The sequence below is a fragment of the Bactrocera oleae genome, chromosome 6, assembly GCF_042242935.1.
Source record: "Bactrocera oleae isolate idBacOlea1 chromosome 6, idBacOlea1, whole genome shotgun sequence".
Lineage (NCBI taxonomy): Eukaryota > Metazoa > Arthropoda > Insecta > Diptera > Tephritidae > Bactrocera > Bactrocera oleae.
In genome coordinates this window covers 55932547-57085979 of record NC_091540.1, presented here as the reverse complement: position 1 = coordinate 57085979, position 1153433 = coordinate 55932547, and the positions used below count along the sequence as shown (strand labels likewise).

Below are 1153433 nucleotides of genomic sequence, written 5' to 3'. Positions count from 1 at the left end.
ACATGAGGTGTGCCCCTTAAGGACCGAAATGAATTCGGTATGCAAATATCTCTAAAGAAAATTTTGTGAAGCCTGGGGAGTCTCTTTTTTTATGTAAAACAGAATTTGGTAGTACTGAAGATAGCGGTTATATGTACCACTTTAGTAAGGTATCTGCATAAATAGCGAACATAAAGATGACGAATCAAAGACAGCTTATATAAATTAAATGATTCCCCATTTTCAAAATATTTGAATAAAATTGCGGAAATTTATAATAGAATTATTGGCTTCAGATGTTCTTTTTTATTTCCCCAATCAGAACTAGCTGATTCTAGCAGAGTTAACAACCGCTTATTCAGTGGGCAAGAGAGGGCAAGGCCAAAAGACCAAGAAGGCCTCTTGTTAAATCGCATACTGTTGGGAACATGCCGATATTTTTTAGAGAAATTGATTGGGTGCTTTCAAGTTCTGAGGTCTTCCGTTGCTATCAAGTGGTATTAAGAACAAACTAGTACTGCTACGAATGGCATTAGAAACGTATTAGTCTGGAGACAGCTCAAATTTATACAGGGTGATTCATACATACATATGCACGTATGCTTTTTAATACACAAGCACATTGTCACTCATAGATATTTATAATTTCAAACAAGTGGCAATGTTTATTGGTGCTTCACTATATATACACACACATATGTACTATATATGTACATACGCGCCTTACAATGTTGGTGAGGGTGGTGGCGGTGGCGGCATCAATCGCTATAACTTTGGGTGTCGCTGATAAGGTTGTTTTTGATGGCGCTCGTTTTGATCGACTACTCGGCTTTTTGACAGCCGGCCCAGTGCCTACGTGATTAAACGAGGGAAAGCGCTCAGCTGTGTTGATCTATTTTGATTTTGTGTGCTGCTTCTTGCCAGCACGTAAGAACGCCCCAGCGTTGCGGTCGTGCATTACTATCATTGTTATTGCTGTTGTAAATTGTTAGTGTAATTAAATTAATTATATTGGATGGTTACTCGTGCTCCCCAATTGGCTTGTGCAGGGTTGTGGCGGTGTCTGTCCCATTTTGGCCATGCCGTTCACAGAATGTAAACAAATCTATAAACAAATCCATTATAAACCTACATACACACTAACTTGCATTTATACCTAGCCATATAATGTATGTATATAACTACATACTTATATATTGGTGGATGTGTCCACTTTATTTATTTTTGCACCTAGGTGGTTTAGGGTTATTGTAAAAATACTCGAAATTCTATATTTTTGTAGAATAAAAATAGAAAATTTATAGCTGACATATACACACATACACATATGCATGTAAGAGTGTGGGTATGTAGGTGTATTTTGAATTGATCGATGACTAAACGCCGTCAGGCAAACAACTGAACGTGATTATTTTTTGTTTGTGAAATAGAAAATTGACAAGGTCAAGCGTAAGTATGTGTAATAAAAATTCGATATACATATTCACATATATATATGCATATGTATATGTATATATTTGTATATATGTACGTACATGTTTGCATATTATTCTTAAGGGGTTGGGCCAGTTTGGAGCCCTTATAAAAGGTGTAACTTTTACTATTTATTCTTGGAGTAAGCAAACATTTGTCGATTTTGTCTCTCTTTTAGACTGTATTTCATTTATTTGAGTGTATAACTTATGGTATTTTTATACTCTTGCAACATTTTGCTACAGAGTATAATAGTTTTTTTCACCTAACGGTTGTTTGTATCCCCTTAAACTAATCGAGATAGATATAGTGTTATATACATATAAATGACCAGGATGAAACTTGGTACATGTGTTCCTTTGCATCAAAAGACACGCCATTGCCATTCCCACTGATTTACCTATAAAGTACCATACTGTTATTTAGCAAAATTAATTGTATTAGGGTGGGTCATCTATGGTTGAAAATTTTTATTGTAAGTGAGCGTAGCCCCACGCTCTAATTAGCTTAATGTACAACCTATGTAATTCGCTCAGGGAACATAATTTCGGTGTCCCTACCCAGCCTGGTGAAATGGATGAATTCGGATTATGACTCGGTTTTGTTAAAAACTACTAAGAGTGCGATACTGCTATAACAAAATGCACCAGAGGCATACAATTTTACACTTGAGATGGTACGAAAAGGTTTTATAGCAGCCGGTGTCAAATTTGGACGATGGGCGTTGCACCAAGTCGGACCAATACTAGCTCCCAGATACCGAATATGTGGATGCCAGTTCCTATTGTTAACTTTTTACCGAAAATATGTCAACTTTTAAAAAATAATAAATTTTTGAGCAGAAAAATTGTAAATGAAGTGTATATGGTATAAATAAAAAGCTCAAAACAAAAAGTGTAGTTTAATGCTATTATTATGAAGCTACAGTTGAAATTTTAAGTGAATACGTGCGATAGCTTCCGGCTACCGAAAGAACACGTTTGAGGTTTTCTTGTCCCTAATGCTGCGACATTACATGGTGTTGGACAAAGAAGAAATTATTTTTGTTTTTAATGTTCCAGAATTGAATAATGTTTTTAGGACCCTAAAGTGTACTTTATGTAAAAAAAAATTTTAAATTTTCTAAAAATCCTCGACTGTTAGATTGGTCTAACATGTTATGTAGAAAATATACTAAAAACATATCCACTGGGAGTTTTCGCTGCATTAGAACTTAAAATAAAGAAGATAGGCTTCATATATTAAATGTTTTAGTAGTTTACAGAAACTCAGAAGTGATACTAAAATAGCTAATAATGAAGAAAAATAATATATATTGAAAAAAAAAACTTTGAAATAAGTTGGTCGGCGTGGTGTTATGAAGAGAACAACGCGCTACTAATCATGAGTTTGAACCAAAATTAAAAGTTTTGGTCTTTGAGCATTTACTTGGCATGGAAATTGTTTTAATGAATAAATTTGGTTACAAGATACCTTTATAAAAAGCCTTTGATAAAACACGAATATTTCTCAACTGCTGAAGACTCGACACAATTTACCAAAAAGCAGTAGACTTCCCGAAGTAAATAGAATTTTAAAATAGTGATTACTGGGTTCCAATAAAATTTTCGCTTCAAATTTCGATTCATCACGAGACACACCAATTTTAATATTTTTTTTTTCTTGTGTGTTAAGTTTCTGTATATTCTTCAGTTAGTTGTGCCATCTTTCCAAATTTCAGTTCAGAATTTTTACATAAGTCCTGTTCTCTTAAAAAAGAGCGAGGTATAGCAAATGTAAGTAAAGAAACAAAACTCGCTGTCTTTTCAAGATCGGCGGGGTTCGTTGCAGAATTTACAAACGACAGGGGCCAAATGTTCTAAAAAAAAACTACAAAAAAGTTGAGCATATATCTAAGCTAAAATGTTAAAAAAGAAGATAAATTAATGAAATTTTTTCTAAGGCCAGCATTCTTTTCCCACTCGCTTACAAAGTAAGAAACAGATCTATGCAAGTAGTTATATGTGCACGTAGAAAATTAGAAATTCATCGCTTTTATCAGAGTACACAGCTCCATGCTTAAAGCACCTTTTAAGTGCTTCAATTTTTCTTATCGAACTTTTTTGAGGCGAATATTGTCGACTGACATTCGTAACTTTAAATTCATTATTTGAGCGATGCCACCTATGAACGACACACCACTTCATTTCACGGCACTGATAAGATAGAGGCTAAAAAAGGCCGACACACACCGGTGCCACATTTGTTATTTGTGGTGTACAAAATTGGAAATGAAATCAATGAGCTCATACAAGTATATTGTTTTTGGTTATGGTGAAAATTTTAAAAATAGACGAAAAACAAACGAAAATAGAAAACAATCGACTGTGGAATTACAATTATTTACCACAACACGATCTGGTGTGGCCTTGTCATACTCAGCGTAACATACATATGTAGATGTTCATGTGCTTATAAGTATGTTTGTATATAAGTTTTTTGGGCACATATTGTTATGTACATAGTAAATATAATATCATATATATAGTTATACATATATATATATATATATATATATGTATATGTATTAATACTTTTGTTTATTAGAAGCGCAAATTGAGCAGTCTGACAACGGGTGGGATTTGTTTTATAAACGGAAGTATTTGTATGGGACTTGGAATATATTATATTTTCTATACATGTACATAAGTATAAATAATTTAGTGTTAGAAAATGGGTTTTTCAGCGATATTATTATTTCCAATTTGTTGGCTTTTTGTATTTTATATGACACATCATATTTTACCCTGCTATTTAGGCATTCCTGTAATATGGAAGATACATGCTTCTGGGCAAGGATACTGTGGTACAACAATCGATTTGATATAGAATAGGAGAGTCAGATCGACTTAACGTCGTATAAATATGTACATATATGTAGTACATTTAAAATTCAATTTGACATAAACGTAGTGGTTTACTATCCAGATTGATACAGATGAAAATCGGAAAAATTTTGTGAGTTTTGTACCGTGCAAATAAAAGTGTAAATTTTAGGTGATCTCTAGTAGACAGAATGTGATGAACATTCGTATTTGGGTAAAAATTCTTACTGTCAGAGTTTACCAATCTAATGAAGAGCAATGGACTTTTGTTTCAATTGTTAGAGGAAATTCTTGTTTACTGCTTTTGAAACTCTTAAAAGTTTATAAGGCATTTAACTGAATACACGAATCAACGTGGAAACTTGGAAAATCATTTAAGAAAAAAATTTAAATTTTGAAATGGAAAATGTTCGAACAAACAAATACCTGGCCGGAGAATTGTTGGGGGTATCCACTGCAAGCGTTTTATAGGTTTTTAGTACCATTCTTAAATACCTTTAGGCCAGTGCCGACCGTGATCCCGTTCACAAGAGTTGTGCTAGACAGTTGCTATGAAAAAAATGTGATATATTATGTGTATCACTGTCAGCGTTGGTTTAAAAGGGATGCGCAGGAGCGCCGGACCGATGCGGCAGCACTGAGGCCATCATTAGGCCCAGTGTGCTCCAGCTCGGTAACCAAATTGGGCCTTATCCAGCAAATCAGTGAATTTGGTAAAAACCGGAATCCAACTACCCATTGTCTTTTAAGTTGGAGCATTGGAAGCCGTTTACAAAAATTACTTAGTTCAGTGTATAGAAACACACGGTATCACAAAAATAACGATTCTTAATATAGCAAAGTATAATTATTTTTTCAAAATGATTAAATTTACTTACAATACTTTTCTATATTGTACATATACATACATATATACGATATATGTACATTTATATTTACGAGTATCATGCCTATGCACTGTCGCTTAGTATACTTGTAATCAACATTATTATTGTTGATGGGTTTTCTGGTAGCTGCAGTTGTTTACGAGGACAACAACAGAGATAAGGGTGAGTGTTTTCGTTTCGATTGTGCACGCGCCCGCCCATAGACTGTTGCCATTGCCTCCATAAAACAGGAGCACACGAGCTACAATCATACATACATACATACCTATATTAGTACACACATCAATTTGCGCCTACAAGCATACATATATGCCAACTTGTGTCGATAGGCGCACATACATACATACCGACAGCAATGACTAGCGATCACATTGCAGTAAAGCGCCGCAGCACGACAGTGGGTCCAGCCACACTGGCTATGGGTGATAGCGATCTTGTGCGTCAGCAAGAACTTTAGACAGTGAACTCGTCGCCTCTCAGCGATTATTGATCGGTCGTAGACCAGCGACCATCGTTCATCGTTTCCCGCCCCAATGCCTGCTGCCTGCTGATTGCTAAATGCCGACGCCTCCCGCTCGTCCACGGCTGGTGTGCGCGTGGCTTTTGACACACTCCACCAAGTCATTTTGTTTGTTTAAAGACTAAATGTTAGTATGTATGTAGTATTTTATGTTTGTTGTGTTTATCACATACCAGTGACATACATTTTTAATTGCATTTATTTGTACATATATATTCATACATACATACTTAAATACATAAATACATTTAGGTGCGAATGTATGTTAGTTTATGGTATCTATTTTGGAGTGCAGTGGTGGAATTTTCCGCTTAAATGCTTTAAAAATAGTTTCTATTATTACAGTAAGTTTTAATAGTTGTGTAGATCATGTTCATATTGTTAGGAAGAAATTTAATGATGATATTCGTATAAAATTATGGATCTGTCTCGTCTATCAGACATTTCGCAGCAAAACTCCCCCCAAGGTTATGGTATGTTGCACTTCTTCAATTCTGAAGTGTGCAGATATTGAAGATTTACTAATTTTTAGATACAATTAAAAATCGGCGAAGTTGTTTAATATTTTTTTATAGTACACAGAGTTACTGCCTTTTTCTTTAGTTTTACAATCGTAGTAATCCAGGCCTTATTTTCCCGTATATAATGAGAATGTTCAACCTTTTATTTCCTCAGAGCTTAGTTAAGGTACATAGGTAGGTGTGCAGAGTTGAATATTTTCCCGTCGTTTAATTTTAGTATTACTAACCGCTTCGAAGGTGGTCATCATCAGATTCGTTTGGGTATCTGGTCATAGCGGTATCTCTGGCAACTGCAAAGCGGATGAGCAAGCCAGAGGGAGGACCTTTGATCCGCTAACATCTGAATGGGACCGAGTTGGATCTCAATTGGCGTATTGCGTGCTAGCACTGGCCCAATGGACCTCGCGTGCGCTTAGCAGGCGTCGACAACTCTTCTCTCCTGAGCGACTGCGAGATCCTTTGGGCCTAGGGTAGAACGCAGGAGAATAACTGAACTACTTGCCCGTAGCAAAGTTCATCTTGCTGCAATCGTACTACTACTACTAGAGTCGCCGATTTTACGCTCTCAAGTTGTTTAGTGAGTACAATCTTTCCCTTTAATAGATTGTGAGAAGCTGGCATAAAGAAGCTCCTCATAAGTTATCTTAAATAAAATATTGGGAAAATGGTTAAAATTTGTAGTATTTCAAACAGTCACCGATGCAAAATCGTTGACCGAATCAGCTGATACGACATATCTTAAAAGAGCGCAATGTAAATGAACACCGCTTCTACAGACCGTACGGTAGGATATCCGCGAAAATTGGATTATTCCCGTAGAAATGAGTCAGCTGAGAGTGAGAGAAATTTTTTGCAATGGAGGCTCAAACTCGTTATTTTGTAGTACAGTAATTAAAAAATAAACTTAAATATATTTGAAATATTCTTAAAATAACTCAAAATCAGAATCGAATACATTTATTTAACAGATAGGTGAACTATTTTTAGTAGTTAGATTTTAGTTGTAAGCTTTTACATTATGACTAAAGAACTGAATTTGTGAAAAATCGTGTATATAAATAGAACAATGGCAACATTGGTGAAATGAAAACAAAAGAGAACAACTGATTTCTGCGTTCAAACTGCGGGCATAACTTTTGACACATTTGGTTTGATACGGGCGGTAAGTGCAGAAGGGAGAAATGTCGGTGAGTATTTGAGCTATAAAACTGAATTTTGTAGGAGAAAAAGAAGGTTCTCAAAGGAAATTTGAAGAGAAGCTCGATAAAAAATCAGTTGATGATCCCAAAGCGTTGATTGTCGGTTTTAAGCTGATTTTATTTACTTTTAATGAATATTTATACATACATATATATAGAAGATATATTGCTTCTATTACGTGCTAATTTGCTGCTGATACATGTATGTGCTGGAACCGGTTCCAGAACGTCTATGTCGAAAATAGTTCAGTGGTAATTCACGGAAAGCAACTTTTGTTGTTGTCAATTTAATATTTCTACAGCTTAATTATTTACTTGCAGCACAGTGTGAGTGCAAATTACGCGTACAATCCTAATTTCTAATACCTTTCGCCAGCATTGTTGTTGTGTTTGCTAGCGCTTTAAATGTATGATATTTGTTGCTTGTGCCTTACAATTTTTCTTCACTTTCTCACCGATATTTATTGTTTGCTATTTTTAATTTTAAATTTTTTTAAGCTTTTTTTTATGGTTCGCTTTGACTTTTTATACGCTTTTTTTGTTGTTATTATTATTATTGTGCTACCTACTACGCTTGGGGCGCGTGCATGAAAACACGCGTTCAGCGACCGCAAATAATAGGTTTATCAACTATCAATCGCAGCAAAAAAGGTGCTCGCTAGCACCTATGTTATAATAATACGATAGCGAGAAAGGGGTGTGCAGGCAAAGGCAACATAGCAATATCACAAGGTAAATGGGGAACAGTTGGACGTTTTGTTGTACGAATCTATTGAATGTCGGTGTTTTTGTGTTGTTGCGGTTATAGTTATTGGTGATATTGCCAGCGCTATGCCGCCATTGCTGCCAATGAAGCTACAATATTACAGTTCGTAACGTGCAAATTATTTTCCGCACTATCAGCTGATTTGCCGGTTATGTAAAGTATGGCAATCGAGCAATTAAGCAATTGTGTGCGACTTACGTAAGCATGCATTTGACATACCGAATGTTCAAAATGTAACCGAGCGCTACGAAGTTAATGGCAGGCCGCCCTCTGAGAGCTGGTGCAACGCCTCGGCGTTAAATCCACAACAACTACACACAATGAACACCGACAAGTGTAAGCACTTTCGATGATTTTCCTATCAAAGGCATACAAACATATTTAGGTATTTGCGGAGGTTTTAAATTGCCAGCATTTCGCTGACCACAACTGAAGGGTCTTACTCACATGCCGTTTCGTTTCAATTCGACGCGTCATGTACTTTAACCTATTCACGCATCTGCCACCACTGTTATCGTGCTACTATTGATGTTATGTAACATGGTCTGACTTGCCAAACTTAGGCGATTTCGGCTTACTCGGCGCTGATTTCATTGACCTCGGTGAGACGACGAAAAAGTTTTAAAGTGTAAGTGTTTGTGACAAACATAATCGCTTTCTGAAAATTGCACTGGACTTTGTGGCGTTGACTTGACTGACCTTGTGCTGTAGGCGTGCAATACAGAACGTACGGTGCAGCCATTGTTTGATTGTTCAGTGGCCTCAACGTGTACTCGCCATCTATGCGTAAGTGTACGTGATGGTCAACACATAGAATGCACTTCACGGCATGTTTGCAAACGAATTTCACAAAACATTCGCAATATTTCTGATACTTTCTTTTACATATATAATTATATACCATGTGCATGTGTGTGTAATATGCGATTACTCGGTTTGCTGAACGCCTGTTGCGATAAAAACGCTATGGAAAGCACTTGTTGCTTTGTCTCATACATTATTTACTTCATGCCAATACATACCTATATAAGGGTGATCCTTTATGCTGAAAATATTCCGAACCTACTACCAGCTTTATTTCTATATAAGACCCAAAGCCATTATGTTATCAATATATTGTATATTTAATATATAAGAAAATCGATGCAATTAGGATATCAGCTGTTCAGAGCGCTGGAGCCTCTCGAATACTATTTCTGCTGGCTCTTCAATAAATGCCAAAAAAAAAAAAACGCAAGCCTGCATAATCAATAAAAAAAATAAAAAAATAAATAAGCCTAAGGTTAATCAAGATTTATACATGTAAGTAAAATAACATTCCAATTATTATTTAGCTTACAAAATAAAACGAAAATTTCGGAGAAATGGTAATTTATTTCTCAGCTATGTTTTCTGATGGTCTTCAAAGTAGGTCAAAGTATCGCCGATAACCTCCTCGACTAGCGACTTTTTCACTTTCGGAAACAGAAAGAAGTCGTATGGAGTCACATCTGGAGGATACGGTGGAAAAAGTAGCAATTCGTAGCCTAGTTCGACCAACCGTGACGATGAAGGTGTAAGTCAGAGCTTATTTTGCTTCAGCAAGTGGGAAGATTTTTGCTGCAAATCTTAGATGAGCCCATTTTATCCTTAGCGGCCGTTTTATCTTTATCAGGCAGTCAATATAGTTAACATCTTGTGAAACCTGAAAATCGGTGGTCATCCCTTTTTCTGCCGAGAGGACCGTCTTTGCCTTCTTCAGATGAGGTTCGCCGGTCAAATCACAGAGTTTCAGAATCTGTAATCAGCCTCAAAATTATCACAAAAAATTATTTTATTGGATTTTTTTAATTTTAATTTTTTGTCTCTTTAGCCCACCCACCGATTTTCAATTAGCCACCTTACTATATAAAAAAGCTACTTTGATTTCAAGTGGAACTAAGGTAAGATATTGACTGATTTTATTCATCCATGACATCATAGCATTTTTTCTTCCATATTGAATGACATAGTATCTATGTATATATGTGGAGTACCGCCAAAGGAAGGGATGGAAATAATTTTATTCGGTCACATACTTGTATTTTGTGAAGAGAGTTGGCACATCCCAGGAATACTAAACTAGCTATGATTTGTTGATTTGTTACAATATCTTTGTTGTTTTTAAATTATCTAACGTAAAGTGAAAGTGATGCGGATGAGCGATTAGGCCGATTTCACCAATTGAATTATCAACTCCCTCATAGTTCCAAGAAATGCAGATATTATCTATTCTTACTAAAATTGTCGTTCGTACAAATAGTTGAAATAACAGAGAGGTATAAAAAAATTAATCGCCTAGACATCTATTATCATATATTATTTTTTTTTTTAAATGAGGAAAACTACATTATTATAAAAAGGTGGGTTAAGTTCCATAAATATCAATAATAACCGTTGGTTTTTTTCGTGTTCGAATGTGAATTGTATTATAAACAAATATAAAATGTAATTATAGAAAAATATATTTATTTTAAATAGCTCTCGAAAACATATTTAAAATATTATAAATATATAATTATATAATTTTTATTATATACATTTTTGTAGATATGGATAACAATTTAGTCAGCTAATCATGTACATCTTTCTTTTCTTTACCTTAAAGTTGTTATTAACATGAAGTTGAAGATGTAAGTAAAAATTCAAGATTCATTATACAGGCATATATTCATTTTGTAAATCACGGATAGAAATTAAACAATGAAAATTAATATACTCGTATACCATATATAGTACTTACTGTTCTCAAAAAGGCGATCGTCTAACATCAAATCAAATTTACATACATACATTTTGGCATCAATCGTGAAAGATATTGTGTTTTCTTTTGTACTTAATAGAAGATCGATCTTTAGAATATTAATGGGTGTATGGTTCTGTTGTGAATATGCGGTTTTTTCACGAAGTAATAAAATTTTATAAGATTTATTCAACCTAACTCCTGTGGGATTAAAAAATAGGAATCAAATTTCTTTTTTATTAAACATGTGTTTGACTGTATAAAAACATTTTATATTGACATAATGTTTATAAATAGCTAATTTTCAAGAGGGCCTCTACTGTAGTCGGAAATTTTAAAAACTCGTCCTGAAAAAAAATTAATAAACGGGATCTTCATCTAACATAATGAAAACTTAAAAAAATAGTTTAATTTTGACCAAAAAATGTACCACCAATTATCGCCTGACTTGAGAAATGCAGTTTCAAACTAACGCAATTGAATTTAACCCAACGCTTTATTATTACAGCGAATTAAACCGATAATTTAAATTTAAAAATCGTCATTGAGAGGATTTATTTGTATCTAATGTGGTGCTCATTTTGCTATCATCAAGAAAGTACCAACCACTTAAAAGCGTAAAAAATAAAGAGGGCACATGACAAGCACTAAGTGACATTTACCACTTAGAATTGCCGAGCGACTTCTATACATACATATGTATGTATGTGCTATCAAGTTAAACTATCAAGTTAACAAAAATAGCGATCTCTTTTCGCGTAATTTTTTTCGAAAGCATCGAGGGTTTGGCGTACTTAACATACTCAGCTTTTTTTTCTTCATAAAGTTCCCTTAATTTTAAAATCATGCGCATTTGTTAGTAATTATTAAATGGATATGCAAAGTATTAAATTATCTAATAATCTTAGCATCAATTAGCAACGAAAACCGCAATGACTTCTAAAACTGGTTAATAGATGACGAAAGCAAATATTTATGTACATATGTATTTCTTTCTTTTGTAAGGTGGCGAATGGTTTGTGTTAGTCGCTGGCACGAGCAGCACCGATAAGCGCTGAAAACAATAAAAGTGCAAAGTGTGAAATACATACATACATACAAAATATTATATAGAGTGTACTCGACGGAAATTATGGCATGATTTCGCCCGACGCCAAACTGTGACAATACTGTCGCTCATGAGTCCATGACTCATTATATAGTTTTAATTACCATACACACACACGAGCTTATGAATGTGCATAAATATATTTCCATTTGTAGCTATTTCTGGAAGTAGACCCGTACGTACGCTTCCTTGTTTGTGTTGTCATCCGTCACAATATTAAGTGCATATATGGTACATACACATGCATATGTATATATGGATATTTTTATACATACCATGTGTGATAGCGCAGGTCAAAGCTCAATTTACAAACTTCTGATTCATAAACTCTTTAAAGTACCATATAATGAAATTCAAAGCTACACATACATATGTACATATTTCAAAAGCGTTTTAAAATCAAACATATTGTTTTCTTGGATAAAAACGTGACATTTAAATTTCTTCATAAAGAGACTTATATGTAAACAAACTATATTTAAGAGTTAGTAAGTTCATAGTCCACATAAATTAGTAGAACGGTCAATGCTATGGTTACAAGTTTGGGATTAGTCGAAAGGTCATTTTATATCACTTATTGAGGAGTAATTGGCGCTTGTGAGATCAAAACAATCGCTTATTATTAATTTTTGCATATTCAGATAGATACCTGTTTCAAGAATACGCTCTCAATTTCGAGGAGAAATCTGGTAAATTATGAAAGTTACCGGCCGTTTAGTGGAGTGTTGTCAAGTGCGTTTTTCTCAAAACCACCTTTTCAAGTTGGTGAAAGTTCTACGATTTTGAATAAAAAACTAGTAGATCATGTATGGAGAACTTTGTACATATATACAGAACTGGCAGGAAAAATTTGATAGTGATCGGATCATTGTTTCCGAGTAATCGCTCAAGCATATATGAGAAATGTAGTTTTGAGTTAAATGCATTTAAAGATAAACTCATGGAGCTGGTTGAACTGAGTGGCTAAACTTAAGAAAGCTGTAACTCACAAGCTGAATAAAATTTTACACTAGGTGTAGTCCTAATTTCGGTTCGCAAATATTCAAGTTCTTCAGGTTATTCTCAATTTGGAAGTATTTGCTTCTTCCAACCAATTGTACATTTGTATGCCGTCACAATATGGTACTTAAGATGTAAGGTCTTGAAAATTGTCTTAACTCGTCGAAGAGTAGAAATTACTCTCGTCATTCATAAATAATAGCACAATTACAGAGGATTCACCGTTAGCTAGCACTTATATTATTTTTAATTACTCTAAAAATGTTGAGCGACCAGTCATGTTAGAAGAGCGAATAGGTACGTTACTCATAAGTTAGAGTAATCAGCAGTTATGATTCTACACTTTTTCTTCTTGTACGTCAGAGATCGAAATCATTTCCTCGCCGTAACTTTCCACTAGGACGAAGTTCTGTTTTTTTTCATACTGCTGTCATATGATTAGTCGTATTATTGAATGTCGATGAGCGACTGCTTTATGACTACAAAAGTAGATAATAATACCTACTATCAGATTTGTCTCAATCGATTTGTTACGGTTGGTAGAACGTTCACTGCTCTACTAATTTCATTAATAAACTTCCTAAATCAACTTTATATGTATACGTATCTATGTAGGTTTGCGAAAATCTAAATCTATTCTCTACGAACTTTATCTTTGATAATTATGTTAAGGAAAGCAAATTTTTCAAACACTCCCTCGATAAATTACATTAAAAACAAGAAAAAACGTAAACTTCGGTTACACTGAAGCTATAATACCCTTCACAAATACAACGGTTCCTTACAAGAACTTGATTCCGATCGTTCAGTTTGTATGGCAGCTATATGATATGATCTTCTTTTCCCATACAAGTACTTGATTCCGATTCTTGTATGGCAGCTATATGCTATAGCGGTCCGATATTGGCCGTTCCGACATGTGGGCTGCATCCTAGTGAGGAAAGGTCAGGTGAAAAATTTCAGATCGATAGCTTAAAAACTGAGGGCCAGACGGACGGACAGACAGACAGACATGGCTAAATCAACTCAGTTCATCATGCTGATACTTTATGTATACATTTTATAGGATCTCCGACGTTTCCTTCTAGGTGTTACGAACGTCGTGGTAAACTTAATATACCCTGTTCAGGGTATAAGAACGCCAATGTGTTTGCCCAGCGTAATTTGACCGCACTTAATTCATCATATTACTGTTAAAATAATTTTAATTCACAATTATGAAAGCAAATACACATACTTACTTATGTACATACACATGTATAGTTGTGAATCATTTTCAAAGAAACCGCCTAATCTCAAAAGTCAATTCAAACCAAGATTTATATTTAATATGGGCGTGGGTATTTTTATAAAAAGCTTTCAAAAGCAAAGTCCAACATTAATTGTTTTTTTTTTATGCGTCACTTCGTTTTTTTATTCTTCATAAGTTACTTTTAGACTTAGTTTAAACCACGTCAGAACATTTTAACAGTTTTGTGATTAAAGTCTCTTATGTATGTACATAAGTATACATATATATGGCTCCGGAAATTTCGTTAAATATATCGCTCTTTGATATCGCAAGCTGAAGATTTTAATAGAAAAGCGATCATTGTGAGCTCAGGAGAAATTACTATTCGTTTGTAAATAATCGGAAAAAAATTATTAAAAACTTTATACGGTTTCTAAAGATAGCATAACTATGCATTTAGAGCTTTCTTATTCCAGATAGATAAGTGTGACTCGTTGTACTCAGGGTCGATATGCATGTTTTTCTCCAAAAATTTGTTGTGAAATGTGTGCCAATTTTCATAAAAATCGGTTGAGAACTTTCCGAGTTATCTTGCACTCCAGTTTTAAAAAAGTCGTTTTGAGAAGAACGCGATTAAAGTTTCGACCATGGAAAAATTTTTTATTCTACATGTATTGCCCCCCTTAACGGTATTTTGAAATATTTTCTATAGTATGCTGGAATACATACATTTAAAGATTTCTCTGTAATTTTTATTAGGTGTAATTTACTTACTTCTTTCAGAGGGATTACTAGCATAACTAGATGAATTATTGATTATAATATTTCAGTGCATATGCAATTTGAGGAGATTGTTTGTTGTTGCTGTAGAATAAAAAATTCTCAATGAATCTTCTCCAAATAAAAACTACCAACTGTAGATAGTATGAGGGATTTGCTTTTCTTAAGCTATGCAGACCATTTCAGATTGCTTTATTCTTAATTCAATTCAATTCTAAAGTTCATACGGCCTGGGCTTGGTATGAAGGAGTTTTTTAGAAGACTCGAGTTTGTAATTTTAGCATTTTAAAAGATTTTGGGTAAAGCGCTTTTAGGATAGTCATGCTTTTACTTTAGACTTGCTAGTACTATAGATTTAAAAGTTCAAAGTCTGTGTTTTTAAAAAACTAGGTGTTTGAAAAGTCTTTACTTTTAGTCAACGTCGTAGACAAATGTCGTCCACATTAACATTCTCCAAGTCAGGCACGAAAAAGTAATTAATCATGGCTCTATATTAATTATGGTTCCATTGATTCTGGCCGGCTTCATTTTTGAAGAAACATGGACCAATTATTTCCTCTGTCCGTAGAGGACACAAGCATTGACATTTTGAGAATGTAACTTTGTATCAACAATGGCTTGTGGACTAGCATCACTTCAAATGCGATGATTTAGTTTATTAACGCACTCATTCAACCAAAGGAGAACATAGTTTTCCTGTGCAAATCGGAATCGGTAACCATCTTGTTTTTAGTCCATTCACCGAACGCGCGACGCTCTTGTTGGTCGTTTGGCTTTAAATCTTGTACGAGTTGGATTTTGTAAGTCCGCAACTCAAGATCCTTTCGCAAAATCTTACATAAAGTGGCTGGGTACAGTTCCAATTGTTGTGCGCAATGACAAATGTACTCATTCGGGTCTTCTTCGATACACAGCAGTAATATTATCTTCGGTACGCACTGAACGGCGTCGCTGACGCGGCGCGTTATCCACAAGAATAAATGTGGTGCGAAACCGAGTAGCAGCTTTCAAATAGATCAACTCTAGAATAAGTATTGCCTCATTGAAAACCACTCGTCTAAGAAAATACCCATTATATACGTAACTGTATTTACTTGTATATGGAGCGTCTTTCGCTAGATTATCGGCCACTTTCGACGTCATACTAAAAATCCCCAAACTTGTTACCATTTGATGAATATAGATTTCCGAAAACACTTCTGCAACATTTTCAACGATTAGATTCTTGGTAAAAATCGCCAGACAAACTTTTCGCAGCGTAAACAAACGCACACACTAATTGGCATATGGAGATCAAACTTCAGGCGAACATTAAAAAGGCAAACTTTTTTATCGATTAGGTTTGCGCGCGCAGTTTAAATGGACCCGTCCGTGAGTGTATGTGTGTGTAGTTATCACTGCTTGTATGAAATTTATTAATTTTTCTAGATAAAGACTTGAATTATGGAACTCATGGCTTAAACAGGATTAGTATAGAACTTTTGCATAATTACATACAGACACACATAACACATACTTAAATATATAATTGCGGCAGGTGAGCCGTCATACATACAAACATATGTACTTTTGTACCGTTGACAATGCCACTGACTAAAGCGAACACTAAAAGGGTTGACCACAGCACAGTGACGCCTTCAACATGCGCTACCAAACGAAAACCACCTCAAATAACAGTAAATAGCAAAGACAACATTTGAATTGCTAATTAGGTGACATTTTTGCATTGATAATTAAATGAAAAATACAAAAAAAAATAGAAAACAAAACAGACAGCAAAACGGCGAACGATCCAAGCGTGTGTTGAGATATTTTCATTGTTGTTGAAGCTGTAGCCGAATTTATTTTGACAGCTATTCAAAATTCGCAATGCGGTATGGTAAGTCGTTGGCGCCAGGCAGTCACGAATAGCGCTTGCCTAGCGACAACAACAACAAAGCAAAATATATTATATATAATCCACCAAATGAATTCATGAAAAAATTAAGTGGCGCGCGTCAACAGACGGTCGGCGACACGGCACTACTCCAGCTTCCAAAACGCTAAGCGAAAAAAATCGAAACTAACAATAATAATAACAATAACAACATTTATAATGCTAAAGTCAATGCGTATTTATGTACATACATATGTAAATAGCGCGCGCTTCGACAAATATATCCACAACATTGTACATAGTAGTTGTTTGCAGCTGAACTTCGAATAATTTCACTTAACGCTTTGTTCTATGCGAGAGTAATTTCCAGTTCAACCGCACATTTACATATTCGCCGAATGTTGAGGTGAGAAGGGCGAGCATTAATGATAATTGGATTTGTTTGTTCGCCACCGTCGGCAGAGGCTGTGCATGGGCAGCAGCGGCGGCAATCAACGTACAACGCTTGAACACAATACAAAACAACAACGACGTCTGTGTGGGTAAATAAGCTATAACCAAACAACTGATTTTGACACAGACAAATGGGGGGCACAGCGTAGCGACCGCGTTAATAGCTCCGCTATTCGTTGCGCCAGTAGAATCGGAATTCCCCAAAGTTAAGCGCGTGAACGGAGTGCGCCACATAAATAAATGTGGCGACATGGCAATATAAGAACAAATACGAACGAATACACGTAGGCACGGTGGGCTGAGCTGAGTAAACAGTAATATCCAAAGGATATCAAAATGTTTAATTATTTAATTAACGAAAAAAAAATATGTCATATGCTGCATCGAAGTTATAACTCCCTTCAAAAGGACATTTCTTATAGCATAAAACGGTGTTAAAATTTCCTTATCTTTATTTTGACCGGCCAGTTTGTATCGAAGTTATATAATACAGTAGTCCGATCTGAACAATATGTTCTTAGATTGTACCGTTGCCCTGAACAAAAATGCATTCCAAATTTCGTGAAGATAGCTTGTAAAAGAAAAAAGTATACAGACTTGATTTTAAGTTTGTATGATAGCTACATATATCTTATATTGGTTCGATATCGGCGTTCTTGGCCTTACAATTATACCAACTGTAATCACGACGTCCAATCGGTTAAAAAATGTTTATTTTTTATGTTCGAGGTAGTCGAAGAATATATTTCCAAATTGAATCCCAAACAGTAAAAAACCTTAACTTCGATTGCACCGAACATACATATTTTACCCTTCATAAAAACTTGATTTGGATCGGTTAATTTGCAGCTTAAGCTTTGGTGATCCGTTCTAAACAATTTCTGTGGAGATTGCACCGTTGCTTTAGGCAGTAACCCATGCCAAATTTCTTAAAGATATCACGTCAAATACACAAGTTTTCTATAAAGGATACAGAGAATTAGCAAAAAATCTCAACATCTCTTAAGAGGCGACTCAACACATTTCGGTTAGACGCGTACGAAAAGATCTGAATCTTTTGCAAAATCGACGTCGAGTAGAATTTCAAAGAATATGCTTGATAACATAGCTGAGGACGCCAAATTCATAAAACGTATCATTACTGGTGACGAGATGTGGATTTATGAATATGACTTCGAAACTGTCCAAAATTTTATCGATTGGCGCTCAATAAATGTGCCGCAACCGAAAAAACCATAATTTGCTGAAAGCACTGAAGGTCATCCCAGTCGATGAAAAATAAGATTTGGTGTTGGCGTAATTGTATTGGCTCAAAGAAGCTTATTGTGCGAAAATAAAGATTTGTATTAAAATACGTGAAAATGTAGTTTTTTTCCAGTCCGAGTCAAATTTGATCAGGTGGTATATAAATATTTTTAATGACCCGTTTCCAAATTATTCAAATTTCAAACTCAAATTTTTTTCTAAAGCCGTTTACCAGCGGTATTCAAATATAAATTTATTTATTGCATATTCATTGTTGTCTCAAATATTTGTGCACATTTTCGTCATTCTTGTCCCAGCGTATGCAATAAAATAAGTTAAAACTGGTTAAAATTAGTGACAGCGGAAAAATTGAAATAATAACGATAATAGTGCGCTGCGCGGCAATACTAATTAACCCCAGCACCTTCCACTTCCACTTGCGGTTAGGCAAACGGTCGGCAGCTTAACGCGACTACATAAGGTGGAGCGATGAAGGGAATGCAATTGGCAAGGCAACAAGTGGCACGATCGTGTGCGCGTGCCTATTCTAACATGGCGACGTTCAGCGGACAAAAACACGCTCGCCCCTCGCATAGTAAGTAGGCGATTTCGCATCAATCAAGCTTAATGCAGCGCACGCGCATTTGCACTTCCCATTACCTATGCATTAGTACAGTGTATGTGTGGATGTATGTATGTGTAGACACACAATAGTTTGCTCACTTGCCGTCAACAACAATCGAACTCTCCTGTGGTGAATTGACGGTGGTTTTGGTTGTTGTTAGTGTTTTAGTAGCAAACATCATTCATCAAATACAAAAACAACAAAACATGGATTTGGTCATCCCTGCCACTGCGAAATATTCACTTAATTGACTGTGTGTTCGCGTGTCTTTCTAACTTTCTTATGTTTCGACTTGATTGAGCTTGTGTGGGTTTTCCCCCATCACTTTAGGAATGTCACTTTAGATTGGTTTTGGACTTTCTCGAGTTTAAGTATTTATGGTTTTTTCTTCTTCCACTACTCTCGAGCATTTCTTCAATATCACTACTACTTTTTGCTATTGTTACTGTGTTGCTGCTGTTGTTATTGTACCGAAAATCCGTATCAATGCCATCGTTTGTGTTATTGTCATTGCTGCTTCAACTTATTGCGCGCCGACAGCCCAACGCAGGCCGATATCAGTAGATACAGGTGTATCCGCAAGCTTGATTCTTTTGTGGCGGCAGAAGAGGGTGCGGTCAGGTGTGTTAGCGCGGCGCGTAAAAGTAAATACAAATTTTTGATAAGCTTTATATTGCCTAGTGGGAGTGGCAATGGAAAATAGTGTCAATAGCGGCCACGTGCTGTGCTTTATTTACCGAACTGCCGCCGAACTAATGCCATTTTTGGTAAATACTTAAGTATATTGGTGGTATTATTTCCTAATTTCCTAAATTTTAAGTAAATTTATACCAAACCTTAGTAACACTCATTTGTTTAGGGTAAATAATTGAAAAACCTTGTGATGTCAAATTATTTATTGACATTTAAATTTTTGACACAAATACATACAAATCCAAATGTACAAATACATATAGTTAGTCATTGAAGTCTATGTGTGTAAATACTTGTATCTAATTATTGATGGACGCTATAAGCGGAAACTAAATTTTAAGTGGATTCTAATTAATTTTTTTTTTACTCGTCTGCCTTTAGTGGGCCAAGAGGCAAACCAAGGAACATATCCAATGGTGTGTTTCCCAAGTACGTGCAAATTAGTAAGCTATTTATAATGTTAGAGTTATTTGCAGGCCTGTGAGGACCGATTGTGAGTTTAAATATGTTCAATATTTATAATCTAAATTTGGCATTTTCTTCTCATTTTTTCGGTAAAAAAATGGAAAATTTTTTACAAGTCCGTCATATTGAAACAAAAATTTTATCTTAAAGACATGCATACATTATTATCTGATGCACTTTAAAATTACGTCTAAATTTTTTCGGAAAGCACGAATTTCTGAATCACCGTCCTCCGTCGAGATCCTTTTGTTTGATATTGTGAAGATATCTTGTCAAAAGCAATAGTTTTCTTTATAGAGACTTGAGTTTGATCTTTCAGTTGTATGGCAGTTATATGCTATAGTGATCCGATCTGAAAAATTTCTTCGAAGATTACACCATTGTCTCAAACAATAATCCATATCAAAATTCTTTCAGATATCTCAGATCGTTCAATTTGTATGGCAGTTTTATGGTATAGTGGTCCGATATTGGCGGTTCTAACAAATGAACAGCTTCTTGAGGAGAAAAAGACGTGTGCTTATTTCAGATTTTTTTCTTAAAAAGAGGGAATCCGTACACACAAATGCACAGACGGACATGGCTAAACCGACTCAGCTCGTCACGCTAATACATTTTTTATATGATCTTCGACGTTTACTTCTGGATGTTACAAACTTCGTGGCAAACTCAATACACCCTGTTCAGGGTAGAAAAATAGATGAATTTATCATTTAAATGTCATCCGACATTTCGATTAAGTTTCGAGATCTTCAGAATAGAAATTTTTCATCTTGACATCCTCATTTGAGTGATTTTTTTTCATCGGTCCATTTTTAGAGTCTGAGAAAGAGAAAATAGTCGCTAGGGACTGAAACTGGGGAATATGGTAGATGGGGGCTAAATAGTGAATGAATTCTCGCTCATTTTCATTTTAGTCTCATTCAACACTTTTTCATGAATTTTTCCGAAGTTTTCTGGCGTTACGTCCTCTGGAGTCTTCAGTATTCTATTTAAATTTAGCACTCCAATGCAAGGGTAGATATTTTTAAGTTTTGCCGCTATCTCTGACCCATACCTAAGTCTTTCAGTCCACATAGGTAGAGTGCATGCAATTGAATTAAATGTCAGACGTCATGCGTCAGTTGTTTTTCTCGAATCCTACTTTATCGCAGAATGTCATTTCGATCTGTTATTGTTGCTTTTCTTGTTGTTCTTTTTTATGTTTTTTCATTGCCCGGTTCAAAGTGTGCCTTTCGTCAAGTTAATGCTAATTTATGCTGGGTAAAAATTCGTATATATGGTATTTGCTTTGTACACCACCATTTGTTGCTTTTCTTGTTGTGATCTCATGTTATTGTCATTTATGCTGATTGGTTTGTTGTATGTACATACATATGTGGCATGCTGTTAGTGTTATTGGCGATTTTGTCGATATTGAGAACTAAAAGCCAATAGCAGACGCGAAGTGCGTCAAGTGCGATTTGCATTTCAGATTTTGCACCCGGTTTAAGGGAAAGGTAAAAAAAAAACCAAAAAAATTACGAACAACAACAAAAATTTCGAAAAATAAATGTTAGGCTATTACGAAAAAAATGTTTGCATAAAAAGTCACCTTGCTTGGAATTTCATTAGTATTAACATACGAAAGCAACAACAACAACAAAATGAAAATAAGACAAATACAACCAGAACGCAAATTTGCATATTAGCCGATTCTAATAACACAGCGGGCACAACAACCACACTGACTGCTGTGCGCTGGAGCATCGAAATTTCATTTCCCCAGTCGGGAGTTCAGTTGACCGCGGGGGGCGTGCCGGATAATGCTCAGCCGTTATTTAAGTACCCTGTGACGTACATTGAATTCCCCAGAATTTGAAATGAACTCGATGTTAATTTTTTGTTGTTGTTTTGCATTTTTGTTTTAGTTTTTAGTTGACTGCAAACAAGTTTACAAGTTAGTTCAGAGCCAGCGGTGGAGGATGTGTGCGGGTGGCTAACAGCATTGTTTTTTTTTCTTAAATATCGTTGTTGTTGTTGTGTATGTTGAACTACTTACAATCACATGGCACTATATGTGTTTTTGTTGGTGTTAGTGCGCACGCTCCCTGCTAATAGTTGGCAACGGCTGGTTTCAGGTAGCCGCGAACGCCAAGCAAATACAGTAGCGGTGAAGTAGTCAACTTGGAGCTGGTGAATTATTAATCGCGGCACCAATACTTACATATGTACATATGTGTGTGCATATCAATGACTTCGATCTCGAAATTTACAAAAACAAAACTTTTTGTATATTTATATGCATATGTGGCTGTCATTTCGTTAGAATTATAAAATATCGCAAAACAAGCTAAAATTCCAGCAAAAAAAAAATTAATCAACAACGTTTTGTTTGTTGAAATTCTTGTATTTTTTGTTTTAATAATATTTTCTTTTTTAATTTTTTCATATTCAATATTTGTTGGCACTCGACGCAGTAAAAAATTGATTGCTGCGCCAAAAACAACAATAACTCACGAAAGCGCCATGAAGATAAAATGTAATAAAAACACAAACACAAATGCAAAAACAAAACAAACAACAAACCCAAATAACAGAAACATATATGTTGAAGCAACACAAAAATTCAAAGAAAAAAAAAATTTTAAAACACAAGTCAATTTGATGGCAACGTAAGAATTCAAGGTCTAACAAGGTCGATATTTTGACCAATTTATTGTGGGTCCATTGACCTATTTGTACGCCGCTCATATGCAAGCATTCGCATGCTGCGCGCTTTGTGCACGCTTTACTCGCGCGAAACGCCGGCAGGAGAGCATTTGACAGCGACGTGGGGTGGGTCGGTAGGCTTCGAAACGAAATGCAGTCGATGTCGTGATCGTTGCTGCTTATGGCTGACTGTGACAGCGACAGTGACATTTAGCGGTTACGTCGTCGCTGACGTTCTGGCAATCGCAGTCACCAAAGTCGTTTCCCCAAGCGACAAAGACGACGACTGGACAATCACAATTGCGACTTAAAAGCAATAACAAAACCAGTCGCTTCATAAAAGCGTAAAATAAACATGTAAATGATTAAAAAATAATAAAAAAGAGGCACAGTAGCTCGTACGAAATTAACTTAAAAAGCGCTTGCAAAATAAAGCTGCTAGCGAGTAGATATGTATGCATGTATGCTCGTAGGACGAGCGCCGTGAAAGCAGAAAACAGTAAAATTAAAAAAATTGCAAAGATTATACAAATAACAATTTAATATATAAAAAAAACATAAATGAGAGAAATAAAAAATACAAAAAATAAAACAATTAATAATAATGTGAAAAATCGGATCACAAAAGAATATATAAAACAAAAAAAACATTAACTTCGGTTGCACCGGAGCTATAATACTCTTCACATGAGCATTTCTTATAGCATCTACTATACATACCTATCTATGTATGTATAACTAAATTTGAAAAATAGCCGACCACCGAATGGTTCAGTTTGTAGGACAGCTATATTATATAGTCGCCCGATATGAACAATTTGTTTGAAGATTCTAGCCTCGCATAATAATCGACGCCAAATAAAATATCTCATCAAATAAAAAAGTTTACCATACACGGACTGGATTTTGATCGATTAGTTTGTATGGCAGCTACATAAGTATATAATATAGTAGTCCGATCTGGAAAATTTAAGCTATCTACACAAATAACAAAGCTTTTCATGCAAGAACTGGATTCTCATTGATCAGTTTGTATGGCAGGTATATTTTATAGTGTATCGGTATCGACAGTTCTAACAAATGAGCTGCTTCTGCGATAAAAGAACGTGTGCGAATTTCAGATTTTTATCTTAAAAACTTAGACTGTACATACTCCCAACGCGACAGCCGAAATCTTCTAACCAACGCCATAATTGCACTAGTATTTGATCATGCGTTCAGCGGGTGAACTAAATTGCATAAACTTTGATAACAATGCCGTCAATTAATTATCAATCGATGAACGAACTCGTGCGCTCTTGTGTTGTAGATACTCTATATCTTTAATGTCATTAATAAATATTATTTCTTTTTTATAAACGCATTTATTTATTATAATTTTATTATTGTATATTTAATAATTACGCAATGTGCAGACCTAAATTTCAGTCAAAAATTCGCACAATTGACCAGCTGAGTTGAGAGTTCGATCAACAAACATGTGTATCATTAGAGCCTAATTCTCATTCGTTGGTTGTATTAAACTGTTTTGAGCTTCGGAAGTTGATCGGAATTGTCACTTGTCAACTATCACTATTAGGTAGCCGTCCTTAGACTGAAATGCAAAAGGTGTGCAAAAATTCAGAGCGTTAATGATAGCTCTTAAATCTGTCGGTATTCTCGTTAAGACTTGTCGGGGAGAAAATGATTCTAGTAGCTCAATCCCTTAATGATTCAAAACTTTCTTTCGGTCCAGAATTTTCTAAATCTTGTAATATATTTTATGATTAAAGTAAACATTAGGTTGTTAAAATATTATTCAATTCGTAGGCCAGTCAAAATAAAAATTTTGCCTACCCAATCTGCTATGTGGTCGAAGCATTCGGATCAGTCAGCTTTAACACGTAAAAATCTTTTTCACGAAACTGCAGTTTTCAAATCAGGCGACAACACTGTGGAAGGTATCCACTTGAAATTTTAACTTAATGGTAAATTTTATATAACTATTTTATTTCAATTGTAATGCTAATTGTTTTTGCTAGTTCGTTTAAAAATTGAACATAAATTTGTCAAGTCTACCATTTTGCGAAAAACTGTTGCTTATGTCTTGTACTTTACATACTAGATGTTTTATGTAATCCAGATAGCAGTTTTTAAAGTCACCGCCGCTAGGTGAAGTATTCTTGAAAAATGTCATTCCGAGTATTGCGTTTCAAAATGACAATATAAAAATCATATAAATGCTTAAGAAAGTCCGAAATAAATAAATTCTCTTTAACTCTCAGAATAAAATTTCAAAACTAGGGATTGTTACGACTTTATAAAACTTTTCCTCTGAATGGAAGCCTATGACTTGGTTTTAAACAGCTGAGGTGAGAGACATTGATGTCTTCTTTGAGGAATTTTGATTTTGTTATGAAAATGCGAAAAAAGCGGATGCAATTTGGGGCCATCGATAATTTCTATATTTTCAATCAAGGCAATATAAGCGGACTGTATCAATGTAGATGGAAATCTCTTCGAGTAAAAACTAAGAAACTATTTATAATTATTTGCTGAATAGAAAGTCGTTAATCAAACCGACGGATTAGTTGAAGTAGAAGTCATATGTTCAGGTGTTATGTGGACATTTCGATGATATACTCTATAAACGCTATCTATCAATTTGCGATGAAGTGTTTGGTTGCTTGGTGAAGATAATAATCGATAATATCTCTCACAGGGAAGAAATGTTAAATTTCGATGAAAACCGGGTTTAGTATAAACTTTGACTAACTGGTGAGATCTAGTAACCATTCGTGAGTTTACTTAGTCGAACTCAAGTAAAAGGCAATAGAAGTATTAGCATACAAATCATTTTCACTACTACAGACTTAGGGGTAAGGTATAGCAATAATAAAAGCGTTAATCTAAACTAAGCCATCAATTAGGATTTCACGAGTATAATACTGCAAAATGCACAACTGCCGTTTGTTAGAAGATGAATACATACACAGCTGAATTTGGCTTGACCTTAACTGAGTAGTCAACTCACTTGACCGCTCCTACAAAAACTTGTTGTTACTTTGCGATGAAAAAAAAGATACACGAATTGCGTCAAATCTTTTGACCACACAAGTGATTAGAACTGAGATGAGAAGCCACAAATTTTAAGCAGAAAAAAATATCAGATTGTTTATCTTTAAACACGTCTACCCGTCAACGGCAACGAAGTATTTTAGCCTCAAGCAACCTACAGCACGATCAATCATTGAAGTGAATGGCAAACGGTGACGGAGGTGGCGACAAGTGTCGCTCAAGTGCCGATAATCCCGTCTGGCGGTAGCATGGTCTTGCCATTTTTGCACGACAGCACAGCCGACAAAGGTGGTGGCTAATGCGAGTGATGTGCGTCTGTGTCAGGCAATGACTTTGCATGCGGTTGGTTGGAGATCATCCTTCTAATGGACGCGCCAAATAAATTTTCACCTGCGGTACGAACATAACGAGCGAAGATGAATTAGCAATACACAAGCTGGCAATGCCAGATTAAATAGGAGATTAACTTAAGCCATACGAATTTTTCTTGAGCATTGTGTTTGGGTACCATCATTGATAATTTGGCCAAGTTTGTTCAAGTTGACAGTAGCTCTTTTGTTTAAGCCTTTCTTATAGGTGTATATACCGTTAACACGGATCTATATACCACTCAGCTGAAGCGCGCCATTTGGTACGCTATGTTTACGTTGTTGTTTTTCATAGCAAATTCCTGGAAAATTGCTTTGTTATTATTTACTTTACTGATTTGCGCATGTCAGTGCCGCTAACTGCCGCTTGCTCCGACCCCAGCCCTGACTTACCTTCTATGCCTTCTGTGCGGTCAACTAATCATTGCGGCCGCCGCTGAAACTAACGTGCGCGACAATTATTACTTGGCGATTAATTGGCAATTACCTGTCTGTGAAGTTTTTGCACGTCGCCGCCGCAATCACGCGCAATCGCCCGCTGTCAGCTCACCTTCGTCATGCCATTTATCGTAGCCATTCAGTCATTTAGTCATTCACGTTGCCGACATAGCAATTTACACTACTTTGTGCATTAGCTTACCGGCAGCGCATTGAGCCGGCGTTATTGGCGCTATCCCATTGGCGCTGGTGGTTCGGAATCGACGCTGCCAATTCGCTGGCTGCCAAGTGTATGTGCTAATCGATTCATTTAATTTATTATCGCCATGGTGCGACCGATCAAGCGATCAAACGATCTCACGTTCCATCGACCGTCATCCAATGACGAACGCTGCTCAACAGTCTTCGTTAGTTTGAGAAAAATTTTCCATTCATCAATTGTCTTTACATATATATACATGAATACATTTGCACATATGTAGATATGAGTAGTCCACCTTTGATGACTGCTGCTGCAGGTGATAGCGTGCGCTTGTCACTTCACATTGTTGTTGGCGATAGTTGGATATACTAATATAGTAACTGTGCTGGTGGCGTGCCAGCTTCCTATGCAGTTCCGTCTGTTCGTGTTTGGCGCGTGTAGCGAGCAATTTACGATCGGTTATTTATTTGCATTTTCATTAACACTACTCCTCCTTTTGCTATGCCTTATGATCTGTCACCAACATACATACATATAAACATTTTTACATATGAATATACATTTGTTTACTCATTAAGACGATCGTGTCGCTCAGTTAAACGAAGCTAATTTATGATGCCAATAAAACGTGCCCACAAATAATTGTAGCGATTATATGGTTTTGTTTCTAGCTACATACTTACATATATATACACGTACATACTATATACATATATATATGCACTATATATTAGTATATTATATATATATGAAATTATTATTGTATAAAGCACGAGTTTCACATAAGCAGATGATCGTAACTTTTGAAGAAGTCTCTGAAATTAGTTATTAAGTTCATTAGAGAATCAATTAGGAGCTGCCAATCCTCGGTCCAATAGTTGGTTACGCAGACGACATCGTTGTGATAATTACCGCGCAAGATGCTCAAGATGCACGCAGGAATTTAAACCAGGTTATGATTAGAGCAGAAACTTGCCACTGAAAAAACTGAGTTGGTATTGCTAACAAAGAAGCATATACCGTTTATAGTAGACATGAGGAAAATAACAGAGACTGTAGGACGCAACAGATTGTACATTACCTGGGTGTAAGACTAGACTCCAGGTTTATGTACTGGGAAGAAATCCAACACGCTGCGGAAAAGGCGTCTAAAATAACTTTCCAACTCGGCAAGCTGATGGCCGAACATCGAAGGACCGACACAGAAGAAACGGAAGCTTCTAATGTCGATCACATTGAATGTCTTGCAGAGCAGAGTTTTGGCCGACACATACAATTGCTGTTACAACACAATGATGATGCGGAAATTTTCTCACCCTCCCCCCGCAAAAAACAGATTAGTACTTATCCGTTTTTCTCTTTTAAGTAGCCGATAGTAAAAATTATTTGATTTAGAATAGAAATGGCGTGGAATTTCCGAGGTATAGACTCGAAAAGATTCAGTTTTAAACGCATAAAATTTTGCTTATGACAAAAATACCTATACATGTTATTCCAGTCTACGAAACTGAATTTAGCATCTTAGCGGTAATTTACAAAACAAATTTAAGACTATTTTAGCTATCACAGCAACAACAGCAAGTTACGGGGCAAGGCCAGATAGGTTTTGCGAAAACCGATTCAATTAAAACTTGATTCAATTGGTAGAATATTATAATTATTACCCTGTCAAATCCGCTGTAGTGTTAAAGACCATTAAGAACAAATACTCAGTAGCCATTCTATTAAAAAAGATACTTAAAAAGATCTGGCTGAAATTATGGTCCCAAAACTGGAATCTGAAAAAACTCCTTTCAAGAGTAAGCGATGGAAAGACAAGAAAGCCGGCATCACATCGAAGTAAATGTTCGTAATAAAGTAGAAAGTAACCCTTTCAATTATATGCCGGTTTAACTTTAGCATATTTTCAAAACTCATTTTCTTATTGGATCTCCTCTCGGATATAAAAACTTCGGCAGCTTGCACTAGTTACATACTTTAAATTCAGTAAGCTTTTGAAAAAACTGGACAAACTGTGTAGAAAAAGGTTCAGCGCCTGAGGAAGCCTTTTAGTTTGAAATGAAACTCATGGACTGCCGAGGCATATGAAAGTGGAGCTGCTTACAATAACAACATTAATGGACACATAATCATTTGCGTTGACTGCAACAACCACAGTTATATATAATATATATACATACTTTATTGTTGTTCTTGTTAACTTTCTAAAGAGCCAAATATATCTAAACAGTAGATAGTAAAAAATTTCTTTATCTTTTGTTCGCTTTTGACGATTGCAGGCAAATTGAATGCCTTACGCTGATAGAGGACAAGTGGAAAATTTTTCTTTTAACAGTATCGAAATTGTTGAAATTAAACATGCAAATACGAAAATATTTAATTAACACCTCGCCAAGCGGTTAAAAGCATCGACTTTTTATTATATATTAATTTTTGTTCAATAGCTTCGAATCCGGAAAAAACTCAGTACGTGTGTCTGCAGTCGAAGCAACGTCTGCCTGTCCGTTAGTGGTAAAATACTGTGGGAAAATTCCATTGCTTTACAATACCAACAAAATTACGCGAGCACTTTACAAATAAACTCCTATTTACACAGTTTATCCGTCCACGAGTCTACAAGTTTACTCCAATTGTGCCAGATAAAGTATATGTATGTATCCCAATAAACATTTGTTGTTTGAGCTCAACTTCTGCGAACTAAATTCGGAGATAAGTTGGAACATTTGTATGAGATTCTCATCAGTCCTTTAGGTCGAAGGTTTCTTTTTCTTCTTTTTTTTCTTTATAATGAGAGTTGGAAATATTTGGTCAGAGATCATTTATTTATATATTTGTTTACTACGGATAAGCTTCTTCTTTATAATCGCTAAATGTTATTGAAGACCCCATATAGCGTTTGAGCAATGTTCGTGTAGTTATTATATAATAAAGCATCTTACATTTCAATGGTTTCACAAATCTTCCACCCACAACTAATTCTGCTTCGAACTTTTGTAGGTTATTTCTAACTCACTAAAAGTTCGTTCAAGTCATAAATTTGCTTTCTGTTCATTACCTATAGGAGACCTTAAAATATATGGCACGATGTTCAAATTGACAGGCGTTTAATTGAGCATAAGCTGTATGGATATTAGAAGAGGCATAAGTAAGTCATCGAAAGATCTGTTGGAGTTCAGGTTAGTATTTGGGTGACATTTACTCTGTCGGGTGTTATATATACTTCTCAGAAGCCATATTTATGAGTTAACCGCAAGATGTATATATAGATATAAATTTATGTCTTGGTTGATGGAGTTTTAAGCAGATCTAATAACGATTTACTCTAGCTATTTTTGTTTTCGGAGTCTTTGCAGTATACTTTCCTTCACGTAGATCAGTATGTTTTAAAAATGATATACATACATATCTTAAGGGTTACTAGCTTCCTTTCATTCGATGTATAATTCTCTCTATATTTAGTGATCGTCTGATACTTTGTCAATACAATGAAATTAAACTCTCTGTCATCGGATATGACAGTTTTGCCACAGTTTACATGAAGATCAGCGTAGATCAGCAATTAGCTCCGATGATATTTAGTAAATTACGTCGAATCTCAGTAATTGCAAAAAATATCTGTAATCTTTTTTTGTTGCTCACTGGACCATTCTTCAAAAATTTGTTTATGCTTTGTTGGTTATCGCATGTTCGTGTGACCACAGCGAAGCTACCGTAAATGTGCATGTCCGCATGTAGGAGTTTGATCCGCTGATCGTGATTAAGTTTAAATTATTGTGTAAATCAAATAAAATCTTTGAATACATGTGTACATAAGTATGTGTAGAGATGCGTAAATATACTAGGACTGTTTGATGACCTACTGAAGTTTTGTTGTTGTAAAAACATCTGTTTTTATTTTAAAGTTAATATCCTGTTACCGCGACTAGAATAAGTTGTAGTCTGATAGTAGTGTTTACGATCGAGTCTAGGCGAATACTATCTATTTCGACTCTTTAAATATTTAAAATTAAAGCGACTTATTTACCCTAGAATTTCTTGTCTGTGCAATAATATTATATCAATTTTATCCATTTTTCCTAATATTAAGATTTACTTCCAGTAATTATGTATACTCTCGCAACCTGTTGCTACAGAGTATAATAGTTTTGTTCACCTAAGGGTTGTTTGTATCACCTAATACTAATCGAGTTAGATATAGGGTTATACATAAGTATATTATATATAATATTCAGGATGACGAGACGAGTTGATATCCCATATCTTGGGATCAGTTTAACCGATTTCAACGAAATTCAGTACACAACATTCTTTTCGTATTTCTATGTTATGGGCGAAATCGGATTTCAACCACGCCTATTTTCCATATAACATCATTTTAAATTCCATCTGATTCTTTAAATTTTCACTATGCAAATCAAGCAACAATGCTTGTATCGGGGTAAAACTTTGCGTGAATAATGCATTTAAAGTATGCCATCTTGTGCACTAAAATTGTCTAAATCAAACCAAAACTGTTCAAGCCCCTAGGTACTGAATATGTGGACCCCAATAGCTATAGTTGACTTTTTACCGAAAATATCGGTCAATGTGTTAGATATATAATTTAAATTTATATAATAAAATAAATAAATGAAACTCTTGATAATAGTAGTCAAAAATGGGTTGAGTCGTATCAATACTTCCTTTAATATTAAATTTTACCAACACGTGAAGTAATTTATTTGATCCTTGCAAGTTTCGAGAGTATAAAATGTTCGGTTACACTTGAACTTAGAACTTCCTTATTTGTTTAAAATTTAATTTCATCATATGGATTTATGCTCTTCATATAATAACTTTTCGGAAGCTCTGCAAAATACCCGTCTACGGCTGTAATAGCTTCTTCATTCGACAAAAACGCTTTCCACGAATGAATTGTTTCAGGTTTCTGAAAAGATAGTAGCCGCTGGGAGCCAAATCAGGTGAATACCGTGGATGCTCAAGGAATTCGTACTTTAATTCGTTGAATTTTGTCACTGTTAAAACACCTTTGTGAGCAGGTGCATTGTCGAAGATAAGCATCCACTGTTTTCTGGAATGGTTAAGCATCAGAGTATATACTATTTATTTATGTAGTGAAGACTAGATCCGGCACTCAAACTATCCTCTCATGAAAACCATTACCATATAAATAAACGTTATGCATGTGGTATCAAATGTATTACATATACCGATATAAATATGTACGAGCATATATTTATATTTTGAAATGCAATTTGAAATATTGTGTGAAAATTGTATAGCACCACTTTGCAAATTTGCTAATGACAAATAAAAACAGTATTAACAAAAAATGGCATACATATGACCAACGACAACAAAACCATTAATATTTAATTGCAATAGTGACAATTGCCGAATCATCATTTGTGGGGAATTGAGCGGAACAGGCGTTCGTTTTGTTGTTATTATTGTTTATACCTACATATGTATGCCGAATTTCACAAATCTTTGAAATTTTATTATTAATTATTCATTGCAATTTTCACAACATTTGTTTGATTTATTTGTTACAGCAAACGTGCCTGTTAATATGGCTGCATATCGAATTCGCCCATTTCAGTACTATATTACAAATATCGCATATAAAATTGCCATAAGTATGCTCAAAGGAAAAAATAGCAATTAAAAGAGCGACGCGAAATATTTAGTGAAAATATTTTTGTTTGTTTTTATTTTCTTTTAGTTTTTACATTTGAAGGTATACGCTACAGCCGAAATTCTCGACCTTAGATGTGGATTTTTAAATACATACATACTTCTTCGATTATTATTTCAAATCTGTCTCATTTTAGTATCAAACGGCTTTAAATGGCATAGATCTTAGACAATATCAGTGTGTATCGATAAGATTGAGTCAAATGTGAAATTATTACAAAAGCCTTACCATTTCTAGTTCTAATCAAAGAATCACATTTCTCGAAACGAACAACCAAAGCGTGAAGATAAATACATATTGTATATTGTGTGTCTCACACATTTAGAAAAGCAGGGTTACCAAATTTGATTAGATACAGTTTGAGAGTTGTAAAAATTTATGATTGAATAACAATATACTTATATACTTGCTAATAGATATACCTGCTAATATTAATACTTATATTGACGGCTTATAGGAAGAAATGCAGGTTGGTTTTGAAAAAATCCCTCTCGAGTAGAAATTCACTTAAATTAGTCGACTTGGTGAAGCTGTATCAAATAAATTAGTGAAGAATCATATAAATTGATATCTGTCTTCGAAAATTTGTTATACGATATACATATGTACATACAATTAATGTTAATAATGCCGTTCGAATTTCTGTAGCGATCCATAAAACAATTGAAGCGCTGCACTTTTTTGCGTGGAAAAGCTCGTAGTTGATCCCGTTGCCTGAAAACGTGAGCGCTCGACCACTTTAAAGTGCGAAACACGTGATGAAGTTATTAAAAAAATACTTCATATTGTATAAACAGTACAATACAAGTAGGCCTTCAACTTAGCCACGAATTAAGTGTGTGCGGCCACAGCTGGGTGAATGGCAAGCGCGATTGATATTTGCTAGTAAAAAAATGGAACGTATTCGTACATATCGATCACAAGTGGGTGTAAACAAACATACATGTATGTATGTATGGAATATAGATATCTTTAACGACATTGCCTCCGCTATACGGTCCACCAAACTAAATTTGGACTGTTGTCAAGCATTTACAGTTTTCGATGTGTTGTTTTGAGAGCAAATTGTGCCCGTGTACTCAATAACATGTTGATAGCGTTATATTTAGCAAGCATATCAGACCCGATAACTATCCCACATGACTGCCGTCCGTCCTAGTACTACAGTACCCTTATCCCCAGCACCAATAACCGTGGTCTGTCGCTTATCACATTTCGTTGCACGTGAGCGACGCCTTACCGCTGGTGTTTGCTTGCTTGGGCTCGTACTGAGTTGGTAGCTCCCTGTGTGTTTTTTTTTTTTTTTGTTTTTGTCGAGCCCTTGTGAATCCGGCGCAATTCGATTGGAAATTCCTTTTCGATTTGTGCTATTGGATGTTCCGACAAATGAGCAGCATCTTGGGGAGAAGTTCCTTCTGGGTGTTACAAACTTCGTGGCAAACTTAATATACCCTGTTCAGGGTATAGTATAATAATCTGACTTGCTTTTGTGTTTTATTAATAAATTTTAGTTAAACTTTCTCACTGTATACGTGTGTGTATGGCTGTGTACAGCACTTTGTTTTGCTTGGCAATTCGGACGAATTACATTTGTTTGCGTATGTTTTGCCGAGCACGCCCGTCTTTCATTGCGCAGTAGGCGATATTTTTTGGTTGGGCATTTTAAATTTGGAAATACATACATATGTACATATTTTTCAAGGTCGCCGCGTGCTCTAAAAACACATTCCATTGTGGCACAAATCTTGCTGTTGCATGCCACTTTGATATATAATTGGCGGTGTTATTTTCAGTATTTTTTGCCCTTTTTTCAATAAGAACATATTATTTATAGTACGCAGACACATATCTAAATATAATATTTATTCGAATAAAAGTAACGAGATAGTTTTATAGAGCTGCCTCAAATCAGTGCCAAATATTTACCTTAGTTCTGATATCTTGTTATTTTTCTCTCATATTATTACATTATTTCTTCTACCACATACAAAATAACGAAAGTTTAAGAAATTAAATTTGAAAAATTGTTAAAATTAGCCAATTTTTTTTAAGCGGATAGAGGTAGTCAGAATTTTCAAAAAAATTCGATTCCTTTTTTATATTTCCTTAAAGTATAATCTCTTAGGATTGTTTTTTGGAAATTTTAAGTAAATCCGACAAATACTATTCGAGTTATTCAATAATTAGCAAAACGTTCTCGGACGCTCTGGAATGTTCGTGTGAAACACCAAATGTGTTGTTCTCAAAACTATGTTTTTTGAACTGGTGACCACTGCAGCTCGAAAACTCCTCTCGTAAATTTGCCACTGACCATGAGAAATTACTAGACAAGTCAGTATTTCTATAGATTAATCCTCTCAAAACGGATATTCGTTACAGTGACAACTCCCCAATTCAAACCCGTTTTGTGGTGGACACAGTGTCCATAAAGTTCTTGACTTACATAGTTAAACAGCTTACAAATAAGCAAATGAACATTAGTAAGTCCGAAAACATTACCGTTTACCATAAATATCGAGTCATGAAACGGTATACAGTCTGTACAAGAAGTTAGTCTTTATAACTTAATTTCCAAAATTTTACGCCGTCCAAAATATTTTTTTAAACGACTGTGCCCTTAACTGTGTAGGGTTATTAGGTTATTAAGTATTATACATACCTATAAGAAGTGTGATTGTCATCGATATCTGATGACGGTAAGACCAAGAAAATTAGCTGCAGGAGATTGACTCACAAGTAAAAGGATATCCGTTCTTGAAGGAATCTAAAAAGAGGTATTAGTACCGTGCAGATAGCCTTTGCATGTCGGATATATCTCTGAAATACCTTTTTGGGATCAGTATAAGTTAAAATTCGGCCTAGCTAAGTATCTAGAGAGAACCTACAATTTTCGAAAATGTTGCAGAATTTGCTTCGGATGGGCTCAATTCCTATCAATTCGCTAACATAGTTTATTTTCAAACTTGGTGTTGTTGCCTAGCGATTGCAGGATTTGCAGGTGTCTATATTTTGTTCAAAGTCGTGGTCTTGCTTGGAATAATTAAATACAGGTTATCGAAAATAATATTTTCGGGCTATTTACTGACTTCTGGATCTCCTCGAACCATTAACCGTGAAGAAATATTTTGACAGTCTTCCTACACGCGTATTTCGATGAAGCACACAAGTTTTTGAATGCTGGTTTGAGCAGATTATGGACCGTTAGAAACCAGGTATGAATATCTAATAGCCTATAGCAGATCATCTAAGAAGAAAGAATATCTAACAAACGTAAAGGATCTCAATATAGACATTTTAGAAAGTAAAAATCTAGCAGTAGACTGCACTTAGCCTCGTTAAAATTTCTTAATATATGCGCTTTGCATTCCACGAACTCAGCCAAAAATAATTAAAAACTTTTTGATTCCACGAACTCAGCCAAAAATAATTAAAAACATTTGCATTAGCATAAAAACACAATAATCTATTACGGTACAGACAGGTAATGATTACTTATGGTAACATATAATATGTATGTAGTCAAAAAACAGTGTTTCAAAAAAAGCTCCATAAAGCGCCGTTAAGCACAGCACAGCACAAAAGTGAGACGTCACTGCACTCTGTCGTGTTAATTTGAAAACCGGAGATCGGTTGAGGTAGTCAAGAGCGGTGCAAGTTACCAATGCTCGCAATGCAGTGCCGTCGAACGTTCTATGAACGGACGGGTGTGAAGAAGCGGCAGGCGGTAGAGGTCTTTCGTGGTCATGGTCAATGTGAGCGAACGTGTTATTTTTATTGTATTTGTATTTGCTATTTGAATGTTACCCTCGACTTTGTAGGCGAAACTTCGTCTGCTCTTATTGCTGTATCATGTTTATTCATTAGCCGCCGTTGCTTTTGTTTTTTTGTGATTGTTTTTAATTTTAATTTATTTTTAGCAAAGCAAATATAAAGAGAATATATAATAATGAAAAACATATGTTGCATTGACAAATGTTTTGTGCGCTGCAAGTAAACGCAAATACGCTCAGTGTTGTAATGTTTTTTTTCGCAATTTTTTGTTTTTGTAAAAACAACAATATACCATACATACTTCAATACGCAGCAGCAGAAGAACAATAGCTCAGCTGTGCGTGCAAACGTGCTTTTAGTCGTGTGAATTTGAAAAGCAGGACAACAACAATAAATTGTGACACTATTTTGTTAGTTTGTTGCTGTTACAGCAGTATTTGGGGGGGGGGGGGGCTAAATGCTGACAGCCATATTTTTGTACATGCATATTTTATAGGTGTAGTTTATATAGTACACGTGTACATATATACAACTATTATGTATGCAGTCATCAGTTCATCATTGAAACTTAATTGTGGGTGATGGGTTTAATGATACTAAAAGTGGCTGACTTCTTGCAGGTGATCTTGAACCTTTGAGGAGCCAAACTTGACAGCTTCAGCAGCAATGAAAACGTCAAATATCAACTGACAATTAAGTCGGTCGTAACAATGAAGTGGCTGCAGCAGATCATCAGGTCAGGGAACTCTGTGTACATTTATGAAAGAAAGCGAGATATCACAGCTGAACAGTTGTTTACTTTGAGTCTATTCACATCTTATTACTAGTCAATACAACAGGGTAGAGTTTAAGGTTGAGTTTGTCTGCAGCTTGAGTTATTTGTTGGTTTAGGGATTTCGGTTTTTGACAAGTTTTGCAACCGAAGAGCTCAAGTTGCGTTGGAGTTTGCGTTGGAAAATTTATTATACTGATTTTCGAGGAGTAAGTCGATGATATTTGGCGGATCGCATCCAGGGTCTCTTGAGTTAGTCTGAGTTGGTCGTATTATGTAGTCGGTAAGTTGAATGGATGCTGGCGCAGAAGCTAAATGGCTTTAGTGCGTTTCTACTACTCAGGGAGTTGGGAGTTCAAATTCCGGTTTAGATTTTGTATCAAACGGATATTCGGGCTTGACAGAGATTCTTCGAATTTATTTAGGCATTAGAAGGCGACACAAAAAATTGTATATAACAAGAGAACCTTGTCTAGACGACGTACACTTCGTAAATTATTTAAAATAATTATAGGGTTTTTGTGATCTGTTGATTTCCGACCAATCCGAGACAAATTGTTTTCTAAAATCAACTATTCTCTCACTTTTGCACTCTAACGACCAGGCCAGGGCCGAAAAGTTGGAGAAAAAATGTTTGCTGAGCAGCTTCTTGGTGAAAAAAGGACGGGAGCAAAATTTCAGATCGTTATCTCAAAAACTGAGACAGACGGAGAGACTGACGAACATGGTTAAATCGACTCAGCTCGTCAAGCTGATCATTTATATCATGTATGTATATATATTTTATAGGATCTATGACGTTTCCCTCTGAGTGTTACAAATTTCGTGGCAAACTTAATGTACCCGGTTCTAGGCATAAATATTGCCAAATTGTTGTTAACCTCATAAATATTATAAATATAAGCTAAAACATTACTGTTGCTCACTGGCACTAACCACTAGCTATTCAATCTAACGCACAAAAACATTGAAACAACAAAAAAGAGTCAGCGAGATCCGCTTCCTTATTTCAGAGTTTATCGACTTATCGACTCAGTTACGGAAAAATGTGTGTTGCTGTTGTTGTTTCTAGCTCTAAATGTAAGTGAACGCAACGAAGGTGTTTGGCGGTCAAGTTGAGACAACACTTGACTCCACGAGCAGAGCAGCGATTCGGAATAGCAATAGCTACGCGTCGCTGCATTAACGCCATTTGAGCCATTGAACCCAATTCGGATGTGTCTCTGTATGTCTGTGTGTGTGTATGTGGGTTTGCCGCTACTTTGAGTTAGAAAAAAGCAAAAATCACACTTATTTACTAAAAATGCAGCCAATTGGCAATGCGTACAAATGTATAAATAAACATACAAGTATATCTATATATAAAAAAATGTGCACTATGTATTACTTATGTATGCGCATATTTATGAGTCGTTGCACCTTGCCTGCAAATCGAACGGCGAATATAATTTTTTTCGCTTACGATTTTGCCATCGAGTTAATTTTGAAACTGTTGCTATATTTTAATGACTGTTGTTTTGTTTTTACGCTTTGAGCTTAGTTTGCTGTTAGCAATAATATTACACGCGGGCGGTCCAATAAGTATTTAGCTGACAAAAGGAAAGACGGACATTTTGGACTTCCCATTTCGTTTCAAATTTCTGCCCAACGATTGACTTTTTTAAATTCGGAAACCAGGGAAACCTCAAGTGGTTCTTCAAATCGAACCAATAATTCAGAGCCTCATGACGTTTTGCCCTCCTCCATGTAAGGTAAGGTAATGTAATGAGGTTGTTCTTGCTAAAATCACGAAGGCACATACTCGGACAGCTAAGAACACTGGTCCGATAGAACAGTATCCGCCTCCTTCAAAGCACGCTCGTCTTCTTCAGAGCAGGTACATAATACAATAGTTAGAATCCCTTGCTTTAATAACGTTATCATACCACCCTCGTACATACATAAGTACATCGATATATTCATGTGCTAAGTTAAGTCGAAGTGTTCGAATTTGTTTTTCCCTCGCATAATTCGTTTATTCTTTACCGTGAATCGCTCAGGGCCGGCGGGCCAAATACCTTTGCAGCGCCCAATTCGTTCGCTCATTCAGCTCGAATGGATATTAGTGTCGCTTCTTCTTCTACATATAGTACACAGATAGTGTACGAGTATAATGTTGTTTACAAAATTTCGCGTACACGCTATTCGGTCATATCAAACGTCTGCGGACAGCCGCTAGTCGCGACTTTGATTTATTTTGTTGTCGTTATTTTTATTGCGTTGACTTTTAGTTTTTATTACCAGCTATTGCACTCCCACTCAGTCCGGAATTGAATTTTATGTTTATATGTATGTGGTATGAGCAAAGGTGGTATTTGTTTTCCGGTTAAATGTTTACGCGCCGCTAATTTTTCGGTTCCACGAATAGTTGTTTTTCGTTTTATTGAATTTGATAAAAAAGTACGAGCAATATTAAAAATCAATTGCTTACATTAAAATACTTTTTTGGCATAATTAGATGTATATATGTATACCTACATATATCTTTGTACATACTTTTAGTACATAATTTATTAGAATATATTTATTATAATATTTTTTTCAAAATCAGTGCCAACGAAAATAAATAAAGTAAATATTGTAGTATTAGAAGCCTCCTACTCGATATCGCGGGTTGACTTATTAGACTGATTAATGCTCGTACTTGGATAAAGTATTCTTGGAGAAACAATTTAGATCTAGCAAGAAAGTTTATTCCATTGAAGCGAACCCCAGGGCCTACACAAAATCTAAAATACTAGCTCTCTATATAAACAGAATTTGCTCAGAATTATTTGTAAACGAATTAATCGCTTCTTGTAACGCTTTCTAAATTTATAACTCTACGATATCCCGGGAGATGTAGACTCCATATTTTTTTCTTAACTACTTTTTTTTTTGTCTCTCAGAAATTGTTAGCAGGGCCGTAGAGAGAAAAAAATGCCCCAAGGATGATTGTAGTGAATTTTTATAGAAAAAAATTTGCAGAAAATTGTTGTCCCCCCTGAGAACTTTGGGACGCGGAAGAATTGTACCCGAATTCCCCCGTCTCTCCTTCAACAATTAACATGTCAGTCATTGAAGAGATGTATTAAGCCGAGAACATAGAAAATCAACGTTGGTAGATCATTGAACACTGTCTACCAATTTGTTGTTAACAAGTTAACAATATTTGCTCATGAACGTATATGAAAGGCTGACCCTGCCCTGAACAGGGTTTATTAAGTTTGCCATTAGGCTTGTAGCACCCAGAAGGAAACAACGGAGAACCTATAAATTTTATATGTTTATTAATAATTAATCAGCGTGACGAGCTGAATCGATTTTCTATATATACGGACTAGTCCCTCAATTTTTAAGATATCAATCTGATCTTTTACGTACTTTCCTTACTCTCCAAGAAACTGCTTAATTGTCGGAATTATCGATATCGGACCAATATAGGATATAGCTGCGGTACAAACTGGCCCATCAAAAGCAGATTCATGTATGTAATCTTTTATATTTGTGAAGACTATTATAACATCGGCGCAACCGAAGTTAACGTTTTTTTAATTTTTTTTTTAATACATTACTAGGTAAAATTGACTATTTGGTCTTTGGAGAGTTGCGAATCAAACAAACAACTGGAATAAATTAATAAAGAGAGAATATTGTACAAGTGATATTGTACTGAATTCAGATGGATGGTTTTGTTGTTGCTTTCACATGCATTTCTCATTTTTACAAAAGGTCAAAGATCAAACCCAGTGAGCAGAGTGGTGAACCAAAGAGGAATACCGTAATTTTACTTACATACGTACGAACATAAATAAGTTGTTGGAAAACGTTTGTCTAAAATTGATGATCGCACGGCGATCGCGAATATAATAAACAAATATCACAAAAGTGCTTTAGTTGTTCATATGTATTAGAGCTAAATCGAAATGTTGATGTTAAGTTTTTCTTCTATTGGTCCAGCTAACGCCCTTATAGTTAATTGGACCGCAATTGAAGATAATCAACTGCAGCTAATAGTAAGACTTGCTGGTAAAAGTAATACCTCTTGAGTTTCAAGGCAACCAAAGAAGGCGATACTAATGTTTATTTGTTAATCAAGACGTTATTTATCTTCACTCTAATGTATCATTCGAAACAAAAAACTTATCACCCTTTTAATTTGATGGGCTGAGATTTGATGAAATGTGTATAAAGGCGAAAACGTTTAAATAATATTCAGGAGCAGATTTTTGGATCCAACGCTCTTTTTTATAATTGTGTAAAGTAGGCTTAAACTATGTTCACGAAATGAAATAATGTAGAAGATTTGCGTCTTCTTCGAAAATATCTGTGTTATTACTATGACAATCAACTTTTTCTCGCCCAGCTATCGAAAATTTTACATAGGGTTTAACGTCATAATATCTACCATAACTATCGTATACATTGTACGTATGTTAATATCTCCACTAATTCGAGCTCAGTTTGAATATGTATATGGAATATGCATACTTTTTGAATAGTTACCGGGAGCTGCCAATAATCGACTGAAATACTTATTTGTGGAAATTCCACCTGTGGTTTTGTCAGCTGAATTTGACTCCATACTACTCTCGTTTGCCCGGTTTTTTGTGTCGTCAAGCATAAAAGTCAACAGCAACACGTGACTCATTGAAGTGTAGCTATTTTGCCAGTGCCATGACTGTTAAGGTCACGCGTACAAACGTTTTGTTTTTCGTGAGCGCTCCGCAATATTTAAATTATTTCATATGCATGTACATATGTATGTACATGCATAACATTTGTGTGGTGTGTACCCAAAACGAACAAGTTTTTATTTAAATCATTATTACATTATGAGTTTACGCAGTAAATTTTCAAAAAAAAAACACTGCTATACTTTAATGATCCGATATATGTATACTCACATTCATACATACAAACGTACAATGAAAATCGTAAATTATTATGCGTGTTTGAATTCCGTTTATATTTATTTTTAGCAGCTTAAGTGTAAAAATAAGAAACAATTTTTTTCTATAGAATTTAAAGCGTTGTCAAAATTATTAATTGGTACTTTGTGTAGTTAGGTAGTTAGGGCGGATGTTTGACGTCGCACTCAAGCTTTAAGAAGGCCCATTGTGAAAACACCGGGACTAAAATCCCCTCACACTACCATGTCCTCTCAGAACCGCCAGAAGATTTCGAGAGAAATTTTCCAGAAGAAATTCTTAGTGTATGCTTATTTAAAATATAACTAAAATTTATCTGATTAAGCAACGTTTTGAGATTTAAAGTAAATTTCTAATTCGAATAGTGGTCCGATCAGAAAAATTTATTTGGATATTGTAGCGTTGCTTTGGATATCAATCCGTTCCGAATTTCGTGAAGATATCTTGTTACATGTTGATGATGATGTATGTTGATTTGGATCGTTCAGTTTGTACGTCAGCTATATATATGCTATAGTCATCCGATATCACCAGTTTCGACAAATGAGCACTTTCTTAGGGAGAAAAAGACGTGTGCAAAATCAGATTGATATCTGAAAACTAAGGGACTAGCTCGTAAATATACAGGCAGACTCTTATCATTTATATATACCTATGTTTGTATTTTAAAGGTTCTCCGACAATTCTTTCTGTGTGTTACAACTTCGTTATAAAAAACAAAGGGACGAAATTGTTGTAATCTCATTATTAGCATGTTTGATTAAAGTAAATTTCTCAAAATTTCGACTCGGAGGCAGTTAATGATTTTTAGTAAATTACTTCTTGCGATTCCAAAATCTTTACTTGTTTGAGTTTTGAATATAAATGATAGTGAGCAGTCGCCCTCAAGATATAACCCCGATTCGTTCACATTAATTAACTTATCTTCTTTAAATCAATTTGATAAGAGTCGCATGATGCGGTTTTTTGTTTGTTATGGGGATAGTAAGAAAATATTCCTCACATAGTTTTGTTAAGTAGACCCTGCTGTGGTTTCAATCTCTTCTCACTCTACTGATAAATGCTACCCGGTTTACTTAACTGGAACACGTGCCATGCGTTTTATTATCAAGCATTTTTTGCATGCGCTTTTCGGCACGGCCTTATTTTAATATTCATACATGTATTTGTTATCATTGTTTTTGTACGTTATCAAATGATACACATAATGTTCAAAATCAAATTAATACCCATGTATATATACATACTCGTATATACATACTATATAGTCAAATAGACTTTATATCGCGTCGTTGGAACTTTGTTTATTAAGCCGCGTTAATGTCTCGCTGCTTTAAAAGTAAAGCGCCGAAGACCCATCTAAACGTGATGCGAATTATTTTCATAATTTCAAATGTAATTTGAATTTTAAATACTCGCATTCACACCAAAGCGACACCGTGCCGATGCGAATTGCAGCCGCAGCGCAACGGCAATGATTGGCAATGACTTGGCCACTAATCAGACGGGGACGCGCGCGGAGGTGTGACGCTTTAACATTTAATTATCTTGTTAAATGCTTTGCTATTGCTATTGTTGTTTTCTGATTTTATTTTATTTTGTTATTTTTGTTTTGACGGCGGTGACGGTACACGCGCGTGTGCAAAAAACTGCGCTATCAACTTGGAATGTCAGTTAATGAACTTGGCTTAAACTAGGCGTTGCGACGCGACACACCGTGACCGCCGACTGTCGACCGACAATGTTCGTACCTACTAACATATGTATATAAAATAATTCGAAAGAACGCTTCAATGCGGTCGCATAGACCTCGAGAGCGTTTCTATTTGTTTTATATTTTGTAGAGCGTTTTCGACATTTCTATATAACTAAGCAGCAAGATATTTAAGTTTATGGTATATAAATAATTTGGGGTTTAGCGTTTAAAGCTCAAGAGCATAATGGTTTCGCGGTCAGTTGCAACGTCTGAAGTTAACAGCAGACAATGCGAATACAGATTTATATAAGTACTTAGTATATTTCATAATACATAACATTAGTGTATTTAGGTGTAGTAAAACTCTAGGTTTAGTACAAAAAAAGCTCTGTTAAGACGATTTGAAAACAATCTGGTTAGCTCAAGTTAGAAATGGCAAAGGAATTCGGGTCTTATAACCTCTGTAAAGAACTATGCTGGATATGTGAGATGGACCCGATGTCTAAATAATTTTTCAAACTTTATATAATATTATATAAAAAAAGGTAAAGGATAGAAGGAAATATATAATACGAAGCACATGATTATTACCGAATAATACGATGTGGTAGCGACGTTACAATTTATTAGTGTATCGTATTTTTCCCTATTAATTAAAAGTTTACCAAAACTATAATTTGGTCCTGGCTTAATTCTTCCAATAAACTCCTCATTTGAATCACATATCAGCCCTGCGCGTGACTTTTCCAAGTTGGAAACATAAAAGTCGCATCGGAACCAATCGTAACTAATTCGACAAATATGCGATGATGACGTCGGAGTTCGGTGAATCGGAATCTCGGGAGACGGTCGTCTTTAACAATGTATTTCATTGTTTCGCCGGTTCCTTGATCCCTGTCTCCGCCTATTATCCGAACTATCTCGCGAACGTTTAATCAGCGATCTGCGAATACGCGACCGTTATAGCTCTTTTTTAAAACTCAACCGATATGATCTTTTTTATAGGCGCTCAAAACAAAACTACGAGTTTGATTCGGCTGAACTTTTGATTGTAATTGTCGACGACATACTGAAGACCAGAAAGTTTCCGAAAATTGTAAATAACACGAAAAGTATTTAATCTTCATCAATATTTATTTTGTCGCCTTCAAAATATGCTCCTACTGAAGCGATACATATGTGACACCTCTTTCTCCATCGAAACATGCCTTGTATTTCCGGGTCCGGGATCACCTTCAGTTCCCTCTGCGAATTTTCTTTTATGGTCTCAATCGAGTCGAAACGTGTTCCACGGAGTGGTAACTTGAGTTTTGGAAACAAATAAAAGTCGGTCGGGGTCAAATCCGGTGAATACGGTGGTGAATCGATGGTATTCAACGTGTTTCGTTCTGTAGCAACATGCTGTACTTAAGACCAGAAAGTTTCCGAACTTTTTTTTTCGATATTCGCGGTTTGGTTCATCATGAATTTGTTCGAACGGGACAGACGGTCAATAAAGAGTATTATTTTTGAGGCGTTTGCGCGAAAATATCCGTCGCAACCGGCCGGAATTGTGGGCCAACAATTTCCGGCAACTTTCTGAAACCACATAATAGAAAATTTTTGTTTTGATATTGGCGCCAACCAGGTAGGGCGGTAAGGCTAAATCGTTATTGGACCACACCTATATAAGATCGTGTTAAAGTGACTTTATCTCGGGTCACATGTGAACTTGAACCATCGGCTGTTCACCAGTGATATAATTTGGCTCTGTTATTGGGTAATAAACCATTGCCGTCGCAGCAATTATTTGTCTACATTTAAATACATTTTCAGTAATTTTTTCCCAAAATGAGCCCACATTGGACGAGTTTTTCTCACTTACATTCCAAGATCTCTTTTTACTCCAAACTAATGTTAGCCATATATCCGAATAAAGGAGTTCTTTTTAGTTTCAATAGATAAAATTCAGTTTTATTATCTTTTGTTTTATTTAGTATTTTTTCTTTCAGGTATTATTTTTTTCACTTATTCTTTTTTGAAAAATTTGAAATTCTTATAAACTACATAAATAACTTACGACTAATTTTAAAATTAAATAAAATTATAATTAAATATACTTTTTGCACATAATGTAAATTCATTAAGTGCAAACTACTTTACAAGTTGGGAAGACCTATAAGATTTCATTGTTTTGTCATTTCTGTTAACTTTTCACAAGTGTGGACACGAATATTAGTATATAAGTGCATGTAACTTAAAATGAGAAATGAAAATGTAATTAAAAAGTATAAATATTGTAAAAGCAATATAAACTAGATTTTCTTATAAAAATATGTTTTTTAAATTATTAGTGACTACGAACTTTGACGATTCGCCAATTATTAGTTACTCTCTTTCTATATATATATACTTGTAATACTCCAATGAGATAGCTTAGTGAAATTCAAATGATGCGCCCCTGAGGTGCGGCTAACCGCGATACGCCCCTGTATTGCTGAGGTAGTCAATTAAGTGCTGTCGTTCAATGCTTTCCCAGTGCTTTTGTGATTTTCTTTTTTATTGCACACGGCAACACAACTGCGTCACACTCACTGTTGCGCCTGCTACTGCCGCGCGACTGCTGCTGCTATTGAGATCACTTTGTAGCGCGCGATATTTTCAACTTCAACGTCATTTACACAAGGCAAGCACGCGAAATGGTTACGAATGAGTGTACGATGTGGCTATCGTCGCATCGCTAGGGCGCTTAAGCAGTTTCCATATTTGTCAAGCAAATAAACAACTAGCATGAACTTCCCAATGTCTTCCGAGAAGTGCCAATTGCTGTTGAAAGCTCTGTCTGCTACACCAGCCACTAATACGCCGCTTTGGTATATATTTTAAACGCCCCACGATTTTACTACGAGGGGGCGTTTATCAGTCACTTGAGTGATTCACCAAATGGGGGAACACTTCACCACGGTCGCCAAGGTTGCTCATCTTCTACTTTGATATCCTTTTTGATTACCAGTGAAAGTGGTTGTTGGTTTAATTGTTGTTGCTGTTGTGATAGTGTAGGTGCATGCTGTATGACTGAGGGTTTGCAATCCATTGCCTCATATGAGTTGGCTGGGCTTGGCGGCGCATAATGCGCAACGCTGTTAGCGGGCGAACAGAGTGTGCGCTCGTAGACGGATGAGCTGTGCGAAGAAGCTGAGCTTGTCGAGGCGGTGCGGGTGGGCATTGACATTAGGGCAGCAGCCTGCGCAGCGGTCAATTGTTGTTGTGCTTGCTGCTGCATGTGTGCGGCCTGCTGTTGCGCTTGCGCTGCTTGTTGCTGTTGTTGTAGATGATGTTGTTGTTGTTGTGGCAATACCAGCGCTATGCTGCCATTTGGCAATTTGGTGGGTATCACTTGCATGCCATTAGGTAGGAAATAACCATTCATTGTGTGTTGCAGTTGGGTGCCCACAAGGAAAGGATGACCGCTGGCCGCTGCGGCAGCGGCAGCAGCAGCAACATGCTGTTGTTGTTGCAAATGATGTTGATCTTGCTCAGGTGAGCTGGGCGGTGAGGGCAACATTTGCGCGCTGGCGCTTGCCAACTGACGTTGATGTTGATGCAACTCGGTTTTAACACCGTTAATACAATTGCTCAGATGCTGCAGCAGGCGACGCTTCACAGCCGGATCCAAACCGGGGAAACGACTCACTTCGTTGGCGCAGTCGGCAAAGCCGGCTTTGAATTTATTGATGACCTTAGGGTCGGCAGCTTGCTGCATGGCGGACTGTTGGCGCTGCAGTTCTTGCAAGTGCTTGACAGTCTTCTCCAAAATATCGGCCTTTTCTAATTTGGAGTGACGCGCGGGCTATTGAAAAGGAAGAGAGAAAAAAAACAAGAAAATTAAAATTAATTTATTTTGCTTGCAATTTGGTTTATAGTTGGTGAGTCGGCGAGACAGAAAAAATATGCGTTTGTTGCAAGATCTACAAATTACGTTATCGACCAAAATGGTTTGGAGAGTGTGGGTTAAGGGTAGGCGTTACGTATATCATATATATGTATAGTTGTACTTACGTCTTTCTTTGTGGCGTCCAGAATCAGCGTTTTTAGCTCGTTTAGGCAATTGTTAATGCGGGCGCGTCGGCGTTTTTCCATAATCGGCTTGTTCGACTGTAAAGGTAATAAAAACAATAAAAAATTCATTAGTCGTTTTGACTTAAATTGAAAAGTTGCATTTTTTACAGCTGCCAAGTAAAACGGGCAAATTGTTTGTACAAAGAGGTGAGATAATTATATATATATATGTCTACTTATAAAAAATCTAACTGTGTCGCCACGTACATTTGCCACACGCGTACTACACAACGCGGGTGTGCACCGCAATGGCCCTCACTGAGCGTCGCGTCGCTTTGACCGCGCACCACCTCCACAAGTGCGCGCGCTTGTTTTGGCCTGTACAGCTGTCGGTAATGTGACTGCGCTGCATCCATTAATGCCATTGGCAGTGTGGCGCACGTTCGCGCACGCCTTGCATGGTACGCGCTTTAATTGGATACATAGCGTGGCCGCAATTATGGCACTCGGCCAACAAGCGATGGCACGGTGGCGAGGCGGCGACAATCGCGTGCGTTATTTTAAGTGTGGTGAATGTGTTGGCGACTAAAAATAAAACGCCTGCACGTCCGAAATGAAATGCCTTGCGTATTTGCGCGTCGCCGCCGTGCGCCAACACCAACACCAACGCCATCCGCTAAACGTAACAGCTCCACTGCGCCGACAATGTCTGACGACCGCCACTGTGGCGATAAATGCCTTTAAGTGCCGCCAAAAAAAATGCGCAAACAACAATAAGGTGTAGTGAAATTTGTAGACGCTTAATGAAAGCGCGACGCGCAAAGTTTGTATTGTTATGTGACTTGTGCACACACTTGATTGACCAATTTCAGAAATGGCCAAAAATAGCAGGGCATTATTTAAAAATACGCACGCGCACACATACAGACTTTATTACGGTATTTATGAATGTGCGTTTAAGTTGAACTAAATTTGCTAGAGGCCGCCATAGGCCTATACAGCGCACAGTGCCGAAGAAAAATTAACGCGCTGCGTGAAAATTTCAAGGCGCCTATGATTGGTTCGTGCAACGCAAGAATGTGCGCGGTGCGCAAGGTCGCGCGAGAAAGGCGATATACGCGCAGAACTTTAATAATTATCTAATGCTGCATTTTCTTATGAAATTGCGATACTTCTTTAATTTTTTTAATTTCTACAATATGTGCGCTTTTCAGCCAAAATCGTACAACCCCCACTCACACGCCCATAAAGCAATCTTCCAAAACAAACAATGTCCAAAAACAGACACATGAATAATGCTTGCAATGAGTGGAAGGCGTCACACGACAGTCAACAAGCGTGTTTGTTGCTGTGATGTCATCAAAAAAAAAATTGTTCCAATTACGTTGCAGCCATTCATGGTTTGAATGAAAAGCCGCCCAGCTGCTTGCTGGTGTCACAGACGCGTAGGAAACTAACAGTACGTAGTTGGCGTCCGCCACCGCCAATGAACATTTTTGGAACAGACACCACAACAGCGTATTGGACTTTGCCGTAAGCGGTAGCGCTGGCGGTGGATATAAGTTGACTTTCCCAAAATTAGGCACCATTTACGCCAACTAACGTCGCACGTTAAATGTGCGCTACAACAATAACACAAGACTCACGATATTGTGAATGAAAACGTAAAAACTCCAATAACAACAATAAAAGAATGCAAAACAAAAATAGGCACAAATACGGCGCGTTGTCTGGGTTGGTGCCGATTTGCTTGTGGGCCGCACGCGCCGGATTTGGATTTGGGGCAAACCAGCATTTGAGTGGGTCTAATTCTAGCTAAATGCCGCTATGTGTGCATGGTGGTGCGCAGCAATGCGTGAGAGGTGGCAAATGTAGCGTGCCGTAACATCGTTTGCCTGAAATGGCGACAAAAGTCAACGCCGTTGACCACAGTCAGCGCCACAAATGGGCGCAGTGCGGCAGGTGGGTGTATTGCTTGTTGTATGAAGTGCGGACACGCGCGGCTCAGGCTTGCTTAATTTATGACTTTATATTTTTTTGCTTGCTGTTTGGAAACTTACCCGACGATCGCTTTTGACTGCTGGCGCATCTTTCAGCGCTGTCACCGGCGCTCCAATAACGTTTGCTGTCATATTTGGGCCAGCTACTCCTGTTACCATATTTTAGTTGAGTTGAGTTGTAAACTAATCACAAATTACTTTATGGTTATCACAATTTGTTTTTGCTTTTGCAATTACTTTTGTCTTCTGAGTCAAATTTTTTATTTATAAATTTCACTTTCAGTTTTTTCTTTCACTTCTTTTTATACAAATTTTGTATAATTTCACAATTTATTTATTTGTTGTTTAATTTTTTTTTTATAAAATCCACCAAAAAGTGTTAATAGTCAATTAGTTTTCAATAAAATTCACTTTCATTTGACGCGACGTATTTCGCTTGACTTTTTTATTGGATATCTGCTTCTGTTCACTTAACGTAAATATCTACTTTTCTTTTGTCAGACGTCGACCGTTAGCTTGCGAGTTCCGCTTGTGACCGAGTCTCTTGCGTTCACCACGACGTTCGTTCAGCGAATGAATTCAATGTTCTAGTCGCAGTGCGATTAAAAGACTCGTCAACTGGTCGGCCCAGACTCGATTGCTACCACTGCCAGTGGCTTGTTGTTGTTGCTTGTTTGTTTGTCTGCTTGGTTGCTGCCTGCGCGCGCCTTGATTCGGTTGCTGGGTATTTAGCGCTGCGCGTTTGGGTTCTATTTATGTTGTTCGTGTGTGTGTGTTTGCGCGCGTATATGTGTGTGTGTGTTACGGAATTTTTAGGAGCTGATTACAACGACTGCTTTGGCAAATTGCGCTGCTGGCGTTGGTATGGGTGTCTTCTGTTGGTGTTGGTAGTGCAAATGTTTATAGTTGTTGTATGTATATATGTATCGCGTTTGGCACACAGTGCACAACTGACGCTTGATCGACAGGTTCGTTTGGCTAAATCACGGTGGTATCACACAGAGTTGTGTGCGGTTAAGGCAGCGAAGAGCAGTGGAGATGTAGGCGACGGCAGCGACCACGGGAGCATTGTTGAAATTTGCTATGCGGCAGCCTGAGCGCACACAGGTAAGCTAGCGAAGAGGCAGCGCGCCGAGGTGCAGAGATCAGAGGTGAGGCACGACCGCACGACATATACCACATACCTAGTTACAATTGAGCATACGTATGTATGTGTGTGCGTTTATAGGTGCTAAAGCAAGCGCAGCCAGTCGCCACACGACCAAAATATACGATCGTCCAACGGTATGGAACGTGTGTCTGTTTGGCTGTCGGCCTGTCTGCCTGCCTGCTCGCTTGCTCGCTTGCTCACTTCAATCGTTTAGCGCTCGTGTTGTGTGTGCGCTAGCGTGCGGGCGAGCGTAATTTAGCGGTGTGCGTTGGGGCGCTATGACGTGACGTGTCGAGCGCAAATGTTGTATGTGTGGCGCGCTGACTTACCTCGGCAGTGCGCATAAGCGCCGCAATTTAGACGATGTGTGTGCATATGTATATGTGTAGGTGGTCAAACGAGTTGTTAATTATAGCGTCCAAGTGAGTGACGTACTGGGACACCACTCCACAACGCTCAAGCCGACAGTCGCTCAGTCGATGTGAGTATTTGTTGTTGTGCAAATTGAGTGATTTTATGCTCAATTTGAGTGCGAGCATTGTGGGGTCCACTCTCTTGTATGGGTTTTCTGCTGGCACTTGTTTTTGTACTTTGGTTTTTGCGGATGATTCATACGAAAGTTAACGTGACTTTGTGTTAGTATTTTAATAACTAATAAGCGCCGTTTGGGGTAGTGTGGCTTGTCGCTGAGTGTGCAGTGCGCCGTGTGCTTTGTGCCTTGTGCATACAAAGTGGGGGAATCCTCTTAAAGAAATTGTACCAAAAAGCCGTTGATGTGTTTAATAGGCAATTTATAAAAAAAAATTATAAAAAATCAAATTTTTGTTTGTAAACACCAGCTTACTATTATAAAAATGACATAAAAAGTAAAAAAAAAATTGCTTAATATATTCTATAGAAAGGCCTTGCTATTATATTAATATATATGTTTAGCAAAAAATTTCTTTTATAATATTAGTTTTCGTCTATTGTTTAGAGATGTATCTTTAGTCATAGCCCAATGAGTAGTAGAACACTTATTAGCTATAAAAAAAAAATTCAAAAAGAAACTTACTTTCAAACACACATGGAAGTAAGTCATTAACAAATATTCATAGTTAAAATTCTTAAAAAGCGAAATATTGACTCCAACTTTTGGTTGATTTGGTGTGTCATAAATATTCAAGTAAACAATTTGTTAAAATGGGGATTTTTGAATTCCGAGAACTGAATTATTGATTAGTGAGGGTCCCTCTTTTGAGATAATCACTTATTCGAGGGATTTTGTAGCATTCTCCAGATATCGGTTCAAGATGTTTTTCTGGATATTATATCCTAAACTGATTATTGGTAGATGTTTGTAGCAAAGAGTACTTAATATTCGTTGTTTCTATGATTTGCTTGGCGAAGTTTTAATTTTTTTAAACGTTTACAATTTCCATATGCTTCTGACTGGACATGAAAATAATTGTTTTCCAGTACTCCACAGTATTAATAAGTGTACTTTAGGCAAAAAAATCGATTTGTAAAACTAATGTTCTTTCTTGCTTTGATAAAGATTTCTTAATATATTTTATCATTTATTCTACTTATTCTTCTTAGCTTGGCTTTACGGTACTTTTCCTATTTCACGACGATTTTATGTCACTTTAATTATTGATTTTTAGCAATTCACAAGTCTATATGAATGTGTGTGTATAATTTTACTTCCTATCCATTTCTTCCTCTTCGAAGCTTTTGAACTCTTCCTAATCCACTCATATAATGGAACTATATCTTTATTAAATTTCATATACTCTTTATTCGCTCTCTTAACAGCGCACGCACTCACACAGTATTATCGTAGGAGAGGCGCTACTCAAATCATACCAACTGATCGACGAACTACCGAAACCTCAAGTGGTGGGCATTTATTGTACTCACGCGACTTTAATGCTCCCCCCGCCAACTAATTGTATGAAAATCTAGATGTATGTATATATATTTGTACATACATACATACTTTTGGTATTTACTAATGGGTTTACTTGTGTGTTGAATACGGTTGACTGCGGTGGTGCCATAAACGCGTGTGGCGTTCACTTTGATGCTCCGCTGATTGTTCAACCGCCCGTTGGATGCCACAGCGCATGCATGGAGTCAACTTGCCAGTCAGCGCACATACATACATATCTATATAAATATATTGTTTTTGCTGCGTCAACAGCGAATTTATTGCCCTGCTTGTTGCTTCTTTTTGACAGTTTTCTATTAGTTTCGTCGTTTATTTGTGTTGTTGCTTTTGGTTTTTGATTTACTCGCTTGTTAGAGTTCTCAGGAGTGCATTTTAGGCCTCATGCGTTGATTGTCTTTATCGCTATCGCACACACACACTCATGTAAGTGTAGTGGTGGTATGTGCGTTCCATTGGTTAGTCACTGGTACTCACAGGTGAATTGTGCGCCTGCTCGGCGACGCCACGGGGTGTGACATTACGTACACATATTTATTGTTGTTAGTTTATTGTACTGTTGTCGGCTAGGTGGCTACGCGTGTGGGGAAGCAATTACGAATTGCTTTACGCAACGGGCTAATATGTCATTGTGTCTGGAAATTGTGTGAAGGCCATTTAAACGTTGTTAATGCGATAGCTGCCTCGGCATATGTTCATATGTAGAAAATTATGTGATTTTGAGGGGATTTTATAATTTTTTATAAAGCTTACATTATTTGGAGCTAACTTTGGCGTTATTTCCGGTTTAGCTGCCGTAACTTGCCGCAGTTGCGCCATTAATATGCCCGGCGACCTTTTATGCGAAGCCCAACGAATTTTAAATGAGGCTTTTGTATTCTTATATTTAATATGTATAAAGGTTGAATTTTGACATAAAACTAAAAATCATGGATCTATTTATAATTCATAGGGTAATACATATGAGTATATGAATATTATGATTTGGTTTTTAAATTTCCCAAAAAAATAGCTTTAAGCAATTTTTGCAAATAACTTATGCTTACAAATAGTTTTTTAAAAAGGTAATAGGCAAGGTGGATTAGAAGCTCAAAACTCTTAACCAATGAAAAAAAAACAAACGTTAACTTCGGGTGCACCGAAGCTATAATTTACATCTTCACAGGTGCATTTCTCTTAACTTAAAAGGGTATTAGAATATCTTTATTTTGATTTTGATCGGTCTGTTTGTATGGCAGCATATAGCTATAGTGATTCGATCTAAGCAATATATTCATAGATTATCGTTTTATCTTGCAAAATAATCCACAGCAAATTTCGTGAAGATATCTTGTCAAATAAAAGATTTTTCCGTACAAATGATCTGATATTGGCGGTTCCGAAAAACGAGCAGATTTTTGGGACGGAACGACGGATAGACGGACGGTTATGGCTAAATCGACTCAGCTTGTCAAGCTGATCATTTTTGGTGTAAACGAAAACTTCGCGGCGAAACGACGCATTCCTAAACCATTGGTTAAAATCGAATAGCACAAGCCAATCGAGTCACTTCTACAAGTTGTATTTTTGAAATAAGCAAAAATCGAAGACAAACCAAAACGCGTCCAAGAAAAATATCTGTCAAAAATCAACTAAATATTCAAAATGGCCGATCTTGTCAGCAGAAGTATGAAATATGAGTTTTAACATAACGCCACTAAACAATCGAGAATCGAATACACGTAGCCCGCTAAAATTGAAAATTCGCGATAGTTTTTCAATACATACTTTATAGGGTCTCCGAAGTTTCTTTCTGAGTATTACAGATCTCTTGCCATACATTTTCATGGTATAAAAATTAATGAAAGTGGATAAAAACTTTTTAATTATCTCAGTGTACACATGAGGGATACGCTAGATATTAGGGTTCTTAAAAATACATAATTTTAATTTGATCTTTAACCTAGGAACTGCTGCGATCTACAACGATCACGAAGGCTTGTCAAGTACTATTTGTGGAAGTTTCTTCATTTCTTCAAGTTTCGATTGATATCATTAAAAAATGTTTTTAAAAAAAAATATTCAGAAATACATCTAGTTCACAGCTTCTTTCTACATGGTCGAGCAAAAAGAGTATCAAAAAAAATATTACTAATATTGACTTGTTTTTATTATTAAGTTATCTATCAATTTCGAATTTGGGATTTGAAAACAATGTGAGATCTATCAAGTTTCTAGAAGATTTTAATTTAATTGTATTGTAAAAAATCTCATTCTTACCTCAAGAACAAAAAAGAACTCTGTTAACAGGATTTTATTAGAGAACGCAAGACAGTGGGTTCTAATATTACGGAAATGTACTCGGTTTTCTACCCGGCAAAGAATTATGGAGTTGATGGCATTGTCCAAAACTGCCGCTACAACATTAACATTTAGAGATTAATCAGTGGTTTTAGATTCCAGTAGGGTTATAATATAATATGAAATAAAATGTTTGAATGGTTAATAAAACTCTAACTATTTATGTCAGTTTAAATACGTTATAGGACCTCGACAGTATGCCCTAGGTTCGCCGATCGATTCAACAAAAAAATTAAATTAAAATAAGTTACTTAGCCAAAATTTAAAATGAGTATTTGGTTTTTAGTATGCATACGATAGTTTTGGTTAGACCCCGATCTTCTATATGCATATTTTGGCGGCGCTGTAATGTTTGAGTTGTAAAATCTCCCACATAATTAGAATCCTCTACAATATGTCAAATATTCTAACCACAAAAAATTTGGGTTAGTGATCGAAAAAAAATAACCCTCACTCACTTTAAGATAATCTAAATAATATTATTAGTAGATTATAGTGCAAGCTGTAGCTGCCATAACCTGCACGAGTCTATAGTGAGATCAAGATTGGATAAATACTGAATTATAGAAGTTTAGTTGGTGATATTATTTTTTGTTTCCTTTAGTTGATTTTTTCGAAGACCTTTTTTTCAGTTATGTCTGATCTTAGACCTTAATACTTATATTTCGCATAGAAGCGTATCTTAGTATTTATTTCCTATTTCTTAAAAATCTGTGTAATCAGTCGTTGCGGAAGTGGTTAGACACCGTGACCGCCCTACTCGCCCAACAGCCATGGCAACACAAATTTTTCGCGCTCTAATTACAAATTGGCCCAAAGCAGATGCCACGAAAAATTCCGACAGAGAATAAAGATGCACCAAAAATATCACGAAACTGCAAATTTCAATTGCCAACAATAGAAATACAATAACAACGACAGGTGAAATTGCATTCCACTTCAGAATGCCAGCAAAGTGCCCCCACAGTCGGGGCTTGAGCCAATATAAAAATTTAGTTGTTGTTGTTTTTACTGATTATTAGCTGTTCGAGGCGTTTGGTTTATTTTGGCCCCCACAATAGCCAACTGCGAGTAAACTAGAAAAAGAACATAGACAGACGCTGCCACACCACAACGACACACGTGCGCACAAACTTATGTATATGTAGATATATGTATGTGTATGTAAATATGTATTTACCGTTAATGTATGAGCGTTCGTGTGCATGTCGACATTGAGCGCCAACGCGGACGCCGCTCGGGGCATGATGGCGCACAGTCACCTCACCGTGTCAATAAATAAAGCAGTAGCAGTAACAATAACAACAGCAGTGGCATTAAAATCGGTGAATTCCGTTGGTCACATGCACCGGCAACGGGCGTAAGCAGCTAAATTCAGCGGCAGCCACGACAAATAAAAATAAATCTTCAACATGCGCTCGCGGTGTTCTCTGCGCGCGCTCACATTGCTCTTGCAACTGATTGACTCGCAATGCTGACGGTGCGCGCCCGATGGTCCGAAAATACTTTGAATGTGAGTATTTTTAGTTGTTTCCGAAAAATCGCGTTGCGGTGGCGATGATGGCAGCAGCATTAGTTATATGTGCGGTGGAACTGATGCTGCTGCTGCTGCTGGTGTTGTTGATGATGATGAGCGCACACTGTATGTGAGCGTTTTCATGCGTAGTTGGAGTTCGTTTTTTCTTCCAATATTCTTTTAAACATTTTTTCTTGTATAATATTTTGTTGTTGTTATTAGACTTTCTTCTGTTATTATTCAACTCTTTTTTTGTCTTGCTTGATATTTACTGTGAGGCTCCCACGCACCGGTGATGAGCGCACGTCCACTGATGAGCACAGCAAATATGTTCTGTATATATGTATATATGCCAATTTGTATATGTATATCTGTTCATATGTAGCTTCTGTTGTTGGCTTTTTGCTGGCGAAATGGTCCGCTGATGACGGCAACAGCTTTTTTCTGGGGTAAAATGTTTTCTTGTTTTTTGGTATGCGCGAGGGGGCCAGAAGGCAAGCGGGAATTTGTTTTCCCACATTCCTTTGCCGCTTGGTCGCCTCAGGGGGGGTGGCAGAATTTGCCGTGTGATGAACGCAATCGCCATAATTCTTTGGCTAAAAATAGCTGGCGCGCACGCTGAAATGCTGCCAAGCGTATGTAGTTAGCAGGGGTGGAGGTCGAACGAGTGGTTTAAATTTATGCATATAGATATGTATTTGTGCAGTCATAGCATTGTGGCGTTGATCAATGGTACATTCTCCACGTTTTAGCTTTCTTGTTGTATGTAGGTATTTATTTACTCTGATCAGGTGCAAGTGTTCCAAAATAGAGTATACCAGGTACATACCTACTATGTACCGGGTAAGTATCTGCTGCAAAATTATTGACAAGTACAAAGTGGTTGAGGGGTATTAACGATATTATAACGAAAATATTATCAAAAATTTCAATTCGATCGATCCAACGGTTTCGGTGAAATTTTTCTCACCGACTCTGTAAACATTCTGGCAGTAAGGAAAAATGAATTGAATTTCCTTTTTACTGGCTTTCTTTAAAGACGTATTTGAGTGTTTAAAAAAGAAATTATATTGACCCTGAGACACAAAATGGTGGCCATTAGGCCAAACTTCGGGATCTCCATTTTAGAGAGGTTCTCCTCGGCGATGCTGTTACTAGAAGCTCGTGCGTTGCATATTGAAGCCTACTGATCCGAAAGCTTCGACACTAGAGCAGATTAAACAGAGACAATGTTCATTTTGTTACTATTCTACAAATTGAGTACGGCTTTTAAGATCCTGAAGCAGATCGGAATAGATTTCAATCTAACTTATGAATCGATTAGGACCATTTAAATTTGTAATACAAAACAATTGACATTTTTTGCAAAAGATGTGCATAGAGATCCCAAATATGAAGCTTGCTAATAAAGTTGAAGCTAAAATCATAATTGTGTTGTTGTAATTATTGTTGGAGCAACCCAATATTTTCCAAAAATAGTTTTGAAATAATATTGCGGAGTTATCAGTTTTGTTCCGAATATATTATAACGTAATCCGTTATTATGATTGTTGAAAGTTCTGCGTGCCGAAATAATTCGAGTAAAAACAAAATTCAGCTCTAAAAATTTGTTCTTAATACTCAATTAAAAACAAGTTCCAGTGTGTATGTAGAAATATAATAAAAATTTGGGAACCAAAAACGAGGGCTTGGAGATGGGCGCAGCAATTACGATTGTTATCGTTTTTTAATTTTTATTTTGGCAATGAAACAATGTCGCAGTCATTCCAAATTTATCACTTTTTAAATGAAAGCAAATACACACGAATGTTGACAGAACGAAAACAAGTTATAAGAATAGAGAAAGTGAGATCAAAAGATTACTAAATATATATATACCTAAATATCAAACAAGTACATTTATACACGAGAAATTACACATTTCGATTGTGGGGTGTGGGAGACGGGTCGAATGCAAACAGCAAAAAGAAAAACAAAAAAATCTATATGTACAATATATTCTATATACGACAACGTCTGCGCTGTCGCCGTTTCCAACGCACACGTTTACCGTAAAGTCCGCCTCCACCGACTCCACATTTGATGGCAACCAATTTCAATTGCGTCGTTTGCGTTGATATTTGCCAAGTGGCGGTGTGAAAATAAAAACACCTCAAAATTGTTGGCGAGTGATGAGTCCACCTCGGAATTTTGTATGGCCTTCAGATGTCAGAAGTGTTTTCAAAACTTCTGACACTCAAACTTTCAAAGCTTGTAGACATAAGTACATATTGTACATATCTACAATTATGTAAATGTTTGAGTAGAGCAAAATTTTGATTGTTATAGATTTTATAGTTATTATCTTCTATGGATAGATTTAACACATTTTGGTTAATGTTTTGAGTATAAAGCGTGTTAATGTTAAACTCATATCAAAAGACCTGAATCCGGTCACCGTCGAGTAGAGGTCGCAAAAAAGATGATTGATAACGTAGCTAAGGACCCTACATTCATTAAACGCATTATTACTGGTGACTTAACATGTGTATATGACGTCGAAATTGTCCAATAATATAGCGAATGGTGCTCCAAAAACGAGCAGAAACCGAAAAAACCAGAATTCACTGAACACACTGAAGGTCTTCCCAGCTGAGGCTTATAATAAGGTATGGAAAATTAGGTTAAGCGTTGTATGCTTGGGTTGGATCAGGAGCCTATTTTGAAGTGGATTTGTAATAAAATACGTAAATATGTCAGTCCCATACAAAATAGATATTGTTTCATTATAAGTTCCAATGAAAAAAAGTTAGGTATTGAGCAATTTTTTGATCATTCTTATTGATAATCCATGCCAAATATCGTGAAGATATATTCTCAAATAAAAAAGTACATACAATGCATACAAAGACTTGTATGTTATTTTGTTTGACAGCTATATAGTGGTCCGATATCATTCGGTTCCGACAAATGAGCAGCTACTTGAGGAGAAAAGGACGTGTGGAAAATTTCAGATCGATATCTCAAAAACTGGGGGACTAGTTGACAGACGAACATGGCTAAATCGACTCAGCTCTGGGTGTTACAACTTGTCTGAATGGCAATCTCTCTTCAGGGTATAAAAATACTATATGTATATTTATTAGATTAGTGGATCCGTTCGAAGTTTTGGAAAATGTTATTGAGTCGAACCTTCCTGGCCGGAATAATTTTTAGTTTAGTTACGTAGTCTTGACTGAGCTAAATAGGGTAAAGTTCCTCTGTTTAATACGAGCATAACAATTTTTGAAGGTATCAAACTACCAGTTCCCAAGATCTACAAAAAAAAACTTTTTTCTTAGCAATTATAAATCCACATTTTTACGTTACTACTGACTTATATACAGCGCTATATATCGGACTCAATTGTGCTTGCATTGTCTCGTACTACATCGAAATTTCGCGCCGCTGTTGCTAAAGCTGATATCATCTTGTTTTGCATGTTCGTACGTTCGTTCGTTCGTTCATTCGGGCGGCACAAGTGATGTGGTTGGTTTGTTGGATTGTTGCGAATACTCGTGGGCTTTGTGTTGCCGCCGTTTATTGCAAGTTTTTTGTTTTTGTTGCCAACAATAAAACATCAGCGGCGCTGGCGTTTAAGTGCTGCCGTTGTGGCCCCAAATCGCGGGGGTCGAATCAGCCGCGCCATTACGACGAACAATGTAAATTGCATGCGCGTGCGACGTGAGGCATTAAAATTGATTCGAGACTCTCACAGCTCGTCAACGGAATTTATATGGCATGCAAATGTACCTATATACCTACATACATACATACTCGTATGTAAGCTTATATGTAAAAATGTACATTTGTAACATAGGTTCATATATGGATGTTTGCTGTGTGACAAGTTTCAAAAACGATATCTTAATTTGTGTAGTAGACACCGGCTTATTTTGCTTTACAAGTTCCGGTTGCGTAATAGTAATAGTCTTAAAGCTCTTCTCATTTTAATGCTACCGATTTTACGCTATTCCATCGATACTCTCTGACCTCAGAATCGAGTTCGATTAATTGCTTTTAAAAACAAGAAAACACGTTAATTTCGATTGCACCGAAGCTATAATAACTTTTACAAATTCAAAAGTTTCCATACAAGGGTTTGAGTTTGATCATTCAGTTTGTATGACAGTTATATGTATGTTGTAGGGACCCGATATGAAAAATGTGTTCGGAGATTGTACCGATGTGTTGGAAAATTATCCATTCCAAATTTTATGAAGATGTCTTGTTAAATCAAAAAATTTGTAAAACAGTATATAGTGGTCCGATATCGGCCGTTCCGACAAATGGACAGCTTCCTGGCGAGAAAAAGTGTCAAAACGAAAAATTTCAAAACGACATCTCAAAAACTGTGGGACTAGTTCGCGTATATGGTATACAGACAGACGGGTGGGCAGACGTCACGCTAATAATTTATATATATACATATTTATATATATATTGTAGTGTCTCCGACGTTTCCTTCTGGGTATTACAAACTTCGTGGAGAACTTAATATACCCTGTACAGGATATAAAAACAGGCTACATCCCTATATTGTTTCATCCAATTGATATAGTTCTTCATTATAGATGCTCCCCCTTAAGAAAATATAGAAACTGATAAGGCTCTATAAATAATTTAAAAAAATATTTAATAAAAACTTTGTTTCAGTTTCTAGTTCTTACAAATGGATTGATAGATAGACGTTTTATCCATCAGGGTCCCCTCTAACCACAGTTTCGGTATGCGTATTGCTTATCGCTAAAACTACTGATACGGTTTACTTGACTTAGTGATTAAATAATCAATTCTTGCAAGATTTCGTATTCAGCTTGAGCCGAAGATCGACAAAAAGCTTCGTTATCACTAATTGTTGGCAGCAATATCGTTTCTGATTGCATTACCAATCAAACAAAAAACTATATAAATTGTACGATCTCTTCAAACGAAAATTCTCTAGATGATGTCGTTTGAATTTTCTAATTTTGATCGAAAAATTTTGCAAAATAAGTTACTGAGATAGAGATTGCTCTTTGAATAAAAATTTTTAACGGTTTAAGCTCCAAACAGAAAAGCGATAACGATAAATTAAATAGACGATTTTATAAAATAGTGTGTGGTCATTCAACTGCCCACGCAGGCTCGCACTGTCGGTTAGGGTGGTATGATAGTTCGAGAGCTGGATCGTAAGCGTTATTTACGCCTGGTTTCAAAAACTGTACACAGATTTGACTCTAGCAAAAAGTCTACAATATCGATGGATTAGGTCCAAGGTTGATGATGATTTTCTGTCCAGAAAAAGTCCTTCAGTAAAGACATTAACTTTTTACTGCCCAAAGGCAAGAACTTTGTTCCATTCCCACTATTCGTTTATCCTTCTACTTGGAACAATGAATAGTTAGCGTTTATAGTTATTTCCATAAATTTCCGAAAAGTCAGTTTATTTAAGTGTAAATATTTGCAAATTTTCTGCATTACAAACAGAAAAAGTGTGGAATATCGGCGTATACGTACACGACCCCAAGCAAACTATTCCACCGAAATTTGCCTGACCAAGCAACCCTTTCTGTTTGGTTTGCAACACTTTTATTTACAGTTGCAACAAAGCGGTTGGTTTGCCACACGCCCAACACGCCTACAACAAACTCTAACACTAAAAGGATTTAACTAGCTGCAACCGAAAGGATTCACGTGTAAACCGAGTTAATTAAATCGTTTTAGCTACGCTTACCGAGCGTGGCTCGCCACTACGCGCTTTTCTACCAAGGCAAAAGATAATGCTCAATCATCGAATATTGGGGGCGTTGCAATCGTATAATCCGCCCATCAAGTAACAACAGCTTCTTACCAGCATTTAATCCTTTGATGGCAGGCTACAAGGGATAAGGCATGTATAGGCTTCCATTTAAGTGGATGATCGCATACATCAAAGGGTTGAAACCATACGCCTACCAAAACGCTCGGCTACTCCTGACGATGTGCGTGTGGAAATCGTCAGCACCTTAACCGCGAACGTGTATCCTTTCGGTAATCCTTTCGCACACTTAACCCTCTAACTGCAACTAATAAAGACACACACCATACAAACAAATAGGAACACACGCTTAATACCAAACTCAATCCTTTCACGGAAGGATTTAGACGTTGAAGGAGTTGCGTGACGAACAACAAGTAGCAGAGCAGACACAGAAAGGACACTTGTGTGTGCTTGGAAAGTAAGGAATGAAAGAGTTAAGATTGTAGGCGGGTTGGCTTGACTGTTGGCGGCGCATGCGTATTGTATTCTACGAATGCGTTAGCGAAGAAATTGTGGTGTTAAAGAGTTAATCGCTCTCTCGGACAACATGGCGTATAGAAATCAACAACTGATAAAAAAAAAGAAAATTGCCTAAAAAACGCTGCATTTAAAAACACACATTTCTACGTAGTATTTCTGTGTATTTATGATGCCATATTATTGTGTAACCTTGAAGCAATGGTTATATAATATTTAAAAAACGAATACCAAAAAACAACTACAACCCAAGCTATTGACGCAAAAAACACCAACTGTAGAAAATTAAAAAAAAACAAACTCCTTCAAGGCTTCCACATAAATCATTAACTCTCTCATAACTCCAACTCTCAAAACAAACAACCGTTTTTTAGCAAAAACGAAATAAAATCCAAATCCTGGAAAAGCATAATCGTGGCTATTGCGTGTAACTAGGCGCAGCATTTAGCGAGTTGCATCATAAATATTAGACACAATGATAAAAAACAGCTAGTGACAACAAAGGTTTTATGCAATTCAACACGAAGAAAAATCTCAGATAAACGGATTACGTAAAAAACGTACGCAACGGCGACGCTCCTTCCTTCCTTGAGCGTGCACATAAGACAATAGAACAAAAAACTGGAAGGGAAAATAAAAATAAAATAATAAAATAAAAAACATTAAAAATCTATTGGTGAGTTAAAAAGCAAGGCATGAAAGGGATTGCATAAAAAGTGTTCGGTTAACTGTTTCAAAGGAATTCCAAAAATAATGAAAAAAGTAAAAATTGATCTAACGGGTACATTCACTCGTACACACATCCTATACCCGTTAAGATTGGCATCGAAAGAGGAAAGTGAAAAATAGGTAAAAAAAAAGTGTTTATATTGAGAAAACGATTTGTGTTGGCATTCGCCGATTTTGTTGTACCTTACAAAAAAATTAGAGGTGAAGTATGGAAAGGTTGGAATTTTAAGAGTTTGTTTTAAGTTATTTTGTAGTAAAATGTAAACGTAAACATTTTTTTTACTCAAATATATGTTTAATAAAGCCTGATTTAAAGAAATTCGATTTATTTTACCTAAAGCCTAAAATCAACTGTCAAAGTTAGGCTTTGTTTTTTGGTTCTTGTTCATTGGACTGACCTAACCTTAATGTCATAATAACATTTTGTAAGAACCAGAGACATCTACGTAAAATTTTTTGACACAAAATATAAAAATGCTAGAATAGTTTTAATTTAAATCATTAAAAAGTGAATTCGAATATATTCGAAGAAGACATATAAAAGATAAATTTTAAACTTTGTTCAGATTCATATTCAAATGTGATGGAAATTATTATTAAATATTTTGCACTTCCTGCCATAATTCAGCGTTAGATCTATAGATCTGTTTAATATGTTGGGTGGCTCCGGAGAAGGTAACGTTAAATTCTACACTTTTATTGGGTTTTACATATTTTTTATATATGGGGCAAAATATTGCGAAAACCCGTCATTGATCTAAATTCAGCAAGTGCTTAAATATGTACCAGATTTAAGTATTTTTGGGTGTAGATAAGTGTGTAAATAAGTTTTCCAAATATATTATCTTATATTGTCACACTCTAAGCTAGATCCCAATAAATGCTAAAAAAAAGGTGTAAACTTTGTATGGACATAAATCCTTTTTTATAGTGAACAAAAACCCTTCTCTTGTTTTTTGTGGTTATGAGGTTGTAGAATTTAATGGCCAGTGGTATCATACCCAAATCGAACAGGAAAATATAATGGCTACCGCCTTTCGTCCTCTATTTTGATACGTTTTTGAAGAGTAAGGTTAGATTATGTTTGTTAATGAGGCTGATCTTAATTAGACAACCGGTCCATTCTGATCAAAAGAACTCCTAAGTATAGATAAAAAACCGTACATTGGCAAAGCGCTTTGAGACGGTCAGAAACTATTAATTAAAAACATTTAAATGTTTTCCTAATTCCGTTTAGCTTACTAGATCATATCAGGGTCAGGGTCGGTTATAAATTAAGAAGCGTTTATTCATCATATAATCAGTTATACCGAAAAATGTAAATGTTTTTGCCACATATAATAATTGAAAATATACTTTCGTAGAGAAACAGTCTCTACCATCAGTCAATTATACAAAAAGTAGCGTGCAGATTCCACACACCAAGAATCCCTTCAAACGAGTAAAAAAAAATAGCCAGCAGAGTTAAATTCTATTGCTCTGAACAAATTCATACATAAACATACAAACAAATATTTGTGTACGCTTCTTTTATAACACTTTTGAATGCTCCTTCGGAATCCTTTGCTACGCCTTTGCGCACGCTCGAGTAGTTAATGCCAAGGGTTAGCGATGACAACAAAAGCAACGTCGCTAAACCACCTTGTAATTACAAACACCACATTGGTTACGGCTACGCGACACGGCAGGTATGGGTTAAACAGTAAGCGGCCAGCGGAGGACTGCAACTCGACGGCCTCGACTGATTAAGAAGCATTGAAAGAGTTTCCATATTCGCTGAAAGAGGTACGAACGAGTGTGCGTTTGTATGTCTGTGTTAATAGCAACAACATACGAGTATATTGTCAAACACTGAGACTAATGAGTTAAGCCGTTGTTAGACAGCTAGAAGAATACATCCAGCTAAGCGTGTCCTTGATGCTTGACGTATACACGAATCGTGACTGCGCCAATGACAGTGGTCAGTGGCAAGCGTGAATTTTACCTAAAAGTCTATATGTATACATATGTACATATATGGAAAGTTATAGCTGTATTTCCAATTCCAAACAGCCATTGGTCAAACGTTAACTGAGCAGCAAACTCCCCTCAGCTTAAATCAACAGTAAACTAAAACGTTTAACCGACTTTCGCTGACTTTGTGCTGTGGATCCCTTTCAGTATATAATATGTTTATACCACTATAATTTGGAAATATTTTTACTTATTCGCTATTTATCGAAAGTTTTTGTCATAATTAGTGGTTCGACTTAGAAGCTTAATAGTTTCACGAGCCGCCTTGTATGCAATTATCAAAGGAACGCCCCATTTGTGTGCAACGTTTAGTGGCAAAAGTTCAAAATTGCCGCCAGCAGACAATTTATGCCGACGGGTCTGCACCGGAAATTAGAAATTAACATAAAATATTCTCTATACCGTTATGTGATTAAATCGCTGCGCAAAAGCTTTGTGATAGTATAATTCGTGCATCCACAAAATCTCCTCTTTTGGAATTATTGTTGATCCCACTTCGTTTTGGTTTTTAAATAAAACTAAAATTTTAACTGTTTTTATGTTTTCCCCACCTAACTGGCGAACACAAATGACTCCTTATTTGACCTGATTGAGAAATTCCAAGAGCTTCTGACCAATTTAAGCTGAAAGTATGTAAATATGTACTGGGCATAAAATGTGTAAAATTACCGGCATTAATTACGTTGTCTGTGCAAATATATATACCCTTCATTCAGCAAGAAGAATAGAAATATTTGCCTTCGGTTTCCTATAGAAATTTTCGTTTTGATCAAAATGATGCTAATACACATGAAACAGTAATAAGAAAGCTCTATAAAGAGAAAGAGTATCTTAAGGACAACTTGATAGCTTCTCCTTGCCAGTTAATCGGAAAATACAGATTCCTCACTTTTTGTAATGCAGTTAGCTCTGGTAAATGAAAGAATTTTTATAATGAATTGGAGATACTGGTTAAAAATATAAAACGAAGTTGTTGTTTTCACGTTATTTATTTGCCTCTAAGAATCTCGAAGGTTCTGTCATACAATCATTTCCATTTGAATACGAATGAGCTGCGATAGGATTTCCTCAGCCCTCAGCCAAATCAACAGTTTTTTACCGACAAAAAATACTTAGCAGAGATATGGAAAGATATTCGCTGAGCCGATCCTTTTACACAGAGTATTTAAATTACTTTTGCTCCAAGATGAGAATAGCTCAGTGAAATTAGTATGAGAATGCAATGTCCTCAGAAATCATATAAAACTACATACCTAAATATTCAATGTGGCTCGCTTTTATGTGAAGGACAGCTCTCTTGAGTAGCAAAGGCATATTAAGGATGAATCCTGTTCACTTTCCGTTTTTAAGTGCCCAAAAACTACCTCGACAATTATTGAGCTTAATCTAAATTATCATATTTTTAAGGTTACCAATTACACATATTATAAGCTTCGCTAAAAATATTATCTTATGTGTGTAAAAGGCATAAAATGTTGGATTATCAGTTGAAGCCCAACCGTTGCAGACATCTTCGGCTATCACACCACTTATTTTGGCAGTTCAAATCGTGACTCAACGGGCAGCAACACAATATCCGCCTACTTTATACATACACACATACAAAGATACATAGATAATATGGGCAGGGAAGGAAATGTTGGCTGGCACATGATGAACAAAGGTTTCGGCGGAGCTTGTGATGGCGATGGTGTCGGTGGCGTCTGCCCCCAGTCAAGACAAGCCAACCGACCGCGAGTTAAGCTACATATAGCCTCAACTTAATCCAGATGCTGCTGCTGATAAAACATTTTCATAACAACAGTACAATACGGTATGAAAACAATAAAAGTTAAGTCAGCGATGATAAACAACGGCAGCGGACGCTGTGTTGGCAAACACTGCCACTTTACATACGATCGTGTATATCTATGTATGTATGTAGTTAGCGTGGTGACAGCAATGAAGTTGCAATGCGGCAACAAAACAATCTGCCAACTCAACGGTCCAATATGAGCGGTGCCATGCTTCACGGAGCAAATCCGGCAATACGAAAACTGAAAATAAAATCAAATCGAGAAACAAAAGTGAGATGAAAACAGCATTAACAAGTCACAGCGTACGATCAACGCGGCCGAATGTGGCAGCAACACAACAATGGCAACACATTTGCGCAATAAGTGTGCCAGTTGGTGGGACTGGGCGCATCCGCCGTCGGCTGTTGGCATGCGCCATGAAATGTTGTGCATCGCAACGCAGCAGCTACGACGATGTGGTCATCTAGTCGGCTTTAAATACACTTAACTGCACGGCGTCTGCAGTGTGTGGAGAGCCACGAGGCAGCGGTATGGAACCGCAGTCAGTCAGTCAGTCCGACGTTGTGCTTTGCATCACGCAAGCTTTACTGCCCCCGATGACTTGCGGCTTGCGGCTGGCGGTTTAATTTATTCACATCATCGCAGTTTCAAGGATTGCTATGTGCAACGTGTGAACATTATTTCTTTATTTTTCTCGATTTTTTCACCATTTTTTGCATTCAGTTGTGAAACTTATCAGATGTCGAAAGAAAGACGCTTGCAATGCGCGGCTAGCATCTGATGCCCAACCGCATAATCGTCTCTGCGCGATTACATACATACGTTGGTGGGACTGACACTCGACGTGCTGTGGAAATAATCAGTCGTCTGCACATAAACCCGTGATTCTATGCAACGGCTCAACTAGTCGTGCTCGTGTTGTGCTGTCGCTGTCGCCGTAGTATGCGCCAGTTAAGTGCCGCGCATCAGCACGATCGCCATTCGCCAATCGCCAATTGAATGTTACGAATGTCTGTATTTTCAAGGTCCAAAGGCGTCAACTGCACGCGAGCTTTGAAGGCAGTCACTGAGAATCCGCAGTTTATTCACTGCAATAGCAGTCCATGTATATATACGGGTATATGTATGTATATGTAGACACCTGGTCGACAAGGTTGTGCTCCACACGCCCTCACAACCACTTCAACCCAATTGCCTTCGCTTGCTTACAGCGTTAAGCTTGCTATATATACAGGTCCGACACTTTCGCTTCGTAGTTGGGTCCTTACTGATTGACTTTCCTGGAATACACACAGATAATCAAGCAGCGGAATTCAATGAATCGATCGGCGCGTGATCAATCGTTAGTTGGTTGGCTGTAGGTCTCGTGGCTTCCACCTTCGGCTCCTCTCTTTCATTTTCTTTTTTAATGGCACCGCATTTTATTGTTCTTCTTTCGTGTGGCACAACACCTTCATCATTGTTGATGCTTAAGTCACGATTTAGTGAAAATCGTAAAATATTTTTTACGCTTCCACTCACTTTTACTTACACACATACACATTTTTATTGTGAATTTCTTATACAGTTATTTAAAATACGAATATAGACTTGAGAAGCAGTTTTATAAATTCGTGTGTCATGTGACATCAAGCCAAGATTGGGTTGGGTAAATTAAAATTAAAATGCGGACCGGGTGTACAACTAAATAATACTACAGTTCAAGATAATAAGTAATATGTGATCCAAAGTAACTGATATTGTTCTCATAGTGGACAGTTATTAATCACGACTCGGTCCGAAGAAGGTTGCCGCAATTTTCTTTTGTTTATAGCAACAGACACCCCGAACAACTGGAAAAAAGTTGGGCCGGGACTATAGATTGCTTCTCTAGATTGATAGATAGATTGATCAAGAACTACTTAGTTTCTGTCTATCATTAGAAAAACTAGCATTTATCTTCATATAAAAAAAAATGGAACCTAATCGATCATTCTATATTAGTTGCAAAATATTCTTCCAGCGTTTTACTGAAATTATACTAGGAACTCAGCGGATCACTGGAGGTAAGGAACACTCTCAGATTTGGATTGACTAAAGTGTTACGTTCTCAAAATCATTTAGTAGCGGTCACCTTATCCGATTTCTGAGCTCGGTATCTCGCGATCGTGTAATCGGAGGGCTACCGAAACGAACCCCTGGACTGCAGTCATATGACGGTCGTCGCTTGAATATGTTGAAACTCGTTAAGCAAATTTTCAACAGTCACCATCAAAAAAGAAGTTGTTAATAAGAGATGATTTTAACCACTACTAAGACAAGGACCCCAATTACAAATCTTTAATTACTGCTATATTATTATTATACAATTGATTCTAACAATTCTAACACAAATATTGTTTACAATTTTTAAGGACATATCCAAAGTGAAAAGGAAACTCAAAACTACACTTTTTTTTCAACAAAAAAATTAAAAGTATTTTAGGCGTAAGCGAAGGATGTCTTCAGTCAACCCGTTCACACATACTTAAACTAATTTCACCTCATTTTCTCAAACAATTGAAAATCGTTATGAAGAGCCAATACGAAAATGTGGCTCAAAATATATTGACATTTCACTTTTCTAGTATATTCATAAGTTAAATGGAATTTCTGAATGGCAGAGGGCTTAAACACTTTCTTTAAGGTTAACTTGACATTCTACAAAGTAAAAGTGAAGCGAAAAAGTGCACTGTGACACTTTCCTAACTATCTGTTATTTGTTTAATTTTTTTTTTCGAAGTCTACGGACATGCCTTTATATATTTTTACGAACAAAAGATCGACTAGTCCAGTTTGCTTGGAAGAATTTACAAAAATGGAGCATAAAATATTTTCGTGGAAAAAAATTAAACCGAAACGCAGTTTTTAAAGGTGCAATAGACACAAAACGGTAAAACTGTACAATAAAAAAGGGTTAACATTGTCTTTTGCAGTTTCGTTTTTCTTGTGTTATTCTAATATTATTATATTCATATTTTTTCCCTTTTCTCTGCAGCAAACTAAAAATTGAGCGCAGGGTACACCGCATTGTATGTCGAAGCCTTAAGGCCATTAAAAATGAGAGTAAATTGACGGCATTGTGCGCATCGGCCATTTGATCTACTTGCCACATACTCGCACATAGAAGAGTATCTATGAATTGTAATACTTTTGAGAAGGAGTAAGTGCCATTCGATGATGCGCCAGTGACATGGCATTGATTAAAGTGTTATCTACACGCCTTCGTGGAAGTGTTTAGACTGCGCGCGACCTTCAAACACACACATAGATACATGTGTATACACGAGTAACTCCACACGAAATTAGAGCAATTGAATTTGAATATACGAAAGTGTTCGTTGGTTCGCGTGTATTTGACTTGTGGCATGACTGCTTTGACCGAGTCACTCCGACCTGCAATTGACATCATTTAACGACGCCGGTTAGTCAAGTCGGCGTGCAATGAGCAGTATGAAGTATGCTGGCTGCTAGCTGACCAATTCGACCGCTTAATGGCTTCGCAACTGGTTGTGCCTAATTATGGTCAACGCTGGTCTTAATCCTTTGTAAAGCGCAACGCCCCAAATTAACCGACGTCGACTGGACAATGGGCCCGATGTGATTGGCCATTACGAATTCGTTACACTTTCGGCAACGAACAAAAGACGATCAGTCAAAAGTCGAGCAATCTTGCAGTCGGTTGAACGCATGTCACATTGTGATACGCATCATTTTGGCTAATCCTTTTTACTTACTTTCGGTTGTACATATGTATGTGGTACAATAGGTAGGAGTGTTGTTTGACAAAGAAGGAGGTACGTTTATATTACTAATTAACTGGAACTACTATTTGACATATGTTAATGTATGTATGTATGTATGTAAATGTCTTTATTCATCAGCATAATTTTGTAGGTATGCATCCTTTATGCCACCAATCTGACATTCCTAGACTCCTACAAAGGCAATTTGTTTGTTTTCGAGGCGTACTGTTTGCATTGACCATTCTTATATTCAGACACTAATACGCGATTCCACGCGAGTCGGCCTTTTGACGGGTTACGCCTGTTTCGGCCTGTTTATGTTGGGAAACCTTTCATAATTTCTCCGCTTGCCACATAACCTTCTAATATTTCGCTGCTTGGCATGCTGCCAGCTCGACGACTTTTTTACGAGCATATACGAAACATACGACTACTTACATATACACAATATACTTCGCAATATTTCAAGATTATTTTCTTGTCCTTTTAGTCCTTTGCTACCTTTGTGGCAAGGATTAGTGAGTCAGTTGACTCTCAACGACTCCTTTCAGTTCTCGCAAAAATGCTGTTGCTGTGCGTTTTTTAGCAAAAACAATTCATATTTTTGTATTTTTACAGTTTTTTCTCCTATCCTTCAGCATGCCGCACTGTGTGTCCTTTATGAATATATTGCGGTTATGCTCTAGGGTTCCACGCTTAATTTTTTTTCCTTTATTTTGATATAATCACTTTGGTTGGCATATCAGTCCCAAACAAATAAATAGTCTTTATTTTATTTGTTTTTGCATTTACTGTATATTTCGGACTTTTTGTGTGTCTCGTGTAGTGCCCTGGTGGACGTTGTTCAATGCAAAGGGTTTATTGCTTTTGTTTTTTTTATGTTTTGTTATTACACATTTTTTGGTATTTAGTTTTTTTAGCCATTATTTGTATTCTTGTGACCCTGGCAGTTTTTTAAGCCTTTCAGTTGAATTCGCGTCTAGTTAACTCTTTGAATAACCTCAATTTTTAACTCGTTTTGAGGGCAGCTCACGCTGTGACATTAAAATCCATCTACTTCTGCGAAATTTTAGCGTTTTTTAACACTTCTTGTAATTTGCGGATTTTTATTTTAGCGTCTGAGTTAATGCATTTATGTAGGTTTTCGCAAAGTGATTTTTTTAGAAAACGTTATATTTCTTGGTACCATTTTTTACACTTTTCCTTTTTTAATTGATTTATCCAGAAAATTGTTCTTAAAAACAGCCTTGGCCAAAAAAGAGTGGAAAATTGGTTTATTCGATATTTTTTATCTAGCACTGAAATGAGTTGGAAAAATATCATTCGCCTCTTATCTGAAGAAGATCTGTACATCTTTATATACCATGAACAGGGTATATTAAGTTTACCACGAAGTTTGTAACACCCAGAATGAAACGTCGGAGACCTTATAAAATATATACATAAATGATCAGCATGATGAGCTGAGTTGATTTAGTCATGTCCGTCTGTCTGTATATATACAAATTAGTCCCTCAGTTTTTAAGCTATCGGTCTGAAATTTCGCAGCTGTCTTTTCCTCACTAAGAAGCTGCTCATTTGTCGGAACCACTATAGCATATAGCTGCCATACAAACAAAAGGATTGGAATCAAGTTCTTGTAAGGAACATTTGTATTTGTAAAGGATATTATTGCTTCGGTGCAACCGAAGTTAACATTTTTTCTTGTTATGCAATACAATACATACATATATTTACCGCGAGATTTGTTTAAATAAATATATGTTTGTATCTCGAAAAAGTAAAAGAAGAGGGAAGCAAAACACGCTTACTAGCCAAGCCTGATAGCGGCAGCTCCTAGTTATTCCCTATTTTGATTCTCGAATAACTTTTGTGGAATCTGTTATTAGAAATTAAACTCATTCGATCGTTTTTAAAGCTAAATGAGTGAATGCAAAAAAGGAAGCACTCATCGCACGAAAAGATTTTTAATTTTTATGGCCTTTTATGCTCTTCCTGAACCGGGCGCATCATTGGTGCCGACGAAATTCAGCAAATCAATGCTTGACCATTGATGGGGGCAAGTAATGGCATAAAGAAATATATTATATCCTGGCAGCTGTGGAGTCGAGCCAACTACTGAAAATAGATGGAAATAGAATAAAGCTTAAACTACTTTAAACCACGTTTCTTCACTTTCTATCTTTCATAGAATTCAACTTGATATTTTTTGACGTCTTTGCTTATGTAAATTTTTTGACAAGAGTCATAACTCATAAGTGGTAAATCAACGACGGCTAATTTCTTATTTTCCATACATGAAAATTCTCTAGATTTGACTAGCACTTAGGGTGAGACATTGCTTGTAAGTTAATTGTATCTCTAACGTATAACTTGAAATATTTTTTTAATAATCTGATATAAAATAACATTGATAAAAACTCTTTCAATGCCATTTTTATTCCATAAAAAACAAACACTCTTTTAAATCCTACATCACCACAATAAAACACAAATAGTAGATCGATTAAATACAAAAAAAAAATGTGTTTGTTGTCTACCATATAATAGGATCCATTATGTCCAAAAAACTATCAAACGGTCACTTTATGAGTGTTACTCAAAAGAAAACCAAACAGGCGCGTGGCTGCAAACAAAAACTGTTTTATGCATGTATTTATGTATATACTTTAAAAATACTTAAGCGTAGCATGAAAAAACCAAAAATTTGCTTAAAAAATAATTAGAATAAAGAATCAGAGCAATAAGTTCGGCACACCGCTACTGCGGCTGCGTCACGTTTGCCTGCTGGCAGTCATTTCTTATATGTTATACATATAAGTATTAGTATATTTATTTTAGAAATGCACCGTAAAATATGTTTTAGACACCGTAAAATATGACATTTAGAAATTGTATGTCACCTCGACTTTTATGGTCGCTAACAAACGATTTTATGAGCAGCGTGACGTAATACTTGTGCATAAAAACGCAAAACATACATACGTACATAGATATACTATTATACAAGTATTATCCTCTGGCTAGGTAAATGTGCGTTTTTTGTTATCTAACGGTCTAAGTGGTGCTGCACCGAAATTAGGTTTCCAGTGCAACACAATAATTTGGTCTTCTTGTTTGTATGTATCAATGTACAATATATACATAGTTCATATTTGCATAAATTTATATAAATACATAAAAATGTATGTATGCATATTTTTAAGGATTGTGGGTGCACGAGCGCGCTGCCAACAGGGCGTAGCAAACGTAAAAATTTCTGCTGCATTAAAATATAAATGCTTTTTTCCGTCGCGACTGCTGTTTTGTGTAAATTTTTGCGGCTACCTTGAGTCCTTCACAATTTTGCAATACATGCCTAAGATGAAAAGATAATATACGTATACGCATGTTTACCATATATATACATATATACATATGTATATGTCTGTTTACCAATGAACTAGCTATGTAACTCGCAAGTTCGGATTTTGAGATATAATCCCGAAATTTGTAGTATATAAGCATGTCTATATCAATTTTAATTTTTCACCTTGAGTCGATTTCGCCATTCTTACGGGTTATTCGTTTTCGATTCGCCAATTCTCTGCTCGCCATTCATTTTTGCCATTTTACACTATTTAATAAACTTTCTTCAATAAAAAACCATTTTTTAACGGAATCTTGACAGCTTGACTTGACAAGAAAAATCGGAAAAATTTTAAATTTTTTAAGCTTTTGCTATAATAGAATTACTCGGTTGTTGGCCTTGTCCTTCTGAGTAAAAAATTTTACTCGCTTAACGGCCCATATTAGAAAAGCGTTGACCAATTCTCTCCTTGCTCATAAAATTATTACGTCGATCAATTCTCTTTCCTCTCATAAATTAAGTACATACATATGCATATATTCTCCAATACATTTTCCTTATCATCTCCACTCTTTTTGTTCTTCAAATTGGTAAAAGCTGCAGTCTTTGGCAAACGGAAGAAGATAAAAAGCGCTACTCAAAGTGTAATCAGCAACGTTTAACACTTTAAAATTGTGTGCGTCGATTTAATGAGGTACAAAATGCTAATGAAATATATTGGGGCCCACTTAGACTTTACGAGCAACAAAACGGAAATGCCAAAAGGCATACATATCTTAAGATATTCGTACCTACATACGAGTAGAGACACATTAATTTTTACACTACTTTTTGCTGATTTGGCCCATCGAAAGGGTATAATCAAAGTCAGGACATCTCTTTGGAGCCACCACTTGTTCTTTGGGCATTACACATACACATGCACTCTTACTAAGCTGTATACTGGATTTTCACTGTCGCTAAAAAAGAGCTAAATAAAGAAACGAATAAGGGACGTCCGGGCCAATTACAGGAGAAGACGGTGTTAATTTGTTTGGCGAATGCAAACAGTGCCAATTACGAATTCGGTTAAAAAAAGCGCCCAGGTCATCAATTAGATACTTCTGCTCCAGAAGAAGAATAAAAGTAGTCTTCAATACACGAATTCTTTGCTGGTTATGTTTTGGCATTACTTCCTTACCAAAGAATTATATTTGGAAGCAATATCACAGTTTACCACCTGAATTCAATAAGAAAGAGAATATTGTATTAAACTGGTATAATTTGTTTATGTTATTTATACCAGTTAGTTGTTCTATTCGTCGTTCGTTGTTAAATTTTGATAGCACAAAGATTTAGAATGCCAATCAGAACTTTGCCGCACTGAGTTACCATATCCGGAAGTTTTGAAAAAAGTTTGGAAAAGTATGTAACTTATTTCCACACTGACGAAGTCTAAATTAAAGAAGAATAATTTTGCTTGAAAATATCACTGGGGTCTTAGAAAATTCAACTTTAATGTCTCTGATTTTTGACGGAGTAACTTGGATTTTATACTGAATAGCTTAATACTCGTACTACGAATGTGCTATAGTTTAACTCGGGCAACAGTAGTTTTTTTACTAATAAAAAAGCGAAAGTTATGAAGAGTGATATTTCCGTTATCTTGTTTATACTTGACGAATCTTAGAAAGAAAATTTTATGATGATTTCAATTAGATTTCCCGATCTTAAGGTTTTTTTTCGTAAATTTCGTAAAATCGTAATTTTTCAAAACTCAGTCGACTGTTTCAACTTCCGATATTCGGTATAATATACCGCGGACTTAAAAATTCAGATTTAGTGGATCTTAATCTAATCTAACTAACCACAAACATTTTACGAAGTATTAGAGTTTAAGCTTATTATTCCCAAAGTATGTACGAGTATGTAATCGGTCTCTAAGCCGAAGTTTAAAATTTGCCCAAGACTTCGTTCTCGACTTTTGAAGTTAACAGTTTAATACTTTTCTATCCTTATTTTCAAAGTGCTTCCACCTGTTAAGATCAACGAATTTGTAGACACATCATTTCAAATAAAGAATAAGAACTCATAAAAGTTATAGCTTATTTATTATTTTATCTGTCCCAACAACTCAATTCCATACGAAAGAATCAAGAGCGATTAACGGTTCGCTTTTAAGTGCAAAAAAATGTATTGAAAATAAGTTTAATGAAAAAATCGCGAAGGTGAAAAGGTGCTGAGAGAAAAAAAAACAAATATGTAAGTAAAAACAATAGTGAAAACACAAACTATAAATAAAGCCAACTGTCGTTTCGATGCACGCGCTGCTAATTTGCATACAAATGTCATTTTCGAACTAATCACCTCAACGTGACTTTATGCAAATTCTGGCGTGCCGGTAATCGATCATTGATCGGCGTCAACACCGGTGCCGACACTCACGCCGATACGAGTACAAGCGATTGCGGTGCATGAGAATGCGCAAGCGCATAAAATATGAGCAAAAATTTGCGTACGAATGCCAATTGCAAATTTACAAGGGTAGATTCTTAAGTATTCGAATGCTGAAAGAAAAGAATAATTTTCTTGAAATTTTTACGATTAATTAACTATCAATAATTCAAAATTGATCACTCTATATACTAATACCGAGTCTACAGATTTCTCGAAACAGTTTCAGAAAACTCGAGTTAGTTTTACTTATATTTTGATTCATTTGAGTGTTGACTGGGTCTCAAAATCCTAGCATTACCAAAAATGTTCGGCATTTTTGTACTTATATTAATCACAACGGAAGAATTTATTATTCTCAATAAAAATAACTCTCGAAATATATTAGTTTTTGTATTTAGCAGATTTTTGAATTCCCCTAGCCATTATTAACAATATTTTTACTGTTTTTTGTTGCTTCAAAAAAATAAAACATTCCACAAAGTACTGAAGAGTGCGGCTGGATCGATAGTCGTTTCCGGGCTTTAAATTTGAGTCCGTTCCGATTAATAAACCCGATTGTCTTAGGAACGCAATATTAACTTGGGTAGATTCTTGACGTCAGTAGAATGGTTTGGAAAACATTGAAGCCAAAACCTTAAAATGGCTCTCATTAAAGGTGATTACGACGAAAACGAATAAATACATGAAATTTCAGTACTTCACTGGTCGTTTATGAAATATTAAGATTCTCTTCAATACTCTAAGAAAAATTATCAACCATACCACCCTCGCAGATTAATATATATTGTATATATATGTTTATATGTATTAGCACAGGTAAATGGCAGTTAGATGCATACGTCATTTTATAATTTTAAAATTACCCGTTATTCTATGCACTACCCCAAGATGATTATTGAAAATTAATGAATTTGTTGAGGTGTTGACGTCTATCACCAAATTGATGGCATATGATAAACGACAATTGTGCTGTAATGGCTGTGACGCTTATGGCGATAAGCGTGTTGTAAAGTTTAGTTAGAAGATTATAATGCCCAGTCGCTAAAATGATATTCATACATATACTATAATCCCATGTTACAAATACCACCCGTTTTCGAGAAGCCTTTCAAAGACATCTAATTAAAATTTAAATATTTGCAGTAATATGTAAGTACTTCTGAACACAACAAAAAAAAACTTTAATATTTAATATATTGAGTACTATAAGTGATGTACAAGAACCCATAGATATTGAGAGATCCGAAAAAAACACACTCTTTGCAGAAAATGGTGGTAGGAAGTGCTTTAGTTCTACAAAGTGAACGCGTAAGTGTTTTAGGGCGGTAATACCAAAAAGACAGTAGCTCGTTAGAACATAATGAACTGAAGCTTGCGTAGACTTGGTTGATTCCAAAAGCTTAAAGACAGTGGCTTAATACTAACTGACTCTTTACTTTGCCAAATGAGGCCCTGAACTCTGCCAAATCCTCTAAATGAATAACTATAAATTAAATATCAAAAAGCGGCAGACGGTGTTAAATAGAGATTTTGACAATTGTTAAGGCATTACATATACCCATTACACCAGCTCCCAGTTTCTCTAAAGAATTAAGGTGAATATTAACTAATAAAAATGAATTGAAACAATAATGAGTCGTATGGAGTCAAATGGAGACAACTTTTTTTTTCAAAAATCGAATCACCGACCGATATTGCTCTCTTTCCATTTTTTAAAAAACGCGGACACAACCTTTTGCACACGTGCTCAAAACAAAACTACAAACCCGATTCGGCTGAAATTTTGACAGTAACTGTCTACGAAAATGTACTATTCGGTAGACAATTGGCGCCATTGAGTGGTGGGACTAATAATTTATCGGACCACTCCAACACCACGTAAATCTTGGACAGATAGTTGAATTAGGTTTTTTTATATCGGAAAAGAATTCAAGAGATCCTTAGTAGATCTATGTATTGTGAATATACATATATATACCATACACAATTGTGTCCCATTGACCAAATGACTTTCCTGCCAGGGTTAAAAGCTTGAACACAATATTGTTTTCTTCACTTCTTTATGCCCTTTGCAATTAGGCGCATCGATTGTTTTCACTGAAGTGAGTGCATATGCTGGCACGCACACTCACAAGCCTCAACTTCCTTAAGTTTCTGTTAAAAACTAATTTCAAAGCAGCTACTATGATTTCTTAGATAAATATTTACAAAGCGCATCCAGTCTCACTCCAGACGGTCAGACAAAATTGGCTTCGCTCTTTGGTTCGGTCACTTGCCACTTCGTTGTGCCAGTTGCACACGTACTTCAGTGTTTACACAACTTTCAAGTCAAACCGCTTAAAAGACTCATGCAAATAGCCACTGCTGGAGGTGTTCTGAGGGCTCTGACACTTGTTCAAATATTTGACAGCGTCGCCTCTGTTAAAGTGTACGCGCGACAGACAAAGGAACGCACTGTACGGATCGTGCAGATCGAACGAATGCCGTTGACACGGTAGCGATCACACTGCTTTTGTTTTCTCTTCTTATTGTTATTATACATACTATAATATATATATTTTTTTTGTAGAATGTATTGCCGTCGATCCGCATTACTTATATTTACTCAACTCAATAGCTGGGTGGGCTCTCACTGACTGTTTGCACTTGCTTCCTTTATTTACATTTATTTTTAAAGGATTTGCTTTCGTAAGTACGGCAAGGATTTGGAATTTGTTAATTGTTGTAGGTGATTCATCAGTTTACATAGATGGTAGCTGATAAGTTAAGTAGCTAAGACATTCTATGTTGGGACTCATTAGAAGATTGGCGACAGTGACAAAGAATTTTAGCAGGAGAATTAATCATCCTGAAAATTTGTTTGACACCAAATTAATGAGTATTTGTTTATTTTTTATTTCTTCGATTGAAGTCTACTTTTAGGTATTTGATATGAGATAAGACTTCTTTAGGAAAATAATTCATCATAGTTCAATGAGAACAATTAATGAAGTTTAATTTTAAAAATAATTTAATTGTGAAAATAACCCAAAATCCCTTGGAAATCGCATAAATAATTTGAAACTGCTTCGGTTAACTAGTATCCTTATGGCCCAAAGTGAATAGCAAGAGCCCGAAGTGTCTAGTGTGCTATTCGCTCTGAGAAAGCTTAGCCTTTCCCTACTTGTAAGGGTTCTGAAGGGTCCTTCCCTATCGGTGTCCATGCGGGAAAGAAAAGAATCTTACCGAATGTCAATTTCTTCTTGAGTGTCCAGCCTTTACAAAATCAGAGCTTTAAACAATTCACACTTCACACACTTTCAGACATCTTGGTGAGTTGGTAAGAATAGAAATAAAACGCCGAGGAGAACTTGTATGGGCCTCAAGACGCTTTGTCGACTTAGAGAATCTAATTGCAGAAGTTCTATTTTCTAGCTGCACAAAGGACTGTATTTAGTAGTTCAAGTGTGATCCCCATCTTGAAAATCAGGTATTGAACCTAACCTAATCTAGTGAAGATTACCGTTTTCGGTACTTCCGAAGTCTAAGAACAAAATTGAATGACAAGTCTGCCTTTTTTATTATAAATTAAATTCAACCCAAAAAGTCAACCAACCAAAGTCATATAACGATTAAAGTGACTTATACTATATTATTCAGAAGAAGATAAAATAATTACTTTTTTCTTCGGACAGCAAAGTTTGGAGGAGAAAAAAACTTTTTATTCAACTTGGGCCAGCGTACACCCCTCGATATCAAATAAACTTAGTTTCTTCTCTGGTACTAACACTTAAACTTAAAACTGATACATTAAGATCTACAATTAGTATGAATTTCTACTGCTTTATTCTAATCTTGGTTTCATTGAAAGTTGAAGATACAGTCGCACTTCGGAATTTGCCCAATAGAATTTGATGGAATTGATTTATACATATGTCATACTTACCAAATTTTTGACCCAGCTTTGTATGGTGCTTTATATTTTGGTATTTTTAATTGGACGATAAAAAAGTAAACTTTGAGCCGCCATTATGACTCTCCTATTACTTGACGTTGAAAGATTGGTGATGGTTAAATGAAAAAAGGTGGTCCAGAGAAGAAATGCGAAGTGCCATCAATTTAGATGATTAAATAGTAATATTAAAAGTGGAGGACTTTCCATGAAGCATCCTTCAAAAAAAAGAGACAAAAGTCTTATCATATACAATTTTAGAGAGTAGACACACTACAACTTCACCAAACAAAATAAAAGTTAACGCTCACACCCTGTAAATGCATGTATATTTAAAATATTCGAACCGTATGTATCCTTCTCCAGAAAGAACAACAACATGCCATCAAATTGTAAACATCGCTTGAGCTACCATTCCAGAAGAACAAGCAACCGTCATTCCACAATGAAAATAAAAGAGCAAAAACAAAGTCAGCACCAACAAAATCAAAGTGGCGTGGAACCTTTACGGCTATGGGTTATGAAATCTTTGCACTGATTGAAGCGATACTCCTACTGACCGACCAACCAAACAAATACACACACATATAAAAAAATGTGATATGTTGACGTCCGAGCATCTTGTGACCACCAGAGAAGCTACTCAATAAGGTTAGTTGTTGTTATTGCTACAGCAGTCAGTTTGTCAAACAAACAACAAGAACGTACAAACAAAGGCGAAAACGACAAAATCAACATCACGAACACCGATTCTAGGAAATCTGAAGTCAAACGCAACCGCACGTGTTTAATATGTGTGTATATGTGCAAGTGATTGACTTGAAGGAGCCTGCACAGAGAGACGAGAAGCGAAAGAAATTGACTGCGATTGGAGTCCCGGCACGCAAATAAGCCGTCAACCATTCAGAACGCAAATAAAAACATTGAACAGTAGTCTAGCGGCTAACGTGATAGGCTTCTAAGTAGTTAGTAGGGTTGCCAACAAATGCATTTTTCGGCTGAATTCACTACAAGGTTCACTTTCGCCGTAATGGGGATCAAAATATGATGTAATACATAGAATATAATTTGATTTCTCAAGAGCATTCGTAGTATATGTACATCAGCCTAAAATTTTCTCCTTGGTTAGGACAGTGCCTATTACGGGAGGGCTCCACGAAATGACTGTAATCGGTATAGACAAGAGTGGCACGTGGATCAAACAGGACGCTATTACATCATATGAAACAATTTTATTTAATTGATTTTATTTTCTGGTTCTATATCAGATTATGGCTCCAAGATTATTAGATCTAGACATTTTCAGTGATGTTATCCGAAGTCACAAGTCGACAACAATATAATTCAAGTCGATCTATGTTTTTAAAAAATATATATACTTTATTTATTCAGAATCAAAGGTCTTGCAATGGACTTATTGAAAATTTAAGGCCTGCTTTAACTGTTATAAAAAAATTGGAAAATGACAAATGGCTTCCCTCAGGATCCGACGAACTAAGGCCAATATTGTTGTGTGATAGATTAAAGTGAAAAATTTCTACGACTTGGGAAAGAGATATTGAATAACACCAGGAGTATTATCATTACTAAGAAGAACCTCTTCTCTCCGTTTTAGTATCAATAAACAAGCTTTAGAAAGAAAAAATCGTTATTATAGCTCTTACTGCCTCTCCCTATTTCATAAAGAAGCAAGATTGAATTGGTTTAGTGATGCACGAGGAGAAGGCAAAAAACTCTTGTTAACAAAAATAGAGAATTTCATCAGATTGAGAGTCTATACTCCGCTGCCCTTTTGCGCTTTAGCTTTGGATCCATGAACTTTCCGTGAGCTTGGTAAGTGTTGATCCTCCTGGCCCAGAGTGTAATGGAAGACGTTGGCCGAACTACATGCTCTTACGCAGGTTCATTTCGCCGCAATGGTTGGTGTTCTAACTAAACACTGACCAATAAGCTCATATGAGGTAAGGTTACATATACTGTACTGTGGAGAAATGCGCAGTAGAATTATCTAGGCAGTTTCTTCCTAACAATCCAACTTTTGCCTGACTGAGATGGAAACATCTCGGTGGACCCCCCTTGCGAACCTAGCGAAGTGGTTGGAAGTGATATTAATAAACAATTTTTGGTAAGCTCAAAACGCTATTTTTCTATATCTACTCGTATACGAGTATAGGAATTTTGAGAATCGCAAAGGACCAGCGGTCACAGCTGTCCAAGTGGAATCCCACATTACCTTTGGTGCGAGGATTAGCCATCTAACCAGTCTAATCTACTTCAGAATAATAAGTAATCTTCAATAAAGTGATTTTAATTGCAAATACCGCTTTTGATCGATGCTGGCAACTCATATTATGTCCACACCTACCAACACATCTAAATTAGTACAGCACGAGACGACGCTGCAATCGCGGTAATACACATCACTACACATGGGCTACAGGCACTCTTACTAAACACAAAAAAAGAGGAATTCAACGAAAGTACGAGTGGTTTGAAAAGTGGACAACTGCAAATTGTTGGTCGCATGTTTGTTTGATGAATAACAACAGTCACGCATGACATGTGCCGGCTCTGCGCGTAACCCAACGATAACGTATAAAAGTTGGCGCAATACGATTTAAAACACACGTACTTGGTACCTATATGCCAAAAGCGGGAGCAAGCGGATGGGGCACGCGCAGACATTTCCGTCGATCAGCATCTCCAGTCGCGTCGAACAAACAGCCAACACACGCAAGCGCAGTAAAAGTATTCATCTCCATGGTCCACCGATGGACCACTATGTTATACATTTTACACACAACTGCATACTTTTTTATGTACATGCATCATATCTCATTCATTGGTCCGCGTTAACTCCATTATTCGCACCTAAACGCGAACGCAGGCATTATTTGCCATTGGAAACTCGAAACCGACTCGTTCTAATGGAATGAAGTTGCCTTTATTTCCTTTGATAAAAAGTCTGTGTATTGACGATGAAGTCCTCCATTATGAAAAAATACAACAGCAACAAAGGAATGATGCTGCATAAGTTTAAAGGCATTGGATTGGAAACGAAATCGCTTGAACAGGCTCCCGCCTTTGTCTGCTTGACCAACCCCTTGTGGTCACGTAATTGCTCGATTAACATTATGCCAGTGATTTGCATAACAAAACAGCTGTACACATAGATAAATATGTAATTCTATGGTGGTCAGTTGTTGTTGCTCACTAAAATCATAGCTTACCCGTTTGAAGGATGCTGGCGCTCTTTATCTGTACCGACAATGGATTTATTGAATTTTTTGTGCAAAATTTGCGGGTTTTTGTCGTTAATTTTTTATGTTTTCATCCTGATTAACTAATTGTCATTCAACCACCTGTGGTGTCTTTGTTGCATAACAAATCCATTAAACCAGTTAAGAGTTGAGGAGTTGTGACAGACACGGTTGTATGCATCAGTTATTTACTAACCGGATTTGTTGCAAACAACTGTGTCGTTTAATCAGATTCGGTGACCAGGTAACCTTTCAATTGATCACAGAACTTGATTGAAGGTAAAAAGTAGATGATCTTGTGAAACAATACGATATTATTTCTATATTAATAGATAATATAATACCTAATACCTAAGGTTAGGCTTGTCAAGGATTTTCAAAAAATTATTTACTTGTATATAGCAAACTAATTACGATTTATCATACATTTATGTATTATATTATATTTTTTGGTTAAACACTTTTTTTATTAAAATCCTGAAAAAATTTCGAAAATTGGCCAAATAGAACAATTTCAATACAAATTTTTATATACGTACAAAAGTTCGACCATGAAAACGGATCCAACTTGAACAGCTGATAACGGCGGTGCAATACAGTGTCCAATAAGAACCCCATACGAAGTAGTTGCGTTGATCTCCTGCATTCTGCACTAGAAGAGAAGGGTCTCGTAGTCGCACAGGAGCTAGTTGTTGGTTAGCGTTGCTAAGCTCACGCGAAGTCCAGCGGTAAAACGCAAGAAGGCAATGGAAACCCAACTCGTTACCAAAGCGATGTACAACTAATCGGGATACGAACCCGAGCTCAACGTATTTTCAGTTTCCAGGGATTTCGCTATGATGGGTTAATGCTATCGATAGTGAGGACAAACACTTTATAACTAACTTGTTTCCTTACTCTCAGAATAAATTGCCAATGATAGGCCTTGTTTGAGGGCTCTAGACTGGCCTAATCTTCATAGAAATTGCATCTATTAAAATTAATACAAATTCATTGTTGTTAACCTAAATAATTTGGAGCTGTCTTCCCATTGCTGATGAATATTTATAGTATTTTAGCGTTTTGAATATTTTCGAAGATTTGACAATACATGATACCTCTCTTAGAAATCACCTTTCTGGTATTCCATAAAATATAATTCCGGACTCCGTTACCTTTTAACGGAACCTTTTCTTAAGGCTGAAATTAATTTCTAACCTTCTTTGAATTAAAAAATGTTTGTGATCATACTGAATTGTCAAAAAACAATTTAAAATTAATAAATTAACGAAAGGAGTTGTTTCGCCAAATGTGGGATTCATCAGAAACTGGCCATAAACCTGTCCGAGTCATTTGCGCCACACTTTTATTTGTTAATTATATTGCTTTTTTTGTTTCTTTTTCAATTTTCTTTTTGGCACATTCGATGACGTCTAACTTTCCATTTGCTAGTTTTTGCAAGCAATATTTGGCAGTTGGCCATTGCCGAGTGTCTGCCCATAATTGGCGCGTTAGATGTTTGTTTATTCATTTGTTCACTCATCTGCATCACTTTTTGTTGGAAATTTTTTTCTTTTTTGCCGTTTTTAGTTTTGCACTTTTTCCTTTTGTAAATTATTTTTGTACTTTTGTGTCTGCGTTTTTTTAGTTTTAATTTTTTTGTTGTTTATATTTTTTGTTGTCGATTTACTTCAGTCACATGAGCATGACGAATCCATTTACGCGCATTGCCACAACGCCAAGAACAGCAACAATCAGCGTATGCCGTCATAGCAGCCATAAAACAGTGGCCCCCAACAGCAGTGGCGGCGCAGCTAATTCCGCCGAGTGAGTCTGTTCCGCTAAATTGTTCGCGTGGCCTATAAATATGCACGAATTAATGTATGTATGTATGTATGTCTGTCGAGGAGGGCGTGTGAGAGAGGATGTGCTGAAAAAAGTATGAATTTAAAATCACATATAATACTCGTACACTTATACACACATATATATAGCTAAATATAAAATTAAAAAAATAAATGTATATAAAATATATAAAAATTCGAAAAGTGGAATTAAAACAGCAGTTAAGAGCAACAACATTACAAAAATTGACAATTTCATGCGACTAATGAACATCGCAGACAAGTGAAGCGTTACAATGAAATGCCATCTTCACTTTTCGATTTCTTTACACATTTATTCCCTTCACAAAAGTAAGTAATAAGGCGTCTCTCAGTCACAGTTTCGATCCTTCATTGAACCAGTTGAAACCCGTCATCTAGAAATTAGTAAATTTCGAAACTTTCGAAACTTCTTGAAGTAAAAAAGAACACGGTCTACATTTAGAATATCTTAGTTCAGTTCTTACATTTTTTATTCTTGTATAAATTTTGTAAATAGTGTATATAATTGACGAAAATCATACAATTACGCAGAATGACGTTGAGCTCAATCATCCACTTCGTGGTGAACCGTCAGCGCAGCCTAGAAAAAGGAAGGGAGGTGAACGAGATCAAGACTAAGTTCCTGGAGGCCACGCACAAAGATTCTTCTTGGGAATTCCGTCACTGGCAGCTATAAATTTGAAAAAGTGAAGCATTTTGTAAACTCGGAACCAGCATATCTAAGCTTGGAGATCAAGCGCCCAATAACTCTTTACAACAAGTGCTATTTTGGGTTCGGTACGCGATTGAGAAAAGAATTCCTCACTCGATGAACAAAAAATACGCTCTATAAGTCTCTCATCATTTTCGTCCTATTATATGGTGCACAAATATGGACGATGACGAACCGAGATGAGAAAACACTTGGCGCATTCGAGAGAATTTTTCTGCGCAAGGCCTTTGGGGTCATCCGCGTAGGCGATGGATATCGAAGAAGATGGAACCACGAACTGTATGAGCTTTACGGCGCCATGTATAGCGCATAAATAAGCAAATACAACAAACACGATGGTTAGGCCATGTCGTACACATGGAATATGTTGCTCCAGCGAAAAGTTTCATTCATTCGAGGTTCATGGGTGGACAACATCCTACATATATGCACTTGGGATATACAACTGACGTGACCTCGCAAAGGATAGAGTTTTGTGTGAAATGAAATTATTATATATTATATTTCTACAATTCTCAGTCATAATAATTATTTTTTTCTTTTTGATTAAAGTCGGCAGATAGGCTGACCCAGTCACGAAATTATATTACTTGTGTTGTTGCTTAACATGTGTACTGCCAATTGTTTTATTTTTTGGGAGGTAGAAAAAAATTCAAAATATTTTGTAGAAAATTTTAAAACTGAATCATTGTTTTTGAAACTCAAAACTTGAAATTTGGAAAGAATTGAAATTTAGTTTAGAACTTCTAAGCCAGCTGCAATTATGATAGAAATTAGAAATTCTATAAATAGCTTTTTGTACCAAAATGCAAGTTTTGATAGTCTAGTCGTGTGATAGTATAGTCATTGAGAGAAATAATCGGACCAGATCTTTAACCAACGGTTCATATGAAAGTTAGATCTACGTAACCGGAACGAACCAGGATTTGTATCAAGCCAACGGCGGTCAATTCGGCTAAATTCCTGAAAACTATTTGATGAATGTTTTCTGCTACTACAGAAATCGGTTTTGTTTAATTTAGAGTGCCGTTCTACTCGAGACGAATGGTGTCCGCGTTTATCTGTTCTTGGTACCCCATTCCTGCTTTGCAAGTGATAAGTGGATGGAAAAAACTCAAACCAAAATTCGTCTCTTGACTTTTGTAACATGCATTTCATGCAGGGTATAAGCATCGGCGGCAACAAATTATTATGTGAAGCGATTTGCTCGTCTGTTTTTTGTGTCAACGAAATGACGCGACTCAATTTGATGTGATATAATTCGATTCGACTCGTTTCGCGGAAACATGTTGTTTGTTTCGCACTGACGACATTAAATAATTGTCGAGGCGGTCTCGTAAAGCGGCGGCCTTTTGTTGAAAACGAAGAAATTAACGAAAGTATTTGTGCGTGATGCATATACTAAGACGACGGCGCGCTAAAGTGGTTAAAACGGCTTAAGGACGCGCATGAATAAGACGCTGTTCCTTTTTATTTAATTTCTTACAAGCATTGTGCTCAACAAAAACGCAGACAGACAGAGAGTCGAGTGCAATTATTTATTTTATTTTTGTGGAAGCCACTACAGCACCAGTCTCAGCCGTTAACCGCACACAGCACATAAGTCACCGGGATGCGCGTGCGCACAACACTTGGACACAACCTGCTGCCGTCACTGGAGCGATACAGATACAGGTTCCTTTCCCCCATTACCCCACTTTTGGCTCACGCGCTGCCGTTGACGACACAGAAAACCTTATCGTGCGTGCAGTATGTCAGGCGGGCAATTGAGGCCGCAATTCGTGGAAAAACAGAAAATATGGTGAATCGCCAGCAGCTGTTACAGCAACAAAAGCAAGAGCGTGAACGAATCAGCTTCGGATTAAGATTAAAATCGGCAGCCTCATGGCTGTTTTCGCTTTCTTATTACTTCGCAATTTACACGCATTAGCCGTACGACGTGAGTAGGCATGCGCGTCGGCTGGTGGCTGGTGAGTGTTCCCGACTGCCAACGGCGGCTCCTGCAAAGTGTGCACAAACAAGTTTGCCAATTTTGTTTTGCAATTCGAGTGTGTAATTCGTGCGCATACAGTTGGAGCGGGTCGAGGCGGTTGGGCGCGAAGTTTACAACTACCTTTGCAACCCCAAAGTTGGTTTACTTGTATAATTGCAACTAAATATATAGGGTTTTTCTTGCTATATGCTTGATTTTGCTTACACATACACACACATGTATTTCCATAAGTGGCGGAACACCTGCTCGACTGTTTGTTGTAGTTATTGTTGTGACACGAAATCGTGACTTATCGTTAGCGCATTCAAAGGATTTTCTTAATTTTTAATTCCGGCGCGCGCGGTTTGGAGGTCATCTGATGTTAGCCCGGGACAATCGGATAAAGATTGCCCTTCAACTGTGGCATCCAAACGTTTCTCCATAAATTCTCACTGCCACTTTGGCACCCGTCGGCGATTTGCCATCGCATTCACCGGCAGTTGCATGCCTCAACTCATTAGTTCGAAATGTTGCATGTGGTTTGTTGTATCAACAATTTCGCTTACTTTATTTTATTTAAAAATTTTCAAGTCCTCCTTACTTAGTTTTCGTATGCGTAACACACTCGTGCAAAATCGGTAGAGTTGTATTTAATCGCTGCATCTTAAAAAAATATCTCTGCTCGTTGATGGCAGCCGATTCGCGCCCTAATGATGCTTAATTTGTGACGAGCCCCACTGCGTTCCGAATTGCGGTTTCGCCCCATTTTGTTGCTTGCTTTCCGCTCCACACATCGACAGACGATTATCATCATAAATTCGCTGTCACCTCCCTCCCCACGTACAGCTTTGTAATCTTCTCTACAATTCAATCTTATTAACAGCTCAGTCGAATTGGAGCCTCACGCTTCATACTTAGCGGCAGTGTCTTCTTCTTTTTCTGTGGCCGCACGTGTGGCTGTCACGTAACATTGTTCGCAAAAAAATGCATAACTCATTTACGTATTTTCATTCAATTTTATTTACGTCTCTCTTTTGTCCAATGATATAAATTATTTCAGTGCGGACTGTCTTTTTAACATTGGTATAATAAAAATCTACATACATATGTTAAACTAACCGTGTTCGATTCGCCATTTTTCTACTACAAGAAAGTTTAAGAGGTATAGCCAGTTTCATTAAATGCGTAAATTATTATGCCAGAATAAATGGTTTATACCAGATGTGTATTCGATTCACCACTCTCCAAAGTTTGGCATATAAAAATTGTTTCTGTGATAAACTTGCGATGTTTTATAATCCAGTGCTATATAAATATTTATGTATAGAATCGGCTTGTCTCCTTGGATTTATTCTCTATTGAAGATATGTACCAAATATTTTTACGAAAAGAAAACTTTATATTTTCGACAACTAACAGATTTCTTATGTCACTGAAAAAATACCCTTCGAACAGCAACTTTTTAAAAATATTTAACATCAGTCAGGCCCGGCTGAACTCAGCCACAACAATCTCATTTTTTCAATAAAGACTAAAATTATTCATTACTCTTTTGACCCAAATTGTACTACATACATGTCGTAGGAGGCGACTAAAATCCATATGAACTATGTCTGTTTCTAAGCTTTGCCACGAAATAACAGCATATCTATGTATGTTAGAAATAGTGCTATAATACTCAGTTTGAACTTGAATTTGAATGAGATTCTTTCTAATAAAAAGATATTTGAAGTTCAAGCGACAAATGTCATCAGTCATTGAGTTTGATGGGTGCTCAATTGGCAGTACCTTCCTTCGACTACAAGGTCTTACCGGAGACTTATATCTGATACCACTGGGAGCAGAAAGCCCTTGGATTACGGTCCCTTCTGCTCATTGGGTTTGACCCTATGGGGAGATTCGTGGTGGATGTGGTTTAAACCTAAATACTGGAAGAATTGAAAAATTCAGTTCAATGTGGAGTTGCATAAGCAACCGGGTGCCGGACCCACAGTACGGCAGAGGTTTTAGATCGGCCTAGAACTCGACCAAGGTGGAATAAGTGTCCCTTCCACACTACCAATTGGCATCCAAGTACTGCATAAATAGCTTGCGTTATTTGGGGCGCTGATCAACGCATTGTTTTGATCCGTTGTACTTTTGAGCACCGTGAGGTTAGGCTATCAGCGGCAGGTACTCACGTAAATCAAAACGAAAGTTGTCCGATCGGGTTATCAAAGTTTTCTATCGTGGTCTATCTTCATCGATGGTTCAAAAATATAAACCATAACCTATAGAAATGAGATCAATATTCGCGCACTTTCTGCCTCTGTGGAAGAGCCCTTTTGTGAATTTTTTTTAAACTATTGAGTCCTAATAGTATCTAAAGTTGCAGTAAGATCAAAAACATTCCAAGCATTGTAAATTAGAATTCAGCTCTTGCATCGAACCGTAAAGCTGTCAAAATTGAACGTGAAACAGCTAAAAATTGATATTGCAAGTCTTAACACTTTCAATCAACCAATCTTAACACTTTCAACTCTTAACACTTTCTTACTCCTCTAAGCTTCTACTTCTTTAATTTTTTGTGGTAGTATTTCTAAACTATTTTTCGCGAAATAAATAAATAAGTACGTGTTCCGTAAACTTCACAGCTAACCCTCAAAGTTTTGCCTTCGTGTTCCCTGCCCTTCAAACACAATACGGGACTAATTTGTGCCACTAACCCACACCAATTCGAGCAAGCACACGCATTGCCTTCCAAAATCCATTGACGTCATTGTAAAGTATTTCTTTTGTCTTCTTTTGCCTATCGCACATTAAATTTTGCACGGACATGGATATATTTAGTCGGCTATTTTCGTTCGAATTGTTGGCCGTTGTTATTGTAAGCGTATTGAGCTTTCCATATTTGTTTGGGCGATGCGCCAATGCCCAATTGAAGAATTCCACAGCTGTGATATCACATACACATAAATACACACCGCCGAACCACCCGAGTGTGTAGTATCGTATACATATGTTATATGGAAAGAAGCGTTTTGGTGCGACTTATTATGTTGCCGGCATGAATGAAGAGGACAGCTACGGCTCACAGGAAGCGTATTTTTACTTGCTCACATATGTGAACTTGTTATTTTCAAATTCACTTGTTTGTTAGGTCACAGCAGCAAAAACATTCCGCATCACCAACACTAACACCTGATCGCACGTCATCGGCAAGCAATTGAAGCCAAGTGGGGATTTGGTCATGGTCCGCAAATACTGCATACAACGCCTCGGCACATAAATATTTAACGATGGTCTTCTTTTTTTGTTGAATTTATTTCATTTTTCATTCGCTTGTTGATTTTCGAATTCCTTCTGGTGGTGGCGGTGGATAAATGATTTTGTTTACTTCATCGCTCAGCAGATAGCATTGAGGAATTTGAATACCAAATAGAAATACGCACTATTCAACTACTGTTAGGGAGGGACATTGAAATAAATAGATAGGTAAGATTTGAGTTCGTCTGAAACCATAGTTTTTCAGTGCAATGGAAAGGAATTTCATTCAAATGGAGACTAAAGAGTGGAATAGGTTCGATGGTAAAAAAAGAGAATGACTGCCTTTATGAACAAGTGTCTAGGTTCTTCATAAGGTCAAAGTAGTAAATTTTTAGAACCCCCCAAACTGACTATATGCTGGGAATTGTAAAGTAGAGGCTTAAGTTCCTCTGGCTTAATGTTATCTTATCTGCTTTAATGCTTATACATATATCTCCTACAATGGCATTGAAGCTGACAATCTTCTGATGACTAGATTCTTGGAGTATTCGAGAGAATATTCTACGAAGGACTTGTGAATTATTATGTACATACTTATAAAATAAATATTGTATAAAATTGAACATTAAGCCATACAAAATTTATAATGTGTGTAGTTTAGACCTTAGTGCTTCAAACACCGAAAAAGTACGGGCTATTATCTAAGAATATTTTATTTCTACTCTCTTCAATGAGCCTTCTCGCAAAGATTTGAGATTGCACTAATGTTAGGAGCACATATTATAATTAATTACATACATATATACTTATAAAAGTATAATATAATATATAGCAGTATAATTTAAATGCGCCACTGCGAATTTGGCGATGACGCCTTCGCCATTAATTTTATGGATTTTGAATATATCGTTTGTTTAGTTTTTTCTTATTTTGCAAAAACATTCGTATGGAACTATGCTTGGTTGTTCTGCCTCCCACTGTCTGGATCTCTAAAATTGTTGTTGCGTGCCATTGATATGAGGTAACGCGTGCGGTTATTACGTATTTCGAACCATTCACATAAATGAATTTATTTACGAAAGATGGTATGTGTTTTCGTCAAGTGTAATGTTTCGTGTGAAAATGTTCATTAGGGTGAGCTTTTGTAGAGCCTAGGTTTTTCAGCAGATTTAATATAAAATAGTAAAAAATATTAATAATTTGGAATTAAAAGAATACAATGAAACATTTTTATATTATATTAAAGACATTAAAAATTATATTAATAATATAATACAAGGTTTCTGGCAGCAAAACAATTTAATAACCTTAAAAGTATATTAAGTGATCACCTTATTGCCGAAATATTTTTGGAAATCTTTGTAATTTTTATAATTTTTTTTTTTTTGCCACATGTACATCATATTTATATAATATATATTGCATGAATTATTATTTTCCAGAATCGAATCGAATCGAATTAAAGTCAACTGGGTTATCCTCGAACATATGTTATTTTGTTTTGCTGTAATCAAACAAAGTCGCTAATATGAAACGCGTGCGAACCTCCGCACTAGAATAATTAACGTCAAGCAATAAACAAACAAAAAACAAAAAAAATAAAGATTTGCACACGCCATAAACAAAAACACCACAACAAAAACAAAAAACTAAACAAAAAAACCAAAACAAAAGCATGTATGGAAAAATAAACGCAGATATCCACAGGTCGTGTGCTCTAAATAAAAAATAAATGAGTGCAAAAAATTAGTGCAACTATGCCGGCCAACCGCAAAAGTTGACCTTCGGCCCGGCTAAAATAACCAAAAAATCAACGTACGTCAGCGGGAGCAGAATCTGCGCGATCTGTTGTATGTAAAGTGCTGAGGAGACAAAAAAATCAAAACAAAAAAATCGCACGCGCTTACAAAAAGCGAACAAAAAATTGTAACGAAATTGGCATGCGAGCGGCATCATTAGCATAAGCGCATGCAAAATATACTAAACATACATATATATGTACTTACATATGTATGTGTACAAAGCACCCACATGAGACTGCGCGACACATTACCGAGACCTTCCGAACGGTAAGTGCTACAGCTCTGCGGGTTGGACAGCGCTAATTTGGTAATTGCATGTGACCTCATTGCTAGCGGGATATTCGAGGGGAAAAAATGATAAAGAAAAAATTGTTGCACGCTCACACACTCACATGTTTTTGCAGTGCTATGCATGGCCTTGTTCACTTTTTTTGTTCTCATTCTTTTGGTCACTTCCTTGGAACGCCTCAAAACAACGCAATCTTTGTCTAAACGCTTCTTAGAGGCGTTACGTTGTATTGCGACGCGCCCGAAATACATTTGACGGCATAAAGAGCGCAACAATTGCGTAGTGCTGAGAATGCTAAGAATTCGAGCGTGACCTGAATGTCCTGAATTTTTTAACTATATGTCGGGCGGTCAATAAAAACGCAGTCAAACCAAACAGGTCAGCGGCAGGCTCTACGTAAAAATGTGACTTAGTGTATTATTGTTGTTGTTGTATTCCTGCTATTGTGCGGTGCATTGTGACCGCACACGCATTACATAATATGTGTAGCATTGAGCCGCTGTGTTGTTGTGTCTTCAGAAATGACCTTTTTTTTTGTGCAGTTATTGGTCGTAGGAATTTATCACGTGCAACATAGAGACACACATACATAATTGTTGCCCAACCGCGCGGACAATAGCGTAAAAACAATGGCGCGCGATCGTCCAACGCAGCAATAGTCCAATAATGGTCGGAGCATACAGACATTAACATTGTAAGTATGTATATTGATTGTGCTGAAAAGTTACGTAATATTACGTGCAACATTGAAGTGGAAAATGCTATGAAACATGTCCTTGTCAACGCCTTGCAGGTAACTCCAGCCAACAAATGATTTGTGTGAGGATCTTTTCCACGTATTTTGTGGCGTGCTGTTTGGTTGTGGCACAATACCGAATATTTCTATGATTGTACGCACATACATACATATATACGTACATACATAGAGAGTCAAACATACACACATTCCTTTGCTCCAGCGAAAGTCGCTATAGAAATCTTGAAATCTAAGGAACCCCAAGCGCATTTATAAGATAGTCATCGCCTCTTTAATTTGAAGGAACAGTTTAGAAGATTTCCTTTCCTCAAACGTTTTTATACAATTTATGGCAGTGTGATAATTTACATATATACTCGTATTCTTATGTATGTATGTAAGTTTAATATTTTATTCACTACCTGAATAAATCCCTTCAAGAGACACACGCATCCGCCAAGCGTTTTTTACATAGAAACAAATGCTGTCTATTATGTAAGTTGCATTCACATAAATAAAGTGTGGTTCATGTAGTGTTTTCTTAAATCTTAAAAATATCTTAACATAATTTTTCATGAGTTATGTTAACAAGTATAGAATTAAGATATCTAAGAGACGCAAAAGGCGAATGCAACCTAAAAAAGTAGAGTTTAATTAGCAGATTAACAGGAACTGAAACTCTTTTGTGAGGGGACAAATTGGAGACAAAAACGTGGACGTATTTAGTTCGAATAGCATTTCGCACATTCGTTACTCTAACAGACAGAATTAGGTCCGTGAAATAAACGAATGGACAAAGTTCAACATTTTGAGGGAGTCAATTTGCAATACTCTATAAAGCTTTTTTTAAAACTAGGGCTGCTAGAAAGAAACTGAGGGTAGATTTGAAATCAGCGACGTCAAATTAGTAAGAAACAGTTTAGAAACTTCATAAAACAAAAAAGTTTAATTTTGTTCTCCAGTGTTATTAATGATTTTGTATTCAATCCATAGAATATAAGGAATTATTTTCAAATTCTTTGCGGTTTTACAACAAAACGCTCCAACTTTTTTGTCCTAGAAATTTCATGTACTTTATAACATAAGTCATTGACAGTTATACAAAAAGAATTTTAAGCTCCCGAAGACGCTTTGGGATGTAAGACACTCCTTACAATATTTACTTATGAAAAACGTTTTCTATATGTAAATAAAAGTTAACAACGCCATTAAAAATATATTTAATTTTTTAATTATTTTATCTGAATATTCCCAACTGAGTCATTACTGCATCAGAATTGTAATGAGATATTGAATATATGACTTATTTATTGGAACAGCCCTATGGATCTTAGAAAGCTATAGATCTCAGATTATATATAGAAGTAATTATTATAAATATAGGGGTCGTCTAACCACATATAAAATTTGCACAAGAATCTTTTATTAATAGAAAGTAAATACTTGCCAAAAAAGCTGGGGGTCTCAACATAGCAAAACGTTTTTTGAAGCAGTAGGTATTTACAGATTTTAAATATATTTTATAATTTTGTCAGAATAGTGCCAATATTAAAAAAATACACCATTTTTGGGAAACCGTGTTTAAAGAATCAGCGATGTGAATAGTCAGAACAGGGTCAGTTTTGAGGCTCGCAATCTTGTAAACCAACATTCTTTCGATCGAATCCTACATCCATCTACACATGCAAAAAAAATCGATTTTCTCAAACCGCAGACAACCCCAAGCAAGGATTTTTTATCAAGTACTATACCTAAAGAGCTAGAATTCAATTCCCTGTGTGCCTTTAAAGTTTCCAGTTTTTTTCGATTAAGAAGTCTACAGTTTTTTTGCCGAAGAACGGCAGCCATTTCAAACTCATTAACATTTTTCAGCTTTTGGTAGCCGACTTCAAATCTCAGTTTGTTTATTAACATCAAATCCCTAGTCATAAATGCTAGATAAAGAAGTTTAAACAGACAACAAAAAACCGTTAACTAATATACATATGTAAGTATGTTTGTATATTCCCATCCCTATTAGATATTTTTTGTTCTTTCCGATTAATCAAAATATTAGCTTCAATTTACAACCCATAGGATAAAATTGATGCAATCTGGCAACACTCGCATGCATCCTGATTTAGTTTTTACAGGTGAATAACTCATTTCATTGCTATTAAAGCATATCAATCTAACGGTGAACATATCCTGCCATACTCACTACACACTTTGAGACCTTTGAGAGTTCTCCAACAGGCGTTTCTTACATCTTTCGGTGGCAAAATTATATATATTTTTGCACTTATATCTACATATACCTACACATACATACATATGCATGTAGCGGCATAGCATCATTCAGTCACGCCCCTCGTACCTCGACGCCAACGACATACAAGTACAGGAAATGAATGTGTTTCCACTTTTTTGTTTTCATCGAAATTTTAAATGAAATTTCCTGCTGTGCTCCACCGCATTCACAAACCTACGGTACTTGCACTTTTTTTCATTTCTGTGATTTATTTTTCTCAAACGCCCGTGTCGAGTTTCAAGTTTGCCGCTCATTTGCGCATTTCTTGAGTCCTTTTCACTTCGTTGCTCACTTTTTATTTTCACATTTTTGCATTCCTCTATTTGTGTGCGCCTTCGGCAACAGATTTGTGTTGTGTTATCCTGCTGCGACACTTGCGGACGCCCGCTTCACGAGCTGAGTAGGCGTGCTGCTCTTGTGGCATGAACTGTTTGTCGGCTGCTGTGCGCATGGCTGTTGCAAAATTTTCTGCTTTCGGAAACATTTAATTAGACACATGTATACTTAAACGGGTGCAAATATCTGTATGCTTGTATGTGCAGTCATTTTAGTAAAAAGTGCACATATGTATAATATATATATAAGTATATATAAGTTATGTGTAGTTAAAAGTGCATGGATAATATATATAGACCGTCTTTTCGTGAAATCCGTATATTACTCTGAGATCCCAAATACCGAGCATATGTTCATTTAAACTGCAACCTCAAAGATCCGGAACTAACAACTCTTTCCTATGGTCTAATCACGAAAAAACAGTCTTACTATTCGATGTCATGAATGACAAATAAGCTTGCTCCCACAAAATGTTGGCACAATCGCTATAACAACTACAATAACACCTAGAGATATCAGTAATATCAAGCAAAAAAATTTACATGCACTTATGTAAGTAAGGTTAAATAGTTAAAGAAAAGTATAGAATTATGGAGAGCTTTATGAGAGACCAAATTTAGGGTACATTATATTAAATTTTGCTTGTCCACTGTTTGCTCGATTTACTGCAGGTTACACTCGCATGCATACGTAATACATTGAATCGCGTTATGTATCAATCTTTGGACACTCATACACTTACTTATATAACAAATACACTTCGAACGAGTTGCGGCGCATGCGCATTGTATTTTAAATGTTTTAATGACTTCCACCAACCATCAGCAAATGTGACGGCGTTCATGCGCCTTTAAGTCCCCAGCCGGCTTCTGCTTCATTGACTTCTTTCGCGTCGGTTGCGTGTCGTACTCAATATCGAGGATGATGGTTGGATATTTGCTTTTTATGAGCACATTTCTTGTAGCAAATAATGTTGCTGCACTTTTATTTCTTTCTTTCCTTTATTCGCTAAGATTTATTATTGTTTTTGTTCGTGCTGGTAGTATTATGGGTAAGTCAAAGGCGCGTGTCCGTGTTTCGTGTAGGACCGTGCAGAAGCTGGCGAATGTTAAGTTTAATGTTTATCGTTTATGATAAAATAAAAACTTTTGGCGGCATCGGCAGAAGCACTTGAATACAAGTACTTTTATGATTTTTTGTTGTACATTGCTCGAGCATGTGCATAAGTAATAATTTTTGTAGTTTTCGTATTTATGAATATAAGTTTACACATGTACAATGTATAAGAAGGAGATGAAAGGTTAGAGTTCGAAATATAAAATAGTTTTTTTCACATCGCTTGCAGGAGGTAGGTAAAGCTCTCTATCCGTTCAATAGCTGTTCGGAAATAGTTTTTAATCAGTCTTGCAATATGGCGCCAAGCGTTGTCTTGCCTCGTGTCTAATCGCAATTTCCGGATATTTTTCGGCAGTCGCTCGCTTCAATTTGAGGAGCTGTTGTCGATAAGGTTTTCTATTAATGATTTCAAACGGTTTTAAAAGCTCATAATACAAAACGGCCTTCTAATCCCACCAAATACAGAGCAATAGCTTGGCGTCATGGATATTTGACTGGTTGGTCATGTTTTATATATAATTTATTGCCTTTAGGGTTATCGTAAAGGATCTGTTTTTCATCACCAGTCAAAAGCTGATGCAAAAACAACTTATTTTTGCTGCATTCGATAGTATTTCTGATATGCAAAATCGTCTTTCAGCGTTCCTTGAGTTCAATTCACATGTCATCCAATTTTCTTGCTTTTGAATGTATCTGGCTGCTTTTAAACATTTTGAAATGGCTGCTTGAGTGACTCCTTATTTCCTTCGCCGAGTAATGTTTTCAGGTCTACATCTTCCAACTTTGTTGGTCATCCAGAACGTTTTTCGACTTTCAAGCCAAAATCGCCACTTTTAAATTGTGCTAAAGCATGCTCACCATATACTTCCACCAAAATACGATGATTTTGGACTGAGGTTATCTTAATATTAAAGTAATAAAAAGAACTACCCGCAAAAACTCTTTTTTGAATAACATATACTGGAAAAGACTTACAAGAACTGTATCTTTCCAAAACATGTTTGGAATATTGGAACAATGGAATACTAATCAAGTTACACCATTTTTTGGCAAACCGCACAAATATATCGTTTTGGATAAAAGAATATAGTTTACTGTTTGCAATAAAACCAAAGAATTCCGAAAAGAAAATAGAATGCCCAGTACATAGGCTTATTGCGCTAACTGAGTGACGATGACACTAGCAAAAAACTCTACCTTTGCTCTAGAGTACTAACATTAGCTAATAGTTTTAAATGGTGCTACCACATGTATGTATACATATATTTTAATACAATGGAAAAAAAATGAGTTCCTAGATTTGATAAAACATAGTTTTCTAATGTGAAAAACATCGTTAATGCAAAGCTGTGACTTGATAAATTACACAAAATCTGTCCCATCATACCCAACGGACAAGTACAAGATGATGCCGAATTTTATCAAGATGGAAACAAACGAAACAAAAAACAATTTTGAAGGTCTCAAAGCTTCACATTATCAAACCGACATCAGTATCGTAATAGTTGACAGGTCCACAGGTTATATCAAAACATATAGCTATATTTTTATTAAACAAAAACGTTACTTCATTGTTAGGCCAAAGACTTTTCAGCTACTGTTGTAAATATTCTCTACTCATACTGTATTTGGTTTTCTAATTCAACCCACTCGATGGCCACGATATATATTTCTCGACAGGATTAACATATAACAATAAGCACAATTATTGAGCTAACCACTTTTGTCTTTCATTTATTAAATTTGTTCCACTGTGTGCAAATTTAAAGCCGCCAGATGGCGTATTAGCCTTTTCGGTTGTTGTCTCTGCTGATCTGGTGAGATTTAATATGACAAAATTAGGCATTAATTTCAAAATTTGCAAACATACTAGGACGAGTATACTAAAGCTAAGGCGAATTTTGATTTTATTAATAAATTTGTATATTTTTTATCAATATTGTATTTTGTGTCTGACAATAAGGCTCCTATCTCCAATTCACTCCTAATTTTTTTTAAATTTTAATCTAAAGGTAAACGATATTACCTGACACCAAAATAAATGGAGTCATAATAAAAATATTTTAATTTATTTACCAGTCTTTCTGCACTAATTTAGACTTCTTATGAAAGATCTTACCTTCTAGATAAACAACATCAGCCAAATTCATATAAGTTTGAAAACTCAACAATTTCTTTAAGTCTTCTTTTTGCGGACAATTTTTGCTTATTTGCTTCTTGATTCAACAAGGTAAATATAATCAAGAAAGACATGTTTGATAATTTCTTGTTATCCTTTATTTTTAACACTTTTATTGCAAACACTTTTTTCTGCTAACCAAAAGTAAACCTTCAAAGTGTAATTAACGGTTGCCATTAATCAAAATGACGCGAGCATTATCTCACCTTCGTCTTGGCAATATGGTTAGCATAATTATGGGTTAGGCAAACACCATCCTGTCATGTACATTGCTACACATACATATGCATATGGAGATTATATCCTGCAAAATTGCAGACAACTCAAATAAAGCAAACAACTACTTACAAATACAAGCAAATATTTACCTTTTTAGTAGAGGCGAACACGCTTGAGATTGAAGGCAAGATGGCAACATTTGGCATTTGCGCAAGACAGTGATTATCCAATAACAACAATCACATGCTTGTCTTATAATTTTGGTAACACGTAACATATGCACATATTCGAACAGTCCCTCAAGATTTGCCAAATTCAGCAAGCCAGCAAACACTTTGTGCTCATCACCTTGGCAACCTTTTTCTACTTATTGGCTGTGGAAGGTTCCTAAAATAGTGAATATCATAGTGTAATTATTGTGCGGCATCATGTTTTTAAAACAATATACATACCATACATATTTTTGTGAATAAATATATCTGTATAAACAACCTAAACCTAAGCGAGGTAGTTCTGAGTCTAAAATTCGATGAGTTGAAAGTCCAGGAATCAAATTACTTATAAATGTCAATGAGTTTGTTCACATTAATCAAAATAATGAGTACTCTGATTTCACAGCCACACATTGACTTACTTACTCCTTGTGTTAAGATTTCTCCGCCCTAACCGATTCTATGTACTATCATTATCTCTCATTTTGTGGAGAGTATTAAGATATGAGTAGAAGCTCAGAGAAGAGAGACATCATTTATAAAATTTATGACAGCTTATGACTTCTGACAAAAATAAATGACAATTCTACATTCGAGCCGACCGCTAAGAACACCTCCCGAAGCGCGTAAAGGCATGCATAACTTTGAAGAAACGTTCGAAACAGTGACATACATATGACTTTTGATATAAAAAGAAACTTGCATGCCTATTTTTGCAGTGTTTTTCGATTTGAAAACTATTCCTCACATTTTGTTTTGAAATCTGCTTGAGGTTCAAAGCTTGGTTTCATTTAAACTCCTTTGTTGTTGTTGTGACATAAAGCCGTTTTGGGAAATGCTATCGGTTTGACGAACCTTGGCTAAATATTATTCTGGATCCTTTTGGTTTAACGTCATGGTTTCGGCGATCCCAGAGCATGCTTTCTTATCACTTTCGACAACTGGGTTGAATTCGAGATGAATAGTAGTATCCACGGCAAAATCAAAATTAATGGAAAAATTATCGGTAAACATTGAGATTCGTCTGTTTTCATTTCAGCATCAAAAATATTTGAAAAATTTATATACATTTATATTACATTTATATATTTATATACACATTTATACTATAATAACCATCACAGGTGTATTTTTTATAGTATAAAAGAGTATAAAAATATCTTCATCTTGATTTTGATCGGTTAGTTTGTATGACAGCTATATGCTATAGCAGTTCGATCTGAACAATTTGTTCTGAGATTGTAAGGATGCCTTGGATAATATGCTATGCAAAATTCGCTGAAGAAACCATGTCAAATTAAAAAAAATTTCCATACAAGGGCTTCAGTTTGATCGGTCCGTTTATATTGCAGCTCTATTATATACTTATTCAATACCTGCGATTCCCACAAATGAGCAGCTTCTTGAAGAGGAAAGGCCGTCTGCACAGATTCAGATCCATTTCTCAAAACTTGAGGACTAGTTCGCGTATAAACAGATTGGCTAAATCGACTTAATTCATCACGCTAATACTTAATATATATATACATATATGTATATATATAGGGACGCCGACATTTCCTTTTGGGAGTTACAAGCATCGTTGCAAACTTAATATACCCCGTTCAGGGTATAAAATCATTCTTAACAACCATCTTGATGTGAGTACAATACCCTTATTAATCAATTGTTTTATCGAAAAACCGATTTAAGAGAACATGGGTGGGGACAGTAGTTTTTCTTAAGATATTGGGTCTTTGTTATCAATTTTGATGTTATTTGTGTGAATGAAGTTCGTAAAAATTCTCGTCTCTTGGTAGTGCCAGAATCCGTTCCAAACCCAACCTGCTATGCATTTCAAGCAAAAAATATCGTAAGCACGGTGATATTTTATATATTCAGTAACATTTTATGTGCATATATGTTCATATATATCAAAATTTACAAAATCATACTCGTACATACATATGTATGACACCACTATACTGTATGAAATAAAGAAAATGTGAAAATATGAGATGACACATGAGATCCTGTACTTAAAATGCCGGTTCTGTTTAAACTTAATTTCGATTCGCCACTTCTCTGCTTGTATTAGAGCTTTATTCACTTATCAATCGATTACTCTCCTATGTTTATTTTTTTAGAACCCATGTGTGTGCTAAAATTGGGTGAATCGAAAACAACTTTTTGTTTTGGTATTCTCAAATTCGAAATTCAAAAACCAGCATCTAAAGTACCAGACCCAAGAAAATATCCTTTATACTATATTTTGTTTAAAATTTACACAATAAAACTAAATAATTTTTTTTTTTTAATTTTCCATGGTACCTATTGTAAATTTCTATTATCACATTCAAGACACTTAGTTGGCGAAAATTTAGGATAGCTCAGCTACTTATTCCTCGTGGACCTCTTTTATACAATTTTAGATCTATTTTATATGTTAGTAGATCATGAATTTCGTTCAGCTTCCTCTAACCTGTTTAGCTTCTTAACTCCTATCCTATTCATTATAGCTAATAATTAGGTCACAGCGCATTTACAAAGCGTACTACGTTAATTCGACATTACTGTCATCTTCTTCTTTGGACTAAGGATGCAATATCGTGCCCAACATTCCCCTATTCACTAGTCCAACATATCCTTTAAGGTTTTTGGTGTATACACATTGATGACGGAATCCCAGCCACAGTCCGCGAGTTGATGTGGTACGCTAGCATTCCAATCCAAACCACAAACGAATTCCGTGTGATTTACATTGACCTCCATTGAGTCCAAAGACTGATTGAAATCCCAAATCCTGTTGAATGAAAATATCTTCCGTGAGAACTCTGAATCGCTCCTAACATTTTAAAAATTGTAGGTAAGAACGCTCGCATACCTCGTTGTGAAATCGTAATTTGCCGTTGCTACCACCGTTGCCGCGGTCGGGGAACAGGCCACTCGTCGCACCGCGAACTCCCCGGAGTACAATTGAAAGATATGATGTCGCATATTGCGCAGGTCCCAAGCTCGCACCAAACCATCCGAACCACCAGTCATCAAAATGTTCCGATCGAATTGACTCCAGTCACAGGCGAGTACTTCACCGTTGTGCGCTGCCTCGATACTCATCAAAGGTTTACCTGAAAATTCAAGAGCAGAATTCCATAAGTTTAAGTTACCATCTGTACTTACGCTAGCGAAGAGATTGGCAATTAAGGGGGAGAACTTTGCGCAATAGATGAGGTCACTGTGACCCGTGTAGGTGGCGATCGAATTCTGACGATGGCAATCCCATAATTTGATGGTACCATCCCAACTGGCCGATAAGAGTTGATGGCAGTTCCACTGTTCACCCCAGTTGATGCTGTACACTTCATTTTTGTGCTCTTGCAAGCAAATCAGCGGTTGGTTGAGCGACTTCAATGTAGTTTCTGTAGCCACAATGTCATCATCAAGGCCACCCCAGATTTGCAGAGAGCCATCGCCAGAAGCTGTTGCCGCTATATTGTCTGCATATGGGCACCAAGCCTGTAAAATAAATGAAAATAATGTTAATTAACTCCAGAGAGGTATTCAAATGTTTATAGTCCTACCACATCGAAAAGTCCATCCGTCCACTCCATGCGCCCGAGTTCCGTCAAGCTTTTGCCCCCTGCTGAAGGTAGTTCCAGCAGAAATAACGTGCCACCACCGGCCAAACCGTACAGTTGACTTGTAGCCAGTAGTAAATGATTTGGCTGAAATGGTGAGAAGCGTACGCTGTAGCCATGGCGATCAGGAGTCGAACAGGATTGCATATCTCAATAGTGTTGTGTGTTAAATGGAATAAAATATCTGAAATTTAAAGAAAAGATAGTGAAAGCTCATCTCAATCTAAAGGTATGTATTTGGTTCTCTAGAAAAAATATTCTATTATTTTTACTATTATATACCGCAATCTTTACCGCATGCATCACCCTGTTCGGGTGTGTGTTCGCTAAGGTAATTTTATTTGATAAATGTACATGTTCATGATCAGCTCAGACAAGCACCACTGAAATGAAGGTGCATTTCCCTACTGTTAGCCTAAAACTATACTACAAACTTTGTGTTTATCACATATTTGCCTCAAATAAAAGCAGATGAAACCGGAAAACGTATGCCGAACTGTTAGAAAAGATTCGTTAAGTTTCTTAGATAATTTCTCGAGGAAGTGTAGAACAGTTTTTGTGCCCAGAAAAGTAGATGTTATAAATATACAAGTTATGCTTATTATGTATGTGTGCATATATGAATTATATGAAAGAATGTACTTCAATGTATACCCAGTAACCAGAAAATAAGGGTTTTAATATATCAAGAAATGCATACACTTTATGCATCTCCCTCAATGGTTTAAAAATACACCAGAGGGAGAATTATTTACGAAATATTACAATAACTCAAATATTAAGTTGCGTTCTTCAAGTTGTGATATTGCAAATTTTTAGATTTTTTTGTTTTCAAGATCGTCTATGTTTTTGAGGTAAGTGATCTGTGTTGATAGCGTTTACCACTTGCTGGGACGATTGGGACAAGCAGCTAAATGTGTAATAATAACTATTTTCGGTAGTTACTTCTTCCTTTAGTATGAATCTGTCGAAAACTTAGCTCTAAATCTTGTCAAATTACACATTTTCAAATATTCGAAATATTCTCCCGACAGTTTAACTTTTTTTTTACAGATCCACAATAACAAAATTACGGTCAATTCCTGTAAAATAGAACAGCGTATTTGGAAATTCTCCGAGTGTATAATAGTTTCGTTTGGTGTTTACAGAGTAAACCCGCCAGTTTTGGTTTATTGGTCAAGAAAATAACGTGGGCGACGTAAAATATTGATTATTTCCCTAAGTGCTTATTCTTCTATTCTACTATGGCTTCAAAACAAGTGCGCGCACATATAATATGCATATATCGAACAAAAGCAATGGAAAGTGGAACCCACACTGGAATTCACAAAAAAAAACTGAAATGTAGAACGCAAAACAAAATTATGTGGGGAAACAGAAGTCACATGTTTCCGATTTGTATGAGAAAACGATGGAACCTCACGGCTTATATCAAGCAAAGTGAATTAATAAGGTGTGGATGGATGTATAGGTATGTGTGATTTTAGCCGATTTATCCCATATTCGTCAAATTTTTATCCCGAAATCTTGGTATTATAATATGGTGCTATTAATATATTTAGTTTTTACATTAGGTTAGTTTTTGGATCACAACTACTATGTCTTTAAAAAAGTAGTACTTCCTTTCTTTTTGATCCGATGTGATGCTCGCCTTACATAATATTATTAGATTTGCTATTGTTCAACTCGCAGTTATATTTTTTCCATGAAAATATTAGCTTATAAAAGTGTAGAACTTAGTGCGTCTTCAGTGCCCTCTGCGTCTTTCATCGATTGGACAATTGAAGAGGGTATATCCACTTGTAAATATCAAACAAATTTTTTTTTGTTTGCATATTTAAATAAAAAAAAGTTTGAGAATATTCTCCGAAGTTGGTCCGGCAAATAGTTTTGTACATTTGACCGCAATTTTTAAAAGCTTTGTAACTTAGTGTAATCGGCTCCAAAGGCTTTAAACGTGACATAAACATGTGGTTTCTCCGAAACGGCTGTATCGATCAGCTTGAAATTTTCACACGACTTCATGTTTATAAGGTAATGATGGAAGAAATAAGATTTTTGACAATAATTTTGAAGTGTAAATATCGAGAAATGATTTTGGTTTTGAAAGCTATTTACTATTATTTTTTATAATTTTATTTTTTTTTTGGATTTAGGATAAATTTAAGCAGAAAAATCTCCTTGAAGATGGGATACGGGTTTAAGGAAGCAAAATTTTTTTTAAACGGGTCGACGTTTACAAGAGCACCTAAAATTCTGTAAATCAAGATTATTTTTATTTTTATTTTTCAAACTAAATTCACAAACAAAAACGCGTTTTTTCTGACTTGCAAGTGAATATAACCCCTTAAGGTCATGAAAACATTTTCAAGAAAAGCACCCCTATGGTAGTTTTTGTAGAAATTCATTTTATGAGATTCTTGATCGAGCTTATCCTAAACTAAATGTGACCACTTCTTGAAATATCAAAACTCTTATATGATATTAAAGTATTTATTACTCTTTTAATAGTGTATCTTGGGAAACTTATCAAACATCATGATAATACTCACAACATTGAGCAGTTCAGGAAGATTGGCGTATCTCAAAAAACATTTCAACAAATTTAGAATAAAATAATCTTATATAATATCATCTAATATAGCTTAAAAAATCATATTTATTACAAAGTGCTATGGTAGAATGTAGCGGCCAGCTGAGACACAACCATCGCGCAGTAAATATGGAGGCTAAGCGTTATGTTACTATAATCCACTGTGAATCCAAGTAACACTAATATCCACTAACCAACTGCACGGTCCACTGACCAACTGCATTGCCTTTCAGGTTATATAAGACAAAAGTGCAACCCACACAATTACCGCTAACCTTGCCTGAGGTCGTGAAAAACTTAAATGTCACACAAAATCCAGCTGCATTTACTTTGCCACTACTTACATAGGCTAAAGAAATAAAAAGCGCATCAAATACAACTGGCTTCGATACACGCGGCATATAGTTAGACGCACCACCGTTTACGAACGCAATTCCGCAGTTGATGTCCAAACAACGGCTTCTCAGGGCCGGCCGCTGGAATGTTAGCGTAGCCGTAATTAAAAGGTAACGCGTAACAACGTAGATGTAATGAGCAAATCCACTTAGTACAAAAGCCAGCAAAGCAACTAACAACAGCCCCCTCCTTAAATATTGGGGATGAAAAGCAAAAGTATATAAGCAGGTGCATGTGGTCACAATGGTCGCATTTCCCTTCAGACGCGCGCGAACATTACAAAAACCCTAAACCAAACAAGTCATACAGTGTATTAGAAATAAAAATTTAATTAAACTACCGTGAAAACGCAAGGATAACGGAAATTTTTTAAATTGAACTACTAAGAATTGTGAATTAAGAACTTAAAACAATGGTTGTATCGGTGAAAGTATTCAAGAAGGCCACACCTAATGGCAAAGTGACCTTCTATCTGGGACGTCGTGATTTCATTGATCACTTGGATTACTGTGATCCTGTTGACGGTGTTGTGGTCGTCGATCCGGATTATTTAAAAAATCGACGCGTTTACGGACAACTAGTCACCACCTATCGTTATGGCCGCGAAGAAGATGAGGTCATGGGTGTTAAATTTTCTAAGGAGCTCATATTATGCCGCGAACAAATCATGCCGATGACCAACACCAACATGGAAATGACACCGATGCAGGAGAAACTTGTACGAAAACTAGGCAGCAATGCACATCCATTCACCTTCCACTTCCCACCCAATTCACCCAGCTCTGTGACACTGCAACAGGAGGGCGATGATATGGGCAAACCGCTTGGCATTGAATACAATATTCGTGCTTACGTTGCCGATTCGGAGGATGATCGTCAACACAAACGCAGCATGGTCAGTTTGGTGATCAAGAAATTGCAGTATGCGCCCCCAACACGCGGTCAGCGTTTACCCAGTTCGTTGGTGAGCAAAGGTTTCACCTTCTCCAATGGCAAGATCAGCTTGGAAGTTACGCTGGATCGTGAGATTTACTATCATGGCGAGAAAGTGGCTGCCACCGTGCAGATTAGCAATAACTCGAAAAAATCGGTTAAGAATATTAAATGCTTCATAGTGCAACACACAGAGATCACCATGGTGAATGCGCAGTTTAGCAAGCATGTGGCACAGTTGGAGACAAAGGAGGGCTGTCCTATCACGCCGGGTGCAAATCTTTCGAAGACATTTTACTTAATTCCATTGGCAGCGAATAATAAGGATCGACATGGTAAGTAATGAAATAGTTGGTGGTCGAATAGTGGTAAGTGAGTGAAAGTTCAGTATAGACTCCTGACCTTAAGGCTTTGTTAAGTGAAAAACGCCAAATTATCGCTTTTGTTGGAAGCTTTCTATATAAATGTAAAATACTTTGCCTACATTTTGGCGCCAAATTTAAAATTTTAGCCAAATTATCACTTTTGTTGGATGGTTTCAGTATATATATAAAATACTGCCTACATCTTGGCGCAATAATAAAAACTGTAGTCAAGTCACACACCTAAGATGATGAAAACAACTATCCATAAATGTTTCTTAATATTGAAGCTTAATTGATTATACTTCACTTTCTTAATCAAACGCTACAAAGGTATTGCACTCGATGGACACTTGAAGGACGAGGATGTGAATTTGGCCTCTTCAACTTTGGTGCAGGACGGAAAATCCACCGGTGATGCTTGTGGTATTGTGATCTCCTATTCGGTGCGCATCAAGCTGAACTGTGGCACTTTGGGCGGAGAAATGCAGACAGACGTGCCCTTCAAATTGCTGCAGCCAGCACCGGGTAAGTTAGCTAACAAAAAAAAACACTAACAATAGCACTATTTAAATTCTCGTACACCCGCTTCAGGCACCGTCGAGAAGAAGCGCTCGAATGCCATGAAGAAAATGAAGTCCATCGAGCAGCATCGCAATGTGAAGGGCTACTATCAGGATGACGATGACAATATCGTGTTTGAGGACTTTGCCAAAATGCGTATGAATAATGTTAATATGGATGATTAAGCGTTGCAACAAGTAATAAAATGTTGCACGTTTATGTGGCAAATGCCACGCTGGTTTTGGTTACCCTCGCACGAGTTTGCCACGAGGGCGTATGTGATATTTCTATATGTAATTGCAATTGGCAAGTATATTAACTATGAACGTAATTTGTTGCAGCAACAACAACAGTAGTCATTTCGACATCGCATCTCATCAGCAGCGGCGCTTAAACTACATAATATTTAAATTATTGTTATTGTAAACTTTTTTGTTATTGTTTTTAGTTTTTATGTATTTGTGTGTGTATGCGCAGCAATAATCCAATTCGTTTACACACACAAATACCCGTATGGTGCAATTACATATTTATGCACTAATGTTAAGCAATAAAAGAAAATTTAAAAAAAATTGTGAAACTGTGAAAAAAATTATTTTAGCGAGCAACTTACTTTTTTGAGCACACAACACTTGGTTTTTAGTAGTTATAACCACTGTTTATTATATTTAAATATTATTGCAAGAAAATTTAATTATTCGAAAATTAATTTTTAAATATTTGAAAACCAAATTTTTTTTTCAATTTTTAAAATAATTTTTTAATATTTAGAAAATAGTATTTAAATATTTGAAAAAAAAAATATTTTTTAAGTCTTTTTGAAGCGTTTCCTTAACCGTGTGCACTGTTTTGTAGCATTCGTTCGGCGTGTTGCAAGTTTCAAATGCGACTGTTACATGTGTGGCAAGGTCAGCAGTGAAGCCAACTAACTGCGACATGACACACTACCAGTTGTGTATGTAAATATGTATGTGCATGCATATATTTACTATGCAAATAATGGTTGGTCGCAGGGTTGCTTAAGGGTTGAAGTGCAAAGTAAATTTCTATATATTAATGAAACTTACAAACATAAACATATATTAGTAATATACATACATGCATATATCTACACATACATACCCCTACATCTACATATACTTGTAATCTACACACTCTTTGCATTTACGGAAGTCCACAATTGCTTGCTACCCTTATTGCCCACTTCTACAATACGCACTTCCTTTTATGCAAACACACTTAAGACCGCAATAACCTTGACCAATCAGCGCTTAGCGGTGTGTCAACAACCCTTTCGCTCCTAAGCATTTGATTGGCGTTTGAGCTGTAACTGCCGAAAGCATACGAAGTATGCATATTGACACGAAACTGACCCGCTGGCATAACGGTCATAATTTCGTTGAATATGTAAGTGTATAGGTATATGTATACTCGCCTGCAATATCCTAAAAATCTTTGTTTATTTTAAGGTATCCATAATTGTTGGCCTTTGATATTCATTGGAAAATTTTCTTCGTTACTTATGCAAATCAGCTCAGCTCGAATTCTCATTTGTTTTTGCATTTTTTGTCCTTTCAAAATACAAACCAGTTTGTGCCAAAAATTCGCAGCTGTTTTGGAATTTGCAAAATATCCACTCCACACCCAGTTGGCAAGGTCATACCTACTTTGTATAGTTATAGTTAAGGCTTAACTGTGAAAGGTGTTGGTAGTGGTGTTGGTAGTACTTATTCGAAAGTTCCGTTGTGCTCAGGAGGCTTTGAATTTCCTATTAAAAAAGTGTTGAGTATTTTAAGAGTTTAATTCACATTTTTTGATAGTTATTTTGTTGAAGGTCATTGAATGTGCTCTACAAATACATAAATATTAAGATACGGGTACATATAAGTTTGGACTTTCCAGGCTTCGTGAAGAATTAGAAGTTGTTATTGACAAGAAAGTAGTAACTTGAGTTTACCTGGCATACATATGTATATGAAAGTCAAATGTCAGAGATCTCGCGGTACCTTCGAACCAATTTTATATTTCTATAACTTGCTAAAATAAGCTGAAAAGAAAAATATTTGCAGATAATTATTATTAATTACTAAACAAACAAAATATTGCATATACTTAAAACTTCAAATAACAGTTGATTATTAAAGAAAAAAATAACAATTTTATATTTTTACTAAGTTCAAGGTTTCCACGTTTTACAAAATTTGGATTTGGAATGCTCTAATCAAAATTGTATTGAGAAAGTCGAACGAATCTGCCTTCAAAATTTGCAAGATCTCGTGTAGTCACGTGCTCAAAAATATTACTAAATTCGATCGTTATTAACTGCAGTAGACATTATTTTGCTGCGAAGATGGCGGAACATATATACATACATACGTAGAAAGAAAGAAATATTTTTTTATTTAAAATTAAAGAAGAGGTTCACCCACAAAAATTCTTCTTCTTCCACTAGAGCATTGATATTGACATTTGGGATTTATGTGCTTAGCAATATCATCGTATCATTTTAATAGTAAAATTCGACTAATATTCAGTTTCGACTACTTTCTTTTTAATATATTATAATATAAACAACTTTCACCTTTTATGAATATCTATATCTTGGTTTAGTTCGATCAGTTTGTATGGCAGACTATAGTGGTCCGATATCGACGGTGTTGAGTAGCTTCTTCAGGAGATTTGCCAAATTTCAGATTGACATCTCAAAAATTGAGAGACCAGTTCGGGTAAATATACACTGACACACCAACGGACATGGCTAAATCGACTCAGCTCGTTACGCTGCTAAAATATACATATGTATATATATATAATATATATGTTAGAGGTTCACCGTAGTTTCCTTCTGGATGTTACAAACTTCGTGATTCAAGGCCAAGCTCAGCGTTTCCAGTTCTGGTTTAGAAGATGACTCCTTTTGTCTGACACGGTTTAACTACGAAATAATGAATTACCACTTTGTCAGCTATTTGAGGAATTTATATCATCATTTCCACTTAGCATATTCGTTTTGGGCTTAGAAAGTGAACGTAAATAGTTCTTATTTGGAAATTGTTTTAATCTTCTGCTCTTTTCTGCTCCGTGGAAGTACATAATGCGTTGGTTGCAAGATTATATAATTGTTAGCTTGCTTATATAAATATCATGGTCCCGTTAATGCGAGCTAGTACGCAGTTTAGTAATATTATATTATAGGCCAGGCACATCTGTTTAAATATAATAATTATAAAATTACTGACTTTCATACCGACTACACAAATCTGAACTCGAGAATATGTACATTATAACTATACGTATATACTTCTGTTTATGCACTAGTTTTCACTCAAACCTCAATCTAATGCAGTGCTGTCATTATAATCGTATCTTTTCTATTGCACAATCATCATAAATTTCGATTGGAATCTGTCGTCAATGACTTGCTCTTTTCCATTTTGTTTTTATATCCAAAGACGTTAAATACGTCATCAGTCATTTCACACTCCGCTGAATTGTGCCAAGTTAAGTTGACTGTATGTATGCATGTTAATTTAGAGAAATGGCAGAAATCGGGTTAGATGTTAGTGGCGCGCTGTGCCACGGTTAAGTGGTCCTCTATGGCATTCAGAAAACTTCCGCTTCAAAGGGCTTGATTACACAGCACGGCTTTGGCTATAAATGCGACTGTCAACCAGATTTCAGCATTGTGAGCTTTCGAACGCCATCCGTGGATTAAGACATTCAAGTTGAGGACGAATAAAATTGTGTCGACACTAGTAGTTAAAGTCTAGCAAGCGAAGAGAGTTTAACTTAAAACATGTTATTTATTGTAATTTTAGCCATACAACTGCTGAGTGCACACTGTGGCGCTCAATACCTGCACGCACGCCGCGATCCACGCATCCGTCATTCCGGTACGAACAACACCAATGATCAGTTGCATCTCAGCAATCAAATCGCGACTCTCAATGCAACGGCACTTTTCGGACAGTTACCAGCACATGGCTATAGTCAACCCAAATACTCGTCGTCACTGCGTGCCACGCCGCCGGATGTGGCCAAATATCGTAACTTCGGTAATTACTTTCAAGTTATTCCGTCGAATACGCAATTAAAAATGTTTGACCCACCTGTCGCCACCGCCAAGCGAGAACTTAAGCAACATTCAGAGTTTTTAACGCCATTTTCATTTAGTCATCGTATATTACATTTGAGTAACGACCACACACAGGACTCACGCCCGCGCCGCTACACGAATTCGAGCTACAATGCTGTACCAGCACAAAACAACTTGAAACATTCAAATATCCTCCACTCGCTTGACAAAGCTTTGCCAATGGAGTCACTCGCTCGGAAAACACAACGAGTGCCGCGAGAGAATGTGCGAAATTCAGATAATGAAAGAGAGCATCCTAAAATAAATAAGCAGACGCAATCTTTTCAGTAAGTTTTCACTGTTATTTAACGATTTTGACCTAAATTAAAATGTTCATGTCATAACTTATTAAAAATGATAGAATTTTAATTTAAATCTTATTCGTTTTAAAAATTGACTGTGGGGTAGTTACTTGACTACAATTTTAAATTAAGAAAGATAAAATTTTTAAACCCTTCTACAAGCAAACCATGGAATTATTAGGCAATTGTGAAATCACAAAACTTTATAACATTGCTTAAAATCCTACACCTTCAGTACTGTATTTATTACACTAGTTTCCAGTTTAAACAATTCATGAATCATATAATTAAATTTTCATATAATATACGTGGGTGGTCCGATAAGTATTTAGGCTAACCGCCCAATGGCGCTGCTATCGCAAGAGAAAGTTACTATCGCCTAGAACATTTTCGTAGTAATATTTCAGTTTCGAGCGTGTCCGCGGATTTTAGAAAAATTAAAAAAGCAATATCGGTCGGCGATTTTTTTTCTGTTTTCTAGAGGTCAATCGCGCAGAAAAATTAAAGAGCGCTTATATTATATATTGTACACCCGGCTCGTCTTTTTCGATAGCGACCATTAAAATTTGTTTTAACTGGTTTCAATAAGGTCTCACGTCGGCTTTTAATGAGCCACGTCCATGGACCCCAAAAAACTTGAGTGAATTTAATAAATCAGAATTTTATAAATTTAATTAACAGTAAATGTTTGACCTCATCAGAAGTAGTTGGTAGTGAGAAGGAAAAAAATTCAATATTATCTCTCAGCTCACATTTCAAGTATTAGTTTGCATAAATTTTCCAGTCACCTCTAGTGGAGAGAGTTTCATAACAAAAAGATCTTATAAATAGGAGATATAAAAAAAATTATTTAAGTAGACAACATTTATCGGTGGTAAACCTTACTAAATCCTAAAAAGTGAAGTATAATATTCCTGGAAAATGGGAAAACTGTGATTCTGTGAGCCCAACCTGTATATAAGGATCTATGAGCTAAGTATAAATTAAATTATAATTACGACAAATATCACTAATATATGTTGGTCAACTATCGGGGTATGTTTCTATAAGATCATCTTTTATAGTGAAATTAAAAATGATTAATTTATAAAAAAATGTCGTCGTAGTATCATAGCTCTTAACCAAAATTATTAGCAGAAGTACAAGTATATATATTATTCAAATATTCTTTATTTCTTCAAAAAAGTCTTACCATCCTAATGACAGAAAGTTAAAGGTCCACAGGGTGAGAGTATTATGAATCGATGAACTTTCGAGATGAAAACTGTTCCGTGGCGAAGCATTGTAGTGTCATTCTAAAACTGGTATTTAATCTTCCACACTAAATTTAGATAATTACAATATAATCTTCAGAAATATAGTATATCATTTAACAGTTGAAAACAATATTTTTGGATATTGTTTGTAACGCATAAAATTTTAACTAAAAATATAACTTATGACATATTTTTTCCACTAAGAAAATTATATATTTTTGCTGTTCCTTTAACCTCAATTATTATTTTTCTTTACATATACATATCTCTCAGTGACATATACATGCGATTTAAGAATCCACAACAACAGAGTTTCGGTCATGTCGAATTCCAACCACAAAAACGCTTTGAGAAACGTTTCGAGTCGCTCAACAACAACAACAATGGCAATCGTCATCGCGGCGAGGTGAGTACGAGTGATTTACTTTTGAGTTGAATCGCTTAAATACAACCTTACCGTATTACCGTATGCAAGCGCTTTTCAAGCGTGACTTGAGCAATTTTCTCTACGCATGCGCACTAAACGCACCCAAGCACTTAAGTGAGTTTTGAATGAAATTTCACATATTTCATTGTAGATTGTATGGGCTGATGCGACGGGCGGTTACGGTGAGCACCATTGGGATTTGACGCAAGGAAAACTACGTTGAGGCGCCACCGAAACGTGACTTTACGCAATTCTTAAGTATTTATGCTAACACAATTAGAAGGTAAAATTCAGAAAAGATTCCATTTGATATGCAAATATGATTTAATGAGCGTTAGTATAACAGTGTGTGTATATTAATAAAGAGAAGAAGGCAGTGAGAGAAATGGAAACAGAAAATGCAATACAATGCAAAAACAAAAATAAATTATTATATTCAAGAATTGCATGCTTCATTTGCATTAGAATGTTTGGATAGTTGGGCGCCTATGAAAGAAGCGCTTACAACCAAAAATGCAGCAGAGATCAAGAGTAGGGGTAAGGAGTGCAGTCAAAGGTGAAGCTGTAAATTACTATCGCAACTGAGTTTCTATTTATTTACAGTTTGTTTCTCACGCCAAAAGTGGTCAGTCAAGTTTTGCGATGATAAAAGGTCAATTCGGGTGGATAGATTGGCGATCGGTCGGTCGGTCGGTCGGTCGTTTGGTACGACGGTCTGTCGCGACGCGCCAAATATAAAAGTAGCATCTAGGACACTCACCGAAAGGAAAACCAGTTCTTGAAGATGATTATAAATTCTTAAGGTGATGCAGTATTAAGTTTGTTACGAGGACGACGATCATACGTAGGACTGCAATGGATATGTAAATGTGGCACAGCTAAAGATAGTTCAGAGACAAGTAGCGCTCATCTTAAGGGTTGCTCACACTGCTACGTTATCATTACATAGGTTACCTGTGCGCAAGTTATTGTAACTTCCGTAAAAAAAATGTTGTAAATGTCTTGGACGCTTTGGTTTTGTGTCCTTGCAACAAGGGTGGTTGTCCTTTCGTGCGTCGACGCTGTCCGCGTAGCATTTGCATAAAACAAAAACAACAATTGAACATATGAATAGCCCAGTTTGATGTGTGTTTGTTTGTTCACACATGTGAATGTGTATAGATATGACACTTTCGTCCAGCTGTGCTGGCTTACTGCTCGCCAACATTATTCCTACTGCAGGACACTGTCCGACTTAATTATTCAAAACAAATTTTCCGGTTGATTGCCGCTTTGACATTTGTCCATCGAATCAATAATATTTTGTTGCCGATTTGTATACTACACTCATATTTCCAGAGATATGAGCGTATGCGCTTGCTTCAGTGGCATATCCTTATACCCTATCGCAGTCTAGAGGTTCAGTCGCTCACCTTCTCGGCTTCATTAATGCTCGCTGTCTGTGTGCCTTTGCTTAGCAGCTAGCAAAGTAGCCTTTGGCCAGAACCGGTTTCTAGCTTTCTAGCGTAGCTTTTGTGGGAAGTGACTCTGGCGCCGTAGAACATTGATAAGACAGTGCACTGGAAACCCTTTTCTTAATGTTTTACATGTGAGATATTTAGTATGTATGTATGCATCTCTGTCGGCGCACACATGTGTCCTTTTACAGCGTCAGCGTCAAATCGAAAGGACATTCCATTTATGTGTACATTTCGTTTGATCATTGTTATTGTTGTTGATTATTCCCCTGACGCTCGGACTTAATTTATGCGTTGAGAAATTTCGTGTGATTGTCTTGTCTTCTCTTGCTTCGCCTTACCATGCCGTGTCTGGTCCGAACCGGTTTGACCGGTCCAGCTTGAGTTGGTGACCATGTTGAACATGCGAATATGCTATGTGTCTTGTGCATCGTAGATCGCGGTTTCGGTTGAACGGTTGATTTGACAATACGTATGTTTGTCAGTATGCGCATTTGTTGACATCAAATAGTCATGCATGTGACTAAACATAGTGTGAGAACTTTTTTCGCGGCCTTTGTTTTTTTATACTCGCTCATCTCCCCCGGATCTATGCTGCTTGAATTTCGGTGGTTTACCTAATTGACCGACTTATCAACTTACGCGTATGCTTCTTGTTCACATTTCGTCTTTAATTAATTTGCAGAAAGTTGATCGTTGCGAATGATAGTTCGAACCTACTAGAGCCGCTCGACTTTACTTCTTGATGATGAAATAAGAGTTCGAAAGCACTGTTGTCATAAAATAAAGCATTTTACTACTAACGTTATTGAATGTGGTTAAACATAAAGGCTCAAGCTCCAAGATGTACTAGAGCTTAGAATCTCTGGACATTGAATAATGTGTTCCACTTCACTAGTTGCTGAGTTCAAAAAAATAAAGGCTTTGGAACTATTTAAATAGGACTGTATATAAAAATAAGCTCGATGTATGGTTGCCACATGAGCTAACGCAATAACCCTCATGGACCGAATTTCCATCTGCGAATCGCTATTGAATCGTAACTAAATCGAATCATTTCTAAAGCGGATGGTTACTGGTGATGAAAAGTTGATCACTAACGACAACGTCAACCAAAAAAGTTCGTGTTCGATTGCCGGTGAACCCGTGCCAATGGTGGCAAAGCCAGAATTAACTGTCAAAAAGGTTTTGTCAGGTGTTTGATGGGATTGGTAGAAAATCATTTACTATGAACTGCTCTCCTACGGCCAAACTCTTAACACGGAACTTTACTGTCAATAATTGGACCGTCTAAAGGAAGCAATCGCCCAGAAGCGTCCAGCTTGAACCAATATAAGAAGAATTCTGTTCCACCAGGACAACGTCATGCCACACACATCAATAGTGACTCGCCAAAGACTACGTAAGCTCGGTTGGGAGGTTCTTATGCATCTTTCTGCATATGACGACTGATTCAGCTGGTGAAAAATTCACCTAAAGAGAAGTTTGAGAAAATGGACTGTCCCAATTTTTTGCCAGTAGGGTCTCTATGACAGTTACAATACATTTTAAAGTTACCTTCAAAATGCCAACAAGTTATCGAACGGTGTATATATGACCTTAATTGGAACATTTTAACTATGCTAAATAAAACCATCAATTCAATGCAAAAACAATGGATTTCTTTTGACTAGACGATATATGTACATATGTATTACTACACTGTCGATATCTTCATCGTAAATGAAAGTTCAATCCCCCACATTCTACACAACATTCCCAATCATTTCATGTTTTTTCGTTTAATTTATTTCGATTAAAAAATTCTATATGCACTTAAAATAAAATTTCACACAATCCATATAATGTTTCGAACAAAGGATGATTTAAATAAAGTATAATCTATGATGAAAAATGAAAATAAGTGTTATTATGCACACACCGCACACAACGCACAGACATCGCGCACGGTGCTAGGCCACAATATAGTGCATCAAAGTGGACTAACAAAATTCGACTCTATCCGTTAGCTACGCTCAACTCACACAGCGGCACGCGTAATCACATCTACTGCTGGTATTGCTGATGATACTGTGGCTGTTGCTGATGATATTGCTGCGAAGGTTTCAGCGCATAATCCTGCGATTTGTGAGTTTGACGCACCAATGGTTGGGGAGCGGGCGTGGGTATCTTCACAACAATATCGGTGGGCTCACGAATTACTTCGGCCTTAAAGCCTTCCTTCGGATCGGCTGTGTATTTAACGGTACGTATGAAACCATCCGAATCAACCACTGAGTAGCTGCCTTTGATTACCGAACCATCGCGTACTTCCTTGCGGTTTTGATAGTTGGTAAATTCATCGTCTTTAACGTCGAAACCGAATTGGTAGGAAGAGTTTTGCTGTAAAGCGAAATAAAAATAAAGTTGTTATCATTAAATCTTCGAATAATTTGAAAGTACCAGTCACATACACATATTAATATATACTATATTGCGATATGTTAATTTCTGCTTAATGGCCCACAAAACGCACCGTCGGCTGTCGCGTAATGGGCGCATGTGCTTGCACATAATTAATGTGTAGGCTGTGGAATTTGCATGCGCTGTGCGTGTACCATTTTAAAAGTGTCCCAGTCTAGCAGAGTTGAGAAATCAGCGCGTACCTACACAACGTTGGATTGCATCATTAGACGCACAAAGCGCATGCGCAATACACACACGTATCGTATTGTATTGCATTTGCATTGCGCGCTTAACTGGGCTAGCGGCAACAACGTGGGCCTGCAGCATTCACCGACAACGACACCGTTAACGCGGGGCTAGCTGCAAAGCTCGCCACAACGGCTGGATGGTCGAGTGTGAGATTGGATAGCATGCGCACTGCCGCCACCCGCCACCCCCCGCTACGTGCACACGTCTGGGTGCTATGAATTACCCGTGCACACATTTAGACAGCACGATGTGGTGCGAATACATACAAATGTTGCGTATGATTTCAAAAGCACCAGTCTCATTTTATATGTACAAACGTTCACCAGTGAAAGTGTTGTAACGGTAACAAAATCGAGATGCCGCGCACATACTCCGGCGGCCGGCGGTGCAATATAATTTTCAGCAACACTACGAATATTCGTACAACTTACGCAAGTAGATTGGTATTTATTGCAAGAGTCACGAGGTGACGCAGCCACAGCTACATACCAATCATCTGCGCATGCGTGCTTAATTTTTACTGTCTATTGAGGAGCGTAAAAGCATATTTTGTTTGCCTTTTGCGCTAATAATTTAGCTAGTTATAATATTTGCTCGAGATTTAATTATAATTATTGGTATATTATTATGGTTGGACGACACTATAACGTCTCCGGAATGTTTAATAATTTTACGAACAGCCTTTATGTTAGACATACGCTCAGCATTTTAGTACTCTTATCCGATTTTTTTCTACAACTTTTTAAATATTGCTCCGATCCCGATTTTAACACACAACCCACTATTTGTACGAGATGGGCTCCGATAAAAACTTAGACTCACCACCCGACATTGCCCTAATCGCAAGAGAGATTCACTGCATGTACTTGTATAACCATTCTCATGATGATTACTGTCAAAGATTCAGCTGAATCGGAATCTTTTTTTTGTCTTGTTCGTAGATTTTATGAGAGTGGATAAAAGTATTATTTCTCAGTAAATGGATTTTTTTCAATAGGAAATTGTACGGCGAAATTGAAGAGTGATTTCATGTTGTATACAGTAACTCTGCGCCTTCGATGGCGATAGTCAAAAATTGGTTTAATAGGTTTCAATATGCTGGCACGTCGATTTTTGATGAGCCCACGCCAGGTGACCCGAAAACGGTTATCATCGGTGGATGAGCAAAGTCCATGATCGCGTTTTGTCTGCAATATATCCATCTAAAAAAAACGCGTGGTTCATTATTACATGGCATTTTGGATACGAAAAAGCTGTCGGCTTGATAGGTGCTGCGTTCGCTCACTCCGAACGGTTGGATTGCTTCACAGCACTGTTTGGCGATGTTTAATCACAATCCGTAGGATTTTTTCACCATCGTTTTGTGATCATCGACAACACATAGAACCATTGATGCACACGAGAGACCAAGGAACAGTGGAAACAGTAGATATATTCTACATCGACTAACATACTCGAAGGAAAGCCAAACGATCAACGGCTTTAGAATTCGACGTTGAATTGCCGAAAAAACGGTGCCGTTTGGCGAAGGATAATGTCCTGCTGTCCCATTCACCATAATATCCAAATTTTGTCTTCCGACTTCCTATGTTTCTAAACTTGAAAAAATTTTCCGCCAGACAGATTTTTGATTCGATGGAGGAGGTTATAGTCAATACAGAGACTTTGCAGACCTCGACAACGTATCTTTCAGACGAGTTAAAGAAGTTGAGGCATCGATGGGTCAAAAATTTTGAGCTAAACGGAGGCAATGTTGATATTTGCCATATTTTGTATGTTAAATATTTATTGGACCTCCCTAGTAGTCACACATTGAAGACACGCGTCTGTAACCGTCACCAACGGAACGCTTAATTATTAACAACAAACTTCCACTTTAAATTTAATATTATTTTTGTTTTTACTAAATTGTTTTGAGTCTCCTTGAATTGGCATTGAGTAGTAGTTAATTACATACAAATTTTATTTAAAAAAATAAAACCAAAAGAAACGGCATCTATCCGCGCGTTTACACGCCATCAATTGTCAGCGCTTTGCAAAAAGTGTTCATAAATCTTGGCCTGTGTTGCAAGTTTGCGATGCCACAAACAGCGCGCACCCACAATCTCTGATTGCGGCAGAACAAGCATGAAAATACAATGCCAGCGCCGGGTTCAAAACGCCCCGCAGTCAATTACAACGGAGCTATAAATAAGCCAAGAAAGGTCAAATTGCCGCGATGGAACGCCAACGCTATTTACATATGTATGTAAATACATACATAGACATTAGTACATCGACACACACAGATGCAGAGATAATGCATATAATAATAAAAAGATCTGACCCATTGCATTAACTGATACGGTGTTTTATTGGGCCAAAAGTGGGTTAAGGTAGTTGCTAAGCCGCTCTCGCACAACACACGATCGCTCTCGCTGCATCAGTGCCTAACAATTATCCGCCATTGACAACAACACTGTTGTTTTTCATATTTATACCCCGTACAGCTATTAAAGTTGCTAAGACTAAGTGCGAATACCCAGAAGAAAACATCGGAAAACATGGCGATCTTATAAAGCATATACCCGTATATAAAAGATCAGCATGCTCAGCTGAGTCGATTTACTCGATTTTATTTTAAAATATCGATCTGAAATATTGCACAGGGACTTTTTTCTCCAAGAAGCTGCTTTGTCGTAACTGCCGATATCGGACCACTATAGCATATAGCTGCCGTATAAACTGATCGGTCAAAATCAAGTCCTTGTATGGAGTGCTTTTTTATTTGTTAAGGTATCTTCACGAAATTCAGCTTAGATTATTATCCAAGGCACGGCTATAATCTCCGAATATGCTGTACAGATCGGGTCAATACAGCCATACAAACTGCCCGATTAAAATTAAGAAACAGATCTCTTTATACCCTCTTATGCTATAAGAAAATCAGTTGTGAAGGGTATCATAGTATCGGTGCAGCCGAAGTTAACGTTTTTTCTCTATAACATTTTGAATTCTTTTTTATATTTTCTTTTCTTCACCGTCTTGGGTTTGGCCGGAGAATGGCCTGAGTGCCCACTACGTACAAACATACTTTTAATAGTAAAAATAACTTTAACAGACCGACAGACAACAACAAAATTCGACTGCGTTGTAGCAGGAATTCAAAGGAACGGAACTTTGAATGTTTGGCGTGTTGGATTTAGAATGTCCAACGTTTGATGTTGTGCAAAGCAGAAATGTTGTCAAGCAAGTTTCGATTTTCAACCCAAAAATAATTGAATTTCAACCACGTTGGAAAAAATGAAGCACAAAAAACAACAAAAGCAAATGAATGGAATCATTAACTGTCATATACAACATGCAACAACAATTGTTGTTGACGAGTAAAAGGAGGCTAATTGTGATATACTTGCACTGTTGTAGGCGATGTATTGCTGCGATAGCAGAAAGCATTTACTCTCATACACATACATACATACTGTAGCGCCAGACACCAAGTACGAGTATGTGCCTGCGAAACTATGGTATTAAGGCGTTGAGGGCAATGACTGTTTAAAATACTTACTTATTATGTTTTAATTATAGCTTAAACGGTAGTATTGCAATCGTCAAAAGTCGTAAACATATTTACGAGTATTTTAGTTAAATAGCAAAACAGTAAAAAATAAAGAATACAAATTATAAATGATTGATTTGGGTTAATTAAGATCTGTTGAATGGTATGGTGCTAGCTATTAGAGCTAGTATGTCCGCATTCTAAAAAAAAATCCGGGTTAGAATCAAAAATTTATAATATGTAATTTATTTTTGTATTCTTCTTTTATTTATTATATTTATTTTATTTCTATTTTTTTGCATTAGGGTCCCTTTTGATATTGGACCGGATATGAAAATATTTAATAATATAAAATGTAAATGTAATACTCATACAATAACCGATAAAAGATATAATTATCAGATATTTTTCTAACCGGTATTGGTATTCCAAACAGCAAACAAAACCTAAAATTTTTTAAATGGGTTTCAGAATTATCAATTTAGGAGGACCGATGCTAAAACCAATGTTAAAACTTCAGACATAACACAACCTAAATAAATATTATAAGGAATCTCTATGAAATATTATTGCTCTAACCTAACATAACCGTACCTATAACTCTGAGATTCCAACAAAAATAATTTAACTTACGTCAATCAACGAACCGAACATAAGAGTACCCTTATATTGGAAGTACAATAGTAATCGTAACAAATTAATTTTTTAAGTTCATAATATTTACCAAAAAGTGGTACCTAAAAATAGCGAACATTTTTTAATATTTTGTAAAAAATAACGCTTTTTGATAATTAACACTTTTTGATCAGTTTTTTGAAGTCTAATACATATTCAGCTTAATATGTTTTTATATTTAAATTATACATGGTTGTCGGTTCTGGTGCAGTAATGTGAAAAGAACGATTTTCGCAGCGGTGGAATATGTCTTTGCAAGGATTTAAATCATTTCAATTATTTCCGGAGATATAGCTATTTCAGTGACACGTCATCTATACCCAAAACTTTAAACGCATTATTCTCGAAATTCCTTTTTAAAAAGTTTGTCACGGCGTCTCAAATTCTACTTAGCAGAATTAGTTGGAAGTCTTCCCTATGTCAAGGTTATAGTATGCCTCTATCCAGTGTACGAGAGAAGGAGGGATAATGGGGACAATTCCTACTGTGCTCGGAGTCTTCAGGGGGTCCCGGTGCTCTGCAACAATTTTTTATCGATTATTCTCCAACAACTCAGTACAATCATCCCCGGGCCCGGTTTTCTCTCTACAGTCCTGCCTACAACGTTCTCATTATGGTTTGTAACAAATAAAAAATTCTTACTATTTTTTTAAATTCAGAAAATCTAAAAAAAATGTATTATTTATTGGGAGTTTTTGATTAGTTTGTTTCACTTGGAGGGTTGCAAAAATACTTGCTTAATGTAAAAAGATTATATAAAATATATAATATTATTTCAATATGGATATTCAACAAAATTGAAAAGTATCTTAACAACCTCTTATGATACCGTCCGAAAGGTCAAAGTAAGTAAGGTAACGTTTAATAGCACAAGTTTCCGAATATATAATAAGTTACTCCATTAGAATGATAATAATAAAGCGTTCAATTTCCTGCCAAAAAAATGTTTAAGCTCAGTTTTACAATGCTTAATGGTCGAGCTACAAAAATATGTATTTTTCCCTCATGTCTTTTATCTACATATTTATATGGAAAATGGAAAAGAAGAACAGGTACCTCTTAATTTACAATATTAAGAGCTCAAACTTTCAGAGGTTTCTTTTTTTAAGGGCGATCAGAGTTAGATAGTTAATATCTTTAGAAATTACATAATAAAAATTCAAATCGATATCTCAAAGAGTTTTTGAGTTCCAGTCATTTACAGGGCAACCGCCCAGTTTAAACAGCTCCATCAGTATATTTTTAAACGGGTTTTTCTCCAAACAGAATTTTTCGAATTTTCTTTAGTGATAACTCGAAGACAAATGATCCGAACATCATGACCTATTGATTTTTTAATCTGATCACAAATCGAATTTTGGCTGGCAAAAAACGACCAAAGCTTGGGGCAAAATTCAACTTTTTTTTGACTTTGTTTTAATCGGATTTGATGTGTACGAAGAATATTTTCTAGCTTAACGAGAATTTTTTATGTTAAGTTTCTGGAATCTTTACAGCAGTGGAGGGCCTTTGCTTAGCGCCGTCGGAAATCTCGTATAACTCAAAAAATATTTAATTTTTTTTTCAAAAGTTTGATGGATGTTCTTGAAGACGATATTTTGAAAATTTTAAAACAAACGAAGCAATAGTTTTTTTTTCTAAATTCTCAAAAATCTACGTTTTTAGCCTGTCACACTAGGTGTACCCCTTAATTTTTTAAAAGTTTCTAGTCTTTTTTAAGTTGAAAAATAAAAGTTGTCTAACATTTCCTTTCCACTGAGGAAATTCTTCAATATATCTGCACTTCTGGACCATTTACCAAACAAGATGCTCTTGCTAATCGTTAAAAATATTATTGATTGAATTACAACTTTTACTTTTTTCAAATTTTTTAAACATACACACATGCATATGTAAATCAATATGTGAGTAATCATAAGTGCTGATTTCCGCATTGGAAACTGAATATTATGTTGCACAAAACAAAGATATCAAACAAACAAGAAAACCGCAAAACCAACCAACCAAGTTGCAACAAGAGTAGGCGCTACGGCCAATTCCATTGTCCATATGTATTTTTCTGCTTCATGCCATCATGCAAGTCAAACGAGTCGTATCAATGCAATAGCCAGTTGCATGCCAACTTGAAGTTTGGCGAAATGAGTTAATGACCTTAAACGCTATGCTTTTAAGCAGATGAACGCGGCACACGCAAATGGATGTATGTGTGTAAGTGTGTGTTTGGATGGGATGGCTCATAAATATGAGCAGCTTTTTTGAAACTCATTGCCACCGATCGTCACAACAACAGCTACACATACGACTAGCTCTGCTATTAGCAAAAAGTAAATATCATTCGGTGCCGCCTACCACCCGCCGCTTGTGATTAGTTGATGCACACACAAATGCTATAAGGTACGAGTGCATAATTGTAAAGTGATTAATTCGCCGTTAACAAGCGAGCTACTCGTTTGGGCAATTGCGCATAACGACCAATGGCCAATGCTGCTGCAACGCTAACTTCGTTTGAACGCGTGCAATGGTCGCATGTGCTCCATCCGATGCGCAAGCGAAATGATTATGCAAAAATTTCTAACGATGCAGTGAAAATGAAATTTATTATTTGGTAGATGGCATAATATAAATTATTGTAACCTATTAATAAGCTGTGGCAAATGGTCCATTAGGAAAAGCATTTTGAGAGTTTGGGGTGAAGTTTGTAAAAACAAGTTTTTGAAAAGTATTTAAAACTTTCTTTTGTCCTATTTAAAAGGTATACAAGTACCATATTTTAAAATTAGAAAATTTAATGAATTTATTAAAAATTAAACTGCATTTAATAGTGTGTCAAACAATCATGCTGACAATTATTCAGCAATTTGCTATTTACTATCGAAATGTAAAGGCAAAATTTTGGATTGATTTAATAATTTTAGAAATTTAGAAAAATATAAAAATTTCAATATACTATTATCCAAGTACAGTTATTTCAAATTTTTATCATAAAAAATACTATACCGATCTTATTTTATTTTACTTTTGCAGAAACCTTTTGATTTTGAATTTCAGAAGCGTTGAGTTGATTTTTGTAAAAATTTCGAATTTTAATTCAACGAAAGAGATTACAACCTGCCAAGAGATCATAACCTATTATAAACTATTACATTTGACAAATAAAATGGTAAAAGAACGCTTTGAGGTTATGTGAAAAAGTTGTTGTCAACAACTTTGCCATTTAACTTTTTTCCATAGTACTCGTACTTGTGTCAGAAATCGAAATAAACCCTTAACAATTAAGGGGTGGGGGGTGCCCTCTTCTTCTACCCGGCTTAGATCGTCCGTAAATATTTTTTTCTTTTTTTTTTGTTATTTTGCAAATTAGAAATCATAGACAGACATAAGTATTGCGGGTCTATTCCCAGATCATCCCATAATGTTCGTCTAACAAAAATCACTTCAAATTTTGAGAGCTAAATAACCATTCATTCCTTAATTTTAACGAAACAAAACTTAACTTTTAAATGCAATTTTTTATAGAAATTCAGAATATTTTGAATTGCAATAAAATATTTTTTTTATGTAAAATATTTATTTAAAACTCAAACATTCTATAAATTTAACAACAAAAAATAATGTATTTAATTTAAAATCATTACATAGACAACTTAGAAATTCTACATTGCTAACAAAACAAATGTTTAATCTTTACAGATATCTCAATCAAAAACCACCTCGCGGCTTGTCAGTCAATCACACATTAAATACTTTAAGTATCAGAAAAAGCTATTAAAATGCAGCAATTTAAATGCTCATTGCAGCAATTGGTGTGTGATGAATTGAAATTACAGCAATTATTTATGCATATTTTGTTGTTGTTATTGCATTTGTCATTGCTAGTACCGGTGCTTAAAGACACTTGAAGGTATTGCGCTGATCATATTATGTAACTGCTCATTTACTCAATGAAATTTAAACTGCTCTATGTACATACATATTGGTAAGTATTTAAGTATTGTACATATATATATATATATATAGATACACAAAGCCTGATCAAATGGTTTTAGCAAATTTTTTCTGTTTTAGATTTTACTTTTAAAAGTTTAATTGGCAATTTCGTCGAACATTTTACTTACATCATCGTATTCCTCCTCCTCCTCGACTTGTTGTTGTGGACGTTGTGCCTGCAATTTAGCCTTCTGTGGTTGGTACTGAGGCTGCGAGTGGCGTGGTGGACTAACGGCTTGTGGCTGTGGACGATACTGCTGCGGCTGGTATTGCACCTAAAAGGCAGACAATAAAATATATAAGTGATTAAGTAAAGGGAGACTCTGATATGGCGTTTTCTTCAAGATTTTTTTTTGTTACATTGTTTTTTTGCCACGAAATTTGCAAAACACAGAAGAAAACTTCGGAGATCCTATAAATCATATGTATATATATAAATGATCAGCCTGACGAGCTGAATCGATATAGCCATGTTCGTCTGTACATACGCGAACTAGTCCATCGGTTTTTGAGATATCGATCTGAAATTCTTCCCACATACTTTTCACCCCAAGAAACTGACGGGTTTTCGGAACCACAGCTATCGGACCACTATGATATAGTGGCTGTAATACAAACTGTACATTCAAAACAAGTTTTTCTATGGAAAACTTTTTTATTTCTCAAAGTATCTACCTGCAATTGTACTTGGATTATTGTCCAAGATAATCGTACAACCTTCGTAGCAATTGTTCAGATCGGACCACCATATTTATAGTTGCCATACAAATTGATACATCAAAATCGAGTCATTGTATCGAAAACTTTTTTATGTGAACAGCTATCTTTACAAAATTTGGCATGGATAATTATCCAATACAATAGTACAATCTCCAAAGAATTTGGAACGAACAGATCGGACCACTATAGCATATATCTCACCGAACCTAATCAAGTTCTTGTATGGAACCTTTGTACCGTTGTAAAGGCTATTATGCTTCGGTGCAACCAAAGTTAAGATTTAATCTTTCTTTTTATTTTCTTTTAAAAATTGTATTTAATTTAATTTCATTTAACTTTATTTAATTTATTTTTATTTTATTGTTTATAAATTATTTAATATTTTATTTTATTTCATATATAAAAATTTTCAACGTGTCCTCACCTGTTGCGGCTGATGCTGTGCGTAATCGCGCACCGAAGGCGCTACATAACCGCCAGCTTGGTGTTGTTGCTGTTGTTGTGCCTGTATCTGTTCGCGCACGGTATCCTTCAGGCGATACTGTTGTCCTTGCCCCACATACTGTTGTGATTGCTCGGAATTTTGTTCGTAAATTGGCGTAGCATCACCGCTTTGTTGCTGATGTTGTTGCTGTTGCAATTGCTGATAGTATTGACGCAGGTAAGCGGGATCAACATTCTGTTGTTGCGCTCGCACTAACACAATGACGCCCAAAAGGGCGAGTAAACGCATGGTAGAACACATTTTGATTTTGACAATTTAATTTGATTTTTGGACTGCGCGTTTTCACGTTGCTCTTCGCTTGAACTTCTAATGCACACACTGCCACAACAACAATAACAACAACAGCGATAATAATGAAAGCACACAAAAACTCAAAACTTTATTTGCTATATTTCCACACCCAACCACTACTCGTTCGTCCTCGTAGGTACCAAAAAAGTATCTGCAACCCGCCGAGCGTCCAAAGCGTCTTTTATATGCGCCCAACAAGCCACGGCAACTTGTCTACTTTTTTTCGGCTTATTTGGTTGCTAGCTTTTTGTTGCTTGCTTCTTTTTTGGATTTTGCTTTTCGTTTTTCTTTTGCTGCGGTTGTTGCTGCTGCAGGCTGCCGACAAACGCGTGTAGTTGTCGTTAACGATATCTTCGGTAGTAGCATTGCGCTCAACCGGCTCCGGCTCACAAGATCGTCGTACAATACCATTCGTTTCAGTTAGTTGCGCTCGTTTGGTTTTCACTTTCGTTGGGAGCGAGACCGACACCGACGCCGACGCTAACGCCAATGGAATACCCCACCGCATGTGACGTCATCGGTGTAAGATCACTTTCAATTGAATTGGACCGCGATCTCTTGGCGCTCTCGACGCATATTTATATACATTTATGTATTTGTGTGTTTGTAGAGTTGTTGTTGTGAGCCACACTTCGCTGCAAACTGGCTCTTACGCTCCACTTACATACTTATGCGCAGACGCGCGCTCACACCTACAACTTTTTACCTCGTTCGAGCGCCAACTCGTTCCATTTACGGAAAATTTGTGGCTGCCGTTGTTTTGTACCGATTTTGTAATAGATATTGAATTTGAACTGCATTTTTTGCGCCGCAATTGCCATTATGCTGTGATGCTCTTTCCACATGCAACATTTTGGCGTGAGCATAAGTAAGTGTGCGACCGCGAAATCCGAATCGCGGACAATGTTGCTTCGTAAAAGGCGCATTTCTATTGCTGCGTCGTCATTTTTAAGCGTCGTTCGTTGCCAATGATTTACCGCTACAGCTTTTCATTTCCGAATTCATTATATCATTTTTCATATCTTTACCAGCATTTAAATTTTGCTGCTGTTGTTGGCTCTTATTGTCTACTGCATGGCTATGGCAAGCGGTGGAAGTTTGTAATAAACGCTGCATCACATTACATTTTTTGTTTTATTATTTGTTTTTTTTTTCAGCATTCCAGTTCACTTACAAACCAGAGCAACGTGTTTGACTATCTATTAAGTCAGCTGTTTTACTTTCAAAGTATCTGGTTATGAGGCGGTGTATACCGCTTTGATATCGTACACCACCAGTAACTCTGAATAATTCAATTTAATAATGTAGAGTTTGTATATTGCACTATTAGTAAGGCTTTGCCGCTACACAGGATATTAACGGATTTGGATAGCAGATCAGCGTTTCACTAGGCCAAACTGGTAGCCTAATACATAACGCTAGAAATTTGACCAAACTACCTACTATGTGGTGCGGCTGGAGGTTATTCAGTATAACAAAGGTCTGAATTGCTTTAAAATTGCCCACGAGTTAGCATCCGCTTTTTGAAAATAGCTACAAACTGCTAAGCAATCGACAGCAACGTTTCCGCAGATGCATCTGTAAGACTGCATTCACAGACGGACTCTTTTGTCGCCCAAACAGGTTTTTTTGTAGGCGAGGGGACGAGGGAAGGACAAATGGATCGTGCCGCTCGTGTTCGGGTGACACGCTTTGTGTTTTTGTTCGTTGCTACGCAAATCGGCATTCGTTTTCATTATGAAATTTTTTTCATGGTTGTAATGGCGCTAGGTTTCAAATGAATATTTACAATATATTAGGAAATTTGTATTTTATCAGCTATTAGTGGGATCTAATATTTTAGAAAAAAATTAATAAAAATAATAATTAGCTAATTAAAAAATTTTGGTGCACCTTGTGAAAGGGAATGCAGAAAATTGGCGGCCAACTCAAGTTGTTGGACTCGTGTCGCTCGTGTGAATACAATGAACGACACCAAAAGAGAACACGCCGTTTGTGCGTTAGAAAAGAGTCCGTGTGTATACCCAGTCTTACAGACGCAAACTGGGTTAGATTGCCGGTTCCGGTATCGTAGGATCGACTGTTATGAAAATGGGCTGCATTTTAATAAATCTCCAATATTCTTGCGGTTATTTCAGAGTAGTAAATATATAGTGAGAAACACACCCTGTGGTTCAGGCAGAAGACCCTCATACAATTTTTTGTCTTCAGTGTTAAATTTTTCGATAACTCAACAAAAAGTAATACCATAGCGGTCCAAGGAGAAAACTTCTGTAATTCAAGTTTGTGCTATATGAGATCTTATTGGTTTCTGCGGTTGAGAGTACACGCGCCTGCTGTCATCTTTAAGTAAATGAAGATCTCTCGAAGGACGATAGGTAATTAACAGCAGTTCTGTTTAAGTTTGTTACCAAGATTTATTGGAGTATCAAAATAGAAAAATTAAAAGAAAACTTGTATTTGACTACGAGCTCTGCCGGATAATTCACCTCGGGAGAGTCGTCCATCCGCCTCTGTTAATGGTTAGAACAGGGGTCCAAGCGTTAAGAATTGTGTAATGACCTATCCTTACAGCTAAAGATATGATTGATTGATTTAAAGAAAATAAAAAATAAATTAGAAAAAAAAAATTAATTAAATAAATTAGTAAAATAACAATTTTCAGAAGCGATTTTGTAACTGAAATCACAGCGTCAAATTCAAAAAGACACTAACTTATCGAAATGCGCTCGTATTTGTGTTGGCTGTAAAACTAATCTTGTAAGCGATTTTAGTATTTTTTAATGCCTTATCTTATTAAACTTATACGCCATTCAGCATGGTTTATTTTATTCTTTTTTCCGCAAGTCATTGCTGCTTCAAATGGCAAATGATGAATAGGCACATTGAGGGGCTGGTTACTTGGCCACTTTGGTTAGTGCAATCGCTCTTCGTCATGAAAGGTATTGAGAGCAAGGGCGCTAATAAAATACAAATTAAAAAGTACTTTATTCAGTATTATGCTTTTAGGTAAGTAGACGATTGCCTCTTCGTGTGCGCAATGTGCTTCTACAAAGATGTCCACATATATATTTGTATGTATGTAAGTACTATTAAATTAGATACAAAAATAGTTATATGTGAATCACAAAGCTGATTGCAACAATGCAAATAAACACAAGTATGTAAGGTTTATTGAAGTGCACAATGACTTTTGGTGACTATCATTGCATCCTAAAAACCACAGTAAACCACTAAACAATACCAATTCAAGCAAAGAACCCACATTCTACAGAAAGTGGTTAATGTGTCTGTGTTAATATGTCTGCATATGTTTGAACTGTAAACACCCTTACAGGAAAATTTTGCTTTGCCTGCAAGAAGAAACAAATTTTGTACTTTGAAGAATAATAAGTCTTTCTTTTACCTCTCACAATTATGGAAACGTTTCACATTGCTTTGTTACCACATGAGAAAGGTTTATATTAAAAATAATATAAAAACTATTTAAAACAAGAAAACCAATAATTTCGGCTGCACCGAAGCTATAATAATCTTCACAGGTACATTCCTGTATATATGCACTTTATAGGATCCTCGACGTTTCCTTCTAGTGTTACTAACTTCGCGGCAAGCTTATTTTATCTTGTTCAAGGTGTATTCTCGTAATATCTCGGAAAACTTCTAGAAAAAGATAATCAAAGATCTAAACTAGATTCATTATTTTAAAAATAATCAGCTTTGAGTAAGTCAAAATGAGCCATCATAAACTCACGGCTACAACGAAAAGTTAAAACTTTTAAGACCAACTTTTGAGACCTAATGTACATAGTATGTTTTATCAAAATTTTAATAAGTTTACAAAAATAAATATCATCAGTTTTCTTGGCGGAGATCCCTCTAAATTTAAAAATACATTATTTTGAAACAGAAAAATTTAGGTTATTTCTTTTGCAGCTACTATTGTGTTTTTACCAAAAAAAATTTTTTATTATGGATGAAGTTATCAAAAGCATTGCTTGTCAGCTGTACTTGTATTAAGATCATAATTAATAAAACCAAATTTATTTATAGAAATTATTACATGTACATAATAATTTTGTTTTTCATACCAAAAATTTGGAAGTTTGAGCAAGTACATGTATGTTTTTTATATAAATGTAGGTATGTCTGCTATATAGTATGTATATGGTATGAATGAATGTTTGTAATTGATCTTAACATTCACATTTCACTTGAAAATTTGACTCACGCACAAAAATGTTTGACTTCACGTACACAATGGCTTTGTAGAAAAACGTGCCTTAATAGTTATACCGGTAATTATGTACTTAAGCATAAAATGTCGATATGTACGAGTATCGATGTACAAGTATATAAGGGCCACATTTCTTCTTTTATTTACAGTATTTTCTATTGGCGCGTGCTTGAATTAAATAATTGTTCGAAAGACATTGGAAATTGAGTGGCGACTGTAATGACAATTGAAATTGGAGCGCGACACATTTGACCGTATTTAATTGCTGGAACGCTTATTTACTCAAATCCTTATCTATACATATACCATAATATGTAACAATGATAAATTCGAACAATGGAGCCTTGAATAACTTTTGATAACTATGTGTATAGGGATTGCTGTCGTAAAAGCAATAAAATATCCGACAAGTTTTGACCCGTCTGCGAAAAGACTATACACTTGACGTCTTTGATCCGCGGCATAACCACGAAGAAGCTCAAAACAGCCGACACAGGAGACATCTCAAAATAACGCGTGGGTCATAACCTGTTGAAATATTGGTCATGAAAAAGCTGTCGTTGCAATCGATCCCGCCATTGCTCATTTCGAACAAAAGCGGCAACTGTTAAATCATTTCACAGCAGTATTTGACGCTGTTTCACCGCAATCCGAAAAAATAAGTTCCTGTGTTGTTTCATGACCATTCACGCATTATGGTATACAATAGAGAACAAGGAAAAGTCAAAACAATGGATTTCAGCCGACAAACCTGCTCAAAAGAACTTGAAGACTGTTCTATAGGTCGGAAGGGTGATGGCTGCCGTTTTCTAGGATTCACAAAGTCTTGTCTACATGGACTCCCTAGAAAAGGGCAAAACAGTCGTAGTTTTCTAATATGCCGACTTGTTGGGCGATTTCGATGCCGAATTGCAAAATACCACCGCCGTCGACACTGCAACATTAGTGAATTAGGCTACGAATTACTGTCCATCGTGTTCTCTAGGTTTGGCCCCGTGCCCTTCTTTTTCTTCACGAAGAAGTCAGTAGCCGAGAAGTTCGTTGAATCGAATACGGGTGTTATTGCCACCACGGAAGCCTACTTTGCAGACCGCAAGAAAAAGTATTTTTCAGGCGAAATACAAAAGTTGAAGATCGTTGAGTCAAGTGTTTCCAGTCAAAAAAGAGGACCATGTTGAGGAATACAACGCAATTTTTCCACAATAACCGGCTAAGGAGCTCTGTGATGTGCTGGTTAAAATCAATTCATATACTGAACTGCTCCATATTCCTTTATGCCGTATTTAATACTCACTGATCTTGGCGCCAAATAAAGTCATATCGAACTGTAATGTCTAAATTTCCAACAACAAATTTTGCCATCGACAGCAACAAAGGCAGGCTAATTAGCTTATCAGCGCTGTATATATTCATAAATATACATGTACTCTCGTATGTTTATGTGAACTTTTTCCACAATGCTTTACAGCGCCTGAGGGAGTGTATGGCGGCCAAACTGTTGTTATCTAATAGGCACCATGATTTATTGGCGTATGTTACTTGTCTATCCGTCTGTCTCGAGTGTATTATATTTAAATTGAGCTTCCCTAACCCCTACTATTTATAATTATTTTACTTAACTTGAAATTTCGCTTTCATGCCGCTCATTTCGGTTAACTGTTTTTCGCCTCTTTCAGTTCATGCTGTGCCCAAATTAAATTTCACAGAGCTTTTTTCATGCATGCGAATCGAACGACTATTGTCTATAGTTTTGCTTGAATAATCAGCACTCTTTTCCTTTTTCCTTTTGCATACATGTATGTAGGTATGTATGTAATTTTTGGGCTACTTTATATATGTAAATGCAAACGTGTGGATGTTTACGTGTTATGCTCGTAAAACTCAACGTTATAAAAAATGTAATGAATGTATGTCTGTGGTGTATATGAAAGTCATTTACTAATTTCTTTTACTTTTCTTAGTAAACTACTTTATTTAGCTAAATTACACACCTGTAAGTGTACTATATTTCAGTATAAACCTGTCAGGGAAGTCAAATGACTCTATAAATTTACGTTATGGCAAAGAAAAATAAATTTTGCTTATACTTTGAACAGTAGCTGTAGACATCGGGTGGTAATGGTGAACCAACACAACATATATTCATTGAAGTATCTTTTTTATGCTAAGTACTTACGACTTACATCATACAATACAGGCTCATAGCTATTTTCGATATTATATCTTAAGAAATTTTGCCTTGAATTTTCGTAGCTGCTGCTTCCGCACCTGATCCACATAACTACCAAATTTTACCCGAACTGGTTCATTGCACACACAAACCGAATCGATAAACACTTTTCCTAGATTGGTATACATTTTTATTGCTCGTGTGAAGTTTGATCTCCATATGCCAATTACTGTGTGTTTGGCAGCTGTTTGTTTGTCAGAAGTGTTTTGAACAGTCCACTTTATCATGAACACAAGATTTGGGTGGTACAAAATATTCAGTCAAGGTTGTGAAATCATCGAAAACTTGCCTCATCCGAGTCGTCCATTCCTCCGCTATTAATGACGGGTGTTAGAGTTAAAGAAATAATACTTGGAAATCATCGTGTTGGCATCGGAAAAATAGCGGAGGATCTGAATATCTCTTATGGATCGACTCAACCAATTTGGTTAATGTTTTGGATGTGATGCCTGCCAATGCTAGACTCGTACCAAAAGACCTGAACGACGTCAAGTAGAAGTCGCAAGACCAGATGGTTAACAACGTAGCTGAGGATCCTACATTTATCAAACGCTTCATTACTCGTAACGAGTCGTGCGTTTATGAATTCGCTCAAAACAGTGAAGGTTATCCCAGCCGGCGCTTGGCAGGCTTGTATTTACCCAGGAGCCTTTTTTGAAGGCGAAGGTATTAAAATACGTGAACATTTTTTGTTAGTCCGGATCAAATTTGATTAGCTGGTATTTTTGGTATATGGTTTATGAGATCAGTTCTAAAAGTAAGAAAGTTATTTATTTTTTTTTTTTTGATATATTTTTTTATCCAGAATGGAAAATGAAAGTTGAATACTAAAATGGATTTTTCCAATCATTCTCTACAATCTAATGAAATAATATCTATTAGTCATAAGAAATATACACAAAAGCGTTAAAAATAGTGATGAAGTTAATTTTTTATCTAACGAACCTTTATTTATATATTAATAAGAAAACAACAATATAAAAATTCTCCAGTCCAATGAAGTTTTATTTATTTTATTAGCACTATATTTAATAAATGATGTTGTAAATTTAGGGTTAAGTTTAATTCTTGCAAATTGCAGTGAAATGAAAAATTCACGCTGAAGAAGTCATCGTTACGAAAAAAGACGATGACGACTGACCAACCAATTCGGTCAAGTGAATTCTTCATTTCCATAGACTAGAAACACTCGATTTTTCTGAATTTACCATGCTAAGGTTTTAATAAAATACATTCTTTAATAAAGTTAGTTTTTCATTTAAAGTTACGCAAATATTAAATAGTTCACCAATTTTTGAGTTTTTTGTTACTTTTTTATTTAAAATAATTTTGAATCGCCTAATACACTCATTACAGTTCTTTTTTTATATTTTTGTTTTTAATTTTAAAACTTATTAATTTGTGCACAAATTACGGTTTGTATATTTCGTATTATTATTATTTTTTATTATAAAACTTATATTTTGCAATTGATAGAACCTTGCTATTTTGCTATATTCCTTACGGTTTTGTTAATGTTAGATAATTTACTTGTATATGATTATAATGTTATAATATTAAGTATGCGAATATTCACTTATTTATTTGCTTGGATGTACTGAAAAACATTTTCGATATATTTGAATCATTTTACATTTTTAAGGCTACCGTTATTTAAGTTGTTCTGTGTTGTTTGTTTGTGTTGTTTTGTTGTTTCGGATACATCGATGGGCTCACTCGTATTTTGAAATATTTTTAGACATTTATAGAACTTAGTACTCCGACGCACCCAATACACTGTACATCAAGCGATTAAAAGATGAACTCTGACGGATGGAGTCATCTTGTGAGTTTACCACCTGGAATTGGAAAAATATCGCGGAATAATTAATTAAAAATTTTGAAAAATATATTAATTCATAAATGTATATATTTTTTTGTCATCTTTGTAGACAATTTGGAACAGTACGGTTAAAAAACAATTTAAACAGTGATTATTTCGATTTTATAGAAACAATTCATTAAAATAATTCAGTAATTTCGCAAAATGTCCAACAAAGGCTCAGAATGATATCATTGCATATCACCAAAATTCAGAATTTTTGTTAAATTTCAAGTAAGATCCATTAGAGATAATCAGATTTTATGGCAATCAATCACTATCATCTCAGGACGTTCTTCTCGAAAAAGAAAATAAATCGAAATCTGAACTAGGTTAGATTAGGTTCGATGGCTGATCCCTAAAGATTTCGGGGGATCGCACTTATATAGTAGTCATATACAGTTCTATATGAATACAGATAAGAATTCCTGTAGTTACATATTAACTTTTGATTAAGCGGCTTGAACCTACCAAAATTCAAATCGGCTTAGGTGCGAAATCTTAACTAAGTTTGTAGCAAAGTACATACTTGGTTCCTCTCTCAGAATCATTTGTTTTCAAATTCAATTCTCAAAATAATCGGCTTCATACTACTGGTTGATGAAGTTTTAGACTCGATATTGATGATTATTTATTAAATGAAGAAGTGAATTGCTGCGAAAAAATTCTTTCTCAATATAAATTTTATCGAAATGACGGATTTTCACTAGGCTTTTGATATCAAAAAAAAGTGTTGGTTCCAAATATTACCACAAGGATGTTTGAGGTATAAAATATAAGGTTATAAGATTACTTACATTGTACGCCGTGTGGTGAACGGGCGTTGAGCTGGGTTTCTGAAATACCGTTAAAAATAATAGTTAATAAAAAATTGCAGACTTCGAAATACTAATTCTGAAGTTGAAATGATCTTGTGATAAAACATTAATATTCTTTTTAAGACAATCGATACAAGAGGTGTGTTCGTTATAGGATATCTGGTAATGAGCAGTATTGGAATTCAGATAATGGTGTTTGTTTTAAATGAATAAAATTGAGAACGCTATTTGACAGTTATTGCGGACAACTGCTGAGAGCAGATGACATTTAATGATTGATAAAATTGACAGCGCAATTTGACATTTTCTTCTGAGAGTATTTAGCGGCGACTACTGATCATCCTATAACGAACAAATCCGATAAAGCTAACAAACTGTTATTTATAAATGTTATTTGTTAAGCTACAATAATTTGTAATTTATTTTAATACGAAATAATTTGATGATTTTATGTACACAGATGAGAACTAATTCGCTTAAATGGATAATTTGATTGACTGCTGCATTGGTTATTTTCAGATTAAAGTTAGATATTGCAGATTTGAAGAAAAAAAATTTTCAAAAATTTCTACACCCAAAAAGTGTCGAGTAAAAACCCATAAAAGACAACAATTTTCACATAAGTTTTATGACTACACATACGATTACAAAAAAAGGAAAGTAGGATAGCTGGTGATTGACAAATGATGCGATGCAGCAATTTGAGCCTGCGAGCGAGAGAGCTGTCAAAAATTCTATACACAACGACGCATGCGTTAATCTCTATGTAATGAAGAGTACTTAAAATAAAATATTAAACATTTATATATGAAAATAATATGATAATAATTAATGCGATGAACACAAAATTTTTATTTTTCGATTTGCTGACCACTCGGAATATCAGCAATGCAACACGCATAGAGAGATATATATTTTGTTTTAGCGTACGAGAGTCTCACATGTAAACGCAGCATATCTCTATCTTCAGTCTTTTTTTGAGCTTTTTTAAGCTTGTTTTTTTATTAATATTTTTTGGTGACCACGAGCATGCGTATGTGCGTATGATAACGGTGCATATCAATGAACGATGATCAGTGATCGATTTTCGATGATTGATCGATGAACGCAAGCAGCAAGTCATTACGACCTTACCTTTCCTGGAACCAATCGGTTTGGTTGGAAGACCTTTGGCTGTACCGGCACTGTCACTTCCTGTGATGGGGCATAACCATTGCCATAGCCCTCCTCCTGTATGGCTCTATAAGTTTCGCTCTTCGATGGATCAAAATGAAGAGTCTTCTTATAACTGTACAACGTTGTGGTGCATAAATATATAGTTTATTTTTAGTTTATATCATTATGATTATTTTTGTTTTTAATTATTTCGATTTTTTTGTATAATTCCATTTTTTGACGTTTTCCATTATGGCATTATATTGTGGTAATTATGTAATCGATATGTAATTTGTTTTTGATTCAATTGCGCATATTGCAAGTATACCATGCCACAGTATCGATGGCGTCCGTGGTTTATAGGTGTCATTTGTGGGCGAACAATGGCACAGTTCAACGAGTTTTTTCGGTGTAACGAAGCGTTTTTTAATTGTCACAGTTTTTTGAAGATTTCGAAATTGTTAGTTTTGTTATTGTTGTTGTCGTTGTTGATTTTTTTTTTGTTTTTGTTTTACAATTTTTAGTTTCATTTTTGTTTTATACAACAATAATAACAATATCGTTTTTATTTTGTTTTGGTGTGGATTTAAGTTCAGCCCCAATCAAATCATGTCGCATTTAGTTTTTGAATATGCAATATACATCGATTTTGTATAATATATATAATTATATATATAATTTTTTTTTTTTTAGTTTTTGACATTGCAGTTTCGTAGAAAATTTGTGTATGTGTTTGTGTGAGAGAGAGAAAGAAAAAAAACAGGATGTGCACAATACGTTAGAATTAATAGTCATTAAAATTTTGCAAACAAATTAATATTTTGTGTCTATTATAATTTGTTTAAAAAATGAATTTAGTATGTATGTATGTATGCAATTTGTGTGTGCGAGGATGAGCAGTGTGCAAATGTTTGAATATGCGACTACATATGTAACTACGCGTATGCATGTAAAATTGATTATGTAATGTCAACGACATGAGTAGATAAATGTATGTATATATATATGAACTATGTATGTACGTATTTACATATGCAGCAGCAACTCTTAAGTACTAAATCATAACGCAATTCAGGCAATGCATGGCAAAAATCGGTTAGTAAAACTATTTCAGAGCATTACCGTTATTGTAATTACGATACTTTTTTATGCATTAAAATTCTTCTAGATTTCAAAAATTTTAATTTGGAAATAAACACTATGTATTTCATTACTGTATGATGTAGTTTGCATATATGTATGCAAGTGAGTCTTTTCGTGTGAGTAAGTGATCAAGCTTTGCTCTCTGCTCTGCAAAGCCGTTAACCAATGGAGAAGCACCGTATTATTAATACTTAATAATTTTGGTAATCAAAAGTAGTGCAGGATTTGTAAACAGCAAACTTTTGGTGGGTTTTATTAAAAATAATTTCTTAAGGGCGATAAGTGTGAGTGTAATATTATATAATATTTAAAACAAAAATCACATACAATATTTTTAAGTATTAAAAAAAAAAATATTAATTTAGTAGCACTGAAATTGTGGTGCCATTAATAATAAAAATAACTATTAGAATGAAACAAGAAATTTCAAGTAAAACATTTTGTTGAAATTTACTAAATATGTAGATTAGGGTGGGCTAAAAAAAGTCAAATTTCTAATATTTTTAATACTTCCATTTATGTTATTATAAAATGTCTTTATACCGTTTATTTCAATCACTCTAACGGAAAAAATATGTATATGAAACTATCGAATAAAAACAACACATGTCATAAAAAACAAGAAAAAAAATTAACTTTGGCTGCACCAAAGCTATAATACCCTACACAGGTGGATATTTTATAGCATGAAAAAGTAAAAAAGAGCTTTTTTTTGAGTTTGCTCAGTCAGTTTATATGGCAGCTATATGCTATAGTATATGTTCGGAGATTATAGCGATACTTGATGTTTGAAATTTTGTGACAATACCTTGTCAAATAACAAATTTTTCGGTACAAGGACTTCAGTTCGATCGGTCAGTTTGTATGGCGACTATATGCTATACTTGTCCGATATTGGCGGCTCCGACAAGCAAGTTGGTATCTCAAAAACTGAGGGAGTAGTTCGCGACTTGGCTAAATCGACTCAGCTCGTCACGCTGATCATACATATATTCGTACATATGTTATTTTGTGAAATAATGTAGAAATAATCTTTAACTATTTAAGGTTAATATTATAATTAATATTAATATTAAGAGTTCAAAGTTTACCGGAATTTTTTTTTCGACATTTCGGACGATATTTTCACGGTATCTAAGGAAAGGAAAAAAATATTGTATACGATTTTTTTTAACCCACCCCAATGTACATACACCACATGTTAATTTGGGATAAATTATTTTTAAAAAAATGTATACTAAATTTTCATCTATGCCACAACAACCAATTAAAAATCTATGCACGCTGCCATAACCTTACTTAAAATTTATTTTAAGATTATTGTGTTAAAAGTTGCTAAATGTGGTGCTTATGAAGGTATGGATGAATATTACAGGCCAATTGAACGTTTTACAACAAAAAAACAAATTCAGTTAAGAAAGGAGTATTAATTGTTGAAAAAAAATCGCTAAGTATTACAATTAGATTTATGCGCTAATTTTTTCAAGTATTGTGCTGAACTTTTTAAATTTTCAAATATTATTAATTGTGAAATATGAAAGCTCGCAATTTCGTTCGAAACGAAGTCGCATTATCATTTTTGTGCTTATATGTCTAGTCTTTCTTCTTTTTTGTGGGATATTGGTATGTTTTTTTAGTTTTCTTTCGCTATATAATTCTCTTTAATTTTTTGGTTTTGAAATTTTTGTATTTTAATTTTGTAATTGTTGCTGTTTTTGTTGGCGTTGCTGTTGTTCTTGCTGTTCTTTCAGTTCTCTAAGTTTTTGTTGCTCCAGTATGTTTCGTTTATGTTCCAGGAAAGATAGATCGATGAAAATTCTAATATTAATTTTGCAGCTTTGTCCTTTTTTCACAAAATATTAATACATTTTGTTTTTTAATTAATATTATAAATGCTACTTAACACAATTAGATGTGCAATAGTAGTAATGCCTTCAGTGAAAGGTACTTACTATTCCAATATTTGTTTATATGTTTAATCAATATTTTGTAAGTGTGGTGTTTAAATTTATATTTTTTGGAACCTAACTTCCTCTAAGGAAGTAACCTAACCTCAATTAATCAATTACATTTTTTAACCGTTCGTTAATCGAAGAAATATAATATGTATAATTGAAATATTTTCAATATAAATGTATTTAAAACTAAAGTGTTTTCCGAAAAGTGTTTCTAGACAAGCACAGTTAGGGTTTAAGGGCCACTAGCACAATGTTTTACTAAACTAACGGCATGCTGAAAATGATTTTGATGACAAAACTCTATTTTCGTGACCTTGTTAATTAACTAATTTTCATAAAGTTTTGAAATTTTCCAGTTTTAACATTCGAATTTTAAGATAGTCTGTCTGTTTTGCCAATTGTTTGTGATATACACTCAAGACCAAATTTGTGTCATCACTTCACCACCGTATTCGCCAGATTAGACTCCCTATGACTTTTTTCGGTTTTCAAAACTGAAAAATCCGCTTCAAGGAATACGCCATGATTTCATTGGCCCAATATATAAAAAACCGCGCAATTTATATGCATCCGACTGGGTCAGTTTTGATCTGGAGTGTGAATAGGCCAGCTAATGATCTTATTCGAAACAACCGATCTACAAATGTAATATCAATGTTTACCAGCTGGTAAATAGAATAATCGACACATTTAATAGATAAATAATATATGTATATAAATTTGGAAAAAAAATCGTTTGTTGATTTAATTTAGAAAAAATCATGAAATAGGCATAATAAATGAATAAGTAAAAATGCACGAATACGTACTCACAACAACAAAATCAATAACATTAAAAAAATACTGGGAATAAAGCAAACATAACACACACTCGAAAACTTCTACTACAAGCTGAACTTTCGAAATAAAATAATAAAATAACCATCAAAAACACTACCGAACAACTTTACAAAAGCGCTAAGTTTTGAATGAAAATTTATAAATCAACTAATGAATTACCAAAAATGGATTTTATGGTAATGACCAGTTGAAAATATGCAGTGACTTTTGTGATCTACTGTTTGATTGATTGTTTAGGTCGATCGAACTGATTGACTGGCTGACTGACTGTCGGTTTGATTTGTAAAATTTACTTTTACCGGTCAAGTTTGGTCGGCATTTGGCGATGCAAAGGACTACTCCTTATGCGCGGACTTTCAGTACTGGCACTACAACAATAATAATTAGAATATTTTATAACATGGTTGTTGAATTGCATAAATCTACACACACACATACATACATACGCACAAGTGAGATTTACCAAAATATTATTTATACAAACTAATACTTGATATTGGTGTTAACGTGTTTTTTTGTAATTCCTAATTTGTAAAAAAATACATAATAAAAACTTATAAAGGAAGCACACTTTAACGTAAAAAGTAAAGGCATACTGATCTAGCAAAGCGTTTCCAAAACAAAGTTGCTTATTGGCTATAAATAAATAATATAAGCATAACTGCAGCAACATTTAAGAATTTCAAAAGATTTAAAGGAAATACCAAAATTGTTTTTTAATATCTAATTCAGATATTGGGTTTTTGGAAATAATAATTTGAATAGACAATGGGGATATATATAATATTTATTTTAGTTAGCTATCCTAGTTGACCGCATTAGATTCCAAAAATTATTTTTTCTAAATGTTGCATTTAACGCAATATATTATTATAAAGCAAAATACTGCACATATTTGTCTATATTTTCAAAAACTGATAATAATCTACACTGAAAGTGTAAATAAAATACTATTATATAATAAAAGCATAAGCAGAACAATATTCCTTTTGCTAAGCGTGTAATGCGTGGAAAATGCTTGGGTGTATCAAAACTTCAAATTACAAACATCTACTACTACATTTACTTATACATATATATATATTTATAAAATAAAGGCTCATATATTCCGTGCAGCTACTATTCGAAACTTAAAAAATAATTTGAATACACTTTTGAATTAAATCCGTTTTTGCTACATGTATCATTTGTATGTAAGTATTTGTGTAATAAAGTAATAATTTAACGAAAACCTATGTATACGTTCCTAAACTACCACCCATTTATATCGGATGTTAATTTTAAATTAAATGTAAGCAAATGAATTTATTCAACCGATCAATTTCCTAATAAATTTGCAATTGTCAAAATAATCCTCTGACATCGGATGTCAGTAAATGTAGAGAGATGCCAATTTGCCGGATGTCAAGGGTGTGCATAGATATTTTATTATAATTTAAGTTCCGATTACTCTTTTTTTATAAAATATATGTTTAGAATAAAATATGTTTGTTCTATTGCATACTATTTTATAATGTATGTATGCAATATTTAACTATATGTAACTGGTTATATACAACTACATAATTCGTTATTTTGATTTCAGCTCGTTACTTGTTTAAATAAGCAATATGTGTAGCAATTTGTTTTTTTTTTTGTCTAAAAAGCTAGTTTTCACATAACTACTAAATACATATGTATATTCGCGAATGAATGCTAACATTCTTTTGTGTAATATGTTATATGCTTAGGGGAAAAATAATTGATACTTACGGAACTGTTTGTCTGATAGTACTCTCAATGTTGCTGTCTGAGTACAGGCCAATGGGAGAGTTGAATTGTTTGTGGAATACCTAAAATAGGTGGTTAAAGAATAAGTAAAGCGTACAACTAATAATCTTAAATAAAATTTTCAAATTTTGACAGGTTTTCGTGTTTTGATTTCGGATATTTAATTAATAGAGTGGAGTGATTTTCAAATATATCATATTTGTAAACATACCCTGCCAGAATCAGCTTCCTGACCAACGACCTTGTGCAACATGGTATCGGCGACGCGTTGCTTCATCACACTGTCATGAAAATCGTGGCTGCGATTAGAGCGCACAGCTGGATTTGGATGATACCTCAAGTATGATTCTGTGGTTGGGGCATCCTTCTTGACCTTGGCACCGGGAAGTACCAATGGAGTTGTTCGGTAAGGCTATAAGAAATATAATGTTTATAGATATAATATAAAAATGTTTGGTTTTAATCTATAAATTCTAATTAAATTCAAAGCAAATAAGAAATCGATCGATATTATTGTTAAGATTAAGATTAAAAGAAATATTGAAAATAATTAATTTGTCAAAATATTGGATCATCTTTTAATCTAATTTTATACTGTTAATAGATACTGTGGTATTAAAATATATGATATTGAATGGGATTCGAAAATGTCAATGGGGGAAATATTCAAAAATATTTAAACATTATTGCCAAATAGAAAAATATAATCTAATTTTTATTTTTCGAAAAAAATAATGTTGAATATAAATACAGTATTCACATTAAACGATGTTCAGTTAGGAGACATAAATTAATTGTGGAAATATTTGGAGAGTTCAAAGAAAAAGCAAAGGCACTGCAAATAGGCATTCAGGTTTGTATATAATACGCAGACATATACCATAAATATATACATGTATATACTTAGTTTCAAAACTACAATTATCAAAATGTTTGTATTGGAAGCCTTATGCAAAAACTGGCAGAACATTTTCAATAATTCTAGAAATATTTTTCTCAGAACATATGTATATATACTACATATATACCATACATCCTTATATATACCTATATATATACATACATATGTTTATATATAGTATTTTTGGGCTCTCATATCTCAGTTTTTCACAATCACCATACTCTCACTACATTCCTTTATATTTAAACTTCTGCTTCTCATTTTATATTTATAATATCTTACGTAATGCCAACTGACTACATATTTCTTTGGTGTTTTTAATTTAGTTTTGGAAAAGCACTAGTAGAGAAAAATAACAGTTTACGTGATATTGGTTCAGATAATATTAATCCCTTACTCATTCTCTAACACAATAGCGGTAAGACATTACATATTTATTTGTGTATGGTATAACGATTATATTTTTGCATAACCTGATACGCCCTGTGCGGAGTGAAATGACAACAACCGAGACAGCTGTATCATATGACAGCTGTCATGCAGTTTTTTGTTTGGCGCCATTTGATTTGAAGCATTATTAATCACTCTGCATTTTTATTATAATTATTGAATAAAAGATTTAAAACTGCTTTTTTAAAATTCATTTGTTTCGTAAAATATTTTATAAACTATGACCACAGTGCGTCGATCAACAAGACTGAGCAGTGTTGGTAGATCAACACATACACCATCAGCTGCAAGCATACAAACACCATCGCGACGTTCTGAAGTTTGGCGTAGACGCCAACCAAAGCATTGTACAACAAGTGACGAGGAAGAAGAAAGCTCTTTGAACAAATCCCCAACGTTAGCAGAAATAGATAAAGAAAATACTAAAACTACCAACATTATGAGTAAATCCAAAGGTAAAACACAGGCAAAAGTCAAAGAATTAAATGATGATCGGGAACCTAAAACACCACGTCGTGTGAAGGCAATACGTACTTCAACTTCCAGCAACAGAACGCCACGAGCAAAAAAACGTAGTAATCAAGAGCAAAATGATCAAAGTGAAGACGAACATGATGTACCAGACTCTGAACAAAATGTATCTCCACCAAAGTTAGCCCGTTGGAAACACAAAACTGAGTTGATCAGCCCTTCTAGGTTAATTGATAGATTAAGTATTGACGAGCGTAAGCAAAACGACAGCGATGAAGAAGATCATCAGACGCCCACAAAAAGAGAAGAAAAAGAAACTCAAATAACACCTACACTTAACAAATACCAAAGTGCGCGACGTGTGCTAAATAGTGCAGAAACGCAATATTTACCGGGACGCGAACAACAGCTGCAAGAGTTAAGAGATTTTTTTCAAGTACATTTACAGGAACAACGTTCCGGTAGTTTGTATGTTTCAGGTCAACCAGGTACGGGTAAAACTGCTTGCCTTTCATTGCTTTTGAGGTCGCCTGAGTTATCAAAACAATTGCAATGTGTTTACATAAATTGTACGTCAATTGCTAGTATAAACGGTGTATATAAGAAGCTATGTGCCGAGCTCAAGTTACATCCTACTGGACGAACTGAACGTGATTATCAAGCAGCTGTGCAGCAACACTTACCTACAGCGCGTCGCATGTTACTTATTGTTTTAGATGAAATCGATCAACTTTGCAGTACAAAACAATCAGTGCTTTACACCATTTTTGAATGGCCTTCATTACCCGGGGCCCGCTTGCTTTTGGTGGGCATTGCCAATAGTCTAGATCTCACCGAACGCACATTGATGCGTCTTAATGCCCGTTGTGAATTAAAGCCACAGCATATGCATTTTCCACCATATACAAAACAACAAATTGTAGAAATATTTCGTGCACGCCTAGAAGAAGCTGGCGTGCTGGAAGTTTTTCCACCTGTTACATTGCAACTTTTGGCAGCTAAAGTCAGTGCTGTGAGTGGGGATGTACGGCGCGCATTGGATATAGGCAGAAGAGTGGCCGAAATAGCTGAACAACAGATGAAGTTAGGGCAGAAACAAGTCAAGCTTGATGATTTGGCTTTGGGAGACAATACTAAAGAAGGTAGTACTAAATCATCTAATCTATTTGTATTATTAAGCTTATATAATAACTTTTCCTTTTTATGCAGTTTTTTTAAAACCTGTGCAAGTGACACAAGTCGCTGAGGTGTTAAATAAAGTATATGGTGTTTCACAGAATTTACAAGAAGACATAGAAGACTCGTTTCCACTGCAGCAAAAGATTGTGTTATGCAGCCTAATGTTGATGCTACGAAAAGAACGTAATAAAGACATAACAATGGGACGATTGCACGAAATATACCGACGCGTATGTGTTAAACGTAACATACATGCTTTGGATCAAGCCGAATTTGCCGGACTAGTTGACTTAATTGAGACACGTGGCATACTACGAATCATACGTAAGAAAGAACCGCGCCTATGCAAAGTAGTGCTGCAATGGGACGAAGAGGAAGTGAATGGCGCTTTGAAGGACAAACAGTTGATTGCTTCAATATTGGACGACACCGCCTGCCTAGGGAATAAATAGCACGGCCTTGCTCTAAATGGTGGTGTATAATAAAATCAAAATAAGACACAAATATTTATTGAAAAAAACTTTAAATCAAATTAATTTTAATATGAGCTTTGTTATGCATATATTTATTAGTTATAATAATAAAAAACTTTCATATTGACAATACAGTTTACAGTGCATACATTTAGTAGGTTACGTTTTTTTCAAATACGCCTGCGAGAGAAATCGAATATGAAATTGTGACTAATTAATGTTAATTCAGCTCAAAATTGTCTAAAGTTTACATTGGTGTATATGCATATATACATATATATTATATAAATAATTTTTTGTTTGTTTTTGAATTGGCAAGAAACTAAAATGTTTTTTTTTTTTAGTTTTTAAATCGAAAAATGTGCAGTGCACCCATAAACCATGGCGCAATGAGCTTTCTGTTGGTATATACTAGATATTTTTTGTCAGTCAGTTGTTGCTGCATTTGTGTGCAGTTGGCGACATTCGTTTGTTCTTGAGAATTTAAAGGTGTACAATGTTTTAAAACATCGTCGCAATTTCTCTGTGTATTAAGGAGGAAGAGTGCAGTAAAATATTCAAGCATAAATAGTATATTTGCATACGTTCGTAAATATACTTTGACCATGAAAATGTACGTTTACAAATATGTATGCTTTTATTCGTTGTTGATGTAATTAATTTTAGATTTTACACAATATATTTAAAATTTGCGAAACAAAAATAGATTTGATTGAAAAAGAAAAACGCTTTACCGTTAGTTTTTAATGGTGATTTTTCAAACCACTGAAAAACAATGAATAATAAGAGCTTAAATGCATATATTTAGAAATATTTGCGCATATGTTGACATTTAAACATATTTCAATAACAAAAAAGCGAACGTAGAGCAATCAAATAATCTTGAAAAATAATTTGCACACGAAATTTGTGAAAAAGTGAAAATGGACGTGACGAAGCAGGTGTGGTCTAATTAAATTTGTTTACTGCAAATGGCGTTGATACATATTATATATATACATACGTTAGTAAATGCATGAAAAAATATTGAAATAATATGGATGTAGAGCAAGATCTATTACTTATATTAATATATGGCTATATATTCATAACTGAAGAAACCTTCTTTATTTTCGACAATATGGACGTCTTTAATATGTCCTCCAAACAACTTTTACAAAAATATATTATCGAATTTTTCTTGTACTTGTTGAAAGTAAAATTTAAATGTGCATAAATATATCACATAAAAATTTTCCGCTCCCATAAATATATGTATGTACGTCTATTTACTGAACTCTCCTTAACCCAAGATTAATTATTTTAATTTAGAGAGAAAATACATTTTATGCTTGCAAAATCTGCTGTATACTTTATGGTTTTGTAAAAGCAAATATTTAAAGCACATACATTGATATATACACAATACTGTAAAGGTTGTACACACATGCATTTGCATAGTAAGTCTTTTGTGAGTCCTAAAAGTCAAAATGATAGTGCGAGAATAAATTTATTTTACAACAAATGTTTATAGGCGTGGTGTTCCACATACTAGCATGTACTATGCATATATGTATGTATATGCACGCCTGTGCGCCTGTTGCTGCTAGCCAACCACGGCGAAAGTATAAATTGTGGCAGTAATGATAAATCCGATAGACTTTAATGTTAATTTTCATTTTCGTGCAGCTTTTTTTCATTTTTTATTTCAAATAAGTTTTTTTTTGCTTTTTTTTTTGTCAGTTCGCTAACGAGTTGTCTGCGCTTCCTCAGCTTTCTAAAAATAATCCAGATATACATACATATGTATATTTGAAAGGCGTACATTTGCGCTACTATTGATCCGATACATTTGCAAAATTTTTGAATTTTCAAAATATCACTAATTTTCATCTCATTTAACTACGTGTTGTTTGCATTAGTGTATGTGTTTGCTTTTTTTTTATTTTGTTGAATATTCTTTTCTCGATGGAGAATGTACAGACGTACAAAGCTTGTGCATATTTTTCATACGGGAATTTGAGTTAGAATATTCTAGAGACCACCAGTAGGCGCATGTGGGTGCTTTGTTTACAAAGTGTATTTAATTTTTTCTGTTTTTGTGTCTTTAAAATGCGCAAAAATGTATTTATAATAAATAAATATATAAAAGTCGGGAGATCTTTGGCATGTTAGCTGTTGGAAATCGACCATTATATATACATATGTATTTATGTAGGTTGATATGATATAGGTAGGTAGCTGTGGTGGTACATATGCATATATTGTATATACATAGTACAAATTTAGTAATGTATATGCATATGTATGTATGTATATACTTGTATGTATTTGTGCCAATATACTCGTAGAAATATTATAGCACATATGTATGTATGTAAAAAAGACATTATTGAGCTTTAAATATTGAAAAGTAATGTTATTTAATAAGTTGTATTGAAAGCAGTTTAGAATTTCTAAAAAAAAATCTAAAATTAACAATATTTTTTTAAGCTTGTTTAGGCTTATATTATTTTCATAAATTTTTTAAATTTCAAATAAAAAAAAATAAAATTCATATTAACTATGTATGAAGTTTAGTAATATTATCGGCTTTTGATATTATTTATTACAAGATTTTTATATTTATAACGGTATATAATACCTTAGTACAATAATATTTAAATTTCACTCATTCACTACCAGTTTTTCAAGCAAAATAATCATGTTTAAAAAAAAGAAAATTTCAAACTGCAGTGCCCCGTTATTGTTCACTCTATTTGTAACGATAAATAATAGTTCATTATAGTAATTTTTAAATTTCACTAATTTGTTACTAGTTGTTGTTTAAACAAATTATTCATACCTTGAAAAAAATGTTTAACTACAAAGTCAACCGCTAGTGTTGCCCCTATTTATAACGGTATGTAATATCATATTACAGTAATTTTTAAATTTCACTAATTTGTAAACAACTTTTTTTTTTTAAATAATATATTATTATTTTGAACAAAAAAATTGTTTTTATAGTTAACCGTTATTTTTGCCCCTCTACTGTGTATGCATGTACGCAAGTACATATGTAAATTAAAAACAAATTTATAATTTCCTTAGTTGCGTGGCTTACTTGGTATTGAATGCATTCATTCAGGTCCGGTTGGGCCCTATAGTAGTGTGGGGTTCCGTTTTTGAATTGGACGTATTCCATTTTTCTCTGTGGTTTTGTGTGTTTTGTATGTGTGCAACTTTAAATTTAATTTGTCAACGCCCTTATTTTGAGGGAAAAAAGTAGAAAAACAAAAAACAAAACGAATAATATAGCAACAATTGTGACAATTATATAACAAATTAACACTATGCAACGTCACTAGTATTTATAGTTCTTTTTGTTGGTCTACGAAATTAGCTTAAACATAAATTTAAGAAATATTAGACAATTAAAATATTTATTTAAAAAAAAAATCGACCAACTTTTCCGTTGAAACTGTTCAATTTTGTAGAATAGATCGTTTTCACTTGCTCGTCAATTCGTACTCGTAGTTTAGAGATCGTTTGGAATTTTGTTAATGTTTTTTTTTTTGCTTGTGTTCACTACTTAAACTTCTAAGGATTTGATCTGAATTTTTCAATATTCCGAAAGCAACTGAATTTTAATTTTTCACAAATTGGCGATGTTTTCCACATCTGTCTGAATTTTCAAATATTTAATCCACATATTGTATATACAAATATGTATGTATAGGTTATATATAAGTACATATGTCTGAATTTACATAGGCTAGCAACAATAATGATAATATCAGCAAATGTTCAGAAAAATTTGAATTTTAATATTGGCGCGCCATATAATGATGCTTCCGAAAGGAGAAGAGAGCCTATATACATATACATATGTAGATATGTATGTATGTGGCCTTTAACGGCCGAACAATTGCGTACAGCCACACAAATTAGTTCATCTCGTACATTCCATTGGCCATAGCCAGACGGTCATTTGAATGAATCTCTTATATACATATACACATATGCATACATACATATTTACTTACATATGTATGCGTGCAGTGGGAGCTGTAGAGAACAAACCCAAATGGCTTGCTCGGCCAGAGAGAATTTATATGAATATAAGCCGCGAGCATTTATTTCATTTCAAAATTATTTTCTATAATACCGTTATGTGCAATAATGAAAAGCAATAAACTTGGACTTGTGTACGGCATATTTAGCAACACCCACACGCTTTTTAGCCAAGGTAGCATCGCGCGGAGGGTGGCAGGTGGCAGCCGTGGCCAACTGTGTGGCACTGAACAATTTCGAAAATTTGGAAAATAAAAATATATTTCACGCCTTCGAGATTGTTATACTCGGACCCAATGCGAAAATTTTCGAGTTATGTACATGAAAATTGGTGGACGTGAGATTTTAACGCAATTTATGTGCGTGTGTAAGTGCGTGAAATTTACTTCATTTTTTTTTGTTGGTTAGAATTTTCGAGGTCTTAAAATAGAGCAAGACGAATTTTACGACAGCACGACTGTTCGCTTAGTTTCTTTCGCGCCCACACAAATATTGTTGTACGAAAAATATCAGCACACGCAGGTTTTCGAGATCTCAAACAAGTGAGTGGTGAAATTTACTACCATACATACATACATATGCACAAGTGTATGTATATAAAGTGTTTTTGAGTCCCTATTGGCCACTCTATTTTTGTGTGCAAATTTATTGTATTACATAAAGGAAATGGTTTTCGAGATCTTAAGTATTTGGGCGCTGAAATTTTGTATGATTATATAAATAGTTTTTGAATCATCACCGTCCACGATGCTATTTTTCACATTTAAAAACAACGATTATGTTGGGGCCGCAGAACTCTTTGTGGAATGGCATCATATATTTTAACTAACTAACAACTAATTTCTTAATTTAATTAACGAGTCCCTCAGTTTTTGACCTGAAATTTTGTTATGTAACCAGATATCTTTACGATACTTAGCGCGCTATGTAGTTTAAGGCAACGGTACAATCTCCAAAGAAATTATTCTGCACGGACTACTATGGGACATATCTACCATACAAACTGGTTAATCATAAGCAAGTCCTTGTATGGAAATTTTTTTTTATTTGACAAGATATCTTTACGAATTTGGCGTAGATTATTGTCCAAGGCAACGCTAAAATCTTCGAATAAATTGTTTAGATCGGACTCTAATAGCATATAGTAGTTGCCCTATAAACTTATCGATCGAAATCAAGTTAAATATCTTTTTATAACCTTTTATGCTATAAGAAATGCAGCTGTTAAGGCTATTATAGCTTCGGTATAGCTGAAGTTAACATTCTTCTTGTTTTTATTAAATTTTTAACAATGAAAATATCGGCAAAATAGGTTCTCCAAAAAATATTTTTTCAAATATATTCTAATGTCCACAAAATCTGTGCAGTAATAAGATTACCAGCCTCTGAAAATAGACTTAGAACTTTTTCAACGGCTTCTCTAAACTAAATTCTCCTGAGTAGTTTTTTGTTTTTCAACCGTTTGGATTTATGTATGTATGTATAACTGTTAAGAAGAAAACTACCAAAATATAGAACGCCTCATACTTCTTTTTATATGTATATTAAATATGAAGCGAGTAGATTTAGAAGCTTTCAATAATTTTATAAAATTAGTTAAATCTAAAAACATTATATTTCTACAGAGAAAAAAGTTATTAATAATACTCTAAGAGCGGGTTAATCTGAGATGAGATTAGCTTTCGGCATTGTAAAGGGAATGAAATAGCTATACTCATATCATTGGAGGAATATTATTGTTGATCTTGAGCGTATATTAACAATAATTCATGTACATATTTAATACAGATTTTAATAGAAATATATATTTTTTGATTCTCTGCATTATTGTCCTTAGATTTGTAGTATTAAATAGATAGATAATAAAGACGCAAAAAATATATAACTCAAATATATAATTTTTTTAAATTAATTAATATTTCTGCATAAAATTGTTTTTTCTCTTTATCTGTTAAATAAAAAAATTTTTATTAAGAATTTTTCTATGTTTATATTAAAAATAATTGCTTTTGAGTAGCAGGGCTGTCAAATTCTAAGTTGAATAAACCAATTAGTTGCAGAAATGCAAGCCTGCATGGGATGCTTATACATATGTACGTCTATATATCAATCCAAACAGTGTCAACATTAATTTAATGTCACATTTAGACTTGGTACGTTTGCTCTTTGTTTCTCATAGAACATTTAACTTGTTTTCAATGACCAATCTTAACCTCATTTAAGTAAATATGTGGATAAGCAATTTTTATATACAAGGCTAATGATTAAATATATGTACATATGTATATAGAAAATATAGACATATAAAAATAAATATATGAATATATACATATGTATAGGCACATAAGCATTTATAATAGCTAAATATGTATATATATATATATATATATGCTCCTTATATACACCTGTGTAAAATAAAAAATTTTTAATATACATATATATGTATATATATAATATTATATTTGTATATGTATATGTAAGTCGTAATCATGTGTGTATCTCCTCTTATTGTGATTGAGCGCATCCCACCTACAATCTTATAAATAAATAAACAAACAAAATAATAAAAAATCACACACACACAACAATCAAACTGCTAACAGCAAAAAGCATGAGCAATGAACGTTCAACATTTGTGCTGTAAACACCTTGAAGTGCTAAAATTACACCGTCACATGAACTGTCCTTGAAAATTTTTTTGAATCATCATCAACACGCGAGCATCATCATTAGCTACATCATCACTGTCGTTGAGGGAATTTATACTTGTTGTTGTATTCATATTTGTGAAAGTTGCAGCAATGGCAGCAAGTAAGAATGGGGTATGTTAGAACTCAGCAAGTTTCAGATTACTCATACGCCGAGGTACACTCAACTGCTGTATCAAACATGCAGCCATAAACACATAGTATGTATGTGTGTAGTGTATATAAATATTTACAAAATCATTAATTTGACCCACTGTGTTAATAATCATTATCATTGCCTTCATAATTATCATCAGCAGCTGCGCATTATTACGGATGTCAATGTCAGAAAGGTATTTCAAATAGACAGGCAGGCAAATATACGCACGTACGTTTCAACAGCTTGCATATGCAACTACAAAATTTTGTTTGTTGTTTTTGTTGGCTACCACTTCTGCAGTTGGTTTGCGTTTGGCATACGTCATAGCCTCTTCTCGAATATATTTTCTTTATTTTCCTTGCGCATATGCTATTAGTTTGTACTATTTAAAAATATTGAAAGTAAATATTCGAAAAACAAGAACAAAAACTAAATTCTATAAGACGCCCTCCATCGCAAGTGACCTTTGCTGCGGAGTTCATGCTCTCACTTAGGGATTAAATGTACAAGATGACTAGCCTTCAACGAAAACACAAGGCACAATAACTTATTGAAAACACACACATGTATAAACACATGCAAACATACACTAATATTACAACATGTTTTGGCTGGCTCGGCACTGACAATTCTTACATTTAATCGTATATATGTTTGGGCAGATGTTTTTTTTATGCTTCTCCTCCTATTTGTTTATAGCATGTGCCATCATTTTCATGGCAGTATTACCATACATGCGTTCGGTTTCCCTTGTCTATTGAGTGAATGCTTTTATAAAAAACGTTTTACATTTTTGGAAATTGGGTCAAAATCGGAGTGTTGCAAATCGATTTTTTATATATCGACAAGTTCTACCTTTAAAAAAGCATACTAATATTTAAAAATAATTTTTGAGTTATAGCCATTTAAATATATATTTCTATATCTGTATATAGTTCTCCATACAATGACATAACACAGCAACAACAACCCAAAAGTTCGGGTAAAATTCAACTTTTGTCCAAATTCCCCGCCAATTTGTTAATTTTTAATTTTTTTCGTGACCATAGGCCATTGTATGTCTTCCAATTTAACGAGAATTTTTTTAGGTTTCATCCTTGGAAAAGGAGCGAATCACGGCAGCAGCGGAGGACCTTTCTTTTAGCGCCATCGGAGATCGAATGTATGTAATTGGAAAAATATTTAATTTTCATACTTCTCACAATTTAGGATCCTAAAAATATTATTCGATTGGTAGAAGGGTCAATCACATTTCCTTCTGAAATTGTAGCAGTAGCTTCATAGTAATATTATTTAGTAAACTTCGGCGAAAATTTAACCTTAATTTTACAAATATGCAAAAATTTTTTGTAAAACGATAAGCATATGTATGTACTTTACTGACAGATCTTATACAGATTACATGTTCCTTGAAAAAAGTGATTCCGAAAATTGTCCCATTAGCAGAAATTTTGTATCGAACTATTAATACATTTTTTTTATATTTGTTTCCTCTTTTCTTACTCCCAGAATAAATTGTCAATTATACGTTTTTTGAAAACTGACAGAACATTTAAAGTCTGGGAATCATTAGAAAGACTACCTAAGGTTAACCAAAGTGATAGAATAATGGAAAATTCAAATCTATTTTTAGTTATCAAAAGACTTAGTTAAAAGTATCAGTCTCATAATACTTTTAATATATGTGCATTTCAAAAAACCTATTGGCGTACTAAAAACTTATATGAAAAATAAAAATTGGAAACGGACAAGCACATTCATTTTCAAAAGCCAGAAAAAATGTGCGAAAGATAAGAAGAATAAATTTCATCGATTCAAATACATTGAAATTCAAGAAAGTTTTATTTTGATTCATCTTCAACATTCTGTATTTCAAACATAACAGAAAATGTTGTTTTCTAACATTTATTTGCATACTTTTAGGCGCAGCCATGGCGATATTTACTTTCGTAAGCATGAAAAATGTTTCACTTATTTAAATCTCTAATACTATTATTGCATATTTCAAAATGATAATATCGATCAATTCCATATTTCAATGGCTTTAAAACCAAAAACAATTTATTTTCGTATTTGTATTTACCAAGCAATTAGCAATTATTTCAATTGTTAGCAAATTTCAAATAAATGTAACAACAACAATATTACTAATGCAGCGAAAGCAGTATTAGAAACGTTTGGCAGCAAAGTGGTTTTTATTGACTCACTTGATTCACAATGGCCGCTTGTTCCTCTGCTACGTCTTGCTGGTGATCACGTGTTGGCATCGGGCTGAAACAGCCACCCTGTGGCTGTGGCAATGGTGGTACATAGCCGCCTGAGGCGTTCAGTTTCGGAAATACTGTTTGCGGCAATGAATCAACAGGCAGTTGTAGAGCGCGCTCATATTGGCCGGGTCCTGGCAAGAATGGTGACGGTCCTCTGCAAAAAGGAGAGTGAAATTAAAACAGAAGATTTATTATGTGAGTGTATGCATGAAAATGTCTACTTGCCTATGTGGTACATTGGCATTGGTTAAATCAGGACTAATGCTATTCACTGGCGAGGGGCCTAGTCCAGCTTTGTATGGGTCACTGCCAAGTCCTTGTGTGTATGCGATTTTACTGTCTCGGTGTACGACGATTTTGATTTCATTACCCGCATTACGGAATAACGTCTCGGCGTCAGCGTGGCTTACGTCACGTGCATCATAGTCACGTATCTTGGCGATAATGTCACCGCGCAGCACTTCTCCATAGGCGGGACTGCCGACTTGAACCTGTGGGATATATAAAAAAATATATATTTTTCTGACAAATAATTTTAATCAAAAACTTTTGACTTATTTGTTTTAGTGCCGAAGTAATTGCATATAAAAAAATTGATTACATTTTTCAACAAAATGAATTTTTATTTGTTTATTACAAATATATACAATTGCAATATTTTTGCAATGGCGGAAATCTGTTGAATGCTTAGAGGCTCACTTGACAGAATAGTGAAAAATATATTTTCGACAGCGGATATATCAATTAAAACTACAACACTAACTTGCAAAGAATGTAAAAATTATAATTTTTAAATATTCATGAGAACGTATGTATGAATACATATACCTATACGGATAGGAAGATGGGCGCAAATAATTGAGAACTGTTTTTTTACAATTTCATCATCAATTATATACTTTAGGTTCTAGTTAGATCGCAAACAAAACGGTATTATCAAAATACAAAAAATCTTCTCCCAAAACTTTAGACATGTTTTTTTCGAAACGCTGTTTTCAGAATGTGTGAGGATATTTTTTTCGAAACGGCTAGACCGATAAAATTGAAATTTACACGAAGAAATAAAGTTTTTGATAATAGCTTCGATTTTTTAAGCAACTCTGAATGTAATACTATAATAATACTTTTTTTTTATTTTTGGATTTGAAGTTATTTTAAGCACAAACACCTTCCTCAACACCAAATACACTTTTTCGGAGGTTCTCCTGGAGATCGGCTACGGGAACAATTGAATCCAAAATCTTTCAAAATGAATCTCCGTTTATTAAAATACATATCGTCACCTAAAATGCAAAATAACGTAACATCACTTTTGAGAGCGAATGAGCGAAGCACATACAACTGATGATACGTTATTTTGAATTTTGGTTATACTTTGGTTATATCTGATAGCAGGAGTTTAAAACTTTGTATATATGTATATATAATATTATATGATGTAGTGAATCGTAATCACAAAAAACTCAATTTTGAATTAAAAAATTTTTTATGATACGTTATTTTGCATTTTAGGTGACGATATATTTCAAATAACACCGGTCAACAAAAACAAAATTTTGTTTGGGTTTTCTGTTTTCATACTCATATTCTGATGCTAGACATTGAAAAAAACTGGAATTAAAATTTTTAGCTCTTAATGTTTTCTTTTGCCTGATGCGAATGGACCTGATGGTCCATACGAACATAAAATAAATACGAAAAATTTATTCGATTTAATTTCTGGTTATTTAAAATTTATATGCTATTGTTTATCACAAATATTAAATAAATGATATTCAGCAATATCTTTCCTTATCAAAATTTAGTAAACATTAAGTTTAAAAAAATTATACAACAGCAAATGTTAATAAAACAAGAAAAAACGTCAACTTCGGTTGCACCGAAGCTATTATAGCTTTCAAAGAACTTGATTCCGATCGTTCAATTTGTATGGCAGCTATATGCTATAGTGTTACGATCTGAACAATTTCTTTGAAGATTACATTGTTGCATTAGAAAATAACTCATGCCAAATTTCGTGAAGATATTACGTCAAATAAAAAAGTTTCCCATACAAGTACTTGATTTCGATTGTTCAGTTTGTATGGCAGCTATATGCTATAGTGGTCCGATATCGGCCGTTTCGACAAATGAGCAGCTTCTTAGTGAGAAAAGGACAGGTGAAAAATTTCAGATCAATAGCTTAAAAACTGAGGGACTAATTTGTATATATACAGACAGACGGACATGACTAAATCAACTCAGCTCATCATGCTGATCATTTATGTATATATTTTATAGGGTCTCCGACGTTTCCTTCTGGGTGTTACAAACTTCGTGACAAACTTAATATACCCTGTTCAGGGTATAAAAATGTGTTCCTTATTTTTCCAAAAATCGTATTGACCGGTGTAATGCCTATTCAAAAAAATGCACAAGAAACGCGTTTTTTCTGACTTGCAAGTTGATACGTAACCCCACACCAACCGGCATCACAACTAACCAACCTCTATAAGTTAAAATATTATCAATAATATTATAATATCAAGTTTTTACACGAAAAAGCACATTTTTGGAAGACTTATCCAAATCTTCATACACATGTCATAGGATACGCTGATCTCTTTTTCTTAAAAAATTTCTTGCTATGGCTTCCATACACAAATATGCCTTTCTGTGAGCAAATATTTCATTTTCGGAAACAGAAAAAATTCCAGGAAATCCAAATTGGTTGACTTTACCTTATACTAATTTCTTGAGCTATTTTAATAAAATTAGGTGATTATTTTCTTAGAGCAATATTTAGTTTTAAACGCAACATAGATAAATTCGGTGGAGCCTTCTCGAACAACCCCAATGAATGATTTACGCTATTCTGGTTGACTTTACCATATTTCTCCTGTGTCGGTTGGACTGAAAGAGATCTAAAAATTAAGCGATAATATTTCACATAATATGTTTTTATGAGTATCGATAAGAAAAAATTTAGTGATATCGGTCCATATCTTCTCCTAGTATGAATTTGATTCATATAATAATTTTTCTTAATTATAGTAGATTGATTTTGAAAAATATATTTCAGATATAAAAATGAAAGGTAATGCAAGATCCCACTAGTACAACTGTGAACGGTGGGCCACCAGACCGAGTTGAGGCGCCTGATATCAATCCCAATCAATTCACTAGGCTCGGCGAAGGTATATCTACCGAAATTTTTCAAGCTTAGCCTGGAATAAGATGGCTATAGGAGAAGGTGCCTATATAACTTCATATCGCTTTCTTCCATACAACAATTAGCAATCGACAAGATATTTAGTCTGTGTTCAGTCAGAAACCCTACCTCTGCGGCGAGATGAGCCTTGCTCAAAACAATTGGTTCATAGGAGGGAAAAAGGTTTTTAATATCGCTCAGTAAAAACATTTTTTGCAAAACTTTGGAAATATTTAAAACTCTCTACATTCTTCGAAGCTGCGAGAGTATATATGGTAATGCTCGGTTGCACCCGAACTTAGCACTTCCTTATTTGTTTTCACTCAGATTCTTGATTGTAAACATTTTATTACATTTTGGCACATAATTATCCAATGAATTTTCGACACTTTTTTGGTGTGAAATATGCATCCTCTTGTTTACATAAACACATACATACATAATGATTAGTATTACGTTGCATAAACTTTTTCGCAATAACGTCTGCTTTCGTCACATAAATTACATATAATCGTGACCGAAATTCGCTCATAAATGTTTCTGTCTTGTCAAATTTGAAATATTATTGTGTTTTTTGGGGCTTATTTAGCAGAGCGAGGACGCAGCCTTCGATTTGATTTCTTTCGATTGATTGAGATTGCGATTGTGAGACGTGCAAACATGTGTAATTGATTGTGATTAATGCAACTATTTCCCAAAATCAATTTTATTAATTTACCACTAGAACCAAATGTTTTAAAATGTTTGCTGAAAGTGCTACTAACGAATACAGTAAAAATTTATTGTTGATACTAACATAAAAAAAAATAATACAAATATATAAATGATCATCGTGACGAGCTAAGCTGATTTAGCCCTGTCCGTTTGTCTGTCCGCGTACGAGCATATGCGAATCAGTCCCACAATTTTTAAGATATCGCTCTGAAATTTTGAACATGTCCTTTTCTCCCCAAGAAGCTGCTAATTTGTCGAAATCACCGATATCAGAATATTATATGCTATACCTGCCATACTATCTGAACGATCAAAATCAAATCCTTGTACGAAAACCCTTTTTAAGAGAGTAAATATCTTCACGAAATTTGGTATAGATTATTGTCCAAGACAATGCTGCAATCAGCTCTTGTATGGAAAGTTTTATATTCGTTTTCTAGCTTCGGTGCAACCGAATTTAAGGTTTTTTGTCGTTTGTTATTATTTCAACTTTTTTTACCCTGAACAGGGTTTGCTACGAAGTTTGTAACGCTCAGAAGGAAACGTCAGAGATTCTCTAAAGTGTATATATATATAAAAAGCGTGATGATTTAGCCATATTTGGCTCTCCGTCCGTCTGTCTGAAAGATCTTGTACGGAAAACTTCTTTGAGGGAGAAAATATCTTCACGAAATTTGGCATGGATTATTGTTCAAGGCAACGCTACAATCTCCGAACAAATTGTTCAGATCGACCTACTATAGCATATAGCTATTAGAGATTAGTGGACTGTATTTGTTCTTACATGTTTCTTATACTATCTTATTTGATATCTTTAGTATGTAGTATAATAAAACTAAATGTATTGATGCATACTAAAAAAACGCACAGGTTCATTTTTGAACATAGCAGTTATTCAAACTGACCGATCAAAATCAAAATCAAGAATCAATAATTTTTTTTTCCTTATTAAACAACCTTAATTCGACTTATTTATTTAAACAACGTGGCTAAAAAGAACTGTCAAAATGTTGCAAACAGTTGACTAAAGTGATAATGGTATGCCCAACTCTTTCCAATGTGAAATCGCCTCAAAATTAGCGTTTTTTATAACATTTTGCATTGTAGCGAGATCAGTCAAAAGTCTCTGGTTGACTAGTTACGTTTTCAGCTTTAGTTAACTATACATATTTCTATAAGAAATGTACGTATAAAGCTTCAGTTCAGCCATTGGTTCAGTAAAAAATTTTAAGTTTTTCAAGTCCACCATTTGGCAAATATATAAAGGTAAAAACGTTAGTGCTTTACTAGCAAGACTTATGTAGAATAAGATCCGAACGATTTTTATTTTTCTTTCAGAGTTATTTTGAAATAAGTCCACTAGTCGCCATTTTGTGTCAAAATGTCAAAATAATTTTTTTTATACAAATCGTTGGCAAAGTTAAGCCTTTTTTAGGACTCTAGACTAGGTTGACCCCTTAATTGTCTTTTGTCGGTTCTAGCTTCAAAGTTGTGAATTGTAAATTTGTTGAAGGCAACCAAACGAATTTTTACTGTTGAAACGTCATAATTGTATTGTCTAAAGAACGATGTCTTTATATATTTATCAAAAATTGTTGAGTTTCCTCGAACAAAATCAAATATAAATGGAATTGTTGTTATTAAAAAATTCACTGCATTAACGATGCGCGCAATTTACTTCGGAATTGAATAATGGTGCCAATTAATATATATGTGTTTACATTAAGATACATAAGATCATTTATATATTTTATTTGTGCACTTAAGACAAAAAATTAAATGAAATAAAGTGGAAAATCGCAAACATATTCATTTTTAACTTGCGATCGTTTTCGCGTCTCCTTTACACCCCTTACGCTGCATACAAACATTCATACACATATGTATGTAAATTCTTTCAGTTTACAAAAATATTATTGCTTGTTGTCGTTTACTGTTTGCAGCTTGTTTTGATTTCACAATTCTTTGTTTGTTTGCCACAACACACACAGTGCTGCAGTCTGCAGAATGCAATGACAATGATAAAGGCAGCCAAAGACACAAGGCACAATTTGGCAATTGGCAGCCAAAACATTCGAGGTTCTTCATGTTATACCTATATACTTTTTGCCTCTTTATTTATTTTTTATTATTATTATTTCTTTCAATGATTCGCGTAGCAAGCACATGAACGTTCATTTTTGTTGCAACGACACACTAAACAAAATCGTGATCTTAAGATCATATTACATAATTATCGCATGAGAGAAATTTTTCGCTGAATTTTATTTTATTTGCGTGCTAAGTCTTATGATTACCCTGGTTATGATGAGCGGTGTATCCAGATCACTGCCACCGACGAGACGTATACCCCAGGGCGTGTTGGGACCATCACGTTGCAGTACAACGGTGAATTCATGCAATTTCGGGCTCATTGCCTGCCACGAAAAGCACACGACAAATATATACGATTAAAACAACAATGAACACTCGATGGACTCGCGCACAAAGGACACTTTTTACAGATTTTTTCTCAAATTCAGTCAAGACCTCAAGAAAAGTACAAAAATCACAGCGCGTTAGTGAACTCGCGAAAACAATGCAACCCAGTGGTCTGCAAATGGCGTAGTCTTATCGCTGCACAATTTTTCAAAAAGCAATGACGACGACAACGACGACGACTAGACGATATGCGATCTTTTGTCGCGCGGGACAAGCCAACGACAACGTTCTGCTTCGGTACGATCGGTGGCACTGTGACTACGTTACAACAAAACGTTTATACACTGAAAATTCGCAGACGATTTGATCGCGCTGAAAGTTGCTCAAGCACTAAATTTAAAAGCGGCAAACAAATATCACATCGAATTTGCGGCGGAAGCCGAAATGCTTTTATATCTTATTTTCTTCGACGTTTTTGCGATCATACATCAAACCCCTGCTTGATTAACACCGCCCCTGACGATAGCGCAGTAACTGGGGAGGGGGTCTGCGTGCTAGTGTTTCCTCTTTGAGGAAAATTTGTGCTTTCTTTGATTTTTGTTTATGTTTTTTCCTTCAATGGACTTGTCGGATTTGTATTATGTACACAGTTACAGTTTTTACTTGGGCGTTTTTTTTTGTGCGATACAATCATAAAAAATGGGAGCTCAAATAAATTTGTAAAATAAAAAAAATTAAATGCGAAGCAGAAAGTTAAAGCGGATATGAATAACAGCATATATATGAATTTATAAGATTTTTACAATCTCTTTACTTACTCATATGTAATTACAATATACAGGGTGTGCAATATTTTATGTCGACACGTAAACATTGAATAACTGTAAAATTTACTGGCCGCTTTAGTTGATTAGACACTTTTGCTAAATCTCAAATCGATACAATTCTAATCATCGGTCGGTGATTCCAGTCTTCCCCTTGGAAGCGAATCCGCGCAGTGAAATCAAGAAGAAGCTAGGATGCTGTATACGGTAATTATTTTTCCTGGATGGTTACTGTTAAAAATTTGTTTAACAAATCTTAAAGTAACCTCACGTCGCCCAGGTATCCAGAATACGTCTAACATGGAAGATGACGTAACAAAAGCGATCTTTTATAGATAGGGCTATATTATAGATCCTCCAGAGAGGAGAGAGCGAGTTACTGCGTCATTTGGTGACTGTCGGCAAAGCATGGATCCACAGGTATACCCCAGAAAAACCAAAACCAAACAGTCGAAACAGTGGACTTTATCCAATAAACCTGCTTCGAAGAATACTAAGACTATAATATCCGTCCAATCCAAAATTCAAGTATTGAAATTTAAGTCAGATGAGAAGGTTATCGCTGCCACAAAGAGGATTAAGGAAGTTGAAGCTTCGCTGGGTTTTTTTTAATGACTGATTACCTTTCGGATCTGACTCTAAATTGCAGAATAGTATATATTGGATGCTTGGGCCACAGACCGCAGTTGCAAGGTCCTTCTGGCCTAAGGTAAATTGTAAGAGGTCTAGTGAGCTTTTCGCTCTCAGTAAAGTTTATTTTTCAATGGTTGTAAGAGTTTTAACTGGACATTTCCGATTGGGATTTATAAAATAAGATTAAGCATTTTAGCGGATGCCAGTTTCATCAGCTGCTTGGAAAAAGATGAAATAGGATCGCCAAATCAAAGCTAAAACACCCATGTCTCACACTTTTAGACATTCAGATGATGTGTTGGAAATAGAAATAAAGCACCTTTGCAAATTTGTGATAGGATCAAGGCGCTTGTCGATAGCTATTATCCTACCACGCAGTTTAAGTGTGATCCCTTGCCATCTGGAGGGATCAGCCATTTAACCTAACGCATCGCTTCCGTAAATGGCAGCTTTTTTCATAACTATTCAATACTTATATGCCGTTAAATAAATTTTGGCGCACCCTGTATAACATTTTATAATTGTGTGTATATACATATGTATTTACACAGGTAAGTGCAAATTAATTTCCTAGTCCACCCGCAGCTACTTATTCGACATGATCTTTAGTAAATTAAAGATGTGTGCACACGGTGCAGTCGTTGTACCCCATGAGGGGGCGCAAAGTGTCTGGCGCACGCCAAAATTTGCAATGTTTTGGGAAAAATAGCAAACAAAGAACAATAGCCCGCAATGCAACAACTTTACACAGCGCCAGCGTTGGCCTGCAACGCTCTACATATATATATAAATACACACATACATTTTTACATACAAATATCACGTGGGGTAATTTCACTACAACCGACGCAATATGCGCAAAATATTTATATGGAAAGTCGTTAAATTTTATTTGTGCGCTTATAAATGTCCAACAACTATATTACAAAGTTCAAAAATTTATGTTTTGAAATGAAAAGTGTTTGCTATAATTTAGCCGCAATGTTTGTACTAAAGCGAATTTTATGTTGAAATACATACATACACATTAATGTGTAATTGAAACATAACTCAAGGTCGTTTTAAAAAGCCTAAATAAATAAACAAACGTGTACTACACGCAGCATGCTAATTAAATCTGTGCATACGTTTGAGCACGAGCAACTCACTGCAAGGAGATGCTCACATGTGTTTGCCGCGCACTGTGCTTGAATGCGTCTTACTTAATGAAATATTGGTAATTACATACATTTTTAACGAGATTAATATTTAAACGTTTTTTTATATACTTTTTTTCTGATTGTTGCTTTTGCAGTGCACCAATTTTTTGTATCAGTCTACACTTGTTCAATATTTTAATAACTTACAAGTGGGTCAAATAAATAATTTAATTCTGCAGCAAAAGCCAAATATGAAATTGATAGAATGCGCACAAGTGGGTGGATTGATGTAAAAGCAAATAAATGTATATTTTTAAATGGTACAAAGAATCCGATTGCAAATGCGTGGTTCGACTAGTCATTGTAAAGCGAAATATCAATTTAATAATTATAAATGTCTTTTTATTTAAATATATTGGATTTTTAGTATCTTGTATACAACTTAATACAATTTATTAAATCGTTTTTTTGTTGGTTTTTCAAATGCTGTACACTTATGAAGTTCGATGCTTACAAAGACTTTGAATAAATTTGCAATATTTTGTTGAGAGTGATCTGAACTCAAAAGAATTATGTGTAATATAATAATCGAAGCGACTATTTAAATAAATTTACCATGGATATTTAGACAGCCCCTGTATTATTCCAAATTTTCGCTACACTTACGTAAAAATATAAAACAATAAAAAATGTTAACTTAGGTTTCATTGAAGCTGAAATCGTAACATTGACAGATACAGTTCTTTTAGCAAAAATAGGATATAAAAAAAAAGATCTTGATTTAGAGCGGTGGTCAAAACAATATGTTCGGAGATTGTAGTGTTGTCATAGACAATAATCTGTATCAAATTTCATGAAGATAATTTATAAAATAAGAAAGTTTTCCATACAAGTAATCGGAATTGAGCTGTCAGCTATGTCTTATGGGGTTATATTATCGGTTGTCCCGACAAATTAGCAACTTCCTGAAGAAAAAACGTGTGTGTGCAAAATTTTAGATATACTTACAGACAGACTAAATCAGCTCGGCTCGACAATGTAATCATTTATATATCTACTTTATAAGGTCTTTGATGTCTACATACTCTGTTGCAAACTTAGGAAATACGTTATATATTTTAGGGTATATTATACACAGTTTTATAGTGCTTATATATCACTTACTTACTGAATCCTGCACTTGAAATTTGAACTGCATTTTTCAAACATCACTAAATAGGGACATAATTGTAAATTTGTTATAACAATTTTTAGTCACTAGTGTTTTTTAGTCAAAAATTTTTTATTCAGATTTTTTTTTTTGAAATGTTTGAAAAAATTATTGTTTTAAAAAAAAACCGAAAAAAATTTTCAAACAATTTTTATATATAATACAATTGAAAAAGACATTTTTTTCCATTTTTAGTCAAAAATTTTTATTCAGATGTCAAAAACAGATGTTTTGAAAATATTTATATACAAAAAACCGAAACATTTTCTCGAACATTTTGTATATGCAATTGAAAAGGGCAATTTGTTCCAGTGTCATAACTTGAGAAAATCCTTTTCCGACCGAGAAACACAACTATGAAGGCGAGCCTACATTCAGGAAACAATACAAATATTTATTTATAAAGACCATAAAGTCCCCTAACCATAATTTTCCCATTTTCGGTTGTGTTTCCAGTAAGAAAATCTAAACTAAGATTCCTTTGATTGGCCTAGAGTGGTGTAACCCCTTAATTCCTTAATTTGTTTCTATGTTATACATACATATGATACATCAATACTACAAATCCTTTTAAAACTTGTACAATAGTTTTTACTGGGTAGTGGAGAATTCTAAATTGGTTCAAAGACGTAAAACCACAAGCAGCATTTACGATTTCAAGTAAACAATTGCTAAAAGAGTATATTTATTTTAATGTAATTTGTACGCAATCACGCAAATTGGAAGGCTAAAAGCTTTTCATATTCAAATAATTACTAAATTTCGTGGCAGAATTACAAGTATAGGAGAAGTATTTACTTTTACTGACGAGTAGTGACTATGGATATATTTGGATTTATAAAGAGTCTGACCAAGATAATACCAACAAGTGAAGAAAATGTGTCTGACATAATAAGACAGATATATACGATCTATACGATCTGATCAAATTTGACCTATACTAGTCCATTTAAGCTGCGTGCACCCGAATTGATAAACATGTATGTATAATCCTTTAATAGATACAATGTATAACCTTTTTATGTTCGTGTTTAATCTGTTTGGCAGCTGTTTGTTGACGATGCGAACAGTTTGTCCGGCGATTTTTACACACATTACATTTTTAAAAAACTGCACAACCAGTTTGCTTGAAATTTTGTGTTTTCAATGAAATTACGGCTACGGAATCATTAAAAATGTTGCATAAATGTTTTGGGGAATCTACTTTATCACGAACACTAGTATTTAAGTGCCACGAAACATACAATGAAGGTCGTGAATTTATCAAAAATTTGCCACATGCAAGTCGTCCATTCACCGCTTTTAACATCGAAAAAGTTAAAGAAAATAGCAGTGGATCTTAACATCTTTTATCGACCGACTCAAAATATTTTGGTTTATGTTTTAATTAAACGACCTGAATCTATTGCAAAAACAATGTCGAGTATGAGAGTGTCAAACGTCTTCCTGGCGCTCCAAAACTGAGCTGAAATTTAAAACATAATAATATTCGCTAAAGGCACTGTGCGCCATGCCACCTGAGACTTCTACCAAGTGTATGGAAAATTAGATTAAGCGTTGGCATTATGGTATTGGCCAGGAGCCTATTTTAAAGACGATAATTAAGATTTGTATAATGAAATTAAGTTTTTTGGCAGTCCGGGTCAGCTTTGATCAATTGGTATAAATATTCAATGTTCGAAGAAAATCAGAGCATACTGGGGACAAGAGACGTTTTACGTATTCGCTTACCAATTCCTTCTGTATAGCTTTCATTGGTTTTTAAACGCATAACGTAACTTTTCTGTGCAAATTTACCCAAATTTCAACGCCTCAATTTCTCTCCTACACAATTACTGTACACACGAAAAGCTGCAAGAAACATCAGGTTTTTAAATAAAACAAAAAGCACTTTTATTATGGTTTACAACTCAACCCAATTGAATTGCAATTCAAACAACTCAACATTAGTACAATTCAACTCATTTAGTTTGAGTTGCATTGATGTTGAAAACCTAACAAAATCTCATTTGACAGATAATTACATCATCAGAATTGGCAGATTTTGTTTTCTTCCAATTTTAACGATCCAAAATACCAAAAACATCTTGCTCGTACTCTCCCCGTCGGTTAGAAATAGTTCTTTTAACTAAAATTTGAATTTTTATTTTAAGGGGACAATGTTTGGCATCGAAATTAAACTTAAATACATATTGCGCTATATTTCTAAATATTTATTACATGAAAAAAATATTCACCATAAAATTTTTTGTATAAATTTTACACCTATTACAACTACTACATATATATGATATGATAATATTCTACAATATATTTATTAGCTAATCAAAATGCCCAACAGGGCGTATACTTAACGTTCTCATTGTACTTGTCAACATCAATATGGTAATCATGTGTATGTACACATATATATACCATACATACACATAAGAAACTACCCTTTGAATATTTGAGGGCTTATGTGTCTAATTGGAAATTGTATATAGTATGTGAAATTAGACCTGGTTACAAACCGAGTTAAGTATGATGATGCACTGGACCAGTTAAACCAGAGAACGCAAATGGACGTTCTTTTAAGTTCTCTGGGTAAACATCGTATTTTACCTAATTGTACCGTAATTTGATTCGATGTCGTCAAAATATGCATGTATGTACGCATAAGTACAGTTATGTGCAATAGAATATCTAAACGCTGAAGACTTACAACGAATTTTATTGCAATTAAATATAGTTGTGCTTATTTTTATATCTATGGCACTGGACCAACAACAATGCACTTAGTGCCTGCGAAGCCAACTACGTAAAGCAACTATAAATACTGTAAATGAAAAACAAATGACACAAAGAGAACTAAATCAAGTGCGAAACGACACGATAAAACTGCCAATCGGCAAAAAGACGAATTCGATTGCAATTCCCAAATGTAAAATTCAACAAGCAATGCAATAGTTAAAGCAAATATATACATATGTATATGCATACAAACATACATACATACCATTATATGTATGTATGTACATATATGCCGCTTGCATTCCGATGCATTCGCAGCGACCTAAATCTTCTCGAATTCAACTCAGCTGACTAATAACCCATTTTATATTTACTTTTGGCCAATTGTTTATCTCACGTTTATCGACACACATACATACATAAGTGGGTATTTATTTTTATGGGTCTACAAATAAACACAGGTGTGTGTATAGTCACTGCTTTTATTTTAATTTAATGTACTCGCTAATTTGCCATTTTTTATTTGCTAAACGAACATGCCATTCGCAAAGCCGCTGCTGAATGGCTTCACTTTGTGTGAAAAAATAGAAAAATAAAGAAATATTTATTTTTGGACCAAAGCTGAGTGGAATTGTATGTTGTCGCAGGATTAAAAATAAAAACAAATGTGTTAAAAAATACGATTTAAAATTAATTGCTGTTAATCAGGCAAAAAATAGACAAAGCTAACATATGTATATACATACATACATATATTACAATACTATACTGAACAGCGAAGTGTACGAGTACATACGAGCACACTGAGTGTCAAATGTATTTTTTATTACCACTACAATGTCTGCAATTCTCAAATCATTTATGAAATTGATTAAGTTACTGACTAAATCAGACACTACAAGATTGGCATTGTTTGCTGAATAGTGATCCCTGTTAAAAACAAGAAAAATGTTAATTTCTGCTGCACAGAAGCTATAATACCCTTCACTGGTGCATTTATTATATTATAAGGCTATAAAAAGATTTTTTATATTAATTTTGTTCGGTCAGTTGGTATGGCAGCATATAGTGGTCTGATCTTAAAAATTTACTCGGATATTATTATAGCGTATATTTTGAACAATATTTAATGCTAAATTTGGTGAAGTTAATATGTCAAATAAGAAAGTAAGAGACACAATTTCAGATCGGTATTTCAAAAACTCAGAAACTTTACAGACGAAAAGACAGACAACGTCCGGTGTGTTTTACGTGAGTACCTGCCGGCGACGGTCTTATCTCACCTCACGGTGCTCCAAAGCACCAAAACAATGCGTTGATAAGCGTCCCAAATAATACGAGTTATTTGCAAGTATTAATTTGTTTACCAGTTGCCAATTTGTTTACCTAGGGGCACACTGACCATCTTGGTAGGGTTCGAGGCCGACCTAAAACCTCTTCCGTTTTCGGGTACGGAACCCAGTTGCTTGTGCAAAATCTCAATTCTTCCAGCATTTAGGTTTAAACCACAGCCACCACAATACTCCCCAAAGGGCCGAACCCAATGAGCAGATTGAACCGAAGTCCAAGGGCACTCTGCTCCCCGTGATACCAGAGTTGAGTCTCCGGTAAGACTGTGTAGCCGAAGCTACTGCCACTTGAGCTCCGCCTTACTCAATGACTGGTGACATTTGTCGCTTGAACTTCAAATGTCTTTTTATTTGGAACATCATTTAAAGTCTATAATATCAGTTCAAGCTGAGCATTATAGCACTATTTCTGACATCAATACTATGCTGATATTTCTAGGCAAGTCATAGTGCATTTGGCTTTTAGTCGCCTCTTACGACAGGCATGCCTTACCGTCATCATTCATATACAAACGTTATGGGAGAAAAAATAACTAAATTTTGCCGCTGAACTTTTATAAAGCTCTATGGCAGTAACAACTCATGATAGTATAAATCCAGAGCAATAACGACTATGTAGACACTACACGAGTATATTTTTGACCACAAAAAAAAAATAAGAGGTCAATACAGCTACTAAGGATAATAAAGGCTGCGCTTAAGGAGACTAGTGCAAAAAAACTAAACTATGAAGGTTTGGCGCGATCGGATCTAACGATCTCAACAATTTCGATACGATTGATTTTAGATAATCGTTAAATGAGATTGATAGCGATAACCGGCACTCTCTCACTCGTTCGTAAAAGTTTGAATATGCGAAAGCTCTGTGCAAAGTGGGTGGCATACGTGCTGAATTTACAAATTACATGATGACTAAATTATATGATTTAGGTTTCGAATTGCTTTCGCATTCACCTTATTCTCCAGATCTTACAACGACATTTTCCTGTTCCTAGACCTTAAGAAAACGGTTCAGTATAACTATTAAATAAATTCTTCAGTGGGAACGAGGATTAAATTTATATTTTTAAAATTTCTTAGTAATGTATTACACCAATACAGAGGTACTTCAGGCATCAAGGTGAACTAGCGTAAATTAAAATAAGACACGTCAGCAAATTCTTGACGTGTTCAAGGCGCTTTCTCGAGACTTTAGATCCAAATATATTATATAAGTTTTACTGGCTTCACAAAGGACTGCCCTTAAAGAGGAACATCTAGTATGAAATTAACAATATTTTTATTCATATTTCGATAGGGTATACTTTAACAAATTACATACTTGCAAAAATTTAAAATCGATGTCTAAAGTAGTGTTTGAGTTACAGCCTACTAAAGTGTAACAGCTTAATTCAATCAATTCAATAAGTTTTTCTATAAACACGTTTTTTTCGAAACCACATTTATTACTCGGACGACACAAATGATCCGATCACTATCAAATATTTCTGCATGTTCGGTAAATAGTTTTTCATACAATGACCTGCCGGTTTTTGATCTGGTCAATAATCGAATCTTGCTAGGTCAAAAACGAAAAAAAGTTTGGGTAAAATTAAGTTTTTTTTTTTGTATTTTGGTAAATTTTTTTTTTCGACCCAATGTCATTATGCCGACAATATCATCTTGTAGGGAATTAGTTTTTAGATTTCATCCATGGAGACGACCGTAATCACTGAAGCAGTGGAGGATCTTTTAATTAGCGCCGTCGGTGATCACGTGTAACTCAACAAAAATTTAATTTTTTTCAGCAAAAATTTTACTTTGTATTCTTATTATTTTAAATTTTAAAAATATACATACATTCGTTTTTTTTTTTGAATTTTTAATTACCATTTACCAAAAATTATCTGGTTTTCGGCTGTCACACTGTGTGCCCCTAACAGTTCAAGTGTTACCCCCGCTCCTTTTCTTGGGAATCAGCCAAAGAACCAAACCTAAGAATATAACTGAATTTACATAACTACTAACAAGAACTGTAAGGTTCAAGGTCAAGGTTATATATTGCCACAACAACAACAACCTTTGCTTACTGGTACTATTTACAATACTCAGAGCGTCGTTTTGCACAAATAATCTAATAGCGGTAGATATATATTGTATATAAATATTTCGATATGTGTATTTTGATAGCATAAAAATTAATCAAATTAAATTTGTTGCTAAGAGACCATTGAAAATTAATCATAAATTGAAAGCAATAAATACTAACGCATTCCTCTTCTGGTCTATTTTAAAAAATTTTAGTTTACATTTTATATATATACATACATATATGCATGAGTAACTTTTTTATTTATAATGTGTGTTCAAATGTCCAGTTTTCTATTATTTGAAATTATTAAGGTCTTTGCACTTTTTAAATTTAAATATTTCGTAAAAAAGATTACTAACCGAATTTTCGTAGACAAAAAAACAAAACATAAAACAGCAAAAGCACTAAGACAACTTAATATATTTAAGTATATACATATATATATATGTATGTATATAATACGTAAATACACGTATAAATAGATGGATGTAGGGTCTTTGGCTTTCTGATTAACTGACCCTGATGATTTGTTATGAAATTTTTGCGGCTGAGGCGGTTTTTGTACTCGCAATAGGTAAACACACGGATTTGGGTTATGGAGCAGCAATGCAAACCCAGAAAATAGATAAATCTTTATATATGTAACTATGTGCTTCCAATGACTCACCTTGGACGCTGAAACTGGAACTGGAACTGTTGCTGTTTGCGTTGAATTCACTGTGGGTGGATCATCTTTGAAATGCACATGCTTTTTAACACTATTCCGACGACTGGTGCTGGAGATGATAGAACTTTTCCTACGACCACCGGCGTAACGTTCGAAGATTTCCTCGTCGTGTATATAATCCGGCACGCGCCAAAATGCAGGACGTTTATATGTTGTGCTCATTTCACTAGCGACTGGCCAAAAAACAAAACGCTGACCAGACGCCTCACCTTCAGTACCGACCGACACAGTGGCAACGAAATGAGATTTTGTAAACAAAATTTCCACATTTCTACTCAGTGTGAGCGGATTTTAGGAAAATTGGCTTAATTTGAGAAATTGGAAAAGATCGCGCAAAAGCAGTACAATATTATGAGTAAATATGTGGCGTATTTCAAATGATCTCTATATGTTTGTATGTGCGTATGTTTGGATGAAAGAGAAAAATTAAAACAAATTCATATTATTTCGCGTTTTCCACAGTAATGAATATTAATATGCGTGTGTGTGTGTGTGTGTGTACGTAAGTGGGGGTGCATAGATTTATGAATATAAGTACTATATTAAGGCTAATATGGCTGCTTTTATCTTGCGTGTATGTCTGTATGTATTTGTGAGCAAAATGCACACGCGTATTAATTTATTTGACTGATTCAACAAAATGAGTAAAAACGGGATATAATAATCCAGCAGCTGTTGGCTCAATACCAGCAAACTCGGTGATCTGTGCGTCGATTGAGCTACTTTCAAGTTGTTGTTGTTGTATCGAGGCTACTTTCAAGTGAAATACACTGTTTGTACTGCCATCATCGCGGTCGTCATGGGCACTTATGACTTCATTCCCCACATGCCAATTTTATGTTATATTCTTTATAAGTTGTCAGTGACCTTTGTTGAAGGTACACTTGTGGCATGTGTCCCGTTATTTTGCTGTTTTAATTTTTGTTGCAGCGAGCTGATATTTTGCTGCACGCTGCTTGTAGAGTCTTAAAGGTATTCAAAATTGCATGAAAGTAATACTACTCAGCAACATATATATGTATATACATATTTACCGTTAACAATTTTTTTTTTATTCAAGAATTAATAAATTCATATGTATTTGTATATACATATATGTACATATATTTCCTTGTGATACAGAACAGTAATAGCATAATACTATTTAATTAAATCAACAAAAACTAAATATCATGAAAATTATTTTTTAATTGTGTTTGTTGTGTTGCAAGCATCAGAAGTTAGTCGCCTGCCGCTCGCTTTTTGAATTTTTGCAATTGTGGTGCCGATAATTTGACTTTTCCCGGTATATTTCGCGCCAAAGCCTCTTCTTTGATGCTTTTTAGCAAATCCTTTTCACGTGTGCCGCAATTTTTATCCTTGGAGAACATGGTTAAGGCAGTTTTAGCAGCACGTCCACGCTTACCCGTGCCTGGTGTGAGCTTTACGCGAAACCTGCAAGTATTATATAAATTTAGTATAGGTTAGGTTAGCTTAAGAGGTCGAGGTATCCGTCTGTTGTAGTGCCAAAACCTCTACATATGACTATACATATAATTAATGACAAAGGCAGTCATAAATCGAAAAAGCACTTTGAGCTTATCACAAATTTGTTCAGGCGACTGATGTCAGTTTCGGCTATGCCTTTGGTGTCGCCGAAGGTAAGACTGCCAAATATTTCAACCTAAGTATTGTAAGTAAGGCTGGACAATGGAAGAGAAAGTGACTGGATGTTTCCATCTCACATTCTTTCATACAACTTCGAGAACTTGCTTCCGGCAAAGATTATGCTTGACGGAGAGCTCTTTACAGAAACTGCTCGTCCAACCTCCCTCCTAGCTTCGACCCACTTAAAAAAAAAGCTCACTATGCCTCTCCCCCCTAGCGACTTCTCCCCGTCCACATATCACTCGTCGGTATGTGAGCAGTTAAAAAGCCACTGGGTATTGTAATTTAGTATACTTTAAATTGACTAGTAAAATATAGCAAATTCTTACTTGTAATTTTGCAATGCTTGATATGGCGCCACCACAGGTATAACAAACAATAATTCGTCGCCTTCAAGCGGCTGTCCGGTAAGCGCGTCTAACATGGCCACATCGGCACCTGCAGGCATATCATCGTCATCTATTTCGGTTGCACCTTGGGATGGTTCTTCTTTGCGCGCGAAATTTCGCCTTTCCTTTTGTGTGTTCTGCATGTTCAGCTCTTCTTCGGCCTTCTTTTTGGCTAAATCAATTTTATCTTTACCAGCGGAGTTCAATAACATCATACGTAGTTCCCGTTCCTCCTCGTCTTGATCCTTATATTTGGCTTTCATCTTCTTTAGTTTACCACGCTGTCCACGCTTCATATTGGAATTCTTTGTGTCTTTTTCTTCCGCATTTTGTAGCTGCTGCCGCAATTCTTGTTGCGTTTTACGTTCTTTTTCCTCTTTACGCTTTTTAGCGTTTTGTTGTTGTTTTCTGCGTGGTGCCGCTGCCGGAATTATTGTTGCTTCTTCTTCCTCTTGCTTTACAACAACGTTTGCTGTGATTTTCGCGCGTTCAGCATCTTCAATGGTCGATTCCACAACAGAATCGGTACGTACAGTTATGCGTCCAGTGTCGTGCTCAATTTTTACTTGAGTGTCTGGAAAGTTGGTTGAGTTGTCTGACGAATCTGTATCTTCAGCATCTTCATCGACTCTCTCCAATTGCTTTGTTTTCAATTCTCCTTGCGGGATCTCACTCGCCTTGGGCTCTTCGTCTAAGTTTATTTCTACATCTTCAGTTAAATCCAACTGTTTCAAGCGCTGTTCTTGCTCCTCCAGTTCGTGTTGTTCCTCCTCGAAAGTACGCAATTTTCGCTCGCCACGATGTCGCTCCACAAAACTGTCCTCCAACTTGAAGAGCAGACTTAAGCCCATTATCAAGTGGCAGGATGGTAGAAAATTCTTCTTGCCACGTATCATGAAACTGCCAGTACCTAGATATTCACCAGAGGGCGCCGTCTTAGTGACTTGATCACTACGCACCCAATACGCGTTAGTCACCACCTTGGCGTCCCAAGCCACACTGTATGATATAGCCATCGTGCCAGCTTCTAATAATGTCTTTGGCGGCACTTCAGCGCCGCTGGGATTTCGTATGACAACACTTGAGGCACCTTGAATTTCAGCGTGCACATAAATGTCTGTGGGTCTCATGTAACTGCAAGTAAGAATAATTTATGCATAATTAAAAATGTTTATAAACAATAAAATATTATAAAAAATTACCGTTTCACAATCAGTTCGTTTTGTTGCGCATCCCTACCGCCAATAACTAAATAATTTTCAGAGCTAATAAACCAATAAAACTTTTCGAACCAATAGACTTTGCGCGCCTTCGAAATTGTGGATATTATGCGCACTTCTTTTAATGTTTGCTGAGTCTTGCGTTCGGCTGATTTCAAAGCTTTGTTTGAAGCATCGATTGTTTTTTGTTCTTTATTCGCCGCATAGCGTTTTAGATCGTAATACTTTCTTGCATTTGCCCAAGCCGATAGCGCCAAATCCACATCGACAATTAGCGTTGGTAAACCATCAGCGCTATCCTCATTATTATCGGCATCATCAGAGCCGCCTTCCTCGTTTTTATATGGATCTGAGAGACGCAGTGAAATATGATTAATTTCCAATTTCAGTTTTGTAATTGCTCCAGCTATGGGATCATCATCAGCTTGCGCCTCTTTGACAATTTTTTCAATGTCTGGCCAGGACATTTGTGATGCGATAAGCGATTGAACAGCAGCTATAGCATGTTCAACCAACTCTTGATTACAGGTTATAAGTTCGGCCTTTTGTTTATCAACTTCTTGAGATCTGGTTAAATTGTCAAGACGCTTTGCATGATCATTCTTAACGTTGGATAGCTTTTTCAAAGCTTCTCGCTCTTGTTGTAAAGTTTTCAGATCGATTTTCTGGGCTTCCTGTGTGGAATAAAACTCATCCACCGCCAACATAAATGTTCCAAACTCTGCTCTTGGTTGTCCTTCAAACTGTGCAAATGGATAGGGATGGTACTCGATATTTTGATAAAAATCCTCTTTTGCATCATCGTTCATCGTAGTTGAAGGTTTCTCCTCACGTTTTTGTATAATATAACCTTTCGACACAGATGATCGACCCTCTGCAAAGATTTGGGTGGCTTCCTACAAAAAATATATATTTACAGATTATTTTAAAAATTTATATATAATTTAGTATGCTACCTGTATTGCTTGAACCAGCGTAGGTAAATCAGTATTAATGATAAAATTTCGCATGTTTATTGATTTGCCTTCCCTTTTTTTTTGCTTACGAGATTTTTTACCACCACCACATTCTGCTTGTACTTCTTCCTCTACGACCGTACTTGTATCTTCTTTCTTTTCAATTATACAATTATCTAGTTTATATTTATGTAGTACATGATCTATCACGGCCGGACCAAAATCAACTTTTGGCATTAGTAAACGTCGCAAATTGTCACCGGGTTTTGCGGTTTCTATCAAAGCACGCACATCATTCTCCGTTAAATCAGCAGCTTGTTCTTTTGCACGATTTGAAGGATATTTTTCACGTACCGCAAATCGTACTTCTTCACCTTCATAATGTGGCCGCAGGATATACAAAATGGTAAGTTCATGGTCAGTGAGTATAATGTTGCCCCTATCGTACAGCTCAACTATAACATGATATGCAGCTTCGCTAGTTCCAAATTGCAAATCAATTATACGATCCATGCCAAGTTGTTCCAACTTTTCCAAACGTTTGTTTTTGAGATGTTTTCTCAGTTTCATACTGAAGCCCGAAGGCGCCACGTTCTTTGGCCATTCAAAAGCTGTTGTATGAAATCGTATGCCGGACTCAATTAAAAGCACTGTTTTACTTTCGCCTCCTTGAAATCGTATTAAATATGTTTTGTTGTCGATGTCATAGATTTGATTTACGCGCTGTCCAACCAAGCTTTAAGCAACGAAAATTATTACGTACTATAAGATTCATACTATTTTATCTAAAACTTACTGCTGCAACTCAGCGACACCACAAACAATGTCATATGTATTAAAGCGTGTTTTCATTGCTTTAATTTCGATTTTTGGGTTTCAAAATGATTTGGAATATAAAAACTAATTAGAATAAACTATTAAATTCCTTGCAAATATCAACTGACACGTTTCCTGATGTCGTCGCTTACTCAGCTGTTTACAATAAATATGGTGATGCCAGCTTATTAGTTTTAAACACAACACTTCTAAAATCATATAAAACTATTAATATTAGAACATTGCTTATTGCTGTAAATATAAGTATTTCGACTCAAAGGCGTGTGGTGGGTGCATTATTATTAGGGCTATATAAAAATATACACAAATAACGCTTAAATCAGCAGGTCAGTCCATGAAAATTGTGCCACAGGGTGACCTGTAAATGTATTTCAATTAATAGTGCATTTTTGATATGGCCACTTTTTTCATCTTTCTTTTGAGCAAATTTCGCAGAATCCTTATATATGTTTTGGTTCCTAATTCGTCAGCTGTGCACTATGACACCTGGAGCGAAAATCTGCAAAGAATTATAACAAAACGTCTCATCAAAACAACGCCTCCCCCTATAGGAAATATAAGTGAAAGTTTAGAGTTTTTTAAATAAACATATAAAACACATAATTGAATGTCGATGTTTAAGGCACGGTAGGTACCAAAGATTTATGTTATCAAACCGATAAAAAACTGACTATAACTTTATTCTAAAAGTGTTAAAGAATTTGAAGATGCACTAGAAGGTCCCGAAATTGACATAAATGCACTGCGAAACCTATGTTTTTATGGTAAGCTAAAAGCTATACACATATATAATTAAATAATCGAAATAATTATTTTCATATATATAGGAATACCTGACATAGGTAGTTTTAGAACAACTTGTTGGAAAATTCTTCTTGGTTATTTAGGACCGAAGCGGAGCACATGGACTGAAACGCTAAGCAAAAAACGAGCATTGTATCGTCAATTCATAGAAGAATTAGTACTGCCACCTGGTCGAAATGGAAACGACAATCAAGATAATACAAATACTGGACTTAATGATCACCCCTTAAGTGAAGGACCTGAAAGCGCTTGGAACACGTTTTTCCAAGACAATGAATTCCTCTTGCAGATCGACAAAGATGTTCGACGCTTATGTCCCGATATATCCTTTTTCCAACAAGCAACTGAATACCCTTGTGATATTGTGGTGCATAGCAAAGGTGAACGAAGATTGCATCAACGTGTTGTCCCCACTATGCTAAGCTCAGCGAATGTGGAACGCAAGGGTTTAGGTATTACAAAGGTAAGAGATATATACACGATGGCACATCAGTTATGTGAAGAACACACAAAAATCTAACTATATCACATTTATATCTTGTCATGCTTTACCTTTCTTACATTAAGTAGCAGGTAATTGCAAACTTAAAACATTTTCACTGCAATTATTGTAATTTTAACTAATAGCTTCCATACTTATAGATAAATCTTATCACAAAGCGTTCCAATGAAAATTACGTAGCAATGGAGGAAGGGCTGGAAGCACATTGGGAAGTAGTGCAGCGCATTCTCTTCCTTTATGCTAAACTAAATCCAGGGCAGGGATATGTCCAAGGCATGAATGAGATTGTTGGCCCAATATATTATATTATGGCCTCTGATCCTGATTTGGAATACAGAAGTAATTGTCATTTCAATATTCTTAAATGTTTTTGTCACATAACAGAAAATTGTTTTTTTTTACTATTCTGTAGAATATGCTGAAGCCGATTGTTTTTTCTGCTTCACCGCTTTGATGAGTGAAATACGTGACTTTTTCATAAAAACGTTCGACGATTCTGAAGGCGGTATAAAATTTATGATGGCGAAATTAGCTAATATGCTTAAACAAAAAGATCCAGAGGTCTATAATAAACTAAAAGAACAAGAACTGCATCCACAATACTATAGTTTTAGGTAATTATTCCCAGTATTCCCTCTAGAAATTACCCAATTTTACTTAAAAACTACATTTTAGATGGATTACGCTGCTGCTATCACAAGAATTTCCACTACCCGATGTGGTGCGCATATGGGATTCTGTTTTTTCCGATGAACACCGTTTCGAATTCTTAATAAGAATATGCTGTTCGATGATTTTGTAAGTTTTTTTTTTGCATATTTTTAATAATTTCACACAATACACTATTATCACAGCTGTTATGGTTTTAAACTATCAAATCTTTCATTTGCTCTCAATCATTTAACATTTCATTGTTGGTGTTAAGTTCTTAGATAAAGTGTTAATAAAAAATTGTGCTCTTCTGCAATAATTTCAGAATTCAACGAGAACTCATACTAAAAAATGACTTTGCATCAAATGTAAAACTTTTGCAAAATTATCCGCCTATTGATATCAACATAGTGTTGTCGCACGCCGTATCTTTGAATGGATAATACAGATTGCTGTAAAAAACAAAAAACAAAAAACAAATATAGACATCCCAAGCCAATTTTTACACGCCATTCTTATAAGGCAAACACTAGTTATACATAAAAAATACACATTTCTAGCTTTTAAGAATCTTCATTTATAATTTATATACTCGGATTTATAGTAGCTATGCTATATATATATTAAATAACTCAAATCATTTTACTCGAAATGTTCATTTAATATAAATAAATATTTCTCTTTTTAATATATTTTTTACCCAATGCAGAACTTATAAATAATTTTCATGCTTAACTTAAAGGGCTATATCCATTTGGAGCCAGATAAAATTACTTTTGATTAATATACAATACAAAAAAGACTTTTTGAAACTCACAAGTGCATATAACCCCATCATAGTTAGGTTAAACAGCGATCTATAAGTTAAATACTCAATGTGAATCAAAGTAAAATACTTTCTGCCCCGCACGTGTTTTCTGAAAACCAATGAGCTTCATAATAAGCTAACCTCAAAGATAGCCCATATCATAAAATAACTAATGATAATATTAAAAAAAAAAAGTTAATAAAAACATTCCATTGTTCAATATCTTTTATACAAAATATATTCTGGGACCTTGCCCTATATTTATTCACTAAAAGTTATTTGTAGCAGACATATTTGAACAGTTAATTTGCATTTGCTATTTACGAATTACGGTACGAATACGCGTTACTATACACACATCAATTTTTAAAAAATAATATACATCACTCATCCGTTCTCAGTCCGTCTTCACTGCTTAGTGCTGTTGTCACCTACTTTTTGACGTTCAATTTTGGCGCTGTATCTTTGCATATGGTCTGTGCTATGAACTCAATCAAAGTGCGTGTGGGCCTGCCAGCCATACCTTTGCGTATATACTCGAAAGCTTTGCCATCGGTCACCATCACGTTAGTGGCATCCTGAAAAATATAGATTAGTATAATAAAGACACAATTAGTAATATGATATTCTTACGATATGCATCCATTGGCCGCATGGTACAAACTCTCTCAGGAAAGCAGCCGCTTTGCATGGGCGTCCACCACGCCCAGCTCCATAGTTCTGCACATCGCTCGCTGCACCTGCTGTTACTTGCTTAGTATAGAAATTCCATAATGGGAAACGCCACACCCGATCTCCAGTATGCATGCTGGCATGTTTGATTTGCTGCCAAAGAATTTCCGAGTTAGTGAAGACGCCGCAAGCCGCTTCATCCAAGGCGTTACGCATCATTCCCGAAGTAGTGCCAACATCCACAATAAACTTGGGGCAAAAATTTTGCGCATACAAAAGTGCATCGGCCAACACGAGCACATCCTCATGATCTGTACCCTGAACTTTAATATGTTTGCCATTCATAGCTTTAGTAACATCACCGGGTCGGAAGGAATTGCAGCCCATAACATTTTCGCAAAGTGGAATTAAACCACGTATGTTTACCTATTAACAACAAAAACCAATAAACAAATTCATTGTCAAGTCGAACAACAGGACAATTACAGACTTTTGCTTACCGGTAAACGCAATCCTGCAATGGCTCTACATGCAGCCACTACTACGGCCGCGCCTGTCATGTCGCCACGCATATGAAATAATTCCTGTAGCTGCTTCAAGCAGAGACCACCACAGTCGTAGGTGATGCCTTGTCCTACCAAAACTATTGGACGCTCCTCGGCCGATGTACCATAGTAACTTAGCTCCAGAAAAATCGGTGGCTCACAAGATGCCTTACCCACCGATAAGAAAGCGTGCATGGATTGAGATTCTGCCCAGCCCTCCACCTTCACCTCAACATTTACACCCGACTTACATAGGACTTCGACAACCGTTTGTGCAAATGCGGTGGGTGTGAGCAAGTTCGACGGCATTTCTTGTAATTGTCGGGTTAGATTCTGTGCAGCAGCCTTTTGCAAACCGATTCGCCAGCCTTCAATATCACAAAGCTCATCCTTGTGCGTGTACAAATCAATTGCCGGAACGACTATGCGTCGTTTGATTTCTCTTAGTTCTTGATACGCCCAAATACCTAGTGCAGCACCCTCGGCTGCCGATTCGGCATGACCACAGTTTTCAATCTCAATCTTTTCGGTATCTAAGTACGCTAACTCTATACACGCTTTTGCTACAGATCTACGTATCGCCTCCTTTTGTTCATCGAGCACCTCATATGAGTTATAGCCCAAACACTCCTTACCTAAACCCACAACGGCCACAGCCGAGTAGTAGGGTACTTTTTCTGGTTCAACAGCGAATAAAATACGCGCTTCACCACGCTTTGGCATTGGTCCCGACATGCGTAATACCTCCAATAAACGGCCGGCTGTCTTTTGTACATTATATCGCCAAGCAGACGGCGTCAAGATACCCGCATCCGTCTTATCGTCCTCGTCGGCATACACGCCCAACACTAAACCACGTGACGGCGCATCGGCACATATTTCGGTTTGTTGCAATTGCAACAATTGATTTATAGCTGGCGAGACGTACGTACGTAGCTGCGGCAGGATGCGAGAAACTGATTTAAATACATTGCCGAATGATTTGGGACGCAGTAGACCAAACATTGTGATCGGCTTGAGTATACAGATAAAAAAAAAATCCTATTAAATATAATCGCGAATATTTTTATTAAATAGATTTACATATATTTTTAAGCAAGAAAATTTTATTTAAAAAAAATTCTACAAATAAATTTTCTCTATGTATAGTCGATTGGAAATATTTCGGGTTACTGGCTAGTAAAGTTTTACATCGTTTCGAAAAGAAGTACATTTGTATGTAAAAGAAGCATTTGCAAGCATAAAGTGTGCTGGATAGCATAAGTATGCTAATGTATTAACGACTGCGATCATTTTAAATAATACTAATATGAAAAACTTTGGGAAAGTTCAGTCGCACAATTTTGTTCTTAACTAAAAAAACGTTAACTTCGGCAGCGGCGAAGATATAATACCCTTCACAGATTCCAATTTTTTTTACAAGAACTTTATTTTGATCGGTCAGTTTTTATGGCAGCTATATGCTATGGTTGATCTGTTCTATTTCTTCGGAGATTGCATTATTGCCTTGGAGAATAATCCATGCCAATTTCGTCACAGAAAAAAGGCTTCCATACAAGAACTTTATTTTGATCGTTCTGTGTCTTTTTCAGTCATATGCTATGGTGGTCCGATATCGGTCGTTCCGACAAATGAGCAGCTTCTTGTAGAGAAAAACAAAATTTCAGATCAATATCTCAAAAACTGAGAGACTAGTTCGCTTATATACAGACAAACGGACATAATCACATTTTACATTTATGATCACCATAAAATGAGCTACTTAGAAACTAGACATTTCATTCATTTCCGAATAATCTAAAATTGGATTGGACTCATCTTATTATTTATTTACAGACTTAAGGTTCTTTGGTACAAATAAAGTGAGGTACAAATGGCCTTCGCGTACCAAATACACTGAACCCCGCTTCGCTTAATCTGAACCCTTTAAAATCGATCAACGTGTACGATTCATTTACCGTACACAAATTATTTGAGAATCGTCTGCTCATAGGGAAGATCGGCCCACACCTTCCCCATGGCCAATGTATCCGATAATCCTTCACGGAATACAATGTGAGTTGATAACAAGGATTGATTCGGTTTATAATTTTTCAGCAGCCCCTCAAATTTTATTGACTTTTAGCGGGAGGGTTGACTTTAAAGTATCAATCACTTCACTCAAATGTTAAGTGGGATATTATCGATAAAACCAAGCATGTTCATAATTCAAAATAAGAACTTCTAGAACTTCATCCAACAACGTATTTTTTCCTAAGAACCCTACTTATTATAAAACCTATAACTAACATCTCAATTTATTTCACACACCTTATACCTATGCTAACGATCTGTGTGTTCAATCTCATACAAAACGAAGACTATGTGTTTACTTAACTTTCACGTCGTTATTGTTGTAGTGGCAGAAAACATCCCTTAAGTAATTTGTAGAAATACTGTCGAGTTCTTGACCGGATAAAAATCCGTGTTTCTGCTTTCTTACATTTTGGACCACTCCTACATTTTAGGTTTAAAAGTCCACTACAGAGTTGTTTTATGTTTGTGTGACCGACTAAGAAATTGGATCTCGAAAGCTTCTTAATATAATTGAAATGGCCAGCCCCTGAATGGCTATATCAAAAGCGACAACATAAGAGCGTCGAACGCCATAAGCTCAGGATATCTACACCCTTAAGTGTGATATATTTTAGATTCTTCTCTGGTACGTGTATTAGTAAAAAAAAACACACACGGTTTCTTATGTTTTAAAATACAAATTGTATTACAAGTTATGTTACCATTTTTATAACAAAACTGCGTTGCGTTCTTTGAATATAAATTATATGATAATGGTATTAGATGGCTAAATCTCTGACAGTAGTAGCATTGTTTAACGAAACGACGTAGCTCAAGAAGCTTGCCGCGCTTCCGTAGTCTCATGATCACCTACTTTTTTTGTTTCAATTTTGGTTCCGTATCTTTACAGATTGTCTGGGCAATAAATTCAATCAATGTGCGCGTAGGCCTGCCAGCCATACCTTTGCGTATGTATTCGAAAGCTTTACCATTCGTTACCATAACGTTAGTGGCATCCTGAAAAATATCGATTAGTATAATGAAAACATAATTAGTAATGTGATATTCTTACGATATGCAACCATTGACCACATGGTACAAACTCTCTCAAGAAGGCAGCCGCTTTACATGGGCGTCCACCACGAGCAATACCATAATTTTGCACATCGGTCGCTCCACCCGCTCTTATCAACTTCGAATAGTAATTCCATAAGGGAAAACGCCACACCCTGTCACCAGTATGCATGCTGGCATGTTTGATTTGTTGCCAAAGAATTTCCGAGTTAGTGAAGACGCCGCAAGCCGCTTCATCCAAGGCGTTACGCATCATTCCCGAAGTAGTACCAATATCCACAATAAACTTGGGGCAAAAATTTTGCGCGTACAAGAGCGCATCGGCCAACACGAGCACATCCTCATGATTTGTACCCTGAATTTCGATATATTTTCCATTCATAGTTTTGGTGCAATCGCCGGGACGGAATGAATTGCAACCAATTACATTTTCACAAAGTGGTATCAAACCTCGTATATTCACCTGGTATTACGTAAATTACAAAATATAAAAATAAAATTAGTGATATAGCATTGCTTACCGGTAAACGTAAACCCGCAATAGCTCTACATGCAGCCACTACTACGGCCGCGCCTGTCATGTCGCCACGCATATGCACCAATTCCTGTAATTCCTTCAAGCAAAGACCACCGCTGTCATAGGTGATGCCTTGTCCTACCAAAACTATTGGACGCTCCTCGGCCGATGTACCATAGTAGCTGAGCTCTAGAAAAATCGGTGGTTCACAAGAGGCTTTTCCCACCGAGAGGAATGCGTGCATTGACTGTGATACTGCCCAACCTTCCACCTTCACTTCGACATTTACACCCGACTTACATAGGACTTCGACAACCGTTTGTGCAAAAGCGGTGGGCGTAAGCATATTGGAAGGCATTTCCTGCAGTTGTCTCGTCAAATTTTGTGCAGCCGCCTTTTGCAACCCAATTCGCCAACCTTCAATATCACAAATCTCATCCTTGTGCGTGTACAAATCTATGGTGGGTATGCTTATGCGTTTCTTAGGATCCTTTAACTCCTGATACGCCCATATGCCCAGTGCAGCGCCCTCGGCAGCCGATTCTGCGTGACCACAATTTTCAACCTCAATGCTGTAAGTGTCAAGGTAAGCCAGCTCCATGCAAGCATTTCCGACCGATCTTCGTATCGCCTCCTTTTGTTCGTCAACCACTTCGTAAGAGTTATAGCCCAAACATTCCTTACCTAAACCCACAACGGCCACAGCCGAATAGTAGGGTATCTTCTCTGGTTCGATTGCAAATAAGATACGCGTTTCACCCCGTTTCGGCATGGGACCCGATTTGCGCAGCACATCCAACATACGCCCGCCTGTTTTTTGCACATTATAGCGCCACGCAGACGGTGTCAAGATACCAGTGTCGTATTTGTTCTCCTCATCAGAGTAGACACCCAAAATTAGACCACGCGTAGGCGGGTCTGCACATATCTCTGTTTGTTGTAACTGAAGTGTCTGATTGACCATTGGCGAGGTGTACGTACGAAGCTGCGGCAATATACGGTTTATAGTTTTGGCAACATTGCCCAACGATTTGGAACGTAAAAGACTAAACATGGTGATTAACTTGTGTTTGTACAGTTAAAATAAAATCGTATTAAATATAATCGCGAATTATTTTTGTAAAAATGGATTTCTGTGTTTTTTAAGCAAGAAAATCGTACGTTAAAAATGCTACAAATAAATTTTCTCTATGTATAGTCGATTGGAAATATTTCATATTACTGACTAGTAAAATATTATATTGACTGAAAAGATTTTATATAAAGTATTGGAAGCATTATTATCTATAAAGTATACTATGACTAACCAAAGCCTAAAACATATACAGTATAAATTTGTATCGAAGTATTACGGAATATTGGAAAAAAGTTCTCAAACTTAAAGTTCCTCTTGAACTTTTTAAGAGAATTGAGTATGTTAGATTAGATCACGAATTATTATTGGATGAATTATGTATTATGTATGACAGCGCGACAAGATTGCTATGCTCGACTTCGTAAACGAACGGAACTGTCAAAAATTCATAGTAATAGCAAATACATAAGTCATATCAAGGTTAGCTAATATCGAGTAACTTTTCAGAATAATGCTCCAGTGTACAATGTTCGTTACTCCTGATATCATTTATTTTAACAACTCAGATAATTTTAACTGTCCGATAAGCGCTTAGACTCGTAGACGAATACTGTCTAAATTTCAGCCAGATCGTATTCATAGATTTATTTTGACTGCGTCTGAAAGTGGATAACATTACGAAAATCCGATGTTGTACTGACAGACCTTCGATTGAACGTACGCGAGATAGGTGAGTCATCTCAAAAGATCGCGTGTGTCATATTCTTAATGAGCTCTGCGCGACATGGATACACTGTTACATCCCAGAGACCAAAAAACAGTCGAAAACGTACATTTCATCCGGCGAACCTGTTTCAAAGAAGGGAAAAACGGTCCTATAGGCACAAGGTATGATATACATCGCTTACCTGTAGAAGGTATCTGACTGTATGTCCCGAATTATTGATTTATTCGACATTAAACTACCAATCCTGGACTTGGTAGTTTAATGTCGAATAAATAAATAATTCGGGACATACAGTCAGATACCTTCTGAATTTCAAAGCTAAAACATATTAGGTAATGCGCGTAATAAATAGAAGTGGCAGCATAGGCACACCTATTTAAGTGAAATAAAGACCGATCAAAACTATAAATACATTCTATTACTGAATTTTAGCCAATGCCTTTCTATACATTTAAATAACGGATTTTCTCGTTTAATTTTGGTATACCATCTATTCAATCAAATCTTTATTATCGCCTTCAAAATATGCGCCTGAGCAAAAATAAAACCATGGCAACGTTTAATCTAATTTACCATATACAAGTACATGCTTGTTATAACATCGCCTGGGATGGCCTTCAGTGCCTTTATTTTTGCATCGTCATTAGCTAGATTGTTGTACAGTTTCGACATCATATTCAAAAACCCACGTGTCCTCACCAGTATTGATGCGTTTAATGAATGTGGCATCCTCAGCTAACATACGCATCAAGCATTTCTTCTGCGACCTCTACTCTACGTCGTTTTTGAAAAAGATTCAGGTCTTTTGTACGTAACATTAGCTGAAATGTGTTACGTGGAGAGATGTTTAGATCCTCTGTTATCTCTCTGACGACACTGTTTCTTTAACTTGTTATCGCGTTAAGAGAGCTGAATGGACAACTCGCTCGATTACTTACGATCTTCACTGAATGCTTTGTGCCACTCAAATACTTGCGTTCGTGATTACGTAGACTCCCCAAAACACTTCTGCAACATTTTCAATGACCCCGTAGCCGTGTTTCCATTGAATGCATAAAATCTGAAACAAACTCGTTCTTGAACTTTTTTTCCATTGTAAAAAATAAAAATAAACAGCTGCCAAACACAGTCTAATTGATTTATGGAGATAAACTTAACTCGAAAATAAAAAAGATTGTACCAAACTAAGAAAAAATGTTTATAGTTTCGGGTTGTGTGCGCACTTTAAATGAACCATTCCGAATGGTTAAATTTGATCAGATGGTATATATACATTTCATACGAGGTGTGTTCAAAGTAAAAGGTGCATTTGGAATTTGTGTATATATATTTATTCATTAATATCTATTTTGTTCCTTTCAAAATAATGCCCCTCGGATATAACACACTTGTGTCAACGCTTTTTCCAATCCTCAGAGCACTTCTTAAATGCGCTTTTCGGTATGGCCATCAGTTCTTTCTTCGATTCTGACTTGATCTCATCAATTGTAGCAAAACGCTTCTTTTCATTGGTTTCTTCAGTTTTGGAAATAGGAACAAGTCGCAGGGAGCCAGATGTGATGAATACGGTGGTTGAGGCATGATTACGGTTTTGTTTTTGGCTAAAAAATCACGAATAAGCATTTATGCCCAAAACATTCAAGAAAATTTAATGGCATGAGCCGTATCATTTATGATAGCTGCCAAACGCAAATATAAAGAGTAACGGATGCAGAAATTGTTCTCTCTACTTCATTAATATTAATCCAGCTACCTTGTATGCCTCTGGCGTCATAAAAGACAAGTTGACCATTCAATAAGTCATTAAAGGACGAAGTGCAATAGCTTTCCAAGAAAAAATAAAGTTTACGCATAAAATGTTTGGAAATAATTGTTGTCTATATATATTTATAATTTATCTTTTTGTTTACTAAAAAAACAGAGAATATTAGATATTTTTTGAATATACAGTTTAAATTTATTATAGAGTTGTTGTTGCTTGTTATGAATTTTTAATGTTTCCTTTTTTAATATTGTAAATATTTCAATGATTTCTCAAAAAGACTTGCACGAAAAAACACTTCCCTCACCACTACATAGTACTAGAATTATTTTTTATTTATTTTATTTATCTGTTTTTATTTATTGGTTTTTATTAAAAAAGCATTTATGGCAAAACTTGCCCATTGTTCGCATCCACTAAATATTTTATTAGTAACCACAGCGTATGCAATTTTGAGTATTTGTTTATATGTTTGTATGTTTCTTTTACACCTTCATTTTATATATGATTTTCAAGGTAAATATTATTTATTTTGTTTTTTGGTATTTTTAATTTATGCAGTTATGTCTTTATGTCATATTTGTATTTCTCAAGTACAAATACGAGTACATATGTAGTTAGTTAGTAATATGTATGTAAATATAATAATTATTTATGCAGTTGCCATATTTGACTAATTTTCTAATAAATACTGTACGAGTAAATGGCAATTTTATATAGTATATTAGTAATGTAGTTATTGAAATAAAACATTTATTTTCTTTAAATTTATGCTACAACTAATTTTGCTTGTTTTTGTTTCTTTTTTCACACACTAACAATCTTTAATAAATATTAATTATATAATAAATTGTTTATTGTTCTTATAAAGATTTCACAGTTATTCATGTTCAAATTTCACTCGTGTATGCACGTCTACACACCATGTATATTTGTTGTTTTTGGGATACGTATACATACATATTTACAGGGTCATACTAATAAATATTAGTCTATAATTGATATTATTATGAATATGTGTATAGGTATGTGTGTGTATACATGCATACAAAAATGCCAAATTTGTTTCCAAGTCTAGAACAGCATTTAAGCTAAATAAATGAGAATTTCTTCATCCATAGGCTGTTCGTAAGCAAACTTCTTTATTTGAAGTATTAAAATCGCGTTTATGTTTCCTTTCTTAAGAATTAGTTAATTTAGTAAATTTATTAAAATAGTAAGTCTTTTAATTTTTGAAAAAAAAAAATATATATATACATATATTATAATATCTCAATAACATTAGAGTGTGAGTACAAAATCCGTTAGTGCTCACTCATGAACCATACGTGAGCCTTATGAGCAAATACACGAGTGTTTTATGTGTTGAGCAACAGTAGCGCTCATGAGTGTGCAAAATTGAGCAGTTGCGAAATTTATAGCCGTTTCTTTTTATACTACAAAAACAAAATTAACTAATAGTAGAATGTATTGTATAATAATATAGAAGAAAAGAAAACAAAATCGTAGTCATATAACAAAATTTGTTTTTGTAAAGAGGTTAGGCCAGTCTAGGATTTTCAAACATTTTAAATATATTTTGGTTTAAGGATCCTAAAAACATCATTCAACGTGGAGTAGTATGGAAGCGTTCAGGTAAGTAAGCAAATTTTAAATGCGCTTGTTTTTCGAAACTGAGCAGAACCCTGAAACGATCGCACGTAACCAGTTAAAATTTTAACTATAGCTTTACAGTTAAATAATCTAATAAACTATAATAGTTTACTAATTGTTTGTAGCTTTTTCATTCTAATTCTTCTTTATACATTTTTTAATAATCATTCAATTTTGCGAAACATTTATTTACTTAAAGCAACTTTACTAACAAGTCTCATGTGGATTAAGATACCGATTTTAGTTTTATTTCAGTTAACACGAGTTCTTAGAACTCCCGATGTCCGTAGAGGCCGTTTTGAAATACGTTGTACCGAAGATTGACTTTGTAGCCACTATTTTGTATCAAAATGCCAACATAATTTTTCACTGTTTCTTTATATAAGCCCATTTTTCCTGAACCCGGAACAAATTTTGAAATATAGGCTTATTTTCATGGCTCTACTGAGTCTCTACTGGCTCTACTAGAGTCTCTACTGGCCTAACCCTTAGGGCACATTGTAAAGTAAGCAGCAGCAGGTTTGCAGTTTTCATTTTTGTTTTAATTGTAAATGGTTTTAAATATACCGTAATCATTTCTTGTTGTAAACTGTAATACTCTAGAAATCAAAAGCAAAAAATATTTAAGTTTTTCGTATTTTTGTTGTTTTTGTTCCCCTCCTGCTACATTTTCTAAGTGCCTCTTACTTTTTAATACATTACTCTTTCCACATCCAATTTAACTTGCAGTAACACATCTCCACTTAATAAGGGGTTACAGGGGATGTGTACAAATAGAAAATATTTAAAATATTTGTTTAGTTTTTATATGTAATTTTGATTTTCTTGCAACAAGTACACGACTTTAACATGCTAATTTGTTTTAGTTGCCTTCGTTATATGTTTGTATGTACATACAGACATACGAGATTGGATATGTTAAAGTTCTTGAACTACTTTATAAAGGAATCTGCAATGGCTTAAAATTAATGTAGTTCAATTTAATTTTTGTTTTTGTTTCTCTAATTTAAAACTTTTATGGTTAGTTGTACTTCGAGTTCAAAGTTAAAACTTTTGTTGGGCTTGCTATTGGATATGTTTGATGCGACATCTGCTATGATGGTGGGTCTTGTGTGGTGTAATACCGCCGTTAACTATGTGCAGCAAGTAGTAGCTACTTCTATTGAGTATTTTTGCAACTACATATGTATGTACCATATTTATATAGATATACCATATGTTCAAAAAGTAACTGAAACGACTGTCGGAATAATAGTAACCAAAAATTGATTTCAGAATTTCTTCCAATTTTTCATGGTTGAAAAAAATCCTTTAAAAGTTTGTAAAGCGTTCACATTATTTCTGGGTGATAACATAGTCAAAACTTCGAAAATAAAATTATTCTTTGACTTTAATTTTATTTTATTGAAGTCAACTTTTATTTTAGTGGAAAAATATATTAAAGAATTTAAATCGGGTGTATTGAGGTGCTGTGGACTTCAATACCAAATTTACAAATAATGTTTCCCTGATACCTCAGTTGCCCATATTTATGTTACTTATATGTATGTATATCCACATACATTCATATTTACTTATTATCTGTATGTAAACGAACGTCCAGTTGTCTCTATCACAAGAATCGGTTAATACGAAAATATAAGAACTTTTTGAACATATAAAAGTTTACTTACATATACATACATATCTACCAACATGCAATAAAAACTGCACTAGTTTGCAACTGAGTCGTAAAATAAAGCAGCACATATATAATACGAAATGAAATAATATAAACTATCGTATTCAAGAGAACTCAGTAAAAAGTTAAGCGATCGTAATGCTGCTTAATGAAAAATCACAACAACTCGCTTGCCAAAAAATGTAGCTCTATTTTCATGAGTACATTATGTCAATAATAAAAGAACAATAAGTTCTTAAAAATTATGATATTTTCGTAAACATGACTTTGCTCTTTAGAATAAGTCGGAGATTCATTGGGTTAAAATCGAATCATATTGGTACCGAGTGAGTTTTTGACAGTTTCGGCTGATGAGCTGTCGCCTGTTTGTATATGAGTATACGCGAACTAGCCCCCTAGTCGGAATCGCCGATATCGGACTATAGCATATAGCTGTCATACAAACTGACAGATCCAAATCAAGTTGTTGTATGGAAAACTCATTTATTTGACAAGAAATTTGACATGGAATGTAACCTAAGGCAATGCTATAATTTATAAAGGATATAGCTGTTATTCAAACTGATCAATCAATCATCAATCAAGATAAGGATTTTTTTAAACCCATTTATGCTATAAAAAATGCACCCGTGTAGGGTATTATAACTTCGATGCAGCCGAAGTAAGCGTTTTTTCTTGTTTTGATTTTATTCGACAAATATTCTAAGAGCCGCTCCAGAGTGCTCTTGGGTTTTCGTAAAACTTTTTCCTGATAGAAATACACTTCAACGTTAGAAATAGTTTCAAAATGTTAGATTCGATATGGCACAGAACTTGAGCTGAAGACCCATCAAGAGGTACTGAGACAACTCTATATAAGACTTCTTTGGCGCTTATTTTGTAGTGTATTTATATTTAACATATCTTAAGAAGACATAAAAATGTAAAACTTATAATATGAAAATGAAAGCAGTATTTTCAAGGCATCGAAATAAACAGTAATACTCAACTACAACTTAGTCGTTCTCATTACTTATAGATAGAATGTTCGACAAATGTACTCTAGGTTTCGGTTAGGAATTCAAAATTGGTTTACGGTACATCTTCAACAACAAATATGTTTGTAAAGAACTATTTACAAGCAATTTTATATACAATTCGTTCTAGAGTCAAATATGTTTCAACATATATAAATATATACCTTAGGGTGGTCCTTAAAAAAATTATAAATACGATTTTTTCAGTCTCACCGCCTCAATCGATAACACCACGCACATAAAACTAACAAATAAGTTTACGACTTGCTTGCAGGCGGTTAAAGATTGCTGCACAGGGATCAAGTGTTATATTTTTACATGAAGACTAAAAAATTGAATTTTTCTCAATTGGAACTAAAATTGTTGTGTGTGTTTTTTCGGCATAGTTGTATAGTCGTGCAGAGTTAAGGTTTAGGAAATTTAAAAATTCGTTTCTGTGTATTAAGCACCACCCTAATGTGCATACCTATATTTTTTTAATATATCATAGTATTATTTGTTTTTTGTTTTCATTTAGGTATTTTGGTTGCATAATTTCATAACAATTTTATAGACTTTGAATAAGTGCAACAAATGACAGGCACATTTTTAGAGTATATTGTAATTGTTTTTGTTGCTTTGGACTGTAGTTTTGTTACAGTACATATACAAATGTACAGCTTTATTGAGTTATAAGACAGTAATTTTCTTGTTTTCTTTTTTTTACTTATTAAAAATAGCACTTTGCATACTACGGCATAGAGATCAGAGTATAAGCGGTCTTCTATATACTGTTTTCTGGTTTTTTATTTTGATACTAGGCATTCCTCTGCGTACTTAAAGAGCTTACAAGCGTACATTCATACAAATTTGCTAGCTACTTAAATAAAATGTTAGCCTTTGGCACATTATTGCACACAACAACGCAAATCATTTCGAATAGCACAATTAAATTTAATACTTTCTCGGTTTTTAAATGCCACTAAATGGCATGGATCGCCTCTTTTTTCCTCTTCCTCTCTCTCTCTCTCTCTGTGTCTGTCTTTATTTTCTTCTAATTACTGGCAAGTACATTAGTTGTTGGAATGCGTGCAACAAATAAAATTTTATACTCACTCAAGTAATTGCATTTGGAACTGAACAATTACACACACGATATATGCTTCGGCCTCCCGCACAGTACAGGTACACCCACATGCATATACATAGGTATATGTAATTTTAATTTGACTGCAACTCAACGCTGTTCGATCACAGTATTGTAGTTACCGTAAATGACGCACCATCCGCATTGACACCCTTCTCGGTCTGCACTTTCGTCGTGAAACTTTCTACGCTCGGCGCTTTACTTAAATCAATTGGCGGTATATCCTCATCATAGTCCTCCTCGAGTTCCTGCTCCACCTGCTCCTCACCATCTGATTGCTCGACAGCATGTTTCTTCTCCGCCGTCGTCGCGTTCACCATGGGGGCATGAAAGTAGTGTGGCTGCTTTTTGGACGATGACGGCCCTGGCATATAGATAATACCATCGTCGGTATCATCATCATCATCGGTGGTGTTGTGCACGGCGTTGAGATTGGCATGCCGTTGTTGTGACGTGCTACCGTTAATGTTGTAACCGGTGTAGCCACCATAGCCCGACTCACTCTGATATGGATTCGATTTGATGTGTGCATTACGACAGCTGCCACCACAATTCTGATGACTCTCCGCATCGCCACCGTTTGCACCATAGCATTGGCCCCGATGCATGGAGCCCGCGTCGGTACCGTGTCGCTGTAATGAATGTCCCACAGCGCCATGTTGCCCACTACCCGAGTGGGCAACTGATTGCTATATATGTGAGTGTGAACGTGCTATGGACAAGGAGTAGGGACTGATGTCTTTCTGGATGCGCATGGTGTCGTAAATGGGAAACTCACAACACAGGATGAATTTCAATGCGCTCGGCACTTCCACATACACCGATGGCGGTATCGGTATTAAGGGTGATGTGGACGCTTTGTATTTACGATATTCCAGTTGGCTATTTTTCAAAAGCGCACATGTGTTCGCATGTTTAAAGAAAAAGCGGTAAACGTGTAAGCAATGAATTAATTGGCTCATAAACCATCAGTATTTGCTCTTCAATTATTTACTTACTCTTTATATTTCTCATCGGCCGAACGCTCACGCAACGGTATACCGGAGAGGAAAAGTATAATGAAAGTGGTGAAGATGGGTGAAGCGATAGCGACCCATTCGTGACCGGAGATAACATTTAATGAAATGGCAAAAATACCCCACCAGATCACAACCTCGCCGAAGTAATTGGGATGACGCGATAGACTCCACAGACCTGAAATATGTAGATACATTACGGTTAATTTAATAAGATGAAGCTCTACAGCACAGCACGAGTGACAATATACATATATGCGTTCTTTCATACATTGTATTTACAATACAAGTATGTATGTATTATATCTATAGTACTTGTATATACATTGGCCCATAAGTATGTCGTTCATATGTGGATTTAAGGAAATTAATACGGAATTGTGCTGAAATCACGACGGACTCAATGTCAAGCCCACATACATACAAGCTTAATGCATAATTGGAATGTCGCCCTTGGCATGAACATATGAAAGGAAGTGGTCAGGGAATACAGAAATGAGTTGAATTTCAGCGAACAGGCAAGTAAAACTATGTGGGATTTCATAAAAAATACAAATTAATTATGGACACTATGTGAATGTAGTGTGATATAAAGAGTTCGGGCAAATATATAATTGAAGGACACATTTTGAATCCGAATATGTGGCGTGGCGTTGTTCTTATGAAACACCATTCTTCTTCAATTGGCCAAAGCTGGCTGCTTCTGTTCGATTATTTCCTTTAAACGGTTCAGTCGTTGTATAGGAAGTAAGACAGTCCGAAGTAAGATAGTCCTCAGTACAGTCTTCCTGACCGTCAATCTCGGCTTGGTCACGGTTTGCGCCCGCTCGCCGCTACTCGATCACAACAGTTTTAGCTTGACTTTCTTAAGCCTGGTCCACATTTTATCACCAGTAACCGCTTTTTGTTGCGATTCACCAGCGATTCGCAGATGGCAATTCGGTCCATGAGGTTTTGTACGCTAACTCATGTGGCAACTATACATCCAGCTTCTTTTTATATCCCGCCATTTTGAAATGGTATCAAACGGTTTCTGTGACATATTAAGCTATACAAAAGCTTAACATGATGGTCTGCTTCTCAGTAGTCAACTCTAACACTTGAAGTGGATTTTTGCCTTAAAGCTGGTGTAAGCGACAATATACTCTAAATTTATCACTTTACTATGGACCTCACTATGAAGCTCATACAACTACTTGTATTATGGCTTAGTTGACAATCGTACCCTTTTGCAAATTATATTCAAAGGCTTATACCGGATTCCAAATCGTGGAGGTTTTTTTTCCAAAACTCGCTTTTAGGGTCAGTGAATGAAACCATAATTTTATTGAGACCTGCTACGAATTTATCATTTTGATCTTATTTTTTACTCTAGGGTATACTAAATATTGTCAGGATATATTTAACTAATGGTCTATGTTGATAAGCCAGCGACAAGATAAGGCCGAATATGTGAAAAATTAGGTTCACAGGACGATCATCACATTCACTATAGCTAACTATGAGATCTACTAACTAATAAAGTATTTATGTTTTATTTAAAAAAATGCAATATCTCTAGTAACTGTAATAATGTAACCACAAATTAAACTAGAAATAATAGAAAATATTAACCTTCTTTATCGATAGGTGAACATGTTTGCGGTTTTGAATTTATAAGTAATTGGAAACAAAACTACATGATTGAAGCTCCCACTTTAATAAAACTTCCGAATCCCCTAGCTTCACTATATAAATACTTAAACAAAGGTCGATATATATATATATGATATATGATTATACCGTTTAGTGGTCAGACACATTTTGAGGTTTATAAAGATCTACTCTAATTTTCATGCCACGCAATTTTTGAAATATTGTGGATTTCTCCTCATTACTTTCTTAATTTTTTGTTTTGCTTTTCTATACAAATCTATGTGTGTGTTCAAAAAAATAAATAAAAAACTTACCGTCATTACAAAATTTTCCTTGATTTGCTGGATCCTGTCGAAAAGAAAACTTCTGCAAATCCGCATATGTTTCGGCTAGCAATCCCACAATGAACATTCCCGTGCCAGTGGAATCCAATGTGGTCATAGTCTTGGGAGCATTTGGCTGTGAATGGCGAGGCGAGTTAATGATTATGACTGGTAATGAGACCACATAAACCCAAACGGCCTATAAAGAGTAGAATTGATAAAATATATAAAAAATCATTCTTTACATAATTCCACATTCTCACAGGATAATAAATAATTATAAACGGTATTTCCGCTAAATAAATTTAAATGCATTCAAAAAGAAATTCTCTATCCTATACTGTTATACTGTATGTACAGCTGATTTAAGTTACACGCATAAATCATTAATAAATTACGGCGCTAACAAGGCTTTTTGTCACATGAAAGCATTAAGCCGAATTTTCCTAAAACCATTATTTCCATGATTTTTAGATTATTTATAGACCCTTCATTATATTTAAATGTACATATGTTAGTTTATATGCAATGACATTGTAAACTGTTTGCGTGCGTGGCCATTCGTTAAATTTCCCCTTGACAGCGACGAGTGGACATATTCCCACATTGACAAGGAAATGGAAGGTTATGAATATTTATCGTGAACGCGGAAAATTATAAGCCAAACTACGCACGTCATAAGCAATAAAATCAATGACTATTTTCCATTAAAATCAGTAACCATTAGAGCCACTGAGTACTAAGTATAAAATAATTACACCGTTATAATTGCTTAAAAGCAAATCAAAGTCGTGAGAATACAAGGTTGTGGCAATGGAAATGCGTAAAGTAAAGGATATTAAATTTAAATTTTTTATTGTTATTATTTAAGTATAATAATATCATACATACGCATAGCTTGAATTTTAAAAAAACCGATTCCTCGACCTAAAGAACATTAATTCTCCATACTTTCCAGAACTATTCTAGTTATTGGTTGAATATTGTATATTGTACAACTTTCTCATGCATACTTTTTTATAGGTACACTGAACAAGGTATATTAAGTTTGCAACGACAACGAAGTTTGTAACACACAGAAGGAAACGTCGGAAACCCTATAAAATATATACATGTTCGTAAATGATCAGCATTACGATCTGAGTCAAATTAGCCATGCCCATCTGTGTGTATATACACAATCTAGTTGAGATATCAATCTGGAATTTTGCATACTTCCTTTGCTCATTTGTCGGAAACCCCGGTAACCACCATACAAAATGAACGTCAAAATCAACTGATTGTATCCAAAACTCCTCTATTTGATCATATATATATATCTTCCCGAATCCACGCCAAATGATAATTAACCAAAACGACGATGAAGTTTCTGAACAAATTGTTTAGATCGAACCACTAAAAATTAAGTAAGGAGACTTTTTATTTATGAAGGGTACTATAGCTTCGTTGGAACCGAGGCAAAATTTTTTCCTTGTTTTAATTCATTTTACGGACTTGTGAATCATACTCGTAAAATTAATATCTTAGACGAAACTGTTTTTCAATTTATGGTAAGATCCTTGGTGCTACCCTGTCATGTAAGTTTCTTGAATAAATTAAGACTCGATGTATAAAAATTATTTTATTAGAGTGCCAGAATTAAGATTGAAAGAAAATTGCATTATTAATCAATGAGCCTCAACCTTAAATTGATATTAGGGAAACCTCACTAGCAAGCGATTTTAAGCCATCTAAGAGTAAGAATTTGACTGCAATATAAAAGTGTAGTACAAGTAAATCCATTATTTTCCCAGTATATGGCTTTAGTATTCTACATATTTTATATCTCGCGTTGTATAAGAACGGGCGGTTTATATGGCGTTAGAGAACTTATTTATACTAATAACATTTCTCAGACAGCTTTTGATTACTTGACTCAGTATTGTTAGAGCAAGCGTCAACGATGGGCACAAATAAAGAGAAAATACTTCATATTTTACAGTTTTTCTTCGATAAAGACGATATCGATAAAACAAAACGTCGAGTCTAACTATCATGTAAGCACTGTTTCTATTGCTCAGGAGATAAGTATTCACAAAACTGTTAGGAAGCTGGATGTATTCAAGCGAAAACGGTCGTGGTGGAATCGCTGTGAGTCGGAGCAAACGGTCACTATGCCTGGATTGACTCGTCAGAAGCTCCGGATGCTTGGTTGGGATGTTCTTATGCATTCAACTTTTAGTCAGGAGTTAGCACTAAGCGATTACTACCAGTAACCTGAAGAGAAGCTTATGAAAATCGAATGTCTCAATTTTTTGCCAATAGGGATTAAGATTTCTAAGAGAGTGGCATTATGAAAAACAGAAATAAGTTATCGAAAAAAACGATATAAATCGTATATTTCTAACTATGCCTAAGTGTAAATAATGAGTAAAAAAAAAAATTTTTACACACCCTAGCTTTTGAGTACTGGTTTGGCTTCGGTATAACACATACATATGTAGATATACATTCAATTAATCAAATGTAATTATCCACATATGTATATACATCTGTACATATGCTATGTATAAATAAAACCGCATAATGGTACGTTTAACCGTAAATCGCTCCTCAATCAATCTCATTACTTTGTCAGCATTTTATTGGATTTCAAATAATTTGTGGCTTGACATGTTCCATTACAGTAGTCAATTTTTATTCGTGAAGGTTAAAAATAAATACAAATTAACATACATGCACGCTAACTATTTGCTTATTGTCAGTTATACATACACATGTATTTGCCAACTATTATAGTTAGTACAAAATAATATGGAAATACCAAAAGATGAAAGAAGTTTCATACTTCTTTGCTCACCTGAAACGTCCAGAAAACAGCGTATCTGATTATGTTGCGTCTTGTGTCTTCGAACTGTTTATCGCGACCCAATTTGATTATGCGATACAGCAGATATCCAGAAAGACGTGCACCCCAAAGACAAACGAATAGGGTGACCATAAGTTGTCGGCTGTCGTACGCCTGAAAATAAAAAAAAATTATAAAAGAAACTGATGATAATAGTAAGGATAATAATTGGTATGCCTTATATAAGTATAAATATTTTAAATATAAGTATATATATAATAAACATATTTTATAAACTCAGCAGAATCGCAAATGTGAGGCCAGTTTACAGCAAGAAATTTGAGTCGAATGAGCAGATTTTTGGCGCGACGGAGGTTTACATAGCGAACCTTCATAATCCAGATCAGTATTTTTCAGACGGGTAAGATGAGTTGGCGCATCACTGGGTCTAGTGTATCGCGCTAAAAGGAGGCTACGATGAGAAATAGATATGTAAGTAACCATTTTTTTCAACTAAGTATTTACATATTTATTGGACTGCCCTTTTCAGTGTTCCTTTCAATATGGAAGTTTATTCGTAACTTTGCGTAATCGACTTACTTCAGTTTCAATTATGAGAATATTTTACACATATACATATATTAATCGATATTACCAAATTTTATTAAAATAGTATAATAACTATGTAGCATGCAATTTTGTACAAAAATTTGATGGAGATATGGAGGTAATCTTCCACTAGCTCCCTTATTGTCGAGCTATGATAACCCTGTCAATTTATTAGATACCTTATTAAATAAAGTGAAAATAAGTAGAATGTAATTTGAAACGAGCAAACTCGGAAAATGTAAAAATCAGCTGACAAATTTAACATATTATTAACAAATTTTTTGTAGAATGTTAAGACGCGCACAACTTATGGAAGGAGGAACTCATTTGGAGGTATAAGTTTTATTTCTGTTTATATTCTATTATTATTAAGTGTATAAATTATATTACATAATGAATGAAGTACAATAAGTAGTAATTTACATTACTGATAACATTCCGAGTGAGAAATTAATTGTAAATATCATAAATATAAATACATATGTATTTGTACTCATTGGCTAAGCATACAAAATTTTGTATACAGTTCTATATAGGTACAACCGCTTGTCCATTATAATAGCGTGTACAGGCATAAAAGCCGCTTTGAACACGTGCTACCGATGTTGTTTTTAGTAAATGTATTGCCATGCGCCTAGCAGTATGCCAATTATACTCGTACTCGCACGGTGCATGACAGCCCACACCAAAATTCGTTTCTCCTTTGGTTTACACAAATTACGGTTATTGATACCGACATAAATTGTATTGTGTTTTGCCATTTGCAGCAATTTCCTACAGTTTTTATTCGACAAATGCACAATTTAACGGTAAAATCAAAGACTGCTAAAATAAAGGGTGACGTTATACAAAAAATAACTGTAAAATTTACAGTCTATATACAAATGTTTGAAAAAAATGTATGTATTTTTCGATATATCTTTGTTGAGACCAATACTTCGAAATGCATTATTTGATATTTTTTATGGAAACAATAAAAAGCGCAAACTGTTGACTCGGTACTCCGTAAAGGGCAAGGCCACTTTTACCATGCCATTAAACGGTGTACCCTTTAAAAAAAAATTTGCGAACGCAATTGCATTAATATAACAACACGAACATATCGAAGTAGGGCCGCAAAGGGCAAGCGCAAATGGAAGAATTTAACAATGATTTACACACATAAGAAATAAATATACATACGTACTTACATAAATACATTTGTATGTTTACATTGCATGCGCGGCGCAACCGCAACCAAGACCATTACCGAGACAACCTTATTTTAAAATAAGACTTGTACGTCACGAATATGTACATTCACGTAGAGACTCGTGGGAAAACAGACAGGTGTACACAACCTAAAGTTATGACTCAATAAAAGCAAAAGTAAAATTAAAAATAAAACTTCCCAATTTCTCCACCTCCGATGAGACAATCCACCATACTAAATAGTGAAGTAACAAATAAGTAGGGGAGAAGTATGTACTAGTGATAGGAAGCAGTGATGATAAACTAGTTCTCAACTCGTACTAGTAAACTTGAATCTACTTAAAATTTTTACTATTTGTAATTGACGACTTTATTTAGCTCTTCGATTCGCCATTTCTCTGCTCTTTGGCATTAAGATGTATTATTGACTAACCGAGTGAATTTTATCACACCTTAAACTAAGTAATACGATTTGCAATTTCACTATTGGAATCAGATGGCAGGTTTTTAGCAGATGCCTAAGTAATTTCAGAAATAAACATGATTTCTCAATGTTCCCACGATAAACTTTGAACCAAAATATTTATTGAAGTAATTCACCTTCAAATATTTCTTATGAGGAGGAAACCGTCTTCTTTGAATGCTCTACAGCCGTTGCCTGAAGGTGATATTTAAATTTAGTTTCAAGCCATAATAGTGTTTACCACTCCAGAGCTCTGTCGGCTTGGAAAAATCTTGTAGTTATTGATTTATTTTTACCAAAACTTTTAACTAAATTAAAATGTTTCAACATTCACGTATCTATAGTAGAAAAGAGTATAGAGATGTAGGTGGTCTATAGGAAAACATTTTACAATATCAACACTACTTGTAAATCAACGAACCTTTACAGAGTTCGATACAGTAACTATTAACATTAGCAACCCAGTAAAAAGTTAGTAGCAGCCATATAGTATAGTATAGTTTTAAAAACATTTTGGCTCACAACTTACAGTCTATATCCGCTTACATTCGCAAAGAATTCGGAAACAAGTACTACAAGGGAAACATATTTATACCCAAGTACGATGTTGTACAAAATTGTTGTAAAAGTACGAGGTGGCATATGCTATCATTAGTTCACTAGAAATTTGTCTACTCATAGTCAATCGATGCGACCATAGGGTAAGGGTGCACATGTACACAAACGCAATTCATTACATATTGTAAATATTTATAGTCATATAAAATAAGTGGAATAGACCTCGAAGTCAGTTGGATTTACGAAATTTTTACAAATAAATCTTACATACAAATCAAACTTGCTGAGCCATGCTAACTAGCTACAACCACTGACCTTTCTTAAGGTTCTCAGCACTTACGGACATGTGATATTTTACTTAGCATTAGAAAAGCAAGGGAAGTGTATAAACACGAAAATTGCCCCAATATTTTACAAATATTCCAACATACAAATATATTTATTTTCGGCATGCAAATAAAGCCAATAAGCCATTAGCAGGCAACAAGCACAAGGTGCCTTTAAAACCTCTGCGATAAATCAAACTAACTTTGCACAATATTGCACAATTCAGCAGACTAAAAGTTAAGCAAATTTTCGTTTGCAAATTTTGTCGTGGCTACCCGGCCGGGTGGAAGGCCACGGCCCTGACATTGACGAAGGAAACTGTGGCACTAGAGAGACCTTGAACAAGTGTTTAATTGCCAGTTGAGTCAGCTTTGCGAATCGTTGCAATTATGCATTGTTAGTGACATCAAAATATGCCCACTTCCTGAATGTACCAAGTTCACACTAGCCACTTACGCAGCCATACTCACACATACATATATGCGTTTACACACAACAGAATAGAGAGGCATAAAGGCGTACCTGGTGACATAGAATGCACCAAACGCCCCAAACATTGTATTGACAACTGAGAACTAAGCTTGCAACTATTTATTGTGTATATGCATGTGTATGTGTGTGTATTGATTAACAAGCGTTTTGTTTGAGGAATATTCGTTGTTGCGCATATAACAATTTCCTCAGAGGGTCAAAGGCAAAGCGTCACTGACTAAGCTAACATTGAGGGCTTAAGAGTGTATGGACTATGCATATACACTAAATATATATGTACCCACACGTGTATATGTATGCCATATGTAGATTATATGCACTTTCGTCATATGTAGACGCATACGTGTTAACTCATATACATCACTTTAAGTGCAGATAAAAACTGTCAGCTCTCTTGACACAAGAGACATCCTCGAAATGCAACTGAGCATACATTACGCCTCCTCTTGGCGACATCCATAACCACAACTAGGCACAAGTTTCAAAGGCTACTTGAAATGTGATGAAGATGTTTGACGTGTATTGTAGGGGGCTTGTATCCGGAAATCAGCCAAGTCTCATAACTAACTAACTCAACTAAGTTGTATACCCAATCAACTTTTTATTAGGCGATAGAAGAAGGGTGAGAGTAAGTGAAATGCAAATACTCTGAAAGGTTTAACTTTAGTTTTAGAGGCTCTTGAATGTTTCAGAGAAGAATTTTATTTAATTTTTGAACATCACGATTTGCCGAATGGTAGTCAAACAATCATTACACTTTACCTCGACAGTTGCAAGACATCGCAAATAAAATGTATACATTCTTAAAACATCATGTCTCTCACGACTCACATAACTCGAACTTTTAATGAAGCACCAACACACCAGATACTTCAAACTAACACCGAGTGAAGGTACAAATTCTGGTATAATCTATTGGACCTTAGCTTCTCATTCTACCTATTAAATAATGAAGAAAATATTCTAATTTGTTATTAAATCATAATCTTTTACGCCTATTATTATTGAGTAGCATAAAAAGATTTCAAATTATATCAGAAAGCATAAGGTTGAGTAAAGGTCTGATGGATTAGAAATACTGACTCTTCAAAAGTTTTTTGCAAATAGAATAATTACTGTGATAAAGTTCATTTTATTGTCATTTTCAATCTCCAAATGATCTTTAGTGGCCTTTTTGGTACGAAAAAGATTTATTACAAAAATTGTTCGATCGAAACTTTATCGATATAAGCCGCGACCTACTAGGCAGTAAATCAGAGAAGTAAGCTCCCAACACATACCGCTTTCTATTGCATGCGCTGACAAACAAAAGCGGCAATTTTTCAAGTTTAACTGCGGTCTACTGTACTAAAGAACGCCGTCAGCGTAACCATTAATAAGCCTCTGTAGTTATGTCTGCGCAGCCATTGAACTAATCCAATTATCAACCGTTTACAGGTTAGGCTGTTACAAACAAACATTGCGCGAACAATGCAAAAACAAGTTTACTACCTAAACAAAATAATTAAGGATTCTTGATGCTTAAAATTTGATTATCAAATTAGTTTTGTTAAATTTTCGCATTAGTGTGTTCATCGAATAAAAGGCTTAACTCACAAATGTATGCTATAAAATTTATTAAATTAAAACACTTTAGCCCGAACGATATTTAAAGCATTACAAGCACACTTTTATTGAAATGAATGTTAATGTTATCATCACCAAACAAATTTACAGAAATTTCTACAATTTGGTAATTAAAAAGTTTAGTTCGAAAACCAAAATCAATCTGCCTTGAAAATATGCAAAAACATTATATGTTTACCTAAAACGTTTAGATGTCTGACTGATATAATCAGCCCTGATATAGTAATCGTGTATATAGTATATTTTGAACTCAATCGCCTACAATATTAATAAAAAAATTACAAATCGATTTTGAAATGTCAAATTTTAGCTTAGACAATAAAAAGCGTAGTCATTTAAAGACAAAAATAAATTGACGTCACTGTTTAATTTGGAGATTTGTTTATATTTTAGCGGTAACTTCTGTGCTGTGAAAAAGTATTTTATTGAGATATTTATATAACAAATACGAAGCAAAAGTATTGAACAATTTTTGCATCGTCAATCAATTTGGTTCAAAATTATCGATAATAGTCAAAAAGAAATTTCCATCATAAAAATGTTTGCTGGGTGTATATCTTATCGCATGTGCCACACGTATTGTATTAGAATATAGAAATTATTTTATATATATGTATATAGTAGATGTACTAAAAGTACAATACATACATACAGGTAAGATGTGTATCAAATTTTCCAAATATAATATCCTAGCTACTGAATGTATTGTACTTGAAAATATCTTTTGAGATTTAAGGAGAAAAGCACATCGTTAAAGGATTGCTCCGTCAATGGATTATCTAATAATTCTTTATAATTGGGATCTATCAAGTACGAATTTTAGATGTTTGAGTGAGCTTCTTATTCGTGCTCTGACATTAACTGACAGAGGGTGAGTCCAACAAGTTGTTAATCATCTTCGAAGGGCAGATGGTGCTGAAGGGGTTGGGCCAGTCTGTGGTTTTTTGACTTAAGGTACACTTCACAGTTCTAAAATCATTATTCAATTAAAAGATCAGTGAAAAAAATGTTTTCCCTGTCCATTCGTTATAATGTCGAAACTTTCGGGGCCGTCGGCTTCACCACGAAAAGCTGTAAGAGTGTTTTTTCACAAGCGCATTTTTTAATTTGGGCGCATATCCACTTGAAATTTCAACAGTATCATCACAGTAATAGTCTCCTTTTTTCTTATTTTTGCAACTTTATAAATTACTGACTGATCATATTTTTTCAGTCAAAACTTTTGATAAGTACACCATTTTGTGAAAATTTAATATAAAGTTATTTTAAAAACATTCACACTTCTTATCTACATTAAGATCCCGTTGTTTATTTTTATTTCACATAGCACGAGTTCTTAGAATCATCGTCGGCCGTCGGCTCTTTTGAAAAAGCTGATTCCGAAAAATGACCTAGTAGCCACCATTTGGCATCAAGATATCAACATTTCTATACCCTGAAAAATTCTTTAATTGAGCATGAAAAAGTTCTGCCTGACTCCAAGAAAAAATTATCAAAGTTAGAACTATTTTGGCGGCTCTAGACTGGTTAACTATTGCTTTCCAACTGTTGATTTCTTGCCGAAAACTGAAATCGCGTATCTTCTAATAGTGGTTTCACAATAGCCTGCGATGATTTTTAGAGCTCTTGTTAGCTGAATTTTCTATTGAGTATGCTAAAACTTAATCTTAAAATACATATATACTTGTATATCACAGGTTTATATTTTTATGTATACATAAATGAATAGTTTTTTTTTGTCAACACTCACCTTTGATGGTCTGTCAATTTGTCCCAGAAAGAAGGTAAGCAGCGATATTATAATAAAATTAACACCACCCGCGAAATCCGTCAGCTTGTCCATTTGCAAAATGGAGTTAATCAGGAAAAATAAAATCTGCATGCTGACCGTGACAATCGCACTGATTGCGTAATGGTCATAATCTAATATATTGATGGCCATTTTTATGACAACAAAGTTTCATTAAAAAACTAAACACTATTTCTTGCATAACAACAACGTCGCTTTGTCCCTCTGATCACTTGTACTTTTCACTTGGCATTCATTTGTTGCAATGCTTATCAGGTACGAATTTATTTTTAATTTTTGTACGATAGTGGTTACTCATCTCTTTATAAATATTATTTTACACTACTACATATTTACAACGTGGCGTCGAATTTAGAAATAAAATTAAAAGTTAGTTAGTTTATATTTATTATTACATGTTTGGTATTCGTTTGCAGCCGCTGATGTAACACAAGCGTCTAAAATTTAACGGTTTTTGTATTTTCTGAAAATTATACATACATATATACTTATCTAATAAGTTTGGTTTGATATTTTATAAAATCGACATTTTGAAGTTAGTTAATAAATTACGAATATACGAGTATGTTGATCACATTTGCACTAGTAATCGAAATGTCCACACTGCTGAAGAACACTTTAGCTATAGAAATTATACACACAAAAATTCTGTTCGAATAAAAATCGTAATAAAATTAACTGAAATTAATTTATCTGTATCGATATGTCAACTCAATAGGGACAAGCAGAGGACGGTCCCCTAGAGGAGAGTTTTTTAGTGACCTGCAAGTGGCACATACCATTGCTGTGACGACACAACGACGATGCAGAAGAAATTTTTTTCCATTTTTTTTTTGCCTGGCTATGGTGGAATTTTGAGCCAGTGCGTTGTCATGGTGGAAGAGGGCTTTATTCTACGCCAGATAGTACCGGTTTGCCCTTCTCCAGGTAGTCGATGTAGATAACTTCTTGTAAATCCCAGAAAACTGTGGTCATCACCTTTCTGGCCGATAGGACAGTTTTCGCCTTTTCGGAGAAGGTATGCCAGTTCTAGTCTTTCAAATTTTCCTTGGGTTCTAGTATATACTAGTGGGGAAATGTTTCATGCAGGACCCACTCAATATTTTGAGATGCCTACTGTCGCACCTTTTTCGGCACTTTCAATTTGCGTGACTCATCAAAAACCAATTTACGATCTGGTTAACATCCATTAAATCAATTTTTGGTGGTCCGCATTGAATAAAAAGAGTTACTGTATACAGTATCCAAGTACTTTTCAATTCCAATAGGCGATTTCCCTTTCAGAAACAATCACCGAATTAACGATCGATCGCTGTACGAGAATGTACCACACAGTAGTAAATTTATCTTGCAATAGTGACGTTATCTGGGGGTAACACTAAGTACTAATAATAATTTTGGCAAGTTCGAGTTTAATAATAACAAAAAAATTATCCATCAGTCGATAATTTAGAGAGTAAAGAGTGTAAGTAAAGTTTAGATAAATTCAGCAGGCTTGAATTCTTCTTATTTATTTTTTGAAACTGTTGCCAATTTTGAGTTCCTTAACTGCTTGACGTTTTAGATTCCTACAGAGAGAATTTTCATTTACTCTCATGATTTACTTTCAGCGCTTGTGATAGCCAAAATTGGTGCCAACAAGAAAAAGCGGATAAAAAGAAAGTAAGAAGTATTTTAAGAAAATTTTCTAATTGTATTTAGAGAAATAGTAAGTTAACTATTAGGAATATATATGTATACGTAGCAAGGAGGTAAATACAAGTTTCCTTTAATTTCACTTTTCTTATTAATTACGCTGAAATATATACGTAAGTTAATTTTTCTTGTGTGTTATAACCTTTTTATTTCTCAACAAATAAATTATACACAGTTCAAAATAATTTCACTCTTTTTTCTTTATTGAGACTATTTTTTATATTAAGTGCAACCGAATAAGTACACAGCTGCCGTATAAGGAATTGATATCAGATGCTCAATTAAATAAAATATTGAATTGCGATCTGTTTTTTTGCTGAGAATTTTGTATAATTAACAACAGTGCCATACTTGACTCGAAATTTCCTATAACGAAAATAGCCTATATTTTTTATTTTCTGTTTTTCCCACACTTGTGCACTTCTATGTAGGCTTGCTCATACTTTTTATTAATAATTTGTGTGATGGTGTTAGGAACTTTTCGTTCAGAATGTTTTACTTTGCATAAAAAAAGAAGGTTGCTATTTATTCTCGTATTTGTTTTCGTGGGAACAACAAGTCAAGGCCACTATAGACTCCATACAAAAGCCATTAGTATGGTGTTACAAATCAGCGAAGTTATCGAAGCACTTTCCTAATTTTCCACATAACATCACATACCTAGGCTAATATGCAAAAATGCCCTAGTGCCACTTTTGAGGTTAGCTTAAAAGCACACTTTGCTGACAGCTGACAAGTAATTAGATATGCGTGTTTGTGCAAATGCTTTCAGTGAGGAATATTCTCAAAAGCAGCTTCCACGAAACGGAAATAAACACTTCTACATGTTTATGCTATCATTTTTCACTCTCGCTTGTTTGGCTTCTATTCACATGTAAATATGTATGTGTGTATGTATATACCATATTTGTGTATTTATATAAGTGTATGTGTGAACTCATGTCCGCATGCAACTAATGTCAGTCATGTCAAACGATTCTGTTTATGGTTTGAATAACATTCACACCGTACATGTTTTCGGAAAAAAATAACGAAAAATATTAAAAATATTTATGGACGTGCATGAGGTGTTAGAAAAGTATTTGAGAGGAAAATATTGGATTATCTGTATAGAAACATATGGGCAAAAAAGCAAAGCGTAAGCTTAAAATTATACTGCTTTGACAATAAAGTAGATTTATAAGGGCAAAATCATTTTATAAAATTATATCATAGAAAAAAATTTGAAGTGCGAATTTCTCTACATAAAACAAGATCTCACATTTATGTGTTGTAAATTTGAAAACATGTGTACATAGAAATGCTTAATAATTTAACTTTTGGATTGGAACTTTCCTAAGTTTTATTCAAAAACGATAATTTTTAGTTTCGAAATAAATTTTTTTTGTGCTCGTGAAAGCCGGATGAGAAACCGCCATATAGTATACGTTATGGCCTTGAAGCATCTTTCCATAATAATTATATAATACCTTTATCTATAAATTTGTTATACATGCACAATTTAAGCGACTGGTTCAAATGACAATGAATAAAATCAGCGACTCAGCTAGAACTTCGAATAATCTCTACAAACCATTCAACCCTAGGCAAACTGTATATCATCTTTAAATTAATATTGAAGATAATATTCGAGCAGCAAAACTAATCACTACGATACATTATGTTTATAGTACCTACACTGCTGAAAAAATTGCGTAAAAATCGAAATCTGTATCCTAAACAATCACACCGGGAGTTCCAATTGTCTTCGTGAGAGTCCTATTATCGCTATCATATGAAGAAACAGTTTTTTTGGGCAGAAGAAACGTCGTCTTAGTGATCATTCTAAGAAAAAAAAACCATACCGCAAAGTATCAAATCATTTAGTTAAGAAGTATAAACGAGGTGTGTTAAAAAATTACGGAAATTTTCTTTTTTTTTTAATATTTATTTACTTTTTAACATTAATTTTGTCGCCGAAACACTTATCAAACTTGGTTTTTGGGATAGTATTTATTCATTCATTCAGCAATGCCCCTTTAAGGTTCTCTTTATTTTTGGAAACAGGGAAAAATTACACGGAGCCATGTCTCGTGAATATGGTGGTTAGAGCATCCTTACAGGATTGTTTTTGGCTAAGAATTCACGCACAAATTTTTTGATCCATTTCTTTTAACAAACGAAAATCGACCAGCAAGTCTAACCTTAACGACTGCTACAGACAAAGTAAGAAATGAAAACAGCTGAAAATCTACATAGCATATATTGTATATCAACATAATAAAAGAAATTGACAAATGGATTCTCCAAACCTCCGAAATTTTAATTTTAAAATTCCCGTTATTTTTAGAACACACCTTATAAAAATTTTTTTATTAGACTATTGGTCATGTTATCCTCTAGCTATCCAATGTGCAAGTATTGAGTATGGGAATATGTGAGAGGCCATTTTTCGAATCCTCAAGAGTTCAGATTTTTTGTTTTTTTCTGATTTGAAAAGAAGTTTATAATAAATTTATTTAGTTTAAAACTATACTACGAGCTTGTCAAGATATCACAGAGGAAATATAATATTTAAAACCTATTGCCAAAATCTGCTCTGCATGGTACTTCTATCAAAGGTATCGAATATTTTTCAAAGTAATGCAAAAAAATTGGAAAGTGAAAATGGTAGATTTTTTAAGGATCCATCGTATAATCGATTTTCACAGCTACTTCGAAAGTTTAAACGTTGTTAATACCAGACTTGTAGTTTAATATTTTATATTAATATATGATTACCTTTTCCTAAATAATTTTGCGGTTAGCTACCAAAACATATAGATCCCATTCAGGTAAAGAAACTTTTGAGTTTGCCTTATAAATGTCCATTTGCAATTAGGATTTCTGGAAACATTTTACTCTCCTAATTCACGAAACTTTAACAACTGGACAATCAAACATTATAAACTCTACAGAAGCCTATCGTAGTCATCTAGGATCTTATATTAACCTTTAGGTTAAAATATTAAACTTTTCACGAATCAAGGATGTAATTTACACGTTCACAAACTGCCACTAACTGCTACTGAGTGAACATGGTGCGGATTACAGGCACAATTGCATATAATGAAAGAATAACGGCACTTTTATAAATGCGATAACTTTAATTTAAATGAAAAACTTAAAAAAAAAATAAAGTTTAACTGAGAACAACACAAAAGTCATGACAGAAGAATACAGTTTTAAATCGTTTCAAATGTTTTGTGTTGCATTGTTTGCCGTGATCGCGCCAACACAAACGCACAGTTAGCTTATTTCCACTTTAACTTGCCTACAAATAAATGCACTTTCTGCTTTGTTTATATATTCATGTACGTGGGCATTTATGTATGTGTACTACATATGTATTAGTTTTATTGTGTGACACAAAGGAACAAACAAGGGCAAGTGGACAAGCGTCAAACGGTGGTATGCTGCAGAAATGCAGCTCTGCAATATTATGTGACATTCAAATAAGCACCCACGCAATTGAAAACACACCGAGCGTATGCTTATTTTATTGTTAAAAAACATTTTACTATTTGTACGTATGTATTGCATGTGTACGGCTATATTAATGTTTAAGTATGTACACGGAAACCCTGCAGGGAGGTCAATAGATGCTAAGTTTTTACATCTTACACGCTTTTTGATACGAATTTGACAAAGTAAAATTGATTTGAGTTTAAAGGCTAAAAACCCAAAAATTGCTTTTTTACTTTAATACAAGATATAAACTTTAGAACAAAGTCTGGAATGGCTAAAGTAGATGCCAACATCAATCACATCAGCTCGACATTGATTAGTGACAAGTTTGTGAATTCCAAATTCGTTCGATAGAAAACGGGACAGCGTTAAGCATCTTAGTGTATTTATGTCATGAAAAAGTGACTGACTGACAACTCTACCATTTTTAACTTTTCTAGATAAATGAATTTAAAGTAGGTGTGACTTAAAATTAAAAAAAAATTATATTTTTCATACTTCGATAGGTTATACCTTTACAAAAATAAATTTTAAATCGATATCTCAAATAGCTTTTGAGTTACAGCCTTCTAAAATGTTGTCGCTTAGATTAATCAGTTCTATTATTATATCTTTCAAAGCATTTTTCTCAAAACCACATTTTTCAATTTAATCACTCAATTAGCTCTCTAAAACGATCAAGATGTTCAATAAAAATCAACTTTTTTTCAACGGCGTCGTTTTGTCGATTTTTGATTTTTTTTTCGCCCGTAAGTCATTGTACGGTAAATACCTTTTAGTGAAGAATTTTTTTTAGGTTTCATTCACGGAGAAGGCCGGAATTACTGCAACAGTGGAGGACAATATATTTTTAGCACTGTCGGAGATCGCGTATAACTTGAAAAATATTAAATTTTTTTCTAAAAAAATGTTGCTGTTTGTTCTGAAAAACAAAATGTTTGTTTTTGGCTGTCACACTAGGCTATTGATAAAAGTAAATTTGCCAGTTTTATCCGCCTCTCCTGCAAAATTTAACATTAACATTATACCATACCATAACCATTACGCGACCAATGAGGACCTTCATACTATTGTATCACCCTAACTTCATTTACATTTCCACCCGCATCGGTACTCTAGCTAGTCCTTAAGATCCTCATCTCTACCCAAACAAACAATTCTACTCCTCACTTCAGTTTTTTATCGACTAAACAACGTTTTTCCTTCAGACCACGTTACACCACAGTTATAAGCATAATTTAGTTCAAACGCTGCTATTTCTTCGCATGACAACTTTCTCCTTTGATGTTTTGCTGTTTTTGATTTTACTTAGTTTGATTTTAACCATAAATATTCTGCACAAATCCTATTAAAAGCAGTGTGCGCATTTGCCTGCGTTCTTATGCATGTTCCGCCAGCGCTAACGTTCAATGACGCCTTGACCTTGAACACTTTAAATGCTTTCCGTCGCACCGCCGCCACTCACCATCTCTTCAACTTTGTGGTGCGTGCAGAAAACTTGAAATAAATATGCATGTAATGGCTGCAATAATGCAATTTTGACATTAAATGTCGTGCGTCATGACGTATGAGTAACCAACTCCATATTAAATACGCAGCGTACAAGTGTGTGGTCTACAGGGCGTATGAGTAAGTAAGTTCGCAGTGCATTCAAAATATGCTGTGCACATGTGTATGTGGGCATCAATCACTTAGCCGAGTAATGTATTTATTGACACTCACTTCACCGCCATGGTGAATTGCCTCACTTTTTGTTGTTTGTGCGCTTAAGTGGCCTTTGAGTGAAGTGCCTTCGGATAAGTGGAGTATGGAATGACGTGGCAATATTAATAATCAATTGCATAGAAGATAGAGATATAATTAAGAAAGCAAGAAAAAATGTATTGTCATCACAAAACATCTTTCCAATACAAATTAAATGCATTTCATTTTGAAATTACTATTATTTACTTTGTACAATTGTTCATCACCCTTTAAAATTTTTGTTACATTTTCATCTATATTTTTGTCTGTATTTACTTTGCCATCAGTGCATCGCGTATTTAAAAGGCATTCCACAAGTGTGTCTTTTCACGTTGGGTCAGTGCCAAAAATATATAATATTTGCATTTTTCGAACAATTTAACTTCATACACAGTAAAAGTTCACTGCCTGCGGCTATTATATAAACACAAAAAGCAAATTGTGCACTTGTACAAATAAATGATGTACAAATATTTCAAAGTTAATTATATATGTTTTTTTGCATTTAAATGTCGGTAATAAATAATATGAAAAGTAAATATACAATAACGGTTCTTGAAAAAATTTTCAGTGTGCATTTTTATACGACTTCGGTTTTACTTAGAACTGAAATACAGAAATATATAGAAGTACATCCACTATTAATATCATACAATATATAAAATAATTACACCCTTAACAAGGTAAAGTTCGCCAGTAGTTTGTAATAGCCAGAAAGAAAAGTCGGGGACTATTTAAAATATAAATATTAAATAATATAAACGTGAAGAGCTGAGTCGCACTTCCTTGTTAATTCATCAACTTTGCACTTGCCTACAAATCCGGTATGGCCTAGTACCCAAAATAGTCTTATCCAGAAATAACCGGATGCCGTTGATAGTGAGGTTAGGCATTCCTTAACCAGCCTTGAGCGCATGAGCATTGAGTTCAAGACTAGTATTGCCGCTCTACTATCGGAGCGGATAGCCACTTCCCTAAGCTGCGCTCCGGAGTAGTATTTCAATTGCTATTTTGACGGCAGCAACCTTCGCTAGAAAAACTCTACAATAGTCAGGAAGCCTGAAGTTGGTATTGATGGATAGTTCTCGACTGTTGAACGCTCAGCAGTTTCTGAGTGTAAATGTTGCCTTTTCTAGGGCTTTTCACCACACAAAGACCCCGTAGAACAAAATTGGCTAATGAAATGAAGTTTTCTTTAATAATGAGTGCTACATTTTCTGCATAGGCAATCACCCTGAAGCCTCGTAACTAAAGTTACCATAATCCAGAGTAGGGGGAAAGAACTTATCCTTGTGAGCTGCCATTATTGAAGTTTAGATGAGAGCCAGCGCTACCGCATACCGTCGCGACCTTTTATTCTAAAGAAGACTGAAAATGAAATGTTGCGACTTGATTCACGGCCAAATCTATCTAGAGCTATTATGACCACTCCCTCAAAACATTATTGAAATTTCCATTGATACCCTGAAAGATCCACTGCGTACTCCTTAAACCTTGAAGCTTCCTCTAACTAGATCACAACAGTATTAGTATCTATTGATCTACTTTTACGATAAGCTTACCGTGCTCCTGAGCAACGATCCTTCGTTTTCAGTAAAAAAAGAGGAAAGGTTGATGGGCCTAAAGCCCTTAATAACACAAAACTGCGTATCTGATATACTGAACCGGCCTTAAAATTTTTCTGAAATACTTAATATAAAATTTAAAATACAAGCACATTTTAGTAAATTGATTTTAAAAATGAGAGAATCAAGAAGACAAATTTTTTTGAACATACTATACAATATATATTTTACTATACATACTATAACTATCCTTCTTAAAATTACTCATTCAAGAAGTTAAACGATGAGGTTGAAATATTCTCAAGAAAAATCAAATTTCAGCGTCAAGCAACATCTGGTATCAGAAGCATATTTATTGTCTAGCTCTGAAAGCACTTTTGTGGTAGATATAAGGAGGGATCTATTCTATCTAACCTCATCCGCCATCAAATCTACCGTTTCCACGCGAGTCAGCTCACGTAAACGGGAGAAACTCGGATCAAAATTCGACTGAAAAATCGGCAGCATTCTTAACAATTTTTTTTTCTGCTACAACATTTTGGTGATTTCCTATATATACAGCGGAACATGTATTTTGCGTTGAATAAAGTCTTATTCAGTAATTATACCCAGAACAGGGCATATTAAGTTTGTCAGGAAGTTTGTAACTCCCAAAAGGAAACCTCAGAGCACTATACAGTATATATATAAATGAACGACGTGACGAGCTGGGTCGAGTTAACCATATTTGTCTATCTGTACGAATGCGAACTCTCTTCTCTCTCTTTTTTTGAGATATCGATCTGAAACACACGCCCATTTCTCCCCAAGAAGCTGGTCATTTGTCGGAACCGTCGATATCGGTGCTTGTATGAAAAACATTTTCTTTTGACAAATCTTCTTCCCAAATTTGGCATAAATTACTATTCAAGGCCACGCTACTATTTTCGAAGAGTAGAGATACGGACCACTATAGCGTATAGCTGCCATACAAATTGACCGATCAAAATCAAGAAAAAAGATGAGATCTCTTTATATCCTATAAGTATTACACCTGTGAAGGGTATTATAGCTTAAGTGCAGCCGAAGTTAACGTTTTTTCTTGATTTCTAATCTCTGTTAATTTTATCCAAAAAAATAAATAAAAACTACTACTAAATTTAAACGTGGAACTAGAAGTACTTTTTTTGTAAAAAAACAAACAATAAATTGCATTTATTTACCAGCTATTATGGCACCCTTTTGTTAACATTCCACTAATTATGTCTACCAACTAACTTATGAGTTTACTCATACACAACCTGCCAGCTTAAACCCGGCGACAACCTAGACATTGTAATGTTAAATCAATTGTTTAAACGATGATACGCAAATGACAATGTTTCTTCTGGAAAAAGACCTTTCACACAAAAGCCGGCCTACAATGTAGCTAAAACACATACACATAAATACACTTTGCAACACATTTATATGCAACTTAACACTCGTACAATTATTCTGAGTGGTCATAAGTGCTTTTGAATATTGTCTGCCTCAAACATTTCCACCCGAACAGGTGTTTTGCCGCCTCTTTTGCACATGATACATACGTGTATATGTGTGTAGGTGTATGTAAAGCATTTTCGCAAAACATATTTATGCATATCCGACAAGCTGAGTTGGCGGTTGTTATCGGCTAAAGGGAGAAAGACCTGAGCGCCACTGTTTATTTTAAATAACTCGTATAAATTTCAATGCTTAGCGCATATACACAGAGACATGTATACAGATATGCACATATTTATGTATGCGTATATATATTATTGTATAACTGTATGTTTGTATATAGCTGAGAAATGTAATACAGAAAAGTCAACACTTGCCAGTCAATTCACACATTCGCACTGTTGGGCGAGTTTTTGACCCAAACGCTTTGTTTTTGCACTGACAGTCGCTGGCACAAACTAACCATATGTATGTATGTATTTGTGTATCTAGAATGTTGTTGGAACTTTTATTTATATTCGCGCGTGCATTTTGCTACTGCATCTTATATATGTACATGTGTATGTATGTATGTATATGTTTGTGTGTGTGTGTGTGTGTGTACATCTAATATTGTATAATATTTGTAACAGTGTAGAAGCAATGTGCGAGTCTTCACTTCTCACGTTTTCAAGGATACTCTCTGAAGTGAATTAAAAAATTTTTACTTTTGCTTACAAAATCTATGCCACACTATGCATATTCAAGGTGAACACATATCTACAATACATATATATTTACACGCACACATTCATTTATGCATATATGTGTGTATGTATGCATATGCGGTTATATGTAAATTCAACTGAATAAATATTGACAACAACAACAATAACATGTAACAATATACCACCGAATGCCAACAACTTTATGTTACACACTTTTATTTTATTAGATTTTTTCCACACCGCGCCTATAACTATGCTACTTTACTACAATAACCGTGCACTTATTTACTTCAAACACAGTGCTCTTATAAAAATAGCGATACTTTCAAAACAGCTCAAATCACAAAACAAAAATGTATTCTTATTGCGTTATAAAAGTAATTAAGCAATTATTTTAGTAATCAACGGCCGCATTTGATATCCGCACGGATGCACCCATTGAAAGCGTTATTCACATGGATGGTGGATCTTTTATTTCGTCTGCACTGAAGCTGCGAACGTCTTGGAGCAAACTGACTTGTTGTCGCGCAGCGAGTAGATTACAGTAGTTGTTAGTTGCCGATTTTTGAAAGCTTTCAATTTGAGCTTTTAAAAAGCTGAATGCTTTTTATGCTCTCACTCTGTTTCAGCGGCAAAGCGGTAATACCATGTGCAGTTAACGCTGTAAAAGGTGTTGAATCGCTTTTGAAGTAATTCTTTGTGCTTAAATCATCGTTTATTCTGTAAAAATTTCAGTTTTATGAAGAATGTTAGAGTTGAATTTACGAAACACGACGTCGAAAACCATACGATCTGTCATTCCTCTGTTTTCGATATTTTTTTTTTGTCTTAAATGAATGGATAATATCTAAACAATTTCCGCACAACACACGTTTTCAAAGTCGGTGCCCCTCATAACTCCGTAACTACTGCACAGTATTTTTCTTTTATAATAACAAATTAGCCGATTTTTTACAAAGTGTTCTCGAAAAGTGGAAAACTGTAATTTCTTCCTTTCCAAATTAATTTTTTGATATTCAGGAAAATTTAACGGAATATTCTTCAAATGTGCCCCCCTGGTTTTTAAAAATATATTCTAACTGTTTAATTTTAAAAATCATAAAAAAAGGACTTTGCTTAACACGAATTAACCCTACTCTTCCCTAAATGAACAATTTAGTGCTCGTGCTTCATTTCAATCCTAAATGATGAACTCTCTCCGGACGGAACAAATTACAATTAACATATAATTGGTACAAATTTTTTCGAACACAGTGTATATTTAAAACCTTTAAAATCTGACATTTCACATTTTTATTTCCCAGTGGTTTGTTTTCATTTTTGTTTTGACATTTTGCTGCTCACATTATTCAATAGGACGGTATTTTTCAAGCATTCATATTAATTCTCTGATTTTACTGGGTCAAAGTGCTTTATCTATTAAGTGGCGAGGCCACAGCTGATATCTTCCGCATGAACCCACTCTAGTAACACAAGGTACAATCAAGTTAAAGGGATGACACTTGCGCTACGCCTTTTGCGCCGACCGGCTTATCTCTCCCAAAGTAGTGCATTTACACTGCAGCGGCAACAGTATGCCACCCCTCTAGCCATAGTCATTCGGAAACGAAGGTAAGTCACTGTAATTTACACCTCTACTTCACACGTTATTAAATGATATATATCAAATTTTAACGATTTAATAATCAAATATTTTTAGCAATGCAACGGAGAAACGATCTGTCGAAAAGAAATCACAACTTCCGCCCATCGTTCCGCCTAAAATATATCCCACAGAACCAAAGCATGACCAAACTAAATGTGATGACTCGGAAGATACACAAAGTTGGTCTAAATGGCCGCCACCCGCAAAGGCTGACAAGAAATTATCTTCTCAACGGCTGTCAAGAGAAAACGTCGAGGGTTATATGTTTAAACATTTTTTTGACTATATCAAAAACTATGAAAAATTGTTGGAGAAAAACTTTCCATCGGCCATGAAATTATATCGCACATATGTTGACGGCGTAATGGACTTTTACAACGATATGAAATATTACCTAAAGATAGGTCGCATTGTGAATAATTCACCAATGGGACTGAAAGCGCTCAATCGTAAAGAACTTGAGCTCTATATGCAGATGCCACGCGATATGATGAAAGTTGCACCTGCGTTAATTGTCGTGGCACTGCCGCTGGTCGGTTACGTGGCGATGCCGTTAATGTAGATATATTTGAAAAATAATACACTATCGTACTTAATTAATTTTCCATTTAGTTTTGCGTATCCACAGCTATTTCTATGCTCGCATTTTTGGACACTACAACAACGGGCAGAATTTCAACAAGCGATATTGCAAAGACGGCTGCAAAATAATAAATCTGTTTTCAGAATTCTACAATCGAAACTAAAAGACGCAAAGAAACACGAAAGTCACCAAGAGCTGCAACACATACTGGGTATGTTGGGTAGTGGCTTTCATCCCAGTGTCGAGTCATTGCTCAAAGTCAAAGACATTTTTGTCCAACCGCCATACGATATGCTCTCCCTAAGTAGGAAACAAGTCGTAAGTAGTTTATACATGTTCTTTTTCCATTCAATGTTACAATTATTTGCTTTTTGTAGAAATTGTTGTGTCAATTGCATGGGGTCCCAACGCCTCTGTTCAAACGTTATCACCTTGCGGAACATGCGTTTCTGGTACATAACATGGATTTGGCTATTGTACGCGAAGGACATGTTCATAACATGCATCCGGATGGTATTCGACGATCTTGCTATATACGTGGGCTCAATCCCATTAATCTTAGCCATGAAGAAATGATAGCATGGCTACGTAATTGGATAAAAATTTCCACATCACTCGAAGAACAACATATAAGCATGTTCCTGTACCTGCCAGTGCTATTAGGCTATAACCATCCGAATAATTGGCACTTGATTTATGACAAGAGTTAGAAAATTAAAGCAAAGCTAGCGATCGTAATTCAAGGCACACTAGAATACACAAAAAAAAAAGATTGAAGGGAAAGACCTACTCCGTATCGAAGTGCCAGAAAATAAGCTTTCTTATCATTGTTTTAAGTTTATTTTATTGTTCATATACATCAAAGGACTCATATTTTGTTATGAATTACATTAGTACATATTTTAGCACCCTTTTTTCGTTAAAAATTCAGTACCTCACCTTTTTTTCATAATAAATATGAATACTGCACAGTTTAACTAATTTGTTTTCAACTACAATCCATTGGAAGTCACGTAGCTTTGGACAAAAGTGGCCTGCAACTACTCATATCTATTTGCTCCAGGGTATTTTTTAGCCATGTACCAATGCAGTCACTTACGTTTGCAACCAAAATATACTTAAAATTTGTTTCTACTTAACTCCAATACTACGAAATAAGACTCCACGTTTCTTTATTCCTATAAAATAACTTTATTTTCCTCCGAAAAATAGTCAACTAGTACACGAGCATACTAAGCTGAAAAGTTAAAAGACGGTGTTTACTTCTTAGCAGCACCCTTCTTCACACCTTGCGCCTTCAATTCACGGATGCGCTCGCGCTTGTCCTTCTTCAATTTACGCTCTGTACCATCAGACTTGGTACGCTTCTTCAGTGTGTTGAAGGCAATGGTAAGCAACTTGTTACGTTGACGCTTGGCATAACGCAGCTTGAAACGATCAAAATCATTCAAATGAGAGCGCTAAAAAAGAAAAAAAAAAAAAACTTGTTAAACAAAATGCCAAAAATTTAACATTTAATATGCAAGTCATATTTTTCAGAAAATATATAAAATAGCTTCATATATGTATCAGCCGGCAATTCCTATCAAGAACTTTCATTATCATCATGTTAAAGTCATGAACACTTTGAATATATAAAACATAATTGTTGTTAATCAATAGAAATTTACCTTGCAAATATTCTGTGATCTCGACGACCATGGACTAGCCTTCCATTGGGCTTTCATGTCACTGTCCTTCCATGCTTTGCGCACAATACGTGTGGGGGCAGTGAAGGGGAACTTGATGCGGTATTTGGTCAGATGTAGATTATTCAATCTGTATTCCTGACGTGGTACACCGGTCAAGGGACCATCAACAAGCACCTGTAAAAAGTTGAAATTGTTTGTTTAATTTTATAATCAAATGAGAAGATAATACATTTTATTCGACATTGAACTAAGGGTATGCTTTCAGTTATGGTTGTAAATAGCTTCATATATGTATCAGTTGGCACTTCCTATCGTGAACCGTATCATCACTTGCGTACCCTTTGTACAATATCAAAATCATATTGCATTCACTTACGCGTGTTTGATCAATAACGTCAACAATGGCGACTAGGCGGCCCTTCAAGGGACCCGCCGAGCATTTGGCAATGCGGCCAGTCTGTACAAACCTCTGGAAAGGCTGTAAATAGATAGATAAAGCATTAGTAAATAATTTATCAAGTTGCCGCTGCTCCACGTTTCAATATGACAGTTCGATGCAAGTGGTACTACCACCACGTGAAGTCGTTTCGCAATTGCAAATTGGTAACACAAAAGACAAACAACAATAATGTAAATCAATGCGAATTTTGTACACTAAGAAGTCATGCACCATTTATTGATTGTTCACATTTTATTAAAACTTTATATGAGGAGAGAAATTATGATGTCTCCTTACCATGGTTAACCGGAAAGAAAGAAATTTGGTTGCGGTTCTACAAATAAGACAGATTCAACATGGATTCTTGCACTGAACTGTAACTGCAGAAAGAAGAAACAGTGATGACAGTTCAAAATTGTCATTTGACATATTTGCAAAACTGGGCAACACTTATTTATCAAATAAATTCATACAGGTGGGAACATTAATTTGTCAGAAACGTCAAATATTTATTTGGTATTTTGTGTTATTCAGCTGATTCTTGTGGAAAAAAATATTTGTATATTTAATAATAAATATATAGAAGATCATTCTTATGTTATTAATATGCCTCAGTTCAACGAAAAAGCGGATAGTTCTACCTCAAGAACAATATATATTAACCCACATTTTAACAAACGAATGCAACCAATGACGATTGGCACAGCAAATGCAGTTATAAACAAAACAATATCATCTGGTGCTCACATCAACCCATTGTTTTTGGGTGTTTATCGACCACCAGCAATACATATGAATCCTAACTTTTTCAATAGTAAAATCCTTGAACAACAAAAATTGCCACTAAATTATGAAATAAAGTGTTCCGAAAAAGTGAAGTTAGTAACCAAAAATACTCCAATTAAAACAAATCAACCAAAAAGTTTACTTTTACATGGTGAAATTATCGATCTATGCGATGAATCTGATCAGGAAGTGGAAAAAGCATCTGTAAATACTAATTTGAGTATATTACCAGTAAGTAAAGACCCAAAACAAAAAATTATAACTAAATCACGCACCAAAATTGTTCGTGAACCAGCGGTAATAACAAAAGTTATGCCTGCGCCATCACCGCTTATACGTTTAAGTAGTAAAAAATTAGTAAGAAGAACACATACATCTCCAGCTGTTAGCATATTACGTAATATTACCCCCGCCTCCGCTAAAAACACACATGGAAAGTACAAACTAGATCGACGGCCAGGTTTGCCTTTAATAGCAACAGCAGGTGTGAAACTAAAACGGAAAAGTTTTGTGGCACGCTACGCTTTGCAACGCTCAACTTCTGAAACAAAAAGTGCCATAACGTAAGTGTGTATACATTTTCATAATAATCGTTTATTAAATGTATTTTTATGTATCTTTCAGTTCCTCTAAGCTACGGTCACTGCCTGTTAACAAAAAATTGCAAATGCTTAATATAAATGGGGTGCTGTACAGATCAACTCGCAACAAATTACAAAGAAAAGATAATAGCGTTGCATCAAATCAAATGACATCAGCAAAAATATCTCCTATAAGCGTAAAAACTAATCCCATTAAAAACACACTTCCAAAACCTAGCAAAACGGCATACGAGCGTGTGCTATTTGTTCATGGCACAAAATTTGTTTTAGATAAGAATGGTTTCAAACTAACCCGTATTGCACCTACCACCAAGGACAGCGTAACGGGTACACCAAAGCCTACAATACCCACTCAAAGGCAACGCCAGCGTATAGACATTGGTGGCTTAACGTATATAGCCTCCACAACGCAAAACGTATTCGTGCGTACTCGCAACCATTTGGCCTTGGCACATCTAAATACGGCGAAGAATCGCAGCCTGCAATTACTTGCGCGTCGTTTCGTCAAAACCAATGTACCATGTGCCATATTCCAACGCATAGGCAAATGCATAGCGCACGAAAGAGGGAAGTGCAACAAAGTGCATGATAAGAACCAAGTTACTATTTGCCCAAGGTTTGTATTATATTTTTCGCCAAAAAAATTTAACACGCCTAATTACAATTTTATTGTAGATTCCTGCGTAGTGAATGTCATAACTCAGATTGTTTACTTTCACATAACGTTTCGCTTGCGAAAATGCCAGTTTGTAAATTCTTTCTACAGGGTGTTTGCGTGCGCCCAGACTGTCCATATCTACACAAAAAGCTTAGCGTCAACGCAGACATTTGTCAGGATTTCCTACGGGGTTACTGCAAATTAGCGGAGCAGGTAAACTACAGTTAAATTGTATGTTTTGGAAACGTTAGTAATCAAACGTTAAAAATATTTTCCAATTAGTGCAACAAGCGTCATGAATTCTTGTGCCCTGAATACGAGCGTAATGGTAGCTGTGAATTAGCGAATTGTGTGTATTGCAAGAATCGCAAACGAAAACTTTTAAACGAGCCAACAAAACAGCAAAATAAACAAGTGCATAATGCTGCATCAAAAGAAATTGCTGTTCAAGGCACACAGGAAAATTCGGGCGTAGCAAAGCGTTATTTCATTGACAAATGTCTAAACGCAAATGCAACAACAACTTGTGATAAAACGGAAAAGGATGAGAGTGCTGAAAAGCAAGAGTTTGACACACATTCGGAAGAGCTAGATTCTGATACTGAAATGCCTTCTGCACCTGTGCGCCCCAAAGTCGGCGCGTTGCCAGCCTTCATACCGCTCTTGTGAAATTAAAAAAAATAAATAAAAAAATGTAATGATGAAACTACTAAAAAGCTGAAAAGTTATTGAAATTTTGCTCTTTTACAAGCAAGTAACTGTGAATTTAATATAATACTTAAATGCCTATAGGGCCGATATCCATACATACATTTTTTTCTCTTAAACTGTAAGTTAACTGAAATATCAATAAAAAAAAAAAGATATAAAATATAAAAACTTGAGATTCTAGTGCTGAGCACTTTTATGCGTGCCAAAATAGAATATAAACATTTGTGTTGTTTTCAAATTATGCGTATCATAATATCAATAAGGTATTTATAGATTTATTTGAGTGATTATAATTTTTACTATTATTATATTTATTTAATTGTTAGTAAATACTCAGCGTGTTTGTATATCAAATTAGTCTGGGAATGCTTAGACATATATGTATGTATGTATATATTTATATAGCATATGCAGTACACAAAATCCAAAGATTATAAAGTTTCTAAAGCGTTACATTTCCTTTTACACTGTCAACAGCTAAAAGTTTTTTTCGATTGTATTTTTTTTTTGTTTTGCGTAGATTTCTTCTTACAACTAGAAAATATGTGGGTTTAGGTAACAAGTAGAAATTTTTTATGTTGCAAAGTTGGTGGTATGAGGTTGCACTGATTACATTTTGTCTAATCAAAATAATAACAGTAATGGTTATATTAGACTTGATTTGCGTATGTATGTAAATGAAATTAAACACCTTTCTTGATAAGGCATAAACAGAACAGGCAGAGGGGCATATTTTTTTTTTTTTGTTTTGGTTGGACAAAAATAAGTTATTAATAATTAATAAAAATAAAATTAATCGTCACCTTAGAATTTGTTAGACTTGAATGCAACTTATTAGCTAAGCAATTTGTTTGAAGCTAGCATCAAAGTTCCATTAGCAATTGCTGATGAGTTCGAAAATGAATCAAACTGAAATATTTGAGAAATAAATAAACGAAATATACTTTCGAAATTCTTTATATTATTAGAAAATAGTCAATATTTTGTCTAATCATGCTTAAAGAAAAATTAAATTTAACATAAATTAATACGTTAAATATGTATATGAAGGAAATATAATATTGAGAATTAATGAAATGAAGTCATAATTTATGCACATAAATTTTACGAACAACTGTGAACTAAACTATGGTGATATTTTATTAAAAATAAGCCTTCCTTTTCAAAAATCAATCTACCACCTTGAACACGAAGTACGCGAACGCGAAAAGACGTAAATTCTAAAACAAATTCCTTTTTGAATTTTTAATTATAAGCTTGGGATTAAATTTTTATTTAGTTTTTAATTCGGTATTTGGGATTAAAAATAAATTAAATAAAAAAAAATTTTGGGTTAAAAGTTTTTTTTTATTTTTCGATACGGTATTTGGGATTAAAAGTTTAAAATTTATTTTTAATTAAGATCTTCGGAATTACAAAAAAAAATTTTATTCAAATGTTAATTCAATTATTTTTTCGTACATTATTTGCAACCCTGAATAAATGAATATAAAATATTTCGAAATTTTTTATATCATACGAAAACAAACAAAATTTTTTTAATCATTCATAAAGAAAACATATAAGTTGATACAAAACTATAAAAAAAAATTTGAGTATTAATGAAATTAAGTTATAATTTCCGAACCTAAATGTTATTTTTGAACTCACGCTAAAAAATTTCTTAATATTCCTGTATGCATTATTTGCTTTTTTGAAAACTGATTTTCTTTAATTATTTCGATACCTTTGTTATTAGCGTACGATATGTATGTATATAGAAAATGCATGATTATAACAAATCGATGCATATATAATATATATGTACATACATAAACGTTCGCACATCATTGGATGCACATATGTAAAATGATACATATTGGTATGATTTACATTACTTATGCTACAGAAACCAAAAGCCACAGATTGTACATACATAAATAACTTTCAGCCAGCTTTCTAAGTGCGTACAATTTTGCACCAAAACAAATTATCGTTGCACGGGCTGTATGCGTTCTTTTTGTTCAGTACAGTTACAGACAAGTCTACAAAATATTCGATGTACATATTTTTTTTACCTACATATATGATTATTTATGAATAATTTCTTTCGTATAGTTAAATCTTTCATTCTCCTTAACGGTAAACACATTGTTATAGAATATTAACATAAGCCTTTGTAAATGAGTTGATACACTTACATATACATACACATAAATTTATACTATCCTACCGAGTGCAATCATTATTGCTTTTCATTTATGAGAATATCATCTCTAAAGTATGTGAAATGAGAAGAGCAAAGCGAATAAATGCGAAAATATCACAATACTACATATAGTAACCAAATTTGAGATCGTGAAATAGTTTTAGTTTATAGCGCGAAAAGTGCGTTAATAAAAATTATAAAAATGCTAAATACAAATAAATAGAATAAAATTTAAAAATATTTAAAAAGACGTAATAGGAATGCATTAACTAACGCAAGAGGTGCGTAGCAACTTCGCTGTGTTCATTTTCTGCTTTTGAATTTTTTGCCTATTGCACTAATTGTGAGTTGCCAGCCAAGTAAATAACCTTTGGCGGGAATGCAAGCCAAGTGTAAGCATTTTATTTAGTTATGTCGCGCATCATACTGTTTGACCTTCTCCGGTATGGCAGCTTTCTCCACAATCACGTGCTTGGCGAGTTCATCCAACGATTTCACATAAACCAATTTACGCCAGAATTTTGCGCTGTAAACAAAAATTTATTTATCCAAAACAATAAATTCAATTATTGTAAATAAAAATTTGTTTGCATTTACCTAACAAAGGGACGAGTCATCCATACTATAGATTTGATCCAAAATGTTGGATGTACTAAATACATGTTTTTCAGACTTTTTCTTAAACGGCGATCTAGTAGCTGATAGCATCTGCAAAAACAGAAAATAGAAATTTTCAAACTTCCACATTTTCAACTATACAAGTAACGTACTTTTTTAACCATGGAAATGGCGGCACATTGCGTCGACTAGTGCCACCATGCAAATAAATAAGCACATAGTCCTCTGTCACTAATTGTTCCAATGTTTTAACCACGTACAGAAATAAATTATCCATTACGTAGTTATAATCAGCACGCGAACGATCCGGCAGATGGCAGGCACAAAAAATTACGATAGCATTATGTCCGCCAGCCTGCAGGTAACCACCATGTGAAAGCACACGTTTATATGGCTCGATCACGCGCATATCTATTTCTCTAGTACGACCATCGGGTAATGTGATCTTTTGCCAATTTCTTGAGTCACGTCTCTCTTCAGCTGCAGAATATTGCGGCAATTGATCGGATGCACCTTCTATGTTGCTCGTTAACGTCATCGATTGTAAATGTGGTGTAGGGGTAACTGCTTCAGGGTAATCGTCCTCATCATCTATACAACCAGCGACGCCGCCATCGTCACTATCATCATCTAAGCCGTCAATTAATGAACTCGATGGGCTAAGTGAAGCCAAATTGTGTTCAATGTCCTCATCATCGTCAAAACTGTGATTTGAAATTGAATCCAGTGATGAGATATCATCACCACCGTTACCACCATTTGTATTAGACTTTCTAATACGACGAGTATTTTTTTGCAGCTCATTACCCACTGTTGGTAAGAGCGCCACCGTTTGAAAATTGGCCTCAACTGTAGCGTGATATTGTGATACGTCTGCTTCGGATTCGCTGCTCAAGAGATCAGGACTGTGGGCACGTAAATAAGCTAGTTTATTGTGCGCTGCAGCAGGTGCGTTAGCAATACCACGTGTATTATTTAAAGCGTTTCGTTCAATTATTGTACTAGTCTGTAGAGGCGACTGTACATGTTCGTATTGTGGCACCACATCGGGAAAATTGTTGCGCTTCATATCATTATTTATCGTCACCGAATTCGCCGAGCTGTGTTCATTCTCAGAACACGTAGGCGACATTAATGGATGACTTTCGGTAATAGTGCGTGCAATACTTTGTCGCTGTGGTATTAGCTCCAGCGATAGCGCGTCTGGTCGTACCAATCTGTTATCCAGATTCGATGTAACTTCATTTACCAATTCAACATTCACTTCATTCATTGTGCTATTCGATACAACAGTTGTATCTTTTATGAGTACTTGGTGTATGTTGTGGTTACTGTGAGTTGGCGATTGTGAGGCATCAGGATCGTCATCTTCTCCCAGTGGCGATACGCCTGCTGAGCCTTGTGAAGTTGTAGCGTCTGAAATATCCATTTTGCTGTCCGTTAATGGACTCTCCATTTGCAAACTAGTTGTGTGTAAATAAAAAGTATTTTTTATAAGAGCAATGTTTTCATTTTGCATTTCTAATCGATTAATCAGCGTTTTTGTGATTTGCTGTTTTTCCTACACACTTTTACATATGTATGTTATATACACATTTATATGCAAGTTTTAAGCTGTGTCAGCACTCACCTCATCTCACTTGTTAAAGCTCAATTACTTTTGCTTTTATTGTGCAATTAAAATATAATTAATAAATTTTAAAGATGTTTGGTTTGCCAGTAAGAAATATTATTTTCACTGATTAAAAATAAATAAAGAAAAAAACATTTACATTTCATCAGTCATCGAAAACTATCACAATATTGCCAGATGCCTAAATATTTTTATTTTTGTATTCAAATATATACTTCATAAGATTTTTTTTTTAGTTAAACACGAGAAATTTACTAAATTATTTTACAAAAGATGCGTTTTATTTTATTATAAAGAAAATGTGCACCGTGATACATCTGTCACAAATATATTTGAGATAATAAGATATAAGATATTGAAAGCTTTTTTTAAACCAAATTATTGAGCAAAGGTGTGCCATACATATATGTGCTTAAAAATTTTATGGTGCTACGCCTTTTTTTACATTTCGCCCAAAAAATATAACTCTCCAAAAATTTTGTAGCAATTGCTTATAATTACATTTATTTATTTATATATTTTTTTAAATTATTGAAATAGTTTAACGAGCACAACCAAATGAATGAAATGATATGATATCCAGCTAGGAGTTGTATTCGGATTTAAATAATTTTATTGAGCTCAACCAAATGAATGAAATGATTTTATATCCAGCTAAGTGTTGTTATCATGCTGAATTAATATGTTGTTTAAGAAAAGTTATTAACTTTAACAAAATTTTCAACAAATACATATGGGAAATTGTTTTAAATAAAACGACGTGCTGTAAACGTAATCTTAGTAGTGTGCGTTGAATGGCAGCACTGATTTCTGTCAAAATAAGTTTGATTTTATTATGTCAAATTGCATTTTTCAGAATTTTGTGTTGCTTGTTGACAAAAAATTTAATACTGTATTCAATATTGGAAGAAAATTGTAATTCGTCGTAGTAGGCTTACCGTTTTCGAATCAGTGGTCACCATGGATACAAATGCAACGCCTACCAAGTCTAGTGCTCAAAAAACGAAAGAAAAAATAAATTTGTCTGCGACTACTACGTCTGCAATAACAACAACAACAACATTAAATCAAATTTCAACAGGGACGCCATTACAAAATTTACCAATTGAGCTGCAGAATGACCAAAAACGTAGAAGGTAAGTGCTTTAATAGACATCTAATACATAATATAAATATTTTCCGTTCATAGCTCGTCTCGTTCAATTAAGCGCAAACGTTTTGACGACGAAATTGTAGAATACAGCATTGGATTTCCACAGTCGCGAGGTGAACCGAAAGTCGGACGACAGCGCACTACTTCTCAAACCTCCGCACAAACGCAATCTTTATCAACAGCCGTTTTACAAGCACCTACGCCTGCTAATAGCAACCTTGAAGTTTCTACTTTTGTAAGAGAGACACCAACGTCGGTATCAGCACCGAACACAAACAACGGTAATATTTCTTTAGCTGGAGCATCTACTCCACTGCCACCAGTTCACCCGACTAATACAGTCAAACAAACTTCACCTTCAATGGAACGTGCACTAGCCGCACATGTCTCGGACAAAAGACGACCACCACGTTCTAATAATAAGAAATCTAAGAAAACCGGTCGTCCTCCAAGTCAAATTACTACGAAAGATTTAGGACGTTGGAAACCCATTGACGATTTGGCTTTAATTATTGGTATACAACAAACGAATGACTTGCGTATGGTACACCGAGGCGTGAAATTCTCGTGCAAGTTCACTTTACAAGAGTTACAATCTCGTTGGTTTTCTTTACTCTATGAACCAGCGATTTCGCGTATCGCAGTTGCTGCTATGCGAAATCTACATCCCGAGCTTGTGGAGTCAGTTCAAAGCAAGGCACTTTTTAGTGTACAAGAAGAAGAACTATTAGGAACAGTAAGGAGTGTGAGTAGCGGTAATTTATATCATTAAAAATTGTTCTGATTTAAGTTTTATTCTTTATAGACTGATAGTCCAAAACTAGAGCAGTTCCAGGAATTACTTGAAAAAAATGCCTCCCTTTTCTATAGTGCACGAACAGCTAAATCACTACAGAATCATTGGCAAATGATGAAACAGTATCAGTTACTGCCAGATCAGGTGGTCAAGCCGCTACATATGAGCGATACACCATTAAGTTTCTCTGATGCTGAGGATCTTATTCTTGACGCCGAACTGAATGATCAACGAGATGAAGCGCTAGAGATTGAGTTAGCATTGACTGATCGTCAAAATAAGCATGAAATTCGTCTGTTGGAAAATGAATTAAGTCGTTGGAATGTTTTAGTGGACTCGGTTACAGGTGTCGCGCCACCAGAATTTGATGGTCAAACGCTAGCAGTGCTTAGGGGTCGCTTGGTGCGTTATTTAATGAGATCGAAGGAGATCACTTTTGGTCGCTTTGTTGAAGACTCGCATGTCGACATCGATCTGTCTTTAGAAGGTCCCGCATGTAAAATCTCTCGGCGTCAGGGCACAATTAAACTGCGCAGCAATGGTGATTTTTTCATTGCAAATGAAGGCAAAAGACCTATTTTCATTGATGGCGTGCCCTTGTTGACTGGAAATAAGACCCGACTCGCCAACAACTGTGTGGTCGAGGTAAATTATAAAATTTAATTTTTTTTTGTAAAACTTAATTTATGTGCTTTCAGATATGCAGCTTACGATTCGTTTTTTTGGTGAACTATGAGCTTATTAATGCCATAAGGCATGAGAGTGCGAAGACCACCGCCTCGCTAAACTAGTGTTTACAACATTTTTGAGCAGTTATTCATAATATTACTATGTAATTTTCCCTTATGTGAAGTCTAAATACACAACCAATTTATGGTACTTAAACTCTGTATATGCTTGTTGTGCTGAGTTTTATTTAAGTTAGCATTTTATGCTTAACCTCTAAATTTCTTGAAAAGTGGATGCACCGAGCCTGCATTGCGCCTGCGCTGTTCATAGTAGATAGCGTCGTCACCAGACATTGAACTGAGTCCGCCAGCACGTTTAGATGCTGCGCCACCACTAGGTCGATAACCGGGCTCACCCGGCACTCTTTCATCCTCGCAATCCAGATCAGAGGCGGATAATACTTGCTGCAAAAGTTGTGATTGTTCTTCGCGTGTTTTATACATCAGATCCGGATCAGTGTCCATGCCACTCAAATGTGTGATTACTTTATAACTATAGCCTTGATTCACCAAGAATCTTTGACGTTTGCGTGAATAGCTCATTTCCATGGTGTCCTGCGAGACGAGTGTGTAGAAGAAGGCGTTGTACTCCTCTGCAATTGCGCCCTTCTTGGCACGCAAAATACGTCCAAGACGTTGAGCTTCTTGACGACGCGAACCACCATGTGAGGATATCTGAATCAGTACATTAGCCTCGGGCAAGTCGAAACTTGTATCCGCCACTTTCGACACGAAAATCGTGTTAACCTGCGATCATGGAAATGTTCAAATGAGGATAACAATTATTTAAAAAACAAGAAAAAAAGTTAACTTCGGTTGCACCGAAGCTATGATGCCCTTCACAGGTGAATTTCTTAAAGAATAAAATGGCATAAATAGGTTTTTATCTTGTTGTTGTTGTTGTTGTAATGGCTGCATTGGACGAATAAAAATTTGGACCCGCGACTGTCGAGCGAAACGGGGTCTTTATCTTCATTTTTATCAGTCAGTTTGTATGGCAGATATATGCTTTAGTGGTCCGATCCGAACAATTTGTTGGGCTCTTGTAGCCCTGTCTTTGACAATAATCCACGCAAAATTTTGTGAAGATAACTTGTCAAATTTAAAAGGTTTCCATACAGGGACTTGATTTTGAAAAGGATATGAGCGACATTTCAAATCGATATCTCCACAATTGAGAGACTACTTTGACTTAGTTTATAGAGACATATGAACATAGCTAAATCGACTTAGCTCGTCACGCCTGTCATTTTTACATATGTATGTATACTTTAATAATAATTTTACCTTTTGATTGAATTTAAAGTTCTGCAGAATCTGTATACGCTCATTTTGTGAGGTAGGTCCATAAATGAACGGTTTATTCATCTTTATAGCATAGTGTTTCAGCGCAAACACATTATCCGAGAACACAATTGTTTTGTCACCACGCTTTTCATGGTATTTTATTAGGAACTGACAACTACGAAACTTCGATGGATTCATTACATAGAGCAACATTTTCTTCGATGTTTTTGTTGTTAGATATTCGCGATAAAATTCTGGTGACATTGGACACCATACTTCAGCGCACTGTACTCTGGCAATGTAGCCCTTCTTTTGTAATTCCAACCAATTCGCTTCATACAGTTTCGGTCCAATGAGAAAATTCAAATCGGCGATTTTATCATCCTCACGCAAAAGTGTAGCTGTCAAACCCAATTTACAATGAGATTGTACAATTGTCAAAACGCGTCTGAACATTTTCGCCGGTATCGTATGTACTTCATCGAGCACCATAATACCCCATTCCTGCTCTTGTAACCAGCGCATAGTTTGCTCTGCTTCCCATGAACGTTTCTGTGTATGCGTTATCATGGAATACGTGGTCACCAGTATACCACAACCCATAGGCTTGTCTTTAGCTTCAGATGTAAAACGACAAATCATACTGTCATCTGCTGTGGACCACATTTTAAATTGCTGTTTCCATTGTTCGACCGAAACACCACTGTTGCAAAGGATTAGAGCACGTTTGCGCACCGTGCAACAGGCTGTCACACCAACAAGTGATTTGCCGGCACCGCAAGGTAACACAATGACACCAGACCTGGCACGGCCATTACCAAACATTTTACGCAAACTTTTCTCTTGATAAGGTCGCAGCACTGCAGCTGGTTTTAAATCTATGTTTATATCGGGATTGTGTGTATCGTTACGAAAGTCGTATTCAGCCAGTAAGGGATGTTCAATTTCAATGCAACGTTTCTGTATGACTTCGATTTTTTCTTGATTCACTTCGAAGGACACGGTTTTTAAATTGGCCTCATCCTCGTCTTCTTCTTCGTTGTCGATTTTGTCATAGAAATTTGTAATATCTTCTGGTACTGCAGTAGTGCCATCAGGATTTGTTGTAGCTGCTGTTCCAGCAGCAGTAACAGCAGTGGGATCATTATCATTAGTCGATGTTGTAGCGGCGCTTTCCCCTGGCGGTAATTTCGTGCCAAATTGTGTGATCGCTTTACTTTCTAATGTGCCTTGTATAAAACCTTCGCCTTCTTCGCGCTTCAAACGACATTGTTGTATTACTGGATCTTTTAATAGTTTTTGCAATATATCTGGATGTGGTGATTCAATAAAATACCTATATTTAATGTATTATTAATTTTTCCATGTTAAATAATTTGCTTTAAATAGTGACTTACCTGTTGTGTTTTAGCACCAGTTTAACTTTTCCATAGGATAATGTACATAGTTTAATAAACTCAATAATACCTTCCGGAATTGATGTTTTACTCAAACGCTTGAGATATTCAATTATATCATGTGTTTGTAATCCCACTGACACCGCGGCATACAAACTGTAAGCTGTTAATTTATACTCATGTATATGTTCTGGTCGACACACAGGCTCGGAAATGGCTATTAGGAAGTCATGTGCATGTTTATAAACTGGGGAAAATGATTCCAAGAACACATGCCCATTTGGCGCAACCCATAATGGTCGATTTGTGTGATCAGCCTTCAGTTCCATTTGTGCACGATAATCCTTGGCTCCATATTCGTCTGTCATAATACCATCATCGTTTGTTTCAACATTTTTAGAAGCAGCCACTGGCACTCCATCTAATTCAGTAACACCATCAGAAGCCAAGGAATCCCCATCTTCCACCAATTGAGTGAAAGCTTCATCTTCAGCACGACGTTTCTTCCCTGAAAAGGAAGAGGCATTAAAAACATATTATATTTAATATATTCCTTCTCTTACCAAATTTATCCCCGGCAAATCTGTCCTTTTTTGATTTCTTTGGTGGGCCCATTACTTTCAGTTTTGTATAAATTTCACAACAGAACCTACTCTAATTAAAGTTTCAGTTTTAAAGTTTTGTCCACTCACACGGCTTTTTAATAAATTATTTTCTTGGCAACCATAATCAAAATAATGTCAAAACTTAAAGAGTAACCAGATTTTCTTATTAAATAACTTATTGGTATTCACAATAATCACTTGTGTGATGTTTGTCATTTAAAAAGGTTTATGCGCAGCTAGTCACGGCAATCGAAACTCCAATACACACGTATACAAGAGTTTTATTCGGAATTATTAATTAGGCCTTAAAAATTCATATAAAATTTAACAGAAATCGATGGTAGCGCTGTTGGGTATTTAACCGAGCGGTGGCTTCCGGGATAGTTAATTATGAAGTTTCATGCGATGACACTTTGCTGACATAAATCAGATATTCAATTGGGAAAAGCACCACAACAAAAAGTGGTGAATTAAAAAAAAATTGTGGCAACTTTATAAAATTAAGTATAAAATATTGGCAACCATAGAAAGTTGCTGTCAAAGTGATACGGATGTTGTGAGCTTATATAAAAAAAGTACAAAATGTAATTAAAATTTATAGCCGAAAGAAATAAAAGAATATATGATTTCGATCGATTTATAATACCGAAAGTATATGTTCTACTTCTAGCAGCAAAAGGATGATAGGAGCAAGTGTATAATTAAGATTTGGAAGCTTTAATTGATTCCAAACTATTATCGAATACTATATAAAATGGTATTGATTTTCTAATGGCACGTTTTAAAAGATGGACTTCTGGGTCCACCGAAATTGCTGATATTTAGCGCTGGCGGTATAAATAATAGTTAAAAAGTATTGGTACACAAAATAAGAAGAATTATAAATGCATAAAATATATTATAAATGAACAAATGTGCGTATATACAAGTAATTTTGGCTATTGAGGAAGCGAAACAACTTTGGACTGGATGCAAAATTTACTTACCTAAACATATACATACATATGTATATAAACATATAAGTATTTAAAGCGTCAATTAGCTTAAGAAATCCGAATTAATATAAATACAGAATACATTGCAAATATACACACATGTATGCTTTTCGTTTGTTCCTCCCCGAATGGATTGCCTTGATTGAATGATAATTAAGCGTTTAAGTGATAATCTTAATTTATATCTTTATCTAATGCACAAAGAATAAAAGGGGTTATGGATATAAATTACAAAAATGCTATGAATTTAAACGTGGTGTAACGTTAAATCAAATTTCACAAATATATAACTGAAATATTAACAATGCAAAAATGCAATAGTGAAGAGCGCATCGAAAGCGCTAACTCTAGTCCACGTTTACCCCACAAACACTTATCTATATTGGGATTTTTAACAAAACGTTCCAGTAAAATAGAGCCACATCCAAGAGATGGTGAATCAAAGAAACATAACAAATCAACGGACTATTTGCGTCCATCATCCGCATGTGCAAACTACTTTGATAACACTAGTCATGATGTGACCTTCGCCAAGTGTTCAGCTGAGCGTCAACGTTCACCCATTTCGCCGCAAAAACAAAATGGTCTAAAAAATAATAGTGATGCCTCAAAAACCAAGAGTAAAACGCTACCAGCTGGTGGCAATTATCTAGGACAACCATATAACAGTAACGCTCTAAACTCAAACTCACACGCGCGTAGGCGTAGCACTGATGGCTCACAAAGCGATAGTGGCGCTGCAGAAGTAGTGCTGCGAAAGGCAGCTAAATATCGTTCCCCAAATCATAATCGTTTTAGCCACCAATTTAGTTTATGTTGCAAAGCAGAAAAGAAACCCATGACACCGCCAGTGACAGTGCGTTACAACTCAATACCGGATCCAGCCAATACGCTCAAACGTGATAGCCAAACGTTATGTTGGAGTTTTATAGATAATACATCGGTTTCCCTACAGTCGTCCGATGAAAATTCGTCCATGCAATTGCCAAAAGGTGATGCTAATTTGACAAATAACATAGCAAGAGTGAATTTAACGGAATGTTCCAGTGCACCAGAATCTCCCGTTACGGCTAAGGTGATGTTTACATCTTCGCATAGCAGTCCGTCAAATGTATCACTAAAAAGTGGCCAAAGTGAACAAGTGCCAACAACAAGTAATGATGGCGCAAAATGTAGCGGTCCAATACGTCCATTAGCAGTTTCGGCGTGCCGTTCACGACTACGACTGAAACTATATCCACCAGGTAAAGAGTTACCATCGTTAGTGCCTAAATTAAACGATGCGCCAGCCAACACCATAAAACGGGCAACAACACCACAACACATGTCTTCGCCAAATATTGCCATCCAGCCGGACATAGCGAGGGAATTAGAAACGCACGAAGCACAAAATGTGCGTTTTAGTTCACATGAAAATATACAAATGCAACGATTGCAGTCCAGTCAAGTAGGTTTAGCGCGACGTGCGCTACTAAGTGCTCAAGTTTTAAGCCTAATACCAACGGATAAAGCACGAGAAAGGTAATTCCCAATTAACACAATACTGTTTTAGGCAAAAAATTTAATACTTTAATCGTTCATAATATTATTTTTGTAATAAAATTTAAACAGGAGTTTCATGGAGGGACATATGGGATCTTCAGCATTACTGGGACCCGCGGAATTAGACCGCATTTTGCCAAATAAAGAAATTACGATCTTCGTGGGCACATGGAATATGAATGGACAAAATCCGCCAAAGTAATAGAAATAACTTTTCAAAATAAATACAAGTAATTATCAAAGTTTTCTCGCACACCTTTCAATTCCAGGCAAATGAATGACTTTGTACTGCCATTAACCGTGGAGCATGTGCCCGATGTTGTTGCAATGGGCACGCAAGAATCCAGTCCCGATCGTTTCGAGTGGGAAGTGACCATACAAGAGACCCTAGGACCATCGCACGTGCTTTTTTATTCAACTAACTTGGGCACACTGCATTTGGCTATTTACATGCGTAGAGATCTTATTTGGTATTGCTCAGCGCCAGAGGATGCCTCCTTTTCGGTGCGCACCGGTACAGCTTTTCGTACGAAAGGTGCCGTCGCTATATCTTTTTGTATATTCGGCACATCAATGCTATTCGTTACATCACATTTGACCGCTCATCAGCAGAAAGTCAAAGAACGTGTTTCCGATGTGAAACGCATCATACATGCGCTTGATTTGCCAAAAAATTTAAATTTACGTCATAAAAATAAGGATGTAACGCAGAATTTCGATAATGTATTTTGGTGTGGTGATCTCAATTTTCGTCTTGGCGAACCGCGTGAAAAACTCTTGGAATGGATTCAAAATACGAAATTTCCGCTACCCTCACACTTGCCACACGGCTATATGCATACCGATCAGTTGTCCTCGGTTTTGTCAGACGGCGCTGCTTTTCGTGGCTTTATGGAAGCAAATATAACATTTCCACCAACATATAAGGTGTGTTTCAATAACTTACAAATTTCATGACAATTTTGTCTGTAAACGTTATACTTCTTTTGTTTGTTGTAAATTTTAGTATGATCCGGGCACCCAACATTTCGATACATCATCCAAACAACGCGCTCCCGCATACACCGATCGCATTCTCTATAAGTATAGGCAGTCACAGGGTTTGGGTATACGTCGTGGCAGCACGCTAACGCCAGGTGCAAATGCTCCGCAGCCATATGTGCAGTGCTTGCTGTATGATTCTGTGCCATCTATTACCACTTCGGACCACAAACCGGTCTGGGCGTTGTTTAAAACCCAGATTCGCGCGGGCAGCGATTCGTAAGTTTAATTTTTTTTTTTTTTGTTAATTTTTATTGTTCATTATACCTTGAGCAGAGTATATTAAGTTTGCCACGAAGTATATAACACCCGGACGGAAGCGTCGTAAAACGTATAAAGTATATATATAAATGATCGGCATGAAAAGCTAAGTAAATTTATCCATGTCCGTTTGTCTGTTTGTATATATCGTTGAAATTTTGAACATGTCTTTCTCCTCAAGAAGCTGCTTATTTGTCGGAATTACCGAAATCGGACCACTATTGGATATAGCGACCATACAAACTAATCGAACAAAATCAATTCCGTGTATGGAAAACTTGTTTATTTGAGAAAATATTTTCCCGAAATTTGGCATTGATTATTGTCCAAGGCAACGCTAAAATCTCTGAGAATATTGATCAGATCGGATCACTATTGCATATAGTTGCCATACAAACTGATCGATCAAAATCAAGTCCTCGTATGGAAAACTTTTTAATTTGAGAAGATATCTTCCCGAAATTTGGTATTGATTATTGTCCAAGGCAACGCTAAAATCTTTGAATATATTGATCAGATCGGATCACTATAACAAATAGCTGTCATACAAACTGACCGCTCAAAATTAAGATAAAATCCGTTTCCACGACAGTCGGGTCTACGTAAACGGAACTGACCCGGATTATTATCCGGTTAAGGACTGTCAACTCGATATAATTCTGGCGCTACAATTACAACAATGTAAATATCTTTTTATACCCGTTTATGCTGTAAGAAATGCACCTGTGAAGGGTATTATAGCTTCGGAGCAGCCGAAGTTAATGTATTTTTTTGTTACATTTATATTATTAATTTGTACACATTCACCTTGCAGTATTCCATTGGCGGCTGGTCTATTCCATCGTGATATTTATTTGGAGGGCATGAAAAGACGCTTAAATAATCAATATTCAGGCTCATCTGCAGTATGTGCTATACAATAATGTGCTTTATGATTGGAAGCTTTAAAATGTGAATATAAATACTCAAATACCACATAATTAAATACTTGGCTGCAATATATTTAAGTTATTAAGTGAAAAAAGATATATTCTCCAGCTGCTAAGTTTCGGTGACTAGTCATTTAAACCAAATATTATCTATAATTTATATAAAAACATAGTAAATAAGTAGAAAATTAGAGAAAATACTAATTTAAGTACATTAATAAAGACATTGAATCAACTGAAATGACAACCAAAAAGCACTAAGTAATGCACAAATGTACACTTGCCTTAACTATTAAATATAACGCTGTTTCCTATTTGATTGTTTTGTTAAAAACAAATATTATATTGAACGTAAAATAAGATTATGTCGTGATTTAAACTACTTTTGTTATATAAATAATTTAAATATTATTCAAAATTTTTGACGTTTAAAATAACTACTAAAGTACTGTTGGCAACCCTATGCAGTTGTTTGTAAACAAAAACGTGCTTTCGTAGTTGTGTGTTCATAATGCTTAGTAATACCGGTACCTTTTGAAATGCTACATACTCATTTTTCATATAAAAAATATTTAGGTACATACTTTAAACAATTAAAAATGCTGGCTGAACTTTAACAGCTGAGGCAAAATAGCATAAAATTTATACATTTACATATACTAACATCAAACATTTATACAACTAAAGCAAAAATAATATAATACCCAAATATAGAATTATAATACTTAAGTATGGAATTATAATACTTAAATATGGAATTATAATAATCAAACACGTAATTATAATACTCTAAAATCAAAATTTAATAATAATTTTATAATTAAGCTTTTAAAAGCAAACAGCCATGCAACTCATTTAACATTCTAGTCAATTCATTCAATAATTTTAGTTCTGTTAAAAATGTTTACAATAAATGGAATTGTTTATAAGCCGTTCAGACAGCCACTTAATTGAGTTAATTAGCAAATTTTCGCTAAATAAATATTTTATATAAAGCTCAGTCAATTAGCAAGTTATTTTTATGTAAATATTTTATGTAAAATTTATAGAGCGTAAACTTGCTAATTGACGCAATTAAGTGGCTGCCTTTAGTTCTTATAACATAATTATTTTACTAAGCAAAAAAATATAAAATTTGTGAATATATAAAATTATGAATTATATTAGTGAAAACGAAGTGCTTTATAAAACAATGCTTTGTTGCCTATTATTATTACTATACAAGTATATTATACTTATACATATGCTAAATCGTATTATAAGCATAAACTATGCTAACAGTAAATCTCGGCAACTAAAACCAAAGACATCTTTCAACAAAAATGTTTATAAAAAGGCTAATTATTTATTTGTTAAAATTATATTTTGTACTTATGATACCATTTACATATGTATGTATGATTTGCAATAATTGTTATATTTATTTATTTATTTGTTGTTTAAAAAATTGTTGATTTATTTTGTGTTATGTAGTATCACTATGTTATATACAGATGATTGTGATTTTTACTCTAATTTTTAACGCTTTTAATAAACTTTCATAAAACATATGTATGTATTTATGGTATATAATTGAGGGATGATCGCAACTAATTTAAATATCGTAAAAATACTGTTATATTCACTTGCAAGTCAGAAAAAAACGCGTTTTTTTAAATAAAATCCAAACGCTTGGTCGGTTAAAATCTGGCTCAATTCCGGTAACGTAGAACCGGCTGTTTTGGGAATCGGCCGGGCACAAACTAGGCCGCACCGATGTGGTCGCCTGGATGTAGTGCAACGCAGTCGAAGAATCTTCAGTCATGTCAGAAAAATGCACTCCGGACTATCACAGGATGCCTCTTGGTGTCTACATTCGAAACCTACAGAGCAAAGCCCGTATGCTCCCGGTTAAGGAATATACTCGTAAACTCTCTGAAGAGCTCAAGTTGCTACGACAACCAGGTTAAACTCCTACCTATCTAGAATCAACTCCGGCATACTAAATATATGTCCAGCATGCAATGAGTCTCTGCGTGACACTAACCACCTCTTTCCATGCCCAACGAACGCCACTCATCTAACACCTTTCTCCCTATGTTCCGATCCCGTCGAAACAGCTCGTTTCTTGGCCCTTCCGTTAGATGACTTCGACAGCAACCAAATTGAACCTTACCACTCAAGCGCGGATTAGATGGCCGTTACAACAACAACAACAACAGGACCTCCGAAAAAAGGTGTCCGAAAATCAAATCTATTTATAATGACCATAGATGAATATAGGTAATGATCGAAAGATTTGATTTGAAAAAACTTACACTTTAGAGTGGCTTAAAAAATCAAAATTATCAAAAATCTTATTCCTGCGATCATTACCTGACAAATTTACCATAGAAGCAGATATAACCAGACACTAGACACTTTCAGTTTGATGTCTATATTGCAGTGTCCCGTTATCTTATCAATGCAGTTAACCTAAAAGTGGCAAACTTTATTTTCCTTTTAACTCTCCGACTATGACATTTAACAATCAACTAGCTTAACAGCACATCCCTAACCATACTTCAGCCACATCCCGACAATTCGTTCCAACTCCACTAACATAATATGAAGTACTCCCTGCACATACAGCCACCTAATATTCACCATAATGTCATTGTCCAAAATTGAAGAGATCACTAAAAAATATCGACAACAACATTGAGAACCCTAATTCGGGCAACAACCTAAGATATTAGCACACGAGTTAATGCTCCTCACTTTGCTCTGTGGGTGATCATGATCAAAACCATATTGATAGTTGATGGGAAAGCTCGACAGATCCAAGTATATCCATTAGAAGCATGATCTTATTACATTTTAACTGCTGAGTGAATACTCCTAATGGTCCTCGTTTGCCAACTAGCACAAGCGGACTAAATGATTGGACACCTATGTAGATATCTACAATATAACACCACATCTGACGCTAGTAAACTATATAAAGAGCCACGCGACCAAACACAATAATGATGAAACAAAACTCCTCTCTATCCTTGCTGCCGTTTGACGTACTGAATAACTGAAAAAAGGTAGAGGATTCACAGCCAAGAGAGTTTATTCTGGCCTATCACAATCACTTATCTTGCATATCCTAACTACAAAAACCACTAACGATCCCAACCAAAAGAACGCTGCGTTCTCATCGTTCTAGTAGTACTTGTCTCGCTCAACGTTTATACTAGTATACAATCGAACAGAACACTCAGCCGCCTGCGTCGACGGGTCGAAGCTAAAAGTTATACCACCTCCCATAGCGAACGAAGAGCTCGAGTTGCTTCGAGAATCTTGAGTGACCCGTGTGTCCCCGTTATATAACTTCGATGACAACCAACTTGAACATTACTACCCGCTTTTAGCCATTGATATACTGTTGAGAAACGGCCAGACTGTGAAAAAATTGGCGCGAAGCATGCTAATTTTTGTAATGTATTTTACGATCTACGAGTAAACGACTATAAATTACCTAACATGCTTATGCAGTGGTTGAGATTGGGGGGAGATCGGGGACAATTTCTCCAAGGCCCGGAATTCTTAGAGAGTCCGGAGCTCTGTAATAATGTTTTGCAGATTCTTGTCTCCAACAATTCACTACAATTATCCCCGGGCTCTCTACGACCCTGCATTCAGGCATCATATCAGGAGCGCCTTAAAGTACTGCGATAAGCCTTTGTCTTAAAATACAAAAGGGGCGACTTCGTTCAAAGTCGACAACCTAACCACAAAGCGATAGCGCTACTAATATATGTATACTTCACCAAATTTTACAAACTTATGTACATATACACACATGGCTATACAAAGGTCCACATGTTAGCAAAAAGTCGGCATGTGCTTGCGGCAGTCCGTTGCATTTCAATTCGCGAATCCTTGTGATGCTTTCAAAAATGATTTTGGTCAAATGCTAACGCAGTGCAAGTCTGCAGAACTGCAGAACTGGCGCAGTGAGAGTAAAATATTTATAACCGCAAATGGAAACGCCCAAGCGGATTGGTGTGCACCAGCAATATGAACAGCGGCGGTAATATCAACGAAAATGAAGTGGGTGGTGGTTTAGTGGGCATGTGGGGGATATGTGTGGTTAAAATGACGTCTGTTTGTATGTATGTGAGTATAAACAATAAACAGTTAAGCAGACATCCAAACATATACATGTGTGCGAAGTAACAATTATAAATGGATTGGGGCAGTTAGTGCAATAAAAATGCAACCGAGCCTCACATACCTATGTACCAACATACATACATACATACATACAGTCATATGTATAAGTAGTTACATAGTTGTTGGCGAGTCCGCAATCAAAAGTACGAGTGGCAGCATATTGCCATGGCAATAAATTGCAAAGGTGGCGCTGGTGGCGTTCGACGTAGCCGAATGTTGTAGCCGCCAACTGCTGCACCAGCCAAGCCAGAGCAAAGTTGAAATTGGTCAAAAGTTTAAAATATCTGGCACTCACTCTCTTTGTATACGCACACAGTAAGCACTTGCGGGCTTTCATATGTGTGTGTTTGAACTTTTATTCGTAGGGACTAAACAGAAAGTTCGATGCGGATATGGGCGTATATTAGCCTTTTCGCCATTTAAGTACGTCCACTTATGTTTCTGCACACATAACCCCAAAATCGCTACTCATACACACATGCGAACAAACGGATTTTCTTATATGCATATGCATGTGTGTACTAAGTATGTATGTACGAGGGTGGTTCAATAAGTATTTTGCTTTATCGCCTGCTGGCTGCACTATCGCAAGATAAATCAATTATCAGGTAGGACGTTCTTGTTGGTGTAACGGATATATGTATAGTTAATGTGTAGCTCATTCTCACAAACAGCTACTGTCAAGTTTTGAACTGAATCGGATTTATAGTTTTGTTTTGACCTCGTTTAGAAGTGGGGTTTCCGCTGATTTTAGAAATATTGTCATTTTAGTCGGAAATGTGATGATCTCCGTTTTGTTTTTTGAGATTTACAAGTTGTGATCTTCACGGCAGCGACCGAATTATTGGGTTGATTCGATACTGAATTTCAGAAAAAAATTCCATTTAGCGAAGAAAATAGTGCTCTTCCATCATGACGTCGCGTCGCCTCACATCTCTGCCATCGCCACGGTCAAATTGGTCATATTAGGCAACCAAGTGTTGCTCCACTGGGTTTTCCGGATTCGGCTCCGTGCGGCCCAACTTGAAAAAGACACTCGACGGCTAGCAAGTTGAGTCGAATGAGCGGTTAAACAAGTTGGAACTTCTTTGGGAACTCTGGGTACAGAGTTTCGAGCTTAAATCTGCAATTTTTTTTTTAATTTTCCATTTTTTTAAAAATTTTCCTTGTTTTTAGGCTAAATATTTACCATACCTGTACTTGTGTTCTACGAGACTGATAAGAATTTGAGCCGAATGAGCGAGTTATAACTGCCACGAAGGCTTATTTTGCAGACTTTTAAAAAACCTTTCAGACGGGTGAAACAAGTGGAAGCTTCTCTGCGTAGACTTGTTTCAGAGCTTCGAGCTTAAATCGGCATTTTTGCAAATATTTATCGTTCCGCCCTTGTGTTACACGAGTCGTGTACCATATACGGATGTATGTGTGCATGCATTTACACATTTCCATGAAAAATAGGGATATGTGTAATTTTCTTGTTACTGTCGTTGTTGTTGCTTTCTGGTGTGTTGCCACTTTTTGTTCCACATTGGTTGGCCACGGGCCACATACTTTCGACCAACTACCCACTGCTCAGTCGATTGGCATGCGAACTTTACTTATTTGTGCTTCAGTTCTGCACTCATGTTCCCATTGTGGAGCGGCTCGGTCGGTTGAATGGTCGGTCGGCAGGGTATCCGCACCTTACCGTCAGGCATTTGGTGGTAAACAATTGAAGTTGCTCATTTTTTGCTGTAACAATTGTTTTTATTGCTCCTTCACAAAGGCACAAACTCTTTTGGCAACAACCACTTGAAATATTTATTTGTTTGGCTTGTTGCCACGACGTCGCATCTGAAAGCGTACCATAAATTTACATAGATAAGTTTGTATTTGTATATATATACTTGTATGTATGTATGTCTGTATTTGGCTCTGAGCGTTGGCAATATATTGTGTTGGCGAGCATTGCTCATTTGCACGTTTTCGGTTCTGTGTGGGGGAAATGGCTAACGGACATGCATATAACGGTAAATATGTGAAAATTTTACTTAGACTCAAATTAACGACTAAGATTTGTCAAATAATATGCAGTTATTCATTTTTAACCATAAGCAAAGAATAAAATCTAATCTGAAGCTATCACTAATCTCCAACCAGTGGCGTGTAGCGAATCGAACAAGCAACTGGTATAAATGATTATGACTGACATAATTAAATAATGATATAAAAGCAAGCGTGACATTAGGAGAACTCTGTCATTTCTTTCACATGCAAATCTTTTAAAAAGAGAATAGAGATCGAGCATAGCGAGCCAATACAGTGGCGAATCGAAGACAACTTGAGATAAAATAACAGGCGGTTAAACTAGTTTAATATAATGTCCACATATTATCTTGTATTAAACTTAACTTAATAACTTTGCTATTGCGGAGTAAAAGCGGACTTAGATATTTAATTAATTTCACGGGTCTCGTAAAAGGGGGCACTCTTGTCCCAATTACAGTGGATAGGACACGAGGTGGCACCTCTGGACTGCGGTCGGCGTAGCAGGCAGGCGCAACTAGCTCTTGGCGACTGCGAGATCATTCTGACTAATAGTAGCAGTTCTTACTGGACATTCTCCAATAGGCATAATGCGGTAAGGTTGAAAATATTGTCGGACGCTAATTCTCAAAGCTTTTGCAAGATTGACGCTAAAACATCTCGGCAGTCATATCTTCGGCAAACCTGGTGAAATAGTCGGAATTGGTATTTGTCGCCTCAACTTTGTGGCAGGCTTAAACCACTTTGATAATTTTTGAGTGTCGATTCAATCAATACTTAGAAATATTTAGGTATTGACATACAATAGACGATTAATTGCCTGTTCGAGCCGAGATACTCAGTCCATGCACAGAAGACATTGGAGACATTTTTGGTTGATGTTGAGGGGCAAAAGAACGAATATGATCCTCCAAAGTCTCTTTCAGTTCTCGAAGATTTATAATACACACATAATAAATTATTTTTGTTCCTTAAGTTTATTTTATTATAACATTATTATATTATTATATTATAACAATACTCTTTTTGTTCCTTATATTTTGTACATTTAAAATTAAAAATATTATATTTAAATATCATTACTAAAAACTAAATAAATACTTAAAGTGCACACATGAATTTTTTTAATTGATTAGGTTGTCCAACTAAGCGGAATTACTGTAACTGACCCCCGGTTAATTGAAACAAAAATTGTGCAATTTTTGAAGTGTAGTGTCCGGGGGATACTGTATCTGGTTTCTTGAACTAGTCATTTGATGGTTTTGATTAGCTGCACGATGTTGGAGAGAACTGCCTAATAATATACGGATAATAAACTTCTTTAACATACTCGTAGAAGATTTCGTTATGGAAGAAATTAGTATTGTTTTAACCTAAGGCTTGGACCAAGTTCAATAATTCTTAGATAACAGTATCCTATTAGCGCTAAATTTTGTTACGGTATCTTTATAGGTGCTTGAGTTATCCATTGCAAGGCAATGTGATTCTTATTTTTGTAGTTTTAAATAGTGCCGTTATATAGGAATTTGGAGTTAAATTCATAAGTGTAGCTAGTTTGTTGTTCACAACTGTATGTTCTCAATGTTTATATGTACATGTGTTGTTGAAATGTGCAGAATTTTTCTATAGAAAAAATTTAACACAAAGAGTTTTCTCGCAACAACTACTTTATGAGATATGCGTATGGGTTGTTTGTTGTTGGTATTGTTGGTTTTACTTTCCACATTAATAACTTTTGCTCAGTCGTACGTGTTAATGTGACTTTATAACATTTTTCCTTAAAGTTTAGTCTATTCCGCGGCACAGTGCAGCAACTCCTAAACGAAACAGGTAAATTTTGTAATAAAAACAAAAAAAAACAAAAACGATCCAGATAACAGGAACAACCGCCTTCGGTATTAATATTTAACTTCCGAGTGTTTTTTGATAGAAAAATTGTCCTTTAAATTCCCAGAACTCTGCGTAGGTGGCTTAGGTTAGGAAACGGCCTGATATTAGTGAAGCCACGAATAAACGCACTTGGACAATCAGGTGTGTGTGGATCACAAAGACCGTCGCATATCGACGAAGCACCTTGAGCCTGTCACAAATTGTTTGATTTACCAATTCCAGCCAATTCGCCTGGTTCGTAGAATATATGGCAATCGAGATGCTTCAATCTTTGTTTAGCGAAGGCTGAACAGTGTCTAGAAGGTAGCTTTGAAGTCTAGATATTCGCCTAAAATGGGGAAAATAACCGTAAAAATACTAGCGGAGCCTAAATATCGAATCCATCTCAAGCTTCTATTTGCAGGAGCATTATACACTGATGCCTCCATAAGTCATATATTCATTTAAACATAATAGCTTCATCTACAACTCCCATCTGTTTATTATAATTATAGGTTGGTGTAAATCCTTTAACCAAACTCCATTACAACTTACGTAAGTTAAAATTCTGATACATATTAAAGTTTTTTTGAGCCTTACATATGCATAACCATTAAACTTCAGTGATACTTGAAGATTTCAAGCGCTGGCGTTCTCTATATCTCTCTTTCTGTGTTTCCCACTTTCTGTCACCCGAAATTTTATACTCGGAGAGGTTTTAGGCATTTAACGACGTTAAGAATTGAGTATGACCGTACCCGGTCACGAATCGTAATACTATTATTATGAACAATTTTGGAGATGCCAAATTTTTGACGACGAAGCAAACCGACAAAACGTTCGGTGCCCTTAATTTGTCAAGGATGCTATTATATGTACAAGACAGTTCCCTAGGAGCCCAAGTTGAAGCAGTGACATATGATTGAATCTGAGTTTAGTAAAAGGAAAAGAGGGAAGGATACCTTTCGAGAGTTAATATGGTTTACAAGATATGAGTCATTAAAATATACTTTTTAGTTGCAACGAAATGTTTACTCTTTATTGATATTCTTAAGACTAACTTGTTACATAGATCTTACTGCTATTTCTACTAACTAGTTTGTTTACTTATTACTAGTTGATTGTTTGTTTTAATACATTTCGTTTGATCTAAGATAAGGTTGTTTTGATGTTTTTTTTCTTAGGATATTTTGTTGATATAATGTTATAAGTAAAATGTTCCTCAACTCAAGCTTCCAGACTACTGCGTCTTGTTTTTCATTATTGCTCAGAGAAAAGTCAGAAAAAAATAGGCAATGCAACATGGCACCCTGTTTCAGACTCCTTCTTGTACACAAGACAAAATCACCAAAAGAATAAGACATTCGCATTTTCAAGCATTTGCATGAGCAGTTTCCAAGACAACTGCTGCTTGGGTTGTAGGCAATAGTTGTTGTTGTCGTCATTTTATTTAATTTTTATTTTCCACTTACTTTTTCTTTTCGCTCGAACACGACTCAAAGCATAAAATAAGTATAAAAATAAAAATTCTTAAGAAAAAAATAAAAAAATGCAAACGCCAAGCAGCGAGTAGCTGAAGCAAGACGTTGACGATATCCTTTTGGTCTTGTTGTAAGTAAGTAAGTAAAATGCAAAGTACCACTTGTGAATTTCGCTTTGAAGTACTTGAGCATTGCCCCCGAACCGCTTGCCGGTGCCAAACTCCAGTAGCGCTTGTGAATTCAGGCGAATGTGACTATGTCCTGGCGCTTTTCTTTTTCCTCATCTGCTTCATCTTGGCTTGTATCGTATTGCCGTGGGTGGGGATGTGGGAGTGCGAGGGTGTGAGTGTGTGTTCTACATAATACGCCACCACTGTCATCTATTGTGCTGCCGACGAAGCGTGAGCCATCCACCAGCAGCAGTTACAACCATGACTAAGTCCTTGCTATTGTGCGAATAATACTCGCACTCGCATTCGCATAAGCAGTTTTTCGCGACTCAAGCCTGCGCGTGAAATGTAATAAAAACATTTTTATGAAATTTTTAGCTCAAATGTTTTTCTTTTGATTGTATTTTTTTGGTTATCGCATTACTTTCTTTACAACATACATGCATACATACAGGCGTAACTACTTACCGAAGCAGTGCTTTGTATGGGCGTTGAGCTACTCACAGCGCAAATCGCTAGGAGACGGCGGTTTTAGTTTCCACATGAAGGTAGCATTGTAATAACACGCACACATATTTATATTTACAAGGGCGGTCAAATAAATAGTTAGCTTAGAAAAGCCAAGTTTTAACTTTTTTAAGTCGTCTGAAAATTAATATACCTGCAGGTTAACCAAATTGGGTTCCATGACGGCGATGACTGCCTCAATCGACTGAAATTTTTGTATGGCGAGTGACTTTTTCAGTTCGGAAACACTTTTTTCTTTGCAAATTTCCTGTAATCCGGTGTCGTGTCAGACTATCAATGCGGCATGGTAGAATCCTGGGAGCTTTTTGTTTATTTTCAGGTAATAGATGTTGATCACATCTTGTGAATTCCAGAGAATGGTGTATTCTCCACTGAATGAAGTCCACTGTTTCGATAGCTCGACCATTGCTTGGTCTCTGGTGGGTACCAGTGAACCCATGAGTAGTCGACGGTAGCGAAACGACGAAGAAATTTTCTTTGGATTGTGTTTGGACCGAGTCAAACACAGCTGTGAAGTGATCCCACAGAAAGACCCCATGTCCGTTGTGAGCAAACGAGGCACCTATCGCGCCAACGTGCAGGTTCTACAGGTAAAAAAATATGAGATGCACTACTGTTGTCAGTTTTTCCTCCATAGTTAGGATTTTCGGGGCATCTGAGTATCGCTAAATAAAAAACCGACGTGGGACCACGTCGAGACTCGTTAAATTAAATACGGACGGTCGCCATCGATGGAGAAGAGTTCCTGCGTATTACATACTGTGATTCCGTTGAGTGCTTTCGTTTCCAAAACCATGAAGTAAATTACCGACCAATATTGCTCTTTTTTTATTTTTATAAAATCCGCGGTATTGTCCAGCCTCGATGCGGGTAAAATAAAACTAAGAGTCTGATTAAGTTGACAGTAATCGTGTATGAGAATGTATTACCAGAAGGTTCTATCGGGTGGTGAGGCTAAGTCATTATCGGACTGCCCTTGTACTATATGTATATGAGTGTGTGACTCATTCTATTTTTATTATTATTTATTTTGTTATTTTTTTGGCGTGCGTTGCATAGAAAGCAGCAAGTATTTATAATTATGTATCTTCATTTGTTCATTTGAAAACATTTTCACGCCAAGTTTATTGCAACGAGTTGAAGGAATACGAGAAATGCAGCAATGAATACAAAGATGTCGAAAAAATGCAAATAACCACCGGAAAAGGAAGAAACGCGTGCAACTTAAAAATAACAAAAAATTTAACTTGCGGTAAATATGAAAAGAATACCTGGCGTACCATTTTCTTTTGTGCCGTTACTTGTTTATATGTGAGCTTGTGTGTGTTCGAATGCCTTGCTGTGGTTTATATGGTGTTATTATTGCAGTGTACAAGTCGGCATTAGAACTATTTTAATGCAACGGTATTATGATTCCAAGCGAATTTGCAGATTTGGCGAATTTTCAGATAATGAAAAATATATGTATATATATGTATACATATGTATGTATTTGCATACGCAAACCTTTCTATATTGTAAATTTCTGACAGCAAGCTACAAATAGAAAAAAGTGATAGAAGACTTTATTTATATGCTTAAACTGTAGCAAAAAATTGTAGATTAAAAACGGAAATCTCGGACTTTATACGATCTGATCAAAATTGTCTCGGACTGGTCTTTTTAAACCGCGAGTGCAAACCGAATTTTAATGTTCGTGCGAAGTTTGATCTCCATATGTCAATTAGTGTGTGTTTGCAGCTGTTTGTTTACGACGTGAAAGGTTTGTCTAGCGATTTTTACCACACAAAAAACCCCGAACAACGAGTTTGATTGAAATTTTGTGATCCCAATCGAATCACAGCTACGGAATCATTAAAAATGTTGCAGAAGTGTTTTGGGGAGTCTATTTTATCAACAACAGAAGTATTTGAGAGGCACAAAGCATTCAGTGATGGCCCTGAAGTCATCGAAAACTAGCTTCATACACCTCTGTTAATGACGCAAATATCGAAAAAGTTAAAGAAAAAGTGCTTGAAAAAAATTGTTTTGGCATCAGCGAGATAGCAGAGGATCTCAACATCTCTTATTGATCGACTCAAAACATTTTGGCTAATGTTTTGGGTATGGAGTTTGTCATTGCTGGATTCGTACCAAAGACTTGAATCTTTTGCAAAACGACGTCGAGTAGAGGTCGGAAAAGTGATGCTTGACAATGTAGCTGAGAATTCTACATTCATCAAACGAATCATTACTGTTGACGAAATGTAGGTTTATGAATATGACGTCGAAACTGTTCAACAACCTAGCGAATGGCGCTCTGAAAAAATCAAAACTCGCTGAAGGCACTGAAGTCCATCTCAGTAGAGGCTTAAACAAGTGAATGGAAAATTGGATTAATCGTTGGCATACCTGTATAGGTTCAAAATAAGCTATTTTGAAGGCTATGATAAAGATTTGTATTAAAATACGTGATGTTGTTTTTTGTCAGTCTGGGTGAAATTTGGTATATAAATTTATTTGTTTTTATGTTTTTTGATTATGTCCAGTAATTAACCTAATAATATTCAGTCAAGATCTTTCTACAATTTTTCTGAGTATTTTTTATTCAACCTGAAAATGTGAATAGTATTTATGATTCTAATATAGCCGCTCATGCGCAATTTTGCTTTCGTCGATTCCAGTTTTGAAGTCAAAGATGCACTACACTTTACGCCAATTGGAATTCGTCTAGTCCGTTAGTAAGGTAAATACTCAATTGCTGAGGTGTTGATTATGTTTTACTATGAAATCCTCATGAACCGTTCTTCCGTCTGCGTAGAGCTGCTGAATCACAACAAAATCCATCAATTTTTGAAGCGGAGGTTTACTAGTGATGAAGAGGCGATCACTTACGACAACGACAGAAAATTATCTACTATGAGTTGCTCCTCGAAGAACAGCTATGGCCAATAGGAGAGCAATTCCATCAGCATAACGCCAGGCTACAAAAATTGAGAGTAACTCACCAGAAGTTCCGGGAGCTTAGTTGAGAGTAAGAGCATTTACCTTGTAGTCCGGACTTGATATTCCTTTCCTATCTACGACGAATGATTTTGCTGATGAAAACTTTGTCTTAAGAGAAACTTGTCGAACTCAACTATTGCTGTTTTTTGCCAATATGAACGAGGATAGGATGACATTGTGTAATTATCATCAAAATGGCAACAAGTTATCTAACAAAACGTTGTATATTTGAGATAAATTGCATCATTTTAACTTTGGTCAGTAAAAACCTTAGATTTAATGCAAAAATTATGGATTGCTTTTAGTAGACCTAATATAAAAATATTTGCAAAATTTTCAAAACTTTCAAAATCTAATATTTAACACGCCTTTATTTCCTACAAATTGCGTGACTCTCCTTTTCTTTCTCTTTGCTACTTCTAAGAATTAGTTGTTTTGCTATCGCAGTAAAACACATTTCCCCAATAATTTTGTTCCAATATAAGTTATGGTATCGTATAGTAGACTATCATGGAAACGGTTCTCAAATTAATATTTTATATTGATCGTTGATAGGCTGCTAGGTTGTATACGTAACATTTGATTGTTTGAATGTGGATTCAGTATTCATGCAAAAAAGGTAATTTAGAAATCGTAATAATATTAATTTCACTAATATAAGTCAAGCTAATAATGTTCTATGGTGTATTCGTCTGGTGAAGGGTGCTCGAAAAGGTTACACTTGCGAAAATATTTAAACGTGTCCAAAGAGTGGCTCTCATCTGCATTTCCGGTGCACTAAGGACTACACCAACACCAACGATAGCACTTAATGCCATTTTAAACAAAGCACATAGGAAATTGCCGGCAGGTGTATTGCTGCGAAGTGTGCTCTAAGACTCAGGGAAGCGGGGTATATGAAGACCGCTCGTGGGGGCTTTTTCTCTGCTCACATACCGAAGAGACAGATGTGGATGGGAGAAGTTGCTGGAGAAGAGGCGCAGTGAGCTTTTTTACGGATGGGTCGAGACTAGGAGCGAAAGTTGGAGGTTTAGGTACCAAGACAGACCGGCGTTCTAAGCTGTCCAAGTGAGATCCCTCTTAGGATCGATCTCTTAATCTAACCTAAGCTAATCGAACCTAATATAATTTCATAAATATTGACAAATAAAAATACTAATTTAAATTGTAAATTATACTGTTTATAATCTTATTTTAATTAACAGCATATCATTAAAGTAAATTTGTGAACGAAAAATTGTGAAACGAAAAAGACACAATCGACAAAATTCTGCTACTAAGAAGAACGACTAAATAATATAATTATTACTATCTAACTCTACTTTATTATACTAGTATTTATATATATAATATATACATATATAAATGAATACCAGTTGTTTGTTCTATTCTCCACTTTTCAAAAGTTTAAAGCATCGAAAAAAGCGTAAAAAGCTCATTTTTAATTCTATCATTGCTATTAATAGATAAATTGCATATGTTAATATAAATCTAAATTTCATAGTTTAAACAGTTCTTAGAGTAGCAAATGTCTTTAACTGATGTTAAAGTGTCCTCGTATCGCAGCAAATGACAAACACATGCTTATTTGCCAGCTTTAAAATTAAGTTCGAATGCAAATTGACTTTGCTGCTGCTGCTGCCGGTGCTGACGCTGCTGGCATGTTGCACGAACCACTCTAATAGCTGCGCAACGGTTGATTATATCGTCCTTAGATATTGCCAATACGAGCGATACGACAACGTTTCGTACTCACACAGCAATATCGGCAACATCAATAGCAAACGGCAAGACGCTCAACATCGACATCCCCATCGCCATCGCTATCGACATTTGGAGGAGAATTCATAAATGCTAATTTCAACACGTTACACTATTGCAAATATGAATATTTACATGCGCTGGCAAACACCAATATGTTCTTGTACGTGCAACCATCTACTCGTAAGTGCGCAAACACGCACACCCACACTAGTTCATATACAAGTTGTACTTATGTCAGTGTATATATGCATATCAATGCTCAGTACTTAGTAATGCCTACGTTGGCGTCAACGAAGTGAACCCAAATGCTTTAGCAACACAGTAGAAAAATGTGGCAACAACGCGTGTAGGAAATTTTGTTTATATAAATTTGATTTTTGGTGAATTTTAATGCAAAAAATAACGGTAAAATATTGTTGAAAATTTTATATAAATTCTTTTTATTTTATTTCTACATTTATCACCAAATCATTATTATTAATATTTAACCGAAGCTAAAATATCCTTCACAGGTGCATTTCGTATATCATAAAAGGGTATAAAATATCTTAATCTTGATTTGAATTAGTCAGCATGGTGTATGGCAGCAATATGCTATAGTGGTCTGAACTGAACAAACCCAAACTAAGACAATTATCTGTGCCAAATTATGTAAAGATGTCTTGTCTAATAAAAAAGTTTTCCATACAACTTCATTTTGATCGATTAGTTTGTATGGAAACTATATGCTATAGTTGTTCGATCTGTACAATTTGTTCGGAGATTGTACTGTACCTTTGAATAATAACCTTTGCAAAATTTCGGAATAATATCTTGAAAAATCAAAAACTTTTCCATAGAAGAACTTGATTTTGAACTTTGACAGCTTTATGCTACACTGGCCCGATATCAGCGGTTCCGATAAATGAGCAGCTCCTTAGAGAGAAAAGGACGTGTGCAAAATTTCAAAACGACATCTCAAAAATTGAGAGACTATTTTGCGTATATATAAACAAATGAACAGACAGATAGATATACATTTAGGGGGGGCTCCGACGTTTCCTTTTGAGTGTTACAAACTGCGTGGCAAATTAAATATAACCTGTTCAGGGTATACAAATTCAATCAAAACTACTTCCTACTGACCCTACTACATACCACACATGAATGTTGTTGTTGGCAGCATATGCCAGGCAAGTTGTAAGGCAATGAAAGCATCTCACTTCATGTATTCACAAAATCCTTGAAACAATTTCAAATGAAGCTATCAAGGATTTCACTTAGAATCCAGCAGCACTTTGGCGCCATCGTCCGGCACAACTTTGCATTCAATTCGACGCATTCTGGTATGAATGAGGTGTTTGTGCCCTAAGCGTTTCGTACAAGAGTTTCAACATACTTGCGCCCAGGCTTTCGCCTATAAACATATGGTCAAACTTATATTTGTATGTCTGCCGCCAAGTGTGCGTGTGCATATGTTGCCGATTTTAAGTTTTCAAGCTGTCTATACTTGCTTCTAATTGGTTTCGGTTGCGTAAAATTCAATGTTTAAAGAGCCGAGGTATCATTAACAGCGTTGAGTTCTATGTCCAATACTTATAGCTATCGTAAATGTTCGATATTATAAGTAATTTATTATTCCTACACATTAAAGTGAATCCAAAGTCTCGATGCTGTGAGTATAATTTATTCTAAGCAGCTAGAACTTAAAACTTTGGTTGAATTCAGAGTCATTAAAAACTGGGTACTTTCAGCGTTTTTCTCACTATGATTATGTTTTTTAGAGTTGGTAGGGAAGAAATGGAAAATTCTAATCTTTTCACTTATCATAGTCTCATATCTCTTCATGATACCATTCATATCTTTTATGACACCAAAAAACTTCCTGAAGGTGGATGAAATCTTCTACGAAATGTCTAGAACTCCTCATTAATCAGTTGTGACGTTTAATTTCGATACAAGAGAGATGACAACAGAATTTTCACTCCAGTCCAGTTGTAATGAGACGGTGCCTTTTATTGTATGTTAAGCTTACGAGGACATTGCGAAAAGTCTTTAGTCTCACCACACGACAGCGTCAGAATCGCTAGAGAAATTTATTATACTTGTAGTGTAGTATATTCTCGTAGTCGATTACTGTCAAATTTCATCCGAATCGGAATGGATAGTTTTGTTTTGACTGATTATGAAGGCGAGCGTGCTGGCGAATTTTGAATAACTGAAAATTATCGAAAAATTCGATTCTTGTTTTTGGAAGGGAAAATGTGCAGTGAATTCAAAGAGTACTTGGATGTTGTACACGACTTTCTCTTCTCAATTGTGATCGTCAAACATTGGTTTAAAGAGATTCAACGTGGTCCGCGGAGACTAACATGACAAAATTCTACGATCAGCTGAGAAAGTAGGCATCTCAAAAGAGCATGTGAGCTATTTTCTGCATGAAATATTGGACAGACGAAAGGTGTTGGCTCTATGGATGTTGCGTTTGCTTACTTCGGGTAACAAGCGAATTTACGATATTACTTTACAGCAGTATTTAACGGTGCTTAAGCGTATTTTGGAGAGGATCCCATCGCTTTTTTATTGTCGACGACAGAAAGATCTACTGATACGCAACAAAAAAATGTCCACCTTCTCTGAGCTTTTATTGAGATTGATAGATTATCGAGTTCAATCGCCTAGAAAAGTGCAAAATGGCCACAGAGCTCTAATATGCCGAACTATTGTACTGATTCGAGGCTAAATTACGGAACAAATTATCCCTTTGGTCGAAGAAAAAATGAAAAAATGGTCGTCCAACATGCCAATGCATTTGCTCACATTTCCGTCATCGTCACTTTCAAATTCGTGGAACTATCCTACGAACTGTTGTCCCATCCTGCGTATCTTCCAGAAATGGTTCAGTAAAAAGTCATCCGACGGGAAGAAATTGGAGTCGAATGATAAGACTGTTGTTGCTACGAAAGCCTAGCTTGAAGACTTCCAGAAAACATATTTTTCTGAGGTGTTAAATAAATTGGAGCATTGCTGGGTCAAGTGTTTCCAGCTAAGAGAAGACTATGTTGAAGTATAAAATGACATTCTTCCAAAATTTGGTTTTTTTTATAGGCTAAGTATCTATCAGCCCGCCGTTGTGTATTACTTACTTAACATATCAATGAAGAAGTTTAAGGCGGAGGACGCCAACATGAACTTATAGTCATAATATTTAACTACCAAATAAATGTGCCACAGCGTTGCTTTATGTTCGAATAAAATTTTATTGACAATTCTCCAATAAATACTCGATGGCTTATCGCTGTTTGTTAAACTATTTGCATAATTTCCAACAATGTGAAAAACAGATAATATCAAAGGGCATAGTACAAAAGCACTGAGAGAATGTCGCCTAATCTAGTTTAAATACTGTACTCGGATAAGCCAAATGGCAACACAATCTATTTATTGAAATGTATTCAAATATAATACGTAGCGACGCAGAGCATAATTCGTTTTTCATCGGCTTTTACAAGCCACAAATACACTACACACACATACTGACAAAAACAATGAAAAGATTTGCTAAAATTTTACAACCACTTGTTGCAACACCAACAAATGCCTCATTGTTTCCGACTTAAGCTTTTGAAAAACAATGACTTTTGACTGCTTACAACAGACTTCAGCGAACGCATTATTGCGAGCATAATGGCTATAAATTTATGTGTATGTATGCAAGTCGTCCTTTTGAAATAGCATTGTTTTATTTAATAGCGATTAAAGGACCGTCGGATGGCAGTTGTTTTATAGTAATACGAATTGTTAAAAAAGAGGATGTCTTAGACATATTAACATAGCATTAACATTTTAAAGGTGCTCAATTTTAGGAATGAAAACATGGTTTACAATAGGTCGTTAAGGATATATGTATATTATTAGTAAAATATGGACAATTTCGAAAAAAGATTAACACATTATTATAATAACAAAGAATACCCTAGTTTCAGTGGGATATAGGTTGCGTTCATATTGAAAGCTTAGCTTTCCAATCATTTCGGTATTATTATATTGAATATAGGTATATATTCATAATTATTATGGTAACTATCGAAAAATGTTTTAAAAACAGTCTACGCTCGTGAGACTGTTAATTCTGTATAAGTTAAGTGAGAGATTTACAGATGGTGCGTTGTGAAATGCAACTTGTTCTCTGATAGTGCTTTTCACTCGATAGTGTGAAGCCTTTGAGAAGCTTCTCATATAGTTTGTAAGCCATTTGGTGATGAAACTAGATTGCGTTAATTTTTAGATATTTTGAACAAAGTTAGTTGGAATATGTTTCTTGCGACTAAGTGCGAGTACATCATCAAACTTGCTGAATTTCATAATATCGCTCTCTGTTACTTTCGTACTCTAAAATCTTGTGTAAGTTGGACTTCATTCCCGATAATCCAGACCACTGTGTCACCGAGTCAAATCTTGGGGGTTTCTTTACAGCGTTCATACTTATGACATAAAACATGTGAGCGACCAGAGCCACTGGAGATAAGTGTTAAGAATGTTGGTGAGTCTCCTATCGGGAGCTTTCGCTCAACTGTAGTGTCAGGCGCCGCTAAGACCACATCCTTGTTCAAGAACATTTGATTGGTATCATGTCAGCAATACTATAGTTGAGCTTCGCTAAAGCGTACAAAGCAAGTTAAAGCACTTAGCTTTATTATGAATTGAATAGAGCTACTTTGTAATTTGACATGTCAAAAGTGGAATCACTGAAAGCTTTAAAGCTGATGAGTTTGCAAGGAAGCAAAAATCCATTTGGCTCGAAGTAGACCGAATGAGGTTAAATGAAATAAAACTGTCTACCCATTAACATCGCTTGCATTTCTCTTAAAGTAAGCGAAGTCCTAAAGTAGATGACAGAGCGGAACAAGAATACCAGCATACTAAATTTTGTTCTTTAAAGCATTCACAAAGGCCAGTGTTCATCTCGGACTGACAAATTTTTCGAATAGGCATAGTGCTCGTAACTCTTTCTAATTGTGGTAAAATTGATGCTTACTTTTTTCTACACACAATATACTTGTATGTATATATGTACATCCAAACAACTATATATCATATGTGCCTCGAAATGGTGGTTGCATAAGTAGCGGCGAGAACTCACTCACAAATGGCACGTGCGTTACTTGCACAACTTTGTTTTTCATCTGCAGGTGGCTGCCGAGCAAATGAAAAAAATCTCTACCCTTCAATCTCTATTCTAAAAGCCAGCTAGTGTATAAAGGTTTGATTGAAGTGATTACCGGTTACCGAATACGTAAGAGTACGTTCTAATTAGTTTGATACATGACTTTTACTCTTAATAAAGGGTCGAAACCGGTTTCGAGTAACAAAAATATTTTTTTAGAAATTCTTCAGGGAAATTTATTGGAGGACATTTTTGTTTATGCAGTAGTTTGAGAGGTTTGGTAATGTGTGAAGGAGAGCTCGGTAGAGTAGCTAGTACTTCATATGTTTTGTTATTTAGAAAATGTAATCTAAACATTGAAAAAATTCTACTGCTGGTGGCAAATTTGAATCAATTTTTCTAGCCTTCCAACTGATCCGATATAATTGGCTCAAGCTTACAACATTGACTCGATGTACTCTCACAAAAGATAGTCTAACTGAGTGAAGTTATCTGGAACCTGGCCGAGGAGACCAACGGAGCTTGAGCAGCATATTTCGTGATCATATGCGAGTATTCCTGTTAGATATACAAGTATTTAAGCGATGATTTTGGCTCTTTTTTAATGAATTCACGCACAATTTCCGTGTTTGTTTCGTTCACAACATCTTTTGGCCGGCCCGAACGTTCGTCGTCTTCTAAGTCCTCCCGTCCCTCTTGAAAACGTTTAAACCACTCGTGAATACGTCTACGGGATAGACAGTCATCGCCATAAACTTGTTTCATCATTTGATGAGTTTTGGTAAAAGCTTTACCAAGTTTAAAACAAAACTTAATGTTGGCTCTTTGTTCGATGCTCATTTTCCGACTTACACTACAAATGTCACATGTAGCGCGATATCTCAGCTGTTATACAAGTCAGCTGTTATATTAATTTTATACGACAACACTGAAGAATACACAATTGAGGGATAACAATTTCAGACAGATGGCGCCACTAGAAGCCGCGTTGTTTAAAAAGTCCTGGAACTTTTAAATTGTACCTTGTAGGTATTACAGCACAGCGCCGATAAAATAATATAACCACTCATATAATCCACATCCGAAAACCGAATAGAAATGTCCGCAACACTAAAGCACATGCTACATCACCTATTTATATACTCGTTACACGTGGCCATTACAACTCGGCTGTATTGCAGCGAAGCCAGTGGCACAAGCGTGATGTGCATTTAAATGCGCCGATAAAATGGTAATTAATTGCGTAATTTACACATTCACGACGAGCAACTGAATACATCAAGCGTACACCATCCATCCTCGCCGACGACAAAGGGGGCGTAGCTGATCGGACAGCAAACAATGCAAAAACACCAAAGTGCAGATAAATGTGGTACAAAGAAAACAAATTGACAAAGGCAAAACCAGAAATTGTGCTTTTTTATATGCACCGAAAAAAGTCGAGCTGCCACTCGGTGCCGAAGGAAGGCTGACAGTGCAACCGATGCCATATATATTGTTGTATGGACCGTCCTGCACGTGTTGCCGGAAAAAATGCATAAAAATACATAGTAAACAAGTGTTGTATTTGTGGTGGGGTGCGAAGGGTTTGCGGTTGCGTAACTTTCTTCCTACTTTTTCAAACGAATTTTTCCATTTGTTTGTGTGCATTCACTTGCCACTTGCACTTTTTGTTTGCACTGCTGCCATACGACAATGCGAGAGTGTATGTGTGTTGTTGTTAAATTTTAGCTGTTCGCTTTTAGTATCCTTGGCACTGTTCAAAATTGATTAATGATCTGTGCAAAGGATGTTACGCCTTGTTCACAACTACGTGCACCACTATTTTATGTGACGTTTTTGTTGTTGCTACTTGCACAAACAAGGTTATGTGACACGTAGTGCGCTCGCTAATGGTGGTGACAAATTTGAGGGAGGCTTGCAGGCTGTTTGGCTGGCGTGTAATCGGCAAATCAGTGAAAACCGCTACGGCTGAGCGACACATAAAATGGTACTAGGATGTGAAATTTGTGTTGTGTTGTCTCTAACAATAGCATTATGTTTATGGCCTATTTGCTAAGCACCTTTGAAGATTTGGGCGCTATCTTGTTACCAATCTCAGATAATCGCCGTCGAGGTACAAACAATTACCATCTGTGGCTAATGTGACACATATTGCAACAAATGACGGGTGGGGCGGTTGGCCTGTAAAAATGCGCTAGTGGATGTGGTTTACTGGGGCGACAAGCTTGTACGAATAATTGTTAATTTAGCTACGCTACACACATATTTATTTATAGTTTATAAACTAAGACGGTCACAGAAGTCGTACGTATGAAATACCAAATATATATGTATGTCTGAACTATATTTTCAGTTGTAATCAATTTTTATACTCTGAACAGGATATACTAAGTTTGCCCCGAAGTTTGGAGCACCCAGTAGGAAACGTCGCGAGACCCCATAAAGTATATATATAATTATAAATTATCCGCGTGACGACCTGAGTCGATTAAGCCATGATCATGGGTCTGTCCGCATGTCTGTCTGTATATATACGAACTAGTCCCTTAGCACACGCCCTTTTCTCTCTCACTATAGCATATACTGCCATACAAACTGAACGATCGGAATAAAGTGTCTAGACTAAATTTGGCATAGAAAATTGTCCAATGCAACGGCGCAATTTCCAAAAAAATTGTTCAGATCTAGTCACAAGGCATATAGCTGTTACACATACTGACCGATCAAATCAAGTTCTTGTAAGGAATCTTTTGTATTCTTGTTTTTATTTATTTTACCAATCGTTCAAACTTGTCTTGTACTTTAAAATATCATATTTTCTTGTGAGTTAACTGATATTTTTTTATTAAAATCTTTTTAGTAAAATATCGATGATTAAAACATTATTTTCCTAAATATTTCTGTACTAGTGATAGTCTGTAGTTTTTTGATAGCCTCCTTATTGGAAGTGGAAGAATATTGTGATCATTTTGGTTTTCTACAAAAGGCTCATGTAGATCACAGCTTTGAATTCTAAAAAACGGTGGCCAAAAAACGCGGTACCCACAGCAGTGCCAACAGCTTTCTCATGCAGCCGACAGCTTTTATCACGATAGCCGTTTTCGGGCACCCGCGCTTGGATCACAAAACTCATCGAAGAAGAAGGATCACTATATTCTGCCTATGATCTTTTTTTACCGCACTGCTATTTCCTTTTTAAATACAAGAACCGAATTAAAAAACAAGTAAGGAAGGGCTAAGTTCAGATGTAACCGAACATTTTATACTCTCGCAAAGTCAAATGGTATACTCGTTTGAGATTTCTTTGTGGATTGGCTGATATTTTCGGTAGAAGGTCAACTATAGGCACTACGGTCCACATATTTAGTACTTAGGGGCTTGAACAGTTTCGGTTCGATTTAGACAATTTTTGGTCACAAGGTGGCATACATTAAACGTATTATTCACGCAAAGTTTTACCCCGATATAATCATTGTTGCTTGATATGCATAGTGGAAAGTGAAAGAATCAGATGGTATTTAAAATGGTGTCATATGGAAAATAGGCGTGGTTGTAGTCCGATTTAGCCCACCGGTTATGCACCGAATTTGGTTGAAATCGGTTAAGCAGATCCCAACATATGGGTTTTCACCTAAAAGTGGGCTGTGCCACGCCCACTGTCTAATTTTGAACGCGGTTCCTATAAAGTCATATCATACCATCCCAGAGATAAAATTTAATGTCTCTGGCGTGTTTAGTGCTTCATTTATCGCGCTTTTAGTAGTTTTTAACAGTACCGTTATATGGGGAGGGGGCGGAGTTGCCACCCGATTTCAACTATTTTCACACCGTTAATAGAAGTGCTAAAAACATTTGCTTCTAGTGAATTTTGTTATTATAGCATTAGCGGTTTAGGAGATATGCACATTAAACCTATTAGAGGCGGGACCACGCCCACTTAAAAAAACAATTTTAACTGCAGATGCCCCTCCTTAATGTGATCCTGTGTACCAAATAACAGTCTTGTATCTTATTGCGGAGCTTAGTTATGGCAATTTATTTGTTTTTGATTAATAGCGTTTTGTGGGCGTGGCAGTGGTCCGATTACGCCCATCTGCAATACCAACCGTCTCACGGTACCAAGAAACATGTCTACCAAGTTTCATAAAGATATCTCAATTTTTACTCAAGTTACAGCTTACACGGACGGACAGAGGGACGGACGGACGGACAGACAGTCACCCAGATTTCAACTCGTCTCTTCATCCTGATCATTTATATATATATAACCCTATATCTAACTCGATTAGTTTTAGGTGATACAAACAACCGTTAGGTGAACAAAACTATTATACTCTGTAGCAAAAGGTTGCGAGAGTATAATAAAAGTATCAGCCCGATTCCTCTCTTTTTAAAAATTCCAAATTCTGAACATAGCTTGGTAAAGTAGCATTTGCAAAATTTGTTCACTGTCAGTTTTTTTTTTTATTGGATTTTCGTATTCAAGAAAGTTCGCTCAAAAGATATACGATATAATACGTCTAATAACAAGAAATTTATACAATAATTGCTGCATAAAATTGTTTTTGTATTTTTTTAGTAAATAAGCCGGTTTGAAGGTAATTTCAAATTCCACTCTCATAGTCCTCCCATTTCGTTCCTATTAACAAAAAAGTGGAATAGTTGGTTTTCATTCTCCATAGATAGGTATAGGTAGAAATCTTAAGGGTAGATCCGTACTAAAAGGTGGCTGCATAAGAACCTGCCAGCTAAGCTTCCGGAGCTTCTAATAGAACATAATTTCAGTCCGATTGGCTTAAGCCGACCGCTTCTGGGCGATTTCTTTCTTCAGAAGGTGCAACATTAGATGTACAAATTGAGAGTTTGGCCAGAGTAGAGAAGCTCATAGTAGATTATTCCTTGCCAATCCTACTAAACACATAGCAAAATCTTCCAGGATGAACGGCCAGCTTAACAGTAGCGTAACCCGATGACACTGAAAGACAAGAAATTAAAAGACAAGACAAAAAAGTTATACCCCAGGATATTCGAAAAAATATGTTAGTTTTTAAAGCCTACGCCAACTTAAATGCATCTTGTTGTTCTACTTGTTTTCCCTATATACATACACACATTTACCTTTAGCATTCACACACACACACACACACACACACACACACATACAAACAGCCATCAACAAACACATATTTTGCTGTTCAAACACAAGTGTTGCCATTGTTACAATTCATGCGATAAGGAATTTTTCTGTAGTTGCTGTTGTTGTACGTCACACAATACAGAATATCAAGCATTATATAACGACACTCATTCAAACAACAGTTGTCGCTTGCGAACAATGCATGACAAATTTTGATTTTCTGCGCATTTAATCAATTCGAATCATCTCATCCATTTCAGCTATTTTATTCATTCACTACGCTCCGCCTGCTTCCACCCAACCAACCAAGCAAACAGTCAAGCAACCTCGCATAGAGCTATCCAACCATCCTTAGTCAGCACAGTCTGTTGCAGTGGAAGGCATACATACACACACACACACACCCACTCTCAATGTTGTCAAATGTGACTAATTTCATGCTCGCGTCAGCGCGTACTTTCATCCAGCACTGATCTGTTTAGTTAGTCGAGATGAGTTGCAAGGTTGTGTGGTAAGAGGCGAGGCGCGGCGAGGCAAGTGTGTGAGTCAAGCGAAGAGAATATGTTGTGCAGTGGAGTGGTTGTTATAGTGCCTTTGTCAACGGTGCGGAACACATTCCTTACCTGCACCTGCAGCACACAGCCATCCAGGGATAACTAGGTGGTGTCAATGGCTCAAACGGAACGGAACATTGGATGACACACGTGATTATCTGGGGAGTTTTGCTAATCGAAATCTATTTGCATGCACATACACATACACACACCGTATACAGAATTACATAAAGGAAACAGTAATCAATCTAGGCCGTAACATACTAGCTTCCAACTAGAATTGGTAATGTACTAGGAAAAACAAGTGAGGGAGGGCTAAGGTCGGGTGTAACCGAATATTTCATACTCTTGCAACTTGCAAGGAACAAAGGCGGAGGAACACCTACAGGTTTTGGTAAAATTTTATATCAAACTAAGGAAAGTATCGCCATGATTTCATTCAAGAGAGACCTGTGAAAATTGGCTCTCCGAGTTTTTAGCCAATAGGGACGCAACCTTCTACGAGAGGGCTATAATGAAGTTGGCATCACGTTGGTAACAAGCTTACGAACAAAACAGCGCATATTTGACTTAAATCGGACAAATTTACACAAACTTATCTTCTTTTGAAAAATCAATAAATTCAATAAAGTTTTAACATATGCAATACCAATCTACCTTGGGAGCCAAGGGATGTGTGTACTAAGGTTCATCAAGATATCTCAGTTTTTACTCATGTTCCCGCTTGCACTTGCATTATGCTTACTCTGTCGCAATATGTTGCAAGAGTATAAAAAGAATTTCAACTAACGGGGAATGTTTAAACTTTACCATCAAAATAAATGTGGGGTTTCTTATATACACATATTAAAAACCGATGTGCAGTGATTTCCAGAAGTTTGTCTCTCCATCGGCCCGTCCGTCTGTCCGTTCAAACGATAACGGAATGAGTTCAAAACTAGAAAAAACGTTAATGCAAATGTGCATTTCTTATGGCATAAAAGTCAGTTTGTAACGCTGTATGTAAGGTTGTATATGCTATAGTGGTCAGATCTGAACAATTTATTCGGAGATTCGCTGTGTTGGATCCATACCAAATTTTGTGAAGATATCTTGTCAAATAAAAAAAAGTTTTCCATGCCAAAACTTAATTTCGATTTATCATCTATCTATCTTGAAAAGTTCCAAGAAGATCCGACGTTTTCGAGACAAATTTTGTTAAGCGATGATACCTATTTCTGGCTCAATGGGTAAGTAAACAAGCAAATTTGCCGCATTTGGGACGAAGAGCAACCTGAAGAGATTTAAGAGCTGCCATTTCAGCCAGAAAAAAAACAAGGGTTTGATGTGGTATATTTCTTCAAAAATGATGCCGGTGAGAACGTAACCGTCAATAGCGATCGTTATCGCGCCATTATAACCAACTATTCAATGCCTGGAATTGAAGCTCGTGATCTCGGCGACATTTGGTTTCAACAAGACGATGTCACTTCCCACACATTGCACCAATCAATGGATTTATTGAGAGATCATTTCGGTGAGCAGATAATTTCACGTTTTGGGTCGGTCGATTGGCCACCAAGATCGTGTGACATCACACCGTTAGACTTTTTCCTGTGGGAATAGGTATATCATCAAAAATTGAACTCAACGGATGGACCATCTGAGACGTAGTCGCGACCAACATTTGAAAGAGATAATCTTTAAAAAATAAATGCCTAAGAATGTTCTTTCGAATGATAATAAACATTCCAGATTAAATTTGAATTTTTTGTGTTGTTTTTATTTTAAGTAGGGAACCTCGAAATGGATCGTCCTTTATATGTAGATATATCACTACAAGCTGTAAAAATTAGAAAACATCGCAACAACTGAATACATAAGTAAATACAATTTTTTTTCAACAATTTTGTTTTTTTATTCTTATGCATTTTACGCTATTAACCGCTACTAATCGGTATCGTTATAAACGTAGTACCGTTTCATTTTTGATTTCGCTATTTTGCTTATGCTTTTGTGTTTTTATAAAATAATATTATTGTTTATTTTATTTTCACTAACGTTGAATTATACAAACATATATTTATACACAACTATCACGACTAAAATGTATTATATAATATTTCATTCATTTGAGCCCTACCATCATTTCTAAGGCTCAACTAAGTCTTTAGAACACCCGTTATATGCCAGTTCCTCCGGCCGAAAGTAGGAGTTCTGCATGCTGTAGAGTCGATCGATGGGATTCACCATGGGTGATTGTGTCAGCGGTCCCATCAGCTGTTGAAATGTGGAGTAGCTCAGGCCGAGTACGGTGCTCAGAAAAGGCTCGTTCGTTTTGTTGCAGTTTTCTAAATAAATTGAATTAATGTTAAGAGACGAAAAATTTTGTAAGATTTTCAAATATCAGATAGTATTTCATTAGATTTCAATTGTGTCAAGAAATAAAGAAAATCTCGCTAGAAAAGATATAACGGCGGTGTGGATCTCCTTAGTTTTTATGAAATGGTTTTATGAGTTTTCAGTTTGAACGAGATACAAAGATATTCTCTCTGTCCATAGAAATAATAATGCGTAAGTTAGGGTTTCCAAAATGAATTAAATTTGCAATAATTTAAGTATAATTATATTCTCAAATTCAACTTATCAGTAATTATATTTGCTTCCTTTTTTTGAATATCCACTCTCCACACCCTGTCGGCTACTAATTTTTCTTCGAATTTAATGAATTTAAATAGTATAATGAGACAAAATTGTTGGCTAAAATTTTTAATTTTTTCCACATTTATCTTATGCTCCGCGACTTTTGCATCTTTTGCATTTTGCACTTGGGCATAAGTACACACTACATAGTAGCAGAGAGCGACGCAGAGGCGCCATGGCAAGACTCTTACCGCTTTTGATCATTGTTAGCAACGCACCTTTATTGGTTTCCATGCAATTAAATGACGTATTCTCGTTTTCGTCTTTGATGGGGCGCATTTTTACCGCGCTATCCGCACAAGAGGCGCCACTGCCACCGCCACCAGCACCTATGCCGCCAGTGCGGCCGCACGCGGAATACGGTGAATCCAGCAGAGATTCGCTGTCGCTGTGCGCCTCGTCTTTAATCTTCGCCAAATTGCTGTTGTCCGATTCTTGAGAATCCTGGGAGTCGCTTGCACCCTTTGTATGCTCTTGCTTTGCTTTCTTTTGAATTTTTTTCACTTTGGCGCGTTGATTTTGAAACCAAACCTGAAGATTAAATAAATGCGGACTTAATGTTTGGTAATGCAAATTTGAGTATGTTGTCAGTATTTCGTAGCGATTCTGCTCACATACAAATCATATGTTTATGAGAGTACATACCTGTACAATTCTTAAACTTAAACCAGTCTCCTTTGCCAAGTTCTCTCTCACTTTACGACAGGGTTTCGGTGACAGTTCAAAGGATGCTTTAAAGGCGCGCCTTTGCTGTGTGTTTAGTATGGTGCGTGGGCGTTTCGGTCCACGCCTGCCATCCAATTTAGGTGCAAATAAGTCATCGCCGTAGAAATCTGTTCTTAAAGAAATTTATTTTAGTATTGATTAACAATGCGGTTTGTGGTAATGCTAAAAAGATTTGAGGTAGGGACGTAGGTTAAATTTTCGGTTCGGTTCGGTTTGTTTCTATTTTCCATTATTTGTGAATTCCAACACACGAAATACATTTAATATTCGTACATGCCAAGTAATGCCATGTAATAAAGTATTATATGGTAATGTTTCTGTTAACCATATTATTCGTCCTTTCCTTTTTGTGAATCACAACAAACGAAAGACTTAATACTGACTGAAGTTTTTAAAAAAAATATGTGCTCATGTATGATATTATGCATTACCAACATAATGTCGGATCACTTAGTAACGCGCCTCTTAACCCTTGTTTGCATTCTTCCTCTTTTACCAAATATTCGAGTTTATTCAAGATTTTGTATTATTTTGTGTACAACTTACCGTAACCTTGCAGCATCTCGACTTCTTTTTCATAGTCCAAGCGACAAAATAGTTGACCTTGTTTCACCACGTACTGTTCACCCTTTTTCAAGAGTCCACCGCATACGACGCATGCAAAGCACTTTAAATGGAAAACACTGTCAAATGTTCTCATAACCAACTCATCGCAGGCGATTCGGTGACCACAGCCGAGGCAGCGATTGCGTAGAAATTGTCTAATGAAAATGAGATACCGTAATTTATACACAAATATACTTGTACATATGCATTATGTAAAATGAAACAACTGGGGTATTAGTGGTAAATAAAATTTATGTTATTCGGAAATTTTTTTAAAAATATTAAAAATCATACAAAAGTATATAACAAAAAATTAAATTAAATTTAATTAAATGGAATAACGGATATGTAATAAGCGACCACTAATAGATCATTTTTTTTATTATTTTATTGAAGTTTTACCGCCTTCTTGTAAATCAGGCATTTTGTAAAGTGACTTCAATGCTATAGAAATACTTTCGGGTCAGTGATTTTTAGAGTCATTCTCATCGCGGTAATGGCTTAGTATTTTAAACCGAATAAAATTGAGATAAAACAAAAAAGTTCGTAGATAGGTAGGTAAGAGTGTCACCCCTACGGGCTCAATTAGCGTTAAACTGCGACATTTTGATACTCTATTTGTAAGACCTTTCAATATTGCTATCTCATTTCATTGCTGTGTTCAAACCAACTCAATGAACCTACTTAACTCCGTTACGCTTTTTGTAAAAATACATTCTAGGTTTGGTAGCTGATGGCTCCAAGAGTTCTACGTTGGGATTGTGATAGAGCTGGGCACTCGCAGAGGAAGTGTAGAACCGTTTCCTTACTCCCCTCGTGCTTGCAGCCGGAGCATATATTGTTATGAGGCATTCCCATTGTGTTCTCCAAACAGCTAATGTCCCGTTATAGTGGCTGTAAGTCTATATATGCTTTTTCTGGACCTATTTAATAAGTCGTTAGTTCTTGTCTTGTCATATTTTACCCATATATTTTTGTTGTATGAAAATAGGATCACTAGTCAAAAAGATGTTAATTCCGCAAAAGAGATACTTTATTGATTTGAAGCTGATCAAGTCACGATCTTGGCGTGTATTTTTCTTATATGAATAAATATTGAAGAAGGCATGGGTTTAGGTCAATAAAAATACAAGAGGAAAAATTAACACAATATCTGTATCTAAAATTTTACTTGTTTGCAGCTGTAAACAAATTGAAGAGCAGTCGTATTACACTAAAATTCAGGTTAGTAAGCTCAAACCGACCTTTACCAGCCACCAATAAATTATTTTATGAGTAAATGTTACTTGCATACAATTGGCTTACAGGTAATTGGCTGCTTTTTTGTAAGTCTCATCTCTACTAATTACCTCGTTCTAATTAGGCATGTCGATTTTGTGCAGCTGTATATTGACTGTCGTCTTTTCAAATGGTTATAATTTTTATTAATAATTTATCAATATCTTCTTATCAAGCCGATTTTCTAGTTATTCAATGAACTATATCTAGATAATAAGCTGAATATTATACTTGTAGAGATTATATTTTGAAACCATATTTCATACATGTTTTTGAAAGGATACACAATTAGATATAATACAATAAGATAGGAAAAGCTATTAGGTGAAAAGTTTTCTACAGTGAGCTATTCAAAAATTGTGTGATTGTGTGTTGTCATTAAAATTCGTTAATAATACAGAGTGCTATTACCATAATACTTCATTAAAATTTTAATAATTTTCACTAACTAAACAGATTAGAGCTATAAATATTAAATAACACAATAATTTTTATACCGAAAATAATTCTTCTTTGAAGCTTTAAATCGTAACTAAGAACGGCTACAATTTAAATTCAAAATCAGCGATGTCAGATTAGGTCAATCATCAGTAAAAAACTTAAATCTTATTTTGGTTTTTTAGTTTGAAGTTGACGTTACGTATACGCAGTGACATAACTTTTATCATATTCTGCATTTGGCGTGGTTTCTTGTAATGTATTACATCACTTTTGGATTATTTCCCTTAAGAGAGCTAAGCAAGTATTATGACATACTTTTTCAAATTATAAAAAAATATATATAATATAAATTAATGTATTTTGTATGTATTTTACTGTTTGAAATTAACATAAAAATTAACACAAAAATGTTTACAATTAAACAAGAAAAACGTTAACTTCGGTTGCACCGAAGCTATATGCTATAAAAACACGATATTCTAATAATTTTGCGGATATTGCACCATTGCTTTAGACAATAACCTATGCCATATTTCATGATAATATCTCGTCATATGAAAAAGTTTTGTATACAAGCACTTGATTCCGTTCGTTTAGTTTGTATGGCAGCTATATGCTATAGTGGTCAGATATCGGCGGTTTCGACTAATGAACAAGTTCTTGGTGAGAAAAGGCCGTGACAAAATTTCGGAACGATTACTCAAAAACTGAGAGCATAGTTCGCGGAAGTACAGACAGACAGACGGACATGGTGATATTGACTCAGCTCGTCATTCTGATCATTTATTAATATAAAATATATATTATTAAATCTCCGACGTTTTCTTCTAGGTGGTACACACTTCGCAGCAAATCCAATAAACCGTGCTCAGGGTATAAAAATAGGCTTAAAACTTAAAAGAAGGTAAAAAACGAAGCCTCATAAAATTTGAGCTCTTAATGTTATATTCCTACCTTTGTATTTTATATTTAAATTATATACGAAAAGTTCATTTTTATATTTTTTGTAGTTTGACTTTTGAGCATTTTTAAAATTAACTGAAAAATTATTCTGGCAGGAAATTGAAAGCTCTACCAAAAAATTGCCCAAAAATATAATAACCCAATATGCACATACTTGCCTATCTTCATAAATTATGATTAAATGCATTTTTCTGAGCAAAAAGTAATCTTAAAATAATAATTTTTCAAAAGTGGAGTAACGAAGGCATAACAAACTCATTTGAAGGATTTTATTTGTATGTAACTATGTATATAGATATCAATTTAACGTAGTCATATACATATTTATATATGTACGAGTATGTTGAGTATTGGTCATGTGCAAATATTTACCTTTCATAGTCGATGCGACAATAGAGTTTGCCATCGCGCGCATAACAGGAGTGCACCAAGTGCAGCGCACAAGTGGCGCACTTGAGGCAGCCCTCGTGAAATGAAGTGTCCACGACACGCATTATATAACGATCACAAATTGGCTGACAACAATAGGCACACTGCGTTCCCCCAGCTGCTGCTGGGTCCGAAGTCAAGGCGGTGCGGCAAGCGGCGGACGCTGACGATGACAATGATGGCAAGTGCAATGACAATGACAAAGGCAATGCCACCGGCAGTCCGAGCACGGCAGCTACGGCGGCGGTAGAGAGCGCATCACATTTATTGCCATTGCGCAGTGTTGACGGTGGCATGGGGGGCGTTGCACAAGGCGAATGGTCGTCGTGCGCGAATTGTCCATGCAAATGTGTACCAAAATGCAATTGTAAGTGCTGTTGTTGTTGTTTGTGTTGCAACGTTGCGCAGTTGTCCGTCGCGTGACGTTGCATGGCAAGGAACATGCTGCTGCTGTTGTTGTTATTGGTGTTGTTTGTATTGTCATTGTTGCCATTCAGGCAATTAGTAAGGTTACTATTGCCGTTGTGGTCAATACAACTGTTGTTGTTGATATTTGCGGTGTACATGGCAGCCATGGGGCAGGCATCATTGTTGACGATGCCAACACCACCGATACTTTCATTGTTGCCAACAACGTTCATATTGAAATCGCCCAATGCTTGTCTGTCGCTGCCATACAAAGAGGGGTGTACGGCGTTTGGGGAGCAAGTGGAGGGTGGTCGACCAGGCCCTGGACCAGTGACTGGTACATGCAGCGCCATTTGCTGTTGTTGTTGTTGTAACTGTAATTGTTGTTGTTGTTGTTGTTGCAGCTGTTGTTGTGCTTCTAGCCTTTGTCCAACACTGCTCGCATTACTCGCCTTCATATCGACACTGTTGTAGCATTTGTTATCATTGCCGGCATTGCCATTATTTTTGTGGCCATTGCAATTTCCTATGACATTTGTATAAAACGATGTCGCTGCTGCTGCGGCCGCTGCTGCCGATGCGGTTGGTGTTGTCGGATTTCCGTTTATTTCACCGCAAGCCACTGCGCTGACACCACCCCCACTACACAACACCTCGCGGGAAGTGGGCACAGCAGCGCCAACCGTCATTGCTGAAGCGCCGGCCACGCCCCCCAAACTGGCAATGCTGCCTATTGCCGTCAATGCTGTTGCGGCCACCATAGATGCTGGCATCGTTGTCGCAGTATTGATGCTTGTTGTTGTCATCGGTTTGGTCGCCTCGTGTGTAGCGCCAGTGCCGGTGCCATTGTCACTTGTTGTCGCGCCGGAAGTTGTTGTTGTTTTCAATGCTGTAGCCAGTGTTGTTAACATTCTTTGACTTCCGCTCATCATCATGCTTGCGGATTGCTGTTGTGGCGACAATTGCTGTTGTTGTTGTTGATGTATTGGCGTATGACACTTGAGGCCCAATGGTACTACAAGTTGACGTATACGGGCAAATACAGTATATGCGTGAATGCGTGTCCGTGTGTTGTGTTGTGTGTGTGTGTGTGCGTTGGATAGAAAAACATTTCAGCAATTTTTATTTGAGCCTCGTAAATTCCATTATACCATACATATTTATATACATAGATACACACGTATCTTGTTGTAAATATCAGCCATACTATTTATTTACCCGACAACGTTCGGTTTCGGACAGCCAGCAATTGAATGACCACAATTACAAATTTTGCATTCGCTTGCGACACCATTGTTCTGCCAGCCCGAGTCTTTTGCGGTCATGCTATGGACTTGTTTACAAATTGGGTCCACAACAGCTGACCAACAAAATCCTGGCCGCAGCGTGCACTCGACGGCCGGCGGGCGAAGTGAACGATCTGATGGAGGAGGGTTGGAGAATTGAACTGGAGTGAATTTGTGGTTTTGCAATTATGAAAATAACTGTAATGCGGATATGTAAACTGCTCACAAAATACTCAACTAAATTTTTCAGCTGGAAACCGCCGCATGCATAGTTTTTGCCTGCCAGTTGACACTGACAGTTAGTTTGGTTGAAAGCGTTAAGTGTGCATGTGTGTGTGTGGGTTTTCTATCTCAATTTATGCCACACATTTATTTGCCAACATTTAAGAGCAGCAGATTGCTCAATTGCTGCAACAGTTGCGGTTTAATTATGACTTTTTGTATATGCTACTTCACATACATATTTGTTAATGTACATATGTATATGTAGAAATACATATATAAGTGACTATTTAATGCAAATGTGCACCATATAAAATTTCCAGCAAATTATTTCAACTAGAGCTTACTTTATTAACAACTTTAATAGTTTACTGTAGTGGTAATATGTTGCAAGTCAAAACTGTTTGACATGAGTTTAAAGTATACTTTTTTTTGTGAGTGCTTATTGTATTTAAAGCTACCTACATCATAACCACTTCGTTGCAGTCCATACGGAATGTTCATAATTTAATATTTAATTAAAGTCTAAAGGTAACTCTGAATACTGGTATTGCAATTTTTTTTGATTCAGCAACAGTAAAGGCTACAAATAACGCACGCAATAGAAATATGTGGGTCCATAGTTTTCATAACAGTTATACATTCTGCGAGTCTCAAAAAATAACATTTTGCCCTAAACTTTTAAGACCGGGGACATTTATCTGCTAACTGTCATCAAAGTAAGAGTTAGCATTAGTATAGGTATTAAACGAAGAGACATCGTTAGCATTGTGATCGTAAGTTTTACAAGCCGTGTAGGGGTTATAAGCATTTGTGAATTTCAAAAAATTAAATTTTTTTTGTATATGGATATTATATATGGACTGGTATGGGCGTTTATTTGTGATCGACTAAAACTGAATTGAAGCCATAAATACCATGATGAATGTCGAGGTTTAGCGTGTTAGATTAGGAAATGCTCTATTGATGAGCCTCAATGTGGTGACTACACTTGGGTGGCTAGACTGAAGTCACGATCTTTGTAAAATCTGAGGACTATGGAAGTTGGATATCGTATAACGACAAAGCGCCTTAAATCCCGTTTGTTTTTGTCGCGTGGATTTTAATTGGAAAAATACTCCCCTACAAGTATAACTGGGGAAAGATGTACCTTGTTGAGGCAAGGAGATCAGTAGAACTTCTGCCTCCATTAAAACTCAATTCAACCATAATCAGTGCTAAATATTTGTATGGCTACTTTAAGTCTATAAATAGCCAATTTACACACGCTAGTAGAGAAAAGTTGCGGTGAATCCGGCAGTTCCGTAGTGTAATAGAGATGAGAAAGAAGGGAAACAATTTCCAAAGAAAACCGATAAACCATTGCGTTCGCGCCACATAGAGTCAGATATATTTACGAGTAAAATGTAATGTAAAGGAAGGGCTAGATTAAGAAAGGTCTGCAAATGTTGAATCAATTTCGATTGATTGTCGATAAGATTGTAGAGATTCAGATGAAGAATTAATAAAAAATTATTTATTTTATGTTCTTTTAGATTGCTTCATAAGTGATAGATGTTTCGCTGCAGTTGATATCAAATAAGTATATGTTTTTATCGATTTAATCGAAGAACTTATCCATTTAGAAGCTATGCATATAAAAAATATTAGATCCCTAAAAAAGTTTTCTTACGTTCTAATATGAGTAAAAAATATTTGACTAGTCTACTCCTATGTTGTAGGATTTTAGATCTGTAAGCTATGAAATAAACATTCCTTACAAACAACTTTTCATAACCGCTTCAGAATATTAATTGTTCGATTGTTCAATTGGATATTAAAACTGAAAACACTCAACTTACCGGAACTACCCATCTAACCAACTTAAAACTGATTTCGAAAAAAAAACGTTCTTCAAACCAACATATTCGAACGGAATGAAAATTTTTTTTTCGCATTCATATTAAAAATTGTATACTTTAAACTCCACTAGCAATAGGATATCACAGATTACTTGTTAGAAAAGGCAGTGAGACAAGGAAACTGGGCTGTATTGAATTTTTATAACAGGACTATGTAGTAGTAGTTCTTTTCTGAGAAGCTCTTTGAGTTTAGATAAAATTAGTGTATAAAGAGTTCATCTTAATGCAAGATTTTCAGTTAGTTTTTTAGGTTAATGAAGTTTGATGTATATTTCATGTACCAAATTTAAAGAAATTTTACTAATTTTCCCAATTGATTCCACTAACCTTAATCTAGGCTCATGAAATTTGTAGCGTTTTACTCATCCGAAAGATCCCTATAAATTAAACCAAATTGTTCATCAACTGTAGACATAGAAAAGACAGGTGAATATTAGCAGGGAGTTGTGAGAAGATAAAAGATTGAGAGAATGCACTGTTATAGCAAAATGAAAGCATATGAGTAGAGTATAAAACTGAAAGGCAGATTGACTAGCTTAATTCTTCGCTGAAATTTTCATATACTTATGTGCCGCTGTGTAATGCGATTAGCTGCCTGCTGGTGGCATTCATATCACATATGTCAATATTTAGCACTACAACTGCACACACCTGACAACAAGCATATGCATGTGTGTGCATACGAAAGGATATCCGAAAGTATTTAGTGCAAGCTTGACTCAAAATAGGTAAATATATTGACAGATTTCTTATTCGTGACGCTGCTTGAAACAACGGGATTTACACTTGTTTTCCTTATGCTCTGCGAACGAAATAAAGCGAATCCTTTATGCCACTATTTTCAGGAGCGCTACCACTGTTTGTGCGTGTGTGCATGCGCCTGTGACTGGATGAAACATTTGAATAGACACAAATGCTTAGCATATGGTTTTCGGTAACCGCCGACTTACGCTTCCACCCTCAGTCTGGTTCGGCTGTTTTTGTTCCGTTCACTTCTTGTTTTTGTTGTTTTGTGATTATAATTAAATTATAAAAGAATTTAAGTCAGTCAGTCAAATATGAAGGCGAAACGCCCTTTCATTTCGGCTAAATGCCGATCGGATATACCGAATTTGTACGTAAATGAGTCAACAAAAGGAAATAAATGCTTGTGAATGTGTGTGAGTGTAAATATGTATTGCAGGGAGGTTGGCAGGCAATTTAAAGGTGAAGGCTGTGCGTCTACAAAGTCCTTCATCCCCAAATTCGCCCGTCGTCGGCACGTCAGCTTTATGTGTGTGTTTGTATTTATACATATATTTCTATATAAGTATGTATGTATATATGTATATATACCATGCGCATAACTACAAAGGGCCGCATATATGCAATAAATTTATTATTATTGTTGTTGTTATTATACGGTGGCAAGCTGTTGCTTTAATCCGATTTCATCGCCCAAACAAAAAGCAAAGAAATTATTTCATTGCACTTTTTGACTTTTCATCTCTTTAAAGAGGATAACGGTAAACAATACGCATCGATTACAATAATACAGCAACAACATACGGTAAGAAAAACTATTCGTATTCATTTGCTCTGCTTCTAAGTTGACTGATTCACCTAACAGGGGGAAGTGTGAAATTATATTCAAAGCTATCAAACTATCTTAAAGTGATAACATTTGATTTTAATATTGTAGTTGTTGTTGTGATTGCGTATACATTTTTATGTTGCATACTTTACATATATACAAATACATATATACATATCTACAAATTTTGTGCGAAATGGTAAATTGCGAGATGCTTTGAGCTCATGCTGTGGGATACTGCTATTTTTGAATGTGTTAACTTCTTATTGAATTTCTTAAAGTGATGCAAAAATTGAGCAAAACATAAGCTTTTAAGCTTCATTACACCTTTGTTTGAGAATGTATCCTGAAAATTATTGCTTTTGGAAAGCGGGTCTTAATATGTACAACAAAATCCGTTGAAAATATTTAGCATATTAATAAATATTAATAAAAATTGACAGAGATTAATTTTAATTTAAGATGAAATCCTTTTCGGATGAATCAAGAAGGAATTTCCCAAAAGTGGGACCGAGAGTGCTGTAGTAGGTAAGTACTAAGGTCTAAATACTGAAATCCAACACATGTAGAACAATTCACAGATGTTATTAACAACTTATGTAAATTAGTAGAATTGGGTAAAATCATCTCCCACACACCCGCTCAGCTGATAGATATATGTAGTATTGCTTATATAATATTAAAATTTCTGCCAACTTTTGCTCAGCGAGAATTCCTACCAAAATTCACAAGATAAAAAAAAGATTTTTCTAAATAAATAAGTTTAAATTTAAATACCTATAATAGTGTAATAGTTAAAATTTTAAATTTCACGGGTTTGAAGAGCCCAATTGTCAAAAGGTTTTTTATTATCTTGATATCTGAAGTACGGTAAAACTCTCAGCTGTATTCGTTGCTTACTTTGTCTGTATTTGCCGATAAGGTTAGACGTTCGTTAAAAGCTCATACATCGTTGCTTGTTCGTGAATTCTCACTATTCCCAAAAATAAGGAGAACCTTAAAAGGTCGTCGTTTAAAAGATAGATTAAAAGAAGAAGCGCTGGCATAAGTGCATCATACAGAATGGGGACTATTTTAAAGGCGACAACATGAATAAATGCATTAAAAAAACAAGAATTTGGTGCTGTATTTGGTGGGATCAGAAGGCATGGTGTATAATGCGCTTGTAAAACCGAGTGAAACCATTAATGAGGAACGCTACCGACAAGAAGTCGTTAAATTGGTGCGAGCGATTGCCGAAAAACGCCTGGAATTTGCGACTAAAGACTAGCCAATAATTTTCCACCATAACAACGCTCAGTCTTATGTTGCAAGATCGGTTAAGAACTATTCGGAAAACAGCGGCTGGGACGTTTTGTGTCAACCATCTTATAGTCCACATTATGTCGCTTCTGACTACCATTTATTCCGGTCGGCGCGGAACACGCACGCTAACTGGAATACGGTTCACATCAGACCGCATGAATTTGGATATAGACCCAATTATTTTTCAAACCTGTATTTTAAGTTTAGGCCCGAGGTTGCGCTGTTAAGCTTTTTATTCTACCTTATGGGCCGAAAATTTACTGACAGTTTAGTTAGAAACTGTGAATTAAAAAGTTGGAAATGTTACAATCTTAAGCATGTACTTACTACACTACTAGATACTTGTCCAATCATCAGGTAAGAAGGTTTTCTTAAGACAATTACAGTCAACGATTTATCTTTGTCTGCCGAGGAATACAGCTATTTGAAAAAAAGCTTGTTGATCTTGGGTAACCCAACCCTAACCTTTTTTTCGAATTTAAGCTTGGTCTCTACGGCTTTTTATACGGCTTCTTTAGATTTTAAATAATTTCTTGTAGATTAATAACTAAAATTTGCAAGATAGTAACAATTCAGCCGTCAAGTTGGTAAGTTTCAAATTTTGAGGGGAAGTAAAAAAATAAGTCGCTTAAAGGTTTTACCACAATAGTACGAGGCATTGATACTTGTAAGACTTTAAGAAGTTAAGAAAGGACATGAAGGACCACACACAAATTTATTGTAGCCCTGCTGACATTGGCATCATTAAAATACGATTTGTATTTCCAGAAACGCTTGTTGAGTTAAGTTATCAAATCAACATACTAAATCTCGTTTGATTGCTTTCCAACCTTCGAAATACATATTTCAATGAGACATATTTTCAAGGTGGCTGGCGGTTCTTTGCATGATCCCGGGCCAAAACACTTTGCCACCCTCCAATAAGTTGAAATCACAACTAAAAGACGAAGAAGTGTGAGCTCTAGTTGTGGTAAAAAAAATTAAGAAAAATTACTTTTAAATATAATATTTCGAGCTAGTAAACATTTTCTTTCTTGACTTCTTCTGTGCATTGCTCACGCTATAACAATAAATACATAAGCCACTTGGCTGAATTCTGGTATAAAAATTGCGTGAAATCTGCCGGTGGCTAGTGTTCAAAGATTCATTTACAAACCAGAATTATAAAATACCTGGAAGACTAAAAAATATAAGACAATAAGTTATGAGTAGTAGACATACTGGTATAACGCTTTTAGAGCCATGTATTTTTCACACTCCCAGCACTATAATGGACGTTGGAAACAAGTAAAGGGCGGACCACATTCACAATGGCCGGCTTAAAATTAAAGAAACAGTTCAGCATTTTTTTTAACAAAGGAAGTTGTCTAATATACCACAAAACTAACTGGACACATTTTTTTAGGGATAGTTTGTTTTTGGGAATTTTCGAGAGATTTGCGTTCAACTCCAAAGTTTTTTTTATTACATTTTTTTCTTTTATGAAAATACCGTTACTCGCACAAATTTTAAATTGCCGGCGGTTCTATGACATTGTCTCTATATATAAGGACCGTCGGTGTTCACATATCATTATCATATCATATCTTTTCGTTAAAGAATATTCAAAAAATACTCACACGTGGCAACTTGTATGGGATGCTGTTCATCAATCATTGCTGAGTAGTTTTATTGTGGAAAAAATCATTTAAATTTTTTTATTTCAATTGTATTTTTCTGTATTTCTATTTTGGCACTTTCACTTTATTGAATTTAAAAATTGCAAATGTTTCACTGTCGAGCGCGTTGTTAATTTTTTATTTTTTGCATATCAGGATATTTGTAAATTGACTAGTTTTCGAAAATTTCAACACTGGCTAGCTTTGTTAAGGCGACGATCCGTATTATTGTATGACTAACAAAACGCCACAAATATGCTTGAATGACTATGGATCTCTGATATTGCGGGCGTTTGAAGAAAAATGCGCTATTGCATTATTAGCCGTCCAAGCAGAGCTGGTTTTGCATGCCAAAACGCAAGAGGGATATTTTCTCTATGACAAAATGGAGGGGAAACTCACTGTTATTTGTGTTCAGTAATGCATTGCACAAAGGAAAGCAAGCAAAGTTGCTTCTATATATATATATAAATATATGTATATACAAACGTATATATATGTAGTGACTATCCCGGAGAGCGCCGCCATTGCCAGTGGAAATATATTATATTGAACGCCATATTTTGTATCATCGTTCACATTGTGCGCTCGAAAAGTGCGCGTCCAGTGCGCAGCTCAGCGTCCAACAGTCAGTCCGACGTTCGTTTGCCAGCCATCTTTCCAGTTCAATGCAAATATATACAGATGTTTGTCTGAATTCGCAGCGCTGTTGAAATTTCCCTCGTATTTGTGCAAAGTGCATTGCAAATGCTCCAGGCGGAGCACGCGCATGCGTTGGACCAATCGCGGCTGTCGTGTCTACAAGCTAAGAAAATGGGAGCTATACCTTGGCAGGCGCATGTACCCGTACATTTGTGTCTGTGTGTGTGTGTGTGTGTGCGATTGCTGTATTGTGTCCTTCCGACAATAACAACAGCAAGAAAGCGCCATGTGAAATAAGGGAGCACAAAGCAAATGTCGTTGTCGGAAATGCAAGGCAGAAAAAAAAGAAGAAGTCCAACAACGTCGTAAACATTGTTATTGGTTTCGCTTTAATACACCCCCAAAAAGTTGCACACCCGTTAACTGAGTTGTGTCTTTGGCGCAGTGCTTTGTATTTTTAATTTTTTTCGTGATTTCCTTTTTTTTTGTTCTTCTGTTTATTTTTTGTTTCTTCTTTTTTATTTTTTTGCTTTGATTTCTTTATTTTTTTGTTTTTTGCATTTTTCTGCGATTTTTCCAACGTAAGTCGCTCAAAGTAGCTGCAAAGTAGTTGTAAAAATACGCCCACTTATAAGCTTCTTATAAGATTGTTCTCCAACATTTAACGGTACTTTAGACAGCGGAAAAATTGCAAACTTGCTGTCTTCGTAGCTTTCGGCGACGCTTTAAATGCGTTGATGCATCGTTTATATGTGAAAAGCAACGCTTTAAGCCGCTCAACTGCATGCATTATAGATAAATATGCTTTGTTGTAGTTGTAGACATTCATCACCGCACGTTGTGCTACTTAAATAGTGAGGTGTGTGCGTGCACGGCGAGAATTGCGTAACATGGAAGGCTGAAAAGGCGAAAATAGCTAAGAAACCACTTGGCCGCACAGCCGCCATTGTCAGCGATGTATATACAGACGCACATATATATATATATATATACAGACACGCTTATATATGTATATATAGCCAAAGGTATATAAATATATGTTTTTAGAAGTTTTTAACTCGCCGCCGATAATTCATAGCCTCATTTAAGTTGCATATTGCTGTTGTAGTAGTAGTAATTGCTGCTGCTGTTGTTGTTGTTATGAACAGCTGATTGTATTGTTAATGAATTAAAGTACTTGTATAGTCGAACGCCAGCCAGCTATGTAGCGGTGTCAGTTTGTCGTTTCTGCCGTTGAAACTCGGGCTTAGTTGGCCTCAGTCTCGGCTGTGGTATATTCTCGTAATTCTTTCACTTGAGCACTTTAAGTTGATCAGTTGCCGATGCGGAAAATTTGTTGCTGTTGTTGTTGATGGTGCAGATTTTCACCTTCTTTCATCACAAACACACACACACAGACAGACATTTCTGTGTATTAACACTTGCCTCTGTATGTGTGTAGGCGTGCTTATGTATGTATTTATGAGATTATGATTGTAGATATTTGCGCTCTCTTCCGGACGAGTTGTAGCGCTGCCACATTGCTTTCTTCACCCAACCGTCCGTCCGTCTGTCCATTCGACCAACCGACCACGTGCCATTGACTAGCTACCACTAGCGGCGGTCCTATTACTCGACTCCTCCACCGGCTACTCCCAGCACACGCTGCTGGCCCGCTGTGTGCCGCTGCATCCCGCTGTTACCTATGAGAAGCGTCTAACGCTAGTCTGGCAGCAGTTTGTGTAAAATTCCTTGCGTGCTTCTTCGCGGCGCTCTTAATGCGGGTGGCGACGCAACGTGGCAGGAAGGTTGGCAGTCTCCGCCGTGCGATGAAGATGCAATAGGTATGTAGGTGTAACGTAGCCCCACACACACACAGGCAAACTCACACACATACTTAAAAGATGCTCGTGTGCTTACGTAACGGTAGTTGTGCTCATTCAAATTTCTGCTTAAATTGGAGTAATAGGTTTTCAAGCAGTCATGTACATATGTCTGTACTTATGTGTATAGGAGAGAGCATAATAAGTATATGCATATATACATATATTTATATTATATTCTGAGGTGTCGAAAGTAATATTCGTTTCTGCTTTGTTGTGATTAAGACAATTGAAGTGATAATTGAGTGAAAGTCTCGACAATACACTTCGCTCTTCGGATTGTTTTTCATTTCGTCTGTGTTCACAGATTTCAAATATTTATGTGGAAATGCATGATGTTTGAAATATTGTTTCGGCTGGATTATATTGGAATTCACACCTTGTTTGTATGTACATATGTACGAAATTGAATAGCATTGTTAAAAATTTGGAACAATCTGGCTTTTATTTATTTATTTTACACACTAAAGCTAATTTTCAAAGTTATTTAAGGGGTTATATCCACTTTTGGATTTCAAAATAAAATGCCTTTTTAAATATAAATTCACATAAAACGCATTTTTTCTGATTTGCAAGTGCATATAACCCCTTAAGCCAGTAAAGAAGGGCTAAGCTCAGGTGGAACCGAGCATTATACAATTCAGAAAGTAACATGAATTCAAAACGTGCCAAGGATGTCAGAATAAATTTGTCTTCGTTTTTTATACCAGCTTACCTGCTCATATATTAGAAATATTATCATACACAACAAGCTGGGTGTAAAACTTTTTCATATTATAACTCACTGAAAATCGCGACATATAATAAAGAGGTGAGGGAGCAACACAATTTTATTCAATTAATTTTTTTTTTAATTTCTAAGCACGGCCGGGACGGAAAGTGTAAAATAATGTCGTTTTTTTGATCAGCATTCGCCAAATAATTTTAAGGGGCCCACCTAGAGTGAGATTTTGAAGAAATCGTTTTTTTTTCGTATTTTGACAGTACATATAAATATACCTTTAAAAATAACATACTAAAAGTTCAAATCGATATCTCAAATAGTTTTTAAGTTATAGCCATTTAAAGGCTAGCCGCTCAGTTCAACTTCGTCTTTAAACGCGTTTTTCTTAAAACAGCATTTTTCGAATTTGCTGCAGTAATAACTCGAAGACAAATGATCTGATCATCATGAAATTTTTTTCTCTCTCTATTCTGTATATAATTAATTCTACATACCTCTGATCTGATCAAAAATTGCTTTTTGGGAGGCCAAAAACGAACAAAATTTGGGGTAAAATTTAACTTTTTTTAAATGTGAATTTTTGGTTTTAGAAATTTTTAATTATAGAAAATTAAAGAGAATATCTTCTGGTTTGACGAGAATGTTTTATTTTTAGGTTTTATCCTAAGTGGATTACCTTTTTTTTATTTTTTTATCAATAAAAATTTTATTTTTATTTTAAACTGTGTATTCTTGAAATATGTATAAATATGCGCTGAAATTTTCAAACGAATCGATACAGCAGTTGAGGTTTTTTTAGACTGTCACACTAGGTGTGTCCCTCAAAGAATGTTATCGAGTTGATAGCCGTTGGTTGAATAAAAGTGGGGCTCTGTTCCAGGTACGTCTATAGTGTGAGCAGATACTATTACATATACTAATAAATAGTTAACAGATTTTTTCCGGTGATCATTCTTTTGGAACTTAGAAGAAGAAAAAACCGTTGAGGATTACATCCGGTGAGTACGATACATGTGGAAGCAATGTGAAGCCCAATTTATGCAATTTTTCCAGTGTTGTGATGCGATTCATTATCTACTTGTATAAGAAACAAAAAAATATTTATACAGTTTTTCTCTGGCATTCATTTTGCGTGGAGCTTTCCATTACACAAATATTTTTTAACGATGTCTCCTTATTTTGATGTATTTAGAGTGTGTAATATAATAATCAACTTTATTTTAAGGTGGTCATCCAAAATCATTTTGGTGATTTTTTTGATGTCTTTGTCCCATATCCTTATACGAATGGTTGCTTCTACTGCTGCAGTACCCATATAATACTACTCATCAAGCCAAACAGCAATAATTGGTACGAATAGGATTTTCCTTTACTCAACCAACAAAAATAACATACCAAATTTAGTATTTTAGTTTCTTTAAGTAACAATTTAGATGTCTTCCATTTATCTCTTCCTCCCCTACACGGCGAAAATGAGTGAAATCGGATTACGTCCACGCCCACTCTCCAAATAGCGGTTTTTTTGAAAACAACTAACAGTGCAATAACTCAGCAAATAAATGCGTCGAAGTATTATATTTCGCAATCAAGATGCTGCGGGAAAACTCTATAGGAACCGGTGTAAAAATCGATAATGGACGTGACACCGACCACTTGTATGAGAAATCCTATATCTCAGGAAGTGCTGCAACAATTTGAACCAAATTGGGTGCATAACACTATCTTATTATTTTTATGTTATGAAATTGAACCGTAACCACGCTGACTGCCCATATTAAATTCTATCTGATTCTTTCACCTTACAGTTTATAAGTTATCGGAATTAGAAAAAGTAGTGGTTTTGAGATATGTTACCTTGTCAAAATCGAACCATAACTATTCAAGCCTACAGTTACCGAATATTTTGATGATTGACTTCCCGAAAGTATCGGTCGATCTGTGAATAATATATATATATATTAATATAATTGAAGTTCAGAGGGAGAATTTTCGCAAATATATCGGTCAGCGTGTGAAATATTTTCATAAAATTGCAAGTTTCCATGTTCTTGAGTATACTTGGGTAATGGTAAAAGTTAATGCAAGTTGGCTTCGGTTGTTTGGGTCTGCACTGACTCATACTCATTTACAAGAAAGCTTCTGCTAAGCTCCCGAAGGTTTTTTGTGAAACTGCATAGTTTAGGACTATCATATTTAAGAGAGATAAAAAAAGTAAATATTCTGGGAAAATCTAACATTTCTTGATATCAGTTACTATGACAGCTAAGCAAGATAACAAACAGTGCTAAGTAAATAATGAAAGCTCGCATACAAATCCGCTGTGATTACACAGTGCTTAACTATAGTCCAACGAATCAATAGCAAGAATATTTACGAGTATATACTTGTAGTATTGTATACTTAAGAATCGTGGCAAACGGTATGAAGGCGAAGGCATTCAAGAGGTAAGAGCGCAAATGAAAGCAGTTAAGCCAACAACTGACAACTGAAAAGTAAGTAAGTACAACGAAAAGTGGACAATAAGTCAACAAACAAGAAAAAACACAAAGATTAACATTGCGGGCTGCGGAGTCGGGTCCACGCTTAAGTGTTTGCCAAAAGTCTACTTTCATATAGAAAGTACTTTGCGCATTTTGCATGCTCGTCTGCATTCCCCTGCGGTGGAGGCGAATGTGTGCACGTGTTTTGTGTATATATGAGTGAATTTGAATGTATATATAAATGTGTGTGTGTATGTGTATTTGTATGTACTTATGTGTGTGTGAAATCCGACCAAGCGAAAAGCCAAAACTCAGCAATTCTCAAACGCATTCGCCTCATTCTGGAACTCAATCAGCCAACGAGTTCGCTACAACATGAACTACGACAAAAACAACAACAAAAACAGCTGTCAACATTCAATCATTGCTTTCTGTGTATGTATGTAAGTGTATGTATATGCTCCTACTGTTTATTTCATATATGCTTACAATTGTACATACGTGCATATGGTATATATGTCGTTAAGCTTATGTATATTCATATAGTAGGTATATGCGTTGCTTTGCTGGTACATACTTGTATATACATACCGATATATGTATGTATGCTTACATCCTATCATCAGTTGAACTCAGCAAGTCATCAACGCGGAAAGCTTAAAGATTATGAGCACCAGGTCCGGAAGTGATGCATTGGCCCAGCGTGGCATCAGAAATGCCAACACCACACCACCAACACTTTCCTCAAACGTCCCCACCGCCAGCCGCACACACACACACACCCACATATACAAACAGCTACAAGCGCATGCACACACATAGTTGCCACCTGCCGCAGCCGCAACCTCCGGCATCGACACAATATGGTGGACTTGTAGCATTCATTTGACTCGAACGCCCCCGAATGTGTTTTCACAGCTACGAATGAGCTGCACACACACACACATATATATATGACTTATAAATACTCTATGCACGTGTATGTGTTTGTGTTGTTGTGCGGGAGCGTCATTGGGCGCACTGTGTGCGGCGTTTTGTTGATGTTACGAAGCAATAACGACAGCCGTTGAAACACTGTCAACGCTAAGAAAAGCAAATCAACGGCAAAAGAAACGTTGTACAACAACAAAAACCTGGCGTTTGGCAAAGTGACGATGACGACGACCACAGTGCCAATGAACAGCACAGTGCTGCCATGCTGTTGCTTTTGTCGCAAAAGTTGCTCCCATCGTCATCATCACAGTAGTGTTTGCTTTTGCTATTGTTGTTGTTGTCGCTGTCGTTGCGGCTAAGCCACCTCCTGTGGCGTTTGTTAAATCCTTCTTAACTCAGTGCTCGTGCGGCTTAAATGCTCATTTTGTTGTTATTTCAACAAACGAAAAATTACGATCATGTAAATTTGAGGGATGCTGTCGGTTCAACCATATGTCCCCGCTTTCCACATTGTGCACATACAATACATACATACACATAGTAATAAAATCCTTGAAGTTTCAAAGGGCGCCAAACATTTCATTGCATTTCACTTCCCGATGCATTTCAGCAGTTCAAAGCTTTAAAAGATTTTTCGATGATTGAAATCGATAGGGGACAAAGCTTTGTGATCAGCGAACAGTTTTACGTTTAAAAAGTGAAAAAGTTGTTGCTTCGCTAGACACTCCAATTAGAGGGCTTACAAGTGTGTCTATGTCTATGCCAAGATTCTTTCTTTCATTCTATAAAAGAGTAAACTAGAAGCTTTGTGTGATTTCAACTCACAACCTAATAAGACAGAAGCTGAACTATCTACTTTGAGGACTTGAATTGTCATTAGTTCTTAGAAGGCAAAACGGGCACGTAGCATTGTTTCTAGCTTTCCAAACAATCTCTTATAAGGTCCCCTATTCTGTTATAATAATCGATAGCTTAGGGAGAATTTTGAGAAGAATTTACCCCGGATGATAAGGTCGCAAAAAATATTTTTTTATTATTAAGAAATTAAGAGGACAGAAATTATGAAAAGCAGGAAAAAACGTTAACTTCGGCTGAACCGAATCTATGCAGCCGAAGCTTCACAGTTTCATTTCTTATATCATAAAGGGGCTTAAAAAGATTTTTATCTTTATTTCGACCGGTTGCCTTCAGCATTAATCTATGCGAAATTTCGTCAAAATATTTTGTAAAGTAAAACAGGTTTCCAATAGACTAGGGTAGATAATTTTTGAAAACAAAAAAAATCTTAGTAGGATAAAGCCCATTAGAAAGAAAGGTTGCGATCTGAGGACGGGAAGCGGAAGGAAGAGTGGCGTGGCGTGGCTGAATTTTTAAAAGTTAAAACGGTTTATCTCGATTTCCGGCAAACTACGAGTCCTATTGAATATAGGTATTTAGCAAAGTTGTAGGCAATGAAAAGATCTACAACTTTTGTATTAACAACTTTTTCAAACTTCCTCAAAATTTATGCGAAAAATTTATATAATCCAATTTCTCAAAATTTGGTTTAAGCTTACCTGCTTAAGTCAAAAACACTTTTTTTTTTATTAAAAATATTTAATTTTTTTCTTTATATTTTAAGAAGATTTACAAACATACAAATGCTTTATTCAGTCGATAATGTGAACCGTGGATAGATAGACAACATGGGGACCTGAATGGACCCAAATACTAAGTGGACATGGGTGCTTTAGAAGCTACCTTTACAAATTTCGTCATGACTATGGTCCGTACTGTCCGACGTGTACAGAGTGTACAGAAGACTCTGAACATGTTTTTTACCATTGCCCTCGGTTCTCAAGTATAAGAGAAAATCTGAAAACTACACTTGGCGGTCAGTCAGTCTTTACCGTAGAGGAGACTTAAATGTTTTCTTCTCTCCCATGAAGTAATACTTTGTCCATTGGTTCCGTGGGAGAGATTTGAGTTGGGAGTACAATAACTACATACAAACATACAAGTTAATGCAAGCTACGGTTTCTTTGGTGCATCAAGTGGATTACTGTTATCTTTAAATATCTTCCTTTTAATATTTTTGTTGCTTTCTTCCTCCAATAAAATAAAATCTAAAATAGTGGAACTCGTTGTAAACTTTCAATAGAATGGCTTCCAAATTTATTCATTCGAAAGTTTTGTCACATTATTAAACAGCTAATTTATTATTACAATATATTGGTTTTGCGTATGCTCGAAAATATGAAAATCCTATTAGCTTCGGTGACACCATTGAAAGTCAGATCGGGTTTGCAATTCAGACAACTAAGCAAATCTGTCTTGCATTCCACACACTCCTGGATATACAGTTTTGGTTAATTATTGATTAAACAACACTTGATCTGTATTTTCTTCAGGCTAAGCTTTAAACAGAGTTTCAAAATGATAAAATTTGAAAAATAATAAAAACAAATTAAATTCCGTTATTACTCTCACATCCCTAGTTGGATATTTTTTCATGAACTGTTTTGTAGAAATGAAATCAACACATTGCTTTTCTTCTGTGTTTTTTATACTCTCGCAACCTGTTGCTACAGAGTATAATAGTTTTGTTCACCTAACGGTTGTTTGTATCACCTAAAATTAATCGAGTTAGATATAGGGTTATATATATATAAATGATCAGGATGAAGAGACGAGTTGAAATCCGGGTGACTGTCTGTCCGTCCGTCGGTGCAAGCTCTAACTTGAGTAAAAATTGAGATATCTTTATGAAACTTGGTAGACATGTTTCATGGTACCGTGAGACGGTTGGTATTGCAGATGGGCGTAATCGGACCACTGCCACGCCCACAAAACGCCATTAATCAAAAACAAATAACTTGCCATAACTAAGCTCCGCAATAAGATACAAGACTGTTATTTGGTACACAGGATCACATTAGGGAGGGGCATCTGCAGTTAAAATTTTTTTTTTAAAAGTGGGCGTGGTCCCGCCTCTAATAGGTTTAATGTGCATATCTCCTAAACCGCTAATGCTATAATAACAAAATTCACTGGAAGCAAATGTTTTTAGCACTTCTATTGACGGTGTGAAAATAGTTGAAATCGGGTGGCAACTCCGCCCACTCCCCATATAACGGTACTGTTAAAAACTACTAAAAGCGCGATAAATCAAGCACTAAACACGCCAGAGACATTAAATTTTATCTCTGAGATGGTATAAGATGACTTTATAGGAACCGCGTTCAAAATTAGACAGTGGGCGTGGCACAGCCCACTTTTAGGTGAAAACCCATATCTTGAGATCTGCTTAACTGATTTTAACCAAATTCGGTGCGTAACGTTCTTTTCATGTTTCTATGTCATAGTGCGAAAATGGCGAAATCGGATTACAACCACGCCTATTTTCCATATGACACCATTTTAAATACCACTTGATTCTTTCACTTTCCACTATGCATATCAAGCAACAATGATTATATCGGGGTAAAACTTTGCGTGAATAATACGTTTAAAGTATGCCACCTTGTGACCAAAAATTGTCTAAATCGAACCAAAACTGTTCAAGCCCCTAAGTACTAAATATGTGGACCCCAGTGCGTATAGTTGACCTTCTACCGAAAATATCAGTCAATCCACAAAGAAATCTCAAACGAGTATACCATTTGACTTTGCGAGAGTATAAAATGTTCGGTTACATCCGAACTTACTTGTTTATTTATGCATTTTGGTAGTTACATTAGTGCAAGTTAGAATGAATGCAAAAATAAGCAGTGTTACTAATATTTCTCACAATTTTCTTTATATTTTTCACAAATTTCTCAATAAATATTAGAAAGAATGATTTTATTATTTTTAAGTAATTTAATTGAAATTGAATAATTTATTCAATTTAATAACTTCGCAGGCGCCAAATGTCCATTTGTTTTCAATTGTTTAAGCAAATAATTCTTTTCAATTATTGTTGGCTTTCTAAAATTTCAGTGATATCAAATATTTATTTATGCTAATAAATTAATAAAGTATTCAAATTATATGGTTTCATTTATTTCACACTTTTAAGTGTCTTCCTTTTTATTTTCTTACGATGTGGTTGTGTGAGGGCAGAAGCTAAGGCTCTTTTATATTACATCTTAGGTGATATCATAATTAAATATTCAAGTGAATCGAATAAATAGGAAAATGGTTGTTAATATTCAATTGCTATTGAGACGAAGTATGGCTTAATGGCAAAATTTGAATTTGATAACTTCATAATCTAATAAAGAAAAATACTTAACTGAACGGCATGGTTATGTATATATATAATATATATTGTATGTTTTTATATATTTGCATAAAAATTTAAAGAAGAAATGAAAAAAATTCAAATTGTATTTGTCTACAACACTACTATAACACAAGAGCAAGTGTACCGATTTTTATGATATATTATACGAGTTTGCTTGTGGAATTCGGTTATGATAACCTTGCAAGTTCGATCCAGTGCTACCCTTATATGGTAATTAGTCTCTAAAGTTTCAAATACATAAGTTTAAAATATGATTGTTTCTGTATACCGCTAGAACTAATAAGAATCGGCAATGATATGTTATCATTGCGTTGAATTGGAATCACGAGTTTTCTCTAGAATAATAAGATTAATCGAGTAATAGTTTTCTATAAGTGCCGGTACACACACGCATACTTTTGTTGCTTAAACCGGTTTTAGGCGAAGGGACTTCGAGACAAGACGAAGAGAGCTAACTTGACTCGGGACTGAAATCGATTTGAGAAATTTCGAAACGTTTACTGAAGGCTTTTATTCTAGAGTTTTAAGTTATATTTTTTTGGAAATGGGACCCTAAATTTAGATATGCGAGAACACTATCTATACTTTGTCATTGTGATATATTTTAGTTAAAGGCGTTTATGTTTAAATTCGATTTTGTCAGTTACTCCTCGTGGTAACAGACATATAATCTACACTTATGCAAAACACGCATGTTTCTTAAATAAATTTATTGTGTTCGACTTACCATTGCTTATTGATGTACTATGAATACTAGAACGTTTTCTTGTTATACCCTAAACGTTGTATATTAAGTTTGCCATGAAGTTTGTAACACCCAGAAGGTAATGCCGGAGGCCCTATAATATGTATATATTTAATTGATCAAATTGACGAGCTGAGCTGATAAGTCATGTCTGTCTGTCTGTAGATACGCGAAGTAGTCCCTCAGTTTTTGAGATATCGTTCTAAAATCTGCATATATGATTTTCTCCTCCTCAAGACGCTGCTCATTTGTCGGAACCAATATTAGATCACTATAACATACCATATAGCCATACAAACTGAACGAGTCGAGTTCTTGTATGGAAAACTTTTTTATTTGAAAATATCTCTTCATGAAATTTCGTATATATTACTATTCAAGACGATGCTACAATATTTCAATAAATTCTTCAGATCAAACAACTGTAACATATAGCTGCCATACAATATTTAGAGCTTCTTTAAAGATATTCAATACTCAAATAGAGGGAGATACTTCGTGGACTTAAAGTTAAACGTAAAATCAGTACCTTAGTCAAATAGAACCCTCTCACTTATCCACTACTCTATACATCTATCATTGCTATCTTTGTTATAAGCGAATAGAAATATTCTGCAATGAAACGTTTTTACAAAAGTTTCAGTCAAAAGAAAAAAAAATTGGAAAACTTGAAAAGAGGGTGAACTTCGAATAAAATGTGCGCATGTTGAGAAATTCTTTAAATTCTTCGCGTACATATTATTCAGTCTTGTTTATAGTGCACGTAAAGCGCACACAACCATCCATCCATTCCACCCTCGAACGAGAAAGAAAATCGAAAATAAATCCACGTACACACATAGAGCGCAATGTCGTTCATGTGAATGGGAGCAAACTTGCCATTGCTGAGGCGAACCCTATTTGAACCATTTTCGGGGTTGAACATTTTTTATGGCCAATTTAAGCAGCAATTACATTCAATTTGAAAATCGACGCTTAAACGGTTGCAGCATTTAACCTTAGTAGTTTAAATCGATAGCAGATTGTTTGACGGGACACGGGGATTTTACACACATTTAAAATGTATGGGTTGTGTGTAAGTGTATGTTTACGATTTTATTTTGATTTTTGACGAGGTCAACAAAGTTTTGTTGTTCTTCATGTGAGACTCTTATCCAGATGCTGAGTAAATAGGCGCTTGGTTATGCACGGGCCTTTATGCCTACTTTAGGTTATTTTTATGTGGACGGATTCGCTGACATGTTGACCTTGGATTTTTTGAGACATTAATGTCCATATTAAACATTTAGATAATTTGGATGTCTTCTTAACTTAGGTTTCAATTATACTCCTGTACTTAATTAGCTCCTAATTGTTTAAGTAACTTCATGATACCTTGTATTTTTTCTCGAATTAAACCCGTATAACAACTCAAGTCGTTTATAGTATTCATTGATAAGACGCTTGACTCTTTGAATGCATGATGGTCAATGTGATTACATATATTTTAGAATATTCTATGAAAATATTTCAGAAAATAGTTTCGGAGATATGATGGTATTTGTAAGAATTTTTTAACTTAGTGCAATCAACTCCCAAAACTTAAAACGAGTTTTATCGAAACAGTGCTTTTAGAGGCGGTGATAAACATTTCACCGAAATGGCTGGACTGATAGACGTGAAGTTTTCCCATGACTTGCTTAGATATATGTATTTGTCAGGTAAAGATGAAAGGTATTTATATGGTTTTTATACCCTTGCAACATCTTGCTGCAGAGTATAATAGTTTTGTACGCCTAACGGTTGCTTGTATCACCTAAAACTAATCGAGTTAGATATAGCATTATACCTACTTGTATATAGATTACCAGGATAACGAGACGAGATGAAATCCGTATGTCTGTCTGTCCGTCCGTCTGTGGAAGCTGTAACATGAGTAAAAATTAATGTATCTTGATGGAACTTGGCGTACAGATTCCTTATCCCCATTAGAAGATTGGTATTCTAGATGGGCGTAATCGGACCATTGCCACGCTCACAAATCGCAATTAATCTAAAACGTATAAAGTGCCACAACTATGGTCCCCAATACGATACGAGAATGTTATTTGGTGCAACGAATGGCATTAGGGAGGGGCATCTGCGGTTGGAGACACTTGGAAAAAGTGGGCTTAATCCCACCCCTAAGTGGTTTAATGTACATATCTCTGAAACCACTTAAACTAAGTCAACAAAACTTGCTCAGATCAAACCTTTTCAGCACCACTATTAAAAGTATAAAAATGGGTGAAATCGGTTTACTCTCCCGCCCACTCTCTATATAACGGTAATGCTGAAAACTACTGAAAGTGCTATAATTCAATAGCGCCAGAGACATTAAATTTTACATCCGTGATGGTACAAAAAGATTTTATACGAGCCGGTGTCAAAATTTTACTATGGGCGTGGTATTGCCTACCTTTAGGTGAAATCACATATCTCCGGACCTACTCGTCCAAACTCAGTGCATAATATTGTTCCGACTCGTCTATGTTATCGAACATAGTATCCAGTTATCGCGTACGTGGAACCCCGTGCCTATTGCTAACTTTAAAAAAAAAATACCGGTAAAAGTCTGTGAATTATTACTGAAATTCTGAGAGAATCCTTTCCTGATAATGGCATGTCTGTTTGTCAAAAAAAGGTTGACTCGGGTCAATAATTCCCTTAACCCCCATATGCCTAATACGAAATATATCGGTCAATATGTTATCTTAATAAAATTGAGTGTGCACATTTTTCTAATTACATCTGCTTCTTTGTTCCTAAAATGAATAAAATCTGGGCAAAACTTGCCTTAGCCCCCCAAATAAATAATATCAGAATTTTCAAACATCTAGTTGACTTGAGTGAGGTACATTAATGAAACTCAGAGACCATTTATTTCTTTGAAAAATATGTGGCCGGTATGTGAGTTATATACAATACTTGTATATATTTATAAAATATGAAAAAGCTCAAAAATTAAGTATGTTCACGAATGAATATGAATAAAATTGGTTTAGACCTTTGCCCAAACTTTAAATCCCTAATATAATTAATTCCGATCCTTTGGTTGACGTTTTCCCCATCAACTAAACGTATTACATTTAGCCACTTCGGTTGAGTTTATATCACAAACATATATTGTATATAATTTAAAGATGATTTTATTATAAACGACGCGAAGTGATAAGAATAAGTGAGTCCATGACCTATAATATAAGGTAATAAGATACTAAATTTGATTGTAATTCATTCACGATTTCGTCGAACAATGAATGTTGAATTCTTTCGTAATATTTTTTTTTAATATAAATTTTTGCCAACACCCGAAGGTATTTAGCCGGCTTTGATACTTGCAATTTGCAAGAGTATAAAATGTTCGATTACACTCGAACTTAGCAGTTCCTTACATGTTTTCTTTAGATTACTTATTCACTTGGTACTCCAAATAAAATTACTCTGGCAAAGTGTTTCGTTGTCATTGTTATCGTTAAAGATGCAGATTGATGACAATTCTTTTATCCAAACTCTTCTCCTTTTTAAGGTTTTTGTATTCAACTGTTAAAAATATCCATTTAATATGTTCGATTATACGCAATAAATAAAGGTGGATAGCAAACCCATATCAATATATATACTTCTATACAAGTATATGTATATGAGCAAGTACATAAAAACATTTTACGCACTCACATAAACTTATATGTGTAAAGTTGAGCATAAATCCCCCTTTAATTACCCTGTTCGAAGTCTATGTGCGTTTTGGATTTATGCGCTCATTTAATTCCCACATTTAGGATCCCGATAAAGATTCCCATAACAGCTCGTTCATATGCACTTATAGCATCGTATTGAGGCTGTAAATGCGATCGTTTTATTTATTTATCTTCCATTTTATTATGCCGAATCAAAAAGTAAGTTCAGTCGGTAAGTTGCAGTTGCGAAGGCGCCGCGCGGCAGCTTGAAGCTGCGACTTTGAGCTTATGGCCGACCGGCTCTTTCACTGTTTATTTGCTTGCATGATGGTTCATGTGTGTGTAAGAGAGTATGTGTATGTGTAGTTATAGATAAACACATAAATATTTTGACAAGTCAAAGTTAAGTCGATAAAGTTCTTTATTGAAGGCATTACTCTTTTTACGCGTATCTTATTTGAGGTTATGTGTTCGTTCTTATATAAGTGTGTGAATGTATGTATGTATATGTATAGAAGTGCCGTACTTATATGCAAGGAAAAGTGTGTGATTATGAGCTTCGATGATCAGTGAATGAGGCGAAATAAAAAGGTAATTATGTAAACATTCTTAAATGAGTGTTGTTGCATACGCTTAAGTAAATAAGTGGTTTTTGTAAAGAAAATAAGCATTTTTGAAAGCCGGCTTTCACCAACTATTGCTTAGTTATAAAAAATAAAAAAAAATAAATTAAATTAAAGCTAAACTGCATCATACTCTATAAGAATATATGTATAAGTACATTTAAGAACCGTTTTTTCTTATTTTATTTATTAAATAATATGAAAAATAAACATAACTACACAAAAGAAAAATTATTTGAAATCATTTATTTGAGTAATATTTTGAACAGAGATGTGTGGCAACATCTAAAAACACAAAACAGAACAAAATATTAATAAATTTGAAAGTTTCAGAAAGCTCTCGAGAAATATATTTAGTGTTGAGTTTGGAAAACTGTTATTTAACATATTTGGAAATAGAGTTGCCAACCCAAGATTTTTTGTGCATATGCAGTTTTAGAAATATTTTCGGCATGTCTTTAATTGTGATACTTTGAAATAGAGTTGCCGCTGACCAATAAAATTAAGCTATAATACCTTTCACATGTGCATTTCTTATGGCGCAAAATAGTATACAAAGATTTTCATTTTGATCGGGCAGTTTGTATTTGCCACACAGCAGCTTGTTGGGAGAAAAGCACAAATGATAAATTTCGGTTCAATATCTCAAAAACTATTCGGCTCGTCACATTGATCACTTATAAAAAATATAAAATGTAGTTTATAGGGTCTCCTAAGCTTCCTTCTGGTTGTTACAAATTTCGTGGCAAACTTAATATACCCTGTTAAGGGTATAGAAAGAATGGGTTCCAGAAAATAGTCGGGAATAAGTTTTGCAAATTTTTAGTGACCAGTGAAATATATGAAACTGAAAATATCCCAATATTTCCGTTAAAGATTAAATCTTAATGAAACAAAATTATAAAAAGAGTAAAAAAGTAAAAATTTAAAGAAAGAGATGCCACCTGTAAAAGGAAATAAAACTGTGCAAACTCTTACAAAATGAATAAAAAATGCAACGAGTTTTAGTTTATTTTCGAAAAGGAATTGGATGCCTTATAATTTTACCATTTTGTGGTACAGAGTTACCACAAAATAACAAAATTCAAACCTGAGGAAAATGTTACAAAATGTTTGCAAACATAAAGATGTTAGGAAGGGAAGTTCTCTGGGAAAACTAAGGTGTATGTATATACATGTTTAGGCGTAGAGTTACCAAAATCTGAAACGAAGTGAAATATTACACATGAATTTCAGAGAGTAATGACATTTTCAAAGTCAAACAAGTATTATAAAATGAGCAAAATAATACTAGCGGTTTCAAAGCACATCAAGTTTAAGAAAGCTTTCTAGAAGACAGTGAACTTTCAAAGTAACCAAAATTTGGAGTAGAGTTACCACATTTCGAAAAATCTAACACTAAGTGATATATTGCAAAATATATAATTAAAATATATATTTTGGAAAAGAGTTACCATCCATTAGTTTATATAAAAATAAGCCAATTAGTACAAAATGGGTCTCAATTAAAATAAGAACAAAAATAACTCCACTAAAGTATTTGAGCAGGCTTTAATTTCAACTTTATTTGTGGCAGAGTTGCCATATGTCAAAAAAACTCAAAAAAAAACAAATTTTGCAATGTTATTCGTAGAAAAAAAATCGGCTGCTGCATCTACTAGTATATATATATTAAATATAAGCCTTAAAATAAAATATATGCACCCACGCATAAACAGTTACATATTGCAGACGTACAATGCTTATTTAATTTCGCACACATTTATTTTTATGCTTATGTCCGATTGCAACAAAGCCTTTTAAATAAATCGGTGCAAATTGAAACTGCGGGATAAACATTGTCGACCCTTCGCCATAACCTTCAACGACAACAATTTGTATCGCACTCAACGTTGCACATACGAGTATGTAAGTATGCGCTCGTAATATTTTTTGCTTTTTTATAGTTGCTTGTGTGCTCGTAATGTCTGCAATCGACAGCAAATGTAGAATGCATACATTTTTACAGCTTATTTGCGCCTTGAAAAAGTACGAAACTTTATTGTTTCGCGTAAAAGTGATGTTGTTTGTTGTTGTATCTTGCCATGTCCCCAATCTGACCATTTAAGAATACCCAGCAGTCGTTCAGCGTCTAAGCAAGCACAAATGACCTTTTGCGTGCGTGCGTGTGTGTGTGTGTGTGCTAATGCATGTGTGTGTGTGTGTTTATGGGAGCACCACCCAACTAAGCGCGCCATCAGGGCATCTCGTAAATGCTTATTCGCATAACACCCATGGCGCGGACAATTTTATTTTTGTGAAATTTCATCACGTTCTTTATGTTGTGACCACGTGACGCCAATTCGCTTTTACACTCCGCCTTTACTCGCTTTATTCTATGTGCTGTTTTGCTTTTTTTTTGCTCCTAATTCCTTTCTTTGCTGCTTACCACTTGCCAGCCAACGACGTCGGCGTTAGATTTTCTATTGTTTTATGTTTTTTTCTCACACCCTTTCTTGGCTTAGCTTACAGAGTGCTTTTTTCTTCTAAAAGTCAAAGAAGAAGCCACACCTGCTGATGGAGTGACTGGCTTGGCCCTATGGGGGTTACTGCGCAACGTTTAGACTGGCAGGAAGTCGTACATATCAATGCACCGGTGGTATATGACCTCAGATTTGTTAGAAATGAGTAAAACACAAAAATCACAATTGCTTTCTTACGTTTTTTTATCGCCGTTAGTGATTTAAATCTTAGGAGATAGCTAAAGGTTATGCGATAACTAGAGTCCCATGTACTCAAAAAAGAACAACAAATATCATATTGTTGGACATTATATATTATTTTACATATATAACATTAACAGTTATATGACTGAATTAAACGACAACGGAAACGTATTACATTTTAAAACTAATCTTTCAGCATTTTGTATATCAATTAGGGTATATATGTCAATAACCTTAATATATGTACATTAGGGTGGAGCGAAACATTTGTTTTTATTTATTTGCTTAGCCTGGGTGTAAAATCTGTAGATTATAAAAAAAACTTTTTGTTTGTCTAAAAAATTTTTTTTTTACAATAACATATAGAGTAAAAATTCTTTTGGACAAGAAAAAATTATTTTTGGTTTAAACTCTTTACATTTATATCAAAATTACCGAATGTGACGGTTTTTGACTCAAAATTCATTTTAACGCTTAAGGAAAGCATGTTGTCGTTTAAGACTTTTTTAAAACTGCAATAATGACCACAAAAAATTTTTGTAAGTTGATAACTTTTAATTGACCAGAAAGAGGACTCTCCACAGCTTCTAGAACACTTATCAAAAATTGTTTACAAAGTAAAAAATTTAATTTGGAAATTTACTTTAAAACTGAGTGCGCCGCCTCTAGATGTCAAAAAAAATTTTCTTTTTTTATTATCTACAGATTTCAAACCCAGGCTAAGCAAAAAAAAAAAGTTTTTTCGCTTCACCCTAATGCACATATACATATGTATATTTCTTTACATATTCCATATCTTTAATATTTCCATTATTCAAACCATTTAATTAGAGCGGTATTAAAATGTAGCTAAAAAAATATGTTAGAATCAAAATTCGCTAAGCTCATTGTATAAGAGAGATATACCCGTATGTGTGAACCAATTGAAAACACTTAAGGTGTTATCCATGTTAATATGTAAAAATCGATTTTTTTTTTGCTGTATATCGATTGCACATATATTTGAAAATGTTCTCCGAACTTTTGAAGTGGTTCTGACAATTAGTTTCAGAGATATGCACTTGGTAAGGATTATTTAAATTGATCGGTACCCAAAATATTAAACGCTTTTTTTCGAATCGTTATTTTCAGAGTCGGTTATAAAAATTTCTTCAAAATGGCTAGATCGATCGATTTGAAAATTTTCACACGAGCTTTTGAGTTATATTCGTCGCGTAATGATCGAAAGAATAAGATTTTTGTGAATAATTTAAAATTTTTTCACAAAAAATAATTTTTTTCGAAACGACCATTTTGTCAGAAATAAAAATTTTGACCAGTTCTTCGGTCATTATATATATTCATCTATTGTAATAATTTTGTTTGATTTATGGATTAGAGATTTCAAGCGGTACAGTCTTTCTTACCGCCAGACCCCTTTGTTCGGAGGTCCGCGTGGAGTTCGGCTACTGGACCAAGGGAATCCGAAATGTTTCAAAAAAAGTCGCCGATTATTAAACTATATTAAATTTTGTTACTGTACATTACTTTTACTTATTAATTAAATAAAATGTCTCTTCAAATAAAAATTCACGGAAAAATGTTTTTTTTCTGATTAGCAAGTGGATATAAATCCTTAAGACAAGTTGGGCAAGAGACATAGTCTATATTAGTCTACTGACATAGTAAACTAAAAACACTCAAAGTATAGTGTGAGGAGTCAGACTAAAAGGGTGTTAATTTCATCTTTTAAAGGGCACCCTTATGTAAATATTGGTAATTTCAATGGTAAACTTATATTTATGATGTAATGTTATTAATACAATTTTACAAATATGATACTTTATTTTAATTAATAATTTTGTTTATTTGACTCACCCATAGAGTTTTGTAGCATACATTTAGGATGAAGTTGAGTGACCATTATGATCTGAAAAACAAATAAATAGTGGAAATACAAGTTAAATAATTGGCAAACAGTTTGCTAAAGTTCGTCAAATAAATATTAGGGGCATTAAATAGGATATTTTGGGTAATCAAATGGTAATTTTCACATTCTCAGGAAACATAGGTTTTGTTTTTTAAACAAATTATATTGATAAGTTCAAATCGATTACAACTATCCGGAAGGACGATATTCATTATATTGGGTACATGTGGGTTAGGGGAACACATGTACCGATTTCATCATGTACTGCCATGAAACAACAATATGTCTAAAAAAATATGTTCTCAGTATGGCAATAATTTTTCTCACATATCTTGTGTTGTTTCCGGCACAAATTTCAACCAGAGGAGCGTAAATCATTATATTACCGTATGTAGGTATATAGAACTCGACGAAGGTGTCGACCGAAAACATATCAGATGGACTTTATTCAAATATCATGCATTTTTACCGATAGTAACGGTATAAAGACAACCGAAAAGTCGAAAATCATTGTATTAGCTATGGCGGCAAGGCGAGACATCCTTTATACATCTTATAAATTTACCAATATTTTCAGTTTAAAGTTTACTAAGGTACAATTGTATATCTGGGAGTTTGAAGAGGTGCAATTCGATTTCGACCGTAGAAAATTTGATATGAAGATGAGAGTTGACATTTATTAGCGGGAATATTAGTGATAAGTTTTATTCGGATAACTTCATTTATCTGTGATTAAACTATTTTTAAGGGAACTGGTGTAATTTGGCGTAGTTTAAAATGATTTCATGCGAGATGCGGGCGTGGTTCTGGATCGATTTCGTCTAGCTTGATCTCATTTGATCCTTAGTTTGATACCTTTTGATCTCACGCTTTACCTCAAGTGTGACGACTGGTTGGAACTCGCATGAGTGCTAGCATAATCCATCTTGATTCCTAGTTTCGGCCTCGTTTGATCCCTAACTTAGCTCAAGAGTATTTTCAAAAACAACTCAGGAATTTTACGTGGCAACAACAATTTTATACTTTATGAAAAATGAAAGTTGCTCTTGAAGGTTTGGAATATTTTCACTAAAGTTGAGTTCATATTGAAGAAAAAAATTAATAATTTTTATATCTCAATACAATTGCATTTCATGCAACGTAAGGTCACAGCTTCAACAGCTTAAAGTCGGACTAAAGTTGTTTTATAAGTTCAACCGCTCTGTCTCACCTCCACCTCTGATATTCGAACCATTCATGCAACCAAAAAAAAAACAAAAAATACACAAAAGTGCACAAGTGTTCCGCAAAAAATAAAACCGTAAGTCAGAAATTAAACACTAACTTCCTTCGTGCCGCGACTGAAAGGAACTGCGTGTCATGTCCTTGCCTTTGCTACGCTCTGGCGTCAGCTGGCGATGAAGTAGTGCACTTTTATGCGAACACAACAGACCCATTCACAAACGTGCCATCAATACACAGTCGAACCAGGGATACAACACCCCACAATCAGAGCAGAAAGTGAGCAGAAACGGCAGCAGCAGCACCTTGTCATGTTCAATCCGGTGAACTTAAGCTGTGCTGAATGTGTGTTCGACTTTTTCTTGCTTATACACACACACAGGTACATATATTTGGAAGCATATTCGATCGAATTGAATACCTTCTGTGACATAATTTGCCACATGCACACACGACGGTGTGAGTATTTTGTTATTGTTGTTGATTTTTTTTTGTGGGTGTCTTCGACTGATCTGGTCCACAGCGTGCAAGCATTGGACGTTTGAGATTTGTACCACGTTCGCCAACGTGCCGAATTGCGCCAGGGTACAGTGCTCGCGGCCATAATTTTTTTTTTTCAGCGTTACCATCCGGTGTATATTAGAAGGTCTAAGGACTTATATTACACTTAGTCGCGTAGGCATGCATACACACACATATATATACGTTGTTGTCATTATTTTTTTCACGCGTTCTCCTTCGACAATTCACTTTGGTGTTTCGGTTTCGGCAACATCTTGCACAGCTTAATGAGTCGAAATGTGTGTGGGAATGCGTGTGCGTGTATTTGTGTACCATTTGATTATTTGTATTTGTCAATTGGCAATTGCTTAATCAACCAAATAAAAAAAAGAACTAATTTCAACAAAGCTAATATTAGCATAAATGCCGTTAACTAAGTTTATAAAATCAATTTTAATGCAAATGAAGCTCATTGAAAGCACGTACGCTGTCGCAATTTGAATTTAAATAGCCAATATCTACTTTTTAGAGTGTTTCAACAATATTCTAAACTAAAATTCGAATGATAAAACTTAGAAAGACATGCATACTTACTATTACATATTTCATTAGTAAATGTCTTTTAGTTTTTTTTTGTGCCTTTGTTGGAAACTACAAAGCTGATTTGCTCGTAAGATTCGGCACCTTTGTCCCATCATACTGGGAGTGAAAACCATCTGGATCCTCGTTTTCCTCCCGCATACCAGCAGTGGTTCTATGGAGTTCGCATGCGCTTAGCAGACATTGTTGGCCACCTTATGTACAGTGCCAGTTTTGACTGGCCTAGAGTAGAACGCAGACTGAGTTCTAAGTAAGATCATCTTGTCGCAATTTTAGAAGTTCTTACTAGAGAGTTTTCCGTTAGATGTCCAAGCGGGAGGGCTAAAAATTTTATAGCACGCAAATTGTCACAATACAGAAAGATGAGTTAGAAACGTTCAAGCACTTTCTTCTTTATTGTCCAGTTTTTGCAAGAGTAAGGTTAATCACGGCAGCGAATCAGGAGACATAGCCGAAATTGAGCAACAAACCTTGTGTACTTTCTTGACTATTAAATTTAATGCATTTAATGTGTTTCGTTAAACAGTTTTTAGTTGTTTCTTTTGAAAATAAGAAAGTTCGTTGTAACCCGGAGAATACGGTGGATAGGAAAGTAATTCGAAGCCTAATTTAACATTTCTTTAGCGCGCGTTGTCTTGATGATACAGAACTTTTTTCCTTCTTCAATTGTAGTCGTTTTGCTCAATATATTTTCTATAACACTACATAATAGTTATTGTTGACGGTAAAGACAACGGAACTAAGTCTAGTCCACTTAGATGATGGTTGACTGTCGCTTAAACTTCGATGAGAAAAGTTGTTATTGAACCACTTTGGATTGTGAACATGTCAGCTATCTCGATTAACCTTAGTTTTCGGTCGTCTCAAAACATTTTATTGTTTCAAAACTGTGGAATTTATAATAACAAAACTTGTATATTTAACGAACTTTTCAGCCTGTCTTGTATATAATGATGAAGTGCACCTTCTCTCAGGACTCAAGAACTATTCGACCAATTTTAGCCAAATTTTTGAGCATATCCATACACGGACATTCTTTCGCTGTGAAACTACTTCCCATAGGGATTCCTACAGCAAAATTTTAAATCTCTGCAGACTCTTTCACTTTACACTATATAAATTGTGTACCAATAACGTTATTGACACAAGACTTTGCGCAAAGAGTGTCTTAAAGGTATGCCATCATACATTCAAAAATTGTTGATTTCGGATCAGATACTGAATTTGTGGACCGCAGTGCTTATGGTTGACTTTTTATTGAAAATATTGTCTAATTTGTGAGATATGTTATTGAAATTAAGTAAATTTTTTTTCCTGATAATAGTATGACTGTGTGTCTAACTCTTCTCCCATCCAACTAACTTGCATAAAATGAGGTTAATACTTACCCTAGTACCCATGTACCAATTTTGATTCAGGTTACACAAAAGAATTTCGACATTCCCCCTGACTTTAAATCGTTTATATCGGTCAATATGTAAACAATTTTAATGAAATTAAGTGGCAGATTTTTTTATGTGGTAATAAATATAAAAAAAAAATTGGTCTAGACTTCATATCCCTAATATAATGATTTCCACTCCTTTGGTCGATGTTTTCCTGATATACCCAAGATACTAAAACTAGCCTCTGTTTATATCACATCAAGATAAGCTTAACTCTATATTCGCAAAATATTGGAAAACTTTACCTCCACACTGAACTTAAAAATATATTAATATTTAACCCTGATACCTGAATGAATCCCACACTGATAACCAACAAACTATTTAAATAGCATAGTTTATTATATTTGCGGTTAGTAATAGGGACGAACAATGTTGCACTTGATATTAATAAATGGGTAATTCACATCGCTACGCATTTCAGCAAAATCATCGTTCGCGCTGGTCACACCGTATTACATAATTTCGACTTATTAACAAACAAATTGCTTTCCAGTTGGAAATATAAACTGAATTTCAATATAATCTGCACTAATTTGTTACGCACTAACTCAGTGTGCACACACCGGAAATATTAGTTAAAGTCAAAAATATTTATTTACCTAACCGAGCATCAAATGCTGACTGCTGAAATAAAGCGCTAAAAATGTCCAGCTGTTATGTGCAGTAATTATTAAACGTGATACACGTATACACGCAGACACTCATACATTCATAAACAGCGCCGACAGACGCTTAAGCGCCCATAACTATGCAAAGAATGCACACACAAATGCCATTAACAACTACTCATGGCCGTTACATGACGCATGCCGAGCGCTTGTACGCTTGTATGAGAATGTGTGTATATGTGTGTGTGTCGCTGACAGGTTAAAAAGATCAGTAAAGAACTAATTTTACGCGGTTAAAGAGAATTGCAAATTCCGTCGCATTGTAAATGCAAACATTGCAAATGGAAATGTTCGGTTTTTGTAACGGCAGTTGATAGGTACCGTTGCACACGATTGCTATACTGCTATAGGTGGTATACTGCGTACATCTATATCTATGTGTGATTGCTGTTGTTTTTGTTTACAAGGCATCAACATTTTCGAGTCCATTAAAAATGCGTTTTAAATACTATCTGTGGTTTTGCGGCTGCAACTGTACAATTTATTCACACACACATCACACATTCATACGTTTTTTTTTCTGATGTTTACGAAAGCTCTTTGAATATTTACCATTTCGTATTTATGTAAATGCGTTAAAAACACACATACACAAGCATGCTATATGTATTGGTGATTCGCATGCACCGTTACATACATATGTACATATATGTAATGTATGTGCATTCGGTTTGCTGTATCGGCCACATATTGAACATTTCTGCCTCAATGGCCATACTCGGTTTTTAATGTAAAATAACAGCAACTCCAACACACATACATACACAACTATAGGCACATACATACCAACACTTATTATGTTGATGCTGATGTTGTTGTAGCTGTTGTTGTTGATGAGCAGCCGGCAAGTCCAAACAAAACAAACAAAGCCATTGCATTGTGGGGCCCGTCCACTGGTGGTTTGCACAACAAAGCATCATTCTGTGGACTCACACACAACAACAACAAAAAAACAAATTGTCAGACAACAACAACAATTTGTCAGATTCCCAAATGCTCCATGAGTGAGCGAAATTATAAACAATAGCCAGCAGAGTTCCTCGTTCAGCCGATTTGTTGTGGCTCGCTGTGGCAATGCAATGTTGAATCGATTTCATTTATTCCCTTTTGTGGCGATTTTTGTTGTAGCTTCGGTTGGCTCATTTATGCGGTATTGCACAATTTAGGTGCCTAATTGGTCAGCTTTCGTCAAACAAAGAAATTATTTGTTTATAAAGGGTGGTCCACACATTATTTTCATTAAATATGTAATTCTTACAGTACCCCCTTGATTGATTGCAGTTGCAAATCTTGAAAAAACGTTAGTATGACATCGCCGAGGAATTATGAAGGAAATACTGCATATTTATTTTCGAAGTGGCCATTCTCTCACTCTAACAGAGTTACTTTTGAAAAGAAGAATCTATCAACGAAACTTGCTGAGGACGAGCCTCTCTAGGTACATCAGCTGAAAATCACTCCCACTTCCCAGATAAAGGTTATTTTGAAAATAAATACGTCAGAAGCATTATGTTTCTCTGTTAAAGAGTTCCTAGGGAACCAGGAATAAGTGTAAAAATTTAACAGACTTTGTGCCGAATATCTCTGGCAATGTGTGAGTTCCCGAGTAAGCTAGTAGTAAAGTTGTAAATGTACGGTTACACCAGATATTAACCCTTTCTTATCTGATTTTGTTTGAAAATTTATGAAAATGAGTTGAGCCTTTTACAGGCGTTTCGTTCCACACAGTTCAGAATCGAACTTTCTTAATTAGCTAATAAATCTAGGGGTTTTATTATAACAGAGACGTTCCTTGTTTTAAATAAAAAAAAAATTTTATTTTAAACATTTCGATGTTGTTATTGAACATTGTTGTCTTTCGGAATGTTAAACCGATTATAGCGATTGATTCAAAATAGTATTCGAACTCGGTGATTAACTATGCATTGTCACTAAATTTCTTTTCGTTGAGAGTTCTTTGAGGTATGGAAAATCTACATTTGGCCTATTTCGGAGAATTTTATGTATGGGGAGAACATATATCGAACCTTCAGTAAACTTTTGTGAGAGCTCTCGAAAATTGTATACAAATCATTCATTGGCCAAAACAGGGTTTTAAGGTAGTATTTAAAAATACAAGGCGGTGGGATGATTTCTTTTATTGGAGCGTGTTTTTTTAAGGGCCTTTACATGTTTGCCTTTCCTGTGCGAATTTTTTCAGGGTTAATAAAGTGCCTTTATGTTTCTGGTGCGGAAAATAATTTTTTTGTAAAAAAAAACTAGTAGTATTTCATTTACAAGTTTCCATTTTTTGAGCGTTGTGCATTGAATCTAGTTCTTTATTTTTGAAAATCCTTCATGATCTTTCACACTTATATAAATGGCATATCATTACTTATGTATAGAATTTAAATCTGTGTAAATTCGCCACTCACTCTATTTTAGTCTACTTATTTTTTTTTTGAGTAGATTTGAGTAATAGCATGACATTTTTTCTGAACCTGTGAGGGAAAGCGTAGTTGTCAACATGAAGTATTTATATGAACTTTATATTTATATTCAACAATGTTTACATTTCGAACTTTCACACATAATTTTTTTTCGTAAATTTTAAGTTTGAATAGCTTCTCACTGATTTGAGTGATATTTCAGAAGTTACAACCGAACTTGTAATGAAAGTCGAATACGATTTGAACATTGTTAGAATCAAGGAACTGCCAAAAATCGATTAAAAATTAAGAAATAGGTAAAAAATTATCAACAGCTTGGAACAGAATAGCCCTATATCAGGAAAACTATAAGTGCATACATACTTACACATATACGATCACTGCTGTGGTTCCCAAGTTCTAGTACTAGTACCGAACAAGATGGAGTTTCTCAAAAGAAGTTGTGTTGTTGCAGAGTTTTTATATCTAATGTTGGAGTGTCCAAATAGAATCAGTTATATTTATGGTCAAGTTTTGTATTCTTGAGATTTGATAAAAGTTTTATGGAAATGTGTCGTATTTAGAGCAATACATTCTTCTTCTCTTATTTTCAAAAACATGTGATTTTTTTTGTCAATCAAAAACTCACGTCTTTGTTTCACTTGTCACCGCAACAACTTCAAAATTCCCTGTGTAATTACTCTTATGTACAAATAATACTAGAGATATATAATTAAACTGTTTTATATGACAAGGTATCTTCACAAAATGATTATTATCCAAAGCATCGCTACAAACTCGGAACATGCTGTTCAGATTAGACCACTATATCATATAGCTGCCATTCAAACTGACCGATCAAAATCAGGATAAAGATAGTTTTTATAACATTTTATCCTATAGAATATGTACCTGTGAAGGCTATTATAGCTTTGGTGCAGTCAAAACTAAAATAATACGGGAAAAAAGATGAAACTGAAAGGTCAAGCTTAGAGAGAATTTTGTTTTGTGCTGTCTCACAACCAGTTTTTCAAAGTATAAAGGGAAAAAATAGTATATATACAAATGTTTGAGATAATCATATATTATACGTATGTCATTATATAAGTAGCATAAAAAGTACATATCTTCGTACTAAACGTGAAAAAAATGTAAGGAATCCAAACATGCGTTTGCTTTGGAATCTTGCGCGTAATAATTTCCGACAAAATGTTGAAACACAAAACAATGTGCGACGAATTGAAGTGAAAGGTGGTACAAAATTGTTTCGGGGAGACATGTCTGCGCCCGTACGTATACAAGTGAGTACGTATGTATGTGTGAATGTCTGTATGTATGTGTATGTGTGTGAATCTAATGAAGGCAAAAAAAAATGTTTCAGTTAAAACATTCTTAAATTCTTCTCATCAAATGCTCGACATTTTCTCAAACGTCAACACAGTAATTTTTCTTTTGCATTGCCCCTGTGTGCTATTAATGTGTGTTTGAGTGTGTAGGTGTAGAAAATATTTGTATGTATTATATATATATCTGGTTGTTGGCTGACATGCCATTACCACTGCATTCTTTTTTATCGAACAACTTCCGAAAGTTTTGTCCCTGTTTAAGGATCTACGCGCTCCAGCAACTGTATGCATAAGCGTATGTATGGATGTGTACGTTGTTGTAATAAATGGCGGACGTATTTTTTCCGAAGCAAGTCAATATGTTTTAGTGCTTATTTATTGTTGTTGCTGTTGCTACGTGCAGTTTCGTGCTCGTCTCCTTGCTGATTTTCTAGCTTTTCTACCATTAATACTTGTCTGCTTAACGGTAAATTTAAAATATATTCACAACAACGGCACTTGTTTGCTGATAGCAGCTATTTATGGTGGTTGCCACACTGACGGTTTTAACTGATGTGATTGAATGCGCTAATGTTATGTACACGCGGCGCCACAAACTCGAGTTTTCGTTACAAAAAATCTTTAAACTCGGTTTAAAAGCAAAACCCTCGATTTTGACGAAAAATTATTAAATAAAGAAAAAGTTAACTTCGGCTGCACCGAAGCTATAATAACCTTCATATGGGCATGTCTTATCTTCATTTTAATCGGTCATTTTAAATGGCAGCTATAGCTATAGTGATCCGATCTGAACAATATATTCGGAGAAGATGTAATATCTTGTCAAATGAAAAAGTTTTCCATACAAGAACTTGCTTTTGGCCGTTCAGTTTGTTTGGCAGCTATATTCAACAGTGGTCTGATATCGGCGGTTCCGACAAATGAGCTGCTTATTGGAAAAAAGTGAACGTGTGAAAACTTTCAGATCGTTATCTCAAAAAATGAGTTACCGAACAAAAGGAAATGGCTAAATCAGCTCAGCTCGTCATGCTGATCAATTATCTACATACATTACTATAACTTGTCCACCGTATAAAAATTCGCCCTAATATTGATCTCTTCAGCAATTCTCCACGATGTAGATATACACATATGAAAAAATATCTAACAAAACTTGGAGTTTCATAAAATATTTTCATAATACCAAACTTCAAACTCGAATTTGTGGTCACATGTCGATGTGACGTACTAACCTATAAATTTGTTAAAATATTGCTTTAAATACGAAATTTGTTTTAAGATTTTAGAGAGAGGTCTCAAAATATATAAGATTCCATTGCTGATCACTTCATTGATGTTTGACGGAGATAAATCTATCTAAAAGGAACGAAGAGAAAAAGTGGTCAAAATTTATTGGGAGAGTATGAAGGACTAATTGGTTTTGGTATTGACAGTGTCGGCTTGAATATTCTGAAGCTTATTAGGTTTTTCTTATGTAAAAAATTGATTTTAAATTTTTTCACAAGTTGGTGCCAATTCAAGTCATTAAGTGAAGACAGATATTAGTAATAAAAAGTCATTTTCAACCGTTGTCTTGTGTTACAACAAACCGACTAAGGATCAGAAACGTTTCGAAAGTAGTGTTCTGACCTATTTGGTCTATGTTGCAGTAGGTGTATGGATTATATGCCTAATCTTTCTGGTTTTACCAATATGTAGTGTTCTTCCTCAGAACATTTACTTCGATCGCCTCAAAAGTCGGCTCATCGAATATTATCATCGACTACTCTTTTTGAATATTTGCTGAAGGTCATGTTCTTCTTTTTCAAACTTGCCTCATGTACTGTTTTCAGCTCATCACTTTAGATCACACACATAACTGTTGCCAATCATAGTATCGGTACAAGCAGTAATTTCTTCTTTAAGCTGATCATCTCAATGGCTTTTGATTTTTGATCTTGGGATCGCATTGAGTAAGCAAGCGATACTTTCGCAGGCATCCATGAAAGGAATCTTTGATCATATAAGTCTTTTACTCTTTAAAGGCATGTTTTCGAAGGGAGTATTATTTTACAAGGCAGCTTCTCAGCTAATCTCTGCTTTGCTACAGCGCCTACTTCAAAGTGTAAACTCCTTCAGGTACTTTTCAACAACTGTCTGACCGTGTGAGAAGATCTTCAAACTAACATAATTCGTTTTAAACTTTATATCCATGAGTGTTGATAACTGAGCCGAACTTGAAAGAAAAGTTATTTTTTGCATCTGATTATTGGACGGCTGGGAGCAAGTGAGCTCAGTTAGCTTTGGCCTGATTTATTCACAATACAATTGGTGAATGGTAAGAGATCTTGAGGTAGAACGATCTTTGAACTCTCTTCTTGACAACTTCTTAAGACTGATGTTAAATATTTTGACTCTCACTCCTTTAGTCATCCAGATGAATTTAGTTGTGCTATAAGAAATGATCGGTGATCGGTATTATATCTTCAGTGCCGACGAAGTAAACGTTTTTTCTTGCTTTATATCTCAAAGGTTATCATTATCGATGTGTAAAGTTTAGTTCGGGAATGAGCCTCAAACCTAAACATATAGTTCCGATAAAAATTTCCGTTAAACACGTACTTTTTTCGGCTTAAAAAATTTTAAGTCAGATTCCATCTATTTTAGATTTTCTCCATTTCGAGTAATTTACTCCCAGAGCCCATGAAGAAAAACATTATAAAGCAGCCAAAAGACTTAGTTATTTGCCACCTGACAATTTTACCGCCCACATACCCATTTTGCTATTTGCCAGTTACCAGATATTCTTGAAATTTACACTCACACTTGTTAAAGCATCTGTAGATGGTGGCAGATCTGTTTGTTTGTTTGTTGGGAAGTTTGCAATTGTATTGGTTTCGGCTTACATTTATAGGCTGTGTAACGAAAGCCAAAGCAAATTTGCATTTTGTTGACGATACAGATGTGGTGATTGATTTCCAAGAGGTTCTCGAAAAAACCACCAAACATGTTTGCCTTGTCTTTGTACTTCCAACAGTTCAATCGCCTGCAGTAAATGCTAGTTGTTGTAGTTGTAGGGCTTTAACCTGAAAATGAACGTCACATGTGGATATGTTTGTACTCGTATTCCTGTGACATGTAGTATTGGTAAAGGCATTCACTCGACGTTAACGCAGCAGCCTTTTTGGTCGATAAGTTCGGCACTTTTATACAACCGGTTAGGAAAAAATGGCAAAAAAAGTTTGGATACAAAGATCAATTAGTACTACAAGTATATAAAGAAAATCATTAATTTTTTTCTTATTAAATAACGGACACTTAGATTCCCCACTCTAACCTCAGAGTTTTCTTTTGAAATAATTATCAACGGCTAAAAACTCTTCATAGGAATGGATCTACTATTCAGCACAACTCTTCATAACTTTCTTGCTGTCTTTATGACCCATTTTTACACCATTTTGTATGATATGTTCCAAAGAATTCAAATCTCCTTAAGATCTTTAATAGACAGGGTCTTCTAAGGAACATTCTGAAGAACTTTGCCTTCGAGACTATGAGTCTACAGTCGAACCAGCGATTTTTAAGACTAAATTTTTTAGGAAGGTTACAGTTAAAAATATTAATATAAAACAAATATTTTGAAGTAGTTCTTGATCAAATATTTGAGACATTTACGGCAAATGTATTCCGTTTGTCATCGGATATAAATTTTGCCTGAGGCAAAAAATTCTTAAATTGTACAGTTCTTTGAAGAGAGACTCAGTGCTATGAAAATTTCTTTCAGTTACGTTCGAATTCTCAACAAGTTTATCAGCTCTGCATGACAAATATTACCATGCACATTTTTTTTTTATATAATTAACCAAATCAAATCAAACAGCACCGCAAACAGCATTAAATAGTTTCGGATCCAAAGATTCTAATTTTGAAATGTTATAAGATCAATCAATCAATTTCTTACCGAGCCCCAACTATCAACTCAAATGGCCGGCTTAAGTTACGAGTATATTCTCGAGTTTGAATATTCACAAAATCTATAATCGTGTGTCCTTTGAAATGGAAATCATGTTTGAGGTTGACAATGGCAACGGAAATGCTGCATGATATTCACACACCCACACTCACACTCACATCCAAAAAAACTCATGCATATGTACATTAAGGTGTGTAATCAAATAGAACCAGCAATACACGCACAAGCGTTGGCTAACGCTTAAATATACCTATATACGTACGAACACATTTGGCAACTCCCGTTGGACACACGTTTTAATCGCACCAGCAACCTTGCGCCGCAGAATCCACAGAATTTTGTTGTTTGTCGGTTGGCCTCTTGCACTTTTGGTTGGGCTGTTTAAATCGAGTGTCAACCTTGTGGTGACATGATTTCGTGAAATCGTCGGATGTTCCCATTGCTGTTGTTTTTGTGGTCGTTGTACATAGTTGGTGCTGTAGCGTTTGGGCGCTTTTTAATATCACTGCGACACGGCACTATGTATACGGATATATGATAGATATATAAAACGGGCTCTGAGTTACTTAAGCATACATATGTGGGTCGGTATCTATGTGAGTTCTATGCTGACTTGTAGGGCATAAATCCTTTCGAATTGTTAAAAATTTGTATTCATTAATATTTTGTGAAGTTCAGATTAGATTTGATCGACTTAATATCATTAATTAGGATAATCCAAAGTATTCTTGTACAATGAGGTTCACTACTTTCACTACAGCTCTTTTCATCGAATTTTGAATTTATCGAATGGGGTTCATCATATCAAAATCTTCTACAAAGTGAACTAGAAGAAGTGAACTATATTTTTTAGTAAAGACAAACATATAGTAACAGTTGCAGTTCCAATTTTCGAGACTAGGTTACAATACCTGCATGATGAGATCAGAAGTTGAGCGACAAGCGTTACCCAATCCGAGAATTATTCAAAGCTAAAATAAGACTTCGAATACTGGGTTTGGAACCCAAATAGTAAAATGGCAATGAAAAGTTTTAGCATCGATAAAATCTCAAAATTTGATATCAGAATTGGATATATAACTATTATGCCCGAGCGGTTGTATTCGTTTAATCCTTACTTATATATTATTGTTCCGGGTATATATTTTTGTTCTTTCATAAAAAATTACCCGAAAGAATAACTAAAGTGGAGGGGTTTGCTGAAAGATTTCATCTGAGTAATTGAAGTTAGCTTTATAAATCTCCTATAAAGTTGGAAATGTTGAGGTATTACAACCTTGGGTCAGTCTGGTCGAAAACAAAAAACTTCGCCAGTTGCCGCTTTCTTTTGCGAGGTTTCGTCAGTTGTACACCCCGAATGCAGACAGATCCCTAGGGACTTGGTACTTCCATTAGGTGCGTGGGCTAGAGCGGGTTGATTTACAGGGAGAGAAAAAAAAACAGAAAAATCGCATATGTGAGAAATATTCTACCAATCATTCTGAACAACTTTGCCTGAGAGAATATGGGTCTTAAACTGGTTTCGAGCCAGTAATTTATCTTTTAGGGATTATAAAAGTTTCTTCGTCAGTTTTTGAGATATCCGAATGAAATTTAATACATTTTGATATTCTTTAGATCATTTGTCGGAATTAGCCAGATCGGACAACTATATTATATATCTCCCTTACAACCGATTATTCAGATATTTTGTTTTCCGGTATCCTGCCTTTAATTAAAAAGCTAGGCGCACGTAATTTTGAAGAACTGTCCTCTAATATATACTTAAAAATAACAGTGAAAATAAATAAAATCGGACAACTTTAACATATAACTCCTATATATCCAATTTATCTCGCTTTGATTCGAAGAATGGAAATCAACAAATTTTTTTGGCAGAAAGAGGATACTTATCCGTGCCCGATTTCAAAATAATTCTTGAAAACATATAGTTCTATCCAAAATCCTTACCCCTCTCTTCTGGTGACTATCTCACATAACCACAAACTAACCCAGAACTTAAATCTCGCTTCCCAGTGTCTTACTGGGCTTCTTGCCCATAAATGAGCAATGTTGCATTCTATCAAGCATTCCATATGTTGCACGTACAACACATGACTCATGTACATTATACCGTTTTGATGCATTTGGTCCGAGGTACATGCATAAGTTTGCATGGGATCCATCACTTTTTTGCAGGCAGGTGTGTGTGTGTGTGTATGTGGGTGTGCACACAGAATGCGCTCCTACTAATGTTGGGCGGTTCGTCCTTTGGGTTTTACACTTTGTGGTTGCTGCGGTGACCGGTAGAGTTGTTTTGTGGAACTATTGTATTATTCTTACAAGTGCCAAAAGCACACACACGCATATGGGTAACTTACAATATATATGTATGTATGTGTTTGTATAGTAGTGTATTTCAAGCACTTATTTGAGGAAAATACTTTCACAACTGTGAAAGAGCAATTTTTATTTTAATTTTCATTTATCCTTTAAGGACTAGATATATGAAAAAGGATTTGGCGCTAACATATACATATATACTTTTTAGTAGCCAATTGCTAATTAGTAATAGACCTGATAAGTGTTTATATATTTAAGAAGTAGAACTGTTAAATTAGAATTTTGTTTAAATTAAATTTTTATTGAAAACTCGAAAAGTTTAAGTGCAAATGTTTCTAGTGGTGCAATACACCTTTTTAAATAAAATAATTATTCGAAATACAAAAATAGCTAATAACGGTATATGCGATTTAAGCAAATTTGAATGACTGGTCAGTTAAGAGCAGCAGATTGATAAGGTACCTGAATGCAAGTTGCACTTAACACAATATTAAACGCTTACTTGGCTGGGAGCTGCTACCTCACCCACCGTTATTACCAGACTTGGCACCTTCCGATTACCATTTGTTTTCATCGATGCGATACGCTTTGGTTGAGGTGATTGGTTTGCTTTAAAAGACGAGTATTTCTATCGAAATGGTATTCACAAATTGCCAGAAAGGTGGTCAGCAATAGTCAATACTTTGATTAAACTTTTCTAAATTTCCTATTCAAAATTAGTATTTCATTTTCAGAAAAACAGGGCTCTCTTAAGTAATTGACAGAGTTTTCTCGCATAATTGTGGGATACTCCTTGATTTATCGACAAATAGCAGTTAAGCTGTGCTATAGGCTTTTCATTGTCAGCTGAAATTAGTCAGATCACTGTTCAAATTCGGGCTCTCCGTCCAGTATACCAGGGTGGCCGCCATAAGTCTCAACTCGGCGGTAGTTCGCGGTTGGAAATGACATACTGTACTGACAGATTCGACTGTAGTTCTTAAGTAATCCTAAATCAATCGGTTGAATGAATAATAACATCACGTTTCATTGTTTCCTCCGGCAATTGCAAACACCTTTACCTTTACAATACTTTATATACAAGTATAGCCGAAGATTCGGATGATATTTACCTGGTTTAATGGTTACATTTATTATTCTGATGGATTTTCCAAATAAAGCAAAATATCAAGAACAAAGCTGTTGTGGTCACAGAAGAAATCTGCTCTTATTTTGCATTTTAATAATGGAAGAAGTTGGTTGATCTTTTGGCTCAATCGTTCAAGCGCCCAATAGATATTTTCACCTTTAAGAAATCATATTCTCAACATCATATGAATGATCTCTAAATTGAATATACCGCGTCTATAATGATTCTTTGTTTGGGTACAGTGTTCTGGAATATTGTGACAACATGCTAACAGCAGGGCTTTTGTAGAGGTTAAGGCGTTATCATTCACAAATGTAACGAAGGCAAACCATAGATGAAGAAGTTGATGTCTGATTAGTTTTTGGCGGAACTTTCGCAATGGGAATAAAGGGCGTAGATTGAGAATGTATTATGAACCAAACATTCGCTGTTCAACAAAAATTGTATTTCTGGGCTTAAAAGAAGTTTCATATCTCTCAAACTTCAAGTTTTTTTTCATTTGGTTTTTTTTTTTTTACATTTAAGCACATTTTTACAGAAAGGTCCATTCTTAAAACTATAGTAGGAAAGTACAGTCATAACATAATATTTCTCTGTTCAGTTTTTGTGCTTAAAAATCTGTGTTGTCATCAAACATCACTGATTGACGACTCGGATCACATAAGGTTAGAAATAGTTTGAGTGTCTCATTTACTGATATAGTACTCGTACATATTTATATTCATACATATAATATTATTTACATATTATTGAAAATGCCGAATTCGTATCAAGTTGCCGCAAAAGTTGGAGGAAAAAATTGGAAGTGATATGAAGTTAGCTGTGGTTTCACAAGATTTGTTTTGGATCCTTTTCACAATATACCAGCCTTTTAATAAATAATACTAACACAGATACTCTCTTATCCTTTCACACTTTTATATTTAATGAAGCATTAAAAATTATCAGCGTAAGGAGCTTAGTCGTCCCTCTGTATATAAGAGAACTACTCCCTCAGTTATTTAGATAACGACCTGAAATTGTGTACTCGTCCCTCTATCCCCAAGAAGCTGGTCATTTGTCGTAACCACCGATATCGAATCACTATTGTATGTAGCTGACCGATGAAAATAAAAACCTTATATGGAAAACTTTTTTTATTTAAATTTTAAAAATTTTGTTCAAAGTGAAATTTTTTGTGTAAAAAATAAGTGAATAGCTCGATTTATTTATTTTAAATTATCAATTGTTATTACGAATGATATGCTTGTCGCTTGCCGTCGTCAATGTGTTCAACGTTTAAGCTTCAAGTAGAGAGTGTGAAGAGCTATATTAGTATACTTTTAAACCACATATCAATTTTAAGATTAGTACTTTACTATAATTAGTATACATTTATAATAATATTTTAAATTTATTTAATATAATTTCAAATCGAAAAAAAACCAAAAAATCTCTCACAAAAATGTGTGAAAATCTCAAGTGAAATGCTGAATTATTTATACAAATTTATAAACCTGCATAAAAACATATAAAACAAATACAACTGTGCAATTGCACACATATGTATTTATATATATAGTATTTGTCAATTTACGAATATATCCGTCTATATGCATGTACAGTTAGTCACTGCCGAGCGCACAACAGTTGCGGTTTACAACTTTTGCGTTTTGCGGTTCACTTCATATTTCTCATTAAGTTTGAAACCTCAAAATGAAAATAAACGTCGTTAACTTTATCGGCATCGGTTTCCTCGTAAGTAAGCCGCCATTGTCAACCACGCCCCGTCGCACGTTAAGTCAATAGCCCACAGCCGTTATAGTCGCTACAAACTGTCAGCGCCACCGCCGCCCACCGTGACACACCACCTTTAAAGAGCGCTATACTTGTGTGTATGTGTGCAAGTGTGTGTGTGTGTGGTTGTGTATATCCATCAACGCCTGAGCCAACATCAAAAAGTCATAAAACATCAACGTGAATCCTTTTGACATTAAAGCCAGTAAATAGGGCAGGCGCTTGCCTCGCCTCGCCGCGCGCGCTGTAGTAGGCGTTGTTGTTGGAACCTTACGCAACTAATTTATTCATGACATCATCATTAAAATGTCAGAAGCGTGTGACTTTAGCAACAATCAAATTCTTAAATAGTGCTGCGCATTTTATAGCGTATATAGTCATGAATACCGAGATTAATTGAATTTCATTTATCTGCTTCATATTTCGCTTACACTTCTACTTTTATCTTTTTCCCCTATCATACTCGGATAGCTCAAATTTTCTAGTAAGAGCAAGAGTTTATATGTTAGTCGGCAAAGTCGAAGATAAAAGAAAACTAATTTCGATCAGGTTGGTAACGCCCCCCCTAAGGTATTTTTGACCCCTGTTCAGGAAACAATAAGGTAATGAAACATAAAAAATCTCGGCCACAAATCTCTCGTGTTGCCATTAACTCAGCTGAAATTTCTCAATACATGTATGAATTATAAACGGTAACCTTCTTCTCTGGTAAGCGAGCGCCAAAAGAACACTCGTTAAAATAAAAAGCAAAATCATGTTCAATCAATGTCTGCCTTTCGAATAACTCAATACAGAGATGAATAAATTCGGATAAGTGATTCCAGCGCTACACAGTTAAATTTATCAGCTTGAAACTTAATCTTAATGATAGTTAAAAAAATTCTAAAAGAAAATTAGCTTTTTGTTAATTTTGACTTATTCATTTGAAATGAAAAAATGACAGGAAAAGAGTCAATCTACTACGGCAAGGTTTTTGGAAGATTGCTTCAATATTTCAAACGTTTTAGTGATATGAAGTTTTTGGTGTATGCCGGGAGTTCGTAGAAAGCTTAAAAAAATATGTTTTACATATTTCAAATGTACATATATTTAAGAATATTCTCCAAAATTTTGAAATTGATTAGGCAAATAGGTCTGGGGATAAGTTTTGTATTTATGAGAATTTTTTAACTGAGTGTAATCGGCTCCCATAACTTCTTGAAACACTGTTTTCAAAGTTGGTAATGAAAATTTCTCCGAAACGACCAGACCGATCGGCTTGAAATTTTCACATGACCTTCTTAGATATTTTTGTCAGGTAATGATCTAAGGACCAAATTTTTGATAATATATTCGATTTAAGTCACTTTAAAGCATACATTTTTAAAAAAAAAAACCAATTAATTTCAGAAAACCGACATTTTGTATAAAATCAAAATTTTGACTAGTCCTTTGATCATTACAAATTCACCTAGATGTTTATAGATTTTTTTTAGATTTAAATAATTTTAAACAGAGAAATCTTCATCACCGCCAGACAACTTTTTTCTGAATTCCTCCTAGAGATCGGCTACGGAGCTATCAAGGGATCTATTTTTTTTTAATTCGTCGTCAATTATTAAAATAAATTAAATTCTGTAAATTAACATTTTTTTCTTTATTTATTAATTGCTACTATTGAAACGACTCTTCAAAAAAAAATCGTAAAAAACGCTTTTTTCAGACTTGTTATTCTATATAACCCCTGGAGAGAATTGTCTACCCTTAGTTAACGACGATAGTATGGGCAAAATGCAAATAATGTTCTATTAAAGATTTTATGCTAGCATTGAAAAGATGGTAGAGACACTCAAGATCTCTCAAGCATCTACTCGACATATTTTGATTTGCAGTGTGCCAGAATTAGAATAAAACTTGTGTGATATACCATGGTTTCATATAGTATTCTTGATAAGTCTTAAATTTATAAGTCATGAAACTTCGAATCTAGTCAACAATTTTGGAATTGATTTGTCAGAAATGTATCCAAATTAAGAAAATACTTCAATGTGTATCGAAAATGATGTTCATCGCCTTCTTTAACCACTGTGATGTGATTCAACATTCTAGAAAGATAAGCAGATGTAAAAAAGTATTTCTTGGTCATTTTGAAACATCTAGTAGGTCAGTAATTTCTATACTTTACTTCCATATTCCAGCCAACCCATCTTAACCCAAGACAAAATAAAACTTTTAGCTCCGTTATCTTATTCGATAGATTTCATCCTCTCCGAAAACTCAAAATTTCCCTCCTTAACTTAATATTTAAGGATTTCCAAATGATGTACCATTTACGAATATGGTTCGACTCAAATCCTTAGACCAAGGATCGTCCAGCTGTAACTAATATAAAATTTAGAGACTTCATACTTATATCGGGTAGCTATTTACAACACTATCATGAAAAACATACTAACCACAGGATTAAGCAAGTAACTGTACTAAGTACTATACCCACCAGCTTGTTTTCATTACCTTACTAGGCGGGAGGTAGTACTCTTCATCTTTTTGCCTGTACTCTTGGTGAAGAAATGAAAGCTTTGGCAGTCTTTGAACCAACTTTTTGTCTGTTGATTGTCTGTTATTGGTTTGTCTTTGGTTGCACAGTGCGTTTGGCAATTTCAGTTGCCACTTTTATTTATGTTTATTTTACGCTTTACAGCTTTTCAGCCGTTGGCTTTCGGGGTGAAAGCGCACTTCTGTTGGGGCTGGGGTACTCGAGGGAGGATTAAGAGTGCTTTATGCCAATGGTTGGCATTGCTGACTTGGCTCCACTTGCCGTTGAGTTTTAGCAAATGTGTTGCACGTTCTTAGGGCGTGCCGTAGAAACTCATTCACATTTGCATTTGCATTCGCATGCGTTAGGGTAGTCAATTCTAAACATTGCTTTGAATTCTAATGAGCCAACCCGAAACTGCTCACCAATATCAAAGAATATGTTATGTAAGCCCATGTATTTACAATTGTATGTTTCACGAATGTTTGTATGTATGTGTGCAAATATTGAAATAAGTACATGACATCGTTTGTGAGGATGTACATATGTATGCATGTTACGTATGTTACACTCAAATAGACAGATTTAAATAGAGGTCAAAGCAAGTTCTTTATGCTGACTATATGGAAATATTAACTTCTGGACAATCTTTGCGCGGTAAGAGAGTCTCTTCGAAGACAATGACTCATTTACACATACATATTTCATAATTAAACTAAACCATGATTATCTTGTTAAGACACCGCACGACTTTGCTGCTGTAAAAGTCTTTAGTATTTTGCGTATGATATTACATTTTCTAAAATAATTTTGTATTTTATATAGTAAGATGATATGAGTAATATTTAAGAGCTAATGTCGACCTGAGAAATCATGTAAAAATCCTGAATGTAGTGAATCTATCTCTATTGGTGCGTTGAGCACGAGAGCTCAAAGAGGATAGAGATGCATTTTTCTTGTCATGGTCTTTTTTCGACGGGTAATTTCAAACGATCATTTTGGATTAAATCACGAAAACCATTTGCAAAATATAGAATAGGACCACAAATAAAAGCATAAGTTCAAAATTTTAGCTCGAACAAAAAAGTTTTCAGTGAGAACTTTTTAAGGAAATCTCACCAGTTTATTATATAATAAAATCCGGCAGATTATATAATATTTAACTATATAAAATAAAAATATTTCTAAACAAGGACATGATTTTGAACGATCAGTTTGTATGGCAGCCATATCCTATAGTGATGCGATGTGGACGATATCGACAAATAAAAAGTTTCTTGGAGAGAAAATTACGTGTGCAAAATTTTATATCGGTAGCTCAAAAACTGAGGGAATAGTTCCTGTATCTGCAGACAGACAGACGAGCATGGCTAAATCGATTCATCTCGCCACGCTCATCATATATATATATATATATATACTGGTACTCTTCACCAGGTTATTGTCCGAAGATGGAGCATAATTTGATAAGAAATGTTTTTCATGAAAATTAGGAGCCACTCCGCGATGGAACACATAGTGTAGATCTAAGAGCACCTCCGCTTGGAAGACGCTGCAGTGGTCAGGAAGCCTAAAACTGGAGCCGATGGAAAATTCCCTATAGTGTACTCCTCCACCACCCTTATCCGCAACCCACCTTCCTTCCACCATACAAAAATTGCGTAGAATATTATAGGCTTAACTGTGGTTTCATAGAGACAGAGAACTACCTTTGGAAAAAGTCCCCACCTTTTGCCAATAGCTGTCCTGTACTAAAAAAGTGATGCCGGAACATCGGTTGAACTGTTACCAAAGTTATTTTCGTCGATCGGTTGAACGAACATATTTTAGAAATCTAAGATCAGAGAAATAAATATTGTAGACGGAGAGGAATAAAAAAGAATAATATTTTAATTGTTTTAAAATTTTATAATTTTTTTGTATAAATACAGCCTATATTTATACATATTTTGAGAATACATTATAAAATTTTTTAAGCAAAAATATTAAATATTTTTCGAGTTACACGCGATCTCCGACAGCGCTAAAATCAAAGCTCTTCTACCGCTGAAACATTTAGGCCTTGCTTCGTGGATAACATATTCTCTGCAGAAGATATCGGCCGCAAAATGATTTATGGTCGAGAAAAATCGACGAAATGCAGCGTTTTATTTTTTAAGTTGAATTCTACCCATAATTTGGTCTTTTTTGGCCTGCGTTAATTCAATATTTGATCGGATCAAAATAACTGGTATGGTGAATTATATACAGAACATGCCGAAATATTTGATTATGCTCGGATCATTTGTCTCCGAGTGAGTGGCAACATTTAAGAAATGGATAACTCAAGAACTATTTGAGATATCTATTTAAAAATCTAGTATGTTATTTTTAAAGGTATAGTCTCTCCATAAATATTATATACAAAACTTATTTTCTTTTAAATTTCACAAGGTTGACCCCGTAATAAATTAGTCTCAATAGTATTCACCGTGATATGAGGTCATCTTATATCTAAAGTTTGAAATTGAATCCATGTAAGTATTTACAACGAATTATATACGAATTAATTTCTTATGAGTTATGTGGAATTTGTTTTTCAGAAAATAAAAATTCTAATTATCGATAGTTGGAATTTAAAAACCTCAACGCTGTAACGATAACTTTTTTTAACATCAAAACATATGAACTACTGTAGAATCCCATTAAAAAAATACTGTGGTTTTTGACAGAGTGTAGATCCGAGAAACGCAAATCCATATCACCGTCTTCTTTGACTTCGATGGAGTTTTATTTTTCTTTTTTTTTTTTTGGTAACATCGACATCATCTGAATGTTGTCTAGTTTTCCATAGGCATACAAATCAATGATCATATTTCAACAATTTCTTAGTAATAAAATAGATAATACTGAAGAGCACAGTTTCCAACAGCAGCGTAACATATCATAACATAACATTTTATAGTTTTCTGAAGCATACCATAGTAATAATATAATATAACAAATGATAAAATAGCATAACATAACATAGCATGGTATCACATGGTATTGTATTACTTAACACAGAAGAATATAGCGTAGCATTTAATTTTCCTCTATATATTTTAACCTTTGCAATCTTAGTGTAAACTTCTTGTTAAAACTGCCTAAGGCTGACAAATCTAATTTAACTAAATTCGCCAAATGTTTTAGATTAGTGTGACTTCATGCCATTTGATGCGTTATGTTGACGATTTGCTCTGATATTAAATCTTTGTAAGTCGGCAGCGACAACGGCATGCGCTCCTAAATGTATGCTATGAAGATTTCTATGAATTAATGAACCGCACACATACATACAATACATATATAAATATGTAAATGTAAGTTATACTACTTTTAGAAACTTGACGTGTCACTAGCTTTATTATTATTATGAAGCTCATTGATACAAACAAATACCAATTTCAGTCTTGCCCCGACACAATTACCTCCAAATGGCAACACAAACCACAATTTAGCGTTTATTCACGCACCGAACCTTTCTACGATCATAAACCACGTCAAAATGGCCAAGTGCGTGGCGGCAAAGAGCAAAGCGATGCAAGTGGTGTAGTGAAGTGGAAGGCGCAGTAACTACGGAATTTAGTCGCATAAATTATGCAAATAACCTAACCTTTTGATGGCTTCTTTTGGCCAAATATTTGCACGTAAAAGTGGCTATGTGTGTGTGTGCGCGCTGTAAGGGCAACTGGGTTGTAGATCAGAGGGCAAGCATAAGTTGACTGTGGCGGCTGTTACTTTCCGCCTGTTGCCGAAATGTGTGGTCCATTGTTGGGGAATGGCTACACCGTTAGTTGAGACGATTCGTTGGTCGGTCTGATAGTGCGTTAGTTGTACTGGCGATTCGTTAGTTGGTTCGACTTCACGTTGCTTGTTTCGTGTGTTACACAGTTAGTTGAGATTGTTCGTTGTTTGATTCGTGGGTTCGTTAGTTAGTCCGTTGGTTCTTTTGTCGGTCCATCGGTTCGTTGGTTGCTTTGTCTGTTCTTTGGTCGATCCGTTAGTTGTTCGCTTGGTAGTTCTTTTCGTTGTTTGGTCGTTTGGTGACAACAAGTGTGGCGAATGCCCAGACTACTCGCCGCATTCCGCAATTTATGAGCATGCTGCTGCACATTATGATAGTTTCTTGTGAAATTGTGAAGTTTGTTGGGTAAATAAGTTGCATAACTTTTACCCCGGACACCAGTCACCAGCCACTCACTCGGTCCACAAAAACAACAAATGCAAATGCTTAAATATTTAATCGTTGAGATTGAACTTCGGCGAATTCGAAGCTCATTTGAATTTAGTTCATACTTGAGCACAACTTTAAGGCGGACAGGAGCATAGCGGCGCGGAAAAGAATAGCGTACTTAAGCATATGCGGCATAATCCAACATTTATGGTGGTCGTGCAACGTTGGAATTGTTTAAATTGTTGAAAACATTCCCAAAAAGTATACAGTTATACAAATGAACTAATTTGTTATTTGTTGCATGGAATTATTTTTGCATTTTTGTGCGCTGCGGGTGGAAGGATGCGGGCACGAACAAAGCTAACGGTAAGGTTACGCGTAAAAACTCGGTGTTTGTTGGTGTTGGTATGGATTCGGGTGTTAAAAAGGGTTTTAACGGTATTATTTAGCGGAGCTTACAAAACGCGTTATAATAAAGTAAAATCCCCAAATACTTACACACTACAAATACATACACATTTAAATGCAGCAGCATGTAAATCCCTTCGCCAGTTTGTAAACATATTTTTTTATTATTTGAATTCCGTTTTTAAATGTAATATACAAAAATATTCGAAACATTTCGTAAGCAAACAAACAAAAAACCCGACTATCAAGGTGATAATTGAGCTAATTTTGGGATTACGCCTACGCACAATACAATAGCAATGCGAGTGCACACTTTTATGTGTGACCCTTTTGTTGCCACACTTGTCCTTAAAGCCGAACAGGTGCGGGTTCACTTTTATAACACCTCGCTAACACACCTCCACCAGCACATTGCTCAAATATTTGCATTCTTGCATGCTCTATTATATTATTGTATATATATATATTTTTTTTTTTAACTGTAATTTTCGTACATCGCTTATGGGTTTATAGTAGACTTACAAGTTTTACGGATACAAAGCGGTTACACACACTTGAATAATCAAAGATAGATGAGTATTAACCAAATGAGAAGGTATATATCTTCATTTCATATAAAACATAGAAAAATTATTAAAATTATTCATATCTTGGCGGCTTTTTAAGCTTCTAAATTGTATGGTATTTAAGTTGAGAATAGAATTTCGAGCAATGGTATACTGTAACTAGATGTTATAAAAATTATGTCGGATCAATGCTATACCAATGAATGCTTGTTTCCAAGGGTAACTTTTTCTGAATGCAAGTGATCCTGGATAGCCTATCAAGGATTATTCGTCCCGAAATACGAAAATTTTATTTATTTACCTTAACGTGTCTACAAAACTAAATTGATTGCCGAAAATTATTTCACCGACAAAATGTATATACTATGTATATTTTTCGCACTGAAATTGTGTTTTCGAAAAAAGTTTCAACGATTTTTCAATGTGTTTCGGTTGAACTTAAAACATTTACATACATTTATAAATAAAACAAATAATTGTTTCATCTAACAGCATAAAGCAGATGAATGTATACGAGTACGTCGATAGCCAGGCGGTAATTAAGGCAATAATCTCACATCGCATTACGTTAGAAAAGGTCCTTAGAAGCAGCAAGGCAGTAGATGTAGCGACTGTCGGAAAGCGGTTGCATACATACTGGGTTTCAGGCTAAGAATTCCGGGAAACGAAATAGTTGATGAGATTGTCAAAAGAGCCATCCGTTTGGCTACCGGACCAGTATAGGAAATACGGAAAACACTAGAAACGATATATTGTACAATGAAATTTCCGAATGGGCTGACAGACGGATCAGGGCGAGATGGAATGAATGCCTTAAGGACATGCAGGATCGACAAGATCATGTGCAAGTAAAACACGCATGTTTTTACTCATACGGACTCGAAAGGACTGCTGAATGACTGTTGGTTACAGGCTACTGGCATTACATATGAGCTGGATGTGTATAAGTAACGACGATACATGCAGAAAGTGCAGGGAAGTAGGCATGAGAGCGACGCTAAAACACCCCCTACGCTTTGTCCAGCCTTATCTAGATTTTAGACATCTAAGAGGTTCAAGGGACTAGTTGTAGTATCAAAATTATATAACAAGTCGCTTTTAAAGTTCGCAAAAAGCTTTAATGTCCTGAGCTTACCTATTTAAACTGAACCTACATCTGGCATTACTAAGAACCAGTAGGTCTATGCATGGCGTTACAGCCGACCAATATAACCGAACCTAACTTAACTTTCATCTAACAGCAGGTTTGACAGCAACCTTAATACACGATAATATGATGGGACTATAGATCTTATACGAACTGAAAAGAAATAGAACGAAAATTGTGAATACGAAATGTTGACAAATTGGTTTGGTAACTCAAACGCGATTTCCATAGTAAAACCTGCAAATAATTAAAAGATTATATATGGACTAAAAGCAAAAGCTTATTCGAGTTTTGACGAGAACATTTCTCCAATTTGCAGAATGAAAACAGCAATGTATCAAAAGGAAAAATTATGAATCCATGACCACGAGGATATGGGAGACAAAAAAATAAAGTGACATGTGAACAACGCATTTGTGGGTGCCGATAAATTACGGGCAGATTTACATACATCGATAACGAATAGATAAGAGCTCAGCCTTGTGGCTTTCAATTTGAAAATTCTGTTAATAATCAGATGTTTACCTTTCGCCAAAACTTTGATAATAGCTGAAAAAAGGCGTTCGCAGTTCTGCCCGAAAAAAAAATTTTCGAAATTCCGTATTCTCATAAAACGAATGCAGCATAAAACATGGAGCAACTCCACCAACATGTCGGAGACTTCGTGTAATATAACAAGATAAAATGTTAATTTCGGTTGCACCGATGCTATAACATCCTTTACAAATAAAAGAGTTTTCATACAAGAAATTGATTTTGATCGGTGAGTTTGTATGGCAGCTTCATATGTATATGCTATAGTGATCCGATCTAAACAATTTATACGAATAAATACCACTGCCTTGGAAAATAATCAATGCTAAAGTTTGTGAAAATATCTTGCCAAATAAAAAAAAAAAATTTCCGTACAAACATTTGATTTCGATCGTTCAGTTTCGATGGTAGTTATATGCTATAGCTATCCGATTTAAACAATTTCTTCGGAGATTATACCGTTGTTTTGGATAATAAAGCTGTAGACGGACAGACGGATGTAGCTAAATCGACGGAGCTCGTCATGCTGATCATTTATACATATATATATTTTATAGCGTCTCTGACGCTTTCTTCTGAGTGTTACAAACCTCATGGCAAACTATGTTCAGGGTATAAGAAGACCTCCCCCAGACAGGGAGGTTGTACATTAAGACCAGAAATTTTCCGGAATTTTTTTATTTTTTTGCTTGGCTTGGCTCATCCTGAATTCGTTCCAACGGGACAAACGGTCAATAATGAGTATTATTTGAGCCTTTTGAGACGTTTGCGCGAAAACATCCGTCGTAAACGGCCGGAGTTGTGGGCTAACAAGTTATATGCAAGTGTATATAACTTATAGTGGTCCAATATTTGCGATTACAATAAATGTGGTCGATATCTTAAAAACTGAGGGGCTAGCTCGCGTATATACAGACAGTCTCGCTCCTCACGCCTGTTCAATTATGTACTCGTATATACTATATGCAGATGATCTCCGACGTTTCCTTCTGGATGTTACAAACTTCGTGGCAAACTTAATATATCCAAATATAAATATATTACAAAACGAAAGTAAAAGTATCCAATATAACGAAACAGAGCTTTTGATGCAAAAGCCATTAAAACCTGGATGATCTGTCCCTCACACCTTTATGTATATTTATTGAATTATCAGATTAAAAGACACGCGCTGCCCCACTAGTCGTATACTATGAGAAAATGGGTGTGAGGAAAGACTTTTCTGGAATAAAATATTGCAAAATTAATAAAATTCATTATCATTTGTTGTGCAAATTTTTTCGGGGACCACCAATAGATATTTGATACCACCAATAGATATATGTGAATACATACATACATATGACTATATGTGTGTTAGCGTGTTCATGAAAGTGAATTGGAAAATAATTCCCACGCACAAAGTAACTGCTTGCGCCTTTCGGCCATTATCCTCGTTGTCAGCAATACAATTGTCATTCAAGGGAATGCCCAGAGTTGGGAGACTTTACGAGTATATATTTTTGTTTGTTCGGCCCAGTCAATAAAGCCGCAGGATATACTGGGATTCGAAAAAGATTCAAACTTAAATACACACATCTATTCTATACGAATATATATGTATGCATGTGAGTGTGTGTGTTGGTATGAGAGTGTGCTTATGTTGGTGTGTTTGCGCCGTTGGTGTCTTCTTTGAGTCAAACGTTGTGCAAATATCATTTTCATTTCATTTTGCTGGATTTTTCTGCTTTATTTATTGATGCTGGCTTATTTATATTTGCACCGTTTGTTTTTTTGTTGTTGCTCGTTTTTGGCTGACGTATGGATGAAGGGCGTGCGCATTCATGGCGTTTGAGGCGCTTGCCAGCGGCTAATCCTACAACGACTGCTGCCTTACTGTTAGAGCTAGCTGCTTGCCACTAAATGATTTTCTAGTTGCCGAAGCAACAAAGGCAATAATAATCCTTCATGCATCCCGCAAGGACATTGTTCGCACGTGCCATTTGTTTACCGAACAAAGAGGGCTACGGTAAAGGATGGAAGGATAGATACAACACTTGCAAGAAACAGCCACGTACATACAAACAATCTTTCTCATACAGTTGCCATTAAGCGGAAACGTCGGAAAAATACTTGAATGCGGATGTGGTCGTTTGTTCGCGCATGCATGTGTGTATGTACGGTTTATATTTGTGTGTGTATCATGCCCTTAATAGGGGTGGTTAACTGGAGTGACTAGCAGCTAAAGCTCGCATTGAAGGTGTGACGCTGAGTCGGCAGTGTATCGCTATGAACTTGTTGAGCTGAGCTGACATATGTACTACGTATATGTACATATGTATACACATACACACACTGACACATTTACTCATATACACCATTTAAATCCAAAACAAGAAAAAACGTTAGGTTGCATGAAGCTAGAATACCCTTCACAAATAAAATTTTCCATATAAGAATATGATTTTGATCAGCCAGTTTGTATGTCAGCTATATGCTATAGTAGTCCGATCTGAAGAATTTCTTTGTATATTGTACCGTTGCCTTGAAAAATAATACAGGCCAAATTTCGTGAAGATATCTTGTCAACTAAAAAAATTTTCCGTACAAGAACTAGATTGTAATCGGTCAGTTTGCATGACAGCTAAATGCTATAGTGATCCGAAATTGACGGTTCCGAGAAATGAGTATTTTCTTCAGGAGACAACATGCGTTTGCATAATTTCAGACTGATATCTCAAACAATGCTAGTTTCTCCTATATACCAACAGACAAACAGACGAACTAAACTAACAGATGGCTCAATCGTCTCAGCGCATCATGCTAATCATTTATAAAAATATTTTATAAGGTTTCCGACGTCTTCTTGGTATTACAAATTTCGTAGCAAACTTAATATGACCTTTTTAGTGAATAAAAAAATCGCAAGACTCCCATATAATAAACGGTATTTAAGCCTCACATGCGAAGTATGCATAATTTCTCATTTGAAAAGATGACTTAAGTAATCCAGAGATTACAACAACAACAATGGAAATCCAGCTCTTTCACATTTATTTGTATTTAGCGCATGCATGACATCTTTATGCACATGTGAGAGTGTAAGCGTGTGTGAATAGCTTTGCATTGTTGCAACTCTGTGCAGTTTTTCGGCCGTGCTTATTTCAAATAGCTGCTCTTAATGACATGGAAAATAGCCTGACACATAAATAACTCAATTTCTTTGTTGACATTTTATTTGACACGTGACTAACTGGCGCTATGCCTTTCACCAATTTATCGTGCGCCGGCGGTTACTTAGCGTCTAATAGCACTTTTGTGGTGAGAAGTAATTCATTTAAGGTGACATTCACACAAATGCACATACGTACTAAGGTGGGCGAAAAAAATATTTTTTTTTGCTAAGCCTGAGGGTAAAATTTGTAGACAATAAAAAAAGAAAATTTTTGGAAATAAAAAAAAAGGGTTTAAAATCTAAAGGCGACCCCCCACCTTTGAAGTAAATTTTCGAGTTAAAATTTTTATTTCGTAAAAAACTTTTGATAGGTGCTCTAGAAGCTACTCTCCATAGCTACTCTTTATGATCAATTAACAGTAATCAACTTAAAAACAATTTTTGTGGTCATTATTGGAGTTTTAAAAAAAGGTCTTAAACGACAACATGCTTTCCTTAAGCGTTAAAATAAATTTTGAGTCAAAAACCGTCAAATTCAGTAGTTTTTATACAAATGTGAAGAGTTTAAACCAAAAAAACTTTTTTTTTGTCCAAAAAAATTTTAACTCGTAAAAGTGGGCCCATTTTTTTAATACCAAAAATTTTCTGTTTTGATAATCTACAAACTTTACCCTTAGGCTTAGCAAAAAAAAAAAAACATTTTCGCTCCACCCTAATACATACATACGAATAACCGTATTTATGAAAATATATACAAAGAAGTTTGTCTTTGTTAAATAATTTATAATATACCACCAGAAGGTCCGGTGTTGCCTTACGACTCATGTGACCTGCAAATGAAATACTTATACACACACTAACATGCATACGTATTTTTCGTTTCAATTGATGATTTTTCCATGCGAGCAGAAGAGATAAAAATGAAATATATTTTCCGAAGAGTTGCGTGGATTTCATTGCAAATAAGTGAAAAATGTTTCTTAGAATTTATTCAACAGTACGAAGACTACTCCATGAATATCATTAGTACGTGTCTTAATTCAAACAACTATTTTTCCGAACTTTCTTACTACTAATCTGAAATGACAATCCTCTCTTCCACGAAGTCCATGCCAATGCCTGTATGAAAAACTATAGACTGGAACTCAATAACAAAATTCAAGCTAAAAACTGTAACTTGAAAATATTCGGTGTCATCATCTCTGTCTCTGTTTCACGGTATAAAAGAGAACAACGATTTTCAAATCGCGATCTGGCAGCACTTTGATAAGAGACATTATTGAGAGCAACAAATTTTTCTGAAAATCATAATTCTAATCTTAATTCACAAGGCAAAACGTCCAAGTCAACTGTTTGCTCGTAAAAGTTCTCACAATGTTAGACACAAGGAACCAAATCTGGCAAATATGGTTGTTAAGCGAAGACTCTCGTAGTCTGGTCGTTTATGGCGAATTGCTTCACATAATGTTAGATGCCTCAAGACGGCCGTTTGACTCTGTGGAATGAATTTATGATGAACAACACCACCCTAATTTTTGACCAATTTTGACGTGGTTTTTTTTGTTTTCGGGTAGGTAGTAGGGTCCTTAGCTACTTTGTCAAGCATCTCTTTTTGTTTTCGAAAAAGATTCAAGCCTTTTGGTTCGAGTTTAGCATCGAAACGCTTCATACCGAAAACATTTACCAATATTTAATTTACTTAACATTTGAGATTTGGCTATCGGTGATTTCAAGCTCAATCTAGTTGATTGATATTTAGGAAAGCCAAATAGGTTTTATACAATGTTCTTTGACGACAATCATGCTCTGTAGTTTCATTGGAAGAAGAATAAAAGAATAGCTGAAAATAACTCTCATGTAAGCAGAGTTAACAGATATTGTTTTGTAAGCATGTGTAAAGATGACGAGATTCAAATATTTGCAATTCAAACTTTTTCAATGAATTCACTTATTTTGACCTAAGTTCCCGAAATGGTTATTTGTCGATATTCGCGATTCGGTTCATCATGAATTCGTTCCAACCGGTCAGACGGTCAATAAAGAGTATTATTTGAGCGTTTTGAGGAGTTTGCGCGTAAACGGCCAACTATTCATGGATTTTTCAATTGAGTTGTAAACGATTTTAGGACCAAAAACTCGTTTAATACCATCGAACAACCGCCGGATTTGGCCTCTTGGGACTGAAGCCGTAAAAGAAACTTCGCAGAGGCAACTGAAGACGATCCCGGATCAGAACCTACAAAGCATGTTTCGATGATTGAAAAAAGGGGTAGCATATGTGTATCGCTTCTTAAGGAGCATATTTTGAAGTCGACAAAATAAATATTGATTAAAATTAAAAAAATTTCGTTTTATATACAATTTCCGGAAACTTTCTGGTCTCAATGTGTACATCTTGTTTAACAAGTCTAACAGCTTTTGTTCCTCCGATTAAAGAACTGCTTGTTCTTGAATTTAGGAGCCTACCAATTTGATTTGAGCAGTAGTAATATATGGAAAGTGGTCGTAGAGAAGTCATAAACTATTTTTCCGAGAGTTAAAAGTTACAGTTAGGACCAAAATTGATCAAAAAGTGTGAAATCTTTTTAACTCAATCCTTTATAATATGTCTCTCTTCCAAAGACACCACAAAATAATAAATGACTTACGCTGCAAAGTTCAAATTTTAATTTGTCTTTAACAAAAATACCTAAAAAAGGAAAACAATCCAAAGAACAGCAGAAAAACTCAAAAAATCAAGTGCCATAGCATCATACAGAGGAAACTAAGTACAAGTCAGTGAGCGACAGACAAAAAAGAAAACATTTCACTGACAGCTTTTAACCGGAAAAAGGAAGTGTTAAGTAAACTCGAGTGTAAGCCCCAGCCGAGCGAACACAAGCATATGAACGTTGTTCTTTTTTCAACTCACATATGGTATGGCGTGGCCCCTCACATATGAGTAAGTGTATGTATACGCTTGTAGACGCTTCACCGCAAATGCAAGCTCATTGTCTTAAAGTATTTTTCTTTTCAAAGTTTTGCATGAAAAGAAAACTTTCCGAAAGGATGTTTGTCAAACGAAACAGAAAAGTACGAGTTTCTTGCCTTAGCGGCAAACCGCAACGTTTCCGTTTTCCGTTAAACGAAATCGTGAAAGTCGTAAGCAACTTACTTTGTTTGTACCGTTAAAGATGCTAATCTAAATAAACGATTTTATGTGAGTAAATAAAATTTACTTCGTGTGTGTGAGTTTCAAACTGCGGTGTGTGTAGCTAAGGCTGTCGAAATTCGTGAACTTCGACGAAAAAAAAATGAACTAGAAACTGAATGTATATCTCATATTCGAGAATATCAGAGATTGGCGAAAAAAACAAACAACTGGTATACATTTATGAGACTGGCATAATCAAACACAGAGATATGAACAATTAAACTAATGAGGTATCCATCTACTTCTATTTTAAATGCCGGTTTTTGACAATTTTGAGAAGAGGGCAGAGAAGCAGCGAATCGGAAAAGCTAGTGTGATAGTGAAGAGATTAGTTTTGCGTTGGACATGAGATGAAAAGTTTTGCTGTAATCCACACTTCTATTAGCCTTCTGTCTACAACTGCTAAAATTTTCCTATGCCAAATGATAAACAAAATTATGTTTATCTAAAGCGGACAGTTTTGGAAAAGTGAATTTCTTATTATTTATACCTAAATTATTTGTAGTTAAAAGTATATAGTTTTGGTCGTGTTATCGCTGACATTTTATATTATACCATGCTTGATATTGTAAAGCCAATATATAATAACCGGAAACCATAACCTCACACCAAACATCAAGGTATTTAGTCAAATTGTCTTAAGATGAGACAAAGGCATAAAACTATTTTAAGGCAGAGACATTTTATTATAAGCCAAGGAAAATGGCTTCTATAATTTTTCAAGCAAATAAAATAATAATTTGGTAATGTTCATTCCTATTGGTATTTGATTTCTATATTGTGTGATGACTTAAATAATTTCAAAATCTTTACTTATTTAAATCAGAATTTGAAAACAATTCAGCACCTGAGGTAATTTGTTCATATTGGATTGAATGAGATTACGATCAGAGTTCCAAGTCTTCAGTTTCCTGATAATTGTTTTTTATATTATTTGCGTCTTTAGATAAATCTATCTTAAACCGTGAGCTCCGCTGTATAAAAAATGTTTAAAATACTAAAAAATGATATTTCCTAAGAGGTGTTTAATTTTAGCAAGAATATAATATATCATCTATTGAAAAACTTCTTGACTCAGACTTATGGTTATTTTTTCAATAGACTTCTATAACCAGAGGAGATTATAGTTCATAAGCTTTGATTTCTTCTCTTCGGATTGGATCCAAACAGATTTTTATGCGCTATGTGCTTTATAAAGATGATAAATGGAAATAGTTTTACTAGGATAAAGATCTGATTGGTTTCTAAAGTCATTTTTTATTTCGTTTAAATATGCCGACATCGCAGTGCCTATTCGGTTGATGGAATGCTTCCAAGAAAAACAAAGATAAGATTAAAAGCTTTCGGAGATTATCGCCTCCCTTAAGTCGTATTAATAATCTGAACTTTCGGAAAAAGATTCTTTTTATGTCTTCTTAGATCTGTTTGTTCTAGAATCCTAAAATTTCTAATTTAAAATATCAGTTTTAAGTAGAAATATCGTCGTCTCTGAGGAGATATATATAGATCAGAGATAACTTCCTGTTTCTAAAACTCATATAATATATTAAATCATATTTTGCATTATATTTTTTATACCTTAAACAGGATACTTTTATTAAGTTTGCTACGAATTTTGTAGCACCCAAAAGAAAATGTTAACTCTATAAAATTTATACATATGACCAGTGTGTCGAGCTGAGTAGACTTCGCCTCACCCGTCTAGTCGCCTAACCGCCTGTATATACATGATTAGTCCTTCATATTTTGAGATCTTTAACTTTACACACATTCTTTTTTCGTCAAGAAGCTGCTCATTTGTTGAAACCGCGGATATCGAACTACTATACCATATAGCTGCCATAGAAACTGACCAATCAAGATCAAGTTCTTGTATGGAAAACCTTTTATTGACAAAGATATCCTCACGAAATTGGGCATGGATTATTGTTTTCCAAGACAGTGGTGTAATCTTCGAATAAATTATTCAGATCGGACGACTTTAGCATTTAGCTGCCATACAAACTGACCGATCAAAATTAAGTACTCGTATGAAAAACTAGTTTATTTGTGAAGGATATTATAGGATGGTTGCAACCCCTTGTTATATAATATAAAGTGTTCTACAGATATGGCTTTACAACTTTTGAAAATTATATACAGGTTTTTCCAAGAGGTTAAGGGGCATTGGCTTATGGTTTATGGTTTTCTCTCTCATATACCATATACTGGCAATAATAGCTCAGATAATTGGGGAACTTCGTATAACATTTTCTCTTCGGCGTGTAAATATTGTAAGTAAGGAAATATGAATATTCGGTTTTCAAGAACTTAACATGCAAGCGAATTACTTTTGTTCAAACTTGACTGAACTTATGTGAGACAAAACGAAAGTCAATTAAACAATTCTCAAACAATTATAAGCTTATCAAAATCCGTATCAATATCTCACACACTTGACTTTGATTGAAGTCGTACAATTAGGAGATCACTTTGTGCATGGATTTAGGTGAGAACATTCACTCTGACTCCCAAAACAATTCTTCATTGTGGGAATCAACAACTCGTTTGCTATTTTAGGCGTTCCAAAGATTTTTACTAAGGATAAACATGTTCACACACACACACACATATGCCAAATGTTTATGCATATCAAGATCGCATTCGAACGCCCTTACTTCGATACGACCACTTAGCTTTGGTTTTTTTACCCTCGGATATTTATGCACTCGCAAGTGTAAACAAACAAATGATGACATGTGATCAAAAGTAGCCGATAACGCTTCGACTGTTTGTCACATGGCACCACAGCATTTCGTCGGCAACAGGCCGCCGCGTGGCGCAACTTAATTGTTAAATATTTTGTAGCGTTTGTTCGCAGATTAGCATCGCAAAAAAGAGGGCAAGTAGCGGCACGCTCAAGATTCGCAGTCGAATAAGCAGAAAATTGGCCAAAAGCGATATTTATATATGCGCTTTCGAGTGCAGTGAGCGCTAAGTCATCGTGTGCGCGACAAGTGAAGCGGCTGAGTGCTGGCGAGTGCCGAGTGGGTGAGTGGCGTGTAACCAACGAAACGTCCATCATAAATCCTCGCACTGGTACTTTTTGCTGGTGGTTCTTAGCCGAGTATGTAGTCGGCTTCTTCGCTTCAAATGCCCGTTACCTACATTTGATTGCCTGAGTATATGTGAGTGTGTGTGCGGAGCGTGTGCCGCTTGTTTGTTGATATGTATTTTGATTGTGCAGCGTGCTAATCCTTCAACGGCACGTGAGCACAGTTTTGCAGTTCCAAATGATGTTTAAGTGATATATCTGTCGATGTGAAGGTCCTGATTTAAATTTTTTATTTTCACATTTTTTTTTACTTAAAGGTGTAATCAGGAAAATAGCGTTTGCATTTTTTATTTTCACAGTGAAATGAAGGTATGAGATACTGATAAGTATGTACATGCATGTGTGTATGCATTTGTGCATTTTGGCATATCGTGTGAATGAATTCCCTGTTTTAGAGGGGCAGAAATATGGTCGTCAAGTCCTCTATTTACCTTTTACATCGATGTATCTCTTCGCAACGGCAATGTAGAACACGAAAATTAATTATCTTCGGCTGCATCGAAGCTATATTACCCTTCACAAGTGCAATCTCATATTATAAAAGGGTATAAAAAGATCTTTATCTTAACTTTGATCGGTTACTTTGTATTGCAACTATATGCTATAGTGATCCGATCCGGTAAATTTGTTCGAAGATTACAGCGTTTCCTTGCACAATAATCCATGCCAAATTTCGTGAAGATGTCTTGTCAAATACAAAAGTTCCATACAGGAATTTGATATTGATTGGTCAGTTTGTATGACAGCTATATGCTATAGTGGTCGGATGTCACTTATACCGATATATGAGCAACTTCTTTGGGAGAAAAAAAAGTGTTCAAAAATTAAGACGTACATATATCTCAAAAACTGAGAGAGAAGTTCGCGACATGGCTAAATCAACTCAGTTCATCACGCTCCTTCTGGATGTTACAAACTTCGTGGCAAACTTAACCTACCTTACCTGTTCAAGGGGTTTGCCTCGCAAGGCATGCAAACTATTCAATTTAGGAATTTGAATAAACGGCTTTAACGAACGGCATTCGTGTTCAGTCTATGTCCTGTTTTATTTTAATAGGTTCAATAGTTTTCATCTATTGCGCTTAGCAATTTTGTTCGGTTTCTTAATATCACACTACATAATTTCTCTTTTCTTAAGTTGACACCAATTGAAATCAAGATCTTTTCGCTTAGTGTTCTTTCCAAGCCAGAAAAGATTTATTTCAGCCGCTGCCTTAACATAAACCCCTTAAAATTGAATCGCTTGCGTTTGATTTTGTGACAGAATATAATATATGTACATACGTACATATATAATATATATATACCCTAATACAGCGAAAAATAATAACATCTTCACATTGTAGAGCTTATCGTTGGCTCTTAAGTACCTTTATAGCTCAAACAGTCACCGACATTCCTCCCTTCTGTACTTACCGCCCGTATCAAACCAAATTTGTCAAAAGTTATGCCCGTAGTTGTAACGCAGAAAACAGTTGTTCTCTTTTGTTTTCATTTCACCAATGTTGCCTTTGTTCTCTTTGTATACACGATTTTTCACACATTTAGTTTTTTAGTTATAAAATATTATGAAAATAAATGTAAAAGCTCAAAACTAAAATTCAACTATTAAAAATAGTTTACCTGTCCATAAATAAATGTATTTAACTGTGAATTTGAGTTATTTTAAGAATATTTCAAATATTTTCAAGTTTATTTTTTAATTACTACAAAATATCGAGATTGGCAACCCTGCGTTGCAAGACATTGCTCTCTCACTCTCAGCTCACTCGTTTCTACGGGAAAAATCCGTTGAAGCGGACGGTATAAGCGGTGATGAGTTTTTATTTACATTGCGCTCGCATAAGATAGGTCGTACCAGCTGATTCGGTCTACGGTTTAGCGTCGGTGACTGTTTGAACTATTAACTGTTTGAATTTTAATTCTGATGAGTCATGATGAATGAGCCACTTCGAAGTTCTGACAGTCGTCCCATTCATGGCACCTGTCTGACCCGTTAATGTCACCTGTGTTTTGAAGCTTAGGCTATGTATGGAAGCTTTTTAGATCCAATGTTATGAAATTAATATCATACGGATCGGAAAGTTTCTTCTAATTTTTACTATGCCGGAGTGTTTTTCTATGTCAACTTCTGACGTAATGCCATAACAGTAACTTTGTTTTGTGAGCACTCTCTAAAATTTTCGGCATGAAGACCAAAGAAATTTCCACTGGATATTTGTTATTTCTCAAATTATAGGTAATGCGTAACTATAAAAAACTGCCTCGGTTTACGCGTTGGCAGCCTCTTTTCTGTTACAGTAGTTTCAACTCATTCTGATCCGACTCAAGGTTGCAAAAATGTTACCTAAACCATTTCACAGTTCGCAAATCGAACGCAGGAATCTGAATATTTTCCTTAGTTTTCTCGAGTTCCTTGACCCTATCTGGCTAACGGTTTATAGATCTATACAATTCAACAATGTATGAATCTTGCATTGTAATGTATAATGTACGGCTAGATTTAGGTTTTAATGAACTTTCTCCTACTATATGTTATTTCCTATTCGCTAACTAATACAGAGTCAGATGTGTTTTCAAATAATAGTTGGAATAATTTACAACCTAATTTTTCGACTCTTTCAAATGCTGTAATGTATCGTACGGAGAGTTTTGTATTTTTGCTGCCTAAAAAACGTTCGTAAATTTCTATCACAGACGTACGGCAAATCGGTTTTTTTTCAAGGTAAACAAATTGGTTTGAACAAAATATAGAATTTTTTAAAAGTTTCAGATTTTTTAGAAGTTTTACAAATTTATTTCTGCAAAAAGATACCATTAGTATGAATCAAGTTTTCAATGATACTTAAATGGCAAATTTACTGTAATAATCTAATCTTCGTGTTGAAGTTTTGCCGTTTAAAGAAGAAAAGGCTCGTTGACTACAATAAGAAGAAAGATATGAAAATCACCCTTTAAAAACAGTTAGACTTAGCTAAATACTACAATTACATATCTTCCTTGGTATATCTTCGCAAAATATTAACTGCGAAAATATGGTGGTTTTACTTTGAACAACGACATGCAGCACTTTCCTTATAAATATGTTATGTAGCTCGTAGCTGCAGTCGGCAAAGTTCGAGGCGACATTAACCGCGACTTCGAATGGCAGCCCTTTCCGGCGTTATTATCCGCTAGTTGCCCCATTGGTTGTCGCATTTTATTTATGTAGCATGTATTCCGCTTTCGTCCTATTACACCACATTTGCCCGTCCGTCACATTGCTGCATGGTCGCTTGGTTGGTTGGTGAATTGGCTGGTTGCTTGGTTGCTTGCATTGCTCGATTTCTACTGAATTTCGTTTATTTTAACCAAAGCGCAGTATTTCTCATTTTTCCTTCATATTTGGCATTTTAATTTTTTCATTCTTATTATTTTTCGCTTCTGGGGTTTGCCTTTCGCCCATTTCGTGCGATATCATGTTATTCGACCGAGGCGCTTCACTTTTGTCCACTTGCCGATTTTTTGCCTGCTCACTGGCTTGCTTATTTTATTACTATGCGCATATTCCGCAGAATGTACACTATCATCTATTTTTATTTTATTTCTATTTGGTTTTTTTTTTTTGTTTTTTTTGCAGTTGTTTTTTTTTTTTTGTATCCTTTTCTGGTTCAATTCAATCGTGTGGAATATTGTACGGTCTGGTCGTTGTAGTTGTCGTTGTAATTGTAGTTGTAGTTGGTCGCATGAGCATATCCTTGATTTCGTGCTTCGTATTTGCAAAGCAGAGTTCAACAATGCTGAGCTGTGCAAAGCTAAAGCTGCCCGTTCAGCTGGTCTAAATATTCGGGCTATGTAGCTTTTGGTATTTATGACTATTGTAGGAAAGCAAATATTTGTCTGCAGCACATAAAAACAACAGTTAAGCGGATACGAAACCAAGGGTGGACATACGGCCGGACATATGTATATATATATATTTTATACACATATGCATACACGTGTTTATACAGTTGTATTGTACAATACAGATGAAAGTCCGATATTTAGATAGTTCGGTTTGCTTAGTTCCAAATGCTGAAATACGTTCATATGTACATACCATATATTGGGTTGTCAGTTTTACTTCAATGCACAAAATGGTTAAGTGTACTTGTATATGGTTCCACATAAACTGCTCACTAAGTGGGGAGTTCAACCTTTTTATAGATCATGAAAGGTATATAGAAATAGATAGAATATGGAAAGTATTTGAATGCACCTACAAACATCCATATGTACGTAGGCTTAATCGTTTAATCGAATACTCGATTAGCGAAAATTTCGTTATCTATTCGATTTACAATTAATATATTTGATTTCGGGTCTCTACAACAGTTTCTTTAAAGAAATTTTATGAAAAACGAACGTTGCTTCCCAAGTTTGCAGTTGGAGCGGGTTTATCTGATCAAATTTGGCTCGGAGTGGTCCATTTAAATTGCATGCGTAATCCGAATCGTTAAGAAAATATATTCTTAGATTGGTACAACCTGTTTTTCATGTCTGTGTGAAGTTTGATCTCCATATGTCAATTAGTGTGTGTTTGCCAGCTGTTGGCCTACGACGCGAAAATTTTGTCTGGCGATTTGTACCGTGGAAAAAATTTTCATATCGTGTCTGCTAGAATTTATGTGTTCCCAATAGAATCACGGTTATGGCATCGTTGAAAGTGTTATAGAAGTGTTGTAGGGAGTCTATTTTATTACGAACACAAGTATTTGAGAGGCACAAAGCACTCGTGAAGTCATTCAAAGCTTCACCTCTGTTAATTAACAGTGCTTGAAAATCGTCGTGTTGGCATCAGAAAGATAGCGCAGGATCTCTACTTATGGATCGATTTAATACATTTTGGTTAATGTTTGAGGTATGAAGCATGTCATTGCTTGATCGTTACAAAATATCGAAGTCTTTTGCGAAAACAACGTCGAGTAGAGGTCACAAAAGAGATGCTTGACAGCTGGTTATCCTACATTCATCTAAAGTATTAAACATATGACGAGACTTTACAAAATGTCGTCGAAACTGTCCAGCAATCTAGCGAACGGCGTTCCAAAAATTAACCGAAACTGAAAAAAAATTCACTGAGGGCACTGAAAGTCATACCAGCCGTGGTTCAGAACAAGTGTATAGAAAATTGGAATAAGCATTGACATCCTTGTATTGGCTCAAATTTGGCTATTTAAAAGACGACCATATATATTTGTTTTAAATTACATGACATTTTTTTTTAGCAGTCTTGGTCAAATTCGATCAGATGGTCATGGTCAAGCCAGGCGCATTTCTGCATGTGACTTAGTCATCAAAAGTTTCTCCAATAAAGCGATAGAATGTTTCTCAAAACTGTTTAGTTATAACCGCTAACGACGAAATTAAGCCGGGCCAAAAAGCGGAGTCGAGTGATTAAACTACGTCTTCATCAGATACTAAGCGATTGAGATCTCTCAAGTGCGAAACCTACCTTGAATATAAGCCGCAGACGAGAATCACTTAATAATTTTAAAAAAATGGTAAGTTCGTCAACTTTAATGAGTCTGATATCTTGGAGGATAGAGCCGTATGTCATGACGAATCAAAATGGATGACAGGGCTATCTTTGCTGTTATTAAGGAAGCGAACAGAAAAAAAACTTGGGTTATTCATAACGTTTTAAACTCTTATCGGCTTCTATAAGTAAGCAGCCGGCTTGGTGAGCTTTACGAAGGTGCTAAATTGCAGCGCGTTGAGAAGGTGGCGGCAGTTGGGTCTACAAGTATGTAATTCGAAACGCACCCGGATTTTTCTGCGATCAGGGACTTTCAGCATTCTTCAGAACTATGTAAATAAATATTTTCTGCTACTATAACAACAACTAAAAAGTGAACCTTTTTATGCGGGAATCTTAGAGATCTCGCCTTGCTTCTGGCTAAACGTTCCTCCGAAGAAATACTTCGATATTACAATAGACAGAATTACGCAGGGCTTTTGGGAGCTTTAGGCAACATCAAGAGAGTCATAATTGTAAGTGGTTCCGGCTAAAACCAATGCCAAAGCGATGACCATCAACACTCAAATGCGATGGATTCATCTTTTTTAGATTGAGAATTTCGCGGAGATACACGACGGCGCGCAACTAGCTCTGCAAGATTTAACAAAAAGACCTTATCATCAACAGTTTTGCTGCGTCAATGATGAATACGTTCAAAAGCCTATACCAAACAGAGCATCTCTATTTCTGTCAGAGCTGCCCTATTTGTGTAATATATACCGACGTTGTTCAAACTTATAACGATTCACAATGTCTTTTTTTCTAGTTATTAAGCGGAAAGAGAGTGAGAAATAGCCTTTGACAAATTCTATAGCTATTCTGTAGACATGTTTTCCGTATAAATATTTAACATTTTGAAATAAATTTCAATATAATTTGCTTAGTTTTATATTCTCCGAGTGGGATGCCAAATCCAGATTGCTCTGTCTTTAAATCTTAGATTTTCAATCATGATTCCATAGTTACCTTTACAGGTCAAAAAATCCGAACTCGGAAACTAGGGTTTTAGAATTCGTTTCGCGTTTCTGCGAGATTCTGAAAAACGAACGATCCAAAAAAATATTAGAGAGCACTAAGGCTTTAAAGAATGTGTGCTCTGTATGACTGTAGCCTGCAGCTTGCTACTCCATTGCACTCGTAAATATTGTGGCACTGGCATACGCAGGCAAAACCGAGCCGACAGTATAAGTTTTCAACTTTTTTTTATTTTTCAAACACACATACTTTTTTTTTCTAGCTCAACAAAACGGTTATTTTCCAACATTTTTCAATTTCGTTCGGGTCATTTTTTCTATTGCTCCCCTTTCATTTGTTTTACATTTTTTCGTTTTTTTTTTGTTTTTTGTTTGATATGCTTGTGTTAGGCACACAAAGTACGAGCAGAATTCCTCGCCATTTCCGCTGATGCCGCCATTTTGCGCATTCATCATCCATTTTCTGCTCGGCTATTTTTCATTCGACGCTTTTAGCTGTCGACACTTTTCACTTTGAATCCATGGATGGCATCGTGGTCATAACACTCCACTTACACGATCAATATCAGAGCGCCCTTCCGCCCACTCTACTCTCCACTCTCTACCCCTCTTTAGCTAAAATATACAGATGTTTTTATAGTGGTGTGTATGTGTGTTTGCATATGACTGCAGGCAAGTTTGTCTAACGTCTGCAGAGTTTCTAATACGCAATCGTTCGAAAATGTTCAATGGTCGTTCATATAGCTCATTGCATTCAATCGTTTGAACAATTTGAATCCATGTGTAAAAATTCTGACCAAATGAATTTTGCGGTTAATAATTGTGAGTGATGTGCGTGCAATCTGTGGGTTTTCAACTGAAATGATTGAATGAGCACCAAAGTCAAAATCTGAAAGCCAAAAGCTAAGCGAAAAAATCGCAAATCAATATATTGGTAGATATGTATGCATATGTGTGTATGTATATATACTGGTATTCGTTATATGTGTATATAATGATGTTATGCTAAGGCTTCAATGCTGCAATGGTATATGTAAAATATTTCTGAGAGCAGTGCAAATGATTTATGCCTTATACGAGTATATATGTGTATGAAACAAGAAAAAACACAAATAAAAAAGTTATCCATGCAAGAACTTGATTTTGATCGTTCAGTTTGTATGGCGACTATATTCTATAGTGGTCCGATATCGACATTGCCGAAAAATTAGTAGCTTCTTGGGAAAGAAAGGACGTTTGCAAATTTTCGGATCGACATCTCAAAAACTGAAGGACTAGTTCGTATAGGTATAGATGGACACGTGACAGTAACAACAAAATTAGCGAGCTGATTTCGATACAAGAGAGTTTCCGAATTAGTTATTAAAGCAGTGTAATTGCTTACTTTAATGTTACATTTTTGCTTTACAGATTTTAGACCAGTGTTACCATTTTAATACCAATTTCTTTGTTCAACTAAAGTGGTTAGTTCGATTACACGCTACTCTCCAAGACGTAAAGGGGAAACCAGTTTAGATGATTCAAAAAAATCGATTTTTTTATTGCATAAATTGTTAGAACAACTATTCAAGAATATGTTGCTTAATTTTCAAAACGAAATTCCAATTAGTTCCGATGATATGAGCACTAAGGTAAATACCGGACGATTCAGCGCTCGATCGAAATTTTTTCAACTTGCAGGAGTCCTACCTCAAAAAGTTATTGACGCATCGATCTGAAAATTTGTGTGAATATTCTTTATTTAAGTCCAAAAATTATGAATCAAACTCTGGAATGAAGTTATTAAAAAAAATATATTTTTTTATATAAGAAAGGTGAAAAAAATTATATAAAAACATAACATTTTTTCAAACACCTCCAAAACATTTAATTTTCAACTCTTTTGGCCATATTCTTGTTTGGTTCATATTCTTAGAAAATAATTTACTAACGAAAGAAAAAAAACATTAATGATTTCAGATCAAAACTGTGACCTCCAGGTGCCCCTCCAGCAGTCAACTCTGATGGCGATCGTCAATGGACACCACCCTCTAACTGTACCAGTTCCGGCGGAAATGGCATCTAAAAATTTAAAAGTGTAGTTCAAAAAAGGAATAAACTACCCTGAAAATTTAAACGAATTCTAAGTATTCTTTCTCAGTTAAAAAAAAATCACAGAAAACACTCGAATTTCGGCCTCCTAAACTGGTTTAGCCCTTTAAGGGAGACATTCACAGTAGACACACTATTTTCCAATAAGTTTTTAAAATCTCCTTATGATTATGTGTAAAAATTGTTTTAGGTTAGGAGAGCAAATGATAAGAAGTAAATAGTAAAAAGTAAAGGATAAAGTAAAAGAAAAACTTTTTATAATAGTAACAAAAGAATATTTTAAATTTAATTAAATACAGCAATATTCGTAAAAACTATGAATTAATCTAAGTCAACGCTTTAGTTCTAGTCCAGCTTTGTTTAAGCCTAAATTGAACAAACGAAACAGCCGCTCATATAATTGCGACTGTGGAAGAAGACTAATAGTCATGCAAAAGGACACGAATTAAGTACCTATTATTATTGCCAACTGGTTAATGTAACGTTAACGAAGATGGAAACTTAGAACGAAAATATCGAATGCTTCATCGTAGTTGACTTAAAGTTGTACTGACTTTTTTTGATAGACTCCAAAAGAATATGGTATTTCCTGAGTCTAATCTACAAAAATCAAAAATTGTTTTTTTTTCGCTCCATCCTAGCTTACAGCATTCAACTTGAAGTTGCGAAAGGTTGAAGTTGAAGTTTTTAGCTGCATATTATAAAATAATACCAATTATATAATTAAAATTTAATCAGAAACCCACGATTTGCCGAATGGTTATCACGAAATCAGTAAACACATTTATGGAAACCACCATATGGTCCCTAGGCAATATAAACCAATAAGTTTTGTGATATTTTTGCATGGCAATTGTTCTAATGGAAATACTTATTTTTGTTCCAACATAAAACAGCATAATTTAATACATACGAATTGGCTATAATAATCATATCATGTTTAATAATGTATTTGAATTTGCCACCTGAGAGTTGTTTAGCCGTTTATTGTAAGCGTCGAAGCAATAAAGTTGACAATAAAGTTGAGAATAAAGGTGGCAATAAACGGGCAATATGAGTGGGTACTGAAAGCTCTGTTTGATAACTACTCTGTCATATGAATAAACTATAAGCTAAATATCGCAGAGTTGCAATATTTATTTGTATTTCAATAACGCATATACAGGGTTTTATAGTTAGATTGATATGATTTCTTATACAAATAAAAATAAAACAACACAAATTGTTAAGGAAATTTAAATGTTTTTTTTATTTTATATGAAGTACAAACGACTAATACAAGTCGGTTGTCATGAATAGCACGTTCAATCGACAGTTTATTTATTTATGGCACCACTCATCATAACCCTAACAACCAAAATACGGCAAAAGTGCACCAAAAGTTGCAATTGGAGAACGATTATTTTGATAATAAAGTTTAATAATTTGTAAACGTTGTTCCTGTGTATATCTTTTCATGATGAAATTGGTAACATTACTAAATACAACGAAAAAATGTTACAGATAAAAAATGGTCGACACGACACTTAGAAATCATACCATTCCTATTGGAAAACCCGATGTTATACTTGTAGTTAAGTGTTATGTACTTATATATTTACATACATAAATAATACCTGGTAAGAAAGTGGGGAAAACATATGAAATATATGAACATATGAATATGTGATTGAAAAACATCAATTACAGATAATTACAAGTTTCCACATATTTTCCAGTTACTTTTTGAATTAAATATTACCAATTCATCGTTGGGACACTTTCAAACAATTTGGTTGAAAGTTAATTTTTACATTTCGGAAGTTTACACCAACCAAAAAATATTCATAATTTACTTATGCAGGGAAACCACTATTTCTTTAGTAATTTCTATTATGATACTGGACTACACTTATTTGATTGAAAAAAAAAATCTGATTCAAATATTAACCTGACCCTATTTAATGTCAGACTTATTCACTTCATAATTTAGACCAGAAACTCAAAAATGAAGCATCAGTTGCCGGAGAATGATCATTTTTCTTCTTTTTTATAATATGATATTAAACCGTATTTTTAACAGAGATCGTGATCTCAAATCTCTAGGGTTTAATTAGGTTAAGAAAATACCATATCTCAAATACGTTAATTTCTGCTGCACCGAAGTTATAATACCCTTTACGAAGTCAACTATATGCAAGTATAGCTACTTATATTATATATCTGAAAACTAAACCGGCCGTTGATTTGCATCTAACCTTCAAGTCGATTTGAGGTTGCTTAATATAGAAAAATTAACTTAAAGGGAGATCTTTATTGTAATTTTGATCGGTCAGATTGTAAAGCAACTATATGCTACAGTGATCCAATATGTTCGAAGATAAGTAAAGATATCTCTCACAACAAAACAGTTCTCCATACAAGGACATGTATTTGATCATTCAGTTTGTATGTTAGCTATATCCTATAGTGCTACGATATCGACGGTTCCTACAATTAAGAAGTTTCTTGAAGAAAAAAGTACGTGCAAATTAACAGCACAACATATCAAGAACTGAGGGGCTAGTTCGCGTATATACAGATGGACGGACAGACGAACAGGACATGTCTTAGCTCGTCAAGCGTACCAGTATACCAAGTCTACTCTTCCTAGGCGATCCTTAGATAATTCTTAGCTGGTATAGTATGCTTACCTCTATCGAATATTACCTTGAAGTCTTGTTGAATTATCAACTAAATTATGAACCCAGTTGCTTATCAACCCTTATGCTGCGGTTGTGTATTTTTGACGCAAAACTACAAATAAGCTCCTAAGCAACAAAATTTGTAGAATAAAATTTAATTTTCTTAATTCAAGCTGCATTTGTTACTACATTTGTAAACTAGATGTACTTATAAACATATACTCGCAATATTTTGATATGCCTAAGCGTATCATTACTACTATTTTTGCTATTAATTACCGTCATAATAAAATATCCTGTTGACAATAATAAATTGTGTTACTGACAAAATCCTTTCTACAAAAAAAGAGTTTCTGCGCGAAAAAAAACAAAATTTTAATAAAAAAAACCCCAACTGACATCGACACAATGGACACTTTGTGATCGTCGAGTACAAAAGGACGAGCCGAACATCACTTCTGGTTCAGATCACTTCAAAACTCATTTACGCATGATGACAAAATACTCATAACAACACACGACAGGGGTGAAAACGGTGAACAAAGAGTAGAAACAACATTAAATAAACGAAATACACAACCACAAAGACTGCGATGCGGTTGAATGAAGTTTGGCAATAGGAAATTAATTTTCACGTTTTCTTAGCAAAAATTTCTGTTGTCCACAGACCAAAGTGGGACCACCTTGTGCGTGAGCCTAAAAAACAAGAATGTGTGTTTGCGTTACGAGCTGACTTTAACGAGTGTGTTTACATGTGTATGCATGTATGAACCGCCGAAGGTGAGCGCATGAAAAGTGAGGGAAGGTGCGGGTAAGCCGAGATTGCAAATTCGGTTTTAAGTGGCCAAACAACAACCGCAGGTAGTCCTTGCAAGCATTTTTTCGAGTTGTTGTGGTTGTTTTATTTTAGACTCTTGCAACATTTTGTTACAGAGTATAATAGTTTTGTTTACCTAACGGTTGTTTGTATCACCTAAAACTAATCGAGGTAGATATAGTGTTTTGTGGGATAAACATTTTTTAAAGTGGGCGTTGCTCCGCCCCTATTGTTTAATGTACATATTTTCAAAACCGCTTAAAATATATCAACCAAACTTACTAAGAAGAAATAATTTTAACACCACTTCCAACTTTGTGAAAATCGGTAAAATCGGATAAAAACCACGCCCACTCTTCATATAAGAATTATGTTGAAAACTACTAAAAGTACGATAAATCACTGAATAAATTAGCCACAAGCATTAAAATATCACAAGCAGGATAGTAGGGAAGGGTTTTATATGATCTGGAGCGAAAATTAAACAAGCAGTATGTATCGCCCCTCTTTAGGTGAAATCCTATATGTCAGAAACTACTCGACCGATTTCAACCAAATTTGGTGTGGAAAATTTTCGAACCTTCGGTTCACTTTATACCGCTTATATCAGTCAATACGTGAGAAATCCTAATGAAATTTAGAAAGAATCTCTTTCTAATAACAGTATATCCTCCTTGTTTAAATGCGTGAAATCATGGCGATACTTTTCTTAGTTTGATATAAAGTTTTGCCAAAACCTGTAGGTCTCCTCCGCCTTTGTTCCTTGCAAGTTGCAAAAATATGAAATGTTCGGTTACAACTGAAATTAGTACTTCCTTACTTGTTTTTTTTTTTAAACTTTTTATGAGTTTCTTCGCAAATGCAACTCTTTGTCTACACAAGATAGTGATAGAGGGGCGGTTAGTTATTGACGAGCGCACCTTCATCTCTTCACATTTCGTGCAAACAAATCTGTCAACATCGGACGTAGCGATAAAAGGAAAATAAATCTCGAACGTAAGTGTTCTTAAATACTTTCAAGGATACAGAAATCATTTAATCGGTAACAAACTATAAAGTAATGCTGATCATCCCTTTCTGCAAGAGAATACATACAAAATAAAAGTGAGAAGAGAAGAAAAGAAAGCAAGCAAGCGAAGGGAAGCCACAAGCGGTAAGAAGCCACTGGACCTTGTACGCGCCCGGGGCTCCAGCATTGTGGTTGCGTATTTTGCTAACTTTCAAGTGTTTAAATAAACCGACAGTTTGACTGCTTCATATTACGGTGAACCAGCAGGCCGGCGATGTGGAGTACGCTAATTTTACGAACCCCGACAGGCTGAGCACCCGTGCGATCGCCGCACAAAACCGGCCGAACGTGGCAAACACACACACACGCACACACACAAATGCGTCGAAGTGTCCGTACACAATTGGTACGTGTACCCCGTTGAAAGATATACTCCTCGCAATTGGTTCATAATAATAATTTCGCAGATGTTTAAAATGTTCGTAGCGTGTCATTTCGTTTGTATTTGGGTTCGTGTTGTAAATATACACTGAATTGCCGGCAAATTAGTGTACTCAGCAGACAAATCTGCCGATTGCGCTGCATTGCGCTTGCATTGAACGTCCGTCTGTCTGTCTGTCCGTCGGTTCGCAGTTATTGTCTGCATGTGCAACACAAACACTTAACTCTTCAAATGCTTCCCGCTATGTTTATACTCATACATACATACATATATGTATATGTGTTTAACATGAATCAAAATCGGAGGAATTCTGCCGCGTCTTCTTGTGTCAACATTGTGATATATCAATGCCATTCCTTGCTTTGCTCCAGCATTTGTAAGCGAGATTGAGCGTGTTGTGTGAATGGCATCGCATGCCATCTGTTTACCCGTTTCGCTAAGTCAATTATGTATGTACAATATTACGTGTATGCAAAGAAAAGTGAAAGTAACACACAAACATACACACATACATATGTTTGTGTGTAACAGTTTAATCAGGCTTCATATACAAATAACTTTAAAGTTGCTTAGGTAAGCAAAAAAATGCAAATTTATTAGTACATACTTATGTATTACATATATACATGCATACATATGTGTATGAATCTGTGAATATACGATATATCGAGATTGTACTGTAAAATCTGAAAAACTGCATAAATTTTTGTGATTTTTATGCCCCAAACAGAGTATATTAAGTTTACCACGATGTTTGTAACATTGAAAAAGAAACGTCGGTGACCCTATCAGGTACATATAAATATAAATGATCAGCGTGACGTGCCGGCCTTAATTTTGCCATGTCCGTCTGTATGAATCCAAACTAGTCCTTCAGTTTATGAGATATCGATTTGAAATTTTTTTGTACTCGTCCTTTTCTCACCAAGAAGTTCCTAAATTGTCGGTACGGCCCATATCGGACCATTATAGCATATAGCTACCAGACAAACTGAACAATCGGAATAAAGTGTTTTTAAGGAAAGCTTTGTCATTTGACAAGATATCTTCAAGACATTTGTCTTAGATTATTGATTTAGACAATGGTGGAATCACCGAAGAATTTGTTCGGATCGGATTACTATAGCATATAGCAGCCATACAAACTGAACGATCGGAATCAAGTACTTGTATGGAAAACTTTTTCATTTTAGCAGATATTTTCACGAAATTGGCTTATTGCCTATTGCAACGGTGAGATCTTCGTAAAAGTTATTCAGATCGAGTCACTATAGCGTATAGCTGTCATAGCAACTGACCGATCCCAGTTCTTGTAAGGAATCTTTTGTATTTGTGATGGGTATTATATCTTTTGTTCACCCTTTATTTTTATTAAAATAGAAACAAAATGAATTTTCTTTTCAAAAACATCAATTTCCAAAACATATTTTAATATACACAGAAAATCGCGATGCATCCACTTTTGCACGATTTGGCTTTTCGGTTTGCAGCACTGCTTTTTAGGCTTTTCATAACAAAGTCTGCGGATTCCCAGCAAACAAACTGTTCTTAAGCTAATAAATGTACATACATTAGAATAGTTGAGTAATTGATGCGTGCTTTAAGTATTATTTCCATATATCTACATACATATGTATTCATAACCTTGAAAGGAAATAAAATTTGGAAACCCAAAATAGTCAAAATGCCTAACAGCGGCAATTAAGCACAAGAAACCTGCTCTATCTGACAAAAAGATTGTGACACGACTGAAATTTAGCAAGGCGCACAAACATTATAGCGTTGAAGATTGGCAGAAAGTCATTTAGTGATATGAGACCAAACCAAACCGATTTCTAATGGCCAAAAACGTTAGTGGTGCAGACTCCATGAAAAGTTAAGGTAAGCCATCAAGTTAAAGACACAATGTTGGAGGCAGTTTGATCGTGATGGGCTGCTTCACTTGTTGGAATATGCTTATCCCATCTCGAACAACACTTTCCAACAAGACGAGGATCCCAAACATACAACAAAGATAGTGAAAAATTTACTTCATGATTATGTAACGTTTTTACCATATGCAGTGGCCTGCTCTGAGCTCATATCTGAATCCTAGCAGAGCCGTATGGGTTTTGCTGAAAAAACAATTGGCTAGGCATGAATCTCAAGATTTCACGCGAAGACATACAAAATTAATTTAAGTAGTTTGAGTAAAGTTAAGGGGCCTTTAGACAAAATATTAAAAAAATATTATCTTCTGTAAATACGAAAAAATGTGCAAAAGTGATTCATTTGCCTTTTTAATGATTATTTTAATATGTTTACGATTAGTTAATGTTGTTATTTATTTTCGTTTTAATAATAATGAGATTATCATAAATATGATATTTCAGGTATAAAAAGTCAAATGTGGTAAACATGTACCATAAATGCTAATACGGTTTTATATAATTTTCGTCGGTTGTATTATGCATTTTAAGCGAACACATGGGCTGAAAATGACTGGTCCTCATACATATGTAGATGGCGTTAAATTTATTGTTTGACGCTGTAACTTAAAGGATAAAATAAATCATAAGTACAAGTGTATATATAATGTATGTATCCACAAGGCCGCCCCAATCGTCTAATGATTTCTGATAAGAAGCTTTTTTACATGACCTATGATCTCAATGGCCGATCGGTATGTGGAAAAAAAACTCATTTATATTTTCCTGAACTTGATGTACTTGAAAAAATTTACGACACATCGGACCAGTAAGAAATTATTACCAAAAACAGACTTTTAGTGCGAACATATGATCATATAAATTATATATACGATTTTTATAATAGGTCTGGTGAAAAGATATCCATTATTTTTGCCAGACAGGTACGGTTCGAACTATAAGTTGGATGCCTAAGAACCTCCCAATAAAGCTCCCGAAGCTTCTAGTGAGTCACTGTCGATGTGTGTGTCCTGGCTTTGTCCAGATGGAACTAAATTTTTCTCCGATTGGACGAAGCTGGCTCTTCTGGGCGATTGCTTCCATTGTTGGCAGTACAAGTCTAAGTTAAAATTTTTTGCCGTAGTTGAGCAGCTCATAGTAAATGATTTCCTGTCAATCCCACCAAACACATAGTAAAACCCTCCAGCCGATCAGTCCTGGCTTGGTCACCCTTTGTGCTGGCTCACCGCGATTTGAATACAACCGTTTTCGCTTGACGTTGTCGTAAGTGACCAACTTTTCATCACCAGTAACCAGCTGCTTCAGACGCGGATTGACTGAGTCAAGTGATCACAAAACTGTCTGAAACGTTTTAGAGTACGAAATCTTATCTTTCGAACGTCACACACAGTGTATAATTATCCTAATTATCCCAGTGTATTTAATCCCGCATACCGGGTTAGAAAAAAAATTTTAATCCCAAATACCGGATAAAAAAATTAAATAAAAATGTTTAATACCAAAAACTGGATTAAATTTAAAAAAAATTTATTTATTTTAATTTGTTTTAATTTTTAATCCCAACAACCGAATTGAGCAAAAAAATGTTTTTTTAATCTAAAGCATATAATTAAGAATTAAAAAGAGAATTTGTTTTAAAATTAACATTTTTCGTCCATTCAATCAAAAAATAATGTTTTCAATTTTTAATGCCAAACATCTGGGCTTAAAAATTTAATTTTTAATCCCAACATCGGGATTAAAAAATGAAAATCTAATATTTAATCTTAAAAAATAAAAATTTAATTTTCAATACAAATATTTTGAATTAAAAAATTCGCAATTCTGCTTATATACATATAAGTTGCTTACACATAGGTAATGATTTAAAGTTGTTGAAATTTGAAATAAAGTGTTTTCTCATAGAGTCGTTATTATTGCAAGCCTTGACTACAACAGTCTTACAAAGATTTGCATATTTAGATCACAATATGTACAAATACTTTCTAGATATTGAATGCCTTCATGTTGTAGAACCAGGTTTAAGTAAATACATTGCGGAAGACACATATTATTTAAAGTTCTTTAAAGTATCTTATATATATCGGAACACAATAAATGGAAAATTCGAGGAAAAGTTTCTGAAGTTAATTTTTGTCATTACTTAAATTCAACTATTGTTATAATAAAATTGTTTAGTTTTTGAATTTGAAATAATTTTAAAGAGAAAAAAATGCATTGAATTCAATAAATGTACATTAATTTTATATATTTATTAAATAAAATGGCCCTTAACAAAAAAAAATTACAAACAAAGGCGTTGTTTCTTATTTATAAGTGGATATCATCCTTCAATTTAAGCGCTCTGACTGGAATATTCTAAAATATTAGTTGTCACCTAACTATACATATAAGTACATATACCAATTTATAGGGATAACTATAAATTGAATGAAAATAAAATTGCTTCAAACAAATGTGTTATGTCTGTTCAATCAAATAAGTTCCGAAAATCAGCAATAAAACACTGTCTTACAATATAAATATAAATATAAGACTTCGTAAAATATATCAATATACACATGTTCACAAGTTTAATACGTTTAATATGTTTCTTCAATACTAATCAATTTTTTTCCACTGAAGAGCTTTAAGCTCACATAGTTACTATTATCTGTTGCACACACACATATACATACACACATTTGTATATGAATGCATATCTGAATATGTAAATAAAATATGCGATTTTTTAGTGTTTTGCTTTTGTCCCCAAGCAACAGCATATAACCCTCCTCCCCCTCGCCGTTGTACACAGTAGATACTCGTACAACACAACAAACACTTCACAAACCAATTGAAATCGTGCTCTTGGATGAATGGTTGTCTGGTTAAAAATTTAAATTGTTGCATTGGAAACACTGCCAATGTTCTTGGAACCCCTTAACGTTTGGCTAAACTTATCTCTTCACGACCATACAACTCTACTATACACTATGTGTGTGTGTGTGCTTGGCTGTATTGTTCGCATTAAAAACAGCAAAAGTAAAAACAAAGGCAAATGGCCAGAATAAATATTTCCACGCATCAACTGATCCATAAAAGAATCAAGTCAGATGCCAGCATGCACAAAACAACAAAAACAAAAAAAAAATCAAAAACAATGCTGCAAGTTAAACAAAATGAACAAAGGAAAATAGAAGAAGCCAACTTTCTCGTACTCTTGGCAACGCCATATTTGGTTTGGCTTTCTAAGTAGACTTGACGTTCATAGTTGTTCAGGCGGAAAATCAACTGATAGGGTGTTGCGTAGGGTGTGGCTTAGAAAAAATCGAGAGAAACTGGACGTTGGAGTTGTTGAGAATTCCTTTAATCTAAATTTTGGTTTTATATATTTTTCTTTTTTAAACTAACTACTAGAACCTACGAGACTATTATATTTTGTTATTACATTTTTCAAAACTAACTACTAGAACCTTGTGTAGAGAGTAAGTAATTTTATCTATTTTGTTGTTGTAATGTCATAAAATATTTATATTTGATTTTTTTATTGATTAATGGCATTGACAGGAATTTCTTAGTAAGTCTGAGCTTTATTCTGCCACTTCCATTTGCTCTTGATTCACAATTATTCCAGCGATTCATATTTTGATTCCCATTTTTATTCAATTGAATTCGTTGAAATAAATTAAATAAATCAATATGGATGTTAAACAAAAAAATTGTTACCAACCACAAAAAATTTAAAAAATCAATTTAATATTACAAGATTTATGTCAAATTAAAGTTTTTAAGAAGTGAAAATGGGGTTTTATACATATGTAAAACAAAGTCATTGAAAGTCAAAAAACACCTTTTTTCTGTGATATTTTTGGGGAAACTTTTTATTCAATGAATAATTAAAGAAAATGTTAATTTACAGAATTCAATGTACAATAGTTTATAAAACGCTCAATAATTTTGAAAAAAATTGGATTTCTTGTATCGACTACGGGTATCGCCTGGAGGACTTTCGAAAAAAGGTGTCTAGCGGTCGGAAAGATTTTTCTGCTTAAAATTGTCTCAAATCAAATCCAAAAACCAAAAAAAAATTATTATAACTATAGATATATGATCGAAATACTAGTAAAAATTTTTAATTTTAACAAAATGGCGGCTTCGCATAAAAATCGTTTTTTATGAAAAAAATTACACTTTACTTATTGCTTAAAAATCGAAATTGTTATCAAAAATCGGATTTCTTCGATTATCACCTGACAAAATTATTTAAGATGGTCGTGTGAATATTTCAAGCCGATCGGTGCAGCTGTTTCTAAAAACAACATTTCGAGAAAATCCGCTTTCTTCTCACTAAATTAGAAAATTCATATAATTATGCTCTTTCTACTGTGAATCTGCAGTTAAAATTTCAAATGGATACGTGCAATAGTCTCCGAGTTCTATCATCGCCTGATTTGAAAAATGCAGTTTCGAGAAAAGTGGTTTGAAAACTTTACGTGTATTTAAATAATGTTTTAAGATCCTAAAGTGTACTTTAAGATAAAAGCAAAGTTTTTATAATGTTCGAAAGTCCGGCGCTGGCCTAACCCCTTAACAATTGACAACTCTGTAAACGCTGATGAAAGAAATTCGAATTATAGACATTGTTTTCAAAGAAGTAATCGGTAAATAATCGTTTAATTTTAGCCAGAATTTGAACACGTGAACCGCTAGAAGTGATGGTTTAATACTATTTATTTTCTCATTCTCTTTTTCTTATTGGTGAAAATTGTTCTTATAATTTATACTAAACCAATAATTCCAACTTATCCTCGAACTAACTTACTGACACATCATACAAATTATAAAATCTTCAAAATTATATATAATAGTTTTTTAAAAATATTTTTAATTATTTTTTTATTTGTATTTTAAAAATTTTCTCTCAACTCTCTCTTATTCAAACACCTTGTATTTGCCGGCTAACTTTATGTATGCGCATAACATTGCTGTGCTATTTATGTTCTGCCTTTGCAACCACAAAAAAAGTCGAATAACAATTGTACAAGAACAACACGACGTTGGCACGAACAAAAACAAGGCCACCATTTTTTCTTTTCAAAAGAAAGTGTCGTCCACTTTGTTTCCAAGTTGGCGAGAAAGTCTGCCTTCTTTCTACAATATCCACTTTTTTTTTGCTGTTTTTGTTTTTGTTGCGTCTTCGCCCATCCCCTTAAATAGCTTACCGCCCTTTTGCTGTCTTACCGCCCGCTGTCCTGTACTTGCATTGCCAGCCTTAGCGAGCAATCATCAATCCAGCCACTACTCACTCACTTACTCACTCGCTCACCACACAATGCTCGCCAATGCAGTCATTGCATAGAAAAGTGCCAAAGAGGTTTGCTGCCGTCGCCAACAAAAACAACAACAATACAAATGTGTTATGGAGAAGAGAAAAAGTTCGTTTTGAATTTTATGTCAACTTTACAGCAATATTTCCCCTCTTGGAAGTGCCGTTAGCACAAAAGCGCTTAATAAATTTCCCTTCAGTCTCAGCAAATCATCTTCTCTGCTCTCAGCAAAATTGTCTGCCAGCTTAGAGCAGCTACAGCCAATCAGCGCCCATGTGGGATGTGACCTCCTCTCCATTGCACACACAAGGTAAACTTAATAGTGCATGAGTAATTTCCTTCGCGCACACGCTCACTCGCGCTTGCTAACGGCCACATGCATGCGAGTGTGTGTGTGTATAGATGACAATGAATGTTTCACTTGCGCTCCGTAGAGGGTTGACGCCAGCTGAAGTTGAGTAATAATAATCATTGGGTCATGCGCGTTGTTTGGCTTAAACTTACAACCCTTGCCGAGTTAGTGTTATCGCATTGGTTAGACAGTATTGCCATGTGCACGAAATATTGTTGTTATTATTTGTATATTATTTGTTGAGTTTTATTTTTATAATAGTGATTAGTTCTCATATAATTATATAGAATATTAGAATTGATAAAATGAATATAAACAAAAGCAATTATGGTGTGATAATTATTATGTGTATTTCTTAATATAAATAAATATGTATACAAATTATATTTAGGTTTAAAAAATAAAAAAAAGTTAAATAAATGTTAGTAACTGGCAAAAAAATATATTTATTTTCTAATTTTTTTATGTTGTTTTTTTTTTTATATGAAAATTCGTTTAGATGAATTTGACCACTTATGACATACCGATAATTTTATAAATAATTTTTGGTTCGCGGGTTTTTGAATTATGAAATATTGATAAATTTTAAGGTGTTTTTTTTTATTGTATGGATGAAACAAATATTCTATAAACTTGTAGAAAGATATTAAATAAAATAAGTATATGTTAATTTGAAAAAATTAAATATTTTCCTTCTAAAATGTAAATCCCAAAATAGTAAATATTGATTAAACTAAAAATACGTAAGAAGACTCCAGAGTTGCCCCTATAAATTATAAAAAATGCTAAAGAAGTCATTACAAATTATATATTACAAATTAAAGACCAATACAAAAATATTCAAAGTCGCATAAAGAAGATGGAACCGATTAGAAAACTGGAGTGTTCCGAATGATAAATTTAGAAAAAAATTGGCAATATTTGCGCTTTTTCTGGCGTGCTGGCGACATATTAGCGAAATTTTGCCAAAGACTGTGTATGAAAAATTTTGTAATAGTGTTTTCTTTGCTCCTTCAGGATAAAACTACTAGGATTCACCACATTAACACTCGAAAACCGAATTTTAGTTATTTTTTAATGGACCCATTAAACGGTCTGAGCACGTCCTTGAGTTAGCACATTAAAAAAGGTTTGCTAAGCGAGTAGATCCACAGCTTAAGCGGCGTCATTTTACTTCTCAGAAAAATTTTACGAATTCATGAAGAAATTGTGGCAATCCTGCTCAACTTCCTATGCCCGTTTGATGGTGGTTGCTCCGGCCTCTGTGTTTATCAGTGTTCACGTGTTATTGTTGTGGGAATATTATTGTTACTTGAATGACTTGTAAACACACGCAACGCTTACGAAGGGTTGAACTGCTATAAATTTCTTGTTTTTTTTTTTGTTTTTTGGGCATGTTGCAGCACGCTGCGGAATATACTCAGCGCTGACAATGCCAATGGGCGCCCAAAAAGAGAGTCACACGGCCGACTTTTATATGTGCGCTTGTGGATAACGGTGTTGGCAGTGAAATGTTATGATTTCATCGTCTGCAAATTCACATGTGAACTGACAGCGGACGTTGACGGTTGTGCATGCGAGTCAAAACGTAAAATAACGGTATACACAAGCGCATACAAACACAGAAAAAATATATAAATAAATAATTGCAGTGTGTTTGAAAGTAAAAAAAATATATACATATATCTATATAAAATAAATACATACATACATATAAAGAAAGTGAGTGCCGCAAGAGTGTTGCCACATGTGATAAAACGCTGAAGTGGTCAGCAGTGAAAGTGCAAAATGTGCGTGAAAGCTCAAGCTTTTTCCTAAAACACATTTAATAGAATTAAATGCGGGTAAACAGTGTATGATTACAACAACAACAAAAATTAAATTGGTGTACATAAGACATAACGGTGTCTTAATCGAGAGCAAAGTTGCAAACGCCGATAGACAATGCTTGAATTCTATCCAATGCCCACAAACTTGAGTCGTGGCGCTGGCTTTTATTCACACCATCATCAGAATCATGGCGGTACGCGTACATTTGGTAATGCCCCCAATTCGGTTGGGACCGCAATTAATGCAACTGTATTGAATAATAGTAGCAACTGTGGACAACAACAGCAGCAACAGCAGCAACAACAGCAGCAATATCAGCAACACCATCAGCAACTACAACAACAACAACTATCGCAACAACAACAACAACAATTAACTGCCTCTCCGACGCATGCAACATGCGCTCCACTTAATCGCAGCAACAGCAGTACACCAACAACAGCGGCCACTACGACGCCCGCTACACCAACTACATCCGTTTCCGCAACTGCAACAGCTAGTGCGTCCGTCGCGTCAACGCATCGCGGCGATCCGTCAGCAAAGACTTTTAACATAGCCACAAGCGAAAAACCCACTGCGGTAGTCCCCGAAGTCAATTCCAGTGCAACACTTGCAACCGCCATACCCGCGTGTCCCGCCGCCGCCGCCGTCACCTCCACGGCACACATTTTAATGATACCCACTTCAATTTCAACATCGTGTTCGTCATCACCTTCGTCGTCGTCATCCTTAATGACGGTATCAGCTTCTGTTATGGCTCCAGCACCGGCCGCTTTATTGCCGACGGCGACGGCGAAGGCGACGACGACAGCATCGCTGTCCGAGCTGTCTGCGAGCTGTAATGGTCGAACAGGTATAGTAAATAGTTAAGCGTTTTCAAAAAGTTTTGAATAATTTTGCGCAACAACAGCAACAAATTTCTATTGTGAAAAGTGTTAAAGGCAAGCGTATCTGGGCAATTATCGAGTATCGTCGAGACATTCGCCTACAACATCACCCATCTGCTAGGCTCTCTGCTAAGGTGTGTAACTTCGTGGAAATTGCGGTAAAATGTTAAGAATAGCTTTGTGAGATTTTAAAAATAATCAATGTCAAGTTACGCACACACACACGCACACAGTGGTGCTTGTGTTAATTATCGCAAGCATATAGGACAGTCGTTGGTTTTTGTAAGTTAACTTTACAAGCAGTGATTAATTCGGGTTTTTCTTGAGAAGATTTAATACAAGTTTCGGTGAAAAATAAGATTTAAAAATTTATATTATATATGTAGGTATATTAAAAAAAAAATATTTCAATCATTTTATTAAGTTTTAAATATATTTATTTCATTTCAATTTTCAGTTTCCTTAATTTTTTCAAACTTTTCCACGACATTCAAATATATTTATAGCCATTCTATTATACATTGATATTATTTAATAATACCAAACAGCCGTCGCGGTGTAGCGGATCTAGGGGTTTGAGTACTAGACAAGCTTCAGGGGTCGAGGCTGCGTATTTAAAGGTAAACCGAATTGTTTGAAAAAGTTTTTTCATTTAGCTGCTACCAAGCGAAACTTTTTTGTAACCCACGCTGCGAAATTCATTACTTTATTACATGCGTAATTGAAATACTGATAGTATAACCAAATATTGAACGGTACTTCGCGCTTAATCAAAGTTAAATTAATTATTTACTAAATTTTGTAATATGAAGGTGGCAAGTTTCTGTAACGATTTCTGATATGTTTCTAACGAAATATTTTTCTTTAAGTAAAATAGTTCGCCTTAGTTTATGGTAATTCTAACCATAAAAAGAACCGAAAGTTTGTTTTTAACGGTGGTCATTCTCTTCCTGTACAACCCTAAAGCTTCGAATTTATTCTTGACATAAAAAATTTCCAAATAAAACATCGCAAAAAAACTTTTAGCTATTAAAATTTTCGGCAAAAATATTTTTTTGCAATTCTGTGTGTAAATTATTTTTTAACCATTTTTTAAAGAACTCATCAGTTTCAAGTATTATATAAAAACAAATTAAGATCAACTTTTACATATTTGTGCTCAGAGTTCATGACACTATCTATTTATTAACATTCTCTGCTCTCGTTTATTATACCCCGAACAGGGTATATTAAGTTTGCAACGATGCTTGTAACACTCAGAATCAAACGTCTGATACCCTATAAAATATATGCCTAAATGGTCAGCATGACCAGCTAAGTCGGTTTAGCCATGTCCGTCTGTCTGTATATATGCGAACTAGTCCTTCAGTTTTTGAGATATCGATCTAAAATGAGATCAAAAATGAGTATCGGAACCGCCAATATCGGATCACTTTAAAATATAGTTGCCATACAAACTGAACGATCGGAATCAAGCGCTTCTATGAAAAACTTTTCCATTTGACAAGATATCCTAACGAAATTTGGCATGATTTATTAAATTAGAGTAAAGGCAGTAATGCAATCTCCAAAAAAAAATTTTCAGATCGGATCACTATAGCATAACATATGTAGCTGCATACAACCAACAGATCAGAATCAAATTCCAGTAAAGAATCTTTCAATTTGTGTTTTTTTGTGTTTTTTTTATGAATTTCTCTATATAAATTGATAATTTTGTGTGATTTACAATCTGTTCGCATTCAGTTATCACTCAAAAAACGCATTTTCATTGATTGATATCTTTAAAAAATTAATTTTCCAATCATAAAAACCAAATAATACACAGCAAAACGGCTGATTTTGACAAATTGTTGTTTTGGGCTAGCGACACAATCTTATATAACTAAGTGAATCATGATAAGGGTACATCGAAGTGAACAGCGAAACAAATATCGAAAACATATCTATGTTATATATTTTAATAAAACCCCTTTTATGAGCATTTCTTTTATAATTGTCCAGTTGATAATATTTTTATATGTCATCATGTGAAGATCTCGTCAAACTTCATACTTCACATCCATTAGATCCTGGTGGAATTGCTCTCTCAGCTGCTCACTATAATTTCTAAAATTATCCGAAAACTTATCCAGATGATGCCAGAGAAAGGCTAACTTAATACACATGTTTGCTCCTTGATTCTGAAAGTTTGGCGTCATATTTTCACAATTTTTTCATAATGTCACGCTTTATGGTTGCCTAGGAAATTTTCTAACATCAACTTAAAATCTTTCCAGGTACAACCTTTTTCAGTACAGTCAAAACCTTGAAAAAATGTGTAGCTTTCATTAATTGCTCTATTTAAATATACCACCATTCAACTTTTCCATACTAAACTTTGGAAATATTCTACAAATATAATTTAAGCAAAATCCTTCCACGTTCAGCGCTTTGAAAAATTGTTTTTTTTCATTCCTAACATGATCACGTCTTAAATTACTAAGATCATGTTCATAAAATAACATTTGACTTAGCGGCCAAAAGCTCTTCCACTCCACACTTCAAATCTTTTGGGAATTCGACAATATCCTTGTTTTCGATAGCCTGTCTATAACTCTTGAAAAGCAAAGGGAAGCTTTCATTGATTTAAACAGCAAATTTTGTAGAGTGTCGGTTTAGATATCTCCACGCTTGATTTTTATTAAAACATTCTGCATTCTCCACAAATTATCGGTAAGGGCCTGAGAATAGGGATCACGTAAGGCTTGTGCGCGCGAAATAGAGGCGCAGAACCCTAATCATGACTAGAAAAATTGATTTTTTTACTAATAAATCGTTAATTAATCAAAATATAAGATGTGCAATTTACATAAAAACAAGAGCACTTTCAATACTTTCGGAAATATATTCGTAATTTGGGCACTTGAAACCATTAAAATTTGCTCAAATATCCAGGGCAACAATATTTTTTTTTTTGTAGAGTTGTTCTTTCAAAATGATATAAGCAATCATTTGTTGGATTATTTCGTGAAGATATTTTGTCAAATAAAATTTTTTTTATACAAGTAGCTACATGCTATAATGTTCCGATATCGTCAGTTCTGACAAATTAGTAGATGATTGCGGAAAAAATTACGTGTGCAAAATTTCAGATTCGTATCTCAAAAAGTGAACTGATTTCATGAACAAGTCTAATATCCACAGTATCAAACCCGTACGACAACATTCAAACTAGCAAAAGGTAAACTGCATCTAACAGGATTAATTTATTTTTAATTAATTGACTTAATAAATACTAAAATCTCTTTGTAATTGACGGTTATTTGCACTTATAAAACTTAAAAAATTCATATAATTTTTTTACTCAAAATCGCACATTGAAAATTGCTTTATTTGGCAAGAAAATTTTAAAATTGTTGGGTTAGTGCTGAAGCGTTAGAAAATGGGAAAGAAATAAAAAAAAAATTAAAGTGGGATGAATTCTATTGATAAAGGAGATAAAATAACAAAAAGGTAGAGAGAAATAATTTACGGGCGATCTGAGGTGGCGAAGAGGAAGGGAAGGGGGTGGTTGAATTTTTCATGGTCAAAAACGGTTCATCGCGAATACAGGAAATACTATGAGCTCTATGGAAAAAAGTTAAATGACAAAGTTGTAGGCGATGAAAAAGTCTACAACTTTCTGACACAGTGCTCACATTTCTTTTACATAGCTTCAAAATTTATGTGAAAAGTTAAATTTTTTACAAAAAAGTTTTATCTTTCACGAAATTTGGATTAAAATAATCTTAATGTCGGAAAATGTCGCTAATTTTAAATCATGATTCCATTATATAAGGCTGTGTCAATACGGAGTGTGCTTCATCTTACGAAAAAGTATTTTAAACCATAATGTCAAAATCAGCTGTTTTTTATTTTTCTCATGAATTTTCTTCCTTTACATTTTGATGATTTTGTGTGATTTACAATCTGTTGATTGTAATCAGTTATCATCAGTTATCACTTAAAAATCGCATTTTCATTGAATAAAATCTTTGAAAAACTTATTTTGAAATCAAAAAAACAAAACAATACAAAGCAAAACGACTGGTTTTGACATTATGGATTCAAACAATTGTGACAAATTGTTGTTTTTGGGTTATCGACACAACGTTATGTAATTGAATCATGATTTTCAATCGAAAATTTTCATGTCAAAATACCATATGTTTTATTTTTAAGTTGATTTTTTAATTTATGTTCGTTGAAATGTCTTATTTCTGATGTAATAAAAACACATTACTATGGCAAAATAAGACCCCACTAAACGATGCAAAAGTGTTTTCTTTATTTCATCTACCTATTATTTTGTAGTTGGCAATACATATTTTTTAATTCCACAAAATAATTTTTTTTTAATTTCAAATAAAAGTTTTTGTGATTTTTAACATATCGCACGACTTTTTTGTTTACTTTATTGTTGTTGTTTGTTTTTATTTTTATTTTAAAATGTCTTAATAAAATTTCTTTCATTATCTCACGCAGTTATAAACTTGCTTCTCCCAATTCGAAGTTGAAAAATATGTGAAATCTAGAAAATTTTATTCACAGCGATTGAATTGTGATTCCAGATGAATTTCTTAACGCATAAACTACATTCCATGTTAATTCAAAGAGTGTGCAAAACACTGAATTCTTCTGCATTAAATACTTACATACCTTTTAGCTTTAAATTCGGACGCAAAATAAATATATTTATATAAGGAAGTATCTTTAAACGCCCACTGGCTCTAATTTTCTGCTAACCTAGTCCACAAGTCAACCAGCTTAAGCCAAAAACCGTTATGTATTTACATATATTTTTATTTATTTATTGCAAGCCAAATAAAGGCACACGCACGACAAATTATAGTCAACTGTTTGAAGGCAAAGCCCTAAAGCAAACACACACACATACAAACTCAAATACAAATTCACACACACCTACCAACAGACTCACAAGTGCACGCACCTACGCGTATGCTACACAAATTGTGCCTTTTATACAGATGCGCGTGTGTGTGTAGGTGCAATTGGCGCCGCTTGCTTCGTTTGGAATGCGATGCACGTAAGTTGACCACGAAATTATGCCGGCAATGAACCTGAAAAGCGCACACACCAATTATATAACACAGCGATTGGATGGCCACTAAAAATTTGCATGTGTCCATCAGCACACTCACACACACACACATACACACATACATTCACATAAATACCTGCTTAAGCCATCATGAAGCGCCATTTCGTGCATTTCAAGCACAGCAAATTCTTCACACACACACACACACGCTTATATTATCATAGAAACATCCTGTACATCCACTCATGCTTGGGTTGATAACAGATGCCACTTCGAATTTTTGAAATAAACACACATTTTTCTTACTAAATTTCATTCGCATGAACTTCTAGAATTTTGCAAAATTCGCAAACAATGTCAGAATGTCGAGAAACGCCTCAAGTCTACTAAATACTACTACATTGCAGATAAATATGTGTGTCCGCATGTGTGTGTGTGTTGCAATGCATGTCTAAACTAGTAAATAATCGTACAAGAGCTCATTTAAATGCATATTATTTAGAATATATGTGATATATGTGCATATATATGTATAGACATATATATATGTACATAAACGTGTATGTGTGCAGAAGCTTCCATTGCACTTTGGTTTAACGTTTTGTCGCAGCGCTGTGCTCAACCACAAATATTCATGTTGACATGTGTGCATGCGAGCGACAAGCCGTCGCCAAATACAACTCTGCGTTGTGGGTGTTCGACTTCAATTTCCAACGACTAGGATACCGTTGGATAATTTGTTACGTTTACCCCAACCGCTGATGAGAACTTTAAAAGGTAATGAATGAAAAGTCATATTTTAAATTTGTAGGAAAATGATAATAGTACAGTTTACATGTTGTTTGTACCTACTTGTAATAGAATTCATATGTTTTGGGCTTTTTTGGGTGTATGAAACTCCTAGAATAAAAATTGATACTAACTCGTAATCCTTTTGGTCAAATATTAGTTAAAAACGGATAAAATTTTACCTTAACACAAAGTGTAGATTTTACTAAGTTAAGACCCTTGAAATGTCAAGAAATCTCAAGAAAATAAGCTTAAAATAGTTTTCAGCTTTTTCTTTAACTACTATACTATAAAAAGTGAGGTGCTAAGCCCTCAAAAAGTGAAAATTAAAACTATAAAATCTAAACTTCGGAGCAAAAGACCGACGGGCTGTTGTTGGTTTCCTTGCTGAATTTATTTTTACATCGTCTGGACCCAATATCTAAAACACATTCTTAACATATTTTTACTTTTCACTTGGGATATTGGAAAATATGCCATATCGCACTTTCTATTTTGAGCAAATTTGTGAAATTTCTATAGAGTACATCCGGGGAATGCTGGTTAAGTAATTATCAAACATCATATTTATTGTCCAATTGGGCTCAGATCGGGAACACCATATATAATATATTGTGAATAGAAAAAAAATTTAACTTGCAAAAAGCCCTGTCAACTGACATCAGATTCTAACCAAAACGAATTGGTTAAGTTAAGAATTTACAAATGCAGAATAATCGAAATCCACCCGCTCGTCTAGACCGAAGACTCAAAAGCCACATGATGCTTCACGAATATTTGTGCTTGAATACAATTCAAAAATCTGCTATTACCTCGACTGCAGTCGTGAAAAATCTACTTATTCTAATGTTTAAATTATTCGATTGTGTAGGCAAATTATTCAAAGATACGATAGAGCTTTCTAACAGAGGTAGAGTTTACAGAGTATTCTCACTTATAGTTAATACTCGACCCAATTATCATATGTATTGTTATTGAAGCGACAGAAACCATACCTGAGGTAATTTGAAGAAACGCTGCCGAGTTGACAAAACGTTGCCGAATAAAAACCTAGTTCCGTTCCGTAAACCCGACTGTGGTGGAAACGGATGCCAAATATCATCCACTCCCTCGATTTTATTATTTCAAATATTATATGGCTTTATGAAAATACACTAAAAACTGCTAACCAATTGAAAATTGTAGAAACACACACACAGATGACCCCGAGATGTTTAGAACATTGAAGAAACGAGCATAACTGTTTTGCTCATATAGCAATAGAAAGTATGCTGTACACAAGCAATACAGTCTAATATATCAAGAACAATGTTTTAACCTCACATTTAACGAGGAACTAAAGGAGTTCTTAAATTTTTCCTAACATCTTTGTACCCTTTATATACATATCAGTTCTATAATAGAAAACCGGATATCACGAAAGCTTTTAAAAATTATATTTTACTTTCAAATTTCGTTTTCAAATATTTTCTTCATAAGTAGACATACATACACATGTCGGAGTGAAGCTGGACAATTCTAGATAATGTAGCTTGAAGTATCACATGCAAAATATCCAATAAAATTGGGATTTTGAAAATGGGCTTGGCATCGACTATTTTCTGACAAATATACATATCTAAAAACTCTTTCACTAATCCTTTTATCTTTGCGTATGTTCCCTTACAATTAAGTTCGGAGGAACTAGAATTGTATACTGTTTTTTTTGTTAATAGAAAAATATCAGCACTTTTTTACCGCTGTTAAAATATCAGCGCTCTGGCTCTCCTCTACGCGACATTGTCGAAAGTAATCACAAAACTGGACGATATAATTCAGTACAAGAGAGTATAAGGATACATCATTGAAGTGGTTTAACGCGTTCTTTTGTATTGTCTATCCGATTATGCCAAATTTAATTTATACCAGTTGTTTGTTCGATTCGCCTCTCTCCCAAATTTTGCAAATCAAAAGCATCTATTGTACTATACTTATACCTTATACCTTACACTTAACTACAACAAGTACTTTGAAGTTAAATTATCAAACAATTCCATACATAAACACTAACGTAAGCAGCTTAATAAATAACTATCGAATTTATGAATTAAAATTAACCTGTATAACTTAAGAAGTATCTACATGCAAGGCTGGATTTTTAGCTTAATTTTAAAAGGTGTCGATGAGAAATCAAATTTTCTCATATAAACAACACGAAAAAAGCATTTTTTCAATAAAAATACCATAATTTTTGAAACGGTTGGGAAACATTTTTTACATCCCAGATGCTTGTAGAGCATAAACTTTGCTAAAAAAATTACCTCAAGGGGAGTTTTTTCAATTCAAAAATGTTTATAATTAGCTTACCGACACCTTTCAAAATTTTCCTAAAAGTCCTGCCATACTAGAATATGCATTTATACGAGTAGAATAAAAAATAGCAGTGTCATTTATTAAACAGCAGTCAACTTGCAGCCATACAAAACTACTCACATATACATACATTTATGTAAGGATATTAGCATGTTTGTAACATATTTGTATTGACTGTTGGGAAATCGTACTTATTGCCCCATCGCTTGTCCATAGTCAGTCAAATTATGCATAGATAAGCAATTTATCATAATTCGAGTGCCTAACTGTCATGCTGTCAATCGACAGTATTTATTTTGTTTCCCTTTATTCACCTTGTTCTTTTTTCTGTTTTTTTTTTTCGTTTTTTATGTTTTTATTATTTGTTCGAATATCGCAGATAACCTGTTATCAAACAGCTAATGTGTCTCTAAATAGGCGCTCTTTGGCAGATATTGGATACAATTTTCAACATTTGACATGCAACAAAGTACCGTAAGCGCTCGAATGGATAACACCACACATACTTACTCGTATATACATATGTATGTATGCATGGTTGTATGTATGTATGTATTTATAGAACATTCAGTTCGTGTGAATTCGAAAATATTGAGATAAGAGCTATACAAATGCATGTGTTGTATTTCTGAGTAACAATTTTAAGGGTTTATATTCACTTGTGAATTTCAAAAATTCGGCAAACTTAATATAACCTGTGTAGGGTATAAAATAACATAGAAGGTAGCAAGTCAATCGCAATTTGACTGATTCGTTATTGCTTTGAAAAGAAGTATGAAGTATGTTTGCCGAAAAATAGCACCTTGATACTGTCAAAATTGTATAGAAAAGATAAGAGTTCGCCTGTTATTTAGCGCATTCTTCGAATCTCCTGCTATATTTCAACTAAGTTATGATTTCAAAGCTCAGAAAGTGCCAAAGAATAGAGACCCAACCCTGATTTATAATCCTCAAAACCTTATGAAGTCAATGAGATGCCACAGGAGAGAAAATACTTTGACAGAATGTGCTTAGGACAAATTGAGCTGAGAAATGAGATGATGACAGTAAAGACTTTTAAAATTTTTGGAGAGTTCTAGAACAAATAAATTTGTTAAATGCTGAAGAGAGGTTGAGAATTAAAACACCTATTTGACAATATGTATTCTATATTTGATATTTATTTACCTAATTAAAAAAAAACAATATCTCCAGATAATTCCAAAGCCATTTTTAAACAAGCGCTCAAAAAAAATGTGTTCTTATCGAAGATGGTTTTATTTACATACTCTGATAAACAAGACATTTTCCTTTCTTTTCACATAATCAACCAATTGTAAAAATAAATTGAGACATTTGCGAAGACATAAATTATATTCCGTTTAATTGATGGATTTTTTATCATCGGTATATATAAATGGTCTGTCCAACCTAGATTGGCTATTCTAAACACTCTCAATATAAATAATCGAACATACTTGTACATATGTCGTTGGAAGATCTAGTGAATATGTAGTATATACAAAAAAATGATTAAATATTATACGAGGAACCCGCGCCAACCATGGATATACCTTAATATCTGATTGCCTCTGAAATACCTACAAATTTAATAGTTGATGTACGATAAATATATAGACATATAAAATTTAGCTGCAAACCTGCGCCGGGTGAATCTACAACTTATTATGGATTTATAGATAATCAAGTGCAATGTGCATTCCTATATATACTATAAATAGATATGCACGACATATATATTTATTGTATTTATTTATCTGCTTTTTATGCATTTTCCATTGATGCAATTCTTCGTATTCATTTAGGGTCCCATATTTACAATTCTTTGTGAAATTCAATAGTATTATCTCAATTTATAAATGAGTTAGTAAATAAAAATATATAGTCAAATAAATATAAATATGTATGTATATATTTGTATTAGCTTTCATAAAGCATTATCAAAGCCATATCAATGGCTTTATCGCTATTTCATGTTTATCCACACGACTGGTAGGACCTGAAATACGAAATTAATTTATAGTTCACAGCTAAAGGTTGTTTATTAAACTCTAGTTTATACTAGTTTATACTACTACCATAAGATCGAATAAAGGAAATTCTTTGCTTTTCAATCAAAAGTTCTCAAAAAACCTCAGCATATTACATGCTCAGTATATTTTGATTTCAACTAAAGCTGTAATTGTTAAGTTTTGTTGTAGTTGAAGAAAAGCTTGGGTTTACATTGTATATATAATTAAATATAATATATTATATGTATATTTAAGAAAAAACGCTAACTTTGGCTACCGATGTTATAATGCTCTTCACAGATGAACTTTTTATAGCATAAACAGGTTAAAAAGATATTTACCTTGACTTTGATCGGCTAGTTTGTATGACAGCTATATGCTATAGTGGTCCGACCTGAACAATTTATTTGTATATTAAAGAATTGCCTTGGATAAAAATCTATGTCGAATTTCGTGAAGGTACCTTGTCAAATAAAAAAGTTTTCCATACAAGGACTTGAGTTTGATCGATCAGTTTGTATGACAGCTATATCGTATAGTGGTCCGATATCAGCGGTTCCGGCGAATAAGTAGCTTCTTGAAGAGAAAAGAACGCTGGCAGAATTTCAGATCGATCTCTGGAAAACTGAGGGACTACTTTGCGTATATACAGACGGTCAGATGATTTATTTATATACTTTATAAGGTCTCCGACGTTTTCTTTTGGATGTTAAAAACTTCGTGGCAAACTTTTCAAGGCTATAAAAATTTATACTTTTAATCCATTTGCGAGAACTTTTTCTCAAGATTAATAATGATTTAAATTTAGCTCGTTCAAACGTACGCTTAATTCGACACGAACGACAGTCCTAGGCGGTGGAACTTTTCATAATATTGTAAACAAATTGTTCCAAAGTCCTCAGAGAGCAATGAAAACGTCGAGAGCTTGTCATGGAGCTATATTTTTTTGTAATCCAAATAAGAAACAGAATACCTACTTTATGTGTCTCTGATACTATTGTCATTTTGAAAAATAATTACCAAATACTCTTTTCTGAAGTTCGAAAGAAATATGTATTTGAGCTGAATTCGTTGAAAAATCACATCAGATTTCAAAAAATAAAATAATTTTTCAGGCGCTGAATTCCAAGCAAATAAATGTTGAATAAATTATTTGAAATTTGACCACTCTATATGTTTCGGAAAGAAAGATCTTCGTCCGCGCGTGACCAATGTTTTTAACTAATTTCTTGCTGCTGTCTCTTTCGCTCTTATGGAAATTTATCTAAATTATACTTTCGGAAAGTTTAAATATTTTAAAGTCAATATTTTTAGGCAGATAGAACCCTCACAGCCTCTCGGTAGGTTTATGAAGTGAGAAAGTATCGCAACTTTATTTCAAGCAGAGATTTGTCTGATCACTTGATGGCGAAAAATCATCAAATATTATAGAAGAGTTCAGTATGCCTTTAGATTCGATTAGAAGTAGTAAAGAAGTTAGGCCCGAGCTGTTTGGTAGTATTTTTTATCTCTGTCACTTTAAAAGAGGCAACGTTTCCACAAACATCATACTTTATAGGAGATTTTAGGGATCTACAAGCCTAAGAACTTATCGCAAATAGAACTATGCCTAGGTCCAAGCAAGTTTAGTTTAGTAAAAGAGTTTTAAAATCTGTTTATATATACAGTTATGTTGGAACACTAGACACGAACGTGGTTTTAAAAAACTCCAGCGACAGTGAGGCTCAAGTGATTGGGTAGGAATTGGGTGGGTTGTTGCTAAAGTTGCTTTATTCCACGAACTGCATGAACTAACCTCAAATTTTTACATTCTTTGTTATAACTATATATATGAACTAATAAATTAAACTCTCATTTTCTATATTTCCAGAAGTTGGACAAGTGAAGTGCGAGAAGAATTACGAAATATGCGAAGGTTGCGGGCAAAAGATACACGATCGTTATCTCATGAATGTCGGCGAGTCGAACTGGCACGAGCACTGTTTATCTTGCTGTTATTGTGGTATACAGTTGTTCAACACCTGCTACGTGCGCAATTCAAAGCTTTATTGTAAACTCGATTACGATCGGTAGGTAAAATTCAAAGAAACCCTAAATTATAAACCGAATAATGTCGGAAATAAAACAGCAACATTTTTGGTATTTTTTATTTTAGATTATTCAGCATCAAATGCACCGGCTGCTGTCACCCGATTCTGCCTCACGAAATGGTCATGCGACCGCTACCCTCTTTCATTTTCCACCTGCCTTGTTTCATCTGCTACATCTGCCGACTGCCACTGCAGAAGGGCGAACAATTCCTGTTACGTGACGGCCAGCTTTTCTGCTGTCGGCATGATCTCGAAAAAGAACTCTATTTGGCGACAGCACAACATTGCGGTTTCGTCGGAATGGACGACGATGATTTGATGCGTCCGCGTGATGGACGTCGGGGACCGAAGCGACCACGCACCATATTGACATCGCAGCAGCGCAAACAATTCAAAGCGTCCTTCGATCAGTCGCCCAAGCCATGCCGCAAGGTGCGCGAGGCGCTAGCGAAAGATACCGGACTGTCTGTGCGCGTGGTGCAGGTATGGTTTCAGAATCAACGCGCCAAAATGAAGAAGATTCAACGGAAAGCGAAAAATGGCGGTGGCAATGGTGGTGCGGTGAGCTCGCGCAGCGGCGATGAGAAGGATATGGGTAAAGACGATAAGGATATAAAGCAGGAATGTGGCATAACGGGTGTGGATGGCGCTTATTTGAGCTTAGGCGACAGCGGTTTCGGCAGTCAACCGCTGAATCCGAATCTGCCCTTCTCGCCCGATGGTGAGTAGTGTGAAATTAATCATTTATAATAATTTCCAATATTGATTTTTTTTCTTCTTCTTTTTACACCTGCAGATTACCCGCATAATTCCAATGACAGTTTCTGTAGCTCCGATTTGTCTTTGGACGGCAGCAATTTCGATCAACTGGACGATGACACCGATTCTTTGTCACTCAACAATCTGGAGCTGCAGTCCACCGGCTCTTCGGGTAATCAACACTCCAATCCACACGACATCATCGCCAATCTCAGCACGAGTCTCGTCAATCCGATTGACAAGCTGTACTTGATGCAGAATTCTTACTTTAATGTAGAGCAATAAATCAATTGACCGTTATGGAATAGAGGATACGAATTTATTAGTATTAAGCTACATGTCAAGTGGAGTGGGACTTGTTGTGGGCGCAGCAGGAACTATGTATGTATATGTGAGTTGTATGGACTTTGGGTTGACGTCCCTGGGATAACAAAATAACAACACAAAATCAATAACAAAAATATAATGAAAAAACTATGCGGCAATTAATTATTTATATGTACTATATACATACATACATACAGCGGTATGTTTAAGTTAATACCCAACAAACCAAAATAATTAGGCAGATTCTGGCATGTTGCATACACCTGTAGTAACAACATTTGTGATTTAAAATTTAAATTTTATCTAAAACAGATCTTATTATTGTTAGTTTTAAATAAATAAAACAAAAACAAAATATATATATATATATATAATAATAAACTAAAATAAAATAAATTTAAAAGTTATTACAAACGAGTACATCTATATTATCATGTCGGGGCATCGAAAATACAATATGTATGTCAACCGGATGCTACAGAAATACTTGTGAAATAGTGAAAGAGAGCCCTCAAAAATATATGTACAATCTGATCAAATTTCACGCGAACCGCAAAAACAACATCAATCACCGTGTTGTAATACAAATCTTTATTATTGCCTTCAAAATAGGCTACTTAGCCAATAAAAGCATGCCAATGCTCATTCCAATTTTCTATACACTTGTTATAAGCCTCGGTTGGTATGACCTTCAGTGCCTTCAGCGAATTTTTTTTCTTTCATTATAGCCTTATTTTTGGAACGCCATTCGCTAGATTCTTGAACAGTTTCGACATCATATTCATAAATCCATGTCCTGCTACTGGTAAATAATGATGCGTTTGATAAATATAGTATTCTCAGCTAAGTGAACAAGTATCTCTTGCACCTCTATTAAACGTCGTATTTTTTAAAATATTCAAATCGTTTGGCACGAGTCTAGCATTGGCATTACCCAAAACATTAACTAAAATGTGTTGAGTCGATCTACATACATATAAGAGGTGTTGAGATTCTTCTGACATCTTTCTGATGCCAGCACGACGATTTTCCAGCACTGTTTCCTTAACTTTTTCGATGTTATCGCTATTAACAGCGGCAGATGACCGATGCGCAGGAGGCGAGTTTTCGATGACTTCACGACCTATACTAATTGCTTTGCGCCACTCAAGTGCTTATGTTCGTACTAAAGTATGTTTCCCAATACACAAAAATCGACATACAAACTTCTCGCATCGTAAACATATCGATTCGGAGACTTTGAAACCGAAAATATGGTATGTACAGCTGATATATTCCAGGATCTTGCTAAGTTGCATTGCGATACTTCTACTTGGATGTATGGATCGAAGGACCTTATTTCTAAGTCTGTGGAGACTATCAATCAAGAAGAAGGTGCTTAAGAATAGGTTCAGAGTTAAACAATAGTTTGAAAACTTCTGCGAAGTTATGGTTCCCTTCTCGGCCGGTCCAGGTTATGTAGGCTCGACTGACTTAGACACACATAGTCATGCAGAGACTCATTGCGCGTGGAACTGTGCTTGGTATATCAGGAACAAGTCGAGATGACAAATTCGAAATTCGGTGTATTTATTTAAATTTAAAAATAATAATGAAATAAAATAATCCTTCAAATAAGAGGATTATTGGCTAAAGCCGCAGAATTTACAACAAAATAAGTAATAAAAAGATAAATTCTTCAACACATTTTTGTGTGTTGCATGAACAATATCTAATAGGCAAAGGATAACAATAATACAATGGCTAAGCGGCCGCGATTCCACTTTTGCAGTGGCTCAGGTCGTAAGCGTGAAGGAGTTAAGCCAATCCGAATACAAACGCTTACGCTCAAATCCTGTAAATCATAAATCTTAATTTTTATTTTTATTTTATTATTTGACATTTTAGCTGATCTCAAATCAGTTACTTAAATAGCATATTTTACTTCCTGATATAATCATAAGTACACGTATGCTGATCCTTGCCCCGCACAAACAATGACGTTTGTCCACACTTTTTGCTTTTTACGAGAACAGCTAGAAGGAAGCAAGTTGATCGATCGAGCAAGAAGGGTCAGGGGCGCACTGCCACATAATCATTTCAGATATATTTTTATTAATCGAGTTTATTTTAAAAAAACATTGAAATAAGTATGAATTCATATGTGATTATATTTGTGCTCAAATATTATAATATTATGTAAATAAACCGTAAGATATCAGTATTTCTCATTACAAATTAATCAATATAATAATATGATAAAACCCTCCTTGAAACGCCTCTGACCATGATAGCACACCATGGAAGTAACGGCGAGTTCGCGCGGAGACGGGGCGGAGAAAAACTTGAGCTCTGGCAAAACATTGAAAAAAACCAAATGACAACTTTGCTGACAAACATACATACATACGAGCTCGCACACATATTGACGCAGAATTTTGCGCATCTGGCGGAGTTGACAAAATTTGTTTGAATCGACAATGTCGGTCGGCTATGTTGTCTCGTTTGTCCTTTTTGCAGTGGTTTGCTAATGAAAGTTGACTTATGCTCTTTTGAAATATTACTACTACCGATTGGGCTGCATTTTCATGCCGTTGAATTTAGATAAAATGGGCTAAATCGAAATACTATAAAATAATGTCATGTTGCCGATTTTCCTTTCTGAAGGGAACATCAGACAAATTCTTTAATTTCTGAGTTTTAGCAAATATTGTGAGGAAGCAGCTTGTGGGCAACATACAAATGCGAGGGGAATGGTAGGATTTTCAGTTATACAAATTGTAAAATTGAAATTTCGCTGATTCTTCAATTTTACTGAAGACATTCAAATTCAATTTCATTAATTTTTATATTCGTGCATTTGCGGTAGGAGTTTCATAAGAAAACCAAAAGAGCGCAGTGCAGAATTATAAACGATCGCACTTCGTTCGCGCGTTCCTTATGAATGAATTTGTTGGCGTTGTAATATGAAATATTAAAAAAATAGCGAGCTTGCTTGAATATTATTGACCGATGATGGTGAGTCTACGTTTTTTTTTGTCGCTTGTCTGAATGTTGAATTTTTTTTACAAAGGGCATATTGAGGGACATACATACATATGAACATATGTGTACATATATGCAAATATATTTAGACATGCGAATGGTGGAAAGGCAATTTCGGGAATATTCGCATACAAATTAATTATTTGAAACTAGTAAACGACAATAGCTATTTGAGTTCACAGATTAGACACGGCTCGTTTTTTATTGTCTGTGGTGCTGCTTGTATAGCACAGCTACGTTTTGCAAGTTCATATCAAATATATTGCCTGAGTTCAAATCCTATCATAGGTGTAGTGTTTTCTTTTTTAAATTTCAAAAACTTTTTTATTAAATTTATCTTAATTTTTCTGTCATTATATAAATGCTCTTCAAAATCTATTATTTATTTTTTTTATACTAATTTTCCTTAACACACATGCCAAAGAACATTTGCGCATACATATATAATATTAGCCGTTCCTTTATAAGATGGTGAACATTTACTTGGTTCCTGCTTAGAGTGGTGTAGTTTGTTGAGTTCGAATATCATGAGGGGAAGTTACCTTTTTGACGTGGTGTATTTGAACTTTCGAATTTGCGCATTTTAGCAGAGAATGTAAATGAATAAAGAAATGAATTTACATTCTCTGGTTCTCTATTTATTAACATTCTCTGCTGCCAGCTAATTCATAAAGACATTCACATGCAGATGGCGCTAAAATGAACTTCAAGGTGCGGAACTTGTCTAAAATCATAAATCAGCTGTAGAACGTAAATTAGTTGTTTATCCGTATTAATATATGCACGTTCCCTGGGCAGACTGACAAATCCAAATTAAAAAGCATGCCTTTCTATGTGGCTACACAATCAGCTGTTATTCTGCGCCGAGCATTCAAGTTGTCAAAATTAAGCTGAAACGTTTAAACAAATTTGCGAAATGGTAAATATTTCTTGAAATAATAAATGCTATTTGATTGTATAGATATGTTTTATAATATATTCCCAATTAGCTATTTTACTCTTTCTTCAAATCGCTTGTGGGTAAGGACGTTGTGGTCGAGCTGAAAAATGACTTGAGGTATGCATATACTTATTTACTGCACACATTTTGCCGGCAAATTTGATAATTGTATTCTGATTCTAGCATATGCGGCACATTGCACTCGGTGGACCAGTATTTGAATATTAAATTGACCGATATTAATGTGACGGATCCGGATAAATACCCGCATATGTTATCTGTGAAAAATTGCTTCATACGCGGCTCCGTTGTGCGGTATGTACAACTGCCAGGTGACGAGGTAGACACACAACTGCTACAGGACGCAGCTCGCAAAGAGGCTGTAGTAAGCACGAGATAAAATAAATACATTTCCAATGTAGTTTATAAACACAAGTATATGTTTATCGGTTCAATAATATTTAAAGTCCATAATTTTGTAATTGAACGCTTTCATTTAGTGTGTTGGTGCAAAATGTGCTGAGCCGAATGCAGTAGTAGAAGTGAAGCGAAATATCAAATAGACAGTTAAACAAAAGTATAAGGTTTTATATAAAGTTAGTGTGACGATTTTCGATATTATATGATCAGATAATTTTTATAAATTTGATAAAGAAGTGAATTTAGACCAAGACCTAGGAGTTTAAGGCTACAGTGCTATGATCAGATGATTTTTATAAATTTGATAAAGAAGTGAATTTAGACCAAGACCTAGGAGTTTAAGGCTACAGTGCTAGAGATAGTGACACAGACACAGATATATCTATATAAGATGTGTGTTTTAGAGCTGCAGTTCTCAACACATAATGTCAGTGAACTTTACTAGAAAAGTTAATTAAAATCCCAAATCGTATTGAAAGATCGACTACTAAAAGCATGGAAAAAATTTTATTGATTTTCAGTGATTCACATCTGTTATAGTCTTAAGGGCTAATGAAAGGTAAATTATGTTTCAACCTACTATGAATTTGTTTCACCATTTTTAAATGCTACTCCACTGGGCTACAAGGTTAGGTTGAACAAATTTAAGTTTTAGGAGTGAATGCCAAATGAAATCTTCAATTAGTGACTACAACTCATTCACTCGGCATAACTCGCGGGTTGGATACCTACTTAGAAGTTTTAATGACATAACAACAAAGGAAATTAAATTTTGTAATTTCATAACATATCGTTTAGTATCGAATTCAATAAATAAAATGATTATATATCCATTTAAACACCTTTATGTATGGAGGAGTATGTACATGCAACCATATAAATATGTGAAAGAAAATATGTGTAAGAAGGATCCCTCAAGGAATTGCAATCAGAAATTTCAGGATATACATGTAAGTATGTATGTATTGTATATTCGATATAAATTTGTTGTATAGAATATGCTAATTTAGAATATTTGAGTTGAGGCGTCGAAAATCACAAATTTGAATTGGTAAATAAGAAAATTTATCGATAGTTCAATTTCCATTACATTTTCATAGCCAGAAAAGTTTCCTGCTTGCGAGAAACAGGAAATATTTGATACTTTCCCAGCGGTTAATTGTGCTATATGTATGTCTGTACATATACATAGATTAGGGATAACAATTTTTGTTGGACTTTAATCTATTTTTGAAATGAGTTTGAACTAAATATATGGCTATAGTGATCCGATCTTGACAATTTGTTTGAAGACTGTAGCGCTGCTTTGGATAATAATCTAAGCCGAATTTTGTGAAGATATATTGTCAAATAAAAAAGTTTTCCTTACAAGAACTTGATTTAGATCGCTCACTTTGTATGACAGCTGGATGCTATAGTGATTCGATCTGAACAATTTGTTTTGAGATTGGAAGACTCCTTTTGGCAATAATACACGCCGAATTTCGTGCAGATATCTCGTCAAATAAATCAATAAAATGATTTTGGTCGTTCAGTTTGTATGGCAACTACATGCTATAGTGGTCCGATAACGGCGATTCCGAGAAATGAGTATCTTCTTGGGGAGAAAGGAACGTGGGCAGAATTTCAGATCGATATCTCAAAAACGGAGGAACTAGTTTGCGTTTATAGAGATAGATAGACGCACATGGCTAAATTGACTCAGCTCGTAATGCTGATTATTAATATACATACGTTATAGCGTTTTTGACGTTTCTTTTTGGGTGCTACGAAATTCGTGACAAACTTAATATACCCTGTTCAGGGTATAGAAATATCGGAATTCTGCCGCTACAACAACAACTTAAATCAGTTTATTTAAAATGATGAAAGTTTATACAATAATTAGGCACATTAACCTATTTTATAACTTTTCTAAAATGTTTACTCGATAGTTGACTAACGACGGAACCTGATTTTTATCCATCAAAATTTTATTACATCGTTGCTACCTTCATCAAAAAGATTTAAAAATGTTTTCGACCTCTACAACAACAACAACATACATATTTTGTAATTATGAAATTAGACCACCCTAATGCAATTTGCTCTCAATTGACTGTGGGAAAAGTCAAATTGAATTATGCGTACATATGTAAGCAACTGTATGTGTTGTTGTACACCTTCAATAAAAAACAAATCCAAAACCGTTAAATAAGGCATGCGTTAAAACGGTTGCCATGAATGGCGTCCATATTGGAATGTCATTAGAAGGTCAGTGATATTGGGCCAACAAGTTGCCACTGGCGTTTCCACTTGGGGCGAAGGAGTCATAAAATAAAATAAGTAGCGCATAAATAAAAAGCAAAGTGCACAAACAACCAAGCGGCAGCCGTTGACATTGCAAATGGTCGCACACCATTAGTCGGAAGCCGTAAATCGCAAGACGCAAGACGCAAGACACCAAACCACCTTCAAAGGTTACATAAAGCATACATATATACATATGTATGTATGTTTGTAAGCATGTAAATGTGCCTTACTACTTCACATGCTTTAAGTTTAACGCTGCAATATAAGTCATTGTTATTGTATTTTCAATCTGATTTCAGTGAAATAAATTCACATCTGGTGCTGGTTATAACAAATTTGAATGCCTGTACTAAAAGTGAGTGAGTGCAACCCAAATATTATATAATATGTATATTATGTGTACGAATAAGTTGGCCACAGTATATCAATATCAATGGCAATAATAATCACTTACGGTTAAATGTCGACACATATAATTAAATTGCAATATTTCTTAAACGCATAATTGTACATGAATTTGTGGCCCTTCATAAAATTTATTATGGCACTTACCGGGTTTTAGATCGTATCTATGTATGCGTAGCAAATAAAAATCATTTGCGCACGATTTGTCTAAATATTTCTTGAGTGCTTTAAAAATAGCTTTAATTTGAATTTTTTATTTATTATTTTGAAATATTTTTCAAGGATATCGGGAGAAAAACAGCTGAAGTCACATTTTAAGTGGCACGCTTAGTGTGAAATTAAAAAAATAATCGATTGCGATTAATAAAAAATAAAAAAATAACATATTAAAATTTTAAATCGATTTCTTAAATAGTTATTGAGTTGCAGGCATCTAAAGTATAGCCGCACAGTTATATCGGGCGTTTTACTCAAAACTACATTTTTCGAATTTGCTGACAAAAAGTCGAATTTTGTCAGGCCAAAATAAACAAAAATATTAGGTAAAATTCTACTTTAAAAAAAAACGTTGCCAATTTGTTAATTTGCGATATTTTTTTCGACCGTCGGAAATTTTACTTTGAATATCTTCTAGCACAGAATTTTGTATTAGGTTCCATACATAGAGAAGTATGTAACCCGAAAAATACTAAATTTTTCTCTTAAAAATTTTTATTGTATATTCCTAAAATATGCATAAATATATGCCGAAAATTGTTAAACAATTGATACAGTATTTAGGCTGTCATACTAGGAGCACCCCTAATTTCTGTAGAAATTTATTCTGTTTGCATTTTGAAACTTGTTTATAAATAACTCTCGAACAATATTAGTCTTTTAGAAGACTAAGAAATGTATAGTTGTGCAACTGGTCAGATCCAGTAAAAATTGGTCCAACTGTCGCACGTGAGAAGCTACAAATCGTTCACAAAACAGTAAGAACTAAGAAATCGAAACTGCTGGCTGGAGAAACTATTCACAATAGTTCATAATCACTTTCAGAACGATTCTTCTATATATATATCCTCCCGGGCCTGGAGTTGTCAGAGGGGTCCGGTGCTCTGCAACGTCTTTTGCAGTTTCTTTTCTCCAACAATTCACTATTCCGGTTTCTCGGTTCCGGTTTTTTTTCTCTACGGCCCTGTGTGCAGCGATAGAACTTGAGGCTTCTTATTAGCATAGAGCAGTGTTGTTAAAATTACTTTCCCTTTGGCTGCATGATTGCATCGTTGACGACAAATGTTCAAAATATACAAAGAAAAATAAAAAAAATATATATATATACCTATAACGGTATTTAAAAGGCGATTGTACATTTTTTTATTAAAATACAAAATTATTTTTTTTTTTGTTAGTCCGGGTCAAATTTGACCAGCTCATATAAGCAATGTCCAGGTAATTTTCAGTAAAATATAAGCCCAACAGCTACCTTAACCGTAAATTATGATTTCCAGTTGATTTAAAACGGAAACATTCCAAGATAACTTACTTTCTCGCAAACACTTGCTTTGGGCTTCACTGGACTTATTTACATATATAAGGAACATACGTCTTCAAATGTGCAAAAAATATATAAAATGAGCTTAAACTTAATTTAATGTTAGAATCCTAAAAATCGAAATAAATACTTCGAAATATTTTAATAAAATATAAATTTTATTTGTTTTTAAAAATTTACTCTACGTTTAGTGTAAATATACAATAATTTTTGTCATCTTAAGTGCTAAATACGTAAATTACACATTTATATAACTTCTGCTAATATACAACTTTTGTACTTGACAAATCGTAACACACACTTTAACAAATATAATTTTAATATTATTTTAATTGTGTCCTTTCGTTTGAGCTTAATGAACAAGAAGAACGTCTGAGATGGTCATTAAATGACAAAGGAAGCAAAATAGTAATAAAAGTGCAATGACAGAAGTTAATAACAGTAATTTCAGACAAACGCCATATTATTGATTTTATGCTTCAAAATAAGCACAAATTACTTCATTTGAGGCTAAAGTTAAAATTTGTAATATCTCATTTTTAAATTAAAAATTTTAATTTTTGATTCACTTCAATATAATACACAACCAATATTTGTAAAATATTTACATACATACGTACACTTTTTTACAAATTTTTAATTTTACATAACATATTTTACAATTGTAATTTTTAGTTTTTTTTTAATAAAAATAATATGTGTACATATACAAAATTTGAAAAATTCGAATTAATTTTTTTATATTTATATAAACATATATATTATATATATTTTATCACTTTAAATAACAATTTGTATACAATTTTATTTTTTTCCATTTGCTTTGATTCTTAACTGAAATTATTTCCACTAAAAAAATTATTACGTTTCAATACATTACACATATTTAGTAAAAAATTAATAATTTTTAAAATTTACATTTATTAAAATTGTTGATTTTTAATATTTAAAATGAAAACTAATTATAAAAAATTTAAAAATTTTAATTAAAATGTTTATGTACTGTTTTCTTTAATGTTTCATCACTTTCAAAACAATTTAAAAAGAAAAAAAAATTATAGCAATCATTTTTATTTAAAAAATTTTTCTATTTATTTGACTTTTAAACGAAATTATTTGTACTAAAAAAATTATTATTTTTCAATACATTTTACATATTTAACAAAAATGAAATTTATATAACATACTTGAAAATTTCCAAAGTAATCAATCAAAATTTCTGAGGAGCATAGTTCAACAAATGAGTTACTTCATCCTGCTTAATATTGCGTAATATTGATTTGAGTGTCAGATTCACATAAAAATGAAAGCATGAGCTCAACTAAAATCAGTGGATATGTAATAAAACACAAAAAAAAAAAAAAATTATGCTACAGCCCATGAAAAAAGCGACTTATTCATCTACGAGGAGATATACGACATTTTTCCTATTATTTCAAACTTATATATGAAAAAATTAAGAAATGTTGAGATAACCTCACTTATATACCAACTTTCGTTCGACTGAAACCGGAATTTATATGCTAAGCTAATTCATATTAGCAATTATCTTAGAAATTAGAATTAAAAGCTCTTACGAAACAAATCCCTTGCACCCCTAACCTTACCGTAAAACAAAGAAAGTTCATCAAATCAAATAAAAAGCACCGGTATGCACTTTATCACGAAAAAAATAATTATTGAAAATGTGTCTCATACAATTTTGACTGTAAATCCACTTACCAATGGCAATGTTTCCGCAACTCCGCTTGCTTGTAGCTGCAACAACACTTGTGCCACTCGAGCATCTTATTGGTTGAACACACAAAAATCTTTGCACACTTCTTTCTTCCACTCACTACGTTTAAGCATTTGGCTAGAAAAATCAAATGCGAAGCTTTACTTTCTCTCTAATTCCACTTATTTGCACATTTGCGCACACTTAGCTTTAAAATTTTGCACAAAAACTTTCGATTTTATCACTATTTCAAAGAATATGCGCAATTTGCTTAAATTTCAACACACACGACGCGGAAGTATATATGGAACTGTCAAAACGGCGCCGGAAATTTGATAGACGCAGTGTCGCCCTTTTTGTTGGTGAATCGGTGGTGTGCTATTCACAATAGTTTGAAAAATTAATTCTTTATAATTACTATAATCCTTAACAGAAAATGTATTTATGTAAAAAATTGTATTAATAAACAGACTTGGCAAAAAAAATGTTAGCTTATGAGTTTGTTATAAAAAGTACGAAAGTCAGCTATTAATAAAATAAATATTTTAAAATAAAATATAGACTTGATGGTTACCCTGGTAAGACTCTATATAAACTTTAAAATAAATATACTGTATTTACTTAAAAACAATTTAAAATAAATTCGTACAAGTTTTTGTATAAATATTGAAATTCGAAAATATTAAGTTTGTTAGATATTTTTCAACGTATTAAATAAAACAAATCGGTTTCTTAATAAGTTCTATTTATTTTATATATACTATTAAACAAAATTTTGAATATTTTAAAGCAATAAATTATAAATATAACACTAAATAATTTTATATAAAAATCATTGCAAAACTTCACTGTGAATACCACATTTTTAAGAAAAAGTGTAACCCTGCCTTTTGTCAAATTTCCGCCGCCATTTCAGTCGCGTTACTTCCGAATTTGCTTGCCGGCCGAGTGTGTTGTAATTTGTGAAATGTTTCATATATTTCGAGAAATATTGAAGAAATTAATGATTTTTGTGTAGAATCTTGTAGTAATGTCTGCGCCAACTGCTGTTTAAATGAAATAAATGTCGGGGCATTGAAGAGTGCTCGTGTGGACTTAGGAAATAGTTATCAAAGTGTTTGTGAAATATTGTACTTAAGTGTGTGCATGAATGCAACGTTCGTCATTTGTAGAGAAGCTGCAACCTCAAATTCAAGTGTAAGTGTTTTTATTTATGATTAGAGTAGTTATTAGTTGAAGAAAATGCTAGCAGAAACCAAGCCTTTTATTGTCGTCACATTGCCATATGCCTTGTTGTTGGCGAACTTTTGATATTTCCTTTTGAAACTTTCCTCACTTTATGAAGCCGTTTTAAATAAATCTTTCAGCTCCTGCCGAATCTCCAAATACTTGCATACTTTTATGATGCGCTTTTTTTTTTATTGCAACATCTAATTTTAAATCATTTGTAGGCATTTTGTATGCAGCACATATTTAAAAATTTAAAATGTAAATACATTAATGCAGCAGTTTGAGAGCTAAGGTGGTTTTGTTTAGTAAAATTTGCTGCCTTTATATCAGAGAATGTTAATTTAAATGCATTTGGACGATATACAAATATAGAAGTCGGATAAATCTTTAATTTTGTTAAACCCTCGATTAATATATGGCATTTAGAATATAACATAAGATATTAAGATATTGGTAGTGTTAGAAAAATTAAATAAAGTGAGTTGTAAGGTATAAGGTATAAACGAAATTTTAAAATTATTTTATTTAATGATTGATTGCGCTTAAGTAGATTCAGCTGAATTTGAACGATTATTTTGCATCAGAAAAAATATAAGAGACCTTAAGGAGATTTTTGGAAATTAAAAATTTACTGTATAATTGTTTTTAAATTTTAAAAACATTAAATATTTTTTGAATTATACACGATATCCGACGGCGCTAATAACAGGTTATCCACTTCTAGAGTGATGCTAAACTTCTCTGTGGATAAAAAAATCAAAAGTCGAAAAAAATCAAAATTTTACAAAATGTTGAATTTTACCCAAAATTTTGATAATGTTTGGTCTGCCAAAATTTGAATTTAATCAGATAAAAATTAGAGGGTCATTGTATGGAAAATTATGCATAAAACTTGCTCAAAAATAATGAGATTGGTGGGATAATTTGTGTCCGAGTAATCACTTCAGCAAATTCGAAAAATGCTGTTTTATGAAAAACGTGTTTTAACACAAACTGATTAAGAGTATTGAATAGAGCGGCTACCTTTAGAAGATTTTAACTCCAAAAATTTTTGAAATATTAATTGAAAATTTTATCAAGGTATTTTTAAGGCGGTATAGAATAACGCTATATGTAAAAACATAACAAATTATCATTATTTTTTTTTGCAAAACTTCACATAAGTTGTGCCACATTCTTGTAAATATTGAATATCATCGCTGCAGATGAAAATCTTAGCCTTAAATATTTTATATAGAACATATGTGATTCATGGCATACTTTGGTTGCGTCCCCAAGGTTTCCTTCTATATTTTTACGTACACATGTATGTATTTTTCTATTTAAACCAAAATAAAGCGGTTGCCATCGTTCACACCAGCATTATCTCTAAAGATACATACATACATAAATAATACATATTTTCTGTTCAATGTCTGAACCGCAGAAAAGAAATATTTCGCGCAAAGTATATTAAATAATGGCTTAGACATTAGACTCTTCAAAATATTTAAAAAATTCAGAAATCTTTTTGGTTGTGAGAAAAATGGTTTTTTAAAAACAATTAAGCTCGATAAAATATCGAATCGCCGAAAAACTTAAAATTTCAATAAAACCATTAAAAAATTAAAAGAAATATATTTACCGGAATATTTGTTATAGAAAACTTTAACTGGCCAACAATTTGCCTCCAAGTAAAAACGCTTTGCTAGTTCTTTCTAGCCACATTGTTTAATATAAACGAAGTCGAATTAAGGTTTCCTGAAGATCTTTATCTTGGTTTTAATTGGTCAGTTTGTATGTCATAGTGGTTCGATATGAACAATTTATTGGGAGATTGTAGCGTTGCCTTCGACATTAATATTTCGTGAAGATATCTTATCAAACTAAAATGTTTTCAACGGTCAGTATGTATGACAGCCATATATGATAGTGGTCCGTTATCGGTAGTTCTGAGTAGCTTCTTTGCGAGATCAAAATGTGTCAATTTCAGATCGATATCTCGAAAAACTGAGAGACTAGCTTGCTATATATGCTTTGTAGAGTCTCTGACGTTTCCACTCTTCGCGGAAACCTGAATATACCCTGATTAGGGTATTTACTAAAAAGAGAATTAAAATAATAATAGTTGAAGAAAGTAATAAAAATGGATTTAGTAATGAATTTTCGGAAACTAGATGCTCATAACAACTAACATGAATATATTTGAGGAATATTTTAACACTTCTTACTTTTCTTTTCTACGCTTTCAATCGTTTCTTTTCTTCGTTTCGAAGCGTATATTGAGAAAAAAAAATTTAAAAGAATAATGCCGAAAAAAAGTTACATATAATTATTTTTTATGAATGAATTGTGCTCATTATAGTGAAAATAAAAGATTTTTAAAATTATTTATATATAATTATCAAATATTATTATTATATTATAATATTAAAATACATACAAATATACTATTCTAATATATAGTTATTATAATATATTTTTGTCTTTTTATTTTTTCGACTTAAAATTCGATGTTTGGTATAAATTTGTAATTTTACATATTTTGCTTCCTTATTGCATAGACGTCCATATATCCTTGTAATATATCCAAGTACTTCCTACTGTTATGTAAAATAACAAAAGTTTTTACTTAACATTTTATATACATCAATATACAAACCTTATTTGAGAAATTAATTACATACACACACATACAACATATTGTCAGAGAAATATAAATATATACCTACATATGTACATACTTACGTAAACAAGCAGTTATGTACATACGCACATAGCAGGATGTGTTATTTAAATAAGGAACTTTTTGACGAAAGTATTTCGGATCCCCCATATACACACACACACCCTCACACAAACGCTTACACATTAGAGACATGTTCGTCAGCGCATATTTTACAATCTTCCAAGCTCAACACACACACCGACTGGTGAAAACCATTCTCGGACATTGTTGGCGCAGCTTTCGGCGCTTGCATACGATTATTGGGCGGCGAAATTGTTAATGCCTCGAAACTTTGTGCGTGCAAAATAGCTGGCTTCTTATAGCTATACACCATCGTGTTGTGCGAATTTGCATCGCTCTTGGCGCCGCTGCTGCCCTCACAGCCGCTCTCGTGTTCGTGGTCGCCCATTTCGCTGCGTGTCAAATTCGTGGAGCATGTTTGTGGCGATGAACCCACCGAACTGCGTTCGGAGTTCGAATTGAATTTATGCACAATGGCGGTGGTGGGGGTTATCTGCAAGAGGCTGGCCTGCTCCTTGGAGTTGTTGAAATTGTGTTGGGCGCGATAATAGCTGGGCTGTCGGTTGATGCGTGTGCTGCGTCCGTTGCCGTCGATTTGTGTAACAGCCGTTAACATGGATTGATTACGCTGCGAGTCGGCTCTATAAATATATTCAATTAACTCGTATTGGGTATGTTCGTGAAATGTGATAGGTTTATAATTATCATATTAAATAATAATTTAAATAGCTCAATATCAAGTAAAGTGTACGTCAATCAGCCGCAAGAAGTAATTTGTTTGAGGTGCCTCGATATCTGCGCTTTTTGTAAAGCGTAAATTTTCTTTATGAAACTTGGTACTCATAAGACGGTCTTTCTTGGTTCCGCAATATGGGCGTAATCGGACCACTGCCACAACAGCTCCACAATAGGATACAAGACTGTTATTTGGTATACCGGATCACATTAGGTTAAATGTGCATATCTTCTAAATCGCTAAAGCTATAATAACAAAATTCCCTGAGAACAAATGCACCATTATCGACAGTTAGACAGTGGGCGTGGCACCGCCCACTTTTAGGTAAAAACCATATCTTGGAATCTGCCTAACCGATTTTAACCAAATTCGGTACATAACATTCTTTCTCATATTTCTATGTTATTGTGCGAAATCGTATTACAACCACGCCTATTTTACATATAACTCCATTTTAAATTCCATCTGATTCTTTCATTTTCCAATGTGCAAATCAAGCAACAATCATTGTATAGGGGTAAAATTTTGCGTGAATAATGCGTTAAAAGCATGCCACATTGTGATCAAAAATTGTCTAAATCGAATTAAAACTGTTCAAGCCCCTAGGTGCTGAATATGTGGACACCAATGCCTATAGTTGACTTTTTACCGAAAATATCGGTCAATGTGTAAGATATATAATGGAAATTCATATAATAAAATAAATAAATGAAACTCTCGATAATAGTATGTCTTTGTGTCAGAAAGGGGTTGAATCGGATCAATACTTCCTATAGCCCTCATATACATACCTAATATAAAGATTTTTGAACTTCCAGCTGACTTTATACCGCATATATCGACCAATATGTAAGTTATCTCAATGAATATGAGAGAGCGTCTTTCACTCATAACAAGGTACCTTTGTGCCGATAGCTAAGCATGCATAATAATATCGATATAATAAATAAGAAATTTGATTCATTGTCAAAAAACGATTTCTTTCTTTTAATACTTCTCAATACAGTTGTAATGCATTCTATATAAAATCAATTATAAGCGAATACAACAAATCACAACAATGACTTCTCACAATTTGAGTAAATTTAGTTTACAAATTGCTCTAATTAATTTCACTGTAAATGTAAATAACTGAGGCAACAGTTCCTACTTCTCATTATTAAAATATATAAAGAAATCTCAAACGAGTATACCATTGGACTTTGTGAGAGTATAAAATGTTCGGTTACATCTGAATTTAGCTCTTCCTTACTTGTTTTATATAATTTTGCTAATATAACTGTAAAACTGGCTCACCACATGATTAACTTTTTATCACCTGATTATTAATTTATTAACTGATCGACAGATCTCCACCTATTTTTTTTTATTTATTATTAAAGAGAAATTTGTTTCAAATACCAGAAGGGATTGGATTAGTACCGACTTAAGTATACAATAGAGTAGACGAAAACTATGACTTATTCAGAATCGGTATGGACTGACCTAACCCAACAAATTGTATTTGACTTCTTCTGGTATATTTTATACTAAATTATTATTTACCGCTATATTTTACATATTTCGGTTAAGTATCTATTCTGTTTCAATAAAACGATATGTTTGATAATCAAGCCGGAAAGCGCCATTGGATTATCTACGATTTATAATATTCTATTTGAAAAGACCTAAATTGCTTTACCTGATTTTATACTACAAGTATTGGCAAAGTCACTCATAAATTTTCACAATGCAGTTCAATTGCATTTGCTGGGTATACTCGTAAACAGATATGCTATGAAATCATATATATTGAGTAAACAATCATGTGAATATTCCAGATGTAAATGGTTTTTTTTTTAATAAATATTTTATCTTTAAAATTTTTATTCAATATGAGGTTTTTCCTTTGTTCCATAAATCAGCAAAACACAAATCGAATATGGAATTTATTACCGTTAGGTTTGTAAGTATATGGAACAAAAAAGAAGCATATGTATGGATACTCATTCGGATCATTCTCAAAATTATTTGAAACAATCCAAACTGGCAGGATATATTATTTCCGACACATTGGACTCTTCGGCTATGTACGGTTGCGTTTAGGCATATTTTCGAGCTTCTTCTTTCAGTCAAGAATATTTTAGCTATTTTGGGTCAACAGCAAAGAAATACATTTTGTCTTAAGGCCTGACTATTATACACAGTGTTCTACTTAACGCGAATAAATCAAATATTGAATCTTAACCTAGATGAAAATGAGAACCTAACCTGAATTTTCAATGACAATATCTCTATCTATCTATCTCTCTATCACTTTACTTGCAACCTTTTTCGCTACATAAGTGGAACATACAAAGATTTTTATCTCAAATCCCTAGTTGTAGTAGTTAGTTGAAATTGATTACTTTTCCTATGTTGTACAGATTTTTTGTCCAGTTTCGAGATGATAACTCTTAATCTTTTACAATTATAAACAAGGCGGATGCTTGAAAGATGTCTTGGGAAGCAGGGCAGCAGTAGATAGTGTCGGCCGGAACAAGATACTTCACTTCTACTGGGTGCCAGGTATCGAGAGCAATGAGATAGTGGACGAGATTGCAAAGAGTGGTATACGGCTGTCAACCGAAAACGTGACCAACATTAGTAAACCCATGAATTGTCTATACGACGATCTAGGAGCATAGCAAGGAAATACACAAAGTTCCTACTAACCCTCAATAGAAGGGAGTGTATTAACAAGATTGGAATACTCACTGGCCACAGTCTGATGGCGACACATGCCTGCAGAATGGGGCCGACAGTTTGAGAAGTTTATAGGAAATGTCAAGAGCAAAACACCTGGGAAACAATAGAGCATCTCTGGTGCACTTCTCTCAGATTGGCAAAGCAGTGCTCCAAGCAACTTTATGAGACACTGGAAGCGGTATCATTACTGAGCTGAACTTGTTGAAATTCCCGTCAAGTCTTGGCATCCTAAAGAAAGACTACTTCTCATGGACTACGTAACTACACTCCAGCTAGTAGCGCTATGGACCAAAACTGGTGTATGCTAACTAACCTAATCTAATATATATTCCAAGTAGCTCACAGCAGCACACAGTATTATCACAGCTTCTTTTATCCCTTTTCGCACATTTTCAGGGCTCTCATAGTGTGAAAATTTGTGCGGGTTCATCATTTACTAATAATACAAGTATTTCTGTTGCATTCTATAGTTTGTGAAGACTTTTTATATAGTTTAAGTTTCTTTCGATCGCATAAAATCTGTATATCCATAACCTAAAACGAGCTCAAAAAATTACTCACCGATTTAGACTATAGCCACCATTCCCGCCTTTATCGCTGGATTTTCTTTTTATAGTGTGTAGATGGAAGGCGCCATATATGAGGGGGTTTACCAGACTATTGGACATCCCAAAGAAGAAAATGACATCAATTAATCGTTTGCTGGTCTGAAAGTAAAAGAAAATACAAAAAAAAATTGACAGAATTTTAGCACCGTTATTACTTTTGTACAGTAAACACCACTTAAGTATCCCTAGCTGAAGTACCGAACGCGCTTATTTAATTAACTATAATTTTTGGTTTTTGTGCTCGCATAGAAGGACTTTTAGCACCGAGCTCGCCTAAGTAAGCGGTTAGTTTTTCGTGAGGCATTTAAGCGGGTTTTACTGTATTTACAAAAAGTGCCTTAGACTCACCACATCGTCGATGTCGACAAACTGTAGCAACACCATGAGAGTACAGTAGGGTGCCCAGCAAATGAGAAATGCAATTATTATCACAAAAGACAGTCGCAGCGAATTCATTTTCGCCTTGTGTATGAGCCGTTGTCGATTCGTGTGCATTAAATTGGCGCTCGTGTGCGGCTCCTGTTGCGGTCCCAAAAATATCTTTTCACTTCCTGCAATTGTATTGTATTGAAATTACCACTTTTTCGCTCTTTCACTTTCACTAGTTGTTTGCTAATTTTAATTGCAGGTCTGTATGTATGTACAAGTATGTACTTACGTGAAATCGCCCGGAACGTGGAAATGTAGGTAACGGTTAGCACACAAAAGGGTATCAGAAAGGTGCTGAAAAGTGTGAATGTGGTGTAGCTCTGCTCCTGCCAGGGTGCCGTGTAGGTGCCATGCGTCACGCATTGATGGAAATCTTCGATGAATGGGCCGCGCGATAAATGAAATATGAAAAACTATACGACGGGAAGAAATAATAAAAATAATCATGTTTAATAGTTATTTGCTTTGGTGGGTTGTATGTGTGGGTGTGTGTAAGTGTGACTTGTACTAAAAGTAAACAATAAAGAAGTCAATAACAAATATAGAATGTACATATGTATGAGAACTTTTTCATAATGACTTCCCATAACTGAAGCATAACAAATTTTATGCATGCCGTAAGTTCTTGCAGAGTATTCATTAGTAGTATATACACTTGCGAGGGCTGATTTTTAGAATTTTGAGCTTGAGTGTTGTCAATATTACGTTTGCCAAACTATGTAGAACCTAACTAAAACTTAATAAAATATTATATTTCACTTAAGTCTACAATTTAAATAATGACAAATCGGAACAATCCATTTCTACACCAGCTTTTCACTTATATAAATTCGTGAAGAATAACTCAGAATATTAGAAGGATGTGGAAATGACATTTAAAATATATGGTAGCCCTACGAAGATAATCGGATGGCAAATCGGCATATATTCATGTACATGATAAATAAAAGGTACTATACCTATATATAACCTATATAAAAAATCTTTAAACATTATATATGAAATTTTAAAGATAATTAACTTGGAAAAGCGTACGTTGAATCTGAAATGAAAAGATCTTAATGAGAAAAATTGCATATAAAAAGTCCTATACAAAGAGTGATTCCAAGTTTTGCCTACCATATATACCATAGATTTTTATATAAATTCTGGGTTTTATTTAGTATAGTTACGTCTGATAACTTGTTGCCTATTTAAAGGTAATTTTATAATTATCGTCCGCATTGGCCAAAACGCGAGCTTCTCTTAAGGCGAATTTTTGACTAGTAAAAATATTTACCATTGTCAGGAGCAGGTTGTAATCACTTGGTGCCAGAACCGAACTATAATATAGATATACTTCCGCAGCTTTTGGCGAGTCCTTATCGATGTTAAAATTTATTTGAACAAGTTTTTCGCATATAACTTTCATCAAATGACCATCTTTCTTTACAAATGCAAAATTAATGAGTTCTGTTTACCTCGTTTTCCATTACCACTTCGCTCATCTCGGACGGTAGAGCAATATTTTTGGCATGACCGAGGATTGCTAAAGTACACTTTGTTTTCCAAATAATGCCCACAAAAAGAAATCAGGGCGAGTCGAATATAAAGTTCTGGCAGTCTTGTCAATGTCAGCGCCTTTTGATCAAGGATTTTTTGTAGTCGATAGTAAGTAGTTTAATTCACTATGTGGCATGAAACGTCGGCTTGAGAGTAGCAAGTCATCATGCCGTGCTCTTTTATGCACTACTTTTATGACTACTATAACTCTTGAGCGAAGGCACAGACCATTGCCTCAGTATTACAACAACTATTTGATCACATTTACTTTATTATAGAATTATATAGAAATACGAGTACACCACTACGAGCTTGATATTTAGACTCAATAGAATTAGAATTTTGTAAGAACGTATATTTTGTGGATTTTGTAAAAAGTTTGTTGATAGAGTTCTTATAGTATTGTAATATTCAAAGAAGATCACCTGCCTTTGATATTCTATATATGTACCCATTACTTTCGAAGTTCATGGTATGAAAGTGAGTTATTTTTGATTTCATAGCTTCTATATTATGGATTTATTAGATTCTTATATGCAGTTTCTCGCATTTATTTCCCTTCATGCAATCATGAGTCTAGTATTATATTAAAAAACAGTGGTTTTCTTAAAGAAGAAATTTAAAAAATAGCTTTGGAATTGCGAAAATTTCTAGGAAAATAAGAAAATACGTTAACTTCGACAGCCGCAGCTAGAATACCCTTGCGAGCACATTTCTTATAGCAGAAAATAGTAAAAAAAGATCTTAAATTGATTTTGATCGGCCAGTTTGTACGACAGCTATTTGCTATAGTAATCCGACCAGACAAATATGTTCACAGATTGTACCGTTGCCTTGCACAATAATCTATGCCAAATTTCGTGAAGATATCTTGTCAAATAAAAAAGTTTTCCGTACAAGAACTTGATTTGGATCGATCAGTTTGTATGGATTAGTATGTATATGCTATAGAGGTCGGATAAGGGCAGTATCGACAAATGAGCAACTTCTTGAGAAGGGAGTTTGAATCAATATCTTAAAATCTGAGAGACTAATTCGCGTGTCTATAGACGGCCAGAAGTTAATCGACTCAGCTCGTCACGCTGATCATTAATATAGGGGGCCCGAAGTTTCCTTATGAGTTTAGTTTTCTTATCTGTTTAGGTATAATAAGAGGAAAATAAGATAGAAGATGGAAAGATTGATGTTTTTACCATTCTATTTAATTTATCGAAAGACCGAGAGCTAGTAATGAAATTTTACAATAATTCAAACATAACTACTTGATACTTAATACTTAAAATTATTAATTAAATAATGGCGAATGGATTTTAGAGTCATATCGGGTTGCAGGAGAACTATCAACTTCTTCAGAAGTGTGGAGAATATTTATTATCTAAGGACTGCAATGCTGTCAAGAGGCAATGCGCAGATCATCGGAGGAAATTCGAAGAAGACTAGAACGAAGAAAATTAGAACGATTGTTAGTGTGTGTCGTGTATGTCTAAAAAGAATTGTCCCAGATCTCCAACTTAGCTTTAAGAGTTTAGAGATAACCTATACCTTCCTTGCCGATTTTTTGGGAACATATTTTTGACTCGTAATATGTTCTAAGCATTTTCATAGTTACGACAAAGTTAAATCAACCATATAACGGACTACTACTTAAACAATGCCCAACGGAGCCTGTAAACTTGGCAGCGCCACCTCGTATGCATATCAATTTCAAAAACATTCACACATATATACACACTCGTACTACAAAAGTTAGCGAGCTCTTACGAAAATAAGGCACTTCCAGCTCACGTTATAATTGTTATTGTTGTACGGCATAGTATATTGGCACACGTAGAAGTTATCAAACGTTGTATTTATGGCGCTTACACTTTATAATACGTGCACCGTTATATTATGACCACAACAGAGAATAAATTATAAAAGTTTTGGCGCACGTATAGTCGACGAAATTAAGCGAACACAAGTTGAGGATAGCGATGGGGGGGGGCGGAATGCAGTATAATTTGTAATAGGCTGACGACGGGAAACGCAAGTTAATATTAACAATTAAATAATCCTTAATAAAAGCAAAAAGTTGCAAGAGAAATCGGAAGCTGCCCATGAAATTACAGAAAGCGGCATTAATTTATTTACGATTACAAAGCATGCTAACCTCTACTTATATTTACATATGTATGTATGTATGCACCTATAAATATTATATATACATTAGGGTGGAACAAAAAAAAAATTTTTTTAGCCTGAGTGTCAAATTTGTAGATTATAATGAAAGAAAATTTTTGGAAAAAAAAAAATGTTATACCATCTAGAGGCTCACTTTTAAGGTAGAGTTTCGAGTTAAAATTTGTATTCCGTAAAAAATTTTTGATAGGTGTTCTAGAAGCTGTGGAGAGTCCTCTTTCTTGCCAATTAAAAGTTATCAACTTAAAAAAAAATTTTGTGTTCATTATTGGAGTTTTAAAAAAAAGCCTTAAACGACAACATGCTTTCCTTAAGCGTTAAAATAAAATTTGAGTCAAAAACCTTCAAATTCGATAGTTTTTATATAAATGTGAAGAGCTTAAACCAAAAAAAAAAAAACTCGAAATTTACTTTAAAAGTGAGTGGGCCGCCTCTAGATGTTAAAAAAATTTATTTTTTATAATCTACACTCAGGCTAAGCAAAAAAATTTTTTTTTGTCGCTCCATTCTAATATACATGCTCTTCCAATATATAAATAAAAGTATCTTTATTATCTTTGCCTGGAAAATAATGTACGCAAATTTACTTGTATGCCATTTGTGCGAGAGAAATATCATTTTATATGCATAGAGGACCGAAAAGCTCTTTATAGGCTCGCTTTTTGAGTGGCACTTGTAACTGTTAATAATTTCCCTTCTTGATTGGCACTTTCACCGTCTGAAGATTCTTGTTGAATCCACCATAGTGGGTAAGTGGGTAAGTGATTTTCTTGTCTTACATACGTAAATTCGGTTCATCACTACTCTGCTCGTTAAGTTTGAGCTCTACTCGCTTACCAAGATATTTGTATGCATGTGAAAATAGCAACAAATTTAAATACAATAAATATTAATACAAAGCAGTAAGGATGCCTTATTAATTTGCTTTGTTTTTTTATTCTTTTTAATTACTTTAAACCTGAGTTTAATGAAAATTACGGTGTTTAACTTTAAACAAGGAGTTTAATGCGCAACATTTTTTTGTTTAACTCCTTTTGAACATCACCTAAGCCCTAAGTGGTCTAACTTAAGTCAAATTTAATTGTTTACTTAATATTTTCGCCTTATATACTTGTATGCTAATATTTCTGAAATAAAAACGACTCCACTCACCTGTGGTATGCTCAATATAAACGATGACATGTAGACGATGCCCAGAAATTGATAGCATCTCTTAGTCATATATAACGATCTCATAGGAAATTTCACCGCAAACCAACGATCCACACCGATCAGCACCATCACGTATGTAGATAAATATAAACTGAACATTTGAAAGAGCTTGAAGAATTTACACAAGAGATCACCGCCACGCCATTGCACTGTGTAAGCCCAGGCTGCCTCACCGATAATGCAGAAACCCGTTACAAGTAAATCCGCAATCGATAGATGAAATAGCAGCGAGTAGATGGCATTCCAAGAGTTTCGCAAGCTACGGCGTTTGAAGCGTGTCTTATAGATGTTCCACATGGTGAGCATATTGCCGAAGAGTGAGAAAACGGCCATCACACCCAATACACAGACTTTTATCAGCGTTGTGGTGGAGAATTGTGGGGCATGTGTGTAGAAAACTTCCGTACTCGTTGTTGTTGGTGTAAATGTTGTTTCAAAAATGTCTGCCAGATTAGGATATATTGTAGTATTATCCGCTAAATTTGGTGATATTGTGAGTAGAACTTGGGCCAGACGTGACAGTGGCATATTTGGTAGTGTTGTTGTGCCCATTGCGGCTGTCGCCACTCGTGCGTGGGAATCATGACGCTCGTAATATTCCTGTGGGCGGCTTAAACTCTCTGCGAAATGTTCAAGCATTGCTCCTACAGTATTGTGTGAATTGAGAATGGATGTTGCCACCACACTTTCACCTTCCATTTAGTGATTTTTCGAGGTAAATTCGTATTTGCTGTGCAATGAGAAAGTTGCGAAAAGTTTTTTTTTTATTATTTTAAATATTTTTAATGTAAATCGGATCACATTTTTATTTATTTAAATATAATTTTTTTTTTAATTTGTTGGCAATTTTTTTATAATAAAAATTTGATTTATTATATATATATTTTTAATTTATTTTTATTATTTTTAAATTTAATCGTAAGTTTAACTACGAAAAATATTACTTCTAAACTCCCAAAAAAAAAAAAATATTTGCGAATCTCTTAAATAAATAAATTTATCTGGAACTCGTTTCTGGATGCTTAAAAATATTTTCTACGATATTTTTGCAATGCTCACATCGTGCAAACTAATTTTAACATTAAAATACCATTTGAGCACTTTTTGTCCTCATATGTTTAAAACTGTTGGCGACTCTATTAGTGTTTTTGCGATTACCAAAATAGTTGCCAATCAAAGCACTGTTTCTTTTTATTTTTTCCATTTCGATTACCAGCCATTTGGCATTTGGTTCATGAACTTTTGTAAAAAAAAATTTAATACATGGCAACTCTAACCCTGGTATTTTCTTTGCTAAACATGTTATAGAAATTAATTGTTTTATGTATTAAATTGATTTTTTAAATTAGCAATTAAAATGTATTTTCATACTTTTGAATTTGTTTGGCAACCCTAAAAATTTTGAAAAGCAATAAAATAAAAAATAAAACAAGAACAAGTTAAGACAGGGACAATAACGAAAAATTTCCGCAAAATTTTTTAACCAGAGTTGCCATGTGTTTTATAAAAATAATTGTAAATTTTGAAATTATTATAAGCAAATGAAGTTCATATTTAACACGTATAGAAAACTCTGTTAGTATTTGAAATAAGTGTTTTTGAAAAATTTTCGAATCTCTTAGTTCTTCTATAACTCTTTTTAAGACCAAAATAGTATTTTATTAAATATCGTGAACCTGGCAACCCGTTCAGTTAATGTTTTTTGTAACCTATAAATATCATAATAGAATTCGATACTAATCGTCGGGTAATTCTAATTCTAAAGTTTGCTGCTGGGATATTTCTCAACCGACCAGTTACACATAAAAATATGAATTTTAGGTTTGTAGTTGCTGCTTCTCTGGAGGCTTAACTTGCTTTCTCATGCACATGTCTCATAAATTCGCGTGCTTTACGATGTTGTTGTGTATGGTTATGGCTTGACTTCGTAATTACGTGAATGTCTCTGTATTTAGCTAGTTACTGTAGTAGTTGAAGATTATAGAGCACACGTTGGAAGATTAAACTTGAGAAATTTTGTGATCTAATAATAAAATGGATATATTTTTATCTTGCAAATAATTGATGCCCAATCTGTCTCCCAGCTCTTAAGTATACCTTTGTTTGCCCATTTTATTTTATTTTATTTTCAATTTATTTGCTCTTTCAAGTTTTATTCCCGGAAAATTATATCATTAGTAACATCACTCCCACAATTTTTTCCATTCATATGCACACAAAAAATTACAACTCTGGAAAATTACTTATGTTTTTTTTTGCAGATGCGCCAAATATAAATTCTATAAGCATTTGCCGCTTTTCAGTTAGCTAAAAAGTACTAAGTCAGTAAGTTAGTAAGGAAGTGTACACGCTCGTGGCTTATTGTCAGTTTCGTTTTAATGAAAAAATCCGTTGCTGCCGCGTGAGCGTTCGTGCGTGTAACGAGAAATAATAAAAACCGCTTTAGCAATGAGTAAATATATACATATATATATGCATGTGTGTGTGTGTGTGTGCTCCGTTGCTCTGTAAATATTCGTAAATAGCGTTGAAATGGTGAAGGTGTTTTTGGCAAACCCCGCTCAACCGAAGCGTTTACTTCTTTCGCTTCCGTTAAAGGCGTCGGTGGGTGGATGGAAGTGAGGTAGTTGGGCGAGGAGGCTGGGAGCTATGTGTAATTTAATTTTATGTTATCTTTTGACCATTGTCTGGTACCCCTATAAGTAGGAACAACAACAAATAAATAAAACCGCTGTTTTCTTTCGTTTCATATGACCATCACATTTCGAAAATGTTTTGCGGTTGTTATTGAGTGACTGGTATGTATGCTTTTGGTATACTTTTTCGAAATCCTAGTGAAAGAGTAAATTTGGGATTAACATTCAATATGTCTCCCATAATACTCGTTTTTGCATATAAAGCCGAATTGTGACCGATAGCAATAATATTTTCGGATTCTGAAAGGGGCAGATAAACCGGCAAAAGGATACCAAAAGTGGTTCGAACTTTATGACAATAATATATAAAATATTGAATTTCCGCTCTAGACTTGATAGTATGCCGTATTAGCTGGTGTTAGCGGACAAAAAAAAACTAATTAATAAAGGTTTGACTTAATTTGATATTTCAAATTGGCATCAATTCGAAAGCCGTAGAAACGGCTATCGCTGTTTTCTAAAATCAACTGTGCCAAAAATGAAGCAATAGAAGACTATCTATTAAATATATTTCAAGACGTCTAACAAAATATTTTATCTAGTTCAACTCCATTAATACTTGCCATCGCTTGGACAATTTTGTCATATTTTTGGAGATATAATACTTACGTTTGAATGAACTAAGTGGAGTCAATTTTAATTTCCTTAAATAGTCCAGTAATTTCATTAGGACTGTACTTTTTTAAAACGAGTAAGTTCTGAATTAAAATATAAGTAATTAAGCTAAAAAAAATCCACAAACTCATACTAGGCAACTACGAAAAAATTCTCTTAAAACTCCTTTGCTTCTAGATTATTTTTAAGAAGAGCTTAATGACATAGAGGAATGATGAACGATTAAGACCAAACCCCGTAATCATTGTGTTTGAGTGAGTTTTAAAAAGTTTGGCTCATACTTGATTCGAGAAATGTAAAAATTGAACCTCATATGTACATATATTTTGAACCCCATTAGTTCTTTCCACCTTGCAGTGGTAAACTTGATATATGCAAAAGCGGTGAGGAAACAAACTCGGTTCCCAGCATATTTCTAAGATGAAGTAATAGTTTCAGAAAGCTGCCAAAATTTCGTTTAATTTACGCTTAATATCTTAACAGTTATCTGAATATGTTTGTGTATCATATAAGTATTACTTTTAATATTTGATATTTGTGTTCTAAAAACAGAGAAAGATTGACTTTCCCATACAGCGGCGATCATTTATAGCCTTAACCTGAATATCTCGAAAAACAAAAGAAACCGTGCGAGTGTTAAACACTGTACGAACTTAGCCTTTTTCTAATTATTAGATTTCTCTTTTTCTATAGTATGGTAATACATCTACATTGTTTGTCATCCTTACAGTAAGGTAAGCGTTAGGAGCTTGCAGTCCTATTTGTTGTGTCCATTTTAGTTCCATTCACTCAAAAAATGGTAAAAAATTAAAATAAAAGTTTTGCGGCATCTCCGGCCGGCAATAAATCCACACTCTTGTATAATATTGGCTACTGAATGACAAGAAGCGGCAAAAGTATAATAAATCTCGCTAACTTTCTCCGTCTTCATTCTTTCAAAACAAAAGTTTCAAAGTTTAAGTGGTTGGAGACATACAGTAAAATATTTCGCCCCAAATTTATTTATAAAGAATACTGATTTAATTTTATAAAGTGAAAAGAATGTAGAAAGAAACGAAAAACAAAACCCAACAGCTAATTAAATTTCCGGTTAACCTATTATTTTACTTACAAATAAATTAAATTTTATTAACTTAACCAAATGAAGTTTGACACACTTAAGGCGAAAATTAAAAATCCAACACTAATCAAGAAATACACAAGGGCTGACTTGCATTGACTTAACCCTTTCATACCAAAGCGTAAATAAGTAATTAAATCAATATTTATGATGGCTGCCGAAAGGTCATATTAGTCAGCAACCACATTTGGTAGATAAAAACAGTTAGGAGCGATTTCCTTTAATATTTATTGCCAAAAATTCTATAGAATTCTTTGAGTTATGTTAGGTGATGAAGATAGGACTTTCATACTTATATTTAATAGAATCACTAACTTGAATACTTTCAGATACTGGGAATAGGGAAAAAAATTTCCCTCCCCTATCTCCCTCTCTCTCTATATATAAGTATTCTTTCAACGTCTCGGAAATATCACTGAAAGAATTTTCTACGAAATAGTCGTTAATTTTTTACAAACAAATCTTTATTAAACGTCTCATACTATATGCTGCGAATGAACAATGAAAGGTTTCGTTATACCATTAATCAAGTGGAACTCGTCAAAGTTCTACCACAGTAGCAAGTAAGTTTAAATAAATATTTGCGCTAAATTAATATACCTCTAGTATATGGTAACTATCTTTTTTTCTGCCCTGGATTGAGATGTATTCACTTGTTATTATTTATGGATGTTAGGCACGCGGCATCAGCATCTTCATTTCTCTTAATTAATTAGCTCGTAAATATCTGGTTTTGAGAGAATGATTAGCGAATGCGAAAATACATTGACATGTGTAAATAAATGCGTGCATTAATTTTTCCACAATTATGAGCAAATGAGAGAGGGTTAGGATGGTTCTTAAATACGCAATAAATACATTAAGGTGCTATTTAAGTGTTATAATGGTGTATTATGTATATTGTATAGTGCTTCTTAATGAAAAGAAAACAGGTTAGGGTGTTCCTTAAATATGATATATTATTGTGAAGGTGCTTCTTAATCGAGAGAAATAAACGTTAGGGTGTTCAATAAATGTCGTTAAATAATTTTTGCAATCAATTATTCATATTTCAACTTCGAATAAATACTAGAGCCGTTTCAGTAGCCTTACCAATAAATACCCAAAGTTGTGGTTACTATAGTCGATAAACAAGAACAACTTTTACTTCGGCTGTACCAAGCTAATACACACTTTACAGCTACTATTATATTTATTATAATAGCATAGAGGGGTATAAAACGTATTTGGTCTGATTTTGATTGGTCAGTTTGAATACCAGTTATATGCTATAGGCGTCCGATCTGAACAAAATGTTCGAGCAGTATAGTGTTGCCTTGTATTGTTCAAGGCCAAATTTCGTGTAAATAGCAAATAAAAATTATATTCAAACAAAGAGTTGGTTTTGATCGATTTATTTGGCAGCTATATCCCATAGTGGTCCGATATCGACGATTCCGATAAATGTAGCTTCTTTAGGAGACTCAAAAACTGAGGGATGGATTAGTATCCAATTTTACCTTCTCGATATTACAAACTTCGCGGTAAACTTAATATAAGTGGTACAAAAAAAAATATATAAATTGTGAACACGGTTTGAGATAATTAAGACAAACGGGACTTTGACCCTTACGACATATATGAACTGCCTCCTATTGATCGTATCTATACATCAAAACGTGTTTTTGATATCCTTTACCGTATTTTAACATCTTGAGAGTTTGGTATTGATAAAATCGCAAATTTTATGTTTCAGGACCACCCTAATACACATGAAAACAAAAATTTTTGAGTCGTAAATGACTACCATATATAAACGCATACATTCATATTAAACAAAAAATCGATTGGGTTCTAATTGATGAATCATTTACTGTCAATGATATGAATACATACATACATACATACCATAGATACATAGCTATGAGTGTACATGTATTTATATTATAGCAATTCTCATATTAGTTTTTGTACATTCATTACTTTATTGGCGAAGTATTGCAGTGTAAGCGGAAATTTATGATTGTATGAAAACGTGGTCTGCTTAAACGCATACATACATTACAAACGCACACACACAAACATATAAAAGAGCAAATTCCTGAAAACAACTATTGCCATTCAAGAATTGCGTTAAACAAATGTTATCAGGATGTAAATTCCTTTACCCAGCTCTACTTCGGTTTGTGTGTGTGTGTGAACGATCACAACGGTCGGTTGTGCGTAAGTGTGAGTGTAGGGAAGTTAAATGTTACCGTGATTTGCAGGCTATTTTATAAATATTTTTTTTGCGAGTAGCTAATAGAAAAGCCGTTATTTACTTGAGTTAACCATTTGAGGGTTTAAAGGTTATGAAGGATGGATTAACTTTCGTTATAGAAATTGACTTTTTTATTTTGTATTTTTCAAACAAACGCTTACGGTGAGTCGGCTAATCGTTGATGCAAGAAATTTCTTTGTACTTAGAATAATATCGTTATTGCTATGGTTAACTTTAGATTTGAAAACTTTGTGCTTTGTTGCTAATGCTTTCAGTTTAGTTAAAATGAAACTTGATTTATTTGCTTTCAATTTTTTCTTTTGTTTAATGCAAGTTGACAGCTTGACTGTATCGTCTAAGTTCGCTCGGAGCGTTTGGCTAAGTTAGCGAACAAATTCCTTAAAAAATCTCTTGCTTAACGATGTTAGTCTTGTTTTTGTTTTCGAGCAGCGAACACTGAATTTTTTTTGAGCTGCCTTTTCATCAAACTTTTCCGGTAGGCGCTTAGAAAATTTATTATTTCTGAATTTATACAAAGCTTGGCAAGTCAATCCAAATATAATTTTCCACAAGAAAATGTAATTGCTTTATGGGTTTCAGCTTCATGTCATGTAATTTGCAAATAAAATATAGAAACCAATAGTTACTCTTCATGCGGATTTCGGCCACGAAAAACACCTTTTTGAAAAAACTTTCAGTTCTCTGCATTTATCAGAAAATATTAACACTCACATCCGTTTAGTGGGGTGAAGCTCATCTAAACTTCTAGAAGCATAAGACCAGCTATGAGAATTGAGGTCACTGAACTTGAGCATACAAATTACAAAGTAGATTTACGATCGTGCTCAAATTTTATACCTTGAACAGGGTATAATATGCCACGAAGTTTGTAACACACAGAAGGCAACTCCGATACTATAAAGTCTATGCATATACAAGTATTAGGATGGGGCGAAAAAAAATTTTTCAATTCAAAATTTGTAGATTACAAGAAAAAAATTAAATTTTCACTTTTAAGTAAATTTTCGAGTTAAAATTTTTATTTCGTAAAAAATTTTTGATAGGTGTTCTAGAACGACAACACGCTTTCCTTAAGTGTTAAAATAAATTTTGAGTCAAAAACTGTCAAATTCGGTAATTTTTATATAAATGTGAAGAGTTTAAACCAAATAAAATTTTTTTTGTCCAAAAAATATTTTAACTTGAAATTTACTTTAGAAGTAGTGGGCCTCTAGATGGTAAAAAACAAATTTTTTTCCAAACATTTTGCTTCGTTTTAATCTACAAATTTTAGCCTCAGGCTAAGCAAAAAAAAATTTTTTTTCGATCCACCCTAGTATATATACGAGTATACGCGAACTAGTATATGGAGAACTTATTTACTTAACAGGATATCTTCGCGAAATTTGACATAGATAATTGTGTACGGTAACGTTATAATTAGCGGATATCTTGTTCAGATCAGACCCCTATAGCATATAGTTGCTATATAAACTGACCAATCAAAGTCAAGATAAAAATATTGCTGTAAGAAATGCACATGTGAAGGATATTATAGCTAAGTAGCAGCTGAAGTAAACGTTTTTTCTTGTTTCGACTTCGCTGGCAACTCTGGTACTAAGTAGTATCAAGAACACTGTTAATTCCACTAAAATATTCTTTATATGATTAAGTATTGCTAGTTCTTTCAAAATATTCCGCATATAAATCAATATGCGTTCTTGGAAATGAGCAAATTCTGAAGCTCTGCTCGAGATCAGTCTACATACAACTTAAATGAATTGTACACAAGCCTTTAGAGAGAAATTTTTGTTGTAATATGTTACACGTGTTGTTTTTTGTGTTACTTATTTGTCAAGTCTGCTACACAAGATTACTTGGACTTCCAAAGTATCCATTTTCAGTCATATAACATGGCAGCGTATATATGAGTCTGTATGTATATATGTATGTATGAGTGTATATATATGTATACATATTGCAATACATACATATATACATGTGGACATATCAGAGATGATATCAGTCTTGTTGACATTTTAGCATCGCCCATTAGTAACATATACATTTATATAAATATAAGTATCTATATTTATGTCATTCCTGCTTAGGTAGAAAACTATTAGCACCTACAAAATAGCGGCAATAAACTAATTCACTTTGGTCATTCATCATTTGTTCACAACTATGTTGAGTCCTGTTGAGTGTTGTTTGACGACCAGTGACAAGTTTTGGTTATATCACAGTCACACACATACAAACAACCATCTGTAGTATATGTATGTAAGTATATAAGTATGTATTTCAAGAGGTAACTAAGCAAACCACAACCTTCAAGCGAGGAATTGGATGAATTCTGAGTGGGGGCTCAACTGTGCGTGCAATTACCAGTGGCGCCGTTGGCAGGTGGGCTCATATACCCGGCATTTAACGCCCCACCATCAGAATATTGAATAAAAATACAATAATAACTGTAATAAAAGTATGAATGCGAAATTTGATCGGTGTGTAAAGAAAATTATATGCTGCTTTGCTTTGTAGAAGCAAGGCACACTTTTCATTATTTAGAATTCGCCAAAGCACGCTTAAAGCAAATTCAATAACAACCATCTGTTCTGGAAATTGCAACGAAATTTATGTAATTTTTTTTTGTTGTAAAATCTTTTTAATGATAGAAAATTACAAAAACTGGGGAAGATAATTATTTTGCTTTATTCTCTATTTCATTTTATTATTTTTTATTTTCAGCTTAGACAATCAATCGGAAGTTACTTTGCATTGAAGATGACGGAATATAACATTGCTAGGGAAATAAAAAAATAGATTATTATTGAACATTTAAAAGCGAATTATTGAAATGGCGGCAATTTAAAGTCGTAAAATATAAAAATACAAAATTTTTAGGATATATTTAAACTTCTTATTTTTTGTTCGCTCTCCTGTGCTACAATTGTATTGTTAATAGTTTAATTTGTCGTGGCAGCATAAAAGATTCTACTTATGTAACCAAAAAAAAAAAAAAAACTTTTACAAAACTTTATACGTTAGTTTAGTTGTAGAAACTTTAGAAAGTTATGAAACCTGAAGTCGAACTGAAGTAGAATATTTAGAATGTCATAGAGTAAGAACCCGATGCTAATCGATGGCTAAATTAACGCTTGAAGACATCATCCGTGAACATTTTTTCTAATTCAGGTAATATATAAAAAACCCTGTTTTACCAATTCTTAGATCACGGAGGTTCAAAGTTGAAATCAGTGAATTAAAAGAGTACTTAAAATAGCATACTGATGGACCTAAGGTGGAATAGATGGGTTATGGACCCGGTACAAAGACCTCTATAGCAATACCTAGTAGTACTACATTTTAAATATTTGGACGTGAGACAAAATCAATCTCATTAAGATACTGAAAAGTGTATTCGAGGCTACTAAAGATCTCTCCTAAAGAGCTTAAAGTTTCTAGCTAGTCAAATTATGTTTTAGTTAATTTTTAAATATTATAGTTCACAGTGAATATTTTATGGATTAAGTTAACTCTCTATGTAAAAATCAGAACACAAACAGTCCTGAAGTATAGTCTAAAAAGTGCACAGCTCGTCAGTTATAAATATATGACGACAATTTCTTTTTTCTTGTATGATAGGTCGGAATTGTCTCGACGACTATGAGACAGTAATTAAACAAAGGCTGCATTATTTTAAATTAATTAGTGTAAACATCTTGAGTCCTTAAACTTCCTCATAGGGAAACAAAAAATATTTTATGTATGTAGGTCGTATTGCTTGAGGTTGCTAGAGGATTAAAATGTACTACGGAATAGCGACTAGACATTTAACCACAATTTTTCGTGGACAATTTCTTAGTACAAATACAAAAAATACAAATCAATTAACCTACAAAACCATGGAATTAAAACAAAGTAGATATGCCCCTTAAAACACAAACTGCAATAATTCTTATTCACTTCTGCGTCTCTATTTTTACTTTCGTTTTCGAATGAACCTGCTTCCAATTCTATTTTAGTGCACGCCTAATCAATAGAGAAACATTACACTTTGTAATAAGTAGGCCGCATGAAATGCCACATAATAACTATTGTTGAAATAATTGGGTAAAAATATGCGAATATGCCTGATATTGTGAGACAATTTAGTTAGTTGCCTTCTATTTATCACCTTTGATTGACAGATGTGAACCGAATTCACGGAAAATATATGTATTAGTTTTCGTGGGTGTGGAATTGATAGCCTTTGATGTGTGTTTGCACACACTTATTTGTAAAACAAAGGTTGCTGTCAAAGTAATGAAATGACCTCTTTCCGGAATAAAAATGTTGGTGTAGGCTTGCCACCTATTTATTATTTAATAAAATTTATTAAATACAAAAAAAATCTATGTCAATGTCAAAATGTTTAGTTTTAGGCAATATATATTTCTGAAACCCGTTTGAGCTGTGTTGCCACATCTTTAAATATTGAATTTCAATACAATTGATTATTATTACGATATGAATTTCAAAACTTTTGTAGAAACACTACATTTGAAAATATATGTTGTGGTAGGTTACCACTAGTTTAAAATATTTAATTCTATAATTCTTAAAAGAAAAAGATTAAGCAGTTAAAATTTTTTTCACGACGCATTGCCACATGTTTAAAAATTTTAATGCAATAAAATTCCTAAAATAAATCAATTGCTGCCATAGCAATTTTAAAATGGATTATCTTTAAAAAAAGTATCTGTATAAAACAAATATTTGTTAGGAATATACAAGTATATTTTAGTTTTTAGCTCAAAAGTTCAAAGCTTAGCACGTTTCTTGTTATCTGCTAAAAAGTCATGAAAATATCACGAAATACATAAAAATTGTTTACAAGTAATTTAATATTTGTTTACTACTTAAAATGAAATATACTGAGTGATTTTTCACGAATTATTTAACGAGCTTTTTCGTACCTTGTCGTGTGATAGTCGTAAATATATCTTTAGTTGCAAAATATGAGCTAAAATCATTTCGAAATCTATTTCTACACATATATATTTTATACAAATTTGTTCAAGATCAAGTTACGCTGTTTTACTTTATCAATACTGTATTTTTAAGAAAACAAATTATGTGACATGTTTGAAAAAAAAATTAAATAATAATTATATCGTGTTTTCTCAATATAAAAAAAGTTTACATTACAGTAGATTTAATATTTCCTTAATTACTCGCCAATAATTCGATCTTATCCAAAACTAGGTAATGTACTAATGAATCGTATTAGTGAAAAAAATTGTAGTAATGAATCGTAGTGGTGAAGAAAATTGCTATTTGACTTTATATGAAAGTTTTTGTAAAATAGCAAAATAACTAAAATTGGAATTTGATTTCAATTTATAGCCCCTCGCGTTATTTCTCTAAAAATAATTTAGTATATAGTTCTATAATTTAATTATTGTTCAATTTAATAATTTTTTCAATTTAACCAACTGGCAACTGCAAATTTATTTCTTGCCACAAACTTTATGCGAACCTCTTTACTTTGATCCATGTATTTTAAAACTTCATTAATTATAAAAACTTTATTAATTTCTTTTTTGAAACAGATGGCAACGCATTAATAAAAATGTATTTTCAAAAAGTCAGTATGTTACACAAATTGTAATATTGCATTTAATTTACAAATTTTATACGATTTAGTTTTATAAATAGGTGGCAACTCTCTACAAACACAAGTTGATCTACAATTTTCCTTCAAGTTTTCTAGTTAGAAACCAATATTTTGGTATTAGTTCAACTCATACAATTTTTATTTAAAATTTGCAAACATGTGGCAACTTTTTTCTTGTAAGTTGTCAATAAATAGGTGCACAATGTAACTTTTTAAAACTTTTTACTGCGAATATCGTTTAATCATCATTATTAATTTTTCCAAACAAGTGGTAACTCTAAGCAAAACTAAGTTATTTCTTTAAGTTCTCTAATTTAAAACCGATATTTTAGGGTTAGTTCAACTTTTAAAATTTTTATCTAAAATTTTTAAATAGATGCCAGATCTTTTCTCTGATTTGGTAACAAATCCACAACGTAATTTTTTAGTAGATTTTTACTTTTACTTTATATTGCAGCACAGTTCAATCGACTCAGCCTTTATAATAGAAAATTTGTTATATACATATGTCGCAGTTAGTTTTTTTTTAATATTCCGAAGTGGATAAACCACCAGCATACAGCATCAACAAACGGCAGATGGATATTTATGAAAAGCTAATAAAAAGAAAGTTTCGATAATAAGTTTCAATTGGCTGTCTGCAGAGCGGAAGCTTCGCCTTACTTCACATAAACTACACATGGCAACTTGTAAAAGACAACAATGAACAATGAACAACAACTACACAAGCGAGGAAAAGTTTGAAAATGATAGTAGTAGCTAATCCCCAGTGTGTATTTTAACATATTCCCCAAGGGCAAGTGAATATGTGCATACACATTAGGGCGGAGCGAAAATTTTTTTTTTGCTTAGCCTGAAAGTAAAATTTGTAGATTATAAAAAAATAATATTTGTGGAAAAAACATTTTTTTTTTAACATCTCAATTTTAATATCCAATATTTGTAAAAAAAAGTTTTTTGGCTTAAACTCCTAACACTCATCTACAAATTACCGAATTTAACGGTTTTTGACTAAAAATTTATTAAAAACTCCAATAATGACCACAATTTTTTTTTTTAAGTTGATAACTTTTAATTGGCCAGAAAGAGGACTCTCCACTGCCTCTAGAACACTTATCAAATTTTTTTTACGATATAAAAATTTTAGCTCGAAAATTTACTTTAAAAGTAAGTAGGCCGCTTCTAGATTTTAAACTTTTTTTGTTTTTACAAAAATTTTCTGCTTTTATAATCTACAAATTTGACCCTCAGGCTAAGAAAAAAAATTTAAATCGAGCCTAAATCATTTTACTTTACATTTAACATTAAAAAAATGTTATTCTATAACAAAATTTTTCGCTTTACAAAAACATTTGTTTTTAAATTAAATTATGCATCAAATGTACCGTATATACTAGTACACCATGTCGTATGAGCAACACAGAATTTACAAATCACTTGTATGAAGGCGCAGTACATTTGATATAGAAAATTAACTGCATATAACTTTTAAGTGTGGTTTTATGGAAAAGATTATTAAGACCTTTTTTGTAGAACGAACATTTAGTATTAGAATATCATAGTTGTAGTTTACTTGCTTAATGCAAAATATAAAAATTCGCATCTAATATACCTGGTAAAAGAAGCATGATTTGCCAGGCTTTAAATTTAAATTAAAGAGCTTGTTTATGTTAGATCCGCTGTTTAGAGCTGAAACTGAAACGGACACCCTAATATATATAAATATTATATATTAAATGTATACCATATATTTATATCTGCAGGCCACAATATGTTCCATCATATGTAGCTAACTGCCGGCAAATATTTCTTAAGTGCTATTTATATACGAATATAGATACATCCAAACATATATAGGCTTGTATATTTACATAGTTTTACTCGAGCTTCTTATGTGTCATACATACATTACACTATTTCACGCCTATTGTGACCCATTACTCAAGCTCAACAAGTTTGCGTTTATTACTCGCAAATCAATTCAACAATGAAAAAAATTTACAGATGCACATATCTAAATATATATGTACATATATACATATATATGCTTAGTATATGTGTACATGAATGTACAAGTATCTGCGTGAGGGTCAATTTAGACCATATTTTCTCAAAAAACCACTCACAAATGTAAATAACTGAGTACAAGCCATAATTCAACACTCACAAACACACACATATATACATACAAATTTCATATTTCGTGAATACAATGTAGTGCTTGAATTATTGTTCTTTTGTATTTGAGTAGGTGTGTTTGTATATGTGTCTTCTTCAAGCACTTGACCATCCTCCCTCACAAACTTACTGGCATTTTACCAACACTCATTCACACATACATACCTACATATTCATATAGTCAGAGATTTGAGTTTACGCACGTTAGTTTATGTTCAAACTGAGATTGCGGCAATTTTACTTTAGCTTGCGATAGCAAAAAGTTTAGCGCCAAGTTTATTAAGCGGAATTAATATTCATCAATATCAAATGGGATGACATGAAAGCTCTCGTAAAGTTCTTAATCTCTCTTATTGTTATTACGAATATGGCATATTTTTATTTTTTATATTTAGATGCAATATCTAGTAACAGAATTCGAGCTGGATTTAAACAACTTATTCAAAGCATAGAAAAATATATACGGTAATTGAGCGTAACGACAGCCCAAGCCATGTTTATTTTTAGCAACACTTTCATTGCAAGACCTTGCGTATAACAAAAGGCATCAAGTGAGCCACCGTTCTTTTCGAAAATTATTTTAGCATGTCGCAAGCAGTTGTCTTTTGTGCCTAGATAATTAACATGCCATAACTGCACTTTAACCTTAAATGTTTAGTATCTCATTAATTACAGTACTATAATGCATTCAGTATAAATATATACAAAATATAATATATACAAATAATAACAGCTTTATAAGTTTTTCGCCTTGAAATACGTCAAGTCAATGATTAATTCAATTTTCTATACACTTGTTACAGACCCTCTGCTACTTGAGCCAAATTTATGATAATGTAATTTCTCCTACCACTATTTAAGTAATTTAATAAGTATTTTATGGTTGGACAATTATCGACAGCTCTTACGGCTAGAGGCAGACCCTAAGCCTAAAAGCATAGTGAATCAATAAACACATGGTGACTGTTAAGCAGATGGCAAACAGAGAAGGGCATCTCACATGACAGTTCGACTAATCCACTTAAATAACATAATAGTCACAGAAATCTGAAATTTTGAGTTGCCCAATGACAGGCACCTGAAAAAAATATATATAAAATATATCTTGCGTCGAAAACGTTGCAGACCCTATAAAATATATATACAAATGAATAGCGTGACGAGTTGACTCGATTTCGCAGCGTACGCCTGTCTGTATATACGCAAACCAGTTCCTCAATTTTTGGGATACCGATGTGAAAATTTGCAAATGTTCTTTACTCCTCAAGATGCTGATTATTTGTCGCAACCACTCTAGCATTTAGCTATCTTACAAATTGACCGATCAAAATCAAGATAAAGGCTAGAAAGAATTAGCAAAACGGTTTTTGTTAGATGCATATATATTTTTGATTTTTTGTTTTTAAATGACAGTTTTCAAAAACATTTTGTTAAATTTTAGAAAATATTGCTTTGCGGCAATCATTTTAACTACTTAACCATTTTACTCTTGCAGCTTTAAATATTTTAACCAACCTGCGATACGTTTTATTATAATTTTCTGTTATAATTTGCCTCCATTTTTCATATCATTTTTAATTTGCACTTCAAAAACATTCATATTTTTTTTTGTGAAAATTTATTAACATCAAAAATATACCAAAAATTGTTGTGTTTAATAATTTCATTTCTTTCATTTTTTTTATTCATGTTTTTATTCCAAATCGCTTCGGTAGTAAAATTTTTTCAGCCACGCAGTTAAATTTTACACTATACAACGGCATATTTTTTCCTATTGCCAACCATAAAAATATTTAAACGTAAACATATTTTTTTATTTTAGCTCTCATTTTAAATTTATCCATTTTCCACTTGCCATTTTAGGTTAATATTTTTAATTTTTTTCCTTTTATTTTTTTTTCGATTCTTGTTTTGTTTCATTACTATTTTATTTTTGTTTGTACAATAACATATACAAATCTACATATGTATAAATGTAATTGGAGTTGGTGTCTTTAGCCAACGGCTTACTGAATGTATTGCTAAAGCTAACCTTTCTTGGCGTTTAAATTATTAATTTTATTTAGTTATATTATATATGTATACATGGTTTTAAGTATGTATGTATGTTTGTTTGTCATAATTTACAATGAAATTTTATTTGCATATTTTAACACGATTTTCATCGTTCAAAATGTATGCTTCTTTCCATTATTTTGCATTTATATTTCACATTTTATTTGAACAGTTGAAAAAACACTTTGTCAACAAAAAAAAAACACACATTAATTAAGTGAGCAAGTTGCTTTATTTACGAAAATATTTTTGTACGCCATATATTTGTATGTATATAAATATATGTTTGTGTACATATATGCATTAGTGTATTCGTATGTGTGTCTTCACAAAATTTTAATACTTCCAAGTTGCAACAGTTAACCGTTAACGGATTAGTAGTTAAGTAGTTGATGTATATTAAGGGCGCAAATCAAACGATTTGATTCCATAACATGATTTTCGCATAGAAATCACATTTGCAACACAACACAAATTCAATTGGCTACGAAATCTGAACGGTTTTCTATTTCTAAATCACTCTTTTGGTGCATATGATACGATTACATGCTTATGCACACACATACAAACACGTACACAGATATTATTTTATATACATATATGTATGTGTGTTTCACTTTCAATGAAGCGCAGCACATTCATCTATTCATGACCTTTATCAGTCCAAAATTCTTTCGACACTTACACACAATTTCTGGCTACGTTTGCGCTAACGGTAACTAAAATAACCGCATTATTTGCTAAATATCCGTTAGAGCGCGACCGTCTTGGCGGATATCTTGCTATCAACTGAATAACAACTGAACAACCGTTATGATAGCAGCGATGAAAGCGCAAAAAGTCTATGTGTATGTGTGTGTATGGCAGAAATAAAAGTTAGATTTGCAAGCAGTTACGTTCCACACACACACACGCATTGCTGTAGATGTGGTTTGTGCGTGTGTATGAAGATATTTGAAATTGCCGCCAAACGTGGTGCAACATGTTCATACATGTTCGCTGTTGCTGGTGCACTTCCTGTTTCATTCATAAATTGCAAGCGAGCTTAAAATTGAATGACATGTATATGCCGCCTACAATCACCGACTCGATTTGGGCAAAAATGGAACGCATTGTGGAATGTATTCTGTGAATGTGGAACATATTACAGAGGTTTGTGTAGTTCCTTCATACATGTATGCAGCGTTTTATTGATGTGTGTAACCTATTTCTAAATTGGTGGAACGTGTTGTTTGGCGGCACACATGTTGCAGATGTTTGTATTTGCCGGCTTTTGGTTGCTCAATAAGCGCGGCAAACAATTTTGTTAACACAGTCGGCGGCAGCGCTAGCAGCGTAGCGGCGACTGTAGTGGTGAAGGCTGCTACAACAGGGCGTTTGTTCTATGTCACAGGCACTTTATACAAAAATACAAACACACATGCATCCATAAACCAGTAAACGCGACAATAACGGGAATCGTCTTTTCGCTGGCAACGCATTTATGTCCGTTGGCAAATAATTCAAACAAATTAAATAAAATGTTTCCCTTTTATGTCCTAACTATTCCCGCATAAATATGAATGCTTACGTGCAGACGTGTAAGTGAGTATGGAAATGCTGGATCATCAGAGTTCACATATACTTATATAATATATGTTTGTCCTTACTTATGTATATATGTAGAACTTTGTGATGTGACAACAAAGCGGTTGGGAAAATTTTGATGGGCGGGTTAAATGGGTAAGGCACATTTGGTAAGATCACTGTATTGTTTACCTTTATATAAGTTCTAATAAATGCCCCCGATCTCCCAAATCTCTAAAGCTATAAAAACCAAACTTGCTGAAGTCAAATATTTTCAGACTGGGGAAAAATGGATGAAAAAAGTGCTAAATACGTCGGTGATGTACGTATGTACGTGAAAGGAAAAAAATAAGCTGATGTTCCATAGTTGAGGTCTTTCAATAACTGAAAGATATATGAAGTATAAAGTCAAATAATTTGACCAAAATCACTGTATTCGGTATATGCTCCCGATAACACTTGTTGTCCGGCGAGAGCAAGCGCGGTATTCACCGCGTTAATAGCTTTTTTATGCCCAACAGTTCAAACAGAATGTGATCATAGCGTGAGGCTTATTGCCTCATCTAACTCACGCACCTCCTCTCGAAGGTCCGCCAATACGAGGTTGTGAATTTTTGTCACGTTATCCTCCCTGATGGCCGTTTTTGAGGCACCTTGGCATGGCTAATTAAAAACCGATACGGCTCCCATTTAAGAAGAAGATTCTGCGCATATTGTATTCAAAAGCTCTTTTATTTTTCTTCGTGATTATCATTCCAGCAATTAAAACCGATTACCTAGTATAATACTGTATAATGCATTTTTCTAAAATACCCAGACAAATGGGTATAAAGGTATATTATCACCATATTTGTATGTAGTATATGCATATATGTACATATCATAAGATTATATACTAAAATCTTATATATCCAAAAGTAGGAAGTAATTCACCGAAAACAAGGACATAACCTTCATAAAGCCTATTCGTCTCGCTGTAATCCATATTTCGTTAAAGAAGGAGAGAGCGCTGAGAGATGAGGGCATTTTCTTGGCATGTGTTTTTTGCTTTGCTTCCTATAATGTTTAACCCCGGTGGCGTCTTTGAGTTAAGCTGGCAAACTATAATCAGCCAATGCCAACTAACAATAACTAACCAACAAAAAGTCTTTTACGCCCATTTGAGATAACATCTTTATTATGCCACACACATATGCATATAAATATATGCTAATATGTGGTATTTATTATATATATGTTTGACTGTTATTATCGTATTTTCAAGAGAGTTTGTGTTGGTGTGTTTTTATTGTTGTAAATAACCGTACCATAACGACGAAAACATTGTTTTCATCTTAACAAATGTTGTTCGACCTTTTTTGTGGTTATGTAAGGATATATAAGTACGTCTGTTCCTGTAAGGTATTGAAAAAGCTGAGCGGCACAGTGTTTTCGAAATTAATTAAATTAATTTGTTGAGAAAGCGAAAATAGCGATGACACGTGATAATTATACTGTTATCATAAAAATAAAACATTTTGTGTGTGTGAGCGCTTTAAAAAAAGTAAAAATAATAAAAACAAAAAATTAAATATATGATGTGAAATCAATCCACAAAAGTCTATATTTAGTCATGTCATTAACGTTAATAACCTAAAAATTAAAAAAAAAAAATTTGCTTCTTTTATCCCTGCTGAATGCGAGCGAGATTTACAGGAATATGTCCGTGGGAAGTGTTTGCAGCTCGCAGGAAATTCAAGAAAGAATGCAAAATTAATTTGTAAATTAAATGGAAAATAATAAATTTGAGAATGTAGCACTGCTCTGTTTACGCTATGCCGAACAGAAAACAGTGAAGAACAAAGTGAAGACAAAACCACTCATCTCAATGTTTGGTGGAAATGTCTATTAATATAAACTTCATACAATTGCTGAAGAAATGAGAAGAAGAATTACTTTTTTAATTCAAAAAGAACAAAGAACAGAAAAACTTACAAAATCAAAACAAAGTCAAAAATCTTAAGAGAAGAAAGTCATTACTATTACCCATAATGTAGGAAATATGAAGATATAGATAGTCAATTCCGCCAGCGTATTAATCATTATACTATACAAATGCTCAATGGCTCTGTGGCAAAGAGGCTTATGGTTAGTTTGACATAAAACAAAATCGAATTAAATGCTCCAAATAATACTTATGCCTCAAACCGGAATCGCCTTTAAGCTTGCGGCAACTATTCGCTAACTACATCAATTATATCCTGAGTGTGAAGTCACAGGTTCTTTTCTCCTATTTCGTAAACATATCTTTGACAAGTTCGAGATCAGACATCTGGCTCGCAATATCGTTTCTTGGTGTCATACTTATACCTATGACCTCTGTTTCAAGTAAAAACAGCTTTTGGATTATTTGGCTCAGATATTTCTGATAAACCCCAGTTTGTATGACACCTCGAAGGCAAATTAAATTGTCTCTATTCCGCAATATTTGAGCTCAATACACTTATTAAATCTCTAGCATAATAAAATAAAGATAGATTACAAATAGTGGTATATCACTTAAATGAGGTATATAAATAATTTTCTGTGTGAATTTGACTTAAATATTGCTATCAAATGTGAATTTTTTGCCAATAGAAAAAACGTAGTGAGGAAAGAAGTGTCGAATCGCAGTGAGCTTATGTTCATATAATATATAATCGGAACAAATATGGTATATTTTAAAAAGCTGTAACTCAAAATCTTTTTGAGATATGTATTTAAAACTTTAGTATGTCATTTTAACCTTCCGACAAAATCGATTTTTTTTTCTTTCACTCTTAACGTTCTAATAGAACTAACTTAGTAAAGTTGACACCGTTTATACTTTTATAACGTCAGATTTTACTCTCGAATCGCAATAGTTCAAGCAAAGCTTTTGTCAGTAAACAAAATAGTGACTTTTCCGTCAGTTAGAACAGTATTTTTCACAGATATCCACAGCTTCTAAATACTAATATTTTAGCTTCATGTTAGTTTCAGGAGTAAATGGAGCTGATACATATAAGTTCGACAGTATTCCTGAACAGCTTCCGTGGTTCGCTTCTCTATTCACTTCTGGTTTATTCTGTTGCAGTGCAAAAAACGTGTTGTTTTAAAATAACAACCCAATATCTTCTCATCATCCCATACATGATGTTAAGTTTCAAATTGTTCTTGACCCACATCGTGAATAATGTAATAAGTGTGGTGAATGCTATTCATCACACAGTTTTTCACCTAAGGTCGCACCGAAAACCATTCATGTGTGGTTAGGAACTAGAAAATTTCGGCATTTTCAAATAGCGGAAGAAGGAAATATCTGCTCACCATCATTAGCATTTGACTCATAAAATTCATGTTTTTAAGCAGAACATTCGAAACGTTTCCTGCAGGTCACACCAATATCTTCAATGCTTATACTCATAGTATTCAATTGATATAAAGCAATACAAATCCCGATATAAAGGTAGGCATTCAATATATGTATAAAGTACGTAAAAAGTATTTTCGCAATTTTAAAATTTAACATAAAATTCTGTTTTGTAAACAAATTTTCTAAAACCTAATCCCTTTATAGCAATTTATGTTTTTCTATTTTTATTGGTTAATTCGTCAGGAGATTAGGAAACTTTGTTAGTGTCGCTTCTAACATTCGCTAACTTGGGACAATTGTTTGTTCATTTGCATTTCAATTCACCTTTGCATATGGTTCAAACGAGCCTTAGGTGGAGGAACTTCATTTCGCTTGCAACTTTGCTTAAATCGAAAGAAGAGCCTAGTATACTTTAACCTATATAATATGTAATCTACATAATTATGAACTCGTCAGTATTTTTGTATGTAGGAGATGTTGTGCTTTCATCACCTGCGTTTCCCACAACCCTAGAAGATTGCGATGTAATCCCAGCTTCAACTTTAGTTGTGATACTTAAGTCGAGCTAAGTTTTGGCAGAGAAAAAATGGCATTAAATTCGTTTTGGATATTACTTGTTTTTATTTTTGATAGGCTTTTTAGAAAGTTTTCAAAGTTAGCAGCTACTGTATTTATATTTCTCAAAATGTAAGATACTTCGTACTCATTCTACAGTTATCTTACATTAGCAATTTGTTGACAATGTTGACTTTTTCGACATACTTGTAACCTCAAACACTTCAAATAATTCCTAAATTACGCATACCAGACTATTAGACATTATATTATCATGTATTTTAATTGTTTGATATATAAAGTTTCAGCCGAAACACATTCCTACACATTTAAATTTCTACTTTTGCACATTGAGAACAGTGAGGTTCACATTCACATTATGTTATTTTTAAGGTATGCCACGAGATGTTAACAACCACAATTTTAACCGTAACATGTGGTAAAACTTTGCGAATATAAACGCTGCATAATTAGTACATATATACATAGATTTCTAAAATATATTAAGTGAATATATAATATACAATATATATATGAATATTTAAAGCGATATACATACAGGTTGGGTCATGTGTGTATGCATACAAGTATTAGGATATTAGAAGGCTAACTTATAAAAATTTAGTACAATTTTATAATCAGGGTTGCATTTTATTTCCTGAAAACAGTTTACCATCATACACTAGCAATTCCAATTCCTCATACTCACTCGGAATTCCCTTAACTGCTTTAAATTATTATGTTTTCTTCAAGCACAAGTGTTTCGCCCTCTCATCCTCTCATCTATAGAACTTTTGTAGATACAGAGTTTCTCGAAAATATACCGGAACCGATTATTAGCTTTTGGTTATAAATGATATACTTTCGCCACAAGTGTTTTATGACTCAATACGGTGTTATACATTTTACTTCGCATTATTCGGAACCAAGAAGAAGGAGCAAAAAGCCAGAGTTACTCTGAAAATAAATTTAGAATGCAGTAGTCGTCCTTAAATTGTCAAATGCTATTATATATATTTTGTATGCTTTTGCTGCAATACGCAGAGAAAAGGAATGAACAAGTCTGAAATAGTTCCATGAAAACCTAAGAGAAACCTGAAACCTAAGCGAGAGTATACGCTATACTACAATACATTTTGCACTTACAACTTTTAAGTATAATAAAATTTGGCATTGAAGAGTAACGAATTCTAATATCTTTATAATCAATTTCGAAAAATTAGCACACCTTTTAATCTTTTTGACAATTCTTTGCAAATGCTTCAATCATCATTCACTCGACCAAAGTTACAAATACTACAATTCTATTTTTGTACTTGTTTGGCCTCAAAGACACACTTTATTTCTACATATGATAGTTTATATACTATATATATAAAATAATAATGTTATTTGTACAGCGCCGGTTTGAAATAATTTACCGCCCTAAGCAAATGCCAAATTCTTCGACCCTTCTAAGCACAAATTGTCTTAACAACCTGTTTTATAAATTTGAAAGAAAATTCGCCAAAAAGCCGCACGAAAATTCTTGCGCCCTGAAAAATTGCATAACTTGCTTATATGGACGGGCCAGCCCTGTATTTATATTATGATATATCATTTAGTGTTTAAATTTGAAAAAAAAAAACATTTCTGTATTTTTTCACTCACACTTTATTGCTTCCAACTCAAAATAGTTATTCGGTAACCCTCAATAATCTTATTTCGCATTTATTTTCAGTTTGAAAATTTTAAATTGATTGATTGTTTTCTGATGCTCGCGGCCTGTTGGCACAGCATGATCAACAAATCGACTTACACTAGTAAGAGCAGACAGAGTTGTTTGTATGTGCGCTCTCTGGAAAAATGTCTCAAAAGAAAAGGTAATGTTTTGAAAATAAATAAACATATGCAGCTGAACACTTTTTGCGACTTAAGTACGTTTGTAAAGAAAGAGCAGTGAGACAAATTTAAATATTACAAACAAACATGTAGACATATAAAGTCACTTCAACTTAAATTTATACCCTGAACAGAACATCTTAGGTTTACCACGAATTTTGTAACACCAAAGAAAATATCGGAGACCCTTTAAATTATATATATAAATGATCAGCGTGACGAGCTGAGTCGATTTAGACATATTCGTCTGTCTCTATATACGTGAACTACTCCTTTAGCTTTTGAGACGATCGATATGAATAGAACTGCTTATTTGTAGGAAACGCTGATATCGAATAACTATAGCATATAGCTGCCATACTAACTGATCGATCAAAGTTAGTCTTTTCATTTGACAATATATCTTCACAAAATTTGGTAAGGATTCTTATTTAAGGCAACGTTTTGATCTCTGAACGATTTGGTTATATCGATCACTATAGCATATAGCTGTCATACAAACTAACCAAGCATAGTCAAAATAAATGTCTTTCTGCACCCATCTATGCCATAAAAAATGCACCTGGGAAGGGTATTATAGCTTGCCTGCAACCAAAGTTAAAATGTTATGTCTTGTTTTAAATGTTTATGACAGTTTTATTGAATTAAATTTTCCTGAAGCATACACAAAAGAGCGCGAAAACAAATACACACACATGAAAACAAGTAATTTTTGCTTGCTCCTTATTATGTGAATCGATGTCGTGGTAAAGGCAGCCTATTTAAACTATAACTGAATTTTGGGTAAATATATGTGTTGTATGGGTATATATGTATATGTACATGTACACTAGGGTGGAGCGAAAAATAAAAATTTTTCTTTTTGCTCAGCCTGAGGATCGAATTCGTAGTTTAAAAAAAAAGAAAATAAACAAAAAATTTATTAACATCTCACTTTAAAAGTAAAGTTTCGAGTTAAAATTTTTATTTCGTAAAAATTTTTTGATAAGTGTTCTAGAAGCTGTGGAGAATCCTCTTTCTGGCCGATGAAAGATATCAACTTAAAAAAATTGTGTGTGGTCATTATTGAAGTTTAAAAAAAAAGTCTTAAACGACAACATGCTTTCCTTAAGCGTTAAAATAAATTTTGAGTAAAACCGTCACATTCGGTAATTTTTAAATCTAAAGAGTTTAAACCAAAAATAATTGTTCCTTGTCCAAAAAAAAAGTTTAACCCGAAAATTACTTCAAAACTGAGGGGGCCGCCTCTAGATGTTAAAATATTTTTTTTTTTGTCCAAACATTTTTTTTTTATAATCTACAGATTTTACACTCAGGCTAAGCAAAAAAAAATTTTTTTTCGCTCCACCTTAATGTACACCTTAAACACCACACATGTATTTGTATTGTTTTCTCGCATATGGATTATGCTAAACTGACATTCTAATTTCTAAAATAGCATAATCTAAATGAAGAATTTTATACCTTAAGCTCACGAAATTCTTTGATACATAGCTGGTTTGTTTGCCTGTGTGTATATGTGTCATTGTTTGTGCGCTCACATATGCGTACGTTACGAGGTTTGCTTAAAAAGTATCGCGAATTTTGTATTTCTTAAGAAATTGTTTATTTATTCATGAATATCTATTTTGTCCCTTCAAAGTAATCATCTCTGGATATAATACACTTAGGTAAGTACGATAGATATCGTACTATTTGGTAAATACGATAGATATCGGTGAAGATGCGATACACGCGACCCGCGAAAATTCAAAATTTGCGATATTTTTACGAACCGCAGCCACCGTATTCCGCAGATCGGACCCCCTGTGACTTAATTTGTTCCCAAAATGTAAGAGGTCCAAGAAAGAAAGTCACTACGCTACTATTGAGGAGATAACAACTGCATCGAAGGAGGAGCTGAACAAAATCACAAAAATTAGTTTTATAAGCGATTGGAAGATTGGCAAAAAATTATGGTATAAGTGTATTATATATAGGGGTGATTACTTTGAATATTACAACATACCATAGATATTCAGAAATAAATAAACACTTTATTAAGAAATACAAAATGCGCGATACTTTTCGAACAAACCTCGCATTGCGAAAAGCGTGGTTGTAATAAGACCGCATACATGAGTATTTAACACGAAATTAATAGAGGCACACATATACATACACTAACGCCCCACACACACACACATCTTCACTTTCGCTCACTAATTGATTATACAGTATGTATGCCTCATACTGGTGCTCATCGTTGAGTGGATGCCGCAGTGCCGCTGAGTGGATTGCGGTATTAAAGTAAATTGGACGCGCTATTTTAGAAATTGTCGTGTCTGGAAATATTTAGCAGTTTAGCACGTCGCACAACAACAACTGTTTACCAATATGGTTCCTTTAAAAATGTGAAAGTGCACGCTGTGAGTCGTCGAGTCTTTGAGTGGTTATGATTAAGTTTTACTGCGGAATTTCATTATTCGCATAATCTACATTTTTGTGTGTGTGTGTAAGTGTGATTCTGTGTGTGATATAAATTGCTGTCTCAAAGCCAAAGTCAATAAGGTATTATTGCAGTGTTATTCTTGTGTAAATCGTAGACGAATACGTGCAGAAAATAACACGTGCGACCCACCCGCGTGTGCAAGATCCTCTCTATTGTTATTGTGTAACTTTTTAACAAACGGAATTGCAGGAATTGTGGAATTATTACTCAAAGCAATCACAATTCTCGCGCTGAGACTGTGGAAAATCACTTTTCTATAATTATAGCTATAATTGGTAGGTGTAATCGTTTACTTTTCGCCAAATGTTGATTTACAGCCGAAAACAAAAAAAAAAAAATAATAATAAATATAATATTATTCTAAACCATACATACAACAGCGCTTTTTTCTAAAAGTCAAAAACAACATAATCTTCAAACAAACATGCACTGAAATGTTTATGATTTAAATAAAAGCTTAATGGTTTTGATTTATTTTTACATTCTGCGAAACGCAGAAAAAAATTGTTTATGGAAATACACATATATGCATATATAATATGCTTTTGACAATAAATGAACAATTTTTCTGCTACCGTATGCTTGTTTATGTTAAAAATTTTCTGAAAACACCATTTTAAGAAGTATTACTATTATAATTTAATCTTATTTTTATGCTTCTTCAACACATTGAAAGCAAATGCATGTACATTTTATTACGAGCACAGAAATGTATGTATGTATGTGTATGTGTGTTTGCTGACAACAAATGATTACTCACATTTTTTATAACTTGCACACAACGGAACTTTTCATAAAAGCCTCAGCTGGACACACACACATATGTACAAACATATGCATAGCTTTAAAAACTACACACACATACTTTGCTTTAACACGTATATTAAAGCGCACATGCGAGTATATCATTGTTGATACGAGTTCTTAAACTTGTTTATGTTGTTCACACGAGAGGCAAACCGCTTTTGGCGTGCGAACAAATTGATTTCTTATGTCTTCTACGGCAATAACTTCCCTCACTTGTGTGTATGTGTGTGTGCTTTTCTGCACTACTAAATACATATGCACACATTTATTTTAACTGTATTGCCAATACAAATACCGAACTTCAGTTATTTTCTCTGCCGGTTAACAAGACACAAGCAGATCAGTTTTGACAGGTTGGCGAAACTTTTCAGCTGGAAAAGTGCCTGTGTGTGCCTTTGTTTGTGATTGTGTCTATGTCGATGCCTTGTCGCGAGACAGAATTACAATGTGTCCGGACAGCAATCAATACAAGGTCAAAAATCAGCGGAAATGTGGCTGTGGCTTTAAGCTTCTGTGTTGTTGTTTTTTTGTTACTATCGCCTTTGTACTTAATGTTGTTGCCATTTGAACGAAAACAAAGTGTGAAGGGCATTGAAAAGTCGTCGCACACAGCGCAGTGTTGTGTTTATCTATGAGAGCAATCACACGTGTAGATGGCCGAAAATTTTCTTTCCCAAGAAGCTTAAGACTTTCGGACTCCAGCTGGTAAAAGGATAAACTAGCAAACTTACGAACTGGTGAAATAGCTGGAAGGCTGTTGAGCAAACACAATCACAGCAAGTGTTAAACATTTCTACTTACTTATTTATATGTACATACACACGTATACACATAAATACATACATATGTACATACTCGTATATTAGGGATACCTTTTTTGTAGAGCTTTAAATTTTGTTGTAAATTATTACTTTTTCAAAGTTTTCGATTTACTTGCTTAATGCAAAGTATCAAAAAAATCCCATTTTATACTTATTTGAAATGAAATATGATTTATGAACGTTTCAAATTGAAAATAAAGCGCTTGTTTGCGTTGGATCCATGTTTTAGGGCAAAAACTGAAACTTTAGGGGGTGTTTGCAAAAAAATGAGCCTGAGAAAATAATGAACACCTTAATATATATATATATATATATATATATATATTGTACATATTCATATGTATGCAGCATTGTAGCTATGTAGTATTGTATTGAAGTCAGCTCCAGAATGGTAATTAATAAATTTGCTCATTTACGTTGTTAAATTTGTTTTGGCCAACTTCAATTGACACAAAATGCCAATGTTCACGCAAAATAAGTCGCCAAAAGTGAACACATTTTAATGTTTATAAATTTTAATCTTACTCTAGGTGCTGCAGCGTTGGTATATTATGTCAGCTCAAATTCTAATGAAGAGCAGTTATTGACAAACACAGTTGTCGTTGTTGATATTGTTGTTTTTGTTGTCTGTTTTCTAAGTTGGCGATAAATGCAGGTGTTGTCGCCTAGGTCAGCTAACGAAAAGGAAGAGAAAACATGCTTTCTTGACAAGGTCAAAGCAAAGTTGTTAGATGTGTTAATTTTATTAGATATTTGTAGAGTAAGAGAGAGAGTGCGTGTATTAAAAGAGCGGCTACCTCTTACATTTATATGTACATTCAGAATAACAAAGAAAATAACGGAAACGAGACACTTGTAGATCTGCTTAAACCGTTCCACTTATGAAAATTTCATATATTCAGAAGTATTTTAGAATGCAAATCAGACAATTGGCGAAGTTGTTTTACACGCTTATTGGAAAGAGCAGCACACTTATGTAAGAGAGGCTGATTTAGGCAAAAATTTGGTTTATATAGGAAAAATATTAAAACCTGGAAGGATTTCAAAAGCTTATGTCCATGAATTTCAAAAAATTTCGAAAAGTTTTTTGCATAACGGTTCCTTTCCAACTAATATCAAGTAGCCGACAAGGAAATCCGAAGTCAACATACTTATGGTGAGCAAATTGTGAACTGGCACGATAAATGTAAAACGCTTTAAATCAAGGTTTTAAGTTAGATACATAACACTAGATTTTCTTTTAAATTTTTAAAAATTGATTTGAGTAAATCTTACATCGGATATTCTTCTAAAAGCATTTCAAAAGTATTGAGACTCTCAAACGAAGCTTCTATACTAGCTGGAAGCAAATGACTAACTATGGCTTTGGAAAATTTTTGGTACACACAGAAGGGCTGGAGGCATTACTTTAGCGGATTATACGTTCACATGTATTAAGGCCGCCATAAAAAATGAAAGAGTTCCAACACAATAAAAAATATTATCTTTGTTTTGTTTTTATTTGCAACTTACCTTCAAATATTATAGTACAAAGTAAACCAAAAAATTCGATAACTACGTTTGCACCGAAGATATAATGTCTTTTATAAATGCATTTCTATAGCAACTATATCTACAAGTATAAACAAACCCGAAAACGTAACCGACCAACCGTTTGCATCCAATAGAAAACGGTTTGCTAGTTCTCTCTAGGCAAGTTGTTTGATATAAACAACTTTCAAGTCGAATCGAGGTTACTTAATAATGAAAAAAGACATAGTTTTGAGAAATTTATCTGAATTAATACTATAATGTTCCGAACTGAACACTGATTTTAAACTCTTTGTTTTAACTCGAAAATTATTTTCATGATGAAATTCAATCAAATTACACATTTCAAATATCCAGAACAAACAACATTCGTTGCCAGAGATTATCGAATCATAAAATGTTACCGCTATCCCTAAAAACATTCATTTCTATATTTGTTAAGATATACAAATATGTTCTAGTAAAAATAAATCCATAACCATTGCAAAAAGTAATTTAGAATTTAGGTCAAATATGTTTTTTTTCGTAACTTGTTGACATTTTGAAGGTAATTTCATGATGCCACTTTCACAGAAACTCTCGTGCCAATTTACACAAAAGGGAACACTCGATTTTCACTAGCCTCTTTTGAGGCAAATTATAGACAGAAACTTGGATCAAGATCCGCACTATAAGGTGGCTGCATAGCAACCTCCCAACCAAGCTATCGATGCTTCTGGCGAACTCTTATCGATGTGTGTTTGCGGCATTTTCCTTATAGGATACAATCCGTCTCCTAACAGGTTACTAAAGTCATATATCGGAAAAAAATTGGTTTCTTTTTTGTAAACTTGTTATTTAAACTATAAATATAAAATATAAAAATATTTTTTACTACCTTTACAAAAGGTCTATTTCATCTTAAACTTAATTGTTTTTCAGATAATAAATTATTTATTTATTTTTAATCCTTTTTTTAAACTGCTTAAATATTATCAAAAAAAAAGAAGAATACTTGCACCCTATTTTTAAATGAAAATACAGAATTATATAACTAACAACGATTAAAAGTATTTATTTTTTTCAATTACATTCTGCAGTTTCGATTTTGTCTTTGTTTCCTTTAATCCTGAGGGCTAACACCATAACGCCTAACCCGTATGAATTCCCTTATTATTGCAACTAACATCCTTTGGCGAGTTGGCTCCTCCAAGGATGACGAAAGCAAAATGTACACGTGTTTTGAGGATTTAGCGCAGGTACGAAAGCACGACGTTAATTACGATCGGGTGATTAGTATTAAACAACAGCTGGCAGATAGTTAAATCAATTTCTGCCGCAAGTTGTCTTTGAATTTGGTTCCTTTCTTGGTTTCATTGCCAATATAACTTGTTTACAATTATTTTAAGGACTTTCAAAAAACTGGAAAATAAATTAATATTTATAAAAAAAATATTGATATCATCATTCTTCTAATATACAGAACTTAATAGACGTTTAAGTAGACTTACTAGCCTCTATAAATAAATCGCAAATAAGCGTTGGTCAACATTTTGCTGACTTATTTGCAGCGCAACTAAAAATTTTGATGAGTGCCAATTGTGGTGAGTGTGGAAAAGCCAGACGCATTGAAAATCAAAATTATCCGCTTTAACGAATTTCATAGGCGCTTTGTCGACATATGAAGGTCTACTGATCCACACCTAGAAGAGTTTAACATCTTAGAAGAAAAGCGCCTGATTGTCCATGTATGATCTCCATTAATCCATGATCAGCCCTAATATCCCCTACTGAATATGACTGAAAAACAAATGTGTCACCTTTGACAGCTGGTTTGACAGCTATCCTTCTAAGAAATGAAACGCCTCTTAAAATAACCTTTTTCAATTATTGACATACATACATATCTAACCTCAAAGGTCTGTATCCTTGTTATAAGTGCTGAAGTGTTACTTCTCATTGAAAGAAAGTTGAACTAATGAGTTGTTGCATATTTTGCGGATACTGGAATTAGGGTCGCAAACACCATAGTAGTCACAAACTCAACCCTTTTCTTCTCAGACTACAATGTGTGAGCTATGCTATGCGTAGCACACCCTTGTCTATGTCAAAAATCAAGTATCCTTTGTAATATTACTGTGAAAAATAAATTAAGAGATCTAGCATTTTCCGACCTTCATTAGCAGCTGAAGACTTAATTTGTCTACAAGGCTAAACACTTGCCCACACGAAGTCACGCACATCTAAATATACATACATACTTAATTACCTGACATAACCACAAATTATCAATCGGCAGATTAATGTATTTAATAGATTACCACTTTCACACCACACCCACTTACATACTTATATATGTATGGTAAACTTGTTGTATAAAATATGTAACTCTTAAATTTTCCCTTTATGTTCGTGGGTGTGTAGCAGTAAGTTGCAAGTTTTTGTGCTGGAATTCAAAATTTTTCATTACAAGCTCTTTGTAATCATTATTGTAACACTTAATAACACCATTAAACACACACCAATACAAGCCTAAGTACCGACACCGGCATCATTTTAGGTCGAAATCGCAGCAGAAGTGGCCATTTGTTCGTTCGCTTGTCGTTTAGTCGTCCACTCGCCGCGCCCTTTATTTGAGTGTCTGTAATCTTATTGTTTACAATATTCATTAGATTTCATTTAACTAATAAGGTGCAGCATTGGCAAATTGAGGCATAAAATAAATCTTTTCGTTGTTGTTCAAATTAGATTTTTGGATATTGAAGAGATTTGAAAGTTGTTCGACCAAAAGTTAACAGCGGATTAGATTTAATAAAGTTTCTACTCCGCAATAACTATTAAGGATTATAATTAGATAACAAGTAAGGAAGGGCTAAGTTCGGATGTAACCGAACATTTTATACTCTCGCAAAGTCAAATGGTATACTCGTTTGAGATTTCTTTGTGGATTGACTGATATTTTCGGTAGAAGGTCAACTATAGGCACTGGGGTCCACATATTTAGTACTTAGGGGTTTGAAAAGTTTTGGTTCGATTTAGACATTTTTTGGCCGCAAGGTGGCATACTTTAAACGTATTATTCACGCAAAGTTTTACGCCGATATAATCATTGTTGCTTGATTTGCATAGTGGAAAGTGAAAGAATCAAGTGGTATTTAAAATGGTGTCATATGGAAAATAGGCGTGGTTGTAATCCGATTTTCGCACTATGACATAGAAACATGAAAATAACGTTACACACCGAATTTGGTTGAAATCGGTTAAGCAGATCTCAAGATATGGGGTTTCACCTAAAAGTGGGCTGTGCCACGCCCACTGTCTAATTTTGAACGCGGTTCCTATAAAGTCATCTTATACCATCTCAGAGATAAAATTTAATGTCTCTGGCGTGTTTAGTGCTTGATTTATCGCGCTTTTAGTAGTTTTTAACAGTACCGTTATATGGGGAGTGGGCGGAGTTGCCACCCAAATTAAACTATTTTCACACCGTCAATAGAAGTGCTAAAAAAATTTGCTTCTAGTGAATTTTGTTATTATAGCACTAGCGGTTTAAGAGATATGCACATTAAACCTATTAGAGGCGGGACCACGCCCACTTTTTAAAAAAAAGTTTTAACTGCATATGCCCCTCCCTAATGTGATCCTGTGTACCAAATAACAGTCTTGTATCTTATTGCGGAGCTTAGTTATGGCAAGTTATTTGTTTTTGATTAATGGCGTTTTGTGGGCGTGGCAGTGGTCCGATTACGCCCATCTGCAATACCAACCGTCTCACTACCAAGAAACATGTCTACCAAGTTTCATAAAGATATCTCAATTTTTTCTCAAGTTAGAGCTTGCACGGACGGACGGACGGACAGACAGTCACCCGGATTTCAACTCGTCTCTTCATCCTGTTCATTTATATATATATAACCCTATATCTAACTCGATTAGTTTTAGGTGATACAAACAACCGTTAGGTGAACAAAACTATTATACTCTGTAGCAACAGGTTGCGAGAGTATAAAAACTATAAGTCATGTCTCAGCGAAAGGTGAATGTGAAAAGTGTCGTTTGGTTATGTTGAAACTCCATATTAGGGTTCGACCATACTTGCTGATGTATGTAAACAATCAACTTTTCAAGAACCTTAAAGAAAGAAACTAGATATAGTTTAGGAATCAGCTTGAAGCCTCTGATCTGAAGTTGAAAAGTGTTGTCATGTCAAGCTCCTCGAAACCCAATTGATTTACAGTAATGTAATCTACAGTAATTTACAGATTGGTTTACAGTTATTGTAATAGCTGACAACAAATAACATGATCCGAACTCCAGTCTGTCCCTCTTCGATAGGTACATATATGTATTATATGTCTGTTCAGCATTTTAAATGCAAGCATGCGACACCAGCCGGATGACCACTTTTCCTAACTTGTAGAGTTCTTAAACAGACAGATCGCTCCTAAATTTTTCCTAAATCTTCCTATGACAATACAAGCCAAGTTAAACCAATTTTTGTTCCACTTTTATGATAATAACAATATAAAAATTTTCGATTTATCGACAAGTATGCCTGGATCAATTCCGTAGACTAATTTTAACTACTAACAGCTCCTCCATCATATGTAAATTAGAGAGGAGAGATCTAATTTCACTTCAACCAGACTGTGCTTTGACGGAGACGAGGAAAAATAGGTCGTCTACAAAGAAAGAGTCTTTAAAGGAAAATATCTTAAGTCTGATCATTTAATTTGGACCTGTACTGCCAACAATTAAAACATCTGAAGGAAGCAATCAACCTGAAGCGACCAGAAGAGAGGAATTATGTTCTATCAGGCCAATGCCAGACCATATACATCGAAAGTGACTCATCAGAAGCTGGTGCCACAACATAAGCTTGTGAAGTTCGACTCCCACAAGTTTTTGCCAATAGAGACGATTGAAGCCACCCTTAAAATGGCAAGATATCGAACAAACGGTGCATATTTGATCTAAATCAGATCGCTCTAACTATTCTAAATAAAACCTTCAATTTAATATAAAAATTATCATTTTTGCTAGACCTCATATAGCACTAAGATTTTTGACGTGATGTGATCTGATTTCAAAGCAGTACCGTATATAACGGTTTGTACAATATAATTTGACTGAATGTACTATATGTACACATAGTCTCATATTTACCGTTATGACAATAAAATTTTGATTCAATATTTTAAAGCGAACATTTACTGACATTTGCAACATGCTTAATAAAATATTAAATTATACTATTTATTATTTGTGTAGATGTATACGAGTGTAGTTTTGTGGGTGTGTAGGTGAGTGTGTATTTTAAGCTGTGTTTAGCACACCACTCATTTTACTATCGCAACAAAATCTATTCCCATTGAGGAATATAAAATAAAGCTGAGCATATGCCTGATTCGAATAAATTTTTCTCCTTTTAATATTTATTTCTAAAAAATAGAGGAAGGAGCAGTTATATACTTAAATTTATATGGAAGTGTATATGAATGTATGCGATTGGCTTTGAAGTTAAGTGACTGCGTGCAAAGATAACATGACTGCAAATACTTAGCTTGTTTGTTACGACACGCTGTCAAATCAAGTCACTGCTCTAAGCAGAGTCATTCCCACTTTTGGCATTAGGTATTTGGCACATACATATATACATATACTAGCACATATTTAAATTTACTCATTTTCCTCAATCATTCTCAGAACATTTTGAAAGAAATTGCTGTCAATGATTTACGCAATTCTTTCTTGCGGTGCAAAGATTCATTCACACATTCTTGTAACACTACTAAATGTATATGTATATATGTGCATATCTATGTACAATATATGTGTTTATACAAAGAGGCTCATCCATTATTCAGCAGCTTGTATTATCAGGCATGCAGAAGTGCCATAAAAATAGACTTTAATTTGACGTGTCAGTTTTTCTTTGCTGCATTCAAACAAGCATAGCAACACATACACACACTCATAAATGAATACATATACACATATATACGCAAAAATATTGTAACGATTTAAATATTTTACTAGGCTAATCATTTTCAGTTGATGTGCTTTAATATTATGGGTTTAAATAGTCACAATTTATTAAGAATATACACACTCATATGTACTTAAATGTCAGAATGTCCATTATTTCTCAAGTTCATTTCTTTTTCAAACGCTCCATGAAGTTACAAATTTTGCAATAAATATTTTATTTTTAAAGCAAATAAACCTAAAGCTTAAAAAAAGTGATATTCTATTACAAAATTTTCCGCTCGAAAAAAATCTGAAGCTTTTTTTTCATAAAAAGATGCCCTTAAAAGTTATCTACAGTTAACAGTAGGCGTCAAATGTACCGTATTCATAGAATCCACCATGTCGTATGAGCAACATGGAATGTATTGTATATATCAGTTCTATGAATACTCAGTACATTTGATGCATAACTTTGACTGCGTATAACTTTTAAAGGAATGCTTGCACGAAAAAAGAATTTCAGTACCTTTTTTTAAAGCGAAATATTTGGTATTAGAATATCACCTTTTTAAAGTTGTAGATTTACTTGCTTACTATATACTATACTTACTTGCTATACTATACAGGAGAAAAGAAATATGTTTTAAGCACGGTTTATATTGAAAATAAAAAGCTTGTTTTTAGTGCGAAAACTGAAACTTCGATATAGAAAAGGTAACTAGTTAAATAACGGACACCCTAAAACACTGATGGTATATCCATATAAACACAAATACACACATATGTATTTAATATGAACTGAACTCAGGTAAATTGCATAAATCTACATATTAAAAGTATCTAGCAAAGTGGCTATCTATATGTATTAATATATATATTTAGGTAAGAGTGTGCATGGTATTACCTTTTAAGTGCTGGCAAGTGCGGCAATCAGTGCATAATCATGCTTTAATATTGAGAGTGAAGCTCAAGCAATTTTAAACAGTATTGGATTACATACAGTTAGGTATCGCTAAGATTTTCTATTAAGTGGCGCAAATAGAATTCCAAGAACTTAGTGAAAAGTAATGAAGATTAATGGAAACGCGATGTATTACATAGGTATATACGAGTATATGTTCACAGACATACCACCTTTAATGGTATGACAGAGTTCCTTAGTCTGACGAGTACATGTATCTAGGTGACTAATACAATAAACAACCTGTGAGTTCACCTACAAGAGAGCCGAATTGTACACGTTCCTTTGACTTCCATTTAAGGCACTAAAGTACTAATTTTAGATTGAAGTTGCATACTATTTTTCGTACCTACGACAATTTCAGTTAAGCGAAATTTTACAAAATGAATGAAGTTCATAATACTCTAACATGTCTGCTGTGTCAATGAAAATCTTCTCTAAGTCCGAAACCATTAATATTATTCAGTATTATATTAATTTTGGCATCTACTGGATAACTGATTAGTCAAAGTCTCTTAAATTTTAAAGACCAAATAGGATTCATTAAAACAACAAACGATAACTTTGGCTGCACCCGAGCTATAATACTATAATAAAGATTATATAAACATATGTACTTGAATTTAATCGGAGAATAAGAAGTTTTCAAACCGGTATTTCAAAAACTGCGGGACTAGTTCGTGTATATACAAACAGACAGACAGGCAAGCAGACATGATTAAATAGCCTCTTCAACGTTTTCTTCTGGACATTACAAAGTACGTGGCAACTTAATTGCGGGTATAAAAATCGATAGTGACGTTGGATGCTGTACATCCACGAGATTTTACAAATAATAAAAATAATAAACTTGTTCTGGGGGTGCCAATTAGCTGCTAACTAACTAACGTTGATTATCTTCTCACATACATCTGTACTTTAATTAAAAAACCATGGCCAGATTAAATCTTCGCAAATTTACTTCAAATATATTTATATGTAAATATACTTCTTAATAAATGCTAAATATTTACTTCACGGCAGGCGTTTCTATTTCCGCTTAATTGGTTTCGTTGATGAAGATGCTTGACGACATTATAAGCGTTCATGCGGACAGCTTTTTGTATTTTGCCAGTATTTTGCTGTGGCGAAATGTCAGAAACATTGAGTAAGTGAGTTGTTAATTTTGACAGCGGATGGAATGTTCTGTTGGAGACAGTTGCTGTGCATCGGAGAGTAGGTGGATGTGACCATTGTGTTCTGCCGATATTAAAATCAATATGGTACTTAATCTCCCTCTGTGCTTTTGTTCGCTTCTTGGCAGTCAAAACGCTTCAAAGACAAGCGTAGGCATTATTATTTATATGCCAAATAAAATACTATGGGTCCATTTCACCTTATTTGCATCTATGATGATGAAATCAAAACGCGAATGCGACTTATATTTATTTTTGTATACAAGTAGATATACAAATGTTGTTAATACAGCGATAAAATTGAAATACTGCAAACAGACCTTGAGTGTGAAGTTTGGGTTGCAGGGCGGTTGACTTACTTCTTTATTTTTCTTGGTGATAATGGTGTTTAAGAAAAATCACCATAAGCTCTTCTAATATCACGCTAAACCAGTGTGACAAGAATTGAGTGAATGCTGTCGATAAACGTTCGTAGAAAGGTCGTAAAGGTTATATACGCACATATACACAGTAGGTGTGCATTGAAATAGAATGCTTAGAGCTACGTTTGGGAGACATTTGTATTTTAAGAACTCAGAAATTCAATGAAGAAGTAGCCTTTGATATATAAGGTTGAAAAACTCGGTGACTTGATTGTTGATCTTAAGTTAAAGACCATAGTTTTCTAAGTCAATTCCAGCTTATTCTTCTCGAGAATGTATAACTAAGGGAGAATGATTACTTATGGCAGACATAACTTTTTTATTATGAGAATATCGAACAACTGCATATCATGTCTCCAAAATATCGGAATTCAAGAATATTTTTGAACGAATTTTGGATGTAACGTGGAACGCTTTAGTTTTCACGAAGTTTGAGCATAGTATATTGAATAAAAATACCCAGCAGCACCTTCTAATCGCCAGTAAGTTTACTTTATTTTCTTTGTGGTATGGGGACCAAATATAAAGTTGTCAAATATCTCCCTTCCGCTTTTTTGCTCTTCATTCAATGCTATATAAAAAGTGTTCAGTGATCGGATTTAGTTAAAATATGCGCCGTTTTGTTCGTTGATCTGTTTCCATCTAGACGGCAACTTCATAATACCCTCCTCCCCCTCTCCTTATTTGCGAAGAATTCGGACAGCCACTTTTCACAAGCCTCTTTTGAGTTCAACTTCACACCACCAAGGGCATTCGCCATGGACAGGAACAGGTGGTAATCACTTGGCGCTACGTCCGGGCTATATGGTGGATGCGATAAAACCTCCCATCCGAGCTCTCGTAGCTTCTGACGAGTCATCAACGAAGTGTGTGTTCTGGCGTTGTCCTGGTGGAACACTACACCCTTCCTGTTGGCCAATTCTGGACGCTTCTGGTCGATCGCCTGCTTCAAGCGGTCCAGTTGTTCGCAGTAGATGGTAGAATTAAGCGTCTGGCCATATGGGAGCAGCTCATAGTGGATGATTCCCTTCCAATCCCACCAAACACACAGCAAAACCTTCCTGGCCGTCAATCGCGGCTTGGCCACTATTTGGGACGATTCACCGGCCTTTGACCACGACCGTTTTCGCTTGATATTGTCGTATGTGATCCATTTTTCGTCGCCAGTCACCATCCGCTTCAAGAATGGGACGAGTTCGTTTCGTTTCAGCAGCATATCGCAGGCGTTGATTCGGTCCAGAAGGTTTTTTTGCGTCAAATTATGCGGCACCCAAACATCAAACTTTTTTTTGTATCCAGCCTTCTGCAGATGGTTCAAAATGGTTTGGTGACTAACTCCCATCTCCTGGGCGATGTCACGAGACGCCATATGCCGGTCTAACTCGATGTATTCCATGATTTGATCGGTATTTGTCGTCACAGGTCTTCTGCCGGCTGGCTTATCCATGGTGTCGTTTTCACCGGCTCTGAATCGTCGAAACCATTCCTCCGCGGTTTGAAGTGATAGAGTACCATCCCCCAAAACACCGTTAATCTCACGGAACGTTTCTCTAGCGGATTTGCCTTTAACGAAGGAAAACTTTAAAATAGCGCGAATTTCGGCGTTAGTGAACTCCATGTTTACACGTCTATAACTGTTGAACGCAATATCCAAACTAATCATGCATAGCGTTGTTTTGTAGGTTATGTCAAGACCTTTCAAATTATGTATAGTGTTGCCAGATACGAGCTCTGTAGCGCTTTCTACATAGCCGCGAAATTCAAAAGACAAAAAATCGGAAGGGAGATATTTGACAACCTTACATTAAGATATCGAAAGAAGGATATCCTCGTAGACCCTACAAATCTAGAAACACAATGTATTATGTAAACGCAAATGCTGCCATATAGTATTATACAATAATATCCCACTTAAGAAAGCAGTTGTTTAATGAAGGTCCGACTTCTCTAGCCTTCGGAAGCACCTATAAAATGAAGAAAATAGTTGAAAACGGTCTCACAGATGCTTGAAACAGCTCTGGAAACGTTAATCAAGAAAAAAAAACTTTCTTTACAGAGTGTTATACGACGTCGAAAAATCTATTTATGAAACAATAACACATACAAGTGGAGCAAATAATTTGTGGATTTTAAGCACCAAATGTGGTTATTTGCCTTCCCCACGGTATGTGGATGTTTCGACAAGTTCGGACATTTGTAAGAGAGTAGCTTTTATACAATCTAATCGCCAGATGTCGCAAAGCTTAACTCACAAATTGTCTGGGTGAAAATGCAGCAAAAGTTTTAGTGCTATCATTTCAACGACACTAGCAATATAAAAATTAAGGTCGATGTAAAAACGTTAATATTCGATAATGCGCTTTTTTTCTGGAAATTATTATGTTTGTATGTGTGTTCGGATGCTGTCACATCTGTCATTTGAATCTAAGAATCAGTAAAAAATTATCGTAAAATTGAAATAATTTGAAGACTTACTTGTCAAAGCACTTGTTGTGGCTACTAAGTAGATGCGATTGAATATTCAAGTGTATGTGCATGTATATATATGTATGTAGATATTTAACCAGATGTATGTGTATATATATATGATATATATGACTTCTTTTAATATATTGCAATTTATATAAGCAGTAACAAGTCACTCCTAGTTAACAAACAATTTTCACCCTGCAGTAGTCGTAAAAGGTTTCGACAAATTAACCGCAGCGGGGCGGCAGGCTAAAGAAGGCTTTATGGTAATCGCTTAAAAAATCAAGCTGAAAATGGCGAAGACGACTACGAAGTCATGACCAAAGGTGACACGCACGCAACATATGTGTGTGTGTTTATGTACATAAATACTAATATATAAATTTACTTAGCATTTCTATGTATTTAATTATATGCATTTGGGCTTTGCACGAAGCGCGTTTATGATGCACATGATACCTTTTTATGTAAATTCTCCGGAAATTTGAGGAAAAAGCCTATTAAGTGCATTTATTTCGACGCCCTACATTTACGGTTACGTCTAAATCTTCAAAACAATTACGGGTTTTTTATATTTATACCTTGTACAGGTTAAGTTTGCCACGAAGTTTGTAGCACCCAGAAGAAAAACTCCAGATAGCCTATAGTGTATATATACATATGTATAAATAAATGATCACCATGTAGAGCTGAGTTATTTTAGACTGAATATACGAATATGAGTATACGCTCAGTTTTTGAGTTTTCCTTGACAAGAAGCTGCTCTCTTTTCGGAATCGCCGATATTAGAACACTATGGGTTATGACTGTTATACAAACTGAACGATCGCAACGAATTTCTTGTATGGAAAACTTTTTTTATTTAACAAGATATCTTCAGGAAATCTGGCATATATTATTGTTCAATGCTAGATTCCCCGAACAAATTGCTTAGATCGGATCGGACTTCTATAGTATTCTAGCTGCCATTAAACTGACCACTCTAGATAAAGATCTTTTGTTTACCCTTTTTTGCTATAAGAAATGCTCTTGTGAAACCGGTTATAGCTTCGGTGTAACGGATGGTAACGTTTTTCTTGTTCCGTGTAAAAATGTATAAAATGTAAAACAGATTAGGTGTTTTATATGGATTCGCTTTTATTTAAGATATATGTAGATATTTTTATACTACTATATAGATTAACTTATTATTTAGAGTTCTTTATGAATTGCCTTTCTTACATTCGCCACAATAAAACTGTGCACACGAACAATATGCAATAACAGCTGTATAAATTTATATATTTACAAAGGAATTTGAACTTTTGGCTCAGCGGTAATAAAAGTCTTATGATGTATATATATATACATATATATATGTGTACAATTTTCGTTATTTCTGAGTTGATTTTTTTAATGGACGCCCGTAAAGTTTCAGTTTTTGACCTAAAAAAATTATCCAGTGTACAGTACACCATGTCGTATAAGCAACACAGAATTCATAAATCACTTGTATAGAAGGCTCAGTACAGTTGACGTATAAATTTGACTGCGTATAAATTTTAAAGGATCTTTTTTGAAATTGATAAGACGTTTTTGAAAAGCGCTAAGTTTTAAAATTTTTCAAAGTTGTAGACTGACTTGCTTATGGCAAAATATCAAAATATTCCATGTTACGTACATTGAAAAAAGATATGCGATTTATTTATTTGTGCTTGTATAGATTTTCTCTTTGCTGGTGTTCATCTTTAACGCTTTTTCATACAATACTGAGCAAAGAAATCACAAAATTATATCGGAAGTTTTTTTAGCACGAAGTCTAATTTTTCTAACACTATACCATAAACGCGAAATACAGGTTAGCATTTATTTAAAAACTAAACGATTTTTGTTTACTAGACCTTATTGTAAATTGCTCTTACCCTGAGTAATAGATTGGAATGTATTCATGATATTTGTATGATTTATGGTATTGGCGGTTGCTATTTCTATAAACATTAACCGGACGATGCAAAATCACGATCCTCTTGTACTTCCCTAAGATTTGAGTTTGATTCGTTAAAAATTAATATCCGTCAGATAACTAACAGACAACCTGAAGTTTTCCCCTTTGACCAAAATGAAAAGTTTATAAAAAAAAAATTGCAACAAGTAAGGAAGGGCTAAGTTCGGGTGTAACCGAGAATTTTATACTCATGCACCTTGCAAGGATCAAGGCCGGCTAAATACCTTCAGGTGTTGGCAAAACTTTATATTAAAAAATATTCCGAAAGAATTCATTGACCTAAACGGTTCATAGTCAGCTGGAAAGTTGGAAATCACTATACAGGGTATATTGTGGGCAAAGAAAAGTCTGAGCTTATTGCATTGACCTTTGACATTGTTAAGATATACTCGAGAAGATATTTTTAAGAATTTTACAAATGTATAGCTCATATATTGGCCGATATATGTGGTATAAAGTCAGCTGGAAGTCTCAAAATATTTCTATTAGGGATATGGAACCTAAGAGAAGTATTGACCCGATTCAATCGATTTTTGACATGCAGACATATTATTATCAGGAAATGATTCCCTCCGAATTCCAATCATATATCTCATACATTGAACGATAATTTTGGTAAAAAGTCAACCATGGACACTGGGGTTCATTTTCGTTATGCGAAGGCTTGAACAATTATGTCCCGATATTGACAGTTTTTAGGTTTGAGATGACATATTTTCAAGGCACTCTTGAAGCACCTGAAGTGGGTTTATGATTATGAGGTCGAAACTGTCCAACAATCTAACGAATGGCATTTTAAAATTGAGCCGAAACCGAAAAAACCAAAATTCGCTAAAGTCACTCAAGGCCATCTAAGCCAAAGCTTGTATCAAGTGGGTGAAAACACTATTTTGTGGCCGAAACCTTTGAATGTTTATTAAGGAAAAACATGTACAGTTATTTTACTCATATAATTCTCTATCTGAAGCCATCACATTTGACCGTTTTCTGGCAACTTGTGGATTCCATCTCAAAAAAACTGCTCCGCTTGGCGGCTCGTTCTGTATTGACCGGAATGTGAAAATGTTTTTTGTTGTCAGTCTGAGTCAAATTTGATCAAATTCTTATTGAGATGGCATGAGCATAATCATTATCTTTCCTTCCAACACTATTCTCTCTTTTCAAAAAACTTTAGAATGCTTGTTTTAAATAACAAATTTCCACCTCAAACCATTTATTAATTAAATTTGTTGGCCCTTCGCACTTGAACTAACTTTTCAGTTATCCCAAAGAAAAACTAGACACACTTAAAACTCTAAAAACAAAGCACACATATACATACACATTTGAAGTCGTGTATAAAGCATAAGAAATAACAGCCGCGATCATACCATACAAGAAGTCAGACTAATGTCGGCAATATGGCAAACACAAAAATGTTTCGCAAAAGTAAACACAAAACTTAACTTCCAAAAGAAACACATGCGGTGTCTGAAATTAACTTATAAGTTTATATATAAGTTTATTTAGCGCGTTTTAACTTTGGTAAATATAGACCACATTCAAGGCTAAATATTTACCTTTGCGTCTGTACTTATTTATCTATATGTATATATATACATATCTATATGTATATATATATATTATATATTTATTTAATACCGAAAATAATAATTACAACCGTTCGACTCATATCATCATCATGCTATTAACTCATCATTAATCATTTTGCCTTTCCGAACAGCATTTTGCTATTAATTTGCAAGCGAAAATACACGAATACGCTCAATTCTGAGCGAACAAACTGCAAAAAGAAGCCATTTGTCTAGTACCAGCATCTTTCATTCACAAACTCTTTACTCTCTATGTTTAACAGTAAATTAACATGTGAAAGCGGCAGAAAAGTCGATAAATTTAACTCAATACAAGAGAGATATGTAGATTGAAGTTGTAAAACTGCTTTTTCGATAACTATTTCCATTTGAGTGGGGAGTGAAGAAAATGGTGGCGTAAATGTTATTGTGATCAAAAGTTGAAACAGGAAACGAATTGACTTTTTCAGTCAAGCCCTCGACAAAGTCCAAAACCAAATAAATCTCAAAATTATCGAGGATTCTGCTAAGACGAGTAATTTGTATACCCGATATTTCCTCTGCAAAGCTGTAGAAGCAAGAGACAGAACAATCAAGAAGGATGTGATGAGTACATTCTGCCTCACCGTCATTGCAATGAGCTGATTGCTAATATCCTCTCTGCTACTCATACAGATTTTAAACAGTTGTAGAAAACCCTTAAAATCATTTAATTTTAGATGTGATTGATGATGATTCCCTAAATATTTTATCTCTAAGCAGTACTTGCTATCATTATCCTCCTTAGAAAAGAGAAATAAGTACTAGATATAATCTTGGCGTGACCTGGCTCTCTAATGGTAGCTTAATAAGTAAAATGCCGATCTTGAAATATTTATTTGTGTACCAAAGACATTTTAAATATCCTTCATTTGATTTCAATATTAAAATATCAATTTTGGGTGGCAACGTTTTTCAAGTATACTTCTGACTGGAAATATACTTAAATAGATTTAATGATAGTTCTTTTAAAAAAATATATCCAACCTTACGATATAAAAAATATCACACAGATGGCAACACCTCTCAATAATATTTTGAACTTTCAGTCTCCTTTAATCAGTTTGTTTCGATACTCCTTTTGAAATTATACATTTATCTCATAAATTTTTTAGAAATACATATTTAAATATGTGGCATCGCTGCCTAAAAAACTATTCAACTTAAAATCTTTGTAACTTATTTAGTTTGATATTAATAATGTAATTTTTTTTAACTTATCAATTTGTTTTGATCCCAACCTCTCCGAGATTTTATTAACAAATTTCATTACTAACTGGGGCTAAGCTCGAGAAAGTTTTGGTGGAATGGTTGTATATTACTACCCCTGAAAGAATATCAAAATGTGATAAACCAGGTTTACAAGCGGATCTGTTGTAAAATTAAAATGTGGGATGGCACATGACAGATCAAAAGCCAATAATATTCTGAAATATTATGAAAATTATCAAAGGAGAATGCAATCTCGAGTTCTTTGAAATTGGTCCCAACCGAACTTAGTATTTCTTAATATTTTTATTTTACTCTTTTTTTGCTGAACAGTTTATATTAAGTTTGTCACGAAGTTTGTAACACCCATAAGGAAGTCTGAGACCCTATAAAATATATACATTAATGATCAGCATGATGAGCTGAGTTGATTTAGCCATGTCCGTCTGTCTGTCCGTCTCTCTGTATATGTGCAAACCAGTCCCTCAGTTTTTAAGCTATCGATCTGAAATTTTGCACCTATCGATATCGGACCACTATAGCATATAGTTGCCTTACAAACTGAACAATCGGAATAAAGTGCTTGCATGGAAAACTTTTTTATTTGACGAGGTAACTTCACGAAATTAAGCACGGGTTATTGTTTAAGGCAACAAGGTATTATTCGTAGAAATCGTTCGGATCGGATCAATATATCATATAGCTGCCATACAAATGGAACGATCGGAATCAAGTTCTGTAAAGGGTGTTATGGCTTCGGTGCAACCAAAGTTAACGTTTTTTCTTGATTTTATTATAATTTGTAACTTGTTTTAAATTTCCCTCAGTTTGCCACCCAGTACTTGACCCATTTTTGTAAGGCTTTGTACATACATACATGCATCGTATCTACATTTTTGTCTGGATATAAAAGAGCTTTTATTACACACAAGAATTTATTCAAAAATAAAGTTCTTTTACGATTCGTTTGCAGACAATACAAAAACATATATACACACACATAGTTGGATCAATTTTAATGAAGTCGTTTGCTTGTGTTTCAACCCTAAAAGCAGATCATCAACATTAAATAACTCAAAATAATGTATATGAAAATAAATACAGAAAATCTTGAAAATAAATGCACTTAACGTTTTGTAGCATCTTTTTTTGCTAATGATAATAATGATGACTCAGTTTTATACCAAACATCTCAAAACCGCACTAGTGAAATTGGTTTAAATTCAATAAGAATAAACTGTATATACCTCGAAAGAGGTCTGAAGAGGTGTATGTCCTATAAGTGGCTCTTTTACCTTTTAATATGGTTGCCATATAAACCTTGTCATATACAAAAGTTTTAAGGAATTGTGAATTTTGCATTGATTTTATTTGGACAGCTCAATTCTCCAAGGTCCGGTCCTTATAATAAATAGACATTTTATTAATTCAAGATATCAATTTAACTCCTAGTTTTTGCACAAAAGTTGTTATCTTATATTATATTAAATTACCTTATTACTTCCAAGAGAATTTGGAATATATCATACGTCTCATATTTCTGTATAGATCATCAAATATGACCTGCAAAAAAAAAAAACTGTAAATAATTATTTCAAAGAAAAATGTATAACAATTATAGTTTAAATTAAACAGGGGAACGCAGAAATGATTTTGAGGACAGACGTTTTAACCGTAAGCTGTTCGATGTAACCGGAAGAGACCCGAAATTTTACCAGAATAAGCACTTCAGCGCTTTTCAAGAACTATTTGTTATGGAATGAAACTTTACTTGTGTTCGTTGTGTGTATGTGACCGTTGTTGGTTCGGTCAGCAAGTTTCTTAAATATATAACTTTGTATGCATGCAACTACTGCATAGTTAAACCCCTCAAACCGTCAAAGGGTACGGAAATCATCAGGCAGCCCTTATGGTAACCAGCCAAGAGAGTAAACTGTCATACCAGTTCAGCTCATACCTCGAATTGGTCGGAAATCGTTTGGCCTTATTATGGAACCTAAATAAATGTATGTATATATGGCATATATTTGCTCATTTTGGTAGCTATGTGATATACACATAGTGTACTTCATTTACCACAGTGCTTTAGTTGAAACTTTTCTTGTACTTTTAAGACATAAAATAACAAACAAAAGAAAATATTTGTTGGTATCTTTGTGTTTTTGTTCATACTTGGTTGTAATGAGGCCAAAAGTCTATAATAAATATTTTCTAAAACAAAAGACTTGGCCGCAGTCCACATTTTACAAACCCCATCAATTCAGCGAGGTAACTTTTGCAAATATATAATATTATATATACAAACATATACATGCATATATATGACTATATGTACATAGAAGCCAACTTTTGATAAAGATTGCCAACACATTTAAAATTAAAGTGGAAAAATTGCATGGATAACTTAAAAATAAATTTCAATGGCATTAAAAGATGGTTAAGAGCTATTTAATTTCCATTTAGAACTAGAGCACTCAAAAAGACGAAAAGCGGAGCTAGGTTCGGGTGCGGTACAAAATTTTATACTCCCACAATTTGTAAGAACTAAAGTTATAAAAATATTTACTTACTTGTATTGCGGCTAGGGTAGTTCAGAGACCGATTTCAGCGAATTTCGACTTCAATGGAAAGCTCGAAATGCATTATATTAGCTAAATGCAGTTAGCAGTCAAACCACAATATCATTTAAAATATGCTTATTCTCTTATTTCATTTTCATCACCTTTGTCATGACGATGGCGGACACATAAGCCTATTGTCATCAGTAGCTGTCTTTGATTCGCTACAACTTTAAATATGATGAAACGAACACACATCTGGTATAAATCATAGACTGGCATAATAAAATAAATATTAGACATAAATAGATAGCAAGAGATTATCACATTTTAATTAGAAATCTATATGCTCACTGGCATAGATTTAAACTGTATAACTCTCATTGCTCTTTTAATTCCTTGACAAGAGAGAGAAGAAGTGACATATCGAAAACAACTGGTATATCATATTAGTTTAAAGAAAAATTATACGTTTTTACTATATTTGGGTTTTGGTTGAGTACTTGCAGTCTTCTGGTTTCTTCTTGATTACAAAACTCTCATTTAAAATGAACTCCGCACTTCGAAAAATACCAGCAATATTTCTAGGATTTATTGTTGCCTTAACTGTCTTAAATTCCCTTAATGGTAGTCAAGGTTTATTTATGAGTCTGTTCGTTACATCCTAACAAATTAATTGATCGTGTATACATATGTAAAAATATCAAAGTCCCATCGCCCCCGACTTAAATTAGAGAGAATACGTCTGCAACTCTTATACTTATAAAATCATCCGCTCTTTAAACCCATTTGAAAATGGCAGACAACATGCCTTAAAGTTATTAAAAACAATAAAAAAAACGTTGACTTCGTTTAATACCCTTTACAGATACAAAGGTTCCTCACAATAAGTTGATTCCGATCTATTGTAATTTCGCGAAGATGTCTCGTCAAATGAAAGAGTTTTCCATACAAGCACTTTATTCCGATCGTTCAGTTTGTATGGCAGCTATATACTATAGTGGTCCGATCTATACAATTTCTTCGGAAATTACATTGTTGCCTTAGAAAATAACTCATGCCAAATTTCGTGACGATATTACTTCAAACAAAAAAATTTCCCACACAAAGACTTGCTTCCGATTGTTCAGTTTGTATGACAGCTATATGCTATAGTGGTCCGATATCGGACGTTCCGACAAATGAGCAGACTCTTAGTGAGAAAAGGACAGGAGCAAAATTTCAGATCGATAGCTTAAAAACTAAGGGACATAGGAATGAACTCAGCTCATCATGCTGATCATTTATGTATATATTTTATCTCCGACGTTTCCTTCGGGGTGTTACAAATTTCGTGGCAAACTTAATATACTCTGTTCAGGATATAAAAATAAAAATCTACTGCTGGGACTCTTAGATTGTAGAAGTATTCAATTCTCGTTGCTTACTGAAAAATGCTCTCGTCGTTTGCGTCAAGCTATTCGTCTGAAACGGACGGAATTATGGGCAAACAGCTCTTGGTTATTTCATCTGATAATGCACCATGTCTTAAAGGCTATACTGGAAAAATACTATTCCGACTGTTTCGTGGACTGGAAAAAGCATTGGCAAAAGTGCTTTTTATCGGAGGAGAATGAAAATGAATTACTTTGAAGAGAATGAAATTGATTTGGAAGAATAAATAAAGAATTTACATTTATAAACAAATTGCCTTATGAATTACAGTCGAATAAATATAAAACAATCAAGGTTAAGACCGTTTCACTTACCACTTTCCCTTTTTTTGCTTGATAACTCATACTTTAAGAACGATGCGTATAAATCAAAGGACTTGTCAGAATAAACTCTTTGCTTCCCGAACTTCTCTCTAATAAAAAATGGAATCAGCCATCATTGTTTTACACTATCTCAGCTATTTTACTGTTTTCTCTACAAAAATTAGCTGGCTGACAATTCATTGTTTAAAAATTTCAATTTTTTCAGTTTTTGCACAAATTGCTCTGGCTATTTAATGTAGCTTAAGCTTTCTCTGTGTTAATTAAATTGAATTAAAAATGTCAAACATAAAAAAGTAAATTTTAGAAAAATAACAAAACAACAAACACATTGGGTTGTTGTGAAAGCAGTTTTCCGCTGTGTTATTACAAAAAATACACAGTGACTGTCATTTCTACATCCCACATTATAAGATAACATTTTATTATCAAATGCACTAAAACACCCAACTCATTCATAATCTTCGCTTGACAATCACATGTCTCCACTTCATTTTATTAGTGCGAGCATAAACTTTTTTCATAGCTTACAAGCCATTGAATGCCGGTACTAATATAGCACGACACTACGGTATATATGTCTCTATGTATGTCTGTATATGCGACTGACCAACTAACCGACTTGTCGTGCTCGCTCATTGTTGAAACTTACAAATAGCTTTAGGTCCATCTAGACGACTCTTAATTGTTTCTATTTGGCAAAATGAAAAAGGGATGCGTTTCACGGGCAAGTGAGCAAATAGCAAGCTAAGTGTTTTTGACATATTGAAATTTGAACAAGAGTTCTTGGAAGCCACTCTAATTCAAGAAAATTCCCATAAGCCTATTTTATTAATCAATAAAAAATATTGACTCTCAGACTACAGTAAGTTTAAAAAAAGTGCTTGAAACCATAACTTTGTTGGGTAAAATTTTTATTGACGGAATTATATCAAGAACAAGAAAAAATGTTTACTTCGGTTGCACCGCATCTATAATACCCTTCAGAAATACAAAGTCTCCTCACAAGAACTTGACTCCAATCGATCAGTTTGTGTGGCAGCTATATGCTATAGTCATCCGATCTATACAATTTCTTCGGAGATTGTATTGTTGTCTTAGGAGATAACTCATGCCAAATTGTGATAATATATCACTATATGCTATAGTGGTCCGATATCGGCCGTTCCGACACATGACCAGCTCTTGTTGAGAAAAGGACAGGTGCAAAATTTCAGACCGATAACTTGAAAACTGAGGGACTAGTTTGCATATATAGAGACAGACAGACGGGCATGACTAAATCAACTCAGCACATTATGCTGATCATTTATGCATATATTTTATAAGGGTTCCTTCTGGGTGTTACAAACTTGGTAGCAAACTTAATATACCCTATTCAGGGTATAAAAATGTCTGTCAATTGGCCATTTATATAATATATGTAAAATTTATACAAAATATGTAACGACTTTTGTTCAAGTTGTGATCTCTATTATCCCCCAAGTCACCTTCTTTCTGAGGTAATTGATTTTTATAAGACTTATTTTTATATAAAATAACACTTTAAAGCTTTCGTTAACTGCTAGGAGGCGAAAAAATTGTTGCAATAGCTTAAAGTCTTACTCGACCTGAACTCACAACCCACCAAGTGATAATCATGTAGATTCATATATATCTACAATTATGCAAATTGAACGACTTTGTAGGCAATCACCTCGTTGTTAAAACTATTTTCACAAAATTTTTTAAAAGTACTTTTCGGGTGTTTTCAGTGGGGAATGGAGTCTGAATTCTACTTTTATCATATCCTGTCATAAATCAAATGATTGTTCGTCGGATTGTCTCATGGCAGGAAAAATGGAAAAGAGCACATGAGTGTATACTTATGAATCAGGCAACAACTTAATACCAAGCGAAACGATATTGAGAAACGTAAGGAATCAAAACTCTCCATCAAAGCATTTCCGTCGACTTGTGCTACATATTTATTAAGACAAAATGCCGACATTATCTTGGATGAATTTATAAATCGCTTACCATGATGTCCCTAGCTATCTTACTTAATGCTATTGGGTTCCTCAGGGTTAATAATATTCTAGGAGTATATAAGAACTTTGGGTCTAGTTATATGTCATAATATAATAATAATAATAAGAATCAATGTTCTCAATTTAATCATAATATACGAAATAATATATTGATAACTATTTCATGAAAATACCCGAGACAGGTTTAGATATGCCTTTCTTGATGGTATTTTATAGAAAAAAAAGTATATTATTCAATTTTCAAGTTATTTTATTTTCGTTAAACTTCATCAAGTTTGTTACACTGTGCCACACATTGTCTGCAGTACATCTGTAACATTTCGTTTAACTCGTGAAAATCGCCGGTCAATGAAAGCGATGCATGACGAAGGAAAATAGAAAAACTTAAATTTCATCTCATTTGTCACTGAGCCAAGAAAGTACTCATTTTGTACTACAAATTCGGCCATTAAATCGCTCTTGAAATTAGAAGATTAATAATGTTGGCAGTTTATATTCTTTCTCATCTGTAAAAGTACTGTTGTTATTAACATTGTTTGTTTATAAATAGCTTACTCTGAAAACCGGATGTGCTAAGAGGTCATCAGCTTATCAATCACTTGTTTGCTTCGCCGACGCACTTTTCTAATATTTTTATGTAGTAAAAAGAAGTATCTTATTAAAAATAAAGTTTTATTTTGAAATCCACATGGACCATTACCACGCTCAAAAAATTCCAATAATCGAAAAATATAAAATGCTAATTAAACTTCAAAACGTAAAAATTAACATGTTAGGGAGGGTGATTAGCCCTAATAAGCACCACTCAGTAGTAGCTCTATAGCATTTACTGGTACAGTGCGGAAATAAGGCATATCGTTAAAAACCACTAGCGCACAGTGTGCGAGCTCACAGTTAGTATTCCCGCTCTACTGTCGGAGTGAATGCTCACCTCCCTAAAAGAGACTGCACTACGGAGCAATACATCTACTTTTGCGTTGAAAAACTGTTTTCCCTATTCGCCTTGACTTATACTCTACTTTTCTATAAAATATATAAATATTTTAATAAGTGTATGAGCATAAATAAGTGGATGGCTGTGAAAAAAAAGAAACAACACTGAATATAAACTTTATTCACTTGCCCGCGAGCGTAACGGAATTGCTGCAAAATCGTAACTTTTATACACCAGAGAACTTTCAAACAAACTGCGAAACACGTGTTCAAATAAATTTTGCTGCGAAAGCGCAATCAGCGTTGGGCGCTATTAGCCTCGGGAATCGCACGGAACACTTATCACTTTATCAAAATTAAATCAGCCGAAAAAAGGCTCAGTTAGCGGCGAAAGAAATCAAATATGTATCTTGTCGCTAATTTTTCTGACTCCAAAAGTGTTTTTACAAACACCAATACCACTAAGTAGTATGTATTTACATGAGAAAAAAATGGTGTATAAGAAAGACAGCTGAGGCTAAAGCAGCAAATTTACCACATAATGTTGTTTCTAGATAAATAACCGCTTGAATGAGTTAAAATCCAATTATTTTATGTTTGTAGTATAAACTGTCAATCAGCACAAGGCAGCGGTGAAAAGTGCGCAATCAAAAGTAGATAAGAATTATGAACATTTTAGTATAATAGTAGTATATATATACATTAATACCTAAATACATACATATGTATATTAAAAGCAACTGTCAAAGGAGCTGACAGAGAATGAGAAATAAAAAATATTATTACTCCCTTTTTGACCTTCGCTTGCCGTTCGGTAGACTGCAGATTCTTTGAGAAATGCTTTATTTTAAACAAAAAATTGTCCCCATTAGAAAGTTTGCCCTACCGAGTCTGAACCCCTTCATCATCGATTATTAGTTATCTTAAAACAAAAGAATTTCAATGGACTTAGACATACGAAGCCCAAAACCTGTCAATGTGTCGTCGGCTGTAAAGCGGTCAACACCGCCAGTCGCCATAACTAACAAGCTACGTTTTTTTTTGTTTTATGCGAAATATGTCAATTATTGGAAACGTTCATTAAATAAATCCTTAACATCTAGAAGCCATTTGGCCCATTATTTTTGACCTTATATTTCCTTACCTCATTTTTGAATGACATTAAGAAAAAACGCGATTTTTGTGTATTTTTTTTTGTTTTTTGTTTTTTGAGTAGGCATTTTATTTAGTAAACAAGTAAAAATAAAGTACATGTACAGAGTTTAACATACCGCAATAAGCGTCATTTTAAAAATTTTGGATTCCCTTAATCCCGTAGACGATCTCCAGGAAAACCCCTCAAAATAGGTGTCTAACAGTGCGAAAAAATTTTCTGCTTAAAATTATCTCAAACCGTAAAACGGAAAAAAATCATTATTACTATAGATGAATACAAGTTATAATCGAAGGACTAGTCAAAATTTTGATTTTTGACAAAATGGCGGCTACCAAAGTTAGTTGTTTATTGTAAAAATATTTTCATATCAGAGTGCCTTAATAAATCGAAATTATTGTCAAGTTATTATACCAACGATTATTACCTGATAAATGTATCTAGAAGGTCGTGTAAAAATTTCAAGTCCATTGGTCCAGCCGTTTTGGAGAAAATTTTTCTCACCGACAAAACTAATTTTTATATAATATTTATAAAAAATTATGCAATTTTCACATCTAAAAGCATTAAATACATATTTGCAAATCTCTATTTCCTAGTAATAAATTTATCTGAAAGTATTATCTGGCTGCTTAAAAATACTTTCCTCAATTTTTTGCAATGTTTTAAAATTTTTGAACTCGTTTGGCAACCATACAAATTTTGAAACCAATTAAAATTATTATATTGTAGTTGTAAAAAGGACTAGTTAGGAAAGAGGGAATCATTAATTTTTGTTACTTTTTATCAGAGTTGCCAAGTAATTTATTGAAGAATAGTAAGGTTAAAAATTAAAAAAAAAAAAAATTGTTTTGTTATTGTTTTTATGGAAATTTTCATGAAAGTTCTCCAAGTTTTTATTGAAAATGCACTGGTAAACAAATCTAAACTTTTTTTTATTTTATGAAGTTTCAAAACTGTCTCTTTCTAATTTGACGCCGCTGATTTCATAAATAAACCGCTATGTCTACGTTAAGAAAAACTTGTTTAAATGTTCCGAATAGTTTTTATGCTGTTCGTGGTGACTACTAAACACTTGTAATGGCTTCCCAAAGTAGTCCATTTGGTCTTTTTTTTATAGAATCAGACGCATTTTAACGGACTTCTCCAAACAGTAAGCCTTCATGTGCTTATGAAATAGCCGAGCCAAGACAGAACACTGGACTAAAAAGGTGTGGCCTTTGAGAGTAAATTTAGTACAGGGTAGTATGAATGTGATAAATGCCACTCTCTAGTAGCCAGAAGCCGTAATATATTATATTACCCACTCTTCATAAAAAGTGAGGTTTGATAAAACATTTTGTAAAAGCTCTAAAAAGGATGGGGAATCTTTTAAATACAATATATCAGTAAAATATTTACGAAATTGAGCGCCGAAAAAATAAAGCCGGAATTTTCGACGGTCTTTTAAACAGCGAACTAATATGGGATAAACATTTTACTGTTTGTATAACAGATATGGAGAAATCTGCATGGATTGAATTTATTTGGGTTGTGCAACATTTCTTGGGAAACAAAAAGTGTCCAGACTACATTCAACAGATTGAGCAGCTCATGTTGCACTTCCAGAGGCTAGGATGTGACTTCCTCTTCAGCCATTTAGACCACTTCAAAGAAAATTAAGCGACTTAAGCAAAGAACAAGGAGAACGCCCTTACCAGGATATTTGCACAATAGAAGAGCGATACCAGAGTCGCTGAAGTGGAAATATGATAGCTGATTAATGCTGTAGCATTCAAAACAAGACTAATGTTTCTACCTATGCAAGAAAAGCACATATTGTAAAAGAAAGTTTTTTTAGTTAAGCAAGAGAAATATATTTTTTAATTCCAAAATTTTAGTATTTTTGACAAAAAGTGTATTATGTTCATATTTCGAAAACTAGAGCTGCAAAAAAAACTGATTAAAAAACATCATAAAGCAAAACTACTGTTTCCCAGTGATATTGATTATTCGATTGAAAATATGCCCTTCCTTTCTCTTGATAATAAGTGAGATAGGATCTCAATGAAACTGGGCATAAGCATTACCGTTAGCATTTAATACTTGTGTTGAGAGAAATTGGCTATCTTCCTCATTTTCTTCTTAGACAATTGCAACCGGGTTAACATGGATATTTCAAAAATAAAATTAAACACCTTTCGAAAGTTCCACTTAGGTCTTTCTTGATTATTTCTTCTTTCTTGATTATTAAGTTAAATTGTTAGGTATGACAAATGTCGTACATCTGCATAAAACCATCAACTAAAATGGTTAACAGAGCTTGCAGTCCTATTTGTTGTGTCCATTTTAATTTCATTCACTCAAAAAATTATAAAAAATTAAAATACAAGTTTTACGGCGTCTCCATCGGCAGTCCACTCGTTGGTTTAATCTAGACTACTGAATGACAAGAAGAGGCAAAAGTATAATAAATCTCACTATACTTCTTCTCTTACTTCATTCTTTCAAAACAAAAGTTTTAAAGTTGAAGTGGTTGCAGACAACCAACAAAATACTTTAGCCCCAAATTTATTTATAAAGAATGCTGATTAAATTGTGAAAGTGAAAAGTAAGAAAGAAAAACAAAAACAAAATCCAACGCCTAAATAAATTTCCGGTTACCGTAACAGAAGTGCTTGGGAAACCCTTATTAAATTAAATTTCATACACTTAAACAAATTAAGTTTGACACACAAAAGATGAAAATTAAAAACCACAGCCTTGTATTGACTTAACCCTTTCATACCAAAGTGTAAATAATATTTATGGCAGCGAAGTGGGGTTTTTAAGGTCATACTGTATAGCCATCTCACTTGAAGGAAACAAGAAATTATTAGCAAACGTTTCTTTATATTTTTGATACAAAGAAATTAAGGATTCTAGGTTAGTTTATGAAGAAGGTTTTTTATAATTCTGTTTAAAAGAATCACTAAGCTAAATAATATTTCACACTGGTTATAGGGAAACAATATTTGGCTTTCTCTCTCTCTCTCTCTTTCTCTAACCATAAGTCAATTCAGTTTCTTTAAGAAACAAAACCACTGCCAATAAACAATGTTAGATTCTGTTAATCGTTAGAACAGGTTTATACCATAAATCAAGTGACACTCGTCCATGTTCCACCACCTTTAAAAGTAACTTAAATTGACATTAATGTTTGAAATTTGCGCTTTACTTCTGTATTCGATTCAGATGTATTTAATTATTTTTGTAGGTAATATATGGCCACTAAGCGTTCAGTATCAGCATCTTCATTTCTTTAATTAATAACTTCGTAAATGTCTGGTTCTGAGAGAATGATTAGCGAACGCAAAAAGTCTTTAACTAACTATCGCCGCAAATGCTTGGATTTGTGTAAATAAAGACGTGCATCAATTTAGCGCAAATATGGTCACTCTGAGGATTATTAAGGTGGGTGTAAATATATAATAATAAAAAAATGTTCATTTACAGAATTTTATTAATTAAAAAAGTCGTTATATCTTATCAATAAGTAAGGTAAGGCTATGTTCAAGTGTAACCGATCTTTTTATACTCTTGCAACTTGCACGCATCAAAGTCTGGGAAAACTCTTTTCGAATTTCAATAAAAAAAAGGTGGCGCACCTCAAAGACACTTTTTATGCAAAATTTTATTCGGATATTTTGATTAATTCATGATTTGTATATTGCAAGCTGAAAAATCGACTTTAAAAGTGTGTTATACGGGTAGTACTCGTGGTTTTCGTCTGATGCAGGAATACCAAATGAAATGAAGAAGTTTCAATTCGGTCGATCCAGCCGTTTCGGAGAAGTTTTACTCACTACCTCTGAAACCAGCGTTTTGAGAACAACGCGTTTAATGTTTTGCGAGTCGATTACACTAAGTTAAAAAACTCCAGCCGGATCAGCTTAAAATTGTCGGAAAATTTGTACATTCGATATAGGTATATGCAAAAAAAAAATGTTTTTGAAAACTATTTGAGATATTTGGAGTTTGACAAAACTTGCATAGGATACATAGACCGTCTTGAGGGAACGATATTAGTAAAATTCAACATTTTGTTATTTAGAACTACTCTTATACACCTAAAAACCTACATTTCTGAGTCGTTAGTGACTATATAAAAACATGCATTCACATTAAGCTCCAAATCGACTGGATTCTAATTGATGAACTGTTTACTGGCATTGATGGCATATACATATTATATACATAATTACATACACATGTATGAGTCTGTCTGTATATACATATGTACTATATGTGTGCATCTTATTATCATATTGGTTTTCGTGCCTTCATTAGCTTTTTGGCCAAGTATTGCAGTGTAAACGGAAATGAATGATTGTAGGGAAACGTGTTTTGATTGAACACATGCACACAATACACACACACAAACATTTACTAGGGAGCAAATTCCCTAAAATAACCATTGCCAGTGAAGAATTGCGTTAAACAAATGTTATCAGGATTTCTTTACGCAGCTCATTTTCAATGGATGTGTGTGTGGGTTGGTGCCAACTAACGGTCACAGAAAACCGTTGAGCGATGTGTAGTGGAGTTCATGGTGTTGCCATGCTTTGCGGGCTATATTATAAATATTTAATTTTTTTTGCGAGTGGCTAATAGAAAAGCTGTTATTTAAGCAAGTTAACCCTTTGAAGGTTTAAGGGCTTAGAAGCATGGGTCAACTTTGATTATAGAAATTAAATTTTTTATTGTTTTTTTTTTGCAAACAAATGCTAACGGTAAATCTGATAAATGTTAGGTTAACAAATTCTTTGTGCTCAAAATAATACCGCTATTGCTATTTTTAACTTTAGATTTGTTCGCAATAAAAACTGTTCCCTTTGTAGCTACAGCTTACAGTTTAGTTAAACTTTAACTTGATTTAATTATTTTTATACTCTGAACAGGATAAATTAAGTTTGCCACGTTGTTTGTAACACTCAAAAGGAAACGTTGAAGACCCCAGAAAGTATGCATATAAATGATATGCGTAACAAGCTGATTCGATTTACCCATGCCCATGCGTCTGCCCGTCCGTCTGTATATATGCTCTAAGATTTTGAGATACAGATCTAAAATTTCGCACACGTCCTTTTCTCCCTAATAATATGCGTATTTCCCGGAACCGCCGATATCGCTTCACTATAGCATATGGCTGCCATACAAACTGAACGATCGGAAGCAAACATTTTTTCATTTGAGGAGATATTTTCACGAAATTTTGCATGGATAACACAGCAACGGTGTAAGAAATTGCTTAGATGGAACGTCTATATTATATAATTTTATTTGAGCTGCAGATTCATCAGGCTTTCAAAAAGTACGTTTTTGTCAAATTTATAGGTATGTGTATAATCAAAAATTGTTGTTTTCTTATTGGTCACCACGCTCAAAAAGTGTAACTTGAATTAATATCAGAGAAAAAACTTGAATTATTATTCAACTTGAATTTAATACCTACATTCGATTCGGTTCTTTGACTTCTCTTGCAACCTTGGTGCTAAGTAGTTTAAAGAAAACTATTAATTCCACTAAAATATTCATTACATGATTAAGTATTGCTAGTTCTTTCAAAATATTCTGTATAGGCATTAATATTAGTTCTTGGAAACAAACAAATTCTGCAGTTCGGAGTGAGATCAGTCTACAGTGAGCTTAAATGAAGTGTGCACAAGCGTTTAGAGAGAAATTTTTGTTGTAATATGTTACTTGAGTTGTGTTTTTTTCTTTTGTTTGCTACTCACTTGTCAAGTCTGATACAGAATATTACTTATACTGACAACAAATCCAAAGTGTGTAAATATGGAATATGTTTGCTTATATGGTATATGGGTATGTATGTATATATTTATATATGAATATATGTATGTGTCATACATATACAAATACATGTTGACGTATCAGAGATGATATCAGTCTTTTTGACATTTTAGTATTGGCCATTAATAACATATATATATAAGTATATGTACAATATGTCTTGATTACGGAAAAAAATATTTACCCCTACAAAACGGCGGCAAAAAATAATTCGTTTCGGTCATTCATCATATTTTCAGTATTATATTGGGTTCCGTGTAGTCAGCGCCAGAATGTGAGATATGAATGACAAGACATGGGCTCAACCTTTGGTGTCGCTTGCAATTTGGGTTATATCACATTTACACATACATACAAAGAATTATATACATACGTATATGGGAATATATAAGACAGGTAACTAAGCAAACCACAACCTCCAGGCGAGAAATTGTAGGAATTTTTAGTAGTGGCTTACCTGTGTGCACCCTTACTAATGGCGCTGCTGGCAGGTGGGCACAATTACCCGGGCACTTAACCTCCCACCAAATACAATATACAATTATAACTGTAATCAAGTCGGTGTGTAAAGTGATTTTTGCTGTTTTGCTTTGGGGTAGAAAAGCACATTCATTGAAATTTGGAATTCGCCGAAGTTCGCTCGAAGGAAATTTAATAACAATGGCAAACTGTTGATGTTGTAACCACATAAAATAATCAAAAATAGATTTGGGGAATGCTGCCGATTTAGGAGTCCTGTTAACGATGGTTGACGCCCTAGACCTTTCAATCAGACCACCTAGGCTGCACCGAAGCTATAATATCTTACACAAGCACATTTCTTATAGCATTAAGGGTGTAAAAGATCGTTATCTTGATTTTGATCGTTCAGTTTGTATTACTGCTATATCCTATAGTGGTCCGATGTAGGCGATTCTGACAAATGAGCAGCTTGCAGATACTTGCCACAAAAAAAAAAAAAAAACTATTTAATATTTTTTTCACTTGTTTAAGTCAAAAAATTTTTAAGGCAAAGCATCACTGCAATATGAAAATAACTTTTTTCTAATAAATAAGTTTTCTATTAAATCTTCGGCAGCAATTAGTTACTACATACTTTACAAGAGCAATAAAAATATCAATTGGAAAAATTCTATAAAAAATATTTCCCGAAATAAAAAAAAACAACTGTTATAAATAAACATTTCCATTTTTAGTTTAATAAATTATTCTCATATTAGCACGTTTCTTCTTCTCGGCTAAAAAGTCATAAAAATATCACGAAATACATACAAATTATTTAAGTGTAATTTCATATTTGTTTACTACTTTAACTCAAATATCCAAAGTGATTTTACACGAATGCTTTATCGAGCTTATTCGTAAATTCTCGCGTAATGGTCGTAAATATAGGTCGGTCAGTTATAACTTAGGTTGAGATATTTTTATTCTACTCAGATTATTTTTATTCAAAATTTTTCAAGACCAAGTTGGGCTGTTTTATCTTGCGTCTACTACAATTCAAGGTTGAGAGCACGTATTGTTGCGTAATTCCGAACAAACAAAAAAAATAATAATTACCTCGTGCTTTCTCACTAAAAATATTAGTAATTACAGTGTATAGGCACGTATTACTCACATATAATATAAGTCTGTTAAAATTTCAGTAACTTAATAATACGAATTTGCCAATTGACTTTATTAAATGATAAGATCAAAGAACAGAAAATAATAATTGCGATTTTTTCCTCTTCTCAAAAAAGATCAAATGATAATGCTGTATATATGCGTTTTGTCTAAAAATTACAACAAAAAAAAAAACACGACGAAAAAATTTAACTTAGGTTGCACTGAAGCTACCCTTCACAATAAAAAGTTTCCATACAAGAACTTAATTTTGATTGGTCAGTTTGTATGGTAGCTACATGCTATAGTGATCCCATCGGTGGTTTCGCTGAATGAGCAGCTTCTGGAGAAGAAAAGGACGTGGGCAATATTAAAGACTGATATCTTAAAAACTGAGGGACTAGTTCGCCTATATACGGACAGACAACTAAATCGTAATTACTCTCCAACAATAGGGTGGCTTAAACGGAGCTATTTCCCCTGAAATTATTTGGTACGTAACTACAAGAGTATACACATATTTAACTTTTGGAGAAATTTAAATACTTCTCAACTTTATAAATATTTTCCACTATAACAATGTTTCTAATTTGCTAATAAACACTCAACGAAATTTTTAAATAAATTTTTGCTTCGATAACCTATTACAAATCTTATTTCTTTGTTCCACCGCTCAAAATTTGCAATACACTCCAATCGACTCGCCCTTTAAATAGAAAATTTAATATGTATATCATAGCTATTTTTTTCAGTATTCCGAAGTGAATAAGCCTTACAGCATCGCCAAACGGCAAATGGATATTTATGAAAAGCTAATAAAAAGAAAAGCTCGATAATAAGATTCACTTGCGAGTCTACAAAGTGCCACTCTACACTTCACTCCACACAAAGTACACAAGGCAACTCGTAACTCGTCCTTTATCAATAAACAACTACTACACAAGCGATGGAAAGCTTGAAAAAAATAAAGTTGATAGCAATAGCACATCCCCATTGTATATTTTCACATAATAAATATGCGTATATGTGTATAACCACTTGGGTTTACCATATTTTCCAGGTTGGAGTTGAAAATTTAGCTTACCCTAAAACAACATCTATAAAAGTATTGCTTTAAAAGGAAATCGCAGTTAAAGTTATACATCGAATGCACTGTATTCATAGAGTACACCATGCCGTATGAGCAACACAAAATTTGTAAATCACTTCAATGAATGCTCAGAACATTTGATGCATAATTTTAGCTGTGTATAAGTTTTAAAGTAGTGATTTTATACTAAAACGTATATCATTTCCTCAAGGTTCTAAGTTGACTTGTTTAATGCAAAAGGTAAAAAGATCCTATTGTATATATGTTACATGGGAAAAGAAATATGTTTTAGACGTGGCTTAAATTGAAAATAAAGAGCTTGTTTATGTTGGTTAATATTTTTTACAAAAACTAAAAACTTAAGAGGCGTTTGAAAACGAAACAATAACTTGGAAAACAGCGGTCATCCTAATGTACATAAACATACATGTGTCTGTATATAAAATATATATGCATGTATGTAGGCCATAATATGTTCAACTATATGTAGCTAACTGCCGGCCGCCAAGCTTGCGTTTTTATGACACACCAATCAATGCAAGAATGAAGAGATATTGTTCGTAGGCACATATACCAATATATGTATATATGAATATGAGTGTGTATATGTGAGGGTCAATGTTGAACCTATTTTCCAAAAAAACGCAATGTAGTGCTTAAATTATTGTCTTTTGTATTTGTGTGTTGTTCAAACACCTGACCATCCTTTCTCATGCTCACACATATGTACAAACAGCTGAGATTGCGACAATTCAACTTTAGCTTGCGATCGCAAAAAGTTTAGTGCCAAGTTTATTAAGTGGAATTAATATTCATCAATATCTAATTGGATAACATCTCTTAAAGCACTTAAAGCTGTAACTGAGTTCAGGCGATACGAACATGATATAGTCTTGCATCTACATAGTTAGAGAACTCGACTTTAATATATTCAGTACATATATTAATAACAACTTTCTAAGTTCTTCGTCTAGAAATACGAACAAGTCAATGATTGATTAAATTTACTACACACTTGTCCTGTAGTTACTTGAGCCAAATTTATCATATTGTAATTTCCCCTACCACTACTTAAGTAATTTCATATTTTATGATTGAATTAAATATCGAAAGCTCTTATGGCTAGAGCCAGACTCTTCAGCTAAAAGCATAGTTGATCAATAAACACAAAGTGACAGTTAAACAGAAGGCAAACAGAGAAGGGCATCTTACATGACAGTTCGGCTAATTGACTTTAAATGCATCAAAATTGTTAGTTTAGTTAAAAACGTCATTTTATATAACTTAAAATGCTTTAGAATAAGACATTAAACTTTTGGCGATATAGTATGTCTACAAACATGAAAAACTGAGCGGTACTGAAAAAAAAACTGTGGGAACACTCACAGAAATTTGAAGGTCTGGAGTTGCGCATTACAGGCACCTGAAAAACATATGTATTTTATGTATATATATCTTGCGTCGAAAACGTCGCAGACCCTATAAAATGTGTATGTAAATGATAAGCGTTACGAGTTGAGTCGATTTCGACATGTCCGTCCGCCTGTATATGTAAGTTGCCTTTACATTTTGGGATTTGGCAACCCAATTGTAGCAATCTGGCAACTCAAAACATTATCGTAAAGTTTGACATTTTTGATGTTATACATACTCAGAACATTTTGATATACGAGCGCTATTTGTGTTGTTTACAGTAACTTAAAATATTCCTCTCAGTCAAAAAATGGAATTAAATCGCAAATATTTTAGCACGATTAATTTTTACAACTTTCGACGTGGATTAACTCAGTAACAGTGCATTGATAAACTAAATATCACTTTTGACGATGAAGCTCTATCAAAGTCAAGTGTTTGTCGAAGAATTCAATCAAGGACGAATTTTGTGCAGGTCGTCCAAAATCAGTTATTGTTCCGGAAACTATTGATGCTGTGCGCAAACTGATATTGCAAGATCGTCATGGGATCTATCGTGAGGTTGGGACAACTATAGGCATTTGTGGGACTAGCACACTAGAAATGTTAAAAAAACGATAGCGAACACCTCTATGACATCGTGACAGGTAAGGAATCTTGGGAACAACGCTGAGCAGTAAATTTTGAGTGGTACACAACCAATTGTTTGCCAGTTGTCTTTCAAGAAATCAAGAAAACCAACCGCCGAAGACATAGCACATGGTGAAGCACGATAATTCGAGCCTTCACACATCGACCGAAATAACTGCCTTTTTCAGTACTTAAAACATTGATTTGATGAGTCATTCGAATGTAAAAAAATAAACTAAGAGATGAACGTTTTTCGACACCTGACGAGTCGGTTCATGCGTTCAGAACAGATGTCGTGGACACACCTAAATTAGAGTGGCAAAAGTGTTTCGACAATTGGTTTAAGCGTATACAAAAGTGTATAGATCTTAATGAAGAATATTTTGAAAAACATTAAATTGATTTTCGATGGATAAAATTTGTTTTTGTTCTCTAATCCCAAAATATAAAAGACAACCCTCTTATACGCGAATCAGTTTCTCAGTTCTAGAGATATCGATCTGAAATTTTGCAGACATCCTTTTCTCCCTAAAAAGCTGTTTATTAGTCGAAAAACATTTTTTATGGAAATCATATTTTTAGTTACTAAACCATTTTAATTAGGCAACTAACCTGCTATACGTTTTGTCATAATTTGCTACTTTAATTTTCCAAACGTTTTCAATTTTTTTTTTTTTAGATTGCACTTCTAAAACACCGATATTATTTGTATTGAAAATTTAATAATATCAAAAATATAGCAAAAGTTGTTGTTTCTAATCATTTAATTTCTTCATTTATTGTCATTCATGTTTTTATTCCAAAATTTTGTCAGCCACGCAGTTAAATTTTACACTATACAGCGGCATATTTTTCCTATTGCCAACCATAATCACATGTTTTTTTATTTCAGCCCTCATTTTTCACTTGTAATTATTTTTCATTTTTTTCCTTTATTTATTTTTTTCGATTCTTGTTTTGTTTCATTATTATTTTTTATGTTTTATACAATAACATAAATAAATATACGGCTTACTAAATGTATTGCTAGTGCTAACCTTTCTTGGCGTTTGAATTATTATTTTTATTTATTTATATTATATATGTGTGTAACTATGTATGTATGTTTGTTTGTCATAAATTACAATGAAATTTTATTTGCATATTTCAACACAATTTTCATCGTTCAAAATGCATGATTCTTTCCATTATTCCGCATTTATATTTCACATTTTATTTGAACAGTTGAAAAAACACTTTATCAACACAAAAAAACAAAAACACATTAATTAAGTGAGCAAGTTGCTTTATATACGAAATTATTTTTGTATGCCATATATGCATTTATATGCACGCACACATGTATTTGTGCGCATATATGCATTAGTGTATTCGTATGTGTATATTCACAAATTTTTAATATTTCCAAGAAGCAACAGTTAACCGTTAACGGCTTAGTAGTTAAGTAGTTGATGCATATTGCGTTCGAAAATCAAACGATTTGATTCCATAACATGATTTTAGCATAGAAATCACGTTTGCAACACAACACAAATTCAATTGGCTACGAAATCTGAATGGGTTTCTATTTCTAAATCACTCTTTTGGTGCATATGATACGATTACATGCTTATGCACACACATACAAACACGTACACAGATATTATTTTATATACATATATGTATGTGTGTTTCACTTTCAATGAAGCGTAGCAGCACATTCATCTATTCATGACCTTTATCAGTCCAAAATTCTTTCGACACTTACACACAAATTCTGGCTACGTTTGCGCTAACGGTAACTAAAATAACCGCATTATTTGCCAAATATCCGTTAGAGCGCGACCGTCTTGGCGGATATCTTGCTATCAACTAAATAACAACTGAACAACCGTTATGATAGCAGCAATGAAAGCGCAAAAAGTCTGTGTATGTGTGTGTATGGCAGAAATAAAAGTTAGATTTGCAAGCAGTTACGTTCCACACACACGCACGCATTGCTGTAGATGTGGTTTGTGCGTGTGTATGAAAATATTTGAAATTGCCGCCAAACGTGGTGCAACATGTTCATACATGTTCGCTGTTGTTGGTGCACTTCCTGTTTCATTCATAAATTGCAAGCGAGCTTAAAATTGAATGACATGTATATATATGCCACTTACAACCACCGACTCGATTTGGGCAAAAATGGAACGCATTGTGGAATGTATTCTGTGAATGTGAAACATATTACAGAAGTTTGTGTAGTTCCTTCATACATGCATGAAGCGTTTGATTGATGTGTGGAACCTATTTCTAAAATGATGGAACGTGTTGTTTGGCGGCACACATGTTGCAGATGTTTGTATTTGCCGACTATTGGTTACTCAATAAGCGCGCCAAACAATTTTGTTAACACAGTCGGCGGCAGCGCTAGCAGCGTAGCGGCGACTGTAGTGGTGAAGGCTGCTGAACTTTCCTTTGCATACAACAGGGCGTTTGTTCAATGTCTCAAGTACTTTATATAAAAATACAAACACACATACATCCGTATGTAACTGTATGTGTGTGAAGAAGCGCGCCAGTAAACGCGACAATAACGAGAATCGTCTTTTCGCTGGCAACGCATTTATGTCAGTTGGCAAATAATTCTAACAAATTAAATAAAATATTTCCCTTTTATGTCCTAACTATTCCCGCATAAATATGAATGCTCACGGGCAGACTTGTATTTTAGTATGGAAATGCCGGATCATCAAAATTCACATATACTTATACTTGTATAATATATGTTTGTTATTACTTATGTACAATATATTTGTAGAACTTTGTGATGTGACAACAAAGCGGTTGGGAAAATCTTGATAGGCGGGTTAAATGGGTATAAAAAAAAATTTCAATATTTGGTAAGATAACTGTATTGTTTACCTTATATAGTAAGTTGTAATAAACGCCCCCGATCTCACAAATCTCTAAAGCTATAACAACCAAACTTGCTAAAGTCAAATATTTACAGACTGTGGAAAAATGGGTGAAATCGGATAGTAATCACAACCGATCCTTATATAACAGTTAGGTTGAAAACTGCTAAATGCGCGATCACTCGCTTAATAAATACGTCGGAAGCACAAACTTTCATACCCAACATGGTACGGAATGCCCTCATATAAACTCACCTTTAGGTGAAATGAAAAAATATAGGCCGATGTCCTGTACATAAGATTATATACTAAAATCCTATAAATCCCAAAGTAGGAAGTTATTCAGCGAAAACAAGGACTTAACCTTCATAAAGCCTATTCGTCTCGCTGTAATCCATACTTCCTTAAAGAAGGAGAAAGCGCCGGATATGAGGGCATATTCACATATCTTTTTTGCTTTGCTTCTATTAATGCTTAGCCCCGGTGGCGTCTTTGAGTTAAGCTAGCAAACTATAATCAGCCAATTCCAACTAACAATAACTAACCAACAACAAGTGATTTACGCCCATTTTGAGATGACATCTTTATTATGCCATATAAATATATTATATATAAATATGTGCTAATATGTGATATTTATTATATATATATTTTTCTGTTAGTGACACAGTATTTTCCAAATTAATTTGCCTCGAGAGCGAAAATGGCAGTGACACGTGATATTAATACTGCTGGCATAAAAATTCATTGTGTGTACACACATATAAAGTAATGTAAAGAAAAATAAAAAATATCAAATGAAGTTGATCCCAAAAATTCTATATTTAGTCATGCCATTAACGTCAATAACCTAAAAATTGTAATAAATGTCCTTGCTTAATCGCTTTTAAATGTGAGCGTTGTGTTTCGCCGGAAATTCATGAAAAGATATAAAATTAATTTTACATATTAATGGGAAATAATAATTTTAAGGATGATTTATTAATTTTGTAAATGTAGAAAAGGCAGCAGTGAACGGTGCACATTAAGTTTGCCACAAAGTTTGTTGCACCCAAAAGGAAACGTCGGAGAGCCTATATAGAATATATATTTATAAATGATCAGAGTGAAAAGTTGAGTCGGTTTAGACATCTCCGTCTGTCCGTCTTGCTGCATATCACACATACTTTTCTCCTCAAGAAACTACTCATTATTCGAAACCACCGATAACGGACCACAATAGCATATAGCTGCCATACAAACTGAACGGTCAAAATCGAGTGCTTGAATGGGAATTTTTATTTTGAAGGGGTATTGTAGCTTCGGTGCAACCAAAATTAACGTTTTTTGTTGTTTCGAGTTTTTTGCACCTTCTTCCAGTTTTCAACCTGGTTTGAGTACTTGAATATTCAGCGCAGAAACACTTTTGAATATATGAATTTCACGGGGTTAGAGGATCTTCAAAAGTATAGTAATATTTAAAACCAAGACAGTACTTAATTCAATTGTATATATTGGACGATTTTCGAGAGGCAAAAGTTCCGAAATCTCATTAAAGAATCAGCAATCCGCTTTCAAACGGCGGCCTAAGCATATTTCTTATTATTCCTTCCAGCACTCAGTGCTTACATTAATATTTAATTTAATTTATTTATTTATTTTATATACACAATAAACACATATTACTATATAAAGGCATCCATTAAATATATGTAGAAGGTACATGTATATAAGCAGTATTTTCTCAATTTTAAAATTTAACATAAAATTCTGTTTTGTAAACAAATTTTCAAAAACCTAATCCCTTTATAGCAACTTACTTGTTTCTATTTTTATTGGTTAATTCGTCAGGAGATTAGAAAACTTTGTTAGTATCTCTTCTAACATTCGCTAACTTTGGACAATTGTTTGTTCATTTGCATTTCAATTCACCTTTGCATATGGTTCAAACGAGCCTTAGGTGGAGGAACTTCATTTCGCTTGCAACTTTGCTTAAATCGAAAGAAGAGCCTAATATACCTTAACCTATATAATATGTAATCTACATAATTATGAGCTCGTCAGTATTTTTGTATGTAGGAGATGTTGTGCTTTCATCACCTGCGTTTCCCACAACCTTAGAAGATTGCGATGTAATCCCAGCTCCAACTTAAGTTGTGATACTTAAGGTCGAACTAAGTTTTTCCGAAGGAAAGTGGAATTAAATTCGTTTTGGATATAACCAGTATTGTTTTTGTTAGGCTTTTTAGAAAGTTTTCAAAGTTTGCAGCTACTGTATTCATATTTCTCGAAATGTAAGCTACTTCGTACTCATTCTACAATTATCTTACATTAGCAATTTGTTGACAATGTTGACTTTTTTGAAATGCTTCTAACCTCAAACACTTCAAATAATTCCTAAAATACGCATACCAGACTATTAGACATTATATTATCATGTATGTATATAAATTTTCAGCCGAAACACATTCCTTCATTAAATTTCTACTTTTGCACATTGAGAACAGTGAGGCACGTTGAGAACAGTGAGGTACTCATTCACATTGTGTTATTTTTAAGGTATGCTACGAGGTGTTGACAACCACAATCTTAAACACAGCATGCCATAAAACTTTGCGATTGTAAGCGCTGCATAATTAGTACATATATACATAGTTATACATAGAATTTTGAAATATATAAAGTGAATATATAATATACAATATATATATGAATGTATATTTTTAAAGCGACATACATACAAGTTGGGTTATATGTGTATGCATACAAGTATTAGGATATTAGAAGGCTTACTTATAAGAATTTAGTACAATTTTATGATTAGGGTTGTATTTTATTTCTTAAAAACACCTCATACTCACTCTGCATTCCCTTAACAGCTTTAAATTATTATGATTTCTTCAAGCACAAGTGTTTCGCCCTCTCATCCTCTCATCAATCGAACTTTTGTAGATACAGAGTTTCTCGAAAATTTTCCGGAACCGGTTATAAGCTTTTGGTCATAAATGATACACTTTCGCCACAAGTGTTTTATGACTCAATGAAGTGTCGTACATTTTACTCCACAATATTCGAAATTAAGAATGCTCCTTCTTCCAGATTTTCGCTCAAAATAAATTTCGAAAAGAAGTAGTCGTGTATTTTGAATTACTATAAATATTATTTATATCATGATATACCATTAATATTTGGTATATTTCGGCAACCCTTATATATATAATCATATTTCTCATTTTTTTTTCAGTTTGAAAATTTTAAATTGATTGATTGTTTTCTGACGCCCGAGTCCTGTCGGCACAGCATGATTAATAGAATATACCTTATGACCCACTAAGGGGTTGTCAACAAAACGACCCACATCTAGTTAAAGCAGGCAGATGTGCAGCTGTTTGTATGTGTGCTCTCTAGAAAAATTCCTCGAAATAAAAGTTGGAAGTTTTTAAAATAAATAAGCACATGCTGCTGAACACTTCTTGCGGTACACATAAATATGTGGCAACTTGCCAAAGAAAGAGCAGAGGAATAAATCTAGGTACACATAGTACATAAATTCACTTCACATTATCTTTATACCCCGAACAGAATATGTTACGTTTGCTATAAAATTTGTAAAACTCAAAAGGAAACGTCGGAGACCGTATACAGTATATATTATATGTATACCTACATGCAAATGATCAGCGTGATGAGCAGAGTCTATTTAGTCATGTTCGTCTGTCTGTATATACACGAACTAGTCGCTCAGTTTTTGAGATATCGATCTGAAATTTTGCACGTGTCTTTTTCTCCGCAAGAAGCTGCTAGTTTGTCGGAGTCGCCGATATCAAACCACTAAAGCATATAACTGTCATACAAACTGACCAATCAAAATCAAATTTTTGTATAGAAAACTTTTTTATTTGACAAGATATCTTCATGAAATTTTACATAAATTATAACCGATGACAACGCTACAATCTCCGAAGAAATTGTTCAGATCGGACCCTTATAGCATATAGCTGCCATGCAAACTGACCTATCAAAATCAAGATACAAAGCTTTTATACCTTTTTATGCTATAAGAAATGACCCTGTAAAGGGTATTACAGCTTCGATGCGGGGAACCTAAAATTTTTTCTTGCTTTTAAATATTTTTGACAGTTTTATTAAATTAAATTTTGCGAAAATAGCAAACAAGCATACATTGAAGCATACACAAAGGCGCGAAATATATATAAATAATGTTTGCTTGCTTAAATTTATTCAAATTGTGTGAATTTATGCCGGACTAAAGGCAGCCTCTTTAAGGCGTAACTGGGTTTGGGGCGAAGTGTGCACTAAACCACCACGCATGCATTTGCATTGTTTTCTCGCATGTGGATTATGCTAAATTGACATTCTAATTTCCAAGAAAAATTTTATACGTATAACTCACGAAATCCTTTGATACATTACCAGTGTATGTGTGTGTATATTTGAGTGTAACTGTGTATTCGCATATACGTGCGCTTATTGCGGAAAGCGTTGTCGTAATAAGACCGCATACATATCTACTTAACACGGAATTAATAGGAACATATGCACACACACTCACGCACCTTCATATTCGCTCATTAATTCATTATATATATTAATATATGCCTCATACTGATGCTCATCGCGTGTGGATGCCGCAGCGCTTCTAACACCGCAAATTGGACAAGCTATTTTAGAAATCTCTGGAAATATTTAGCAAAGTAGCACGTGGCACAACAACAACTGCTTACCAACACGGCTGCTGTGAGTTGTCGAGCCTATGAGATAAGAAGAATTTTTCTGCGGAATTTCATTTATTCGCATACTCTATATGTGTTTATGTGTGAATAAACTGCTGCGCCAAAGCAAATGTCAATAAAGTATTATTGAAGTGTAATTTGTTTTAAAAACATAGAAGAACACGTGTAGAAAATATCACCCGCGATCCGTCCGCAATCACACTTCTTGCGCTGAGACTGTGAAAAGTCACTCATGGATAATTTTTGCTTATACTGTATATTTACTTATACAACTTTTTTCTGCGTTTTGCAGAATTTAAAAGTAAGTCGGAACAATTAATCTGGGTCTATTTAATCATGTAAACCCATCTGTCTATTCGGTTGTCTGTATATAAGCGAACTAATGCCTCAGTTTTTGGGATATCGATCTGGAATTTTGCACACGTCCTCTTCTCCCCAAGTAGCAGCTCATTTGTCATAACAGACATCAGATCACTATAGCATATAACTGTCATACAAATTGACTGCTCAAAATCAAGTTCTGTAAGGCATCTTTTGTATTTTTAAAGAGTATTATAGCTTCGTTGAACCGAATTTATGGTTTTTTTTGTTTTTATTTCAATTTCTCCAACGTAGTACCTTACGATTTTTATCAACACATTGAAAGCAAAGGCATGTTCCTTTTATTAAAAACTCATAAATGTATATACAGCGTCGACCAATAGGGATGACGTGATTTTGACACCTCGTGGCGGCAATGTTTGTTTAAGGACTTGTGTAAAATTTTGTCGGTGTGTTCAGTAAAGTCTGCTATTTCATAGTGTCACGTTTCACTTTGAAGCAACGTTTGGAAATTGTCCAAGATTATTACGCAATTTCTCGTTCTCTGGAAAATTCACAAATTTACATTTTTAGAAAAATTATCTTCTCAAATGAGGCCCTTTTCTGGCTTAATGGCTTCGCTTGAGGAGGTCGTGGCAATATTCAGCGCACTATAGCCGAAATTGCAGTCGCAATGCTGCACTCGGTGGTAAAAAATTGGCGTAAGCGGGTATGCAAACGGAGACGTGGTGGCCATTTGTCTGAGATTTTGTTCAAATCATAAATGCATAAGAATGAAGAACAGATACCATTTTGGCCAAATTTGAGTGTTTTATTTCATTTAAACCAGTCGTTCTTGTTGATAGACCCTTTATGTGTGTGTGTGTATCTAAGTTTGCTGTAATTTTCACCTTCAGTAATTTCTTCTAACTTATTTTACAGAAAATCAATTTTAATATTAGAAATTCAATGTGTCGCAGAAATCGAACTTTTCATTAAAGCCGCAGCTAAACGCATACACATACACATACATACATATAGCATATATGCCTTTAAAAAATACACTCACGACATTGCTTCAACACATATATTAAAGCGCATATGTGAGTTAATCATTGTTGAAACGAATTCTTAATCTTGTTTATGTTGTTCACACGAAAGGCAAACCGCTTTTGTCGTGAAAACAAATTGATTTCTTATGCCTTCTGTGGCAATATGCTGACTCATGTGTGTGCATGTGTTCTTTTCTGCACTTCTGTGCTTGCCATATTATTGCTTCGTTTGTTTTGTCGCTTTTGCGCATCATATTAACCTCATTTCAATTATTTGCCACTATCTATTCATCTCGCAGCTCTGTTGTATAAGCATCATTCAGCAGCCTAAATGTATATATAATGCTATAGAAAAATAAATCAACGCACACATGCCCACATATATATTCACTCATTTATATTTACCGTATTGACATTACCAATACCGAACTTGAGATATTTTGTCCGCTGTACCAACGAAATAACGGTTAGCAAAATACAAACAAATCAGCTTTGACAGATTGTCAAAACTTTTCAGCTGGAAAAGTGCCTGGGTGTGTTTTTGTGCCTTATCCCGGGGCAGAATCACAATATGTCCGGACGGCAAACAAAGAAAGGTTAAAATCAGCGGAAATGTGTGTGTGACTTTTAGCTTCATTGCTGTTATGGTAGTTGTTGTTGTACTTAATGTATTCGAACGAAAACAAAATGTGAAGGGCATAGAAAACTTACACGCAGCGCAGTGTAGTGTTTATGTATGAGAGCAATCACATTTGTAGATGGCTTAAAACTATCTTCCCCAAGGAGCTTAAGAGTTCCGGACTGCAGCTGACAAACGAAAAAACTTACGAACTGGTGCAATAGCTAGAAGTCTAATGGGCAAACACAGTTACAGCAAGTGGAAATTCAAATATTTCTATTTATATACATATATACATTAGGGTGTGTAAAAAAACGAATATATTTTTTCCCGCTCAGTAGTCTGAAAAATAGGTTCTAAGACACCTTTAAGAAAGCGCCTTCAAGTATGAGCTCTTAATTATAACGAGAAGATCTTTCGCCTTAAAGTTTTCTATCTTTTTCTTATTACCAGATAGAATAATTCAAATCTCGCTTCCAATTACTTGAAATATCTCCTTTCATAGGTTTTGTGGGAAATTGAATGCTCTACAAAAAAGGTTTATAACGATATTTTCGTAAATCTAACTATTATTTTATATATTTTAACGGTTAAAATTTGCTTATCTTAAGTTAAATTTTTGTTTCTTATGAATTTTATTAAACAATGAAAAAAATCATTATATATAAAAGTTATACGCAGTTGAAATTATGCACCAAGTGTGCTGTATTCAGTGCACCATGTCGTATGAGCAACACAGAATTTACAAGACACTTGTAAGAAGGCTCCGTGCGTTTGATGTATAACGCTTAAAGGAAAGGTTTTGTGAAAAAAACCAATAGGACCTTTTTTATAAAGCGCCAATTTTTGTATTAGGATATCATTTTTTCAAAAATGTAAGTTAACTCGTTTAATGTAAAATATCAAAAATTTTAATGCTACATACAAAAATGATTCAAATTGAAAATAAAGAGTTGAATAATTTTTCTCGGTCAAAAACTGAAACTTTATGGGGCGTTTGAAAAAAAAAAACTCAACTTATGAAATAGCGGGTAGCTTAATTTATATTTATGTATATGTATGCACATTAGGGTGTACCAAGGTATAAGGCAAGATTTTTTTTTACTCGTAAATTAAATCGCATATCCTCTATTTTTTCAAAATGACCTTACTAGCATATATAGAAAATATTATTGCAATTTAATCATGATAACTTGGGCCTATTTATTACCGAACATAATATAATATATAAAGTATTTTCTCGGGTAAATATATACGATGGTTAGATGTTCGAACTTATTTAGTTAATAAAACTCTATTATACCCAAAACACATAAGAAAATATTATTATTCAAATTTCTTTTTAAGATTTGTTTGCCCTCAACATGGAAATCTTCTTCTTGGCATCGTTAATTGGCTCTAGGGACCACGGGTTGTCGAATTATTTTTGGCTAAACTTTCAACCGTTTTTATTTTATATTCTTGGTCATCAAATAATGATGCAAAGCTTGGTTAATAGTAAAGCAACTTTCGAGATCTTTGTATCGAATTTTTCATAAGTCTTAATTGACATGCAATTGCACAAATCCTGATAAAGGATAAGGCTTTTAAAGCCAAAATACATTGTAGGCAGGCCTTAATGAAGGATGTCACGATGAACAAGCAAATATCAAATAGTGCCGCCTTATCCTTGTTTGTTATTTTCAGTTGACGGCATAGAAGTGTTATTTTTAGTGCATAGGTCGCCCTCGCTATTCACCTGGCTTGGTGCATGGTATCACTGAAAGCCCAATTAGTTCTCAGTATTCATTCAAGCCGCCTTTGGCCTGTTCTCTTCCTTATGAGTTTTCTAATCTTGACACAGCTATCAATCACAAACTCTGGCATCTCATTTTGAAATTCAATTTTAATGGATTTCACACGCTCTATACGTTAAGGAATCATCGATATTGTATCCAAGTGCTTCAAGAACATATACGGTATCTCTCATAGTAGCGCCGCTACTAACTTTGTACGAAATCTTTTCGCATTGATTTTTTTAGTTGCAAGCACTCAACCTAAGTTGAAAGGGTTGACTATGCGATAACTGTATATCGCCGTTTTTTTTTGTCAATAGTTCTCGCGGCTTCAACCTCCTTATCGTTCCTTTTTTTGCCTTTTTACTCCATCTAAGTTACTTTGGCTCCAGTTTTCGTTGCCAAAAAGGCGTTCCTTCATTCGTTTTTATTAATTACAACGCATCGACGTGGGCGATATCACACAAATTGTCTAAGTTCCCGGCAAACTCATGTCGCTGCGGACTTTGGTTTTTTGTACATTTTTGGGTAAATCTTTCCAAATTTGATATAAATTCACAAATTTTTTTTGAAATGCGTAACAACGTTCACATGTTTATCGAATGGAAATTATGTGATTAATGTACAATAAACATTAGTTATAACATGTATATTGGTAGGTCGAGTCTATGGACTATAATAAGCAAGTTTTGAGAAGTTTCGATGCAAATCGGCACGGGTTATCGTAACCCTATCTAAACCACACTTAGTTTGTAATTGTTTCATTATAATTCAAATAAAAAAAAATATTGGGGACACCCTAATGTGTACTTGTATGTGTGCAGTACTGTATCGAAATAATCGGCACCCCAATGGTAATGAATAAATTTGCTCATTTGCGACGTTTACTTTGTTTTGACCAAATTCAATTGATACAAAATGCTAACAGTGAACACATTTAAATGCTTATAAATTCTAATCTAACTTTAGGCGCTGCAGCGTTAGTGTGTGAGAGGCGGTTATTGACAAACACAGTTGTTGATATTTTTGTCCGTTTTCTAAGGTGGTGCTGTCGCCTAGTCGCCTAACGAAAAGGCTTTCTTGACGAGGCCAGAGCAAAGTCGTTAGATATGTTAATTTTATTAGATATTTGTAGAGTGAGAAAGAGAGAGTGCGTGTATTAAAAGAGCGGTTACCTCTTACATTTATATGTACATTCAGAATAACAAAGAAAATAACGGAAACGAGACACTTGTAGATCTGCTTTAACCGTTCCACTTATGAAAATTTCATATATTCAGAAGTATTTTAGAATGCAAATCAGACAATTGGCGAAGTTGTTTTCTACGCTTATTGGAAAGAGCAGCACACTCATGTAAGAGAGGCTGATTTAGGCTAGAATTTAGTTTATATAAGAAAAATATTAAAACCTGGAAGGATTTCAAACACTTATGTCCATGAATTTCACTAAGTTTTTTGCATAACGGTATAGCTTACCTTTCAAATGAATTTCGAGTAGCGAACAAACAAATACGAAATCAACATGTAATACTAATCGTATACAAACTATAAGCTTTCATGTTGGATGTAGAATGATTTAAATTAGTTTGGGTTTTAATTGTTCTTAGATACGTAATACTAGATTTTCCTTTAATTTTGTTAAAATTGGTTTGTGAATAATTAATTAATAAGTTAATTTTAACTTCACTCACCGTTGGCAAAATTATTAAAAAAAAAGGGAGTCGATTTAGGCGGGTGCTCGAAGATCTGATCGCTAGCGAGTCGAAATGCTAAAAAGCGGAAAGTTGATGTGGCGCTCAGGCCCGTAGACGATAAGCGAATGAGGTGCGCGCAGGATCGCTATTACTTCGAATGAGGTGTATCTGCTGCGGAGACCATCCTATTTGTTTGCTGAAGGGCGCGATGCTGTGGTGTGTTGAGTTGTCCCGTGTGATGATGTATGAGTGTGGTGTATTGTAGTGGGTTATACTAGGGTGCGCCAGTTCTTGCCGAGTAGAGTGGCGTGTATGTGTAGGGGAGGCTTATCTCATTTAAACAGTTTGAATACATTTTCTAACGGTATTTTTCCAAAAGTATTTCGAAATAACTGAGACTTTTAAACGAACCATCTACAGTAATAGAAAGAAGAAGATTAACTACAATTTTGGAAAATATTTGGTACACCCAGAAAGGCTGCAGACATTACTTTAATGAATTATACGCCAAAATATATTAAGGCCGTCATAAAAAACAAAGGAACAAATTTTTAAATGTTTGTTTTAAATCAAAAATCATTTTCATGATGAAATTCAATCAATTTTACACATTTCGAATATTTAAAACAAACAACATTGCAAACCTTCGTTACCAGAGCATTATCGAATCATAAAGTGTGACCTCTATCTATAAATATTCTTTTCATTTAATGACATATATAACCACGAAGGCCTGTATCGTTTTTAAAAGTGCTAAAGCGTTAAATATTATTTAAATTAAATTTTACTAATGAGTTGTTAGCTGTTGGATATTTTGAGGGTACTGGAATTAGGGTCGCAAACATCATAGTAGTCACAAACTCAACCCTTTTCATTTCAGACTACAATGAGTGAAGTATGTATACGATCTGTGTAGCACACCCTAATCTATGTCAGTAAAACAAGGGCCCTTTTTTATATTACTATGAAAAATAAATTAAAAACTAATTAAGAGATTCAGCATTTTCGGACCTTCATTAGCAGCTGAACACTTAATTTGTCTACAAGGCCCACACGAAGCCACGCATATCTAAACATACACACATATTTAATTACCTGACATAACCACAAATTATAAATCGGCAGATTAATGTTTTATTAAATTGCCACTTTCACACCACACGCACTTAAATAAATATATGTATATTCAATATAATCTCCTACACTTATTCCAATGATCCTCCAATAATTGTATACCATCCCTATAATGACTTTCCGGAAGCTCTGCAAAATACCCGTCTACGGCTGTAATAGCTGTTTCCTTCGACGAAAAACGTTTTCCACGAAGGAATTGTTTCAGGCTTCTGAAGAGGTAGTAGTCGCTGGGAGCCAAATCTGATGAATACGGTTAATGCTCAAGTAATTCGTACTTTAATTGATTGAATTTTGTCATTGTTAAAATACCTTTGTGAGCAGGTTCACAAATTTTTTCATCCAACTGATACAAATGGCTGCAATAATATTCAGAGTTGGTTGTTTTACCTTTCTGTAGATAATCAATTAACAGAATTCTTTTGCATCCCAAAAACCTGATACCATAACCTTCTTTGCAGATCGTTGTGACTTCACCTGCTTTGGGCATTCTTGTTTCAATCTAGGATCATGATGGTAGATCCAAGCCAAGCGTTTAAACTCAACGGTGCGTTTTGAAGATGAGGACTCCTAGGACACTTCTAACAATTGTTCATAAACTCTCTCTGCTTTTAAACCTTTTACAACAAAGAATCTAATCACTGCGCGATGTTCTCACGACAGATGTACCAACTTGAGAAAAAAAATTTGGAGCTAGTAGTGATATTTCTTGGTGAGACCAACCAATCTGTATATTTATGGTTAATTTGGTGTATAAAATATGTAACTGTAAAATTTTCTCTTTATGTTCGTGGGTGTGTAGCTGTAAGTAGTAAGTTTTTATGCTGGAATTCAAAATATTTCATTATAAGGTTGTTCATAAAGCGGATTAAATTTAATGAACTTTCTAGTATGCAATAACTTTTAAGAATTATAATTAAATAGAAACTATAAGCCAAGTTTCAGCGAAAGGTGAATGAGAAAAGTGTCGTTTGGTTATGTTGAAACTCCCTATTAGGGTTCGAACATACTTGCGGATGTATGTAAACAATAAACTTTTCAAGAATCTTAAAGAAAGAAACTAGATATAGTTTAGGAATCAGCTTGAAGCCTCTGATCTGATGTTGAAAAGTGTTGTCATGTCAAGCTCCTCGAAACCCAATTGTTTGGTATACTCTTGCTGATCTCTTTGCTGATTTTATATTATTTTTATATTTTGCATAGATTTTGTCTATCTAGTAGAGTAAATTTATTAATACCAATTTACATAGGTCTTATAATAGATCTCTCTTTCAGAACTTCCAGCTTCTTTGAACATTTTTGATTTATCTGGAAAGCCCATCTCTTGTGACAACCATATCCACCACTATAAAAACTAAATCCATTATTTTCCCAATAGATGACTTTAGTAATCTCTAATTCGCGTTGTATAAGTGCGATGGCGCTTCACCATATGGCGTTCAGAAGATAAGACTTTGTACAAAAAATTAAGGACAGGTTTGTGATTGCGCAACGCCATATTTTATAGTTTTCCTTCGATAAAGGTGAAAACGCAAGCAAGTCCTGTTTCGGTAAATTTGATGTCAAAGATGCACCACGCACTGAAAGGACAGGATTGAGAGCCAGGAAGGTGTTGCTATGTATTTGGTGCAATTGGCAGAATCACACAAACTCATAATTCAATATTTTCAAGCGAACTTTTACTGACATTTGCAATATGCTTAATAAAATATTAAATTATAACGGGTGTATTTGTGTAGGTGTATACGAGTGTAGTTTTGTGGGTGTGTCGATGAGTGTGTATTTTAAGCTGTGTTTGTAATTTAGCACACCACTCATTTTACTACCGCAACAAAATCTATTCAAATTGAGGAATATAAAATAAAGCTGAGCATATGCCTGATTCGAATAAATTTTTCTTCTTTTAATATTTATTTCTAAAAAATAGAGGAAGGAGCAGTTATATACTTAAATTTATATGGAAGTGTATATGAATGTATGCGATTGGCTTTGAAGTTAAGTGACTGCGTGTAAAGATAACATGACTGCAAATACTTAGTTTGTTTGTTACGACACGCTGTCAAGTCAAGTCACCGCTCTAAGCAGAGTCATTCCCACTTTTGGCATTAGGTATTTGGCACATACATATATACATATACTAGCACCTATACAAATTTACTCATTTTCCTCAATCATCTTCAGGACATTTTGAAAGAAATTGCTGTCAATGATTTACGCAATTCTTTTTGCGGTGCAAAGATTCATTCACACATTCTTGTAACACTACTAAATGTATATGTATATATATGCATATCCATATATATGTGTATATACGAAGAAGCTCATCCATTATTCAGCAGCTTGTATTTGTTCGCACGCAGAAGCGCCATAAAAATAGACTTTAATTTGACGTGTCAGTTTTCCTTTGCTGCATTCAAACAAGCATCGCAACACACCCATACGTACATGATACACACACTCATACATTAATGCATATTTACACGCACAAATTTGTAAAGATTTAAATATTTTGCATCGCTAAACTGTTTCAGTTCTTGAGCTGTAATATTATGGGCTTGAATATTTACTAAGAGTACACACACACATAGGTTTATATACATTAGGGTGTCCTTTATTTCGCAAAATCATTTTTTTCAAAGCCCCTCTGATGTTAAAGTTTTCGTCCTACAAAAAATTAACCCTTAACAAGCTCTTTATTTACAATTTAAATCGTGAGTAAATCATTTTATATTTCCCATATATTTTATATGGCATTTTTCGATCTTTTGCAATTAATTTTTTATTTCCAATGCATGGCTTATATATTAACCCTTAAAAAAGTAATATTCTATTACAAAACTTTCCGCTCTAAAAAAGTCCGAAAGATTTTTTTTCATAGAAACATTCCCTTAAAAGTTATTCAGAGTTAACATTAGGCATCAAATGTACAGCATTCATAGAGTCCACCATGTCGTATGAGCAACATGGAATGTATTGTATATATCACTTCTATGAATACTTCTATGTATAACTTTAACTACGTATAACTCTTAAAGGAATGTTTTCACAATACGAAAAAAAATGATTAGACCTTTTTTTAAAGCGAAAAATTTTGTATTAGAATATCACATTTTTAAAGTTGTAGATTTATTTGCTAATGCAAAATATCAAAACATCCCATGTTATACTATACAGGAGAAAATACATTGAAAATAAAGAGCTTGTTTACGTTACATCTTTATTTTTAGTGCGGAAACTGAAACTTCAGTTCAGAAAAAGAACAACTTGGGGAATAATGGACATCCTAAAATACATATATCCATATAAACACAAATACACACATATGTATTTAATATGAACTGAACTCAGGTAAATTGCATAAATCTACATAATAAAAGTATCTAGCAAAGTGGCTATCTATATGTATTAATATATATATTTATGTAAGAGTGTGCATAGTATTACCTTTTAAGTGCTGGTAAGTGCGGCAATCAGTGCATAATCATGCTTTAATATAGAGAGTGAAGCTCAAGCAATTTTAAACAGTATTGGATTACATACAGTTAGGTATCGCAAACGTTTGCTATTAAGTGGCGCAAATAGAATTCCAGGTACTTAGTGAAAAGTAATGAAGATGGATGGAAGCTCGATGGATTATATGAGTATATACGAGTATATGTTCACGCAGTATGCATTTAAAGTTGTACAGCCATACCACCTTTAATCTTATGCCAGAGTTTCTTAGTCTCGTCACATATATCTAGATGAGTAATAATATAAAGGTTTTACCATATCGCGTAATTAACTCTAAATAAGACGTCGCAGAGTCAATTCATGGATGACAAAATGTGGAATTATATAAATTGCATTTTTTGTAAGCGCTTGACTACAATAGGTAAAATACGAGAGCAGTCCGGTACGTATCAGAATTAAATTTAAAAAAATTAAAAAAAAAAGGATTGGCAGGTAGTACTATCTCGGGGACAGGAAAATATTGTCTAAGCCTCTCTACTTACTTAAAGTAAGTACAAGAGCAGACCACAGACCCATATCTGTAACGAAAGTAAAGGATATATATACAATTTTTATAGGTGAGATCTAGAAAGAAAATTATCGGACCGTTATTGTTCTATTCACAAGATTCTCTGCAAATGGGAGAACCTGTGAGTTCACGTACAATAGAACCGAATTGTACACTTTTCTTTTACTTCCATTTAAGGCACTGAAGTATTAATTTTGGATTGATGTTGGATACTTTTTTGGTACAATTCAACACTAATAGTTTACTTAGAAGACCATAGAAATTAGCGTTCTTAAAGCTTTCTCGGGATTTAGTATCGAAACAAACCTCTAGATACCCACGAGTATTTCAGTTTAGCACAGTTCCAATAAACGTATACAGTTTATAATACACTAATATGTCTGTTGTCACAATGAAAACGGATTCACCACCCGCCAATGCAATTTCACTAAAAATAGTGAGAATCTCTCTAAGTCCAACAGACTTTAATATCATTCAGTATTACATAAATTTCGACATCTACTGGACAACCGAATAGTCCAAGTATCTTAAAAGACCAAATGGAAATCATAAAAACAATAAACGGTAACTTCGGCTGTACCCGAACAATAATACCCTTCTCAAGTGCATTTATGATAGTACTAAAGGGTATAAAAAGATATTTATCTTGATTTAGATCGGAGAATAAGAAGTTTTCAAATCGGTATCTCAAAAACTGAGGCACTAGTTCGTGTATATACATACAGAGAGATAGGCGCGCATGACTAAATCGACTCAGCTTTTCACGCTGATCACTTATACAATATGTAATATGTAGGATCTCCAACGTTTTCTTCTGAGCATTACAAACTTCGTGACAACTTAATTACGGGTATAAAAATCGTTACTACTGTTAGATGATGTACATGCGGTTTAACAGATGATCAGCTGGTTCTGAGGGTGTGCTAATTAGTTGCTAAGTAATTAACGTTGATTATCTTCCCACATACATCTGTCATTTAGCATCAAACGAAAATTAAATCTTCGCAAATTTACTTAAAATATATTTATATGTAAATATAAGTCAAAGTTTATGGAAATATATTTATTTTCAGAATGCTAAATATTTACTTCACGTTGAAGAAGATGCTTGATGAAATTCTAAGCGTTCATGCGGACAAATTTTTCTTGCAGCTGGAGCGCCATGTCAAAACAAATTGACATATTTTTTTGTTTTTTTCTTTGGAACCTTCTGTAATTGTTTTTAATGTCACACAAAGTGAGTGCTTTGTCGTTGCCTCCCTTTTTTGGCTTTTACTGAAGACTAAAGAGGGTTGTACATTTTGGCAACAAATAGAATGTTTTGTTCGTAACAATTGCTGCGCATTGGAGGGTAGATGAATGAGAGCATTATATTCTACCGATATTAAAATCAATGGAGCACTTAATCTCCCTCTCTGCTTTTGTTTGCATTTCAAGAAGACTAAAGACGCTGCATTATTATTTATGTACAAGCTAACTAAAATGCTGTGAGTCCCCACCACTTTATTTGTGTTTATATCAGGGTAGGGTGATGAAATTAAAAATTCGAATGCAACTTATAATTATTTTTGTATAAATGTAATAAAAATGTTGATTATACAGCGTAACAATTTAAATACTGCAAACAGACCTTGAGTGTGAAGTTTGGGTTACAGAGTCGTTGACTTACTTCTTTATTTTTCTTGGTGATAATGGTGTTTAAGAAAAATCACCATAAGCTCTTCTAATATCACACTAAACCAGTGTGCTAAGAATTGAGTGAATGCTGTCGATAAACGTTGGTAGAAAGGTCGTAAAGGTTATATACGCGCATATACACAGTAGGTGTGCATTGAAATAGAAACGATTAAATCTAATTTTGGGAGATATCAGAAATGCATTTGGAAAGAAGCCTTTGATAAATAAAAAGCTCTTTATTAAAATTTTCGGTGGATTAATTGTTAATTTTAAGTTGAAGAACATAACTTAACTCTTTAGTTTCCTGTCCAAATAGTATTGTACTATACAATGGTATCTCACTCAAGAAAGTAGTTGATTAATGTCGCACGTCCTCCTAAAACTAGTTGTTCAGAAGCGCCTATAAAATAAAGATAATAGTTCCAAACGATCCCACAGATGTTTGAAATAGCTCAGAAAATGTTGCTCAAACTCAAGAACTGGCATTAAAGAGTTTTTCATTATTGAATAGTAAGCCCCGTCTTCTTTATGACAGTTAAATACAACCTTCTTTCTCTTTCAAATTTACCAAAATTTTTATCAGCTGCATTTAGTCGACATCGGAAAACCGAGTTTTGAAACAGTAACAAAAATAAGTGGAACAAATAATTTATGGGTTTTACGCACGAAATTGAGCTATTTGCGTTCCACAGCTTTGGACGTTTAGAAGAGAGTAAAATTTTTTATACTCCAATCACTGGATGGAGCAAAAGTTAAGCTTGAAAAAGAAGGTTTAGTGTTTCCATTTCAACGAACACAAACAAACTGTATGTACAAGTATATGTATTAGGGTGGAGCGAAAAAAAAGTTTTCTTTTTGCTTAGTCTGAGGGTCAAATTTGTAGATTATAAAAAAATAAATTTTTTGGAAAAAAATTAATCTAGAGGCGGCCCGGCCCACTCACTATTAAAGTAAAGTTTCGAGTTAAAATTTTTATTTCGTAAAAAATTTTAGATAAGTGTTCTAGAAGCTGTGGAGAGTCCTCCTTCTGGCCAATTAAAAGTTATCAAGTTAAAAAAATTTTGTGTGGTCATTATTGGAGTTTTAAAAAACAGTCTTAAACGACAACATGCTTTCCTTAAGCGTTAAAATAAATTTTGAGTCCAAAACCGTTAAATTCGATCATTTTTATGCAATGTGATGTGTGTTATATGAAGAGTGTGAGTTATGTGAAGAGTTTAAACCAAAAAAAATTTTTTTTGTCCAAAAAAAATATTATCTCGAAATTTACTTGAGAAGTCAGATCTAGATAAAAAAATTTTTCCAAAAATTTTATTTTTTTGTAATCAACAAATTTTGCACGCAGGCTAATTATTTTTTTTATTTGCTCCACCCTAATACATAAAATAAGCATACATACAAGTATATCGATGTAAAAACATATATATTTGGCATTGCGCTTTTTTCTGGAAATTGTTGGATTCGTATGTGTGTCGAAGTCCTGTCACAGCTGTCATTTGCATCTAGGAATCAGTAAAAATTGATCGTAAAATAGGGATAATTTGAAGGCAACCAAGACATATATGGCAGCTTAATATAGTTACAAGAGCGTATATAGGTATTGTACATATGTACACAACTAGCTATGTGCATGTATTTGTATTGATAAAAAGATGTAGATTGTTTCTAATGTATAACAATTTATATAAGCAGTAAATAGTCACGTCCTGGTTCACGAACAATTTTCACCCTGCTACAGTCGTAAAAGGTTTCGACAAATTAACCGCATCAAGGCGGCAGGCTTAAGAAGACTTTATGGCAATCGTGTAAAAAATCAATCTGAAAATTGCAAAGAGGACGAGGAAGATGAATTCATGACAAAAAGTGACAAGCATTCATCATGTGAGCACATATACTTGTATGTAGGTGTGTTTATTTATTATACAGCGTCTACCAATAGAGATGACGTGATTTTGACAGCTCATTTGTTAACGGATTTGTGTCAAATTTTTATACCATGAACAGTATATATTTATTAAGTTTACCACGAAGTTTGTAACACTCAGAAGGAATTGTCGGAGACCCTATAAAATATATATAAACATATATGTAAATGATCAGCGTGACGAGCTGAGGCGATTTAGCCATTTTAATTTGTCAGTCTGTATATACGCAAATTAATATCTCATTTTGCGCACATTCTTGATTTTGACTTTGCTGCAATCTCTGAAGAAATTATTCAGATTGACCACTATAGCATATAGCTGCCATACAAACTAACAACTATATGCTACGAGTCCGATTTGACTAATTTACAAAGGTGTCATTGACTCCATAAAATGTTGTTGACTTCACTAAATCTCAAATAGGTTGTGGACTTGGCTAAATGTAAACAAAAGGTTCATTGCCCTCACAAAATGTAAACACAAGGGGTCATTGACCTTAGAAAAACGTAAACAATAAGGTCATTGCCCTCATAATGTAAACAAAAGGATCATTGACCCCATAAAATGTAAACAAAATGGTCACTGACCCTTAATGTAAACAAAGGTTGTGGACTTCGCTAAATCGAAAATAGGTTGTGGACTTGGCTAAATGTAAACAAAAAGTTCATTGACCTCGTAAAATATAAACAAAGAGGTCATTGACCTTGGCAAAATGTAATCAATAAGGTCATTGACCTCATAATGTAAACAAATGGGTCATTGACCCCATAAAATGTAAACAAAAGGGTCACTGATCCTAAATGTAAACAAAGGTTGTTGACTCCGCTAAATTAAAAAAATGGTTGTGGACTTCGCTAAATCGAAAATAGGTTGTGGACTTGGCTAAATGTAAACAAAAGGTTCATTGACCTCATAAAATGTAAACAAAGGGGTCATTGACCTTAGAAAAACGTAAACAATAAGGTCATTGCCTTTATAATGTAAACAAAAGGATCATTGACCCCATAAAATGTAAACAAAATGGTCACTGACCCTTAATGTAAACAAAGGTTGTGGACTTCGCTAAATCGAAAATAGGTTGTGGACTTGGCTAAATGTAAACAAAAAGTTCATTGACCTCATAAAATGTAAACAAAAGGGTCATTGACCTTGGCAAAATGTAAACAATAAGGTCATTGACCTCATAATGTAAACAAAAGGGTCATTGACCCCATAAAATGTAAACAAAAGGGTCACTGACCCTAAATGTAAACAAAGGTTGTTGACTTCGCTAAATCGAAAATAGGTTGTGGACTTGGCTAAATGTAAACAAAAAGTTCATTGACCTCATAAAATGTAAACAAAAGGGTCATTGACCTTAGCAAAATGTAAACAATAAGGTCATTGACCTCATAATGTAAACAAAAGGGTAATTGACCCCATAAAATGTAAACAAAAGGATCACTGACCCTAAATGTAAACAAAGGTTGTTGACTCCGCTAAATGAAAAAAATGGTTGTGGACTTCGCTAAATCGAAAATAGGTTGTGGACTTGGCTAAATGTAAACAAAAGGTTCACTGACCTCATAAAATGTAAACAAAGGGGACATTGATCTCATAATGTAAACAAAAGGGTCACTGACCCTAAGTGTAAACAAAGGTTGTTGACTTCGCTAAATCGAAAATAGGTTGTGGAATTGGCTAAATGTAAACAAAAAGTTCATTGACCTCGTAAAATATAAACAAAGAGGTCATTGACCTTGGAAAAATGTAAACAATAAGGTCATTGACCTCGTAATGTAAACAAAGGGGTCATTGACCTCATAAAATGTAAATAAAGGGGCATCGACCCTAAATGTAAACAAAGGTTGTTGACTTCGCTAAATCGAAAATAGGTTGTGGACTTGTAAACAAAAAGTTCATTGACCTCATAAAATGTAAACAAAGGGGTCATTGACCTCATAAAATGTAAATAAAGGGGCATCGACCCTAAATGTAAACAAAGGTTGTTGACTTCGCTAAATCGAAAATAGGTTGTGGACTTGTAAACAAAAAGTTCATTGACCTCATAAAATGTAAACAAAAGGGTCATTGACCTTAGCAAAATGTAAACAATAAGGTCATTGACCTCATAATGTAAACAAAAGGGTAATTGACCCCATAAAATGTAAACAAAAGGATCACTGACCCTAAATGTAAACAAAGGATGTTGACTCCGCTAAATGAAAAAAATGGTTGTGGACTTCGCTAAATCGAAAATAGGTTGTGGACTTGGCTAAATGTAAACAAAAGGTTCACTGACCTCATAAAATGTAAACAAAGGGGACATTGATCTCATAATGTAAACAAAAGGGTCACTGACCCTAAGTGTAAACAAAGGTTGTTGACTTCGCTAAATCGAAAATAGGTTGTGGAATTGGCTAAATGTAAACAAAAAGTTCATTGACCTCGTAAAATATAAACAAAGAGGTCATTGACCTTGGAAAAATGTAAACAATAAGGTCATTGACCTCGTAATGTAAACAAAGGGGTCATTGACCTCATAAAATGTAAAAAAAGGGGCATCGACCCCATAATATGTAAACAAAAGAGTCCCAAATGTAAACAAAGATTAGATAATTAGTTAAATGTAAACAAAAAGATACCCTGTGAGGGGTATTAGTGCTTCGGTGCAGCTGAAATTAACATTTTTCTAGTTTAATTTAAAGTTTTGCTATATCTGAATGTCCTTTCCCTACTTTGATCTTTGCAAGTTGTAAGAGTTTAAAATGTTCGGTTACACCCGAACTTAGTTCTTTCTTACTTGTTATTTGTATATTTTTATGCACATATTAACATTTTATTTAGATGTTTGTTTTCTAAACTCGCCTAAATAACACTGTGCACACGAAAAATATTCAATACAGCTGTGTTAATTTGTATATATGTTCATATGTGCATACTTGGATGCATGTGTAGACACAATAAACGAAAATATTTGAACTGTTTTTTGAACGATCAAATTATATAAAAAACTAACGCTTGCTTATGGTATTAAAATTATTGTAGCCATTTTATGAGCATATTAAATATATATATATAGATACATATATATATAGATACGTACTTATATGCGCGCCTTGAAATTTACCATTTAGTAAAAAATTACTCAAAACATGTTTATTATTCAAAAATATAAACAAGTAAATGATTTATGAATTTTTCTTTAAATTTAAAACTTTATATTTCTGTGATAATTTGTTAAAATAACGGCACTCTCACAGAAACCATTGTCCTTATTGAAAAAAAAACGGGGACATTCGATTTGCCCAAGCTTCTCTTGAGGCTAATTTTTCACCAGCAAAATCATTCACCATATACAGGAACAGTTTGTATAAATTTGGTACCGGGCGCATAACAATCTCCCACTCAAGCTCTAGGAACCCCCGGCGAGTCACTATGAATGTGTGTGGACAGGCATCGTCGTGATGAAACACAATTCTTCTCCTATTACCCAAAGCTGATCACTTCTGGGCCATTGCTTTCTTCAGGCGGTCTAATTGTTGACAATACAGGTTCGAGTTAAGAATTTGGCGTTGGAGGAGCAGCTCATAGTATGTATATGATTTCCTGCCAATCCCACAAAACTCATAGCAAAACCTTCCAGACCGTCATTTCCGGCTTGGTTACCGTTTGCGCTGGCTCACTGCAATTGAATCGCAACCATTTTCACTTGACGTTGTCGTTAGTGACCCACTTTTCAATATAAGTAACCATTCGCTTCAGAAATGGATTGATTTTTTGGGATTTGGGATCGATTCGCAGATGGAAATTCGGTTCATGAGGTTTAACATAATTGCCTTAACTTGTCTGGCACCCATAGATGGAGGTTCTTTTGTGCAATGTTTAGCTCCGTTGTAGTCTGATTTAGACAGAACCCAACGAATACCCATCCCTCAGTCAGTTGAGACAATGTATCTTCCACGAATCTTGTTGTTGTATCGGTAACTACGGTCTCCTCTTCGCAGCTACGTAGCAAGAATCAACATATCTGTTTTTAGTATATGTAAATCATAGTCAGGTCGAGGATGAGCAGTAGATCAAATATATTCATGTTGAGATGTATGCACCCATAGCAATCTGAAGCAATAACATTCTCCTTCCGTCCAACACTCTGTACTCGTCTTTTTTCAACATCCTTGAGATTATTTGTTTTTAATAACATTCTCTCACATGAATCTATATAACAATTATTTTTGCTGCAGCTTGACACTTGAACTTGCTTTTCAGTTCAGCACAAATAAAAACAAGACAAATTTAATGCTCCAAATAAAAACAAATCACACACATACATACACATGTAAAGTCGTGTATAAAACATAAGCAAATAACAGCCGCGAGCATACAAGAAGTCAGATTAATGTCGGCAATAAGGCACAAAATTTTTTAGCAAAAGCTAACACAAAACTTAACTTCCAAGGAACACATGTGGTGTCTTAAATCTACTCAACTTTTTTTATTTATATTTTTATTTATATACGCGTTTTAACTTTGGCAAATATCCAACACGCTCAAGGGCACTCGCTCGTATAAACCGTGGTGCCTGTATATCTAAGAAAATACTTATTTCTCTACATATACATGCATATGTATTTTTTACCGAAAATAATATTTACTACCATTCGACTCTTTTTATCATCATGATAAACAATAAGGTCATTGACCTCGTAATGTAAACAAAGGGGTCATTGACCTCATAAAATGTAAATAAAGGGGCATCGACCCTAAATGTAAACAAAGGTTGTTGACTTCGCTAAATCGAAAATAGGTTGTGGACTTGTAAACAAAAAGTTCATTGACCTCATAAAATGTAAACAAAGGGGTCATTGACCTCATAAAATGTAAATAAAGGGGCATCGACCCTAAATGTAAACAAAGGTTGTTGACTTCGCTAAATCGAAAATAGGTTGTGGACTTGTAAACAAAAAGTTCATTGACCTCATAAAATGTAAACAAAAGGGTCATTGACCCTAGCAAAATGTAAACAATAAGGTCATTGACCTCATAATGTAAACAAAAGGGTAATTGACCCCATAAAATGTAAACAAAAGGATCACTGACCCTAAATGTAAACAAAGGATGTTGACTCCGCTAAATGAAAAAAATGGTTGTGGACTTCGCTAAATCGAAAATAGGTTGTGGACTTGGCTAAATGTAAACAAAAGGTTCACTGACCTCATAAAATGTAAACAAAGGGGACATTGATCTCATAATGTAAACAAAAGGGTCACTGACCCTAAGTGTAAACAAAGGTTGTTGACTTCGCTAAATCGAAAATAGGTTGTGGAATTGGCTAAATGTAAACAAAAAGTTCATTGACCTCGTAAAATATAAACAAAGAGGTCATTGACCTTGGAAAAATGTAAACAATAAGGTCATTGACCTCGTAATGTAAACAAAGGGGTCATTGACCTCATAAAATGTAAAAAAAGGGGCATCGACCCCATAATATGTAAACAAAAGAGTCCCAAATGTAAACAAAGATTAGATAATTAGTTAAATGTAAACAAAAAGATACCCTGTGAGGGGTATTAGTGCTTCGGTGCAGCTGAAATTAACATTTTTCTAGTTTAATTTAAAGTTTTGCTATATCTGAATGTCCTTTCCCTACTTTGATCTTTGCAAGTTGTAAGAGTTTAAAATGTTCGGTTACACCCGAACTTAGTTCTTTCTTACTTGTTATTTGTATATTTTTATGCACATATTAACATTTTATTTAGATGTTTGTTTTCTAAACTCGCCTAAATAACACTGTGCACACGAAAAATATTCAATACAGCTGTGTTAATTTGTATATATGTTCATATGTGCATACTTGGATGCATGTGTAGACACAATAAACGAAAATATTTGAACTGTTTTTTGAACGATCAAATTATATAAAAAACTAACGCTTGCTTATGGTATTAAAATTATTGTAGCCATTTTATGAGCATATTAAATATATATATATAGATACATATATATATAGATACGTACTTATATGCGCGCCTTGAAATTTACCATTTAGTAAAAAATTACTCAAAACATGTTTATTATTCAAAAATATAAACAAGTAAATGATTTATGAATTTTTCTTTAAATTTAAAACTTTATATTTCTGTGATAATTTGTTAAAATAACGGCACTCTCACAGAAACCATTGTCCTTATTGAAAAAAAAACGGGGACATTCGATTTGCCCAAGCTTCTCTTGAGGCTAATTTTTCACCAGCAAAATCATTCACCATATACAGGAACAGTTTGTATAAATTTGGTACCGGGCGCATAACAATCTCCCACTCAAGCTCTAGGAACCCCCGGCGAGTCACTATGAATGTGTGTGGACAGGCATCGTCGTGATGAAACACAATTCTTCTCCTATTACCCAAAGCTGATCACTTCTGGGCCATTGCTTTCTTCAGGCGGTCTAATTGTTGACAATACAGGTTCGAGTTAAGAATTTGGCGTTGGAGGAGCAGCTCATAGTATGTATATGATTTCCTGCCAATCCCACAAAACTCATAGCAAAACCTTCCAGACCGTCATTTCCGGCTTGGTTACCGTTTGCGCTGGCTCACTGCAATTGAATCGCAACCATTTTCACTTGACGTTGTCGTTAGTGACCCACTTTTCAATATAAGTAACCATTCGCTTCAGAAATGGATTGATTTTTTGGGATTTGGGATCGATTCGCAGATGGAAATTCGGTTCATGAGGTTTAACATAATTGCCTTAACTTGTCTGGCACCCATAGATGGAGGTTCTTTTGTGCAATGTTTAGCTCCGTTGTAGTCTGATTTAGACAGAACCCAACGAATACCCATCCCTCAGTCAGTTGAGACAATGTATCTTCCACGAATCTTGTTGTTGTATCGGTAACTACGGTCTCCTCTTCGCAGCTACGTAGCAAGAATCAACATATCTGTTTTTAGTATATGTAAATCATAGTCAGGTCGAGGATGAGCAGTAGATCAAATATATTCATGTTGAGATGTATGCACCCATAGCAATCTGAAGCAATAACATTCTCCTTCCGTCCAACACTCTGTACTCGTCTTTTTTCAACATCCTTGAGATTATTTGTTTTTAATAACATTCTCTCACATGAATCTATATAACAATTATTTTTGCTGCAGCTTGACACTTGAACTTGCTTTTCAGTTCAGCACAAATAAAAACAAGACAAATTTAATGCTCCAAATAAAAACAAATCACACACATACATACACATGTAAAGTCGTGTATAAAACATAAGCAAATAACAGCCGCGAGCATACAAGAAGTCAGATTAATGTCGGCAATAAGGCACAAAATTTTTTAGCAAAAGCTAACACAAAACTTAACTTCCAAGGAACACATGTGGTGTCTTAAATCTACTCAACTTTTTTTATTTATATTTTTATTTATATACGCGTTTTAACTTTGGCAAATATCCAACACGCTCAAGGGCACTCGCTCGTATAAACCGTGGTGCCTGTATTTCTAAGAAAATACTTATTTCTCTACATATACATGCATATGTATTTTTTACCGAAAATAATATTTACTACCATTCGACTCTTTTTATCATCATGATTCTATTAACTCATCATTTAACATTCTGCCTTTTCGAACAGCATTTTGCTGTTAATTTGTAAGCGGAAATAAACTAATACCCTTTATTCTGAGCGAAACAACTACAACATGTAGCCATTTGTTTAATATTAGCCAGTCTTCCATTCACAAATTCTTTACTCACCATGTTTAGACAGTAAATTTACATGTTAAAGCAACAGAGGAGTCAGAGAAGTTTTGCGGATAACTCATTAAAGTGATAAAACTGTTTGCTGTTATTTCTCTTGAATTTGATTATGTGAGTATACCAGTCTATTGTTTGATGCATCAATATACAATTTATCCAATTTCCTTTCCAGTAGATAAATTAGTGGCATAAATGTTATTGTGATGAATAATTGATCAACATAATAACACGGAATGGTACGGACTTTTTCGGTCATGTCTTTGGTGTTGCCAAAACTCCTTAAGACGATATCAATCTTAATATTAACGAAAAATCAACTTGCTTTTTTTTGCATTTTCGTTAAGTGTAATATCTTGAAAATATTCTCTGAAAATTTCAAGTTGATACGATTTTGAGTTATTCGACAAATTAGAATACATAATAAACTCGGGCCTGATCGAAGAATTTTTTTTTGCAAAAATTTCGATTTTTTAATACCAAATTAGAAAAAAATTGCCTGAGGCCGCCATTTTGTTAATTTTAAAAAGAAAAGCTTCGATCAGGCCCAGGATTATCTTTTTATAAAACTAATTTTTTTCATTTGATTGATTTTAGATGAATCTCTAAGGACTTATGATTGTCACCGAAAGGACCATATTTTGGAACTGGTTTTTTTTCTCGAAATTTTTGTGACTTCAAGTCAACACATTGTATAATAATGCCATATTACTACTTTTGTAAAATAACATGATTTAAAAAAAATTACTGAAAATTCTAATTTTTTCGTACCTCTGACTACCCCTAACACCTTAATATACAATTCCCTATACAAGATTTTATACAAGATAGTTCCCTTGGATGACTAAAGTAGTAAAAGACAGGTTTTTAACCTCAATTACCATTACACATTACCCCCACAGTTTCCATTAAGATCGATATGCCACTGCAACTCATACAGATTGCGATGACCCTTAAGGATCATTTAGTTTCAGATGATCATTCAATAAATATTTCATCTCTAAGCTGTATTTGGTAGTGATACTCTCTTAGAAAAGATCGATAAGTGCTAGATATAATTTAGCATTGACAAGGTTCTCTGATGGTAGTTCGATGAATAAAATACCGATATTGATATACTTGTTTCTGAATAGCTTTTATTTGATGAATATATTATTTATGAAATTATTGAATATGGTACATTTCATACATTTTGGGTAGCAACCTTTTTCCAAAATACTTTCGATAGAAATCATTCTTTAACATGCAAAAATAGATTATAATTATTTTGACGTTTCATTTATAATAATATATTACATTTTACGATATAAAGGGTCTACCAACAAGAACGATGTGATGTTTAAATGAAATAAACCACTCAAATTTGGTCAAAATGGGTTCTTTTTTTGTGTTTTTTTTTTTTTTTGTTATGCAGCTACTTTTATAACATTTATGTTTCACACAAAATGTCGGCCAAAGGGCCCCTACGACTCCGTTTGCATATCTCCACCCATTCACGCCAATTTTCGATGACCCGGTGCCGCATTTCGACTATAGTGCGCTTAATGTTGTCTTCGAGCTTCTCTAGCGTTGGTGGTCGATTGGCGTGAGCCTTTGATTTAACATAACATCATTTCGAAAAAAGGCCCGTTGTTTCTACCATACCACAATCTGAAGCAAAAAAGGTCAATTTTTGGGGATGCAATTTCGTTTCCTGAACCACACGATGATTTGACACAATCAATAGCGACAATTTTGTTTGTTAACAAAGCCATTTAGCCAGAAATGGGCCTCATCTGAGAAGATTCCTTTTCATTTTACAGTAGACACCGGAGAACGTAAATTTGCGTAATAATCTTGTACAATTTCCAAGCGATGATGAAATAACAAATCTTACTGGAAACACTGACAAAATTTGACACAAATCCATAAGTAAACATGGCCGCTATAAACTGTCAAAAACTTGTCATCCCTCTTGGTAGACGCTGTATAAATAATATTTACTTAGATGACAACACTTCACAAATATATTTTGAACTTTGGTTATACTTTAACCTTTTAATCTCAACAATTTTGCGAAAAAAATATTTAAATATGTGGCAACTCTGTAAAAAAAAATTTGTTTGCAACCTAAAATGTTTGCAACTTCTTCAGTTTGTTATCAATATTGTAACGTTTTCAGACTTATTAATTTGATTTTACATAATATCAGGTGGCAATATTCTTGTTTCAACTCAGTTAAATTTTTAACCATACCAAGAAGAAAAATAATTATTATTCTAAAATATGTGTCGAATATAAGCAACTATCACTATGATTCACTTCTCACTATGCTAATTTTATTTCCGTATTACTTCAACAAAAAAGAAACATTTTGCCTCAAATCATTAATCCCAGTCTCTAAAAATTCAACATAACCTCATTTTCATAGTTGAAAAGCCTTGAATGACAATGTAATGACGAGCAAGTTATGTTCAAATATATAACAATAAAAACAGTTAAGTTATCTTCATGGTAAGTACCGCTTTAGTCGCTAATGCATTAATCTTAATGTCATTCTTTAATCTCATATATTTATGTATATACAGTTATATGTATCTACCCTGCAGGGAAATCCACTTACATTGAATTATTGCCCTTCTAGTGGACCTTACGGCTTAGCGTAGTAACCCACTGTTGAAAATTTACTTGTAGTCACAACCATATTGCTGGGATTAATTTGAAACCCAACCCTCAGTTTGGCAATTTAATGAGTTATCTGTTGATTATTACAGGGTGCTTCAATTAGAAGTTTACACTATCAAGATTGTGAAATTTTGGATTCAGCCTCGTTCAGTAAAAATTATGTATTTTATATAGTTATAATAGTTCATATTCTTGCGAAATGTTATATCATAACTGCCTCTCCGATATTGTATGAGCATAAATTATTAATAACTGGGAGCTAAACTCACAAACATTTGGTAAAAAGTTTTTTGTCTCGCCACATTATGCAACAATGCAGTTAAACTAGAGGAAAGCAAATTAAAACCATGCCCACCTCCAATATAACGGTATTCAAAAATACTTTGAAATAATATCAGAAAAGTTAAACTTAACTACAAAGGTCATACAGCTAATTTACAAGCGGATCTGCTGCAAAATTTAAATATGGGCGTGGCACCGTTCGTTTGTAGATGTAATTTTATATATGTTAGATCACAGAGAACCTAGGGAATTTCAACGATATTCTACAGTAAAGATCAAAGTTATCAAATGAGACAACCAGTATTACTTTGAGTTCGGTTGCACCCTAACTTAGGCGTTCCTACTTATATTAATTTTATTCACTTTTTGCTTAATTTTATTAAAAGTCAATTTCTAATTTTTTTTTTATAATTTATGACTTGTTTCTTGATTTCACTCATATGGCCACCTTGTACTAGACGCATTTTTGTATATCTAAGTATATATATAAGTATATGTCTGCATGCAAAAGTGCTGTTATTTAGGCACATCTCCCTTGCAGTAAACTTTTTAAAGAAACTTTCTTTACCGCCGGACAAAAGCATTGTTTAGTTTTACCGCACATAAGACACGCGTAAAGACTTTCTTACGCACCCACACATACACGTTTATATGTATGTATAAATGTATACGATTACATTCATGCACAAAATGTTTTTATGATTCGCTTAGAGTACTACAAAGCGCAAAATCGACACAATAAAAACACATACACACACACATAGTTGGATACATTTGAGTGCATAGTTGTATGGTATGTTTGTGTTGGAACCATAAAAAGGAGATCATCAACATTAAATATCTTACAATTAAATTTCTGAAAAAAAAGCACAGAAACATCTTAGAAATACAGATACTTAACTAGAGACTTCGCATTATTTTTTTTCTTTTGCTAACGATAATGATGTAAACTCAGATTTATACCCAACAAATAATCGGTTGAGTCGAAGCATTTTACTAGTAACATTAGCTGGTATTCAGTTAGGTTAGACGGTGAAGAATATAATATATTTGAATTGATTCATAATATTCAAATATATTTAGTAGCAGATAACTTTGTACGAGTATATAATTTTTTCAAGGTACTTATTTAACAATATATCAAAAAAATCCATGTTAAATGCATGGTTTAAATTCAAAATAAAGAGTTTATTTAGGTTAGATCCTACTTTCAAGAACTGAAACTTCAGTTGTGTTTGCCAAAAAAAAACCAATTAACGGACATCCTAAGAAGAACTAAGAACATAGTTAGATCCTTAAAGTCTTCAAACAAAAATAAAATCGTCGGATAAACATCATGGTAACCAACAAAGCAAGTAAACTGTCCTAACAGTTTAGCTCATGGCTCGAATTGACCGGAAACTGTTGTGCCTTATTACGAAACTTAAATGTACATATTTGTGTATGCAGTTGCTCATTTGGGTCGCTATGTAATATATACATAAAATACATATGTACCTTATGACCAGAAAGTTACCGGAAATTGTAAATAAAACGAAAAATGTTTAATCTTCATTAATATTTATTTTGTCGCCATCCAAATATTTTCCTTCTGAACTGATACACATATGCCACCTCTTTTTCCAATAATCGAAACATGCCTTGTAGGCGCTTTCCGGGATCGCCTTCAGTTTCCTCTGGGAATTTTCTTTACCGCATGACTATTTTCGTCGTAGACGTCGAAGGACGACCGAAACGAAGCATGTCTTCGACGGTTTCTCGACCATTCTTAAAGACTTTGCACCAGCCGTATACTTGGGTTGCCGATAGAATAGATTCACCACAAGCCTTCTCTAACATTCGCAATAATTCCGCACACGAAATTTGGTTCAAAACACAAATTTGTATACAAATTCTTTGTTCAATCTTTTTTTCCATTGTCAAAATCGCAAAACACTACTGAGGTCGACTGATTTCAACAGCTGCTGCAAACAAACTGGTTGACAGATCGCGCTCATTTTTGGCATAGTAATTAAGGACAGTGCTACCAACTTAACAAAAAATATGCTGAAAAATATTCAGCTCGGGCAGTTTAAATGACAATTTCCGGAAACTTTTTGGTCACAATGTATGTACTTCATTTACCATTATGCATATGCTTTTGTTGAAACTTTTCTTTTCTTTTAAGGAATAAAATGAACTAAGAGATAAAATATGTATGGGTATGTTTGTATGCTTGTTCATACTTAGTTGTAATGGGGCGAAAAATCTACAATAAATATTTTCCAGAACAAAAGACTTGGCAGCAGCTCACAATTTATAAACAGCATCAACTTTTGCCAAAGCATGTAGCATTTAACTAGGCAAATTTCATGGAAAACTTTAAAATAAATTTCAATGGTGTTATATGTACAATGTACATATTATTATGGTATACTTATACAAAAAACAAACAAGTTATGTGGGGCTTAGTTTCAGTCATAAACAATAAACTACCATAATCAAATATAAGAAATAGAATAGCTGGAGGTTATACTACTTTAATTAAGTATATATACATACTCCTTCGCACTGAAAAAAGTTAACGTTTTTGCTAGATTAAACAATTATAAACTTGTGGGTCGACTTGTGGGTTTACAAAACTATCAGTTAAAATTAATATAACACCGCGAACCTTTCATATTACGGATTTGTATGTGTTCGAAAGAGAAAATATTTCAAATAAAGTTATTTCCAATTAGCTTTAACTTGTTTTATGCCAGCAAAGACGAAAAAGAGATCCATCAAGTGTTCGAATTTCGGTATTTTCTTGAAAATGTCATTCTTTGGGACAAATTTTAATTTAATAAATTGAGTATTTAGAGCGCGTACCTTATAAGAACGTATGCCCAAAATAAGATCAGAGATTGAATTTGCTCTTGAAACTTTCCCATTCCAAATTTAGTTATTCGATAACTAATTTTTACAAACCTGTGCTATACATGGACATTGTGAACACATATGACTATTTTTCTAGAACCTATATAATATTATATGTACTACTGACATCAAAGCCACTGAATGACGCAGTATTTGAACTGTCAGATTATACTAATAGATAGCAAAAATTATAAACAAAAACCGATATATTCTCAAAAAATTTAGACACATTTTATGCCAGACTAAAGCTAGTCCACTCACGCCGCTAACCTAAAAATTCTATTCTCGTCATAAATATAAACCAATCACGGCTCAGCGTTTTACACTCTCTCCGCTGTTTTACTGATGTCAGTATAGCAAATTTCTACAAAAATTGTGTGGCTGACAGTTCGTTGTTTACAAATGTCAATTACTAACCAGTTCTTACACAAATCACCACAGCTTGTGTTCAATATATTCTTTAAAAATGTCTGGCAAGTCAAACATGAAAAAAAAAGTTGAGAAAAACAACAAACACACCGAGTTGCTGTTTGATCAGTTGTTCGCTTGCGTTATTACAAAAAATAAATGCATTAAAGGATAATATTGTACAATATTTTGTTATCAAATGCACTAAATCACCCAACTCACTCATAATCTTCGTTTAGCAATCGCATGTTCTCACTTCATTTTATCACTGTAATCAGATAGCGACCATAAACTTTTTTCATATGTCCTAGTGGTACACACCTATGTCTCTATCACTGACCAACTAAACGACTTAACGCGCTCGCTCATTGTTGAAACTTAGAAATAGCTTTGGGTCCATCTAGACGACTGTTAATTGTTTCTATTGTGTAAAACTAAAAAGGGATGCGTTTCACGGGCAAGTGAGCAAATAGCAAGCTAAGTGTTTTTGACATATTAAAAATTTGAGCTTGGAAGCCAGTTAAGAAGTACACTTGTAGATTTACAAACATAAATATAATATAGTAAAAGAAAACTACCATGTGGGTCTTTTATTGATCAATAAGTAGATATTGTGTAAGTTAAAATTCAAATAAGTTGTGTGCTTTAAGAGTTATGTTGTACCTGTGTGCCAAAGTAACTGTCAAAATAAACACATGGCATTGAATACTTTTAATGCCAAAAATTGTTTAGCACTTTATTGGAATGAATTTTCGGTGACCAAAATATATCAAGAAAAGGCCCTGCCAATTTTCCATTCATGTCATGTTATTTGACAACATATATTACTACCTTTTGTGGAGTTAAATCAAGTCACTAAGCAATCATGTGACAGCTATAATTTTGAAAAACTATAATATAATTTGGCGAGATATGTAAATCGAACGATGGACCGACCAACCTTCATAAGGCCTAGTCCCAAAGGCATCCCAAAATTCTATTCAAGCACTAAAGGCCCTAAAATATGTGAACAAAAATTACTTATAAATGACTGATAGGTTAGATTAAGTTTTTCCATTTTTATTTTTTTATTTTCATAGATCCCTAATAGCCTGGATAAAAAATAATAATAGTTGCTGTAAAAATGAAGAAGTGTGAAAATATCTGTCTGTAATAGAAATTATCAAGAAAGTTATTTGCTGTTTAAGTTGTAAACCCTGATAACATTCAGAGTCACGAAAGCTTTCGTTTCTTGCCAGTAGAATAGCATTATAATGGTTGCCATAACTTACAGATTGACTCAACTTGAACTTACAACCCACCGAATGATTATCATGTAGATGCACATTCAGCCTAAACTCTCCGAAAGCCCTTTTTTAAGCGTTTTGCAAGGACTAACAAGACTCGATACACTTCAACGGATTCAAATATGTCCGAGCACAACTCTTAAAAGTGCACATTGATAAAAGTATTTTTACTTAATCCTTAATAAGACTTCTCGAGTCTTTGGTATTCAGTCGAGTATGGTGTCTGAAGTCTATTAACCATAATACCGGTATAATAATTGTTCGTCGGATGTCGACATGTCCCAGTGATACAACGGCAAACGATGTAATGGAAGATGCCATTAGACAAATCATCAGTCTTGTATTCTAAGAATGCTCCAGACATCGACAGAGTCTGACCTAGATGAACTTGCACAAAACTAATTTTATTCAATCGGAAATCCGCGGTAAATAGAACACATTTTCTTCATCTTAGGAAAATGATCTGGCACATGCACTTGTAAAAAATAATGAAGAACACATGAGTGTATTTTTACTTATCGATCAAGTATCAACTTTATACCAAATCGATGTGCTAATCATTTCGGCTTGCGAGAGCATTCAACACGAATGAAGTTCCTTGTGGCAAAGACTACTAATGGGGTATCTGTCGAGGGCAGTATGTAGGAAGAGAAGTTGAGACATCTTCATCGACATGTTCTACATATTTATTTAGACAGAATGCCGATTATATCTCGAAATTGTGAGTCTTGGATCAATTTATAAATCGTTTACCATGAAGCCCCTAGCTATCTTTCTCATTGCTATTGTGTTTCTTAGAATTAATAATATTTTAGAAGTATGTAAGATGTTTGGTCTAGTTACATAGGTAGAATCAAAGTTCTCAATCTACGAAAGCTATGAAGCGAATGGTATTTACTAAACGAAGTCAAATAAAACAGTTCAGGGTCCACTGTGTCCTTTTCATTTTGAAATAATATATTGATCACTAGTGCATATAAATATTCGAGTAGAGTTTACGAATACTTTTATTGTAGGTATATATTGAAAATAAAGAAACTTAGGAGTAGTTAATTTTTATGTTAATTTCATCAAGCTTGTTACTCTGTGTCATGCATTGTACGCAGTATATCTGTGACATGTAGTTGAACTCGTAAAAATTGCCCGTCAATGAAAGCGCTGCATGACGAAGGAAAATAGCAAAATTTACAATTTCATCCCATTTATTACTCAACAAGGAAAGTACTCATTTTGTACTACAAATTCGGCCATTAAATCCCTCTCGGAATTAGGCAGATTAATAATATTGTCACTTAATATTCTTTCTCATCTGTAAAAGTACTGTTGTTATTAACTTTGTTTATTTTACTTAATTAACTTTAGAAATCGGATATGCTAAGAGGTCATCGACCGAACATACTCGTGTTTGTTTCACCGACGCTTGAGTTGCCATTTCGTCTTCTTGCGGTGGCCACATTCTGTGCTGTTTCGGTCACGTTTTTGAATTGTTCGGACCACGTGGCGACGGAAAACATCGCAATAAAATTTTGATTGCCTTCATTTGCATTTCCTACTTCTTTATGAAACCTTTTATAATTCATGTCAAATTTACGGAAATATAATATAACGGTACATCTGTAATTTTTTTATACATACATGTTGTTTGCGGTGTGTTTCTTTAATTAAAATCACTTCTCATTTTTAAATCCAATTTGTTATTTTGAGCTCAACAGCTAAAATGAGAGACTAAAGAATATATATAATATTGACCGTTTCATTATGCCCAGGGTTATACTTTTTAGCTTAATTTAACGCGAAATTATTTAGTACACATTTAGAGGACATATCGATATTTATACTCCCGCAGCATGTTGCATAGGACCTAATAAATATTTTAGATCACCTGACGGTATTTTGCAACGCTTAAACGTAATCGAGATAAATATAAAGTGATACTCGTATATATAAAAATGATCAGGAGGAAGAGACGAGTTGAATCTCGAATGTACGCCTGTTCGTCCGTCCGTGCAACCAATAGCTTCAGTAAAGATTGAGATACCTTCAAAACATTTATCACATACCTATGTCCCTCATTACTTTAAGGAAGTTGGTATCACAGATGGGCACAATCGAACCATTACCACGCCCACAAAATTTCAGTAATCAAAAAAATATATAAAATTTATCTAGTTCACAAATTAAATTTCCACAAGTAAGGAAGAGCTAAGTTCGGGTGTAGCCGAAAATTTTATACTCTTGCAACTTGCAAGAATTAAAGCAAAGGAAATTAACTCAGGGGTTCGTAAAAATTTATATTAAAAAATATTGCGAAAGAATCAAACAACCATTATTCGAAGAAATCGTGAATAAATGGCAATCAAATTGGGTATCTTATTGACTTATATTTAAGGCCATTCTCTTAGACTCATTTTTATAAAGCTAAAATTATATTAAAAACACCTTCAAATGAGATATACTCGACCGAAGAGGCTAAATTTAATATATTATATTGAATTGATGTGGTAAACGTCAACCAGAGGGTCGGAGTCATTATATTAGGGATATGAGGTTTATACCAAGGTCTAGACTAATTCCATTCTAATTCCGCGCTAAACCACATAATTTTTAAGAAAATTTGTCCATACAATTTCATTTCAATATTACATTTTGGCAAAGCAGAAGGATTTAAATACAGGAGGAAAGACGGAAATCATATGACGTATATTGGGGATTGAGAAACGGATAGGCTGATTGCATTAATTTTGACATCACTCAGGTATACGCGAGAAAATATGTTGAAGCAATTTTACATATAAATATAAATCACTGACGAGCATAAAACTTGTTGGAATAAAATCAATATAAGTAGTATATGGGAGTTGGGGGTAGTATTGACCCGATTTTAACAATTTTTGCCAATATCACATATCAATAACATGCCACATACTAATAAAATACTCACAGGGTTTCATTAAACTACCTTACATCCCGTCACCAACATATATGGAATGCTTAGTGCTTAGTTATGGCACTTTATAGGTTTTTGTTTAATGGCATTTTGTGGGTGTGGCAGTGGTCCTATTACGCCCATCTACGAACTTATCTTTACATTTTTCCTGAAAAACACGTGTAGTTTCACTATTCACTCAATTTTTACTCAAGTTGCAAGAGTATAAAAACAACAGTGCCTCTACCTTTCCAAGCCACGGATATCATATATTAAAATAATAATTTTTGAGCTTCGGATTGACTTTATATCGTATATATCAGCCAATATGAAAATACGTTGGTAAAAAAAATTATTGGAATATTTCTCGAGCGTATTTTGGTTTAATCCCAAAGGCAATCTTTGTTTATGCTCCAAACAACCATCAGGTTAAGTCAGGTTAAAACGTCAAACCAAAAACGGATCCCACTTAGACAGCTGAGAACGCCGGTCCATTGTAATACCTAACTACTCCTTTGAGCCTACCACAAACTTGTTAAGGCGGCTGACATCAATTGCAACTATTTAGCCAGATTCGCCAAAGATATGAGTGTCGAAAAGTTTCAACCTCAGTGGTGGATGATTCTATCTCACCTTCCTCCATACAACTTTGACAATTCGCGTTTGACAAAATTTTCAGCCTTACCGCATCTGTGTCTATTAGACAGTGTCCAGTTAGAATTCCTACGATTGATAGGATTACCATTCTACTTGAAAAACACTGCACTGATTGAATAGCCTTAAACTATGCTTGGGCCAGACTTCCTTTCGAAAAACTCCCCTACAATTTTCCTTCACAATTTCGAACCATCCGTGAAAAAGCTCACTGCCTCTCTTCTCTAGCAGCTTGCCCTCATACACATATCTCTCGTCTCGTCTCGTCGGTATGTGAGCAGAGAACAACGAAAAAAGCATATTTCTTTTCTCTGATTAACATCAATCATACATATCGGTTAATGAGTCAGATATCTCAATAAAATTCAACGAGAATAATTCTTGGCTTAAAGGGATTGTGATTTTTTTTTATTTTGTTTAAAAGACTCTAAAGAAACAAAATCACTAGAATAGTATGTCAATAAAAAATAAAACGAAAGAAGAAATATAATTTTCACCCTTTTCGCTTTCATTATAGTTTATGATTTCTCTCACGTTTCGCCTCTCAAAAAAAAAGTGAAAAGATGAAAAATTGTTTTCCCTATTCGCCTTGACTTATACTCTACTTTTCTATAAAACACATATATAAATATGTAAATAAGTGTATGAGCATAAATAAGTGGATGGCTATAAAAAAAAAGAAGCAACGCTGAATATAAAGTTTCTTCTCTTGCCCGCGAGCGTAACGGAATTGCTGCAAAATCGTACCTGTTTTTTACACCAGAGAACTTTCAAACAAACTGCGAAACACGTGTTCAAATAAATTTTCCTGCGAAAGCGCAATCTGCGGTGGGCGCTATTAGCCTCGGGAATCGCACGAAACGCTTATCATTTTATCAAAATTAAATCAGCCGAAAAAGACTCAGTCAGCGGCACAAGAAATCAAATATGTATCTTTTCGCTAATTTTTCTGACTCCAAACGATTTTATACAAACACTAATGGCACTAAATAATAAATTACATATGCATATATGTATATATTTGCATGCGAAAAAAATGTGTGTATGTATGTTAAATAACCGAGGCTTAAGCAGCAAATTTATAATGTTGCTTATTGATAAAGAAACGACTTGATTGAGTTCCAATTCCAATTGAAATCCAATTAAATATTTGATGTTTGTAATATAAATTGACAATCAGCAAACGGAAGCGCTGAAAAGTGCGCAGTCAATAGTAGATTGGTATTACATATGAACATTTTAAAATAACGGTATTATATACATATAAATACAGGAGGTAGAGTTTACAGAGAGTGGGAAATAGGAAATATTTAATTTCATGCTCCGATTCATTCGCTGGCAGAACGGAAGATTTCAGATTCTTTATTTATTTTCTTTTATTGGAAAACGGAAATCTCTTGCATAATTCCGAAAATCTTTTTTACATACATATGGATAGGATACATAAAAATATTGACCAGTTCCGACTTACGATACTAAAAATTTACCGACTCCGCCGTTCACCATGTCTAAAATCTATTATTATTTTCTAAAAAACATATACAATTACGATATATATCATTGGCTATAACGCTTTCTTTCCGTAGAGGAGCTACTATTAACGGCGCCGCTTCGAAAATATTAAAATTTGGAGTCCTAGCGCTATGGCTACCACCTAAAAATCCAATAAATTAATCTTTTCTAAAACCATCCAAAAGAAGTTTTATCGGTGGTAGCGATTGCTTACACTGTTTCACTGTATCAAATCGTTTAGAATAAGAGGCTGACTTTTAAAATAGCAAGAGATATAGAGATCTTTATAAAATTCAAAGTAGCAATTGTAGTATTATCAAGTCTAATAATACCGATTAGTAACTAAACTATTGAATGTTACAAAAGAAAACAAACGGATATGAACTGTAGCCAAATAACAAACAAATATCATCGTTCAACTCAGTGTTGATTTCCTTAAGTTTTCCGTATCTGAAAAAGCCCTGAAGCCGTGTCAGCAATTGAGGTCATTAAAAGATTTTAGACGAGGAAGCTAGGCAAGCCGGCAATTTTTTCAAAAACATTGTAAAAATCTTAACTTAATTTTTAAATGAGATAAATTTAACAGCTATATTTTCCTGAATTAATATAAGTCGATCCTTAACAGTAATTTTTAGAAGTAACAAAAGTTAAATATTTTGAAATAAAAATTAAAAGATGTCCTAACTAATTGATTATGCTAAAAAATATTTCTTTTGACAGCTGTCAAATTACAACGCTATGTCTTCAAAGCTACGAGGTGTGTAACCTCTTACGCATTAATTTGTTTAGTATATGCTTATGCCATAGATTGATAATTAAATCATAATTTTGTTTAAAATATTAAAAATATATAACCAATGAATACATGGAAAGACTCGTTCTGTAGCGTGTCACACCTTATATATATGTATGTATGTACCCGTATATACCACATATAAAAATGTATAAATTTGAGCTTTTTTTATCACCAAAGTGACGACGGGAACGAATTCAAATGCTTGACTACAAAAGAGATTTCCTACAAATCATAGTAAGCTTGTTACATTAATAATAGGATTATTTTTGATATTTATAAAATCAGCAATCACTTAATTGCAGGCGCATAGATAACGGTGAAATTATACACTCGTATATATAGCCAGGTATTTATGTGCCTATATACATATGTCAATAATTATCTGCGCACATTTGTTCCTATGTATATAAATCGAAATGTATGCATGTATAAAATTATTACAGCTGTTTCGTAAATCGTTTCTTGTTAGGCGGATTAGCTAATATTCGAAAGCGACAGCAAGAAGAGGAAATTTTACAATAACGAATTTAAATTCGAATATGTTGCAAGAAGATTTTTTTTGTTCGTGTAATATTCAGTTTTATTTAGCATAAATTTGCTGACAAAAACAATGAATTACGTTATTGTCATTTTATTAATGAGACAGATAATTACTAATTATTTTATCTTTACCGTAACCAAGTAAAGGGTGATCCATTTCAAAATTCAATACCAATGAGGAATGTTTATTATCATTCGAAAAAACATTAATTGGCATTAATTTCTTAAAGATTATCTCTTTCAAATGTTGGTAGCGGCTACGTCTCAGATGGTCCATTCGTTGAATCCAATTTTCGATGATATACATATTCCCACAGAAAAAAGTCTAACGATGTGATGTCACACGATCTTGGTGGCCAATCGACCGACGCAAAACGTGAAATTATCTGCTCACCGAAGTGTTCTTTCAATAAATCCATTGATTGATGCGATGTGTAGAAAGTGGCGCCGTCTTGTCGAAACCAAATGTCGCCGAGATCATGAGCTTCAATTTCAGGCATCAAATTGTCGGTTATCATGGCGCGATAACGGTCGCCATTGACGTTTACGTTCTCACCGGCATCATTTTTGAAGAAATATGGACCGATGGTTTCACCGGCTCACAAACCACCATTTCTGGGTGAGGCAGCTCTTGAATCTCTTCAGGTTGCTCTTCGTCCCAAATGCGGCAATTTTGCTTGTTTACATACCCATTGAGCCAGAAATGGGCCTCATCGCTGAACAAAATTTGGCTCGAAAACGTCGGATTTTCTTGGAACTTTTCAAGAGCCCATAGAACGAAGCGATGTCGCTTGAGAAGGTCGAGCGGCTTCAGTTCTTGCACATGCTGTATTTTGTACGCTGTCAATTTAAGAATCGACTCTCCACAGTCTTCGTGTACAATCTCAGCTACGGCCGCTATATTTTCTTCACTGCGTGCTGTACGTGGTCTATTCGGTCGAATATTATCTAATAATGAATGCTGGATCTCAAGATGGGTGATGGTGTTGCGAATAGTACGCTCAGTAGACCGATTATGTTGACCATAAGTTGAGCGAAGCGCGCGAAACAAATTCTTTACAGAACGTAAATTTTCGTAACAAAGTTGAACGATTTGTAAACGTTGTTCAGACGTAAGTCTTTCGATGATAAAATGCCAAACAATACTAAACAAAAATAATATGACAACTTGACAAGACTTACGCGTTATCAGTCAAAAAAAAAGCCTATTGAAAAAAGTAACTCTGCTTGGATCACCCGTTAATTGCATATACACGCTGTCCGGCCTCCAAACGGAACCAAGTCTCCGCAGTCACGAGGTGTTAATTAAAATGCACACATACACGCATACAAATGCAACGCATTAATACTGCTAATTTATAAAATTTTAGACTGCACCAGTTTTTTTTCTTTAATTTATACACAAACATACTCGTACATACACATTCACACAATCACAAAGTACTTTTATGTATTTATGTATGCATTTAATTCTTGGCAGCGCAAATTTGAGGCGTAATAAAGCCAAAAAAAGTTTAAATTGTTTTTCTGCACACAAATTTATATATAAATATACACATACATACATACATATACATATGCACACATTTATAAAGGGGACAGCACACCAACCAGTCAATCACCTTGTTTTCTAACATTAATGAATGTACTATAGATCGTAGCAAAAAAACTTATAAACAAACCAATTTATTTTAGACAATTGAAAGTTGTGAGCTGCAGTGTGACGAAGAGTGCAAGTAAAGAATTGCTTGATGCGTCGAAAAATTGAGAAATTTATATTATAATAAACTACAAGCTGCATAGAGACTATACATAATTAAAACAAAAAAGTAGGAGAAGAGAAAAGGCAAAAAAAAATTGTAACTGCAAAATTAAAAAAAATTATCAAAAACAAAACATGTTTAAAACTAAAAAAAAAAAGTTAGTATAAAAAAATTTATATATGTGTATACACATGTGCATTCAGAGATACTAAATATTGGTAACTATCACTCATTTGCTTGAAAAAATATACAAAGATTTTAAGTTAATCTTTAAATGAAAATTTTTTCTAATACAATCTCCATATCAGCACTTAAAAGAACACTGCAACTTCCGCCGGATACAATGATTTGTGTATTCATGTACATATGTGTGTATATGTATCATATATGTATGAGTATGTGAGCATGATTGATGGCTTTCGAGTTCTAAGCAGTCCTTATTTGCCTGCATTTAAATCCTTCAAGTATGTTACTAATTAATTTTCTGTTTATATAGCTCCAGAAGCATTTTGTTTTACCGTGATGCGTATTATAAAACTTTTTGTTAGCTATAAATGTACTATTTCAACAATTTAATTTCACTGTCGCGAAAAACATCGAAAATATGTGAAAAGCAAACGGCGATGACTCTACAAGTAGTGTTGCCACTAAGTAAAAGTCTAGCTGTCAAACTCTGATAGTAGTTATTCTGAGATACCAGTTTCCACTAGCTGTTTATTGCAAGAAATTTGTGGTAGCGCATGTAAAAAGATAGCAAAATTATTAACACGCAGCAAGAAGAGTTTATAAGTAATATAAATTAATGATTTCTTTTTATTCCAGCTTATATAATATTTTAATTACTTAAGCAGAGAACATACAATAATTCTTTTACGTTTCCGCTTTAGTTCCAATCAGTCTTGTTATAAATAACGTAACAACTTATGTTTCACCATGAGTGCTGTCAGCTGTTGTGTGATATGGCAACACTAGCGTGGTGAGTAAATCATAAAATAGAAAACGCCGAAAGGAAAGTTGAGTAAAATATGAAAAACAATAAAGTTGAAAATATTGTGTGCGTTAAACAAAAACAACACGAATAGTTAAAATAAGAAGGAAAACTTTTCCAATGAAAGTCAAATCTATACAGATTTCTTTGATTGGTGAACTGCGTGGAAAAAAGTGCAAATAGAAGACCAGCAGCACAAAAGCTTGTGGTCAGGTGCAGTGGCACTACAAATTGGAATAGGTGTAATTGAATTTAAAGACATGTTTGCATATGTATATTGATATTAATGTACAAAAAGAAAATTAGCCAACAGGCAATTTGCAATTGGCACTTTTACGTGAGCTATAGTCTCGTGTCGTCTGCAATCCCAATATACTTGTGTGCATACATACGTATAATTTTGAATTCGCACAGAAATTGTTTATGAGTGTACGCATTTGTATAAATCATAATGCTAATGAGTTATACTGTGTGGAGGGCAACGATATAGTGAAAGTTACCGAAAAATTCCGTGCATGGCTAAAGAAGGTCACTATTTGGGTTCCGGAATATAGACGCAAAGTAGGTTGTTTGCTGCATGAGCATATGAAGGAAAAGTGTGGAGAATTGAGTTTTTGTGGTGATGTGGATTGTGTGCGGAAAAAAGCTACTACTATTTTAAATTTCACGGTTACTTGCAATGTATGGTTTTTTATTGAGTTTGTGGCATACACATACAAATTCTAATATTGATGGCAGACGTAATATTTTGGAATATGCCAGCATCAACCTTCCGTTTATCAATCCATCATAAAACTCACTTGAAATATGAATAATTCGCACATTTTTGCATGAAATTTTTGTTTAAAAATATGTAGTAGAAATCCTCAAACGTCTGGTAACATCTCGATAACACCACACATAGTTATCGTGGAGACGTATGTATAATAATCAGCTGTTGCCTTTCCTCAATTTCGGCCTTAAGCACATATATATGTACATATGTATCTACATACCATTGTCATTTTTTTGTGCAAATGAGCCATGGGTAAAATTTACCTGCGGTTTTGATCTGATTTCAAATTTATAGTTCGATAGACGGAAGGACAAATGAATTGGAATTTGTTTGTTTAGTGCAAATTAATCCGAAATGTCTCAATTAAGTGATAAATTTGCTGGTATAATTAATATAAATTACGTATAATTCGTTGATATACACGAATGTGCTTTCACCGCGATAGCTTCACATACACGCATGCAATTTATCCAATTACGCTCGGGCACTGGTACAACTTTGATCATTTTCACTTGATGAGCTCATGTTCCATTGTGGCAAAAAAGAATTAAATAAAAAATTAAATTTATAGCAAAGAAAACATAAAATATGTGAATGAAAAAATATGTTATTCGGCTTATGCTATTTAGACTTTAACATGAATTAGTTTTCATTTAAATTCGCAATGAATAAATTTTGTCTAGTATACAAGTATGTGCACGAGTGCTAAAAATTTGCAACACGAAAAAAAACAATATTTTGAGAAAAAATTGCAAAACCTTTGGTATTGGTGTGTTAAATTGTTAATAAATAAATCTGACATAACATATTATATATATTAATTCTGTGTTTATAAATATTTCTGGAAAATTTTGGATTTCGTATAGCATTCTTTTGAGAATACGAATATGTGCAAACACATATGCAAGTAGTATTGTACATAATCACTTATCTTTAGAGTATATAACTGGAAGGCGCAGGCCTTGTCTACATACAAAGTGAGTGTTTAACAACAATCAGATTTATGACCAGTACAATTCAAGATATTAAATTTGTTTACTTTTTATATTACGCACAGCAAGAGAAGAAATCTAAGAAATCAATACTGGTTTAATTTATCGGAGAAAACCAATTTTCGCTATTGGCTTTTGTAACTATAATGGTGGATAAAGACGAAGACAAGAATATTGTAACGAACAATATAGCTCATAAACAGGAACAGAATAAGATTGCGCAAAAATCTCATAACTTATCATCAACAGCACCAACATCAACAACATCCACATCTTTACAAAACACCTCTAATGCAGCGGCAAGTTCAGGAGCCAGCTGCAATCAAATTGCAGCAAATTCTTCACACCTGGTAGGCAGTCATAACCATCCAAAATTGATACCCATACAGAGTGTACTAAACACCACCGACTCACACCATCAGAATACTACAGCAGCTACACATCAAGCAAAAGGCCATGATAATACCACAACTTTTCCGCAATTCATTACTGGCGGTGCTAGTGGTGCCCATACGCAAGTGGCCACAGAGTTGCCACACGAAGACGAAGAACGGCTGGAGAAGCTATTCAATACGCTTGATCGGGACGGTAATGGACGTATAGACATTCATGATCTCTCTGAAGCATTACGAGAGTTTGGTCTCTCAAGTGTTTATGCCGAGGTACGTTTAAATCAAAAATCACACAGCCTTTATAGTAAGTACTGTACGAATTAAACTTAGAGAGTTTTGAGCTTAAGTGTAATTTTTTGGAAATTGACATTGCGCATATTAAATATTAAATGAACTTAAATTAAATTGTTTAAAAATTAAAAATTATATTGACGAAAAATATATTTGAAGCAAAAAACATAAAATATTTTTGTGTGAATTTTAGATTGTATTGCGATAACTTATAATTAAATTATAGATATGCATGTTAGTGCCAAGCACTTATTAAATATAACGTTCATCTTTCCATCGCCTTTAGTTGTTTTTAAGCTTGTCCATATTTATTTAAAGAAATTTCTGGAACAATCCGATATTAATCAAAGTGGTGATGTTGGCCTTGCAGAGTTTGTGTTCTATGTGCGTGAGCACGAAAAGAATTTGCGACTACAGTTTTCACATCTGGATAAAAACAAAGATGGTCTGTGTGCCAAAAAATTGCATTATAATTGTCTGCACATAATTATCAATTTTTTTACTTACAGGTAAAGTGGATTTGGAAGAGTTAATAGACGCTTTTAAAGATTTGGGCATTGAAGTTGACCCAGAGGAAGCTACAAATCTACTTTCACGGTAGGTTGCCATACATGTGCTCTGTTATCATATATATTAACATGATTTAATTATTTAATTTTTAACTGTTTGTAGCAGTTTAATTAGTTGTAGATTAGCTGTTTAAAATAACATAATACCTGAGCCACATGTCACACAACAATATTATTGTAACAATTGGATTCAATTAGTTGAAATATAATTTTAGCTATTAGAATCCAAATTAATCATTTATTAAACACAGTACATCACAAATAATATCTATAAAATTAAACGTTTAGGAAGTTAGTTCAACTTCCAAGTACATTTCATCATCCCACTTCTATTTTTTGACATTTTACATTATGAAACCATTCATAATACTTTTTAGCAGTTTTTAGTTCCTCCAATAAAGATTTAGGGTAAGTCCAGACATTTCGACACTATTAAAAAACTTTTCCAAATACATACATACGTAACTGCGAAACTAAACTATATGATTTGAAACAAAAGTAAAAAAGTTAAGAGAGGCGTTCTAGTTGCCTAGTTTTATTTTAATTATTCACATTTTCAGGCAGCTTGTTGTTTTGCCCGCTTTTTTTCAAATATGTGTATATATTTATATGTAAATTTAAATACAAAAAAAATGTATACTGTTTTACTAACAAGTTTTTCTTTTCTTAATAAAGCCACAAACCAATTCATTTCAGTTCGTTTTATATTTACATAATACGTAATTTTCCTAAGTTCGGCTATATTTGATGTTTGCATTTTTCGTTCCCTATTAGGATAAAAAGATATCAGAAATTCTCAGTCGTAAGGTGAGAGACCGTGTATAGATTTAGTGATCTGTATGTGACGTGCACTTGTCAATTGTCTGTATGTATAAATATGTATGTATGTATGTATCGGTAAAAAAAAAATATTTAAAACCTTTGCATGCTCTGTAATGATTTTCAATTTGATTTTACCATTTTCATCGACCTACCGTATTTATTTATAATGTTTTCTTATTTCTATATCTTGCAATTACTCACACAGAATGGATCAAGATGGCAGTTTAAATATTAGCTTTAATGAATGGCGCGATTTCCTATTATTGGCACCATCCACTGATATTCACGATTTGATCAAATTCTGGCGGCATTCTACTGTAAGTATATTTGAAATAACATTTTCATATCTTTAAATGTTTGTATAGTGTGTGTGGTGAATTTTGTGGAGAATTAAATTTTTTTTTTTTTATAAAAATGTATGAATCGGAGGTCGATAAAGTAAAAATAGGATATTTTTTGTTGTTAAAATGTGTATGTTTCTTTTATGCCGTGAAGTTATATGAATTTTGCTAGCAAATTGTTAAAAAATGGATTTTGTTATACAGACGGATATAACTAAATTTAATCAGCTCATCATGCTGATTATTTATGTATATATTTTATAGGATCTCCGCCATTTCCTTCTGATTTATTGATTTTAACAAAATAAACACCAAATCGAAGACAGCTATAAAATCTTATTAATAAATGTTAAGCCTCCGCATATTTTAATAAGTGATCAAAGTTGACCCGGACTGACAAAAATCAACATTTTGCCGCATTTTAACACAAATCATTATTATGCATTCTTTTGAGCAATTTCAGTGCCTTTTGCGAATTCCTTGTGGGTCAGTTTCGACATCATATTCATAAACCCACGTCTCGTCAGCAGAATGATGCGTTTGGTTAGATATTTCGGGACGAGTGCAGCATTGACATGCTTTATACCTAAAACATTAACCAAAATATCACGAGCACTTCACGCGAACCTAAAAAAGTTTATACCAATCTAGGACATTTTTTTTATCAATTCGGTTTGCTTGCAAAGTTTATTGGACAAGTTCGAGTCAAATTTCATTAGATGGTATAAACAATAACAATGATTTTCAAATTTCGCTATAAATATTTACAAAAAATTATGTGGCGAGCAGTAAACATCTATACAAAGAAAATCCAATCGCTTGGAAGATTATGTATATATATACATACGAGTATACATTCGAGTATATATTAGATAACTATAATGGCGTTTGTACGTACCCACATATACATTAAATATTATGCCTCTCTTTTGTCACACTAAAAATTGGTTACACAAATATATTTATATTTTTATAAATGCTTCAAATGTCGGTGTAAATACCCGAAACTGAAAAAAAACTAAATCCTTTGTATTTCACTCACTGGACCAAATAATAATTTAGTGTCACTGCCAACTGATGAATGTATGGCAAATGTAACGACATCATTTACTAGCCTCTGCGCATATTCAACGTATTTTAATATTACACCTCTAATTTTCTAAACAAACAGTTGAAAGATCGCTTTTATAAGTCAATTAGCAGTCATAAGAAGTGTTAGTTGATAAAAGACGCTCGTTTTTAACTGCCTATGATTAATGGAAAGTTCCTGTGTTATTTATTAAAATCGGTTTGGGATGTGAAATTGAAATTTTTTTGTGCTGTGATGTGTTAGCTTTTGCCAATTAGTAATGAATAAATTATTTAAATTTATTTTTTTATTTATTTATTTTTTTGTTTATTTTTTGTTATGTTTATTTATTTTTTCTTTTGTTTACATTATTTATTCTAACTTTTCAATATAAGTCTGCACATACATATATGTCAGTTTTGCGATTTTTAAAGAAATTGAACATTTAATTTTTAATCCGAGATTCCAAACAACTTGGATTTAAAATTGAGATTTTTTTTATTTAAAAGTTGTAAACTTTTTTTTTCATATCAAAAGCAAAAGCTGAAATAAAAAGGTATAAGGAACAAAGATTTAAATATTTCTAACTGTAAAACTACAAATAAGAGTAATTAGAAGTAAATAAGACAAAAAGTGTTAAACTGTGTGTATATTTTAGTAAAAAAAAAAAACACTTTCCTTTGAAAAGATAACCAAAATGGTAGAACCCAAGTACGCAATTTCAAAATTGTTTAAAGTTCAAAAACACATTTTTTTTAAATTTTTAATTATAATTTTGTCTTAACATATTTTTATTATTAAATCCGGTATTTAGGGTTCAAATTTTCAATCCGTTTTTTTAGATTAAAAAATAATTTTTAATTTTTCAATCCAGTATTTGGGATTAGAAATTTAAAAATAATTTTTAATTAAGATTACCAAATAAAAAAATAAGTAATTTCAGCGTGGTGCAACAACAACAAGAAAAACAATAAAACGTAAATAAGCCATTATTGCTTTATCAGCAAAAACAAAAAAGAAGAGGGAGCATTTTTGTCAACAATTTTGGAGGGATTTCAAAACTAGCTTACATATATTTTAAAATATGTAAATATATATAATATGTGTACACATATGAGACGAAGGGTGCGATTTTTAACAATTTAACAATATTTAATAATGTGTGTTTCACAACGATATCACAAAAACTGAGAGACTAGTTTGCGTATGTACAGACAGACGGACATGGCTAAATCGACACGGCTCGTCACGCTGATCTTCTATATATTATACTTTACAGGATTTGCGCCGTTTCCTGCTGGTTGTTACTAACTTCTTGGACAACTTAATTCACTCTGTGCAAGGTATAAAAAATGTCGCTCAATGTGTTGATCGTGATGTGAAATCGGAAATTTTATTTTTCAAATGGTAAAAAGTAACTTTCACATCTCGGTACTGCTAAGCGTCTATTTTGATTACTTGAATTATAGAACAGTAATTTTAAATATAACTTTGTTGTTTGTATGTAAGAAATAGTGCATAATTTTAGGCGTAAAAATTTAGTGGCTTTTATAGAAAGCCGGTTTCGAATTGATGTGCGCTGCTGACATATTGGAAAATAAAATATACAAATATATTGTATATATACTCTTTTTTAATATTGTATTTAAATTAATAATAGCGAAATTTCGGTTTATGCATTAAATTTTTCAAAAATGTTATACAATTACTTTCAAAATACTGTGTTTCGGTACACACATATATATTTCAATTTTTCGTGCTGACTAAGCCTTTTTTTTGTTATTTTCAAAACTTTGTATTACATATTTAAGTTCGGCTTCACGAAGATTCTTTCGCATTTACGTTAGGAAGAAGCCTCGCTTACACATATTTTACTTAAACAATTGGAGTTTCAGGTGATTTGCGTACGCATGCATGCAAATGTATGTGTGATCTAGAGAATTCCTTCCTTAATGTGGATTATTTCTGGACTTTCGTTTATAAAGTGGGGTTTTTAATGTATATAGTTGCCTCGTAGTGTTCTTCTACCAGAAATCGTAGACATATCGCTTACTTTTTGAGTACAAACATTCATACATATATGCACATACACACAGACGCTCTACACTTGTAGACAGACTCTTTTTTCATAAAACGAGCGTATTTTGATCGTCAAACGCCAATAAAACAACAATAAAATTAAATATGCTCGTACTTTGCACCGAGTCAACGACAATCTTGTTAGCACTTGTGTAGCTATCAGGCGTATGCATATGTGTATGTAGGTGAGAAGAAAAGCATGATAATATATATTTGGTACTTGATTAGCCTGACTATCTTTGTAGTTCAGCAAGTCAGTCGTCAGTCTCTGTTCAACATGCTCAAATAGAAGACATGTTTCGGCTCTCGCTAGCAATTGCGGTGTTTACGTAACAAAACAGCGAACCAAGAACGAAGTAATTTAATTTTTCCCAACTGGAATTACTTCAATTTGTAAACGTTTTTCAAATATTTTAATTTTTCGAAATTTGTTGTTTTTTTTCGAAAATTTTAACCATATCTTCGAAACAAAAAAATAAAAAGTCGATAATTGCAATAGCAACGTAATAAGCGAAAATAAGTAAAAAAAAAAATCGCGTGCGTAATCTTCCTAAATTTACAACAAAACGTAACGTGTAAACGCCGTTAGAAAGAGTACTCGTTTTTTAGTGTCAACAATATAAATTTTTTAACACGTTTTCAATATTTAAATTGCAAAAAAAAAATAATAATAATAAAGTATCAAAATAAATAAAGTGCACTACAAATAAAAATAAAAATTCAAAGCAGGAAAACAACAACAATCGCACTGACGTCGTTCACAGTGCTGCAATTGTTGAAAATAGAAAAAGCTTACGCAAAGAGCAGAGCACAAGCTAAATTGCAATTGCTCGGGTGTAGTGAAGTGTTATCCTAACTTTTCCATACAATACAACACAATAAGCATAAACAAACGCGATAATATGCTGCGCAGCAATCACAATTGGCCTACTGATTATCAAAATTTCCAACAAATGGCTGTTCAAGGTGATGTGCTGAAAGATTTTGTTGTAATCTTTCGTGACGTTATGACACGGGTACGTACTGCCGAAATGTCAAGCATGCCTTAACCTATGCACACACACACGCACATACAAATACATACGCAAACATTATCATTTAGTGCTAAAAGTAAATTTTTTTTATCAGCAATTGAGTAAGTGACTCATCTACGCCGCGCTTGTTTAGCGATTTCTCGTTAAAGTTAAAATATTCAAGTTAGTCAGACGCATTCATTGCGGCTTGCTGCAAAGAAGAAAAAAACCCACCGACATTCCAGTCTAGACGCATAAATATTTTTTTTTTTTTTTTTTTGCAAAAATATTAAAATTTTTTTTTGCAATTTCAAAAGCTGTTTGCTCAGCACTTATGCCATAACCGGATTGATGAGCGCTAGCTGTATATATAATACTCGCTCTCCGAGAGAGAGTTTTTTTTAGTGTGTTTCTCTGCTTTCTTGCACACTTTTCATTTCTTATTTCCTAATAACGCAGCGCCCATTCAAATGCAGCCAAGTGCATTTGTTTGGTAATTAAAAATAATATTTACATACGTACATTGTAAATACATAAGTGTGTTCTCGAGTGCATATTTAAACTTAGATAATATACTATAGACTTGTATGATAGCTGACAAGCGAGGAATGTCAAGTGCTATAGAGGGTGTTTGCAAAAAGCCAATATTTCCGTTTAAAACTGCATTATTAGTTAGTTAATTGCTGTTGTTGTTGTGAGCGCATTTATATAGTTGGCAATATGTATGTCGAGTGTTCGCTTATAATTCTCTGGTCCGGTTTATGCCAGTAGTTCGCTGGAAATGGACGTTACTTTTATTATTTTGCGCCAATGTGGCATAACCGCTAATGGCGAGTGCACACACAGCTGTTTTTCTGCTAAAAAATTAATTACTTGTGTTCAAATACCAAGACTTTGTACACTTTTCGATATTATTCGCAGATTTTTTAGCGCGTAGGCTGCATTAAAATTAATTGAAATAAAATGAATAAATAAAATTATATATTTTCTAGAAAATTGATTTCCGCTTTTTATACTGTAAACCATTTTGTATGCAAACTTTTTGGGTTTAAAGTAATAAAAACTCATTTAAAAATATATTTAGTTTACAAAATTAGACAGGAAATTATTTATTTCAATATCTTGTAAAATCGATTTAAGCTTTCTTACTTTTTAATTGAGTTATTTGAACAATTTCAGTTTTGTAACGTCACAAAAATATTTTTAGGGTTTAAAATTAGATAAGGCATAACTCTTTCCAAAATTTTGTAAAATCGACTTCCGCTCTTTGTACTGTAAAGCACTTTTTATGCAAGTTGTTTGAGTTTAAAGTAACAAGAACTCACTTAAAAATATTTTTGGGTACAAAATTAGGCTGGAAATTATTCATTTCAATATCTTGCTGAATTTATTTATGCTTTCTTACTTTTTAATTGAGTCATTAAAATAATTTTGGGGTATAAAATTAGATGAAGAATAACTCATTTAAATATTTTATAAAATCAATTTACGTTTTTTATACCTCAAGGCACTTTTTATGCAAACTTTTTGGGCTCAAAGTAATAGAAACTCATTTATAAATATTTTTTCCTGTAATAAATCAGGAAATTGCTTATTTCAATATACCATATTTCGATTTACGCTTTTTTATATAATCTAATTAAATTTATGCTCGTTAATCGAAAAGTTTTTGTTTTTAAGTATCATTAAAAGGTGTTTGGTTGCAAAAATTGAGTTATTTATTTCATTATTTCGCCAAATAATTTCACACTTTTTTATATTTTTAAGGCTTAAAATAAAAATATCCATTCAAATAGGGTATTGCTTGTTATTCGAGTATTTTTTGGAAGCAAAATTAATATACAGCTTATAAATTTAAATATTTCATAAAATCGACTTACGCTTTTTATACTTTTATCCACTTCTTAAGCAATATTTATAGTTTTAAAGCATTAAAAGCGCTTTATTTGAAATTATTTGTTATTATTTTAACGTATTTAAAAGTATGGCAACACCAAAATATTTTTTGGTTATAAAATAAGTATATAAATTATGTATTTCAATACTTCACAAAATCTATTTACGCTCCTAATACTTCAGGCCAAGCTAAACTTTAAGGTTTAAGGTAAAAAAAAACTATTTGTAGTTGTTTTAAAAATATCTTTTTTATTATTTTACGCGTTTAATTGCAATTTAAGGTTTGTGGCATCATTAAAACTTTAATTGTTGATTACAAAATTTAAAGAAAAAATTATGAACTTCAATATTTTGCAAAATCGATTTACGCGTTTTTTTGTATTCTTTAGGCATCAAAACCATATCCTTTAAAGTTCTTCAATATTATTCAAAGTTTTAGCTTTAATTTGTATCAAAAATTATTTTTGCATACAGAAAAAATATTGATGTCAGTATCTGAAAAAACGTATGTTTGTTTTTCATCATTTTCAACACTTGTTAAGCAACATTTTTGCATTAAAGATAAGAAAACTGCTTTATATGTATTTTGTAATTAAATTTTTGGTTACAAAAAGCGCACAAAATATAGAAAACTTCAAATTTTTTAGAAATTGAATTGATATTTGAGACTTTGTGGCGCTTGTAAATAGTTTTTTAAGGCGCAAATTTTTTTATATTTTTTTTTAATGCGGCTATGACATGTTTCAGTTTTTTTTTTATTATATTATTTATATTGCTATTTTATTGTTTTTATTATTGTTGCAATTTTTATTGCATTATGTCTTATTATTATTAGTTTTGCGTATATATTTTATTGAATGTTTACTAATTATTTATTTTTATTGTTTAATTTTTATTTTAATTTTGTTGTTTAATTTTATTTTAATTTTTAATTTTTAGCCACTGCATAGTACTTATAACCCTGTATATTATTTGAAAATGCATATGTGTGTTTAAAATTATATTTAAGTTAAAACATATGTAATTATGTTAGTATAGTACTTGCTGCGGACGCCTAGCTGGTGGCTCTTTGCTGTGGTCCCCATTTGTGCGCTTGGCAACCAAGGCGGCAGCAGGCGACGCATGTATTTTAAACTCGCGCACGTTGGTGCTGTATTTGCCATTTTGGCATTTTTTTGTTTTCTGTTTTTTTTTTATTGTTTTTATAATATGTGATTCGTATTCACACACTAGTTTAATCGCTGAGCGGCAGCTATTTAATTGGTAGATTATTAATTAAAGTAAATATAAATATACACGACTAAATGTATAATATCTGTAAATACATATATGTACATACATACGTAGTATATGAACATATGTATACTTTCAAGTAACTAATAAGCAAATTACTAGATTTTAATTTAATGCGTCGCTGGTGTAGACCGCAAAACACCAAAGGAAATATGAACAACAAAACAAAATCGTTAACAACAGTTGCTCCGAAGTTCTGATACCCTTCACAGGTACAAATTTGCACAAACGGGTATAAAAAGATCCTTAGCTTGATTTCGATCGTTCTGTTTGTATGTCAGCTATATGCTATAGTGATCCGATCTGAACAACATATTGCGAAATTGTAGCTCTGATTTGGATAATGGCATAGAGGCCAAATATCTTGTAAAATAAAAGAGTTTTCCGTACAAAAACTTGATTTTGATCGGTCAGTTTGCATGACAGCCAAATGCTATAGTGGTCCGATATCGGCGATTTTAACAAATGAGCAGTTTCTTGCGGAAAAAAGAATTATTGCAAAATTTTACACTAATATCTTATCAGGAATATTTACGTATATACAGACGGACAGACGGATGTGTCTAAATCGACTCAGCTCGTTACGTCGATCATTTATAACTATATGTATATACTAGGTTATAATTACAATACCCACATACATACATACCGACAAATGTACTTGTACGTAATCACTTTTGATTTTATAAACATTTTATTTATTTACTTTTTCCATCTTTTGATAATCTTCTGAGCCTCACTACCACTACTTAAGGCATTTCATTTGAATTCAGTCAGTGTGTTTTCTTTGTAATAAATTCTCGTTGAAACTGGTGTGGTGCGGTGCGATATTAATCTTGAAGTCAATTAAATATTACATACATAAATATGTATAAACACACAAACATGCTTTGTCATTTTTGCACTGATAAGCCTTGACGACACGACAAAATCACCACAAACAAGCATTTTAGCACACATTTTTGCCGTTGTAATTTTCTAAATAATAACTACGTAAATGCAATGACTGAATTGGAAAATAAACTCAAAATACACAGGAAACACACACACACATACTATTGTATATACACACACACATATATATTGTATATATGTAAGCACACCGACAAACAAAATTGCAATTAATTAGTGATAATAATTAAACTTTCAATCGTTTGGCGAACACCGAAGCTTTAGATACCCTAATCATATCTATTATTTATGGTGGGCGTGGCTTTTTCTCTGCGCACTTCCGTTAGAAATTTATATACTTTTATAAATGAATGGGAGGTTTGTGCATTGTTTCAAATACGCTTTCGATATTTGCACCTATCAGCTTCTAAAACACGCTTATCACGTGAGTTGTGTTGCGAAAAGGGGGTGTGGTTTGTAAGCAGCGAATTTTCGACAGCTTAAAGTGAATTTCCGAGCGGGGTTGTGTATAATGATTACAGTTTGAGAGGTGCATACATGAATATGTATTTTTTTAGACATTCACAATAAAATTAAAAGCTATATCATGGATGACTGGGGTTTTGATTTAATAAGCAACATTTCATTTTATTGAAAAATTCCAATGTTATAGAAAATTTGGTGAAAATTATTCACGATATACCCGAATTCGTTTGTAAAATTTTATTAAATGCTATTTATATTTTGTTTTTAATTTTTACTAAAAAAAATATATGTCATTAGAAAAAAAATTTGTTAATTTTTAATAAGAGAATATATACTATATTACATATTTTTGTATGTGTTATAAAATAATGCAACACTTCTATGCAGTACAATTTAATTTTTTGGGATTATTATATAATTTTTAATTAAGTTATTTTTTATTTTTAATAATTAGAATAAATTATTATTATTTTTTGTTATTAATTTTTTTTTTAACCAATTCACTAGTTTTCATGAAATATGTACATACAAATAGTGTATTATTAAAGTTTTTTAATTAACTTAATTTTTCATCATTCAATTAATTTGTTTTTATCAAGCGACTCAATTTTCTAATACTTATGCATATAGTACATACATTCAATTAATTTATATTTATAAGTTGTTTAATTAAATTAGTTAAATATTTAATTTTTTTTTAATTATTAATATTTTTAATATTATTAATTATTCCATATATACATACATATATATAATATATGTTTTCTCTAATTTCTAACGCAATTTTTATAGTACATACATTCTATTAATTTATGTTTATAAGTTGTTTAATTAAATTAATTTAATAATTTCTTTTTTTTAATTATTATTATTTTTAATATTATTAATTATTCCATATATACATATATATATATAATATATGTTTTCTATTATTTCTAACGCAATTTTTAATTTCCAACTAATTTTATCATGCCAGCTTGCTATCATGCTTTTTTGTTATATTTACACTTTATTTTATATACTTTATTTATCAATCAAATAATTGTTGTCGCTGTTTTTTACCACGATGCGGATGTTTGAATTACCAGCAAAATTTTTTTACAATCTTTTTTTTTTAATATTTGTTCTATTTCACAATTATTATCTTTATTTTTATACAATGACACTGTTATCAGGTTTTTTTTTCTTCTTAGTAGTGCAAATTTTAGTATCAGCAAATTTTATTATTATAATTTTTTTTGTTGTTTATTTATGTATAATTATTTTCAAATAATGTTTGTCTTCTATTTATTTTGCGTGTTTTTTTAATTTTTTCCAATAATGGTTTATCAACGCCTCAATTTAGCTTCTCAGTGTAGATCATTTCATTACCATTTAATTTTATTAATGCAATAATATTTAATTAAATGAGCCATTATAGTATATATGTATATGGAAAGGTATGTAAAAGTAACTTAAGTCGACTTAGGTTAATTCTGAAAAGTTGTGTGTTTTAAGAACTTATTTGAGGCGCGATATTATGTTTTGTCTTGAACAGCAAATGAAACTCACAAAGTTCAAATTATCGATGCAGTATGGACCAAGGATATCGTCAGATTGTTGCTAGAAATCATATTTCATTTTTTAGCTTAAGTCGACTTGAGCGGTATTAGCATATTACCATAGAATTGTAGAACATTTTGTTAATTGAAATAAAATCTATAATTTTCTGATGTTTTCAAGTAATAAATATTAATAAAGCGGTTCATAGGCATTTATACCTACACACAGTATGTGTATGTGTAAATAGGATATTAAGCTTGCCAAGAGGAAAAATGTCGGATATATAAATGATCTGCTTACCAGAGTCGATTTAGCCTTGTACGCCCATCTGTCTGCTCGCCTGTCTGTATATACGCGAACTAGTCCCTCAGTTTTTGAGATATCGACGTGAAATTTTACACACGCCTTTTCCTCCCCAAGCAGCTGCTGCTTGTCGAAACTGCTGATATTGGAAAATTATAGCATATATCTGCCATATAAATTGGCGAATAAAAATCAAGTTCTTGTAGGCAAAACTTTTTTATTTGACGAGATACCGTCACGAAATTTGACACAATTTAAGGTCCAAGCTAGCGCTATTGTCGCCGAACATATTGTTCATATCGGACCACTATAGCATGCAGCTGCCATACAAACTGACCGATCAAAATTAAATAAAGATCTTTTTATACTGTTTTATGCTATAAGAAGTGCTGTGAAGGGTATTATAGCTTCAGTGGGGTGGAAATTAACATTACATTTTTTTTGTTTTATTTCTAAATTTTATTTTATCGATTTTTATTTTCCTATTGCTTGTACATTTTTAGTTATGTTTAAATATTAAATTTATGTTTATCCTTATTAATTTATACTTTTTAAAATGTTTTATACTTGTGTTATTTTTGTAATCATTTTATTATATTTTTTTTTTTTTGGTATTCATTATATTTTAATTTTTGTTTTTTTGGTAATCATTATTTTTTAATTTTTGTTTTAAATTTTACCTTTTTTTATTTTTTATGTTTTATTTTTAATATTAATTTTTTATTTTAATTTTTTTTTATAAATTTTTATTAAGTTTTTTATTTACATAGTTTACTCTTTTTATTTTTTGCATTTTTTTTTGTATCTTTTTATTTACAAGTATAATCTTTTTATTTTTTGCCTTTTTTTTCTTGTATTTTTACTTTTTTATTTTAATTACATAATTAGAGTATCTATGCAGCTTATAAATTATTATATAATATTATAATTTTACATTTTTAGTTATATTTAGATATTTAATATAATTTTTTCTTATTTATTTCTACTTTTTTAAAGCTTTTATACTTATTTCATTTATTTTTTTTATATTATTTTTAGTTTTAATCATGTTTTATTTTTATATATTTTTAAAAAATTTTTTATTTACAAATATTTTTTTTCGTTTTCTCTGCTACTACTTTTTTTTTTAAATTATGTATAGCCTCTATGCAGCTTGTAGTTTATTATATTATAAATTTCTCAATTTTTCGACGCATCAAGCAATTCTTTACTTGCACTCTTCATCACACTGCAGCTCACAACTTTCAATTGTCTAAAATAAATTGGTTTGTTTGTGAGTTTTTTTTATTACGATCTATAGTACATTCATTAATGCTAGAAAACAAGGTGATTGACTGGCTGGTGTGCTAACACCCCTTTATAAATGTGTGCATATGTATATGTATGCATGTATGTATGTGTATAGTTATATATAAATTTGTGTGCAGAAAAGCAATTTAAAAATTTTTGTTTGGCTTTATTACGCCTCAAATTGGCGCTGCCAAGAATTAAATACATACTTACATAAAAGTGCTATGTGAGTGTGTGTGTATGTATGTATGTGTGTGTGTACATTAAAAAAATTCGTGTGTATGTTTGCATTTTAATTTACACCTCGTGACTGCGGAGACTTTGTTGCGTTTGGAGGCCGGTCAGTGTGTATGTGCAATTATAAGAAATATTATAGGAAAAGCCTCGCCAGCAAAAGCGTGCTGCTAAGCCTTTTTTCACATTTTACGCGGAAACACACATACATATGCACATTTGGTAGTGCAAAAATCAATGTCTACTTATTTATATTTACACACATACATATATACATACGTATATTTGCTGATGCTGTTTTCTTTTTTTGCATTTCTCTCTTGCAGTACCTTGACATTGGTGAAGATTTAAATGTACCTGATGATTTCACGCAAAGTGAAATGCAGACCGGCATGTGGTGGCGCCATCTGGCGGCTGGTGGTATTGCAGGTGCAGTGTCGCGTACATGCACAGCTCCATTAGATAGGATAAAAGTGTACTTGCAGGTATGACAATAAAAACACACACACACACACGCTTACATATTATACAATAAATAATTATAATTAATTTCTTGCAACAACAGGTTCAAACACATAAAGCCGGAATCTCTGATAGTTTAAGATATATGCTAAATGAAGGAGGTCTCCGCAGCATGTGGCGTGGCAACGGTATAAATGTGCTAAAAATTGCCCCCGAATCGGCGATCAAATTTGCCGCTTACGAGAAGATCAAGCGTTTAATACGCGGCGATGAGAAGCGTCAGATGACGATTGGTGAACGTTTTATGGCTGGTGCAGCGGCCGGTGGCATCTCGCAGACGATCATCTATCCGATGGAAGTATTAAAGACACGCTTGGCCTTGCGTAAGACCGGTCAGTATAAGGGTATATTGGATGCAGCGAAAAAGATCTATTTAATGGAGGGTGTACGTAGCTTTTATCGTGGTTACATTCCGAATATGTTGGGCATTATTCCTTATGCCGGTATTGATCTGGCGGTCTATGAAACTTTAAAGAAGAAGTATTTAAGTAGTCATAATACGGAACAACCAAGCTTTCTCGTGCTGTTGGCATGCGGCAGTGCGTCCAGTACGTTGGGACAGGTGTGCTCGTATCCATTGGCGTTAGTGCGCACACGGCTGCAAGCGCAAGGTGAGCAAACGTTGCATGCAGCAACTATTATTTTTATATTTTTATTTATATTGTGCTTTGTATTTTTTTATTTTTGTTATTAATTATTTTTGTTTTGACATTCTTATGTTTTTAAATTTTAATATTTAATATAAATATTATTTTTTAATTTTTTTTTAGTTTTAAATTTCTATTTTATTAATATTTTATAGTTATTTAAAATAAAATTTAATTCAAAAATACCTTAACACTAGATACTTTGCCTATTTTAACTATTTTAATTTTTTTTTAAACCTTTTTTTTATTATATTTAAAATTATTTTATAACTATTTTAATTTTTAATTCTACCCTTAAGTTTTAATTTCATTTTTATTTAAGTTATTATTTCTTATTTAATTCGAAATTTTTAAAATATTGTAAGTTATACAATTTAATATAATTTTTTAATATTTTTATTTTTATTTAAATCTTTTAGCTAATTTAAATTTCAACATTTTTTTTACAACTATTTATAATTTAATTTTTTTGTTTTAATTCAATTTCAACTTAATTTTAATTTTAATTTTTTTTTTTAAATTAATATTTTTAATTTCAATTTGATTTTTTTAATATTACTTAAATCTTTTTAATTTTTGAAATAAATATTTTATACATATATATATTACTTTAAATTAGAAATTTTTTTTTATAATAAATTATAACTATTTATAATTTTTCTAATTTAATTTTAAATTTTTTAATAAATTGGAAAAGCATTTTTTTATTTATTTGTTAGGTTTTTCTATCTTTTTGCTTTAAGTTTAGTTTTAATTTTAATTTTTTTGCTTTTATCCATTAATTACACTTAATCTTTAACTTCTAAAATAAATTTGAAAAATATATAAATTTTATGTAAATTTTTTAGGTTTTTCTAATTTTTTTTTGAACTTTAATTTTTAATTTTTGATTTTGTACATTTTTTAATTTTTATTATTTTGTGTTAACTATTTTTAATTTTTATTTATTTAAACTTTTTTTTATTTTGATTTAAGTTTTAAATATTTTCTAATGTATAATTTTAAAAATTTTTTTTTTTAATTTTTATATAATTACTTATAAATATTTTTTAATTTTAGTTTATATTTTTATTTTTTATACTGAGTTTAAAATTTTTTTTTCTGGTGTTTTTTTGCCTTTATACATGTTGTATTAAATTTTAAAACCTATTGTTTTTTTAGGTTATTCTAATTTTTTGTTTTAACTTTCTTCTTTTTTTGCTTTTATTTTTTTTTTAATTTTTATTATATTATTTTAACTATTTCTAATTTTTATTTTTTTTTTTAACTATTTTTAATTTTTATTTATTTAAATTTTTAAATTCGATTTAAGTTTTAAACATTTTCTAATGTATACTTTTTTCTCTTTTGTTTATATAATTATTTATTTACATTATATTTTATATTGATTTTAAATATTTTGTTTCTTGTTTTTTTGCCGTCATACATTTTTAGTTGTTGTTTTTTTACTTGAATTTTAACTTTAAATTTCTTTGTTTTTGTATATAATTTTAATTTTAAATCTATTGATTTTTAAATTAATTTTTTTTTGTTATTTTTTTTAGTGTTTGTGTTTTTATACATGTTTTCACGTTTCTCTTTGTCTTTGCAGTGATCACCAAAAACAAGCTACCCAGCGTGGGTATACCCTTGCGGCAAGCGGGCGCAATAAATGACGACAACATGTTCGGTGTATTTCGTAAAATTCTACACAACGAGGGCATATGTGGCTTGTACCGTGGCATAACACCGAACTTCATTAAAGTACTTCCAGCCGTTTCGATCAGTTATGTGGTCTACGAGTATTCGAGCCGTGCTTTGGGTGTGAATATGACGTGATCCCTCTACGTTAAGCGCAATGTTAATAAATCAAATAAACAACAATTGAATGGTCTTGTTACACAACAACAATAAAAACGGCGCTCAGTTGCACACTTATATACATATATATTTATATATAAACGAATACATATGTAAATAATAATGCGCTAGGCCTAAGCAGTACTATTGTTGTACTTTTACTCCCAGTCTCTGCCTATATTTAAATGCAACCAACATTTGTATAATTCACATTACTTTTTTTTTTGTTTTTTTGTTTTCTGTTAGTAATATTGTAGTGATAATTTAGCAAAGATGCTCCGCGTGATACTAATTGCTAATTACATACATAAACAAAAACAAAGAGAAGAAAAAAAAAACGAAAAACAAAACATAAGCAAACTGCAAAGTAAAGTAAAGTAAAAAAAAATAAAAGTAACAGAAAAAGAGTTTTCAACAGTGAATTGAGAATGAGAGTCGTTGACTTAAATATATAAATTAGTTTATATAAACCGTACTGTATAATAATAATAAACAGTTAGCTTATATATATGTATATACATACATATATGTAATAATGCTAAATATTTATTTCTAATCTATTTTTTACACGCAAAAACAAACAAATTGCAAAACACATGCAAGTTAAAGGGAGGAAGCGGAAGGAAATCGAAACGAATGTATAACATAGATTTTAATTTATTATTTATTTAGTTAAATTAAAATTGGCGCATGTAAGTGAAAATGTGTTTAGGTATATTTATATGTATGCAGTATGTATGTTATTGTAAAGAAACCGTTTTCAAATAAACAAACCCGAAAAGAGAGCGTGCATTTGCGGCACTAAGATTTAGATTTCTTTTTTTGTTATTTTAACTGGCTGGCAGTAGCGAGTGTGTTAACGGAAAGCGTAATGAGAGTAAAAATGAAAATGTAGCGATGTGGAAACCCTTTTAGCTAAACAATTTTACTTTTTAACTTGCTCTTTACATTTAAAAAAAGTAGCTACTTTAAAAATAATACACATAATTGAATATAAACCACATTTAACAAATTGGTAAGCGTAAATATGGCAAACAAAATATGTACATATATACATACAAGCCTAATAACTAATATATTGCGTCATTAAATGGCTGTACAGCTGGCAACACTTACCATTTGTATTTTGATTCTTTATATATTAAAAGCGAACATCTTAAAGATAATACAGAATTTAATAAAATTTAACCTATTTAGCATTACTATCAAATAATATACGTATATACTTATATATATATTATAAATTTTAAATTTAAAAAAACTAAAAATCTAAACTACATATATACATGCATACATTTTGAGGCTGCAATTACGAAGCAACATCGCAATAAGTCTAACTTCTTAACATAAAGAACTGAAAAGCTGTCGTTAAGTTTTAAGTAAAAATCACAATTCAATCAAAAAAAATGCAAAAACAAATATAAAAAATTCTAAGGAAAAACTTACATACATACATACATGCAAACATACATACATACATACATACATACACAAATAGTTATAATAGCAAAGAAATGACGAGATTATTGTAGCATATTTTTTATGATGTAAACAAATAAATAAACAAATAATGTAGATGATTTCACAAATCGGTAAATTGTATAATGTAGTTAATGATGAATTACAAATTAAATGTGTCTAAACATATTTTTTTTTATATATGCTAGCCCTTCGATTATGCCAAACTGCATTTGTATTCATTGATTTCATATACTATGCATATATAGTGCGCATATACATACCTACATAAATACAAAACATTGAAAATTGTATGCAACATTAACTAAATGAGAATCGAAAAATAATATCATGGAAAAAGACCAATAGCGTAATATTAAGCAGTCTCTATATAACTGATACAATATAATTCTCTCCATTTTCTGTCTCTCTTTCTCTCTCTGGTTGACTTATTTGTTTGTGATTTATGCAGGACTCAACTTACAAATTAAAAATAAAAATTTAATTGTTTAAAACTAAACAGATTTTTGACAAACAATTTTTGTGGAAGGCATTTGTAGATAGTTACATAAATGTTTTTGAGCATAAAGAACCGTTATTATAAGCACTGTAACAGCATATAACTTTCTTTCCATCTAGCCGAAGAATATATGTAGCTTGCGGCAGAGTATTTTGGGAGCTAGAAAAAAACTCGTTTTGCGGAAGTAAAAAACAACTGTAGTGGAACGTAAGTGTGAAACCAAGCGCTAGATTCTGCTGCTCACTGCTTTTGTTATTTTAGCCTATAATTTTGTTTGAGTTTTATTAGAGAATTTTTGAATGGAAAGACAGCAACTTGCTAAGCTACGAAACTTTTTTAAGGTAGTAGTCTGGTAACTTTTGGGTTTGGAAAAATCGACTTTTTTTTGAAAGTACTATGTATTAAGAATAAATCGTAAAAATTTTGGAGCTATATTATGCAAAATATTTTCTAAGCTAATTTAAAATTTATATAAATTATAGAGCTACCCGGATAAAGATCCGGGTCCGTTCCGGTTACATAGACCCGACTGTCATTTGAACGGAACGTTCTTACGTTCGACACGGATGATAAACAATTTTCTATTCAACCAATTGGGCTGAAATTTTAATATGTTATTATACTCATCAATAGCTCTCGTAGGAACTCGGATATTTTTTTATCGCTGACTTTCCATTTTACAACCCAAATTCTATTTAAAAAATTTCACTTTTTTCGAAGTAAACCAATTTTTTTTATTTTTCAACGAAATTGTTTAATGCTAGTTCCAACCAGAACGGCAAGCTCACAGAACAATTAACTTTTTAATTTTTATTTTTCAGATGTCCTCAAGCTACCAAATCACCGGGGCCAGCCACCCCTTTTTTTAGAAAACTAAAAAAAAAAAGTGCGAATAATGCTCAGGTCCCGAACTTTGACCTCTCAAAAACCTCAATGAGTTAGAAACAAAAACCTCCATAAGTGACAGTCGTTTTTCCTACACTGACCTCTATAACTGAGAGCCTCTTTTGTATTTACCAAAAAAAAATTGACTGATTTTTTTAAAATAAAATTTGCCTGCTACTTGCTTTGTATTTATGCATTTTAATAATCACTTTGTAATCACTCTAATAAATTATACTTTATCATGTTTACAACAAAATATTTTGAATGTCATTGATAATCCTCTGTAGATGAGACAAATTTCATCTGTACCTCTATAAGCTAGGAACTTGCAAGACAGTTTTAGTGAGAACATTAGTGAGAAACCTCTATAAGCGAGAAAAAAATCATGGTCCCTTGAACTCTCTCTTAACCAGGTTTGACTGTATTACAAAATGAAACTAATTGAATTTTATTTTTCCCAAATAAAATATTCCCAAAAAAAGCATTAAAAGAATACCAATTACCAGACTACAACCTTAAAGTAAGTAAAAACACTGTTGTTGAACGTATGTATGTATGTATGTAAAATTTTTGTTATCTTACAATATAACCTACACAGTTTGAAGCATTTACCATATGGCTATAACATGTATGTATATATTTTTTAAACCAATAATCGTATATCAGCGTTAAAATTTTCAAATAACATAAGTCGACTATAGCTAATGGCGACAATTTGATATTACACGCGAAATTCAGGCCACACTCGATGTGTTTTTAGACCTAAACGATGAAAGCTTAAACCAAAGATGAAATAGAAAGTATATATATACATAGATTTTTAAAATAAGTAAAAGTATTCACATAGGTTTAGAGGGTTATATCTACTTGTAAATTTCAAAAAATCGATTTGTTTTTGGCTTATTCGATATATGTATATCGAAGATACCTTGATATTAGAAAAACACGCTCATTCAATTTTATTAACCCACATATTGACAGATATTTGCGGTATAAAATCAGTTTCTATAATATATCTTACAGATTGACCGATATTTTCGATAAAAAGTTCGCAATACAAGTAGGAACTAGGGTCCATATATTCGGTACCTGAGAGCTTGAACAATTTTGGCCGGATTTGGACAATTTTTGGTTATGAGGTGGTACAGCTCAAAGGCACTTTTCGTGCAAAGTTTTATCCGGATACATTGATTAATTCTTGATTTGCATACTGGAAAGTGAATGAATCAGATGAAATTTAATTTAATTTAATTTTTGTAATTTTAGGAGATTAGGTTAGGTAAAACTGTCTCGCTGTTACGCCATCCATAGACCTACAGGTGCTTTGTATTGCCAGATGGAGGTTTAATGGTTTAAAAGATATGTACATTAAAACTCTTAGAAGGCGTAGCCACGCCCTTTAAAAAAATTTTGCCCACAGGTGTCACTTGCTACTGTAATCCCATGTGCCATACTACAGTTTTATATCTTTATGTAGTGCTTAGTTATGGCACTTTATAAGTTTTCGTTTAATGGCGTTTTGTGGGCATGGCAGTGGTCCGATTATGGTCATCTACGAACTCGTCTTAACTTTTTTTTTGCCAAGGTACACGTATCATTAAGATACTCAATTTTTACTCGAATTACAGCTTGCACGGACAAACAGATATCCGGTTTTCAACTTGTCTCTTCATCTATTTATTCAACTTCATTTATATATATATATATATATATATATATATAACTCTATATCTAACTCGATTAATTTAAGTTGATACAAACAACCGTTAGGTGAACAAAAGCAAGATTATAAAAATCTTCCTCACCGAAAGACGTCTTTTTTCGAGTTTCTCTTGGAGATCCCAAATTTTTCAAAATTAATCGCTGATTATAATTATTAAAATATATCAAATTCTGTAAATTTTCAAAATTTTTATTTAGTTATTAAATAAAATACCTTTTAAACAAAAAAATTCACAAAAACAAAAAAGTTTTTTCTTACTTGCAAGTGAATATAACCTCTTAAACGATTTTTAAAGACATAAAGCTTCAAGTGATGATGAAATATGATTGAGATAAAGTATATACACTCTGCTTACGTCAGCAAAAAAAAAAAAAATATTAATAATCGCAATAAATTTTATTGAAGTGAGACGTAAAATAGCGTGAGCAAACAGCTCTTTAGCAATGAAAGAAATTAAGTGATAAAATTAGATAACATAATGTTTGAGCGACTAATAGTCAAGTAAATATAGAATGTGTAGTTATTTTTAAATATTTTTTGCGAACTTTTTTATTTTTATAGCTTTTATTTGCGTTTGTGATTTTAGAAATCACGAAACGTAAATTACAAGTCTAGTGAAGGTACGCTGTTTAACCCAACAACAACAGCAAATGTTTTTGCATTCACACGTACCTCTTAAAAAAAAAACTTTTTTTATTTGAATAATTTTTAATGTATTTTTGATAACTTTTATTTTTTTAATATATTTTTTTAGTCTTATTTTTTAAAATATTTTTTGTTTGAATTCTAATTATGTATGCTATCAAATTAATCCATCTTCTAGAGGCCTATACCATATCCATATCAATTTAATTGGAAAGTAATAATATTTACTACCGTTTCAATCAACCTGTTACGGTTGCATATTAAAAATAATTAGGAAAAAAATGAAAGCGGAAACAATCTAAAATACAGTAAGGCACATTGACTGATTGCCCATTCTAAGTGGTTGTATGTTGTAAGCCCTTTTTATCAACTCTCAACGTATGCCAAAATCAACAAAAACAAATTTTCGGTAATAATGAGTCTGAAATTTTCTACCCAAAAAAATTTCGTGGCTTACTAGTGGATAAAGTTTTCTGATAAATAGTCTGCAAGTGTCCAGCATAATCCAAAAAACGTTAACAAAAGGAACTAGGCCTTATAATTCCAATTTTGGATCGTAAATGTAACAGGTTGGCTTTCTCTGGAGTTAAATAGAAAAATATCAAATTTCGTAATTAGCAGATTTTTTTTAAATTAAAAATAAACTCATAACTGCTTATTACTTAGAAGTTTTTTAAATGTTGCAGATCAACGCAAGCTTTTAACAGATATCCTAACTTTTTGATTATGGACTCAAAAAGTAGTTTTTTTTTAATCTTGTTCCTCATACTCGGACTAAAGGTTTGAACACTTGTGAGAGACGGAGGAGTTTTGACATTTGTTACTCCTCCAAACCGAAAATTGTGAAAAAGGCAGTTAAGTGAAATGCACTTTCTCGCTTTATGTAAATTTGGCAACAAACAACTTAAGCATATTAGATATTTTTATTTCTAGTTAAAATCTCGATATATACCTTTTGTCCATTTTATCGTGATTTTAAATTTCCAATACTTAAATATTTAGTTTAAGACAATCCATTAAAACGAGTCTCAGTTTGACCTAAATTTTCCTCGGTCACATAAGTCGAATCCAGTTATTTTAATATTATATATTGCGAAATCTCAATATTTGAAGGAAATATTGCGGTTGCTGTTAATATGTTGAATCAATTATATCTGGCACAAATTGTCCAATTATATGCTTTTATAGTATGAGATAAAAATGAAATTAATAATAATAATAAATAAATAAAAAGTATTAGATATTTTTTTAAGTCTATCGACGTTTCGAAAACCCAAACAATATATGTCACTACCACGCGAGCAGATTTTTCTGAGATTCTGGTAGCCTAATTCGTTAAATACGATAACCTCTCTGACTCGTCAGGCCTCTTAACAAAATAAATTTATACAATACTTCTTCGATTTACCATTCTCGCTAAGTTTGAGAGCTACTCTCCTACCTAAAAAATAATTGTAAAACTCAACACAAGCGAGTATGTGGACATCATATTTAACTGATATAGCTCTTGATATACCAATTGCTTGCTCGATTTCCCATTTTCCAAAGTTTAACGAATCAATACAACTAGTACAATATATTTATAAAGCGTAATTATAATCCACAAACCAAATTGCAGTAAGAAGCAGAAATCATCCTTATAACTACACACGATGACCTATAGACTGGTTTTGAACCACATCGGTTATAAAGCGGTTTTGAAGATGAGATCGTTTTCCAAATATTAAATATTCGATATGCTGCATGCCAAGCTCTTACGTGTGAATTAGATCAACTAATTATTCGACATAGTGGTCACGTAGAGGTCGTCTAAGACGTAAAAAGAATATCTTATGATTTAGGGATTATAATAATAACAACGTGATGCAAACACTTTCCAGATATGACGGCAAATGTTGGCTTGTGACACATCCGTTAATCAAATATTCGTGATAAGATGCAACAGGAAACGAGATGGGTGTATGGAGTGTATATGTATGTAGCAGGCCGATAACATTATGTCTCTTTAAAATCACCAGTTGTGGTGGGAGAAGCGGTACGTGGGGGAAAAATTCTTATAACAGCCATCTATGTCAGGCGGATTCTGCAAATATATAATTTCATTTATCTGTAACGGTAACTTTCCAATGTTTATTGTTAGGAATTATAATTTGAGTTGAAAGAGGTAAGAAACGACGATTATTAATTCGGTATTTCGAAATTTTCGAGCATGATCGAAATAGTATGCTGTCTAGAACTGGTCTTGCATATATATCATGCGACATACGTTTGAAGCGGGTCTGCACAGATAGAAAACGTCAAAGACCCAAATAAACAATGTAGCCTGATGAACTGAGTCGATTTAGCCATGCCCGTCTGTCTATATATACTATTTAAGATATCGATATGAAATTGTGCACACATTATTTCTTAAGAGCTTGCTCATATATCGGAATCGCCGATATCGGACCACTATAGCATATAGCTTCCATAAAAGCTGACCTATCATAATTAAGTTCTTGTATAGAAAAATTTTTATTGGGCAAGACATGTGCACGAAATTTGGCTTGGATTATTATCCAAAGCAAATCTGGATATAAGATGTTTTTTCCTTATGAAGGAACCGAACTCGAAAGGACCATCAAAAGTTCCGTTGGTTGGTTACGTTTTCAAATTTAGTTATACATACTCGTATACATAGTTTCTTTAAGAAATACACTTTCGGTGCAACCGAAGTTAATTTTTTTCTTGTTTATTTTTCAATATTTAATTATTATATAATCGCCGAAAAACTAAATATTTCTTATAATAATTGCCATAAGTGTCGTATCAACTTTGTAAGTCAATATCAATAATATCTGAAATCAGGCCTCAGGCTTTTTTTTCAAAAACCTGTCGAAATGTGTTAAAAGTGCTCGGAAAGATCAATCAGCAGTTTCTTAACGGCAAGGTATTGTCAACGCGAAAGATTTGCTCTATTTTGGGACGTCTTATTTGATCTGGGATGCCTTAGGTATAGGGTAGTTATAGTTATAGTTATAGTTTTAGGTTAGATTAGACTTTGTGGCTCATTTCCGATCGGAAGATCAACCACCCTGGGTGGTCAATCACAGTAATGTTTTTCCTGAAGACATGATTTTGAAGTTATTAAAAACTTATTTGGAACTCATAACAAACTAAACTAACTTCAATTACAATCTGAAAATATATTCTCGAATATTACAAAATTAATGCGATCGCAATACCTTTAGACCAAACTGTACTTCGAAAATACTGTGAATATTTTTAATAGTTTTTGAAAAACTTGCATTCACAATAATCTGCATTCATTCAGAATTTTGGAAAGAAAAACCCAGTATTTATTTTTAGATATTTAGAAGTGCAACTACAAATTTTTGGGTGGGCAAAGTTAAGTAAGAAAACTGAAAGAATCAACAGCTGTATAAAATGAACTTCAATTAAACCGGAAATAATATTAACTTTGCAACAATTAGATTTATCAAAGTGCACACAAGTGTTTTTCAATTCAAAAACGTTTTCGAAAATCAAGCTACACAAAATTTAATATCTACACATTGTACAGTATGGAGATGGGAGACATTTCTTATCAGCAAATCTGCAGCGCACGCACCGTGCAGTCCGATCAGAAGGGTTTCTTCAACGAATTCTTTTTGGAGGTGAAAGAAGGCTGCAGTGACAAGTGGTTGAAACACTATTTCAGCCAATTGAAATCGAACGAAGCGCGTATATTATCGATCTTCAGCGATCGTGAGGTATGTGATACGGTCTTGGGTGTTTTGGAAAATGTCGCACCCGTCTATAAAGGCAAGGATGGACTTTTTTCGATACAACGGCGCGCACTGGCGGATAAATTCAATTTGTTGGGAGACTTTAAACAAGCCTTGGCTCATGCCAATTTGGCCGTTATGCGTGCACCGGCAAAAGGTGAGTGGTGCAGTGCTTTAGTTTTTATATATTTCTAAATTCCTAGAGTTATTTCTTTAATTTCTATGCAATTGCAGATGTGGATCTAGCTGTAGATAACGATCTCAGTTTGGCTATGGCCTACCGCTCGCGTGCCGCAATTCTTATTAACTTGGGTAATGGTCAGGCTGCGATGAGTGATCTCAAATTAGCCGCAAACTATGGTTTGGAGCTAAAGGAGAATGTCGATTATTATATCAAATTGGCTAAGGCTTATGCTTGTAAGTATACAAAAAATGCTCCGTTCACACGAGCTGCTTTACTTTGAACCATTACCATTTAATAGTAAATAAGTAAATAGGAAACAGCCGTACATAACCGGAACGGACCGCCCTATTGATACCGGTATAGGCTACCTAAGAGGCTATTTATCATTCTGGTATACAAAAATAACAGTAGATTGAAACAGTGGATAGCGGATAGTACGCTAGATTGTGGAAATTGTAAAATGTAAAATATGACTATCGCTTCTCGAAAGCTTCCTCCATTTTTGACTAAAGTAAAATTCAAGAACTAATTCCAATAAAGAGACTTTGAATTTCCTATATCACCGTTTCGATTTAACGGTTTTATATTCAGAATTCGCTGAAGAGAGAGAGGGAGAGAGAGTAATATGAAATCAAAGGGATCGGACGCATACGCTTTTAAGACTTTATCTAAAAATGGCGAATATGCTGTCAAATTTTGTATCATCCTCCAAAGTTTGTTACACTTTCTTACTTGATCTACTTGTATGATCATGATAATCCGTAAAACGTCTTGCGAATAATATCAAAAATCAATTAACGATTTGTGTGTCCGTCAAGATTATAGGATGTTTGGATTTAAGTTAATGGAATATACGAATTGGAAGAAATAATTTGTAAAAAATAATCAATGTCGCCAATTTAAAGTTAAAACACAACACTTAACTCTCAATAGTCCAAGCACTGCTCGTGCTTTAACTATCCAATAATTGTACTCTATTTATCTAATCATAAACATTCTTTTTTTCAGTAATGGGTGAAACTGCTCGGTCCGAAATATCTTTAAAGATTGCTGAGAAGCTCTCGGGTAATAATATTGCCTTAAGGGGCGCTTTCGGTAAAGAATTATCTCTTGTTAAACCAAGCGAAAAGATTGAATCGGCCGTGGCACCACCTCTGGCGAGTGGTGAAAATGCCAACTTACGTGGTGCCTCTAACCTGGTAAAGTTGGCGGAGACTAAAGAGAGAGGTCGTTTCATTGTCGCCGGTGAGCATTTGAAAACCGGCGATGTTGTGCTCTGCGAGAATCCAGTTGCCGCATGTTTATCGCCCAATTTCTATGGAAGTCATTGTCATCACTGCTTTGAGAGGTATGTACGAGTTAAAGATTTATTATGATGTGTCTATATAGTAATGTACTAGTATGTAGTTCAAAGATGCTCACAACTTGAGATCTTTCTCTTTGAAACTTTCGAATTTATATCGATCAAAGTACTGTAACTTTGTGAGTATTTCTTCAATACTTTGAGGTTGCAATACCTCTTGTAATTTCAACTGTAATAAATTCAGTTCACCACTTCCAACTCACTTTTCCTTTTTCTTGCACTTAGCCTCAATCTTCGATCGTGAACTGCTAATGAAGTTTTTCTGCGGGTTCGCGACAGAACTGAAAGAAATTTTACTTTCGAATGTAGGCGTTCAAGACCTTTAATCTAAGTCTTACAAAGTATAGTATTAGAACCGCAAATTGTGAGGTTAAGTCCTGAAGATGCTGGCGGGCTTTGAAGGAACACTCTAATTAAAGTACCAACACGATAATAACAGAAAAAAGCTTAGAAATTCGGATATGTAACTGTAACTGAAAATTTCACATAAGATAACTTTCCTCCGCTCTACTCTAGTACATACTTTGATAGCATTACTTCTAAACTCAACTTCTAACCATATTTAATTCTCTTATATCGAAAAATACTCTGGCAGGTTTTTTCTTTTTATTTTGGTAATAAAAAATCATTATTCTATGATCATTGTTTTTGGCGAACAAAAAAATAGTTATAAGCATTTATCATATACATACATACAAATATAATAAATTTAGTTAGTACAAAAGGCTTCTAAATATAAAAATATCAATGAGTCATATAATGGCTATTAGCCTTTACCATCTTTACGTAAAGATACTTGCATAAATTAACGCTAAATTTGATACAAATTGAAATGCATTAGCACTAAAAGTCTACACTTGCAGGTTAATTACTCCGGTGCCATGTGTTAATTGTTCTGGAATCGCTTTCTGCTCAGCTCAGTGCATGGGAGAGGCATGTGACAGTTATCATCGTTTTGAATGCAATTTTATGGATCTTTTCATAGGTAAAGTAAATCACGTTGAAAATTAGAGTTAAACACTTAAGTAACTCATTAAGCTGCTAATTAACGGCATTCAAGAAAATGTGTGAAATGTTAACATTAAAAATTGTATTATACTTCTTATTTGCTATGAAATGCGATAATGCTTTGAAACACAATGTAGCTCACACGCGGTGTGTATTGGTTTTAAAGCATAAATTAATCATGCACTGATTTGATCGCCGTCAAAAGAAAGTACCGTAACTCCAAATAATATTAGATTCCATGTTTTTTTTAGATCTTTTAAAAAGTTACTTATTCTACGATTTATTTGTGTAAATAATTTAATTCCGTTCTTGTCTCGATGTTTTTTGAATATTTTTTGTATACCTCTGAAAATGGGGATCCGCCTGGTTTACTAAATCGCCGCCAGTACAATATCCTCTCTTCTTTAACTGTGATAAAGTGTTTTGAAAAGAAACTCTACTAACATCGTTACCAAATATCCAAAATATTCCACTTACTAGATCCTGGTCTTTAAATCTACTACACGTGAAAAAACACATCAAGGCTTTGTACATAAATAGGTCTTTCAGAAAATTAGATATAGGACCTCTAGATGTATCCTTCAGTTTCAATATACCGAGGTGTTCTCAGATCTCTTCGATCTTTTAACGGTTCATGAGAGGATCCCTTAATAAACCTTCTTTTGGCTCAGCCAATGGCCCATCATCAGCTCTTTCATAACAATGAATGCTTCAGTGGTCGCGGATGGACTAATGGAGTTGTCAAGTTGTTCGGCCAGTGAAACGGACGTGAAGCTCTTGTAGTTTTTATACGAATTTAAAATTAACGAAAATTACTATACGAGTAAATAATTAACCGCTAGGAAGATATTTACCGAGTTTGATCAAACCGCCGTTTAATGAAGCCTCTTGCTATTGATGGAGCCAGTGGCAGACTACTCGCATCCAGCCATTTCTATAGTTCTGCTTCCATAAATACATTTTCGCGAAATAGTATTATACTTCATTTTATAAAATCAGCAACGTTATAATTTTGTTAAAACAGACTCTCTTCATAATCTTTCAGGTTCCGGCATGTCAATACTCTGCTACCTGGCCTTACGTGTATTCACACAAGCATCGAGCGTGGAGAGTGCCATCCATGATGCGAACTTAATGTATGAGCATCTGTGTGCGCATATTGAGAGTCGACACGCCGAAGACTACTTACAACGTTCACTGATGGCTGGTTTTTTGTTACGATGCTTACAGAAAGCTGAATACTTTGGACGTCGTAAGAGTGAAGGGGTGAATCCAACTGCTGTTGAATTACAAGTTGGTTCCGCTCTACTTGGACTCTTGCAGGTGCTACAATACAACGCACACGAAGTTTTTGAGACCAAGATCACTGAGGAACACCATTTCGAGGGCTCTAAAGTTGTCTACGTAGGGACTGCGATTTATGCGACAGGCGCTTATTTCAATCACGAGTGCTGGCCGAGCGTGGCACGTTATTTTGTTGGAAAGAAATTAGTGTTGACAACTATAAAACCCCATCAGCCGAACGAAGTGATAGCTGAGAACTATGGACCAATTTTCACCAAAACAAATTTGAAAGAGCGCCAAAGATCACTGCGTGGACGCTACCTGTTCGACTGCAAATGTATGGCCTGTCAAGAGAATTGGCCTACAATACAGAAAATCGATAAACAAGTTCGTTTCCGTTGCCCCACGGCAAATTGTCCTAATGTTTTAAAGTTCCCGAAGGATATATCCAAGGAGGTGCGCTGTGCACGTTGTCGAAAAAATGTTTCACTCAAAGCGAGTGTAGCGAAGATGATTCAAATAGAGGAGCTTTATCGAAAAGCCGCTGAGGACATGCACAATCAAAACGTACCGGAAGCAATTGAGCAATTTAAGGAAGGTATTGAAATGTTTTTCGAAATCGCAGTTTTGCCCCACAAGGACACAATTATTGCACAGCATTCGTTGATTAAGTGTTTAGCCGATGGGGGTACCACTTTTAAATAGATGACAATAAAGTGTAAGGAATCTTTTTATTTCGAAAGCTTTTGAGAAACTAAAAATATTTGAAATACATTTATTAGAAGAAACAAAAATGTGATTACATACAAATTCTTTCCTTTTTTTAAGTCCAAGTGAACAGATAAATATCGTAAACATCAACAGCATTTCTAAAAGCTACAAAACAACACGGGCCCACGATCGATTTACGGATGTATATTGTTATGCGAATAAGGCCTGTAAAGTCGGCAAAAGTAATCAAAATTATTTGCGGATTGGTTTCCATCACTGCAACAGCAACAACTCCCTTCTTAATGAAGCCTACATGTTACCTACCAAGGAATATACTGCACTGGCTTCCAGCTATATATTTTCATAGAAATCCATAATCTCATCTGCAAACACTTCCTTGAGCAAAACCGCTTCTTAGGAGGAATATTTTACCACGTATATGGCTCCAAATGAAACCCACTCACGTTCAGTGAACCTGTAACTAGTTTGGAATTTCTTAGTAAACCGGAGACCGGTTCCAAGCAGCGTTCCCACGAAAGTTGAGTCCACACAACCGGAATGGACTTATGTATGTCCGATCAAGGACATCAATTCCGCAGCAGTGCTAAAAAAGATTTGGGGAATGTGTCCTGTACAACAACTACCTTAATTTTAAATAAAATATATATCAAAAATTAATTTTATTAAAAAACGAAGCTAATTCTCTTCAATACAATTAACTGTTGTTTTTATTATATTTGTAATTTCGTGTTGAACAAGGGTTAAATGATAACGAACAAATGATATAATGTTCGTTCGCAAATATTCACAAAAAAAAAATAATAATTTCAGGTGCAGCTGGCAACACCACAATAACATATGGCAATTGTTTATTTGCATTCGCGCGAAATCAATGTGAAATTCGTATAAACTTATTTGAACATTCAAAGAGCTTTTTATTGAAATAATAAGGTTTAAAAATGATAAAACGACCACAAAGTGGTGAAACCGAAGAGGATATATTGCGGATGCAAAATGAATTTTTATCGCAACGGGCGAAAAATCCAAAACTCCAACCGTCGGCACAAGTTGTTAAAGTGCCAAAAGGTAGATATAAAAATAATTAGAAGTAATTATTTATATTTGTTAAACATTTTAAACATTAGAAACCAAAAAATCATTGTTTGTAAGAAGCCGCCAGAAGGCAGATGAAAAAGCAACTGACGACCATGCAAAGCAAACGCTTAAGGATGCAGGGCCAGTTTCGCCAGTTAGGCAAGAAATCTTAGGAGAAATACATGAGAAAATTGTTGGAAATTTGGACACAATCAACGTAGAAAAGTTTAGTGAGATTGTGCTTGGTGATATTGTAGAAAAAAAATTCGATGCTCCAATGCTAAACGAGAATATGGACATTGAAGAAAATATAGGGTTTCCAACAATCAAATTAACTACTTTGGAAGTGAGTCGAAACACATTTATAAACTGGCTCAACTTTTGTAACACGCATTTCTATGAATTTCTAGAAATCTCCAAAAGCTGGCAAAAGTATATTTGCATCTGTTGGTTTATGTAAAAAGCAGCTGAAGAAAAACGACGTACGACAACCTTCAGAGGATTTGACCAAAATTTATGGTAACGAAAGCGTGATAGTCAGCAATTCTAAAATTGCTGAGGAAGTGCATAAAGAAAACTTAGATGTTTTGAGTAATATGAGTAGAGATGACATCTTAGCCGAAAGGGAGAAACTGTTGAATTCTATTGGTAAGTGCATAAATCAAATATTTTCAAATAGCTTTTGTATACAATATTTATCTATGAATCAAAATTATAACGAATGTAGACCCCACGCTCTTGGAATTATTGAAAAAGAGGCGACAACAAAAATCAAATCAATCGCTGATTGCAAACACTATAAGCACTACTACTAACACTAAACCCTCTGAAAAGTTTGAGAAACAAGAATCTATGGATGTTAGTTCTATCATAACTCCAACCAATGCGGCATATGAAATATTACAACAAAATGAGGCTGAAAATTGGATACACTTCGATGTTGTGGAGACAGATAAGCTTAAATGGATGCGCGATATCGAAGAAAACACAGCGAATGTAAAGCCGGGTGAACAATTTGAGGCGCGTTTCGACTGGAAGGGCGTATTGCTACCATACTCGGTCGAAAACACTACAGCTATAGAAGTGGCACCTGCCAGTCATGTTCCCGCGAAAGATAATAGAGAACTTTATCTGCATGGAGATGAACCACACCGACCCGGTTACACACTGCAAGAACTTTTTCGCTTAGCACGGTATTTAATTATTTTATATTGTTCGTTTTTTCAACTAATATGGCTTGATATTCGTAAATAATAATTTATATAGTTCGAATGTTATGCAACAGCGCATTTCGGCATTCGGTGCGATTGCTGGTATTCTAAGCATATACAATCAAGGCTTTTATGATGGTGTCTTAGAGTTGCCAATTTCGAAAATATTCTTCTTACTACGTCTCGGATTGGATGACAACACACCAGCTGTGCTGGAGGTCGTGTCAAGAGCGCTAGCTTTTCTCTTTTACAACGAGGCAGATGAGGTATTTAATATATTGTATTAAATATTGTGGAATCATTACTAATTTTTTTTTTAATTTTTTTTGTAGACTTTACTGGATTTCATTTTTGAAAATCCAGGCTGTCATTGGCAACCCAGTTTGGAGTCAGCCGACATGAGTACTGATATAAAAGATCTGAATGCGATAGAAAATTTACAAAAACAAATGCAACAATTGCAAATGCACGACGAAAGCAATCGTACCAAGTTTCGTAGTGATTTCGAAGAGAACGAAAATGAGAGCAAAACTTCCATGAGCGATTTTCAATTAGCGGAAACTAATCTGATTGAATGTCTGTTGCGTACAAATATTCTGCAGCGCATCTAGTAAGTGTTAGTCTAGTGAAAATTCATTTAACCAACTAATATATTGTTATTAGTTTTATTTTGAACGCTGTCAAGCCGGAAAATAGCACAGTAACGTCGTGTTTGAAACTGCTAATACGTTTGGCGCGCACAAACAAGGAGATCGCTGGGAAAATTGTTGCCAATAACGAGCTAATGCATTGTCTCTTTGTGCATTTCTTGCCAGACTTGGCACGCTCGGGTTCGTATTGGTTGTAATAAATTATTTTAAAAAAAATATATTTTTTTGTTCTTTTTATAGAAACAAACTTGTCTACGCCGCAATTTTATTATCAACCACAATTCTTATGCCTAAAACTCGTGCGTATTTTAATTACACAAAATCTCGGCATCGCTGTGCGCTTGATGAATTTGCAGCTGTCGGAAATACTGATCAACTATTTGTCCTACCGCAGCGATATTAAAGTAGCTAAATAAAATATTTCTATATACAAATATTCAATGCTATATTTTATGTATTATATTTTAGGATGCCATGATTAAAGTGCAAATTGAGTGTTTACGCATTGTGCGTTGTCTGCTGCTGTTGCGTATTGACGATTCGCTTTACAGGTGCGTTTCAATTTTTAACATTTCAAATTTACTATTTATTTTTATTTGCAATATCATTTCGCGAATTTTACAAACAACATTTTTGATATTATTGGTTCTGTTTTTATATAACACTCTATTGTTAAAAACGCCGTTTCGCAGCCATCAGCGCCACCTGTTTAAAATTGCGTTTTAATATTATTTTCTTAAATTGCATATATATAAAATTATATAAAAAATTACACTTACTTTTTGTGCCACAAGTAGTGTTTAACTGTTCAATTATCGGCACAAAGTCGGGTGGCATTATTTCAATGAGATTATCCAAGTGCACGATGTTATCAGCATCAATCTAAAAATTTATTGTAGTAGTTAATTGGTGATTTAATATAGATTTTAGATAAATCAATTTTTAATATATTATATTTTATAATATATCATTTGTTTTTAATATTTTAGTTTTATTTATCCTGTTTGCTTTATTTAATTAATAATTTTTATTTTTTTTTATTATTATTTATTATTATTTTTATTTATATTTATTTATTTTTTTTTTTAATAATTTTTGTTTTTTTAATTATTTTTAATTCACTCTTTGTCTTACCAATCCAATTTTGTCTAATACACAATGCATGAAGCACTTCAAATTTTGATTGTTAGGCAATTCTCCTGTCTCCGTAAATTCTTTGAATAAATCTAGAAAAAATATTTTATAGCATTTCACTACAAAAATGTTTATCTACAAACCTTCGGTGGCACCAGATTCCTTTAGGCATATATTAGTCAATTTCTTTACACCTGATATCAAGTGTTTGGGCACCTCCATCTATTGTTTGACGGCAGTAATTACAAAATATAGTTTTTAATAGTATATATTACAAATATTTTATACGGTTACTCACAGCGTCAACTCCTGTCCAATATGTATATTGATAAATAATGACTAAAAACACAAACTGTTTGGTGTTCATTGTGTAGTTTTTAAATTACAAAGAAATGTGCTGAATTCCGAAACATGCGCTTATATACTCCAACAACTCCTAAATAATCATGTATTTCTTATATAATATTTTTGTTGCGTTTTTTCTCTTATGACAAGCGCAGCAGTTTGGATTCCGCCTTCTATAATATGTTGCAGTGGCATTGCAATTACTTAAAGTTCGAGTTGGGCGGTCCATATTTGCTGCGGCAACACGCTTCGGCTTTATTAATGGCAATTAGCAGTGAGCCCTGCAGTGCGAAGTCAAATCATATGTTGAGCGAAACGCTTAATAAATGCTGTTCCGCCTGGTTTTATCGTGCGACACGAAGTGATGTTACCGAGGTAATGTAGACAATGTATTACATCTTTATTTTTTTCAACAATTTCATTATTTTTATACGCTTGCAACATGTTGCTACAGAGTATAATAGTTTTATTCACATAACGGTTGTTTGTATCACCTAAAACTAATCGAGTTAGATATAGGGTTATGTATATATTAATGATCAGGATCATGAGACGAGTTGTCTGTCTGTCCATCTGTCTGTGCAAGCGGAAACTGGAGTAAAAACTAAGATATCTTAATGAAACTTGGTACACGTGTTCTTGGCAAAAAAGTGAGGACGAGTTCGTAGATGGGCGTAATCGGAACACTGTCACGCCCACAAAACGCCATTAAACGAAAACTTATAAAGTGCCATAATTTAGCCGTAAATGAAGATACATAACTCAAATTTGGCGCAACGAATCATATTAAGGTGGGACACCTGCGGTTTAAAAATCTTTAAAAAGTTGGTGTGGTCCCGCCCACTAATAAGTTTAATGTATATTTTTTCCAAACCAATAGTGCTATATCAGCTAAATTTGCAGAGAACAAATTTTTTCTACCCTTCTTACGATAGTGTGAAAATGGGTGCAATCGCATCATAACCCCGCCCACTCCCCATAAAAAGGTTTTGTTAAAAATTACTAAAACTGTAAAAAATCAATAACTAAATATAATATGTATGAGATATTAAATTTTACATCCAGGCTGGCACAGGAGCCGGTGTCAAAATTATAGCGATGGGCGTGTCATCACCCACTTTTAGGTGAAATCACATATCTCGGGACTTGTTGGCACGATTTCAACCAAATACGGTACATAACATTCTTTTCACACTCCTAAGATATAGTGAAAATGAATCGGACTACAACCACGCCTACTTTCCACTTTTAAATTCCCAATTACCAATTTTAAATCCCTTCTGATGCTTTCACATTTTAGTAAGTATACAAATAACGCACAAATTAATACAAAGTGATAGAACTTTGCACGAATAGTGCCTTTGAAGTGTGCCATCTTATGACCAAAAATTGTCCAAATCGAACCAAAACTGTTCAAGCCCCTAAGTACCAAAAATGTGGAGCCCTGTGTCTATAGATGACTAATAATGACAATATCGGTCAATGTGTGAGATATATAATTGAAATTCATAGAGGATCATTTCCTGATAATAGTTTGTTTGTATGGCAAAAATGGGTTTAATCGGTTCAATACTTTCCTTAGCCGCCATATACCTTATATACAAAATTTTAAGCTTCCGAGTGACTTTAAATCGCACAAATCGACCAATAAGTGAGTTATCTCAATAAAAATGAGAGAGCGTATTTTTCTAATAACAGTGTACAAAATGGAGTGAAAACTTGACCTAGCCCCTATATAACTAATATCATAATTTTCAAACATCCGGCAGATTTTACTCCATATATGTGGGTGACAGTATGTGAGGTATTTTAATGAAACCCTTCGAGCATCTTATTAGTATGCAGCATGTTAATGGTATGTGGTATTGTCAAAAATAGATAAAACCGGGTCAATACTACCCTCAACTCCCATATACTACTTATAATTATTTTCGCTATCCTAGCAAGTTTTAAGTTGGTCAATGACTATTGCTTCAAAATATGTTCTCAAGTATACCTGAGCAATGTCGAAATTAATGCAATCAGACCTTTCATTTATCTGCCCCCAATATAACCTATATAGTGATTTCCAATTTTCCAGCTTACTATAAACCGTTTAGGTTTTTCAAAATGTGTGATCAAGTGTACGCGTTTTCGTAAAAGTTATAAAATTATGGTACATTAAAGGTTTGGCGGTCAATATAAATGAAATTGGTTTCTTAATATTGCCAATACTTGAAAGTATTTCGCCGAGTCTTTGACCTTTGCAAGTTGCAAGAGTATAAAATGTTCGGTTATACCCGCACTTAGCTCTTCCTTACTAGTTTTTTTTATTACATTTTTTTTTTAGTTTTTTTTTATTTAAAAATTTTCAATGTAATTTTTTCAACATTTTTTTTCTTATATTTTTTTCAGTTCTCCCAAACAACACTTCTCAGTACCTGTCTACATGCCGTAAATTGGCAAATACAACGCGATGAAGCTAAACATTTTCACGAATTCATTACGAAATATTTGCGCGATTATTTACTTTCCGAATCTTTTAGGAAATGTATGAATCAACTAATGTATGTACAGTTTCATTTATTGTATTGCTTAATCTGCTTAAATACATATTATTCCATCGACATAGCACCTCCTCTGTAATTCTACGCAAGTCAGGCGATCGTCGTTATGTGCATACACCGTTACCCAATGTGGGTGCAGTGCTGTTGCATGAGAATGGCCCCCAGTTGATTATACCGCAAGCATATAGCGTTTTCCTGCTAAACACACTATGGTCTCACATCGAATTACAAATGTCTCGAAGTCATGTTGAAGTCCATAAGCCACTTTTAGATGCTTTAATGACGCCACCAATTGCGGAGACTTTTGTGCAATATCTCACTTTGCTCTCCAACAATTTGAATCATTATTTATGCAGTAATTTCTACACAAAAATCGAAGTGAAGTTCGTTTATAAGTTGCTGGGCTGCAGTGAATTGCTACAGCACTTCAACTCCTCGCAAATACTACAGCTCGTCTATAATTATTTGTGTTGCCTCGGCGCCGAGCATATACTGGAGATAGAGCAACTTTTCGAACGCATAATATTCAATGCACAGTATTTAAATGTGTCTGAATCGGCGTTGCTCAAATGGAAGGATGTTTTTCTCAGCTTGGCGCAGACGCATTACATTGTTGTGGTGAGTTTTTTGGCGATACAAACTTGTTTTTTCAGAAAAATTAATATCTTTACCGTCTCAGGAACCTTCGAATTTGAGCTTGACGAAGTCATCACATACTAGTGCTATTTTAAGCCGTGATTGGCCTTATTTTTTCTTCAAAATTATCTTACAAAACTTCATTGATAATGCGCCACAAAACATAACGATGGATTTCTCTGGTAAATTATGGCGAATATATATTTATATTATAATAATTGAGCTTTTATAAAATATATCTTCATCTATTTAGAACGTGATATTTTGGAAATGACTCTCACACTCGTCACCGAGTTGGAGGATTCAAGTTCGAATTTAAAAATTGTAACGCCTACCGAAAATCTTATGTATGCTATGACTGCGTTTATGGGTCCGGAAAGTGAATTTCTGAATGAGGAAATACAGCCACTGCTACGTAAACATTTGCTACGCTTTTATGACAAATATCAGCATTATACATTCGATTTTGATAAGGCTGTCATAGGTAAGCTTTCGATGTGGCAAATTTTGTGAATAAAAGCTATGAGCAATTTAAGAAGATTTTCAATAATTTATGTATTAACGCCATGTATGTAACAGTACCGTACGATTTAGCGTCGGCGAGCTGTCGGTATCTCTTCGTTTTATCTCTCGTTGACAATCGTTTGCTTCGGTTACGACCGTTTTCGTGTAGATCTTAGAGATGCACCTTACCTCAAAGACGGATCTGGTTCCAACCCTTAGTTCGAATATCCTCAAAAAGTATTTTTTTTAAATAATTGTTGTCCTTTGTCAGTCACTGGCAAACCCTTGATTCGTAAATGCGTTATTTTTGCCTATAACGACATTAATTACTTTTTAATTAATAGGAAATGAGGGATTGGCGATGTCCTCTAACGGTGCATTAGAGAAATTGTTTATATCAAATTGGTAGAACCATATTGTTAGATGAATAGATTAGTTTGCACCCACAGAGAGCACAAGATACAGATGTTTCACGAGGTAACACGAACTCTTCGTCCACAATAAAAAGTTATTTGTCTCTGAGGATATTGATTGACTCGTTGTGAATAATGACCAGTGTCTATTTGTAGGCCACTACATCCGAAATTGGTTAGGTAAGAAGTCATATAGTCAGTATTTTATTGGAAGTTCATTTTGACATTCCCCAGAGGAAGAGCTGTTTTAAAAAAATCTAGAACTGTGTTTTCGAAGAAATCTTCTTTATATTGAGCAATCATACCTTGTTGCTTTTTAATTTTGAAAAGAATTTGAAATATTATATTTGATTTGAGTACAGAACTGTTGTCATAATATCGGTGGTGTGTGAAATGTGGGATTTTTTGGCTATTATCGTGGGTTTTTTACTACAAGATTTTGATGTAATCAACCTAATTATTTCAAATTATTGAATTATTGATTCAAAAAAGTCATCAAAACTTGTTTGGGAAGATAGTTTATACTTCTTGTGTCGAAAAAGCGAAATTTATTAAATTAAATTCAGTCTACAGCCTTAAAATTAAAAATTCAACCATGCTATTATTTTACATTAATTAAATTGCATTTCTTGCAGGCAAGTGCAAATTCGAAAGCTTGTACTCCTTATTCGTCGATCACTTTCAAGCCACCAGTTACGGCGACGAATTATTCGGTTCCTTAGTACTAGTGCCAATGGCACAGAAATACGACAGTAAGTGGCGTCGGCGTATGTGGTCGGATTATGCGCCCGCGCTGTGTTATCTAAATTGTGATGATTCGCTGGTAAGTTCATGTCTCTTAGTAGGCTTTATTATACTTCCAACTAACATTCACTTGCAGCTTATAAATGGCTTAGGCGCATATTTGGAGCCGGTCGAGGTGGATGAATCTTTAATAAAAGCCTATGCTCTCGCGCTGAGTACGAACGATGTTCGCGTTGGTACTATACCCTATAAAATTGCAAAATATCATCTAGAACATTTTAAAAATACGTCGAAAAATTAAGAAATACTTTATGTTTTCTAAAAATATATACTTAAGTGATAATAAAAAACTTTCTACTTAAAATATTTATAACACGTTCAACAATGTCAAAATTTGCAACAGAAACTCATTAATCATAATCATTGGCAGTGGAATATCATACACTAACACTATGGAATACAACAAAATCCAGCACATCAGAATTTTTTAAAAACCAAAAGTTTTTAATTTTTCCAAAATACGAAATTTGCGAAAATTCGAAAATCGAGCCACAAAATAAATATGGAAGTCGAAAAAGAAGTTGTTTATAAAATATCATATGTAATCATAGCTTAAGCAATAATTATCGTCATTACTTCGATTACTTTCAAATTTTTCAACGCTAAAAACTTAAAACTAATTATTTTAACCCCGGAAATGCATGCGTTTCGACTTCGTTGATTCGGCAAAACTTAAAACAAACATTTGCTATTTGATCCGCTACAATTCCGAGCAGGATCTCTTTACCATTACAACATTCAAAGTTTCGTAATTTCGAATTCGGTTTCAAAATTCTTCAAAGAAGGTATGTAATAAATTATTGAGTTCTATAGCGCAGTATTTAGTTTGATCTTGGCACTCATAGAATGTCAATGAAAGCTTTTCTTTATTACACTTAATTCAATTGAAGCTTGACACTTACATACACGCACACACATACTCGTGCATGTCATACTAATATTTTTAATTAGACATTGAGTTCCCATGTGTAATTTTTAAATACACCCGCTGATTGTTCGAATATGTAAGAAAATTTAATTACAGCGTTGGCGTGGGACAGGCGAGCCTGTAAAACTAACGCCGTTACGTTTTTGTGTTTTTTTTGTTTTGTTTCTTGTTTTTTGGCTTATTGACATATCGTTGCATTGCAATTGACATTAATTAACCCCAAAATTATAGTTTTAGCTAAAAACACATTTATTTTGAGATCAGTGTGTGCGTATATGTCGAAATATATGACTGTATTTGAATGTTAAATTGCCTACTGTGCGAAAAACAAAATCTCGTTAAGCCCTGAAGGCACTTTTTGACATAATTACCCATTTTATTTTTAGAAAAGGAATGCTAAATATAATCTACTTGTAATTTACGATTTTCACATTTTTAAGGTATCAAAAATAGCCGTTTTTGCTATTGTTGTAGCACGGGGAAGACCAGTATAATTGCATTATAATCTAACTCTACAAAGTGTAAGTAAACGCTTTCCCGACATATTTTTATTCTTAAATATTTGGACAAAAACTGTTGAATTCACTCACATACAATACTTTGTAAAAAATATATATATTTGCACTATATACACACAAAAACTTTTCCGATTACCACACTAAGAACCCTCTCCAAAAGTAACTTTTATTCTGGTTGTTGACCAGCGCTTGTCTCGCTTCCTAAAGTATGATATTGTGGTAAGAGTGCCCGCCATAGCAATCTCATCGGCTTTACGGTTTGCGGCGATTCCGCTGTGGCCGGGCACCCAAACAAGCCTAATACGAAATACTCTTTATGCTATTGCACATGAGATCATGCTCTCCTTAACTAGTTTTGGGCGCCCAGTCAGCGAGCTCAAAGTCAGCGCAGCCACTTTGCTATCAGAGTGAATGCACACCTTTCTGAAGGAATCTGCACTTCAGACTTCAGTACATCTACTGCTACCTTGATGACAGATATCTACGCTTGAAAGGCGCTCCTGTGGTCTGGTAGCTTGAAGCTCGAGTTGATGAAAAGCTCACGACAGAAGACTCCACCTCCTATCCTCCCTCATAACTTCTAAGCAACCGTGAAAATGCTTATTGCAGCTATTTTCCAATCGCTTCACCCTGCCTCCAAATCCCTCACAGGTGTGAGAGCTGAAAAGGAACCTGTAGAAAAAGGTTCCGCGAAGAGGGAGTACTCTCAACCTACGCCTACCCCATCAACTTAGTGATGACGGGAGAGTAACATGCTCTGAGCACTGCCAGTGTTTGAACGGGATGGACGCAATCTCAGCATTTATATTTTCAAGAAGTTATGAAAGCTTAGTTTTAGACTAGCCGACATAATTTTATGCTTTCGTCTTCAAGCTCTAATTTTCCTTTTTTACGATCAAATATGAACCAACTTAGCGCGCGTTAAATAAATTTGATGCAGAACCATTATCTATCACCAAAAAGGTCGGTTACGTTGGCAAGAAAATTATAGATGAATATAGAGCGAGCAGCATTCACCTAGAGAGAGAGAGAGAGAGAGTAACTTATGCCTTCCTTGGGATCGATTCGACATATTTCTATTATTCTTTTACTCAAGCAGTGCGCGGATACAAACTAATATTTTGTGAAATTTACCCTAGTTTATATTAGATATATTTTCTATGAAAACGAATAATATTATTATTTTCATTCTCCTTGCTGAGTGAGGAGCTTTAGTGAAACTTATAGTCTACTATTGTTCCAAATGTAACTAGTCCCTTAGCTTATGTTTTGTACGCCCTATCACATGGCTTATATAAACGAGGCATATGTAAATATGCACAAAAGAGTCAGTGCACATATGCTCGCACACAAACAAGTTTTTAACAGTAGAAAAAAACAAATACAAGTTACTCAAATTACAAAGCTTCGTGTGTTATTCTCTATTTTGGTGAGTCAAAGAATACACGTGTGTTGTGTACCCATTAGGAAATATGTATGTTACATTGGGCGGTTAATGTAATAATAATAATTTAAATTTTTTTTTATCGAATATAGGTTTTTTCTATAATTCCGGTATTAAGACTCAGCAGAGATTTGAGCTCAGCACAATCCACTCAATGATATTTCCACACGCAGTACATGCACAAATATATACTTACATATGTATATGTATACCAAAGACGTATAATCTCGCATTGACCTTATAAAGCGCGGCCAAATGTAGACAACTAGTTCTTGTACTTCTAGTAAATCAGTACTAATTGTAAGCTAACAATACTCACAGTGGTATATTAAGGTAAGCCGACTGAAACGATTTCTATTGAAATGTTAGGTGTTACTTTGTTAAGTAAATACATATGTATATCAGTACATATGTGTATATACACATATATATGTACATAAATATGTGTTTAGATATGTATATATAATATCTATTTATACATGTAATACTTTTGTATGATTCACATTCATTAAAGATTCTATGCTTGTTTGGTTCACTATTATTTAGTGACTTAACATCCAAAAAACCAACTTCGCTTATCCGTCCTTTTCAAATGTAAATCTAATACACTCTTTGTATGCGTTTCGGTGAATTGAAAATGATACTTATGTACATACTTGTAGATACCTTTTATAAAGTACAGATTTACACAATATGAGTGCTACTTTATGAACAAATAAAAAAAAAACCGTTTTTAGCGTTTGAATCATAATACCGTTAGTATTTGATGTAAGTAGTGAAAATATTTCGTATTGCTACCTTCTCATATATTTTAGCTAAAAGCTTTATTAGTAATTTATTAGTCGGAACTTGCGCTCAATAGTATTAAAAATCATATATAAAAGTGGACTAAGAGCGCATCATCATGCGTCATAAAATCCCCTTCCAATTATGGGAATAACACTTTTCCAGGTCAACTTAATTCTTACGAAACCGGTCTTTTTGACACTTTGTTTTATAAAAAATTATCCAAAAGTTTAATAGTTTAATAGAAACCTCAAAAGTTAAAAATATAATGTACACTAAAATATTCTTCAGAAATTTTCACTACGCTCTTTAGTATAGCATAATATATTGAACTAGAATCAATAAAGGTTTTTCTTTCCAAGTTTTGTACAACCTTTTTTATGTTCGTGTGAAGTTAGATCTCCATATTTCATTTAGTGTATGTTTGGCAATTGTTTGTTACATAGGTAAGTGGAAGTCCTTTAAGAATACCATTGTGAAACCATCGGGACTAAAATCACCTCACTCTATTATTGCCTCTCTGAAACACTTCTGATGAAGTTCATCAACATAAAGTTTTATCTGTTCAAACTCCAATCAATTCTATCGCATTTCGAAAATCTGTGGCATTGGTTAGAACACGAACTTTTTTCGCTGCCAGTTGCTTACGAACAGGCGGTTTGTTTACTACGCTAAAAGACCGTCTGGCAATTTTTATTATGGAAAAAAAATTAACAACGTGTTCGCTTGAATTTTTGTACTACCAATGCAATTACGGCTACGGAATCGTTGAAAATTTTGCAGAAGTGTTTTGGAGAGTCTGCATTCAGTGAAGGTCGTGAAGTCAGTTGGTTAATGGTTTGGGTATATACGACGTCGAATAGAGGTGTGCTTGACAACTTAGCTGAGGACCCTACGTTCATCAAATAGCATCATTACTGGTGACGAGACATAAGTTTATGAATGTGACGTCGAAACTGTCCTGAAAAAACCAAAATTCGCTGAAGTCCATCCTAGCCGAGGCATGTAACAAGTGTTTGAAAAATTGGATTGAGCGTCGGCACGTTTGTATTGGCCGTTTTTGAATACTATAATAAAGATGTTTATTAAAATAAGTCAAAATGTTGTTTTTTTTTTTGTCAGTCAGTTTGGTATCTTATGTTTATTAGGATTTGAGAGATACTTCGACTTCAGCTCGATCTATCCAATCGGATTTATCATCTGAATCTTTTATTTCTTATTATAAATATGTTAACCAAATAAAAAGTAAATCTGATGGTTAATATAGTTTTAGAAATATTTCTTACCAGGCGCCACCTACTTGGTATATTTTAGTCTCGTATATTTTATTTCGGGAGATGAACATGTAAGCCTAAAACCCTCGACTTTTTGTTGTTTCATTTTTATATAGGAAATATTTTTTATTATTATATACTCATCGTACAGCCAATAGATTTCTTCCGTGAATTTTTTGAAAATGTCCTGAGATTTGGGTGAAGTTTCATTCAAAATCGATTAAGCCACTTTTAAATCGTTAAAGCTGTCACATTCTTTTTAAATGTATATGTTAATATGTATAATGTATAATGTCGTTTTTAGTTTCCAATTCAGAATTTCAAGATAAATATATACAAGTATGTATTTTATATAATCCGAAAGAATTTTTCGATCAAAATACCCATGCAATTTATTACAAAGAATGATATACAAAATTTCGAAGAAGCTTTAATCGTAGTTAACTTAGAAAGTCATTTCTCATGGCAGCTAAAAATATTAAGCTAGAATATGGAACACTCGTAATTATAATTGCATTTACTCGTAGCTTTCGTGTGACATGTCAGTGCCCTTAAAATGTAAAAATATGCAGTAATTAGAACAGACACCTTTGCATTTTAAGCCAAGCTTTTGTTTCAGATCAACTTCAACAACCATACTTCTAAATATGTATAATCCCACACATAGGTATAAATCAGTACATATTGTTCAAACTATTTTGAATGGATCACATTAAGTACACTGTGTTCATAAAGTTTGCAGATGTGCTGATGTGTCTCTAAAATTTTGTAAGTTCATGAAACAGAAAATTGTATTTGAAATTGAGGTTCGGTCAGGTTTATATTAAAAATGTTCAATCAATGTTGTTTATATATTCTTATTCTCATATGTTTCATAAAAAACATTGTATTCCTTTGTCCAAACTTAGCCTAACTTTCTTCTTGAATTCAATTTTAGACACCAAACCGTTTACTAAAGATATAATCATTTATTTTTTGGATTCAAAAATTACAATTTTCAATCATTGCACTTTTAGCTTTTTTAAAAAAAATTAATTAAGGCCGCATAAAAACCAGCAACCAATTTAAACTGAGCCGGGGACGGTTAGTTGTTATTGAAGACGTATTATTTTAAGACTGAAAATCCTTTAAAATGCAGTTAAGGTACAAGAGTCAAATCTAAAACTGATTTGGACGCTCGGCTTCCATAAATAACACCCATCAGACGTTAGTATATATGTGACAGAAAAATGAAGATTTGCTGAATGATAAAGTACTCTACTTTTTGAAGAAGAGCTGATCAGATCGTGACCATGATTATTCTGTAAACATCCTCAATGAGCAGCCAGTTTCAAATGTAACATTATAAAAAGTATTCCATTTAGTGCCTTCTAATTTAGCTTTGCTTTAGCTACATTTATCGAATTTCAGAAAAAATACTTTTTAAGAAATTGAAACTTTCAATAATACAATGGAAACATTTCTATTCTGTGTTGCTTTCTTTGTTTTTTTTTGAGGGCACGATAAGTGAACCTATTGTTGGATTAAGTGCGGCCGCTAGCGGTCCGGTGTCTTTTGATATAAAAAGACGCTGTATATAAAAAGTTGGATATTTAAGGAGATGTCCAATAATCTTAACATTTTAGGGCTGTGGATCCCGGAAAGCATATTCATCTAAACTTTCGTTGTATTGTACAATAATAATAAAACCTAGCAAAAGATGTATGAGTTGGCGAACAAGGTGATGTGAGTCGTTAAAGTCCATATAATTCGAGCTTACTCATAGTTGAAGTCGGCTCCATGCAGAAAATGCGTCATTAGAAAATGGGATATATATAAAAAATTCAAAAGTGTTTTGTTTCAGTTTGCCACGAAGTTTGTAACATTATGGAATGATACGTCGGATACTCTAAAAAGAATATATATATAAATGATCAGCGTGACGAGCTGAGTCGATTTATCCATGTCCGTCTGTCTGTTTATATATACGCATTCTATCTCGAAATCAGGATAAAGCTTTTCATAAAATATGTTTTTTCACTATTAAATAACCTTAACACGAATTGAAGGTTGTTTATATCAAGCAACGTGATTAAAAAAGCAAAATGTTTTGCTTTGAATGCAAGCCCTTGGCCGGTTACGTTCTCAGATTTAAATATAAATAAAGTTGCTATAAGAAATGCACCTGTGCAGCATATTATAACTTTGGAGTAAATAACTAATTTCCACTTCACAAAATGTCTAAAGTACCACCCTAATATACGTAGTGAAGATCAGCCTTGGCAACACTTCACAAGTGTATGAGTGAAAAACGCAAGAATACTGCTGTGGCTGATGTGTGTTGTTGTTGTACCCACCCCATGAAATCGTGCAGCGACACACTCTGAACACGATCTTATAGCGAGTGTATGTGTGGATGTATGTATGTCTCACAAGTAGGTAGAGTAGTGCGCTCAGATACGCCGCTTTTTGAGCCATATAGTTTTGTGTGTATATAACTGTGGCTATGCATATGTATATTTGTATGTGCGTCTGTATGGGCTGCCAAGTACACGTTCTGCTTAGCATAGCAAACGTAGCTTCGGAGCGGAGCTTCGCTGCTTTGTCACTGTCACTTAAAATTCTCAATGAGCTTGTCTGCTTGCATTTCAGGTTGCACTGATCGCGTCTCGGCACTGCAAATGTTCTTTACGATAAAGCGGTAACTCGGCATGCCATATGGCCCTGTGTATGTTTGTATGCATGCGTGAGTGTGTGTGTGTGTGTGCGTGTGCCTGCCTAAATAGTGCATATGTGTGGAGCGAGTAATTGCTTCTAGCAAACGAGCGGCGGGAACTCGTCGAATAGTTATAGTATTTTATGGTCTCGGAGCCGTAGTCTTTTCCAGTCTTCGAGTGGCTCTTAATGAGTGTAGTCTTCTTGTGCGGAAAAATTTGAAAATCACCTATTTCACTAGAGCGAAGTAAACAAACACAGAAACAACATAGAAATTTGTGGAAATTTATTAAATGAAAATGAAGCAGTCAAACTGTTAAAGTTTAAAGAAATATAAATGAATTAAAAAAAAAAATATTTCCGTGCGCCAAAAAATGTAAATATTAAATAATATAAAAACAATTGTAATGCTTCATAATTAAAATATATATATATATATTTAAATGTATAAGTATGCTGCTATGTTCTTGCCAAGCTTCAGTTACAAACCAAAGTTACACAAGTTATATTCTAGTATTATTGCTTTTTTCTAATGCGAAAGCCAACTAAATAATATAAACAAATATTCACGCGATCCGACAGTGTCTTATGAGCTTGATATCACGTTTTATTTTCGTAATCGCTTGTAAAAGGTTTTTTTGTGTGTTGTGGTTTTGCTTGTGTTGTGTGTGCGCGTGTCCTGGCTGACATCCGCTATTGCTCGCGACGTTTACAAGCGTGTGCGAGAGTTGTTATGTGAATATGTGTGAGTGCTGTTGTGAGGTTGTGTGCAAAATGTCACTCTTTACTACAGTGGAGTATTTCCGTATATCTTTTGGAAAAGATTTCTTATCCTTCTGCGCTGTTTAAATGAAAAAGTGATTGCGCTTAAAAGAAAGCATTGATAAGCCAAAATTTTGTGTGAAACGCTGATTAGTTTGCTCAGGAAAATTAAAAAAAAAACAGAATTCAATTTAGTAAACAATAAAATATGGACATATGGATCTTAAAAATATATAAAAATTAATTTCTACAGGATAATTCGCCTAACTGTGTGAAATACAAATAATTTTATTAAAAAAATATTTAAATTTTTTAGTTCAAAATTTAAAAATATATATGTAAATGAAATGAAATAATTAATATATTTTATTTTAAAAGTTGTAAATATGTTTTGCTCTAAAATTTATTAAAGAAGAAATAAAAAAAAATTCTTTAGTTCAAATATATTTATATGTATGTATGTACCATATATTAAATATCCTTTAAAAAATTTAAAAAACAAAAAACGTTAAATTAGGTTGCATCGAAGCTATAATAAGTCTCACAGGTTTGAGTTTGCCTAACAAAAACTTGATTCTGATCAGTCAGTTTGTATGGCAGCTATATGCTATAGTGAACCAATCTAAACAATATGTTAGGAAATTGAAGCGTTACTGTGGTAAATAATCTATGCCCAATTACGTGAAGATGTCTTGTTACATAAAAAAGTTTTCCATACAAGGTGTTGACTTTGATCGATCAGGATGTACATATGACAGCTATGTTTTATAGTAGTCCGATCTGAACAGTTTCTTGCACCGTTGCCTTGCACAATAATTCGGGACAAATATATTGTCAAAAAAAAAATTTTTTACTTTGCAAGAACTTGATTTTAATCGTTCAGTATGTATGTCAGCTATGCACATATATGCTATAGTGGTGCAACATTTCAGATCGATATCTCAAAAACTAAGGGACTAGTTTGCGCATATACAGACGGACATGACTAAATCGTGTCAGCTTGTCACGCTGATCATTTATATATACATACATATATTCTTTATATACAAAACTTCGTGGTAAACTTTATTTACTCTTTTCAAGAAAATATTTTTAAGCAAAAACTGAACAAAATTTTGAATATATTAATAAATGTGTGTAGAAATTACTTTTTAAAGGTGACAGCTGCTACCAGCAAATTAATGAAAAAATTCAGTTAATTTGTATGTATGTAAATACCGCAATTAATATTTACAAAAAAAAATTGTTTTTTGTTTCCATAAATTTTTTTTATTTGTTTTTTCTTCTTTATTGAAAAGTTAATTTTGGATTGTTCTAAATGTTAAATGAAATTTAAAAAAAATTCCTTTATTCTTTAAATTTAATAATTTTGGTTTCAAAAAAATTATTTTCATCACCGATTTATATATAGTATAATTAATTTTATGTATTTAAAATATCAAAACCACACCAGTGATTTATACTTATAGTGCTTATTATAGTGCCGCATTTATTTGCAAATCTTTTATTTATTTGTTTGTTGATATTTAGTTTTATTTGCCGCTATTTTGAATTAGCGCACGTTTTTGAATAAAACACGAAAGCATGACATTTATTTTTAACAAATAGCTACGTGCGAATTTAAAGTTTCTATATAAATACATATGTAAAGTATGTATGTATTTGTATTATGTGTATTCACAAAATATCGTAAATTCAGAGGTTTTAATTTGCAAATATATTCGTCGGAGACTCTTTAAAATATATACATACATATATGGTCAACGTAACGATCTAAGTCCATTTAGTCATGTCCGTCCCTTTGTATATACGCGTGCTAGTCTCAGAGTTTTTGAGATATCGATCTCATCAATTTTGTATACGCTCTTTTTTGTACCAAGAAGCTGTTGATTCGTCGAAACCACCAATGATAGACCACTATAGAATATAGCTGCCGGTCACATTTACGAATCAAAATAAAGTCCTTGTATGAAAAATCCTCTTTTGGACAAGATATCTTCACAAAATTTGTCAAAGACTATTGTCCGAGACAAGGTCACAATTTCTGCAAAAATTATTTAGATTCGACTACTTTAGCATATAGCTGTCATCCTAACTGACCGATCAAACACGAGCTCTTGTGTGAAAACATTTTTATTTAACAAGATATCTTCACGAGATTCGGCATAGATTATTACCCAAGACAGTACTAAAATCTCCGAATAAATTGTTCAGATCGGATCACTATAACATAAAGGTAACTGATCAGAGATAAAGATATATTTTATGCTACAAGATATGTATCTGTGAAGGGTATTATAGCTTCGGTACAGCCGAAATGATCGTTTTTCTTAAATTAAGCCACCAATGAATTTATTAATATTATTGTATGTTAACATATATTGTGAATCCCTCCATTATGCATGCACAGAAAAAAATCCTTTTTTCTTATGTATAGTTTTTGCCGTGTTTTTAAAATAAACTTTTTTGTATTCTTTATGTTTTCAATCGTTTGGTAACAAAAAAGCAGACATTTTCTCAGCACTAACAATCTATTTGTGTACATACAGAAGCTGTCGCAAAAATGTATACGGTAAAGTGGTAAATTGGCCTAGGTGTTTTTTAGTACTCCCAGTCAAATACTATTAACCTTTTCAGCTCATATTGGAATGTGAGCGCTCTTACCGTTACAATATGACATTTTCTGTTTACACAGATTTTAATTACTAAAATATATATATATATATATATATATAGTATGAGATCTAGACTATTCACCTTGATATTATCCAGTATAATTAAATATATTTAAGCCATTAGATGGAATTTAATTAATTCTTATATTATTTTTTGTACTCTTGAAATATGAATAAATCAATTGCCAAAAAACCATCGAAATTCGGGCCTCTAGACTAGAGTACTCACTTAAGTATAAGACAACTTTAAGTAACAATACAGAGAGCATGCAAAAAGTACAAATAATTGGAATTTCAGTTGAATGCACTGAAATCAAAGGCTAATCTGTCAATCTTAAGCCATTCCGGGGAGTATGATGATGGTTATGACTTTTATATCATTTGTTCAATTCAAAAGTGAGTTTGTACACAATTCTTTTATGTGTTGCTCCATTTCGTTGTTCTCTTGTGTATGCTTTAAGAGCATGTGCCGGCATAAGCATGATGAGCACAAATATGTGTACAATATACATACATGTAAACATATGAACGTGTTTTTTACGAAAATGCTTTCAAAAAATCGAATCTCAAAGTCATTCACGTGCTAAGACGCAAACAACTTTCTTCTAAGAAAGTTGTCTATTTGGTATTGTATGCTGCATTGTATACCCGATGATAGTCGACACTATTTTATAATCATTTTCTGTAGTGGATGAAGCGATGGTCCAAAAAAATTTCCCAAAACATTCTTCTTTGGTGGGAAATTATATTTATTTAGTCGGATAGAAACCCCATAGTAACGATGTAGGCCCTCAGTTTGAAACATAATTAAATAATATGTCATATCCGACGAATGGAGGAACATACAACTATTTACCGAATGGATAATAGAGCTGTTTCATGGCAGATTCCAGTTTTTGAGATATCGGTCTGAAATTTTAAACATGTCCTTTTTTCTCCAAGAAGCTGGTATCGGATGACTATAGCACTTAGCTGCCATACGAAATGACCGATCCAAATCAAGTTCTGAATTGGAAAACTTTCTTATTTGACAAGATATGTTCACGAAATTTGGTATGGTTTATTATCTCACTGCTACAATTTACGAACAACTTGTTCAGATCGAACCACTAAAGCATATAGTTGCCATCAAACTGACCGATCAAAGTCAATATAAAGATCTTTTTATACGCTTCTATTCCATAAGAAATACATCTGTAAATGGTATTATAGCTTTGGTGCAGCCGAAATTAACGTTTTTTCGTGTTTTAATTAATGCTAATATTTACATAAGCTGTTTCAATATTGACTGTGATCAATATTAATCTAAGACTTACTCGGCACAGTTATATATGTATACATAAATATGAGTACATAATAATATACATAAATCAAAATAAACAAAGCCGGGCGCGTTTCCTCCGAATATCAAAATGGAAATCACCTATGACTATGACATTGGCATTGGCTTTAAGTGCAGACAACGCGACATGTATATGTGTGTCTATGCACATACATATATGTAGTTACGATTAATATTTACATATACGAACGTGCACTTACATACTTGCATACATAAGTATATAGTACCTTATATGCAGTTATGTCTTTACCAAACGAAAATCTAGACGGAAATGAATAAAAAAAACACGAAATCCGCCTACGCATATGCACAAGCAACAACTATTTAATAACGGTAGCACGAGTATTGCCGTCAAGCTTAAAATAAACTGCGCTCTCTCCGCGCTTGATCTTAGACTGCGCTCGTGCAAGGTGCAAAATGATAGTCTGCAGACTCTTGAATGAACTCACTTATGAATATATGGTTTATGTACATATGTATATAGGTATATAGGTATATAGTATATATATATACATATGTACAAATCGTGCATATATATATCTTTCTGTGCATTTCCATACTTAGCTGGGTGTAGAGTCTTCCTGTCGTGCTCATCAACGGAACACCAGCACATACATACACACTCATATTTTCTTAAGTACCTGCTAATCTTTTTCCACACATACAAACGTACATTCATACTTATGAGCATACTTGCGTATTTAAGTTTAGTTGCTCGAGCAGAATGTGTCACTAGAAGAGTTCGCTGTTTATTGGTGCTGTTGTTGTTTTTGTGTGTTTGCTTGATTTGCAGTCAAAAAGTTTGATAATGTAACCCTTATGGGGGTCAAACATTAATACAGACACACGAGTATGAAAATAATAATGCCCCAAAAGATCTATCGTGTAAAATAATTAGAAAAACTTGAATGGAATGAATCAAAATTTTGGGTATTCTGATGCTGAGGTTTTCTCAGAATTTTTAAGTCATATATATTACTTAGTGTGTCACAGATTAACTAATCACTAAATTAATAAAGATGCTTTTCAGCGAAGGCTCAGTGTGAAGCGGTCTACGATAAACAACAAAGAAACAAAGCAAGAAAGGTTAACTTAATTCATCACATGTCAACTTTATATATGAAACAAAACACAGAAGCTTCCAAGAACTACTCTTGCTTGCTATAGACAATCCCTTAACTAATGCAATACGAAGGGTATTCTATAAAGGAAAAAGTGCCATATTTAATATGACAAAAATAATCATAAATAAAAAGAGAGCTTGCGCTTGCAAACAATTTTTAGTATAAATACTTAAACTAAAGCTCATATTAGGTTAAAGTTTGAAGAAATTTAATTATTTTATGTACGTTTTGAAGATGCGATCATTTTCTATAAATTATATAACAAAGATAAAGAGATGCTTAAGTGAGGTTTCCATGGTCAGGGCCGCCGAGAGTAAAACCGGGCCCAGGGGTAAAAGGTTGAGGCCTCTCCCTACAGTGGTATGTTTTTAATACTTTATACATTTTATTAACTATCTTCCACCTACTACTTCAGTGCTTTTGAAGAATAAGTCAAATACGACGTAGTGTTTTATGCTCTCATCACATCTGTATTAAATTTGCTTTTTTTGTTGATGTTAAGTGGAAAAAATTTTTTTTTGTACGATCTTAAAAATTAATGATGTATAAACTGGTTCATACATAGACTTTTAGTCAAAAATATTTTTTACCGGAATATATGAATATAGGGATAGCAAGACTTGACAGTTATTAGAAGACAGAATCATCTCGGTCAAACATTTATTTATAGCTCTAATTAATGAAAAAACGGGTCTTTTCAAATCTTTATCATGATTAAGTTTTTGAACATGCAGTTTAAAATCCTCCAATCTTCAATTGTTTAGAACATAGAAGTGAACTTTTCATGCTTTGGCGGCAGCGAATGCGTCGATAATAGTCTGGAAATCCAACTTCTTGGCTTTAATGTAGCTAATCCTGGTGAACAACTTCATTGGAAAACTTATCAGATACATCAACGGAATAATTTTTTACAAAATTTGGGTTATCTTCTTTCATATCATGGAACTGCCATAGAAATTATAACGATTTCTTTTGAACTTAATTTCATTTTTACTGCAATTTCTTATCCACTTTTGGTTTTCTTGCTGATGGCAAAATCGTTCGACATGCTCTAAATTCTCTGCAACAAACGCGCGAAATTTCAAATCTACAAGAATGCTTTCTATATTTCTAACTTCATCGTCGATGGTGACATTGATCTCTTGAAGAACTAAGTTTCTTTCATTGATTGACTGAAGGATGTTAAACCATATGGAGGCCATCAATAAACACTTAAATTTGCTCATTTATTTCAAAATTCCATCACTGTCTCAACGAGTTTCTGCCGTAAGGTTGAGTTTTTTTAACTTTTTGACAAGAAAAGTTATTGCTCGAGGACAGCTTTAAGTCGAGTCGACTCCAGCCAAATACAGCGTGTAGCCATCACAGGGCGCAAGAACTGTATACTTATTTTTAGGTTGTATTCGATTTTGCGCTCCTTCATATTTACCGCTAATATTATTACCATTATCGTATCCCTGTCCACGCTAATTTTCCAAAGGAATGTTGTAATTTTCCAATGTTTTGCAAATTATAGCGGCAATAGCTTTTATTTATCCATTGACTGCTATTAGTTTTCGGCAGCTCAGAAACCTATACTACGGTGACGGATCTCTAAATAATAACTCCTGGGAAGAATACGTTCTACTTTTATGTTTAATGCAGCTCCAGCTAAACTCTCGATATTTCAAGCAAGCTAACAAAATAGATTTTAATCTCATATCACTGTATGTATATAACATAACTTTGTTGAGACTACACAAATCTGTAAAAGTGCAACTCCAAACCAAGTTTTTTAGGCGATTTGATTTACAGCGCATCTTTAGGCTATAGTCCTTTTTAACTGAATAAAGCGCTTAAAACCAAAAGGTGCTTAAAAGCTTAGAATTGAGTTGTACTGAGGGAGAGTTGTTATACATACGGACATGGCTAAATTGACTCAGCTCCTCATGCTGATCAATTATATTATATATATACTTTGTAGGGTCTCCGGTCCGATGTTTCCTTTTGGGTATTACAAACTTCGTGGCAAACTTAATATACCTTGTCCAGAGTAGAATAATGCAAAGACTATCGCCACGGTAAGTTCTGTAAAACCATCCATGGTATACCTTAGATGAATGATCTGCTCATACATAAGATTACATTAAATTGACAGCGTGTATACCACACCAAATGTGTAGGCGCCTAATTAATTATATAATTTAATATGCAGTAAAAGTAATAATAATTGGTGTTACTAAGTATGAGACTCGATCGTAAAATTAACACCTCGAACTGGCATAGAATGCTCATCTAAAACCTGTCATTATATTATTATTTATCCATTTAAGTTTATTACGCCATAATTATTACAAAATATTGTAAAAATACAATATATAAAAACAGTTAAGTTATTATAAAATATGGCAGGAACGGAGCTTTCAAATATACAAATTCATTTACTTAGATGTGAATCCCCTAGTGAAACATTCGCAGTTAGCGAAATTTTGTAACGAGGGTCGTTCGAACTTTCGATGATTTAAATTTAGACCATTTTTAACGTAATGTTGATCAATTAAAAATGTATGTCTTCAGAAGCTCAGTCTGTGGTGATGTATTCATTTACCGAAGTCTCGAGACACTTCTTCGGATATAGGAAAGATATATACATTTTGTTGGAGTAAAGCTGCGTAGACCTTACCTAACCTCATCTCTACTTCAATCATTATTGAATTGGAGCTTATGAGCTTTTGCCGTTATATATACCGATATTTAAGTCACTCTATTAATTATTATTATAACAACTTTATGTATAATTTCTAACCGCGTGATCTTATTTGGTTAACTGGAAGCTTATTAATTTACGTCTTAACTACTAACCCTTCTTACTAACCTACATTTAGTTTCAGTGTTAAACTTTAACAGCAAGGTTGTATTTCAGGTCATTTACGGGCACTGAAAAAGTCATTTTTGGTAGCGAATAGCTTTGTACCTTGACCAAGTTCATAAGCTTGGTAAGACTCCCCAATAAGAACAAAATGCTTACAAAACATCTACGAAGATAAATATGCCAATATAAAATATGTATATACGTACAAATGTACATACTCATATGTATTGTATTTATGTATGTAAGTTTAAAGATACCAAAATGTTATTGCCTTTTTGGACGCTATCTTCAATGTCAAGTTAGATACTGGCAAACATAAACTCATATGCAAACATACATACATTCTTGCATACCCACATTAGTATTGATTTAATAAAGAAGGCGCTACCTTTCAAATACCCATTTAGTACGCATCATTTTTAATTATTTCCTAACTGATAAATTTTTATCAGTATAATTAACCGTTTACGAGATATTCATCGTCAAATATCAATGCGTATCCATAACAAAAAACAAAAACAAAACAAGTAAGGAAGGGCTAAGTTCGGATGTAACCGAACATTTTATACTCTCGCAAAGTCAAATGGTATACTCGTTTGAGATTTCTTTGTGGATTGACTGATATTTTCGGTAGAAGGTCAACTATAGGCACTGGGGTCCACATATTTAGTACTTAGGGGCTTGAACAGTTTTGGTTCGATTTAGACAATTTTTGGTCACAAGGTGGCATACTTTAAACGTATTATTCACGCAAAGTTTTACCCCGATATAATCATTGTTGCTTGATGTGCATATTGGAAAGTGAAAGAATCAAGTGAAACTTAAAACGGTGTCATATGGGAAGTAGGCGTGGTTGTAGTCCGATTTCGCCCTTTTTCGCACTATGACATAGAAATATGAAAAGAACGTTATGCACCGAATTTGGATGAAATCGGTTAAGCAGATCTCAAGATATGGGTTTTCACCTAAAAGTGGGCTGTGCCACGCCCACTGTCTAATTTTGAACACGGTTCCTATAAAGTCATCTCATACCATCCCAGAGATAAAATTTAATGTCTCTGGCGTGTTTCGTGCTTGATTTGTCGCGCTTTTAGTAGTTTTTAACAGTACCGTTATATGGGAAGTGGGCGGAGTTGTCACCCATTTCACCCATTTTCACACTGTAGGTAGAGGTTCTAAAAACATTTGCTTCCAGTGAATTTTGTTATTATAGCAATAGCGGCTTAGGAGATATGCACATTAAACCTATAAGGGCGGGACCACGCCCACTTTAAAAAAAAATTTTAACTGCAGATGCCCCTTCCTATTGTGATCCTGTATACCAAATAAGAGTCTTGTATCTTGTTGTGGAGCTTAGTTATGGCAATTTATTTGTTTTTGAATAATGGCGTTTTGTGGGCGTGGCAGTGGTCCGATTACGCCCATCTGCTATACCAACCGTCTCACGGTATCAAGAAACATGTCTACCAAGTTTCATAAAGATATCTCAATTTTTACTCAAGTTACAGCTTGCACGGACGGACGGACGGACAGCCAGTCACCCGGATTTCAACTCGTCTCTTCAGCCTGATCATTTATATATATATAACCCTATATCTAACTCGATTAGTTTTAGGTGATACAAACAACCGTTAGGTGAACAAAACTATTATACTCTGTAGCATTTATACTCTGTACCCTCTCTAATGTACCTTCATACACTCATATTTGTAGGTATGCTTACATACCTGCAGACAGTCGTCAGTTATAATTAAATTTTATGTCTTATTAATTAAATTAATTATTAAATTTTCAGTAATATTATACAAAAATTTACATTATTAAAAAACATTACAATCAATACTTGAATTTACAGTCATTTAAGTCGTACTCGCCTAGAATTATGGAATATTTGTCGATATATATTTATACATACTCACAATTACTTAGTTACATAAGTAGAAGGGGAAAATGGAGATCACGGAAGACAACTTATCTTCTGCGCCAACAGAATATTTAAAACTGTTTTGCTCGTTAAAGCTAGAAACTCCAGAACACATATTTTGTTCCATAACTCTATTTTTATAGATAGTTAGGAATAGAGATACCTTATTATTATTTTTGTTATTGAAAGTCGCCGCAAGATCTATATTATTCAGGATCATAATCAGATGATTCATTTCATTTTATATCGTCTTCAAGGTTCGATGTAATATCCAAATTATCATGAGCTTACCAGACCAACTCAACAAAGGAGAATGCACTATTCCTTCGAAAAGACTTTGTAATCAATCAGTTTTGTTATGTTAAGTGCTCTTTATATGTTTAACCCAACGAAATTCCTGAAACCATGCCCTAACAGACTCCTAATTGGTAATCAAACAAATTTGCACCAAATTTTCTCAATAAACTTTACCACTTAAATTGCCTAAATTTGTGTTTAAACGGCATTAAAATAATGTAAATGTGTCCATGCATTCCATGGATAGCTGTCAAGTACCAATTGTATTAATTAAATAAAGTAGGTGTGAACATCAATTCAAATAAGTCAATTAACAGCTTAATTGCTTTCGCTTTTAAACGTCGTATTATGTAGTCCACGGTTGATCTTTGGAGGTTTCTCTTATTTAATTAAACTGCTGGATGAAATTTTTCCTTTTACTCCCTATTTATACCCTCTATGTTTATTACGATTTTGTAACATAAAGAGTCTATGTTTTTTTGTTCGTCCCTCTGTATGTACGCGAACAAGTCCCTCAGTTTGTGAGATATCGATCTGATATTTTGCACATGCTCTTTTCTGCCTAAGAAGCTGCTCAATTGTCAGAGTTCCCAACATCGGACAACAATAGTTATCATATAGCTGCGACATTTTTTCTTGTTTTGTTCTTAAAGACAGTGCTACAGATTTATTCCATAATCGCCAACTTTTATTTACTTTGCCTAATTTTTACTAAACTCTTAGAATATCTGTTTGCATACATCCATCTGAGTATAATAATATAAATTTAATTTATTGTGCTTTGTTCGTATGATGGGTATAATTCGGTACTGAGAAAAGATATACGAGATTAAATGTACCGTTGATTGCTTTTACCATCTTTATTATAACAATTCTACTTGCAGGCTTCTAGTAGTGTTAGAGTCCAAAAATCGAGAACTATCATTTATGGAATTCTCATTTTAGTAAGTAGCAGTTTCCTATTATCTTTTATTAAATATACGAAGCTTTTTGGGTTCTCAGTGAATGTAGCGATCAGGAACAAAAACATGTTAAGCACCAATAGCTTACCACCCTTACTTATCCACCACAAGGATTTTTGTGATCATAGCTGGTATTCAATATCGTAGTAGCCGTTCTAGTTATGATTTAATAATATTTATTAATATAATATTCTAGGTGCAACTGCATCGTGTTAGCTTAAAATATCGCATTTATCAAAAGCTAACCTCAAAACCAAAAATTATTTTCCATCACCCTCGGCAGACAATGAAACTTTCGAGTGTCGCCAATTTCTATCACAAAATTATCTATGTTTTCTATCTTGAAAAAATTTGTTCGAAATTAGTTATGACATAATTTGTTGTAAAATCGTAAGACGCTCTACATAAATAGCAGGAGACGGTTGATCAAATATGTGAAAATGGTTTGTTTATTATGAATACAGAGATATATGCCGAATGATGTTGTATCCGCTTTTTGAAAATATTTGTGTGTTTCGAATCCTTTATTTGGGCTACAAAACTCGTCATTCAAAGTAAATTAAAATCATATTTTCAGACTTTTGCACTCAACAATAAACTATAATACTAGATAATTTTCCAGTAAAAACTGACGAATTCTGACTACTACGTAGTAATGTAGTAATTATGCATATACAAGTATGTCTGTATGTAAAGGCGCCGAGTTTTTAAACTTGAGTAATCTATTCTAAAATTATCACACTCAATTTGTCTTAGCAGCCTTGTGCTCATATGTCTAGTATGTAGTATATCCTTTATGGCGTATTGCACGTGAGTGGTCATACTTGCACTGAATGCATGCTCCGAGTACAACACATTTCGCATAGGACCCGTACAGACATTTGTAGATACATATGTATATACATACATATATATCTGCACGACAATTGATCGGGGAGATTTCAAATATCTACTATAAAATGGGTTAATGCCACCACTATGGTCGCTAAGCAGTTAAAAGCTTAAGTTGCTAGCAAAAATGATTGGTATGATGAATGATGACGGAATGTTTCAAATGCCGGCAAAGTCCGCGTGACAAGCGTGTAGTAGCTTTCTTTTTAGCCGCGAATGACGCATGCCTCATATGTGTGTGTATAATATAATAGGTAAATAGTATGCATAAATATAAATATATAGCCATAATTATGGAAAACCGTTTAATAGACAGAGTGCAAATAGCATGATATTACTTTATAGTTTGTAAAATTACCAGCAATTAATTTGTTAAATGTCATATTTTTGAACTTAACTATACAATAAGTCGGTATTTTTCTGGTAGTTGATTTGGTGCTTAAATATTTCAGGTAAACAAAAATTTCATTTATTTCTTATGACTCATTACTCAAACCATTGCTCGTGAGCGAGAATCTATCTCTTTCTTTAACTTTGAGAATAAATATCTTTGAAGGTTCAATGCTTATCTATTCCTACTCGGTCATTTTTACTCGCAAAACCACACCCATCGCAACCGTATTGGGTTTATTGGCCGTATTTACATTGTTGATTTGTATGGAGTTTAAAGAATATGTAGAAGTTTTACTCACCGATACCGTTACGATGGACAATGATCGTTTGGATACATCTAAAAAATCCCATTGACCATAGTACATCAAGTTAGCCCTATAAACGAATATTGTTATTACCGGGCCACGAACTGATTCTCATAATAGTCCGGCAAAGTTTTCGACAATTTCTAATAGAATATCTCAATGAATTTCTGTTGAAAGCTTTGAAAAGTTTCGAATAGAGGACTTTGTCTCAAGGTATTCGTTATCGTATCGTTGTGTTCGAAATAGATTAAGGAAGTATTGTTCCTTGAAGTCATGCTGTGTGCGTTCCGATAATAATGTCGTGGATCCACATGAATGGAGTCAATAGTAATATCAATAAAAGTATATATATACAATACCAAGTTTTTTGTTCTATCAAAGTTGCTTTCTAGCGCCACTGGACCACCGATTGTGGAACAAGCCTAATATGAATTTGATCCACCAAACGGTAGCATCGCTAGATATTAATGCTGTTAACGATATCTCCATAAAACCTATATACACATTCATATCCAAATGAGAACGAGGACGGTCCAATCGGTCACCGCCCGATGGTACCACTAACATAAGTGAAATTTTCTCTTATATAAAACCGAATCGGACTCTCGGCTTTTTTCCGTCGCGTGCGTAGGCGCACGTGTTCGCGGATCTTAGAAAAATTAAAACAGTTCACCATTGGTCGTTGGCTTGATCCTTGTTTTTGTAAGGAAAATCGTGCAGTAAAACGGGATTCAATGTGGTTACACTACAATTTTGCGATGAGCCACTGCTATGTGTTCCAAAAATGACTATCACGGAGGATAATGTGGCAAATTCAAGATCTCTTATTGGCAGACCGCCGATTGAGACAGTAGTTATCTAAAAAGACCATGAGATTTATATACTGCAAGAAAAAATTTACAGTAGGGTTAAAAAACTTAAAAGATCTCTGAATCTGAGAAGAAATAATCGCGATTTGTCCAAAATTTTCGCTTTTCTTGTGTATGCGAAGTCTTATCGAACCAACCCCTTATGTACAATGATTGTACCTTTGTGTACATTGCATTAATATTGCCTCATTTAACCGTCTATTGTTTACTTTCCGGTCTGGAAAATGTATAGAACTGTTTAATTTATCTCTTTTTCATTTTTTTTTCTGGATAATATAGAATAGTGATCGGAAACGTAAATACTTGGTTATATAGCTTTTATTTTCAGCCAAATTCTGTCCTTTTGCTTAATTTCATTCGAGATTAATTGTTTTCTTTGAATAATAACGTTGCAAATATATTGACCAGATATATGGACAATGAAAGTGCAATTCTATTCATTAATTGTACTCGTATGTAAATATCAATATACCTGTGTCAATATGGATAAAGCAAACACTCGTATTTATAAAAAAAAAGACAACCACAAATAGCTTGTCAACACAAACTTATAGCTATGCATATTTCAAGTTAAATTGTGACACTAGAAAAACTACAACAAAAATCTTGGTGTTCCGGTTTTTCGTATATTTTTCCCGCATTTATACCTGTTGTAATACTTACTCGTACATTATGAATTTTTAATTATTTATATAACTAACAGTAAAATTTTCAGACTTTTGCTCATCTGAAAGCATAGATGATAGCTTAAGGGCATTTCGCCCACGCCCACTGGGTTTCTAAATGTATGAAATTGTTGTTAACAAAACCCAATTTGCGTATATAAATCACGCTGACAGAACGGTATTGTTCCTATAAAGTGCAATAATTTAGTAATGAATAAATCAATTATAGGGGATCGTAAACTGTATTATTAAGAGAGCTATTAAATTACGGTAGAAAATAGTTTTACTTAGAGATCTATATTTTACTAATAATATTATATTAAGTATAATCGAAATAACTTATGAACATACCCAGCTCCCGTATATTTCAAAGAAAATGCTAATCTAATCAGCCATCAACTCAAATATGAGTATATCATATACACTTACCATCTGATCAAATTTGACCCGGACTTTTTAATTACGATTTTAATTACGACTCCTTATCTCTAGCATCGAATTATTTTATGATTAGATTGGTTTGGGTACCTGGCCACAGCGATATTGCAAGAAACTGTAAGGCTGATGAGCTTGCTAGGACAGGTACTTCAGTATCGATAACTGCGAAATACAAGCTCCGTTGGCTTCTTGTGGTTGACTACTGAATTGGACCTCAGACCAGCTCAGCAAGCGTTGGTTAACTACCACCACCTGTACAGTTGCAAGGTCTTTCGGGCCCAAGGTAAATCACAAAAGGTCTTGGAAACTCTTCGTACTCAGCAAGGTGCACCTTTCAATGGTTCTAGGAGTACTAATAGGACATTGTCCCATCGGGATTCATGAAGTTAGATTGAACATCTACCGAATGATGAATGAAGAAGATGCGATAGAATCAACTCCACACTTCTTCCTCGAATGTCACGCTTTTGAAAGATCGAGGCAAAAACACTTTGATTCTCATACTTTTAAACATCCAGGTAAAATAGCGGAAATATAAATAAAACACCTAAGCAAATTTGTGATATGTGCAGGGTGTTTTTGCCGATAGATAGCTGATAACCGACTACAGGAGTTTTTCGTATGGCTACACAAAGGACTGCACATAACAGTCTATGTGGGATCCCCTGCATAGCTGAGGAATTTGCCATCTAACCTAAACTAAACTGACGACTTGCTTAATGTGCAAAATACCTATATACTGCTAACCGGAGTTAATGCACTAATATAATTATAGACTTTTGATGCTGGTACAGAGTGTAAATGATCGGATAACTCCATTTTATGTAAAATATATAGTTTCGTTGTACACGCTGTAGCTATAACAACCCTCATCGTACATAGTACATGAAGTTAAATGCGTTTGTAAGAGGATGCATGTATTTTTTTAATGTGAGAGTTTTCAATAGATAACGATAACGTTGGTGATTTCAATATAAAGTCCGGTTATTTTTGGGGTCCACCGTGAATTTTTCCAGGGTTATTGCTCAACGTTCGGAGAGATCAGATAATTTTCTTCTGAATTGTCGTCTGAGTAATCAATCGTTTTGCAGTTCAGATCATTTTGAAATACAATTTTTTAATTACTTGCTCTCGACCTGAATTTCTCTAAATTATCAAATTTTATCATCTAAATTATCAAATATTATTATTTTATCCAGTACAGGGCTATCGTACATTTTCTCGTTGGTTGTAAACCCATTTGTCAGTTTATTTCGCTCATTAAAAAAACATCTCATAAAAACTCATGAGCAGCTCATTGAATTTATTAGTGGAAAATTGTAGAATGCTTCATAAAATGGGAGGAGGCTCGACCAAAACTTTAACGTTTTATTGTTGTTATTGCGAACCGCATATATAAATATATGTATGTATTTATGTATGTATGAATAGCTACAGTGAAAACACCGCTTAGCGAAGTTAAATAATTTTTAAGTCGTTTATTTTCTATTTAATTTTTGTTGCTTTTGATTTTCTCAATACTACAAATAAAACGTGATAATGCATAATATAAGACAATCCCAACTATTCAGATATTCATGTTAAATAGCAAATAGTTGTAAATGAAAAATATGAGTGAATGGCGCTTAAATGCTGTTTTTAATGAAGAGGTTTTTAAGTGCTTTTCACTACATGTCTATATAACTCAAATATTTAAATATTTCTCATTACTTTGTACTGGTTATTACATAATTTATGTACTATGTTTGTAATATATACATATCTAAAAATCGTTTAACTTTGTTCATTTCCCTTTTCTTGCAGATAAATTGAAATACGGTTAATATTTAAGTCATTAAGTAGCAAAAATTTACTTTTAAGAAAAATATGTCTGATTTGTCGTCCATCGAAATGAGTTCAGTCGATCGTCCGGTAAATCGATTCCAGGTGAATCCTGTAAACCACAAAGTAAATGAAGCAGTTAAGTTGGATGTGCCACATGAGGTCTATCGTCGTTTAGTCAATAGTAATGGTGAGCCATTGGAGGATGATACTTTCAACGAGGACGCTACAGAAATTTTAAATAAACAAAATTTACAACGAACACAAAGGTAAGTCGGTTCGTTATGGAATTAAGCTACAGAACCTCGTTATGTAGTAATACAAATAACACTAACCCATAAGGTCAAATATAATCTTTGAACTGAGAACTACCAGTACTTTGATAGGCGACTTTCGAAATACCTTAAAGTCGCCCAGAGTAGATCTAAGAACTTGTTTAATCAGTCCCTTACACCGCCCAGAAAATGCTTGTATATCACGTTGTCTTCGAGATACAGTGTGACAATAGTACATCTATATAGGTATAACTCGTATCGGCAGTCGGTTGCGACATATCACTCAAATCACCGATGCGGTCAACAATCTGATTCCGTCGATATTTTGGCGACGGTGTTGTCTACATTGCCGTAAGGGTCCCTGATTCCATAGCTGTAAAGTGTCCATTCCATAACATTTATTTAAATTATCTGCAGCAATTCTAAGAAGCAACAGTAACAACAACCGCAAAAACATGAAAAACTTATTTCCATTCCGTCTAATGGAAAATCGAAGTTCCTTATGTTTTATGGACCTTATCCGCCTGTTTGCACTGCGTTCTACAGCAACGAATTCACGAAAAGTATCAAAAGAGTTACCGAAATATCGTTCGATGACGCAGAAATCTGGTCCTCATCGTGATACTAAGTCAAGAACCAAAGGTTATACGAATGGATCTTGGCAAGCTTGGACCAAATATCTCATAACTATCAGGATTTGATTGTCTGAAAGGTCGCTATGCGATATAAATCTTAAACTTTTTTAGGGATATTGGTGCCTAACCCTTAATTATCATTTATATCTATATCTATGCTCTCTTCTAAAATCTCTCTAAATCATTTCTTCTTTGCACAAAACGTTTCTTCTTAGACGAAAATGGGGAGTACTATCGTACTACCTAAAAGTGCTGGCAAAATTGTTTGTCAGGTCTATCTTTGAAGTTCGTTAAGGCACTGAAGTGTAGTTTTTGAAATGGTTATGGATCACTATACCTCAGATGAATAACAATTCTGAAAAGAATTTTTAAACACAACGATTGTTTTGAATAAGAGACTAATAGACCCAAGGGTTATACCTAGATATTGGACTTCATAGGAGTATTCGAATAGTTCCTCCAATGGCTGTCGTACTAAGCTGAAACTAATGCAAAATCTCACTAACTAATATTAATTATATTATATGGTACATATATCTGTAATAAATATAAAGTATTTCTTGATTTTCACCAAAAATTGAATTATGTTCTTCTAAAATAGACAATCCATCAAAAGCAGTTTTCGTGATAAAGACAAACCCTCGAGGTTCAAGGATTCACAATCGCAAACAACGCGATTTCAAGTTGCGCCACAAAATGAAGAAGACTCTGACGACTCTAGTGGCACCAAGGAGGATCGTGAGTTATTGGACAATGAATATGATACGAAATATGGCAAAAGTTTTCGGTACGTTGAAATATATGGTATGTATATATTTGTATTCCTATTTAATAATTACATTTGCTTGTAGACACTTTACGCGCGAAGCTTTGCCACGTTTGGATAATTATCGAAACATCATGTCCATACAAGCCGCCTATCGGCCCACACTTGATGAGTTACACAACGCAACGCTCACCGGAAAGGTAAAATTTCGATTTTGAAATAATGTTAACTAAAATAGTCACAATGTTATGATTCTCTGGCATACTAACTTACATAAGCACCTAATTGAATTCATCTATAATTGTGTGCATCTTCAAAAGCTCGATTGTCTTCGTATATTCTTATTATTTATTGTTGCTGTTCTTTTACTATTTCTAATTGGTTTAGTGGGTTCAAAATTGCTGCATTTCTCACTGTAACCCCTGTAATTCAATTGCATGGCGAATAAGATTCCCTGGAAATATGAAGGCCTACATACAGACAGTTATACATATGTATAGAGATATACTATGTGCATTTACATTCCGATGCTGTGCGATTGAATATGAACTGGGGCAATTACTCCCAGCACAAAAGCCACTCATAATTTAATTAAGACCAATTTTTAATTGATGCGTCATTTAGTGAATTTCAATGCGCCATTTTGGCCTTTGGGCGAATGCTTTTAAAACGCTAAGACAAATCAAAAGCTCTGATGTGCTCAGTATCTGTTTGCATATGTAAAGGGTGTTTTTTTTTAGACCCATATTATGGTGCCACGAAGTTTGTAACGAAGTTTCGCAGAAGGAAACCTTGGTGGGTCTATAAATTATATATAAATGTTCAGCGTGACGTCTGTCTGTATATACGTGCACTAATCCCTAAGTATTCCAGATATCGATTTGAAATTTTACATACAGCCTATTCTCCTCAAGAACCTGCTCATTTGTCTGAAGCGCCGATAACGGACTACTAGGTTCGTTAAACCTCTGCAAGTTTGTCGCTAGTTCTGACAAGCTGATAGTGCGCATTTGCCAAAGTTAACGAAGAAGCTATTAAGACGTCGACATCCAAAAAGCCCATAATATGGGTTTCGATCCCTTCGATTAAAGAGCTCTACTTTAACGTCTGCAATTTTGCATCACTTTTTCCAGAAGAACCGACTGTATTTGAGCAAGAACTTGTTTTATGTTGAATTCCAACTAATCATTTTTAGCTGGTTTATCTGTATAGAAAATAGAATCGACTTAAACCCCAACCACAACCAGTCTAACTGAACCAATTCTAGCACCTGTAGATTTGTATGATTATGTGCCTGTTCATTTATATAAATCGCTTACCATAAGCTTCAATAAATGTAGCGAGATACTGCCTGTCGGTATCACCATAAACGGTACCATTGAACCTGGTTCCATCAATGATGGCTTCGGAACACCAACCACATTTTTAGACATTTTTTGGAATGCCAGCGAGCCTGAAAAGCCTCCTCAAGATTTTCTACAATCCAAAAAAATATTTTTCTTGTTTCCGAAAGCCTTAAGCAGGAAAGAACGGGAGTTTTGGAATTTATTTTTCATGATTTATAGACCTTACATCGCTGTTGAATTACTTTGACAGCTATGTGTATCTCTATGGAACCTTAAAGCTCTGAACACACCCTTTATATTTGTTTACCACTGTATAATGAATGATGAAACATTTTAAGTAAACTTATTATAATTAATAAATTAAATTATATATAATATTTAATTAAATAAATAATATTTGCATTCCACAGAGTGCCAGCTTAAATCGCAATCAGGATCCGGAAGCAGGCAATATGAATGGTGTGCTTAAATTCGGTTGGATTAAGGGCGTTTTAGTCCGTTGTCTACTCAACATTTGGGGTGTTATGCTATTTCTGCGTCTCAGCTGGGTCGTAGGACAAGCTGGTGTTATAGAGGGATTCATTTTGATTTTAACGACCACAGTGGTTACTGTTGTAACGTCGTTGTCAATGTCGGCGATTAGTACAAATGGTGTTATCAAAGGCGGTAAGTAAGATTATGGAGATACTGGAGATATGTATTAGGTTGTCTGAAAAGGTAAAATGTTGGTCCAATTTGAATATTGTCGTACGTATAATAATACGATTTTAACAAAAATTTAGAAGGTTGCCACATGTTGAATATTTTAAAAGAAAATAATGTATATGCAAAAAATACTACAAATTGAAGATATTGAGATGGCTAGCAATTAAAAACAGGGAAGTTGCCACCTGTTTAAAAAAGTTTTTCACCGAAATTGAAAAGATAAACGAGTTATTCAATGAGTATAAAAGTAACGAATTTTAAACGACAAATATTTTGGGGTAGCCACCTGTTTGCAATTTTATATTGCATTATTTGAAAAACCAAAATATGGGCATCAAACTAAACAGGTTTAAGAAAGATTTCTCTAAAAAAATATTTTTATAAGAGTTGCCACATGTTAACAAAATGAGTAAACAAAAATACAATATAATGAAACGCCACAAAATGGGTATCATAGAGATGTAATAAAGTTTAAGTACTAAGACATATGAGTCGAATATGTATGAGTCTAATTCTCCAAACTCTTCTCAGGTGGGACATATTATATGATATCACGCTCACTGGGTCCGGAATTTGGCGGTTCCATTGGTCTTATATTTTCACTGGCGAATGCCGTAGCCTGTGCCATGTACGTGGTGGGTTTCTGTGAATCTATGTTAGATCTGTTGCGCAGTTTCGATCTCACTATTGTTGATGGCGGTATTCAAGATGTGCGCATTATCGGTTGTATAACCATAACCATACTACTTGTTATTGTTGTCGTTGGTATGGAATGGGAGGCGAAGGTAAGAATAATTTACAAAAATTATTGTACATAAGTATATTTCGTAATGTTATTGTGTATTTTTTTAAATTACTTTAGGCCCAACTTGGTTTACTCGTCATACTGTTGGTTGCTATAGGCGATTTCTTGATCGGTTCATTGATTGGACCTAAAAGCGAAGTGGAAAAAGCTAAGGGTTTTATCGGCTATAATTGTGAGTGTAAAGTTAGGTTTTTTTTGTATGATTTATTCTTCATTGCTGTTGTCGTTTAGTTACAATCTTTAAAGAAAATCTTTTTCCCGACTATCGAAAAGAAAATGGCGTACAACATGATTTCTTCTCGGTAATAGCTATTTTCTTCCCGGCAGCTACGGGCATTTTGGCAGGTGCTAATATATCTGGTGATTTAAAGGTAAGTCAATCGTTAAATAATACTTAATAAGAATATAGATTTAAGAATGTGGATTGCCACATTTTGAAAAATTTTACTCAAAAGAATACATATATGAGTAAAAAACTACAAATCGATGGTCTTTTAGACGGTTTATAGTTGAAAATATTTTGGAAAAGGGTGGCCACATGTTTCAAGCATTAAATTCAATAAAATTTATAATATAAGCGAATTATTACGATTTGAGTATACCTATGTAAAATGAAAGACGTGTAAGGAGACAAATAACGATTTAGATGAGCTGCCACCTGTTTAAAATTTTGGAGCCAAAATATACAGGTTTTATTAAGATTTCTGTTGAATATATATTTCAACGGTTTTCATATATTTAACGAACTTAACTTAGTTTTTATCTAAGATAAAATTAATTCGGTAGCATCGGAGAATACGTTGTTGTCTTAAACAACAACTCGTGCCAAATTTCCTGAAGATACCTCGTGAAATGAAAAAGTTTCCGATACAAGTACTTGATTCCGATTGTTCAGCTCGTCATGCTGATCATTTATGTATATATTTTATAGGGTATCCGACGTTTCCTTCTAGGTGTTACAAACTTCGTGGCAATCTTAATATAACCTGGTCAGCGAATAAAAATCGCATATAATATATACTTGTAGTAAGCAACAGTCAGTTTTAAAACATCTTCCTTTACTATAACGTAGTAGTGACTATCTTAGGAAGAGGGATGGCACGTGTGGTATATGCTTTGAGCTACTGGCATTTGTAAAAATGTTCGGCTAAGTAAAAAATTGACAGAGGTCATTCGACGACAACCATTTTTTTTTTAATGGAAATCATAGATATATTATCTTCAATACATACCAATATGCTCAGATAAATTTACTTAGGAAAATTATGATTTCTTCCGCATATGGTTGAAGCTATGTAATATTTGGCAAATTTACACAGCTTAAAAATAATATAAATTTGTATATATACGCTTCGACGCTGCTTTAGACGAGCAGTTGACTTCTCAATGCCCCACTTTTAACCGATATTTTCGTAATGAAATAGTTAAAAATCAAAAATTCGGGTTCGGAAAAATTTACCATATTTTTAATTTTAAATTCATTAAGTTTATATTCTTGTTTTTATTATTACTTTTATACCCTGATTAGGGTATATAAAGCTTGCCACGAAGTTTGTAACACCCAGAAGAAAATTCATGAAATTGATCATATATTGTTGTCGAAGGCAACGGTACAGTGCCCGAACAAACTGTTCAGATCGAACCACTATAGCATATAACTGCCATACAAACTGACCGATCAAAATCAAATTTTGTATATAATCTTTCGATGCAACCGAAGTGAACGTGTTTTTTCTTGTTTTATTTAAATTATATATAACTTTTTTTATTATTCATTTTTATTTATTTTATTTTTATTTAGGATCCACAAAAATCAATACCAAAGGGAACACTCTTAGCCATCTTAATTTCTACCGCTACTTATCTCTTTATGGTTCTTGTTTGTGCTGCCACAGTGGCACGTGACGCCACCGGAAACTTGGCTGACATGGCAAATGACTCTTTTGCATTTTTGAACTGCACACCAGGTGAGTTAATTTTTATTATTAAATATTGTCAATATTTTTTTAACAATATTAATACTTTAATTTCAGGTGAATGCCATTACGGTTTACAAAACTCATTTCAAGTCATTGAACTTGTTTCTGGCTTTGGACCACTGATCTACGCCGGCTGTTTTGCGGCAGCCATTTCATCCGCCTTGGCCAGTTTGGTCTCAGCACCGAAAGTATTTCAGGTATATTAAGCATATTTAAAGTAATTCATATGAAAATATTTTACTTTGTGTTATGTCATTCTATGTAGGCGCTGTGCAAAGATGAGCTCTATCCAAAAATCGTGTGGTTCGCCAAAGGATACGGCAAAAATAATGAACCCTTCCGTGGCTATGTGCTAACATTCATCATTGCTGTTGCGTGAGTCTTATTTTTATTATATTAATATTTATTATAATATAATTTATTAATTTTTTTTTATATCTCTCGCTTCTTTCACCTTTCAGTTTCATTTTAATCGGCGAACTCAACTTGATCGCGCCACTTATTTCGAACTTCTTCCTTGGCGCCTATACGCTCATCAATTTCAGCACCTTCCACGCCAGCTTAGCCAAACCAATTGGCTGGCGTCCAACCTTTAAGGTACTCACATACCTATTTTCACCATTTATTGTATTTTCAAATTAATGCTCTACGTTCTTTGAATCTCTCCCTTCAGTACTACAACATGTGGCTTAGTTTAATAGGTTCGATACTCTGTGTGGCCGTTATGTTCCTTATCTCTTGGGTAACGGCACTCATCACCTTCGCCGCTGTATTGGCGCTATACTTAATCGTCGCGTATCGCAAACCCGATGTTAATTGGGGCTCGACGACACAAGCGCAGACCTACAAGAATGCGCTAATATCAGTGCAGCAGTTGAATAATGTGGAGGAGCATGTGAAAAACTATAGACCGCAGGTAAAAATAAAATTACAGTTATTTAAATGCGCCATTATGCCAACCTCTTACATCTGACTAGATCTTGGTACTGTCGGGATTGCCGAACACACGTCCAGTGCTCGTAGATTTTGCCTATATGTTGACGAAGAATCTTTCGCTACTCGTTTGTGGGCATGTGCTGCGTGGTACGAGCTCTCAGCGTTATAGAAATTATTTGCTAGACCGAGCCACTACATGGTTCCGTAAACATCATGTCAAAGGCTTCTATTCACTCGTGGATGGCGAAGATTTGGAGGCAGGTACGCGTGCTCTAATGCAGGTAGGTAGCTAAAAAGCACGTAAATTCTCAGTTTCAATGGTAAGGCCAGTCCAAAACCCTCAAAGAAAGACCTAACTTCGACAATTTATTCTGAGAGTAAGGAAAACTAATTTCTCTCATTAAAGATTTATTAAATATGTATTTGAGTGTATAAAGAATTGTGATAGAAAATAGTGTTTGCTAAGCCAATCAAAGTGATACTGAATACCTTTTCAAGAGGGCTTCGACGGACAACGGTGATTCTATCGTGCAGCCTGAAATCAAATAAAAAGCTGGATTTTAATCTACATAAGACTTGGAAGTAAATATTATGTGTTTAGTCGATATGCGCGTTAGTCTCCAAATACTACCGTCACCCGATTTTAAAAATGCAGCTTCGTGAAATACACATTCAAATTTTACTTTTTCGTACTGGGGCTGACTGCGCCGAAAGTTTCGACATTAGCGCCAATTGGAAAGGAAAAAGCTAACCTTTTGCTTTTCTAGGAACTGAATAATGTTTTTAGGACCCTAAAGTGCGATTTTTGAAAATTTTGGACTAGCCTGATCCACCGACTAAGTGTCTTTTATTTTTTATTTTTTACATATTTCTCAAAAATTAATATTAATCTCTTCATTTATTCGACTCCAAAGGCCTCCGGTATTGGCAAACTTAAGCCGAATATTCTGCTTATGGGCTATAAAAATGATTGGCAGACTTGTGATAAGAAGGATTTGGATCAATACTTCAATATAATGCACAAGGTGAGTGGAAAATTGCAATCTCAATATTCTCAAATCAAACTTTTCCCATTATATACTTTTCAGGCTTTGGACATGTATTTATCTGTTGCTATTTTACGTTTACCGAATGGCCTCGATTGTTCGCAGATTTTGGGTGACGAAAGTAGCGTCGCCAAAAATGTGAACGATATACCACGCACGCTCCAGCCGAATGAGAGCTCGGCCGATTTGATGTCCGCCGATAGAAGTGTGCAGAATGGTCTAAGCGGCAGTATGGATTCGCTAAGTCGCAATGTTTCACAAGGTAGCGTATGGCTCTATAGCCGCAAGCCACTGAGTCATTAGTAAATACTCATTATTATCACGTGTATAGTTATCTGCGCACATATTTGTTATATAAATATGCAATTGCATATGTAAATTCGCATGTGCAAGTATTTATTGTGATAAGAATGCCATTCCGACAATATTTGAATTTGCTAGTTTATAGTTTAACGACTGATGAGGGCGTAAAGTCAAATATGAGCTTTATGAGCTGCTGTTTGCTGATGCAAATAGAAAATACATTAAGCAGGGTCGGTATTTATAAATCAAAAAAGTTTACCATCAGTAAAAAGTAGCATATTTAGCTTGTAAGCGATCTGCAAAAGAACACTCGCTAAAACGTAGTAAAAGGATTATCAAACTGTTGTAAAATACATTAAGCAAGAACAGTTTTTTATGGGTCGATCTTCAAGAAGCAAAAGCAAAAGAACACTCGCTAAAAAAACAGAAGGAACAGCAACACAAGTTCGGCTATATTTTCTGAATTCTGAAATTACGATTAATATTCTGGGATGAAGAATTTCACAAAGAAAAAAAATTATACAAGAAAAATTACAAAAAAAAAAATATTGCCTTAAGTCTCGAAACAACAATTTTACAATTAACATCTCAACAAGTGTTTTTATACCCTGAGACCAGAACGAGATTCTATAAAGTATGTATATATATATATAATGGTCTGCGTGACGAGTTGAGTCGATTTAGCCATGTTTGTTTGTATGTACGCAAACTAGTTCTCAGATATCGATCTCCCCTGAGATATCGATCTGAAATTTTTCACACATCCGTTTCTGTCCAAGAATCTTCATATATATACATATATTCACAGATAATTTTCAAACTCTTAATACTAGCATGTTTTTATTATTGTATTTTTTTAGGTAACTAATTCGATAAGCCAATTTTAAATTTTAACTAATCATTTCTTTTATTTTATATTTCTATATTTTTTGCATGGTTGCACTTTTGTTATTAATATTTCTGAACCTCACCCTTATTGTCTCGATGTATATACACACCAATATACTCTTAAAATCCGTTATCACCTGATGCACATGTACCACATACCTATTTACATATCTACACATGTAAATGCACTGCATTTGGCGGCTCAATTGTAGATGCTGGTGACTCGCCTAGAACAGAGAACGGCTTGAAACAATTAAAATGTAAGTGGCATGTCAAATCTTATGACTTATAACTGTATATATTTCTTATTTTATATACTATATATATGAATGTGTGTTAAAGTAGCTTAAATCGACTTGCATTAATAGTGATAATTCGAGCAACTTAATCGAGATTCGATGTTAATTTGCCTTAAACCATAATGTTGAATATGAAGCTTGAAATTACGAATAAATACGACGAAAGTCCATATTTATACCCTGAACAGGGTATATTAAATTTGCCACAAAATTTGTAACACCTAGAAGGAGCGGTCGGAGACCCTAAATAAGCTGAGTAGATTTAGCCATGCCCGTCTGGCTGTCCCACAGTCCCTCAGTTTTTGAGATATCGATCTGAAATTTTGCACACATCCTTTTCTTCTCAAGAATCTGCTCATTTGTGGGAACCGCTGATATTGGACCAATATAACGTACAGCTGCCATATAAACTAAACTAACAAAATTTAGTTCATGTATGGAAAATTTTTTTATTTGAAAAGATACTCCCCAAAATTTAGTATAGTTTATTGTTTAAAGCAGCGCTACAATCTCCGAACACATTGTTCAGATCGGACCACTATAGCATATTGCTGCCATACAAACTGACCGATCAAAATGAAATTCTTGTATGGGAGCTTTTTTATTTGTGAAGGGTGTTATACCTGCGGTGCAACCGAAGTTCACGTCTACCTTAGTACAAGTCGGCTTACTCTATTTTAACATATTACCACAGATATATGAGTAAGGCATACCTCTAATGTAAAAAAAAAAAAAAATTTCAATATTACGTAATAATTTGAAAAGTAACTATCGTACCTTTTAAAATAATTTAGAAATTCAAATCTAATTACTTAAACAACTTTTGTTTCTAAAAACAGCCTCCAGCACCAGTGATTTATCCTTCATGGCAGGCACCCAAGTTAAAGAAGTTTCCGGCTTACCCGACCCAGTGGATCCAAAGTCACCTCAACTATTGGTGAGAGTGAACCTTGAAACAAATATTTAAAAAAAACCCAATATTTCTTAATTTAATGATATTTGTTTTATAATATAATTTACGACCAATAATTCATAAGCAAAATATTGCAAATTTTAGACCAATTCTCTACGCAAGTCTAAGCTGAAGCACAATGACCCCGCTTCATTGTATAAAGGCCCTGGTGGCGCAGAATTACCAAAAGAAATATTAATGGAGCTGTCGCAGTTCACGCGTAAGCGCAGTCATGCCGTTATCGATGTTTGGTGGCTATACGACGACGGTGGCCTAACCCTACTTTTGCCTTATATAATCAGTACACGACGCACATGGCAATCGTGCAAATTGAGGTGAGTACAATAATTTAATTGTGGGTTTATATTTATTTTTCTACTATATACATATATACAACTAATTGTAATAATTTTTTTTCCAGAGTATACGCTTTGGCAAACAAAAATTCCGAATTGGAATTCGAACAGCGTTCAATGGCTAGTTTATTATCGAAATTCCGTATCGACTACTCAGATTTGACGCTAATACCCGACATAACGAAGAAACCACAAGAAACAACAACGGCTTTCTTTAATGAGCTTATCAAGGAGTTTGTCGTGAGTAGTGACAAAGATAATGTGCCCCCAAATGTGGCAGCCGATGATGAATGTGAGTGCACTTTTATGTGTGTAAATATTTGTGTTTAATTTGGCAACTCGCTTCATTAGAAAGTATATATTTATAATTAAAAATATAAATAATATAATTATTATTTATAATTTTCACAATATTTAAAATCAAGTATTGGGGAAATAAATAAATAAATTTATTCAAATAAGCAGCTTAGCTAAAACGACACAAACACATATGCATTTAAATATAAATTAAATTTTCTAATAAATATTTATTTCTATTAAACCTTTTGCAGCAATAATCACCGACGATGATTTAATGGCTGTACAAGACAAAACTAATCGTTATCTGCGTCTGCGCGAATATTTACACGAACAATCAATGAAGTCCGATCTGGTCGTGATGACGTTGCCAATGCCCCGTAAAAATATTGTCTCGGCACCGTTATATATGGCGTGGCTGGAGAGTTTGAGTCGTGACATGCCGCCTTTCCTCTTCGTGCGCGGCAATCAAACAAGTGTTTTAACCTTTTACTCGTAGAAAATCGCACCTGAACTCATACATACATATGTACATATAAAAGTTGTATGTGTGTATTGATTTATGTACATATATACATATAGAACAATGTATAAGTACAATGACACTTTGTAAGTGCTATGTGCACAAGCACTAAAATAAATCAAGTTTCATCAACTGTTTTCGCTGTTCTTTTGTTTAACATATTTTATTTATTTAATTTTATTGTAATGGCAAAACATGTAGAAATTACCTTTTTAAACTACTTGCTGACGTAAAAATAAAATTAATTATTATGTATGTGCATCTTCGTAAAAATTTTAAAATTTTTCTGAAAACTGAGTAAAACGATATATTAAAGCACAAAATGCTTAAATACGCTTTGGCGAACTTTAGTGGAGTTATGTTTTTTTTTATGAAACAGTTAAAATCTATTTTTAAAAATCAATTATATTATGACATTTGAAGAATATTCGGTTAAATTTTAATGCCGAAATATTGAATAATAAGGGCAATGGCAGCATTTACTCTGGAGCTTCTCGGAAAAAGGTTGAATTGTGGTGCCTCATAACTCGGCGTTGGATCTTCTAAACTCAAAAAATTATTATCGTTATAGTGTTTTTCGAAATTTAAATTTTTCACTTTTTCGAAACACTTTGAGGGAAAAACGCGTTTTTTGCGAACAAATCGATTATTTGTTATCGTAAAATGAAGAATATTGACAAACTTAAAAATAAAACTTCAGCGTTTTCACGTAAATTATGTATAGAAATTTATATTTGTTTCCAAAGTTTCTAGGTGAAACACAGGGAAAAAAAATAGTGTTCAAAATTTCAAAACGATCGGCGCAGTAGCTTTGAAGTTATGAGGGGCATAGACTTCCAAAACTTAAACGTTTGAAATTTGATATAAAATACTCTTAACTTCGTCAATTTTGCTCCAATCGTTTTGGAATTTAGACACAACATTCTTGTGTCTCATAACGGATTCATTCAAGGCATTCGAAGAAAAACTCTACTACCCCATTAAGACATTACCAAGTAAATAATTAAACGAATCTCGACTACCCTGATGTATACTTATACATACATATGTACGTATATCCGCCAAAGGAATATTATTGTTGTTATAATAGTTCAGTAATCCATATATTTCACATGTTGACTGTTCTTCTCCTGACCCACTTATCTTACCTCTACAAAATGTATTGTCTTGGTCTGATTGAGAGTCATAAGAAAGATCCCAATGGCATAGAGTGGTCTATTCATAGCGGTGAAACGAAGAACAAAGTTGTCCGACGTCCCCCAGTGCTTCTTTAACCAATACATATCTGTAGTGCCCACTCACTAAAGAAATTTGATTGTTGTTTTTTTTTTAGTGATAGATATATTCCCCAACAATTTTCTAAGAATTCTGGTAAGTTGTCTAATTTATTGTATAACATCCGACACTCGTGGTAGAGGTTGTCGAAAATTGTCGAATTTCACAAGAACTTCCTAATAATGAAAATGAAATCACCCCAGATAAAATAATAGCATTTACGAGTTATTTTAACTATAATTTCATATTCACTGGCTGGCTAATTTATATTTATAATGAAAATATTTGCCTAGCAACTTTTCTCCGATAACCGCCAAATTCAAATTGCGTACCGTACGCATAAAATATTCTGGAATATCTATCCATGCACCCTGTGTCACTTGTCAAGCAGATAACCAATCCAATCATGAGCAAATCAATGACTCAGCATATACACAAACCATTTCATTGTTTAATGTTCTATTGCCATTTCATTCGCACATACATTCCACTTAAAATAGCCATCACACTCGTGGTTCCGTTCATTGCCTATAGAGCGTCACGCAGCACAGTGTTGTATTACTTGGTTATCTTTTTTATAAAATTAATTTCTAAAGTTGAAACAAGTATAATATTTGAAGCGTGTTAGTAATTTAAAAAACACATATTCGGATGTTTTATTTAATGTTACTAGATAATTTGGTTGGACGAACTCAAGGGACATATAATTTTGAATAAGCAAATAGTAGACCTCTGGTTTATGCAATAGGCAACTCTATTGGATAAGTGGACCCTGTAGTGTGCAGAATTGTGGCAAAATATTTAATTCCGCAATTTTAGTAATTATAATCCGGTTGGTGTGTAAACTTCAATTTTTTTTATTGTTAGTTTAATATTGCGCGTATGTTTGCGCTAAAGTATTGATAAAAGTATAATCTATAAAATCGGAAGTCTGATTTCAAAAAGGATAAATCGAAAACGGCATTAATGAGTTGGAAACGCAACAAAAACGATAAAAGGAGTGTACGGCGAATTGTGTGCAGGAAAACGGACGCCAGATCAGATTATCCTAAAGTAATAAGCACAAAGTGAATATTACGTGTAACAAGTTTTCCTTCGAAGTTTATTTGGCAAACAGCATTAATAGTTATAAAAACCAACAGGCAGGTGCTTCTGCGTTTCCACTGTCAAGTTTACGACAAGGATCTTTGTGTCTAAAAATCTGAATCGGCTCTGAATTAGGAATAGTTACAATTGATGCGAGGTATTACTGACTAGTGAGTAAAGGTAATGAATTAATTCTGTTTCCTGCAGTGTAATATAGCTTTTGTTTAAATTATTATAAATTTACGCCTAATATATTTCTCGTTATTTCCTGTGTACCACCATATAGAAATGCCGGTTTAAGGCAATTTCATAATATCAGATTGAAAAAAAAAAGTTTCCTTTATCCTAAATTTGCTTTAGATTGTATGTGAAAGTTATTTATAACAAACTTATATTATTCTTATACAACAACAGCAATCACACATTTTGACATTTTGGACGATTGGTTTTGGTACCATGAACAGCGTATTTTTTTCTTTTCTAAATTGTGTACTTAACAAAATTAAAAAGTAAACAAACTGTATAAATATTTGAATATTGGACCACTTGAAAATAACTTAGCAAACAATGGATATTTATAGCTTGCATATCATTGTTATATATTAAGAAGATTGTGCGTAGGACAATATTTAACATTGGCATTATATTGGTATTATATTTACATACATTTATATTTTTGTAATTGATTCCAATTTTATAAATACAAGAAATTCTCATTGCCTCTCATTAACGTTGACAATTTAGCGCAATTTTGTGATTATTAAAACCATGTGGACATTAAAATGTTCATAATACATATATATGTACTATTTTTAAAGATTGATTTGGCCGACATCCGGGGAGTGCGGACAAACGTGCTAGTGGCGATTGCATGTTGTCGAAAATGTTTCATAAAACTATAAATAAATCTCGGCACAGTTTGGAGGACGGATGTTACGCATACAACAGGAATACATACCAATATTTGCTTACATATAGCCGATTCAAAGGCAAATTGTTGTAAGATCAAAAATTCTCATAGCCAAACGTATTTTGGAAAAAAAAAAAAATAATGAACGTTAGCATATAAGAAGTAAATTGTTGCCAAATTCATTTAAGTATGCGGTGATAAGAAACGTTTGACCATTGAAATTACAGTCTACTGGGCTAATGTTATCGGTAGTAAGTGATAACGAATTTTATTATATGGATTAATGCATCGAAATATGATTTATATTTAGCATACACCTACAGATATTGAGGTATACATCTGCATATATTAATGTACATACATATTTCAAATATATTTTGATTGAAGGCAATATCAGCAATATAAATATTGGGTGTGAACTACAAATCATTGAAACTTATTTGATTTGTTTGTTGAAAGGGAAAATATAAATTTATATAAACATAAAATTAAGTTCAGTAACTAGTCTAGTACCTATGTAGCTACATACTTATATAAATTTTAATAACAACGTATTTGTATTTCTATTATAAAATAGCACAAAATTTATTCATGTACATACATACATAGGTATGTACAATATTCTAATGTTTTACATTTTTTATCATGTGATTTGACTAGACAACAGATTTTTAAATAGCCACGTGTCCATGACGCAATTTATAACTTGCAAAGTTATCAACCTGAAAATGAGTGCTATCTTGTAGTAAAAAGCTTACGTTGTGCATATAATGAGTGTGATGAAATAGTTCTTGAGTAGCGAGTAATCAGCCATTGTTTGCTGAATTTTGTTTCAATGTAACATTTCAGATAAAAACCTGAAAGTGTCCTATAACTCATAAATCACAATTTTTACAAGTACATACATATGTATACAAATAATTAAGCATTAAACCCTACAATTTTGTCTTATTTTTATCTACTCTTTTTTAATGAAATAAACTAAACAAGTAGATAATGTAGACGTTGTCTTCGTTGAAATATAAATCAATATGATCTAAGTTTTCATGATAAGAAAGTCCCAAGAAACTGTTAGAGTGATATTAATTCTCAGATCTCAGATGTGGGAAACATCGACAGGAGCTTTAGACTGTCAGCGGTTTTGGCTGTCTTTGGCAAATTTTTTGAGGTTTTTCTAGTCCTCATTTCAACAATGATAGTCACACGCTCAATTCGACAATTACGTTAACTATTTACGAATAAAATTACATTTTAATGACATTTGAGTTCAAATTAGCGGAACGGTTCGGATACACTCGTGCGTCATTAACGCTTAAAGTGAACTACTAGAACGGGAATGAACAAAATTTAATAGTTTTTTGTTTCTGTAAACAGCAGAAATAAATAAAAATAGTACTTGAAAATTTTATAACCGAAAAGCACTGTTTTTAGCTTATAATTTATGGCTCATCGGGAAAATCGAGCGGATCACACTAAATTCAATTACAGAAATTTTTTGATTGCAAAAATAAGCATTATTTACAGTTAGTGACGGTGATTATACAAAATGGCAGTGATTTACGTTAAAACAAAAAATTTATTAATTTATACCAGAAAAATTTAAATGTTGTTTTAAATGCTTTATGTGAATATAATAAGTATAATATATTTGTGATTTTAAAAGTGATGACCATCAGAAAAGTCGCCAGTTTAGGCGGAAATGTGAAATGCGATTAACGGTTTTCTTTTTGTTTAATGCAAATTCCGCTTACTCAAATTAAAAAAATGTAATTTATCACAAGGTTCAAATTGCGCATGTAATCACACACTGTGCAAAATAACAAACCACAATAAAAACATTGAGCCGCAAACTGAGCATTAAATACCAATACCGGCTCTGATTTCGACGACAATTTTGAGCTCTGCAAAATGTGTTAGCATACAAATACACATCCATACATATGTACATGTACGTAAGCATTTGTATTTGTTAGCAATTGTATTGTATTTGCTGATGCTAGCTTAAGAGTATACACAGTTGTGTTCGAAAAATTACCAGTGACTTCATTTGTGTTGAATTAGATTACGATTATCGGTGTGGAATTTGTGTTTCTTTTGTTTTTTTTTTTTACTTTTAATAACTTTTGATTGATAAGCTTATCAATCGTATTACGCAGAACATATATTTCTTGTAACTTTATGTTACGTCAATATTGAGCATATTTCGATAGAATTTTGTTTCTGTATGCATTGTTTTTTTAACAGATATTTTTTCCTAAATGAATGATTGAAGATTCATTTTATTCAATAACTAAATATATATAATGTACATTTACAGAATTCAATGTGCTTTACTAATCTGTGATTCATTTTGAAAAATGTTGGATGACCTACAATACCGTAACAGATTTCAGATATTGTAGTAATGCTTTAGAAAATAACCGGAATTTCGTGGAAATATCTTGTGTGATAAAAAAAGTTTTCCATACAAGAACTTGATGCCGATCGTTCTGTATGTATGGCTGCTTAATGCTAAAGTAGTCCGATGTCGGCGGGCCCGAAAAATGAGCAGCATCTTGAAGAGAAAAGGATATGTGTGGACCAAGCCATAAGCTTAAAAAGCTGCTTGGGTGCAAATTTTCGAAGTTTGCTGGTTGATGGCCAGGAGTAGAATCATTTCGTTCCCACGATAGTTGTGTCTACAAAGAGGGAACGGATCTGAGCATATTATCGGCCGAGCACTGTCACCACGGCCGCATTCTCCAAAACTATTTGGCTAGTATAATTTCAAAAAATGTTTTATTATGTTATTGGAGTGGCTGCTTTTGACCGAATAAGCATATATAATATTTCCTTTATGAGCGTAGACCCGACTGTCTTAGTCAAGTCCAGTAAACATTTTCAGGGGCTTCTTCAAAAGTTTTCAATACTTTAAAATTTTTATTTATTTTTTATTTTTGAACGAAACTGTAACCACATACACTTGTAAAACAATATGCTGATGCTTGGGTCAATAGCATTTTTAAGCGATTTTGATGACAGTGAAAGAAATCAAATGAACTCGTTAAGAGGTAGATAAAAATGATATGAAAGCGGCTTGCTTTAATTACAGAATTCGGAGTATTACATAAATACACATGTGCATGTTTGAATATATGAGAGTACTTGTATATATGCAAATAAGCTTCAATGTGCTGAGGTTTGCTCAAAAGCAAGTTAAATTTGATTGAAATGCGGTTTATTGCACTTCTAGACAGCTGACTGATGATCAGTTTTCATTAATATATGAGGCTTATATACTTGTATATAAAATTTACATATATACATACTACATATACTTATACATGGCACATGAGCAGGCTACTGTATGAAAATTTGGTGTCACGTTTTCACCGGGGTTAACTCCTAAACTACTGAACCGATTTTAGTAAAATTTAGCACACTGTGTCCAGTTTAATGCAACTTAAAAGATAGTTTATATCTTAGTTATGTTCAAAATTTAAACGTTTCATAAATATGTTTAAAAAATATACATATGTATTTCTAAGCAGCGTCATGTTTTCAAAAAAACTCGAAAATTCATTATTTTTTCAATTGACTAATATTTTGTATGAAACATTTTTCAAAATTAAAACTAAAATACTATCGCTTGTATGTTTATACCGGCAATAACGTTTTCGTCTTTATTCGTAAATAATATTTTCACTGTATTGAATAGTTTATTATAATAGTATTTAATGCACCATTATCAAAGCCACAACAACGCCTGGTCGGATCTTACCTTCTTAAGAGGCATTTTTTATAGCATATAAGCATCGTTGGCTCGAAACCGGGTTTAGAACCATATTCTCTTAGGCAAAGTTGTTTCGAATAATCCGTAGAACCTTTCCCGCATACGCGATTTTTGTTTTTTTATCTCCCTTTAAATCAACCGACTCTAATGTGCTGTGATCGCTTCTTTGTCCAAACTCTAGGTATAATGAATGAAGCGCTTTGAAAATACTATATAATATATATATATATATATATATGTATGCATGTACTTCCGAACTACATACATACGTGTGCCCATATGTATTGTATGATTAATAATACGTTTTTATGGTATATGCATGTATGTATGTAATCAGTATGCTATTCGCATTAAAATGTGGCCGTTAGTGTATTGCTGTTATATTTTAATTTTGATTTCATTCAATCGTGTGTATTGAATTTTAAACGAATTTGATTACATCAAAAAGGGACAGTCAATTGCACTTGACCAACTAAGCAATCAGTTCGACTGAGGAATTCGACCGTATTGACTTACTGATTGATAACTTACTTGCTGTTTCAGTGTAATTTATATACATACTATACATACAGTTAAGAGCAAAACATTAGACTTTGATCGTAAAAAGAAGATTGCACCGAAACCATAATACTATCTACCTTTCACATAAAACGTTCCTATACAAGAACTTCATTTTGTATGATAGCTATATGCTATAACGGTGCGTTCTGAACATTTTGTTCGCAGATTGTACCGTTGCCTTGACCAATAATCCAAATCTAATTTCGTAAAGATAATTTGTCAAATAAAAAAGTTTTCCATACAAGCACTTTATTTTATCGTTCAGTTTGTATGACCGCTATATGCTATAAAGGTTCGATATCGGCGGTTCCGTCAAACGAGCAGCTCCTCGGAGAAATAAAGGATTTGTGCAAATTTGCAGATCGATATCTCAAAAGAAAAACTCAAAAACTCTCGCGTACAGACAGACTGACAGGCAGCAATGGCTAAATCCACTCAGTTCGTCACACTGCTCATTTATTTTTACAGTTTATAGGGTCTCCGACGTTTCTTTCTGGATGTTCAAGGTATAAAGATATAATTTTACTTATTCCCACACTACAAATGCTTGACTGAGACCATAAATATGGCAAACACTGTATTTAACTTCCTAATTGTTTATAATTAACAGAATTCGCTTATTTTAAACTGCTACACTATATTGTGGCAATGTATGTATGTACATTCATATTTATATTTCATTCGCACACAATTTTTTTAAGATTTTGAGGTCTGCTCGTCACTCTACTACCTCAAGTTTCATATTGGCGATAGCTGTTAAGGTCAGTTTACACACAACAGTCGATGTCAATCAATCATTATCGATTAGTAAGGTTCTTCCTTACATTAGAATCACTTAAATGCAAAAATAATATGTCGGCGGCTTTACAAATAACCGTGACGCTTCATGGGTGTCAAAAAACGTCACTGCGCCCAACCTGCCATTAAAATTCAGTCAATAATTTTGACATATCTATAGACACTGCCACTGAATCAACTGTTACTAAATTGTCAACGCACTAATATATAATTAAGCTATATAAATTAAGATTTTCTTAATATTTTGGATTAGAGCTTTGTCTATTGATTGATTCTTTGGAAATCAATATGTTTGTGCGGCGGCAATTCATTTCCGCAATATTACTACTAATTATGAGTACTTGTAAGAAACAGCAGCGCAGTTCGTTGGTGAACCACATAAAAGCATTTCGCCGACATGATTAAAATTCACGAAGCTGCAGTTGAGACTGTAGCAAATTTTATTTATACTTATAGTACTCGTATATTGATACAGAACTAGCTTGACAGTGATGTTGAACTGCCACTGAACCGAAACTGATGTGTGCAAATGAAGTTTTAATAGTAAAATACGCCATTTTGTTGACGAGTGGACATAACTTAGCTGTATAAAAATCTGGGGTCGTCCCGGTAACCGATTATCTTGGGATTGGTTTAACCCTACTCATCGTTTTTATTGTAAAATTATCTATAGGCTCGAAGAAAATTTCTGTTTAAATGACTATTTAAGAAATCATCTTTCCAGTTTTAGGACCGTCTTTAACGTATACTTTTTTGCAGCCGATGTTGATGTTAGTCGAAGTAAGTTTAGAGGTCTGCAGAACGCTCCTTAAGTTTAGCATGAAACGGCATTTAGTTATGGCAAAGATTCACCGGCTGAAACATTTACCATACTTTATAAATGATTGAGGTTATAGTGATCTCTCGCAGGAGTAACTTGAATTTGACACCAAGATCATGAGTTTTGACTCCACCAGACTTCTATTTAAATAGTTTACAGAAGTTCTAGATGTTTACTGTTGTTGTAGCGCTGGTCTTGAAGTAAATTAAAACCTATACAGATCAAAAAGCTGGCATAAGTTTTCGCGAGATTTCAAAAATAGTAAAAAAGAGTAAAAAAATATTTTTATATTGATTTTGTTCGGTCAGTTTGTATGGTCACTATATGCTATAGTGGTTCGAGCTGAACAATTTTTTCGCAGCTTCTAGCGTTATCTTGGACCAAAAATTTTATGAATATATCTGTTGTTATATGTTAAATAAAAAAGTTTTCCATACAAAAACTTCATTTTGACCGATCAGTTGGTATGGCAGGCATATGCTATAGTGGTGCGATATCGGCGGTACCGACAAATGAGTAGCTTTTTAAAGAGAAAAGGAAGTATGCAAAATTTCAGATTAAAATCTCAAAAACAGACTAACTAGTATATACAGACAAAAAGACAGCCATGGCTAATTCGACTCAGCTCGTCACACTGATTAATTATATATGTATATATTTTATGGGGTCTCCGCCATTTCCTTCTGGGTGTTACAAACTTCGTGGCAAACTTAAGGGATTACATGGGTTTTGTCGAGCAACAAACGCCATATTTCCAATATTTTTTTTTCATATAAAAAATGAAATATTTTATTCAAACTTTTTGTTATTCCGAGTTACATATTTCATAAAGATTTTCCGAAATTTTCATAGGAAAATATTCAAAACTCGGTCATTTCCGGCAGTCCCTCGATAAAAAGGTGCTTTCACGTTGACAGCAGAACTTCTGACAGGATCATCAAAAGTGAAATGAAAAAAATAGGTGTTTGAACTAAGACTATATAACTAGTATTGAACGGAGAAAAACCAAATAGAGTGAAAATTGTATTTTTGACAGACTTTTTTACAAAAAAAAAATGCAAATTTTGGTGAAAGTTCTCGACGTTTTTTCTTATTTAAATAGTTGTAATTGAACAAAACAAAAACATTCGTTCAAGATCTTGTAAATTATAGCTTAAAGAACTGTGTAAAATTTCATTAAAATCGGTTTAGAACTAAAGATGTTATAGGATTAAATAAGACACTACAAAAAAAATTTTTTTTGAAGCTGTGAAACCCTTGTTTACCCCATGAGTATATTTCATGTTTAGAGTATAAAAATTATTTTGTGGCGTTGGTAAACATATTTGAGAAAAATGTTATTCATAAAAACTGATATACAAGTATGAGACATTATAAAAATAAATATTTTAAAATAAAAGTATATAATTTTTCTCGCTACTGTACGTATGTATAATATATGTATAGGTACATACCATGCTTTGGTCATGTAGACAACAATTTCCAGCCAGTGTCAAAAAACCAGTATGAAATTGTCGCAGAAACTCAATGATACAAGGCTTTAGCTACAGGCATTTGCATATGCCATATACATGATATGTACAATACAATATTCTTTAATAAATTTATTTTAATTGTTGCAACAGACAGTTATTCGATTTTGATTTCCGTGCGCCAAAAATTATTATTAGACATCAAGTGAACCTTATTCGACGATATTCAACCAAACTTTGTAAACTTTGTTTCGATGACTTTTCGACCATGGGATTTCCCATTAAGCCTTGACCTTGCCTCACAATAGGTGTATGTAGTATCTGACTGTGTATGAGAGTGTGTATGCGAGTGTGTATGAGTGTGTGTATGTGTGTGTGTGGGTGGGTGGGTAAAACGACCTTGCACAAATCAGAAAGTTCGTGTAAATTGTACTTAGACTCCTGCTAATGTCTTCGGCAATAAACCGTTAGGTATGAATTGCTTTTACATTTTCTTACAAATAACAGTTCTTTGCATAGCATTCATACTATGTACAAGCATATGTTTGTATTTGTATACTAAACTGTCTATTAATTGCCACCTTACGCTAGCGGCCGCATGGTACGCCCGCGTTCTTGGTTATTATGTCGATAATTTCTAACGAAGTTTTGCCGGTTTCGTTCATGAAAATGCTTCAACACGTTCATGGTCGTGGTTTAGTTATTGTTGTTGTTGTTATTGTTATTTTGTAAATATTAAGCTTTGTTTATGAAAGTTTTGTGTTGTCGGTTGACTTTGGCGGGCATACTTGAGTTCGTGCGCCTGTATGTATGCTTCTATATATAAATATATACATATAATACATATATATACATGATTTAACCGCAATAACGCATTTCTGTACGCACGCCCACGCCGATACCGACTTTTGCGAATTTCAGCGAGTGTTTTGCAAGTTTTATCAATAGATTTTGTGCTTATATAGCTATGTATAGCTATATATGGTACATACCGTTAGACATGCAAACGCATTAGTCGGTAAACTGGAAAACTATCTAAAAATAAATATGTATTTATGTATGTTTGCATGTAACTGCCGTCGCGTTTAACCAAAAAACTGTTAACTACAACTAACTGTTGCGGTAAATACACATCTACATACGTACATATATGGTATATCATATTTATATAAATGCAGCTGGTTTTTGAACGTAACGCAAATTTTATGGCCCAAACGCTTTTGGATGTATTTTTATTTACTTTTTATGTCTCTGGATTTTTTTCTTCTATTTTTTTTTTTTTGTTGATTGAGTTTGCCGCATTTTAGCTTGGACTCTACTCTCCAGTTGTGCTGTGTTCGGTGTCGCGTAAATAAGCGCACGCATGTTTCGTGCAAGCGTCTGTCTACATTCACTTTGTTTTGATTCCCCCTGCGTTTTTCGTACGTTTCGCGTCATAATCTGGAATTTGCATTTGCAAAAGGTGTGTCGCAAAATAATAAAAAATGTAAATGAAATATTTTCTCATCTCGTGATGCATATAAAAGAATTAAAATACTTGCTTGACACCGCCTACCACGTCAGACGTTGATTAATGGCGTGTCGTATTAAATTGTGGAATCATAACTGATCTAAAAATTTCCTAAAAGATATGCATATGTACATATATTTTTAGCAGTGTTACCATATTGTGGTATTCTCTACAGTTAAAGAGTTGAATGAAATGTACAAATTTAATTAGTTGAAATATTTTTAAAATAAAAATTAACTATAATTTTACACAGCGAAGAATTTTAATAATAACTATAATAATTTAAATTAAAAAAATTAAATGAAAAAAATATTTAAAAAATTTTTAAAATTTAAATACTAATAGTAAAAAAAATAGCCGTTGCCAAATTCCATAATGATATCTTGTCAAATTAAAAAGTTTTCCTTACAAAGATTTAATTTTGTTCGGTCAGATGCAATATAAGCTATATGCTATTTTGGTACGATCTGAATAATTGGTTCAAAGATTGTAGCGTTAACTTGGATAATAATTTGTGCCAAATTTCGTGAAGATATCTTGTCGAATAAAAAGTTTAGATATATTTCCCTCAGTGAGGCTTACATGAGCTGGTTTACGATTGCGTTCTGTCATCAAGTTTCACTTCATATTTATATCTAGTTGACTATTTCAAATTTCCGAGACTAAAAGTAAGTCTGTAGAATTGTCGGTTGGAAAAGCCGCGTCTTTCATGAAAACCAGATGACTTTGAATTTAGTTATCATTGACGTTTTAGAATATGTGTAACTACAAACAGCTAAAACAGCATGGTTCTCTGCAATTGTTTGAGAATTGCACGAAAAGTCATGTTCATCTACACACTTGTAATAATTACTGTAGAAAATAATGCCTACATTTAGGCGTAGAGACAATAAAAGCAACGAAGAGAAAAGTGAGAATAAAAGTCAATCTGAAAATTAACTGAAATTGGTCGATCGTTCCCACGACAGCCGGGTCTAGATAGCCGGAACGGAGTCAACTCGGCATGATTCTGCCGCTACAACAACAACAACAACACCGTCTTCTATGTGGATTTCAAAGTCCAAAAAATATGATGCTAAAAATTGCAGATATGTATTTCAATTCCTTGAATTTCAGCAGTTTTTGCCGACCAAAAACTATATACTCAAATTTTTTACTATCCAATTATCGAAAAAAAAATTTTTTTATAGATTAGAATATTTGTAATTCGTATTATACCGTTACTTCGTTATGATATTCATTTATCTATCTTTATATTTTGATGTTTATGTTTTTGTTGGTTTTTTTTAATTTATTTGTTATTGTTTATTTTTGTGGTTTTTTTTTTAATTTTGTTTTTATTGTTTTTATTTTTCTTTATCGACACAAATATTATACCAATCAAGCGCATGTGATTATAAATCATTTGTTTGAGTACCTCAATTAATCCAATCATCATTTGTATTGTGAAAACCACCTGACGTCAACAAAATAAACTCTTATTTTGAATTGATAAACGGCAGATGACTTGTTTTTCGCAACAAAAGTGGATTGTCAATAGAAGATCACTTCCGCACATCAATTAGTATTACTCTGATTCGTAGCGGTTTATTATTGTTGCATTACATGTACATGAACGTACAGTTGGTGGGCTTGTTAATAGGGACGGTTATACAAATGTTTCACAAAATTCGATTTTTTTTCTTTTTAATTCGATTTTTAATGATTTCGAATATATTAAAAAGTCAAAAAAAAATCGACACTCAACGTGAAGAAATTTCACCTTAACACTATTCGGATTTTGCTTTCGTGTCAAGGAGTGAATCAACCCAAAGTCATGCATTGTGATACCCTGACATTAGGTTTGTTTCTATTTTAAGTTGGCACGATTCATTATCGCGCCTGAGTCAATGAATCTGCTATTAACTTAATTATGTATACCGATATTCTTACCGAATTTGGTTTCTAATGGCATTCTGGTGTATTTGGTCTGACAATGACGACATCTCGATAACTGCAAAGGTAAAGAGAAAATGTGGAAAATTTTTTTTATTTTTAATTTTTTTCTGCGGGGACACAATTCCGAAAATTTTTGTGGTTTGGTCTGTTTAAACTTCAGTAAACGTTGGATGGAGGACAGTAGGTGTGCATCTAGTATCAAGTGGGGTTATTGCGAATTGAGTCAGAATGAAAATTTCGTGAATATATCTTGTTAAATAAAAAAGTTTTCCATACAAAAAGTTGGTTTTTACCGATCAGTTTGTATGGCAGCCATATGCTAGAGTGGTCCGATATCGGCCGTTCCGATAAATTAGTAGCTTTTTCGGCAGTAAAGGACGTGTTCAAAATTTCAGATCGATATCTCTAAAAACTGAGGGACCTAAATCGCGTATACACAGACCGACAGACAGATGGACATGGCTGAATCGATTCGGCTCGTCACGCTGTTCATTTATATATATTTTTTATAAGGACTCCGACGTTTCCTTTTGGGTGTTACAAACTTCGTAGCAAACTCAACCTGTTCAGGGTATACAAAAGCATAATAATAAATAAATAAATTCAATTAACTGGGAAATCAATTAACTGAGTCTCTCGTTCAATTTCGTACAATTAAGGGCGTTCAAATATGTGGAAAATTTACTTTTATTTTGTACATATGTATATATTTTTATGCAATAACCCGAGAAACATTTAATTGGGGGCCAATTTAACATAATTTCTGTAGGCAAACGATTTCTAACATAAAATATAATTAATGTACATATGTAAGTACAGTGAACCCACTGCCAATAGATCAAATCAAATATTATGATACAAAAACTTTTACTCCATATAAAATATAATATAACTATTAGAATTACATTATATTAGATTGAGATATCGAACAGAAATTCAAAAAAAAAATAATAATTTACAAGAAGCTGCTATTTTATTGTAATCTTCGATATAGAACTGCTATAATCGTTGTCATATCGCTGTCATACAAAATCATCGATTAAAATTAAGTTCTTGTATGGAAAACTTTTTAATTTGACGAGATATCTCCACGAAATTCGGCATGAATTATTGTTCAAGGCAACGGTACAATCTGCGAACAAAATGTTCAGATCGGACAATTATAGCATATAGCTGTCATACAAAATCATCAATTAAAATTAAGACCTTGTATGGAAAACTTTTTTATTTGACAACATATCTTCATGAAATTTAGCACGGATTAGAAATTTAGCAAGGCAAGGCTGCGATCACCGAACAAATTGTGCAAATCGGAACAGCATATCATATAGCTGTTATACGTATTGACCGATACAAATGAAGATAAAGATCTTTTAATACCCTTTTATGTTCTCAGAAATTCATCTGTGCAAGTTATTATGGCTTCGCTGCAGCCGTAGTTAACATTCTTTCCCGTTATACAATAATACTTTCCAATAAGTAATTTAAGCTTTTCTGCTAAATAAGCAGTTGTTAGTTTACCGATTTAAAGAGCCTGTTGAAACCTTAAGTAGTTGAAACAACTAATTCCAATAATAAAAAATAAAAAAAATTATAAATACGTCGCTCCTTTATTCGAAGTCATCAAAAATATATATCGCATTGCGCAGCATTTCAGCTGCACTCCAACAACTGTAAATAAATTAATTTTTTTTTTTATCTTTAAAGCGTCTTCTCAAAAGAGTCTGTTTAAGGCAATAACTCAAAAGCAATCAGCGCACATATGTTCTAAGGTATACATAATGTACTTATAAGCACATATGTATGCATATGCATATATTTAAGTGTAATTGCATATACAGACACACGCACCGAAAACTATCGCCGGTTTGCTGTGTAGGTTTCGTATTAATTGTTTTACATAAAGAAATCAGTGTTGAGTGAGTGACCAAGGTTGTCGGTTCATTTATGGTAGCGTTGAGAACACACTGCCCAAGTGGGATGCGTTTATACGCCGCCAAAGATTTGAGATGCTGACACGCGCATAAGCGCTACAGCACAAAAGAACTTTAGTGTTTTTTTTTTAATTGTATTTTTAATTATTTAGCTACTTAATAAGTACATTTCCAAATTTGTTTATATTAATACCGTGATTTTTTCTTGCTGATTGCAGATAACAACAAGTGGGCATGCGCGTCGAAATGCGGCAAACACTGCTTTAAACAATTTAAATTTAAGTTAAATTCAAATAATAAAAGCATAACTACATACTCACACACACACACACACCAATATATGAAAAGTGAACGCCGTGATTGTATGCGCCGGCGTGTGTGTGCGTTTTGTGGTGTAACAATACAAAAAGTGTAGACATATCTGTGCTGTGCGCAGACGTGTTTCTCTCAACGCTTTGCAAAGTATTCCCTAAAATATTATTTTGCAATAATAAAATATCAAACATTACCAGCAGCGAAGCGAAGCAACACGATGGCACGCCATATAATGGCCGTTTGCGTCGTGTGCCTACTGTGCGCCGATCGCATACCCTGTCAGGAGCATGTCATAAATGATTATATGGCGAATGCTGCTGCATACCCGCCGCCACATTTCGAATATCAACAGTTAAATGCGCGCGTGCACGAGCGACGTGACGCTTTACGCTTCGGCATGGACTCGCTGACTGGCGGCACACACAAACGTGCAGTTAACGCGAAAGCTGATGACGAACTTGACATTGAAACAACAACGAGCCACATACATAGTAATAAACCACATCGAAGAAAACGACATGCTGGACATGCGCACGATGATGAGACGACGACCAGCGCCTTGCATCCACCCGAGATCACAGCGGAATTCCTGCAGCGTATATTTGTCGAGTATGGACATAAGGCTGATGGCACAATGACAGTGGAAGAATTTCAGCGCATACTGAAAAAGCTCGGCTTGAATCAGCTGATAGAAGGAGATAGTTCAGCACAACAACAACAGCGACAAGAAAAAACCGCCCAACGTTTACAGCATTCTGCGACGAACCAGCAGCAGGCGACCAGCAATGGCACTGTAAGTATTGCATTTTACTTTTAATTAACTGATCCTTCGCTACTGCTACTCTAACTCACCCACACCTTTCTTTCAACCACTTTGCAGTGTGTTAGCGATGCCGCACTAGTCTACCATGTCCAGCCACATAAACGAATTGAACACACACACCTGCATATCGAGCGCGCCCTGAATTGCAATGATACCGATGCAACAGATTGTGCGCATGCGCAACAAAATCAATCAAAGCATAGAGTGTTGCATGAACACACGCCAAATTATACGATTAGCAAAGAGGATATGCTGCATCTGTGTCCAGTATTGTTGTATCAAATGGCGTCACCACTGGCTGGTGATCGCGCCGGTTGCATAGATTCCTCGATACTGGAGCATGTTGAAGCATACGAAGCGAGCGAATACGACGCCAAGGAGGATATTGTTTATGGTGAGTAAAAGTTGGCACACGTTTCAGAACGTCTTGAGTGAGGTTAAATAATGTTACACACATTAGTAAGAGGCGTTTTTTAAAACTAGTCTCTAAATGAATGTTAGGGGAGTGTTTCAAAAGCTCTAAATTAAATAGTTGTTGGAGGAAGTTATTTTCTTATGATCTCAAAACATATTCGTACTTTTATATTATTAAAAAGTGGATTTGAAGTCAGACCGTGGAGTAAGATGTCTCTAGTAGAGTATAGGCTTACTGAGTGTTGGAAAATGTTGTTGTAGCGTAAGTATACAAATAATATTGACGAATGCTGTCGAGCAGACAATCTTTGGCTGAGCTTTTCTGTAGTTTGTCTGGGTACTGGGAATTCGGGAGTACATGTGATGGAGGAGAGGGCACAACAGACTCTAGGTCGCGGTGCAAACCTCATACTATTCTAATTCTAAAAATCTTTGGCTTAGACGGGACTGTCATGGAAACGGGTCCTAATGTTATTTATATAATTTGAACTCTAAAAAACTTATAAATTACTTATATTTAAATTTGGGTTAAAGCTTTAGGAGTCGAAATTTCCCATAGTGGATCCTATTCATCTCTTCGGCACAGCAAAGAGTTTCTTATCTCTCTAAATTTGCTCAATATTCCAAGATTAGTCTTCAATAACCTATTGAGATCCCAAAACTTAAACAAAAGTCGTTCAGGGAATAATTTTTAGACTCCACTATTATGTTTATGTGATCTTTAACTAATTTTGATAAAATTTCCAATGTTTATCACAAATGAGAGCAAAGAGCAAGATGTGGGGATGCTTAAGACACTATATTATTCGACCAAAATTTATCAGTTTTTTATATATATATATATATTCTTTACATCTCCTTCACCTCATTTTTTTTAACCTCAATATTGAAGACCCAATTTATGTATACTATAATGTCATAGTCATGTGCAAATTTGTCTATAAACTATATTGATCGACGCCTAAACTATTACAGTCTGGATATACGCATTTATCTCCGTTTTCGCCTGTGGCATTTTGGGACTTGTTGGTGTGGCAATCATACCCTTTATGGATTCGCGGTATTACAAGTACATTATACAATATTTGGTGGCACTGGCTGTTGGCACCATGACCGGTGATGCTTTGTTGCATTTACTACCACATGTAAGTACCCCCGAAAAACATTTATTCTTAAATTTCGCCTTTTGATTTACAAAAATAAATCAATCCTTCACTCAGTCTCTAGCTGGTCAGAGCGAGCAAAATATGATACTGAAAGGACTCGGCTGCATGAGCGGCATTGTTTTCTTCTATATGACCGAACATGGACTCACCATGATCGCGGAGTGGCGCAAACGTATAGCCAAAAGTGATACGAAACAACAATCGCGTGCCAAAGTCGTACGTGATCCCGATTCTTCGGTCAACAACTCGGTTGCTGGCGATAAAGTATGCAAGTCCAAGTACAGCTCATATCCTTATTGTTACGATGAGATCGCTATGGATACAAAAAACGATATGCATTTGCCCGGCTCAAAGCTGAACAACATTTCTGATTTATCTGGTGAGTTAATGGGTGTTAGTAATAATGTGGAGCGTAAGCGTAATGGCAAAGCAGACGCCGAAGACAACGATGCGGTGGCGCAATCCCTAATACCTGTGTGGCATCACAATCATCAAGATCATCAGCATTCACAGCCACAGCACCACCACATACACCTGCCCGACAGCAATACGATCTCAACCGATTTAGATGGCAATTCGATGGGTGGCGGTGGTGGTGGTGGTGATGGCCATAGTCATGCTTTGGTCTACAATCCGACGGTGGCCACCAATGGCAATGCCAAAGAACATTCATTAGTCAGCGATTCCGTTCCAACTGTGATATTACGTGAGCACGAGTCATCGCATCACGGGCATAGTCATAAGCACGGACACGTACACTCGCCACCGGAATCGTTAAGTGCTGTTGTCTGGATGATTATCATGGGTGATGGCTTGCATAACTTCACCGACGGCATGGCAATAGGTATGTACAAATGTTTTCATATCACAATTTCTATAACAATTATAAGCAGTGTGTCTGGAGTGAAGTACGTAAGGTTTAAATATGCAAGTGCAAACGTCATTTTAAATAGTTAAATAGATTTTTATAGGTGCGTTTATGGCATATAAATTAACAATCTGACTGGAATACATACTTTTCACCAAATAAATAGCTGCTTTCATTAATATATTTTTAGATATATATTTGAAAGTTATGTATGTCAGAGCAATTAAATGTACATCCACATCATACATACTTATATACAAAGTACGCAATATTCACATATTTTTGCAAATTAGAACCGTTGAGTTTACTGGTGAAAACGCAAACAGCTGTTTATAAATTTCATGTTAACTTATTATTAAAAAAAAAAAATTCTTTAAAATTTTTAAAACAATGTTGTTATAAAATACGTATTGTACTTTTATAGCCGCGGCACAGTGGTATTTTGTTGGCAAAAATTGTATTAAATTTCGATAAACTAATGAAATTTTTTTTAGGGAGTCTAAACGAAAAAATAATTGTATGCTCCGACCAACTAAATAAAGACTTAAACTATTGAAATTTTATCTAGACCTGGTCAATAAGTTTTGAAAGGAAAAAAAATCAGAATATTATGAGACCCATTGAAAAAAGAAGATAAAATAACAAAAATGTGAGGAAAAATAATTTACGGATACTCTCAGGTCGGGAAGGGGAAGGCAAGGGGAGTAGTTGAATTTTTAAGAATTAAAAACGGTTTATCTCCATTTCCGCCAAAACTACGAGTTCTATGAAAAAAAGTTGTAGACAATAAAAAAAATCTACAATATTCTTGTTAACACATTTTTCCCATAACCTCAAAATTTTTTTGTGAAAAATTCAATTAACCAATTTTTTGCTTTTTTTTATGTTTATTTCGTATATATTTTTTCTTTCACGAAATTTGGAGGTAATCAACGATTTTAAGGCCCAAATACAATTATTCTTATTTTCTTTAATTTAAAATATTTATTATTTTATTCTGTTTTGACTTAATATCGGAATATAACCCCAAGTTTCAATCAAACCATCCGTTGTCAAAGTATCTGCTACGATTATTCTTAATTATGATAGGTATGCCATTGGTAGAACTTACTCACAAACCAAGTTTTCTTAAAATATTTATTTATGCTTAAAATAAAAATTAAATTGTACTACATGCAATTGATTGTAGAATAAAAATTCTAAATCCTAAAAATTTATGATTACATATGTATGTTTGTGGTTTTGGAAATTCTCTTCACTAAATCTCTACTCTTTGGAAATTTGTTTATTTTAATATTTTGTTTTGTTTAAGATTAAGAAAGTGTTCTATTTCATTTACGATTATTTTTTGTTGTTGTTGTTGTAACACAATTTTATTGGCAACTTAAAAGTCCAAAACAATTATTGTCTTCTGTTTTCATTGATTCGGCTGTATACGAAACGATTTATTTCATCTTCTAAAACAAAAAAAAAATTATATATTGAATTTATCGTTAATATGTCATCATGCTCTTACAGGCGCTGCTTTCGCTGAAAACATTGCCGGCGGCTTCTCCACATCGCTAGCGGTATTTTGTCACGAACTGCCACACGAACTGGGCGATTTCGCAATACTCATCAAAGCGGGCATGTCCATCAAAACAGCAGTCTATTACAATTTATTAACGAGCGTGCTCAGCTTTTTTGGCATGATAATCGGTATAATTTTTGGACAATCGCCAAATGTAGCCCAATGGATGTTCGCTGTAGCCGCCGGGCTCTTCATCTACATAGCGCTTGTCGATATGGTAAGTCATGAAAATATCACCTATTTTTCTAAGTATTTGCTATAATTTGTGCTATAATTTTTTCACAGATGCCGGAATTATCGTCGGCACACAAGACACTGGAGCAATTCTTATTGCAAATACTTGGCATGTGCACTGGTGTTGCCATAATGCTGTTAATTGCATTATACGAGGGTGATCTCTTAAGCGTCTTCTCTTCGGCTTCAACGACAGCCACACACAAACATTAGTGATGTCTACAATTGGCTGAAAGCAGATATGTAATAGTTAATACAAAAAAAAAACCCACCAGCCACACAAAAAATGCCATTACACCATTTGCTATTCCGCACATAGAATGCGAAGAGCGAAATGAGCAAAGCTCTGCAACTACGTTCGTTGACACACATTTAAGCTCGGCTCGCACGTAAAATGTTGCATATACATTTAATTTCTTTAAACGCCGCATATACATGTTGTGCTGAGCGTTTTTTTTCAAAATGATTGCATAATGCATATTTCGCATAAAGCGAAGATGAAGAGTTTGAGTTGGATTAAAATTAATTGCATAGATTTCTCACACGAAAGTGTTGATTATGCCACAATACTTTGTCGTACATATAAATAAATCATATTTTATTATTATTACTTTTTATAGCTGATAATGTCATCAAAGCAAGTGAATAACTGTAGTATTAAGCGAATGAGAAAGTAGTTGAGTAAAATCAATTGAAATGTAAACTGTGGAATTAAATATTTTTCTATTTCTTCACGCTATAACTAAGATATGCTAAAGAAAACAACTACAAAAAACAAATAAACTAAAAATATGGTGCTGCATTATTTATGTACGCATAATTATATATATAACTACACATACACGTATATATACATATATCTGTGCACTCACAAATGTAGGTGTCAATATATATACGTATATACTATATACTTATGTATTATATATACATAAATATTTTTTTGGATACTTTTTTTCTAAGCGCAAAACTTTGTATTTGCACACGAAATTATTGCAATCGTTGAAATCACTTTTACACACACATACATATGTCTGTCCTATGCGTTGCCATAAGCTATAATGCAGGCGCGCAATTGAATTTGTAAGTTTTTTCAACAATAAGTTGCAGTTGTAGTGAATTTCACTATTTCTTACAATTTATATACTTTTTTTATACAACAACAAAGTAAAGCATATGGAATGATGTAATAAACTGAGCAGAAAGGAAATTTACAAAAAAATCAAAAAAAAAAAACTACTTTTAAACACTGCAAAAAGTGCTATTTAAGTGAATACATACTATACACAGACTTACTTATATATATATATATATAGATATATTTAATGCAAACATTAATGTTAATTGTATTTTTCATAGGTTGAGAAGTGCGACAACAACACAATGTTATATAACACTCATAGTATATTATAACGTAGAACACGCTGCTTAAGTTTAACACAGCACATATATTATAGTAATTTGTTTAAAAAAAAAAAAACAATTAAAACATTATTAACTTAACCACACTTTTGTAGTTTGGGCGAGCGTAGTTTAAATTGCATTTTTTTTACAAAATTTCAAAAACACCATCAGCGTTGTAAATATTTTACACAACAGTTTTGTATTTCATTTCTATTTTTTTAAGGAAAATAGCACGCACGCATTTCTTATATAACCTCATACACGTCATAAATATTTTATTGTAGTATAAAACATTTTCTTATATTATATTTGTACTTAATTCGTTTCTCAGTTCATTGCTGATTAAGTATTTGCGATAGTGTTAGTTAAGTTTTGCATTATAATTAGCATACGTACATAGTTATAGCGACGTTAATATATAAAAACAAAAACACGAAAAACACACAAGAACTATTTTGTATGCAACCAAGCAATCAGGCAGCTCACTTAAGCGTAAAATATTTAATAAACAGCAGTTATAATTTCCTAATTTACAGATTTAACGTGTTTTATTTAACTGTTTTTTATTTTATTATATATTTTTCTTATTATTATTATTTTAGCAGCTATTAATTGTTTGTACTACTTTGTTGTTTACAAACACACCTACTGTTTACATTTTCCCAAGCACAACACTTAAATTCTTTTTTTCACAAACTAAAACTAATAAAAAATTACTTCAAACATTAAAAAAAAAACAATATGCAAAGGATTTCCTAACTGTAACTGTGAAATTCAAAGAATGAAAAACGACAAGTAACGAATAAAATTTGTGATTTTTACCTTTAAAAGCGTAGATTTGCAAAATGCATAATTCATGCATACATATATTCAACTAAATACATACATACTTACAAACATATACATACATACATGTATGTAAATGTATATTATAACATTTAAATCTAGTAAACACGGCAAAAATTGCAAATAAATGTTTTCTACAACACTTGTAAACACACGAGACTTCCTAAGGAGTTACCTAATTAAGCTAATAAACAGTATTCTTACATACATATGTACATTCACACCTGCATGGAGGCATATACACAATATGTTAAATGTACAAGCAGAATATAAATAAATGAATTGATTTTCAATACATTAAGAAACTTCTTCTAAGACAGGGTTTAAGTATTTACAAGGTAGTTTGGAATTGAACACAACGGTATTACAAGCACTACTACTTCCCTGAAATGTCGAAACTGAATCAAATTCTTTCAAAAACGAGCGTAATGCATACATATCTGAACCTATGCCTGATATATCAGAATGACCGCAAATGACCAACTTCTAATATTGATAAATTTAAAGTAGAAACAAAGCCGCTGTTCACTTACTAACAACGAGAGCAGAAGCTTTTGGTTAGCATCGGGTATCTGTGCCGTTAATGAAAAAAAGGTTCTTGAGTATGGAAACCAATGTGCAATTTCCTAAATCTATTTGTTTTGCAATGCATAGTTAGAAAGCTGCTGAGAGGTTCATATATCGCCTCTGAAAAGGAAATTAAGATCACAGTCACAATACAACACTTACCGGCTCAAACAGGGTTAGATTGCCGAATCACCATTATCAACAAACACCTATTTTGCTATGCTTCTCGAGGATTGATCTAACTATTTCAGCATGGGTAAGTATTCATGTAGGACCCCCTCGAGACAGCTCGTTTCCTGGACCTACTCTCAAATAAACTAGATGACAACTGACTCACCATTCCTCCGAAGAGGGTTTTAGTTATCCGTTAAAACAACAACAGCACACTAAATATATGTATTATTGGAGGCAGGGAAAATCAATGAGGAAGTAATTGTTCTTTGAACTTAAAGTAACGTCGGAAAGATTTATTAAAGCATGTAAGCGTCACATATATGAAATATTTTAGAGATAGGTGTTAGATGATACGCTGGGTACACTCTAACAAACATTTGCTGAAAAGTTTAGAGATGTGCAAATGGACTCAGCAAAGCTACAATTACATACATAAATATGGCATAACAAAGAATATGTTAGTGGACATTACATATCCATATTCTCAGGCTGGTAGAGAGATAACCGGGGCCCAGAGATGATTGTAGTGAATTGTTGGATAAAAAACTCTGCAAAAAATTGTTGCACAGCACCGGTCTTAGGAGGAATTGTTCCCGATATTCTCCTGTCTCCATCACTTCTTCCTTTTTGCAATCAATTGCTCCTAATTCACCAAGAGATGGCTTCAGACAAACAAGAGTATATAAAATATTCTCAAAATTTTATTTTAAATTTTTATTATACAACGGTATCAAGTAAATTCGCTCAGAGTATACAGAGCAACGCATATAATCCCAAACAAAATCCCCTTCCATTAGTATCCAATCGTTATTTGGCTCTTTACAACACTTGAATTGACTTTGGCATGAGCAGCCAACTTCAAGCGAAACAAAAAGAAAATAGTGTATGTGTCAAATAAAGATGTTGGTTACCGGATTACTGCGCTCTTGTAGATTTCTCCCAATTGTGGTGATTCTGCTAATCCTAGGGGAACAACAACATGTCCAAGCTAACGTGAATAATCATCTGGCCGGTGTGCATCGACGTTTCGAGTATAAATATTCCTTTAAGCCGCCATATTTAGCGCAGAAAGATGGCACTGTGCCCTTCTGGGAGTACGGAGGCAGTAAGTACACTAACAAAAATGAAGTGACAGCTTGAATGGCATAAAAAAACCACTGCTGGCAGTGGAGCAAACGCGTTTGACAAGTGGGGCGACACGTCAGATGTTCTGCTATCTCAGCTGTGTTTGCAACGATTCGCTTAAGTGTGAATGCAATGGAGCATGTTTAATGACAGAGTGGCACTCGATATTGCCGTCCGTCGACTCCTTACAAGTTGTAGGACACTAAGTTTCCAACTGCTAAGCGAATTTTCCAAAAATATGATCTTGAAACCCCTTAAATAAGCGCTGTTTGTTTAACTTTCGTTTATGAGATGTACAAATTTATTAAAAAAGAGTAATTTACAGATGCAATTGCGAGTGCGGAAAGTGTACGAGTTGCGCCGTCATTGCGTTCACAAAAGGGTGCCATCTGGACAAAGTCGCCAACGAACTTCGATTGGTGGGAGGTGGAGATAGTCTTCCGAGTATCCGGTCGAGGGCGTATTGGTGCTGATGGTCTGGCTTTGTGGTATTCCACACAAAAAGGAGATTATAATGGTGCTGTGTTTGGTTCTTCGGACCGTTGGAATGGTTTGGGCATCTTTTTTGATTCCTTCGATAATGACAATAAACATAATAATCCTTATATTATGGCTGTGGTGAATGATGGTACTAAACAGTTTGATCATGCAAACGATGGCACCACTCAGTTGTTATCTGGCTGTTTGCGTGACTTCCGCAACAAACCGTTCCCGACACGCGCACGCATTGAATACTATAACAATGTATTAACTGTATTTTTCCACAATGGTATGACGAACAATAATGAGGATTATGAAATGTGTCTACGCACGGACGGTGTGCAATTACCCAAAAACGGTTACTTTGGTCTTTCCGCGGCGACTGGAGGTTTGGCTGATGATCATGATGTCTTCCATTTCTTGACAACGTCACTGCATCCGCCCGGTCAAGTGCCATCAGACCCTGTAAAAGTTCCAGAGAACTCTGAAAAGCTGACACAGGAATATAAGGAATATCAAGAAAAGTTGGAGAAACAAAAGCAGGAGTATAAGAAGGAGCATCCTGATGAGGTACGGCAACAATGATTTGATATTGTTGTGTTGGCTATTTCGTGTGACTTTTGAATTTTTATTTTTATTTTTTTACACAATTTGAATCATTTTCAAAAACGTAAACCAATTAAATTTTTTAAAATATTTTCATTTTAGGTTAAAGACGATGATGATTGGGAAGAATTCTTTGAATCGGAAAATCAACGTGAATTGCGTCAAATATTTCAAGGTCAAAGTCAGATATTCGAGCAATTACGTGATCTTTCACGCAAAGTAGATGAGGTAATAGGACGCCAAGAAAACACACTATCGCTGGTATCGAGAAGTGCTGGTGCGCCGGTACAACAAGTAGGTGGTGCTGCTGGTGCCGGTGTGCCACCTGTTGCCACAGGCACAATCAGCGGTACAATTACACGACCTGAAGTTGATCTTATAGTTGCAAATCAGAATGCCTTATTGGTGACAGCGCGTGAGATACGTACGTTAATCGGTGATATTCAAATACGCACCGACACCATCGTACAAAATCAACAACGTGCGCCCACAGCACAAGTACAAGCAGCCGGCTACGATATACAATCGGTCATCGCTGAGATGCGAGACGGCATGAATCAGGTGAAACAGGGCATGGCGCATGTTGGGCAGAAGTGAGTGTCATATTTTGCATAAATAAAAATCAATTTGTTATTATTTATTGTTTTTTTTCTTTTAATTGTAGACTGGGCACGCCACAGGCGCAAACGGGTTGTCCAACAGGTAACTGTGTTGGCGTAACTTTGTTCCTAAGCGTGACTGTTGTGCAACTGATACTTGTGTTTTTATATCAACTTTTCAAGTGAGTGTAAAATAATTTGTTTACATATTATTTATACAAATAATTAACCACGACAATTTTTTATTATTTTATTCAGGAGTCGCAGTGAAGCTCAAGCGAAGAAGTTCTACTAAACCAAATTCATGAACAACCGAATTACTATAGAAAATTAATATGATTTATGTGGAATTTGTATTTTTTCTGCATGTAAAACGTTTTTATTACACATGTCCCGAACAATTCGTTTTAACTTAAATGAAATGTTCCTTTACATTCTGTGTGACATATACCAGCTGCAGAATGATAGCAACATTTTCGTAAAATTTCCATGAACAATTTGTATACCAAGAGAACAAAACAAAACAAAAAGTGTGTAAAATTAAAATATGTCTAAAAAGGAGTAGATACAAATTATAAACAAATAGTAAATGAATTGTGAAAAATATCATTGACATTGAAAATGTTCAAACTGGAATGAGTTTGTAACAAATGTTTCGTATCAGTGTGTTGTGTATTTCACAGTTATTTAAAAGGATATACAACATTGCATTTCTTTGTTGCTCTCTCTCATTGCAGTTTAATATTTTGTGTTATGTTCTCTTTGTCCGTTAATGATATAATTAAGTACATAATTCTATGTGAATGTTAGAAGCCTAACATAATTAATTATAATTATTAATTCAACGTGATTTCTCTCTCTCTCCCTTATATTTTCATTACTTTCCTTTCACTATCGACCTTTTCCAAAATTTTCTTTCCATTTGTGTCAGCACAAGCAACTTCTCTATTTCGCCAAATTTGTGCAGAAACTTACTTAATTTATTTTGATGTCGTAAATGTTGATTTACACATATGATCATTCCAGTCTGATGGGATATAGAAAGTCAAACAGACTTTCCCACTGATGTATGTTAAGTTGATTATGTACATGGAACTTTGATTTAAATTGCGTTTTTCAATAAAATTTTTATAATAAAATCTACAAAAAAAAAATTAAAAATTGTTTGAAAATTTTAGTCAGTATTCCTTTCTATTCTCTCACAAATTATATTTTTTTGATAATATAAATTTTTTTTATTAAGGACACATCTAACAGGACACATGAAAGCCTACAAAAGGCGATTTCTAGAAATTCAAAAAAAACCTTTATTAATTATTTAAAATTTTACGGGGATATTTATACATACTTTAAGAATACGCAGTAAGATTCATTTCTGACGTAATTTCGAGGAACGGTGCCGAGTTGATAGTCCTTGGCCGGATAAAAATCTGGGTCCGTTCCAATTACTTAGAACCGACTGTCGCGTTCCCTCGATCCTCCACTGCTGCAGTGATTTCGTCTTTCTCCTTGGATGAAAGCTTAAAAATAAAATTTTCTACCAGAACAAAATAGCGGTGTTTAAAAAAAAAGTTTCACAATTTGTATAACGACCATTCCGATAATAGTCGGTTCTATATAATGGGGACGCATCCAGATTGTATCCGACATTAATGATATATGATGATACGAATAGCTATCCTAAAGACTGTCAACTTCTGCCGGAATAGATAAAGAATCTTCAGCTTGAATGTTTTCAATGTGTGGAAAAGAGAGACTTGCCCATCTTTGGAAAAATAGAAAGAAGGATTGGTGACAACTTGATAAACAAATTGTGGACCCATCTAAAGTTGTGTTCTGGTTACGTAGGCTCGACTGTCATAAGAACAAACCTGGTCTAGGTTACCTCGCGAATCCAGAATGACCCTCATGCAACTTCGTTCTGAGTACTGCACTAGGTTAAACTTCTATTTATCCAAAATCGATCCCGACATACCAAATATATGTCCTGTATGCAACGAGTTCACACACGACTAACCATATCAAGAGTTACTTGAAGTATAATATTATGAAGTGTTAACAGTCGAAGTTTTGAAGTCACAGACTGATATGTTCTCTTTGTCCTCCTTCGTTATGTTAGAGAATAGTTTCGCAGGGGATTCTGGATAGGTGAAATCTTGCATCAAATATTGAATAAAATCGGTAATATATTTCAGGTGATTCCAACTTCAATAGAGAGTCTTGTGTGCAGAATCCCTAGTTTAATGTTTTTACCTTTAGAGTTTTTACCTGAAAATACCACTGATGACTGTTAACAGCTTGGATATTTCATAGTATTATCCTGAAAGATCAAGTGCATCTAGCAGCCCATTAACTTATAATTTATGAATGCATGTTAATTGCCAGCCATGTTCAGGTGGTGTTTGCAGGTTGCAGGTTGAAAGAGTAATACCTCAATCCTCTTCACCACTGCAGGAAGAAGTTATATCAGGCGATATGGCAACTTTTTGTTGACGCACTTAAAAAAACTCAGCAGAGACCAACTACCGTTAGGTTGACGTAACATAAGAATCGAATTCAAATTAAACATTTGCATCAAGCTTTCTTGAGTTAGATAGGGATTCGTTGGTTACACGCAGCTTTCTCAGACCAGAGGGGCAGTTTCAAGTGAGATGCTGTTCCCATTCCGCCCTTTTTTGCTAAATCCAGTTGTCGTATCTCTGAGTTGAGATATCTTATTCTCTGGAGAGTTTTGTCCCACGATTTGCAGCATTATTCCATATTTAGGATTATTCATTCTGTAGAATGTCGATTCGTCTATTTGTCAGGGATTTCCTACATAGAGTACAAAGCATGTCTGGAAATAACACCAGTCGGAGATAGCAATTAAACTTTTTGTACTACTTTGCTACAGAAACATAAACCTCAGTTTTCTACAACGGCAGTATGTTTAAAAATACGGCTTGTCTCTTGTGTTCGGTCCCATTATTTAAGGGTTATCATTAAGATGCAAACCACAAATATTAGCGAAGGTTCAGTGAGGGATTGGATTCAACTATATTATCATTTTCTATATCTACTTGTATGTCGTGGTCTCATGCCTGTCCTTCATATGGAAAATACTTAATTGCAATCCAGTTAATAATTGTCTATAAAAATTGATATCCAACTTGTCAACCGAATTTTTTCAAAGCGTTCAAAAAGTTCAATTTCTGGTATGTTTGACTATTCTTACGTTCGTCTGTCTGTTATAAACTGTTCATTAAATTTGACTCGGACTCGTCCATTAAGTTTTATACAACCTTAATGGAACAGTGCTTTAAAATCGTCGTGTTGGCATCAGAGAGATAGCAAAGGATATCAACATCTCTTATGGATCGACTCAACATCTTTCAACATGTATGAAATGGGTCAATTATGGTTAGACTCGTACCAAAAGACCTGAATCTTTTGCAACAACGACTCGACTAGATTTCGCAAATGAGATGCTTGACAACGTAGTCTGAATATGACGCAACTGTCCAACAATCTACTGAATGGCGCTCCAAAAATGAGCCGAAATCGAAAAAAAAACATGTTAAAGTCGGTCAAAAATCAAGGTAATACCAATCGTTTTCTTTGATTACCGTGGCTCGGTTCTTCATGAATCCTTTCCACAAGTTAAAACACTCAATAATGAATACAATTTGGTCGTTGAAGCAATTCGTTGTAAACGACAGGATTTGTGGGCAAAAAATATGGATTTTGCACAGCATGATTGTAACTGTATTTTTTGGTTAAACACTATACAAAAGTTATCGCTTATCCACCATATTTGCCAGTCTCCAGTCTCCTGGGTACTTTTTTCTATTTTCTAACTGAAAATTCCGCTTCGGCGGATGCGATATGAGTCCATTGAAGCCATTAAGAATCATTCGGGGAAGGCACTGAGATCCCAGCCAATGCTTATAACAAGTATATATGAAATTAGAGGAATTATTGGATTAGGTGATAATAAAGATTTTTTTTTTTTTTTGGCGGATCAGATGGTGTATTTGGAACACTAAGCTGCAAGAAAGTAGAAACTTGTTCAAAGCTTTTAATCAATCACTAAACCTACATCCATCTGAAATTGGTCGCTTTTGGTGGTGCAATAACAAATCTCAAAGGGTATTTCTGTCAAGAAAATGCTTCGCTAAAAGTAGTTTGAACGCTTGCCATTTATTTCAAGGCCGGAGAATGCGAGTTAATTGAATACGAGTGTAGATAACTCAACTGATCAGTGAAGCGGTTCTACTATTTATGGCACACAATTTGACTATTTTTTAGGCAGAACCGATTTTTCTCAGAATTATTTCCATGTATATATGATAAACATAGTGTCAAATATTCTAATATTTAATTTAAGATGTAACAATAGAAATTTATAGTTTATTATAATATTCATGTAAATCAAAAAGTAAATGTGTGTGTGTGTGTGCGAGTATTACTGGCAATTTGATTTCTGATGACATTGCCAAACGCAGATTCGTTTTCTCACACTCGACTGTGAAAAGTTTTCCCACACAATTGCGATTCCACAAAAGAAATCAGCAATGCGGCAAAAATGGCGCCGACTTGTCGGAAAAGTTTTCGCATAAAAAAAATACAAAACTGCTGGGTTGGCAAAATTTATGAGGGGACAATTTGGACCACGAAAAAGCTACTGTTTCAAAGAAATAAAAACAAAATACATTGTCTGAGGATTTTGCTTTACATATGTGTGTACTTACTATATAATTTAACATAAATGTATTTATATACTTTAGCACATATGTAAAACGAGTTGATAGATAGTATTTAATTAGTATGCACATATTTATATATATATGTATATGAAAATTTGTTATATACTCATAAATACTTTTGTATTTTTAGCCTTTGAGCACATAAATATCAATATATGTATGTACCTAGCCTTTATGTATATATTATCATATTTTTATTTAGATATATAGTAAACAACGAAAATTATGCGTGCAAACACATACACAACTTAAATACTTACATAACTGTACATCTATATAAAATGTAAATAGATACGACCAATCGCAGCTCGATATGCTTAGCGCAAGGCAAATAGCTTAAAAGCATATCTAACAGTTTTTTTTGCATGTGTGTGTGTGCATGGCTGCCTTGCAGCGCATACATTGGGGAGGCATAGGCTGTCAGCCAATCAGCGCCGTTTTTGCTTTAGATAAACGAAGTGGCCAACAAAGTGGGTTGATTTTTGTGATAAGTGCGTGGTTTTCCTTTATTTCGGCTGCGATTTGAATTACGTGCTAGTATTTTAAAAATGTTTCATAGTTTTTCAATTTAACTGTGGTTTATAAAAATATATGGATTAAGCAGATTTTAAAGTAAGGGTAAGTTTGCAATTAACCTGCATAAATTTATGTAAACATAATATATATACTTTCGTATTTGTAGTTAATCAATATGAACATTATTTATTTGATTATGTTCACAAATTAAGTGCCTTCAAACTATATTGCCTTTACCTTAAAAAAAAAACAATAATTAATTGTTAAACAATGTGATTCGGAGTTTAATTTTAATTCTCAAACTTTTCTGAGCAACTTTTAACCGAAATAACACTGTACAGTACTCGGCTGGGTAATTTTTTTCTAAAGAAATTGAGCCATAAGTAAAAAAGCAAATTTTCCGTTTTTTGAAGTTAGCGTCTAAAATCGAAATACATATTTGCATTCGAAGTTCGAAATTGCAAGTTACTAAAAACGTAAAAACAAGAACATAATCTACACTTTTTTCGTTGGCGTATAACAATTTTCGGTCAAGCCTACGTGAACGATACTACAATATAAGAGGTCAAAGTTGAATCTTCGGAAAAAAGAACAAGAACACACGTTAACTTCGGTTGCACGAAGCATTACAGCCTTCACAAATACAAAAGATTCCTAACAAGAACTTGTCTCCGATCGTTCAGTTTTAAGGGCAGCTGTAAGCTAAAGTGATCCGATCTGCCAAATATCTCGCCAAATACTGGCATGCAATAGATTCCGATCCTTCAGTTTTTAGTTTTTTTTTAACAATTTCTTTGGATAATGCATTGTTGTCTTAAATAATAACTCATGCGAAATTTCGTGAAGATTACTCGTCAAATGAAACGATTTTCCATACAAGCGCTTGATACCGATCGTTCAGTTTGCATGGCTGCAAACAAATTAACAAATTCTTTGGCAGTAAAGAACATCGGACATGGCTAAATCGACTCAGTTCGTCACGCTGATCATTTATATTATATATACACTTTATAGAGTCTCTCATGTTTCCTTTTGGGTGTTGCAAACATTCTTTCATTTGTCGAAACCTCCGATATTGAATTGGATACAAACTAAACGATTAAAATCAAGTTATTGTATGGAAATATTTTTTTGTTACTTTTTTGACAAGGTATTTTGACGAAATTTGGTATTTAATATTGTCGAAGACAACACTAAATTCTCCTAACAAATTTTTCAGATCGTTCCACTATAGCATATTTTCCTATTTACCTATGTATAAAGATATTGTAATATATTAGTCCGAGTGCAACTAAAATAGCTCTAGTAAATATCTTATGCGATATATATATAATATTTTATTTCAAAGATGGCAAAGGCCAGTAATGCTTATGTCCCATACCAAAATCTATTTTCCTGACATAATTTATTACCCAGCATGTCACGGCTATTGAAACTCCAATACTTTCAAAGATTTGGTGCGGTAACACATACACACCGAGTTTCACGGTAAGGCCTTGGCGTAAGTAAGGCATGCACGATCACACGTACCAAGAGTTTTGGTTAGAATGGTCAATTCCACTTTGAAAAACTCATAGAAACTTTAACAGAAATCTCGGGTAGCGCTGTTGGGTAATTAACCGTGACATAATCGTTAGGTGGCTTGCAGGGTAGTCTCGTTGAATACACGCTTTTATGATATAATATTTAGTATTTTGATGACTCTCAATAAAAAAAGCTTTAGATACTATACAGTTTCAAGATGACTAAATTTTTATGGAAGATATTGAGGATAACGGCCGCTCGCAATAATATAAATTTTGTTGAAAATAATAAATTTTTGACGATGTTGTAGCGGTTGGAGTTGCAGATAATGCTTTCGTTCTTAGTTTCCGTTCAAATCATTTAATATTTTCTATTATTTTATTTGCTTGCTTAATCATGAAATATATCAGATATTCGCGTTTGTTTATCGAATAAATATTTCAAATGATTTCAATTATTGTAAAAGTCGGTTTGAAAATAACCATTTTGGTTTTCCGACAAGCAAATTTCGACCTACGTTTATCTTGGAAACAAGCTGAGACTTTAAAATAAAATATATACATAGATACATAAATTCATTAACAACTTTACCTCGAAGGTAGTTACTGTGTTTATATTTCGGAATAATAATCCTAATTTATAGAAGCTGTATATATATACTATATGAACTGAAAAGTCTTTACACTATCTATGAAAGAACAATTTTGTTTTAATGAAAAATTCGGACTATTCCTCGACATAATCTCCATTTCTAGTAATACATTTGTTTAACGATCCTTCGACCTTTCAATACCGGATTTATCGATAACCCTTCGATGACTGCAAAATAGGTTAGTTTCCATCCTGAACTCCTCATTTGAGTGAAATCTTTTTCTAATGAGCCACTTTTTGAGTCTAAAAAAGAGATATGTGTATTCGCTGCAAAATCTGCTGAATACGGTAGGTAAGTGGTTTTTGAGTCTACGTAGTATAATTTCTAGTAAAAAGAAATCCATTATATTCGCAAAAAATATAAGGTGGATGCAAAGGAACCTCCAAATTAAGATCCCAAAGCTTAACACAGTACAGGTCCGAGTTAAGAGTATATAATTTCCTGCCAATCTTACCAAAGGCATAGCCAAACCTTCATGACCGTCATTCTTGGCTGGGCTACCGTTTGCGTCGGCTTACAGCGATTCGACCACGACCGTTTGACGTTGTCGTAAGTGATCCACTTTTCATCACCAGTAACCGCCCGCTTCAGAAACAGGACTGCATGATCGATCGAAAGTCCTTGTATGGAAAAATTTTTTATTTGTCGAGGAAAAGCTTCTATTTCTTTTTTTTTGCTAGTTCTTATACCGACATACCTATTGACTTGCTTATTTTTTTTTTTTAATTAAGAAAAATCATAAAGGTTATTTACAAATTTGTTTATGGTAATATATATATGTACATACATACATATACCTATGTATTTACATTAAAGAATTTGTGTTACATTAATTTTAATATTTTCCTTTGTCACTGGAAGGATTTTTGACATTATAGGCCTTATCCATTAGCAAAATTGAATTCATAAATCCGCTTGTCTAACTGAGATTTGCAAAAAATCACAACAGACGGCTAAACGGTTCAAGGGGGTGCATGTATGCACACAACTACAAATACATACACACATACATACATACATATGTGTAAGTAATGTGCATTGAATAGTTTGCTTTACGTCTAAGTGAATTGCAAAGATTATGAAACATTCACCATTGAACTGTGTCCGCCATGAATCATGTTAAATATGACAGTTTGGAATTAATATGAGCTAGACAATATTACCACAGTGGCTAAAGGGAGTCAAGTAGCTGGAGACAAATACAGATGCATCTATGTCGATACACTTAATACCAATAAAAGCCACACTTGCTCGTATCCTGCTACAATAGCTGCCAACTATAGCTAATTCCGCCAGCCATTCGCGTAAAGCAACTTAACTACATTAGTCACATTTCACAAGCGCTGATACTCGATAAAACGCCCCGCCCCGCCCTGCCCTGCTACGCTCTGCTCAGCTCGGCACAATGTTCTGTGAAACGAAACCAGAACTAAAATCGATGCACAAGTAGTTTCTGGTTTATTTCACTAGCATAACGAATCCAAGTTTGCTCGTGGATATCTTGTCAGTTGACAGTTATGTTAGGCTTCACCCTCCCGAGGAGTAGATAGTGAGTTGCTCGTGTAATTCCTTCTATTGACTTCAAATGACAATTTTTATTGTTGCTGCTGCTATTGTTGTTGTTGTTCTTCTAGTATATGCAATTGTTGTCAACGCATCCGCTAAGTGCGCAATCAAGCGTGTAGCAGCGATTCAATAAGTAAACTTTATTTATCAACACCCATGTAGAGCATTAGTCGTGTTTACAAACTTTACGACATGACCGCCAAGGGACGAATACGTTGAGTGTTATGTGAAGCGTTGCCACTGAAAAAAATAATATAAGGATTTACAGGATATCTGAAGTCGAATCCACTAATCCGTTACCAAGACGAATCCGAGCTGGTAACCAGTAAAGGCAGGATTATTTTATACTATGTTTTACAATAACTACCATAAAATTGGTTCAGGTTATTTTGACATAGTTATTCTTACTGATTTTCAAGTAACAATAAAAAACGAGGAAAAATCACTAAAAGTGGAATGATAATTGCAAGGGCGGTCCGATTAGTGCTTAGTCTTCAATATAAAAACGAAAATTTTGGAATACTTTCGATACATTTGATCCAGCGATGTTCCAACTCCTTTTACTCCTCTGAAAAAATGTATATGTTTTCTGGAGGTCTGTAAAGCTGGCCTCCGTGCCGCTCATTCCTCATTCGACTCAAATTTCTCTTCTCGAAGTCGCTTTTTCAAGTTTGGTTGCAAAAATAACTCCAAACCTGGAGAATATCTTGTATGTAGTAGCAGTTCGTAGCCTAATTTGACACAAGCGTCTTAAGAGATGTAAGCCAGTGTGTTGTCATTGGATAAGCATTTTTTTGTTTTTTTGTCAAATTTGGCTTAATAGCGTTCTGTGACCGCTTTGCTCTTTTATAGCTAGCAAACGTATTAGTAGCTCACATATTGTGATTGCAAATTTTTTGGTGAAAAATGTGATGAGAAATTTTACTAGAATGCAGGCTTTATGGAATAAACCTTTTTTCTATAATCTTGCACTTTGAGTCCATCGTTTTTCGATCCAGTGACCATTCGAGATTTTTAGAAAGAACTTCGTCTTACTAAACCTTTCAACTGCCCCTTATAGTGGTCAGGTATATCTGATACTCCCATTACGAAAATCCTGGAATCGAAATCTGTTTCAATCAAAGTCCTTGTATGGAAATCTTTTTAATTTGACAATATATCTTAACAAAATATTATTATTATTCAAAGCAGCGCTACGATCTCCGAATAAATTGTTAAGATCGGACCACTATAGTATAGGTATAACTGCCAATCAAACTGACCGATCAAAATAAAGATACAAATCTTTTTGTACCACTTTATGCTATAAGAAAAGCATCTGTGAAGGATATGTTGCTTCAGTTTAGCCGAAGTTAACGATTTTTCGCACTTTCGATCCAAATATGTATGTCAGTGTGGCAACTATCGAACACACTTTACAAATAGCAAATTTCGCCTGTTAATCGCGAGCGGGGTTGTGCGAATTGTCTGCGTAGTATATATACATACATAAACACAAGGCACCCCCTGCAATGCAGCGGGGTAGCTCTTTGCAAGCACACAGTCAAAAGCGCAGCGACGCTAAAAGGCGCATCACAAACATTAAATCGAATCGCATTGCCACCAAATGTTGCCAGTACGCACGCGTGCGTGTGTATGTATGTACGTGTGTGGCAAAATAGAATTCACGCATATCGATAGAAATTTCTATTTTTATTTATGAGCGTTTAGTTAATAGCATTTTCACATTGCCAACCCATGTCAAGCGCCCACAGAGCGACGAGCAGCTCGTCGTAAATCTTAAATATGCAATTGTGGCGAACTACAGTGCCAAAATAAAAAAAAAATGAAGAGGAAGCACACAAATAGACACATAAAATGACATGGCACACATACATAAAGCATACATGCATACATATGTATATATATATATCACCAAGTGCACTCGGCGCTGTCAACTTAATTGCTCGATCCTGTTTAAGCGTTGCGAACAAGCCGAAAGAGCAAAAATAGCAGCAAAAAAAGCAAAAGTAAATAAATTTATGCGCTAAAAATGTCAAGGAAGCATGCTTCATAAGGGCGACCATTTAGATTAAATCGTCTGATAATAGTGACATCAATTTGAAACTCAATTGAGCTAAATGCTTCAGAGCTGACAAATGCCGTTATCAGCAAAGCTCATCAGTAGTACCACTGTGTACGGAGGGTTAAGGGTAGCGGGTCCTCCCCGTCGGTACAAAGATAAATTATTTGCGTCATGTCCGTACGCAGTCCCGTTAAGGCGTTACAAGTGTTTACAACTTAAATACGTCAAGCATTCGAATTGACTTTGCAATGCAATCAACCAATGTCACACATATCGAAATACATACTTGTGATGTACACGAATGCTGTGAGGCTGTCAAAGGCTGGGTATGTATGAAAATAATTTTGAAAAATTAATTTCGTACTCATGAATATGCAAAGTATACATTTGGCCACAATTAATCTCAGTTAACATTCTATCAACGAAGTGTCATCGTTTAACAATCTACACAGTTTAATGAGTTAGGAGATTTGTTCCACCAAAGCTCTCGAAGCTGTTTATAATAGTAAAAGCTTCGAAGTTCTCGAATCACTCAGAAGTTAGACGAGTTCTATTGCAATTAAATTGTAAAATAATGAAGGAATTGTAGAAGGCCGAAGCTTAGAGTATGACATAATATAACAACCCTGGAGAGAAAAAAAAAAACAATTTTGGACCTCAGCTAATTTTCTTACCGGCACAACAATACTTTCAACACCATATGAAGAATTTGTCAAATGTCGCTACCTGATTTTGCAACTTTTCTTTGGTTATTGGAACAAAGTGTAAAAATAAATAAATATGCGAAAGATTATGTAGAGAAAATAAAAGAACAAGGACTAATTACATCGGTTGAAAAGTCATTGGTCTGAGCGAGAGATCGCGCCAAACAAAAAATAACTATTCCTATTTTAGAGTATGAACCTTAACTACAATAAAATACCGTTGAGGTTTTATAACATTACTACCAATTGTTCGAAAGGCCACAAGATGACAGAAAATATCGTGAGCTTTTGTTGGGTGAATTAGTTAGTTAACGTTATTGGCTACTGAAAGAAAGGGTAATCTTATTTTTAAAATGAAAAAGCTTTGCTCGAAATGTGTATCTTAATTTTTGAATATTGATTTAAAGGACGAGTTTCTGCGTCGATTTGTGATAATGGATGAAACATGGTACGCTAGTGAGAGCCGTTCAAAGCCCCTCAAAACACAACAGTTGAAAAGGTTTTAGCGCGTATTTTTAGGGATTCACATTAAATTATTTTCATAGACTACCCTGAACCTAGTAAAATAATAATAAAAGTAGTAGTAGACGTTGAGATCAAAGCCAAGTACCCTCGTTTGCAGAAGGAAAAATTTCTCTTTCACGAAGACAACTCTTCGGAACATTTTTTTATAATTCCGTGAATTATACTATGAACTAAATCCCTATCCATCGTATTCCCTAGATTGTGATCACCAGCGACTGTTCACTCTTTCGCAGAGCTTAAAAGTGGTTCAGGAGACAATTTGCAGTTAAATGAGATCAAGATGAAAACAAAGGCCTATTTTAAAGGACACTAAGTATCATAATATTTAAACAGTAAATAAATTTTAGAGAACCGTTACAACAAATGCATTACCCAAGAAGAACGCAAACATATTTTCATTCAAAAAACGTTTTCTTCTTATTGAGTCGAGGATTTTTCAGCACTTGTACGCTTTTCAAAAAGTTTTGTTAGTTTTTTTTAGTCCAGAAACAGAAATAAGAAAATTTAAGTGGTTAACTGGAATTTGATACAACGCTCTTTGTAATGATTTCATATTAGTAGCTTGTTATTAACGAGTAAATGATTTTTTAGCGCGAAATGTACACCCAACGCGTACCCCTCACAACTCATACTTGTACAAATAAATTTCAAGTACTTTCGTTACATAAAAAATGGAAATGAAAATAAATACGAGTTATAGCAAGCAATATAAATGAAAATAAAAACACATTAACCAAAACTAAAATGCTGAGTTGAATAAATAAATAGAATGCGTTGCTCTTAAAATATCCAAAGTGGTAAAAAGTCACGAATATGCAAGTATGAAATTACTCGGATGTATCTATGAATAACCGTGTGTGTATGTGTGTAATTTTAGTATTTTAGTGGCAGAAATTTGTGAACTGTAAATGTGGGGGGAGGGAGATATGCTTTAAAATTTGTGCATCTTCTCAAGCGGAAGAGCGTAACAAGGGTTGCCGGCGAGGGCGAGGGCGCAACAACAATGACAACCCAATAAAGCCACAAATTATTTTTATAGCTGCCTATTTCCTACATCCTTTCGCCATATTAACATGTGTGTGTATGTGGGTGTGTTGTAATGAACTTATATAGTGACGCACTTTGTCCTTGTTTGCAACCAAGTCAGTCAGTTGAAGAAATATTTGAACGAAATTGTCATAACTAAATTTGATGACTTTATGCTTAAAAAAAAATTAAATGAGTCCAAGAAATGCATATTCGAAATTATATGCACACTACGCAACCCCAAGAGCAGAGCCTCTAAAGAAAGAAATAAAACACGCAGTTGTAGTTGTAGTGACAAAAGCAATAAACAAAACATTATGCCTTGTCACTGCTGAAAGCCGGTCATTAAGAATTTCTAGTTCAGAGGATGCGCCGCTGCATTGTGAGAAATAATTTTAGAATTGTCAATTTTCAAGGATATTATAGTGGAGATTCGTACTCTTTTTTTTAGAGTGGACTTTATGGCTCTAATATTTATTTCAGTCGAATGTCACACAAGAATACTTGACTAAAAATCCCTACAGTACGTAGAAAGAGCAAGTGAAGAACTTTTTCAAAATAGAATATAAAATTCATTTAATACATATTTAGGAAGTTGAAAAAATGAGTTCGGTTGGGAACTTTTGAGAGTCGGCGTTGGGTTATAGAAGAAGATATTGCCACCAAGACTCCTATAGAGAGCTAAAATAGGTATACTACTAAAAGTATTGTATATAAAAGCAAAAAGAAGTATGCCTCACGGACTGATGATTTAATACCAAATTTCCTGTTAAACAAGAATTCCTAGTCTTAGTTTCAAACGTAACGACGAAAGAGAAAATATTTCTGTTCGATGTATTCTTCTAGAAGGATATACATAAATATAGCTGCGAAGTTGCGTGGCGGAAATCATTAAGTGTGTGACTATAATTTTATCGATCGTTCCATTCCCGATCGAAAAAATACCCAAATATTCTCCATATTTGAAATAACAAAAATATATTTTTTTCTTAGTATAAAATTAAATATATTGGGAACTCAGAATTTTATAAAACCGACACCCAAACAAGGATAAAGCTTTTTCCGATTTTTATTCTCGTTGACTGCCTCAGTACTTGTGGATTTACTTTATCTCCACTTATAAAACTTACGGCATTAATAAAGAAATTTCATTAAAGGATCGGCAGGTAAAGCTAATGGCAGAAAATATACTAAATGCTGGACCGAGCTTTCACTTCTATCTGCAGTGCACGGCTTGTTTTTGCCCCACATATAGAAAATTGGATGTTAGTTACGAACTGAGTAACTATAAGAAACAAATTGTTTGATTTTGGTAGCCAGTGGAGATCGAAATTAAGTTCTGCGAAATCGAATAGCTCCAATTTAGAGTATGCCCCTTAAAAGAAACTGCGGAAAATTTGAAGTCCGTGTGGATTTTGATGGTATACGAATCGCCATATGAAGGCATCATTAACTTAACTCTTCATATTCTCTTTCCATTCCTCTTTAATCAGCTCCATTGCAAATTAATCGTCGGTAATGAACTTTTTTCAGTGTAGATCTTGCCGGAAGATGCTCATCACAGATACATTATTGCATATTTCGGTTACGTCCCCACGGAGCTTTTAAAATTTTAATTAATGACAATTTCATTAAGCATCCACAACATTCGTTTGCGCTCTTGGCTGAGGTCCAGATTGAGATTGCAAACTCTTCATTAAGGGGTGAGCGTAAGAATTGTATACATAATGGTTTAAGTGCAAAATCCGTTAGCTGCAATGCTTATAAACATTTCTCTTCATTTCATGACGACTTATTTGTCCTTTTTATGGCCGCGAAGGCTCAGATAACTTAATCGTTCAGGCGGACAGATGTGCGAATGGCGTTTTCGTTTTACTTTTCAAATTGTACAGCTCATCCTTGGACTATGGCGCAATGAGTAAATTGCGGAAATTTATGGCTGCGCAAATTGTTTAATGACTTTGTTTAGCATTTACCAAATTTTATTTCGTGTCAATATCGGAGGGTGAATTCTTTCGGTCAAATCACGCAGGCGGCAAGTGCAACAACATTAATTTTTAACGGCTCGTTGACTTTAAGTGTGAACAAAGTTGGAGTAGTCGGCTGGCTTACAATGTTGAGTGGAAGGTTAGTGGTGGCTTGCTCACTTGCATGCCAAGCCGTGAAACTGTTCAAGACATTATCAATTATGCGTCGCTCTAAGAATCCTATCCTTAACTTAAGTTCGATGAAATTTGCGCTTAAAACTAATTACTTCAGACAATGATTTTTCACTGACTGGACTTCCTAGTAGTTGGGAGAAGGTGAGCGCTCATGTTTAGAAACGAGTTCGGAAAATACTTTTCCACAAAACCGTCGTTTGATCTAACGACATCTGATCTAACGGCAAAACAAACTATTTGGAGTATCACAAGCTGTGGCTTCATGCGAATAGAGCTTCGTTCCATGCATTGAACGTAGGATTTTTCATTTCAGGGCATATTCTGTTAGGGTTTTGCAAATACAATGCGTATGCCACTGAGTTCTCAGCCTTTTATTAAACCCTTTTTATATCTAAATTTTCCCAACAAATTGGACCCCTAGTGCTAAGTCCTAAGATACTTGCAAATATCTATTTTATCTCCAACAATCATTAACAATTACCGTTAGGACAATTTTGTGACATTTCTGATGGCTTTAAAATCTTAAAAATACCGATAAAGATAAGGTCATGTACAAGTTATATTTTTATTATCAGTTTTACTGTTCCTTACTGTTCACTACTTTTACTATAAGTAGTTTGAATATTTATGTGCGTTGTGATTGGTAGCGACGGTGTTGTCGACTACCCACTAACTATTTAAATAATATGCGATAGCGACGGTGTTGTCGACTACCACGGAATTATGTTATTTTAAATAAACACAAGTTGAGTTCCGTTCTTAAACTGTTTTATTAAAATTAATTCCTCTTATTTATAACCTACTATTACTATCGCCGCTACTGCCATTGACGCTGCTTTTCTAAGTTTCTGCTGACGCCTAAGTTTCTGCTGACGCCTACTGCAAGGTGTTGAATTGCGGCTGTCGGTCATTCAGAAATCCAAACTGCATAGGTTGCAATTTTGGCAGTTCAAGAGAGTGACTTAGTTAACTATTGTTAACTTACATACATACTTGTATGTATGTAAAGCCATCAATGTTAAAGGTTTTTTAAACTCAATTTGGGTTCAAGAGACGGTATATATCTATCGCTTAACACGTACTTACATATATTGGTAGCCTGATAAACTTTACTCAATCCATAACTAAACAAGCATAGAAGAGTTATAAAAGAAAGCATCCAACACTATAAATAAACCTGAAAGAAGTCGGGTTAAGTTAACATATTACAAATAACCAAACATATGTGTATTGTCAAATTTCGACGAAGTTAGTGGTTTCGGACTTATTCCTAAAATTCGGAGTTTTTCCTAAAAATAAAAGTTTTCTAAAATGCTGAGGTTAATATTAGAATATAAAATGTCTCCTATCTTTATGCTTCCTTTAGGTAATTGGTTTCAGTTTGAGCATGTGCCTTCCAAAAAGTCGGCAGTTAGAAACAATTTCTTGATGTTGGATCGAAAGACTAAACCCAGGTCCTGTTTAATTATAGTCCGTACCTCAAATCACTAAATCTATTAATTTTCACTGAGTTCGACATTTCCCATGTTTTTATACACTGAAATGGGTTTATTAAGATTGCCACGACGCTTGTAACCCTCAGAAGGAAAATTCGGATACGCTTTATATATAAAAATATTATGATGACGAGCTGATTCAATTTAGCCATATCTGCTTGTCTGTCGGTCTTTCTGTCTTTGTATACGCGATCTAGTCCCTAAGTTTTTTAGAAATCGTTTTGAAATTTTACGTGCCATAATTATATGTGCCATACAAACTGAACGATCAAAAACAAAACAAAGATCTTTCTTTCCAAATTTTCAAGGGTCAAAAACGGTTTATCTCGATTTTTGGCACAACTATGGGTCCTATAAAAAATGTTATATGGCAATATTATAGGTAATGAAAAGATCTTTTTTCATTTAACCTCCAAATGTATGTGAAAAATTCAAATAACCAAGAAAAAATAAATATTTTAAATAAAAAATAAAAAAAATAAAAAATAAAGTGTTAAAAATCTTCGAGTTACTTAAAAATTATTCATATCATTTAAATTTTTTTTATTTTATATTTTTGCTAGAATGATACATTTTTTCGATCTCTTTGCAAACACCGACTTTATACATTTTATATGATGCCTAAGTCAATGGCATTTGTTTCACCTAATTTAACTTTTTTTTTATATCAATTACGAACCAAAATTCTAACCTCAATGTTCCGATGTTATTTAAAGCGCATTGCAACATTATGAAGCAACCAGATTTCATATATTTATTTTATGGGATACAAAGCACTCGTATATGCTTATAATATTGTATTACCGCCACTATCCCAACACCCGAACCTTAAGTGCTCCCTTGAGACAGCGTCATATGAAAATGTGGTGATTTCAACCAGTTTTCTATTTGTTTTTCTACAATTTGACGTCATAAATCTTGGCTATCTCTCAACCATTCGACTGACAGTAATTTCAGTTGTATTTTCCCAACAAAGCGTGGACACTTGCACCCATATGAGCGCGACTGGAGGCGGCATATAAAGCAAGGCAGTTGCTTTTGGGTGGAAATTTCCACATATGAACGCTCGATGTCATTTGTAGTGTTTGTTTTCACATCCGACTTCCGCTAGCCGCCGAAGACGCGCATTAGAGGAAATCAACAACAAATGCCTGGCATGAGCGAAATTTATGGGCGCCGGCTTGAATTGCAAAGCCATGTGAGGAGCGTGTAAGATGAGTAACCAAAAAAATTGGAATAATGCAAAAATATTGTCAGTGATTGCGAGTGTGTGTGTTCCACACTCGCTTTGTCACAACATGGAAACTCATCATCTTGCCGCTGAGTTCGAATTGCGAAGGGTCCATCCAAAGGCTGAGCACTCTCTCTCACTATATTGTTGGTCATTTAAGCCGACGAAAAGTCGCTGACTTAACGCGCTATGCGTTGCAGCCTCCCACTCGGCCGGATGTTGGACGCTTCCGACAAGCGGCATGGCAGCCAACTTGCCGATTCTTCAGCACTTTCCAGTCGATTGGCGGAAGTGAACGACAGGCGTCCGATTGAGATTAATTCAATTTCACTCCATGCATATCCTTCAGCAGCACAATTAATATACGCACACATGATTTCTCAACTTTTCGCAGATTTGTTTGGGGTATCAATACTCTTCGAGATTTCCCGCTATCTGCTTGCAAAGAAGTTATCATAAATTATGATCTACACACAGCCTAATATGTATGTGGTATATGGATGTATGTATGCAGGAGCTTGTGTGTGTCAGCGATATTTCCCGCATCTCTAAACAATTTCATATGCACATGTCCGTCCCCGTATTTGCGAAAATAAAAATTCGAAACGGCAACATTTAATTTTTTATATCCTTTGAGCTCACACCGACATAACAGCGCTTGAATGTACATACATATATATGTATATATGTATGTGTGTTTGTGCGTGCGTTGCGAGACACCACGCGCCCACACGCGTCATCCTTGCGCCGCCTTGCGAGCGAATGGCTTGGAAGTCATGAATTTTATTTTTATTGCCTTTTTGTTTTTCATCGAAGATTTGCAAAAGTTTTTCATACGAATTGTTTTATTTATGGAGTTGTTGTTGTCTGAGCAACAAAGTGAGGATACAACGAATTTATGTGCATACAAATTCATAGTTGTAGAATAAAAGTATTTTGTCTGCAAGTCGAAGAAGGCGAGTGAAAAATATGTTGCGGAAATGACGATCGTTTGGCGAAAGTTGCAAAGAAGTTGGGAAAATTTGTCGAATAGTTTATGGCCGGCATAATAATTTATCATTGCATTCAGAGGTATGAGGGGGACAGGGGGGAAGTTGAATATTTTTAAATAAAACTGTTGAGTCGCAAGAAGTGCGGTAATGATATAAATAAACTCAATATCAAATTTGACTGGGACTGGTTAATTTTAACTGCACACTTAAAACGAATCTATAAAAAATTTTCCAGATTGGCACAACCTTATTATTTAGGTTTGTGTGAATTTTGATTTTCATATGTCAATTAGTGTGTATTTCGGTCTAGGGGACTTACGACGCGTTCCCCAAAGGGGATTTTTTAGTTTTGAAAGCAGAAACAAGTCACAGGGAGCCAAATCTTACGAAAAATTGAGATGACCCATACGTTAGATTAGGTAAATATGCTGATTTTAGTCAAGCCTCGAAAATCCCACTTGGCCTCTAGAATTTTCCACCTCATCTTCTTTCCTCCTCACCGACTTTTTCAAGTTGCATCCTTCAAAATATTTAGCCTCACCGCGTGAGTGTCAATGGGACAGTGTCCAGAATGTCCACACATGAGGTAGTCGGTTTGCATGCATATTTTAAATAGACCTATCTGGGTCAAATTTGAATTTGAGTGTATATGAGATAGATCGCTCGGTCATGGTACCTTACAGTTGATTATCGTCCCATTTTCGCACTCAATATTTAAATCTTTATCCAGACGCCAGCAGACAGAGGTCCGGACCTGTTTCTCATTTGCTTAACCTGCCAAACTTTCTAAACTATGTTCAGGTAATATTTTTCTGGTAAGATAAACTAGTTTAAACCTAGTCGGCCGTCAATCACGAAGTCTATCCTATCGACCGGAAATAGTATAACCAGAGTTATTTGGTGTTCACAAAGTGTGACCTGCATGGATTCCAGGAAAACTGGCCCGATTCGGCAAAGCAAAAAGTGTTTTTTTACCATTAGAACGCATTGCAATTTGGTTTTCGAACTTTAAGTTACTTATTGGCAAAAATTATAGTCTAATGTATTTTTCAGTTAGGTTATTCATCCAACACTTCTTCTTTGTCAAATACCGTCGATACCTCTGATTTAAACCGATACTAATACAGGGTTGGAAAAACAGTTAAAATAACAACAACAACCAACAGAAGTTAAAGAGACAACTTTGGTTCGATTTCAACTCAGGGTTCAGGGGTAAAGAACTAAATTTATATTCCCCATATCAATATTGAATTATTGTTCTTATTGAACACACAGATGTCGCAGTGTATTCTCCGCTTTTTTACACTGATATGGTAAGGCGATTAACTGTCAATGTGACAGCAGCCCAATCGTTACGAATGGGCGTATGTGTGTTTTTTCTATTCTCCAGCAATGAAGTGAATGCTATAAAGGTGTTTATTTTATGCTATTTAAGTGTTTTTAAACGTGTAGTTATCGAAAATACATGTAAGTTTAAGTAAATTAAAGTTTTGCGAACACAGTAGTGTATATTTATGTGCTTTATGTGTAGTTTTGGTGCAAATTATAAGAAGTTTACATTCAGCTGCTTGCCTATGCCGATGTCAGATTTTTATGGCATCATCCTACCACTGTAAATAAATGCAAAAAATATTAATATAATGATAAAATTGGTAAGAAATTGCTTCTTCTAAATGTAACATAAAAAAAACAGAGTTTGCATAAAGAAAAGATTTTACATGTATAGTAGAAAAGTGCGGTCAATAAAATCCAATAAGAAAACGTTATTTATACATTTGTGCGTATGTATGTACATATGTATATGTTGATACATGCATCCATAAAAAACATCTACATTCTACTATATAATTGGGGCTTATTGTATCTTTATTTTATGCATCGAAATAATGTCTGGAATGTATTCGAATTATTTTGTTATTAATAAACTAATATTCCCAACTACATTCTTAAATCAATCTTATAGATAAAACATGTAAGGTTATAAATCTAATTACCACTATTGGCGGAGGCTTGTATCACGAATTGATCTTCCCGTTTAGTGAATGCTTGAGCATCTGTAACAACAACAATCACGAATCTCCTTTTCTATATAAAATATTATTCCTTTCTAATTGGGTTAACTCTAGCTAAAGCGATTTACTTTCTAATAGTTGCTTTGAAAGCTAAAATTTTTCGGATCGGACCACTATAGTGGTCATACGAACTAACGGATCAAAATCAAGTTCTTGTATGGGAACTTTATTATTTGTGAAGCTTTGCTGTTACCAAAGCTAACGTTTTTCTTAATATTATTATTTCTTAAATGGTACAAAGTGCAATTGATCTTCATTAAAATGCTACAAATTAAATATGAATTTGCCAATTACATATAAAATTGAACAATAAATCTTATTATCATAAGTGCAAAATCGTCTGCGTTATGCACTGAATTGCTATGAGTAATACTATTAAGATTCCATACATTACGCTACTTCCTTTCGTTACCCTATAGTTTCGCTACTCCACAAATTTTTCAATTTACCAATAAATACTTAAATTAGTCATTCGCGCTCGCGCAGCAAATTTGCTTTCATCACACATCTGTTGTTATTTATGCATTCTCATATGTATGTACATCTGTGCTTGGACTCACTTCGTAAATTTTACCGGCAAGATCGTCATCAACTCTTGCAGCATTGAGGTTCCCCATTTGAGGCTCTTTAGTGAGCACCGTTGAGCATATAGAGCGAGTGACTCTGACATGCTGTATAAATGCTAACTAAGGCTATTTATAATTATTCAATGTTTGTGGCTTTTTACTCTCCGGCTAGGCGCTAGCGCTCGTTTCGCCAACGGTGCCCTGGTGGCGATATACTGAATTTATGTTTGCTGAACACTCAGTTCAATAGAAGAAACGGTGTGAGCTGCTCCAACTCGCAGACGGTGCGCGTGAAAATAAGTTTAAACCTTTTAATTCGATTAAAAAAAGTAAAAAAAAAAGTGAAGAAAAACCATTAGAATTTACCATTGTCCAACAGATGTGTGCTGATGGAATAAGTTTATTGTGAGCCAAAAAGGTACGAGTACGCAAAACGTAATTTGGTAGCAAAATGCAGTTTGTAAAGTATTTATTGTTTTACATATACCTTCATATATGTATATATATATACTTGTATGCATAAGTTATAAGTGATTCCGAGCACAGTTCAGTATTTGTGAAAATAAAACATATGGTGATTTAGGAAAAATATGTGGTTATACTCAATGTGGCAGCAAATCTAATTGGGAAACCATATAATTATGAAATGTGTATTAATAATTTTTTGGCAGAAATGTGTTTGAGACATACATAAAATACTTAAATAATATAGCTATAATATATCAATGTGTGTGATTTTCTAAACATAATAAAGTGAAAAATATCAATTATAGAATTTTATGTGAGCCTGCCTACGATATGGTTCCACAAAATGACCGACTTCAATTCAATAAATAAAGCAGTGATGTGGTTTGTATGTTGTTGTTGTTCTATAAAAAAGTGAAATCTGACGCACTAGTGCTTGTGGTGACAATATGCAATCTGGCATTACAAGTGGTTATTACTCCTAAAATGTATAAGTAGTGTAGACATGTGATCATAAATCCTAATATAACTTAAATTAATAATCAAATGTTTAAAATTTGGGTGCATATGTATGTATGTATATCTGAAATGTGCATTAGACAAAACTTAATAATTAAAGTTATGCAAATTTTTGAAATTTCAAATCAATAACATACAAACAAGCATTAATACCAATATCTGTGCATTGCCCAAAGCAAAAGCAAACATTTTGTGCTAAAATTGATGTATAGTCAAAAATATAGCTGCTAGCTGCCTCATACATGTATACGTTGTTTATTGGATAAAAACCAACGAATTACCTCATCGTTTCAGTGCCTCAATTGACTTGGCCGCCTCGAATTCTACCGCCTACCCGTTTCGTCTAACTCGCTTCGTTTTGCTAGCTGCTTGTTTGTTTATACACTGGCCTTTGGGTTTGGAACTCGCCAGTGAGCAGTGTTCAGCATTTATTTGTATCTCGATATTTTGTTCTTTTTTACCTATGTACATACATATGTATGTATATATATGTGTATATGTACTTAGGTATTTATAATCATAAATGTACTGGTATTGGTTTCATAAAAAATAAACATTTTTGTTCTCGTTTTAAAAGTTTTGCTAAGCGTATTTGCTCTCATATGAATATATGTACGAGTATATGTTTGAAAGTATTACGTAGACTGATAGTTTATGGCTTATAAATGTACTTACGTAGATATGTAGTACATGGAGGTTTTGTATGGAAATATTAATGTAGAAATGTGTTCTACTTTAAAGTTTTGAGCTTGCTCTGCAATTTTATAGAATTATGAATTTAATTACATATGTACATATGCATAATTATACAAAACAATTTGGTTATTACTATATTTTTTATATACTTTTTTCTAGAATTAGTGTGTATGTTTGTCTGGTACTTCGATTTGCTATAAATGACTTTAATTTTTGGTTTAATTTATAAAATATTATAAATTATAATAGCTGAGTTTGTGCTTTTAGTATTTTACTACTTCAGATTTTATTGTCATCGATCGATTTGTTTAGGTATATATTTATCTATATTTATACCTCTATACAATGTATTTTAAGTTTGCCACGAAGTTTGTAGTATCCAAAGGAAACTTCGGAGACTCTAAAATATATATTTACGTATATATATATATATATATATATGTAAATGATAAGCATGACAAGTCGATTTAGTCAGTCAGTTTTTGAGACATCTATCTGAAATTTTGTACACCTCCTTTACGGCCGAAAAGGCTGCTCATTTGTGGGAACCGTAGATATCGGACTATTATAGCATATAGTTGCCATACAAACTGAAAGTGGCTTAGAATATTGTACCAGGCAGCGCTACAATTTCTGAAAAAAAATTTGAGTTGGGACCACTGTAGCATACAAGTATATCTACGAAACGAACTGACCAATCTAAATCCAGTTCTTGTATAGAAAACTTTTTTATTCGGCAAGATATCTTCAGGAAATTTGGCGTGGATTATTACCCAATGCAACGGTACAATCTACAAAGAAATTGTTCAGATCGCACCACTATATCATATAGCTGTCACACAAACTGATCCATAAAAATCCAGTTCTTTTATATAATCTTATGTATGAACATATTTCTAAAAGGTATTGTAGCTTCGGTGCAAACGAAGTTAATTGTTTATTTTTTTTATTTTTTTTAAATTGTTTTGTTTTTTTTTAATTAAAAAATTTTTTTTCAAACCACATCTTTTTACTACCCAATTTCTTGAATTTCTTATTGCTCAATTAATAAAAGTCCACTTTTAGTATGTAGTAAGCTTTTCGCATTCATTACATATGTACATAGCTCTTTCTTGATAATATTATATATGTACATGTACGAATATTTGTTTATACCAACCATAGGCATTCTGTTCAATTATCTTTCTGATTACTCTTTAAATAAATAACAGTAGAATTGTTGATATTGCATTCTCTGAATCAACCTATAACTTGGAACCATATGATAAACCAGTTGAACGCCATTGTGAAGTCGATATCGTTTACAGTTATTTTTATACGTTATAATCGTTTCTTGTATATTACATGTGTGATTGCAAAGGTTGCAGTGTATATTCTCTTATTTAAACTCCATAATATTTGTGTGAAATAACTACCTTCGAAGAGAAAATTTTTTCCATACAAGCTCGAAATTCAAACAATTCGAAAAGTAAGCTTTTTTCATATTTAGCATTTTTGTTTTCAAAACAAATATATTTTCTGACGTTTAAAGCAACAATGTAGACGAAGAAAATTTGGACGTTATTTTTGTTTGTAAATATTACATGAAATTCGCAAATTTATGTCCTTAAATAAACATTTTTGTTTTCAGAGTAGAAATGTAGCTTTTTCTTGCTCTTAGTTTATGCTGGTTTATATTTTATAGGGAAAGTACTCTAATTTTCGGCAGAGCTAATGTAACGACAGAAATAAAAATTTAAGTTTTTATATTTACATCTTTTCAAAGCCTCTCAAGGAATATAGCGTGTTATACTTGTAGTTATTGTTGTAGCGGGATAACACAGTTGTCAAATAGTTTTGAGGATTTTGACTGCTCTGAGTTAGATCCAACTAATCTGGAAAAATATTTGTACGAAATTTGTATTTGGTAAAATGAAAAACGACATAAGAATGTACATACATATGTACGCAAGTTCATATATACATACATACATGTAAGCAATGCTTAACATTTTTTGTAACAATATATTTATATTTGTGGGAGTTTAATCATAACTAAAAATGGAAAACAATTTTGTTCTGATATTTCAACACACATACTTATGCATTTACATACATATATTTTGTACGTTTGTATGTAGTACGTTTGAAACTCGAATTTATTTGTAGGTATAAGCAAAAATGTTTCTTACTTTTGATATCGTCGTTTCTACTTTTTATTTTATTTTTGTATTTTTTTCATGCAATGATAAAATTCGCGCGCAAATGTAAAAATACATACATACTTATGTTCATACACATATAGTAACACTAATTTTATTTCTTTATTTGCGTTTCGCAATTTTATGAAAAATTATGATGATGTGTTGTAGAATAATTTCGTAAACAAGTTATGTTTGTAGTTATACTGCCGCATGTGTGTGTGTGTTTTTTTTTTATTAGCAAACGCAATTTAATTACGTCGGCTACGTTACGGCTATGTAAATGATATGCGTGAACTAGTTTTTTGGCTGCGTATAGTCTAAATATTCGTCTGTGTGCGGGCGTAGAATTTTATCGCAGACAAATCATACATTTTCGTGACTTCTGGGGCTAATCTACGAAGCAAATTTATAAGTATGTAGTTATATACTCATATATAAACACTTTAGAGTTGAATTTAGCTATTTAAGAATAACAGGTTCTTACACACATGACGATTCCCCTCTTCATAAAGCTCCATAACATAAATATTAAACAAACGAAGAGCGCTTTCAGAATAACCACGGTCATGAAAAATTCACACCTAAGCATTATGATAAAGATATTGTCTTTACTTATCATCCATAAATTACTTCAAGTAGTATATAAGATACTGAACAATTTCATTATGTACCAAATACTTGTTCTTTTAAGTTATTTTGAAGAATTTACTACTAACGGTATTTTTTAAAAGTACCTTTGAAAATCTTTCAGAGACCCCAGAAAATTCGCTCGACAATTCCCCGTGCAAACAGTTTGAGATATATAGTTGTTTTTGTTGTTGTAGCGGCAGAGATATTTATATAAAAATCGTTAAAAAGTTGGTACCTTTTCATTATCGATCTTCACTTTTTATGATTATATTAAGATAATTTCCATTGTTTCACTCTTAAACAACTAAAATGTGAAAATTGGCGATAGGAGAGACAATATAGGAGAGACAATATTAATATACAATACTTTTATAACATATCGTTCTAATTATTGTAGAATTCTAGTCTAAGAATTATCAGCTAAATTTCTCCTCCTACCATTTTAAAGATCACACGAACGAACGGACACATATTTTTTTAGAAAAAATTATATACCGAATATATTTAGGAATATTGACGATTTGTAGAATTTTCGATGCCTCCAATGAGTTTTGTACTCAATGCATCTGATATGGCGGCAATCTTGAATATTCTTACAAAGTTAAAAAATTCTAGATAGTGAAGTGCTCATCGTCTCCCAAATTGTTTCATTATACTCTTCATTTATGAGTAGGAGTTGCAAGGCACAAATGTGATTTTTGTGAATTGTTTTAGCCATAGTCGATTTCTAGAAGCACCTCCAAAGAAAGGGGTCTATCGATGAGGAAGATTTTTCTGCTTTTAATTATTTTAGATCCAAGAACTACAAACATTTATTATTAATATAGGTGAATGCAGGTAATGCTCGAAGGACTAGTAAAAATTTTGATTTTTGACAAAAACGGTGTTTCCCAAAAAAATTCGATTTTTGTGAAAAAAAAAGTATACTTGAGAGTGGCTTAAGTAAACGCAATTACTGTCATATTATTTCCAAGAACATCAGATGACAAATATGTATGTATGTATATTTAAGAAGAAAATTCTGAGTCGATTTTTCCATGCGTTTTGAAGAAATTTTTTTCACATTCGTTATGTATACAAAAAGAAAATTGTTTTTTTTTTTTTTTTTTTTGAAATCACTTGTGAATTATATTATATTATGAATACAAGTATAACCCGTTAAGGCATGGCTACAAATCTATATATCAGACCGGATATCGTATGTATGCATGCAACTTATATGATTTCCTTAAGTTTCTTATCCCCAACCAGGTCACGTTTTCATAACTTAAGGTCTTGAATGTCGTTGATATGCTCATGGGTGTCTGTAAATCTCCTGCTTAAGGTCTATAACCCAAATTTCACGCGTCAAACAAACAAAAAACACACATACACATATATATACATAAATAAGCACATATTTACAGGCGTCGTGATTAATTTTGGGGCGCTTACATATACATTTTTGCTTTCATTAAATAACGCATACAAAATATCGTAAAAATTGTGTAAGCAATTGGAATTTTTATTTACTTTTCCTTATCCCTTTGAGTGCAGCGATTTCGCGTGAAGCAACTCACCAACTCACCGATATTCATAGCCCCATCACGTTGTCTGCGGCGTCGATTAGTCATAGCCGTTTTGTGTATATGTATATGTACGTGTGTGTTAGTGTTTTTCACATATTCGCTCTTTTTCATTATCAAATGGCTTTGTTTGTGTTATATACTATATACATATGTATGTTAATATCTACAAAATTTATTTATGCAATTTTTTTGCACATATTTTCATACTCAAATATATTTATGTATGTTTGTATGTAATATGTGTATATCGGCATAAATATGTAGGGGTTCCCTCCCTACATTTCACATATTTTTATGAATAACTCTATTCAATCGTTTTTCTTCCTATAATTATATACTACATACACAAACATATCTATATATATATATATGTATATTCGCTTATGGTTGTTTGTGGACATTCATATGCTTTGCACAGCTGATAACAAATAAGCGTATGATAAAAATAAAAAATACGCCCATCAAGCTAAAAATAGTAAGAAGCATTGTATGTGTGAGAGTTTGCATGCGCGTGTGTACGTAGTTGTATTGCGGGAGCGGCAAGCTTAACTATTTAGTCGAGTGTTTATAATAAGAATGGGTATAGGGTGTTCCAATAAGTGCTTTTATGCTCTAAAACTAGTTTAGTAATCTAAAAAACAAATTAATTAGTATTTAAATTCAATAAATACAGTTTAAAAATTATCAAAATTTCTATACTAACACAAAAAAAGAATGCAAAGCCTTTTTAGGGGCTGGTTTTTAGTCGTTCACCTCTCTTTCGAGTATAATTGCATTTTAGAAATGATTAACTTATCCGGCCGAGTTTAAGAGGCACATCGAGAGTGAAAGCCTAAAAAAACGATTTTTGGGGATTAAAAAAATATGGTGTACTGTATTAAAATTTTAAGCGTATATTTATAATACATTTTTAAAGTATATGCAATAGAATTTTTGAAGTAAAAATTAAATGTTTTTCGAATTACACGGCGTTATAAAACGGCCGCAATGATTAAGGTCTTCTCGACGGATAGAACCTTAAAAAAAAACAATTCTCTACTAGAAGATATTATCTGTTTATGGAACTACGGTTGAAAAAAAAAATATATATATATAAAGAACATTTTTGTTTTAAGTTGAATTTAACCTAAAATTCGAGTTTTGATCAGGTCAAACACGGTATGTAGGTCATTGTATGGAGAACTACATTCAGAACATGTGGAAAAAATGTACAGTGTTCGGATCATTTGACACCGAGTAATTGCTAAAAAGTATTAATACCTAATTAAAAGTAATATTAAAAAAATATATATTTCAGATCTCTTCTTGACGCACCTTATATAGTGCCAATCATATTAATTGGGTGTGTAGTGGGGTTACGCTCCTGTTACATACTCGAAATCAAAGCGACAGCGGCAATCCTTTGTGGTTGAGGATTACTACCACTGCTGGCATACATACTTGTATTTATATACATTAGGGTGAAGCAAAAAACATTTTTTTTTATTATAAATAAAGAAAATTTTTGGACCAAAAAAAAATTTTTTTTTAACATCTCATCTCTAAAGTAAATTTTCGAGCTAAAATTTTTATTTCGTAAAAAATTTTTGATAAGTGCTTTAGAAGCTGTGGATAGTCCTCTTTCTAGCCAATTGAAAGTTATCAACTTAAAAAAAAATTTTGTGGTATTTGGAGTTTTAAAAAAACGTCTTAAACGACAACATGCTTTCCTTAAGCGTTAAAATAAATTTGTATATATTAAAAATTTTGTTTAAACCAAAAATAATTTTTTCTTGTCCAAAAAAAAGGTTAAATCGAAATTTACTTTTAAACTGAGTGTTTAAACAATTTTTTTTTGCCCAAAAATTTTCTTTTTTATAGTCTACAATCTCCCTCAAACTAAGCAAAAGAAATTTTTTTTCGCATCACCCTAATATACATAATATATATATCGTATATATTTATTATAAACATTCGAAAAACAAGTAGAGGGCTTGAACTATAAACCTTGACCAAAGTTAAATACCATTCCATCAAAAGTTGGGCCTTATTAACTGAAACGGAGCTGTATTTAAATGCAATTAAGCATGCCAACTTGTAATCCATTTTTCCGAACACTTCTTGTAAGTTACATTGTCTGGCATTTATTTTTCGACCTCTACTTGACGTCTTTTTTGTAAAATATTCCGGTTTTTTGGTAAGAGTCTGGCAGTTACGCGCTTCATACCCAAAACATTAATCAAAACGATCGATCCATGGAATATGTTGAAATCCTCTGCTTTCTCTCTAATGTCAACACGACGACTCGCATGAGGAAAGTTTTCGATACCTTCACGACCTTCACTGAATGCTTTGTGTCACTCAAATACTTGTGTTCGTGATAAAAGAGTCGTCACAAAACAGTTTGGAGCAGTTCTGGCCACATTTTATAAGATGATATATAGTCGTATTCCACAGCTGATGGGTCTATTATTTTCATTACATTCTCATTACTAGGTCTTGGTCATTATACGAGTATTTCAGGAATGTTTTTTGATTAATTTATTACCGAAAAACTAGAGAAGTGCGATAACTTCTCACAAGTGGTCTGAGCCCATTACGAAGCTTCTGCACGTTCCACATTGCAGGTAATTGCAACCAAGTCTAAGACTGAACAAAATTTAATATCTAAAACTAATGTCATTGCAACTACCCGTTACTTAACCTTCTGTTTATGCCCGTCTTCAATAGAAATTTCTTCAATATTTCTTTTTTCATTTTTCCTATTTTTTATAAATTTAAGTATAATAAAAAACCGTTTCCATTAGAACCTCCCGTTACCACATATTATTTGATGCGTCAATGATGGCGTGTTGAAAGTGCATAAAATGAAAACCATTGATTGCGTCAGTAGATCGTCACACCATCTCGTTCATTGGCATAACTCTATTTACTCGGTATTTGCCTTGAGTGGCATAAATGTCCGTTCTCAATTAAATAAATAAAGAAATATATTAACAAATAACTTCTTCTGATATCTTGGAAATCTTGAATTGATTCCACTGTTCATCGAGCGGTAGACGCCCAATTCATATGTATGTACATATACAAATACCTACGGGCATATGTATGTATATACTTACTTATAAGTATGTACAATAATGCTGCCATATTCGAAAACACATTGTGAATGGTGGAGCATTGCTTAATCAAGAAGTGCAATTCGAATTGGAACACAAAAACATATACACATATGTACGATTGTATATTGACTGACCGCGTTTCTCCTATTTGCGCTAATCGATTCTATATGGCAGACGAATCGTGATCAAAATTACTAAATCAAAAACTATTTTGAGCTATTCCCCTTCGTTACTTAATTAGATAAATATCATTTGTTTATTCTTGCTAGGTATTATGTATGTATGTATAGTACATTCCATTTCTGACATTCCTTAAAAATTAATGAGGTTTCATGTCACTGACCAATTCTGTAAATAAAAACTCTTCAATAATTTATATATTTCTGTGTTGTAGCCAAAAAAGACAAATGATCCGATCACTATCAAACTTTTTTTGCCTGTTCTGTATATAAGTACATATGTACATAAGTATGTATGTAATACACACCATTATGAACTACCAGCTTTTCAGCTTTTTTGATCTGATCAGAAATCGAATTTTGTCATTGAATTGCCAAAAATTACAAAATTACAACTAAAAATTTGGGTAAAATTACAATTTTTTAAAAAACGCAGCCATTTTGTCAACTTTTATCTTTTTTTTTACCAAAAATCGTCTTCTTTGGGGTTGTTACATCAGGTGTGTGTGTTCCTTAACTTTTATCAAGATTGAGAATAATATAAGCTGTTACTGCAGAACAGTAAAGCGCACAAATGAATTCAATGTAACTGTAGTCAGTAATTTTCCGTTCGGTAGAGGGTCTACACTTCAGTCTACAGTCCACACTTGAGAATTCATAAGTTATATTCTATTACACGTATACTATTTTTCATCTAAGAAACTTCAATCAAAAATAAGTTATTTTTCGCGATTTTTATTCGAGGCACAAGAGATCTCGTGCTGTTTTATCCTGGAGTTTACGTTTTTGCTCACTTTCTTGTAGTCAAGTCTTCGGTATTCGGTTTTGCGCTGCGGTTCAAACTTCAGTTACAAAACCTTACCCGAGCTTTCAGCATATAGGAACAACGAAAAGTGGATATAAGCAGTTTTCTCAAACATATAGCACGCCAATTTTAGGAAAGGGCCGAAAACTTCGTAAAGAACCGTTATTATATCTAATCGAAATTCTTAGGTTCTCAAGATATTTGCTAACTCATAAGCTACCATGTTTTATGCGCCAATGAGTTGTATTTTTTTAAATGTTGCCTACATTTCGGCGCGGAGCTAACTTTTACACGTATTCCATCTTAGACTTTTAAGTATACTTTATGTTATAATTATTTTATTTATATTAATGCCAACAACAATTTTACGGCAATGATATAGTTTATTTTAAATGCTCACACTTAAGTTCGTGAATTCTTTTCTTTCATTGACCATAAATAAATTAAGTCATGAAGGTTAGTCATAGCGGAGTAACTCAGCATACATACATACTTATGTATGTATAGACACACACATGAGTAATAGAAAAATAGAAAAACTAGTGGCAGCTTGCCTGTGGGTGTTGCAACAGGCAAATTAGCCAGAAATCTTTCAAGTGTCTAGCACTTTCACAACCCACCATAGTACATACATATGTATGTATGTGCCTACATACTCGATATATGTAATTATATATAAGTATGTTTGTTTGTACTGCTAAGTGTATGCAATTGCACTTTTCTAAATACTCGCATACATAGAAACCTAGTACTTGCAGACTCTGTATGCAGGCGCTCGCCTCACATAATTTATAGTTCCGCCTGCGTTTGTCGGGAGTCGCCTAACCACTACCAACGACCCGAATGCAATCCTCACTCATTTCATTCAGAGTTTATGGACTTGGCAACTGACTTTTACGTGGTGTCTTCTTTATTGTTGTTTCTGTTGCTGTTTCTTTGGTTGTTGTCGCTATTGTTGGCGATGAAAATGCCACGTTTTATAGTTGTTTCCGTAGCAACGGTGCCCGACTGACTGGAGCCAAAGAATTTTATTCGACACATTCGCACATTCCCATTGCCTGTCCTACAATTACACTATCATGACAAATAATCATACGCACATACATACATACATACATGCATACATATGTGGCTGCTTGTACGAGTGTACTCGCATTGAATTGGATTGGAAACACTTGTCGACTTATTACGTTAGCTAAATTGTAGTGACATTAAGCCGACGACTCACTCACCGCATACCACTCTCTCTCTTACTCGTAACACTTACATTTGCTAAAACTGTTAGGTTTGATTAAATGTATAAGATAAGGACACTTTTATAGCGGTACTTTAAAAAAAAAATTATAAAAGAGATTCTTGTGCGCGTCACTCGATTAAAAAGATATTTTCGCGTTGCGAATTTCTTTAAAATAAAAACAGTTGCAAGGAAAACAAGTAAGGTTGGACTAAGTTCGGTCGGAACCGAACTCGCACATTGTCGGTTTATTAAATGTAGAGAATGTTACGAGATACCATCTTAAATATGGAAAAAAAATTACTATTTTCTCCCAAAACTTTAAACAGTTTTTTCTCGAAACCCCGTTTTCAGAATCGGTGAGAAAAAATTTCTTCGAAATGGCTGAGCCGCTGTATTTGAAATTTTCACACGACCTTCTTCGATATATTTTTCAGGTAATGATCGAAAAAATAAGAAATTTTTGATAATATTTTCGATTTTTTACGCTACACTGAGCTGTAAAAGTTTTCTCAAAAAACGCTCTTATTTTAGGAACCCACAATTTTATCAAAAATCAAAATTTTGACTTGTGCTTCCGCCATTACCTGTATTCATCATGTTCATGTTAGAATAAATGTTTTGGCTTTGTAGATTTGAGATAATTTTAAGTAGAAAAACGTTCTTAACCTCCAACCACCGTTTATCGGCGATGCTCCTGGAAATAGGCTACAGGATGAAGAGAATCCAACATTTTGCAAATTGAATGACCGATTATTGAAATGCATTAAATTAAAAAAAAAATCACAATAAGTGCGTTTTTTTTGACTTGCAAAAGGATATAACCCTTAAATAATTAAATTGTCCATTCAAAGCCGATTGAACTACTAAAATTCAAAATGGCGGTATATGGGACATATGAAGGCATGTTTGTGGACAAAATTGTCATTTTTCTAACTATGTTTGCCTACAAGTATGCTAAAACCGTTTGACAGATAGAAGACTTAAAATATAAGGGGCGGGACCGAGCCCATGGTTAGATATTTAAAGAAGTCGTAGGTATTTCTATAAAAAAATATATTTTGCGTTTTTGAATCAGTTTATTAAATTGTTTTTGCTATTCTATATATATATTATAATGGATAGTACCACGCCCACTTTTCAAGTATACGTTTTTCGTTCCTTTCAATAAATGTTTGTTTCTGAGCACCCTTACAATTCCACTCGTCTCCTCATTGTAAACCTTAAACTTTTTAATACTTATATAATAAATTATTCTTTTACTAACTCAATTACCAATTTTATACTAGGAAAATACATTAGGGGCACAAAACCCTTCTATCCTTTGTAACAAGGTGCTAGTGCATTGAAAAGCTCACTCCAATTGAGTAACTACTCTAGATTTAATAGTCCGCAGCAAAATACTTATGTGCATCGAGTATATATGCATGTACATACATATGTATATCTGAGTAATTTGAGTTGTGTCATTTTTTGTAAACACATCCACGATTAGCCACATGACCGCGCTTTCATGGCAGAAAAGTGATTTTGTTTTTCTCGAGAAAATAGTAAATAGTAAATGTTTGCACAGAATGTAATAGGATAGGAGGAATGCTTGCAAAGATAATATACATACAAATGGACTTACAAGTTTACGAGGGTGGTTTGTAAAACCATTCAACCTCATACTACATACAGACTGACAAATCCATCGTTAATTGGACCCTTGATGTCCGAAATATCTATATATTAAACTTGAATGGCGTAAAACTCTATTTCCGAACAGTTGAGATTTCATTTGTGGATTGAAAAAAAAGTGATAAAACCAGGTCTGGATTTTAAGTCTTAATTTCAATACAAAGTTTCAAAATCATGAACATGAACGATCCTCCCTCGTACTTATATGCATCTGTAAACAAAAAATTGCGCTCCGCACCATTAAGGTGGCCAAGAAAGCTAAGCCAAAATAATAAAAGCGAATGAAAACAGTAATAGTTTGAAATACGAGTAAATAAGAGCAGTTTGCATTGTTGAAGACGCTGACTGTTTGTATTTGCACAGTGAGTGCCTCATCATCACACACAGTGACACAAATCAATTAAAGACTTTAGCTTTGTATGCGCTGGGTAAGAGTGGAGCTAGATAATAGGCGCTAATAGCAAGGACTACGCACGTGTGGTTGGGGAGTTTGTACCCTGTAGGAAAATTGTTGTGTTAATGTAGTCATTCTATTTTTCTTGATTATTCTGAAAAATAAAATTGGTTTAGTGTTTTGATCGATTTCCGCCTTTACGGTAAGCTGTTATATCTGACAAATTTTTCTTTTTCTGCTTTTAGAAAAGATTTATCTTTAGAATAAAAATATTTTTAAATTGAGAGGTTAAAATATAGGAAAGCGAATTTGTATTAAAACGTGTGTCTTTTAAAATGGTTTCATACCATAAACTGTGAACCCTGAAAATCTAAAAATTAAATTAAATTTAAAAAATTGGTAACTCTGAACATGCTAAAATAGCTGTTTGTATGAATATTTTATTTCTCAATTTTTATATAAAGATCTAGTCAAGTTGGCTGTATAAAATAAATCATTGATTGGACAATATTTGAGAATTCTAAAAGTCTCAGATTTCCCTTGTTTGCGAAAAGTAAAGTTTAGTCTAGAAAAATTATTTTGCCACCGATATTAAGGACTTTTTGGATTATTGTAGATATTCAGTGCTTCTTAAAATACCCTCAATTGTGATCACTTTCTAATTTTTAGCTTTCTGTCGTATTTTATTTTTAATATAATTAGTTGTTCAATTGGACTTTACTTCCGAGATTTTTTTTTGGGGATTTTTCGCATGTAAATAAGGGCTGCCAAAAACAGATGTGTAAGATGAGCGTTTCTTTGCATAAATTTGCAAGAAAATGAGCAAACATCAGTTGAAGTATGGTAACACAGAGGCGTATTATTATTATTATGAAGATTCTACTCTATTTGCACATTTTCTTTTAGATTGAAATATTGTGAGCCGTGAAAGATCTGCTGATTTCGCTTTACCAAAAATCTGAATCTGAATCTGCTTCGTCCACTATACACACTACCCCAAAGTAATTTTATGGTATCCACCATATTGGTGATGTTTCAAGAATCTGGGGTTTTCGCTTATTAGGCTATGATGTTTGCTAAGACAGAATAATTTGTTTGGTTGACTTTGTTTTTCTCTCAGAATTGGGATCGGAAAAATGTGCAATCAATGCTTACTGCATGTATTGGCTTGCTTTTGCGTCGAACTTTCAGCAACATCTTTTCAGATTCTGTTTTCCTAACAGGACAGGGAAGTTCAAAATTATTCATTATATTTTATTTATACCACATATAGGTACATTCCACATATATGGTATATATGTACATATATATGTATATTTGTGCTGACTTATACACATCCTTAATTACTTACTGTGGATAGATTTGTTTTCGTTCGACTCTTTTTCTTATAGCTTTGTATGAAAGGGGTTAATTTAGCCATATTATTTTGCCAAACGTTGTTGCTTGCTGATGGTTATCTCGATATAATTTGCCACATTATGAGTAGATTATTTGGTCGATTCCACTTACTGCATAGACAACTCGTGTCATTGCCATGGTGTGTGTGTCAACCAACACAATGAGATTAATTTTGATTTGTTTGTGCAATTTCTATAAAGCACGTGTGCTTATATATACATATGAACATACATATGTTTGCATTCATTGGTTGGCATGTACCATATATGTATATAATTAAATATTACTATTAAATTACTAGAGACATTTACGTTTTCTATACCATTGGAAATATGTATGTATGTTCAAATGTCAATCCAGTTTGGAGAACTTAACCATTCCTTTTAAATTAAATGTTTTCTAATATACTTATAAGCACATAAGTATATACGTAAATATATGTATAGTTCCAGTAATTTTCATGTTTTTTTTCACGCTGTGTTTTCGAAATGTTTTTGTTTTTTAATATATTCTTATCGCTGTGGTTTTAACAAAGAAATTCGCTTTAAGAAATCCTTGCAGTAATATTTTGAAATATTTATTATTTATTTTTTGTCGTGTTTTCCTGTTAATTGTGATAAAAGTGTGAGCTAATCCATAAAAATGCAACAAAATTTATCTCAAAAAATTCAAATTAAAATATGAATTCTTTTTAAAAAAGTTAAAAATTGTTGATAAAAAAAATAAAATAAAAATATAATTTTTTTTGTACTAACCTTGTTTGTATTATATATGCACTTGCAAGTCAGAAAGACGCGTTTTTTGTGAATTTTTTTTGAAAAGGCAATTTAATTAATAAATAATTAAAAAAATACACATTTACCGAATATAATATACTTTAATAATCCGTGATTCTATTTTAAAAAAAAATTGTTTTCCGTGTTCCCGAAGCCGATTTCCAGGATTACCTCAAGAAAACCTGTTTGGCGGTGTGGAAGAGTTTTCAGCTTAAAATTTTTTCAAACACAAAATAAATATTATAGAATAATATCGGTAATGTTCGAAGGACTAGTTAAACTTTTGATTTTTGACAGAATGGCGACTTTCCAAAAACAAAAGTAGTCTTTTACAAAAAAATTTACACTTCAAAATGGCTTAAAAAATAGAAATTATTGTCAAAAGCCTTATTTCTTCGAACTTTGGAACTTCTGAATATCATCAACAAACAAAAACGGACCAAATTCGACTCTGGCGCCACCTAGTGGTAAACATTGTTGCAAAAGCACTTTTTTTATTTGTTTTCTAATTTAGGGATAACAGAAATTGGAAGGTATTCCGCAAAGATAAATAAACCTTTTAATGTAGACCAAACTCAGGTTCGGGGAGTTTCCACGATAGTTGGATGTATATCAGGTCACGGTTCCTCATATTGTTTGAGAATTTATCAATGCAAGTAACCAAATAATGTGACACAGCTTGGAACCGAACCAGTCTGTCCAGAAGCTGTCATTGACAAAATAATATCTGATTAAAAATATCCCACCTTGTGGACTAGCCTTTAGCTAGTAAAACCATTGCCTAATTTTACTCACCAAACTCGCTTATATCGCGCTATTTTTGTCTTCCCGACAAGCAATACTTGAGGATTAGTTATTTAAAATTAGTGTTTTTTCAAGTTCTTGACATTGTTTGTTTCATGCTAAGCTTTTTGATTTTTAATCTACTAAGCTCTCCTCAGCATCAAATTTTCGTTGACATTTCGCCGTAAAACGCAAATAAACCAAAAATAATAATTTATTGCAGCTTTTCTTTAGTAACCTCGTCGTTTTCTTTTCGAAAATAAAATAAAAATAACAGCCAAGGTAAACAGAGCATATGTTTGTTTTCTAGTGTTTCGTTCCATTCTTTTTTACAAGTATGTATTTAATTCACTATGTAATTAAAAATGTTTTTGTTTCATTTCGAAAAAAGAAAGCGCCACAAATTGCCACAGCTAATGGACGATAGTATTTCCAAACAAATTATGTGTATGTATATATGGAAATAAAATTTACATACATAGATATAAATAATATGTATGTAAAGATATGTAATTTATGTGTGAGACCCTGCGTTGTAAACGATGATCGGCAGCTGGTAGCGGCATTGAATGAAACCGACGGCTTCTTTTCATGCGTTACACCTTCTGATGATGAACATAACAAATACAAACATACATACATACATATGTATATACTTAAAGTGAGCTTTCGTTTTCGTTGTTTTATTTTTTTTGTAATTTTTTCAAAGTTTTTGTTTTTGTGGTTTTTGGCTATCATTCAATTTGGCAGCTTCTGATCTGTATGGGTGTGTGTATGTGCTCTGTATGATTCGTCATGTTTCTTTCTCTCAGTCCCATAGATGAATCACCATTTAATTAATAGAATTTATATTTTTCGTAGAAATGTGTCTGTCTTTTGCTAGTTAACATTTGGCATTGTTACTGCTTTTTGCTTTGCTTTTATGCAAATTTTGAATACAAATCTAGGTTTAGTTCGATGTTTTTTTTATTATTTATTTGATTAAAAAATAAGAGAGGATATGAGTAAATAATAACTTAAAATTTAATTTATTTAATTAAAAAAAAAAGGAAATAAAAAAACTATGAAAATAAAAGAAAATAAAATATTAGCAATGAAAAGACAAATAACACGTAAAATATTAAGAGAAACCGTTACTAATTAATAGGAAAATTTAAAATAAAACATAAAAATTCTTGTAAAGAAAAATAGTTACATAAAAATAAAAGAAATATAAAAATTAAGAGAAAACATTAATAATAATAAAAAAAAACATTTTTAAATAAAACATTAAAATTCAACTAAAAATAAAATAATATAAGAAATTATAAAATATTAGAGATGAAAAGAAACATTCAAATTAAACGGAAATATAAGGGAAATTTCTAAGCGAATTAATTTGTAAACAGTAGTTACAAAAACATTTTTAAACATTTAAACATAAATACATAATTATGCTTCTGTACCCAGCATACAACTTAAACGGTGTCGTTTAGAACACATTTCGTAATATTTTCCACAATGCTACTTTTACGATAGGTGGCAACTCGTTTCCAAAATACTATTAAAATTTCAGCAAACAGTATTCAGTAGGTTTTTAAAGACCTTATATTTAAATACATGTATATTGTTTAACTATTTTCGTTAGGTGGCAACCATATGCTAAAATATGTTTAAATACAAGCGTTGCAAAAGCCTTAGTAAACTTTTTACAATTCTACTTTTACAATTTTGTGCTTAGTTTCAAGTTCCACCAATAGCTGGCAACTACACTCCAGAAGACTCTTTCTATTGCCTTATATTTTCAGTTTTACTTAAAGTGGCAACTCTACTTTTACTTCCTATTTTTTATCTAAATACAAGTGCGTGATTTCTAGAGATCTATACATTAGAAATTTGCGATTACTTTTTTAAAGTAATATAGTCGTTTTTGAGTTTTGCAGACCGAAAAAACAGTCTCAAAAATGTATATATGACAAATACATATTTATCTAGAAATGCCTTATTATTCAAGTTTAAAGCAGTCCTTATAGCAAGGTCCGACTCATGTAAGAAAGTTATGTGTCAATCGTTTATATTAATTCGATTACTCACTCAGTTTGCTAGTTTTTTTAATGCCAACAATTTTTACTTGATTCTGATTCATAACGCTTCCTTAAGTCATACTTTGAAAATGATGTTTTAAATACATATGTACATACATATGTATATGTATTGTATTTTAAATGAATTTAGTCATAAACAATTGTAAGCAGCTATATTTCTACACTCTTTCTGCTTGAATGTTTTTATATGTTATATAAGTAGTATAATGTTTATCGGTCATTTAAAGTGAATTTCCCCACTTAGAATTTTCTATAGTGTACGTGCAATGTTACACTGACTTTTCATTGCATGACTTCCTGATCCAATATAAGAGAGAGATGGTTGATATGTAATCTATAAAGTTACATTCAGATTTATGATGGTTTCTACATATGCTATTCCAAAGTGAGATCATGCACTATTCACTTTTGATCAGAGGGATCACGAAAACCATCATGAAACTTGAGCACATATTTATTTCTTAACTACAATTTTTTCTATCAAATTTTGATAGACAGAGCTAGTTATAGACAGGTTAATCCATTCCTTCTTCTTGTAATTTCGGGAGTAGTAAGAAGACATTGAATATTTCGACATTTTTTCTCACACTCTCTAAATACCAGCGTTACTCTTACTAGACAAACTTTTGGCGTCGTAAACAAACAGCTGTCAGAAACATATTAATTGACATATGGAGATGAAACTTCACACTTCAACTTAACTAAAGTAGTAAACAAGGTAGTACCGATCTAGAAAATAAAAAAATTATCGACTCGGTTTGCGCGCGCAGTTTAAACCCAGTCCGGGTCATATTTGATCATAAGTGTATATGTTCATAGATGAAAATATTTTTCAAATTTTTTCTCATATAATGATATATTGAATATCAGCGGAAATTGAACATTATAATTAGATGTTTCTGGCATCATTTTTTTTTACAATTCAACCACCAATTGTCAACTCAAAAATATTCGAGAAATGTTTTGCATTGACTAGTACAATACTGCTATTGTAATTTAATCGCTAAACTTTGGACAGTCGCGAATTGAACGAACAGAGAAATATCACATTGATTTGTGACGTTATTAATTAAAAAAGGAAAGACAAGGTTTACAATTACTAAGTTTGGCAACTCGTTTCGTTTATGACGTTACGCTACGCAATCTTGTCTCTATCACTCTTGTGATTGTATAGCCACTTTAAAGGGCATACATAGTGTGACAGCCTAAAAGAACGTCGATTTTGGGGAATTAAAGAAAGAAAAAATCAATGTATCGATGGTTTTAAAAATTTCAGGGTATATTTATAAAAGTTTCAAGAATACACAGTGAAATTTTTGAAAAAAATATTTATATTTTTTAATTATACGAGTTCTCTGACGGCTCGAAACAAAGGTGCTCCACTGCTGCAGTGATTCCGGCCTTCTCCATGGATGAAACCTAAAAATAAAAAAGCTCTCTTTAAACTAGATAATATTCTCCGTAAAATCAAACCCGGTAAAAAAAATTGACAAAATGGCGGCGTTTTTAAAAAGTTGAATTTTACCCCAAATTTTGGTAGTTTTGTATGTAAAATTATATATAAAACAGGCTAAAAAAAATTCATGATCATCGGATCAATATTTTCGAGTTATCACTTCAGCAAATACGAAAAATTATAATATAAATGATAAATATAATGAAATGTGTATGTGTTTCGAGAAAAACGCGTTTAGGGCTAAACTGATGGTGCTGATTGAACTGGGCGGCTACCCTTTAAATAGCTGTAATTCAAAAACTATTTGAGATATCGATTTGAAATTTTAGTATGTTATTTTGAAAGGTATAAGCGAATAAGGAAGTGGGGACATGAATTGGATAATATCCTTCACGGGTGCATTTTTTATAGGAATTACGGTATAAATGGTAGCTATATGCTATGGTGGTATGATCTTTATAATATTCGGATATTCAAGCGTTGCATTGGATAATAAACTAAGCTAAATTTCGTAAAGATATGTATTTTCCAAAATAAAAACTTTTCTCTTTTTAATCGATATTTTCTAACATATGTAAGTATCAACTCTGTTACGAAATTTAAATGCAAGCGTATCTAATATTCGACTGCACACAAGCTTAGCTCTTCTTCATTCATTATTTATGTTTTTAACGGCTTTTACACGTCATTATATCATTAATAAATAATTTTAACGTTTTCTCTGCTAATAAAAGCCGACGTATCAAATAAATGCTTTGAATATATTAACTTTGTAAGCACGTAGTATATCTACCGTTATGATATGTTACATGTCCATACATATGACCACACATATTTCTAATAATAAATAACTGCAATGGAAAGTCATTAGCGTGTGATGATTTTGACATATTGTAAACATGCCAAAGTTTGGTCGCTCAGTTTCACTTTCTTGTGTGGGGCATGTAACTTTTTCATACTTGGAGCGTACTACACCATAATGCAACACTTCGTTAGCTTTTACGCCTACACACACACGGTGATGCACATATATACATATATCTAGATTTATGTATATAATAATATATAATAATCGTGACATTGTTTACATCCGCCGAATTGATAGACAGACATTGTGGCCGACCCACACGACAGCTATGCGCCACTTGCTATGATTATAGATACGAGCGCTTACACATAAACATACATACATATATTATAGAATATGTGCATTCTCATAAAGCAATCAACAATATTTATAGTGCAAGCAAGGTGCTACTGCATGCCGGCTGAGTAATTTCACGCTGGCCGCTTTCAATGCGCGGCCAATTTGTGCGCCGACAGAGAGCAACAAACGGTAACAAAGGTATACACGCGGTTATGTATGTGCATACAAAGTGTGTTGATGGCCTTAAATGGGCCAAATGCCTTTGCACCTACACTATGGCGGCTAATTCGGCTTCAAGTCGCCATAACCAACACACATATGGTATATACCTTCTGACAGACAGATATATTGCAGCTATTCTTTGTATATGCATTGTATATGGTACATATGTATATAGGTATATGTATATAAATATACTCTTATATTAAGTGCATTTTGTAATTGTGTGCTGTCGTGCTTTCGGCACGTGGCACAAGCTACATGGTCTTGCATCTCCTAGTCGCTTGCAACATAGGCGCATTATACTCCAAACTAACTCTGCTTAGGAGTTCGTATGCTGCTTGTACGTGTTCGTAATTATTCGCACTCGTACGCTTCGATCCGTTCCCTATATGTGTGGCAATGGCAGTCTTCTGCTTATTGTGCAGCATCGGTGTGTCGACTATGCATTTCATAGAGTTCTTGCAAGAGCTCTTGCCTCTTCGTCGTGGCAGTTTTAACACCAAAGCTGGTCGCCATCGGTTTTTTTCTAATTAAGGCCCTGAGTGGCATTCCTGCACTTTAGAGGTTGAGGCAGACAACTTTGACGTAGCCGTTTGCCTTCAAATGGCAAAGTTGTTGTGGGGCATCCGACATTGCGTTTGGGAGAAAAAGAAATTGTTTACATTTACACTGTGAGAAATGTGGATAGGGCTGCTGAACCAATACAAGCAATTTTGAATACACTTGTTATAAGCCTCGGCTGTGATGGTCTTCAGTGCCTTCCCGAATTTTGGCATTTTTGGTTTCGCCTTATTTTTGGAGCGCCTTTCGCTAGGGGTTTCAACACTGTCTCGTCACCGATAAAGATGCGTTTAATGAATGTAAGATCCTGAGCTGCGTTGTCAAGCTTCTCTCGTCGCATCATAAACAAACAGCTGGAGATCAAACTTCAAACTAACATAAAAGTAGGTTGTACCAATATTAGAAAACAAATTTAATCGCTTCGGCATGCGCGGTCAGAAATTGTGGTTCCTCTCTCTGGGAAACTGAGTTTAATCCTTACACGTTCCACTCATCACTAAGAAAAGTACTGACAACTTTCAAACTCTGAATTCGATGTTGAAAAGATAAATGCGAAGCTGGTTGAAGACGTTTAAAGTAAACATTCTAAGTAACAGTTTCTGGGTTCGGAATTATTGTGGACCCGACACTATACTTGGTTGAGTTACAGAATTCGAAAAGTTTGAACATACGAAGTAGAAAACACTTAAGTCTTTGAAATCGACAGTGGGACGAAAAACGACTTTTTCTGCTGTTCAAAATGGCAACAGGCTCAATAACAAGGTACTTAATGAGCTTTAATATATATTATATTTCAAGTAGAGATTACAGAGTTACGGAGAAATTTCAGATCGATATCTTTAACTGAGGGAATTAGTTCGCGTATATACAGGCAGACAGATATGGCTCACGACGTTTCTTTCTGGGTGTTACAAAGTGTAGCAAATTTAATATACCATGTTCAGAGTATAAAAAACATTAGTTCTATCAGTCCCTAACTTTTCTCAGATTGAGATGGAATAATCTCTATTACGGAATTACAATACATTTTTTTTTTAATTTTAGGACCTCAAAAATACAAAATCTCTTAAAGTATATAAAAATTTAGGGTGACTGGTATGACTACGGCGGCAATTTAAAGGCTTGCTGAGGTATACAGGAAAATCTATCTGAATGTTTCATATTTTAATACTCCTATAAATCCTGTCAAAATTGTTGGGAGCTCAAATAAACTTTTTTTATGGCAAACTACATGTTTTAGAGATATTTAACTTAATTTTTATCAACAAAGTGATCAGTAAATTTAAGTTTAACACGTGTCGTGAAGTTCCAAAAGACTATCTCCCTGTGTAGCTTACCTTGATATTGTGCGTCGTTTGATCTTCAAGAAAAGCCTCAATGGGAAAACTTGAATCCACCGATTTGGTGTTTGAAATGTGACTGCAATATACAGACATACATATGTATATACTTAAGACATTAGCGAAGAAGTGCAATAGCGCCAAAGCGGTTTATCTCCGCAATTCACAGCTTATACGGTTCCAAAGCTACAAAGTTGCGGTAGCAGAAACCGCACGGCCAATGCCTCACTGACATTGCTGGCCTGGTTTGCTGTTTGGTTAAGGTTTTCTCCTATGGGTGTGAATATATTTAGCAAGTGTGATATGGAGCAATCGAAGCAAATGGAATTCAATATGGAAAACGCATTTCTCGCAATACTTTTCTTTTACTTTTATTATTTTTACATGAGCAGATCAGTTGCTTGTTTCGCTTTAATTAATTTCTTCGTTAATTTTTTCTTACAGATTCCTCACATCGAAAGTTAACAAAGATAATCAAACGAACGACAAAAATATCGCCATTTTTTACAACAATTTACGAAATTTATACCTTTTTGCTTAAAACAAGGTAAGTACAATAATGTTAACTTTGACTCTTAATTACAATAATTTGTAACTATTTTATTAAAAATTAGCATCTGTAATTTATAAATATATGTAAAACCCTTCAAAACTACGAAAGATTCCATACAACAGATTAATTCAGATAGTAGTTTAGTTTATATGGCAACTATAGACAATAGTGGTGTGATCTAGACAATTTCTTCGGTGGTTGTACCCTTGCTTTGGACAATAAGCCATGAATAAAATTTCGTGAAGATATCTTGTCAAATAAACAAGTTTTCCATACACTGACTTAATTCCAATCGTTCAGTTTGTATGACAGCTATATATTATAGTGGTTCGATATCGGCGGTTCCGCAATATAAGCAGCTTTTTTGGGAGAGAGACGTGTGCGAAATTTCATCGATTTCTCAAAAACTGAGAGGCTAGTTCGCGTATATACAGACAGAGAGACGGTGAGATATGGGTAAATGGACTATGTTCGTCATGCTCATCAATACCCTATATACTATATTTTATAGAGTCTCGAACGCTCCCTTCTAGGTGTTACTAGCTTTGTGGCCAACTACCTAAATATATCCTGTTTAGTCTATAAAAAGAAAACGTTGCTTACAATTAGGCGCATAATATAGTTGTTAACACCTCTACTATCGCTTACCTGATGCTTAAATAATGAAATGTCAAATGATTTCTAATATAGGTTTTTCGCCATTTGGTGTCATGAAAAAATTTATTTTTGGTTAATTAGTTTCACATAATGGGTTAAAACATGGGAGTTATCGTATAATAGATCTTAATATACATATAAAGGCTTAGTTTTGATTGAGTGTTTTTACAGACTTCTAGGAAGCTATGTTTATTCGAAGACTAAATTCTTCTACAAATATTGAGCATATCTTAAGGCTCAGCATTGTTGGCTGCCGGTGCATTTTCTTTTTATATATATATAAACACTCGACTTAATCGTCTTGGAAACAAATTTTCGATCGATATAATCGCTATTGTCTGCTACATTGATTCTGGAAATTTTCAGTAACTAAATAATTGTAGAAAACTATAAATCGGGTGGAACAGGTATGTTGAAATTTTACAAGAAGGATGGAGAGAGAGAGAGTTGCGCTAGATTGCGAACAGAGCAAACTTACGTCTAGAGTTTGTATATAAAAGTGTCGATATAAAAGTATTCCTATAGAACTTTTTCACCGTTTTTATTCACTTAAAACTCGATTTTAGGGGAACAATTTTTCAAATCGATCAACATTTTTTTAGATCTTTTTGAATTTTTTTTTCTATAAATAACAATGAAATAAATTTGTTATTATTATTTTAATACATTTCTTTTGTGGAATCCAATTTTGACAATAATGTTTCTACGAAAAATACGGAAAAATTAACAAACAAAAAAAATTCCAACAAAAAGTCGTTGCAGGAGTCTAAGTCGAACTTCAGTGTTTCAAAATAATCCTTCAGACAAAAAAAGTTTTTTGAAACTGTTCCTTGTGAAATTTGATTAAGTAAGCCAAATAAAATAAATTTTAAACATCTTTGTCAAATATATGACCAAAATTTTAAACCAAAGGATTAGTCAAAAATTTACTTTCATGTTACAACTACAACAATTAGATGTGGCAAGCCATAAAAAGTGTAATATTTTCATAACATAAAACATAGTATCATCATAGCTTATATTTAATACACTTGTAAGTTGTGCTTGTACGGAAATCGTGTTGAAATTATTATAACTGTAACTAACGGCTTTCATATTACATTGGTAGGTGCTTAATCTATTTCTTACATTCACACATAACTATAAATATTTATTGACGCATGTACGAGTGAGTATATCCAAACGAGAAGAATAGCACAAAAGAATTGTAGACTAGGCAACTGAATGATGAAGAAAGGATAGGTATTTACATATACACATACATACATACTCATGTATAGAATCACACAAAGGCTCCATGTTGTCGCAGCTTCGTGACATTTTGTCCTTTCAGCATTGCGCAAACAACATGAAAACGCTCGCACAGTGAAATGCTCCTACGGCTCACACACACACACGCAAAAATGTGGTCTTCACACACACGCACACACACGAACACATACAATATAATGCGGATAGCGAAGCTTGTATTTAACTCGCAGACAAAATGGTCGCTAGGCGCCACACTGTCGCGCCAGTTGAGATTTCATGGCGGCTGCTGTGTACCGTTGGCAAGTGCAATACCAACGCATACACACACATTCGCTCATATACATACATGTGGTTGTATTGCTGTGTGATGAGTGTGATATCCTGCCATTCGCTGGCGCTCTTGATAGATTTTACAATTTTTTTTATGAGCAATATGACTACTTTTCGAGCGTGTGAGTGTATGAGTGAACCCGAATGGGCGTGTGTGTGTTTGAATTTGCCACTTTTATGTTATACGACTATTGGCATTCTACTAACGCGACGCTTGCACTGCTGTAATTAAACAGTTGTACAAAAACGATTAATTGCATTTCTTCAATGATTTACCGTTTTATTTCACGATTAGACTAAAATAAGTCTTCGGCAAAACTATTTACTCAAATGTAATCTTTTTTTTAATTAGCTAAATACCACAGGGTGTTTTAATTGTTTTAGCTGTCGTATCATTGCATTTAGGGGCGATTTTAACGTTTAAAAGGATCATGTGAGTTGTAATGGTCTTTCACATAGCTAAAAATTACTTAGCTTATAGTTTACGTTATTGTGGCTAATCCACAATCGGAGCTCACATTTAGCGAATTTCCATCCGATTCTTTGTTCGACAAAACATGCTGACTCCATCACCAATCTGCTAAGCCAACTATTTTCAATGGCAGATAATTCTAGCTTGCTCTAGAGCCAAAATTCTTTAATACTGGCGTACCAAAAACAAGGATGTTTATTATTTTCAGACAGCATTAATGAATTAGACGAATTTTTTACTTACCATATAGATACTAATCGGTCAGGTACCAGTCTGAACATTTGTTTTTAGATCTTACAATAAGCAAGAAGTGTAATAAATAAATTTGTGTCCCTAATAAATTTTTTTTAACGTTTTTTCGATTTCTATTGTACCTATGTATGGCCTCAAGGACGATACACCGTTTAGCGTGATCTTTTAACTATTTGGTACTATTGTTGCAGCACTGGTCTTTTGCTATAAAATATGCCTAAATTTCAGTGATTTCTTTTCAGCAAGCTTTTCATGAGGTCAGAATTCAAGAACAAATCTTTGGAGACCAGATCCGGAAGATGCGAAAGCATTCCGAAGCAATTTAATAATTAGTAGGCTGGTTGTGTCCAGTTCCTAGGATTTGTTGCTCGTTTTCATTGGTTTGAGACTCACTGCATTGTGTGAATTGTGAGCTCATTTGCCGACGCACTTTGCACAGAGCTTTCACGTACTCAAATATTCATGAACGATGTTTTAGAGTGTAAGCTGTCTCTAGCGATTATCTATGGTAGATCCAGTTTGGAAGAAGAGTAGCCATCGAAGCCATCTAACGGTAAACCCCGGAAGCAAGCTGTTTTAGATGTTGTACATCATCGGCATATTGCAGGAATGATTTTATGATTTTACTGAAAGACGGTCTCGCTTAATGCAAATGAGTGCAGGGTTGGTTTCAGCAAAAGTTGGCGTTCTATTGTAGTCCGGAGTGTGGTGTCTGTTGTTTTTTGAAGATTCTATATCTGCGCCCCACTAGTTCCATACAACCAGATTGGAGCTTATTAACGGTTATCTCTTTATTACCGACTTAATAAGTGCCTCTATTGCAAATACATCTTATATCTATTACCGATTTGCTTAGTCGGGGCTTAATTAGATCTTCGTGCAGTAACATTAATCATTCTTCACTTAAGATTGCCAGCGAGTGAGCTAAAAAAGTGTTCGAGTTAGACAAATAGCATTTTCATGTTTTATGATGAAAATACGCACGACTATTTACTTTAATTAAATGTGTTCACACTGCACGACGATTCCTTCGCAAATTGCATGCAATATTGGCATCCTGTTGAGCCCTACACAGCCGGCTGAAACATGATTTCGCTACTTTTTTATACTCTTGCAACATGTTGCTACAGAGTATAATAGTTTTGTTCATGTAACGGTTGTTTGTATCACCTACAGATAATCGAGCTAGATATAGGGTTATGTATATATTATATATATAAATAATCAGGCTGATAAGACGAGTTTTCTGTCTGTCCGCCGTCCATCCGTCCGTCGGTACAAGGGATAACTTGAGTAAAAACTAAGATATAAACCATAACTAAGCACTAAATTCAGATATAAAACTGTAATGGTACTGGGGATCGTAGTAGCAAGGGAAACCTGTGGGCTAAAAATTACATATCTCTTAAAGCACTAAAGCTACAATAATCAAATTCGTGTAGAACAGTTCTTATAAGAACTGCTACCGACAGCGTGAAAATATCCGTCAGTCTAAAAGTATGTTATTGAAATTCGGGAAAAATATTTTCTTGATAATAATATATCATTGTGTAAAAAAAGTGTTGAATCGGATCAATACTTGCCCCCATATACCTAATATAAGGATTTTTGAACATCCAGTTGACTTTATACCACATATATCGGCAAATATGGGAGTAATTTAAGTGAAATTGAGAGAGCCAATTTTTCTAATAGTCCTATAATAATGATTTCCGACTTTCCACCTGACTTTTAACTGTTTAGGTTGGCCAATGTGGGTGCAAAATGGACACGTTTTCTTAAAAGTTATAAAATTATATTAATGGTTTGGCGCTCAATATAAATGAAATTGATCTTGGTCTAAATCTCATAACCCTAATATAATGAATTTCGATCCTTTGGTGGACATCAACTCAATACATTAATTTGAGCCTCTTCGGTTGAGTTTATATCACATATATCTCATTTGAGGATGACTTAAGTACAATTTTCGCTGACGGGAAGTAAAATATAGTTATAAAACTAAGGTCATAGACTTTCAAAATAAGTTAATATGATACCAAATTTGATTGTAATCCCTTCACGGTTACGTCGAACAATGAAGTAGAATCCTTCCGTTACCTATTTTAATATTGCCAACACCTGGAGGTATTTAGCCGGCTTTGTTACTTGAAACTAGCATGTGTATGAAATGTTCGGTAGCCCCCGAACTTAGCGCTTCCTTACTTGTTTTAATATGATAATGTCGAGTTCACAACATTTCATTTTTTCTCCACTGAAATATGCTTTATAAAAAACAACAATTTCGCTCGTTAGCTTGTTAGATCGCTAGCGCGATTGCCTGCTTGGCTTGTGGGCCGCTTACACGGTGCACATCCCGTCCCGGTGGGTGGCAAGTGCTGCGTTGTCATTGAGTTTGCGAGTATGCTGCATAAACAAGAGTTATAGCGACGGAGTTTTAGCTTAACCTTGCTGCGGTGCATTTACTCTAATGTGGCAATTGTTGTTGTTTTCGTTGTTGATGTTGTTGTTGTTGTTGATGTTGCGGTTGTTGTTGTGCCTCTTCAATGTACGCAAATTAACTTAATCGCTGAAATCAGTTTGTTAGCATTAATTGTATTCTACAAAGATTCTTCGTTATCTCGGTGCGTATGTGTTTGTAGTATGTTGCAGTATACGACTATGTATTTATGAAGATATGTATATGTATATATAGGCATGTCTGTATGTTAGCATGTAAGCGCAGTTATTGACGCAGCATTTTAAGTGACGTTGTTAATTAAAAATCAAAGCCTACATCCAGGCGCAGCAACGCATAATCTGCATAGCGGTATACTTATAGGCGTAAAAACATCTATAAGTATATATGTACAGACATACTAATATATAGATACTTGTTTTTGCCATCTCCATGTATTGTATGTATATTGCGAAGTAAATATGTACTTATATACTGAAAGATATATAATTATACACTTAAGAGGTTATATTCACTTTCAAGTCAAAAAAAAGCCTTTCTTCTTGAATTATTTTTGAAGAGGCATTTTATTTAGTAAACAAATAAGAATAATGTACATTTATAGAATTTAATGTTGAAAAATGTCGGATTCAATTCATCCCGTAACCGATCTCCAAGAGATCCCCCAAAATCCTTCCCTCAGCAGTCGGGTCTAAGTAATGGGAACGGACTCGGATTTTTATCCGGCCAAGTACCGTCAACTCGACACAACTCCTCGAAATTACCTCTAGAATGTTGGAACAACAACTGTCTGGCGGCGAAGAAGATTTTTCTGTTTAAAACTGTCTCAAATCCAAAAACCCAAAAAATATATTATTACAAGTAATGATCGAACGACTAGTCAAAATTGTAATTTTTGACAAAATGGCGGCTTTCAAAAAAAAAAAAAAGTTTTTTGTGAAAAAATTTACACTTTAAAATGGTTTAAAAAATCGTTAATAATTTTCAAATATATTTTAAGGACGTGTGAGATTTTCAAGTTGATCGATCCAGCCTTCAAATTTTCGGAGAATATTTTTAAATACATACATACATAAATATATATTCGATATATTATATATTAGCAAAAAATCAATTTCTTGAAATTCACAAGTGGTTAAGTGGTTATATACTTAAGTAAATGCATACACATTTACAAAAATATGTATATATCGAAGTAAATATATATATATATATATATAAATATAATTTCATATACATGTGTACGTACATATATGGTACATATGTATCTGGAAACTTCAGCGCATTTTTTCTCGCAGTCCTACATATTGCTGTTGCCTTCCTCAAACTATATATGGCCAGTGCGATTTTTCGTAGTGGTTGTCGCCTGTCGCGTTTCTATATAATCCAACCCCATGGGTGGTATGATTTTAACGCTTTATATGCATATATGTGTTGTAGTTGTACACCCACCAATTTCGGTCCACCACAAAGACAACCTCCAACCCCATAGCCAGCTGAGTACATATACATATTTACGACTTTGCAACTGCGCAGCGACAGCGCAGCATTATTTCACACTTTTCACCCCTCTGTCATGACTGTCCTGTCTCCTGTGTGTGACTCTTTAGCCGTTTGACTTGCCAGCTTTGTTATTGCCAGCGCTGGTGTGTTGCGCTACTTGCCACTTGTCACCGCACGCGGCCGGCACTTTTTCGCATACGCTGTTTTATTTTTGTTTTTGTATTTTCTTTGAAATTTGTTTGTAAGCGCAATGTTGCGCAGCTTCCGATGGCGCATGCGCCCAACACTGGCGCTGCGACTGGCGCTATATGTGCTGTGCTTGGCCATCACATCAACCATTATCGCCGACGCAATTGCCAAAAGCTTCATCATCGTGAGTGGTGTTGTAGACAGCGCCACCACCACCACCACCGGGTAGCTGCGCGTACCGAGCGTACCCTTCGAACGCTTACGACTTGTGGAATGGCTGAGTTTAGCAGCAGTGGTTCACGATGTGTCGCTGACGGAACACATCATTCTAGGCCTAACCACAGATCGGAAAGGACATCAGCGGCGTGTAGTAGCCAGCTTAGCCAGCCAGCAGCCAGTAGCCAGTAGCCAGCAGCAGCTTCAAACGCGGCCGTGTTATCAACAGCTCAGCTGTGAGAAAGTGCTGGCCGTTCGCTTCAACTCAGTTGTGCTTGCGACCTGCCACGTTACACTTGTCGAAAATGTAACGCTGCGCAAGGAATCAGCGAAAAAAAAAATTACTCGAAATCGAAATTGAGATAAAAAGTTTTTCAAGTTTTACTCTAACGGTTGTGCTCAGCGTTTACACACAGCGAAACGAACACGCGTTTGATACAATTTGTTTATTGTTGTTGTTATTATTAGTATTACGTATTTTAAAATTAACGGTTTTTGCTTCTGAAACAATTTTATTAAATAAAATTCAAACAAGTGCCTTGCGTGCTGCATTTTGGGAGGAATGTAGACGCGAAGAAACACCAAATCGCCTTTAAACATCCAGTGCCTTAGAGACAGACGCAAATGTTTCGGTTTTAACAAAAAAAAAAAAAAATTAACAAATTAAAATTAAATTAAATTAAAAAATTTAAAAAAAAAAATTTTAAAAAAAACATTAAATATACGATTTTTTTTTAAATATTAAAAAACAAATAACGGTAAATATTCGAAAATAATTTCGTTTCGTGTGCCTTAATCGCCGCCATAGCCTTAAAACACACAATCGCTCTTCGAGATTTCGCCGTTACGTGTAACGTGTTTTATTGTCAAGTTTTAAACGTCGCTTTTCCTCAACACATGCGTCACGTTTTAAATATTCGCCCATCGCTTATTGTTGTTACATAAATCTAGTTTTTACCGCAAATGTATACGTTTTAAAAGCTATTGCTGTTGTAATTTTAAAATTGTAATTGTTAAGCATCGTTTGTTGTCGTTATTGCGTTACGAGATTTTAGTTTTTCGGTTCGTTTATTTTCGAAAATAAATTTGTTATACGAAAAATCAACGTTACGACGTGCGTCCGTGTGCGACGTAACGTTGTTGGTGTCACATCACAACGTGCCTCAAACAGTTGTCGGCGATTCGGTCGCGTTGAACGGCCCAGCGCACCCTACGCCGTGGGCCATACGTTCTCCACCAATCGCACGATCGAGCTGCAGTAAACGATTTATAAAATCTTCACACAATTGCCTTGCGTTTTGCCCGATGTGCCTTCACGTTTTTAAAAGTAACAACGAAAACTCAGCAATGAGTTTAAATTGTCCAAAAAGTAAGTAGTGTTGCCAAAAAAATATTTATTTTGAAAAGAAATAAACATTTTTTTAAGTTTCGAACTTTTTTTGAATAATATTTTTATTTGAAAAAAAATTGTCTTAAGAAATTTGATTTTTTCAGTATTGGTTATTTGGTTCTGGGTACTCTTAATATACTTAACACCTAGTGCGACAGCTTAAAACTAGAAAATTTTTGGGATAAAAAAAACAACTACTGTATTAAATGATTTAAAATTTAAAGAGTATATTTAGACATATTTTAAAAATACAAGTTAAAATTAAAAAAAAAAAGTTTAATATTTTTCGAGTTACACGCGGTCTCCTAAAAAACGTCCTCCACCGTTGCAGTGAATCCGGCCTTCCCTGACTTCGACTAGAAGATATTCTCCGTCGATGTATAGAATTTCCACTCTGCATAACTTAACTAAAGTTATAATTTCTAGGAACAACTTTATCGCAGTTCCAGCTCGTCGTTGAAACATTTTTGTAGAACTTTAGAACGTGCCAAATTGGCTTTAAAATTATTTCTAGGTTGAAAAACTTTGCATCTAAACAAATAGATATTATGGTAAATTTGGTGTTGTAGGGATAAACCTCAATAATATTTTCCTTCGTCTTCACAGTGTATCACAAAACCAATTTTGCGCTCTTTTCAAACTAAGCCATAAACTTCTTTACACGTAATAAAGTTGTTCACGTAAGAAGTATTACAATTTTTACTGTCAAAATTCACAAACAGATGTCACTACATTTTAAAAATATAAAAACTTTGGTTTACTAGTTGTCCTAATTGAGTAGATAAGTGATATGAATTATTCAAAAACGTTGATTAGTAATAAATCCAACCCTAATCTGCGCTTTATTCCTTATTGGAGATAAAATAGTATTATTATGACAGCCTGCTTCGGGTGCTGTCATTAATTATGAATATGGTTTTCATATGTATTTTCCAAGTAGCAAACCTTATTAGAAAATCATCAAAAAGGTGTGACAATCATTTTTAACGGATGCGGTTGTTCAATTGAGCTGGATTACTCGTAATTCAATTTACGGTTTAAATAAAAAAATATCGTTAATTGATTATCCATCCAAATTAAAACAGCTTTTAAAGTGTATTGAAACGAAAAATATTGAAAATAATGTATTTTTTTTAAATATTTTTTCAAGTTAAGTGCGGGAAAATTTTTTTTATAATTAAAATACTAGCGATGTTGTAACACAGAACTTATTTCTGACATGAAGTACAAATATAAAAAACTTGAGTTGAATTGTTCGTCGTTGGTTTAAATCTCAATTTCTACAGAGTCCCTAAATTTTTTTTCAAAACTCAGTCTTTGACTCGTCCTTGAGGTGCGCCGTAGTCAAGTTCTTAGAAAGAAACTTCAGCTTCAGGAACTTGAAACCAAAAAAATTATTACTTAATTTTTATAACTATAATATAATATTGTTTGAATATTTGCAAATCAGAGCAAATGGTAGCACTTTAAAAAAGTTTATCATAGTTTTCATGTTAAAAAAAGACTAAAAAATCCATAAAAAATTTCCAGAAAAGCTCGTGCCTAAACATAGGGAGATGATATGTGAATCAGTATAGTTCATAGGTCTTGAATATTTTTAATAGTTGGGTCAGATTCATGCCAAAACTTAAAAAAAAACTACTATCTCATTTAGAGATAAATCTGAGCGATATGAATAGTCAGCGCGTGATCGGGTTTGGTGCTTAATATCTCATAAACCAACATACTTTCGATCAAATCCTTTACAGCGTAAGTTTCTAGTTATGTCAATATTAGACATATGCAAAAAAAAGTTTGTTCAGACCGAGAAGGCACATAGATGACCTATCTCGTTACATGGCTAAATAATTTTTTTTTCAACACATAATTTTTTAGTATTCGAGAAACATTCAGTTAGCTGTTAATCAGCGACCTAATGCTTTATTTTAAGGTTGAAAAATTACATGGAAAACTTATTGCGTTTAATAAAGCGCGATAAAAAAAAATGAATAAAAATTTGATGACACAAAAAATACGGTCTTTAATTAGAACTTACTTTTCCAATATACACTTTTTGCAAACATACATAACTATTTAGTGCCAAAACTCTATATTTAGTAATAGAATTACGGTATTGAATTAACTGTATTGTATGTTTACACTTGTTAGCTTATCCATTAGCGACGCTGTGTGAATTAACGATGATTTCCTATAGAAAAATAGTGAGTGAATTACATTCCGCGTGCCTCAACGCTTTCGACACTACCGACACACATACATACATATCTACATAATTCGGTTTACACATGTACAATTTGGTTTTATGTACTCATTAGAGCGCTTGCTGGGCACTTGATAGGCGCACCTGCTGCGCAAATTACGAGCGTGCGGAGGCGACAAAATTCCATAGCGCTAGCTGGCTGACTGGCAGTCATTAAAGTGCAAAGTTGGGCTGAGATAATTATTAGCCACAATTTGCCACCCCAAAACCGAATGAAATGAATGCGTATAAAAATGTTTGTGTATTTGTATGTTTAGCTGTCACACTGACAAACAACGGAAGTTGATTTTCGAATTCTTCGCTCTCCCTTGTCATGCTATCCTTCCGTGCAAACAAATCATCCATCCATTTGAAATTAGATCCGCTAGAGTTATAACGGATATCGTTTACAATCACACTAACTTTTATACAAGCATATTCGACATAACAGTGTTTTCTATTAATTATTATGCTATTCGGTGTGTAATCAAGTAGTAAATTTCATTAGTGTCTTGAGGCTTTTGTTTGTTGAAATTGATATTTGGCTGTAAACGAACAATATTATCGGTATGTATTTAGTAAAATTTACGAGAAAGTGTGCATATATGTATGTAATTTTTATTGATTGCGGTTTTGGAGATATATAGATAGTGATACTTATATAATAGTTGGTTCACACGACATTTTTAATTACTTAATTTACTAACGCTCTAGCTTACTTACATCAATATTTGTATTTTGTTTTTTAAACAATATTGCCATAAAAATCTTTGCATTATGTGTGTGATTGATTTGAATTTAACAACTAAATGAATTAATCTATTATCTTTTTTCCAATTAGAGACTTTCACTTCTCCACTATATATCGCGACATTTTCTTACTTACATCTTTTAGCATAATTTATTTAAGCAATATATTCTATTAGTCGATTCGATTCAGAGTGTGAAAACTTCTCATACTCCTCGATAGATTATTTAAAGCACAGGGTTGCATTCCGTATTGAAAATGGATCCTGATCAACTAATAAAAGTTGAAGATTTCTTACAACAAGAATGCAAAAAAAATTATATAAAATATTTTTGATGGTTTTGGCATATAAGCGGAACTCTATAACGTGCTACACAAATTGGTAATTTTGACTTTAATTTTAAAAGTTTTTATAAGTTCGACATAATCAATCCAAAGCAAGTTTACATTTGGCTTTTTATACCCTGAACAGTTTACCTCGAAGTTTGTAACACCCAGAAAATAATGTCGGAGACCCTATAAAATATATGCATAAATGATCAGCATGTTGAGCTGAGTTGATTTAGCCATGTCCGTCTGTCTGTCTGTATATATGCAAACTAGTCCCTCAGTTTTTAAGCTATCGATCTGAAATTTCGCACCTGTCCTTTTCTCATTAAGAAGCTTGATTTTAATCGGTCTGTTTGTATGGCACCTATATGTTATCGTGGGCCGATCTGAACAATATAAATGGAGATTGTGTTCTGTAGTGTAGTGGACTGATATCAGCGGTTCCGGCGGCGGCGTCTTTTATAACAACTAATATAACAGTTCTACATGTTAACTAGTCGATAGTGTTCAATTTAGAAACAGCTTTCGTATAGACTATTCGCTAAAGAATTCATGATCAGTAATTTTGATAAGATTACCTGTGTTGTTTTAGTATATATATTGAGTTAGGGGTCGCTTTAGATAACGCTTTGATATTATTCTTTACTTCTCTCCTCACTTAAGTAATATTATTATTAAATAAGTTTTAAAATTTTTTCGAAAAATCTGCTAATTTTAACATAACTCTCCACATTAACCCAAAATAAGGTTGCATCTCGTTGCTTTGCGCACAAGCTTTGCACATGCGCCTACCACACGGAACAGTTAAATCCAACGCATACATTGCCGCATGCCCATTAGTCGCCTACCACATGTGGAAGCTATTGCAATGTTCTAACAGCACCTAAACAGCTGTAAATGTAATTTTTCAATTCTACTTGGGGCTGTTAAAATCTCTACAAACTCTACAAGGGTGGTTTGTTCCATTACCATACCGTTTTCGTTCCGTAAAATGAAAAGCTGTATGCATTACCAGAATATATATATGTGTGTGTGTAAAATATGCCGCTATGGCAGTGGAAAAACGCGCATAAGCATTAAAACGCAGCGTGTGGGGAAGTTCATTGCTTAAGTGCCACCCTCTAGCCATGTGCCACTTTTGTACGCGTTTATTGTGCCAGTTTGCAGCGACAATCGAGCGCACAGCATCCATCCCCCAGAAATGTTGTGAACCGCAGAGAATCGAATCAAGCCGCTTTTGTATGCATGTATACATATGTGTGTGCATGTAATTGTGTGAGTCGTCTTCCAGGAGATGAAGGAGCACACAGATTTTAGCTTTTTGCGCTGCGCGTGATTTTCAGTTGTTGTGTGGAATTGGTGGCAAAAGGTCGTGAGACGACGGCGCGCTGGTGTGGCAAAATAAAAAAAATATTGAGTTTTTTTGCTGAAATTTAATAAGTGTTTAATTTGATGTGCTATTGAGCACATATTTGTGGCATATTGGAGAAAGTGGGAGTGGCAGGCAGCGCGTCTACTGTGTGACAAAAGCAACTGCGTGGCATATCTCGGCGTTGATAACCTCAAAATGCTTACGAAAAACGCAAAAAGTAAATGAAAATCTGAAAATATCTCAATTAATTTAATTAGCCGTCATTTCTAACAAATTATTTGTGTAATTTCGAATTATAGTATTAGTGTAGAGCTCGGTGAAATGCTGAAGTTATTTAAAAAGTTGGTGTGAAAATTCAGCTTTTTTCTGTGCATAAATGTGTGTCTTTTGTGTATATAGCAGACATATATATGTATGTATGTATGTAGATACATACAGACAGTGGGTAACAGCGTATAATCACTTTTCTCCGCCATCCCTTTTTAATTCAAATGACCAAAGAATATCGATTTTGTTTTATGCTTTTCATTCTTTCAATCTCGTTTTGGTGTAATTTGTGTGCTTTCTACAATATTTCACATGGACTTGGCTGACAAAAAACCATGAACCATAAAGCCCGCACAGTCTGGGCTGGGTCAGAACACATAAAAAAAAAAAACAAAAAGACGCAGGCGATTACTAACATAGTTTATTAAAAGACATACAAACATTAGTACAAAAAATAAATTGCTTGCTATGCTGCGCTTTTTTCTCAGCTTTTTGCTTTTACGCATACATACATAAAATAAATATGTATACACATGTACACACATCAATATCTACCTATATACCTATGTTATATATACATACATTTTTATGTTATCAGCTTTTATTTTTAACAGTTCACTGTTAAATATCCTTTTAATTACACACTTTATCAGCATACACACATACACAAATACAACACTACAGACCTACAATATATTGACAAGGTGTGCCCCAGTGGCAAAGTGATGCTTGCAGTGTTTGTTTGTGTTTTCTTCGCTTCCTGCCTTGCTATTGAGCAGTTTCGTTTCCAGCTTGAACCGGAAAAAAGTATCGAATTAGAAAATAGGCAAGCATTTAAAGCAGACTGCATCTGTATGCATCATACATATAAACAAGAAAAAACGTTAACTTCGGTTGCACCGAATGTATAATAGCTTTGCAAATAAAAAAGTTTCCATACAAGAAATTGCATTTTGATTGGTCTGTTTGTATGGCAGCTGTATGCTATAGTGGTTCGATCCGAACAGTATATTCGGAGATTGTACCGTTGCCTTGAGCAAAAATCCATACAGAATTTCATCAGCATATCTCGTCAAATAAACAAGTTTTCCTTACATGAACTTAATTCTGATCGTTCAGTTTGTATGACAGTTATATGCTATTGTGCTCCGATATCGACGTTTCCAACAGATGAGCTGCTTGGGAAGAAAAGGAGGGTGCAAAATTTCAGATCGATATCTCAGACTGAGGAACTTGTTCGGGCATATATAGATATACAGACGGACAGACAGACGACATGGCTAAATCGCCCCAGCTCGTCACGCCAATCATTTATGTACATATATATATATATATCTTTATAGGGTCAGCGAGAAGAAATTCTGGGTGTTGCACTTCGTGGCAAACTTAATATACCCTATTCAGGTTATAACAAAATACATACAAACATACTTGAAAACATAGAAACAAACCTAAATTCATACAAACACACGCCGCAACTAAGCATATTCGTGAGGGTTGTCTTATGCCCAGTGCATAGATAACTAACTCTGAAAGCAAATTTTAAACGTAAGCGCATTGCGGTAAAATATACATTTACCGTAAGTCAAAGTAAACGGAAGCGGATGTAAGAGGGGTTGTTGTTGCTGGCATTTTGCCAATTATGCGTACTGTGAAGAAGCTTCAAAGAAAATATTGACAAAAGATACACACAGATGGACATAAATGATTCAAAAGTATTGTAGAGTTTACAAAATAACCTATAATTAAAAAAAAAAAAATAGACTACAAAAAAATTAAAATAGAATGTTTCCAATAATACTCGCCACTATCACACATTTACCACCTTATAATGTATTTACATATCTACATTAGATAAATATTAATATGTATGCGTTTACGATGTAAAAGATATGAATACCGCAAAAAGGTGGAGGGTTTCTTCTATCCAAAAAAAACCAAAAAAAAAAATATTAGAAAAGAAAACCCTTGCTTTTGCCTTGCCTGCCTTCTTCTCTCTTGCTTTGATTGCATTCCGGGTATTTAGGGTTGATTCTGTGCCATCAATCTAATGTGATTTTTCCATTGTCAAATATTCACTTCTCTAGCATTTCAAAGCAGTAATTAAGCACACATAAAGTAACGTCTTAAATCATGTTGGCGTTGAAAGTGATGACTGATAATAAGGTCTGGCATTGATAATTTTGAAGTAATATTGTATATTTTGTATATGCTAGTTTTATTAGAAATTCCAAAAGCCGGTTATTCATTCGGGGTATACGTACACCCAGAAAAAATGCGAATAACTGTAAATAAAAAGAATCCGACTATTTATATGATAAGGTAATTATGAATACTCTCAAAAACGAGTGTTAAACGCAATCCAGATTAATATTGGGTTTTGCAAGTATTCGTATTTATGAAGATCATATTAATATTCATATTTATGGTATAGTAATTCGTTTTTATATTGGTTCTGAAATATTTTTCTAAAAAGCGGGTTATTATGTATTTTTATTTACAGTTTACTTAAACATCTTTTATTTCTAAATGTTTTCGAACAAAGTATCTTTGCATACAGCAGTATAGTCCAAATGCATGGCAACACTGTTGAAAATTGGGTAAATTTTTGTGTTATTAATGAAGTAACAATTAATATTAGATATTCGGTTATGCAACTACAGTATTAAACTCTGATACTCGAATAATAGTTTTCTTTCTTTTAGTTCTGCCTATATTGAAATATTTTGTTTTCTCAAAAAAGAAAAGGCGAATGAAGTTTTCGGTTCTATTGTTTTTATTTAATGGCTCAACCTTGAAAATACTATTTTTTTTTTAAACAAATGGAATGAAAATTTATAAAAGAATTAATAAATACCGATATAATTTTATATTACATAGGTAGATAGATTAATTTTGAGGTCCTAGTTTAGAACTACTTTTTTCTTATAACCAATATTTTTTATCAATAGTAATTCTATTTGATAAACAGAGCGTTCGCAAGTCTCCAACTGTTTTACGTACAAGTATTTCATGCGAAAAACAACGTTCTTAACAAAAAGCATTTTTTTTTGCATGTTAGAATAACGTTTCTCGACTTGGGAAAACTATAATTCTCAACTTGGACTCAATTGTGTTTCAACATTTGGTCTTAAATTTGAAAAAATACTCTCATTAAAATGTGTAATTTTATTTTTTATAATCTACAATACCACGCTGATTATATGGATTATGGTATATATGTATAATTTACTTTACAAATATAGTTCTGGACTTTAGCTTGGCTTCAGTGAAAAAAACTTCTTTAACAAACACTTCAAAACAATTTTCTTCGCCATGTATTCGATTTCACTAAGATAAAATTTAATTATTCTACATATGTATTGTATTCATATGTATTCATGATTTAACGTTAGAATTTGTTGACACAGTGGATCTTAGTCGATAGCTTTTTAAAGTTCCACTTTTTTTTTGCATAAAAAATAAGAATCATAGGACAAATACTAATACTAGAATATAAAACATTTTTTAAATTAAAAACTACTACAAACTAACCTCTAAAGATTCCACATTAGACGAAACAATTGAAAAATTAGTTTGGCATTTAATTTGTATCCATTAAAAAATTGAGTAGAAATTTTACTCTAGCTAGCAAGTGGTCTAAGCTATTTAGCATTACTCATGTACCTATACTTAGGAACATATATCCAAGTAATTTTATGAAAATAATTCAGGCACTGACCAACATATTCGATATAATGAGAGTTGGAGTAACTCGTGGCCAAATTTCACAAATTTTCGGAATTAAGCTGTAGTAAAACCATTATTGAACGCTAATACATGCTATATATTAACGCTATAAATTCAACCGGAAGTTCGTAAATCCTAATATTAAGCATGTGTAGGCTAGGGAAAGTTTCGACGTATTTTTTGAGTTTACACATTTTTGAAACAAGGGCACACTAATATCAGGAAAAGATTCTCTCCGAATTTCAAAAATTTATCTCTAGAGTTTTACCAATATTTTCGGTAACAAATCAGCTATAGTCACTGAACTCTACATATTCGGTATCTGGGGACTTGAACAGTTGTGTTCCGATTTCGACAATTTTTGGATGCACCCTGAGGTACTATTTACCTGCTACGTAACTACGTAAAGAACTAATTTTTGCATCCGATAAAAATTGATAAAAATAAATTTTGTAATATTAATAAATCATAATTTTTTTTTAAACACGCCATTCGAAATAATTATTTTAAAAAATTTTCTCCTAATTGGTGCGTTTACATGCAAGTGTAATTATGATATAAGATAGAGAATCGAACTCTTAAGCTGCGAATCGAAGTATGTGACTAGTCAGTTAGAGAATAACAAGTGTATTTCACTGCTGGGAATAAATATCTTATTACATAATATATATTTTTACATACTCGTTTTTATGTTAGTACATGCCTGCTTGCGCATCACATTAAAATCAATCAAAAAACCAATACTAATGCTAGCCGAATTTCTCTTGCTCTTCTCTTACGCAGTGCCTTTTAAAACTAAGTCTATAATTTTATTATCGAAAAACGCAAAAATCAACAAAATCAACAATAAGAACAACATAGTTAGTCGATATCTGCATCACAACTACACGCATCGAAGAAAGAGCGACGTCAAAACGAACAACGACAAGTGTCAAAATGTCAACACTATCGTTACGTATACAGTTAGAGGGTGGCCGTGTCACAAAGACCATACAATTCCATCCCAACACGACAGTATTTGATGCCTGTAAAATTATACGGGATAAGTTTGCCGAAGCTGTGCAGGGACAACGTAAGTATAAGCAAACAATAACGGTGGTGCACAGAGATACTTATGTACATGCATACATGCACATATATGTGTATATGCATGGTTATATAAGGCATTTATTGTATATAGTGTAAACATATACGACATATATGTATGTTTGTATGCCAACCCACGCACTTTGCTTGATTCCCTATCTATCACATTTTCTCTTGAATCATCACACATTTTGCTATGCTTTTTATTTATTTTTTTCCCACCCAAAGCCAGCGAATATGGTCTATTTATATCGGATGAGCAACATCAACAGGGCGTTTGGCTGGAAGCCGGCCGTACGCTCGGCTATTATATACTCCACAATCAGGACACGCTGGAATATAGACGTAAGCTACGTACGTTGCGTGTACGTATGTTGGACGGTGCCGTGAAGACCATACTTGTCGATGACTCCCAACCGGTGTCGCAATTAATGGTGGTCATTTGCACGAAAATCGGCATCACCAATCACGAGGAGTATGGACTGGTGCGCGAGGATAATGAGGCGCAGAATGAGAGCCTGCCGGATAATAAGTTTGGCACGTTGACGTTGCGTCGGAAATTCACCGAAAAGGATCGTGATGCAAAGATGGAAAGTTTGCGCCGGAAGCTGAAAACCGATGATGAAAGTAAGTGACATTAATTATACAAAAGTATGTGTATATGTATATTGTATACTTGCAGTCAATTGGGTGGATGTCGGTAAGACGCTGCGCGAACAAGGCATCGATGAATCGGAAACGGTTTTGTTGCGTCGTCGCTTCTTCTTCTCGGATCAAAATATTGACTCACGTGATCCGGTGCAATTGAATTTGTTGTACGTGCAGGCGCGTGACGCCATACTCGATGGCACACATCCCGTTACACAGGATAAAGGTACGTGTTATTATTGGCTGCTGTGAATACACAGCATAAAGGTTGTTCTTGTTATTCTTATACTTGTTTATTTATACAAAAAGCTTGTGAATTCGCTGGCATACAAGTGCACATTCAATTCGGCCCACACAACGAAGCCAAGCATAAGCCCGGATTTTTAGAGTAAGTCTATTTACCTATAAGTGCTCGCCACACACAAGTATTTACATATGTACATCTTACTCCTCACACACACCCACACAGCTTAAAGGATTTCCTTCCGCAATCCTACGTACGTGTGAAGAACATTGAAAAGAAAATATTTGCGGAGCACAAAAAACACGTTGCTCTGACGGAAATCGACGCTAAAGTCTTATATACGAAAACGGCACGTGAGCTGCCTACCTACGGTGTGACATTCTTCTTGGTGAAGGAGAAGATGAACGGACGCAATAAGTTGGTGCCACGCTTGTTGGGCGTGACCAAAGATTCCGTATTGCGTTTGGATGAGCGCACCAAGGAGATTCTAGTATCGTGGCCCTTAACGACGGTGCGTCGTTGGGGCGCTTCACCGAATACCTTTACATTGGATTTCGGTGATTATGCCAATCAATATTACTCGGTGCAAACAACCGAGGCTGAGCAAATTGTACAGCTAATCGCTGGTTATATTGATATTATACTAAAGAAGAAACAAACCAAAGATCATTTTGGTATTGAGGGAGATGAAGGCTCTACCATGGTGGAGGAGTCAGTTGCGCCCTCAAAGTAAGCATTGAAAAGTGTTAGTGTGAAGATTATGTCTAATTGCATTTATTTCTATTTGCAGAGCAACATTCTTGCAACATGAAACAAATAAAATTGGTAAAATCAATACCGAGTCACTGGCGCACCCCGAAATACTGCGTGCATCCGATGGTGAGTTGTTATTTCGATGTAAATTTTGCGCTTTAAGCTTTTTCTATGGTTTTTGACAACAAATTTCGTTGTTTTTTAAATTTTTGTACATACTTTTTAAAAATATATATTGCTTTTTAATTTTATATAATTTTTAAAATGTTTTAAATATATTTTTTTTTTGTACATATTTTCGCACTATTTGCCTAAAAATCTACGCATTGCACAAATTACTTTAAAAAAATGTGAAAACAAAAAGGCGAGCGCAAGTACACGCAAGGTGAAATACAATCAGTGCAGTATGGCGCATACGTGGGGCAAGTTAACCACGCCCATCAACCGCCAACGGTGAGTGCAAATAAATTTTCTTTAAAATACATAATTATTTACATTTTTTTATTTTTTTTTATTTTGCATTGTCATTTTATTCTCTTTTGCCATGAGCTTTGTGTATGCCTCTCGTATACTCGTATATACATATATAGAAACATAACCTAAATTAGCAACAATAAAATTCTAATTTAAATTCATTCATTCAATTCATGCTGCATACACACAAAAGGTCAATGCGAAAATATGCATAAAGTAGGTTAACAAGTGTAAAATTATATAAATTTTGCTAACATATTTTTCTAACTGACACATTCTACAAATAAAAAACTATCTTTATAGACGAAGGAGGTGCGCATAAGCACTGTGAACCTAACCGAACCGCAACGCGCGCTACTCGGCTACATCTCGGCGGGTCAAGATGTCTTGCTGCGCGCTGATGAAGAGCTTAGAACGAAGGTATGTAACAGTAAAGCGCTTAAAAAACGTACGCCCCAACAACTAGTACACACCAAAATCCCGTTTGCTACTTTTAGGCGCCAATACAGGAGCTCGGCACCGATTTGCGTTCGATCGAATGGCGTGAGAACACTTTGGACACTTCGAAACAGGCGGTGACCAGTCATGTGGCCACCATGAATGCAGCTACTGCACAAATTATAACCGCCTCACAGTTTGATGAGGTCGATACGGAGGCTATCTCCGCGTCGGTTTCACAAATAACACAAACCATACCAGAAGTAACGAAGGAGGTGCGTCTAATCGCCGCGCTCATGGAGGATAGCAACAATGGTGATCGTTTGTTGGATGCCGCGCGTAATTTATGCAATGCGTTCAGCGATTTGTTAAAGGCCGCCGAGCCGGAGAGCAAAGAACCTTCCCAGAATCTCATTAATGCCGCTAGTCGTGTGGGTGAAGCTACGACGCATGTGCTCAGCACCATTGCTGAAGAGGAAACGCCTGAAAATAGTGATTTGCATGATCTGCTTTTGACTTTGGCCAAGGCCGTTGCGAATACCACCGCCGCTTTGATGTTGCGCGCTAAGGCGATTGCTGCCAGCTGTGAGGATGAGGAGTCACGCAATCGCGTTATTGGCGCGGCTAGTCAATGCGCCTTGGCGACTAGTCAGCTCGTAGCTTGCGCTAAGGTTGTTGCGCCAACGTTGCATAACGCCGCTTGTCGTGAACAATTGGAGGCGGCGGCGCGTAATGTAGCGCGTGCTGTTAATAATTTGTGTGAGGTGTGCAATGATGCCACCAACGATCCGAAACTGAAGAATGATCTGCTCGCCGCTGCACGTGATGTGTCGAAGAGTTTGAGTGATATGTTGGATCATGTCAAGTTGAGTTCGCGCGAATATGCTAGTCGCACCAGTCAAGAGATGAGTCCGGTGGAGAATGTGATTATCGGCACGGACATATTGGTAGCTTCCAACGATCCACAGGAAATGGTACGCCATGCCAAAACTCTCGGACAAGCCACCGCTCAATTGATACAAAGCATCAAAGGCGAGGCGGATCAACAAAAGGATGAAGATATGCAACGTCGTTTGCTTTCGGCTGCCAAGCAATTGGCTGACGCTACAGCAAAACTCGTCGAAGCAGCGCGCCTCTGCTCGGGTAATCCGCAAAACGCCGAAAATCAAAATGCTTTGCGTCGTGCAGCTGAGGAGTTGCGTGAAATTACCACCACCACTGCCAATACGCCGGCCATGAAACGTAATCTAATCCATCGTCTCGAATACTGCTCCAAACAGGCTGCCTCCGCCGCTACACAATGCATTTCGGCGGCGCAGAATGCCGTACAGCATAGTGATGACCATCAAACTAAAGAGCAATTGTTACAAGACTGCAAACGCGCGGCGGACACCATACCACGTCTGGTGACCTCGGTGAAGACTACACGTTCCAATCCTGATGATCCCAATGCACAGCTCAATCTAATCGAAGCCGCTGAGCAATTTATCGAGCCAGCCATACAGGTATCGCGTTCCGCACGCGCGCTACAACCCACCGTTACAGACATACCCTCAGCAACACAGCTCTCGAAGAGCGCACTTTATCTGGGCCAAACCGTGTCCGAATTGAATTCGGCCGCCCAGCGCGCACGTGAAGCTTGCGGCGGACAAGAGTTGGAATCTGCTTTGGAGGCAGTGCGCAACCTGCACAATGTGTTGGACGACACGCGTAAGGCTGCGCAATCGGGCAGCATTCGTCCATTGCCAGGCGAGACGGTCGAAAACACAGCACAACAGTTGCGCATATCCGCCAAAAATGTGGGTCTTGCGCTCCGACAGTTACTCTCATCGGTTATACAAGAACAACGTCGTTACGCGGGTGTGGCCGGACGTGATACTGCCTTAGCGCTCGGTGATTTTACCAAGAGTGTACATGGCGTCGCGGCCACAACAAAGAATCCGGTTGTCATAGATTGCGCCGATGATGTGGTATTACACTCGGCGCGCCTTATCGAAGAAGCACAACGCACGCTGCAAAATGTTGGCAACACGGATGCGCTAACAAAGGCTGGACGTGATGTGACCGCTGCGCTTTCGAAGACCGTCGATTGCATACCTGGTCAGCGTGAAGTGGATATCGCTTTGCGTAATGTGAGCGAATTAAGTGAAATACTCTCGATGAATGAATTTCCACCGTCTGAACGTAACTACAACACATTGCAGTCGGAGTTGAAGCAAGTCGCCGAGGGTCTCAGCGCGGCTAGCGGTCAAATTGTGCAGGCGTATGATAGTCCCGCGCAATTAGCCGATACTAGCCAAAACTTTGCCACCAACTATCGCGATCTACTCGCTGTTTCCATGGAGATGGTCGGTCAAACGTCCGATGAGCTCGTACGTTCGGAAATGATTGACCGTTTGCGCAATGTCTCAACACAATCGTGTTCATTACTATCCGCCGCCAAGTCTATTGCCGCCGATCCAGGTCAACCGAATGCCAAGAATTTGCTGCATGCCGCAGCTCGCAGTGTCATCGAAAGTATAAACAAACTCGTCGACGCCAGCATACAATCCGCGCCAGGACAAAAGGAATGCGACAATGCCATACGTAACATTGAAGGACTGCGCGTAATGCTCGACTATCCACATGAGCACATCAACGAACAAGGCTACTTCGAATGCGTCGAGAATGCGACTGGTAAGTCGCGCAATTTGGGCTACGCCATTTCCGAGATGATTAACAATGCCAAACAATCGAATCACGTTGGATTTGGGCAATCGGTAAATACCGTGGGAGAGTCCATACACAGCTTGATCGAGTCATCTGCACAGGCAGCTTACTTGATAGGAGTATCGCATCCGAGCAGCGTCGCCGGGCGTCCGGGTATCATTGATCAGGCTCAACTGAGCTGGGCATATCAAGGCATACGTCAGCATTGCGAGATTGTGAGTAGCGCCAAGGCCACGAAGCAGCAAAAAATATCGGCGCTAACGGTAATCGCCAAACATACCAGTTATTTGTGCTCCATATGCCGACAAGCCAGCATGAACACCAACAATCCTGTGGCGAAGAATGAATTCATTGTATTGGCCAAACAAGTTGCCACAGCCACCTCAAACTTGGTACAGGAGATAAAGAGTATTGAGGACGAGCCATCCACACCAACGCGCGCACGCCTCGTAGAACCGCTATTGGAGTCTGTCAAAGCGGTACGTCAATATGCTTCCAGTCCAGAATTTATTTCGGTACCAGCAAAAATCTCCGCGGAAGGTCGTAAGGCGCAAGAACCAGTAATCAATGCTGGACGCGGTGTTATCGACGGTGTCATCGAAATGGTGAAGGCCGCCAAATCATTGGCGCTCTCACCGGATGATCCACCAGTATGGCAGCAACTTTCCAATGCCTCAGCGCCCGTCTCCGAATCCGTGAAACGCTTAGTGGACAACATACGCGAGAAAGCGCCGGGTCAAGCACAATGCGAACAGGTGTTGCATACGCTGAATACGTGCACACGTGAGTTGGATAGCTGTGCCATGGCTGTGAGCGCACAGGGTTTGAGTCAGCGCCGTGATAATAATCTACATGGTTTCAGTGGTCAAACATTGAATTCCGCAGCTGAGTTAATTGACAAGCTTGAACCAATACGCATGGCGGGCAAGAACAATGCCGAGCAATTGGGACACGCCGTCGGCGAGATTTCACGCTACATTGTGCCCATGGTGAATGGCGCCATCGGCGCTTGTACGCACATCGTGCACACCAACCAACAAATGAGCTTGATCAACCAAACGAAATCGGTGGTGGAGAGCGCTGTAACGCTAGTGCAAGCCGCCAAGGACTCGGCTGGCAATCCACGCTCCACACATGCACACACACACCTGGATGAATCGATCGATTACACGCGTCAAGCGATACAAGAGCTAACGGAAACGGTTGAAAAGATCAACGCGGAAATGGGTGTCGTAACCGGCCTCATGGAGCAAGTGAATCGTGCCATTACACGCTTGACAGACAAACGTCAATCGTTGCTTAATGCCTCCTACTCCGACTCATTCGTTGACTATCAAACACGCATGGTGCAATCGGCGAAGGAAATCGCACGTCTCGCGAATGAGATGAACGCTAAGGCGACCATCGAACCGCAGCTGTTGCCACAACTCGCCTTAGCAATGACACAGCACTATACGCAGTTGACGCAAGATTCGGTGGGTGCATCCACAACAACATCCACACCGGATGTAGCTATGCGCATACGTTCGAGTGTAGTAGATTTGGGTCGCTCGGTGAGCTCCATGATACAATCAGGCGCAACTGGCGCGCGTCCCAACGACGCGTCGAGCCAGGGTGAAATCGCACGCAATGCGCGTGACGTATCCGAAAAAGTGGCTCAGGTTCTGGCTGCGCTACAGGCTGGTTCACGTGGGACGCAGGCCTGCATTAATGCTGCACACACTGTATCTGGCATTATTGGCGATCTTGACACCACCATCATGTTTGCCACTGCAGGCACTTTGCATTCGGACGGTGACGGCTCATTTGCCGATCATCGCGAACATATACTACAAACCGCCAAGGCTTTGGTCGAGGACACAAAAGTACTGGTCACCGGCGCTGCGGGCACACAAGAGGAATTGGCGAACGCTGCACAGAACGCCGTCTCAACTATACGTAAGTGTGGCTTTAAAAATATTATTTTCTAGTTAAATTCATTGCTATTTGCTCTCTGTAGTACAACTTTCGGAAGCTGTTAAGCGTGGCGCTTGTAGTCTAGGCTCTACTCAGCCGGATTCGCAAGTTATGGTTATCAATGCCGTTAAGGATGTCGCCTCTGCCTTGGGTGATCTGATTAATGCCACCAAATTGGCCTCAGGCAAGCCCATACACGATCCATCGATGCAAGATTTGAAGGAGAGCGCTAGGGTAAGTAGTGTTGCCATACTTTTAATTTTTTTTTTTTACTTTTCAAATTTATTTTTTTTTTTACTATTTTTACACACTGGTATTGAATTATCGTTTCAATAATTTAATTCTTCAGTCAGATTTCAATGCTTTCGTTGTTGTGGTGCTTTTAATTTTATTATCTCTTTCATTAATACTTAAATTTGTTTTTGATATTTTTTTTTCTCAAAAAGTCAGCTTTCTAACTGTAATATTTTTCAAATAATATTTTTGTTGTATAAACACCAATTTTCCTATCATGGAGTCAATATTCGCGTTTAACTTTCACCAAAGAAATTGCATTTGCTACGTTTTCTAACAGAATAATATAGAGATACATTTAAATCTAGTTATCTATTTATTCATATTTAAGTAATTATATGTTTTTGTGGTACTTTGGACTATTTCATTTTAATTTAATTGCATGTGTCATTAAAATTTCATATTCCCTAACATCGGTTAGAGTTCAGTACGTTTTTTTTACGGAAAAATAGGTTAAGAAGTAATTTCTCGTTTTATTAGAGGGCGCGCTGAAAAGTAGGCAACAAAATATAAAATTGAACGTGCTATTTAATTTTTTTCCACGAAGTTTCAGATTTCTTTCGCAATTATTTTGACAAATTATTTACAAATTCTGATATCTCAGCAATATTATTTTAGATTAAATACTACAACTGCGGCTTACAGATTTCTCTGTTTGGTGTTTTGGTTTAATAATAGAATAGTAATATTTATTTTAGGTATTAAGTGTATCGAATGAGACGAGTAGAAGTAGTTGCGCGTTCTAATGCGCTTGATTTAGCCATGTCTGTTTGTCCCACAGTTTTTGAGATATCGCTCTGAAATTTTGCACAAGTCGGTTTCTCCCACAATTACAGCATATATAGCCATACAAATTGAACGATTAAAATCAAGTTTTTCTATGGAAAGCTTTTTTATTTTACAAGATATCTTTAGGAAATTTCGCATAGAATATAATCCTAGGTAACGCTAGTCTTCAAATAATTTTTTTTTTTTTTAGATCGGATCACTATAGCATATAGCTACCATACAAACTGAACAATCAAAAACATATATTTGTATTGAAACTTTTTTATATGTAAGGGATATTCAAGCTTCGGTGCAACTAAAGCTCACGATCTTTTCTTGTTTTCTTTATACTCTTGCAACCTGTTGCTACAGAGTTTTGTTCACCTAACGGTTGTTTGTATCACCTAAAACTAATCGAGTTAGATATAGAGTTATATACATATAAATGACCAGGATGAAGAGACGAGTTGAAATCCGGGTGACTGTCTGTCCGTCTGTCCGTCCGTCTGTCTGTCCGTCCGTGCAAGCTGTAACTTGAGTAAAAATTAAGATATCTTTATGAAACTTGATACACATGTTTCTAGGTAAGATGGTTGGTATTGCAGATGGGCGTAATCGGACCACTGCCACGCCCACAAAACGCCATTAATCAAAAACAAATAAATTGCCATAACTAAGCTCCGCAATAAGATACAAGACTGTTATTTGGTATACAGGATCAAATTAGGGAGGGGCGTCTGCACATAAATTTTTTTTAAAAAGTGGGCGTGGTCCCGCCTCCTATTAGAATTAATGTGCTTATCTCCTAAACTGCTAAAGCTATAATAATAAAATTCACTGAGAACAAATGTTTTTAGCACTTCTATCGACAGTGTGCAAATGGGTGACAACCCCGCCCACTCGCCATTAAACGGTACTGTTGAAAAATATTAAAAGCGCGATAAACCAAGCACTAAACACGCCAGATACATTAAATTTTATCTCTGGGATGGTATGAGATGACTTTATAGGAACCGACAACATCATTTGAAATTCCATCTGATTTTTTCACTTTCCAGTATTCAAATCAAGCAACAATGATTATATCGGTGTAAAACTTTGCGTGAATAATATGTTTAAAGTGTGCCACCTTGTGACTAAAACTTGTCTAAATCGAACCAAAACTGTTCAAGCCCCTAGGTACTGAATAATACATGAAACTCCCGCTAATAGTATGTTTTGTGTCAAAAATGAATTGAATCGGATTCCTTTAATATACTTGTAAAATGTTGCCAACACCTGAAGTAATTTCCCGGCTTTGATCCTTGCAAGTAGCGAGAGTATAAAATGTTCGGTTACACCCGAACATAGAACTTCCTTAGTTAATTTTTTTTTTTTTTTTTTTTGTAGAAAATACTGACACTATAATTTCAGTTTTCTCCATTTTTTGGTTCAAATATATTGTAAATGCATTAAAAACTCATCTTTGTGGCGCATTTAATACATTTTAAGCACTTGAAAATTTTGCACAACAAAAGCTGTGTAATGTGTGTTGTGTTTAATCAATTTGGCATCACTTCTGCGAGCATTATTTTCACATAAATATGTCCACGAGGCTTTTTAAACCCAATTACACATTTTATACATGTCACCAAGTTAACTAATACGGTTTTTAAATAATTTTTTATAAAAATTAAATGGCGATGGCACTTTTTTAATCCTTAAAAAAATATATATATATATTTGTATAAAAATGTATATAACTTCAATTTTTTGCATTATAGGGTGGGTTAAATTTATATTAAACTACTAAATTTGTATATTAAAATAATAAATTTACTGTAAATTAATATATAAATAGGTGGCTCTTCACTTGCATCAATATTTTTTTTTCATTGTTATACAAATAGTTTTCTAAAGTAATAAAAAACCAACTAATTTCGCTACTGTTTGTAAATGTTTACTTTGAGGTGCTATTTGTTGTTGTTTTTTTTTTTGTTTTTATTAAATAAGTTAGAATAATTGTGTATCACATTTTTGTATATGACGTATTCTCATATTTACTGTTCTGTGTCAGCTGAGTAACGGCAGCCACCTATGTATACATCTATTCAAAATAATTATTAATCAAACAAGAATGGTCTGCGCAAACGCCTAAAAAGCCTGCTAATGAAGTCATTTATAAATGCACTTGTAAATATGTATATGTAGTACCTAGCGGCATAACACAAGCTTCGTGCAGCATATCCTAGCACGCCTGGCACTCGCTACATTGCACGCTCTCTATGTTCTCTGCCTAAAAACACTGATTTGTAACTGCTCTGCTGCTCTTCTACTCTCGCAAACTATCCTTTGGTAACGGCTGAAACTCTTACGCTGTGGTCTCTAAACGCTTACGCACAAAAATATCGCTGCAAACTGCTAACAATTTACGCAAAAAAGCTACGTGCATTTATTATGTAAACAAACAAAAAATTAAAATTTAAAAAAATACATACATACATACAAACAAGTGTTTTACGCATACTGTCATTGTCTACTGTCTTTTTTCTTCTTCCATTACATTTGTCAAATTACTTGTTCGTACGTGTGTGCGCCCATTTGTCCTGTCAAAAAAATCGAAAACTAAAAAAAAATAAAAAAAAATGATAATTGACTCCTGGGGGTAATGCAGACGCTTAAAGAAATGTGCACAACTGCTGCCGCCGCTGCTGGTACTACTAACATATTCTCTGGCCAGCGCGCACTCCATCGCCAGTCACTCATAAATCATGGAATACTTAGCTCTTAGGCCAGCAAAAGTGGCGAGAGCACAAGTCCAGCAACCGAAATTGTTGCGCGAATTTTATTCTAAAAAAAAGATATACATACATATATTTGAATAACACGTCGACTTCATCTCGCCAAAACGTCTTAAACAACCAGCTGCCGTCACATGCGCCTGCTCTCATTTTTTGACATTTTGGAGCATCGTTTTTTATTCATAAACCAAACGAACCGACAACGCACCGCAAAATCAAAATTTAACGCATAATTAATCGAAAAAAACAACAACAAATCAACTGGATAAACTAATTTCTAGACATTAGATTTATTTTAAATAATATTACTAATACTAAATTTTAAAAAATTTATAGCATTTTGGCTTGTAAGAATTTGCGGATGCTGTTGCACTCGACTTGCTTTACATTTTGGTAGCAATTTATTATTTGTTATATTTTTATTTTGACTTTTGGAGACTTCTACAGTTTCATTGCACACAGACATAGAAAGTAGTTGCCACACTTTTCTCTTTTTAGTTGAAATTAAATGGATAACAAAAAATTGAAAGCGGGAAAAAAATTATTGTACTTAAAACAAAAGCACACAACTATCAGTATATTATAATATAAGGCTTTGAATGGTTAGCGCTGTTAGCAAAATGATTACGCACAAAATATTTGGAAATTATCAAAAGCAGCACTTGTTTGAGTAGTACTTATAAGCTTTGTATGTCGAAATATGCTTACAATTATTGTTCGTCGATTGGATGTAATTTGTCGTGATTTTCAAGAACATAATACATGTTTCTCGTTTCGATGAAAGTTTTTGCGTATACAAATTGATAAAAATGTAGTTTCGAATCTCTAAATATGCCTCCAATTAGCGTTTGTCATTTCGATGAACATTTTTTCCGTATACAAACTGAACATTTTTATTAATTTTGAATAAATTGAACGTAAATTTTTAAATATCGAAAAGCTCTTTAACAGGCGTCATTGATTCGAGAAAATTGTTACAAAATAGACTCAAATTTTCTATTTCGGCTTTTAAAATCGCATATTGAACGTTTACTTGTATTTTTCATAGAATTTTATAGCAAACTTTGAATTCAAATTAACACAATTTTGATGGAAAAATGTTTACCTATGAAACATTTAGGAAGCACCACAATAAGTAGTCCTCATTACTCCTTTCCAAACAAATATATCAATATATCTATAACTTGTTTTCCTAAGTGCGACGATTAGTTACATTCATGAAGAAACGAGTATAAAAATAAAAAGTTGAAAACTTCGCCTTTTCCGAATTTAGAAATGTCTAAAACACTTGATTCTTCAGGTTAGTCAATTCGATGAATTTTTTAAAAAGATAGTATTACACAACAAGATAAAGCTTTTTCGATTTAGAAAACCCTAAACTCTTGTTTTTCTATTAAAATACAAAAGTGAAAACTTCGTCTTTTCCGATGCAGAAATATACCCTAGGTTCTTTCGGCTCAACGATTCTATGAATTTTCCAAAAACTGCTATTACACAACTAAACCAACTATTATTTTCAATTTAGAAAAGTCTAAACTCTTATTTTCCTAAGTTTTTCAATTCGACGAATTCCATAAGAAAGTACTTAAATTTAATCCAATCACTAAAATACGAGTTCTAATAGTTACAAAGTATTATTTAGCTTTGGATTATATATAAAATATAATACATTTCATTAAAGAGTGTAAAAATATATATTTTATAGAAAGTTTATTGAAAAATTAAGATAAAACCAGGCCATAATTGAATTATTGTCAATCAAGGTTAACTTTAAAATCGAACCGAATTTTTCTAAACCTATACTAAGCAATCAAAAATAAGTTAAGTGTTTTGGAATTTAGAGGTTATGCTTCCATGAAAAAACAAAACAAAAATGAGGTTATGTTGCATAACCATAAATATCATCATCAAATAAATATTTTAAATTTTAAAAAGAGATTTCCTGACATCATTTAACTAACTTCTACATATTATACGATTTCAATCATCGCGTGGTTATTCTTTTTGAACAGTTAAAAGAATATGACACACCGGCTTTTTTCCACTGGATCGATAGCTTAGCTTAAAGTGCGCAAGTATGTACTTCAATGAATATAAGACGTCCAACAAAATATTTGACAAAATTTAGATTTTCAAAAAAGGTATTAAAAAAATGGTAAGAGATAAATTCTTAAAAATATTTTTATGGCAAAATTAATTATTTCCAATAGCAACAAATATAAATAAATATATCTTAAATCGAATTGAATGCCAATAGAATTTTGTGCTAGTAAGTTTTAGGCTTTAGTTTCGATATCTAAATCTTAAAAATTTCTAAATTGAAATAAATAAAATTGTAGTACAGGGTTTTAGGTTGAATAAAAAGAAACTACTTATTTTTTATCATAAAACATACTACAAAAAACAAATAACAATAATTTATATTTAACAATCAATACGCGTACGGCAGCATCTGCAATTTCAATTTCATATCTACTAAGTTGTGTATTGTAAAACCTATACATACATACATACATACAAATATGGTAGTCTAACGTAAATACTTAATTTTTTTTATACTTAACACGAAATTCAATATTAATATGTAATATAATAAAATAAAGAAAAAATTAATTATCACCTCATAAATAATTTTTTTTTTTTTTTTGGTGATAGTCTGATGTAACTGAAATAATCTGTGTATTTCTTTTTAATTTTCAAAATAATAAAATTTTAATTTTTATAAAAATAAATGAAAGTGTCATAGCCATTTAAAATAATGATAAATTTTTTAATAATAAAATGAAAAAAAAAAATTATAATTAAAAACGAAAACTATTTTTTAACTTGAAAAAACGCAAAATAAAATATTTATTTTCAAATAAAAAATATAATAAAAATTGTCATACCATTTCTTAGTTATTATTAATTATTAAGAATTATTTTTATTTTATTTTTAAATCTAAACTACGTATATGGTTTAACATTTTATTTTGAATTTTACTCAGGTAATGGTGCTAAATGTATCTTCATTGCTAAAGACTGTCAAGGCTGTTGAAGATGAACACACACGTGGAACACGCGCCATGGAGTCCACCGTCGAGGCCATTTCACAGGAAATACGCGTAAGTTTGATAACAAATAATAATGTCGATGAAAATATTATTAAAAAATGTTTCAAGAAAACGTATTTAAAAATTTTAATTACAAATAAAAAAATCATTAAAAAAATTAATTCTGTTAAAAAAAAAACTATTTTTAAACAATAAAAAATGTTCAATAAAAATTATTATTTTCAATAGTTTTTTTTTTCAATAAAATAAAATATTTTCTCAATAACTTTTCAATAAAATAAGTAGTTGAAAAAAATAAATATTTGAAAAAAAATATTTTTTTTAATTGAAATTTTAAAATTTTTTTGTCAAAAAAAAATTTTTTTACTCATATCATTTTAAGCTATGGTTAAATAAATTTTTTTCTGTAAAACTTTTTTTTTTGCAATTCTAAAATAAAACTTATGGATTAAAAAAATAAAATTTCGAAATATTTTCACTTATATCATTTCAAACATCACAAAAAAATTAAATTAAATTAAATAATAATTATTATTTCACAGGCCATTCACTCACCACCACCACCCAGCAGCGCCCACTGTGTCCCTGAAGACTTGATACGTGTCACCAAGAATGTGACACTGGCCACCGCAAAGGCCGTCGCTGCCGGTGCTTCCAATTTACAGACCGATATTGTCGCTGCCGCCAATTTGGGCCGTCGCGCCATCTCCGAAATGTTACTCATTTGCCGTTCGGTCGCATGGAATTGTGCCGAGACGGAAGATTTGCGTCAACGCACACTCGAAGCTGGTGCCTCTGTCGGCGAATCCTATCGTGAACTCTTGAATGGCATACTACACAATTGTTCGGCCGATGATCGTGTGCATCTGTCGCGTCGTGTAGCGAAGAGCGTAACCGATCTCGTGGCTATGGCGCGCCTACTAAAGGGTTCCGATTGGATTGATCCCGAAGATCCGACAGTGATTGCTGAAAATGAGCTGCTCGGTGCAGCAGCATCTATTGATGCGGCGGCCAAGAAGCTGGCGTCGCTACGTCCGCGACGTCAACCCGATGTGAAGGTGGGTGCTTTATATATAATATATACTTGTTTTAATTAATATATGCGCCCAAGTGGTGTTGGAAATAATTTTTAACAATCTAATGAAATGGTGTTGGAGTTTTCGTAACTAACTGTGCTTATTAAAAAAAAAAAATTAATACAGTAAAATTTTATTGAAAAGTAATTTAAGAAAATTAACTGCGAATTTCACTAAAACGAAAAGCTAAATTATTAATGGTGTGTGGTTTCATAATGTGTGTCTGCCCTAAACTGCTACTAAACGCTAATAGTTCCAGTCAGATATGTTTGATATTCTTGGTTGTTACATATAAAGGTTCACCCAGGAATCAAACATATTATTACTGCGATTATTAATATGCTACTAAACAATATTTTGTAATGGAGAAGGTTTTCAATGCACTCAACAATTTGAAAATTACATAAAAAAATAATATAACAATATAACCTCAAAACACTTGCTCTGCAAAACATATAAACTAAACGACTTTGCACTTTCAGATCGAGTTGGACGAGAACATGAAGTTCGACGAAATGATTTTGGAGGCCGCCAAAGGCATTATGGCCGCCTCGTCGGCTTTGGTACGCGCTGCAAATGCGGCACAACGCGAACTCATCGATCAAGGTAAAGTGGCACGTCGTCCGCTCACCTCCTCCGATGACGGGCAATGGTCTGAGGGTCTCATATCGGCGGCGCGTCTTGTGGCTGCCGCCACGCACAGCTTGGTTGAGGCCGCACAGAATTTGGTGCGCGGCGTAGGCACCGAAGAAATGCTCATATCCACCGCCAAGCAAGTGGCTGCTTCAACGGCACAATTGCTCATTGCTTGCAAAGTGAAATCGAATCCGACTTCAGAAGCTGGACGCCGTTTACAAGCCGCAGGCAATCAAGTTATCAAGTCTACGGAGAATTTGGTGCGCGCCGCACAACAGGGGCTGGAGGATGAGGAGGAGAAGACATTGAAAATCAACACCTCAATGGTGGATGGCATGGCGCAGGAGATTAATGCGCGCTCCGATGTGCTGCGCAAAGAGAAAGAGTTGGAGGAGGCGCGCCAGAATTTCTACAAAATTAGGCATGCGCTTGCGATGCAGAAGAAGGCACAAGGTTTTGCGACAGATGAAAGTGATTCTGAGTATCTGCACTCCACTTACGGCACATTGCAGAAGAGCCAAAATAATGTATGTATGCGCTTGTAATTGTTTTTATTTTTATTGTTGTTTTTCGATTTTTATTTTGTTGTTGCACATTTTAATTGATGTATTGTAGCTTTGCATTGAGGAAGAACAGCTCGTTCAATGAGTGGCCAACACACTGCCGAAATTTTTATATAAACGAAAAGAAAAACGAACTGCATGTTTGTTGTTTTGTAAATTACAACAAAAAAATTACAAAAATAAAATAAAAAGTAAACTAAATTGGCAACAATTGGAACAATTGGTGTCGAGAGAAATAAGTGTGTTGCTCGCTGTGGATAAAATCATTTTTCTTATTAGTATATTATAGTATGTAATGTAGACTAACGGCACTTATGTTTTGTTAATACACAAAAAAAAAAACAACAATGATTGCACTTACATCCAACACTAATATTCGTTCTAACCAAAAATAATAACGTCCAACATCCTAACATTTTCACTTCATTCACATCTAACCTTTAGACACTAAACCGTTCGGCGGGCTACCCCTCGGATGTACCCACCTCGCCGAGCTATTACAGCCAACAACAACTACAGCAGCAGGCAAAACATCATTACAACTATGCGACACACCCGCAACATTTCCATCATCCCGCCGCCGTGTCGCCACCGCCACCACCGATGAACTATCAATATGCCAGCGCTGGTGATTTGAATGGTGGCATCGAGCTACCACCGCCGCCGCCACCACTCTCCACCACACTTTACAACATGCAGGCAGCCACCGCAGCCGGCAATGGTGGCAGTACTTTTCGACCTAACCCAAAACTAACAGCCAACGCCGTGCCACGCCCCTATCTGGGTAGTCCCACCGCAGGTGGCGCTGGTGGCAGTTTATTAGCTACTAACAGCGGTGTTAGCGGTGCTAAACTCACACAATCACCTACTTCTAAAGCGAATGTTAGTAATTATAATCAACAACAACAACAAAAATCTTTTGAAAATATCACCACCGCTACAACAACAATCGCTGGCAATGCTGCTCATCAACCACAATTACCACAACAGAAGTCATCGCCGGCGGTTAATCACAAATTGGAAGCTTGTGTACAAGATTTGCATGACAAGACGTTCGGTCAGGGCGGTGTGGTGCAGATTACCGGTGCGGGCGCATATCCAGGTCAAAACTATGAGGGCTATACCTCGAGGTGAGTGCAGGGAAAGTGATAGCGCATTGATTGCAGCAATCTGAAACTATTTGAATTTTTTCTTATTTGAGGCTATGTTGAGAATTTTCGTTTGATATCACATTTGGCAGTAGAATTGTAGAATTTTTTACCACGCTCTACAAAATTTAAAAATATATATTATATATGAGATGTAGTAATGTATAATTCTAGGGATGTAGGTTATTTTTATACACTGAACAGGGTATATTAAGTTTGTCACGATGTTTGTAACACCTAAAAGGAAACGCCGGAGACCCTATAAAATATATATATGATCAGCATGGCGAGCTGAGTCGATTTAGCCATGCCTGTCTGTCTGTATAACCGGGAACTAGTAACTCAGTTTTTGAGATATCGCTCTGAATTTGCGCACAATTCCTTTTCTCTCCAAGAAGCTGCTCATTTGTAGGGACTGCCGTTATCGGACCACTATAGCATATAGCTTCAATATAAACCGAACGAACAAATACATATGTATTTGTATGGAGAATTTTTGCATTTGACGAGATATCTTCATGAAATATAGCTGCCATACAAACTGAACGATCATCGTCGATGAAAAACTTGGAAAACTATTTTATTTGACAAGATCTCTTCTTCGGATCGGACCACTATAGCATACAGCTGCCAAACAAGTTGATCGATCAAAATCATGATAAAGATCTTTTTATACACTTTTACGCAATAAAGAAAATGAAACTGTTGAGGGTATTATAGCTTCGGTGCAGCCGAAGTTAACGTTTTTTCTTGTTTCTTTTTCCCAATTTTGGTATTTATTTAGAGTATTAGTGTATACTAATGACTCCATATTTTCAGATATGAAACGCGCAATTTCGAGAAGAGCAATGAAACGGTGGAAAAACCATTGGACTCCAACTTCTCACAATTAACGCTCAGCACTGACGGCGGCAAAGTCAGTATCATTGATCAAGGTTCCGAGCGTTTGACGTCTATGACACAGCGCGTAATGGAACGCAAAACATTTAGCACCACAACCGAGACGCGTTCGGAAAAGAAAACCGAGTCGCATAGTTTTCGCATGGAGTAGATTTAAATAAGTTTTAGATGCGAATGAATACACACAAAAGCAAATAAGCAAAAAACAACAAAAAAATAATAATAAAAATTAAATAATATTTATAATAAAAATAATCATAATAAAAAATTAAAATAATAATAATAAAAATAAAATAATATTTATATAAAAATTAACAAATAATTATATTAAAAAAAAAAATAATAATTATAATAATAAAAGTTTATAAAAAAAAATATTGGAAAAATTGCATAAAATGAACAATGTAAATGTGTAACTGTAAAATATGGCAAACATGTTGGTGCTATTAATCTAACTGTTGTGGTGATATCTCATTAACAACCTAACGGTTTGCCACAAAGTTTGCTTACGAGAAATGCCACTTCGCCAAAATAACTACCGTTTTGTAGGCGCTTAAGAAATTTTGCCAAAAGTGCTTTTAACTGTACTAATTTATAATTATAATATTAATAATAATAAACTACTTGTAATAATAATAATGCATTGATATTTAGATATTAGTAAATAATAATAGAGTTTTGATATGTTTATTGTTTTGAAAAAAAAAAAAATATTATATATATTGCCGCCAAACAAAAACAAAACAAAAAAAATGGTGTGAAAACAGTTGAAAATGCAACTACTCACCGTTTTGCTCACCAAATTGTGCCGTTATATTGTAATTTTTGTGTTATTCTTTTGCCGCATTGTGTAACTGTGTATTCCTTCTCCAGCGTTTTTTTTTTGTTGTCTTTTTTACGTGATAATGAAAAGTTTAATACAACGATCTGCAGTCCATACGAAAATGATATTTTTGTTTGCCAACATGTTGCCTGTAAATGCATAATATTTAAATTATTTACATATATGTTATAACACAATTAACTGTATTAATATAATTTAGAGCGCATTTGTAAGCAAAAAGTTGCACCACTTACCGCAAAAAATATCAAACATTTTACAATAAACCATGTATATTTAATTAAACGAAAACAAAATGTAAAAAAAAAATATTATAAATATGCTATGTTTTATGCTTTATATTGTATTTCGTTTATTGTCTAACGCCACTTGTGTCTCTTTTGTACGTGATTAATGTTTTTAAAGTTTATTTGGACATCTCGAATGGAAATATTTATATGTATGCATTTGTATTTTTGTTCACTCTCGCTAAATGCTATACGAAATATAGATTAGACTTATTTGTACATACAGACGTATATATATACATTTTTTTTTTGTTTTTTGGCTTGCACTTATGCGCATATAAACTAAAAATATGTTAAAAAATTTGTGTTTTCATGTGTAATTGTTTTTTTATTATTATCTGTACAATGAAATTAAATTAAATAAAAATAAGTATTAATAACTGAGTTGGAGAGTTTTGTGGACTTTTTTCTTACTTTGTAGTAATATACCATATTTAACACTATGCACCGTTATTGTCATAAAAATAAATGGTGTTTTAGAATTTCTTAGTTTTAAGAGAATATATTTTCGAAATTGCTCATTTTCGAATTGGGATTTCTCAAAAGGCCAAATTTGAATTCAAGTACCATGTAAAAAAAATACATGTGATAGCAACAACAAAGTAATATAGTTGCATTCTATGCAAGACAGTAGGTGAAAGTCACATTAAACTGTTATAACCGATGTCCGTTCCCGGATTTTTATCCGTTCAAGGACTGTCAAATCGGCACCATTCCTCGAAATTACGTCAGAAATGTTTTCTGTCGCTAATACAATAACAACAACATTATTAATCTATCCGTTTCCGCGACAGTCGGGTCCAAGGACTGTCAACTCGGCAGAATTCTGTCGCCACAACAACAATAACAACATTATTATTTTATTTCTACTCGATTATACCAATCTTTCTGTTTTATACCAGTTGTTTGTTCGATTCGCCACTCTCAAAGTGCAAAATAGAATAAGTCATATATTACATTCACAGCCCATTTCTGGTTTCGACGTGTTCGAAATTAGATATTTTAAAAGCGACTGAAATAACATTAGGAGAAGAGCGAAAATTTGTTCGAAGTCGGTTTTTTGTCTCGTAAAGAGTGATATCGACTCAAAATAAAGTCAAAACTAATATTTAACCAAATAATTTCAGCAAGCTCATTCAGTAGACCATCGAACATCGAACATTTTTCGACTTCATTTCAGTTACCAAAAAATTATCTAAGCATATCGAAATACGGAGTATTCAAAATAGTAAATTTCGAAAATTAACTGTAACAGAAATCGGTAGACCAAAAATCCATATTTTGATTTGCGGTCGATTTGCGACATTGGTTCAAAGTATTAAACCCATGTATTATGATTTGAGTAAGCTTTGTGAATTTAAAATATACAAACTTAGTTTCGCATGTGAAAATTTCTTAAAAATTGTGACCAAAAAGCAAAAACCTAACGAAAAAAACTCCAATTTTCAGTAATGTTTTAATCCTTCATCTACAGAATCGAAAACCAAATGTTGTTTTTAACTTAATTTTTAGAATTTAGTTTTCGATTTTCGAACATCATCAAAGTCAAACCAAATATCGAAAATCGTTCATTATACTTAACCGTTTCATTCATTTTCAATTTATGAAGAAATGTTGCTATTGTCATATTTTAAGAAAATATATTTACAAGAAAATATTACGATTTCGTACACTTTTTAAAAATTCCTAAAAATTATTAGGTTAAAATGAGTTTAGATAGACATTATATTAACAACATTGTAACGTTATTTTTTTGATTTACATTTTTTTCTTACTGCTTGACCACTACTTGTATTATCTATTCTGAAAGTGTTTCGAAAAATTAAAAAAATATCGGAGACCCTATAAAATATAAATATAAACGTTCAGCGCGACGAGCAGAGTCGATTTAACCATGCCCGTCTGTATATACGCGAACTAGTCGCAGTTCTTCAAAATTTTCGAAATGGGTAAAATTCCTATTTGGAGTTGTTATACCGATTTTCAACAAAACAAAAACTTATTCTACTTTGTAAAATAAAATAACATTGTTTATTAAAAGTAAAATATATATGTATGCATATTTATGTATAAGAATATATGTTTATTGGAGAGTACATTATTTACACATACATATAGCTGTACACAGGTACAAAAATAAATGCAACAAATAGTCTATTCGTTAATGTATATAATAGATAAGTTTTCTAAAAGGCACAAATCACAATCACAATCTCATCGCAACGTTTACTTGTATTCCTGATTCAACTGGCGACCGATCAACCAACGACGAATCTCCGAAGTGCCAGCACCGATCTCATACAATTTAGCATCACGCATTATGCGACCAGTCGGATAGTCATTGATATAACCATTACCACCAAGTATTTGTATGGCATCTAACGCCACTTGTGTGGCCTTCTCAGCACAATACAAAATGACACCAGCACAATCTTTAGAACTGCGCTCACCACAATCGGCGGAACGCGCCACAGCATACAAATACGAACGACAAGCGCTCAAAGTGGTATACATGTCAGCCATTTTGCCTTGCATCAGCTGGAATTCACCGATGAGTTGACCCTTTTGCATGCGTTGATGCGCATAGTCGAATGAGACATCAATGGCGGCTTGCATCAGACCCACCGGACCGGCGGCCAACACCAGACGCTCATAATCCAAACCGGACATCAAAACATAGACACCCTTATTCTTCTCGCCCAATATATTCTTAGCCGGCACTTTGAGGTCTTGGAATACCAATTCGCATGTGCTGCTGCCACGCATGCCCAATTTATCGAGCTTCTGCGCCACACTGAAACCCTCCCACGCTGTCTCTATGATAAACGCCGTTATCGCATGCTTGTCCGCGCAACCGCTACCAGTCTTGGCGTACACAATCAATGTGTCTGCATCCGAGCCATTGGTAATCCAGAATTTACTGCCGTTGAGCACATAGTAGTCATCCTTTTTCTCAGCGCGCAACTTCATCGACACCACATCAGAGCCGGAACCTGGCTCGGACATGGCCAAACCACCGATATGCTCACCACTGCACAGTTTCGGCAGGTATTTCTCTTTCTGTTCGTTGGTGCCGTTTTTCGTGAGCTGATTGATGCAGAGATTGGAGTGCGCACCGTAGGAGAGCGCAACGCCGCCAGCAGCTCTGTAGCGTTGAAAATATGCGATTATTTATGCAGGTACTTAAGCGCGTATGTAATACTGCGCACTTACCTAGAAATCTCCTCCATGATAATGCAATGATCCAGGTAGGTGCCACCAGTGCCTCCGAAATCCGGCTCGGCTGTTATGCCTAGGAAGCCCAGTTCGCCCATCTTCTGCCAAAATGTGCGCAGATCTCTGTGTGCAACAGGTCAAAGTACATTTCCACTTATTAAACACTATATTCACCTTTTTGTTTGAATAAAAAAAAAAAAGAAACTCACCTGAAGTTGTCATTCTGATCGATCGCCTTGGCATACGGTGCCAATTCTTTTTGAAAGAAATTGAAAGCGATCTCACGCAACTTCTGTTGTTCCTCATTCAAACCATAAAATTTATCATTGACGGGATAGTGTGCCGCACCTCTGGCCTGTTGTGGTACGCCTGCCGCAAAACAACGTGGCAACAAGTTGGAGAGGGATTTTGTAAAGAAACGAAAACTTACGGACATATTAACCGGGTACAAAGAAAATACTAACAGGCACTGTGGGAGGGTAGAAAAGATTGATTCGGCAATTCACTTCCAACGAGCACAAAATATTGAACACCTTTAATCAACAACAGCTGTTTTGATTACATAAACACACGTTTACTATCAGTGCAGCGTTGCCAGATGATTACTTAGAGTTTTGAGAATTTCGTTGAAATTTTTAATTAGAAAAATTTTGTATTTATTTATGTATTTTACTCTTTGAATATCAAAAAAAAAATTGTAATAACTTTTTTTTTAACAAAATGTTTGATATTGTCAAAACTCCAAGCTGATTGCGATAATTTAAATGAAATTTTTAATTCAAAAAATTTGAAATTTATTTTTTATATTTTTTGAATATTCAGAAAAATTGTAATACATTTTTTTAACGAAATTTTTGATATTAAAACCAAAATTAATATATCTGTGCATATCGGTAATATAAAATATATATTATAAACTTTTTGCGTTCACCACGTGTATCAAATTATGTACAAACGAAGCAAGAAAACAAGTTTCTGTGATTACGCTATTTTGTGAATTCAAAATTGAAAGAGAGTAAGCGCTCTGCATTATAAGATCGTGGAGCTATCACTCTCTTTTATTTTGGAGTCTTCTCAGTTGATTGCACCGAAGATTGAGCCTTCAGAAATAAAAAAAGTTTTAATATAAGAACTGATTTTCATCGGCAAACTTAATATACCCTGTTCGGGGTATAACAATACGAAATACTTGACGCTTAGAACCGTATTCCACATTTTGGAGAGCAAATTTTGAGATAATCCCAAGTTTATATCCAGCCAAAAATTATTGACAATTTTTGGAAGACAAGTTGTTTACCTAAATTCATTTTGTGGCCTAAAATTGGTTAGAAGTGACCGTTTTTGAAATTCTTGCAATTACTATTTTTGTGGTGTTGGCTTTACTCCAATCAACTTTAGCATAATAAGTAATAATAAACCTTCGAAGAACCTTCAATCAATATATCTAACTGTTGTCTTATTACTATCTGTTCTGAAAATGAGTGTTGGCTGGACGGCCCTCAAAAATGTTCGCCCTCAGTAGCGGTTCTGATTTGGAAAGCTGATTAACATCCACATAAGACTAAAAATCTCGCTTTTGTGAGACGAAGGTCAAAATTACTTAACTGTCACTCAGATAATCATCCAGGTAGAAAAGCTGTAAATGATATCATCGCCAGGTTTAATATATTTTTAGGACCTTTTATTTAATAATACAGAGAAAGTGTTCAAGTGTGATTTCCCGATTAGTAATGCGCCTCAAATAACCTGATTTCGAACCGAAAGAAAATTCCCTATTATATTACATTCGAAATGATTAATTAATAAGAAGCCAGCAGATGGCGGGAAGTCATAGAAATTAAATGTTGAAACACTGAACTCTACAACCGATTTATATTAGAAGCATGCCAACTCTTCTTTCTAGAAAATGTAGACTTAATCTTAGTAGACCTGATATGTAACAATGAGATGATACTTAATTTATGGAGAGATCTGTTGTAAAATACATGGAAAATATGTGATACGAGAATTCAATTATATGCAACGAACTAACGTAACAATACCCACATCGGAGCTCAATGAAAGATGTGACAACTCATCGCACTTAATAGACAATTCTGAAGACTGTTCTCTCTGACACTTAGTAAACCTCTGGCTGCGAGGAAATTGTTCACTTGAGATGGAACGAAGAGCTCTTTGTCTGATATAATGCTTTAGCGATTCAAAATAATGTGTATAGGTTAGTCCTTAGTATTGTTCAAATGAAAGTATAGCTTACAGAGGTGTATTAAACTTGGTATTAGTTAGTAGTGGCAGGCGAGGAGACGGTAAGCAACTGCTCCGGAAAGATGAAATGAAGAGGTAATACTAGGCTTTGGCTCCACATGGAGTTTCGTCAATATAGAAGTCGAAAAGGTAAAAACAGCGAACTACATATTAAATATTCGTTTGTAGAAAAAGCATCGTCCAAGTAATTATAAGCGATTACAATCGTTCTACATTCTCGTCGTAGGGTATCGTAGTTTTGGTGTTAATTTTCTTATAACATTAATTTCTTGCAAAAAGTGTGTTATCATGATTAATCTTTTGTCAAGTGGACTTGTTTTGACAACTCCCAACTTGAGTGCTATAATATGTCCGAATTATGTAAAACATGTACATTTGTATGTTTGTAAATATGTATGGGTAACTGCTTGTTGAGATTTTATGTCAACTAAAAAACATATTCGACTGCGACTTTAACTCCTTCCAACATGTCGCATGTTTGTATGTGTGTATGTAAAAAAGGTTGTTCGTGACTATAAGACTGCCCAGAATATAGCCGGACATGTAATGAATGTTAATTTGTAAGGATAACAACAACAATGAACACATTTAGCTTGTCAAACTCTTAATGCCAAATGTTTGAACTACAAATCGTGGCAGTTACTTGCAACAACAACCGCTGAAACATTTCAAAGCTACGAGATATAAATATGTACATGCAAACAGTTATAGCCCTGCAGGATTAACACTTTGGTCAGAGAAATTACGCATGTAACAAGCCAATGACAGTCTAGAGTTCAGCTTATAATAGCTAGCAGTTTCGAGGGCTGGAAACATATTTAAAAAATTAGTCTTATCCGACTTTAAGCCAATGTGGGATTCTAAAAGTCCAGAATTATAGAGGGTAAAAATAATTTTTAGAGGGCGATAATTGGTAATATATTATATCACAGTAAATTTTTGAAGAAAATAATTGAAAATTTTTCGAGTTACACACTAACTCCGACAGCGATAAAAAAATGTCGTCACCAGTTGCAGTGATTTCGACCTTCTCCGCGCGTGACACCTAAGAAAAATTCTCTACTGGAAGATATGTATGTATGTACGAGCATGTCCTCCGGTCGGAAAAAAAAATCATAAAATTGACAAAATGGCGTCGATTTTTGGGTGGAGAGCTATATACAGAATCTGCAGAAAAAATTTGATGGTGATCGGATCAGCTGTCCTATTCAACCTATAACCTATCGAAATACGAAAGAAATCGAAATTTTTTTTGAATTTTACACTACGTGTACCCCATAAAGATAAGGGAGTTCTCTAACAGCTTCAACCTAATATAGGAGAAAAAAACTTGATCAGGTACAATTTATGGATATAATTAAAAAACTTCTGTTGCATGAATGCTCTCATCTAACATTGTTAAGTCTTTTGTAAGGTAATTTGATGAAGAAGCATTCAAGTGAAATACTATCTGGATGATCTCTTTTATGGTTGAATAAACTGCCAGCGCCTTTGTTTTTTATCTCGCAAGGCACAGTTGATAGCCACTATTAGTAAATAATCACGTAGATTCTTTGCCACTATCAGTATAATGGGAATTGGCCGGAGCTTCGCTGTATTCTCGCAATTCTCTACTGAATGACTGAGTCTCAAGTTGCTCAATTACTTTGCTTAATCGCAAGGTCCTTCAGATTTAAATCGCAAGAGGTTTAGCTTTCCTCATTCGGAGAGGTTTTAACTGATCATTGTCCAATCGGCATCTGGACGTGGTGAAGCTAAAAATCTTTTCTAATGTCTGTGGTTTGTAGATGAAATGTGAAATCCAACTACAGGAGTTTTCTGGCTTTACAAAGTAATTCACTGGAGCATTTTTTATAGCATAAAAGAGTATAAAAAAATCTGTATCTTGATTTTGATTGGTCAGTTTGTATGGAAGCAACATATATGCTATAGTAACTCAATCTGAACAATTTCTTCAGAGAGTGTTGACAATAATCTGCGCCAAATTTCGTAAAGATATCTCACCAAAACTCAAAAAACTTTTACGTACAAGGAATTGATTTTGATGGGCCAGATTGTATGACAGCTATATGCTATAGTGGTCCAATAATATCACATCGATACCTAAAAAACTGAGAGACTAATGCGCCTATATACAGGCAGACAGACAGACGGAAATCACTGTGTAACATACTTCTTGGCAATATAACCCGTTGAGGGTAAAAAAATCATGTGGAGAAGAGCTAGACTTCGTTTGGAGTTACGAAGCTGCGACTAATATTACTAAAACGGTTACTGAGACTATCTGGGAAAAATGAGAGGAGTAATGAACGGTGCACTAAAACAAAAGCAATTCCTGCAAGGATAGCATGCACGAGTCGTATTTGTGATTATATGTATATATGTATATATATATATATATGTGTATGCATACATATATAAAAATATACGTGAAGGTTTACAAAAAAATCAAACCTCGTTCAAATCTATTTTTAGCTTTTAACAAATCGTTTTTCTCCTTTTGTAGCGTGCCATGCGCCACCAGGATAGCAACGGTAGACGATGAATTGTGGTAAGCGTGATTGCTCCATTTACTTTTACTCAAGCTTATCAACAGCAACTAAGATGGTGCAACAGCAACAACAACAACAACAACGACGGAGAGTAAGCAACTAAAATGCGCATGTCACAACAATGTGAACAGGATGGAGTGGCTGCTCGTGAGTGCATATGTACGTATGTGTGTGAGAGCTGGTCTCTTGCTGTTTATGTGTGTGTGTATGTGTGGGTGCCTTCGATGTCTCAACACATGACCATCACAATGTCTACATGAGCAGCCAGAAATGCCGACATAACTATTACAACAACAACAATACGGTCAATAACAATAACAACGAGCGGAACAAAAGGAAAGCAACAAAAAATTAAGAAAAAAATACAAAAACAAAATGTGGAAAAGTAAAATCGGCTGCAAATGCCGATAAACAAATCAAAAGCGCCGAAACGGCAATAAGGAAGCACAGCAGCAAAATACAGCCAAGTGGCTGGCGGATACCAACACATACCTACATACATACATATGTATGTATGTATATTAGAAGGACACATGAGGCCAAGCAAACGCAACGCGGGCAATCGAAGCGCACAATTGAAATCATATTTTAGTCGGAAACGCGTCATGCAGTTCGTTTGTGTAATGAGCGCATCGCTGCAGTGGGAATTCAACAGCAGCAAAAAAATAAATTCACACACATATGCATATGTAACGGTTGTTAAGCGGAGCATGTACGCTCGGTTCGATTGCTACGCTTCTTAGTGCGGTGTAATAGTGATGAGCCAGCTATTAAATCGCTCAAGCTCAAGGATAACGCGAAAAATTGACATTGAATGCGCTGTAAAAAGTTAGTAATGCAGCAGCTGATAAAGTTGAGTGCATAGTAATTTAAAGTAAATGAAATAAAAGTGAAAATCAGCACACATATTTGTTGAAAAGCCAAGAAAGTGAGCGTGAAGTAACGAAAAAGTAAGTGCAGTTGGTGTAAACAAAAAGTGCATAAGGTAGCAAAGTTAAAAGTGTAATTGCAAATAAACAAAAACAAAAAAAAAAATATTTTCATAATGTTTTAAACAAATTTCTACATTCCACATATATATTTTACAAGTTTATGTAAAGCAAAAAAGCGTGCGAAAATGAAAAATAAAAAAAGTAGCGAGCTTGAAAAAATTGTTTGGCCATAAATTTAAATGCAGCTTAGTGCAAATTTAATTGAAAATTAACTTGAAATACGTGTTGGCTCTTCTAAAGCAAGGTGCAGCGCTGGAATATTTGCTTATGTAAATAAAAATATTAATATAAATTGAAGAAAAGTAACAAAAAAAAAAAGTGTTTGTGAAAATCGGTATTTGTGACACAAGTTGCAAGGGTTGCATGCGAGCGTGTAAGTGCATTTCAATGGCATACTCGTATACATAAGTGTATTTGTGTATGCGTATGTGTAGGTGTGTTTGGCACTCATTTTTGATTTATAAGCATAGTACAATGTAGACTGAGTTCATGTTGAGCACTAAAGGCTAATAGTTGTATGCATTTGTTATTGTTGTTTGTTTACTGCATAATATTTGATGTTTTTTTTTATTAAATTAAAGTTAATATAATATGCTAAGAACAAAAATTAAGCTTTAAGGCTCATTTATAATTGTTTAATTTAATTTTAAGTTCTTTCCTTTAAAATAACAAAAAAAAAAAATTTAAACAAATTGTAATACTTTTACTATAAAAGTTTTTTATTACAAAAGTCAAAAGTTAATTCAAAATCTGCAAAACCATTTTTCTTTATTACTTAGCTTTTATTCAACTTTAGTTAAAAAATGTTTTTTATGTTATAACTATTTTTCATGTTATTTAAAAATAAAAGGTTTCTAAAACTAAAACCAAATAAAACATTACGAAAAAATAAAGAAAAAATATTTTCAAAATTTAGGAAAATTTAAAAAAGCAATTTCAAAATTTTATTTTTATGTAAAACTTAATTAAAATCCAAGGGACGTTTACAGCTCTACGAAAATTACGAAAAAATATTATTTAAATATTTTATTTTAAATTTTATTTTTAAGAATTTCAATTAATGTTTATATTTATATTGTTTCTTAAAAAGTTAGGAAAAAAAGAATTAACAAAAATTTTAAATTAAAAGAAATTTAAATGTGTAGTTTAGCGAATGGAAGCAAAAAGTTTTTTTTTGGGTACGGTTTAAAATAAGTAAATAAAAAAACTAATTAATAAAAATTAAGGTACTGATTTTTATTTTAAATTTATAGCCGAAAAAATTAATTAATGTTTTATTAAAACAAAATGAAAACTAGTTGAATAAAAAGAAAAAAAGAAAATTTTTAAAAATGAAATGAAATATAAAAATATATTTATAAATTATCTAAACAAAATATTTTATATTTTAAATTTAATTTAAGTAAATTGCAATTACATTTAATTAAATTTCTTCAATATATATATTTTTATTTAATTATTTTATAAAAATATTTCGGTATTCAATTTAATTTTTTTCATTTTGATGTCACATAATTGTTTTCCTTTTATTTCAGTAAATCTAAAAATAAAAAATAATATTTTTAATTTATTTGATAAATTTTTTTTATATATTTCTTTTAATTTACAAACAAACAATCATAACTTTCCTTATGCTACTCTCTAAAATTAAATTAATAATTTATGACTCTATGCTTGCTCAATAAACACCGCACGTAGACATTACATGTTTGCAGCACACCATTGCGTATACGCAATATGGTTATCAACTTGTGTTCATGAAAGCAAAACTTAAGTTTGATCGTAATTCTTTTTGCGATACGCACACGAATTATTTATAGTAAAATCAATAACTCATTAATATGAAATAAATGTGTAGTTAGATTTATATTTTTATAAGGCGGCACGAAGCTCAGCCGGCACGGCACGCACAATACATTTGTGTAAGTGAGTAGTGTGACAAAACCAAAAAGTTGTTTGTTGATAACGAAAATAAATATTGTAACCAATGAGTCTAATATGTGTGTTGTACCTATGTAAATACATATGTGTTGTACAAGTATATAAGTTGCGATAATAAATTGAGACATTATTTTGTTGTAGCAACAGGATATGTGGGTATTAGGCTGAAAACGTGAATTTTGAAAAGAAAATATCCAAAAAATTTGTGCTATTTTACTAATGAGGGTCATTTTTTTTTTAAATTTAATACATAAGTTTGTATATACATAATTCTTTTCTAAGATCCTCAAAATAAGAACCGACGTGGGTAAAGCCTTCCTCTTAGAACTCAGGCTCAGGAATAAAGCCGAAAATTGGCCATTGTATTTGCTGGAAAGACGAGTATTCGAAAAAATGCCTTTTTTATGTTGGTTGATCGTCCTCGGTAGTGGTAGTACGAAACTTTAGCAAATAGAAAAACACGGTCTGTTCAGAATAACTATAATAGAGCTTTGGAATAATCGTTAAATTGTACCGTTTTTCCCTATTTTCATCAAATTTACGAGGTCTAAGTCTAATGGTAAAACCCAAGCACACCAACAGTAAATTATATTTTTCACACACTTGCTGTAATTCTCGGTCATGAGGACCTTTGTTTCATTCAGCTAATGTTTTGTTATGACTCAAATTCGTTGCTGGTCAAATTTGTTCAGATGAAATTTTAAGTGTATTTTTTTCTAAAATTGTACTTTTTTATTTCGAAGTCAGCGCAAATAGATATTTATTTTTATTTTTATTTTCATTTATATTTAACTTGCTGTTGAGATTTATGTTCCCTACATATTCTCTTGAAATTTTAATAACAACTACTTCAGACGAACAAAGTTTTGGAGTATGTTTAAAAACTATGCAACATATGCCAATAAAGTAGTTTACATGCTTCATCCTTAGCCCTTAGACAAGTTTGTCTAACGTATCGCCTTATGAGTATTTTTGTTAATATGTAAGTAGATGTGAAATTGAAACAGATTATTTTTGTTTGAGAAAATATACATAAAACTTCATATTTAATAAGCATTTAGCAACGTTTAACTAAGGACGGATAGAAAAAAAAGCTCGATGTATGGATGCCAAGGTTGATGGTTAGGAAGGTTTCGCGATGTGTTAGGAACCTAGCCAGGAATTATGTTCCGTCTGGACAACTCCAGACCACACACATCAAGGAGCTCCGGAAGCTTAGTTGGTAGGTTCTTATGTTTCCACCTGATAGCCTGGACCAGGCGCCACTTGTTGTGGTTTTTGTAGCGGCAGAATTCTGCGTTACGTAGACCCGACTGTCGTGGGAACGGGATGAACAACAACTACTAGTCTAGTGTGAAACCTGGCGTGTGAAAAATTCGCCTCAAGAGAAGCTTATGGAAATTGACTGTTCCAGTTTTTTGGCAATAGCGACGAGGGTTTCTATAACATGTTATCGAACAAAACGGTGCATACTTGACATAAGTCAGATCTCTTTAACTATCCCAAATAAAAACTTGAATTTAATGCAAAATAATGGATTCTTTAACTAGACCTTTAGTATATTCGATAGAAATAGACATCAATGAAAATTAAAACTTTATGTCTGACCAACAATGCGTGAAAGAGGTCGTGACGGCTACTGGTTTCAACAGGACAGCGCGCCATGGCACATTGCTTGTTAAATTATTTACTTTAGTTATGGCTAGTCTTAGTCTATGACTGTCATTAAGAAACAACGAGCTCTGTATAAATATAACAAGTTTAAGGTATGCGTGAGTTGACTGCTGGTTAATTGATTGACTGATTGGTAGAACAAAGAAATATTGCTATGACAATCAATTAAGATCAATTTTTCTGCTTAACTGAACCTATTAATTTGGTTTTGAGTAATTATTTGTTAAAATTGCAATTGGTAATAAAAACTACTCTTCGAACTCAATAGAAAATTTACATATCGTCAACCACCCACACACCTTGGCTTGACCGAACGATACAACCCATATTTTTTAAGTCTATTAAAAGTGTGATAAATTTCTAACAAACAAGAAAAAACGTTTATTTCGGTTGCACCGAAGCTATAATACCGTTCACAAATGCAAAATACTCAGTCAGTTTGTATGACAGTTATATGCTATAGTGACTTGATCTGAACAATTTCTTCGAAGATTACACCGTTGCCTTGGACAATAATCCATGCCAAATTTCTTGAAGATATCTCAACAAATGAAAAAGCTTTGTATACAAGTTATAAGTGGTCCGATATCGCAGACAAATAAGCAGCTTCTTGGGAAGAAAAGCACGTGTGCATACAGACGGACATGGCTAAATCGACTCAGCTCGTCATGCTGATCATTTATATATACATTTTATATGGTCTCCGACATTTAAAAACTTAATACACCCTGTTCAGGGTATAAAAATACCGAAAGTGGACACAATTGTTTCACAAATTCACCTAATTCCAAGTGTACTGGTTTCTGGTTTCTATATTGTTTTATAAATTTCTGCCGATATCTCGAAATACTGCCTAACTTTATACCACTCTACTTGTTGTTTCTAAAGTGTATTCCATATAAGTTTAAAAATTATTGTTTTATACAACAAACTTAGCACTATTAAATGATGAATGATAGTTTTTCGAACTCTTCAATTTAGAGGTTGAAAATTTATTGATTTTTCACTAAATTGAATCAAAATTTTTCCACATGTAATGTTACGGAGAGGAGTGAAAAAGATATTCGGGTTTATGAGGCTTATTTGCTTTGATTTCGTCGGTCAATGTAAGATAAAAATAAAAATTCTTAATGGGATGTACAACTTTCTGTTTTTTTTTTGCTTAAATATAAGCGTATATACTAGCGTTATTTTTTAGGTTTTTCTTAGAGGGTGACGATTCCAAATTCTGGCTTAAGTGGTATATAAGTAAGTAATAAGCAAAACTTATTTAAAAGTAAGAATTTCTAGGAATTTTTCGGGCTCAGAATCGATTTCTTGCTTATGCTTGTAGCCACGTGGTGACGGCGGGCAACAGGACCGTCTGGCAGAGTCCCTGGGTTAACGGCTTCTATGCCGCCATGGCAGGCACAAGTAATAAGTGTTTTACGATGCAAGGACACGGAATCCCAGTATTGGGTTTTTTGGTATTTACTTAGACTTTTAATGGCTAGTGGTCTGAATATACTTCAGATAAGTATTGAGCATTTCGAAGAAGATGAAAATCATGCTTAGTTCAAATATAAAAAAAAATTTCAATTACCAAAACCCCCAATTTTCGTGTTTTTCGGTTTTTTACAGTTTTCTCAAAATTCTAGGGTATAGGGGGTCAAACGGACCTTAAATTCAGCGAGCCATATTACATGGGAATATATGTGTCGCGTCCCAAGTACAGACAATTTTTTTTTGTGCCGGCTTAATTAGCATATGGCGAATTATTGATGAGATAGGACGGGCTATGTTGGAAAAAGTGGTACCTAAATAAGCTGACTGGATGGACACTAAATGCATTAATATTTGCGAATCGATACATGTGAAATGTTGGCTATTTCAAACAGTTTTATTCACAATAACAATAGTTTAAAATTTTTATATTACATACATGAGGGCTATTGAACCGATGTTATCCATTTTTAGCATCACGACATACTATTATCAGGCAAAGAATCTCTCTGAATTTCCATAATATATTTCAGTGTTCAATTTTTTCCATAAAAAGTCGGTCAAAAGCACTGAGCTTCACATATTCAATATCTAGGATTTTTTGTCATTTTATTCCGATACCTTCTTTAGTACTGCATTCAGTATATAATTTGAAAAGATCAGATAGAATCGAATATAATGTTATACATTGAATTTCGCTTAAATTGGTTGATTAGTTCCTGAGATATATGATTTCTACTAAAAGTGGGCGCTGTCATACCCATTGTACAATATACCGCTTCCTTTGAAAACCTTAAGTACTATTAAGTATTAGCTATTAGCTTTAAAATTTAATAATTCTAACGTGTTTATTAAGCGAACACATTTAGTAGTAAACAAATAACATTCTTTGTCTTAATTTGGAGATCAGTTATATCAATTTACATGCTTTCAATTAACGGCATTTTATGAGCGTGGCAATGATCCGATTTTGTCCATCCGTTCGCAAAGTGCCAAGGAACACAATCATATATGTATGTATATACTACACTATAACAACAAAGGATCTCAGAAATTCAAAAAACGAAGGTTGTGGTACAGATATATTGTTGAAGAGTAGTTTTTTTATATATGATGTTCTAAAATAGTGTAATTTTTATGCCCTGAAATCGTCAGTCGACTAGTCTTGTTCGTCTGCATATATACGAACTAGTCCCTCAGTTTTTGAGATATCGATCGGAAATTTTGCACTCGTTCTTTGCCACCCAAGAAACTGCTTATTTGTCGAAATGGCCGATATCGGATCACTATATCATATAGCTGTCATACAAACTGAACAATCGGAATAAAGTGCTTGTATGAAAAACTTTTTCATTTGACGAGATATCTTCACGAAATTCAGCATCGATTCTTTAAGGCAACGGTGTAATCTCCGAAGAAATTGTTCATATCGGATCACTATAGCATTTAGCTGCCATACAAACTGAGCGATCAAATTTCTTGTAAGGAGTCTTTTGTAAAGCGTATTATATCTTCGGTGCAACCGTAGTTAACGCTTTTTCTTGTTAAAAATTAACTCACTGCCTTAATCAAAACAATTTCTTAAATTTTTTAAGATCCAAACGATTTATTCACTCAGCATAGCAAAACACACGTCTGTTCGGCTGCTGCGCTTCTGTTTCCTTTCTAGCCAGTTCTTTTATTTTTATTGTATTTCATGGATCTGATTGCCCATAAAATATTTTCAAATACTGGATATTTAATATTGGTTACGAATAATTAGGCACATTACTAATTTTCCAACAAACTCGTATATGCGACATTATGTTGCTACTCTTAAAAGCTCTTAAAGTATGAATTTTGTTTAAAATCTTTTATGCGACCATTTCTCCGACGCAAAAGTGTCTAATTTTATATATTTACATATACACATACCATACATACACACATACATGTACACATATCTAGAGATTACTTAAAATTTGGCAACAGTTTGTCTACAATAACAACAAACTGACAATAAGCGGGCAACAATTGTAAAAAGTCAAAGTAATTTTTAGCTTTTCCCCCCATTGTTGCTGTTGTTATTGTTATTGCTGTTGCTGCTGTCGTTGCTGGCACTGCAATATTTCTTAGACTCCTTCGAGGCAAACTGTCGAACTGTTGCCATTACTTCTTGACAAATGCAAACACCCATACATATACATACAAACACACACACATATACATGCATGCGTGCAATATATAAGTATATACATATATAAATAGTAGCTGATAAGATTGCATTTGGTTGGCTCATTCAGTATGTGAACTTTTGTGAATGCAAAGAGGTGTGTTGCGGTCAGCGCACTGCAACACCGAATCGTTTAATTATAAACGACATTTTTTTTTTTGCATTCAATCATTTATAAATAAAATACGGAATGAACTGCGTGCTGCGTTTCATTAACGGTGATTGTGATTACGCAGCGTCGCGACAATTTTTCGGGCAGTTCTTTCAATACCTCGACTGAATACACATTACTGAAGTGCTGAACACACTTGGATCAAGTGCGTCTGTCAGCAGTACCGACTATTGTGTACATATATATAGATTTGTAAAGAATTTCCTGCAGGGAAACAACAGAGACTACAGTGTATACAAAAACTACACGACACGACATTTGCTCGGTTTATTTTTTCTTTAATGGAAAAATTCGGAATACCAGAGTGAAATAGTCTACGCTGTGAAGAGTCTTCAAAATTATATATGAATATGTCGTAAGTGTATTAAGGTGTGTGTGCGCGTGGTTTTCAAGGTATATACATACATACATTCAAATAAATCGTGACCAAATTAGTGGTGACGCGGCGGTGACAGCTAAAAGAGAAACAGCGTGCTGAAGGAGCGAAATATAAGAATTGACGAAGGCAAAAGTTCCAAAAAAAAGTTTGAAGGAAAGAAAACTAAAAAATTTTAAATTAAAAAATTCCAAAAAGGATAATATTAGAAATTTTGTAATAAAAGATAAAATAATTTTAAGTAAAAAAAATAATAATATAATTTTTAAATAAAAAATTTAGTATAAAATATATTAACATACATTTTAAATCACAAAAAAAATTAAGGATTCCAAAACAAATATTGTTAGAATAAAGAAGAAAGAATTGTAAATAAGAAAGAAAACGTTTTAAAATAAGAAAAAAAGTAATCCGTGCCGTTTTAAAAGAAAAAGAATATTAGAACAAAATAACTGTAAATAAGAAAAATATATACAAAAAATAAAAATAACTAAAAAAGTACAACAAAACACCCCAGCCGACCAACCAACCAGCCGCATCGCTACCCAGCGCCATTCGTTGAAATCGAAATGGAAAAACGACAAATCGTGGAAATCCAATGAATGTCGCTGCTCGTTGATCAACATGAATGTTGTCGCGACTGCACGTAGCGATCGCTGGTCGATCAGTCATCAGATTCATAACGCAACGAACGACGAACGGAAGCACGTTGGAATAAACGCAACGCGCCGCCGTTCAGTACTATAGAAATAGAAAAAAATTTAAAAATTATTAATTTTGAATAAATTTGTGCCGTGACTGTTCATAAGAAAAGTAGGTCCAAAATTATATTTTGCATACAAACGCGAAAAAAATATATGGCAACGCAAGCTACACAAAAAAATCGACTAAAGTGCGTGTGAACCAGCGACGCGTTTTAAAACCAAACAAAGCTCAGTGCATTTGATTTAGAGAGCAACAATTAGAGAGTAAAATAAGCTGTGCGCCGGGACAATACAGAGATAAAATAAGCGATAAAACTACCGATAGCGCTAGTAAATGACAATAACAACTGGCGTTGTGAGCGCCAGCTGTCTGGCTCCAGTTAATATGAGTGCTTGATTGAAGCTGTGGCATAGCTTTGTTTAGCTGAAAGCATCCAGTAGCCAATTAGTTGGCGTTTAGACGCCGAGTGTGAGCTAAACCAGTGAAATATAAGTGCGCGTAGTGATTAAGTTTTGATAGAAAAAAATAAACTTAAATAAAATAATAATGAAATCAAAAACATAAATATAAGCAAAATAAGAAAAAATATTTAATAATAAAAAATAATTAAATAAAATATTTATAATTTATTTCATTTACAATTTATATATAATTAATTACATAAAAACCATGAATAAAATTACAAAAATAAAAATAATAAAAAAATATAAAAGAAAGACATAAATATAATAATAGTAAAGCCATAATTATTTGTATAATAATTCAATTAAAAATTTAATAATAAAAATAATTAAATAAAGCCTACATATTTTTTAAATTATTTATTGAAAATATAATAAAAAATTTTTATTAATGAAATTTTGACAACTATAAAAGCGGGCAAAATATAAATACTTAAAAAAAATATATTACCACAAAAACTAATATCAAAATTTTTATTAATTAAAAAAACTATTTAATAAAGTATTATACAATAATACTTAATTCTATTTAATTATAATTTTTTTTAATTTTTCTGGTTTTTTGTTTTTCTCCAATGTTAACGTTAGCATCCATATTAGCAACAACAACAACAAGCAAACAAAGCCCAGTGCCAAATGTTAAACCAACGAAATGATTATTTAAATCATCGCATTAAAAATAACTTGTGAAAAAATAAATGGAAATAAAAAATAATGTGCTCAAATGAAATTTAAAATTCGAAAAAGTACCAACAACAAGAAATTTCAAAAGTAAAAATACTGCGCTAGAAAGTGTGTGCACGACAAAGTCTAGATACATGTAAAAATATATATACACACGTAGATATAAACATACTTGAAACTTGACAAAAATAACGCGACTTTGTGGTGGTGCCGGCTAAAGCAGCACGAAAAGCGCAACGAAAAAAGACAAAAAAAAAGCTGCCCAGTGGAGAACTGCAAATGAGCGCGCATTTCGCGAACACAGTGTATGGAAAATTAGAATTAACCGTAAAGTTCACATACATGTACATACACACACATACATGTGTGTGAGTGTGTAAAAATAAATTTATTCGCAATTCATAAAGCAACGAATGACGCGCTTGCATACTAAACATAATCAACACACATAAATATATATATCTGTGCAACACACCTTGATGAAAATACAAGTGCACACGTGTAAATAATTTTTATAAACTTACCGAATCGCATAAAAATCAGGTAAACTCAAACCTTTTTGTTACTTTGTGTATGTGTGTGTAAGCGAAAACGTGTAGCCACATATTGTGCGGGTGTATGTACGCAACGTATCATCAAAGTGACCCGAAGGTGACGTCAAATAATTTATCGAAAGCAATCACATAATGGAGGAGAAAAAGGAGGAGAAGAAACACAGAAAACGCAATGGCAAGCCTCGGCGCGTTAGACACCATCCCTGGGACGAAGGTATGCATGACCACTGCGTCGGCGTATACTTAACGCCGAAACTCATTTGATTACGCATACGCAATGGTGTACATAATATACAGAGTTGCAATGAGAGTACTAGTGATCGATTATTATTTTTTATTATTTTTTTTTAACAAATATTGAATTTTTTCATTTACAAAAAAAAACACTTGAAAATGTCACAACGTTTACTATAAAAGTACGCAGACAGATTTTTGATTTTATAATTACATAACCTAGAATCTGGGATCACATATTATTGTAATACTGTAGCAAGGAATAAGTAATACGTTTCCAAGATACGCCACACTGTAGTCTTTTTACTTTAAAAGCATATCCAAAGCAAATCTAAAATAAAGGTGTTTTGCTACATCAATTTAAGATAAGTACTATTTTGGTAGAGTTAAACATGTAAATATATGTGAAAAATGCTGTTTAAAGCCGTTAAGATAACTTTGGTAAACAGCATTCGAGAAGAAAGTCTAAGCACTACCAGCTTTGGATTTCTTGAAGTTTATCCGATATTTACTGATTCTTTGTATTTTTTTAATCTATCTTATCGCACTACTATACCTATTTTCTAATCACGTGTTGTAAAAAGCTTTGAATTTTTAGCTGATGATGGAATAATTTAATAATATTTCATAAATATTAAGGTTGGTTTCTACCTTGTTCTACCGAAAACCTGCTGTTTTTTCTGTAATTTTTAACTCGGAAGGTATTAAAAGTCAAATGATGAAATTTTCGCACAGGTCTCGGAAAACGTTTATTGAAGCTTTACAATGATTTTTTTGGTGATCCAATTAAAGGGCGGTACCGAACAATGGCGACAACTTGTCATCATAGTGGAAATCCTAGCGTCCATAAAGAAAATTTGAAACGCAAACTAAAAATATTTTCTTAATCTGTACACTTTTACGCATCCGTGGTATTAGAACGAAGGAGAAAACTTGAATGATTCCAAAATTATAAGGTTTTCAAAAAAAAAAAATGGATTTTTGGCTCTTTTTTGCTTTTGTTACTTATAATTTTTTTCAAATGAACAATTCTCAATATTTTTAGCAAATTATAGTACCGCGGAAGCACAAACTCCTGATGATCATGTGCAAAAAATTATTATGCGATTTTTATGGCGATTGCTCAATTTTTGAGCCCTGTAGGACTTCCACCTACTCGAAAAACGTGGTTTTGAGAAAAACGCGTTTACGTCAGGCCGCGGCGAATCAGCGCTCTACCAAACGACCGATAACTTTCATAATTTAACAAATTTCAACTAGAAATTTAGAGAGCGTATTCTTGAAATATGTATTTATCTGAATATGCAAAAAATAAAATGCGATTTTTTTGATCTTCAGAGTTCCTCCGGGAGATCAGTAATGGAATCAGGAGTATACAAAATAACAGAATTTTTTTTTATATGTTACTTTATAAATTCATAATCTTGTATAAGAATCAACGAATGTACGTATAAAATAAAATACTCATTAGCACCAAAATGAATCTTTTTCAGAAAATTACTTACTGCATTTGCTGATAAAGACGAAAAAATTGAGGTTAAGCTGACTTAATACAACACTTGTTTCATATCTAAAACCTCTACTTAAGATTTTAAATATATTTGACCAAATATATGTAAATATAATATATAGGCCAGCAAGATAATTTAGCTAAGCAAAGTTCAAAACAACTTGGTTTTTGTCCGTTCTCAAATTTTGATTCGGATATAGAAGTGTATACATTCATATATAATTACAAACGATTAAATACATAATATCAATTCGGTATGCTGCAGTTAAATCGCGTGTATGTATGTATGTGAACCGTATGTAAAAAGATTTGTAATAAGTAACTTATACAAAAGCTCGTAGATAATGACAGCCAGTTTAAGATGCCAGACTTGTAAAAAATTTATCATTTCGTTTGTTTATTTCGAGGCAATTAAATATATGCATGCCAGTGTACATATGTATGTACTCGGCTATGTATAATCGCTTGTGACCGGCATCGACACCAAGAAGACAAACTTGAAGTGCTAAGAATGCATTTACTGCGAACAGATATGTATATATAAATGTAGCTACATATACATATGTATACCATATATTTTTAGCAAATTGATTGTTTTCCTTTTTATCTTCTTGTTTAATTAAAAATCAGACAAAAAGTTGAATGTTTGCTTTTTTATGCACACAGCCTGTGAACAGAGACACACAAATCTATAAATATACATATGTGCATACAGTCAACTTATTTATACTTGAATCTACAGACATTACGGTGAGCTCAGCAAATTACATGAGAAAATAAATATAGAATGTGTTGAAAATCAATTCAAGGGAAATGCGACAAAATTATGATATCAGATAGTTAAGATTCAAATATAAATACAAATGTTTAACATTCACAAATATACCATCTGATCAAAGTTCAACCGGACTGACAAAAAGAAATACATTTTCCGGTACTTTAATAAAAATCTTTACTATCGTCTTGAAAATATGCTCCTGAGCTAATACAAGCATATGTTTAATCCAATTTTCTATACACTTGTTAGAAGCCTCGGTCTTTAATTCCTTCAGCGAATTTAAATTTTTTCGGTTTCGTCTCACTTTTGAAGCGCCATTCGCTAGATTGTTGGACAGTTTCGACGTCATATTCATAAACTCATGTCTCATCACCATTAATGATGCATTTGATGAATAGAGGCCTCAGCTACGTTGTGAGGCATCTCTTTTGCGATCTATACTCGTCGTCATTTTTGCAAAAGAATCAGGTTATTTAGTACTATGAGTCTAGCATTGACACGCATTCTACCCAAAACATTAAACAAATGTGTTGAGTCGATCCATAAGAGCTGTTGAGATTCCCTGTAATAATCGCCAGACAAACTTTTCTTGTCGTAAACAAACGGACATAAAAGAAAGATTGTACCAACCTAGAAAAAAAAAATTGTAGTTTCCACGTGTAGTTTAGCTGAACCAGCCCGGGTCAAATTTGATCAGATGGCATAATTTAAAAAAAGTAGGCAATTGAGTTTTAGTTTAGGTCAGTTCCAAGTCAGTGGAAGTACCAATTGATTTGAAAAATAAAAGCAATTAGCGAAAGTTAAAACATATCTAATTGTCAAACTCTAGAAGGTATAAAAAGCGTCTATACTTCGTAGTTTAGTGCTCCTTTCAAATGGGAAAATCCCCGCAGTTAGCCTTTCGTAATTATTGCATATTTATTTCATGGAGGTTTATACTGGTACTGTTTATATTGTTTGATTTAGATTGTCATTGAATTTGACGTACATAATTAAGGAAAGAGAATAAAGACGAATAAATTTCCATCCGATGATGCGGTCATGAAATGTAGAGAGGTCATTGAAAATGTTGATACTTTTAGGCTCCTAAGTTGCCAATTTTAAAACGATAGAATAAACTGCCATGATGAAAGGAAATTTGGCACGAGAATTTAATTAGTCGAATTTTTCTGTTTCCATAAGATAGGCACAATTATCCTGAACATTTATATAATATTTGCTCTGATTAAACCAAGAATTAGTTCTTAGTCGGATAGAACAAATTGGATAAGTGGATAGCCAGTGGCTCTATAATGTTCCGGCATCAAACATTTTATCATACAAAAGCATTTAATTGAAATATGCGTTTTTAGATATTATAATGATTTTTCAGAGACTAAAGAACACAAAAAAAAAAAAATAAGCTAGTATGGTACTTATCCGATTTGCACTGTACTCACTATCATATAAGTATTGTCAAAAAACTCTGCTTTATAGCTCGTTGACGTAATACCCAGTGTATGGGGTAAAAGTTTGCTCATGAGAATATTGTTGTCTGCCTTTCTATAGAGCCATTTAAATAGACATGCTAAATTTAAGGCACACCATAATACTCATAACGTACATATAAATTTATGTATCCCTGTACGTGACCGGCTTATTATCTAAAAGGTGATTATGTTTACTGTTGCATAGTTTTTATTTTGTTTTTCTTTTTTGTTTTTGTGATCAACAGAAACAAAACTCACAACATAAACAATAGAACCGCTTGAACATTGTACTTAAATACAATATGTTTACGGTGAGAAAGGCAACACAAACACTCGTAATGTGCGGCAAAGTGTCATGCACTTTGTTGCATGAGTTAATTCATCATATTTGCACTCAATAATATGAAAAACCGCATATCGTTATTAAATGGCAAAAAAATATACGCCATAATATCCATAGCCGCAACTATTGTGGTAGATAAAATATATTTGCTATTAGTAAAAAGCCAATTTGAAATTTAAGTGGGCATAACTTAGCCACAGGTAAACCTAATGCGGTGCAATTGAGTATTTATCTAGAAATTAGCAACTTATGTAGTTGCAAGAGATTTCTGGGTGTTAGGTAACAAGTGAATATACTAGACTGAGCTAGCGGATTTATACGTTTATATTTTTCAGAAATCATAACCAATATTCAAGTCTTGGGAAAAGATTTTTTTTTTCTGAACGGATGGTAGCTCTTTTAAGCAACTTTTTTTTTGTGCATTAAATATCATTAATTTCATATCAGTAATTTTTTGCTTTATTATTATAATGCTATATCTATTTAAAATTTTTGATATATTGGCAACCCTGTTCCAACTCATACATAAATTCAATCAATTGTAGAAATGTACAGTGTTATAGCAGCATTTTATAGCAAAATATTACTTTTGTACAAACAGTTTGTATATAAAATCAGGTGGCAACCACGCAAAATATTATTTTTGTAATACATTTTTACTGTTATATATATTATTTTTCAAATTTGTATTACTTTCGGATGTACCATATTTAACAAAAAAAAAAAATAATAGTCAGTATTATGGTAAATAAATGTGGCAACTCGAAAAACTTGTTTTCGTAAAAAAACCAGTTAAACAGCTAATTTCCAATTAAACGACTAATTTTTTAAATTTTTGTAGTATTTAAAAATGCATTTAATTAAGTATGGTATTCTAATTAAATAAATGTGGCTACTACAAAAACTAATATTTTTGTAATAAAACTCATGAAAATAACTTTTCTTTAACTTTCTCCATCAACTTATTTTTTTTATATTTTAATATGATTTAGAGATATTTTTTTATAAAATACTAGAATTAAATTCACGTACCTTTACAACATTTAGTTTTTAGTTTGTGAGTTTGTGTTCGGAAAACCGATAATTGCTCATTTTTGAAATACATTGTAAATATCGAGCAAGAAGTTTTTTAACGGTAGTTGTATTCAGCCGATACGAGTGCAAGCCCGTGGTCAAAAACCGATCCATCAAATAACCGCACTATCAAAAGCGGTTCAGCAATAAATACTATATTGATCAACATTGTGTCGATCACCATTTGGCTGTCAGATGTTAATGCAATAAAAGCGTTTTATCTGTTTTAGAATTGCTTTAGTTGCTTTCTAGTTTTGTTTACTTGTTGGCAATCGAAAGTATTGTAAATTAACCAAAAACGGAAAGAATATCGAAAATTTGTTTTCAATCAACAGCCATTTCAATGTTCAAACAGAGAAGAATTTCAAGTATTTTCAATCAAATACCTTAAAATATGCACATTCAATTGAGTTTGGGTTTAAATTTGCATTTTTAAATAAGTTGAGTTCAAGGAAGCGAGTTTAAGAAAAACACGTACGATTAGATTGCAGAAATTGTATAAAAATTAGCGATAATACGATAAGAAAATCGTGCATAATTTGAGAAACAAGAGAAGTAGATTTAAATTTGTATGTATTTATTATTATGATTGCCACACTTGACTCCATTTCGTTATGAAAATTTTGAAACTAGATTTACGATCACGGATTCTAGAAGTAAACATACTTAATAATTCGGGAATGATCAGCGTAAGGAGTAGTAAAAAGAAGTCCATTATTTTTGTATAAAATTCAAGTTTTTATTTGGGATAGTTAGAGTGATCCGATTTCGTTCAAATATGCCCCGTCAATGACCGAATGAGATTTTATTATGACACTGTCATAGAAACCCTCGACCTTATTGGCAAATAACTGAGAGAGTCGATTTTCACAAGCTCTCTAAATTAAATCAGCAGAATAATTTTAAATAAATATTAATTATTAGAGGAGTAAGGCAACTTTGCATCGCAAACTCGGGTTTATTGGTAATTTCGGTGTTTAACATTAAACATCACTTACCAACACGGAGCTAACTAAAGAAAAACTCTAATATTGCTATACTACCAAGGACTTTTCGCTGACCTCAGAACTCCAGAAAATTGTAACTAGAAAAAATTTGCTGAGACTCCCTTTATTGAATAATAATATTAAATATTTTCTTTAAAACTATACGTACTTTTTAGCTTCCCTGTCATCCCACATTGTCATTTTGGAGATCTAGATCATATTATCAGAATATAATATTATATAAATATCTGCCCCAAGGTAGGCTGTAATATTTTTCGAGATTTCCAATGAAAAAAAGCATATTTAAATATTTGTAGAAGTTTTTCGACTGTGAGTGGAAACCAATATGGTCCTGTTCGAAGTAGAAAAAAAAATTGCGAAACATTTTCTTAGCTTGTCGCAAATTACTCTCTAAAAACCGTTGGGGCTGAGAGAGAAATTACTATACTTAGAGTCTTAGGTCAGCCGAGGCAAATCGAAAATTATAGGAGCTTTTCTCACTACTTATGGGTATTTATAACCTGAAAAAGGGTGTCACAATTCCGTTAGCAGTTGAGATACCGATAAACCCCGTATAATCCTCAATTAATCAAGTTATACCACTATAACCACTAAAAAATTGTGCGAAAAATACTGTAAAGGTATAAAACACAATTAAACAAGTAGAAAAAAATAGTGAATAATATAATAAGGCCAATGGAAGTTATTTTGAAATAATTCTCTTCTTCTAAAATCAAGCTTTTCTATTTCAGTTGGCACATGAATCACGTAATCTAATTAAATAGCAACAACGAACAGGGCAAATGATTTACACTCAACAATAAGCGTTGCTTTTGCCGATTTGTGGTTAAAAGCATGTAGAATTTCTAAGCTTCTAGGCTTCTAATAACAACAGTAAATCACATGTTCAATTAGCGTCCATCAAATTGATCGATGGGCAAAGTAAATATGAGAATTAACAAAGAATTCAACTGTGCCAAGCAAGAAGATGCTACAGATAAGCAGCAAGTGTAGACGGCAAAGAAAGCTTTGAAAATGTAAATTGCGTACAGTTTGTGCTAAAAGTGCTGCTCCATTTAAAAAATAAAAAGTGTTGGGCTGTTTAAACGCAAATATGATTATTGGTTTATTTATTTATTAATTAAACTTAGAAACAGCGGTGTGAAAATTTATGTGTATTAAATATTTGAAAGTATTTTTAAAAACATAATTTAATATTTTGAATTTGTTACAGAGTTAAGCGACGCGAGTGGGGTATGTGGCGCAACATTAACAAGATTTTTGGTTTGCATGGCACCAGTAATGGGTAAATTATACAGAAAAAAAAGTGTCATATAAGTAAAAACTAAATTACTTAGTAATTTTGTAAGTTCAATGTGTCCGTGTGCACAAATGTGGAACAAAATTCGTTTTAATGTTGTTCGAGTAAATTAAATGCTGTTGGCAACGTGTAAATACATTCATTAAAATACATTTATCGACATACATATGTATATATGTACATATACTCATTTGTAATTGAAAATGTATATTTGTTTGCTAAGTATAATATAATACATATATGCATACATACATTTATTTATGTAAATTGCATATTAGGGTGGGTCAGTTGCTTAATTTACTTTCATATTTTCTCCTTTGGAGCTTAGAAGATTAAAAAATACTATGACTTTACACCACAATTTGCCTTGGAAACCCTTTTTCTTTGTCTGAACTGGACAGTTTTTAAACCACTTACAAAGAACACTATAAGAACACTGCATAATCATACATTATTTATAAAGGTTATAGTAAAAGCGAGCTTTGTTTACTTGGCTTCAATAACTGGCAAAAATTGTTCAAAATGTGCTAAATGTGTGGCAAGTCTATTTAATTTATTTTAAGGGTTTCAAAGTTGTCAATGACTGAAAGCTCTAATTTGATACTATAATTCAATAGTGGAGGTCAACGCCACTATTCGGGCAAAAATCTTTGAAATCAAAGTAGAGTTAAATAAAACTAACAATAGATTAAAACTTTTAAAATATAATTTGCTTTTTTGTTTTCTTGTCTCTTTTGACAGTTATAATCTGTGGGCTTACCAATAAAAAACTTGGTTACAAAAAAATTTAAAAAAAATGAAAAATTCCTAAATATACCATCTCATCAAATGTTACCCAGACTCGGCATCGATAAATATATTTTCCTAGATTGGTACAACTTTTTTATGTTCGGGTGAAGTTTGATCTCATATGTCACTTAGTGTGACGGCTTTTTGTTTACGACGAGAAAAGTTTGTCCAGCGATTTTTACCACGAAACACAACGAGTTTAGTAGAAATTTCGTTTCAATCGAATCGTGGCTACGGAAACGTTAAGAATGTTGCAGAAGTGTTTTAGGGAGTCTAATTTGGCTCTTGCGAGTCGTCCATCCACCTCTGCTAATGAAGATAACGTCGAAAAAGTTTAAGAAACAGTGTTTGAAAATTGTTGTGTTGGCATCAGAGCATCAGATATTTATCAATAATTTGTTAATATTTTGAGTATGAAGCGTGTCAATGCTGATGACTCCTATCAAAGACCTGAAGTTTTCGCAAACACGATGTCGTGTATAGATCGCAAAAGAAGTGCTTGGCAACATAGCTGGGTTTATGAATATGACGACGAAACTGTTCCACAATCTAGCAAATGAGACGAAACCGAAAAAACCAAAAGTTCGCTGAAGGCACTGAAGGGCCATCAGAAGCCTATTGTGAATGCGATTAAAATACTTGAAAATGTAGTTTTTGTTTTGTCAGTCTGAGTGAAATTTGATCAGATGGTATATGTTATTTCAATAACAATATACTAATGTTTAGCGAATGTTAATAAAGAGGTATTTTTAATAATTATTTAATTTTTTTTCAAAGAATATTTTATATCAAAAAAAATTCAAAATTTTTTAAGGAAAAAGTGATTTTTTTCAATGGTTCGAAAAAAATTATGTTGTTAGAGGAATAATTTTACAGTTAATTAAAACTTTTTAAGGATTAAAAATTCTACAGGATTAAGGTTAAAATACAGTGCACTCGTGAAAACTCGACTTAAATAAAACCATACGTGTACGTGTTAACGAATTGTTCGAGTCTTCGAATATTATTTATTTTAATGTATTTATTCGTTTTATCACTTTTTATACTTATAACTGTATAATTTTTCTTGCATAATTCAAAATATTAGAATTCTGCGGTTTGCTGTTTAATGATTCATGACCAGTTTATTCAAACAGATATAACTTTTATTTTCTTAAAGAATAATAATTAATAATTTCTAATTTTTAGAAAAAAAGCAGTGATTTTTGTTTGACGTTTCTTATTTTTGACCGAATTCGTTACGACCTTTTCGCGCAATGTTAACTCTTTCAGCAGTTGAACATTGTATAGCTTTGCTAAAAACTAATACCACTTCGGATGAACTTATGCGTTGTGTTGTTTATGGTTCATTTTCACCTTTAGCCTTAATAAAAATTTATTGTTGTTAATCATGAGTTTTTTTTTTATTTTCAATCACCACCATACCTCAGGGTTTAAGACTGCGAGACTATTTGCAGTTTCTTTAGCCAAACTCTTAGCTTCTGCTTCCATTTGGTATTTCAAAACACTAAGCGCAACGTCATCTTCGTCATCGTCTTTCTGGTTGGCAAAGTTTAAAAGCTTTGTCCAGCACATCACCAAAGTCTCTTGTCTGAACTTATTCTAAGCTCCATTAAAAAATATGTTAGAGGATCTCTAAAGTTAAGTTTTTTCATTGATTCGACCAAATCGTATTCATCGGCTGCCAATAGAGAATTTCGATAATGTCACTTGGTTATTCTTATTATTATTTATTATATATATCTGAAAATCTCTCAAAAATGGTATCTAATAACTTCAAATGGGTAACTTTATGTCCGATTTTATTATTCCTGGTACCTTTATTCTAAACATAATCTACATAACTCTTTTAACGGCAAACCCTAAGCTGATGAGTCAATAAAAATATACACACCCTCATATATTGCAACTATGTTTTACGTAGAGCATAGAGATCCGCTGAAACCTTTCACAATATTTAACCTCGCACACTCCTGATAAACATTGCACTGTGCTAATCAATACTACTTTCTTTACTATGCATTTCCACAAGAAAATTTTGCTTCGTTCAATTTTGCAACTTTCATCTTTAGACTTATATACACCCTTATATGCATATACATATACGAGTACAATACTATGCATACGTATGTACATATGTAGTGGGAGGCAATGAGTTATGAAGTTAAACGTGTGCCAAGTAAATGTGCCAAACATAATTTTAAATTGGTCATCAAAGCACAATTCAGCACAATTCACTCGGGCAAATTTACGCCAAAATAAACACATATACATACATACAAACCTATATATACAGATATATGCTTTCTGAAATACTTACATAGTCATTACACATATGCCAACAGCTAAAATGTGGTGAGCGTTGAAAATTTGTCTGGCTGGTGTCCGCATTTATGAAAATGTGTCATCAAATATCACTCTCAGAACAGTCACACACGCACACAAATGTAGATACATCAACATAAAGCACCAAGATCATGTTGATGAGGCTCTTGTGTGTATATTTACATTGTACAGTATGTACAAGTATATATGTATGTACATCGGTACACATTTTCGCCTTCGTTGGTCACTTATTGTGGGTGGGTGGATGCTTGGGCGATGATGTCTCCTGCTAACGGTGCTTACGAGCAGTTCGCTTATAACTATACAATATATTATATATAGTATATATCTATGTATGTAAATTACAATGAGCAGTGTGAAGCCTGATTGAAACGCAATCTTTTTAACGCCGGAAAGAGAATTTATTTTTGTCGCAATTTTCCGCTGATGTGTCTTCATATTCAAACATAACTATATGAATGTATGTCATTTGTTATATCTACAAGTATACATATAATTTTTGTATTACTAAATGACTTAAAGGAGATCTTTCAAACTTTCGCTGTTAGTTCAATTTTTTTTTTTGAAATACAGAAAGAGCTTTCTATTATAAAGATATATTATATTAATATTTTAAATTAAATTTTGTAATTATATCAAATCAAGATTCTTAAGGAAGGTTGAAAATCACTGTTTCGCGTATCACTGGCCAGAAGGTCTGGACCGATTTCAAATAATTTGGTCTTATTTTAAAATATACTAAAACTTTATTAAGATAATTCACACATTTTATAATCGGCAGTAAGTCATACAGAATAACGACAATTTCTATATATATATATATATATATTTTTAGTACCAGATCACATTATTAGAAAGATGGGGCCTATTTGCGACGACTGACTGCAAACGAAAACTACACATGATATTCGCACAACATTTTTTTATTTTTTTATTTCGATAACTATGTCTTAAACTAGAAAATAGAAAAAAAAAACATTTCAGTCAAAACTCTGCTTTTGAGACTACTGCCGGTGCGTTCAAAGTCGACTTCTTGCCGAGAAATATAAGGTTCAAAACCAAAAAAAATTTTTTAAATTAATGTTTATAACCTCAATATGATTAGATATTGACTGTTTTAAAATCTGACAAAATGCCTGGGATTTAAAATCAGTATTTTTTCGACAATGTTTTTCAAGCTAAAAATCGAAAAAAAAGATTTTTAAAATGCTTGTGTCGAAACATAGCAAGAAGCTTTGTGAATTAGTAACAATTTACAGATTTGAAATATTTTTTATAGTTTACGGCGAATCATGCCAAAACGAAAAAAACACTTTTTTTTAAAAAACGCGCTTAAAACTGACTGAGCGACGGAAATAGTCAGCGTGGTGCCTGGTTTGAGGATTGATATCTCGTATATAGAACATTCTTTCGAACAAATACTTTATAGGACATATTTTTAGTTGTATATGGAATAAAAATATGCAAAAAGAAACCTATTGTCATCATCATTATTAAGATGAAATTTATATGTTAAAAATGTGGTTCGAATACTCGAGTTGTTGCTGATATATGAAATATCACCTTTGAGATATCGATTTTAGATTAGGAATCAAAAAGTATATCACAAACTTTAAAACAGTATCTATTTGAACTCAGTGGTTGGATGGAATTTGAAGCTTGGTTTTTTTTGGAATTTTTTTGTAATAAATTGTAGTGTATGGCGAGTCTAAGAATTGCATATAAATTTTATGACTTCTTCTAAAATAGCCCACACTTTTAACACAGTCTAAACTGCCACAATAAGATACCACAGAGATCAAATTTATAAATGGTATCTTTAATTTCAACTTTAATCGCACAAAGTTTAGCTCAATAAAAACTAATTATTGTGATTATTATTATAAATATTAATAGTATTCGGTTGCGCGCGTTTTCAGTTAACGCTTACTTTTATATTTCTCTCTTTAATTTTTATTATGAAACTAACTCACAAGTATTACCAGTTCCAGTATGAATTATGCAGATTAAGGCAAGCATTTCGAATACTTAATAGAATTTATTGTTGTTTTTGTTAATAGAAGACTACAGAAACTTAAAAAGTTGGTTGTGTTGCTGTTAGTAAGTTACTGACTACGCTTTTGCAAGAATGTGCAATACTTAGTGCCAAAGTGATTTACATTCAGAGATCAAAAGTGCAATTTAATAGACCATTATATATAACGGATAATTGTTTTGGAATACAACAACAATACAAATAAATAAAGACCAACTGTAGTAGTATAATTGATCTTGGTCAAGGCGAGTGATTGGAATAAGTTCTCAAATTGCAGCAATACATTTTTTTCAATTGCAAGTGAAGAAAAATCTTTATAAATTTTTTTTTAGAAAAAAAAAATTGTTTTTTTTTAAGTTAAAGAAACAAATATTAAAAAATTAAAAAACAAGAAAAAAACATTAACTTTGGTTGTACCGTAGCTATAATATCATTCGCAAATAAAAAAGTTGCCTTACAAGAACCTGATTTTGATCAGTTTGCTTGTATTGCAGCTATACTAGTATGCTAAAATAGTCTAATCTGAACCATTTTTTTGGGGGGCGCTGCTCTGGACAATAATCTGTGCCAAATTTGGTGAAAATATTTTGCTAAATATGAAAGTTTTCTATACAAAAATTTGATTTTGATCGATCAGTTCGTATGGCAGCTATATGCTATAGCTAACCGATATCGGCGGTTCCGACAAATGAAAAGCTTCTATTGATTTGTTTATAAGCCTATTTGTGTATTCATATACATATGTACTACATATATATGCATATTTTTGGTCATTCTTCAAAATCACACATTTCATTGATAAGTATTTCTTAGTTAAAAGCTCGTTTTAAATATAATTTCCCTCATCACATCACATTTTAGTACAATTGTTGCTTGTTGTTGTTATTGTGCATCATTTATATTTAGTAAACTGCGTTGACGTTGTTGGCACAACAATTTAGTTTATTCATGTCATCGGCCAAAGATGAAATGAAATGAGTCGAAATGTGGGAGCTACACTAGCAAAAACAACAACAAAACAAACAAAAAAGATTGCTGAGAAATTGGCACAGAAATGTAAAAAAAAATTATCAGCAAGCGAAGAATACACTTATTTATATGTATATAGCACGTTCTTGCTGAAGCTTACAGCCCACATTCGTGAGAGACGATACAATAAAGAGCGAACCAAATATTTGGACGCCACAAAACCTAAGCTATTCGCTCCCACAATAAAAAATAAAATTTTTTTTTTTTTACTTTTTTTGCTGAAAGCTCAATTTTTGCTCATCATCACAAAGCTTTTACTGATAAGCACACTTTTATTTAGTTGTCATTCTCTCATTAATTTAATGACCTGATCGCGAGCAACAAGTTTGCGTGCTGCTCTCTATAAGTATTATATATGTATGTATGCATGTTGTAGACAGGTAAACAACGGTGAATCGTGCTTTGAAAGGGGTTGTTAGGCCCTGAGCTAAATTTTTTACGTATGTACATACGTGATGCTGATGACCTTGAAAAGCTCTTGTCAGAATTTGGAAATATTGATGCTGATCGCGTGTGCAGGAGAATACGTGGGAATATTTTCGAAAATGATGACAACAAAAACAGCAATTGTTTTTGTTTTTTATTTCCAAAAATGTCAAGAACCCAATTACTGATAAGGTAGTTTCGACTAAGTCTAAGGTCGGACAATAATATAGAAGCAAACATAAAATGTTATGTCATCGGAAAGCTTCTCAATTTTCTTATCAGATGATCAGTCATGATCATGTTAGATCAGATGTCATGTTATTTATAGAAGTCTTATACTAAGTAAGTGATACTATTCAGTTCATACACATTGTTTTTACATGAACTTTTTGGAAAGAGAGGAATGATGATTTGAACATATATATTTGAGCTCTGTTCGTTTGATTTGGAATTCGGCATATGTAAGTAGTTCCATACTTCTCGATTTTTCTAAGACTAGGGTTCAATACGTAAGTGTGATATCTGAGTTACCAGCAGGTTTTTATGAAGAAGAAAATTACTTGACTCTTTAAAATAAATAAGAAAAAGTACTTGTTAGCAATTCTTGAATTTAGACGTGGAATCAGATTTTAAAATCTGATTAAATAAGTTTTATTGTATAGAAAAAATAAATTAAAAAAGAAAGTTTGGGTGCAGCTCTAAGAGAGCATGTCAACTTAAATTTTTTGAGATACCCATATTTGGTATATAGGGTGATGGAGAATTGTGAATCTTTGTTTAGAATCTATTAATGCTTAAATAAATATTAATCAATTTCACTAAGAGATCTCACCTATAGTATAAGATCTGACCTTTCAAATAGACAGTAGGAAGGACTTATTGGATTATATGATGGGTAGGGAAGCTATGGGTCTAATTCTAACTTTTTTTATATCTACATTGAGGCTTGAGTTATCTATCTTTTAAAACGTGTTTCGTTTTTTTGAAATGTAATAAGAATGTGATGATAACGCATTCCGTTTAAATTGGTCAAGTGGAGTATGGTATATGAAATTAATGATAAAATATATTATATAATTTATACAAGTCGACGGCATTAGGTCTAATTTTCAACAGATGGGGGAACAAACAGACATTTAATTCGTCATCATCCTTATCATTTTGACATACATAACCCTATATTAATCTATGTTATTTCGGGGTGTTACACACAACTGCTGGTAGGCTATTACGCACGGTGCAAATATTTAACTGTTAGCTACGTGACTAAAAACCAAACATAAAGCCTATATACATATATTAGAAATCTATTTTATTGACGAACATGTTGAGCGATACGAAAGCATAAGTTTATTTCATAAGAATTTTCAAATTAATCAATTATTTTCAAACGGAAAAATTTGGTAAACATGATCAGTTGTTGTTAAACAGAACAACGTATTGAGTGATTGCCATGCTACAAAAATACAAATACATTTTTTACAATCGAAACATGCGTCATAAATTGAAAGAGAAAACCGTCCAAGTAACTCGAAAACGTATAAGGTGTGTGCCAAATTTTGTTATTATTTTCAAAAATGCATTCATAACCTATTAAAACCATTCGAGTTAGAAATTCATGAATTTCGCTGCATTTGTGTTGTAACAAATACATATGTTATGATATGAGAATATTATGGCAACACAAGCAATTAAAGTATTACTTGTAAGCACGTTTATGTCCAAAATATGGTTGTTTGAACTCTCCAAAAATTAGCTAGAAAATTGTGTGCTTGTTTATGGAAGTTTAGTCAAACAAGTGCCATAAACTATTTTAAATTTGATATTATACATACATACATCAAAAAGAATATAGTTTTGTATGTCATAAATAAAAGTTCTTACTTGTTTGGTTTACAGAAAATCATTTGGGAGGATTCGTTTCTAATAATACTTTATTATATCGATTTTATAGATTAAAGGATTTCTGTATATAAGAATTTTGTTTGCGTCTGTTTTTTGAAATTGAAAATTCTTAACTCTTTGTATACTAGATTAATACTCTATAAGAGTACATACATGCTCGTTCAGGTGAAACGATTATTTCTATCGAAAATATAGTACTTATATATCGATGAAATGAGAAAGGAAACAATGAAGTACAGAAAGAAATTACCATGTATTGAAAAATAATACTACCATACAAATAACGATCACTTACTATCAAAAAATGATAAAAATATAAAAAATAAAACATAACGCTTTTTTATCGAAAAATTAAGAAAGATAACAATTTTTGTTCAAAATAACGAAATATAAATGTGAAAATAACGATAACTTATACGAAAATAATAATAATAAATGTCTAAAATAATGAATTATATGATATATTTGATAATGACGAAAAATAACTATCAAAGCAGCGAATATTTTTTATTGTAATTTTAATGTTATAATCACAGAACAACGATGAAATACAATCGAAATATCAAACAATAATATGATTAAAAGCAATCATATTTTATAAAAATGGGAAAACATTTTTGAAATTTAGCTAATAAACATAACGCTCTATTTTGATAAAAAAAAAAATTAACATAATATCGATAATAACAATTAACTACAATCGAAGTATTTTAAAATAATATTATTAAAATAGCAATCATATTTGATAAAATGTGAAAATATAGATTAAATTTAACTGATAATAAAAAATATCGATAAGAATATCAATCACAAAATATCGAAAAAAACAGAATATTATTTATCGATTTAAATAAAACTCACAAATTATCGATTAATAAGGTCGAAAATACTTTGATCCGATTATAAAGATTAGATCATAACTTTTTATGAAAAGAGTAACCGTCAAGTTGACCGATATTTTTATGTCAATACACATATTAGTAGAATAATTTGCATGTCAGAGAAGCCCTACTATATACATAATTACACGTCTATAAACATATTGTATATACAGCGTCTACCAATAGGGATGACGTCATTTTGACGGCTCGTGGCGGCCATGTTTGTTTACGGATTTGTGTTACGGAAATCAACGCATGGAAATTGTTCACAACTATTACGCAAATTAACGTTTTCCGGTGGTTGCTATTTTTTTCATCGAAAAATCATGTTCTCGATGAGGCCCATTTCGGGCTTAATGGCTTCGTTAACAAACAAAATTGTCGCTATTGGGGTGAGTCAAATCAAATCAAAAACGCAATTGTATCCCCAGTAATTGACCGTTTGGTTCGAATTATAGTATGGCAGCATCATCGGACCTTATTTCTTTCGAAATGAAGCAGAAAATGCCATTACCATCAATAGCGAGAGTTATAACAAGATGTTGAGCGAATTTTTTTTCCGGAATTTGATGAAATCGACGCAGACGATCTCTATTTCGAACAAGATGGTGCGCCGACACACTGCGTGTAAATTGTGGCGACTATTTAGTTTCGAGAAATGGCTCCCCAAGTTCATGCGATTTCACGCATATAGATTATTATTTCTGGGTTTATGTTAAATCAAAGCCGAAATTCCTGCCGAAATGCTGTACTGAGCTGAGTTGTTGTGGCATTTTCCTGCCATTTTGTTCAGTTCATAAATATCTGCATAACAAAAAAAAAAAAGGACCAGACCCCATTTATACCAAATTTGAGTGTTGCATTTCATTTTAACATTACGTCGTTCTTGTTGGTAGACCCTTTATATATAAACAGTATCACGAAACGTAAATTTAAGAGATAAATAAATTGAAAATATTTTTTTTTAATAACGAATCGTAGATTGTTGTATAAGAACAAGCACAAGAAATCGGCAATCGCGTAGCTCACCTTGGTGGGAAATCATGCATAACGGACGTAGATATATACATATAAAGGCACAAATAACAAGCGGCAATGTGCATAGAAAAAGTTATATACTGTATATATGTATAATATGTATATATGTATGTATGTAGCCATGTAAGTGGGTAAAAGTCGAGTGCGCGGTGTGTGAAAATCAGCGACGCGCAGCTAACGAAACCGGTAAACCGGTAGCGGGCGACTGGGCAGTTGGGTGGCACCAAACATATATATGTATGTATAAGTATGCACTTGCGTTTCAAATGCACAAAATATTACCAGCACGCGTTTGCATACCAGGCCAATGTACGAATGTGCGGACGTAGGCAAAAAGAATCAGACAGAAGCCCAGCAATCAAAATAAAGAAACTAAAGAAAGAGCCACACAAAAAGAAATTCGAATGTCGTTTGACGCCAATTGATAATATGTTTAAGTTTTTGCGTTGTTTTTGCTGTTATTCTTACGATTTGCTTTTCAAAAATGCCACTATAAGCACATATGTATGCATGTAGGTGTGTGTGTGTGTGTGCGTATTTGTACCTTACAAGTGTACTGCTGCAAATTGCTTCGAATAAGGCGGTCACCGCGCTGTCAGCTGACGGACGGCTGACGTTATTAGCGGCGGCTTGACGATTTAGTTATGTACACAGTTGTTGAGCAGCGTCTTGGTAGTATTCAAAACGCGATTAAACGTTAAACATGTGAAGCCGTCAGTCGTTGAGTCGAGAGACAAATTGCTCAAATTAATATTTATACTTTTTATTTTTTGTTGTTGTTTGAAATACATTACGTTAATTAGTTTCCATTAAGTTTTTTAAGTAATTTTATGTTTGCAATTTTATTTGTTTTGCTGATTATGTAAGAGCGCACAAAGAGCAGTTTGCGAGTGACCACGTGCAAAAAAAAGAAAATTAAAAAAAAAATATTGCAAAAAAATTAAAAAAAAATGTTTTAATTATGAAAAAGAAAATTTTAAAATATATTTTTTTGGAAAAAATTTATGAAAAATAAAAATTTAAAAGAATATTTTGTAATAAAAATAATAATTTGCAAGAAAAAAATTTTTTTTTTAAATTTTGAAAAGAGAATAATTTTTAAAAAAGTATTTGAAAAAAATCGGAAAAGCAATATTTTGAATATTTTCGAAATAAAAATGGTTTATGTGTTCCTGAGTGTGTTGGGAAATTACGGTGAGTGGCTGAGTGACTTAAATTAAAAAAGATAATAAAATTATAAAGTATTAAAAAAAAAATAATTATAAAGTGTTTAAAAATAAATGCAAAATGTCACTGCATTTAAAGACGTATTAGTGATATGAAAAACTGCAATTTAACCTATTATTACTAAAATGTAGAAAATACGAAAAGATTACGTATACGCAGTGGGTGACAAGCCAGAGTCCTTTATATACATATGTACATGCAGACATATGTACACACCCACATGCAAATATATATTTAAAAATAATTCCTTTTTTAAAAATACGCACGTGCCAACATCTCCACAATTACACTACTGGGCACATAAATTACGAAGTGCCGTTAGTTCAAGGTTTAAGTACCCACTAACAATTCTACATACATATGTACGCACATACAAGCATACAATTATATGACTTTTATTATTGTGCGCGTAACTAAGCACGTCAATAGTGTGTCTACTCAGCTGTCCCACAAACGCTATGGAGCGTCAGCCAAAATAAATCACATGCACACACACATACATTCATGCATACAAAAACAAAATTAAACGTATGCAAAGACATGCACGGCGCGTTGTGGGTGCAGTTTGAGTGAAAGTATATTTGTAAAAGTGATGTGTTAACTGTTTACCACTGCCTACATATGTACAAGTATATACAAGGAAATTGTTTGTGTTGTTGTTGTTGTTGCATTGTTTTGCATCATCTTTGCGCATTGAACTTGACTTTGATGCGCCGCATTGACTTTTGTGTAAGAATGCTTTGAAGTTTGTCTGAGTTTTTGTAGCGGAAAAACCCCAAATAAGGAAATACGAGGGCGGTTAGATAAATGAGTGGATAATTTATATGTTGTTTTAACGAAAAATTCGTAAATTGTGCTGCAAATGTGGTGAGGTTAATTTTATGAGTTCATTCTAACAAGTTTAAAAGGTTATAAAATTAAGAACTTTCAGAAAAGGAGGGTGCGTGAGGTGACTATGGCTGTAGATAGAACTGCTGAGCATACATTTAGCACTTGACATATAAAAACCAGATTATGAAAAAGCTAATCACAGGCTAGAACGCGTAACTCTGCCCACTTGATTATGCGTATAACCTTGTGACCACTTCAACTGCGTGTGTAATGATCTGTTTCCAAGATAATCGGGTTTACGTAGCCTTCTGCAACTACAACAACAAAAAGCATATAACGATGGTCTATCACAACAATGAAGACATAATGAAGTGGGGTTTGTGCATGAACAACACCAAGAAGTTCGTGAATTAAAGTGCTGGTGAAGGCAAAATAAAAAATAAAAAGAGAACGTTCGTGTTCTTCCATGCACATTTGTGATGTGAAGTTCTGAAAGGACTGAAAACCCATAAAACCTTCTATTTCTAAGACATTAAGAACTCCAACTCAAACTGGGAAGCAAGCACATTAAAAAAAAGGGGTAAAAGAAGTATGAATCTTTCCATCTCTAGCCGTTTGTTGCAAATAAATAAGCATTATAGAAGAATAAGTAAGGTCAGTAAGTCATAAGCGATGTTTTTTGTTTTTGTCATTCGAAAAAGTACGAAAATATGAAAGAATCACAGATTCAAAATTGAGACAAGCAATTGCATTAAAAGACGAACTGTCAAACTTTAATGGTAATAATAAGAAGAGCCTTCGTCCGTTTTCCTTTCTGTCCAACGCACATAAAAACAGGAATAGGGTCAAACTGTCGTAATCTCTACTTTTCTCATTTTCGGCAAAGTATATGATTTATGTATGTCGACCAATCAGATCACAGAAAAAATTAAAAATAAAACAAAAAAAAAATTGTCTTTATGAGAATTATCAAATTTTTCCGTCGAAATAATTTTTTGAAGACAAAAGACGATTGAAGAAGTTTATAAGTAATAATGACGCAACAACGATCGGTTGTACATATTTTCTAACTTTAGTCTCCTTTCTCCATTATCTTTAAATTAGAAACTACATAAAACGTCTCCGTTATAAATATGCGCATGGGTAAATTTTAAGTATTTAAAAAAAAAAATATGTATGAAAGATAAGGAAAGAGAAAGTAGAGAGACAAAATTCAAAAAACAAAAATTTCTGAGTAAAAAGAACATACTTTCAAGCAACCAAAAAAATAGAAATGTCAATAAAAATTTTACCAACTAATCGAACAAGCCTAGTACTTTAATAATATTTTTGAAATTAAATCATATGTATGAAGACATTTCCGCTATAATGAGCAGAAAGAATTTAATTTCCTCGCACTGCTGTGATTATTTACAGTTTAAGGTTAAAACTTATAAACATTTGCAAAATTAATTTACTTCCAATATGTACGTATGTATGCAAGTATTTCTGTACTAGCCGTAGCTGTTTTCCTTAATTATTATCGTCTTGGCCCATATTTTTTCGGCAAATTCATTGTTAATTAAAAATTGGCGTTGCCAAATAATTGCGACATGTGCAAACAAGTGTGCGTACGTATGTACTATATATGTACATATTTATATGCGTAAAAATAAAAAATAAATATAAAAAGCAAACCCAATTGCATGACATTTATGTATTTTCGTTCGGTCAGAAAAATTAATAAAACTGTCTGTGCTAAATAGCTAAAAATATAAAATACCATTAACGAAATAAAGCGAGCAGATAATGAGGTTGCTTGTTGAACAGAATAAAAAACTAAAACTTTAGAAGTATTCCTTTATATAATTTAAAAAATGCGATATAGTACATCAGATTAATATTTGGTTTGTCAACATATTGTAATTCTAGTAAGAGTTGATTGTGGCATTATCGATTATTTCATTTCACATCTTCGATATTCTAAACAATGTTATCGATAATGAATCGAAATAAAATTTGTTGATAAAAGTTATTAATTAGTGCAAATTTCAAGTAGCTCAGGATTTTTCAAAATTTAATATATTGTTGACACGAAAACCCGGTGAAATACCAGATATATGGCAACACGAATACAATTACTGTAAATTTGAATTCGATAAAATATGATATCTAGCTCCATTTTAAGAATACAAATATTTCTTTTGGTTGATTTTATTCGGTATATATCGGTCAATATCTTGAAAACAACTATCGCAATAAGTATAGAAATGAAGCAGTAATATTTTCAATGTCATGCACTAGAAGATTTTAGTGAGAACCTATTTATACGATACAAATATTATACCATAGCGAAATTTAAGTATATGAAAATAAGACGTTTAGGAGTAATCTCAGGGATCTGGATTTCCCAACCGAAACAAATGCTAAAAAGGAAATCGAACTTGACCTTAATTTTTTATAATATTACTAGATTTTCTGATGGAAGAGTTTGAAGACTGTGTAGGTTTCGGTTAACACTTCAAAAAACTTTTTGAGATTTCTTTAAGGTAATCGAGGTGTATAACAACTGAAGCTTTCGAATTTGGAGTGCGAAAAAATCCTGAAAATGCTCTCCAATCTCTCTTGCATTAAGGGTAATTTACTGTTTTTTATTGCAGTTTCAGCAAGAGAGTGCTATAAGTCATATAGAATATGAAGCCATCAGCTTATTGGGTCGAATTTTTGTTAACCGTATCATATATTATTGGAGAGACAATGGTGACTATGCTTGAAAAATTGGTCATCTGAAAGCTCTTCATAAAACGCATTTACGAAGGCCTTGGCCGAAATTCTGGTCCATCACAAAATGTCATGAACTTTGCGAACTCGGAAAACGAAACTATTTATCTATGTAACGTATAATATAAAATTCCATACCCATAAAAAGCACCCATTACGAAATGGGTTTGTCAAATAAAGTAAACTCGACGATTTCCATTATTTTGCTGATGATGGCGTATTTTCTATTGGTGCCCATCTTTGATGCTTGCTTAAACAATACCGGGTCAAGCAATCATAAAACTGTCTGAGAAGTTTTTTTTAGTACGAAGTCTTATGTTTTTAACGCTGTGTAGCGTAACCCGACCACTTTTATATATCGCGAGATACAGATTACTAAAGCCATCTAATGGAAAACTAATGGATATTTTTTACTAAAACTTGTACACATATATATGTGTAGATTTTTTTTTTTAATTTTATAAAAGAACTTCTTAAGTTTTTTTCCGAAAATATTTTCAATTTTGGTATCAACTTTATAATATTGGTTTGAACAACAAATCCCGTTAGTTTTTTAGGTTCTAGTTGGCTATAGCGCGTGCTAATTATGCATACATAAATATAAATATTTTCTTTTAAAACCACACGCAAAACAGACAAACAGTTCGGAGCAAAAATAAAAAAAAATTTTAAAAATCAAACAAGAACACTCTTTCCAAACAACTGATCTAAATTGGGATTGCATATTTATACATTAAACAGCAGCGAGCTAAACATTGTCTAACCCGAATGGCAAGAGCGTCGGTATGTTTGCGTTTTTACAACTTTTTTTTTATTTATTTTTTCGGCATCACTTTTTTTACATGGATACACATATATTTACTCGGCCAATATTGAGCACAAACAGACCATGTCCAAATTAACTTCTACGTACATATTTATGAGTGTGAGTTGCATGTAAATGGCAATTCAGGAGAGCCGAAGGCGAGCAAGCGGACCACCGACGGACAAACATAAATATTAATAGATATGTATGTGTGTATGAGAAAAGAGCACATAAAACATTCAATGGAGAAGCTAGAAGTAAGTGCTCATGCACATCCAAGAACATACACGGACACACACAGGCGCACTCATATGCAACCGCTTACACGCAAAAATAGACAACAATTAACCACCAGCCAAGTTCTTTAACGTTTTAATAACAAAAACAAATAGGAAAATTATAAAAATACACGCAAGCAAACATTTAATGAAGAATTTCAAACAAAAACACAGCGTAAGAATAAAGTGAAAAATTGAGAAAAACTAATAGAAAATAGGAAAATTAAAACAAAAACAAAAGCAACAAACGAAAAAACAGCTCACTCGCCTGGCCGCTGAGCGCTGCCAAATGGCCATTGGCGAACAAAAGCTACAAAAGCAGCAAAACCACATTAGCTGATCGTACGGCGATCTCCTGCGAATTTCCGAATTTCAACCGAAAGACCTAACTCAGTGTGCTTAAGGTCATAAACGCGATCGGGGCGAATAATTGCGGATAATGAGCAGCGTGTTTTTTTTTGTGTATTACGAAATTCATAGTTGAAATAGTTTTGAATGGGTGTCCTTTATATTATTTGAAAATTTGAAAGAACTCAAAATATAAAATAATAAAACAAAAAACGAATACGAACTTAAAGCATAGATTTGAGTGCATCATCTCTGTAGTAAAGTTATAGTAAAAGTGAAAAGGTATTATTTGTAAATAAGCTAAAAATATTACTAGCTCTTGACATAGTTTGAGTCATAAAAGCGCATGAATTATTTTTTTAAAAGCATCTGTTTGTACTATGCGTGTGCAGAAAAAAATTTCAAAATTTTCGGACAAAAAAACATTTTCGGACAATAAAATGTCAAAAATCTATTTTCTTGCTCTGAAATGTTTTAATGCAATTACGAAAATCAGTTTTTTGCTTTGAATTAATTTGTTACATCTTATTATGAAAATTATGAAAATCAATTTAACGCCCGACATTTTTTTATTGATACTGAAAATTAGAGACTCGTTTTTAAGAAATTAAAATTTCCGCTTTGAAAATGTTTTTTTCTTAATTTTTCAAATTAATTTCAAATACCTAGTACCTTTTTTTTTTGAAAATGCTTTTTAAAAATTTTGAAAATCGAAACCAAAAATGCTTTTTAAATATTTTGAATGTTAGATTTTTGCTCTCATGTTTTTTTAAATTCAGAAATCAAGTTTGTGCTCAAAAAATAATTTGTAAAAATTTTGAAAACTTCGGTTTCGCCCCAATTTTTTTTTAAATTTCGGAAATTGATTTTGCGCTCTGAAAATGTTTTTGGTTTAGTTTCGAAAATCATTATTGCGTTCCAAATTTTTTTTTTTTTAATTTCGGGAAAAAATTTTAGCTCGGCGTGTGCTTGGGGATGAACGTTTGTTTTGAAAAAATAAAAATTGTGTGGCATTTCGTAATTACAAGCATACATGATAATAAATTACATATCTTGTGCAACAAAATAGATGTTTTGGGTGCATATAAACAGGTGTGCTGTCATGTATGTCTCTTGAACGCAACAAGAAAAAATCGTATGATCGTCGCTGATTTCTAATAGATTGACCAAATTAATGGTCAGTGCTGACCTGTTGGAAACATTTTTGAAACTTCGCATACTCAAAGAACTTCAGTTTTTCGAAATTCGTTCTTATGTAATGTGCTCTTATGATATATATACATGCATACCATTATATACGTCACCGTACACTCGTGTTCGTACAAAAGTTCTTGTGCTGACGTCTCTTGTATTATTGCTGTTTCTGTTTCTGTTTCTATTTCAATTTTGTTTTATGCCGTGCCGATCACTTGTTTCTCATTTCACGCATAAAACCGAATTGTTTTGTGTGTACAATTGTACACCCCGCCCTGTATTTGTGCTATTAGAACTAAAATTAGAACCGATGCTGAATGGTGTATTAATTTTGGATTATTCTCTTGCTTATAGTGTCATTACCCGGTGCTGGAACTAGTCCAACCGAGCAACAGACCATACTTGAAGTGCTTAACAATAAGCAAACACAACAACAGCAGCAAGACGGAACAGAGGCAACGCCAACTGAAACAGCTACAACAACTGCCGGTACTCTAACACCAACAACAACACCGTCGCTAACAGCCGAAGGAGCAGCAGCAGCAGGCGCTGCAGTAAACGTTACGAACGATGAAATTGCAACGAGTACAGTTAATGTGCCGTTAGATGAGGTAGATGCATTAAGTGCCGATGATCTAGTCAGCAGTCAAAGCACAGCCAATACCGAAAGTAGTTCTTCTAGCAACGAAAGTGCAACGAGCCAAATACCCAATCCGGCAGTGACGTCAGCGCCGGCGACAATAGAGGCGGGACGAACAGAAAGTACGGAGCGCGAAGCGAGCGCGGTGACACAGCGTTCAACGAACACTGCTACTGTAGGTGACACAGCAGCGACGAAAGAAACGATTACAATTCAACCAATTGCCATCGATAGGCAATGTAGTACGAAAAGCAGCAGCAGCGCCGATCAGGGTCATGTACTTGATATTGAATCTCATTTGATTGAGACGTACAACGATTATCAAGCGACTGACGATAGTGTTGGTATTAACGAATTGCTACCTCAGCAAGATGAACTAACTGTGGGTTCGTCGAAAGTTGGGACGGATGTAAATGTACGAACGGTGATTGAAGTGGAGCCGGTTGGTGCGATATCGAAGAAACCCGTTGAGACTTTGCTGCCGACAAGACGGGTGCAGCGTGCCGAAAGTGAGTCAGAAAACCTTGATGACGCCAAAGTTGTGTCCGAAATTATAGCGGCAACTTTGAATGGCAAAGAAGACGCTGCTTTAGAAGAAAAAGAATCCGTAAAAGAAACGGAAACGGAGGCAGTAGAGAGCGTATTTGCGTTACCTAGCGAACCAAGTGACGCAATAAAAGCGACCGCAGAGAGGCTAGTAAATGAAATAGAACGTGAAGTCTTGGACGCGTTGCGGAAAGGCGAAGAAGCACAAAAACAAACAAATACTGAAGGCTCTGAAGCTTCAGAAAGACAAAATCAATTAAAAACTGAGGCCACCGAAGGCTCAGCAACCGAAACGCAAGCACCTAACAACGACGCAGAAGCAGAAGAAACGTGTAAAATAGAAGAAAAGACTGAACAAGCCACAACCTTATTAGATGAAATAAGCAACTCATTAACGCAAAAGGTCGACGCACAATTGTCCGAGGTAACAAGCATACTAAAGTCATCGAAATCTAGCCACGCCGCTAATGGTGATGCCGAACAAAACCAACACAACGAGCTTAAGATTGTGAATGTGCCTTCGCCGAAGACGCCATCGGATGAGGAGGAGCGTAAACAATTTTTGGAGTCTCTGCCGCATCTAGATAGTAACGCCGAGGCGCAAAAACTTGCCGACGATTGCAAACGTGAATACTATCAGTCGCTGAAGAAGTATTTGATACAGAGTTCAGCAGATCGACCACCAGTACCGTTACAGACTTATCGTTGGGAGGATTTGCGGCGTGCTAAAGAAAGGGTAAGTAGTAAAGAAGCATAAAATATAATATATTGGCGCTGTTATAAATGTTTTTACTGCTTCTTTTATTTCCATTTAGGGCGGCTACCCGTGGACACATTTATACAAACGGCCACTCGGTCCAGACGAGCAACCCGAAATTGTTTTACTTTTACGTAAATCACAAGAATTTCGCTTTCTTTCGGAATCTCCGAAGTCGCTGAAGAAAGTGCGCATAGACGAGCAAGTCATAGTTAAGCAACCCGAACGTTATATACAAGAGCTTTCGGAAGCTGAAGAGGACTATCCACAATCTGCGCCCGAAGACGAAGAAACACACAGCTTACGTAGCGAAAGTATTTCTTGTGTCTCGGACTCGATACTTGCCACCGGAAAACCACGGAAGTCAACGCGTTTGGATAAAATACGTGGTTATTTGAGGCGACGCAAAGGTGGGCGCACCAACGAAGACGCACAATCATTGCCTTGCGCCTCCATAAGTAGTAGTCGACGACATAGTCAGGAAAATTTAGCGGAACCACAACCGAATCCACAAATTCTTGTGAACGGCAATAACACCGAACAGAAGCATTGTTACCCCATAATGAAGAAATTAAAAAGTATGGCAGATCGCCAAAAGAAACGCTTGAATATAAAGCGTATACATTTGGGAAAAGATGAGAAGATTGTGCTGGGTGAAGAAACGAAAATTTTGAAATTAAAAAAATCACCAAAAGCAGAACGCGGTGAAATACCACATTTCATAGAGAAACAAGATTCTGACGATGTGTTGGAGATTATGGAATTGGATGAGTCGCCGAGTCGTAAGCGCAGAGATGATGGCCGACAAGACGAAGAGCGACCAGAAGCTGCCAACGGCATACAAGAAGAGAATGAACAGATGGATACAAATCAGAGCGAGGCAGTTGGCATTGTTGTGCCCGATGAGATCATAGAAATACCGAAGTTAGTGAAAAACAACAGTGAACTACCCACTACTGGTAAAGAGGCTGAATCAACAGAAAACTTGCAGCAGTCGGAAGAAATTGAAGCAGACGCTACTGCAATTGAGGCTGACGTCACTGCAATTGAGGTTGCAACAACTGCAGCGCCACCAAAGAAGGCGCCACGTTTGCGGCGAGAGCATGTATATGAAGAAATAGAATCTGACTTGCCGCCAGAAGTGTTGACTCAACCCCCAACAACAGATGTGGGAGTGTTGGAGCTAGGCGCTATTGAGACGCTCAAAGAATCTCTGGCGAAGCAAGACAGCTCAGCATTGAAGCATATTGAAGAAGGTATAAAGCCATTGCCACTTGACCGCATGGGCAGCAGTGAAGAGGATCAAGTGGCCGCAGCCACTGCCGCCGCCGCTGCTGACAAGCCCACCATTAATTTGCTAGCACCACTATCCTCCGTCGACTCCGCGTCATCGGATGAGGACCGCAATCGCGCACAACTCTCACCTGTGACAGAGGAAAGTGATGCAGCGAGTGTTGAAGATAATCTGCGCATTGTTGACGATCACGAACCGATCGATCTGAAGCCGGCCATTAAGAAAGAAGTCTCACCAGCGCCATCGGACAAAAAGGTGACCTTCTCGCATGTGGAAGACGAAGCGGAACCACATCGTGAAGATATCGAATTGCCAACGGAAGTGCAGGAGGCAACGCAAGAAGCTGCACAGCGCAAGAGATGGACGAATATGAGGTGAGTTCAGTTTGGCACTAATACTAAAGGTTGTGTGTGAAAAATTACCGCTATATTCATGCTAATCATCATCTTTGTAAATGTGTGCATTGCTTTCAGAAAAGTATCTCTTTTGCTAATACATTTCCTAATGATACCGTTACTAACTCCACGCCACTGCAGACAAACAAGCCCAGTACTTGTATATATCACAAACTCATATATTTATGTACATACGCACATATAACAACATATCACATAAGACACAAATTGGCAACGCACATACAAACATAACTGTATATACCTACAAACCTGAATCTGTCAGAGGTGAGTGGTTATATAATTTTTCTATTACAACCCTAAACCTTCTATTATTATGCTTCGGTGAATGAATCGATCATTTCGTATAACTGGAGAGGAAAATTGTTATTCCTCGAACTGTTAAACGATCCGTTCGAGTAGCATTTAAGAGGGGGAAAATATTATGAGTAGACATTTGACATAAACTCTTAGTGTCCGAGAACAAAAAATATTTCCAAAAAACCTTATAGTTTCATATGTCAGTGACCTCTGGGTGTAGCTAGTAGGAACTCAAATCAAATTACATAACTGTTTCTTTAAAAGCGGACTCGCACAAAGATAATACTTGAGAAATGTTTTAGGAATTCTTCCATGTGAAGTTTAATATTTAGAAGAGCAGTTAAAGCCCTAGGTTTCGATTGTTTTAAAAATTAAAAAATGCACGATAGCATCAAAAATCTATAAAAAAGGGCGTAATAATACCGGTAAATCTTAGATTGAAAACTTGTAAGATAGCTGAGGATTGGTGGACTCAACTAAGGGGTACATTGTAATTTTTGGAACATATGGTGGTCGATGCTCAAACTCGAATATAGCACAACCAAGTGGTCATTTTTAACCGGAGCTAAATTGTGTGCAGGCAATATGGTAAATCCTGAGCAATATAGTCGTGAGCAAAGAACTTGAACATATAAATGTAAACATTATTCTAAGACGTTCGATACATACATACATACTATATGTAAATATATTCAGCATTGATTGGAGATCTCATTAAGATCAATTCGATTGGACCAAACTTTATCGGAAACTAAGTTGGGAAAACTGAAAGTATCTTCGAATTTTAGGAATTTTAGCAACAGAGAAAGTGGCGAATTAACCTATATTGAAATAAAACTCACAAATGGTCGTTACATTCTTTGCTCAGAATTATTCTTATCTATATCTACCTTTTTGGAAATACTCGGAGTTTGGAAGAAGGAAGAAGACTCGCTCCGTTTGCCAGTGGCCTTTGCTAAGAATTTCCCTTATCTATATATACCATTTTCGAGCCTTTGTTAATCCCGGCGAACGTAAATTGTGTTCTGCGAATGATTCATAACTCGATTTGACATGGTAGAACATAAGAACTCATTGGCATTCGATAGAACTATTCCATATATCATATTAATTAGCCATGAAACTGTATATATACCTGACCATCGCTTGTGAATGAGATTGCGACGGAGCTTCCGTAAAGAAGTAATGAAAGTAAGATTATTACTGAGCACTATGAGGTCTGTCTAACCACGGTGAAAAAAATCCTTAAGAGTTTAGGAAGATTATGTATATATATAATATATATGTTTTGAAAATGGAAAAGAACGAGGAGACCACATCATATTTCTGGTACAACCTATGTATGGTTTTTGAGGTATTTCATTCATTGATGGTACCGTTTTAGTTCGCTGGTGGTGAGGCTAAGTTCTTGGAATGGCTCTAAGCACTTCAGTATTGGTAGTAGTCGACGAAGGAAATGGGACGAAAAGTAATAAGCGTGTACCTGATACAGATCGGTAGCACTACAACACTACAAGTTTTCGAAAAATGTACTACATAGGGACTCTTCAGCGTACAATTAGATAAGGATTGTGATGCACTTCATTTTGATATTTATAGAATCAATTATGCGATAAAATACATTGAAAACTGGGAAGATTAACGTGTTTATACGACTCCAGTGCAATTTTCAAAATACAAAATTATTTGGCACAACGTTTGCGAAGAAATTTATGCATATACATAATTCGTATGGGGAAATATATTACATCACAAATACTGCTATAAAATTCATTGTGATTTAGAAGATGTTTACAAAGACCAGGCAATACTTAAAAGCGGCTGGCAAGTGTGGCACACGGTGGCGTGGCCAAGTGTACATTTCTGGCACGGCGGCCAAGTAAAATGAAAAGAAAAACAGAAAAATGAAATAGCAAAATACTTTAGCGAATGCTAAACACAATTATTAACATGTCGTGTTTATATATAAATCGCAGATATATAATATTCTTTTTGTATAACTCATTTGTTTTTGGTTGCCCGACGCCGTTGAATGTTGAACGATCGAAAAAGTGAAAATAACTCAAATAAATGCTACGATTTTGGCTAATTTTAAAACAAAAATAAAAGGAAAAAGATGTGAAATTGTTTTTGTAAACACGAAAAATGCGCACAGCTTTCATCGTCAACAGCCGACGACTCTTGCCATTACAGCTAAAATGTGAAAAGCTCTCAGTCCTGGCTGAAATTCGTAACGATGCAGACGCTCGGTTGGCGTTGGACGCGCGAATAGCGAAACAGTTACGGTGCTGTGACAGAAGATAAATCTATTTAAGAATATCCTAAATGTATAGCATAATATAAGCACGATGCGACAGTTAGAAAGCAGCAAATTCTTGGCTGCAAGTGTCCAATACGTTTAAGTGCGAGTTCGTGCAGCCGAATTATTATTAATTTTTTTTTACAAAATATTGTGTTGTTGTTATGCGCATAATTTACGCAAAATTTTCGACTTTTTAGTGGCGTAAATATGTGTAAATGGTAACCGTTAAAACTGTTTGAAATTTTTATCACTCCGAACGCCGAAGCAAACCCGAAGAAACCATCGAAAATTCTATTTTTTTTATAACTTTTTAATAAAAATTTTCAACGAAATATAAAATTTTACCCAAACTGTTATGCCTAGCCGCGGGCAGCGCTCTCAAACGTATGTGTGTTTAAAAATAGCGTAAGCAAAAACCGAAAAAATACAACAAAAAAAATAAAGCATAATAAAAACAAACTAAAGATCTACGAGCGCAAAAAAAGACAACTACGTCAATCTTCAATCGAACATTATTGCTGGTACCAACCGTGACACTTTACAAAGTAAATAGCAGCTACTTTACACCCGCGTGCTTGGTCTGCCAGAGCGCTTGGTGCATAAAGCTTTACAGCTGAACAGACCGCAAAGCTCTCGTCAGCATGAACCCACGACGTTCGGCCTCGGTTGGTGCATTACCGGCCGAGAAGCGGCATTTTGTGTCGCGCAACGAAAGCACCAGTGGAGCTTCGCTCGATGTACGCTGCGCTTGTCAGTACTTTCAATGCGATTCGCTGCTGCCCGATCGGGTGAATCCCGCCACTGATTCACGTCCCACTTCGACTATGGGCTTCCACAGTGATGTGGGCAGCGAACGCGCCCAACTGCATTCCCCCAACCCATTTCAGCATGTTAATTTAGGTTCCGCGATACAGATGGATCAGCTGTCAACACGTAGCTATAATATCGGCAGTAATGCGCATATGGACATTGATCGGCTCTCTATGCGTAGTGTGGGCGCACATAATACGTTGGACCAGAGCACAACACAGGTGGATATCTCGTTTGTTGATAAATATCCCGAATTGGAAGAGGTGGCACGTTCGCGTGGTTTGGTCGTAAGTAGTATTTCGGATGCACAGGATAATGAAATGACTGGCCCGCCAACTACATTTATGGCAGGGCAGCGCGGTCGTCAGATGTCGTTGAGTCGTCGTATGTCTAGCGGTGGCATGCGCGATCCGGAGACTTGGTCCACGCGTAGCGTTACCTCATTGCGTCGCATCTCACGTTCGCCATCTAAATCGGATCTCTTTGTGGCCGATATTAATATACCAACAACACGGACGGAAACTCGTTTTGAAATGCGCTCAGCAAGTACAAGCCGTCGCACTTCTAATGTTGATCTTTCACATTTTGCCTCGCATCGTGCAATGCCTGCATTGTTGCACGGAGGTGTTCCTGCATCGCATACTGATATTTCAAACGCATTTTCGCTCACTACCTCGCCACAGCTACCACAACAGCAGGCGCCTAAATTGACTGCACCGCAATTGAATTTAATTGCACCCACACCGACGCCGAACACAGATGCTATCGACATGCGTCCAGACTTCGAGCGTGCCACAGCTTCAAGACAGAGGTCGCCTTCGCCGTCGGCAACTGACTACCGTATCGCCAAACCGCCAGTGTCTACGGACTATATGCGTCCGGAGGAGAATAAAGAAAATATGTATTATGCGGCAATGGGCGGTGTGATGCCACAGAATCGACCAATTGATGTGTCCAACTTTTCTGCTTATGAGGATGATAATACAGTCGAATTGCCAGCACCGGTGGTCACCAAACCAGCAGCAACTACGTGGCGACCTTTTACAAGAGCGCGCTCACCGAAACCTACACCGATAACTGTGCCGTCCACAGCCATCACTACAGATCCTCTACAGGAAGTCGTTAGTGAGTTAGAAAATATAGCAGCTACTAGAAATGTTGAAGATGTGTACGATAACATACGTTTGCAGACAACGCGGCCACCTTCACTCGGTGGGGATGATGCACATCCGCCTTCTTTACATCCCACCGAAGAAACAAGCATACGAATTGTCAGCGCCATACCCGCAGTTGACATCGATCGGCTGGTGCAGAGCGAAACACAGAAGGCGGTTGAAGCGCGTCTGCGCTCTAAATCCCCACCACCACCATCAGCAAGGAAACGTGCACAATCGCCGCAAAATCGAATGGACTCATTACAGCTGCCTGGTGCTGTTGATACAACTAACTTCTCGACCGAGCAAACGCAAACAGCGAGTAAGCCTACGCCGTTGAAGCGACAACGTACACCGGAACGTAATATGTCACCGGATGGACGAAAAAAGCCGGCGACAAGTAATCAATCTTCGGAGGCTCAAACTATTGAATTCCATTACACCGATTTAAACACCGAAATGCCGCTGCAAGACGCTCCACACGAAGTGAAACCTACTTACACATCCAGATTCAAATCAATGTTTACGTCCAATAAAAGTGGTACAGCGGAAGCACCGCAACTAGTTGAACCAATCTTTACGTCAGAACGTCAAAAATCACCTTCGCCTCTACGTCGGACATCGCCAACACCGCCGCGTGAGAAATCGCCTTCCCCAGTACCTGCCAAATTGATGGGCATGTTCACTAAATCCAAGCCAACTCCAATATCCATCGTCACTGGTAACTCGGCTGTTGTAACGAAACCACCTCAGAAGGAACAAATGTCCGTCAAAGTAACCGAGACTTTCTCATTAAAAGTCGATGAAATGGATCAGTACAATGCACGTCCAAATAAACCCCCACCAAGTTCGATACAGCCCACGCCACCTATTACCGCTTACAGCAGTCGCGAGGACTTTTTGAATTCCGAACAAGTTTCCGTTAACATAACGGATGCTTTTGCGCCGGTCGTAATACCTGCAATGAACCGGGAGCAGTTTATGGCTGGAAATAGAACATTTTATAGCAGCGAAATTGATGCGCAATCGCGTCGCAGCGAATCGGAGCTCAATCGGGGTAGTAAAGAACCATCGGTGGGTGGGGTAAGTGGTAGCCACTTTCATATACCCAAAGGTACACTAATTTCGGTACCGATAAATATCGGCGCCGGTAGTAGTGGTGATTTGGGGCAACAATCGTCATCAGCTGATGCTTCACAACGAAGCTTACCACCGCGTCCACGTCCACCATCGGCCGACGGGCGGGTAGTGAAATCGAAATTGGTACGTAAATCATCCTTTATGGATGGACGAACACAGTCGCAGGATCGTGCACAAAAATTGCACGGTTCACATGAAGATTTATATAGTACGCGTATGACTAAAACCGTTAGTTTCAATTTCGATGAACGTAAATCACGTTTGTCCGAATTCGAAAGTTCCAATCTGTCTCAACAACAAAAAGATAAGAAAGAATTTCTCGAAAGGACGTACTTTTTTCGGTAAGAATGCTAACCTTTTGAACGCCCACTGGTCTTTCTGACATTACTTTGACTCCACAATGACACACATTACCTACACATGATCACTAAGGCCGACAACATAGTGCAGCGAAATGCAAAAGCATCGATTCACACATATTCGGTTCCACATATATGGTTTCATCTTTCTTTTCTTAATTCTACTCGTTGCTTTGCCCATGCCACACTATGTGCTTGGTCTAAAAGAAACTCATTTGTGTACTAACCTAACAACAACTCCAGCTTTCCTACAAATACTAATGACGTCTTCTATTAAAAAAAGTCTTATTTCAAATATATTGTGTTAATTTTCTTTCCTTTCCAGTGATCATGAATATGAACCGATCGCAGCACCCGCTGAAGACGAGCAAGCTGCGGCGACACAGTCACAAACTGAAAAATCAGAGCTCGCGCGAAACATTGAGAAGTTGCATGAAGAAATCAAAGACACTGAAGATTTCCAGCGAGATTTGGAGGAGCGTTACTTTAGTTCCGAAGCGACCACGCCACGTACGGAGTCGCGTACGGATTATGAAATACATACTAGTCAAGTTGATTCAAGTGCCTTGGAGGAGCTGCCCTTGAAGCCCGAAAATCGTAAGAAAGGCTTTATGGCTAGCGCACAGGATCGCACGCGTAAAATGCAAGCGGGCTTAAAGAATCAAGCCGGCAAAATTAAAACTAAATTGCGCGCACCAGCCAAGAAACCGGCATCGTCGAGTCCGAAAGCCAAGGAGCGTAAACGCTTTAAGGCTCCCGAGTTCTCGAAAATTAAGATGCCGGAAATTAAACGGCCCGATATGTCGAAATTGAAAGACTTCAAACGTCCAGAATTCACGAAATTCAATAAGCCTGACATGTCGAAATTCAAATTACCCGAGAAATTCACAACGCTGAAGCTAAAAAGAAGTAAGTCGTTTAAGGAGAATGAGACACAGGATGAGGAAATGGAGGTAGCTACACAACAAATAGACGACGCACCAGGCGCACAGCCACAAAAAAAGAAGTTCGAATTCAATTTCGGCACCTACCCCAGAGCATTTCGTAAGAAGAAACCAGTGGAAACGCAAGCATCACTCGGTACGGACACGGATACAGCGGGAGTCAGTGTAATACCGAGCACTGAAACGCAACCATCGCAGGAATCCTCCAATTCACCGCAGGGCGATCGCGGTCCTGGGCCTGTGCGTTCGCGTTGGGCTGACAAATTCTCTGATGTCAGCTATAATGATAGCGAGGGTTCACGTTATCGCCGTTATGGCAGTGAACAGGAAAGCTTCGATCGCGAGTCATCACTAGAACGCCGTATGAAAGATGATTTGGAAGAGACGGAGAGTGAGGTGCAAGAGATGGGTATATTGGGCGGCGTTGCTGATACCAAGCAGTTTGCCGAATTCGATGAGGAGAATCGCGCCATACATGAGATATCGAAAATGCGTGCCGGCGAATTTCGTAGGCGTCCGATGGTGCATCAAGACTCCGATCTACGCTCCGAAGACAGCAAAGATGTTGAGGGGTGGACCGAGAAAGAGATTGAAAAGAATAAATTGTTACGCAAAGCCGAATTAGAGGCTGAGGCAAGTTACTTAAAATATCCCTCCGACGATGTGTTGCCACAAGAAACGCAATCAACTGCGAGCTCTGGCAAGAAAGTTGTTATGGAAGAAATTGACGACGATGAATTTTTCCTACGCAAACGTGGTGTCTCCGAAGACAACATCGAGTTGCGACAGTATATAAGTAATGCTATACGGGAGGGTTACGACAGGCCCATTAATGCACTGGAACATGTAGGACAAGTCAGGGAAAGCGTGGAATATAGAGACTATGATATTCCTCCGCCGAAACCTAAGCGACTACACAAAAGCTATCGGCCACAAGACGTGTCGCAAGATCTCGAATCTCAGCGCAGTGAATATGGCGACGATTTGTCGATGTCACAAAATGGCAGCGATTACTTCAATACGCCCAAACGTCCGCTGCGTAAGGGACGCAGTCGTAGCAAATACTCTATGGATAGTCAAGATTTTCCCGTAGCTGAGCATATACGACACGAGCCGTATTTCGACGACGACGAGGAATATTTACGACCGCCACGCAACAGTTACAAAGACCGCGAGAATGAGGTGGAAATGAATGACTTGGATATAATAGGCAAACAGGTCTTCCCAGCCGAGCCAGAGGGTGTCAACGATGGGGTGCCACCGCCGCAAGCGCCCAGACGTCGCAAACGTGATACGACGCGAGACAATTCAATGGATAAGGATTCGTATATGAACGGTTTCGGTGGTCGATCGGTATCGAATAGTCGTTTACAGCCAACCGACGATGTAAGTGTAATGAGTTTTGGGATCTCTTAGCGTCAAAGCTTACTTTCTTTTTTAATGCGCTACAATAATTTAGGTAATAGTTTATCGCACTGAACACGAATATCCTATTCCCCTCGCCGAGACGGAAAAATTCACACCAGCGTTGGAAACTCGCAAATCTAGAGCGACTAGCCGATACGACGAAGACGATCGCACGTCACGTGGCGCTGATTCCCTGGGTTACGATGATCACGAGGAATTGCAAGCCGATCGTGACTCAAATGTGGACAGAGACAAATACATGATCGATATGATGGAGAACGATGGGTGCGTAAACTAGTCTAACTAGAGCTAACTTTTTAGAGATATTTTTTGTAAAAAATTTTTTAATTTTGTCGTGTATTTTTTGATTTCTCTTGGCGCAGCTACGCGATCGTTCGAAAGGAGCACTTGCCGAAGCCAACGCCGCCAGCGCGCCGAAAGAAATTCTCACGTTCACCCGGCGAGCGTTTTGCCTCTATATCCAGCGGCTCTGCGAAGAGCAACACGCCGCCGCCCGAGCGTCCGCCACCACCTCGCTCCTACACACCGTCCACAATTGAAGAACCAGTGCCGCCGCGCCGCAAATCAGCTACTAGCTTAGAAGTGGCGCCGCAAATGTAAGCACGAAAAAAACAAAAGCAAAAACGCACGTTTGAATGCAATATTTTTGAGAAAGAACACTTTTGAGTTTTGTTACATTCTCGATGGAGTGGCCAAATTCAAACACTGAGCGCACTTTGCTTTATTTCATTGTTTGTTTTGTTTTTGTAATGCTTAATTTACTAAAATTTTGATTTTGTTTTGTGAAATTATTGTTGTTTTAAAATATTTTTGTTGTTACTTGCTTAAATGTAAACGTTCATTAGAATTGTAAGTAGAGCGTACATATCGAGATCGAATTCCATTGTTATTAATATTGTTTATTTTTATTTTATTTATAATATGTATGTATGTGTTTGTGTTTAATGAGCAAAGCTTGACTCAAATAATATTTTTTTATGCTTGCTTTAAAGGCTACAGCGAATACTAGAATATACTTAGTAGCAGTAATTCATAAAATATAAGGGGTGTTCTAAACATTGTCAGACAGGTTTCTAGCAATTTCATCGGTATTTGGTCACATACTCGCTTATATAGATATTCACACTTGGTATTAGTCATCATTCGAAACACGCTCTAAACTTCCAAAAAAAAAATTCAGTAAAAAAGTATTTTTTGTAACTTTCTTCGAAAAAATATATTTTGAACTTGAAAAAGTTCTTAAAAGAGAAATTTAGTAAAAGTAGATTAAGTTTTAATCTATGAGATTATGAGCACATAAAGGCGGATTTATGTGAGATAAAATCTAGCTGAATAGAACGGATATTTGAGTCATTAACTTTCCCCTGTTTTTGCACCATAAGTTCTTTTTTGTCCATTGCATATTCCAAATAATGCTATTCTAATAAAAGATTAATCCTGAACCATACAGATCATACAAAATCATAATTAGAGAGAATTGAATATAAAAATTTTATAGATAAATGTCTTTAATTAAGCTTCAAAAAGAAGATTTTTGGTCGTCGGACCGGAAAAAGCCAGACACTCGAGGACTTGAGGTACAATAATGATAGTTAGGCTATTGCTGGCGATATAGTTTTTTTTTCAAAGACGGTGGAGTAAACATTTTTGATTTTCGGGAAAATAAGATATAAGTGAAATTATTGGCTATCACGAATTGAAAATTTATATTTTTAAGATTTGACATTTTTGACAGTTTCTTTTCTTATTTTTACTAAGCAAGTAAAAGTTTAATAAGCGTTGTTTTAAGAACTACCCTAATATTTATTATTATTGGTGATTTTTTGTGAGATTATATAGATTATATATTTTTGCTATTCCTTATTCGAAATATCGAATATTAGACTTTAGCCGGCGTATATATTATAAAAGGGTACAAACATTGTTTATTAGTTATGGGACCAAGAACAGATCTTGTGGCAATATACTAGCGTTTCTTAAGGCGACTTAAGTTGTTGGTGATATTTTCAATTGTTCTAAACAACTTGTATGAAGACTCGTTTAATTTATCTTAAGCTCATTCTTAAAATCGGTAGCTTGAAACCACTGCAATATAGAGATAGAGATCCGATTTTTTTCAAAAATTAAAATACCAAATTAAGTGGATACATATTATATTGATATATTTTTGAATATTTCATTTACAGTTATAAAAAAAATATTGTTTTTAAATTTAGAACGCCCCTAATGCTCATAAGCTTACAGGTCGAAATCATTTTTATGGAGGCTTCAGCACGAACATGTTATTATTTATGATCAATATTTAAACTAACTACAAAAACAAACACACTCACATACATTTAAAGCTACATACATACAAACTACATCTAAAAATACATAAACGAAAAAAATTATAATAGAAAATAAAAATACATTGCAAAATATTTATTTTGTTTCGTTTTGGTGTTTGTTTCTTTTCTTTTTACATATTTTTCGAAATTTTTCGTTCGTTGCTTACATTGTTGTTGTTGGTTTTAGTTCTTGGCGGTTTCGCTTTTCAGTAGCTCTACTAACCACCACTTATTACCTCTTCTCTTTGTCTACATTATTCACTCTCTTTTACGACCCATTCTTGTCTTAGACTGGAGGATGATTACGAAGAGCCCGAAGCTTTGCAGCAGGAGCGTCCCGAATCACCACGCGACTTGCAGTCCGGTGCAATTATAAATAAAATGAAATTCCGCCCATTGCCACCACCACCACGCCCACCGCGTGAGAAGCGTCAACGCGCCGAAAATAAAAGCTCGGCGCATAGCGCTTTCGTGTCGTTACACGAACGCGAGTTCGTCGATGATAAAATTGCGACCTCGTCCACTGCGGATAGCTACGATCCGACCGATGTGGATTTGGAAGAGGAAGAAACGCGCCTACCCGAAGTGGAGGTGTCCACGCAAACCGATCCGCTACCAGACGACTTCGAATGTGAAGAGTTCGAAATCACCGAAGATATGCGCATCATTGAGCCGCGTATAAATAGCATGCGCAAGACTCTGGATGAGCTGCTGCGCGAGGAAGAGTTGAAGATTAAAGCTGTCGAAGAGGCGGCTGCGGCACCACTTACAGAAGAAGAGCAATTGACGCGCGGTTTGCAACGTTTCCGCGATGCGAATCAACGCAGCATGTCAGAGCGTTCGCGTGCTTCCTCGCAAGCCGATCGCTCCAAGTCACAAAGTCGTCCACCAACACCCTCCGCTGTGGTGATCGAGCGACGCATTTCCACACCTATACCCAGTCAACAGGCCGAGACCATGTTGGAGGCATCATTGATTGTGCGTCCAATTGACGATTTGGACCTTGAGGAGGAAGCCTTACGTAGAGAGGGTCTCCTTACGGATAGCGAACAGCAGAGTAAATCCGATGTAGAGGCCAGCACATCACATGACGAAGAGGAAGAGTCAAAGCATGCAATTAGCGATTATTCAGTCGGACCGAGCTCTGAGGAACTGAATGCCGCGCTGGACGAACTACGCGCACAAGCTGACAGCAATTATGAAGAGGAAAAGGATGAGGCTGAGTTAAGCGAATATGCTAGTGAATATGAAAAGCACTCAGATGAAGGTACACTGGCGAGAAGTAGTTACGAGCGCTATATTGGAGGGGAAACGTCTGGAAAGGAGGATGAGGAAGAACTCGAGTTAGATGTAGCGGAAACGAAAGAAGAACGACTGCAAGAAATCCATACAGACAGTGAGCGGTACGAAGCGTCTACAATTGCTGATGAAGACGAGCAGAAAATGAGCGAAATCGAAGAAGCGCCAACGGAAGAGGAGGATGCACAGAAAATAAGCGAAATCGATGAAGCGCCAACGGAAGAGGAAGACAACGTAGCGCCTACAACAGCTGAAGAAGTGACACCGACCCTTCTTGTACAAGATAAACATTTCACTTATGAAGAAAAGGCTGAAAGTCTAGTGGAAACACGCGACACCGCCGACGCGGCTGCAGTGGTAACTGAAAGTGTTGAGGAAGCAACGGCATTTGAAGAGCCACCACTACCACCGCCGCGACGAAAATCAACCACAGCATTAGAGCTACCACCCACGCTAACTCTAGTGGAAGAGACTTGGAAGGAATTAACACCTGTGCCAACGTTAGCAGCAGCGCCACTAGCGCAAGCTCAACCTCAGCTCCCTGCACATTTAGGCGAACTTGAAGTTGAACGCTTACGCGTGCATGCGCTACAAGCCGGACAAATAATGGTCTCACAGCTGCATGGTGCGCAAATATCCGCCGAAGAGCTGGAGTGTAAATCGGGCAATTTGATTGTCAAAAATATAGCTTTGCCAGACGGTTTCATTGAGGACATTGTGGAGCGTGTGCGTACCACCGATCGCAGTCAGCTGTTGACTGTCGAGACACAAACTAGCTTACAAGCGAGCAGCGAGGAACGATCGCCGGCGCGTGAAGTGGTGCCGCCACCAAAACCGCCACGTCAACGCGACTTGGAAGCCAGCAAGCGTACAGCAGTCGATACGAGCGACGAGATAGCGCTGCAACAGCTAAGAAATTACGATGAAGAAACACAAACCGATCCGTTGGCATATCCAACACATATGACTGTCCCACCGCCCGTTTACGCCACAACCGAATATCTGCAATCATTGCCACCGTTGGGTTTCTATAATCTCCGACGCGCCGACGAACCGCCATACAGCGGCAGCGCCGACGGCAACGAAGCCAACGCACAACAAAGAAGACAACAACATCATCACCACCATCATCATCATCGCCACCACCGCAGATGCGATTCATCATGTTCGGAGTGTGAGGATTACGATGATTTGGGCGAACGTGAGGAGACGCGTTCGCGCTCGCACAGCAGACGTTCGCGCAGCAGCACACGCCCACCAAACGAACCACAGACCGTAGTAAAGGCGGGCAAGCAATTCATGTCGGCCTGCAGCCTATCGTTGGTGCAATTACTGAACCGTGTGACTGCCGCAATTCGTGGCGCTGAGGCGGACAAGAATGTCGAAGGTCAAGTACATCATATACCGACATTGCTGGCGCTCTTCGTGGTCATATCATTCACGCTGATTGTGTATATGCTTGCGGGCCGCAGTGTGCACACACATCATTGGGACTTCTTCAATCCACCAGGGAATGGTGCGCGCCAGTCATAGGAGTACCGGTGGATCATGGTGAAGATATATAGTCTATTTTAGTTCCTCTTTTTCCAATCGTCGTATGCGTTTTGCCCACAACCACAAGCCGTTGTCGAGCGTGTGTGTTTGAAAGCTGTTTGCATTTTATGTTTTATATGGAAATTCGAATCTGAAAATACCTATGTACTTTTGAAACAGTTATATACATAGAAATGAAATACGAATATCAGGGAACGACGCTTCGCGCTGAGCGCGCATGCTCTGTATGCTATAAGATATTAGCTAGCTGAGCGCCAGCTGAGTCTTTGTATTGGTTTCGGCGAACAGTTCAACTAAGCGACGAAGTAAAATTTAATTAAATTGTTGCAATAATTTTGTACGAAAAATTAATAAATAAACGACGAAGTGCGACGAATATGCAATAAGCAATTTCTACAAAACTAACAAACGCTTATTAACAACGTATGTTGCATATGTATTTGCATATAGATATGTAAATATGTTTAGGATATACAGACATACATACATACATACATATATTTTTGCAATGAAATTTTCATAATGGACCTAAAATTTTAAAATCCTGTTATTGATGGCATATACGCATATTACATATGGTATATAAATACGTACGTTGCCGTATCAAGTATCGTTATTGTTTTCTATTACTCTTTTTTATAAGTTTCTTTAATTTATTAAACTTTGCAGTAATCGAAGATGTTTTTATTATTATCATTATAATTTTTGATTAAATGTAAGCAATCAAATAGTTTATGTGTTAATTTGATCGCTTAAAATTTATGCATTATTGTTAACTAAACTACAATATTTATTATTTATTATAATTATATATTCAAAATTCATACACACGCATATTTAGAAATACTGAAAGTGTAAAATTTTTCAATAAAATAAAGTTCAAATAAACTACTTGTGTACGTATTGTTGACGTTTTCCTACCTTAAAGCAGAAAATCTTCATTATTTGCTTGATAACAGTGGGAATTTGCTGGTAAGTTATTGCAGCCAATGCTGGTGAAGTCTTACTACTTAGTTATTATATTATTATAAATTAAAATTTTTTAACACTATTTATTCAAAACTTGTTTGTAATAAAAAGTCCTCGTCATACTGAACCATCTCGCGGCCGTCTTTGTGGTTGCCTTTTTGCGAATCACTCGCCGCTGCAACGGAGAAAGAATTAACAAAAATAAATAAAAGGCAAAGTAAACAACTATACTATTTACTTAAAACACAAAAAGATACAAGCTCCCAATATATACGTTTACTTACCTATAGACGACCACACGGCCGAAGATGAAGCGTCGTTTATAGGCTCAATTTGTGGCTGACGACGCGCCAGTTGCACTTGCAAATTAATGCCGTTAACGCTTTTGCCATGCATTTCGGCTATAGCACGGTCAGCTGATTCTGGCTTAGCAAACGAAACGAAACCACGACTACAAAAAATATGTAATTAACGGAAAGTAAATATGTTGTAATTGTTACTCACCTTTTCTCGATTTCCATTGACACATTAACAATTGTGCCGTAATCGTTGAAAGTCTTCTTCAAAAACTCTTCGGTTACTTTATTTCCCGACACGAAGATTGTATTGCCGGTGCGTGGCTTTTCTGGTTGTGTTGAATCCAATGGCGTTTTATCATTTAGACCACGTTCTTTGCGATCGCGTTCAGTGGCGAAATGTTGATAAAGGTTTTGCATACGCGGCTCTTCTTTTATGATTTCACTAATGATGGTCTCTTGCGCTACATCATTTTGTGTAGACGAGAAAGGTTGATAGGCTGCTACACTGGTTTCAGGCGCACGCTTAGCACGCTCTTGTCCTTTTGGACGTTTAAATGAAGTTTGATCTTGCTTAGTTTGCTGCTTTTGGATAGCTGGTATTGCGCCGCTTTTAATTAATTTACGTGCTACTTCGCGAGCATCGCGGGCGTCAGTGGGACGCTTTAATGTCAGTGGTTTCTCTGGTTCTGGTTTTGGTGCTTTTAGCGCTTGTAGCGCTTTTTTCTGCAAGTACACGCACGAAACACTGCGTTATAACCGGGAACATTGCAGTGAAAATTAGTTACCTTTTTCTTTAGCTTTTGATATTTGGCTTGCAGCATATGCTCTTCCTCGGTTAAAGTTGTTGGAAAATGTATATAAACCATTTTCTTTGTATTATTTATTGGAAGAAACAAAAATAAAATTTCTACTTTTTGACAATCGGCAATAGGATTGTTTATTGTTGTTCTCAATACAGAGTTACCTACGCTCAAACATTATTTGTACAGCTGACAGTTGATTTTCTTTCGTTCACGATCTGTGCGGACTAATGCTATTTCATAATATTTTTATAGTAGAATGTTTTACAAAGGGAGTACAATAATAAACATATATAAGTGTTTATAGTATATAATAGTTATGGAAAAAAAAAATAAGTACAATAATTTGGAAGAATAATACTTGTCATATAAAAAATATATTCATAAATTGTTCCAACTAAAAAAAATTGATTGCATTTGCTAATCGATTTCCCAAAATATATCGATAATTGGAATACAAGCTATCGTTCAGCGGCAATCTTTAGTTATTATCCATGTTTAGTTATAGCAGTTTATTTTAGTTAATAAAAGCCGGTAATTTATATTTTAAATAATATATTTATTTCTTTTGCTATGCCACAAAGAAAGAAAGTGAAAACCCAATGGCGTCCAAGACAGATACGCAATAAAAATCGGCCGGGTCAAGAAGAGGAATGGAGAAAAATGTTACCAAAGTAAATCCCACATGCTTTCGTACGTTTATATTGTATTTAACTTTACATATTGTCGTATTGGTATTAGAAAGGATGGGTCTAATAAGATGAGCTTGCGAGAAGACCAAGTCGGTATAACTGAATATGTGAGCAATGGTGCTGGATTCACTGGAGTTGTAAAATCACGTTTTTCTGATTTTCATGTCAATGAAATTGATCTAGATGGAAAAGTTTTACAATTGAACGATTTGACAGTACCAAAGCCAGCAGAACATGGTAAATTAAATTTTTTTCGTATATAGATATGTGCTCTTCCTAAACATTAAAATATTCCTACAGCACTTGATGAGGAGGAGTTAGCGGCTGTACGTCAAAAATTCCGTGAGATCATAACAGATGACACGTGGGATAAAATGTCTGCTTTAGCCGCGTTGGGCGCAAAAGATCCAGCAGCTCAGCCTATAGATATAATAGTAACGACATTAGATAAAACAGAGCGTGGACAAATACACGATATGCTTAAAACATTATATGGGCAGAAGTTGGTTGGTTCGACAGTGACTGAGTTAAAAGATTCTTTGGAGGAACGAATTATACGTGTAATGAAACCCAAATATAACTCCAGTAGTGAGAAACGAACGCGTTGGAATTTTCCGGGAGAATATGTACATTTCTTGTTGTATAAAGAAAATATGGAAACTAGCGAAGCAGCATCACGTCTAGCTTCACGTATTGGGTATGTTTTGAAACAGTTTTCTCTAGTATTAATATTTATAATCTACGAATATATTTCAGTATGCACCCATCTAACGTAAATTATTGTGGTACGAAAGATAAACGAGCCAAAACTACGCAGAAGTTCTGTATAAAACGACGTCTCCCTTCACATATTCTAACGGCAGCTCAAAAGTCATACGTACGCATCGGCAATTTCACATTTAGCAACGATGTACTCAAGTTAGGTGATTTAAAAGGCAATCGATTCAGAATCGCTTTGCGTCATATTAGTGGTGATGAGGAGGAAATTCAGAAAGCGCTGGAGAATTTACGTGACAAAGGCTTTATAAATTATTTCGGTTTGCAGCGTTTTGGTAATCACGCCGATATACCCACTTATGAAATTGGTGTTGCACTTTTGAAGGCGGATTATAAAACGGTCGCAGAGCTCATACTAAAACCGCGCTCAAATGATCTGCCCTTCATGGATGAAGTGCGCAAGAAGTGGTGGAAAGAGCGTAATTCAGCCGCTGCTGCAGCAATGTTCATTCCAAATGAATTTATTGAAAAGAAATTGCTAGATGGCTTGGCGAAATACGGTGAGAATGATTTTGCAGCCGCGTTAAGAAAGGTGAGGCTTTTGTAGTAGTTTAAATGAAGTATAGGGTAAAAAATGAAATTAGATTTCAAAATATTAACTTCTACATTTTTTTATAATTACTTGCAAATGTTAGATACCACGCAATATGCTCTTGCTTTACCCGCACTCGTTTCAAAGTTTTGTGTTCAACCGCATTGCATCGCGACGCATTAAAGAATACGGCTTTAAGCTGATATCCGGCGATTTAGTATATCGCAATAAAGAAGAAATGGATGAGGACATCATAGAAAAATGTGATTTAAATAACACTGTCGATGATGTAGCAGAAGACAATGAGAATACTGAAGACAATGATGTTGAGGCAAATGAGACAAAGGACGAGGCTGAATCTCCCGCGAACTCCGCAGCAAAGAATGAAGATTCAATTTTTAAGCGCAAAGTCAAAGCTTTAAGTGAAGACGACATTGCAAGCGGTAATTATACGCTTTTCGACGTAGTACTACCCTTACCTGGTCATGATATCACATATCCCAGCAATGAAGTTGGCGCATGGTATGAAGAGATACTCGCAGAATATGGTTTGTCATCGAAAAAATTACGTCATAAGGTCAAAACTTTTGCTATGGCTGGCGCCTACCGCAAATTGTTGATATGTCCCCGCGAATTAACATGGAAATTCCGTAAGTATTCCTCTCCTGAGGAGACACTGATAGCATCCGATTGGGATCGTATCGCTGGCAAAGCTGGTAATATAGAAAACGCTGAGGGCACAGGTGACTTAAAAGCGCTCTTATTAGATTTTCACTTGCCGCCATCGGTGTATGCCACCATGTTTCTGCGGGAGCTGCTAAAAACGGATACATCGGCGGCGCAACAGTTGAAAATAGAAAAAGATGAAATGAGTAAAGTCAGAGACAAGCAGCAGGCAGAAGATGGGAATGAAAGTAAAAACGATGCAGCTGTTGAAAGTGCCAGCAACGAGTCCATAACTGAAAAGCGTAAATTGACAGCTGATGAATCGGAAGAGGTGGAGGAGAAGAAATTAAAAACTTTATAGTAGTTAGAAGCTGTAAAGTGGTTCAGGTTTACATATGTAAGTAAACAACTTTCCAAATATTTATTTGGCTATTTACAACCATAAAATCAATAACAGTAACTAATAAACAAATCCAAAATTATGGTTAAAAATTCCAAAAAAGGTGGTTAAAATTTCAAACAGCTTAAGTCGATTTAAATAAAAATATAGTTACACCATCCACATCACTACCTATAACTATTCCAACAACAGGGTTACTACCATAGAATGTCAGGGTATAGCTATCTGGTTAGGCGATGTCGAGCTCCAAATATTTAATATACTTCACTGCAAGGAGCTTAAAACTCCCCTGCCCAATCCACGGCCATCATATCTACCCACTGGGCGAACGAGTAAAAACTGGACCTCAACATTCCCGTCGATGATGTCAAAATTCAGACAATAACTAACCCTAAAAGTTTAGCAGTCACACTTGACAGTCTACTCCTTCTCTCCGCACACAACCGCGATTGTCACAAAAGTACAGAGCCACAACAAGATCCTGAAGTCGCTAGCCGGCAGCATTTGGGATAAGCATAAAGAGACGTTGTTGGCAACATACAAGGCAAGGTCTATAACCGGCTAGCCGGTCATTAACTACGCCTCCGCAATATGGTCGCCTGAATGCCGCAGGTTGCAGATGGAGAAGGTTCAAACCTTCCAGAATACGGTACTCCGGACTATAACAGACTGATGTGTTCTATCGAACATTTGGGGTCCGCACGCCTCCTGTAAATGATCATAGCACACGTCTCTCCAAGCAGTTTCTGCTCGGATGTTTTCGTCTAAATCATCCCTGCAGTCACCTGCTCATCAGAAGAACATTCCTCAAACACGTCGACGAATTAGCACCATATACAGACCAAGTTTCGCACGCGTCCAAATTTCGACAGGTACTGAACGCCATTCACAGCACAGCTATTAACACCTTCCTCCCGGTGAATGGCGTGCTTGGAGTCCAAACACCAGCTATTGCAGAATAAAAGCTCGAGTTGCCGCGTGAAACAAGAGTAACTTTAGAGCAACTTCGCTCTAGGTATTATAGCAGGTTAAACTTCTACTTATACAGACTAGACCCCGACATACAAATTTTGTGTCTCGCATGAAACGAGTCCCCGCACGACACTAATCACATCTTTGCATGCTCAATTAAACCTGCTCACCCAACCCCCCCTTTCACTATGGGCCGAACCCGTCGAAACAGCTCGTTTCTTGGACCTTCCATTAAGTGACTTCGAAGACAGTTAATTTATTGCTTTCCCCCGATCAGGGTAATTGTTACAAGAACAACAACAACATTAAGTATAATTTTATATTTCTTTATTTTTTCTTTCTTAGCCATGCACGTCTGTCTGTTCGTCTGTATATACGCGACTTAGTCCCACAGTTCTTGAGATACCAATCTAAAATTTTGCAAACGTTGTTTTCTCACCAAGAAGCTGCTCATTTGTCGGACTCACCGATATCGGAACATTATAGCATATAGTCGGCATACAAACTGATCAAAATCAAATTTTTGTATGGAAAACTTCTTTATTTAACAAAATAACTTCACAAAATGTGGCATAGATTATTGTCCTAGGGAACACTACAATCTACGAATATATTGTTCAGATAGGACTACTATAGCATATAGCTGCCATAAAACTCATCGAATAAAATGAAACTCTTGTATGGTATAAGCACTTTTATTTGTGTAGGGTTTTATCGGTGCAACTGAAGTTATCGTTTTTTCTTGTTTTTTTGGCTTGTAATCACCCTTGCATACTTAATCGTAATATATTTGAGTTGAATGCTCAAACAGACCGCGTTCAAAAATAGCTACATTACAAAAATAAAACTGTTAAAAGCAACAGACGATTTGTATAACAACAAAAACAAATCGATACATAGCATTGTTTCACATTGCCTCTAATACGTCTCGCCGCTCAAATACGACCGCACGTAGTCAAATCAGTTTGTTTACATTGCCTAAATGGCCAACAATCAAGTTGAAGCTGCAATTGCGGTGGCGCACGAGTCTGTTTGGTGGTGTAATTGACTCTCTTCAACTCTCTTTGCATATAACCACTTACAGGCGTTCATATGAAGGGAGCGCGCCGTAGTGCGCATATACAGACATAAGGATTGGTAAAAAGGGGCAAGGATTTTCAGGCATTTTTACATGGATTACAGTACGAAGTGAACAACCGTGGCGACAACAAATAATAAAAGCATTTCTTGGTTGGAAAAATTATATGAAAAACAGAAAGTGCGGATTTTGCGCAAAATATAAATATGCAGTGAAATAGGAAATAAACTAAATAAACTAGCAAATTTTGAAAAGTAATTTAAAAAGTAAATAAAAAGTGTTATCATTCATAAAAATATAAAAAATTAATATTTTGAAAAGTGTTAATTGTTTTAAATGTTATATTAGCTTGGCGCCTTTATTAGCATATGAACACCACTTGTAGAAAAATTAACAAAATTATAGTAAATATAAGACTATAAAGACTAACATAATTTTTATAATATATAAATATAATTTATTAAGGCGAAGGTCTTTGAAAATTTGCAGTTATTGATTTTTTAGCAGAGTAAATCAATCAATAAAGGCGACGGTCACATTAATGTATGAATAACAACAGCAAAACACAGGAACACACCAACAAGACTAATTGACAACCTAAACGGTTATAAATACATATGCAGATATATATTTATATCATACACATATGTATGTATGTACTTTTGTACAAATGAAGTGCTTAATATTTGAAGTACTTGAATTGCGCGCTTCAAGTCAAAACAGCGAGGTCGACAACCAAACGCTCACACTAGGCGCATCTCATAACCATCCACACAAACATTGCATATGGTGGAGATACGTCGCATTTGCCTAAAACGAAAATAAATCTGAAAGATATTATGACCCTTATTAGAAAATCACCACCTTGTTTACTTAGCTACATACATACACTCATATAAAAGTATTCTTGTGTTATTCATACCTACATACGTATGTACATATATCTGCTATTATTTCCGTCGAGTCGATATCTGCAATTAAATTTGCCCACTCCAACAAAAGCATTATTTCAATTGAAGGGTGGAAACCAAGCATCCAAGTGATTCATATCTGTAGAAATCAATAGCGGTTTGTACGAATACATTCAGCAAGGGAGAAGTTACATATGGATAGGTGCGTTTCATTATTTGATGACAAAAAAATATGTTTGTACACGCTCTAAAAGAGTAAAATCTAATAAATTAATCCAAATAATGGCGAGGTAGGGATATTTACTGTCTTATTGCTTTTAGCGCATTTTCATACAATTAAACTCTGAATAATTATTTTAAGGAAATTAGTTTTATTTTTCAAATTCCTTGTTTTTTGTTCCACAATTATAAACTTGCAATTTTATCATCTAAAAAATACTTTTAATTAATGTTTAATTACTACTGCCATTACACTTATATTGAAAATTAATAAATAGAAAGTTATGAACACGCGTAGAAAAAAGGATTTCAGCTTGAAATTTGCTTACTTGTATAATAACTACATTAAATTAATATATCGTCGATACTCTCATTTTCCAAAAATTTAAGCTGACACTTACAGAGATACGCTACAATACGTTTTTCAGCTTTTGTACGATTTTCCTCATCCAAGCCCTCTAGCAACGTTTCGATGCGTTTTAAGCATGATGCTGTAGTTGTTGTTGTACTCACTATAGGTTCTGGTTTCTTTGTTTCTAAAGCAACAGTTTGTTCATCCATTGCCTCTTGTAATGGATCATCTTCATTTGGTAATTGCTCAATAAGTTGTTCAGCTTCCATTTCACTCCAACTCGAACGTATATTCTCTGCAGCGCTTTTTGTGCTAGTTGAACTGTCAATATTTGAATTCATGACTTAAATAAATAGTTATATTAAATTTATATATATTGATTATATTACCTGTGCACTCTTGTGTGGTGGTCAAGGAAACTCATTTTGTCTAATAAGTTCCATGTGGAGCCCTGTGCGCTTTTTATACCGCCAGCTTTTCGCCCAAGCTCCTGTGCCTTTTGCGACTCACGACGATACTTATCGCGCAGATTCTTCCAACGTATTACACAGTATTTAGCTTTAAATGATTGTAAAAATGATTTGTATATAGTAAGGGCATTTTAAAATATTAGCAAACTTACTTTCAACACCCAAAGAAGATGCGATGCTACGCCAGATTTCATTTCTTTTCTTCATTAGATTGTAGGGCGATATCCGCACTTCATTTACATAAAGCAGTGCATTTGCGCGCACCAAATCAACTAGTTTGAAATCGAAATCTGATTTTGTTTCCATTTTTACACATTTATTTGTTTTTATGAAGTATTTATAACGTAAATAAAATATTAATAGCAAGTAGTGAATGAATACGAGCAAAGTCGAAAACAACAAACAGACGAAAATGAAATGTCAATGACGGAAATGCGACAGTGCTGCCACACTACGTCGTGTAATAAGCGGATATAATATTAGAAAACAATTAATAAACACGAAAAAAATTTAGTTTAAAAATGCTATTTTTATTTAAAAATCAATATATATATTTAAAAATGATATATATTAAAAAAAATAATAATAATTGTATCAAAGGGCAGTGCAGTAGTAAAATAAAAAAGAGGTATGCTTATACTAATTGGTAGCGCTTCCGGTTTAGCCGCTTATGTTTGCATTAAATATGAGGTTCAAAAATATAACTGCTATTTTGTATATAATATTTAAATAGCTCAAAATACATATCAATTCAACACTTCGAAAAAATTTATTTATAAAAATATCCTTATGCGTAATTATAGAAAGGACGCTTTTATGAACCCCATTTAATTGCGTTTTCCTGTGCTGTGATGTACACATACAGCTATCTGTTCGTTATTGCGCGCTTGTTGCTATTGTAGCTGCCGAAAATTGCAGACAATTTATTGATTTATCGATTTGCTTCCTGTTAGCTTGCACTTTCGCTCCTTATATACAATAACGTGTTGAGCGCCTACAAGCACGTAAAACAGTAATAATATTTCTTTGATTTTAATTTGTATAAAAAACAGTGGTGTGTGTGACGTGATAGCACATTCAACAATCATTAGGATTTTAAATGCATCGCCATGTTGCAATAATGATTTTACTTTTGCACAAAGTCAGTGATTCCAAGCAGTATAGTGAGCAAGAAAGTTTATATCCACCAGTGCGTCGGTGTACTTAACAGAAACGATGACAGCAGAAAATTATCATCTAAAATGGGACTCGCATTTGTCCTTTTTGAATTCTTCAGTTGCCACACTTTACAAGTAAGCTGTTTATAGTGCAACTGCATGTGAATTTATTAATAAAATTGTTTAATTTTCATCATAGAAATGAGAAGTTCGCCGATGTTGTGCTCTACAGTTCCAGCAGCAGTAGTGCCAGTGGCAATAGCACTGATAGTGGCATACCAACAGTGGGTATTTCAGCGCACAAATTTATACTCAGCTCGTGTAGTCAGGTAACTAACTATACATGAAATAAATTTCATTCTCTTCTAAATAATTTTTGTTTCGCTTTAGTTTTTTGCAACGATGTTCGAAACCGCACCTATAACCTCGCCTAACGGCGTGCTCTACGTTGTGCTTCCGCCGGAACTAAGCCACCGCGCTATACAAATACTAGTACAATATATGTACAGTGGCGAGGCCACAGTCGCCAATGATATACTTAGTGAAGTTTTGCGTGGCGGTGAGATTTTGAAAATCCGTGGTCTATGTCGCACCTCCCCAACGTCATCTAATTCGCACAATACTTTAACGCGCGTCAACGAATCACTAATAGCTAACGGTGTCGGCCCCCATTATATACAAAGTACAGGCAATCGCCAACAGTCAATACCAACACTTACACACTCGCATATGTCCAATGCACATGGTAGTGATATGTATATAGTCAATAAATGTCCAAATGGTGGTGGTGGTAATTGTGCACCACGTTACCATGCCATGGAACATTTGCAACAGCCTGTGACGCAGTCAGTGCCGACACAACAAACACACGCACAGCAAATACAACAAACTCAACACCAGTTTCGTGGCTTGGGCGCCTCCGTGTTGCCCAAGGATAGTCCAGTGATAGTCAAGTCACCGAAATTGTCACAACTTGGGCTACTCTCGGCTGCAGCGTCGAGTAGTAAGCACCTAACAGGTGGTGGCATATCGGTAAACAAGGAAGTTGCTATAGATCCCGATGAAAAATGCTGCTATCAATTGAATCAGCTGCATGTGGCAACGACTTTGTGCAACGAAATTGGTTGCACGGGCGGCTGTCCCATGTCCATGGAAAATGAGCAGGTGAGGCGCCGACAACGCAATCAAAACGATGAAAATATGCGCGCAACTGTGGTGGAGCAGCAATTAGAGCGGGAGTATACAGAGCGACAGCGTCCACCACCCGATGAAGAGGAGCAACATAATGACATTGACATGCCCAATTATGACAGACATCTGCGACGCAGCAGTGGTGGCAGCGCCGGCGAACGCAGTAAGTAATTCAAAATAAATAACTTAAAAAAAATATATTTCTTATTACCGTTATTCGCAGTGCGCGATTACTTCGTATCAGATGCCTATGAGCATACCAACACAACAGCCACGAAAAGTCATTATACAGAGCAGGTCAACGGCAGCAGATTGTCGAACACACCGCCCATGTCTCACACACAAACTTTCCTCGCTATAAAACAAGAGCCAACCGACTGGACTACAAACGCTTCCACAACAGACAATGCACACGCCGATTTGGTGTCACGCGCCAAAACACCGCTACGTTCTCCAAAACAACCGTTAGATTTTAAAATGCCACCTGGCAGTACAACTGTCAAACTTGAAGTCGGCGCACATTCACATAGTCCACACAGCGAACAGGACACGAACACCCAAGACGATAGTGACTATGAAACACGTCTGGCGTGTGAAACATGCAAACAATCCTTCGACGAACCTAAATCTTGGGTGCGTCATTTGGAGTCGCACACCATTAACGCAGCAACAACAACAGCAGATACGGTAACGTTAAATGTGGCTTGTGGTACAACGAATAACATGAATAGCACAACCGTAGGCAACACCATGACTAATGGCGGGGAGGCATTAGTCAAAGCGTATGTGCCCAAAAAGCGGCGACGAGTATCGGTGAGCGTGCTTATTAGCTCAAAGTTTTAATTTTTGTAACATATTTATGTATTGTATTTATTTTATATTCATGACAGCAGCAGGAGAACAACGCGGGTCATGTGACGCTCTGCTGTGACTTGTGCTCAATGTATGTAAATACTTTACGAATTATAGTCAAATAGAGAAATTAAATTTTGTTTTCGCTTTTATTACGTAGCTCCTTTGAGACCCCGGCAGATTGGGTGCGCCATCTAAACAACGAACACACAGAAATCGAGCTGGCCATGTTCAATAGCAAAAAGGACAATGAGCAGAAAAGGTATAATAATCAACTGCAAGCATGTCTACAGTACTGTGTAACGAAATAGTGACATATTCTATTTTTATATATATATCCTGAACAGAATTTATGTATACTATATAACAGGGGTAAATTTTTTATTTTTACACCCTCGAGAGGAAACTTAATTACAGTTTGCCACGAAGTTTGCAACGCCCAAAAACCTCGAAGATCATATAATATCTGTGCGTCTGTATATAAGCGAACTAGTCCCTCAGTTTTAGAGTTTTAGCTGTCATACAAACTTGTAGATCAAAATCAAGTCTTTGTATGGAAAACATTTGTATTTAATAAGATATCTTTACAAAATTTGGCATGGACTATTTCCCTAAACAATGCAAAAATCTCCGAATATATTTTGCAGATTGGATCACTAGGGCATATAGCTGCCAACCAAAGTGACCAATCCAAATAAAATTCTTGTATAGAAGAATTTTTATTTATCAAGATATCCTCATAAAATTTGCCATGGATTATTTTCCAAAGCAATGCTACAATCTCCGAACAAATTGTTCAGATTAGACTACTAAAGCATATCACTGACTAACTGATCGGTCAAAATCAAGTCCTTGTATGGAAAACTTTTTTATTTGACAAGATATCTTTGCAAAATTGTACATAGATGATTGTACAAGGCCACGCTACAATCTCCGGATATATTGTCTGGATCGTACCACTATGGCATATACATAGCTGCCATACACACTTTTCACGCAGAAAAAAATTTATTACGGTTTGTTTTTGTAGCAGATTTGTGCGCCACCCTGTAGATTCGCTGTAGCCGAAGTTAAAGTTTTTTTCTCTTATATTTACATACATTTATTCACATATAAATTCAATTTGTTAATGTAAATAATGAAAGTATTTTCATCTTATCACAGTTCGGGCAACAACAACCACCAAAATATGCAGCAATTGCACCTCAAACGTTACACCCATCGCTCAACGTATGACCAGCCCGCCAATGAAACGCAACCGTTAGCAGTAACCTCAACGGCGCCATCCACGTCCAGCTTTTCGGAGCGTGCTGAAGTTTGTAGCAAAAAGTTTTCCACGCATAGCACCGTTTTGACGCACAAACGCAATCACAACAGTGCACTGAACGGTGTCAGTGTGAGTGTGAGTACTAGTGTCGCATCCACAACCTCGGGCGGCGCCGATGTTAGCGTGATTAGCAGTGTGGCCAGCAGTTTACCGAACGGTATAATGAAGAAATTCGAATCTTGACATATATACACATAACCTAATATATACATATACATTTTCTCTTCCGCAGAACAAATAGGCGCCTCATCGCAAGCTTGATATAGTCGCAGATATCGTAAGGATGCACAAAACGCTTGAGAAACACGCTGTTCTGCCAGCGATTGCATGGCATGGAAAAATGCAGAAAACGCTTGAGAAGCCCAACGTTTTGCCAGAGATCACAAATGGAGTGAGAATCGTTACCTAAGTCGTTCCAAATCTAAACTAATGATGAAATCATACCAACCAAACTATTTTAATCAAAATTTTTACAAAAATATAAATGGCATCAGGAGTACAGTTAAAATGTTTTAAAATATATAAATGAAAAAAAAACAACCACGTACACACACACATATTTTGGATCACTTTGCAGCAACGAAGCAACATTCATGTATGTACGCATTACGAGATTAACAGTTAAGGACTTCCGAAGGTGAATATATTGTGAAAACGCATACTTAAGAAAAAATAAAAACAAAAAAACAGACATTTTTAAATAATTATGAACGAAACCACTTTGAGATAACAGTAATAAATGAACTACGAAGAAACAACAACAAACATTATAATGTAATATGGAAAAAAAATATTTTTTTGTGAATTATACCAACTTACAAAGGGCTCATAAGTGTATACATATGCATGCAGATATAATATATTGTAAACGAAAAAGTTTTAAAAAAACTTTAAAATAAGATTAACACCATTGAATATTTTATTCGAGACTATGCAACAATTTGTTACATATAAACTGAAAAAAAAATAATAATAAATTGATTCGATGTTTAAATTTATTCTATACTTATTAAAACACAAGCATGCACATACATAACTGTTTACAAAAGTACAAGCATACAAACGAGTATGTGCAGTTGTACAAACAACTTAACTTGTCTGCAAAATGTATGTTTTTTCAATTTTCTCGCTCTCTATGTGTGTAGTTGAAAAAAAAGAAGAAAATTATAAAAGTAATTGAAAACTCATTCCAAAACCACAAAGATATTTACATTTATCGTGATTTTACATATTTAACGATTAAAAAAAGGAAAAGTGAATATATATATTATATTGTATTTAGCTATTTAAGCAGTTTATGCAGCAATGCAGTTTTAAATAAAGTATTTTTCTCTAACGTCAAATCCAATCTTTGGCTTACAAAGCACGAAAATTATTTTAGTTTTATACGCTGAATAGGTATAACTTATTATGGCAAACTTAACGAAGTTTGTAACACCTAGAAGGCACCGTCAGGCCCTATACGCGAAATTTGCTACGGATTAATATCTAGGGCAACGGTACAATATCAAAATAAATTGATCAGATCAGACGACTATAGCATATATCTACCATACAAACGGATCCAACAAAATCCAATCCTTGTATGAAAACTTTTTTATTAGACAAGATATCGTCACACAATTTGCCATAGATTATTATCCAAGGCGACAGTGCAATCTCCGAGCAATTTATTCAACTGCCATACAAACACAACGAATAAAATCAAAATAAAATTTTTTTATACTTTTTTTTTTTGCTATAAGAAATGCATCTGTGAAGGGAATTACAAGCACTAACAACGATACATATATAGATGTTCATTATGGATATGGTCATGAAGGGTGCTTTTAGGCACGCAACAGATAAACAAATTGAACGTAGACAAACATATTTTTGATGAACTTACGAAAATGAAGGACAACAACAAACCACTTCAGATACTTCACTGAGAAAAATATGTAAAAATTTATTACAAAACAAATGCGCTGCATTTGAATTCATCAAATGGATATGCTGATATGTACAAAAATATATGCGATGTATAAGAATGACTGTAAGAAATTTACACGGATATGTAAGTAGCGTGATATTTGATGTTACTTTTAAATTGATAATCGGCATACAATCAAATCGAAACAAGTTTTTCTTTCGAATATTACCAAAAACAATTAAAATGCGATTTTTATCCTCAACAAGTTTTTTGCCGTTTAGCATCGTTCCTGAAAATGAGATTGAATACAAAAGAATCAGTGTTTGTAAGTCGACGCTTTTAGTCACATTCGAAACTTAAACATAGATTTTTAGTATGTATACAAAAAGATTATGTTATGAATTATAAATCTGATTGTTGGAATGATGTGTTTGCAAAGATGTTAGTTACATCAATGATACATATTAATTAGTGTGTATTTCGCACTTTGTTTCGACGAAAATTGGTTGCATACATTGAAAATGTCTTACACGAGCATATCATAATTGTGAACATTTTCACGACGCGCTTTCATAAATTTGGCATGAGTTTCACCATCCAAATAGAATCCCTTTACGGCTGGATCATTGATCATCAAATCACGCCATGCAATCTATAAAGGGTAAAATATATATTGAACACACTTAAATGCAAAAAAAACTCGGATCACTTTACAAATTGTACTTACCAGCTTGCCAAAACGTTCCTTATCCATTTCATATTTGTCGGGTAGCAAGTATTTCAACATGGCTGAACGCTCGCACCACGGCCAAATCATATAGTCCAACATGCCGGGCTTATCGCCACCAAAGTAAGGTGTACCACGTGAGCTCAACTCCTTTTCGAAAATATCTAAACCTTTAGAGATCTCTGTTAGTGCACCGGGTGCTGCGTCACTGCCACCTAGAAACACTTTGTACATGGCACTAATCACCGAGTTGAACCTCTCGATAAGTATCTTATCTTGTGCTTTCTTTAGTGGATCTTTGGGAAAAAGTGGTACTTCGGGATACTTCTCATCAAGATATTCAGCAATGATCAGTGACTCAATTAAAGCTGGATTTCCTTCCTCTTTGGGTAGCTGTAGTGCCGGCACTTTACCCAGTGGACTGACTTCGGTAAGCCATTCAGGTTTTTCCGTAAGATTAATATAAATAGTGTGATGTGGAATATTTTTGGCGTCAAGTACTAAGTGAGCACGATGAGCATATGGACAAAAGCGCATGGAATACAAGCGAAAAACTCCATCGTCAGGTAATTCTGGTTTTTGTGAACCTATTAATAATAAATACACTTTTTATTGATGTTCCAGAAGTTGACTACAAATTTTTTTGTCTTTTATACGTACATATGTATATACATACGTATGAATACAAACATTTATGAGGTGTATGTCTTGTAGCATACAACAAGTATATTAAATATATATTCCATACCTGCATCTACGGTATAATAGCGTCTAACAATATACTAAGTGGAAATTGATAACAGCGCTAATCCTATTTACGTGCTTAAGTCTACGTATCTCCAATTTCTTTTTCATTTGTATCAAACATGACTAGGCAAAATTTGGAAACCCCATTAAAATAACTCCACTTGAACGACGGGAGTCTTATAAAAATGCGAATTTTATAACAATGCTTTTAATTAAGAACTTTCTAGCAACATACTACTAACTAACTTAATAGCCATTAATGGAGACGTTGGAACAAAATATCTCTTTTAGCTGCGAGTTATTTACATTTTATAAAACTTGCAATTTTATTTCACAATAGCACTGCAATTGTAATATTATTCACTCAAATAGATACTAACCTTTAGCTAAATGCTTGCCGCCACTCATTGTGTATTTTGTTATTGTAAATGTTTTAAAATTTATTATAAATAGTTTATATGCAATTTATTCGCCGATTGTTAAGTCACCAACTGGGCAAAATTAACTCACCAACATATATATATATATATATATATATATATATATATACATATATACATAAATAACGACCGGTTTGACAATTTCTTATGAGCGTTCATTCGCTTTATTTTAAATTTATTTGTGCTTTCTTATCTATTTATATTAGGGTTGCACGTTAACAATCTGTTTTATTTCTGTGCCTCGCAATTATGGAAAGCTTTTATGCCAATACAACTCGATTCGATTTGATTCATTTGTTCTCAAGAATGATAGAAATACTACAACTCTAGAGACACATACAATTTGAGTCAATGCCACTTTAAAATATTTTCTTTTTTCCGACCATATTATAAACTTTGTTAAGAATTTAATTTATATTATTAAGGATGAATTCATGAACTATTTTTAATAGGAATAGGTAAAAAATTAAATCTAACCAATTAATATTATTTACACGTAGGCGTTATCCTTGTTGTTGTTGTTATAACGATTATCTAATCCCCGTTTGGGTGATAAATTCTAGATTCGTTGTCGTCGAGGTCATCTAACGGAAGGCCCAGGAAACGAGCTGTTTCGACGGGGTCGGACCATAGGGAAGGCGTTATCCTTTAATTCCATTTGTGAAAGCACGTCACCTTGTGTGGGTTTTGTTTGGAATCCTTTCGGTTAATGTATGGTATCTACATATGTACATACTTACATTTATAATTTGCTTCCATTAGTCAATCTATGTAAGTAAAAATCGATAAATAAAACCTCATATTTATATATGTACATAAAATATGAACAACTAGAACAAATGCAAATATTGTTACTTTTTTGTGTATATTATATCAACATGCAAACGCTCATTAGCGCACACAATAATTCCCACATCAACGTCATATTTTCATTTAAACTAAGTGAAGCTACATATGTATATACATACATAAGAAAATAATTAGTATTATAGATGATTAGGTGTGAAAAAATAAGTATAGCCACAATTCGGTTTTAGACGCACAATACATACAACTACACATTAAATCAAATTGGTACTGATAATGCTTATCTTTGTTATATATTGCGAAACTTCTGATACAAACAGAAACATGTAGTAATTAGATGCACCCATAGATATGTATGTACATTTTAACAAATGCGATATCAGTAAAAATATTTGAAGCATGAAACTTTTATTTAGAGTTTTTTAATACTTTTATATTTTATAATAATTTAAAATATTTTTTATTCAAATTCGGCATATTCATATATATGTATATGCATAAGAATATATATACAAATATTGCATATATACAATAAATTCATTTCAAGGGCCTTACACTAGCATATCATAATCGTGAACATTTTCACGGCGCGCTTTCATAAACTTGGCATGAGTTTCACCATCCAAATAGTGATCTTTCACTGCTGGATCGTTAATCATCAAATCGCGCCATTCAATCTATCATGAGTTGAAATATATTTAAAACAAATTTTAGCATACAAATTATTATTTGATTTACCAGTTTGCTGAAGCGCTCCTTATCCAATTCATATTTCTCCGGCAACAAGTATTTCAACATTGCCGAACGCTCAAACCATGGCCAAATCATATAGTCTAACATGCCGGGTTTGTCGCCACCAAAGTAAGGTGTACCACGTGAGCTCAACTCCTTTTCGAAAATATCTAAACCTTTAGAGATCTCTGTTAGCGCATTCGGTGCTGCTTCAGTACCACCTAGAAACACTTTGTACAAAGCACCTACTACCGAGCTGAATCGCTCAATAAGTATCTTGTCCTGTGCTTTCTTTAGTGGGTCTTTGGGGAAAAGTGGTACTTCGGGATACTTCTCATCAAGGTATTCGGCTACTATTAGTGACTCAATTAAAGCTGGATTACCTTCCTCTTTAGGTAACTGTAGTGCCGGCACTTTCCCCAATGGACTGAATTCCGTGAGCCATTCTGGTTTCTCGGTAAGATTAATAAATATAGCGTGATATGGTACGCTTTTGGCGTTTAGCACTAAGTGAGCACGATGAGCATACGGGCAAAATCGCATGGAAAATAAGCGAAGAACGCCATCGTCGGTAAATGCGGGTTTTGGTGAGCCTAAGTGATAATATTTAAAGTTATTAATAATATTCATAATTTTTCTGAGTAGTTCAAAAATTATGACAATATTTATATTTGAGAATATTTACCTAAAACAATATGTTGTTATGCACGTACAAATGGTAAAAAGTATTAAACAAGTAATTAAAACACTTTAAATACATACAAAAATTAGAAGTACCAGCCACTTATTTATTTCTTATGCTTATTCATTTCTGATATCTTCGAATTCTATCTAAGCAAAATTTGAACACGCTTTCTTTTTGTGTTTGTATTTCGATTAAATTTCGTATTTTAAATCTAGAGAGATCACTAGTGACCTTAAAATATTGTAACCTTGAATAAAAGGGTACATTGCAGCAACTGATCACTTTTCCGGAAGTATATTATATTTGTATGCACACAACTTACTATTTCCTTGGATCCGATAAAAACTTGCACTGCATTCCTCACTCGCATATTTTTATACCAGACGACGTATAATTATTGAATATTTTAGACGTTCTTTGTTCATACTAACCTTTAGCTAAATGTCTGCCGCCACTCATTGTATATTTTAATAAGTTAATCGCTTTTAAAGTTGTTCGAGAAATGATGATTAATTTTTAGAAAGTCCCCTTCTATTGTTAAATCTGCAACTGAGTAATATTAACTCAACAACAAGTTTATATAAATAATGACCGGTTCTTGCAGATACTTATGTGCAGTCATTCGTTATGTTTTCAGTTCATTTCAATTTCCTTTTGTTATTATGGTTGTGTTTTGCCACAAACATATGTTTTAATTCGTCATTAGCAAAAGCTTCATTATTCTAGTTATTTCCGTTAGTTTGACGCTTAAAGCTCTTTTCTGTAGTGGCATTTATTTGGTTGGCGGAAATAAATGGTTCGGCATAAAAATCAGGAGAGTACGAGTATTGTGATTTTTTAGAAATTTGAAATTTAAAGTATGAACTAGTAGCTTAACAAAGCAAACATGGTTTGATGTTGTAAAAATATAAAATATTTGCTTTTGAATTCTTATTTCAAGGAAGTTAATAAAGTGAAAAAAAAGTGATTACCAAAGCAAAAGCTTTTCGATAGCGGTTTTTACGAGTGAGGAAGTCAAAAGCGGCCTTTACACGGTCATTTTTGTATGCAAGCATGTGCGGCGTGATGAGAAGAATGAGCGTGTAAACATAATAAATTCGTGTTTGTCATACATGTGCGATGGTTTTTAAAATTTTTTAAAAACATGATGTTGTTATGAACATGTTTTATGGTGTAAACGCTTGCATCATGCACGCAGTATATTTTTTCAGTCGGAAGCAAACATTGAAGCGTAATGATGTCACGGATAAACGAAGAACTGTGGAAGGACTTCTTTGAAATTTATCTAAGCGTTCTGGATGGCTGGATTATAAATTTAAAAAAAAATCATATAATATAAAAAAAAACATATAAATAAAAAAAAAATTATAACAAAGAAACTACAAGTCATAATAAAATATCATGGTTTTATGATGAACGTTTTAAATTAAATTAGCAAATAAAATTTAGTTGCACGTTGTTCAAAAATATTTGTGTCGTTCCCTGAAATTTCGTTTCGCACTGCTTTTGTAAGCTATTTTTAGCGGGTTTATTTCTGGCATCCCACCTTTTTTGACATCAGCTGTTCGAATTTCCCTGATTTTAATAATCAGGGAAGGATAATAACAGAAAAATAAGCGAAAATGAGAGAGTCTCGCTTCATGTCATCCTTGTCATTTCATCCTTGATGTTGCTTCGTTCACAAATAACAGAGAAATAAAGTATGATTGCATGTTCGACCGTTTAAACGAAAACCAGTTTTTTTTGCATCATACCATGTTTGCATACAAAAATGACCGTGTAAAGGCCGCTAAAGAAATTGTGAAATTGAACCTGAATACTACGGACATCGTTGCTGAAGACAAGCAAACTAAGGTACGGCTGGCTTTTCTACGTGAAATGTATATTTTATCTCAAAATAAGCTCTCCAACAATGAAAGTTTGCGATGCGGTTGTTGATGTAGAAATGTAAAAAATAGTGCTAGGAGTTGTCTTCGGCTCGCCATTTCTCTGCTCGCTTTCCTGAATCGTTACAACAAAATTATCTAGTTGTATTCGTACAAAAAAGTATGCTATCTTCAATGCTACCAAATTTTGTTTCACGCTTTTTAGACCAGTTTTTTCATTGTAAATGGCCCAAATGACAAATTATTTTCAAAATCGAAAATACAATTAATCAATTATAATTGTTTATAGAATACAAATACAAGGAGTTACTAAAGAAGAAAACATTTCTCCATCATGGAATAAGCGCAACCCAATCGCTCATACAGCAGGAAACTTGGTGGTTGCATAAACATTTGGTAAAGTTTGTTCGATTCACTACTGTAACGAATACATTGAAGGGAAGGGGTTTATGATGCTCTAACTGCAAGTGGTTTCAACTATAGCTTCCTCACTTCATGTGATATTTCTGAAACCGTATATAAAAATAATAAAAAGAATTTCGACGAGCTATTTCATATACCAGTTTGAAAAAGTCCCATAAAACTATTATTAGAAAACAAAAGATAAAATAGTTCCAAATATAATATAATTTGTTTTAACATTTTTCGTTATTAACTATTTTCTTGTTTCATAGTCAACCCTACAAAATGAATAAATTAAAATTGGCCACATGTTCATTGGGACTCTTAAATTATCACACAAGCAAATTTATTTCGCTTGAAGGGAATAATCACGTTTTAAAATCTATTCAAATAAAAAGAAAGTGGTGTTTGCCTTGATATTGGGAAAAAATTAAAACCCTTGATGGTAATATGGTATAAGAGTGGAAGATCTCAAATACAGATCTCAAATTAATCTCTGAGAGACTAGCTGTAACTGACAGAATTCAGAGAGAGGGGACTATGTTATGTTATCTGGATGAGCATACTATGTCTGATAAATAGTTGGAATAGTTAATGCCAAGTAGAAAAAATGTAGAGAACTTGATATAAGCTTCTCGATATGGTGTTGTTCATTGCATTATCTAATTTATTGATAATCAAACGAATGGCCCAAATTCCAATATTGGAATTAAAAATTCAAAATTCAATTAAAATAAGGGATTGACTTGTTTTATATTTTTTAAGCCTATATCTGAGATTAAAGCTTTTTTTCAATCCGGGATTTGGGATCATAAATTTAAAAATTATTTTTAATCAGGATTTTCGTGGTTAAAAAATAAAAACAATTCTAATTTGTTCAATATTTTTTTATGAATTATTTGCAACCCTTACATATTAACTTAGTAGGTTACAAGAAATAAATTTATTAATGTTGAATCTCTGCTTTTGACTTATAATTATATATGGTAACGCAAGTATATATCCACATACAAGTACATACATATATGCATTAAATGTATAGTCCTACAGAAGCATATCATAATCGTGAGCATTTTCACGGCGCGCTTTCATATACTTGGCATGAGTTTCGCCATCCACATAATGACCTTTCACTGCTGGATCGTTGATCATCAAATCGCGCCATGCAATCTATAATGAGTTAAAATACTTTTAATATAATACAAATTCAATGCTTTGAAAATATAAATTTAGCTTACCAGTTTGCTGAAGCGTTCCTTATCCAATTCATATTTCTCCGGCAACAAGTATTTCAACATTGCCGAACGCTCATACCATGGCCAAATCATATAGTCTAACATGCCGGGTTTGTCGCCACCAAAGTAAGGTGTACCACGTGAGCTCAACTCCTTCTCGAAAATATCTAAACCTTTAGAGATCTCAGTTAGCGCATCGGGCGCTGCGTCACTACCACCTAGAAACACTTTGTTCATGACACTAATCACCGAGTTGAACCTCTCAATAAGTATTTTGTCCTGTGCTTTCTTTAGTGGATCTATTGGGAAAAGTGGTACTTCGGGATACTTCTCATCAAGATATTCAGCAATTATCAGTGACTCAATTAAAGCAGGATATCCTTCCTCTTTAGGTAACTGTAGTGCCGGCACTTTCCCCAATGGACTGAATTCCGTGAGCCATTCTGGTTTTTCTTTAAGATTAATATAAATAGTGTGATGTGGAATATTTTTGGCGTTTAGCACTAAATGAGCACGATGAGCATACGGGCAAAAGCGCATGGAATGCAAGCGAAAAACACCATCGTCGGGTAATGCGGGTTTTGGTGAGCCTATGTAGCAATAGCAAAATTTATTAATAATATTCCCAATTTCTATAATGAGTAATTTCAGATTTATGTGCCTTTTTTTACTATATTTAACTACAACTATATGGTATTATGCTTCTATGTATGTACATTGGGGTGTCCGCTATTTCCCAAGTAAATTTTCTTTGCGAAAGCCCGTGAAGTTTCAGTTTATGCCTTAAAAAAGTATCCAACGTAAACAAGCCTTTTATTATCAATTAAAATCGTGCCTAAAACGTATTTCTTTTCCCATGTATAATACTTTTATTATATTTTGCGTTAAGCTAGTAAACTACAACTATGAAAAACATATATTATACTAAACAAAATTTCTTTGAAAGTTATACACAGTTAAAGTTATACATGACGTGTATTGACCATGCATAGAGAACCATGCAGTATTAGCAACACAGCATTTATAAGGCGCTTGTATGAAAAAAAAATCAACTTAGGAAATAATGGAGAACCTTATGTACATATATTTACAAATGGAAAAAAATGTTAATCAAACACCTTAAATACATACAAAAATTTACAGTCACTAATAAATGTTTAAAATTGATATTGATATTAATCAGCTTAAGTGCACGCATTTGCTTATTCACTATTGATATCTTTGAATTCGATTAAATATGATTTGAACACGTACTATTCGTTTATGGTACTTGGCTTATTTTTGTCAATTTCGTATTTTCAAATCAAATTTCTGTTAAAAATTCGCACTGCATAACTCACTCACACATATAATACTTATACCAGAAAACGTTGAATTAGACTGGTTTGACAAACGGACTCTTTTGTCGCTCATTATCGGCAAATTCTCTTTTTGTGTCGCTCATTTTGTTCACAGGAGCATTTCCTTCCTTATCACTTTCTCAAATTCTTTTATGTTTTATTTACGCGATGCTCAAAAATATTTTTGATAAGCTAATTTTTATGATGCATATTTGTACTCGTATACATATGGTATTTGCATATTATATAGAAAAAATAGGTAATAAAATTCAAATTTCCGAACATATTGTAAATATTCATTTGAAACGGAACTCAATTGCAACTATGGAAAGAATTTCATTTATACTTTCGATTAGGTTTGCCTCAAAATTTACTCAGAGATTCTTTAGGTCGTTAGAAAAAAAGCCTTCATCTGTCTTTTTTCGTGGAAATTAAAAAAAAATACCTATTTTAAATTTCTTACCAATAAACGTGTATTGATTTTGTTTTTAATATATTTTTGTTTTATTTATTTATTGGAAATTTTCGTTAATTTTTCAAACTATTTTAGACGTTCTCTGCTTATACTAACCTTTAGCTAAATGTCTGCCACCATTCATTGTATATTATATTAAGAAATTCGCTTTAAAAGTTGCTCGAGAAATTATTAATAATATTTAGAAAGTTACCTTCTATTGTTTAGTCCACAACTGAGTAATATTAACTAAACGTTTTAAATGTAAATTTTATACCTTCTCTGTACGGTTCTCGCTTTTGCTTTAGTGCGTTCATTCGCTATGTTTTGAGTTCATTTCGGTTATCTTATTTGTTGTTAGGGTTCCGTTTTTTTGACAGATATACCTTTTGATTTGTCATAACCGAAAGCTTTCTTTTTCCTGTCATTTCCGTAAGTTGGGCAGTTAAAGCTTTTTTCTGTAGTAACATTTTTTTGATTGGCAAAGAGAAGTGGCTCGCATAAAATTTGGGGAATATTGCGATTTTGTAGAGTTTAAATTTAAAGAATATCCCAAAAGCTTAACAAATTAAACTTTTTAATGGAAGCTTAGTTAGCCAACGGGACTTGATGGTGTGAAATATAAAATATTTACATTTGAATTCATATATCAATATTTCAAGGAAACGTAACAAAGTGAATAACAAAGTTTTAAAAGCTCTCGGTGTTTTAAAGCTTTTGGATCGCGGTTTTTACGAAAAAGGAAGTAAGGGAAGAGATAGAAGAACACAGGGTACCTAAGTGTACAAAACGTGTTAAATAAAATATATATTTTTATAAAAAATTTTATATAAAACCAAAAATTATAAATTACAAAATTTTTTTTAGGTAAATATTTATGTATGACATATCATTAAGCTGCTCACTTCATTAGTCATTGAACCAGAATACTCTTGACATTGTCGCTGAAGATAGGAACTTTAAGGTAGCAAATACCACTGCGATATACAAGTAGTCGCGATTCGCTATTTTTCGGTGGAACTATAACACCTATACTTTGAAGTACGTTTTGTTTTTTTTTTACTTAAGTAAAAGTATTAAGAAAACTGTGTACAATAGTATTTTTCCGTCTGTGTTGCCCATCTGATGCTATAACATTTTTCCATCTTTTCGACAATTTGTGGATTCCATGCTAAAAGAACTGGACCCTGTTCTAATGAACCGTATTTCAGCGGTCGATCGAAACAAATAGGAGTCAGAAGGATGAAGATCGGATAGTCAAGGAAAGGCAGCAAAACTCGCGTCTAGTCACAAATTCCGGGCGTTTTTCGGCAAACGGTCGCTTTATTGTGATGAGTTGTTGTCGGAAGAGTTTGCCTTTAATGATTTCAACCGGTTTTAGAAGCTCATTATACAGCACGCCCTCCAGACGCCCGCCAGATCATCAGCCACAATCCAATACAAAAGCAACTTCTCTTTGTACGATTTAAGCAGTATTCCTGACATGCAAAATCTGCTTTCAACGTCTATTGGTTTCAATTCGTATAGCATCCAATTTCTTTGCTAATGACTCCCAAAGATTCTTTGAGCTCTTCTTGTATTTGGCAAGAATCTTCTTCGAGTAATGCTTCCAGTTCCTCATCGTCACATTTTTTTGGCCACACAGGACGTTCTTCATCTTCGAAGCTAAAGTCACCACTTTCAAATCGTGCAAACCACTTTTGACACGTTCGTTCAGCTAGAGCATGTTCACCATAAACTTCCACCAAAATACGATGACTTTTGGCTGAGGTTTTTTTCATAATAATATAGTGATGAAGAACTTTTGTTTCAGGCACAAAGCTCTAAAACAGTTTATGAGTTTATTAGCTCACATAAATATTGACCTTTGAAGCATGGGGCCTACATACATAAATAACCCAACAAGTGAAAATAATTGAAAACCCAAATTATTCAAACATTTTTTGTTATTGATTTATTTCTTATGTCAAGGCAACCCTATAAAACGAATGTGTTAGGCTTGGGCACGTGACTACATGCACACTCAAATTGTGACTCATTAATTATCTCGAATTGCTTTCGCTTCACGGTTTGATTGATTTATTTTACGTTTAAATGTATTTATGTATTACCTATATAGTATGGTAAATTTATTTGACGCACGAAAATCTTCGGATTTTAAGTGAGTGCACGTTGGCGTATGAGCAATCTTTAATATCTGCAGTGAAATGAACTACGAGTATGTATGCAAGTGCAAATTATCTGACAGCCAATATGGATAGGATGGGGTAAAAAAGTGCTAAAAGAAATTAAGGATTTATATACTTCTTAAAAGCTATATAATCTAAATCGAAGTAAGTTGTTAAAGCCGATGTAAAACTTATAAGCAAATAGTAAAATCATAATTATACAGGCTTTATATTTTTCGAATTAGTTCATTTTCAATACAAAAATTCTAAACCAAAACTTGGTTATATAAGTATTCACAAAAATTCTGAGATTTTGTGTAAAAAGTGTTAACACAAAAATCATTTAACTTTTACCCATAGGACTTATGGTTTATCTAGAAATCGAGTACCATATTTTACCAAATCATCAAACAAAAGCATCTCAAAAATTGTGGCATATCCTGGAATAACGAAATAGTTGAGTTTAGCTTAGTACTGCCTCTTTTTGAACTCTTGCATCCATCAGGTAAATTTCGGTAAAAATGAAAGAGAAGTTTTGATGACTTTACTTAAATAATGTGAGAAACAACAGGGAGAAGTTGAACCCCAATCGATGTTTTTATGAACTGTTCATGAGGAAATGATTTGGGCAATGGCGTCGCTAAAGAACAACAACATCTGCCGATATTTTCAAATAACTATGACGACATTTGAAAAATCTCAGCAGCTCATATGAAGGGTATAGGCGGAGTACCGAGTTAATTGAAGTTTATTCTACTAAATTCATAAAAGGATGACATGTTATACAGGTTGGTTGAAAAGTTGATTGGTCTCACAAAGAATAGCACTACTAGCTTTTTTCTCAAGTTGGGACATCTGTCGTGAGAACATATGCAAAGTTACAAGACATTCTGTCAATTAATTCTGGTTTACAAGCCATTTGAAGTAGACGTGTCAGAGTATTAAGCGTGAAATTGCTAATGCCATAGGCAGCTTAGACGAACGAGTACTTCATATATTACATGGAGAATTACATATGAAAAAGCTGTTTGGAAAGTTAATGCCGCACACACAAAAACTTGGTCGTTAAGGGAGATTATATTGAATAAAAAAATATATTTCGTATCAACAATAGTAATTTTTTCATTTCGAGTGCAAAAACTTTTCAACCGACCTGTATATTGGAAATTACCATCGAGTATGGTTTATAACTGTTAAGACGTAAAATAGCGTGAAGGTGCTAATTTAGTGCGATTTTTGAAGTATTGCTTTTGACATACAAAAAGAAGTTAGCTAGAGTTATTCAGTTAGTGGCTCAACTATGTCTGAGCTTAACAGCCTTATTGGATTTTATTCCGTTGAAACATGAATTTTACTTTGACTCAAGTACCAATCAGGTCTCGACTCAAATCGACAACCGCTCATTTCCCTCAAGAGAGAGTTCTCAGATACTTAATTCCTTGTCAAAGTAGGGTGAAGTGGTTGATGAGATTTTTCAGTTTGGATTATTTTTCTAGACTGTCCCAAGTAGTCACAAATATACCCTGAACAGTATATAAAGTTTGCCACAAAGTTTGTACCTCCCACGTCGGATATCCTATAAAGTAGATATATAAACAATTACCATAACGAATTGAGTCGATTTAACCATGTCCGTATGTCTGTATATACGCGTACTAGTCCGTCAGTTATCGATCTGAAATTTTGCACACGTCCCACTCCCCAAGAACGGCTCTATTGTCGGAACCACCGACGTCGGATTACTATAGCATATAGCTGCCTTAAAAATGGACTGATCAGAATCATGTCCTTGTATGAAACAATTTACTTGTCGAAATATCTTCACGAAGCTTGGTATGACTTATTATCCAAGGCAACGCTACGATCCTCGAACAACTAGATTTAGATCGGACCACTATGGCACACACTCGTATCTGTTTTACAAACTGACCGATTAAAATCAAGTTTTTGTATTTAATTCTTTGTATTTGTGAAGGGTATAGAGAATCTTAAACTACTTTTTATTTATTTTTTAATTATATTTTTAATTTAACAAAATGGATAACCCTGTAAGTGTATAATTACTCATGTCAACAGCCACACTGATATCGATGATCAAATAGTGTCCAACAGCTCAGCAGTGTTGCGAGATTACGCCAACGCAGCATCGCCGACGATGAAATGTAACCGGACGCTTTCTAGCATGTCAACAAGAATAAAAACGGGATCTATTGCAAAAAGACAAAAAAAAACAGCCTGCTAAAAGCCAAAGATCGGGCTTAAGAGTGTAAAAAGTGTACTTATGGGTTTAAATAGTAATGCGAAATAACAGCAAAAGAATTAAGAATATCGGAAATGAATAAGAATTAAGCAGACAAAGAGTAGTTGAGTGGTTGGCTCCGTCGAGGTGCGTGTGTGGGCGCGCCATTACTAAGCAAATCAGGGCGCCGTGTCTTAAGCGTGTTGGATTTTGAACGCAGCTTTGAGCTTGAAAACGTTTTTGTAGTGGAAAAATATACGAAATTAATAGTAAATAAAAATCAATGCCTACGCGTCGATACAGACGATTTACATACATAAATTGGTGTATATAATATATTTTTCCCGTTTATGAATTTACAGTGATTATTGGAAAAAATAATAAAAAATTCTGCATAAGTTGCTATGACTCAGGGGTTGCAAAATAATATTTTCTGCTTAAGTCATTTAAGTATAGATTTTAACTAGCTCATTTAACATTCAAGTGACATTGAAAGTTCAAAATGAGCACGTCAAATCTTATTTGCCGAAATAAAGAATTTTTTTTTTAATTTTTAAATGTTTATATTTTTAAAAATTTTTTATGGCACTCACTGTTTTTGTTATTGTTTACATTTGACATTCAAGTGACATTGAGAGCATAAAATGAGCACCTCACGTCTTCTAACCAGAACTAAAGAAACATTTAATGTGTTTAATTATATTTTTTAACTTTTAGAAAATATTTTTTTATTATTAAATTTTTTTGTATTGATTTGTCACCATGCCACCCACTGTTGCACCAGAAGTTATTGAATTTTTTTTGTATTTGGGAATAAGTTTTATAGCGACTTCTTGCGATTTACTGCGCATTCAATTCAATTCAATCAATTTTATTGTACTTGTGATTATTCTGACCACTTTATTATCGCTCCATTGTGTTGTGGTCTTTGTTTTGTGGGGTTACACGCCTCAACTTTGTTGTTGTTACTGCTTTTTTTTGGGTGGAGTTCAAGGTTATGGGTTGAGCACTCTTTTCTACCAAACACTTTGGTTAATTTATGAATTCGTGATTTTTTCCAACGGACAATTCCCTGATTCAACTGAAGTTTACGTGAATTTTTGTATAACACCCACACACACACATATACATATGTACAGTCGCATAAATCGCCTAATTAACATGCAAGCGGCGTTTGTTTGTTAGTTCTCACTTTTACTCGACCAACTTGATTGACTGCACGAAATTCATGATTGCATGGAAAATCTGTCGGAAAAAAGCAAAAAAATAAAAAGAAACACAAATTAAAAACAAAAACGTTATTACAATTTATTCGTCACTCTTTTTCACAGCAAAGCTGCCTTATATACTTATATATTATACGTAGATGTATGTATGTCCATTTGTAGCGGCGTATATGCCTTTATACATATATAATATGTTGAGCGTAGGCGACTGACCTCTTTAGAAAACCACATTTATATTTATAAGTGTTGATATTGGTTATAAAGAACACTTTAATGTATGTAATATACCATATATAATATTATATATGATTAACAACCCCTGCAGGAAAATCTATTAGTAACAAATAATTCGACACTAAGGACTTGACTCGTCGCTCCTCTGTTTTGAAGATCAAAGTCTTTTTGTTGTTGTTGTAGCAGCAGAAAATATTTTTTATGAACGTAGTCGAGTTGACCCGACTGTGTTGGGAATGATTTCCTAAGGATTGTTATAGTCAAAAAAGATTATCAACCTAATTTTGTTAAATCTTATGACCTTGTTGGTCAGCTTATGTCACGTAGGCGAGAGATAACCATGATCTCGTTTCTTTAAAAACTAAGTGAAATCAAATATCATCCATGTTCCTTAATATAAATTGTAGATATCGACTCTGCAGAAGTCCGTCGTTCTTTGAGATCAATTTTTATAATTATAAGAAAAACACAAAACGCTTGTGGAACCAGGCATTTCCATGGATTTTAGGTAAATATACGATAATTATTCTCCTCCAGAGGCCAAGCAATAGTTGAAACAGTGAAGTGCACTCGGTTACCTTGCAGCAAAGAAGGTGAAAGCTGTTCAATCGGTCGAAAAGGTCGTGATAAACACCACTCTGAACTGCATCCAAACATTTGGGAATGTGGCCTAATTTAATACAGTTCGCGTATGTGGGGGTCCTGCGGACTTGAAGGGTTTGAACGAATTTAACGTCCATGTGACGAGGCACATGTCCAGAAGACCTAAGAAGGTTGTACCGTCCTTCTAAAACCCTTCGAGGGGTACTTCTTCAGTGAATTGGTTCCGTGGAAAGTGAGGGTCTCCATGAAACTCTCTTGGCCAACTTTATTTCCGACTTGTATATAGCAAGTCCTGTCTTATACAGCGCCCAGTCGCCGCATGAACCGCTTTGGCGGTGTTTATGTAACACACTTATCATTCAGGATCTGATTTGCAAGCAAGCGCTTTTAAGAGAGATTCAACAGGCAGCTCTGAAGACTTCGACATACTCATCAATCGCGATGACTGTGAGCACTGAGTCGCAACCTGACGTGACCGGAAGAGCAGATCGAATTCCTAAAAGGTTTGTTAGCTGGACGCACTCCGTCCAAACAAAAGCTAATAAACCTATGATCAGATAAGTAGTGGTCGTTAAGAATACCCGCAGTTACAAAACGGCGCAGTATTAAATTACCTAGGTAACTATCAATAATGTTGTTTACTAATCTGAAGAGGCTAAAGTTGTTAAAACCAAATCGTTTAACACAGACACACTTGTTTCGATCGATTCTTTCTAAAATCATCGCCGAAGCTATTGCTATTTTCTTCAGGTTTCATAGCGACCTAAATCCACGCATTCTTCATTTTCTGGTGCACAACGATTGATATGAATGACCCAAAATATAATATCATGCCAATATGGTCATAGACCATATAAGATAATACATTTAAAATATTGACTTTTAAGCACTATTTCTTTAACTTTGATATCAGTAAACTGAAGTGAGTGGACAAGCAATTTGTGCACGGCCAACTTATACGATCTATGACTCACCAAAAACTTTTGGAACATTTTTAACTTTTTTTTCGGATGCAATTTGATCAGTTGTTCAATCACATGGAGTTTAGAAAAATCGTTTCCCTTTAGAAAAATTATGCAGAGGCAAGGTCGCTCAGCATGACGCCAATCACTTAATTAGCAAAACAGAAGCTGACTAATTTAGGCGTCAAAGAAATGGGTTATTAAATGTTTTTAATCTCCAAACTTATACAAATTAAGTTTATGCAAATTTTTACAGTTATCAACAGATCATTTCGCAGTTAAATAAAAGCTTAAACTGCAACAACTGAATATACTTTATTGGTGTGTTGCTGCGTCAGGGAAGACAGTTGAAATTCAGAAGCTGAATTCTGTGTTTTGTTTTTTCAATAAAAAATAGAGCTTTGTTCTTAAGATTTTAATTTAATTTGGAGAGATTTTTTTTGTGCAGAAGTGTTTAGGATAATAGAGAAAGTTCGATGACTTTCTAAGAAATAAGCGAGTCGAGTTGTTGCAGATGCCTTGCCTTTTCGGCAATACCTAATTTTAGTTGGAGCAACACGATTTAGTTGACAGCGAAGCAGTAAGAAGCGATGCTATCGTGGTCTCTACTTATTTTTGTTTTATAAACTGATGTCATGGATAATTATGGTTTTGTTGCTGTTGTTTTTTTTCGTTTGTTTATGTGCCAATTCTCTTTTGGTCGTTGCCTTGATGCAATGTTTTAACTAATAAATTAAAGAGGCATTCTTAAACGGATTTCTTCTTTTGTTATTGTGTGCTTAATTCTTTCTTTACTAAATAAAATCAATCGCAAAAACTTAAATGAGGTATTTAAATAAGTTTTTTAGTGAATAGTGCATTTCATGACACCTTTTGTTGTCGTTTTGCGCATTAAGGAAAATTATCTAAGCTATTACGAATGCTTTTGTTTTTATTGTTTACAAAATTTAAAAAATATTTTGTTATTGTTTACTAATATTAGAAGATATAAACTTTTTTAATTTGCTATTGTTGTTTTTGGTGTTTGCATGTTACAAAAATGTTAATTTATTTTATTGCTGTAGTTGTTTTTGTATTATTTTAAACGTTTTTAATTTGATATTGTTGTTTCTATTTCTACCATATCTTATTTTTATTTATTCGCTCAAAAATTTTAAAATACTTTTTGTAATTATTTTTGGCCTTTTAAAATCATGCTCGCAGTTCAGCAAACTCTTATTATTTTGATGTCGCCATTTATAAAATTAGTCGCTCCTCTCATTTTGCGATTTTTGCTATTAAATTTTATTTTTGTTTATTTTATTTTTTCACCTAAATTCTATATTTTTTCCACACATTAAGGCGTTTTTCCTGTTTTCACATTTTATCCAAATTTGTCTATATTAATTTATTAACGTAGGTCAAGTGAAATTGTTGTGTCGCCGCATGTTGAACTTAAATGGTCTGAAGAACGCTTAGCAAGTTGAATTTGTGTTCGAGATAAGCTCTAAAAACGCTTAAAAGGCATCATGCCTTGTGGTCATTGCACTGTAAGAATGTGGGCGTAGACTTCACTATGCACAAATATGTATTATTTCGGTGTATTGGGTTGTGATGTTTCGGAAGTGTAAACAATTTACATAGCAAATGCGTATATAGTAATACACATATTAAATTATTTTTTTAATCATCAATATTGATTCGTTGAAGTTGTGTCAAACCAACGCCTCAGCCAATCTTTCATATATTTGTTATAAGCCTCAGCAAGGATGGCCTTCAGTGCCTTCAGCAAATTTTCGTTTTTTCGTTTTCGGCTCATTTTTGTATCGCCATTTTTTAAACTGTTGGACAGTTTCGACCTCATATTCATAAACCACGATGCGTTTGACGAATGTAGCATCCGCAGCTACATACCATCTCTTTTGCGACTTTACCCGATGTCGTTTTTGCAAAAGATTCAGAACTATTGTTCTCTGGTCTCTGCTATCTCTCAGGTGCCAATACATGTTTTTACATTTCCGAACGTTTTCATTGTATTCTTCAATAAAATACTAAGTTTTAATCTAATTTCGGTTTCTTACTTCTTCACACAGTAGGATTGAGGGTCAATAAGATCATATAACTTTAATGAAAATTGCGCCGTATTCTAATATTTCGAAAGAATATACGAACAATAAATCTTACCCACTTATCAACGATCTGATCCATTAGTCTTAAACCCCAATTAATGCTCATTTCACTTGGTTTATTGCACTCGAATACATATTTGCCAAAAGCTTGCATAGTCCACCCGCCATCCACTCGCCATAAATTACGCTAATAATCTCAGATCGCGGCAGTGGATCAACTTGCAACGCACGTGCAATTACAACAACAAAGCGCAACCTTCCCACATACATACACACTCCTATGACATATGTAAAGGAACACAAACAAGCTGCCAAATATGCGCATTACAGCAAGTTATTGTTATTGTTGTTGTTGTTGGTCCACACCATACAAAAAACGGAGGAGATTTAATGCAAAGAAAGCAAAGTTGTAAATAACGAAACAGTTGAATGTGCATATAAATTAAGCGCAAAAATAAAGTAAGTCAACGGCGTGTGTGCCAATTGGCGGCGAAACGAAGCCGGTGATCGGTTATCGGCGCCTGCAGGCGGGCGGGGAGGCAGAGTGCGGCATACTGGCGTTTGGGTGAAATATGCAAGCCGGTAGCAATGCGGCGATCGCATTCTCAGCGTCGACATAAGCAATAATAACAACCAAAAGTGCAACAACAACAACAATAATAAAAATAGCTACAACAAATCGCGCCAGCGCCATAACTCTATCGACGTGTTTGCACATTTTGGTCAACGCTTATTCAATTGGCCCCCATTTTGGGGTTGGCTGCGCACTAATTATGCCAGCCGGCTTGTCTGAGACCACGACTGGGGCTGTCACTTACCAGCATAATTTCTTTCGATTACACAATTCTACGTTCGGCACTCGCTTCGAGCGCATTTCGTTTTTAAAAAGTGCCTTCACATGTGTGTGTGTGTAATTGTTTGTATGTATTTCTACTAAATTCAATTGAAAGCTGTTATATTATATCTCTATGTTATGCTGTGCTATGTGAATGTGTTATGTTTTAGTTTTTGTTTTGAAATTCGTATTTAAGTCACTAAAATTACGTGCTAAACGATTGTGGCTAAGTACATACGTATATAATAAATTTATATATGGTTTTTATATTTTAGGCAACACATATAAAATACATATGTAACAGAGTGTGTGTACTCCAGTATATGTACTTATTTGTTGACTCACTTCATGTCGTACTTATTTTGATAAAATATATATATATAAAATAAAAAAAATAAAATATATATATATATTATATATATATAAATAGAAATACATATAAACTCGTGTTTGACATTTTACAACACTAGTCGGAGCGCATATTTCCGCGTTCAGCCAATTTCGGCTGTCAGTGCGTTGTAATGAATTCTTAATTCGATTTGACAAAATTATTCCTCAAATCTATGCAAATTTCCTTAATATTGGGGAAGTAAGGTAGTTTCGAGCATATACTATAATGTACATATATATAATAATGTATATATGTACGAGGGCGGAAGTAAAATAATTACTGGGAATCGAACGTTCATTATATAATCATATCTCTCCACTAAAATTAATACTAGTGTTTATCTATGTGAGATTTTACATTTTTTATCAGAGCCGCCTTTAAAACTTATTTTTCTCAAAATCGGAAAATAATGTGAATATATCTTTTCGTATTAAAAGGTTTTCAAAGGATCTGTAAATCTCAATAACTCTTAAACTTTGGAACTAGAAAACCATTGAGTTCTAAATTCAGAATTTTATTTTTAGGTGTAATACTTAAATTTCTTACCACTTTCAAAAGACTTCAATACTACATTTCAGATAGTATTTCGGATATAAAATTAGGTACAAAAATGTTTATTTATTATGTAAATTCAAAAGTTTGATCCAGTATTTTACTACCCATTTTTCAAAGGGGTTGCCTTCAAATCTTGGTGGCATTAAATATAATATTAGATCGACTGAGAGGTTTTCAAGATACACTAGAAAGTTTCATTCTTCCAGGTCTGATATGGGTATAAGTAAAACTAAGAAGTTTATGGGTAGCGCAGTCTTGGAACAGTGTTCCTTAAGACAGGGTAGCTTTGGAGTTTGTTGGACTATATGTTTAAATTAGCCTACAAAATTGTAGTATTTCTCTCTCCTCTCCCCCTTCTTTTAGCATGATAACTCAATGAATCTCCGATTTCTTTAACTCGTCTGAAAAATACGTTTTCCGTAAATCCTCAGAAGGTGTGAGCCTATGCGTTGCTATGGAGATGAGTCGCTAAAAGCAGTAAACTGTAATTCGGTGTTAAATCGGTTCAATAATTCCGCATAGTAGACCTCTGTGACCGTTTTGCTCTTTTCTGGGTAATCAATTTTGATCACATCTTATGAATCCCAGAAAACGGTGGCCATCATCTTTTTGGTCAAGCGAACAGTCTTGGTCTTTTTCGGAGTACATAGGTGCGCTGAATGAAGTTCACTGCTTCGACTGTTAATGTTTCGTCAACTTTCACGAAACGCTTCAGAAATTCCTTCGAATTGCACTTAAACAGTGTCAAGTGGTCTCATGGTTTCGCTGTTTACTCCTGGAGCAGTGAATGTTGTTCAACAGAAAGTTCAAAATAAATGTAGTAATGAAAGTAAGTTAGTTTTTTTAAATTTGAGTGTTATATAAGAAGCATTAACTGTTACAAGTTTATACAGGATGGCTGAAAACCAGTCAAAACTAGTACTAGTAGTTTAGTTGATAATATTATATGATTGAATCGGCGTTGATCATCTTTATGTCAAAGCTTCTCTAATATTTGAAATCAAATTCTTATTTGGCCCTTTGAACTCTTGTAAAGCTTATTCTTATAATTTTTTTATTTACAAAAATACTGTATCAAATACAAAAAGGATTTTAGTTGGTCTATGTCTCAATTTAGCACTCTTCGGACTAAGCTTCACAAGAAATTATCTGTATTATCTTATCCACGTTGCCGGAACATTGTTGCAATATATATTCCAAGCCAGTGCTGAAATATTAGGGTTGCCTCAAAATACAATGTAAATATGAAGAAATTTTTCTGGCAAGAGGAGAGTATACCAAATTTTAACAATAAGTAAAATAATATTTGAATATGAAGAAATTTTTCTGGCAAGAGGAGAGTATACCAAATTTTAACAATAAGTAAAATAATATTTAATTAATTCATATATTTTGCTAAGAAATTTCGTACAAATATTTTTAGAAATCTGTTGGCTTTTTCGATAATAGGGAATTTTGTCTGAAGTTTTAATATTTAGGTCGAGCTAAAATGTAGGCAACGTTCACTGTGCAAATTTTTGTTATTCACTTGTTATTGGCATGAGATCAGCACAATTGATCATTGTAAAGAATTTTCAATATAATAATGATAAATTAAATTAGATATTAATATTGAAAAATTAGAATTTAGGCCATATGCGTATTATGGTGATAAAAAATTCAGATATATCAAACTCAATACTTTTTAATTCTGCGATTTGCTACTTTTGCACACCATTTTGAGCATAACTTTTCCCCGCAACATTTTGATTAATTATATTTCATTCTTAGGCTGGCGGCCCACATGGCTTTTACCATAAAAAGCTGTCAATAAAGAACTCACAATCATTTTATGTAAGCACAATGGCAGACATTAAGCACAATATACTTTTTTGAAAAAGAGAAAAAAATAAAAATTTGCACTTAATTAGCAAAGCTAAAACAATGTGACTGAGGGAGTGACAAATACTGCGCGGCAATTTCCTTGTAGACAATTAGCTTTGAGCAAAACAGAATGCGCACCCACCACCACGAGCTCAGACAGTCTGTTATGTATGCTTTTAGTAAAAATGATGCATTATACAACACAATGAAATAAAATTAAAAATATATTTAAAAAAACAAAAAACTTAGCAACATTTTTCTTTGCATCAGAACACCTAGTGGTTTTTTATTGGAGCTTTTTTATGTTTAAATTAAAAATTATCTATAAACACGGATGCACTACCATGCAAAAATAAAAGGTTTGCATAGAACAGGTGTAAATATTCCGGTGTGTACCCATTGCGGGCTCACTGAGGAGATGATAAATATTACAATATATTTTGTATATTTCGGAATTAAAATTATTCCTGTTTTTTGTATACTAAAATTGTCTAATAATTATTTCCATTATAACACTCTAGGATTGATATGATTGTTTCGTGATAGCTAAAATTTGAAGCAGAGACTACACATACATTTTATTAAACATATGTATTTCCAACTACAGCAGAGTTTTCTGAACTACCTTACATTTTATACAACTAATGTAATATACACATGTAAATGTAATTATTTTTTTTATCATATTAATTAATTTTTACATATTATTTTATCATTTTTATTTACATATTGAATAAGAATTACAGGTGGCATCCCTTCTGAATTATATATGTCATATAAATTTTCTTATAACTCTTATATACAAATCATGCCCACATTGTACAATTTTATTCAATTTGTCCATTTAAATTAAAAAAATATTTCAAAAATGTGGCAACCTCCTCAAAATTGTTTTTCAACTCTAAGCGCTCCTCTTTGGTGAGATAACCACATTGTAATAATTTGTTTTGTCAATTTTATTGAATTAAAATTTTTGTACAGATGGCAGCCAACTTAGACAAGTGAGGAAGGTGTACGTTAGGGTGTAGCCGAATATTTTATACTTTTGCAACTTGGCAGAATTAAAGCCGGTGGGTGTATGCATTAATTCGTGCGGTTTTCTAAGAGAGGGCTCTACTAGTATTATTTCGCGTCGTATTCATCTGTGGCTATATTCATTTCAAAGGTACTGCCATTTCGCGTCGTTTTCAGTAGATATAAATTGTTTGAGCGTGAACAACAATTTGTTTCATTCATTTGAAAATGTCGAAATTTGTACTAGATAAAGTGTTTTTGCGGGGAGTTCTTCTTCATTATTTAAACATGAAGAAAAGTGCTGCCGAAAGCCATCGTATTTTACTGGACGTTTATGGTGACCATGCTTTAGCCGAACGAACGTGCCAAAAGTGGTTTGCACGGTTTAAAAGTGGCAATTTCGACTTAGACGACGGAGAACGACCCGGACAGCCAAACAAACTTCAAGACGAAGAATTGGAGACATTGCTCGACGCAGATGCATGCCAGACGCGAGAAGAACTTGCAAAAGTATTAGGAGTTGATCAAGCAACCGTTTCCAGACGATTAAAATCATTAGGATTCATCCAGAAGCTTGGAAATTGGGTGCCTTATGAATTAAAGCCAAGAGACGTCGAACGTCGATTCTGCATGTTGGAAATGTTGCTTCAACGCCACCAAAAGAAGTCGTTTTTGCACCGGATTGTCACTGGCGATGAAAAATGGATTCATTATGATAACCCAAAGCGCAAGAAATCGTATGTGAAGCCTGGCCAACCATCAACATCCACGGCAAAGCCGAATATGCATGCTGCTAAGGTTATGCTATGTATTTGGTGGGACCACAAGGGTGTGCTCTATTATGAGCTATTGAAATCGGGTCAGACGATCAATGGAAAAAGGCCATCGCGGAAAAACGACCAGAATATGCGACCAGACACGAATCAATAATTTTTCATCATGACAACGCTCGGCCACATGTTGCAAGGCCAGTTAAAAACTTTTTTAAAACTGTGGGTGGGAAGTTCTACCTCACCCGCCTTATAGCCCAGACATAGCACCTTCCGATTACCACTTGTTCAGATCAATGCATAATGCCCTCACCGGAGTACGCTTCTCTTCAGAACAGGGTATCAGAAATTGGATTGATTCTTTCTTGACCTCCAAGCCGGAGAAGTTCTTTTGGGGTGGATCCACAAACTGCCAGAAAGATGGGCAAACATCATAGCTTCCGATGGGCAATACTTTGAACATTAAATGTATAACAATTTTTTCACAATAAAGTCTTAATTTTCGTAAAAAAACCGCACGAATTAATGCATACACCATTCAATTGTAATGTTTTAGAACTCCATAGTTGGCACAGATGCTTTACCATATAATATTACAAACAAAAAAAAATGTTCAATACGTGTCCACTTTTTAGTTTTTCATGCGTAACCCTGAAGAAATTTGAAGTCTATTGATTTTCCAACAGGTCATTAAGAAGCTTTACCTCAATAAATGATGTTTAACTACTTCGAAACTGACTTTGTAAACTTTTCGCAATGTTTTGATTGAGGTGACAGTTAGCCATCATATTTATAAATAAAATTTTAAATTTCTAGCTTAAATTCCTTAAAACTCAATTGAGAAGTTTTACAGTTCTGACATTCAGCATTTCTTACACACTCAAATGAGAATTTTGACGAACCCTAAATGCTTAGCTTATCAAACAACGTGATAGAATATTGAAGAGTAATTCATAAACATTCTTATATTTAGAAATTCTTAAACATCTGAATAAGAACGCATGATTGCTGCTCGCAAACATCAAACCTTAAAATCAGAGTCTCTAGTTTCTTAAACACCGATACGTTATCATTCGACAGCTGCAGAATTTTTTAAACACCTCTTTAAGAATATTTTGCAGTCATATATAAACACTATACATTAAACTCAGATATTGATAGTTTTTTAAACACTTCAAGTGCGAATATTTTTAAATTATTCTTTAACACCAATTGTAAAGCTCAGAGTTTCTTAAACATCTTATTATTCATAAACACAAACAAAATTAAACACGTGTTTATGATACTTCGTAATATGTCTCACAAGTAATAGGAAGTGTAATGAAATAATTTAAGGAAAATCTGAGTATATCACCGTTCTTTAGCAAATGCTAATGTATTCATGTTAGGTATGTAATTAATCAACTGAGTAAATAATTAGACAGAGACTCGTTGAAAATATGCGTAAACACTTGAAAACTCGAAACACTAATTACGTAGGCAATTACACATTTTTTAGGCGAATTTCGCAATAATATTTTTGAGGTGGTAATTTTTGTAACACAGATATAGCAATATATATCTGTATAGCTTAGCCATTGGGATTGTAACCTTGACATCGCCCATTTCTTGATTTCTTGCTCTGAATCCATTGCACTTTCAATTTCAACTTTTCAATTGCTCAACAAGTGTTTGTTCGGCTAATTTTCGCCCTAATTCAGCGCTAGACATAAGAAGCCGCAGGGCATTGTTCAACCAGCGCGCACACACATTTAGAGAGCTCGCTAGTTCCGCAAGCCCCCATTATCGCCGACAGCAATCTCCAGTTGTAATTATATTTTTGACTTTGGCGCCAGTGTTAAGGTATTTGCGCAAAAAAAAAAGACGCCCACACGCGGCCAAAGGTTCGACTTTTAGCTTGAGAAAACCGTAAACAAAAACAAAATCCTACAATTGAAAACTGCAAGCTACAAAGTCAACGGCAAGCTCCATTGTTCAATATGACACTACACTGTTTGTAGCGTAGCAATGCGTGTCCAACAGAAATATCTATTTATGTATGTATGTGTGTATATATTTCTGTTCTCCATCGAATTCGCCCAAACAGTAGAAAAATGCACGAACTGAATGGAACTGTCGGAAAAAATTGTCTTTATTTTAATGAGTTTTACTTCTTTTGAATAAATGCGAAGTTTTGGCGCCAAAGCAAGTCGGCGCACAATTTCAAGGCTGAGTGATCAGCAGTCATCTAGCAACGGCGGCAGCTGCTGTAATCAAAGTTCATATATATAAATATATCACTGTGCGCCTGCGCAAAGAAAAATAGAAAAAATTAATTCAAATTAGCGGTGGATATGCAGAGACGCCTACGCAGCGGTGACGGTGGACGTTGCAAGTGCCAATGATTGCTCAGTGAATGCTATGCCTAAAGCTTTGTAATGCAAGTCGATAATGGTTTAATCGCTTATTCCAATTTATATGATGAAAGCGAGCTATTGTTGGAACAAGAGCGACCTACACATTTTTTGTCTAAGATATCCGAAAAACAAAATGAAATCTAGTTCAATTCGTTGTGAATGCTCGAATATTATTTAGTGCGAGTGATCCCAATGAAAATTATATGAAAGACCTTCAAAGCAATTATCTGTAAATATCTCTTTCTTCTTTGTTAAGGCTTTTAAGAAGGCTTGGCTTACTGCTGCTCATTCCGAGGCTGCTAACTTTAGTGCTAGCTGAAGACTTCAACACTAAGTATGATTTAACATAGAGGGAGCTATGTTTTAACTTCGCACCTTATAGCTGGTACCATATACTTTAAATTTATAGCTGGTACCATATACATTAGCGTCGCCGAAACATGGATCCAGTGGTACACGCCAGAGACCAAGAAAAATTCAATAAAGTGGACTTTCTCGCCGAACCTGTTCCGAAGAGGGCTACTAGTGTCTCATCGGTCGTTAAGGTGATGGTTATCATTTTCGGCGATCTACATCGAATACATGACGAAGAAGAAAAAAGTGTTTTTCAATCATGACAACGCATCGAATCACATCTTCACCATTCGAAGACAAATTGGTCGAATTAGATCACGAACTGCTGCCACATCCACTGTATTCTCCAAATTTAGCTTGGTATTGCTTAATTTCGCTTCCAAACCTAAAAGAGGCACTCGTGGCACAGGAATTTGAGTCGCCCCCACAGCCTACTTTGAAGATTTCTAAAAAACGTATTTTTCAAACGAATTTAAGAATTTGGAGAATCGCTGGGCCAAGTGCATCGAACAAATGGGCTTTTTTAAAAAAGACATCGCCATTTTTAAACATTTTTGTTCCTACTTTGGAGGTTAAATATTTATTGTGCCAACAATTTAAAAGAAGTGTTCTAGCTTTTCGTCAAGAAGTTCTTGCTGTGTTATTACGGATACTCACAGTTCTAAAGAGAGACAAAACGAGTATTAGTTGTACACAGATGAGACTTGGCACATACTTTTAAACCAACTTAAACACTTACCACCCTGTATTTAACTGGCCTAACTATGTATTTAACTAACGTAACTGTCATCAATTGCTTTACGCGATGTCTTAAAGCACACATGTGAGTAGCGGCATATTTATACGAAGACATTTGGTTACACTTCGTGGACATTCTATACTACAGAATATCAAGCACTATCTACATATATTTAATAAATTAACAGGGCAAGTATTTTCAGATTCCAAAATTTTTCCAATTAAAAATAGGTTAAATTGTTCACATACCTTTCATATGACTATCATACCTATTATGAAATTTACTGAGATTTGGCGAAAGTTTCTAGTAATTTAGGCCATATGTTATGGAATCATCGGCATTTCTAAAAGAAGTACTTGTAGTAACCTTGGCAAAATATAAAAATTGATTTCATCGCGACAACTCACTTTGACAGCTCAAGAGATACCTATCAATGGGAGCTCATACTGCCTAAGGGCTTCAATTATTTTGCACTACCAGCGGCGCACACAACAACAGCACACGACGCGCCGCTGCTACGCGCTTGGAATTAGACACCGAAAACACCCACAATCTCGACGCGATGCGATTATGTGGAGTATCGAATGACGTTACAGCAACGCTGGCGGCGCTCGGCTTGTGTGGCGCTTTGCTGCTTTAGTCGCGCCGCCGCCGCGTTGCTGCTGCGCGATCGATCCAACGCTTGCTAGCTTTCAGTTTTAAACTCAATATTGTCTAGCTCGACTTTTAGTGGCATTTTGGCCAGCTTCGTTGACGGACGTGTGAATGCAATAAACGACGCGCTCTGGCGTTGTAATATAGTGAAGCGAACTACGCGAAAATATAACGTACGAACGTGCCTTGTGGCAACCAAAATACAAACACAAAAGTTACACCTGTTGAGTGAGCGCTCAGTGCAGTGAGTGAAAACGCGTGCGAAGAGAGTAGCGCATTCGTAAGCGCATGCGAAGCGTTTGAGCCAGTTAGTTAGCGAGCGCGCCGGCGCAACTCACGTTGCTCAAGTTTTGAACTTTTGCTTCAGTTTCCAAAGTGTCACTGCGAGCGCAACAATAAACAAAAGTGATTGATTGTAAAGAAAAGCATAAAAATAACAACAAGTTGCATTGCAGTCACTGCGCTTACATAAATTTAAACTGTGTCGGTGTGTACGAGCGCGCGCGCGCATAAGTCAAAAGCATAAACGGAAACGCGTTAAACGCATTGTACGCCAATCTGGTTGCTGGTATAAAAACGATAAATTTGCGAAAATTACGTGAATTCGCTTTATAGATTTTTGCATTTGGCTTTGTTTAGCGCGCGTCGAGCGAGCGGGTAATTAAACGCCTCGCGACTGGTGTTGCAAGTTGCGTGCTTAAAGCAGTTTACGTTGCAACGTTGTTGTTGTTTTCACTTTTCTTGTTCACCTATCATTTTATCGGCGCAATCGGCTTGGCTTTGCCGTTATTTCCGTTGCACTTGAAAAGAGTTTTTAATCGAAAAATTCCCAAAACAAAGCGCCAACGGCAAGCAGACGCGAAAAAGTATTTGAAGTGAAAACAAAAAGTAGAATTTGATTGCAAAAATTTCAAAAAAAAATTGTATTTACGTTTTAACAAAACACACGGAAGTTATCATAAAAGTGTTGCATTGCATTATATTGCAAGAAAGAAGTGTTTGAAATCGAAAATTCGCGAAATGTGGCTGAATTGTTGGATGCTTACAGCGTTGGCGGTGAGTAATAATGCATGTCTCTAATATGTAAACTGTTATAAAAATGTTTATGCAATGAGATGCGCTATAAATCATGTGTAGTTAATTTTTATAGTGCTTTAAATACATATACACATATGTATGTGTGTGTTCATAAAAGCGTACTGAGATCAAAAATAAATTTTTGAAAGTTATTTATGTGATACACATTGTAATTTGTGAAATATATTTTTAAATCGTTACAATTTTATTTATATGAAAATTGTTGTCTCTTTCAATTTGACAGAATTTTTTGAAAATAACAAAATTTTTTAATAAAAAACTGGATTGGGGTCTTTAAATATATTTATTCTGGGTTAATACAATTATACCAATGATTAATGGCCGTAAATTCTTCTAGCAAATTGATTTTGTCGTGTCAAACGCTTCAATGGCTCATTTCTCTGGAGCGAGTTTTTTTGGAAACTGGACGATTAAATAAAAATGCCAAATCTGGCTTAAATCGACCGCACAATTTATTTCTAGTTTTGAACTTTTGTGGCCTTTATTCCTCTTTTGTATAGACAAAATAAGAAACATTTCTTATAAAGCAAATTCGACAATGGCGCTCCACTTTAAAAGTTACAAAAACATATACTCAATTGATGTGTGAGATATGCCTCAGAACCTTTTTTGTCTACCCAAAGTTATTCAAATTAAGATTAAGCGAATTTCGTACACTCCTTCTATATATACTTTTAAAACATTATTGAATAGGGATGTGTTTCGTCAAAGGCAAATTTTCTAGGATTTCGTTATCTCTGCTAGATCTCTGCTCAAAGCTACTAAAATCTTTACATAAAGGATAAATAATGTACATTTTATCGAGCAAAATATTTTTGGAAGCAATATAAGTATATATATATATATATATAAATATATGTGCGTATGTATACATTTTCCCATAGTGCCTAGCTCATCATACAATATGCCTAGTAAACGAAAAATGTATCTCCTTAATTCATTAATTTCAAAATTGAGTGCGTTTATTCTGAGAATATTTCACCATCTACTGAGCTATCATCAACAATCAGAAATAAAGATCTGATATTCACATAAAATTATCGATTGGAATTTTTAGCGTATAAACCCTTTTGGTTTTTTGTTAGATTTTTTTCATCTGGATAACTCCGTTACTTGCATTGTGTTTTGGGCTCCGATATGCCATATTATTTATTAAAGTGGTCACGAGGTAGGTATATATACTTTTGTATGGAAAATCTGTGTTGTCCTCGAACGCTTCGAACTTTCTTTGTCAAGATATCAATATAATGATGATTAAGCTTATAATTTTCAATTACTTATTCGACTTTAATTGTCTTTTTCAAAAATCATCAGAATAGTGAAAGAAATATACAATATATACCTATAATATGCTTAAAGTATAGAGTCTCTTACGATGTTAAGACATGGATGAAATGCCTACGTTTCGCTAAGCCTTATAGAGTAACGAATCGAACAAACAATTGGTATAAATAGTAGGCAGACATATTCAAATGGGAAGGTTTTATCATATTCAGTATTTTCATTCTATCTTGTATAGCATTCAACATAAGAACATTGCTGTTGCTTCTATATGCAATTTTTTTCAAGATAGAGAGGAGTTCAACCATTGCGAACAAAGTAGTGGCGAATCGAAAACGCATGTAGAGTGAGCAACGGTCTCTAATTAGTTAATGCTATTAAATGTTTGTGCGACAAAGTTGCTAGGTGCATGGGGAGCACTTTTATCAAACACATTACCTCAAATAACCAAAAGTAAATTGATTTTTTCTATCGATAATGATTTTCAAAAAATTCAAATTCGTTTGAGCAGTAATTTAAAAGATCAATTGAATAAGAAAACTTAAAATCTTTCTGCAATATAATTTAATTAATATAAAGGACATCATCAAGATAAATATATTTATTTTAGGTTCCTGTGGCGTCAAATTTCTGTAGATTTAGTATTAAAGTTCTTATGCGGAATTTCCTTATTTATGTACATATATGCTTCTGATTATTTTGATGGAGTCAATTACTTGTTTGAATATATTTTATTGCTTTGTATATTTTTCGGTATTTTTTCAAACATATCAATACGGTTATACATAAATGAAGGGCCACCTTTTCCATATGTTTACAAATATGAGAGGTGAAATAAATTTGGAATGGATATTCTATTTTAGTTTTTAATTCTGTTTTATAATTATGTATGGTTGTTTTAACTGTAGAATACATTCTTATTTGAGATTTCCTTAAAAATTCTGAAATAAGTTGAAGATGGCAAAGCTATTTCACTTTTTGGTCTGATAAAATAATCAATGACATTTGGGTTTTAAGTGCAGAATTTACTCTTGGTTGAAATATACTTGAAAATAGTAAATAATTTGCAATGGCAATGGTTATCTTTTATAGTTTTAATTGGTTTTAGATAAAAGTTATTAAATAAAATTACTAAATGTTAATTACAATTTTTTTTAAATTACAAATAATTATTTCAATATCAATTTGTTTAACAACATTTTTACTATCAATCAGTTATCAATTATAATATTTATTTAACTTGAAAAAATTTTATTGCAATATTGCATGGTTTAACAATATTTTTGATCATTGAAAAAAACAAAGTACACAATTTGTATATTGAGCAAAAAATTATATTTACTTAACTGTTTCTTTTTGTTTCCGATTAAAATTCCACAAAGCTTATTTATAGGACAAAACGTCCATATATGTGATATGTGTAATTAAAATTGACTTTGCATGCTTGGCTTACCTGCTGCCCGTCCATTCCCAAGTAATTTCAAACAATTTACAATTATTTATTAATTTTGAACAAATCGCATTTCCAATAGAACCAATTACATTTCAAGAACAGCAATTACACGCGACAAGCTTTTGTGTTTGTGTAAAAACAAATTATTTGAATATTAATTCTTATTTAATTATTCAATGCCTTGATGCAAAAATGCAGTAAACATAAACAAACAGGCAAATAAACAAGCCAAGCGGCCGTTGGCAGTCGCTAACTGAACGCGCCCTTAGTCATCCTCTGCTCTGGTCTAACGTCGCTCAAGCCCAGCAGCCAAGTAGCAGGCAAATATGAAGAAACACTTCACAAGTGACAATGATTTTTATTATTTTTTAATCTCTAATAATTATTTGCTTTGTGTGTACTTCACACATACATACCAAACATATTGACCATTAGACATGCCAAATGTTTTATTTGCAATTAGTAGTAATTTGCCGCACATCTTTTTATCGTTTAGCAAGGAAACGCTGGAAAGAATTTAATGCCTCTTCAGTTTGAGACGTGTGTTAAGTGTGAATGCGATTGACCGTTAACTTTATAATATAATAATTTTAGTCATAGATTGTTTTATTAATTGAAAAATAAAATAAATTTTAATATCAGTTCTTTTTTATTCTTTTCTTTATGTAATAAATTTTTTTTAAATATTTGAAAAAAAAAATGAATAAAATTTTTATTTTAATTTTTTATATATTTGAATCCTTACGTATTGTATTCTGTTTTCAGATGTTTGGCAAAATATATTTTTTCTCTACCTTTTTGATAAAATCGAAAAATAAATTTTCTAAACTTTAAAAAAAAAACATAAACATTTTTAAAAACATAACAACCATGATGATAGGTTTTGATATATTTATTTATTCTCATAACAAATAAACAAAAAATGGTAGAAATCGGGATTAGGACAACCTTTTCTTGGTCCTTTTTTTAAGCTCGTTTGACAAGGTAAATAAATTAGATCTTGACCACTCCCTAATGTGATCCTGTGTACCAAATAACAGTCTTATATCTTATCGCGGAGCTTAGTTATGGTAATTTATTGGTTTTTGATTAATGGCGTTTTGTGGGCGTGGCAGTGGTCCGATTACGGCCCTCTGCAATACCAACCATCTCACGGTACCCAGAAACATGTCTACCAAGTTTCATAAAGATATCTCAATTTTTACTCAAGTTACAGCTTGCACGGACGGACAGACGCCTGGATTTCAACTCGTCTCTTCATCCTGATCATTTATATATACATAACCCTATATCTTACTCGATTAGTTTTAGGTGATACAAATAACCGTTAGGTGAACAAAACTATTATACTCTGTAGCAACAGGTTGCGAGAGTATAAAAAGTTCTTAGTAAGGGGTTTACCAATATAATTCGAAATTTTGGGTATTTAAATATTTTTATCAAAAAATTGGTAAAATGCCGAAAAACACCTAGTCCCGAAGTTTCGGGATTTTTCAAATATCAAGTTAAGCTTGTTTATGCATTTTATCTTTACCTGTTGGCATATTTTTCGATTTACTTATTCCTGAAATCTTTTCCATCATGACATATTCTTAGTCCCGAAATTTCGTGATTTTTCATATATCAACATACGGTTCTTAGTACTGTTTGGTATATTCTTTTTATTATTATATCATATCATTTCAAAAAACTTATTGAATACCGAAAACTTTTATATTCGGATAAAAGTTTTAGTCCCGAAGTGTCAGGATTTTTCAAATATTAATTTGCAGTTGTTAATACAGCTTGGTATATGCTTTCTATGAACAATTAAATGTTTTTATATCGGAATCCCGAAGTCTAAACACCAATTTATGGCATGTAAATAACTAGAAAAATATGTTGCCTACACCTCGGCGCAAAGCATAAAAGCGATGTATATAATGTAAAACGATAAATATAATTTTTTTTCATTTGCCAAGGAAGTGAAGGAATCGCTAAATTCGCGTTTGCTTATTTAGCCGCCAAAATATGTGTGACACATTTTCTACTATTGCCAATTTGTTGTTGTTGCCCCATTTGCGGTCTCAACGACAAAATTGATATTCATTCATAAATAGCTTAGAAATACAAACAAACAAAAGAAAAATTTTCCTGAATTATTCATATGTTTTACTGCCATTTGTGTAGTAAACATACAGGAGACATATGAACACATACACATACTCATAAATACTTGTACACCTTATGGGGTCATGTGAAGACGTTATTGTTCGTGCTGTTTACGTGTTTTGTAGGCTTTTAACGATTTTTTGTTAAGGTAGTTCTATTTTTCTAAATAATTTTTTGGTGCTTGTCGTTGAAGGAAATGTAGCAATTTTTTTTGTTAGTGTAGTTCAGGATTTTTGAACGAATTTTGTTGTTATTGAGTTTGCGAAGTTTTAAATATTTTTTTCGTTATTCTTGCTGTAAATTTTAAACGAGTTTGGTTATTGCTGTTGTTGTAGAGTTTTTAACACTTTTTATTGTTAATGTGGTTTTAGATTTTTAAATGAATTTTATTGTTTTCGTTGTTGTAAAGTTAAAAAAGCATTTCGCCGTTATTGTTGTCAAATCTTAAACGAATTTTGTAGTTGTTGTTGCAATTTTTACATGCATTTTGTTGCTATTGTTAGAGTGGAATTTTAAATTACTTTTTTGTTAATGTTGTTGTAGTTTATTAAACGAAATTTGTTGTTGTTGTTTTTTAGATTTGAAATATTTTGTTTTGTTTTCGTTTTTCTTGCTTTTCTTAGTGTGAGGGTTTGTAGCCCTGTGTAAACATTACCCAGCGATGGGGTCAGCGTTCGCGCTAAAAGAACAAGAATCGCTCATATTTGACCCATATTTGATGGCTGTTTTGGCGTATTCACGGAATATTTATTGGCATATAGCACGGTGATGACTCACGAAGCTTCTATTAACGTTTTTTGTTTGTTTTTTTGTACTCTTCGCTTTTTATTTTTTATTGTTGAATTATTCTTGCTTTAATCCCATATTAAACGCGCTAACCTCTATTGTCTAGCTGCTTTTACACTCAACTACTCTGCATATTTTCGTGAATTCCTTTACGCTCTCGGAATTTCGCTCTAAAGAAACGATTTTAACTGTTTCTAATATTATTTCTGTATATTTTCAATGTTCCGCTGACCAGCTGGCATCAAAGCAATTAAAATTATACCTTCTTCTAGTTGCTGTATTTGCTTCTAGCTTATGCCGCTTGCCGTAACAATTTTTTAGCTGTAAATTTGTTACATCAAAAGTCGTGCGGCTGCGTCAAATGCGAATAATTAAGCGAGAGAAAAGATTTTGAGATATTTCTATGGCAATTATTTTTTAGTTTTGTCTTTCTTTTTGCGCTTTTTTCCATCTTCCTTCAGCATGCGGCAGTAGCAGACGCTGAAATTCACACTAATCTGTCTCAGACCGTGCGTGTGTATCCGTGGCAAGTGCTGCGCGTGCGCAACTGCAACGTTCACAATTCTGTGAGTAATGAGATGAGGTTCAAACAATGATGAAATCGAACAATTTGCATTTTCCAGCATACAATGGCGAAGTTCAGTGGCTTTAACGCGCAACACGCTATACATATATGTATGTATGTTCATATCTACACTGCTATGAATGCATGTGTGTGTGTTTGTGCGTGTCAACTGAACACACGAAGACGCGCAGATGACAAAACAATGCCTGGCGTCATGTTGAGCACTGGCGTTTTGGGAACTAAGCTGAAGTCGGCTAGTAGACTTTTGTCTTTTGTGTGCTTTATTTGCTATCACATAATGTCTTTTGATTATTTATATTGTTGTTTTATTATATTGTTGTTGTTTTATTGTTTTTTTTTTGTGCTAGTTTGCGATTGTTTACATTGTTGTTATGCCAATACTGTCGCTTACACATGCCGTAATACAATGGTAATCTTGGTAATCGGCAATCGCGGACACGCGAGTAAAACAAGCGATGAAAGAAACAAAAAAAAGTTAAAGAAAAATCGACAACAATAACAACATGAATGAAAAAATATAAAAAAGACAACGATTTGAAAGAAAAAAATAAAACTACGATGCAGTTCAAAATCTTTTTTTTTTTTCAAAAGCAACCAAAAATGATCACACGCACAAAATGTATTCGAGAAACCTGCTGGTGTTACATTTCTAAATAGGCCAAAAAGACCAGTGATTCGGTAATTAAGTCCGCTAATGTAATCATTGCTCAAGGCCAAAGCGTCTAAATGCGCATATATGGTTTGCAACAGTGTGATTTTTACACGCATTTAGTCTGCAAAAACAAACAAAAGACTTTTGCAACGAACCTGCTGCAAAAACAATTCACCATTCAATTTCATTTACTACTGACAATAAGCACACAAGTCAATGCGATTATAATTAAGTTGTGATTTAATACGTTGGAATTTCCAAATTGAGCCACTATTGGCGGCGATGCCTACGCGACACATTTACACATACACACGTATTTTGGCAACGCCATAGACGATGAAGTATTTTTTATAAAGTATTACAGGTCTTAACACTTGCAATAAATATTTTTCAACTACATGTGATTGTTTTAAAAATTTTAGTTAAATATCCGAGATTTTCTGACACAAATAGTACGAAGTCGAAATGAAGAATATTGAATTTGGCGCTTAATATTGTAATAAATAATGCTTCAGAATTTAATTAAATAAAAAATTCTTACTTTAAAAACTTAAAATTGTTTTATTATTTTAGGTTCTAAATCTCAGAAAATGATTCTAATGCATATACAAATCCATAGTATAGCCGATTTAGCAATTTTTCCAATATATACAGAGTGCGCCATCATTTACGTCAGTATCTAAACATTGAATAACTTTGACTTTTACTAACTGATTGTGTACCCCTTTTTGGAAGTCCGAAAAATCTTTCCAGATCCAAGAAAAGCAAATGCATGCTCAAGAAGAGACTGGTTGGGCCAATTTTAACGCTAGAACCATCATTTTACTAAATTTTTTAAAACAAAAAACGATGTTAACGAGTATTGTCTCATCGATATACTTATATACATATTATATATAAGTCAGAAAATGAGAGAAATAGGTATTGACTGTTACTGATTTGCAGTAGAAGAAGCAAATACAACAACCTGCAAAAAACCTTTCCCACGACAGTCGGATTATGTAGTAACCGGAACGGATCTGAATTTTTATCCGGCCAAGGACTGCCAACTTGGCTACATTTTTCAAAATTATTTCAGGAAGGTTTGTTGCCGCTACAACAACAACAACCTGCAACAAAACTTTCTCGGAGGTTTGAGGTCGAAAGGATGTGAAATTGACTGACCACCCCTAGAGAAGCAATTCGACCTACATAACTTAATTTTTTTGGCTATTTAAAATAGCAAATTGGCTATTTAAATGACAAATATTCGTACCGAAATCAGTGCTATACCACCCGGGTAGTTCGAAAAATATTACTCCCCTTATATAATATAATATATGCATATACATGTAGAATTTTTTTAATACACTAAATGTATTTTCTTTTACTTCAGGATATCTTACTGGGTTCGCTGCCACCTCCAAAAACTTTATAAAACAACTATTTAACTTTTTTCTTAGATAAGTGGCAACTCTATTTTATTATATGTACATATAAATTAAAGGTTTTTAGGATATTTTGTGGAAAACTTTTTTAAGCGAGTTATAACTTCAGTTCTAAATTTTCGACCGGTGGCAACTCTGCTTAGAAAAGGAATATACGAATATAAAAAGCCAAATGAAATATTTTCATTTTTTTGGTCATAAATAGAGAAATACATTGGTAGAATTGTAGATAGAAATGGGAAATGGTGAACAGTGAAATTATTTCAAAAGAGTAAACGAAAAATGTCTAAGTTTTTCGACTAATATAAACGATTTCCAGCTTTTTCCATATAATTACGATCTTATAAGTTGTAATTAAAAATATGGGCATAAGATATTGATTGTTGAGATTTTCCAAAAGTCGTAATGACTTAGGGTTCTAAGAATATTCTAAATGATAATTTTGGATTGTTTGTCAAAATAGTTTTCTGAAATACTTCATTACTACTCTAACGTAGTGCTAAATATACGATGTATAGAACTTAGAATTAGTAATGCAGTAAGCTATGAAGCAATGATATCATTTAACTGGAACCAAACCCCTAAAATATTTCCGCAAATCACGATTTCTCTTGCATTAAAGTTCACGAACATTTGGTTTGTATTTTTTTTGCTTTCTTTTTGCCACTATGTTCTATGTTGCATTGTGTGCTTAGCCGTAGTCATAGTTGAAATTAGTTGATGGGCTCTTTGAGTTGACAGAATGTTAGTGGGTGTTATAAATTCTGTAATTTTATTTCACAGATAAATTTACTTGCCTTTAGGACAAGCAGTAGCTTGACAATAAAAATGTAAACTCGAAAAAATGTTTTAGAATCGTTAATTAGAAAATCTATATTTGGAGGTGTGAAATCATTTTAACTAAAAGCCTTTCGGAAAGTAGAAAGCATTCCTTTGTAATCATCACTATAACCAAGTCAGGCATGACATCACTGCAGATTTTTAGCACAGCATCTGAAAACAACACTAACAATATAATTGTTGTGAATGAATCGAGCAAAAAATATAGAAATTTAAATATCGGTAATTTGTATTCTTAGAAACTACAAAAATACCGTCAATAGAAAAATCCAAAAAATGTTCCGTGACCTTAACGGTTAAGTAAATCATAATTATCTTCGCTTCATTGAGCGAACTGAGTAAAAAATGAAAACATAATCAAAAAATATTACAAGAGTCATAGCTCTTCTATTTCAAACTGCGTGTCAGGTTTTTTCTGCAAACTCATATTTACTAATTGTTTGAAAAAAAAACAAAAACTCAAACTATTTTGTTGTTCCGAGCAGCTGGCCACCCGCTCACCATTAAGACTTTTAATTTATGTATTTTGCATTAATTACAAGTCGAACAAACTTAACGGTGAAAGCAATAATAGGAAAATAAAATAAATCATAAAAACATCGGAAATAAAAACAAAACTAAAATATTTGTGAATTGGTAATATAATATTTGGCATGCAAAAGGAATGGCAAAAAGTGTAAAGGAAGCAGTCATAAACCAAAGCAACTCTTCAAAGAAAGCTTTGTGTGTATATTTTTCTGTGTTTGCTTGTGTGTCAGCATGTAGCTCGTTTGCGCTTAGTTAACTGTTTGATACAACAGCGAATTTGGGTTAACGCCGCTGGACTGCAATCGTTCGCACAGCGATCGGAGAGTTCAGCAGTTCAAGCGAGCAGCGCGACCCGCGCGATCGGCACGATCAGTGATCGAACAATAATTGTTAATTTCGGAATTTCGACAAGGCATGCAATGATCGTATCAGCGTTAATCAACAAGACAAAAGGTGCGGATTTTTTTAAACGATTTCTTTTTTAGTTTGTATTTAATTTATTTTATTGAATATTGCATTTTTTAGCATGGAAAGCCATTTATTGCTTATTTATTTATTATTTTTTTAAATTAAAAGTTTTATTTTTTCATATATTTTTTACAATATACACTTTTTAAATTTTTAATGAAATTCGCTTGATTCTTTCTGATAACATTATTATTTTTTTATTTATTTTAAAATTTTTATTTCTTTATAATATTTTCCATTATCATTTCTATATGTTTTTAATATATAAAACTTATTTTACAAAATTTTTGTTTAAAATTTGTAATTTTGATTGGGAACAAATTTCTTATTTATAATTAATTTCTTTTTGTTTTAAATTATTTTGATTTAATATAAAAATATTATTTTTTATTAAATTTTTTTCATGGGCATTTTTTACATTTGTGACTATGTATATATTGTATTTGTTATACATATTTTATTCATATATTTTTTATTACAAATTTTTATTTTTTAAATATTTTTGTTTAAAGTTTGTATTTTTATTTAGTGATTTGAATCAAAATCGCTTATTTCTAATTATAATTTTTAAATTTCAATTTATGTTAATTTATTATTTATATTGTTTTAGTATGCTTCTATAACTATTTTGTTGTATACATATTTTTATAATTATTATTTTTTTTTGTATTGTTGTTTACATATTATTATAAATTTTTTTTTTAATTTAAATTTTTTCTTTTTATTTTTTTTGGTTTGAAGCAAATTTGCTTTTTTTCTAATTTTAATTTTTAGTTACAATGGTATTTATTTTTATTATGATTGTTATATTTATTTATAATCTATAACTTGTTTATTGTTTATAATATTTTTGTACATTCTTAAAATTTGTTTGTTTAAACATAAATTTTTTATTTTGTGGTTTGAATGAAAATCGCATATTTCTAATTGACTTAAATAATTTTATTATTCAAATTTTTTCATTTTATTATTTATTAAAATGTATTTTTCATTTACAGTTTTTAATTTAGTATATTTTTGTAATATATTCGCTATAAATATTTTTTTATATATTTTTTATTTAAAATTTTAGTTTTAATTTAAAATTTTAGTTTTAATTTAAAAATTTTTTTATTTAAAATTTTTTTTTTTGATTTTGTGGTTTGAATAAACCTTTCTTATTTTTATTTTATATATATTTTTCTTAAATTAAAATATTTATTGTATTTTATAATGGAAACCGCTTATTTTTATATACATTGTTTTAATAAAGTTTTATTTTAGATATTTATATTATACATATATATCTTTTTTTAGTCTGAATTCTAATTATATCTTATACATATTTTTGTTTAATTTTTTTTATCCACAGTTTTTTTAATATTGTAGTTTTATTCACTTTTTTGGTTTATTACTGAAAGCCCGTTTTGTTATTTAATTTTTGCGTCTATTTTTGTAACACAAAAGTGCGTTAATTTATTTTTAATTGATTTTGAAATATCAAAATACTACAATTTACTAATCAAAGAGGAGTTGGCAAAACAGTTTTGGTGTGCAAAAATATGCAAAAGCTGTGAATTATGTGAAGTGAGATGAAGAAATGGCATTTGGAGTGTGCAAAATTGATTTGCCGCATAGTATATGTATATAAAGAAGTTGGTGTGAACATCAGTCAGTGGAATAACACAAGCAAAATTTCAGCGTTGGTTGCTAATGATGTTGCTATTGATCATTGATGCTGCTGCTGTCCAACTTTGAACTCAAAAGCCGAAGCGCTGATGCGCAATCGAACATGCAGTAAATCTTGATGGACAGCAGTTTAGCGGAGCCACTCCTTGTTATATAAAAAAAAAAGAAATAAAAACAATAACTAAAACATCTTTTGATCACATCAAATGGCTGTTAATGCAAATCATTAGCATCTCACGTCGGTGCCATTTGTTCAACCTGTAGCGGTAGCTGATCAACTACACAGCTGACCCGCCTGGCTGCTTACCCGCCTGCCTGCCTGACTATTTATCATATCAAATGACTGACCCATTTTCGATTGCCCTCGTCCGAACATTGCATAACAACCACTAGTGAATGAGCAGGCAGCGCAGCGTTGCCACACTTTTTGCCAAAATACGAAATGCGCGTGTAGTAAATTAGCTAGCGACGTGTTTAAATACCAAAGAGTTAAATAATTGTATGACCTCTGCGTACCTTAATGACCTATGGCGCATAACAGGCAACATTCAGCTTTAGTTTACGCTAATTCAGTGCAGATCTAATTGAATTGCTAACTCCAACACTAATGAGATGCGAAGTGATATACACATATATATTATACAATTACATAGCAATAATAACGGTTTATTCTCTGTAAGATGCTGACTTAACTCAGTTTTCAGCTTGTGACCGCTTTTTAAGGTTGCATTGTGCGTAATTCTCTTCTGCTGCGGTTATATAACAGCGGTCGAAATTGGAGGTAATAAGATAAATTACTATTTCAGAACTACCGCTGGTTAGTAAAAAAAATAGCGCTGTCCATGAAGCTGTGTTCACATGTTCGCATAAATTACTTAATTTTGCACAATCAGGTTCAACAAATTTAGAGTGTTCACACTTTTCGTTTGTAATTTAAATAAGATCTTATTATAAACCACTTTTCAAGCTTTAAATTAGAGGCAATGGATATTTTATTTGAAAGAAATGGTTAAATAATTTGCCGATATTATGATATGACCTTTTTTCGCTCTTAAGCTTAACTCATATTGAAATTATGTAATTTCTGCTGTAAATCTGACTTTTTTTGAGTAAATCTGATTTTTATTAAATTTTATACACTTCTTATTTTATATATTTTATTTTGTGTATTTTTTATTTTATATAATTTTGATTTAAAAAAATGTTCTTTTAGGTATGTAAAATAATTGTGTTCACAGGTCATTTAATTAATTTTGTAAACATTCCAAGTTTCTCATACAAATTACCTTGTTTGATTTGGAAAACCAGTTTCGTTAGTGATTTCATATGTCTTTTACCATTGCATTTCGCATATTGCGCTTACACAGTCTTTATTCCAAGCTCGTTCTTAAACTTGACTTTGAAGCTTAAATAATAATATTTCGCAAATTACTTGACATAAATTAAGTACGCTTCCAATAGACACTTTTCAGTAAAAGCAAAGTTTTATAATCACGCAGAGATAATGCCGTGCCCGCTAGCAACGATCAAGAGAGAACTCAATACACAATTTGAAAAAATAGTTCAGAGCAGATGGAATTCCATAACTAAATGCAAGATATCAAAGCAGACTTACAGCTACCATGACAGGTCATTTGCCATTTGGAGAACATGCTTTAAAAATGGGAAGGGCCTATAATAATATTTTCTGAAAACTCGAAGTGCACAGCTCTACCAAAATCCCGACATAGAACTCTTGGGAACCATCAGGTACCAAACCTTGAATGTCTATCTACAAAAAGCATTACGAAGATAAGTCAATGAAACTCGAGGGCGCTAAATGGTTTGGACACAATGATGAAGTTGTAGAGGTCTTACGATGATGTATCTAAATGGCGTATCAATCGCTAATTAATGCCGAAGAGACTGCACTCCTACCTACCAACATACTTTTATAATCCCATTGGTTGATTGTTGCATTTGTTTCTGAATAAAACATTAAAATTAACATATAATTTTTTGTAAAATAACGTAAAATAATCAACATACTTCGGAGAAATAAAAAGTACTATGATATAAAGATTAGTTTCATAAATATATTAATCCTAATATAATAATTTTATTTTAAATGTAAGATAAGTATTTCTTTATATCAAGATGCTTATTAAAATATTAAAGGTTTTGCTCTTTGGATTTTGCTAACTAACTAAATTACGTAATTTGTAGACTATGTGTGAATCTGGCAATTGGTATTGGGTATATATTACTGTGGTTTGTTTTTTAAAGATTTAAACATGTATAGTAGCTTTTGAAGGTATTATCCATCTAAAGCTATAGCAATTTTCCATATTTTTAGTAATTTGTAGATTCCATCACTACGTTGGCTTGGTGGCCAAGAAAGAATCAATATCGATAGGCTATTCTAATATGACTTGTATTCCTGTGAGGACACCGACCGGAACAAAATGGTAGTCAGAATTGGCCAGTTCTGAGCTTTAAGGCGAGTGAGGCAAAACTTCCCGGCCACTGTTTTTCACATAGTTTTTAATCGGTCTTGCCACAAGAGGCCGAGCATTGTCATGATGAAAAATTAATGCCCCCTTTCTAGTCGCAAATTCCAGGCACTACTCGTTAGTGGCTCATTTTAATTTGATGAGTTGTTGTCGGTAGCATTCCCCGTTAATGGTTTCACTCTGATATTCGTCTTTGCCTTTGATTTGGCTGGTGGCCAGGTTTCACTTATGATTTTTTACATTTAGGATTGTCGCGTGTAGTGTCGTGAAAAATACATACAAGGCTAATAGCTTTCGTACGTTCGGTATATTGAAAAAAGGGAATAATGGAATTACGCCATCTCTTAGCAAATCGCATGTATATAGTTATGTATCCACTATTATACATTTTATTTTTAATATGTGACAAACGAAAGAATGGTTTTAATCATCGATAAAAATATCGAAAATTTATTTTAAAAATATCGTTTGTAGAGTTTTTAGCAAAATTTATAAAATATTGAAGTATGAAATTAAGAATATAAGTATCGATATATTGCGATATATTTATAAACTTTTTTCTATACAAAAAGTAGATAGTATAGTATTTATCACAATCTATAAATCATATCAACATTAAATATTGAAATAAAGAAAAAATGGAAAATAATGAAATGCCAGTTTCGACTATTTTCCGATAAATTTTACTATAGTTTATCGATTTCATAATAAATATATTATTGTTTTGGGCTTCCTGAATTTGGGTGTTGTTAATAGCCCTGTATACATATTCATGACTTTCTATTCTATTTCTGTTTCCACGAGAGTCGCGTCTATGTAATGGAAACGATCTCAGTATTTTAGCCGGCCAAAGACTGTGAACTTGCCACCTATACTCTTAATTACTTCAGAAATGTTTTCTGTCGGTAAAGAAACAAAAAAAATTAGTTTCTTTTCAGAAAAATATTTTAACTAAGAAAAATGTAGTAATATAAACAATATTAATGATAAAAATATCAAAACATTCTCCAGGCAGCAGGTTATTGAACGTATTACACTAAAATAATCATTAATTTAAAATTGTGTGCTTAGTTCAATGCATCCGGTAACTTCTTTAAACAAAATTGTGTACTTGTCAAATGAAAGTAAATTAAAACTAACAACATTGTTTGTTATTACTATTATACTTTGTATTTTACAAATGCGGCTTTGGTTTCACATCAAATATTTACGTCATATTTGGCGCTTGAGTAACTCAAGTATACTTTTGCTCATCCGTACTCATCTTTTACATATTTATAAACAAGAATATTAATAAAAGTCAAATAACTTAAGAGTAAATTACAAACAAAGCAAGCACATGCCATATAAATACATATTGGTATGCGTGTTTGTTTGTACAGATGTATGTATATTTAGAATTCTAGTGCTTGCTTTCCATTTCAAAAGCGGCTTTTACTATTTTACTTTGCCACAAACGACAAACTCAAGCGCAAAAGTCACTGATTTTAATTTTTTACGACGCTGAACAGCTCTCGGTTTTGTTCTAGCGTACTTTGTGTTTCTTGTTGTTTTTACAATGTGTTTGTTGGCGCGTTGCTAAGTAATTGTGCGCATTAGTGTCATTTGATATATAAAGCAGAAACATCTGTTCATAACTGTGGAAATATCAAAATGTCAAATAAATTTACACTTCGACACAATGTGCTGGCGCATGATTTCCCCCCAAATATGGTAATGTGGGTTGTGTGTAGTTTTTTAGTAGAAAAACAAAGAAGTTTGTTGCTTAAGTCTTTTATTTTTTGAATTGAAAAAAAAACAAAGAAGTTCGTTGCTTAAGTCTTTTGTATTATGTGTTGAATGTGTTGTAAGTACTGAGGTGTGGCGTGAAAGATAAAAAATTTTTACGAAATACAAATTTTAACTCGAGATTTATTTTAAAAGTGAGTGGGCCTCTAGATGTTAAAAAAAATTTTATTTTATTTTATAATCTACAAATTTGACCCTCAGGCTAAGCAAAAAAAATTTTTCGGAATAAAGTTCTCTTATGGAAAACTCTTTCATTGGACGAGGTATCTTTACGAAATTTAGCATGGATTATTGCCTAAAGCATCCAATCCAAAGAAATTTTTGAGATCGGATGCGGATGGAAATGCCCACGCCGTTAAAGTCCACTGTATTTTAATATTATGGTTGTTTTATGCTGAAATAAAGTTTTTTTTTGAGGAAGAAAGTCGCAAATATTTTAACATACTATTCAAACAGTAGATTTTATAATAGAAATAGTTTTCGGTGCAACTAACCGGAAAAGCATTAAGTACCATATACATGTCACTACTTTATATAAATATGTATATATGCATGTACATCTATGTATTTTTCACACCACTGCTCCGCTTATGCCCTTCATGCATTTGCGGTTTTTAAATTTTTTAATATTTCAACTAAAATTAAGCTAATTTGCGGCATTATAGCAGTGCACACAGCAAAGGTACACACACAGTAGTATATCAAAGCTGAGACCCGCTAAATTCACGAAAAGTTAGCACTCTTCAACAAGCTTTCGACTCTTTCATACTGTTTTGCACAACATTGATGAAGTAGAAGGTTGCGCCATCTCAAACTTCACGCCCTGTGGCACATGCGTCATTGCAACACGGTGCCGCTTTAACACATATACATACAAATGCAGGCAGCTTATATTTCTAACCATACCATACATAATTAATAAAATATATTTGATTGCTGTCGTCACGCTGTGCACAGGCGCAAAAGAAGAAGAAGCATAGCAAGAAGTGGAAATTAAGTAATTGATTGCATATGTGTACATTTGAAAGCGAAAGTGTTAAATTAAATTTTTACGCATTTATGCGTTGCCGTACCCCTATGCCACCCATCGTCGTGGTCATACGGCGGGTGTGCTTAGTGATACGTGCAAATGGTGACCCTGAGCCTCACACACGCACCAACGTTCTTAATGATTAATAAAGTTTTTTAATACTGTATTGTTTTAGTTAATTATGTAATAATAGCGGAAGTTGTTAAAAATAAGTGCTTATATTAAAAAAATACAAATTTTTGTATTTAATTTTTTGGTTTTTCGAGAAGCCTTTTTGCGTAGTAGCTCTCTCTAGGGAAGCAAAGTTAAATTTTTCAACATTTAAACTATTTTCTCAATGCGCTTTAATAAATTATTTTTGTTATTCGGGATCCCGAATTCATATTGAGTTGTGTAAAACTTATTTAAAGAGTAGTTTAAGAAATTTAGAACTCACTTTTAGTTTCTCTAGAGAGCATAAATTTATTTGATCATAATCGACTATGCAGAAATGAACTGCCTCAGCGATTCGGGATCCCGAAATCAAGTGAATTTTTTTTTTGTTGTTTCAGTATATGTATACAAAGTACCGTTAACATTTTTATTATAGGTCTTATGCAAATTTAGAATCGTATAAATTGACACTTGTAGTTTCTAAAGGAAATGGTAAATATCTATTACATCTATTACAATTTTCAACGTAAAGGTTATCTTTTGGCACATTTGGTGTACAAAAATTATTTTTTTAACAATCAGTGGAAAATCCCGAAATATTTCGGGATTCCTAAAGTGACATTTATCGATCCCGAAATCTCAAAACCTTCGCAATAATGCATGATTAAGACAATTTAATGCCATCAAACTGAAACATGTGCTCAATTTGTTGTTATTGCTTTTCCTGCGATTAGGTTGCAAATGCTTTTAATCGTACTTTTGGCAAATAACGCTTAGCTTGCGACATATTTTAACAAATGTTATGGGTGACAACTAAACCTATTATAACAAGTTGCCCGCACATGTTTTCACAGCTGTAAGCTTTTATTTTGAAAAACGCGGCAAATTTAATTAATGGTTTGGTGTTGTATGCAATACAGTTATAGTACAGTGAGGAAAACAGAATAATAATAATAATAATACAAATAATAAGAATAATAATGATAATATTAATAATAATAATAGTAATAATAATAATAATCTTAGTAATAATAATAATAATAGTTATTGATAGGCTCTTTCAAAGTTCAGCATGTTGGGTTAAAGAGAAATTATTTTTCCGACCAACGAATCCTCTACTAATAAATTAAAAATAATGGTATTGCGGATTGATTTTAGTGAAGTGCTCTTTCATTACTCTATAAGCCAGCCATCAACTAAAAGAAAAGGCCCATTGAACTAGGAAAAACGTCGGTTTACACATTTGTATTCTCTTCTATGCTGATTCAAATTTTTATTTTTAATAAATGGTTATCATCGGATAATATAAATTTTTGCGGCTCCACCGATTTAATTCCTACAGATTTTGATTAAATATGTTTCATAACTTATTCTTGATTGTCTTCGAAAGAGAACATGATATTTCTGAGAATTTTTGCACGCTGATATTATAATAATACTTTCAGTGCCACCGTATCCTATTTAAGTGAGAAACTGCTTTTGATATTCCCTACGTAGTTTATGGGTCTTCGTTCAAAATATCAAGAAAAATTATAAAGAAAATACGTTCTGTGGATTCCCGCCATTTGCATGCAAAAGCTCCTTAGATTATTCGGATCACAATTGAGATTCACTCAACAAAGATGTCAAGAATCTCGTAAAATATGTAATAAAAATGCAAATTAAAATTTGTTAAGCAATATTAATGTTGAATTTAATTTATGTCGCAAATATATCAGATATTTTTCTGCTTAGTCAAAAGCCTAATCTTTTGAAAAGCTTTATGAAGCACAAATAATAATCAAAACGATTGCTCACACCGTGATCACTTAGTGCATTTGATTGAATTAAATTTGTTTTGTTTTTTTCAAATAATTTTCCGCTGCATACTTCTCACCCATGCGCTTCATTGCCATGAAATGTCATTATAATGTGAATTTTCCATATAAATACCTTCTGATTGGTTACCCTTTAAGGCGAGCTTTAATGATTCACTGCGTCATAACGTTGAATTCCTTGCCGCCATAATTGCCAAATGGAATGAGAATTGAAAGCAACGGCAAACATTGTGTTAAAGTTACAAATTCCATTGAATTGCCGCAATAAAATTTTGATTGAATAATAAGCCGAAAAATAAAAAATCACTCCAACAATAAGAATAACAATGCAGCACGTCATCAAAGTGCGCATGAGTGAATGCCAAGTGTCGGTGTTTGCTTAGAAAATCATTTGATTGACTTAACGTAAAATAATACAGACTTAAAAGAGTACTTAAAACGATTTAGTTACAAAGAGAAAAGTAACCAACTGCTCCATAAAGAGTTCCTATTTCACATCATTTTTTATTTTATTTTTTTGGTTTTAGTTTATGCCTACCCACACATATTAGGTTTCAACGTTTTAGCTATAAGTTAAGTGCTAAGCGGATTTATAGCTCAGTTGCCGCCTACATCGAATCTTAGTTCTTCTATACGCTGCCAGCAGTGCTCGTTGAAGTTTGGTTTGAATCATTGCGCATGCGCGGCGTTGCAAATGTGGTTGTCATGAGCATGCTCATAGTTTTCATAATCGTTTTTGAATTTACAGTTTGATTGCTTCTAATGTTACAGCAGCAGCTGTCAGCGGAATTTGATATGTTTGTGGGGATAAGGTAAGCACAGTACTCAATTTTATACCCAAAAACACTACGTGTGGTGGTTTTATTAGTATTTTTAATATTTAAAGAATATTTTGGATCACAAAGTGGTGAAAAAAGGTCGTTAAAAAAGGTTTTTTACAGTGAGAATTCGTTTGCTATAAATATAAATTAATCATCTAATTTTATTTTTTAGAATGCTAATTTCCAATATTTTCAAATTATTTATTCTAGTTTTCAGAGGCCTAATATAATACTGTAAGCGTCTGCAAGCGGCTTAAAACAACATAAGTGGGGACTTTAAAAACGGCATATTCACAATGATTACTGATTACTTGATTACCTTTTAATGGTTACTGGATTACTGAATATACCCAGCGATTACTGATTACTTGATTAGCAAATATTAACAATATTTACTGATTACTTGATTACCGGCTACTAATTACTGGATTACTGAATATTCACAATGATTACAGATTACTTGATTACCGATTACTAATTACTGCATTACTGAAGAACTACTATAAAAATAGTTCTCATAGTTAAAGTGTTTATTGTTATGCCGAAAACGTTGTCATTGCATCATTTATTGAAGTTATTGTTGTATGTTTTCTTGAGTTTTAGTTTAGTACAAAATAGCATTGTTCTACAAATTTCTATTGCAAGCGAAACTTTATGGGAAACAATTTTTAAGAAAATTCTGAATTTATATGATATTTTATGGCCGTAACGACTTTTTCTCTTCCAGTTGATGTTATAGATTTCACGTCATTTCGATAGAAATGAACGTAGTGGGTTCAAGCTAAGCTGACATTTTTGAATGAATTTTTATTTAAATTTCTACTCAACTTATAATTTCGTTGTTATTTAGACTCCACCTAAATTTCTTTTCCCAGCATCTATTGACATTTCAAAATTCTTAAAGATTTGAGCGCTCATTGCTTTTTGAAGTAAGCTCTGAATTGACTATTATTGAAAATTTCAGTAAATTCTTCCGGAATTCTTTTTCTAAAAACTTGAGTGTTGTTCTAAAAACTTGAGTTTGAACAACGGTAAAGCTTAGAGAGCGATTTCAAGCCAGCTGCCTACACTATTTCACATATATACGCCTCTATGGAGCTTTGTTTAAAAGCCTCCATTGTTTACCTGCTGTTATTTTTTCATTGAGCAATTATTATGAACAATTTTGTCTGTTTTTCACAAAATCAAAAGTATCAAAATCGCCCACTCTCCTTAAATGCGCAGCGCGTGTTGCCACATTTACCGCCTCCGTTAAGCAAAATTGTACACTTCAATGAGAAAAATTGGCAAAACTTAATTAGCACCGCAGTGACAAAGAGTCGACACTGTCGTTGCACTCAGTTGATAAAACGCTTGCTATCGCGCGCTTGAAAAGCCGCTCAACGGGTAGCAGGTGTAAAGTGAGCTTATCGCTTTACTGCAGGTACATATATACATACATATATAGAAATGAAAACAGCTTCTGGCGATTGTAGCTTGGTAGCGCGCGGGTGCTGCTTGCAGTTGCTCATACGCCTTGGCAACCCACTTTGTAATTTCTAAAAATAATTTAAAGCGAGCGCTCACCTCCACCTTACCTCAGATGCATATGCACCAGCACATATCTATTACAAAATAACGTAAGATCACCGCATGTATAGTAAATATATGTGCATACCATATATTATATGTAAATATTTGTATATATGGTATATACGTGATTGTGTTACAAAATACAAATTAAGTGATTCAGCGGCGGTGGCAACTGATGGGTGGCAAAGCAATAACAAATTGCGTCATTCCATAAATAGTGCAAATAATTATTTATTTAGTGTGTTCACATGCATACATATATACATACCCATATGAAATATTGCTTTATACACATGTACTTGTGTGAGTATCGTATTCTGCGGGATATTCTAGGCGTTTATTAGCTAATGCAAAAAACCCACATCACGTGCATTGCGCTAAAATGCGAAAATATTGGCGAGTTTGCTGGAATGCAAGGTGTTTTGGCTGATTGCATAAGCTGTTAGCATGAATTATTAAGTGCGAGTTAAATGTAATCCGATTATATGTTATTAGGCAGGTTTTTGCTTGGAATACTTTTCGTACTTTTCCATTTTTAATTACTTTTTGATGCATTTAATTGAATATTTTTTGCTCATACATTTTTTACTGTACAAATCAAAGGGAGATTGAAAATAATTGGTTACACTTTTCCACGGGTCTATGTAATCAAGAAAGCCTGGCAAAATTTTTAAAATATATTTCAAAGTACCGACAAATTCTTAAAAAGGTTATGTGTCTTCTGCAAACGAAAGAGAAATTATTTCGTCTTGGTTTTATTTTTCCTTAATTTATGATGAAAATTTTTCCCCACAAGAACATTTTTTTTTAGATTTAGAATAAATATAAAACACTTAGTATCAGGCTGTCGAACTGATCTTGGCAACGATATGAGCATCCTTGGCAACCATATTTGCTGATCGCAGCTATTACGATAATCGCGAAGGACTTCAAATTTGTAAACATGTTATGTTGAATTTTTCCAATATTTTTTAAATTGATAGTAAATAATTTAAGTTTACATATTTTTTGATACATTTTCAGGTTTTAAGGATTCGATTAGAGTTCTAGTAGTTAATTTTCATTCAAGCTCCAGTCTAATAATCTTAAAAACTATGAACTCTATAACAAAGTATTAATATTTACATTAAGAATTTAGGACTAACAACCGCTCTTATTTAAAAAAATAAACATATATAATATACACGAGTAGTTTTATGAAATGGGGTAGTTCTTCAATATTCTTGCAAAAAAAGATATGATAATCTACATTTTTTAATGACTTTACTTATTTGCTGTTGATACTGAATTTGTCAAATTTTTAGTTCATAGAAAAATTATATATTTATTATAAGTATTTTCTATACTTATCGATGTTTTTCTATCGAAATTATGTCCAATTGCTTGAATAATTTTCTTTAATGGATCTTTGATTCGTAACTTGTAACATAAACTTAATTTATCAGCAGAAATGGCACGGAAAAGCTTCATAGGAGGTATACAAATTGTATAATGGGCGTGACACCTCCCCTTTTTGGTGAAATTCTTTATATCAAGAACTAATCGACTAATTTGAAGCACATTCGGTACATGACACTATCCCACAATTTTTATCTAACAGTGTGAAAATGGGTGAATAGTATAATGTTTTGCCAACACGTGAAAGTATTTCTCCGGCCTTGCAAATTGCGAGAGTGTAAAATGTTCGGCTACACCAGAACCTGGATCTTCCTTACTTGTTACATTTTTTAACATGTGTTTATTTATATTTAAATATGAATCTTTCTTTTGAGTCTTTCTATCGCTTTTATTTGCTTCTGGGTTTGTTCCTGAAGAGATGCCTATGGATATTGACTTAAATATTTCTTAAGCATGACTTGGAACCTTAAGTCCATCCAACTTCGGTTTCATAATTAGTTTTATAATCTGGAAAATATTAAACAAAAAAAACAAAAACAAAAATCTTATTACTGCAGCCATTACCTAAATAATATATTTAACAGAAATGTGTGAACCTTTCAAGTCGATCGGTCCAACCGTTTCATAGAAAATTTCTTTTTAATGTTTTGAGAGCCCATCTCACTAACTTACAAAATTCTTGCAAATAAGCTCATAACTCCGAAACAATTGCCGAATCAACTTTAAATTTTCCAATCTATATACATTGGATATATATGCAAAAAAAAAAAATTGTTTTTGAAATTCACAAGTAGATGTAACCCCTAAGGCCTGCGGATATCTCGTCCCTATTATTTTTAAATTAGTATATTGTAAAAATATATCGTGCAAAATGCATCAAAAGCTATTCGATTTAGTAAATATCTTTTTTTTTATCGATTTTTACCGTTATGGTGATTAAATGAACATCAAATAATGTTTTTTTTTTTTTATTCCAACGCTAATGAACCAAAAATATTTGTGAGAGCATCGAAAATAATAAAAAAATGTAATTTAATTACTAAAGCTTCAACAACAACAAGCAAAACCATAAAAGCGCTAAGCAAATTCATTTGCTGTCATAAAATGAATAAACGATCGTCACCTTAAAAATTTTGCTTACAGCTGTCAAAAATAATCAAAGCCAGCGATTTAAGGCAAAATTCAAATCGCTTACCAAAAAAGCAACTCAGACGGTAATAAGGAAATATGAAAAGGATAAAAATTAATGACCAAGAATTCTGGTGAAAAAAACACGCAAAGTATTTTGACATTAAAATTCAGCACAAGTACAATAACAAATAAATAGTTTAACCAAATTTGAGTGAGTAATCAGAAATATTTTTCATTTTTTGAGTGAGTATGATATAGTGCATGCCAAAAAAGGTAGACAGAAACAACAATGAAATGGCTTGAGCCTTTGCACAATAAAATAAAGTAGCAACAACAACAATAGCAAACCTTTAAGAGCAGCTGAGCGATAAACGTGCAACTCGCTAGCAATAACTCATTGCCAACAATTTCTATTTGTTATTTCGAATTTGTTGCCACAGCATTTTTCATAGCGATGCCTTTGTTGTTGCTATTGTATACATTTCAGTGGGTTATCCGCTTTTCACATAGCAAACAAAACGTGAATTGTGGCAATGACAACACACACGTACACACAAACACAGAAGTGCTTAGTAAAATGGAAGATTGACACATTTCGGCACACCCCAAGCCCCTGCCAGTCACATACATAAGAAATACTCATAGCATACACTCACACACTTGCAGCGGCACCCAACTCACTGTCGCTTGCTGCCACTTTGCATTGGCGGCCTGACGTTGCAATGAGCTACTTAATTGCAGCGCCGGCAATTTTCCATTGTTTTCGAGCTTCACACGCATTTTTAATGCCTTGCTGGAATGTCTTTGCCTCAACAAATAAATAAAGAACAATAATAAAAACAGCAACAATAGCTAAGTGAAAAGTATTTCGTGGACATAGAAAAATGCCGGTGTTGCGCTGGCGTACGAAGGCGAAGGTGGCAATTCGCCGGTGCTGCAGCAGACATTGAAAAGAGTGAAAGTACCTCGCGACCAAAAGCTAGCAAATACAACAACAATACAGTGAAATGCAATAATTTTGTTGCTGCTCTTGTTTCCTTTACATTGATTTTGAAGTTATTCACAGTCTCTTTTTACATATTTTAACTATTTATTTTTATATTTTGCATTCTCTTTGTTTTTATATTCATTTTCTATTTGACTTACATTAACGGTGCTTTGTGGTGCGATTTTTATCGACGAAATTGCTTGTACGCATGCAATATGCTGCAACTTGGAAAACCACAACAATCACAATTTACCAGCAATAACAACTTGTATATGTAACAAATTGCTCAGAAACTAACGAGCGGCTTTTCAATTTGTGCTGCATTGCGGTTTGCTAAAATAAACTATAAAAGAAACAAATATTGTAAATAATATGCGGGCAAAAATATATTAGGCCTATATACAGAGTATATATGTTTATAAATATATGTATATGAATGTGCATAAAAAATGGTTAACGTTGCATTTATAAGCTCTAGCTTATACAGACAAGCCGCTTATAGGCACCTCTAATATTAATTTACAATTAAATTGGAAATGTTTTAATAAATAGTCGATAAATCAGATTGTGATAAGGACATCAGGTTGAGGCCTTAAGGGGCACACCTAGTCTGAAACTTCGAAAAAAAATAGTTTTTATAAATATAAACAAGCTTATTTACGTGTAGAGCTCGAGACGCCTGTTCGTTGCAATGCACAGAACTCCTAAATGTGGATCAAAAAGACCGTCGCATATCGACAAAGCGCCTAGAGCTTACCACAAATTTATTTATAGCCTACGGATTGGTAATCAAGATATTAAATTTGGAATTATTATTTTTAACAAGATTCTGTCAGTTTTCGATAACCTCAAAAAAGAGCTAATCATCTTTACACAGATTCTAGAAACATCTATTCCTCTTCACTAGATGTCCAAAATTTGCAGAAAAAACTTATTTTAGGTAATACCCATCCCTTTGAATTATTTCCAAATGTTGACTGGCCCTTCGAGTGGCTTCCTAAAACCACCTTTGATTTGTTTCCCTAATTGGAGTTCTTGACACGACCAACTGACATTTAATAGTTTCACCTGCACGAAATCTATATTATGAATAAAGACAGGTCATAAATACTACCCCTGGCTACAATTTGACTCTAACAATTCCTAACTTATCAATACACTTTAAATGTACTTCGGTATATATTAATAAGGGCAAGCGAAAGCCTTTACCAATTTCGGCGCTAACTCCACACGGTCCAAAATAACAATTATTGCTTATAACACCATATATTGCTTGTATGGTACCTTTCATAGGAAAATCACCAGATTTCCATGACAAACTCGAAAATGGTACCGAAGTTGTAAAATGTAAAATTTATTTTGTTTTTTATTTGGTTCGGAAGTTTCGAGATATAATGTACACTTTGGCTTTGTTAATATTAATGAATTATTACTTTCATATATTTAGGTATATGGAACCCAAGTTTAAGGCCTTTAATTTTTTTCTAAAATATATACAAACTCGGTTTCAAACAAATTTTCTTCAAGTTTTCTTGATTATTTACTCGGAGGCAAATGATCCTATTACAATCAAAATTTTTGCATACTCACCTACAATGATTCTCCAGTTTTTTGATTTGATCAAAAATCGAATTTTGCCACGCCAAAAAAACAACCAAAACTTAGCTAAATTTAACTTTTTTTTTAAACGCCGCCATTTTGAAAATTTTTTATTCTATTTTCGAACGCAGTTCATTGTATGGATAATATCTTATAGTATAATTTTAGTTTGTTAATTTTAATAGAATAAATTTAAATTTAAAATAGTCTTATAAAGTAGTTCATTTTGTTGATTGTTGAACACCACTATCATTCGAAAAGATAACTTTAAATCTGCAATTTGGAGTCTGTCATACGCCTCTTACAATATCCATTGCATTGCAGTAGATAATCATCTTTATTCATCAAATTGCAATTCGAAGGCCAAAAATAACTGTAGGCTTTCTCACAGATCTATGCAGATATATTTTTAGTATTTTCTATTGCAAGAAAAAAGTGCCAAATGTATGCAACTAAACCTCGCATAAATGCGACGAATTAGAAATCCGGGTTTTTTGTATAGCTGCACAGTGTCTAGATTTGCATGCATCTGCTTTGTCAATCAGACAATCAAATTTTATGTAAAGGTGGGACACTAAAAGCCGATAATTGAGTTTGACAATTGTAGCTGCATTGCTCCACTAACACACCTACATGCGGACATTTATGTTACACATTGCATAATTGCCAATTTAGCAACACAAATTTTCACTAATAGTGAAAGAAGCACAAATATATATACATATAACTTATACATACATATATACTTATATACGTACTTACCTACCTACACACATACACACATACGAGTGAAGGTATTTCAAATCCGGCTGACCGAGATCTGCCCTTATATATATGAAATTATATGTATACAGTATGTATGTATGTATATGTACAACACATTAACCCGATTAGCTTGCACATTTATTTAGTTGAGTGCAATAAAATATAAATACAACGGCAATAAAAATAAAAGCATGTAACTAAGTCATTTGAAATTTAAAATGGTCTAAAACGCTTAAGCGTACAGCGCAAAAGTCATTTGAAAGCAAAAGAAAGCGATATAAACAATACAAACAACACACAGTAACAACTGCAACAACAAGCGACAACAATGCAACGCGCCCACGTTCGCTCAGCGACGCTTCAGTGCTGTGTTGTACATTGTCAAAACTAAAGACTTAAGCGACGAACGTGCTGAGAGTGTGAGACACATCACAATGCCCCCACAACGCGACCCTATGCGCGCTGCCAACATCAACAACAACAACAAACAAATAGTCGACGGTTAGCGAATGCAAAACTTTGGAAGCCGCATTTTCGACGTCATTAGCATTTAACGCCCGCCGCGCTGAAAATAAAAAACCACGCGCAACAACACAAATAATGCATGCAAATGCTAAAAACAATAACAAAAACTGATAGCTAGTGTCAGCAAAGAGGAGGGGACTTGATGGCAGGTAGGTGGCTGGCAAAGTGTTGATAGAATTAAGTGTTTTTGGCACCGAACAGCAAGCTTATATATTTACATATACTTGCACACATACTTAAATAAAGAAACACATATATATAAGTTTGTGCAACATATGCAACGCTGCGTTTAGGCGAACAGGTTCATTTACTTGGCGCTCACGCACTAGGCGTCCACCACCGCTACCTCGACAACTACCAACAATTCCCCCGCTTCCAGCGCCACCTATGTATATCACCACCACCGCTGTCAGCACCAACACCTTCACCCCAGCTGCGTTAGTCATTTGCTACTCTTCTTTTTGTGATTGTTGTTGTTTTTCTTTTCTTCCACTGCATTCGCCCACGGCACACGGCTAGCCACAATAACGATGATTAATTTCGTATTAGCGGCATTGCCGAGGCCTAAACTGCCGCAATTATGAAACGATCTGTTGCATTTTAATCGCGCTCCAATCACGCGAATTCCACAAAACAAATGTTTGATTGCAATAAAAAGCGCCCGAGTATGGCAAACGAACAAATGCAAGCACGCATGTAATTAATCGCTACTCAGCGTAAGTATAATATAAAAAACAATGAACTAGGCGAGCTTAATGCGAATATTTTGAATTAATTGATTTTTAATTTTTTATGTTTTTAATAGCTAAAGTGCAATGTGAAGTTAATCCAATGAGTGAATTTTTTTTTAAACAAAATTTGAGTGTTCCTAATAGGTTTGAATATTTTCAGCTGAGTTGCAATCGGTTAGGAAAATATAATGTACTGCATAATGTAAATAAAAAGAGAAAAGAGAAACAGAGTTGCCATATTAAAAAAAATTAATATTAAAATAGAAACTAATAATAAATAATATACCAAATTCTAGCGATATTTTTAAGAGTAATAGATCAAAACTATTTTAAACCGAGTTCACATAACAACTAAAGTAAAACTACTTACTATTTGACAATTGTCATACCATCTTCGAAAAAAGTATTTCTTACCAAATTCTAATACTACAATGAATTTTTCGAAATGAATTTTTAAGAAAAGCGCGTTTTCATACAAACTGTTTGAGCTGAATTTTAATATTTTAAACGGGAACAATACTGGACAGAAGGTTCTAGGCAAATTTGCATCCGGAAAAAATTACATTCGCTTGTGGTTTGCATGAAGAACACATTATTGGTTCATATGTTTTAAAATCTTAGGATGGAGCCAATATTATAATGGTGAGCGCTACAAGAAAATTAGTACTAAATGGTTTCAAAAGAATGGTCCAATTAGCTACATATACTTCCCCGCAAACCACATCATCACACAAATCATGTGATTTGAATTCGTTCGACTACTTTTTGTGGGAGTCCGTTAAATGAATTATCGACACTGTTTAACCAGCTAAAAACACATTTTATTTAAATCCAGCATTTTTAACCGATTCTTAGGTTTAGGTTTTGAAACACTTCCCTTCCTATTCAGGACAAATTTTTTCAAAGGTTTTTGAAATAGTAAATAATATAAAACTTAATAATGTATAGTTGACCTGCATAAGTTACTTGCACAACAGTTCTGCCGATTACAGAATTTTTTTCTTGAAATGCTTAGCATACCGTCTATTATTTCTTAATAGTACATAGTAATTTTGTGGCAATACAAGCATGCGGAGGAGTAATACCATTTTTTTTACACATGTCTTTTTTCTTTTATAAAACTCCTATTTCCTTTGTGAAAGTCTTTTCGTGATCTCAACCGACTAATGATCCATTGCCGGAGCGTATGTTTGAATATCTGTGAAAGAAAAAAGTAGCAAATGGATGATATATTACCTCAAGATTAAAAAATAAGCATATATTTTTAAGTGATTGAAAGTTCTCAATTGGAATATTGACATTAAACACTATTCAAATTGGAAGAAATTGACAACTGTCCTTATAAAACCATAAAATTATGAAAATACCGCGAATCTGCGAAAAATTAAGTTAACGAATTTCTTGGAAAACATTATTGATTCATCGAAAGGGTTGAGTGAGTCGTTAAGCAATAATAAACAAAATTATAAAATTACTTTATACTAAAAGTTGCTTCATGTGTTCAATACACAACGGCTGTCATATTTACTTTACATATTAACTAAGCCACATTGTTTGTTCTACCTCCATGCAGGCAGAATATCAATACATGCTTCAATCTACAAGTAGTATTGTTTAGAATGTGGGAAGACACGTTGGCGTATGAGTAATTTCAATACCCGATCACATATTTACAGATGTATCACTAATGATATGTGGACTCATCACTACAAGTATTTATTTATTCGCATTTGTTTTCAGTCGAATAATTAAGTGCCTATGGGGTTACATCGTTTTGGTGTTTTTGCATACATATCGAATGTGCATATATTATATTTGAAAATATTCCCCAAAAATTTTAAGTTGCTCGAGCAAATTGTTTCCGAGATATGGGCGTATTTATAAGAACTTTTTAACTTAATCTTAATCGCCTACAAAAATTTTAAACGCGTTTTTCTCGAAACGCAGTTTTCAGAGACGGTGAGGAAAATTTCTTCTTCTTGAATTTTCAAACGACCTTCTTAGTTATTTTTGAATTTGTTTAAAAAAAATCACAAAAATCGAATTTTTTTTGGGAAATCAAAAATTAAAATTTTGACTAGTCTTTTGATCATTGCCTGTATTTATTTATGTAATAATCAATTTTTTTTAGTTTTTGTGTTTGAGATAATTTTGAGTGGGGAAGTCTTCCTCACCCTAAGACACCTTTTTTCGGAGGTTCTCTTAAAGTTCGGTTATGAGATGATGGGAATCCACAATTTTATAAAAGGAATCGTTGATTATTAAAATGCAATAAATTCGGTAAATGCACACCATTTATTTAATTATTGAACATAATGCATTTTCAACAAAAAGTTCACAAAACAGCATTTTTTCTGACTTGCAAGTGAACATAACCCCTTAAATCTGCTGTAACAAGTCTTAAACACCTATGAGAGAGCTTGCAACATCGCATACAAAGTGTTTGCAAAAAAAAATTGAGATAATAAACCCCCAAATTGTTTATAACAACGCTCCGCAATCATTTTACAGCTTGTGGAAGCTAATTTTATTGCACAGCAATTTGGTTTTTGCACCAATTGCGATATTCGCGGCAGCCATGCGGGTCCATGGGTGTAATTTTAGATAAAAACACACATGTGCAAATAAACAAAAACAATTTGTATCTTAGACTGGTGGCAGTGTGGGCCTTACTGCCAAACACACCTGCATTTATTTGCAAGCAACATGCATTGCAAAGGTTTTTTGGAGCAAACACACATACAAATACATAGACAACCATTTCCAGATGCCCACACGGCCGATAGCTGCCAACCGCTTCCGACGATCGCTGACCGTTGCCCACTTAGCGTGCACAGAGTGGAAAAGCACGTTTGTCTGGTGCAATTTTTTAGCGTGCTCTTTGTTGTTGCTTTTTCCAACAACATACAAGTATTGTATATAATTTGCCAACATACATCCTGAACTGTATAAATATGTGATACAGATTATCGGATCTGCGCTGAGCTCACTTACTATTTTTGCTATAATTTTTGCAAAGTCAAAACTTTTCGATTTTGTTATTGCGTGACTTGCGCTTACGTAAGCCGTGCTACACAGCAATGCGGCGCAGAAGTGCTTACATACAAGGCACATATGCCATAAAAATCACTCCGGCGCCTTCGTTCGTTATTTGTGATTTCGCACAATTTTCGTTCGATCGCTGCGCTCGTTCGTCGTGTGTCGGCTTTGCTGTTGTTTGTCAACTGGCTGACCAACGTTGCTCCCAACAATGTTATCAACAACTCAATAGTAGAACAATACGTTGCTAATAATGTTGAAATATGAAAAATAAATTTGTTCGGATCGTAAAAGTCTAATTTGACTGTCCAAAAAGTATGTTATGCTGATGACCTCATAAATCCAATCGGTCTTTGTGCTGGCGGGCAAAGCTAAAAAAAAAAACCAATGACACAAATTGCCAACACAAATTAAATGGATTCCCGTAAAAATTGGTTGCTTTTGACGTTAATTGGCAGAATTTGTTACAAGTTGCCAAAAAAAAAATATATATATTGAGGAATTAGCAATTCGGGCATAAAGTCATTAAAAAATACAAATAAGGAAATGAAATTTTCGAAGAGCGTTCTAGCTGACGAAGAATTAAAGCAAAATTAAACATTTAGCTTATGGTTGCAATTACAGTATGGATCGCCGTGATTATTGTAATTATTGCAAATTAAAAAAAGGAAAAACGATAAATTCGGCTGCACCGAATTTATAATACCCTTCACTGAATCAAATTTCCTTTGACAGCTATGCTATAATGTGTTATATTAGTCCGATCTGAACAATTTCTTCGGAGATTGCGTCATTGCGTCAGGTAATAACCCAAATGAAAAAGTTTTCCATACAAGCCCTTGATTCCGATAGTTCAGTTTGTATGGCATCTATATACTATAGTGGTCCGATATCGGCCGTTTCAAATGAGAAGAAAAGGACGGGTGATAAATTTCACATCGATATCTGAAAACTTGAGGAACTAGTTCGTATTTCTACAGACAGACGGACAGACAGACAGACAGACGGTATGTATGTACATGCTTAATAGGGTCTCTGACATTTCCTTTCGGGTGTTACAAACATCGTGGCAAACTTAATGTACTCTGTTCAGGGTATAATAAAAATAAAGTCTGCAACACGTAGTAAATAGAGTTAGCAATTTTAGTAAAAGTTAGTTCACACGACATATCAAATTACTTTATTTAGCTCTCATATGATTCTTTGGAGCTGTTTTCTACTAGCAAGCAGTTCCTGCATGAAATATAATTAAAATTAGATAAATATATATAATTTATACATTTTAAATAAACTTAAGTTTGATTTTATGGAATTATTTATTAAATTAGTAACTTTTTTATTAAATACTTGAATATCTTTACGTGAGCATCCGTCGCGTACGATTCAAATGCGAGAAACGGTGAACTTAGTATCGTTGCAACATTGCTACAACAACATTTTATATATTGCTAAACGAGCACTTCGTATATTTAATTTCAAATCTCTTGTTGTGATGGAGAATCCTCAACCTCAGATTATGGAATTAATATTTCATTGAATCTGTTGAAAGATTGTCTTTTATGCAGAATATACGACGACGTGGCTACCACGTTTTACTCAAAAAATTGTTTTTACTGTAAAGGAAACCTATACTCCTCTTGTATTCGAATGGATCAGGATGTAAGCGAGGACAAGAAAAATATTTATAATTCACAATAACAATTTACTAAGGAAAACCCTCATAGGTTAGCTCCCAAGTTGTTTTTCCAATGGAATCATTTAAAATTTTGCAGAAGTATACATTTTGGGGATTCTACTTTATTACGAACGCAAATATTTGAGTGGCACAAAGCATTCAGTGAAGGTCGCAAAGTCATGAACTCCGACGAGTCGTCCATCGAGCTCTGTAAATGACGATAGCAACGAAAAGTAAAAGAAACGGTGATTTAAAATCATTGTGCTGACATTAGAGTGATAACAAAGGATCTCAACATCTCTTATGGATCTACTCAACACATTTAGGTTAATGTTTTGGGTATAAAGCGTAGCTATGCTAACTCGTACCAAAAACCTGAACCTTTTGCCAAAACTTAGTTGAGGAAAATCATCAAAGGAATCATTACTGGACGTGAGTTTATGAATATGACATCAAAACTGTCTAGCAATGTAGAGAGAGGTGCTACAAAAATAAGCCAAAACCTGAAAAAAACCAAAATTAGCTAAATGCACTGAAAACCATCCCAGCCGAAGCTAAGTGTGTGGAAAATTGGATTAAGCAATGGATACTTGCATTAGCTCAAAAAGAGCATAATTTTGAAAGCGATAATGAAGATTTGTATTAATATACTTTAAAATGTTGCTGCTTTGTGAGTCCGGGTCACACTTTATCAGATGTTATATACATATATTATAAAGCTTAGGACTAGGAGCTAGACGTTCTTGAACTTACATGTTGCGTTTCACTCTTGAGAGTCATTACTTCCCAGTTATATACAATAACGATTAACGAGGAACCAGCACGAATACCGAAGACAATACCAGTGCTGAAATTCGGAGTATTATTATTTACTCTGAATCATAATAATAATATATTATAATAATAACAAACTAAAATTTTTGCTTTACTGACAAGGGCCATCAGCTTCGGAGCAAAATTTGTTGGACAGATCCATCTTAAAACTTTTACTTTTTATATTGAAGTGAAACTTGAGGAATATGAACCATTATCATAATGCGAACAAAATTAAGCGTAACACATTTGAAAAGGAGGTCTGACTAGCTAAGTTGTTGATGAATATTACCATGGCTATATGTATGTGTACATATGTATACCCTATATACATAACACCAGTTAATAAGCTCAGACCTGTAAATGTACATTTGTAAAAATAAAATATCCACATCCGTTCATTTTATTTATATGTTTTGTGATTAACGGTACTTGCACGTTTTATGCCACATTAGCAATAATTCAACAGATAATTGGACATTTTTTTCAAGTTTCCATTACTTTTAGCGGTCGATGTCAGGTAGCATGATAAATGAGACATATAAATATGCACGACATTTTCACTTGGCGTGGCATGCAACGAACCCAACTCGTAACTTTTATGATTGCAATGTTGCATCTGTTTATGTAAGAAAACTTGTCATTACAAGTGGAGAAGTGAAATCAAATAAAATCAGTTAAAATGATAATATTTATTGAGTTTTTAAACTGCTTTAATGCAAATGTAAAGGTCATTGTCTTACGAGCTGAGATATTCAATATAATTTTCGCCCATTAATAGTTAATAATTTCGATAATTTATAAACAGTATTGATGAGATATAATCATGATCACCCAAATATTCAGTCTTAAGACCATTGGTCAGTTTGAATAGCAAGTACAAACAATTGAAAAATACTGAATATATGTATGTACATATTAAAAAATGTATACAGGGTCGAATTTAGAACTTTAAAAATACATTTCGTTCGGCTACGAATGCATTCGTGCTTGTTTTAAGATAAGATATTGTCCTTATAACGAGCTACGGTCGAAAAAGAAATAAAAAAGCTGGCAAAATGGCGGCATTTCAAATTTGAATTTAAACAAAAAAATCTATTTTGAGAAAAACGCGTTTAAAGATAAACTGATAAGCCGCTCGGACTTTTAATTTAAAAGGCTGTAACTCCTAAACTATTTGAAATATTCCTTTAAAAATTTATTAAGTAATTTTTGAAGATATATACAGTCAATATAGGTATGTGAGAACAAACAAAATGATATTTTTGAAATTTCACACTAAGTGTGCCCGTTAAAATATGGATATTTGCACTACGAAGCTACTATGTTATTTGACTTGGTCTCCACAGTCACGAAAGGGGTAATAGTAAATCATTACTCTTGATTTTTCCAAATAATGACGGTCTCTCGTCAGTCGGAGTTTTTAGCACGAAATTATGAATTTTGAGGCTGGTTTCAGAAAGAGGAAGTAATAGCGCAATTGTTTATGATCGCTGTCACCAAAATATGCTAGTACTTTATGTTCCTATCGAAAAAAACACCTTAAGTATCGCTGCCGGAATTAGTTTTATCCATTATTAAAATGTACCTGATAAAGATTCGTTCTGTCTAAAACCTCGTTTAATATTAAAAAGTCAGCGCGGCAGCCCTAATTCTTACTGGGCTTCTGTGTTCAGCGATAATTTTAAGCAACGGGAGGGGTGGTAACTCTTAGATAACTCCTTTAAGTTTTAGACGGTTCTTGAAAAAATGTGAGGTTTTATGATAGATATGATGAAGATATTCTTATGAAATTAACATTTTGAATTAAAAAAAGTAAAAAAAGTTAACTTCTACTGCTTTGCAGCTATAGTACCCATCACAGGGTATTCCGATTCGAACAATATGTTCGCAGATTATAGCCATACTTTGACTAATAATCTATGCCAAACTTTGTTAGGATAATTTTTGAAATAAAAAAATTTCCAAAGAAAGACTAGATTCTGATCATTCAGTTTGTAAGGCAACTATATACTACAGTGGTCGGATATCGGCGATTCCGACAAGTGAGCAGCGTCTTGAAAAGAAATGAACACGTGCAGAATTTCAGGTTGATATCTAAACACCTAAGAGGCTAGTTCGCGTAGGGTTTATAACGTTTCGTTTTAGGTGCTACAAATGGCAAAATTAATATACCCTGTTTAGGGTATAAAAATTAAAAGTGTGTGCAAAAATTTCAGAGCGGAAAATTGAACCAAATAAAGTAAGTTTGATCGTGTCTAGTTTACTTACCATAGTTCATAGATTTAGAGTAATAACTGAAAATTTCAAAGTTGATAACCCAAGCCACAGAAAATCAAAAATCAGAAACAACAACAAAAAGAAGCATTACTTACATTTTATATTATTCGCTGTAAATTTACTTAATACAATATTATTTATGAGCACCGTTAATAGCGGATTCGCCAAAATCCACTGTCACTGTCACTTTCAATGCTGCTGCTGCCATTTTTTCCTCCATTTTTCTATTTTTCACTTTGTTTCCAATATTCCGAAACCCTGCTCTTGCGTAATTTTGCGCTGCGCTCAACTCGTTTCTTATCGCTCTTTGTTGTTATTGTTACACGACTGCAACATGCAATCGGAATCGCAATCACTGGCGGTGATCTTCATAACAAACGGAAATGTTTACGATTGGAAGTGGGATAAATAGAGAAAATACAAAATAAAATTATACAAACAAAAACAACCAACGGCAACCGCAGAAACGCAACAACGGGTTGGCTTTTTGGCGCGCCCGTGCACATTGTTGCTTCTTTTCCTGTTACCATTGGCGCCATACTACAGCCGTAATTTTACCAAAAACGAACAACAAATAAATACCGACAACAACAACAAACACGCAAACCACAGGCTCTCAACTCGCAGCGCAAAGTCATCAAGTCTGCAAAGCTTTTTGTTGACATTCGCAAGCGACTACCGACTACTCTGCTTCTCTCGTGCTCACCCTCACCACACTTCACCACATTGCTAACTCTTCGGTTGCGCTGCCTTTCGCACATTTTGGCGGCACTTCTTCTTCGCCCATCTTCTTGTTTGTTTGTTGTTATTACAACTTTTTGTTGCTGTTGTGATTTCGGTTTTTCGACTGCCGGTTTTTATTTGTTTACATTTTTGGCTGTTGATCGAAGCATAGTCGTTGATCTCGACCCTCTCCGTGTGCGTACATATTATATATGTTTTGGTCTGCTGGTCGCATCTTTCACAGCTGTTTGTCCACTTGTTGACGTCACAATCGCCATAGAGCATTCAAAAGCAATTATTTACTTTTTGGCAATTAAATACGAAAAATAAAAGAAATAAATGCAACAGCAACAACAAACAACGAAATTTTTACTTCTTTGTGAATGAATGGGCAATTGAACGATAAATTATGCCGTTAAGTGGTTGAGTGAATGAGCGCAATGTGCCGTTGTTGTTCGCTGAGTGATTGGTGAATGGCTGATTGAGCATATAAGTAAATAAAATAATATTTTTGTTTGAAATTCGATCTGCACATCTTGAATTATTTACACACGGCGTATAAGCGATTTGACATTGAACTGGCACTTCGAGTTGGTTTTATGTGAGCGGAACGTAACTTCAGCTGTTAAGTGATAGGAACTTGTGTTTTTTTTTAAGATATGTATATAGAAATTAATTTTTTTAATATTAAAATAAAAAATATGATAATAAAAAAAAATAAATAACATAAAATAAATTATAAAAAATAAAAATATTTTGTACTTTAAAATCTAAAAAAAAAAATTATATAATATTTAAAGAAAATGTATAATATATAAAAATATATATAAAAAATAAAATTGAAATCGAAATCGTAATTTTTAAGTGCTAAAATTATTTTAAGGGTGGTATAGTAAAAAATTTACAAAACCTTAAAATATTTATATTGTATAAAAAAAATTTTGATACTAAAAAAACGTGCAAAAAATAAAAATTAATATTTTAAATATACATAACTATATTTAGAAAAAGAACTAACACAAAATAAATTTTTAACATTAAAAAATTAATTAACTAGAAAAAAGTTATAAAAAAATATAAAGAATATTGTCATTTTTAAATTGTATTAAATGTAATGTAAAAAAAAATTCAATCCAAATATTTATTTAAAAAATTAACAAAAAAACACAAAATATAAAAATTAGATAACCAAAAAATGTATATATATGTATATAGTTTTTATATAGTATATTCGAAAGATAAATTAAAAGCAAAAATTCAATGCAAAAATTAAATAAATAATAAAAATAAATATCTAAAACACTACAAGCATTAAATACTCAGTTAAAAAAATACGAGTAGGCACTTTGTTGTCATGTTCGCTGTTGATTAAAAGTATTTTAATGGCTTACATGCCGACCAGCTGTGGGTAGATCGTCAGCAATAAATTTTTCACTCACAGTAGGCGAACCAGAATGGTATGTCGCACTTTATATGGCGATTGTTAAGCAACCGATTGAGAATAAAAATTTATCAGTGTGTGATATATAAAATAAGTAATGAAATAAATAATGTGGCTGATAACTAGCTTATGTGCTCGCAAAATAATAATAGCAAATAAGTGGTAGGAAGCTAAGAAACTGCTTGGGTACGAGTTGTATAATAAATTTTCCTAGTTAAGAAGCGTTATGCAACTATATTTATGATAATGGACATTATTTTAGGTAATGCTAATTACATGTAGTAGTTTATAATTAGTGGAGGGTTTTTTAACCTCCACTTCAGTTAGTTTTTATATTCTGAACAAACTACTCATATATTTGAATTGCCACGTCAGAGACCCTATAAAGTATATATGTACGTATAAGTATATAAGTGACCAGCGTGACGAGCTGGACCGATTTAGCGAAGTTCGTCTGTCTGTATATACGCGATCTAGTCTAGTTTTTGAAGTATCAATCTGAAATGTTGCCTTCTCACCCCAAGATGCTGCTCATTTGCCGGAACCGGATATCATATCACCGGATATCACTATATCATACAGCTGAAATTTAGCATGGACAAAACAAGGTCACAATCTCCTAACAAAATTTTCAGATTAGAAATTTCACAAACCCGTGTAAATTAATTTCGTTTAAGTTCTCAGTTTAAATGAACCAGCATCAAATTTGATAAGATTGAAAAGACAGAAAATGGATCATATGGTATATGACTTTGCTGTTTGGATTGCCTTGCATATCAAAGTTTCGAACCAACATTCACAATAATGTCGTAATAGAAAGTTTGTGAGTTCGGAAAGGTTTTTAATATTTTTTTATAATTTTATATAATGATTTTTATTGCGCATGAAACTTACTTAGTGGATATTGATATAAGCACCCTCCATAGAAGTATGTACATTTGGGAATTTTCTCTGCTGGCGGGTCCTTTAGACCAACTATGGTTAATATTGTTATTACTACACACTTTGGTAGTGATTATGATATTCGCTTCGCCCAACTGACCGATCCAGCCTAAGTCTAGTGTGAGGTTGATTTCGTTAGGTTAAGCCTATTAAACCTATTAGTATCTTGTTACCGCTTTCGCGCAATGAATATTTATTGAAAATGAAGGGGTTTTCTTATAAGGAATAACAGCGAAGACACTTCATTTGCTTTAGTTTGCCGCAGATGAGACGGATTTGAGGTATACCTCCATTATCCATTTCTAATACCTTTTCTGTGAGTCTTAGAGAGATTCTATGAGGATTAGAGAGATAACAGCACTTTTTCTTATCATTTGAGGTGCCGCCATGTTATTAAAAAAATGGTGCGATACACCAATTTCTCCTGGCAGGAATGGGCTCGGAGACTTACCATTGTTCAACCTTTATTAAAAGAATTTTTTGATGATGTTTTTCAGAAGCTGGGGTCGAACCTAATTCTGAGAGAAATTCCTATCCTTGGAAATTCTCATTCTCTTTTATTTAATCATTCATAAAAAAATCAAACTACGGGTTTTAGCATATTTATTTCTGTTATTTTGCTATATGTCCTCTCCGAATACTTGACACATCAACTACGCTAGGCGATCTTTTCACCATCCTCTTCCGAACCAGAGCTTTTCTCTTCGACCTGCTCTTCCTTCTTGCCATAATCGGAAAATGTCAAATTAACATCGTATGGCGAGTGCCAGAAAACGCCGATCGGAGTGTAATTATATTGTATGGGCCAAGAATGGAGTTTATCGTCCAACTCGTTTGGTATACGGTTGTACATTAAAGCACGCCGTTGCACATTACAATAGAAACGATTACAATTCAGCACAAGTTCAATACGTTGCACTTCGGGTAAAAGTTTATTGAATATGGTAGGTGTTAGATCTTCACCGAAATCAAGACTGGGTCGCCACAAACTGAATGTACCCTTACCAGAGCTTATGGTACTGTGCATAGCATTATCTTGCCCCCGCTGTATGTCTTGTGAAAGCGTCGTACACAGCTCAAACAATTTATCCTTAATCGTCAAGTGTTGTTGGCTCATTAGCTCAATGTCGGTGACCGTGTTCGGTGGAAATTTCTCATTAATGTTAATCGGTACGGCACGACGATAATGGAAATTTTGAAAATATGTCTGAAAAGAGAAAAAGAGTATAATAGTAGTGAACCTTACGGCCATATTAGCCATTCACTTACTTCACCGGTGCGATCTTCGGTAAGGAAAACTTTATTTGCTACAAAGTATTTATCTGCAATCGCACTCAATTGCGTACAAAAGGAGCCGACAATATCTTCAACGCATTCGAACATCAACAACGTATAGTCGCCCATGTACAGAAACAAGCCCGTGGGTCTATCACCCGAAATACTATTTTCAGCATCGCGCGCCAATATGTGTTGCAATTCCATTTGTAGTATTATCTTAAAATCGAGCGTATCTCGTCGTGCCGATGTCACTGAGGTCAGTGAGCGTCTGCCCGCTCGGTACGAACCGCCATGCGGTAATGTCGGCGGCGTCGGTCGACTTTGTAGCTGCGGCGGCTGTACATCCAATTTGTTCTTTGCCAATATGTATATGCGTTGGTAGAAGAGACGTCGCGATAACTCCTGTAGATCTTCGCGTATATAGTCGATGAGTGAAGGTCGAATGGAGTAACACTCGGGTTGTTCTCGTACAATGGGATCGTGGAATCGTAGCGGACGACTGAAACGTGCTAACTTAAATGAACTGATTGATGCCGTTGCCAAAGAGGGCATTTTGGCTATTTATTTTGGAAATTTTCAATATATAAATAAGTGTTTATTTTCGTAAATATTTTTTAAAATAAAATTGCTGTCGTTTTCGTTTTGCTGATTCTCGAAGTTTGTTTAGTTTTGCTTAAATGTAGAAAACATTCGTTACTTAGCAATGTATAAGTAATCGAAAGAGTGTTTGTTTACTGTCGTTACTAGTGATACGCCTCTGGGAGAGTATTTGTGAGACGGTGTGCTGCAATATTAAATGGAATATTCATTAAGAATGTGCTATATAATTTTGTTTTTGGCGCGAAAGTCTCTTTTCGAGACTAAGAAAAAAGTAGTCTTCGTTACATAACTTAAATCCAAATAACTTAGAAAAATAATATTTTTCTAGATTTTAGGAGAAGTAAATGTGATATTTTAACTTCTATCTATGCCATATACTGCTTGATAGGTCTATTAAACCTTTGCGGGGAGACTGATTCCGTTCGGAAAATCTTTGAAAGTGAAAGAATAATCTGGGTTTCTACTGGTTATTAAATTTGAATCCACAATATATGGTCTACATATTTTCTACCCATAAATATAAGACTTTTGAACCTTTAGGAATCGAGTTCAACAGATTTTGTTAATGCCCTTTTCAATGAACTTTATATTCTTGTTGAAATTGGACTGATGATAATAGTATTAAACTTATACTAAGTACTTCTCTGATTCATAGTAAATTTTCGTCGGAGTCTATCGATGGAAACTTATGATTACCATGATCGTTATATTTCAAAATGTAGACTTTATTTAAAAATCCATCAATATTGAAAGAGTGAAAATAATGCCAGGTTATTTCAAGAAGATTTTCATCGACGAAGTTTAGCCTTCACAAAACTTCGTTCGATAACGAAGACCAAAAATCTCATACGATTTGTGTGCAATGTGGAAACCTTGATACAGAATTACTACGGGGATTCTACAAAATTAAGATACAAATACAAAGTGATACTTTAATATCAGAGGAACAACCAAAAAGCTGACTCCAACTTTCAAGCCGTATGAGCTGAAATGGTTTAGTTTGTCGATAGTAAGAGTATCCATGAACATAGTGAAAGGGCCAAGGATACTTATACAAGTACAATAAGGCGTATAGTAAAAAAGATTGCGCATTAAGTCCAGGACTTCGCAACAACGATTCTATCTCATAATTTTTGGAAGTATACTAAAACCTTTAAATAGTTAAGCAAAATAAAGAGGCCGAAAATAATATATTGTATTTATTTTATTCTTTCTAAAAACCCATTTTCACAAATTTTTAAAAAATTTAACCTCTTCTTTATCTTTGAAATACTATAAAAACTTAATATATACCAGTTCTTCCACAATTTTCGTTATCATTATTTAATTTATAAAATATTTCTATTTGCTTTTGCAGGTTTCACTGCTTGCGGTAGTGGAGGGCTCATGGGGTTCACCAGGTGATGGACAGTATCACATACAGACAGATGAAGGACCGGAACGCTATTTTCGCTTTCAAACGGATAATGGACAGTTTCGTAAGGAAAGGCGTCTACAAGACGGTACTGTTGTTGGTAAGTGCTTGCCTCTTTTAAATCACTTTCCATATATTCACAACTTTGACGACCTTTTTTGCATTTTAGGCACTGAAGCTTGGATAGATGCAGCTGGATTTTTACGCCAAAAGGACTATATTGCCGATAAAGATGGTTATCGCATATTGAAGTCGAAGACTGTGTTTGTGGGTTATAATAGACCAATTGACGTAATATTTAGAGAAACCATATTTCAGCAGACCTTTATAATAAAATACACTTTTATCCTGCAGGATGCCATCAAATCGACCAAATCGGTGCCGGCGCAAAATGGTGTGCTGGTTAATGGCCGTAATGGACTGCGTGGACACACGAACAATGCTTTGGATACAGCGAAGCAAATTGCTGTTGCATACACAACAACTACAACACCGTTGCCGTCCATCATTAGCGAACCCATCGTGCCGCACGATCCAGCTTCGGAAGCTTACGATGGCAAATTAAATTATCTTTCCCCCGCAGAGGCGGCGAATATACAGCCTACAGGCAAACTAGGTTTTGATCACTACCCCGACGAGGTACCACGTCTACTGCAGCGACAACGTGAACGCATACAGAAACCCATAGCCGCCCCTTATGACACACCCGCCAGCAATTCGCTTACAGATTATAATCAAGAAGTAGCGCAAGCGCAACGTGAGGGCAGTATTAGTGGAGCATTACCATTGCCCGCCCTTGATATGCAACCACCGTTACTTGGCAGAGGCGCCACACGCCAGCGTTTGCGTCCAATTGCCGTTTATGACACAACGCCAGCGCCGATCACGGCCGCCGAAGCTATCGGTTATTCCACACCCACACCTTTTTCTGCCGCCATAGCGGGTGAGAGGGCGCCGAATACTCAAGGTTATTACTACCAGCACTCGTCCAAACCAGTCACGCATACGAATGCTGCCACAACAAATGCCTTGGAGATCAATCAGCTCCAAGACGGTTTACTGCCACCATTGCCGCCGACAACACATCGTCGACAGCGACCACCAGCTGCGAATAGTTTAAGTGGACCCGCAGTGCCGTATGACGGCGTTGGCGTGACAGCTAACGGTTTCCGTTATTTCCTGCCACATCAATACCACGAAGAGGAGCAATTTGCGGATGAAAAACGTGCCGGCAGCTTTGGCTATGTGGATCCATTCGGTATACGCCGTGTGGTTTACTATAATGCATCTCCGGGAAGCGGTTTCGTGCATAGAAACAACAATCGTTATGTGGGTCTGGGCGGGGCACCTTACGATGCCGTCGTCTGATGCAGAATAGGCAGAAAAAGTAGGCGAATATGAAATATAAACAATGTCAAACATAAGCGAAGCTCGCAAATTCAATATTTTACGTGCGGCTGATGTCTGTCTCACCAAACAACTCAAGAACGAACCGATCCAAAGCAGCGAGTAACTAGCCAAAGAGTGGATAATGGTGTAATGTTTTAGCAAACTCATAAATATAATATATAATAGAATAGCAAGTATTTGAAAACAAAACTGCCGAGCACAAGTCAGTGTTGCATACTCGTCCGTGTTTTTGCTTGCAGTTCGCTATACTCTGCCTGACATTGTTTGTATTTTCAGCGAGTTCACGCATACAAATACCCTGTGTGTCTATGTGTGAAATTATACATATGTGTCTGTGTTAGTTTGATATATATACTTATATAATTTAATGAAAATGATAAATTAATTAATTTATATAATTTAAATGTCTTTTGTAACGAATCGTAACGGCTCTAAGCTGTGTACTCATTGTTGCGTAAAATGGCGTCGAACGAACGAGCTATAATTAGTTTAACGAAATCACATTCATGTATTAATCTTGCCATATTAACAAAAAAAAGAATTAAATATATAAACAACAAGCGACTAACATATTTAATATTATATTAAAATTAATAATAAATTATTGTATTTACAAAAAAAAAAAACTCATATTAAAACAAAAAATTAATAAATTTGTAATTAATAATAAATTAGCTCCAGCAATAAGTGCAATAAAACTGCAAAAAAGTAGTTAAAATAATTTATTTTAGCTTTCTTTTCATAGCCGTAGAGTGAACGTAAAATAAAATATTATTTAATTATTATTAATTTTTTTAATTAATTATATTTGCATTAAACTTTTATTTAAACAATTTTTTTTTAGTTTTTTATCAATTATATTTGCATTTAATTTTTATTTCAAAATTTATTTAAATTTTTATCAATTATTTTTGTATTTTTAATTTTTTTTCCAATTTTTCATATATTTAATTGACACAACAGTGCATATTATAATGTCTTGTAATCTTGTGCGTATTAACCTGTGGATGTTATGAAACAAAAGCGATTGAATAATGTGTGACGAATGTGTTTTTGTAATTATGCACAAAATTTCCTTAAATATTGTACATACTAAAAAAATATATATGCATATGTAGGTATATGTAGACATTTTCTCTCCACAATTCCTGGTCAATAGTTGTTTATTGCAAATTTTTTTTAATCTCGCATTTTAATAAGCTCTTCTCTTTAACAGCCGATCTACTCACAAATTAAATTAAATCATTGAATAAAATAACTTATTATGTCATATGTATGTATGTATGTAGTTTATGTAAATGTGTAATGAACGTCCGTTGCCGGGAAACTGTCTTTGTTATGAGAAAATGCTGCAGGAGAAATATACTCGTACATGTGTGTAAATGCTATAATAAATATTGTGTAATTAAAAATTAATAACAATGCGTACTTCCTTATTATTTCGATGGAATAGAGTTAAGTGTTTTGGAAGGAAATGAAAGTGAAATAAGTGAAAAATTGTTTAAGGATGTAGGAGAGCGAATAAAATAATATGGTACTTACGGTATCAATAATTGTATGAAGATATAATTTAAAATAAATACTTGATATATAATAATTAAATAATGAGATATTAGTAATATGTATAACCTACAATACATAAGATTATTATATTACTAATACATTGAGGCAGTTTGCCAGACTTGAAACTTCTATATGTATGCTTGTATATCAGCGGGATAGTGCTTTTTTCCATAAGGATACCCCATTTAGGTCTACAATATTGCTACCTTTAACACGTCGTCTTAAAAGTAGTCTCTTGTCGACGCCGTGGATAGTTTCTTAAATTTCCTCGACTAAGTCTACAATTTATAAACAAAAACAAATATTACTGAGAAGTATATGAATTCATACCTTCCGTAAAGAAAAACGGACATCTGTTGTTTTTGGCCATATTGCATTGTTTCTACTTAATTAGAAAAAAATATTGTTTGCCGATTATTTTATCTTAATTCTAAATTAAATATTTTACCTGTCAAATTTCAATCGTCTTCGCTTCTTTACTCACTCAATGCCACTAGCAGACGAGACCAACCAATTTCGCAATATTTGTCTGGTCGATGTTTCAGATACTAACACACAGTAGAATGTAGAATATAGTAAATGCTAAGACTTTTATTACATAAAAAAAATTTGAGTATTATATATTAGACTTCTTTTAATGAATCACACTATTATACTTTTACCATATATGATATATTAAATTTGCCACGAAGTTTGGTACAGCCAGAAGGAAACGTCGTAGTCGTCACCCTATAAAATATAAAAATATAAATTATAAGCAAGACGAGCTGAGTCGATTTAGTTTTATTCGTCTGTGTCTATGTACATGTACGTGAACTAGTCGCTCAGTTTTGAGATATTGATCTGAAATTTTGCACACGTCCTTTTTTCGTCTTCTAATATTTTTCGGAATTGCCGATATTACACCAAAGGTTTTAGGAGCTTCATTGTGAAACCTTCGGAATTGAACATTTGGCTCATATTTGGATCCACGAGTGTAGTAGAAAACAGGTCCGCTTGCACATAGCCCCGCTACAGAAGTACCTTATTACGGAAGGTGTCAGGTATCTGTAAGCTCCGTTCGAGACTGGGCTTATTAAATTCAATTAAATTTGTTGTAGAGGACGTCAACGGTTTTTGCGAACTTTAAGAGAAACTTGATATCTTATTTTGATACTTCATCTAGTCTCTTGAACTGCGAAGGCCCTAGATATCTAAGACGAACTCTACATAAGGCTGGACAGAAGCAAAGGATATGTTTCAGAGACTCTCATGATGACACGCAGGATGGCACTTTTGGCAATCTTATCGGAAAATTCGTTTCCCGGAATTCCTTGGTGACTTGAAACCCACTATATATATGTACATATATGCAACCGATTTTCGGCAGCCACTACATCAACAGCCTCGCGGAGGGTTCTTTTATGCAATAAGAAATGCTCCGATGAAGGGTTTTGTAGCTTCAGTGCACCCGAAATAAAAGTTCTTTGCTGTTGTTTTTTGTGTACAAAGAGATAACTATGTAGTTGCAAATAGTGGAAAACTTATTCAAGAAGACGCAAAAAACGACAAATTTAAAGATAACAAGTAAGGAAGGGCTAAGTTCGGATGTAACCGAACATTTTATACTCTCGCAAAGTCAAATGGTATACTCGTTTGAGATTTCTTTGTGGATTGGCTGATATTTTCGGTAGAAGGTCAACTATAGGAACTGGGGTCCACATATTTAGTACTTAGGGGCTTGAACAGTTTTGGGTAGATTTAGACAATTTTTGGTCACAAGGTGGCATACTTTAAACATATTATTCACGCAAAGTTTTACCCCCATATAATCATTATTGCTTGATATGCATAGTGGAAATTGAAAGAATCAGATGGATTTGAAAATGGTGTTATATGGGAAATAGGCGCGGCTGTAGTCCGATTTCGCACTATGACATAGAAACATGAAAAGAACGTTACGCACCGAATTTGGTTGAAATCGGTTGAGCAGATCTCAAGATATGGGTTTTCACCTAAAAGTGGGCTGTGCCACGCCCACTGACTAATTTTGAACGCGGTTCCTATAAACCCAATTTATACCATCTCAGAGATAAAATTTAATGTCTCTGGCGTGTTTAGTGCTGGATTTATCGCGCTTTTAGTAGTTTTTAACAGTACCGTTATATGGGGAGTGGGTGGAGTTGCCACCCGATTTCAACTATTTTCACACCGTCAATAGAAGTACTAAAAACAATTGCGTCTAGTGAATTTTGTTATTATAGCATTAGCGGTTTAGGAGATATGCACATTAAACCTATTAGAGGCGGGACCACGCCCACTTTTTAAAAAAAAGTTTTAACTGCAGATGCCCCTCCCTAATGTGACCCTGTGTACCAAATAACAGTCTTGTATCTTATTGCGGAGCTTAGTTATGGCAAGTTATTTGTTTTTGATTAATGGCGTTTTGTGGGCGTGGCAGTGGTCCGATTTCGCCCATTTGCAATACCAACCGTCTCACGGTACCAAGAAACATGTCTACTAAGTTTCATAAAGATATTTCAATTTTTACTCAAGTTAGAGCTTGCACGGACGGACGGACGGACGGACGGACGGACAGACAGTCACCCGGATTTCAACTCGTCTCTTCATCCTGATCATTTATATATATATAACCGTTAGGTGAACAAAACTATTATACTCTGTAGCAACAGGTTGCGAGAGTATAAAAAGAAATACTTGGAAAATTTGTCTTTCTGTTTTCCTGACTTAAAACATTTCTCATAAATTTGAGATCATACATAGGCAGCTTGAAGCTACTGGGAATTCCCTTATGTCGGGTGACGTAGAACTACAAGATAAGCTTGATCTACATCAATTAAAAGTGGAAAAGCTAAATTATTGATAATATTCTCTTCTTGGTACTAAAAATTCTCGTCAAGCAAATAACCCTGAGTATTTCTGGCACGAACGGTAGGGGAGCCTAGCTCAAGCCTGTTTCTTAATAATAATATACCTATACTAAGCATACTGATCTACATTTTTACATAATATATAATGCAGCGTGTAATTCCCACGCTTCTCAATTTCACTTCGCATGCCACATTTTACGCTCAATAGTTTAGTCACGCTCTTTCAAGCTCTCTTTTTACGTACAAGACTGCAACTTCTCTGAATTTTTCACACACGTTCCACAAGCTCGATTCTTATCACAACAACAAAAGTCAGAAATTCACTGAAAAAGATAAGATAGGCTCTCCTTATCTACCACCGCGACTCTGGCACTCTGGTGTTTGTGCAATTCCACACCGGCGCTTCACCAAACGGCGCTGCGTGATAAACAATTCAGTAGTTAAACGGCTCCCACAGAAAGTGCATATTTGGCAGCGGTTAGTGCGCAACATTAACACAATGAAATTCACAAACTTTGCAATCGGATTGCTCGTGATGGTGTGCCATGTGCTTAACGACGCAGAAAGCGCAAATATACTCAGTTTAGTCGAGGTATTAGCGCCGGATCAACAAATTTGGTATATTTTACTGCAAAACAAGCCAGATTAAATTATTTGTATTTTGTGTTTATGTGCTTGTGCGTATTTCTAATTTCTGCATTTTTTCACTTCGTCGCAAACTCGATTAGGCACGATGCCGTTATCAAGGGTTTAATTGAAAGCGGCCATAAAGTTACGCTAGTCAGCGGCAGTACAGTGCACTCGAAATCGCCACACCTTACACAAATCCATTTGGAGCAGGTAAAGGAAGCATTGGACGCCACCAATAATATACACAGCCGCTTGGTGAATACCTGGTTGAATCCCTTCGATCGCATCTACCATTGGTACAACAAACAGATGAAAGTCTGCCAGGCTGTGCTCTCGTCTAGTGGACTGCATGAGCTTATCGCGCTCTCCAGAGGCTCCGGCATGGAGGCGCCATTCGACGTGATCCTCTTCGACGCCACCTATGGCCACTCCTGTTTGCTAGCGCTGACACAGCTATTCGAGCATGTGCCCATCGTGGCAGTTAGTGCGTCGCACATCACACCGGATTTGTTGCAAATTGTGCCTGGCACGCAGCTGCAACCGGCCACTGTGCCACATTTCACTAGTACACACAACGAACGCATGAATTTTTTCGAACGTCTACACAACACATTGATATACGCCTCAGCCCAATTGTGAGTCATTGCGCTATATGCCAGCCTACTCTAGACATACATATATACATACAAACAAATTCAAAAATATTTTGTTTTCACATTCTCTTTCGCTTGCAGCTTTCGTCAGTTCACGGTGTTGCGCGTACAAGAGGCTCTCTTGGCTAGGCATGAGGCATTAAAAGCAGCTCACATAAAGCCCACTTTTGAGAGCGTAAACGATCGTGTTAAAGTCGTGTTGGTTAACAGTCATCCGGCGTTTGATTATGTGCACTCGTTGCCGCCGAATATAATTCAAGTCGCCGGCTTGCAATTCGATAATATCAATCGGCCGCTGTTGGTAGAGATGCAAACATTCATTGACGACTCCATTGAGGGTATCTTCGTTATCACCATTGGCGCTGACCTGTTGACACCGTTACTCATCGAGCAGGTACTGAGTGTAGTTGATAAATTCCCTGAATATGGCTTCGTGTGGGGTGTTAAGAAGATTATGATACCGTCGACTGGGAGGAAAAATCTCTATGTGGGAAAATGGTTGAAGAAAAGCAATATTTTGGGTAAGTATGAAATTTCGAGTATGTGATTTCTTTAGTCATATGACATTTGCCAAACAACAACGCTGGATCTATATTGTGAAAAATAAAATATTAACAATTTTGTTTCCACTATAAGACAGTTTTAGCAGGATATGAACTGTCTTCGGAATAGAAACTGCTTCGTTTCGAATCGCGTCTTTGATTCAGCGAACATCTTAACCTTACTTTGGTACTTTTACACTAACGAAAGCGTTTGCATGCCTTTTTAAACCCATGCACCTAAGATCGCGCCGAACTTGAAATTTTAAAGTCATTACCTCAACCCCATAACTTTAGTTTGCTCCACGTTTTTTAAAGAGTTCATCATTAAACTCATCAACATCAAAAGAACATACTCGTTTATTCCTGCACGTTCCTTTGGTGGTATAAGAACTGCAATGGAAACACTTCTCTACTTTTTCTAACCTATAATCAACAAGGAGCTTCATAGATCTAACAAAGGAATTTATAAGTATACCATATAGTAAATTTGTAGCCGTAAAATTCACATTGCGTATTTATACGTAATTGATGATCATAACAAGCTGAAATTCATAAGTATATCAAAGATTATTTCTTGTTAGATATTCCATGGTTCAATGGACCTATAGCTTTGAATAATATGATTATTAACTAGATCGGTTTAAAAATTCATGGAATACTTCTTTGGGTAACTCCAAGCTTCGTTTCAGTCACTATAGGTGCCGATCTAAAAGTTATTATTATAGAAGTAGAATTTTAAGATTGTTAATATTTCGAAAATCTTTAATTATCACCCATATCTTACAGCACAAAACAAGGTGATAGGCGTAATTACCGGCGGCAGTCATATGGAAGTGCAGGAGGCTATCTACCACGGAGTGCCCATTATTGCAATAACTAATACCTTACAGCCGCCTAGTGTGAGTTTGCCTTACTTCTTAACACTACTTACAGTGATCGTAATTATAATATTCTTTAAAATACAGATCGCCACACGTGTCCAGTCCTTAGGCGTCGGCCTAAGCGTGGATTTAAAATCTGGCGCTGAAAAACTACAGAGCGCCATCTCAGCATTGGCTACACAACCGCAATTCACAGAGAACACAAAATCTCGCCAAGTGGCTTTTCGTAATCGGCCACAAAATCCTCTCGAAGAGGCACTCTGGTGGATTGAGCACGTCATGGCGCATCCTAATGAAAGTGGGTATCTTCACTCGCAGGCAGTTGCCGAAACGGGCTTCTTTGCTTTGCATTCCTTGGACGCCATGTCTGTGCTTCTCTTTATGTTGGCAATGTTCTTGGTGAATACTTTTATTGTGCTGAAACAGCTGAGAGAACAATGTCAGGGCAAAAAGTCGGCGACGAACGGCGAAGACAAAGAAAAAAGTCTGAAACGTAAAACGAAGAAGTCAAATGACAGTAAGAAGAAAGTGCAGTGAGGTACACTACAACCAAAAAAATTAGACATAAATATTTAATTACTTTAATAAATTAATAAAATAATAGAATAACCCCGCTATAAATGAAATATGTGTTATTTAAAAAGTTGTGGTCACAAAAACTTGGAAATTCCAAATGCAGACTTAATCCTTTGATTTTGGACCCTTAAATCTTCATCTATCGGAGCGTGGAAATATGATTTATTTAACTGAGTGGCATGAATTTGTAGAAATAACTTAGTTGTGTCGTAAATCGACTTTAACGATTAATGCATTGTATTAGCTTAGCACTCTATTACAGATAATACTCTCTAATGAGCCATGAATTCACGATCCTCAAACTACTTTTTGATATACTTACATAATAGTTAAACTACTGTACTTAGTCCACATGCTTGTAATCATTACTTCCCTTTCCTAGTATGTGTAGTGGATAAATGTTATGATTACAGATTACTCATCGTGGTTAGTCTATGAGGAGAAACTGAATTCTACCTCTTTACATTCCAAAAAGGAAAAATATACCGAAACAATGTATTATATTACGGACTCTTGAAAATATTATTCCGTAGTTTTCGGTTCGTCAATTCAGCGGAGTTCTTTCTACTGATATAAAAAAAATAGACCATATATTCCAGACATTGAAAAGCTTTTTATAGGTTATCTTAGTTAAATACGAAGCTGAACGAAAGCCGCTAATATCTGACTAATCTTCCAAATCTTTTACATGGAGGAAGTAATGTCGTTGCATTTCAATAGGTTCAGCCATTTTAAGAATAGTAAGCGGGTGACAATAGAGACTAATTCTAATTCTAATCGATCGATCTATTAATGGTCGTATATCTTGATCCCAATTGATTCCAAAGCAAATTATCAGGGCGAAAAGAGTTTCTTTGAGTAGTTGAAAAAAACTATCTAGCTTAATATTACGAATAGCAATAGATACAAAATATATTTAGGTATCTCGAACTTTCCTTCCTTTCCTTCAACGCTTGGGCTTTTTTCGATTTTTCCGATTATAAGGACATTTAAGTTTCGAGGCAGACTAACCTCAATAAGTACTTATACAATTTCTTGCATTCTTGAGTAAATCTACATAATTCTAGGAAGTGCCATTAAATAGAATGGAGAAATAACAATAAACATAATAAACACTTGCTGTTTCCGCATGCGCTATGTCTTTTGAGCTTCTGATTCTCTAATATTTGATAGTATTCATTAATAGCATTCTATAAATGTTGGGTGTTTTTGTAACCTAACCCTAAGGGTAAAGAAATATAATCCAAAACTAATTGGAGAATTTTCCTGAGTTGACGATCCCAACTCAAAGACAATTTCGGGTCTTTCCAGAATACCGTTGGAACAGCGAGTGCTACAAACGTTAGAAGTTTGATGGGATTTTGAAAATATTTGTATATCTTGCATTGAGAACAAACTATTACTAAAATGCTCTTCGATACCTGTAGAGTAAAATTTCCATCAGTCGTTAAATGCTGCACCTTGGTGGTTACTAAACTATCTCGTTTTAAACGTTGAAAATCCCTCTATATGAGGGTTTATTACGTTTTTGAACCGATTGTGCACGCTTCACTAACATTAATCTACTTTACAAAGTAGGGTATTAAAAGTTCGTAACTGCCGACGAAATTCTAAATCGTTAAACATGCTCTAACTGGAACTTCACACATACATACCGTAAGCTTCGAGTAATATCAACAGCTGATTCGTGCTGTTAGTTCGTTTTAGTGGATGCTAAGCTAAGCTTAAATCAACGCTAAGTTCCACAAGTAAACAAAGTGAGAACCATTGTGGAAGCTAGTACTAACTCTCATGTTTATCTAACTCTGTGAAATATATGTAAATACATTTATATATTTACGTCGATTCTTAACTCCTTTACTTCGCTACAGTTTGCATTTATTTATGAGCTCAAACTTGGATACACACAACCAATTATATGTGGATCAATCAATCTACAAGTGAAGCGATATATAAAAACAATGGTATTTCCACGCTATTCCGCAATGTTTTCGTTAACCGAAATTCATTTATACTGTGGCGGTCTAGTGTTGAGCGGTCTTGATCTTAATCGGCAATGCAAAAAGCTGTGATTTTGGATGCGCTTGCTGTGCTTGAGCAACGCAGCATGGCAAGAATAATCAGTAGCGCACTTACAAAGAGATATCTCTCGTCTACAGCAGAGCGTTCAACGGCAAAAGCATTTGCTAAACCTTATAAAGATATACCGGGACCGCGTGGACCCTTTGGACTTGGTATACTTTATCAGTATTTGCCCTTAGTTGGACGCTACTCATGGCTGGAGCTACATAAGGCTGGCCGTGATAAGTACGTACAATATGGGCCGATCGTGCGTGAGACTATGATACCAGGCGAGGATATAGTGTGGTTATATGATCCGACTGATATTGCGACTCTGCTAAATGAGCGGGATTATCCACAACGACGCAGTCATTTGGCGCTGGAGAAGTACCGTAAAGATCGGCCGCACATCTATCGATCGGCGGGCTTGCTACCAACGTTAGTATATTTGAAAAGCGACTTATATTGCTTCTAGCTGTGAGTAATTCTCTCCTCTTCTGGTTACAGCAACGGCGCGGAATGGTGGCACCTACGCTCAGAACTGCAGAAAGAGATCAGCGCACCGAAGAGCGTACGCAGCTTCCTTGTCGACTTGGATTTGGTCACTCAAGAGTTTCTTGAATATCTACCGTTGGAGTGCAGCTTTGACATACTCCCAAAATTGGCGCGCTTGAATTTGGAACGTAAGTCTAGTTTAATTTAAGTGGATAAACTTATGCATAGTGTGCACAATATTATCAAGTCTATTTCGATCATCGAATACAGTTACCTGCCTAATGACTTTCGACGAGCGTCTTAATGCCTTCTCACCCGACGAACAGCTACCCAACTCACGCTCCACCAAACTCATGCGCGCTGCGGAAACTACGAATAGCATCATTTTACCTACCGATCAAGGTTTGCAATTGTGGCGTCACTTCGAGACGCCCAAATATCGTAGGCTACGCAAGGCGCAAGAATATATGGAGAGTGTCGCTATCGATTTAGTGTCTCAAAAGTTGGCGTACTTCAAAGAGAGCAAAACGAACGGCGATGGCGATAATCATGATGGCACCATGTCGCGCAGCTCATTGATTGAAGAGTACCTGAAGAATCCCAATCTCGATCTCTGTGATGTAGTCGGCATGGCCGCTGATTTACTATTAGCAGGCATTGATACCACTTCGTATACGACGGCATTTGCGGTATATCATATCGCCAGGAATGCTGAAGTGCAAGCGAAGCTAAAGGACGAAGCCTGTCGTGTATTGGCCACACCGAAGACACCCTTGTCTGCTGATGATTTGCGCGCAGAAGTGCCTTATACACGCGCCGTGCTGAAGGAGGTTTTGCGCTTGAATCCGATTTCAGTCGGCGTTGGACGCATACTTAACAGAGATCTGGTGCTAAGCGGTTATCATGTGCCGAAAGGGGTGGATTTTTGTTAAAGAACTCAAAACGGCATATATTTTAATGAAATTTCTTTACAGACCGTGGTGGTAACACAAAATATGATTTCCTGCCGTTTGGAGAAGTACTTTCCCGATGCACTGCAATTCAAGCCCGAACGTTGGCTACATCGCAATCAAGCCGTTCATCCCTACCTAGTGCTGCCCTTCGGTCACGGCATGCGCGCTTGTATAGCCCGTCGCATGGCTGAGCAAATACTACTCGTTTTTATGTTACGTGTAAGTACCCAATGATCATTGAGCCGCAAATCTATATTACAAAGTGAATCTGTATTTTTTTTGCATGAAATTTCCATCTCATTTGTTAGTTGTTGCGAAACTTCGAAGTAACTTGGATGGGTGGTGAAGACAAGGTGGGTGTGCGGACGCTGCTCATCAACAAGCCCAGTCGGCCGGTAAGCATACAGCTGAAGCGACGCGATGAGACAAGCAACGGAAATTGATTACCGATTCAATAAAGTGATTTTCTGATTAAACAACAGTGCTTGTATGTGTGTATCTCGGAAGAACATTGTAAATTTATGGGTGAAAAGACGTATCTACATATTGTGTAACCATTCTTATTATAATTATTGTGAAGATTGTACTTATAGTTAATAGTTAATAGTTTTTGTTTTTTTTTTTGTATGGAAATTAATAAAGGGTTATAAATAATATAAAGCATAAGTCGATTATAGATTTAGACCTGTTACCCGTCTAAAACTAGGGATTCCGTATGGAAAATTCTGAAAAAAATCCATTTTAAGATTCAAATAGATTAAGTTTGTAAAGATTAGCGGCTTAAAACAGGTTAGATTGGGAAAGGTTCTATAACTGATACTCGTTTCAGGGACATTAAACCTTGCCGCATGGACTCCATTTGAACAATGACTCGCAGCTTAAAGTCTTTGTGATTGTGTAAGTACTATTAGATGACCGGCGCTCGCTAAACTTAGCTGGAACTAGACCATGTGGTAGTAAACCGCCGAAGGCAAGGCAGCTTCGACTTAGTTTCTGTCTGCTGATACCGAGGCAAAGCTGCTTTTCTTTACAAATTTATGGATTCTATTATTTTCCACTATTTTCAGATGAGATGAAGACCAATAACGCCGCACTGTTATCAGAGTGTATGGTCACTTCTCTCAAGGGGGCTGCACTATGAAGCAGTAGATTTGTTGGTACATACCAGATTTGCTTAAAAAAGCTTAAAAAATATAGAAAAAGTGTATAAAGTTAAAAGAGTGAACAGAACTCTTTACGCTCCTCTATGGAAGTCAGGCGTAGTTGAAGGAATATTTCTTAAGATAGAATACCGATTTTCTTCAAGAAGACGGAACAATTTCCGAAATTTGTGATAGTTGGCCGAGCCTTTTCTCCTATATCCTGTTAGTTGTATAAATACCGATTAGTGAAGACGTTATAGGTTTAAAATACCTACGTATGTCGAATGGCTTTTATGAGAATATTTTTTTAGACAGAATATTACTTAAAGCTCTAATATTACCATATGTGCTAGAGGACGACTAACAAAAAAAATCTTATTGTCTACTTTTTCAAGTTTCAGGCTGACCCACTAAGCAATGATGGGCTAGAATAGTGGAAAAAGATTCCTAAAAGACATATACTTATATAAGACTGCGTTATAAACGGTTATGGTCACCCAGGACGTACGTAACGCTGGGTTTTTCGATATTTTTAACCGGGTTGAAAGTCTGGTTGAACTCTCCAACACTCAAAATATTCAACGCCATATCAAGTTATAAATGTGGCAGTAGTTACCTATTAGATCTTTTCACAATGGGGCTCCTAAAGATCTAGGTGCGTCGTCAGACATCCACATACCTACTAGTGTAAAGCAAGGGTAAACTGATGACTTGTTTTCTGTTCCCACAGGTCAAAAATACTAATTCAACCACTTATAGCTTAAGTTATAAAATACCAATACTTGAAATGCCGAAACCTTCTACAGCAACGACATTGCAATTAAGTCTCAGGAGTACTATAGCACGTGGCCCTCATGGAAAAGGCAACCTATACAGAGTTGAGTATTTCTTAATTCTTCTTTCACTTACCAAATCTGGAAGTAAATATATAGCGTTGTACCTATACTTATAAAGGTGTCAGTAGTTCAGTATATTTTTCATTTAGAGTAGAGATCAGAAAAGTAGGCGAATATAGCCTTGTACTTAAATTTATATAAGTATAAATAAAATAAATAAAGTAATATTAACCTGACTGATGGTTCATATCAACAGGTGAGACGAGTTTTAATTACGGAACTATGACTACGGCGAAGGATTCTTAACAGTTTGTGGAAACTATAGAAAATTCCTGTTTGTGTAGGAGAAAGCTGGTAACTTATAATCTCAAATTCGTAGTTAATTCAAGAAAAGCTGACTTTAGAAGGAATGAATGTGCATAATAAACTATCTCTTCAGGTTCGTTTCTGTGTATTTTTGACGCAAAATGCTGTTAATATGCGAAGGATAAATATTGTGATTAAACGCTTACCACGTGAACTTTAAAGATTTTGGTATAATGTTGCTCCGAATCCAATCAATCCAGTAACGCAAAGTAATATTGTTTATTGATTATTTTGCTATGTTGGAGGTAGTCCATGAAAATAATTCCATTTAAGTCCCAAAAACATACTGGCTAAACACTTATTGACCGATGAAGAATATAGATGTTTCGTTTGTAGTGCGATCTCACCAAAGCCAAAAATGTAGCTCATGTTGTATTTTATTATACCAGTCTATTGGCGCTATATCAGTTACTTGACCGATTCGTCACTTTGCAAAGTTTGATAAATAGTAGATATGTGTATATATTTTCTAATAGTGTCTAGATGGAAAATAGAGCCTCATAGCAGATCGCTGCGGCAATATTAAGCGCTTAGTGGCAGTATTATGACTGAGATCGGAAAAGTGACCATATATGTATAAGTAGGCATGCATGAACTCGGAAAGCCGCAAAAATCTGCTTCAAATATCAATTAAAAATCCCAATATTATTATTATTTTTTTATATATGTATATATTTTCTTTACTATATGAAATTTATTGATTTAAATACATACATTTGTATTTACTTATTTGCACAACTTAAACTCGTATATATGTATCTATGTTTGTTAGCATACAACTCTGCTAATGGTATGTATGTATGTATATGTGATGTTAGCTGAGTCTGATAATAGTTACAAATAATATTTTTGCTTTTGTCGCTTTCTCACACTACATTTCACGTTTTCTAAATCAATTTCGTTTACATACTTATATACCTACATATATATACGTTACATATATAATTTGGAATACAAGTACACTAAGATCATTGTTTTTTGTTAGAGTATCATTGCTATAATCTTTATATGGCTATAATATTTATAGCTTTAATTTTTTTAAGGAATAAACTTATCATGTTTTTTATTCTAAATCGTAAATCACTAATTATATTTTGTTTTCTAAGTAAATACAAGGCATTTGGAAAATTCTTTCGACTTGATGAACGCATCAACAGTTCAAATATTAGGGTGTGTTATAAATTATTATTATTTTTGATCAGAATGAAATGTATAGCACATATGTATGGTAAGTAGAAATATATAATATTGCGTGACTGTTTGTATGTATGAGTTAATTTTTTAATATATTTAATAGTAATAAATGCTTTTAATTGACAAGTCAAAAATAGAAATGTAGGAAAGTATAGCTTTTTGTGAAGAGTAAATGAAAATAGTACAATATATAATTTCTGTTGACTTTCATATTAATAGCGATTAATATATGTGCATACATTAGGGTGGTTCTTAAAACACTATAAAATAATTTTTTTAGTATACTTTTCCAAAAGTGTAATTAAGTAGTAAAAAACGCATATATAATTTTGTTTTTAACTGATTAGAAACGGCTTAGAAAAGGTCTAAAAATTAAATAAAGTATTTCTTTTTATATTTTAAACAAGCCTTAATCGTCTCCAACCAATACCAAATACAAAAAAATTAATGATTTAGCAGCAGAGTTTCCGAAATTCTGTTAAAAAATTTATATTCCTAGCACTTAGAACCAACCTAATGTACACACATACACATGTAGATGCCATCATAAAAAAATTTAAACTTTTAATTATGAATAGGTGAAATTAGTATATAAAGTGTGTTTCTGTTGATTTTACATATTAATACCTATATACATATGTATATATATGCGTATAAGGGTGGTTTTAAAAATAATGAATAGATGTGTTTTTAGTACCAATAACGAAAATTCGATAATTATTAATTAAAATGTTTTGAAAATATTTCGAAACGGCCAAAATATTAAAAAAATAAATTTCCCATACTCACTCTAAGCATCTCCAGTCGCACCATTTTGTTTTTGCAATGTTTTTGTTATTAATGCTTATGTGTATATAGAATTAGGGTGGTTCTTAAGAATTAAAAAAATATTTTTTACTGTTTCGCTTCCAAAAACCGTCAATAATTTAGCTAAAAAAGTCTTGAATAATATTTCGAAGTTATTTAGAAATGACTGAGGCGTCTACAAAATATAAAAAACATATTTAATTTTTCAGCTCATACACACCCTAACAACTTCCAATTGGCAACAAACATTTTTTACGTTATCATTCGTTCATAGTAATATTTTATTAATTTTATTAGTGGTTCTGTTTCTAAATTTTGTTGAAAACTTTTATCTGTCTATCTTTAAGAACCACCCTAAAATAGTTAGTGTCTACCATAAGAGCTATGAAAATTCCCTAGAGATGTACAGTGGTTGTCTTAATATACTACCAATAAGTGTTTTAAAAAATACAGTTTTTTGTTACTACTTTTTGTCTGCAACAACAAACAATGGCTGACATTGCTGATCTGTGATCCTATCCAAGATTTTTTATAATGCACATACAACTTACACTTACTTAGCACATATATATGCATGTACGTTAACTATAGTATACACACTTAAGACTAGCTTACAGACACAACGCTTATGTGTTGCATAAATCTCGTACAAAAACACATTCAAAAATTACACTATAAGGACTTTGGTTATTTCACTTATACAAACACATACAAATCTACACATGTTTATATATAGAGTTTTCCATGTAAATACATACAATACAGTTGGGTCATATAGTTACATAAATACTCGTGTCTATGTAAAATAGAGTTGAAATCTTGTATTGCAATATCAGCGCGTGTGTCGGCGCTCTCGTCTCTATGCCAAACATGCGAGCGTATTTTCAACGAAGCACTTCGTCTACTTTCGTTTATAACACTACTGTTCTGTCTGCCGCCATTGTAAACTTTACACAATTTCTCGCAGTTTACAATTCCAGCAACAGAACTTCCTCATGCTAGAGTATATTCAGCGTGGACGAGTCCATCATTCGATCGTCGTAGAGACTGAGCGTCTTGGAGGCGCGCACTTTACGCACTGAAGGCGGCACATCGCCCGGTGTTTTCACACGTTGACTAGGATCGCGTAGTCGCTCCGTGCTGCCACGCCCACTGAACACTTCGCGGAACATCTCAAGGCTGCGCTGTCGCCGAAACAGTATGTCGGCGTGATTGGGCGCGCTGAGATGGCCAGCCGAGTTGGCAGCCGTTGGCGGTATCGCCTCCTTTGGACACTTTGCCACATTCACTGGGTTAAGCTCACTTTTAGTGAGGTTATTATTATTACGATTCATATTTTTTATCAGACTGGTGGAGAGGGAACGCGGCACCACGTGACAGGGCGTACTTGTGCGTGTGTCCAATTGCTGTAGACGCACTTTAGGCACGCTATCGTGACACTCCTCCGCAATACTCTGTATTAAATTGGATTTGTTGTAGGTGGCGCTGTTAAGCGGCGTACTGCACTCAGCGACCGGAACTGCAGCACCATTGAGAGGACTCAAGTCGAGATTATTGGGTCGTCTCGTATGCGGATAGATATCGCTGAGCATTGTGGTTTTTAATGTGGCAACGCCATTGTTGCAGCGCTGTCGATCGTCGATGTAGCTAACGGTGGCTGCTTTGGCCAGCCTTTCGGTGCCGGTGTTGTCTAGTCCCTTAATTACCGCCGCATAACGATTGTCAACTAAGTTGGACTTTTCATCGCCATAACCGAATTGTTGCTGGAAAACGTCAGCGCCGACGTCACTCTTACGAAAGAGTTTCTTTTGTATTAAGGCGCGTACGCCATGCCAACCGCGCAGCTTTCGATCGGTGTTGTGTTGTTTGGGGAAGCCTTCACCCATGCTGGAAGTATTGTCAGTCATAAAATTGCTAATCTTCTTCGTGCTACCGCCAGAGATTAAATCCTCTACTGAAACGTCGTCTTCGAGGCATGAGAAACTATTCTCTTGACCCGTCTGAAAGCTATGCTTCTTACTTTTCTCAACCAGAATTTGTGGTGGACGCGTTGCGACCGGCGCCAAGTTACGCTCCTGACATGGATTGCGTCCCTGATATGGTTGCAGTTGTTGTTGTGTGTGTATGAGATGATTTTTCTCTGTCTGCGGTGGCATGCCACCCAACTCACTGCCCATACTATGAGCACGCGGCAACAGCTTCTGATTTGGTGGCGGCTGCAGCATTGTTGCCGTCTCCGATTGACACGTTTCCATAGATATACGTACCGCTGATGAGTCGACATGATCGACAGCAAGTAAATTGTTGGCGCTCAATAACGGACTAGGCGATTGTGCGTGTGAGTAGCGTGGCCGCAAACCAGCTGCTTCTTGCATACGCTCCTCGGCGCATAGCGAAGTTAAACGCGCCTCAGCATCATGATCCCAAGAATCCTCACATGTGTCTTTAATTAGCTTAGCCGCAGCGCCACCACCCCAACCAGGCGGAAAGAGTGGTCTTGCTTTGTGCCGCACTACCAACGCCTGCATCTGATCGAAGGTGGGATGTGTGCCGACCTCTTGTTCGTAGGGTGCCTTATAAGCTGGCGTCATTTGCGCCGGCGCATAATAGTCTGTACAACGAGTCGCCACTTCCCAGAGCACCAGCCCCAACGCATACACGTCCATCTGCTTGAGCGATGTCTCACAGTCACGTAAATTTACAGCGCCCTCTAAAAGTTCAGGTGCCATGTAACGTAGTGTGCCGACTTCATTAATGCTTTTCGTTTCGGCGACAGCAACTTCGCCGCGATATTCATACTTGGAGCCGAACACTTTTAGCGCAAATCCGAAATCGGCTATGCAACATGTACGATCGGCTTTGACGAGCACATTACGCGAGTTGAAGTCCCGATGGGCAACGCATGGTTTATACTCATCCCCGCGACTTATCTCCGTATGTAGATGTGAGAGACCCCGTGTAATGGACTTCGCCATACCACAGAAGGTCTCGAAACTCATAGTATTGGCTATAAGCCAATCCTGTAAGCAGCCCAATGGAGCTAGTGATAGCACCAACTGATATTCGATTTTACCGTCCATTGTGTGACGCTCGTCATAACCTAAAATACAGAAATATTAAGTTTTAGAAATGTGTATATGGAACATGGAAGGTAATAGTTGTAATATGTGTATGAGTAGAACAATTCCAGGGTTTTCACTTACTTAACAATGCCACTATTATTCCTATAAGATCCCTGTAGCATTTGTTTGCCAATATCAACTTCAACATGCTTTATCTCCCGCAATATCTTACATCTAATATTATAGTTATTTAAAGTCTAGTATTATCTGAATGACCATCAAGTCGACGAATAAGGTCTGAATTTTTTAAAAATATAAGGACATAAGGTTGGATTAAATTGTTGTGGACGTATTGACACTTTCTTTGGTCAAGCTTTATCCGATTGCTGTTCATAAAGCAAGGCCGAACTGTGTCGAAAATGGAAGATATCGAGGTGGAATAATAATCTACGCAGTTCCCTCTGGACCAAACCGATGTTGAGAGAATAGGGTTTGAGCACCTTGGACTATCCCAGCAATCCAGGTCATAAATTGGTATTAGAATAAATAGATTTCGCAATTTGTTTGGGGCTAGAAAGTTCGCTATATGGGTTTATCAGTGATATTAGCGCATGAGTGTTTTTCGTAGGGAAATGCTTCTTGAGTAGTGGATTCATTGTCGCAGCAATTTAAAATAACTTCAAAAATCTTAAAAACGCAAAAAAAAGTCCTCTTTCGTTATAGTGCTTTTCCGACCCTTCAAACTTGTCCCATTATCTTGAAAATACGAGCCTACTAATTAATTAATATACCTCCTGATATCGACTGAACTGACTTAGTAAGCCATTTAATTTCAAAACTCGTAGACCCCTTACTTTTCGTACTCACCAAAGTATGTTAGCAACGAGGGACTATCCATCATAGGCAGCGAGTAAATGTTCCGTTCATTAATATAATATGGATAATGACTTTCCGGGAATATCTTCACAGCCACCTCTTGATCGTGCAGTAAACCCTTCATAACGGTACCATATTTACCATTGCCGAGCATGCATATCAAGTTAATATTATCCACATTTCGCAGGTTCGAACTATAACCAGGACCGGAAGGTGCCAGTGGTGCTTCCTCGGGCATGGTTTTGTCTTTAATTTTGTGCACATAACAGTAAGCCGCAAAACTGCTAACCGACAAGCATAGAATCAATACAACAATCACAGTCAGAATGACGCCCACACCAGCATCGCCAAAGTGCATAGAAACATTTTTGTCAGCGCCATAAATGGGTTTGGAGAGCTTTAAAGTTGTTGAAAAAAATTCGTTCATTTACGAACTGGGTTTAAGGTACTGAAATTGAATGCCAATATACCTGCAAGGGCGCTGGTTCCACCACGGCCACATTCTTATTACAGGAATCACCCGAACAGCAGCAATAGTATAGAGAATTGTTGCGTGATGTAGGCGCTGAGCTTGTGCACTCCGACTGACTGCATGTGGCATTGCGTTCGGTGCTCTCTTTCCAACAACCTTAAAACAAAAAAATATTATAATTAGAAGTTGAAACAAAAAGAAAAAGGTGGGGAAATAAGTGGATTTAAGTTCTTTAGTTTACCTTGTTTCTCGATACGTGTACCATTCGGATATTGCCGCCAGAGTGCGAAACAAAAAGTATAATCAGCCTGGCAGATGCGTCTATGCGGCGCTGTCGGTTCAATTGGTGTGTCTTCTACGTCCAGTGAATTCAAATTCTCTGCACTATATTGCGCCTGCGCGCCATTTGCTGAATATTCGTCAAAGTCATCATCATCATTTATGAACTTCTCATCTTCCATATAACTCATACAGGCATACGGATGCTCAGCTGTGAGGAAAGAGGAATATTATTTGGTTCTGCGATTTGGATTATTATATTTAAGCTTACGTGTACTCGCTCGAACACCGGCGAAAAGCACCAAACAGTAGACTAGTCTTAGAGGAGACATTTTATAGCTGGTTGTGTTTGCTACTATTCGAGGACCCAGTGGTTTTTAATAACAAAGCGTCGCAGGCATTGTATGTATTGCTAGAAAAATATAAAGAGTTTATAACTGAAGCAAAAAGCAGTTGATTGGTGCAGTTATTAACAATCAATAATCGGAGGAGTCCTTTCATTTGATATAAGAAGAAGCTGTAAGAAATGAAAATTGTATGGTCTGCTCGGCATTGAAATTGTAGAGACCAGTAGAGAGATGCCTATTATTTTGGCTACTTAAAGTAGGGTTAATATTGGTACACGTTAGACTTAGATGATAAACGTAAAGAAAGATATAAAACGAGAACTCACAATGGTTAAAAGACTTAAGAGGAGGACCTCAGGAGCTAATTCTTTATAGTTTTCAGCCAATAGAATTCATTATGATATGAGATGTCATCAATTCATCTTTCGCAGTTATGGTTTGTTCGATTCACTACTCTCTAATGACTGCGTGATTGTTTGTCAAACTAAAAAATTAAACTAAATGTACTGCAATACCTGATTACACCCATTAACCCTTTTTTACAAGCTCTATTAGTTCAGCCCTAATCTGTATACTCGTGCATACATGTAAGTCACCTAAAATCGTTAAATAAGAACTCACACCGCTATGTTTCAAAACAGACATAGCGATACGAGAGTAGTTTTAACTAAGAGATTTAAGACAATGTCAAAGAGCAATGAGCAATGAGCTAGTGACAATTAAAAATTGCTTCCAACCTATGCATGAATTTTGAGAAATATAAGTAATTAAGTTAAATTTATTATTAGTGGAAACAGGATTGCCTGAGACTAAAATGTGAACTGAGTGAACGAAATTGTGCACTTCCGACAGAAATTTTGAGGCCTACGAGAGAACAAAAACTAGTCAACTGACAATAAAGGCGGTCGTTTGATTAATACATCAAATCGCTTAAGATAATGTAAAACGGAAGGAGCTCCATTTGATCTACTATGCCTTAGCTTCCCTAAACTTATCTCATTCAACGACAAGCGCATAAAAGAAACCTAATATGCGCCTGAGCTTATGGAAGTACTTCCTTTTCGGATACGTCATTGCGATGTTTCTATCCAGTTTGATTCGATGTCTTCTCCGCAAAATCGACAGTTTTCAGGGGACCAAATCTCTATTTAATACGTGTTTTACTTCACACTTCAGTAGCCAGTATACACCGCTTAAAGAAGTCTAAATTTTTTCTCTAGCGACGCTGATAACCAGTCTGAACCGTTTCAGGTTGTACCCGCCCAGAAAAAGCTGCACTTTTAACACCTACTTACGGCGTAGACTTTACGACTGATAACGACGACAACTATTAAAACGCTAGTCGTTTATGTGGATCCAAGAATGCACAACAAATCGTTTTTGGGACTTTGGTCGGATATATAATAGACAATACAATACAGAAAAGTCTGACTCTCAGCATTGTACTAGTATATTAAATCAGGAATGTTTTTTAACTAAAGCTACCACACAAAGAGGTTATATAAATTCAAATAAATAAAGAATTGATAAGCAATAAAGATAATGTGCCAAGAAAGTCTATATATATATATAGATAATTTCATATACAGCGTTTATATTTCCTCCAAGACTGCAAGTAAATGTGGTGGTTTGCATCGGTTTAAAATTACTGCATTTATGCATTATCTCATTCATACATGCATTAGATATACACAAAAGAATGAATTAGCTCTATTATAAAAAATAAGTTATATATATAAGGCCACAAGGTGCATGACCGCTTTCGAATCAACCCTTTAAACCAAGGTCGACAAAAAAAGACTACTTGTGAGTGAGGTTGCCGCGAGTCAAATCGAGGCTAGTGAACTATCACGTAAGCAACCCCGCTTTGAGGCCCACTTTCTGTAAGCGAGATAGACCAGAGTTTCAGTCGACAAAGGAATCAACGTAGGTTAGTTCTCTATAGAGCTCTCATAAAATATCTAAATTTAACAATTTATTCTAACAGTAAGGAAAGAGAATTGAATTTCTATCACTCGTACTTTACTAAATACAAATTTGACTGCAGAAATTTTTTTTTTTTGACATTTTGAACCAAATGTCGGCTCCAGGACCAATCTTAGAAATAATCTATTGCAATAGAGAAAGAATACGGATATGGAACTTGAGGTATCTTAATCAAAAAAATAAAATACACGATTTCTATGAAAAGCTCGAATTTAAAATTTATCATAACTTGAAAAAAAAAATTTTTTTTATAATTAAATCACATATTGTTACACCCTGTTAAAATTTTTTTGTGAACAAACACTTGCAGCAATATTCTAATTTGCTTCAATGACGGTTCTTCGCTGCTAATTTATTGTAATATAATATATTACGCATTAATGTTAATTCTCAAAAGCAGAGTATGAAAGTATGTATGTATTGTACATGTGTGCTTATGGTATATAATGTGCGCGTAATTATTGCGATTATAAAATATATCCAGGTGAGCACCTATGTATGTATATATGTACAGATACACTGGTGGCTAACCAAATCGTTTTAAGCAAATCTTTATTAAAAAGCAAAGCATCTGTCTATATAAATATAATATAATTTTCAAATGTATCCACGTAGCTACACATACAGACATACAAACTTATCAAGGAACTCCAGAATAATTATTCGTCGACCATTTCTATTTCGATTAGCTGGCTACAATTGTTGATAAGCCAACACATTTAGAAGTACAGATGTACCTATATATGTACATACATACATATACATATGTATATGTATGTAAGTAGGTATGTAAGCGTGTATGAGAGGATGTACACGTATGTATGTCTCACCCTTTTATATATATATATATATAACAGGGTATATTAAGTTTCCCAGGAAGTTTGGAACACTCAAAGTGAAACTTCGGAGACGCTATAAAGTAAAATCTGTCTGTATATACACGGACTAACATATCAGCGATCGATCTGAAATTTCGCACATGTACTTTTCTCTCCAAGAATCTCATCATTTGCAGGAATCGAAACCGATATCGGACCAACATAGCATATAGCTGACATACAAACTGGCCGATAAAAATAAATTTTTGCATGGAAAATTTTTTATTTAAAAAGATATCTGCACGAAATTTGACATAGATGATTGCACAAGCCAACGCTACAATATGCGTAAATATTGTTGATATCGGATTACTATAGCATATAGCTGCCACACAAACTAATCGATCAAAATCAAGATAAAGAAATTTGTACACCTTTTAATGCAAAAAGTCGGCGCAGCGACATTAACATTTTTTATTGTTTTTTTCATAAACTTTCATATTGTTAAGTTTTAAGAATTAAACAGTTATTTGTAGTAATATTTTAATTTGTAATTGATTGCGCTGCCGATAAGCGATTTTTTATTAAATTCAAAATTGCGTTTTTTCGCACAACACTTGCACCTTTATGCTGTGCGCCCAGCAATTAAGCGTTGGCGGTGCGAGTTGTGCTACGAAATTTAACGATTTACGTATATATGTTTTCATATTTACATACATTTATATATATATTAAGAACTTATAACTCAAACAAGTGCTTAAGATTCATTTATGTATTCAGCTCAATCAACTAAGCATTTAGTCCCCACTTAGCATTTATTAGTCCACACTAAACATTTTGTATACTTGAAATCTTTTAAACTTTTACGAAAAATTGTAAAAAATTTTATAACAAAAAAATCGCAGAAAGCTTCTGGCAAATCGATTGTCCAAAAAATAAATTTTCTTGTTGTTTACCGATTTTTATTTCAACTTTTTTTTTACTTCACTACTCTTGCTGCTCTCTCTACACACACATTTTCATAACACTTGAATTTTTTATTTCTATTTTTTCATTTGTTGTTGTTTGTGTTCTTAATGCCTGCTTTATACCGATTATTTCATACACACATATTTACACTTTGCTCCACATTTACGCATTTCATTTATTATCACGGCGTTTTTATTATCATTTTAACTTTTTTCGCCGCAAAATGTGGTGTATTCGCCGTGTTGTAGCGACTCGTCGCAAAGGGCGGTAGAACGATCCATGGGGTGGTTAGTTGGCTGAAGCAGGGACAGAAAATTAAAAAAAATATAATAATAACAAAAGAAGAAGTAGAAATTATTGCATGCGAAACAAAAAATTCTCAGACGATAATTCATCTATCTACATACATAAATATATACAGGTTTTTTTTTATATATTTATATTTGTTTGCCTGTATGAAAGGTTGAATTGCAAGTCTAGGCATTAAAAGTTTGAGCAAACCATATTTAAAAACTGGTTAGCACATGCGACCCCCTGCCGCTGCGTTGCTTGATAAGCACACACACATACAAACATATGCACACATGGATTTGCCAGCAAGCTTTCATTCTGGCGCCGACGCTTAATTGCCTTTGTCGTCGTCGTTGTCGTTGTCGTCGTCCCCGTCTTTCATACACATCGGCAAAAAAAGAAACAATGAAATGACTTGTCTCACATTTGTTTATCTCGCCGTCTACTGCACCGAGTAAAGAATTGCATGTGTAATGCGGCATACAAAGTATTATTCACTCGTTGCACATTTGCACTTTTTGCTTATGATTTTGTATTCTTCACAAACGAAACAGCCCCGCACGCCCGCACCTCTTATAGGCAACACACCTCATTCTGTCAGTCATTTGGCCAGACAGTCAAGTCAAGAGTTCAGCGGTGACAAACTTCGTCTCAAGAATCACACACAGTACGCGACCACACACTTGACAGTGCAGTTAGCCAGCGATGGCTCACACGAAAATACCAACTCGACGTGGGGGATTTCCTTGGAGTTTCTTCTTCACCACCGTCACTTGCTAGCTGCTTCGCTTGATGCCGTTACGCTACTGTGCAGCTGGCGTGTACACGAAATTGCGCGGGGGGGTTCTCGAATCTGCTCTGCTGGAGTGGGTGGCCGCCTAAGCGCCGCATAATAGTTTGGGCGGGTGGTTCGTCGTCTGCTGTTGGCAGTTCGCTTTACTACAATGCAATATGCCTCGGTGCTGGCTCTGCTGGTGACAGCTGTAGTGGTTCAACGGCTGCGCCGTCAACTGCAGCGCCGACTTCGGCAACCGAATGAAGTAGCAAAGAATTGATTTTTCCAAACGCGTTCAAAAAGCAACTTCTTTATTTTTCGCGTTGCAAATTTTGCACTGCCATTTTTTTCACGCAGGTGCCACAAAACCAAGTACAATACCGTTAATCATTGTGTGGAAAATGGAAAAAGCTAAGATATTTAACTACAATTTCACTCACTTTTTGCTACTGCTTTGTTGTTTTATTGCTGCGCGTTTTTCATACAAATTTGCGTCGCACTCATCTATTATTGATTTATGTGAAAACTTTGCGTTTCTGTTGGTGTTGTTGTGCTACTATTTCACCATATGCATCGCTGTCTTTTATTCACTTATTTATTTATTTACTTTGTTGTGCTTATTCGCTGCTTGCAAATTTATGGAAATATTTCATTTATTTATTATATTTATTGTTACTGCGGTCGGACACAACAATTTTACCCGGCGCCAATGATTTTTTGCAATTTGCTCGCTTCTGCTCGTTGACGTTGTTCGTCTACAACTGATTGCGGCACCAGCGATTTTGTGCTGGAGTTGAACAGCCAACGGAATTCGCTCGTTACTTTGCTCAAGTAAATTGCCAAACGGTTGGTGCTTGTAGCGGCGCGGAGGGTGGTGCTGTGTTGTGAGCAGGCGTAGTATTATTGGTTTGCTCTCTCGTCCTCTCCGTATTTGCACCGTTTTCGCTCTTTACAAAGTGCGCGCTACAAAAGCATCTATCAGATACTTAGCAATGCTCTGAGATACAAATGGTGTTAGAAAAGTTTTTTAATCAGTAAACATAAGTGGCACACCGTGGTCACCCTGTATCTCGTAAGATTTTGGTACAAAGTTGCAAGCGGCGCTTTAAAGCTTTTGCTAAGCAAAGTAACACTTTCGTAATAAATAAGTTTATTTTAGGTAGATTGTGCTTTAAAAAGAAACCAGTACTTAAGCGATTCATACTTTATCTAATATTTAAAGGTTCATTCATCTTGAGTTTACGAAAGTCATAAATCAAATCAAAATATTTTTTAAGTAATATTTGTATTCTTCAGTCATTGTCTGAGCTTTTGACCAATCCGTCGAGTATCCATAAATTCGTGAAGCCGCAGTTTTTAGACTTGCTTGATTTGGCGCATGAATACGAACAACACCCTGAGTCAACAAAACATATTTTATAACATAGTTTTGGAAAATTGTCATAATTCCTTAGAACGTTTAATAATCGATAGTCTTAACCAATCGATAATTAGAATTATTAAATACTAATTTTACTTCTCAACTCATCATTTAAATAAAGTTCTAATAGCGACATTTGAAAGCAGTAAGTGGAGTTGACAGTATACGTTAACTAAAATTGGCATAATAATCGACGACTCCAAATATCTATTCGTAAAATTATAACCCGTAAGAAGCTGACGTTAAGACATACTGATTATTTCTGTGGATCTAATAGGATGTCTGCAAAGCGGTGACTCGGCAAGAATTTAATAGAGTCACTAAATAATTATCGCTCAAATAGAAATTTCAGTGTAGTTTCGTGTAGTTCGTATGAGACCGGTATAAATTTCTGATATGATCCGTGTCTAATTAAACTCTTTAGAATTTGCACTGCCATATCTTCCTTTTGACAATTGGCAATAGTAATTACCTTTCCCAATGCTGTTGATCTGATGACGATTAATTATTTCTAACTAAACTGCTTGAGGCTTATATCAAGGCCTAAACTTTTTCGGATTTTTTCAAAATTTAAGACAACCGTTTCATAATTGCACCATAGTGGCATGCGGGGTATCAGAACCTATCGTATTGTGGGTTCAACCAGAATGACCATAGACACGTTTTGTTCATCAATTGCCTCTAGAAGATAATGCACAAAGTTCGCAATTATGAAAAAATAAACATTTTATCAACGATAAAGTGAATAACTGTTATAACATTCAAACTCGTGGTTTCGAATCAGTGACGCTGCAGTCTCGTAGGCGGCCTGATTGGCTACGAAGACTCAGCGGCATATGAGCCGGGTTTAACAAAATTAGAATCCTTCAGAGTATTGACAAATATTGTCCCATAACTTTTTAAACTCGAAACACCTTTTTTATTTGGTAGTTTTTCCGAAGAGATAAAGTCAGACAGAGACTTAGAGCCGATTTTTTTTTAATTTGGAGGTAGTCATTTCAATCTTCATCGGCATATTGATTCACCTTAATAAATAATTGGCGATCACTATTCCTTCAAAATATGTATTTCTTATAATATTCCTCATATCAGTATAACAGAATCCAATTCTTATTTCAAACTCATGCTTGGACTTTAAGTTCACCGCTTTTGTACAAGAGTCAAATATTCTTTATCATATTATAAATAAAAGTTTTCATTTATAGTAAAAAAATTAAGAAAAAATTGCAAACAAATTAGATAAATCAATAAGAGTTTACACTTTAAAGTGGTATAGCGGGTAAGACCTTTCCAGCACAATCACCAAAACCAATGCGAACACCGTTCCGTGCGCAGTGACCGCGAATAATCAGCTCATCGCCATCCTGCAGGAATTTCCTAGTAGCACCGCCCTCCAAATTGATTGTCTTCGAACCGCGCCAGCTCAGTTCCAACATGGAGCCGTAAGAATCCTCCGTCTCACCGCTAATCGTGCCCGAAGCCATTAAATCGCCGGGGCGTACATTACAACCAGTGACCGTATGATGAGCAATCTGCTGAAGGGCGGTCCAGTACAAATATTTGTAGTTCGACTTGCTGATAACAGACTCAGCGCTACCTTCGGCTAAAGCGATTGAAAGAAAACAATTCCAGAGAGAGTTGAAGAAATAAAAGAATTAAAAACTTACGTTTCAAAGAAACCTCCAGATTTATGTCAAAGTTAAATGGGCGTTCATGCTTCAAATATGGAAAGACTTCCGGTTCTTGTTTGAAATTGTCAACCAAGAATGGTTCCAAGGCTGCAACGGGCACTACCCATGGCGAAATGGTGGTACCCAAATTCTTGGCTGTGAATGGACCCAAAGGCACATACTCCCATTTCTGTATGTCACGTGCACTCCAATCATTCATCAATGTAAAACCGAAGACATTCTCCCACGCATCTTCAGCTGAAATGCGTTCGCCCAACTGATTACCTGGTCCACCAATGAAGAAAGCAACTTCCAACTCAAAGTCTAATAACTTGCAAGCGCCAAAAACAGGTGGCTGACCATCTACGGGTAAAGTTTGACCCAATGGACGGCGTATCGGTGTGCCGGAGACCACCACTGAGCTGGCGCGTCCATGATAGCCCACCGGTATGTAACGCCAATTCGGCATGAGAGCATTTTCCTTACCGCGGAACATAATGCCAACATTGGTGGCATGATATATGGATGAATAGAAGTCGGTGTAGTCGCCGATATTGGCGGGCAGATGCAGCTCGCAATCAGTTTGTAGAATAAGCATGCTATAGGAAATATTCATAAATATTTTAAAGAAGTTAACAGAGCAGGATAGCGGTAAAGTGCTTACCTTCGAGCCAACACCAAGTTCTCTTCGAGAACCGAACCCTTCAGCAACAGCTCACGTGTGCGCGTACGCACCACATTCCACGCTGTGTGACCGAGACTCATAAGCAGATTCAACGAGTCTGAGTTGAGCGCATCCTAAATCGTATAAAAATGTCAGGAAATTGTAACGGTAATGCTATACTTATATAAAGTTTTAACGACGTAATACCTGCACTTCGGGTGGATAAAGTTGGGCTACGCCGGCGAGATCGAGCACATGTTCACCGATGGCGACACCGACGCGCTTGCGGGGCTGCAAAGAGAAATCAGTTTTTAATTACTTTTTTGTTTTTACATTTCAATGGAATTTTTGTAATGGAAGACGTCAAAAAGTTAGTTCATTACAAGGCAACACACATAACCACAAACGAGTGTCCGTCAAGCCGGTCTCAGCCACTACAGCTGGACCATTTATCCAGCGTTCAAACTAGTTTCCCACTAATTTATGTAAATATAAATCAAGATCGTGTTGCTTTGCATAAAATCTTATTTTATTTTGGTTTAACTGCTAAACTCGCATTCCAAATGAGGAAACTAGTTGAACTAGAATGTGAATTTTATGAGCCCAAAAAAATTTTTTTTCAAATGTCAAAATTACAAAAAAAATAACCATCACTTAGCGCCATTAAATCTACTCACATTCGATTTGGTTGAGAATACGCCATATGGAAGATTCTCCAATGGGAAATCACTTCCTTCTGGTATGTTTACAAAACTGGTCATCGTTCCGCTTTGTTTCACAACAAACTCACTGACAAAATTGGTTACTGAATTAACACGCCGCGTCTGAAAGTCGCTGAATGTGATTGCGCAATGCACGAAAGCTGTAGCAAAGGCGAAAAAAGCAACCTGCTCGATCGCCAGTTCAGCGGCAACTAACGTTCGATTAGCGCTGAAGTGTGATCGCGACTAACGCCGGTTAATTACTATTTGCTCTCTTCAATCTCAGTTAGCTCTATATATATTTCGTGCTTGCATTTACTTATCATATCACGTTCTCTCTTGCCATTTTTTTCTGCTATTCGCTTATGGCTGATAAAAATATATTTACAAGTCATCAACTAATACTCGCTGCAGCATTTGCGGCTGGTGAATGTGCTCCTCATTTTAAACTCATTTATCTAATATACATATATAACGCATATTTTCGGAGCCGGGAGAGATGTAAAATGTAAATAAGTGAAAAATAAAGGTTTCGAGCAGAACCAAATATTTCATACTCAGCGCACATTTTTTTTTATAAGTTTGAAGTTGAGCTTGAGAGCCGAGTCAAGCTCTGCAAACTAGGAGTTTATTTATTTGGCACTTTGGAAGTTCATATGCGTTGTTGGTGAGAGCTTTTATCCCACTGCCACATTTGAAACTTTAATAAAAAAGGACTGCTAGTAGTATCGTCTGCGGTTTCAACTGTTTTCGATGTCTCACCAAACACATTTTCTGTATGTAATTATCCAAAAGTTCTCAAATTATCGTTGTATTTTATGTTAAGCTTTATAGCTTTATCTAGACTTCCGAAATGTTCACCAACAATTTTTTGATCTCTCTGAAATCAGTATAGATTACGATATCGGCTCTGAGGGAGCTTACTCACAACGCATGTGCCTACTTTGACAGTTGGTTTGACTGCCGGGCAGAGAACTATTTTTCTTTCTGGAACATGAAATATGATTATAATTTTCTATAAGTTATTCAGCATTCCTGTTTCACAATGATGTCCATTTTTTGGTACAAATAATAAAATATACTCGTATGTGATAAAGGTATTTCAACCAAATTGTGCCTGCCTTCAGTTAATATTTTGCTAGTAATTTTTTACAGAGTAGCATGCGTCCCTTTAATAGACATCATATCAAATACATGAGGTTAAATTATTCCCAAAATTATCCCTCATTCTAAATTTATACTATTCTTAATGATTATCATTTATTTCAACTGAAATTCATAGCAACTCACTTCGTAGTTCTCTGCCCGGTATTTGATTTATTTTTATTAAGAGGTTCAGAGTCATGCCAGGTGCGTTGTTTATCTAAACGAACTAGTTTCGAGTTAATTTTATGCAGAATGATTTCAAGTAATTTTGCATAAAAGCTTATTTTGTGTTAGTGAAACTTTTACACAGTTTAATGAGAAAAACCAGTTTAATATAAAAAAATATATAAAAATTACCACTTAAAATTTAAGAATTATAATATATTTTTTTTAGCAAAATATGTGGTTGAACTGGCGAACAGGCCCCTTATAATATAATATTATAAAATACTCACACATAAATACTAGAGTTTAGTTCTCTTGTTTCTGCTTGTTATTTCAAAGATTTAGAACTGAGATCAATTAGAAGTTGATAGTATTAGTGGAAGGAAATCATAATTCTACAAATTATTTAGCCTCTCGAGTAAAAACGACATAAAAACTTGATACTTGATTACATACTCATAAGTATGAAGACCAAAAATTCTTCAACAGCCATTATTATTTGTATTCAAAAGCAACACTAAAGCAGAAAAAAGTTGTCTGCTAAAAACAGTTTAAGCAACTTTGGCTCCAATTATTATCAAATTCACTATGCGTGTGGTTTTCCAAACCTCCAACGTGTGTTTCGGTTTGATTATAGAACACATGATCAAGCCTAACATTTGCTATTTGTGATTTTACTTTACTTATATTCAAAAAATATTTTTAAACGGCTTACCTACCTACCTACCTACCTATGGGAAAAAATAAAACATATGTTTACACATACATATTTATTATATATAATATTTACAAGCAATATGTAATTAAGCACTCGCCTAATGTATTCTCAATGGAGTGATAAATGCCATTTCTTATGAAATTGACGTAAAGTATACGCCGTGTTGGTCTTGTGGGGATTACATTGCTTCAATTAACGTGATTGGTAATTATTGTATTTGAATAAACTTTTATTGATAAATTACAGGTTTATTGTAAGTTAGGGAATAAAGTCAACTCAAACGAATTACACTGGTCTACAAAAACAATGTTTTTGTTCTTACTGTTACTTGCATGATGATAATAAAGCAGATGATAAAAAGGTGAAAGACATAATAGTGCGAATCTTGCAGTGCAAAATTATAGTTTTATAATCAAAAGTTTCAAAAAATATCAAAAAAAAAATATCTCATCATGGTAATAAAATTCAAGTTACTTTGTAGATATTTTTTTAAAATTTATTTCACTGCATTTTCTCTACAAATCGACGTACCGAAATCAGTAAGTATTGCTACTGTCCATTTCCAACTGGGAATTTAAATGACAAACTGCATCCAAAAACTTTATAAGCAGAAAGAAGAAGTAGGAAGCTCTGAAATGTAATGTCCGTAGTTTTCAGTTTTGTAATCACGAGAAAATTATAATATAAATTTTTTAAGACGGCCAAACCTCTTTTTATTACTTTGTCCAACTTTTAAGTTGTTCATGTATTTGCGGACATACAAAATTTTGCTTTACTATTAGAGAAAATTGTCATTTGAGATATTGTCCTTGTTCATAGCTTTTACAAAATTTTTTATGAGCCCCAACTTTATGAAAAAAACTCAGTTCTTGAAGAACCTCTGCAGCATAATCATGGTACAAAATATTAAATCATCTCAATTAGTAGGAATAGATTCAGAGGATGAAAATCTGTATATATAGCTAAGAAACAGCAGTTCAGTTGACCTTTTATGTTTCACTCTGGGCCATAAGGCTTTCGCAACCCCACACGTGCTGATTTCTGCTCGTTCGCATTCTTATGGAATTTGGGTATGACTACCTTTTCTTACAACACATTTGCTTTACAATTTCCGACGATTCCGCTGTGACCTTTCCACCATACTAGTTTTATATGGAAGTAGCTTGATGCTACTGCTAGTGAGATCATGCACTCATCACACTAGCTTTGTGCTCACTTTCACCTCAATTTGGCAGAAAAATATACTGATTCTTGACATTTTGAACGAAACTTATACCCTTTTTTTAAATTACTCTGATCGTTTGACAAATCATTTCGTTTATAACGTTGGAGGTCACAATTTTATCGCCATCATACTTGAGTCAGCATTAATCTTTGATAACTTCTTCAATGCTGACTTTATTCTTTTATTCAAGATACCGTATATCTTTATGACTCATTTATTTAAGCTTACAACAAAATTGTAAACAAGGTGGAGTCGAGTCAAAATTTCTTAAAATATATGAATGTATAATTTAAGCGGCCCGCCTAGTGTGAAATTGCGAAACCATTATTTATGTATAATATTATATTATTTAAATATAATATGCATATTTCGATAGTCTATATAAAATTTTTAATTAATATTTCAAATATTTTTTGCTCAAATAGTTTATCATTAAACCCGTTTTTCTCAAAGTAAGTGAGCGGTCATACTAGGTGGGCCACTTAAAGTTAGGATGGATTCTGATTTATAGTAAAATGAGACAGAAGTCATCATGTCTGTCATAAATTATTATTATTGAGGTTAGGTCAAAATATTTACATATGTTTGCACACTTACATACTTACAGTTATCGCCTTAAACCAATAAAAATTTCGTTTAGAATTGACTTCACAACATTCAACTATATAATCATTTATTAATTTCATTAAATATTTGTTATATGCTGGAGTTTCCATTAAAAATACATAAACATACATATGCATTTATGTACATAGTCAGCTATATTGATAAGCAAATAAACAATTTGCAGTAATACTTTTTGCAGTTTGCTTCGGTTTTTCGCCGTTGTGTAGTCGCGAAATGGACAACTTCATGCTATCGTCATTTATTGTTGTTTTATATATTCAGCTACACACTTATAAAGTTTGAATATTAAAACGTGACAATATTTTTGTTATTTGCTTAGTTGAGATAATTATGTAACTGAAAGTATTTGAATTATTTTCTTCATTATTTGGTTATTCAAAGGTAGTAATTAAGTGACATTCTCCATACTAAACGAATCCTTTGTTTTGTAATTTTTTATTCTTTGAAAGAAAACAAAGTCGAATGGCAGTTAACAACTAGATTATAATACAATACAATTACAACAAGTACAAATACATACAATCAACAGGCAAGTAATTAGAGAAAAAAATTAAGTGCATTTTTATTTATATATTTGTAGAGATATGTAGTTATATATAATATGTGTGTTAATAATTTGCATTGCTGCCTTGTGGGTGAGGGGGGTGCGTGCATTTTTTGATTATTTAGGTGCATTTAAAGACAATAAGAAAATGGAATACGACACTTAATATGCATAATATGCATTTCTTTTAACATTAAAAGTGCTGAGGATTATTTAATATTATTTATTATTAATAATGTTTTTTGACGCTTAAAGTGGTGTCGACATCAAAATTGGTTACTCGCTTAGGTTTGGCTGTGCTCTGAAAATTTGCTCCCTTATAAATATGTAGTGTTGGACAAACACTTTGAACTAAACAAAAAACGTGAAATGACTGTTTAATATTTTACATGTTTGGATTTTATAGTGTTTCTGTTGCTAATTCTGCTTCTGTTGCTTTTTCTGTTTCTGTTGTCCGCAGCTTTTGCGGTTTGTTTTTATTTAATTATTATTATTTTTTGATTTTTAATTGTGTAATATATTTTGTGTGATTTACTTAACATTTTCTGTTTTTACAAACTTCTTACATTCATACATATACATTATTTTACGATATGCTTCAATTAATGCCGCTAATATTTATATTTGTGTATTACTCGCATAAGTCAACTTTGATATTGTCTTCCAAAACACTTTTTTTATTAGTTCTAATATAAGTATTGCATAATTTACTTTGCGCTATGTCGTTGTGGAAATTCTCGCCAACCGCACCGGACTGCAGTTAGTCACTGGCGTGTGGTTGCGTTAAGAATTTGCCGTTATTGTCAGTCACAGCGTAGATTTCAGCCAAAATGACAAACAAAAAAACACTCGCTTCTCGTTTTTATGTGTGAAAGCTGTGCCTCTTTGCCTGAGCTTTCATCAAAATGAAATAATAATTATTTTAACTTAAATCATTTCATTATTATTATTTATATTAACTGTATTTATATATCTTATAACTTTTTTTTATAATTCTGCTACGTTAAGCTAATTTCTGTTTTGTGTAATCCCCCTTAAGCATTATTTAAATATTTTATATAATTTATTTTTATTAAGTATTTATATGTATATATTTTTTGTTATTGTAATTTACGTTTGGGTCAAGTGTACAGTGTTGTCTTCCAAAATTTAATCCAAAATTTTTGGATTTTTCAAAAAGTTTATATTTCTTGCATATGAAAAATGTCTTCCAAAACGATTTTTTTCTTGCAACTTTTTTCTATTATATTCATTATTTTCTATACAGTGTATGCTTATTTAGCATTTGTCTTCCAAAGGATTTTATATTTATTTTATATTTTATTTATTTCTTACCTTTGGCTAAAAATAATAGACCTATTTTGGCAATTCTACTTCTTGTACTTGCATTTTTTATAAAAATTTATATTTTCTTAAATATTCAATAAAAAACAAGAATATTTAAAAATTAATAAAAGCCTTAAAAATGCGAAAAATATAATATATAAAATTATTAATTTGAAAAATCAAAAAATAAAACATTAAAATTACAATCAGTTTATTCAAAAGTATAAAGAAAAACTACAAATTTTAATTAAAAAATAGAAACATATTTTATAAAACAAACATATATTTTATTAAATAAAAGTAATAAATAAATGAAAGAAAAATATAAAAATATATTAACTCAAATGTGGTTTTTTACTTACAAGGTACTAAATTTTTAAAAAGTTATAACAATATTATTTAAAAATTAAGTGAATTTAGGTGTTTAAATCTTCACTTTTAATGCGAAAAATATAAATTTTAAAATTAAATTATAACATAAAATTAAAGAATTAATAAATTTTGTAATAATTAAAAAAGAAAACCAATAATAGATATTAAATATTTAGAAAAAAAATTAAATTAAAAATTAATTTTTGTAAATTAATAAAATGGTAAAAATTTTTGAGTATTTTTCGCGTGATTCAAAAATACTCAATTATAATTAAAATATTTTATGAATTAATCTTAATTAATAAAATTTCAAAATTCAAAAATTGAAAACTATATTAATTTTTAAAAATTAAAATTTATATTAAAAATTAATAAAATATATTCTGCATGAAGTTTACCATTTATATAATATAAATTCAAATTACAATTTAAAACATAAAAATATTTCTTTGATAGTTTCAATTTTATTAATCAAATTTTTTAAAAAAATTTAATTTTAAAAACTTTTTTTGAATACCTTTTTTCAATTTGAAAATACATCAAAATATGCAAAAGTAAATTTATAAATTTTAATTTATTTCTCTGCTTCACATATTTCTTTTACTTTATTACTACTTTTTTTAAATATTAAATTTTTGAAATATGTTTTGAAATTTTTGTTTTATTTGAAAATTTGTCAAAAAAAATTGAAAATAGATTTAGCAATTTTAATTAATATTTCTTTACTTCACATTTTTCTTATTGAAGTTCAACACGTTTTCCAATATATGTAAAATTATAAACATATAAATAATATTAGGAAAACGCTATTACCTATTTTTTTTAAATAATATTTATGATTAATTGTGTAATTTGTGTTAGCATATTTATAAAAAACATTTTTTTAATTTGAAAACCAAAAATTGTTTTAAAATATATAACATTTTTATGTAAATTTTTATGTAACTAAAATTGAGAAAACTCTATTTAAAAAAAAAATATTTACAAATAATATTTATATAAACATATTTAAATACTTGTTCTTTTTTATTTAAAAAACAAAAAAATCAAGGAAAAACCTTCAAAAAACCAACAGTATAACACAATTTTTTTTCAAAAACCTGCCTCTGCCTTGAAATGTTGCACAAAGCTTCATAGTAACGCTTTTTTTTAACATTTGTTTTTGTTTTTCTTTTAACCTACAATTAGTCTACACTCTGAGATTTGTATGCCAGCTGGCATTTGTGCGCCTGCCACCGCTTGCAGCAAGCTACACGCCGCCATGCTGGCATCCTGGAAGCCCTTTGGTGATTTTGTTGTTCTTATTTTGCATTCACGTTTTTTCTTAAGAAAATTGTGCAACAATAACTGTGAAACAGAAAACCGTTAAAATTACTATAGATAACGGTACATAACTATTTTACAAATGCATGTAAATATGAGCTATGTATTAGTGCATTACAGATTATACATTATGTATAGATAGTTTGTATGTATACAGATGAGTGTGTACATATACATATATGTATGTCTATATGTATGTATATATTGGCCTACATCACCTTGACATCTATATATCTATATATGTTTGTATATATATATATCTCTGTACATGCAAGTGTCACATACTGTCATTTTCTTCTCGTTTCGTTTCGCTTTATGTCTATAATTGTATTTGTAGTTGTGAATTTTTTTTTACATTAACTATAATTCAAATTAATTACAAATTAATTGATTCGCATAGGGATTGAGTTTTTTTATTTTTTTGTTTGGATGTTTATTTTTTTTGGTAATTTTTTCTTTCTTCTTAGCACGCTTCGTAGTTCTCCCTCACCTTGCAATGCCTTGCCGCCATCTTGTGTGCCGAACTTTAGCGCAAAAACTGCTATAAGAAAAACAACAAACAAACAACAAATTTCAACAAAAACAAAAAAAAAAAAAACAGCAACACAAACAAATAACAGTGTAATAAAAAGTCAAATGTTTTGTGAAAAAGCTTTGTTATTTGGAGCATACAAATTAGATTTAGTTTTGAAGTTTAAAAAATTTGTGCTTACATATGTATGTGTGTTGCATAATTAATTACAATCATTAAACGTCTGTACGAATATATATGTATGTATGTGTGTTATGTGTCATAAACAATAACTAATGACCAATAACAATAAGTTGTTGGTGTTGTCGTCGTCAAAATAAATTTTAAACTTAGAGACCGCGCAGAGTAGTAAAAACCAGCCAGAAATTTCGCACAACCTGGACACATTGTCTTGAACTGTAAACTTCAGTAATCAATTGTCAACTGTGTCTGTCCACATTTCGTTTTCAATTTGTTTATGTGTGTGTGTGTGGACCTTGTGGTTGGCATATTGTTTCGCTGCTCTGCTAGTCTTCTAAAAAAACGGCGCCAAGTCACAATTGCACAATGCCCCGCCATCGCCGGTTTTGCATAGAGCGGCGCACAGTTCCTTCCAGTCTGGTGTTGTGCTCTCATCCGACAATCTATTCGATATCATGATTTGATTGCCGCCCAATTGGCAGCTGCTACAGCCGATCAGCGTTGTACCGCCATGCTCACAGAAACTGCCACAAACCATATTATGTAATTCATACTGGCATGTCATATTGGAAAAGGCAATCGACGCTACTTCTTCGGGCGAACAGTCGCAACTAACATCACCTATACGTTATTTGGTAGAGAGTGAAAGAAAAAGAGAGTGTTTTTTAATGAATGGTCAAAGTGACGAAACGGTCGGCTTTTGATAATAAAGAGTAAGCTTTTTTATAATGAGAGTTTTAAATTTTTTAAGGCGGATTAGGAAAGATTTTTAAATACGACGGGAGTTCTATTGTTGTAAATATTCTCATCTCTTCACTCATAAGCTTTAATTTTTAGCATTTTAAAAAACTAACTGTTTGTTTAGTACATAACGGCTAGGGTTTACATCCACATAAATATTGTTGTACATTTGTGAAAAATTATGTTATCATTATCATATTAAACTAGTTCTGCGCATTGTCTTTAAAACTGTAGACACCACTTAGTATTCGAAATATCAGTTGAAACCAATAGTATTTTTAAGCGTGTTTTTTAGGTTGTTTTGAAAAATGTATAAAATTCATAAAAATGCCAGCAGTATATCATACTTGTATAAGAAATTTTTTGGATATTATCACTCTGAATAAGTGTATAAATTCTTACGATGTTTGACATATTTACTAATAATGAATTCTAGGTATGGAGAGTCATTGAAGTCGAAATGAAGTATAAAAAAAAAAAGATGAGTACGCAGTAGAAGTCTAAGTAAGCGTAATAGATCCGCTTTTTTATTCGCTCAAGCTTTTCCAACTCGGCAGCATTCTTAGAATTATTTGCGGCGCCTCGCAAAAATAACAATAACGAATTATCTAATTCATAAGATGTTCCCCTAACTGGAGATACGATCTTCAAAACATTCATTTATAAATAGTCGAAGATAATGACTTTTTTATAATTTAATCATTTCTAAAATAAAGAAAAAATAAGCCAGTTGAAAGCAATAGCAACACATACAAGTGCTTTGTCAGCTTTTAGTCTACGACTACATAAATTCAAAAATAGTAAACAATAATAATGATCATCAAAAAAGTTGTAACTTATTTATATCCACCTGTTACTTAAAATCATTATGATTATGTGCGCTTCAGTGTTTTTCAAAATTTGGAAAGTGTGTGGAGTTAATCAGACTTTTTATGGTTCTCAGATTTTTAAAAGTATTATTTGTGGCAATTTTGAACAAAATTCAAAGTTTAGGTGTACCTACCGGTTCAATTTGCAGTAAATATAAAATTCCAAATTTTTATCAAAAATTATTTGATTGAAAAAACACTCAATGCGAGACAGTTGCGCCGCATAAATCGAATTTTTCCAGTTTTGAGGTTATATTACCGAGTTTACTAATTAAATTTTAAAAATTTTATGTTAGCATATTTATAATCCATTTTACATTTTTGTACGGTATAGGGTATATTAAGTTGGCCACGAAGTTTGTAACACACAAATGGAAATGACGGAGGTACTATAAAGTATATATTATATTAATGCGTGACGAAGTGAGTCGATTTAGCAATGTCTATCTATCTGTCTGTATATACGAAAATTAGTCTCTCAGTTCTTGAGATATCGAACTCATTTGTCGAAACCGCCAATATCGGACCACTATAGCATATATGGTAACTGCCATACAAACTGAACAATCGAAAGCAAGTCTTTGTATGGGAAACTTTTTTATTTGACGAGATACTTCACGAAATTTGGCATGAGTTGTTCTCTAAGGCAACAATGTAATTTTCGAAGAAATTGTTTATATCGGATCACTATAGTATATAGCTGCCATACAAACTGACCGGTCAAAATCAAAGCCTTGTACAGAAAAGTTTTTTATTTGGCAAGGAATATTCACTGAATTCGGCATGGATTATTGTCCAAGGCAAGGCTATGATATCTGAACATATTATTTGGATCGGACTACAATAGCATATAGTTGTCATGTTAACTGATTGATCACAATAAGAATAAAGATCTTTTTATACCACAAGAAATACACCGGTCAAGAGTATAATATTTCTAGTTTTTAATAATTTATCAAACTTACCAAGCTGTAATCTGCAGAGATCCTTGCATATTTCATTTTTGTTGTCTGCAAAGTGTGGTAGTAGCGACGGCTTGTCACTGCTGTGGCAGTATGCAAGACATGGCGGGCCGCCTAAGCCAGCTCTGCAATTATCAAAGTAAAGTAAGGCCAAGGATTAGCAAATAGCTGCGTTTGTTATTATATTTATATTAAAATGCATTAAAACTTTAGCTTAAGCATACAAAATATAAGAGTCAAAAGTTTGCTTAAGCCTCAATACATTCACACATTTTAAGCTTATTTCACAACACGCTTCACATCAATTCACTTTTGACCTTAATGAAGATCTTATCACTTGAAGAGTAGTGTGCACTTGTCACCAAACTTTTGCTTTCAACTAATTGAATTATGACATAAGTTCATTTAGATTATTTTTTATATAGACACATATACAGTTATATACGCACTTAAACAACAAAAACACACAACTTCTTTTTGCTGGACTTCTAGGCGAAAAAAATATTTTGCCTTTTCTAATTTTGCTCAAAGTTATTTCAGTTTACAGCAGTTGACTTACCCGCAGAGCTGCTGACACACCGAACTCCAATCCTGAACTACACTCTTCGGCGTGCTGATGTTGACAGTGAAAGCGTCGCCGTTGCCGTTGTCCTCGAGGCTCAACGTCGTTTGGTTTGGATATTCAGCGTTTGCGTGGTGCTTTGCAGCGTCAAGGATGCTACTTACATTGTTGTTATCAATGATGCTGCTTTTGTTGTTGTAGTTATTGTCATTTTGGTAGCTGCTTTCTTTGCGTACAACCCCTACGGTGGGCAGTGATGACGTCACAACGTATTTTACCACCGTTGTGGCAGGCACATGACGCGCCTGCGCCAAACCGATTGTGGCAACAACCAATAACAGCTTGCGGAAAGGAGATAGCGCCATATTTTCTATTGACAGTCGAGCTAAGGAGCAAAGTAGATGAGATAAATTAACTTGCAAACATACATAAGTGGGTAGTGGGTACGTTGTGTGTGGCGCCACCGCACTGTGGGCGTTGAAACCCATGTTGCAGTGCGAGTTAGAGTGAGGGTAAAGTGGCACCTTACGGAGCAATATGGCTGTCAGCGGATGCGGCAATGAGGTGCAATCGCAGCCACGTATGCATGTATGTATGTGTGTGTGTGGTAGGTGCTGCAAACAGCAGCTTTTGTAAGGCGGGTGGTATGAGCAACATTAGTTGCAGGCAACAGAAGTTGCATATGTGGTTTCACATATACATGTAAATATGTGTGTGTATCTATATTTGTATTTGTGTGTGTCTCTAACAATACAAGCAAACTATACTAACAATAAATGCGCTGCAGCAGAAAACGGGAAAGCACATATGTATATACAAAGGTGCATAGGTATGTATGTATGTGTAGGTATATGCTACTCCATTCATTTACATATCTATATATATAAATATATGTATGTATATATTTGCAAATAGCAAACTAGCTATGTGTTGTGTGCGTAATTGGCGTTCAAATGCAATTATTGAGCGATGTTGCATGCAAATGATGGCGCTGCTGCTTTTGTTGCTTTTGTGCTGCGCCAACCAATTGACGCCATTGTGCGGCGCTACTGTTGCGCAACATTGCAACACTTTGTGTGGGCAACGATTTATCGTACATTTTGTATTATTTTTTACTCGTAAGTAATAGTGCCTGAAGGGTAGACCGGGCGGCGATTTGGGTTGCCGTCTAATGGAATTATGTATGGACGAGTATGTGGCAGTTCAATGCTGTATCCTTAGGCAGCGCGAACTCTTCAATATATAAGAAAAAAGTTTTTATAAATATACACTTTTATGTTTATACATTTAAAAGACAATATTTACATAAAGTAGTTTTTTATGACTAAATTGGATCGATATTTCCAAATATTCAGTTTTTGACTATAAAAAATTTAAAATATACAACAATTAAAGAACAGAATATTACAGCTTCCGCTTTTGAGTTTTCATATAATTTCATTGAAATAATCTTTACTACAAATCACTTTATTTTTAAAGTTTATCTGAAGAAGTTCTGTATTTGTTGATCAAAAATTTTGGATCTCTGTTGCGCCAGAAAAAAACGGTACGATACCAATGTAATATGGACGATATATTATATTACAATGGAAATATCTTTCAATATAAGAGCAAGTCTGGTATGGTACACGAGGAAAAAAATCATTAGCACATTTAAGAAACTAGACGGATTTCAAGTATTCCAAGTATTTAAGTTGTATGCCACCAGATGCTTAAGAGTTCTACTTCTTCGTGCTATCTTGAAGTTGCAGATCGTCAGCTTAGTCGTAAGTTCATTTTTGAGCCTTTCATCTCAAGGTTCTGCACTCATATTCTAATCAGTTTAATCGATGCAGCTTCATTACTGTAGGCGAAATGTTGTGATAAGTACACACAATTTTTTTTCCGTTTAGATAGAAAAATTGCTCTCTTAATGACTTCATGACATTGAATTAATACACCACGTAACTTCTTTCTGTCATATCCCAAGGTTGTTTAATACACTACAAGTTTTGAATTCAAACAGCTCTTTTGTCCACCCTGTACATGGACATATGTATATACATACTTATCGTTATTTAAAGAATTATCTAAGTCTGCGTTTTGCGGTTTTCCATCACTAAGATCTACTATATATTAAGTTTGTTACGAAGTTTACAACACGATAACGGTAGAAATTTTTCAGATTGAATTACTATTGCATATAGATGCCATACAAACTAACCAATCAAAAAAAAGATCTTTTATACCTTTTTATACTATAAGAAACGCATTGAAAGGGTGAAGGGTATTAGAGCTTGGCTGTAGCTGAAGTTAACTTGTTCTTGTTTTCTTATATTCTTTCAAGTTCTTGTGTTGCTCTAAAATTTGCTAACGAAAGTCTATTTTGAAAATTATACCGTTAAAAAGTTGTATATAATACTCGTATTTATATTGGTTGATCAGAAAGTTGTATTTATATTACGACTGTGGGTCCTTTTACTTCGACTTTGTAAACTGAGATACTTCATTGACTTTTCCTCACAGTGTAAAAAATACAACTATTATTCACCCAAAAATTGTACTACCTCGTACTATTATATTACTCTATCCTCAAAGATAACAACTAAATATAAATATAAAAGTTTGCATACAAGAACTTGATTCTAATCGTTCAGTTTGTATGGCAGCTATATGCTATAGTGGTCCGATATGGAAAAGTTATTCAGATAATGTAGTAATGCTTTAGATAATAAGAGTATTGCAAAATTAAGAAATTAGTACTAACGATATGAAAATAATGGTTGTCAAATCTTGTAAGAATACAAATAAGTATAAATTATTATATTGCATAGTGGAATGGATATTTACAATTTTATTTTCATTAATATGAACATTTTTTTACCAGAAATAGTTCTCCAAAATAGTTCTAAAACGTCTTGTGACCGAACATATTAAGCATATGCGAAAAATTTTGGAAGAACATATTATACAAGGGTATTTTTGGTCACCTCATTTTTACTATTACATCCTTTGTGAGACGTATCATATCTTATGTGACGTTTTTGCTATAAAAATTATTGGTAAGTAGTAAGTAACGTGTTACATCTGAATATCTAAATATGTATATATATATATATAGTTTATACATAATTTATATATTATTTGAACACTATATACTCTTGTGAAAAAAATGCTCATATTTGGAAATGAAAAAAACATTATTACCTGGTGGTAAAATAACTTCTACCCACATAAACAACACAATTCAAGCGGCAACATAATTCAATTTCAATTTTAAAACTTGCGTCAGTAGGCCTTTAAGTCCATTAGAAATATTTATTTTGTAAACACATGCGAGCTTCATCACCTCGAAATTCCCATAAAAAACCTACATAGTGTATACTCAAATATATATTCGAAGGAAAATACATACATACTTGTATGTACTTGAAAGCAAGAAAGAAAAGGGTAGGATACCTCTTTCCTGCGACTGCTTAAGGACAAGCTCTAAATCTAGCACAAAGTACCAACGTCAGCACGGAAAATCCTGACAAGGTCCTACCACGCTGTGACACATACAGAGAACACACGTAATGCTCGTATATTTAATGTGTTTATATACATATGTATGTATATACTAACAAAAATATATAAATTTGGTAAAATATACATATGTACAGCAACTGCCCTTTATGTCCATATGCGGTACAGTGGCTTAATCCCAAAATGTTGGATATAGTTGCAAAGTAACGGAATGTCCAAATATGTGACAGATGGTACTGAACTATTTCTTGTTGTTTGTTCGTATACGACTGACAGGTTTATTGATGGCCAGTATTTACTGCATCTCTGTATGCAATGGGTTGTTTTTACCTCGACTAAGAATATAGTATATATTTTATCAATATTTAGGTATTTTAAAATATTATTAATAATAAGTAAGTAAATTGAAGGTTTTATATATTATAGTTAGAACGATCCGATTTCGGTAAAATATGCACTGCGTTGTTCGATAACTTGTTCGCATTTTCAAAGTAATTTCAAAATACCGTAGAAAATCATAAAAAACATGCGACAGTCTATTCTCAGAAGCTTCTCTTGAAGAAAATATTTAACAAGCAAAAATTTTCGCTTAAACAGAAACAGATAGTAATCACTAGATTCCAAGTTCAAATTATATGGTTGCTGCATAAAAACATCCCAACCATGCTCGGGGAGCTTCTGCCGCGTTACTATCAATGCCTGTGGCCTGGCGGTACAGGTCGGAATTAAGGATTTGGCCCTAGGGGAAGAGCTCATAGTATATGATTCCCTGCCAATCGTACAAAACACACAGCAAACCCTTCCTGATATTCAATTCTGGCTTGCACACCGTATGTGCCGGCGTAGCGCAATTCGGCCACGAACGTTTTAGCTTGACATTGGGAATAGAAACAGTGATATACCTATGACAGACAAACTAGGCGATTTTCATTATTTTGTCGATATTTTCGACAATGTTTTCAGTGCATTTTTGACACAAAAATTGATTTACTGCTAATGTATCAGAACCATAAACACTATTCACATTTTCACCTACCTGGCTTGCATTTTCGCCTTTAACGAAGAAAAAATGAAAATGAAATATTTGATGCGTGCATCCAACAATACTGACTTAAGCAATCACAAAGCTGTCTGAACAGTTTTTTGTATAAAGTCTTATCTTTAACGCCATATAGCATAACTCGATCGCACTTATACAAACCGAGATACAGATTACTAGAACCATCTATTGGAAAAATAATTGATTTATTTTTATTAGACTTAATATAAAAATGGGAATTGTATGGCAGCTATATGCTATAGTGGTCCGATCTGGAAAAGTTATTCAGATAATGTAGTAATGCTTTAGATAATAAGAGTATTGCAAAATCAAGAAATGATAAATGCAATATTCCCACTTCGTATGAAATAACATCCACTTTTACTAATTCATGAGATATGGAGTCTGGGCATTTTGTGTGCTCCGTATCGGCTAGTCGACTATCATTACTTGCGAAGTCAAAATTTTCCCATCCGGAGTTAAATTGGTTTAGCAAGCTCTGCTCCCTTAGCTAAGTTCCTTTTTCTCTAGTCGTAAGGCTCTACTTGGCAATTTTCCAAACATTGATTGTGCTACCCTAACAGATGAAGAGAGAAACAGCTTCCGCTAACGAAATAAACTAGTGGGAAGAGTAGTGGGAACAGATAAGCAATTTCTAGGTATCAAAGCATTGTCGACACGTAAGATTTAATTTTGCAAAGGACTTGCTTTTAGCTAAGTCTAAGTGATATCGCCATTTTAGGTATCACTAGATAGACACTAACCTATGAACTAACCGGAATGAAAGACGAAAACTGGGTAGATAAAATACTTAAAGGATGTAAAAAGAGATTCAAGATTATCTATCTGCGTCATTTTTGTTAAACTCTGATTTCTTTTTTACTAGAGTCAGTCTCATCACTAAAAATTCTTAATATTATAATTAAATGTAAATTTTCCTTAAAACTAAGGACATGATTTGTTATGAAAGCTATTGGTAAAGCCTTGATCACTGTTCCTTGCTGCCTCGACTGCGCGAATTAGCCAACCGACGCTTTAACTCAAATGTATATAGAGAAAGTGTTTGGTCTTATCACTAACACTACACCCACTACACAGATACCTAAACACCTTAAACAATATACTTAATACTCATATATACTACAAGCAGAATTCCTCCCCCAATTTTGCCGAAATTCCGTATATAACTTTGCTGCACAGAAATACCAACTTCTCGTGGAGGGCATGGCAAGTGGGCGCCGCAGCAGCGTTGCAAAGTAGCGTTGCAAAGTAGCGTTGGCGAAACCACCAACAGCCCGGCCGTTGGTACATAAGTCCAGGAGCGATGCGTTGCTGGCGCCATATTTGCCACATCCGTTAAGCTAAGAGCTACAACGGCAGCAAGAGCAGCAGCAGTAGCAGGACTCACGAGACGACAGTCGCTTACAAGCTTTTCGTCTAATTTGTTGTGTAATCATTGTTGCTATATTTTTAGTAAACATATGTAAGTGCATATGCATGGACTTAGTGCTGTTGTTGTTATTGTTGTATTGATTGTGATAAATATTGCGTTATTGTTGTTGATAACTGAGACCAATATATAATAATTGTTGTTGTTTTTAAATATATACATTGTGACTATTTTTGTTGTAAACAATATTGTTGTTGTTTGCGTGCGTGAAAATCCAGTGTTAATTAGCGTAAAGTGTACATCAATCACTAACTGAAATCACTAATATTAACTGATACCGTTATCGATTTTTATACATACACGCATATACTACTTACATACTTGTAGTTGCTTTCGTCACGCGTAAAAACGCAGAGTAGCAAATATTTTCGCCTATCTAGGATACAAAGCCTATCTGCGCTATCTGAGTACAGATCAAGGTAATCAAACAAACTGAATAATAACACACGTAAATAAGTATAAACACAAACATACATACATACATACTTACACACGTGCGTAAATTTTACAATAATATGTATAGGGGCAAACAAAGATATATAATATTATACCATATATATATGGTACATACATTTTTTTAGTAAGCCTCGTCTGTATATGTAACACTTCGCTTTTTAATGTACATAAAAAATATTGAAAATTTGGTTGTTGAGATGAATAGCATGAATAATAATTAGATAAGTAAAAATTTGAATGAGATTAAGTGCGTGCAACGTTAACTTTTATATTTATATATCATTTTTTGCATTTGGGCATGTTAAATTTGAGTTTTGATCTTCCACATACAAAAATTTACTCTTTTCATATATGTATACCCTGAACAGCATGAATTAAGTTTGCCACGTTGTTTGTAACACCAAAAAGGAAACTTCGGAGAATTTGTAAAGTATTGTGTATACATATATATAAATGATCATAGCGACAAGCTGAATCGATTTAGCCATGTCCGTTCGTCTGTCTGTCCGTCCGTCTGTCTGTCCGTCCTTCTGTATATACGCGCACTAGTCCCTCAGTGTTTGAGATATCATTCTGAAATTTGGCACACGTCCTCTCTTCTCAAGAATTTGCGCATTTTGTCATAACCGGCGATATCGGCCCACTATAGCATATAGCTGCCATACAAAGTGAATGCTTGGAATCAAGTTCTTGTATCAAAACTTTCTTATTTGACGAGATATCTTCACTAAATTTGGGATGGATTATTGTCTAAGGCAATGGTCAAAGAAGTTGTTCAGATCGGATTACTTTAGCATATAGCTGCCATACAAACTGAACGATCGGAATCAAGTGCTTGTAAGGCATCATTTGTATTTGCGAAGGATATTATAGCTTCGGTGCAACCGAAGGTAACGTTTTGTTTTTTGTTTTAAGAGAGATTCAAATAGAACGTAGAGAATACTTAAAAAGGCTAAAATATACATAGAAATAAAGGTGTAATGCATATGAAGTGGGCGTATGGTTTCGCCCAATTTAGATTTCAAGATATTTAAATTAATATTTGTACCAAATTCAATTGAGATACAATTGGTGGTGTGATATATTAGAAAAAAAAGGAGATATATTAATATATCCAACTATTAATCGGGATATAATCGACATAATTCGATATTTTAAATATAATGATATTAAAACTAGACAAAAGATCTCCATATGTCAAAATATTATTCTATAACAATCGATACATCAAATATCGATAACTTCCAGAAAAATTTTATAGTTACGTTGCTTTTTCTTACGATATATGGTATACCTAGATATTCATTTACGAATATCTAGTTTGTATAAATATAAGTGGCTATTCTTACGGTCTCTATGAGCCCGATTTCTAATTCAAACTTTCTTCGCTAAGCAATGTCTCATCGATCAGTTAGTGACAGTTAATTATTTTTTCTCAAAATATACCTTCATTACAAAAGCTGCAATTTAAGTACCTAAATGTCAAATGTTATATTGCTTCTAAGCAATCTTATTCATCCATTGTATATTATACATTTGAAGTAAACCTGAAGAAATAGTAGGACTTAGTAAAACTAAATTAAAGCTGATGTTCAAACATCTGGTTATATTCGTAACGAACTTAAATCATTCGTGATCGAAACACTAAAAGACAGAAAATAAATCACAACAAAATACAAGTAGTTTTCTTGTAGTTTTCTCTCTGTAATCATGTACCAAACTTCCTCAGACCGTCCAATCTGATCATTTTGATATAAAAATAGAACATCGTTCATTTAATATCATTTCAGTCTAGAACTCATTGAGCCACTACCCTTCGCTTAGCTTAATTTTTAGGTTAATAACATTTTTAATAAATTTTTGAGTACGAGAAAGCTATTGGATGAAATAATCCCGTTTCTGTCACACACTTTGAAGTACAATTGTATGAACACATTGATTGAAATGTGAAACGGCACTCGTAATATAGATATACATATACCATATATGAATATATATATAATATCTAATATATAGTAAACAGTAAAAAAGTAACAAAGTAAACTCTAGTGGCGCCATCTATATGTCGACTAGTGCGTTAGACTCCGCTATCCTTTATCGACTTCCAGTAAAAATTTCATGACATTTCATCTATTGGAAGTGAAGTTATTGCGTTTTAAGTGTCAGTATGTTTTTGTTATCGGTGCGAAAATGAGCTTCGAACAAAGAGCCAACATTAAATTTTGTTTTAAAATTGGTAAAACTTTTACCGAAACGTTTCAATTGATGAAACAAGTTTATGGCGATGATTGCCTAACCCGTAGCAGAGTGCACGAGTAGTTTCAACGTTTTCAAAGTGGTCGTGAGGACATAAATGAGAAATAAGCCGAAACCCAAAAAATCGCGCCTGGAGAAGTCAAAAGTGAAGACAATGCTGATTTGTTTTTATGATTCCAAGGGTATTGTCCATATATGGCACCGTGCAACTTCTACCTTTTCGGAAAAATGCATTTGCCGATGAAAGGAAAGCGTTATGCAGACGTGGAGGCCATTCAAAAGGCTTGCACCGGCATACTGGTGGCCATACCGAGCAACGAGCTAAAACGCTCGTTCGACATGCTTTTGGACCGTGCAAAAAGCTGTATTAAGCAGAAGGAGACTATTTTGAATAAAATTAATTGATTTTGCCGATAAAACCATTTGTTCTTTTTTTTTTTTTAAAGTCCTGTTTACTTTGGAACGCTCTTTGTATATCCATCTGCACAAATGATAAATTAATTGCCCACACAAGTCATGAAAAAGTATGGTGAAGGCAAACATTTTCCAGTATTAAATAAATACGTACATACATCTCCTGGGTGTTTCCAAAACCAATAAAACCAAATTTAAAATCAAGATATCGTAGAGAGGGTCGAAAGAAAATACGCTTCTGCGAAAAGCCCAAGCTGCAGATTATAGTACAGTGATCGTTATTTAATGTTACTAAAGGCTTTATTTCAGTAATTAGCTGTGAATTAATTCTCAAAGTGTAACGTCTTCTTATTGGAGGAGAAACTGTTACGGTTTTCCCATAATCAATGCAAAAGTTGGTTTACAGCGCATATCCAACTGATTAAGGTATATAAAATGGTTTTGTAGTAGCTGTTATTTCACAGCACACATTAATGAGCCTCCGAATATATTTCTAATATGAAAGGTTCTTTAAAAATTTTGTATAAGACTTTCAATAAATTTATAACAAATCTCTTTAAATTCTAAGGCAGAGACTGTGAATGTGATGAAGTTGCGCGGTTATGTCTATCGCAGAGATAAAATCCCCAAGCTGTATCTGTTTATTTATATATATTATATACATATATAACTAGATTTTACAGTAATTTTTGTATTTTATATTTCATCAAATCCACAATTTCCACGTAACCACTGCATTATATTTAAGTTATATGCAACACAATAAATACCTTTATTTTCTACTCGTATTCAGCGCGTACGAAATGCTTTCCGAAAATTTGCACTTTCGACTGATTTGTATATTGGTTCGATGCGGATATTTAAATAGCTTATCACTGCCGTCGCATGGCGAAAATTACTTATCAGTGGGAAAGTTAAGCAAAATAATACGAATAAAATGTGCTCTGAATAATATCCATTTTATTAATAAATTCATATAAACTGTAATTATTTGCTAATTACAATTTTGTGTCAGCCATAGCGATTGAAACATCGTCCGATCTAATTATTCATTTCGATTATCCGTGAAACGTGTGTTCTCAGCCATTAGCACTTTATTACTTTTAGAATAGCGTATCTGCATAATTTTGGCAATTCGAGACCGAATTGCGAGTTTCAAACGTGCAATATTCGACCCGAAATGACTGTTGCTATACGTATGACCCACCCGATTAACAGGTGCATCGGTCTTATCAGTCGGTTCGCTGCACTTCTCTCAGCCTTAACGACTCAATTTTGCACTACACGCAGTGCAGACAACAGAGATCTCTAGTTTTTGATATATGAGCTATTGAATTAAAAGGGTATAATTATAGTAATAATAAAATATTGAGGGTGGGTTTAAAATATATTCATATACCTCGGCCATATCTTGTCTTAGATTACTGGTCTAATGTACTAATCCTATATTCCTACATATCTATCGAGGTTTTTCAAAGTATACCACATCTCTTGCGTCATTCGTGAGCTGAAAGTCCATCCAAGCATTTCCATTTCCTTTTCATACACGTCTACTCTAATCAGCCCTTTTTTGCTTTTAAGTTTTAGCGGCAAAACCTGAGAAATTGAACCCTTTGGCAGCTTACTTCACTAAATTAACATCTAACAAAAGCTGCCTGAAAGGCTTTCTCTTCCTCTTTACATGTTACAAGTGCACCTAATAAGTCGAAGCCTGTTGAAAACGTGTATTATTAGAGAGCAATTGGTATCAACCCATTCCTCACACAGGATTGGAGGTTGGAAATTGAAACTAATTTCATTAATATAATAAATTATTGTTTCTATCTGGAAAAGCTTTGTTGACAAGTTAATCATTTGTAGTCTCTTCATAAGATAACTGTTTACTTCAGGTATCAAGAGATGAACAACGTTCATGTCATGCCAGGGTCAGGTTTGAAGTTCAGCAAATGGGGAACTGGAACTCTGACATTGAAATCTTATAATTTAAATCTAAAATGAGTATTTTTTCTCATCTAGTCATGATGCTATTTGCTATAAATTGGGTATTGCCATATCATTTGTTAAAGCACTGACAAAAGCCTTAGTCGCATGTTCATTTAAGATCATTCTACATAAGTCGCATATCGTCATTCTTCATTACAGTGTCTAAAGCTTGCCTACACTATAAAATAATAATATTTGTAGCCCGATTTTGAAGTAAATATTAAAGGAGATATAATCACTCTGTGATGATTTTTTTTTAATGCTACACTATAAAAGAGTTTGTTTATTAAAGAAATAATAATTGTTTCTGGTTATTTTTGGGTTTAAATTCGAACAAGATAATAAAGTTTGGAGTATTTTCTACTTGATCTGTTTCAGACTATTATATATTTAAATATATGTGTAGTACAATGCAGTCCAAACTCAGTTAGAACCGAATATAAAGTATTTCTATGATATTAATTGGCGAATCGATTTCATATATTGTCAACAAAAATTACAAAACATAGATATCATAGAGAATCTAGCTAATGTTATCACAAATTTCAAAATTCAACAGACCGGTCGTGGCTTGTTGCATGCGATATAAAAAGCGTAACTAAAAATATTGTTATTACCTATCGAATACATACATACTTATATATACTTGTATACATACATACTTGTAGGTATGTATGTGTCAAGATTGTTACGTTAGGTTTTTGAATTCTTAAAAACCGAATCTGCTAATTCGATTCAAAATGACATTATATGGAAAGTAGACACGATTGTTATTGGTTCCAAAGAACCCTATTCAATATAATTTGGATTTGTTAATTTCTGAATTTTCGGCTTAAATGCATAGGTATACAGCAATGGTTTTCAAAATAAGAATTAAATTCTTAAATATTCCTATCCTACCTGACCAAAATAGCTGTTTATCTAAAAACGGTTTGAAGTATTTACTATTTAACTGTTAAGGTGAATTTAGGGCGCAGGGATGTAACACAAAGCAATTTATTTATTGAATTAAGCTCTAGAATGTTTCAATTCTCATATTTGGCACTACCAGAAAAAAAAACAAAAAAATAGAACTACTCAACATTTTCGTTAAAGCCTGTATGCCAATAAAATTCACTCAAACATGTCTATATGTATTAATAGGGATGAACGTAAAATCCAGTTACTAACATTTGGTAGCGGCAGTAAATATCATATCAGTGACAACATTTGTTTTGTAATTAATATTAAGTATTATTGGCTGTTATATGATAACTGTGGGTTTTCTGCGCATCAAGTGTAAAGAAGCCGCAAACCATTATAAACACTTGCCAGTTGCGTCGACTGTGTTAGATAAATCTAAATTGCGAGCTTTAATTTCTATATACATACAAATGTATATAAGCCTATATGGTACATACATATATTCGCTTCCATTTAGATAAAATGCTACGTCAGAGATGCCTAAACAAATTGTACAAAGCTATAATGAAGCGCTCTTATGAGTGAGAGGTGCTTGTGTACATACGGTTATCTAGTAAACGAATGAATGTATGCACAATGCAGATATCTAAAATATTTTGATATTGTTTGCTATTAAGAGAATCTATATATATTAAAAGTTGAATACTAAATTTTTTATTTAAAATTTATAAAACTCAGACGTACTTCAATCAAGATTGGTTGTAATAAATACGAATAAATTATATATGGTAAATTTAATTTTTTTTTTATACAATTTTAAATTTTTCAAGATAGATCAAAATAACCGTACTTTTTCAAAGAAGCTGTATTAATTTATTGGCTAATTTTTGGCGCGAACTATAATATGCTTTAAATATAATACATTTGCTCAACGTTGGCGGAGAGATTTGTCACTAAATACTATAAATTTTGTTGCTTCAAAATATACCTGCCATTGATTCTGACAACTCCAGCTGCTAATTATTTTGACTTCTTCTATTTGTTTGGACTTATGGCGGGATATACGAGTATCTCTAACTAGTTTTACATACCGTAGTTTATCAGATCACTCTTTATTGTGCTTCTTATAAAAGTTTATAACGATAACAGACATGTGTATTAGAAAATGTTAATTGCGTTTTCATCAGAGCATACAATTTTTGAGGGAAACGGAACTGAGAAATGTCAAGCACTGCCTTTTTACCAAGCTCTCCGGGCTTAAAATACAATACTAACATTCGAGTACTGATTTTCTAATTCAACAGGATATGTATAGTAGACCACACCACCCCATAGTCAAAATCTCAATACATATTCCAATCTAAAGTACTTTGTCAAACCAGTTTTTAGAAACAATGCAATTTTTGACTACGCTATATTGTCGCCTTTTCACTTTCTCTGACATATGTATATAAAATACATCGATATTTTCGCTAATTCGACTCTAAAAATCTATTGAAATTTTGTCAATCACTATCAATTCACAATCGTAAGATTTTTATGTATATGGGAGTATGATGGATTCGTCGATTGCAGTATGCCGAAGCAAGAGAGTGCCGTACGAATTGTCTCTTGCCCTTGTTTGAACAATATTGGAATTTTGTTGAATTTTATCGAATATTTCTTTGAAGTGATTACTTTTCTACACTCTTGGGTAATACAGTAGCTCTTTAAATTCTTAATATTATTGCGACATATAAATTACCACTTAACCCTAGTCCATACCATACTGTCTGTAGCACAACGAATTTCATTCCTCACTGATTAATACTATAGATGGTTTTTAATAGGCACCTATGTTACATTAGTAGTCTAACAGGAAATCAACCCTCGAATGCATGGAGCATTTGCTATACTTTGAGGTTATTTATTATATTTACTGATCCAGTCTGTTCTTGGTAGGTTGAATTTTTTTCCAATTTTCATGTGGATTAGATTATGTATTCTGGTAATTATTTCTGGTAAGAGTAAGGAGCTGATCTAACAATCTAATGTTCAAAAAACCTCGAGGAATAATTTTCAATTATTGAATCAAAGTATTTTAAAATAAAAACATTAACTTCGTCTACACGAAAGCTAGAATACTTCACCGGTGCACAAGAACCAGATTTTTATCGGTTAGTTTGTATGGCAGCTATATCCTATAGTGGTCCGATATGAACGATTCTGTAAAAAGAGAGGTTTCTTCGGGAGAAAAGGACGTGTGCAATGTGTCGATATCTCAAATACTAAGGACTACTTCGAGTACAGACGGGCATGGATTAATCAATCGTTTATATACATATACTTTTTAGTGTCTGCGGCGCTTCCTGCAAGTGTTAAACAGTTTGTGACAAACACACATTATTTCCAATTTTTTCTAATGAGTACTTAGTACTATAGGAAAATAGAATAAGATTTATGAATTTGGGGAAAAAAACTTAACCAAGTTGTAGCGTTAGTTTGCAGCTTCTTTACAACGTATTTTGACTATTATTGACCTTAATAATTTAGATAATTTTAGTGAGATTAGTTTTCCGAATACCAGCCTTCAGTCGCCCGAGACGTAATGTCTTCTACGGTGCTCAATATACAAATCTAAAAGAAATTAGGAATCTAGAATGGAAAAATGTTAGAAATTTCCTCAAGTTCCCCTCAAATCCTGTGGTACTTATTTAGGACTCACTTGTAAGTACAATGAGCTTTATGATCACTTAAAGTCGACAGCTTGCAGTAAGATCTTTTCAACCCAACCTGTACTACATAAGGAAAATGAGAAATTGAAGAAAGAAAAATATCTTTATCGAATATTATTGCGCTTATTGGAACTTTTGGTCAAAAAATTGGTGTGTTTGACCGCTTATTAAAAATCAAAGTTATTTAATTTAAGCACGAGTTCGGAAAATATATTGTTTCGCATTTTTTATAAGAAAGAGCATACATACAAAAACCATTGAACTACTTCCATACCACTGCATTTAAGAAAAAAACTCTAACCTTTTGTTGTTGTCACAAAGTGTCAGAAAAAGAGGTTATCACATATGTACTTTTTTTCTACGACATTTGAACTATCGATAAAGCAAAAAACAAAGTACACCAACAAATGAGGCAACAAAACAACACAGATAACTTTTTTAACATATTCTTTCGTTACTGCCCAAATTAAGTTCTGATTGAGGTCAACGATGACCTGACAATATCAATCCTTGCACTAATTTATTTCGCACGACTCAGTGCATTTGGAAAATATTTCATTCCAATGGTATTATATGCGCTACTATAACTGGCTACGTGGCTACCAGATTAATAAAGTTTTCTGCAACGAGTTCTTAAATTCTTACTTTAAAATCCTTGTGCCCGAGAAAAGCCATTAGTTATGCAATGTCAGCCATTTGCCCCAACGCGCGCGGTGCTGTGAAAACCAAAAGGCGTGTTTTTTGGGGCACAAAAAGTTTCAGCTTCAGCACGAGCTCCAACCGCCCACCCCTCAACTGCGCCACACAACCATTTTCTGCCACTTTTTGGCTCCGCCTACGCAGGAGACAAAATGGCAACTATGACGTCATTGCTGAAAAACTTAAATGCTCCCCAATGGAAAATGAAGTATGAGGGAGGGGAATGTATGTGTGTTTGTGTTACGTACAACTGCTGCTTTCGCACGAGCCGTTGCTCGTCGGTGGTAAGGCGCTTACCAGCATTTGGCTATGAAGAAAAACCAAAATCGATAATTTCATTGCATTCGTTTGTCGGACGCTGCTGGTTGCCACGAAGTGTCCTCGCAGCCATTTTGGAAAAATTTCGCTTCTTAGGCGACTCGCACGGATGCTGTGGCACATAGCGCCGCTGATCGCCAAACAGTAAAGCTGCATTCGCGTGCTGTCCGTCCTGGCTGGCTAAACGTGTGGTTTCAACGCTCAACTAATTCTAAAGTAAAAAATATTGAAGAGTGTGAAAAAAAATTTGTGAAAAATTCGGTCGAAGTAATTTTTGTGCGAAAACGAGCAGTCGTGATTGTAAACGCTTAGTTGCTGCTCTAACCATAGCAAGAACGTTGTAAGAAAAGTAAAACAAATGTAGAAAACGCTCACAGCGCTTAGTAGTAGTAAAAAGCTTAGAAAAATTAAACCAAAAATTATAAATAAAAAAAAAATATTGAAAAGTGTTTCACTGTAGTTGACCGCCATACACCTTCACACATTCCAGGGCTGCGTTGTAGTATCAGCGAAATTAGCTAACGTGCCAAAATCATCATCCACCCCAACAGTCATCAGCACTAATCACTTGTTTCATCACCATCCATATTAAATTCAAACAGTCAAAGTGATTCTCCTAAAGCAATACATCGAAGACCTCCGCAAGATTATTGGTAAGCAGACTGCACCAATGCGCACACACCTATTTACATACATATACAGACGGACACTTAAAATTTGCTGAACCACACATAAGTACTCATACAAAAATTATAAACTTTTTGTAAATAATAATTTTCTATACAAAAAATATTTAAATAAAAAAAAGTTATAAAAAAATTTATAAAAAATTGTAATTTAAAAAAAAATGTGTTTAATATAAATAAATTCTTTAAACTAAAATTAATTTTCTATTCTTATAAAATAAGTTTGAAATTTTCCATTACATAACCATTTCCCAGCATCGTTGTCCTTTGTGTCAGTGCCTTGAAAATTTGAAAAATTCGGCAGTTTCCTCTGGCAGCGGCTTGACGCAGCTACCACTGCGCAGTTGCAAGGCGTCATTTGATTACACACACCTCCTTTAATAGCGCACAGACCTTCACACATCACACATACATATATTACACAACTATAGTCTTTCAGCTGCCCGACCGTTGCCATTTGCATTACGTAAAGTTTTACTTTCTAAAAACACTCGCTCCATCTCACTCCACTTCGTGAAAGCCGTTTTTACATGTCTCCTCTTCGCGTTTCGTGCTTGTCCTTCATTTATCCTTCAATACAACTCAACTCAAGGCATTTGCATTGATTTTTTAATTCACATAGATAGGTACTATGTACATATAATATATAAATAAATAATTGCGCATAATTAGTCTGTATTGTATTTTATCATTAAATTATCATGCTTGTTTTTTATACACGTACATAACAACAACATTTGCTCACATTTTCTCTTCATTCAAACCAAACAACAAAATCTTTGGTGCTATAATATTAAAAATTACACATCATGTCTCTTACATAATTAAAACCTTCATCAATTTGAATGCGTAGTTGGTAACCCTAGAACCAAAACATTAACAGATATTGCTACTGCTGAATTACAGACTTTGAAAATCATACCCATCATAATTTAGTATGAACATATAATTTTAAACTTTTTTGATTTCCCCTTCAATTTTAATTCTAATTATTTATTTATTTCCATTGGTAGAAAGAAAAGTAGTACCCATTTTCAGTTTACCTAACTATTGTAAAATCTAACCTCAGATAAAAATTTTGCATTTGCTACTAATTAATTTTTAAATATTTCTTCTTTTAGTTCCTTGAAACCATAATCTAAAATATTAAAATTATTAAATCAGAAATATTAAGCTTTTCTAGGAATTAATTGTGGTGACTAAAACATAGCAAGAATTTGCTGACTTCGTGGAAATAATGTATATTTCTCTACAAACTCATTTTACAAGGATCAAGAAAACCAATTGGAAAAGACTCAGCTAATTGTAAAAAATTCGTAAAAAATCTACTAATTTTGCTAATCACAAAAAAAATACGTTTTTGTGAATTTTTTTTTTGAAAGATACATTTTATTTAATAAATAAACAGAGATAATTAAATTTACTTTAATAATCGGCAATTCCTTTTGAAAAAATTTGGATTTCCTTGACACTGTAGCCGATCTCCAGGAGAACCTCCAAAAAAAAGTGTCTGGCAGTGAGGAAGATTTTTCGACTTAAAACAATCTCAAATTCAAAAATCAAAAAGACATTATTATAACAGGAGAAGAATAGAAGTAATGGTCGAGGGAATAAGTAAAATTGCGATTTTTGACATAATTACGGCTTTCTAAGAAAAAATCGAAAATATTATTTATCAGAAATCTTATTACTTCGATCATTACCTGACTAATACATCACGAAGGTCGGGTGGAATTCTCAAGTAGATCGATCCGGTTTTGAAACTGCATTACAGAAAAGTTTTATACCCAAATAGGCGTCGTAATTAAGAGAGTTATGAGGGTGGTACCCTTAGTGCTTTTCAATATTATCGTTGTATGGGAGATGGATGTAGTTATTACACAATTTTCTCTATCCTCAGACCATAGACTGAGTTTGGAATATCCATTATTTTTACTTTTATATTTTTAAGATAGCTGTAACAGTTTATGAAATTCGTTAAACATACTCTCTAAATGGCGAGAGTAGGCCTACTTTTTAAAGCAGTCTAAAAGTTTGCGCAAACCAAATCCTGGTTGAGTTTTTATATTAACCTAATTATGCTGAAGAGTAACTCCCATCACGTTATAGTAAAAAAAGAGCTTGGGAAAGCTTCTCTAAAGCTGTATTATAATTTTGTTAACCTCATAGCAGAGTTCATATCAACTGACAAAGCTAACAGCTTGGCTCTCATAATGTATGAAGGAGATATAATAGGCAAATTGAAGTATACGGCCGTTTGGTGATACAGACAATATCATATTTTTAATAATTTTCGTAAATTAGAGTAATCGAAATGTCTTCCCGAAATCGGATACTTAATTGTGAAAAATTTTTAGAAATATTAATTCTAGAACAGTGAAACAGCGAATTACATAAAATAGACAGTTTTCTTCACATTTTTAAGTATTTGAAAGCTGTTATAAGAGCATAAGGCCAATATAGACAAGCGTTGATTTCAGCAGTGCATGTGCTATATCTACGTAATTTTAAGTGCCAGAGTACGCAAAATCAACTCTATTTCTGTCCATGTGTAGATTTTTCACAAATAGGTCCCTAAAAGCCTTCACTGGAAATGTCTATACATATGTACATACCTACATAAAAATCAGTGGAAGAGAAATAAACAAAAATTTCCAATAGTAGCAAGTAGTCATCCAAACGTAGAACAATTTTAAATGTTATGTTCTCAACCAAATTAAACAGCAAAGAGAGACCTAGATTTTCAAAAAAGACTTCCAAAGATGAACTAATATAAAAACCCACTTTCCACAGTGCATACATTCAAAAATGTTTGCTAAATCAAAGCGAAGCAAATCTTCTCAGTTTAATACTAATATTACGGTCTGAAAAACTAAAAAGCATTTGAATGAGAATTAGATGTCTAAGTGTGGGAGTGCATAATTGCGTTCTACCCGTACTCTCTCTTATATTCAAACAATCAATAAGAATTACTAGCGAATACAATGATACATTCGATTCGAATTATTTACAAATACGATTAAAAGCTCTCTAAATGAAATAGGAATGCTTTCCCAATCACAGATACTGAATGCTTGTCTCATCGAATATTTTTGCCAGATGTTCGCCACAGAATTGGCAAAGATATTTTCGTACTCGCTGCTAAGTATTCAGATATTATCGAAAAATTGGCAAATTTTGTTTTCTAATTTAGTGCGTTTTGTAAACAATAAACAGATTGTACATACATAAATACCGGTGCAGCTGTTATTTACTTTACTTTCAAGTGAATTAAATGATTTAAAAAAAAAAATAATTTATAATTTTTTTCATTAAATTTTCTTTTTTGTTCTTTTTACAGAGGAGAAGATGTCGATCAATCCAAACGGGTATAAATTGTCCGATAAAACGGCTCGTCTAACGGCACATGGTAAGTGAATCTAAAGATTAATTAACTCTGTTAAACTTAATTATGGAAATTTTAAGGATTTTGGAAAAAAATAGTTTTGAGAATAATTAGAAAAGTCAATTACTGACATATTTTTTGTACTTAATAGTTAAGATTTTCTTAAGAATAATACCTTGAACTAAAATTGCTTGAATAAGATCAACGGAATATCTCCACCTTGAAAACAGTTTATTGGATGATTCTTTCGAACTGTATTACATTACAGATAGTAGAAAATTAAACTAAGAATTAAAAACGGAAAACGATTAATTTACATGAGAGATCAAATTGAACACGAATATAAGAGCGGATAAAGATTGAAAAAAAAGTTTTAGAACTGATTTGAGTCTGGGACGTTAGTTAGCAGCATTATTTCTTGATCCATCGGTCATATCATAAGCTAATTTCGCATTGTTTTCTAACGTTAACTGCCATATGTCACATTTTCGGAGAAAACTGCATCATTATTGCTCGTACGGTCACGAACAAATTCTAGGAAACCAACGCTTGACTATGGTAAATACTGGGACATATGGTATTTGCCTTAACACTTATCAAACTATTGCTCTGCAGCAACGATAATAGTAAGCACGACAATAGTAAGTAAGGGCTCACTTTGGGTTCAGTTTACTGTCTAAAATATTTATTTGAAAATCATCCCAATTACCTAAAACGAGATGTATATGATATAAACTCACCCTTAGCCCCTTTGGGGCTATATTGGGTGTATGAAGAAAAAGTCAACTAAATAACCGAAAGCCATTATATTAGGGATATGAGGTTTAAGCCAAGATCATGATCATTTAGATTTATAACACAACAACACTAAACCAAATTGTGCAAATTTTTAGTTATATAACTTTAATTGCTGTCAATTTATATACTGTAAAATGAAAGCATAGTATAGAATTCAAAATTGTGATATATGGGACATAATTATTCACAGTGTGACATTAGGATATAAATATGTTTTTACCCACCTAATTTTGTTGATTGGTTAAGTACTATCTGAGTTAAAGTGGGAGGTGCCACGCCCACCGTCCAATTTGTGCATCGCTTCTCTTGACACCTTTAAGTACCATCTCAGCTGTAAAATTGTATGCTTCTAACGTATTAATTTAACGCCTTGTCGCATTTATAGCAGTTTTCAACATAACCGTTATATGGGGAAAAGTCGGGATTATCTTCCTATTTCAACCAATTATATACCTTTGTTAGTTATCGATAAACAGCATTTTGTGGGCATGACAATGTTTCCATTCCCTATCAATTTAATTATGATATCTCGCATTTTAATCAAAATATCGCTTGCACGGCGGCCGGACTTACGGGCGGACAGTTAGTCACCGGATTTCAGTTCGTGTCATCATTCTGATAATTTATTTACATATAAGTCTATAACTATCTCGATGAGTGTTAGATGTTACAAACAGCCGTTAGGTAAACAAAACTAAAACAACATGTTGCGAGAATAGAAAATGGCAGAAGTAGCGTTACTTTGAGACCAATAACTTTAGAGTGATTGGATGAAATGTGGTGAGTTCTTGACAGTATCACTTAGTACTACAAAACAAAATAGACATTTTTTGTTATTGGCACGATCGCTCAGTCAAGCCGAAGACTTTCCAGCCAGTCATGTATATGTCAATGTACCGCACAAGTTTTAAGACTCTCTTCATCCACTAAAGGCTTAAAAATGACAGGAAGGTGAGACGAGGTTAACTCTATATAAACGGTAACTCGAACAAACACAATATACAGACAAACAGTAAGGTATTCTCTTCTGAGAGAAACATCATCATCAGAATCAAAAAATGTACGGACGGAGAAGTGTAAACCAGGGTAACTATATTGTATAACTAAGTTTTAAATATCAGCTTAAAATGTTCTATGCATACAGTGATCTTAAAACCATTACCAGAAAGCCGATAAAACGCGCAGAACTAATGAGAGAATTACTGTACTAAGTACTGAAATAAGTCTAATAATCTTAGATTATTTATATTAAATCATTCTAATTGATATTACCAGCAAAATAATGAACGAAATTTCTAGTATGATAAGAACCTTCTTCACACGCTTACCGCCGAAAAATGTCTACTTATGATCCTGAGTGTCAGTCCTCACTCTTCTACTGCTCTCAAACAAACAAACAAAGTTTGAGAGCACAAACAAATAACGCTTGTTGTTAATATGCTTAAGCACTGGATAAATACTTCAGTCAAAAGCACATTTGGCAAATGACATATGCAGCAAGAGTATTTGCGATTTGTGGCTCAACTAATGGCGCAAACAATGACAATCTGCCAAAGTCTGCCAAAATGCGAAATATTGTTTACTCACAAGCAAAATACAAAATATACAAGAACAGGAATAAGAGAGAAAAAAAACTGCAGAGTTTTGTATACCAAAAGTTGCCGGTGTCGGACACACTCGTCCACTGAGGTGATAAATTGCCCTTCGACTCACACCCGACTCGCAGCCACTACTCCACCTAAGCGATTCGGTAGCCACACGTGTGTATGATAGGTGGGTGTGTGAATGTATATATATGTCTGAAGACTCTGCGGCAGATCTGGTTTATGCATACATACATATTGTACATACAGCCGTGGCAAGAAGTCAAAGTCACCCCCTTTCCTGCCACTTGCGTGCGGTGCTGTGGTGTGCGTGCGGCTGAAATTCAATACACGGCCAGCCATAAACCGTTTAGTCACAGGATATTACGTTCGTTTACATGTCACTGGAATTCCGTTTATTTAACGTGCACGACGTACTGCGACACACACACACACATACATATATATCCAGCTTCTGTACAAAGCTATTTATGAGCAGCGTATTTTCGAAAGAAACTGTTGTTGTTGTTGTTGGTTTGCGTTGGTGGTAGATTCGCCCCAATTGCAGTTTGTTGCTTTGCTGTGGTGCGTTGAGCACACTTTTCAGGCCCACAAAGCCTTATCAGTCTATCAGTTAGTCGTTGACGTGTGTGTAAGCGGCTGGTGCTGTCTTCCTTCCGTCCTCCTTTCCTTCGGCCAACACATCGATGCTTATCTACAAGTGCGTAAGTATGTGTGAGTCTATCTGTTGGCGCGCGACGAATGCGACCATCAACGTGTTTTAAATTGAATTTAAAAAGCTGCGTAAACAAATCCAAATATTTTAACCTATAAAACTTGGAATTTCATGTGCGTGGAACGCTTTAAATTTACACTTCACTGCAGTTGATTAATGAAGGAATATTTTAATTTTGTGCGCGATTTCATTTCAAGAATGTTAATGGAAAATCCTGCTATGGAAGAATGGCTTTATTGGATTATAAAATTTTATTGGTCCAAAAAAGTTATTTTCGTTTGCATACTACGACTACGAAATTAGCTTTCGGAGTTGCTTGCTTGTAATTAATACTTTATGAACCGCATCCAAGTAACACGAACGGGGTTTTCCGGTACAGGTTTGAAATTACTCAAGGATGAGCTGAGGTAAGGACGAAGAAATTGAAAGAAATTATTTTTTAATTTTCTGCCAAAAATCGAGAATAACGCACACCGATGAGAGTCATCCAATTATAAAAAGCGCTTAGCTAATAGTTAATTATTACTTTATTATTTGAGAGGTACTAGACTGTCAGGTTGCTTCGAACGTTGTTTTTGAAGAAGTAAACATTTCCCAAATATGGTAATGTTCTCCTATTGGTTATGGTTGACCACCTTGGCCGCATATAAAGCTGTAGTGGGAACTGTTAATGCTTGGGTTCAGTAAAATATATTACTGATCGAATTAAACGTGGGTTTTTAGGTTTCAAAAAGATATAGTACACAAGTCTATACTTAACTATAGATAAGCATCTTCAAATTACTGCTATTTCATGGGTAGAGTTTTGTTTTTGTTTGCACTCACTAATCCATCTGATATGAATTGAAATTTTTGTCAAGAATCCTTAGAAAAGTAAACATATTGATAGGTTGTTAGAAGTTAAGTAAGGACTTAGAGTAATAATTTCAAATAGCTAAGCTACCACTAGAGTTTTCTCCACTTGTAATCTTTGCTCCAAACGATTAAACAAAAAATATGTTCGCGATTAAACTGATATCATGTCAATGTTTAAAGAATAAAACAAAATATTTTTAACATTTTGAAAAAAAAAAACAGTAGTTTCTGGTGGTTCTCGTAAGTCGTGTCGCCGCTGGCGTCAAAGGTCCCTTTATCTAAAATCATAAAATCTAACATTATCGACAGGATTTTTTTTATACTAGATAGTCGATATTAAGTAAATTTGAACATTAATCATGAAAATGAGGCTTAAAAAAACTTGTTTATTTTTATTTTTGTGAAAATATTCAATTATTTTCAAGCTAAAATAATTTGTTGTCTAAAATAATTTGTTGTTTATGTCCGTAGTCTATATAGAGTAGTTTTTAAGCCGTTGAAAATAAAAGCTGGATAAAGATCGGTTCATCACTTTTTAATATGGTTCCGAGAACACGTTTTTTTTAGAGCATATACCAATCAATTAAGACAATTAAAGAGATCGATTTTTTAAACGTCTTCGGATTCCTCCTCCCTTAAAGGAATCGTTGAAAAATGTTTAGTTCTTTCGTAAGTATAACCCATAACATTGTGCTGAATGACAGATTTCTGTTTGCTTAACTGCATCAAGTACAAGTATATGTGTTATAGCAAAATTAACACATTTTCTGTGGGCCGCTTGACCTTGCAGAGTATTCTCTGCTGCTAGTATATTTAAATTAGCTGCAGTTGATTCCTCATTGATCAATAAATCTTCTGCCAAAGAGAATGCAGCTCCATACTAGAGTTTTTCCAGCATTTATTCTCGTAAGAGAAGTAGGCCTGGAATGCGGAATTGCCATTAATAATATTATATAAGATATGGGGTATCAAATAACATGCATATATCATAATATGTCTATTACAAGCGGATCCCGAAGCTATAGCTTTCTCCTTTAAAGCATATAACAGACATAGTTATATACTTCTACATATGGACTTTAAAATAAATTCTTCAAATAACTTTGCCAACTGTTTAAGCTAACAAAAAAATTAATTCCAAAAGTTGATGAATGAATTTTCTCACTCCCCATAATGGTGCGCCAGCTGTACGACCTTGTAAGGGTCTATTGGTGTGTGGGTGTTGCAATCGTGCATAGAAACCACCACCAACCCACTCCATTCACTTACACACACATATATGCTTACGCTTGCCACTTGCCTTGGTATTGTTATTCTGTTCTTTATAGCATTTCGCTGCAGCATTCAGCCAACAACAACAGCTGCAACACACCAGATCACCAACCCATCATTCAGAGGGCGATTTTCAATCAGTGCGCGGTAGCCGCAATTTCCTCCAGCAAAATAACAATATATTCGTCTTTTATGCTCCACCGAATGCTTTCGATTATCGGAGTTGAGTGCAAGAAGAATGCTTAAAAATAAAATCTGATTTTTATGACCTAAGGAAAAAACACACATAATGGCCAAAATATGCAATATTAGAGGAATATATTGAAATGACGGCGGGCAAAGGGGTCAGGCATCATATCTCATACACTGATAAGAAACGTACATATTGATTCACATTCCACTAGCGGATGTGTCATATATTATATTTGGGAATGAAATAAATTATCAAGACACAGCTTAGTCAAAAAGTCAATAATCACACATGAAGAATAGAAAATGTAAACTCCTCATTAAAGCAGTCTTCATATTATGTATCTATTCCAGTTCAGTCAGTTGTTTGTTTGATTCGCAACTCTCAAAGTTTTGGCGAAATAAAGGCAGCGTACTTGGGTTATCTGCGAAACTCTTTCATTGCGCCACACAAGAGCTCTTTGACTTTAATCCAAAAATCTTGGGCTTAAAACGGAGTTTGGGTTATGGGGGATATACCTAGTTATTTCGCAATGAGCATCCATGTGATGAGGTTAGAAAATTATCCGTGTGTAGAGTAGAATTGTCTCGGTATTTTATTAGTATGTACTTGTATATATAGGATTCGTGTATTTATATATAGAACGGAAACTAATAAGCTTGCCTTCAACTTAACAATAATGCTGTTGGGTTCGTATTTCAATGAGTGCAGTTTTACAAATCCGAACCAAAATGCATAGAGTTGGCTTCAAGGCTCCATTTCATTATTCACAGCAAGAATCAAAATCAGTCGTTAATCTTAGCTTATAAAGTCAGACAAACTTTGTTATAGTTTACAGCAGAATTTACTACAAAGAGTTAAGAGGGTTACCTGAACGCTGACCTAGAAGCTTTTTATTCTTCACACATTCTTATGTGGTCCAATGATAGCTAGGCATTACAATAAAAAAATTAGAAATTTAAAGAACAGCTTGAAGCTTAACCTTGTGTATGAATAATTTCCTTTTTATAAACCACACATTTATCTTATCTTTCCAGATCTTTTGCCGACAACAGTCAGCGCCACTGCTGAGACCCGAGAGTTCCTGCAGAAGGTCATCGATGTGTTACTGGACTTTGTTAAGGCGACCAATGATCGCAATGAGAAAATCTTGGAATTCCATCATCCAGAGGAAATGAAGACGATACTAAACTTGGACATACCCGATCGAGCTGTGACCTTGCAGCAGCTCATTGAAGATTGTGCCACAACACTGAAATATCAAGTGAAGACTGGTAAGTAAGTGCGGTATATAACATACAATAAATAAATGAGAATTGAAGTGAACATATGAATATTCATAGCTCTACTGGCTTCTTTATGATGCTCGTTTCGCACTCTCACGTCGACTGCTTATTGAGCAAAAATATTTATTTGTTGTATATTTTCTTTAGCGTTAATTGAATTTTGAAACTACATAGTGGCAAACAAGTGAGCCAAAATTGATTTCATTGAAAAGTTTTAGACACAAAAACAATAACAAACACAGATGCAGGAAGTTAAAGCCAACGCCGACACTTCCGCAACAAGTCAGGCGAATCCGGTTCGTTGGTATGGCATGTGACGTTGCGTTTAAGTGTCCCCACGGCATATACTTACTTGCAACTATGTGGCATGCCACGTCTTCGTAGTGCCATAAATACGCTTATTATCGCTACTTCAAACACAATTGTGGTCACGTGGCCAATTCGATTAGGAAGCGCTCAAAGGGGCGGGCCACAAGCGCTCGCGCACAATGGAATCAGTGTGGCATTCATGACGCAAGCAAAAGTGCGGCATTTTCTCATCGCCATACGACTTTTGGCTTTCAATCCTTTGGCGGCAGGAGATTTTGATTGATTTGGCACTTACGCCGACCACAATATTTGTCAGTGAAAAAACCAATCTTGTATCCTTTATGGCTGTGTGAAAAGAGTTTCTGTAAACATATTCGCATGTCTGCAGATGAAAGGTGTAAATTTTAAGAGTCTGGATTCAATGGGCCATAAAATAGCATCAGCCCGGCGTTGATCTGATTATCTGTTCATTGTTCATTCGGGCTCGTGTCGCACCGCAAACTACCCTAATGCGACCGCAACGCAACCAGTCACGTCTCGAGTGACACAATACGCACTCGCCGGAGGAGAGATACCATGCTGTGCTGGGCGATTGAGAGCATCAAAACATATGCTAATGCAAATTGTCAGTGGCGGGTAATTATTATTCAAATATTATGTCAAGACAAATTTCGCTGAGAAGCAGCGCCAAAGTGTTTGTCGTGCTGCGCAACGAGCGATTGGTTCATAAGCTTTGGTGAAGAGTACACTAAGCTTGCTGTCGACCGCCTGTTCAAACATTCCTTCAGCAGATAAGCACTGCCATTGTTTGGGTAACTAATTCAATTATGCAAAGCAACGGCGTTTGACTTTATATAAGCTTGTGAATCAACAAAAATATATGTTTGGAATGTATTTATTTGATATAAACTTTTTTACTTATGTAAGAAATCGCTGCGAAACACTGTGAATTTTCGTTTTTGTCCCTTTATCGACACTTTATCATTTACCTTTTAGGCTGCACTGCTAAGGACTTTCTAGGTCAAATTATTCCCGAAGATTAAAAAGTATAGAAAATCTTTACAATTATCTACCATATAGGTCGTGTTGAACTCAAAACATCGAATACTCCAGAAAGCATACTCTTTTCTCTCAATACAAGTCTTGCAAATGTATGTCCTAGTAAATTGAGAACTGTCAAACAGCTACAGGTTGCGATATTAGATATTTACAATTAAAACACAACACTACCCATCCATCGATTAACGAGCTGAATACGAAGTTTGTTCAAAAAGTATCGGGACTTTTAAATTACCGCGGGTTTTTGTTTCGATCATTTTATTGCGTTATGTTAGTAATCATATGCGCCAATGCTCAATTCTGACCAAAAATAGCAGCGCGTTGACATTGCTCAGGAGATGTTGGACTCAGTCCGTTACGACCCAGATCTGCTCCAGAGGGTCATAACTGGTGACGAATCATGACGAATGTGAAGGTTTTGTTCACAGTTTTCTTCGATTGCAAAGACGCGATGGTTCCTCTTTCCATCCCTCAACGACAAATTATTTAAAACCAAAACGTCAAATACAGATTTATAGGGTTTTATCAAGACAAGAGGATAAAGTTATTCAATAGCCAATTAGGTCTCGAGGTAGTTCCTCCATATCGTAGAAACGAGAAAACCGGCGCAGCGCAACAGGCAATGCCAAAGTCATGATCAGAGTCTCGGAATTAATGTGAGAAAGAATTTTGTCTATTGAAATACTGGTTCAAATTGCGCCACAGACTAAGGTTTAAGATATTGTGTTTAAAAACGACTGCGTTTTACTTTATATTACGCAGCTGTCAAAACATTCAAAGACTCTGTCACATTTTTCAAAGTCAAATTTTTCAATCATGTTAGCATATTTTGTTACACAAAATGGTTTCATGTGGTAAACTTAGTGTTTTTGGGCAATCACTGCTCGCATACTAAATACTAAATTTCAAAATGACCAATAAAGAAACTATAGTTTCACAACAGCTTAAAAATAATTAAAAATGTCTGTTCCTCGTTAAATTTCTGTTGAATTGATTTGACTGCAGCTCTGTACACATAACGGTAGTCCGACATTTACTTGTCTATTTTTCAATGACTTTCACATTTAACTTTAATATGAATGCCATCAAATCTCACCTTCCCACTCAACCGGCTACCTAGACAGGGTCGCAAAAATGCTTTTGCTATTATTTCGTAACTGCGATAAAAATCCCATTTATGATCCATAATCCCACGTAATCCTCCGCACTCCATATTGGCAACATAATATGTTACTGCCAATCCCATGCGTCCTTCGAAATCCACAGATATACAAGTATATATAGACAAGACAAAGATATACTCAACCCGCATGGGATACATACTAACATATACCTTACTTGTAAGCGATGTTCATTCATAGTTGGCAGCAAGCAGGCGCAACTGTCAGTACGACAATGCATTGGAGTACTACTTCAATATCTCTCTCCACAATATTGTATATAAAAATATATGTATGTATATGTATATGTGTGTGAGGAGAGCTTTAATCAAAATCCGTTGTTATTTTCTGACTCGCTGCACGCTGATCCTTTGATGCGAATGAATGGCTCAATGAACGAATGAATGACTGGCTGCGAATACGAAGGGTGGCAGCAACAACAACGCTGGCTGAGCGAAAGTTTAGGCCAACTGTGACACACTGCCGGCAACACCGCGTGCAAATTGAAATGTTTGCCTTCGTTAAATCATACCTGATCCCTTCAAGACAAATGATTCACTCCATGCGGAAATGCCGTTTGGTGGCCTCAGCTGGTCCACACACATATACGAATCTATATATATATATGAATTTGCAGTTTGACATGAATGACGCCTGCGAGGCTCGAGGCAATGGGTTTTTAATCACACGACTTATGGCACCCGGCATTGAACAGCCAACGACTTAAGACGAAGGGTTCGCACATAAACTGCAACCCCTTGTGGGGCGAATTCACACTTGGCACATCCTTGTTAGGCGAGTCGAGTTCGTGTGCCTCGGCTGGCGATTGCTGTGCACTTTGTTTACTATTTGTTGTTTGTATTTTTGTTACTTTTGTATTTGTTACGTATTTATTTGCGATTTCATTGTGGACTCTGTGTGGGGACTTCGCCCACGTCCCATTTGGCTGTTGTGTTATTGTAATTCGCAATTAGCCACAATAAATGAGCAATTTATGAACCCACTCATAGCAAACGTAGAGCCGCAGAGCTCTTGTGTGATTTATTAGAATTAGAGCACTACCAACACTACGTAGGTAAATAGAGGTATCTCACTCTTGCTTTCTCCAACCGTTTACAAACAGCCGCGACCTTATTCATATTTTCTATAGACTTTTTATTTCGATAGAAAAAAATGTATCGATTTGTTAACGGAAACGCCAGATGTGCAAAAGTCTGCCGCCTATTCGTTCAAACTGTGTTCGCTCATGGTTGGACCGACCTTTGCAGCGACGACCTCGGCCTCGAATATGACTGTATTGAGCTGCGCTCAGGCGTGCTTCCCGACGAGCCACAAAAGCCTGGAATTCTACATACCGACACACATAAACACTTACAAACAATGTAAAATATTAATATATATTTTTGTTTCCTCACTGTCTGGACATTTCATTGTCTTAGCTGAGCAATGAGCGCATTACTTTCGCTTCTTGCTTGCATTCAACGTTTAACATAGCATAACATAGGATAGTAGCAAAAAATGCTCTTTTCTTTTTGATCAAAGTGGGCCTCTTGGTTTCGATTCTCTCACTGGTGTGAGTATTCTGTGACATAGCTGCCAAGCACATCTGTTGCTAGCTTAAGGCTCATCGCCTGTCGTCTGCCGCCTGTCTCATGTCGTTCAATCCGCTGCTGCAAATAATTATGCCAAGTTATGTTGTGATGGACAAGCGCGAATAATCGCAAAAACTTGATGCTTCTTTAAGTTGAAGCTTCTTATTTAAATAAATATTTAAAAACAATGCGACAATGTACAGAGAAGAAGTAAGCTTTACATCGCAAGAAAATACCAGACCCAACGAGTTAGGAGCTCGGAAATACTACCTGGGATCAAATATGATCTAACCGACATAAACATTGTCTCCTTTCAGCTGGACACACTTGCCCAGTGATATTCCAACTACTTTATTCCGTCTGAAAAACGTGTTTTCAGTCAGTCAGAGTCCGCGTCTGCGGAGGTGTAAGCCGGTACGTCACCCTCCAGTTGGCTAAATATGACTCGGTGACTTTTGTCCTATTCCACACATAGATCGCCCAATCTGAATCCAAAATAAGGAGGACATCACTTTTTCGGCCGATAGTACAGTCTTCGTCTTCTTCGTAAGAGATTGGCCGGTAAAGGCCACTATTTCGATTATTCTCTTGTCCCTGGTATTTGTCAAGGAATAGCGACAATATACAAATATACTGAGAAATAAATTATGTTGTTAGAGTACTCCATGTGAAGAAAAAATATAATCAATATCAATTTCATGTATCTGGAAAATTATTCCGCTACATTAATTTTCAATAAAACAGCTCCTTCCGTCGTTGTTTTGGTTTTTCCAAGGGCGGAAGTGTTTTTCTTGTTTCCGTTTATCCCACATACATACATATACTCATACTATGAAAACCAACTCAACTCTGATCAACAATTTGTTTCTCTCCAAAACACGCCACTTCTATTTAAGTATCCTTTCAATTCCTTTTGTTCTACTTTTCTTCACAGGACATCCACACTTCTTCAATCAGCTGTCATGCGGACTGGACATCGTCTCCATGGCTGGCGAGTGGTTAACTGCGACTGCCAATACCAACATGTTCACATATGAGATTGCGCCCGTCTTCATTTTAATGGAGAATGTGGTACTCTCGAAGATGCGTCAAATCATTGGCTGGGAAGGTGGTGATTCCATACTGGCACCAGGTGGTTCGATCTCCAATTTGTATGCATTCCTTGCGGCACGTCACAAAATGTTCCCCAACTACAAGGAACACGGTGCCGCCGGTCTGCCCGGACAACTGGTGATGTTCACCTCTGATCAATGTCACTATTCGGTGAAGTCCTGCGCTGCCGTTTGTGGTCTGGGCACAGATCACTGTGTTATGGTACCATCTGATGAGCATGGCAAGATGATTATTTCAGAGTTGGAGCGTTTGATATTGGAACGAAAGGCCAAGGGTCACATTCCATTCTTCGTCAATGCGACCGCTGGTACTACGGTGTTGGGTGCCTTCGACAACATCAATCAGATAGCGGATATTTGCCAGAAGTACAAGTGTTGGTTGCACATAGATGTGAGTGGCTAGGGACTTTTAAAAAGGCTTAAGAAAATTCATAAAAATAATTATAAATTGTATTCGCTTTTGTTTATTTTCCTCCTACTTATTGTTTTAGGCTGCTTGGGGTGGTGGTCTGCTTTTGTCGCGGAAATATCGTCATCCCCGTCTTTCGGGCATTGAGCGGTGAGTTTTTTGAATAATTATTTGCATATGTCAGTTTTTCCTCAGTATATTACGTGGAGTAAAGTTTAAATCTCGAAAATGTGGCATTGCGTTGCGAGGAGTGCATAAAAGTAAAGGGCTTTTCTACGTTTCGAGGTTTTCTTCGGCGATGATTTAAACCAACGATCTCAAAACGTGTTCATAGATCTCCGGAATCTTCTTATTGTTATACCGATTCCAGATATTTCCATAAATTATACCTACATCGAGTTACCTTCTGAATAAAATAGATTGCCAAAGTATGTCGATGTCGAAAGACTAGAATCTTCGGAAAAGACAAGGGCATATTATAGATATGACATTTTTTGCCGAATAACCTTTTTAAACCAAAATTATGTAAAAAACTCCGTCCAAAAAAAATAACGGGACGAAGCTGGTGTAATCGATATACTATATGTATATAGATCTATCTATCCTCAGTATATTACATGAAGTAAAGTAGATCTATCTATATACATATAGTACTTAAGAAACCCTACACCACATTCACATTTTAGGTACAGGTAGGAATGCAGCCTCCCCGGTCGTAAATAGCGCTAGATTCGCAATTTTGATGCACTATCCTTTATGTTCTTGCTATCTTTTTTGTATACAGCCAGTCAAAGTTTGGTACCCGATGGATTCCAAGTGTTCTATATCTGATTTGTGATAAAACTAAACATTTGAAACAATGAAAGCGAAAAACTGTTTTCTTATTCCTTACTTGTTTGCAGCTGCAGCAAAAACTGTAATATGGCAAAGCCGTTTTTAGCGTATGTTCTCCAAATGGCCCGTTATAGTAGCTGTAAACTGTATATACTTTACCTAGACCAATTTAATTAGTCCTTTTTCTGTCTTACTTACGCCATATCCAATTCGTTATCTTGCATTTAGTTATAAATTTCCATTTGTTCCGCGATATTTGTTCAGTTTGTGTATAAAACTCTCTTTTGATCATTCGTGGCGCAAATGGTATTAACTTTGCTTTGGATTCGTCTAGAGAGGTTCTTGACTTAGCCAACTCGTCTGCGTTTTCATTGCCGAAAATGTTCATGTAACCGGGAACCCAAATTTTGGACGTCTGTACTTGAGTTGACAATGGGCAATTGTTGACTACTCTGTAGTTAATGTTTGGCGACGACAAGGCCCGCAGTGCAACCTGGCTATCTGTTTGTATGGTTGCTTTCTGTATACTCTCAACTACTATATATTGAATTATTTTTATGACTAGTAATTACCCTTAGAAGATGCTAGCTGAGTTTGGTATACGGATAGAGAGAGAGACAGAGAGAGAGAGATGTCAAGATTCTCATAAATTCTGACCTGTTTAAATTTGTTATGGACTGGTTCAGGATATCAGTATGTCCATAATTCCTTCAGTTTCAATCATCTAACTCCCAAATTCTTAAAGCAGAACACGCTGCTTCTTTCTGATCGAACATTCGTAAATAATAATAATAATCATGCCGGTTTTCTAAAATAATCTTGTTACAAGTAAAAACTAAGTACAGAGAGTCTAGGTTGGATAATTAATAGTAAGAGCAATACATTCAGGACCATTTGATTCCATGTTGTATGCTTGTTCAGAAGTCTTGAAATTATGACAAAACTTCCTAATTTACTGACTGTGGTTAAAGTCTAGCTTGGTAACGATTTATGCCAGTGATGTCAGCCAAAAAACTTTTACGAACTAAATCCACCGATTAATTAACAGACAATAGTTCCAAACAGAATTAATCCAAATGAAGACAAAAATTAGTGTACTTTTTTCGACAGTTTTTTACATTTCACTGAGCTTTTCTAAGGAATAAGTCACAGCACACAGAAATAGTCACAGCAGAACAAATAAGAAATTTATTAAACAATTTTAAAATCAATTTAAACTTGGAATTGGGTATGATATTTACAAAAAATCCTGCTTCCTCAACCATTTGGAGTTTGAAGCTTCAACTTTGAATTAAAAGCTTTCGGTGCCGCCTGTCACCACCATCGAACGGCCATTAATCAAATGTCACACGCTCCGCTTGGCTTCAACTTGCGAGTTGTCATAGTATCCTCCATTAATAATACAATTCATCGGCATTATTTTCAAAGCATCAATTAAAACAACGCTGCAACAAAAGAAGGCACATGCATACACATATACCCACATATAGCAGTAAGAAGAACTAAGAAGTTGCATAACCGCAACTTAGCATAATTGAACGCTGCAAGTGAAGGAAGGCCTTAAATGCCGACAGATTAGTGGTTACTCTCGAAAGAGCTACTTTATACAAAGCCTTGAAAAAAATTAAAAGCATAGCATTAGGCGAGCAACGGGCGTTGATGGATATGGTAATCAATTTGAGAGTGCTTAGACCATTTAAAGATTAGCAAGGCCGCAGCGCCACCACAAGCTGCTAGACTTTAATGCGCCCAACAACAGCAACGGATCAAGTGAGTGATAGAAATGGAGTTATTTTACTCAAGTTACAGTTATGTTTGAAGTAGCAGCTTCCTTATCGGAGTGGGCTTAGCTTAAGCCGACAAGGCTTCGATTTTACTGACAACGGGTATGGGAGGAAATGCATTAAATACTTGGAAATAGTGGAATGATTTGTCCACCGTTTGTTTTTATTGCATTCCACTGCAGAAGATTACGGCACTCCAATGACGTAGATATGCCAGCTTGGCTTCGCTGCAATGCCGAATACAGAGAAAATTAAATTTTTAAGTGAAAATTCCTCAGACCTCTTTCAGATCTTTCGGCATGCAACGCAAAACAGGGACAAGCCCTTATGAATTGATTTCTGTAAGGGTACATAAGAGTATGGGTGTGTGGGTTTGTGTAACTTGCATTTAAGCTGCAAAGTGTTGCCCTTATTTAACATAAATCTACAAACACCCCAGCCAAATCAGCCACCCAAGCCATCAATTACATTACAACAATATGTGCTTGCCGCTCATGCCGCTAGTCACCTTTCTTCGCAGCTCGATTTTGAACGTTTTGCACTTGGCTTTCCCCCTCTCCTTCAGTACTCCGCCATTGGCAGCGGGTGGCTGTTGAAAATCCATTTTACGTATTTGTTTAGTCTCGTACTCTCGTAATGTTGAACGACCCGCGTTCTGCTTTAACATCTTCTTTCTTGTTGTGCATTTTACCGTTAAGAATGTCAATAAACATCAACTTGAAACAAAAGGATTACAACAACTGAACAAATCACTCATCTATTCTGCAATTTGTCGATGTTGTTGTAGTTGAATGCAATATCAGCGACAGCAACAACCGCTGGTGCACCTGACGCAATCTGAAAAGTTAGAGAGTTCTCAGCGCTGTATATGACACAACACTTGCATTAAAGGATTAGTGATTGGAGTGTTTAAGTGGATGCTTAGAATATAGGAATGTGCATACTTACATTAAATTGTTATGAAATGAACAATGGTATTCCCACTTCGTTAATGAATGTCTTTTAAGATGTGGATGTAAATAAATAGTGGAATATAAGGACAAGGTAACTCCTGTTCAGTTCATATTTTCAACTCGCGATTATGAGAGAAATTAAATTGAATTAATATAAATACCTATTTCTTCTTGGTGACCAAATCAATCTAATTCTGCATTTTCAGCCTAAACGACATCTCATAAATATGCATAAGGATATAGCGTTCTAAGACTTAAAAAGTTAATTTACAAAGTCATTTATTATAAAATCATATACTAGATTATCTTTCAGTATATTAAAAAAATTACTACCCACAATTTTCATATAAACTCAATAAATTCTGTCTATGATAGCTTCTTAGACAGTTTCATTGATTAGTTAATGCAGTATTTTATTGAAAATCTTAAGCTGATCGCACTAATATCTATTTATACATCTTTGTTTTCTGTTGCTGTTAAAAAATTATGAAGTAAGAGAAGTTTTTCTTAATTAAATTAGTTAAGAAGATCATATCGAAGGCCATAGCAGTTCTTCGTGTAGAAGTTCATATTGATGTTAATAGATCTTCTCCATATTTTTTAATATATTAAATTTAAGTTTTCAAAAAGGAAGGTTATGGTTTGGGTATCATATGCCCGGTACTTTCTGCTTTGTTTCTGACCTAACAGCCACCTAAGTCAGTACACTACGTCATAGTACCACATATTGCATAAGTCGTTTATCCTTTCTTCTAATTGAGTCAGTCCCGAAACACCATATGAACAGTTCGTTTCTATTTGTTTTTTTTTTCAGAGCTGAAGAGGTCTGCTACCTCTTATGAAAGCATTAGTAAGTATCGCTCATCGATATTTTCATAACAGGAGATTCCATTAAAAAGTACCTCAGAAAATGTCGTCAACATCCTTTCAGGGTGTGGGCAATCCAGTCAAAACTTCTACATGGAATGGTCGTATCGATGGGAAGTTCGTTGGCAGGAACTGACGGAAGTTTGAAGAGCGCTAATGTAAGTGATCACGGATCACAACCATATAATAGCACAGTTTTGATGATCGAGTTGAAGAGCCAAAGAGAACGTTTAATGAAATGAAATGATAACAATTACGCAACACACATACATAGCTACTGTCCCACATCTCAGCCCCTTGTTATGAGCAATCCCTTCACTAACATTCATTGCTCTCTGCTTTGAAAGAATCCTGGCAGTCGGTAGCATTTTAAAGCACTCTGCACTATGAATTATACGAAGTTCACACGCAGTGCTGATTCGTTTTTTTTTTTTCTGTAATTACCAAAACTGAAATTAAGTCCTCGAAATGCAAAAAACCTTGGATATCTTATTACAACAATTTTGAGAAATGCGTTCGATTCTAAGACTGTAATTTATTGAATCTTCATAGATATACGATTAATCTTTCTTAACCACCGAAAATATCAGTATTTTCCAAAAGTTAATAAAAAAGTAAATGATACTCGTATCGCACCAAAATGATATGCTGCACATCAATAACTATCAATTCCGGCGGGAAAAACCGAAGTACCACACACGAAACCGTTTATTGATGAACCTGATGAAGAGCACTCATATGCCACTTACAACCCAGTGCCAACGAACGCCTCCTCAAGAACACAACATGTAGCCACACACACTACGGAGACACATACAGTGGCATACACATGTATATAGTATTTATGAGAGTGTGTGTATCGAGATTTATGCCGAGTATAAACGCTGCAATTGAAATCTGGCAAATGTCATTCGAGTGTTTACGTTTTACTGAACAAATAAGATAACATCACGGCCTTGCGACGCAGACTGCGTGCCGCCAACGACCGACCCATGCCGCCAAGGCACAACTACAGTTCTCTCTATGTAACATATGTATGTATATACAAGTAAAAAGTTTATTGCGTCAGTCGTGTCGAAATTGCTGGCAGCATCTGTGTGGCAAACCGTAAATAGCCCCCAGAGGGATGTTTAGCAGGCGCGCCCACAGTCTAAGCGACATTGCACCCAGCTTCATCCACACTCCTGTCAAGAAGCACATAACTTTTTCCATTCCCCCTTGTCGTGTTGTTTGAATTGAATTAAATGTTGCGGCCGTTCAACGAGTCTCACCGAAATGTAGTGTGTGTATGAGGGTTGCTCTCATCCCTCTTGGCGTTCTCTGGTCTGCGCTGAAGTCAGTGGACTCGCGTTAATTGCTTGTAATTTGTTGCTGAATGCCATTTAATTGTGACAAACAAAATTTATTAATTTCATTTACTTAATAATTAATTATGAGTTCACAGTTGCGGCCAATTATGCAATAATTTATTTCGATTTTTCTCTTTTTTTATTTTAATACATAAAATTATGCGTGCATTAGAGCCGACTCGGTCACTTGGAATCCACATAAATTGATGGGCGCTTTGTTGCAATGCTCCACCATACATTTCAAGGAGGATGTAAGTACATTTTTTTTACAAGATTAAACATTGATATCCACTCATACATATTTATACAAAATACACTTTTTGAGAAATGTATGTATACTAAACAGAAGAATTAAGAAAAAAACTTTTAAATTTCATATTTTTTATTACTTAAAAAGCAATCGGTACACATAAATTTAGCTTCATAGTCGATAAGGTAAAACTAACTAGCAGTGTGCACAACTACTCACTCTTTAGCAAAGAGAATAGTTCACTGTCTTCGCCTGCTGAGAGCTCATATGCGAACTCCGTGCAAAATCTAATAATAGCACAACATTATTTAACTCTATCTAAGTATTGCTCTCTCTCTAAAACGTGCATATAATTCCACTCCGAAAATTAAATGCAACAAAATCCATTATTATATATTGGAAACCCAAAAAAGGAATAAAGATAGTGTGTGAGATAGTTGGGACTATAGAAGCCACCATAAAGTAATGCTATAGCATTTGGAATAAAGGAGTAGGCAAGAAAATATTCTCCATTTAACTGTTGTCTCGATTTTTCGCACTTTGCACGAAGTAATAGATGATTCCAATTGGTTTTTTATATCACCAACGAAAGAGTAGGTTTGATCTGTTAGAGAGAACACAGGCTTGATAGTTTCAAAGTCCATAAAAAATGTCAAACAGAGTTCGTTCGGTGTCCGGACTAACAAAAACACAATATTTTCACGTACTTTTCATAAACCCACTTGTGACGCATTTGATGAATGTAGGGTGCTCAGCTACTTTGTCAAGCATCTCTGTTGCGACCTTTAATCGACGTCGTTTTTGCAAATGATTCAGATTTTTTGGAACGAATCTAGCACTTACACTGTTAAATCCCAAAACATTAACCAAAATATGTAGAATCGATCCATTAGAGATTTTGAGGTCCTCTGCTAACTCTCGTGTACTAAGTTGTTAGAGAGGAAGATAATTTTGATATGGGTACCTTTTCAAAAGTACATAATCGATGAGAATAAAACTAAATGCTACATTCACTAAAGCTTCCTCCGTTTGCTTTCTTTAGGGTCAGATGTAAATGATAAAGTTAACATTGGGATATAGCTGCCACAAAAACTGATCGATCTAGATCAAGTCCCAGTATCGAAAACTTTTTTACTTGACAAAATATCTTCATTTTATTTGACAAGACATCTTCACTTTTGACATAGATTATTGTCCAAAGAAACGTTGCAATCTCCGAACAAATTGTTCACATCACGACTATAGCATACAGCTGCCTTACAAACTGACCAATCAAAATAAAATAACAATTCATTTTCCTTAGATAATTTAAATTTATGGAGCAAAAAGGGTTTTTCTTCAATATGTTTTGCATTATTCTTAAATCTTCAACCTGTTCACTTATAGCTTATTCGACTTTAACTCTCTCTTTAATTTTCAGCATGATTTGTATTTTTTTATATACATATATACATATATGTTGTTGGAATTTCAATATTATGCGAGTCTGTCTAATTCGAATTCTATTCTTCGTGCATACAACTAAATGAAATACCAACAAAATCACCCCCCAAAGCCATTAGTAGCAAATTTTTGTAACAGTCCAATAAGCGAAATGGGCAGCAGCAGCTACACTACAGCAACAAAAGTCATTTGAGCAATATGCTCGCTTTGGTCACAGTTGTTTTTGAAAGTTATTGCCGGTTTCGGCGAAGTCAAACTGTCAGTTTTGGAATTTTAATTAAATTTTTAACTTAACTTATTGACAAAATGTGCTTTTGGCATGCTGACGATGTGGAGTTTATGGTGCTTTTGTACTTATATATAAATATATAAAAGTACCATATATAAGAGCTTACTTGAGTATAACTAGCATATATGGTATACAAAGTACAGACAGTTTAATGGCAAAATGAAGTCTCAAAATTAACAAGAAATACGCAAGGCCTTCTCGACAAAAAATAGTTCTTCTAAGCTTAATTAAGGGCTCCCACTTCAAAAACTCTACTCCAGTTTGTCCACTTTCCATAATCACCAAAGTAAATAGACTGACAAGCTTGAAAAGAATTACAATTACAACTACAAATAAGGAATCAACATGAAAAGCGCATTAAATGCGTGAGAACTAAATCTGCTGCGAAGATTACAACAAAACACATATTGAGAGCTCAACTCACACACACACACACACATAACCAATATTCTCGTACTCACCCATTACCCGCTCTAGCGCGCTTCACTCTCCAGCCATCACACTTCACATGTCACTCTTCAACTAATCCGCTGCATTTACCCCTCCTTACCCGCAGGGTCTATTGATTAGCTGTAATCAAATGTCAGCCGAATATCTATTCATGACGGACAAACAGTACGACATCAGCTATGACACCGGTGACAAAGTCATTCAGTGCGGCCGACACAACGACATCTTCAAATTGTGGCTACAGTGGCGTTCCAAGGGCAATGAGGGCTTCGAACGTCAACAGGATCGTTTAATGCAGCTTGCTGAATACCAAGTGAAGCGTATCCGGGAGCAGCCAGACCGTTTTCATCTGATACTCGAACCCGAATTGGTAAATGTTTCCTTCTGGTATATACCAAAGCGCCTAAGGGGTGTGCCACATGATAAGAGGAAGGAAGCTGAATTGGCTAAGGTAAGCAATAAGTTTTAATTAATATGTCTATGTAAATTGGTTAATAACTGCAAAAACAGACGCAGATTGGCAGCACTGAACAGAAGTTATGAAAAATAGGGAGAATCATGCTATTAATGATTTACAAGATTTTACTCATTAGTCTCTGAGTCCTTGAACTCTGAAGCCTTAAACTCAACTCATTAAATTTTTTATTGTTTTTGTATACAAATTAAATTTTTTATAGCACACTTTAGCACCTCAGCATTATAGATATAATTAACCTATCTATCATAATGATCTGACCTATCATAATTTCTCACTTCATATCAACTGTAGCTGTTAACTTCAAGGATAATTTATGACCGAAAGTAAGCTGTTTCGTGTAAGTGAATCTCGTTGTTGAACTAATACGCTTCAGACTAATAGGTTTATCGAGCACTACTTGTGGATTTGAACTGCTAGAATAATAACTGCAATATTTTAAAATCTCGACCAAAACAATAAGTCAGGAGCATTCAATATGAGGTTGAACAATATTTCTAATTTTTACTATTTGGATGTTGATCCTTTTACAGACTTTCTAAAAATAATTGATCCGTCACCTGAAAGTATGTCGAGTTAACAAATGAATCGAGTTTAAATTTCTTTATCGATAAGATGAAGTCTCGTAAAGTCATCTTTGATATTGTTCTTTTCTTTCAAGCTGTCTTCAGTGCTGGGATGATATAACAAGGGCCTTGCCATATATAATTGTTTCCAAGCTTTGTTGTTATCGTTGAAATATTCCGCGCTTCGAATTCCACGTCCCAGATTCGTTACTATACCTTCACTTGGAATATCGTAGCGGTGTTGTAAAGTCAAACCATATTAGTATGTACATAGATGAAGAAGGAAAAAGAAACTCTTGGATCCCCTTTTAGATCTCGAATTTATCTTTATACTTCGAAACCACGGCCTACATTCTTTTCTGGATTGACACTTAACCAACAATGTCACCTCGCTATGATGTTAGACCTTAATGTATAAGGTTAGGTTCGAATTTGAGGGGATTAACTGAGGTGGGCCAAGCTTACATCACAAGTCTCAAGTCTTTTTTGCATTTTTCTCGCCTTCATTTTCATAATACTTGGAAAGTTTTGTTGAGGACCGATATCTGATCTTAAAATCAACGCCATGTCGTATACGTACTATTTTGAACTTCATATGATTTTAAGGCTAAATTATATAAATCAATATTTTTGTATCTTCCTACTTTCATAGATCTGCCCCATCATCAAGGGTCGCATGATGCAGAAAGGCTCACTGATGGTCGGCTACCAGCCAGATGATCGACGACCAAATTTCTTTCGCTCGATCATCTCATCGGCCGCTGTGACCGAACAGGATGTCGATTTTATGTTAGACGAAATACATCGATTAGGTGACGACTTGTAAACGAATGATGGAACTGAAAAAGCTGAATTAACTTAAATAACGGACTGTACAATTACAGTTACATATGTACAGTTAAGTAGGCCAATTGCGCTACTTGCAGTCCTAAAGACATTCAGGGCTGTAGGCAGTGCACACTAGGCGGCGACATAGTTCAATTAACGAAAATTAGAAAAAAACAACAAAACCCAAATCAATAACTGAATACAAAGAAAAAACAAACAAAAAATGCCAAAAAAAAATCAAAACTATTATTTAGCCAAATCTATATCGACCAAGAACTATCTTTAAGGTAAAAGCATATCAAAGCAAAAACAAAACAAATAATATTGTTCGCGCCTGCGCAGCGCATACATTATCACTTTAAACATTTATTGTATTTATGTATGCATGTAATTCATTCATTCTTGCTGCATATATACATACATATTAATGCGCGCTGTAAACATTGTTAAGTATTAATCAAATCATTTTAATTAACTGTTTTCAATTGTTGTTGTTATTGTACGCCTGAGACTTTAATCACTGTTTCGTTTGTGTGCTAAACACATACATACTATATACATAATACATATATATATATGAATACATATATCTAATGTTATACATTACTAATTGCTATATACATATTTACAACAACAAAAACTAAATAAATATGTATGTAAGCTAAATATTAGCCAAAAGGGCTAAGGAGATGCCTAAAATTTGTGGAGTGAAGATAAATCCCCGACCTCGTTGTCAATTACATCTAGTCTAACGGTATGAAGAACTTACAGTGTAAGCGCTCACACACGAATAAATGCAAGGATATACATATAAATAAATATACGTACACATATTTAGGTATATATCCATATGTATGCATGTACTTGCATTTGACTGAGTGAGTGCTGTAAGTGAAATAAACCGTAACAAAGTAGTAAATTATTTAATTAAATGAAATTATTAACAGCTGTTTGTATGTAATTATATTTCATTCATGTAAAGGTGTGTGTATTTTAAAATTATTAAAAATATATATGTACAAAAATACATGCACTTATATATAATATATGTATGTATATTTGAGAAAAATTTGAAATATTCAAACAAATATGCCAAAATGACACACTGTGCATTGAACAAAAATTAAAACAAAGTTTAACAGAACTTTATGAATACGCTTGGGACTGTTAATTGAGTAAATAAAATTAATTAAAAAAAAAAAAACATTTACATATATACATCTACATAAATATGTATAGAAAATGTAACTTATAATATTTAAATGAAGCAAACTAAATGTGGATTTATTAGAGCACCATAACCACCAGCACGCACCAGAAATGCAGCATCATCGCCCACCACCAACAACACACACAAGCCCCCGCCTGCATACAGGGAGCTGGAGTTGAAGCGCTAATACAGCTTCAGCTGAAAATGCAACTACAAAATTATATAAACAATTAAAAAATAACACACATGCTAATACATACATATGTATATATTTATTTTTGTTGAGCAAATATTAGAGATTCCTTCGTAAAACATATTTCGTCCATTAAACCAAAAAAAACCAAAAAAAAGCAAACAATTTAAATGTAACAAATATTTTTTCTTTATTAATATTTTCATATTATTGATTTAACGATAAATAAATAAAAATAAAAATAAATTAAAAACTAAGCAAACAATTAAAATTATAAAAGCAAATATTTTTTTTATTTAAAATTATTACTTCTATTTTTTTTAATATAGTAATTTTGTAGCACGAATAAAAAGAAACAAAAAATTTTCAATCAAAAGTATATATTTTTTAATTTTTATGTATGCTATACTTGTATATATATTTTTTTAAATATTATATTAATTAAAAATTATTTTTTTCTATATTTTTAGATATAATAATTTTTAGTACCAAAAATTTGTTTAAATAAAATCCATGTACAAATAACTTTTATTTTTATTTTTTTATGTTTATAAATAAAAACTAAAAACTAAAAGTGTTCTAAAGTAAATACTCATACACTCATACTTACATACAAATATATTACGCATAAAAAACGTTAAGTACCTAAGCAAATAATTAAAGTTACCTGCGCTTGTTATAAAAAATACAGTTTTTTTTCCAAACAGTACAAAGCAAATTTTCTAGGTTCCAAAGCTTAATTTTTTTATGACGTATGATGTTAGCTCAATTTACATTTGTAAAGTGTAAGCTTTTATTAAATATATTGTGTTATAAATTAATAAAAATAAAATTAGATTATGTAAAAATTTTTTTGCTCAAAACGATTTTTGTAAATATAATATTTATTAATTATATAAATAATTAAATTTCTTTCAAATAATTTACATTTTAAAACTAAAGTGACGTTATTTATGCTTGAAAACTATTCTTGGAACTATTTTTTACAAATTTTTATATATCAAATTTTTCTAAAAAACAATTGTTTAATATATAAAAAAAAGATTTTAAGTAAATTTAGGTTAAGTAATTATTATTTTTTGTTTTTTTAATTATGTAACTTAAGTTTATTATTTATTTTTGTCAAATAATTGTATAGAATTTTTAAGTTATGTAAATATATGTATATTAAAATAAAATTTTTTGTCAAATGAAAATTGAGGTTATTTACTTAATAATTTACTTAACCTCAATTTACGTTTGACAAAAATTGTAATTGGGTGTGGTAGTTTTTAAGACCAATTCTTGAAAGTCAAATTTAATTATAAATTTAAGCTTTTAAAGTGCATAGCAAAATTATTTAATTTTTTTTAATAAAGAAATCTATTTTTTATAAAGTATCTTTATTGAAGTTAATTTTAGGACTTAAAAGAAAATGCTGGTTTTAATTATTTCAAGCATTTATTTATTTTATTTATTATTGTTTAGTTTTGTTTTAATTAATTTTCTTTTTTATAATTTTTTTTTTTTTATGTTAAATTGTTTTAGTTTAGTATAATTATAATCAAAATTAAGTATAAAGCTCCAATTTCTTTAGAAGTAATAACTGAGAAATACTCAAATATGTCAATTAAATTAACTAAATATTTAAATCATTATTTTCGCAAAATGTTTCGCTGCAATTGTTGCTTACACATATCTTAAGTATATTCATATACGTTGTTTTATTTAAGGGCTATGAAATTAGTACCGCAAAGTTATATTATGGTATACAAAAAAAGTAAGTAAAGAGAAACATACTGATACACTTACATAAGTGCACATGTACATACATAAAACAGGAGGAGAATGTGCAATATTAAAAATATATAAAACGAATAAATAGAAAGAATTATTTGATAAAAGGTATAATAATAATTATAATTATTAATTTTTTTTTTAAATTATGTATAAAAACTCAATTTTTACAATATTATTACTCTTTATTATTATTACTAAATTATTAAAAAATAATAATCATTAAAATTAACTAATAAATAAGATAACTTAATTATTAATGTTATATTATTAATAAATTATTTAATATTATTTTATTTTGGCATTTTTTTTTTTTTGGTTTTTTTTCTTTAATATTTTTTTTTCGTTTTTCGATTTTTTCCTTTCCATTTTAAGATTGCATCAGCACTGAATTCGATATTTAATTCCGTTATACATGAAATACTCTTTCAAAATTGCACTCATTAAATTGAAATTAAATTGTTAAATATTATAACTACTAATATACATTTACATATATATATATATACATATATATTATATATACATATATATTATACATATATAATATAAAATATATATGTAATATATAAAATATAAGTATCACAATTCGGGCAGTAAGTGTATTTTATGCCAAAAACTCAAATGAAATGAAAATAATACAAATATTTATTGTATCGACAAAACCAAATAAGATTGCATTTTATTGTTTATGTACTTATTGTATTCGAAAGCCAAAATATTAGAAATAATAAAAATCTATAAACAAAATCATGTTCTACCACTTAGTTGACTCTAAAGTGAATATGTATAAGGGCATATATAAAATATCAATACCATCTGCATACATACATATAGTACCCTAAATATATGTGAATATGTGTGTTCTAGATGTACATATGTATGTACTAGGTATCTATGGAGGCACATACATCACGCATTAATCCCATAGAACAATAAACACAAATTATTATAATAAAATATACATAAATGATTAAACGAAAACTAAAAAAACTGGTTCGTTTTTCTTCTAATTTAGAGATTGGATGAGTTTCTGCCTAATAATTCATAAGGAAATTCTATTTCGATATCACAGAGGCTGAAGAAATCTTTAGCTAGCCACAAAGCACAGTTGCCTCTTTATTTAGAAAATATACAAATTAAAGGGTATCAAAACTCCATTCTCACCGTTAAAGTCATGACCACCAAATATAGTTGTGGTCTGATCTAGCAAATTTTCAGCAATTAACGATAGTAATAAAATTATGAACTGTTTATACAAATGTATATTATTTCCCGACCAACCCCTTTATATATTTCGAATATACTATGTATGTACCATTATATATATTATGTGTTGCAAGGTGGCTAGATGATTGATCGAGTTTCTCCTCCTTTTTGTGGTGTAACCCTTGCTCTTACCCGACAAATAATTCTCTATACAGGCTTTTTCACGACAGGAATTTCCTCCATTGTCGAGCAGAGAATAATCGCTGTAGTAACAGAAAGAACGTTAACTTCCGTTGTACCGAAGCAATAATACCGTTCACAAATACATAAGTTTCCATTTCAAACTTGAATTTGATCAGCTTGATTGGGAGTGTGACTTGATATGGTCGAATCTGACAAATGCACAGCTTTTTAAAAAATTTCAGATCAATATCTCAAAATCGCGGCTAATCGACTCAGCTCGTCATGCTGATAATTTATATAATATTAGGTCAAATAAAAAGTTAGTTTGGTTTTTATTTAAGAGATGGCGTTATTGTCCATATATTTTAAGACCTAAAAACCTGCCAGAAAACCGTTTGGAACCATGTGCATAACCTTGAATTCAAAAAGAAGCTCGAAGTTTGGGTTCCACACGAACTAACGCAAAAAAACATGATTGTGTCTGGCGATGAAAAATGGGTCACTTACGACAATATCGAGTGCAAACGGTCGTGGTCAAAGTTTGAGGAAGCGGCTCAGGCGGTGGCCAAGACCGGATTGACGGCCAGGAAGGATTTGCTGTGTGTTCGGTGGGATTGACAAGAAATCATCTACTACGAGCTGCTCCCCTATGACCAAACACTTAATTCGGCCCTCTACTGCCAACAACTGGACCGCTTGAAGGCAGCACTCATCCAGAAGAGGCCATCTTCGATCAACAGAGGCCGAATTGTGTTTCATCAGGCCAACGCCAGGCCACACACGTCTTTGATGACGCGCCAGAAGCTCCTGGAGCTCGGATCGGAGGTCCTAATGCACCCACCTTATAGTCCGGACCTGGCACCAAGTGATTATCATCTTTTCCTGTCCATGACGAACGCGCTTAATGGTGAGAAGTTGGCCTCAAGAGAAGCCTGTGAAAATTGGCTATCCGAGTTTTTTGCCAATAGAGACGCAGCCTCCTACGAGAGGGGTATAATGAAGTTGGCATCTCTTTGGTAACAAGTTTACGAACAAAACGGCGCATATTTGACTTAAATCGGACAAATGTAAACAAAGTTATCATCTTTGAAAAATCTTTTTACTTGACCTAGTATATATATTATAAGGTCCTTCTAGGTGTTACAAACCGAAATGTTGCGTAGTGGTAGTTCTTCCTTCACCTTTACATAGATCATTATAACACTATTAAAGTATATTTCACGACACTGCTGTAATGTCTTTTAAACAAGCAGGACAAAATGTACAAACAAATATTTTTTTAATAAAAAAAATTTTATGAAAAAAGAAATAGTTAAAACAAAATTCCTTCCATCATTTTAATGAAAAAATTTCAACTACTATAATATTTGAAATGCTATAATACTTAGTCAATAATCAAACCATTGTGAGTGGATTCGTGTGGAGTACAAGGTGATTCGAATGAAATAATAAACATATCTTCTTTAAACATGTTTGCATTTGTTACGAAACAACCGGAATAGATAGGATGCCAAATTCTCCATAATTTTAAAAATAAAATAAAAACATACCACTAATTCGCTGGTTGCAATTCTTCCGAGGCTTAAGAATGAAACAACTCCGGAAAACTGATTGAAGCTGGATCTTTGAAGAAGCAAAATGGATATTTTTTCACAGGAACATCCGGAAACGTTGCTACAGGCCTGGAGGTTAGCGCGATTAAAATTGATTAAAAACAAAAATTCAAAGAAATACTTCCAATAAAATCGAATGATCAAATGATCGGGTTATTTGTATGAGAGTTTGAATATTTAACATTTCTGAAGGAATTGTCTTTTAATGAAACACTTTATAAATCGGAACCAACAAACTTACTCACATATTATCGGATGATTTTCGTACGGAGGTTACTCGAGAAAGTGTATCATTTTATATGCGGCAACTTAAATATTGTGGTCGGTCATTGCTTTGTAGATTAAAAATAGTGTATTCTATAAACCTGTTCTAATACGTTTGCCATGAATAAGAATAAAACAATAATAAAGTATTAATTAAAAAAATCAACTCTTTCACGAATTAGGATTTCATATAAATAGGTATATAACTATACTATTTACTTTAATATATTAATATTTAAATCATTAAAAGTAATATTTTTGAAGCTGTTCTATGTTTCATATCTCAAATGACAGATAACCGTCTAATGTATCCAAATTTCTGTATAAGCTTATATTTTTGTTTTTATATCCTGAATATTAAGTTTGCCCCAAACACCCAGATGAAAACGTCGAAGATACTATGATGCATGTATATATAAATGAGCAGCATGACGAACTGAGTCGATTTAGCCATTTCCGCCTGTCTGACCGCCCGTATATACCCAATATACCCAAAAAAATTAACCATATTCTTGCAAAAACACACAATTAAATGATTGCAGTGAAAAAAACGGCTAGAAAAAAAACAAAAGTTTACATTCAAGGAATACTCGATAATAGTAAATCAGTAAAATTACAAAATTTGAGTGGATCTTAAGCATCTCACATCCTTATACAATTTTGGTGTCCACTCCAAGTAGTGAAAACGTTATTTTGATCGCAACGAACCTTAAATACCATATAAAAAGCATCCTTCAATCGGACCATCGAGCTTAAATAAGATTTTCAAAAAATATACATTTTTTCAATAAAAAATTCAATTATGTTAATAAATTTTCGTATTTTTTATTACTTGTTTACGTTTTTACATCTCTCCGGAAGCCGTTAGTTTACAAAAAATCTTCTCAGTTATTATCTAAACATAAAAAGGACGTTAGCAAGAGGTCATAAGCGTTACATTAAAGTAAATATTTTTTTTTTAATTAAATAATTGGTTAAATTTAGTAATGTCTTTTGTGAAAGAAAAGCAAAACGAAACGAAATGTGACTAAAAGACTTCTTCTTAATAGAGCATAACGAAGAGATTTCGTAAATCTCAAAGAAAATCGGGATTATACTTTTCTCAATATTTGTGATGTGTGCGTGTTCAATAACAATTTGTTTAAGTACAGTAAAATACAGCAAAGCGTTTACGCATATGTCTTTTGTATACTAAGCACTTTTAAGCAACATATAATAAATTAATGCAACTCATGCACATATCGTATATACATATGTCTATATGTAATATTTTGCAATATTAACTATTTGAATTATTTTCTTTTTCCTTGTTTGTTAGTTTTTCACCTCGAAAAATGCTTCTTCTTGATTATATGTATGTAAATATTTTAGCTTAAATTGTATAATATCAAAATACACACAATTTCTGTTTTTTATTCAACTTTTAGCAAATGCCTATTTATACATATTTACTATTACACATACATATGTTTACATACATACAGATTTTTATTATTATTTTTTTTTTTGTTGGTTTTCAAAAGTTCGTTGAATTCCATTGGCAATTTTTCTATTATTTTAATTTTAAATAAAATTTAAATTTATATAAAAGTTATATATTTGTATGCTATTTAAGTTTATTTGTATGTCTGTGTGTTTGATTGGCAAGTCTGTTTCAATTGCATTTTGTTTTGTTTTTATTCTCTTTTTCTACAGTTTTCGTACTAAAACCTTATTTCGTTTACATTTAACCATTATTGTACATAAATTTCGGCAGCGAATTTCTTAACCATTTCGCTCAACAATTCCAACATCTTCATTATTGCACCTTCACTTTTCAAAAGTTAGCTATTTCAACCATAACTACTAATTTTGTTAGAAATCAACAAATTTCTTTAATTACATTGCATTTTTGCACGAGTTAAATACCGTTAAATAAAGAAAATATCAAACCAAAAATTCTAGTAAAATTACTTAAGTTTAGTTAATCGCAAGAAATATGTTAAATTAGTTTAATCTTCGTGGCCAATTTATGGTGTCATGCCCATCATCAGGTCGTGAGTATTAACAGTCCATCGCTCTTGTCTCTTTTATCATTTCTTCGTAGCCAACTTGATGGTCCACACCATTCAGTTCTTTCGTTTTTGTTTTACATTTTTGCTTTGTTGTTGTTTTGTTTCGAAGTTCCACTAGCAAGTGTCTAGTAGGGCGCTTCATTGTGGCCGCCGCATCCCTCAGTAGGATGGCATGCGGCGCGTTCATCATCAATCGGCGGAGAGCTCATCGATACGACAACGCACTGCATGCTCCACCACCTCCAGACTCGGGTAGTCCAGCTCCTTGACGAGACACAGCGTTGCTGATAACAAATTGGAACTCTGGAAATATTAAAGGTTTGAAGATTTTTAGTCTTTCTGAAAGTATTCGTAAACATATCTTGAGATAGCACCACACCGCAGCATTTTCTTAAGTTATCTAATATTAGTTTACATTTATAAGAAAATTAAGACCATTTTTATATCCTAAACAAACAATATTCTACATGCCAAATAAATTAGTTCCACATTTTTTCTAAATATATGTCAAAGTATCCGAAAAGTCTGTGTCTTTCTGCAAATATTTACGATACAATACTAATTTAAGATATTATTATTTTAAGAAAAATAATATTTTCAATAAACATAAAAGGGTGCTTTGTTTTAACATACTTATAAACATAATATAAAAGTAAGCATTTGTGTTCATTACTTCCACACTTACCCGATTTATGGGACGTCTATGATAGCCCGAATAATGATTAAGTACAGCTGTTGAGACGGTGCTGGCAGAGTCACTGTAGCGTCCATCGGGCCGCCTATTACGAAAACAATTTATAACAATAAACACAACAAACAACAAAAACAAAATGCCATGACTCAACGCATTACCTGGGTCGCGGCCGTTCCGCTTCCTCCCAATCGCCGCCATTTTCGCGCGCGCTGCCATTTCGATACGCATAACGGTCGCTGACGTCACCGCGACGTGGACCACCCACATGTTGCAGCGCAGCTGTGCTACCAAATTGATTGTGCTGCTGATGCTCCTCCCACTCGGTCAGATCGGTTTGGCTGTGACGATAATGGGCAGGATAGGACGGACGGTCAGACTGATAGTATTCCTGCCAAGTAAAGAAGGCGGAATCAAATAGCAACGCATTTGAGCAAGAGATAATATAGGGATACAAACCAACAACAATAACAAACAATGAAAATAAAAAAGGTTAATGAATAAATACGAACAACAATTGCTGACCAGTAAAATTAATGATTTAAAGCTTAAAAGAGCAACGAATTTCAGTGAGATATTTCCTTAACCTCAAGTTACTTACACTTACCTTCATCGATTGTGTGGATATGCTAGGCGGTATGGGCGCACGTTCCCGATACCCTACATGCGGACTATCCTGGTCCGAGCCTGGGGAGCGCTGCTGTTACCAAAATTCAAGTCAATGTGTTAGATTAGTTTTCGTAAGGCCAGGTGATTAGACGTGTGAGGGAACATATGTGTGTTTTAGTTTGTGTAACGATTATGTAACGGTGGTTTTAGTGCAAAATTTACATAACAAACAAGTTACGGTTAGTTGAAGTTGGAGTTAACTTACATTACATATTACATATATACATTACAATTTACATATATACATAAAACGAAATGTGCCAACAAATATACATAAACTGGGATCCTTTGACTACGAGCACAATGACCGCATCGCTTCTACAACTCTTAATGCGGAGTTATGAGTTCATTTCCTCTTCGCTAAGCGCACATACAAACATAATTTGTCTTCGCCCAACCCACTTTTCGGCGACCATGGAAATGTGTTAATTCGGCACAAATTTCACCATTTCCTTGAACGCACCCAGCCCAACCTTGTTATGATGCCATATACTCGTACACCGAATTTACATAAGGTAATGTCACTGAGTTCGCCGCTTTTTGTCATTTCAGATTTATATGGAAATGCTTGTGTACAGTTATATAAGCATTTGAAATATAATATTTTTGGGTAGACGGGGCGTTGTTGATATTGTGTCTGTGCAAACCCAAAATTCGCGTGACTCGTTTAGTCAGCTTAACGAGTCTGCAGTTCTTCATACAAATGTTTACAGTGGTTGGCGCCGAAACAGAGTTGGTGGGATATATAATATGTTATTAGTGCCAACTAGTGATTAGTGGATGCGAAACCCAAAATACTGTGAAATCACTGTATGAAGTTTTTTTAGTATCCCTACAGTCTTACCACTAAAAGTTTTCTAGAAGTACTTCTACTGAGCGTTATGAAACCACGTTTAAAATCCTAACCAAGGCTCTATTTCATTGCTATATCTGTTTAGCTTAAGATATTTCGATATGGTCGACCTAGACGACTTTCTTCGGTGGCAGAAGCAACCCTAAACAAACTTCTGCTAAAGCTCATCGGCAGTTCGATTTAAAGTATGAACTTAGCTCCATTTATCGGATAACTTCCAAACTCACTTCAAAAATAGTAGGAAAAGCGATATCAAAACAAGAAAAAACGTTGACTGCGGCTGCACCGTATTATAATACCCTTCACAGGGGCATTTCTTATAGCCACTATATGTATAACTAAACCTGAACACATAAAACGCAAACGGTTTGCATCCAACGGAAAACATTTTGCTAGTTTTTTCTACTCACAGTGATCCGATTCACAGTGAATAACATGTTCGAAGATTGTAGCTTTGTAGTTTCCCATACAAGGGCTTAATTTTGAACTATCAGTTTGTATGACAGCTATAACCAAGTATAGTGATCTGATATGTGAGAAACTTAATACACCCCGCTCAGGTTATAAATATAACAACCAGATATTTGAGTTTAATTATTTATTCTAACCTCCTCCTTTCCTCCAAGAAATCAATTCTAGTTATCGAACTAAAAGTCAAAAATCACTAAAAAACGTTTCCAAAACTTTTCAAACTCAAAATGGCCTGAGAGTCAACTCGGTTGATGGATCACCAGTAGTCTCAGAGTTTGGAATCTTCTAAGGAGTGACATGGGTTTCAATATAATTGAAAATAGGCCGTTTTTTGCTTGACGAAACTCATGTAACTCCTTAATATATTAACAGAACTCTTAGTACTCATAGTCAATAGATCTCTGTTATTTTGTAAACTTAAATAATATAGTAATTTTCCACAATCGTAAAATTCTTACATCATATTGATGATAAGACAACCGATTCACGTTCGTGTATGAATTATATTTCGGTGAGGGTGTATGCGCAACTGGCTCCTGTGCGTTGGTGGTATTGGTGTCAGTAGATAAAAAGGATATAAATTGCAAAATGAAAAATAATTAGTTTGTTATTATATAAAGTTTGTGTTGTTAATGAAATTTTTGTAGATGAAATTATTGAATTGATGAAATTGCTTAACAAAACCAACAGCTTTAAGTCTATATATTTAAAAAAAAATAAAAAATTAGCTCAAAAATTACTACGGATTATTGAACTAAAAGAAAAACTACGAAATGCCATAAAATACTTTAATAAAATTTTTAAGCGCTAAATTCTATAAACGGAGCAGCTACATTGAATTATTGCCGTTAGTTTGCGAAATACCTGTGCGGGTGAGGCCGGTTTTGAGACCTCGTTGCTTTTGCTTGGCTCGCTGGCGCTTTCCTCAGTATTTGCCGGACTATTTTGTGTCGAGGGCTTTTGAACACGTTAACATACATATTATCAGTTATTCAATTAATTTTTCGTATTTTAGTTCGGTTTCGAAATAAATATTTCAGTTTTTGGAATTAAGCGGTCCATTTTGTTAGCATAAATAAGAATTTTGATTAATTATTAGTGGGATTAAATGCAGTTTTTCTGGACTATTTAGTAAAAGTTAAGTAAAAAATACTGCAGTAAAAAATGTTATTTACTATAAAAATATTTTAACAAGTATTTGAAAATATATTTAGCTACACATACGGTCATGATCATGTAATTAGAACTAGAAATTTTGAACGGAATTTTTTTTTGTAATCTATTAATATTGTTTCTATGAAAATTTCTATGGATTTGTAGTAAAAAAAATAGTAACAGTTCTACTTCCCCTAATTCCTTATATATATTAAATAATAGGAACAACTATTCTTTACAAAAATTTATTGATATTATCCTATGTCGTTTTCTAACTAAATCTCATATGATGTTGGTACGATTGGTATATAATGATCTAAATGATATAAATATTTTCAGAATCACACATTTACAGAACAATTCTAAAATATCGTCCAAGAGTTAACGCTAATGTTACTAATAATAAAAGTTACTTAATTACATAGCTTGCTTGATAAACCATATTAGATGATTAAATATGTCGGTCAATGTGTGAGTTAAAGTTATTTATAAAAAATTTAATGACTGTTTTAGTGGGTGCTGGTACTGTCCTAAAAGATCGATAATCTGATGGGAACATTCGTAATTTTATATAAATATTTTTGGAAACCAACAGGAGTTTAGTTTGTGGTAAATAGTAGCGTTAAAGACTGCGAAAACTCTTCTGATTCTTAATTGATCTATTCTAGTAAAATCACAATTTTATACCATAGGAAAAATTCTTCTAAGTGATAGGGAACAAAGTGTAGGAAAATGCTATGTTTATCAGACGTGAAGACTTACATAAGTTTCATCGATGAATACAATAATACCGAAACATCTAATTTGTTGGGAAAATCAAAATGTTATTAAACTAACTTCCACGGACCATTAGAAAATTGTTATAATGTTTTCAATCACTATATTTGTAGAGCCCCAAGCTTGAATATATAAACCTGCATGTCTCTCATTGGAAGGTGTATCCAAATCTAGCAAGGAATGCCATTTTTTCGTGTCTTAATTAATATTATAAATGCTTCTATTTATTTGATCACCACTGCATTTCTTATATATTAGTATGTTTACATATTATTTCACTAAAAAATTAATTAATTACGATTTTTATAAATTCTCGATTTTTTAGTTCGCAAAAATTTAAAAATTTTAAAGTGATTTCCAGTGTTACCAAACTACTCTAATTTGTAACATCTACTATTTAAGTACAAGTACATAAGTAGACTAATATGACTGAGAAGAATGCAACAAGTGTCGATATGAATTGGTGTAATGTTTGACTATATGTAGTGGTGCTACAAGTATTATTGCCTCTTTAGGGGGCATCAACCGTAGCTTGTACCAGCATAAAATTACCTCTTTCATTGGACTGGAACTACGTCGTTGTTGTTGTTGATACTGTTGCGGTGACGGATGATGTGGATATTGTGACGCCTGTTGTTGTTGCTGCTGCTGTTGCTGTTGTTGTCTTTGTGGCGGGTAGTGATTTTGTTGCGCTTGTTGTTGTTGTTGTTGTTGCTGTGGAGGCGATGGTTGTTCATAACGTGACGGTGGTTGTTGTTGCGCATAGCTATCCTCATAGACGTCTTCTTCCTCGCGTGTACCCCCACTGCCACTGCCGCTACCACCAGCGCGCAACGCCTCATCGAGCTCCTCTTGCGTCACCTCCACATTATCCAACTTCTTGAGATTCGGCAAAGCGCGTAGCACTGTTTGGCGATAACTGTATGGAGAGGGAGAAATATGTTTTTTTATACTATTTGTATTAAGAAAGTTACTTTCCAAACTTACCTGGGTCCAACTCGATCACAGCAAGGATTCTCCTCCAACCATAAGTACTTGAGCACCGGTAAGTTTTGCAAATATGCGATTTCATTAATATCCTGTATATTGTTTTTACGCAAATATAATTCCTGAAGTTTTAGGCAGTCTTCAAATGGTTGCAATGTGGTTATTTTGTTGACACTAAAGAAAGAGAGTTAGAACATAGCCATCAGAACAGTACTACTATATACATATATGTGTTAGATGCTATACATATTAGAAACGGTATAAAATTATAGTTTAGCCGACTTTTACTATGTTACGAGCTCTTTGTATACAATAAATATACATAGACATAAAATTCATCTAAATACAGTCTTGGCATAAATTCTGTTCGAGATGATCTCCTCATGAAAACCTATCGTCGGTCAATCTTTGTCATCTTCTGACAACGCGCTTGAAGCAAATTAGGCTCAACAGATGTAATGGCGTCTACAGTGGTACACGGTCAACGGCCATGAAAGTATCTTTCTTACAGATGAAAGAAATGTTGAAGTTATTGATAAGCAAAAAAAAAAAAAAATTATTTCATGGGTTCAACGTAATCACCATCCACCATTTGATGGGGAGTCTCCTCTAAAGGCGTTATACCTCTTGACTTCTGTGAACGTATAACTTGTAAAAAAAATGTATAGCAGAGCAGAGTATTTACCAAAAATATTATCGGACAGTTTCGAATAATATTGATAAATTTATAAATAAACTAAAAACTGCCACATTGCCTATCACGAACTTTCCATTTGGAAAAAGCCATTCAAGTGACCGGACGTTCGTCAGATTTATTCTCATTGATGGAAATTATGATCTCAAAGTCTTTAGAGTAATTTCACTTTATAAGAATTTAACACTTTCTAAAAATATTGATGAGATCAGTAGGGATAAGAATATAGGGAAGACCAGAATAATAGAGTTTGGATTCACTATAGCAAGCTTTTGACTGATAGATAACCTTAATTGAAAGCATTTCACACTACCTAATACCAGATAAGCTCAAAGATCCTCCCCTTGGTACATTAATACACACTTTTTAACCCAAAGAGACGGACCCGTTCCAATGGATTCTCGGATAATAAGTTTTATTTTCATTACATTTTTCAACTCTTTTTACACGATAAACATTGGAAAAATGCGGCAACATTGGAAAATGCTATGCACTTCTACATATGTTCCTTGTCGGCAATTAGTAGCTTATCAAGCCGCTTTAAGAGTTCAGTTAATTTAACAAGTCTGAGAACAGTTTTTTACAAAGAAAACAAAGAAAAAGTCATTCCATGTACAGTTATAATTTCTTTGTTCTTTTGTTTCCTGGAATTTTCTTTTCTTCTTTTAATCAAAAGCCACGCTTAGTGGTCAGCTTATGACTAAAAGTTGTAGAGAAATTCTTCAAGTACTCTTACAATCGCTTCACTTCTTATTAATTTGTTTATTTAGTGATTTTTGTTGTGGCATCAGCTAACCGCAATTGTAATGCTGATATCATCACTCACGCCGGTTCCAGTTCACATTATCAGCTAATTTTTGCCCAATTTAAGCTGACCTCAGGCTTAGACAGAAAAAACGACTAAATTGAACAACGAAGTAGTAAAAGAAAGCAAATAGAAAAGAGCAAATGAGCTTTAACCTGTAAGCTGGCACATAACAAAGCAGCTTCTCTCCGTTTGATTCGAGTAACGAAGCGTCTTTAGTGCTTACGAGCCATTGTGGTATACCGTTAGAGCCAACAAGATATGTATATGTATATGTATGTACATAAGTAATTATAAACAAAATGCGAGGCTAATGTGCCCACCTGCTACGGCGTCTAAATAATATCGTGTACATACATACATATTTTACGAGTCATCATTATTTATTTTATGTTTATACACACAAATATATATATATGTATGCATAAAACTGTGTTTTCTTTTTGCAGCTGCGTTCATCAAATTATATATTTTTTGTTGGAATTGAAGTAACCTTGAATAATAGGAATAATAGCTAACCATAAACATATGTCTCTAAGTAGTAAGATAGTTAATTTTTTTACCAACAAAGAAGTGCTTTCAGTGACCTACACAAATCAACCAATACGTCTTCTAGTTGAAATATCTTCTAGTTTATAACTATATCTAGGTATCTCAATATTATTCCCACAAAGTTCGTATCAAAAACTCAACTCGATAGAAGAGCTTTCAAAACCACAATGTGAACTCAACATGATGAGTGACACTCTAAATTCTTATGTATATAATTTCTAGATTTCACTTAGGAGTATTAATCTTCCGAACATCTCCTTGTGCTTATAATTTTGTATCAAATTTTTTGAATATCAGAAAAATAGTCTAAATTTCCGATTTTCTCACGGTGATTTGAACTAAAAATCCACAGAAAGATTATTGCAGTCGAGATATTATTTTTGTCAAAGAAATTCGAAACTAAGCAATACTAATTAATGTTCGATATTGCTGACGATGATCTATGAAATACGCTTACTCTTTACTGAAAATATATGTATGTTTATATGTTTAGAAAAGCTTGCCCAAAAGCTTGAATAATGCATTGCGGAAGATAAATAATATTTTTTACAATTCCCTGCCGGTATAATTAACGTTGTTGACAGAATATATAACGAAGCTTACATGAAGATGTCGTTAGGAAATTAATTTAATTTTAGATAAAAACCTCATAATGTCCGAGCCCTACTTCTTTACTGGGGCGTCGAAGAAGAACAATAAAACTCTCACCGAAAAACTACGAAGAACGATGGTAGCATACTAGGCTGAAGCCTTGAAATATAATGTGAATTAATTATCAAAACAAGAAAAAAGTCTAACTTCGACTGGACCGATAATTTAGCGGTCCGACCTAAACAATTTTTTCGGATATTATAGCACTGTCTTAGGCCAAACTCCATGTCTTCTCAAACAAAAAAGTTTTCCATACAAGAATATAAGAAATTGATGTCGGCGTTTTTAACAAATGAGCAGCTTCTTTTAGTTAGTCTAAAATATTTGGAAAATGCCTCATATTTTCACAAGAACGATATACCATAGATTAATATAAAACTTATGGTCAAACAAGACGCAGCACTTTCTACGTGGCTAAATATGTTCATCTCGGTAATGAGTTACAGCAACAAAATTAAGTAAAAAGAATCAGCTATTAGTGCAATAGACATGCCGGCGAAGTCTGCGAAACTCGAAGATTTGTTTGCAATGCTTCCCCACTATAAATAGAGCAAGAAAAATGTGCATGAGCTAAATGCAATCTAAGTTTTATATATGCACCACATGTGTGTCTAAAATGCTTAATTAGCCGTAAATAGCACAATGAAAGTTCTTCGATTTTAAATTCCATTCTATTTTAGCAGCGATCGCCTCAACTCTTTTTCATTCAGTATTCCAATAGGGAATCGAATACGTTTATAAGCCTATTAAATAATCATTAATCAGTGGAAAAAAAGCATTAGTCATCACTGGCATGACTGACGTTCGCATAGAGCGTTAACCGGCAATCGAGGGAATCGGTCAGCAAGCGAGATCGGATCATTCCAATCATTCATTTACTGAACTGCTTAACTGTTTATTGTTATGTATTGCATGTATGAGGCACGAGTGAAAATGCGTACATGTATACATACATATGTGTGTCTCAAATCTAATCTTCTTAAATGGACCTTGCTGTGCTTTTGGGTAAAAATAGGGCAGCAATTGTGGTCGAAGTGACGATTAACTCAACTATAGTTTTAACTAATGGACATTTAAGAGAGTCGTGAAAGGTTTCTGTTAAAGTTTAAGAAATTACAATATTTTTTTTTTCCTCATTTAAGTTTACCATGGATCAAGCTCCACTAAACTCGATAAAAAATACCTCTAGTATCTAATTATTAGAGCACAATACGTATCTTTATATTTGGAAGAGTGATATGAAGAAATCCTCAGCCGAAACTCATCGTATTTTGATGCAAATTTATGGTGAACATGTTCTACTGAGAGCCCAAAAATGTTTGAAGCTGAGGAACTGAAAGTGTTACCCGATAAAGATTGTTGCCAAACATACGAAGAAATCCCAGAATCTTTGGAAGTCACTCAAGCTGTCATTTATAAACGTTTAAAAGCAGCCGAATACATTCAAAAGCAAGGAACTCGGGGATTATATGAATTGAAGCCCATTTAGTGAACCTAATATAAAGAGTTGTATGCATTAATAAGGAATTTTTTAAATTATAATAAGCGCAATTCTATATTACTGAGATGCTCAGTCCTCCAGGTCCATTCATTCTTATAATGAACTTTTCGGTGGCGCAAAGAAGGTTTAGTATTCCACAAAGAGAGCTTTGATGAGAAGTCTACTTATAGATCGTTTATATTCTTCGTTTAATCACCAGTTTCGTGAATCTCATTCTCCTGTACTCAGTATTTTTTTGCAATACAATATTATTTTATTATATTGAACACAATAATCTGAGCATATAGAACGTTTTGGAATCTTTAAAGGGTATGCCTTGAGAAGCTTCAAGCTTAACAGATTTCATAATATTGGCTTGTGATCCAAAAGTGTTGCGGAAATTAATTTAAATAACAGCAAATAAAATATAAAATATTGCACTGCTTGTACGCCCGAACGAAATTTGTACTAATAATAACTGATGTGTTCACAAACCAGTTTCGAATTTTGTAAAATAAGCAAAACAAAAACATTGGAGAAAATCTGATACTTTCAAAAGTTTTCACCGCAATGAATTTATGAATATGAAATATATTTTTATTTTTGCAAAACAATCTTTAAAATCTATCAGCAAACCACAAACCATTAGTGCTGACTAGTTTAGGACTTACAAACAGCAATCGAATGCTCAGACTCTAAACTTCGAAGTCTAATGACATCTGGTCGCCACCAATAGCTTAGAAAACTTGTTTCGTTCGCCTACACACAAGCACATACAAATAAAAATGTGAGTGATATTTTCTAGCGAAAACGCCACAACTCTTCAACAATCTTCAATTACGAATGCGTCAAAAACGTTTTAGCTACGTTTATTTAGTTATTTGCACATTGCTCGAGCGCGCTCAGCAGCGTTTTCAATAAAACTACTTATTATTTACACAGCTATACATACACACACATACTTTTATTCTATATAACTAACATTACGTAAATATTTGTCAAGCTAAGCCATTATTCGCGTTTTCTTTACTCAATTCTGAGCACACTTCGAGTTCGATCAATTGCCTTTTGCCGTAACTAATTATGCAAGAATATTCGTAAAAAAATCGTTTCATATGTGTCTCTGTGTGCGTAGCAATTAGCATTAGGTAGTTATGTATATATTTATACATATTGGCGTGCGTGGGCCTGCTAAACCACATTCTGGGCGCAGAAAACTAAATGATTTAAGTCGATGCATAAATTTTATGAGCGCTGAGAAGGCAATGAGCTGTGGCATGGGCCTGGCATCGCAGTTATTGTCGATTGTCACCAAATTTACAAATAATATTGTAAGTAAATAATAAAAAATATTGTGTACATGTATACAGTAATGGCCAGTTAAAAGTTGTATTGGCACGGAACAGACTATAGTACAATTAGTAAAACAAAAGAAAAACAAGAAAAAACATTAACTTCGGCTGCACCGAAGTTATAATACCCTTTGCAGGCACTGTATTTTTTATAGCATAAAAGGATATAAAAAGATCGTTATCTTGAGTTTAATCGGTCTGTTAATATGGCAGCTATATGCTATTGTATTGTAGTAAGTGTAAAACTTCGTGAAGATACCTTATCAAATAAAAAAGTTTTTCATACAAGGACTTGAGTTAGATCGGTCAGTTTGTATGGCCACTATATGCAATAGTTGTCCGCTCTAAACGATTTCTTCGGAGATTGTAGCGATGCCTTATTAAATAATCTATGTTAAATTTCGTAAAGACGGCTTGTCAAATAAACAAGTTTCGGCGATTCCAACAAATGAGCAGCTTCTTGGTGAGAAAAGGACATGTACAAAATTTCAAATCAATATATCGAGATCCGAGGGACTAATTCGCGTATATACAGACGGACATGACACAATCGACTCATTTGTATACCTCTCCGACGTTTCTATTTGGGTGTTCTGTGTATAAACATCACAACGAAAGATACCAATTCATATTTTTTTCCAATTCAATTTACAGCCGATGCGTTTAAAGACACACCCTATATTTATACTTTGTTTATTCTGCTTATAACGAGCTCGAGGTTTTCACAAGGATGTTGCCTATGTTTACAAAAACTGAAGGAGAAAGATCAATCAGGTTCTTAGCTAACTATTATTTTCCAAAATCTCAATGGTAGTAATGCGAGTCCATTAAATAGCCAGATATATAATAAAAACTGCAGTAAAACTTAAAGAAATTCAAACACATTAGAGCTCATAAGTCGTGTCTTGTCGCATGGCTTTATATAAACCTACATATAACGCACTACCAAAAATAGGACCTCTGTTTGTACATGAGAAGTACATAAAAGCTCGGTTCTCGTAGTTTCAGACAAAAATTTATTTTCGGGCATTTGATTTCATAAATTCTCTATACCACGAGGTCCGTACTGATGCTTTAAGAGCGAGCTTCTTTCTTATCTTATGTCCACACATTTTCATTTCTTCTAACGACACAGTTCTGTTGTAACAATTATTGTAAAAGCTGTTTTGAGGGCTTTGTTAATGGAGCGGAGAGGAGTTGAGTTTTTATATTCAGAGAGTGCCTCCAGATGGCACTCAAGTGATAAATAACGATCAGGTGTTTCGTACATATCCAGAAAACGTTATTAACGATTATAATCAAATATTGTTTTCAAAAATTCAGAACTGACCGAAATTTGATCCTTCTTCTTTATAGCCAATTTTCGCATTTTCACAATTGCAATATAAAGGCATATATTCTAGAACTTTCAAAATATGTCTTACTTTGAGGTTAGGGTCAAAGAAGCATTGACCGATTTATATATTCAAGCTTGGCTCGGACAGATCTATTTACTCCGCCCGCGCAAACCGAATCGATAAAAATATTTCCTAGATTGGTTCAACCGAACAATTAGTGTGCGGTTGCGAGCTGTTTATTAACGACGCGAAAAATTTGTCTTGCGATTATTACTTTAAAAAATATAATGAAAACAAGTTTGCCTCAAATTTTGTGTTTCCAATAGAATCACGGAAATCGTTGAAAATGTTTCAAACGAGATGTTTGACAACATAGCTGAGAACTCTACATTTATCAAACGCATCATTGGGGGTGACGAGACATGGGTTTATGAATATGACGTCACAACTGTCCAACAATCCAGCGAATGGCGCTGCAAAAATGAGCCACAACCGAAAAAACCAAGTCAAACTCCGTCAAAAATCAAGGTGCTAGACATCGTCGTGGTGTGGTTCACCATTAATTCGTTTTATAAGATCAAACGGTCAATAAGGAATACTACTTGGCCGTTTTGAGGCGTTGCAAACGACCTGCACTGTAAACAGAAAATGCATGGATCTTCCGCCACGATAATGCGCCATCATCTTGTAGTATAATTGTGACTAACTTTTTGGTCAAAAACGAAACAAGAGCCATCGCTAAGCCACCGTATACGGCAGATTTGGCTCCCTGTTACTTTTTACGAAACTAAAAAATTCGTTTCAGGAACGCGCCATGAGTCCATTGAAGTTATTAAAAGTCATTGCTGAAGGTACTGAAGGCCATCCCAGCCGAGGCTTATAAAAGTGTATGGAAAATTGGATTAAGCGTTGGCTTACATGTTTGGCGCAGGAACCTATTTTGAAAACGGTAATAAAGATTTTATTATGCTATGGTAAGTAAGTAGGAATTTGAATTTTCAAATATTTTCTAAAATTTTTTCCTATTGCGGCGTTGTGGTTATTTATCTGGCCGAGAGTGTTTTGCTTATAGATTTAAATTTTATTTTTTCATTAAATTGCTCTGTCATATTATTAGCATATCTACGCGATCTGTCCGTGTTACACTCATATACATATATATGTACATATACAAAAGTATATATATTTAGCATGTACATTGCCACTAAGTATTAACTTTGAGGGCTACTCGTGCAGCGCCTAAGCGGCCTTGACAATCAAATTGATTTTTTCGACTTTTTTAGCACTGTTGCCTCCTCCAATTCAATGCCAACAACTACCATGGCCCTTTTATGGTAATGCGAGACAGGAAATCAGCACAAAAGAAATTAATCTCAGGCATTCTTCAGTGTGTGCTTGAGCGCAGTAACATGTGTGCTCCACTTACCGATACAGATGTATGTCATGTGGTGGCCATCGATTTTATGGAAGTGTGATCTTTAAGTTGCTATAAAGCAGCACAAATACATACATACATATATACACAAGGAGTGTACTTATATCTATTTTTAAATGCGTTAATGTTTGTGTGCCTTTATTTGGTGATTTGACAAATTCAGCATATAACAATAATGAGCGATCAACGCAGTTTTGGAATGGAAATTTTTTAAATATTTAAACTTTTATTATAGTCGCTATATATGTGCAGTAATTAGTTGAATAAATTTTTAATAAATTGCACCAAAATTATGGTTTAGCTGCACCTACAACAGAGACCAAGCGTACTTATAGATATTTTCCATATCTATGACAGCCTTGGAGGCACACTATACCTAGATCTTTTTTAATGATAGTTAGACGTGAACACGATTTTTAGTTTGGAATCAACTGTAGATATTTCAACGAAATTGAGTATTTATATATCCGCTGTTCATTCCCCCTGACATTTGGATCTGAACACACTTAGAGGGAAAACCTATAAAGTTTGTTTAGCCGTCGGCAGAGTAAGTTCTAAAGCTGCTTTAAATAATTTAAGGATTTCGATATAAATCCAGAGTCTGTCTAATAATAAATCTTTAATTGAAAATCAGTGTATATATATTTAGATCAACTCCATTTACTATTATTTCGCGGACTGAAGTTTGTTTGTTTTTCGGAAAATTTTCATCGCATGAAATAGGCGAACTTTCTAAGAATATCTTGGAATATTTATTCTCAAAATATTTACCAAGGGATTTTTTTAGTTGCAGCTCTCTTAAGTAACGTAAAAAGGTATAAAACAATATCCAACTTAAGAGGACCTCCCTTATAGTGAGAGGAGTAACAATAAAAAAAGGAAGAAATTTATATCTCTGTGAATTGAAATTAATTTAAATCGCTTGGAAATACTATTTAAACACAGGTGATCAAAAAATAAAAACTCGCTCGTGGAGATGGTCTCGATTAACCGACGAGGTCGCTCGAATTTTTTTTACTTAACAAACCAGTAAATAACAGTTATGAAAATGTGTAGCAGTTTTTTTTTTAATTACGTCATGATTTTATTTAAATGTTTTTATATCTTTAAATTATTGGGTTAGAGTCAGTTTTGCCAAACTATCAACTTTTACCAAGAAAAATATCCAGTTTTCTACACAAATCATTTCTTTGGTTATAACCCGTTTCATTCGTTGTAATTAATTATATATTTATCACGTATTGTCTAATAGTAAAAATTGTCAATTTCTTGCTGAGATATTTATCTCAACGAACATCGTACAACCACAATATTTTAGTTAATCCGCATTAAAGCCACTTGCGCCATAATTTTTCAAATTTCATAATTCAAGCTTATTTTTGCATATTTGTTTTTGTACTTTATTCTCTACACACATTTCCAACATGTATCTCATTTTTATTTATATCTTACCTTAGCGCCAAAACTTCCACACCACGCATTCTTTTAATTATGGAGACATCGCTGAGATCACTTCCCCTGCAAATAGCGAAAAAACAAAACAAGAAGTATTTTTAATTAAAACTTGTTATGAAACAATTTATCTATAATATGATCAATTTTTTTGTCTATTTTGATAATTAATTTCGTTATGAATAAGCAGGGCAAAGGCAATCACCCCAGAGAAGGCAAAAGTTCGTCTACTTCTATTATAGAGTAGGTTTTAATAATTGAGATATAATTTGATTTTGAAAGTCAGCATGAAAATGTCGTTAAAATTATGTTAATATATACAATATATAGTTACATACTTATAAGTATATACGATACAGGTGTCTATATATGTATGAATAGATGTTTGAAGTATAATCTAATTTCTATATTAATCAATGGAAAATTAACGTTCACTATTTGGTACATGTTTTGAAATTAGGTCTAACATACATATCTATATCTACCATAGACACAAAATTAAAATTGAAAACAGTTTAACTTGAGGGAATTATTTAAAGAAAGATGGTACTACAAGTATTGCTATTTAGGCAAGTCTTCATATATGGCAATTCTAATCTGAATATGTTAAATCTGGCATTTTTATCGCAAAATTCGAGCTTTTTAATACTAGGGGTAAAAAAACTTTGAAAATGAAATAATTAAATAAATATTATGTGCGTTTATTCTCGTGAAAACCATTTTGAAACGTAATAAACCGGTTTCCGATTATAAGCATATCTTCATAAAGGCGCAACAATGCTTCGATACTCGATATTTCCAGAAGCATAAAATATACAATACCAGACAGATGAGATAGGTTTTAGGCTTTCAGCTTACTAGACCAACGTATTATCTGAGAACCAACAACTCGAAAGCTTGATGGGAATATTTGAAAGCTTTTTCAGCCAGTATAAAAGAACTGTTTATAAAAATACAATCCGCATTGTATAGGGACATGAAAACGGAATGTGTCATAGGATATAGGAAAACCAAGTTAATAATGTTTTGGCTTCACCTAGTATTTTGAACTGGCGCCAAACAACAGCAAGTTATGTAAAACATTCGAGGTAAGTATTTTATAAATTATTTCACAAAAACAATAACCATTCTAATAGTATTTACAACTAGAGAAACAACGCAAGCGCAAAGCTTTCATGTTATTATGCAGCTGTGATCGGCATAGGAGCCGCTTTCTTACAACGAATTGCAACCAAACTTGTTTTTATGCACTATCATTCTGCTATAAATATATACCATACATAGTATATAGTTCGCAATTGGAACCTTGTGAGAATTTTTTTAGAGTAAAAGTTCGTGAAAGATGATGATGGTACTGAATCTTGAAATATACTTAGTGTTTACTAAATATTCTAAGCAGTCTTAATTGGTAATAAGAACCTAGCAAAATATCTCGAATTAGAAATAAAATATTTCAAATAAATTTCTTAAACTAATTTGAACAAGGGCTCTATACCGAGAGTTATGGTATATCAAACATGACTCTAATAACTTTTATAAAATATAATGTGAGTTTTTGCTGGATAGCCACTGTATTCTTAAGTAAACAGGTTACCAACACTATAAACATTCTTTCCTCACATTTTCTTACAGGGTTGCCCTTGCAGGCTTACTTTTAAGCTTGTATTGGGTTAAATGAGTGTGTCACGCTTGGAAAAGTCGACTACGGCGGATTAAGTGGAAAACGCTTGACCGCTGGCATGAACTCCACGTGCATGAGCAAAGCATTAAGATGGGAGAATTACTTGAACCAGAAGTAAAATAAGGAAAAATATGCGCATTAGATTACCTCGAAACTAGCACGCTTCGAGTGTAAATTAAACTTTGCTTAAGATTGTTTATGTTTACAATATGATAAAACATATCATATATATAATAATTAATATATAGAATAGCATGTTCATTTATGTATGTACTTATATATGTACATATATTGTAAATAAAGTTATTTCTACTATTCAGAACACTGCCTCGTTTTTATTATCACTTATTATTAGAAACCGGCATTTTCTAATAATAATAACTTTATTTGGGCTTTTTTTTCACCAACTGTGGTAGCTTAAAATATTATTATGAAATAGTTAAGAGTCGAACTTCAGGAATTTCTTATTCTGACGTAACAAGACCGGTTATTACCTGATATATAACCGGTTTTATGCTGTCACCTCAGTTTAAGTTTCCGGTATACGCCCGCAAAATACAAAACGTACACTACGAACTTTGAAAAAAACAATAGTCAATATTTTGGAATCTATTCAAATACGAGTTTTTAATAAGAACAATTAGAGGTGTAGAAAGAAACTTAGTTATCTAAATTTTATCTATACCTAACTTTTTTTTTACTTTTTTACACCCAGAAGAAAGTAACGAACGAGTCATCGAAAATTGAACTCAAGAGATGAACCATCTGTGACGTAGCCGCGGCCAAAATTTGAAAGAGATACTCTTCAAAAAATAAATGCCAAAGAATGTTCTTTCGAATGATAATAAACATTCCCCATTAAATTTGAATTTTCTGTGTTTTTTTCTTTAAAAAAGTAGGAACTTAAAAATGGGTCACCCTTTACATTAGGTTGTTGCGAATTTTGTAACACCCATAAGGATACGTCTGTTCGTCTGTCTGTATATACGCGAACTAGTCCCTCAATTTTTTTGATATCGATCTGAAATTTTTCACACGTCCTTTTTTCAAGAAGCTGCTTATTTTTTAGAACCGCCAATATCTGACCCCTATAACGTATAGCTGCCATCACAGAAATTAAGTTCTTTTATAGAAAACTTTTTCATTTGACAAGATATCTTTACGAAATTTGATATAGATCATTGGGCGAGGCAACGGTACAATCTCCGAAAATATGTTTAAATCGGACCACTATAGCATATAGCTCCACCCAAACTGATCGATCAAAATCGAGATAAATTTGTATACCCTTGTATGCTATCGGAAATGCATCGTGAAGGGCCGTTTTTTCTTGTTTTATTTTTTAATTATAGGAGTAGATTTATAGTAAATCAAACGAAAATAAGTTTATAAGCTCTTCACCGATGTTATATGTATATCAGCCGCCAAATATATGGTATATATTAACATTAATGTGTACATATATGAATAAGAAAATTAATTACCCGTGTTCCCCATACATATAAACATATACACGTACAAATATACATATGCACATATGAATACCCATTGAATTCAAGTCATATATATATGGTATATACAACGTACTTTTTGTGCGCGACAATAAAAAATAGACAATGTATGTACATAGATACATATGTACATATGCAGTACATACATTAATGCATTTGCCATGCATCGGTACAAATAAGCAACAAGCAACATCCATAAAAAGAGCCAACTTAACGGAAACTTAACGAGAAATCTTAGATTTACACGAGAAGACCCCATTTATGAAGCTGTGGTGAAAGTTCGTAGAAAGAAGTTGATGGCGGCACATTTACCATAGGTGCACTTAAACCTTCATGACTATATATGAATGTATAAATGTGTATATGTATATGTGTATGTATGTTAGAGTGGACCAAAAAACCGAATTTCTTTTTACGCTTGGTACTCGGAACAACTGCTAAAGCTCTTCAAGTATCAGCTCTTAATTGTAACGAGAAGGTACTCCGCTTTACCGTTTTTTATGCTTTTCTTATGATCGCATAGAAAGAAACATATCTAGCTTCCAACTACTTGAGAACATATTATTTTCATAGATTATGTAGGAAATTGATTCTACAAAAATGGTTTATATAATTTTTCGAACACAAGGAAAAACCAGAAAAATGGAGATAATTTTTGTAGAGCAGTAAATTTCTATACATAAAACGAAATATGTTTTCAAGTGCATCGAAGCGAGATAATAAGAAAAATATAGACAACGGTAAAGCGGACCACAGAACATTTCTTAGAGGTGTCTACCAAGCAATCGTTCGGAGTAGTAAGCGAAAAAAAACATTCGATTTATTTTTACCCACCCTAATATACATATATATCACATGTGTACGTAACATGCCACAAGCAGAACTTTGACTTGGGGTCTTCATTTAAATTCCGCTTTAAAAACTCAAATTATTCACTGCAGCGCTTAATGCACGAATTTACTCTTCCATTGTACTCATCTATGATGTGTAGATATGCATGTACACATGAACTATCACAACTGTAAATTTGTTTTTACATTATGCATGTGCTGATATCTAAAAGGTTTACAGACTTTCCCATTCGCCCGAATTTTCACTATTCTACAACAATACGCTTTTCAAGGTTCTTGAGAAAATAGAAACATATAACTTGTTGTTTATTTTTGTTGTATCCAGACTCTTTGTGCGATTAACATTTCCTTAATAGGTAACGTCGCATTGAAGTGTGAAAATAATGGAATATAGGTACATTTATATGAGAGTATGATTAATCATTCTAATTGTTAAATACACACTCATAAATACAGATTAGTGTGAATAGAAAGTTAGGATTGTTCTCGGAAAAATTACTTGATTCTTATTAACTTTCCGTGAATTTTTTAATTTTATATCAGCCCAAAAATTGATGGAGGTATAGCTACATTAAAGCGGGTCTATTTGTAAGAGGCCGTTGTGTTCTTAGCTTTTTAAATGAAGGCGTTACACCAGAAAAAAATAATCGGTTATATAGAAGATACATATTTGTTATAGTTGTCCGACATGGCAAATTCCGACAAATATTCTATACAATATACTTGTGTATTAAATTCCATTCAAATATCCTAAAACTGACAAAATTTTTTTCTAATATCTAAAGGCTAAACTTCGCCTTAAAAATCGCTAAATCGAAATCGGTTTTAGGCCCATAGATTACTAAGCAAAATTGCTAAGAATATCCGTAGAAAAATTTTCGACAGTCGTAGTTAAAATCATTTAATAGCAATTTATGGCTCACTTTTCGAGATAACTTATCAACCTAACTGTCAAAAAAATAAAGTTTCTCTATACAAGATCAATTAGTTTGTATGGCAGCTATAAGCTATATTGATCCGACATCAGCGTTTCCGACAAATGAGCAGCTTCTTAGGAAGAAGGGGATGTATGCCAAATTTCAGATCGATATCTTGAAAACTTAGCGACTTGTTCGCGTATATACAGACAGATGAACATATCTAATGGACTCAGCTCGTCACGCTGATCATTTATATATTTATATACTTTATAGAGTCTCTGATGTTTTCCTTTAGCTGTTATAAACTTTGTTGCAAACTTAATACACCCTTTTCAAGGTATGAAAATAATACACATGAGTACTACAATGACTTGAAGCAACAATTTCTTATTCAAAAAGCTTGAACTTTGTTTAATTCATGCGTATTTTTATGTATTGAAGCTAACTAAATACATTTTATGTTTATCAAATTGTAGTGGCAAGTGATGCGTGACCGTCATTGTCTAAATATACAGTTGCGAGCTATAAAATTGCAGTGGCAAATAACATTTGTAACACACATATGTATCTTGCAAATCAAATAAGATTGGTTATAAAAATTAAAACGGATGATTGAAAGGTCGCTTCCGCTTTTTCAAGGTTTCAAGCTATGGCTATAACACAAAGTACAATAAAAGAAATATTTAAAATACTGCAAAGACCTTTTTTGAGCTGAAAATTTTGCTCTTAAAGCTCTTAGATTTCAAGAACTTAAAGTTTGTAGTGAGCAAAGAGCGAAAATATTAAGGCACACACCACTAACACGTAGAAGAAGAAAGCCCAAAATTTAGTATGAACTAAAAACACGTTAACTTCGGCTGCACCGAAGCTAGAACACCTTTCACGAATAAAAAAGTTTTCATATAAGAACTTAATTTTGGTCGGTCGGTTTGTGTGGCCGCTATATGATAAAGTGGTCCGATCTGGAAAATACCTTCAGACATTATAGCGATATTTTAAAAAAATCATAGCTGCCAAGTTTCGTGAAGATATACTATCAAATAAAAATTTTTTTATGCAGAACTTATATTTGATTATTCCACCGATTCTCAAAAGCTCTAGGACTAATTCACGTATATACAGACAGACAGACATGGTTAAATCAACTCAGCTGGCTAAATCAAGATCAGCATAAAGGATCATTCATATATATATATTTTATAGGGACTATGACGTTACTTTTTGGTTGTTACAAAGATCGCGGCAAACTTAATATATCCTGATGAGGATATAAAAAACATACTGAACTGGGTAAATTAATTTTTGAAAGTGCTTCTTTGCCCAAAAGTAATTATTGGAGGCTATAAACATTTTAAATCTAATATTTCTTTGAACGCCACTGTACATATTCAGCTCATAAACGTGCTTGTGCATATCGATCTTGTTTATAGTTCGAGGGCAACGCCATTCGCAGGATTCGTCCAAGCGTGACCACTACATATTCACACATATACGCATACAAATATTCATAGATATGTTTTGCATGCATATATACAAACATAGTTATAAACTCTTTTGTATTAGTGGTTTGCTTTGTTGCAAGTGTGGGAGCCAATAAAGTGCATGGTAATTAAATTCACCGCCTACAACAACAACAACAAAACACTGAAACTGCAATTGCAATTACCTCAACACTGGACAATAGATAGTAAGACAGAGAACAGTGCAGAGAGAAAGACGAGTTCATAAAATGCATAGCGTTGACAATGACGCCTCTTGTTGTTGTAACGAAGGCAATGACACCATCAGTGATGCCGCCAACCACAACGGGCAAACAAATCAACAGCAAACAAGCAACAAAAATAATAATGATTATGATGATAATGCAATTGAATGAGCGGCGACAGCGAAAAGCAAATTGGTTTAATGTCCTCATGCAAGAATATACATATTTATGTATATGTGTATGCAAATACATATGAGTACATAAATGTGTACATAGTTTCTTGGAAGCATTTATACTTTCCCTGGGAATACAAAGGGCGGAAATATCAGATGGAGTGCCGTTACGTAGTTCATGAGAATTAGTTATCCTTTAGTATGCCTAGGCTTAAGGCGATTTCAACAAGATCTGTGGCTTCACTAACGATACCTCTTCCAGTGAATCATACCATGGGGCCCCTAAATGTTTTAAGCGTTGTCTTGCCAATGCGGCACAAGTGCAATAGAGATGCTCCATTGTTTTCCCGGTACCTAGCTCTTGACATTTCCTCCAGTCTTCTCGATTTATTAGCCCTATTCTGCAGACATACGCCACCACCAGTCTGTGACCAGTGCGTATTCCTGCAGTCGCTTCTATCGAGTGCCAATAGCAAATTGGTATATTTCTGATCTACCGCCTATTGCATGACTTTTGCAATTTTGCACTCCGGTAAATCGTGCCATCGCGTTTTGACCTGGCCGTGGTCCTGGCCGGATCGGCGTATAGTCGATGCATGGGTTCACTAATATCGGTCACGATTTCAGATGACAACCGTACACCACTCTCGGCAATCTCGTCCGCTATCTCGTTGCCATCTATGCCTTTGCGACCTGGCACAAAATAGAAGTAAAGTCGCTTGTTCCTGGCGAAACTCTGAACTGCTGTCCTGCGTCCTTAGACACCTTTGGCCGATATGCGAATCGATTTGAAATATACTGCATTGGTCCAGCAGCTTAAAATACTATCTTATGCCTAACTCCAGCATAATATCGCCGCACCAACTTTGTCCACCATTTTCGAGCCGTCCATTTAAGTATATGTTTAATGTGTTGCTCGCAGCAATGTATTGATCGAGATTTGAATATTTTCCTTTGAAAATTTCACAAAATCTTTATCAAATATGTATCCTCCGAATAATAAAAAGTTTGAACAAAATTTTTCATTTTTTTATATGAAAAAAAAAAGATAATAAGGAGTTTTTTGCTCGACTAAGACCCTGTAAACCCTTAAAGAGAGGAAAACGTGGAAGAAGAGGCTCTTGCTCTGGGACCACGTGGTTGCAAAGGTTGCTGATAAAATCATAAAATTTAGATTCTTATCTAACATTTTCTTGCGTTGGAGAAACTAATGTGCAGGGAGATCTCACAAATTTGGTTTCGAAGACTTTATCAAACTCAAAATCAAAGAAATAAAAAGGAGTTACAAATATAGATATATTGTTTTCAAAAAAGCTCGTAACTGATCAAATTACCTTCTTATTAATTACCTTACACATGTATATGGGTAAATATGTAAGTATGTATATAAACAATGTCATTACTTACCAGCAATTGAGCTTTTTGATGGACCCCAAATCAGATTGCTTGGAGCGAGCAATGACCATTTCCTCGGTGAGGCGTGTCATTGTTTATTTTTATTTTTTCTGCTTTTATTTTTGTGTTTTATATTAGTACGGCTACGTGTTATTGCTCTTGTATTTTTTTTTTTGTAATTTTATTTATTTTATATAAATTTGGTATCTCTTATTTCGCGTACTTTTATTGCTAAAACAACAAATTAAGAGAAAATAAGCAAAACACTTCACTTCCACTTCATTTATGTATATATTATATAAACATATGTATTTGTATTTGTATGTATATGTATATATAGTTATAAATGTACAAGTCACTTTCGTAAGCGCCACGAGGCAAAGCACAATTACACAAGTTAAATGCACAAACTAAAATAAAAAATCGCGGTACACACACACACATTGCGAAGAAAAAATGCCAACAGGTTTTGGCGTGGCGCGTTGTTGTGGCAAGCGCCTGAGGGGCTTTTCTTTATTATATGCCGCAATTTTCCTATATGCACATATGTATGGATGTGTGTACGCACTTATATACACATATCAGATCGTTGCGTTTACATTGCAACTCGTCGTAAAAGCTAAATGTGCAACATTGCAACTGTTGCAACAATAAGCTGACGCACCAATACGCTATAATGCCCTTACCGCTCTCTAGCTGTGGCACTCTTTCCGCGTAAGCGTTTGCTAAAATTACTAATACCACATGCACACATACACAAATGTGGCTTGTGCTAACCACATGTATGTAGATATGTATGTATGTACATTATAAATATTGCATTATGTCAGATTACTTTAATAATAGTCCCCTTCTGACCGCTTTGCCTATAGCAATCAAGTTTTACTACTTCTTCTTCGTCTTCCAGTTATGATTTTATTTGTTGCCGCCTACATTCCAACCTACAAAAATTCGCACTTACAGCAACAACACATGCATACTTGTTATTCATTTGTTGTTGTTGTTGCCACTGATTATAATTGCATTGATTGCGGTAAGTAAACTACCCTTTTGGAATGCAGTTGTGAATTAAAATATATATACGTAATTGTATATTTAAATGTACAGTCAAGCCTCTATAATTAGAACCATCCTTATTTTTTAATTTCATTACATTTTAATTACATTCCAAATACCATATATATTTTCATTACTCCTCACACTGCGAATTGAAACTAAGGTTGAAGAATTACTAAACTAAATGATCCATATAAAAGCTTGCCAAAAAACTTAAAAAGCTTGAAAAGTTGGATATATTTTATGTATGAACTCAATAAGGCTTAATAACTAGACTTCTATAACAACGCTTGGTAAAATTTTAGCAATTTAGCTTAATTTTTATTTTCCCCAACACCATAGAACTCCCAAAACACAGAAACTATGGTTCTTGTCTCATATCTGGAACAAGATGCAATATATCACGATCGTTCAAATTCGTCAATCAAACATAGACTTCAACCGAAACCAATGATATAATTTCTTAAACTGTACATAGAGCTAAAACTTGGATCTAATATCATATCCTCACTTTTGCAATATTTCAGGCACCAGACTTTCTTGAATCTTTTCCGAATTGCTTCCTTATATAACTTTGGCCCGAATACCAATACGAAACTTTTGTTCCGCTTTTCCTGACCCCAAAAATATTTTGTAGACCACAGTTTTACTATCCAAATGCCCATAGCTGATCAGAGAGTTTCTTTTTATAAAAGCTGTCTATTCGACTTATGCAAATGTTTTCAAAAGAGAGGTTATGGTACAGGATGAGGCCTCAAAACAATACAAAAGCAAACGATTTAAAGAAGATACAATATTATTTACAAAACATCAAAACAGAAGACATATTTGATAGTTAAACGGAAATGTTGTCTTTCATGGACGTTTCCGAGTGCTATTTTAGTTTAGATTCCATTTCATTTAATTATTGACTATTACAAATGAATGAGGACTTCTTTCGACGCTTGTATATGGCAAATACAGGTTGCGCTCAGAAAAAAACTGTCTCACTCCGAGAAGAAAAATTTGTGTCCAACAGCATTTCATTTCGATGTTCTCTCCAGTAAAATAATTATCTGAATCTTTACCTATTAACTCAGATCGATATTATTTACCATTACACACCATCCGAAAACACCGTAAGAAAAATGAGCAAAGTGAGTTACAAACTAGGATTGATAGTCAGGAAGGTTTTGCAATGTATTTTGGTGGGTTTGACAGAAAATCATCTAATATGAGCGGCACTCCTCCAACCAAACTATCAATTCGGACCTGTAGTCAACAATTGAACCGTCTGAAGGCAGTAATAGCCCAGAAGCTGTCAGCTTTGGACAATTGGAGAGGAATTTTGTTCCATCAGGATAAGGCGAGGCCACACACCCCGTTAGTGACACGCCAAAAGCTTTGGAAGCTTGGTTGGAAGATTTTTATGCATTCACCGTATAGTTCGGACCTGCCACCAAGTGCTTACTACCTGTTCCTGTGTAGGGCGAATGATTTGGCTGGTGAAAAATTCGTCTCAAGAGAAGCTTGTGAAAAACGTTTTTTGCCAGCATGAATCAGGATTTCAATGAGAGCGGCATTATAAGAGTAGCATAAGACATTGAACAAAACTATAGTTTTCTTCTTCTCAGACCTTATACATAGTTCAGCGAATAACAATTCGATAACCACAATCCAATAGTCTTCCAACTGCATTGAAAAATTAAAAATATTTTTGATCTCAGTGGGAAGTCTGCTGACGTTAAAATAATTAGATTTTTCACATAACGGTGCGGAAAGACCGAATGGGAAGACACTTGTGGTTCGCCTCTAGAAAAATTTGTTTTCATTCATAATTTCTGTTAAAATTTTTCATTACAAATTCAGAACGTTCTTAGCTAACCATGAGCTCTTCCTGCAGGGCGTGCTATCGCTTACTAATACAGCAGTTACTTGACAAGTTTATCGCACATTTCTGTACTACTGCAGATTAATATGTGTATATAGGTATAATGTGTGCTACAGCATCTACTACAGCAGCGCATATCTGACAGATATCACTTCTAATCACTAATGCAAATATGCGGCTATGCCAATGCAAAATCTTTCAGCTAAGCACGTTTGCACCAATTAGGCATTTCTTTACTGCAATGCGTTTTGCTACTTTCACGCTCTTATCGCACATATCCCCTTAATTTAGCTGTGCTGTTTTTTTGTTTAAAAAAAACCGCATCGATTTTTCGACACTTCCATACACAATTCGCTTTTCAATATTTTCCACTTCCAATTCGAAAGCATTTAGCAACATTCACCATTCACCACTTTCTACTTTTTTTTTTGTTTTTGTGTTTGCTTGTTTCATTCGCAACAATTGTTATTTTTTGCAAATTTTCATGGAAACTTTTATTGTTGTAATTTATTAATATTATTAGTTTATTTTTTTCTTATAACAAATTTTAATTAAGTAAAAACGCGTGAACGAGTTTTTCACAGTGAATTTTGGGAATTATTGAAAATTGTACGAGTGTTTCGGCTAACAGATTTTCCCAATTATGTTTTTTGTTACTTTTTTTGACAAAATTTTCTTCGATTCGCTTCGCACAGCAAGTGTCTGCGCTCATATCATCTCCACCGATTAATGACAGTAGCGTCGCCGTCGACGTCTGCATGCTCGTTGACGTCGCCGTCTGTTTTGTCTCTATATTCTGCTGTCACTCAAAACGCGCGCCGTTCGTTCCATGTTCAGGTAATTGCTTGCCGTTACTACATACATACATACATACAAGTGTCGTTGTATCAAAGAATCTTGACTTGAATGGTCAAACTAACGCCGTGACCGCTGTGATAGTGACGCGTTAAAAGTATGCTTGTAAATTATAATTCCATATTACAACACAACACCACTTTCAGTTATACATATACCATACATACACATATGTATTACTATTCCACTCTATGGTAATTTACTCACATCCGTTGCCGACCATGCCGCGTCGCGTTTGTGCTGAGACTGTCAGCGCCGACCAACAGCTGCTGCTGTGGAAGCTAGTCGCTCCATCGGAATGTGCACTCCGCGCGCTCGGCGAATGGATACTTTTGTGCTTACAAACACATACATACACACCACATACACATGCGATGTTGGAGCTTTTTGCGGCAAATTCATCTTTTGTTTTGCTCCAGCGCGCATGAGAGTGCGGAGGGTGTTGGCGTGTAGTAAATAGTAGGCTTTGTAGTAAAAGCTAAATTTGACAGATATGAGTTATTGCTGGTTTGTTACGAAAAATCGAGTGATATGAAAACGTCACAAGGCTGTTCGTTTTTTTTTAAATATTTTATTTCTTTATCGATAAAATTCTTAAGAACTATGAATCAGTCAACGGATGGAGGCTTGCGTCATAATTAGGAAATATTAGCGCATGTAAATAATAGATGAAATAGGTAACACAATAGAATACACAATAAACAGTCAATAGTTTAAAGTTTCGAGTTAAAAAATATCAACTGAACAATTTGTTCGGAGATTTTAATTAAGATTTCAGGGGACTTCTGTCGTGAAGATATCTTGTCAAATATAAAAAGTTTTCCATACAAGGACTTCATTTTGATCAATAACTTTGTATGGCACCTTTATCATAGAGTGGTCCGATATTGGCATGCCAACAAATGAGCAGCTTCTTAGGGAGAAAAGCTAAAAAGCACATATGCAAAATTATAGATCGATATCTCAAAAACTGAGAGACTAGTTCGATGTATATACAAATGGATAGGAAAACAGACATGGCTAAATCGGCTGATCTCGTCACGCTGTTCATTTATTATATTATATATTCATATACATATTTTATAGGGTCTCCAACGTTTTCTACTGGTTTTTACAAACTTCATGGCAAACTTAGTTACCGAGGATATAAAAATTGTATATATTATATAACATTATAACTTGGTTGATAAAGTGGACATTGACATTCAAAGATCTTCCAGTCTAACTTAAACTATGAAGACGCTTTTAATAATAATACATCAGTCGTTAGAAGACGTTTTAAAACTTTAAATTCCCTCATTTTGTCAGATGAAATCTTTACATCTTTCTTTGAAAATATATAGTAGGAAAGGATTTTCCTTACACTATCTTCTCTGCTTCTTCAGTTCAATCGATTAAAGAAGTGTTGATGAAAGAAGAAGAAAAGAGAAAAGATACCTATGCTAATTGAATTTCAACTATTACTGACATTGCGAAATTAGTTGCATTGGCTTCCCATAAATTAAAGCTGTGAACCCCTATGATCGTGCTGAATACAATCTTTATCACCTTAGCCTTTTCATTAAAAGACTCAAAATATGGAGTGTACATTCGTGCCAACTTTGGGTTCGTCGATTACGGTAATTTTGTTGTGAAATATGCACGAAGCCTGTGCAAATGAGAACCAAGCCAGGATTGACGGCCAGGAAGGTGTTGCTATGTGTTTGGTGAAATTTACAATGAGTTGCTTCCCTACGGTCAAACTCCTCATTCGGACCTATACTGTCAACAATTGGACCACATACCACTGAAGACTTTAAACAAACATTTTTCAAAACTGCTGTCTTAGCTGAGGCCAATGATCATGTTAGACAAAATTTGTAACAAATCTGCTCTTTTAAAATCTCATAAGTTGTTGAAAAAATAGTTTTACAGTTATAAACAAAATTTGAAAAACTAGGTAGTCAGATAAAAATAGAATATTATCTTAAAATATATATTTTTGAATTTAACGGTTTTTTGACGTTAAAAAAAATAAATACTTATGTATGTATTTTGTTCTCAATTCTTTAAACTAGGTCCATGTTTATAGTTAAAGAGAAAAACTTTAATCTTACAATACCTAATCTCAACAACGTGGCCATCGGTGTGGTCGGCACAGCGACGCTAAGAGTTGTTTGGTAACCAAGGAGACACGAATAATATTATGCTTGCAAGCGGTAAAAGTCCCATTGTCCAATGACCAGTAGCAATAACAAAACAATAACAACCAGTGTGGTGATTTGAAAAATAAATCGTTTCTCAAACAACATTCAATAGAGTTTAGTGTCTAAGACTGTTTGAGTTGTTTCAAAAATAAAATATTTGTAATAATAATTTAATTTGTTAAAGAACTTTTCGCAAGAAAACATAATACTTAATATAAACAGAATATATTTTACTAGTGCATCACTATATACCCGTATATATATATTTAGAACTATACCATAGAGTCAACATAATACCCTCCTCACCAACAATAACTCAAATTTGTATAACATAAATGATCTCACCGAGAAAGTCAACATCAGCGCTGAGCCTCATACCGGAGGAACGTAGCAAATTGCTGCCGTAAGTTAAGCTTCATTCGTCGAGCGTTTCAATGATCTAAATTTATGTGTACCTCACAGGGTGTCCACAAAGAGCTGTGAAAGTCTCTACTCGAACACATCCAGTTCGAAGGGTTCGAGTAATAATTTATTTCGTCGCAAGAATGCTTTGAGCCATCAGGGTGCCGGTGCGAGCATGGGTCGCCACGCTACATTGTTACCCGCCACGACAGAGGTCCGCCAACGTGTGCTCTCCGCCCGCCGTCTACGCATGAAGACGTTTCAAAATCAATTGGTCGATGCACAACAAACCATAGCGGTACTATAATTAACAAAGTGAAGAATTTCTTTGATTTTGTATCATTTTTAGGATCTCGCACATGAAAATCGCATTTTGCGTACACTCCACAAGCGCCAAGACTCTGCTCTGGCTAAGTATGAATCTACCAACGCTGAGTTGCCAAAACTTTTACATTCACATGCCGAGGAGTTGCGCGTTTGGCAGGCCAAGTACCGTAATTTGCAGCAGCTCAACAAGGAGCTCGAGCATAAACTCAAAACCAAAGAGTCCATAATACTCACACTCAGCGATCAAAATAAATATTATAGTCAGTTGAATAAGGACAGGTGAGTGCTTGCCTATAACTGTATAGGTCCTCCAATTTGGGAGTAGCTAGTTGGTATTCGCGCCTTTCTCGAAGTATTTGGCAAAGTATGGAGGCGATAAGCTGCTTTAGAAAGCCGCTAATAGTTTTTAAGTTAATAACTTCAGTAGCTGTATATTCTCATCGCTGGATTAGTATGTGTGAAGTGGATTAGTGTGTGCTATAGCGAACCAATTCCACATACTATCTCTGGAACCAAATTACAATATCTACAAAAATATGTTGAGAAGATCCCCAGTTCTACGAACCCCCTATTTTACACCTGTCCCACCCTGAGTACAATTAAGTATAAATATTCGTTGGAAAATAGTTAAGATATAGTGTATATTTGGACTTGGCAAGGTGGCCGGAGTTAAATCATTTCGATATGTAACTTCAACATATAATTTTGAGTTATTAGTTCGATAGGAGCACGCAACCTTCAATCGTGTAATGTATTGATGACATGAAAAAATAAAAAATACAAAAATTCAAGAAAACTCATTGTCAAAAACATATTATTGACGTAAGGAGATCAAGCTTCAACGATCATAGAATAGTTGTACCAGAAGTTAAAAAAAAAAGTTATAAATACGTTTTGCACGCGCAGTCCGGGTCAAATTTGATCAGTTGGTAGAAGGTTCTCTCAAACTCATTGACTTGTTAATTAAGTTGTCTCATCATTATTGACTAAAGTTTTGCCTAAAATTAATTCCAATTCATATCCAAAGCATGGCCTCTACAGTGCTCTCATACGCACGGTTACTAAACTTCTCAAATCTTGCAGAAATCTGGAAGAACGACAGCGTTTGTCGGAAAAATTGGAAAAGCTGGAAACTCGCTTGCAGGAGAAGGACAGCGATATGAAATTACTGGCGCGTCGAGTACAAATCGAAACGAAAAATTTTAAACAACAACTATTGGCAGAGCAAAAGCGCACAAAAGACGCGCTGCTTAAACTAGAAAAAGCGCGATTGGAGCTTTCTGGCTATCGCAAGCTGGACGAATTGGGCGTAAGTATAATTGCTTTATTTCTTTTTTTTTCCTTTTTGTTGTCATAAAAACTAAAAAACTACACATTTACTTTCGCAGGAAAAGTTCTCATCCACACTCACCGTTGGACGACGTAAAACGACTACAGTGGAGGAGGAATCCAAATTGGAAAAGGATTTGGAACGTATCTTAGCAGATGAGGTATTAGATGATGACGTCAAAGATTTGGAGCCAGAGTTTCATCCCACTGTTCACCGTGTAACGAAAACTCCCATGAATGCGAAAATTGAGACGCCTTTGGGTTATGGCAATCGTAAGGTGAGCTCATCCATTGTCGCAATGGCGAAGTCACAGAAACAGCGGCAGGAAGGCGGTGGCTTGAAATCAACAGCTAAGTCACCGCAGCGGTTATCCGGACATCAGTTACAACAACAACGTCAACAAAAGAAATCACAACTTAAAGATGAGCAGACACAGGAACGACTGCCTGCTATAACCGATTACGAAGAAGATTATGAAAACGAGCCAGATGATGATTTTCCCGTAGTGAGTGAACGCGATCAGAGCAATCGTTCCGTACGGGATTATGTCAGCATTGACGGCGGTGGGGATGGCGGTGACACCGAAAATGGTGAAGACCATGTCGACGAGGAAACCGAGGAAGAGGAAAGTGATTGTGCCAATGGGCATTCCGATCGGAAAGCAGATGACGAAGTTGGCTCACATGAGACCTACAACGCTGAATTTTTGGGAGAGGAAGAACATGAAGGCGAGAGCGTAAATGACGATGATGATGATGTAAGTTCGTATATTAATAGAATTGTAACGGAGGTACATACAAGAGCATCTGAACTTCTACAGACAATTACTTAGTCAAGCTGAACGGAAGAGAGTTAGAAAAGTGCAATTAATTTGGTAAAGGCGGGGAAGATTTTTAAGGTTAATACTAGGTTCATGAGGTCAAGTAGTAATACATAAGTTTAGTATAATTTTCCACTACGAAATTTCGCAAGTGAATGTACCGGATATCAGTTTTAGTTGAAGGTACACCTAAGTTAAGTCATGGTCCTCCAGCCTTGCTTATCAAAACTCTGAAGCAGAGGTCTAACAAAGGACACTACAAGGGACGCATGTCTGTGAAAATTAATCAGAATGCTTAACAAATGTATGGACTGAGTGCGGTCCTAATTTTTACGACTTTTGAATGTTTTAGTGATCTTCAATGCCTTTTAATAGAATACCGTATTAAATTTTATATTCGAAGTGTATCAGATGGCTAGCATCTCCACACAATCTGTCCCGTATTTCAGTTTTGAGATTACTACTGGTCTTCACATCTAACACTAGTTAATTGATGTCAAGTACAAAAGTTATAGTACTCTTTTTGAAAGAAACAAAAGATAACTAAGGCAGTTCGATACAAACAGGGACAACTCAGGCGATATTTTCGAATGAGTTTGTAACCCGTTCCCACGACAGTCCGGTTTACATAACCGGAACGAACTCAGAATTTTTTCGGGCTAAGAACTATTAACTCGGCAGAAGTCTGCTGCTAAAACAACAATGAGTTTGTGACCACCTGCGAAGAGTAGTGTTCTTTTGTAGAAACCATCCATCTGCTTGGGCGGAGCCGCCTTCTAGTATCTTAAAGAGGTCATTCCTTGTTTACAAGGGACATTAGACAATTTACCGATCAGACAATGGACGCAATGGACTTGAGACATGCACTGAACGGCATTCACAGTGGAGCAATTAATACTTTCACTGACTCCCTGCCAGTGAATGGCGTCCTTGGATACAAACCACTACCCATAGCAAAAGAGCTCGAGTTATCTCGCGAATCTAGAGTAAGCCGTTCGCAACTTGATTCTGGATACTGTAGTAGGTTAAACTCTACGTACTTATTCAGAATCGACCCGGAAATACCAAATATATGACCTGCATGGAGGAGTCCACACATGACTTTAAGCCCCTCTTTGCTTGTCCTATGAAATCAACTCAACTAACATCCCTCTTCTTATAGTCCGAGCCCGTCAAAACAGCATGTTTTCTGGTCCTTCCGTTAGATGACCAGCTTACGCCTTGCCAGCCAAACAGCGTCGGGATAACCGTTGTAACAACAACAGTAGTGTGCCCACGACAATTAGGCCCACGTAACCGGAAGGGACCTGGAGTTTTATCCGGTCGGGGACTGCCAACTTGGCAGTATTCCCCAAATTCTTTTCGGGAGCCTTTAATCAAATTGAGAACTAATTATCCTTGATCTTAAAACCACGCTTTAATTTTCCAAGATATTAAATAGTTTTTACATTTCCAATTAAAAGATTTGTAATACAGCCAAGAAGACCTCGCACATGAAGGAGGAGATTTCCAGCATACGCAAGCAAATCTCGCACGACTACAGAGAGCGTGAGGCGTTCCTCGACACATTCTGCCGACAGGCTAATAGCGGTGTACTCTTGGAGGAAACGCCTAAAAAGCGAGGCAATGTCTCTCCAGGCCAAAGTTTGCCCAGCAGCCGCAAAAATAAGCTGCTCGCCGCGCTCAAGGCGATCGACGACAACAAAAGTCAGGATTGAAGAACACGCATGTTGAGCTTTAGTTAAGCTTTTCAAACAAAACAAAAAATAAACCGAATACAAGTGACATTTGCGGTGTGATTTATATACTTTGCAAATACAAACTAACAATATTTTATGAAAATTAGTTGACTTTTATTATTTTTAAGGTAAAAAACAATTAAAGAGTTTCTAGTTTATGTACAAGCGTATACATAAGGGTTTGTGTGGGTGCTCCTTAGGCCTCTTCCTTCTTACGCATTTTACTTATGGCGCGTGATACCTTCTTACGCACCTCCTTCTGACGCTTCATCTTTCGCGCTTCCTCCACACGCTTCTCGGCACGGAATTGCTTGAGCCGTGTCTTCGTTTCCATTTTATCGCGTTTTCGCTTCGCTTTGTAGTTGGTCTCTATCATTTTCATCATCTTGGCCACCTTCTGTTCATGTGGTGAGCGTATCACAGCTATACGTTCCAACTCCTCCTTCTTTTTATCGGCCAACGCTCGCACCTTCGGCTTGTCCTTGTACGGCAGCGCACGCTGTAGTGCTTTGGGTATCGTAAGCGGTTTGAAGATTTTCGGTTCACGCTTAATCTCCGTGTACTGGCTGTCCGGTTGCGCTTCATTTTGTATGTTGCGTTCGCGCTTCAGCTGACCCAGCGTCTTCATGCCTTGCCATTGCGATTTCTGCTCCGGCGGTAGTAGTAGCGAGGTGATCGCTGCATAGAAACGTGGTACCTCCACGCGGAACCATGTGCGACAGAACACGATATCACTCAGAAGTATCTTATCCTCGAACGTGGCACGGAATGAGCCTTCGGGATCATGGTGCGCCTTCTTAATTTGACCACGTATGCCGGAGACAGTTTTTATTTTGGCGCCCTCGAATTTGGCCACCTCCAATCCGGTTGTGAACATGCCCTTAATAAATGCGGATTTCTTGTAGATTTTGAAGGGTTGACCGACCAACTTCAGTTTTTTCATAATCTGTGCGGATTTATCCAATTCGCTAACACTACCCGTAGCCGCAATACGAAAACCGAGACGCTTCATTTCATCGAGATCGTGGCGTACAGTTTGCAGAGCCAAGAAACCGGTATTTTGTGGTGTAATTGGCCCCCAGAAAGTCATGCTGCACGTTACATGGTTTGGTGTATACTTAAGATAGCGGTGTCGGAAGTTATCCTCGACTTTGGCGTATATTGCCACGGTCTGGAAGCGCCGCCAGCCCAATGAGATGATTAACGGATCGCCGGTCTTCAATATTTTCTTGTACCAACGATGTTTCTTCACTTTACAATTAACATAACCGATATTTTCTTCGGTCATATTGAGGCCGCCTACCAGTACGGGATAACTGGGATCGAAGTTTTCTATGAACTCCGAAGATATGCCACGAAATCCTAAAATTTAATGTAATCAAATATACAAATAATTCAATAAAAAGAACTTAAAACACTTACCCAAACGCACATAAAGCCCCGGCCGATAACCCTCGATTTGTAAACGCAGTTCGGGATCGAGATTTGCGAATTCGCTTTTGTTCAACTCTGATTGCTTTTGTGCATCCGCTTTTAAGCTTTCGTAATAATCATGGTCCCCCGTAATGCGTCCATCGTCATCTTTTGGCCCATCATGATTGTCATACTCGGCATCGAATTTAGCTTTAAGTTTCAGTTTTTTTGCCATAAGCTCTGCTTTGGTTAGATTTTCTTCTTCAACTCTGGTCATTCGACGCTTACGCGTGTTTTCATCTTGATTAGCAAAACCTGGGTTGTCAGCGGCAGTTTCTTCTGTTGCAATATCTTGCGCTTTGCTGGTGCCGGCATGCCTTTCGCCAGTTTCGAGATCTTCAAAATCACCATAAACTTCACTTTCAGCATCGCTAAGGTCATCTAAGCGCAACAGCGTTTCGGCATCCTCTGAAGCCTTCCATTTGCCAGTGACAAAGCAATTTTTTAAAAGCGCTTTGTTGTCATCTTCCAGCCAATTGCGCGTACTACCGGAAAAGTCTTCGAAAAAGCATTGCTCCATTTTATCTCGTATGTCTTTATCCATTTGCATGTCGCTTTGCTTTTTAGCGGCTACTTTAAAGAGTCCACCCAATTCTTCGTCCGAATCTAAATCGTTTTTGTCCTCTTCTAGGTTTTTGTTTTTCTGTAACATTGCAAAAAAAACGGTAATTGCTTATCTACATTTATTTATTAAGGAAATTAAAAATTACCTTGCTTTCACTTTGGCTGTAGCAACCATATACCAAGCGCATTATGTTCTTAGCCTCCGAATGCCGTAGCAAAAACGAATCGCGCGCCTTTTGTGCTAAGTTCTCTTTCCAACTCATACTGTTGGCTAGAATTTTTGCCTCCTCTTGTTCAATATCTGTATCCTGATCAGAGTCTTCAAACACACTAAGCTTGCCCTTGGACTCCTGTTCCTCTACAGTCTGATATTCCTCATCGTCAGACGTATTATTATCGCTATCTGGCTGTTCTTTTTCACTATCTTCGCCACGCCAATCGTCGCCACCAAACTCATCGTCACTATTGACACTCATATCGTCCTCATCATCTAAACCAGAATCCTCCTACAAATAATATGTGCTTTTTTAGATATTTTCACTTGACAATACACTACACACTTACATCTTGACTTCCTTCTTCTTCTACGTCAGCTACATCACTGTCCTCCTTGTAGTCTTTCGATTTAATGGCAGAACCATCAGAGAATAGGCGAAATTCTTGTTCTTCAATTTGCATATCCACGGTTTGCTTTTTATCTATAAGCTTCTCCACCAACTGCTCCTGTTCAGCAGCGTCACCAGTTTTCACTTTATGACTATGTGATCCTTGTAGTTCTATGTACACAGCGTCTTTATCGTACACTATTCCACCAACACCGGACATAGGTGCATACAATAATCGTTCTTTTTCCAAAAGGCTGCGTTTCTTCTCAGTGCCTGGCAGTGGACAAGGATCGGGAATAGCGCTCAGTTCTTCGATTCTCGCATCTCCCAAGCCGGCAATATGCACCGAATGTTCTTGCTTTATCGGCACACCGCGCACATAACCATACAGCACGATTTCTCTATCACATTTAGGATTACGTCGTATTGTATCGGTATTGGTAACATCTTCGACACGATCCACAAGCAAATAGCTATGCGCACCACGCCATGATAACGGTCGGAATTTCATAACCGAAATGAAACGACCCAAATTTTTCACTTCATTACGCAAATATTCGCCATGTAACAAACCCGAGAGGTAGAACAACTTGGCACCATCATAAACTTCGGTCCAGAAACGATGTTTCAATTCCTTCTTGCGCTTCCGCAATTGTTTTGGATTCTTAATCATATCCAAATGTGTTAGTACACCCATAATTTTGGGCATACCATGCACTTGACAAATATTGAGAAATTCGAAAATCTCCATTTCAAAACCATAACTGGCATCACATAATAACAATACCAAATCAGCACATTTTGCCACATCAATCATGGAATTGATATCATTGTTGCATTCCAGTAGGGTGATACGTCGCTTTTTCGATGTCACTATTGTAATGGGACCACGTATATCAGTAACATTTGTACGCGTGAAATTCTTTATCAAATTGTTTATTAAAGTCGTTTTGCCCACCTTAGGTGGACCGACGACAGCTATTAGCACAGGTGGTGGTTCATCGGGCGTTTGGTCGACAACAGGAATGTGTTGCTTTTTAGCTGTTAAATCCTCTTTACGTCGGAAATTACGCTCAGCACGTTGCGCAGAGTTAATAGCAAATGCTTTTGGATTCCTTTGACGTGCGGTCAAATTAGGTTCTTTAGTATTACTCGGATCTTTTTTAGTCTTCAACTTTTTCTTTTCCGCTTTCACGCCGGCCTGTCGCGCGCGATGGGATTTCCTTTTATCCATGCCATCCTCCTCTGGCATATCGATGCTATATAAATTATTATTGAATTAAATAATTCGCTGTGTAGGAATTTATGCTGCCGCACGTGTAAAGATATCAATATTGTTTTTATAGCTGACAGTTTATGGGTATGTACCTTTCGTCGACTTTTAAAAACCAATAGCAATCGGGTCAATTTATCGAGTAGTATTCGATTTGAACTACAGCGCTTCTTGATAGCATATACATACATGCTTAATAGTCAATAAATATCTAATATGGTAAGCTATACTAAATTATTATTGCCTCTTCGTTTGTATCGATGAAATTAACATTCATTCTTTCAAAGTCATAGTTCCACTATTCTGAACTGTTCTACCACTTCATAGTTGTCAATTTTTATATCTAAATATTCACATTATTACTATTTTAATAAAATATTTTTTTAGTCGCAACGAAAACACGCGAATGTCACTTGTACTTCGAAGTATTACAAACAATTAAAAGACAATCTAAAATTGGGAGAATGCTCCTAAATTTAAAAATACACATAATTTTATAGTAAAGTTAATAGTGTGTAAATGAAGTGTTTTTCGTCAAATCTTATAAAATTAAATTATAATAACGTAAATAAACTAATGAGCAATTCCAAATTATAATTTTGAAGTGTGTGAAACGAGTCTAAAATACTAATTTATGTGACTTGGTAACTCTGTCCAGTCGTCATCAGCTCAGCAACTATCATTGAAAAGGAAACGGCAAAAAACGAACAAAATTTGCAAAGCAAATTGGTGTCGGATTCGATTTATTTGGAGCTCGGAGCTACTAAAGGAAAAGAATTCAATATTTGTCAATATTGCTGCTAAAATATTACAAAATCCATATATTATTACAAAGCAATTATCTGTTTAAATTTTGATTGAAAGTTTGAAAAGAAAGGCAAAAGCAAAAAAGAGACTGAAAGGGAACAGCAAAAAAATTGCAGAGCCGCAATATTTCTAGTTAGTCGTAAAAGGTGATATTCAGGTGAGTAAATTAATAATAAAATGAACAAATGCAGATGCAAGAAAAAGTTAATCATATCGTTCTAACATATATACTTGCGTCGTTAGCCAAAAAAAAGTATCCTTTAGTTGCGACCATTGAATGCATGGGGCGTGAACTCGACAAGCTGGTTGTGTATGCACTCAAATGTGGAGTTACAAAGTTTATGGAGGGTGAAGAGGTGTCAGTATAGTCGCATCATTGATATGAGGGAAATTCACATTTCGTTATGCTAAATTGACTAAAAACTCGACTATTTGAGAATTATGAAAACAAGCATTACAGCTGATAAAATTAGAGTGGTAAATACTGATGTACATACATATGTACATATTTATGCATACAGCTGTAGAAATGTATATGCTTATATACATAGATATGTATATGATTTAGCGTAGGCAAAGTCGTCACCGCTTTCGACCGGGATGCCTTTGTTCTCGGCATATAGATGCAAGGAATGATAAAGAAACAACGACATATAAATATATGTATTATATACATGCTTGTTTTTACATATATATATAAGTATGGTTAGATTTTCTGTTCAATTTTTAAAGTATTAAAAGTTCATTTACCGTGGAAGGAGAGTGGTAATTTGAGATTCGAAAAAATAATAAATCCGCAGCAATAATTTCGTTTAATAGCATATCATTGTTTGCCAAATTTCCTTTATTATTAAAAAATCAGATTCTTTAAGCGCATAAACAACATCGTAAATAATTTAATAAATTTTATTTTTTTTTTTTGCATGAATTATTTGTACGTTGACGAGATTATTTTTATTCATGCAATAGTAAAAATCGACGTAAATTGTTTTCATCTTCTCTTTATGTAATTTTGGGTCATTAACCTTTTGTGAAAAAAATTATTTAACATTACAGACACAACTGTTCGATTTTAATACAATTTTTAACTCAAATGTTCAATATAAGAAAAATTTAATAATTATCTGCATTATGATATGAAGATAATTTTATTTAATTACTTATGTTTACAGTTATGGAGAGTCCTTGTGAATCGGAAAGCTCCCTAGACGGAGGTACTATGCTTCCACCCAGTCCAGTGTCGCGAGAGCAGTTGCAAAAACGCATCGAATCATTGACACAACAAAATAAGTATGAATTTTATACCTAAACAATTATTTGACAAAAAACTAGCCTAATTGCTAATAACTTGATCGTTTATCTTTCAGAGTACTCAAGGCTGAACTAGATACATTTAAGATTAAATGCAAAGTGGTGCAGGAGGAGAATCGTACACTCAAGCAAGCATCTGTTATAATCGTAAGATATAAATTCCCCAAAAGCTATTATTAATTTTTACACACAACCTTTTCATATATCAATAAAGCAAGCGAAAGCGGAACAGGAGGAGGAGTACATATCGAATACACTTCTAAAGAAAATTCAAGCCTTAAAGAAAGAGAAGGAGACTTTAGCACACCATTACGAACGTGAAGAGGAGTGCTTAACCAATGATTTATCGCGTAAATTAGATCAGGTATATTTTTTTTTAAATCGCAATTTGCAATAATGTAACTAATTTACATTTTTTTTTTAATTTTACAGCTACGGCAAGAGAAATGCAAGCTAGAGCAAACTCTCGAGCAGGAGCAGGAATGTCTTGTAAACAAGCTAATGCGTAAGATTGAGAAGCTACAAGCCGAAACAGATAATAAACAAACCAACTTAGAGCAATTGCGTAGAGAAATGGTGGAATTAGAAAATACATTGGAACAAGAACAGGAAGCCTTAGTTAATAAACTTTGGAAACGTATGGATAAACTAGAGACCGAAAAGCGTTTGTTGCAAATTAAACTGGATGAACCAGTTTCCGATCCAACTACACCACGTGATATAACCAATGCCAATGGTGACACTGCCTCTAATTTAAGCGCTCACATACAGACTTTACGTTCCGAAGTAGTACGATTGCGTTCCAATCTGGCGGCAGCACAAAAGGAGGCCACTATAAAATTACAACAATTTGCACAAGAAGAGAAGAGCATACGCGAAGAAAATGCACGTTTACAGCGCAAATTGAAACTGGAAGTAGAACGACGTGAAGCACTCTGTCGCCATTTGTCCGAATCGGAATCATCGCTTGAAATGGATGAGGAACGATTCTACAATGAAAATCTATTAGGCACCGTTGGCACCGCTGGTGGTTTGGGAAATGCAGTTGCTGGTGCTGTGAACACACGTCAACGCACGATTAGCAGCCCGGTATCGCATAGTCCATCGAATAGCCGACCACTTAGTCCAGGTTCAGTACACCAGAATCGCTGTTATGCCTGTGGTCAAATTGTGGTGAGTATATCTTTTATCAAATTATTATTACAGAGAATTTTATTTCAGCGTAAACTTATATTTTTTTTTAATTTTTCCAGAATCGCCGTGCCAGTGAACGTTTCATTAAACCAGCATTACCCACACCCATGCTGGGTCTCAACACTTCAGCTCCTAATGTGCTCAGTGGCAGTTCGCTTTTGGGCACAGCTGTTAGTGGTGGCGGCGGTAGCGGTGGCGGTACAAATCCCAGTTTAACTGGCGCCGCTTTAAACTCTTCCACGCTTTTTGGCGGCACTGGTGGTTTCTTACAGAATTTGAATGCAGAACGTTTAAGTATTGGCGGCGGTGCGAGTGGCAGTGCCGCATTGCTCATAAGCAATAATGGCAGCAACAACATGGGTTTGGGCATCAGCGGCTCTACTACTATAAACAGTGGCACTGCGTCACTGCAGCAGGCTTCCAATCCAATGAATATTAGTATCAATAATTCGTCCACTAATCTAACGAATAGCATGAATACCAGTAATTTGTCGTTGTCTGCATTTACGCCAACAAACACCAACTCATCCACTTCTTTTGCACAGCCAGCCAGTCCTATGGATACGTCCGTATATAAGGAGTAAAAAAAAAAAACAGTGTCAGTGATTAAATTTTTTTCTTAAACAGCAGAACTGCAGAGATAGAAAACAAATTACCGCAAGAAAACAAGAAAACTGTTATTTCGATTATGGAATGAAATGGATTTCGAATTGACTTGAACGTTATGATTATTATTTTTTTTTAAGAATTATCGGTTTACTTCAACATTTAGTTAAACTGGTCGAGATATTAGATTATGCAAACGTATGAAAGACGAATAGCTCGCTAAAAAAATATATATATGATTAGTTAGAAACACGAGCATTATAATAATAAATTTAAAATGTACTATAAATAATGACCAGCAACTGATTTTGCAACAGATATGGTTAAAATGGCGAAATGTTACATTTCAAGGATAACCACAACGATTTAAACATAAACAAAGATTTACCTGTACGTACTACATTACAACAATCAACGCTCACTCGCTCATTAACTATAACTTCTTGCTGCATACGCAAAGCATGCATACATACATACGCATACATATAATATATGGAATATGCTACATTAGCTTATAAAGAAATAAACGCATTAATTTGCTCAAATTCCAGCAGCAATATGAAGAATACTTAAGCACTCAACGAAAATTTGGAACATTGTGTTTGTACCGGCGACATCTACTACGCACACACACACCTACCCGTATATGTAAATACCTACAGCAATTTGAAATTTACTTAAGCAATGCAGACGTAATAGTGCATTTTCCCCCAATTAAACTGGTATTTCCATAAAATAATAGCGATATTTGGTAGATGTGTGTATTTAGTGAATTTGATTTGCTACACTCAATTTACCTACTACCTATATAACTATAGTCTACCGCAAACAATACAATTATAAATATAACTCAAATTTCAAGGTAGTCCTTGAGTTATAAAGGCATACATACATACATACATTGTATAAATAGCAGCAGCAAAGCACTGTTATGGAGTTGAAAAAAATATATAAACATTAGAGTGTCCGTTATTTCCAAATTGATTGTTTTTTTTTTTTATCATTCCTTTGAAGTTATACACAGTCAAAGTTATACGTCTGTACGTATGTACTGAACTTTCACACAAGTGATTTAAATATTCTGTGTTGCTCATACGACATGGAGTACTGTATGAACGCATTACATATGATGGATAGCTTTAACTGCACATAACTTCAAAAGAAATGCTTTTTAAAAAAACCAAATATTGACTATTTTTTAAAGAGCGTAACATTTTTTATTAGAATAACGTGGAAAAAGTTAAATGATTTAGGCATTGTTGAAAATAAAGAGCTCGTTTACTTTGCATTCTTTATTTCATTTTTTAGAGCAAAAATTGAAACTTCAGTGAGTGTTTACAAAAAATATCAATCAACGTGGGAAATAACAGACACCCTAATATACATATGTGCATATATAGAGGCACTTGGGGATTTGGTCGAAAGTGCATGCAAGCCAATCAATTGCTTAATATTTCGCGATTTTTGAAGTTTATTGATGGTGCAAGTAAGGCAAATAGTTTACACGCATTCAAAAGTATATAAGAATTTAATTTTTAATACACAGAAAATTATAAATAAGACAAAAACAAATATAACAAAATACAAAAAATAAGAAATAATTTATCGATGAATTTTTGTCCATTTTATGAGAAAAAAAAACAAACTGCAGCGTGCACATTGTAGTAAATCTACTATGAAAAATTAATATGTATGCATATAGAACTAAAAAAAAGTATAGCAAGCAAACGGTGTGATGTCCGAATAACAACATATATTTTAGCGTCATTACGATTTGAACAAATCGTAACGTGATTGAATTATTTAATTAAACTTATTTTAAAAGCAAATCGTATTTTACGTTTATTTAAAACAGCAGCTGAAGTTATCGGTTTAAAACATAAACTTCGGATTTTTTCTGCTTGTCACCTAAACTAAAGAAATAAAGTTTACATGTAATGGAAAATAATGCAAAATTGCAACATTTGTCTTATTTAGGTGATTTAGAAGCTTGGAATTATATAGTTAGTTTCAGTAGTTTCCACCTATCACTATATAAAGCAAAGGGAGGTACAAAACGATCACTGATGGCATGCAAAACAGTGGTCGGATCATAACACGCAGCCCCGCCTTCAACAATAATGTCGTTATTGCTGTTATAATAGCAACTACCATGAGGTGATAGAACTGCAACGCATACATACAGCTTCGGTTGTACCTTTCACAAATAAAAAAGCTTCCATACAAGAACACTTAATTTAATCAGTGAGTTTGTATGGAATATAGTATTTCGATCTGTATACTTTTTAACTTCCCGCTAAGAAAATGGAAAATTTTCTAAAAATCGGGAAGATATTGATTTCACCCCATTTTGCAAAAATCGAGTTCTCAACAGATCTCGACGTTCTGAGGATCGAGGAAGCTTCCCCGAACATTTCTACGATGATGTCCGTATGTCTGTATGTATGTGTGGATGTATGTGTGTGTGTGTGGATGTATGTGACCCTCTTATAACTATTAAACTGCTCAACCGATTTGAATAAACTAAACGGCATTCCAAAGGGTTTCATTGCACTTGAATTTCGTGTAAGTTTGGACCCAATCGGACCAGTAGATTTCGAGAAATCTCAAAAATAAAAATTTTGAAAAATCGACCAAACTACTTGACCGATCGTCACCAAAAACTAATCAGTTCTAAACCTTGAAGAAACACATCGTTTGCCGCAAACCGGGTCGAAATCGGTTGATTTACTTGCTAGATATCGAAAACGAAAAATTTCGAAGAGCTCAAAAGCAGTGAAAAAAGCGAAATTTGAACGTTAGCGTATGAAATTAGAGGGAAGTTGCAGGGATGGCCCTTGAGGCCAACCGTTTTCCACATTTTTTCAAAGATAATGCCGTTGCCTTGGATAATCATTCATGCCAAATTTTGCGAAGATATCTCGTCAAATAAAACAGTTTTCCATAGAAGTACTTGACTTTGACGGCAGTTATATGCTATAGTGGTCCTATATCGGCGTTTCCGACAAATGAGTAGCTTCTTGGGAAGAAGAGGACGTGTGCAAAATTTCAGATCGATATCTCCAACACTGACGGACTAGTTCGCATATACTTATACTGACAGACGAACATGGCTAAATCAACTCAGCGCGTCCGACGTTTCTTTCTGAGTGTTACAAACTTCATGGCAAACGTAAGATATCCTGTTCAGGGTATAAAAAGTGAATTGAAACAAATTAAAAACAGTGACAGTCTGGTTAAGCACTATCGAAGACTTTATACGTCAGTGCCTCTGCACACACTTCAATAGCGCTGGGAAAGGCTGGAAATATTCCCTCAAGCTTATTGTATTGCTTTAGTATGTATCGAATTGGATGCCATTACCAAATGTTGCGCTCAGCATTTCGGTCCATTGAGGGTCAAAATTTTATGCTAAAAAAATATTAAATATTGCGTCCTGATATAATCTGTTGTAAAAAGAGAAAGAACCAAAGAACCTGTACCAATCCGCTCCTTGACCCGGGCACGTATCGTACTAAATATATCTCATTATTATATTAGCTATATGTACTATATATCAATATTGTATAACCAGAGAACGTAAATGGTTATATATTGGGTTGGCAACTAAGTGATTGCGGATTTTTTTTTTAAATCAAAGACAATTTTTTCATGGAATTAAATAACTTTATTCTGTAATGTATTGCCCATTTTGATCAATGACCTTTTACCATCTTTCAGGCAGCATCATAATCCCACGTTCATAAAACTTCTGGTTTTTATTAGCAAAAAACTGAATCAGGTACGATTTGACGTTAAATGCGTTTCTTTCAGTTCGTGAGGAACCCATGTATTGAGTTTTTGAACATAGCCAAGTTGTTTTAAGTGATTTTCAATGCATGTATTTGATACCTGAAACTTCTCTGCAATCTCACGTATCGTACTGTGACGATCCGAAACGATTATTGCTTTGATTAGGTCGTCATTAACTTCATCTGGACGACCAAAGCGTTTTTCAGCTTTGAGTGAAAAATCACCAGAACGAAATTTGGCAAACCAATTTTGACACTGCCGTTTTTTCATGGCTTCGTCGCCATAAACAGCACATAACTTTTTGTGAGCCTCCGATGCGTTTTTCCCTTTGCAAAAATAAAAAAGCAAAATATGACGAAAATGTTCCTTTTGATCATCCATTTTTCAACGACCGCCAAACGAAAACTACGCAACCGATCAAAAAACTTATTTTACTGATTGACAGCTGAATTGCCAACTATCAAATAACTACATCTGTTTTTCATTTGGACCATCGTAAAGGGTGAACGTTCGCCTCAGAGATGGCGAAACTACTGTGAATGGGACTTTCGCTACTCCCTTATACCAGAGAATGTTAATAAATATTAATGTAAATAATTAACATTCTCTGCTTATACCATGATTTGGACTACGCCGGCAAACCTAAAAATTCAACTGAAGCCATCTATAAGTGAAATCCGCAATTACTTAGTTGCCAACCCAAAAATATTTACGTTCTCTGATAAAACAACCCTCTCTGCGGGGAAAAACATTTCTCGATGTAAAAGCGGAACAAAGTATGCAGAATTTTCCAATCTAAAATTAAAAAATGCCCTAAAAACTTTGATATGTTTATAAGCATATAAGAAATTAAAAAATACGCAATAAAAATAATTGGCGGTGGTTTTATAATAATTTATATTTATAATTTAAAAAAATAAATATTATTAAAATAATATGTTAAACCAACCCTATATGAAGTATTTTCAAATGCATCTCTGCGTTCCAGTTGCAGTAATCAGCCAGCCTGTCAGCATCGTAAAGCCTTAATCAGCCCTATACCATGCTGTCAGTGTTGAGAAAAATATGCAATAAATTGGATGGTATTTCTTTTACCAAATAATTGCGATTTTAGGATTAAAGTGATTGGTAAATAAATTGTTTAATAAAATAACTTGTGAAGTGATATATACATTTTGTTGTTGTCGCAATGAACATAATGTTATGAGTAGAATAAAGGGCGATAATAACCACTTATATACAAGGGTGGAGAGATTCACAGCACACAGTTCTGTTGCTTGCACCCCCCTCTACATATTTGCGCATTTAATTGTTTCTCTTTTTTTGTATCGTTATAGAACATTTTTCGTGGTAATCGGAAGATTTGAGTAATACGAGAACTGCTGCATAGCCGACATAGGGACTCCCACAACGTAAGTGCGAAATATATTTTTTCACTGCACTTTGGAAATTATTGCAACAAGCAAAAGCTGCATACGCCACCAAGTTACACGGAAGTTAAGAGGAGCAGATTAAATATGAAATCATCGGTGAGAGGTTTACTTTTGTGCTGCCTTTTGGCAGGAGTATTCTCATCGGTTTACTGTCAAGGTATGTCACAATAATTTATGTGATATAATACATGTTCTTACACACATATGTTCATGTCTTGAGTTTCAATTAAAGTAATGAGTTTGATATAGCAATCAGTAAATATATGTATGTATGTACCTAGGAACAGAGAACAAAGGAAAAATTAAACCACTAAAAATACACAAAAAAAAATGTATTGGTTTGCAATAAAATATGCTTGTTTTGAAACTGTATTAATATTTAGTTTACATACATCCGCCAGTCGAACTTTTGATGACTCACTTCAGATAAGGCATATCATTTTTTCGAATAGGAAGTAGTGGTTTAGCACGATTTGAATATAACAAAATTTAAGTATATTTTTGATATCGGTTTTTGCAGAGTTCGAAATATATTGAAGTACATACATATAAATATTTTGTTATTATTTTGCGATTTCAATACTTTAAAAATTAATTAAATTTCTATTAATTAATTTGATTTTTTTATTATCTTATTTAATAATTATTTCAATTATTATTTATATTTTTTTATTATTTATGGGTTATTAATTAACTATATATTAATATCTTTACTATTTTACAGAATCTAGCAATGCTACGCTTTCGACAAATAAAGCCAACGAAACAACTCCAATTACAACTATGGATGGCACAGAAAAAACAACCACAACGGAGACAATCACTACAATTACAGCAACTCCAGATCAAAACATAACCACTTCAATTAAACCCGCACCTGATACGAACACAACTGTAACACCAATACCAATCACTACCACTCCCGCTAGTAATTCCACAACTGTAACACCAATACCAATCACTACCACTCCCGCTAGTAATTCCACAACTGTAACACCAATACCAATCACTACCACTCCCGCTAGTAATTCCACAACTGTAACACCAACTCCGGCACCTACCACAACAACTCCACCACCGACCACATCAACTCCACCACCTACCACATCAACTCCACCACCTACAACACCTCCCACCAACTCAACCACCAGCAGCACCACTACTACAACAACAACAACACCGGCTCCGCCAACTCCCCGCCCACCATGCAATCACTTTGACTTTCCATCCTTCATCGGTGGCATTGTTTTGACTTTGGGTATTTTAGCGATCAGTTTGGTCGCTTATAAATTCTACAAGGCACGTAATGAACGTAACTATCATACCCTTTGAGCCGCCACCGCTTTCACATCGGCATTTAATGCAGCAGCTAATACAGCGCCACCGAATTCGTCCATAGATGTGGAACGTGTACGCTTCGTACAGCCCTCGTTCCCGTTGCGCTCACCACCACCAACGCAACAAACATCGACGGATTCATCTGGTGCACCACCAACATCTTCACCATCCGTTAGACAACGGCTGCTGCAAACATAATTAATAAATAAAAAAATAAAAAAGTTGTAAACAAAAGTGGAAAGATTAAACTAAAGTAAGCTACGAATACGCAAAAATCGCGATTTCTATCCCTTCATATTACATTTCTATATATATGCAATAACAAACAATAATTGATAACGTTTTTCTGCACTACATACTCGTATATGAATAACACAACGACAAAAATATGTACACATGTTGTAAGGCGATAATGTAATACAAATGAACAAAGATTCTAATACTTTTACCGTTAACAACAAAACGTTGTAATTTGTATATTAAAATAGTGCTGCTCTAAACTAATGCTTATTTGCTCGTATTAACTGAAAAAATTGTAATTTAAACTACACAGATTTGCGGTGCATTATTTGAAATGATATATGGTATACATAAATATATATAAAGTCTATCTCTTTTTAAATAAATAATCATTATGTATTTGAGACTGTTTGATAAGTATGGCGTTCTATAGAACACAAATAGGGCGCTATCGGGAAGCGAAGACTTGTACAAATTTTTCACTCGTTCACTCGTCGGTTCTAAGTATGCGGTAAATAAAATTATCATTCTAGCAGCATATTCGTAAAGATTTTTAATGCGTGTATACACAAACATTTATTAAATATTATATACACACATAAGTCGTGTAAACATTGCACTTGCTGCTAAGTGTGCTCGTGCTTTCCTTGCAACCGTGCGGAGCAGCAGAAAGTTTTTGCAAACATCAGTAAATGCATACAAATGTATGTATGTTTATCGCGATTGAAGGATTTTTTAAATTTACATCAAATATCGTATTGGCGGTGTATTGTTTATAATGATAAGAAAAAAAATAAAAATAATAATTATGACTTACTCGTACGCAAAGTGTGAAACGATTTGTTTAATTAAAATTAAATAAAAAAATAAATTTAGAAAATAGATGTTCATTCGGAAATACATACATATGTAATCTCTTAATTGCATTTTATTCTAAATAATATCGGAGCATATAAATGTTAAACAAACAAATTAATATTTGCAAGTACATACAGACATATGTATATATACAAAAAAATGTGTAATATAATGGATGTAATTATTTTGGAACTTCTTGCTTAAAAGATGTAATTCAACAACTATTTACCGTATATTAGTATTTTCTTTTATTCGTATTTGGTTTACGCTATGATTTGAATAAATCTTTCAATATAATACTAAATTGCTTTTATATTTAAAGAATCACAAACTTGTAGATTAGCTTCTGAAAGTTAAAAGTTAAAGAGGTTGAAAATCGCAAGCGCTAAACTATATTAAAAACAAGAAAAAACGTTAACATCGGTCGCACCGAAACTACATATAATACTATTCACAAATAAAAAAGTTTCCATACAAGAACTTGATTTTAATCATTCAGTTTGCTTGGCAGCTGTATGGTATAGCGGTCCGAAATTTCAAGAAGATATCTGCTAAAAAAAAAAAAAACTTTCATACACGAACTTTATTCCGATCGTTCTGTTTGTATGGCAACTATATGTGCAAGATTTCGGATCGGTGTCTCAAAAACTTAGGGTCTTATCATTTATATATGTGTATGTTTTATAGGGTCTCCGATTTTCCTTCTGTGTGTTACAAACTTCGTGGCATACTTAAAATACCTTGTTCAGGGTACAATTAATGTCCATTGAAACTGCTCATTTGTCGGAACAGCCGATATCGGACAACTATAGCATATAGCTGCGCCTAAATAATAAAAAATAAAATTGTTGAACTCAGATCACTAAATCTTATAGCTGTCATACAAATAGAACGATCGGAATCAAGTTCTTGTAAGGAACCTTTGTTTTTGTGAAGGGTATTATAGCTGCGGTTCAACCGATGTTAACGATTTTTCTTGTTTTTATTATTCTTCGCTTTACCCCCGCTCTTTTTCGCTTAATGTGTATCGAAACGTACAATGAGCTCTGTTCCACCTAATGATTGTTTCTTTTTCATAGCTGCTCGCGCCTCCATTGTTGAGGGTAACGTGATCGTCGCTATACTGGAAGCGATCAGTTTGCCTTTGCGTGGTTTTATATGTACATCGACAGCACTTGGGAATAATCTACGTACTTCTCCCGCTGAGGCGCTTTGTGGTAGGTTTGTTATAACAATGAAGGATGTGAATGATTCTTCGAACGCAATGCTTATTTGCTAGCCTTTTTCTTTTCCAACGTATTCACTTTACGTTGTACTAATTCTTGCACAAATTCATCGCAGTTGTAACGTTTATCTAGTCCCCGCTTGGATGACAAGTTATAGTTTGGTTGTCGTCGAGGTCATCTAACGGGAGGCCCAAGAAAGAAGCTGTTTCGACCATAGGGAAAAGGGCGTTAGATGCGTTGGGTTTGTTGGTCATGCAAAGAGGTGGTTAATATCATGCGTAGACTCATTGCACGCAGGACATATGTTTGGAATATCGGGGTCTATTCTGGATAAGTAGGAGTTTAACCTGCTCCAATATCCAGAACGAAATTGCGCGAGGGTCACTCTGGTTTCGCGAGCCAACTCGAGCTTTACGTCTGCTATGGGTGGTGGTTTGACTCCTAGTACCTCATTCACTGAGAGGGAGTCGATGAAGGTGTTCATGGCTCCACTGTGATTAGCGGTTAGTGCTTGTCTAAGGTTCGTTGCGTCCGAAGTCCGGTCGGCGTAATGTCTGATTTCGTCGACGTAATCAAGGAAGGACCTCTTGATGTTCCTAGGAGGCGGTTCCTCGAAAACACTCCAGCAAAAACTGCTTGAAGAGGAGCTCATTATGTTCCTTAACCGGAAGCATAAGGCCCTCACTGTGCAGGTGTTCTATTGGGACATTAAGAGGCATCCCGTGATAGTCCGGAGTGCATTGTTTTGACAATCCTGAAGCTTCTTCGTCTGCGTTGCACTACATCCAATATTGGTGATGCATAGTTTAAGTCCAGCCGGCCGATTATTGCCTTGTATGTTGCTAACAACGTTTCTTTGTCTTTTCCCCAAGAGCTGCCGGCAAGCGACTTGAGGATTTTGTTGTGGCTCTGAACTTTGGCAGTTATCGCGGTCGTATGAGGAGTGAAGGAACACAGACTGTCTAATGTAACGCCTAAAATTTTAGGGTTGTTGACTGTCGGAGTTTTCGTGCCATCGACTGAAATGTTCAGATCCGTTCAGATCCAGTCTGTACTCCTGCGTCCAGTTTGTGAAAATGGTCGCTGTGGATTTAGTAGGGGGAGATTGTCAGACTCCTTGCAGAGAAGAAGCGAGAAAGGTCGGAGATAGCTGTATACTTTCGAGTACATGCCATCGATTCCATTGCCCGACGTCAATATCGTGCAGTCATCAGCGTACGAGGTCACGGAAATTCCCGCTGGTGGTTGGGGGAGTTTCGAAATGTAGAAGTTAAACAGTAGTGGGGAGAGAACATCACCCCTGTTTAATTCTCCTAAGTTTGGAGTTTTGATCTCAAAACTGTACAAATGAATGCCGACCGCTCAGGTAGTTCATAGTCCACCGCATAAGCCCTGGATCCATTCATCGGTCTCCGCGCGTGGTATTTATACAACTACTTTTGGGCCACCTATTTTTGTTGCTGTTTTTGTAGCTTTTAAGGTGGTATCGCAATCTTCACGTGAACCGAAATCAAACAAGCAAAAAGGTGCATGCTTTTAGATTAGATTATTAGCTAGCTTTTGTAGTGACTTATGGGCTTTCACTATTAATCGAGATAAAGGTTTGGCCACTTTCTGGAACTCATCATAATCTTCGGGCAATTTATGTGTGAATATTCTATCCAATTATTTGCCCTGATGTTCAGCATATTTTTTGTGATATCTTCTGCAACGTCTTTCCCGTTAGTTTCTTGAGGGATTCATCATCCATCTAATCGTCTTAATCACCTTCATTATATTCGGTATCGCTAGCATCTAAATCTGGTTCCTCTTGCCCTCGTCATCTGTTTGCATCTCTCTCTCGGATTCTTCACTTTCGGACTTAAAAATTAAAGAAAAACAATAGGTGTTAATGCAGGAGTATTTTGTTTACCGTCGCCCGTATGAAGAAATTGTCGAAAATTTATCGAAACATTGCAATGACTGGTAGCTTATTATCGATATCGTAGAGTTATAATTTAAAGTTATAAATTGTATTATTTAGTAAGCAAATGCTCCTAAGTGGTTTTTTATTTTCTGTACTCAATCTAAAGTACTTTTTTATTTATTTCTTGTATTATATATGGATCAAAGGATGAAATTTATCAAAAGAAGACAACGAAAAAGTAGTAATTAAAAAAATGCAACTCTGATTGTTTTGACAGCATAACGTCATCCTTGGCATAACTTGCAATTAGTCAACATATTTTTCACAGTAAAAATTATTTTTCGCGAATCGAATAAGAAATAAAACATTTAGTATACTGAAAATGGCTATATTAGAAAATATAAAGGAATTGTTTACCTCAGAGACAGCTCGTAATAAAAATTCAGCCTTAATTTCTGGGTTTCTGGTATGTGTACTTCGATTATAAAAAGTCCATATATTTGCTTTGTTTACAAAAGCAATCACATATATACATATCTATGCATAAATATATGTGTAATTTATTTATTTATATTTTTTTTTAGTTTTTTTCTGGCTGGTGGGTTCTGATCGATGCTATGTCAGTAGACAGCCACAAACAAATAACCACCGGACATGTTTTCATAGGAGTTTTCGGTACAATCAGCTTCTTTATGGTAAACACCGTAAAGAACTCGCATGTAAGTGTGTAATACATGTAATCCCTCATAAATTACTTTTATATTTGTTGTTTTATATACCATTTAAAAGATTTCGGAGGAAAACACATCCGAGTCCGGAGCACGTCTTGCAAAAATTTATCTGCTTATTGGTTTCGTTATGGGATTTGCTTCGATAATAGCGGCAATCTGGGTTATGATTGATGACTTTATCAATAACAGTAAGTTTTTAGTTACACGAAAACATACATAGTTCTAAAGATTTTATACGAAAGATATTTTGGGTAGCCAAAATAACAACAATGTCAATGAACTTTGTCATATGACAACTTATTGATTATTTCTTATTCCTTAATTGCTAGATAAAAAGGACAATTGGCCAGGTGTAGCTCTTCTAATGCAGAATGTATTTATTCTTATTGGGAGCCTAGTATACAAATTTGGCCGAAATGAGGAAGACTGGAACGAGTAAATGAGGAAGAGCATCTACAGGCTAATCACTAAATATATAAGTGGGTCATAATATTCATATTTAAGTTAAAGGCATAGTTTACACACTTACATTTTTGCTTATTAAACGAATTTGTTTCTCAAAAGCTACGTCTGTTTATAACATATTCCACGTTATTCTATGAATGTATGTGTATGCAGAAATAAAGCTTCAGTTTCATTTAAGGAAAAAATAACAATTTGGTACTTAAATTGATATTTCCCAAAAATAGGCCGATATATGCCTCAAAAATATTAAATTTCACATTAATATCAACTTCATGAACGAAATGAATTCCCAAAATTGGTTTCCCCTTATGCATATATATCCGGTCTAAGGCTTTTACTTCATCATGTTATGTTAATTTAGAAGTAATATCCATTAACTTTCAATAAAACCATCAAATATTGTAATTACAAATACAATTATATTTAATTATATACTTTCATTCCATCCTTTGTAGACTCAGAATTTGAAGACTTCTTTTTGTTATTTTTTTTCGCTTTACCACCGCTCTTTTTCGCTTGATGTGTATCGAAACGTACAATGAGCTCTGTTCCACCTAATGATTGTTTCTTTTTCATAGCTGCTCGCGCCTCCATTGTTGAGGGTAACGTGATCGTCGCTATACTGGAAGCGATCAGTTTGCCTTTGCGTGGTTTTATATGTACATCGACAGCACTTGGGAATAATCTACGTACTTCTCCCGCTGAGGCGCTTTGTGGTAAGTTTGTTATAACAATGGAGGATGTGAAATTCTTCGAACGCAATGCTAATTTGCTAGCACGTCTCAAACGCGCTTTAGCCTTTTTCTTTTCCAACGTATTCACTTTACGTTGTACTAATTCTTGCACAAATTCATCGCTCTCGGTGCGTGGTATTGAGACAACTACTTTTGTGCCGCCCGTTTTTGTTGCTGTTTTTATAGCTTTCAAGGCGGTATCGCGATCTTCACGTGAATCGAAATCAACCAAGCAAAAACGTGCATGCTTTTGTCGTGGCTTATGTGCTTTCACTATTAATGGAGATAAAGCTTTGGCCACTTTCTGGAACTCATCATCATCTTCGGGCAGTTTATATGGGAATCTTATATACAATTGTTTGCCCTGACGTTCAGCATATTTTTTTGTGATATCTTCTGCAACCTTTTCCTCAAGCGATAGTTTCTTGGGGGATTCATTATCCATCTCATCGTCTTCATCAGATTCGGTATCGCTAGCATCTAAATCTGGTTCCTCCTGCTCCTCGTCATCTGTTTGCATCTCTCTCTCGGAATCTTCACTTTCAGAAGAAGACATTATTTAAATTTAATATGCTTAAATTATAAGAAAAACAATAGATGTTAATGCACGTGTTATTATTTTGTTTAATGTCTGCTGTTGAAATAATTTTTGGAAATTTATCGAAACATTGCAATGACTGATACTTTTTTATCGATATGTTTAGGATGATAATTGTCAAAATTTTACATTAAAAAATGGATTTAGTAAGCAATGTTTCTTTTATGCTGAATCTAAATTATTCATTTAAGAAATGCATCACCCGAAATTTTAAAATATTTTCAATAAAAGTCTTATTTTAGAGATCATATCATTGATTTCGAGTTTATTAAATAATTTTGTATTGCATACTTTAAGACATTTTACTGTAAAATGTAAAAATTAATGGGATATTTTTTTAACTATTTCCATTACAACCCGACGTATTTTTGTTCATATATGTAGATATTCTAAAGCGGACCATACTCTTCCATTAAGACTCGCAGTTTATCCAATCTTTAGTCACTTGAATGGTTTTTCGGATTAACTACAAAAATATGTGAACATTTAGATCTGCTAATCAACTACAAAAATATTATTAATACTTCTTATTTAAATAATAAAAATGCAGAAGATGGGAATACTTTCATCTGTCAGAATTTAAATTTTTCTATTGCTTGGCGCGTTGCCTTAAATTTATTTTTTGCGAATTTCACCGAAAACTACTATATTAAACTATATACGGAAATTTTCACCTAAGAGACAGCTTGTAAACAAAATCAAGCTTAATTTCTGGGTTTCTGGTATGTGTACTCCGATTATAGATAACTCCATACATTTGCTTTGTTTACAAAAGCAATCACATAGTGGTAGACAAAATAACAATAAAGTTAATGAACTTTGTCACTTGATAACTTATTGATTCCTTCTTATTCCTTAATGACTAGATAAAAAGGACAATTGGTAGCTCTTCTAATGCAGAATGTATTTATTCTTATTGGCAGTCTAGTATTCGAATTCGGTCAAAATTAGGAAGACTGAAACGAGTAAATGAGGGATAGCATCTATAGACTAATCACTTAACTATATAAGTGGGTCATATTATCCATATTTAAGTTAAAGGCATAGTTTACACACTTACATCTTTCTTTATTAAATATTTCTAAACTAGACTAACGAATTTGTATCTCAAAAGCTACGTCTCTTTATAACATATGCAGAAACGAAGCTTTAGTTTCATTTAAGGAAAAAAATAACGATTTGGTACATAAATTGAAATCATCTGAATGTTATGAGTAGTAAGATTAAAAGCATTAATATTCCCCAAAAATAGGCCGATATATTTCTCTAATCTTGTAGAAATATTAAATTTTTCGTTAATATCATCTACATAAACGAAATGCATTCACATAATTCGTTTTTCTAATACCGGAAATATCCGAAATATGCATATGCATTTCCGGTCTAAGACTTTCATTTCATCATATTAAGTCAATTTAGAAGTTGTATCCAAAAAAATCATAATTTTTATTAACAACTCTCACATATACATTTTAAAAAGATATAGTACAGTTACAAGTACAGATAATAGGTGTGTTTGTTATACAATATAATATCGAATAACGTTTAGTGCATAAATTACGTATTTTAGAATGTATTTCGTAATATATCCCAAATAATAAGTTATTATTATTAGATATTTTTCTATACACGAAAAGTTGACATTTCTCCGAAATTACTATGATTTGCTGCGGGATATTCTACATCAAACAAACCTAATATCAGTACAGATACGATCACAAGTAAGAGTAGTATTATTTTTAGATTCAAAATTTTTGATCGTAAGCATCTATAGGACAATTATTTTCATTCTGTAAGCACCACTCTGGTTGCATTGATTCCGCGCCTATACCCAATTCTGACAAACGTTGCCGATGATAGAGCAAACGAGCTTCAGCCGAACGCCACGACTGCTTTGGATTCGACCACAAACGTTCCGCCAAAGCGCTAGCTCGTGGCCAGAAACGTGAATCCAAAGTATGCTCGTCAATTTGTTCCGACCAAATAACTGCCTCTCCGCCCAAAACTTGAGACTTGTATTCACCAGCAATGTTGTCCAAATCGTTGTCATACACCTTCTGCCAGCCAATATAAGGTGAACACCAATTGTTGCCGCCTTGCACCCATCCAGGACCACCACAATCGAAATAGAGCGCATCATAATTTGATATTATAACACGATAACCACGTTTTAGGATATCTTTAATTTTGCTGTCATCTCCTGTAGTCCATATTTGTATGTTATAGCGTTCCTTATTCAAGTAATCATCGATGTACGGTACATCAGTGAGACGGCTAGTCCACAGTGTGATGGACGGTTGTTGCGAGTGTGTAATGGTATCGACGCGGTTTAGTGCCTCGGTTTGAAAATATGCCCACAAACGCATAAAATCAGATTCTTTTAAGCCCCAACCCTTCTGGAGCATCCAGTCTTGTATGCGCTTGGTGCTATTCCAACAATCAACAGACACTTCATCGCCACCCATATGAAATACATCGGGATCGAAGAGTTCGAACATTTCACGATAAATATCCTCTAAAATTGTATATAAATCTTCAACGGTGGGATCTAATTGACCACACGGTGGCTCCACACAATAATTTTTCCATGGCTGCGCATTGAAACAAGCAATCGTATCCTTATGTTGCCAGCCCTCACCGACATGCGCCGGTGCATCGAATTCCGGCATCACACGTATGCCACGCACACGCCCATATTCCACAATATCTGCAATATCTTCATGACTATAAACCTTACGCGGTGAATAGGCGCCTAATTTATACAGTTCCGGTTGTGATTTAACTTCCAGTGGAAAGCTGTGCGAGTCAGTAATATGCCAGTGGAATGTGTTCAATTTCACCACGGCCATAGCATCTGCCATAAAAGTATTTAATTAAAACAAGAAAAAACATTAACTTCGGTACATTCGAAGCTATAATACACTTTGCAGCTGCGTGTCTATAAAATATCCTTATCTTGATTTTGATCTGTCAATTTGTATAGTTTGCTATAGTGGTCCAGTTTCAATAAGTTGTTCAAAAATTGTTGCGTTGCTTGGAAAATAATCTCTGCCAAATCGTCTAGTCAAATAAAAGAGTTTTCCATACAAGGACTTTCATTTTGATCGCTAAGTTTATGTGGCAGCTATATAGTATAGTGGTCTGATCCGAACCGGATACCGAATCGAAGATATCTCGTCAAATAAAAAAGTGTTCCATACAAGAACTTGATTCCGACCATTCAATTTGTCTAACAATTATATACTATAGTGGTCCGATATCGGTTGTTCAGACAAATAAGCTGCTTTTTGGGGAGAAAAGGACAAGTTCAAAACTTTGAGATCAATATCTCAAAAACTAAGGGACTAGTTTACGTATATACAGACAGACGGACCTCTGTCCAGGGTTTATCATTAGTCATAACACTTACCTAGCGTATGTTTTATTGACTTCACGCTGAAAAAATTACGCGATGTATCTAAAAGCAAACCGCGCCACTTGAATGCTGGTTTATCGTCAATATCAGCACGAGCCAATATTTGTAACTCACGTCGAATATCGTCGTAAATGAGTACTTGAGATAAAGTCTCAAGACCGTGTCGTGCGCCGAAATAATTGCCGGCTATAATTGTAGCCGTGGCCGCACTATTATTGCTTGAGCTAATTTGTAGCGTATAACTTTCGTCGGTGTCTAAAGTTAACTTGGGCACAACATCATCTAAGGTCGATTGCAATTCCACTGTCACTGTTAATGGACGGCCACCTTTTCTCAACACATTCTTATTCGGCACGCCTGCGTAGAGCATTTGAATAAAACGTTCTTTGCTGGCAGCCCAGAGATGAGCTTGTTTGCTCAAAGTCGGCAAATTAAATTGTATATTGTCGGGATCAATTGTTAACATGTAATTATCAAAATTAACAAGTCCATTTGGACGTGGCCAAATGGTACCGGGTACTCCATCGCCACAGAACAGGCGACACACCGGTAGACTTATGGCCTTTTGGAAGTTCTGAGCATCTAGTTCAATTTTGACACATCTACTCTGCTGACACTCGTAACCGTATATAAGACTGAAATTAATTAGTAAATTTTATTGCCACGGTACAGTAAGTCACAGTAAGTTTTAGCAAAAGTCAAAAAAGATCCTTTATGTATGCGGTAAACAGGAGAATACTTACTCATCGCTGGCCGAACAGGAGCGTTGCACAATCAAGGCAAGTACCACCAATAATGGTGCTAGCACCTCCATATTCGATTTGTTCGCTTGGTTAATGACTGTAGTTACAAAGTTTTCGACCAGGTCTCGGCGACGTTTACGCGTGAAATGACTGCAAATGTGTGAGCCAATTTAAATATGGCATTGCTTGTGGCACTTATAATAATAGACAAAACACAGAAAACGAACAAACAACGTAATAAAGATAACTAAAATATTCACCCACACTTGGACAGTGCAATGTGACTGAAGTGGAAACACAACTAAAGCGATAACAATACACTATAGCTTGTTTGGCTGGTTTTTGGCTAATTGCCTCTGCAATACAATCACATTCAGGGATATTCGATTTTTAATATTTTTGTTTTCCTTCTGTGTTAATACTGTGTAGCGCAGGCGCTTATCGGTTTTAAGAATTATACTTTCTTGACATAATTTTTATTACCGACTGATTTAGACAGCAAAATGTGCGTATGTACGCATGTAAATGTTTTATAGCCTTCATGAACTATGCACGACCGTCAACTGTTATTAGTCAAATAAAATACAATAAAAGCAAGAAAGTTTATGAGTAAGAAAATATTATGAAAGCAGCGAGTTAAAATTCAAAACAACTTAATAGTGGATTAACTAATTTTTTAGAAAGTAACTTGAGTAGTGGAAAGCGGAATAATTGAGCCGTTGCCCTATATATTTTTTAACGTTTTTAGTGGGCTGAAGCTTGTATACACAACCGGTTTTGTTTTACCATTTGCTCTATAACGGCTTAAATGCTAATTAGCATAACACCAACAATATCAAAGTAATAAGAACAAACATCACATGCATATTAAAAGTATATTCATATAAATTCACAACATTACACAAACATTAATTGCGAAATTCTTGTTTCACGTCGGATTAACGCCTTTTTGTGTTAATGTATTGTCTTCGTAAGTTTCCAAAACGTCAGCCAAATGTTCATTATCTCTTGGTTTCTTAAATTGCCGTTTCTTGCTCGCAGCCTTCTTACGTTTCGGTACCGGTTTCTTTGGTCCATGATCTTGCATTGAACGTATACCTGCGCGAAAAATATTACTTACACATTAGAAATGTTTATACAGCGGATTTTTTCAGTAAAGTCACCTTGTTTTTCCAGATACTCATCAATTTTCGCGTCATCCATGGCGTCTACGGTTGCTGAACGCCACAGCTTTTGGAACTCTTCATCCACCTGCGGCAATCAAAGCAACATCGTCTTAAATTTAACAAAAAAAAAAAAAAACACATTAGTTCAAACAAACTTACCATAAAATTCGCTGTTCGATCATTGTAGAATAATATTTTTTTTTTATCAATTGGTCGTACTATGAATATTATTTCCGAAGCACGATTTTTTAGTACTTTTTCGCAGTGCGGTAATGACTCTTGCACATCGTCTAACAGTATGCCGCCCAAACCTTTCAGGTCATGTTGTTTAAGAAGTCTTAACAGACTTTTGCCATCTTTAATTTTATAAACTGGTTTAAAACTAAAACGTAGACCATCTGGCGTTGCTTCAATTTTGGGATTATTTATGAGCGCTTCGGAGGCTAACCACTAAAATCACATTAAATAGTAATATAATTAACTGTCTTTGTTTCCTTATGCAAGTACATACATTTTTAACAGATTGCCCAATATCTAATTGATTTGTTTCATCCAATATTTCATCTATGTTCAAAGGATGGTCGTCCCCATCCTGGTGTCGAGTACGCATATGTTTTACAATCTTAGCTAGAACACCAAATCGATATTGCGAACTTCCGGACATTGTTTTGTATCTGAAAATATTTCCATGTTTATATGAAAACTGTATATATATTGAGGAACTTACGTGCTTGAATCCAGTTTAGGCGCACTGGGTGGACGCATTTTTTTCTTGGCATCATCTTTGGGTTGGCTGGGTGGTGGGGCTTCGGCCTTTGGCTTCTTCTCCACACTATTTGCGAAAATAAAGTTGGTAATATTGCAAATGCTAGTTTAATAAGGAGCTTACGTGGGAGTGGCCATGGCCCTTTTTTTGAACGCCTCGCGTTCTCTCAACAGAGCTGGATCCATAATTGTATTTTATTTGTTCTTTCTTTTGCAATAAATTAATTAATATTCTTTAAAGAGCAAAGAATTCTTTATTCCCACAATAATATAAAGTATAGCATAACAGCTGTTTTCTTCTTCTCTTTGCTTTATTTGTTTTGATTCACAAAAAAATAATTTGAACATTTCTTCTTCTTCTTCTTCTTCTACTTCAAAGTCATCATTCACAATAGTACACAATGGGCAAGTTCAAAAGTGTGGTTTTCAGGCTAAAATGATATTATAAACGCTTATTGCAGTTTTTATATTAAATTCACATATAAAAAGAATTTATTTTGAATTATATTTCGACGCTTTATATATGAGATCTGCACTCGGGCAGATTAGCAGAAACCTTGTGTAATCTCATAACTTTTGGGATTAGGTAGTTGACTGCCATATGTTATCCCAACACGTATGGGAATTAACAGCCATTCTACATTCAACGCAAGGAAAGACCTTTTAGTAGATCCACCCTGGCGTATACGGTTTAAGGGTCCACTAAAGTGCAAAATGGGCAGCGCCCGCTACCAAGAGTTACGGTTGATAGTGGGTATCTATTAATTATTTAATAAATGTTTAGATATTATGGTGCCAAGGAGATTATGTCTGAAAGGTACTTCTGACAGACTGATTGAGTCCTTGGAATAGGAATGATTTCGCATTGGATCTGGTAACAACTATGTCACCTAGTACTGACGTTCACTCTAGTGAGAGAATTAATTATGAAAATACACTGCACGGTAATACACTCTTCAGTTATCGCAACACTTTATTTAAGTCATATGAATCAAATAGGCTAAGTAAAGCTACTGGGTTAATGGTCGTAATATGTTCACTCATCGGATTAATGTGCCTGATAGCCTGACACCTTCTTCTTGCGATTGCAGGGCAAACAAGCAGTAAGTAATTTGATATGTGGTATGTACTTACAGTTTGGTGCGTGGTACCGCTATCCCAGCCCCAATTCCATATGCTGTTTTCAAACAGTCTGAACCTCTTTCCAAATATTTCCTTTTGATAATGTCATCAATAGGAAAGATTGTCATCGATTCATTCTTCCACCAACACTGTGATTGTGAGCGCTCAGTACTTTGTTCTATCCAAGTCCTGATGACGTCAAAGCTAAGATAGATTTCTTTGCTGTCATTTCAACAACGATATGGATCGGAGTAAAGTCCAGAATCACCTCTAGCACAGGGCTGTCGAGAAGTTGATACCAACGGTTTGTATATTTGTAGCATTTGTCAAGAGACGCGCATATCCCCTATTGAAAATCAACCTCATGCAAAAGCCCATGACCATCATTTCACTTTGTATTTTGAAGGTCAAAAGCTGGGAATAATATATTAATTAAACAAACAGCCAAACACATTCCGCTTCAAATGACAGCAGAAGGGTTTGGCAGAGGAAATGTAATCTCGTCCCAACAGATGAAGACTCTAAGTGATGAAACGCCACTGGCTCTTCTCCCAAGGGAAAGCATTACCAAAGTTGTAAGCTTCACTAAGAAGTTTAAAGTTACCCTTGGGATGGAATGATTCCACGTTGAACCTACTGCTAAAGGAAAATACTATCAAGTGGTACACCGACGGCTCGAAAACGTCGGAGGGGATTGATGCAGCAGTCGCAGGACCACGCAGCAAACTCTCCATCCACATGGGAAGTTTTCCACGCATTTTCCAAGCGGAAGTCTTTGCTAAAAGTCGGTGTACAAAGATAAACCTTCAACGCAACTATCACAATGAAAAAATTGCCATACTCAGCGATAGTCAGTGTATAGTGTATAGTGTATAGAACGGCTGAACAGCCTATCAAACCACAACCAAGTACAGCTTTTTTGGGTGCCTGGTCATATGGGTACAGCCGGGAATGAACTGGCTGGCATCGCGGTTGGTTTACATACCATAAAGGAACTTCCGCCTACTTATCAAGAAGCATCTATACAACATGGGCCTAGCCTCTTGTGCAAACTGCCAGCTCTGCGACATAGAGCCGGAAACCCCAGAACACCTGCTAATAGAGTGCACAGCAGTCTGCATACGCAGAATTAAGGCCCTTGGATCCATGTTTCCGAATAGGAATCACATCGACTCATTAGCACCTAGCAGTATTTTGGAATTCATTAATGTGCTTGAGCTAAGTGAGTCGTTGTGACTTAGGGGAGGTCCCAATAGAACCTAGGTCGCGGTGCATACCTCATTTCCTTTCTATTCTATTCTATATCTGAATACAGCAGAATCATGTACGCCATTAAATACCGCAATTTCACACTATTAAGTATAAATAATTAAGAATATTCACTCACTTTTACTGACTTTTACTCTCGAATACTTCAATTTAAGATTGCAATATTTTAAAGTGTGTGAATCGATACTGAAATTTTTGTTAATATACCTCTTTATAGTATACTTACAACTATTTAGTTTTCAAAATCAACTCTGCTTACTCAGCAGCTCTTTACTATATAAATTTTAAACGATAAATAAATTCAGTCGTGAACACATTCCAACCTTTGCCTTTACAAACACCTTACAATTGCACCCCTCGTCTACTAGCCGCCATTATTTACATAATAAATGCCTAAATTTCTTTATTAGGCGCTAAGTTGCTTGGCGCCTCGTAAGCAAATTGATGCTTTCAACACAATTTAATTGGAAATATGTCTAGTAAACTGGAATAATTGATGAGATAATCGTAAGCTATTACACAATGTGTTATTGTACTGATAAATATTATATAAGTGACATGTGGAATTTACTCATCCCAAAAGAAGTTTTACTTCTAAGGAAAGGTGAAAATTCATTTCAAAAAGAGGAGATTCAAAATCTCTTGTGAAGTCAAAATTTTTAGAAATATTTATACGCTGTAAGTTTGTAACACCAAAAAGGAAACTTCGGAGACCCTATACTTATATATAAATGATCACGTTGAAGAGCGGAGTCGATTTAGCCATGCCCGTTTGTCTATCTGTTAGTCTGTATACACACGAAACTAGTCCCTTAGGTTTTTGGATATTGATCTAGGCTGCATGAAAGCGCTAATATCAGAACCTCTATAGCATATAGCTTTGTATAGCAGCTGTTTGATCAAACTCAAGTCCTTATATGGTAAACATTTTTATATGATAAATCATCTTCACAAAATTTGGTTCAGATTATTTTCCAAGGTAACACTACAATCCCCGAACGTATTGTTTAGATCGCATCACTATAGCATATATGTAGAGCCATACAAACTTGCTGATCAAAATCAAGATAAACCCCTTTTGTACCCGTTTATACTATACTAAAAAGCACTTGTGAAGATGTTATAGTGGGTGGAATTTTATACGTTTGGTTTTCAATGGGTCAATACTTTTTTCGGTTTGGCTGATTTATTTGATTTATAGTTTTTCAAAGTATTCATTTACATTTAATAACGCTGAAAATGATTCTAAAAGCGGGGTTATGTTAATTTCTGAAAAGGGTATTACATTTTGTTTTTGATAATACTCACATATAGTAGTTATCTAAATAGAAAATGGGGCACAAAATGCAGTCCAATCCTGACACTATATAAATTTGTGCAAGCATTCAGTCTCAAACACTTTCGTCAACTTGCTTAAAAATTGAAAGCGTCCAATAATGCGTAAACTGGAAGCACTGTCCTCGCGCATATTTCCGTCCGATCCATCTAAAGGTAAAATCGGTTCAATACAATACAATGTATGGTTGGCACAGTTATTTGGGGTGCCTGTGGTGGGCTTAAAGACAGAGTCACCACGCTTGAGGATTGCGCTCGGTGTATATGGAGTGCTGATTACGCTGGTGGTGACATTCATTTACACGGCCTTTGAAATTTACGATATGATTTTGTGCTGGCCCAATTTGGATAGTTTAACGCAAAATATTTGCCTGTCCCTGACACATGTCGCTGGCGTATTGAAGGTAAAGATCGAAGAAATTTAGCATTAACTCATTTATATGTAAATTTCTATACAGGTTATTAATATTATTTATCGCCTGGATGAAGTCGCTAATGTGGTAAGAAGAATTGAGTACTCAGCGAAAACTTATGTGGTTTCAAAAAGTCAGGTTAATGAAAAATTTGGAAACGGTATTTAAAAAGTTGATTTTACATAATTAAATTACTTTACAGTTAGTCGCTTTTTATCGTGGTGAATTTGAGAATAAAATACCGTTAACCATTTATGCCGCACTGGTGGGTTTTACTGGCGTGCTTGGCCTAATATATTTGCTCTACAGTAAGTTTTGGTCAGGAAAAATTCAATTTCGTAAAATTTTACAATAATTTCACAAATAGATCCTATTGGTGTTGCGGGTCAAATATTCCCCTACCGCGTGAAATTGCCCGATTGGATGCCGTTCGGCACACAACTGGCCTATATGGGTATCAGTGTGTTGGTATTTGCATTACAAATCGTCGCCATCGACTATCTCAATGTTACCATGATCAATCAGATACGTTTTCAATTGAAAATACTAAATTTGACTTTTGAGGAGCTCAATTTGGATTGTGTAAATAAGGGGGAACAAAGAGAGTTCAACAAGCGCTTACAAACCATAATTGAACATCACTGTCTGCTCCGCGAGTAGGTCACTGAATTTATGTTTTTTAGATTGTAATTTAACATTATTTAATCTTACTTTCTAACCGCAAAGTTTACGCAATGATGTGGAGGATATCTTTCGCCTACCAGTGCTCTTACAGTTTTTCACCTCACTCATTATATTCGCCATGACGGGCTTTCAGGCGATTGTCAAAGCGGAGAACTCAAATGACGCTGCGCTCATTTACTGTTATTGTGGCTGCATCTTTTGCGAGTTATTCGTTTATTGTTGGTTCGGCAATGAGGTGTCGGAGCAGGTAAGTGTGTAATAATGTAATAAATATTAATATTGATATTTTTTGGAAAAATATTTTTAAGGTTTTTTAATTTTTTACAGAGCAAAACTTTGACCGCCAGCGGTTACGCCTCGCATTGGTATGAGTTCGATCAGCGTTTCAAGAAATCACTTATAATATTTATGTGTAATTCGCAAACACCGTTTGTTTTTACGGCTGGTGGTTTCATGTCTCTATCGCTTCCCAGTTTCACTGGTATTTTGAGTAAATCTTATACTGTTATTGCGCTCTTGCGGCAAGTGTACTCACGCTGAAATTCATGGACTTTCATGAAAAGCTTTTGCGAAAAGCTTTCACGAAAAGTTTTAAACAAAATGTATACATATGTATGGTTAACTTTATAATGCAGTCTACATTTATCATCACTTACGGATCTTACGATATATAGCTGTTGTTTTATTATATTTACTTTCTGTTTCACTTATTGGATTAAAAAAAAAATGTTAGTAACATTTAGAATAATAGAAGAGCTTGGGACAAGATTTAATTTAGATAGTGTTTAACTGATAAGTGCTAACTTTCTTTCAAAAATCCTCACTTAGCTATCATTTACCAACTATAATACGCGCCCGACTATGTAATCAATAAGTCGAAGCTATCAAACTTAACTAAATCGAATTGCAGCTCTTAAACTACACCGTATATGTGATCTTGAAAAAGAGACTTTACGTAAGACGGAAGCGGTCGTCTACTTCCTAAATAGAACATCTTGAGGCAAGTGTTCGGAAATCGTTAACAATTTGGGTGGTATATGCAAAAGTTATGACCTAAAGAAAGACAGAAGATTGTAAAATGAATCATTTAAATCATTTTATAATTGTACATTAATTTTGCTTAAGCCTTTGAGAGATATTCCGTCTCTGTATAGGTTAAGCATATTTCGGCAGAATTCCAGCAAGTTTTGTAGTATAATTCGCTAAGATCGAAAATTATCTTTATCATTGTCTCACGCAAACATTTGGTCTCCAAAACCAAAGAGAAATATTAGATATATATTATTGCGAATCTAATTAGCCTATTGTAAGACTCTGAGTTTTATCGACATTTTTCGAGTTACAGCATTGTATGCCATCCCATGTCGCCATGATACTTCAACTAACTCATTGCAAAGTATTATATAATATGAATGAAATAAAAAGCCCTTCGACTAGGTTTGTTTTACGGCAATAAATAGATTTTCATTTATTTATAGTCATAGTTGACATGGCAAGTGCGAAAACTAACATGCCTAAAAGCATACAGTAGTAATTCGATAAAGTGAACAGTTTGATTCGAGAGTCTTCTAGCAGAGTCTCACATTTTCAAGTTCAGTCCTGAAAAAGTTGATAAAAAATAAATTTTTTGGGGGAAAATGCTTCTGATACTAAAAGATAGCTTGATAAGTGTTATCTGGGTTCAAACAAAGTTGATAATAAAGTTACCTAAGGTAATGGTTAGACATATCGTTCAAAAATATTTCGATCGTCGAAAAATTTGCTTAGTTCAAAGAAAAATAAAATGGTTGCAAAAAAAAATTATCCTAAATCCTCGGTAAGTAGATAGATAGTATTTTTGCAAATAGAGAATTTTGGAGCTAAAGATGTTGACTATCTATCTATATGTTGAATCAAAATGATAGGTGCATAATAGCATAGATTTTCCCTGTGGCCATTCTCGTAACTCTAGATTTCGATCAGAAATTGTGATTATGCTATGAGTGTTGAAAGAACGAAGAGAAAAAAGATTTGCGCTATTTCATAAATACGTGTGACAACAATAACAAACAAACAGTTTGTTAATCAAAGCCAATCTGTACAATATAATTACACTCGTGTATAAGAAAACTACGTCAAAATGGCTTCGTTTAAAGTAATTAATTCATTAACGGGTCATTCGAGACGTTTTGACCAACACATGTTATTAATTGATTAAGTTTACGCTAACAAAAACCTTTGACTCTTTAACGTTGTGACGCCTTAAGTCGATACCCATATAATTAGTGTGCAAACTTAATGAAAACAAAATAATTTCTATAAATATAAACATACTTTAAGGCGCACAACCATTTCGGTGTGTGTTTCGAAAGCGCAAAGTAAAATGGCTGAATTTCTAGAACAACTTAAACAAGTGTATTTCCGTGTATTCCCCTCTGAGGCGGGCAAAGGGCAAATCGGTTCAATTGAATTCAATATTTGGCTATCACAAATGTCGGGCGTACCGTTATCGCCATGGTTTGTGCCGCTACGCCGATCACAGCTTGTGAATGTATTATTGCTGATCTACGGTAGTGTTTTCACTTTCACAAATTTTTGCTACATACTTTTCGAATTTTATGATTTGTATATTTGTTGGCCGGATTTCTATGCGTTCACACAAAACTTCTGTCTGACAATGTCGCATTTCGCTGGCGCTTTGAAGGTGCCTACGATATATATATTTACATATTTTCATTATTGTAAAGTCATGCATTTTTGCAGATTTATAACGTATTATTCCACTTGAGAACACTGCAGACAGCAATTTTGAAGCTGAAGCACGCTACGAAGTCATACATTAAAACGGATACGCAAGTAAGAATGCAACGCTAGTCTAAACTTTCCATGTGTTTACAGATTCAGCACTTTATTCAGCTATAAATTTCTTAAGTTAAATAAGCGCTGAGAGCCATAAGGCCTGAGAAACTGGTATGGAATTACAACCTAAGTTCTAAGTGTTATTGCATTTAAATTAAAATACTTAAAATAATAATGTTTATAAATGTATTTAAGTATTTTATAAATAATCTCTTTACAATAGCACAAGATATTTATCCGCGCTGAAATGGAAAATAAGCTCTTTCTTGTCATTTACGCCACCGTGGTTGGCTTCACCGGTTTTGTGGCGATGGTTTCAGTTTTCATAAGTAAGAAAATAATAATATCTAAACAGTGTTGCCAACACTGTTTTTCTCAATAGCTTCATATCATGCATGGAAGATCTATATATAGTAGAAGAACTATATCAGGTATACTGAAATGCAAACAATGTTCGATCCAGAAAATATGTTTAACCACAGAAATCGACTTGTTATCGTCATCTCCGATTAAAAGTGAAAAGCAAACGACTATTTCACGAGCTGTCGCATGGAGTTTTACCTACTTCTTTATAAAATATACCCCAACCACTTTACCACCTGCGCAAATATTCTAAAATTACTTGCCCTTCATTCCACTCTACATTCATTGTGTTTTTGAAATCAGTTGGCAACACTAATATAGGTATACAATGCATGCTTGCAATTCAAATCATATATTCTTCGTTATTTTTCAGATCCCGACTTGGCTGGTCAAATATTTCCATATCGTGTTACAATGCCCGCTTGGTTGCCGTTCTTCATGCAGGTGTTCTATATAGGTGTCACTGATTTCATGTTCGCCGTGCAAATTGTCACAGTTGATTACTTAAATATAAGCATGATGAATTTACTACGATGCCATTTGAATATCATTAAATCCACTTTTGATGAACTCATTTTGGACGAATATCACGTGAGAAGCGATATGAAGCGTATACGTGATCCTAATGCACGAATGGCTGACATTGTGGAGCATCATTGTATATTAAAGTCGTGAGTATAATGAGAGAAACGAAAAGCCATTTTGAGAATGACATGTCTCTTCTGACGTCACATTAGCGGATGTTCGCAAGAGTTCAGCCTTATTTTGAGTTAGCTATCTCTCTGTTGGTTGTTGCGCACTGTAAATATAATATATGAACCATTTTCTTTTCTTCTTCTCACTTCTTTTGCCCATATTTGCTTTTAGTGTGCGTGATGACATTCATATTTCGCCTGTCCATATTGCTGCAATTCTTCACTTCTTTAGTTATATCTGCGGTGACGGGCTTTCAAGCGACTATAAACTCCAGTAATTCCAACAGTGAGATGATTATTTATTTCTATTGCTTTTGCATTTTTACACAGCTTTTCGGCTATTGTTGGTTCGGCAATGAGGTTAATGAACAGGTCTGTAAAATTTTGAAGTGCCTGTTTCGAGTAATTTTATATATGATTATTATTTTCTATCTTTTATTTGCTCTTTTTAGAATAAAACTCTCGCTGCTCATGGTTATGGCTCGTCTTGGTATCGCTTCGATCAACGATTTCGAAAGTCGCTCGCCATTTTTTTGCTCAACGCCCAACAACCGTTTAATTTTACTGGCGGTGGATTTGTCGACTTGTCGTTGCCAAGTTTTACGAACGTAATGAGTAAGGCCTACAGCTTCATCGCTGTACTGCGTCAAATATATGAACGTTAAGAACGTTAAAGGGAATTCCCTTAAATTTGTGCTATTTACAATTACTCTGACCAGTAAACTTGCTTGTATCCACTGAAAGGGTATTCCTCTAAATTTGTGATATGAATATAATTCGCAAAATTAAATCTGATAAATAATATTTAAGCCGTTCGTTTTTAAAACATTTTAATAGGCAGTAGTTTCGAAATATTATTATATATACATTATAAATCATTCAATCATATATACGTGAATATTAATTTTTACTTTGTGCTCGTAGTAACATTGGACGGGTTATATGGTAACACTAAAGAACCCTACTTTTGAAAATAAAATATCAATCAACATATTTATTGAGTTACGATTTGATTGGGTCTTAATGCTGGCTTTTATAAAAGTAACCTAAGCTTAATCCATATTTCTTACTCATACTTGTACAGAGAGCAACCTTAACCCAGTTTCATAAGATTGAGAATGAGTCCGTTATACTCTTACTCTGAATTTATGGACCAGACTGGCTCAGCAAGCGCTCGTAAACAACCCAAACTTGTGCGGCCTCGATGTCCTTCTGACCCAGTATGAAGCGTAAGCGGTCCTTTGAACTAATTGCTTTCACAAGGATTATCTCTGAAATTGTAGCATTTCTGATTGGACTTATATAACATGTTTAATTGTCATGAGGCTAAATTTCTTTAAACTTTGTGAATTGGTTGGGATTAATATTAGCCGTCGTCTGGTAATCTACATCAAGGATTTTCGGGCATCACAATAAGTTCACAAATGTCTGAGTAGGTCCCCTTGTTACTTTTAACATTACTTAACTTAACCTACTAATATCTACAAATATTATATTTAAAAGTTCTGGACCATGCGAAACTTCACAAATTTTATCTAGACTTGTATCATACATAGGGGCAACAATCGCTTCGCAATCCCACTTAGGATATAGTTGTAAAAGAATATATGTTTTGAGAAAATTATCTCGAAAACGACATAACCAGAAGAACTGTAAAAATTTTTAAGCTCAGTTAAAATGGGAATTGAATAGTTTAAATCTTGAAAAAATTAATTATTTATAAACCTGTGTGATTGGGTTCCTAAATATGAAAAGTGCTTTCGGTAGTACAATTGGAAGAGTCAATCGCCATACCAATTGAAACATTTTACATTATAATTACCTTCCGTTGAGGTAATTTCAAAATCAGGATTCCGTTAGAGCTTTCATAAGTCCCAACCAACTAACTACGTAGCCGAAGCGAACTGTTTTTGATGCGCATGTGTAGCTGTGAGACTGCATTGCATAGTGAGAAAAGTAGTATTTATAAAAATTTACGCAGTAAAATCAATGGCGTCCTCTAAGCAATATATAAAAATATTTCTGAAAACTTCCAATTACTATAACAATTCGAAGTACCGATTGACGTGCATGAGTTCGGCAAATCTCATGCAGCAACACAGGTTCTTAATCTTTAACGCCCCAGGTGATATATGGTAAGCTAATCAAATTAGATGGGTGCAGTTTTCATTTAAAAAACATATTTGCCAGTGTAAATATTAGTAGCACTCACAGTCTTGATCATTATCTAAACAAGTAAGCTGGTATTCGTCACCGTTGCTGTGTGGGAAGAAGAGACTGAGAGTCAACTTGAATTTCGAAGATGAAACTTGTTCTGCTTGGCAAGCATACTTATTATACAAATATAGTATGCCGAAATACATACATATATGCGTATGGGTATCATAGCATTGAAATCGAATGTGAAAATGTACAAAAATACAATCAAACAGAAATACGCGGGTGGTTTGAAAAAACAGTGACCTTTGGTTTATTTCTGAACACACACTTACTTGATGATCTATATACTGTAGGGTTTCATTGCCTCGGCAGATGCTTTTATTGCATTATAGACCAATAGGACCGTTCACTTTTCTACACCAGAAATTGTCGGTGAGAGCTCAAGTCGGAGGGTACGAGGGACTAATTTATGCAAATCTACCACTGTGATTGTATGAGAATACAAATGAATCATACGAGTCATTCGTTAAAGCATCTACAAGTACATGATGCATATGGTGTTTCTAATCAGTGAAAGTAGTGCATCGAAGAAAGTAGTTTCGAGAAAAACGCGTTTAACGCTGTAAGTTAAAACTAAACCGGTCCAGTTGCCACGACACTAAAACGGCTATAACTCCGGAAATAATCAGAATTTTGAAAAATCCTTTTATGGAGATATTTCTAAGTATCTAAACTATCGAATTATGAAAAAATCGATTTTTTCTAATTTCTAGACTAGAATACCCTCTTAACTGTTTTTAGTAAAGCACTATTAAATATTTAACTAGGGACATAAACGGTTGATACGGCCGGGTCCTATTTTCCAATTTTTACACTGTGTGGTGTAAATCTGATCGCTTAAACCCACAATGCATACAATCAACAGTGAAGCATGGAGGCGATTCTCTCATGGTTTTTGGTTGTTTTTCAAAATTCAGTGTAGGTAGTTCAAATCGATGGGAGAGTGACGGGTGCTACACATGTGAACATTCTTAGCGAAAATTTGACAATAAGTGCGTAAAGAATGGATACGGGTTCCAACAAGATGATTTTATTGAAAAACTGAACTGGCCAGCTCAATCGCCGGGTTTAAATCTATTTAAGCATTTTGGGTCAATTTGAGACTCGAAAATACCAAAAAGCAGCCGCACAAACTTGCAGTCATTTTTCCTAGAGATGAAGCGGTAATGGGACAATATTTCGGCGGAAATATTAGAAAATTGTTTCGAAGCATGCCAAAACGCTTACGAGGAGTAATTCAGAGCAAAGTTGGGAACACTACAAGTAATTATAAAAATTTACTTTCAATCAAAATTTTTTTGAATTTTTTGCAATTTTATACTTTTATTTGACGACCTATGTTTTAGAGTCCTTATTTTGAAGTTAAAAAAAATACTTTTGTTTCGATTTTGGAAAAAGATATGTTCACATATAATTTGTTATTTAAACACCCATGGAAATATAATAAAATTGTGTGATATTTTATCTATTTATTTTATTAAATCTGCACTGAAAAAACTATTATGAAATGTAAACTTTCATTTAATGCGTAGTGTATATAACTTATAATAAATATACGAGCAGAGTCAACTTAACAATGTCGATATGTCTGTATATGTATAAGCGAACGGAATCCGAAATTTTACAAAATTGATCAAATTGATAATGGTTTTTTGTTTTTTTTTTTAATTTTTGTGTACATTAAAATTTTGGAGGCGTATGACGTGAATTTCGCACATATTGTCAGAATGTGTGTGTGTGTGCTTTTCCTTTAAATGGTTTTTTGTTTTTACCTACATACATACTTGCATTGAATATACTCATGTTATTCGGTGTATAGCCTTTGTTCTTCGATTCCTCAAGAACATCGGCAGTTCGCGTTCACCACTTGCTCGACACGCCAGCTATTTATTATCGGGTCGCAGTTTCGTTGTTTTATTTAGAAAGAATCTCATTAAAAATTCAACATTTTTGCTGTGTTAAGGCTTGTTGCTTTAAATATACATATGTATGTTTGTATGTGTTTTGCGATTCAAACAGTGATCGTTTAATTTTAAAAAATATTACAAGAAACTCGAAGGATTCGCAAAAGCTTACAAAGCATCGAATAGATTTAAGTTGATGCGGCAAATAGTTTCGCAGATATGAGCGAAATTGTAAGAATTTTTTAACTTAGTTCAATCGGCTCCTAAAACTTTAAACACTGTTTTTAGAGTCGGTGAGAAAAAGAGCGATTTCTAAATTTCACACGACCTGCATAGATATATTTGTAAGTTTATGATCGAAGTAATAATATTTCTGATAATAATGTCGATCTTTAGTGCCACTCTGAAGTGTAAATTATTAAAAAAAAAAAAACGAATTTTTTTGCGCATAGCTGACTTTTTACCTAATACTTATATCGGTTAATGTGTAAGATACATAATTGAAAATGGGTTAAATTGGGTAAATACCCCCATTACTCAATATAAATATTTTTGAACTTCCGGCTGACTTTACTCCTTATATATTGGGAACGACGTTTCCTTCTGGGTATTACAAACTAAGTGACAAACTTAAAATACACTGCTCAGGTTGATCACTCAGTTTGTGTGACAACTATATGCTATAGTAGTCCGATCTGAATAAATTTCAAGATGTAAGCAAATGTTGACCCCATAAAATGTAAACTAAGGATTGGCATCTAATGTAAACAAAGGGGTCATTGAGTGCATAAAATTTAAACAAAGGTGGTTGACTTGCCTAAACGTAAATAAAGGATTTTAACTTGGCTAAATGTAACAACAAAAGGGTAATTGACTCATGTATAACTGGTAGGAGTATAAATTACAATTTAAAGTTAGAATAAGACGCTGGATTATAAATTAAACTAAGATTTATATACACATCTTCATTCTAGTTTGGAAAAGTAGGAGATCTATTTCTTATGTACTTCTTAATAATAAACACCCATTCTTATAATTTATTATTTCTAGAGAATGTTATTTCTAGAGAATGTTAGAAATGAAGAGATTAAACATACACATTTATTAAGCTATATTAATGTCCTATACATATATATGTATGTACTATGGTAAAAAATGTGACTTGCTGCCGGGTCCGTTATCATGGCAGCGAATTTGAACAGCGACTGTAATAGAAGCAGTAACAGAAAAATACTTAATACTCTCATAAATAGTAAATTAAAGCCAAAAATATATATATGTATGAACATAATAATTTAAGTGGCACAAAGCATTTGTTGAGGGTTGTGAAGTCATCATAAAATTCATATATCTCTGTTAAAGACGAAAACAGCAAAAAAATTATAAAAACACTGCTTGAAAATCATTGTCTTGGCATTAGATAGATCAGATATAGCAGACAGCAGAGTCGATATGGAAAATTGAATTAGACGTTGATATGTTTATATTAGAAGAGCATACTTTGAAGGCGATAATTAAGATTTATTTTAAAATAATTAAAAATATTGTTTTTTTTTTATCATTCCGAATTAAATTTGATTCAGATTCAGTTATATATAAAAAACTTAATGCATTTATTATACATACATATGTATATATTTTTGAAAAATTACTGCTTTCTTTGGAAATAAATTCTTGATCAGGACGACGATATGAATGATGAAACAATTTCTGGATTTCTTTATAACATATCAATATCGAATTTAAGACGATATAATTGGAACTAATTAAGCTATGAAGTACAAGAATTACTGAGGAAAGAAACATACGAGTATGACGCTCATAAACTATTTAAATTTTCTAAGACAATAAACAGTCAGGTTTTTCTACAGCTGAGATGTAAATCCGGACAGACAGAGTCAGGTAAAAGGCACATCTGTTTCCCGTATAACGGTATTATTTATACGTAAATCTACGGATGTGGCGTCCATACTTTTAGGTGGTATTGTAAATTTTATAAACAACTTGATTTAGTTTGTTTGTTTACATCTAATGATCTACATACACATATGAAAACAATCACCGTTTCTCTGGTAAAATTTATATGGTATATAAATATAGAGATATCTTTAAAAAAATTTAATGTGACATTAATGGGAGTTTGATGTGAAAATCGATCATCATGTATTGAACAGAATAACTTCTGCTCTTCCGTTACCGTTACATCCAATAGACATCATATTTTGTCTTTTTTTCACTAAAATTAGGATAGAAAGTTCCATCCAGTTAGATGACATTTTTACCAAAAATGGCTGGCATCGATTATTTTCCTCTTTCAATTACACGATAACTGGAGAGCTTGTTTTGTTTTGTTTGAAATTTCATGAGCTCTAGAGGCTTTTCGTGGAAAAAAGTGTTTGTGTTTGCGGCCGGAAATACATGAAAATTCTTGGAAATAAGACGATTGTCATAATAAAGTATTGTTATAAGTTCTCTTATGATTTTTCTCAGTCTGCAATTTAAGTAGACATTCCGTTTTTAGGCTCACAACTTTAGTTTGATTTGATATTTTTCATGGATTGGAATCTCCTTTTAATAAAAAATGGATGTACGTAAAGAGGACAAACCTTAATTTCTATGCAGTTAGGGATTGGGGACCGTGCAACTTTAATTTTTAAATGGCAAGGCTGGCTTTGTGCTGTTCGTTCCGATATATTTTGCGTTCAGACAGGTTAATGAATCGATTAATTCTGTCCTTACTCCGGAGGCTACTAAGAGTAAACCATATTTCAAAGTTATGGCTGAGCTTGCTGGACGCAAAAAAGTATTCATGAAGTAACCCGCCATTGTGGATTCGAAGTGTGTTGAAGTACTAATTCTCATTCGATCATTCGAGCACCTTTCCTTCTGCATCCGACTCTTTCTCGCTGCTTTCCGGCTCATTTTAAAGTATAAAATTCAAATTGTTCTTCTCAATAAGAGACATTTTTTTCCTAAATGTCATCAGTCGAATTCTTACTTATACATACAAGTATGTATGTATATGTAGAAACAAGTCTACAAGTATATAAATAGGTTGTAACCGTAAGTTATGTACATTAATATTAAGGATAATCATTTAAAAAGATAAATGCCCAATATTTGTGTACAAATATTTAATTTGTATAATGAATTAAATTTTTTATCGTGTGTAGACATAATTAGGCAATTCACAAGCTTCTTTTTATGTCGTATTTCAATAGCTTAAAAAATACGACTTTTGTATGTCATATTATGTAATATTTCTACACTTCTCCAGCTGGTAATGAAAAATTAAGAATTCAAAAATGCCACGGAAAAGTGACAAAAATAAAATTAAAGCTTTTTTATGTTGAAACAGCGGCATTTTGGTTGCAACCACAGAAACAACAAAATATTTTTATATTTTACTTTTCTTCAACTTAATTTACCTGAATATCGTGGCTTCCTTCCATATTATTAAAGAAATTGATGAATACACATGATAATTGACAGATCGAAAACTGACTCGATTCTTCGTCGTATTTTTCCATTTTCTGATGTTCAACTAGGTAATACATCAAAAAAAAAATATATTTCGATTACAAGTTCTATAAGCGGAAATTTTCGTTACTGGCATTCACTGGAAAGTTCGAAGCTATCTAGATCGAAACAAAGATCTAGAAATTTGTCACAATTTATTAAAAATTTCCTACAGGGTGTATGTAAAAAAAACCATATCAATTTTAAAGTGTACATCTCCCAGTACAGATAATTAAAATCCATGCCAAGGTGAGAGTTAACGTCACCCACGACTACTAAACACATGACTTTTATGTTACATGGGTGATTTCTTCTGTTGTCAGACATTCAAAAGACATTCGAAAATATTAAGAGGAGAACCTTTAAAAAATAATATGTCCAATCTAGTGTGTTTAGTTTAAAAGAGGTGAAGCTAATAAAAAAGTAAATAGTATTCGAGAATTTTAAAACTCCTTCACGTCATCATCTAAGATTTTTAATGGCATTCAATATTATCAAAAATACCACTTCCAATTAGATACTCAATATAGAGTGTTCTGCGAGTTTTTGGACTTGAAATGAGCTTTTTTGCTGGCTCTTCTTATAGAAAGTTTTGGAGATTAAATAAGCTTTATTATAAGCTGTATTGCCTAAAACCAAGTGACATAATACAATTGAAATTTCTTTGTACCCTATTCGAATTGTCCCTGCTTTGCTCTTATAAGTTCGAGGTTTCAAAACTTAAGAAATATTGGTAGGTCAAGATAAATATAAGTTTTCATGGTTGGAGTTCGATCTTTACTTTCATAGAACTCTCAATCGTTCGAATGTAGCAACAAATCTGAGAATAAATTCTCAAAAGCACATATTAGACTTACTTTTATAAGTATAATGGGAATAGGAACTACATAGTTGAAATCGCATTTTCGATATTGTCAGGTTAAAGTGTACTTTACAAAATATTTTTTTCGTAACATTAAAAAAGTTATATTATTTCCAAACGTATACCAAGTTTAACATATGTTGTTTATTTATGTACGATATTTCGAACCGATATGTTTCGGAAAAAACGTTAGCCTTCTAAATTACGAAAAGATCTTAAGTAAGGAAGCGTATTGGACTTACTTAAAATATTTGCTATGACGTCAGTTTAGCGATAACGCTTGAAACTTTGGAGCGTCGTCACCTGAACGACTACTTTGAAGTGGAAGTAAAAAATTGAAAGCATTTCTACAAATATTGTTATTCCGAATGAACAGTAAGATCAAACGGAAATTGTTTTATTTTCCGACTAAACTAGGTTCATCGAAAACAACAGATCACAGCGTCACTAATAGCTTTTATATTCATTCTGTTAATGAATTAATTGAATAAAATACAAAGCGTTGCAATTATTTGATCATTCCTCGGGTTGTTGACTTTTTGTGGCATATTTTGCGGTTTTACGCCCTGATATTTGCTCTCCTTTTTCAAGTTACGTAATAGCGTAGCGTAAGAAGTGGGGTTTTGCGGTTTAATGACATCTCGTTTTTATAACATTGTGAGAGGTAATGGTTTCGAAATATTATTCATAGAATTGTATAAATATATACATTATAAATCAATTAATCATATATACGTGAATACCTATTAATTTTTACTTTGCGCTCATATTAAGATTGGACGGGTTATATATATACAGTACCCTACTCTTGGTATTAATAAAAGTTTGGTTGGTTATATAACCACATCGATTTCATAACACTTCCACTAAATTACCGTTAAAATATCAATCAATATATTTATTGAGTTACGATTTGATTGGCTCTTATTTCTGGCTTTTATAAAAGTAACCGAAGCTTAATCCATATTTCTTACTCATACTTGTACAGAGAGCAAACTTAACCCAGTTTCATGAGATTGAGAATGAGTCCGTTATACTCTTACTCTGAATTTATGGACCAGCCTGGCTCAGCAAGCGCTCGTAAACAACCCAAACTTGTGCGGCCTCGATGTCCTTCTGAAATTGTAGCATTTCTGATTGGACATATATAACATGTTTAATTGTAATGAGGCAAAATTTCTTTAAACTTTGTGAATTGATTGGGATTAATATTAGCCGTCGTCTGGTAATCTACATCAAGTATTTTCGGGCATCACAATAATTTCACAAATGTCTGAGTGGGTCCCCTTGTTACTTTTAACATTACCTAACTTAACTTAAAATGTAAAACTTTACATTATAATTACCTTCCGTTGAGGTAATTTCAAAACCAGGATTCCGTTAGAGCTTTCAAAAGTCCCAACCAACTAACTACGTAGCCGAAGCGAAATGTTTTTGATGCGCATGTGTAGCTGTGAGACTGCATTGTATAGTGAGAAAAGTAGTATTTATAAAAATTTACGCAGTAAAATCAATGGCGTCATCTAAGCAAAATATAAAAATATTTCTGAAAACTTCCAATTCGGCAAATCTCATGCAACAACACAGGTTCTTAATCCTTAACGATCTAGGTGATATATGGTAAACTAATCAAATTAGATGGGTGCAGTTTTCATTTGAAAAACATATTTGCCAGTGTAAATATTTGTAGCACTCACATTCGTGATCATTATCTAAACAAGTAAGCTGGTATTCGTCACCGTTGCTGTGTGGGAAGAAGAGACTGAGAGTCAACTTGAATTTCGAAGATGAAACTTGTTTTGCTTGGCAAGCATACTTACATATATTATACAAATATAGTATGCCGAAATACATACAAGTAAATGCGTATGGGTATCATAGCATTGAAATCGAATGTGAAAATGTACAAAAATACAATCAAACAGAAATACGCGGGTGGTTTGAAAAAACAGTGACCTTTGGTTTATTTCTGAACACACACTTACTTGATGATCTATATACTGTAGGGTTTCATTGCCTCGGCAGATGCTTTTATTGCATTATAGACCAATAGGACCGTTTACTTTTCTACACGAGAAATTGTCGGTGAGAGCTCAAGTCGGAGGGTACGAGGGACTAATTTATGCAAATCTACCACTGTGATTGTATGAGAATACAAATGAATCATACGAGTCATTCGTTAAAGCATCTACAAGTACATGATGCATATGGTGTTTCTAATCAGTGAAAGTAGTGCATCGAAGAAAGTAGTTTCGAGAAAAACGCGTTTAACGTTGTAAGTGAAAACTAAACCGGTCCAGTTGCCACGACACTAAAACGGCTCTTACTCCGGAAATAATCAGAATTTTGAAAAATCCTTTTATGGAGATATTTCTAGATACTTAGACTCGATTTTTAGAAATTGATTTTTTCTAATTTCTAGACTAGAATACCCTCTTAACTGTTTTTAGTAAAGCACTATTACATATTTAACTAGGGACATAAACGGTTGATACGTCCGGGTCCTATTTTCCAATTTGTTCACTAAGAAAGAATCATAACCTTTCTACCCAGCATAGATCTGTTAAAAAATATATTATAAAAACGTCGTATCCGATTGTCTAGATGTTTTAGAATTTCTTTCCAATTAAGTTGTTTGATAGCACATAATTCAGGACAGAATATCTGATTGCTACCTTAGAGATATTTCTTTTAAAAACTTATCAAATTTGGATTTAAAAAGTAGTCTCATCAGTGGATCTACTCTTTTATGTTACTGCCCTGAAAAAGAACCTGCAAAATGTTATTTGTAAACAGCTTATATTTTATATATATTTAGCCGATATTCTTATTTTATGTCTATATGGTGCTAATTAAAAGCAGGAATGCATTTAAGTGTTAGATCTGGCTAGGGCTTAAAACAAAAAATGGAAATTCGATTAAAGTAGACTTTAGGATTCTTTAAATGTTACTCAATTGGTGGAATGCTGACAAAACTGTTTCCCCTGCCCAGTTTGCTGTAGTGTCGAAGGGTTCGAGTCAGTCAGTTTCAGCATGTAATCTTTAAACGCGTTTTTTCTCGGAACTGTATATTTCATACTGGGCGACGAAAATACTTGGAAAATATCGCAAAAATCCACTTTAAATTTTAAGGTTCTTAGCAATAATATCTATTAAAAAATATCTTTTTTTTACAATTTACTGATGATTTTCGTAAAAAAATTACGAGTCTACCATTTCACGAAAAATTTATGTAAAATCAAATAGTAATGTAAATTAGTATCCTGATTTTTATTTTGTGTAACAATGCACGAGTTACTAGATTCTGAACAGCATATACTACTACTAAGTTTGCCACGAAGTTTCTAACACCCAGAAAGAAACTTCAAAAATGCTATAACATATGTATATATACTTGTATATAACATATAATATAAGTATATATGTACGAGCAGAGTTGACTGAACTATGTCCATATGTCTGTATATGTATAAGCGAACTGAATCCGAAATTTTGCAAAATTGATCAAATTGATAATGGTTTTTTTTTTTTTTTTTTTTTAATTTTTGTTTACATTAAAATTTTGGAGGCGTACACAAATAAATTTCGCACATATTGTCAGAATGTATGTGTGTGTGCTTTTCCTTTAAATGGTTTAATTACCTACATACATACTAGCATGGAATATACTCATGTTATTCGGTGTATAGCCTTTGTTCTTCGATTTCTAAATAACACCGGCAGTTCGCGCTCACCACTTGCTCCGCACGAAAGCAATTATCGGGTCGCGGTTTCGTTGTTTCGTTCAAAATTTCGTTTAACTTCGAGTAAAATATATAAAAATTGATTAAACATTTGAATTAGGTTAACAAAAGTAGGTGACATGTTGTTGTTGTTTTGTTTTTGTTCGCTTTAATAGCTAAAATAGTTTTTTTTTTATTACAAATTGCTGGAATTTGTGATATTTGTGTCAAATGATACATTTTCATTGTGGTCTTGTTCGCAATCGTTCGCTGCTACACAGTTCAGTATTCCTTTTTATTTTGAAATTCTTTTCATGGTTAAAATAGCGCTCGGTTTCAAATGAATATATACGATACGTTGAAAAAAATATGAATTTCGTCATATATTTTTCGTATGTAATATGCAAATATGTATGCATAGAATAATAGAAATATTTTGAAAAATTGTGAATAAGGAGAAAATTAAGATACTCAGAATAATTAATTTAATTTAATTTTTAATAACATTTAGCGGTATTAAATGTAATAATATATACATAAATGAATTCTAATAAAAATGGAGTTACTTTTCCTTTTTATATTTACATAAAATATTAAGATGTTTTCGTATTTATTTCTTTTAACCTCAAAAGATTAAAATTTCATTTTATTTAAAACAAAAATTGTAATTAATTCATGAATATTTCATAACAAATAGAAAAAAATTTGGAGTAAAAAAAGTATGGGTTTTTTAAGTATTTCTTAAAAACTATTAAGCGGGTATTATGCATATTGTTCTACCAGAGAACTTAACTTTGTTTTAAGTTCTCTGGTTCTACCACATTCATGTTAATTCCTTGCAAGCAACATGTGAGACCACCATCCCAACATACAAATGAAATATGCAACACACTCTAAGCAGAGAACTTAAGTTGTTTTAAGTTCTCTGCTCTAAGTGGCGCGATGAAAAGGAATGACAGAAAAACTCGATTCGAGTTGCTGGACTCTTTTTGCTTGCGTGAACGCACCGACCGATATCAAAAGAGAATTTGCCGGTAATGAGCGATAAAAGAGTCCCCATGTTAACGCAGTAATAAAGTTAAAGAGCGTCGAGTCTCTTATTTTGAAAGTATTTCTTAAAAAATTCAACTTTTTTGCTGTGGTTTAAACAGTGATCGTATAATTTTAAAATTATAACAATAAATTCGAAGTTTTCGCAAAAGCTTACAGGGAGAAATTCATTATTCCGCGCATGTTGCAAAAAAAATCATATATAATAAAAGCTGACTAAAGAATCAAAATATTTTTAGTTAAAATTTCAAAAAAAATCTGTGCTTTTTTCAAAAAATTTATTAAACTTTTTAAAAAAAATTTGCAAAATGAAGTCCAAAACTATAAAATGATTTGTGTTGAAAAAAACAAAAACGAAAATTTTGAAGATATTTTAAATATAGTGTTTATATACTAACACAAAATGTTGCACAGATTCTAACAAGAGCAGACCTCTAAGTAAATACTTAGCCTACAAAAGAGAAACGAAGATTTTGAAAAATTGCAATTTATTTCTCAACTTAGTCTGCTTTTACCTTGATCTAACTTTTTAACTCATCTCAAAAAAACTGCTTTCGGTCGACTGCAAAGTAGCCCGCCGTGGCGGTGATAACCTTCTCATTCGACTCAAATTTCTTTCCGACGAGTGATTTTTTCAAGTTTTTAAAAAAGCGTACGTAAAGAAATGTAGAGATTACGGTGAATGAGGCAGCACTTTGTAGCTTAATTCGACCAATATGGTTGAAATTCGTCGTCGAATCGGCCCAATAGTTCGGCATAGTAGAGCCTGTGGCCGTTTTGGTATTCTCCAGTGGGTTTTAGTGAACTCGGTTTTTTTTTGTGGCCAAATTCATTAGATTGGTCGCATATAAGTCGGAGAATTAAGGGCAGTTGCTCGGGGTCAGTAATTCTCTTCACTTTCCCAAGCAACCACTTGGTTATCTAAACCACGGTTAACAGAAGTGATGCAATGCTGGGCGCAAGGTTTGAGTATACACAAACTAATGATTGAATTATTACCCGTGAGGCACGTTCTGGTATGGTATACCTATTATGAATTTTATATTATATAAAGCTAACGCTAGAATATGAAGACGAAGTTTCGAGTTTACGAGTATTAGCTGTCGCATAAATCTTACACTTACTCCATATATTCTTGCGCTCCGAAGATCAATTACGAAATAAAGTTTCATGAATAGACATTTCCTTAAAATATGATTAACACCCCCAAATATATGCCTCGCATACTGACGACCGGAAGTTCACATAACGTGAGCGTCATGAGAATGTGGAATGAATTTAATTTACGATTAACAAAAGTTTTGGGGTATCCGACTAATGACAATTGATACGATTATACATACAAAGATATGCGAACTAAGAAAAAATGTTTCTGCTATTATTTCAGCATTTCATTCATCCAGAATTTGCTGATTCCCAAAAAAAAAAAAAAATATGTTTGGCCAAATATCTTTACTACTCTCTGGAGTATGTTTACTATTTAGCAATGTCAACGCGTTGTCAGAGATACCCAATTGCGTGTTTGAAGATACTGTAAACCTGACCGCCAGCACCAAATTCACCAATGGCTCATACCTCTATGAGGGGCTATTGGTGCCAACACATTTAACGGGCCAATATGACTATGTCGAGTTGTACGATGGTGAACGTAAGCAAGTGAAGCCACACGTACGTGGTTGTGTGTGTCAACTGAAGAAGTGTGTAAAGTTCTGTTGTCATCCGAGAGCGGATATGTACCGGTTAAGTGAAAACTCACCGTCGCTCTGTGCGGAACAGCTGAATGAAGAGCTGAAATATTCACCGTACGTAAACGTTACGCTGCATAACAGTAGTCGCGTGTTGATGCATGTACTGGATGAGTTTGTCGTGCAGCAGGGAATACCATGCGAAGGTGGCTATATGCTAATGCCACACCTTTACGAAGATGATCAGTGGGAGTTGCGAGAGGTAAAAGGTGTAACTTAATATTTGCTAAATATTATATGTATATGCTTTCTATAGGATGGTACTTTATTTCGTCTAGCTGATGCGATGCTTTTATCTAGACGAGATTATTGCCTGCAATCGTATGCAGTCGGAGACACACATGTGCTAAATCCAATGAACTGTCCTATATATTACGTGGAACCACCATCAATCGTGCTGAACACGATTAGTAAGTATAGACAGAAATTGAGAGAGCGATAGTACGAATAAGAGAGAGAAAGAGAGAGAGAGAGTTAAAAAGATAGTGAGAACGAAAGCGAGTGGAAAAAAAAGAGACTTATGCTGGAAACAGTCACCGACGTTCCGCCCTTCTGAACAAAATTCGTCAAAAGTTATGCTCGTAGTGGCAACGTAGAGCTTTTGTTTTTATTTCACCATTTTGCACACATAATGTAAAAGCTCAAAACTAAAATCCAACTATTAACAAGTAAGGAAGGGCTAAGTTCGGATGTAACCGAACATTTTATACTCTCGCAAAGTCAAATGGTATACTTGTTTGAGATTTCTTTGTGGATTGACTGATATTTTCGGTAGAAGGTCAACTATAGGCACTGGGGTCCACATATTTAGTACTTAGGGGTTTGAACAGTTTTGGTTCGATTTAGACAATTTTTGGCATTAAGGTGGCATACTTTAATTGCATTATTCACGCAAAGTTTTACTCCGATATAATCATTGTTACCTGATTTGCATAGTGGAAAGTGAAAGAATCAGATGGAATTGAAAATGGTGTTACGTGGGAAGTAAGCGTGGTTGTAGTCCGATTTCGCCCATTTTCGCACTATGACATAGAAACATGAAAAGAACGTTATGCACCGAATTTGGTTGAAATCGGTTGAGCAGATCTCAAGATATGGGTTTTCACCTAAAAGTGGGCTGTGACACGCCCACTTACTAATTTTGAACGCGGTTCCTATAAAGCCAATTTGTACCATCTCAGAGATAAAATTTAATGTCTCTGGCGTGTTTAGTGCTTGATTTATCGCGCTTTTAGTAGTTTTTAACAGTACCGTTATATGGGGAGTGGGCGGAGCTGCCACCCGATTTCAACTATTTACACACCGTCAATAGAAATGCTAAAAATATTTGCTTCTAGTGAATTTTGTTATTATAGCATTAGCGGTTTAGGAGATATGCACATTAAACCTATTAGAGGCAGGACCACGCCCACTTTTTAAAAAAAAGTTCTAACTGCAGATGCCCCTCCCTAATGTGATCCTGTGTACCAAATAACAGTCTTGTATCTTATTGCGGAGCTTAGTTATGACAAGTTATTTGTTTTTAATTAATGGCGTTTTGTGGGCGTGGCAGTGGTCCGATTACGCCCATCTGCAATACCAACCGTCTCACGGTACCAGGAAACATGTCTACCAAGTTTCATAAAGATATCTCAATTTTTACTCAAGTTAGAGCTTGCACGGACGGACGGACGGACAGACGGACGGACGGACAGACAGTCACCCGGATTTCAACTCGTCTCTTCATCCTGATCATTTATATATACATAACCCTATATCTAACTCGATTAGTTTTAGGTGATACAAACAACCGTTAGGTGAACAAAACTATTATACTCTGTAGCAACAGGTTGCGAGAGTATAAAAATAGTATTTTTATTTATACTTGTAAGTAGTTGTATTCGACTGTGATTTTGAGATAGTTTAAGAATATTTCAAAATAAATTTAAGTTTATTTTTTAATTTTTGCGCCGGTGACTGTTTCCAGCATTAAAGTTAGAGAGAAAGAGAGAGTGTGAGCGAGATAGAGAGAAAGGCAGTTGCCGGTTATAAAAAGTTATAAAAAATATTTTGGTTTTTTTCTTTCCAGTTATGCTGATTTCTGCGCCATTTCTCTATGCAACTATCCTAGTTTATTGGCTCATTCCGGAATTGTGGAACTTGCATACCAAGTGCCTAATTTGTCATCTAATTTCATTAGCTATTGGCTGGACGTTGATTGTAATGATCAATTTACGACGTGCTGACTATGAAAGTACTGTTTGCACTATTATTGGTGAGTTTTTTCATTTCTTCCTAGTTTAGAGATATAACTTAAACGATACCTGATGGATTAGCGAGTAATTCATTGGATGCAGTGCAAACGTAGATCCAATCCTTTCGGAACCTGTCAGTTGGTTTAGATATTTTATGAGCAAGGGGCACATGTTTCACCAGAAGAAGATCAAACAGATATATAAAGGAAATCCTTTTACAATTTTTATGGCACCAGGTTCAGGACGACCTAACATGCGTTCCTTGCCGAAGAAAGGAGCCTAATACTTGGAAAACCTTTGAATATTAGTAATCATAACTAAGACTTTATATATAAGGTGAAGAGATGTTACGCAGGGATTCTCCATGTAGTCACAAAATGGTAATAAAGCTGATGTCTAAACATCATAGAGACAGAAAATACGCTTTTTGCACAAAATGATGGTTCCCTTCAAACGCATTTCAAAACAGATATATAAAGGAAATCAAAATATCGATCGGAGACATTCATTTGGAACTGAGACCTGATAAAGTGTGCGCCTTTAAGATCTTGCTACATATCTCCCTCTTTCTTGAGTCAAAATCTGTCACAATATCTGAAATAGTCGCATGTAAAAACTTTTGGGCAAAATGGGGTCAATTACAATCAACGTTATCTAAGTAATATTGCACTGCTGATCATATGACGGAAAATATGACGGATATAGAGGATACCCTCGAGTAGGTTCGAGGAGAAGATCGTGTCTTTACAATAAATCATAATTATCACCAAACTTATAAAAAACTATATATTTTTCTCTTTGATAGGTTTCGTCTCCTACTATTTTCTCACAGCCGTATTTTTCTGGCTCAATGTGATATGTTACGATGTTTGGCAAAATTTCTGCCGTTCCAAAGGCAATGTACAACATTTGACTCAACGAAAACAATTTATGTACTATTCTCTCTATAGTTGGGGACTACCAGCGCTAATGACCATTCTGACTATCGGTTTGCAGTATGCAAATCTACCAATGTACCTAAAGTCGGGTATAGGATATTCACATTGCTGGTTAAAGAGTAAGTTAAAGCTAAAGTAGAGAGAGAGTTATACTCTCTGCTTTGTAAAAAATATAAATATTATAAAATGTATATTCTTCTCTCTTAAAGCTGACGACTGGTCCGCTATGATCTATTTCCATGGACCATGCCTGCTGCTTATTATTTTCAACATTGCCATATTCGTTTTGACCATAAAAAAGGTATATCAAATTAGAAATGAAATGAAGACATCGGCTGAGGGTAAAGAGAGCAGACGAAAATTGCGATCGCATAAGAATAAGTAGGAGACTCACTTAATTTTTATTCCTACTTTATTGTATAATTACGAATATTTTATTATATTCCAGTGTTTGGCTCTTCTTTCGCCTCTTCACTGTCATGGGTATCGGCTGGCTATTGGAGATACTCGGCTATATGGTGGGCAATAGCAGTGATTATGCGATTCTTTTTCAAATTGCCGATGTGTACAATGCTGCACAGGGCTTGATCATTTTTGCCATCCTGGTGTTAAAGAAGAAAGTGCTGTTGCTTATAAAGAAAAGGTAACAAAATTATTGAAAAGTTTTTAATTTTTAAATAAATTGGCAATATTATACATTTTAATTGGATGATACGCAAAAGAATTCTGTGCATCAAGAGTTCGGATACCACAGACTCCGCCGAATCGCAGTGCTCTGAAGAAGAGATAGCCTTGCAAAGTATGACAAGCGGAGTTCCACAGATTTTTAAATAAGTGAATATAGGTAAAATAAATGTTTTCTAAATAATAAATTAAATGTTATGGGTTGTTTTGTGTTATGCTGGTTTGGTTTCATTATGGATGCATGCGCTCTTGTGGGGTTTGGGTTTTAGCGTTTTTTTAACTAACAAATACTTTTTTCACAATTAAATATAATTCATGGTTATCATTTTGTCTCTTTTCTAAACATTTAACACTTTTTTTTCGAATTTCCGATACTAGTTTACTAATTTTGATACTATTCAATTTTCAGATCATATGAAACCTATAGTATCATTAAAGTGGATTCCTCAAATCGAATATAGTTTAGCAGCGTTTTAATTGTGTAAGTATACTTTATTATATATATTGTTCTCGGTATTATCAGTTAGGAAAATTGTTGTGTACGCAACCTCTCCAAGGCTCTCATTCTTTCTCTTATCAACTGCAATGAAAACAAAATTTTCAAGTATATAATTTTTATATTTTTTTTTGTAATTCAAAAGGCTCGTGGGAGCTTTTCTCATTCTTCGTGGGTATACAGTTTTAAATATGGTCTTTAGAGATTGTTATGAAACTTAAATTTACTCTGACGAAATAGCTTAAGGGGTTTATCCACTTGTGAATTTAAAAAATTTAGGATTTTGCACATTTGAAGTTCAAATGTACATATATTTGAGAATAATCTCCGTACATTTGAAGTAGATGCGGCAAGTAGTTTCGTAAATATGAGCGTATTCGTAAGAATTTTAAAATTTTTTTTTTGACTCGGCTCCCAAAATTTCTGATAATAATATCGATTTTTAGTGCCACTGTTTTGCTCAAAATCAAAATTTCGACTATTCCTCCGATCATTACTTGTATTCATCTACTGTATATAACAATAATTTTGTTTAAGCTATTGCATAGCTTCTAACGTGGGCTTTGAGCGCGGGGACTGAATCAAGAAATTCCGTAACGGAAATCAATGAATTTGAAAATGAATAATGATCCACAAGAATCCACAACAATATATGGGACCACCATCACCAAGTCTTAAACTTATGTTCCTTATTTCAGTTACCATAAACCTATAGTTTCGATCAGAGATAAAGAGATGCCGAACTCATATCTCTCTAGAAATGTGAAGCGCAATTGCTAAACGTCAAAACCTCCACAACTCAGGCAACTGTCAAAGTTCAGGAAGTCTGATGTTAAGCAATTGGAAAAGGAGGGACGGCCAGATTGAAATCCTACAAAAAAATATGTGAACAGAGAGATTTGTTGCTGCTGTTAAAGATCACTGACAAAGATTGGAAAGCAAGGAAAATGAAAGAATACGCGAAATTGAAATGTATGTGATGAAATCTTTTGTGATGCCATGCTTAGAAATGTTAATTTTCAATTGAAAATTATACAAAAAAAATTTATTAATTCACAGCTAATACATTTATTCTTTTGATTAAGTATTGAATGTTAAAAAATCAATTGTTTTAATATATTACAAAATCACAAAAAATGGTTTAAATAGTTTCTGCATATGTTTAACAGATACATGTATAATAATATTTAATCTTAATAAATGTTGGGTATTTTTATTTTAATTCTCAAAAGTTGTTATTTTGTCGGATCTGGCTACAATAGAAAATGTTATAAAAACGCTAATTTTGAGGCGCTCTCACACTGAAAAAAGTATGCATTGCGTTTTGTTCACCTAAAGGGATTAAACTTTGCACAAATAGTGCCTTTAAGGTATGCCATCTCAAGTCTTAAAATTGTCAAAATCAAACGATAACTGCTCAAGCCCCCAGATACCGAATATATGGACCCCAGTGCGAATAGCTGACTTTTTACCCAATATTTATATCGGTCAATGTGTATGATATAATATAATTGAGATTTGGAGAGAAAGCTTTTCTAATAATAGTATGTCTGTGAGTCAAAAATGAGTTGAATCGGTAAATACCCCCATTACCCAATATAAATATTTTTGAACTTCTGGCTGATTTTGCTTCTTATATAGTGGGGACGTTTCCTTCTGGGTATTACAAAATAAGTGGCAAACTTAATATACACTGCTCAGGTTGATCACTCAGTTTGTGTGACAACTACTTGTATATGCTATAGTAGTCCGATCTGAATAACTTTTAAGATGTAAACAAATGGTTTCCCCATAAAATGTAAACTATGCGCGCATAAAATTTAAACAAAGGTTGTTGACTTGCCTAAATGTAAACATAGGTTGTGGGCTTGTAAACTAAAGGGTTATAGACCTCATAAATTGTAAACAAAGGCTGTTAACTTGACTAAATGTAAACAAATGGTTTTAACCAAAGGGTAATTGAGTAATGAATAACTGGGAGGAGTATAAATTTCAATTTAAAGTTAGAATAAGACGCTGGATTATAAATTAAACTAAGATTATATAATACACATCTTAATTCTAATTTGGAAAAGAAGATCTATATCTTATGTACTTCTTAATAATAAACACCCATTCTTATTTTCTATTTTTTCTAGAGAATGTTGCTGCCGACTGAGTCTTGGAAATGAAGAGATTAAACATACACATTTATTAAGCTATATTAATGTCCTAAGCGTTAAATGTATTTTTATGTTTCTTTTAAATTGCGTTTATATTTTATACCGAATTCAACATACATATGTACATACATATATATGTACTATGGTAAATAATGTGACTTGCTGCCGGGTCCGCTATCATGGCAGCGAATTTGAACAGCGACTGTGATAGAAGCAGTGACAGAAAAGTACTTAATACTCTCATAAATAGTAAATTAAAGCCAAAAGTATATACCATTTTTACTTTATTTTAATTTTAAATATTATAAGAATCTTAAATACAGACCATGAGTACTAATTATAAACCTACGTAAAGATATTCAACTAGATATACCATTTGATCACATTTGACTTGGAATGGTCCATGTAAACTGTGCATACAAATCTGATCTCCATATATTAATTAGTGTGTGTTTGTCAGATGTTTGATGGCGATGATGGAAAAAATTTAACAACGAAGTTATGTGTTTCCAATTGATGGATTCCTGGCTACGGGGTCTTTGAAAATGTTGCAGAAGTGTTTAGGAAATTCTACTTTATCCTGAACATAATAATTTAAGTGGCAAAGCTTTTGTTGAAGGTTGTGAAGTCTAAAACTCATACGAGTTGTTCATCCATCTCAGCTAAAGACGATATCAGCAAAAAAATTATAGAAACACTGCTTGAAAATCATTGTCTTGGCATCAGATAGATCAGTAAAGCAGACAGCAGAGTCGATATGGAAAATAGAATTAGGCGTTGATATGCTTTTATTGGAATAATAAATATTTAAAGAAGATAATAAAGATTTATTTTGAAATAATTAAAAATATTGTTTTTTTTTATCAGTCCGAATTAAATTTGATTCAGATTCAGTTATATATAAAAAACTTAATGCATTTATTATACATATGTATATATTTTTGAAAAATTACTGCTTTCTTTGGAAATAAATTCTTGAACAGGACGACGATATGAATGATGAAACAATTTCTGGATTTCTCTATAACATATCAATATCGAATTTAAGACGATATAATTGGAACTAATTAAGCTATGAAGTACAAGAATTACTGAGGAAAGAAACATACGAGTATGACGCTCATAAACTATTTAAATTTTCTAAAACAATAAACAGTTAGGGTTTTCTACAGCTGAGATGTAAATCCGGACAGACAGAGTCAGGTAAAAGGCACATATATTTCCCGTATAACGGTATTATTTATACGTAAATCTACGGATGTGGCTTCCATACTTTTAGGTGGTATTGTAAATCTTATAAACAACTTGATTTAGTTTGTTTGTTTACATCTAATGATCTACATACACATGTGAAAATAATCACCGTTTCTCTGGTAAAATTTATACGGTATATAAATATAGAGATATCTTTAAAAAAATTTAATGTGACATTAATGAGAGTTTGATGTGAAAATCGATCACCATGTACTGAAGAGAATAACTTCTGCTTAGCCTTTATTTTATAGCAAATAAATTTTATGTGGAATATCTATCTACATATTTACAAATGAGACCTTCTTTTTCAGTTATTTGAAAGTTTGAAAGCTCTGCATAATTGAATTTACTAATTATTTTTGGATCTCCCTTCTTCACTAATGCTTCTAAAAGCTTTAGTGCACTTATTCGCAAGATCAACCAACTGTTTTTTATTGACTGCAGTAAACCGTAGCATGCTTTTAGGCTTCATAAATTAATTGATAATATTGAAAGCTTTGCGGTTTTGAAATTAAATTCTTATTACAATACGCGTTGTTTATTAGTGTCGGAGGTGCTTGCGGTTGTTTAGTTATTATTATTTTCTTATTACCGCGGTTAAAATGCTGTGTTGGAATATGCATGACTGACTAAAATGCGTAAAACCTATATATAGAATATATTATATTATATTTTTAGAAAAAAAAAATTCCGTAAAGTTCTTGAAACGATACACTCAGTAGACGTCCGAAAAAAGCTCTAACAAAAACAAACAAAAAAACGGACAAAAACATCAAAATACCATAGTTTAGGATGAAAACAGAATGACGTTGATCGAGCTAACTGACACATAGCAACATGTTGGACATAGCGAATAACGGACCGAATCAAAAAAGAAAAAAGTGACGATGGAGACGATGCACAGTGTCAGTATGCACTGAACAAAAGCGATTTTTCCTATTATCAGACCTTATTCTTGTAAAAAAGAATAATGAAGTGATAAACGCCAGAACTGAGACACATTTTGAAACAAAAAAATCGTAATACGAAATTATATGGAGTAATTAGAAGATCAAAGGCTTCTTAGTTATAAAATTTTTTTTAAAAAGATTAAAAAAATGAGAAGTGAAAAAAGATAGTTTGGAAACCAGGTTTTCCAATAATTAATCAAAAAAATACTGAACGGCAAAACTATCGAAATATGCCGCCTGTATTTCGTGACCATGATATTCGAATGACAATTTGAAAATTATATTTTAGAAAGAAAGATACAAATATAGCGAAAATATTTAAAGTTGAACATGCTTAGTTGAGTCGCTGATTCGGTTGCTGGAACCGCAGATCGAAGGCGGTCATACTTTTTTATTAGCCGTTGTTGTGATTTGACATCAGTGGCAGAATAATAAATGTAGTACATATGTATGTATGTAGTAGCTTTGAAAATAAACAGAAAAACAAAATGGCCGTTATTGAATGCCAGTATCTAGCCACCCTAGCTCCCTATCTTACTAATATTATTCATAATTGGGAGCAAGAAAAGCTTATGCACAATAATATAAACGTGAAAAAAATTACCAGGGACGAACAGCGGATGTTTGACATCTCGTTACACATCATTCTACTTTTTGATTGGTATTTATTGTTATAAATACTTAGTCTCATTTCCGGCTATAAATACAGAAGTACACACTACAAATATTACATATGTATGTTCTCATTGCCAATATCATAAGAATTCCACAGAAATTGAATAACATAAATTCAAGTATTGTATCAAATAATTTGATTTTTTCTGGGGTCAGTATGAGCTTTAGTAGGGAGTGAGTGAGTATTTTCAAGTATAAGTTTTTGTCAGATAATAAACGAAGGCATAAGATTTTTATACCCTGAACAGGGTATATTAAGTTTGCCACGAAGTTTGTAACACCCAGAAGGAAACGTCGAAGATCCTATAAAATATATACATAAATGATCAGCATGATGAGCTGAGTTGATTTAGCTGATACCCGTCTGTCTGACCGTCTGTCCGTCTGTCCGTCTGTCTGTATGTATACAAACTAGTCCCTCAGTTTTCAAGCTATCGATCTAAAATTTTGCACCTGTCCTTTTCTTAGAAAGAAGCTGCTCATTTGTCGGAACGGCCGATATCGGACCATTATAGCATATAGCTGCCATACAAACTGAACAATCGGAATCAAGAGTTTGTATGGAAAACTCTTTCATTTGACGAGTTATCGCTTAAGGCAACAAATTATTCTCCGCTGAAATTGGTCAGATCAGATCACTATATCAAATAGCTACCATACAAATGGAACGTTCGAAATAAAGTAAGGGGCCTTTGTATTTGTAAAGGGTATTATAGCTTCGGTGCAACCGAAGTTAACGTTTTTTCTTGTTTAAAATAGTTTCGATTTTGAGGTGTCATTTCTTTCACAAAAATTGTTTGTTTTTTGGGGAATCAACATTTTGTGAAAAGTCAAAATTTCGACAAGTCCTTCGATTATTATCTGCATTCATCTTTAATAAAATGAAACTTTTTGGTTTGTGGACTTGAGATAATTAAAAAAATTATTCACCTTTTTTTAAGTACGTTGAATTCCGGAAATGTACATGCCCAAAAAACTGACTTTCAACTGAATATAACCCCTTCAAGGGGTTAGGTCAATCTACATAGGTGTCTCAACAGATCGTTAAAAAAATAGTTTGGTTTAAACTACACTTTAGCTTCCTAAAAACATTTTTCAATTGTTTCGTTCAATTTGGTTAATTTTTTCGGTAAAATATTGAATATTTTTTTACAAGTCCAACTTTTGCGAACAATTAATATAATGCTTCAAAAATACAAACATATGTACATACTTTACAAGCAAATCCTATTCAGGTCAAGACCACGTTTTTTATTTGATTTCAGATTGCACGAGTTTCTAAACTCAAAGGCGACCGTAGATACCCTCTTTAAAAAGGTAATTACGAATTTGGGCTCAGTAGCCGGAATTTTTTCTAATTAAAATGTGGTTATCAAATTTTTTATATGCTCAAATAGATGTGGAATAAAGCCTGAAAAGGAGAAATCGGATTCCTTCTTCTTCACTCGCAAAATAAATTTCGAAAATTTGGCTTTTTTTGAACGCTTAAATCTGCCTGTGCCAAAATTGCTGGATTTCAAAACGTTGTACTTTATGCGGCGGTAATTCCAGATAATATACACACATATAAGTACATATACTCATACACTTGTATGTATAGTATAAATATGTATGTGAGCGCCTGCCAGTTAGATAAATTGTCGCAAAATAGCTACATACATATGTATATACCGTTGCACATATTTACATACATACACAATGATTGTATTAATCTCTGCATAATATGTTATATACATATGTACATATTTTATTATATATTTGTGTCTGCATGTTTGTGCGATTTTTGATAGGGACTGAGTGCTCCATTTCAAAGAAATATTCGAACAGTTACGATTCATTGAACAGACGGTGTAGTTCATAACGTAAATAATGGGAATAAATTAAGTGTTTTATGGAACTAATAAGGCATACCCACACATACTTATGTACATCGGTAGAACAGAAATTATACGTGCGGTGAAAATACTCAAATACTTGTGAAGGTCATTATTTGTATGGTATGAAATTGGTGGCCAATATTTATGTATGCGAGTGTGAGTGCTACTAAAATTCCGGCGGCGCGGACAAATATCCAGACTCTTGCAAATAGAACGTGTATACCAAAAATTTAGTTTGGATGTGAGTGCTTGAAAAGTGAGAAATTTTATATATGAAAATTTGAATTATTAAATCTGAAAATTATTAGAAAAAAATATTGAGAAATTCAAACAAATTAAAAGTTTATTTTCTTTTGATTTTGTTAGTCATTATTTCGATTATCATATTCTACTAATGATATAATAATTTGTGATAGCTGAAGTATGATAATTAAACTGCCGACTAAAATACTTCAGTTGATATCAATATCGTAATATTTATTTCATTTTATTAATTGCTGGCAGCCTCGGTAAAAAATTGTTTTCAAAATAAATTACTTTAAAAAATGGTTAATCTGCAGCTGGTATTTAATAAACATAACAAAAGTTAAATTTAATTGAATATAGTTTTATTAAAAAACTGGCAACCTTTTACAAAATTGTTTTCGACAATAAAACTTTTAAAGCTTCTTTAGCTTGATACTCATATTATAACCACTGATTTGTTTTCATCAATTTCAGTGAATTATAATTTTTAAACGGGTGGCAACCCTCTAACTCTCAAATAAAAATTTAACTGTAAGTATACTAAAACTTCCTGTAATGTTCCTTTATGCATTGATTTTTTACTAAACATTTTCAAATATTTAAGTTTCCAATTTTTTAAGTGTCCGAGTATTACACCGAGCATTGGAAAAAATACAGTACAGTGTTTTTACTTAGTAGCATTTCTTTATCTTATCTATTTTACTTAAAAATATTCAAACAGGTGGCAGAATTTTAACCGAAGAAAAACAAAAAAAAAAAATTTAAGCGGTTCAGCCTTTCAGATTTAACTGTCTGGTTTAAGGGATACATCTGTTCTGAAATTAAAAGCAAAAAATGCTTTTTCATTCCTACTTTGATAGGTTATAAATTGAAAATATCATACTAAAATTTTAAATCGATATATCAAATAGTTTTGAGTAACAGCCATCTAAAGTACAACCGATTAGTTCAATCAGATTCAGTAGTTTATCTTTAAAACGCGTTTTTTCTCAAAACTACATTTTTTTGAATTTCCTTGAGTGCGTAGACAAATGATTCGATTCAAAATTTTTGGGTAAAATTAACTTTTTTAAAATGCCTTTTTTGATTTCCAGATCGCATGTAATTCGAAAATTATTTTAGTTTTCTCTTCAAAAATATTACTGTGTATTCTTAAAAACATATTCTTCAAATTTCTAAACAATTAATACAGTACTTTTTTGGTAATTTTTAAAATTATATGTATATGTCAGACCGTTTTTATTTCTTCTTTATCATTTTATATGTACAATTCCGTTCCTAACAATAACAACATCGTCTGGAAGTAGTGGTAAATTTAGGGCACTTCTAATAGCTGACGAGCTTTTGAATACGCGTTCTGTGTCAAAAATACAACACTGTGCCATGGAATGACATTTTACTGAAACTAATTTATTGCCATTTCAAATTTCCTAAACCAATACCGTGGAAAGTATGAACGAGTCAAAGAATTCAGCCGGTTAAAAACCAAAACGCTGAAGTGTCACGGGTCTTTACAGCATTTTATTACTCATAATTCAGCGTTCACAACAAAATTATGCTTATCATTTGTTTATAGCAAAATTTGAGTCACTGTCGTTGTGCCCTTCGTCTCATCAGCGAAGTTTATTTAAATGAATAATGTTTCGAATACTCAAGAGTAACTGTGACGCGAAAGTATTGCTTATTAATTATTGTTTTTTATGCGTCTTATATATATTATAAATAAATATTGTTGGTAAAACCGCCCAAAGCAATTTCCCGCTTGCAATTTTTTCTTTATATTATTCGCACACACAGCTTACAAACAGTAGGCACTGTATTTAGCTACTAACACGTGTTCTCTACTAAAGTTTTCAGCAAGACACATTAGTGTGATAAAATTTCCTGCAATAAACTTGTTGCTGAAAGAAATCCGTGTCTTTTGCAGAAGAAGCACACATATACAAGCGTACAAATCCCCCGCCCTGCCAAACAGTAAGCACACGCATATGTTGAGTGTACATTAGAGTGCTTGTTATGAAAGTGAAATAATATTAATATTATTAACTAGCAAATTTTTTCAAAACAATATTTCATTCCTTCAATTAAAGCATGGAAGTGTTGATATTAGAACTAAAAAATTTTGAAAAACACTCAACTACTTACATCATTTAAAAAAATCGATTTTGTTTCGCATATACCTACATATATAGTATGAACATCGAATGTACAATACATATATTTGAGAATATTCTACGAAAATTTGAAGTTGATCTGGCAATAAGCTTCGGAGATATGAGCGTATTTGTAAGAATTTTTTAACTTAGTGTTATCTCAAAACTCTTAACGCACTTTTCTCGAAACGCTGTTTTCAGAGTCGATGAGGAAAATCTTCCTTACCTTCAGGCACCTTTTTCTTAGGTTTTCGTAGAAATCGGCTATGGGATCTAAAGGATCCAAAAATTTTAAAAATTAGTCGTTGATTATTGAAGTACATTAAATTTTATAAATGTACACTTTGTTACTTATTTATTAAAAAATAATGCCTTTAAAAAAATTGAAAAGGCGCGTTTTTCCGCCTTGCTATTCGTATAACTAAGCCACTTTTAAATTAAATTAGCTAGCTTATAAATACATATATACCGTTATTGTATTTTAACCTGACCTTTTATAGCGTGGTATTTTTACCTAAATTTAAATCCCAAAATTAATTTTTTGTTTCAAATATTTTCTAATGTATTGAATAAATGAGTGGTTATGAGCCGGTGAGTGTGGTTATATGTCGGCTAAAGAATATACAATAAGAATAATTATTTAGAATTTACAGCAGAAATATTTAGCTTTGATAAGATACATACATGTTTGTATATGTATTTCCCCCAGTAGTAAAACATTCAGATAAATTTTCAACGATACTACTTGTAACTACAACAACATTAGGCAGACACTAGCAAATTATTGCAACCAGTTTCTACGTCTATTTTAGAAGTAGTTCTACGAACAGACAAAACTTGGTTGGACTCTCTTGTAGTCCAGTTTTCTACGACAATAACAATTGAATTGTATGTTCATTCGGCATTCCCAAAAAAAAAAATCCCTTACAAAACAGTCGAAACTGTAAGCCTTCGTATGTTTCGATAGCAGGATATCGACCGAGATAGTATCTATTTATGTATATAAAAAATTCGAACAGGTGGCAACCTCAATCCTCAAAAAGTTATACAATTGTAACCGCCCGTGATTTCTTTCAGTTTATTACTTCTAGTGCTTCTATTATTTTATTTAAATAATTATTTTTTGAAAAATTTAATTTTATTTGAAAAATACGCTCACAAAACTATTTTCATTTGCCATGCAATTCTGTAAAAAGAACTCACATACTGACCTTAGATGGAGGGTGGGCTATCACCCGATTTCCCCCATTCCTTCACTGTCGAAGGAGATACCGAAAAGATTTGTTCAGTGCAAGTTTGGTTAATAGAGCTTCAGTGGTTTGTGAGATATGTACATACATACGGGCGGGCTATATTTTTTTAAAAAATACTTATTCAACACAGATGCCCTCCGTACTGCGATTGCACAACATGTTGCCAGAGTATAAAAATCGCTAAGCGATATAAAATACTTCAACCAAGATAAAATAAATTAAAAACCCAAATGTATTATAAAAAAACTTTGCAAAAATGTACAGTAACTTAACTTAACTTACTGATAATAACATAATTTGTAAGCAATGGAAAAAATGAAAAAATAAGCAACTTTATAAGGAAAAGTGTATGAAAGAAAATAAAGCGGGATTTACGCCTTAGCATTGTTGCGCTAAAGTTTATGAAGTATTTTGAACCGGAATGACTTTTTAAAGTATATTAGTATGAGTATATATAAATATTCAACAGTGTGTATCAGGCAACAAAGGCGATCGTCGTGACCGAAGGACTTGAGTTCAGAGCTTTGATATTTGTAAATTTGAGGTTTTTGCTGAGGGAAAACACTTGGCAGTGAATATAGAAGTTGAAAGTATATTTCCGAGTTGATGCAAGTAACTTCGCTTCATAAAAACTTGGTTTAAGGCTTGTAAGACTCTTCACTAAATGTCTTTTAAAAAGATAGAGACCACATATGTATATGAGAAAATGTATATATTTTTAAGCAACTCTTGGATTGCATCATATTCTCCGAATTTTTGTAGGATATCTATATACAATGTAGTATTCAAGTTCCATTATGTCTTCCCACTAAAAAATATTATCGATAATCGCTTAAAATAAGCGCTTGAGAACTCCACTAAAATGTAAAGCTTAGCTCATACTTAGTGGGGTGAAGTTCAAGGCAAAGAAAAAATTTATCGTTGAGTAAACCTAATCTTTTTCACTCAAACTTTGATAAGTTTCTAATATAACATATTTGTTTCATGGTAATTCCACTCGTATCAGTAATGTTTGGGTTTTTCTAAGCAATTATTCAAGAAGTTCTCAATACATTAATTGTACTTGTATGTAACAAAAATAGTCTGAAAGCTATTCATAGATTCATTCATTCATATTCTTTGAATAAACTCCTGATTAGTGATTTCTTACAAAACCATCTGAAAGTTGCAAATTTAGATAGCGCCCACTTACAATATGCAGATATACAATACATACATACATACATACATATAAAAATATATATAATTTACAATATAATCAAACAGCGTTGACTCACTTCTGAACTTGGAAAAAAGCGATTTTTTATTCTTATACCGATTTTAATAATTTTTGCTTTTTTTGTGTTATACTTTTTTCATTAACTGTTGCCACGCTTATCACTCGCATTTTAATTTGTTTATGCATCATTATCGCGTAATTACTCATTTAAAAACATTTCTGCGCTTCGTACTTAGTACTGTTATCAGTCAAAGTTTACCGGTATATAGTATAACGGTATATGTGTGTGGGTGGATTCGTTTGTGGGCTGACTAATATAATTACACGAGTTCAACCCCTACAATGAGAAATAATATTCAGATAAAAATTTACCAAAAAGTTTTTTTAAGCAAAAATAATATTAATAATGAAGTTTATATTTTACAGGTCAGACTATTTCCGACCTAACCGCAGCTCAATATAGGTATAGCGGTGCATTTTAATAATTTAATAAAAAGTTCTTGAGATCTACTTACATAAGTACGTAGACGATGCGAATTTTTTTTTCAACTTCGAGTTAAAGGTCCAACTCACCACAATTGAATAGGGCTACTGTCGAAAGCTATTCGTCTGTTTTTATACCGTAAACAGGGTATATTAAGTTTCCCACGGAGTTCGTAAATTATATATATATACATACATACATATGTGTGTATAAATGATCATGCCATGATGAGCTGAGTTAATTTAGTTATGTCCGTCTGTCTGTCTGTATATATACAAACTAGTCCCTCAGTTTTCAAGATGTCGATCTGAAATTTTGCATACGTCATTTTCTCTTTAAGAAACTGCTCACTTGTCGGAACAGCCGATATCGGACCACTATAGCATATAGCTGCCATATTAACTGAACGATCAGAGTAAAATGCTTGCATGGAAAACTTTTTCATTTGACGAGATATCTTTACAAAATTTGGCACGAGCGATTGTCTAAGACAATAATGCAATCTCCAAAGAAATTATTCCGATCGGATCACTATAGCGTATAACTGCCATACAAACTGAACGATCAAAATAAAGTTTTTGTAAAGAAGCTTTTCTATTTGTGAAGGGTATTACAGCTTCGGTGAAACCGAAGTTAGCGTATTTTCTTGTTCATCTAGACAATGATTTGTTTGATCAATGAATTGTATCCGTAATATCAGAAATTATCTAAATTGCTTTCTGACCAAAAGTTTATTAACCTCCCTCCAATCCTGGAGATCTCGAAACTTACAGCGTCTTTTTACGAGCAATATCTACTCGGTCTCACGACTTAGCATATTTCACGAAGATTTACATATATAAATATATACGGCGTGTAAAATAATATTATTTATGAAATGGTAAAGGAATTTGTTGCCGAACGACACAAAAATACTTCTTCAAAAGGTTTTGAATAATCTTACAATATTACCCCGAAATCGATGGGGAATTATTTTTGGGCTCTGCAAGTACTGAATTTTGATATTATATAAAAAGATACAATAGTTATACAAGAATAAAAGCTCAGGAGCTTTCGAACATCTAAGGATCATCTGGATGATATTTGGGTTCTCTTGGGGCTTTAACATGCGGTGGATAGGCTATAGGTTACAAGGAGTTAGGTGTAAGGAATTCACATATGAAACGAATGGATGGTTAAAAACTGAATGTAGCTTTCAAATATTTCAAATGTTATCCAAGAATAGTGTAAGTAATCCATAACTTCTGACATGAAAACTCCTTCCCAAACTTCAATCAGCAGTTTTGAGCGACCTCAATACTAAGGATATGGATAAAAACCCAATTTCCATTGATGATATGAGCGTTCTTTCATTTAAATTCTGAGTCAATAAAAACTTTCGGCTTTCCAATATAACAATTTGCACTAAACGTTTTTTCATATCTTCCAGTGTTCCTCACCAATTTGAATTCCTCAAATCGATGAAATGTCGACGCGTATTTGCCAACTGCTCATTGTAGCCGGTATACTTTATCAAAGCTCTCTAGCTGACATACCTAATTGTGTCTTCGAAGACACTGTCGCTTTAACTGATAGTACAAAATTTGCCAATGGCTCATACTTTTATGAAGGTCTGTTGGTGCCGCCACATCTGACAGCCGAATATGACTATATTGAGCTCTTCGAAGGTGCGCGTAAACCCGTAGAGAGACATATACGCGGTTGTGTGTGCAAGATCAAGCAATGTGTGAAGTTCTGCTGTCACCCAAGAGCGGATATGTATCAGACAAGCACGGATGCCACGCCTCAATGTGAAGAAGTACTTAATAAGGAACTCAAATATTCACCACTTCTTAATATAACGCTGCGAAACAGCAGTAGGGTCGTGATGCATCTGCTGGATGAATTTGTGGTGCAGCAGGGGATACCGTGCGAAGGCGGCTATATGCTAATGCCACATATATACGAAGATGATCAGTGGGAGTTATTTGAAGTATGTAAAAATAAGTTGCGACTGCGAGAACTTCCAATGAAGAATTTCTCGTTTTTTCTTACAGAATGGTACGTTGTTGCGCATTAGTGATGCGCAATATTTTTCGAGGCGAGATTATTGCTTGCAGGCCTATAATACAAGTGAAGAGTTTGTATTGAATCCAATGAATTGTCCAACCGTTTATGAAGAGCCACCTACGCTGATGCTCAATACGATAAGTAAGTGAAAGAGATATACGCTCGCTGAGAGCGAGAGAGTTAGAACGAAAGTGCAAAAATATAATATTTTTACTTTTTAGTCATGCTGATTTCAGCACCGTTTCTTTATATTACCATCCTGATCTATTGGCTTGTACCAGAATTGTGGAACTTACATACGAAATGTCTGATATCTTATTTACATTCGTTAGCTATTGGCACGACGCTAATTGTTGTGGTCAATATGCAGAACTCAATTTACGAAACTTTTGCTTGCGCTATAATTGGTAAGTTTTCCAATACAACTGAGATGGTCTTGAACTATACATGTACATATTTTTTACGATCATATTAAGTTTGACCATATTCCGGACGGTCTTTTAAGATATTAACTCGCTTTCCCAATAATCTCTGTACATCACAGGTTTCGTGGCATACTTCTTCCTTACTGCCGTTTTCTTCTGGCTAAATGTGATCTGCTTCGATCTATGGCAAAATTTTCGTATCACCCAAGGCGCAGTTCGAAACTTAACACAGCGTAAACGATTTCTTTACTACTCACTCTATGCTTGGGGCATGCCGGCGCTGATGACAATAATAACAGCCAGTTTACAAAACTCAAAATTACCACATGGACTCAAGTCGGGCATTGGCGATACACATTGTTGGTTGAAAAGTAAGTGGTTGATATTTAGACCTAAAAGTGATATAATATAACTTTATTTAAATGTTATACAAATTTCCAGTTGACGACTGGTCAGCGATGATCTATTTCCATGGACCCTGCTTACTGCTGATTGTCTTCAATATCGGTATATTTTTCCTAACGGCCAATAAAATCTATGAAGTACGTAAGGAGCTACGGCATTTTTCACGCGGCGACAGCAGCCAAAGACATTTGCGTTCGCAGCAAAATAAGTGAGTAGTATATTTAGCATATGACCACATTCATAATTAATGCATCTTTATCAATTAAAAGTAAAAATGAACTGAAATATTTCAGTGTATGGCTCTTCTTTCGCATGTTCATTGTAATGGGTATTGGCTGGCTTTTGGAGATAATCAGTTATATGGTTGGCAATAATAGTAAATATGCTCTGCTCTTTGCTGCCACAGATGTCTACAATGCCTCACAGGGTTTGATCATATTCGTATTGCTGGTTGTGAAGAAAAAGGTGCTAATGCTGATAAAGAAAAGGTGATGGTTTTTCTTTTTTATTAAATTTGTATTATGTTTAATGATAACGGCTCAGTCCACAAAGAAGATCAATCAAAGTTTCTTGTTTTTATGCCGTTACAACAGAAATAGTACAAAGTACCGAAATCAAAGTAATAAAATGGTGAATGCTGCACTGATTGGCAATCCTTACTTTATTGGTGTATACACCAGTTTTAGCTTTCCATAATTTTTTTTATAAAATAGGAGGAGTGATTCGATGGAAATACAGGTTTTCGAAAACAAAAAAAGACGAATGCTAATATTGAAGATCTCTCATAAAACATTTAATTTGAAAAATATTTAAAAGATATGATTCTTAATTCAAAAGCATATGGATAAATATCCGACACTATTCGCTGGTTATTGAAAAAAAAATATCATGTGAAAGCAAGGCCAAATTATATAGTTGAGTTCAACCGCTTCTATTCTATCCTTATTTTATTGTGCTAGTCTATCAGCTTTAAATCGGTGGTTTGTTCGATGCGCTACACGCAACTATTTGGCGAATTAAATATAATTTTGAAATACAAATATGCTTCATCTATTAGCTGGCATTACTATCTCTATATATTTATTTCGAAATTCTTATACTTTACGTGCTCATATATCACATACATATGTAGTTTATGGGAATAACAATTTTGTACATTTTAATTACCTAAGCTATAAATAAGTACTATTAACTACTCATCTTTTTAGATTTATTAAATCGGATAACACTTCGCAGCTTTCAACTCAAAGATTTACGAAGTCCAGCACGTCGGGCATGGAGTTATGTAAGTAGAGTGAAGACCTGAAATAAATAACATTCACAAATATTTAACATTTTTATATATTATATAATAACTATGTTTGACCTAATTCGGTCTCTTTTAAGACGGTTTTGATTTAATACGGTTTGAAAATAACTTTAGCTTTTTACACGATTTTACAACGATTTTTTGGACTTGAATTTTATGTCAGATTTAATTTTTGCGAAATATGTTCATATCGCAAATTTAGAGGAATACCCTTTTTGTAGATACAAGCAAGTTTACTGGTCAGAGCAATAGTAAAAAGCACAAGTTTAGTGGAAATATGAATGTCTTTTTTTACAATTATTAAACGGGTTTTTCTGAAACCAATCTACCGTGTAAAAACAGAACTAGGTGTACTGTATTTTTCAAAAAAAAAAGTTGAATTGAGTTTTTGTAGAATGTGTGAATGATTTCTAACCTTAAATCTTCTACTAGATGATTTTTGAAACGGTTTTTAAAAAAGCGGTATAAATTGTCCATTTTAGTGCGAGTTGCAGGGTTAACATGTTCCGTACAAATATTTTTTGACAAATTTAGCATGGTTTCCTGTGAACAAGGTAGTGGTTCAAATTTAAATTTCTAAAACAGTTTCCTAATGGTTTTTCTTTTTCATGTTTTAGGAAGCATTAGGTATTACAATGTTAATTTTAAATATAGAGATTAAATCAGAACCACATAATATATTTTTTGACTTTTGTTTTTCTAACCCCAAAATGAGGCATATATCTCTATTTATTTTAAAATCACGTTTTATTTGTTTTCTTATAGCCAATGCTGAAAGTCGATGGAAACTTCGAACCTGAAAACCAAACCAATCATTAAGAATCGACAGCGTACTTGCAAAACCATTCGAATAAAAATAACGGTTACCGTGGGTATTGATATTTTATAGTAAAGATGAGACACAGGTTTGTCGAAGCCCAAGAGCACCCCAGCAATCGTGTGTTCACCAAAACAACTTACCAAAGAACAGTTAATATTTTTAAGTATTTTTTACCAAAAGCCAGTATATATGACAAGAAGTGATTAAATGGTGTTGCCACTATAACACAATTATACAATTTTTATTATATTCAAAAAAACTGATAAAATATTAATATCGGTTCAACAGTTTATACATTTTTTTATAATTTTATTTAAAAGTACAAAATACACTCATACACAATAGTTGTCTTCGATTCGCCAAATCTTGGAAAGTAACGAATCGAAGAAATATCTAATCATATACGGCATGAACAAAGATATCACTCTAATTAGGTGTCCTCATACATTTCTATATATAAGGATATCTTTGTTGTTGCTTTCAAATGTAAATTTTTGAGCGGGAATACCTAGTTCAAATATAGAGAGTATAGACGTCGCGAAAAAAACACGGTTTTCACCATTTAAATATGGGTATATATATTTTTATTTCAGTATATACTAAAACATTTAAGTTTTTTTTTTATAAAATATACCTCAAATAATTATTAATAGATATTAGGTATTATTAATACATTTTATACAAAACTGTATCTTTTCAATCTAAAAATATTATTATTAATATAAAAAATGAAATAAAATTAAAAATATTAAAAAAAAATGTTATTTAAAAATATTTAATTTTACTTAAGCGCATTTATTCACCTCTGGTACAACCCTCTCCAATATGTGTGGCAGCTGACAATGATTCTTCTTCCCTATCAGATTTCCGCCTCCAAAACGAAAACTAATCAAACGTTGTTTTATTTAGTTATGTTTTTAGACTGCATAAATAAATATTTGCTATCGGATTAATAAATAATCGCTATTTTTCTGTCTGTCTCAGATATAATTTACTTGCAATCAGTATAATAATCTCCCCCAATAAATCTGAGATGTTCGAAAATTTTAAATTTTTTTTCTAATTTGGAAGGGGTATCTCCTCATGAGAATATTATATAAAGTACACTTGGACTATTATTTCCAGTTCCCAATTCATCCATTTTTATACACTTGCAACATTTTGCTACAGAGTATAATAGTTTTGTTAACCTAACAGTTGTATATATCACCTACAACTAATCGAATTAGATATAGGGCTATGTATACATATATAGTAGAAATGATCAGGATGCTGAGACGACTTGAGTAATATTTAAGATATCTTGATAAAACTTAGTACAGACATTCCTTGCCACCCAAGGGTGGTTGGTATTGCAAATGAGCGGAATCGGACACCTGTGGGTTAAAATTTTGTTTAAAGTAGGCGTGGCTCCGCCCCTAAATGGTTTAATGTTAATATCTTCCAAATTGTCCTATAACTCGAAAACGCACTATAATTTGTGCCAGATATGGGTAAAATCAGGTCAACACTTTCTTAAGCGCCCATATGCCTATCATACCTATATATTTTCGAACCAACAGCTAATTTTATACTGCATCTATGGGTCAAAATGTAAGAAATCCCAATGAATTTTAGAAAGAATATTTTTCTAATAACAGTGTATCCTCTTTCCTTACATGAATGAAATCACGGCGATACTTTCCTTAGTTTGATATAAAGTTTTGCCAAAACCTTAAGGTGCTTCTCCGCCTTTGATCCTTGCAAGTTGCAAGAGTATGAAATGTTCGATTACACCCGAACTTAGACCTTCCTTACTTGTTTTTAGACTCTTGCAACATGTTTCTAAAGAGTATAATGGTTTTGTTCCTAACGATTGTTTGTATCACTTACAACGAAAAGAGATATACATAGGGTTATATACATATATACATTAAATGAAAAGGTTGACGAGACGAGTTGAATACCGGCTTACGGTCTACACTACGGACATACGGACAGTCTATCTTTGCAAGCTGTAACTTAAGTAAAACTTAAAATATCTCGTAAAACTTCGTATACATTTTCATCATTTTTGATCTGTCAGATTGTATGGCAACTATGTATGTATATGCCAAGTAGTTCGAACTGAACAATTTAGTAAGGGTTATTGACCTTAAGCGTAAACAAAGGTTGTTGGCTTTGCTAAATCAATCAAGATAGTTTTATGCTGTTATATAAGAAATACCATTGTGAAGGATATTAGAGCTTCGGTGTAGCTGAAGTCAACGCTTTTTCGATGCATTCAGACTAAAATCGGTTAAAAAAGTCTTTAAGAGGTTGAAAGTGAAGTTGTAAGGAATAATGTGAGCAATAGAATTAATAGAGAGTGACAGTATTTACAATAAAAAAAAATATGATGTGAAATTTGATTAAAATTGTTTCAGAAGTATGTGAGATATGAACATACATTCCTAACATTCTTTAATAGTTTTAAACTATACCGTTACACCGGAAGTTATTGAGACTATTTAGAGAAAATACATTTATGACATTTATATGGCTCAACGGGTTAAAAGAAATTTAACGACACACTCATAAGTGTGATTACAACGGCCAGTTATTCAGAAACTTTGTTATCAAGAACCACTGCCAGCGATTTATGTACAGCAAAACCTATCTTCGAAAAATATATGTAAAGGATTTTAGTGTATGAAGATTAAAATGGCGCTTTTTCTTACATATTTATGTATTGTATAAATATAAGTATATATATGTACATACATATATTTGTAAATACGCATCTCTTCACTACATTCATCTCTCTACCACATCCATCTCTCCACACAAATTTGTGGTTAGATGTGTTTCTTCAAGCTGATTTAATAACATAAGGGAAATATTTTGTCAGTTCTGAAGGGAACTCGCGATCGGTTAGTGTCCAATGCGGATCCGTTGTGAAGTGATTAGGTTTCATTGCAAAAATTTGTCTGTATTTTACGGAAGATTTTTAAAAATATTTGAGTAAGTTTTAATCCGCCTTAGACTGAGTTGAATGCATATTTGTTGTGGATTTTTGAAAAGTGTCTTTAAAGATTATTTTATATTAATAGAAAAGTTTTCGCCATATTAACTTAAATCGACATTTATTTTGATTTATTTTTTTATAATTATACCATTTTATCAAATTTGACTCGGGCTGGTGTTTTTTGTTTCTTTGGACGAACTTTTTTTTATGTTCTTGAGAAGACCGATCTCTATATGTCAATTAGTGTGTGTTTGGCCGCTGTGTTTTTATACTCTCGCAACCTGTTGCTACAGAGTATAATAGTTTTGTTCACCTAACGGTTGTTTGTATCACCTAAAATTAATCGAGTTAGATATAGGGTTATATATATATAAATGATCAGGATGAAGAGACGAGTTGAAATCCGGGTGACTGTTTGTCCGTCCGTCCGTCTGTCCGTCCGTCCGTGCAAGCTCTAACTTGAGTAAAAATTGAGATATCTTTATGAAACTTGGTAGACATGTTTCATGGTACCGTGAGACGGTTGGTATTGCAGATGGGCGTAATCGGACCACTGCCACGCCCACAAAACGCCATTAATCAAAAACAAATAACTTGCCATAACTAAGCTCCGCAATAAGATACAAGACTGTTATTTGGTACACAGGATCACATTAGGGAGGGGCATCTGCAGTTAAAACTTTTTTTTAAAAAGTGGGCGTGGTCGCCTCTAATAGGTTTAATGTGCATATCTCCTAAACCGCTAATGCTATAATAACAAAATTCACTGGAAGCAAATTTTTTAGCACTTCTATTGACGGTGTGAAAATAGTTGAAATCGGGTGGCAACTCCGCCCACTCCCCATATAACGGTACTGTTAAAAACTACTAAAAGCGCGATAAATCAAGCACTAAACACGCCAGAGACATTAAATTTTATCTCTGAGATGGTATAAGATGACTTTATAGGAACCGCGTTCAAAATTAGACAGTGGGCGTGGCACAGCCCACTTTTAGGTGAAAACCCATATCTTGAGATCTGCTTAACCGATTTCAACCAAATTCGGTGCGTAACGTTCTTTTCATGTTTCTATGTCATAGTGCGAAAATGGGCGAAATCGGACCACAACCACGCTTACTTCCCATGTAACACCATTTTCAATTCCATCTGATTCTTTCACTTTCCACTATGCAAATCAGGTAACAATGATTATATTGGGGTAAAACTTTGCGTGAATAATGCAATTAAAGTATGCCACCTTGCGGCCAAAAATTATCTAAATCGAACCAAAACTGTTCAAACCCCTAAGTACTAAATATGTGGACCCCAGTGCCTATAGTTGACCTTCTACCGAAAATATCAGTCAATTCACAAAGAAATCTCAAATGAGTATACCATTTGACTTTGCGAGAGTATTAAATGTTCGGTTACATCCGAACTTAGCCCTTCCTTACTTATTTTTTTTTTTTTTTGTTGACGGTACTGAAGGCCTTCCTAGCCAGGGCTTGTATTGGTTACAAAAAACAGATGATTTGTAGAACTGATAAGTCAGCCATAACATGAATTATTTAATAGTTCATTTATTTAAAAAATTTAATTTAAGTTAGTTTTAACTCTTTTAATACATGTATATTTACATATGTAAAAAACATACATTTATAATATTGAGTTAAGTTAAATGAAAACCACACACAACCATAAGATATACAATATACTTTTTGCGGCTGCTGAAACCTTCTGCAACAAAGAGTCCCTCAAAAATATCTACTGGCAGCTGAGTAGGTAGTTCGCCATAATTAACTGATAAAAAATTGCGTTAATCAGCTGCTCCCTGTTGAGTACTAAATATGAGTATACGTTTGTCCATCGCATAAATTAAAAAAAAAAAAAGAAATAATATGATTTTATGTGGCTAATGAAATTTATTAAATTTAATATAAAATTTTCTTAGGTTTTATTTGAGCACAATGACCACCTCTCCATTGACTTCAAGCAATGTGTTTTATATTTTGCTCTCAATTGTACATATACACTTTACTATCGCCGAAATACCGCACTGCCCTTTCGAGGATACTGTTAACATAACGGGTAGTCAGATTTTACCAAACGGTTCTTACAACAATGAAGGTTTAGCGGTGCCGCCACATTTAACTGGGTATTACGAGTACATAGAGCTCTTCGGAGGTAAGCGCGATGTCGTGGCGAAGCACTTACGCGGTTGCGTGTGTCAACTCAAGCGATGTGTCAAATTCTGCTGTCATCCCAGAGCCGATATTTATCGTTCAACGGAAAACTTGCGGGTAGAATGTGATGATCAATTGAATGAAGAGCTTACATATTCACCATATTTGAATATAACATTGAATAACGGTAATCGGATTCCAATGCATGTCGTCAATGAGTTTGTGGTACAACAGGGGCTACCGTGTGACCTGGGATATATGTTAATGCCGCATTTGCGCGAAGAACATCAATGGGAATTATTTGAGGTAAGAAGTAGAACTCTATTTGTGAAGAAATGCTTGGACGTAATTATGTAAAGGGATATTTTCAAGAAGAAGCAGTCGATTTTAAATTAGCATAAAGAAGGTTGTGTGTATTTGGACTTAAGGAGCTCCAAGTGAGTCGAGAATTCGAGTTAAAAACACTTCTTTACTAATCTTTTGTCAACCTAGATCAAATCACCCGAAAAAGTGGATTCGTGAAGTAAAAGTATAGTTCGAGCGCTCCATTCATCGCCTAACAAAAAGTGGAGTAGAATTACCTGAAACTGTAAGAACTAGTGTCTTCGTGACCCTGAAAGATTTTCATGCCATAATATCAAAGTTTAGAATTATAATTTCTAAAACTATAGTATGGTGACTAAAAGAATATAGTTATAATTTCTACATTTTCAGCAAATTGCAGAACATTCTCACTAGAAATATCCAATAAGAACTCTTTTTAGAAACTTTGAAACCTCGTGCGCCTCCTGTTGGTTGTTATTGTTTCTAAATTGTTGTTGACCCTGTTAGCATAAAATTAATGAAAAAATAACAATCTTTGTCTCGATGTTTTACATAGATGTTGTAAGCGTATAAGCTATGCTTCGGGAAAAAGCATAGACTATCTCTGGAATTTTAGCCACTTGCATACATAGTAGCGAGCTCTCAGCTCATCTAGAGCTCCTTTGTTATGAATATTTTATACATTAAAAATCGATGCTTGCCAATTGAAAACTCCTTTATAATATCTTATTATATTATTTTTCCATTAAAAGTTACATTTTGCTTACAGAATGGCTCACTCCTACGTGTTGGGGACCGGTTGCTCATTTCGAGACGAGATTATTGCCTGACTGCATATCCTGTGGGCAATCGATTTGTAATTAATCCAATGAACTGTGATGCCGGACAGAAAAGTTCCGCAAACATAATGCTCAATACAATAAGTAAGAGAAAAGACAAGGGGAAGGAAAAGAGTGATAGTTCCAAGGAGAAATATGACTTTAAATAATTTTCTTAATACTGCCTACTTGTCAACGCTGCTTAATGACTTTTTTTTTTTTTCAGTAATGTTGATTTCCCTGCCTTTTCTTTATGCTACCATTTTAATTTTTTGGCTGATTCCCGGATTGCGAAACTTACATACGAAATGCCTACTTTCTTATCTATTTTCGTTAGCTATTGGCAACACCATGATTATAGCCATTAATTTAAGAAAATCAGATTACGATAAGGCCGTCTGTGCTGCCATGGGTGAGTCTGTTTCTTTTTTATTCGACGATTTTTAGAATGGTATCCCGATCGTTGCAGTTTTTGGTGAACTCGGGTTAATGGTTGTTTCAGGTTCTTGAACCGTAGGCATAAATTATTGTCAAGTAAAATAGTTTACACCTCGATACAATGTTGAGCTTTAGAATCTTCCGCAGCTATTTGGAGATGAGAAATTCTTCCAATTGTTTTCCACATTATGATACTCTTCACTCGGATAAACCTTTAAAAAGTGTGAACAGCAAAATTATTTACATTATGTTAGGGAACCATGAAGAAACTCTCTATATCTTGATTAACCGATCCGCAAATCTTTTATAGCTAGTTACCGAGCAAATCTGAGATCTATTTGACATAATCCAGAAGAATTCCGCTAAAGCAGTTGCGTCTAAAAGTGAAAAAAGAGCAGGATAACTAAAAATATGTAGTGAAATGAACTCAAGGGAATACAAAAATAATGTTCAAATCTCCTTGCCGCTCTCGGTTCAGGCTTAACTACATGCTTGCATTGCCCCACCAATGATCTTAGATTGATTATTCTTTTCATATTACCAGGATTCATCACTTACTACTTCCTCTCGGCTGTCTTTTTCTGGCTTAATGTAATCTGTTTCGATATGTATCAAAATTTTCACGGCACCAAAGGGAACATTCAGCACCTGACTCAACGAAAACAGATTATCTATTACTCAATCTACGCTTGGGGTATGCCGGCTATGATGACCGCTATAACGGTTACTTTACAGTATTCCGATTTATCAGACGTCTTGAAGTCGGGCATTGGCGTTACACATTGCTGGTTGAAAAGTAAGTTGAAGCCATAATCTATAGATACGAGTATAGCTACGATCCCTTATGGGTAATCAAGTTCTAATATTCTGCAGGTAACGATTGGTCGGCAATGATGTATTTCCATGGACCTTGTCTCCTACTTATCGCCATCAATATTGTTATCTTCTATGTCACTGTATAGAAGATGTATTCTATTCGCAAGGAATTAGACGTGTTAACTCAGCTCGAGGATGGAATGAGTCGCTTGCGTTTACAACAAAATAAGTTCGTCTTTTACGGTTTATTGTTATCAATATTTACTTCAAATTTTCTCATATTTCATCACTTTTAGTGTTTGGCTATTCTTTCGCATGTTCATTATAATGGGTATTAGTTGGCTGTTGGAGATAATCGCTTATATGAGTGATAACAAGAGTAATTATGCCATTATATTCAAAGTAACGAATATCTATAATAGTTTTCAAGGAGTAATCATATTTGTGTTATTGGTTATGAAGAAGAAAGTGCTGCTGCTCATAAAGAATGGTAATTCAATTACTAAATTACCTTTTGAATTTTGTCATATACTATGAGAGGGTTGCTTTGCACGTAGAAAATTTACTTAATCTTTATTTGTTTAAATTTTGCAGTTGTTATGGAAATCGCTTGGAAAGCGCGGAACTAAGAAATGATTGAGGATACGGGTCCAATAATACAATACTCATTTAATACTTATGTACATATGTATATACACATAGATTAATTCTAAAAGAATATTTTTTTATAAAAGTTTTGTTTTCAATTGAACCCAATCGTCAAAGTAGCTTGAGGCATTCACGTCACGGTGATGCTTTCCTTTGCATAATCTTTGTACCATGATTAGGGTATATTAAGTTTGCCACGAAGTTCGCAACATCCAGAAGGAGACGTCAGAGACCCTATAAATATATATGTATGTATGTATATAAGTGAACAGCGTGACGAGCTGAGTCGATTTAGCCATTTACGTATGTCTGTACATACGCGAACTGAAGACGATTTTTGAGATATCGTTTTGAAATTTTGCAAACGTCCTTTCCTTCACAAGAATCTGCTCATTTGTCGCAAACGCTGATATCGGACTACTATAGATTATAACTTGTTGTGTGGCTAACTTTTTTATTTGATAAGATATCATCAAGAAGTTTATCTCGGATTCTTTTTCTAGGCATCTGTACAAACTCCGAACAAATTTTTCAGATCGGACCACTATAGCTTATATCTATCATACAAACTGATCGATCAATATCAAGTGCCTTTTATTTGTGAGAAAGCTCATTAATCATACGATTATAATTGTATTAATCAAAAAAAGAAAGCTCATGTATACATGTATATGTGTATTGTCATTATTGTAGTAAAGTTTTAGACAGTGATTTAAAGTGAAATATACTGATATCTGAGACCATTGACTATAATTAAGGAACTGATCGAAATTTTCAAACTGCTTTTATAAGTATATATAATATGAACAAATGGACTGCATATTAGCGCAAAATATTTCTACTTCGAAATTCATAAGAACTCACAGCGTCTAATTTATCGAATTCCCTAGTACAACATACAACTGAAGCTTGATGAGTCATGGCAGCGTGTCATGAGATGTGTCAGCGTCAACTCCTTTAAAATGCATCTCTTTTGTAGGCACAGATGTCTTAAATTACTACCAAGATAACTCTATTAACAATAGCTATTGTCAACGTCAAAAGAAAGTATACACCTTTTTCTTATTTAATTCACTCTTTTTTTAGTATAAACATTTAAAATTTTTTCAAATCAATTATCGTTTACAAATGATTAAATATTGATCTTAAAAACAATAACAGCTATCCAAAAAACTTCTACAACAACAAAACCAAATATACTCAGTATTCCAAGCTTCAAAACAAAGTGTACAGTTAAGGAAAAATTTAAAAATTCCAAAGCTATTATTTTGTTTGTCTTCCATTTGCACGGATAACTGCTTCCATCCTCCTTTGCATTAATTTCACTAAGTTGGACACTACTTCCGGGGAAATTTTGAACCACTCCTATTGTAAAATGTCCTTCAGAGAATTCTTATTGCTTATACTCCTTTTCTTTATTTGCCGGTCCAAATGCTTTCACAGGTGCAGTTATTTAGGTGTACGATAAAGCAAACATTCATTTACTACTCTTGCCGTATGCTTAGAATTGTTATCCTGTTGGAAGATCAAAGTTTGATCTAAGCCCTTTTGGTTCGGAAATGTGTGGTTGTTTCCTCGGTATCACGCCGTAAAGACGTTTAGCATGCAATTCTCGTCTGATCGTGCTGGCACTACTTACTGTTCAGTCCGGATGTACTGGACACTTCTTCAGACATTTTGACGGCATTGACTGCTTCATCTACAAGATCACCGTAAATATTCTTAAAACACTCTTTTCGGCTGGGAAGTTTAATGGAGAACTGATCCTGTTGCAGCAGACCAGTTTTCAGAAGGCTACATTTTCCCATTGGTTTAACTTTTACCATGTCAATAAATAGGTCTCAAAACCAAAATATCAATTTTAATACTAATATTTATATGAAGTATTTCCAAAATTAAAACTCAAGTACATACAATCCCTTGAATTCTATACCGACAATAACGTTTTCGCCTTTATGCGTAAATAATGTATTGAATGATTGATTATAATAGTATTTAATGTATTAAATAATCTCAGCTACTAGTCTCTCTACTAGTTTAAATATTTAGATATGTACTATAATTAAAAGTAATAATATTTAAATATATACTATAATTAAAAGTTTGGACTTAGGTTTCTAGCATGAACTCTGTTCATACCATTTTAGGGTCATATGTTCGCCGTGCCGCAGTTCAAACTTCTTTGTAGACCGTCAGAAAACACATTTTTCAGAATTAAACATTTTTAAAGCGTTAAATTGGAATTTTTCAAAATTTTTCGTTTTATTGAGGATTCGTCATATATTTTAACGGACTAAATTGAATAAAGTAAATTAATACATTAAAAAATTATGAATTTTGTATAAAAATTTATTATAGAGTTGAAATCAAAAAGTATTTGAAACTCTTTACCTTAGCTAAGAAATGTGTTCAATAATATTTCATAAAATTTATTATATTATATAATTAACTAATAATTGAAATTAATTATGTATAATTGAAGCAATAAAACTTTTATATAAAATTATTCAAGAAAATACCTATATGGTACATAAATAAATGTAAATTTTTCGAATTTTTGGAGCTTGTAAACAAAGGAGTATTTTCAGTTTAATATAGTACTCATGTGATTCAATAGCCTCAATCGGAGTTCTTAAAAATTTGTGCGGATTAAAAGTTATTATTGCTGATAAATGTTTTTATGTGGTTAGCATATTACAAGTATTACTCAAAAGTTGTGGAAGAAACTGTGCGCTGAATGAAAAATAAAACTTAATTGTCATGTTGAAATGACTGGAGAACAACTTTTTGACTGAAACTGACTGAAAACAAAACTTAAAAAAAAAATTTATATACATTTATTATAAAAGTATAATTGTAAAAGGTTTACCAACAAGAACGACATGATTTTAAATTCAAATAAAACATTTAAATTTGCTCAACTTTGCTGTTATATAGATAGGGTTATGCCATTTATGATTTGAAAAAAATGTCGGCCAAATGGCCAGTACGGCTCGGTTTGAATAGCTCCACCATTTACGCAAATTTTCGATGATCCAGTGCAGCATTTCGGCTAAAGTACGCTGAATGTTGTTTTCAAGTTCCTCGAGCGTTGCTGGTTGATTTGTGTAAACCTTTGATTTTAGAGGCGTTAAATCGCATGGTCTTGGCGGCCATTTCTCGAAATTAACGAGTCAAACGGTCAGTTTTTATATTCTTGCAACATGTTGCTTCAGAGTATAATAGTTTTGTTCACCTAACGGTTGTTTGTATCACCTTAAACTAATCGAGTTAGATATAGAGTTATATATATATAAATGATCAGGATGAAGAGACGAGTTGAAATCTGGGTGACTGTCTGTCTATCCGTCCGTCCGTCCGTGAAAGCTGTAACTTGAGTAAAAATTGAAATATCTTAATGAAACTTGGTACACATATTTTTTGGTACCGTAAGACGGTTGGTATTGCAGATGGGCGTAATTGGACCACTGACACGCCCACAAAACGCCATTAATCAAAAACAATAAGATACAAAACTGTTATTTGGTACACAGGATCACATTAAGGAGGAGTAAACACTTTTTAAAGTGGGCGTAGTCCCGCCCCTAATATGTTTAATGTGCATATATCCTAAAAGCTAAAGCTATAATAACAAAATTCACTGGAAGCAAATAGTTTTAGCACCTCTACCTACAGTGTGAAAATAGGTGAAATCGGGTGACACCATTCATTCTTTTCATATTTCTGTGTTATAGTGTGAAAATGGCTGAAATCGGACTACAATCACGCCTATTTCCCATATAACACCATTTTAAATTCCATCTGATTCTTTCACTTTCCAGTATGAAAATCAAGCAACAATGATTGTATCGGAGTAAAACTTTGCGTGAATAATGCGTTTAAAGTATGTCACCTTGTGATCAAAAATTATCTAAATTGAACCAAAACTGTTCAAGCACCTAAGTACTGAATATATGGACCCCAGTGCCTATAGTTGACTTTTTACCGAAAATATCGGTCAACATAGAACAAGGCGGCAAGATTCACAAAGAAATCTAAAACGAGTATTTGACTTTGCGAGATTTTAAAATGTTCGGTTACATCCGAACCTAGCCCTTCCTTACTTGTTGTAGATGCAATTATGTTTCCTGAATCACACGAGGATTTGACTCACCCTACTAGCAACAATTCATTTGTTGACGAAGTTATTAAGCTAGAAATGGGCCTTATCTGAGGTTATGATTTTTCGCTTATCACCGGATAACGTGCGTAATATAATAATAATTTTGGGTGATTTCCAAAAGTTGTACCAAAGTGAAACGTGAAATGATGAAATGGCAAACTTTACTAAATACACTGAACAAATTTGACACAAATCCGTAAACAAACATGTCCGCCATGAGCTGTCAAAATCAAGTCATCCCCATTGGTAGACGCGTTACATTAATTGAACTAAGGAAATTAAATGCGCTATTTTCCTGACGGTAATGTGATCTTATATTGTAATTGGATAAAATCGGTTCACCACTATCCCTACCCTAATATATCTAAGATAATTATACCGTAAGTATGTAACGATCAATATGTAAGAGACGTAGCTACATAGCTATTTTGGACATAATGTTAGAGACGTAGCTACATAGATATTTTGGACATAATGTTGTGGTAAATATTGACGAAATCTGTCTATATGTTTCCCTAGCCCTCCATATATGTATCTATGTATGTGCCAATACACTAAAACTTATGATTATAATACTTGTGTGGTATAATAATCATGCAGCTGTAAGACTTTTAAATTTATGAGCTTAGTCATTAATAGGTATTGTTACGAAGCTATAAAGACGTTGACTCATCAAATAGTTGCTCAATACATTTTTTAAGGCCGATATTTTGAAAGACTTATAAAGTTTTGAGTAACACATATTCCAGGTAATATTAAATTTATTCTTATTATACCCTCAGGCTCGCTTTCCTACGTCTCTTCTTTCGCTAACAACTTGATATTAGTAGATGAACTTATTACTTTTCTGGTACGTGCCTTTTCAACTGAGCAAAATGGTATCCTCATACATCTGATGCTATTTTAGAGTTCTCAGAGAATGTAATAGTGAATTTAGAGAAGTGCTCTCGTCGTCACCATATTCAGAGCTGATATCCACATTTCTCAGGTAGCTAGTAACAATTTTACAGCACACTACTGTATATAAATAAAAATTTTGGTCCGATGACGAATGCTTTCCAAAAATATTTACACATACTCGTATATTCGTAATTATATTCTTACAACATGTTACCACAGTTGAATAATAGCTTTGTTTACCTAGCGGTTGTTTGTATCAACTACAATAAAACTAATCGATATGTATATAAGTGATCAGGATGAAGAGACGAGTTGAAATCCAATTTATCGGTGCTAATACAAAATTGGACAAGTGGCGTGGCATCGCCCACTTTATATAATTTTTCTGAAATTTCTATATTACAATGCAAAAGTGGTAGAAATCGGACTACAAATACGCCTACTTCCCATATAACACAATTTCAAATTCCATCTGATGCTTTCACATATTAGTACGTGTACAAACAAAGAACTAATTAATATAACGGGACAAAACCTTGAACGAATAGCGTCTTTGGTGTGTGCCACCTTATGACCAAAAATTGTCCAAATCGAACTAAAAATGTTCAAGAATATGTGGACCCCAGTGCCTATAGCTGACTTTTTACCGAAAATATCGATCAATGTATGAGATATATAATTGCAACTCAAAGAGGGTCCTTTCCTGATAATGGTATATTTGTATGTCAAAAATCGGTTGAATTGGGTCAATTCTGCCCTTAGTCTACTTATACCCAATATAAAGGTTATCGAACTTCCGGGTGACTTTATACCGCAAATATCGGCCAACATGTGAGTTATCTTAATGAATATGAGAGTTTGACTCATAACAGTGTATCTCTATTCCTAAAATGGATAACATTGGGTGCAAACTCGACCTAGCACCTATATAACTAATATCAGAATTTGTAAATATCCAACTGATATTACACCATATAGATTGGTGATGGTATGTTAGGTAACTTAATGAAACCTTGGAAGCATTTTATTGGTAGGTGGCATGTTAATAGTTGTGCTAACTGCCATATATTACATATATAATGATTTTCGTTTTACTAACCAGTTTTATGCCGAATATGACGTTCAGTTTGTGAGTTATATATTTAAAAACTTGCTTGAAAATACGTTCTCAAGTATACCTGAGCAAATTCCAAATTAATGCAATCAGCTCGTCCCTTTCTCTGCCCCCTATATACCCCTCATAATGATTTTCGTCTTTCTACCTGACTTTTAACAGTTTATGTTGGTCAAAATATATGATATTTTAGTGAAATTAACTGGACTAGTTTTCTAAAAATATATGGGGCTTAGCGCTGAATTAGAATGGAATCGGTGTACACCTTGGTCTAAACCTCATATCGCTAATATAAGGAATTCCGATCCTCTGGTTGACGTTTTTCACATCAACTAAATATATATTAAATTTGGCCTCTTCGATCGAGTTGATATCACATATATTATATATGTATATCTTAGTTGAAGATGTTTTTAATTAAATTTTAGCGGACGCGAACTAAAATATAGCAATAAAATAAATTCTAAATTAATGGCCTTCAATATAAGTCAAGAGGATAGCAAATTTGTGTGGGCACTTTCATTGCAATTTTGTTCCGTTATTATGTTTTCGGAAGTGTTACATATTTTTAGGAGCAACCACTAATAAAGCCTTAGATTATTTAATTAGAGCTCTCTCTGAATGAATGAGAAAACTTACCAATAAACAACAGCTTCGAAACATATTTTTTTACTTTTCGGGCACTCTACAGGTTTAACTTAAACTTGCTAGTTTTAGTCAATCTACAGCTACCTATAAAGATAATACCTATAATATATAACAATAACCATACTTAAGTTTTCTCAAATTTCAATGTGAAAATGCGATCCCGACACTTGTTCGTATGTTTCGTTCTACATTTAGTGGAATGCCACGGAGTTTTATCGGATATACCGAAGTGAGATTTTGAAGATACCGTTAATTTAACTGCTTATCAAAAATTCCCTAATGATTACTACTCGTATGGAGATTTGTTAGTACCGCCACATTTGATTGGCTACTATGGCTACTAATTGAACTGTTTGGCGGTGAGCGTAAGCACGTACAGAAGCATTTACGCGGCTGTGTATGTGTGTATGTCAACTAAAGCGCTGTGTCAAATTCTGTTGTTATCCAGAGCCAAAAACTTTTCAGCAAAATGTAAGACGAGACTCAAAAAGAAAATTCAATATTCACCACATTTGAATATAACGTTGCATAACAGTACCCAACGCCTAATGAATGTGCTGACTGAATTTGTGGTGCAAAACGGGATACCCAGCGAAGTAGGAGAAATGCTAGCTCCACATCTAAATGATTTAGATCGATGGGGGTTATTTGAGGTAGTCACATGAGTAAATATCACAAAAAAAAAAAAAAACAAGTGAGGGAGGGCTAATTTCCGGTGTAACCGAATATTTCATACTCTTGCAACTTCCCAGGATCGATTGCGGGGAAATACCTTCAGGGGTTTGCAGAACTTTACTTTAAAAATATTACGCAAGAATTACATTCAAAACTCTATATATTGTCTTATATTAATAATAAATTAGTTTTGTAAAGTAAAGTCAGGTAAAATCTTTTTATTAGGTACTATATGGGTGTTAAGGGAATTGTTTATTCGATTAAACCCTCAAACGCGCAAAGTTTTATCCGGATACATTGGGTGGATCTTGATTTCTATACTGGAAAGTGAAAGCAACAGACGTAGGCGTGGTTTTTAGTGACTTCGTTCATTTGCGCATTCGTCCATTGACACCGGCTCCTTTTGAGCCCACGCGTACTATCTCGGGTGTAAAATTGTATGCCTCTGGTGTATTCATTTATAGATTTATCGAACTTTTAGTACTTTTTAAAAAAACGATTATATGGGGAGTGGGCGGGGTTATAATCCAAATTTAGCCATTTTCACAGGGTGAGTGAAGGTGCCAAAAAAAGGTTATTATAGCTTCAATGGTTTAGGAGATATATACATTAAACTAAAATAAAATAAAATAAATATATACATTAAACTAATTAGAGGCCTGGACCACGCCCACTAAAAGTTACAGACAGACAGTCACTCGGAATTTAACTTGTCTCGTCATCCTGATCATTTATATATGTATATACCATATAATTCCAAAGCTATCTCGATTAGTTTTAGGTGATACAAACAACCGTAAGGTGAACAAAACTATTATACTCTATAGCAACATGTTGCAAGAATATAAATATTATGAGTTATCGTATGTACACTGTTGCGGTTTGCTGATCATCTGCTAATTTCTCGATGAGATTATTGCCTGCAAATGAAGTATACGGTACATATGTACTGAATCCAATGGAATGTCTTGCTGATCCTGTAGAGACATCACCAGCAATAATAGCAAACACGATAAGTAAGTGACGCCGTGATACGGGACTAGTGACATAAATGGTGAGTGTGTGGGAGAGAGACAAAGAAATAAGTGAAAAACAAGAGACAAGTATCTGAGAGTGAGAGAGACCATCCCCTTGAGTAATAGTATTCGGTCTATATATAAATTCGTGCGTCATTTTTTTCAAAATTAATATTTTAATTTAAGAAAAATATATCCAGTAGTATTATTCAAAGTATTGCCCGTTTAAAGCTCTAACGTTTTCTAATCATTCCGGCAATTTGTGAATTCCATCACAAAATAACTGCACCGGATTGGTGACCACATGATTCAAACCAATTTTTGAGACCCTGTTCTAATGAGAACTGTATTCAAGTGAGCGCGTTCTGTATCGACCACAACAAATGGTAGTCAGAAGAGGAGTCTAAGCAATAAGGGTGAGACAAACCTTCCCAGCCGCTATTTCCAAATAGTTTTTAAGCGTCTTGCAACATGACAATGGCAATGACTTGCTTCAATTTGATGAGTTGTGCTGTTTTTTTTCTCGTTTTAAAGCTCATAATATAGCACGCACTTCTGCATCCACCAAATGCAGATCATTACCGTGGTGTCAAGGATATTCGGCTTTACCGTCGATTGGCTGGTTGGCCAGATTTAACATATAATTCTTTGCGTTTGGGGTTTGGGGGATCCATTTTTCATCATAAGTCTCAATCCGATGCAAAAACGACTACTTTTTGTAGCGTTAAAGCAGCATTTCCGACCTGCAAAATCGTCGTCTTTCACTCGAGGACATCCAGTTTCTTTGTTGATGGTTTTCCACATATTTCATGTATATTTTACAGTTTTGATGATTTCCGTACTATTTCTATATGCAACAATACTTATATACTGGCTTATGGGAAAGTTAAAAAGCTTACATGGCAAATGTTTAGCTTGTTATCTATTTTCATTGGCTAATGGGACGATGCTAATTGTAGTGGTAAATCTTCGAAATTCGAAGTATGGTGATAACGCTTGCGCTACTATAGGTGAGTGTGCTATTTCTTATTAGTGTTATATACAAGAAATAAGTATGTAGGTACATACTTCAGAAGAGTGTCATATTAGCGTTAAGTTCATAAATTAGCCAGTAGAGCTCCTCATATTGATGAGAGAGATATTGGAGCTCAGTCTTTAATAAGATACTAATTCATTTTAATGAGTTTTCATAGGATTTGTCGCCTACTATATCCTCACGGCCAGCTTTTTCTGACTTAACATGATCTGTTCCGGCAAAATTTACGAATCATCAATAGTACAAGTCAAAAAACAACGCAGCACAAACGATTTCTTTACTATACGCATGGGGTTTTCTAGCTGTTATTACCGTTCTAACGATTATTTTACAGTACTTCTGAGAAACTTTTCTGATGGCTTGACTCATTATTACACGTTTCAAAGGTAGACACCAGCAAAGAGAAAATATGCCACATTTTAAAATTTTTCGAAGAAACTCAAGCCAGGGGCTCGAAACAAGAACAACATGCTCAGTTTTCATCTCGTCCCTTCCGTTTCGATAATTTTGATGACAAAAGTTCATCATGCTCTGGAAGACCAGTTGTCAAAAGTTTCGATAAATTTATGGAAATTATCGACTCCGACCATCATTTAAGCACTATTTCGATTGTCCGCGAGCTAAATATTGCACAAAAAACTTTTGGAGCCCTTTTAATAAGGCGAGATATAATAAGAAGTTCGATTTATTGGTGCTACACGAGTTAACGAAAAAAAACTACATGGACCGGATTTCCATCAGCGAACCGCAACAAAACCGAATCTGGAGGGCATTGTTACTGGTGACCAGGGTTGCAAAAAATATTTGCATTAACATTTCAATAAAATTTTTTTTTAAGTTTGTAATGCCAAAAAAATGTTTAATCCCACATACCAGATTGAAAAAATAATAAAAAAAATTGTAATCCCACATACCAGATTAAAAAGTAAGAAAGAAAATCTTTCATCTAGAAAAGCGGATTTATTAAAAATGTATTTATAATTCCAATTACCGGATTGAAAAATCAAAAAGAGATCAAAAACTTGTGAAAATCGACTGTGTTACCAAGAGAGAAAAGATTTATAGCAATAGCAACAAGTTTTTGAACAAAAGATATCGAAAAACCTGAATCGGATCAATTTGACTATGCTAAAAAAAACTTCAATTTTATGCAAAAATAATGTATTTTTTAAACCTACATAGATTTAATATATTTTTGCGGCATTTTCTTTACAGTGGTTTGAAATCAGAACTTTCTAGTTACAAAGTAAAATTACAAAAAGATAACCTAAGTTGTATACCCTCATGGCACAGTTTTTCGGCGAGTTCTTTGAAAATTCCTTCAAAAAACAATAAAATTACTTAAAGTAGTTTAATTACCTAAGTAGTTTAGAAATTTAATTGGAGGTAAAAATATTTAGAAAATATAATTTATTTTTGCTCAAAGAATTGCCACTGTAATAAAAAATACCTTACTGCTTTATTTTTTATATAGTGTAAGTTCGAAAACCAATCTAATTGAAATTGAAAAGCATTTATTTTTATTTTTTCTTAGCAATAATTGACACCTTTTTGAAACTGCTGTTCTAATGGCTTCTATCTCTATATTCTTTTCCATAGAATATGAAATGATTATAATATTTCTTTTTTAGCTTGACGTAAAAACAACACAACTTAGGGAATAAAGTTTTGATGCAAATAAATTTTGTTTTTAGAGTTTATTTGAAAAAATGGTTTTTGTAAGCTTAGTTTTTATGGTGTTTCACTTAGCACGGAATTGTTCATATGCTAGTCATATGGTAAGTTGTTAAATCTATTCTACATCTTATTTATAGCGCGGAACTGGGTATATTAAGTTTGGCACGAAGTTTGTAAAACCCAGAAGGAAACGTCGGAGACCTTTTAAAGTATACATACATATGTAAATGATCAGAGTGTCGAGCTGAAACGATTTAGTCTGTAAGTTCGTATATCTGCTTATACACTAGACCCTCAGTTTTTGCGATAGAAATCTGAAAATTTGCACACGCTCTTTTCTCCAAGCAGCTGCTCATTTCTCGAAATCGCCGTTATCGCACCACTAAAGATATAACTGCCATACAAACTGTTTGTTTGAATAAACGACTGATCATAATCAGGTCCTTGTATGGGGCAAGGCATGTTCAGGAAATTTGGCATGCATTATTGTCTAAAGCAATGATACAATATCCGTATATATTGTTCAGACCGGACCACTATAGCAGTTCGCTGCCATACACGCTGACCGATTAAAATGAAGATACAGATCTTCATAAAAACTATTTTTTTCCATGAGTTTTGAAGTCCACATAGCAGCTAACTTTAGGTTTAAAGTCCGTTAATTAATTTAGTTTAATTTGGCAACTTTTGGTGAATTTTTTAATTAAATTTTTTTCAGAAATATTTCAAAAATATTTGTTTTTGATTAGTGTTTTGAATAATTTTCTTTATTTGCTGGGTGGCAACACTTACAATTATATAAAATTTTACATTCTTGTTAATTTTAATGCGTTTAATATGAGTAATACCCCTTCCCTTTTCTCTTGTATTCAATTGAAATGCTTAACACTGTTGTTGTTTTTTCATGTATTTTTCTAAGAAGAGAGCAAAGTTCAAAATTGGTGGTGATGACGGTATGGTATAGTATACAGAAAGAGTTGAACGAAATTAAAAAAAAAAAATTAAGAAATTTACAAAAGACTTGGCTTGAGGAAAAACTAAATGTTTGTTTGAAATAAATAATTTAACTCGTATATGAATCATATTTTGCGGCTGTTGTTGGAGGGTCTTGCTCAATGCTGCTTAGACGGTGAGCGAACTTCAAAAAATTTAATTCTAGATTATATAATATACTTGTATACTCCTAAGCTCTTGTAATCTCCGCATGATATTTATGTTGTGGTAAAAATTATTTTATGATAATAAATAAATAAATCTCCTAAATTAGCTCCAAATAAAACAACATAAAAAATTGTAACTTCAGCGGCACTGTAGCTATTATACCCATAATAGGTGCATTTTTGATAGCCTAAAAGGGTATACAATCTTGATTTCGATCAGTTTGAATGGCAGCTATATGCTATAGTTGTTCTCTCTCAACAATTTGTTCGGAGATTAAAGCGTTGTGAAGAGAAGTCCTCGTATATTGTCAAATACAGAAGTTTTCCCATACAAGAACTGGATTTTAATCGATTATTTTGTATGGCAGCTATATGCTTTAGTGGTCCGATTTTAGGGGTTATATAGTTAGAAGGCTGAAAAAAAGAGAATTTTCCAGAAGTTTTTCTGAGAAAACTTGTAAATTTATTAATCCAAAAATTTTTTACACATATTATGGTATCCTTTAACTAACATGTGTTTATACAAATTAAAAGTAATAACAATTCACTGCGGCTCTTGTTAGTCCAAGCGGCAAGGTTTTATGCATAGAAACCCTTTGAAAAACATCCCTGTATGCAAACGTGAGCTATCGAAGAGACTTTTACGGTCGCATGTGAGAGGACCTATACGATGTATGAATATGTAAAGTTTACATTGGATACAAATATCGGTTGTATCGTACAATAGTATATAAATATTTAGTTGAGTAATTGAAAATCCCTTAGTAGAGTCATTCTTGGGTTTGTAAACCAAAGCAAATATGTATATATTTGAAAATAGCCGCTTCATAAAATGGCTTTAGAATTTTTTTTCACAATATATATATATATGTACAAGACGAGGACACTCTAATTGGTACTTGGCTTGACCGCCCGATGGCGCTACTTACGCATGAGATTGTTGATATCGTATAGTGCGTTCTCGTAAACGGTTACACTCAAACTTTCAGCCGAATCAGGATAGCAAGTTTGTTTCGACTAAATGTGGAACACACGTAAATTGTAGACAAATAGATAAAAAATAGCATTATCGTTCGGTGACTAAATTTCCGAAGGCAAAGTGCGCAGTGAAATTCAAGAGCTATTACTCGCTGTATACGTTGACTACTTCTTGTGCTAAAAATGTGAATCAATTGGTATACACCATAGATGAAGGAACAGTCGAAACAGTGAACTTTACCCGACGAACCAGCTCCGAAAAAGGTAAATACCAGCTCATCGATTGGAAAGGCGGTAGCCACAGTGAATTGGATCACTCACCGTGTACAAATTTAAGTCAAACGAGAAGGCTATCGCCGCCATGAGGGTAACTTTGCAAACTTTCAAAAGATGTATTTTTCAAACGATTAAAATAAGTTGTAGTATCGCTAAGGGAAGTGCTTCGGCCAGCTATAAGAGACTATGTTGAGATATAAATCGCCATTTTTCTAACGATTAAGTACTTATTGGATCGCCATAGTATGCATACTTATATTTATATCAGCAAACAAAAATTACTGAGAGAAGAGAGAGAAAATAAAATGTTTAAATTTATTTGAATAACCGATTGCAAAACATTCTGCGGTTTTGCGAGTAAAATTTGGTAAAATATAGCTTTAGCATAAAAACATAAGCCAGTTTATATTTAGATTTGAGCTCATTAATAACAGCAAGCGTACTAAAAGCACGGCGGTGTAATTTGAAATAAATTTATAAAATTATTTTCTCGGTTAGTAAATGAAAATATTAAAATAATAGAAAAATTTAAAAAAATAGTCGTAGATATAGTGGAGTTGTGGAAAATAAAAATAACTGAATTTTAATGGAAATTTTGTTAAAAACGATATTTGTGAATTAATATACTATTGTGACTAACGTGCCAAAGTCTGTGTTTTCTGGGCGAATTAAACATATATATATGTATATGTATATATAAATTTAATTATGATTAACTTACACATTATTATTAATATATGTATGTATATGGATGCATATATGTGGTATATAAAAATGAAAGCCTATGTTAGAGAATACGAGTAGTCGAATAATAATAACCATCATTATTTCTAATGGATTAAACACAAACAAGAAAGAAGTAAGGAATGCCAAAGTTCGAGTGTACATTACATACTCTTGCAACTTGCAAGGAACAAAGGCGTAGGAACACCTTCAGGTTTTGGCAAAACTTTATATCAAACTAAGAAAATTATCGCCATGATTTTATTAATTTAAAGAAAGAGAATACACTGTTGGTAGAAAAATATTTTTTATGAATTTCGTGAAGATTTCTTAAATATTGACCGATAGATGCGGTATATAGTGAACCGGAGGTTCGAAAATATTTATGTTTGGTATATGGAGGCTAAAAGAAGTGTTGACCTGCTTTTATCTTTTTCTGGTACAAATTATAGTGCGATTTCGACAATTTTTAGACGGAAGATCAAATACCTCGACGGCCTTCCCTGCCATTCTGGCTGTTTGTGGTTCTTTGATTCGGTGAGTTATCACACTTTTAGTAATTTTGAACATAACCGTTATATGGTCAAATAATAACCACGCCCACTCCCCATAATGGTTTTGTTAAAAACTACTAACACAATTTTAAATTCTATCCGATTCCTTCACTTTCCGATATACAAATCAAGTACCAATTAATATAACGGTATAAAAATTGGCATGAATAGTGCCTTTAAAGTATGTTACCTAATGATCAAATAAATTGTGCAAATAGAACTGAAACTGTTCAAGCCCCTAAGTACCGAATATGTGGACCCCAGTGAAATAGCTGACTTTTTACCGAAAATTTCGGTCAATATATGATATATAATAGAAATTCAGGCAAGATCCTTTTCTGATACTAGTATGTCAAAATCGGGTCAATACTTACCTTAGCCCACATATACCCAATATAAAGGTTTTCGAACATTCGGCTGACTTTACTAAATATGATTGGTGATGGTATGTGAGGTACCTGAATGAAAGCCTGGGAACATTTTTGCCTGTGATAATGGCAAAAATAGATGAAATCGGATCAATACTATCCCCAACTCCCGTCTATTGCATATAATGATTTTTGTTTTTCTAATGAGTTTTATGCCGAATATGACGTTTAATGCCCCCAATATACCCCATATAATGACTTCCTTCTTTCTACCTGACTTTCAATCGTTTAGATTGGTCAAAATGTAATATTTTAATGAAATTAAAGGAAAAAGTTTTCTTAAAAATTATTTGGTTTGACGCCGAATTATAATTTATACCTTGGTCTAAACTTCATATCCTTAATACAATGAATTCAGATCCTCTGGTTGATGTTTTTCACATCAACTAAATATATATTAAATTTAGGCGCTTCGGTCGAGTTAATATCACATACATATGTATGTATATCTCATTTGAACGTGTTTTTAATATAATTTTATCTGGCGCGAACTAAATTATAACAATAAAACTGAGTCTAAGTTTATGGTCTGCAATATAATTCAAGAAGATACTAAACTTTATTGTGATTTATTCACAATTTCATGGATTAATAAATGTTTAATACTTTCGCTACATTTTGTAATATAAACTTTCCCACCGCTTGAAGAAATTTCCCGGCCTTTGCTTCTTGCATGTACGGTTACACTCGAACCTTACTTCTTTTAATTATACTCTTTTTTGAATAGGGTGGCCATCTATATAAATATATGAAGTTGATTTCATTTAATTTTATATATTTATTTTAATTTTTTTATAGTAACTGTTACAAAAAGTTTTAATTGTTATATGTATCAAATTCTAGGATTGCCATACCGGAAAGTTTGCAAAGATGACTAACTTAACTGTTCACCTATTTTTTGCTTTATACTTTGTGATTTATTTAATGGACTCACACGATGCTTTATCGATTATTCCGAATTGCCCTTTTGAAGACACTGTCAACATAACCGGTAGCAAAAGATTTAGCAACGGTTCTTACCTTTACGAAGGTGTGCTGATACCCCCGAATATGACCGGCTCCTACGAATACATTGAAAATGAGGGAAAATCTCAAAAAGTTGCGAGACATCTGCGTGGTTGTGTGTGTCAAATTAAAAATTGCTTCAAGCTCTGTTGCACTCCGAGGGAGAGGTTACTGGAAAAGAACCAAGGATGGGAATGTGTGGAATTTTCTGACAAAGACAAATATACGTTAAATATAAATATTAGCTTGTCTGATGGTAGTGAAGTTTTAAAGAATGTACTGAAAGAATTCGTAGTGCAGGTGGGAATACCATGTGAAAAAGGGTACATGCTAGACCCATATATTGACGAATGGCGCTTATATGAGGTATATAAGTAATTATATGGTTATTTGATTTCGAAAACTTTGAATTTGTGAAATTTTATAGAATGGCACTTTTTTGCGCTTATACGACAAGAAGGCGTTGAACCGCAGCGGTTATTGCATGTCTGCTTCTTATAATAATAGTGGTGTATTTCAGTTACAACCATATAACTGCGGCATCTTAGTACTGAGACTGGAGTTTGACACAAACATTATAGGTAAATTATTTTTAAACACACATATTTATATAAAAAGCATTTTCTAACGAAAGGAAATCAGAAAAACTTCTTTAGACCTTGGCGCTCTTTATACCCTGAGCAGGCTATATTAAGTTTGCCACGATATTCGTAACACCCAACAGGAATCGTCGGAGACCTTGTAAAGTGTACATATATATAAATGATACGTCTGTCTGTATATACGCGAATTAGTCCCTGAGTATGGACAACTTTTTTATTTGGCAAGGTATCTTCATGAAATTGGACATAGAATATTATGTGAGGCATTACCACAATCTCCAAACATATTGTTCAGAATGGACTGATCGATCACAATCAAAACAAAACTCTTTTTATATCCAAATTCGCTATCAAAATGCACCTGTGAAGAATATTATAGCTTCGTTGCAGGTGAAGTTGGAGCTTTTTATTCTCTGATACTAATATAATTAAAAAACAGAAGCTTCTCCAGTGGCTCTACCGATATTTGAGTAAACTGATGCATTGGATTTTGTAAACTGATATATACTATGTTATAATATACATTAGGGTGGAGCGAAAAAAAAAATATTATTTTTTGCTTAGCCTAAGGGTAAAATTTGTCGATTATCAAAAAAAAATTTTTTTTGGAAAACATTTTTTGGAAAACAAATTTTTTTTTACATCTAGAGGCGGCCCTGGACAAAAAAATTTTTTTTGATTTGAACTTTTCATATTTATATAAAAATTTCCGAATTTAACGGTTTTTGACTCAAAATTTATTTTAACGCTTAAGGAAAGCATGTTGTCGTTTAAGACTTTTGTTTAAAACTCCAATATTGACCCCAAAATTTTTTTTTAAGTTGATAACTTTGAATTGTCCAGAAAGAGGACTGTAGAACAGTTATCAAAAATTTTTTACGAAATAAAAATTTTATTTTATTAGATTTAGATGTTAAAAAAATTGTTTATTTAAAATTTTTTTTTTTTATAATCTACAAATTGTACACTTAGGCTAAGCAAAAAAAAATGACTGTTTTTCGCTCCACCCTAATATACATATATTTATACTGAGGCTTAGGCTCATCCATTAATCGCAGAAGGCGATCAGGTATCTTCTGGAAGAAGCAAGGTGTCAATAGTAAAATGAATTCTGTGGAACATTTTAGGAAGGTGAGCTATTTATTCAACGCTTTCTAAACAACGCTTATTGGGGTATAATGAGAGTACTAACTGACCTATACAGAGCTATTATTTATAAACAAAGATAATTTTAATGAATTTATTGGTTTTGCTATTACACGAAATAATGGCGAACCTCAGTGACCAGTTCATAGAATGGACAAAAAAAATAGGGCGCCGAAGTCTACAAACATCGATAAAAGTTTTTCTCATAATTAATAGCTTCATTTTCTTCCAAACAGTGATGTTAGTTTCCTTGCCTTTTTTATTGTTAACCATACTGACCTATTGGGCCATACCGGAGCTATATAAAAGTTTATATTACAAATGCTTAATTTGCTATATGTTCTCGATAATAATTGCGAATACGATGATAATTATGATCAACTTGAGAACAAAGGAATACGATCCCGTTCCATGTGGAATAATTGGTGAGTGTTTTTTATAAATTTTATTTTAATTTACTTTCATTCACATTTAAATACATTATATTTACAATAGGCTCGGTCGCATATTACTTCTATCTGGGCGCATTCTTTTGGCTCAATATCATTTGTTTCGATATTTGGGCCAGCTTTACTCATCCCTTCACTGCTGCGCAACGATATTCGAAGCGTAAAAATTTTCGCAACTACTCACTCTATGCTTGGGGACTGCCAATGTTGATGACTGTTGTGACCATGACATTACAGTTATCTTCTATAAATACTTCATACAAATCAGGTATCGGTGAATCCCATTGCTGGCTGAAAAGTAAGACAATCCATAACGAAATATTAAGAGATTATTTTTATTTTTATTTTCTTATGACTTCCAGCCGATAATTGGTCAGCAATGATGTATTTTCATGGGCCCTGTTTCTTACTCATCACCATTAATACAGTGCTATTTTATTTAACTGCGCGCAAGATCTATTGCGATTGCAAAGAAATTAAAGAGGTCTCAAGGAGTATGAACAGCTCAAGTCATACGAAATCACATGAGCATAGGTGAGTTGTTTGATCCGATATAAATTAAGAAATTAATTTATGATATGTGTTCTTTCATAGTGTTTGGCTATTCTTTCGTTTGTTCGTTGTAATGGGCATCAGTTGGATATTGGAAATGATCGGTTATATAGTGGGAGAAAAAAATAGTTCAACATTATTTTTTAAAGTGGCCGATTTATTCAACGCATCCCAAGGTTTAATTATATTCGCGCTCTTTGTTATGAAGAAATCTACACTGCTGCTAATTAAAAAAAGGTAAACTTATAGTTTTGTTCGTTTTCCGTGATTTATTTTGCCGAATTAAAAAAAGGTAAACTTATAGTTTTGTTCGTTTTCCGTGATTTATTTTGCCGAACTGTTTTCCGGCCATGGACTGTCAATCCGGCAGCATTTTATAATATTATTTGTGGAATGTTTTCCACCGCTGAAACAACAATAGTATACGGTTTCAATGTTCGTGATCCCACTTATACTTAAGATCTTACCAATTTCAGCATTTTGGTGTCTGTGACCAAATACGCTACCTAGCTGATAGCCAACGTAATTAACTGATCTTCCGAAAATAAAATTTTTATTCAATTTCCATTTATCTATCTAATATCGGGTCACTGCTGTAGACAGTTATATCAAACCTTTTGCTCTCTCTTATATATCTAGCTCTATCTATTATTATCCTGGTCACAATTTTGAAGATTTCAAATGTTCTACAATATTTTTGGAAGTACTGCTAGATGAAATTTTAGCTTTAAAACTCCTCTTTCAGTGGATCATGAATTTTCAAAAATTTTAAAACAATTTAGACAAAATTTTCAAAGTAACACCTATCATAGACTCAAAGACGATTAGAGTCGGGTTCACAAAACGAGCATATACGTTTAATCAGCAAATGGATATACATGGAGCTTTCTTGTAGTTCTACTGTCGAAAACTCAAAGACCATTTGAACTGGTTTTACAACAGTATTTACTTTTATCTAGAAAATTCGAGACAAATAGAGTTTTATTATATGATAGTTCTCAAACTAGGATAGATCGTTTTGGCCACTCTCCTGATAAATACATGTCATTTTGTTTTCAGATCAGAAATTAATAACAATAATAATGCAATAACTTTAAGTCAACTTATTATGTTTTTTTTTATTATCTTTATTAATTGCAATATTTTAACATGTTTTTTTTTGCTAGAATAACAACATCGGATCACGAACATTAAAGTGGCTAAGAAAAAAACTCAATCACTCACTCGGTTGCAATTAGTTATGTCATCAAATAAATATGTCTTCTGTGGTAAATTCTTAGATAAAACAAATACGTTATTCAGCATAGGCAATAAAGTATTCGTAATAAAGCAATGTTTCAAAACAGTATTTGAATTGGAAATAGTTGAAATTTTAAAATATTATTGGTAGAGTTGGTTGCTCAGGTAAGTAAAATCATTTTCCTTCGAAGAATTTTTTACGAAGAAGTCTCCACGAGTAGACTAATGATAAACGAGCTCGAAAGATTATATTATTTACAAAGGAGCAACATGAGGGAATAGAACAATTTTTTGCTGAAACGAAGGTCTATGGGGAAGGTCACGGTCTCGGGCTATTTTTAAGATTTTATTCGTTTTTCATTTGTTCATTACTTTGGAATGTAATCTTCATATAAGGTCTAGTTAAAATAAATTCAATATTTTTCCAATAGATGGCTTTAGTAATATGTATCTCGAGTTCTATATGTGCCGTCGGTTAACGCTATACGGCGCTAGAAAGATAGGATTACCCACTTAAAAAGCTTACATAGTTTAGTGTTTAACTTGGTATTGTTTGCGCACGCTTCAAAGATACACACCAATTAAGAGAAAATACGAAATATTTTACAGTTTTTCTTCGATATATACTGAATTTCAATCCGCGAATCGCTGCTAAATTACAATAAAATCGTTATAACTACTGGCGATGAAAACTGGGCCACTTACGACTACGCCAAGTCAACGGTTGTGTTCGTAACGCGGTGAGCTGCCGCAAACAGTGGCCAAGCCAGAATTAACGGTGAGCAAGGTTTTACTATTGGTCCCACCAAACCTAGCAGGGAATCATCTACCATGAGCTATTCCCCTGCAGCCAGACTCTTAATTCTTTACAATCGGATCGTCTGAAGGCATCAATCGCCCGGAAGCCACCTGCTTTATGAGCGAAATTTTGTTTCATCAAAGTAACGCCAGACATCGATAGTGACTTGCCAGAAGCTCCGAGACCTTGAATTGAAGGTACTTCTGCATACACTGCATAGTCGGAGCCTGTAAATAAATGATTATTACCCGTTCCTGTCTATGGCGAATGATTTGCTGGTGAAAAATTAGCCTCAAGAGAAGCTTGTAAAATCGATTGTCCCAGTTTGTTGCCAATAGGGAAGAGGATTTCAAGAGACTGGAGTTATGAAATTCTCTTCTTAATGTCAACCAGTTATCGAATAAAATGATACATATTTGAGCTAAATCAGATCATTCCAACTGTTTATAGACAAAGTCTCATTTCGAGTTGTTGAGCTACAGCCGTCTTTTGCCAAGTCGGATATTTCCAAATTAAAATCTTTCTTCTGCTGGAATTTAGACTTCAAGCCAATGTGTTCAATGGTTTAGGGATTCCAAGCGTGGTTGAACCGTCCTTAAGTGGTTTTCGCTTTATTCCCAGAGTAACAAGATTTTCATCCTTTAAACAAAGCGTAACGGTTTCAACTAGCGTTCACTTGGCAAAAACGTTCGGAGAAACTAATGACGGAAGACGAAGATCTCTCAGTACAAACAGAAACCCTTTTGACCATTCAAAATGTCGAATTAATTTTAATGCGGAATGAAACGCAACTGATTTTGGCAGTCCAACTATAAATAGAGAGCACAAAGCTTTTCAAGACATAAGTAAGTTTTTGAATGGTTTAAAGGCTTTTGCAGTCTCGAATAAAACCAGAGAACGTGAACGAAAAGTTATGTAGAGTAGAATAGAAAGTTCTCGAATAAAACAAAAAAAAAAACAGTGTTACGCCTGAAACGCTGCTTCACCGCGTCTAATTTCATAACAACACAACTGAAACTCACCACAAATGCGGCGAATTATTTGCAATCAAACGATTAACCCAGCAAGTGCCAACTGTGCACACCGGCAACATAACGGCTTGTGGCGATTCATACAACATAGTAAGCTATGACCAGCTGCGAGCGTTGATGAGCGCGCGGAAGCTAAGCAATGACACAATGACGCTCCATCACAATGGGTATGTATCGTTGGGAACTTTAGTGGCCGCCAATTGATAGTGACTTTGTTGGACGCTTCAGTTCACTACAAAACGTTGATGTGCGCGGTCGTTGGTGCGGTTGACAGGCAAAAACAAAAGCAAAGCGGTGAAATTATAATATAATAACAAAACGTAAAGACGTTCAAATTGCGCGAGAAACCGGTTGAATAAGCGCCTATCATTTGCACTAAAATACCGGCTGCTTATTTGCAAGTGTGTAATTAGTGGAGACGAGTGATAAAAGAAGAAAAATAAATAAAGAAATTAAAAAAAAAGAATAATAACGGTAGTCAGTGTAGAGCACATGCATATTTGTAAATCTTAATTTTTATTTTTAATTACTCAATGGTTTAATACACTATTGCATAATACAAGGGAATATTTATAAATAAAACAATAATTAAATAAAAATCATATAACAAAAATTAAAAAAAATTATACAAGATAAAATAAAAAAAATCAATTTGAAATATGAATTAAAGTGAATATAAATAAAAATATATTAAAAACAACTTATAAAAAAGAATTATAACATGACAATTAATTTTAAAAATTATAATTTATATTTTATAAAAAATTATAAATTTCAAAAATTTCTTAAAAGGAAATTAAATTGAAATTTATTGAAACGAAACTACATATTTTTTATTTTAAAAACTAATTAATAAGAAATTAAATTATTTTTTATTGAGATAAATATATAAAAAATTATAATAATTTTATTTATTACATAAAAAATTATATAATAAAAAAAAATTTTTAAATTATTTGAATTTGAATTAAATTAAAATATATTAAAAAAAAATATATAAAAAAACTTAAAAAAATTGGACATAGTTTTATAAATTATTAAAAATGAATTAAATTAAATTGTATTAAAAAGAAGGAAGGACTAAGTTCGGGTGTAATCGAACATTTTATTATATATAAAATTTATATATGTAATGACTTTAAATTATTTTTTAAATATTTTATTCTAAAAACAAATTTAAAATTTTTATTTTAAATATACAAAAAATTGTTTTTGTTTGGCAATTGTATATGCGTAGTTAAATCAAAACAATTGGCACATTTAATGCTTGTGGGTTGACAAAATTCGATTTCTTTCACTTTTTACAACAATAACACCAAAAAAAAAATATAAATAACAAACACCGCGGAAGCTAGACAAATAAAAATTAATAATTTGATCCGCAGCACAAGCAATGACAAACGATACGTACATACATACGTACATATGTACATGCATTTACCTATACAGAAACAAAAACTTTGTTTGACAAATAGTGACCACATACGCTCCGCACACACCCCCGTTCAAACATCATGGATTGTGAAGTATACACAAAAATACATATATACAATATTTGCAATACATATTTACTTAAGGCAAATACGCGCACATTTTATATACAAAATACTATTTAAGTACATACTGACATCAAAAAAAAAAAAAAAAATTCACAAGCAAACATACATATGTATGTTTCCACCTGGATGACACATACTATTGGCTTAATTGTATAATTGTTGTTTTTGTTGTATTTGAGTAGTGTTTTCACTGTTGTTATTAAAGGACTGACCGGTCTGTTCGACGTTGAAATAAACAAAATAAATTTGTCGCATTCAAAAGCACAAAAAAGAAGGTGACGAAGTTTACTAAAGCGTAAGATAAAAAAAAACCACACACACATATACGTAAATACTCATATGTATACACGAAAATAAATGTACTTAAGATAACGATCAAGTGTTGCAAAAAAGAAATAATGAAGAGTTAAAAGGCTAAAGAGGCGAAGATAACACCGAGCACAGCGAGCGAAAAGAAGATTGTCCAACGTAAATAAACCAGAAGAGAGACAGAACGGTAGCGCTGTAGGGTATTACAGGTAAGTGTAAAATTTAATTTCGCAAGAAAATTTCACAAAACAATAGCAACAAGTAGGCTGATAACCGTAAGGTGAGCAAATGCATAGTAAACATTTCTGGTAGGCGTTAGAAAGGCAAGGTTGTTGATTCTTTCATATAATATAGGGTGATCTATTTCGACTTTCGCTACTTTTTTTTAAAGAAAAAACACAGAAAATTCAAATTTAGTGAGGAATATTTATTATCATCCGAAAGAATATACTTCAGCATTTCTTGTTTGAAGATTATCTCTTTCAAATGTTGCCCGACACGCGTGATATTTTTTCTGTAAAGCGATGATTCCACCGGCCCACAAATCACATCAAACCGTTATCTTTTCTGCATGAAATGACAGCTCTTGAATCTCTTCAGGTTACTCTCTGTCCCAAATGCGGCAATTTTGTTTGTTTACGTACATATTGTGCCAAAAATGGGACTCATCGCTGAACCAAATTTGGTTCGAAAACGTCGGATCTTCTTGGAACGTTTCAAGAGCTCAAAGAGTGAAGCGATGCCGCTTGGGAATGCTGAGCAGCTTCAGTTCTTCCACAAGCTGTATTTTGTACGCTTTCAATTTAAGAGCTCGACGTAAAATGAGTCAAGTCGTTCCATACGTCAGTTCCAGTTGCTGCGAACGGCGCCGAATCGACTCTCCACGGTCTTCACTCTCAGCTACGGTCGCCATATTTTCTTCACTGTGAGCTATTCGCTCGAATATTATCGAATAATGAATGCTGGGTCTCAAGATGGGTTATGGTATTGCGATTAATACGCTCAGTTGGCCGATTATGTTGACCATAAGTTGAGCGAAGCGCGCGTAACACATTCTTTACAGAACGTGAATTTTCGTAATAAAGTTGAAAGATTTGTAAACGTTGTTCAGGCGTAAATCTTTCAATGATGAAATGCCAAACATTATAACATGGCAGCGTGACACGACTCATGCGTGATCTGTCAAAAAAAAGGCTATTGAAAATGGTACCTCTACTTGGATCACCCATTATAATTTTATGAATTAATACTATATTTTTCTGATAAAATTCGATTCATGTTTTATTTATTTTTTTGTAATATCAATAATGATTATAATATTCTCCATAAGAGTAGTCCCAAAAAAGCCATACTTGTATATTAAATCAATAAAACAAGAAAAAACGTAAACGTAACATGTTTTAAAAAACCTTAATAAACTCTTTAAAATAATTTAACCAAAATATTTCACCAAAAAAATGGTAACAGGAAAGAGTCATAATTTGGTAAATGTGCTGGGAATAGAGAAAGAGTAAATTTGTTTTAGAAATGGTTAAAGCCAGATTTTCTCTCAAGAGCAATTAATTTTTAAGCTGATCTGATTGACCAAAACTATTTTTTTATCAACACTTAACAGAATTCTTCACTGTAAAAATGTTGGTTTTTGACCCATTCTCAAGAAAGTCGGATCTATTGTATATATTCATTGCTCTGAAGGTTCTGCGACATGGAGCCGGAAACACCAGAACACCTGGTTCTAGATTGCACCGCGATTTGTAGACGCAGGTTCAAGGACCTCGGTTCCATTTATGTGGACAGGGATTATATTGCCTGAATAGCACCCAGCGAGTTTCTGAAGTTTGTCAGGGTGCTGGGACTTCGGGAATGCATGTGATGGAGGAGAGGGCACAATAGACCCTAGGTCGCAGTGCAAAACCTCATATTAACCTATCTATCTATCTATCTATCTATCTACATATAACGGAATGTGGGCTGAGTTTAAGCTCAACAACAGACTGTAATCATTGGGATCTCAACAGTTTTTCCAGCAACAATTTTTTAAAAAGTCCATGTTGTTCGAATGAAAACAAAATGTTCATGATACTTTGTTATCTAAAACCGAATGCAAATTTTCCAAGATTTTTTTGTTTTTAGAATTGCAAATCATTTGTCTTTATGTACACTCAATTTATAATGAAACCTCTATCTTCTAGTAAAAATGAGTACTGATTTAACGAAATTGTTTCGAGCACAGTTTAAATTTTTATAGAAATAACGTTGTTGTTGTCGCATAAAAAGTTCTTTTAACCATTTCCAATCTAGGTGTAAGGATTTAAATTTTTTAAAATCAAAGAGATATTCTAAAAACGTTGTCTAAAGGTCGTTTTCAGAAAATTGAAGATTACCTTTATGAAGGTGTGAAGTGTTTTGACAGACGAATGAAGAAAATAATCAATGTTTTGTACTATTAGTTTATGAATATATTGCTTTAATCAGGTTAAAGGCATTTGGGAAGTCCAGCTTTGACTTAGGATGAACATCATGCCACTTTTCGTACAAGAACACTCTAACTGTATATAATGTAATCATAATTTGCGCTGGGTTATATGCGTCATTCTCTAAAGTGTTTTCATTAAAGCGTTGATTAAACGAATTAGGGTACATAACAGAACAGAACATTTTATGAATAAGGGTTATTATTTTTTTTATGTATTTTTGATTTTACATAATCTTACTGAAAATACTGGAAAAATTCTAAAACGATTGTTTTCTAAATTATTTTCCTTTTTGTTTCCTTGAACATTGGTATTGACTTTTTCTACATATTTACTTTTTTTGCAACAAATTAGCTCTCTCATTTTATTAGTTAATGTTTACCCTACGTAATGGATACAAAACTTTCTTATTTAATTTATTTGCGGTTAATGTTAAGTAATAGAATATTAAAATCAGCAGTGAACGTGGATAGCTACGTGTTTCTAATTGAAATTTCGCTACTTTCTGTCATAAAGAACTACAGTGTTTATATTTTACACTTGCGTGGCATAAAAATAATGGAAGAAAATATAAATAAACATAGAAAAAATAAATAAAAGTATAAATATATTTTATTTATGTCTTTATAAAAACACTTTAAAATATATTTATTTAGCACTGAGTCAGCGAATAATACATTAATTTGGCTATAGTAAATTATTTTTAAAATTTTCTTTAGATTACAATTTAAAAAAAAAGCTTTTCATCGCTTGACAGCAGCTTATATTACCTACTAGTTTACAGAAGTTAATAAAATACTATAACCATTTAAAAGATAAATGAAATTTGTAATTTTCAATATCATGTCAACATGCTGCAGCTATTCGTGAATCACGTGCACTTATCAAAATATAGTCACGCAAATAATAAAAATGCTACCCTATGTATGCCCATGCGCTTATTTACCTACATACCTACATTCCTATATCATGGCTGTTTGTTTTCGTTTTATTTTTTTTCAAATTAATTCACGTTTTTCCCCTGGATACCAGTATGTGTGGCAAAAGCGCAACCGGTGGGTCCACTTTTTACACACACCGTAATTATTACTTTTGATTGCAATTCGATTGCATTTTTTCCTAACCAATTAAACAAGGTGTTAGTATGCAAAATTATGCATTTCACGAGAAGTTCATTGGAAAAAAGCGAAAAATTATTGAAAGCATTAATAAACTTTACACTTTATGAGCAGTGTGGTACCTCTTGGAAAAAAAAAATTTGATTACTACACTGACAAGATTAAACCTGTTGAGTAAGAAGCGAAATAAAAAAGTATGTATGGTATGTATAAACAAAACATCTTTCTCCCACAATTCTTCAATAATTTATTTTATAGAACAATATTACCACATGACCATGACATTCGAGCCACAAATTTACTATAGGTAATTACAAAAAAATAGCATAAAAAATACAATACAATAATTTTATTCTATAAATATAAAATATTTCTCGTTTTCTTGACTTTCAGTTTATAACAAATATAGTGGAAAGATGTTATGTCACTTAAGTGTTATCACAAAAACAAAACGAGGATCTCTATTGACTGATTTAACGCAATAATGCTCTATGTATGAACTAAGCTATAATTTTATGGCTAATCATAACATCTAAAGCTTTGCTAATGCATTTTGAGAGAGTCTCTATAAACATTTACTACTCTCGACCTAACTTTCCAAATTGTGAAACACACTCGTTGGCTCTGAACACAGAGGGAAATGTTGAACACTCCATAAAATATATATACTTGTATGTATATTTGTCTATTTAGCCATGTCCATCTATCTGTCTATCTGCATATCCGCGTACTAGACCCGCAGTGTTTGAGGTATCGATTTGAAATTTTACATACTTACGTCCTTTTCTTGCCAAGAAGCAGCACATATCTCGTATGCCACCAATGTCAGATCACTATGAAATTAAGCTGCCATAAAATTGATCGATGTCGTTAAATTGACACATTAATTTTCTTGATTCCGGAATGTCGGCAACGTTTTATGACATTTTTAATATTATATGCCGAATGTGTCTTACAAACAATTTTATTATGGTATAATAAAAAATTGTTATTTTTTGTTGAATTCGCAACCTACTTATTTAAAAAAATATTGTATAGTGTAAATAGTATTAGTGCATACTTAAAGGTATTGCTATCATATCTATAGTACGTTTTTTAATGTGACGGTCTCTCAGTCGACTCCGCAATATCAAATTCGTCAACCCAGTTTTCTAAGACCTTGTTGAAGTTTTCATTAACAGATGTTTCGCCTGTCACAAAAACAATCTAACAACATTTTTCCTGCCGATTAATAACTTATAGCAAAATTTTATAAAGCTCTTATTCAAAATGTTTAAAATAATTACAATTAAAATGAAATAAATATTATTCACTATTTATTCGCACCACAAATATATCAGTGCTTATATACTATGTATATACTATATGCACAAATGTATGTATGTACGTACATTCCAGATAAACAAACCGTTCAAACCGTCGTAAATTTTGTTGAAAATTCAGAAAAATCAGCGAAATTACAAATAAAATCCAATGCATCTTGGCTCACCATTTCGGTGAATTTCGGTGGCGGCAAATCGAATGCAATCGCTTTAGTTCACACCTCTTCTATTTACTAATTGCATCTAAACAGAGTGTCAAAAGTTAAATTGCACGTTTGCATCTTTCGTATTTGAGCGTGTATGATTGTGTGTGTGTCGGCTGATTTACCGTACATTTTGCCATGAATCTTTCAATAAGCAATTAGCCTATAACACCGTTTAGTTGGGTGTACATGTGTATGTTTGTATATATATATATTTGTATACCTCTGTATATGTATGTATTGTAGATTTCAAGGTGAAGGCACAAATGAGCGGTCACAGCAAATTGCAAATATTTCGGGGGAAACAATTCAGCTGTGATTGCTTATAATAGTGTGGGATTTAAAAGTATAAATGTTAGTATGCATGTGATATGCATGTGTGGCCTAAATATCTTATACCATTAACAGTTGCAATTTGGTGCTATTGTACGGGATTTAATGCGGCATAATGAAAAAAGGGTTGAAAAATTCTGCTAGAAAAATATTAAGGTAAATCAAATTGAACAATAAAAATAAGTATAATTAAATGTTTCTACAGAAATATTTGAAAAAATTAAAAAAAATATAATACATTTGTAATTTATTTCTATTATTAAATTTATTATTACAAAAAAACATTGTTTTCATATAAAAATTATTGTTTGTTTAATTAATTGTTTTTATTTTCTAAATTTAGCTTAATTATTTTCCAATTTTATGAAAATTATTCTCTTCTAACACTATACAGGATGGGTCAGTGAAGAAATATCGAAACTATTTTTTCCGCTAATGTGTAAATGTGTTACTACTACAGAGCAGGAGGTTTCTTTTAAAAAAATGTGTCTAGATTGTAGAAGTTTTAGTGCCTTTGGCACCGCTCATATTTTTTTATAGACGGTAAACCAAATTTAGTTGGAAATACAACTTATTTCTGATATATTTGACCATAGTTGTATAATAGTTTAGCATAAGCAGAAAAGTAGTTTGAATTTTTATGCAACATGTCTTTAATAATTTTAAGTTACATCTAAAATTTGTTCTTAATATATATATTCAAACATACGAGGGTTTTTATTTCATATTTCAGGATTAGAAAACAAAAACAAATATTAATCATCAAAAATCGCTTTATATCACTGTGACTGAGGTATCTGCAAAACGTTGCGTTCTGAACGTATCAACCGCCTATTCAACTGTCGAAGAATGTTGATTTCTTAGTTTATTTTGAACGTACGGGAATATAAAGAAGTCATATCAGAACTATATGGTGGATGACTTATCAAATTGATGTTTGGAATGCTTCAAAATGCAGTTAATTCAGTCGATGCGTGAGAGCTCGCATTGTCGTGGTGAAAAGGAATCAATCTTCAGCGATTAGTTTTGCTGATTTCTTGAAAGACAACTGGCAAACAAATGGTTGTGCACCACTCAGAACTTACTGTTTTGCGTTGCTCTAGTGATATGGTAACGACATGTCCAGTTTTTCCAAAAAAAAAACAAGGCAAGCATTTGCTTGGAAGTGCTTCGTGCGCAAAAAACTTTAGTTGGATTCGGCTCATCTTGAAACACCCATACAGTCGGCTGCTGTTTACTTTCGGCCTCATATGCGTAAATCGGCGATTCATCACTTGTAACGATGACATAGACGTGTTTCATCAGCATCATTATCGTAAACATCATTATCGTATTTTTTTAAGATTTCCGTCGACCAATTGACATGAGCCTTTTTTTGGAGCGTTTGACAAATTTTGTGTGATCCAACGTGAACAAATTTTTTACAGTTAAATGTTCTTGCAATATTGAGTGTACGCTGGTCCCACTAATGCCTATAGTTGTATCAATCTCACGATAGATCACATGACGATCTTGCAATATCAGTTTGCGTACAGCATCAATAGTTGCCGGAATAACAACTGATTTTGGATGACCTTCACGAAATTTGTCTTGGAGGGATCTAACGCCTCGATTGAATTTACCATACCATCGATAAACACTGATCCTTGTTGTAGCTTGGATGGATGTAAATAGCTGGAGTCAGTCGTAGCTGGTTTACTAAGATAGGCGTACTCCTCCAAAAACGAAATCAAATCACTTGACCAATTGACATATGCATTTTTTGTTAACATACAAACTTAGGAGCTAGCGACTTTAAATATGTAAATTTTGCTTACCCGTTAAAAATTTTGAAGATGGTTTGTATGTAAGATTACTATAAATGATGAATTTCCACCTAAGTTTTGCAGTATCATTTGCGAAAGTATACTGATTTGACAGTTACACCTTCATAAAATTTCATATCATTAAAATTTGACCATTCATATGACACATTTAAAATGATTATGTCCAATCGATATCTCCCTTACCAAGCTCATCTTAAAAATAGTTTTTCAAACAGCACAACTCTAGCTAGTGACATTACTATGCGTTTCATTTTATTATATTCAGCACATCACTTCCAAAATGTACGTCTCTGAACCAAAGTAGTTTGTACATCAGCTAATTCGTCTTACAATGTATACCCGTCTTCCAAACGCGACTTCAATATGAAGAAAACCAAAAATAATGAACTCAAAACAATATTATTGAAAACACAAAAGTAAAATCGAAGAAACAGCGAACAAACAAAAAACATTACAAGTCTCATTATTAGTCTAACATACAACCATAAGTGTTGGAAGTGGCAGCCACAAACGCCTGGTGCACGAGCTATTCGCACTGATGCTAAGTGTTGCCGACGGCTAATGCAAATTGCGCGGCCACCTGTGATCACACTGCACTGAGCACTTCAACGCCATCACCAGCATAACAAACATTTACACATAACGGCGGGCCGAAAGGCCCGAGGCATTGATCACTGATGATCGATGATCGCTCAGGCGGGTGCTTTGTGATATCGCCCATTTGGCCGAAGTGATTTAGCAATTTCGCATGCACAATAGACGCAGCAGTCTGACAACCCGTCTTAACGCCTTACTCTTGAGCCAACTACAGTGGCATGAAGAGAGTGTAGTACTCATAAGGGTGTGGGTGTATTTGTTAGAGTTTGCGCTGTTCATGCAGCATAATTGATTTGTTTATACTTCGCAATTCACACAAATTCTTCGTAAGCAATGCAATGTGTTGGAAATTTAAACAAAAACACATAAAAACGTAATGAGCTTCGATTTGTAGGTACTGAATGGATCGACAAATAATATGGTTAGTTTAATAATGAAGCAATTTTGTTGATTTGGATATCTTTTTAGGATATTTTTCTAGTGAATTTAATTAATTACTTTTTGAGAATAAAATTTTCAGAACAACAATAATGTTTTTGTAGCTATTTAAAGTAAACAAAAAATGACTATTATCAAAGTTCGCGGAAACTGTCTGGTTCAACGAACATTTCTACAAGCCCAGAGAGTCCGTATTAAAATTTTTAGTTTTTATTTATCCTACTATAGGTGTATATAGGTGTAACAGTACCAAACCACTAATACTGTTTACAGGCGCCCCAATAAAATTAGTTTCTCAGTTCAGCTTTCTCTATGCCTTGCAGCTTTAAAGATCTTGTACACCGAATTATTAAATCATTACGCACTCAGCTGTCTAGGGCCAGACAACATATGTTCTGATAAATTGCAGTTACCAACTTCTAACCCAAGCATTTCATAGTCCCTTATAAGGCCAAATTATTATTCCATCGTTTTCTTGACCGGCTTCTAACTTGGCTTAAAGCTCCTTACCTTAAGCTCACTGAGAAATAAAATTCATTTATGCAGACTCAACATCTGACTCTCTCTCTCTCCCATAACTTAAGTTTATCTGTGACTCTATCTTTGTAAACATTTTATCAAGTTTTTTGCCAGGTATTAAAACAACCCGAATTCCTGAAGAAACTATTTTATTCCATTCGCTGTTTTACTTGTAATCTTGAAAATAAAAATTGTACATAGTCGAAAATTTACCTATGTGTAAAAAAGTAATAATTTCATTGAAACGATTCTTTATGAAATAGTGCTTAGTCCCACAAAGTAAAGTTTGTTATGGTTTTTCGAATACCAAAGAGAAAATCAGAATTTAATTCGAATCGCGAAAATTAAAAAAATGTGACATTGTTGCGATCAATAAGAGACGAAGAACAACCGAACAAGGATCGAATTTTTTTCTAACGTAATGAGTTAGATAAGATCGTAAACACATTCGCTTTCTGCTATTAACTTTCTTACACGAATTCTCTGTCAGCAAAGATGATCATGATGACTTCCTGAACTGTAATGATAATATATGTATGTATGGCAAGGTTTTAAATAATTTAATAAATGATTCCGGGTTTAGGTTTTGGCGGTTTAGGCGGCGACGATCTTGCAACTTCACCGATCTTCAATATAATACTTCGGGCTATACGTAGTTTAAGGAGTTAGGCTAGTCTACAATGTTGCAAAAACCGGGGTTTGCTTATTTAAAGCACATTTTAAGGTACTAAAAACAATATTCAATTGGAAAGATGTTTTTTTTTTTTTATATACTATATACGAGTATAATATTCAGAAAGATGGAGAAAATAAAAGTTTTTCGACTGCTGCGTCGTTTTTCTCGGAATTCGGAGAATTCGCATGTATCCACTTGAACTTTTAACTGTAATTTCCCAATAGCATTTTCTAATTAACTACGTAATTTTACCCTGAACAACGGTGCCGCCGAAGTAATCACTTTTTACTTATTACTGCAAATTTTTTATTAAAAGGAATTTACTACTAATTTTTTCGGTTAAATTAAATGTTTACAAATCCCTCATTTTGCAAAAAACTGATATAAAGATACCCTCAAGTGCTATGTAGATTAGATGATATACCACGAATTTTTAGAGTCATCATCTCCCGTAGAGATCCTTTTGAAAATGTTGAATCCGAAGTTTGGCCAGTAGCCGACGTTTTGTATTAAAAAGTCAAGAAATATATTTTTTTATATATATAAATTTGGATTAACACCGAGCTTATTAAATGAGATCAGAGTAGCCAATAAATTTAATGCTAACATTTTTGAAAACAAAAAATATCTACTAATGAAAGGGAAATCAAAAACATCCAAGGGTATGAGAAGCCTCTGAGATGCAGTTAAACAGCGGTTGTGCCCTGTGTAACGGTACTTTGTGGCAATAACAAACAATGTGGCGTCCGAATACACTTATCTAATTGCACATATTCACCACGTATGGTATGTTTATGTATAAATGTAGATACATATGTATGTATGTACATATTTCTATATATACAATACATATCGTCACCTAAAATACAAAAAAACCGTAACATCACTTTTCATAAGTTTCAGAATAAAGAAAAAACGAAAGGAAAAATAGAAGGTACTCATATTGAGACGAAATTTGAGTTATGATTATAACTTGGTTATATCTAATAGCAGAAGCTTAAAATTTTGTACATAGTACATACATATGTATATAAAATAGGATGCAGTGAATCGTAATCAATAAAAAAATAAATTTTGAATATTTTGATGATTTGTTGTTTTGCATTTTAGATGACGATATACTCTATATGTCATCATAGGGTTTAAAAGTGAGCTCATTTAGCGACCTTTGTATTGCTTGTACTATACTACAAGTATACTTACACACTTATATTAGCTAATAAGTATCCTTGAGTCGTGCCACATTACTGAAGTGGTTAGTTATCACATATTATATTAGCTGTCGGGGATTGGCAACAATCAAACACATCATAATTGTAATAGGTATATGTAAATATGTGGTTGTGTGTGTGGGTGGTCCGGCGTATATGTTTACGCCGCCACTAAGTTTAAATTAGCTAATCAGTCTAATAAGACTATTTCCCGTTATCAGTGTCCATTTGGCACCAATTAATATATGAAGCACTTCACAGACACCCTGTGGTACTTAAGTATGATTATATATTTATATTGAAATTATATCTATACATAGTTATAAGTACTTGTAATAGAAATATATACTTACATATAATATTTGACCCATAATATTTCTATATTTCTAGAGAATTAGGGCTTATTCACATACAACTTTCCTTACTTTACGTGACAGTTCATACTCAAACAACAAGCGTAGAAAATTAGGAGTATGCCACAATGAACGCTTTGCTTTCAGTGCCTCTCTCTTATAAAAATGGCAACGGTTGCTTGGTGAAGCGGAAAAAGATGAGAGTTGCCTAACATTTTGTTTGGCTTAGCGGCGAAAACTTTTTATGTGAACGTACTCATACAAAAGCGTACATCGAACTTTTCTGTCAAAACAAATGACTGATGTAAAGCGAAGCGAAAGTTCTCTGTGAATAGGCTATAAGCATGACGTGACAAATGTCTGGCATTTCCTACATACATACATAAATTTATATATTTTATAATTTGAGTATATAAGTAAGTACTTACTACGTTATACTTAAAAGCAGTAACTGAGTTTTATTTTCGATATGGATATCTCTAATAGAAAGCTATTCAGGGCATATCTGGGTTCACATTTGGCTATTCATATCGAGAAAATATCTTTTAAATACTCATATGGTAAAGTGTATGTTAACAACTAAGCTCAGTATATTATGAAACCAAAATTTAATAAAGGAAAATGGATGTTCACAGTTTTTCTTCTTGAAACGGAAAAAATCGATACGACATTCGATGAGACTACCACGAAAAATAGTCCAAATCAATTAAATTTGGTTCTAACATCGTCGCTAGTTGTTCCGAAGGATTAATTCCTGGTAAGATTTTCTTTCTGGAAGGTCTATGAAATATCATTGCATGACCAAAAACTGACTGCTTGTGCCGGCTTTTGTGCCAAAACTTTCATTGCGCAATATTTTTTAACCAAATCTTGGAAATCAACCGCAAACGTCCTAAAAAGTTTTGATGATTACTGGGCAAAGTTAACTGAAGAAGTTTTTTCAATAAAACCTCTAGACGACTGTGCAATACAAGCCTTAGACCATTGAAGAGGTTAGTTTAGGTCGTGGGGTTGATCCAAAATCGATGAATCTCACTTGGACAGAAATTCGTCCTTTGTGGTATCCAAAAACTTCTAAAAGTTTAATCACCAGATCTGCATCGATCGACCAATCGTTTCGTGCTTACCACAAAGTTATAAGGGCGGTTAATATCGATCCAAGCAACTTTGCTGGGTTCGCCAAAGGTGTGTCTACCAAGGTATTTCAACCTCAATCTAGGCAAGGTTGGGAACCGTCAGGAGAAGGTTTTGCGGTTCAGTGATCTAGGTTGGAGGGAATGCATTCGAAGCAGTGGAGAACTTCAGTGTGCCCCTGCCCGGGGCTCCTCATATACCCAGCCTCCCTAGGTAAATATACTCATTATTTTACAGCGAGCTGGAAATGAAGCGAAAGATTTAATTGGTCTAAGAAGATATACTTATATATGAAATATAATGGAAAAATTGTACAAAATTTGTTAAAAAAACAATTAAATTGGAACGTAGAGTAATATACGGCACAACAATTTTTTTCTGGGTATTGGACCAAACCAATACTTCGAAAGATTCAGACATAAGTAAAAAACTAATTCCTTCGTTTTTCAAAGTTAGCAACTGAAATCGAAAAATTTGCCATCGACTTTCGAAAATATGATTGGTTTTTGATACAATTTCGAACTTCGAAGGAAAATATTTCGATTTCGGCGGCTAATTTCTACCCAAGTGTTGTACAGCGTTATCAAATGGTACCTGAAGAAAACATTGATTTCTTAACAAAAAACCTATGAAAATTGCAAATTTTCGGGGAAAATGCCTAACAAATTAAATTTTTACAATAGCGCCACCTATCGAAATTTCTCAATAATTATTGCATATAAGATTACCACTCTTTAATTTAATAGAAAACTGCCAGACTTATTTACTAATAATATTTTTGGAACTTCCTTTCGCTGTACCGAAGTTTTTGTTGTAAACTTTTAGGCATTTTGTGTTTTTAAAAAATGAACCTAAACTAAAAAATAATAATTAGATATTATATAACGAAAAAGAAGAAATTAAAAATAAACAAGAAAAAGCGTTAACTTCGGTTGCACTGAAGCTATAATACCCTTCTTAAATACAGAGGTTCCTTACAAGAACTTGATGCCGATCTAAATTCGTGAAGGTAACTCGTCAAACAAAAAAGTTTTCCATTCAAACGTTTTATTCTGATCATTCAGTTAATATGGCAGCTTGATGGGTCAGTTTGTATGGCAGCTATATGCTGTACTGATCCGATATCGGCCGTTCCGACAAATGAGCAGCTTCTTAGTTAGAAAAGGACAGATGTTAAATTTCATCGATAGCTTAAAAACTGAGGGACCAGTTCGCGTCTATGCAGACAAACAGACGGACATGGCTAAATCAACTAAGCTTGCCATCCTGATTATTTATGTATATTATTTAATTTTATAGGGTCTTCGATGTTTCCTTTTGGCTGTTATCAACTTCGTGGTAAACTTAAAACACCCCGTACAGGGTATAAAAATTTGATCGGAAATAACAAAGGAAATGTATTGAATAGCTTAAATTCCTTCCATTGTGCTTCTATAGCTATTTATCTGGACACATTATGCCATTCAGATAAGCTACAATGTTGTTGTTGTCATCATCATCAGCAATCGTAAACACTCCAACCACTTTGAATTTGAGAGTGTTATTTTAGCAACCAAAAAAAAAAAACAACAAATGAAAACATTCTTCACTGCCGAAATGTAAACATAACCTACAGCATTGTTCTGTTGTTTAAAAAATCTGCAATTTATTTAATTTTTTTAGTTTAATTGTTCCCAATTTTTCTGTTAAGCATTTAATTGGCAATTTGTTGATCGTTGATCGTGTGAGTGGCCATTCGTGCCAAGAAGCAGCCAACACGCCTAAAAATAGGCCAAACACTTGACGTACGCTTGGCCATTGGGCGCCTTTAACAACAAGCCAACAACAAAGTGGCGAAATGTTTCGTGAAATCTCTGAAAAAAAAAACACCAACGCGAAGAGCCAACCAAATGCTCAAGCAACTAAGAAAGCTGCTGGCGGATAAAGTGTGTGTGGGTACAAAAGAATATATGTGTGTGCGCTTGTACACATCTATGTGAGAGTGTGTGCGTGTTTATTTGTACGCATTTAAATTTTATTTGCCAATTCAACTGAGATGAAACGACTTGTTTATATTATTTCGAGATTTATGTGTTTATATGTATTGGAGAGTGTGAACATATATGTAGATACATGTGTATATATGTGTATATTTATTGTATACGAGTATACGCAACATAAAAAGCCTCTCGTACTCACTGTAACGGCAATTTAATTGTTTAATCGCTGGGGTTTCCCCAAGTGTGCAGTAAATATGCTTGAGTGAGCTGTCAAAGAATGTGACATAATTGTAGAGTCGCATATGTATATGTGTATGTATGTATAATTAAAACATATGACTCTTAAAATGTGAATATTATCAGCGCTTAGTGGAGTAGCAGTGGAACTTTTCTCCAGAATTTGCTATTAGCAAAACCTAATTGGGTCATTAACATCTATTTTTGAAAGACACATTAATACACGCACACTCTAATATGTATAACGTACTTCTATATATAACACAAACCTATATATATATTTATTATGTACACATTTATCCAAAAATAACCTGAGAATTTCCCAATTTGTACAGTCCATAAATAGCTGATTTTTACTTTCTAAATAAAGGATGTGGGATTCTGACTCTTCACTCGAGGCATAAGCGCCCATATTTATTTACCAATAATAGTTCGTTTCACATTTATTTTACAACAAATAATGCAAGTTATATCAACAAAGAGTAGACATACATACAACAAAACATCAATATTGACTCTCCTTCACTCTCAAATTTACTTACACACATACAAATATTGCCAGCAATTTCCAGAGAAATTGTCATCCGAGTAGTGATGACGGTGTTGAAATTCGAAAGAAATATATATATAGAAAATATAAGGTAGCCAAATACTTTAAGTGGAAGAGCTTGCTAGAGATTCATAGACCGCAGTGTCTATATGTCTGCCAAATATTAAGACTCAGCAAGATACGCCAGAGACCCTTCAAGTACATACATATATAAATATCGATTTAGCCATGTCCGTCTGCCTGTATATACGCGAACTAGACCCTCTATTTTAAAGATATCGATCAAAATCAAGTTCTTGTATGGAAAACTCTTTCATTTGACAAGATATCTTAACGAAGGTTGCAGCCACACAAACTGACGGATTCAAATCTTTGTTTCTTACTAAGTAACGTTAATTCGACTTGAATGTTGTTTATATCAAACAACGTGGTTAGAAGTAATTAGTATTCGTTCAGATTTAATTATATACTTATTTATGTAGCTGTTAAAAGAAATATACCTGTGAAGGGTATTAAAGTTTCGGTGCAGCCGAAGCTAACGTTTTTATATGTTTATATTATATATAGCTTTTCCTACTATTTTTTGGAGTGCATATGGATGTTATTAGATAAGCTTTAAGAGCAGTTTTTTTTAGGAATTAGGAAGTCTCTCTGTTTGATTTTGTTAGTGAAAAACCTTTTAGAGAGTACAAAACACAAACTAAAATGTAGTCTTCATCAGCGTATTTAGTAAGTATGTAAAAAACCTAAGACTTTATATCGAACGCGAAAGAGAGCAAAAATTAGGAGCAGTCAGATTCTCTCGTAAGCTTCAAGCTGCAAGCCGCTCTTCTGGCATTATGTAACAGGAAAAGCAAAACGAGGCATTTGTGTAAAATTTGCTTAAGCTCTCTTAACTCTCTTAGTGACTTAGGTTATTTCCCTTACTCTGGGTACGCATAAATCAGCGATTAAAAAATATGTCTGCTTATTAGTACTTTATTTGCAAGTTCAAAACATATTCGTCTTATTTCTTATCATTTTTTTTTTTTGCGAAAAATTTACGGAATTTTTTTTTTAATTTAAAAATATTGATGAATATTCAGTCTTATCTATATGATTCAATATGCTTTAGATAAAAATCATATATTTAATTTTTAACAGCAGTAGTTAAAGAACACAACTCTACTAAAAAGTTTTTGTTCTTCGTCCTAAAGTTTATTTTATGATTTTCTGGTTAATTATGAACAAAAACGAAAAGGAAATGGCATTTTTGCGATATAAAGTTTGCTTTTGTGAAAATACACATTGTTAAATTTTTTCTAAATTTTAATCATTTAAAATACATTCAAAAATATTATGTATTATTATATTATATGTTATAAAAATTGCGTCCATACAGTGCACCTAGATGGCACTCGAGGCATAAACAACGATTGGGTGTTTTGCACAAGTCCAGAATAACTTCAAATGTCGTCGCGGAAGTGTAAATATGATGCTGATGCATTAAAAAAATTACTATATATATCAAAAAACAGCAAAAAGAAAAAACAAATAAACTTTTTTATGCCAAAAAAATCCTATAAAACCGAAATTTAATACTTTAAAGTTTAGGTCAAATTTTCTGTTGACCCGTGGAATCAATGATGTTTGGTTTTCCTGTCGTCGTTTTTTGTGAAAATTTTACTTTCGATTATTGGTTTATTTAATTAATGAAATGAGCGGGTATCTCGAACAAAACTTGACAACACCTACCGAAAAGGGTTCGCTTTTAGAGTTTTTGAACTAATGTTCCACCAATTGAAGAAAATGAAAATTCCATGCAATAGAAACATTTCTTGAGAAACCTCTTTTAATTTTAAGTAACTTGAAGTAAGCAATTTCCCAAGGAAATATGTATACTTTCTACTATTTGACATTTGTCTCGCAAAAAGTTAAGTAAACCCAGAACGATTTCTCTTTGGCACTCGCTAAAAACGAACCTTCATAAATCTCACTAAATTCTTTCAATAGATTTTAAACTTTCTGGGCGTTGTTGGTCATTCTGCTTATGATATTCTAACGCTTAAAAAAATTAATATTAATTAAATAGTTTGTATATGCTTTCCAATGAAATGTTAACGATTACTTCTCACCGTAAAGGTGTGAATTTAATTATTTACGTCGGCGTTCTTTACGCTTTTAATTGCGATTTTTAGATTTATTTAAACTTTTCAATCATTTAATGGTGCACTGCTGCCACCCATTGAGCATGATGAGCAATTGCGATTGGCTAATAGTAATGAATATTTTTCACCAACATTTCTACCCAGTTACAGGTTTGCGAACGTAAATATTTGTTTCAGTTTATGTAAAAAACGCAAATGACTGGTGGGCCTCTTCGTGGTGAACAAAAAAAAAATAAATAAATAAAAAAGAGGGAATGAAAAACATTTAATAAAAACACATAAAACTTTAATGCTTTTCAATAAATGCCTCGGACGTGTGCTGAGTGAGTTTGAGTGCAGAATTTTGATCGGGCTATACACAGTAACGACAAAAACAGTCTCAGCCGAAGCTGAAGTGTGCGGAAGTTTAGTAGTAGCCAATAACTTGATAAATATAACAAATTTAAACGACGTCAGTTGAATGTATGACGCGTGCAAATGTAAAGAAACACGCTTCGAAAGTAGTAAAATAAAAAAATTATAAAAAATAAATTAAAAACACTGAAAAGAAACACGGAAAGAGAAAAACTAAAAAATAATAAAAATTAATTAAAAATAAAAATATTACAAACAAATACATAAATAATTTTAAACACTGAAAGAAAAATTAAGAAAATAATATACGAAAGAATAAGTTTAAAATTCTAAACAAAATTAAAACATAATAAAAATTAAAAAATAATAAAAGAGTAAAAATAAATTTTACAAAATTTAAAAATCACATGTAAATTAAAAAAAAAAAAATTTTAAATTTGAAAAGATTGAAAAAAATAACACTTAAAAAAGTATGTATACAAAAAAATTAAAAAATTTAAAACACTAAAAAAAATTACAAAAAAATTTAAAGTAAAATAAAGTTAATAAATAAAAAAAAATTCAACGGCGAGGCGCTTATTTGCATACTTACACAAATACACATATACAAACACACTCCTCATACACAGCCACTTAACAACGCCAATAATTGCGTGCAATAAGAATTCTTGGTGTGGCAGTAGTTAAAACATTGCTGTCTTTGTTGTTTTTGTCGTTGCTATCACTGATGACACTTCACAGTTGTTTGCAAAAATGTCATTTGACTTTTAATGTGGCATATGGAAATCAGTGAATCATTGAATCAGCTAAACCAAATAATTAATATGTAACAACGAGCGCACAGTAATCGTTTCTTGTTTACATATATATACATATATACATTCATATACACAAACCAACACAAATATACAATATCATAAAAAAAAAATGTATAAATATTCAAATTTGTTAATACAATGATTAGCTTTTTCGAAGCACAATGCTCGCACTTCAAAGTCTAAATTTGCAAATTAACAACTTTTAGCGAGTGATTTTACGTGTTTGTTGTTGTAAGCAAAGCGTAAAAAAAATTACTTAAGTTGTAAAATTATTTTGCGCAAATATTTTTGACAAATATTCCAATAGAGTCAAGTTAATGAATTCTACAAACAAATACTCGATTAATTCGCAAGCAAATTGCTTGGAAGAATACTTAAATAATGCTTGGGTAGGTTGCTAATGAGCTTGTTCGTATGAAAGGGTGTTCTATGCTGGAATTTGTTTAAGATGATTGTGTTAATTATTTTTAAAATATATACACTTTTGCCATATTTATAGTTTACTATTGTGCCTTTAATATATATACACTTTTGCCATATTTATAGTTTACTATTGTGCCTTTAGAAAACTTTCCAAACAGGTGGCAATCTCCTTGATAATAATTTTAACTGCAAGCCTTTTCAACGTGTTTAGTTTGTTGTCTATATTGTAACATTGCAATAATACAATTAATTTCATTTAACAAAAAAAAAAATTAGGTGGCAACGCTGCTCAAAAATAGTTTCAATTATAAGCCAATTTTACGTTAACTTTATATAAACATTGCAACAAAATGTTTATTTAATAATTTTTATTTACTTAAAATTTTAAAACAGTCGGCAACCCTGCTAATAATATTTTGAACCGTAACATTTCTAAAATTTCTATCGTATGGGCTTATTTCTTTGTACTTATGATTTGTTTTTACTTTAAATTCTCAAACAGATGCCTGTCTATTTCGAAAAGACCTTCAACATCAATGCTTTCTAAACCTGTTTAATTAATGCCCACATTCCAATATTCCAAAATAATTCTTATACCCCATTTAACATTTGACACAAAATTACAAAATTTAATAACAAGAAAATTAAAAAATTAACACATTTTTCGTTTTGTATATATAACAAAAAAAAAACCCCATTTTTGGTTCCAGTTCCGACTAACTTAGTAAAGATTTTTTATTTCATATGGCAGCCACGTTTCTTGGGAATAAAGGTACTGATTTTATAGAATTTTGCTAAATTGTGTTTCGTATTATGAGAGAAAATTTTTAGGAATATTATTAATTTGTTTTCCCAGATTAATTTATCCACAATTGAGACCATATAAATTGTGGTGTCAATGAACTTCCTCTTTAAACCTATGGAATTCTTCACTTACTTGATGTTGAACTATAATTTAAATATGCAGCATACATTTCAAGTGAAGTCAGTTTTATAAAAAAAAAAAAATACTTACTTAATAAAGACGATTAACAAAGCTTAATTAAATAGAAGTGTTGCAATTAATATTATAATACAAACACGTGAGAGGTACAATTATCAACAGTAGTATACGTAAAGATAAGATTTACTTTTTCTAATTTCTATACATTATATATAGGTATATTACTATTTCTAATCAGATGAAGCGTATAATTTTATGGCAATAATAAAAATCGGACGATTATATATGATATATCCGCTTCGTCTATAATTATGAACAAAAATACTTATAAGTATACCTATACACAACTAATAAGTGTTAATGTTAATTTTAATGGAAATCAGCAGGAAACCATGTGCAGGAAATGTCGTGGTTAGGAATACCAATGTATTGCTGTACTCTACACAAGCACCTAACCACAATTTTTTTAGACCATAAAGTTATGTAGCAAGTGCTACGTCTTAACTATCGAAACTTTTGTTCACAATTTAGTTAATTGTTGTTCTTCGACCCACATAGTAGATGCCAGTAGTAATCACTGTTGACTTCGCTCCACATCTGTTGGCGTTCTTGCGATCTCGTCTTCTGACCTATATATATTTTGATGGTAAGCTTAGCTTAAAAGCTATTTATTGTGAGTATTAAAAGTCTTGAATCACAAAGCATTCGCTGGATCTGTTTTAGAGCAAAAATTTCATGCCAGAAAGAAGTTTAGGATATCTGTGGAAAGCTTGGTGTGGCCAATAATGCATTACGAAAAATTCTTAAATTTTTATTTGAATTAAATTTCTCGTTAAATCGCATAAATGCCTTGTACATTATTATTCTAAAGAATAGTTGAAGATCAATATATATATAGCACTTTATTTCGGATAATACTGTACTATATGCGATTCATTTGTTTATGCTGAAATGAGTATGCGTGTGTGTTGATGTAGGTGTTTGTGCGCGTGAACTTTTTTGTGGAAAAATATTCCAAAACTCGATTTGTTAAAAAAATTTTGAACGTGTGTATATTTAAAGTAATCCAATAACAACATTTTGCAAATTCTTGTGGGCGTACGGACAATATGTCTGCATTCAAGCGGTCAGCCATACATACATACACACTTACACAATTGAACAGTCGCATTACAACCAAGCACCTTGCTCTTCGAAAAATTAAATGTTTACAAGAAATTGTATAATTTTCCATAAATAGTTTATTTAATCGGCGCGATTATTAAATAAAAATAAATTTTCGCTATAAAATGAATTTCATAACGGTAAAATGTATATATACATATATGTATAATACATATATACAAACACACATATAAATATACACATAAAAATAACCACAAACGATTTTAAGTACTTTTTATGCAAAAATATTGTTTATGCATTTTTTTAATCTCACATTAATAGCGAAAATACTTAATATCCTCCATCTTTTCCGGCATTAATTTCGGGCGTAAATATGTATTAGTATAAATATAAATTTTGATAACAATTCGGCGCATAACTATTAATTTTAATTAAAAAAAAAACGAACTAAAATGCGTCAGCGCTTCCCAAACGCATAAGTACAAACACACGCGTACGCCCACGCTTGACATGCGGAATACGCGCTCACAATTAACGCAGATATGTACATAATTGCATGAATTATCAATATTATTGCCAACAAATTAATCACAAACAGCAGGCGGCCATGTCAATTGTCGTTGCAAATAATTTTTTTCTATATGCTTTTTATTTTGTGGGCAAATCCCATAAAATACGAACGTCGAAATAGATATACACTTGTACATACTACATATGTACATATGTATATACATACATATATTGCTTCATGTATCATGCATACATAATTATAGTAATACATACATTAGTTAGTATGTTACAAGCATTTGTAGTGCTTTCGGGAGTAACTGGTCGTGTATGAACTAGGCATGAAACTAGTTTCTAATTAGTTGAAAATTGGTCAATTGGAAATTCCGAAATTTATATATTTTTACGAAAAATATTTTTCGTTGAAAATTAAAAAAAAAAGTTGGTAAAAATATTTTTCAAAAATTTTACACAGAAAAGAAAAAATCACATAATTTGGGCCAAAAAGGAAAGTTTGTGCTCAAAATACACCTTAAGACGGATATAATATTTATATAACATCCTTAAATTAAATCGAGTTTCACTAAAATTGTTCAGTCAACCACTCCTGTGAAATTGAATTTATGCAGCGTTTTTGTCGTGGGAGGAGCTCAATGTTTTTAAGGGGCACATCTAGAGCATAAAAAGGCGAATTTTATAAATATTTTAAAAATACACTGCAAAAGCTTTTAAAGAAAGAATTGAAATATTTTTTGAATATCACGCGATCGCCGGTGGCGCTTCAACAAAAAGGTCCTCCACTGCTGCAGTGATTTCAGCATTCCCCGTGGATGAAACCTATCTCAGTTTCTCTACAAAAATATATAGTTCATACAATAGCCTACGGTCGATGAAAAAATCTAAAATTGACAAAATGGCGGCGTGTTTTTAAGAAAAGTTGAATTTTACCTGAAATTTTCTAAAATTTCTTATATACATAAATATTTTACATATATGTGTGTATATTCTTTTAAGTTATTATAAAAAGAAATTTAAAAAAAGATTATTTTAATTATCTATTTTTTGCTAAAAATAGTGCGTCAAAATGTGTGCTATATAAATTGCGAAATATTGTATTTTGCTTATTATAAATTCTGTATACCTAAAATGGATGCCGTAAATGTTGCATACATTTTGGCGCGGTGGTAGAATGCTTATTAATAAATTTGAGATTAGAAATATTTATAATGTTTGACAATTTCAAGACAAGCCAATTGAGCAAATTCACTATTCCAAGTGTAATAAAGTTAGTGAAAATAATTATACAAAAGACAGTATTTAAAAATTTGTATTAATTAATGGAGTGATTATTTCTAATCTCAAGTGCAACAAAAAATAATAAAAATAATAATAATATTAATAATAATAATAACAAATTATTAAAAAAATGCGTTGAGAAATTACTAGAAAGCAATATTTATGTAATTAAGATATTTTTTTTTTAACAGTATTATAATATTTCCTTCAAAAAATTTAGCGCTTGAGCCACTCCATATGTATGTATAAATAAGTGCATGGAATGACTACCTACATATAATATATGTACATATGAATATATAGATACATAAATAAATACACTAGCGTATTTACTGTGTTAGCCTCTTAATGACTAAATGCTTTGATTAGCGTTAAAGCCCACGAATCATTAGCTCACTGTTTGGCACTAATAACTGATAAGATAATTGATAATCGTATTCCCTTATACATACAGACGCACTTAGTTATATATATGTATATACCAAGCATATTTGGCAGACTATCAGCTTAGCTTTACTTATATTTACCATGAATAAATAAAAATATTTTCATATCATACGAAATTTTGTATGGCAACTTCCAACTTTAGACGAAATTTAAAATATTGAAAACTTGCCGAACTAATTATCTGCATAAATATCTTATAAAAATCTTATTATACAAATTTGGGTCAGAACTACCCTACTCTCCATAAAATGTCATTTTTGACACCACACATAGAAATTTTAGCTTCAATAAGGATATGAAACTTAGCATATATGGTATACGTCCATACCTTTGTCTAACCCATATATATCTCGTTGAGTGTACATATATTTAAGAATACTCTCAGAAAATTGTAAGTTGATCTGGCAAATAATTTTAGAATTTTTTAACTTAGTGTAATTGGCTCCCAAAACTTTAAAGGCGTTTTTCTCGAAATGCTGTTTTCAGTCGGTGAGGAAGTTTTCTTTGATTCGACTTGAAATCTTCACACGATCTTCATAGATATATTTTTTTTTGTTTGATAATAATTTCGATCTTAAGCGTCGCGTCAATATTATCACACAAAAACATTTTTTTTTGTTTTGGAAAGCATTTTGTCAAAAATTAAAAGTATGACCAGTCGTTCGATTATTATTGGTATTACTTTATAGTAATAATATTTTTTTTTTGTTTTTATCTTTGAGACAATTTTAAGCAGAAAAACTTTCTTTACCGTGAGAAACTTCTTTTTCAATTGTTCTCCTGGAGATCAGAGAACAATGCGCTTTTTTGGAATTGTAAGTCCATAATAATGCTTTTTCTAAGCAAATAATATATTTGTTTTACCATCATCCCGTTCAGTCGGCCTAGTTTTCTAGCCTGACAGTCTGCCATCTCATTGACTTTTATATTTCTATGGTCAGGAACTCAGCTGAAATTCCCACGATTTATTATATTATAAAACGCGATTGGCTCTGCTTGAAACAAACATAGATGTTTTCCTATAATATCGGAGAACTTGTCTTGAGTGTTAATAGGTTCCTGCTTGAAACAAACATGGTTCCAAATTCCCATAATATCGTAGATCTTCGTTTCGTGACCACTTTCCTCAAATGCTTTCACACTTTTCGATCTCGATCTCAGCCTTTCCTTACTTGTTTCATTCATTTTTCTCGATAATTTTCATTAAATTTTCTTCATTAACTTTTTCGAATTTTTTACGTTACCACATATTTCTTGATTATTATGGGTTTATTATATTTTAGCAGAATTTTCATATTTTTGTTTTGATACCTCAGAGTAATAAACCCACTGAGAAATGAAAATAAACGAAAGATGTTTACACACACGCTTTCAGAGAAAAGCTAAACTTATATAAGTAGCATTTTTACTTATTTGTTGCGCCCTGCAATTCGTCTGTGTAACAGTTTAAGATTAATTTCAAAAGCACTTTTGGGAATAAGTTAAATTTTTCATTATGTAGCGTCGGTGTTATGACCGTGACAATACCTATACGCAGAAATTTATTTTACATGTGGGTAAATACGCAATGACAAATTACTTTGTAATTAAACACTTACATACATATATAAGCATGCCCAGTAGGAAAGCAAATGCCAAATCCTAAATTCTTGTTATTTACTGAGGTATTTTTTTATGGTGTTGCCCTTTTATAATTAATTTTTTTTTAACATAATAAAAACACTGTAGCTATTTTAAACTTGCAAATTAAAATTAATTATATCAGTGCATCCTTTGTTGTCTTCGAATAGGTGGCGCTTTAACAGATTTGTGTATACATTATGGTAGTATTTATGTTATAAACCACCTAGAAGTTATTCCATATACATTTACTGAATAAAATCTTTCACACTGAACTATTTTTGACATTCTATGAAAAAATTGACTTCATTTTCGTCATCAATTCATTATGCTTACCGGCAAAATGCCAACTGTTCCTACAACTGCATTAAAATTTTTAAAGAATTTAGAGTATGCAATACTAAAAAACTAAAACTGAATAGTCTCTACATCTTTGTTTGCCCTCATTTAATTGAGAAACTTCGAAATTATGCCCTGAAATACCTTGGACTAATCTCAGTAGATCTCCCTACAAATTACGAGGATTAAATGCAAAATTTTGTGAAGAATAAGATATATCAAATTTAATAATGTGCTTCCCTGATATAATTAACTTACAACGAATGAAGATCAAGTCTGATCTGTCAAAATCTGAAGCAAGAAACCTTTTAACAGATTGCACAATTAATTTTGATTTTTTTTTAAATTTCTATATTTTCCTAATGTTTCTTCTAGTTATACTATAACATTAGAATTTGAAGAAAGAGATTAGTTATCTTATCAGCCTTTGTATAACTTTTACAATCGCTCGGCTGAATTCAAAAGAATTTAACTACGATCTCATCACATTTAACGCGGACTGACAAAAAAAAAAAACATAAAACATAAATGTTCGCTTATTTTAATATAAATCTTTTTTGTCACCTTCAAAATACGCTTCGGAGCCAATACTAGGTTGTCAACGCTTAATCAAATTTTCCATACGCTTGTTATAAGCCCCGGATGGGACGGCCTTCATTACCTTCAGTGAATTTTCGTTCTTTCATCTTCGGCAAATTTTTGGAACGCCATTCATAAACTCACGTCTTGTCACCAGTAATGTTGTGATTCAGATATTTTGTTACGAGCCTAACATTGCTACGCTTCATACCCAAAACATATGTTGAGGTGATCCATAAGAGATGTTGAAATCCTCTGCTAACTCTCTGATGCCAACAGGCAGATTTTCAAGCACTTTTCCTTAAATTTTTCTTTTTTTGATGTTATCCTCATTAATAGAGTTGTATATACGACTCACATGAGTCAAGTTTTTGATGGCTTCACGACCTTCACTGAATGCTTTGCACTACTCAATTCGTGATAAAGCACACTTCCCAAAACACTTCTGCAGCATTAACAATCCCGTAGCTGTTATACCTTTGGAAACACAACATTACTAGCAAACACGTTGTTATATTGCTTAGACACAACAAAATGATCTCAAAATTAACCTTATATCACCTGTAACAAACTCAAGCGCAAACAATTTCCTACAAGGCAGTGAGAAGTTCAGTTTATGTCTGGCGGCTTTTCTCTGCTTGACGCTAAGTATTTAGGTAAGTGCGGCGACAATATGTCCATGAACACAACTTAGTAGCATGCATACATTACCCTAAGGAATAGATAAGTTTACGAACCATTTCCCTTTCAAAATAAATGAAACTATGACACAATTCCAGGCACATAAATAAGATATATTGCATTAACTTATGACCAACAGGCAACCAATTTACATGAACAAACAAGTTAATCTCGCAAGCAGCAAGAAAGGTTACACTAAATTATTTGATCATCATTTAGTTAACTTAGCGGCTCTTATAGTTATCATAAAACTTAGTGTGTACTTAAGCGCTCTAATGACATTTACGTCAAGTTACTACAAGTTCAATACAAATAAATATGCAAATTGATGAATATTTTGTTGCTTCTATTCACACATATAATCAATTACTGGCGCACATTACATTGGCATTCGATACGGTTTAATGACAGGCGTTAAAGGACCTTATGCCTTTGAGTGACTTTACGATAAGCTGTACTGTCAATAATCGTTGGACATATGACAAATTACTTATGAGCATAGTTGACTAATATTTATGTGTGTTTTTTATTTCAATAAACGCAGTGAATATTAATTTCATACTACGAAACCCAGGTGGAGGCTTCTACAAAGCAATGTGATGGATCAGCTAGGTTCTTGGTGGTTGCCTTTCTTGTGAAAATGTGCTAGCAGTCTATCACTCGATGTGACACTGATTAAAACTTCAAGCAAATTTCTTATATAAAGCTCGCTGCCAAAAAACTCTTGACCTCTAAGACTTCTAAGCACTTGAAATCCTTTAATCTCACTTATAAAATGGATATAAGAAGTCTGACCAGATGAATTCTGTGGGAAGTAACGTGAAACCTTACTCAGCGTTAAATGAATTCTCAGTTTTCTGTACCAAATTTCACTATTTAATTAAACCTTGGATAGAGACAGCAAAAAGCCAGCAAAGCATGTATTTCGACAAAATATTTTTGGGATCCATTGTACAGGTTTTGCAAAGTTAGCGTTAAAACTTTTGAACGTTGAACATATACCTTCAGTCATCTTGCGAAGTGGCTGGAATCGAAATTTCTAGGCCGAACGGATTTGTGTTAGTCTCAAAATGTTGTATCGATATTTCGGTTCATCTTAAGAAGTTTTCTGGTAACAAAAGCTGTTCTAGTGTAATCCCAGTGATCTTCGTCGAGAGATTAACCTTAATACCTAATAAACAGGTATTATATTATATATACCGGATATTATTTGAATTTAGCGGCAGCCTGCATTTTCTAACAAGACTTTTTTAAAAGATATAGTATGCAATCTTTTTAGCTACTGGTACTAACACATTCTTCATCTATTGCGTTAGATTCGTAGATCCAAATATTATCTACAGTCCGATGTCCTTACATCAAGCATTTTATAATTATCCAGCTCATTAATGACCTTAAGTAACACAAGATAAATATCAATGAAAAAATCAAGTAACTCCATTGAAAGATCGACGGATCTCACAATATCTTTAAGTAACTTTGAAACTATTCTTGAATATACGTAAAGTTCTTTTCCGAGCTGGTCTTTTGAATCTTCAAAAGTTTTCCTTGAAGCGGTTATAAATAATTGTTTAAAAGTTTTTTTTTTAATCAATGGTTTTGTTTGGAATTGTTTTATTTTATTTATTTTTTGTTATCTTTCCTTGAAGTGGTGTATGATAGTAAATATATTATGTGTGGTTTCTTTGTTTAGTAATCCATTGAAAAATTCACGCACGATACGCACAACCCAGCTGGCCGCAAGATAAGACTTTTATATGATATTGCGCTACACTTTGAAACTCATTCGCTACATTAATCCACAAAAATTATTTACGAGTATATGTTCATATATATAAAGAACCAAGCAGGCAATAAATAAAAGTACGATGTACTCATCGAAGTAGTTGAGACATATTGAGAAGGTATTTTTAAATTCAAGATACGCGGAATTATTAAAAATTCGGTGAAAAATATTTTCGATATTTAAGAAGAACCGAAGACAAGGTGAAACAATTCCTACGATTACAATATTGTAAAATATCGGCTAATAATTCGTAGCTATAAAAAATATTTCTCTTTATAAATTACATAGACGGGGTCGGTTTTTCTTTCAAATAGTGAAGAAATACTTTGAGATGTTGGATTGCCTAAAATACCCTCTCATTAGTCAAACGACTTAAACAATCCCGAAACCAACATAACTACTGTAAATAAGACGAAAATGAGCACTAGAGCTCTTTCTCGTCTAAAAAATAATACTTCATCCTCTCACACAATACCAACTCATATGAGATATACCTATATATTATATAATAGTATAATAGGTAATAATTTCTTACTTTCAGTCTGATGAAAGCTCACGAGACGATAACTAATTGACTGAAGAACCAATAGAGTAGAATACACTCAATACACTTTATGGTTACATATTGTCTGTTCATTAATAGACAAAAATCGAATCAGCTCTCGTATATATGTTTGGTTCAAAATTAAGTATCCCTACTGAGAGCCGAATATGACACATTTTCCAACCATGTTTTTTTTTTTTTTGCATAAAACTCTATTACTATTCATATAAAATGCCCAGCCGTTATTAAGTTAGGTTAGTTAACTTAAGATATATTATATATAAAGCTTTTACACTAGGAATATCTCTGTGAGCCGTTTTCGGTAGGAGTTTAAAAAAGACCTCAAAGCTCTTTAAATATTATTTTTATTATTTATTTGTTTATCTTATACTATTTAATTTTTCACTCTCTACTTAACAGCTTTTCACAGGAACCAGACCAAAAACAATGGCACAAACACATACACAAACGTTTTTTCGCAGATTTCCACTGCAACTTGTCTTTATCGGCTTGGCGCTCACCATTTGCCTACCGCCCCTAGTGATCGCTTACAATGAGAACTTTCATCAACGCGATGGCATTCATGTGCCTTGTACCTTCTTTGATACGGTCAATGTAACGGGCGATCAGCATTTCCCCAACGGTTCATATCTACACGATGGCATTATGATCCCCCCACAACTGATCGGCACCTACGACTACATTTACACCGATCTCGTGCGGCGTGTCGAAGTGGAGTCACATGTGCGAGCTTGTATTTGTAAACTGAAGCCATGCATTAATATCTGCTGTCCGTGGGGTGCAAGTTATAGTACCAATGAGAGCGCTTGTGTCAACAATACCGACTATAAGTGGCCCCAGCCGCTGTTAAATTTGACTATGCCGGGAGAAACGTTGAAGGTGGTGAATATTTTTAATGAATTTGCTGTGCAGAGTTTTCGACCATGTGAATATATGTACTCATTGCAACCGGAGCTCGGCTCTTTCGACGATTGGAAGCTGTTCGAGGTAAGTGGAATTGAAAGAAATTAAAAACCAAGAAAACTTATAGTATTAAAAGTTTAAGTTTCGTACAGTGATTTTCATTCTAACCGAAGATTAATACGCCTGCGAGATTGGGCACTCCCTAAACTGCGTGCTTTAATAGATAGCTGCTCTCAATAAACTTCGAATTGAATTTGAAAACCTGTTTTGTTTCAATTTCTGACTGCTGGCTACGGATGAGTTCGAGGAACTTCTAAGTTTAAATATAAACGTAACTTTCGTCGGGTCATCGTCGTGTTAACATGGGCCATTGCCTTATTTAGGTTTTGGAAATAGGCTTTAGAAGAAACATAGAACCCTACTCACGACTATGAGGTTTACATAACCACTAAAAGCCCAGATTTACATCCATTAAGGACTTTCAACTCGGCAGCATTCCCCTAAACTGCAGTCCCAACGTGGTAGAACCTTCCCGGAATATGCTAACTTTGTTTAGCCGAAATATAGTTTTACTGTAGCATACATAATCAGCTCAGTGGCTCATTCTCAAATCTCTCAAATTTCTAAATGCGTATTTAAACAAAGGCAGCCATTGCAAGCTTTGTTATGTTTTTAGTCTGTTTTCAATAATCGGAGTGTTAGCCTACCTGAACCAACTTTAATGATTTTACTAAATTTCGAAGTAAAACAGCAAGCTCACTTGTATCAGAACTATATTGGGCTCTTGAACCTACCCACCAACATTTAGTAGGTTGCGTGGATAAAATCTAACTGCGTTTTATTTCGCAGATTATGTTTTTCTGAGATAAAAAACTTCTTTATAGTCTGTTAAATCAACTTTCTTAATCCCACAATGAATTATGAATAAGATACATGCTCATTTCACATCTTTATGTATGACTTCTAGTCTAACGTAGATTTCGAAATTATTCAATATTTTACTTTTCTTCAACATTTTTTTACAGAATGGCACATTACTGCGCGTGCTCGACATGGTCTATCTCAGCAAAAACGAATTCTGTTTCCATCCGACGGTGGCGAATGATACTATAGACACTATGTACATCATCAATCCGGCTAATTGCAACTATGACACAGATTACAGCACCATTAAGACAATAAATGCTTATGGTAAGTACACATCGGAAAAAAATTATACTTGAACTTCATTCTCTGAACACTTCCTCTCCGTCTTTCTACCACCCAAACAGCCATGTTGTTTTCCATACCGTTCATGATACTCACCATTGTCGTTTACTTGAGCATACCGGAGCTGCGCAATCAACACGGCAAATCGTTGGTTTGCTATTTAATTGGACTCATTATTGGTTACTCGTTGCTTGCGATAAGTTCTTTGCAATTGGATGCCTACTCCAGTCTAGCGTTCTGCAAGTCGCTTGGTTATGTCGCCTATTACTTTTTCATGGCAGCATTCTTTTGGCTGAGTGTTATCAGCTTCGATTTGTGGCATAATTTCCGTGGCACGCGTGGCATTAATCGTTTTCAGGAGAAGAAACGTTTTCTGGTCTATTCGCTTTATGCCTGGGGTATACCGGTGCCTTTTTTGATCTTTACGTGGTATGCGCAAGAAATTGCGGCTATACCGGATTATTGGAAACCTGGTATTGGCGGTGGCGAGTATTGCTGGTTGGACAGTAAGTATTTGTCGTTAAAAATTGCTTTGAAATTGATTTAAACACTTTTTTCCCATTTTCTTCAGTGCGCACTTGGTCAGCGATGGTTTACTTCTTTGGTCCAATCGTTCTCATAATTATGGCTAACAGTATAATGTTCGTCTTAACTGCCATGAAGATACACAGGGTTCAACGAGAAATGGCGCGTATAATGGCTCGCGAGGATAGCACCAAGAATTTACGTACCGAAAAGGATAAGTGAGTAGCTTTTTGGATATTACGATAAAAAAAATTTTCTTCAAAACGGCAGCTTGAAGCTTGAGAATTGAGAGCACAGATATTTGTGAGGGAAAAATTCCTCCGACACTCTCCTTGAGCTACCCGAAGTTTAAATAAATAACTCCATAACCGATTTTCGAGGCAACAAGTCAAAGTAAAGCTAAACGACTCATGCTTCTTCAAAAAATATATGTCTTTAGACTATATTTAGGAGAGTAAAAATTTGAAATCTTTACCCGCCTTTCACATTCTCACTCTATAAGGACATTAGAGTATATTTGTCGTAGATAATTCCACGAGTAAAGTCTAACTGAACCAAATTGCATGACCTCGGTGGTCTATTGACATCACCTCTGTAATCTGTAGCGTTTTTAACCAGGGTTCCACTTAGATATATAATATTTTGTTTACTCAAGGCAAAATAAATCGATAATAACGATAATACAAAACAAAAACTATAATAATATATATCGACATAGTCTCGGAGTAATACGGTATACAATAATTCATAATGAATTAGCAATTGAAACGTCCTATCTTAGCTTAGAGTTTCGCTAGACCTCAGTATAATATTTTTAGAAAATTTTGGATATTCTTTTTTTTTATCTTTTTAATAAAATAATTTTAGATTTCTATAGCTTGTATATCACTTCATTATTTTTGAAAAATTTTGTCGACTAAAGCTGCTACAGAAAAAAACATATGTACATATGTATGCCTATATACTCAACTAATTATTTTCACTTCACCTCCACAGATTCGGTCTCTTTTTGCGCCTATTCATTGTCATGGGCGTCATATGGTCTATGGAGATATTTTCATATTTTGTCGGCGCCGATAAAGGCTGGGCCAAGATCTTCTACATTTCGGACATATGCAATGCCATACAAGGTTTCCTCATATTCATGTTGTTTGTCATGAAGAAGAAGGTCAAACATTTAATAACAAATCGGTAAGTTAGCAACAGTGCCAATTTATAACTATATATTAAGTGCAAAAATAATTGTCTTGTCCCCAAAAACAAAAGCACAAAAAAAAATATTATTTATCAATTTGATTTGAATTTATCTAATGTTTCGTTTTGTTTTGTTTTGTAAATTCGTAAATGCTCATGAATCGCTCATCAACAAACTCAAATACATCAAATACATCAAAAACTCAAAAAACACAACAAAAAAATTAAAAAATATAATTTTTGTAAAATTGTATGGCAATAAAGCACTGTGCGCATACGCAGTTACCGTCAAACCGAGTCGTCGACAGTTGGCGGCGGCAGCATATCAATGCGTCAGCGCTTTCAAAATGCTTCACTGCACATAAGACAGTTAATTGTTATACGAAGCGCTTTCAATCCGCCATCCACACCAAACCATAGCAACAACAACACGAGTAATCGCTTCATGCATTCACATACAGTGTAATTTTTCGGTGGAAATCGCAAATTTTTGACACTTGTATAACATTTCATAAAGTTTTCAACTAGCCCGGTGGGTAAAAATTAAAAAAAAAAAAGTAAAATGTGCTCGTGAATTTGTATGTATGTGTATTAATTTAGGAGATCTCTATGTACTCTTTTTGAGGTTATGTGTAAATGTGTTGAACTAAATACAAATTAATCTACAGTGACTCAAGCTGCAATTTCATAGTAATAATCTACACAACGCTATTTTCTGCAAACATATTTGAAATTATTTTTAAAAAAAATTTTAGGTAACAATTCAGATTTCTACGAAGGGGATTCGTATTGTAGGCAAAGAGTTTCTCGATCTTTATTTCATCATAAGGCATTGTATTTCATGAGTAACGCTCGGCATGTTTATCCTACTTTATTTCACTATGTTACCAGAACAATATACTTGTATATTGTCTTATATTCGAACATAACCAAAAATTAAATTAAACCGAATATCTTGTAACCAGCGCCACCTAGCGAGGTGTGTTTTAATTTTATAGCGAGGTCACTTGCTGAAATAACGAGAATTTTATTGAAATCCTACTACTGGCGTCTGAGCTTTTAGGTTAGCATAGCTTACAGCTTACAACTTTGAATCAATACCGCCAGACTTCTCTAAATCGCTCTTGAAATATTGCGTTCCTGAGCTTTGAATCAAGTTCAAGCTTCAATAGGTATTCTTGTAAATCTTATTAGGTCTGTTTTTGAAGTTGATATACGCTATTCCATAGCCAAAAATACGTTTTTAGGAGACTGCAATTACTCCATTATAAATTTCTAGCCTATAGACTTTATGTAAGAAAAGAGAAAATTCTATTATAGTCACATGATTATTAGCAAGAAATGTTAAGTAAGCTGTTATTGTCTAACTTCTTAGCAGTTATGAACATAACTGAATTGCGGTACCATGTGCCTGATCTAATGCAAAAACTTTGACTAGATAGTAAGTAGTGCTGCGAGAAAATGGGACATAAAGAGACAATCCATTTCTGAAAATTTACCTAGTTCCAGCTACTTCAGTTCATCAACTGACTACTGATCAAGCGCTATACGTCTGCATAACTTCATAGATATATTTGCTATAGGGCAAGATCAGATAATTCCCAATTTCGAAGACGCATTTGGGACCCAAACTTCAGCGTCTCAAGTGTTCATAATTTGGAGAAACACTACGTACTAAAACCTTGATCTCTGATCCTAAAGCTCATTTGAGTTACCTACTCAAATGAAGGCTATATTCATCTGATTAGGCGATTTTCGAACTGATCCAAAAGAGTATTTTATTTAGCCAGTGCTGGAAAGTTGCAAAAAATAATTGCGATATCTCGTAGCTATTTCGTCTCAGAAAATGGACAGAGTCGATCAGGATGACACTGTATTTAGTTGCTAGACAGCCTAGATCTAGCCTAGCCGTTCAGCAATCTGGTATCCATCTTCTAAATTACTCTCCTCTTGAGCTATTTGTAAGCCACAGAGACTTTAGACCTTTCATTATTACTCAGTAACTATTGCCTTCCGCAGCCATCCGTCGCAAATATGACCCTTATTGAGGTCATCAAAACATTTTGATGCTTCAAAAATGAACTCTAGGGAATTATACCATTAAAATCTATCTATCATCTACTACTTATAAAACAAAAACAGAAATTTAGCAACGACGAACTTGCTTGCCCACTACTACTTCGCACAATACCGGCATAAAGAAAAACTTCGCTTAAACAACTCGCTTGCTACCTCTAACCTATGATCTTACAATGCTGGCAGCTTTGTACAAAATAATATCGCCTACCATTACATTTCATGCATTTGTACATAGCTTCACATTATAGCTATTACTTACATTTATATAAAATATAACATTTAATCATACATACATACATTTGTAAAAATGCATACACAATATTTAGTCTCATACATATTTACAACATAAAATATAAATTAAAAACTTATATTTCAGATTATTTGAAAAACTTTACTCTAGCGCAGGCGATTACCTTTAAGTATTGTAAATATTTTTGGAAATTTTATTTATTTTTAACATAAAAATTCTCGGAAAATTAACGAACAATTACAAAAAAATTTTAATTTAATTCAATTTATTACTGAAATGCGTTTACCCCTCTCCCCTCATCAAATTTTAATTTCATCGAACTGTTACACTTACAATTTTTCGTTATTTTCTTAATTTCTCTTTTATGTATACCGTTAGAATGAGTGTAGTAACTAATACCAAAAGCGACAGCAAGCAGGTCGCAGTGATCAACATAGCGCCACAATAACAAAGGTTCGCATACAACTGCTACTGCTGCTGCTGAGCTAAACGCTACACATACAGCGGCGGTCACAAGCATAAAAACACCAAAAAAGAACAAAATAAAAAAAAAACAACAAAAAGAACTAAAAATGTTGCTACCTGCTACCTGTTGCCTGCCATTCGTTTCCCGCCATGCATTCTCACCTGCCTTCTGCCTCTTGCAAAATTAAACAAAAACAAAGAACCTACCATAGTTTACTCACATTAAATTGGCTTATGAATATGCTAAAGACTGTATCTACTTATGTTATAATTGTAAACTGTGTCACCAGTAGTCAACTACTCTATGTAAAAAACGAAATTGAAACAAAAACAAAAACAAAACTCATAACGTTACTTACTCGCTACTCGTCACTAGTGACTCTTCAAAACAAGCGAATATGTCAAATTATAATTTATAATTGATTTCTCGAAAGCCTACTCAAGCGCCGGCCGCCGGGTACAAGCCACACAAACTCAACCAGTTCCACGAATTCTGATTATAATCAAAATCCCGATAAGTATGCAATGAAAATGAAGTCATCACAGGCGCTGCGTGGCAGTGATCGCTTCTAGCGAAGAGGTAAATACAGCTGATAATAATAACGGCATTTGGTTTTGAGAAGTTTGAGTAGACACTCGCATAGATTATAGCAAGGTACAAGGTCTTTAACCCACACTTAGATAAATTCATTATTGTTATTAACCCTTTTAGCACTTATGCATAAAAAAAACCGAAAAAGTTGAATAAATTTAAAACATATAATTATCCGATTCTAACTTTCGGTCTATATACATGATTTGGAGAGTCTTATTATATGTATATACCAAGTATATGCAGTAAATCTACAATTAGTCATAATGATGTTAAAATCATAATTATTTAATGTAATAAAATTATTTGAAAGCCCAGGTACTTAGCGTACATCAACCCCTTTTTATTCAAACGCGAACCACAATGATCAAGTTACCAAATACAAATAATATGGTACAAGTATTTTGGAATTTTCGACTAGTTGTTGCACAAAATCGAATACCAAGAGTGGGCAATAAGCTCTACAGCGACAAGTCGTTTCAGACAGCGTATATGAATTATGAACGATAGGGACAATACCGATAAGTTCATCCAGAATTTTATTTGCATATGATATCTACCGATGCTCAATTAGCGACTATGAATATTGAGAGTAAATATAATAAATCATAACGTCAATATATATTTTCACGATTCTTCATACAAGTCTTTTCTATCACCTTCAAAATTGACTCTTGAGCAAATATAAACTTAATCTAATTCTCCGGATTATTTTGGGAGCGTTGGACCTCAGTGTCTTCAACTAATATTGGTTACGGCTCATTTTTGAAGCTCCATGCGCTAGATTGTTGGTTTCGACGTCATATTCAAAAACCAACATCTCGCCACCAGAGAATTTAGCATTGGCACAGAAGAATCTCTAAAAAATCTTCAACAAAGTACAAAGTAACAAGACCCATTGCAAATACATGGGATCATGGAGCCGAATTTTTCGCTTGATTTTTATTGAAGAGGTGTACCACCTCATATTGTTCAACAAAACCAGCTAAAATAATCGTCGGTAAATAATACATATTTTGAAAAATATTAAAGTAAAAACTTATAGAAAAAGAGATAAATAGGAAAGTATTTTTTATATAGATTGCCTTCACCATAACCTGGAGGTATTAACCCTCTGCGATAATAATAATTTTTTTTCAGAACCTGAATAGTGCTTCATTGGTAAGATATTATAGCAAGAGAAAGGTGAATGAGAGAAAATCTGCGATTTTGTAAAAATAAGACAATAATTTATTTATATATTTCTAAAACAGCGCTAAATTATTAAGCATTATTTATATATTTTGAGCAAATACACAGCAAATTGCTGCTTTAGTCACATATATAAATTTATATACACAATATTTGCAGTATGTATTATTGCTTTAGACTATTTTGACGCCTAAAAAACGTAAAAATATCCGACACACGCAGCGGCGAGCAATCAATTAAAAGTGAATTGTAAAAGCTTTGCAGTCTATAAAATGTTGCGTATACGCCCTCGCGTACAAAATCACTTTTACTTTAATATACTATATTTAATCATATTTTTTAAATATATTTATATATATACTTATATGTATGTATTTGTAGTATATATGTATGTATATGTGTAATATGTTGTATGTGTAGCTTGGAAATTCGGTTGCTTAATTGATTTATGGTTAGCTGCTTTACATTTATATGTGTGTTTATGTGTTAATAAAAAACAAAATATTCGAGTAAAATAAATTAATTGCAAATAATTTTTCTTTAATTTTCATTCCTAAAATCAGCTATACGTCTACACGTGACAGCAGCAACCAGCGTCAGAGCCAGTACTCAACGAAGACAACGTCCAGCAGTGTTGGCAATTTAACGCTCTCGGCTGCTGGTCCCGCTGAGAGACCGCTAATGCTGCCAACCGAACGGACGACAAGTTTGAGAAATTAAATTGCAAAGATGAAATGAATGAAAATGAAGTGATTTAAACGAAATAGATACAAGTCAAATGAAATTGATTAAAGAAATTGAAATGGTTTGAATTGAAAAATACTTTCAAGCCTGTGTTGAATATTGAGAGAGGCGGACAATTTGTGTGAGGAAAAACAACGAGGAAAATGTTAAAGTCTTAAAAATGTGCAGAGGTGGAGTATAGAAAAATCACTGGCAGCCGCAAAAAAAAATTGAAAATAAATTAAAACAAAAATCACAAATCATATTTAGCACGAAGATGAGCTTGAGACGTAGATTTTAAGTTATAAAGCATAGCACTTAACTACTTTTAATATCAATTTACATCTTTATGTATGTAAAGTAAGAAACAACTTTTGTGAAAGTGTCATATTTTTGTTGTACCATATGTATTTAAGTAATTCATTTAATTATTTAGTTTGCTTTAAAATATATATACCTATATATATGAAATTAGCGAGCCATATAAAACAAATATGAAAGACATACATATATACATAAATACTGTAATACATATAAACGCATATAAACACGCGCATGCACATAAGAACAATGAAATAAAAATAACTAATTGTACTTAACATAACTATGTTGTGAGTTTATATTTAAATTCTTAAATGCTAAAGGCTGCAAAGGGTCACAGCGGTGGTTAGATAAAAATTTCAAAGATCAAAAATTGGTATTAAGTTTATTAAAAAATTTGTTTCTAATGAAAAATATATTTAAAATTATATACAATAAATGAAATATTTTTAATTTTTTAATTTTTCTTTTATTAAAAAATAAATTAATAAAGTAAAAAAATAATATTTAAAAAAAAAATCGATAAAATGGTATTATGAAATAGTAATAAAAAAAGCACATATTATTAAAAGAATAAAAAAATGTATATGTAAAACAAAGCATTAATGAGTAATTTGCAACTTGCAATGTTTTTTTCTTAGTTTTTATTTTTAAATTTACATTTAATCAAAGAAATTTAAGTGGAAATTTTTGAACATTTGTCTCAAAATCGTCTCACGAAAAAAAATGAATATTTATTTGTGTATTACTACCAGTTAATCTATGAAATACTTATTTATTAAATATACCGTTATTTCACAAAAATTTTTTGATTCAAAATTTCTTCGAACGTTAATGCGATAAAAAAATTTTAATTTGCCTAAATTAGCCTGTTCACGTCAATGACAGTTCAACATAACCTCAAATTATTTTCATTTTCAAAAATGCTTAGTAATTCGTAGAGCTCAGAAACAAAAATTTTATTCGTAATTAATGACGTCTAAAAAGTTTTTCGTAGAATATATTTGTTTGTGGAATTTTCTTTAAAAAACAAAAAAACTCTTTCGTTGGGTAGCGTTTCAGATTCGAGGGTTTTAGTCACCATTGACCGGTTGAAAAGCTTCTTAATTAAATCCGTTATATAGACAAAGCGCCTAGAGCTTGCCACGAATTTGTATACATAGGTTATTTTTTATTTAGAAGCGAGTAGCAAAAGAACGCTCAGTTAATAGTCAAATTTCTTTAACGGTTTAAATCTACAGATGTGCTAACTGTCAGCCTTCACTTTTTCCCCATCAACTGAACTCGCAAAATAAAAAGTTAGATGCAAGACTGGCTAGCGGCTACTAAACTCACAATAACAATCATACATAATAGGCGTGTTGGTATCAGTAAAATTGACTTACCAAAATCTTTAAGTATGCACAATTTTTGTCATTTATGACACACAGTGCAAGAAAAATTTCAGTAATTTTTAGAAGCAATCTTACCTGGAAAAGAAAAAACAATACGAAAATCGTTATAAGAGCTTGTATGTATGTGCCTTTTAAACTTAAAATATGTAAAATATTTCTTATTCATATAACGTCATAACAGTAAAATGTATTTAATTACACTCCATTTGTATGTAAATGGGCTTATGTGTATGCGCATGCGCAGAGTCATAGTTAAATAAGAAAATCTTGATCATCCTTTGCTTCATTCCTTATTTTTTTTTAAATATACTATATACAAGTACATATATTTAATATTTTTTTTTTTTTAATTTAATATTTTTATTATTGAATATTTTTTTATAATTTTTTTAATAAATTATTTACATAAAACTTTCACTTATTAAGTATGAATTGTTAATTAATATAAATATTTTTGATTTGAATAAAAGTGTAAAAAACACCAAAGAGATAATGATTAATTGCTCATTTAATGATCACATTTATAATCATAAGCACAATGACGAACTCACTTAAGGTACATTAGTTGAGTGTTTGGTGTAGACCAGGGCTGAAGCGTTGGAAAATGGATCGTTTAGTGGGGTCTCTTTTTACATTTTCTGAGAAAACTTGCCACCACACTTACCTTTTTATAGCATCTGTAAGTAAAAATTTCAACGACGAAAAAGCCCGCCAATTTTTTTTTAAAAAGCAGATAATTTAAAGTGATTAGAAACCTTTTCCAATATTAAGTCAAAATTAGATAAGAAAATAAATATTTCAAAACAAACAAGTAAGGAAGTGGTAAGTTCGAGTGTAACCGAACATTTAATACTCTTGCAACTTGAAAAGATCAAAGGCTGGTAAATTCTTTCAAATAGCAAAAGAGTTCAACTTATATTGAAGGCCATTTACTTAGACTTTATTTTAGTTCGCGTCAGCTTACATTTTATTATCTTCAACTAAGATACTTATATTTAGTTGATGTGGAAAACGTCAACCAGAGGATCGGAATTCATTATATTAGGGATATGAGGTATAGACCAATTCCAGATATTATAACGGAAATAGAGAGAGAGAGCTCGTCTCTTAGGTCCAACAATCTTGTAACTACTCGTTCTCCGATGCTATCTTTAGATTATATCAATAATAAGAAAGACAGCCCTGATTATTATATTGATTCTTAGATAGCCCCCTTTGGCTTGCTTGCTCAGATTTCGTGGTTTGAATGTGGCGTCTATTTTAGATTATATTGGAATTCTGAAGGTACAAGAAAAAACCATTATTCTTAATTTAAAAGGTCCGATAGTGACTGTTTTTAAAGGAAAACGGTTTTTATGTTAGAATAGCTAGAATTTGTGGTATTAATCTCTATAACTTCAGTGATGATTTATAACTGCCTCAGATTAGGAACGAATTGCTACTTCGGTGTGCTCTTGCGCTATAGCGTGGAATCTATGGACCTCCCAGCTTCCACACCAAGGGCAATTAAGATACTGTCACAACCTTAACGCCATCCATATAATCTTTGATTCCGCATAATTACAAAAGGTCTACACTTTAAAATATTTGCTTAGAAATATGGAGCAAATTTTGATATTGAAGAGTTTTCACAACCATTTTTCAAATATTTTATATACACAAAACTTTCAAGCTCTACTGGCGCGATCATTTTCAACAAGTAAACGCTATTTTGCATTCTTGGTATTACTCTGAAAAGATTTGGCAATACATTTAATAAAGCAATATATTCGCCATCACTTTATTTTAAGTTTCCGAAGTAGCTTTTGCAAGCTTTTGGTTTGAGACGCCACTATGCCGGCGGCGAGCTTTTTTCTGCTTCAAGCTATTTTCCAAAATTTTAGAATTTTTTTTTGTTTTGGAAATCTTTGTTGGCTCATGAAGGCCAAGGTATCTAGCGAGCGGGTAGTATAGTCGCACGCGCATACTCACATACACTCGCACATATATATATAGGTGAGCGCTCGCGTGTGTATCATTACTTAGAATGAGCATTTGTGAGCGGTTGCTAGCGCGTCGCTAACGCAATTGCTGGCAGTTTGTTTTGATTTCTGGACCCCTTTGGACGTGTGTGTCCATTCCGATGAATGTCTAGCTGGTGCTGGTGGCTGGTGGACGACGGAGAGCGCGCGCGACGGGTACAAACGAAAACGTGTGTTGTTGTGTCTAGTGTGTGGCGGCAGTGAACGTGCTGGCGACGAATGAAGAAAGAGCGTGTGCAACAAGTCACCAAAAATGCTATGAAATTAAAGCAACAAGTAATACCAATTTTAATTACTGAAACAAAAATTAAAGAATTCTAAAAAAATTACAAAAATATACGTGACAACGTGACGTCACCGGCACGCTAGTCGTAGCAAAAGCTGGCGATTAGCAAAATACAATTTTTTTTGTGCACTAAACATTCAACAATTGGCAAGTCGTTAATTACTACCACATCACCTTTGTGTGGAATTATTAAAATTTGTGTAGTGTAGCGTGAATTGCATTGAAACAAATTACCGTTGCTAATTAATAACACAATGTTTAACGCGTCTAACTTAAAATCGCAACTTTTGTCTGTGCTGTTGTTGCTGCTGTTGCCTTTCTTTATGAGCGTACGTCCTCTAGCGGCAGCGACACCCACTTACCCCTGCCCCTACGCGCAAACGGTCAACATAAGCGACGGTCTGCGTCTCAAAGATGGCTCTTATTCATATGCTGGTCTCCTCATACCGGCAAATATGACAGCACAGTACAACTTTAAGGTAGTCGATGGTATTCTCTCCCATGCGCCATCCCATACGCGCGGCTGCGCTTGTCTCCAACGGCCTTGTATTACCTTCTGCTGCCCGCCGGGTCAATTGTTCGACGAATACAAGCACACCTGCCTGCCACATGCGTCAACGCTGAACGCTCAACAGCAAAGCGCACAGTACACGCATATCGAAGTGTCTGATGTGAATAGCAGCGTTAAGGTGGTCAATATAAGTGATATGTTCGTGATGCGCTTCGAGACGGGTTGCAGTCGCAAGTATATAGATAAAAGCGATGCGCTCTTCTGGAAGTGGGATCTCTATGCGGTAAGGAAGTGTTGGTTGTGCTAAGAATATTGAAAAAGTGCATTTATTGTATGAAAAAAAATCGCGCGAGTGATGTAATTAGTTTTGTTGGTGATCTGATATCACAACCATATTACAGCATTGTAAAAAGATCAAAAAAAAAATTTCATATATCCTAGCTGAAAAATATAACATACAAAGTAATGATGTGATATCACGTCATGAGGTATTCAATACAAAATTTATACTCCGCTAATGCTTATTTTTAAATTTTTGTTATAAATAAATTTATATACAAATGACTTCGAAATAAATCTTATAACCATGTGATATCTTTGAACTGATGGTAATTGATGATGTGATATCATATTAGTTTTGCAGATAATATCTGGCACTTAAATACATAAAAATATAATGCTCTTTTCTTTTAAATAGGTAGTCAATGTGATATTGATATGATGTGTTTCAAAATCACAAATTTTATATATAAATTCATTATATGATATATCTGAACAGATTGCAATTGACGATGCGATATCGCTTAGTATAAAAGTTGTAAATACTGTGTGATATATCTGATATTGATGTGATGTGTTTACATATGAGAAAAGTTTTTGTCGCTTAATGTCAAAAGTAATAACAAATTTATGAACTGATGAGATGCCAGGTTCAAAATAAAAATACTGCTGTTATTGAACTTTGACGAAGAAAGATAATGTGACGTCACATAAAATTTTAAAGTTATATTTTTTATGTAAAACTAAAAGTTTTGTTAAAAGTAAAGACACTTAGCTACTTCTACTTCAAGACGGAAAACAATGTCTTTATATCATCAAAAATTATAAATTTAATAAGTATCGCAAATCCGATTGTGAAAATTGGTTTTCTAGACATCCAATAAAATAACCATGTGATATTCACCAAATCCTATGTTATTAAAAAATTTACATTTTCAGAATGGCTCTCTCTCCAGTTTGGGTCGTATTTGGGAGACAGATCAGTATTGCCTAACGCCGTTGGAGCACAAGAAAGTCTGGAGCTTGGTACCGCTTACTTGCGAGCGTTCGGCACATGGATTCCGTCTCTGGATTTATGCTATATGTATGTTGCCTTCTTCCCTATTCTATTTCCTTATTAACTATTTTCTTTGGCGCCCCTAGGCTTATTCGTCGCTATACTAATTTACGCCTTTATACTGCTCACGCTGGTCTCGATTAAAGCGGTGCGAAATGGAGGTTATGGTGAATCGCTCATCTTCCACCTGGCTTCTACAATTATTGGTTTATCGGCGCTGACATATCTGGCATTTCGTTCACGCTTGGAGCTCTCAGAAACCGCTTGTCGTAATATTGGTGAGTTTAACAGTGCGCTCTACCTAACCTAGAAATTTTATCTATAACAATTTTCCTTACAGGTTTTATTGCTTATGTCTTCCTTATATTTTCCTTTTTTCTGCTGACCATCATAAGCTGGAATTTCTGGTACAACTTTAAGACGAGACGTTTAAGTAGCTGGAAGCGCAAGCTAATTTACATGTTTGCCTTCGGTTTGGCGGTGGGTCTGAGATTCCTGCTGAAATTCATACAAGACTCCGATATTTATCAGCCGCTGAAACCCGGTATTGGCGATGCTTTTTGTTGGTTTGATGGTATGGAAGGCACTTGGAGCTTCTAAATATTTTTTTGATAACTATTTGTTGTTTCTCATTCTAACAAGTTCGCTTGTGGGGCATTCTCTTGTACTTCTACATACCGATATTGATTTGTTTGGCGCTAGGCATGTTGCTTTATCTAAAGACCTATTTAATCATTTGGAATTTGCCCGAAGATGTGATAAATGTGGCCGGTTATGATATTAAGCTGATAAAATCGCAGTGAGTACTTTGAAGGACTGGTCAAGAAAGGGCAATGAAATAGTAAAGGTTAGCGCTTTGGTTGTTGACATTACTTTTTTATCATTGCCAAATGTTGTGGAAGTAGTTTTGATGAGATTGTTCCAAAAATTTCAACATATTTTCTTCAATAAATGGTATACCGCTTATGAGTTCAAAAACCGCTCGAAGTTTGTATGCCTACACCCAAAAGTTTCCAAGAAAATTTACGAAAATATAGGTAAGAGTTTCAAAATGTCCGAAAAACTTCTTCCAGTTCAAATCTTAAATGACATTACTTAAATTTTTATTGAGGATTAATCATATATTTTCCAACTTTTTAGTTTCTTTGCATTCTTTGGTTATCTTCTGGGCGTCACATGCGTATGGCTACGCGAACTCTTTGTCTATCTGACATTCCGTTGGCGTGGACAATATTATATAATTGACTTCATAACGGGAGTTTGCATATTCGGCTTGTCCGTGGCGGGACTTATCTTTCTCTTATACAAAAATCCTTTGGTGCGCGCCTGGTGGCATGTCAATGTGTAAGTTTGATATATAAACATTATATATATTATAATATATATAAAACAAACATATATATAAATATATAAAAAATCTGTGGAAAAGAAAATAGCTTCAGAATATATTTATTTAGGACATTTTACTTGCCTTACAGAGTGGAAGAGAGAACGGAAAACGGCGTCTACTTAACGCAAATGTATCACACACAGAGGACTGATAAACTCAAAGGTAAAGTTAAATTTATGACTTTTATCAAATTGGATAACAGAAATATTTTTTTTTATTTTCCTTCTACAGAGGGCTACAAACATGAAATCAAGGACGAAGATCTGGCCCTAAAATAAGTGAAGTCAATATATATTAGCAATGAAAACCGTTCGACTGAAGTGAGCTTAGCTACTTGTGAAATTAATTTGAATCCATGACATACTTAAATCTCAAATATTTTTTTAATTAAAAAGGTGGTAAATAAATATGTTTATATAAAAAAAATATGTGCATAAAATATTTTGATCACATTTTAATGTACCTTAGAATACCCAATACATATCATATCATACAAATATTGGAGGGACTTTTAACTTAATATGTACATATATATGTTCATAGATCCTTAAAAATATATCAATCATATTTTCTTTAAACTTAATATAAAATTCCTCGAAAGTTTTGAAAATATGAATAATTTTGCAAAAAATATACATATATTTATAAAAAAATCTAACTAATTATTTCTTCGAAAAATTAATTTTTTTCAACTTCGAGTACAACAATACAAGTATTAAATATCGGTAAAAAATATATACGTTATCGATTAATATACGGCATCAAATAAAAATTGTTACACTTAACTTAATATGTAGTATAGGAATATCTTTCTGTCATTAAATTAGAGCTTGTTTGTTTGAAAATGTATCGATTTGTTAATTTATATGGCTTCATGGATTAACATGATTAATGATAAAAAAGTTCAATTACTCACAATGTTATTGATTAACAATACTGCCCAATTTTTTATGTCAGATAATATCGATTACATTCGATATTTAGATAAATATACAATATATATATCGATACAAATCGATAGGAGCGTTTTAAATTTTTTATACTATCTCAACATGTTGCCACAGATTATAATAGTATTGTTCACCTAGCTGTTGTTCGTAACACCGAAAACTATTCGAGATATATACATACGTACTTGTATGTGCATATATTCAAGACGTTGAGACGAGTTGAATTTAGAGTGACTCTCTGTCCGTCCGCCAGTACACATGTTACTTGGCACCATAGGAAGATCGATAGTGCACATGGATTGTATTGGACTATTGCCATGCCCACAAAATGCGGTTAATCGAAAATCAATAAAATGCCATAACTAAGCCACAAATTAGGATATAAAACTGCTATTTAGTGCAATGGAACACAGTAGAGAGGGTCATATGTGGGCTAAAAAGTTTGTAAAAGTGGGCGTGATCCCGCCTTCTAATAGAATAATTGTGCATATCTCACAAATCGCTAAAGCTATTTCAAGCAAATTTGGTCCAGAAAAATCTTTTTGGTACCTCCACTGGCAGTGCGAAAATAGGTGTAATTGGATGATAACCCGCCTACATTCTATATGAATCCTATGGGACCCATTAGCTCCACCCACCTTTAAGGGAAATCCTATAGCTCAGGAACTATTTGACCAATTTCAAACGAGCGAAAGCGAAAAATACCCATACCTACAATTTAAAATTCTTTCTGATACTTTAACTTTCCAGCCTAAAAGTCAAGTAACTATGAACGGGATGAACAAATAGTGCTCTAAAGGTATCTCAAAATCTTCGACATTGGAAGATAACTTCGCACTAACCCAAATACCGAATAAATCAGGTGAATATCCCCTAGCGCCCTATTATAAGAATATTAAAACTTCCGATTGACTATGGACCGGTCAGTATGTAACCTTAAAAAATTAAGTCAACGTATATTATATGTATCTTGTAATATATACAGTTTAATGCCGAAAATTTGTGAAATCGGACAGCAAAATATCCTAGCTCCCATATGCATATATACACATATATTGCAATAATTTAATTTCAAAGATGAATTACAGTCAATATGAGTATACTTGAGTACTTGAGTACTGTTAACGCAATGAGTCCTGACCTTTTCCTAATCAAATAAAACCGACTTTCCACCTGACGTCCATCGTTATATGTTAGTGAAAATGTATGATATTTTATGCACAACAATTTTGAATTGATAACCTCTTAATTTTTCACCGAGAAGCGCAGCGTAATCACAAAATGCCAATGCCGTTTAATGTTTTAACCCATTGTAGGTCAGTTTTCTATAGTAACCTTTCCACAAACTCTGCCACCGAACAGATGGTGAATGCTTCCCGCGAGTCCTGTGAATAAATTAGTGCAGCGCTTCAAGGCAGTGTGAGTGTCAACTGGCAAAGCAAATAGACAAACAAATAAACATGCGGATATGTGATAAAACTATACATAAATAAATAAATAAATATGAAGACACGAGGACAATTAAATGAAGCGCCTGAAACAAAAGGACAATTGCAGAGTGGCACTATTTGTATGTATGTGTGCGAAATGTAGCCACTGTAGTGGCACTAAAAGTTTCTTGCATCGCTACAATATGGGAAATTAAAGAGGAGGAAGCAAAGAGTTGCAAGTTAATCATTTCGTATACACTTTACTAAAGTGTCCTGTAGGAAATTTAATTAAAATTAAAATTACGATAAAAAATATTATTTATAATTTTAATGAAAATTTTTTTGAATTATTTTATTCCCACTTTCCCGCTGGGCGCCATGTATACATTTACAATTGCATGTAAATTTGTTTTATTTTCTCAGCTGGCATATACAAGTACTGTGCCGTATGCCAATGGGAGTCCATTTACCTGCTGTGCGGTATCAACGGCATGACAGCCGCCAAGCAGAACATAGCACGCACAAACACCGCCATATACAATCGAAAGAATAGATACGTATGCTCATACAAATCGGCGCAAATTTATAAACAAATGTATTTATGGATGTTGTATCCAAAAGAAATACACACGCCGTTGGTACATAGACACATTTGGATAATTCGCGTATCTTTATCTGTGTGCTCTGTAGGAAATATATTACAAAAAATCAAAATGAAAACATTTAACTTGCACTAGCGATCTGATATTGACGGTTCCGACAAATGAATTAATCATTCAAGGGCCTCACTCGTTAATACTATTCGCAATAGAGTCCAAGCGCCACTAAAATTGTTGCCTACATTCGGGCGCGCTAATAAACAGCTTGATTAAAATAGAAAATAATAGTCCGATCTGGTCCGGAAAAGTTATGTGCCAAAAAAAGCCATGATAAACATGCTTCTGACAAAAGATAACTTTGAATAAAAAGAGCAATGCATATATGTATACGTATGGCTTTCAGTATTATATTGAATTAATATCAAACCTTTTTAGATATATCCGAAAGAATGATTTATTACCAAATATTTTCCATAGTACGCAGAACCATTAAGAAAAAAACAAATTAACGTATAGTTTCAAATTTTTTTAGTATTTTATAATGTACTTTAATTTAACGGCACTTCAGATTTTGTCTTTAACTTGTTGAAAACAGGACTAAAATCCTTTCTTTTCCACCGATGATATATATTAGAAGAAATTGCTTTGGCATCTTCTTTATAGAGTGAACTAACTACAATAATTGAGTAATTGAGGTAATACTCAAATTCACATCTCACTGAAGCATGTATAGTTAAAACTCCATAACTATTGTTTGCGGTAGGAACTAATAGAATACCAAGTTTTAAAAAGAAGTCTCTCATTCTATCCATTCCTAGTAGGTCGATTTATGTATCTTTTGCTTCGACTGATCCAGTCGTCCTCATGTAAGTCGGATCTACGTAACCTCAACTGAACCAGATTTTTGACCAGCCAAGAACCGTCAATTCGACAGTATTGCTCAATATTATTCATATATTCTAGCGCTCCAAAAATAGGCACAGATCCAGATGACTCCAGTTAATTATTTCAGAGAACTAATCTGCGCATTAAACATTTTTGGAAGAAAACGGAAATATATTTATGGAAATAAACTTATCCAACATATTTATGCCAAAGGCGAAGAAATATACCTCCAAGTTCAGTAGGTGGTTGTCAAAGATATTGAATATTCTTGGGAAAAAATCGGGGCGAGTAAATAGGAAGCCAATATTAAATACCATCTGATTAAATTTGACTCGGAATACTAAACAATTCATGTATTTTAATATAAGTCTTTAACAGAGGTGGATAGACGAGACTCACATTAGGTAAGTTTTCAATACGTCACGAGTTTCACTAAGTTCTTTGCGCCACTCATATACTAAATACGTGTGCAACATTTTAAATTTCTTTCCTAGGCGTAGTTTCAATGTTTCATGGTAAAAGTCGCCAGAGAATCGTTTCGCGTCGTAATCAAACAATCAAATCAATTCAATCAAAATGGTGATTAAACTTAAAACGAACTTAAAAAATGTTGTGCCAAGCTAAGAAACAATTATTTATGGAATAGGTTTACGTGCGCGGCTTAAACCAGTCCAGATCAAATTTGATCGGATGATGTCATGAATGTCAAAATTCGGTTTGGTGAACCTTCGTGTGATCTGCTCGTTGCATTGCTATGTCTTAACATTGCCTAGCACATCGTTTAAACAAATATCTAGTAAACGCAAGTCGTCCCAGAAATCCATTGATAATTTTATCATTAATCTATATTTCGTATAGATCTGTTGTCTTCAGAAGATGATTTTTAATTCATTCATCTTCCAACAATTACAGTGGCTCTTTGCGTTGTTTCTAAGAAAATTTTTTACTTATAGTCCCATCTGTGAATAGGTAAATGTCCTATCTTGCTAATCAATCAAATGCATTTAATAAGTTTCGATCAGGTGAGTGCCTTTCACGTCTGCTATTTACCTTAAGCAAGTGGACAACGAACCCTACGTCCAGTGAGTCATGTGCTCATGCAGAGTGTGAACTCGCACGCATTGTATACAAAAGTACCAGCAAACAACAATTTCGCCGCCCACAACATGCCACACACCTTTCCGACAGGGTCACTTGTGCTTGTTCAAAACGTGCAAGGAGTGTGTGGGCAACCGCCGACTAGCGGTCATGCCAATGGACTACTGCTCGACAGCAGTTGAGCGCGAGCACGCGGTTCGAGTGGACATTGGCACGGGCAATTGAAGGAATAACCAGCGCAAAGGCCACAGCAATTAACGGTAGCAAAGCCGAACCGGCACTTTACTACTTACACACACACCATACATACATATATACACACATACTTATACGAATTGGCATTTCACCAGATGCGCACAAAAGCGCACTTATCTTTCCGGCCAAGGTGTGAAGTGTTGGAATGCAAGTGTCGCGGGTTAAGCGCATCCTTGAGGCGGCGCAGTGAATAACGTCATCGTTGCCATAGAATATATATATGGAATAATTCATGGGCGATGAATGAATGCAGTCATCAAGACACAATCAGTGATCTGTTCAACGCCTTGAGAGCTGCTCGAATTCATTTACGCTACTTTTTTTTGCATTTTTTTGCTTAAGAAGAGGCGTTGTTTGTTGTTGTGAATTTTTGAACAACGCATAAGACGCCCACAGGTTCTTTGTACGTTTTCTGGAGAATATCGCATCATTTGTGTTGTAGGAATTGAAATGTGCGGTCGTCTAAACACAATATTCGCCAACTAAAAATAGCCTACGCAATAGCGAACAACAACAATAAAGATTTATGTATCATTTCAGTGCGTCGGCATGCAGTCACATGTGTGTGCGTGTGTATCTTTAATAAATATAAAAAAACACAAATTGTGAAAGAATAAACAATTCCCAAAAAAATTATATAAAAAATTTACAAAAAAAAAATTGAAAAATTAAAATAAGTCAATAAATTTTCATAGGAAATTTAATGAAAAAAAACTTAATATTATTAGTGTGATTGGAAAAACTAAACAAAAGTCTTTCAGAAATTTTTAATTGGAAAACAAAAGAAAATTATGCAACAAAACAATTCAACGAAAAAAGTGAAATAAAATAAAATTTATTAAAAAAAAAATATTTATAATTAAAAAATTAACAAAAGATATGCTGAAGACTAATGTGTTTGGAAAAAGTAATACAAACAAATATTTGAAAAATTCGTAATTGGAAAAACTTGAAAAAAAAGTTGTTGTAAAGAAAATTAATTGAAAAAAAATGATTACAAAACTGTGTGTTCGGAAAAAATATTGAAAAAAATGTATTAAAAAACAACAACGAAAATAACTAAAAAAAAAATTATTTAAAAAAAAATAACAAACATTTTTTTAACTAAAAAACTAAAAAATTTTAATTGGAAAGAGTAAGAATAAAATTCAAAAAAAGTTTTCAAAATATAAATAAAAATTCTTAAAACATGTCTGCGCAACGACATAAAGGCGTGCACCAAATGTGCGCGCCAACATTAGAGAAAGCAATTAAAGATGTTCGTTTTGATGTGGCAACAACACAATACTCATGGGCGCTAATGGCTGCTTTCATCATAATTATTAGCAGTTGTTGTTGTTTCAGCAGCGTAACGGCAGCTGCTAGTGGTGCTGCGGCGGATACGAAATATCATTGCGCCTTCATCGATACTATTAATGTGACGGGCATAGCCTGGGCGTATGAGCAACCTAATGCGACGGCAGGGGGTAATAGCACAAGCAGCAATAACAAAAATATCGACAGCAGCAGCAATAGTAATAACAGCAGTAGCAGTAATAATAACAGAAATACCAGCGACAGCAGCAACAACATTAGTAGAAACAACAACAACAATAATATCACCGAGATTGACATCAGCAATAGCACTGATATCAATATCAATAACAATAACAATAGCAACAACGATAACGGCAACGACAACGCTGCCTTACTAAAAAGTCTCGGCATCACCTACATACCACCCGAGCTAGTTGCCGCCTACACATTCATTATTAAAGATGGCGTACGCGTGCCGGTGGAGCGTCACATGCGCGCTTGCATTTGTAAGCTGAAACCGTGCATACGCTTCTGTTGCGCCGAAGGTCACTACTATGATACGCTGAGTAAATCATGCGTTTCGATTGCTAGTGTCATCGATGCTGAAGTGGTGAATGCTACGCAGCAGCAGCAGCAACAGCAACAGCAACACAGTCTTGTATTCGCGCTGACAGGCATGGATCACCACGAAGTGGCGGTGCGGCACAACAACGGCAGCACACGCTTGGTGCGTACTGCGCATCATTTCAATGTAAATATTGGTGTGCCGTGCGCGCGAATGCGTTACGTTCTTAGGGACAATCAACTGGTGCATTGGACGCTATTTGAGGTAAAGTTCATTGACATGTTACGCATGATTTCATAAAAAAAATCTTAAATACTCAAAGTTACTCAATCAGAGTACTTGCTAGCCCAAGAAAATTAATAATTTGGGCTATTTTTGCTCATGAAACGGTGTGGACAGTCCTAATTGGATCCATGTTACTCTCTATCATCTAAAATTTCTCCACTGCTCGTCAAGCATTGGAAGCAATGAAAATTTATAGTGGAATATTGCCTATATTTAGGCGCTTTACGCATATTTTAGCAGAGACATGTACCAAAACGATTACAGAAATATTTACAGGGTAAGTCTTCTAAACAACGGCTTAGTCATTCCTTGCTGCAAACTAGTTGTACATTGTATTTATACACAATAACTCTATAAAGTATCGTCAGGCTGGCTGGGGTAGTTGTCATTTATTTTTTTATTCCAAACTTTTTTTAACAATGAATTTCTATGGATTTAAAAATTGGTATGGGAAAACTTAATAGAAATAATTGAAGAATTGACAATATATCGGGGTAACTTCCATTATTAATATACCTGACATATAAAATTCATAAATAGGAATTCCTAGTATTGATGAAACGATAGTTTTTGGTTAAAAAATATTTAATTGATACCAAAATATGGCTCTATGTTGATGAATTCAGTGAGTTTCCAAATGAGAGTGCCCCGGACGAAAACAAAAAAAATATCCATAAAATGATTTTAGATGAAGTTAAACTGAAGTTTACCAAGATAGCTGATCCTCGAAGCACATACATATACCATATATCAAAATGCCGTTTTCGAGATATTGTATATGATTTTTAGGTATGCGAAATCTCTGTACAAACTGAGTGCTGCTCATAACCATAACCGATTCAGAATGTCTCAAATTAATGAAAACAATATTGGTCTGACTCCCAGCGACATTTCTCAGACCTCGAGAGAATGCTCACTGAAAACAACTTTATCGACTATGAAGAGGTTATCAGGATACAAACTCAACCAAAGAGACTAAATTTAATATGTATACTGGGGTATATGTGAAAAAAAAAATCAACTTGAAGATCGATTCTTTGACATATAAAACATTGTAATCAACATAGACGGTTTAACATCAGCTAGAAAGTCGAAAATCATTATATCGAGTGTATTTGATTAGTTTGTTAAATATTTGAAAAATTCTTGGCATTACGGCATACATATTGACTGGTATATATTGTATAAACTCCACCGGAAGTGGTTTTTTTATTTGTTTCTGAATTTCTATTTTAGTTGTGGTCTGCTTTCGACGAAATTTTAGGCGCGAGATAATAAGCGTCAAAGCCACTATAGTGCTAACTTTATGTTCGATATCTTTATTTGTGCATGATATATGTTCTGTAAAGTGAAGGAACCACAAAAAATTAAAAATTGTGATGTATGGGAAGTTCGCGTGGTGTAGTTCGATTTTGCCCAATTTCACAATTAAACATAAAAATGTCAAGATAATATTGTTATAATATATTTAGTAGTTTTCCATATAACCGTTATATGGGGAGTGCGCGTTGTTATCATCCGTTTTGATACTATCTGAGGAAATGTTAGTGGGATGTGTTTTCAGCAAGTTTGGTTAATTTAACTTTAGGGGTTTTTAAGACATGTACATTAAATCAATTAGGATATATATATATATATTGTATATATCTATAATATATATATATAGATTCTATATCCACCATAGTTAGATTTAGGTGTTACAAATAATAGTTAAGTGAGCAAACCGATTACACGCTGTGTGTTGCTAGAGTATAAAAATGGTATCGGAAATTTTGAAGATCATCATTGGTGGTATACCTCAATGGCAACTCTGTTGAATTGTCTTGGAAGATGCTAAAATGATCTTTTTTGTCGAGTAACTATTACAAATTCTCAAGCTTAACTCGTTTTATTATTTTAAATTCCAGAATGGTTCCATTGCACATCGAAATTATTTATTTTCGAACTATTATTGCTATACACCGCATCAATTGGACAAAATTACATGGGAATGGCAACCTTTGGCTTGTGTACGCGAAAAATTACCCTTCGTTCTGACAACCAAGGAGTGGACCTACGCAATTTGTAAGTGAAAGTAAAATTTACATTATTGGATGAATGAATATTTTGTTATTCTTAAAACCAAAAAAATGAACATAAACAAACTTTATTTTTCTAGAAAGGTCGTGTAAAATTAACAACCAAAACCGGCGGGTAACAACAGCTAAATAGGCATTTCAATCGGGATTACCTTCTTACTTTTGTGAAAATAGTAGATATAAGTACATGCCATAGAGAATACCTTTATTTTATCGGCAGATTAGCATCATCAAAGTAATAGTAAATAACTTCCCATACCCATTGTTAAGTCTTTAGGTATAGGTGGTCAGATAGACAGAGATTCATAATAACCCACCTCCTAATATAATTCTTGTTAAAGTGAAAAATCGTTCATGAAATTGTCGAAAAATATCGAGGCCAATATTAAAAAGAGATATGGAACTTAATATACCTTTTTCATATAATATAAATGTATAGTACTATAGCTGTGTAAAACTTAACAAAAATCATTAATTGGTAGACCTACTTCTAAAGTCGAATATTTCACTTAAGAAGCGAGTAGAAATGTGGATATCGAGTGAGCTGTAGGAATTTTCCAAGGCACTTTACAATTTATTTTCTGGAAGAACGTCTTTACGCCCAGTAGTAAAAATCGATCACCACTAGAAAAAAAAAACGAAGATAACCGATTTAAATTTTTATTTTGTTCGGGATTTTGATCGTTTGGTATAGTATCTACTTGGGCGGCTTAAGATAGATGGTTGATGGCTATTTGGAAAAATATATAAGATATCATTATATGGATATCAAATTTAAGAGGCTAACGAAAACAAACAGTTTAAATATATTTCGATAAATGTTGCCACTTGTTAAAGAATTTAATGCAAAAAATTTGGTGACATAAACTAACTACTAGCAAATTGATATCAAAAAATTTTTAAATGCATACAGATAAACATATTTTTGTAAGAGTTGCCATATGTTTACACTTTCTTAATTTATTAATATGATTAAATAATTGATATATTGCTATATGGGCAACAAAGTTTTGAAAACAATTTCTGGTGGAGGTATTGTGAGAAGGATTGCTCATTGTATTAAAAAAATATTTCAAAAATATTGTATTAAACAAAAAAAAAATAAAAATAAAACATTATAATAGGCGGTAAAACTAAATCGGTATAAAAAAGTTTTAAATTTATTTATTTGTGGTCGATGAGTTTCCACTTGTCAACGAATTTTAATTTAAGGAAATTATTTACATAAATGAAGTTTGTGGTACTTAGATAGATATCAGAAAAATTTAAAAAAAACTTACAGATGAACATATTTTTCTAGGAGTTGTCACATGTTTAATATTTTGTATTCAATTAAATTGATCAAATAAATTAGTAATATTTAATTGGACAACAAATAAAAGAAGTTTGAGAAAAATTACTGACGGAGGTGTTTTTGCAAAGGTTAACAGCTGTTTCAAAAAATTATTTTATGAATATTTGCAAAAAAACAAAAAAAAAACATATTAATAGGGTTATCAAGCTAAATTTGTTTAAAAAAATTTTAAATATGTTTTGAAATGGGTTGCCACAAGTTTAAAGTTTTTAAGAAATTTATTTCATTAACAAAATTGTTGTTGTTTAAAAGGCTTACATAAACAAAGTTTGCAAACTTAAAAATAACAGGATGAAATAAAAAAAAATATTACAATGTTTGATTTGAAAAAAATTATATTGAATTTATAATATCGGCGTCCAAGTCTCCAATATTTATAATCAGCTTATATCCTTCTTGTAAATGCATATATAATGAGCTGACAGCTATTAAAATAAGACGCCCACCAGCGTCGATGCTACGTGCTCTTTTATACGAAATTAAGAAGAACCGCTAACTTTTAGCACTTAAGATAAAGTTATTTTTGCAAATGCTTTTAGTTTTTTATTGCCGATTGCTGCCAAAAATACCTAATTTTAATAAGATGTTCATCAAATTCCATTGCTATATTTAGAACTTAAAAAAATATTTATGATAAATACATAAATATGTATCTAAGTCGAGGCAATTTCTGTATTATATGTATGTATATATAATACATGTTTGTAGTTAGGTATGTATACGAGTGTGGATGGTCAATTTGGTTTACGCACATGATCATATTTTCGTGCCACGTGTGAATTTGTAATTATTTTCTTTTATAGATGCCACAACAATATTTTATCGCGAATTATACGCACATACATTTGTACTTTGTATATGTATGTGTTTGTGTTTGTATTTTGATTTAATAATTGCAAATAGCTCGCCCATTTGCTAACTGTTATTTGCTGTTGATCCAATAAATTGCATATTGTTCAAAGCAAATATAGTAATAACTACAACAAATCGATTTGCCACAAATTGTAACAACCGATTAAACGTAAACAAAGTTTATTGATTTTGTTTTTGAAGAAAACGCAAATTTTATATGCCAAAGTAAGCAACAAACCATGTGAGTTTTCTCATTATTTATTGCGCGCCATATAAATTTGTGTAGACATGTATGTATGTCGATATTTGCAGCGTGTAATTGCAGTGGAATGGGAGCGGTATTGATTTGTAGTTAAATGGGCGTAATGTGTTATTAATTGCACATTAAGGTGGTGCGAATAGAAAAATATATCAATTGTATAGCCATATGAGTATAGCGCTTCACATAATGGAATTTTAGAACGTGGCAACCCTTTAAAAACATATAAGCGTTTAAAATATTTTTTTTGTTTTAAATATTTTCTCGAAAAATTACATAAAGCAATTTTGAATGTGGCAACCCTTTAAAAACATATAAGCATTTAAAATATTTTTTTTTTGTTTTAAATATTTTCTCGAAAAATTTGGTATTCGATTTAATCAATTTTAAAAAACTACATTTTTAAACAGGTTGCAACTCTGAATAGATATTTATTTTTTTTAAGTAATTGGCAGTCCTAACCGAAAATAACTTGTTCCAACTTGTTTCGTTGGCACAAAACGTTCTTACTCATAATCACATCCCAATTACTTAGCTATATTGTGAAAGTTGGCAACCTTAACTGAAAAAAACTTTTCTTAACAGATTTCTTTAACAACAAATGCAACGTTAGCTTTTAACTGTATCAACACTTTTTATAATGTTTTAGGGTGCAAAGTAAATGTAGTTTTTGAAATAGGTGGCAACTCTAAGCAAATATCTATCTTAATATGTATCAAATAAAATGTTTTTCTAACTTATAGCAATTTCCCAATTACTTACATGTGATGTTAAAATTGGCAATTACTTACCTATGTTTCGAAAGTTGGCAACCCTTATTGAAAGAAGAAAACCAACATATTTTTTTGACACAAAATCTAACTCATATAGGCTTTCTCGCTAGCTGAAAGCTGTCTTATTTGATAATGCAAAATTTTTCATTTTGTAAACAGGTGGCAATCCTATTCACAATATTTATTTGATCGTTTCTTATTTAAAGACTCGTTCTTGTATCCATTTCGTATTTTTTTTCCAATTAATTTTAGAAATTTGGCAACTTGTATTGTTATTGCACTTTATTCATTTATGTGCATGAAAATCCTTCGACCTTATATTAAGTGTGTTCACAAAGTGCCTTTATGTGATCAGCGCATCTTTCCTAGATAATCTTGTTAGTTTTAATTTACATTTTAGTCTGCTCTCAGGATAAATATTATCAGATTTTACAGAGCTCCAATATTATTTCGAAAGTTAACTTCGGCGAAGACGTGAATTCGGCGCGATTTGTCTAGAGTCTCCTTTGTCTTCGATTGTAAATGCGCCTTTCTCTAATTGAAATCATTATAAGAGTATGCATGTTTAGGTAAATTCAACGAAGCTTAAAATATTAAGGCCGACAAAAGTCAGAGTCCTCTCTGAACTGATTGTCGATTATGAGACACTTGAGCTCAATGACCTTAATTTTCTGTTAAAACTAAAATGTTTGAGAGATCACTCTAATACGACGGCATTTAAGAAAATATCGCTTCAAATAAATATTTGAAGGACCGAAAGGTAAAGTTAGGTATGAATATATTATATTATATCTATTTTTATGTTATTTATTGTTCAAAAAAGCACATAACTAATTTTTCTAAAAATACGATTATATTAATTAGTTTTTATGTTTCCGTTAGCCTCTGTGTTTAGATTAGCTTTAATTTATGTGATTTGACTCGCCCACAGGTTTAATACTGGCTGTCATCTGCATGTTTATCATCCTTTTCATCTATCTATTCGCCAGTAATCTGCGCAATACATTCTACGGCGTTGCCATCAAGGTCTACACACTATGCATTATCTTCGGTTATTCGATAATGGCGCATCTCACCCTCACCGATCCTGCAGATTTCATGACGTGGACCTGCGTCAATTTGCGTAAGTTTGAAGATTTGTATTTTAAATATAATATTAATTTTTGTTTTTAATATAATTTAAATTTTTCCTCATTTTCAGCCGCCTGTGTGGTCATTTACTTGGTGCTATCCTTCTATATACTGAGCTTGATCAGTTTCAACTTTTATATGCATTTTCATGGCATTATAATGTCGCGGCTAATGTTTTGGCTTATATTCTTTCCGATCGCCCTGTTGACCGTCGGTTGGTCGATATTCGCAGCAAACAATGACTATGCTGGAAAGGCTATATTTGGTGGCGGCGACACCTGTTGGTTCGATCGTAAGTTGAGAACGAAAATTACTTTCGGTTATTTAGTCAAGTTATAAAAAAAGAAAAATATTATTTGAAAAGAAGGACAAGTTGCTTTCTGATATCAACATTGCCTCTAAAGTCTTTTGGACAGACGAAAACCAGTAAATTCATTATATAAGAGTCAGGGGAATATGAAAATAAATTTTGGTTTATGCCTAAAGTTATGATATACAAGTAGCAAGCGAAATATTTTCAGCAAATTTTATTAAAACATGACATCATTAAGCCAGCTTTTATTGGCTAATATATTGAAACGATAGCACGCCTATACGAAGAGTAGATCCACTGACACTACACTGCACTCCCAAACCTAAATATAGAGAAAGCTCTAGAGCATAAGGAATACGCCCTCAGAAATTTTCTTGACGCAATTGGAGCATTCAACAATATCTCCAATCTCGCAATCGTTAACAATCTGGAAACAACCCGGTTAGAGTTCGCCAACATAACATGACTAAAAGCTCTACTGAACTGCAGGATGATTAATGGGGACTAGAACGAAGATCAGATTACCATGTACTGTCCCCAATACTGTGACCCCTTGTAGCTAATGAGCTTCTGAAAAATTTTGAAAGGAGAGCACCCAAACTGATAACGTTTGCAAACCACATATCTTTTATAGTGATGGGTAAGTTCCTAGACACGAAAGCGTTCCAGGCATAACGGGAGCGCTAAAAACCACTCCTTCCCTAGAAAGGTTACTTAACCTACTATCAATCGACATTCCAGTGTAAAGCTCTGCAACAAAACCAGCTGCACAACAAATCCCTTATTTTTTGAGATAACGATCTGAAATTTTTTTTTTCTCCCCAAAAGCTTATTATTTGTTGGAATCGCCCACATCGAACCAAGATAGCATATGGACAAGACCAATATGGCATAAAACTGCCATACAAATTGACCAAACAAAATCAAGATAAAGTTATTTGTACACCCTTTTACGCTTAGCTATAAGAAATGCACCGGTGAAGGCTGTTATAGCTTCCGAAGTTAACGTTTTTTCTCGATTTTCTAAATTAAGTTTCTACCAATATTCTTTCAGCACGCAACTGGTCCATCATGGTCTACTATTACGCGCCCATTTTCATCGCTTGTGTTATCTGCATATTTTTCTATATACTAACATTGATCCATAACAGTGAGGGACAGGATTATAATATCTATAAAGCAGAAACGCTCGACGAGAATCGGTATTTATAACATACATATATTATATGTTAGATTAAAGTGATATCCTTTAAACCCATTTACTATTTAACCACTCAATATTTTCACTCCTCCTCACAGCTTCAAATCGTTCTTTAAGTTCTTCAGCTATACCTTTGTTGTCTTTCTGGTTTGTGTCACTTCGTTCGCCATAAATTACTATCGCGAAGACTGGACGCACATCAACTATGCCGTCTGTTTGTTCATCGTTTTTCATGGCTTCGGCGCATTGTATGCTTTAATTGGTCAAAATCAGGAGGTACAAAACTTTTTACGACGCATCGAGGATGATGTGTAAGTTTAACGGTACTTTTTAGTGATAGATTACCCTTTGTGTTACCACAAACTATATCACGAAAATGTGGTAGGTCCCTGGATTGGAAATACATAGTGGTAATGCAAATAGTTATGGTAAGCTCGAAACTAGTGTCTACCACTATATTGCAGTTTTAACCCTAGAGAAGTCGCGCTGCGCAGAGTGGCATGGATTATCGCGCGGGAGCATTTTGCTCACGTACTAAAAATATTTCGTAATTTTTATATTTAACTTTAAAGTGTTGCATGTTTTAGTTTGATCTAAATACGATTATTGAGCCTTAAGCTTTAAAAGTGTTTATTATTTGACAGAAATAAGAGTTAAATAATAAGGTTAATCAATTGTTTAAAAATTAGAAAAAAATTCAGATTTGTTATGGAGATTATAAAAAAAATTGTGTTATAAGTATATAAATATCTGTATATCATTATTCTGAGAAATCTTCGTTAATTTTCCTGTCGAAACAAGTAGGACATGTAGACTTTAAATGTTCAGCACAGAGTAATTTGCGTCTATTTTTCCCTCTGGGGCAGAAATCACAAAAGCCGTTTTCTTCAGGCTGGTTTGGTGAATCAAAACCTGGTTCAATGCGTTCCAACGTATCTTTTAGATGTTTTGGTAAAGTTTAAGTGGCTTGCCGCTTTATGATATGTGGCTTTATCAGCTCAAGAGCCACTTCTTTTAAGAAAGTCCTCCTCTGAGTTAATTTCTGCGTATTTCTCTTAAAAATTATCTACGCATTTATACCAGCTATGTCAAGCATAGTAAAAAATAGTCTCATTGTCAAGTTTTACGGATAACTGAGTACGTTCCTTTAATTTGGACGACACTCTACTCTTTTCTTCGTTCTATTATAAAACATTGCATTTTACTTCGGGCTTGGTGTTATCAACGGACTCATTATTAAACCGAGCATCTGCATGAAGTGATGAAAGCATCAGTATGGCTTTTTAATTTTTCTTCATTGCAATATAGGATACCAGAAGCTTGTTTTCGACATATTCAACCATTGTATGTGGGTTTGTTCTTGCTTTACTCGTAATTCATTGTGGTGGAATTTATTTTTTATTTTTTCGGATTGTTCCTATAATAGTGGTGCTATATTGTTCGTCATTGTTGTCAGCTAATAAGTTAAGGAAATAGAAACGATATAATTGTAAAATAATTAAATTACTTCCGATATTTGAAATTGGTTCAGCTATTCTCTATATTGGCAGCTGCATTATCGAGCTGATAAGAGCCAGATGGGTATTTCCCACAAAATTCGACTAATGCATTAATTTTTATACTGTACTTGGCAGGTTTATTAAGAATATATATTCTGAACTTGCATCGGCTGTGATGATGATTGTGAACAAGTGGAACACAACTTTTAGCGAAGGTACAGAGCTTAACAAGTGTAAAATTAAGTGAGCAAAATGCAATGCAAACTCAAAGCGCGCCTTCTCTAAGGTTAAGCGAGAAGTTATCATACTAATAAACTTTATTCAATATTTTTTTTTAATTTTAAACTTTTTACAACAACAAACGTATATATTTTTGCAGCAGTAGCGATGACGATGAGATGACAGACAGCGCCGTGCCCATGTCGGGCTTCTAAGCATTTCAGAGCAATTTTTGCTCAAGATCGTCCGCAATGTCAGTTATCATCATATTAGTAATTATTATAGTTTTTGTTATTGTTAGAGTGTAAATATGTTGTTTCGAGTCGTGTATGTACAAAAAGTATATTGTAATCTAAACTTGTCTATATGTATATAATAATAAATTGTCTAGTTTTTATGCAAAGACTTTTTTCTTCGCCCAAAAGAACTTTCATTACAATTTCAAGCCTATCCCAGCAATCCTTTAAGGTACCAATATTATCGGATCTAAGTTACAGGAACGGACTAAAACAACAGCAGCATCGCCTGATTTTTGTCTTTAAGGTTTGCCTTTAGATACATCCTTCTCCAAAAGCTATAAAAAAGCTTACAGAAAGTGGAACAGGCGCTTAAAGACTCATCTGTCGAATCTTTCTTCCCTATTCCTCCATATGGGTTGAACCGCTGAGCGTTACATGATTCTGATAAAGGCTTCCAAACCTGTTATTATCTGACGTCTAGAAAAAACTAAAAAGCAGACCCCTAAAAGTCCTTCTCTCATATCATCGCAGCCACTGTTTGTATTCATGCGAGTTATTATCCTTTATAAACTTTTCAATCTTTCAACTTTCAACATCTTTCCCATCATTAACTTTCCTAGGACTCTTGCCATTTATTCCAATCCAAGTACATAACCAGATTGATGTATGCTTGCATTAGCAAATACGCGAACCATAATCAGCATTGGTAGCTGTGTACGGTAGATGTCGCTGTAGTAAAGCGAAATCTGTTCTCCCTGTATAAAGGTGTGATATATGTATTAATTCTGTTCCTAACGACTTCGTGGTTGACCATAAGTCGGAATTCGATATATACGAGTATGTATATAAACATGTGGATTTGTAATAATATTTTTATAGATCATTGGAAATTTGGAATTCAGAATTATTATAAAATATTATCAGGGACCAAAATTTGATGATTTTCATACTGTTATTCTAAAGCGAAACTAATCCACAGAACTCCGGTTATAATTATACGTACAAAATGTTTCCTCTAAAATTGAGATAAACGTGATCTTAAGCCCCAAGTATGTGTTATATTCAAGTCACTCCTCTGTGATATAAAGTTTTAGGGAAGAGTAAGAGTAGATGAAATCCGTGAAAATTAGAAAAAAGGTAGAAAGGCCTTTAAAAATAGTGATACTGATAGACTGAAATTTTTTACTTCATCATTATTTTTGAATACAGAATGGAGAATCGTGACCCATTTATATAAGATCCAGGGGGTTCTGGTCTCATCAGTCGAAAGCAGCGTATGTTTCGACCAAGGCATTATGCGCATTTCAACTCTTTCTTGAAAATTAAAACCGGGGTTTTCGTCCGGATTCCGAAGAACAGTTTCCATTTTGGAAATTAGGAGTCCAACCAATGCCTGATATAAGCCATAAAAATATAATATATTTGAATAGATTTACAAAATTATTGAACTTATGGAACATCAGTCGTCTGTTTTTACAGACTGCGCTGAGTCGTGAAGATGAGTGGTCTCATCTTTCATCTCGTCTTTTAACAAATGCGCGAGCATGATATCATCTCTCCCCCCCTTGTTTCTCATACTAAGCGACATTCAAATTCTATTTCATGAATTTTGTTTTGAATCCTGAAGTACACAAGCTTTGGTTTGAAAACTGATGAACCAAAGATGGACCTTGTTGTAAACTCTCAATTCTGCGTTTTCATTTCCAAGCTGGTATTAACCTAAGTTAACAGCTGATTCGCCCTTGTGGGACTGCCAAGAACTCATGAGTGTCTGAAAACGATGCTAATCGAATGTCTTTACGGATGATTATCTACTCCAGTTGCACCTTTGTAAATTTTGGGTTCATGAACAAACTTAAGAAAATTTAAAGAATATCCTCGTTTTGGACAAAATCTTGTGATCCCTCTGATATTAGAGATTAAATCTAGCAATAATGTCGAGAGAAAGAAAATCAAAGAGGAGAAATTAAACAAATATTCTAAAAAATATCTGATGATGTATGGTGATTAAGTATGGTCGAATAGATTTTTTGTTTATTCCTGATATATTCTGACCGGATACAGAGGGGAAATAATAAGTAATTTTATAAACCGGATATTGAACCTTTGACTACAATACTGCTGCTTTCGTTACATGGTTTTAGCCGTACCAATCTACTTTAGAATTTAACTGGTTTAGAGATGGAGACAATATGGTTATGCAGAATGAAAAGTAGGGAACTCCTTCATGCCGTCAATACCAGACATTTTTAGAAAAGGTGATTCGCTCTCGTGCGCGTTCTTTAATATAATGCTAGAAAAATATGCTACTGGGTCAACGGTTATAACAAGAGAAGCCACAGCGTAGCCTTTTTCAGCGTAGAAAAAGAAGTGAAAGAGGTAAGTCATGTGGTAAACGAGTGCAAGACAAAGTACCTGGAGACCACACACAAAGATTCCTCGCGTCTTGGGAACTATTTCACTGTTGGCAGTTACAAATTTGAAAAAGTGAACGACCCTAACTATCCTAAAATCAGCATAAATACCACTAACAATCTAAGCCTCGAGATCAAGTGCAGAATAACTGTTACCAACATGTGCTAATGTGGGATCGGTAAACAATTGAAAAAGGGATTGCTCTCTCCTATTATAGGGCGCAGAAACTCTCCTCTCATATGGACGATGACGAACTGAGCTGAGAAAGCGTTTGGAGCATTCAAGAGAAGTGTTCCACCAGAATTTTCTCTGTTACTCAGAATTAAAATCGTTTAGATATTAACAGGTGACATTTCTTAGAGAAAGAGATACATCCTAGATTTCTAGAATTAGAACTCTTTATCACCACAACACAAACACAATTTCATGCAACAGCTTCAGCATCAGACCTCTATACACATATCTATACATACAAAAATGCATAAGTCGTCAAAAGCTAACATTAATTTAAAAACTATACAGTTCACAATCACTAATCTAATGCATTTGAGTCCGTCGCATTGCCAACGAAACGAAATCACCCGCAGCGCCAGCCAAACGACCGAGCGACAGCATCAATGGCAGGCATAATTTCAAATCAAAGAATCGTCAATGGCATCAGTTGCAGGAGTTTCGCAATAGACGACACTAATACCATGCGCCAACAACAACAGACAGCAACGACACTAACGCCGTCGTCGCACTCACCAACGACAACCGTTAAAGGCAGTGACAGTTTGATAGGAAACAGTGGTTGTGCGGTGTTGATGTGTATGATGCGCATACTCAAACCCGAGTCCAATGTTGTGAACGTCTGCAGCCTGAACCCCCAACTATGTACTAACACTCTGCTATGTATGCAAGTGGTGTGTAACAGTGGTGAATTCATTTGACATCAAAGGTCATTGCTCTCTTTTGTGTTCGCTGGCTTCTAACTGCTGGCTGCTGCTTTATGGTCTTCGATTGGTTGCGACGCAGCTTGCCGAGCTCGAGCACGAGTTTGACTACAACACTCGATTGCTTCAGGTAACGACGCGCTCACTTGGACTCGTTTAAGGATGCTATTATATGTATGCATGTGGATGCTAATATAAGTACGAGTTACTTATGTGTTGGAATGTCGACGATTTCGTTGCTTTTATGCAGTTTTGGACCTGCCACAAGAATAAAGTCACTTCTGCACATTTGTTGTAGCATAGGTGAATGTAACAGCAGCGCAGCATACCAATATGGCAACAATAAAAACAACAATGTTATCATGTGACCACTCCTTGCTATCCACCATTGGCATTGTTATGAAGCTCACCGCTAAAATAGCTCGGCATGTGCAAAGCGAAACTTAAAGAGTGCATGGACACAGCTATAGCGGACGTGGAGAGCGTGCAAAGGCAGTGCAACAACAAACGAGTACACAACTCAAAAGCACGGTCTAAACTCTGTGTGGGTGTGTTTGGTGAGAGTTTCAGTTGAGCTCGAACGCATACGTAGAGCGCAGTGTAAAGCTCTTTCTGTGGTTTGACGTGCAAATGCCAGCGCAAGACCGCAAAATAACAATATACGTTTGAGCGTAAATTATTTAAAATCTTCTCTGTAAGAAAATTTGTTTAATGTTGGTTGGCTTTTTGTATCTATGATCCGGGCTCTAGTAATGTCGGTTCAACATTCCGAAGTCTAGGTGTAAGTAGCGACGTTAAGTTGCTTTATTTGTACTCGGACCACATCCAATAGAATAAGAGAGCTGGGGTTTTATTACCACCTAGAGAATAGCAAGACTTCTTGCGACAATCACCTGTCAACCATTTAGTGCTGAATCCTTGCATTATTACTGCACGAATTGTTGCTAGCGTGCGTTCAGCTTGTTCGAAAATCATTTGTCTAGCGAAAGTCAGCAAATAGCTAAAATAAATTAAACCAGCACTTTAGTAAGAAACCGACACATCTTTGTGGATATAGAAACCCCGTTACTCATGTTTAATAGAAACAATCCTGACAGCTCTCAATCTAACTAAACTTTGATGTCACTATTAAAGAGATCTAATTTTTGGGAGAAAATTTGGTTTCCTTATGGCCTCTACTAATAAGTAAAATGTTCCATAAAGTATACTCAGAACACACACCACTGCCTTTAACAGTTTGTTCCCCCTTTTCTTTCCTCCCAGCAGTATTACACAAAGTAGATCTACCGAAATGTCCCTTATATTTAGGAGTGGTCTTAAACTACGTATACATTTTTATTAGATGAACGAACTAGGGGAACTTAGGTTAGGGCCTAGTGCAATCGGCTTCCAAAACTTTAAACGATTTGTCTCGAAACGCTGTCTTCAGAGGGGTTGAGAAAAATTTCTACGAAGCCGTTGGATCGAACGACTTTAAACTTTCACACGATCTTCTTTGGTATACTTGTCAAGCAATGATCAACGGAATAAGATTTTTGATAATAATTTCGATTTTTGAAGCCACTCTGAAGTCAAAATTTTCTCACAAAAATCGACTTATTTGAGAAGCCGTCATTTTTAATAATTATAATTTTGACTAGTCCTTCGAGCATTGCATGTATTAATTTATAATAATAACAGATTTTTTTGGTTTTTCGAGTTGAAATGATTTCAAGCAGAACTAGGCACATTTTTTGGAGGTCCTTCTGGAGAGTGGCTACAAGAGCAATGAAATGCAAAATCTTTATAAAACGGTTTTTTTCTGACTTTCAAGTAGAAATAACCCCTTAACGACTTATGATATTTTCAAAATTCTACAATAATATTATTTTTTTTTTAAGATAAGCTTCTGTTGATCCTTGCATGAGTTTATATCTCTTACGTTCGTTACTTAATTTGTTACACTATACCTATAAACCTAGAAATCTCTCAATTTTAAGCATTGGATAGCTAACTATATAGTGTTCTATAAAAAACATTCGTCTCTTTTTTCATTATCGAATACTGGAAAGATGAGGTGAT

General features: G+C 34.2%; 67 protein-coding genes, 1 long non-coding RNA gene and 2 pseudogenes across 178 annotated transcripts; 39 read left to right on the top strand and 31 right to left on the bottom strand.

The window, feature by feature from the left end:
- Positions 1-46008: 46008 nt before the first annotated feature.
- On the bottom strand, positions 46009-50748 carry hry (bHLH transcriptional repressor hairy). Its single transcript, XM_014231748.3, has 3 exons — positions 50186-50748; positions 48126-48221; positions 46009-47916 (listed from the first exon to the last, which is right to left on the bottom strand). Exons 1-3 carry the CDS (start codon positions 50282-50284, stop codon positions 47023-47025), a joined length of 1089 nt encoding a protein of 362 aa, XP_014087223.2. The 5' UTR covers positions 50285-50748; the 3' UTR covers positions 46009-47022.
- Positions 50749-103486: 52738 nt separating this feature from the next.
- On the bottom strand, positions 103487-105386 carry Pex7 (Peroxin 7). The gene is made up of 3 exons (XM_036360291.2): positions 105151-105386; positions 104454-105085; positions 103487-104372 (listed from the first exon to the last, which is right to left on the bottom strand). Exons 1-3 carry the CDS (start codon positions 105352-105354, stop codon positions 104201-104203), a joined length of 1008 nt encoding a protein of 335 aa, XP_036216184.2. The 5' UTR covers positions 105355-105386; the 3' UTR covers positions 103487-104200.
- A 3054-nt stretch (positions 105387-108440) lies between these two features.
- On the top strand, positions 108441-110252 carry Arr2 (arrestin 2). Its single transcript, XM_014231713.3, has 3 exons — positions 108441-109464; positions 109825-110019; positions 110086-110252. Exons 1-3 carry the CDS (start codon positions 108609-108611, stop codon positions 110238-110240), a joined length of 1206 nt encoding a protein of 401 aa, XP_014087188.1. The 5' UTR covers positions 108441-108608; the 3' UTR covers positions 110241-110252.
- A 3479-nt stretch (positions 110253-113731) lies between these two features.
- On the top strand, positions 113732-119197 carry LOC106615497 (uncharacterized). The gene is made up of 3 exons (XM_070111346.1): positions 113732-114477; positions 116022-116154; positions 116327-119197. Exons 1-3 carry the CDS (start codon positions 113852-113854, stop codon positions 116396-116398), a joined length of 831 nt encoding a protein of 276 aa, XP_069967447.1. The 5' UTR covers positions 113732-113851; the 3' UTR covers positions 116399-119197.
- A 200-nt stretch (positions 119198-119397) lies between these two features.
- On the bottom strand, positions 119398-130253 carry Cpr66D (Cuticular protein 66D). Its single transcript, XM_014231717.3, has 3 exons — positions 129671-130253; positions 128655-128801; positions 119398-120014 (listed from the first exon to the last, which is right to left on the bottom strand). Exons 1-3 carry the CDS (start codon positions 129989-129991, stop codon positions 119679-119681), a joined length of 804 nt encoding a protein of 267 aa, XP_014087192.3. The 5' UTR covers positions 129992-130253; the 3' UTR covers positions 119398-119678.
- Positions 130254-137487: 7234 nt separating this feature from the next.
- Positions 137488-175865, bottom strand: Zasp66 (PDZ_signaling and DUF4749 domain-containing protein Zasp66). 10 transcript variants are annotated; one of them, XM_036360316.2, is made up of 9 exons: positions 175629-175865; positions 158903-159168; positions 158618-158831; positions 146266-146466; positions 146037-146116; positions 144584-144652; positions 140323-140476; positions 139168-139206; positions 137488-138347 (listed from the first exon to the last, which is right to left on the bottom strand). In XM_036360316.2, the coding sequence occupies exons 1-9, from the start codon at positions 175848-175850 to the stop codon at positions 138261-138263; spliced, it is 1332 nt and encodes a 443-aa protein (XP_036216209.2). In that variant the 5' UTR covers positions 175851-175865; the 3' UTR covers positions 137488-138260. The 10 variants fall into 10 exon arrangements, with proteins under 10 accessions (XP_036216209.2, XP_014087218.2, XP_014087211.2 ...); XM_014231743.3 differs by lacking the exon at positions 175629-175865 and adding an exon at positions 164879-165399; XM_014231736.3 differs by lacking the exon at positions 144584-144652.
- Positions 143726-144577, bottom strand: LOC138857866 (uncharacterized). Its single transcript, XR_011397077.1, has 2 exons — positions 144444-144577; positions 143726-144081 (listed from the first exon to the last, which is right to left on the bottom strand). It is a non-coding gene; the product is annotated as an uncharacterized lncRNA (long non-coding RNA).
- Cdc6 (Cell division cycle 6) lies at positions 147499-149662 on the top strand. The gene is made up of 2 exons (XM_014231735.3): positions 147499-149018; positions 149086-149662. Exons 1-2 carry the CDS (start codon positions 147626-147628, stop codon positions 149505-149507), a joined length of 1815 nt encoding a protein of 604 aa, XP_014087210.2. The 5' UTR covers positions 147499-147625; the 3' UTR covers positions 149508-149662.
- A 901-nt stretch (positions 175866-176766) lies between the features above and the next one.
- Positions 176767-180878, bottom strand: Clbn (Nuclear export mediator factor NEMF homolog Clbn). Its single transcript, XM_014231749.3, has 5 exons — positions 180697-180878; positions 179901-180636; positions 178927-179840; positions 177665-178858; positions 176767-177122 (listed from the first exon to the last, which is right to left on the bottom strand). The coding sequence occupies exons 1-5, from the start codon at positions 180750-180752 to the stop codon at positions 176909-176911; spliced, it is 3114 nt and encodes a 1037-aa protein (XP_014087224.2). The 5' UTR covers positions 180753-180878; the 3' UTR covers positions 176767-176908.
- Positions 180879-181196: 318 nt separating this feature from the next.
- On the top strand, positions 181197-183146 carry LOC106615482 (TBC1 domain family member 13). The gene is made up of 7 exons (XM_014231709.3): positions 181197-181364; positions 181428-181501; positions 181565-182004; positions 182184-182382; positions 182456-182657; positions 182719-182841; positions 183020-183146. The coding sequence occupies exons 1-7, from the start codon at positions 181345-181347 to the stop codon at positions 183135-183137; spliced, it is 1176 nt and encodes a 391-aa protein (XP_014087184.2). The 5' UTR covers positions 181197-181344; the 3' UTR covers positions 183138-183146.
- A 568-nt stretch (positions 183147-183714) lies between these two features.
- Positions 183715-185872, bottom strand: LOC106615475 (cytosol aminopeptidase). Its single transcript, XM_014231701.3, has 3 exons — positions 184675-185872; positions 184136-184600; positions 183715-184080 (listed from the first exon to the last, which is right to left on the bottom strand). The coding sequence occupies exons 1-3, from the start codon at positions 185722-185724 to the stop codon at positions 183934-183936; spliced, it is 1662 nt and encodes a 553-aa protein (XP_014087176.1). The 5' UTR covers positions 185725-185872; the 3' UTR covers positions 183715-183933.
- A 1580-nt stretch (positions 185873-187452) lies between these two features.
- LOC106615476 (cytosol aminopeptidase) lies at positions 187453-189575 on the bottom strand. The gene is made up of 3 exons (XM_014231702.3): positions 188370-189575; positions 187847-188311; positions 187453-187791 (listed from the first exon to the last, which is right to left on the bottom strand). Exons 1-3 carry the CDS (start codon positions 189417-189419, stop codon positions 187645-187647), a joined length of 1662 nt encoding a protein of 553 aa, XP_014087177.1. The 5' UTR covers positions 189420-189575; the 3' UTR covers positions 187453-187644.
- Positions 189576-192026: 2451 nt separating this feature from the next.
- Positions 192027-221459, bottom strand: LOC106615489 (uncharacterized). The gene is given in 6 exon segments (XM_036360419.2): positions 192027-198287; positions 198404-198599; positions 200371-200578; positions 203219-203380; positions 210223-210745; positions 221156-221459. Coding segments are annotated over 5 exon segments (1536 nt in total). The 5' UTR covers positions 210415-210745; positions 221156-221459; the 3' UTR covers positions 192027-197509.
- A 795-nt stretch (positions 221460-222254) lies between these two features.
- On the top strand, positions 222255-224147 carry LOC106615461 (LETM1 domain-containing protein 1). The gene is made up of 4 exons (XM_014231686.3): positions 222255-222553; positions 222642-223145; positions 223200-223488; positions 223548-224147. The coding sequence occupies exons 1-4, from the start codon at positions 222438-222440 to the stop codon at positions 223878-223880; spliced, it is 1242 nt and encodes a 413-aa protein (XP_014087161.3). The 5' UTR covers positions 222255-222437; the 3' UTR covers positions 223881-224147.
- Positions 224148-224337: 190 nt separating this feature from the next.
- Positions 224338-225678, bottom strand: RpL14 (ribosomal protein L14). Its single transcript, XM_014231687.3, has 4 exons — positions 225598-225678; positions 225238-225339; positions 224841-225035; positions 224338-224630 (listed from the first exon to the last, which is right to left on the bottom strand). Exons 1-4 carry the CDS (start codon positions 225598-225600, stop codon positions 224430-224432), a joined length of 501 nt encoding a protein of 166 aa, XP_014087162.2. The 5' UTR covers positions 225601-225678; the 3' UTR covers positions 224338-224429.
- A 125-nt stretch (positions 225679-225803) lies between these two features.
- On the top strand, positions 225804-229368 carry ZC3H3 (Zinc finger CCCH domain-containing protein 3). Its single transcript, XM_014231744.3, has 4 exons — positions 225804-226649; positions 226711-227304; positions 227364-227559; positions 227629-229368. Exons 1-4 carry the CDS (start codon positions 225907-225909, stop codon positions 228013-228015), a joined length of 1920 nt encoding a protein of 639 aa, XP_014087219.3. The 5' UTR covers positions 225804-225906; the 3' UTR covers positions 228016-229368.
- Positions 229369-230577: 1209 nt separating this feature from the next.
- LOC106615463 (protein prune homolog 2) lies at positions 230578-232651 on the bottom strand. Its single transcript, XM_036360470.2, has 4 exons — positions 232494-232651; positions 231016-232326; positions 230843-230953; positions 230578-230771 (listed from the first exon to the last, which is right to left on the bottom strand). Exons 1-4 carry the CDS (start codon positions 232496-232498, stop codon positions 230651-230653), a joined length of 1548 nt encoding a protein of 515 aa, XP_036216363.1. The 5' UTR covers positions 232499-232651; the 3' UTR covers positions 230578-230650.
- An 805-nt stretch (positions 232652-233456) lies between these two features.
- On the top strand, positions 233457-235337 carry Rcd5 (microspherule protein Rcd5). Its single transcript, XM_036360468.2, has 4 exons — positions 233457-233632; positions 233686-234394; positions 234455-235090; positions 235144-235337. The coding sequence occupies exons 1-4, from the start codon at positions 233457-233459 to the stop codon at positions 235234-235236; spliced, it is 1614 nt and encodes a 537-aa protein (XP_036216361.1). The 3' UTR covers positions 235237-235337.
- Positions 235338-235339: 2 nt separating this feature from the next.
- On the bottom strand, positions 235340-238592 carry hay (ATP-dependent DNA helicase hay). The gene is made up of 4 exons (XM_014231747.3): positions 238421-238592; positions 237858-238365; positions 236461-237796; positions 235340-235920 (listed from the first exon to the last, which is right to left on the bottom strand). Exons 1-4 carry the CDS (start codon positions 238470-238472, stop codon positions 235381-235383), a joined length of 2436 nt encoding a protein of 811 aa, XP_014087222.3. The 5' UTR covers positions 238473-238592; the 3' UTR covers positions 235340-235380.
- Positions 238593-238987: 395 nt separating this feature from the next.
- INPP5E (Inositol-3-phosphate synthase) lies at positions 238988-244390 on the top strand. The gene is made up of 5 exons (XM_070111199.1): positions 238988-240978; positions 241069-241197; positions 241269-241926; positions 242006-242259; positions 243116-244390. The coding sequence occupies exons 1-5, from the start codon at positions 239762-239764 to the stop codon at positions 243222-243224; spliced, it is 2367 nt and encodes a 788-aa protein (XP_069967300.1). The 5' UTR covers positions 238988-239761; the 3' UTR covers positions 243225-244390.
- Positions 244391-270980: 26590 nt separating this feature from the next.
- LOC106615465 (uncharacterized) lies at positions 270981-284802 on the bottom strand. Its single transcript, XM_036360487.2, has 6 exons — positions 284514-284802; positions 276143-277622; positions 273029-273243; positions 272402-272589; positions 271975-272287; positions 270981-271404 (listed from the first exon to the last, which is right to left on the bottom strand). Exons 1-6 carry the CDS (start codon positions 284548-284550, stop codon positions 271205-271207), a joined length of 2433 nt encoding a protein of 810 aa, XP_036216380.2. The 5' UTR covers positions 284551-284802; the 3' UTR covers positions 270981-271204.
- Positions 284803-364006: 79204 nt separating this feature from the next.
- Lmx1a (LIM homeobox transcription factor 1 alpha) lies at positions 364007-378877 on the top strand. The gene is made up of 4 exons (XM_014231691.3): positions 364007-365127; positions 377268-377466; positions 377553-378208; positions 378284-378877. Exons 1-4 carry the CDS (start codon positions 364389-364391, stop codon positions 378529-378531), a joined length of 1842 nt encoding a protein of 613 aa, XP_014087166.3. The 5' UTR covers positions 364007-364388; the 3' UTR covers positions 378532-378877.
- Positions 378878-382371: 3494 nt separating this feature from the next.
- LOC106615487 (U6 snRNA-associated Sm-like protein LSm2) lies at positions 382372-383019 on the top strand. Its single transcript, XM_014231714.3, has 3 exons — positions 382372-382516; positions 382587-382654; positions 382721-383019. Exons 1-3 carry the CDS (start codon positions 382514-382516, stop codon positions 382935-382937), a joined length of 288 nt encoding a protein of 95 aa, XP_014087189.1. The 5' UTR covers positions 382372-382513; the 3' UTR covers positions 382938-383019.
- Positions 383020-392584: 9565 nt separating this feature from the next.
- Positions 392585-468505, bottom strand: CrzR (corazonin receptor). Of its 11 annotated transcripts, none has more exons than XM_070111279.1 (8): positions 468409-468505; positions 449157-449226; positions 425064-425311; positions 402239-403028; positions 397596-397779; positions 397286-397488; positions 396891-397036; positions 392585-393507 (listed from the first exon to the last, which is right to left on the bottom strand). In XM_070111279.1, the coding sequence occupies exons 4-8, from the start codon at positions 402995-402997 to the stop codon at positions 392982-392984; spliced, it is 1818 nt and encodes a 605-aa protein (XP_069967380.1). In that variant the 5' UTR covers positions 402998-403028; positions 425064-425311; positions 449157-449226; positions 468409-468505; the 3' UTR covers positions 392585-392981. The 11 variants fall into 11 exon arrangements, with proteins under 11 accessions (XP_069967380.1, XP_069967381.1, XP_069967384.1 ...); XM_070111280.1 differs by lacking the exon at positions 468409-468505 and adding an exon at positions 467274-468384; XM_070111283.1 differs by lacking the exon at positions 468409-468505 and adding an exon at positions 462381-462540.
- Positions 468506-512967: 44462 nt separating this feature from the next.
- Positions 512968-534185, top strand: SCaMC (Short Calcium-binding Mitochondrial Carrier). 6 transcript variants are annotated; one of them, XM_070111943.1, is made up of 10 exons: positions 512968-513163; positions 514563-514673; positions 514754-515350; positions 515690-515816; positions 515881-515968; positions 516715-516747; positions 516968-517079; positions 529526-529684; positions 529765-530332; positions 531960-534185. In XM_070111943.1, exons 3-10 carry the CDS (start codon positions 514835-514837, stop codon positions 532184-532186), a joined length of 1830 nt encoding a protein of 609 aa, XP_069968044.1. In that variant the 5' UTR covers positions 512968-513163; positions 514563-514673; positions 514754-514834; the 3' UTR covers positions 532187-534185. The 6 variants fall into 6 exon arrangements, with proteins under 6 accessions (XP_069968044.1, XP_014088812.2, XP_036216616.2 ...); XM_014233337.3 differs by having other exon boundaries at positions 512968-513258; XM_036360723.2 differs by lacking the exon at positions 512968-513163 and adding an exon at positions 513705-514078.
- A 6308-nt stretch (positions 534186-540493) lies between these two features.
- Positions 540494-546458, top strand: Smyd4-2 (SET and MYND domain containing, class 4, member 2). 2 transcript variants are annotated; one of them, XM_036360696.2, is made up of 6 exons: positions 540494-541362; positions 541440-541622; positions 542398-542737; positions 543616-543737; positions 544806-545762; positions 545873-546458. In XM_036360696.2, exons 1-5 carry the CDS (start codon positions 541002-541004, stop codon positions 545747-545749), a joined length of 1950 nt encoding a protein of 649 aa, XP_036216589.2. In that variant the 5' UTR covers positions 540494-541001; the 3' UTR covers positions 545750-545762; positions 545873-546458. The 2 variants fall into 2 exon arrangements, with proteins under 2 accessions (XP_036216589.2, XP_036216582.2); XM_036360689.2 differs by lacking the exon at positions 545873-546458 and having other exon boundaries at positions 544806-545854.
- Positions 546459-546620: 162 nt separating this feature from the next.
- On the top strand, positions 546621-555399 carry LOC106616619 (RNA polymerase II-associated protein 1). The gene is made up of 16 exons (XM_014233357.3): positions 546621-546841; positions 546901-547196; positions 547261-547498; positions 547578-548043; positions 548117-548327; positions 548394-548671; positions 548725-548891; positions 548952-549115; positions 549180-549262; positions 550346-550565; positions 552585-552736; positions 552802-553354; positions 553416-553554; positions 553626-553856; positions 554925-555112; positions 555170-555399. The coding sequence occupies exons 1-16, from the start codon at positions 546715-546717 to the stop codon at positions 555332-555334; spliced, it is 3678 nt and encodes a 1225-aa protein (XP_014088832.3). The 5' UTR covers positions 546621-546714; the 3' UTR covers positions 555335-555399.
- Obp69a (Odorant-binding protein 69a) lies at positions 549295-550254 on the bottom strand. The gene is made up of 5 exons (XM_014233356.3): positions 550144-550254; positions 549989-550067; positions 549846-549937; positions 549491-549593; positions 549295-549416 (listed from the first exon to the last, which is right to left on the bottom strand). Exons 1-5 carry the CDS (start codon positions 550210-550212, stop codon positions 549316-549318), a joined length of 444 nt encoding a protein of 147 aa, XP_014088831.1. The 5' UTR covers positions 550213-550254; the 3' UTR covers positions 549295-549315.
- A 7504-nt stretch (positions 555400-562903) lies between the features above and the next one.
- Ncc69 (sodium chloride cotransporter 69) lies at positions 562904-592304 on the top strand. 4 transcript variants are annotated; one of them, XM_036360589.2, is made up of 21 exons: positions 562905-563113; positions 580039-580325; positions 581568-581753; positions 581818-581932; positions 583489-583744; positions 584315-584568; positions 584646-584760; positions 584820-584959; positions 586390-586555; positions 586622-586764; positions 586833-586942; positions 587029-587164; positions 587241-587483; positions 587545-587784; positions 588418-588528; positions 588592-588811; positions 589953-590000; positions 590879-590976; positions 591097-591326; positions 591413-591639; positions 591899-592304. In XM_036360589.2, the coding sequence occupies exons 2-21, from the start codon at positions 580102-580104 to the stop codon at positions 592141-592143; spliced, it is 3507 nt and encodes a 1168-aa protein (XP_036216482.1). In that variant the 5' UTR covers positions 562905-563113; positions 580039-580101; the 3' UTR covers positions 592144-592304. The 4 variants fall into 4 exon arrangements, with proteins under 4 accessions (XP_069967043.1, XP_036216482.1, XP_036216485.1 ...); XM_036360592.2 differs by lacking the exon at positions 589953-590000; XM_070110941.1 differs by having other exon boundaries at positions 586390-586764.
- Positions 592305-594022: 1718 nt separating this feature from the next.
- Positions 594023-615571, top strand: foi (solute carrier family 39 fear-of-intimacy). Of its 3 annotated transcripts, XM_014233331.3 has the most exons (8): positions 594023-594495; positions 594585-594708; positions 608462-609351; positions 609439-609775; positions 610771-610940; positions 611016-611805; positions 613348-613616; positions 613685-615571. In XM_014233331.3, exons 3-8 carry the CDS (start codon positions 608776-608778, stop codon positions 613844-613846), a joined length of 2304 nt encoding a protein of 767 aa, XP_014088806.2. In that variant the 5' UTR covers positions 594023-594495; positions 594585-594708; positions 608462-608775; the 3' UTR covers positions 613847-615571. The 3 variants fall into 3 exon arrangements, with proteins under 3 accessions (XP_014088806.2, XP_069968173.1, XP_036216516.2); XM_070112072.1 differs by having other exon boundaries at positions 594023-594708; XM_036360623.2 differs by lacking the exons at positions 594023-594495; positions 594585-594708 and adding an exon at positions 608243-608259.
- Positions 615572-617489: 1918 nt separating this feature from the next.
- On the top strand, positions 617490-620592 carry ergic53 (protein ERGIC-53). The gene is made up of 5 exons (XM_014233334.3): positions 617490-617726; positions 618072-618796; positions 618935-619425; positions 619497-619613; positions 619690-620592. The coding sequence occupies exons 1-5, from the start codon at positions 617507-617509 to the stop codon at positions 619724-619726; spliced, it is 1590 nt and encodes a 529-aa protein (XP_014088809.2). The 5' UTR covers positions 617490-617506; the 3' UTR covers positions 619727-620592.
- A 19390-nt stretch (positions 620593-639982) lies between these two features.
- On the top strand, positions 639983-703488 carry rhea (Talin_middle and talin-RS domain-containing protein rhea). Of its 8 annotated transcripts, XM_036360532.2 has the most exons (18): positions 640017-640102; positions 640167-640287; positions 664939-665041; positions 683234-683522; positions 683765-684163; positions 684219-684410; positions 684494-684572; positions 684654-685157; positions 685219-685307; positions 685546-685634; positions 685959-686075; positions 686153-690740; positions 690802-690992; positions 697588-697704; positions 698196-698711; positions 699212-699892; positions 700373-701058; positions 701896-703488. In XM_036360532.2, exons 4-18 carry the CDS (start codon positions 683387-683389, stop codon positions 702125-702127), a joined length of 8616 nt encoding a protein of 2871 aa, XP_036216425.2. In that variant the 5' UTR covers positions 640017-640102; positions 640167-640287; positions 664939-665041; positions 683234-683386; the 3' UTR covers positions 702128-703488. The 8 variants fall into 8 exon arrangements, 7 of the variants coding, with proteins under 7 accessions (XP_014088802.3, XP_036216425.2, XP_069968377.1 ...); XM_014233327.3 differs by lacking the exon at positions 640167-640287 and having other exon boundaries at positions 639983-640102; XM_014233326.3 differs by lacking the exons at positions 640017-640102; positions 640167-640287 and adding an exon at positions 641514-641691.
- Nelf-E (negative elongation factor E) lies at positions 702799-767485 on the bottom strand. 2 transcript variants are annotated; one of them, XM_070112277.1, is made up of 6 exons: positions 767321-767485; positions 766741-767258; positions 766521-766687; positions 766189-766411; positions 733215-733718; positions 702799-702948 (listed from the first exon to the last, which is right to left on the bottom strand). In XM_070112277.1, exons 1-4 carry the CDS (start codon positions 767399-767401, stop codon positions 766320-766322), a joined length of 858 nt encoding a protein of 285 aa, XP_069968378.1. In that variant the 5' UTR covers positions 767402-767485; the 3' UTR covers positions 702799-702948; positions 733215-733718; positions 766189-766319. The 2 variants fall into 2 exon arrangements, with proteins under 2 accessions (XP_069968378.1, XP_014088811.1); XM_014233336.3 differs by lacking the exon at positions 733215-733718.
- Positions 705167-706887, bottom strand: LOC106616577 (isovaleryl-CoA dehydrogenase, mitochondrial). Its single transcript, XM_036360919.2, has 3 exons — positions 706530-706887; positions 706318-706443; positions 705167-706249 (listed from the first exon to the last, which is right to left on the bottom strand). Exons 1-3 carry the CDS (start codon positions 706754-706756, stop codon positions 705331-705333), a joined length of 1272 nt encoding a protein of 423 aa, XP_036216812.1. The 5' UTR covers positions 706757-706887; the 3' UTR covers positions 705167-705330.
- Positions 719715-766166, top strand: LOC106616609 (uro-adherence factor A). Of its 5 annotated transcripts, none has more exons than XM_036360553.2 (9): positions 719715-719965; positions 721741-722604; positions 730019-730090; positions 748352-749919; positions 749999-751608; positions 758038-760042; positions 760116-760348; positions 760447-760680; positions 762705-766166. In XM_036360553.2, the coding sequence occupies exons 2-9, from the start codon at positions 722523-722525 to the stop codon at positions 765244-765246; spliced, it is 8346 nt and encodes a 2781-aa protein (XP_036216446.2). In that variant the 5' UTR covers positions 719715-719965; positions 721741-722522; the 3' UTR covers positions 765247-766166. The 5 variants fall into 5 exon arrangements, with proteins under 5 accessions (XP_036216446.2, XP_036216449.2, XP_036216442.2 ...); XM_036360549.2 differs by lacking the exon at positions 719715-719965 and adding an exon at positions 720666-720799; XM_036360556.2 differs by lacking the exons at positions 719715-719965; positions 730019-730090 and adding an exon at positions 720664-720799.
- Positions 767486-767821: 336 nt separating the features above from the next.
- On the top strand, positions 767822-770566 carry Pus7 (pseudouridine synthase 7). Its single transcript, XM_014233297.3, has 5 exons — positions 767822-768009; positions 768077-768264; positions 768328-768724; positions 768784-769336; positions 769440-770566. Exons 1-5 carry the CDS (start codon positions 767909-767911, stop codon positions 770361-770363), a joined length of 2163 nt encoding a protein of 720 aa, XP_014088772.3. The 5' UTR covers positions 767822-767908; the 3' UTR covers positions 770364-770566.
- A 209-nt stretch (positions 770567-770775) lies between these two features.
- Positions 770776-779472, top strand: LOC106616589 (modifier of mdg4). 3 transcript variants are annotated; one of them, XM_070111914.1, is made up of 10 exons: positions 770776-771652; positions 771720-772718; positions 775457-775696; positions 775761-775890; positions 775952-776915; positions 776976-777565; positions 777643-777695; positions 777765-777866; positions 778769-779088; positions 779164-779472. In XM_070111914.1, exons 3-10 carry the CDS (start codon positions 775620-775622, stop codon positions 779190-779192), a joined length of 2265 nt encoding a protein of 754 aa, XP_069968015.1. In that variant the 5' UTR covers positions 770776-771652; positions 771720-772718; positions 775457-775619; the 3' UTR covers positions 779193-779472. The 3 variants fall into 3 exon arrangements, with proteins under 3 accessions (XP_069968015.1, XP_069968014.1, XP_069968016.1); XM_070111913.1 differs by having other exon boundaries at positions 770776-772706; XM_070111915.1 differs by having other exon boundaries at positions 770776-772718; positions 777646-777695.
- LOC106616596 (transcription factor Adf-1) lies at positions 773715-774801 on the bottom strand. Its single transcript, XM_014233315.3, has 3 exons — positions 774557-774801; positions 774324-774492; positions 773715-774255 (listed from the first exon to the last, which is right to left on the bottom strand). Exons 1-3 carry the CDS (start codon positions 774708-774710, stop codon positions 773928-773930), a joined length of 651 nt encoding a protein of 216 aa, XP_014088790.3. The 5' UTR covers positions 774711-774801; the 3' UTR covers positions 773715-773927.
- Positions 779473-780851: 1379 nt separating the features above from the next.
- Positions 780852-782855, bottom strand: LOC106616580 (pyrimidodiazepine synthase). Of its 2 annotated transcripts, XM_036360957.2 has the most exons (5): positions 782698-782855; positions 781571-782157; positions 781374-781495; positions 781055-781132; positions 780852-780998 (listed from the first exon to the last, which is right to left on the bottom strand). In XM_036360957.2, exons 1-4 carry the CDS (start codon positions 782723-782725, stop codon positions 781102-781104), a joined length of 768 nt encoding a protein of 255 aa, XP_036216850.1. In that variant the 5' UTR covers positions 782726-782855; the 3' UTR covers positions 780852-780998; positions 781055-781101. The 2 variants fall into 2 exon arrangements, with proteins under 2 accessions (XP_036216850.1, XP_014088771.2); XM_014233296.3 differs by having other exon boundaries at positions 780852-781132.
- Positions 782856-783835: 980 nt separating this feature from the next.
- LOC106616574 (pyrimidodiazepine synthase) lies at positions 783836-785587 on the bottom strand. Its single transcript, XM_036360976.2, has 3 exons — positions 785413-785587; positions 784303-784889; positions 783836-784241 (listed from the first exon to the last, which is right to left on the bottom strand). Exons 1-3 carry the CDS (start codon positions 785438-785440, stop codon positions 784116-784118), a joined length of 741 nt encoding a protein of 246 aa, XP_036216869.1. The 5' UTR covers positions 785441-785587; the 3' UTR covers positions 783836-784115.
- A 2586-nt stretch (positions 785588-788173) lies between these two features.
- On the bottom strand, positions 788174-790569 carry LOC106616594 (pyrimidodiazepine synthase-like). Its single transcript, XM_014233312.3, has 3 exons — positions 790416-790569; positions 788508-789094; positions 788174-788439 (listed from the first exon to the last, which is right to left on the bottom strand). Exons 1-3 carry the CDS (start codon positions 790441-790443, stop codon positions 788314-788316), a joined length of 741 nt encoding a protein of 246 aa, XP_014088787.2. The 5' UTR covers positions 790444-790569; the 3' UTR covers positions 788174-788313.
- An 18903-nt stretch (positions 790570-809472) lies between these two features.
- On the top strand, positions 809473-856194 carry LOC106616587 (uncharacterized). The gene is made up of 4 exons (XM_014233304.3): positions 809473-810465; positions 853306-853462; positions 853532-853653; positions 853717-856194. The coding sequence occupies exons 1-4, from the start codon at positions 810430-810432 to the stop codon at positions 854728-854730; spliced, it is 1329 nt and encodes a 442-aa protein (XP_014088779.1). The 5' UTR covers positions 809473-810429; the 3' UTR covers positions 854731-856194.
- On the bottom strand, positions 850608-868885 carry LOC106616588 (uncharacterized). 4 transcript variants are annotated; one of them, XM_070110881.1, is made up of 6 exons: positions 868487-868885; positions 856998-857064; positions 856784-856923; positions 856666-856717; positions 851340-852132; positions 850608-851277 (listed from the first exon to the last, which is right to left on the bottom strand). In XM_070110881.1, exons 5-6 carry the CDS (start codon positions 851898-851900, stop codon positions 850729-850731), a joined length of 1110 nt encoding a protein of 369 aa, XP_069966982.1. In that variant the 5' UTR covers positions 851901-852132; positions 856666-856717; positions 856784-856923; positions 856998-857064; positions 868487-868885; the 3' UTR covers positions 850608-850728. The 4 variants fall into 4 exon arrangements, with proteins under 4 accessions (XP_069966982.1, XP_069966983.1, XP_069966981.1 ...); XM_070110882.1 differs by having other exon boundaries at positions 856666-856720; positions 856784-857064; XM_070110880.1 differs by having other exon boundaries at positions 856784-857064.
- On the top strand, positions 859630-862522 carry Ugt305A1 (UDP-glycosyltransferase family 305 member A1). Its single transcript, XM_014233299.3, has 5 exons — positions 859630-859823; positions 859934-860470; positions 860570-861009; positions 861817-861929; positions 861996-862522. The coding sequence occupies exons 1-5, from the start codon at positions 859705-859707 to the stop codon at positions 862446-862448; spliced, it is 1662 nt and encodes a 553-aa protein (XP_014088774.2). The 5' UTR covers positions 859630-859704; the 3' UTR covers positions 862449-862522.
- On the top strand, positions 864305-866630 carry dib (Cytochrome P450 302a1, mitochondrial). 2 transcript variants are annotated; one of them, XM_014233300.3, is made up of 6 exons: positions 864305-864451; positions 864516-864986; positions 865056-865231; positions 865314-865960; positions 866018-866215; positions 866305-866630. In XM_014233300.3, exons 2-6 carry the CDS (start codon positions 864544-864546, stop codon positions 866437-866439), a joined length of 1599 nt encoding a protein of 532 aa, XP_014088775.1. In that variant the 5' UTR covers positions 864305-864451; positions 864516-864543; the 3' UTR covers positions 866440-866630. The 2 variants fall into 2 exon arrangements, with proteins under 2 accessions (XP_014088775.1, XP_069967522.1); XM_070111421.1 differs by lacking the exon at positions 864305-864451 and having other exon boundaries at positions 864481-864986.
- Positions 868886-868985: 100 nt separating the features above from the next.
- Positions 868986-880966, bottom strand: wit (wishful thinking). Of its 2 annotated transcripts, none has more exons than XM_014233303.3 (6): positions 880657-880966; positions 875302-875442; positions 874993-875241; positions 874750-874907; positions 874271-874676; positions 868986-873441 (listed from the first exon to the last, which is right to left on the bottom strand). In XM_014233303.3, exons 2-6 carry the CDS (start codon positions 875360-875362, stop codon positions 871340-871342), a joined length of 2976 nt encoding a protein of 991 aa, XP_014088778.2. In that variant the 5' UTR covers positions 875363-875442; positions 880657-880966; the 3' UTR covers positions 868986-871339. The 2 variants fall into 2 exon arrangements, with proteins under 2 accessions (XP_014088778.2, XP_014088777.2); XM_014233302.3 differs by lacking the exon at positions 880657-880966 and adding an exon at positions 879138-879528.
- Positions 880967-882686: 1720 nt separating this feature from the next.
- Faa (fumarylacetoacetate hydrolase) lies at positions 882687-884913 on the bottom strand. Its single transcript, XM_014233314.3, has 5 exons — positions 884648-884913; positions 884178-884261; positions 883971-884104; positions 883304-883905; positions 882687-883239 (listed from the first exon to the last, which is right to left on the bottom strand). The coding sequence occupies exons 1-5, from the start codon at positions 884729-884731 to the stop codon at positions 882899-882901; spliced, it is 1245 nt and encodes a 414-aa protein (XP_014088789.3). The 5' UTR covers positions 884732-884913; the 3' UTR covers positions 882687-882898.
- Positions 884914-891765: 6852 nt separating this feature from the next.
- Positions 891766-905987, bottom strand: LOC106616598 (uncharacterized). The gene is made up of 4 exons (XM_014233317.3): positions 905853-905987; positions 895961-896348; positions 895405-895526; positions 891766-893450 (listed from the first exon to the last, which is right to left on the bottom strand). Exons 2-4 carry the CDS (start codon positions 896326-896328, stop codon positions 893164-893166), a joined length of 777 nt encoding a protein of 258 aa, XP_014088792.3. The 5' UTR covers positions 896329-896348; positions 905853-905987; the 3' UTR covers positions 891766-893163.
- On the top strand, positions 901859-942161 carry Gad1 (glutamate decarboxylase). Of its 6 annotated transcripts, XM_036361057.2 has the most exons (9): positions 911816-912039; positions 912190-912352; positions 915726-915794; positions 922242-922478; positions 927545-928113; positions 928214-928281; positions 934091-934169; positions 936457-936801; positions 938044-942161. In XM_036361057.2, the coding sequence occupies exons 3-9, from the start codon at positions 915734-915736 to the stop codon at positions 938215-938217; spliced, it is 1533 nt and encodes a 510-aa protein (XP_036216950.1). In that variant the 5' UTR covers positions 911816-912039; positions 912190-912352; positions 915726-915733; the 3' UTR covers positions 938218-942161. The 6 variants fall into 6 exon arrangements, with proteins under 6 accessions (XP_036216941.1, XP_036216956.1, XP_036216950.1 ...); XM_036361048.2 differs by lacking the exons at positions 911816-912039; positions 912190-912352 and adding an exon at positions 901859-901989; XM_036361063.2 differs by lacking the exons at positions 911816-912039; positions 912190-912352 and adding an exon at positions 902062-902375.
- A 3306-nt stretch (positions 942162-945467) lies between these two features.
- On the bottom strand, positions 945468-974370 carry LOC106616614 (cilia- and flagella-associated protein 410). Of its 23 annotated transcripts, none has more exons than XM_036361111.2 (11): positions 974267-974370; positions 970331-970549; positions 962083-962148; positions 952325-952498; positions 951890-952256; positions 950270-950362; positions 949864-949941; positions 948020-948112; positions 947574-947803; positions 947407-947500; positions 945468-947024 (listed from the first exon to the last, which is right to left on the bottom strand). In XM_036361111.2, exons 2-11 carry the CDS (start codon positions 970408-970410, stop codon positions 946911-946913), a joined length of 1389 nt encoding a protein of 462 aa, XP_036217004.1. In that variant the 5' UTR covers positions 970411-970549; positions 974267-974370; the 3' UTR covers positions 945468-946910. The 23 variants fall into 23 exon arrangements, with proteins under 23 accessions (XP_036217004.1, XP_069967062.1, XP_069967061.1 ...); XM_070110961.1 differs by having other exon boundaries at positions 947574-947791; XM_070110960.1 differs by having other exon boundaries at positions 948020-948109.
- A 2039-nt stretch (positions 974371-976409) lies between these two features.
- On the top strand, positions 976410-981009 carry LOC106616592 (lebercilin). Its single transcript, XM_014233309.3, has 6 exons — positions 976410-976688; positions 976748-976985; positions 977037-977293; positions 978098-978323; positions 978403-979101; positions 980628-981009. Exons 1-6 carry the CDS (start codon positions 976621-976623, stop codon positions 980880-980882), a joined length of 1743 nt encoding a protein of 580 aa, XP_014088784.3. The 5' UTR covers positions 976410-976620; the 3' UTR covers positions 980883-981009.
- On the bottom strand, positions 980996-984898 carry LOC106616613 (ribosome biogenesis protein BMS1 homolog). Its single transcript, XM_014233341.3, has 4 exons — positions 983505-984898; positions 983087-983446; positions 982326-983019; positions 980996-982265 (listed from the first exon to the last, which is right to left on the bottom strand). The coding sequence occupies exons 1-4, from the start codon at positions 984795-984797 to the stop codon at positions 981100-981102; spliced, it is 3513 nt and encodes a 1170-aa protein (XP_014088816.3). The 5' UTR covers positions 984798-984898; the 3' UTR covers positions 980996-981099.
- A 593-nt stretch (positions 984899-985491) lies between these two features.
- LOC106616615 (coiled-coil domain-containing protein 6) lies at positions 985492-990691 on the top strand. Of its 3 annotated transcripts, XM_036361099.2 has the most exons (7): positions 985492-985782; positions 985869-986102; positions 986798-986915; positions 986993-987083; positions 987151-987300; positions 987369-988109; positions 988190-990691. In XM_036361099.2, the coding sequence occupies exons 3-7, from the start codon at positions 986800-986802 to the stop codon at positions 988712-988714; spliced, it is 1623 nt and encodes a 540-aa protein (XP_036216992.1). In that variant the 5' UTR covers positions 985492-985782; positions 985869-986102; positions 986798-986799; the 3' UTR covers positions 988715-990691. The 3 variants fall into 3 exon arrangements, with proteins under 3 accessions (XP_036216992.1, XP_014088829.2, XP_036216984.1); XM_014233354.3 differs by lacking the exon at positions 985869-986102 and having other exon boundaries at positions 985493-985782; XM_036361091.2 differs by lacking the exons at positions 985492-985782; positions 985869-986102 and having other exon boundaries at positions 986788-986915.
- Positions 990692-993501: 2810 nt separating this feature from the next.
- vsg (visgun) lies at positions 993502-996079 on the top strand. Its single transcript, XM_070111742.1, has 3 exons — positions 993502-993656; positions 993866-994118; positions 994686-996079. The coding sequence occupies exons 2-3, from the start codon at positions 994046-994048 to the stop codon at positions 995291-995293; spliced, it is 681 nt and encodes a 226-aa protein (XP_069967843.1). The 5' UTR covers positions 993502-993656; positions 993866-994045; the 3' UTR covers positions 995294-996079.
- Positions 996080-997524: 1445 nt separating this feature from the next.
- On the bottom strand, positions 997525-999531 carry LOC138857839 (uncharacterized; annotated as a pseudogene).
- A 280-nt stretch (positions 999532-999811) lies between these two features.
- Positions 999812-1000916, top strand: LOC106616604 (transmembrane protein 50A). Its single transcript, XM_014233325.3, has 4 exons — positions 999812-999995; positions 1000114-1000248; positions 1000319-1000448; positions 1000590-1000916. The coding sequence occupies exons 1-4, from the start codon at positions 999912-999914 to the stop codon at positions 1000697-1000699; spliced, it is 459 nt and encodes a 152-aa protein (XP_014088800.1). The 5' UTR covers positions 999812-999911; the 3' UTR covers positions 1000700-1000916.
- Positions 1000917-1001124: 208 nt separating this feature from the next.
- Positions 1001125-1002128, bottom strand: LOC106616602 (uncharacterized). The gene has a single exon (XM_014233323.3). It carries the CDS (start codon positions 1002013-1002015, stop codon positions 1001149-1001151), a length of 867 nt encoding a protein of 288 aa, XP_014088798.2. The 5' UTR covers positions 1002016-1002128; the 3' UTR covers positions 1001125-1001148.
- Positions 1002129-1003479: 1351 nt separating this feature from the next.
- On the bottom strand, positions 1003480-1006775 carry Hexo1 (Hexosaminidase 1). Of its 2 annotated transcripts, none has more exons than XM_070111740.1 (4): positions 1006699-1006775; positions 1006216-1006365; positions 1005467-1006107; positions 1003480-1004911 (listed from the first exon to the last, which is right to left on the bottom strand). In XM_070111740.1, exons 2-4 carry the CDS (start codon positions 1006284-1006286, stop codon positions 1003803-1003805), a joined length of 1821 nt encoding a protein of 606 aa, XP_069967841.1. In that variant the 5' UTR covers positions 1006287-1006365; positions 1006699-1006775; the 3' UTR covers positions 1003480-1003802. The 2 variants fall into 2 exon arrangements, with proteins under 2 accessions (XP_069967841.1, XP_014088796.2); XM_014233321.3 differs by lacking the exon at positions 1006699-1006775 and adding an exon at positions 1006480-1006659.
- A 301-nt stretch (positions 1006776-1007076) lies between these two features.
- Positions 1007077-1008460, bottom strand: TfIIEbeta (transcription factor IIEbeta). The gene is made up of 6 exons (XM_014233308.3): positions 1008271-1008460; positions 1008109-1008213; positions 1007893-1008055; positions 1007541-1007831; positions 1007379-1007466; positions 1007077-1007313 (listed from the first exon to the last, which is right to left on the bottom strand). Exons 1-6 carry the CDS (start codon positions 1008330-1008332, stop codon positions 1007144-1007146), a joined length of 879 nt encoding a protein of 292 aa, XP_014088783.1. The 5' UTR covers positions 1008333-1008460; the 3' UTR covers positions 1007077-1007143.
- Positions 1008461-1011755: 3295 nt separating this feature from the next.
- LOC106616600 (odorant receptor 94a) lies at positions 1011756-1013620 on the top strand. Its single transcript, XM_014233320.3, has 6 exons — positions 1011756-1012276; positions 1012331-1012423; positions 1012488-1012593; positions 1012653-1012941; positions 1013012-1013216; positions 1013297-1013620. Exons 1-6 carry the CDS (start codon positions 1011974-1011976, stop codon positions 1013507-1013509), a joined length of 1209 nt encoding a protein of 402 aa, XP_014088795.3. The 5' UTR covers positions 1011756-1011973; the 3' UTR covers positions 1013510-1013620.
- Positions 1013621-1015331: 1711 nt separating this feature from the next.
- Positions 1015332-1017816, top strand: LOC118680175 (odorant receptor 85c-like). The gene is made up of 5 exons (XM_070111972.1): positions 1015332-1015652; positions 1016492-1016841; positions 1016908-1016939; positions 1017038-1017237; positions 1017318-1017816. The coding sequence occupies exons 1-5, from the start codon at positions 1015332-1015334 to the stop codon at positions 1017528-1017530; spliced, it is 1116 nt and encodes a 371-aa protein (XP_069968073.1). The 3' UTR covers positions 1017531-1017816.
- A 3132-nt stretch (positions 1017817-1020948) lies between these two features.
- LOC106616572 (G-protein coupled receptor Mth2) lies at positions 1020949-1039951 on the top strand. Of its 6 annotated transcripts, none has more exons than XM_070111400.1 (10): positions 1020949-1021080; positions 1031530-1032089; positions 1032144-1032297; positions 1033956-1034141; positions 1034927-1035178; positions 1035269-1035440; positions 1035508-1035702; positions 1035782-1035903; positions 1036153-1036224; positions 1038378-1039951. In XM_070111400.1, the coding sequence occupies exons 2-8, from the start codon at positions 1031577-1031579 to the stop codon at positions 1035891-1035893; spliced, it is 1584 nt and encodes a 527-aa protein (XP_069967501.1). In that variant the 5' UTR covers positions 1020949-1021080; positions 1031530-1031576; the 3' UTR covers positions 1035894-1035903; positions 1036153-1036224; positions 1038378-1039951. The 6 variants fall into 6 exon arrangements, with proteins under 6 accessions (XP_069967501.1, XP_069967499.1, XP_069967498.1 ...); XM_070111398.1 differs by having other exon boundaries at positions 1020957-1021220; XM_070111397.1 differs by having other exon boundaries at positions 1020957-1021333.
- A 3155-nt stretch (positions 1039952-1043106) lies between these two features.
- On the top strand, positions 1043107-1053812 carry LOC106616616 (G-protein coupled receptor Mth2). Of its 10 annotated transcripts, none has more exons than XM_070112215.1 (10): positions 1043107-1043262; positions 1043878-1043934; positions 1049942-1050484; positions 1050549-1050702; positions 1050783-1050968; positions 1051106-1051357; positions 1051428-1051599; positions 1051661-1051879; positions 1052600-1052676; positions 1053466-1053812. In XM_070112215.1, the coding sequence occupies exons 3-10, from the start codon at positions 1049978-1049980 to the stop codon at positions 1053498-1053500; spliced, it is 1602 nt and encodes a 533-aa protein (XP_069968316.1). In that variant the 5' UTR covers positions 1043107-1043262; positions 1043878-1043934; positions 1049942-1049977; the 3' UTR covers positions 1053501-1053812. The 10 variants fall into 10 exon arrangements, with proteins under 10 accessions (XP_069968316.1, XP_069968317.1, XP_036217284.2 ...); XM_070112216.1 differs by having other exon boundaries at positions 1043107-1043277; XM_036361391.2 differs by having other exon boundaries at positions 1043107-1043398; positions 1051685-1051879.
- Positions 1053813-1056408: 2596 nt separating this feature from the next.
- On the top strand, positions 1056409-1061211 carry LOC138855661 (G-protein coupled receptor Mth2-like). The gene is made up of 6 exons (XM_036361444.2): positions 1056409-1056502; positions 1058438-1058975; positions 1059763-1059916; positions 1060038-1060223; positions 1060794-1061045; positions 1061123-1061211. Exons 1-6 carry the CDS (start codon positions 1056423-1056425, stop codon positions 1061209-1061211), a joined length of 1299 nt encoding a protein of 432 aa, XP_036217337.2. The 5' UTR covers positions 1056409-1056422.
- Positions 1061134-1061798, top strand: LOC106616571 (G-protein coupled receptor Mth2). Its single transcript, XM_036361451.2, has 3 exons — positions 1061134-1061294; positions 1061362-1061555; positions 1061660-1061798. Exons 1-3 carry the CDS (start codon positions 1061215-1061217, stop codon positions 1061692-1061694), a joined length of 309 nt encoding a protein of 102 aa, XP_036217344.2. The 5' UTR covers positions 1061134-1061214; the 3' UTR covers positions 1061695-1061798.
- Positions 1061799-1068689: 6891 nt separating this feature from the next.
- Positions 1068690-1071607, top strand: LOC118679716 (G-protein coupled receptor Mth2-like; annotated as a pseudogene).
- Positions 1071608-1075763: 4156 nt separating this feature from the next.
- Positions 1075764-1082157, top strand: LOC106616570 (G-protein coupled receptor Mth2). Its single transcript, XM_036361465.2, has 8 exons — positions 1075764-1075848; positions 1077904-1078431; positions 1078493-1078646; positions 1080050-1080238; positions 1080309-1080560; positions 1080625-1080796; positions 1080857-1081051; positions 1081981-1082157. Exons 2-8 carry the CDS (start codon positions 1077931-1077933, stop codon positions 1082006-1082008), a joined length of 1491 nt encoding a protein of 496 aa, XP_036217358.2. The 5' UTR covers positions 1075764-1075848; positions 1077904-1077930; the 3' UTR covers positions 1082009-1082157.
- A 1947-nt stretch (positions 1082158-1084104) lies between these two features.
- Positions 1084105-1125690, top strand: mthl10 (methuselah-like 10). 15 transcript variants are annotated; one of them, XR_011397191.1, is made up of 9 exons: positions 1084105-1084284; positions 1085648-1085960; positions 1114751-1115338; positions 1116280-1116445; positions 1116526-1116969; positions 1117035-1117206; positions 1117985-1118179; positions 1118447-1118714; positions 1123323-1125690. XR_011397191.1 is itself a non-coding variant. In XM_070112209.1 (9 exons), exons 3-8 carry the CDS (start codon positions 1114778-1114780, stop codon positions 1121547-1121549), a joined length of 1677 nt encoding a protein of 558 aa, XP_069968310.1. In that variant the 5' UTR covers positions 1084106-1084385; positions 1085269-1085960; positions 1114751-1114777; the 3' UTR covers positions 1121550-1121556; positions 1123323-1125690. The 15 variants fall into 15 exon arrangements, 3 of the variants coding, with proteins under 3 accessions (XP_069968310.1, XP_069968311.1, XP_069968309.1); XR_011397188.1 differs by having other exon boundaries at positions 1085625-1085960; XR_011397186.1 differs by having other exon boundaries at positions 1085269-1085960.
- Positions 1125691-1127265: 1575 nt separating this feature from the next.
- mthl9 (methuselah-like 9) lies at positions 1127266-1131238 on the top strand. Of its 2 annotated transcripts, none has more exons than XM_036361580.2 (8): positions 1127266-1128298; positions 1129234-1129378; positions 1129438-1129629; positions 1129692-1129925; positions 1129994-1130150; positions 1130492-1130695; positions 1130809-1130903; positions 1130973-1131238. In XM_036361580.2, exons 1-8 carry the CDS (start codon positions 1127759-1127761, stop codon positions 1131017-1131019), a joined length of 1614 nt encoding a protein of 537 aa, XP_036217473.2. In that variant the 5' UTR covers positions 1127266-1127758; the 3' UTR covers positions 1131020-1131238. The 2 variants fall into 2 exon arrangements, with proteins under 2 accessions (XP_036217473.2, XP_036217483.2); XM_036361590.2 differs by having other exon boundaries at positions 1127267-1128298; positions 1130830-1130903.
- Positions 1131239-1135872: 4634 nt separating this feature from the next.
- mthl8 (methuselah-like 8) lies at positions 1135873-1148180 on the top strand. Of its 2 annotated transcripts, none has more exons than XR_011396918.1 (7): positions 1135873-1138083; positions 1140012-1140168; positions 1144352-1144543; positions 1144622-1144843; positions 1145919-1146066; positions 1146164-1146493; positions 1147944-1148180. XR_011396918.1 is itself a non-coding variant. In XM_036361572.2 (7 exons), the coding sequence occupies exons 1-7, from the start codon at positions 1137148-1137150 to the stop codon at positions 1147996-1147998; spliced, it is 1923 nt and encodes a 640-aa protein (XP_036217465.2). In that variant the 5' UTR covers positions 1135874-1137147; the 3' UTR covers positions 1147999-1148180. The 2 variants fall into 2 exon arrangements, 1 of the variants encoding a protein (XP_036217465.2); XM_036361572.2 differs by having other exon boundaries at positions 1135874-1138083; positions 1146164-1146376.
- The last annotated feature ends 5253 nt before the right edge of the window (positions 1148181-1153433 follow it).

What these genes read in the sequence shown, in the direction of transcription:
- hry (XM_014231748.3), bottom strand. Translation starts at nt 50,284, where the DNA reads ATGGTAACAGGAGTAGCTGGCCCAAATATGACAGCAAACGTTATTGGA. An exon ending in CAGTCAAAAGCGATCGTCGG is followed by an intron (nt 48,222 to 50,185) that starts GTAAGTTTCCAA and finishes TTACCTTTACAG; the next exon opens with TCGAACAAGCCGATTATGGA. An exon ending in TGGACGCCACAAAGAAAGAC is followed by an intron (nt 47,917 to 48,125) that starts GTAAGTACAACT and finishes CCTTTTCAATAG; the next exon opens with CCCGCGCGTCACTCCAAATT.
- Pex7 (XM_036360291.2), bottom strand. Translation starts at nt 105,354, where the DNA reads ATGCAATCCTGTTCGACTCCTGATCGCCATGGCTACAGCGTACGCTTC. An exon ending in CGGATGGACTTTTCGATGTG is followed by an intron (nt 105,086 to 105,150) that starts GTAGGACTATAA and finishes TTTATTTTACAG; the next exon opens with GCTTGGTGCCCATATGCAGA. An exon ending in AATTACGATTTCACAACGAG is followed by an intron (nt 104,373 to 104,453) that starts GTATGCGAGCGT and finishes TTCATTCAACAG; the next exon opens with GATTTGGGATTTCAATCAGT.
- Arr2 (XM_014231713.3), top strand. Translation starts at nt 108,609, where the DNA reads ATGGTTGTATCGGTGAAAGTATTCAAGAAGGCCACACCTAATGGCAAA. An exon ending in GAATAATAAGGATCGACATG is followed by an intron (nt 109,465 to 109,824) that starts GTAAGTAATGAA and finishes AACGCTACAAAG; the next exon opens with GTATTGCACTCGATGGACAC. An exon ending in ATTGCTGCAGCCAGCACCGG is followed by an intron (nt 110,020 to 110,085) that starts GTAAGTTAGCTA and finishes CACCCGCTTCAG; the next exon opens with GCACCGTCGAGAAGAAGCGC.
- LOC106615497 (XM_070111346.1), top strand. Translation starts at nt 113,852, where the DNA reads ATGTTATTTATTGTAATTTTAGCCATACAACTGCTGAGTGCACACTGT. An exon ending in AAGCAGACGCAATCTTTTCA is followed by an intron (nt 114,478 to 116,021) that starts GTAAGTTTTCAC and finishes CATATCTCTCAG; the next exon opens with TGACATATACATGCGATTTA. An exon ending in GCAATCGTCATCGCGGCGAG is followed by an intron (nt 116,155 to 116,326) that starts GTGAGTACGAGT and finishes ATTTCATTGTAG; the next exon opens with ATTGTATGGGCTGATGCGAC.
- Cpr66D (XM_014231717.3), bottom strand. Translation starts at nt 129,991, where the DNA reads ATGTGTTCTACCATGCGTTTACTCGCCCTTTTGGGCGTCATTGTGTTA. An exon ending in CACAGCATCAGCCGCAACAG is followed by an intron (nt 128,802 to 129,670) that starts GTGAGGACACGT and finishes TCTGCCTTTTAG; the next exon opens with GTGCAATACCAGCCGCAGCA. An exon ending in AGGAGGAGGAATACGATGAT is followed by an intron (nt 120,015 to 128,654) that starts GTAAGTAAAATG and finishes TTCGCTTTACAG; the next exon opens with CAAAACTCTTCCTACCAATT.
- Cdc6 (XM_014231735.3), top strand. Translation starts at nt 147,626, where the DNA reads ATGACCACAGTGCGTCGATCAACAAGACTGAGCAGTGTTGGTAGATCA. An exon ending in GGGAGACAATACTAAAGAAG is followed by an intron (nt 149,019 to 149,085) that starts GTAGTACTAAAT and finishes CTTTTTATGCAG; the next exon opens with TTTTTTTAAAACCTGTGCAA.
- Zasp66 (XM_036360316.2), bottom strand. Translation starts at nt 175,850, where the DNA reads ATGAGCACAACATATAAACGTCCTGCATTTTGGCGCGTGCCGGATTAT. An exon ending in TTCCAGTTTCAGCGTCCAAG is followed by an intron (nt 159,169 to 175,628) that starts GTGAGTCATTGG and finishes TATATCCCACAG; the next exon opens with GTTCAAGTCGGCAGTCCCGC. An exon ending in AGGAAGCTGATTCTGGCAGG is followed by an intron (nt 146,117 to 146,265) that starts GTATGTTTACAA and finishes CACCTATTTTAG; the next exon opens with GTATTCCACAAACAATTCAA.
- Clbn (XM_014231749.3), bottom strand. Translation starts at nt 180,752, where the DNA reads ATGAAAACACGCTTTAATACATATGACATTGTTTGTGGTGTCGCTGAG. An exon ending in GGTGTCGCTGAGTTGCAGCA is followed by an intron (nt 180,637 to 180,696) that starts GTAAGTTTTAGA and finishes CGTTGCTTAAAG; the next exon opens with CTTGGTTGGACAGCGCGTAA. An exon ending in AACGAACTGATTGTGAAACG is followed by an intron (nt 178,859 to 178,926) that starts GTAATTTTTTAT and finishes TCTTACTTGCAG; the next exon opens with TTACATGAGACCCACAGACA.
- LOC106615482 (XM_014231709.3), top strand. Translation starts at nt 181,345, where the DNA reads ATGTCGATGTTTAAGGCACG. An exon ending in ATGTCGATGTTTAAGGCACG is followed by an intron (nt 181,365 to 181,427) that starts GTAGGTACCAAA and finishes TTATTCTAAAAG; the next exon opens with TGTTAAAGAATTTGAAGATG. An exon ending in CCACAATACTATAGTTTTAG is followed by an intron (nt 182,658 to 182,718) that starts GTAATTATTCCC and finishes ACTACATTTTAG; the next exon opens with ATGGATTACGCTGCTGCTAT.
- LOC106615475 (XM_014231701.3), bottom strand. Translation starts at nt 185,724, where the DNA reads ATGTTTGGTCTACTGCGTCCCAAATCATTCGGCAATGTATTTAAATCA. An exon ending in TTGCAGGATTGCGTTTACCG is followed by an intron (nt 184,601 to 184,674) that starts GTAAGCAAAAGT and finishes TGTTGTTAATAG; the next exon opens with GTAAACATACGTGGTTTAAT. An exon ending in GCGGCCAATGGATGCATATC is followed by an intron (nt 184,081 to 184,135) that starts GTAAGAATATCA and finishes TATATTTTTCAG; the next exon opens with GATGCCACTAACGTGATGGT.
- LOC106615476 (XM_014231702.3), bottom strand. Translation starts at nt 189,419, where the DNA reads ATGTTTAGTCTTTTACGTTCCAAATCGTTGGGCAATGTTGCCAAAACT. An exon ending in TTGCGGGTTTACGTTTACCG is followed by an intron (nt 188,312 to 188,369) that starts GTAAGCAATGCT and finishes ACGTAATACCAG; the next exon opens with GTGAATATACGAGGTTTGAT. An exon ending in GTGGTCAATGGTTGCATATC is followed by an intron (nt 187,792 to 187,846) that starts GTAAGAATATCA and finishes GATATTTTTCAG; the next exon opens with GATGCCACTAACGTTATGGT.
- LOC106615461 (XM_014231686.3), top strand. Translation starts at nt 222,438, where the DNA reads ATGACACTTGCGCTACGCCTTTTGCGCCGACCGGCTTATCTCTCCCAA. An exon ending in ATAGTCATTCGGAAACGAAG is followed by an intron (nt 222,554 to 222,641) that starts GTAAGTCACTGT and finishes AAATATTTTTAG; the next exon opens with CAATGCAACGGAGAAACGAT. An exon ending in TACGTGGCGATGCCGTTAAT is followed by an intron (nt 223,146 to 223,199) that starts GTAGATATATTT and finishes TTTTCCATTTAG; the next exon opens with TTTTGCGTATCCACAGCTAT.
- RpL14 (XM_014231687.3), bottom strand. An exon ending in ACGTTATTGATCAAACACGC is followed by an intron (nt 225,036 to 225,237) that starts GTAAGTGAATGC and finishes AACTTTTTACAG; the next exon opens with GTGCTTGTTGATGGTCCCTT. An exon ending in GATCACAGAATATTTGCAAG is followed by an intron (nt 224,631 to 224,840) that starts GTAAATTTCTAT and finishes TTTCTTTTTTAG; the next exon opens with CGCTCTCATTTGAATGATTT.
- ZC3H3 (XM_014231744.3), top strand. Translation starts at nt 225,907, where the DNA reads ATGCCTCAGTTCAACGAAAAAGCGGATAGTTCTACCTCAAGAACAATA. An exon ending in GAAACAAAAAGTGCCATAAC is followed by an intron (nt 226,650 to 226,710) that starts GTAAGTGTGTAT and finishes TGTATCTTTCAG; the next exon opens with TTCCTCTAAGCTACGGTCAC. An exon ending in CAAGTTACTATTTGCCCAAG is followed by an intron (nt 227,305 to 227,363) that starts GTTTGTATTATA and finishes ATTTTATTGTAG; the next exon opens with ATTCCTGCGTAGTGAATGTC.
- LOC106615463 (XM_036360470.2), bottom strand. An exon ending in CCATTTCCATGGTTAAAAAA is followed by an intron (nt 230,954 to 231,015) that starts GTACGTTACTTG and finishes CTGTTTTTGCAG; the next exon opens with ATGCTATCAGCTACTAGATC. An exon ending in ATGACTCGTCCCTTTGTTAG is followed by an intron (nt 230,772 to 230,842) that starts GTAAATGCAAAC and finishes TTTTGTTTACAG; the next exon opens with CGCAAAATTCTGGCGTAAAT.
- Rcd5 (XM_036360468.2), top strand. Translation starts at nt 233,457, where the DNA reads ATGGATACAAATGCAACGCCTACCAAGTCTAGTGCTCAAAAAACGAAA. An exon ending in TATTAGGAACAGTAAGGAGT is followed by an intron (nt 234,395 to 234,454) that starts GTGAGTAGCGGT and finishes TATTCTTTATAG; the next exon opens with ACTGATAGTCCAAAACTAGA. An exon ending in CCAACAACTGTGTGGTCGAG is followed by an intron (nt 235,091 to 235,143) that starts GTAAATTATAAA and finishes ATGTGCTTTCAG; the next exon opens with ATATGCAGCTTACGATTCGT.
- hay (XM_014231747.3), bottom strand. Translation starts at nt 238,472, where the DNA reads ATGGGCCCACCAAAGAAATCAAAAAAGGACAGATTTGCCGGGGATAAA. An exon ending in ATTTGCCGGGGATAAATTTG is followed by an intron (nt 238,366 to 238,420) that starts GTAAGAGAAGGA and finishes CTTCCTTTTCAG; the next exon opens with GGAAGAAACGTCGTGCTGAA. An exon ending in CTGGTGCTAAAACACAACAG is followed by an intron (nt 237,797 to 237,857) that starts GTAAGTCACTAT and finishes CATTAAATATAG; the next exon opens with GTATTTTATTGAATCACCAC.
- INPP5E (XM_070111199.1), top strand. Translation starts at nt 239,762, where the DNA reads ATGCAAAAATGCAATAGTGAAGAGCGCATCGAAAGCGCTAACTCTAGT. An exon ending in AATGGACAAAATCCGCCAAA is followed by an intron (nt 241,198 to 241,268) that starts GTAATAGAAATA and finishes TTTCAATTCCAG; the next exon opens with GCAAATGAATGACTTTGTAC. An exon ending in ATTCGCGCGGGCAGCGATTC is followed by an intron (nt 242,260 to 243,115) that starts GTAAGTTTAATT and finishes TTCACCTTGCAG; the next exon opens with TATTCCATTGGCGGCTGGTC.
- LOC106615465 (XM_036360487.2), bottom strand. Translation starts at nt 284,550, where the DNA reads ATGATTGATGAACAGCATCCCATACAAGTTGCCACGT. An exon ending in CGAGATGCTGCAAGGTTACG is followed by an intron (nt 272,590 to 273,028) that starts GTAAGTTGTACA and finishes CTTTAAGAACAG; the next exon opens with ATTTCTACGGCGATGACTTA. An exon ending in TTGCATGGAAACCAATAAAG is followed by an intron (nt 271,405 to 271,974) that starts GTGCGTTGCTAA and finishes CAATTTATTTAG; the next exon opens with AAAACTGCAACAAAACGAAC.
- Lmx1a (XM_014231691.3), top strand. Translation starts at nt 364,389, where the DNA reads ATGCTTGAATTCTATCCAATGCCCACAAACTTGAGTCGTGGCGCTGGC. An exon ending in GAGCTGTAATGGTCGAACAG is followed by an intron (nt 365,128 to 377,267) that starts GTATAGTAAATA and finishes CTATATTTCCAG; the next exon opens with AAGTTGGACAAGTGAAGTGC. An exon ending in TCTGCCCTTCTCGCCCGATG is followed by an intron (nt 378,209 to 378,283) that starts GTGAGTAGTGTG and finishes TTACACCTGCAG; the next exon opens with ATTACCCGCATAATTCCAAT.
- LOC106615487 (XM_014231714.3), top strand. An exon ending in GAGCTGAAAAATGACTTGAG is followed by an intron (nt 382,655 to 382,720) that starts GTATGCATATAC and finishes TTCTGATTCTAG; the next exon opens with CATATGCGGCACATTGCACT.
- CrzR (XM_070111279.1), bottom strand. Translation starts at nt 402,997, where the DNA reads ATGGAAGGTGAAAGTGTGGTGGCAACATCCATTCTCAATTCACACAAT. An exon ending in TTGTCGACATCGACGATGTG is followed by an intron (nt 397,037 to 397,285) that starts GTGAGTCTAAGG and finishes TTTTACTTTCAG; the next exon opens with ACCAGCAAACGATTAATTGA. An exon ending in GGTGGCTATAGTCTAAATCG is followed by an intron (nt 393,508 to 396,890) that starts GTGAGTAATTTT and finishes ATATATTTATAG; the next exon opens with AGCCGACTCGCAGCGTAATC.
- SCaMC (XM_070111943.1), top strand. Translation starts at nt 514,835, where the DNA reads ATGGTGGATAAAGACGAAGACAAGAATATTGTAACGAACAATATAGCT. An exon ending in CAGAAATTCTCAGTCGTAAG is followed by an intron (nt 516,748 to 516,967) that starts GTGAGAGACCGT and finishes TTACTCACACAG; the next exon opens with AATGGATCAAGATGGCAGTT. An exon ending in GGATAAAAGTGTACTTGCAG is followed by an intron (nt 529,685 to 529,764) that starts GTATGACAATAA and finishes TTGCAACAACAG; the next exon opens with GTTCAAACACATAAAGCCGG.
- Smyd4-2 (XM_036360696.2), top strand. Translation starts at nt 541,002, where the DNA reads ATGGAGATGGGAGACATTTCTTATCAGCAAATCTGCAGCGCACGCACC. An exon ending in TATGCGTGCACCGGCAAAAG is followed by an intron (nt 541,363 to 541,439) that starts GTGAGTGGTGCA and finishes ATGCAATTGCAG; the next exon opens with ATGTGGATCTAGCTGTAGAT. An exon ending in TGTCATCACTGCTTTGAGAG is followed by an intron (nt 542,738 to 543,615) that starts GTATGTACGAGT and finishes CTACACTTGCAG; the next exon opens with GTTAATTACTCCGGTGCCAT.
- LOC106616619 (XM_014233357.3), top strand. Translation starts at nt 546,715, where the DNA reads ATGATAAAACGACCACAAAGTGGTGAAACCGAAGAGGATATATTGCGG. An exon ending in AGACGCATTACATTGTTGTG is followed by an intron (nt 553,355 to 553,415) that starts GTGAGTTTTTTG and finishes TTACCGTCTCAG; the next exon opens with GAACCTTCGAATTTGAGCTT. An exon ending in TTTTGATAAGGCTGTCATAG is followed by an intron (nt 553,857 to 554,924) that starts GTAAGCTTTCGA and finishes CATTTCTTGCAG; the next exon opens with GCAAGTGCAAATTCGAAAGC.
- Obp69a (XM_014233356.3), bottom strand. Translation starts at nt 550,212, where the DNA reads ATGAACACCAAACAGTTTGTGTTTTTAGTCATTATTTATCAATATACA. An exon ending in TATTAGACAAAATTGGATTG is followed by an intron (nt 549,594 to 549,845) that starts GTAAGACAAAGA and finishes ATAAATTTTTAG; the next exon opens with ATTGATGCTGATAACATCGT. An exon ending in CACTACTTGTGGCACAAAAA is followed by an intron (nt 549,417 to 549,490) that starts GTAAGTGTAATT and finishes AATTTTAAACAG; the next exon opens with GTGGCGCTGATGGCTGCGAA.
- Ncc69 (XM_070110941.1), top strand. Translation starts at nt 580,102, where the DNA reads ATGTCTGATTTGTCGTCCATCGAAATGAGTTCAGTCGATCGTCCGGTA. An exon ending in AATTTACAACGAACACAAAG is followed by an intron (nt 580,326 to 581,567) that starts GTAAGTCGGTTC and finishes CTTCTAAAATAG; the next exon opens with ACAATCCATCAAAAGCAGTT. An exon ending in AAGTCGCAATGTTTCACAAG is followed by an intron (nt 588,812 to 589,952) that starts GTAGCGTATGGC and finishes GCTCAATTGTAG; the next exon opens with ATGCTGGTGACTCGCCTAGA.
- foi (XM_014233331.3), top strand. Translation starts at nt 608,776, where the DNA reads ATGGCACGCCATATAATGGCCGTTTGCGTCGTGTGCCTACTGTGCGCC. An exon ending in AGGCGACCAGCAATGGCACT is followed by an intron (nt 609,352 to 609,438) that starts GTAAGTATTGCA and finishes ACCACTTTGCAG; the next exon opens with TGTGTTAGCGATGCCGCACT. An exon ending in CACCGACGGCATGGCAATAG is followed by an intron (nt 611,806 to 613,347) that starts GTATGTACAAAT and finishes ATGCTCTTACAG; the next exon opens with GCGCTGCTTTCGCTGAAAAC.
- ergic53 (XM_014233334.3), top strand. Translation starts at nt 617,507, where the DNA reads ATGTGTCAAATAAAGATGTTGGTTACCGGATTACTGCGCTCTTGTAGA. An exon ending in CTTCTGGGAGTACGGAGGCA is followed by an intron (nt 617,727 to 618,071) that starts GTAAGTACACTA and finishes AGTAATTTACAG; the next exon opens with ATGCAATTGCGAGTGCGGAA. An exon ending in ATGGCGCATGTTGGGCAGAA is followed by an intron (nt 619,426 to 619,496) that starts GTGAGTGTCATA and finishes TTTTAATTGTAG; the next exon opens with ACTGGGCACGCCACAGGCGC.
- rhea (XM_014233327.3), top strand. Translation starts at nt 683,387, where the DNA reads ATGTCAACACTATCGTTACGTATACAGTTAGAGGGTGGCCGTGTCACA. An exon ending in GCTGAAAACCGATGATGAAA is followed by an intron (nt 684,164 to 684,218) that starts GTAAGTGACATT and finishes GTATACTTGCAG; the next exon opens with TCAATTGGGTGGATGTCGGT. An exon ending in ACGCCCATCAACCGCCAACG is followed by an intron (nt 685,635 to 685,958) that starts GTGAGTGCAAAT and finishes CTATCTTTATAG; the next exon opens with ACGAAGGAGGTGCGCATAAG.
- LOC106616577 (XM_036360919.2), bottom strand. Translation starts at nt 706,756, where the DNA reads ATGTCCGTAAGTTTTCGTTTCTTTACAAAATCCCTCTCCAACTTGTTG. An exon ending in GATCAGAATGACAACTTCAG is followed by an intron (nt 706,444 to 706,529) that starts GTGAGTTTCTTT and finishes TGTTGCACACAG; the next exon opens with AGATCTGCGCACATTTTGGC. An exon ending in ATCATGGAGGAGATTTCTAG is followed by an intron (nt 706,250 to 706,317) that starts GTAAGTGCGCAG and finishes TCAACGCTACAG; the next exon opens with AGCTGCTGGCGGCGTTGCGC.
- LOC106616609 (XM_036360553.2), top strand. Translation starts at nt 722,523, where the DNA reads ATGGAGGAGAAAAAGGAGGAGAAGAAACACAGAAAACGCAATGGCAAG. An exon ending in TTGCATGGCACCAGTAATGG is followed by an intron (nt 730,091 to 748,351) that starts GTAAATTATACA and finishes TCTTGCTTATAG; the next exon opens with TGTCATTACCCGGTGCTGGA. An exon ending in AAGAGATGGACGAATATGAG is followed by an intron (nt 751,609 to 758,037) that starts GTGAGTTCAGTT and finishes TTTCCTTTCCAG; the next exon opens with TGATCATGAATATGAACCGA.
- Nelf-E (XM_070112277.1), bottom strand. Translation starts at nt 767,401, where the DNA reads ATGGTTTATATACATTTTCCAACAACTTTAACCGAGGAAGAGCATATG. An exon ending in TCAATGGAAATCGAGAAAAG is followed by an intron (nt 766,688 to 766,740) that starts GTGAGTAACAAT and finishes TATTTTTTGTAG; the next exon opens with TCGTGGTTTCGTTTCGTTTG. An exon ending in GGCCGTGTGGTCGTCTATAG is followed by an intron (nt 766,412 to 766,520) that starts GTAAGTAAACGT and finishes TCTCCGTTGCAG; the next exon opens with CGGCGAGTGATTCGCAAAAA.
- Pus7 (XM_014233297.3), top strand. Translation starts at nt 767,909, where the DNA reads ATGCCACAAAGAAAGAAAGTGAAAACCCAATGGCGTCCAAGACAGATA. An exon ending in ACCAAAGCCAGCAGAACATG is followed by an intron (nt 768,265 to 768,327) that starts GTAAATTAAATT and finishes ATATTCCTACAG; the next exon opens with CACTTGATGAGGAGGAGTTA. An exon ending in TTGCAGCCGCGTTAAGAAAG is followed by an intron (nt 769,337 to 769,439) that starts GTGAGGCTTTTG and finishes TGCAAATGTTAG; the next exon opens with ATACCACGCAATATGCTCTT.
- LOC106616596 (XM_014233315.3), bottom strand. Translation starts at nt 774,710, where the DNA reads ATGGAAACAAAATCAGATTTCGATTTCAAACTAGTTGATTTGGTGCGC. An exon ending in ATCTTCTTTGGGTGTTGAAA is followed by an intron (nt 774,493 to 774,556) that starts GTAAGTTTGCTA and finishes AATCATTTAAAG; the next exon opens with CTAAATACTGTGTAATACGT. An exon ending in CACCACACAAGAGTGCACAG is followed by an intron (nt 774,256 to 774,323) that starts GTAATATAATCA and finishes AAATATTGACAG; the next exon opens with TTCAACTAGCACAAAAAGCG.
- LOC106616589 (XM_070111914.1), top strand. Translation starts at nt 775,620, where the DNA reads ATGACAGCAGAAAATTATCATCTAAAATGGGACTCGCATTTGTCCTTT. An exon ending in TACTCAGCTCGTGTAGTCAG is followed by an intron (nt 775,891 to 775,951) that starts GTAACTAACTAT and finishes GTTTCGCTTTAG; the next exon opens with TTTTTTGCAACGATGTTCGA. An exon ending in TGCTGTGACTTGTGCTCAAT is followed by an intron (nt 777,696 to 777,764) that starts GTATGTAAATAC and finishes TTTATTACGTAG; the next exon opens with CTCCTTTGAGACCCCGGCAG.
- LOC106616580 (XM_014233296.3), bottom strand. Translation starts at nt 782,725, where the DNA reads ATGAGTGGCGGCAAGCATTTAGCTAAAG. An exon ending in AGGAACGTTTTGGCAAGCTG is followed by an intron (nt 781,496 to 781,570) that starts GTAAGTACAATT and finishes TACCCTTTATAG; the next exon opens with ATTGCATGGCGTGATTTGAT. An exon ending in CACAATTATGATATGCTCGT is followed by an intron (nt 781,133 to 781,373) that starts GTAAGACATTTT and finishes TCTCATTTTCAG; the next exon opens with GAACGATGCTAAACGGCAAA.
- LOC106616574 (XM_036360976.2), bottom strand. Translation starts at nt 785,440, where the DNA reads ATGAGTGGCGGCAGACATTTAGCTAAAG. An exon ending in CGGCAGACATTTAGCTAAAG is followed by an intron (nt 784,890 to 785,412) that starts GTTAGTATGAAC and finishes ATTATCACTTAG; the next exon opens with GCTCACCAAAACCCGCATTT. An exon ending in AGGAGCGCTTCAGCAAACTG is followed by an intron (nt 784,242 to 784,302) that starts GTAAATCAAATA and finishes AACTCATGATAG; the next exon opens with ATTGAATGGCGCGATTTGAT.
- LOC106616594 (XM_014233312.3), bottom strand. Translation starts at nt 790,443, where the DNA reads ATGAATGGTGGCAGACATTTAGCTAAAG. An exon ending in TGGCAGACATTTAGCTAAAG is followed by an intron (nt 789,095 to 790,415) that starts GTTAGTATAAGC and finishes ATTGCTACATAG; the next exon opens with GCTCACCAAAACCCGCATTA. An exon ending in AGGAACGCTTCAGCAAACTG is followed by an intron (nt 788,440 to 788,507) that starts GTAAGCTAAATT and finishes AACTCATTATAG; the next exon opens with ATTGCATGGCGCGATTTGAT.
- LOC106616587 (XM_014233304.3), top strand. Translation starts at nt 810,430, where the DNA reads ATGTGGCTGAATTGTTGGATGCTTACAGCGTTGGCG. An exon ending in GGATGCTTACAGCGTTGGCG is followed by an intron (nt 810,466 to 853,305) that starts GTGAGTAATAAT and finishes TTGCTTTTGCAG; the next exon opens with GTTTCACTGCTTGCGGTAGT. An exon ending in GTTATAATAGACCAATTGAC is followed by an intron (nt 853,654 to 853,716) that starts GTAATATTTAGA and finishes TTTATCCTGCAG; the next exon opens with GATGCCATCAAATCGACCAA.
- LOC106616588 (XM_070110882.1), bottom strand. Translation starts at nt 851,900, where the DNA reads ATGCCCTCTTTGGCAACGGCATCAATCAGTTCATTTAAGTTAGCACGT. An exon ending in CCGAAGATCGCACCGGTGAA is followed by an intron (nt 851,278 to 851,339) that starts GTAAGTGAATGG and finishes TTCTCTTTTCAG; the next exon opens with ACATATTTTCAAAATTTCCA.
- Ugt305A1 (XM_014233299.3), top strand. Translation starts at nt 859,705, where the DNA reads ATGAAATTCACAAACTTTGCAATCGGATTGCTCGTGATGGTGTGCCAT. An exon ending in ATATACGCCTCAGCCCAATT is followed by an intron (nt 860,471 to 860,569) that starts GTGAGTCATTGC and finishes TTTCGCTTGCAG; the next exon opens with CTTTCGTCAGTTCACGGTGT. An exon ending in ATACCTTACAGCCGCCTAGT is followed by an intron (nt 861,930 to 861,995) that starts GTGAGTTTGCCT and finishes TTTAAAATACAG; the next exon opens with ATCGCCACACGTGTCCAGTC.
- dib (XM_014233300.3), top strand. Translation starts at nt 864,544, where the DNA reads ATGCAAAAAGCTGTGATTTTGGATGCGCTTGCTGTGCTTGAGCAACGC. An exon ending in GGCGCGCTTGAATTTGGAAC is followed by an intron (nt 865,232 to 865,313) that starts GTAAGTCTAGTT and finishes CATCGAATACAG; the next exon opens with TTACCTGCCTAATGACTTTC. An exon ending in GTTATCATGTGCCGAAAGGG is followed by an intron (nt 865,961 to 866,017) that starts GTGGATTTTTGT and finishes ATTTCTTTACAG; the next exon opens with ACCGTGGTGGTAACACAAAA.
- wit (XM_014233303.3), bottom strand. Translation starts at nt 875,362, where the DNA reads ATGTCTCCTCTAAGACTAGTCTACTGTTTGGTGCTTTTCGCCGGTGTT. An exon ending in TACACGTATCGAGAAACAAG is followed by an intron (nt 874,908 to 874,992) that starts GTAAACTAAAGA and finishes TTTTGTTTTAAG; the next exon opens with GTTGTTGGAAAGAGAGCACC. An exon ending in CTCGTTGCTAACATACTTTG is followed by an intron (nt 873,442 to 874,270) that starts GTGAGTACGAAA and finishes TCTGTATTTTAG; the next exon opens with GTTATGACGAGCGTCACACA.
- Faa (XM_014233314.3), bottom strand. Translation starts at nt 884,731, where the DNA reads ATGACCAGTTTTGTAAACATACCAGAAGGAAGTGATTTCCCATTGGAG. An exon ending in AACTTGGTGTTGGCTCGAAG is followed by an intron (nt 883,906 to 883,970) that starts GTAAGCACTTTA and finishes TATTTCCTATAG; the next exon opens with CATGCTTATTCTACAAACTG. An exon ending in TCTGGAGGTTTCTTTGAAAC is followed by an intron (nt 883,240 to 883,303) that starts GTAAGTTTTTAA and finishes CAATCGCTTTAG; the next exon opens with CCGAAGGTAGCGCTGAGTCT.
- LOC106616598 (XM_014233317.3), bottom strand. Translation starts at nt 896,328, where the DNA reads ATGGCGCTATCTCCTTTCCGCAAGCTGTTATTGGTTGTTGCCACAATC. An exon ending in GTGTGTCAGCAGCTCTGCGG is followed by an intron (nt 895,527 to 895,960) that starts GTAAGTCAACTG and finishes TGATAATTGCAG; the next exon opens with AGCTGGCTTAGGCGGCCCGC. An exon ending in TCTCTGCAGATTACAGCTTG is followed by an intron (nt 893,451 to 895,404) that starts GTAAGTTTGATA and finishes AATAACGTATAG; the next exon opens with GTGATGTTAGTTGCGACTGT.
- Gad1 (XM_036361048.2), top strand. Translation starts at nt 915,734, where the DNA reads ATGTCGATCAATCCAAACGGGTATAAATTGTCCGATAAAACGGCTCGT. An exon ending in GAAATATCAAGTGAAGACTG is followed by an intron (nt 922,479 to 927,544) that starts GTAAGTAAGTGC and finishes TTTTCTTCACAG; the next exon opens with GACATCCACACTTCTTCAAT. An exon ending in AGGAAGCTGAATTGGCTAAG is followed by an intron (nt 936,802 to 938,043) that starts GTAAGCAATAAG and finishes CTACTTTCATAG; the next exon opens with ATCTGCCCCATCATCAAGGG.
- LOC106616614 (XM_036361111.2), bottom strand. Translation starts at nt 970,410, where the DNA reads ATGACACGCCTCACCGAGGAAATGGTCATTGCTCGCTCCAAGCAATCT. An exon ending in GTGGAAGTTTTGGCGCTAAG is followed by an intron (nt 952,499 to 962,082) that starts GTAAGATATAAA and finishes CTCTTTCTTTAG; the next exon opens with TGTCAACAAAATAACCACAT. An exon ending in GTTCCAGTCCAATGAAAGAG is followed by an intron (nt 950,363 to 951,889) that starts GTAATTTTATGC and finishes CGTGTTCAAAAG; the next exon opens with CCCTCGACACAAAATAGTCC.
- LOC106616592 (XM_014233309.3), top strand. Translation starts at nt 976,621, where the DNA reads ATGATCTCACCGAGAAAGTCAACATCAGCGCTGAGCCTCATACCGGAG. An exon ending in GAACGTAGCAAATTGCTGCC is followed by an intron (nt 976,689 to 976,747) that starts GTAAGTTAAGCT and finishes TGTACCTCACAG; the next exon opens with GGTGTCCACAAAGAGCTGTG. An exon ending in ATGCACAACAAACCATAGCG is followed by an intron (nt 976,986 to 977,036) that starts GTACTATAATTA and finishes TATCATTTTTAG; the next exon opens with GATCTCGCACATGAAAATCG.
- LOC106616613 (XM_014233341.3), bottom strand. Translation starts at nt 984,797, where the DNA reads ATGCCAGAGGAGGATGGCATGGATAAAAGGAAATCCCATCGCGCGCGA. An exon ending in AAGAAGAAGGAAGTCAAGAT is followed by an intron (nt 983,447 to 983,504) that starts GTAAGTGTGTAG and finishes TATTATTTGTAG; the next exon opens with GAGGATTCTGGTTTAGATGA. An exon ending in ACAGCCAAAGTGAAAGCAAG is followed by an intron (nt 983,020 to 983,086) that starts GTAATTTTTAAT and finishes GCAATGTTACAG; the next exon opens with AAAAACAAAAACCTAGAAGA.
- LOC106616615 (XM_036361091.2), top strand. Translation starts at nt 986,788, where the DNA reads ATGTTTACAGTTATGGAGAGTCCTTGTGAATCGGAAAGCTCCCTAGAC. An exon ending in TCATTGACACAACAAAATAA is followed by an intron (nt 986,916 to 986,992) that starts GTATGAATTTTA and finishes TTTATCTTTCAG; the next exon opens with AGTACTCAAGGCTGAACTAG. An exon ending in TATCGCGTAAATTAGATCAG is followed by an intron (nt 987,301 to 987,368) that starts GTATATTTTTTT and finishes TTAATTTTACAG; the next exon opens with CTACGGCAAGAGAAATGCAA.
- vsg (XM_070111742.1), top strand. Translation starts at nt 994,046, where the DNA reads ATGAAATCATCGGTGAGAGGTTTACTTTTGTGCTGCCTTTTGGCAGGA. An exon ending in CTCATCGGTTTACTGTCAAG is followed by an intron (nt 994,119 to 994,685) that starts GTATGTCACAAT and finishes ACTATTTTACAG; the next exon opens with AATCTAGCAATGCTACGCTT.
- LOC106616604 (XM_014233325.3), top strand. Translation starts at nt 999,912, where the DNA reads ATGGCTATATTAGAAAATATAAAGGAATTGTTTACCTCAGAGACAGCT. An exon ending in ACACCGTAAAGAACTCGCAT is followed by an intron (nt 1,000,249 to 1,000,318) that starts GTAAGTGTGTAA and finishes ACCATTTAAAAG; the next exon opens with ATTTCGGAGGAAAACACATC. An exon ending in TGATGACTTTATCAATAACA is followed by an intron (nt 1,000,449 to 1,000,589) that starts GTAAGTTTTTAG and finishes CTTAATTGCTAG; the next exon opens with ATAAAAAGGACAATTGGCCA.
- LOC106616602 (XM_014233323.3), bottom strand. Translation starts at nt 1,002,015, where the DNA reads ATGTCTTCTTCTGAAAGTGAAGATTCCGAGAGAGAGATGCAAACAGAT.
- Hexo1 (XM_070111740.1), bottom strand. Translation starts at nt 1,006,286, where the DNA reads ATGGAGGTGCTAGCACCATTATTGGTGGTACTTGCCTTGATTGTGCAA. An exon ending in TCCTGTTCGGCCAGCGATGA is followed by an intron (nt 1,006,108 to 1,006,215) that starts GTAAGTATTCTC and finishes AATTAATTTCAG; the next exon opens with TCTTATATACGGTTACGAGT. An exon ending in GTCAATAAAACATACGCTAG is followed by an intron (nt 1,004,912 to 1,005,466) that starts GTAAGTGTTATG and finishes CTTTTATGGCAG; the next exon opens with ATGCTATGGCCGTGGTGAAA.
- TfIIEbeta (XM_014233308.3), bottom strand. Translation starts at nt 1,008,332, where the DNA reads ATGGATCCAGCTCTGTTGAGAGAACGCGAGGCGTTCAAAAAAAGGGCC. An exon ending in CCTAAACTGGATTCAAGCAC is followed by an intron (nt 1,008,056 to 1,008,108) that starts GTAAGTTCCTCA and finishes AAATATTTTCAG; the next exon opens with ATACAAAACAATGTCCGGAA. An exon ending in TTGGGCAATCTGTTAAAAAT is followed by an intron (nt 1,007,832 to 1,007,892) that starts GTATGTACTTGC and finishes ATGTGATTTTAG; the next exon opens with TGGTTAGCCTCCGAAGCGCT.
- LOC106616600 (XM_014233320.3), top strand. Translation starts at nt 1,011,974, where the DNA reads ATGCGTAAACTGGAAGCACTGTCCTCGCGCATATTTCCGTCCGATCCA. An exon ending in CCTAATATATTTGCTCTACA is followed by an intron (nt 1,012,594 to 1,012,652) that starts GTAAGTTTTGGT and finishes TTTCACAAATAG; the next exon opens with ATCCTATTGGTGTTGCGGGT. An exon ending in GCAATGAGGTGTCGGAGCAG is followed by an intron (nt 1,013,217 to 1,013,296) that starts GTAAGTGTGTAA and finishes AATTTTTTACAG; the next exon opens with AGCAAAACTTTGACCGCCAG.
- LOC118680175 (XM_070111972.1), top strand. Translation starts at nt 1,015,332, where the DNA reads ATGGCTGAATTTCTAGAACAACTTAAACAAGTGTATTTCCGTGTATTC. An exon ending in ATTTCGCTGGCGCTTTGAAG is followed by an intron (nt 1,015,653 to 1,016,491) that starts GTGCCTACGATA and finishes ACACTAATATAG; the next exon opens with GTATACAATGCATGCTTGCA. An exon ending in CATCATTGTATATTAAAGTC is followed by an intron (nt 1,016,842 to 1,016,907) that starts GTGAGTATAATG and finishes ACGTCACATTAG; the next exon opens with CGGATGTTCGCAAGAGTTCA.
- LOC106616572 (XM_070111400.1), top strand. Translation starts at nt 1,031,577, where the DNA reads ATGTTTGGCCAAATATCTTTACTACTCTCTGGAGTATGTTTACTATTT. An exon ending in ATCAGTGGGAGTTGCGAGAG is followed by an intron (nt 1,032,090 to 1,032,143) that starts GTAAAAGGTGTA and finishes TGCTTTCTATAG; the next exon opens with GATGGTACTTTATTTCGTCT. An exon ending in AATCGTGCTGAACACGATTA is followed by an intron (nt 1,032,298 to 1,033,955) that starts GTAAGTATAGAC and finishes TTTTCTTTCCAG; the next exon opens with TTATGCTGATTTCTGCGCCA.
- LOC106616616 (XM_070112218.1), top strand. Translation starts at nt 1,049,978, where the DNA reads ATGTCGACGCGTATTTGCCAACTGCTCATTGTAGCCGGTATACTTTAT. An exon ending in GCTGATGCTCAATACGATAA is followed by an intron (nt 1,050,703 to 1,050,782) that starts GTAAGTGAAAGA and finishes TTTACTTTTTAG; the next exon opens with TCATGCTGATTTCAGCACCG. An exon ending in TTTTGCTTGCGCTATAATTG is followed by an intron (nt 1,050,969 to 1,051,105) that starts GTAAGTTTTCCA and finishes TGTACATCACAG; the next exon opens with GTTTCGTGGCATACTTCTTC.
- LOC138855661 (XM_036361444.2), top strand. Translation starts at nt 1,056,423, where the DNA reads ATGCGGATCCGTTGTGAAGTGATTAGGTTTCATTGCAAAAATTTGTCT. An exon ending in CATAATGCTCAATACAATAA is followed by an intron (nt 1,059,917 to 1,060,037) that starts GTAAGAGAAAAG and finishes TTTTTTTTTCAG; the next exon opens with TAATGTTGATTTCCCTGCCT. An exon ending in GGCCGTCTGTGCTGCCATGG is followed by an intron (nt 1,060,224 to 1,060,793) that starts GTGAGTCTGTTT and finishes TCATATTACCAG; the next exon opens with GATTCATCACTTACTACTTC.
- LOC106616571 (XM_036361451.2), top strand. Translation starts at nt 1,061,215, where the DNA reads ATGTATTCTATTCGCAAGGAATTAGACGTGTTAACTCAGCTCGAGGAT. An exon ending in TTGCGTTTACAACAAAATAA is followed by an intron (nt 1,061,295 to 1,061,361) that starts GTTCGTCTTTTA and finishes CATCACTTTTAG; the next exon opens with TGTTTGGCTATTCTTTCGCA. An exon ending in GCTGCTGCTCATAAAGAATG is followed by an intron (nt 1,061,556 to 1,061,659) that starts GTAATTCAATTA and finishes TAAATTTTGCAG; the next exon opens with TTGTTATGGAAATCGCTTGG.
- LOC106616570 (XM_036361465.2), top strand. Translation starts at nt 1,077,931, where the DNA reads ATGACTAACTTAACTGTTCACCTATTTTTTGCTTTATACTTTGTGATT. An exon ending in ACGAATGGCGCTTATATGAG is followed by an intron (nt 1,078,432 to 1,078,492) that starts GTATATAAGTAA and finishes GAAATTTTATAG; the next exon opens with AATGGCACTTTTTTGCGCTT. An exon ending in GTTTGACACAAACATTATAG is followed by an intron (nt 1,078,647 to 1,080,049) that starts GTAAATTATTTT and finishes TCTTCCAAACAG; the next exon opens with TGATGTTAGTTTCCTTGCCT.
- mthl10 (XM_070112208.1), top strand. Translation starts at nt 1,114,778, where the DNA reads ATGGCACAAACACATACACAAACGTTTTTTCGCAGATTTCCACTGCAA. An exon ending in ACGATTGGAAGCTGTTCGAG is followed by an intron (nt 1,115,339 to 1,116,279) that starts GTAAGTGGAATT and finishes ATTTTTTTACAG; the next exon opens with AATGGCACATTACTGCGCGT. An exon ending in TAAGACAATAAATGCTTATG is followed by an intron (nt 1,116,446 to 1,116,525) that starts GTAAGTACACAT and finishes CCACCCAAACAG; the next exon opens with CCATGTTGTTTTCCATACCG.
- mthl9 (XM_036361580.2), top strand. Translation starts at nt 1,127,759, where the DNA reads ATGTTTAACGCGTCTAACTTAAAATCGCAACTTTTGTCTGTGCTGTTG. An exon ending in AACCGCTTGTCGTAATATTG is followed by an intron (nt 1,129,630 to 1,129,691) that starts GTGAGTTTAACA and finishes TTTTCCTTACAG; the next exon opens with GTTTTATTGCTTATGTCTTC. An exon ending in GCCTGGTGGCATGTCAATGT is followed by an intron (nt 1,130,696 to 1,130,808) that starts GTAAGTTTGATA and finishes ATATTTATTTAG; the next exon opens with GACATTTTACTTGCCTTACA.
- mthl8 (XM_036361572.2), top strand. Translation starts at nt 1,137,148, where the DNA reads ATGTCTGCGCAACGACATAAAGGCGTGCACCAAATGTGCGCGCCAACA. An exon ending in GGAGTGGACCTACGCAATTT is followed by an intron (nt 1,140,169 to 1,144,351) that starts GTAAGTGAAAGT and finishes ACTCGCCCACAG; the next exon opens with GTTTAATACTGGCTGTCATC. An exon ending in CGACACCTGTTGGTTCGATC is followed by an intron (nt 1,144,844 to 1,145,918) that starts GTAAGTTGAGAA and finishes ATATTCTTTCAG; the next exon opens with CACGCAACTGGTCCATCATG.